Source organism: Schistocerca serialis, chromosome 7 (genome assembly GCF_023864345.2).
Source record: "Schistocerca serialis cubense isolate TAMUIC-IGC-003099 chromosome 7, iqSchSeri2.2, whole genome shotgun sequence".
In the NCBI taxonomy this organism is placed as follows: Eukaryota; Metazoa; Arthropoda; class Insecta; order Orthoptera; family Acrididae; genus Schistocerca; species Schistocerca serialis.
This window is the reverse complement of record NC_064644.1, coordinates 17,640,488-18,762,412: the sequence shown is the minus strand read 5'-3', so window position 1 is coordinate 18,762,412 and position 1,121,925 is coordinate 17,640,488. Positions and strand designations below refer to the sequence as shown.

General features: G+C 43.6%; 1 protein-coding gene and 2 pseudogenes across 3 annotated transcripts; 2 read left to right on the top strand and 1 right to left on the bottom strand.

Moving 5' to 3' along the window:
- Positions 1-340,589: 340,589 nt before the first annotated feature.
- On the top strand, positions 340,590-859,566 carry LOC126412623 (torso-like protein). 3 transcript variants are annotated; one of them, XM_050082296.1, is made up of 7 exons: positions 340,590-340,838; positions 538,281-538,359; positions 749,705-750,084; positions 776,761-777,042; positions 791,746-791,841; positions 854,096-854,419; positions 858,563-859,566. In XM_050082296.1, the coding sequence occupies exons 3-7, from the start codon at positions 749,734-749,736 to the stop codon at positions 858,632-858,634; spliced, it is 1,125 nt and encodes a 374-aa protein (XP_049938253.1). In that variant the 5' UTR covers positions 340,590-340,838; positions 538,281-538,359; positions 749,705-749,733; the 3' UTR covers positions 858,635-859,566. The 3 variants fall into 3 exon arrangements, with proteins under 3 accessions (XP_049938253.1, XP_049938254.1, XP_049938255.1); XM_050082297.1 differs by having other exon boundaries at positions 340,590-340,893; XM_050082298.1 differs by lacking the exon at positions 340,590-340,838 and adding an exon at positions 424,704-424,740.
- LOC126413643 (5S ribosomal RNA) lies at positions 527,490-527,607 on the bottom strand (annotated as a pseudogene).
- On the top strand, positions 822,905-823,022 carry LOC126413603 (5S ribosomal RNA; annotated as a pseudogene).
- Positions 859,567-1,121,925: the final 262,359 nt, after the last annotated feature.

The following is a 1,121,925-nucleotide window of genomic DNA, read 5'->3' as shown; positions in this document are numbered from 1 at the left end:
TACATCTGGTAGTACTTGGCTTTGAACATTAATACAAAGTGCTCCCAACAAATGAATGCAAAGCAGTATGGTACGTTATCCACCAAGAAAATGCCCAAACCCACACACAAATGCAGTGTTGGACCCAGAAGGAGGAAATAATAGAGGGAAACAGTCCTTGTGGAAAAAACATATATAAAAAACAATGATGCTTAAACTTACCAAGCGAGAAAGTGCTGGAATGTTGATAGACACAATAAAATAAAAAACACACAAATACACACACAAATATTCAAGCTTTCGCAACCCAAGGTTGCGTCATCAAGAGAGAGGGAAGGAGAGGGAAAGACGAAAGGATGTGGGTTTTAAGGGTGAGGGTAAGGAGTCATTCCAATCCCGGGAGCGGAACGACATACCTCAGGGGGAAATCTGCCTGTGTCTGTGTATGTGCGGATGGACGTGTGTGTGTGCGCGATTGTATACCTGTCCTTTTTTCCCCCTGAGGTATGTCTTTCCGCTCCCTGGATTGGAATGACCACTTACCTTCTCCCTTAAAACCCACATCCTTTTGTCTTTCCCTCTCCTTCTCTCTTTCCTGAAGAAGCAACCGTGGGTTGCGAAAGCTTGAGATTTGTGTGTGTGTTTGTGTTTGTTATTCACAAAATTCAAGCCTTCGCAACAAACTGTTGCCTCATCAGGAAAGAGGGAAGGAGAGGGAAAGACGAAAGGATGTGGGTTTTAAGGGAGAGGGTAAGGAGTCATTCCAATCCCGGGAGCGGAAAGACTTACCTTGGGGGGGGGAAAAAAGGACGGGTATACACTCGCGCGCGCGCACACACACACACACACACACACACACACACACACACACACACACATATACAGACACAAGCAGACATATTTAAAGACAAAGAGTTTGGGCAGAGATGTCAGTCGAGGCAGAAGTGCAGAGGCAAAGATGTTGTTGAATGACAGATGAAGTATGAGTGGCGGCAACTTGAAATTGGCGGAGATTGAGGCCTGGTGGGTAACGGGAAGAGAGGATATATTGAAGAGCAAGTTCCCATCTCCGGAGTTCGGATAGGTTGGTGTTGGTGGGAAGTACCCAGATAACCCGGACGGTGTAACACTGTGCCAAGATGTGCTGGCCGTGCACCAAGGCATGTTTAGCCACAGGGTGATCCTCATTACCAAGAAACACTGTCTGCCTGTGTCCATTCATGCGAATGGACAGTTTGTTGCTGGTCATTCCCACATAGAATGCATCACAGTGTAGGCAGGTCAGTTGGTAAATCACGTGGGTGCTTTCACACGTGGCTCTGCCTTTGATCGTGTACACCTTCCGGGTTACAGGACTGGAGTAGGTGGTGGTGGGAGGGTGCATGGAACAGATTTTACACTGGGGGCGGTTACAAGGATAGGAGCCAGAGGGTAGGGAAGGTGGTTTGGGGATTTCATAGGGATGAACTTATAGGTTACGAAGGTTAGGTGGACGGCGGAAAGACACCCTTGGTGGAGTGGGGAGGATTTCATGAAGGATGGATCTCATTTCAGGGCAGGATTTGAGGAAGTCGTATCCCTGCTGGAGAGCCACATTCAGAGTCTGATCCAGTCCCGGAAAGTATCCTGTCACAAGTGGGGCACTTTTGGGATTCTTTTGTGGGAGGTTCTGGGTTTGGGGGGATGAGGAAGTGGCTCTGGTTATTTGCTTCTGTACCAGGTCGGGAGGGTAGTTGCGGGATGCGGAAGCTGTTTTCAGGTTGTTGGTGTGATGGTTCAGGGATTCAGGACTGGAGCAGATTCGTTTGCCACGTAGACCTAGGCTGTAGGGAAGGGACCGTTTGAAATGGAATGGGTGACAGCTGTCATAATGGAGGTACTGTTGCTTGTTGGTGGGTTTGATGTGGACGGACGTGTGAAGCTGGCCATTGGACAGGTGGAGGTCAACATCAAGGAAAGAGGCATGGGATTTGGAGTAGGACCAGGTGAATCTGATGGAACCAAAGGAGTTGAGGTTGGAGAGGAAATTCTGGAGTTCTTCTTCACTGTGAATCCAGATCATGAAGATGTCATCAATAAATCTGTACCAAACTTTGGGTTGGCAGGCCTGGGTAACCAAGAAGGCTTCCTCTAAGCGACCCATGAATAGGTTGGCGTACGAAGGGGCCATCCTGGTACCCATGGCTGTTCCCTTTAATTGTTGGTATGTCTGGCCTTCAAAAGTGAAGAAGTTGTGGGTCAGGATGAAGCTGGCTAAGGTAATGAGGAAAGAGGTTTTAGGTAGGGTGGCAGGTGATCGGCGTGAAAGGAAGTGCTCCATCGCAGCGAGGCCCTGGACGTGCGGGATATTTGTGTGTAAGGAAGTGGCATCAATGGTTACAAGGATGGTTTCTGGGGGTAACGGATTGGGTAAGGATTCCAGGCGTTCGAGAAAGTGGTTGGTGTCTTTGATGAAGGATGGGAGACTGCACGTAATGGGTTGAAGGTGTTGATCTACGTAGGCAGAGATACGTTCTGTGGGGGCTTGGTAACCAGCTACAATGGGGCGGCTGGGATGATTGGGTTTGTGAATTTTAGGAAGAAGGTAGGGGTGCGGGGTGTCGGTGGGGTCAGGAGGTTGATGGAGTCAGGTGAAAGGTTTTGTAGGGGGCCTAAGGTTCTGAGGATTCCTTGAAGCTCTGCCTGGACATCAGGAATGGGATTACCTTGGCAAACTTTGTATGTGGTGTTGTCTGAAAGCTGACGCAGTCCCTCAGCCACATACTCCCGACGATCAAGTACCACGGTCGTGGAACCCTTGTCCACCGGAAGAATGACGATGGACCGGTCAGCCTTCAGATCAGGGATAGCCTGGGCTTCAGCAGTGGTGATGTTGGGAGTAGGATTAATGTTTTTTAAGAAGAATTGAGAGGCAAGGCTGGAAGTCAGAAATTCCTGGAAGGTTTGGAGAGGGTGATTTTGAGGAAGAGGAGGTGGGTCCCGCTGTGACGGAGGACGGAACTGTTCCAGGCAGGGTTCAATTTGGATAGTGTCTTGGGGATTTGAATCATTAGGGGTAGGATCAGGATCATTTTTCTTCGTGGCAAAGTGATACTTCCAGCAGAGAGTACGAGTGTAGGACAGTAAATCTTTGACAAGGGCTATTTGGTTGAATCTGGGAGTGGGGCTGAAGGTGAGGCCCTTGGATAGGACAGAGGTTTCGGATTGGGAGAGAGGTTTGGAGGAAAGGTTAACTACTGAATTAGGGTGTTGTGGTGCCAGATTGTGTTGATTGGAATTTTGAGGTTTTGGAGGGAGTGGAGCTGGAAGTGGGAGACTGAGTAGGTGGGAGAGACTGGGTTTGTGTGCAATGAGAGGTGGTTGAGGTTTGCTGGAAGGGTTGTGAAGGGTGAGAGAGTTGCCGTTCCGGAGGTGGGAAACCAGGAGATTGGATAGTTTTTTGAGGTGAAGGGTGGCATGCTGTTCTAATTTGCGGTTGGCCTGTAGGAGGATGCTCTGAATAGCCGGTGTGGATGTGGGAGAGGAAAGATTGAGGACTTTTATTAAGGATAGGAGTTGACGGGTGTGTTCATTGGCTGAGTTGATGTGTAGGTGAAGGATTAGGTGGGTGAGGGCAATGGATTGTTCAGTTTGGAACTGGTATAGGGATTGATGGAAAGAAGGGTTGCAGCCAGAGATGGGAACTTTAAGTGTGAGGCCTTTGGGGGTTATGCCAAATGTCAGACAAGCCTGAGAAAATAAAATATGCGAGCGTAATCTGGCTAGGGTGAAGGCAAACATCTGAAGGCTGACCGGTCCATCGTCATTCTTCCGGCGGACAAGGGTTCCACGACCGTGGTGGTGGTGGCGGTGGTGGTGGTGGTGGTGGTGGTGTGTTGGGGCTTTTGGGCGCTCAACATCGAGGTCATCAGCGCCCTGACACACATTTAAAAGAAACAAATGTGGACAGACCTAAGAAAACTAAAGCACACACTCAAAGCCGGAAAAGAAGGAAAATGCTACCTAAGAAAGTAAAACCTAAGGAAAGGGGAAACATAGCAACAAGAATGCCTCTGAAATTGTCACTGGCGGGCTACTTACATAGAATATGGGCGAGCTTGTCACACAGTGAGCAAATTAAAATCCTCTCCCTAAAATCTTTGTAAAAACATTTGACATGGCACAGAACTTTAAAACTTTAACCACATTCGTCCGAGTGTTGCCTAAAAGAGTTGGCAGGTCCGCTGGCAAGTCAGCCGTGGCCCGCTGGTCAGAAAATAAAACGCAATCCAAGAGAACGTGGCGCACAGTGACCTGGACGCCGCAAGCACTACACATTGGAGGGTCCTCTCGCCGGAGCAGGAAGCCATGCGTCATAGGGCTGTGGCCTATTCGAAGCCGAGTGAGGAGAACCTCGTCCCGTCGACGGGGCTGAAAGGAAGTACACCACACACGCGTTGTGGGCTTGACTATCCGGAGCTTATTGTCAGTCACTTCCAGCCACTCATCCTCCCACCGACGCATGGCCCGTGAGCTCAACAGCGAGGTGAGTGCGTGCAAGGGGATAGCACACTGAGATACGTGTGGATCGAGACACGCCTGCTTGGCTGCGAGATCTGCCCTTTCATTCCCAGCAATGCCGACATGCCCCGGAACCCAGCAGAAAGTTACAACCTTCCCCAGTCGCTGTAGTCGGAGGAGGGCATCCTGGATGGTCTGGACAATTTTGTCTGCCGGATACAAACGTTGCAATGAGTGAAGGGCACTGAGTGAATCGGAACAGACAAGAAATTTAGGAGAGGAAGAATGTCTCATGTGCTCCAGTGCCCGCAAGATCGCAAACAATTCTGCATCAAAGACAGTAAAAGTCTGAGGCAGTCGGACCTTGAGGACACGATATGGAAGAACAACTGAGCAACCAACAGAATCCCCTTGTTTCGACCCATCCGTAAAAACAGCTACATAGTCGTGGTGCTCAGATAAAATGGCAGAAAATGCTGCATTAAAAACGGTGGCAGGAGTGCAATCTCTCTTGTACTGCAATAAATCTAAAATCACTCTGGGCCTCTTCAGTAACCAGGGTGGCAGGCGGTTAAAACCTTGGATTTAGGGTTGTACAGACTCCACACCGAGGGACTCTAGTACACGTTGCACACGGATCCCAAACGGCAACGTAGCCCGGGGACGGCGGGAAAAAAGGCGGTCCAGAGGTGGATGGGCAACAAGATGGTGAGCAGGCGACCTGGGAGCTGCAAGAAACTTACAAGCCTGGCGCACCAGCAGGAGCTGTCGGCGGATGGTAAGTGGCGGTTCGCTAGACTCAGCACAGAGGCTGGGTACGGGACTGGTCCGATAAGCACCCGTGGCCAGTCGGATCCCAGCATGGTGAACAGCGTCAAGGATCCGCAAATAAGATGGCCTCGCTGACCCATATACTGTGCACCCATAGTCCAGCCGTGAACGCACAAAAGCTCCATAAAACTGTAGGAGACGCGCCCTGTCCACACCCCAAGACCTGTGGCTGAGGCACTTGAGGATGTTCAGTGCCTTCAGCGTTCTGGCTTTCAAGTCACGTAGGTGTGGCAGCCATGACAACCTGGAGTCAAAAATTGGGCCCAGAAACCGCACTGTGTCTCTAAAATGTAGTACAGTATCCCCCATATGCAAGGCAGGCAAAGTAGAAAGATGACGAGAACGATTAAAATGAACACAAACACACTCTTCGGCAGAAAACCGAAAACCCGTCTTTGCAGCCCACTCCTCTAACCGCCGCACTGTTAGCTACAACTGACGGCTCACGGTTGCAACACTGGAGGAGGAACAGAAAACAGCAAAGTCGTCCACAAATAAGGAGCACTGTACTGGACTCCTCACTGTAGACGTTATACTGTTGATGGCTATGGCAAAGAGGGTAACGCTTAAAACACTGCCCTGGGGGACACCGTTCTCTTGCTCAAAGCGATCAGACAGTGTGTTACCAACGCGGATCCGAAACAACCGCTGAGACAGGAAAGACTGAATGAAAATGGGGAGGCGGCCACGAAAGCCCCATTGATACATTTGTGCAAGAATACAGTGTCTCCAAGTAGTATCATTTGCCTTACTGATATCAAAGAAGATACCGATACAGTGATGCTGACGGAGAAAAGCCTGCTGAATAGCTGCCTCTAGAAGGGTCAGGTTGTCGACCGTGGACCGAAATTTTCGGAATCCACACTGAAAGCGGCTAAGGAGCTGTCTGGTCTCTAACAGCCAGACAAGACGCCGGTTAACCATCCGTTCCATGGTCTTTCCGACACAGCTTGTCAAGGCGATACTACGATAACTACCGGGACATGTGCGGTCCTTTCCTGGTTTGAGGAGAGGGATGAGAATTGCCTCCCTCCACGAGGTGGGGAACACTCCTGTCTGCCATATGAGATTAAAACATTCGAGGAGGATTTCCTTTGACGCCGCTGGCAGATGTCGAAGCATGGAGTACCGGATGCGGTCGTAACCTGGTGCAGTGTCAGAAGTCTCAGTAAGTGCCGATTTGAGTTCCCACATGGAGAAAGGGGAATTGTAGGCCTCAGAACTGTTCGACCGAAAGTCCAAGGTCGCTCTTTCGACAGTCGCACGGTAGCGACGAAACGCTGGATCCTGATTTGTAGTGGCAGTACTTTGTGCAAAATGCTCTGCCAGCGTCTGAGCAATGGCTCTGGGTGTCGTTTGGAGGCATCCCTGGTTCAGGACAGCAGCTATTGGTAAACGGCTATGTTTACCGGAAATCCTCCGGATGGCTTCCCATACTCTTGAGGAACAAGTGGAACGGTTAATGGAGTCCAGGAACTCCTGCCATGACCTTTTCTTGCTCTCTTTAATGACACGGCGTGCCCTGGCTCTCGCGATTCGAAAGGCGGTAAGATTGACCGCTGTTGGGCGGCATTTAAATCGGCGAAGAGCCGCACGCATGTCCCGGATTGCTGAACGGCACTCTTCTGTCCACCAAGGCACAAGGCGCCGCTTAAGAGGGCCAGAAGACTGTGGTATGGACAGGTCAGCAGCATGATGGACCACATGCGTGATGTGATCCACCCATTCCTGTACATTATTGTGGCGGTCAAAGACAGCCAACCGAGTGAACAGTGGCCAGTTAGCCCTGCCAATCATCCACGATGGTGGCCGCGGCTCCAGCAATACACCATCCAGGAGATGAATGCGGATAGGGAAGTGATCGCTGGAATGAAGGTCGTCAATGACCTCCCAGTGAACAGAGTCGGTGAGGGTTGGAGAGCAGAAAGATAGGTCAATGGCTGAGAATGACCCTGTAGCAGTAGAGAAACGAGTCGGAGTACCTGTGTTGAGGATGCACAACACTTGAGATGTTAGGAGGCTCTCCAAAATTCGACCTCGAGCGCAAAGAGAAGTGGAGCCCCACAGGACATGATGGGCATTGAAGTCTCCCAGGAGAAGAAATGGGCGGGGGAGTTGGTCGATAAGATCTGTGAGAGCGTCTAAGGTCATTGCATCCAGAGGGGGTAAATAAAGGGAGCAAACGGTAAGCCTCCGAGGTGAATAAATTTCAACTGCAACTGCTTGCAGGTCAGTATCCAGGGGGAGGGCAGAGGACTGGTGGTCATTATTGACAAACACAGCGACTCCGCCTTTGGCCCTTTCTCCAGTCAGGTCATCTTTGCGATATGACGTATAGCCCCTTAGTACAGGAGCATCAGAGGGTTTTAAATGCGTTTCCTGTAAACACAAGCACAGGGGGCGTTGCCGTGCTAGGAGGTTCAGTTCCTCCACATGTGCCCTGAATCCATTCATGTTCCACTGTATAATGGGAGCCATCTATCAGGGTGGGAGTACCTTCATTCTCACTTTCTGTTGGGGAGTAGAGCCCACAACAGGTGGAGGCTCAGTTTTGGGGCGAGATGATTGCCCCAGTCTGACATCAACCTCCATCGCCGCAGAAGAGGAGTCGAGAGAGACGTCAGGGAGAATGACATCCACATCAGGAGACTGTATAACTGCAGTCTCCTTTAGTGGGCGAGTCTTCACCTTTGTCTTTGGCTTCGATGTTCTGGCCTGAGGTGGCATTGGAGCCAAAACCTCAGAAGCAGGGGGGGGTGTAGCAGTGCTGGGCAGTGCACTAGACTGGACCCGGGAAGGGGCAGGAAGTTCCATGATGTCAGCTACCACAGCCTGGTCAGATGGTCGGGGGGCAGCAGCAGGCTTCACAGGAATGGCAGCAGCACACGTACATTGACAAGCGCAGGTGCTAGTGCAGACAGTAGCAACCTCCGTTTGTGTAGCGGCATCGGTTTTCAAGACTGGTTGTTTGAGAACGGAAGAAAAGGGAGCAGCGAACGTGGGTGGCTGCATGGACTTGTAGATTTTCTTCGCCTCACCATACGGGATGCGTTTTGTAGTTTTTAGTTCCTGGATCTTCCGTTCCTCAAGGAAAACTCTGCATTCCCTACTCCACACAGGGTGATCCCCAGAGCAGTTGACACACTTGGGAGGAGAGGAGCAACCAACTCCCTCATGGGCGGCTTTACCACAATTCCCGCAAGTGGCTTCCCCTCTACAGCCGAGAGTAGTGTGTCCAAAGTGTTGGCATTTGAAACACCGCATGGGGTTGGGGTAATAAGGCCGTACACTGAGACGTAGGAAACCTGCCTTCACGTGCTCTGGCAATTTGGTGGTGTTAAATGTAAGGATAAATGAGTCAGTCTTTACGAGAGCACCATCCACCCGTTTCATAACGTGTTGCACGTCCACAATTCCTTCCCGGGACCATTCAGCCTTCAGTTCGTCTTGGGGAATGTCAACGAGATCTCTGCAAGTCACAACACCCTTGCTGTAGTTCAAGGTGTTGTGAAATTCAGTCTCTATCGCAAACTCCCCAAGAAATTGTGCCTTCTGAAGGTTCTGGACTTGCTGGAAGCTAGATGTTTCAACCAACAAGGTGCCATTTCGCAAGCGCTTTACAGATTTTAATGTGCCAGCAATACCTTCTAAGCCCTTCTGTATATAAAATGGCGAAACTTTTTCAAAACTCCCATCTTTTCTTTTAATTATGAAAAACACATTCTGCGAAGCAGCATGCGTTCTGTTACTACTACCTGAATCAGGTGGACTGGCTACATGAGCCCTCTTGTTGGATTGGGTGTTAGAACCCACCAGCGATCCACCCTTTCCGCTGGCAGGAGAAGAATAAAAGTTCGAGGGTTCCATCTCGGTCCCACGAGCAGCTAGGGAACTAGAAGTCCACCTAGACAGAGCCCCGCGCGCCTAGGTAAGCCTTATACAACTGGGGCGCGGCAGGTGCCCCAGAGGTTGTCCGCTTGCGACTGTTCCACCCCAACAGCCATGCATCTTATAGGCGCGCAGCACACCGTAAGATTGAGGGGTTTTTATAGAGGTTTACCTTCCTCGCAATCCAGGCAGTCAAGCCAAGATTACCATTCTCCGCAGCATACAACATTCCACCGCTGCGCCATGCGGTGGTCGCTGAAGCATGTTCGGGGTTTACGGTGACAGGAGACTGGCGGCGCTGACCAGTCCCCAGCTCAGGACCCCGGGGTCGCCAAGCCCGTACTCAGCAAATGAATGCTGAGCCCCTGGGGGGACGACCGTGGTACTTGATCGTCGGGAGTATGTGGCTGAGGGACTGCGTCAGCTTTCAGACAACACCACATACAAAGTTTGCCAAGGTAATCCCATTCCTGATGTCCAGGCAGAGCTTCAAGGAATCCTCAGAACCTTAGGCCCCCTACAAAACCTTTCACCTGACTCCATCAACCTCCTGACCCCACCGACACCCCGCACCCCTACCTTCTTCCTAAAATTCACAAACCCAATCATCCCAGCCGCCCCATTGTAGCTGGTTACCAAGCCCCCACAGAACGTATCTCTGCCTACGTAGATCAACACCTTCAACCCATTACGTGCAGTCTCCCATCCTTCATCAAAGACACCAACCACTTTCTCGAACGCCTGGAATCCTTACCCAATCCGTTACCCCCAGAAACCATCCTTGTAACCATTGATGCCACTTCCTTATACACAAATATCCCGCACATCCAGGGCCTCGCTGCGATGGAGCACTTCCTTTCACGCCGATCACCTGCCACCCTACCTAAGACCTCTTTCCTCATTACCTTAGCCAGCTTCATCCTGACACACAACTTCTTCACTTTTGAAGGCCAGACATACCCAGGCCTGCCAACCCAAAGTTTGGTACAGATTTATTGATGACATCTTCATGATCTGGACTCACAGTGAAGAACTCCAGAATTTCCTCTCCAACCTCAACTCCTTTGGTTCCATCAGATTCACCTGGTCCTACTCCAAATGCCATGCCACTTTCCTTGATGTTGACCTCCACCTGTCCAATGGCCAGCTTCACACGTCCGTCCACATCAAACCCACCAACAAGCAACAGTACCTCCATTACGACAGCTGCCACCCATTCCACATCAAACGGTCCCTTCCCTACAGCCTAGGTCTTCGTGGCAAATGAATCTGCTCCAGTCCTGAATCCCTGAAGCATCACACCAACAACCTGAAAACAGCTTCCGCATCCCGCAACTACCCTCCCGACCTGGTACAGAATCAAATAACCAGAACCACTTCCTCATCCTCTCAAACCCAGAACCTCCCACAGAAGACACACAAAAGTGCCCCACTTGTGACAGGATACTTTCCGGGACTGGATCAGATTCTGAATGTGGCTCTCCAGCAGGGATACGACTTCCTCAAATCCTGTCCTGAAATGAGATCCATCCTTCATGAAATCCTCCCCACTCCACCAAGAGTGTCTTTCCGCCGTCCACCTAACCTTCGTAACCTCTTAGTTCATCCGTATGAAATCCCCCAACCACCTTCCCTACCCTCTGGCTCCTACCCTTGTAACCGCCCCCGGTGTAAAACCTGTCCCATGCACCCTCCCACCACCACCTACTCCAGTCCTGTAACCCGGAAGGTGTACACAATCAAAGGCAGAGCCACGTGTGAAAGCACCCACGTGATCTACCAACTGACCTGCCTACACTGTGACGCATTCTATGTGGGAATGACCAGCAACAAACTGTCCATTCGCATGAATGGACACAGGCAGACAGTGTTTGTTGGTAATGAGGATCACCCTGTGGCTAAACATGCCTTGGTGCACAGCCAGCACATCTTGGCACAGTGTTACACTGTCCGGGTTATCTGGATACTTCCCACTAACACCAACCTATCCGAACTCCGGAGATGGGAACTTGCTCTTCAGTATATCCTCTCTTCCCATTATCCACCAGGCCTCAATCTCCGCTAATTTCAAGTTGCCGCCACTCATACCTCACCTGTCATTCAACAACATCTTTGCCTCTGCACTTCTGCCTGGACTGACCTCTCTGCCCAAACTCTTTGTCTTTAAATATGTCTGCTTGTGTCTGTATGTGTGTGGATGGATATGTGTGTGTGTGCGAGTGTATACCCGTCCATTTTTCCCCCTAAGGTAAGTCTTTCCGCTCCCGGGATTGGAATGACTCCTTACCCTCTCCCTTAAAACCCACATCCTTTCGTCTTTCCCTCTCCTTTCCTCTTTCCTATGAGGCAACAGTTTGTTGCGAAAGCTTGAATTTTGTGTGTATGTTTGTGTTTGGTTGTGTGTCTGTCGACCTGCCAGCACTTTCATTTGGTAAGTCACATCATCTTTGTTTTTATATATGCACACTCCTGGAAATGGAAAAAAGAACACATTGACACCGGTGTGTCAGACCCACCATACTTGCTCCGGACACTGCGAGAGGGCTGTACAAGCAATGATCACACGCACGGCACAGCGGACACACCAGGAACCGCGGTGTTGGCCGTTGAATGGCGCTAGCTGTGCAGCATTTGTGCACCGCCGCCGTCAGTCAGCCAGTTTGTCGTGGCATACGGAGCTCCATCGCAGTCTTTAACACTGGTAGCATGCCGCGACAGCGTGGACGTGAACCGTATGTGCAGTTGACGGACTTTGAGCGAGGGCGTATAGTGGGCATGCGGGAGGCCGGGTGGACGTACTGCCGAATTGCTCAACACGTGGGGCGTGAGGTCTCCACAGTACATCGATGTTGCCGCCAGTGGTCGGCGGAAGGTGCACGTGCCCGTCGACCTGGGACCGGACCGCAGCGACGCACGGATGCACGCCAAGACCGTAGGATCCTACGCAGTGCCGTAGGGGACCGCACCGCCACTTCCCAGCAAATTAGGGACGCTGTTGCTCCTGGGGTATCGGCGGGGACCATTCGCAACCGTCTCCATGAAGCTGGGCTACGGTCCCGCACACCGTTAGGCCGTCTTCCGCTCACGCCCCAACATCGTGCAGCCCGCCTCCAGTGGTGTCGCGACAGGCGTGAATGGAGGGACGAATGGAGACGTGTCGTCTTCAGCGATGAGAGTCGCTTCTGCCTTGGTGCCAATGATGGTCGTATGCGTGTTTGGCGCCGTGCAGGTGAGCGCCACAATCAGGACTGCATACGACCGAGGCACACAGGGCCAACACCCAGCATCATGGTGTGGGGAGTGATCTCCTACACTGGCCGTACACCACTGGTGATCGTCGAGGGGACACTGAATAGTGCACGGTACATCCAAACCGTCATCGAACCCATCGTTCTACCATTCCTAGACCGGCAAGGGAACTTGCCGTTCCAACAGGACAATGCACGTCCACGTGTATCCCGTGCCACCCAACGTGCTCTAGAAGGTGTAAGTCAACTACCCTGGCCAGCAAGATCTCCGGATCTGTCCCCCATTGAGCATGTTTGGGACTGGATGAAGCGTCGTCTCACGCGGTCTGCACGTCCAGCACGAACGCTGGTCCAACTGAGGCACCGGGTGGAAATGGCATGGCAAGCCGTTCCACAGGACTACATCCAGCATCTCTACGATCGTCTCCATGGGAGAATAGCAGCCTGCATTGCTGCGAAAGGTGGATATACACTGTACTAGTGCCGACATTGTGCATGCTCTGTTGCCTGTGTCTATGTGCCTGTGGTTCTGTCAGTGTGATCATGTGATGTATCTGACCCCAGGAATGTGTCAATAAAGTTTCCCCTTCCTGGGACAATGAATTCACGGTGTTCTTATTTCAATTTCCAGGAGTGTATATATATAATAGAGGCTAAAAACAAAGATGATGTGACTTACCAAATGAAAGTGTGGCAGGTCGACAGACACACGAACAAACACAAACATACACACAAAATTCAAGCTTTCGCAACAAACTGTTGCCTCGTCAGGAAAGAGGGAAGGAGAGGGAAAGACGAAAGGATGTGGGTTTGGTCTTTAAATATGTCTGCTTGTGTCTGTATATGTGTGGATGGATATGTGTGTGTGTGTGTGCGCGCGAGTGTATACCCGTCCTTTTTTCCCCCTGAGGTAAGTCTTTCCGCTCCCGGGATTGGAATGACTAAAACCCACATCCTTTCATCTTTCCCTCTCCTTCCCTCTTTCCTGATGAGGCAACAGTTTGTTGCGAAAGCTTGAATTTTGTGTGTATGTTTGTGTTTGTTCGTGTGTCTGTCGACCTGCCACACTTTCATTTGGTAAGTCAGATCATCTTTGTTTTTTTTTTATATATATATATATATATATATATATATATATATATATATATATATATATACAGGGCTCAGTCCTTGATCCATTTCTGTTCCTTATTGTGATTAACAATCTACCTAACAATTTAGGAGGTAATTCAGTAAGTTGCATGTATGAAACGACACTTCTCAATACGTGTCATGGCATCATAGAATTGTATTTGGCATCACAAGCAAAGTTAAAATTGGATATGAATTCTTTTTCTTCTAATGACCTCTTTTGTAATCCTGATAAACCAGGAACTAACTCCAGGGTTAACTAAAACTGTAGAAAGTGTGCTGTTGCGTGTGGTAACTGACAGATGCAGTCACTAATGAGTATCTGAATGTGGCATATTTTGGCCTATTTGTATCGCACATTTCCTGCTGTGGGTAACACATTTTTGAATGATGGCTGAACAGTTTGTTTCTGCAGATTATAGAGAAAATGGGTCTTCTGAACTCATAGTGTAGGTTCAGGAGCTATAATTCTACTAAGGACACCATAAACCAACTGGAAGTAGCTTAATGCACCTTTTCTGTATCACCTGATACATCATGTGTATCCATGCATATTGTTGTTGTTGTTGTTGTTGTTGTTGTGGTCTTCAGTCCTGAGACTGGTTTGATGCAGCTCTCCATGCTACTCTATCCTGTGCAAGCTTCTTCATCTCCCAGTACCTACTGCAACCTACATCCTTCTGAATTTGCTTAGTGTATTCATCTCTTGGTCTCCCTCTATGATTTTTACCCTCCACGCTGCCCTCCAATACTAAATTGGTGATCCCTCAATGTCTCTTCACGCTGCCCTCCAATACTAAATTGGTGATCCCTCAATGTCTCTGAACATGTCCTACCAACCGGTCCCTTCTTCTAGTCAAGTTGTGCCACAAACTCCTCTTCTCCCCAATCCTATTCAATACCTCCTCATTAGTTACGTGATCTACCCATCTAATATTCAGCATTCGTCTGTAGCACCACATTTCGAAAGCTTCTATTCTCTTCTTGTCCAAACTATTTATCGTCCGTAATGGTGTGCAGTAGTTTATGTTTTTAAAAAGACATTTAATATCAAAATTACAATTGAAAATACAGTTAAATGAGTACTACTGTTAAGAACTTGAACACAAAACCAACATCATAAAAATGGTATCATGTCACAAATGGTAATTGTATCTACTCCACATTGTTCACATTAATGTCTGAGACTGCATACCGACCTCTCCTTAGATCTTTCACCTTTACCTTACAAATAATGTTCAATAAGGAAACTGTTTGAATGTCAGCAACATGAGGATACACAAAATTGGTCTCTTTTTTTTCCACCTTTTTGCTTAAAAAACTGACCATAGCAGTGTCTTTATCTGCTTCCATAATTTTTCCTACATAACATCTATCTCTTTTTTTTTTCATTATTGAAGGGAACGAGGGTATGATCATCTTTGTCTTAATGCATCTCAGAAAATCCGTTCCCTTCTGCTTCCATGACATCCACCATATCAGCATTATTAACTGCTGTCTCTGCCTCATCTGTAACAATCAAATCTTTGCATTGGACACTTTTTCCTGGCAAAACGTTGAGTCATTTCCCAACTTTACGATAGCTTGCTGGTATTTCATGAGTTTTCTTCAAGTGCTCGATAAGTGAGTCTGTCCAAAGACTTTTCCACATCTGCAATGGATGTTCTAAATATTTAACGCAGTTTGCTCAGAACTTTCTGTGGATCTAGAGTGAGTGTGCCACAGGCTTTAAAACCCAATTTCACACTCTCTGCTGAAGAACAATTTATGGCTTTGAATGCAGATTTGAGCAATCTCTGAAATTCTGTTTCGATATGCTCTCTTTAAAGGGCGAAAATATGTCACATCCAGAAGCTGGCATATGTGAGTTGAGTTAGGTGGAAGTAGGACAAAACGAATGTTGTTTGCTTCACAATCTTGGGTAACTTGTAATGTTAAATGGCTTGAGAGATTGTCACCAATAAGCACTTTTGGACCATCAAGCCTCCTGCAATATGACATAATTATAGTGGAGAACCACTCACAGAAAATGTCTGCATCAACCCATCCACTGGAGTTTTGGTTGTACCGGTATGCAGCACCACTAATTCCACCTTCAGTCCATGCTGATAAATGCGTTTTGCCTTACATACCACATAAGGGGGAAGAACATGTCCATCTGCTGCTACAACCACCATGGCGCTGGTGTTACTTTTGCTCCAGTCTACAATTCTCTCGGGATGTTTTACACCCCTCTTCACAACTACTTTGACTGGTCCTGGGTCATCTGTAAAATTTGTCTCGTTATACTTTATAATGTGAGACAATGGAACTCCTCTTAAAGAGGTCTCTAGGTATCTAAAATAAGATACGATAACTTCCTGTGATATCCCAGATCTTGCTCTCTCTATATTCTCTGAACATTTCACAGTTGCGTGACATAAATGACTGAAACCAGTCCACACCTGGCATATTGTCCGTAAATCGTGACTCTGTTTAGATACTGCTGTCCTACTATCCTAATGTCTGTACTTCCAAGTGGAAACCCCCAATGTGCACATAGAAGAAGACCTTCCACAAGACATTTCTCCTCGTTAACACAGTCACCCTCCATATTTCATTAATTTGTCACATTATTTCACCCATCTTTGAAGTGTAGTATAAGGCACAGCATAAATTTCTGAAGCTTTTCGCAAAGTCATTTCATTGTTCTTTACTTTTTTCACTGCTTCACCCAAATAAGCTTCATTATAATTCCTTTCTCCTTTTGCTTCAAGCTGCTTCATGTATTTTACGGGCATGATCCACTTTATCCCTGAAATTACAAACAAGTCATGTTTGGCACAATAACTAAAAGATAACCTATGCTAAGAAATTGAGTTTCACGTATATTGTAGATGTGGTAGTGCTCTGATAGAACTCAGCCGAAAAATAGATGTAGCTACTAACCTGTGGACACTGCAATAGTTTGTTTTCGTTGAAATCACAAATCTTTAAATGTACACTAAGATGATAATTGCTGATGGTTGTCACAATCTTCATTTCTCACCTTATGACACAGGTAACAAATATACAGGTCACTGCCTTCCATGTATGTCTGAGTTGGTGTTGCTCTCTCCTGTCACCTAGATGGCAGTGATTTAGTACAGTAATGTGTCTTTGATCCACTTTGCCCCATGTGATCCGCTTTACCCCATTTTACGTTATATAAGCTGATTGAAGTGACGAATGAAAATTTGTACCGAGACTGGGAGACAAACCTGGGTCTCCTGCTCTCTAGGCAGATGCGCTAACCACTATGCTGCCATGGCACAGTGGCTTTGCACAACTGCGCTGCCTACCCTAGCACGCCTTCCTCCTCAATTCAAATTCTCATTCGTGTTTCCTCCAAAATTTATGCTGTTCTCTACCCAATTTATTTTACTGCACTTCTTACGTGTTTCAGCCATAATGAATAATTTGCAATAGTTCAGCCTTCACAATCATGACACAACTTGAATAAACATGTAAAGTACAGTTCTAGCACAATTATTAGTTCAAATCTTCACATACACTTTCACACTCAGAAATAACAACTTTTACCCAAACAATTTTCTTGCATCAGTGTTTTGCCAAAAGATGACGTTACTTCTTGTATGACGTACTTTCCGCTGGCTTGCAGTGCTGTGGTTATGTAGCTTGCGTCCCCTTCAGGGTTGAAAATTACTCCATAATGTTCTTGTGATTTCTTCCCTTTGTTTGAAACATAAACACATTCCACTTTTTTCTTGACAGTTTCTTGACTACTTTGTTCTGGTGTGTAGTTGCCAGTTTGACTCCTACTCACCACTCAACAATGTGTACCCTCTCATCATTGTCATTATGTCCTGTTAATCTCTTACAATCACTTTTAATTTCAATAGCCTGGCTTCAATTTTATTCTCCCCGTGTACTTCTTCACCTAAGATTGTCCAGTCACTCTGTCATTTGTGAGGTATCAGTGCGGGGGAGTAGGTGCTGAATCATTATGTATCAAGTGACTCGTTACGATGAATATTGGGAGCCATACACTTTTTGAACACATCCTTTTAAATCAGAATTGTTTATTGCACAAACACCCTTTCCTGAACACACATGAATACGTACCCATCCTTATTCTTCTTATTTGCATAGGCTACTTTCCTAAATTGAATGACATCAGTTCATTCAGCAATCCATACTCTTCTCCACTCTGAACACCAAAATGATTGATTCATGATTATGGTTTTTTCCATTCTCATATTCTTACATACTTATCACTGAGGCTACTATTAGACTTCCTCGAGTCGAAATTTCACTCGGCACCTAGCCACAACTCCACTTGACTCAAAGGCTCGCACGATAGAGAGTACAATCGTAACCTTACAGCTTAATTATTTGGACTTCAGTGGGTGGCTTCCCATTTTATTGCAATCTTAATTTCATAAACAGTAGCGCAGATCATGCTGAGCCATCTGACATCTACTGCTTGATAGAGGCCTCCAACTTTTCCATTCAGTATAATCAACAGCTGTAGGTATCCATGTTGCTTCTGCATCTGGGGCAGCTTCTCAGATAGGAAGAGAAATCTGTGAGAATTGTGCATCAGACATTGTTTTGCCGTGCGCGCTCTCGCGGTACTTTTCTGAAGCTTGGAGCCCACTGCAGACTGGCACTGTCTGCCCTCATAGGCACTGTGTGAAAGGTTCGGCTGTCGGTTTCTACACACTTCTTATGGCAGGGATGGAGCCAAAGCTGGTCTCTCTCAGAGCTTTACTTTCCTTCTGCCAGAGAGAAATGAAGTGCAGAACCTATTGAAGCACCATCTTCCATCTAGCGATCATGTTAGAATACATCGGAACGCGAACTTCTTGTAATCCAGTCTTACAATCTTTCTGCAAGTTAATACTAATGCGTCCGAAACTATCGTCTGGTTCTTCAGCCAGTGTTCCTCTGTTGTTTAAAACAGCGACAAGTTGTGTGCCATTCCTTGTAGACGATTTAGACGCGTGTTCTTCAGACGTTTTTGCTTAAGAGCAGATACTGAATTGCAGGGCAACACCTCGGGCCCCGTAGGAAGGGGAAGGGGGGAGGGGTGGAAGTGTCCAACCAAAGAGAAAGTCAATTTTCACCAAACCATGTTATTCATAGAAGCTTACCACTTGCACATTTTGAATCTACAAATTATTAGGTCGCACACCAAATACTTTTAAGTCAAAAAGAAAATTGGAACTACTTGCATTTTTCTGAAGGCTTACATAGCGACCTAGGCGGGTACTGTGTCCAGTCCCATCGCAACAAGGTCCCTTGTTTGTTTATCTGATTTCTGGGCACGTTTTCAAGATATCCTTACCCCCCCCCCCCCCCGTCCCAGTATCTGAAAGAATACTAATCGGCTGCAGCGGACCATTTTCAGTGCGGCTGCAGCGGACCATTTTCAGTCGGACTTTTTGTATCAGGCCAAATAGAAAAGAGACGGATTTCAATAACACGACCTAATTAATAGTCATATAGGGATAGATTAGCGGATAATAGCCTTCTATACAGAAGTGTTTAGAAGTCTAGTTTTATCAGTTGTATTACGCGTGTTGTTCGGAAGTAACTAACTCTTAATTGGGAAGGAAGCTTTTACTTTTTTTCCCGACGAGTGATGAACCCACTTTTTCCGATCGAGCGCCATGTCGGCATTAGTGATCCACAGAGTAAACTATGAAATAAACAACAATGAACTAAGGAGAGCTTCTGTAAAGTTTTGCCGGCCGAAGTGGCCGTGCGGTTAAAGGCGCTGCAGTCTGGAACCGCAAGACCGCTACGGTCGCAGGTTCGAATCCTGCCTCGGGCATGGATGTTTGTGATGTCCTTAGGTTAGTTAGGTTTAACTAGTTCTAAGTTCTAGGGGACTAATGACCTCAGAAGTTGAGTCCCATAGTGCTCAGAGCCATTTTTTTCTGTAAAGTTTGGAAGGTAGGAGACGGGATACTGGCAGAAGTAAAGCTGTGAGTACCGGGCGTGAGTCGTGCTTCGGTAGCTCAGATGGTAGAGCACTTGCCCGCGAAAGGCAAAGGTCCCGAGTTCGAGTCTCGGTCGGGCACACAGTTTTAATCTGCCAGGAAGTTTCATATCAGCGCACACTCCGCTGCAGAGTGAAAATCTCATTCTGGAAACAATGAACTACATTTTTAGGTCAAAATACGTTGTTTAAATGTTGATATGGTACAAAAATTATCTCTCTCCACTCAAGTAAGGTGATAAGAATAATATAAATGACTTATCTTACATCAGACGACTCAAAAATAAAGGTTTTACTAAAAAATAACGGAACAAGCTTGCTCTGTCAGTGTCACAACAGTGGCAGGAAATATTATTAATAATGTGACCACTTATAGGCAGGCAGCAGCGCTGTTCAGGGCCAAAATACTACTTGCTACAAACCTGTACCACATGTATGACCGTCTGTGTAATGCATATTAAGGAATCCGTGTTACCTTCGTTTGACATTCATACCGTAATAGCTGATCGGTGCTGGTTGCCCACGCTCGTGAATTGTCAGCATTGGAAGACAAATAATAAGTTATCCCCCTCTCACATCTTTTAACCCCTTAGGCCGCAGTACCCGCGCTACTCATCAAGCACTTTTACGTGGCCTTTACCGGAGGATGCTGGGAGCTGACGCTTTCGATTGACTCGTAGCATATTGGTTGCCGAGACAAGCGCCGCCTCCTTCTCACAGGGCAGCCAGCTAGTAGCTTATTAAAGAAACGAACAAGCAGTGGATAAATGCGTCGCAGGAGTAACACACAATCAGATGGCGGTAGTTGGAAGAACTGGCTACACCCTCTTCGCTTATTTCTATAAATAATATCAACAATCCCTTCGCACAACGCAACACACGAATCAACACTAGGTTCACAACGTTTGCTTAGTGTTACGGCACACAAAATTGTTTGGTTGCTTAGGTTGGCAACGAGCGTAAATTTGCCGGAGTAGCACGAAGAACTCTCAACAACCACAGAGGGGCCAAGTAAGAGTGTGCGACCAATCTATACCACTCTGCCTAGAGCTCCGAAGGTTGAATCGTCCGCCATGTTTTCCCCAACTGTGAGGATTCCGCAATGGTTACCTTGTGGGTGGTTAACCTATTCACGCAACGTTTTCCACAATTTCTTGTAAAAGGTTTGATATTGCATGTATGAAGTGTACCGAGCCGTGATTAATGTGTATACAGATATTTAGAATGCTCGTCTCACGTAACAGAAACATTAAAATGTAATACAGGGTACGGCAAATATTAGTGGGCTGGAGAACACAGTTCCAGGGTACAAAGAAACACAGCAGAGGAAAGGACAACAAGTACTAACCTGGCTATAGCAGGTCCTGAATGTGACCACCATTCATCTCTTGGTACTTTTGGGGCCTGGTCACCAAGTTGCTGGAGAAAGATCGAAGCTGGACTGCTGGAATTGCTGCAGTCTCGATCGAAATGTCTTGCTGCAGTTACTGAAGACTGTGATGTTGCGATACACCTTAGACTTGAGGGCTCTCCACACAAAGTAATTACACACTGACAGATATATTTGCAGCCTGGGCTGCTTGAACGTCAGCCTTTGGCGAAAAGACAGGTTATGTGGTTTCTACATGACGGAACACAACTCGACTTCCGCATTACATTTCGCCGACACCTCAACATCGTCTTCCCCGGACGTTCGATAGGACGCGGAGGTCCTGAAGCATGGCTGCTAGATCACCAGACTTGAATCGTCTGGATTTTACCTCTGGGAGCATCTAAAAATAAAAAAAATTAAAACACAACAGATTATGATATGCAAACTATTCAACAGCGTATTCACGACGCCTTTGACGCTACTCGGAGAGAGGCCGGAACGTGCGAAAGAATGCGGCAATCCATGATTCCACGTGTGAACGCGTATGTCGCATCCCGTGGAAGCCACTTTGAACATCTGTTGTGACGAGGGTGCGATGCAACTCTGTACTGCTTCCCAAGACGATTTGTTGTAGTTGCACGCACACCGCCCATTCATAGACAATTTTTCCTCCATTTCCGGTATTTTTGTTTTTCATTTATGTACCCATGTCTGTAGATCAATACACGACTATTTCCCAGTGTTTACTGATATAACGTTATCCTTATTCGTCTACTAATTGCATGTCATATGAATGAACTTAAAAAAAAAGAGAAAATTATTTCAAATTGTTTTCGGTGAAATTCCTATAGTGTATCTTGGTTTATAATCCAATGCAAGCACCAGTTTTCGCCAAAGTGTTCCGTTATGCATGGTTTGTCGCGAAATTATAGCCAACGCGCGAAATCTTCACTAATATCGACGTTTTTTTACCAATTGAGGTTCATACGAAGAAATGACACTGTGGCAAACCTGCCCTCGCACGATGCTCGTGGTGTTCCGAACATCTGTAATTTGAATGTTCCTACGATCGGCGTCATCCAACGTAATGCGCCAAATCTTCCTTACGAATACATATGTAAATAAAATATAAGAATTAATATGGTATGAGAATGAAACATCAGAGCATGAGAATTCGGAAAGTTGTTAACCCCTCAACATGCCATAAAGATATATATTATATAATAAATCAGTGACATTTATTATAAAGTCCAATTGCAATTTTACAATTAATATATCACCCTTGTATCCCCTAATTTGATAAGAAACATTCGTGTAGTAACTTTCTATGGACATGGGTAGATACGAGGGTCACTCCAAAAGAAATGCACACTATTTTTGTAAAAATACAGTTTTCATGCTGCATGTGTAAAGTTTTACAGTGTGTAGATACATTCTTCCTGCTTGTTTTCAAACTTAGTTCAACCTGTTTCCGAGAGTGGCGCCGTCACAGCACGTCTTCAAGATGGCTGCTACCCTTGATGTTCGTCAGAAGCAACGTGCTGCCATAGAATTCCTGTGCTGTGAAAACGAGACAGTGGGAAACATCCAAAGGTGTATGGAGAAACTGCTGTCGACCATAGTACAGTTAGTCGGTGGGCAAGCAGGTTACGTGATGAAAGCGTTCACGACAATATTGAGGATTGTCCTCGCAGCGGCAGGCCTCGTACTGCACGCACTCCAGACAATGTCCAGAGAGTTAACGAATTGGTGGCTGCTGACAGACGTATCACAGTGAATGAATTGTCACGCTACGTTGGGATAGGGGAAGGAAGTGTTTGCACAATACTGAAAGTTTTGGCATTAAAAAAGGTTTGTGCCAGGTAGATTCCCAGGATGTTGACAGTGGCTCACAAAGAAACAAGAAAAACGGTATGCAACGAACTTTTGGAACAGTACGAGAATGGTGGAGATGGATTTCTTGGAAGAATTGTGACAGGTGATGAAACATGGCTCCGTCATTTTCCACCAGAGACGAAGAGACAATCAATGAATGGGGCATCATGCAAATTCACCCAAGAAAAAAATTCAAAACCACACCTTCTGCTGGAAAAATTATGGCTAGAGTGTTTTTCGATTTCGAAGGACTCTTGCTTGTAGACATCCTGCCACGTGGAACCACCATAAATTCTGATGCATATGTGACGACACTGAAGAAACTTCAAGCTCGACTGAGTGGAGTTGGACCACATTGGCGAAAGCGTGATGTTTTGCTGTCGCACAACAATGCACGGCCACATGTAAGTCAAAAAACCATGAAAGCGGACACAAAACTCGGATGGACAACACTGAAACACCTGCCTTACAGTCCTGATCTGACTCCACGTGACTATCATCTATTTGGGAAACTGAAAGACTCTCTTCATGGAACAAGGTTTGAAGATGGTGACTCCCTTGCGCACGCAACCAAACAGTGGCTCCAACAGGTTGGTCCAGAATTTTACTGTCTGGGTGTACAGGCGCTGGTTCCAAGATGGCGTAAGGCAATTGAGAGGGATGGAAATTATACGGAGAAATGAAAATATAGTCCCTAAAGGATGTATCTACACCCTGTAAAACTTTCAATTATGTAGAATAAAAGATGGATTTTAAGAAAAATCGTGTGCATTTCTTTTGGAGTGACCCTCTTAAATGGAAAGAATAAAAATAAATAAAAATAACGATTGGGTTTCGAATGTGGGATGCAAAATTAAGAAGCTGAGACACCATTTCATCTTGGCATATCGCACATAAGTACCTCGAAAACATTGATTGTCATTTTTCACTATCGGTCGAGTATCTGCGAATAAGCCGAGACACGTGACCGCTTATTTTGACGACTCTTCCACATAACGAAATTTGGTGCTGGCACTTGCCGTGTCCTCCTCGTGACAGATGCGGTAAAACTAGGGCCATCGCGATACCAGCGGCAGCTATATAGAGGGGCATTGTGGTTCACCCAAGGCCCCAGTGCCAGCCAACTCCGTCTCGCGAAGTGTTCTTCACTTAGGCTCCAACCGAACTGCACCCTTTCCTCCAAGACTCCGATTGAACCCGATTCTCCCATTTCCTACACCTGCATCTACCTACATACTCCGTCAGCCACCATACGATACATGGCGGAGGGTACATTGTACCACTGTTAGTAATTTCCTGTCTATAAGCCTCCGTACGAGCCCTAATTTCTCTCATCGTATCTTTGTGATCCTTACGCGAAATGTATGCTGGTGGCAATAGAATCGATCTGCAGTCGACCTCAGATCAGATTCTCTAAATTTTCGCAGTTGTGCCTCACGAAAAGAGCATCGCCTTCCCTCCAGGGAATCCCAATTGAGTTCACGAAGCACCTCTGTAATACGTGCCTGCTGGCCGAATCTATCGGTAAAAAATCTGGCAGCACGCCTCTGAGTTGCTTCGATGTCTTCCTTTAATCCGACCTAGTGGGGACCCTAAACACCCGAGCAGTACTCAAGAATGGCTCACACTATCTATACAACTTCTCCACGCCGTCTCCTTTATAGATGAGCTACACTTTCCAAGAATTATCCCAATAAAAATAGGTCGAGCATCTGCCTTCCCTGCTACCCATCTGAGGTCCATTTCATATCGCTTTGCAACGCTACACCTAGATATTTAATCGATGTAACTGTGCGAGGCAGCACACTGCTGATATGCTGTATTCGAACGTTACAGGACTATTTTTCCTACTCATCCGTATTAAGTGCATCACACGAACTAGAAATTCTGTCCAAGCCACCTTCGATCGCCCTACAGTCGCTCAACTTCGATATCTTACCATACACCAGAGCACCATCAGCAAACAACCGCAGATTGCTGCTCAACCAGTCTGTCGGATCATTCGTGTATACAGAGAATAAGAGCAGTCCTATCGCACTACCCTTGGGCACTCCTGGCGATACCGTTGTCTCTGATGAGAAGTCGCCGTCGAGGACAATGTACTGGGTCCTACTGCCTGAAAGGTCGTCGTGGCACTCGCCTATCACGGACCCTAATCCTTACGTTCAGACCTTCATCTACAGTCTGCAATAGGACACCGTATCAAACACTTTCTGGAAATCTAAGAATGTGGAATCTGCCTGTTGCCCATGGTTTCAGAAACGACTTACTGACACTTAAATCTATACTCGATGTTAACAAATTTTTCTTCTTCAGCAACGCTTTCCTTGCCATTGCCAGTCTACATTTAATATCCTCTCTGCTTCGACCATCATCAGTTATTTTGCTCCCCAAATAGTAAAACTCATTTACTACTTTAAGTGTCTCATTTCCTAATCTAATTCCCTCAGCATCGCCCGAGTTAACTCGACTACATTCCATTATTCTCGTTTTGCTTTTGTTGATTTTCGTCTTATATCCTCCTTTCAAGACACTGTCCATTCCGTTCAACTGCTCCTCCAAGTCCTTTGCTGTCTCTGACAGAATTACAATGTCATCGGCGAACCTCAAAGTTTTTATTTCTTCTCCATGGATTTTAATACCTACTCCGAACTGTTCTTTTGTTTCCTTTACTGCATGCTCAATATACAGATTGAACAACATCGGGGAGAGGCTACAACCCTGTCTTACTCCCTTCCCAACCACTGCTTACCTTTCTTGTCCCTCGACTCTTATAACTGCCATCTGTTTTCTGTACAAATTGTAAATAGCCTTTCGCTCCCTGTATTTTACCCCTGCCACCTTTAGAATTTGAAAGAGAGTATTCCAGTCAACATTGTCAAAAGCTTTCTCTAAGTCTACAAATGCTAGAAACGTAGGTTTGCCTTTCCTTAATATTTCTTGTAAGATAAGTCGTAAGGTCAGTATTGCCTCACGCGTTCCAGTGTTTCTACGGAATCCAAACTGATCTTCCCCGAGGTTGGCTTCTACTAGTTTTTCCATTCGTCTGTAAAGAATTCGTGTTAGTATTTTGCAGCTGTGACTTATTAAGCTGATAGTTCGGTAATTTTCACATCTGTCAACACCTGCTTTCTTTGGGATTGGAATTATTATCTTCTTCTTGAAGTCAGAGGGAATTTCGCCTGTTTCATACATCTTGCTCACCAGATGGTAGAGTTTTGTCAGGACTGGCTCTCCCACGGCCGTCAGTAGTTCCAATGGAATATTGTCTACTCCGGGGGCCTTGTTTCGACTCAGGTCTTTCAGTGCTCTGTCAATCTCTTCACGCAGTATCATATCTCCCATTTCATCTTCATCTACATCCTCTTCCATTTCCATAATATTGTCCTCAAGTACATCGCCCTTGTATAGACCCTCTATATACTCCTTCCACCTTTCTGCTTTCCCTTCTTTGCTTAGAACTGGGTTTCCATCTGAGCTCTTGATATTCATACAAGTCGTTCTCTTATCTCCAAAGGTCTCTTTAATTTTCCTGTAGGCGGTATCTATCTTACCCCTAGTGAGATAGGCCTCTACATCCTTACATTTGTCCTCTAGCCATCCCTGCGTAGCCATTTTGCACTTCCTGTCGATCTCATTTTTGAGACGTTTGTATTCCTTTTTGCCTGTTTCACTTACTGCATTTTTATATTTTCTCCTTTCATCAATTAAATTCAATATTTCTTCTGTTACCCAAGGATTTCTACTAGCCCTCGTCTTTTTACCTACTTGATCCTCTGCTGCCTTCACTACTTCATCCCTCAACGCTACCCATTCTTCTTCTACTGTATTTATTTCCCCCATTCCTGTCAATTGCTCCCTTATGCTCTCCCTGAATCTCTGTACAATCTCTGGTTCTTTCAGTTTATCCAGGTCCCATCTCCTTAAATTCCCACCTTTTTGCAGTTTCTTCAGTTTTAATCTACAGGTCATAACCAATAGATTGTGGTCAGAGTCCATATCTGCCCCTGGAAATGTCTTACAATTTAAAACCTGGTTCCTAAATTTCTGTCTTACCATTATATAATCTATCTGATACCTTTTAGTATCTCCAGGGTTCTTCCATGTATACAACCTTCTTTCATGATTCTTAAACCAAGTGTTAGTTATGATTATGTTGTGCTTCCACTGCTTGTCCGCCAATAGAGTAATTGTACAGTAGCGGGAATTTCCGTCGATTCATGAGCAATAAGTTACCTTTGTTGGTGTTGAAATTCAACTGCCAAACCCTATAGCAAACTTCTACACCTACATCTACATGGCTACTCTGCAATTCACACTTAATTTGCTGGCGCAGCGTTCATTGAACCACTTTTATTCTATTTCTCTACCAATCCCCTCTCGATCAGCCCGCGGGAAAAGCGAGCGCTTAAATCTTTTCATATGAGCTCTGATTTCTCTTATTTTATTACATTGTTCGTTTCGCTACCTGTAGGTGGATGTCAACAAAATATTTTCGCTTTCGGAGGAGGACATTGGAGATTGAAATTTCGTGAGAAGATCTCACCGCAGCAAAAAACACATTTGTTTTAATGATCACCTCCACAACTCGCGTATCGTACCCGAGACACTCTCTCCCCTATTTCGCGATAATACAAAACGATTTAACTTTTTTAAACCTTTTCGATCTCCTTCGTCAATCCTGTCTCTTAAGGATCCCACGCCACACAGTAATACTCCGGAAGATGTCGGACAAGCACAGTGTATGCAGTCTCTTTGGTAGACCTTATGCATCTTCTAAGTGTTCTGCCAACAAAACTCAGTCTATGGTTTGCATTCTCCACAACATTACCTATGCAATTTTTCCAGTTTAAGTTGTTCATAATAGTAATTCCAAGGTATTTAGTTGAATTGACAGCCTTTATATTTGTGTGATTTGTTGTGTAACCGAAATTTAACGGATTCCTTTTAGTCCTCATGTGAACGACCGCATGCTTTTAATCATTTTCGGTAAACTGCCACTTTTTGCACAATACGGACATGTTCTCTAAATCATTTTTCAATCGTTTTTGAACTTATGATGAGTTTAATGGACGGTAAATGACAGCATCGTCTGCAAACAATAGAAGAGAGCTGTTCGGATTGTGTCCTACATCGTTTACATATAGTAGAGTCATATGGGTCTGCAATCCATCGGATTACTCCTACTTCCTCTCGTGAGTATTGTTATGAACTGTGCAACTTTCCAGTCTTAGGTATGGTTCTTCCGCCGAGCGAGCGGTTGTGTGATTGTTGAGTACGGAGTTTTTATATGAGCATATTCTGAAAGGTAGCTAGTCAGTATACATTACGGACCGCAGGGCTTGCCTTTTTAAGTGATTTAAGGTGCTTTGCTACATCGAGGATATCTCCTTCCAAGTTACTCATATTGGCAGCAGTTCTTGAATCCATTTATGGAATATTTACCTCGTCTTCTTTTGTGAAGGAATTTCGGAAAGCTCTGTTTTAGTGGCACTGTTATCAATAACATCACCATTGTTATCGCGCAGTGAAGGTATTGATAGTATCTTGCCGGTGCTGTGCTTTACATACGACCAGAATCTCTTCGGATTTTCTGTCAGACTGCCAGTCAGAGTTTCGTCGTGGAAGGTGTTAAAAGCATCTCGAATTGAGTTCTCGCTAAGTTTCGGGCTTCTGTAAAACATCTCCAATCTTGGAGATTTTGCGTTCTTTTCAATTTTGAGCGCGTTTTTCATTGCCTCTGCGACAGTGTTCTGATCTGTTTTGTGCACCTTGGGCGGTCTGTTATTAATTTATTTGGTATAAATCTATGGCTGTCGATGCTATTTTTTGTAATATAAGCCACATCTGGTGTATATCTTCATAGTTAGTTCGGAGGTAGTGGAGACTATCTCTTAGGAGCTGCCAAGTGAATTTTTATCTACTTTTTTAAATAGATGTATCTTGCGCTTATTTTTGGTGGCTTTGGACGTTACGGTATTCAGTCTCGCTCCAACGACTTGTGGGCGTCATGATGTTCCCAATTTGCTCGAGATTACTTGTTGCTAAGAGATCATGTATGTTTTCGCAACCGTTTGCACTTCGAGTAGGCTCCTGAACTAATTGCTCAAAATAATTTTCGGAGACAACAAATACTACGGTTTCAGATAGTGTTTTTTGCCTACCATCCACTTGAAATAAGTATTTTCGCCAACATTTCGATGGTGGATTGAAGTCACAACCAACTATAATTTTATGAGAGGGTACCTATTCGAGCTGAGGCTCAAGTCTTCTTTCAATTGCTCAGCAATTGTGTCATATGACGCGGGATATCTGTAAAAGGAACCAGTTATTAATTTATTCAAGTTGTCAAGTATAACGTCTACCCATAATAAGTCACAGGAACTATCTACCTCAATTTCGCTACAAGACAGACTACTTCTAACAGCAAAAAACACGACACCACCAAACGTATCTAACCTATGCTTTCTGAACACCGTTAGATGCTTCGTAAAAATTTCGGCCGAACTTATCTCCGAGTTTAGCCAGCTTTCATTTCCTATAACGATTTGTGGCTTCAGTACTTTCTATTAGGCATCTATCTTTACGATCGCTCCGGTAATGATGAACAAAGAGAGCGGGTACGGTGTTATATGGAAGAGGTAGCGCAATTATTTGAGGAACGCTGCGACCACGTGGTCCTGAGAGGCGACTTCAACTGCATGTTATCCCCGAAGCATCAGATTCCACACTTCACCAGAACCCCAGAGCCGGCCGCTGTGGCCGAGCGGCTCTAGGCGCTGCAGTCTGGAACCGCGCGACCGCTACGGTCGCAGGTTCGAATTTGCTGAGGATGATGATGATAAGACATATGAAGCTGAGTTAGGGATGGCCCTTATGATGATTAATCTGTAGTAAATACGTTGAAATACAATGAAGCACTATTCTTTATATGTATAGGGGAATTTCCTTTCGTTATGCAATGATGTTTCTTTTCACAGCCTCGCTATTTGTTCTACCATGGTCGATGTGTAATATTCAGTAAATGAATGAGGAATAACATACTTTGGTGTTGTACTTCAGCAATAGCTAATTTTGTTTTCTCTTTGCAAGGAAGCTTTGTAGTAGACACATACAGATTGACGTGTAGGAAAGTAGTATGGTTTGCCTGAGGTGATAACTTTCCTTGGGATTTATCTCTGATCTTACATCCTTTTTCTTCGTGGTAATTATAGCAAAGGAATAGTAATATAAGATAAGATAAATAAAATGAGGTAATACGACATAAGGTAACTTAATCTTTTTCTTACAGGAGGGAAATACCAAAGAAATTTTAACAAATAACATCAGGTAACCTGTAACAAGAAAATTTTGGACGTGTTAGCCCATAAGTAATGATACCTTTTACATATAATTTTCTTCTTGTGTACTTACTGTTAGATGAAGTTTTTAGTCATTCAGGTGCACCAATACTTCACTCTACGTGTAACTTTGAGGCATATTTGTACATCTAAATTTCTTTCTTATATTGGGTAGAAAAAGGACGTTAATGTTACTCTAATATCGTTAGTAGGCAGGTGCAAGGTTAAGAATTAAATTTTGCTACAGCTGTATTACATTATGTAACTCACAACTGACTAACCGTAGTGAGTGCTACATTCTTACACCAGGAACAATACACCTTTTGTGCACAAAGCCTTTCTTTCCTAGAACTGATCCTGTATGATTGAGTAATAACTTGACTCCAACACTCTATAGAAAGTAGTACTTTGAACCGTAGTAGGTTGCTTCATACATCACATTTGCACATATGCAAATACGTCTTGAACACTTTTTATGAATCAACATAATTTTACCCAACAAAGGAAATTTTGTACTGGACTGAAGCCGCGAGATTTTATGGAATTTTCTACATACTTTTCTCTACATATTTGTACATGGGGAATAATTTTGTCATAACTTATTATCAGGCAGAAGTTTTTTATAAGTTCATGAATATGTAGGCAACAATTTCCTTATTTGTATGTTGTATCGCACTGTTGGTCATAATTTGTCCATATATTGTACATTTTCTATTTTTGAGATTTGGCTTGGTTGTGAATAACTTGTCCACACATTGTAAAGCGTTGTGTTGCCTCCTTTTAACAATTTGGGACTTGACATTTGGACACCAGCACTGTGACCTAGCTATGAGGCACACTGTAAGCAAGTAATACACTTTGACGTCTAGCAATTATTACGAGACGCTTGGTGGACTGGATCTACGATTTTCTACTCCACTTGGTAGCAATCCATGCTTCATAAATGACTGTCATTTGGGCTCTGAGTTGTCGGAGGGATGCATACTTGGACTGATTTTTTTTTACATCCTCTGAGCTTTATCTTTGCTTACGCATCTATGGGGCAAGTTTGTACACGCTAGGATTGTTTTGAAAATCGGCCTTATGCAAACACAATTTGTTTATTTTTGTATTTACCCAGACATGTTTCGACACCTCTGTGTCATCTTATGTGGGTCAAATTTTTATTTTTGTAAAGTACAATATGAAATTTATGATAATTTAACTGTTGTAGCCCTAAGAGTTACAATATGTGCAATTCGTTTTGTTTTGTTTAGACGCTCACCTTAAAATTACATCGCTAAGTGAAATGCATTATTGTACGCCGTTTTTGTGCTCTTTTTCGTCGTTTTTTTACAGCATGTCATCTGCCATGAAGAAAATTAATGTGTATTTATCAAGAACTGTTTTGTGGGTAGAGGTTATGTGCGTTTATGTACTTACATTTTTTTTTCGTCCTGTTGCGCGTGTGGTTGGTGTCTCGAGCAACGCTTCTTTGTCGATGTCAGTGGAACACTTTTGGAACAGCGAATTTCACAGACTAAGCCTTGTCACCTAGAAAACTTACTCAGCAGATTTCTAGCCGGAGAGAGCAGACAGCTGTAAAAGGGGTGCTGATATTCGCTCACCATCAGCTTCCCTTGAATATACAGATGGCAGTCGCGCGCGCTAACTTTTGCTACTCAGAGAGCGCGCAATGTCGTCCTCTATACCGCCCGTCTGCAGTAACATGTGTGTGTCGGCCGCTCCTCGCTGTTCGCAGAGATAGTGAGTCGCATCGTGTAATCGTGAAGTGAGCCACGGCCGCGAAAACGGCGTGACAAGAATGATGACAATTTATCTTTACAGAGGAAACTGATTTTATAATATGGTTTTTGATAGCCTTACTGCGAGAAAGATTTTTCGACTGATTTGATGAAGAATTCATGATAAGATAATAATTAATTTTCTTTGCTTTAACTAAGCGCGAGCTGCTGCTTGCACACCATTACAACAGTTTAGTACCCAATACAGAACGTTCCCCCTCTTCTTAATTAGGCAACATTAGCGACAGCTCAGGATACATTGACTCAATTAATGCAACGTTTTGTAATCTACGATGAACACAAGTATTTCGAAATAACTCTTTGAACATGACACTGCTGAACAAAAAATTTTAAAGTATTTTCAGAGTTTGTCATTCCTTTGCAATTCTTGATGGAAATGGAAACGCCGTGTGGCTAGGGTCTCCCGTCGGGTAAACCGTTCGGCTGGTGCAAGTCTTTCGATTTGACGCCACGTCGGCGACTTGCGTGTCGATGGGGATGAAATGATGATGATGAGGACAACACAACACCCAGTCCCTGAGCGGAGAAAATCTCCGACCCCGCCGGGAATCGGTCCCGAGCTGTTAGGTATGACATTCCGTCGCGCAGACTATTCAGCTACCAGGGGCGGAAAATTCCTGATTATGAGGGAGAATAGTTTTGTAAAATGATTTTTCTAAATTTACTAGTACACCTTTTAAACGTGTCAGCATTAAAGTAATTTACCAAGTCATCATCGATTTTCCAATCTTTGTGATTCACTAGATAAGGTGTCACATTTGCAATTTAAAATGTAGACGCATTACGTGGGTTCACTGCTCAAGGGTTTCACTTGTAGTCAGCTTGCTGTCCAGCAAATGAGACACGCCTTTTTAGTAGTTTTCAACAGCAGCAGCAGTAGCAGTTTTCGAGAACAATTGCACAAGCGTTATTCATTGCCACAGGTAAACCAATAGAGAAAGAGGAAAAAATACGTTTCAGATTTCAAGGGACTTCCTTTCAAACGAGCAGAAATAAGTAAAGGTTTTATGATGCTTCATGTGTGAGAAGTAAAGAATATGAAACATAGTGTTACGATCTTTAGGGGGAACTTAAGTAGAATCTGGTTTCCTCATTTAGGTGACTGAGTAACTTTCTTGGAAATCACGCAGTCAGATTAATTTCTGTTTCCATTCCAACTTCTCAAACCACCAATCACACAATACAAGCAAAGCAACTGCCAATGCAAAATCACTAAATAGAAACTATAAGTAAAACTAATACTTTTTTAAAGACACTTCCAAATTGAATCAGTTAGTAAACGAACTGCACCTCGTAGATATCTGGCTGCGCGTATATGGCGATCGGCAAGGATTCACTTATTTCACCAGCCTCTCAGCTAACCGCCTTGACCATATGAAGATGGTATCTGATCGTTCGGACATGTGCGAAAGAACAGATACCATTGATGATCTTGCAGCTCTCAAAGAATGAAACTGATAAATATCAACGCCTGTAAGCGGCTAATGGTCTGGATTTCATTGTAATTTCATGCCTTGGCCATGTCTGCGTCTCCCCAGGAATTTTGGCGGCGGCGCTCGATGTGGAACTATGGCGGATAGCATTCTCCTACCATAACCATGCATATTATCCTTCCCATGGCAGAAGGTGTGTAATAGACAGGGGTTATGTTGCACTCCTCGAGGGACAAACTGCCGGTAGCTGATAACGGAGAAATGGAGGGAATGTAAGAGGAGCCTCCCGTCATATCCGTCCACTCTTAGGTGATGGCTCGGATGCGCCAAGCTCGCCTTCAGATGCACGCTGATCCAATACGACATCAAAACAATGTGTTGTCGTCGCCATTCAATGGAATACTATGTCACGCTGCTAAGGGAGATCTCCGCCGAAGCATCACCTGCTGCACGTCAGGTGGAACTACGGTGGATAAAGGCGAAGATCATCAAGCTCTTCCGCTACGGTCGCAGGTTGGAATCCTGCATCGGGCGTGGATGTGTGTGATGCTCTTAGGTTAGTCAGGTTTAAGTACTTCTAAGTTCTAGGGGACTTATGACCTCAGCAGTAGAGTCCCATAGTGCTCAGAGCCATTTGAATCATCTCGCTCACTCATCGCCGGCACGCTTGTATGTATGAGTTGTCTCGGGACTTGATCATATGTGAACCACCGTCGTTGTACCATATAATTCGCTAAAAACAGAGATGCTGTAGAACAATGATAAATGCCGTCGACATCCCGGATCGTCGACACCTGACGGCGCATAGCAGATGCCACTGTGGAAAGCTATCGGCGGTTCTGTGAAGCAGATGATCATAACGCCTCGTCAACTGACCACGTTCTCCATTCGCTGAAGGGTTTCCCGATGGAGAGGCTGCTACGTATCTGACAGACCCGATCACGACGGATGGCACTGTAGACGCTCTTCTCAAATGGTTCAAATAGCTCCAAGCACTATAGGACTTAACATCTGAGGTCATCAGTCCCATGGACTTAGAACTACTTAAACCTAACTAACCTAAGGACATTACACACATCCATGCCCGTGGCAGGATTCGACCTGCGATCGTAGCACCAGCGCGGTTCCGGACTGAAGCTCCTAGAACCGCTTGGCGACGTCGGCCGGCCCACGCTCTTCTCAAAGGGGCTGCCAAAAAATCAGCAAGTTTCCCACCAGTGTTCTATCGCACATTCAAAGACTTTGTCTCCTTGCTGGGTAACGATGTACCAGGAACTGACGACTTTCTGATTTCGTAGATGAACATCTAATCTCGGTCCCCAAGCCATAAGGTAGCAGGATCATTGGACATTATCGGCCTCTCGCTACTCTTAACAGTGATATCTAAATTTTTACCCAGATCCCAGCTGCTCGTATTCATTGTGTTCTGATCCAAATTGTCTCCTTGGACCAAACGTCTCTAGGTGGTGACAGTAACATAAAGATGGCGCTCGGAGATTATAGGGACGTCTTCATCCTGACAAAGGCTTGACACTTGAGTGGAGCCTTGGTAACTGTGGACACCGACCACGTCTTCGATAGGGTGCATCAAGACTACCTCGACGCGGTGTTGCGGCGGATGGCCTTTCCACCGGCCTTTATTTACATTGCCATGCACATGCTCTGATGTGCTATGTCGCGAATGACGATCAATGAACGTGAAGCAGGCCCGATTACCGTCTCCCGATCGGGACGGCAGGAATGCTCGCTATCAGTTACTCTGTATACTATAGCTCCGTGCCACTGTTACACGGACTGTAGTGCTGGCTGACGGGAATTACATTGAGAATTACGTTGGTGTTTTTGGAGCCAAAGGGAGACGGAGTGCAAGGGATGCTGGAATGGATTGCTACATATGGAACTGGTGCAGGCAGCCGAATGAATTGAATGAAATCTGCACCAATGGTAATAGGCAGGGGTCTCCCGGAAGGGAATGTAGCCCCATTCCGATTACAAGATACGCTTTAACGTTTGGCAACTGTCTTCTCAAGAGACCTCGGGTGGATGGTGGTGATTGATTACACCCGCCTTCTTCAAGGGATACGCACAAGTGTCTGAGGCAAACTAGTCTGGTTATTAAAAATGATTCAAAGGGCTGCTTATATCAGCATTCACCTGTGGTTCAGAATATCCCATTTTGCTACTACTTTACCGACACCGAAGGTGATGACACGCAGGTTGATGGCGACCTTCGGTTACTTTGTGAGCGCCAGTCTGATCCTAAATATATATCATACGATACATTCACCCTTCCCACTGGCGACGGCGACGTAGGTCTCGTCAACGTCCAAGTCATAGCGGTAGCCCTGTATGTCAACGAGATGATAAAACTGTGGAACCCGACGACGACACCATGGTCGAAGAGCTGGCTCCCCCATCCCGACCACCGCCCATTGCAGTAGCGCATATCGCGTTCCCACCTCAAGACGTTTTTCGTTGACTATAGTTACATATACGCCGATGTCCCAGGCATCAGGGCCCGTTCAAAGCGTGATGTTTACCGCCTGACAAAGCGAGGACGTAACCGGAATGTGATGGAACGTGGTCTGGCGTTCACTACACCACCCCCTTCTCGACTCGGACGCCCGGTCGACGTTGTATCTGGTGGTAAACAAAAAACATGTGACGTGGTAACGGCTCCATGCCATTAATATGGCTGACTGTCTACTCTGCCGGCATTGTAGTCTGCCTGACACGGATACACATCACCTGGAATGCGGATCTTCTGTAGAGGTGTACTAGCTGGTCAGGGAAATGCTTGCCTCTCTTCTTCGCACGGCAGCGCACACCGTGGTCCCACAGTTACTTTTTTCCTAGACGTGACGTCTTCCCTGACTCTAAGACCAATACTGTGACATGGATCAAAGGAATGTCGATATCTTATCTGTTCCTCGATGGTGATAAGAGCATAACTGACTTTTGGGCTTTTCCACAGGAATGTTTAGTCATCTTCAGCACCACCCGCGCTGTCGATAATACTGTGCCAATTTTTTGAGCAGTGTTTTGTTTGACCCTTCCAAGACGCTACTCCAGGCGGGTGTAAAATAAATGTGCGCAAAGGAGAATAATAAACGCTAAAATGAAGATTTGGCCCTGTCTGACTACCCCCTGAAGCAGATCTTAGGCTCTCTTAATTCTATAAATTAAAATCTAAACATAAATGAATGATGAAGGCAACTAATTCTACTAAATGATAAATGTTGTTCCTGCTTATATATTTATTGTATATTAAAAAAAACCTTTATATTACACAGTTTACATTTCCTAAGTAAAATAACTAATCAATAGCCCAACTGTGCCCCTTATTATGACTGCGCGGTCTAATATCAATAACACGAAATGACTAACATCACATACCTACCAAACACTAGAAGAGACTACTTTCAAAGATGATTTGCGGTGGTATGGAACCTCAGTGAAAATAAACTAACGTGATCACAGCTGTTTAGCTTTTATAGCCCTAATACGCCGAAGCAATTTGCGATATCATCGTATGTACTGCGTCCGTTGCGTCTAAGTGATGGTTCTCGTACGCGTCTCCGACTATGGAAGAACTCCAGCCACAAATAAACTCTTTCAAACACTAGTATGGCAGAAGGCGGTCCTCTGACTAATATGCTCTACATCTACGTCTACATCCATACTCCGCAAGCCATCTGACGGTGTGTGGCGGAGGGTACCTTGAGTACCTCTATCGGTTCTTCCTTCTATTCCAGTCTCGTATTGTTCGTGGAAAGAAGGATTGTCGGTATGCTTCTGTGTGGGCTCTAATCTCTCTGATTTTATCCGCATGGTCTCTTCGTGAGATATACGTAGGAGGGAGCAACATACTGCTTGACTCTTCGGTGAAGGTATGTTCTCGAAACTTTGACAAAAGCCCGTACCGAGCTACTGAGCGTCTCTCCTGCAGAGTCTTCCACTGGAGTTTATCTATCATCTCCGTAACGCTTTCGCGATTACTAAATGATCCTGTAACGAAGCGCGCTGCTCTCCGTTGGATCTTCTCTATCGCCGGCCGAAGTGGTCGTGCGGTTAAAGGCGCTGCAGTCTGGAACCGCAAGACCGCTACGGTCGCAGGTTCGAATCCTGCCTCGGGCATGGATGTTTGTGATGTCCTTAGGTTAGTTAGGTTTAACTAGTTCTAAGTTCTAGGGGACTAATGACCTCAGCAGTTGAGTCCCATAGTGCTCAGAGCCATTTGAACCATTTTTTTTCTTCTCTATCTCTTCTATCAACCCTATCTGGTACGGATCCCACACTGCTGAGCAGTATTCAGGCAGTGGGCAAACACGCGTACTGTACCCTACTTCCTTTGTTTTCGGATTGCATTTCCTTAGGATTCTTCCAATGAATCTCAGTCTGGCATGTGCTTTACCGACGATCAACATTATATGATCATTCCATTTTAAATCACTCCTAATGCGTACTCCCAGATAATTTATGGAATTAACTGCTTCCAGTTGGTGACCTGCTATTTTGTAGCTAAATGATAAGGGATCTATCTTTCTATGTATTCGCAGCATATTACACTTGTCTACATTGAGATTCAATTGCCGTTCCCTGCACCATGCGTCAATTCGCTGCAGATCCTCCTGCATTTCAGTACAATTTTCCATTGTTACAACCTCTCGAGACACCACAGCATCATCTGCAAAAAGCCTCAGTGAACTTCCGATGTCATCCACCAGGTCATTTATGTATATTGTGAATAGCAACGGTCCTATGACACTCCCCTGCGGCACACCTGAAATCACTCTAACTTCGGAAGACTTCTCTCCATTGAGAATGACATGCTGCGTTCTGTTATCTAGGAACTCCTCAATCGAATCACACAATTGGTCTGATAGTCCATATGCTCTTACTTTGTTCATTAAACGACTGTGGGGAGCTGTATCGAACACCTTGCGGAAGTCAAGAAACACGGCATCTTCCTGTGAACCCGTGTCTATGGCCCTCTGAGTCTCGTGTACGAATAGCGCGAGCTGGGTTTCCCACGACAGTCTTTTTCGAAACCCATGCTGATTCCTACAGAGCAGATTTCTAGTCTCCAGAAAAGTCATTATACTCGAACATAATACGTGTTCCAAAATTCTACAACTGATCGACGTTAGAGATATAGGTCTATAGTTCTGCACATCTGTTCGACGTCCCTTCTTGAAAACGGGGATGACCTGTGCCCTTTTCCAATCCTTTGGAACGCTACGCTCTTCTAGAGACCTACAGTACACCGCTGCAAGAAGGGGGGCAAGTTCCTTCGCGTACTCTGTGTAAAATCGAACTGGTATCCCATCAGGTCCAGAGGCCTTTCCTCTTTTGAGCGATTTTAATTGTTTCTCTATCCCTCTGTCGTCTATTTCGATATCTACCATCTTGTCATCCGTGCGACAATCTAGAGAAGGAACTACAGTGCAGTCTTCCTCTGTGAAACAGCTTTGGAAAAAGACATTTAGTATTTCGGCCTTTAGTCTGTCATCCTCTGTTTCAGTACCATTTTGGTCACAGAGTGTCTGGACATTTTGTTTTGATCCACCTACCGCTTTGACGTAAGACCAAAATTTCTTAGGATTTTCTGCCAAGTCAGTACATAGAACTTTACTTTCGAATTCATTGAACGCCTCTCGCATAGCCCTCCTCACACTACATTTCGCTTCGCGTAATTTTTGTTTGTCTGCAAGGCTTTAGCTATGTTTATGTTTGCTGTGAAGTTCCCTTTGCTTCCCCACAGTTTTCTAACTCGGTTGTTGTACCACGGTGGCTCTTTTCCACCTCTTACGATCTTGCTTGGCACATACTCATCTAACGCATATTGTACGATGGCTTTGAACGTTGTCCACTGATCCTCAACACTATCTGTACTTGAGACAAAACTTTTGTGTTGAGCCGTCAGGTACTCTGTAATCTGCTTTTTGTCACTTTTGCTAAACAGAAAAATCTTACTACCTTTTTTAATATTTCTATTTACGGCTTAAATCATCGATGCAGTAACCGCTTTATGATCGCTGATTCCCTGTTCTGCGTTAACTGTTTCAAATAGTTCGGGTCTGTTTGTCACCAGGATGTCTAATATGTTATCACCACGAGTCGGTTCTCTGTTTAACTGCTCAAGGTAGTTTTCAGATAAAGCACTTAAAAAAATTTCACTGGGTTCTTTGTCCCTGCCACCCGTTATGAACGTTTGAGTCTCCCAGTCTATATCCGGCAAATTAAAATCTCCACCCAGAACTATAACATGGTGGGGAAATCTACTCGAAATATTTTCCAAATTATCCTTCAGGTGCTCAGCCACAACAGCTGCTGAGCCAGGGGGCCTATAGAGACATCCAATTACCATGTCTGAGCCTACTTTAACCGTGACCTTCACCCAAATCATTTCACGTTTCGGATCTCCGTCAATTTCCTTCGATACTATTACACTTCTTATCGCTATAAACACGCCTCCCCCTTCACTGTCCAGCCTGTCCTTGCGGTATACATTCCAATCTGAGTTTAGGATTTCATTACTGTTTACGTCTGGTTTCAGCCAACTTTCTGTCCCTAGTACTATATGGGCGTTGTGACCGTTTATTAGTGAGAGCAGTTCTGGGACCTTTCTGTAGACGCTCTTGCAGTTTACTATTAGCACTTTAATATTGTTATTCCCTGTTGCATTTTGCCTACTCCTACCTTGCCGCGTCTCAGGAGGCGTCTTGTCGGGCCTAGGGAGGGAATTCTCGAACCTAAAAAACCCCCATGTGCAGTCCACACGTACTCCGCTACCCTCGTAGCCGCTTCCGGCGTGTAGTGCACGCCTGACCTATTCAGGGGGACCCTACGTTTCTCCACCCGATAGCGGAGGTCGAGAAATTTGCACCCCAGATCTCCGCAGAATCGTCTGAGCCTCAGGTTTAAGCCTTCCACTCGGCTCCAAACCAGAGGACCGCGATCGGTTCTGGAAACGATACTACAAATAGTTAGCTCTGATTCCACCCCGCGAGCGAGGCTTTCCGCCATCACCAATTCCGCCAACCGCCAGTACAAACTGAGGATGACCTCTGAACCCAGACGGCAGGAGTCATTGGTGCCGACATGAGCAAGAATTTGCAGTCGGGTGCACCCAGTGCTCTCTATCGCCGCCGGTAGAGCCTCCTCCACATCTCGGATGAGACCCCCCGGCAAGCAGACAGAGTGAACACTGGCCTTCTTCCCCGACCTTTCCGCTATTTCCCTAAGGGGCTCCATCACCCGCCTAACGTTGGAGCTCCCAATAACTAATAAACCCCTCCCACCGTGTGCCTGCTCGGACCTTGCTGAAGGAGCAGCCACATGTCCACTCACAGGCAGAGCGGGCGATGCCACACGGCCAGCCTCCACATTGACCCTCCGCCTCGTGCGCCGCGAACGCCGCTGAACCCGCCACTCCCCTTGGGGAGAGGGTGGCCCAACCGCGCTCGGTACCCGCGAAGATGTCTCGTCAGCAGGGACAGTGGGTGAAGCATGTAACACCTGGGGTTTACCTTGCGACGCACTAGACTCCCCACTGACGCTACACTCCGAGGCAGCAGCCTGAAGACGGCTGACCGCGGCAATCAACACGTTCAGATGTTCGTAAACAGTGGCCAGCTCCTCCTACGTCCGTACACAGCAGTCACACATCCTATCCATCCTAAGGAATCAATTTACTGAAGAGAGTTAATCAACTATTAATTAGACTGCTAATTCACTAAAAGCGACTGATTATTGACTAAACTGTGATTGCTAGCCACTTCTTGTAGAAAACAATTAAAATAGCACTATCTGTCTCTGGAATGTATTGAAAACAAACACTAGCACTACTGGCACTATGGCTGACTAAAGGGACTCTCTCTGACTGTATTCAAAACAAACACGAAATCTATGGAACACTATTACTAGCACTCGACAATTAAAGCTTCCTAAAAGCAAAAACACACAGAAGAAGAAGTAACAAGTAAAAAAAATACAGTTAATACTTGAATTAAGGTAGCTCGCTGCACAGCAGACGTGAAGCAGACGGCGGTTAGGACGACACTGTCTTCTCCTCTCTGTGTTTTACAGACGAGAAACGCGGACTCCCAGCTACAAGGACGGAGTTCAGATAACGTCTCAACCTAAGTAAAGGCAGAGGAAGTGCTCTCAATTACTGAACGCTGCGTACTCAACGACGACTTCCAACCCGGAGTCCAAAATCGTATACGTTCGCAACAGTACAGTGCCTAAATGTTCTAACTATAAACCCTCCTGAGGGCAAAGACAGCAAGTCCGTCTGTACCAACAAAACCTGATATCGAGCGACGGTCACACACGGGCGCTCACAACGGAAGACCCCCGTCTCTCCGGCGCTGGCTTCCCAGAAAGGCTTGGCTCCCCACCATCGTAATTCCGAAAACGAATCGTATTCCCGAAACCACGGAATATTCTCCCTCTCTTCAGATTCTTCTGAACCCCGACCAACCATATTTTAGTCTTTTATCGTCCAGCGCGGAAAGTTTGCGAGGAAAAACCTATACTCGTACAATGGTACGCTTGTGAGTAAAAATCCCTGGAAATAACTCAGCCTGCGTGGTTTCCAAGGTGCCGCTTCTTCGTTCCTCTCACCTGCGTCCAATATTTTCAGCGTTCGGAAGTATTATCCGGTTATCCTTCCGGCCCCTGCTACGTTAGCGGCCGGCCGTCACCCTACTGTGCTCCAGAGCTCAGGTGCCACGACGTCCGTCTAGCTACTTCCTTTGTTTAGGCAGGACCAACACCTGCGCGGGTCTTCCACCCAGAGCTTGAGTTCTGCCTGCCGTTTCATCTCCACTGGTGGTCAAACCTCTACTAGTATAGTCAATCATTCATTACGACGTTTTTTATAATAAAGACAGTACGTCACCTTTCATGCAATAAGCGTTAACAGTTTTTTACAAGACGTACGTGACAATGTCAGTCTCCTTTATATATTCGTATATACAATGTACAACCTGTCACATGATACCTAATTGTGTTTGTAGATCACGGCAAAATATGTGGATGAGTTCTTGTAAGGTGCGAAAATATAGACACCTTACACCCTCCCCGCAAGTGGGGTGTTCCAGGCATTGGAAGCTAACTTCATTGGGAGCGTCTAATGCTCAACACCCCCTCCCCCCCATGAACCATAGACCTTGCCGTTGGTGGGGAGGCTTGCGTGCCCCAGCGACACAGATAACCATACCGTAGGTGCAACCACAACGGAGGGGTATCTGTTGAGAGAACAGACAAACATGTGGTTCCTGAAAGGGGCAGCAGCTTTTTCAGTAGTTGCAGGGGCAACAGTCTGGATGATTGACTGATCTGGCCTTGTAACACTAACCAAAAGGGCCTTGCTATGCTGGTACTGTGAACGGCTGAAAGCAAGGGGAAACTACCGCCGTAATTTTTTCCGACGGCAAGCAGCTTTACTGTATGGATAAATGATGATGGCGTCCTCTTGGGTAAAATATTCCGAGAGGTAAAATAGTCCCCCATTCGGATCTCTGGGCGGGGACTACTCAGGAGTACGTCGTTATCAGGAGAAAGAAAACTGGCGTTCTATGGATCGGAGCGTCGAATGTCATATCCCTTAATCGGGTAGAAAATTTAAAAAGGGAAATGGATAGATTGAAGTTAGATATAATGGGAATTAGTGAAGTTCGGTGGCAGTTAAGGGATCACCAATTTAGTATTGGAGGGCAGCGTGGAGGGTAAAAATCGTAGAGGCAGACCAAGCGATGAATACACTAAGCAGATTCAGAAGGATGTAGGTTGCAGTAGGTACTGGGAGATGAAGAAGCTTGCACAGGATAGAGTAGCATGGAGAGCTGCATCAAACCAGTCTGAGGACTGAAGACCACAACAACAACAACGGTGGCAGGAGGAACAAGACTTTTTGTCAGGTGAATACAGGGTTATAAATACAAAATCAAATAGGGGTAATGCAGGAGTAGGTTTAATAATGAATAAAAAAATAGGAGTTCTGGTAAACTACTACAAACAACATAGTGAACGTATTATTGTGGACAAGATAGACACGAAACCCACGCCTACAACAGTAGTACAAGTCTATATGCCAACTAGCTCTGCAGATGACGAAGAAATTGAAGAAATGTATGATGTGATAAAAGAAATTATTCAGATAGTGAAGGGAGATGAAAATTTAATAGTCATGGGTGACTGGAATTCGATAGTAGGAAAAGGAAGAGAAGGAAACGTAGTAGGTGAATACGGATTGGGGGTAAGAAATGAAAGAGGAAGCCGCCTGGTAGAATTTTGCGCAGAGCACAACTTAATCATAGCTAACACTTGGTTCAAGAATCAAAAAGGAGGTTGTACACATGGAAGAAGCCTGGAGATACTGACAGGTCTCAGATAGATTATATAATGGTAAGACCGAGATTTAGGAACCAGGTTTTAAATTGTAAGACATTTCCAGGGGCAGATGTGGACTCTGACCACAATCTGTTGGTTATGAACTGCAGATTAAAACTGAAGAAACTGCAAAAAGGTGGGAATTTGAGGAGATGGTACCTGGATGAACTGAAAGAACCAGAGGTTGTAGAGAGTTTCAGGAAGTGCATAAAGGAACAATTGACAAGAATGGGGGAAAGAAATACAGTAGAAGAAGAATGGGTAGCTTTCAGGGATGAAGTGGTGAAGGCAGCAGAGGATCAAGTAGGTAAAAAGACGAGGGCTAGTAGAAATCCTTGGGTGACAGAAGAAATACTGAATTTAATTGATGAAAGGAGAAAATATAAAAATGCAGTAAATGAAGCAGGCAAAAAGGAATACAAACGTCTCAAAAATGAGATCGACAGGAAGTGCAAAATGGCTAAGCAGGCATGGCTAGAGGGCAAATGTAAGGATGTAGAGGCTTACCTCACTAGGGTTAAGATAGATACTGTCTACAGGAAAATTAAAGAGACGTTTGGAGAAAAGAGAACCACTTGTATGAATATCAAGGGTTCAGATGGAAACCCAGTTCTAAGCAAAGAAGGGAAAGCAGAAAGGTGGAAGGAGTATATAGAGGGACTATACAAGGGCGATGTTCTTGAGAACATTATTATGGAACTGGAAGAGGATGTAGATGAAGATGAAATGGGAGATATGATACTGCGTGAAGAATTTGATAGAGCACTGAAAGACCTGAGTCGAAACAAGGCCCCAGGAGTAGACAACATTCTATTAGAACTACTGACAGCCTTGGAAGAGCCAGTCCTGACAAAACTCTACCACCTGGTGAGCAAAATGTATGAGACAGGAGAAATACCCTCAGACTTCAAGAAGAATACAATAATTCCAATCCCAAAGAAAGCAGGTGTTGACAGATGTGAAAATTACCGAACTGTCAGGTCAATAAGTCAGAGCTGCAAAATACTAACGCGAATTCTGTACAGACGAATGGAAAAACTGGTAGAAGCCGACCTCGGGAAAGATCAGTTTGGATTCCGTAGAAATATGGGAACACGTGAGGCAATACTGACCCCACGACTTATTTTAGAAGCTATATTAAGAAAAGGCAAACTTACGTTTCTAGCATTTGTAGACTTGGAGAAAGCTTTTGACAATGTTGACTGGAATAATCTCTTTCAAATTCTGAAGGTGGCAGGGGTAAAATACAGGGAGCGAAAGGCTATTTACAATTTGTACAGAAACCAGATGGCAGTTATAAGAGTCGAGGGACATGAAAGGGAAGCTGTGGTTGGTAAGGGAGTGAGACAGGGTTGCAGCCTCTCCCCGATGTTATTCAATCTGTATATTGAGCAAGCAGTAAAGGAAACAAAAGAAAAATTCGGAGTAGGTGTTAAAATCCATGGAGAAGAAATAAAAACTTTAAGGTTCGCCGATGACATTGTAATTCTGTCAGAGACAGCAAAGGACTTTGAAGAGCAGTTGAACGGAATGGACAGTGTCTTGAAGGGATGATATAAGATGAACGTCAACAAAAGCAAAACGAGGATAATGGAATATAGTCGAACTAAGTCAGGTGATGCTGAGAGAATTAGATTAGGAATTGAGACACTTAAAGTAGTAAAGGAGTTTTGCTTTTTGGGGAGCAAAATAACTGATGATGGTCGAAGTAGAGAGGATATAAAATGTAGACTGGCAATGGCTAGGAAAGCGTTTCTGAAGAAGAGAAATTTGTTAACATCGAGTATAGATTTAAATGTCAGGAAGTCGTTTCTGTAAGTATTTGTATGGAGTGTAGCCATATATGGAAGTGAAACATGGACGATAAATAGTTTGGACAAGAAGAGAATAGAAGCCTTTGAAATGTGGTGCTACAGAAGACTGCTGATGATTAGATGGGTAGATCACGTAACTAATGAGGAAGTATTGTATAGGATTGGGGAGAAGAGGAGTTTGTGGCACAACTTGACAAGAAGAAGGGATCGGTTGGTAGGACATGTTCTGAGACATCAAGGGATCACCAATTTAGTGTTGGAGGGCAGCGTGGAGGGTAAAAATCGTAGAGGGAGACCAAGAGATGAATACACTAAGCAGATTCAGAAGGATGTAGGCTGCAGTAGGTACTGGGAGATGAAGAAGCTTGCACAGGATAGAGTAGCATGGAGAGCTGCATCAAACCAGTCTGAGGACTGAAGACCACAACAACAACAACGGTGGCAGGAGGAACAAGACTTTTTGTCAGGTGAATACAGGGTTATAAATACAAAATCAAATAGGGGTAATGCAGGAGAAGGTTTACTAATGAATAAAAAATAGGAATGTGGGTAAGCTACTACCAACAGCATAGTGAACGCATTATTATGGCCAAGATAGACACGAAGCCCATGCCTACTACAGTACTACAAGTTTATATGCCAACTAGCTCTGCAGATGATGAAGCAACTGATGAAATGTATGATGAGATAAAAGAAATTATTCAGGGCTCAGATGGAAACCCAGTTCTAAGCAAAGAAGGGAAAGCAGAAAGGTGGATGGAGTATATAGCTGGTCTATACAGGGGCGATGTTCTTGAGGACAATATTATGGAAATGGAAGAGGAGGTAGATGAAGATGAAATGGGAGATATAATACTGTGTGAAGAGTTTGATAGAGCACTGAAAGACCTAAGTCGAAACAAGGCCCCCGGAGTAGACAACATTCCATTGGAACTACTGACAGCCTTGGAAGAGCCAGTCCTGACAAAACTCTACCATCTGGTGAGCAAGATGTATGAGACAGACGAAATTCCCTCATACTTCAAGAAGAATATAATAATTCCAATCCCAAAGAACGCAGGTGTTGACAGATGTGAAAATTACCGAACTATCAGTTTAATAAGTCACAGCTGCAAAATACTAACGCGAATTCTTTACAGACGAATGGAAAAACTGGTAGAAGCCGACCTCGGGGAAGATCAGTTTGGATTCCGTAGAAATGTTGGATCACGTGAGGCAATACTGACCCTACGACTTATCTTAGAAGAAAGATTAAGGAAAGGCAAACCTTCGTTTCTAGCATTTGTAGACTTAGAGAAAGCTTTTGACAGATGAACATCAACAAAAGCAAAACAAGGATAATGGAATGTAGTCGAATTAAGTCGGGTGATGCTGAGGGAATTAGATTAGGAAATGAGACACTTGAAGTAGTAAAGAGGTTTTGCTATTTGGGGAGCAAGAAAAGAGAAAAGATAGATGCAAGAAACGTGAAGAAGAATCAAAGAAAACTTTAGGGTGAGAGAAAACTGGTCGTGACGCTAACGTCCGAAATAAACGAAACAGTAAAGTTAATTAACAATATTTGTTAAAATAAAATCTAAATATAGTGTACACATAATTAAGCATAATGATTTTATTAGTAAAATGTTTTAAGAAAAAACTTCACCAGCTTCAACAGAAGATCATGAGCGTTATAGCAGGCTGGCCACATCAGTGTATAATCATGATAACATGTAACATTTAGTGAAATCTACATCCATTATTACCATTCTAAGAAAAAATAACAGTAAGAGTAGTGGAATACAGTTCACTCCTACGTTAAATTCATATACAGTTCTATCAGACTGAAAAATTACTGCATTAGTTTTTTTGGAATGCCCTGACGCGATATTTATGTATCGAGTATCAAGAATAGCTAAATTATAATCGCCACTATTTGATGGTTTTCGTAATAAACTACTGAGACACTAATCCTATTTAACGAAGGAATAAGCAGCTTTTATCTGGGCAATGCATCCAAACAGGTATATGTGTATATCCATGACAAAAATAGTAGAAACGTGGTACAAACCACACTTTTTTCGGATCTAGTGCAGCAGGGGATACAACCCGTCGGCTTTGAACAATGACGTCACAAGTCGCCAGAGACCATGTATTACCAAGATGAAAGAGCTGAGGAGAATGTTGAGAAACAAAGGAATGCGAGAGAGATAAACATTGATCTTGTTAAAAGCCGAGAAGCGATTCTTCTGAGTGTTGTAGCTCCCTTCAGTAGATAATAAGTGTTTTTTGGCTTTAAAAAAAAAATCTCATGAGATATAATAAACTGATCCTACTTCATTAAGCAATATCTTGTCAAAAGCCGAGAAGCGATTCTTCTTAGTGTTGTAGCTCCCTTCAGTAGCTGACAAGTGTTTTTTGGCTTAAAAAAAAAAAATCTCACGAGATAGAATAAACTGATCCTACTTTATTAAGCAATCAATAAAAAAACTAAACTAAAACATAACAGCTAATGTTTTAGTTTAGTTTTTTTATTGATTGCTTAATAAAGTAGGATCAGTTTATTCTATCTCGTGAGATTTTTTTTTAAAGCCAAAAAACACAACAGCTACTGAAGGGAGCTACAACACTAAGAAGAATCGCTAATGTTTTAGTTTAGTTTTTTTATTGATTGCTTAATAAAGTAGGATCAGTTTATTCTATCTCGTGAGACTTTTTTTAAAAAAAAAGCCAAAAAACACTTATCAGCTACTGTGAGATTTTTTTTTTTTTAAAAGGCCAAAAACCACTTATCAGCTACTGAAGCATCTGTATCTTAGGATCAGGTTATTATTATTTACCGGCCGAATAAAAACCAAACAATTAAGTTAATTAAATCACACGTTTAATGATGTACCGAATATCAAGCGATCGCTTTTAGATTAACATTCAATTATTTTAATGATAGTGCTTATTAGAACACAGAACTGCTTTATTATCTATGCCTCGAAGTGAAGACATTACGATCTATGACTAAGGAATGACGTCATTGTTCAAAGCCGACGGGTTGTATCCCCTGCTGCACTAGACCCCTTTTTTCAGATTCGTCTCATCGCAGCTGTTTTGCTTTCAAAAACTGAATCACTGTGTAAGTAGGAGGAAATTAACATCGAATGAATAAATATGGCTGAAACAAACAACTGTTTTGTAAATTTCGAAAATAGCATTTTTGGGCGTAGTTAAACAACAAACATGCTAGTGTAGAAGGTATCATCTAGAAAAAGACTGAATGTTAATTGAGTTTTTCAAAGAGAAACTTGTTTAGATAAAAATGCACTGATTTGTCAAACCCCCTTTTATTGTAATCGAATCACTTCCCTCAATCTTCTTACTAAAAATCATAGTTCTCCAGAACTGGTGCTCTGCGTTTCCTACCGTGGCAAGAGTATCTATGGAATTGTATCAAGTAAACAAAAGACGTATCCATACAGAATGAGTGCGTAGATTATATCCATGTAACACAAGGTGAAAATTATTTCACAAAATGCGAAATATTTTCAGAAATCGAAGTTTATATTGGGTCCCTACTGCTTAGATACCAACCATGACGATATGCCCTGCTTCCAATGTTTGCAGCCGTCATCTTTGGTCGCGAGATGTGTTTACCTTAGTGTAAAGTGTGCTGTATGTTCGGCCTGGTGTAGTTTTCTAGTGTACCATCAGTTTTTCTTAATGCCGCGATCACTGAACCGGAGCTCTTCTAAACACACAAGCCAAGACTACAGAAACGAGTTTTCGGGTATTCATCGAAACAAATCAGTGGTAAGTCGATCGTCTATTGTCCACATATTTTAGCGACTGTCTGATTTGTGTTGCGATCAGTGATATTCGTCTATGAAAATATTACGTTGTATTAGTGCTATATGACAAATTTTAGGTTGTTATCGTTTCAAATGTAGGTGTGTTGTTGCTCATGTCATGTGCAGGTTATAGTTGTTTACTGCGCGACACAAGCAAACAAATATGCTCGCTTTCACTCAACAATTACCCTGATCTGTGTAGGACATCACCAGCAATTAAGTCTCGCTATAGCATTAATGGGGGCAAAATTCAAATTTCTGTCTAGCAGTAACATTATGACGCTAGATGCTCATATTCTGGTTATTGCCGAAATGATCAACTTACAAGGTTCCAATGTTTTGTTCATTATTAAATTTTGAACGTCGATGAAGAATGCTCATTCTTGTACAGTGTGCGTGGACAGCAATTTATTTCACTGTTCTTGCTTGAAGTGGGCACACACTGAAAATCGGAGTTCCGATCGTCTTGCGCAGAATCACCGCCGTTCGTCATTGAATTAATCAGACTTTACTTTGTATGTAGTGTATAAATTAATATTTTTGTAAAGGATCTAACCATCCTTTACTCATATTGAAGGGAATTCTTATAGCTTTGCGAGCAGATATATTTGTTTTCTGATGAGTGATGAGTGAGAAAAACAGCACGCAATTTATATACCATTTATTTGCACGACCCTGTTGCTCGTCTTGCTGACACACGTTCCACTTCTTATAGAACTGTGATAACGTGCAGACTATTGAAAGTCTTAGCAAAGGAGAAATGACTGAATTTTTAAAGAATAAAAAATTGTAAGAATAACTTGCCGCACCATTACTTGCACGGGTAATCATGCAGATTCGGGTATCATGTCGACATAGGGGATGTAGAGAAAATTGAATCAGGGCTTTAGTAGTATCCGTAGTTTCATACTTCAGACGAAATGAATAGTCGTCAAATATAGACAGACAAATGTTATATGAACATTATTTAGTACATGAAGTAAGTACATTTTTTCTATCTAAGTCGAATCATAATTTATTGTTTATTAAATGATTTTTAGCTACATGTCATGTTATACCATTTTTCTGCTCGCTGCTCCCTTTGTACTTCTAAAATGGTGTTTTCAGCCTTTAAAGTGTACTTATAAGCTCCTATGTAGACAAGTTGTTACCATGTGTCCTGCTGTCAGATAAAAAAATCCTCGTTTACTTCGTGCACTAAATAATGTTCATCATAACATTTTTCCGTCTATATTTTGGATGTTAGGTAGCCTGTTTGTATTTGCGGCTCCCAGACAGCGCTCTTGGTGCACTCGCGATGTTCACTTGCCCGCAATTGCTAACGCGGCCGCCTCAGTCTGATGCTACCGTAGCTCGACGCGGGTGAGCAGCCCACAGTGGCCTGCCCTATATGTACTCTATTTCGAAAATTTTGTGACTCAAGCTTTATCGCTTGATATTCAGTTTCATACATGAGATGTAAGTGCTGTTTCCTTTTAGTACTCCTTGTCAGTACTTACCCTTAAAATTTTTTTTCTTTAATTTCGTAATGACGTTATAGGCCAGTTCGAGTGTTTTACTTCTGATGAAGGCACTCATAGCAGTGCCGAAACCTAGGTCAAAAAGACTTCTTTTTTGGGACCGAGCGCTGCTATTGCTTTAATTTTACCTTGTAAACGGTCACTGATCACGCAGCTATGTTCAAAACTTTTAAGTTTTCCGATTTAGTTCAGTAAATAGGCTCTTCAGAGAAGTTGTTGATTAAATGCTCATGTGTGTGAGTAAATCGATTCTATTTCCCGTCTACGCCGCTAACTGAAGGCAGTTTGTTTACTTCCATACGCGTTTCGCTTCTTTTATTTGTGAAGCATCTTCAGTGCCGGTTTCCAGCACTGTTAACTAGTGTGTGTGGTCCTGGAGATGTATTCGTTAGATTTCATGCCCCAGTAGGCCGCTTTCCGGCGTTCTTTCGCCCACATTTTTTTTTCAACACATCGCATATATCACTCAAACTTTCCATTTTGTAATCAAATACTTAGTGTTTATCATATTTTGCCGATAACGCCTATTTACAATGCATTATAGTGAAACCTGTATTATTATTATATACTGTACAGTCGATTTGTCCACAGCATTTAAGACATATTCTCGGTAATTATCATTCCTAATTCCTTTGCTGAAGAGTGTTTCACACCTTTCGCTCTACTCATTGCTCGCTGTGTTTTATTTTTCAGAGCATTCAGTTTTACTCACAGTCAATTGAATTTTGTAACAATGTCAACCAATAACTCATCTTTCATTAAACCCATTTTCTTTTTATTGACGCATAGGATGATATAAATGATTTTGTCAGGAAAGCAAAGCGTCAAACCAACAATACGCATTAATTTTAATAATACCATAAATAACTAAAGTAGTTACATGATAACTATATTAAAATATTCGTGTCTGTGTAATACATTTTACACTTTTCCTCAGTTTTCGCCAAGACATACTCATAACGAAAATCAACAAGAAGCGTCTTATAAATATCTGAAGTAGTCATTCCTACAGCTACTGGTTAGTCACAAACAATATTAAGTCTGTCTCCGCGCATTCTTCTTAATTTTGCCAAAGACACTGTTGCTCATTAATTTGAAATTCGAAATCGGTTTTTCATTCGTATGTTTCTCAGCGTTAGTATCTATATACTTTTTCATCCAGCGAGCTTGGCGGAATGATAATATTCGGTGAATTTTGCTTAGAGTAAGATTTTGATGTGGAAACTGGTTTAAATTTCTTTAGGATCACATAATTTTTCTCATCGTGTAATGTGTAAATCACCTTCTTCGTAACTTCTGGGTTGGTATCATTTTCTGTTGGCACAGTGGTAGATTGGAGTGAAGATCATAGATATTTTCTAGATACTCAAGGTCTATTTCTAAAATGTAACCTATATATGAATCATCTTGTATCATCATTACATAAGAACTATCCACAGACAGTCATGCAAAATCAGAGAGTAGTAGATACTGAATCGTTGCCCAGCTCTAGAGACTGCTAATACCGATTTATAGTATAGAATTCATCGTTGTTTTCATTGTATAATCAACCATGAACCTATTGTTTGCAACAGCATGTATAAGGCGAACAGTGAACAATACCACCTCCGACGCCGTCACCAATTCAATTATTCCTTGATGTCCCAGGATATGCTCTGTCGACTGATGTCTTCTTTTTAACTTCTCCTATACACTGTGAACCATTGCAAAGTGCGTGGAGAAGATACTTTTTATTGAATCATACATCAAGGTACAGTATTTGTCTTACATTCTCAGATGGAGCGTGGGAGGAACGCTTGATTGTATGTCTCTATGTGACCTATTGTTAGCCTAATTTTACGCACTTCATCTCCACGGGTGACATGCGTAGTTTTCAGAAAAATATTTCTAGATTTTTTCCCTGAAAGACTGCTGCTGAAGTTTTCCAGGCATGTTCTTGTGAGACGTCTTTCTTCGAGTCCAGCAGTTACAATTTTGATAATTTTCGTTACATTCTTTTGCAGTCAAACTATCCCGCAGCCGTTCGCAATGGCCTTTACTAATGACATTGTCAGACGACATAGCCGTTTCTAACTTAACAGTCAGTGTAGAACGTAGGTACATATTTACGAACGCTCAGAATTGCAACAGGCTCGTGTTCTATTAGATATAACAGGACAGTTGTGCTTACGTCACGATAATTCTTAGTATCAGCTCTGCAAAGGCTTGAACACCAGACAGTTTCGAAATTTGTAGTTCCTGTCATAATTAGCTGTGCTGGAAAGAGAAGAGGGATGTTACGAAGCTCTGTCGTAGAAAAACTCATGTACTTCAATTTGAAGATATTCGTTACATATGGTAGATATGAAAAAATGTTGTCCATATGCGTGTACAACTTATTTCATTCTCTAAAAGCAGGCATTTAGGTGCGAATAAATGTTGTTTTTCATTGGGTAAATAATGTCATTTATCCGTCCGAGATTTTCCATTGTTTTGGTAAATAAAGTGTCACTCTAAGTCTCCTTGTTAGCTCTGTCCGCCTGTCATCCTCGGAAAGTTCGTCGAACTGTTTCTTTACTGTTTTTATTTCATTTATTAGTGAATTTACCCTCTGTTCCCCGTCTTTCTCGGGTGTTGAAACTTTGGTCGAGCAGTTTGTCGAATGGTCGTATCTGACAGCACCGTTTCCAAGAGGCCATATGCAGTTGCAAAAGCCAGATTTCGAGGCTTTAGCAACTACATTGAGTCTCTTACTTGATACTGAATAACAAAGCTGTTGGTTTCGATTATGTTTTTAAGGCATATTACTATAATTCCTTCGATACGCTTGTTAAACGTAATAACTGCGTGTGAGAGCGTTAGGATTTTGAACGAAACTCTCTTCAAGCGCATAGCTACAACTTCATTAAGGAATTAACTGATAGTTTGACTTGTTTTTTGCACACTATTTTATTTCCTATTCATGACGGGTGCTCCGTCATAACCTTGGAAGCAACATTTGTTCACATCTAGTCCCTTCAGAATAACATATTTTATTAATAGCAGTTCGAGCCTTAATGCAGATTGATTTTTGACCTGTGTAAATTATTAAATGATACGGGTATCTTTACTTCTCAGAATATCTTCAGAACTATTTTTGATTGTTTGAAGATAGGGGAAGACTTCACTCGATTAATTGATTTTACAAATTTTTCAACTTTCTCCCTTTGCCCGAGCCTAGCTAGGTTCTACTGTTATTGGTGGGTAGTTCGATTATGCGGTGACTATTTTCCAGATGTACTGCTAGACCAAACAACAAAATGGCGACACGGCGCAGTTCTCAACAGTATAGGGTTTCTCTGCAGCGGCCCATGCAGTTGCCTAGCAAAATTCTGAGACGAGACGACTGGTGAGCGACGTAAATGTTTCTTGCCTCAGCCAGTAAAGACTTAAGAAAATAGTGAAATGCGGGAAGAGCCACCAACATACACTTGAGTTCTGCCTATCCGTGCCACACACAACTCAAGCATCAAATTATCTGCACCTTTTGGCGCACGCACAGCAGAAGTCTCAGACGCATATATTGTGTGTGACGGATATGGAGAAAGTCGACACGGCGATAATTTGATTACGCAAGCCTGGCTGAAGCAGTTTGTCAGAAGAGCTTGAATTTTATAAATCTCGTAATTACAGAAAAATCAGAATACTACAGTCTGGACCTATACATTCTCCTACGGAGTTTGCACGCCGACTCGTGTAGTCTCTCGTAAAGATGACCTTCGACGAGCAGTGTGTATCACCATACTGAGATACACGTTTTCCATGCACATGCCACAAGAAAGAATTTCTGACGCATTACACACGGATTTCATGAATTAGCCGCATTTTTATCATAAAATAATTTGTCTTTTAAATTAAAGGCATCTTAAAAAGGTTGACCGTCAAGGAAAAGAAATGCGGTTTGAAATTGTTATTATTTATCTTCTTTACGCCAGTGCAGTTCGTATTGTCAGTGTCACTACAGTACGTCCAGATTTTCTTGGCTTCTCAGGTCCCTAGTACTGAAACGGCAGATGTCGCTGCAATTCGAGCTGCTGATATATTGATTTGTTGCGAACTTTGGCACTCAGTCTATACTGCGCACGGTAAGCCCCACACTGTAATCTTCGTCGTTCATCGCTGTGTTTCATGTTGTTGATAAATAATCTACAGCAGCAAGTATAATTTGTGCGTGACCCCTTACTCCATTTTGTACCTCTGGTCAGACAACGTCGAGCAGCCCCTGAACGATAAATTCAAGTGCACCACATACAAGAAGTATATTGCTGGCAGCAAAATAGCTTAAAATCGCTCGCCACATTCCAGCAGCGATTTATTGAGCAATTACAATCAGAATTCCGAACGCACATGTGTCGTTAAGTTGTGTTACGGAAAATAAACCTCTACAATTAGCAACAGTGGTAATAGACCTAATTGTGTGGACTAGTACTCATAAAAAATCAAAAGTTGAAATTTATTAGTTTTTTTCGAAATTGTTCTTGGGAACTGTAACCTACCCACTAAGGATGTATGTTTGGACGTAAATCATCTACCATTCCGTAAAAAAATAAAAACAAACATATTAGAAGTTCATTATTTGTTTTAAAGATTTTCTTCGTTTATTTTTCCGTATTTCATTTCGCTGCCTCATTGTTTAATGTGTTCCAAATACTTTTTATGTTGTTGCTGGAGAAATTTTTTTTTTCCAAAGTATATGCCGTGCTGATTCTCTGGACTCGTATTCGGGAGAACGGCGGTTCCCAATCCCTTCTTGGCTTTGTGGACTTCAGTCCAAAAAGTCAAAATAAATCCATCCATACTTGTTATAAAAATGTACGAGTATGGATGTGTGTGTGTGTGTGTGTGTGTGTGTGTGTGTGTGTGTGTGTGTGTGTGTGTGTGTGTATGTTCTACAACTCCTCTTATACGAGTGGACCGATTTCGACCAAACATGGTACACATATTCCTTACTGTCAGGCGACAATCACTAGGGCTGCGGGGTGAGAAACACCTGCCTAGCAAGGGGTGAGAAACACTGGCCTAGCAAAGTGGTAGGGTGCAGTGTGCAAACCTTTACGAAATTCTTTCTCGCTGACAACCCATGGAAAATAATGAAAAATATGTTTATCGCTCACTACTTTTTCACTGTTGATGCAAAGTACCGGATGAGACATAGCGTTTTTTATAATTTACTACTTCTTTATTACTAATTGTATGGTATTCGCGACACATTTTAGAGACAGTATACATACATACATACATACCACCGAATGTAAGCGCAAAATTACATCACTGTCCGACGCATAATTCGGGACATACGAAGTCATAAAGCAGGAGATGGATGAAAAACTGCCACACTGTGCATTGCGTTTTAATGCATAAACCCCAGACACCTGGCAGCGCTTTTGATAGCTTTCAACTGTAAAGCTCAAACGGATGTAGGCGGAAACAATAGCCGTCTAAGAGGCGTTGCCATAGAAGCGTTTACAAAATCGTGTTGTAGACACATGAAGCAGCTGCACCAAGCGTACAGAAACTGTCCGTCATTTTACGCTTTAAACACAGTCCATTTTTTTTTAATTTCGCTTTTACTTGAAAACTGACAAAATAAACTCCCTTGCAATAATCAGAATATCCACGGGTATGCTGCCGGTCTATAGTGTCCAACGGGAACAATATTTCGGCGATCATACATGTCGCCATCATCAGGTGAACTGACGGGCTGAGCTCCTGTGAACGTGCCGGCACGGAGATCCGTACCGTATCGCTGCTCAGAGAGAACTGGGTTCTGTCACTCACTCACTCACTTTTACGTGCGAGCAGTCCTTTGCTCGTGAAGGGGCAGGGTGAGCATCGGGTGCTATTCCTGCTAATACTGACTTACAAGATGTGGGAGGGAACTGGCTTACTTCGGGCTGGCCTATCGGATGCGTTGCATCCATTGGTTGTTGCAAGATTTTTATGCTTGCAACAGGTCGGGCCAACGTGTGGTCGGCCTGTGGTGTATTTGGTGGCCCAGTGCCTGGATGAGCCTATTGTGAGACCTGTGGGTCTCTTGATAGAACTGTCGCGCTGATTGTCGGAAGCGATCTCTCAGCAGAGGTATACCAGTTTGTTGGTGTAGCTGGGCAGTTGGGTATGCCAGGGTAGACGGAGGGCGAGCCGAAGTGCTCGGTTCTGCACCCTCTGGAGCTCGACAATGTGGGTTTCGGCCGCATTTCCCCACACCACGGCAGCGTACTCCAGCACCGGGCGAACCAGTGCCAGGTATAGGGTGATGCCGTGGCGAGGGGGAAGCGTCGAAGTCTGGTTGAGTAGAGGGTACAGGACGTGAAGACGCCCTGTAGCCCTACCCTTTACCTCCTGTATGTGGGGGCGCCATGTTAACCGCTGGTCTAGGGTTACCCCGAGGTATTTCGCGGTTTTACACCACGGGATGGGGCCTCCCGTGATCGTCACCGGCTCTAAGTCAGGAGGCAGCATTCTCTTAGTGAATATTACTGCCTGACTTTTGGCAGCATTAAATTTCAGCCGCCATTTCGTCGACCAGCTTCCTAAAGCCTCACACCCTAGCTGGAGACGCCGTCTCATTTCTTGCAGGTTCATGCTCCGGACGAGCAGCGCGGTGTCGTCGGCATATAATGCGAGCGACACCCGCGCCACTCGTGGGGCATCTGCGGTGTAGAGGGAGTACAGCAGGGGGCCGAGTACGGACCCCTGCGGCACTCCAGTCTGGATCGGTCGTTGAGTAGACACACCCTCCTCAAGGCGCACATGAAAGGTCCGGTTTTCGAGGTAGGACTTCAGTAGCACCCCGTGCGACGTCGGGACTCCGTGCACGAATAGTTTGTACACGAGCCCGTCGTGCCACACGGTGTCAAATGCCCTAGAGACGTCCAGGAACACCGCCCCAAGGTATTCCTGGGTCTCCAGGGCTCTCATGGCTTCCTCCACGACACGCATGAGTTGGTGTACTGTGGAGTGGCCCCTGCGAAAACCGAACTGTTCATCTGGAAGCAGATGTTCGGCCTCCACGTGTCTGAGGAGGCGTTTGGCGTAGAGGCGCTCGAATACTTTCGAGAGTGTGGGCAGGAGGCTGATCGGGCGGTAGGAGGCCGCCAGACGGGGGTCCTTGTCTGTCTTAGGGATTGCTACCACTTCCGCGTGTTTCCACTCGGAAGGGTAGATTACCGTGCGTAGGATGGTGTTGAAAATGTCTGCGAGCGTCTGGTATACCTCTGCTGGGAGTTCGCGCAGGAGGATGCCGACGATGCCATCATCCCCTCCCGCCTTTTTCGGGCTGATTGTCCGTAGCTGCAGGGCCACTTCTTCCACTGTTGTCAGTTCAATGTTGTCTCCGTCTTCTCTGGCCGCCAGGAAGGTGGGGAGCTGTGTTTCTACCAGGCGAACGTGATCGGCGTCCACGACGTCCGCCATGGGCGTGAAAGACGCCGCGAAGTGGTCGGCCAACACGTTCGCCTTTTCATCGGGGTGGCTGAAGACCTCCTGGCCTACCTGAATTGGTGGGACGCGCCTACGGCGTCTCAAAAAATGATTTTGCGACGCGCCAGGCGTTGCCGTCAGCAGGGTCAAGGGTTTCCACTAGGGCCGCCCATTCCCTGTTTCGGTGGGCCTCGACTGCAGCCTTGATCTCCCGGCGCATGTGGTTCAGCCGGGCCTTCGTGTGATGTTGGCGTGTAATTTGCCACTCTCGGAAGAGCCGGGTTTTCTCCCGGATCGTCTCCCTGATTTCGGGCGGGAGGCGACGGGAGTTTACCGGTGGATGTTGTGGGGGAGGCGGTGAAGCTGCCTCGGCGGCCTGGAGTAGTCTTTCGGTCAGATACTGCAGGGCAGTGTCCGTGCCAACCTCAGAAGGGTCTGGGGCGTTTGTCAGGAGAGGGAGGACCTCCTCCTGATAGCGCTCTCGATTTAGGTGCCTGAAGTTCGGGCGACGTGGCGGAAGGGCCGCACCGACGATGTCCACGTCATAGATCACTGGGACGTGATCTGATGACAGTGCACAGCGCGTCGATGCAGAGATGTGGTGCCCTATACCTTTGAGAAGTGCTATGTCCAGCACATCAGACAACAGACCCTGGCGAGCTGGGAAGATAGTATGTTCGAATGGCCCCAGCGCTATGGCGCCATTTCTCTGAGCAGCTCTGAGGAGACGGCGGCCACTGGCATTTGTGAGGCGGGAGTTCCACTCCACGTGCTTCGAGTTGAAGTCACCCGCAATGAAAACCCGCCCCCCAGCCGCCAGTAGCGCGTCGATATCCTGGTCGGCAAGAGTAGCGCGTGGGGGCAACAAAGGTTATCTGTCCTATTGCGGTGGACACGCTGACTGCTGTGGCTTCCACCGATACTAGATCAGGGAGGTGGGTCGCATGGTGCATCAGTGCACGTCGAACATACACGGCTGTCCCACCACCGGCAGTCGGCCTATCATAGCGGTAGCAGGCGTAATTGGCTGCCCTGACTTGGACTCTAGGCTTAAGGTGGGTTTCGCAAACGAGACATATATCAACTGCTTCGTCCTGCAGAAAGTTGCGAAACTCACCTTGTTGCCTTACCAGGCCGTATGCGTTGAATCCGCAGACGGTTAGCCAATGTATGTGTGGGTTATCCATGGTGTGGGGCTGGGACGGTGCTGGCCTGGAGGGCCCCCGTGACTGCCTGCAATAGTACCGGGAGTTGCTGGAGCATTGAGGTCAGCGAGTGCAGGAGGGCATTTAGCTGTGTTGTCTCCAAACAGGGTTTATTGTGGGGCTCAGGAATGGCTGTTGCAGTATTCCGAACCGGTGGGATGTGTGCAGCAGGTGCCGTGCAACTGGCCACCTGTGCGTTTGCCTGACATGTTTGGGGTGGGGAGCTGGGGGTGGGACGCAGTGGGCCCTGACTGCAGTCTTTGGTGCTTGTTGCGGGTGGTGTGGGGCCTGGCTGGGCTGCTGGTGACTGGTTTGTGGCAGCCGGCTTGCTCGTGGCGTCTGGGGGTGCTTGCTGTCGCCCCTGGTGGGCTGGGGCCGCGCCTTTTGCGGCTGTGGCATAGCTGGTGCCTTGCTGGACTGGGCGTGACGTTCCACGTCCGCGTCCACGGCGCCTAGTCTTTTTAAACAGGTTGCAGCCCCTGTAGCTGGCCACGTGTTGTTCACTGCAGTTGCAGCATTTCGGCGGTTCATCTTTGGTCTTTTTGCAATCTCTGCTTTGATGGGAGCCCGCGCATTTGACGCAACGGGCTGGCATTGTGCAGAAGTGAGCCACATGATCCAGGCCTTGGCACGAGAAGCACTGGGCTCTTCGCCCCTTGGCCCGGAGTGGCTCAACTTCTACGTCAACTGTGGCTACTGTTTTAAGCTGAAATATCTTTCTTGCCTCGATGCTGTCCACCAGGACAACGAGGAACAGCGGCATGTCCCTCCGTGTCCTGGGTGACTTCATGAGGCCTGCGGATCTATCGCTGTACCCCAGGGCGAGGAGTTCCTCCTTGAGGTGATCAGGTTCCATGCTCATGGGCAAACGGCGGAAGACTACCTTCAGGAGAGGGAGCCGCTCTGCGTCATGAGTGTAGCAGAACAGCCCCTCCTCCCGAATCTTTCTCATGGTTGCGCGGTAGTCGTCCATGTTTGCAGGTGTGATGCGAAATAACTCACGCCCGAGGGACTTTATTTTGGGTGGTGCGGACACACCATCTGAGAATTTTTCAAGGAAGGCTCGAAAGGTGTCCTTCCATAGGACATTGATTGGAGGTGGAGCCACCCTTGGCGCTTCCTCCATAGCCTCGGTGTCGATCGGGGCGGCCTCGAACGAGTTTGCCGTCGGGAGCGGCTGCACCTGCTCGAGCTTCCTTGCCCGAGCCGTGTGCCTCCGCTTGGGGACGACAAACTCATCTTCTTCCTCCTCTGCGGCTTCATTGTCTTCTGTGGCGCCTTCAGGCGCGCTTTGCTTCTTCTTCTGCTGCGGCATTCTGTGGGCAGAAGAAGAGGTTTTTCGGACGACTCATCGTCATCCGCCGGCCTTTTTCGCGATGGGAGTGAGACTTCCATAGCCTCGCCATCGCGGATTAATTTTTCCAGGTTGGCTTCTGGAATATCGTCCTGGTGAGATGCTGCTGGCAGGTCAGCAGCCTCTTGACTGGCCTGTACCGTAGGGGGGGCCAGCAGGGCAGTGGGTGCTTGAGACGCCACGCCTGGTGGCTGTGCTCCCTTCGGGGCCGCCTCCGGCAGTGCAGTGTCCTTTTGCGTGCACACGCCTGGCGGGGCTCCCGGCGGTACCTTGGCCTCTTCATTGGCTGCGCCTGGCAGTGCGGCGGCGAGATCATACTGGAGGAGGAGGATATTAGTGTTTAACGTCCCGTCGACAACGAGGTCATTAGAGACGGAGCGCAAGCTCGGGTGAGGGAAGGATGGGGAAGGAAATCGGCCGTGCCCTTTCAAAGGAACCATCCCGGCATTTGCCTGAAGCGATTTAGGGAAATCACGGAAAACCTAAATCAGGATGGCCGGACACGGGATTGAACCGTCGTCCTCCCGAATGCGAGTCCAGTGTGCTAACCACTGCGCCACCTCGCTCAGATCATACTGTAAGAACCTTATGTAGGCCTTTTCCGCGGCCTCGCGTTCTGAAGCGGTGGATGCTTTGGCCATGCGGTTCGTTACCACGAAAAGCTCGACTGATGTGATTTAAATACCCTCCGCCCGCGGCGCGCTCCCTCCGCCGTCCGCGCCCCGCGCCACGGTCGCGCGGTGGAACAGATTGCGACGGCGTCTGAGATGACGTCGGTGTGATGACTCTGTCCGCCGTGGTCGTCACAACTTCTTGATTAACCCGATCGCTGGTTCCCAAGCCTTGCTAAGATTATAGCCACAGTCACGGTTTATGAGGTCGTCATTGGTGCGAATTTCGATGCCCTCTCTAACAACGCTGTCCCAGTATCTCGACGTCTGTACCAGAATGCTCGTGCGGTCATACTCCATGGCTAAATTTTCCGACAAACAATGTTCAGCGACCGCCGACTTGCTCGGATACATCAGTCGAGTGTGCCTCTGGTGTTCACGGCATCGATCCTCGACGGTACGCATCGTCTGACCAATATACGACTTGCCACATTGACACGGAATCTGGTACACGCCGGCCTTCCTCAAACCGAGGTCGTCTTTGGCGCTCCCCACCAGTGCACGAGTTTTATTTGGAGGACAAAACACAGTTCCGACCCGGTGTTTCTTAAGAATGCGGGCGATTTTCCCCGAGAGTGCGCCTGTGTATGGAATAAATGCAGTGCCTACCTCCTCCCTCGTGACTTCATCCATCTCAACAGGTTGTGCTGCAGTGGTTGGGCGGAGAGCACGCTGAATCTGCCACTCTGAGTACCCATTTTTTCGAAATACAGTTCTCAGATGTTCCAATTCCTGGGGTAGACTCTCTGCGTCCGAGATAGTGCGCGCCCTATTTACTAGAGTTTTAAGTACCCCATTCCTCTGTGAAGGGTGGTGGCAGCTGTCTACGTGCAAATACAGATCAGTGTGCGTAGTCTTCCGATACACCCCATGACCTAGGGTGCCGTCAGCCCTTCTCTTGACCAAGACGTCAAGGAAAGGTAATTTACCCTCCGTTTCAGTCTCCATGGTGAATTTGATGTTGGGGTGTATGGAGTTTAGATGTGTAAGGAAGTCAAGGAGTTTATCCATACCATGTGGCCAGATGACGAACGTGTCGTCCACGTAACGGAAAAAGCAAGTAGGTTTCCATACGGATGACGACAGGGCTTCCTCCTCGAAGTTCTCCATGTACAAATTCGCTACCACCGGTGAGAGTGGGCTACCCATGGCGACTCCCTCCGTTTGTTCGTAGTATTCTCCATTAAAAAGAAAATACGTGGAAGTCAAGACATGCCTAAAAAGTTCAGTGGTCTTCTCGTCAAACTTCTGATTAATCAATTCTAGTGACTCTCGCAGGGGTACCCTCGTAAACAAGGAAACGACGTCAAAACTCACCATGATATCTGACTCATCCAACCTAAAGCCATCAAGGCGTTTAACAAAATCCACGGAATTACGGATGTGATGAGGGCATTTACCCACATAAGGACTTAATATTCCCGTCAGGTATTTGGCCAACAAATATGTAGGTGCCCTGATGTTGCTGACAATGGGGCGTAATGGTACCCCCTCTTTGTGAATCTTCGGGAGTCCATATAGTCTAGGCGGTACCGGACCTTGAGGTAACAATTTCTTAGCGTCACCCTCCGGTAAATCTACGTCCTTGAGAAGCGCCCTCGTCTTGTTCTCCACCTTCTTTGTAGGGTCAACGCTGATCTTCCGGTAGGAATCGTCATTTAGCAGGCTCTGCATCTCATCAGTGTAGTCCTTATGGGAGACAACAACTGTAGCATTGCCTTTGTCAGCCGGTAAGACAACAATTTCAGAGCGCTCCCTCAGATCACGAATGGCCGCCCTCTCTTTACTGCTGATATTTGACTTCATCGGCTTGGATTTCGTCAACGCACGACAGGTTTGACGACGTATCGGCTGATTCTGGCGGAGGTCGAGCTGCAACCTGTTCAACAGCACTAACAATTTCTGCGACCGGAGTGAACTTGGGGGTGGGAGCGAAGTTGAGACCTTTCTGCAAAACCGAGACCGCATCATCACTCAACACCATGCCACTCAAATTGATGACAGTCTTGCACGGAACCTGCAGAGATGGTTTGTCAAGGAGACGTGAGAACTTAGCTGTTTGACGTCCCGTAGCCTTCTTATGGGCGGAATCAGCTACCACCCAGGTGACACCATCAATCCAATCCCAGGAACAAGAAGTGAACTTACTAGCCAGTTGCAAATGTAGTTTGAGTAATTCCTGTGATATAAAGGCTCCGGCGGGTGAATTGCACTCTCACGTACCAATGCGAGGCTGGCTCGTTTCTTGATTCTCTTAGCTGCTGCAGAATCGATGTGATGCATAACCTTAGCAAAATTTGGAACAACATTCTCGGAACGACATCTCTTTAGAAAGGCAAGAGTACTTAGCAAACGACATCTACGGTGGCGCAACTTTTCAAATTTGTTCATGCTGCGATACATCTCCTCCCCGTAAAGGTGTATGATGTGATTCTTGAGTTTCTCCCGGCGTATTTGATAATCAAAATATCCACGGGTATACCGCCGGTCTATAGTGTCCAACGGGCACAATATTTCGGCGATCATACATGTCGCCATCATCAGGTGAACTGACCGACTGAGCTCCTGTGAACGTGCCGGCACGGAGATCCGTACGCTATGGCTGCTCAGAGGGAACTGGGTTCGGTCGCGGCGGCGGCCGATTTAAATACCCTCCGCCCGCGGCGCGCTCCCTCCGCCGTCCGCGCCCCGCGCCACGGTCGCGCGGTGGAATGTTGGGTTTGTGAGTTAGGAAATAAAGAAAATACCCGCCTGTCCATCCGGACTTAGGTTTCTTGCGATTTCCCTATCGTACTAGGCTTCTACGGGGGAGGGTTCCTTTGAGAGGGTACGCGTGCCGATCTCCTCTCCTCTGCTTCCCCAATTGGACCTTGTGCTCTCATCATCGAGGGCACGTTAAACCTCAATCTTCCTTTCATAACCACATACTTTTTGATTCTCTGATGAGTCTGCTAAGAATGTTGTAACGCAGTTCAAAATGTGATTTTACTCTGCAATCACCCATGTCCTTTCACGGTTATCCTACACGATTTTATGATTCTATTTACAGCTCCGGGTTTAGGGCATTGAATCTACTAACACAGGTTAAATTTTTTAAGACAACGGTTTCCAAAGTAGGCAGGCAACGTCTACAGAATACATTGAATCCAACTGTGTTGTGTACATTTTGCAAATGCACGTTGATAGTCGTGTTTCATTTATTAGTCTTGTAATTTGACTGGAAGTGTTAACGCTATATATAGCCCTACAGTCTCGATGTGTCTGTACAGATGCTACCATAACAAAGGAAGTGCTGCTCGTCCAATACTACTGTTGTGAATTCTAGTAGAGATAGATTAAAGGAAATGACAAGGAATTTTCACATTGCTCTAGAACAGGGGTCTCCAAACTATTGGCCCGCGTTAGCTTGGCCAGACATCCCCGGTATCCGCCCCGCCAAATATTTGAGGTGGTACCTACACTGCCAACAACTGAGTTTCGAGGCCTATCGCGACCAATACACCACAACATTGTCGGAGCTCTATCTTTACAAAGCGGAAGGTCATGGTTAAACTTGCGGCTGTCCACAATAGACAGACAGACCATTCTCCGTGCGATAGTGAAAAAAAAAAGAACGGTTAGCAGACTAGTTTGGCGAAAACATTTTAAGCAAATAAATTCTTTGCATTTTATTCTAATCACTAGTCTGGTGCAAGTCTTTCAAATTGACGCCACTTCGGCGACTAGCCTTAGTAATCAATCATTATGGAAGATGTTTCTTGAGCAAGGTTTCACTTTCTTTTGATTACGTTGTAAAATACACATAGCAAGTAAATCGTATAAAATATTTTTATTTAAAGGCAATTCGAAGAAATCTTGAAAACTCAGTGTTAGAGTATTCTCGTAAAGAAATTAAACATCTTAGTGATAATTAGTAACTTTTATGTAGCTGTAACTTTCCTTTCATAATTACCTCCAGTTGTAGATAAAGTTTACTGGCAGAGATAATCATCAGCGACTTCAAATGCTCACCAGTTAATTTTGATCTGTAAATACTTTTTGCACGTTCCATTTTGGAGAAAGTTTTTTCGCACAAATAAGTAGTGCCAAAAGCGGAAAAAAAGCTACGGGCAAATTTATGTAAATTTGGAAACTGTGTGGATGAAGACACTTACAAAATTCCAGTAATGTTGACTTTGAATGTTTTTCTTTAAAAAAGTCGCTACATTGCAAATCAATAATTTCAAACTGAGGTTACGCGGGTAACGCTTCTATATCGACGTCAAAGGGATTTTGAAATATCTTGATATCGTTTGAATTTGCATCGATATCTGAAAAACGTGAATGAAAATTAATTTTTAAAACGCCGAAAGCTTTAATTGCGAAAGTTACAGGAAACGGAATCTCAGTTTGCTGACTGAATGTTTGGCATGTACTAAAATGCGTGAAGCATACTTTATTCAACTGAGATTGAAACAAAGCAATCTTTTGTCGAAAGGACTTTACATGCGTGTATAAATCAGGCAGGAGCTGGTTTCCACCTTGCAATTTTAAATTAAGGTCGTTCATATGTTTAGTTAAGTCTGTATAACTTCTCACCATTCCGTAACTCAGCCAGAGGGCGATTCCTTTTGTTCAAAAAAATTTCAATTACTGTTCGGAGTTAAGCCAGCGCACTGCAGTATAATATGGCAAGTCGCTTTCCTCAATATCTTCAAGTAACTTGGAGAACTGGCGATGACTGAGTGCATGGGATCTAATATAATTAACAACTGAAATAACTGGTTTTAAAACTTGTGACATATCTAAATGTTTTCCACACAAAGACTGTTGGTGAATAATACAATGCACTACTAATGGTTTTGAGCCACCGTCATTTTCTATGGCCTTAGAAAGGAGAGCAACAACACCTTTATTTTTTCCACACATGTTTTGGCCACCATCAGTTGTAATACATTTTAATTTCTTCCGCTGAAGATTGTTTTTCTGAATTGCCCTTTCGACTCCTTTAAAAATATCTTTGCCAGTGCTCGTCCCATGAATACTGCGAACATTAAGGAGCTCTTCATGCACTTCATAATTTTTGTCAATCCCTCGAATAAAAAGTAGTACTTGAGCAGTATCTGATACATCTGTTGACTCATCCATGGCCAAAGAGAACCAGTCTAAGTCTTGATTTTTGTCACGCAGTTGTGCCGATTATATTTTGTGCGATGTCATCTATTCTTCGAGGCACAGTGTTTGGCGACAAACTTATGTTTTTAAATAAATTAACTTTTTCTGGACACATTTATTCTGCTGTTGCAATAATGCAGTTCTTAATTAATTCACCGTCGGTAAATGGCTTACACTGTTTCGCTACTAAATGAGCCACACGAAAACTATCACGATTTACTGCATGTTGTTCAGCATTTACTTTCTTAAACAGCGACTGCTGGATTTTTAGCTGGAGTTTCAGAGACTCATACATTTCTAATCGTTCGCATCCTGTAAACTTGGAGTAATTATGAGAGTGATTAGCCTCATAATGACATTTTATATTGTATTCTTTGAAGACTGCTATTGCTTCATTGCAAATAATACACATTGGTTTGTTGCTTGACTCCACCGCGAAATATTACATCCCCACTGCTCTTTAAAAATTGTACATTCACTGTCAACCTTTCCTCTCTTTTCCACATTTGTACAGAACTTCACAAAAGATTGTAACCTGAAAATAAAATTGTGCCATTTAATACTAATAAAACTAGGGAGTAGTCTGCCTAAACAAAATGCAATGAATTTATTTTTAAGGTACTTTAATTACTAAATTAAATACAATTACACTGCAGTTCCACCTAAACATACAGTGAAAAAATACTCAAGTCGTGCTATACGTATTCCGATTTTCCTTGTCTCTTCGAATTCAAATTTTGAATTGTCCCACACTTCATCATCTCACCTACTAGTACAGCGCATAAAACACTAAAAAACTCGTGAGACACTCGCAACATAGACACAATCACGCAACAGAACTATCAAATATATGCTCTGGCTCTGCTACTCGCTACAAGACTACATAACTAAACTTATTGTTTCGCCGCTTGAAATAACAATGCGTTGACATACCACACCTCTCTTACGTCTTGCAGTAATAGTGTTGCTAACAGTGATTTTGAGATTTCGTTAACTTTGCAGGACGCTTTCGTGAAGAATGTGCAGTGACATATTTTTTTGCCGGTGAAATTCGCCAGAATAAAATACGCCAGAATTTCGGTCAGGTATGACCACCAATCAAAATTATGTAATTAAATAAAAATCGTAGTTCGTTTCAGTGCTAGCTATTCCCACAACCTTACATTTTTGCGATGTCATCTTTCCTTTAGCCTTACATTACGGTGATCATGTAGTGCTAGGGTGCTTTAATCCCACTAGGTAGATCTTGGCCCTTATGACTTTGTGCAGGAGTCAATGTGGCCAGTGGACTAAAAAGTTTGGAAACCCCTGCTCTAGAATAGATATACCACGAAATAGTTGAAATTCAATCTTGACACAGTATTACCCTAGTCCTTATTTTAAAAAGCTTAATCTTATTTAAATTAATAAGTGTAAATCACCTGCTAGAGCACCGTATATTTTGATCGTTACAGTTAAGGTCCCACGAATTTCTACTTCTTTAGCACAAGATTAAAAATGCTGAGTATAGCAAATTCGAAGAGTATCAGTGTTTTTATGTGTTTTATTTATTCGTAAAGTATGTGGCAACTTCTCCGTCGACTTCACTCTTCGGTATCGACCGTGCCCTCAGGGAATTAAAAATTCTAACGTGAAGTTCACGTGGGCGCAGCGAACAAATGTTTTACTCTGTACTCGTCTGTAATGCGCCTCGTTCTTTAAAATCAGGCTTTTATTTGACAATAAAGTCATTATAAATCTAGTTAGTTGCTCTCTCAGTCGCTCGGTCTCATAAAGCTCGTTGGAGTGTTGCTTTGCCTACTATCTGTGTTCCATCTTTCTCGATTTCGAAAGTTTCGAAAAGCAATTTGTCGAATGATCCTTTCTGGCTGCTGGGTTCCTAAATAGCTGTATGCAACTGCAAGGCGCATATTCTAAGATTTCGAGGGCTTAGGTACTATGTTGATTCTTTATAGTACTTCTCACTGAACACAAAAACTGTAGGATTCAATGGAGTTTCTAATACCTACTACCAAGTTTCTTTACATTTCTCACTCATTAGAAGTCGACAAAGAAGGTAGCTGCGAAGAAACCATGGGTAACAGAAATAACACTTCAGTTGATTGATGAAAGGAGGAAATACAAACATGTTGTGGGAAAATCAGGAATACAGAAATACAAGTCGCTGAGGAATGAAATAAATAGGAAGTGCAGGGAAGCTAAGACGAAACGGCTGCAGGAAAAATGTGAAGACATCGAAAACAGATATGATTGTCGGAAGGACAGACTCAGCATACAGGAAAGTCAAAACAACCTTTGGTGACATTAAGGTGGTAACATTAAGAGTGCAACGGGAATTCCACTGTTAAATGCAGAGGAGAGAGCAGATAGGTGGAAAGAATACATTGAAAGCCTCTATGAGGGTGAAGATTTATCTGATGTGATAGAAGAAGAAACAGGAGTCGATTTAGAAGAGATAGGGGATCCAGTATTAGAATCGGAATTTAAAAGAGCTTTGGACGACTTACGGTCAAATAAGGCAGAAGGGATAGATAACATTCCATCAGAATTTCTAAAATCATTGGGGGAAGTGGCAACAAAACGACTATTCACGTTGGTGTGTAGAATATTTGAGTCTGGCGACATACCATCTGACTTTCGGAAAAGCATCATCCACACAATTCCGAAGACGGCAAGAGCTGACAAGTGCGAGAATTATCGCACAATCAGCTTAACAGCTCATGCATCGAAGCTGCTTACAAGAATAATATACAGAAGAATGGAAAAGAAAATTGAGAATGCGCTAGGTGACGATCAGTTTGGCTTTAGGAAAAGTAAAGGGACGAGAGAAGCAATTCTGACGTTACAGCTAATAATGGAAGCAATACTAAAGAAAAATCAGGACACTTTCATAGGATTTGTCGACCTGGAAAAACCGTTCGACAATATAAAATGGTGCAAGCTGTTCGAGATTCTGAAAAAAGTAGGGGTAAGCTATAGGGAGAGACGGGTCATATACAATATGTACAACAACCAAGAGGGAATAATAAGAGTGGACGACCAAGAACGAAGTGCTCGTATTAAGAAGGGTGTAAGACAAGGGTGTAGCCTTTCGCCCCCTACTCTTCAATCTGTACATCGAGGAAGCAATGATGGAAATAAAAGAAAGGTTCAGGAGTGGAATTAAAATACAAGGTGAAAGGATATCAATGATACGATTCGCTGATGACATTGCTATCCTGAGTGAAAGTGAAGAAGAATTAAATGATCTGCTGAACGGAATGAACAGTCTAATGAGTACACAGTATGGTTTGAGAGTAAATCGGAGAAAGACGAAGGTAATGAGAAGTAGTAGAAATGAGAACAGCAAAAAAACTTAACATCAGGATTGATGGTCACGAAGTCAATGAAGTTAAGGAATTCTGCTACCTATGCAGTAAAATAACCAATGACGGACGGAGCAAGGAGGACATCAAAGCAGACTCGCTATGGCAAAAAAGGCATTTCTGGCCAAGAGAAGTCTACTAATATCAAATACCGCCCTTAATTTGAGAAAGAAATTTCTGAGGATGTACGTCTGGAGAACAGCATTATATGGTAGTGAAACATGGACTGTGGGAAAACCGGAACAAAAGAGAATCGAAGCATTTGAGATGTGGTGCTATAGACGAATGTTGAAAATTAGGTGGACTGATAAGGTAAGGAATGAGGAAGGTCTACGCAGAATCGGGGAGGAAAGGAATATGTGGAAAAAACTGATATGGAGAAGGGACAGGATGATAGGACATCTGCTAAGACATGAGGGAATGACTTCCATGGTACTAGAGGGAGCTGTAGAGGGCAAAAACTGTAGAGGAAGACAGAGATTGGAATACGTCAAGCAAATAATTGAGGACGTAGGTTGCAAGTGCTACTCTGAGATGAAGAGGTTAGCACAGGAAAGGAATTCGTGGCGGGCCGCATCAAACCAGTAGTAGACTGATGGCAAAAAAAAAAAAAAAAAAATACATCTTACCCCCATGAGCCATGGATCTTGACGTTGGTGGGGAGGCTTGCGTGCCTCAGCGATACAGATAGCCGACCCATAGGTGCAACCACAACGGAGGGGTATCTGTTGAGAGGCCAGACAAACGTGTGGTTCCTGAAGAGGGGCAGCAGCCTTTTCAGTAGTTGCAGGGGCAACAGTCTGGATGATTGACTGATCTGGCCTTGCAACACTAACAAAAGCGGCCTTGCTGTGCTGGTACTGCGAACGGCTGAAAGCAAGGGGAAACTACAGCCGTAATTTTTCCCGAGGGCATGCAGCTTTACTGTATGGTTAAATGATGATGGCATCCTCTTGGGTAAAATATTCCGGAGGTAAAATAGTCCCCCATTCGGATCTCCGGGCGGGGACTAATCACGAGGATGTCGTTATCAGGCGAAAGAAAACAGGTGTTCTACGGATCAGAGTGTGGAATGTCAGATCCCTTAATCGCGCAGGTAGGTTAGAAAATTTGAAAAAGGAAATGGATAGGTTGAAGTTAGATATAGTGGGAATTAGCGAAGTTCGGTGGCAGGAGGAACAAGACTTTTGGCCAGGTGAATACAGGGTTATAAATAAAAAATCAAATAGGGTAATGCAGGAGTAGGTTTAATAATGAATAAAAAAATAGGAGTGCGGGTAAGCTACTACAAACAGCATAGTGAACGCATTATTGTGGCCAAGATAGACACGAAGCCCATGCCTACTACAGTAGTACAAGTTTATATGCCAACTAGCTCTGCAGATGATGAAGAAATTGATGAAATGTATGATGAGATAAAAGAAATTATTCAGGTAGTGAAGGGAGATGAAAATTTAATAGTCATGGGTGACTGGAATTCGAGAGTAGGAAAAGGGAGAGAAGGAAACATAGTGGGTGAATATGGATTTGGGGACAAAAATGAAAGAGGAAGCCGCCTAGTAGAATTTTGCACAGAACATAACTTAATCACAGCTAACACTTGGTTCAAGGATCATAAAAGAAGGTTGTATACATGGAAGAATCCTGGAGATACTAGAAGGTTTCAGATAGATTATATAATGGTAAGACAGAGATTTAGGAACCAGGTTTTAAATTTTAAGACATTTCCAGGGGCAGATGTGGACTCTGAGCACAATCTATTGGTTATGAACTGTAGATTAAAACTGAAGAAACTGCAAAAACGTGGGAATTTAAGGAGAAGGGACCTGGATAAACTGAAAGAACCAGAGGTTGTAGAGAGCTTCAGGGAGAGCATAAGGGAACAGTTGACAGGAATGGGGAAAAGAAATACAGTAGAAGAAGAATGGGTAGCTCTGAGGGATGAAATAGTGAAGGCAGCAGAGGATCAAGTTGGTAAAATGACGAGGGCTAGTAGAAATCCTTGGGTAACAGAAGAAATATTGAATTTAATTGATGAAAAGAGAAAATATAAAAACGCAGTAAATGAAGCAGGCAAAAAGGAATACAAACGTCTCAAAAATGAGATCGACAGGAAGTGCAAAATGGTTAAGCAGGCATGGCTAGAGGACAAATGTAAGGATATAGAGGCTTATCTCACTAGAGGTAAGATAGATACTGCCTACAGGAAAATTAAAGAGACCTTTGGAGAAAAGAGAGCCAGTTGTATGAATATCAAGAGCTCAGATGGAAACCCAGTTCTAAGCAAAGAAGGGAAAGCAGAAAGGTAGATGGAGTATATAGAGGGTCTATACTAGGGCGATGTACTTGAAGACAATATTATGGAAATGGAAGAGGATTTAGATGCAGATGAAATGGGAGATACGATACTGCGTGAAGAGTTTGACAGAGCACTGAAAGACCTGAGTCGAAACAAGGCCCCCGGAGTAGACAACATTCCATTAGAACTACTGACGGCCTTGGGAGAGCCAGTCCTGACAAAACTCTACCATCTGGTGAGCAAGATGTATGAGACTGGCGAAATACCCTCAGATTTCAAGAAGAAGATAATAATTCCAATCCCAAAGAAAGCAGGTGTTGACAGATGTGAAAATTACCAAACTATCAGCTTAATAAGTGACAGCTGCAAAATACTAACGCGAATTCTTTACAGACGAATAGAAAAACTGGTAGAAGCCGACCTCGGGGAAGTTCAGTTTGGATTCTGCAGAAATGTTGGAACACGTGAGGCAATACTGACCCTGCGACTTACCTTAGAAAACAGATTAAGGAAAGGCAAACGTACATGAGAAAGCTTTTGACAATGTTGACTGGAATACTCTTTCAAATTCTGAAGGAGGCAGGGATAAAATACAGGGAGGGAAAGGCTATTTACAATTTGTACAGAAACCAGATGGCAGTTACAAGAGTCGAGGAGCATGAAAGGGAAGCAGCAGTTGGGAAGGGAGTGAGACAGCGTTGTAGCCTGTCCCCAGTGTTATTCAATCTGTATATTGAGCAAGCAGTAAAGGAAACAAAAGAAAAATTCGGAGTAGGTATTAAAATCCATGGAGAAGAAATAAAAACTTTGAGGTTCACCGATGACATTGTAATTCTGTCAGAGACAGCAAAGGACATGGAAGAGCAGTTGGACGGAATGGACAGTGTCTTGAAACGAGGATATAAGATGAACATCAACAAAAGCAAAACGAGGATTGTGGAATGTAGTCGAATTAAGTCGGGTGATGCCGAGGGAATTAGATTAGGAAATGAGACACTTAAAGTAGTGAAGGAGTTCTGCTATTTGGGGAGCAAAATAACTGATGATGGTCGAAGTAGAGAGGATATAAAATGTAGACTGGCACTGGCAAAGAAAGCGTTTCTCAAGAAGAGAAATTTAACATCGAGTATAGATCTGAGTGTCAAGAAATCGTTTGTGAAAGTATTTGTATGGAGTGTAGCCATGTATGGAAGTGAAACATGGACGAAAAATAATTTGGCCAAGAAGAGAATAGAAGCTTTCGAAATGTGGTGCTACAGAAGAATGCTGAAGATTAGATGGGTAGATCACATAACTAATGAGGAGGTATTGAATAGAATTGGGGAGGAGTTTGTGGCACAACTTGACCAGAAGAAGGGACCAGTTGGTAGGACATGTTCTGAGGCATCAAGGGATCACGAATTTAGCACTGGAGGGCAGCGTGGAGGGTAAAAATCGTAGAGGGAGACCAAGAGATGAATACACTAAGCAGATTCAGAAGGATGTAGGTTGCAGTAAGTACTGGGAGATGAAGAAGCTTGCACAGGATAGAGTAACTTGGAGAGCTGCATCAAACCAGACTGAAGACAACAACAACAACAACAACAACAACAAGAATTAAATTGTCAGAACTTTAATAATTTAAATGTAACGATCTTGAACTGCATGTGTGAAGTCTTATCTGCCAACCCAATCCTTTGGATTTAATGACTTTAGCGTCGTCTCTGAATTACTTATTAAACAGAGTTGCACTTACATCCATACTCTTCAAACTTTCCAGTGTAAAAGTTATGGCTTCTTACCGTTCCATTTACGTATGAAGTGCGGGAAAAGTAATTGTTTAAACACATCTGTGCATCCTCTAATTCATCTAATCTTCTCCTCACGGTCCCTGTGCGAGCGATAGAGGGTCGTAGTGTATTCCTAGATTCGTCATTGAAAGCCCATTTTTGAAACTTTGTATATAGGCTTTCTCGGAATAGTATACGTTTGTCTTCAGGAGTCAGGCAGCGCAGTTTCATCAGCATCACCATAACACTCTCCTATGGGTCAAACAAACCTTCGATCATTCGTGCTGCATCTTCTGTACAGGTTCAGTATATTCTGTCAGTCTTACCTGGTACGCATGCCACACACTTGAGCAATATTCTAGGATGCGTCACAGTAGTCTTTTGTATGCAATGTCCCTTGTAGACTGATGGCATTTCGCTAACATTCTACCAGAGAACCAAAGTCTCCGACCTCTAACTCGCACTTTTCTCACATAACATCATAAAAGCCATGGGTCAAGGCAGTTGGGGGTAGGTGCAGTGGTTTTTGATTTGCAGAAAGAACTTGACTCACTTTCGATAACACGCCTGCGTTTATTATCGATAGTACTATTGCAAGGGGCATCAAGTGTACAGAGAGCGGAGCTTTAATCCCGACAAATGAAACTTTCTTTTAAAAGCAAATTCGTTAAAACAAATTACCAGTGAAAATAAAAATCATTTTACATACAAGTAGTGATATCTTCCAAGAGTAAAATTTCGCTATGTAACCCACTTTAGCCGCAATGACCGCATGCAATCTTTTCTTTAAGCCATCGCACGCACTCGTTAAAAAAGCGCTGTCCATATTCGCGAATGCTGATTCGATAGCGGTGCGTAGAGACGCAACATTAGGGTGCTTTGTCTTATTGGTAACTCTTTTAACTACACCCCAAACATAGTAGCCGAGGGGATTCAAATTCGGGGTATTCGGCGGGCGGAACTCTTTTGACCAAAACATATCTATAGCGGAACAACAAGGATGCCACCCCATTCAGCGTTCTTGCCAAGTTTATTCAAGATGGTGGTGATAGATATGGCAACGTCGCAATGACGTCATGGTGGGAAGCTCAAATTCTGGCAGGAAAATAGGTCAACTGGGCTACCTCCACTAACATAACCATCTTCCCCCACCCAAAGAAAATGGCAGGAATTTCAGATTTTGCCAGAAAAAAGGTCACTTGGGCTACCTCCACTAACCTAAGTCATCCAACTGCCACCTCTTCCCTGGAATTGGTGGAGAAAGGACAGCCTGTGCTGGGCTGCTGGATAGGATGGACGTAAGTCTTCATTTTGCAGGCATTGTCGTAGGCAGTAGCTCCATGCATTGTGATCATCATGAGGTCCTGAGTCCAACTGGTCTAGTACACAGTACTGCCACCAGAGGTCGCTGTCGTCCCATGGCAGTCTGGGGGGAAAATAGCGGGAAAAGGACTCAGTCTGTGTCCAGCTGCTGGAGAGAGGAAGGACTGTACTTTATTTTGGAACAATTTAGCTATGGATTTCACGTAGTACATTTATTACACTGGTACAAAATACTCACTCTGTCGTGCTTGGGGTCACACTACATAGCCTACAGACTGCAAACTACACATAAATCACTGAAACAATGCATTACACTGATGTACAGAGATGCAAACAACTCGTAAATTACCGCCAAACTACTCGTAGATCACCACTTAATGTATTGCACAGTCTACAGACTTCACAAAATAATGCAACAGACACGTTCACTCATATTAAATTGGCGAAATGGTGCATGTACAACGATCTGTAAACAGGCTCACAACGCTTAACCAACCGAAATAATGCATTGCACAAGCACTTATTGCATTTAAAAAACGCTTTGAGACTGTCATCAACCTCACCGTATCAGCGAAATGCCCCCTACAAAGCTCCAAGGCGCGCAGGCTGTACGGCGCACTCATACCAGTCCCATTTGCGAGAGGCGTCTGGGCCGCTCGCACGTGTTTACCGTTGCTTGCGGATGCCTTTCTAGCTGCGGTCCAGCATCGACAGAGATGTTTGCGCAGTGGGTCACCCTCGCAGACGCAGCTAAAAGGTTTCTCACGTTATACTGACCTTACATGTCTGTAAATAAGAGCCAAGTCTACGTCTCGAAAATAATAAAGTGCCACAGAAATAGTTAATGGTCGCTTTTCTGGGAGCTTTCGTGATGTCTCAGCTTGTCTGCATGGAAATTATGGCCCTAACAGAACCTGTTCACTAAAATAGCCAAGAATAACACCGATTGCATTCTTCCTCGCGATCCTAACGACACAACTCGTCCATTACTTATCAGTCCCTTCTCAGAAATGGTAATGTGTTAAAAAAAAAAGTTAACCGTAGCTTTTGTAGTAGTTTTTGTGATATTTTAGATTGTATGCGTGGAAATTCTATTCATCCATCTATGGGGAGCTGCAAGCCAAATTGTAATAGGTCGGGAGCTTTTTTGGACTCTCTGAACTGGTGTTCAAAGGACGGGTAAGAAGCAGATTGGAACAAAGGCGTCCGCTGAGGTGTTGTTTCTGAACCCAATCTGCTTGCTTACTGCTGTGCTTTCTACAGCCATCTCCAGACTCACGAGAATATTGGAAACAAGGCACATATTTATCAGTGTAACTACAATTAAATATTAGGATTTCTGATGCAGTCTGACACCAACCAATGTACTGGAAATGTCTCCTCTTGACGGCCGTGGTTCTGGAACGAATCTCAATATCCGTAGAGCACATAATTTTCCATGTATAAAAATGTTTCAATCCCCTTACGGCTATCAATGTGCTGAATCTATACCTCCCTCACGATAGGACACACAGTAGCGACCACCAGACACTCGTACATATACTGTGAGGACTGTAGTACAAAGGCTGGGTTGGTTTCCCTCAGCAAAAAGGCGTCACTGTTTCTGGCCCCAAACTGTTTGTTTGTTTGCTTGCTTGCTTGGTTTCTACGCCCATCTCCAGACTCTCGGATTACAAGAACGTCGTATTTTCACATGGTTTGCAAGAATACTGTATCATTTATGCGATACTTCTCGATATAAAGCACATGGCATTATCGCTCTCATAGCAGCATCGCTTGTATAGTATAATCTAAAGATATAGAGTGGAAATTATTTCTCTAGAAACCCGAAACTTTAGCGAGGTCGAGTGTGCTGTAAACTACTGAGTAACTAGAAACGTATCCCGTCTGCGAAGATCTGTACGTGAAAACTAGAAAAAAAAACAGAGGAAACTGGTACTTCCACTCGAGAATACAGATGTCGGTGATGTAACAGATTCCAAATCATTTCTATAATTTACAAAGTCAGCTAAGCTGTTTCTCATGTCTAGAGAAACATGTCTTCCACCCGTCTTTGACCTGCTAGATGCACACACCACAATCGATGTTCTCTCAACTAAATAAAGGCGCGAAATGTGCACAAGCAGCCAACTGGACGATTTACATGGGAGGGAATAATCGTCCAGCGCAAATACATCGTCCATTTTGAAGCTCCTCAAATTTCCACATGACCACAAAAGCTATCCAACACATACTAAGTATTAGTCCGCTACACGGCCATCTAGAGCACAAAACGGTTAAGTCAGCTACATTCCTGCATCCCTACAGGTCTCTCCATTCAGACGGCTCCTGCTGTAAGTGGGAAACGTGAATCATTTCCGCCACAGGCCACTGACACCGCGCGCCACGCAACCCTACACAGAATTGTTCTAGGATACTGGCCACACACATATTTAGTTGCTATATTTTCAGTTAAATACACTCCTGGAAATTGAAATAAGAACACCGTGAATTCATTGTCCCAGTAAGGGGAAACTTTATTGACACATTCCTGGGGTCAGATACATCACATGATCACACTGACAGAACCACAGGCACATAGACACAGGCAACAGAGCATGCACAATGTCGGCACTAGTACAGTGTATATCCACCTTTCGCAGCAATGCAGGCTGCTATTCTCCCATGGAGACGATCGTAGAGATGCTGGATGTAGTCCTGTGGAACGGCTTGCCATGCCATTTCCACCTGGCGCCTCAGTTGGACCAGCGTTCGTGCTGGACGTGCAGACCGCGTGAGACGACGCTTCATCCAGTCCCAAACATGCTCAATGAGGGACAGATCCGGAGATCTTGCTGGCCAGGGTAGTTGACTTACACCTTCTAGAGCACGTTGGGTGGCACGGGATACATGCGGACGTGCATTGTCCTGTTGGAACAGTAAGTTCCCTTGCCGGTCTAGGAATGGTAGAACGATGGGTTCGATGACGGTTTGGATGTACTGTGCACTATTCAGTGTCCCCTCGACGATCACCAGTGGTGTACGGCCAGTGTAGGAGATCGCTCCCCACACCATGATGCCAGGTGTTGGCCCTGTGTGCCTCGGTCGTATGCAGTCCTGATTGTGGCGCTCACCTGCACGGCGCCAAACACGCATACGACCATCATTGGCACCAAGGCAGAAGCGACTCTCATCGCTGAAGACGACACGTCTCCATTCGTCCCTCCATTCACGCCTGTCGCGACACCACTGGAGGCGGGCTGCACGATGTTGGGGCGTGAGCGGAAGACGGCCTAACGGTGTGCGGGACCGTAGCCCAGCTTCATGGAGACGGTTGCGAATCGTCCTCGCCGATACCCCAGGAGCAACAGTGTCCCTAATTTGCTGGGAAGTGGCGGTGCAGTCCCCTACGGCACTGCGTAGGATCCTACGGTCTTGGCGTGCATCCGTGCGTCGCTGCGGTCCGGTCCCAGGTCGACGGGCACGTGCACCTTCCGCCGACCACTGGCGACAACATCGATGTGCTGTGGAGACCTCACGCCCCACGTGTTGAGCAATTCGGCGGTACGTTCACCCGGCCTCCCGCATGCCCACTATACGCCCTCGCTCAAAGTCCGTCAACTGCACATACGGTTCACGTCCACGCTGTCGCGGCATGCTACCAGTGTTAAAGACTGCGATGGAGCTCCGTATGCCACGGCAAACTGGCTGACACTGACGGCGGCGGTGCACAAATGCTGCGCAGCTAGCGCCATTCGACGGCCAACACCGCGGTTCCTGGTGTGTCCGCTGTGCCGTGCGTGTGATCATTGCTTGTACAGCCCTCTCGCAGTGTCCGGAGCAAGTATGGTGGGTCTGACACACCGGTGTCAATGTGTTCTTTTTTCCATTTCCAGGAGTGTATTATAATTGCAGTCTCAATTAGACGACATTCAACAATGAGCGAAGTATCGGAAATACACCCTCTGATGGCTGTGGCCCTGGAAATAGAAATATCTGTACCATTCTTATGTCCGCCCCTGGTAACTCAGTGGTCAGCGCGACAGAATGTCAATCATAAGGGCCCAGGTTCGATTCCCAGTTGAGTCAGAGACTTTCTTCGCTCAGGGACTGGGTGTTATGTTGCCCTAATCATCATCATTTCATCCCCATCGATGCGGAAGTAGCCGAAGTGGCGTCAAATCGAAAGACTTGAACCCGGCAAACGGTCTACCCGACGGGAGGCCCTAGTGACACGACATTAAAACATTATTACCATTCTTAAGGATTGACACACTTTTCCCTTTGCTGTCACAGCATTCCACGTCAAGTCCATATCTTCCTTACGTCTGGACATACTCATCTCCTTTGCACATGTCGCAACACTCACACATACTTCATAAGCCTAATGCTCAAGGCAGACCTATCACACATCCCCTACTACTACGTATAATACTTCGCCAATAACAGATTGTTGGCGATACGAAATAATACTGACCGAAAATCAGCGATGGGTGGACATGTCTCACAAGTTTTTCCTGCATGTGGTACCACTGTGCCTTAGGAAGGAAGGCATAATCGTCTCACAAACTACCAGATGTTAAAAAAACACGATCGCAATGTTCATATTACTATCACAATCGGTCTTGGCTCTCTTGGTTCTACAAGTGCACACAAGTATCATGTTCAAGGCTATATTGGCTTTATAAATCGAGATATGGCTTTACCTTCAAATGAAATGGTTTTTCCAGACAAATACCGCAACACTGAATATAGATGGTGATCACAGAGTGTGTATTATCAGACTAACAGAGCAGTTACACGTCGCCAACAATGCTACCTCATGATAAAATAACCGAATTTAGAAAGCGATTCTGCTATGGAATATGGTTGTTGTTGTTGTGGTCATCAGTCCTGAGACTGGTTTGATGCAGCTCTCCATGCTACTCTATCCTGTGCAAGCTTCATCATCTCCCAGTACCTACTGCAACCTACATCTTTCTGAATCTGCTTAGTGTATTCATCTCTTGGTCTCCCTCTACGATTTTTACCCTCCACGCTGCCCTCCAATACTAAATTTGTGATCCCTTGATGCCTCAGAACATGTTCTACCAACCGATCCCTACTTCTAGTGAAGTTGTGCCACAAATTCCTCTTCCTCCCAGTTCTATTCAATACCTCCTCATTAGTTATGTGATCTACCCATCTAATCTTCAGCATTCTTCTGTAGCACCACATATAGAAAGCGTCTGCGACAGAATTACAATGTCATCGGCGACCCTCAAGGTTATTATTTTTTCTCCATAGATTTTAATACCTAAACCAAATTTTCTTTTGTTTCCTTTACTGCTTGCTCAATATGCAGATTGAATAACATCTGGGATAGGCTACAAACCTGTCTCACTCCCTTCCCAAACACTGCTTCCCTTATTTACAAATTGTAAATAACCTTTTGGTTCCTGTGGTTTACTCCAGCCAACTTCAGAATTTGAAAGACAGTATTCCAATCAACATTGTCAAAAGCTTTCTCTAAGTATACAAATGCTAGAAACGTAGGTTTGCCTTTGCTTAATCTATCTTCTAAGATAAATTAAACTGATAGTTTGGTAATTTTCACATCTGCTAACACCTGCTTTCTGTGGGATTGGAATTATTATATTCTTCTTGAAGTCTGAGGGTATTTCGCCTGTCTCATACATCTTGCTCACCAGATGGTAGAGTTTTGTGAGGACTGGCTCTCCCAAGGCCGTCAGTAGTTCTAATGGAATGTTGTCTACTCCCGGGGCCTTGTTCCGACTCAGGTCTTTCAGTGCTCTGTCAAACTCTTCACGCAGTATCGTATCTCCCATTTCGTCTTCATCTACATCCTCTTCCATTTTCCATAATGTTCTCCTCAAGTACATCGCCCCTGTATAGACCCTCTATATACTCCAACTACCTTTCTGCTTTCCCTTCTTTGCTTAGAACTGGGTTTCCATCTGAGCTCTTGATATTGATACAAGTGGTTCTCTTTTCTCCAAAGGTCTCTTTAATTTTCCTGTAGGGAGTATCTATCTTACCCCTAGTGAGATAAGTCTCTACATCCTGACATTTGTCCTCTAGCCACCCCTGCTTAGCCATTTTGCATTTCCTGTCGATCTCATTTTTGAGACTTTTGTATTCTTTTTTGACTGTTTCGTTTATTGCATTCTTATATTTTCTCCGTTCATCAATTAAATTCAATATTTCTTCTGTTACCCAAGGATTTGTACTAGCCCTCGTCAGTTTATCCAGGTCCCATCTCCTTAAATTCCAACCTTTTTGCAGTTTCTTCAGTTTTAATCTACAGTTCATAGCCAATAGATTGTGCTGAGAGTCCACATCTGCCCCTGGAAAGGTCTTACAATTTAATACCTGGTTCCTAAATCTCGGTCTTACCATTATATAACCCATGTGATACCTTATAGTATTTCCAGGATTCTTCCATGTGTACCGCCTTCTTTTATGATTCTTGAACCAAGTGTTATCTATGATTAAGTTATGCTCGGCACAAAATTCTACCAGGTGGCTTCCTCTTTCATTTCTTAGCCCCAATCCATATTCACCTATTATGTTTCCTTCCCTCCCTTTTCCTACTCTCGAATTCCAGTCACCCATGACTATTAAGTTTTCGTCTCCCTTCACTACCTGAATAATTTCTTTTATCTCATCATACATTTAATCAATTTCTTCATCATCTGCAGAGATAGTTGGCATATAAATTTGTACTACTGTAGTAGGCGTGGGCTTCGTGTCTATCTTGGTCACAATAATTCGTTCATTTTGCTGTTTGTAGTAGCTTACCCGTACTCCTATTTTTTTATTCATTATTAAACCTACTCCTGCATTACCCCTATTTGATTTTGTATTTATAACCCGGTATTCACCTGACCAAAAGTCTTGTTCGTCCTGCCACCGAACTTCACTAATTCCCACTATGTCTAATTTTAACCTATCCATTTCCCATTTTAAATTTTGTAACCTGCCTGCCCGATTACGAGATCTGACATTCCACTCTCCGATCCGTAGAACGCCAGTTTTCTTTCTCCTGATAACGGCGTCCTCTTGCGTAGTCCCCGCGCGGAGATCCGAATAGGGGACTATTTTACCTCCGGAATATTTTATCCAAGAGGATGCCATCATCATTTAACCATACAGTAAAGCTGCATGCCCTCGGGAAAAATTAAGGCTGAAGTTTCCCCTTGCTTTCAGCCGTTCGCAGTACCAGCGCAGCAAGGCCGTTTTGGTTAGTGTTACAAGGCCAGATCAGTCAATCATCCAGACTGTTGCCCCTGCAACTACCGAAAAGGCTGCTGCCCCTCTTCAGGAACCACACGTTTGTCTGGCCTCTCAACAGATACCCCTCCGATGTGGTTGCACCTACGGTGCGGCTATCTGTATCGCTGAGGCACGCAAGCCTCCCCACCAACGGCAAGGTCCATGGTTTATGGGGGGAGGAATATATTATGAAACCGATATTTGCAACCCCCTCCTGCCATCGCTAGATAGTTCTCCAGTATTTGTAACGCATTCTGTCTCAATGCCATGTTAGAGGTTCTGCGATATATCCACTGGATTATAGGCTAAGGTTGATTGAGAAGGATCACAGCAGTAGATGGTGTGCTGATTGAGGTGGTAAGAAATGTACACAGGCTTTTCAGATCTCTAGTGTTACGCTCTCTGGTAGTAATCCTGTCTGCGATTCAGAAATAAAGTCTTTTCATCCAAACACATACCTGCGCTGGGTCCTATGGAGAAGTCCTTCAGTGATTACAGCCACTAGTGAATCATATTTCCGGCTCTCTCAAATCTCGAAAGGTGTCACCTTTTTCGAACCTGTCTGTTACAGTAAAATTCCAACGTGGCATTGTAGGCAGTCCCTATGCCTCTTGCAACACCTTATGCAACCCGTGTAGAAACAGTGACCTGAGTTAGTGCAATGGGAACATGTTTCCATAGCTCCCATAACAGTGTACGATGTGTAACAAAGCACGCTCCTGCAATACAGAGTAGTATAAAACACAGTACAGCAGCTGTGAGAAGGACGGTAACTTTGCTACTGTATTGTGGTGTGTCTCCAGACTACATACAGCACTGCAGTCCAAAGCAGAATTGCATCCCTCAAAAATCAAATGGCTCTGAGCACTATGGGACTCAACTGCTGAGGTCATTAGTCCCCTAGAACTTAGAACTAGCTAAACCTAACTAACATAAGGACATCACAAACATCCATACCCGAGGCAGGATTCGAACCTGCGACCGCAGCGGTCTGGCGGTTCCAGACCGCAGCGCCTTTAACCGCACGGCCACTTCGGCCGGCCTGCATCCCTCAGGACCCATTCATGTCTATCACCTCAACATTCTGTACCATCCAAGAGAGAACAACTGCGAACTATAAAAGCACCACTGACTTCATCCGATAGAGAACTCGATGAGATTTTTATCGCTTCTCACTCTTCCCATATATCGAAAACAAATTCTGACTGAGTGCTGGCATCACACATCAAACTTGTGTCAGAAAAAAACAAAATGTATGGCAGTGTACAAAGCGTGTTACAACATAAAAAACTATCTTCCAAACAATGGCACAGGATCACAGGGAGCGTCTCTTGCGACTGATAGTATAGTCTGTGGGATACGGTCATCCTCCTACAGTACAGGCGATGAAACTTTAAACTGGTCTGTTCAATGGATCATTACCTGTATATTTAGTAGGATCACCACATGTGCCTGATCCTGGCATGCAGACAGCATTTTTTTTTTCGATATGTGGGAAGAGAGAGATGCAATATTAATCTTATTGAGTTCTCTGTCGGATGAAGTCTGTGGTGCTTTTACAGTTCGTAATTGTTCTCTTTTGGATGAAACAGAATAACAATGATAGAATGTTGGGGTGATACACGTGAATGGACTTTGAGGGACGCAAACCTGCTTTTTACTACAGTACCTGTATGTAGTTGGAGACGCACCACAATACAGTAGCAAAATCCTCGTCCTTCTCTCAGTTGCTGTACTGTCTTTTATAGTTCCTTGTGTTGCAGGAGCGGGCTTCGTTTGGCACTGACGTAACACATCGTACACTGTTACGGGAGCTACGGCAACATGTTCTTATTTCCACCAAATGGTGAAAACGTGGTCCTGTCGCTCTAACTCAGGTCACTCTCTTTCTACACAGGTAGCAGAAGGTGGCGGACATAGTTCTCTCTGACTTCTGCTCAGTTCCGACTTGAAATGGAAAGATCATATGCGCAAAGCTGCAGGAATGTCAGCAGTTGCAAGAGGCATAGGGACTGCCTAAAATGCCACGTTGGAATATAATTGTAACAGACAGGTTCGAAAAAGGCGACACCTTTCGAGATTTGAGAGAGCCGGAAATATGATTCACTAGTGGCTGTAATCATTGAAGGACTTCTCCATAGGACCCAGCGCAGGTATGTGTTTGAGTGGAAAGACTTTATTTCTGAATCGCAGACAGGATTACTACCAGAGAGCGTAACACTAGAGATCTGAAAAGCCTGTGTACGTTTCTTACCACCTCAATCAGCACACCATCTACTGTTGGGATCCTTCTCAATCAACCTTCGCCTATAATCCAGTGGATATATCGCAGAACCTCTGACATGGCATCGAGACAGAATGCGTTACAGATACTGGAGAACTATATTTATAAAGCCAATATAGCTTTTAACATGGATACTAGTGTGCACCTGTAGAACCAAGAGGACCAAGACCGATTGTGATAGTAATATGAACGTTGCGATCGTGTTTTTTTAACATCTGGCAGTTTGTGAGGCGACTAAACCTATCTTTCTAAGACACAGTTGTACCACCTACAGGAAAAACTTGTGAGACATGTCCACCCATCGCTGATTTTCGGTCAGTATTATTTCGTATCGCCAACAATCTGTTATTGGCGAAGTAATGTACTTAGTAGTAGGGGATGTGTGATAGGTCTGCCTTGAGCATTAGGCTTATGAAGTATGTGTGAGTGTTGCGACATGTGCAAAGGAGATGACTATGTCCAGTCGTAAAGAAGGTATGGATTTAATGTGGAATGCTGTGATAGCAAAGGGAAAAGTATGTCAATTCATAAGAATGGTAATAATGTTTTAATGTCGTGTCACTAGGGCCTCCCGTCGGGTAGACCGTTTGCCAGGTGCAAGTATTTCGATTTGACGCCACTTCGGCGACTTGCGCATCGATGGGGATGAAATGATGATGTTTAGGGCAACACAACACCCAGTCCCTGAGCGGAGAAAATCTCTGACTCAGCTGGGAATCGAACCTGGGCCCTTAGGATTGACATTATGTCGCGCTGACCACTCAGTTACCAGGGGCGGACATAAGAATGGTACAGATATTTCTATTTCCAGGGTCACAGCCATCAGAGCGTGTATTTCCGATACTTCGCTCATTGTTGAATGTCGTCTAATTGAGACTGCAATCGTAATATTTAATCGTAAGTATAGCGGTCAAATACTTATGTGGCTGGTTTCCTAGGACAATTCTGTGCAGGGTTGCGTGGCGCGCGGCCTGTGGTGGGAATAATTCACGTTTCCCACTAACGGCAGGAGCTGTCTGAATGGAAAGGCCTGTTGGGATGCAGGAATGTAGCTGACTCATCCATTCCGTACTCTAAACGGCCGAGTAACGAACTGTCACTTAGCATGTGTTGGATAGCTTTCGTGGTCGTGTGGAATTTGAGAAGATTCAATTTGGACGTGTGTTTGCGCCAGATCATTATTCCCTCCCATGTAAATTGTCCAGTTGACTGCTTGTGCACATTTTGCGCCTTTATTTTGTTGAAAGGACATCGATTGTGGTGTGTGCATCTAGCAGGTGAAAGATGGGTGGAAGACACGTTTGCTAGTTCCCTAGACAAGAGAAACGCCTTAGTTGACTTTGTAAATTATAGGGATGATTTGGATTCTGTTACATCACCGACATCGGTATTCATGAGTGGAAATAACGGTTTCCTCTATTTTTTTTTCGAGCTTTCACGTAAAGATCTTCACAGATGGGATAAGTTTCTAGTTACTCAGTGGTTTACAGCATGCTCCACCTTCCTAAAGTTTGGGGTTTCTAGAGAAAAAAATTTTCAACCTATGTCTTTGGAATTATACTATGCAAGCGATACCGCTATGCGAGATAATTCTATGAGCTTGATATCGAGAAGTATCGCGCGAATGGTATAATATTCAGCAAACCATGTGAAAATACATGTGTTTTTGTAACCCCAGAGTCTGGAGATAGGTGTAGAAAGCAAGCAAGCAGTTCAGGCCAGAAACAATGACGCCGTAAGAGGAATGAAAGTTTTTTTTTTTTAACATGGAAAATTGTGTGCACTATAGATATTGAGATTCATTCCAGAACCATGGCTGTCAAAAGGAGACATTTCCAGTGCATTGGTTGGCGTTAGACTGCAGCAGCAGTCCTAATATTTAGTTGTAGTTACACTGATAAATATGTGCCTGGTTCCCAATATTCTTGTGAGTCTGGAGATGGCCAGAGATATCACAGCAGCAACCAAGTAGGTTGTGGCCGGAAACAGCATCTCAGTGGACGCCTTTGCTCTGAGCTGGGTCTTGCGCAGCCTTTTGTACGTCAGCTCAGAGAGTCCGATAAACCTTCTGACTTACAATGATTTTGCTTGTGGCTCACCCTTAATGCGTAAACAGTGAACTAATACCCAGTTTGTGTTAAGTCGCCTTTGGGACCATGTGTGTCGTGTGTATACTCTGCGGAAATTTGAGAAGATTCAATACGACGAGTGTTTACTCTGAGAGTATTGATAGTATCTAAACTCTTATCACTCAGGTCCTCCTGGGGTGGGGGGTCGTCCACGGCTATCTGGCCTCTCTCTGGCTGACATCCACTTCCGCATCTGCGGTCATGGGCCGTGTTGATGGAGGCAGTAACCTCTGTTGGCACAGCAGTGCGGCATGGTGAGTACGTGGGATGTATTTCATGATCTGTAAACCACTTTTGCAGGTTTAACTGACAGTGCAATATGGCTATCTGTACAAAATATTTTTGCTGCTGAAAGTATCATCTGCAGAAAAAAGTGGCGTACAGTGCTCCCACACTGGCAGCAGCAGCGGTTTGATGGGAAATTCGGTGATGGATGGGCTGTCCCATTAAGACCATCAGGAAGAATGCAATTGGTATTATTCTGGGCTATTTTTGTGAACAGGTCCTGTTAGGACCAGAATTTCCATGCAGACAAGCTGGAACATCACGAAAGCTCCTAGAAAAGAGACCATTAACTATTTCTGTGGCACTTTACGATTTTCGAGAGGTAGACCTGGCTCTTATTTAAATAGACATGTGACAACAGTATAACACTGAGTACTTTTTAGCTGCGTATGTGAGAGTGAGCTGCTATGCAAACATCTCTCTCTCTGCACTGGACTGCAGGTAGAAAGGCATTACGCAAGCAACAGTAAACATGTACGAGTGGTCCAGAGGCCTCTTGTGTATGGGACCAGTGTGAGCGCACTGTCCGGCATGCGCGGCTTGGAGCTCTGTAGGGGGCTATTTCTTATGTTCCAGTTGACGTTAGTCCGAAAGAGTTTTTTACATGCTATGATTGCTTGTGTGGTGCATTATTTTGGCTGTTTAAGCTTTGTGACGTGTGAACAGGTCTGTAGGCTGTGCAATGCATTATTTCAGTGATCTACAAGTAGTTTGCAGGTCTGTAGGATGTGCGTACATTATTTCGGTAATTTACTAGTTATTTCCGTGTCTGTACATCAGTGTACTGCATTATTTCGGTGATTTATGTGTAGTTTGCAGTCTGTAGGCTATGTAATGTGACCCCAAGCATGCCAGAGTGAGTATTTTGTGTCAGTGTAACGAATGTACTACGTGAAATCCATCGCTAAATAAATTGTTCCAAAATAAATAAAGTACAGTCCTTCCTCCGTCCAGCAGCTGGACACAGACTGTGTCCTTTTCCCACCATGGGATGACAGTGCCCTCTGGTGGTGGTACTGTGCACTAGGCCTGTTGGACTCAGGACCTCATGATGAACACACTGGATGGAGCTACTGCCTATCACAACTCAAATTGTTTAAATAAAGACTGCCTGCAAAATAAAGACTTACATCCATCCTATCCAGCAGCCCAGCACAGGCTGAGTCCTTCCCCACCACTTCCAAGGAGATGACAGTTGGATGACTTAGGTTAGTGGAGGTAGCCCAATTGACCTATTTTCCCGCTAGAATTTGAGCATCCTGCCATAACATCATTGCGTCATTGCCATATTGGATCCACCATCTTGAATAAATTTTGCAAGAATGCAGAGTGGCGTGGCGTCCTTGTTGTTCCACTACTAGTATCAACATTATCCGAGAGCCAGTTTTGGATTAAATGGCCCATATTAGGTCCTCCTCTGCCCTCCAACGCACTTTTTGCTTGCTGACATTCAGTACTGACGCCAATTTCTTCAGCGATTGCCCCAGGTCCTCCGAATTCAGCTCCTGAATAGTTTCGATGACTGTTGCAGTTCGTGACACATGCTTCCTCGCCGCCTTCCCCAGACTTCTGCCTAGTATTATACTTGGCCACAATACCGTAAACAGTTGATCTCGGGTACCGGAACAATCTAACTATTTCAGTGGGCGAACGCCCAGCGCAAAGACTTTCGATAACTGCGGTTCTTCGGTTGTACTCCGCACTTGTCCGTAGCATCTCGGCCATTTTGAGGTTCTGATTGTTTTCTGGATGCCTATTGCTTTGAAGAAGGCCAGTCGCGACCTCCAGCGGAACTACGATATGGCGGGAAATTCAAACTGAAATTTGTACTGATTTAAGTGCCGCACCTGTATGTGATCGTTCCAGTCTATATCCCTACAAATTGTTACACTAGGGTATTTATTTGTATGCGTTGATCAACTCTTGTTGCAACGCGTTCATATTGTAGATACATGATACTACGTTTCTCGTTTTGTGAAGTATGCAGTGTCACATTTTTGAGCATTTAATGCAAGCTGGTAGTCTTTGCACCACTTTAAACTTATTAACATCCGAATTAATATTTCTGCAGATTTCTTTAGACTTTACTGCATTATTGATAACTGCATCATCTGGGAAAATTCTGAAGTTACTTTTAACTTTGTCAACATCATTTCTAAGTATTCCTTTACAAAAGAAAACCCACGAGTATTCCTTCAATTTATTTCTCGTGCCACTGCAAAGATGAGAGATGTAGATAATAGTGTCAGCGGTGTTGACAAACAAATGGTTCAAATGGCTCTGAGCACTATGGGACTTAACTTCTGAGGTCATCAGTCCCTTAGAACTTAGAACTACTTAAACCTAACTAACCTAAGGACATCACACACATCCATGCCCGAGGCAGGATTCGAACCTGCAACCGTAGCGGTCGCGCGGTTCCAGACTGTAGCACCTAGAACCACTCGGCCAGTTGACAAACAGCTGAAATTTGTCCAACTGAACAAACCTCCAGGGCCCAAAGGAATCACAATCAGGTTCAGTGCCGAATCTGCTGTTCAGTTAGCTCTTGTGTTAACCATTATCTACTGCAGATCCCTCGAACAAAAATTCGTTCCCAGTAGTTGGAAGAAAGTACAGGTCACACACCTCTACAAGAAAAGTAACACAAGTTCTCTATAAAACCTATCCTTGACACCGATTTGTTATAGAATATTAGAACATATTCTGAGAACGTGTACTTCTGTCGCATGGCATCCTAAAGCAGTCAGTTTTCTTGATTCCCAGAAAGCATTTGACTCACTTGTCAGTGTGACACCTATGCTTATTATCGAAAGTACGACTGCACGGGGTATCAAGCGAGATTTTTGACTGGACTGGGGATTTCTTGGTAGGAATGACGCAGGATACAAGGTCATTAATATGTAACACAACCAGCAAGAGTCCCGGCACACTTTCCTGGGACACACCTAAAGTAACTTCTACAGCTGCCGACCCCTCACCATACAAGATAATATCCTGCGTTACTTTAATTTACCTCAGAAGTTAAGTCCCATAGTGCTCAGAGCCATTTGAACCATTTGTTTGTCTCACCGCTGACACTATTATCTACATCTCTCATCTTCGCAGTGGCACGAGAAATAAATTGAGGGAATACTCGTGGGCTTTCTTCTGTAAAGGAATACTTAAAAATGATGTTGAGCATTTCTGCTTTTGCTTTGCTGTCCTCAATTTCAGTTACTGTCCCGTCCATAAATGTCTGGGCACTAAGTTTGGTACCACTAACAGTGTTTACATTTGACCAGAATTTCTTTGGGTTTTGTAATAGATTTTTCGATAATATTTGGCTACGGTAACCGGTGAAAGCTTCACATATTTCCTCTTGACAGAAAAAGTGTCTCTATCACTAGTTCTATACTTCGTTTTACACTTGCAATGGTTTAGTCTGCTTCTTTAGGAATAATTTTACAGTGGCTGTGTACTATGGGGTTTCCCTCCCATCATGAACAGTTCTACTATGTACATATCTATAAATGCATATCAACTATTTTTTTCCTGAGTCACAGATCTACGTGCTTCTCTCCAGAGTTAAATGTTTCGAGCTCGCTACTGAGATACGACACTGTTACTTGTTTATCAAGTTTGCCGAACGTGCAAATCCTGCTACTTGTTATAGTCCCTTAGTATAATCTTTATTGCTAAAACAGCCTCATGGTCACTGATACGATTTTCAATGTGGGCATTCGCAAAAGAGGTCAGGTCTGTTTGTCGCATGTAAAACCAAATATATATTCATCACGATTAGGCTTCCGATCTACCTGTTCCAGGTATTTCTAAGAGAAGTCATTTGGTGAAGATTCGAAGAACGTCTTGTCACATGTACCACTTAAAAAAACTATAATTTCTCCAATTGATTGTTGTATGATTGAAGTCTCCTCCGATAATGACGGTATGATTGGAGAACTTACGAACTAGTAAACTTAGGTCTTCCCTAAAGTTTTCGGTAACAACTGGAGATGAGTCTGGTGTTCGATAGAAGGATATGTGCACAAGTTTATGCCCACCGTTGATACTAAGTTTTGCCCAAACAACCTCACATGCTGCTTTAATTACTCTCTCTGTGGATTTACGTTTCTTATCTACTGTGTCAAATACACCACCTCCATTCCCCATTAGCCTATCATTTAGATACATACTAAAATTTTTCCTTAAAATGCCACAGCTATTAATTTCGGGTTTTAACCAGTTTTTAAATCCTAGTACTGTAGCACGCTGTAACAGAAAAAAGATGTTCTTATCTGCTACGGTGACTTGGAAGGTGAATTAGTCGTTGGATATCACACAAGTAACGAATCAGTCAGGGACGTTTTAATCCTTCTAAAGCTACCTAAGTCGCTGTTGGTGATGTGATTGTGAAGTGGATTCAACCACAGCTATACCGCGACAGTGGAGACCTCATGTACTGAAGGAAGAGGAGCATCAAACATTTCGGAGGGTGGTTGTAAAAAACCGCACGAAATCAGTGGAAGGAATCACTAATGCCGAGTTTCTCAAACTTTCCATCTTTGGGACAGGCCAAAGTACGTTTCAAATATTCGCGACACCCCTGCACGTGATTTTTTTCTTATGTGCGAAAAACCTCACACATAAAGGGCATATAACACATTTCTTCAATATGGAACAATTATAAGATATGAATTTATTACACAAGACTCTTTAATAGTAATGTAAGAACATAAAAATAAGGCATGCAATAAAAGAAACCACTCACACTTAAGCAGGAGCATGAAAAAAGAGCAGGTACATAAAGTACATAGAATATAGATTTTGTTATTACGGGACGACTATTAGATGCAAATCTCACAAACTAATTACGTGAGATTCTCGAACAGAAACATTAGAACATAAAAGAAACTCTTAAGTAGAAACATGAAACAGTAGCATTAACATCAGAAGTGTAAAAAGACTATATATGACGGTAGTACCTGTTCCCGAAAGAACAGTTACCGTGGATGACCATGCAGCTTTGCTAGAAATGAAATGATAATTAAATGGACATCCTAGCTGCAAACAGGCGTATGATGGGCAAACATCTATTAGGCGCACTACGAATGTAGTGGTGTGGACATGTTGGGAATGTGGATCTCACGGGGAGCGTGCAAGGGATAAGTCCCTGCAGACGCACTATCCTCTGTGCCAGCGGTGGCTCAGATGGATAGAGCGTCTGCCATGTAAGCAGGAGATCCCGGGTTTGAGTCCCGGTCGGGGCACACATTTTCAACATTTCCCCAATGAAGTACATCAACGCCTGTTTGCAGCTAGGGTGTCCATTTAATTATCATTTCAGTGTAAAAAGACATAAAAGTTGTCGCTAGTGAGATATTTGTCCGCGAAAGTAGATGGTGGACGAACTGTTGATATCGCCGTTCACATCAAGGAGGCGAGACCTGTACACACATTTTATATCATTTAGTGTAGAGAATCCAGACTCGCACAAGTAGGATGTTAATAAGGGCAGTAAAAGAGACAGTGCTTTATTTGCGATATCCGGATATTCACCTTTGACTGAGATCCAAAAAACGTCGGGAGCATTTGCTTTAAATTTCGATCTCAATAGTGTATTGGATGATATTTCGATAAGCTGCCCTTTCTCGGAGCTGTTTAATTCTTCTTTGGGTACGATTTCCTCGTCAGATACAATTAACCACTCCCAGCCAGTAGTCGAGATAGAGGGAAAGTATTTGAATATCCCTTCTTGCAACTCTGATAGCCGCCGTTTTATGTGGTCGTTTATCTGATTCTTCCTTCCGTATTCAACTCATTTGATGCGGTAGTCGATAAGACGCTCATTTTATCACATAGCTAATACCATCTTTTCATGCTGTTTCTGTGTACTGGAATTCAAAGTATTAAGTTTGTTGAAAATACCGGGAAGATACGCCAGCTTGGCTCGCCAACCGGAGTTTTTAAGACATTCACGGTAATCAAACTTATTATTATCATTAGTTTCAAAAGCTGCAAGTAGTCAATCTTACTCTGGTAAGTATTTTTCCTATGGAAACCCAACGGATTTTGCTGTGGAGTAACAACCCTTTATGACCTGCACCCATTTCTTTACAGTGTTTCTAAAACACTCGCGATTTTGCACGACGAATTTTTACATAGTTGATTATTGAGGCAGCCGTTTGAATGACGTCACCCGAAAGATTTCCGTCGGTAGTCTTCACCATTAAAGCCTCTCTGGGTAAAAAGGAATGAGTAGTTATTACCGATGGGGTATTTATTCCTGTTATTGCAGCAGCGTCGTCAGTGGATACAGCAATGCGATCCGTTCGCTTGAGCCCGATATCTTGAATGAAACTCCCACCATCGGCAAATATACCACGTGCACAGGTTTGTGTTTCAAGTTCTCGAGAAAACAGTTACTACCCAATAATTTCTGATCCGCAAACAATTCTCACAAGAGATAATAAATTGAGCTTTTCGTGAAATGTCAGTAATCTCATCTAACTCTAGAGCAAATTGCGTGTTTGTTACGTTCCCTGTGACGTGACATTACATTGTTTTGAGCATCATGTAATATGTCTGTAATGCGCCGTTGAAATGTATTATTTGATAGAGTCCCAAACTGAATCCAATGGAACACCTTTGGGCTGAGCTGGAACAGTGCTCGTCAAACTTTTTTGCTTAAGTGCCAATACTAACATTGGAGGGCGACATGTCGGGCGGCGTAGGAAGGGGAAGGGCTGGAGGTGGGGGGTGTTAACACTCAAAGAAAAATTCAGTTTTCACCAAACCATGGTTATTGATAGAAGCTTATCATTTACACCTTTTTAATCGACATATTCTAAGGTATCGCAGGACATTTTTTTTACGTGAGAAAGAAAATATATTGAAGTACATGCCTGTTTCTGAAGGCTTACATAGAGACGAATTTTGCGTACCTAAGCGGGTGCTGTGGTCAGTGCCGTCACAACGGGATGCCATGTTTGTTTTACTGGTTTCCGGATGCGTTTCCTCGGCATCTTCACACCCCGGTATCTGTAAGAATGCCAAGCGGTTGCAACAGACCGTTTTCAGTCGAGCTTTAGTACTAGGCCACGTGTAACAGAACAGACATAGTTTTAAATCATATAATTTGATTAATTAAAAATTGTCACAAAGGGACAGAATGGTGGATGATAGCTTTGTATATATAAAAGAGTTTAGGAGTCAGTTTTATCAGTTGTATTATGCGTGTTCTTTTTTCAGAAATAATTGACTCTTTCGAATGAAAACCTTGGCCACTTCTCCCGATCAGAAGCCGTGTCGGCATTAATGATCTACAGAAGAAACTATCTAACTGACGTAACAACTTAATATAAAGCACTCGTGTCATATCAGACGACGGAGAATCTGAAAAGTTGTTACTAAAAAATAACGGAACAAGCTTCCTCTGTCTCATCTTACTGACAACCGTGCCCATGTACATTAGAACTAGTCTGACCACTTCTTGGCAAGCAGCAGCGTTGTTCGGTTCAAAAATTCTGCAATGACTACTTTTCCCGTCCCGGCCACTTTACAGGACGTTCCCCTACCGATCTTACTATTAATTGGTAACCAACATAAAATAGTACATTACATTAATAAATAAAAGTAATTGCAACATGAGACACGATCACAAACGTCTGCTAAATGTTTTTAATGTCATGTTTCTTTCACTTATTGTATTAGAACAGCCTTAAATTTGATTTCACATGACTTCCTACAAACATGTACCATATTTGATGATGATCATTCTACAACGCGCATTCACGACTCCACGTTACTTCCATTCGACATGTATACCACAGCAGCTGATCGGTACTGTTAGTACACGCTCTTGAGTTACAAGCATGCACTGGAAGCCAAACAATAAAATATTCCCCCTCTCACTTTCCTTAGCCCGCAATGACGGGGCTACATACCAATCTAACCCTGACGTAAGCGGCAAACTTCACCTAGCTCACGGCCGAATTCACCAACGTCAATTAAAATTAAGCAGATCGTACAATATTACAGTCTCTGTAAGTATTTCTGTTTGTTACTGAGCAAGAAAAATACACTCATAAGAAGGTGCTAACGTTAGTTAATGTTTCTAGTTTCCGTTGTTAGTTGTTAGAAGCTTATTATTATGAAGTGCGGCTGAGAACCATGGGGCCACACCAACACTTGAGACGGGCCGAAGTTTGACGACCACTGAGTCAGATCGTCGACTTCGTGCCAGTGCACAGCGTCCAGCGTCACACCTTTTCTGGTTTCGGCTGTTGAGGAAGAATGGGCAGCCATTCTTGCACAGACGTTCAGACACCTCTTAGAAAGTGTCCTCAGCGGAGTTCAGACCGTGATAAAGGCGAGGGGCGGACACATATAAATGTTCAGTAATAGGTGTCCAGACAGTTTCGATCAGATAGTGTAGATGTGAACTTGAACGACAAGAGTATTCGGAGAACTTGGCTGTTCTCCTTGTAGCATGTTTTCGTTGTTTTTCGCTCCATTAAGCAAAACTGGTACTAAGCGCTCACTTCTGATGGGCATTCATACGCAGTAAATCTGTCATCTTCTGAAAAATCGTAGTGTGTTTACTGGACCCATACCAGTAACTTCATTGTTACTTTCAGCTAACAACAATTTGAAGTGAACTTGATGTAATGAGATGCAAGAATTTCGAGCAGCATAGACCATGCAACGAGAATCTACGAGATATATCTGCACCAGAAGCGTAATATGCGTATCACGAAAAAAGTTTGTTCTATGAAACCTCGATAACATGCAAGCTCTAATTTAGAATAATCATACAGGATATATTCCGAATTGCATCGGTTTGGCGTGGTCCCTTTTCTGGCAATGTGACGCGCGCTCAGAAATTACCCAGTCAGAGCCGTTTTTGGGATTCGATGACTCGTAAAACTACATAAACTGCGAAGTGTTTAGGTAAGAACGTTGTCCTACTGATCTTGTCCTCAAAAATATATCCTACCTGGAAATGAGTATTTTTCCTCAACTCTTTCAAAAGTCGACGCAAAGGTAAGCGTCAGATTCACCAGCTACATGCTTCTGGCATAAAACGTGCCCATTAGTGCACTTTTCTTGTAAATAGCACTTTATTACTTTTTATCTGAACCATTACTTTGCCCTAACAAAGATACATACGTCGAGACAATCAGGATTAGGAAAGCAAAATTATCTGACGTTCCGATGTATTGAGTCGAAGCTTTTGCACCTAAACCTCTTTTTCAAATGTTCAGATGTGTGTGAAATCTTATGGGACTTAACTGCTAAGCTCATCAGTCCCTAAGCTTACACACTACTTAACCTAAATTATCCTACGGACAGACACCCACACCCATGCCCGAGGGAGGACTCGAACCTCCGCCCGGACCAGCCGCACAGCCTCTTTATCATGCGCAAGGACAAGATGCAAGTATCTTGCGGGCCCGTTACACGGTCAGATATTTCCACCGCGTTGCCTGTACAGCCATTGTTAGCACAGACAAATCGTTGGGTGTGAATTAATCGCCGAGTGAAAGACTTATTTGTGTTCGGCCTTGCGAAGTCTGGTAGTTCTTGCACTGAAGCAGACTAGTACTTCAGGTATGCAAGGCGTTTCGCCACAATGATGCGGCTCAACGATGAAGCTGTTCTCACAGCCGAAAATTTCAGATAGGCGTAGCTTCTGCCAGTTGCCAAGTAGCTCAATGTTAATATAAGCCTTCCATAAGGATTTATTGATGGTTTTCATTACAGTGTTAATACCCCTCCTATGCGTTGTCTACAAAAACACAGGGTGCCTCTTTGTCCTAAGCAGTTAAACCAGCTCTCTTTTTCATTTTTTATCTGTAACACGTTTTCGAAGCCAGTCTCTTCTGCATCTTCTCCATACAGATCCTTTTCTTTATATAACTTCCGAAGTATAGCACTACACAGAATAATTATCTTACACTAAAGCGCCAAAAAAACTGGTATGGATAGGCATGCGTATTCAAATACAGAGATATGTAAGCGGGCAGAATACGGCGCTGCGGTCTGGCGCGTTTGTTAAATCAGTTACTGCCGCCGCAATGGCAGGTTATCAAGATTTAAGTGAGTTTGAAAATGGTCTCATAGTCGGCGCACGAGCGATGGGACACAGCATCTCCGAGGTAGCGATGAAGTGGGGATTTTCCCGTACGACCATTTCACGAGTGTACCGTGAGTATCAGGAATCAGGTAAAACATCAAATCTCCATCGCTGCAGCTCGAAAAAGAGCTTGCAAGAACAGAGCCGACGACGACTGAAGAGAATCGTTAAACGTGGCAGAAGTACAACCCTTCTGCAAATTGCTGCAAATGTCAATGCTGGGCCATCAACAAGTGTCAGCGTGCGACCCATTCAACGAATCATCATCGATATGGGCTTTCGGAGCAGGAGGCCTCTCGTGTACCCTTGATGACTGCACGACGCAAAGCTTTACGCCTCGTCTTGGCCCGTTGCCTGATCGGACGAGTCTCGTATCAAATTGTATCGAGCCCATGGACGTGTACGGGTTAGTGTTAACTTAGTGAATTTTCCACTGAAACTGGTTGTTTCTACTCTTCTTTTAGTGGCGAACTATTGCTTCTAGTGGCTGGTGGATTTTATAGTGGTTTGGTGTAATTCAGTTTCAATTACTGAAAACGCGATCTCCCAACCACTAAGCTGTTTATACGTTTCGAAATATGTTATTTCTACTTTATTTGATTTCAGGAGTACTTAAATTTTGCTGCGAAGACAACACCGATGCATTACAATGTGACATCAGACGAACCATCACACGCGATAGGCTATATGCGGGGATTTCTTGTAGAATGAACTGTTCTTACCAACACCTAGTTATACTTCACTTCACCAGCGAAGGCGACTTGCACATGTGCAGGGAGTGCAGCAACCGGTTTCAAACAATGGGTGCTCTCTTATTTCATTGTTGCTTCGAATAACCGCTGATCGCTTGTTGGCTCACGCAAGGTGCGTTTTTTATCTAATTATGACTCGCAATGTATGGCATTATTTCACGACTTAATACGTGTATAACTATGCCGAAACCACAATATACGCAAAAGTTTTGGGACTCTTGGCTTCAAGACCAACATTGAAAATGATTGGCTTCAAGTTATTGAAAGTACTACAGGTCAGGTAGCGAAGTGCAAATTTTGTGGTACAGTTTTAAGGAGTCACTATGGAGATTTCAATCTCATGTGATGTTAAAGGAACACCTACAAAATAAAAAGGTAAGCAACCTTTTTGAAATTGATTAGTCATTCATTGATCGGTTTTACATCTTTGACCAGTTGCTGCATTGTTGCAGGTTGTAACAATGCAGCCTAAAATTATAGAAAAAGTTGTGCTGCACCAAACTAAGAGCACCTCAGCCATCAACGATGGACAGAAACCGTTAAAAATAGTTCAAGAGTGCCAGACAAGGTGGTTATCAATAGAATCCTCTGTATCAAGAATATACACGTAATGGTCAGAGCTAAAAACACATTTTTCCGTAGCTGCAGTGCGCGAAAGGTGTTACACGGTAGAGTTAGTGCACGTTATATATGCGAGCGAGATTAATTGCGCATATATTTCATTTTTATATCCAATTTTAATTGAACTAAACAGAGTTAATAAACCAATCGAGTCGAAAGATACAGATCACACCAAGCTGTTTGAGTTGACCAACCTAGCTATGCATGTCAGCAAAGTTACGTAACATAAAGTTAATGTTTTTACTCAGAATATTCGTGATTTCTTCGACTGAAGATGTTGTCTGGGATTCCGCTTTGAAAAGCAGTTGCTTGAAATGAGAGAAAAAGGATTATCACGGGAAGATGATGGAATGTTGCGTAATCGCTGCGTAACATTTATAGTAAAGCTTATTGAAGAAGTACAAAAAACAGGTAACCAGAAAATTTGACGTTGATAAAAAAATTTCCAGAATAAATATTGAACGAGCACACCATTACAACAAAGAAAATCTAATTGATATAATGGCTCAGTTCAATAAAAGTACAGAATTCATAGCAAGTGTGGATGGTCAGCGGCGGCAAATTCATTTGTTGAACTGGGACGAGATCAAAGACACATAAAAATTTTGGAATCAAATATTGCATTTCAAAGATGTTCAAGGAGAATGCAGATTTGAGGAATTAGTGACTTTTGCGATTACTCTCCTAGTGCTGCCTCACTCCAATGCCGATGTTGAGAGACTATTAGCACTATGAATGTAATAAACAACAGGCAGAGGAATACAATGAAGTTAAATGTTTTAACTGCTATACTAAGAATACGCTGTGGTTTGAGGTTAGACGGAAAGTATTGCAACGAATATGAAATTCCAATAAATGTTGCAAAACAAATCGATACCAAAGAGTCGTATCCATCTGAAACCGACGACGATGATGATGCAGACATAAATGATTCATCTGCAGAAGACGAATTCGTTTAAATAATTAGCTGTTGTTATGGAACTTTTCGTATGTACCTGACCTTGACTTGCTGATTTATTTATTGTACGGTCATTTGATAATAGTGAATATTTTGTTACGGTACTTAGTAATAAAGGAAACTAATTAGTAATATACTTATTTTCTTTCATAATAATTTAAAAATTTTTTGATGGAAATTTTAGCGATTATGAGAGTAGGGGCATTTTTTAGTGGTTTTCTGGTGGTTTTTTGATCTTTAAACTGTTGGGGGTGCTCACTTTAACTGTTGGCAACACTATTACGGGTACGGAGACAAACTCATAAATACCTGGACCCTGCATGTCAGCAGGAAACTGTTCAGGCTGGTGGAGGCTCTGTAATGGTGTGGGGCGTGTGCAGTTGGAGTGATGTGGGATTCCTGATACGTCTAGATACGACTCTGACGGGTGACATGTAAGCATCCTGTGTGATCACCTGCATACATTCATGTCCATTGTGCATTGCGACTGACTTGGTCAGTACCAGCAGGACCATGCGACACTCCACAAATCCAGAATCGCTACAGAACGGCTTCAGGTACACTCTTCTGAGTTTAAAATTTCCACTGGCCATCAAACTCCACAGACATGAATGGTATTGACCATATCTGGCGTGCCTTGCACCGTGCTGTTCAGAAGAGATCTGCCACCCTCGTACTCGCACGGATTTGTGGACAGCCCTGCAGGATGCATGATGTCAGTTCTCTCCGGCACTACTTCGGACATTAGACGAGTCCACCTGCCGGAGTGGCCGAGCGGTTCTAGGCGCTACAGTCTGGAACCGCGCGACCGCTACGGTCGCAGGTTCGAATCCTGCCTCGGGCATGGATGTGTGTGATGTCGTTAGGTTAGTTAGGTTTAAGTAGTTCTAAGTTCTAGGGGACTGGTGACCTCAGATGTCAAGTCCCATAGTGCTCAGAGCCATTTGATTTTTAGACGAGTCCATGACACGTTGTGTTGCGGCACTTGGTACGTGCTCGCTGGGGTCGTACACAGTATTAGGCTGCTGCACCAGTTTCTTTGGCTCTTCAGCGTATGAGCAAATTTACTTAATTTGATCCTGGTCAGGAAATACTCTGTGTACTGCGGACCATACTTGCAGACTGTGGCTGCAAACATGGAGTGCTCAGGAAACCTGAGCGTGTAAGGGGCCCTGTAGGTCCAAGGCTGGACTGTAATGCTGTCGTTCAAAAACGTCTCGTTTGAACTGACGCAACAATCCTTACGTTTGCATGGCAGGGTGCAGGTGAGCTGTGTCGTGCAAAAGCGCGACACGGTTGCCCAAGTGATGGCGTCTCTTGCTTTTAGAGACTCTTCTTAGTTTTCTCAGTGAATTACAGAAAACGTGTTCCACATCTAGCAGTGTTTTCCTTCGCAACGCTCGTTTTGGACGGCCTGCCCACACATGGAGAACGAGAATCTTTGTTGCTGCCTCGCTGTCGCAAGCTCTAAGCACAGTGACCTACTGTGTCGGAGCAACGCCAGTTCCGTTCCCCTTCTACTTCCCACTCTAGATGAAAACGGCGGTTACTCTCCTCGTCGGCGTTGTGGTGCAGAACCTACCTATTCTGCTCAACATCATACGGAAAACCGCACATCCCAGCCAGTTCCCCGTGCCCTGGGTGCGCAGGCTGCGAGTAACGCTAGTGCGGTGTCGCACGTAGCGGCTGACCTGCGATGCGGGTCAAGGACCACCAGGCCAGGCCACTTACTTGGCGCACGGTAGGTCACCGGTTCCGCTGCCTGCTTTCGTATGCCGTTTCCCGGCGAGGCCGCCGGCTCCCGACCGTCGCCTGTCCACACACACGGCGCTTCCCCTCTGACGTAACGAGGCGGCGCTTGCAGTTTCTGCGCGCTGGTGTAACTGCGTTGCTAAACTTTCCGGCGTAGTAATGACAATTCAGAGGCGCAGGTGCTCTTGCGTGCATGTTGCGTGTGCACTAATCCTCCCAACCTGTACTCGTCGTTCGCATACCGCCACCGCTGTTCTTGTTTCAGGTGCTGATAATTGATGATTTCGATGGAGCACGTTAAGCTGTGGCGCATACTTCATTTAGGAGACTCGAACGTTTCTATACCTACCTCGTTAAATTTAAGGAACATTTTTCTCTGGCAACACACGCACTATAAACACATTTTTTCTCGAGTGGTATGTGTGTGTATTTATCTTTTTCTCGAAGGGTTTTGAGTACGCAAGTAATTATTCCTGACTCTACAATTTTTATGCCATTGTAAATTAAATAGTTTTCCATTTTCCAAAGGATATTTCCGCTATTCGACAATATATCACGTGCTTATTTCACTGTCTACATTTCGGCCTTCGGCTATTGTCAAGTGTTACAACGACACAAATCACCCGACCTCGTTGAAACGCAAGTCTTCGTCGAAAAATACGTATATAAGTCAGTTGTCTCGTAAGTGTGAGAACATGTCTGCGGTACGTAAAAAGGCTGGAAGCTTGCATGTATGGCGAATATATTGATGGCGATCTCAGGGCGGACGCCAGATCAACACAGGATGCTGCGAAACACTACTCCCATCCTCAGACTATCAACTACACCCGGCCTCCAGGTCGCTGGATTACGGGAGCACGCCACCACTCCCAGCCGCATGTATGGCAAATGCAGTGAAGCTGTGATGTAAATTAGACGTCCAAAACACAAGTGTAAGTTTCATTTTACTGTATCTAAATATCAAATAAGTTTCATTTTGCTGTGTTTAAATATCAACTCAGTCATGATGATTGAGCAACTTCGATTATTCTGTTACTTATGTACCTTCCTCGGAATTCTATGACCGTGTCGCCTCATGTTTGTAGTGAAGTTACAATTCACAAAGCAACAACATAAATATGACCTTGTTTTTGAGACGCGCCATCTGAAATCGGAGCAATTGTCTGCAGTGCCGTGTTAGCCATGTGTGGGAACATGTTATACGCATATTGTCTGTGTAATCACTGAGAAGTTTCGATTGCATATGTTTTCAGAGAACAAGTCGCCACAAAATTACGTCAGTATATTTTTAGAAAATAAATTGAAAATGCTTTCAATTAAGCTAAATATGTACTACATACATCATTTTAACGAGGAAGATTTTTCCTGTTTTAATATTCAGGGTGTCTGACTATTACAGGTGCGATAGAAGGGGGCGAGAGGAGGGCTAAGAAACGAGGAAAGAATTCTAGTAAACACAGGTCCACTACACTGACAACCATCCGCAAAGCGTTCCCCGCACTAAAAAATTCAACAGGTTCATGTCGGAGGACCTGGAAGGCCGTGGTACTGGCGAGCCACTACGGATAAAGGCCTACTTGTTGTCGAATCGCCATTTACCAGTACTTAACTAGGGCAGTTTATCACTTTGTGATATACGCCAAACATGCGGTGTTTCGAAATAAATGTGAACTTCGACATTAACAGTGTTGTGACATTGGCCCAGCTGCACTTGTGCTTACGTCGTATCGGCCATTGTGACCGCGGTTCTAGGCGCTTCAGTCTGGAACCGCGCAACCGCTACGGTCGCAGGTTCGAATCCTGCCTCGGGAATGGATGTGTGTGATGTCCTTAGGTTAGTTAGGTTTAAGTAGTTCTAAGTTCTAGGGGACTGATGACCTCAGGTGTTAAGTTCCATAGTGCTCAGAGCTATTTAAAGCATTTTTAGAAACCATTGGTTTCCGGACCTACGTTTATTAGGATTATTTGTTCCATTTTCCTCTACTCTGCCCTTTCGTTTGTACCGATAATAATGAATTTGTCCTATAACTAATCGAATTTAGGATATATACTGGACTGAAGTTCCCTCGAATAGAGTTATTTCATTCTTCCAAATTAATTCTTCATTGTAATATTCACACCATAAAAATGAACACAGCCTGGATCCCTTAATGTGCTGGGACTCCTGGAAGAGTAATGGCTTAGACAAAGTCTGGGGATTTCTCTGCAATGTCTTTTCTTCCAGGTGTACTAGTTCAGCAGATGATGTAGGAGAAATTCCGCAAAGTTTGGACGCTGTATTGAGTTCTCAGAGTCAGAAATCACGTTCTCTTCTGTACTCTTAATCGTCAGCGTGTTATCATCTGTGTAATCACCAACATAAAGTACATTTCAATTACAAGGATCGTTAGTAACTTTGAAATTAAAACTAAGTTATGGTATGACAATCGATTTGTAGGATGATCAGTTTGAATTCCAGAGAAACGTAGGAACACGCGAGGCAACATTGATCTTGCGACTCGTTTTAGAAAAGGAATAGCTTTTGTAGATTGCAGAAAAGCTCTGGACAGTATTGAACGGAGTTCACTTTTTGAGATTCTGAAGTCATTATGGACAAAACACAAGCAGCGAAAAAATGTAAAACAACGGTAATGGAATGTAGTCGCATTAAATCAAACGATGCCGATAGTATAAGATCAGGAAATGAAATGATTGAAGTAGGAGATGAGTTTTGGTATTTGGGCAGCAGCAGGAGGGCAATCTACTTTTTGGAACAAAACTACACACCAGCCATTGTCGGACTGTATTACGTGGAGGCTCGGACTGTAGTGGGTGGATGCCATGCCTCCTCTTAGGTCACAGACCATGATGGCTGTAAGCAATGTCTCTCTCTTCCGATCACAGCCCAGTATCTCACCTGCCATTAAAACGACACAGCCAATCACTGCCAATGAGACGAAACAGCCAATCTCAGCCATGTCGTTTTACCAGACAGTGATCACTTCCCAGTACTTTACAGGTCATTAAAACGGAGCAACCAGTCACAATGTAGCCACAGAGCTGCCATCAAGACTGTGTTCAAAAGTATCCGAATGATTTTATTTTTTTGCACCATGTTAAGAAGTATTTATATAAAAATTTATGTAAATGGTGTAGCTTGTAGTATTTCACATCTAAAATACATCAGCAAGACACACACACACACACACACACACACACACACACACATGCACCTAACACACGCACAATCTTATTGCAATAAACTTATAGTTAAGGCAGCGCTTGTGAACGTCCAAACTTCGATTACTGCACCACACTTGGTGTAAGACACAATGGACTCACAAATTAAATATTTACACATATAAATTCTTCTATAATGCTTCTTAAGTGTCACAATATTAATTCAATGTCTAAAATATGTGTAAAAATACGTAAACTCGATCAGAAACAAAATTTTTAATGTCCATGTTATTTCCTCATGTGTACAATGTTTGTCATTTATTGCGGTAGTATCCTCACCTCTAATATACGAGGGTTGTTTTTTAAGTAAGGGCCGTTCGCGCGTATAGTCCCGTAGTTCGCGCGGACGCCGCAACAAGCCACCGCGCCACTTGCCGGCATTCTTCCCGTTCACACTGATGCAAGTTGCAGCTCTGTAGCTGACGTGTACTCATCGCTGTCCTACTTTATAATGTTTACGATTTTTGAATCGCCCGCCGCGTGTGAGATACGGTCAGTGATACGTTTTTTGACCGCGAGAAGCCCATCAGCTGCAGAAATTCATTGTCAGTTAACAGAAGTTTATGGCTTGAATGCAGTGAGTGAAGGTAAAGTGCGTCAGTGCGTTAGAGAGTTTAAAAATGGCCGTCAAAACGTCCATGACGAAGAACGCTCAGGCCGGCCCTCTGTGATCACTGATGGTTTGGTGGCTGCAGTCGAAACAAAGACTCGTGAGGACAGAAGATTCACAATTTCCACTCTTTCTTTGGAGTTTCCACAAGTTTCAAGATCGGTTTTGTACAAAATTGTGTGTGAAAACCGAAACTTTAAGAAACTGTGTTCTCGGTGGGTACCCAGACTCCTCACAGAGGATCACAAAGGGAAGAGATTTGCCACTTCATTGGACTTTTTGATTCGTTACGAGGAAGAAGGGGATGACATGTTGAGTCAAACTGTCTCTGGAGATGAAACATGGGTATCCCATATCACTCCCGAAAGCAAGCGACAATCGATGGAATGGCGACACACAACCTCACCCGTCAAGGTCAAAGCCAAACAGACGCTGTCAAAGCGCAAGATTATGGCAACTGTGTTCTGGGACAGGCGCGGTGTTTTGCTAGTGGACTTTATGCCACGAGGAGCGACAATCAACTCAGATGCCTAATGTGCAACTCTAAAGAAGCTCCGCAGAGCAATTCAAAACAAAAGGCGCGGCATGCTGACAAAAGGAGTTTTGCTCCTGCACGATAACGCTAGAACTCACACCTCTCAAAAGACTCGGGATTTGATTGATTCTTTTGGCTGGGAAGTTTTGGACCATGCACCACACAGCCCCGACCTTGCTCCTAGCGATTTTCACCTTTTCCGGTACCTGAAACACCATCTTGGCGGGCAGCGCTTCAATGACGACGATGAAGTGAAAGCGGCCGTGAACTCTTGGCTGTCGGAGCAGGCGGCCGAATTCTTTGAAGAGGGAATTAAAAACTTAGTTGTACGGTATGACAAGTGCTTAAATAAACACGGCAACTATGTAGAAAAATAGGTGAAAGTGTGTAGAATCAGAAAATAAAAGTTTTTTTACAAAAGTATTTGTATCTTTTTTAAAATCAAAACGGCCCTTACTTAAAAAACAACCCTCGTATCTATGAGAATGAGTGTTGGCAATTCGATCTGAGGCTATGTTACTCGTGGTTCAAGGACTGAACCTGACATTTTTACAACTTTTTCAGTAATGCATCAACTCACCAAACATCTTTTAAGGGGGAAAGGAGATAATGCATAATGAATAACGCTAGAAAATTATTATCCATGATATGAGTTGGTTAGTGTTATTGTTAATTAGATTAGGTCTGTACCTTCTGGAGTTTATGCACAAAAACAAACTTTCGAGGAAGGCTGCACCATTTACTGGTTGGAACTACGATGCCAAAGCTCTGTAAAACGTTTTCAGGCTGTATTTCCCTGATCAGCTATTAAATAATACCAAAATTTAATAGCAGTGCTTCAAAATATGTGATATAAAATCACTCAGTGTAGAGAAAGACAAGCAATCTGCCCAAGCACAATTTTAGGAAGGAAGAAGGTGTTTTGACGAGTTCTTTATTGCAAATTTGCCACTTAAACAGAATATTTTTTTGTAGTATATGAAACATGGACCTTGCCGTTGGTGGGGAGGCTTGCGTGCCTCAGCGATACAGATGGCCGTACCGTAGGTGCAACCACAACGGAGGGGTATCTGTTGAGAGGCCAGACAAACGTGTGGTTCCTGAAGAGGGGCAGCAGAGCCTTTTCAGTGGTTGCAGGGGCAACAGTCTGGATGATTGACTGACCTGGCCTTGCTACATTAACCAAAACGGCCTTGCTGTGCTGGTACTGCAAACGGCTGAAACCAACGGGAAACTACGGCCGTAATTTTTCCCGAGGGCATGCAGCTTTACTGTATGGAGAAATGATGGCGTCATCTTGAGTAAAATATTCCAGAGGTAAAATAGTTCCCAATTCGGATCTCCGGGCGGGGACTACTCAAGAGGACGTCGTTATCAGGAAAAATAAAACTGGCGTTCCACGAATCGGAGCGTGGAATGTCAAATCCCTTAACCGGGCAGGTAGGTTAGAAAATTTAAAAAGGGAAATGGGTAGGCTAAAGTTAGATATAGTGGGAATTAGTGAAGTTCGGTAGCAGGAGGAACAGGACTTTTGGTCTGGTGAATACAGGGTTATAAATACAAAGTCAAATAGGGTAATGCAGGAGTAGGTTTAATAATGAATAAAAAAATAGGAGTGCGGGTAAGCTACTACAAACAGCATAGTGAATGCATTATTGTGGCTAAGATAGACACGAAGCCCACGCCTACAACAATAGCACAAGTTTATATGCCAGCTAGCTCTGCAGATGATGAAGAAATTGAAGAAACGTATGATGAGGTAAAATAAATTATTCAGGTAGTGAAGGAAGACGAAAATTTAATAGTCATGGGTGACTGGAATTCGAGAGTAGGAAAAGGGAGAGAAGGAAAGGTAGTAGGTGAATATGGATTGGGGCTAAGAAATGAAAGAGGAAGCCGCCTGGTAGAATTTTGCACAGAGCATAACTTAATCATAGCTAACACTTGGTTCAAGAATCATGAAAGAAGGTTGTATACATGGAAGAATCCTGGAGATACTAGAAGGTATCAGATAGATTATATAATGGTAAGACAGAGATTTAGGAACCAGGTTTTAAATTGTAAGACATTTCCAGGAGAAGATGTGGACTCTGACCACAATCTATTGGATATGAACTGTAGATTAAAACTGAAGAAACTGCAAAAAGGTGGGAATTTAAGGAGATAGGACCTGGATAAACTGAGTAAACCAGGGGTCGTACAGAGTTTCAGGGAGAGCATAAGGGAACAATTGACAGGAATGGGGGAAAGAAATACAGTGGAAGAAGAATGGGTAGCTTTGAGGGATGAAGTAGCGAAGGCAGCAGAGGATCAAGTAGGTAAAAAGACTATGGCTAGTAGAAATCCTTGGGTAACAGAAGAAATATTGAACTTAATTGATGAAAGGAGAAAATATAGAAATGCAGTAAATGAAGCAGCCAAAAAGGACTACAAAAGTCTCAAAAATGAGATCGACAGGAAGTGCAAAATGGCTAAGCAGGCATGGCTAGAGGACAAATGTAAAGATGTAGAGGCTTATCTCACTAGGGGTAAGATAGATACTCCCTACAGGAAAATTAAAGAGATCTTTGGAGAAAGGAGAACCACTTGTATGAATATCAAGAACTCAGATGGAAACCCAGTTCTAAGCAAAGAAGGGAAAGCAGAAAGGTGGAAGGAGTATATAGAGGGTCTATACAGGGGCGATGTACTTGAGGACAATATTATGAAAATGGAAGAGGATGTAGATGAAGATGAAATGGGAGATACGATACTGCGTGAAGAGTTTGACAGAGCACTGAAAGACCTGAGTCGGAACAAGGCCCCGGGAGTAGACAACATTCCATTAGAACTACTGACGACCTTGGGAGAGCCAGTCCTCACAAAACTCTACCATCTGGTGAGCAAGATGGATGAGACAGGCGAAATACCCTCAGACTTCAAGAAGAATATAATAATTCCAATCCCAAAGAAAGCAGGTGTTAGCAGATGTGAAAATTACCAAACTATCAATTTAATAAGTCACAGCTGCAAAATACTAACGCGAATTCTTTACAGACGAATAGAAAAACTGGTAGAAGCCGACCTCAGGGAAGATCAGTTTGGATTCCGTAGAAATATTGGAACACGTGAGGCAATACTGACCTTACGACTTATCTTAGAAGAAAGAATAAGGAAAGGCAAACCTACGTTTCTAGCATTTGTAGACTTAGAGAAAGCTTTTGACAATGTTGACTGGAATACTCTCTTTCAAATTCTGAAGATGGCAAGAGTAAAATACAGGGAGCGAAAGGCTATTTACAATTTGTACAGAAACCAGATGGCAGTTACAAGAGTCGAGGGGCGTGAAAGGGAAGCAGTGGTTGGGAAGGGAGTGAGACAGGGTTGTAGCCTCTCCCCTATGTTATTAAATCTGTATATTGAGCAAGCAGTAAAGGAAACAAAAGAAAAATTCGGAGTAGATATTAAAATCCAGGGAGAAGAAATAAAAACTTTGAGGTTCGCCGATGACATCGAAATTCTGTCAGAGACCGCAAAAGACTTGGAAGAGAAGTTGAACGGAATGGACAGTGTCTTCAAAGCAGAATATAAGATGAACATCAACAAAAGCAAAACGAGGATAATGGAATGTAGTCGAATTAAGTCTGGTGACGCTGAGGGAATTAGATTAGGAAATGAGACACTTAAAGTAGTAAAGGAGTTTTGCTATTCGGGGAGCAAAATAACTGATGATGGTCGAAGTAGAGAGGATATAAAATGTAGACTGGCAATGGCAAGGAAAGCGTTTCTGAAGAAGAGAAATTTGTTAACATCGAGTATAGATTTAAGTGTCAGGAAGTCGTTTCTGAAAGTATTTGTATGGAGTGTAGCCATGTATGGAAGTGAAACATGGACGATAAATAGTTTGGACAAGAAGAGAATAGAAGCTTTCGAAATGTGGTGCTACAGAAGAATGCTGAAGATTAGATGTGTAGATCACTTAGTTAATGAGGAGTTATTGAATAGAATTTGGGAGGAGTATGTTTCACAATGTGACAAAAAGAAGGGACCATTTAGTAGGACATGTTCTGAGGCATCAGGGGATCACAAATTTAGCATTGGAGGGCAGCGTGGAGGGTAAAAATCGCAGAGGGAGACCAAGAGATGAATACACGAAGCAGATTCAGAAGGATGTGGGTTGCAGTACTGGGACGTGAAGAAGCTTGCACAGGATAGAGTAGCATGGAGAGCTGCATCAAACCAGTCTCAGGACTGAAGACCACAACAAAAACAACAATTATAAGTTCGAATACTATATGTAAACATGACCAAAGACAAGGGTAGATCAAGATGTAGGTTAAATATGACAAAGACAATGGTGGACAAAGACAGAGATGAAATGTTGTTTTCTCGAAAATGCTGTCTTCCACCAAAAGATAATTATTTATCAAAGTAAATTAAGGTTTAGAGTACATACATACACACACATCTTTGACATGAACAAAATTTTGAACTTTGCATTGGGATAAAATTATTTCTCAAAATATCTAAGACTTCAAGAACAAAACGCATGTCACACTAACGGCGCAACTTGATCATTGTGTAATACTAAAAAAAGTTCAAATTAAGTAGTTCCACACCTAAATTGTCTGTATTACGTATCAAAATACACGTGGTTCACTTACTGGACTACCGAAATAGACTGTAGTTTAGTCATGAAGCGTAGTTCGACCTTTATACAACATATTTAAAATTATCAAAATACTTAAGAAATTGTTCTATAACATTACAAAACACCCATGGGACTACTGCTGTTCTAACTTAGACCTGAAAGTACGCTTGTTAACGAAAACAGTTTGATCTTTGCACCAAAGGAATCAGTCATGTCCACATCAAAATTTGTCAAAAACTTGTCTGAGTTTGGCTGTAACGGATATCCATGTCAGTCATATACACTCCTGGAAATTGAAATAAGAACACCGTGAATTCATTGTCCCAGGAAGGGGAAACTTTATTGACACATTCCTGGGGTCAGATACATCACATGATCACACTGACAGAACCATAGGCACATAGACACAGGCAACAGAGCATGCACAATGTCGGCACTAGTACAGTGTATATCCACCTTTCGCAGCAATGCAGGCTGCTATTCTCCCATGGAGACGATCGTAGAGATGCTGGATGTAGTCCTGTGGAACGGCTTGCCATGCCATTTCCACCTGGCGTCTCAGTTGGACCAGCGTTCGTGCTGGACGTGCAGACCGCGTGAGACGACGCTTCATCCAGTCCCAAACATGCTCAATGGGGGACAGATCCGGAGATCTTGCTGGCCAGGGTAGTTGACTTACACCTTCTAGAGCACGTTGGGTGGCACGGGATACATGCGGACGTGCATTGTCCTGTTGGAACAGCAAGTTCCCTTGCCGGTCTAGGAATGGTAGAACGATGGGTTCGATGACGGTTTGGATGTACCGTGCACTATTCAGTGTCCCCTCGACGATCACCAGTGGTGTACGGCCAGTGTAGGAGATCGCTCCCCACACCATGATGCCGGGTGTTGGCCCTGTGTGCCTCGGTCGTATGCAGTCCTGATTGTGGCGCTCACCTGCACGGCGCCAAACACGCATACGACCATCATTGGCACCAAGGCAGAAGCGACTCTCATCGCTGAAGACGACACGTCTCCATTCGTCCCTCCATTCACGCCTGTCGCGACACCACTGGAGGCGGGCTGCACGATGTTGGGGGGTGAGCGAAAGACGGCCTAACGGTGTGCGGGACCGTAGCCCAGCTTCATGGAGACGGTTGCGAATGGTCCTCGCCGATACCCCAGGAGCAACAGTGTCCCTAATTTGCTGGGAAGTGGCGGTGCGGTCCCCTACGGCACTGCGTAGGATCCTACGGTCTTGGCGTGCATCCGTGCGTCGCTGCGGTCCGGTCCCAGGTCGACGGGCACGTGCACCTTCCGCCGACCACTGGCGACAACATCGATGTACTGTGGAGACCTCACGCCCCACGTGTTGAGCAATTCGTCGGTACGTCCACCCGGCCTCCCGCATGCCCACTATACGCCCTCGCTCAAAGTCCGTCAACTGCACATACGGTTCACGTCCACGCTGTCGCGGCATGCTACCAGTGTTAAAGACTGCGATGGAGCTCCGTATGCCACGGCAAACTGGCTGACACTGACGGCGGCGGTGCACAAATGCTGCGCAGCTAGCGCCATTCGACGGCCAACACCGCGGTTACTGGTGAGTCCGCTGTGCCGTGCGTGTGATCATTGCTTGTACAGCCCTCTCGCAGTGTCCGGAGCAAGTATGGTGGGTCTGACACACCGGTGTCAATGTGTTCTTTTTTCCATTTCCAGGAGTATATTATAATGGCCCTGATGCTAGGGTATTAACTTCATTATGCAGTACAAAACGTTTGTTATCTTCTGCTGATAATGTTAAATCATACTGTAACACAGTGGAGACTAAGTGACACTTTGATGACCAGTAGTAATACTCATTCGTATAGATAAAACATGAGGGTTGCTACGCTTTTCAACTACTTTTCAAAGAAGCAGGTGGGTGATGTAGATGGGACGCTCAGAAGCAGTCGCAGTTAGCTCTAATCTTCTAGTGTTTTTAATATTCGTGACCCCCATCCAACTGCATTAACTTCACCTTGCAGTACAAATTGCTTGACATACAGGGGAGAGTACATGACACTTCACCCCATACATGTAACAGCAAAGTTGTAACGAACTGCCCCACGCAGAGTTATGTAGCAACGAACTGGGGCAATAATAATAACATTGTTATATTGAAAGCGATAACAGCTGGATAAAACCGATTACAGCAAAGTGTAACAAATTATCACCCCAATACATCACCATGGTTACATGAAATTGTAATAGATTGATGCACTGATGTTCAGTTGATAGGGCGATCACCATTAGCTCAAGGACAGTGATGTCCAGTTTAGTTGATGACTACCATTACCCTTGGGGCAGTGGTGGTCATTTTAGAATGTAACAATCATAATTCGATAGGCAGTGATGATCAGTTTACAAAGTGACTGTCGTTACCCACTGGAGCAAGAATGGTCAGTTTATAGAGTGAGCATCATTACTACACGGATGAATGATAGTCAGCTTACCATCATTACCACCTGGGGGTAGTGATGATCAGTTTAGAAGACGAACACCATTACCCTGTGGAGGGGCAATGATCGTTAATTTATAAGGTCACTACCATTACTCCTTGGGGGCAATGATGGTCTGTTTACTAGGTAATCACCGTTACTGCAGGGGGCAATGGTGAGTAATTCAAGCTAACCACTATTACTCCCTTTGGTGAGGGGGAGGGGGTGGGTAGCAATGACGATCAGTTTATAGGATGACCACCATTCCTCTGGGGGTAGCTGATGGTCAGTAATGAGGTCATCATCCTGGCAGCAATGATGATCAGTTTTCATGTGATCATCATTATTCCCATTGGGCAGTGATAATCAGTTCACTAGGTGACAATAGTCAATTTACAAGGGGACCACCATTATCCCCTATGGGAAATGAGGTCAGTTGACAAGGTGACCGCTATTGCTGCAGGAGGCACTAATGGTCAGTTTATGGAGTGACCAGCATTAGCCCTGGAGGACAGTGACAGTCGATTCGCAAGGCGACCACAATTAAACCTAGTGCAATGATGGTCAGTTTTCATGTGAATACCATTACCCCTAGGGGACAATGATTGTCAATTTCTGAAGTGATCATCACTAACCCAGAAGGGAAATGATGGCCAATTTACAAGTAAACCACCATTACCTCTGGTACAATGATGGTCTGTTTACAGGCTGGCCACCATTAAGTCTGTAGGTAATGATGGTCAATTTAGAGGTAATTACTATTACGTCAGTACACAATGGTGGTCAGTTTACTGAGTGAACACCATTACACCTGCGGCAATGATGATCCATTTACAAGGTGCTCAACTCACTGGCAGCTAGAGTACCGTTAAAAATGACGCTTCTTCAAAAATTCGGTTTGGCACTTAACACACCTGACCCATATCAGCCTTTCCACGATGTTGACAGTACAGTTGATGATAGCGGGAGATGATAGCGGTATATATACAAACTATCTGGCCCACTTTGCACTTAAATAACCTTGAAAACTGCAGAGTGCATCAGCTTGCGCATAGCGAGAGAGTCAGTGACCTTGACCTTGACCTCATGATGTGATCATATCACTCCCCTCCTCTCCCCCTCTCCTCCGCACCCTCTATTTCCAGTCAGTAATAGCGCAATACTAAAAGGAAACATCAATAAAAAAATCCAGCGTGATGGAAATAGCACCACTGGGCTAGTCGGAAATTAACAACCCTCCCTTCCTCCCCTCCACTTTGCTCCCCCTCACAGCCTGTCAACTCCTCTGTAATATATATTATAATGTTGATGCGTCATTAAAGTAAGCACTGCAGAGAGAGAGAGATGGTTTTATTCATCATCATAATATTTTCACATATACAATAAACTTGGCGATCTCTGTAGCCGAATGGTTAGCTTCGTTTCCGTCAGTGCGAAAGGACCTTCTGTTTTGTCTGAGATAGGGAGATATGGAAAGAGCAGACCAAGTGGAAGCCGAAAAGAAGCATCTTGGAAATGTGCAAAATCACCGTTACCACTGTCATGGGTTTATCCAAAACTACACTGTGTCTGCTCAACTCACTGGCAGCTACAGTATCGTTAAAAATGACGCTTCTTCGAAAATTCGGTTTGGCAGTTCACACATCTGACCCATATCAGCCTTTCCACGATGTTGACAATTCAGTTGATGGAAGAGAAAGGACTTAGCAAATTTGAAGCACTGATTTTCATACCCTACAAAATTGTGGAGGGGGATTTCCCTCTCAGAAATTTCTTGTGAGTCAGAGCCTACACATTCTCATTCTAACATGAACCAATCGAAAGCAATAGAAAATAATGTCTGTTGAATAGGATCTTCAATTACTGACTAAAGTTTATGATGGCTCAATTGCAGAAAATTCCGGAAGTCTTGCAAAATGTGTGGAACCACTGCATCGTCTGAGGTGCATACGACAGAAACCACGTGCAACGAACGATTCCTGGAATTGCTGGCTGGATCGTTGCATTAAAATCAGTGTCTACCTCTTCTTATTAGTTAATCCCCATGCCCCGTCCCCCCGCCCGAGCAACAGCTTGGAAGTGAACAAGGCATTAACCCATAGCTAAACAACTGCAGAAGGTCAATAAAAAAGAACTCTCTTATCCCAGCTTACAGCAGTAAGGTAGTTACATGTTATAGTACCGGCAGAGAATGAACAGTTATGATCACATGGTATAGGAGATTAAATTCTTAAACAGTAATGTTTCAGTTCTAGAGCTTCAGCCCTGAGTTAGGAAACAGGCCGGCGAGTGTAGGGAGGACCAATTCGCCACAGAAGACACAGTAATCCCCACTCCTACTATCTGTAAGCCATTCCGACCGTTGAGCTTCAAGGAACAGGTCTATGCAACAGGAAGGCTACCAAGGAAGCGGTAATGGTAAAAATGTAGCCTTCGGGTTAAAGGACGACTGGAGAAAGAACATCGACTACAGGGCTGATTTGATACGTCTGGTACATTTGCATGGAAGGATGGAACATTTCTGTGGTGCCTTCATGGTTGGTAAGCTTGATTATGCCAAGGATCGCATAAAGAATTTCGACAATGTACAGCGTACAGCGTACAGTTCATTGTTGACAGCCGTTTGAATTGGACACTGTCGACTGCGATAGAAAATCGACGGTTGACAAGGTCTGATATGGTAATACAAGACAGCCGAATAAAAATTCTTGAGGTTGCAGAGATTGTAGGTCTCTCAACTGAGCAAATGCGTAATATCCTGCACGGAAGATTGCTTTGAAGAAGCTGTGTCTGAGATGGGAGCCGCGATTGCTCACAATCGACCAAAAGCGCATCCGGCACAACATTTCAACACAATATTTGGCGATGTTTAATTGGAATCTGCAAGACGTTTTGAGCCGATGTGTAATTGTTGCTGAAACCTGGATCCGATATTACAAACCTGATTCAAAACGTCTGTCGAAACAATGGATAAAGTGTGGTGAAAGTGAGCCAAAGAAGGCAAAGATAATTTTGTCAGCTGGTAAGGCGATGGTCAACGGTTTTTTTGGGATTCCCAAGGAATAATCCTCATAGATTACTTGGAAAAAGGCAGAACCATAACTGGACCCTGTTATGCTTCATTGCTGGATCGTTTGAAGCTTGGCCTTGACTGAAAAAGGACCAAGGTTGGCACACGAAAAAGTGCTCTTTCACCAGGGTTTGCACCATTCCACACATCAGCTATAACAATGGCGAAAGTGCATGAACTGCTAGCGAAAGCAGATGCCGGATGAGATCGAGCAAGTGATTAAAAACAATTAGAGCTGTAGAAAAGCGAACTTTAAGAGGAAATCATCACATGCAGGGATTACGAATATCTACCAGATGAAAAGTGAAACATTTACCATCTTACAAGGAAACGAAAAAAAATGTAGGTAATAGGCTACCTGCATGATATGTATATCATGCTCGCATGACATGTTCCGGGATATAATTTCGATTTAAGAGTTTGTATTTTTGGTGTGTTAGGCGTTCTCTGTACCATGTGCCAGAGTTCTTTGTGACAATACAGATATATTAATTTATAGATGCATTTTGAAAAGTAGTCATTCTTGCCTATTGTTAGAATGTTTTGGGTATAAATTAATTTCTCTGGTTACGCGTGGATAATGTACGCTACGACAGATTTTTTGGAAAGTAACTACAGTCGAAGTGATTAGTAAAAAACAGTATCAAATTGGAGTTGCAGTCTTATAAATATACGTTTCAAAATTCAAATGTGGGTGAAATCTTATGGGACTTAACTGTTAAGGTCATCAGTCCCTAAGCTTACACACTACTTAACCTAAATTATCCTGAGGACAAACACACACACCCATGCCCGAGGGAGGACTCGAACCTCCGCCGGGACCAGCAATATACGTTTGCATCATGTTTTTTTTCGCATCCTTATAGTGACGTGACACACTAATAACGCAGGAATAATGTATAATTGGTATGTACTGTACCTTTTGTTTAACTTGGCATACGGGTGTTTTGCTATAATATCATGCTGTGTTAGTTGTTTCACGTGATAATATGATATTGATGTTTTCTGTTAAAATAATGTGCTGTGATAGATATTAAACTTTCGAAATGACAAAATTTCATCTATCTTAGAATGGAAACACGGGTATTTGAAGGAAAATCAGTCGGAAAATGTAAGTAGCGATGGGAGGTGGGGCGTTTATGCCGATGTTATTAACATATTCTAACATCATACGTTAATGACAAAGGGACGTGTTCGTTCGTAGCAGTAGCTTATTTGGTGCACTGTAGTAACTGCCCAGTCTCGTACTTAGAGAGCGTATTCGTAAAAAAAATCATCTAAAACCATAGAGAATTACAGTGGGAGGTGGTGTACTCACAGAAAATGCCGAATACTTTGCTGTTAATTATGTTAATTAAGATACAAAACATGAAGGTGGCAATTTTGGACAATTAATTATGATAATATTGGCTACAATTTTTAAGTAGGATAACACCACGCCACACATAATTCGCCTAGAAGCATGGATGGACTAACGTTTGCCGCCATTTTCTGGAAAATGCTATGACATTGAAAATTATGGTATTTCAGTCACACATTGTAATGCCAAAGTGTCTGACCTCGTAAATTTTGGCAACATTTGCCGCCATTTTCAAAGTAGCATAACTCGGATTCTACAACATGTAGGACAAGCATGACGTCCACGCATTTGCTGTAGTAATAAAAGAGCTTGATTGTTAATGGCCTTGAGAGATAGGGAATGTACCTCCTAAAATTACCTGGTTGCTTGGGAAAGGTGGAGGAATTCCTTGGCAGGGGGGGAGGGGGGGATGACCTAGGAGATGACAAGCACAGTTGCCTCAGACGCAAGATGATACCCGGGATGTCTGTCAATGCAGGTGATCTTGAGATAAGATAGTTATTTTGTTTTGAACTCTCACTGCTCCACTACTAACGTGAATTCACCATCATGCTCCGCAGACCACTGTATCAAGGTTCTGGTCTTGTGTCATGGATAATTATTCTGCTGGAAGCGCCATTACCGTCGAGGAAGAACTCTAGAGGGAAGACGTGCAGGTGGTTCTCAATAGTTTCATGTTGTCCACAGCTGTCACGGTGCCTTCGATTACTACCACAGGTCCCATGGAAACCCAGGTGAATGTGCCTCATAGAATAATACTGCCTCCAACTGGCTTGCATTCACGGCATGGTGCATGTTTCGAGCAGCCATTCACCTGGATGACGCAGTATCCAGACACCGTCATCGACATTGTGTAAGCACAAACGTGATTGCGTTTAACAACAAATGTGATTGCTCGAACAGAAGATACTTCCCATTGATCCAAGCTCCAGTCTCGATCAGCTCCTGCCCACTACAATCGTGACTGACGATGTCGTTGAGTGAACATGGCAATAGGAAGGGGTCGTTAACTACGGTGTCCTACGTTCAGCAGCATGAGCTGATCTATGTGCTCCAACCCCCCAGGGGGTCCACAACTCTTTTGTGGATACGTGCGTGGCGAGCACGGGGCCCCGAGCCATTGCAGCCTTCTTTCTCTCCCGGGCTGCATTTCCTTTCCCTTCCTCTCCTTTCCCCTCCATGCTCCTTTCCCCTCGCCCTCTCCTCTCCCTCTATTGGTGTCCTTGCTTATGTTGGCCCCCGCTATCCTCCTGGTTCTGTTGGTTTTACACTCCGGCTTTCTTGCTTAATCATCTCCTCCTTTTGGCATTCCTTGGTCCCCCTCTGGGGTTTGACCTCCATTACAAAATTTCTCCTCCGTAGTGTGAGCCATTTGGGGAAAAGCACCTTACCTAGTGTCTTCGACGTGCGCCCTCCTAGTACATTCCACCTTTTCTTTCACATCGTTGTCTGATGCTAGGGTGCATAGCCAGCACGGTAGCCAGCCCGTGTGGTGGGGTCGCTATGTACCCTTTTGGTTGAGCCCCCTGAACACACAGGGATCACACTTCTGATACCTGAGCTGTGACCTCCTCACGCATGCCTTGGAGTGGTTGCTCGTCATCCTGGAGCATCGGAACTCCCGGCAATGGCCGCCGTGCCAGACGGCCCTTGCTGTGGCTGGGTGGCGCCCGTGAGGAGAGCCCCTGATTGGAGTGGGTGGTATCAGGGCGGACGCTATGCAGATGAAATGCATACGAGTCCACCCCCCAGGGGGTCCACAACTCTTTCGTGGATACGTGCGTGGCGAGCACGGGGCCCCGAGCCATTGCAGCCTTCTTTCTCTCCCGGGCTGCATTTCCTTTCCCTTCCCCTCCTTTCCCCTCCATACCCCTTTCCCCTCGCCCTCTCCTCTCCCTCTATTGGTGTCCTTGCTTATGTTGGCCCCCGCTATCCTCCTGGTTCTGTTGGTTTTACACTCTGGCTTTGTTGCGTAATCATCTCCTCCTTTTGGCATTCCTTGGTCCCCCTCTGGGGTTTGACCTCCATTCCAAAATTTCTCTTCCGTAGTGTGAGCCATTTGGGGAAGAGCACCTTACCTAGTGTCTCCGACGTGTGCCCTCCTAGTATATTCCTCCTTTTCTTCTACGTCGTTGTCTGATGCTAGGGTGCATAGCCAGCACGGTAGCCAGCCCGTGTGGTGGGGTCGCTATGTACCCTTTTGGTTGAGCCCCCTGAACACACAGGGATCACACTTCTGATACCTGAGCTGTGACCTCCTCATGCATGCCTTGGAGTGGTTGCTCGTCATCCTGGAGCATCGGAACTCCCGGCAATGGCCGCCGTGCCAGACGGCCCTTGCTGTGGCTGGGTGGCGCCCGTGAGGAGAGCCCCTGATCGGAGTGGGTGGTATCAGGGCGGACGCTATGCAGATGAAACGCATAAGGGTCCAAACCTCTGGCCGCTCTTCTGCGGCCGTCTCTCTGCGTGGTACTGATTCCTCAAGTGCTGCTTCTCTTGCCCCTTCGGCCTTCCCTTCCGTGGCTACCCCCTGGGAGGAGGGTCAGGCCCGTCGTCTAGGGGCAAAACCTTTCCCCCGTTATCTAGTTTGCACCAGGACTGATGGAGATACTTTCACCAGTGTCAAACCTTTATTCTTTGTGGAACACATTGAAGACAAGTTCGGCGAAGTGGACTCCCTGAGCAAGATGCGGTCGGGTTCATTACTGATAAAAACTGTTTCGGCTGCCCAATCTGCGGCCCTTCGTGCCTGTACCCATCTTGGCACAATTCCCGTGTCCATTACCCCTCACCAGTCTCTAAATATGGTACAAGGTGTGATTTTTCACAGAGACCTCATCCTTCAAACTGATGAGGAACTTCGGGACAATCTCGGACGGCGGGGTGTTCACTTTGTTCGGCGTGTTCAGAAGGGTCCTAAAGATAATCGTATTGATACTGGTGCCTTTATCCTGGCCTTTGAAGGGGATACCCTTCCTGAGAAAGTTAAGATTATGGTCTATCGCTGTGATGTGAAGCCGTACATCCCACCTCCTATGCGGTGTTTTAAGTGCTTGCGTTTTGGCCACATGTCTTCTCGCTGTACCCAGGACCCTCTCTGTGGTGACTGTGGACGTCCACTCCATGAGGGGAGTCCCTGTGTTCCCCCTCCTGTATGTGTAAATTGTCATGGTAGTCATTCTCCACGTTCAGCAGATTGCCCAGTCTATAAGAAAGAAAAAAAGATACAGGAGTATAAGTCTCTTGATCGTTTAAGCTACACAGAGGCCCGTAAGAAATACGCACGATTGCACCCTGTGTCCATGACATCTAGTTACGCCTTGGTTACATCTTCATCCCTTCCTCCCCCTTCCTTACCCCCGTCCCGGACCCCTCTCCTTCCCCCCTCCCCTGCGGCTCCCACACCTTCTCCTCTGGGCGCCGCTCCCCCTCCCCAGCCGGAGAAGTGTCCCACTCCTTCGGCGTCTGCCGGTCAAGGGCGCCTCTCCCGGGATGCCCCTTCCCGGCACCTTCCAGGTCAAAGGTCTGCTGCAGCGCGGCGACCGCGAGAGCCGCGGTCTATCGGCCCCCAGGTCGCCCGGTCTCTTTCTGTTCCTGATCTTGCTGCAGCTGGCTCCATTATGCCACACAGCCCTCCTCGATCTCAGCCTGAAAAGAAGAAGAAACATAAGTCCCGGGACAAAGAGCCTCTGGTGTCACCGGAGGTCCCTTCCCCGGCTTCACAACCGGATTCTGACCTGTCGTTTATGGATGTCGCCCCCTCCTTGTCGGTGACAGGTGGGGACCCGGCGGTATGACTGGATTTAGCGTGTTCAGCCCTCATTTAAACCTTCGTTCTGTGGTTCTCCAATGGAATTGTAATGGCTACTATCGTCACCTTCCGGAATTGAAATCCCTTCTTTCGTCCTACTCAGCAGCTTGTGTGGTTCTCCAGGAATCTCATTTTACTGATGCTCACTCACCGACCCTCCGTGGGTTCCGTGTTTTCTGTCGAAATCGGGTCGGACCCTTGCGGGCTTCTGGTGGCGTTTGTACGTTGGTCCGTACAGACATTGCTAGCACGTGGATTCCTCTCCAAACTACATTGGAAGCAGTTGCTGTTAGGGTCCACTTAGACTCTGCAGTCACAGTATGCAATCTTTATCTCCCTCCTGACAGGACTCTTACACCTGCTGCCTTAACCACCCTTCTTCAGCAACTTCCTCCTCCCTTCCTCCTCCTTGGGGATTTTAATGCTCATCATCCTTTGTGGGGCAGTGCCTTTCCATCTAGACGAGGTCTTCTTATCGACCAATTTATTGCAGACCACGACCTGTGCCTTCTTAATGATGGCTCCCCTACTCATTTCAGTGCTGGTCATGGTACCTTTTCTGCCATTGATCTTTCTCTTTCTTCTCCCTCTCTCCTCCCTTCATTACACTGGTCGCCACACGACGACCTTTGTGATAGTGACCATTTCCCGTTGATTATCACGCTCCCTTCCCGCTCCCCGTTGGAGAGGTTACCTCGTTGGTCCCTCCACCGCGCCGATTGGCCTCTATATACTGCACAGGTCGAGTTTTCTCCCTCTTTGTCGGGTTGTATTGATGACGTCCTACGTGACGTGTCTGACGCGATTGTTCGCGCTGCTAACCTTGCTGTCCCGCGCTCATCTGGACAATTTCGTCGTCGGCAAGTCCCGTGGTGGAGTACGGCCATTGCCATTGCCATCCGTGATCGCCGTCGAGCTTTGCAACACTTTAAGCGGCACCCATCTGTAGCCAGCCTTTCTACCTTTAAGCGCCTTCGCGCTAAAGCCCGTTATTTAATCAAACAGAGCAAGCGGATATGTTGGGAACGATTCGTTTCTTCCCTTGGTTCCACTGTCCCTCTGTCACGGGTATGGGCTACACTTCGCTCTCTCCAAGGTTGCCATCGGCAGTCCACCCTCCCAGGCCTTCACCTCCCAGATGGCATTTGTACGGACCCATTAGTTCTCGCAGAACATCTTGCGACCCATTTTGCAGTGGCATCAGCGTCGGCCTCCTATCCAGCTGCTTTCCTTCATCAAAAACAGCAGGCTGAAGCTGTCACCTTATGTTTCACTACTTGTGAGTCAGAATCTTACAACGAACCTTTCACTGAATGGGAATTTCTTTCTGCTCTATCTGCTTCTCATGATACAGCTCCTGGCCCAGATTCCATTCATAACCAGCTGCTTCAACATCTCAGTGCTCCACAACGGCACCATCTTCTTCGGGTGTTTAACCGTATCTGGCTCCAGGGTGACTTCCCTTCTCAGTGGAGGGATAGCATTGTGGTTCCTGTCCTTAAGCCTGGTCAGAACCCCCTATCTGTTGACAGCTATCGGCCAATTAGTTTGACCAATGTTGGTTGTAAGTTACTTGAACGGCTGGTAGCCCGTCGGCTCACTTGGGTCCTCGAATCTCGGGATCTATTGTCCCCTTACCAGTGTGGCTTTCGAGAGGGACGATCTCCAATCGATCATTTGCTTCGCTTGGAATCCGCAGTTCGGCAGGCTTTTTCCCAGCGCCGCCATTTGGTTGCAGTGTTTTTTGACCTTCGCAAGGCCTATGACACGGCCTGGCGCCATCACATCTTACTAACCCTTCATCAGTGGGGTCTTCGGGGCCCACTCCCGATTTTTATCCGCCAGTTCCTGATCCATCGGTCATTCAGAGTTCGAGTTGGTACTGCTTTTAGTTCTCGATGGACCCAGGAGACGGGCATCCCACAGGGTTCTGTCTTGAGTGTCCTTCTTTTCCTCATTGCTATCGATGGACTTGTGGCCTCTGTCGGTCCCTTGGTCGCCCCTGCCCTGTATGTGGATGATTTCTGCATTTGGGTTAGTTCCTCCTCGATGCCATCTGCAGAACGGCAGCTTCAGGTGGCTATACGGCGTGCCTCTGCATGGACCCTCTCCCACGGGTTTCAATTCTCTCCTTTAAAATCGCGGGTGGTCCACTTCTGTCGCCGTACTACGGTCCACCCTGATCCAGAGCTCTATCTCGCTGCACAAAGATTGCCTGTGGTTCCACAGTTTCGTTTCCTAGGTCTTCTTTTCGACAACAAGCTCACTTGGCTGCCCCATATCAGACTCCTGAAGGTAGGATGTTTCCGTAAACTCAATGTCCTTCGCTTCCTTGCCCACTCCTCCTGGGGTGCGGACCGTTCCCTCCTCCTCCGTCTTTATCGTGCTCTAGTTCTGTCACGTTTGGACTATGGTTGTCAAGTTTATGGTTCAGCTGCTCCTTCCACGCTGCACGTGCTGGATCCAGTCCACCATCGTGGTGTCCGTTTGGCCACCGGTGCCTTCCCTACTAGCCCTGTTGATAGTCTCCTGGTTGAAGCTGGGATCCCCCCCCTTTCTGTTCGGCGGTCCCAGCTTCTGGTGTCTTATGCCCTTACTATCCGTTCTTCTCCCGCTCATCCTTCCTATTCTATCCTATTCCCAGACCATGGGCGTCGCCCGCCTGACTCCCGCCCTCGGGCGGGTTTACCGGTTGGGCTGCGCCTTGCGTCTCTTACCCGTGATTTTCGGCTTCCTTCTTTGTCCTGTCTTCCTCGCTCCCTCCCCTCCACCCCTCCTTGGTTAGTTCCTCGGCCTCGAATTCGGATGGATCTCCGCCGCGGTCCGAAAGATTCCATCCCCCCGGTGGTGTTCCGTTCCTTTTTCCGCCAAATTTTATGGGAGTTTCGGGATGCTGTTGTTTTTTACACTGATGGTTCTAAATCTGCTGATCATGTTGGGTATGCCTTCACGTCCTTTGTTGGAACGGAAAATCATCTACTGCCACCCTCATGTGGGGTGTTTACTGCGGAATTGATGGCAATTTCCCGGGCCCTTACCTTTATTAAACAATCCCAACACAACCGCGTTTTGTTATGTACGGACTCGATGAGTGGCCTTCTTGCTATTGACCGGTGTTTTTCGCGCCATCCCTTGGTCTCTGCCATCCATGACCATCTCGCTGATCTTCACCGTGCTGCTTGTTCCATTGACTTCCTATGGGTCCCGGGCCATGTGGGTATCCCGGGTAATGAGCTCGCTGATCGTTTGGCTGGGGGAGCAGTTACTTACCCCCCGTTTTCTGTAACCCCTCCTGCAGCGGATTTACGGCTTCACATCAAATCCCACTTTGCACAGTCATGGGCCAATTCTTGGGAGGCTACTCCACTGTCTAATAAACTTCGTGCCATTAAGGTGAATACAGGCCCATGGCGTTCTTCCTTTAGCCTCTCCCGCAAGGACTCGACCACACTGTGTCGTCTCCGCATTGGCCATACCAGGCTGACCCATGGTTTCCTTTTGCGTGATGAGCCACCCCCGCTATGTGGTTGTGGAGCCTTCCAGTCAGTGGCCCACATTTTGGTTGAATGCCCCCTTCTTTTGGCTCTGCGTGCTAAGTACAGACTCCCCCACACTTTACCTTTGATGTTGGCTGACGATTCCCGGATGGTCTCTCTGGTTCTAGGTTTCCTCCGGGAGAGTGGTTTTTATTCTCAGTTTTAAAGTTTTTAATCTCCCTCTGGTGTTGGGGCAGGGCGGTGAGTGTTTGGGTGTCTCCCACTGTAGGCAGTGTTCAGAGATTCCCGATTCACCTCCCTGACCGGAATCCTCTTTTCTTTCCCTTTTACTCTGTTTTCACCCCTTCTTTTTAAGGCTTGGTTAGTTTTTCTATTCCCATACGTACTTTCTGCATTATAGCAGTTGTACCTTTTAAGTCACAGGTGGTCTTGCCTATGCTGTTTCAGCATAGTGTTGGGTTCGTTCTCTTGCCAACTTCCATCATTTGTTTTTACTAATGACAACGTGACTGCCCTTTTACGTTTCCCCTTTATCCGTTTTATTTTTCTGACTATACTGAGATGTTCCGTTAGCAGAATGGAGTCTATTTGAAACAAGGGACTGATGACCTTGCTGTTTGGTCCCTTTAACCTCAAACAACCAACCAACCAACCATACGAGTCCAAAATTCTGGCCGTTCTTCTGCGGCCGTCACTCTGCGTGGAACTGATTCCTCAAGTTCTGCTTGTCTTGTTCCTTTGGCCTTCCCTTCCATGGCTACCCCCTGGGAAGAGGGTCAGGCCCGTCATCTAGGGGCAAAACCTTTCCCCCGTTATCTGGTTTGCACCAGGACTGATGGAGATACTTTCACCAGTGTCAAACCTTTATTCTTTGTGGAACACATTGAAGACAAGTTTGGCGAAGTGGACTCCCTGAGCAAGATGCGGTCGGGTTCGTTGCTGATAAAAACTGCTTCAGCTGCCCAATCTGCGGCCCTTCGTGCCTGTACCCATCTTGGCACAATTCCTGTGTCCATTACCCCTCACCAGTCTCTAAATATGGTACAAGGTGTGATTTTTCACAGGGACCTCATCCGTCAAACTGATGAGGAACTTCGGGACAATCTCGGCCGGCGGGGTGTTCACTTTGTTCGGCGTGTTCAGAAGGGTCCTAAAGATAATCGTATTGATACTGGTGCCTTTATCCTGGCCTTTGAAGGGGATACCCTTCCTGAGAAAGTTGATTATGGTCTATCGCTGTGATGTGAAGCTGTACATCCCACCTCCTATGAGGTGTTTAAGTGCTTGCGTTTTGGCCACATGTCTTCTCGCTGTTCCCAGGCCCCTCTCTGTGGTGACTGTGGACGTCCACTCCATGAGGGGAGTCCCTGTGTTCCCCCTCCTGTATGTGTAAATTGTCATGGTAGTCATTCTCCACGTTCACCAGATTGCCCAGTATATAAGAAGGAAAAAAAGATACAGGAGTATTAGTCCTCGATCGTTTAACCTACACAGAGGCCCGTAAGAAATATGCACGACTGCACCCTGTGTCCATGACATCTAGATACGCCTTGGTTACATCTTCACCCCTTCCTCCCCCTTCCTTACCCCCATCCCTGACCCCTCTCCTCCCCCCCACCCCTGCGGCTCCCACACCTTCTCCTATGGGTGCTGCTCCCCCTCCCCAGCCGGAGAAGTGTCCCACTCCTTCGGCGTCTGCCGGTCAAGGGCGCCTCTCCCGGGATGCCCCTTCCCGGCACCTTCCAGGTCAAAGGTCTGCTGCCACGCGGCGACCGCGAGAGCCGCGGTCTGTCGGCCCCCAGGTCGCCCGGTCTCTTTCTGTTCCTGATCTTGCTGCAGCTGGCTCCTTTCTGCCACACAGCCCTCCTCGATCTCAGCCTGAAAAGAAGAAGAAACATAAGTCCCGGGACAAAGAGCCTCTGGTGTCACCGGAGGTCCCTTCCCCGACTTCACAACCGGATTCTGACCTGTCGTTCATGGATGTCGCCCCCTCCTTGTCGGTGACGGGTGGGGACCCGGCGGTATGACTGGATTTAGCGTGTTCAGCCCTCATTTAAACCATCGTTCTGTGGTTCTCCAATGGAATTGTAATGGATACTATCGTCACCTTCCGGAATTGAAATCCCTTCTTTCGTCCTACTCTGCAGCTTGTGTGGTTCTCCAGGAATCTCATTTTACTGATGCTCACTCACCGACCCTCCGTGGGTTCCGTGTTTTCTGTCGAAATCGGGTCGGACCCTTGCGGGCTTCTGGTGGCGTTTGTACGTTGGTCTGTACAGACATTGCTAGCACGTGGATTCCTCTTCAAACTACATTGGAAGAGGTTGCTGTTAGGGTCCACTTAGACTCTGCAGTCACAGTTTGCAACCTTTATCTCCCTCCTGACAGGACTCTTACACCTGCTGCCTTAACCACCCTTCTTCAGCAACTTCCTCCTCCCTTCCTCCTCCTTGGGGATTTTAATGCTCATCATCCTTTGTGGGGCAGCGCCTTTCCATCTAGACGAGGTCTTCTTATAGACCAATTTATTGCAGACCACGACCTGTGCCTTCTTAATGATGGCTCCCCTACCCATTTCAGTGCCGGTCATGGTACCTTTTCTGCCATTGATCTTTCTCTTTCTTCTCCCTCTCTCCTCCATTCATTACACTGGTCGCCACGCGACGACCTTTGTGATAGTGACCATTTCCCGTTGATTATCACGCTCCCTTCCCGCTCCCCGATGGACAGGTTACCTCGTTGGTCTTTCCACCGCGCCGATTGGCCTCTATACACTGCACAGGTCGAGTTTTCTCCCTCTTCGTCGCGTTGTATTGATGACGTCCTACGTGACGTGTCTGACGCGATGTTCGCGCTGCTAGCCTTGCTGTCCCGCGCTCATCTGGACCATTTCGTCGCCGGCAAGTCCCGTGGTGGAGTGCGGCCATTGCCATTGCCATCCGTGATCGCCGTCGAGTTTTGCAACACTTTAAGAGGCACCCATCCGTAGCCAGTCTTACTACCTTTAAACGCCTCCGTGCTAAAGCCCGTTATTTAATCAAACAGGGTAAGCGGATATGTTGGGAACGATTCGTTTCTTCCCTTGGTTCTACTGTCCCTCTGTCACGGGTATGGGCTACACTTCGTTCTCTCCAAGGTTGCCATCGGCAGTCCACCCTCCCAGGCCTTCACCTCCCGGATGGCATTTGTACGGACCCATTAGTTCTTGCAGAACATCTTGCGACCCATTTTGCAGTGGCGTGAGCGTCAGCCTCCTATCCAGCTGCTTTCCTTCATCAAAAACAGCTGGCTGAAGCTTCCACCTTATGTTTCACCCCTTGTGAGTCAGAATCTTACAACGAACCTTTTACTGAATGGGAATTTCTTTCTGCTCTATCTTCTTCTCATGACACGGCCCCTGGCCCAGATTCCATTCATAATCAACTGCTTCAACATCTCAGTGCTCCACAACGGCAACATATTCTTCGGGTGTTTAACCGTATCTAGCTCCAGGGTGACTTCCCTTCTCAGTGGAGGGATAGCATTGTGGTTCCTGTCCTTAAGCCTGGTAAGAACCCCCTATCTGTTGACAGCTATCGGCCAATTAGTTTGACCAATGTTGTTTGTAAGTTACTTGAACGGATGGTAGCCCGTCGGCTCAATTGGGTCCTCGAATCTCGGGATCTATTGTCGCCTTACCAGTATGGCTTTCGAGAGGGAAGGTCTTCAATCGATCATTTGCTTCGCTTGGAATCCGCAATGCGGCAGGCTTTTTCCCAGCGCCGCCATTTGGTTGCAGTGTTTTTTGACCTTCGCAAGGCCTATGACACGGCCTGGCGCCATCACATCTTACTAACCCTTCATCAGTGGTGTCTTCGGGGCCCACTCCCGATTTTTATCCGCCAGTTCCTGATTTGGTACTGCTTTTAGTTCTCGATGGACCCAGGAGACGGGCATCCCACAGGGTTCTGTCTTGAGTGTCCTTTTCCTCATTGCTATCGATGGACTTGTGGCCTCTGTCGGTCCCTTGGTCGCCCCTGCCCTGTATGTGGATGATTTCTGCATTTGGGTTAGTTCCTCCTCGATGGCATCTGCAGAGCGGCAGCTCCAGGTAGCTATACGGCGTGCCTCTGCATGGACCCTCTCCCACGGGTTTCAATTCTCTCCTTTAAAATCGCGAGTGGTCCACTTCTGTCGCCGTACTACGATCCACCCTGATCCAGAGCTCTATCTCGCTGCACAACGATTGCCTGTGGTCCCACAGTTTCGTTTCCTGGGTCTTCTTTTCGACAACAAGCTCACTTGGCTGCCCCATATCAGACTCCTGAAGGTAGGATGTTTCTGTAAACTCAATGTCCTTCGCTTCCTTGCCCACTCCTCTTGGGGTGCGGACCGTTCCCTCCTCCTCCGTCTTTATCGTGCTCTAGTTCTGTCTCGCTTGGACTATGGTTGTCAAGTTTATGGTTCAGCTGCTCCTTCCACACTGCACGTGCTGGATCCAGTCCACCATCGTGGTATCCGTTTAGCCACCGGTGCCTTCCCTACTAGCCCTGTTGATAGTCTCCTGGTTGAAGCTGGGACCCCCCCCCCCCCCCCTTTCTGTTCGGCGGTCCCAGCTTCTGGTGTCATATGCACTCACTATCCGTTCCTCTCCCACTCATCCTTCCTATTCTATCCTGTTCCCAGACCATGGACGTCGCCCACCCGACTCCCGCCCTCGGGCGGGTTTACCGGTTGGGCTGCGCCTTGCGTCTCTTTGCCGTGATTTTCAGCTTCCTTCTTTGTCCTGTCTTCCTCGCTCCCTCCCCTCCACCCCTCCTTGGTTAGTTCCTCGGCCTCGACTTCGGATGGATCTCTGCTGCGGTCCGAAAGATTCCATCCCCCCAGTGGTGTTCTGTTCCTTTTTCCGCCAAATTTTGTGGGAGTTTCGGGATGCTGTTGTTTTTTTACACTGATGGCTCTAAATGTGCTGATCGTGTTGGGTATGCCTTCACGTCCTCTGTTGGAACGGAAAGTCATCTGCTGCCACCTACATGTGGGGTATTTACTGCGGAATTGATGGCAATTTCCCAGGCCCTTACCTTTATTAAACAGTCCCAACACAACCGCGTTTTGTTATGCACGGACTCGATGAGTGGCCTTCTTGCTATTGACCGGTGTTTTTCGCGCCATCCCTTGGTCTCTGCCATCCATGACCATCTCGCTGATATTCACCGTGCTGCTTGTTCTATTGACTTCCTTTGGGTCCCTGGCCATGTGGGTATCCCGGGTAATGAGCTCGCTGATCGTTTGGCTGGGAGAGCAGTTACTTACCCCCCTTTTCTGTAGCCGCTCCTGCAGCGGATTTACGGCTTCACATCAAATCCCACTTCGCACAGTCATGGGCCAATTCTTGGGAGGCTACTCCCCTGTCTAATAAACTTCGTGCAATTAAGGTGACACCAGGCCCGTGGCGTTCTTCCTTTCGCATCTCCCGAAAGGACTCGACCACACTGTGTCGTCTCCGCATTGGCCATTCTCGGTTGACCCATGGTTTTGCGTGATGAGCCACCCCCACTATGTGGTTGTGGAGCCTTCCAGTCAGTAGCCCACATTTTGGTTGAATGCCCCCTTCTTTTGGCTCTGCGTGCTAAGTACAGACTCCCCCACACTTTACCTTTGATGTTGGGTGACGATTCCCGGATGGTCTCTCTGGTTCTCAGTTTCCTCCGGGAGAGTGGTTTTTATTTTCAGTTTTAAGGTTTTTCATCTCTCTCTGGTGTTGGGGCGGGGCGGTGAGTGTTTGGGTGTCTCCCACTGTAAGCAGTGTTCGGAGATTCATGATTCACCTCCCTGACCGAATTCCTCTTTTCTTCCCCTTTTACTCTGTTTTTACCCTTTTTTTTAAGGCTTGGTTCGTCTTTCTATTCCCATACGTACTTTCTACATTATAGCAGTTGTACCTTTTAAGTCACAGGTGGTCTTGCCTATGCTGCTTCAGCATAGTGTTAGGTTCGTTCTCTTGCCGACTTCCCTCATTTTGTTTTTTACCAATGACAACATGACTGCCTTTTTACGTTTTTTCCCTTTTTCCGTTTTATTGTTCTGACTTTACTGAGTTGCCCCATTAGCGGAATGGCGCATATTTGAAACAAGGGACTGATGACCTTGCTGGTTGGTCCCTTAAACCTCAACCAACCAACCTACCTATGTGCTCCAAAACACTGGTGCTCGCAACAGGATCTACCACACATCGCCGCGTACATTGATCTCCATACCGGGCAAGTCTCTCATCTCCACGTTCTGGAATGAGTCGTGCACGTCTTACATCTTGTCTTCTGCTCTTGGTTTCATCGTCCTTCAACCACTTTCCATAGGTGCTGGTAACAGTACCACATGGACAGCCGCCCAGCTTGACAGTTCAGAGATGCTCGTTTCCGAGCGCCAGGACATAGCAATGTGCTCTTTGTCAAAATCGCCTGTGTCAATGGATTTTCCTACCTGCAGCCCATATACCCGCTAGAATAATCACCCATCCGTCTCTGCCCCTCATATACCCTGAAGTGACAAAAGTAATCGGATACCTCCTAGTGTCGTGTCGGACTTCTATTTGTCCCCTGTAGTGCAGCAACTCGGCTCGGCATGCACCCAACACGTCGTTGGAAGTGTCCTGCAGAAATATTGAGCCATGCAGCCTCGCTGAATTGTCCAGAAAGTTCTTCAAACCACTCGCAAAGGACTGTAACCCAGTGAGATTGCGCATTGTCAATCATAAACATTCAATAGTTATTTGGGAACATGACGTTCCTTAATGGCTGCATGAATGGTCTCCAGGTAGCTGAACACAGCCATTTTCAGTTGCACCAGAGGATCCAGTACATTCCATATAACCACAGCCCACACCCTTATGGAGCCACCACCAGCTAGCACAGTGCTTTCTTCACAACCTGAGTCGATCAATTTGTGGGGTCTGGGCCACACTCGAATCTTACCAACAGCTCTTACCAACTGAAATCGAGCTCACCTGACCAAGCCATAGTTTTTCCGGTCGTCTAAGGTTCAACCGATATGGTCACCAACCCCGAAGAGACGCTCCAGGCGATGTCGTACTGTTAGCAAAGGCACTCGTGTCGGTCTTCCGCTGCCAGAGCCCATTAACTCCAAATTTCGCCTCGCTGTCCTAACGGATACATTCACTGTACGACCCACATTCATTTATGCCGTTGTTTCAGGCAGTGTTTCTTGTCTGTTAGCATTGACAGCTCAACGCCAATCTCACTGCTTTTGTCCGAGGTGAGAAACAATGCCTGAAATTAACTGTTCTCGGCACGCTGTCAACACTGTCAGTCTGGAATATTGAATTCCCTAACAATTTCCGAAATGGAACGAACCACGAGTCCAGCTCCAACTACGATTCCGCGTTCAAAGTCTGTGAATTCCCATCGTGCAGCTATAATCTCGTCGGAAACTTCCTCACATGAATCTCCTGAGTAGAAATGACATTTCCGCCAGTGGACTGCCCTTTTTTACCTTGTGTGCGCGATACCACCGCCACCTGTATACAGGGTGTTACAAAAAGGTACGGCCAAACTTTCAGGAAACATTCCTCACACACAAGTAAAGAAAAGATGTAATGTGGACGCTTACTTTCCATGTTAGAGCTCATTTCAGATTCGTCAGTATGTACTGTACTTCCTCGATTCACCGCCAGTTGGCCCAATTGAAGGAAGGTAATGTTGACTTCGGTGCTTGTGCTGTACTAGCATCAAGCTCTACAGTACTAGCATCAAGCACACCAGTACGTAGCATCAACAGGTTAGTGTTCATCACGAACGTGGTTTTGCAGTCAGTGCAATGTTTACAAATGCGGAGTTGGCAGATGCCCATTTGATGTACGGATTAGCATGGGGCAATAGCCGTGGCGCGGTGCGTTTGTATCGAGACTGGTTTCCAGAACGAAGGTGTCCCAACAGGAAGACGTTCGAAGCAATTGATCGGCGTCTTAGGGAGCACGGAACATTCCAGCCTATGACTCGCGACTGGGGAAGACCTAGAACGACGAGGACACCTGCAATGGACGAGGCAATTCTTCGTGCAGTTGACGATAACCCTAATGTCAGCGTCAGAGAAGTTGCTGCTGTACAAGGTAACGTTGACCACGTCACTGCATGGAGAGTGCTACGGGAGAACCAGTTGTTTTCGTACCGTGTACAGCGTGTGCAGGCACTATCAGTAGCTGATTGGCCTCCAAGGGTACACTTCTGCGAATGGTTCATCCAACAATGTGTCAATCCTCGTTTCAGTGCAAATGTTCTCTTTACGGATGAGACTTTATTCCAACGTGATCAAATTGTAAATTTTCACAATCAACATGTGTGGGCTGACGAGAATCCGCGCGCAGTTGTGCAATCACGTCATCAACACAGATTTTCTGTGAACGTTTGGGCAGGCGTTGTTGGTGATGTCTTGATTGGGCGCCATGTTCTTCCACCTACGCTCAATGGAGCACGTTATCACGATTTCATACGGGATACTCTACCTGTGCTGCTAGAACATGTGCCTTTACAAGTGCGACACGACATGTGGTTCATCCACGATGGAGCTCCTGCACATTTCAGTCGAAGTGTTCGTACGCTTCTCAACAACAGATTCGGTGACCGATGGATTGGCAGAGGCGGACCAATTCCGTGGCCTCCACGCTCCCCTGACCTCAACCCTGTTGACTTTCATTTATGGGGGCATTTGAAAGCTCTTGTCTACGCAACCCCGGTACCAAATGTAGAGACTCTTCGTGCTCGTATTGTGTACGGCTGTGATACAATACGCCATTCTCCAGGGCTGCATCAGCGCATCAGGAATTCCTTGCGACGAAGGACATTTTGAACATTTCCTGTAACAAAGTGTTTGAAGTCACGCTGGTACGTTCTGTTGCTGTGTGTTTCCATTCCATGATTAATGTGATTTGAAGAGAAGTAATAAAATGAGCTCTAACATGCAAAGTAAGCGTTTCCGGACACATGTCCACATAACATCTTTACTTCATTTGTGTGTGAGGAATGTTTCCTGAAAGTTTGGCCGTACCTTTTTGTAACATCCTGTATGTGCATATCGCTATCTCATTGTGTACTTTCCCTGTGAACAGTGATCATAATGTTTTGACTCATTACCGTGTATTTTTTGTATACAAGCAGAGTTTGATCACACTGACGCTCCGTATTCCCCTTGTGATAACCACAGTAAATCAACAGAAGTGCTAGGAGACCAAATGTGTGCTGTGTGTGATCCTCTTAGTTTTGGAGTAACATCGTTCCTGGTACTGACTTTCAAATTTAAGCCTTGGCAGTGAACCTTGAAGGCCAGACTGTGGTCCCATTTCACGGCCAGATACTTGGATTGCGGTGAACTTGTTAGCTGTATTTGTTGAGGCGTGATGACAGAAAACAAAGGGCCTGTGGTTTCAGTCGGTACAGACATCGCCTGGGTGATGTTCATAGCTGTCTTTCGGCAGCCTCTGTGTGTCATGCTGAGCGGGCAGATCTTTCTTACGTGTCTCAAAGCAGGTTTTGGATCGGTGTCCTACGTAACAGTCGGTTTGGCGGATGATTAACTTTCTTTTGTAATCGAAGTCTGAAAATTAGCTTACCTTTTTTTATAAGTCCGCCTTCTACGAATACAACATGTTTCTTTCTTTTTTTTCACGTAGACCCGTTTTTGCACATGTGAACAATTTTCTGTGACTCCCACATTATTTCTACTAAAATATACACAATTTGAAATTGATGCTGCAAACCAGTAGTGAAACTGATTCGTACGTAGCTTTGGTTCTGTTACAGATTAAAGCAGTGATGTACGTACCCGAAAGAGACGAAAACATAGTGGAAAGGCACGATAAAGACTTGGACAATCGGAAGTTAAAGATGTACGAAACATTTGAAGAAAGTCGTATTGAACAACCACCAAGAGCTGTTGATAATATAAACCTTTATTTACCATCAGTTTCATTCAGCCGATTTTCATCAGATAACCTGTTGTTATTTACATCAGCCTGTAAGGTATGTTTCCCGCTGGGACGTCAAAAAATAAAATAAACAACCATCCTGCATCACTGACACTACCTTCAGTAGGAAAATGATTTTAAACGAGTCAAAAATAATTATAGGCCTTATTATAGCCAAATAATGTTAGTAATATCTATGTTCACGTTCAGTCCTGGTGTGTTCAATAGACCGTACATGCTCTTTAATAATGCGTTTTATGACGTCACAGTAAGAACAAAAGCTCACAGGCTGATGTAAATAATTTTATATTAGCTGACGATGATCAGTTGACTGAAACTGGTAACGAATGATGGTTTATTTCATTAGCAAATCTTGGTCGTTATTAGTTACGGTTTTCTCCAAATACAATCACGGAAAAAATTCACAACACCGAGAAGAAGTTGTGCGACATTAAGCAAAGTTGGTAGGCGTTTTTCTACATATGAAGACGATGTCTGTTCAGATTTTGCGCCAGTCGCATAACAGTGGCGCTAGTATTGCCACTACGACGATGCAGATCATTTGCTTGTCAGTACATGCTGTAGCGGTCGTCAGCGTTAGTTACCTTTGAGATTCGGCGTAGTGAGTTGATGTCGGTCAGGAATGTCTTTAAGGCGGCAAAGACGCCGTTATCAACACCTCACTGACTTTGAACGAGTTCATGTAATGGGTGTTCGATAAGCTGGATATTCCTTCTGCGATAGTGTAGGAAGACTTGACAGGAATGTAGCCACTGTACGTGAATGTTGGCAGTGGCGGTCACGAGAATGAACGGTCGCAAGAAGGCCGCGCTCTGAACGGCCGCGTAGCCCAACCAAAAGGGAAGACCATTGTGGGGAAAAAAAGAGCTTCAAATGGCTCCGAGCACTATGGGACTTAACTTGAGGTCATCGGTGCCCTAGAACTTAGAACTACTTAAACCTAACTGACCTAAGGACATCACACACATCCATACTCGAAGCGGGATTCGAACCTGCGACCATGGTGGTCGCGCGGTTGCAGATTGAAGCGCCTAGAACCGCTCGGCCACAACGGCCGGCGAACACCACCGTGCTCGGCGCCTGGCTTCAGCGCAGCGCACTGCATCTGCAGCAGCGCTTTGAGCAGCGTTTGGCACCACAATGACACAACCAACTGTTACAAATCGGTTACCTCAAGGTCAGCTCGGGGCCAGACGCCCTGTAGCGTGCCTTCCACTGGTCCCAAATCGCCCTCTTTTGCGACTTCAGTGTTGTCAAGGAAGAAGTCGTTGGACGGCGAAGTGGAGATCTGTTGTGTTTTCTAATGAAAACTAGGTCTGTGTCGGTGCCAGCGATGGCCGTGTGTTGGTCAGGAGCAGGCCAGTCGAGGACCTGCAACCGAGCTGTCAGCGTGCTGGACACACTGGACCCACACCTGGAGTTGTGGTTTGGGGTGCGATTTCGTATGACAGCAGGCACACCCTTGTGATTATCTCACTTACGCTGACTACAAATTTTTACGTCATTCTGGTGATTTGACCTGCCATTCATGAACAGCGTTCCAGGGGGTGTTTTTCACCAGGACAACGTGTAAGGTGTCAGGCAAATCCAACACCTTCCATGAAAACCCTGACATGATAAGCAAATCCAGCAGTATGTCACATAGCTCCGAATGAATCGTGACATTAAATTAACCAAAGTAATACGATTAACGAGTGAGCAAATGGAATACCACAGACTAACACAAGAATGCCTTACTGCATGTTATACCTTCCCACCGTGAGACAGACGCAGTTCCGAGGGGAGAAATGAGAACAGAAGCCGAGAGCAGAACCGTGTTAAGCTAGAAGGCTCTACGATAAGGGACGGACACACACGTCGCCAGCCAACCGACAGGACCATGCCCCAGCCTATGTTAAAAGATAGAGCCCTCCAGAAGAACAGTATAGATCTTACGATAACACTAAAAGGGACACACCAGCTGCAAGTTTTAGCGCGCGACTTTTTCCCGTCTCTCTTACATTGCAAATGATAAAAACATTGCCCCACCACGAAAAGTATATTTCTCATTGGATGGACAGAATTTTTGTAGGCAGAGCTTAAGGTTAACATTGAGATCCTTTTTAAACCAACTTCGGTAAATTGTAGTAAGGAGAAGTTAGGAAAGAGTTGCTTCCGAGACGGCGAGGTGAGCGGAGCTGCGCCGGCCGCCGCCCCCTGACGAACACCGACAAGGTAATGAACGCACGTGATGCCACATAACAGCCCATAACGCTTCACTCAGAACTGCAGAAGTGTCATCTGTCACATCCCCTTTTTGCGTAATACTAGTGTCGATCGTCAATTAAAGCTCATGGTATTCACATTTGCTACTTGAAGTTAAAATCTGAAACGCGATGATTTTTCTGTTGTATAATTATTGAGAAGCCACATCAGCCACTGTAATTTACGACAAGTTAAATAAGTAATTAAAGATAATTGAGGGTCACTGTAGACCATTTTGATAGTTTTCTCTTTTGTGAAACTTAATTTAAACGTAGATTATAGATGTGGTATGGCATAGGTCATCCTTCGATCTATTGTAGAACTTGGAAACCCATTCAGGGAATATTCGTTCACATTTTTGTTGAACGCAGTTGGTTTTTATCATCCTGTATTAAAATATTTCCTATTATCAATAGTGCAATTTATAAAGAATGTTTTGTGAGTAGAATAAAATTTCCAATGGTAAAGTTAACTGCTTTTTCGACGTTATTTTACCAGCTAACTAAAAATAGGAAAGCCTTGAACCCCTTCCACTAAATTTAGTTAGTACTAAGAATCTTTTACAGGGAGTGCAGTGAAGCTGACGCTGAAATCATTAAGTATTCGGTTATATCATCGCTAGTCTCACTGAAGTCTTCTGAACTCTACATGTCATGCGTGGTCTGGCGTCTCCTTACCAGCAACAGGTCCAGGTTCAAACCAGTCAATTCCCTAAAAAACACGCTCAGAGCGTCGTTGCGCGAAAGTGGTAGGGAGACACGACTTAAAACAGACAGACACCACACAGAATGTTAGAAACGCTCGCCCCCATACCGCTGTTGTAGCTCAACATGCTCTACAGAGTGTCTATACGTGTCCTTGGCCTGCCCGGACAGCAGATCTGTCTCCAGTCAAATGCATGTGGGACGTCTTCGGACGGCAATTCCAGCGCCTGCGACAACCAGCATTCACCGTCCCTGTAATGACCGACCAAGTGAAACAGGCGTGGAACTCCATCCCACAAACTGACATCCGCCACTGTACAACACAGTTCATGCTTGCATTTAATATTCTGGTTGTTACACAGCTTTTTAATGTACCAGCATTTAGCATTTGCAGCCGGCCGGTGTGGCCGTGCGGTTCTAGGCGCTTCAGTCTGGAACCGCGTGACCGCTACGGTCGCAGGTTCGAATCCTGCCTCGGGCATGGATGTGTGTGATGTCCTTAGGTTAGTTAGGTATAAGTAGTTCTAAGTTCTAGTGGACTGATGACCACAGATGTTAATTCCGATAGTGCTCAGAGCCATTTGAACCATTTTTTATTTAGCATTTGCAATGGCTTATCTCGCGCTTACGTGAACCTGTGATCTTGCAGCGTTAGTCATTTAAATACGCTACCTAGACAAATGTATTCCCGAAATTTCTTTACTCTACGTGATTTATTTTTTGGTGTTGCAATTGTTTTCCCGTCACTGTATTCAACTTCCTTCTTGTTCCTTGCTTTATGCGGCGTCATCTCTGGGTCGGCATGTTAATCTGGATTTGCCAGACGGTAGCGGCCGCCCTACCTTTCGCCACCCCTTTCCCTTCCGGGATGGATTTGTGCTCCACATGTGCTTGCATCTAGTGCTATTCTACGTGAAAGTCTGCAAACGTTTCCAGATGTTTGCGAATAGTGTAACTGGGGCGGGACGTGAGTACCAGTCCGGCGTTGACCCTAGTCGAATGTGGAAAAACGCCTAAAAATCATATCCAGGCTGGCAGCTGGTACGCACACTGGTCCTCGCCGTTAATCCACTGGGTAGATGCGAGCTGGGGCCAGCACATCGCCCCGTATCCCGCAGGCGGCGTGCCAACCGTCGCGGCTGTCCCATTTTTTAAAAATTTTGTTTAGTATTGTTCGTTGCATTTGGTTGGGCTAGACGTCACACGTCATTGATTATCGTTGATCATTAATTCCTTTACTCAGTTTTTTTTATTACTGAAGGCAATCAGCCCTCTGAGCGAACACGCTGAGCTACCGTGCCGGCTCCGAGCTGGTTGGCTTAGAGGAAGCACCTTCACAATATACTGTTACTGTTGTTATTATTATTTGCGCATGGACCCTGTTGGATCATGAAGAACTTTAAGATTCGTTTTGCTGATCTTCCGTATGACTCTCGTTCTTTCTCCTCGGGCTAATTTTCATCCTTCGTTTTCTTGTTAACTTCTCTGCCTGGCTCTACAACCCAACAGTTTGCCTTTTGACTGGTCCTTTTTAACTTGTTGGATTCATAGTATTTTCTTTAAGTTTCTTACTCTTGACATAATTTTGTGTGCAAGCCTCATTTTTTTCTTCGTCTTGTAATGTCCACTGCCAGGTTCCATCATTTTTCTGTAGCCTAACAGGATAGCGATCCGAGTTGACATTTTATGAAAGTAGCACATTTACACTATGTAATTTTCCAAAACACTCTAGTCCTGTTCCTGAAAATAAATTTAGCCTCATAGCCTGTATAACGATACGTATCTGCCAATATTATATTATGGTTGATCGTATCTCAGGTGTATAGAAAGCAGAAGTTCTCTTCTAATAGGACAATAACAGCGCAACAATGCTGTACTAGCCTCATCCATTTTTATGCCGCCCACTCCCGCCAAAGATTCGAGTCCTCCCTCGGTCATGGGTGTGTGTGTTGTTCTTAGCATAAGTTAGTTTAAGTTGAGTGTAAGTCTAGGGACCGATGATCTCGGCAGTTTGATCCCTTAGGAGCTCACACACTTTATGCAAGACTCAATTTTAGCAGTTTGCTGATGACAAAAATGTAACATTTCGATTATAGTTGGTTGTAAATACATAACGTCCTTTTTTTAGATTAGGCAGTTAGAAAATTATGTAGAATTACTGTTTTACGGACTGGTGCAATCCTAATAGCTTCATACATAGAAGCAGCTGGTCATTACATGAGCTGTCACTAAAACTGCACTATTTTACGCCAGTTTAGAAACCGGTGCAATATATCCAAATGATTCTGAACAAATTTGTTAATATAAAGCGTATTTCTTAGCCGAGACTTGTCCTGTAAACCCATTATTGTATAGACCAACCTGATCCTAGGGACTCTGTTAAAAGAAAAGACCTCTGGTAAAATAGTTACTTTTTACAATCATATTTTAGTAATGGAGGTTTGCTTTAGACATTTCATAATTTTTTAGAAAACTACAATCTTGTAAATGTTTTCAAGTAGGCTGGCAAATGTGACCTGGTTTTTAGCCTAGTATGTGTTTGTAAACAAAATTAACAAAGTTGTATCTTGTAATTCCAAATCGACTCGTCTGTTTTGTGGACGGCGTATGTATCACCAAGCGATTGCATGCGCGTAAAACTATAGTGCATGTACGCTTCAGTGTGCCAATTGGCACCAGACTAATGCAATAGTCTAATCTACCCTATAGCGCGGATATTGTAAGGCTTGGCGATCAGTGCCTTGTTTACTAGTCGCATTCATTATCCACAACCAAAGACAAAGATAGTGTAAATTGTGCATCTCTGACGAAGATATGATCGATCATCCTAAATTCTAAGCAATATCGCTGCACTCTTCTGAGCACGAAGATCAGCTGACTCTTTCGTTAATTTATGATATGACTATGGTGGAACGGAATGCTGATCATTGCAATGGATTGTCAATTTGTGCACTTAGGGAATAATGGAAAAATATGTAAGAATATATATGCTTGCATAAGTAACACGTACTACTGTTAGATTTGTGTCTATTCTGTTCGTGTATATTGACAACGTGTGTACGTGTGTGTACTTTGTTTTCAGTGTCTTCACACATCTTGTATTTTTAGCATGTACATCCTGCAACTCATAATAATGATGTACACCCTTTAACCTGATGTGTGTACAATAGTTCACGTTAATATTCTAATAAGTACCATTTCTTAGACACAAATTATGCAGAGTCAGTCAGCTGTCGTGCACAACATGATCAAATTTATTTCTCGTACAATTTTGTTAATATGTATGGTCGCTTGACTGAGGCTTTTTCTTCGTAATTATATGCTCATTACAGCTGCCTCTGATGTTTTCCTGATGCCGTTCTTTTTATTAGTAATTACCGATTGCATGAAAATAAAGTGACAGAGAAAAGAGGAATGCCTTATTGTTAAATATAAAAATTATGTATATTATATGTGTATTATTGCGGGTAAGGACCGCGGAGATAAGATACGAGAAATTAGGGCTCACACGGAGGCACATAGATAGTCGTTTTTCCCTCGCTCTAGTAGAACAGGAAGGGAAATGCCTAGTAGTGGTACAGGGTACCCTCCGATACCGTACTGTGGCTTGCGGAGTGCCTATGTAGATGTATATGTAGTATCAATAATACTGTTCAATCCCTAGAAAGAGAAAAGCATTTTGTTTTCTACTTGACGTTTCGCACTTCTACCAAATTTTAAGTTACCAGGGGACCTGTGCGAAAATTTTGCACTTTTATAGTTTTTAAATAATGACAATTTTTGGAATAAGAGTAGTCGTTGTGATATGGTTAGTTGTGAGCATGAAGAGAAAACGTCTTTCAAAATGAACCGAACAACATGATACAATAATCTTGAATTTATGATACATCCTTGCATATACATATTGTGTAAGATTGTAATTTCTAACTTTCGACCGTAATATTTACATTTATTTGTTGCTGAAGATAAGTTTAATCAGAAATAGGAATATAAAATACAAAGAAGTAAATAAAACGCAAAACGTATAGTTTAGAACGTAGTGTTCGCTTCTTACCTGGTATTACCGCCAAGGCCACAATGACATCTACCTGTACTTTGCGATTTTAATTGCACTTCGTACTTTATGTAAGCACTTACGCCGTAGCAGCAATACGTAAAACACAAATCGTTTCGGAAAGCATATTCTTTTAGAGAAGTCAACCTGTACAAGGAGGGGAGATAACGGACTATTCCAGTGTTCACGGCTATTACCTGTGACAATGCTGTATGCAAATTATCCAGTAAAAATACTTTAAACAAATAAAATGGTTTTTGCAGGAATATAATATGGAAACGAAGTCACTTATTCGTGATTTATGTTAAAATTTTCGACAAATAATAAATATTAACGTAAAATCGTATGCAATATCTGAAGCCAGTTAAAAATCATTTCTAACGATATGTCATTCATCCCTGTACGATTAATACGTGTTGAGATAAAGGTATGTTGACTTGGGAAATAATATATATGACTGAGAATATTCGCAGTTTTATGAGATTAGTAATTAAAAGCAGAAAGATATTTTTACTGAATATTATGATTCCATATTTGATAATCAACATTTTCATTTGACAATAAATATGGGGTTCAGATAAAAGGAAAAAATGTCTGCTTGCGAGAACCGAACCAACGACTTGGCGACTGAAAAACACTTAGTTGCCGGCGGCTCCATTAACCGGGCGAAATATTTTCCTCTTAACAGCGCTTGAAAATCTTCAAGTGCCATTTTTTTTAGACGTAGGCCTATGTAGCATTGCTTGAGGGAACTGAAGTCTGGGCATAGACCTCCAAACCCTATAAATATAACCAAAATCGAAGCGGGTCACTGCTTTTTTTAGATTATTGGGGTACTCCATAGGTACGTATGTGGGTATTCTTCACTAAAGCGATGTCCTCTTGTGGCGCTATATCTATTCCAGACGCAGCCCGATTCGTCAATTGAAGTTGCGTTGAAAAGGAGTACGAAATCTGAGTACGGGATGGTATCTTGCTCCTGACTTCCCACCGTAATCGCTTCTTTCGGAAACTTCTCAGCCATTTTTCCCGCTATGTTTCGGATGGCTTTTTACTCGTGCAAAAGAACTTTGTGTTTCTTTTTCTCTCGTGCAAGTACTCCGTATGTTGGACTGTCATGTAAAAGATCAAGTTACTACGCCATTGTTTGCGGTAGTATTCCAGTACTTGTAATGCCAAGAGCGGATCCGGCAGTAGCTACAATGGAAAAAAAAAACCTGCTCCACCTGCCTAATATCGCGTGGGACCCCAGAGAGCACGCAGAAGTGCCCCCAACACGACGTGGCATGGACTCAGCTCTGAAGTAGAGCTGGAGGGAACTGGCGCCATGAAACCCGCACGGCAGTTCATAAATCCCTAAGAGTGTGAGCCGATAGAGATCTCTTCTGAACAGCACGTTACAAGGTGTCCCACATATGCTCAATAATGTTCGTGCCTGGGGAGTCTGGTTGCCAGCGGAAGTGTTTAAACTCAGAAGAGTGTTCCTGGAGACACTCTGTAGCAATTCTGGAAGCGTAGGGTGTTGCATTGTCCTGCCCAATGCACAATGGACATGAATGGATGCATGTGATCAGACAGGATGCTTACGTACGTGTCAGCTGTCAGAGTCGTATCTAGACGTATCAGGGGTCGTATATCACTCCAACTGCCCACGCTCCATACCATTACAGAGCCTCAACCGGCTTGAACAGTCCTCTGCTAACATGTAGGCTCCACAGATTCATGAGGTTGTCTCCGTAACTGTACACGTCCACCCGCTCGATAGAATTTGAAACGAGACTCGTCCGACCAGGGAACACGTTCCCAGTCATCAACAGTCCAATGTCGGTGTTGACGCGCCCAGGCGAGGCGTAAAGCTTTGTGTCGTGCAGTCATCAAGAGTGCACGAGTGGGCCTTCGGCTCCGAAAGCCCATATCGATGATGTTTCGTCGAATAGTTCGCACGCTGCCATTTGCTGATGACCCACTATTGAAATCGGCAGCAATTTGTGGAAGGGTTGCGCTTCTGTCACGATAATCGATTCTCTTTAGTCATCGTTGGTCCAGTTCTTGCAGGATCTTTTTTCGGTCGCAGCGATGGCGGATATTTGATGTTTTACCGGGTTCCTGCTATTCACGGTACACTCGTGAGATGGTCGTACGGGTAAATCCCACTTCATCGCTACCCCGGAGATGCTTTGTCCGGCCGGCCGCTGGTGGCCGAGCGGTTTCGGGCATGGATGTGTGTGATGTCCTTAGGTTAGTTAGGTTTAAGTAGTTCTAAGTCTACGGGACTGATGACCTCAGATGTTAAGTCCCAGAGTGCTCAGAGCCATTTGAACTATTTTTTTGAGGCAGTGGTGACTGAGGTCTGGCCAGCGTCCAATAAGCATTATAGCAGACACAGTCATCTAGAGTGGATGGTAGGTGTGGTGCGCTAGCAGCAGGGACGGAGACCACTTTTCCTCCTGATGTAGTACTGAAGTTATAAAGGGGAAAGATAAAAACTTAGATTTACGAGAAGCAGTATGCAGGAATAAGTAATGAGACATCTCTGAGTGAATAATACGTTGGAGGAAAAACATGTTAAGTAAGCAGTAGACTAGCATCCTCTGTCTAATAGACAGGTCTGGACTTGCAGGTGAACAAACATAGTTTGGCTTGTTGGGGGGGGGGGGGGGGGAAGGGGATACGTTGTCATGGAGCCAGGCTTGAATTGTGACATGATAGAGCTATGCCAGAATTCTAGGTCAGCCATCGTGGCCTCTGACAGTATAGAGTCAGTATTCAAGGTCTTGGATTCTTATGTCATAAGGTAAAATAACAGGTAAAGCATATTAGATGGCCCTCTTGGATTTTGACATCATAGAGCCAAGGCCAGTACACACAGCTCGTCATCTTGAATTCCAGTGTGACAAAGTGTCATCTTGCATTTTTGAATTTTCCTCCAATTTATACAATGGATAACAGCTCTACGTCATAGGAGTGGGAGTAGAGAAAACACACTATTTCAGTGTGGCTATTTTTTATTTCCCACCAAAAGTTTGAATTTTTCACCATCGTATACATAGGGAAATTGGTCTTCATGAGACAGGGAGGGGTGGAGAAATCCGATAACTCATCGATGACATCATCAGTAACATACTTTGGGCCAGAACGTGTTCTGTCTACCTATTCCCGGAGAGGATTCTTGTTGAAATTCCGGTAGTGTACGTTCAAGAAAGTCAGACAACATCGTGAAATGAGAACGACGAAAAAAAAAAAAACAGATTAATTCGAGCTCACAAAGAAGTTTATCGGCAGTCATCCTTACCACACACCATTCACAAATGGAAGAGGAAAGGAGGAACATATAGTCGTACCACAAATAACCAGTGTCACACACTGTAATGAGGCTTACAGAGTATACATGTAGGTGTAGACCACAAGCAGTATCTGGATTTTCTGCTTTTCGTGACTAGTCGCATTCACTATAAGGCTGACACCGCACCCAACTCACGCTTTCACTGAACTGATGTTTTGATCTATAGTTTTGAACGCAACTACCAGGGGTTCTCCCGCGCGGTGTCTCAGAATTTTCATTGGCTGTGCTACAATTCATTTGCTCTGACGTCCACCAGATAGCTCAGCTTAGACCTTACCGCCTTCGAAGGAGTTCCACAGAAGAAAGTCACAGGGATTGATGGCTGGAACGTGAAGAGGACAAATGTCGCTGTTTAATGCAGAAGCCCTGAATGGCGCCACTTCTGTGTGGCCGTAAGCGGTCATGCATAATGGATTGCGTATGCATTGGGAACTTCCTGGCGGGTGAAGTGGTTGGAACCAGTTCAACATCATCAACATGTATCGAAGAAACCTGAGCGTCTTCTCACAGAAGGTCTGATTCTCCCGCAGCTTGGCCCTTGCAGCACGTGCACACGCAGCCCGACAGAGCGCAGTATATTCCTGGAGCCACGGCAGTACATTTGCCAGCCAGATTACGCTACTGGCCAGTAAAATTGCTACACCAAGAAGAAATGCAGATGATAAACGGGTATTCATTGGACAAATGTATTATACTAGAACTAACATGTGATTACATTATCACGCAATTTGATTGCATAGATCTTAAGAAATGAGTACCCAGAACAACCACCTCTGGCAGTAATAACGGCCTTCATACGCCAGGGCATTGAGTCTAACAGAGCTTGGATGGGGTGTACAGGTACAGCTGCCCATGCAGCTTCAACACGACACCACAGTTCATCAACAGTAGTGACTGGCGTATTGTGACGAGCCAGTTGCTCCGCCACCATTGACCAGACGTTTACAATTGGTGAGAGATCTGGATTTGTCCTGACCAGGGCAGCAGTCGAACATTTTCTGTATCCAGAAAGGCCCGTACAGGACCTGCAACATGTGGTCGTGCATTATCCTGCTGAAGTGTAGTGTTTCGCAGGGATCGAATGAAGGGTAGAGCCACGGGTCGTAACACATCTGAAATGTAACGTCCACTGTTCAAAGTGCCGTCAATGCGAACAAGAGGTGACCGAGGCGTGTAACCAATGGCACCCCATACCATCACGTCGGGTGATACGCCAGTATGGCGATGACGAATACACGCTTCTAATGTGCGTTCACCGCGATGTCGCAAAACACGGATGCGGCAATCATGATGCTATAAACAGAACCTGGATTCATCCAAAAAAATGGCGTTTTGCATTCGTGCACCCAGGTTCGTCGTTGAGTACACCATCGCAGGCGCTCCTGTCTGTGATGCAGCGTCAAGGATAACCACAGCCATGGTCTCCGAGCTGATAGTCAATGCTGCTGCAAACGTCGTCGAACTGTTCGTGCAGATGGTTATTGCCTTGCAAACGTCCCCACCTGTTGACTCAGGGATCGAGACGTGGCTACACGATCCGTTACAGCCGTGCGGATAAGATTCCTGTCATCTCGACTGCTAGTGATACGAGGCCGTTTGGATCCAGCACGGCGTTCCATATTACCCTCCTAAACCCACCGATTCCATATTCTGCTATCCGTCATTGGATCTCGACCAACGCGAGCAGCAATGTCGCGTTACGATAAACCTCAATCGCGATTGGCTACAATCCGACCTTTATCAAAGTCGGAAACGTGATGGTACTCATTTCTCCTCCTTACACGAGGCATCACAACAACGTTTCTCCAGGCAAAGCCGGTCAACTGCTGTTTGTGTATGAGAAATCGGTTGGAAACTTTCCTCATGTAGGCACGTTGTAGGTGCCGCCACCGGCGCCAACCTTAAGTGAATGCTCTGAAAAGATAATTATTTGCATATCACAGCATCTTCTTCCTGTCGTAGCACGTCATCTTCGTGGTGCAGCAATTTTAATGGCCAGTGGTATATACGTGGATCGGAGTAACGAAGTCATTGACAGCCGCCTGATTACAGAACAGCTGCCCCAGCACCAGGCAACTCGAAAGCCCCTGATATCCTTACGGGTGGCCCAGGAAAACATTTCAGACAAACCGCCACTCAGAACCGATACGGAAGGACTGCAAGGGGTGGCATAAAGGGAGTCAATGAAACCACCCCTTTCCCAAGGGCTTCCCATACATTTCGCGGTCGGACAACAGTTCAAAATGCGATGAGCAACAGGTCGATGTGCTTCACAACCTTGCCACTGCTGACAGACCTGGAACGAATCCATCTTTTTCTGAGAATGCTGTGGGCCAAGAACCCCACTGAACGTGATCGCATAGCTTTGGTGTGCAATGCGACAGATTTTGCTCTGGTGTACAAGATGGAACTACTAGCGGACGTTCAAAGCCATTCGACGAAATTTGGATGTGATCCGAAGCAGTAAAGGCTGATGATGCTTTTTTAGGCCTCCTGTTCGGCACCCTCCTGTGGCGTGATTACAGGGAGACAGGGGTGGGGGGTGACATTGACACATGCGTGAATAAAATGACGAAGGGTCAATCTAAGGCCACCCAATACGCTAACACACTCGTTGCCACACGCCCAGCTTTGAGCTTTGTTGAGCACTTTGAAAACATGTCTGTACGTAGACAACTTGTGACCGAATCTTAGCGCTTGGAGGGAGGCTACCCCTGACACCCTTGTCATTCTGCCTGTCCACTGGCAGGTTATACAGCCCGCCTGCAGGTGCCTAGCATTTGTTGTCTCCGTACAGACACATTTTTTTAATTTTTAAGTGCTGGGCGTGTGGCACCAAGGGTGTTGCCGAACTGGGTTGTCTTAGAGGGAACCTTTGTCATTTGATACATACACTTGACAATGTACGATGGTTGACTGAAGGGTAATGCCTCCACCTTCGTAACTCTTCAGTAACTGGCAACATTGTTCCGTAGCCTCTGCTCTACAGCTCCAGTTGGCGGGAAGCCCTAGCTTTCAACGGTTGTGTTGTTACAGTGTAAAGTATAGAAACCTGCGCAGATAGTGGGTCAATGCGATTTAAGCAACGTGCAGTCAATGAAGTCTTGACAGGAGAAGTCGTCACCCAAAAGAGATTCATTAGAGAATGAAAGCAGTTTATGGTGATTGTGTTGATGTGAGTACTGTGCGTCGTTGGACGAGTAAGTTTAAAGATGTTGAGGCGGGAACATATGACCTGCGTGAGAAACGAAGAGTTGGACGTCCTGTGACAGCAACCACCGAGTTTCACAAGCAAAATGTTGACAGATTGATTCAGGACGATCGACGTATCACTCAGAGAGAAATTGCAAGCATCATCGGCATTTCACAAGAACAAGTATGACAATGCCAAACCACACATTTGACGTGCCACCACAGCAGAACTTCAGAGACTGAATCTGACCACCGTACGGCATCCTCCATACAGTCCAGATTTAGCAGCGTCTGACTTCCATCTGTTCCCGATAATAAAAGATGATCTGCGGGGACATCATTATGCTTCTGATGAAGACGTTGAGAGAACTGTGAGACTGTGGTTGCGGAAACAGAGTGTCGACTTCTTCCGTGACGGCTTCAAAAAAAAAAAATAGCTCTTCGTTGGCAGAAATGTATCCAATTGTCTGGTGATTATGTGCATAAGTGAATATTGGTAATTAAACATCACATTCTAAGTATTATTTCTGCGTTTGATTTATTAAAATATACCCACTCAAACCCAATTAATGAAGGTGGGGGCATTTCTTTTCATTCAAACCTCGTAGACCCCATTCAATCATTTTTTTATTCATTATGGCCCTCAGACTTAAAGAAGAATATAATAATTCCAATCCCAAAGAAAGCAGGTGTTGACAGATGGGAAAATTACCAAACTATCAGTTTAATAAGCCAGGGCTGCGAAATACTAGCACGAATTCTTTACAGACGAATGGAAAAGCTGATAAAAGCCGACCTCGGGGAAGATCAGTTTGGATTCCGTAGAAATGTTGGAAAAAGCGAGGCAATACTGACCCTACGACTTTCTTAGAAAATAGATTAAGGAAAGGCAAACCTACGTTTCTAGCATTTGTAGATTTAGAGAAAGCTTCTGACAATGTTGACTGGAATACTTTCTTTCAAAATCTAAAGATGGCAGGGGTGAAATACAACGAGCGAAAGGCTATTTACAATTTGTACAGAAACCAGATGGCAGTTATAAGAGTCGAGGGGCATGAAAGGGAAGCAGCGCTTGGGAAGGGAGTGAGACAGGGTTGTAGCCTCTTCCCGATGTTATTCAGTCTGTATATTGAGCAAGCAGTAAAGGAAACAAAAGAAAAATAAGGAGTAGGTATTAAAACCCATGGAGAAGAGATAAAAATATTGAGGTTCGCCGATGACATTGTAATTCTGTCAGAGACAGCAAAAGACTTGGAAGAGCAGTTGAACGGAATGGACAGTGTCTTGAAAGGAGGATATAGGATGAACATCAACAAAAGCAAAACGAGGATAATGGAATGTAGTCGAATTAAATCAGGTGATGCTGAGGGAATTAGATTAGGAAATGAGACACTTAAAATAGTAAAAGAGTTTTGCTATTTGGGGAGCAAAATAACTGATGATGGTCGAAGCAGAGAGGATATAAAATGTAGACTGGCAATGGCAAGGAAAGCGTTTCTGAAGAAGAGAAATTTGTTAACATCGAATATAGATTTAAGTGTCAGGAAGTCGTTTCTGAAAGTATTTATATGGAGTGTAGCCAAGTATGGAAGTGAAACATGGACGATAAATAGTTTAGACAAGAAGAGAATAGAAGCTTTTGAAATGTGGTGCTACAGAAAAATGCTGAAGATTAGATGGGTAGATCACATAACTAATGAGGAGGTATTGAATAGAATTGGAGAGAAGGGGAGTTTGTGGCACAACTTGACTAGAAGAAGGGACCAGTTGGTAGGACATGTTCTCAGGCATCAAGGGGTCACAAATTTAGCATTGGAGGGCAGCGTGGTGGGTAAAAATCGTAGAGGGAGACCAATAGATGAATACACTAAGCAGATTCAGAAGGATGTAGGCTGCAGTAGGTACTGGGAGATGAAGAAGCTTGCACAGGATAGAGTAGCATGGAGAGCTGCATCGAACCAGTCTCAGGACTGAAGACAACAACAACAATGGCCATGTGCAACCACTCTACTGAAATGGCCATCCTGTAGCATTTCTTACCAAAATTTCTTTCAGTGGACATAAACAGATTCGAATAATATGACAAATCGTTCATGCTGCTGCTAATCTGTCATGTCTCCGCCGAGGACTTATTGTCTTGGGATATTGCTTATTATTCCTGAATAATATACACTAATGGCCATTAAGATTGCTACACCAAGAAGAAATGCAGATGATAAATGGGTATTCATTGGCAAATATATTTTACTAGAACTGACATTTGATTACATTTTCACGCAATTTGGGTGCATAGTGTTGTGACTTGGCAAGACAGCCAAGCCACTGTGAGATAGCCGAAAGGCACGCGTTTAAGCTCACGCAGGCTGGCGTCAGGTCTGGAACAGTTAAAGGAGTTGAGTCTAGTAAAAAAGTACGTAGCTTCTGGAACACTTAACTTTAATCCATAATTGGTGAACATCGGTCTGACGGTACATGCATCACAAGATAAATAGCAAATGATAATGGCGCATTGCTAGGTCGTAGCAAATGACGTAGCTGAAGGCTATGCTAACTATCGTCTCGGCAAATGAGAGCGTAATTTGTCAGTGAACCATCGCTAGCAAAGTCGGCTGTACAACTGGGGCGAGCCGGCCGAAGTGGCCGCGCGGTTCTGGCGCTGCAGTCTGGAACCGCGAGACCGCTACGGTCGCAGGTTCGAATCCTGCCTCGGGCATGGATGTGTGTGATGTCCTTGGGTTAGTTAGGTTTAAGTAGTTCTAAGTTCTAGGGGACTAATGACCTCAGCATTTGAGTCCCATAGTGCTCGGAGCCATTTGAGCCAACTGGGGCGAGTGCTAGGACGTCTCTCTAGACCTGCCGTGTGGCGGTGCTCGGTCTGCAATCACTGATAGTAGCGACACGCGGGTCCGACGTATACTACCGGACCGCGGCCGATTTAAAGGCTACCACCTAGCAAGTGTGCTGTCTGGCGGTGACACCACACATAGATCCTGAGAAATCAGTACCCAGAACAAACACCTCTGGCTGTAATAACGGCATTGATACGCCTGGGCATTGAGTCAAACAAAGCTTGGATGGCGTGTACAGGTACAGCTGCCCATGCAGCTTCAACACGACACCACAGTTCATCAATAGTAGTGACTGGCGTATTGAGCCGAGCCAGTTGCTCGGCCACCATTGACCAGAAGTTTTCAATTGGTGAGAGATCTGGAGAATGTGCTGGCCAGGGCAGCAGTCGAACATTTTCTGTATCCAGAAAGGCCCGTACAGGAGCTGCAACATGCGGTCGTGCAGGGTTTCGCAGGGTTCGAATGAAGGGTAGAGGCCGCGCGGGATTAACCGAGCGGTCTATGGCGCTGCAGTCACGGACTGTGAGGCTGGTTCCGGCGGAGGTTAGAGTCCTTCCTCGGGCATGGGTGTGTGTCTTTGTCCTTAGGTTAAGTAGTGTGTAGGCTTAGGGACTGATGACCTTAGCAGTTAAGTCCCATAAGATTTCACACACAATTGTGAAGGGTAGAGCCACGGGTCGTAACACATCTGAAATGTAACGTCCACTGTTCAACGTGCCGTCAATGCGAACAAGAGGTGACCAAGACGTGTAACCAAGGGCACCCCATACCATCATGGCAAGTGATACGCCAGTATGGCGATGACGAATACACGTTTCCAATGTGCGTTCACCGCGATGTCGCCAAACACGGATGCGATCATCATGATGCTGTAAACAGAACCTGGATTCATCCGAAAAAATGGCGTTTTGCCATTCGTGCACCCAGGTTCCTCGTTAAGTACACCATCGTAGGCGCTCCTGTCTGTGATGCAGCGTCAAGGGTAACCGCAACCACTGTCTCTGAGCTGATAGTCCATGCTACCGCAAACGTCGTCGAACTGTTCGTGCAGATGGTGGTCGTCTGGCAAACGTCCCCATCTGTTGACTCAGGGATCGAGACGTGGCTACACGATCCGTTGCAGCCATGCGGATAAGATACCTGTCATCTCGACTGCTAGTGATACGAGGCCGTTGGAATCCAGTACGGCGTTCGGTATTATCCTCCTGAACCCACCGATTCCATATTCTGGTAACAGTCATTGGATCTCGACCAACGTGAGCAGCAATGTCGCGATACGATAAACCGCAATCGCGATAGGCTACAATCCGACTTTTATCAAAGTCGGAAACGTGATGGTACGCATTCCTCCTACTTACCCGAGGCATCACAACAACGTTTCACCAGGCAACGCCGGTCAACTGCTGTTTGTGTATGAGAAATCGGTTGGAAACTTTTCTCATGTCAGCACGTTGTAGGTGCCGCCACCGGCGCCAACCTTGTGTGAATGCTCTGAAAAGTTAATCATTTGCATATCACAGCATCTTCTTCCTGTCGGTTAAGTTTCGCGCCTGTAGCACGTCATCTTCGGGGTGTAGCAATTTTAATGGCCAGTACGGGCGCTAAAGACTACACTGTTGAGCGCCCATAACACCATATCCATTCATCCATTTAAGGGCCAGTGGTGTATTTATAACAACGTATGTATCTTCTAGACAATAACGTGAATAAAGCCGTTTTATGATTAGTAACACACTTTTCCCATCTATGTGATACACACATCTGTAATGGGCCAGTAGCTTTTTTACTGCTGTTACAAACTATTATCTATATAAGTGTTAATAAACTTCATGATGTTTTCCGTATACATGTATTGATAATATCATTACACTCGTGTATTACGATTTCTACGCGATCTTCAGACGACGCTTGTGTGTTTTGATGCTTTAGTTTTGACACAGAATCTCGCTAACCGCTTAGCGTCTACAGCCACGCGGTGACACAGTTTGGCCTTGCCGCTGCGGGATATCCATGCGGCTTCCGGTGGCCAGCTCCCTGGACACTTACCCGGCGATTCCCTTGCTCGGCTCTCTACAGTGACTCGGAGCGCTGGACGGATATTCTTTGATCAATTTCTGTGTACATTAGACAGACTGCTTGTATTGTTTTATGTGTAAGTACGGGTGGTTACCACATCGAGCTCTTCCTGTCGTGTCGACATACAGACGGCTAGCAAAAGACAAAATGGCACATACTCGGGTAGCACAAGGTGTCCCACATAAAACCGGTTCGCCTCACGTCCGAGACTGAAGTAACAATGAACAAACTAAAGAGGAACTGATAATAGTAACGGTGAAAAATGTAAGAGATGCTTGAAGTGGTGGCCATGTGCTTCCAGGCATCAGACTTCACGTGATGACGGTACTGGTAACGGTTTAATTCTGAAGCCGTGATGTTAATTTCCCCACATAAAACCGATTCGCCTCACGTCCGAGACTGAAGTAACAATGAACAAACTAAAGAGGAACTGATAATAGTAACGGTGAAAAATGTAAGAGATGCTTGAAGTGGTGGCCATGTGCTTCCAGGCATCAGACTTCACGTGATGACGGTACTGGTAACGGTTTAATTCTGAAGCCGTGATGTTAATTTCCCCACATAAAACCGATTCGCCTCACGTCCGAGACTGAAGTAACAATGAACAAACTAAAGAGGAACTGATAATAGTAACGGTGAAAAATGTAAGAGATGCTTGAAGTGGTGGCCATGTGCTTCCAGGCATCAGACTTCACGTGATGACGGTACTGGTAACGGTTTAATTCTGAAGCCGTGATGTTAATTTCCCCACATAAAACCGATTCGCCTCACGTCCGAGACTGAAGTAACAATGAACAAACTAAAGAGGAACTGATAATAGTAACGGTGAAAAATGTAAGAGATGCTTGAAGTGGTGGCCATGTGCTTCCAGGCATCACAGACTTCACGAGATGACGGTACTGGTAACGGTTTAATTCTGAAGCCGTGATGTTAATTTCCCCACATAAAACCGATTCGCCTCACGTCCGAGACTGAAGTAACAATGAACAAACTAAAGAGGAACTGATAATAGTAACGGTGAAAAATGTAAGAGATGCTTGAAGTGGTGGCCATGTGCTTCCAGGCATCAGACTTCACGTGATGACGGTACTGGTAACGGTTTAATTCTGAAGCCGTGATGTTAATTTCCCCACATAAAACCGATTCGCCTCACGTCCGAGACTGAAGTAACAATGAACAAACTAAAGAGGAACTGATAATAGTAACGGTGAAAAATGTAAGAGATGCTTGAAGTGGTGGCCATGTGCTTCCAGGCATCAGACTTCACGTGATGACGGTACTGGTAACGGTTTAATTCTGAAGCCGTGATGTTAATTTCCCCACATAAAACCGATTCGCCTCACGTCCGAGACTGAAGTAACAATGAACAAACTAAAGAGGAACTGATAATAGTAACGGTGAAAAATGTAAGAGATGCTTGAAGTGGTGGCCATGTGCTTCCAGGCATCACAGACTTCACGAGATGACGGTACTGGTAACGGTTTAATTCTGAAGCCGTGATGTTAATTTCCCCACATAAAACCGATTCGCCTCACGTCCGAGACTGAAGTAACAATGAACAAACTAAAGAGGAACTGATAATAGTAACGGTGAAAAATGTAAGAGATGCTGGAAGTGGTGGCCATGTGCTTCCAGGCATCACAGACTTCACGTGATGACGGTACTGGTAACGGTTTAATTCTGAAGCCGTGATGTTAATTTCCCCACATAAAACCGATTCGCCTCACGTCCGAGACTGAAGTAACAATGAACAAACTAAAGAGGAACTGATAATAGTAACGGTGAAAAATGTAAGAGATGCTTGAAGTGGTGGCCATGTGCTTCCAGGCATCAGACTTCACGTGATGACGGTACTGGTAACGGTTTAATTCTGAAGCCGTGATGTTAATTTCCCCACATAAAACCGATTCGCCTCACGTCCGAGACTGAAGTAACAATGAACAAACTAAAGAGGAACTGATAATAGTAACGGTGAAAAATGTAAGAGATGCTTGAAGTGGTGGCCATGTGCTTCCAGGCATCACAGACTTCACGAGATGACGGTACTGGTAACGGTTTAATTCTGAAGCCGTGATGTTAATTTCCCCACATAAAACCGATTCGCCTCACGTCCGAGACTGAAGTAACAATGAACAAACTAAAGAGGAACTGATAATAGTAACGGTGAAAAATGTAAGAGATGCTTGAAGTGGTGGCCATGTGCTTCCAGGCATCACAGACTTCACGAGATGACGGTACTGGTAACGGTTTAATTCTGAAGCCGTGATGTTAATTTCCCCACATAAAACCGATTCGCCTCACGTCCGAGACTGAAGTAACAATGAATAAACTAAAGAGGAACTGATAATAGTAACGGTGAAAAATGTAAGAGATGCTGGAAGTGGTGGCCATGTGCTTCCAGGCATCACAGACTTCACGTGATGACGGTACTGGTAACGGTTTAATTCTGAAGCCGTGATGTTAATTTCTCTAGCAATGTTCTGTTTGCCGGCCCAAAGTGGCCGTGCGGTTAAAGGCGCTGCAGTCTGGAACCGCAAGACCGCTACGGTCGCAGGTTCGAATCCTGCCTCGGGCATGGATGTTTGTGATGTCCTTAGGTTAGTTAGGTTTAAGTAGTTCTAAGTTCTAGGGGACTAATGACCTCAGCAGTTGAGTCCCATAGTGCTCAGAGCCATTTGAACCATTTTTTGTTCTGTTTAAGATCGTTTGCTGTGAGACAGTTATCAGCGTGCACTTTGCTTTTTAATGCGCCCCATACATGAAAATCACAGGATGTTATGTCCGGTAACCTTGGGACCCAGAGGCCTCTACTGACAACTCAGTCTTCAGAGAACACGTTGGTGATGTGGGCCATACTTTGGCTCGATGTGTGTTGCTCCAGCTTGTTGGAAGACTGCATACAGCTACTCTGCACCTTTAAAGAGTCAAAGATCTCCAGAGATCTGGCATTCTTTACGTTGCAACTGAAAAATATGAGGCCGATAAAACGGATGCCAAACAACGCACAATGAACACCTATGTTTTCTGAGTGGAGAGGTTCTTCTTGCAGCATATGTGGGTTGTCCTGCGACCAGTATCTGCAATTATGGGAGTCTACATGAGCTGACAAATGAAACTGGGGGTGTCATATGACACAAAATAAAGCAAGTGGTCCAAGTAACTGTTAGCAGTTGATGTTAACAGCCAATTACAATAATGAACTGTTTTTCTCTTGAAACTTCCTGGCAGATTAAAACTGCGTGCCGGACCGAGACTAGAATTCGGGACCTTTGCCTTTCGCGGGCAAGTGCTCTACCAACTGAGCTACCCGAGCACGACTCACGCCCCGTCCTCACTGCTTTACTTCTGCCAGTACCTCGCCTCCTACCTTCCAAACTTCACAGAAGCTCTTCTGCGAACCAGGCAGAACTAGCACTCCTGGAAGAAAGGATAATGCGGAGACATGGCTTAGCCACAGCCTGGGGGTTGTTTCTTGAATGAAATTTTCACTCTACAGCTCCTCTTGAGCCTCGAATTTCAACTCTTGCACCACACTCACACGATAGGCTTTTAACTTCGTGTCTTTTAGTAGGTGATGACATGACGTGCGAGATATACCAACCTGTGGTGATAACTGCCTTGCCAACTTGCGGGCACCTCTCGTAATGTCCGTGCGAATTCTGTCTATAGTGTCAGGGGTCCCAGCTGTCGGTCGCCTATTTGTCTGCACGTTCTGAATGGATCAGACAGCTCTCCATTTCTTGTACAGATCTTGAGTAGTCCTGGTCGTGTGGAGTTTCCTACCAGGGTACTTTGCTCGAAAGATTTCTCTACATTTCTTCATGGAGTCTGTCTTTGTGTAACACTTAGCTGTTATAATGCGAACTGCCTCATTTCTGTAACAGCTCAACAATATGAGCTTCTCTCCACAATTTACGCACGAGCGCACAGCTGCACACAACTTTCCGATAACGCGCAGTGTAGCCAACTTTCGAGACAGTGTTGCCACTTCACAGACAGTTAGACTAGAGGTGATTAACTGGTTGAGGAGGCACACCGGTTTTTGTGGGACACCCTGTGTCTTTCGCGATACATGTTTACAGGATTATATTTTAGTTTTGTCAGTATTATGTCTCATAAGCATACGACACATCTCGTCCAAGAAAGATCTTTTACTGTACAGGATGTTACAAAGTCTTGGTTTCAAACGTCTAGGAATGATAGGTCAGGTTAAAGGGAACGAGTTTTCTGAGAGACGAAGTGTTCGCTGACGCTTCCCAGCAATGTTAGGAGTCTTTTAAGTACTCGTCGGCCTTGGGACAACGTGATTCCACCGAACTAATAGGGCCTAGTAACCAGGTGTGCAGCATAGTACCTACCCCAGTGAGTTAACAATGTGCTTTTCGTCAAGCAAACCATAAGAATGAGTATCTCGAACAAGGAGGGGTTCCCAGCGGTGGGTTCGACTTTTTCAAACCATGTATACGGACGTTTAGGTTCAGATCCCAGGTATCACACACTGCAGCCATTCACCCTGGTGGGCACCCATTTCCGAGTAACTGACGAAAAAATATGTCGGAATTTTGTGTAACGATAAACAGCGTTAAAATGATGCATCTAACAGTTTCGTTCCGTGGCGTAATAAATGGAGTACGAGCTTTCAATGCCAGAGGTTGAGGGCTCGAGTCTCGCCAGATGCACTAAACTTTCTTTTACTTTTAATTCCTTATCGAATAGACTTTGGTCACAATTTTCATTCAGTAAGTTGATTTAAATATCAGTTTTTATTTCCATTACTTTGTGACATGTCATTCTTTTTCAGTTTGAAATCTTTGCTCATGTTTTTAATTAATTTTATGTATTAATTTCGATTTAATTTCTTTTGTTTCATCACCATGTGTTTTTGCCCACATTACTGCCTTCATAATCTATTCCTCATTTCGTTTGTATTTCTTATTCTTATAAGCCCTTCTCTTATTTAAATCTTCATCTGCGTTATTTTGCCCATAATACAATAAGTTTTAGGTTATGTTTTAAATGTTTGTATGACGATTACCATGGAAAAAAATTGTACGTCTGGTAACAAAAAATACATGTTTCACACCACCGTACTGTCATTATAAATAGATTATTTGGTCTTTTCGTTTTTTACTGATAAATCGGAATTTCCAAATAATTGAATATTATAACACATGAATAAAACTTATGGTCAAAGTCGTTTCGATAAAGATTTGAAAATAAAAAAGAATTATTACATCTGACGATATTCGAACCGACAACCTCTCGCTTCTGCAGCTATTGTCTCTCCATTACACCACACAACCAAACTATTTAAGTCATCAATTCTAATGTTAACTGAGCATCACGCATAATTCCGATTTTTTTCGTCAATTACTCGCAAATGAGAACAAATGAATGGTTGCGCAGTTTGATACCTGCGACCTTAACCTGCATCATCGTATATTTCATTTCAACAAGTCGATCCCACCACTGCGGACCTCTCCTTGGGAGCGAAAAAAGATGTTCTTGGAAGCGAATCAGAAACTTCGGTGTCGATTGGATGACCGGCCTACCGTCTTTGACTTAGAGCAGGTGAGCAGGTGACCTGATGATAGGCAGCACATACTGCGTGCGGATGCCGCAAGGTGCCTGGTGCCTGTACTCCCCGCTGCCCCTCAGTGACATAAGCAGTCTTGAACGACACACAGTAGCCTCATTGAACCTTTTATCTGTAACGAAAGTTGTTCTCGCTGACGCGAGGTATCACCTCTAGACGCTTGTCGCAAAGGCTTTGAAACGCTCCGTGTATAAACTGGTGCAAGAATTTTTAAAGAGGCTGTTACGATAAATTCATAACTACAACCACACAGGACAAAAAAATAATCACTCACACGAGTAATCACCCTAATACTGTGTAACATCCCGTCTGGCCTTCATAATTACCTCTATTCGGCGAGCAAAAGAGTCAACAAGTTTCTGTAGGTATGCCATATCCAACTGAAGCAACTGATTCATTGACAGTTAGATCGTGTAGAGCTATCACAATTCTGGGAGACTGACTGCTTCGCTGTGCACTCTGCTCCAAATAGTCCCAGACATTTTCTGTGGGATTCAAGTCGGCTGTTGCCAGTGAAAGTGAGAAGGGCTACCTAGCGTTCATCACATTACGAATGTATGCGTGCTGCTGTCATCCTCGAGTGCGAGAGTATTCCCAGCATACTCATCATGAACATGTGGAAGAAAGGTCGCCACATGGTCATCGAGAATGTGGACACAAACACCCTAGGTCTGATTCATGGTGACCTGAATGAGTCAGCCAAAGTCACTGTACGAAAAACTCTCCCAAAACTTCACAGAAACACCTCTGGCCTGAACTGCACTGTCCACACACTTCAGGTTAAACGGCCCATTGGGTGCACCATTTGAAAGAGAGGAAACATTGCGACGCTTCGGAGCACGATATGCGTCTTCAGTCAGCTATCGTCCAAGTATTGTGTTTGGCCCATTAAAGACGTAAACCTTTAGATGTAGCTGTGAGCAATAGCTTTTTACGAGGTGCCCGTCTCCAAATGCCCAACGCACGCAGTTCCCTTCGCAGTGATCGCTATCAAGGTGGTTGACATGTAACTGTATTTACAGACATTAGCAATTTCTGTCGGGTTTCAAACTGATTGTCTGTTCCAAGGCGAGAGACGCAACTCCAATCCGTGCCACTTAATATCCTTTTTACGACCACTTTCTTTCCGGAGTATTTCATGGCTGCAAGTAGTGAACCATTCTTTGTATAGATGTTGGACAGTCCCCACTGATACACCAACAAATCGGATATAACTTCTTTGAAGATATGGTTATGGCCACGTCGTAACACGATGCCATTGTGTCTGGTCTCCACGTCGACTGGTCTTACTGTGCCGATCCCATCGAACCGGCTGGCACGTAGAGAGAATTTTTCATACAGTGACTGGCTGACTCATTCAGGTCACCATGGATAAGAACCAGGGTGTTCGTGTCTACATTCTGGGTGACAATGTGGTGACCTTTCTTCCACATGTTCATGAGGAGTATGCTGGAAATACTCTCGTACTCGAGGGTGACAGCAGCTGGTACGTAGCACCTCTTCTGAGCTCGTGCCCATATCGGTTGGATCCTAGGCGACTGGAAAACCATGGGCTAGTCAGATGGTTCCCAATTTCACTGATGGTAAGTTTCGAGTGCAGCGCAGACGTCATGAAGCCATGGACCCAGGTTGCCATCAAAGCACTTTGCAAGCTAGTGGTGGCTCCATAATGTTCTAGGCTGTGTTTATATGGAATAGACTGAGTCATTGACTGGAAATGGTAGTGTTCGGCTACTTGGATAACATTTGCAGCCATTCATGGACTTCGTGTTCCCTAACAAGAATGGAATTTTTTTTTTGAAGAGAATGCGCCATGTCACCAGGACACAGTTGTTCGCAATTGGTTTGTACAACATTCTGGACGATCCGTGCGAATGAACTGGCCACCCAGATCGCCCAACGTGAATTCTATCGAACATTTATGGGAGATAATCGAAAGGTCAGCTCCTGAAAAAAATTCTGCACCGGCAGCCCCTTCGCAATTACGCAACTTGTTGAGTATCTGCCACGTCGAGTTGCTGCCTTACGCCGGGCAAAAGGAGGTAAGACACAATATATATATATATGTGGTATTCCACGACTTTTGTCACCTGAGCATATGGAGCACATTACAACTATTTGCTACACTGAGAGTCGAAAGCGGACGTTTGCCTTTCGTGGTCAAGTGTTCTAGCGAATTAGATACCCGAGAACGCCTGACAACACGTCCTCAAAGATGTGAGGACGAGGTTCAGTCCCAGTCTGGCACCCACGGAGTTTTAACCTGCCACGAAGTTTAATAGTTATAGTGTTAATATTTGCAGCTGTTCTCCCTCAGGTACTAGATAAATTCTGTTTGGCTTGTAACAAGAATAACTATTGTTCTTCTTTTGAAGTGATTTACTTTATTTTATTTTACTTTTATTTCTTTTTCTGTTTTTAGCCGATGATTGACCCAATGCAGATATGTATAACACAGGAGACATTAGACTAACTGAAGATGCCTAAAATAGTTAGATGAAACATGTCTGCATAGAAATAATGATAAATATTGTAAAAGTACGAGTAGTTCTCGTCTACAAGATAATCAGAACAACGACAATTAATATATTCGAGCACTGAAAAGGTTAAGGTATCGTTATAATTCCAGCCAGTGGAATGCAGACCTGGACTCGTTCTTCCACATGTCACAAATAGCTCGCCTTCGCTCGGACCAGGAGCCGGTAAGCGCCGTCTACGGATTAGCTGACGTAACGGGGTAGCCTTCTAGCCAGGAGCGGATATCCTCTGGTCGAGGTGAGCCTGCCGTGCCCTGGCTGTTACCCGCTGCCACTTTCTCCTTCCGTTACCCAGCAGCTCACGGCGCCCGTCAACAGCGCACGCGGCGAAGCAGACGACCGTCGGGGATTCGGCGTTATTTGGAGTCAAAGAGCCACACGTCGCTGCCTGTCTGCAGGGTAGTCCCAACATCCACAGTCGCGAACGGTGCGGTATGGGACAGTGAAGATGTATACAGACTCTCTGTTGTGGAGGGCCGTAGGAAGAATCGAAGCAGGAGAGTCGCAAACTCGTGTGGGCCGATGGCTTAATGTGAATCGTTGTGTTGTTTCCCGGATGAGGCGACAGTTTATAGAGACCGAAACCGTATCCCAGAGACCTTGGCAGGGCCGACCACGTGTGACATCAGAAAGGGAGGACCGTCATTTAGCTGTAAGAGCACGACAGTACTGCCTTAGTACTGCTCGGCAATTGGCATGTGAGCTCGCAGCATACACTGGACGTGTTGTATCGAGGCAGATGGTGTGAACGATACTTGGGCAGAGTGGCTGTTATTGTGGGAGACGTGCTGTATGTCTACTTCAAACTCCTCTTTACAGAAGGGAATGTCTAGAGTGGAGTCATCAGCATACCACCTGGACGGTCGAACCGTGGGCCAATGTTGTTTTCACAGATGAGTCCCGATTTGGTCTGGAGAGAGATTCTCGATGGATTCCCATGTGCAGGGTACGTGGAATACGATTTCGGGACCCAAACATTATCGAAAGAGACTGAAATTGGCAAGAGTCCCTAATGGTGGGAGCGGGGATTATGTCGACCACTCGAACACCTCTTCATGAAATTGTACAGGTGATTCCGCAAGACCACCCCATACTGAGCACATTAACCATTAGTCGGAATGCGTATGCAAATATGTTAAGTCGGAAAAAAACAAAGAGCACCGTTTCTACCGTTATGCGTATAGCAGCTACGAGGGTTGGAACTTGAATAGTGGCAACTATTTATTTACAGCTCGTACAAAATAGATATATGTTTCAAAGTTTTACTGACCTTCAAAGTAGTCACCAGCATTGTGTATAACCCGTTGCCAGCGATGTGGAAGTCGTGGGATACTCTTAGTAGTGCCAGTTGAGTTGACAGTTCGAGCGGCGCGGACTATTGCACGACGAATTTGTAGCAGTTCTGAAGCGAATGCCGTGAAGTGTTTCCTTCAGTTTAGAAACACCGTACTGCGTCCTGTTGCTTAAGAACCCTTCGAGCCGATCACATATCTGGGAACTTAATCCGTGTGATCGTACCTTCGTTGGCGGCCTGCAGTGGTGCATTGTATCAAACGCTTATCGGATATGTCGGGATATGGAATCTGTCTGTTGCCTTTCATCCATGGTTCACAGGATATCACATGAGAAAAAGACAAGCTGAATTGAGCACGAGAGATGTTTTTAAATCCGGGCTGATACGTGTACAGAAGCATTTCCGTTTCAAGTAAATTTATTATTTGTTTTCTGGATCATGTTCTTTCTCGTCTTGACTTTCTCAGACGTTTTTGATGTTTTCTTCTGACCATCTTGTGTGGCTGTTAGAATTACGTCCCGGAGGCACTGGATTAGAATCTCCATTTCCGAAGATCAGCTAACAACCACTCTTCCGAAAGTTGCATTAATTTGGATCTTGTAGCGTAAATCAGACATCAGCCATGCAAAGTTTCTACGTGTGGTTTCTGGTTTGTTAGCAGTGTACAAGTTAAATGAAATGGAACCAATAATGAACGTTGTGGTAACCTATTGTTGAGATTCCTTTAGTTGCTGATGTCGCTGCCCAAAACTACTTGAGAGTTACCATTTCTGAAGATACGCAACTGGCCATTAAAATTGCTACACCACGAAGATGACGTGCTACAGACGCGAAATTTAACCGACAGGAAGAAGATGCTGTGATATGCAAATGATTAGCTTTTCAGAGCATTCACACAAGGTTGGCGCCGGTGGCGACACCTACAACGTGCTGACATGAGGAAACTTTCCAACCGATTTCTCATACACAAACAGCAGTTGACCGGCGTTGCTTGGTGAAACGTTGTTGTGATGTTTCGGGTAAGGAGGAGAAATGCGTACCATCACGTTTCCGACTTTGATAAAGGTCGGATTGTAGCCTATCGCGACTGCGGTTTATCGTATCGCGACATTGCTGCTCGCGTTTGTCGAGATCCAATGACTGTTAGCAGAATATGGAATCGGTGGGTTCAGGAGGGTAATATGGACGCCGTGCTGGATCCCAACGGCCTCGTATCACTAGCAGTCGAGATGACAGGCATCTTATCCGCATGGCTGTAACGGATCGTGCAGCCACGTCTCGATCCCTGAGTCAACATATGGGGACGTTTGCAAGACAACAACCATCTGCACGAACAGTTCGACGACGTTTGCAGCAGCATGGACTATCAGCTCGGAGACCATGGCTGTGGTTAACCTTGACGCTGCATCACAGACAGGAGCGCCTGCGATGGTGTACTCAACGACGAACCTGGTGCACGAATGGCAAAACGTCATTTTTTCGGATGAATCCAGGTTCTGTTTACAGCTTCATGATGGTCTCATCCGTGTTTGGCGAAATCGCGATGAACGCACATTGGAAGCGTGTATTCGTCATCGCCATACTGGCGTCTCACCCGGCGTGATGGTGTGGGGTGCCATTGGTCACACGTCTCGGTCACCTCTTGTTCGCATTGACGGCACTTTCAGCAGTGGACGTTACATTTCAGATGTGTTACGACCCGTGGCTCGTTCCTTCATTCGATCCTTGCGAAACCCTACATTTCAGCAGGATAATGCGCGACGGCGTGTTGCAGGGCCTTTACGGGCCTTTCTGGATACAGAAAATGTAAATGTTCGACTGCTGCCCTGGCCAGCTCATTCTCCAGATCTCTCACCAACTGAAAACGTCTGGTCAATGGTGGCCGATCAACTGGCTCGTCACAATACGCCAGTCACTACTCTTGATGAACTGTGGTATCCTGTTGAAGCTGCATGGGCAGCTGTACCTGTACACGCCATCCAAGCTCTGTTTGACTCAATGCCCAGGCGTATCAAGGCCGTTATTGCGGCCAGAGGTGGTTGTTCTGGGTACTGATTTCTCAGGATCTATGCACCCAAATTGCGTGAAAATGTAATCACTTGTCAGTTCTAGTATAATATATTTGTCCAGTGAATACCCGTTTATCATCTGCATTTCTTCTTGGTGTAGCAGTTTTAATGGCCAGTAGTGTATTATTTATTAGCTGGATCGCTGTTTGGCAAGGAATCTTCCGAAGAAGATATACACTTTTAACACAAAAAAACGACGCACGACAAAGGAATTATACCGATGGCACGGAAATCGACTGATGTGATGCACATGGGCTCACAAACAAATGAGTACAATTTCAGAAAAATTGGACGATTTGTTCAAGAGGAAGAGCTTCACAAACTGAGCAAGTCAGTAACGCGTACGTCCAGCTCTGACCATTATGCAAGCAGTTATTCGGCTTAGCATTGATTAATAGGTTGTTGGATGTCCCACTGGGGAATATCGTTGCAAATTCTATCCAACTGGCGCATAGGAAGGTCAAAATCCCGAGCTGGTTGGAAGGTCCCTCGAATATTGCACCAAATGTTCTCAACTGTGGAGACATCAGGCAACATTGCTGAACAAAGTAGGGTTTGGCAAGCTCGGAGACAGACAGTAGAAATTCTCGCCGTGTGTGGGCGGGCATTGTCTTGCTGAAATGTAAGAGCAGGGTGGCTTGCCATGAAGGCGAACAAAAGAGGGGGTAGAATATCTTCGAGGCACTGCTGTGCTGTAATGGTGACGCGGATGACAACCAAAGGGTCAGGCCATGAAAAGAAATGGTACCCCACACTATTATTTACTGGCTGTCGGGCCATATGACGAACGACAATCACGTTGGTTTCCCACCTCTCTAAGGGGCCTCTCCTGACATGTTTTTGGCCTGCGATCTCATTGACTGGAGAAGAATTGTCTTCATTGATGAGTTCCGCATCGAATTGAGCGCCGGTGACCACCTAAGAAGTGTCTTTTGCTTGTCTCCATGTTTGCCATACCTTATCTTGGACAGCTAGGCCGACGAATCTCTCCCCAATCGAGAGCTTTTGGAGCATTGTGGGCAGGGCCCTCCAGCCAGCTCCGGACTTTGACTATCTAACTCGGCAGTTGGACAGAATTTGGCGCGATATTCCTCGGGGCTACACCCAGCAACTCTAGGAGTCAGTGCCAAGCCAAAATAACAGCTTGCATAGGGGCCAGTGATGGACCAACGCTTTATTGAGTTGTTCAGTGTACGAAGCTCTTTCTCTTGAACAAATAATTCAGTTTTTCAGTTATTTTCATCGTTTGTTTGTCTGGACATGTTGTATATAATGCCGTGACTCCAAATTGCCTCGTAGGGTACAGAGTGACACTGGTGATGTTTCAAGCTCCCTCTGAATTGCTGCTCGGTTATAGATATTGAGTGACGGGAACTGCGCTGTCGGCAGGTGTGGCTCCTCGCGTGGACGTTGGCCTCAAAGCCAGGCCGCCAGCGTCTCAACCCAACTCCGCGCTTCCATCTCAGCCTGGCAGCTGCCGCCGTCTGCCGTTGGCAGGTAAGTCCGCTCACTGCACGATCACAATTTCCGGGGCCTTCACTGCCGTCGGTAGGTACAATTCAGGTTCGCTCTTTACTGTACTTCTGTGCGCCATAACAGGTCCGAATTTTCATTTTGGTCGCCACCAAAAGTTACGTCTCACCAGAGATACTGACAATGTGACATTCGCTCCAGTATCTTCTTACAACACTTTTTTGTGGGTTTAGTCTGTTACTTGTCAATACGCTAAATTATGTCTAATTTTAAAAAAGCATGATTTGTACACCGCTGTCTGCGGTTTTTTTGTATGTTAACATGCTTATAGTTTTCAGTCAGATCCGCTAAAGCCGGGTGTAATGTGACAAGCAAAGTAGCTTTATCAGACGATCTTCGCCGTTCCTTGTCTTCCAGTGCTACCGTCCTCAAAGAAGTTGTGTTTATGAGACGACGAGATGCAGACAGTGTTGTCGCTTAAATGTCAGCCGTAGCGTTGTGTCTTGCGTGAACAACTTTCGCAAAAGTATGGTCGTTTTCGAAGCACAACTCGACTCTTTGCGTTCCTCTAGCACTTCACATTCACCGCAATACGCAGAAAGAATCCAGTTTCACAGCCACTATTAGTGAGCTCTCATTTCTAGTTGGTGATTAAGCGTTCAGCAAACCTATCCTGTCAGATAGCCCAGAATAAAAACTAGAGGCTCATACTTGGTACACTTACCACGCTTCCCCGTCTAACCAGTACTGTAACACAAGTGCAAACTATGTACTTCCTCCATTTCTGTGTGATAGCATTCACTATTTACGCACTGCAGTCTTCTTTGAAATTACAAAAACTACTCTGGAAAATTAACACTTTTTTGTGCAATCTTGTCAGTAGTGCATTTAATAGTCTACCTGTTACATTGTTACTCTATTACACACCAGTAATCAGTAAGTGGAATCGAAATAACCAGAAGTATTATCAAAGGCCAATTACAAGTAAAATAAATTTTCAAATAGAAACTATCGAAAACTAATGTAGATTTCCATTTTTAAGACGCATAAAACTGTCTAGACATTAAAGAAACGCAGTTCATTTGCAATTACCACACGTTCCATGGAAAAAGACCTATTTCGTGGTATAAGACGGTGCACAACTACGAAGTGTGGCTTAACTAACAAGTCTCTTGTCGTAGCCGTTTTCGCAGCAGGTCTGTATAAATTTCAGTAATTTAAATGAAAGACGAATTTTGCACGCTGCACTTTAATTTTTTATTTTACTTTGTACCCAAACGCGTTTCGAACTGTTTACAAGGCATCTTCAGGAAGTGTCCTGAAATATTACACGATGTTCTTGTTTGCACTCAGTATGTATAGATTATAGATTTAAAACAGCGCATAGAAGTTTTATAATTAGACGGAAAGGTACTAACAGATCACGGTGGAATTCATTATTTGTAAGCCAGACAGGTTTCTCTCATGTAGAAAACAAACGTGCTGTGCTATTTGCAAACGAAAAACTAGTATAATATTTCAGGACAGCCACTGAAGATGCCTAAGGCGAAAGGTGTATGGGCGCAAAAGTAAAATAGAAAACTGACGTGTAGCATGCAACAGGCGTCTTTGTTATAAACTACTACAACTGATGGCTTAACAGTTCACATGTTGTTGTTGTTGTTGTTGTTGTTGTTGTGGTCTTCAGTCCTGAGACTGGTTTGATGCAGCTCTCCATGCTACTCTATCCTGTGCAAGCTTCTTCATCTCCCAGTACCTACTGCAACCTACATCCTTCTGAATCTGCTTAGTGTATTCATCTCTTGGTCTCCCTCTACGATTTTTACCCTCCACGCTGCCCTCCAATGCTAAATTTGTGATCCCTTGATGCCTCGGAACATGTCCTACCAACCGATCCCTTCTTCTAGTCAAGTTGTGCCACAAACTTCTCTTCTCCCCAATCCTATTCAATACCTCCTCATTAGTTACGTGATCTACCCACCTTATCTTCAGCATTCTTCTGTAGCACCACATTTCGAAAGCTTCTATTCTCTTCCTGTCCAAACTAGTTATCGTCCATGTTTCACTTCCATACATGGCTCACTCCATACAAATACTTTCAGAAACGACATCCTGACACCTAAATCTATACTCGATGTTAACAAATTTCTCTTCTTGAGAAACGCTTTCCTTGCCATTGCCAGTCTACATTTGATATCCTCTCTACTTCGACCATCATCAGTTATTTTGCTCCCCAAATATCAAAACTCCTTTACTACTTTAAGTGTCTCATTTCCTAATCTAATTCCCTCAGCATCACCCGACTTAATTTGACTACATTCCATTAACCTCGTTTTGCTTTTGTTGATGTTCATCGTATATCCTCCTTTCAAGACACTGTCCATTCCGTTCAACTGCTCTTCCAAGTCCTTTGCTGTCTCTGACAGAATTACAATGTCATCGCTGAACCTCAAAGTTTTTACTTCTTCTCCATGAATTTTAATACCTACTCCGACTTTTTCTTTTGTTTCCTTTACTGCTTGCTCAATATACAGATTGAATAACATCGGGGAGAGGCTGCCTCTATTTTACCCCTGCCACCTTCAGAATTTGAAAGAGAGTATTCTAGTCAACATTGTCAAACGCTTTCTCTAAGTCTACAAATGCTAGAAACGTAGGTTTGCCTTTTCTTAATCTTTCTTCCAAGATAAGTCGTAAGGTCAGTATTGCCTCACGTGTTCCAACATTTCTACGGAATCCAAACAGATCTTCCCCGAGGTCGGCTTCTACCAGTTTTTCCATTCGTCTGTAAGGAATTCGCGTTAGTATTTTGCAGCTATGACTTATTAAACTGATAGTTCGGTAATTTTCACATCTGTCAACACCTGCTTTCTTTGGGATTGGAATTATTATATTCTTCTTCAAGTCTGAGGGTATTTCGCCTGTCTCATACATCGTGCTCACCAGATGGTAGAGTTTTGTCATGCCTGGCTCTCCCAAGGCTGTCAGTAGTTCTAATGGAATGTTGTCAACTCCCGGGGCCTTGTTTCGAATCAGGTCTTTCAGTGCTCTGTCAAACTCTTCACGCAGTATCTTATCTCCCATTTCGTCTTCATCTACATCCTCTTCCATTTCCATAATATTGTCCTCAAGTACATCGCCCTTGTATAAACCCTCTATATACTCCTTCCACCTTTCTGCCTTCCCTTCTTTGCTTAGAACTGGGTTGCCATCTGAACTCTTGATATTCATACAAGTGGTTCTCTTCTCTCCAAAGGTATCTTTAATTTTCCTGTAGGCAGTATCTATCTTACCCCTAGTGAGACAAGCCTCTACGTCCTTACATTTGTCCTCTAGCCATCCTTGCTTAGCCATTTTGCACTTCCTGTCGATATCATTTTTGAGACGTTTGTATTCCTTTTTGCCTGCTTCATTTACTGCATTTTTATATTTTCTCCTTTCATCAATTAAATTCAATATTTCTTCTGTTACCCAAGGAGTTCTACTAGTCCTCGTCTTTTTACCTACTTGATCCTCTGCTGCCTTCACTACTTCATCCTTCAGAGCTACCCATTCTTCTTCTACTGTACCTCTTTCCCCCATTGTAGTCAATTGTTCCCTTACGCTCTCCCTGAAACTCTGTACAACCTCTGGTTTAGTCAGTTTATCCAGGTCCCATCTCCTTAAATTCCCACCTTTTTGCAGTTTCTTCAGTTTCAATCTGCAGTTCATAACCAATAGATTGTGGTCAGAATCCACAGCTGCCCCAGGAAATGTCTTACAATTTAAAACCTGGTTCCTGAATCTCTGTCCTACCATTATATAATCTATCTGATACCTTTTAGTATCTCCAGGATTCTTCCAGGTATACAACCTTCTTTTATGATTCTTGAACCAAGTGTTAGCTATGATTAAGTTATGCTCTGTGCAAAATTCTACAAGGCGGCTTCCTCTTTCATTCCTTCCCCCCAATCCATATTCACCTACTATGTGTCCTTCTCTCCCTTTTCCTACTGACGAATTCCAGTCACCCATGACTATTAAATTTTCGTCTCCCTTCATGACCTGAATAATTTTTTTTATCTCGTCATACATTTCATCTATTTCTTCATCATCTGCAGAGCTAGTTGGCATATAAACTTGTACTACTGTAGTAGGCATGGGCTTTGTGTCTATCTTGGCCACAATAATGCGTTCACTATGCTGTTAGTAGTAGCTAACCCGCACTCCTATTTTTTTATTCATTATTAAACCTACTCCTGCATTACCCCTATTTGATTTTGTATTTATAACCCTGTAATAACCTGACCAAAAGTCTTGTTCCTCCCGCCACCGAACTTCACTAATTCCCACTATATCTAACTTTAACCTATCCATTTCCCTTTTTAAATTTTCTAACCTACCTGCCCGATTAAGGGATCTGACATTCCACGCTCCGATCCGTAGAACGCCAGTTTTCTTTCTCCTGAGTAGTCCTCCCCCCCCCCCCCCCCCCCGGAGATCCGAATGGGGGAATATTTTACCTCCGGAATATTTTACCCAAGAGGACGCCATCATCATTTTATCATACAGTAGAGCTGCATGTCCTCTGGAAAAATTACGGCTGTAGTTTCCCTTTGCTTTCAGCCGTTCGCAGTACCAGCACAGCAAGGCCGTTTTGGTTAATGTTACAAGGCCAGATCAGTCAATCATCCAGACTGTTGCCCCTGCAACTACTGAAAAGGCTGCTGCCCCTCCTCAGGAACCACATGTTTGTCTGGCCTCTCAACAGATACCCCTCCGTTGTGGTTGCACCTACGGTACGGCCATCTGTATCGCTGAGGCACGCAAGCCTCCCCACCAACGGCAAGGTCCATGGTTCATGGGGGGGCATGTTGTATAAATAGTTATAAAATATATAGCATTTAACTCACAATAAAATCTTGTTCCTGAAGAATTAACATACATGTTTGACATTGCGTCAATTCAATTAATAATATATTCCAAATAGCTTTGACATGTTGTACAGCGCATAAATATGCAGAACCCAAAAATTTACAAATGCTATGCAAAACGCAACCTCATGTCTAACAACAAAAACTGTAGATGGCGGAATCTGCTTATGGCGGTCGGTAGTGAGCATTTCTTCGCGAGATTCTAAAATCGGTCACCAGACTGAAGTACCGACCAGAAATTCATCGTGTCTGCTGAGGTACAGCCTCCAGGTACAATACCGTCCCCTACTACCGATTTTCTAATGAGACGGCGAAAAAGAGTATACTAAACTGTCGCTAATATGGCCCTCAGTAGTCCGGCCTCTCAGTAATCCGGCACACTTCCAGCTTCTAGTCCTTCAACCTGAAATGACGCCTACGGTAACGAAATTTCGTCTGCAAATATGTTGTTAGTTAATTACAATGTTCAACATTCCTGAACAGTTTGAAATTGTGGCTTTCCTTACGGATCAGTATCATGGCTTCTAAAGGGAAATACGTTATGATAGACCTCAAGCAGAAACTCGAGATTAGATACAAACTGAACTGAGGTTCTTCACAGAAATCCATTGTTGCTGGCAACTGTTTATGACCAGACTTCAGCAGAAAAGAGGTAATCATACGCTCACAGGAAAGTACCGATGAAACTGACGAAGAAGAGGACACAGGAGGAGAGAACAAGAGGATATCTCAGACTGCTGGTGCTGAAGCTGGAGACGTCTGCCTCGAGTACATTATGTAACAATCAGAAACATGGCAGGACCTGTGAAACGCTTGTAAAGCCGTTGTGTGATAAAGCGTACTACCGTCGCCTATCATCATGGAACAACTAAAATTTTTGGACATGTTTCATAGTGAATGTCGAGTGCCGGCCGCTGGTGGCCGAGCGGTTCTAGGCGCTTCAGTCTGGAACCGCGCGACCGCTACGGTCGCAGGTTCGAATCCTGCCTCGGGCATGGATGTGTGTGATGTCCTTAGGTTAGTTAGGTTTAAGTAGTTCTAAGACCTAGGGGACTTATGACCTCAGAAGTTGAGTCCCGTAGTGCTCAGAGCCATTTTTTAATGTCGAGTGATACGAATATGCATGTACACACTCAAGCACTAAGTTTTCTGTAAAAATGAAAGTATCTTTTGATTTGATAAAGTACAGTCCCAATGTGTTTATACTAAATTTTAGACACTCAAGAATCCGGCGCTTCCGCCAGTCCGGCACCCATATGTGCTAGGAATGGCCGGTTTAGCAAGAGTCTAGTGTATCTTTCTTCTGAATACGAACAAAACCAAGAAAACTAACAATGGATTTATACAGAGAACTTCTGTGTTAAACAGAAAGGTCATATATCAGAGGAAGTGTGACTCTCTGCCTAAGGGAAAGGACAAGCTACGTCTGTTGAAACACACAATTCACTCGCAGAGAACTTCCTTGTAACCATGTCAGACGGAATTAGGTCGGTATGACCTAAGTTAAGGGGATGACAGAGCAAAGTATTCCTTCTCTAGTGAGGGGATCTCCATTTGAATAATGCTGCTGTTGTGCTATTTGAGGAAAGTCTTTTGCAGCTCTATGTGTTGTAATAAGACCACATCCACACTACGTATGTGTTTGCTCTCGATTATAACTGAACATACAGGGTGATATATTGAACTATATGAAATAAAATCGTCAAAACTTCTGAACGGTTTGCTTTAGGGCGTTCAAATTGCACGGTTTGCAGCGGGGCATGCATTCTTGGTTTAGCGACGAAGCCCACTTTCATTTGCATGGATTCGTCAATAAGCAAAATTTTTGCATTTAGGGGACTGAGAATCCGCATTTTCCAATCGAGAAGTCTCTTCACCCTCAACTGGTGACTGTGGTGTGCAGTGTCCAGTCACGGAACGAACGATGCGATAGTTCTCCATGGCACAGTGACTACCGAACGCTACGTGAAGGTTCTGGAAGATGATTTCATCCCAGTTATGCAAAGTGTCCCTGATTTCGACAAGCTGAGGCTCATGCAAGATGGCGCCCGATCCAATCGAAGCAGGAAAGTGTTCGATATCCTGGAGGAGCACTTTGGCGACCGGATTCTGGCCCTGGGGTACCCAGAGATCACTGGCATGGGGCTCGATTGGCCGGCATATTCTCCCCACCTGAACACATGCATCTTCTTTTTGTGCGGCTATATTACACACTAGGTGTACAGCAATAACCCAAAACTGTTACTGAGCTGAAAACAGCTCAAACTTCCTCACAGATTAAAACTGTGTGCCGGACCGAGACTCGAACTCGGGACCTTTGCCTTTCGCGGGCAAGTGCTCTACCATCTAAGCTACCCAAGCACTACTCACGACCCGCCTTCACAGCTTCAATTCCGCCAGTACCTCGTCTCCCACCTTTCAAACTTCACAGAAACTCTTCTGCGAACCCTGCAGAACCAGCACTCCTGGAAGAAAGGATATTGCGGAGACATGGCTCAGCCACAGCCTGGGGGATGTTTCCAGAATGAGATTTTCATTCTGCAGCGGAGTGTGCGCTGATATGAAACTTCCTGGCAGATTAAAACTGTGTGCGGGACCGAGACTCGAACTGGGGACCTTTGCCTTTCTCGGTGAAGAGCTGTACCAGGTTCGCAGAAGAGCTTCTGTGAAGTTTGGAAGGTAAGAGACGAGATATTGGCAGAATTGAAGCTGTTAGGGGGGGGAGGGGGTGGGGCGTGACTCGTGCTTGGGTAGCTCAGATGGTAGAGCACTTGCTCGCGAAAGGCAAATGTCCCGAGTTCGAGTCTCGGCCTGGCACACAGTTTAAATCTGCCAGGAAGTTTCATATCAGCGCACACTCCACTGCAGAGTGAAAATCTCATTCTGAAAACATCTATTCAGGAGGTCATCGACAGCGTCGAATTCCGACACTTACAGAGGGTCATGCAGAATTCAGCTATTCGTCTGCGCCACGTCATCGCCAATGATGGCACACATAGCGAACATGTTATAACCAAAAACCGAATGTCTATAGTGACGTTTACTTGTTGAATAAGGAGTATGCACGCCGTAGTTCGTATATAATTGACGTTTTTTCATATAGTTCAATAATTGTCAACCTATGTGATTAGTGTGGGCCTGCATTCGTGTTGAGGTCTTGGGACTGAAGGGTTGTTTAATGCAACTTCCCACGCTGGTCTACCCTGTATGAGTCTCACCACCTATGCGTTACAACTGCAGTATACATCTATCAACGCCTGAAGCAATTCGTCCAGAGGTTCAAATGGCTCTGAGCACTATGGGACTTAAGTTCTGAGGTCATCAGTCCCCTAGAACTTAGAACTACTTAAACCTAACTAACCTAATGACATCACACACATCCATGCGCAAGGCAGGATTCGAACCTGCGTCCGTAGCGGTCGCGCGTTTCCAGACTGTGGCGCCTAGAACCGCTCGGCCGCGCCGGCCGGCTGTCCAGAGGGGCAAGACTATAATTGTTATTTTAATGTTATGGATATCACAAAAAATTCATTGTATCCCAACGGACTGATGTTTATCCATCTGCATCTAGAAGTGTACGAGAATTCTATGAACAATAAAAACTCTGTATTCTACATTCTAGGAGGGAGGGGGGTGCCTCTTCCCCCCCCCCCCTGTCCACCCATACACACACACACACACACACACACACACACACACACACACACACACACACACACACACACCCTTTCCTCTTTTAGCAAAGTAACTATCCTTTGATATCTCGGTGTGTGTCCTATCAATTTATCACTTCCTTTGCTTAAGGTGTCTTCTAAAGTGGCTTTTCTCCCCTGTTCAATTCAGCACTTACCCATTGGTTATTCGATCTATGCCTCAAATCTTCAGCATTCTACTGTAACGTCATTTCAATAGCTTTCTTGTCCGCTCCGTGATCGTCCACATTACACTTCTTTATAAGGCTACCCTCCAGGCAAACATTTTTGAAACGTGAAATTTATATTTGTACTTAACGTATTTTTCCTGTTCGTAAAATCTCTGTGAGCTGTTGGCAGTCTACATTTTATATCCTCCTTCCTTCTGCCGTTGTCAGTTTTCTTCCACCCAAATAGAAAAACGTGTCTACTACTTTCAGGGTCCCGATTCCTAATCTAATTCTCTCAGCATCACTTGATTTAATTCCACTACACTGAAATATCGACCTTTTACTTTTGCTGATGGTCAACTTATAACCTCTTCCATACATTGTCCATTCGATTCAGCTGATATTTCTAGTCCTTTGCGCCTTTGACGGACTTACAGTTTCATTGGAAAACTTTAAATTTCTTATGCTTTAAATTTATTATCCTTTTCCACATTTCTCTTTGGTTTCCTTTAATGCTTGTCCAGTGTCCGCATTGAATGACACTGGGTGCGGAGTTGGAGGGGGGGGGGGGGCGGGGTTGGCAGTCTCTACTCATGTGCTACCTCCCTGTCATGTATTTATGTAAGATGTCGCATGTTTAATTATTTTGCCAAGAAAACATACAGTATGTCCAGCGAAGAGTCCCTGATTCCAAAATTAAATATCTCGAAAACTAAGATCGATAGACGAGTGTAGCAAACAGTATATGTGTTTTGTGAAAGCCGTAAGAATTTTATACAGCAGTTGCATAGAAATTTTGAACTAGTTCAAAAAGCACTAAGTGACGGCGCCGTGATCGCAATACGTAGTGCCTATAAATAGTGTGCCGCAGCTCACAGCGACAACGTGAAGACAGTCCAGAGTAAAGACGCATGACACACCACCACAAGTATGGGAGGCAAAGAAATAATTTGCTGCGAACTCCAACATACTTCAGAGGGACAAGTGTTCTATGATATGGCCTAATCTGCTCGCTACGTAGACTGCTCATTTTCACCGTTGAAACGTAGGAGGAAGTTAAATGACCGAAGGTAGAGGTTGGAATCGGATATTCCGTTGAACAGCGTGTTTTTCTTGTTACTGGAAACCACGCGTTAGAACACAGCCCTACAGCAACAAGGCTCAGTCTCAAACACGATTTAATGTTCCAAAAGAACACTATGCGAAAACTATTCGCAAGCTTTTCGCCAAATTCCAACGAACAGGCAGGATGATGATAGAGCGGAGAATGTTGGCCCTAGACAAAAGGCTGGTTTGAAGCGTTCCAGCACGCAGAGAGTAATGGGACATGGACTACACCTGATACCATTCAAAATCCAAAGCTACCAAGCCATACCTGTAAGAACTGTGCGACAGAGGGCTTAATTTGCCAACCACATTCTCACAGTGATTGATAGCGACGGATTTGGTGTTGACTGCATCTGGTTCACAGACGAAGCGCACTTCCTCTTACATGGAGTCGTGAACAAACAAAACTGACCATTTTTTAGTACCGGGAATTCCCATTGGTGTGGATTTTCCTAAAGTTACTGTTATGGCTGCGGTACGCAGCAGAGGCATTATTACCCCGTTTCTCATGCGAGAAACTATCACTGTTGAACGTCATGTTGCAATTTTGGAACAATTTGTCGCCAGAGTGCTTAGCATTGGAGGATCGGCTTGGTTCATGCAAGATAGGAGCAGACCACATATCACCGAATAGTTATTTCGCTTACATGATGAATACTTTCGGAACAAGGTAACTAAGTTGCATTACTCTAAATTTACTGGCGCAGGGACGAGTTGACCTCCATATTTGTCCGATCTGACTCCTTGTGACTATTTTTTGTCAAGTGCATAGAAAGACAGTATCTACCAGAAGCATCCCACCACGCTGGACGATACCGAATCGGCGATCCGTTTGGCATCTGAATCCGTTTCCGTTGAGACACTACGGGACGTGATGATAAATTTCATCGTTCGTTTGCACCACACCCCTACTGCAAATGGTGCACATTTCGATAAGATTGTGTTGTGGCTACCAAGACTGCTTGCAGAGATCGAGTTTAACTACGCACGCTGATGTGTCTGAGCTGCACACCATACAGCGCCACTTGTTGGCAGCTTTTCGATCTGTTTCTAAACTTCTGTATAACTTCCGTGTAAAATTCTTACCGCTTTCACAATAAACAAACGTGTTGATGTACTCATCTATCAATTTTAGTTCTCGAGCTATTTAATTTTGAAATCAGAGACTCCTTCGCTGGACACCTTATATAACTGTCATATAACAACCATATTGGACTCAAACAATGGAAAATCCAGGATGGAATGTAACAATATAATGAAAAGGATAGTTGCTACTCAATATATAGCGGACATACTGAGTGGCGCGAAAGGACAACAAAAATTGTCGGAACGCTAGCTTTCGTTCAACAAGGCCTTAGTCAAAAATAGACAATGTACGCATACGCACACAGTCACGCAAACGCAGTTCACACACCATGACCAAAGTCTCCGGCAGCTGGAGTTGAGTGCGGCTCCAGCTGCTGGAGTCTGTGGTCATGTGTGGGTGAATTGCGCTTGCCTGAGTGTGCGCGCGTGTGTGTATGTTGTCTATTCTTGACAAAGGCCATGTTGGCCAATAGCTAACTTTTCGATAGTGTTTTTTTTTTTTTTTTTTTTTTTTTTTGTCTTTCTGCGATTCAGCATCTCCGCTATATGGTGAATAGCAACTATCCTAATCATATTGGACTGTTTAACAGCTTATTAACTAATGTTTGTAGAAATTGGAACGGCAATAAGCATACTTATGACAGGAATTAAATGTATACCACTAAATTTGCTATTGTAACGTTCGCCTGCTTAGCTGGGTGGTAACGTGCGCGCGTTCTAGTGAGTGGGCCTGGGTTCGATTCCCAGCAGCGTTGGAAATTTTTCTCCTCTCGGGGACTGGGTGTTGTGTTGTACTCATCATCATTTCATCCTCATCACCGGCACGCAAGTCGCCCAGTGTGGCGTCCAATGAAATAAGACTTGCACTTGGCGGCCGATCTTCCCCGAATAGGGGCCTCCCGGCCAACGATTCCATACACTTATTTCCATTATTTTTTTTCTCATTGTAACACAAAACTGTTCACTATGTCTGACTTTGAGAGCTCACTGGTGCTGCAGCCAGAGTCTTCAAATGTCGTGTCAAAGATTTAAGGAGAGCCTGAACGTATTACCAGAGAATCTCCTTACTCGCGGTTTGTATACGAGTACACAAAGTGTGAGAAGTAGTTGTTGGATGATAGCAATGAACTGTCGGCTGACCAAACGTATCTCTCACAGGCTCGATGGTCGAGGTGTCAGCAAGGATGGCAGTTACCGCTGAAGCAACCGGTTTTCTGTTATACCGTTATTTACGTCTCCAGCTCAACCTGACAGTTGATTCAAAGTAACTAGTTCCTGAAGTAACAAATTTCGGTTTTTTATTGCTATAATTTCCAGTAATAAACGTAAAACGAATAAAGACTGAAAAATTCAGATGAAGGTGAAGGAGTACGAGATCCCGATCGACATGAGGGTGAGATCGTGGCGGAACTCGGTCTCAGTGTCTCCAGAAAAGATGGCGAACGTGGAGGAGACAGGCGAGGTGGCTGCCAGAGCCGAAGTTCACAGGTTGTTGACTCGTGCATCGTCACTTTTGGAAGGCAATAATTTTTCACGCTGAAACAACCACAAAATAAAGAGTTCATACCATCCCAAGTTAATAATATGTCAATAAAATTATAGGTTTGTCAGTCTAATTTACCTTCTTTCCCAAGGAACATTGTGGACACGTTTGTTTGTGTGGCCATCTTCCGCACCAGCTGTTAACATCTGTTATTGTAGGTTATCTGTCTTGAGCTGACTGCAATCTAATTAAAAAGAATTATGCCAGACGCGTTTTGCTTTTGTTTCCAAAGCATCTTCTGTGGTATTCTGTAAATTGGATACACACGTTTGTACATTTTTTGATTGTTTTAAGTTTAAAAACAGCGTTTTCTGTATAAAATTCGTCTGCAAGCTACTTACTACGGTGTTTCTTTACATAACCTGCATCTTCTCTTCTTGCTAGCAATGATTGGTGTATTCGTTTGTTTTCGTTCACATTGTGAGTGTTTCCAACCTATGAAACAATGTATGTGTGTGTGTGTGTGTGTGTGTGTGTGTGTGTGTGTGTGTGTGTGTGTGTGTGTCAGAGGGGGAAGAAAGTTAGTGGAATTGTCTTGTATGTAGGTAGAGACGTGAGAGAAGTATTTTATTTTTTTTGCCTTTTTTTACCTGGTCTGTGATTGTGGGACAGATCTGGGAGGAAATGGTAGTGGTAAATGGAGCCTGTGGTTGTTTGTGTACTTTTAATGTTATATTAAGTGGTCAATCAGTTTAAAGAGTGTGTGGTTTTCCAAGTTGATGTGATCATTTTTGAGTTGTTCCTTTTCTGTTATGGTTTTTTTGGATGTGATAGTTTTCTTGTAAGGTGAGGAAGTGTTTTTTTGTTGTTGTTTATACTTATGATTTCGATGTCTGTGTGTCTGGTTGTAATTTTATGTTGGTGTTGTGCAAAAGTTGAATGATTTGTCCTATACTTCCGTGCTCTTACATGTTCTTTATATCTGGTGTCAAATGTCCGCGTTTGACCTACACTCCTGGAAATGGAAAAAAGAACACATTGACACCGGTGTGTCAGACCCACCATACTTGCTCCGGACACTGCGAGAGGGCTGTACAAGCAATGATCACACGCACGGCACAGCGGACACACCAGGAACCGCGGTGTTGGCCGTCGAATGGCGCTAGCTGCGCAGCATTTGTGCACCGCCGCCGTCAGTGTCAGCCAGTTTGCCGTGGCATACGGAGCTCCATCGCAGTCTTTAACACTGGTAGCATGCCGCGACAGCGTGGACGTGAACCGTATGTGCAGTTGACGGACTTTGAGCGAGGGCGTATAGTGGGCATGCGGGAGGTCGGGTGGACGTACCGCCGAATTGCTCAACACGTGGGGCGTGAGGTCTCCACAGTACATCGATGTTGTCGCCAGTGGTCGGCGGAAGGTGCACGTGCCCGTCGACCTGGGACCGGACCGCAGCGACGCACAGATGCACGCCAAGACCGTAGGATCCTACGCAGTGCCGTAGGGGACCGCACCACCACTTCCCAGCAAATTAGGGACACTGTTGCTCCTGGGGTATCGGCGAGGACCATTCGCAACCGTCTCCATGAAGCTGGGCTACGGTCCCGCACACCGTTAGGCCGTCTTCCGCTCACGCCCCAACATCGTGCAGCCCGCCTCCAGTGGTGTCGCGACAGGCGTGAATGGAGGGACGAATGGAGACGTGTCGTCTTCAGCGATGAGAGTCGCTTCTGCCTTGGTGCCAATGATGGTCGTATGCGTGTTTGGCGCCGTGCAGGTGAGCGCCACAATCAGGACTGCATACGACCGAGGCACACAGGGCCAACACCCGGCATCATGGTGAGGGGAGCGATCTCCTACACTGGCCGTACACCACTGGTGATCGTCGAGGGGACACTGAATAGTGCACGGTACATCCAAACCGTCATCGAACCCATCGTTCTACCATTCCTAGACCGGCAAGGGAACTTGCTGTTCCAACAGGACAATGCACGTCCGCATGTATCCCGTGCCACCCAACGTGCTCTAGAAGGTGTAAGTCAACTACCCTGGCCAGCAAGATCTCCGGATCTGTCCCCCATTGAGCATGTTTGGGACTGGATGAAGCGTCGTCTCACGCGGTCTGCACGTCCAGCACGAACGCTGGTCCAACTGAGGCGCCAGGTGGAAATGGCATGGCAAGCCGTTCCACAGGACTACATCTAGCATCTCTACGATCGTCTCCATGGGAGAATAGCAGCCTGCATTGCTGCAAAAGGTGGATATACACTGTACTAGTGCCGACATTGTGCATGCTCTGTTGCCTGTGTCTATGTGCCTGTGGTTCTGTCAGTGTGATCATGTGATGTATCTGACCCCAGGAATGTGTCGATAAAGTTTCCCCTTCCTGGGACAATGAATTCACGGTGTTCTTATTTCAATTTCCAGGAGTGTTTGTATCTTCCATCACATGTATTGCATTTCAGTTGGTATATTTCTAATTTCTGATGCAGATCAGTTTTTCCTATTCTTTTTGGGAAGCATTTCTGAATTGAGTTGTTGGTTTGGTGTACTATTTTTATGCCTTGTTTTTTGAAAGTATTGGATATTATGTGTTTGTACTTGTGGTTGTATGTCATTGTGTTCCATCTTTTACTTTGTGTTGCTTTCACACTTTGTGTTGTTTCTATTATCGTATTTTGTGTATCTGTTTGTGTGTGATTTTGTCCTTGTGTTGGTGATAGTTGAGTGTTTATTCTTTTCTGTTTCTTGATTTTCTTGTTCAGCTTTGTTACAAAGTTCTCTTTGTATCCATTGTTTGTGCCTATTTGTATTATAGTATTCATTCCTTGTTGTAATTGTCTGTATCTAATTTACTGTGTTTATAGTCTGTGGAGCATGTATGTAAGTGCTGCCTGCTTTTGAGAATTGGGGTGTTGTGATGTGTCTTGTATAATCGTGTCTGTTGTCGGTTTTCGGTATATTAGTCAGTTTTATTGTTTGGTTCATCTATTAGGCACAAGATGTCATCCACATATCTAATCCAGTATAGGATGCCCCATAATCAACGTTCCGACCAAAAAAAAAAAACATTATCTCACGTCTCTACCTACACACAAGACAATTTAAGTAAGTCAGTCTCTCTCTCTCTCTCTCTCTCTCTCTCTCACACACACACACACACACACACACACACACACACACACACACACAAAATCGTTTCATAGGTTGGAAACACTCACCATGTGAACGAAAACAAACGAATACACCAACCACTGCTAGCAAGAGGGGAAGGAGCAGATTATGTAAAGAAACACCGTAAGTAGCTTGCAGACCAACTTTATAGAACACGCTGTTTTCAACCTAAAACAATCAAAAAATGTACAAACGTGTGTATCCAATACCACAGAATATGCTTTGTAAATAAAAGTGAAACACATCCGGTGTAATTCTTTTTAACTAGATTACAGTCATCTTAAGACAGATAACCCATAAAAAAAGCATTGTAGATGTTTTCTCCCTATGTGATGTAGCTATTTTGTTGGGCCTCCTCCCATTTTTAATCTTTTAAAGCTCTCTCTGGCTCTGGCTCTGAGCACTATGGGACTTAACATCTGTGGTCATCAGTCCCCTAGAACTTAGAACTACTTAAACCTAACTAACCTAAGGACAGCACACAACACCCAGTCATCACGAGGCAGAGAAAATCCCTGACCCCGCCGGGAATCGAACCCGGGAACCCGGGCGTGGGAAACGAGAACGCTACCGCACGACCACGAGCTGTGGACTCTTTTAAAGCAAATGCAGCATTGTACTTCATTGCTAGCGCACTTCATAAAATATTTCCATAGTAGGAATCGTGCGTTTCTGCAACAGGTGTCCGAGAACATGGCGAGCAACTAACATATAGTTAAGATGGGGACAAGTCCTGTTCGCAGCATATACTCGCATACCACGTAATAGGCCCCGCCACACGGCTAGGTACATTGTTGTAGGAGCAGAGCTGTGCCGATTCTTACGCCATGTGTTTCTTGCTAGTTTGTAACGGTCGTCGTTGCTAGTAACATAGTACTAACAGCTTTTCTTATTTTTATAACAACCTAATATCTCAAAGCAATGGAAGTATTCTGTGCGAACAGTACTCTTTTAAAAAAATTAGTTAAAAAGTAAATATTTTAGCACTGCGGCTAATGCAAATGATATGCCGGTTTTTAACCCAGCTTGAAGTCAAAAATGAAAAAAAACTGTTACAACCGAGACCAAACAAATAACGAAAAATGCCGGCTATTTAGAACTAAAATATCGTTATCGGTTTTAATCGGTCGGTTATTCCCATCCTCAGAAACAGGCTAACTCTCAGGCCAGGTAAACAACGGTACTCCTAGTTTTAGGAAGAAACACGCGAAGTATTCGTCACATCCTGCAGAAATGTGTCATACAGATCTAGGTACCGCAGGCACAAATGTTTTTGCGTGAGCTGGTTATTGGCCATCTGCTCAAACCCCAACTTGACGAACCTGTCTCTTTCCCGCAGACTTTAATGCAAAACTCTATTCCGCAACGCAGAATTTTTCTGGTCTTCTGCCCACATTTTAGTTGAGATTCAGGTCAATTCTTTCCCGACAACAGGACTGTTGCAGCTGGCAACGAAACGTCAGGGGAAGTATTTCTACTATTGGACCACGGCCTCTTAGCCCGGACGTTTTAATTACTGAAGGCGCCGGCCGTGGAAGCCTACACGCTATGGTAGGACTGTTGACCAATTTTCATGTGTCCAAGAATTTGCAGGAAAAAGACATTGGTTTTTATGCTGACGATCTTTACAATGATTCCTAGGAAAGAAAGTCACCTATAGACAGCCGCTCCTGATTTAAATCAGATGCCTTACGAATGGAACAGATTTTCGGCGCAGAAAAGTAAAACCATAACTACTATACTTAAACACATAACTCGCGTGAAATTAGTGTTGACAATAATATAATGTAACAAATCAAGTATTTCTAGTATCTTGGCTGTGATATAACTTACGAGTGTTACAGTTTAAAAAGAAGATGAATATGTGTTTTCTTGGTAATTCGCTTTTACGTGTAGACGAATAATTATTGCTAATTATAGCACTAACTGTGTAAAGCAATAACAAACTATATTTTTCACGGTTGTGTATACCAGTGTGTGAATAAGCAGCACTCGACCATGTATGTAACTGATCTATGTGTAGTCTGTGTAAAATGCTACTTATTCTGTATTACATAGTAGAAAGCATTTATGAAATGAAACCTAAGTCGTTTTTATTTTCTAATGCATCATAACGTTGAGACTCTTCGGTACTGCCGCGCTATTTTTATTCATGTTTTTCCTTTTAATACGAGATTTCCTTGTGTACAATTGAGCCAACAGTTAACACACACGAAACAGCAACACATACTCCAGTGTGCGAAGAATAGAAGAATTCTGCCATATAGCAACTCATGGGTAACTGAACGCTCTCCGAGCATGCATCAAACACATTCCAATTAAAGTGATCTTTTTACATCTGTTGAAACGTAAACTCAGTTCCTACGCGATTAATAGGCCTAGATTGCGAAACTTCACTTCATATCGCCTGTCACACAGCATTCTTTCCGTTTGGACGTAGAGTGTTGACCGTGAACTTTTGCCCTGTGTACTTACGCAATGTACATTGCTGATATGTCTCTGTTATGCAAGCAGGCGTGCATAGAGATGAGCTACGAAGGTCTTCCCACATTTGTGAAAGGCAGTCTCCACGCCCCTCCCCATATGATATGCTAGAATGCTTGCAATGTTGTTGACGCCCGTTATATAAACGGCAGGTTACACCAGACAACACCATTTTTGTAAGACAGTTGTCTCTGCCTGCGACTGGTTGCTTTTGTCGTGAAATGAAGGTAAATCGATATTGTTTTAGTACGGATTTGTTTTTAGAACATGCCATTCACGCTTTGTGCTTTTGCCGATGCTTTTTAAATGTAATATGAACCAGAGTGCTTTATTTCTGAAGTGTTTACTGAGGGCATATAGGGCGTGAAATATGTGGTGACGTGTACTTCAATGACTAAAGTGTTACTGTCGAGTGTTTACCGTCTAACAAAAATATCTTATCATAGCTTACGAAAATGCCTACACATGGAAAGAGAAAGTGTCACTTCTCGGATGATTAGACACAAGAGTAGTCCTCTGTGAAGAAAGGATGTACAGATCAGGAAGCGTTGTGTGACATTTGTAGCTGTTTCATCTCATTAACTCACAGAGGTAGGGCAGATGTGATGCATCACATTTCTACGAAGAATCGTACAAATAGATTCGCGGTAGAATCTATATCAAAGCCTACTTCTGCATTCATGATTAAAACATATATCCAATAAGAATTGTCCGTTACTGCTGCAGAACGAACAACTTATAAAGTTGTCAAGCATCATCAGTCCTCAGTTCTCTTGACTGTACAGTAAAACCGAATGGCGCAATGTCTCCTGACTCCAAAGCCGCCACAAAACAGTGTAGCCAGGAAGAAAAGCTACAGCGACTGTTAAAAATATTCTCGCACCACACTCCCGTGTCCGAATGCATAAAACAGTTAATTGCTAGAAGTTTCGTTTTACGGCGTAGGCACCGATGCACCGAACAACAGGGCTGATAAGGCGTTTCCTTTAGTTATTTAATACCTTACTGAAACTGAGGGAACCTGTTGAACTTTGATTCCCTGAATAACGAAACCACGAAAACTGCAAAGTTTTGTCTAGACTCTGTGAGTCAACTGCAAATTCCATTACAGTTATTACTCGCTTTTCATGGATGCAATACCAACACCAACCTCGGAGGGCTTCATCGACGTTGCCAGCGGAATCTGTTTCACTAAATTAAAGAAGTAGAAAAAATGTAGAAGGCATTGGATGCCCTGCTCTTATTCCTCACAACACTATATCAAGCGGTGCTGGATTCTTAACTGTCGACATTGAAATAATAGTCACGAAAATAATAATTTTTCAATATACATTGTAAGTACAAAGAAGCTGAAAGAGTTCTGCGTATATGTTGATGTCATCATCAGAATTTTCTATCCCACAAAAAAACAAGATAGCTGTCGTTAATGCCCGCAGTTGAGAGAATTCTTAAGCTTTGGATTCCATCAAAAGAACGCCGAAGACAGGCCACCTAAAATAAATTCAGATTTTTCCAGTAGCCCGATCATTGAAATATACTTCATGTTTCTGGTGTCAAACTTGTCTCAGTTTGAAAAAATTTGGAAAGGTGTAGAAGAATAAAGTCTCGATAACTGAAAAAGAAGTATATTAATCTACACTCAAAGTTGTCTGAATGAAAGGAAGATTGCCAATTTTATTGGCAAGCAAACCAAGTTGAATTTGAACAAATTAAACAATAAGGACCCTAATCAAGAAATAATTTTTTTTATTTCGAAATTTGAGGATGAGACAATGGCTTTCTGTAGCATAGCATTTGATTACTTAGAGAAATGGTCTAATTCTTTTATTAAATATCAAGTATCTGATTGGATGATGCTGTCTGAAATCCCAGTTTGGGTGGTGATTGAAAACACTATTATGTACCTGATTAACAATGGTGTGAGAATTTCTGGAGACACTTGTTTTCAGGAATATATGTATCCGAAGAACTTCTTAGAAACTCAGCGTGACTCGGATGAATGGAAGTCTAAAGGCTCTATGGAAGAAAGGTGGATTTACTTTCTTAAGGAAACTGAAAATCCTGAGCGTTAATTCCACCTGCTAAAATTATTTGAGGTTTTTTTTTTATTGTTTTCGGCGATGGCCCAGTAGATTGTTGAAAGAAATGGACTGCTACCAGGGACTGTGGAAACAATCTTACAGTGATTGTTTAACTACAAGCGGACTAGTTTGAAGTGTCATAAATACGTAAAAGAGAAAAAAAGACTTGCTGAAGAAGCTGAAATCTCTGAAAAATACGGTATACCAACTACTCCTTCCATAACAAGTTCCACGTAATTGTGTTCTAAATAAAAAGTAATTATACACTCCTGGAAATTGAAATAAGAACACCGTGAATTCATTGTCCCAGGAAGGGGAAACTTTATTGACACATTCCTGGGGTCAGATACATCACATGATCACACTGACAGAACCACAGGCACATAGACACAGGCAACAGAGCATGCACAATGTCGGCACTAGTACAGTGTATATCCACCTTTCGCAGCAATGCAGGCTGCTATTCTCCCATGGAGACGATCGTAGAGATGCTGGATGTAGTCCTGTGGAACGGCTTGCCATGCCATTTCCACCTGGCGCCTCAGTTGGACCAGCGTTCGTGCTGGACGTGCAGACCGCGTGAGACGACGCTTCATCCAGTCACAAACATGCTCAATGGGGGACAGATCTGGAGATCTTGCTGGCCTGGGTAGTTGACTTACACCTTCTAGAGCACGTTGGGTGGCACGGGATACATGCGGACGTGCATTGTCCTGTTGGAACAGCAAGTTCCCTTGCCGGTCTAGGAATGGTAGAACGATGGGTTCGATGACGGTTTGGATGTACCGTGCACTATTCAGTGTCCCCTCGACGATCACCAGTGGTGTACGGCCAGTGTAGGAGATTGCTCCCCACACCATGAAGCCGGGTGTTGGCCCTGTGTGCCTCGGTCGTATGCAGCCCTGATTGTGGCGCTCACCTGCACGGCGCCAAACACGCATACGACCATCATTGGCACCAAGGCAGAAGCGACTCCCTCATCGCTGAAGGCGACACGTCTCCATTCGTCCCTCCATTCACGCCTGTCGCGACACCACTGGAGGAGGGCTGCACGATGTTGGGGCGTGAGCGGAAGACGGCCTAACGGTGTGCGGGACCGTAGCCCAGCTTCATGGAGACGGTTGCGAATGGTCCTCGCCGATACCCCAGGAGCAACAGTGTCCCTAATTTGCTGGGAAGTGGCGGTGCGGTCCCCTACGGCACTGCGTAGGATCCTACGGTCTTGGCGTGCATCCGTGCGTCGCTGCGGTCCGGTCCCAGGTCGACGGGCACGTGCACCTTCCGCCGACCACCGGCGACAACATCGATGTACTGTGGAGACCTCACGCCCCACGTGTTGAGCAATTCGGCGGTACGTCCACCCGGCCTCCCGCATGCCCACTATACGCCCTCGCTCAAAGTCCGTCAACTGCACATACGGTTCACGTCCACGCTGTCGCGGCATGCTACCAGTGTTAAAGACTGCGATGGAGCTCCGTATGCCACGGCAAACTGGCTGACACTGACGGCGGCGGTGCACAAATACTGCGCAGCTAGCGCCATTCGACGGCCAACACCGCGGTTCCTGGTGTGTCCGCTGTGCCGTGCGTGTGATCATTGCTTGTACAGCCCTCTCGCAGTGTCCGGAGCAAGTATGGTGGGTCTGACACACCGGTGTCAATGTGTTCTTTTTTCCATTTCCAGGAGTGTATTAAATAAAGACCGTCCGTGCGTGGTGAAGAGCCACATCCTACACGAGATGACCCTGTTAACGCAGAACACGGCGGATCTATAGGAGAAAACCTTGAAAAAAAATCTCACATTCCAAATCCTCAATGCGTCTGTACTCGAGTCGAGCGGCAGCGAGGTCAGCGTCTGTCCATCTAGTAGGTGCGGCTGTATTATATGCTCCAGGAACTGACAATCCCTGGTTCTAAACACCCAGTGGAAACACTGGACCAAAACTTACAAGCTATCATGATTCGTGAGAGTAATGACAGAATTACCCCAGGTGGTAACCAATCCACTCGTCGACAGACGACAACTGGGTTTTCGGATTCTGGGGAACCCGGGCCATCACGATCAGAGTTCTCAAGCAAACTTCGTCCCAAGGTTCCCATGTACATTGGTACCTTTAACATTCAGACCCTAATTCAACCTGGAAAACTACACAACTTAGTAACAGAGCTAGACCAACAAAAAATTAAGATCTTAGCGTTACAAGAAACTAGATTCACGGATGAAAATACAATAGACTATGGAAACTATCGGATCTTCAAGAGCAAGACTGACAAACGAATTGCCAATGGTACGCCACTCCTGGGCATGGCATTTGCGGTGCACAGAAATATATTAGGCTCAATTAGAGAGGTCTCTTCCATAAATAATCGCCTCATGACCATGCGTATCCAGTGCGCCAACAAGAAATACACATTGATAAATGTTCATGCACCCACAAACATAGACAACAAAAAACGCCAACTACAAACTGAAAAATTCTGGACTAAACTTGAAGATGTCATGGCCAAAATTCCCCGGGATGATATCAAAATCTTAATGGGAGATTTCAATGCACAAATTGGCAGAGAGAAAGAACACCAAAAAACTGTAGGAAAATATCCAGCACACAGATTCACCAACAGAAACGGACTGAGATTTATTGAACTATGCCAACAAAATAATCTAAAAATAATGTCTACATCTTTGAGAAAAAAACCTAGAAAACAAAAGACCTGGAGGTCCCCCATACAAGAGATCGGCGAATATCGGATTGACCACATTGCCATCTCCTATTTCGTACAGAAAGAGATCCATGATGTCCAAGTCCGCAGAGGGGCGAACATTGACTCAGACCACTACTTAACACGCATTAAAGTGAAATTCACCCCAAAAAAATTCCATCCGAAGAAAACACACATGATGAAATTTGACACACGAACAATCAAAGAAACCAATCTGAAGGAGGAGTGGGAAAAGGAACCAGCTGACTCTTGGGAAAAATTTCGAACAAAAATTACAAAGAAGGCAAAAGAACTGCTCCCATTGAAAAAGAACACAAAACACCCCTGGTGGGACTCTGGATGTGAAAAAGCGCTGGAAGAAAGAAAGAAAGCCTTTCTGAAGTATAACAGTAAAAAATCCCCAGAAAATCTAGATCACTTCCACAACACCAGAAGACAAGTGGCAAAAACAATCAGACAAGTCAAGAGGAAGTACCTCAAGGAACAGTGTGAGTCTATTGAAGAAAATTTCCGTAACTATAATGTACGAGACTTCTATAAGACCTTTGCTGGGAGAATCAATGGATACGGCTCACGAAATCTATGTTTCAGAAAACCAGATGGAAAACTAGCGCTCACAAATCGGGAAAATTGTGAGGACCTGGCAAGATACTTTTCCGGACTCCTCAATTGCCCTGAACCTTCTTCAAGATTCCCTCAAGAAACTGCTATCTACACAAACCCAGAATCCCCACCACCTACACTAGAGGAGATCCAAAGACATATTCATAGACTGAAAAACAACAAGGCATCCGGAGAAGATAATATCACTGCAGAACTACTTAAAAATCTTGGACCAAATTCCCTCAAAGAACTCACTCAAATCATCACAGACATTTGGCAGACAGAAAAACTACCAGAAGATTGGAAATGCGCCCTAATTCATCCACTGCATAAAAAGGGAGACATGGCAGATATAAACAACTATCGAGGAATCTCCCTTCTCCAAGTCACTTATAAAATCCTCTCAGCTTGTCTTCTTCAACGAACACAAGAACAACTCGAACACAGTATTGGTGAATACCAAGCTGGCTTTCGCCCTCACCGATCCTGTGCAGAACAAATTTTCAGTTTGAAGACAACACTAAAATACAAAGCAGTCAGAAACAGTCCGATCATTTGTTCCTTTGTTGATTTCGCAAAGGCTTATGATTCAATCGATAGGCAATCTCTCTTTATTATCCTTGAGGAGCTAGGACTCGATCCGAAAACCCTAAACCTTATCAAAGAAACGCTCACAAACACAACTTCTAAGATAAAATTCCTGGGTGAAATATCAGAGCCCTTCCTGATCAAAACCGGCGTCAGACAAGGTGACGGCTTGTCTCCACTCCTCTTCAACCTTGTCTTAGACAAAGTCATCCGAGAATGGGACAAAGAACTGAAGAATCAAAATTACTGGAAGCCTATACAACTAGGAAGATCTAAAGATGGTATTAAAATTTCATGCTTGTCATTTGCAGATGACGTGGCCATTCTAGCAGAAAACGAGACCACAGCAATTAAACAGATAGACATTCTCAAAGATGCGCCGAAAAAGTTGGGCTACAAATTTCCTTCCAAAAAACCAAATTCATCTGCTGAAAATTTGAAACTCAGAAACTGACTACAAAATATGGACAAATTGAGAGAGTTCCATTCTTTAAATACTTAGGCGAGGTCCTAGAACCCACAGGGGGAGAGAAAACTGCACAAAAAGTTCGACTGCAAAAACTGAAAAGAGCATACTGGAAAAGCCACAACATCTACAATAAAAAGTGTCTCTCCATTCACTCAAAAATACGACACTACAATACAGTAATCAAGCCCGAAGAACTATATGCCAGCGAAACACTCACACTCCATAGAAAAGGCGACCTGAAAGGCATCCTGAAAGAGGAACGCAAAATTATCAGAAAGATTCTTGGCCCAAAAAGAACGGAAGATGGATACAGGTTACAGTCTCGGAAAACTACAGAAAAATTATCTAACCTCGCCGCAGACATCCGGAAAAGAAGACTAAAATTTTACGGTCATATCCACAGACTCCCAACACCCAGACTCTCCCACAAAATTTTAATATACATTGAAAAATTGAAAACCATACCCTGAATACAAGAAACCAAAACAGATCTAGCAAATGCACAAATAAATTCTTCAGAAGTTATAAACAGAAATGTATACAGGCAAAAAATCAATAGTTGGAAAGTACAACCCGAGAATGAAGTTTGCAAGAGACAGGGGACAAAATGGACAGAGGAAAGAAAGAGAATTCATGGGGAAAGAATGAGAGAAGTTTGGAGAATTAAAAAATTGAATCGGAAAAGCTTTGCGTGATCCGTATGGGTCCAATCGCACATAATAATAATGATAATAATAATAATAATTAAATAAATTTTTTACTTCATTTCTACACCACCATCTCAGAGTCTCCCGACGATGTCCCAGCTAGATATGGCAGACTTACGTACAAGGCCACTACAAATGATTCATTCGTCCAAATATTGCGTTTGTATTATAAGGTCAGAAGGGCTTCTTTTAACTGAGCCACCCTCTATGTTGTGATTGTTACTGTTTTCAATGATGCTCGCCAATCGGCTAATCGAATACTAATGGGTTTTCCCCCTGTTTCTGCGCAATACGTTAAATTTATTTATGTTGAGCTTCAGCTGATCGCCCTTGTAACAAACGTCGATACTCTGGAAGAGTGTTGCTGCCTTTCACTACAGTCTTGTGCCGTTGCATCCGTTCTGTGGAGATCTCCGTCACCCACGAACACTCACTCCCACGGAGCCTTCGACGTTATTCGCCAAACCATCGGCACGTAAATCCAGAACAGTAACTGCTCTGTGATTCTCCCTCGGGGCACACTCGATATTTCTTGTACACATTGCGATCTAGCGCCGTTAACGACGACGTATTGAGTTCTACCCGCTAGGGAGAACTGGATCCAGTCACAAAGCTGGCTCGATGTTTACTGAAATACTAAAGGGGTACTTCCCCCAGCAACCAAGTTAAGGGAACGCTGATGTCGTTAAAATAACACTACGTAGCGCTTGCCATTAACGGCATAGTTTCCAACGAGCGTTGTTGGCGTGGCTGGAAATACACATCTGATACCCGTGTGTTATTCTGAATTGACCGCCACACTGAGGAGAGGCGGATGCGACAGTATAAAAGGAGGCGGGAAGTATCGTGTTGTCAGTGATTGCTTAATTCCTGTCGTTCCCTCTGGAACGTAGGGCAGTGACGAAATTCCTCCACCTGGTACGATTTCTAGCAAGTCTCTTCACTTCACTCCAGGTTTTCCTATCCTCTGCAGCTTCTGTCTCAACCGTCCTTTCCCACGTCTGTTTGGAACGACCACGTTTTCTAACTCCTTGAGGGTTCCAATCCAATGCCATCCTTTCAATAGCTCCATCTGGTTTCCTCAATGTATGCCCAATACATTTCCATTTTCTTTCTTTGATCTGTATATTGTTTGGTTGCTGATTTGTCTCCCACCAAAGATCTTCATTTGTCATTATATCTGGCCATCTGACATTTAATATACGCCGGAGGCAGCGGTTGATAAAAACTTGGATCCGGTTTTTGATGTGGTTAGTCACCTTCCAAGTCCCACAACTATACAACAGAACAGCCTTCACATTGCTACTGAAAAGCCGGAGTTTGGTCTTCTTTGAGATCTTCCTATTTCCCCACACAGGGCACAGTTGTACAAACGCACCATTTGCTATGTCGATGCGACTACGGACATCATCCTCAGCGCCTCCTGTAGTCGTCACTATACTTCCGAGGTAGAGGAAAGGTTGGACCTGTTCTACGTCCTCTCCATTAATGGCCAGCCTATTCGTGATGGTCAAATTTATCCGCCTTTCCTTGGTTTTGTGAACATTTTTATTGAGGTCTGCAACTTATGCCTCTCTCTGTAACCTGGCCAGTTTCTCTTCGATGTCTCGATATCGTTGTACCATTAAGCAGATGTCGTCTGCGAAATCTAGATCTTCGAGCCTATCCCGCATCCCCTATTATACACCTCTCTTCCGTCCCCCCATCACTCTCTTCATCACATTGTCCAACGCCAAAAGGAATAGTGCTGGTGAAAGAATACACCCTTGTCGTACTCCCGAATTAACTTGGAAAGGCTCTGTTAGTTCTCCACTATGTAGTACTTCATACATTTCCTTGATGATGTTAATAATCTTCGTTGAAATGCCATAAAATGGTTCAGATGGCTCTGAGCACTATGAGACTTAACATCTATGGTCATCAGTCCCCTAGAACTTAGAACTACTTAAACCTAACTAACCTAAGGACATCACACAACACCCAATCATCACGAGGCAGAGAAAATCCCTGACCCCGCCGGGAATCGAACCCGGGAACCAGGGCGTGGGAATGCCATATTTTGCAAGAGTATCCCACATGACTTCGATGTCTGTGTTGTCAGTAGAGAAGCCATAACAACACAATGGGTCGTTCAGGAGACGTCAGAGACTTCGAACGTGACCTCGTCATTGTACATCACCTGAGTAAGAAATCCCTCAGAGTCCTTCTTATAGCTGTCCAAGTTGACTGCCTGTGATCTGACTGTGCAGTGAAAACGCGAAGTAACTATCGCAGCTAAACCAAGGCCAGGGAGACGCCATGCACTGAGCGAACAGGGTCCGACCACAGTGCGGAGGGCGGTTGTAAAGAGTCGCATGAAATCAACGGAATGAAGCACTCGTCAGTTCCAGAGTGCTGCCAGCAGTTCGACCAGCTCAGAGACTGTACGTAGGGAATTAAAAAGAATGGTGTGATTGAGCAGCTCATCGTAGACCACACATTTATGTAGTGAATGCTGAGCGACGCTTGAGCTGGTGTGAAGAGCGACACGGCTGGACCGTGGATGATTGGAAACGAGTTATTTGATTCATGAATCATGCTGTACCGTGTGCCACACCGATGCTTCGGTTTGGCCAATGCCTGGCTTCGTGTGAAGTGCCAACAACAGTAAACGTATTAGTAGGCTGTATTTACACGGAATGGAAAAAATGGTTCAAATGGCTCTGAGCACTATGGGACTTTACATCTGAGGTCATCAGACCCCTAGGACTTAGAACTACTTAAACCGTACTAACCTAAGGACATCACACACATCCATGCCCGAGGCTGGATTCGAACCTGCGACCTTGGCGGTCGCGCGGCTCCAGACTAAAGCGCCTAGAACCGCTCGGCCACAGCGGCCGGCACACAGAATCGACTAGACACTGGTTATCTTCAGGTACAGTTTGGGCTGTTGAAAGCATCCTTTTAAAATGTTTTAGTACATTTAAAACTGAGTGTCAGATGGCAAAGCACGGAGGAGGTGGCATTGCAGTTTGCCGGTGAGTTTCGTAGTTGGGGTATGATATCCTCATCGTGTTTAAGAAGATGGTAAATGCGAAAGGATATGAACACATCTGACAGCATTGTAACTGCGTTCAGTAGAGGAACAGTTCGGAGACGATCGTTGTATCAGTGTGACAATGTACCCTATCTGAAAGCAGCATCTGTGAGACAATGTTTTTTGACAGCAACATTCCTAAAATTGACTGGCCTGTCCAGAGTGCTTACCTGAACCCAATGGAACACTCTTGGGATGAATCAGAATGTCAGTTTAGCTCTAGAAGCCAGCGTCAAATTTCACAACCTTCTCTGGTATCGTCTTTTGAGGATGAACGGGCTGCCATCCCTCAACAGAGATTCAGACACCTCACTGAAACTGTCACCAGCAGAGTTCACGCTGTCATAATAGGTGTCCGGATACTTTTGATCGTATAGTGTTCACCGGTAAGCCATTTGCATTAAACTGTAAGAACAGTACGAGTGGAGAGACATACATACATGAAGATGAGTAGAACTGAAATCGTTGGGGTCTTTCTGACGCAAATTACTTTACTGGGACAGCTGGCGTCCGCTTACGCTCGCCAAATTCTCAGTCATAGAGGAAGGCAATGGCTGCGGTTCCTCTTCCTCCAGGGAGCGTAGTCCCTCGCGCGTCATAATTCCCGCAGACCGGAAACGTAGCGCTTGCCATGTTTCTACACCAGTGGGCGCGAATAGTGTGTACTGCAGGGGCATAGTCTCCCTCTATTAAATATATGACTCCTTAAGTCACAACTCTTATCTTAGAAGATAGATTAAGGAAAGGCAAACCTACGTTTGTATCATTTGTAGACTCAGAGGAACCTTTTGACAATGTTCACTGGAATACTCTCTTTCAAATTCTGAAGGTGGCCGGGGTGGAATACAGGAAGCGAAAGGCTATTTACAACTTGTACAGAAACCAGACGGCAGTTATAAGATTCATGAGTCATGAAAGGGAAGCAGCGGTTGAGAAGGGACTGAGACAGGGTTGTAGCCTATCCCCCATGTTATTCAATCTGTATATCGAGCAAGCAATAAAAAACACAAAAGAAAAAAATCGGCGAACGAATTAAAATCCATAAAGAAGAAATAAAAACTTTGAGGTTTGTCGATGACATTGTAATTCTGTCAGAGACATCAAAAGACCTGGAAGAGCAATTGAACGGATTGGAAAGTGTCTAGAAATGTGGATATAAGATGAACAATGTGATGAACATCAACAAAAGCAGAACGAGGATAATGGAATGTAGTCGAATTAAATCAGGTGATGCTGAGGGAATTAGATTAGGAAATGAGACACTTAAAGTAGTAGATGAGTTCTGCTATTTGGGGAGCCAAATAACTGATGATGGTCGAAATAGAGAGGATATAAAACGTAGCTTAGCAATGGCAAGGAAAGCGTTTCTGAAGAAGAGAAATTTGTTAACATCGAGTATAGATTTTAGTGTCAAGAAGCCTGTTCTGAAAGCGTTCGTGTGGACTGTAGCCATGTATGGAAGTGACATATGGACGATAAATAGTTTAGACAAGAAGAGAACAGAAGCTTTCGAAATTTGCTGCTACAGAAGAATGCCGACGATTAGATGGACAGATCACGTAACTAATGAGGAGGTACTAAATAGAATTGGGAAGAAGAGGGATTTGTGGCACAAATTGCCTAGAAGCTATCGGTTGGTGGGACATATTCTGAGGCATCAAGGGATCACCAATTTAGTATTGGAGGGAAGCGTAGAGGGTAAAAATCGTAGAGGGAGACAAAGAGATAAAAACACCAAACAGATTCAGAAGGATATAGGATGCAGTAGTTACTCGGACATGAAGCAGCTTGCACAGGATAGAATAGCATGGAGAACTGCATCAAACCAGTCCCTGGACTGAAGACCACAACAAACATGTCACAAATATTCATTTTAAGCCCATTCGTAATACTTAAATCGTAATATAATACCTGTTGTACAGTCCGTATTTTCTTTTGTTTCTACTGACAGCTCGTTTCTGTGTTGCACAAGAGGTGGTGTGCCCGCATCGGCCCTCCCTTGGAATAGTCCTTGAAACGTAAAAGCAAGGCGCCGCGGACTTTCGAGTCCCATTAGGCCGTTTGTGACGCCACCTAAAGCTCGCGTGAAACGTGGGTAGATGCGTGCAATAGCAGATTGCATTCAGCACGTTTTCTCTTCTGCTACCCTGAATTGTGATGTTATAGTAAGCTTTTTTAATAAATCTTTCCACTGGCGGCCATTCAATGAAAAGATAGAGCTTACTAAAAACGGTGGACCTGCTACTCACTCTCAGCAGTTGAATCCCAGAGCACTAAGGGGAGAGGGTTATGTTCCATCGCTACGAGGCCATCGTGCATTTTACTACTCCAAATTTTATTCAAAGGAAGTCAAGTTCCAGTATCACTGCTTAAAACATTTATTGATTATTACGATAGTTGTTTCGGAAAATTTCCGTTTTCAAGCACCTGAATATACGAAGTTTGAGAATTACAACATTCTATAGTTCTAGAGGAATTTTAGGCGTAATTTTTTTTTTATATAAGGGAAGAATTTCGTAAATTATTGAGGTAGAACTGAAACTCCAGTCATAATTTTCACTATCACGAAGCAAATGTGTGTAATTGATATTAATTAATTAATATTTATATTTCTGAATTACGTAAGTAAGAGGTAGAATTGCGTCTACGTTGTCCTGACGCAAGTCTCCCTCCTACTTACATACTTTAGAAGTACAAAAATTAATTACAACATAGTTGTTTGTGTAATTCGTGATAATGAAAATTGACTGCAATTTCAATTATAGCTCAATAATTCACGAATTTTTTCACTGATAAAAAATTAAGTCTAAAATTCCTGTAGAACTACGGCACATTGTAATTCTCAGACGTTGTTCAAACGGCTCTGGGCACTATGGGACTTAACATCTGAGGTCATCAGTCCTGTAGACGTAGAACTACTTAAACCTAACGAGCCTAAGGACATCACACGCATCCATGCCCGAAGCAGGAATCGAACCAGCGACCGTAGCAGCAACGCGGTTCCGGACTGAAGCGCCTAGAACCGCTCAGGCACAACGGCCGGCTCAGACGTTGTATATGCAGATACTTAAAAATGGAAATCTTCCGAAACAGCTGTCGTAATAATCAATAAATGTTTTAAGCAGTGATACTGGAATCTTACTCTCAATGTCCTTTCAAGACATACATTTCACTGCTGGCCCAGTCGCCAAGAAGACATAATTGATAGGTTATGCACTAGTTAATTAGAGTTGTTATATCTCGAGTGGTATGTTACATACAAAATAAGTACAAAATGTCCTGTTTTACACTCTGTAACGACAAGGTTACTGCTCAAAACGTTATTGGAAAAAACTCGTGATTTATGGTGTTTACTTACTACAAATTATTATAAACATTATAGCTCCATCAGTGTTTCATACACAAAATGGGCAGAGTCTTCATGTTTAGACACTATTACTGCAATCTAAACGAGACCTAGCTCGATGCTCTGCACAAATGGTTCTTGAGCAGTGGTTACAAACTCTTCGTTTGCTCGAGGGACAAAATGAGCGTACTTTCCTCCCTTTAGATTGTTGTTGTCCTCACTAAATTCTCCGTCATTTGCGTCTTTATCAGTTTGTTCGTGCAGATCGTGCAGTACTTAGTGTCAAAATCAAACTCAGCGCCATCCACATTGTGCTGATTTGAGTAACAAAAGACGAGATTAGTGCTGAGGGAGACATGTGATACCAATACTTACCTAAATGTGACTGCTTGATATTTCGCCTACGTTGCAACTCCGAGATAAGTCCAAGCGACAAAACAAGTACGCAGACCATTAGAAAGCACGCGCTCCATTTCTAAAAATTCGTAATATTTACAAGAGCACCAATGTCGACAAACCTGTGTCGTCAGCCAGTAAATGATTCAACCATTGTTAGCAATAATGTTTGCCACGAAGGTACTCAAGAGCACGTGAGCACTTGTCGCTTGTATGTCCAGATTGGCGGAGACCAAGTAGAGATACCAACGGTAATCACAAATTTTACGAGGATTTAGTAATCTAGGGTTAAAGACATAGAACAAATTCAGAAATTTCATACGGCCATTCAATCCTGATATTTGCAACAAAACAGACTGGTTGTGTGGCAGTGTAAACTCTTCTGTTGACCATTTTTATTGCTGGGAAAGGACAGATCTCCTTGGAAGAGTAAAAATTGTGTTTATTCGGACCTTAATAATCTACACACTGCAGTTTCAAGGCATTAAAAATCTAAGTTTCATATCCATGCATGGATAGCTTTCAGTATATTTGCTGGAAGTAGGACTAATTTGCACTTCGGTGAAAAGAAAAGTCGAAGCATTTTGAAGCACAATGAAGCAGTGAAACAGAACCGGAAAATACGTTAGGGACTGACAGCATCCGCGTGCCATTTACAACAAGAATTATCAATTTGAGGACACAGGGAATGCAGCGACTTCAACAATAGAGGCAATTATGTGGAGTTAATTCATTGTTAATTATCAGTTTTTGTTGGCTGTGTCCAAACCTGAATACAAAATCGATCGATTATCTATAGATATTGTAGAGGCCTGTCTATAGGAATAGAGTGTCTAGATATTTTGTCTCGTGTACACGCTTGAATTTATTGTTCCTCGATATTTGCTAAATATGAGTGACATTGTTGGGGTAGCAGCTTGTGTAGTGACAGTAATGGATAGTGAGAGAAATCGAAAGAGCAGACGTTGGTGGAAACGTGAACTGTTTGTCGAGGGGTCTCGTTTCGGCAGTAATTTACTGTCGACTTTGAAAGTAGAAGACAGTAAGTTTTTTTATTTATTCCGGCATCACTCACCTATATTGAATATTTTTTGGCCAGCTCTTTGACAGCCAGCTGCTTCGTGTTGCAATTTTTGTTTTATGAGTTACCAACTTCCCAGAAACATGATGCCACATGAAAATCTTCAATCTGGTGCAACACTTTTTCCGGTGGCCACATCTTGATAAGTAATGTTTAACAATAAGAAAAACAAAAATAATAAAAAGCCAGTATTTCCCGCGGTTCAAAGATAATAGCTAGAGGCTATGTCAACCAACACGTCCACACTACGAAAGGTTGCGCAACATTGTCTAAGAACTGTCTCATGTCTTCCATTTCGAAAAGTCAAAAGTTCTGCGATTTTGTTGCAATAGCGAAACTATAGACAAGAAATGTCTCCCAATTATCTTTATATAAAATCGCTTGAGTGTGTATAGGCACTGTCTAGATACAAAAATCGCTCGACTTTGTATACTAGTGTAAACAAGGCCTTGGACGACACATCAAGAATCCACTTATCTACAACCTCTGTGTTCAATAGATTATCTCCTCTCATTCAAATTATGTGGTTCAAAGCGTACATGATGTTATGCTCTCCGAAATAAAATCACAGATGACAGAAACTATTTTAATAGATGAGACTTCGGATGTCACAAATCTTTCGCAGTTACCAACTGTATTCAGACATACACACAAGGGATAGATTTGTGAAATATCGGTAGGGTTTAGTGACGGGGTATTTAAACGGAGCGCAAAAAAAAGTAGAGAAATAATTCCACGTCCCATATTTTGTGCACTGTCCACCCGCAAGTTCAATTTGGTTGTATCACAGGCAGTAGTATCCTGAATGCGCGCATGTAGAGGTTTTTTTGTAATTTATTGATTTTGTAACATTTTTTGCCCATTCTTCGAAGACAGCAATCTTACTAGGTACAATAGAGAAGAAGAGATTTCCAAATCGTACACCAACAAGTTGCAGTTACTCAACTCGTTTGGCACAACCTGTGCCACATCATAGGGTTGAAATTAGAGATTTGTAAGAATTCATTTTGGAAACTCCACAAAATTGAGACGCAATTACTATTAATGAAGCATGTGGATTTCTCACAATGTTACGAGCTTTTCAATTTAAGTTGCTTTTGTGTCTGTTTGAACAACTGTTTTCGCTCACAGGCGTTACATTTAACATTGTGCAGTCAAAATCCTTAGACATTACATTTTGCAGCAAAGAAGTGGAAGACTTGAAAGAAAAGCTGCGCACACAGATATACAATGGCTTTGAGGAAATATGATGCAAAACTGAAAAGCATATTATGTGGTACTCCAAGGTAGGGAAGAAAGGAAAACTGCACAGAAACATCTGTCAAAAATGACTATAGGAGGATCCACCTTGAGATGTGTCAGATTTTTTTATTTTTTATTTACCCATCAAGTTCCGTAGGACCAAATTGAGGAGCAAATATCCGAGATTATGGAACGTGTCAGTACATAAAATTACAGCATAAAGGTAATAACAGACAAAAAAAGTCTATGAATCCGAAAAAAGTCAGTCCATAAGTTTAAGTAAACGCAATCGACAATACAGAAAGAATCAGCTTAAGTTTTCGAGGAACGCCTCGAGAGAACAGAAGGAGTAACCCATGAGAAACTTTTCAGTTTCGATTTGAAAGCGCGTGGATTACTGCTAAGATTTTTGAATTCGAGTGGTAGTTTATTGAAAATGGATGCAGCAGTATACTGCACAACGTTTTGCACGAGAGTTAAGGAAGTCCGATCCAAATGCAGGTTTGATTTCTACTGAGTATTAAGTGAGTGAAAGCTGATTATTCTTGGGACTAAGCTAATATTGTTATAAGGAACAGGGGTGGCCCCAACACTGTTCCCTGGGGCACCCCCCACTTGACCGTACCCCACTTTGCCCCCCACATCACAGCCATTCTCAACATTGTGAATAATGACCTTTTGCTGCCTGTTGCTAAAGTAAGAGATGAACCAACTGTGAGCTACTCCCCGTATTCCGTAATGGTCGAACTTCTGTAGCAATATTTTGTGATCAACGCGATCAAATGCCTTAGTTAAATCAAAAAATATACCTGTCGTTCGAATCCTTTTATTTAACCCATCCAGTACCTCACAGAGAAAAGAAAATATAGCATTTTCAGTTGTTAAACGACTTCTAAAGTCGAACTGTACATTGGATAGCAAATTGTGTGATATAAAATGATCAATTATCCTTACATACACAGCCTTTTCAATAACTGGGTCTAAAGTTATCTATATTATCCCTTTCTCTCTTTTTATGAAGCGGCTTTACGACTGAGTACTTAAATCGTTCAGGAAACTGACCATTCCTAAAGGAAAACTTACAAATATGGCTAAATACAGGGCTAACATGTGCAGCACAGTACCTTAATATTCTGCTAGGCACTCCATCGTAACCATAAGAGTCCTTAGTCCTCAGTGATTTAATTATTGACTCAATCTCCCCCTTGTCTGTATCACAGAGCAGTATTTCAGTCATGAATCTCGGAAAGGCATTTACAAAGAAAGCTATATGATTCCTTGCAGAAACTAAATTTTATTTGATTCACCAGCAATGCTCAGAAAATGACTGTTAAATACTGTACATATATCTGATTTATCAGTAACAGAAATATTTTTACTACGAACTGACTTTACGTAGTCGACCTTGTGCAGCTGACCAGACACTTCCTTCACAGCTAACCATATGGTTTTAATTTTATCCTGTGAATTAACTATTCTATTTGCATACCACATGCTCTTTGCCTTCCTAATAACATTTTTAAGCACCTTACAGTACTGTTTGTAATGGGCTACTGTAGCTTGATCATGACTACTTCTAACATTTTGATTTAATTCCCACTTTGTTCTACAAGATATCCTTATTTCACTAGTCAGCCACGCGGGCTGCCTATTACTGCTATTACCCCGTTTACAACATTCTAATGTGAAGCAACTCTCAGAGAGCATGAGAAATGTGTTAAGCAAATCATTATATTTGTCATCTCTGTTATCAGCACTATAAACATCCTGCCACTCTTCTTCCTTGACAAGGTTTCAAAACTGTCTATTGCTGTTGGATTAACTTTCCTACATAGTCTGTAACTATGTGTGACATTTGTTTGACTACAAAAGCCTTTTAATGTTAAAATTTGTGCATCATGGTCTGAAAGGCCATTCACCCTTTTACTAACAGAATGCCCATCTAGTAATGAAGAATGAATAAAAATATTGTATATGGCTGTGCTATGTTCCCCTGCATCCTAGTTGAAAAAAAGTCTGCATCAGATCGTATGAATTTAGGAGATCTATCCTTTTTCTTGCACCATCGTATACAAAATTTTTATCGAAGTCACCACATATAACTAATAACAGAGTGAATCTAGAACCCTCTCTATCTTGAGAAGCCGACCGGAGTGGCCAAGCGGTACTAGTCGCTACAGTCTGGAACCGCGCGAACGCTACAGTCGCAGGTTCGAATCCTGCCTCGGGCATGGATGTGTGTGATGTCGTTAGGTTGGTTAGGTTTAAGTAGTTCTAAGTTCTAGGGGACTGATGACCTCAGATGTTAAGTCCGATAGTGCTCAGAGCCATTTGAACCATTTTTTTATCTTGAGAAGAAATGCTCTGAAGTCAGTCACGGAACCTATAAACAACAATAATTATAAGTTTAGTTTCACCATCTTCCACTGCCCCTGCGCAACATTCAAAAATCTGTTCAGTGCTGTTTTGTGATAAGTCTATGGACTCAAATGAAATACTGTCTTTCTTTGAAAGAAATACAAAGTTTCCTGTGTCAAAATGAATTTGACACCGGACTTCCAGAAGTCTGTGAACTGGTTTTAACCATACTGGCTACATCGTCATCAGTAGAACGATCGTTTTCCGCACTGGAAACAATGACGACACTCATGAAGAATACGTAGGTACACAGTCGTCTAGTCGCATGTCCTGATAAAAGGTTCTGTTGATGGAGATGAAAGCTCGAAACTCGTTTTTCGACTACGTTGCTGAGGAGTTTTGTGAGAAGAACCGCAGAGCGGAATTTCACTACAGGTAAAACGATAGTGAGTGAGCGGTGCCACATACACGTGCAGTTGGTAAGTTTCACGTCGCATGGCTAACCAGCTTTTTCAGTCTACGCCACTGCTGTACTGCCAACGACAATAACCTGTCTCTAAAGTCGACAGGAAAGGTGGTTGCAGTAGAAGTCTGGTGATAACTTGATGCTTGTCGCTGGTGTCGATTTCGTCCTATGATGTACATACACGAACGTTTACCATAACTATTCGTCACTCAGAAATACATTGTTATCTTTCCTGTAACTAAAAAGACAATTTAATTTTACCTTGCAGGTTTGTGTATCTCGTCTTCTGTAACGCTGCCACCGACCACCTTAAAACGGCAATCGTCGCTAACGTTACACCTCTGCGAGGAATTTTTGAATGTTGTGAGTGTGTGATAACCTAATGGAAACACAACAATCAAACTGGGATTCGTTTCCGAAACACTCCAGTAGAGTATAAACAACTGTAAACGGTGGGTCTGGATCAGACGTTCTCCCAGCACAAAAGCATACTGTAACATTACGTATTAAAACCGGCCGCCACCCTTATTAGGCGTTCTTGTGTTACGCAAAACGATGAAGCAGAAGGCAGTGCTAAGGCTGGCCTGACCTTCCTTGACACACAAACACTAAACTCTTTCCTTACATCTGTTCACTCTACAACACAGTAACCTAAGCTTGCAGTTGAAAGTGCTACTAACTGTTAAGTCCGATAAACAAATGGCCAATGAGATAGTAAACAGCAACATATGCCTCTCAACAACAAGTACCTTAAATGAACTATGTGCAACAGTTTATAAAACCAATTACCGACACACATGAAACTAGTAGCAATACCGAAGAGGGAAAAGTTTGAAGTGATTCTGAATTTAAATCAGGGGGTCTGCTTATGATCATAAGCTATAACTTCATTGGTTAGTACAGGGTCTCTGTCTATGCATTAACCAAGTTGCATTAAATAGATAACACAGTAAATAGTTCTTTCTTAAACTCGGTTTGAAGCAACTAAACAGAATGCAGATCTAACTACACTGGCTCTGAAGGATCCTTTGCATTGCTCCATTAACTAACTAGCCTGGTACATGAGGACCCTTAAACTTTCATGGTTTGAAGAACCATACTCATTAACAAAGCTACACCAGTATGTATGAGAAATGGCAAGTATTCTTATCATTAATTATTAATTACTTAAAGCACAACAAACTATAACTCTGTAAATAACAAATGTACTTTTGTAAGCAGTCTTTTGATCTACTCAGAAGTATAATTGGCTGTACAAATGACAACACAACATTAACTTCAAGATGAAACACTTTCTCTTAATAAATCAGGACACTCGGAATTAAATTCACTAGGACAGGAGTCCTATCCAGGTTTGTGATCTGGGAGAATCATTGGTGTAAGACAGAGCTTTTCGCAACACCACGATTGTTATTAAAATCAACCAAATTTCACAAATACCTGGTCCATTTACAGAGTGTGAAATATGAGCAACTTAGTGGAGGGCTGATGGTACTGGTGGCGCAATTTGCAGTGGCTGTTAAGCTGGCGGCGATGCAATCATGGCAATACTGTTGGCCCCGCCCTGTTTCATATCTTCTTGGCGTCGGAATTACATTTATAGGGCCAAAAACCATGTCATGATAATAGTGTCACCAAATGCAGGATCCGAGGCCCATAAATACTGCCATTAAGCTCTTCTGGCCTCAAAACCCCAGCAGTATGAGCCACAACGATCCTCGGCTGCCACGAGGTGTCACCCACATCACCGCTCAGCCCAGACTCCTTACCCCGTCACAAAAGGACGAGTTGCCACTTGCGCGCCAACCACACCTTTTCCACTCCGCCGGGTTACTTCCGTAGCTGCGGGGCTTCCCCACGTCTTTTACATTTAACCCTACGTTCCCCAATTATGGACCAAGTCATTTATAGTACGATACATAACAAACATTTCAGTAGTTATTTAAATTCACAAGCATAAGTTAAACAACATCGTTCAAAAATTCATATAACTGAAACATGTATACATAGTCAGAGAATTTCCATGACAGATGCAACATCATGCATAAGCAATACTGCACATTAACACAGAAATATCGATACAGATACAAAATAGGTCAAAAATAGGTGTTACACTACGTCTACAACGGAAACGATACTGATACTTTTTCAATTAGTTGTAGAAGTTCATATTCGCTACTCTATAAACAGAAATAGGTAAAATGTAAGTGGTTTTCAATGTCTTCTTATGTTATTACTGTGACAGGACACTGTAGTACTGCAGAAGAATTCTGAACATTAGACGAATCGATCGAGTAGCTAATGAAGAGGTACTGAATACAGGTGAGGCTGAAACAGCTTCTTGGCTCAGTTAGACCAAAAAAGGGTTAAGCTTCAAGGAGCACTTAAATTCATAATAAAGTCACATGTATGGGATAAAAATTGCAGAGGGAGAGCAAGGCTTCAATACAGAAAGGAAGTTCCAGTGGATGTAGGTTGAAATAGTGATGGAGAGCTAAAGCGAGTTGCGCAGAATAGGCTAGATTGGTGAGATGCATGAAACAAGTCTTCGGTCTGAGGACTTAAACGTCACTTTGTGTCTGATTTGCCCGTTGTTACAACGGGGGAGGCTTGTAAAGATATTGTGCTTCAATCCCCCTCCCTAGATGACAAGGACGAATTGACCTTAAGTGATGGACAATATAGAGGCTGGTAACATAAACACTTGAGTATCGTGGTTTTCATCCCATGATTCAGATGGACTATCTACTTTGTTGCAAAACATTGGCATTGGTACCTTCTGCAGCTGAAGAACGCGAATTGAATGAAGTATTACTTTATTCCACTATTCCAGGTGTTCAGTACAAAATTCATCTTCTTTGCTATTTCTCTGTCGGTTTTAGTGACTTACGAGAACGAGTCATCATTTAATTGTCTGGTCAGATGTTATTCGGAGAGAGATTTTGCATATCTTAGGTTCGAATGATCATTACGTATTATCTATCATCGGGACTGGAGCTGCCCATTGTTGGGGAGATCGCGTTTGTGTCATTCCAGGCGGAGGGACATTTTGTACGTGTTACCGTACCAGGTTGTGGATTTTCCTAAATCGTAGTGTAGCTGGCTTTCGTATATCTTTCCAGCGAACATAGAACGACCCTCGTAGGAGTTTTTGATTGGTATTAGAAGCAATGGGTTTTTCTACGGCGCTACGAAGAATCTGTGTACATTAGGATGCAAATTGCGCGAAAAAGAACTGGACGCGATATGCACTAGGTCGACGCTTGTAGTTGGTATGAATCGGAAAAAGACCAGTGAGGAAGGCCGTTACTGGAGCAAGAAGGAAGTCATTTGATAATCGCAAAGGTGATTCTTAGAGGTTAAATAAAGAATAAAGTCTGAGAGCCGTTGTGGTTGCAGAATTTCAGGAAACGATCACAGAATACTGCGAAAAGAAGTGGCACCAGGAAGACGACAGTCTTTCAGGAATACTGCTTTTTCGGAGGGTAGGGTTGTGGCTGAGAAGAACCAACGGAACTGCGATTCTGATGCTTTCTGACGGCGGGAAACCACAGATCTGATTCTCGTTGCGGTTGGTCCGTGTGGATGGGACTGCTGCAGAGGCTTGGTTGCATTCAGCCCGAGTCTACGGGATATGTCGGCGGCATCCCCGTGTCGGTTTTGTGCATTACTTTGGGCACTGCTACGAAAATAACGTCACAATGACATTTTAGAAATGTAAACTGTAATATTTAAGGCTTAAGAAGATCTGTGATAGATGGCAGCAGTTTTGTCGGCTATTAAGAAAGCGTATAAATGCGGCAACACTGAGGTGTTTCCATAGAAACGTAAACAATATCACGGTGTGTGGTTGATCGCGGAGTCGCGTGAAGGACAGTTCACAGTCGGGAAACCCTAGCCGTTCAGATCGTAGCAACGGGTGAATGCCCTTGTAGGCAGACTTGTAAGTCGAACTGTGTGATACGCCGTTTGGAAATATGGACGAGACGGCAGCAGATTCCTTGAACAATTCATTCAGTCTTGTTGACAGGTGAGGCTAATATGCTTCGTCGTTTTTATGTTCTTGGGTCGATAAATATTTAAGAAATAGCGCTCTTATACGTTTGTAATGCTCGTTCCTGCTGGTGAAAAACAAAAATTATTACAGGGTCTTTCAAAAAGTACCATCCTATTTCGTAAAATTTATTTTATACCTGAATTAAGACGCAAACTTGGAATGGATTAATATATATTAGCCGGCCGGGGTGGACGAGCGGTTCTAGGCGCTACATCTGGAACCGCGCGACCGCTACGATCGCAGGTTCGAATCCTGCCTCGGGCATGGATGTGTGTGATGTCCTTAGGTTAGTTAGGTTTAAGTAGTTCTGAGTTCTGGGGGACTGATGACCCCAGAAGTAAAGTCCCATAGTGCTCAGAGCCATTTGAACCATTTTTTAAAATATATTTTAGCACAACAGACCATACGAAGAACGGTGCATTTTGAAGACATTTTTAATGTGATGTATCAGTGGAACTGCACATTTTCGTAATACCCACGTTAACTTCGGAAATACTACAATCAAGATGGCAGTTGCTGGATTCGCGTCAGTCAGCCACTCAAAGCACGGGACACGTGATCTAATGAGCCAGCCGCAACAAAGATTTTTCGTCGCGCGAACAAACGGATTAATGGTAGGAAGTGAGGCACTAGTGTGGGGTAGCGATGCCGAAAATTGCTTCCTTAGTTTTTATGGACAGCGATTTAGGTTGAGAATTATTTAAGATCCAGTTTTCTTACCTTGCCTATAGTGCTCGTATCAGTTAGTAAAGAACAAAAATTACTACTGCCCTTTCAAAAAAAAAAAAAAAAAAAAAAAATGTCTCATTTCTCAAGATTCTATCTTTACAAGAATGAAGACAGATACTTGGAATTAATTTTAACTTACGAATCGAAACTACAAGCTGACCTGAATTTTCGGTAAGAGTCGCTTCTGTCGCAGCTAGCTCTTTCTTCGTTCATATTCCAGCGTACGTCGAGTCGGGGTAACAATAACGCAGCAACAGAAGTCATTTTACTTTCGCTGTTTCATCAGGTGCAGCTCAGTTCCACGTTTGAAAGACTCCGTCTTTGTACTTCTGCCTTCACCACTCTTTCCAACAACTTGAGTTAGCTGCGGCGCCGTATTGCAAGAACAGTAAATGTACTAATTCCAGACAAGCTCGGAAATGTATGGGACGAGTGTTTGCCTGTCGACTGCATGTTTCTCGAACATGCGATGGGAGCACACTCAACAGTTTTTAAAGCTAAGTTGAAGCTCTAATCCAACCGTTATTGGAAAAAGCGCCGACATTGAGGATTATACGCTACTAGTTGTCAGATGTGTGATATTTTCAGCACAGCATGTTTCGGAATTAAGTTATCCCCTTGTGAAATGCTATAAAACAAGTAAATCAATCAGTAAATCTCAATATTACACGTACTGACAAACATATAAAAATATTTATATCGTCCTGTAGTAAAACACAGCTTAAAGCTTGTATGCCATAAGGACCGTCAAAAATAACGAGCAAGCATCAAACATGCATTGCCATACATAAAACTCTTCTTAGAACATCTCGTGTTGTCGTGTTATGCTTTCAAGACAAAATTGTATGTAACCTAAACGCAACCGCTTTCGCCTATCAAAGATAGGACATCCCTGCAACGCGTATGTCACAGTCCCCCCAACGATGCTACTTTCTATCATTAAATCTGTAAACATTATATGTCATCAAAAAATCAATAGACTAATGTTCAAGTAGTAGTAAATTCTAAAAATCAGTAGTACACTATGTTGTAACGTGTGCATCCATATAAAATGGACAATAGAAAACAGTTTAATGTACTTGATGGCGGGTTGATTACATAAATAATTTCAAGCTGTACTATATATCCTGCTTGCTATTTTTCATACATAGTTTCATTTCTACATACGTGGTTCTTGTGGCTTTTTCGGTCTTCCCTCTTGGCCTCTTTGTTTTTAGTTTTCGTTTTCCTTCTGTGTCCTAATCCCTTCTTGGTATTTTTCTAAAAACATATTCACTCCTTCTTCCATCCTCTTCCACCTTTTTATCTTTACTTATAATTGAGATGCTTAGCATTCATAAACCACGTACGAGTGCACATGCGTATGTAATGCATTTTTTAATGTTGAACGCTGGTGTAAACAGTTTTTGTATCTTTTAAGTTTCGCAATGCAGTAGCAATACTGATTTCTTTATACTTCTTATTCTTCTTACTTACTGCATAAAATGGTACTTATTTTAATCATGTACTACATTACTCTACAGAATCTCTACGCTGTTCTGTTGGCAACACTGGCGGGTCCGCTTCTTGTGGTACGTAACGGTCCGCTCCGCATTAACACAGGGGTGTCAGAACAATTTAGACCAGATAGCGCATCTCGTCGTCGGCTGAGAATACACTGCTTCTTCCTGCACGTTATGAGCATTTCAACTGAAATTCTGGGTGTGTTTCCGGTGGCTGAACAGACCAGTCCTGGCATGAAACAAGCGTCGACATACACCGCACTGATTGGTTGGAGGACAGCGCCGTTGTAACCGACGAAGCTTTCTTGCTTGTCGCTTGGCCTCTACATGCCTGCGGCGTTCTCCTTCGAACGAGATAACAGCAGTGGATGTAGCGTTGGTGCACAGTAAGCAGTCCACAACATGTTCTTCCCACATTTCTATGTTTATGCTAGTCGTCTTGTAACCTCCCCCTCACTTATCGACCTTAATGACAGTGAAAAGTTAAACCGCATGTACCTAATGGAAATTTGGGAAAAGCAATCGTCACCGAAGTTAATCTGTCGGTAAAGAGGGAGGAAAGGGTTACATCTAAATGAAAGGAAAAATGGAAATGAAACTGGTGGAAATTAATTTTGAAAAGGGGTAAAGTTAATAAAGAAAGTAAATGTGCGGCCGTTACGTTAACAATTAACTAGCGGTAATTAGATATTTGAGATTTGGGGAAAATTGCGGTCGCCAGTCCTATGGACAATTACTATAGTAACTGAAAAAGAAAGGTTATTGCACATATAATTAGCACTAGAAGCGTGGCAACTGAAGGTTGACACGTGTAGTGTGAAAATTGAAAGTTTGTCAGAAGTAATAAATTTCGCTACACTCTGACTTAATTTAGCAAAAGAATTAATAAAACCGGAAAATTGAAAGTTAATTTAGTGACTGAAATTAATAATGAGCTTTGTTTCTGAAGCACTACGAAATTCAATAAAATAAGGTTAGTCTTGGGCTACCTCAACAATCATTTCAAAAGCTACTTGAATCTACGCAATTTAGAAATAAGAGATTTAACTTTGAACTTGAATTAAATGATTCTGAACAGTTAACAATAGTAAAATTTAGTACGTACCAAGCTGAGCTGCAGTCACAGGTAAGCTAAAATATGGTAACAAAACTCGCACTCTTAATTTGTGCTTGTGTAATCTAAATATTGTAGCCAGCTTTGAATACCTTAACTGAACTTTGAAATTAAAGCAGTGAAATGGAATAATAGTGCTTTAATGCTGGCGTTTGAATTTCAACGACACTCGGGTTCATTCCGGAATAGGAAGGGACCCTGTTTGGTAATGCAACTGGGAGAATGAGCAACAAAGGTTCATGCGAAGTTGCTGTACTTTTGTGATGCAACAGTTTGAAAAGCTGTCTGCCATACAGTTCTAAAACTTTACGTGCTACCAGTCTTCCTTGTTAGTTGATTGAAGGTTTGAAGTCGTCGATTGAGGAGGTGGCGACAGTCGCTCATTGTCGGCCGTCGCTGTTGCAGAAGCTGGATGTTGGCGCGCCTTCTTCTCGACACGGTCACCAGGCGAAACGAGCTCTTGATGTGTGCCAGCTAACGCTTCCCGTCCGCGACACCGTGTCAGGAGCTATCATAGCAAGTCGAGCGCAATTACATACTGCCCAACCCCGAAAGCGCCGCAACTCGCGGGAGGGTCACACAACACACCTGCTCCACTGCACTACTCCAGCCAGACCCTCTCTCTGCTCTGCCCGCGCTCCACGCGGCAGAGTTAACACTACCAAAGATCCTAAACACTTTAACACTTCGGTTCTCCACACGACCTATCGATGTAATCGTTCGATAGAATAGTTTTCCCTAGGCCAGACCCAGCGTAAAAATACAAATAATATTTACAAAACAAACCAATTATACATCGCCATAAATGCATAGATATATATATATACAAACAGTAAGACAAATACAATATATAAACAGACAGAAATGTCACATCTTCAGGTGACAAAATAAGGAAACAATTTATAGTACAATAGGTGGAAATAGGAGGATATGCATTTCCGGCGTTACAGTCTTCATGATGTGTTTTATCTGGTACTATGAGGGGGGCTCCATGAGGTCTACTGCCAGAGCAGAGTTTGTCGTAAAGGATTTGGTGGGGAAGTCTTCTACCACTCACGCGATGAACAAGACCTCAGCAACTCAACTGATGAGCGAGCATGGTTGCCTCAGTGCTGTTTTGCAGCGCTTTCTCGAGAACCGTAGTGTGGGTCACATGGTACTCCCATTTAATTTTTAAGATGTATCTGACTTTCTGTTGGTGGAAGCGTTGAAGTTTCTTGATATCACGGCGACAAAGTTTCCAAGTCTCACAGCCGTAGAGGAGCGCAGAAATAACAACAGCTCTGTACACCATGAGTTTGGTGTGCAGCTTGGAGTCTTCATTCATGAAGGCTGTGTGTCTCAACCGTCCAGACGCTGCATGGGCAGCCCCAAGATCTTGTAGATAGTGTATCTAGTACATGCAGATATGGTTGGTCAGGGGAGTTCACTCACTTCGAACGCGAACTAGTTGCTGGGTGTTCAAATAACTTAGGGCTTTGGTGCCGGGTGACGTCGTGGACGGTGGCAGACCGGTGTATTGAACGTAAGCGTCACACACGCTTACAACAGCCGAGCAAATCCGCTATCGCAGAACATTGCCTTGACGCAGGTCATCCTATGGAATACAACAACAAGGAGATTCTGGCTTCCACGTCCAGCTATTGGGATAGTGTTATTAAGGAAGCTGTTGAAATCAAACTATCAAGCAACCTTATAAATAGAGATGGTGGATTTTGTAAGGAGATTCTGGCTTCCCAGCTATTGGGATAGTGTTATTAAGGAAGCTGTTGAAATCAAACTATCAAGCAACCTTATAAATAGAGATGGTGGATTTTGTTTAAATGCTGCTTGGAATCGGGCTCTGTCTCTCATCAAAAAACAGAGGGACAGAATTAGTGCTACCTCACCTGCTGATTAATAGTCACTATCGATTTTTCTGATGTTGGTTATCTTTCGTTGTGTGTTCACTCTGCGGTTACTTGTTCTGTGTGTGGTATCTTCCTTGTTTATCCTATGTGAACCGAGGTATTAAATTCCCTCGCACATTGCTTCCTCCTTGTAGTTGTGCGTTGAGAATGTCAGGGTGTGCTCCTGTCGAAATATCGGCGGTGGTCGACGACGTCACCCAGCCGCAAACCCATAAGCTATTTGAACATTCAATTCGCCGGGAAAAGTTAAGGTCTGGTTGCCGGGTGCCACCTCTGTAACACATTCATCAGCGACATTTCAACCATTCTGAAATTACCCAAGTCGACATTTGGCGATGTGATTTTGAAATGGGAACGCGAAGGAACAGCCCGCAGCTACAGCAGGACCAGGTAGACCTCGTGTCCTGGCGTACAGGGTGGCTGTAAAACATCGCGTCAATTCGGCGGAGAGAATCACTCTTGAGTTTTTTTAAGTGTTGCACCTGTACTCCAGCTAGCACAATGACTGTGACTGGCCGGTTAAAAAGAATAGCATAAAATTGTCGAGCTGCTCCTTATAAGCCACACATTTGTGTAGTTAGCGCTTGAGGTGGTGTGAGTAGCGGCGGCACTGGGCGATGGGTGGCTGGGAGCGAGTGATTGTGAGTGATGAATCACACTGTACCTCGGAGCAACGCGGTGGAAGGGGTTTGGTTTGCCGAGTGCCTGGGGAAGGTTAACCACCACCACGTGTAGTGCCAACAGTGACGCGCGGAACAGGTAGTGTTGCTGTAGAGGGGTGATTTCCGTACGTAGGATGCGGTCTCCTCATGGAAAACACTTAATGCGGAAGGGTATGAATACGTCTGAGAGCACTGTGTCCTCCATACAGTAGAGGAACCGCTCGGAGACGTCGGTTGTTTGTATCGCCATGAAAATGCACCCTGTCGCAAAGTATCATCTGTGAGGCAGTGGTTTCTCGACAAAAACAGTCCTGAAATGTACTGAGCTGCCCATAGTCGCGACCTCGGCTCATCGGAACACCAGTGGGATGGGTTACATCAGGGGTGCCCAGCCCACGGGCTGCGTGCGTCCCAAAGCAAGTACCAGTGCGACCCAAGAAGTGATCGGAAAAAAAAGTACACAAAGTTCCGTTTATATAGTGTTGTGAAAGTAATGAAATCTCATATACAAAATGTCAAGTTAATTCCGTCTTGCTTTTTTATAATAGAGACTCATAAAATTAATAAATTCTAATGTACTTAAATGTGTCAACTATGTACCTCCGACCATTCTTTTTTTCTGAACGGCTATTGTTAAGGATATTATGTGCGGCCCAAAAATACTCATCTTCTTGCAACGTGGCTTGTGTAAGCTAAAAGAATGGACACATCTGGGATAGACTGTCGACTTCACTCCGTATCCCTGCATCCAACGTCACCAACTTGTCCGGTTTATGCTCTGGAGGAAGAATGAGGCTACCATTCCTCTACAGACATTCAGATACTTTTCTGAAATACTCCTCAAAAAATGGTTCAAATGGCTCTGAGCACTGTGGGACTTAACATCTGAGGTCATCAGTCCCCTAGAACTTAGAACTACTTAAACCTAAGTAACCTAAAGACATCACACACATCCATGCCCGAGGCAGGATTCGAACCTGCGACCGTAGCGGTCGCGCGGTTCCAGACTGTAGCGCCTAGAACCGCTCGGCCACTCCGGCCGGCGAAATTCTCCTCAGGCCGAGTTTAAGCCATCATAATGGGGTATTGTGGACACATCTCATTATAATGTTTACTAGCAGATGTCCGGATACTTTTGAACAGATAGTGTATATTCTTGGGGAAAGCAGACTATTTTTTTAACCAATCTCTACTTGGATCACTAATCAAGAACCGATATATTCAAATATGCGCATTGTGAAACGTAGTGTCGGAATTGTGAGCGATATAGGTTGATCTTTGAAGCTCTGATTCAGTGCTCCCACTAGTGACAGCTGGAAAGACGACAGACATTGGTTAGTACATTCAGTAATTCTGCATTATAGAACCGAGTGATTCTGTCATAGATATTATACAGTCATTAATTAAATTAGTTTTTCATTCGACGTGGAAATCAGAACAGCAATCGGGCGATCGCCTTAGCCGAGAGTATTGTGTATTTAAACCGGGCACCTAGAAACGACGGAGAGGCTTCGTCCCGCTGTAGCTCTCAGTGATTCACAACCCCACAACAGGTCACAACAGTCCGCCCACCCCACCGCCGCCCCACACCCAACCCAAAGTTATCGTGCGGTTGGGCGCCCAGTGGACTCCACCCCCCTCACCCCTGGAACGCCTCACACCAGACGAGTGGAACCCCAAATGTTTCCGTACTAAAGTAATTATGTTGTACGCGTACGTGGAGACAGTGTTTGCGCAGCAATCGCTGACATCGTGAAAGGTGGCTACACTGAGTCACAGCGCCAGAGATGGCGGCAAAGAGTATTATTGCGCCACCTCCACTGTGGCAGTTGTAGTTCAGAGGTTGCCGTGGGCAGTGCTTGTTGAGGGGATGTCGAGAGCAGTACAAGTTGAGACCATGTCGTGTGCAGTTATTGTTCTGTTGAGCGAGAGAGTAGATGCTGTTCGGTTGGTGTAATGTATATATGGAAGATGTTGCAATGATCACAGTGTATTTTTCGTCAATATATATGGAGATAACAAAAAATTTTCTTATTTCAAATGTCCTTAAGAATAATGCCTCTTGGTCACAGGTTCAGTCAACAAAGCATCTGGCTCGTGTTCATGTATTAGACTTGTAATTCTGGTTTCTATGTGCAGTTATAGTATTTGTGGTTTTTCAGTTCATTGTAAATGGTGTTTAAAATTTCTTGTCGTATTGAGGAAGAACCGTGCCAGATACATGTACGTTGAACCACACTACCACACACAGAACAGTTACACTTGTGCTTTGTTGTTTCGTAGCTTTTATAGTTGCAGAGGACTTAATTAATCAATTGTGTTAACGGAAATTTCCTTTCATTCTTTATTGTTATTTTATGCAGTCAGATTGCGTACTAATACTAGTCAGGGCCAACCGGTTACGAGACTTCGTAACCGGACACACAGCTACTAAAATTACTTTTATTATAATATTTTTTTTAATTAGGCCCCCGTGCAATAGTGTGACACCGAGGGAGGTGGCGCAGTGGTTAGACACTGGACTCGCATTCGGGAGGACGACGGTTCAATCCCGCGTCCGGCCATCCTGATTTAGGTTTTCCGTGATTTTCCTAAATCGCTCCAGGCAAATGCCGGGATGGTTCCTCTGAAAGGGCACGGCCGACTTCCTTCCCCATCCTTCCCTAACCCGATGAGAGCGATGACCACGCTGTCTGGTCTCCTTCCCCAAACAACCAACCAGCCAATAGTGTGACAAGCCGAGTGTGCTACTGAGACCAACTCCTACGGCTGATGCCCGCAGCATGCAGCCCAGGACAGACGTAGCCTCTCGCGAGCTGGGCTCTCTCTCGTGTTTTCCGCGTGCGCATAAACACGTCTCATTGCCTGTAACTGGTAGAAAGGCCGAATTATCCCAGTCGCTCGCGAGCTGTCAGGTCAAGGTGGGCAGTAGTGTTTCCGAAACCGCGCAGCGGACGTGAGCAGTTGGCGTGCTGTCGCGGTGAAAGCGTGGTCTGGGCTGACGCACTTCACCGATACGAGTAACGGACGCGGCTGCACTGGAGCACCGCAGGTTAATCACGGGGGCCGAAACTGCGGACCACGGTGCAGCCGCTCTCCGCCAGAGTCGAGAGGGGGACGGGATGGCGTGCGTCGAGGTGAGTGCTCGGCGAACCGCGTAGACCACGACGCGAGCCGAGGCGCTTCAGCACAGAAGACTTCAGGTTTGCGCGCTTGCCTTGAAATTGGACCTCTGACACTTGACGCAAGTTTTTGACTTTTCCGATCAGCTCTACTTTTGGATTCACCAAATGAGTCAAAGTTGACGTATAAACTCTCCTTTACAAGGAAGCGAGCACAAACGAACGCGCAACAGAGAACGAGAATTCTCTCTGGTGTAAACACAAGGCGCGTTAGCAAGCGACATTCGGTCGTGTTCGGTTCGCATTCGCTTGTGTTCCGCCGGCTGTCGGTATTTTAGCGAATCACCAAGGGGAAGTTCGCCGCTCTCCGTTTCTGCGTTAGCAGAAGCGTTCGTCTTCTGTCTTGTGTAGTTCTGTTGTTGACATGGATTGCGTAAGCGGTGGAGCGGTCCGAAGAGAACGTAATGTTACTGATAGAAGAGCTTAGGTATCATGCGTGCCTTCTGTGATCCAAGAGAATCACAGCACAAATATCGAAAGAAAAGAAATGTGATGGGAAGAATATTCCCGAAGCACTCTGTGGTCCTACTGGGAACGTGAGAAATAGGATAAATTAATTGGATAGTTGCATAAGGCGGGAGCAGGCTGAGTAAACACAAGATTTGTAATTCTGCTTGTTAACAGGGGAAAGTTTACTTTCCTCGCAAGTAAATAAGTGCGATTATGTATCTATTATGCTGGTTAAAATTAAAAATTATACGAAAGATCTGATCATCCTTTTAGCTTACACTTACGGTATCTGTAATTACATGACTTGTGTATGACTTGTATCAGAGATTTCTTATTATAAATAAAAATAGTTTACCTGACATCACATACCTGACCTGTAACATTTTATGCAGTAGATTGTGTGTATGTGACAAGTCATACAGATATTTCGCATTTCATTAATCAAATTTTACTGACATTATCTGTCTTATAATTATCTTCTTTAATACAACCCTTGAAGTGGTTCGCATATGTCACTGCAGACACGACAAGCTATCTGATGTACAGGGTGGTCAGAAAAAGTCTGAAAAGCTTGTAAGGGTGTTGCAGGGTAGTTTGTACGTAGAGATAATTCTCGACAAAAAAAATCGATACCTTGACCCGCCTCCTTATTATTTAACGTTGAAGCCAATCACGCCGTTTCTCGCTCATATTCAAGCGACCCGCAGATGCAGTTAGGGTCAAATATGATAGCTCACGAGATTGCTCAGCCTTTGGCTCGGTTTCGATCCTTATACTGTTGTCCCATATCCAATTTGTGTATCGCTCCGTTGTTCAGTTTTAGGAAATCAAACGAAGAAAACGTTTTGCGACACCGTCTCTGGCGGGACGCTTGAATTTGCACGCGTAACGGCCTCATTAGCTAACTTCAACGTTAATTAACTCGGAAACGGCAACGTATCGAATCTTTTCTTAATTATTATTTCTCAGCACAGCCTACGATGCAACACCCTTACACTCTTTCCAGACTGTTTATGACCACGCTGCATGCGAAACGTAATAGCGTTTGAGCAATTCAGGAGGCATGTGACGAGACTGGGTCAAACTGGCATGTGCATTTCGTTGCAGATAAGACGGAGAGCGCAGTGCATGTGCACCCCAGACCATCGGACCAATTTGGTGGCATGCTGACAGAGCAGTCCTCCACCCCTGCCAGAACTGCCAAATTTACGCCTCTCCCCCTTTCCCACCGCCCAACTACCTTTCTCCAATTTTTTCTGTAGAAATTTAGAAAAATTCATAGTTTTGTTCCACAGTTTTAATGGCGCACAGTTTTAACTCCGCCGCAGAGTGGAAATTTCATTCTGGAGAATCTATGTCCTAACTGCTGATGGTAGCTTCTGTATATAAGTTTTCGTGCATTTTTAATAAAGAATATATATAACTTGTTCCTCATAAACTATTAATAGTAAATATTTCACTAATTAAAAATAACAATAGTAAGGATCATAGTAAAGAGCTGAGAAAACATCCCTTGCCAGATATTTTGTTGTTACTGTAATTTTAGTTCACATGTTCTTGATCTGAGAGAAGCAAACTCGTTGTGTGCCACTGAGGTCCAGTTTAGCGGCTGTGTCGGATTCTACAGACAATGGAGCAAAATTTGAGTCTGCGTACGTCCATAATCGGCTTCACAAGATTCTGTAGTCACTGGCATTAGCCCATACACTGAAGAAAAAGAAACTTCGAAAATATCCAAATGAGAAGCTCTTCATTAGCTCTTTCACCTGGAACTTGCTGTTTCGTTGTCTAGCGCAGTTGATAATATCTCTGCTACATTTGGCACCAAAATCAGCTAGACGTTTTTCAACATAAGATAGAGATGTGTTGCGTAAGACGTATCTTCTCGGGAAATTTAAGTCAAACTTATCATCACAAGTCGTCGCGCTCACTGCCGAGCGTCGTGATCCCAAGAACCAGGCGTCTCCATCCTGGACGGTTACCAGTTTCTCTTAGAACCTGCTACAGAGGTAGATCCAAGATCTTCTTGATTCTGATCGGTCCACCTCTTCGCTGCCCTTCCTCTCGACCTCTTGCCCTCGATCTTCGATTCCACGATCATTTTCTCCAGGTTTTGTCCACTACTTCTCACAGTATGACAAAAGAACTGGAGAGTTTTTTGTTTGACACGAGAAGAAAGGCGCATGGAGATACTGAGTTGGTCAATAATGGACATATTTGTTCTTCTTTCAGTCCATTTTAAGCGCAGCAAGCTGCGCCAGTTCTGAAGTTCAAATGCATCGTTGAGCTATTTTTCTCTACCTTTAAGAGTTCATGTCTCACTTGCCATAAAAGAAGTATGAATACACGAGTGTTTCAACAAGCCGGCCTTTGTGGTATTCATTGTAGAATTTGTTCTTCCAGACCTTGTTGAGCTTCTGCATAGCCCCTCCCCCTAGCGTGATCCATTTTCTTGTCTTGTCTTCACAGCTTCCCGTGTCTCAGATTGTTGACCCGAGATGGATGAAAAGGTGACCTTATAGGTTTGGCAACCACACCTAAAAAGCTGTACGTAATGTGGACGACTATAAAACAATTTAAAATCAGAGATGGTCAAGTAGTGTATATTAAACCGAGTGAAAGTCCAAATCCACAATAGCTGTTAATTGCTGATTTGGACTTTCACTTAGTTTAATATACACTATTTTACCATCTCTGTTTGATTGTCCTTCACATTATCTAGATGAAAGAATGCACGACTTCCAGTTCCTTCAATCGACCTGTGAATTGAACGTGTACTCCTCGACCATTTATCTTGAGTTTGGACTTGCTAAGATTGATGTCCAGTCCCTATGAGAGACTAATACCCTTTACTTTTGTTGACAGCTTAGCAAGTTCGAATTATCCGCTGAGTAAAAGCAGTCATCAGCAAATCGGAGGTTATTAATAGTTCCACCACTATTTGAGATGCCTTCAGTCCAGTCAACAAGAGCATTCCTAATGACATGTTCTGCATAGATGTTGTACAGTTGGGGAGGGGGGTGGAACACAACCCTGTTTAACACATTTTGAAACACTGAAGACCTCAGACGTGCCAGCACTTGGGTGTCCCTGGAGGAATGGCAGATATTCAGGCATATTGACGCGAATCATCATTGAAAGCAAAATAGTCTAGTAAACATCGGCTCTAAAATACGTACCTTAAAAACTACAAACACTTGTTCATCTTCGGTACTGTAAACACATCTCTTCTACTGAAGAAGAGGTTATTGATACTAAGGCATGCATTTTGGAGCCGTGACATTTGTTGTTCCATTTCACTTATTCGCTTATCAGATACTACGAAGCACGCTGCGTCTAAGAGCCTCGCCCTAGTCTTAGGTCGGTAGAAACAGGCAAAAATAGGCCTTCGATCGGACAGCGTATTTGCTTCAGCACCCTCCCTCCGACGTTTGAGACCCTACAGTTGCAGAGGGAACTTTGCAGCAACAACTCCATTGTTCAACACGATGGAATAATGTAGGCGATAGCAGTGTGAATCAGGGATACTGTTGCCATGTACACCACGCAAGCGGTAGGCATATGTTCGATATTGCCAAATGTAGAGGTATGAAACCGGACTTTCCCTATAGATGGTGCTAGCAGTCAGTGAAGGGCCCGTGACACCGCGTCTGCAGCGCCATCTACTTCCTGTAACGGCTGACGACGAATGGCAACACAGAGTAAAATGGTCCAAATGGCTCTAAGCACTATGGGACTTAACATCTGAGGTCATCAGTCCCCTAGAACTTAGAACTACTTAAACCTAACTAACCTAAGGACATCGCACACATCCATGCCTGACGCAGGATTCGAACCTGCGGCCGCAGCAGCAGCGCGGTTCCATAGGGAAACGCCTAGAACCACTCGGTCACAGCGGCCGGCAACACAGAATAACCCAAGTTTCATACATCGGTATCTGTTTCAAACCGGTACACATGTCGAGTTTTGTACCTACGAACTACGATTTGCGGACAGCATTGGTTTTCTGTTATCATTTGAAGAAAATCGCTGCAGAATCGCATCGAATGTATGTCGAAGATTTCGCCGAACATGCTCTTGGAAAAAAAAACAGTGTTTCGAGTGGATCAAAAAATTTAAAAGTGGTGATTTTGACGTGTGACACGACGAGCGCGGGAAACCACCGAAAAAGTTGGAAGACAACGAACTGCAGACCTTATTGAATGAAGATGATACTCAGACTCAACAGGAACTCGCGGAACAGTTGAATGTGACTCATAAAGCCGTTTCTCTTCGGTTGAAAGGTAGGGCAAAAGTGCAGAAAGCATGAGCTGAATGAAAGACAACAACCAAATAGAAAGACCACTTGTGAAACGGTGTTCCCCAGATACAAAAGAAAGTCGTTTCTCCATCGAATAGTGACAAGTGATAAAAATGTATCCTAAGTGTCGTAAATCATGGGTGAATCCAGACAAACCATCGACATCCATTGCAAGACCGGAACGCTTTGGAAAGAAGACAATGCTCTGTGTTTGGTGGGATCAGAAGGGTGTCATCTATTATGGGCTGCTAAAATCTCGTGAAACCGTGCTACCAACAGCAAATGACCGATTTAAAGCCGCGCCGGATTAGCCGAGCGGTCTGAGCGCTGCAGTCACGGACTGTGCGGCTGATCCCGGCGGAGGTTCGGGTTCGCCCTCGGGCATGGGTGTGTGTGTTTGTCCTTAGGATAATTTAGGTTAAGTAGTGTGTAAGCTTAGGGACTGATGACCTTAGCAGTTAAGTCGCATAAGATTTCACACACATTTGAATTTTTTTTGACCGATTGAAATCGAGCATTAGGTGAAAAATGACCGGAATATGGAAAAAGGCAACACAAAGTCGTATTGCTCCATGATAATGTCCGATCACACACAGCAAAAAGGGTCACGCAAACGATCGAGGCGTTCAGTTGGGAAATACCAGGGCATATGGCTCATTCTCCAGACTTGGCTCCGTCCGATTGTCTCTATCTGCGTCACCGTGATACACTCTCGCTGAACAACGCTTCAGTTCGTATGAAAATGCACGAAAATGGTCCGCTGACTGGTTCGCTTCAGAAGAAGATTTTTTTTTTTGCCGCCGGAGACGTGAGGGAAATGCATAAATAGCAATGGAGATTATTTTGAATAAAATATTGTTTATTAGTTTCAGGACAACTGACGTGTAGCTATTGTAACCAAATTCCGTGTTCATACTTGTACACCTGGTACATGTTTCTTTCTGATGTTACTTAGACCAAGTGACCGTGACAACAGCTTGTGTGCACAGCTGCAGGGAAAGGCTTCTCCTCGTACATAGAGGATAGGAACACGATAGGAAGGAGAAGTCACGAATTCTTAAACCGCCTTCCTTACTTGTTCTTTTTCTGGCAGTTTCTGCCCCCCCCCCCCCCCTCTCCCTGCGCCTGAGCTGTAGACGGGGGCCTGTGTCGCCATGCCCGCGATAGTGCACCGCATACCGAACGTGGCGACAGACGCCCAAAGTTGGATGGTTCAAATGGCTCTGAGCACTATGGGACTTACATCTGAGGTCATCAGTCCCCTAGAACTTAGAACAACTAAAACCTAACTAACCTAAGGACATCGCACACATCCATGCCCCAGGCAAGATTCGAACCTGTGACCGTAGCAGCAGTGCGGTTCCGGACTGAAGCGTCTAGAACAGGTGGGGCACAGCGGCTAGCAAAGTTAGAGAAACGACTACTTTGAATATTACACGTGGTTGAACTTTCTGCACGGAAATAACTGCAGCTGTTACTTCGCCTAGTACTGACTCAACCATGGGAGCAGTCTAATCACTGACAACTGCAACCTGTTACACTGCGTTTATTTCCTGTTGGATACTCGTTCAAAGGTATTTTATTTGTCCTGTACAGAGCGACCTATATGCCCATTGTTTTTGCATTTTTGGGTGAAATGGAGTTGGGGGTAGTGGCGTTGGTGGTTGATTTTCCCTGTAAATTTTGAATGTACGTGTACCGTTGTCCATTGTGATATTTAGGTCCGAGCAATTGATGCTTTTGTCTTGTCGATGTTCTACGGTGAATATAATTTTCTGGTGTGGACTACTGAAGCAATTTACAACGGCCAACGTGTCTTCGGCATCCCCTTTGGCCAAAGACATAGTCCATTTAAGACGGACATGAGCTCGGGGCGCCATTGAACCGATGCGATGCGATACTATGCGTGGGCGGCAGAGGCGAGGCAGCGCGCGAGACTGGCTGACGTAACTGTACTGGCCACCGCCTACGCCTGCCTGCTGTGCGGAATGTTATCAGCTGGCGCCAAGTTCATTGGACGCGGGCACGCACGCACGCACTAGCTCACTGCCGAGGCAGCGGCCAGCAGGAACTCTCAGCAGCGGATCTTGTTCTCACTGTCAGGCCGAGCCAGGCCAACGATTAATGGTGTGTCGCGGCACGTAGTCGGCCGGACGTGGTGGTTTGCCTCGCGAAACCGCTCGCCTTTCCCGGCGGCTTATCTGGCACCGAGGCCGAGGCCGCTGCGTTGCGCTCTGCTATCGCGCCGTCTACCAGGGGAAGTACTCCATTGAGAAGTGTCGCCACAGCAGACGTCTGCTGTTTTATGAGCGCCACGCGGAGTGCCCACCAGCACAGCAGTTAAGTCTGACACGGAGTACGACGTTTCTAATCTACTTTTAACTATACAGGGTGAAGAAAAATTCGCGTACTCGGACTTATCAGCGCGGTCCCTCACGTACAAGCAATACAAAAATGTATGTCACTAAATGTCAGTAAATGGACGTTAAAGATTGGCAGTCTGGCAACACTGTTATGACATGTAAGATAAGTACCCCCGCTTTGCAGTTGCTGCAGTAGATAGCGTTTTGGGGTAGCGTGCAGGAGGTCGAGAGTTCGATTTTGGGTCGAGGCTTATCTGCTTTTATTTGCTAAAAGCAGTCTGCGTTGTACAGCATCTATCGTCTCAATCGTCATACAGCAGTTACAGTGGGTCTCCTGCAAAACATTTGCAGTTACATACTACGAACACAGAAATGGAAGTACAATCGTTTTCATTGGTCAGCTTTTAAAGAAGCCTTTTGCAAGTCGTGGACGCGAAATGTTTCGCTCCACTGCATCGACTAGATGACAAAGCTGTTTTCTGTGTACCTTTCCCAATGGTCCCATCGAAATTATTTGCAAAGCACGTTACTAGCCCCACTGGTGACGTAAGGCCCCAACGAAGTGCAATGCGCCTGAACATGGCAAGAATAATAGTTGGTAGTAATCGATCGAACCATTGGGGGAGGGTAAACACAAAACAAGTTGTAATCTAGTAGATGCGGTGATGCAAAACGATTCGTATCCATGACTTACGAAAGGTTTCTTTAAAAGCTGATCAATGAAAACGATTGTACTTCCGTTTCCGTGTTCATAGTACGTAACTGCAAAATGTTTTGTAGAAGACCCACTGTAATCGCTAGATGGCGATTAAGACGCCAGACAGCGTACCACGCACACTTCTTTTAGCAAATAAAGACAGATAAGCCTCGACCCAGAATCGAACTCTCGACCTCCTGCATGCTACCCCAAAACGCTATCTACTGCACCAGCTGCACAGCAGGGGTACTTATCTTACATGTCATAACAGTGTTGCCAGACTGCCAATCTTTAACGTCCATTTACTGCCCGATATATACAGGGTGGTCCATTGATCGTGACCGGGTCAAATATCTCGCGAAATAAGCGTCAAACGAAAAAACTACGAAGAACGAAACTTGTCTAGCTTGAAGGGGGAAACCAGATGGCGCTATGGTTGGTCCGCTAGGTCAAACTGATATAAACTCCGTTCTTTTTTAAATCGGAACCCCCATTTTTATTACATATTCGTGTAGTACGCAAAGAAATATGAATGTTTTAGTTGGACCACTTTTTTCGCTTTGTTATAGATGGCGCTGTAACAGTCATAAACCATTGGCTCACAATTGTAGACGAACAGTTGGTAACAGGCAGGTCTTTTAAATTAAAATACAGAACGAAGATACGTTTGAACATTTTATTTCGGTTGTTCCAATCTGATGCATGTACCTTTGTGAACTTATCATTTCTGACAACCCATGCTGTTACAGCGTGATTACCTGTAAATACCACATTAATGCAATAAATGTCCATAATCATGTCCGTCAACCTCAGTGCATTTGGCAATACGTGTAACGACATTCCTCTCAAAAGCGAGAAGTTCACCTTCCGTAATGTTCGCACATGCAATGACAATGCGCTGACGCACGTTGTCAGGTGTTGTCGGTGGATCGCGACAGCAAATATCCTTCAGTTTTCCCCACAGAAAGAAATCCGGGGACGTCAGATACGGTGAACGTGTGGGCCATGGTATGGTACTTCGACGACCAATCCACCTGTCATGAAATATGCTATTAAATACCGCTTCAACCGCACGCGAGCTATGTGCCGGAATCCATCATGTTGGAAGTACATCGCCATTCTGTCATACAGTGAAACATCTTGTAGTAACATCGGTAGAACATTACATAGGAAATCAGCATACATTCCACCATTTAGATTGCCATCGATAAAATGGGGGCCAATTATCCTTCCTCCCATAATGTCGCACCATACGTTAAATCGCCAACGTCGCTGATCTTCGACTTGTCCCAGCCATCGTGGATTTTCCGTTGCCCAATAGCACATATAATGCCGGTATACGTTACCGCTGTTGGTGAATGACGCTTCGTCGCTAAATAGAACGCGTGCAAAAAATTTGTCATCGTCACGTAATTTCTCTTGTGCCCAGTGGCGGAACTGTACACGACGTTCAAAGTCGTCGCCATGCAATTCCTGGTGCATAGAAATACGGTACGGGTGGCAATCGATGTTGATGTAGAATTCTCAACACCGACGTTTTTGAGATTCCCGATTCTCGCGCAATTTGTCTGCTACTGATGTGCGGATTAGCCGCGACAGCAGGTAAAACACCTACTTGGGCATCACCATTTGTTGCAGGTCGTGGTTGACGTTTCACATTTGGCTGAACACTTCCTGTTTCCTTAAATAACGTAACTATCCGGCGGACGGTCCGGACACTTGGATACCGTCGTCCAGGATGCCGAGCAGCATACATAGCACGCGCCCGTTATGCATTTTGATCACAATAGTCATACATCAACACAATATCGACATTTTCCGCAATTGGTAAACGGTCCATTTTAACACGGGTAATGTATCACGAAGCAAATACCGTCCGCACTGGCGGAATGTTACGTGATACCACGTACTTATACGTTTGTGACTATTACAGCGCCATCTATCACAAAGCTAAAAAAGTGGCCCAACTAAAACATTCATATTTCTTTACGTACTACACGAATATGTAATAAAAAATGGTGGTTCCTATTTTAAAAAACGCAGTTGATATCCGTTTGACCTATGGCAGCGCCATCTAGCGGGCGAACCATAGCGCCATCTGGTTTCCCCTTTCAAGCTAGGCGAGTTTCGTTCTTTGTAGTTTTTTCATTTGATGCTTATTTCGTGAAATATTTGGCCCGATCACCATCAATGGACCACCCTATATATACAGAGGGGTCCAAAAAAATGTATCGACTGTTTAAAAGTCCATAACCGAACTGCAGCACGAACTACTGACTGCAACGTGTTCAGTTGGATATTTGCACGTGAATGTACGATGGATTCTCGAATTTCATTCAATGTGCGTGGCTTTTGTCGATAAACGACGTTATTTAGTGTTCCCCACAGGTAAAAGTCGAGAGGAGTTAGGTCTGGGGAACGTGGTGGATACTCCACAGTACCTCTACGGCCTATCCATCGTCCTAGTAGATTTTCGTCGAGATACGCCCTAACACGAGTTTTGTAGTGGGCTGGGGCACCACCTTGTTGAAAGTAAACTCTTCCGTCTCCATACAAGTCTCGGATGGCAGGTAAAATGGATGTCTGAAGCTTCTGAAGGTACACCTCAGCGATAACTGTACCAGGAAGATGGATAGGCCGTAGAAGTGCTGTGGAGTATCCACCACGTTCCCCAAACCTAACTCCTCTGGACTTTTATGTGTGGGGAACACTAAAGGACGTCGTTTATCGACAAAAGCCACGCACATTGGATGAACTTCGAGAATCCATCGTACATTCATGTGCAAATATCCAACTGGACACGTTGTAGTCAGTAGTTCGTGCTGCAGTTCGGCGGCATCGTTTGTATGTGGATGTTAATGGTGACCATTTCGAACACCTACAGTGATATCTTTAAGTTGGACTTTAAGCAACACTTCAACCAAAAATGAGGCAACTCTTTCAATTAGCTTGCAAATTATGGAATTTTAAACAGTGGATACATTTTTTTGGTCCCCTCATATTCATAATCGCATTATTCATGGGAAACAAAACTGGTCTGGATCGTATTTAACAAACAGAATGCAAGGAGTTGTGTTGAATAATTCAAAAATGCTGGAAGCAGAAAAAATGTTAGTGACAGAGGAGAAACACAGAGGGAGTCCCACAAGGTTCAGTTTTGGTAGCACTATTGTTCCTTATTATGAGCTACAGGGGAATGTGCACGAAATAGTGCCAGCATGTCGTCAACAAAGACCATCTATCAAAGTTTGGACCGGCATTGTTGGTGACAGTTAGGGCCTCATGTTCTTCCACAAAGCTTTATCATGCTTTCTTGGAGAAAACTCTCTACCTGTTCCACTAGGACATGTGCCTTCACGAGCTACCTTTCTTTGCACCTTTTCGATGTCCTCCGTCAATCGTACCTGGTAAGGATCCCATACAGTGCAGCAGTATTCCAGCAGAGGACGGACAAGTGTAATGTAGGCTGTCTCTATAGTGGGTTTGTCGGATCTTCTAAGTGTTCTGCCAACAAAGCGCAGTCTTTGTTTCGCCTTCCCCACAATATCATCTATGTAGTCTTTCCAATTTAAGTTGCTCGTAATTGTACTTCCTAGGTATTTAGTCGAATTAACAGCCCTTAGATGTGTGCGATTTATCGTATACCCAAAATTTATCGGGTTTCTTTTAGTACCCATGTGGATGACCTCGCACTTTTCTTTGTTTAGTGCCAATTGCCACTTTTCGCACCATACAGAAATTATCTCTAGATCATTTTGTAATTGGAATTGATCGTCTGATGGTTTTACTAGACGGTAAATTACAGCGTCATCTGCAAACAATCTAAGGGGGCTGCTCAGATTATCACCTAGACCATTCATATAAATCAGGAACAGCAGAGGGCCTGTGACACTACCTTGCGGAACGCCTGATATCACTTCTGTTCTACTCACAAGGGAACCTCCCCATTGCACCTCCCTCAGATTTAGTTATATGTTGGCACAGTGGATAGGCCTTGAGAAATGAACACTAATCAATCAAGAAAACAGGAAGAAGTTGTGTGGAACTATGAAAAAAATAAGAAAAATATACAAACTGAGTAGTCCATGCACAAGATATGCAACATCAAGGATAATTTGAGCTCAGGAGCGCTGTGGTACCGTGGTTAGCGTGAGCAGCTGCAAAACGGGAGGTCCTTGGTTCAAGTCTTCCCTATGGTGAAAAGTTTATTTTCGCAAAGTTATGATCTGTCTGTTCGTTCATTGATTTCTCTGTTCACTCTAACGAGTTTAGTATCTATGTTTTGCGACAGCACCGCAAAACCGTGCGATTTGTAGACGAAAGGACGTGCCTCTCGAATGAGAACCGAAAACATTTGATCGGCGGGTCATAGGACAACCGATCCCTTCTCAGGAAAACACGTCTGATATATTTTATACGACACTGGTGACGGCATGTGCGTCACATGACAGGAATATGTTGTCAACCCACCTAACATGTACACTTGGCGAATGGGTAAAAAAATTCTTCTACCTTGCCCGATTTAGGTTTTCTTGTGGATGTGATAATCACTCCCAAAAATGTGATGAAAACATAAGAGTTTGTCACATAAACTGCAACAAATGAATGCAACAGTTCACAGTCGCACAGTTTTCCCTATGCTCTGTCAAAACATATGTTTTTAACGTTTTCAAATTTTTACGTGTGTAGACCGTCAAATCCTGCATATGTCCAAGCAAATCTGAACATGTCCTGCAATTTTGGAGAGCGAAGTTAATTTTGTGTGAGTGCCTGAACTTTGATAATTGTCTGAAAATAAAAAATTAAACTTTTCACTCGAGGGAAGACTTGAACAAAGGACCTCTGGTTCCGCAGCTGCTCACGCTAACCACGGGACCACGGCGCTCCTGACATCACATTCTCCTTGATGTTGCCTATCTTGCGCATGGACTACTCAGTTTGTATATTTTGCTTATTTTTTTCATAGTTCCACACAACTTCTTCCTGTTTTCTCGATTGATCTGTGTTCAGTTTTTCAAGGCCTATCCAGTGTGCCAACTTGTAACTAAATCTGAGGGGGGTGCGATGGGAAGGTTCCCTTGTCAGTGATTTGCCGTCTATCACTACGCACTGTGACCTCTCAGAGAGGAAATCACGAATCCAGTCACACAACTGAGACGATACTCCATATGCACGCAATTTAATAGTCGCTTATGAGGAACGGTATCAAAAGCCTTCTGGAAATATAGGAATATGGAATCGATCTGAGATCCCTTGTCGATAGCACTCATTACTTCATGGGAATAAAGAGCTAGCTGTGTGGCATAAGAACGATATTTTCTGAATCCTTTCAAAAATGGTTCAAATGGCTCTGAGCACTATGGGACTCAACTGCTGAGGTCATTAGTCCCCTAGAACTTAGAACTAGTTAAACCTAACGAACCTAAGGACATCACAAACATCCATGCCCGAGGCAGGATTCGAACCCGCGACCGTAGCGGTCTTGCGGTTCCAGACTGCAGCGCCTTTAACCGCACGGCCACTTCGGCCGGCTTCTGAATCCGTGTTGGTTATGTATCAGTAAGTCATTTTCTTTAAGCTACAAAACGCTATTGTTCAACGTAATTTCCATTCAGTGCGACGGTCTTATACCATCTTATTGGAAAGGTCTGTATCCCTTCATGAAACCACTTCTACTGGAGAACGTCGGAGCCATCGTTTTGCAGCATCATTAACCTCCACACCGTCTACGTACAGCTTCCCGCGGAGTGCATCCTTCGTTGGGCCGAACAGATGGAAGTCCGAAGCTGTAAGATCCGGGCATCAGGATGAATGAGAAAGTACAGTGCAATGAAGTTCTGGAAGCTCCTCTCGGGTGCGCAGACTTGTGTGACCCTGAGTTGTCGTGGAGAGGAGACGTTAGTTTACATTTTTGTAGCGACGAACACGCTGAAGTCGTTTCCTCAGTCACCTGAAGGTATCAAAATCCACTACAGAGTTGATCGTTACACTACTCTCGATCTTCCAGTCACGTCATCTTCAAACCTGTCGCATGAATGAGAGCAACTACCACTCGTGCCTGTGTAAGACAAGGCACCAATATTCTTATCTGACTTGGTGACCATGTGTGCTGCTCACACATGTGAAAGCGATGCTCCTGAGATCAAGATGGAGTTAGAGATACCGGCTGAGGGTGCGGCTGTAAACTTTTTCTTCGGAGGCGAATTGGTGTGGCGCCATTCCGAGGACTACCGTTTTTGTTTCCGGTTCAAAGTGAAACCCACTTTTCGTAGCCTGTAACGATGTCCGACAAAAATTGTCAGGATCAGCGTCGTAAAGCGCAAGCAATCCCTCATAGATGGTCCTTCGTTGCTCTTCACGGTCTTCAGTTAGGCATCGAGAAATCCAGCGTGCACACACCTTCGAGTACCCCGTCTGGTGAACGAGTGTGTCAGCACTACCAACAGAGACGTCCAGCTGTCGAGCGAGGTGTTTGATTGTAATCCGTCAGTCACCTCGAATGAGAGTGTCGACACGTTCCAAGATTGCAAAAGTCACAGCTGTGTGTGGCCGGCCGGCAGGCGGGAGACGGACAGGTTTGCATTTGAATTCTTAACAAGAAGTGCAAAATGGGTAAGCAGGGATGGGTAGAGGACAAATGTAAGGATATAGAGGCTTATCTCATTAGGGGTAAGATAGATACTGCCTACAGGAAAATTAAAGAGACCTCTGGAGACAGGAGGACCACCTGTATGAATATCAAGAGCATAGATGGAAACCCAGTTCTAAGCAAAGAAGGGAAAGCAGAAATGTTGGAACACGTGAGGAAATACTGACCTTACGACTTATCTTGGAAGAAAGATTAAGAAAAGGCAAACCTACGTTTCTAGCATTTGTAGACCTAGAGAAAGCTTTTGACAATGTTGACTGGAATACTCTCTTTCAAATTCTAAAGGTGGCAGGGATAAAATACAGGGAGCGAAAGGCTATTTACAATTTGTACAGAAACCAGATGGCAGTTATAGGAGTCGAGGGACATGAAAGGGAAGCAGTGGTTGGGAAGGGAGTAAGACAGGGTTGTAGCCTCTCCCCGAGGAGGAGGAGGAGGAGGAGAATATTAGTGTTTAACGTCCCGTCGACAACGAGGTCATTAGAGACGGAGCGCAAGCTCGGGTTAGGGAAGGATGGAGAAGGAAATCGGCCGTGCCCTTTCAGAGGAACCATCCCGGCATTTGCCTGAAGCGATTTAGGGAAATCACGGAAAACCTAAATCAGGACGGCCGGAGACGGGATTGAACCGTCGTCCTCCCGAATGCGGCCTCTCCCCGATGTTATTCAATCTGTATATTGAGCAAGCAGTGAAGGAAACAAAAGAAAAATTTGGAGTAGGTATTAAAATCCATGGAGAAGAAATAAAAACTTTGAGGTTCGCCGATGACATTATAATTCTGTCAGAGACAGCAAAGGACTTGGAAGAGCAGTTGAACGGAATGGACAGTGTCTTCAAAGGAGGATAAAAGATGAACATCAACAAAAGCAAAAGGAGGATAATGGAATGTAGTCGAATTAATTCGGGTGATGCTGAGGGAATTAGGTTACGAAATGAGACACTTAAAGTAGTAAAGGAGTTTTGCTATTTGGGGAGCAAAATAACTGATGATGGTCGAAGTAGAGAGGATATAAAATGTAGACTGGCAATGGCAAGGAAAGCGTTTCTGAAGAAGAGAAATTTGTTAACATCGAGTATTTCAGTGTCAGGAAGTCATTTCTGGGAGTATTTGTATGGAGTGTAGCCATATATGGAAGTGAAACATGGACGATAAATAGTGTAGACAAGAAGAGAATAGAAGCTTTCGAAATGTGGTGCTATAGAAGAATGCTGAAGATTAGATGGCTAGATAAAAAAAATGGTTCAAATGGGTCAGAGCACTATGGGACTTATAATCTTTAGTCATCAGTCCCCTAGAACTTAGAAGTACTTAAACCTAACTAACCTAAGGACATCACACACATCCATGCCCAAGGCAAGATTCTAACCTGCGACCGTAGCGGTCACGCGGTTCCAGACTGAAGCGCCTAGAACCGCACGGTCACACCGGCCGGCAGGCTAGATCACATAACTAATGAGGTACTGAATAGAATTGGGGAGAAGAGGAGTTTGTGCCACAACTTGACAAGAAGAAGGGACCGGTTGGTAGGACATGTTCTGAGGCATCGAGGGATCACCAGTTTAGCATTGGAGGGCAGCGTGGAGGGTAAAAATCGTAGAGGAAGACCAAGAGATGAATACAATAAGCAGATTCAGAAGGATGTAGGTTGCAGTAAGTACTGGGAGTTGAAGCTTGCACAGGATAGAGTAGCATGGGGAGCTGCATCAAACTAGTTTCTGGACTGAAGACCACAACAACAACAAGAAGTATAGCGCCGCCACCTGTGGCTGAAGTAATTGTGGCTGAAGCGGGAATATTCTACTATGGTCCACAACGAATTGCACGTGTTTTCAACACAAAATTGGCCGAGAAAAAAAGTGCTGCATTGAACGGCTCTGTCATCATACTGCCGCCACGAGCCTGGATCCGTAGCGTTTATGTTTCAAACGGCCGTTCGCCTAAGCCCTAGATGACTGCGTATCTGGACTGCACCATCGATTCGATTTAACAAAAAACGTAATTCATCAGACAGAGTGTCCGTAGATTCACGGTCTCATCTCTATGACCCCCTTGCCGAGAGCAAAAGTAATTTGGCGATATCGTTGGGTCACCATGGGAACAGGTAGGGATCGTCTGCTACGGAGACCCTTTATTCAACAATGCGCTCTGAAACAAGGGTGCCTTCAGCGGCAACGCGTTCCGTCCACAGATCGCCGTCTGTCTTGCTTTACAGAACGCGAAAGTCTGTGACGTCCTTCTACTGTGATGGGGCGTGGGCGTCCAACACGTTATCGTCCAGTGGTGTTTTCACCGCCATTCGATCACTTTCCGTAGTTGATCGCGAAAGCACCAGGCGAAAAGCAGATCAGCTTCGCCGTTTCTGACAGTCTCGTTCCTAAGCGCCGGCCCAGAAAAAAACTGTCCTCTGTCAGAATCGCTTACGTCAATGGACTTCCCCATTTGCAGCCCATTCGGCTCAATTCCGCTTGTGAAGAGTGCATCCGGAAAGTCCCTGTGCATCAGACTACGGACTGTGGATGTGCAGATCACGTTGGAAGTTCGAAACAAAGCTAGCTGGCGAAACACAAGTTGGCACAGCTCTTTTTTCATAGATACTTGCTTGGTTTATAATTCGTTCTACTGTTGCACAACAGGTCACTACGTAATTCAGGGATATATAGGTTTTTAGGTATTCACTTAGTTTCTAAATTACGATCCTTTCAAGTCAGCAACGTATCTTTGTTTTTGAATGCGTTTCGCCAAGGCGATAAATACACAGGTTTAGCACAGGAGGCATTTGCTTAAAAATTCCCGTAAACAGCTGTACTTCATCGCAAAGCAGTTCGTCGACTTATTGATTGATTTCGAAAGTGAGTCTCAGTGTTTGCTACTTTCTTATGTAGCATTTTCCTTCTTTTCCTGCTTTCTTTGAGTGTGTGCTTTAGTTTTCTTAGGTCTGTCTACATTCGTTCCTTTTAATGTGTGTCAGGGCGCTGATGACCTCGATGTTGAGCGCCCATAAGCCCCAACACACCACCACACCACCACCGAACGAACACCAAGACCACCTGAACTACACAAGCAAAAGTTTTTGGATAATTATGACTCTATACACCAGCGCCCAGGAAAACAATTCCACAAGTTGGAACACTAAAAAGGTATTCGCCCTGCAGCAGCGCGTAAAGTGGTTAGCCAAACATTTGCAATTGTTTACGTATAAAGTGACAGCCGAGTAAGAACCTGAAAGATGCGGATCATGAAAAGCGAATCCGTTACTACGTATGGTTTACATCTTTTATTGACACGAATAGCATTTGTATTCTTGAAGTCATCTTCTGTACAGACGACATTTGGTTTCACCTCTGGTCATTTTAATACACAAAACACACGCTGGCGTGACTCAGCGATATAGATGGCCGTACCGTAGGCGCAACCACAACGGAGGGGCATCTGTTGAGAGGCCAGACAAACATGTGGTTCCTGAAGAGGGGCAGCAGCCTTTTCAGTAGTTGCAAGGGCAACAGTCTGGATGATTGACTGATCTGGCCTTATAACATAACCAAAACGGCCTTGCTGTGCTGGTACTGTGAACGGCTGAAAGCAAGGGGAAACTACAGCCGTAATTTCTCCCGAGGACATGCAGCTTTACTGTATGATTAAATGATGATGGCGTCCTCTTGGGTAAAATATTCCGGAGGTAAAATAGTCCCCCATTCGGATCTCCGGGCGGGGACTACTCAAGAGGACGTCGTTATCAGGAGAAAGAAAACTGGCATTCTACGGATCGGAGCGTGGAATGTCAGATCCCTTAATCGGGCAGGTAGGTTAGAAAATTTAAAAAGGGAAATGGATAGGTTAAAGTTAGATATAGTGGGAATTAGTGAAGTTCGGTGGCAGGAGGAACTAGACTTTTGGTCAGGTGAATACAGCGTTATAAATAAAAAATCAAATAGGGGTAATGCAGGAGTAGGGGTAATAATGAATAAAAAATAGGAGTGCGAGTAAGCTACTACAAACAACATAGTGAACCCATTATTGTGGCCAAGATAGACACGAAGCCCACGCCTACCACAGTGGTAAATGTTTATATGGCCACTGACTCTGCAGATGACGAAGAGATTGAAGAAATGTATGGTGAGATAAAAGAAATTATTCACGTAGTGAAGGGAGACGAAAATTTAATAGTCATGGGGGACTGGAATTCGACAGTTGGAAAAGTAAGACAAGGAAAAGTAGTAGGTGAATATGGAGTGGGGGTAAGGAATGAAAAAGGAAGTCGCCTGGTAGAATTTCGCGCAGAGCATATCTTAATCATAGCTAACACTTGGTTTAAGAATCATGAAAGAAGGTTGTATACATGGAAGAACCCTGGAGATACTAAAAGGTATCAGATTATATAATGGTAAGACCGAGATTTAGGAACAAGATTTGAAATTGTAAGACATTTCTAGCGGCAGATGTGGACTCTGACCACAATGAATTGGTTATGAACTGTAGATTAAAATTGAGGAAACTGCAAAAGGTTGACAATTTGAGAAGATGGGACCTGGATAAGCTGAAAGAACCAGAGGTTGTAGAGAGTTTGAGAGCGAGCAGCAGGGAACTATTGACACTAACAAGGGAAAGAAATACAGTAGAAGAAGAATGGGTAGCTTTGAGAGATGAAATGGTGAAGGCAGCAGAGGATCAAGTAGGTAAAAAGACGAGGGCTAGTAGAAATCCTTGGGTAACAGAAGAGATATTGAATTTATTTGATGAAAGGAGAAAAAATAAAAATGCAGTAATTGAAACAGGCGAAAAGGAATACAAACGTCTCAAATATGAGATCGGCAGGAAGCGTAAAAAGGATCTAGAGGCGTATATCACTAGGGGTACGATAGATACTGCCTACAGGTAAATTGGAGAAAGGGGTCCACTTTCATGAATATCAAGAGCTCATATAGAAAACCAATTCTAAGCAAAGAAGGGAAAGCAGAAAGGTGGTAGGAGTATATAGAGGATCTATACAAGGGCGATGCTCTTGAGGGCAATATTATGGAAATGGAAGAGGACGGAGATGAAGATGAAATGGCAGATACGATACTGCGTGAAGAGTCTGACAGAGCACTGAAAGACCTGAGTCGAAACAAGGCCCCCGGAGTAGACAACATTCCATTAGAACTACTGATAGCCTTGGGAGAGCCAGTCCTGACAAAACTCTACCATCTGGTGAGCAAGATGTATGAGACAGGCGAAATACCCTCAGACTTCAAGAAGAACATAATAATTCCAATCCCAAAGAAAGCAGGTGTTGACAGGTGCGAAAATTACCGAATTATCAGTTTGATAAGTCACGGCTGCCAAATACTGACACGAATTCTTTACTGAGGGATGGAAAAACTGATAGAAGCGGACATTGGGGAAGATCAGTTTGGATTCTGTAGAAATGTTGCAACACGAGAGGCAATACTGACCCTAAGACTTATCTTAGAAGAAAGATTAAAGAAAGGCAAAGCTACGTTTCTAGCATTTGTAGACTTAGAGAAAGCTTTTGACAATCTTGATTGGCAAACACTCTTTCAAATTCTGAAGGTGACACGGATAAAATACATGGAGCGAAAGGCTATTTACAGTTAGTACAGAAACCAGATGGCAGTTATAAGATTAGAGGGGCATGAAAGGGAAGCAGTGGTTGGAAAGGGAGTGAGTCAGGGTTGTGGCCTATCCCCGATGTTATTCAATCTGTATATTGAACAAGCAGTGAAGGAAGCAAAAGAAAAATTTGGAGTAGGTATTAAAATCCATGAAGAAGAAATGAAAACTTTGAGGTTTGTCGATGACATTGTAATTCTGTCAGAGACATCAAAAGACCGGGAAGAGCAGTTGAACGGAATGGACAGTGTCTTGAAATGTGGATATAAGATGAACAATGAGATGAACATGAACAAAAGCAAAACGAGGATAATGGAATGTAGTCGAATTAAATCAGGTGATGCTGAGGGAATTAGATTAGCAAATGAGACATTTAAATGTAGTAAAGTAGTTTTGCTATTTGAGGATCAAAATAACTGATGATGGTCGAAGTAAAGAGGACATAAAATGTAGACTGGCAATGGTAAGGAAAGCGTTTCTGAAGAAGAGAAAATTATTAACATCGAGTATGGATTTAAGTGTCAGGAAGTCTTTTCTGAAAGTATTTGTATGGAGTGTAGCAATGTATGGAAGTGAAACATGTACGATAAATAGTTTAGACAAGAATAGAATAGAAGCTTTCGAAATGTGGTGCTACAGAAGAATGCTGAAGATTGGATGGGTAGATCATGTAACTAATGAGGACGTACTGAATCGAATTGGGGAGAAGAGAAATTTGTGGCACAACTAGACTAGAAGAAGGGATCGGTTGGTAGGACATGTTCTGAGGCATCAAGGAATCACCAATTTAGTATTGCAGGGCAGCGTGGAGAGTAAAAATCGTAGAGGAAGACCAAGAGACGAATACACCAAGCAGATTCAGAAAGATGTTGGTTGCAGTAGGTACGTAGAGATGAAGAAGCTAGCACATGATAGTGTAGCATGGAGAGTTGCATCAAACCAGTCTCCGGACTGAAGGCCACAACAACAACAGCCACGCACGCTCATGAAATTGACCACCCTCTCTTGGGATCTGAAAAAGACCACACACCGTAGCACATATAGGTTACGAGCAGGAAACTGGATACCTGAAACTATTTGAGATTGCGGTAGAAATGAAAATAAATTAAATGCACAGATTACGGGAAACCCAAACAATTTTTTAAAAAAACTTTGTAGATCTGTTATAATATCTCTCCTGGCCTAGTTTAAAGAGGTGTGCCACTTTCGGATAAATCTAGTTAGGAGTGTTCAGTTGTGGCCTCGCTGCACATTAATTGTGTATGACAATAAGCTGAAATACATGGTATACACTAAATCCATGAACACTCTCAATTATTTATTGCACAGGAACCAAACATTGTTTAGATATCATACATATGTCATTTTGAAGAGAACGTCTGAAAGTTTTTTTCATTTATGCCGCCACATCGTAGTTTGGTAATTTGCCGATTGCCAGCGCTAGTCGCAAACATGGCGAGATCAGGTGCGGAGCGAGCTGTTTCATGAAATGAAATGGCGTCCCCAGTCACCAGATCTCACTCCGTGTGACTTTTTTCTGTGGCGACACATTAAATACCTGGTGTACGTACGGCCTCTACCACGTGATGTAGCAGAGCTCCTGGAGGGAATACAGGAAGCGACTGCCACAGTCGACAATGCCATGCTGGGACGGGTATTACAAGAATTCGATTACCGTATTGACATCTGCCGGGTCACTCATGTTTCGCATATCTAATGTTTGTAAAAAAAAACTTTCAGAGTATCTCTTCAAAATGAAATATGTGTGACATCTGTACAAAGTTTAGTTCTCGTGCAATTAATAATTAAATGTATTCCAGGACTTTATGTATACCCTGTATATTGATGCATCGTAGACAGTGAGGAAAGAGTATTGTGTTTTCTCAGCCAGTTACAACAGAACGTATTCTGACGTTCACCGAAGCGTTTCAAAGTTATCAAAATGTTTATGATCGTATTGATGTGGAAGGATAGAAAAACAATTAAAATGGCTCAAAAGAGGAAAGGCTGCTGGACCTGATGGGATACCAGTTCGATTTTACACACAGTACGCAAAGGAACTTGCTCCCCTTCTTGCAGCGGTGTACCGTAGGTCTCTAGAAGAGCATAGCGTTCCAAAAGATTGGAAAAGGGCACCGGTCATCCCCGTTGTTAATAAGGGACGTCGAACAGATGTGCAGAACTATAGACCTATATCTCTAACGTCGATCAGTTGTTGAATTTTGGAACACGTATTATGTTAAAGTAGAATGACTTTTCTGGAGACTAGAAATCTACTCTGTAGGAATCAGCATGGGTTTCGAAAAAGACGATCGTGTGAAACCCAGATCGCGCTATTCGTCCATGAGACTCAGAGGGCCATAGACAGGGGTTCCGAGGTAGATGCCGTGTTTCTTGACTTCCGCAAGGCGTTTGACACAGTTCCCCACAGTCGTTTAATGAACAAAGTAAGAGCATATGGACTATCAGACCAATTGTGTGATTGTATTGAAGAGTTCCTAGATAACAGAACGCAGCATGTCATTCTCAATGAAGAGAAGGCTTCCGAAGTAAGAGTGATTTCAGGTGTGCCGCAGGGGAGTGTCGTAGGACAGTTGCTATTTACAATATACATCAATGACCTGGTGGATGACATCGGAAGTTCACTGAGGCTTTTTGCAGATGATGCTGTGGTGTATCGAGAGGTTGTAACAATGGAAAATTGTACTGAAATGCAGGAGGATCTGCAGCGAATTGACGCATGGTGCAGGGAATGGCAATTGAATCTCAATGTAGACAAGTGTAATGTGCTGCGAATACATAGAAAGAAAGATCCCTAATCATTTAGCTACAATATAGCAGGTCAGCAGCTGGAAGCAGTTAATTCCATAAATTACCTGGGAGTAGGCATTAGGAGTGATTTAAAATGGAATGATCGTATAAAGTTGATCGTCGGTAAAGCACATGCCAGACTGAGATTCACTGGAAGAATCCTAAGGAAATTCAGTCCGAAAACAAAGGAAGTAGGTTACAGTACACTTCTTCGCCCACTGCTTGAATACTGCTCAGCAGTATGGGATCCGTACCAGATAGGGCTGATAGAAGAGATAGAGAAGATCCAACGGAGAGCAGCGCGCTTCGTTACAGGAACATTTAGTAATCGCGAAGGCGTTACGGAGATGATAGATAAACTGCAGTGGAAGACTCTGCAGGAGAGACGCTCAGTAGCTCGGCACGGGCTTTTGTTGAAGTTTCGAGAACATACCGTCACCGAGGAGTCAAGCAGTATATTGCTCCCTCCTACGTATATATCGCGAAGAGACCATGAGGATAAAATCAGATTAGAGCCCACACAGAGGCATACCGACAATCTTTCTTTCCACGAACAGTACGAGATTGTAATAGAAGGGAGAACCGATAGAGGTACTCAAGGTACCCTCCGCCACACACCGTCAGGTGGCTTGCGGAGTATGGATGTAGATGTGGATGCAGAATAGGCTTTAAGTAGTGTGCGGGACTCTCATTGCACTATTGCCCTGCAAGCTCGCCTGATCACATGGAATATACACTATCTGATCAAAAGAATCCGGACGCCTGTGGGTAATGTGGGACTGGCCACCATATGTCGAGAGAGCCGTTATCAGTAGAGAAGCAGTAACAGCGGAGTAGGTCGGTCAGGAGAACTCACTGACCCCGACCATGGAGTAACTTACTCTTTGAATGCCCTCCGAGTAAGAAATCCATTAGCGGCATTTCAGACTTTACAAAGTCGCTCAATTCGACTGATTAGATATGACTCTGAAGTCGATACGAGAAGGAATAACCACAGCTAAACTAAGGCTGGGCAGACCTCACGTACTTTCGAACAGGGTCTGTCGAGCATTGCGGTCGGTGGTTGTAAACAATCCTACGAAATCCATGGGAGAAACCACTCGTGTGTTTCAAAGTGCTAGCAACAGTCCAGGTAGCGTAAATGGCTGTGCCGAAGTAGTTATAAAGAAAAGGGTTCAGTATTCGAGCAGCTCGTCATAGGCCACACGCTACTTTAGTCAACGTAAGGTAACACATGACGTGGTGTCAAGAGCACGTCACTGGCCAGTGGATGACTGGAAGCGAGTGACTGGGAGTGGTGAAGGGCACTCTACCTTCTTGCCGTCCGATGGAGGGGTCTGGGTTTGGCGAATACCTGCAGAATGCTACCTGCCATCAACGGCAGCGCCACCAGTGAAATACGGAGGAAGGGCTGTTACGACGTGGGGGGGGGGGGGGGGGGGGTGCTTTTCGTGGTTGGTGTATGGTCCCTTTAGAACGCTCAGGGCCGGCCGGGGTGGCCGAGCGGTTCTAGGCGCTACAGTCTGGAAGCGCGCGACCGCTACGGTCGCAGGTTCGAATCCTGCCTCGGGCATGGATGTGTGTGATGTCCTTAGGTTAGTTAGGTTTAAGTAGTTCTAAGTTCTAGGGGGTCCGCTGCTCGTGGTCTCGCGGTAGCTTTCTCGCTTCCCGAGCACGGGATCCCGGGTTCGATTCCCGGCGGGGTCAGGGATTTTTCCTGCCTCGAGATGACTGGGTGTTGTGTCGTCTTCATCATCATCATTCATCCCCATCACGGTCGGAGGAAGGCAATGGCAAACCACCTCCACTAGGACCTTGCCTAGTAAAGCGGTGCGTGTCTCCCGCATCGTTCCGCTACGCTCTGTAAAGAAGCGTCGGACTTCATTCATTCATTGAAGTTCTAGGGGACTGATGACCTCAGAAGTTAAGTCCCATAGTGCTCCGAGCCATTTGAACTATTTGAACGCTCAGGAAAACTCTGAATGTGGAAGGTTATCACGTTTCACAGCATTGTGTACTGAGCAGAGTAAAGGAACTCATTCCACCAGTTTGGTTTCGAGGCTTCTTTGTCCTGTGTAGTACTTCAGCATGACAATACACTCTGTCATAAAGCAGCATCTGTGAGGCAGTGGTGAAATTGGCTGGTCTGCCCAGATTCCCGACCTGAAGCCAGTGGAACACCTTTAGACTGAGCTAGAACGTCGATTTGGCTCCAGATCCCAACGCCCAGCATCGCTGTCTGGTTTCGGCTCCTGAGGAAGAGTGGGCTGCCACTGTTCCGCAGACGTCCACACACACCTCACTGAAAGCTCCCCCCCTCAAGGCGAAGAGGAGCTCACAGGCCATGATAATGTCTAATGAAAGGTATTTATGTTTGCAGACTGAAGTGGTGAGTGAAAATTTGTACGAAGGCCGGGAATCGAGCCTGGGTCTCGTGCTTACTAGACAGGTGCGTTAGCCGCTAAGCCACCTTGTCACAGCAGTTCGCACAACTGCACGGGTCACCCTGGCACGCCTCCCTTCTCGATCCAAATTCTCACCGTCGCCCCAGTCTATTATAAATTTCGGGGTGAGACTTTGCACTGAGAAGCGAGACGTGTAAGGGTAATCTGTGCAGTTGTGTTAACCCCTTTGTCAAGGTGGCTTAGTGGCTAACGATCCTGCCTAGTAAGCAGGGGACACAGTTTCGATTCCTGGACATGGTAGACATAAAATCACATCTGTATGAGATCAGTGATGGCCCTGAAATTGTGTCATTTTAAATAAAATGTGTCCGCATTTTTGACTGTGTAGCGTGATTATTTTGGAGATTTGTGAGACATACTGTGTATACGAGGTGCGACAATAAAGTAATGAGACCGATTTTCTTTTCTGCAAGATGTGGCAACCCTGCAGGCTTGCGTAGGCACAATATCTTTGACCTTGGTCTGTAAGCTGCTTCTAGTCCAAGCAGCACATCGATGCAACTGCTCAGTCGTGAGTTGTGCTGTACTAAGTTAACACGTGTTTGTGTCTCTCGTCACGGAAATGAAACCGCATAATATTGCACAACGGTATGCCATTTCTTTTTGCGTTAAATTAGGTGAAAACGCGACGACAACTTACGGTAAGCTTCAGAAGGCTTTTGGACAGCAGGTTATGTCAAGAGCTCAAGTTTTTCGTTGGTATAAAATGTTTAGTGAAGGCAGAACGAATGTTGAAGATGAAGACCGCAGTGGACGACCATCAACCTCGCAGACGGATGTCAACTTGGCCAGGGTGCGTGAACTCGTACGATGTGATCGAAGATTATCCGTGAAAATGATTGCAGAAGAACTGAACATCAATCGAGAAACGGTCCGTCTAATAATAACTGAAGATCTTGGTATGAGAAAGAATTGTGCAAAAATGGTCCCCAAAAATCTCACGCCACAACAGCGAGAAACCCGGAAAAATGTGGCAGCCGATCTGTTAGAGCAAACGGAAATCAATTCAGAATTGTTGAACCGTGTAATCGCTGGTGATGAAAGTTGTTTTTTTCAGTACGATCCAGAGACAAAACGCCAAAGTTTGCCATGGTGCTCAAAGCGATCAGTCAGACCAAAAATGCTCGCTTGTCAAAGTCAAAAGTGAAATGCATGCTTTTGTGCTTCTTTGATTCCAAGGGAATTGTTCATTAAGAGTGGGTGCCTGCTGGACAAACAGTTAACCAATATTACTACAAATAAATTTTAGAAGGACTTCGTAAAAGAGTTCTTCGTGTCCGTGTCAACATTGCTAATAATTGGATTCTGCATCACGATAATGTGCCATCCCATACTGCTGTGTCAGTACAGCAATTTTTAACCTCAAAACAAATTTCAGTACTACCACAGCCACCTTATTCACCAGATATCGTTCCGTGTAACTTTTCTCTATTTCCAAGAGTCAAAACGGCGGTCAAGGGACACCATTTTCAAACAACACAAGATGCCCAAAAAGCTGTGACGAGGGTCTTGGAGGATATTACAGAAGATGTGTTCCAGAAATGTTACCATCAATGGCAGAAGCGCTGGGAAAAGTGTGTGCAATCAGAAGGGAAGTACTTTGAAGGAGACAACACTAAACTTGGCTAAAACAATAAGCAACTTTTTTTTCACATCACTCATTACTTTATTGTCGCACCTCGTATGCCTTCCCTTCCAACTATGGGTGAGCTGCGCCGTCATCGAGAACACAACACAGAGTATGTTGATGAGCACTCGCGAAGCAGAGTGGCACGCTTTACCCGCTAACGAGGAAGGAACGGGCTGGCGTCCTCTCTGCTAGCCGCGTGATGTGAGGGAAGCACCGCCATCCCCGCATCTGTCACGTTATATGAAGAAACACTCTCTCCTCATCTCTCCCCACTCATTCCAACACTTTAGTTTCGAGGCCTCTTTGTCCTCTGTAGTATTTGTTTCACTTCTCTCTGCATGATCCTCTCCTTTCCCCCGTGGCCACTACTGACAGTCTGCTTTGCGTGCAAACCGCTGTTGGCCAGTTTCGCAATATGACGCTCCAGCTGCGTAATCCAGAACCTTCTTCAGTGTGTCTGTAATCCATCTGAAGTAAAGAACTCGAGCTCCTCCCAACAGTTTCGGTGTATAATGCCCACGGGAACACAATAATCGACTCGAGAACTAATGTTTTAAAAGTAGTACAGGATGTAACAGAATGACGTTTTAAAATTTTGGGAGATTGTAGAGAATTGCAAATTCATACGGTTTTGATCTAGGGAACCGATAGCTGGAAATGTGACATAAAGTTTTTACAGCCACGGCTGTGCTGTTGAAAATCCACGCACTACTTGCACAAGAAGTTACCAGGTGAGCTTTAAAGTGAAACTTTGGGCTAAAGCTCTTGGAAAGCACTTTATTGAACCACGTATCTTATCAGATCGTTTCATTGTTCGTGGTATTTGGGCAGTGCCTTTCCTGTACTCCTGGAGGATGCTCGCTTGCAGCTGGTCACTACTTCGTGGCTTCCGAACGATGGTGCTCCAGGACACTTCGATCGTTTGTCCAGCACATATCTCGCAGACTTCAGGCGCGTCCGCTCCGCTGACCTCACCTCTCTCGGGGTTTTTCCTCTGGCGTTATGTAAAGTCCTTTGTGTACTCAACGCCAGCAGGAACAGTGCCTGAGCTTACTGAGCTCATCTTACGGAGAATTAGAGAAAAACATGGTTTGTGGTTGCACATTACGTAACGAAGTCGAAGGTCGTCACATGGATCATTTGTGCTACAATAGAGAAGCCACAGATTAGATTCACTATATTCGATTGTACTCTACTGTCAGTAAAAGTTTTCCGAACTGCAGTATTCTGGGCCGGCCCGAATGGCCGAGCGGTTCTAGGCGCTACAGTCGGGAACCGCGCGACCCCTACGGTCGCAGGTTAGAATCCTGCCTCGGGCATGGATGTGTGTGATGTCAGTAGGTTAGTTAGGTTTAAGTAGTTCTAAGTTCTAGGGGACTGATGACCTCAGAAGTTAAGTCCCATAGCGCTCAGAGCTATTTTTTCTGCAGTATTTTGGGCTTTCATTTAGTCTACTGAATGCGTAGAAAGTGCATAGTGATGTAGAATCTTTTGTTCCACATTTCCGGCTACAGGTTCGTTACATCAAAAGATTCAAAATTTCATACTTCACAATCCCCCAAATTCTGGAAACGTCATTGTGTTATACGCTGTATATTATTACATCATGCCACACAAATGCTACTGATTTGCCCTCCGATGGCTGTACAGGAATAATATCCAGCTGTAAGATGAATATGAAGTTTATTGTTACACATATAAACAACCTTCTCTGATTAGAGTTAATTTGGAACACAATAATTGAAAACAAGTCACTTCTTGAATATTGAAAGAACGACAATATTATCTGAGGGCTGGAGGTCTGAAATGTGACAATGACCTGTATGTTTCAAATCTAATGTCCATATACTGTGTATACAACAATTAAAACCTGGAAAGGATGTACAAAACTTAAAGTCCCGAAAGGAGGAGCAAAAGTAAAAGTATCAAAGGGATGCACAAAAGTTTAAGTCTGGCGTATTGCTGATGATAAACAAAGGCAAATATTACAAAGTCTAATTGCTGTTCACTGTGTCTGTAACCACATCTCTTTGGTGTACAGGCCACAGATGGTGTAGGTCTGTAGCTTCTGGAGGCGAAGGTCGACGCGGGCGACGTAGTGCTTTGAGGAACACTTCTTGGTTGTGAGAATGCTTTCGCAGTTGTCACCTGGCATAGGAAACTCACTCGGAGTGAATTGCTCGAATGTACCCCAAGCGCTGGCCTAAATACCACCGCGGCGCCATGATATTGCAGGTACTATTTTTAGCCATGTGTTCCACAGAGGAGGAAAGGTCCATAGGGGCAGTGACCTCTGGCTGCACTCCAACTGGCCCTTGGTGGCTGGGCAGCATGTAGCTGTCCCTTGTCTGTCACCGGATAGCTGTCTGCTGCTAGGTCTGTGTCCACGTAACCTATCTGTGTTGTCGGTTGCTGGCTGAGTAGGTGCAAGGCCTCGACACAGCAGTTACAGTTACATGTTTGACTTATTACTTATTAGCAAGTTATCACCGCATGATTCGAATATGTTACATAGTGACTAGTTAAAAGTGCGAGAGCTATTCGGGAAGTGAGGAACGATCGGTCGCGAAACGGAAACCACTGTGAAAATCCGATGAGGATTTTCATAGACGTTTTGGGCAGAGTCTGTAGTATGCCCGTCGATCGCATCAAGACGCTCTTTTCGGTTGAGAGAACATTGTGAGCGAGTAAAGGTGCCTAGAACAAAGATGCCTCCCGCCAAGTAGGAGGGACCGCTGAGAGGCTTCGCCTTAATGAATGCAGCCCGCCTAACACAACTGCCACGCACTTCCTTCTTCATGGTAATTCTCACCCGCACTCTGCAGGGGCAGTGAAGACGCTCCTGCAGCCTTTTCGACGGGAAGTGTTCGATCACCCGCAACACAGCCCTAATTGGCTCGTCCTGAGTGTCATCTCTGTTCACATGAAACGCTGGATACAAGGACAACACTTGGGCACAGGCCACGCGCTATAGAACAGCGTAGAGAATTATCGGAAAGCACAGACGGCTGCCTTCGATGACGATGGTGTTGGAAATATGGTATAACGCTCCGACAAATGTCTAAGTCGCCGACAAATGTCTAAGTCGGAGCGGCGACTATGTAGAGAAGTACCTGGAAGGTGTAGCTAAAAGTGCAAAGAAAACAGTTTTGATTTTCACTATGGTTTCCATTTAGCGAGCGATAGTCCTTTTCTTTCCCAACAACCATCGTACAATGAATAGTTCCAGTTTGAGTAGTTACTAGGTAAGGATTTCACATCATTTGATCAAAACTTACTAATAAATAATAAAGTCAAGACTGGTAACTACAGCATTGTAAGACCTATGGTAGTAATGTTGTTGTTGTGGTCTTCAGTCCTGAGACTGGTTTGATGCAGCTCTCCATGCTACTCTATCCTGTGCAAGCTGCTTCATCTCCCAGTACCTACTGCAACCTACATCCTTCTGAATCTGTTTAGTGTATTCATCTCTTGGTCTCCCTCTACGATTTTTACCCTCCACTCTGCAATCTTATACTAAACTGGTGATCCCTTCATGCCTCAGAACATGTCCAACCAACCGATCCCTTCTTCCGGTCAAGTTGTGCCACAAACTCCTCTTCTCCCCAATTCTATTCAATACCTCCTCATTAGTTATGTGATCTACCCATCTAATCTTCAGCATTCCTCTGTAGCACCACATTTTGATAGCTTCTATTCTCTTCTTGTCCAAACTACTTATCGTCCATGTTTCACTTCCAAACATGGCTACACTCCATACAAATACTTTCAGAAACGACTTCCTGACACTTAAATCTATACTCCATGTTAACAAATTTATCTTCTTCAGAAACGCTTTCCTTGCCATTACCAGTCTACATTTTATATCCTCTCTACTTCGACCATCATAAGTTATTTTGCTCCCCCAATTGCAAAACCCCTTTACTACTTTAAGTGTCTCATTTCCTAATCTAATTCCCTCAGCATCACCTTACTTAATTCGACTACATTCCATTATCCTCGTCTTGCTTTTGTTGATGTTCATCTTATACCCTCCTTTCAAGACACTGTCAATTCCGTTCAACTGCTCTTCCAAGTCCTTTGCTGTCTCTGACAGAATTGCAATGTCATCGGCGAACCTCAAAGTTTTTATTTCTTCTCCATGGATTTTAATACCTACTCCGAATTTTTCTTTTGTTTCCTTTACTGCTTGCTCAATATACAGATTGAACAACATCGGGGAGAGGCTAAAACCCTGTCTCACCCCCTTCCCAACCACTGCTTCCCTTTCATGCCCCTCGACTCTTATAACTGCCATCTGGTTTCTGTACAAATTGTAAATAGGTTTTCGCTCCCTGTATTTTACCCCTGCCACCTTTACAATTTGAAAGAGAGAGTTTGCCTTTCCTTAATCTTTCATCTAGGATAAGTCGTAAGGTCAGTATTGACTCACGTCTTCCAACATTTCTACGGAATCCGAACTGATCTTCCCCGAGGTCAGCTTCTACCAGTTTTTCCAATCGTCTGTACAGAATTCGCGTTAGTATTTTGCAGCTGTGACTTATTAAACTGATAGTTCGGTAACTATCGCACCTGTCAACACCTGCTTTCTTTAGGTTTGGAATTATTATATTCTTCTTGAAGTATGAGGGTATTTCGCCTGTCTCATTCATCTTGCTCACCAGATGGTAGATTTTTGTCAGAACTGGCTCTCCCAAGGCCGTCAGTAGTTCCAATGGAATGTTGTCTATTCCCAGGGCCTTGTTTCGACTCAGGTCTTTCGGTGCTCTGTGAAACTCTTCACGCAGTATCGTATCTCCCATTTCATATTCATCTACATCCTCTTCCATTTCCATAATATTGTCCTCAAGTACATCGCCCTTGTATAGACCCTCTGTATACTCCTTCCACCTTTCTGCTTTCCCTTCTTTGCTTAGAACTGGGTTTCCATCTGAGCTCTTGATATTCATACAAGTGGCTCTCTTTTCTGCAAAGGTCTCTTTAATTTTCCTGTAGGCAGTATCTATCTTACCCATAGTGAGATAAGCCTCTACATCCTTACGTTTGTCCTCCAGCCATCCCTGCTTAGCCATTTTGTATTTCCTGTCGATCTCATTTTTGAGACGTTTGTATTCCTTTTTGCCTGCTTCATTTACTGCATTTTTTATATTTTCTCCTTTCACCAATTAAATTCAATATTTCTTCTGTTACCCAGGGATTTCTACTAGCCCTCGTCTTTTTACCTACTTCATCCTCTGCTGCTTTCACTACTTCATCCCTCAGAGCTACCCATTCTTCCTCTACTGTATTTCTTTCCCCCATTCCTGTCAATTGTTCCCTTACGCTCTCCCTGAAACTCTGTACAACCTCTGGTTTAGTCCGTTTATCCAGGTCCCATCTCCTGAAATTGCCACCATGGCAGTAATAGTATTTCGTAAAAGAAAAAAGTTGTTTTTCCATAGATCTGGGCCAATTACATTATAATAGTTTGTACCAGTCGTCACATGTAAGATCTGTGGGATTATGGCCTGTCAAGACTGCAGTTTGTAACATTATTGTCACATATCGTTAAGCAATATTGTTTAGTTTTCTGAAACTATTTGGTGGTTACCTTCTTGAGAGTACTGAATGTCTGTACTTGGGAGGAAGGCTTTGCGTTTGTTGTACTGAGAACTGCACTCCTGGTGTTGGTTCCGGGTCCTGTTGTCGGCAGAAGGCAGTCAGTGAATTCCATTAGGACAGGCAGACCACCTCAAGGAGACAGGTAGTTTTTGCAGCAGTGAAGCTGTGGCGTGCTTCGTGCTTTTGTGGGCAGAACTGGCTGCTGGCCAAGCTGAGGGCAGGGGACGCACGCTGTACCACCAATACTGTCCCCAGAGAATGATTAAGTACGACATTTTGCCTCTTTTGCACGAAAATCAAAGATCAAGATATCATGCCGCCACCCAGTCAGTGTGAGAAAGACAGCCGCTTTCGCTCCACAGTTTTGGTCATGCAGTCTATTTGAGTCACCCACCATCGGGCTTGATGCGAAGAGACCAACCAATCAAGGAGCTTATGCTCTGGCCCAGCATCAACCTTGTGTTTCTTAATGTGCATTTTGTGTATCAAGAGAGGGCAGTTCCTGCTGTCTTCCGGTCCTGCTTACCACATCATGAATAGCTTTGATTGATGACTGGGTGTTGTGTGCTGTCCTTAGGTTAGTTAGGTTTAAGTAGTTCTAAGTTCTATGGGACTGATGACCACAGATGTTAAGTCCCATAGTGCTCAGAGCCATTTGAATAGATTTGATTCATCCTCCTCATGTAGAATTTTTTGAAAGTAGAAAGTTGAGGACAGAAAGGTAAGTTTCATGACACTGGTGTTGTGGCCTCCGTGTGATTGATCTCACAGCCACCGTTGATGGCCGCACACGTTGCTGATTTTGAGGAAATATGAGTTCCGTAGCCTGCAACAGCTGATCCGAACTCTGTCCAGTTTGGTGCTTACTTGTTCTTGCAAGCAATTTGAATTGCACACTTGATTGTAATTCGCGATGTTGTATCATTAATGTTAAATTCACAAGCTCCGTGCAGTTTTCCATTCAATTTGGTACCTTTCCACTTTGTTAGCACCATTATGTGTGAATTCTATCCGGATATTTAGAAAACTCGGCTCTCTCTTAACTGCTTGTGTTTTGTGTCTAATAATTAGAACAAGTAAAAATACCGTATACTCCGTCTTGATTTACATTACAAGAGCATTCAAACTATCCTATAACTTTTCCATGGTTAGGCGACTCGTTATAATAATAAATATAGCCTGTTGGACTCCTTAAACTTGTTGTTCTCAATGTGACGGTGTGGTCGCTGAGCACAGTGGCCAAGCTGAGCGGTCATTCTCTTATTATCCAGTGAAGGTTATTGACTAGGGAGAGCTGTATCGATTTCTCCTAGGGTTATAACTTTCCTGTCTTGTTTCATGATTATTTGGCTAACGACCTGAAAGTACTCAAGTATTCAGACGTAATAAGCAACAACATTTTATAGCTACATCATAGCATAACACCACTCTTCATTACTGTCTTCTCAAGTGTATAGTTTTGCGGCTGTCAGACTCAAGTATGGGGGCCCTTCATAGAATCACGGTTCATTACGAAAATAACCCGACCATGTGCCTAATACAAATACTTGTCTCTTACACGTTGCAGATACTGAAGTTATTTCACTGAAGGATGAAAAACTCGTTTTGAAATAACAACAGTACAAGTCGAATTAGTTATGTTTATTGTTCCTTATGCATGTAACACACTTCCCTATCAATGGCTGCTTTCATCCAGTCTCGTTAAAAAGTTACGTTGGATTCAGTTTCACACTGAAGTAATCATTGCTATGTTCCGTTTCCACTTTAAATAAACAGGTAATCACTAATTACGCAAGTCTTTTCGTCGACTTTCTGCTAGCAATATGTTTCTGCAGGACAATTACTGTTTCTCAAACACGGAACTGTATCAACCATAAATTTCTTAATTAATCGCCCACGCTTTTCCTCGAAATAACGGAATTACTGAAATACAGTTCTCCTACAAACCGATGTAACACTTTTAACTGTTAATTCCACTTTCTACGAAATTCTGCACATCACTTATCTGCGGTGAGGCAGCTCGCGACCACTCCATACGTAAGCAAATCACGGACACTACCCCCACCAAAAGGTGCGTGACCATTAGCTCTGGGGCATTGTTGTCATTATACAGACAGACAGTGCTTTCACGGAGACAAGGCGCGGCCGCCTCCGAAAGTTCCAGAAGTGTGCGATTAACTGATCAGTACCGGATACTTTTGACATCAAAGACAGCAGTACTCCTGACAGGGTCTGTGGTTTACCGCCCACGCAAACCGCTTCAACTTTTAATTGTGCAGAGCCTTTGGATGCTCGTGTTGGTTTATATTTCTCGACTGTAATGCGAATATTGAAACGACAATGTCCGGTCACTATGCGAGGTCGAATCCTGCCTCGGGCATGGATGTGTGTGATGTCCTTAGGTTAGTTAGGTTTAAGTAGTTCTAAGTTCTAGGGGACTTATGACCTCAGGTGTTAAGACCCATAGTGCTCAGAGCCATTTGAGCCATTTTAAGACAGACATTTGGCTTAGGTCATTCGTGCTCATAACACTGATAAAGAAATTGTCCACGCATTGAAGTTTGTTATCAGTATCATACAAACGCGTTCTTTTGTACTAGATTTATAGAACAATGTCATGTCTGTGAATGAGAAGCTCAGACTGCAAATTTTGTTCGCCATTTATAAACCTTGTTACACGCTATTTGTCCTATAAAGGGTCTCATCAGGCTATGAATACGCCAGAGAAGCGTTGATATATTTCTAGGATAATCTTTTTTCTTTACCTTTATTGTTGTTTCAATTCTGCATGAGGTGATGTGCTGACAATTGTATGAAATTTGCTCTTCAATTAAAGATGTATGTAATTTTAAAGTGATATAATGAATCAAAAAAGTGTAATTGTGATTTTAAAATTATATATGGAGATGAGAGCTTTATGTAGCCTTCTGGCAGATTAAAATTGTGTACCGGACCGAGATTCGAATCTGGTTTCTTTATTTGCTGGAAAACGCACTAGCGACTGAACTACCCAGGGGGCGTGGCTGTTGAAGTGCCCTCACATGTTTAGTACCGACAGCACCTCTGTCGTACCTTACAAACTTAATGAAGTTCTCCAGCATACCGTACGGACTAGCATCCCTGGAAGAAAAGATATTCCGTAGAAATTGCACAGGCACGCTTCAGGCGATTATTGCGGAAATGAATTTTCGCTGTACAGCGCAGGGTGCGCTGATCTGCAATTTAATGACCGGTACTCGAACTCAGAATCTTTGCCATTCTCGGTCTATGCGTACTAAATGTAGTATTTCGCGGTGCTTCCTTGTTTCGGATTCCATCAGCTGAGCTTGGGCTTCATTTCCAGTGCTCTTCGATTTTCTTCTCAAAGTTTGTGAACACGCTTTTCTGGAAGTGCTGCTACGAGCTGCTGAATGTGTATATTTTAGTGGGATCTTTCCGATAATTCACTCGGGTTACGAACTACCTATTACGAGTGCAGAAACGAGAAACGTTACGAAGAGTGCAACAGCTGCTAACAGAAGGATAGGATATTTTCCCGATCTGTGCTAAAATTACGCAAATGGGTGAATATAATTCACGATTGAAGCAGTACGCGTTAATTACTGAATTTTGATGAAAAAAATTGATGTCTGCTGAAAATACTATCCACTGAAGGCGGTACTGTTGACTGAAAAAAATTGCTTCCATAACTTTAAAAAAATTGTTAAGAACGTCAGACGAGAAAAGGAAAGGCGAGTGGGGGTTGACTGGAAATATGTCGGATTAGGGGCTGTGTAATATCTTTCGTCTGTGACTCTCCAGTTTCTCTCGGCATTAATACGACCCGATCGCAGTGTAGAACGGAAGTGTGACACAGAGTGTATCTGCCACGAATTGGAACACCTGAAGGCGGTTTTCCGTTAAGACTGCTTGCACACAACAACGTATCCGGCTGGCGATAGGCCGTACACCGACAGGAAAACCGCACCAAAGGGAAGAGGAACTTGTGAATGCCGTAGCTGCTGTCTCTCTTCCACGCGAATCTGACAAATACTGAAGATTCGCTGAATTACGGCTGTTTTAAATCCGTCTGTGAAACCGCAGGAACTCCTTGGGAGCATCAAGTCTGGCAAATGTCATCTTAACGCGCCAGTAGGTATGGAGGGTAGATGCTGGTAGGATTGAAAAATATTGTCGCGAATACCGGCGGGCCCACCAGTCGCAGACGCTCAGTGTCCGTGTTAGACGCAATGATTTGAAACGTTGCACTGTTAGATGTCGAAACTGGAGCAGCATGAAGGGCACGTGCAGCAGACATCAAAGACGCATGAAGTGCACTCTGTGCTGTCAGATGCAAATTGTTATCATTGCAGCATAGCCGCGTGGCAGCAGTAACGGTATTTTCATTCTGTATTCAAGCAAAGGATACGTAGCGGGTTTTCAGAAATGGCACTTAAATGTTGTTCGTTTGTAAGAAGATCGTGTTATGCCTCTAGTAAAATAACTAAGGTGCTAACTACCCGAAATATGATTAATTAAAAGACGAAAAGGGATACCCGTATAACGTGCCCTTTCGTCTTAGCTGTTTATTCTGCTATTTTAAGCGAAATATAGTAAGCCTGCTGTTACCTGTCTGATAAATGTTAATGTTTATGCAAAGTAGAATTTTTGTATGTCCCAACTATTCAATCTGACTGCCTTTATGAATGGCATCTGACTGCAAGGAAAGTTACGCACAGCTTCTGCGACTTGCAAACAATACTGACATTCCTGTGTCGTCTTCTTCGTCTGAAGAACTATGTTGCAACTCCTGCGATTCGAATCAGTTCTTTGTTACTTTAATATGAGGTTGAGCTTGGATGGAGTGCGTCGATCCTTTTTCTGTCGTAAATTCGAAGACAAATGAGATACTCAAACAAGAGGGAACTACTATCATACCTAGTACATTAACATTTACTATTTCCACTATTATATCGTGACACCGGCTGTTACCATACACTGCCATTACTCTTGCACAACATGTTTTCACTATGTTGCACTCTTCGAAAACATACCTGTTCAGTTTTCAGTATTCAGGACTATGTTCTGCCTTCAGTATTCTGTCTCAAACTGCACTCGTGTCCAAAATTGAAGCAACAAACGGAAATTTTCCAAGCTTGCATTTATTTTGTCACAGAACAGGTGATGGGAAAGTAGAAACAGTGTGAATAACACAGAACGTAATCAACTGCAACATGCATAACGGTAGACAAAAATGATCTTCATTTTTTTTCCCCTCTTAAAGGATTTCCATACACATTCTGACAATTGATTAATGTGCTCAGTATGAGTTTTGACCACCTCTGACACCAATACAGGCATGACAACGACGGGAAACGATATGAAGTATGTCATCAATCCCATGTTGAGGCAAAAACGCCCATCTTTACTGCAGAGGTGCTAGCAAGTGTTGGAGAGTGGTTGGTGGATGCTGACGTGATGCAAGCCGTCTCCCTAGTGCATCCCAGACACGCTCTGTGGGATTCAAATCGGGAGAGCGAACAGGCCACACCCTGCGTGCAATATCTTTCGTAAAAAAAAAAAAAAAAAAAAAGAAGACACCCGTGCCCTATGAGATCGAGCATTATCTTTCATCAATATCAATACGAAATCTGGGTCCACAGCACCTTGCAACAACAACGCGTCAGATCCCAAGATCTCACGATACCTGAGAGCTGTTAGATATTGCAGATTCACTCGTACAACATCATGAAGAGGTGTTGGAGTGCTCAACATAATCCCGGCCCACACCATTAGGGATCCTTCGCGATATCTGTCTCTTTCGACATTGTTTGAGTCTCGAAATCGTGTTCCACATTCCCTCCAGGTGCGAATCCGTCCAGAATCACACTCCAGACCAAATTGGGACTCATCCGTGAAGAAAAGATTGGCCCACCGTTCGACAGCCCAGGTGGCAAGTCGACGGCTCCAATCTAGACTTTCTCTTCTGTGAAGACACGCCAGAGATGAACAGACAGGACGTCCCCAACAATAAAGGCCACTCTGCTGAAGCCTTCTGTACACCTTTTTCCTCGATGCAACATGTCCAGTGGATGGTGCGGGAACAGATGCCAGTTCAAGTGCAGTAGTAAGACGGTACCGTCGTGCCCTTACAGCCGAGTAACTGTCTACGTGGTCTGACCTGTCCTGGTCTCTGGGATACAGCTTCGGTCTCTACAGACCGCCGCCTCATCCGAGAAATAACAGAGCGATTCACTTTAAGGCACCGGGCCACACCAGTTTGCGACTGTCCTGCTTCCATTCTTCCTATGGCCCTCCACAGCTGAGAGTCTGTCGGCGTCTTCTCTGTGTCATACTGCACCGTCTGTGACTGTGCACACAGCGGCTGTGGATGTGGGAGTACCCGGCACACACTACACCGTTTGATAGGTGCCCTGACGTCACTGCTGGCGTGGCTGTTCGTTGATCGGATGCCATCTTCCGTGCAGAACACGATCGTAATATCTGTTGACAGTTTGTATTTATGATTACATGGTGGATTAGAGACAGGACGGGGAAACAGCGATTTGTTGCTTTAATTTTGGACAGCAGTGTATTAATTTATCGTATTTGTTCACATAATTGGACCTCACTCGCCAATGTTCGCTACCGTCCAGTTCCAGCTTCTTCTCCTCCCCAACTACCTCTGACTGCCCTGCTCGGTGTCACTCTCCAGGGATATTTCTTCTCGGCTGACGCTAGTGGGTAACGTTCCTACGTCGTGCGTGTGGTTCAGTGGCCACGTGCAACTCATTCAGTTGGACGCCTCACAACTACCCCAGTTATCCAACTGGAGAAAGCTGACCTACATTTTAACGTTGAATCCAAACCACTTGTCATTCGATGCGACTCCTCATGTTGTTGAGAAGTGAAGACTTAACTAAAGGCAGACTGAAAATTTCCGTGGCCGTACCGGGATTGGATCCCACGACTTCTCGCTTTCCAGGCACTAGCTTTAACACGATACAACCAGATACGACGGTATGTGTGATGATTTCCACTTATTACAGCACATGGTTTAACACGATTTAGCTATAAATGCGGTACTCTCGCAAGAGTTTCATTTTGCGAGTGATGCTTTCTTCTAACCAAACTGCTACATGCTCTGGAGACTGAATCCCGGGTTAATTAACATGTTATTTGTCGCATATCACGCTTAACTGTTGGTCACTAAATGAGAGGTAAGGTAACATTGGAGCTTCTCGCAGATACCATCACCGTACATCCAGCATCACTAATGACCCGGCGTCTGATGTGTGAAGAGCACCAGCGAATACGTCATGCATTAAACACGTTCACAGGCTCGTCCACCTCATCCACCAGCAGATAAAACACACACACACACACACACACACACACACACACACACACACACACACGACGACAAGCAGCTGATCGAATTTCGGTGTACCCGTAGGCGGTTCTTACTTTTCTTCCCGGAAGAAACTGGTTTTGTTTGCTACGAAGACTTTTACTTCCATTTGTTTCAAGTATCCCCTTACAGTAATTTACGGATTTTACGGAAGAGCAATGAGAAGACTGTAAGTTTTAACTGTCCTGCGGCTGGGTGCGCCGTTCTCCGAGGAGAGGCGTGGCTGCAGTTACACGTGAGGGTAGCCAGGTTGAGGCGGGGCGGGGCCACAGCGGCACGAATGTGTCCGCTGCTAGCAGGACGGGATTTACGAGGACGATTTGCGTCGCTGAGAGGAGCACGGGCTCCGCGAAACCCGTTCCCCAACCCCGGGAGCGTCGTCCGGGCGCCTCACACACTCCTAACGGCGCACGCTTGCTTAGGCGACACAAGAGTCAGGCGTTGCGGTGGGTGGGGGCGTGCTTTTCTATACCTACGTGCCCTCCACAGCAAAAGACACAGCTACGGATCCTAACACGGACTGCGGTTCGCTTTTAACTTCCAGAATTAAATTTCGTTCTACGCAGAGAACGTGCTGATTTCTAGGCAGATTTAAAACTGTGTACCGGACCGGGAGTCGAAACTAGAACGTTTGCCTTTCGCGGGCAGGCACACTTCTGAGTGACACAGAAGATACCAGATTAGGTGCTGAGGACATTAAAGGTCTGGGGAGCGAGGAAGGCGTTGGTCATTGGATAGCTCAGCTGCTAGAACACTTGCTCGCAACAGTCATGGGTCCCAGGTTCGATTCCCAGTCTGGCACACAGTTTTGATCTGTCAAGGAGTTAGCAAAAACTTATCTAATTATGCTTTATCATTAGGATAAGAACATATCCGTCTGTTTCAAATCAGTATTTTATTTGCTTGTACCACACATGTTTCGTCTGTTCATCCTAGGAATCTTCAGCGGTCTATAATAAACAGAAAAAGTATTTAATTGTATACCAGGTGTACAAGTATGGAACCGGAATTTGGTTGCAATAATTACACATCTGTTGTTTGAAACTGATAAACAATATTCTATTGAAAATAATCTCCATTGCTATTTATACATTTCTCCCACCTCTCCAGCAAGCTATGAATGCCACGCCAAAAAGCTGTTCTTCTTTTGAACCGAACCACTCAGCGAACCATTTTCGTACATTCTCATGCGGATTGAAGCGCCGTTCAGCGAGAGCAGAAACAGATGGTAATCGGATGGATCCAAGTCTGGAGAAAAATCCACACGCCCTAGTATTTCCCAACGGAACGCCGCGATCGTTTCCCAGATCCGTTTTGCTGTGTGTGATGGGGAGTTATCACGGAGCAATATGACTTTGTGTTGCCTTTTTCTATATTTCGGTCGTTTTTCACGTAATGCTCGATATGAATCGATCATTTGCTGTTGGTAGCGATCAGTGTTAACGGTTTCACCAGCTCGCAGTAGATGACACCCTTCTGATTCCACCAAACACACAGCATTGTGTTCTTTCCAAAGCGATTTGGTCTTGCAGTGGAAGTCGATGTTTCGCCTGGATTCACCCATGATTTACGACGCTTAGGATTCTCAAAATGTATACATTTTTTCATCGCCTGTCACTATTCGATAGAAACGACGAGCAGCATTTCACAAGCAGTCTTTCGATTTGGTTGCTGTCTTTCATTCAGTTCATGTAGAACGCATTTTCCCACTTTCTGCACTTTTCCCATAGCTTTCAACCGACGAGAAAAGGCTTTCTGTGTGACATCCAATTTTTCCCGCTAGTTCCTATTGAGTTTGAGTATCATCGTCATCCAATAAAGCCTGCAATTCATTGTCTTTGAACTTTTTATGTAGTTTGCCGCACTCGTTGTTTCTCACCTAAAGTTATCACTAATGAATGTTTTGAACCACTTGAAACACTGTGTTTTCACAAGAACATGTTGGACGAGAACTTCGACAAACATTCGATGCAATTCTGCAGCAGTTTTCTTCAAATAATAATAGAAAACCAATGTTGTCCTCAAGTCGTAGTTCGTAGGAACAAAACTCGACATGTTTACGGGTTTGAAACAGATACTGATGTATACAACTTAGTTTACTGTGTGTTGACATTCCTCGTCAGCCATTACAGGAAGCAGATGGCGCTGCAGACGCGGTCTCACGAGCCTTACGCTGACGGCTAGCACCATCTATAGGGAAATTCCGATTTCATACTTCTACACCTGGTATACTTTGATGGAAGACATGTAGTCATTCTCGGCAGCTCATCTAAATGATCTAACTATTTACAATTACATTGCGTAACTGAATTAAAGGATAACTTGTTTTCGAAACCCCCGTAATTATGAACCATTACGAAGCAATAGTTTGAAATTTCGTTCAAAGATGGTTCTGAGCACTATGGGACTCAACTTCTGAGGTCATTAGTCCCCTACAACTTAGAGCTAGTTAAACCCAACTAACCTAAGGACATCACACACATCCATGCCCGAGGCAGGATTCGAACCTGCGACCGTAGCGGTCTCGCGGATCCAGACTGCAGCGCCTAGAACCGCTCGGCCACTTCGGCCGGCCGTTCAAAGATGTCTACAACCTTCCTCTGTAATGGTGGAAAAGCGTGGCGCCCTGCCACGTCATCCTCGGGCTCGACGAGGCTTCATCCAGCATCGTGTCGACACATGCAAAAAATGGATGTGTCACATCATGAGGTATTTACAACCTACATTTCATGCCTTCTTTTGACGCCTCGACGATGGAGCTCAGAACTGCGACGCCCAGCGTTGAAATCAGGCGGTTTTTTGTCGGTGGGCGAGGAAAACATTTCAGGTAGGCAAACCGCACCCACGGGTGTAGAAAGGGTAGCCGAACCCTCAGGCGCTAGAGCAGCCGCCATGCTCAACTGGTGACGAAACTTCTGACAGGAACATAATTATGTAACGTGGCAGTAAAGCTACGTTGGTGGCACCGAGGGTGTTGCCCGAATTCGGGGTCTTGGAGGGACCTACTGCCGTTTTCTTCACGCACGTGCTAATGTTGCGCATCCACGAGATCACGCTCCAGCAGGGCGGAAAATGTGAGGGCTGAAAAAAGCATAAGTACCTTTTACAGCTTCGGATCACGCTCTAATTTCGTGGAAAGGTTTTGGACCGTTCCCAGTGGTTCCAACCTGTACACGAGAGCTAAAATTGCTGTCGCGCTGTACTCCAAAGCGGTACGATCACGTTTGATGGGGATACCGCCCCACATTATCCTTACACAGGGTTGAAAAAGTCCAAGGGCGCCAACAGTGTCAAAGGATGTAAAGAACATCTTCCTGCTGCTCAACGCACAGCGAACTGTCGTTTGCGACCGCAAAATGTATGGGAATCAACGACCCAGGTAAAGGGGTGATTTCATTGCCGACCTTTGTGCCATCCACTGAGGCCTTTTCGTGTCGATTCTGAGCACCGATGTGATAAAAAAAAAACTTCGTGATTTTAACGCTGGGTGTCACGGTACTAAAACCCTCACAGAGACGTCAATAGAAATGGTGAAATGTGGGTAACAGGGACTGTGACTTTTTTTTTTTTTTTTTAAATGTCGATATCTCGCTGTTCGAATCGTCGCTGGGCCTGAGGATGACGTCGCAGGTCACGACGCTTTTACGTCGCTACAGACTAAGGTTGTAGGTACTTTGAGGCAAATTTCAAACCTATGCGTGGCAACAGGAGACAATTATGGGGCATGGAAAAAGTGATCCTTTAATTTTGTTGTGCAGTGTATATGGTTGTGTTTGTTACACTGACATTCTTTTCATGTATCCATGTGTTCTTTTGGATCTACTACCTGCATGAAGTACAGGCTTCTTCCAGCTAGTGGATTGCATTTAAACATAAGCTGCCAAGAACCACGAACGGACGTCATGTCGCCTCTACCAGAGTCGTATGGCGCGATCGATGGTTTGCTGTGAGTTAGATCGCACTTGATTTGAATTTGGGGCTTGGGGAACCCGTTTCTGGCTGAGGCCAGTGCACCACATAGGCTCCACTAGTCGACGGCCGACTTTTTTCCTTGTTACGGTATATTGATAATTTTTATTTATGGACCGTCTGACAGCAACTGAATAAAACACAATTTTAGTGCCATACGCGTTTCGCCTTTATTTTATGCAAGGCATCATCAGTGGCCTGGAATATGTACATATGTTAGCTATTTTATTTACATTTTTGTAACTGTGCCTATAGGTTATAAACAGTTCTGGTGGTTGGTATTTCCAATTAAGTAGTAATGTTTTGAACTGTACTTACAGGTTGCGTAGACAGTTTCTTACATATTACGCTCCTGTTGCATTTTTGGTGTTGTTCTTCTTCCTATGAACGCCAATTTGCTGTTTTTTCCACATTCCACAGCACTATGCACTGAACGCTTGTTTTAATGCAATGTTTTGGTTTCTGTTGCCGACTGTCAAATGTTTTTGCCAAAGATCGAATATTACTGCCAAACTTATGAGTGTAACTATTGAAGTATCTGTGGTCTGTTCGTGTATGTATTTGTGTGTGTGTGTGTGTGTGTGTGTGTGTGTGTGTGTGTGTGAGTATGAGTGTTTTTTGGTGTGGTATTAATTTAATTTAATTTTATTTTATTTATTTATTTATTTTTGTTTTTGTCCTGTGTATGTGTGTGTTTTGGTGTGATATATATATTTTTTGTGCTGTGTGTGTTTTATTTATGGACCGCCTGACAGCAACTGAATAAAACACAATTTTAGTGCCATTTTTTTTGGGGGGGTGGGGGGCTGTGTATGTGTGTGTGTTGTCAGTTCTACACAGAGCTGAGAGGCTGGAACGGGCACGTGAAGATCGTCAGTAAACCATGAACAGTCACGGCGTGTAGAGTGGTCCGATGGAGCTAGGGACCGTGCACGTCAACAGGGTCGTGTCCAGGTAGGAGAAAGCTGAGTAATGCTCTGTAACATGTTCGCCTCGTCACAATTAGGCCCTGTTTTTGGTTGTAGGGACCAATGCAGAGCATCTGCACCGCTCTCCGGCATTAGAGAACCTTGATGGAGTTGCCATCTCTTAACAGGACTGAGGGACATTCAGTCATCTTTGCTTTCACGCAGGTGGCTTCATGAATAGTCCAGTAAATTGACGACTATTGCCTGGCTGCCAACTCATCTGATCTTAACCTAGTCAAGGTTTTAACAGAGTCAGTCGATAGCTGTGTATGCTCAATGAACCCAACGCCTACTAGATAAGAGCATTGAAGGGTACCACTGTAAGATGCGTGAATCAGAATCTTTCAGGACTCTTTTACACCTCTGCGAGTCCGTGCCACTATGGATTACTGCAGATTTCAGGGCTCGCAGAGGGGCATGTTCTTTTGTTGTTGTTGTTGTTGTTGTTGTTCCCAGTCCAGGGACTGATTTGATGCAGCTCTCCAAGACACTCTATCCTATGTGAGCTTCTTCATCTCCAAGTATCTACTGCAACCTACATCCTTCTGAATCTGCTTAGTGTATTCATCTCTTGGTCTCCCTATACGATTTTTACCCTCCACGCTGCCCTCCAATGCTAAATTTGTGATCCCTTGATGCCTAAGAACATGTCCTACGAACCGATCCTTTCTTCTAGTCAAGTCGTGCCACAAATTTCTCATCTCCCCAATTCTAGTGATTACCTCCTCATTAGTTATGTGATCTACCCATCTAATCTTCAGCATTCTTCTGTAGCACCACGTTTCGAAAGCTTCTATTCTCTTCTTGTCTAAACTATTCATCGTCCAACTTCCATATATGGCTACACTCTACTCAAATACTTTCAGAAAAGACTTCCTGACACTTAAATCTATACTCTATGTTAACAAATTTCTCTTCTTCAGAAACGCTTTACTTGCCGTGGCCAGTCTACATTTTATATCCTCTCTACTTCGACCATCATCAGTTATTTTGCTCCCCAAATAGCAAAACTCATCTACTACTTTAAGTGTCTCATTTCCTACTATAATTCCCTCAGCATCACCTGATTCAATTCAACTACATTCCATTATCCTCGTTTTCCTTTTGTTGATGTTCATCTTACTGTTCATCTTATATCCTCCTTTCAAGACACTGTCCATTCCGTTCAACTACTCTTCCAGGTCATTTGCTCTCTCTGACAGAATTACAACGTCATCGGCTAACCTCAAAGCTTTTATTTCTTCTTCATGGATTTTAATTCCTACTCCAAATTTCTATTTTGTTTCCTTTTCTGCTTGCTCTACATACAGATTGAGTAACATCGGGTATAGGCTACAACCCTGTCTCGCTCGCTTCCCAACCACTGCTTCCCTTTCATGCTTCTCGACACTTAAGACTCCCAAATTGTAAATAGCATTTCGCTCGTTGTATTTAACCCCTGCCACCTTCAGAATTTGAAAGAGTGTATTCTAGTCAACATTATCAAAAGCTTTCTCTAAGTCTACAAATGCTAGAAACGTAGGTTTGCCTTTCCTTAATCTATCTTCTAAGATAAGTCAAAGGGTCAGTATTGCCTCACGTGTTCCAACATTCCTACGGAATCCAAACTGATCTTCCCCGAGGTCGGCTCCTATCATTTTTCCATTCGTCTGTAAAGAATTATCATTAGTATTTTGCAGCTGTGACTTATTAAACTGATAGTTAGGTAATTTTCACATCTGTCGACACCTGCTTTCTTTGGGATTGAAATTATTATATTCTTCTTGAAGTCTGAGGTTATTTCGCCTGTCTCATACATCTTGCTCATCAGATGGTAGGCTATCAGTAGTTCTGATGGAATGTTGTCTACTCCCGGGGCCCTGTTTCGACTTAGGTCTTTCAGTGCTCTCTCATACTCTTCAAGCAACGTTATATCTCCAATTTCATCTTCATCTACATCCTCTTCCATTTCTATAATATTGCTCTCAAGCACATCACCCTTGTATAGACCCTCTATATACTTCTTGTATCTTTCTGCTTTCCCTTCTTTGCTTAGAACTAGTTTTCCATCTGAGCTCTTGATATTCATACCAGTGGTTCTCATTTCTCCAAAGGTCTCTTTAATTTTCCTGTAGGCAGTGTCTTATCTTACCCCTAATGATATATGCCTCTACCTCCTTACATATGTGCTCTAGCTATCCCTGCTCAGCCATTTTGAACTTCCTGTCGATCTCATTTTTGAGACATTTGTATTCCTTTTTCCCTGGGTCATTTAATGCATTTTTATGTTTTCTACTTTCATCCAGTATCTCTTCTGTTACCCAAGGATTTCTACTACCTACTTCATCCTCTACTGCCTTCACTATTTCATCTCTCAGAGCCACCCATTCTTCTTCTACTGTATTTCCTTCCCCCATATTTTTCAGTCGTTTTCTTATGCTCTCTCTGAAACTATCCCATCTCATTATATTCCCACCTTTTTGCAGTTTCTTCAGTTTTGATGTACGGCTCATAACCAACAGATTGTGGTCAGAGTCCACATCTGCCCCTGGAAATGTCTTACAATTTAAAACCTGATTCCTAAATTTCTATCTTGCCATTATACAGGGTGAATCACTAACTATTACCACCAAGGATAACTCCAGAATTATGATAGTAGCTGAAAAGTTTATGGGACAAATGTGGATGGGGGAACGGGGGCCGTAATATGACGTTCGTTTTTTGTTGATAGGTGGGGTCGCTTCAGAGATATGAAGGTCAACTTTGTTTTTTTAAATGGGATGCTGTAGTTTGGAGCGTATTTTCTGATAGCGGCTATCGAGACGAATCCAATGATGTGTAACAGTAAGGTCTTTGAGGGTCAACGAAAGTCAGAAGGTGGCATGAACGTCTGTTTACAGAAGGTGTTCGAAGTGATGACCATTGGTATCAGTGCAGTGGTGCGATTTTCTTATCACGAACTGAGTGGTATTCCTTATCACTTCGGCTCTTACCGAAGCACAAAACCGTCGAATGGTGTTCACACGTTAGATGTATACGCCGTATTCGGCGAATATTTACTATTTGCATGATATACAAAACAGAATTGTCAGATCACGTGCTTCGATAAGTGCCGAAGTGATGAAGAATACCACTCAATCCACGATAAGACGATTGCAGCACTGCATTGATACCAATGGTCATCACTTCGAACACCTTCTGTAAACAGACGTTCATGCCACCTTCTGACCTGACCCTCAAAGACCTTACTGTTACGAATCATTGCATTTGTCTCGATAGCCGCTATCGGAAAATAAGTACCAAACTATAGCATCCCATTTAAAAAAACAAAGTTGACCTTCATATCTCTGACGCGACCCCACCTAGCAACAATAAAAAAAGTCATATTACGGCCCCCGTTGTCCCACAAACCAAGTGTTAGCTATGATTAAGTTATGTTCTGTTCAAAATTCTACCAGGCGTCTTCCTCTTTCATTCCTTAGCCCCATTCCATATTCACCTACTACTTTTCCTTCTCTTCCTTTTCCAACTATCGAATTCCAGTCCCCCATGACTATTAAATTTTCGTCTTCCTTCACTATCTGAATAATTTCTTTTATCTCATCATACATTTCTTCAATCTGTTCGTCATCTGGCCATATAAACTTTTACTACTGTGGTAGGCGTGGGCTTCGTGTCTATCTTGGGCACAGTGATACGTTCGCTATACTGTTCGTAGTAGCTTACCGGCGCTCCTAGGTTTTTATTCATTAGTAAACCTACTACTGCCTTACCCCTATTTCATTTTCTGTTTGTAACCCTGTATTCACCCGAGCAGAAGTCTTGTTCCTCCTGCCACCGAACTTAACAAATTCCCGCTATATCTAACTTTAACCTATCCATTTCCATTTTTAAATTTTGTAACCTACCTGTCCGATTAAGGGTTCTGATATTCCACGCTCCTATTCGTAGAACGCCAGTTTTCTTTCTCCTGATAACGACGTCCTCCTGAGTAGTCCCCGCCCGGAGATCGGAATGGGGGACTATTTTACCTCCGGAATATTTTACCCAAGAGGACGCCACCATCATTTAACCATACAGTAAAGCTGCGTGCCCTCGGGAAAAATTACGGCTGTAGTTTCCCCTTGCTTTCAGCCGTTCGCAGTACCAGAACAGGAAGGCCGTTTTGGTTAGTGTTACAAGGCCAGATCAGTCAATCATCCAGAGTGTTGCCCCTGCAACTACTGAAAAGGCTGCTGCCCCTCTTCAGGAACCACACGTTTGTCTGGATTCTCAACAGATACCCCTCTGTTGTGGTTGCACCTACGGTACGGCTATTTGTATCGCTGAGGCACAGTGAGAGTACTGGTTCACTGTGATTATGTCTGCCCAGGAATGCCCCGCCCTCTCTCATTTCAATCCTATAACAATGATAAATACTTCTACTCCCTTCTGTCTCTCCTCCATTTGTTTGTTTTCTGGTCTCTTTTTCTGATATTCAACATGCATCTTGTAAATTTTGTATATTCGTACACCCTGAAAGGTTACCGTCAAACCTCCTTGCCTAGGGACGCCAGATGAAAGTTGATGTCGTCAGGCCCTGAATGAAAATTGCGCAACGGATAAGTGGGGAGGGGAGCTTGAGAGCGCTACCTAGAGAGCGTGCCCTATCCTGTACGATACTAGGCAAGGGGCTGGAGGGCTCACGCTGATGTATGGGTTCCTGCATTCTATATCTTTTATCTTAGATTAATTCCTTTAACTTGACTTCTTTGTGATTTTTAATGTATGTTAAAGATTGATGACAATTGATTACTTATTCATTTTAAACATTCTCACTCGACTTTACAGCGATTGGAGCAATTGTTCCAGTTTACAGATATTACAATTTTACAACTTATAGCTCGGGTATATTATATACTAATGTGCACGCACATTTCTACGGGTAAGACGGAATTGCGTTGGCGAAATGTATACCACCAAAGTCTCCCAATATTTTACATAGGACATTCACTATGTGAGGAGGATAACGCGCAAACTAGGAACCAGATACATTAACACAGGGGGTCAAATTTCCGAAATTAAACGAGCACATTCATTTCGTTACACAATCCGAAGCTGGACATAAAAGAATTAGTACAAATATTCAAATACCTCTCTTCCATGCTTGAACATTGAGACAGACGCACTGGGGAGACGTCTGCTCAATTACCCGTCTTCTGTAGCACTCCCTGAATATGGCGGGCACCCGGAGGTCTTCCTGGGCCCCGGTGGAGGGGGTGGTCGAACCACTTGGCCGTGACCAACCTCTCCACCCCAAATCTTGTGACACTGGAAAGTCTTTCACTTTTACCTGCCTGTGCTGTCTCTCTGATCCCCTACCCAGGAGTAAGGTTGGCACTACTATACTACAGAGCTACTTCCCAACAAAGATTTGGCCACGCTTTACGGAAAGGTGTGCGGAGGATTAGGAAAGTTCATGTGCAGATTCACATTCACGTACAAGAAATGCATAATACACGACACGTATAAATACGTATTATGAAGCCTGACACATGGGTTCTGTTGCACCCGTGGCCGGCCGCGTCGTGTAATAAAATTGACTGCGGAGCCGCCTCTGTTTCTATTTCCCGGTGCAAGCGGGCAGCGAAACCTGCTGCTTATAGAGCGGAAACTACTGTACCGTTTCAACCCCTATCGATATTTTGCCGGCAGCGAGGTTCTTACGCATGTGCGTGCACTTAGCGCCTCATTACCCTGCCGGGCCAGCCTTCCCCGGCCCGCTCGCCACTGTGTGGAGGATGGCCTGGCCGTCGGATCCGCGACTCAGGTCCGTCGCTTCGGCCGGCGGGCGGACCCCTACCGTATGTTTTTCGCGGCCGCTGCCCGCCAGCCCACAAGAGCGGGATTCCGCGGCGTGCCAGAACCGCAGGCCAGTTCCGCGGTGCTCTCTGACGGATATGACTCGAAGATCTGATGCCCGCCCGCCGTTCCCCTCTAGCGTGCTGTACCCGCCTGCCGGATCTAGCTCTCCGATCCGCCCACAGGCCGGCTCCGTTCTTGTGTGGGCGCAAATCGGCTGATTTTCCTCATTTATCCGCAGACTCAGGACAGCCCTGGAGGCCACGGGCGACGTATTTCAGGAGTTGTGGCTGTGTCTCACAACAAATACGTAGTACAGTGTGGCACTTTATTTCGTTTTACGTACTGTAGTACGTTTTTCCACTTTCAAAGTAGTTAATGTCGTCGATGGAAAGAGTGGACCATGCTAGGAAGAAAATGAAGGCAGTCGCCCGCTGTTTGAGCCTTTGTGGAGTACAGTAATTTGTAATACCTGTCCGCCCCCCTGGGTGAGTGGTCAACTTATCTGACTACCGTGCAACGGACCCAGGTTCGATTCCCGGCTGGGTCGGAAATTGTCTCCACTCGGGGAGTGGCTGTTTTGCTGTCCTCATCAACATTTCATCATCATTGACACGCGTGTTGCCCAATGTGGCGGCAACTAAAAAGACTTGCAACTCGGCGACCAGCCATCATCAATGCCATACGATCATTTCACTTTTTTTTTTAATATCTCTATTCTGGTCATGGTCCACTACCTTTACTACCTTTACTAAAACTTGCTGCCATCTGAAAATCACTCATTCATCAGCCTCGAATTTCGAGTATCACCTACATTTATTTGATTGTCATGTTAAAACTTGCTTCTTTTGGCAAAACAGAGCGGAGTTCACACAATGTCACTTCACTAACATTCGAATTCAATTGCAGTTGCTATAGAATACTGAAAGAGTGGTTTATTAACCAAGATACCGAGGATAAATCAGGTCAAAGCTTAAGAAAAAATGGTTCAAATACAGGGTGGCGCACGAAATGTGTTACCATTTTGTTTTTGAATATAAACTTTATTGTCAATACAAACTGAAAGGAACATATACTACAATGAAGAGCCGTCCATGGAGATTTCTTCTAACTCAGCACATGCTCAATATGTCCACCATTTCGTTTCCTAACTTCCTTCAAACGAACACTACGGCCCATGTCTTCCGTAATTTCACTGCAAGCTTGAAGAATAAGTCTTCTGAGCTCCATTAAATCACGTGGACGTTTCCGGAAAAATTTTTCCTTTAGGCACCCCCCAAAGAAAAAAGTCGCATGGATTGAGGTGTGGGCTATTGGGGGGCCAATTTTGTCCGTTATTGAAGCGACCTGGAAGCCCGAGTGAAATGATACGCATCTCGAAATGCTCGTGTAAAAACTCCAACACAGGTGGCCTTGCTCCATCTTGCATGAACCACTGCGTGTTGAAGGGCAAGGCTGTAGCAAGAAGCTGTGGAATGAAGCTATTGCGAAGCGTGCTCAAATAACGCTCGCTGTTCACAGTTTCTTCAAAGGAAAAGGGTCCAATAAGTCCGTGACTGGAAATTGCTGCCCACGCTGTAATCCTCGGAGCATAATGTTGTCGTTCGTGAAGCACTTTTGGGTTTTCAGTGGCCCAAAAGCGTACCTTTTGTTTGTTAACCACACGGTCTAAATGAAAATGCGCCTCGTCTGAAAACCAAACGTTGTTGAGAGTTTCTTCCCTATCCTCCGCCCACTGAGCAGACAGTAGTCTCTGCTGCTTGTGTTATACAGTGAGCTTCTGTGCACAGGTCATCTTGTATGGGTACATATGGAGGTCACTTTTAAGAATGCGTTGAACGGAGCGTCTGGATATTCGCAGTTGCACTGCTGCCTTTCTACACGATTTCCCGGGACTTCTCTGTACAGTAACTCGTACCGCTTCAATATTCTCCGGCGAACAAACAGGCTTAGGACGAAGTCGCTTCGCTTCCAGTACTGTTCTTTCTTGTAGAAATGTATCGTACAACCTGTGCATGGTCTGCTTGTAAGGAACCCATCGTGTGTTAAACTGTTGTCGAAAACGCCTCTGAGTCACAACAAGGCTTTTCGTTTCGTGAAAAAGTAACACAATTGCCGATCGTTCCTGTGTCGTCAGTCTCCCACTGTCAGCCATTGCTGCTTACTAGTTTCCTAGCGGCACTATCGTGAATTACACGTCATTTCGTAACTCATTGGTTTTTCCAAGCCCTGCTGGTACTGTTGTAGAGATCCCAGCGGGATATCTAATGTGCGTCGTAAATTGTGAAAGAAACAATTGGTAACACATCTCGTGCGCCACCCTGTAGCTCCAAGGAGTATGGGACTTAACACCTGAGGTCTTCAGTCCCATAGACTTAGAACTACTTAAACCTAACTAAGCTAAGGACATCACACACATCCATGCCCGAGGCAGGATTCGAACCTGCGACCGTAGCAGCAGTGCGGTTCCGGACTAAAGCGCCTAGAACCGCTCGGTCACAGCGGCCGGCAAAGCTTAAGAGAAATCACATCATCGGGATAAGTATAAAAGTGGATTTTCTTCACTTACCTTGCTGCAAAGCCACACTGGGAAGTCACGTTTCATCAAGAGTCTGCAGTTACTCGTATACTCCGGTTGATAAGAAACTTCTGCTTGTTTGCCATGTGGCAAAATACTCTCCCCTTTGCGTGCTATCATCTGCCAAAATCTCGTTTCGATGTTTCAAACCTTTTGTGAGATATGAAGGGTGTATGAGGTATTTGATTGTAACTTTGTCGCTAACGCCTGCGATCGCAAATGAGTGCGCTACGTAACATATATTTTCTCGGAATCGCTGATAGATAGTGACTCCTCCCAAGTCTAAAAGAAATTCAGTGTGTTAGCTAAATATCTTATGTAGCAATATATAGTGTAACGTGCTCCAGATGGCATTGGAAGGGTGCCTGAATAAATATAGAAAGTGTTTGTATCGATTGATAATGACTGCAACCCAAAAGACATAGTAATTTGAAGTGAAGAACATAATTAGAGTTACATAAACCACGTGGCATCTTCACCGTTGCAAGACAGTCTCCGCTCACAAAACACTAATGAAACCGACAAAAAATAGTAGGAATCATTCGATGAATGGAGATCGGATTTTTATAGCTCGCCTATGACTCAAATGTGTAACACTGTAAAAACAAATTCTGGCCCACATTATTCGAAACTGGATGAACCACAGTATCACTCATAATGGCTCAGTACAGATGTGAATACCTTGCGTCAGCGTGTCACACCGGAATGTCTTACCTAATTATCCATTGCTCGTGACCAGAGAATGCAAATCGCAATTGTCATAAGATTTCACGTAAAAAACAAAGTTGTTGCTACCAACGAGTTCCTTTATCTGTATGCTTGAGAGCACCCACACTTCCCCCTTGCATCAAACACGCCACAGAAAATAAGTTTCACAGAACAGAACATTACTCTTTGTTTTTTTCATTCAAAAACAGACTATGCTGCTACTGCTCTGACCGCGTTGAATTTCTGTTAGCCGAGTCTGCGCCTACCCAAAGAAAGTCGTTAAGACAAAGCATCGCAACTGAGCAAGTTAGCAAACGTGTAAAACATGAGAATTTGATGTTGATAAACATAACAGGGAAGTTTCAACTTCTAGATCGTCTTTTTCGTCTGCCGAAAAGTCCTACAGACGTGCAGAATTATCAGTTTTTTTTTAATTTTATTTTTATTTATTTTTTATCTTGAGATGTGGTTATGCAATGTGTCGCACCGAAACTTTCTTGTGGTTATTGTGGAAATAAATGATATATTGAAATAAGGGAAGCCCGTGCTCGTTTTTTTTTTGTGATATCATTTGTTATTCCGACTGATACTTTGCGACAACTATTCTCTTACACTGAGATTACCTCTGCCAGTATCTGAATTCACTGCATAACACTTGGTCGAGCGCTTTCACATTCAGTAATCAACACTATCTTCCAAGCCTTAGTATTCTGTCTCGGCAAGGTTAATTATATCATTCTTTCCTCATATAATTCGATATTACTCATCCCGCCTCCACGACTGTCGTTTTTCTATGCCGATCCCCGTCTGCTTGTGCCTGGCGACACCTCCAAGGATACATCTTTACGGCTGACGTCATTTACGCCCTTCGCCACGTAATGCACTATGTTTCTGCGCCTGATACAGGGACTGCGTTACTCTTTCAGTGATTTCATTTTGTGAGCGGTGCTTTGTGCTAATCAATCTATCCCATATTCTGATGTTTGAGTTCACAGTTGCTTTATCTGTTATCTTACAGCTACGAAGTTTAGTTGTTTGCCACTGAATCAGACGTAAGATGACATCGGAGGTTAGCGTAGGTATCGGCGACTTAACTCTGTGTTGAACTTCTGCGTGGTACTTGAACATGGCATCGTGTCTAGCATCTGTAGTACCACGGAGGAATAAGCGCCCCGCCATACGCTACCATTCCCTTTGCCTACCTTCTCAGTGCAGAGTCAGAACGCCAAATAAATCACTCCGTTTGATCTTTATGACGACGACTGCAATATTTTCCGCGTCCACCTACACGTTTTAAAACCCTCGCCCCCCACCCCACCCCACTTCTAGAGCTGCCACCTGCCGTCTGTGAGTGGTTATTGCACGGTGACGTCGAATAGATGGTGGTCAGGTTAATGTAACTGGACTGTATATTGGTATTGAATACATAACCCACTGGCCGCTTACAGTCTCGCATAGTTTTCGAATGGTTTTCTCATTAGTAGTCCAATGCGATAAGTCAACATTGTTAATAGTGAGTCATACAAGTTGAAACATCGAAATATCTTGAGAGTTATGGGCCTACATACCACAAGACAACTGTGAAGATCAAATACGCATGAATGGCGCTGTTGTCAGTGACTCGGCAGAAAACGTTTTTCTAGTCGGAAACACTGTTTGTAACTGCATGCAGTATTGTACGACAAAAAGTGAATACGTTCGCGCTAAAACATTTCTTTCAAATGAGACACGAACTGGAAATTATGACAAAGAAACAGACAGACAGATTTTAAGTGGATTATACCACTACTGCCTGGGGCAAAAGGGCTGTTTTTATGCAGATACTTGTACCACATTCGGCTTTATGGTGCGTAACTCTTACTGTGTTTGTATTCATTCAATCGCAGTATGCTTTGTTTCAGGCACTCCTGCTGTATAATTATGTACAAGTAAAGGCCGTTGTTCTGTGTTGTAGAAAACGAACATACTGCACACTGTCGTTAGGCCTGTCTGTTACTTTTTCATGGGTGTCGTTTTTGACAGGTATGGGTAGGTTAAGTAGTGAATGAAATGGAGTGTTTTGTTTAAGAAAAATTTTAATCCGTTTTGATGTATGGTGAACCCAGAGGAAAAATCACAAATGCTGTCAGTCTTTATACAAAAAGGTTTCCTGCGAGGACACCGTGTAATGCTTCATTTTACAGCTCAGAGGAAGAATTTACCACCAACGAATGCGCACAAGTGAAGGGAAACCTGTGTAGTTGAACTAGTGGGGAAAAATAATGAGACCACACTGTCAGCTACAGCTGCTGTATATCCCCGTATAAGCGGTGAGCGTCTTGATCTGATTCTGCAATATCAGCGACCGGTGTTTTCAAAATATTACGGCGTCGCAAATGTCACTTCTACCATCATCAAAGCGTGGCAAACTTTATTGAAATGAATTTTATATTTACCTCGTGCATTGCCAGTGGGCTTGTGATAGGATAAAAATAAATCGAAATATACACTGAAACGCCAAAGAAACTGTTATAGGCAAGCGTATTCAAATACAGAGATATGCAAACAGCCAGAATACGGCGCTGCGGTAGGCAACGCCTCTATATGACAAGTGTCTGGCGCAGTTAGTAGATCGGTTACTGCTGCTACAATGGCAGGTTTTCAAGATTTAAGTGAGTTTGAACGTGGTGTTATAGTCGGCCCACGAGCGATGGGACAAAATGGTTCAAATGGCTCTGAGCACTATGGGACATAACAGCTACGGTCATCAGTCCCCTAGAACTTAGAACTAATTAAACCTAACTAACCTAAGGACAGCACACAACACCTAGCCATCACGAGGCAGAGAAAATCCCTGACCCCGCCGGGAATCGAACCCTGGAACCCGTGCGTGGGAAGCGAGAACGCTACCGCACGACCACGAGATGCGGACGAGCGATGGGACACAGCATCTCTGAGGTGGCGATGAAGTGGGGAGTTTCCCATACGACCATTTCACGATTGTACCGTGAATGTCAGGAATCTGGTAAAACAACAAATCTCTGGCATCGCTGCGGCCGGAGAAAGTCCTGCAAGAACGGGACCAACGACGACTGGAGAGAATCGTTCAACGCGACAGAAGTGAAACCCTTCCGCAGAGTGCTGCAGATTTCAATGCTGGGCCATCAACAAGCGTCAGTGTGCGAACCATTCAACGAAACATAATTGATATGGGATTTCGTTGCCAAAGGCCCACTCGTGTACCCTTGATGACTGCCCGACATAAAGCTTTACGCATTGCCTGAGCCCGTCATCACCGACATTGGACTGTTGATGACTGGAAACATGTTGCCTGGTCGGACGAGTCTCGTTTCAAATTGTATCGAGCGGATGGACGTGTACAGGTATGCAGAGAACCTCATGGATCCACGGACGCTGCATGTCAACACGGAACTGTTCAAGCTGATGGAGGATCTGTAATGGTGTGGGGCGCGTGCAGTTGGAGTGACATGGGACCCCTGATACGTCTAGATGCGACTCTGACAGGTGACACATCCTGTCTGATCACCTGCATCCATTCATGGCGACTGTGCATTCCGACAGACTTGGGCAATTCCAGAAGGACAATGCGACACCCCACAGGTCCAGAATTGCTACAGAGACGCTCCAGGAACACTCTACTGTGTTGAAATACTTCCGCTGGCCACCAAACTCCCCAGACATGAACATTATCGAGCTTATCTGGGATGCGTTGCAACGTGCTGTTCAGAAGAGATCTCCACCCCCTTCTAATCTTACGAATTTATTTACGACCCTGCAGGATTCATGGTGTCAGTTCCCTTCAGCACTACTTCAGACATTAGTCGAGTCCATCCCACGTCGTGTAGTGGGCAGGTGTACCAGTTCCTTTGGCTCTTCAGTGTATTTCGCCGTGTATTGTTCTCCAATCAGCACAATAGCCGCAATGTGCGCCCTTCGTCAGCTAACATATGGTGCGGAATAATGTTAGCCAAACTCGTTGACCGTTGTTGGTTTGCGGGCATTTTTGATGAACAATAGTAAGTAAGCTTTCTGTCATTACTACTTACAGATTTATAGCCTTCAAAGACCGTCAAATTACGTGGGTGCCAATACAAATTAGTCAGTAAAAGCTGTGGAAGTAACAGACCGAAGTTACGATGATCGATGGATGGGAAGAGATGGTTCAAAGGATTGAGCATCTAGATCATCAGAGGATATAATTCAAGATTTCTTTCCCCAGGGTTTTCAAATGAGGAAATCCACCAGTAAATTGTGTAGCATCTAGTGAAAGTAGGAATGAACGCATTTCAGAGGCTTGCACAGATTCTGGCGAGGAAAAACTGTTGTGTTGTCAGAAATTTTTTACATGATGACTCAATGAATGTATCGATTTTGAAGATAATCATGTAGATCATATGAGGGAATGATTTCTTTTTGGACAGTTCTCCCAGGTCTTGTACAGATTAATTTTTAAAAATAAATAGAAAAATTATTATGCTCCGTTTCGTCCACAGTAAAAATTTGTAGTAGAAAGTAGATAGTATCAGTTTTAGGTCACTGTCATTCATGCGAAGTTTGACCTTCCGACAGATGTAATGTGTTTTTTACACCAGCAGTACCAATCATGACACCTACTGGCATATGGAGTGCTTGACTTCTTTCCACCTGTATCAGAGGCCACACTACTTTTGGACGCTAATAGACCCACATTTCCTTGCCCATTCGCCTTCTGGAGTATCTAGGCATCAGCTGCTCCAGTTGTTCGTTGGTTGATTTGGGGGAGGGGACCAAACAGCACTAATCAGTCCCATCGGATTAGGGAAGGTTGGGGAAGGAAGTCGGCGGTGCCCTTTCAAAGGAACATCCCGCTATTTGCCTGAATCGATTTAGGGAAATCACGGAAAATGTAAATCAGGATGGTTGCATGCGGGTTTCAACCGTCGTCCTCCCGAGTGAGAGTCCATTTTCATCTGCTGCTGTTACATTTAGCATGTGCTACAAACTCCTCCAGACAACCTATGATTCCAGTGTCATTTCTGTGCGAAGCAACTGGAGAATCCATCAGGTTAACACAACCCATGTGCTTACTACATATTCCAATTCAGTGTGGTCTCTCGATTTCTGCAAACTCCTTTTCCTTTCCACTAAACCTGATAGCAATTCCTACTGGTTCTGTACACGCTTAACGCTTATCATTATACAGGACTTACAAGTGAACTGTCAGTCCATGTTGCGACAGTAACTGCTTCCACTAATGTTGCTACTGTGAAACTGCCACGTCCCTGCTTCTGTCATTGCTCCCAATACTTACATTTTCTCTCTGCTCCCCGCAGTCCGTAGCTATGAATCGTGCCAACATACCATATGTTGGGCTCTTTGAGTTTTAACATGAACTGAATGCTGCTGTAGAGATTGTCAACGTAAACCTTGTGGTTCTTTCCATGAATTTACCGTACGCAAATAAAATTTATTTTTTGATTTTTGGCTAAAATTCCTAGCTACATTTAGCATATTTCAGAAATGACTGGGTGCTGTGTGCAATAAAATAGTACTTTACAAAACGATAAAGGGAAAGAAAAAATTCCGTGTGAACTGAAGACAGTAATGGACAGTTATATCGACGTATCAGGTCCTCATACCAAAACACAAATGATTAATACAATAATATATATTACTATTCAGATATTCGCAAACTTTATCAAATAATCCATGATAAATATCAAGAAACGAATTACAAGGACTGAAGTATTTTTTCCACAAATTAATGTAAAACTTTCTCAACAAAGCATCACAGCTACATCAAGAATGGATTGCCAAAACTAACATTCCACGTGCCAACAACTTACACTGCCAGCCAGCAGAGATTCTTTGAACTACTATTTCGCCTCATTTAAGGAGTCTGTGATTTTACGGTCGTATCATACTTAAAAGATGAGAGAAATGAGCCACAAATTACGTGTTCTCATTTGACGGCATCTCGCATGTGAGGTTTAAAGCGAAAAACGCGCGCGAGTAGTTTGGGATCGCTCTAGCCAACTGGCACATAAAACTCCTCTTAAACATTTTTTTGTTACGTGAAAGAAACAGACGTCTTCCGTTGACGCTCTATGTCGCATTAAACGCATTATGAGGCATGTTTGTCGGGACTGACTCCATTTACGCTCCGAGACAACGTAATTGCAAATATCTGCCGCATCATCAGACGAAATACGCCTGAAGACTCCGAGGAGAGGCATCCGTTATGTAGGGTAAGTCATTTAATAGTGTCAACTAAACATAGTATAACTCCACTTTAAAAAAAAAGAACCGTAATTCTTAAATAAATAATCGTGAATTACAAGAAAATGTGAATAACACAGTGTTGACATTATTTTTTTATTTATTTTGTAAAAATTCATCTGTACAAGACATGGGAGAACTGTCCAAAAAGGAATCATTCCCGCATATGTTCTACATGACTATCTTCAAAATCGATACATTCACTGAGTCATCCTGTAAAAAATTTCTGACAACATAACAGTTTTTCCTCGCCAGAATCTGTGCATGCCTCTGAAATGCATTCATTCCTACTTTCACTAGATGCTAAAATTTACTGGTGGATTTCCTCATTTGTAAACCCTGGAGAATGGAATCTGGAGTTATATACTCTGATGATCTAGATGCTCAATTCTTTGTACCATCTCTTACGATCCATCGATCATCGTAATTTCGGTCTATTACTTGCACAGCTTTTACTGACTAATTTGTCTTGGCAACCACGTAATTTGACGGTCTTTGAAGGCTAAATTTGTAAGTAGTAATGACAGAAAGCCTGCTTACGTGAATGAATGTCCTGAGTGTATGAAATAATACGATCATTGTTGTAGTCTTTGATATTAGAAATAAACGTTGTGTGTAAGATGTAGTCATTTTCCTTCTCTGTGCCCGCGTCCGGCCGTCCTCATTTAGGTTTTCCGTGATTTCCCTAAATCGCTTCTGGAAAATGCCAGGATGGTTCCTTAGAAAGGGCACGGACGACGTCCCTTCCCTAATCCGATGAGACCGATGACCTCGCTGTCTGGTCTCCTCTCTCATAACAACCGAACCCAACCCAAAACCTACCCTTCTCTCTTATCGTCTTAAGAGGACACCTCCCTGTTAATAATAAATGTAAGATGTAGTCGTTTTGTTTGTCGCTGTGCTAATATGAGTACACCCCCTATTGGTCTACAAAGTATTTATTTGGATTGATGTTAATGACTTTTATGTAAGAAAAGTCTTGCGGCACCAAAAAATATCGGATTTTTTCAGTTTTGCCTTGATCACATGTGCCTGAGAGGATTGACGGTATGATGAATGACAGAGACAGCAAGCAAGACGAACAACCGGCTTTGAACTGCAGCGTCCACAGATAGGGAAGTTCTGCAGACAGACAGCTTGGCGCTGGCCGTCACAGGAGGTTGCGTAAGGCGGACGAGGAAGACCGAAAGTCGGCCTCCGGGTATTCTTCGTCAAACGTTAGTGTCGCATAGACTAATCTGGGAGCGTCTTATCGTATGACTACGTAAAATTCTCCTTTAAAAGGGGTTAGGACGTCAAACGGGCCGACTTGGAGCAGGAGACGCGTCACAGGAGACTTTAATTTCCACTGTCTATACTTCTACAAGTAAACTCATAAAACTTTGTCAGCATGACCAGGAAGGATTCAGAATTCCGCTCATAGCAGTGGAAGCAGTGGAAGTTCAGAAACATAACAAAATAATTTTTTTTTACATTTGAAATTTCATCATTTTTTCACTTACTATTGCCTGCATTTGTTGCTATAGGTGCACTTTTTCTTCATAAGTAAGAGAGATTCTTCGATGAGTTTTGCACTGCTTAATGCAAAACTCTAGAATTTTCCAAACCTATTAAAAATTGTGGTAAAAATTGAGACAATTAACTATAAAATTTGAGTTTTTTCTAAACATGAAGTTTAAAATGTAACAGCTCATACATTTTTTGATAAATTAAATGAATTTTGCGGTTTCATGCACTTGTAAGTATGGTTTGCATGCCGTGCAAAATTCATCGAAGAATCTCTCTTACTTATGAAGAAAAGTGTACGTATAGCAACAAATGCAGCCAATAGTAAGTGAAAAAATGATGAACTTTCACATGTAAGAAAAATTATTTTGTTATGTTTCTCAACTTCCACTGCTATGAGTGTGAATCCTGAATCCTTCCTGGTCATGCTGACAAAGTTTTATGAATTTATTTGTAGAAGTATAGATAGTAGAAATTAAACTGTCCTGTGATGCCTATCCTGCTCCAAGTCGCCCCCCCCCCCCCAAAAAAAAAAGTTTTATTTGTACGAGAAACCAAACTACGTTTGCGTGACCACTTAACCAGCAGTACTTCTACTGGTTTGACTCCATGTACTTACTGTAGAAACAAAACACCAATTACGGAGTGAAAACTCAGAGAAAATACGTCTTGTGAGTTGGTAGCGAGGACGCAGCGTGTTATCTCGGATGAAGAGTAATTGACAAAAATAAGCTCACGGGTACCACAGGAAAATGTGTTGGGACCCTTGCTATTAATGATGTATATCATTCACTTGATCGACAATATTAAAAGTGAACAGATTTTTTACAGATACAGTTGTCGATCATGAAACACTGTCTGACAAAAAGGCTTGCTGCAGAAATAATCAGCCGCATCTTGGCAACATTTAGAAGTGGCCCAAAGATTGGCATCTTGCTTTAAATGTCCAGAAATGTAAAATGTAGGTTGACAAAACGTGAAAACATAATTTGGTATGATAACAATATCAGTAAGTCCACAATTGGGATCAGACAAGTCTGTGGGTGTTTGAATTTCTGTGCACATAAATCAGAATGTAGGTAAAAGAGTGGCAGACCGTAGTTGATTGAGCCGCGCGGGGTAGCCGCGTGGTCTGATGCGGCTTGTCACGGTCCGCGTGGCTCCCCCCGTCGGAGGTTCGAGTCCTCACTCGGGCATGGGTGTGTGTGTCGTCCTTAGCATAATTTAGTTTAAGTAGTGCGTAAGCTTTGAGACCGATGACCTCAGCAGTTTGGTCGCATAAGACCTTATCACAAATTTTTTCATAGTTGATTAGTAGGTATTCAGAAAATGTAGTCAATGTACAAATTATGTTGCTTACAAGACTCTTGAGCGACCAGTTACTGAATATAGCTCAAGTGTGTGGGGCCCATCCAAAGGATTTGCATGAATTGTGACAGGTTTGTTAGACCCATGGGAGAGAGTCATGCAAAGGCCGATAAACCTGAACTGGGATTAACTGCTGTCTTTCAGTGTTCCTACAAACTGCTCACTTGTTGACATGGTACATATTAAACATAGACGCTGTCGCACGAGAAACAAGCCAAGTTACTTTCGTGTTGTGATAAGCATTTGTCGCCGATGACTACCAAAAGCCGCATGCTGAACAAGATGGACAGAACGTGTTCTCATCTTAACGCACGAGAAGCTGAGGACAGAGAAGAAGACCATTTTAAGGGAGAATGCAATGCGTCTGTAAAGGAAATCGCCCATGAGGTGAATTCTAGAGTGTTGTCCCAGTGTCTTTATCAAGTAGATGTGACAACAAACACCAAATGAAATCAGAATCGTGAGAGGTAGCTATAGCTCTTATGGAAATGTAACAGAAATATACGGGGAGATGGAACGGAACCTTTGGAAGAAAGACGATGTCGTTCCCGCTAAACCCTGTTCGGTACATTCGCATACAGGTATTCGAAATTTAGAAAACTTTTATTCGAAGAAGACTGTGCAGCTATCATTCTGCCGTCGTAGTATACCTCGCGTAGGGATCGAGGATAAGATAAGAAAGATTAGGGCGCCTTCACAGGTAAATAAACAGTAATCTTTTTACTCGCTAATTACGCGAATGGAATAGCACAGAAAGTCCCTGAAACTGCTGCGATGTATTCTCTCTCACGCACTGTACGACGACTGGCGAAATATGCAAGGACAACCCGAAGTACATCAATAAAATTTCTGAGTTTTTCAGGAATATTTTCCGAATATTTTGGCTTAAGGGGCACTGGGTCATCGGTGGTCCGCTACAGAAAAGTTGCATTTTGTTTGTTTTATTACCCACATTTATGTTTGGTTCTGTATTGCACTGAAGACACCTGCCCCGCACAAAGTCCCAAGCGACTGGAAAAAGCGCTGGTGACTCCAGTATAAAAGAGGGGTAGAGAAACGGACCCGCAAAATTACAGACCAATACCCGTAACTTCGGTTGGCTGCAGAATCCTTCAAAATATTCTCATTTCGAATATAATAAAGTTTCATGAGACTGAGAAGCTCCACAAATTGTTATGGTTTTACAAAGCATCGCTCGTGCGAAACTGAGCTTGCCCTTTTCTCATATGATATATTGCGAGCTATGGATGAAGGGCAACAGGCGCATATTTTTAGATTTCTGGAAGGCGTATGACACAGTGCCTCATAGCAGGCTGTTAAAGAAGGTACCAGCACATGGAATACGTTCACTGATAAGTGAGTTAGATTAGATTAGTACCTGTTCCGTAGATCATGAATACAACACTTCGTAATGATGTGGAACGTGTCAGGTTAATAAAAGGTGTCTATACAAGATATTACATTCCACAAAATATTACATGACACTTAATATTTTTTGTGTGTGTGTGGGGGGGGGAGGGGGGGGGGGAGAAATTACCCACTCACTATATCCAAAAAATCGTCTAATGAGTATAAGGAGTTGCCATTCAGAAATTCTTTTAATTTCCTTTTAAATGCCATATGGCTATCTGCCATACTTTTGATGTTCTTAGATAAGTGACCAAAGACTTTTGTGGCAGCATAATTTACCTCCTTCTGAGCCAAAGTTAGATTTAACCTTGAGTGGTGAAGATCATTCTTTCTCCTACTGTTGTAGCCATGTACACTGCTATTACTTTTGAATTCGTTCGGATTGTTAATAACAAATTTCATAAGTTATTGTGAGGCTACAGTGAAGATTTCTAGCTCTTTAAATAAGTGTCTGCAGGGTGATCTTGGATGAGCTCCAGCAATTATTCTGATTACAAGCTTCTATGCAATGAACACTCTTTTACTCAGTGATGAGTTACCACAGAATATGATGCTACATGAAAGCAGAGAATGAAAGTAGTCGTGGTAAGCTAATTTACTCAGATGTATATCGCCAAAATTTGCAATGATCCTAATAGCATAAGTAGCTGAACTCAAACGTTTCAGCAGATCCTCAGTGTGTTTTTTCCAGTTCAACCCCTCATCAATGCATACACCTAGAAATTTTGAATATTCTACCTTAGCTACCGATTTCTGATCGAAGTCTATATTTATTAATGGTGTCATTCAGTTTACTGTGTGGAACTGTATGTACTGTGTATACTGTGTGAGTGACTCTAAGACTTGTTCAGCAACGGAACCCCTGCGAGTGTTCATCAGAGACAAGGATATCGCCAGTAGTGTGATAGGACCGCTCTTGTAATCTATATACATAAATGATTTGGCTGACAGGTTGGGCAGTAATCGGCGGTTGTTTGCTGATGATGCCGTGGTGTAGGTAAGGCGTCAAAGTTTAGTGACTGTAGGAGGATACAAGATGACTTAGGCAAAGTTTCTAATTGGTGTGAGGAATGGCAGCTAGCTCTAAATGTGGAAAAATGTAAATTAATGCGGATGAGTAGGAAGAGCAAACCTGTAATGTTCGGATACTGTATTGCTAGTGTCCTGCTTGACAGAGTCAAGTCGTTTAAATATCTGAGCGTAACGTTGCAAAGCGATATGAAATGGGAAGAGCATTTGAGAACTGTGGCATGGAAAGCCAGTGGTCGACTTCGATTTATTGGCATAATGTTAGGAAAGTGTGGTTCATCTGTAAAGGAGACCGCATACAGTACTGCTCGACTCTTTGGAATCCGTATGAGGTCGTATTACAGGAGGACATCGAAGCAGTTCAGAGGTGAGCTGGAACAGGAAGGGAAATGAGCACTAGTGGTACAGGATAGAGAGCGCCAATCACTGTACGGTGGCTTGCAGACTGCCGATGTGGATGTAAATATCGAGGGCAGGGAATAAACTTGTAGCATTCACTTACGGTACTTGCTGTTGAGAACGGTAACGTTCACTTAACTTTACTCCCTCAAGCTTGGTGTCAGAATTCCTCGGTCACGTCCGGGTTTGTTTTTCTGGCAGTGTTAGCTGCATGTTAACAGTAACGCGCTGCAGTATGCATAGCATTGTTGATGTTGTAGGTTTTGAATGAATGGAAGAATGAATCAATGTTAGTGCCTGTCACCATTTCCCCGTTAGCTGATAATAGGAACCTCACCTGCCAGTTTCTGTCGCTGACCGTGGGAACACATCTGTTTACTTAGTGCCAGTGTTGGCAGATGTAATACGTAAAGAGTGAAGGCGACAGGGGGAAAACAGACAAACAGACAGGAATTTTAAATACATTAAAAGTATATTGTTCGTCTACAAGAGAATAAATGCGAGATAGTCCTGTTACACAATTACGAGAACGATAAAAAAACCACAAGAGTGGATTACTTGGCATGCAGCCACCTTGTTGTAGAACAAGAAAAGTACACGGACGAACTGTAAGAAACAAATGATGAACCGCTGAGTACTTAGAGGGTGGTATCCGGTGAATCGAGATGAACTCTTGGCGGTAAATAATGAGGAAAGAAGTGGTTAGCCACGAGGAGTTACGGATACGAACGCAAAGACACTGGCAGCGCTACAAGCTTAGCACGTCAGCTTTAATGAAATCGTGTTACCGGCCGCTCCCGGTGGAAGCGGCGTGGTTGCGTAATAAAAAACGACCGAAGTAGCCACGAGCAATCTATTGCGAAGCACCCTAAGTAGAACTGACACACAAGGTGATGCACACCGACACATGTACAACAAAACGCCGGCAAATCCCTCACTGCTGCCGGTAGCGAAGTGATATCTTCTGAGAGGTGCAGCCGAATGGCTGATCGCCCCGAAGGCCCGCAACGCTATGGCACCCTCTCCGTGGTTTTCGCAAAGTCGGACGCAGCACAGCACTGCGCCTCCTCCGACTGAAGAAGGTGCCTGTAGCCAACTTGGCTGGTGGTGGCAGTGAAGGCGACGGCTGCTACTTCAGGCCCGATATCCTCAGATTTAAGTTGGCTCACCTGTTGTGACACCACGAGACACTGGTGTCCCGTGCACTGTGGTGAGCGCAGCCGAAATCTGAACTTAACTACCCCGAACTTTTACCAAGTTTCACCGTCTTGTCGTTTTTCTAATTTAACTGAGCGGTGAACGCGAAAAATTATCCGCCCCCGCCATTCGATAGTCCTCTACGCAGGCAGCCTGTCGGTGGTTAAGGTTGGCTGGGGAAAATCACTATATTGATTGATTAATTTTACCGACATTATAATTAATCAAGCAATAGGCCAATGACTACTATCGTTGAAATCGTGATTACGTATCCACTATGAATATGCCACTGGAAACACGATTCGTAAGTCCGGAACCGCGCGGCTCGTACGGTCGCAGGTTCGAATCCTGCCTCGGGCATGGTGTGTATGTGATGTCCTTAGATTAGTTAGGTTTAAGTAGTTGTAAGTCTAGGGGACTGATGACCTCAGATGTTAAGTCCTATAGTGATCAGAGCCATTTGAACCATTTTGGAAATACGATTGTTATGTAAATGAACTCTCTTTCCGTCGGACTGGACTGAATTGGTAGCTCCTGAGACTTCTCATCCTGGGTCATACGTTTCAAAAAAAGTCTCAGGATTACAGGTTTAACGAGGAAGAGATACCTGATATGTACCTCGCGTATCGGTTCACTGAATGCAATGGACGAGGCGCACGATGCAACCACATAAGAGTACTTTCGGATCTGAAGGTTGTTGCATTAGTTTCCATATTACAGGCTATTTCTCTGTCGAGGAGACATTTTCACAGAAACGAGGTAACTAGTATAACAAACCGAATAAACCATAAGTGCACTAATGATTTAAATAATAAGACATTGCACCAGTTAACTGCTGTTTCCATCAGTATTGTATATGATCTCTCTCTCTCTCTCTCTCTCTCTCTCTCTCTCTCTCTCTCTCGTGTGTGTGTGTGTGTGTGTGTGTGTGTGTGTGTGTGTGTTCTTCCGATAGTCTTGCTCTGCAGTCGTCTTTTTATGGTTTTAAGGGACTGTGGCCCTTTCATTGCGGAGAAATTCGTATACTAGTATACTAAAATCATCCCTCACACTATTTCTTTACATAAACCAAAAACATGATAAACACAGTGTGTCTTTGCGTACAGGCTCATTTTACTTAAAGAAAAAGTGTGTGTGATTGTCTGCTCATGTTTCAATTTCTGCGCAGTGAAAGAAGCGCAATACCTTAGAACCACAAAAAGACGACTGCAGAGCAAGACAAGCAGGAGAAAACATACGCACACATCACGAACAGTAGTAACGTAAACTATCACAGCACTTGAAAATTCGAGTAAATTCCTGAAACATGTCCTACGGAGGAAGAAACGTAGGTGCTGGAGAGTTGTGTTACTGAAATGATCATTTGCATTATTGCTGTCTCTCTAAAATTACAGATTATTCGTAATTGCCGTTTGCGATACCTGAAACACGTCAGTAAATAGTGGCAAGAATTCAAGCAGGAAGCAGGTCAAGGTTTGCACTCGAAAAGTTGCTTTAGTACCGGCTTCTTACGAGATCCTTGAGGATGAGGATCTGCAGGAGTGTATGACAACCTTTGGTTCTGTGCAGAGCAGAGTCCTCGACTCTGACCCAAGAAAATAGAAAGAAAACTCCTCACATCTGTGAGTACTCTTCTGAGACAGATTTTTGGACCAGTGAAGGACAGAGAGGACTGGAGAAAAAGGAGAAAAACTGCCAATTTCAGGAGTTGTACGAACCGCTGGACAATGTGGCTGTGACTGAAGAGAGAAGACTGAAGTGAGTGATGTGGGCATGTAGTGTGTCGACTAGGGCAGAGGTGGTGAAGAAGACACCAGAGGTAACAGACGAAATGGAAATTCACGCCTGAGATGGACTGACGGAACCAGAGAAGGTATGAGTAGGACGGGACTAGCTGAAGAAGAATACATGGGGTGAAGAAGATGGTGGTGGGTGATCGGCGAGGGCAAAGGTCCATTAGACCAAAATACTCAGAAAATGTCCGTGAACAAATATACGGAATATCAGACGAGCTGTGTGGCAGGATTGAAGGTGTTTTAGGAAACAGAACACAGCATGTTGTTATCAATGGAGAGACGTCTACAGACGTTAAAGTAACCTCTGGCGTGCCACAGGGGAGTGTTATGGGACCATTGCTTTTCACAATATATATAAATGACTTAGTAGATAGTGTCGGAAGTTCCATGCGGCTTTTCGCGGATGATGCTGTAGTATACAGAGAAGTTGCAGCATTAGAAAATTGTAGCGAAATGCAGGAAGATCTGCAGCGGATAGGCACTTGGTGCAGGGAGTGGCAACTGACCCTTAACATAGACAAATGTAATGTATTGCGAATACATAGAAAGAAGGATCCTTTATTGTATGATTATATGATAGCGGAACAAACACTGGTAGCAGTTACTTCCGTAAAATATCTGGGAGTATGCGTGCGGAACGATTTGAAGTGGAATGATCATATAAAATTAATTGTTGGTAAGGCGGGTACCAGATTGAGATTCATTGGGAGAGTCCTTAGAAAATGTAGTCCATCAACAAAGGAGGTGGCTTACAAAGCACTCGTTCGGCCTATACTTAAGTATTGCTCATCAGTGTGGGATCCGTACCAGATCGGGTTGACGGAGGAGATAGAGAAGATCCAAAGAAGAGCGGCGCGTTCCGTCACAGAGTTATTTGGTAACCGTGATAGCGTTACGGAGATGTTTAGCAAACTGAAGTGGCAGACTCTGCAAAAGAGGTGCTCTGCATCGCGGTGTAGCTTGCTGTCCAGGTTTCGAAGGGTGCGTTTCGGGATGAGGTATCGAATATATTGCTTCCCCCTACTTATACCTCCCGTGGAGATCACGAATGTAAAATTAGAGAGATTCGAGCGCGCACGGAGGCTTTCCGGCAGTCGTTCTTCCCGCGAACCACACGCGAGTGGAACAGGAAAGGGAGGTAATGACAGTGGCACGTAAAGTGTCCTCCGCCATGCACCGTTGGGTGGCTTGCGGGCTTGCGGAGTATAAATCTAGATGTAGATTAGAAATTTTGTCCTAGGAGGTGGGGGTTCACGCTGTGTATATGGATCCAGACTGTACTTTCCCCCCGTACTCCTACGCCTCTGAGGCGAGCAGAGTCGCCAAATGTCGTAGCCGTCACCCAGTCGGGCAGTGCTTTCTCCCACACACGTATAGTGACTCACTCGCGCCCCTCCCGGGCTGGTGACGCGGAAAATCCGCACGCAGAGTTCCCCCGCTGCTATTCTGGGTCGCCTTCCGGTGTCTATTTATCGCCCGTCCCGGCGGCGCCGGCGTCCATTTCTGCACGCGGCTGCATCCGGGGACGGCACTCCAGAGGATGCGCGCCGGCGGCTGGGCGGGCGCGGAGCGCGAGGCGGCCTTCTGGTGCGCCGAGCGGCGGTCGCAGGTGTCTGCGGTGATGGGCGCCGCGACGCCGGCGGCGGCGGTGCGCGTGCAGGTGCGGCTGCGCGCCTGGCAGCTGCGCGCCTGCGCGTGCGCGCGCGCCAGCTGCGGGCCGGTGCAGTGCGCAGGCGCGGCCGCGCTGCTGGCGGAGCGCGCCGAGGCGGCCGTCGTGGTGCGCGTGTCGCAGCTGTCACGCGGGCCCGCGCCGCAGCTGCAGCCGCAGCTGCGCACCGCGGAGCTGGTGCTGGTGGTGCGCGCGGCGCGCAGCTGCTACAGCGAGCGCCACAGCCAGGACACGCCGCGCGGCCGAGCCTCCTGCCGCTTCAGCGCCAGCGCGGAGACCTCCTCCGTCTCCTACACGTTCACTGTACGCGTCTTCCGGGAGGACGGTTCCTCGAAACTCGTTCCTGCGGGGGTGAAGGACTGCTCGTTTTCTGACAGACTACAGGAGCTTGTGTCACAATCCTCGTGCCGCAAATCAGTTCGGGGCAGAGCATAATGATAAGGGGCTCGTAACTCCTGAGCTGAGTATGAATAATATGTTACAAAGAAGTCTCATTTTCCGCTTTTGCTGTATCAGTTTTATTTCCTCACAAACAATTACAGCTTTCTAGGCCATTCTCACGTGTTTTTGTTGTTCTGTAATAGAAAACTGTGCATTACTCATTGAAATGTGAGCTTATATAAATCTGTGTTTTCCATTCGTTTCGGTTCACAAATGCTGTCTTTTTTGTTTGATAGCTTGACATTTACATGTGATGACTGTGGCTGTTATACGAATGAGCAACGTGTGTGGAATATACAGTGTCGCAAAATATAGGTAGCATCCGAAATAGTATGTACTTTTTCGGAATTCCGCTTGTAAAATTGAGAGTCTATATTAACAATAGTCTCAGACTGCTTAGTTTCCGACTTGTAAGACCGTCGAACGGAGCTCACTAGTGGCGCCAAACTGTCAGGGAGCAGGATTCAGATTCCCCTGCTGCCATCTAGGATCACGTGCTCCCTAGTTGAACTAAATCTATTTACGCTAATGCGCCGGTGTGTCCCCGTGGACGGACACGGTCGATTTTCTGCTACACCTCTGTCATCCTGAGCACGTGTTTTGTCTCTAGTGACCTCGTCGTCGACACGATGTTGAAACACATAATTATTTTATTAGTTAATCCACATCGATATTGTTTCAAATGCTTGATGAACTGTCGTATCCGAATACGTTGGAAACTTGGTGTGGCGCCGAGAGGGTGGAATGTCGTCTCTTTGGGCAATTTGTGTGAAATGGTGTGAACCATTTGTATAATGGAGTAAATCATTTGTATAATGAAGTAAATGGCAAGTATAATGTACATGTGACAATCTCGTAACTCAGGGCCTAAGACTTTCAGGACTCACCTGTCTATTATTCTTTTTTTTTTTTATCTTGAAGAGTTTGGTGCTTTTGTGTTATCCACTATTTTTGATACATCCAGAATATTTGTGGCATTGACTACCAAAGTCCCTTTGTATTGAGTATGAAAGTACCTGAAAACAAGCGTTGCTGTGATGTTGCCCGAAAAAGACTGTGTTTATTGTTCTTGTGCCATCTGTAACAATAAAAGTATTTGCATATCACTGTCGAACTTTATTTACTGTTTAACCTTCCTATGATGAAATAATAGTGCTGTAGTGTCACATAGGAACTTTGATTTTATTATTTTTTATTTGCTTTTACGTTTCCCCTACGTTTGAATGTTCCTCAATCAGTGAATTGCTTCACACAGACCTGGCCAGCTATACTGGAGGGGGCTACGCTAGCCGTATGCGCATGGTACCTCTCTAAAGTCTTAGTCGTGTGATGGTGGTTCACTCGTTCTGTTATCACTCCACCATATTTTTTCAGTATTGCAATTCCACAAATGTAAGTGTGTCGACGGCCACATAGGAACGACGTTTGAAATCGAAACTAAAACAAATTTTAGTCTGTTTTTTTTTATGCCTTTTTCTTCTATTTAAAACGGTTCCAGTGGCTCATACGAAATGGTTCAAATGGCTCTGAGCACCATGGGACTTAACATCCGAGGTCATCAGTCCCCTAGAACTTAGAACTACTTAAACCTAACTAACCTAAGGACGACACACACACACCCATGCCCGAGGCAGGATTCGAACCTGCGACCGTAGCGGTCGTGCGGTTCCAGACTGAAGCGCCTAGAACCGCTCGGTCACAGCGGCCGGCTTTCTTCTATTTGTTCAAGGAATATTTCAACAGTTATGTTACAAAGTCCGAAAAGTACATCAATTTTGACACCGACACAAGATTCCGGTTGTCCTGATTGAATACAGTCGACCTAAGGAACCCCCCCCCCCCCCCCCCCCCCCGAAAATTCGACTCGAATGAGCTATCACAATAAAATTTTCATACTTAAAACACAGCGTGACCAAGTTACTTCCGACGACTTCCAACTGTAGTGGTTAAAGTGTTCTATGGTGCGTCTTTTTGCAGACGTACTACCCTGAGGTAAACAGTAGTTCATAATTTGGAACAAGGGAAAATAACTATGCAAAATCAGCTTGCTTTTTAAAACCCGTACTATAGTGGTAAACAGGTGACATAAGTACCTGAAATGTGGGATCTTGTTTTTCCTGCATGTCATCATCTTGAACTACTCTCTACTGTCCAGCTGGGTGACAATGTCCAGATCGTACGAAATCTCGACAAACCGACTCGATTTCCAGGACCGCCTGAAGATGGCAACAATTCGGCTTGCCGAAATTGCGCACCATCAGCAAGACGCCAACCTGCTGCATACTCGAGAGACCGTCTGGTTTGTTTTGCAGACTGTTCGCTACTAGAGTATTTCCTGTGAACTCATATTAAGTCTAGTTAAGTCTAAGTACGCGAGAGAAAAAGGCACACCCGGGACACTGCAGTTTTTTGGTTGAGATGTGCTTAGCGCACGTGCAGACAGCAAAGACTTGAAGGGCCGAATGACTGACACTCTCGAAACTAAACTCATACACTAACGAAAAATTTTACGTCCACGTACACAGTATACAAAAGTACACGTCATTTAAGAATATTCCAGGAAAATAAAATTTATTTTACTATCAGTCGTCATCTTAAAAAACTCCTCAGAGCACCAGAAATTCTCAACGTCACTTTCCCTAGGTGAATTTGTTCCTTCCAGAGCGATGAAACTTGTGGAACATGGCTGGCACAGTTACCTGACAACCCGGTCTTGTGATTAGTGACGTTCCGAAGCTCTCATCACATTGCGTAGAACTGAAGCAGAACAGAGGGTCTTCGTCGGAAGTGGAATTCAGTTCTCTCCCACAAGTGCTGCAATCTGAAACAGAACAGACTTTCTGTCATCTGTACTGGTTTCCAGTAATCCTTCCCCCCCCCCCCCTCCTTCCCGTTCTCTTCTTCCACCCCTACAAACGACTGCTAGATGGCGACATGGAGATATGACATTACTTTAGTTTTAAAAATTTCTTTTGTTGTGATTGAAACAGGGGCAGCTCAGATATTGAGTGCAGAGCTTGTTTACAACAAGTGTTTAAAAAACAGGTTTGGGACAAAATGGAAACTTCACGATTTTTGTATTTATTGGTAATCATTTACTTTCAGGAAAAACTTTACAACAATGCATTGCATTTGGCAGCAATATGTCTAGTTTCGGTGTTTCAGTCTCGTGACTGACTGTAGAATGATATGAACCAATGCGCACTAGCGACCCCCATAAGCATTTTCCGCCGTTTTTACAGTTTTTGTTGTTGTTAGACTTGAGGTGGTGTTTTGCGTAGCATTTGTAAGTATTTCGCGTTCTACACATTTAAGTACTGATTATAATACGAAAGCTATCTGGAATGTATTGTTAATTCTTCCGATACAGAATTTTATGGTGGGCGAAATGCTGCACATTTGGAGACATATTTATATACTTCATAGGTTATGCACCGTCTTGTTCCTTGAAACATAAAGTGTTTACCATGGAAGATGTGGTACTTGCAAGTGAACTGGGTTTATTTAATGTCACAAGATTTTTACGTCTCTTGATAATGTAAATTGGTTTCGTTTCTAATAGCTTCTATTTCAAAATACATTTGACATGTAATTCGTTTTTTTGTAATACTTCTGCTTAATTTGATTTCACTTAGCGACTGTCGGTGTGTAGGAGGGTAATAAAGTAACAGACGATTAAATACTACACTGACAAGTTTTTCTCCATTGCAACGCCTTAACTATCAATAGACAATTTGTTTCTAGGTGCACGACCATATTGTACCATGGATAATGTTTTCACACTTGAGAAAACCTTCATTTTCCGCAACAATTTTTGAAATTTCAGAGAAAGACTGCAGCACATAAAAATTAATTTCATTATTTAAAAATGGAATAATAAAATGTGTTAAACTTCTATTACAGGGCTGGGTAGAGGCGAAAACTGGTAAAGGATATTAAGGTACAAAATTCACAACTACTAATGAAATTCTCTCGAGCTTCCTGCCGCTTGAAGTGGTTGAAAATCGATTGGGTCCTGAATTGCTTGACGCAACTCTTTACAATTGCATAATTTCGTCGTGCTCGTACTTATCATTAATAAATTTGGTGAACGTCGGCCTGATGCGACTGTTGTTATAGAAACATCGATGATTACTTTAAAAACAAGAAGTATGTAATCCTATGCGTAAGTTAATGGAAATGCCCTGTATTCTAGATTGGTGAGCAAATAGTAGGTCAGATCTACAAATGAATAGCTCAAAACTGAGACAAATTTAAAGTTTACGTAACTTCGTGGTGCAGTCTCTACGTCTCTCTTCGTTAAATTGACCAGCTGGTCGCTTAGGTGGATGATTGCCAGATTTTCTTCCATGTTTCAGAAAATGGTATATGCTGTTTTATAATACTAGCGATGTAAAATTGCTTTTCGGCAATGAACATCACAGTATTTTAAGTTTATTAGTCGACCACAGTATAATTGCACCTGTGAGGAAGAAGCTTCGGTCGCCTTCTCGTGGGTTTTTATCGTGATATTTCACGTGCACCCGCTGAACCTCTTGACGGTATGTGCGCAGCTGTCTTGAAATCATCTACAATGCGATGCGTTTTCCTAGACACCACTGTACTTGTTTAAAGCAACGTCACCAAGTGTTTCCGGTAATGGGCGCGGAAGCGCAAGTGCAATAATATCGTGGTTGCATATTGCTCCATTACATATTTACGTCAAATGACTGTATTTACACTACATCCCCATGGTGCAAACCTATACAATCCTAGTCCACTGCATTAGTTAACACTCTTGTCAAGTACAATACTTTATGCACGACAAAATGTTAACTTACAAGTAACAATATTGCGTAAGTTCATTGTATTTTTGTGGTAGTACTCACGGGCATTCGTTATTAAAGCTATTAAATGCCGTATTTTGATTAATGTTGTAATTCTTGTCGTACTCACATTTAACTATGAGTTGCCAGCGTTTGAAAAAATCCCTTGCCTAACCAAACTTTATATGCTTTCTAATTATATCACTTGGTACACACAGGTAATCTTAATGCTTTCCAGAAAATACGTATCTATGTAACATTAACAACCAAGTTTTTGCTGAAAAACGCGAATCCCACACTTCAATGTTTTTAGAAAAGTGGCGCCCATAATTTTGAAGATTCCACAAAAGTTTGTCAAAACATCTCTAGCTAAATTTATTATCTCACTGTAAACACCAAGCGAGGTGGCGCAGCTGTTAACACACTAGATTCGCATTTTTTTTTCCGATGTAGTTCGTTGCGTTTGGTCTGGGCGGACGTCACAAGACATCCGTCCAAGTTGATCGTTGTTTCCTTGACTCAGTTTGTTTTTTTTATTACAGAGAGCACGCAGCCCTCTGACCGAACACTCTGAGCTACCGTGCCGGCGTATTCGGGAGCACGACGGTTCAAACCCGCGTCCGACCATCATGTTTTAGCTTTTCCGTGAGTTCTCTAAACCGCTTCGGGTAAATACCGGGATGGTTCCTCTGAACGACCACCGCCGATTTCCTTCCCCATCCTTCCCTAACCCGATGGGACAGATGACCTGGCTGTTTGGTCCCCTCCCCCAAAGGAACCAACCTCATTGTAAATATGATTCTGGAGATACTCTTTGAATGCATTAAATATGATAATCGTTACCCAGTTAACTAGATCTTAAATATGATTTTAATGAGCATAATTATGTAATAGAAAAATAAACGTTCCCCAGAGTGATACATACCATAGCAAACAGTGCCCACAGGTTCTCCAATATTCCAGTCTTTGTTAAACATACATGTAGCATTCTGGGCACAGTCTTGCGTTGATGCAGTTCTGAAAACTCAACGATATTACAATCCACAACAACATTTACATCCGCATAAATACTCCGCAAGCCGCCGTGCGATACTTGGCGGAGGGTACCCTGTACCATTCCTCGTCATTGCCTTGCCTGTTGCACTCACAAACTGAGTGAGGGAGTGTCTATATGCCGCTGTATGAGCCCTGACTTCTCGTATCTTCGTGATCCTCACGCGCAGTGTATGCTGGCGGAAGTAGCAGCGTTCTGCAGTGAGCTTCAAATGCCGGTTCTCTAAATTTTCTCAGTAGTGTTCCTCGAAAAGAACATCGCCTTCCCTCCAGGGAATGCCATTTGCGTTCCAGAAGCATCTCCGTGACACTTTCGTGTTGCTCGAAACTACCAGTACCAATTCTAGCAACCCGCCTATGTATTTTTTTTAATCCGACCTGGTACGCATCCCAAACATTCGAGTAATACTCAAGAATAGGTCGGGCTAGCGTCCTATATGCGGTCTCCTTTATACATGAAGCACACTTTCCAAGGATTCTCCCAATAAATCGTAGTCGATCATTCGCTTTCCCTACCAGAGTCCCCACATGTTCGATCCATTTCATATCGCTTTGTAACATTACGCACAGATGTTTAAACGATTTGACTGTGTCTAGTAAGACACTACTGATGCTGTATCCGAACATTACCGGTTTGTTTTTCCTACTCATCGCATTAACTTACATTTCTCTACATATAGAGCATCCCACCAACTAAAGATTTTGTCCGAGTCCTCTTCTATCTTTCTATAGTCACTCAGCTTCGACACCTTATCGTACACCACGGCATTATTAGCAAACAACCACAGTCTGCTGCCCACCCTGTCCGCCAAATCATTTATGTATGTAGAGAAGAACAACGGTACTGTTCCATCATCTTTCGGGCGTGCACTCGGGACAGTGACAATTCTTCTTGCGATATTTCGGCTGGAAACCTCCCAGCCATCTTCACGGCGAGACGGAGACTGAGTTCATAGCGTTTGCGCGTGCCTATTTACACGGAGAGTCACGTGATACAAAGCTGCTGAGGATTGAAAGCGCATGCGTCAAAGATATCAAAGTCGCCACTACTGCGCTAGTCATAGATAAGGTGTATATAGCAAAGATAAACATATAAGCGCAGAGTGCAAACAAAATAGTGCTGCTGCGAATCCACCGTGCTTGTAAATAAATAATTAATCTTTAAAAGTGGTAACATCTGTCGGAAGTGAAGATGCAGAAATTCTTTCCGAACGAAGGTGTCAAATAAGCGGTTTCCAAGCATTGTCAAGATGAAATCCTTCGTCACGGTTTAGCAGGTTGTCGGCTAGTTGTATTTCTACAGCTTCCTTAACAACTGAGTCCCAGAAAGATGAAGCAGTAGTTAAAATCTTAACATCTTTATAATCCATGGCATGGCCAGTAGAAATGCAATGTTCGGCAACTGCTCATTTCTTGGACTGAAATATCGCAAGAAGAATTGTCGCTGTCCCGAGTGCACGCCCCAAAGATGATGGAACATTATGTCCGCCGGGAAAACTTCAAGAATAACAACGGTACTATCACACTTCCCTGAGTCACCCCTGATTATACGCTTGTCTGTGATGAAGACTCGCCGTCGAAGACAACATACTGGGTTCTCTTACTTAAAGAGTCTTCGGGCCGCCCACATATCTGTGAAACTATTCAGTATGCTGTGCATCGTGTAAAATGCCTTCCGGAAATCTAGAAATATGTCATCTGCCTCTTGCCCTTCATCCATAGTTCGCAGTCTATTATGTGAGAAAAAGACAAGCCGAGTTTCGCACGACCGATGCTTTCTAAAAAAAAATGACGATTCGTAGACGTAAGCTTGTCAGTCTGAAGAAAATGTATTACATTCGAACTGAGAAAATGTTCAAGGATTCTGCGGCAAACCAAAGTTAGGGATATTTGGTCTGTTAATTCGTTCTCTACCTTTTATTTCCCCGTATCAGACATCAGCAATGCTATTCGTGCTCAAGCTTATCTGAAGAAGGCTAAGTTTCTTGAGAATACGTCCCACACGGTTGAGCATAGGTATTTATCGTTTATTACTAGCTGGAAGCGGCCTTATTATAGAGGTGTTACACTATGAGGGACGATCCATTAGTTGCTTCATTGTGTAAGAAAACTATTGTGGTTTCTGTTTATGGTAACGATATTGTGAACAAATATAACAGAGCTAATAACGAACATCAAAACGGATGCAGGGATTAGTGAACACAGGGTTGTCGTAGCGAGATTAAATATTGTAACCCCCAAATCCTCCAAAAATAAACGAAAAATATACATATTCAAAAAACAGAAAAAAAATTCACTTGACGCCTTCCTGACAGACAATCTCCACTCCTTCCAAATTAATAATATGTGTAGACCAGATGTGGCTTCAATTCAAAGAAATAGTATCGGCAGCAATTGAGAGATTTATACCAAATAAATTAACAAACGACGGAGCTGATCCTCCTTGGTACACAAAAAGAGTCACAAAACTGTTGCAGAAACAACGAAACAAACATGCCAAATTTAAACAGACGCAAAATCCCCAAGATTGGCGATCTTTTACAGAAGCTCGAAGTTTAGCGCGTACTTCAATGCGAGATGCTTATAACAGTTTCCACAACGAAACTTTGTCTCGAAACCTGGCTGAAAATCCAAAGGGATTCTGGTGGTATGTGAAGTATGTTAGCGGCAAGAAACAATCAATGCCTCCTCTACGCGACAGCAATGGAGGCACTATCGAAGACAGTGCTGCCAAAGCAGAGTCACCAAACACAGCCTCCCGAAATGCCTTCACAAAAGAAGACGAAGTAAATATTTCAGTATTCGAATCGAGAACAGCAGCCAACATGAGTAACGTAGAAGTAAATAACCTCGAAGTAGTGAAGCAACTTAAATCACTTAATAAAATCAAGTCTTCTCGTCCAGACTGTATACCAATTAGGTTCCTTTCAGAGTATGCTGATGCATTAGCTCCATATTTGACAAATACAACCGTTCGCTCGACGAAAGTCCCGTACCCAAAGACCGGAAAGTTGTACAGGTCACACCAATATTCAAGAAAGGTAGTAGGAGTAATCCACTAGATAACAGGCCCATACCATTAACGTCGATATGCAGCATGATTCTGCAACATATATTGTGTTCGAACATAATGAATTACCTCTAAGAAAACGGTCCACTGACACACAGTCAACATCTATTTAGAAAACATCATTCTTGTGAAACACAACTAGCTCTTTATTCGCATGAAGTGTTGAGTGCTATGGACAAGGGATTTCAGATCGATTCCGTATTTCCGGATTTCTGGAAGACTTTTGTCACTGTACCACACAAGCGGCTTGTAGTGAAATTGCGTGCCTGTGGAATATCGCCTTAGTTATGTGACTGGATTTGTGATTTTCTTTCAGAGAGGTCATAGTTCTTAGTAACTGATGGAAAGCCATCGAGTAAAACAGAAGTGATCTCTGGCGTTCCCCAAGGTAGTGTTATAGGCCCTTTGCTGTTCCTTATCTGTATAAACAATTTGGAAGACAATCTGAGCAGCCCTCTTAGGCTGTTGAGAGATGCCATTGTCATTTATCAACTACTAAAGTCACCAGAAAATCAAAACAAATTGCAAAATGATTTAGAAAAGATCTGTGTGGTGCGAAAATTGGCAATTGTCCCTAAATAACGAAAAGTGTGAGGTCGTCCACATGAGTATTAAAAGGAATCCGTTAAACTTCGGTTACACGATAAATCAGTCTAATCTAAAAGCCGTAAATTCAACTAAATACCTAGGTATTTCAATTGCGAACAACTTAAATTGGAAGGCACACATAGAAAATGTTGTGGGGAAGGCTAGCCAAAGACTGCGATTTATTGGCTTGACACTTACGAAATGTAACAGACCTACTAAGGAATCTACGATTGTTCGTCCTCATTTACGATACCGCTATGCGGTGTGGGATCCTTACCGGATAAAATTGTCAGGGAGTGTCACTGAAATGATACAGGATTTGGGCTGGACATCATTTAAAGAAAAGCTTTTTTCGTTGCAACGGAATCTTCTCACGAAATTCCCATCACCAACGTTCTCCTTCGAATGCGAAAATATTTTGTTGACACCGACCTACATAGGGAGAAACGATCACCACTATAAAATAAGGGAAATCAGAGCTCGTACGGAAATATACAGGTGTTCGTTCTTTCCGTGCGCTATACGAGATTGTAATAATAGAGAATTGTGAAGGTGGTTCGATGAACCCCCTGCCAGGCAGATTTGCAGAGTATGCATGTAGATGTTGATATGCACTACTGGCCATTAAAATTGCTACACCACGAAGATGACGTGCTACAGACGCGAAATTTAACCGACAGGAAGAAGATGCTATGATATGCAAATAATTAGCTTTTCAGAGCATTCACACAAGGTTGGCGCCGGTGATGACACCTATAACGTTCTGACATGAGGAAAGTTTCCAACCGATTCGTCATAAACAGCAGTTGACCGGCGTTGCCTGGTGAAACGTTGTTGTGGTGCCTCGTGTAAGGAGGAGAAATGCGTACCATCACGCTTCCGATTTTGATACAGGTCGGATTGCAGCCTATCGCGATTGCGGTTTATCGTATCGCGACATTGCTGCTCGCGTTGGTCGAGATCCAATGACTGTTAGCAGAATTGGGAATCGGTGGGTTCAGGAGGGTAATACGGAACGCCGTGCTGGATCCCAATGGCCTCGTATCACTAGCAGTCGTGTCATCTTGTCCGCATCGCTGTAACGGATCGTGCAGCCACGTCTCGATCCCCGAGTCGACAGATGGGGACGTTTGCAAGACAACCACCATCTGCACGAACAGTTCGACGACGTTTGCAGCAGGATGGACTACCAACTCGAAGAACATGGCTGCGGTTACCCTTGAAGCTGCATCACAGACAGGAGCGCCTGCGACGGTGTACTCAACGACGAACCTGGGTGCACGAATGGCAAAAGGTCATTTTTTTCGGATGAATCCAGGTTCTGTTTACAGCATCGTGAAGGTCGCATCCGTGTTTGGCGACATCGCTGTGAACGCTCATTGGAAGTGTGTGTTCGTCAACGCCATACTGGCGTATCACCCGGCGCGATGGTATGGCTTGCCATTGCTTACACGTCTAGGTCACCTCTTGTTCGCACTGACGGCACTTTGAACAGTGGTCGTTAAATTTCAGATGTTTTACGACCCGTGGCTCTACTCTTCATTCGATCCCTGCGAAACCCTACATTTCAGCAGGATAATGCACGACCGCATGTTGCAGGTCCTGTACGGGTCTTTCAGGATACCGGAAATGTTCGACTGCTGCCGTGGCCAGCACATTCTCCAGATCTCTCACCAATTGAAAACGTCTGGTCAGTGGTGGCCGAGCAACTGGCTCGTCACTATACGCCAGTCACTACTCTTGATGTACTGTGGTATCGTGTTGAAGCTGCATGGGCAGCTGCACCTATACACGCCATCCGAGCTCCGTTTCACTCAATGCCCACGCGTATCAGGGCCGTTATTACGGCCAGAGGTAGGAGTTCTGGGTACCGATTTCTCAGGATCTATGCACCCAAATGCGTGAAAATGTAATCACACGTCAGTTCTCGTATAATATATTTGTCCAGTGAATACCCGTTTATCATCTGCATTTCTTGGTGTAGCAATCTTAATGGCCAGTAGTGTAGATATTGAAAGTGGCATTGAATGCTTCAGGAGATCCGCAGCCGAAGAGCTATACGAGCTGAGAAGTTTTACCTGTTCGCGTTCCTGCTGAGTTCTTCGGAAGTGCCCTAAAACCGAGAGCGAATCGCCACCCTCCGTTCGGAGTGTTTACTGCGCAGCGGCGGCGGCGGCCGTTCCCTTGGACGACTTAACGCCGGAGCGATGCGCCCGCTCGGTCCCGGGGGTCACGGTCGGCGGTCGGTACTGCTCTCTGACTGTGAGCTCAGGTCAAGGGGAGATGCGTGCGATAGGCGAGCGGCCACGTTAACATTCAGCGAGCGGACCGCCTGCGAACAGCGGGCCCGAGCACGTCTCCGTCAGGGCCGAGCTGCGTCTGCTCACGTGCTCTGCTGTAGAGATTGCAGGACGAAATCCAGCGCGGACACAGCTGCTGCGTGCCTCATCTTCAAACACATTCCGTCCAAAAAATTCCGAGACTGATATTATTCCTGGCGTTTGGGCAACGTCAGCGCAGTAACTACGATGTCAGCTTGCACCAGCTTCAACTAACAACTTTTAACACCGTATATGGATTCGACCAGCCAGTTGTGAGTGGTTAAGTAGTGGACGAGCGGTCATACAGTGTCAACTTCTTGCCTCACAAATCGCAAAGGAACAACATCTCTAAATCATGTGTCTCCAGAATGTTTTGAAGGAGGGGAAAGTGCGTGCAAAAAGTCTGTACAGTACATTTTGAGTTCTGGAGAAAAACAGCGACGTGTGGACGCTTGCCGCGACTTGATTTGAATACAAAATGCGGGCGATTGTTTTCTGGAAAAAAGATATTCGCTTGAAAGATCGGGCAACGGCGTTGTCGCAGTGGATACACCGGTTCCCGTGATATCGCCGAAGTTAACCGCTGTCGGGCGTGGTCGGCACTTGGATGGGTGACCATCCACGCCACCATGCGCTGTTGCCATTTTCCGGGGTGCACTCAGCCTCGTGATGCCAATTGAGGAGTTACTCGACCGAACAGTAGCGGCTTCGGTCAAGAATACCGTCATAACGACCGGGAGAGCGGTGTGCTGACCCCACGCCCCTCCTATCCGCATCCTCCACTGAGGATGACACGGCGGTCGGATTGTCCCGGTAGGCCACTCGTGGCCTGAAGACGGAGTACTTTGAGAGTACTTGAAAGATCAACGTTTTGTTCACATAACCGCCCTTGAAACCAATGTCACAAACGAACTGAACTACAGCTCACAGAAGGGCATCTTTGACAGTTTCACATGACTGGATGAACTTTCTGCGCGTTCTGCTCGAGTAGAGAGAGATCATGTAGAACACCTGCAGCATTAAAATCGACATCTTAACTTTTCTGTAGTTTTTCTTCATCCAGTCTGGAAACTTCTTAGGTTGTTGAGGAATGCACTGAGGTAACTAAAGTAATGGGATTCATCATAATATCGTATCGGACCTGCTGTTGCCCGGCGTAGTGCATCAGCTCGGCATGGTATCGATTCAACAAGTTGTTGGAAGCCCCCTGCAGAAATATTGAGCCATTCTGCCTCTGTAGCCCTTCATAATTGTGAAAGCGTTGCTGGTGCAGGATTTTTGTGTATGAACTAACCTCTCGATTATGCCCCATAAATCTTCGATGGGATTCATGTCGGGCGATATGCGTTCTTAAATTATTCGCTCGAATTGTCCATAATGCTCTTCAGACCAATGGCGAAGCATTGTTGGTCACTGACATGGCCCAGTGACATCCATAAAAATTCTGTCGTTGTTTGGGAACATTAGGTTCATGAATGGGTGCAGATAAAAAAATATATATATATATATATATATATATATATATGGTTCAAATGGCTCCGAGCACTATGGGACATAAATTCTGAGGTCATCAGTCCCCTAGAACTTACAACTACTTAAGCGTAACTAACCTAAGGACATGACACACATCCATGCCCGAGGCAGGATTCGAACCTGCGACCGTAGCGGTCGCGCGGTTCCAGACTGTAGCGTCTAGAACCGCTCGGCCACTCCGACCGGCCAACTCATTTATCGTAACAAAACTGCAGCCATATTCGCTTCCACAAAAGATCATTTTTTTAAATATGCGTCACCCCTAGTGATACTCAAGCAGATGTTGAATTCGTTAAGTTCTCACTTTTCCGCTCTGCAAACATCTCTTGTAATGCCGCTATCCTGAGGCTTTGGCATTCGCCTAAATTACTTGGTATTTCGACGTTGCTGTCGTATTGTGTATACCTTTATCAATTGCTACGAGACCGTGCAGAAAAGCAATGCCTCTTAATTTCTCATGTCAAAACTCTCAAAGCTTTTTAAATAAAACAAACGCTATTTACATTCTAGATCTTTATTATTGATGCCTAGATATTTGTCAACATAGTTACCCTGGCGACGAATACATTTCCCCAAACCAGAGGCCGGTTTGCTGATACCCTCACTGCAGGATGTTTGGCTTTGCTGTCAGAGCTACAACCTCATCTCTGCTTGCACCGCTTCGTTTCTCTCAAAGTGAAGGCATCGAAGGTGTTCTCTAAGTTTTGGAAACAGATGAAAACCGGATGCGGCCAAGACGGTGATGCACGGCGTCGGTTTGTTGCAGATGTGGCAGCACTTGTGTGCTCTGGCATTGTCATCCTGAAGGAAGCGGTGCTCCATGTCTCGAGGAACTCCTCGAATTCTAAACTCGATTACAATGAGCTGTTTCTCACACACTAACATAGTTACACTACATACACCCATGTTACACTCTACAGTTTGGAGCCGTTTAGTGGGAGAGGGCTGCAAATACGTAGACATGAAGACTAAACATGTAGAACGTTAACAATGTTTGTTTTATTTCAAAAGGTTTACCAGTTTTCATATGAATAACTCGGAGACACTACTCTTTAGCGCCCCCTCCTATTCTATGAAGCAACATCAGTACTGTCAGGGTTTACTTCACATAGCCTACTATAATACCCACCATTTTCTACAGGTTATTCCAAACGCACACCCTACAACCCGTCTAGCCATTGTCAAAAATTCATTGAATACATCTTCTTCATAGCGTCATAAAAGTAGAAATCTATAACGCCACCTCTGAACACAGTTTGACGAATGCGCATGCAGGCTGGGAGCGTAAAATAAGTCGCACGCCACAGTTTTTACGAAGTCATGCTAGTACAACCTCACTTCTCGTGTGTGCGTGACCTTTGCCAGTGGCACAGAGGCCAGACATTATGGCCGCCTGGCGCGTACACCAAATAGTGGCGGATAACTACTTTCGTCACTTCACGTATAGAAACATTAACAAAGTGGAAAATTATACTCTGAAAATTTTGGAAAACACATTAAACGGTTTTGTGTGTGTTATAAAATTATACACTGAAGAGCAAAAGAAAGTGGTACACCTGCCTAATATCGTGTAGGCCCCCCGCGAGCACGTAGAAGTGCCGCAACATGACGTGGAATGGACTCGACTAATGTCTGAAGTAGTGCTGGAGGAAATTCACACCATGATTATTGGAGGGCTGTCCATAAACCCGTAAGAGTACGAGGAGGTGGAGATGTCTTCTGGACAGCACGCTGCAACGCACCCCAGTTATGCTCAATAATGTTCATGTCTGGGCAGTTTGGTGGCCAGGGAAAGAGTATAAACTCAGAAGAGTAGTCATGGAGCTACTCCGTAGCAATTCTAGACGTGTGCCTTGTCGAACTATCCTGTGGCAATTGCTCAAGTCCGTCGGAATGCACAAGGGACCTGAATGGATACAGGTGATCAGACAGGATGCTTACGTACGTGTCACCTGTCAGAGTTGTATCTAGACGTATCAGGGCTCCCATATCACTCCAACTGCACACGCACCACACAATTACAGTTCCCTGCTGACACGTAGATTCCATGGATTCATGAGGTTGTCTCCATGCCCGTACACGTCCATCCGCTCGACAGAATTTGATACGAGACTCGTCCGGCCAGGCAACATGTTTCCGGTGATCAGCAGTCCAATGTCGATGTTGACGGGCGCAGGCGAGGTGTAAAGCTTTGTGTCCTGCAGTCATCTAGGGTACACGAGTGGGCCTTCGGCTCCGAAAGCTCATATCGATGATGTTTCGTTGAATGGTTCGCACGCTGACACTTGCTGCTGGCCCGGCATTGCAATCTGCAGCAATTTGCGGAAGGGTTGCACTTCTGTCACGTTGAACGATTCTCTTCAGTCGTCGTTGGTCCCGTTCTTGTAGGATTTTTTTCCGGCCGCAGCGATCTCGGAGATTCCGGATAATCACACTTGTCTCATACACACGTTGCCGACCGCGGCACCATATTCTGCCTGTTTGCATATCTCTGTTTTTTTAAATACGCATGCCTATACCAGTTTCTTTGGAGCTTCAGCGTGTAAATATAAATAAATTATATGAATATAAAATTAATTGGTAATAAATGAGCATTTTAACTACATGATAGATTTTTTGTTAAACTTTTCAATAGTCGTGAACACTTTCAGTTTAGAAGTATCAGTTTGATAGTTGATTGCTTTTAATAATCAATGAAGTTGTTTGGTACGGGTCCCACCCACTTGAACAATATTCTAGGATGGGCCGTACGAGAGATTTGTAAGTAGTCTCCTTATTGCATTTCTCTAATGTTCCACCAGTGAACCAAAGTCTGCCAGCTACTTTACCTACTATTGATTGTATGTGATCCTTGGAGCTCGTTCTCCCAAAAACTGTTACAACGAGGTACTTGTACTACTTGACAAGTGGGACAGCACAAGCTGGTTGTACCATTACGGGTTGTATAACACCGTGACTTAGCGGTGCTAGTGTATTCGCATTCAGACACCTTCGGAATCCAGCAGACCGAGATCTCCATCTCTGTGCCCTGTCGCAGAATGCATACATCCATCACTCTGTATGCAGCAGACACAACAAGTGATTATTCTTCGTTTTGCATAATCAGTCCGGCTTTGTCCCTAGCATTAATAGCATTATCTGCGTCTCTAATGCGTCACACGTAGAACAAGTTTAAGACTGTGGCTATTCAAATAATATGTTCAGAGTAATGAACACTTCCTAGTAGAGCTTGTAGGGCACATTAATCTGATACTCGTCCAGAAAAACTGAAATGCATTTTCTTCACAGTTCGAGTTTCAGGTAGATGCCTTTCAGACAGATTTTTTGGTATTGAGTAATGATAAACCCTTGGTTCAAATAAGAATATATATTTCTAAATCTCCAGAGGGCTTTTGACACTGTATTTCACAAGACGCTTGTAGTCAAATTACATGCTTTTGGAATATCGTCTCAGTTACGCGAGTGGAGTTGTGATTCCCTGTGGGAAAGAGCTTACAGCTCGTAGTAACTGACGGAAAGTCATCCAGTAAAACAAAGGTTTTCCCCAAAGTAGTGTTATAGGGCCTCTGTTGTTCTTTATCTGTGTAAATGTTTTGGGAGACAATCTGAGCGCCATCTTATGTTGTTTGCAGATGATGCAGTCGTTTATCGTCTAGTAAAGTCATCAGAAGACCAAAACAAATTGCAAAACAATTTAGGTAAGACATATGTATGCTGAGAAATTGGCAATCGACCACAACTAATAAAAAGTGTTATGTCATCCACATGAATGCTAAAAGGAACCGTTAGACTTCGGTCACACGATAAATCAATCAAATCTTAAGGCCGTAAATTCACCTAAAAATGTAAGGATTACGAATACGAGCAACTTAAATTGGGAAGAAGACATAGAAAATGTTACAGGAAAGGTGGACCAAAGACTACAATTTATCGGTAGAAACGTTAGAAGATGCAACAGACCTATTAAAGAGACTGCTTACACTACGCTTGTCCGTCGTACTTTGCAGTGCTGCTGCGCGGTGTGGGATCCTTAACAGATAGGATTAACGGAGTACATCGAGAAAGTTCAAGTGTGTCAAGTCAAAGACGAGCAGCATGTTTTACATTATGGAGAAATAGGGGAGAGATATCTCGGACATGATTTATTTATTTATTTATTTATTTATTGTTCCGTGGGACCAAATTAAGGAGAAATCTCCACGGTCATGGAACGAGTCAATACATGAAATTATAACACGATAATAGAAACAGATAAAATGAAATATACAAAACATAGTCAGGCGACAAGTCATAAGTTTAAATAAAGAAAATCAACAACGTTACACTGGAATTTGCTTAATTTTTTAGCTCTTCCAGGAACTCCTCGACAGAATAGAAGGAGAGAGCCATGAGGAAACTCTTCAGTTTAGACTTAAGACTTCGGGCTACTGCTTAGATTTTTGAGTTCTTGTGGTAGCTTATTGAAAATGGATGCAGCAGAATAGTGCACTCCTTTCTGCACAAGAGCCAAGGAAGTGCATTCCACATACAGATTTGATTTCTGCCTAGTATTAACTGAGTGAAAGCTGCTAACTCTTGGGAATAGGCTAATATTGCTAACAACAAACGACATTAAAGAAAGTATACTGCCAGGGCAATGTCAGAATTCCCAGACTCTTGAATAGGGGTCGACAAGAGGTTCTCGAACTTACATCACATATAGCTCGAACAGCCCGTTTTTGAGCCAAAAATACCCTCTTTGAATCAGAAGAATTACCCCAAAATATAATACCATACGACATAAGCGCATGAAAATATGCGAAGTAGACTACTTTTCGTGTTGAACTGTCACTCATTTCAGATACTGTTCTAATGGTAAATAAAGCAGCATTTAGTTTCTGAGCAAGATCCTGGACATGGGCTTCCCACAAAAGCTTACTATCTATCCGAACGCCTAGGAACTTGAACTGTTCCGTCTCGCTTATAATATGCCCATTCTGTCTGATCAATATATCAGTTCTTGTTGAATTGTGAGTTAGAAACTGTAAAAACTGAGTTTTACTGTGATTTAGCATCAAATTGTTTTCCACAAGCCACGAACTTATTTCATGAACTACATTATTTGATACTGTTTCAATGTTACACACAAGATCCTTCACTACCAAGCTGGTATCATCAGCAAACAGAAATATTTTTGAATCACCTGTAATACTAGAAGGCATATCATGTATATAAATAAGAAACAGCAGTGGCCCCAGCACCGATCCTTGGGGAACGCCCCACTTAACAGTTCCCCATTGGGACTGAACATCACTACCACTCTCAATATGGCGGAGAATTACCTTCTGCTTTCTGTTCTTAAAGTAAGAGGTGAACCAATTGTAAGCTACTCCCCTTACTCCATAATGGTCCAACTTCTGCAGTAATATTTTGTGGTCAACACAGTCAAAAGCCTTCGTTAAACCAAAGAAACACCTAGCGTTCGCAACCTTTTATTTAATCCGTCCAAAACCTCACAGAGAAAAGAGAATATAGCATTTTCAGTTGTTAAACACCCCCCCCCCCCCCCCCCATGAACCATGGACCTTGCCGTTGGTGGTGAGGCTTGCGTGCCTCAGCGATACAGATAGCCGTACCGTAGGTGCAACCACAACGGAGGGGTATCTGTTGAGAGGCCAGACAAACGTGTGGTTCCTGAAGAGGGGCAGCAGCCTTTTCAGTAGTTGCAAGGGCAACAGTCTGGATGATTGACTGATATGGCCTTGTAACAATAACCAAAACGGCCTTGCTGTGCTGGTACTGCGAACGGCTGAAAGCAAGGGGAAACTACAGCCGTAATTTTTCCCGAGGGCATGCAGCTTTACTGTATGATTACATGATGATGGCGTCCTCTTGGGTAAAATATTCCGCAGGTAAAATAGTCCCCCATTCGGATCTCCGGGCGGGGACTACTCAAGAGGATGTCGTTATCAGGAGAAAGAAAAACTGGCGTTCTACGGATGGGAGCGTGGAATGTCAGATCCCTTAATCGGGCAGGTAGGTTAGAAAATTTAAAAAGGGAAATGGATAGGTTGAAGTTAGATATAGTGGGAATTAGTGAAGTTCGGTGGCAGGAGGAACAAGACTTCTGGTCAGGTGACTACAGGGTTATAAACACAAAATCAAATAGGGGTAATGCAGGAGTAGGTTTAATAATGAATAGGAAAATAGGAATGCGGGTAAGCTACTACAAACAGCATAGTGAACGCATTATTGTGGCCAAGATAGATACGAAGCCCACGCCTACTACAGTAGTACAAGTTTATATGCCAACTAGCTCTGCAGATGACGAAGAAATTGAAGAAATGTATGATGAAATAAAAGAAATTATTCAGATTGTGAAGGGAGACGAAAATTTAATAGTCATGGGTGACTGGAATTCGAGTGTAGGAAAAGGGAGAGAAGGAAACATAGTTGGTGAATATGGATTGGGGGATAGAAATGAAAGAGGAAGCCGCCTGGTCGAATTTTGCACAGAGCACAACATAATCATAACTAACACTTGGTTTAAGAATCATGAAAGAAGGTTGTATACATGGAAGAACCCTGGAGATACTAAAAGGTATCAGATAGATTATATAATGGTAAGACAGAGATTTAGGAACCAGGTTTTAAATTGTAAGACATTTCCAGGGGCAGATGTGGACTCTGACCACAATCTATTGGTTATGACCTGTAGATTTAAACTGAAGAAACTGCAAAAAGGTGGGAATTTAAGGAGATGGGACCTGGATAAACTAAAAGAACCAGAGGTTGTACAGAGATTCAGGGAGAGCATAAGGGAGCAATTGACAGGAATGGGGGAAATAAATACAGTAGAAGAAGAATGGGTAGCTTTGAGGGATGAAGTAGTGAAGGCAGCAGAGGATCAAGCAGGTAAAAAGACGAGGGCTAGTAGAAATCCTTGGGTAACAGAAGAAATATTGAATTTAATTGATGAAAGGAGAAAATATAAAAATGCAGTAAATAAAGCAGGCAAAAAGGAATACAAACGTCTCAAAAATGAGATTGACAGGAAGTGCAAAATGGCTAAGCAGGGATGGCTAGAGGACAAATGTAAGGATGTAGAGGCTTGTCTCACTAGGGGTAAGATAGATACTGCCTACAGGAAAATTAAAGAGACCTTTGGAGAGAAGAGAACCACTTGTATGAATATCAAGAGGTCAGATGGCAACCCAGTTCTAAGCAAAGAAGGGAAGGCAGAAAGGTGGAAGGAGTATATATAGGGTTTATACAAGGGCGATGTACTTGAGGACAATATTATGGAAATGGAAGAGGATGTATATGAAGATGAAATGGGAGATAAGATACTGCGTGAAGAGTTTGACAGAGCACTGAAAGACCTGAGTCGAAACAAGGCCCCTGGAGTAGACAACATTCCATTGGAACTACTGACGGCCGTGGGAGAGCCAGTCCTGACAAAACTCTACCATCTGGTGAGCAAGATGTATGAAACAGGCGAAATACCCTCAGACTTCAAGAAGAATATAATAATTCCAATCCCAAAGAAAGCAGGTGTTGACAGATGTGAAAATTACCGAACTATCAGCTTAATAAGTCACAGCTGCAAAATACTAACACGAATTCTTTACAGACGAATGGAAAAACTAGTAGAAGCCAACCTCGGGGAAGATCAGTTTGGATTCCGTAGAAACACTGGAACACGTGAGGCAATACTGACCTTACGACTTATCTTAGAAGAAAGATTAAGGAAAAGCAAACCTACGTTTCTAGCATTTGTAGAGTTAGAGAAAGCTTTTGACAATGTTGACTGGAATACTCTCTTTCAAATTCTAAAGGTGGCAGGGGTAAAATACTGGGAGCGAAAGGCTATTTACAATTTGTACAGAAACCAGATGGCAGTTATAAGAGTCGAGCGACATGAAAGGGAAGCAGTGGTTGGGAAGGGAGTAAGACAGGGTTGTAGCCTCTCCCCGATGTTGTTCAATCTGTATATTGAGCAAGCAGTAAAGGAAACAAAAGAAAAATTCGGAGCAGGTATTAAAATTCATGGAGAAGAAATAAAAACTTTGAGGTTCGCCGATGACATTGTAATTCTGTCAGAGACAGCAAAGGACTTGGAAGAGCAGTTGAATGGAATGGACAGTGTCTTGAACGGAGGATATAAGATGAACATCAACAAAAGCAAAACAAGGATAATGGAATGTAGTCTAATTAAGTCGGGTGATGCTGAGGGAATTAGATTAGGAAATGAGGCACTTAAAGTAGTAAAGGAGTTTTGCTATTTGGGGAGCAAAATAACTGATGATGGTCGAAGTAAAGAGGATATAAAATGTAGACTGGCATTGGTAAGGAAAGCGTTTCTGAAGAAGAGAAAATTATTAACATCGAGTATGGATTTAAGTGTCAGGAAGTCATTTCTGAAAGTATTCGTATGGAGTGTAGCCATGTATGGAAGTGAAACATGGACGATAAATAGTTTGGACAAGAAGAGAATAGAAGCTTTCGAAATGTGGTGCTACAGAAGAATGCTGAAGATTAGATGGGTAGATCACATAACTAATGAGGAAGTATTGAATAGGATTGGGGAGAAGAGAAGTTTGTGGCACAACTTGACCAGAAGAAGGGATCGGTTGGTAGGACATGTTCTGAGGCATCAAGGGATCACCAATTTAGTATTGGAGGGCAGCGTGGAGGGTAAAAATCGTAGAGGGAGACCAAGAGATGAATACGCTAAGCAGATTCAGAAGGATGTAGGTTGCAGTAGGTACTGGGAGATGAAAAAGCTTGCACAGGATAGAGTAGCATGGAGAGCTGCATCAAACCAGTCTCAGGACTGAAGACCACAACAACAACAAACCATTTCTAAAACCAAACTGAGCATTTGACAGCAAATTATGTGAATTTAAATGCTCCAGTAACCTTGTATATACAACCTTCTCGATAACTTTAGAAACACCGATGGCATAGAAATAGGTGTAAAGTTGTCAACATTATCCCTGTCTCCCTTTTTATAATCTTGCTTCACTACATAGTACTTTAAACCGTCAGGAAACCAACCACTCCTAAAGGAAAAGTTACAGATATGGCTAAGTACTGGGCTAACATACACAGAATACAGCATTTGAGGTGGACATCATTAAAACAAAGGAGTTTCTCGTTTCTGAGGGACCTTCTCACAGAATGTCAATCATCAACTTCTCCTCCGAATGTGAAAACATTTTGTTGACGCCGATCTATATAGTGAGAAACGACCATCTTAATAAAATTAAGGGAGATCATAGCTCGCACGGAAAGAAGTAGGTGTTCGTTTTTTCCGCGCGCTCTTCGAGAGGGGAATAATATAGAATTATGGTGAAGGAGGTTCAACGAACCGTCTGCCAGGCACTTAAGTGTGTTTTGCAGAGTACCCCTGTAGATGTTCATAGAGATGATAAACAAGATCTTTGAACGTCAGAGCAACTGCACCATGTCTGTTGTTCGGGGTCAGACGCTACTGCATAGCGCGTCGTTGGCGAGAGACTGTACGCAAAGCCAAGGATGCGTCTCTACACACCGGTACCTCTGTTATCGTAGCATCAGCAATAACGCAGACACCATAATAAAAATATTTGCCACAGGGATACCAGACAGTGAACCTGCGTCATGCCCACCGCATGCTCCTTGTTTATGTACTAGTTTGCGTAACCTTTATTGTTTCATATTATTGGCTGTGATGCTCACAGCTACATGTTAAAATTTTTTACTCTGTTAAATAGACGTCTGAGAAATGTGGTTCCCTCTGTTCAGCTGTTGTCGACTGAAAACATCGCAACCGTCGGAAGCAGATGTCAGGTCACCAACACACACTTTTCTGATAGAAAAATTTACTGTCGGAGAAAAGGAATGACTGGAAACAGTACTTACTTGCAAACTTTTCCGACATGTTCGGCGGGAACATTTATGCCAAATCTATTGGAATGTTCCTCACCCATAAGTTTAATCTTTTTCTATACAAAATTTTCCTTTCTTTCTTGCTGTTTCCGTTTTTTGGGGTACCGGGCACTGTCTTCAGAATTCGTTACAGAAAGACAGACACCGAACCTTAACGTAGGCAAGAACTAGAGCAGGCTGAACGACTCCGATAACTACTAGAAAGGGGGCAAAAACATTCGGGGTGCAGTGTTCCCAATTTTCACACATAAATTGCCCTTTTTAATTGACAATGACCATTTTGCAAGAAACATACTTGAGAAGGCTTGTTTCTGTAGAAGCACCTTTTCTGTCAGTTGCAATAATCAACACAGGGGTTGTTTGTGCTAAAATTAATTAAAGCAAATGGTGAGTCCAGGCATGGCTATCAAAATGCGTTGAAATGTCGAAAACAAAATAAAATGACATGGGTTGTTTTTGGTATGAACTCCGCAGTTATGATCCACTAATGTTTTAGCTACAGGACACAAAGTTTTTTTTTCATTTGTGAAGTGCACAGGTGTACTTTTCTGAACACTGAAAGCTAATATTTGTAACACTCTGAAGTTTTACGAAGGTACGAATAAATATATGCGCAGCTTTCTGCAGATAGTATTTCATTACAAATAACTGCACCATCTGCGGAAAGTCTGAGGTTACCATTTGTTCTGTTTGCAAGATCATTAATGTGCAACATGAGCAGCCAGGGGTCCAGCACACTTCCCTGGGACACCACGTCTACATCTGCCCAAGACTCTCCATCCGAAATAAAATGTTGCGTCTTCCCTACCAACAAATCCTGAACCCACTCACAAAATTAGCTTGATACGCCATACTATCGTAGTTCCGACAGTAAGCGTTGGCGCGGTACTGAGTCAAATGCTTTGTCGGAAATAAAGGAATACTGATTGCACCTCACTGCCTTTCTCCATGACTTTTATGAGGTAATGTGAGAAGCGCTCGGGTTGGATTTCAGATGAACGATGTTTTCGGGACCCATGCTGGTTCGACTGCAGCAGTTCGTCTGTTCGACATACTGTAGGACGGCGGGTAATAATCAGATGGTTGATAGTTTGTTATGTCGTAATGAAAAGACACTTAATTTGTCTGTGCGTACTTAACACTCGCCTTCGCCGTTTACAAGAGCCTGAATATGTGTATGCACACAGCCAGAAAGCGATGGAGAACATACTGACCGTAATTTGCAGTCTGGATGTCCACATTACACTTTGTGCTCACTGAAAAAAAAATGTTCCTACTTGCTATTTATTCAGCGGGATCAGGAGCTATGACTATAAATAAAAGTTTCGACTGTTAACTCATTGACAATACTGTAAAAGGTCACATGCATAAAATACAATAATATCCCTGATGATTATAATAATAATAATAATAATAATAATAATAATAATAAATATAATATCCCTATCGGAAAGAGTACTATTAACAGTCCAGAGGCGACGTCTGTGGAAGTTCCGTGTAAAATAGTCTATCGCACTGACTTCTAATCACCATAAGTTAATTGCTCGCCTTAAAAGTGAGAAATAATCTCGCCACTTGCCACGCGGTTTTGTCAACATTACGGGCGGCAGACCAACAGTTAGTTCCGTGAAATCTAAGCGACAGAGTACAGTCCTCGCGCGTTCACTTCCAACTTTTATCGAAAATGCATTCAAATCGGCCCAGCTCTGACGTCATCCGAGGCACAACGCACACAGGCGTTTCACTGACGAGAAGTCGCGCGGTGTAGCCGCGCGGTCTGGGGCGTCTTGCCACGGTTCGGGCGGCTCCCCCCGTCGGAGGTTTGAGTCCTCCCTCGGGCATGTGTGTGTGTGTGTGTGTGTGTGTGTGTGTGTGTGTGTGTGTGTGTGTGTGTGTGTGTGTGTGTATCGTCCTTAGCGTACGTTAGTTTAAGTTGGAACTTACCACCACCACCACCACTGACGCGAACATATCGATATCTTGTTGCAAAATGTGTCGTCCCCACTGCCCCTCTGGCTTTATTTATATAGGGGCGCAGCAGACTGCCAAATGGAACGTCTGCTTTCAACTCCCCTAGGTGAAGGCAGCAGTATGTAAATAGCCCGTTTCTTGGTCACGTATTAATTAATAGCTCTGTCTAACAATTTACAGTCTTCTTAATTTTTGTATAAAGGGAGTGAAGTTTGCTTTAGTTACTGGTACCGAAAAAGTTTTAGCTCGATTGCATTTAAACTTTGCCTGCTAGAAGTTCTAGAACGGAACTGACAGTAGAACATGACGTGTGAACTGTCTCTTAAAAGTTCCTTGTAATAGTTGTTATTTACAATATAACCTTGAAACTTAGTAGAGCTGTATTGCTGTATTAATGTAATCGATTGCTGTAATTAGAACTTTCTACTACAAATACGAATGATACTTAATCTACCATGAATACGGACATTTTCGTTTCAAATGTGGTTTTCAGTAAATAGCTTGAAAACTAATAGAGATAGCTTATTGCTCTCATATAGTTAATGTTTTTACATGAAACTGAGACTACATACGAATTTTCAGCTTTCTAAGTGTAATATTTCGCGCTTCAAGTTTTTGTACAAACGCCGATCTGAGCCAAAATATTGCTCTGATCAGGTTAAGGCTTTTAACTCTTAATTTTGACTTACATTTGCGTATTCTGAACAGTTTTTACCCTTATAGTTTCATTAATCAGCAACACTTATTTTTTTTCTGAATATCGTATATTTTCCCGAATATATGCATTTGATCATTCTGAGACTTAACATTAGTGCACTTAAGCATACGCTGACGAAGTTTGGAAAAGATATTTTAATTTTTAATTTCACTCTTACAATATGGTGCAGTCCCTTGTACGTTAAGCACGTTATGATGCTGACGTGGCGCTGGTAGTAGTGAGCTGGGGTAAAGGATGGCACACTCGCTCGCCTCTGTACCTCTTACAGCTATACAGCGCATGTTTCGTCCCAATATTAGGTTATGTTCCGATTTTGCACTGCTATTTTGATTGCTCAAAACTTTGGTATCGTATACAGAGGTGCACGACCTGATCACACCAACATATTGCTCACTGGCATGGGGAAGGTCACAGACGCAGCCAGCCGATTCTTATATGGACACGTGGTGTCTGCTATTTCGGATCAGACACCACACACTCAAATAATTTGATAGACCTGGCTGTGAAATGAATCCATCGTCTTCAGTGCGGATGCACAGATACGTCCGGCCTCACAGGGAGCGAACGTTTAGGAAACGAACAGGGGCTGCGGGCAGGTGGCTCTCGATGGGGGTGTGGGTCGGCCGTGAGGCGCGCCGAGGCAGTCTGGGCAGCGGCGCCACTGCTGTGTCCCGGTCGGCGCAGTGGGTACAGCAACCGCCTGGTAAGCTGGATATCTTGGGTTAGAATCCTGGTCGGGTAGACATTTTCATTCGTCGCTGCCGATTCTGCGTAATGTCCCAGTCCAGCTGACAGCAGTGATCCCTGCCCATTCCTTTCCTATCTTCCCCTCTCCATCTTCAATTTACATACAACCGATTCTTCTCATATTTGGCAGGTCGCTTGTGTACAGCCTAAAATAAAAGACTCTTAAGTTGTTCTGGCTCAACACCACTGACCTCCCCATATTTGAGAAAACTACCTCTACGATTCAAGACGCGGAATCGACTCAAAATTGATGGGATCGATACAAAATTGGAAGTCGAGCATTTTTCATCGTGATGTATGGGATCCGCAAACTCTTACTTTCCTAAAAAACCGAGGAAAGAAATGTTTTTGACTGCCGCTTGTGCACCCGTAAGGTAAACGCTGGGCAACAAAACCGCCATTGGAGTAGACACCAGGGCAGCTGGCTGGGGAACAGAGAACCTCTGTCCGATTCCCGATTGTACTTTTTTCCATTTCGAATTTGGTAGGTATAGGAGGGCTAATAAGATAAGCAAATCAATAAGGAATAATAACAAAGTAGGCAAATAAACATCTCATACGAAATGGTTCAAATGGCTCTGAGCACCATGGCACTTAATATCTGAGGTCATCAGTCCCCTAGAACTTAGAACTACTTAAACCTAACTAACCTAAGGACATCACACACATCCCTGCCCAAGGCAAGAACCTGCGACCGTAGCCGTCGCGCGGTTCCGGGCTAAAGCGCCTAGAACCGCTCGGCCACCACGACCGGCTCATCTCATACGACTTGGATCAGTAAGGAATTAAGAAAGTAATCCAGGTCACTTTGTGACGGCCCTTTCACTCACCTTGTTACGTGTCCTCTATTTGTTTCGAACAACTAGATGGGTGGTACTTCTCATATAATTACGAAGCAGATATAGTCACGTCACGAAGAAGATCCAACGAATGCAGTCTTCGTGCAATTACATAGTTCCTTAGGAAGGTTCTGAGGAAAACAGACTTGGTTTACATTTAAAAATATTTATATTTAGAGAATTAATTGTGATGCCTACTACACTTACGATAACATTCCCTGAAAAATCGGTGCCAAAAGTTGATAATGAATTATAGGCCTACTGTGTATCGTTACTGCATCCGCGCGACTGTGCAATTCTCGCGTGGTTTCCAGTAGCAGCATGCAATTTTGAAGCCCCGAAATAAAGTTTTTAACTTGGCAATAAAAATGAACACCTCGTGACTGACACACTGGCGTGTAGTGTGGCAGTATTACTTTTATCTTGCATGAGAGTTCACCCTCAGCATCTATAAACATGTTGTCATACAAGACGGTATTAGTTTGTCCACCCCGGGCTTCATATACATACAAAACTTGTTATGGTTTTTAAAATGTTCTCAGGATTTGCTTCGTAAATTTAACATATCAATTAAATGGATTTGGAGCAAGTGTCGTAAACATTCAGCAACAAGTCCGTTAAGCGTTTCACCTGTGCTGTACTAAAAAAAAAAACCACCTCCCGAACAGGCCATGAAGGCCCAAAGGTACCGACCGGCCGCCATGTCATCCTCAGCCCACAGGCGTCACTGCATGCGGATATGGAGGGGCATGTGGTCGGCACACCGCTCTCCCGGCCATATGTCGGTTTACGAGACCGGAGCCGCGACTTCTCAATCAAGCAGCTCCTCAGTTTGCCTCACAAGGGCCGAGTACACCCCGCTTGCTAACAGTGCTCGGCAGAACGGATGGTCACCCATCCAAGTGCTAGCCCAGCCCGACAGCGCCTAACTTCGGTGTACTGAGGGGAACCGGTGTTATCACTGCGACAAGGCCGTTGGCAACCTGTGCTGTACACTGAGGGTCAAATTAATCGTCAGTTTGTTATAAACACAAGAAAACCTCAGGCAGTAATGATCCAGACGTCGTAAAAAGACACGGACAAAAAAGTGCAATTGAGTATGAAACACAGGTTCTCTTCTCCCCAGCCAGATGCCTTGGTCGCTACTCCAGCGGTGCTTTCGTTTCCCAGTACCTTATGGTCACATAAGCGGCAGTCAAAAAAGTTTCATTCCTCGATTTCTAGGAGAGTAATTGTTTGCGACACGTATATATGATCAAGGAAAATGCTCAGTTCTGAATTATCTGTCGATCTCATCAATTCTGAGTCGATTGCAAGTCATAAACTTTAGGTGTGGTTTTATCAATAACGGCAGATTGTTGAGATTTTCTTTTTAGGTTGTACCTAAACGACCTGCCAAATAGGAGCCGAAACGATTTGTCGTGTCTGAGGCCTTCTCTTTGCACTGCCACAGTGCACACTAAGCACAGTACTGTGATTATTTAAATGGTTATACAACACAGTTCACGGTTACTCACAGTTCTCGAGCTGTCAGTATTAATATAGCTAACGCATTGTTTCAAATGCCAGTAACCTGTCGGTGTCTGTGGCACTCACGAAACAGTCTGAACATTCCTTTAAACATCGCAATCCATTCACAGTTTATACAAAGTCACTGCCCTACTGACGCCCGGATTAGTTCAGTTGACGCGGCAATGTCGTCATCCTTGGCGGATCACTCCGTACGTAGAAACCTACGGCATGTATCGCACATGCACACGCTTACTCATTTACACATGAAAGTTGTAAGGTTTACACATGTATTTGCAGTTAATAAGAAACTAGATACTATAAACAAGACATTTTAAACACTATACAAGACTGGTAAGACTAGAATGTTTATATACTATATGTGAGCACTTAACGACGAACTACACAATCATTGTAATTAATCATCAACATAAGGTTACACGGCTGGTACTGACATCACTTAAAACTTCCGCGATACCAGGACGTGGTCGATGTATAAAACTTTCTCCTAACGTGTCATCTCCGACTGCGGGAGACATCTTCAGAGGTAAAGTGGCGAACTGCAGCCAGAACTCGAGGGAGCGCCGAAATTATGGGCTGTGTAGAGGGCACCACAGTCCACCACATGAATTTAACAGATACTTGGCGTAATATGTCTCCACATCTGTTTGAACCCCCCCATGAACCATGGACCTTGCCGTTGGTGGGGAGGCTTGCGTGCCTCAGCGATACAGATAGCCGTACCGTAGGTGCAACCACAACGGAGGGGTATCTGTTGAGAGGCCAGACAAACCTGTGGTTCCTGAAGAGGGGCAGCAGCCTTTTCAGTAGTTGCAAGGGCAACAGTCTGGATGATTGACTGATCTGGCCTTGTAACAATAACCAAAACGGCCTTGCTGTGCTGGTACTGCGAACGGCTGAAAGCAAGGGGAAACTACAGCCGTAATTTTTCCCGAGGGCATGCAGCTTTACTGTATGATTATATGATGATGGCGTCCTCTTGGGTAAAATATTCCGGAGGTAAAATAGTCCCCCATTCGGATCTCCGGGCGGGGACTACTCAAGAGGATGTCGTTATCAGGAGAAAGAAAACTGGCGTTCTACGGATCGGAGCGTGGAATGTCAGATCCCTTAATCGGGCAGGTAGGTTAGAAAATTTAAAAAGGGAAATGGATAGGTTGAAGTTAGATATAGTGGGAATTAGTGAAGTTCGGTGGCAGGAGGAACAAGACTTCTGGTCAGGTGACTACAGGGTTATAAACACAAAATCAAATAGGGGTAATGCAGGAGTAGGTTTAATAATGAATAGGAAAATAGGAATGCGGGTAAGCTACTACAAACAGCATAGTGAACGCATTATTGTGGCCAAGATAGATACGAAGCCCACGCCTACTACAGTAGTACAAGTTTATATGCCAACTAGCTCTGCAGATGACGAAGAAATTGAAGAAATGTATGATGAAATAAAAGAAATTATTCAGATTGTGAAGGGAGACGAAAATTTAATAGTCATGGGTGACTGGAATTCGAGTGTAGGAAAAGGGAGAGAAGGAAACATAGTAGGTGAATATGGATTGGGGGACAGAAATGAAAGAGGAAGCCGCCTGGTCGAATTTTGCACAGAGCACAACATAATCATAACTAACACTTGGTTTAAGAATCATGAAAGAAGGTTGTATACATGGAAGAACCCTGGAGATACTAAAAGGTTTCAGATAGATTATATAATGGTAAGACAGAGATTTAGGAACCAGGTTTTAAATTGTAAGACATTTCCAGGGGCAGATGTGGACTCTGACCACAATCTATTGGTTATGACCTGTAGATTAAAACTGAAGAAACTGCAAAAAGGTGGGAATTTAAGGAGATGGGACCTGGATAAACTAAAAGAACCAGAGGTTGTACAGAGATTCAGGGAGAGCATAAGGGAACAATTGACAGGAATGGGGGAAATAAATACAGTAGAAGAAGAATGGGTAGCTTTGAGGGATGAAGTAGTGAAGGCAGCAGAGGATCAAGTAGGTAAAAAGACGAGGGCTAGTAGAAATCCTTGGGTAACAGAAGAAATATTGAATTTATTTGATGAAAGGAGAAAATATAAAAATGCAGTAAGTGAAACAGGCAAAAAGGAATACAAACGTCTCAAAAATGAGATCGACAGGAAGTGCAAAATGGCTAAGCAGGGATGGTTAGAGGACAAATGTAAGGATGTAGAGGCCTATCTCACTAGGGGTAAGATAGATACCGCCTACAGGAAAATTAAAGAGACCTTTGGAGATAAGAGAACCACTTGCATGAATATCAAGAGCTCAGATGGAAACCCAGTTCTAAGCAAAGAAGGGAAAGCAGAAAGGTGGAAGGAGTATATAGAGGGTCTATACAAGGGCGATGTACTTGAGGACAATATTATGGAAATGGAAGAGGATGTAGATGAAGATGAAATGGGAGATAAGATACTGCGTGAAGAGTTTGACAGAGCACTGAAAGACCTGAGTCGAAACAAGGCCCCCGGAGTAGACAATATTCCATTGGAACTACTGACGGCCGTGGGAGAGCCAGTCCTGACAAGACTCTACCATCTGGTGAGCAAGATGTATGAAACAGGCGAAATACCCTCAGACTTCAAGAAGAATATAATAATTCCAATCCCAAAGAAAGCAGGTGTTGACAGATGTGAAAATTACCGAACTATCAGCTTAATAAGTCACAGCTGCAAAATACTAACACGAATTCTTTACAGACGAATGAAAAAACTAGTAGAAGCCAACCTCGGGGAAGATCAGTTTGGATTCCGTAGAAACACTGGAACACGTGAGGCAATACTGACCTTACGACTTATCTTAGAAGAAAGATTAAGGAAAGGCAAACCTACGTTTCTAGCATTTGTAGACTTAGAGAAAGCTTTTGACAATGTTGACTGGAATACTCTCTTTCAAATTCTAAAGGTGGCAGGGGTAAAATACAGGGAGCGAAAGGCTATTTACAATTTGTACAGAAACCAGATGGCAGTTATAAGAGTCGAGGGACATGAAAGGGAAGCAGTGGTTGGGAAGGGAGTAAGACAGGGTTGTAGCCTCTCCCCGATGTTGTTCAATCTGTATATTGAGCAAGCAGTAAAGGAAACAAAAGAAAAATTCGGAGTAGGTATTAAAATTCATGGAGAAGAAATAAAAACTTTGAGATTCGCTGATGACATTGTAATTCTGTCAGAGACAGCAAAGGACTTGGAAGAGCAGTTGAATGGAATGGACAGTGTCTTGAAAGGAGGATATAAGATGAACATCAACAAAAGCAAAACAAGGATAATGGAATGTAGTCTAATTAAGTCGGGTGATGCTGAAGGAATTAGATTAGGAAATGAGGCACTTAAAGTAGTAAAGGAGTTTTGCTATTTGGGGAGCAAAATAACTGATGATGGTCGAAGTAGAGAGGATATGAAATGTAGGCTGGCAATGGCAAGGAAAGCGTTTCTGAAGAAGAGAGATTTGTTAACATCCAGTATTGATTTAAGCGTCAGGAAGTCATTTCTGAAAGTATTCGTATGGAGTGTAGCCATGTATGGAAGTGAAACATGGACGATAAATAGTTTGGACAAGAAGAGAGTAGAAGCTTTCGAAATGTGGTGCTACAGAAGAATGCTGAAGATTAGATGGGTAGATCACATAACTAATGAGGAAGTATTGAATAGGATTGGGGAGAAGAGAAGTTTGTGGCACAACTTGACCAGAAGAAGGGATCGGTTGGTAGGACATGTTCTGAGGCATCAAGGGATCACCAATTTAGTATTGGAGGGCAGCGTGGAGGGTAAAAATCGTAGAGGGAGACCAAGAGATGAATACACTAAGCAGATTCAGAAGGATGTAGGTTGCAGTAGGTACTGGGAGATGAAAAAGCTTGCACAGGATAGAGTAGCATGGAGAGCTGCATCAAACCAGTCTCAGGACTGAAGACCACAACAACAACATCTGTTTGAATGTAACAAGAAAGCTATAAAACATATTCTGATGCTGCTGTGGCTGTAAAACCTTTTTTTGTCCCTCCTGTTGAATTAGATCTCATGGGATTGGTACCTTTTGGAAATGACCTTCTCGACTGTGAAATGGTACCTCTAGCGCAGTTCCGTGCTGTCGTGGATCCTGATGGTCGTCACGTGGAGCTCCATTTGTAACCGAGAACGTAAACACGATGCGCAGTTAACAAGTATTACCCTCTCAAGTGGAAATCAAAATACCTTTCTTTCAGTTGTTTATTCGTTATTTGTCTTCCGCACGTTCTAACAAATGCTTCCGCGAAGTTTCATTGTCCTACAATCTGTCGTGTTTCATGGGGGCCTCTCAAGTAGATAAAGTAGAGTTATATCCAACCTGTGCAAGCTGGACAGAGCAGAGGTAGTTAAGACATGTTCTTAGGGGGAGAAGAAGGATTTTGAGAAAAGAACGGTGAAGTGTTTTGCGAAATTACTAGTCTAAGCCGGCCGGAGTGGCCGTGTGGTTCTAGGCCCTACAGTCTGGAACCGAACGACCGCTACGGTCGCCGGTCCGAATCCTGCCTCGGGCATGGATGTGTGTGATGTCCTTAGGTTAGTTAGGTTTAATTAGTTCCAAGTTCTAGGCGACTGATGACCTCAGAAGTTAAATCGCAGTGATGTCCTTAGGTTAGTTAGGTTTAAGTAGTTCTAAGTTCTAGGCGACTGATGACCTCAGAAGTTAAATCGCATAGTGCTCAGAGCCATTTGAACCATTTGAACTTGTCTAAAAGGAAGAAATGAAATGGCTTAGAGTAAAATTTGACGTGCCTTTGAAGGGTGTTGAAACCATGTACGACAAATTAGACTGCATGGTCTACATATCCTCGAGACAAATACCCTGTAGTACTCCTTAACACGTTCGGCGCAGCGTCACCCATGTGTGGGTGACGTGCAGGCTTCCGTGGGGGCCGCGTGACCCACATATGTTCAACTTAATAGGATTTAGCAGTTGGAATTTCCAAAGGAATGTAATGGAATAAGCACTGAACTATAACTGTAGGATATACAACATAAACATACAAACACTACACAGAAACGCTCATACGTTTTATTCATTTCTACACACATCCAAAAAATGTTTTGCATCAACTCGGTTCCGAGAGTTCCGGAACCTGTACAGAAAATTGGAATAGAGATCAACATAAACATCATTTTCGCCCTTTTTATTGGTCATGAAAACCACACATTGCATGTTGTACCACCATACAGCGAGATCTTCAGAGGTGGTGGTCCAGATTGCTGTACACACCAGTGCTTCTAATACCCAGTAGCACGTCCGCTTGCATTGATGCATCGTTGGGCAGTTGGATGTGAGATGCCAGTTGGATGTGAGATGCCAGCGGTGGTGATGTGGGGAGAGAGATGCCATGCCTGTATTCGTCGGGGAGATGTGGCCCTCAACTACGTATCCTCAGACTCAGAGTTGAGATATTAAAGGTTTTGGCTGGTTTCGTTGTCTAGGGGTTGGGATAGGTAGTTGCCGCATTACAAGCCAAATACTGCTGAGTCTACAGTATACAATATGAATATACACATAAATCGAATGATCGAAGGTTCCTATGACTCGGCCAGTTGCGAATTTTGAATGTTACATAGAAATTTGTAAATAAAAGATTGCAATTAAATAAAATCTGCAGGTACTATGTTAACGTCTTTAAATGAGGAGTACGATAGCAGAAGTACGTTTAAGAATGCCCTTTATTGCTGTGAAACACTTATTGCTGTCGATGGTCCAGCAATTAAATAAAATATAAGTTGAATAACAGGGAAACAATAGATTCCTACTTCACGTAATTAGTTATGAGCAACAACATAGCTCGCGAGATATTCCCTTCCAAACGCACACTACGTCTTCACTGCAGAAGCCACGGAAATCTCATAAGTGCACAAGTCGGCACTACGAAATATTTCTATCTCCCGCGACCACGCGCAAACTGCTCCACTCCCCAAGTCTTTCCCGCGACTGCCCGTCGCTGTTTCCCGTCCAGCACCTCCCGTGTCCTCTGTCGTCCCCTCCAGAACTGCCCTGTCCTCCCTCGAAACGATGCTCCTCCCCCACTTCCACACTTCCATACAGTCTCTCCACGTGTCCTTTTTGGAACGATCGCTGTGATTGGCTAGAGCGCTCCTGCCCTGTTTCCAAGACAATGCACACTCACAAACGTGATGAAGCACCTTCGAAATACTGGATTTACATTTAAATAATTTGAAATTAAATAAATATTCCTACAGCTGGACCATAAACACGCTCTAGCACACATTATTAAATGCAAAAACAAATAAACATACTGGTATATCAAAGGAATAGAACAAAAGTAAACCAGTAGCCTAATGTCTCTGTGCTTTCTAAAACACACTAAATAATTGACCAATTTCTTCATGAATAGTATATATCCGATATAAGCAAAGACTTAGGTGAATAAATATATTTTTAAGCATGCTGCTACCGTTTTTTCGTGTAACTGTGGAGTACTTACGGCCTGACGCGATCGATAGTAATCGGCCACTTTGACCTCCAATAACTCATGTACTATTCAAGTTACATGCCTGTAATTTATTCCAATTTAGGTTTACACTAATAGCCTTCTAAAGACACGTCGATCGCCAAAATCAGATGAACCATTTAGGTTTACGAAATTCGTTGCTGGGTGTTACTTGCATAATTCATATACTAAAGTTTAAACTAATAAAGATATTGAAAATCTGATTACACCATCAGAATCATCGTGCAAATAGTGGTACTGTAAATGTTTCGTTTTGAGGTATCATGATTCCTCTGGCTACTATTAATTTGTATATGAACTGTGAAATGTCTGCCATTAAAGTTTTACAAAGTCTGCCATCTTTGGCACTCTCGGCATGTCTCCTTCACCGACACAGCGTCACCATGGAATTCCTGACCACGTGGTCCGGCCGTTGTGCGGCATCAAGCGGTTGCTGAGCGGGCGGCCCGAGCGGTGGCCGCCAACTCTGAACTTAGAATATTTTTAGGCCGCCACAACTCGCCCGTTACCTCATAGTCGTGGAATACTATCCACGAGTTCATCAAGGCACTGTTGGTCCACTCCTCAACGGCGATTCGGCTTAGATCCCTCACAGTGGTTCGCGGGTCACGTCGCCCATAAATAGCCCTTTTCAATCTATCCCAGGCATGTTCGATAGGGTTTACGTCTGGAGAACCTGGTGGCCACTCTAGTCGAGCGACGTTATTATCCTGAAGGAAGTCATTCACAATATATGCACGATGGGCTAGCGAATTGTCGTCCATGAAGACGAATGCCTCGCCAATATGCTGCCGATACAGCTGCACTATCGGTCGGAGGATGGCATACGCGTATCGTGAAGCCGTTACAGCGCCTTCCATGACCACCAGCGGCGTACGTCGGCCCCACCTAATGTTGGGAAGCTCCACCTAGCTGCACTCGCTGTACAGCGTGTCTAAGGCGTTCAGCCTGACCACGTTGCTTCCACACACGTCTCTGACGTTTGTATGATTGAAGGTATATGCGACACTCATCAGTGAAGATAACGTGATGCCAATCCTGAGCGGTCCATTTTTGTTGGTGCATGGTGTCGTGGTTGCAAAAATGGACCGCTACGGTCGCAGGTTCGAATCCTGCCTCGGGCATGGATGTGTGTGATGTCCTTAGGTTAGTTAGGTTTAAGTAGTTCTAAGTTCTAGGGGACTAATGACCTCTGAAATCGAGTCGCATAGTGCTCAGAGCCATTTGAACCATTTGAAGCGGGGTGATGCAAAACTTTTTTTGATATTTATATTTAGGATAACATATTACGTTATACTACACTGCATGGTGTTCCTTAAAACACGCTAAACGTTGGCTCTTCTTCTGGTAATATAAGGCGCACGTCGTACCTATAGGCTTGTCCTGCTGATTGTTACGAATCTCTAAATGGTGGAACACGTTCCTTTTTTATTTATATTACTGTCGGGCACACATTTTCCGTGGACAACCATTCGGTAACGAGACGTTCCAGAAATCTTCTTATTTCTGCATTTGTATTTGTGGTCTTCAGGCACACGATGTCAGCATGTGTTCCTAAAAGCAAATGTAGTGCTAATTCCGTATACCACTTGATACCCTTTCGTATCGTTGTGGTATATGACATCATCTGGTCGGTTCTGTCGATGCCAGTTTTTCCGTTGTTATATGCCAGTATCACCAAAGGTGCCTGTTTCGTGATGCGTGGAATCCGAGCTTGACGTCGTAATAGGTACAAGTTTTGCTGATAACGTCCTAACATCACGAACATCTCTCCATTTTAACATCACAAGACCGTTCTCATCTTCACGTGGAATCATTTCACCTGTCTTCAATGGGTACGACGCTACAAAACTTGGCCTTAAGTTTTTGTTGTATCGTACAGTTCCAGAGACATGCGTTTTGAATTTTACACATATGACTGCTAACTCATAGCTCGTGTAAAAGTTGTCGACAAACGAAGTTCGTCCTTCATTTAGCAGTTTAACTGCAAGTTCAATGCAGACATTTTCGGCTATGCCAACTTGCTGTCTTTCGCCAGTATGTCGTCCAGAATATACTTTCACTGACCATGTATACCGTTAGGTGGAGCAGAATTTGAAGAGTTTCATATTATACTTACGCGATTTCGTTGATGTGTATTGCCTCACCGTTTGTCGTCACCTCCAGAGAACCATTGTCTCGCCGACTACCTTATCTTCGCTTGGTGAAAAGACTCTTTGATAGTCTGTTCCATATGTTTAGCAGTGGTAAAACTTTTCCAAATCTGCTGCCCTTGCCTGTCGTTTCGCTATTTGCGAAATGCAAGTTTTCTAACGGTAATGCAGAACGATTACGGGGCACCCTGCTGCGCGAAAATGCAAAGTTGTAAATAGGGTCCACTGACCAACATGTAACGAGCGGTATCTGTACTAGATCTATCCAAATCATCAGCGTCATAATGTTTGTAATTTCCTCAGATGTGGTGGTTCAAAAATGGTTCAAATGGCTCTGAGCACTATGGGACTCAACTGCTGAGGTCATTAGTCCCCTAGAACTTAGAACTAGTTAAACCTAACTAACCTAAGGACATCACAAACATCCATGCCCGAGGCAGGATTCGAACCTGCGACCGCAGCGGTCTTGCGGTTCCAGACTGCAGCGCCTTTAACCGCACGGCCACTTCGGCCGGCCTCAGATGTGGTGGTTTTCCATCTGTTCAGTCGAGCAGGTTCAAACATTTCATATTAATGCAGTGCTTGCTCTGCATGTCTATTAGTCTCTGTGACTAAAAGGCTTATCACTTTGTCGTCTAAGACGTCACCTGCTCTAATATCATACGGCTAATCCATCAAAATCCTACATTTTTCGATGAACAGAAATGACTGTTACCTGTAGCGAATTGGTTCACACTGGAAACTGTGCAATGAATCATCAACAGAGTTCAGTTCCTCTCTTTCGTTTGCAACAATTTTTTCCAACATGTCGGCAAGGTCTTCACTTGCATTGATTCCTCCGTATCGGGGTCTGAACTGGATGGAATTCTATTTATCACTTTTCGTGTGTAAAGCGCACTGCCTTGTCATCACTACTCTCCACACTTTCGATTGTTCTTTCGATCTGTCCAAGGATTATTTTAAGGATACAAAGGTCACTGGCGCGGGTCTCAGACACGGTAAGCCTCTCGACTCAGTAACGGATCTGTGATAACTGCAGGGAGCTCACAGGCACTGCTCTGGCCGAAGAGCATCTCGCTTTCCCCATTTCGGAACTAAACGCTTCATTCTTTGCAATGAATCGAAAGCTCTGTGGCACCGGGTCACCGGCAACGCACGGGCCTCCTCGACTTTCCTTGCTACTATTCCCGCTTATCGCTCTGTTTAGGTTCTGACGCTCCGACCGTCCGACTTAGGCGCCGAGTGAAACTCAGTTGAGCCGCGCCGGGTGGTGGGCGTTTAAAATCGTGAATTTCTAAGATAAGCATTGGACTTCAAAATCTCAGTCGGAACCTCATTCGCTGTAGATGATTTGGAAGACCATTCAAGGGCACTCCAAATGTTTTTCCAATCTTATCGTACTTTCTTACTTTTGGGCGAACCATTTCACAAAATATTTGATCGTTCTATTACAGAATTCTTTTTTGTTTCAGAATTGTTTATTGAGACTTAAATATCACACCAGTGCACAACAGTATGAGAACTGTGGATCCACCGTGATGCAAAGCACTTTCGTTATGTATTTATTTATTTTCAACATATTTCACCATCAGTGGGTTCTTTAATTCTAAAACATGCAGAAATAGCATAGCTATAATACATTGTAAGACTTTATTACATGTGTTACTGTTTGTTATTTTAAATATTGTTTTCTGTGAATAGTTTCATAATACCTTATTTACCATACGTCACATTATGCTTTCAAGATTGTTGTCGCTGTTTGCGGCATATTTTTCTGTGTTTTTCTGTTGCCGTTTTTTGTGTGAGCGGCTGTTAGTAAAGAAATACAACGACGTGAACTTAAGTATGTAAGCGTTATACAGTTGGGACTGCGGTAGTGTTGTGGATAGAGTGTTGGTGTCTACTAGGCTGTTACGTAATTTGTCGTGTACTCACGTTCGTTGGGCGGCTTGCAGATATTTTTACACAGAGAAAAACATAACTTTCGAACTTCGTTCGTAATCCAAAACATTACGCCATGTTGCTGTTCGCGTGTGTCGCGAGAAATGTATCGCATGTTGTAACTGTTTATGCGCAAAATAGCTAGGTTTCGATAAGATAAACTTTTTGACAGTTTTGATTTTCACCGCTAGCGGCAGCTGTACGTGAAATATTTAAATTTTCTCTCAACTCACACATTGTTTTTCTTAATTAACCTCGTTATTTTCAAGCACTTAAACTATTTTCTGCAAAAGTAGTCCTCATCCTGGTTAACTTGATATCCCTTTCGTCCATTTCCCACTTTTCGTTTGGATATGAAAGTTCGGACGAAACTCAGTTGCACAGTTTCTAGGGAGTCTCGTTTCGACCAAAAACAGTACTTATACAATCACACTTAAGATAAATCGAAAAATGGAAGTAAGATGGAGATCTACGAAACTGTAGAGAAAATGTCAGAATTAATGGCAAAGGGAATATAGAATGATTGATAACTGGGTAACGAAACAAATCTCCCTGTCTTTCCGGAAAAATAAGTCGAAATAACGTCGATTACAGAAATAAGTAAGGAAATACAAAGAGAGCAGGCCAGAGAATCGGAAAAAACAGAAAAAAGTCTTTATAATAATGGCTCTGAGCACTATGCGACTTAACTTCTGAGGTCATCAGTCGCCTAGAACTTAGAACTACTTAAACCTAACTAACCTAAGGACATCACATACACCCATGCCCGAGGCAGGATTCGAACCTGCGACCGTAGCGACCGCGTGGTTCCGGACTGAAGCGCCTAGAACCGCTCGACCACAGCGGCCGGCGAAATCTTTATAAGAATAAAATACGACATGTACAAGTATTGCGATACAAATGTATTTTTCACGAAAGAACTGCCACTTGAATGCGTCGTGTATGATATAGGGTATACAAGAAGATTGCTTGATATCTTAGCGTTAAAGCCGAAAAGTCGTTCCATCAGAATACTCGTGGACGTGTCTTCTCAAGCGAACGCGTTGATGATAATGACCTTTAGGACTCAGGAATACCCGTTAGCGTTTATGAGGTTAGCATTTTTACAGCCGCGTGGAGAGCTGTTCTCTGTCGTCGCATTCCGACGCTGTGTTTACGAGTTCAGCTTTTTATATCCCTGCAAGCGGTACACGATGGGTCAGCCGCGTTTTCTCAAGCTTTCCGTTACTTTAACAGGCGTGAAGTTGTTCTAGGAAGCTTCCATACTTCATAGAGGTGTTGCACGTCAGCTGGAATTAAGTGTCTTGGACAAGAAAAGCATGACAGAAATCAACAAATGTGTGGGTCATGCCGCTTTAATAGACGCACTACCACACAGAAAACGTCTCTGGCCAAAGGACTTTCCCCTTAACAGACGGATCCCTGTAGTTACGCACCATCCCGATCACAGTGTACAGGAGCGGCCACACAAAAGTGTAGAGAGCTCCATTTCCGCGGGTGGAGTGGCCGTAATGATGGATTCTCCCGTTAGGTGGCTGTGATACACATGTTTCCAATTAGCTGATCAGCCATCATCCTTGGAGAAGCGTCAGGTGAGTAGGAGTGCCTGGTTTTGTTTTTGCAAACACTACATCGCATATTTTGCAGTTTGAGGAGTTGTGCACTCGGCACACAGAAGTGCTGAAATCAGATTGTTTCTTTTACTGAAATCATGGTGGAAACTGTACGAGGGGGGTGGGTTCCAAAAAACACGGTACTGTGGCAAGACAAGTAACTTTTATTGAACGCTGCATTGCACTTCAAGCTGACAGAGGTGTATGACACTATTTTTCAACATTGTCGTCGTTGTGTCGGCTACTGTGGGATATATTGGTTGGGAGAGAGATAATTTCGTATGTCCAGATACACAGTAATTATCGTTAAGCTAGTACCAAAAACTACCTGCCCAGAAACGCGCGTAGCCATAGACGAATGCGTGTTACGAGCGTTGTGGCAGATCTACAACATGAAGTTCATATTAACGTATTTTAGTTGAGTATGCGGCCTGGTATTTCCCTTTTCTCCCCATTGCTGTACAACAATGCCAGCGTGGCTGCTGCGGCTATTCTCTCTTCGTATTGGCTTCCTCTCCGAAGACCCAAATTTTAAAATGCAAGTCCTCGTCGCATCGGGAGTAGGAAATTAGGACTTAGCTCGGTAGTACAATGTAAATTTGCGACTTCCGCGTATTAGAACTTTTACTTAACACAATACTGCGACAACTCAGTTACATTCGTCTTTCACGCACCAGCTCAGAACACCGACAGACACCGAGATCGGTGAGAAAAACAAATGAGTTACACAAAAAATTGACAAATTAACCTTCAATTTTCTGTCAGCTTAGATATGATCAGACAGCGCTTATATTTATTTATAGGTGTAGGCCATTTAAAGAACCTACACAGGTAGTCAGCACCGACACAAACAATGAAGGAGAGAAGTTACGATGTGGTTGGTTCAAATGGCTCTGAGCACTATGGGACCTAACTTCTGAGGTCATCAGTCCCCTAGAACTTAGAACTACTTAAACCTAACTAACCTAAAGACATCACACACATCCACGCCCGAGGCAGCATTCGAACCTGCGACCGTAGCGGCCGCGCGGAGCTACGATGGCCGATGGCAGGAATTCAAATCATCTGCACAAAACACTTGAAGATACAACTCTTTATTTCTAAAAAGAAATTAATAGGCTAAAGAGCCAAAGAAACATGTACACCTGCCAAATATCGTGTAGCGCCCCCGCGAGCACGCAGAAGTGCTGCAACACACGTGGCATAGGCTCCACTAATGTCTGAAGTAGTGGTGGAGGAAACTGACACCATGAATCCTGCGGGGCTGTCCATAAATCCGTACGAGTACGAGGGGGTGGAGGTCTCTTCTGAACAGCGCGTTGTACGGCATCCCAAATATGCTCAATAATGTTCATGTCTGAGAAGTTTGGTGGCCAGCAGAAGTGTTTAAACTCAGAAGAGTGTTCCTGGAGCCACTCGGTAACAATTCTGGACGCGTGTGCTGTCGCACAGTCCAGCTGGCATTGTCCAAGTCCGTCGGGATGCACAATGGACGTGAATGGATGCAGGTCATCAGACAGGATGCTTACGTACGTGTCACCTGTCACAGTCGCATCTAGACGTATCAAGGGTCACATATCACTCCAACTGCACACGCCCTGCGTCATTACAGAGTCTCCACCAGCTTGAACAGTCTCCTGCTGACATGTAGGGTCCATGGATTCATGGATTCCCGGCCGGAAATCGAACCCAGGACCCCGTGATCGAGACAGCAACGCTAGCCACTTGACCACGTGCTGCGGTCACCACTTTCGACACCCATCCCAAATCTGGTCCAGACAGTGGGAGACTCCGTGAGTAAGCGACACACGCACACACGAAATAACGCAATTGGGCTATCTGTGTGTGTATTAGGATAAACACAGATTTTCGAAAACGATTTCCATCTGTTACATACACATCGTATTTTTAAAGTATATACAAAGCTTTAACACCTTTGTTGGACAGCATTCTGTGTTATCAGCATACGAGAAAGTACAAACGGATGTCATTGTTGTAAGGTGGTTATGGAGATAGATTTCTTTTTGTAAGAATCGCTAAACTTAAAGCTATATTTAAGATAGCTTAAGTCACCACTCCACCACCACTGCAATGCGTATGTAGTTTAGTGTAAATAATGGTTGACTTTGGAATTAATTGGAAGAAGTAATAGCTAGGAGTAACCATCTGGAGCGACCTAAAGTGGACTGAACACTTTAAACAAATAGTAGGAAAAGTGGTCAGATTGAGTTTCACTAGGGGAATCTTACAGAAACGTTATTCATCCAGGAAAGAAGTGGTACGCAGAACACTCGTTCGACCAATTCTTGAGTACTGTTCTTCAGCCGGTATCCTTATGCAGTAGTATTAATAGAAGGGATAGCAAAGATGCAAAAACGAGAGCGCCTTTCTTCACAGGATCTTTTACTCGATGGCAGATGTAAAGAAGATGCTCAACGAACTCCAGTGAGAGACGCTGCAACACAGGCGTTGAACATCACGGAGATTTTTACTGCTGGAATTTCGAGATATTACGTTCGAAGATGCGGTTCTAGGAGCTACAGTCTGGAACCGAGCGACCGCTACGGTCGCAGGTTCGAATCCTGCCTCGGGCATGGATGTGTGTGATGTCGTTAGGTTAGTTAGGTTTAATTAGTTCTGAGTTCTAGGCGACTGATGACCTCAGAAGTTGAGTCCCATAGTGCTGAGAGCCATTTGAACCATTTTGAACCTCGGTGTCTGGTCTCCTTCCCCAAAACAACCCAACCCAATAACCGTCTACTAATACCGACATTGGTATTTTTGTTATGAATGACCGATATTTTTCAGTATTTTTATTGTCTCGGTTATAACAGCGTTTTTTATGTTTTACTGATAACTGAGTGTAAAACAGATATTATCAATTTGCCATAGCAGTGTTGCTAATTTTTTTGTTTTGCTTTTAAATAAAACCTTTTAAAGAAACGAGTTTGAAGGATTTGAATGAAAGGATGAAAGGAGTAGGCCTAACTAACAGATCCACATTTTATAAAACCAGTATTTATGAAGAGATTAGCGAGTAACTATTGACCAGTGATGTAATTCATCGTCGAAATTGTAACTATTGTCTTGTAATTGTTTGTGTTAAATGTTATATTCTGCCATCTAGCTGAAGTGTTCATTTTAATTTCTTCAAAAAGCATTTCTTGTTTTGTCTGCAAAAAATCAGTTGTACTCCAATTCCAAAGGAATTTTTCATTTGAAGTAATAAAAGAAAAAGAACACTATAAATTTTTCACGAATACGTATTATTTGTCATTTCTCTGAAATAATAAAAGAGAAAGGAAGTTGTGGCAACAGCAATAAATTGAAAGCTTAACAATTCATTCAAACTTTTAATAAAAATAGAAAGTAACTGATCTGCTACCTGTGGCTACGTAATGTACGCTAATCTACTTGCGACCCTTGAACACTGACAACTTACCATGAAAATTGGAGCTCTCCAACGTCAGTTTTTGCGCTTTAGCACTACTCTCCCATTCCTATCATTTGCGTACAACAAGCCTTTCCCTCGGCTCGCTGCCGTAAAGGCAAAATGTAGCCACAGTGTCAGTTCGTCCGCGTAGCGTAATAATTGCACGACCATTACCGAACAAACGTAGTTCCATAATATGGTTTGTGTGTCAGCTGCGCTTCGTTCACTAAACTGCCGCCTATACAACTGGCTCACGTCCAACAATGGATTTCTTGCTGCTGCTTCACGGCGGTATTGTTGGATCTCAAGTACGCCGAGCGGGTGCTGAAGCAAGTAATTATCCTACCTGACCTAAGGCTTCCGATTTATGCCGATTTCCGTCGACTGAGAACAGAACTGAGACGCGACGGTGGAAAAGCAACAAAAAGATGCAGCGGACGTGTGATTCATTTGCTACTCCAGTCAGCACTTCTATATCTACATACATATTCCGCATGCCGGAGGGTACATCGTAACTGCTATTGATGGGTTGGGAATTTTCTCTGCCCGAGGGCTGGGTGTTTGTGTTGTAATCATGTCATCATCATTCCTGAAAGTGGCGAGATTGAACTGTGTAAAGATTAGGAATTTGTACGGGAGATGTTAACCTCGCAGTTGAACGCCCCACAAACCAAACATCATCATCATCCCTGGTAGTCACTCCCTTTTTCGTTTTCCACTCGCAGATGGAGCGAGGGAAAAACAACTGCCCTTTTGCTTTCGCACGAGCCCTGATTCTCTTATCTTTCCTCGACGGTCCTTACGCGAGACGTACGTTGGAAGCAGCATAGTTCTCCTATAGGTCGCAGATGCCAATTCCCTTCACTTTCTCAATAATGTTTCGCATAAAGAACGTCTTGTTCTCTCCAGTGATGACCATTTGAGTTCACGGGCCAATTCCGTAACACTCGCGTGTTGGTCGAACGCAACGGTAACAAATTGAGCAATTCGCCTATGAATTACTACGATGTCTTTCTTTACTCAGACCTGGATCCCAGACACTCTAGAGGTAATGGGTCTCACAAGTGTTCACGCAGTCTCCTTTATAGACGAGTTACACTTTCCTTGAATTCTTAAAATAAACTCAAGTCATCCATTCGTCTTCCCTGCAAGTCTACAACCGTCCTCATGTGGTTCTTCCATTTCACATCACTTAGCACCGTTCCGATTTGATATTTGATCGATGTGACTGTCAGGCGGTACAATATTATTACTGTTGATGGTGTTAGGACAGCAACCAGCCACAAATTTACTTTGAGTTCCTTTATTCAAAGGAAACCGTTACCGGCTTCGAATCGTAATCTATAAATACACACCAAATGTCATTAAGAAAGCGGGTAAATCGTCTGATGATGAATCACAACGATTCGAAACCTGTAACGGTTTCCTTTGAATAAAGGAACTCAAAGTAAATTTGTGGCTGGTTGCAGTCCTAACACCATCAACATTTGTCTTCAAACAACAGCCACGGTCTCCAACATGTCATCATATGACAAAATTGCATATTATTACTGTATTCGTACATTGCAGGATTGTTTTTCGTGATGTATCCTCCTACGCTCATTCAATAATGACTCTTTCCCGTACACTACAGTGTCATCAGCAAATACTCGCACATTGCTGTTCACTCCATCCAAATGGTTCAAAAGGCTCTGAGCACTATGGGACTTAACATCTGAGGTCATCAGTCCCCAAGAACTTAAAACTACTGAAACCCAACTAACCTAAGGACATCACACACATCCATGCCCGAGGCAGGATTCGAACCTCCGACCGTAGCGGTCGCGCGGTTCCAGACTACAGCGCCTAGAACCGCTCGTCCAGAGTGGCCGGCTTCACCCCAACCGTCAGACCGTTTATGTGTACAGAGAACATGAGCTGTGCTATCACACTGGGACACTCCTGGCGATGCACTTGTCTCTCTTGAACACTGGCCGTCCAGGACATCGTACTAGTTTCTGTTACTGGGTGTACAATGAAGCGCCAAATAGGCATGCGTACTCAAATACAGAGACGTCTAACCAGGCAGAATAAGGCGCTGAGGTCGGCAACGTTTAAAAAATGGCTCTGAGCACTATGGGACTTAACATCTATGGTCATCAGTCCCCTAGAACTTAGAACTACTGAAACCTAACTAACCTAAGGACATCACACAACACCCAGTCATCACGAGGCAGAGAAAATCCCTGACCCCGCCGGGAATCGAACCCGTGACCCCGGGCGTGGGAAGCGAGAACGCTACCGCACGACCACGAGCTGCGGACCCGGCAACGTTTACAAAAGACAACAACTGTCTGGGGCAGTTGTTAGATCGGTTACTGCAGCTTCAATGGGAGGTTATCAACATTTAAGTGAGTTTGAACATGGTGATATAGTCGGCGCACGAGCGATGGGACACAGCATCTCAGAGGTAGCGCTGAAGTGAGGATCTTCCCGTACGATCACTTCACCAGTGTAGCGTGAATATCAGGAATCCGGTAAAACATCAAATCTCCAACATAGCTGCGGCCGGAGAAAGATCCTGTAAGAAGCGAGCAACTACGACTTAAGAGAATAGTTCAACGTGAGAGAAGTGCAACCCTTCCGCAGATTGCTGCAGATTTTAATGCTGGGCCATCAAAAAGTATCAGTGTGCGTACCATTCAACGAAACATCATCGATATGGGCTTTCTGAGCCTGCACAACACAAAGTTTTACGCGTCGCCTGGGCCCGTCAACACCGACATTGGACTGTTGATGACAGGAAACATGTTGCCTAGAAGGACGAGTCTCGTTTCAAATTGTATTGAGCGTATGGACGTGTACGAGTGAGGAGACAAAGTCATAAATCCATGGACCCTGCATGTCAGCTGGAGACTGCTCAAGCTGGTGGAGGCTCTGTAATGGACCGGGGAGTGTGCAGTTGGAGTGATACGGGAACCCTTGATACGTCTAGATACGACTCTGACGGGTGACACGTACATAAGCATCCTGTCTGATCATCTGCATCCATTCCTGTCCATTGTGCATTCCGACAGACTTGGACAGTTCCAGCAGGACAAAGCAACACCCCACACGTCCAGAATTGCTACAGAGTGGCTAGAGGAGCACTCTTCTGAGTTTAAACACTTCGGCTGCCCACCAGACTCCGCAGACACGAACATTATCGAGCATATCTGGGATGCCTTGCAACTTGCTGTTCAGATGAGATCTCCACATACAGCTCAATATTCCTTGCCGCTTCTAAATGATCAATTACAGCTGCGCACATTCCCAATTCTTCACATGATGCAGTCAACCAGCGACAAACCCACAGACTCTCATAATGACACATACTGCTACATAAAATTAAAAAACAATAGAGTTTACTATTCATTACCCCACCACCTTTACAACTTGTACTACTTTAGTATTGTGTATTTTAACCATGTACTGTGTTTCATATTGCCCATTGCATCAAATCTAATTTACAGTGTAAAACATGTTCGTGGCACAACATGAGATAGTACCTTTCGAATTAGACAGCTCTCAACCTATGTCACGACCTCACAAACTATGGCAGCATAACCATTGAACTTGTAACACTGTAAGATTGTATATTTTAATTATTTTGTATATTGCTGCCCATTGCGTAAAGTTCAGAGTGTTAGAAAATATATTTGTTGCACAACATAAATGAAGAGTGGTCAGTTTGAAAGTTTCTCAGACAATGTCAAGACATCAGAAGCTTTAGCATTTTAACCATTAAACCTGTAATATTGTGTGGTTTAATTATTTATTGTACTTAACATTGCCCACTGTGTAAAGTGTAATTTCAACGTTAAGAAACGAAACTCATGCACAACACTCAACGCAAGTTAGTTGTTGTATCTGCTTATAATGTTTTGTTACCGAAGAACTGATGTCACTTTCAGACGCTAGTCAGTTGTTTCCTGAAGATGACGCAATAAGCCGAAAACAAGTGTGAAGTAAACAAAGATCAGTAGAACAAAAACAGTGTACTTATTATTCGACCTTAAGTATGGATTTTGTTTACCTTCTGTTGTTTATAAAGTTTGTACCATGATGTGCAGAAGTCTGGAAAAAATGGCGGCAGACTGTTAAGATGATCGTATGACGGGTCACCAACTTCCTACTATGAAAGATGGAGTATTGATGATGATATAATTTATTTACTACAGTGATAATTTAAATTGTCTTCTATGAGTATAGTTCATTTAAGTCTGGTGAGCAAGATGTATGAGACAGGCGAAATACCCTCAGACTTCCAGAAGAATATAATAATTCCAATCCCAAAGAAGGCAGGTGTTGACAGATGTGAAAATTACCGAACTATCAGTTTAATAAGTCACGGCTGCAAAATACTAACACGAATTTTTTACAGACGAATGGAAAAACTGGTAGAAGCCGACCTCGGGGAAGATCAGTTTGGATTCCGCAGTAATGTTGGAACACGTGAGGCAATACTGACCCTACGACTTATCTTAGAAAGTAGATTAAGGAAAGGCAAACCTACGTTTATAGCATTTGTAGACCTAGAGAAAGCTTTTGACAACGTTAACTGGAATACTCTCTTTCAAATTCTGAAGGTGGCAGCGGTAAAATACAGGGAGCGAAAGCCTATTTACAATTTGTACAGAAGCCAGATGGCAGTTATAAGAGTCGAGGGGCACGAAAGGGAAGCAGTGGTTGGGAAGGGAGTGAGACAGGGTTGTAGCCTATGCCCGATGTTATTCAATCTGTATATTGAGAAAGTTGTGAAGGAAACAAAAGAAAAATTCGAAGTAGGAATTAAAATCCATGGAGAAGAAATAAAAACTTTGAGGTTCGCCGATGACATTGTAATTATGTCAGAGACAGCAGAGGACTTGGAAGAGCAGTTGAACGGAATGGACGGTGTCTTGAAAGGAGGATGTAAGATGAACATCAACAAAAGCAAAGCGAGGCTAATGGAATGTAGACGAATTAAGTCGGGTGATGCTGAGGGAATTAGATTAGGAAATGAGACACTTAAAGTAGTAAAGGAGTTTTGCTGTTTGGGGAGCAAAATAACTGATGATGGTCGAATTAGAGAAGATATAAAATGTAGACTGGCAATGACAAGGAAATCGTTTCTGAAGAAGAGAAATTTGTTAACATCGAGTATAGATTTAAGTGTCAGGAAGTCGTTTCTGAAAGTATTTGTATGAAGTGTAGCTATGTATGGAAGTGAAACGTGGGCGATAAATAGTTTAGACAAGAAGAGAATAGAAGCTTTCGAAATGTGGTGCTACAGAAGTATGTTGAAGATTAGGTGGGTAGATCACGTAACTAATGAGGAGGTATTGAACAGTATTGGGGAGAAGAGGAGTTTGTGGCACAACTTGACTAGAAGAAGAGATCGGTTGGTAGGACATGTTGTGAGGCATCAAGAGATCACCAATTTAGTAATGAAGGGCAGCGTGGAGGGTATAAATCATAGAGAGAGATCAAGAGATGAATACACTAAGCAGATTCAGAAGGATGCAGGCTGCGGTGGGTACTGGGAATTTTTTAGAGATGGGGCCCCTCCACGCCCACACCGACGTGGTGACCAGACCAAAAGTTCTACTGTCACCTCCGTCGACATGTTAGTTATCTAATAGGAGGATCACAGGATGCTGGGCTTTGGTGTTGTCCGTGCGTCTGGGTAAGACTACAAGACTACGCATTAAGACGGTCCATCAGGCGAGAGATGGAAGAAACGTGAGTGAGGGTAGCAATCTGAAGAGCAGAGGGAAAAAAGTGCCAAGGCTCGTGCCGTGGGAAAAAAACCTCTGCGACAGTGGGATGGGTAGTAAGAGCAGTAGTGGCTTACTAGCTGCGATAGTTCATGCAAGGTTGGGTTTGTTAGTATGGGTATCATACATCATTACCGTGGCAAGCGATGGCGATGTATTCCGGTTTGCTGCAGCCGCTGCATTCTTGGAACAATCAAGATCGTTATATAGTAGTGGGAGATGGGCCATAGATCATCTCACTGTGTGGGGGATGTGTGGAGCTTGTCTGCATGCAGTGTGTGGTACGGCTTCCCTGCGTGGTGCCAGTTATTCGGCAGTGTATTCCAGCTGGGTATCCAGTAATGGCGTCTGATTAACAGGGGCTCACCTGTACCGTTGTGTTTGCGTGTGCTTGGCCATAGATGTTTGGTCCTTACAAGTATGTATTTTGGTCTTTTATGTTTCCATCTATGGTTGTGGTCGTAGTTCCACAGATTCAGAATAAACGGGTTCTGCGAATGTCTGGAGTTTCTGTATAGTCTTGTGGTGAGTTTGTGGATTACCTCCGTTAGAGTCTCAAGTCGGTATTCCCGGTGAAGGTCCGCGATGCGTGTGTATCGTGGAGCATTGTTTATGATTTTGAGTACTTTGTTTTGTATGAGCTGCAGACGGCGCAGGCGTGTGGGCGCAGCGTATCCCCGACAGTAGCTGCGTACGTCATCAGGGGTCGAATGAGGGTCATGTACATGGACTTCGACACCCTTCTGTTCAGTGTGCTACGCCTGTTCAGCATAGGGTAGAGCTGTTTGAGCCTCGCGCTTGCTCGGTTGCTCATGTGTTGTATGCGGTCCGTCCAGAGTAATTTCCACTCCAGCCAGACACCGAGGTATTTGACTTTCCCACGGAAACGTATTGGGCGTGCATGTAGTTACTGGTCTGCAGTATCGGTGTTTGCGCAGTTGCTTCGGTCTTCTAGTGAACAGAACGGCTTCGCACTTGTCGACGTTTACTCTAACAATCCCATTCTCCAACCAAGGCTCAGCCACTCCGAGTGCAGTCTGTAAGCGTGACGTAATGTTTGATGGTTTCCAATCTTGCGCGAGGATGGCTGTGTCATCCGCGTAGATTGCCATCGTCGTGTTGTGTGTGGTTGGGAGATCGTTTGTGTAGAGGTTAAACAGTAGGGGCCCTAGGATGCTTCCCTGGGGTACTCCAGCGTGTATACTGTTTTCCCTGTACGTCAGTGTTGAAACTCCTGTCTGTGAGGTATGAGTGTATTAGACGCACCAGGCCGTCGGGGAATCCCGCGTCGCTGAGTTTGCGAATGAGGCCGTTGTGCCATAGACGGTCGAAAGCCTTTTCGATGTCCAGGAAAACCGCCCCTGTTGCTTTGTTTGTGTTGAAGCCATGTGTTACATGTTCAACGACCCGTAAGAGTTGTGTTGTGGAGTGGTGATTCCTGAAGTCGAATTGCTCCGGTGTCAGGATGTCATTTGTTACGCAGTGCGAAGTGATGCGTTTGAGAATCAGCTTCTCAACAATCTTGCTGAGCGAACTCAGAAAGCTGAGGCTGTGGTCTGGTGTAGAAGGCTGCCCAGGGTAGAGTAGCATGGAGAGCTGCATCAAACCAGTCTCAGGACTGAAGACCACAACAACAACAACGGTTCATTTAAGTAACATTTTTCAGTAATGCTTTGTTTTTATGAAGTCTACTTTCAAAATTACTGTATCTCCGTTAAACAGTTGCAGGAAGATTACGGGGTGGCGTGTGCCTTGTACAAAAGTGAAACGTGGGCAATAAAAAGTTCAGACAAGAAGAGAATAGAAGTGTTTGTCATATAGAATAATGCTGAAGATTAGATGGACTGATCAAGTAATTAATGAGTAGCTGCTGAATCTAATTGGGGAAAACAGAAATTTATGATACTGCTTGGGTGAAAGATGTGATCTTTCGACAGAAGACATTCTGGGGCACAAAGGACTCGTCAATTAGGTAATGGTGGAAAGTGGTGGGGGTAAAAATTGTAGAGGGGGCCAAGACTAGGTTCAAATGAATGTAAATAGCAGAAGTTATGCATAGGTGAAGAGACTTGCACAGGGTAGGACAGTGCGGAAAGCGGCAACAAATGTCTTCGGACTGACAAGGACAAACAACTGTGGTCCAATCCCAGTTTGAGGAGCTGATGGAATTGAGTGGTGGTGGGTGTTAGGTGAGGCACGTGCGCGCCGGCAGTGGGGAGCCCACCAGCACCGGCAGTGGGTGTTGACCCGGGTGGTGGGTGCCGTGCCCCCTCCCAGCTGGCAGCGGCTGGTGGGAGAGAGCCTTCAGCGTTCAGCCTGGGCCGGCAGTCGTCTGCGCGCGGTCGCTGGCGGCGCACACACGTCGGCAGTCGGAGACCGCCCGCCTAGCAGTGTGCGTGCGGTGTGCGTGTGTAAACACTCCGCCCGGCCGGTGCGTGCTCTCGCCCAGCTACCTACCTGAGCGCCCCAGCCTCATCTCGCCAAACAAACGCCGCCGACGGCTGCGCTCACGTGGCATTCCACTTCGCTCCTGCTTCACCGCGCACCTCTGCTCGACGAAGCGTCGCAAGTGAGTACGGGGGAACGCGTCGGATTAAGTTGTAACAGCGTTCCACGGCTAACAGGTATTTTAGCCGTCGTGCCCGTCCCTGATACTATTTAGACTAAGCAGGTGGTGACAACAACCTGTCTCTAACCTACTAGATGTTTATTGCCTCTACAAGCTATAACTTCATTTTACAACTAAATCTCTGGTCTGCAAAGCACGGTGCTTTGCATGACAGAGCTAACTTCCCACTGTAACACTTATTAGTCTTTTGTTTTCTCGTTTCACTTCGCATGTGTAACTCTGGACGAAGAATATCCGTGTTAGTCGGATGTGGTTCTCACACACTTTGACAAAATTATAGGATGAGTCGCACGAGCGTTTTGTAGGCAATCATCGTTGACTAATTGCATTTTTCCTATACGCTACCGGGGAACCCATTCCTAAACCTATGACTCAGCAGACGTGATCATTCCTTTTGACATTCCTATAACTTGATGGTTTTTTGACTATCTGCCTGCTTCAGAATCAATGTGACAGCTGCTGAAGCAACACAGTCATTTTTAGTTCTGTATGGTTCTGAATAACACTGGAAAGAAGTACAGAAGTCTATCTCTAATAATGGACCGCAACAATGAGGAAGGAGCGATTGTTAGGGTTTAACGTGACACCGTTGTCGAAGCTCAGAATATTTGCCGAACTGGGCAAGCATAAGGAAGGGAACGTGCTGAGACCTAGATGAAGCAACTGCATCGGAATCCGCCCAGAATTCTGGACGTAAATCAGACTGGGCGTACGGAAGTGTGAATCGCGCTCCTCCCGAATCTGAATCCCATGTTTCAATTACTGTGCAACGCGCTCGTTGAATTTCACTCATGCGAACACGATTGAACCAGGGGTCCATTAATTACATAACTTCATAACATGGCGGGGGGGGGGGGGGGCTGGTGAAAATCTCACGTCAGCTGTCTAATTCAGAGAATATACATTACTATAATGGATAACACTTCGTTGTATTAAATTAATCCCGAGCACAGAGAGTATGACAGTGCCCACCAATCTAAATTTATGGCCTCTTTGAATGCTCTACACATGTGCATGCCCGGGATTCCCAGATTTGAAACCACTCCCTCACAAGCGTCAGATTTCATCTGGGAGTTCTCTGTCGTGCCGGTCGAAATCACTGCGTGTCCCTGAATCACTCACGGTATTCTGCAACGCATATTAAGCCGATGTTATTGCGTTCAGCATGAATTTGTCCCAAACCTTGTACAACACATGTTTTAAGTGGCATGCCGACAGGCCGAAACACACATGGTAGCAACAAGTTAAACGTTTGTGGAAGGAAACCATCCCGAAGTTCACCGAAGAAAATTTTATTACCAATCATGTTAATCAAGAGGCGGAAAATCTACGTAATCATACGGTTCAAAGGAAGGTACAAGTCATGTCGTCTTGCATATGCAGAGTACTTAAGGGTTTAATGAGATTTAGCGTATATACCAAGAAAAGATCGGTTTTTAGGAATCCGTCAAAACGGTTGATACTATTACTGTGGAGACTTTTTGTCCGTCTGCGGCTTTTCTGTCCCCCCCCCCCCCCCCCCCTCGATTGCTACTCGGGGTTGGCATGTTTAAAATAAAGTATTTTTAATCACATGTTAAGAATATTGTTACATACAATTTGTAAATCAAACATGGTTTTACTGAAATGACTTAATCACTGCTTAATACAATTTTTTTTTAAAATTCGTTTATACGTATTTTTACCCGGATACGAGGTCAAATCACGTGGGGGAGGGGTGTTCGGACCACATCTCATCGAATCTCACCAAACGGATACCGGAGGTCCAAATCAATGGACTTCCCCCAGGTTCCTAACAGCACCGAAAATTCAGCAGCAAAAGAGCTTGTAAATCGTTTGTAGTTTCCATTGATCGTAAATAGTAGTTACGATAGATACTCGACTTCACGATGAACTGAAAGCCGATTTTCCGTAGCAAATTCTCTTATCCTTCAAATTCATGTCGCAGCAAAATGGGTAGGAAAAGTGTGATTCATGAATAGACGGAATGCGTGTCGTTTTAACGAAGCCCATAAGCAGTTGGTAATATTTCTTCGTATTGGTTTCCCATCGCAGGTGAGTTCAGTTGTTGGTGCTTTCAGTAAATGTAGAGCAATAGCAACTGAAATATTTGTAAGAAGCATCGAAATAACACCGCCGATTCCTTTCTCCGTGCGACATTGTACCTTTTTCTTAACGATCTTCTTTTTTGTAACGAGCATCGCGATTAATCGATGCTCATTGCTGTGTTGGAGTAATCAACAGTTGCAGATGTAATTAAATGCCAAGAGACGTACCGATGTGCTGTCAGGTAGAAAAGCACCTTCGTCGCCTTCCACGTGATAATACGAATACAGAATGAAATAGCTAAGATAATGCGGTACAAATTCGCGTGATTACCAGATGGTGTGTTGTGTTAGGCTAGAGCTACTTGCAGAAGGGTAAGAATTGGAAAAAAACAAAATTGGAAATTTGCGATTCACCATGACCCAAGTAGGACGAACGAAGTAAGCAGACAGGTGGAGTTTGAAACATGAAAAATCTCGTAACCTGGTTCATATGTCTGCTGAAGTGCATGGTAAAGCAGCGTTCTTGGCAGGCAGCGGTTGTGGTATTGTGTGTGGTTTGCTCAATTAGTGACCGCTCGAGTCAGCGACCTTCATTCGGACAGTGTACCGCGACCCGCTCTCTCTCCAAGGTCGTCTCCATTCGTGGCTACACTGCTCTGGTGAATACTGAGAACGTTCAGTGACCGTGTTGCCTTTCTTTACACGTAAATGCTGAAGTTTCTAGTTAACTGCCATGTACATATTGCCCTGGGCTTTCTACGAAACTTGTAAAACGAAACAAAAAATTTCACTGCGAACTAAAAGACTCTATATTTGTGCCCTTGAGAACTGTGTCATCTGCTTGTTGCACAACGTTGAAACGATACATGTTGGCAGGTTTGAAGAACACAGTGTTCTACTAGGTGTGGTCCTATTGGAGGTAGTATATGCCGTTGCCTTCCTCCGATCTTAAATCTTAAGACCGACAGGCGAACTTAGGTTCTTTTCATTTGTAGTCTGACACCCCTTTTAGACGGCGAAAAACAATAAGTATTGCATATCTTTCACCAAACCGGCACAGTGCTTTCGGTAGTGGCAAGCAAATAAAAATTGGCAGTACGTGTTTCGTCAGCACACTGAATTCTGCAGGCGTCTGCGTAGAGGCCCCCGTAGACTAGTTACTCCCAACGTTTCTGAGACCAGTAGCCGGGAGCTGTCAGATATTACCTAGTAATCCCCCACCCAGTCCTCCCACCAACGTCACCAGCATTAGCACATGAATAAACTTTAGAAAGAAAAAATATTTTTGAACATTTTTACTTTTAAATGAGAAAGAAGAATGCTATTCAGTTTCTGTATGAGTCAATGACACTTATTATTTCTAACATACTTTTTTTATATTTTTTTCTCAATTAGTGTACGTTATACATTATGATCCAAGTGCGTTCGGCACTTTGCCTTTATTTTCTTTGCTATCATGGTACAAAATCTACATTCCCACCTACAAATCTTGAATGCCACATTTCTTTTCCGTGTGCTTGTTAGAGTTTTGTGTGTGTGTGTGTGTGTGTGTGTGTGTGTGTGTGTGTGTGTGTGTTAGAATGAATGATGTAGAAAAGAAGTCTGTCTATCTACATTGATGGCAGATAGTTGTTACAAAAGACCTTTCCCTTGCCCAATTCCTCTCCCTTGCGACACTTTATTAACCTGTACCCTGCATCCCATTTAGAAATCAACCAAGTTGAAATGTGTGCACTGTACTTACTGTTTAGAAATCACTTCAGAACTGGCAGAAATTGGTGGACTTCAGGCTGCCAGTGATTTGTGTCTGACCACTGCCACTAATAATAATAATAATAATAATAATAATAGTAATAATAATAATGTGTCAACTACTATAGTACCCTTGTGTAGTTACTGTCGTGTCATGCTGTAGGTGATTTACCTGTTTCGAAGTGAGTAATGAATAAATCTGTCGTCCGTTGAAGGAATTATTTCCAACTTCGAGAAGATATTGTCATGCTATATTTAGCATATGTTACGTATATGTGTCATTTTTACTGTCACACATGCATGGTGCAAAATACATTTATGAAGTATGCGTGGAGTGGATGGACAGTGTGAGGAAGATGTTGCTCATACATTTGTTTCATAACCTGTAACCTCGACCGCGGGCATTGTTTCATGGATTAATTCTAGTAATTGAGAAAAAGTTATTATTTATAGCTTTGATAAACAGTACTATATTCTTACAAACTTGTAATAATAGTAATGATACTTTTAGAAAATAGATTCATGACTGAAACAGGAACGCTTTTGGTTTCAATCACTCAGAAATTATCATTTTAGCCCTCAGGGTGGTAATTACCCCCGGGTTGGGAGGTACACAACTAAACAATATTTTTAAAACTTCACTAATGTGTCAGATTATTTGACAGTATGCGGCCCTGTTTGACATGCTTTCAAACCGACCGTGTTCGAAGTGTATGAGATAAAATTTGATTCACGGAAGATTTGGCAAGATGACAGACGTTGTTCGTGTCGATGTTTCGCCGCACCTGTTCAGCTAGAAAGAGTTTGTGTTACAGAGTATCTCACTGTATCGTGACTTGACACAACTGCGAAAACTGTGATTATAGATGAAAAAATATCGAAGCACTGTGGTTCTTCTACGGTCGGGTTCCACCGCGATTCGAGATCCACTTTAAACTGTAGGACTCCTAGTAACTGAATGGGTTAAGTTAGTTCAAAGCTCGGAGGAAGGCAACGGCGAACCCCAATCAACAGGACTATGCAATTTAATGTTCAAGACAGTCTTCGGATTGATTTACATTTGTAACGAACTTTCATTAGAGGACCAAGTAGTAGGGAACTCATATTCTTATAACTTTGCCTTCTTTCCTCGATGTAGTGCGAAGTTATTCCAACAGGTTATTAAAAGTTTGGCTGCCCATTTATAGAAAATTGATAGAATCGTCAGTTTCTTAGTGAAATATTGGCTTTAGCGGATTTTCACGGATACATTTATCTGTGAATTTTAGCCAACCCTGAACCAGCGTTCTTGTATACATACAGAGCTTAAGTCTAGGGCGTCCATATCCGGGGGGAAATACGGAAGGAGGGGGGGGGGGTGGCTGGTCCACGTCCGGCCACTTAGATGAGCGCTCAACGCGTCTGATTGCCAAGCAATGGGCCCGGTTCGATTTCCCGCTGAGTCGGAAATTGTCACCTCTCGTAGACTGGGTGTTATGTTGTTGTCCTCATCTCATTCCATCACCATCGACACGCAAGTCGCCAAGTGTGGCGTCGATTGAGAAGACTTGCAACTCAGCTGCCGAATTTACCCAGGTGGGGACGCCAGGCCATCAATACGATCATTTCAGGTGGGGCTGCGCTCCCACCCTAGCTCTCAGGGAAAGGAAAAAACGTAGTGCAGTCAGGTGGTTTGCTTTCAAGAAAATAATTTTTAAGTCGGTATTACGAAGCTTCTTTATGGCTACGTAAAAGTCACCATTCGTCTTCCAAAATACTAAAAATAGACCCTACCTCTCTCTCCCCCCCCCCTTACAAACTGTCCTAAAACGCAAGAAATGTTTTGTCTGGATCACTAGTTCTTCCCACTAGTGTCAAAATCCTTCGCGAAACGGTGACTGCGTCTTCAAAAATGATGTAAAGTCTGACAAGCTTCGTTGTATACTCTCAGGAAACGGTGAATTTGAGAAAAAAGTTTTATCGTTACCATGGCTCTTAAGAATTTCACAGTGTGCTGTACACGGCAGAAAATATATTCTTTTCCTAATTGAGATATTTTTGCTTGTGTGTTTACCTTAATGTGATACATCACATCAAGCATTGACTGGGCGTATTAATTTAAATACAATGTTATTTAGGAGACATATACATTTGCAAAATACTAACGTGAATTCTATACAGACGAATGGAAAGAAGTCGACCTCGGGGAAGATCAGTTTGGATTCCGAAGAAATATTGGAGCGCGTGAGGCAATACTGACCCTACGACTTATCGTAGAAGCTAGAGTAGCATTTGCATTTGTAGACTTACAGAAAGCTTTTGACAATGTTGACTGGAATACTCTCTTTCAAATTCTGAAGGTGGCAGGGGTAAAATACAGGGAGCGGAAAGCTATTTACAATTAGTACAGAAACCAGATGGCAGTTATAAGAGTCGAGGGGAATGAAAGGGAAGCAGTGATTGGGAAGGGAATGAGACAGGATTGTAGCCTCTCCCCGATGTTATTCAATCTGTATATTGAGCAAGCAGTAAAGGAAACAAAAGAAAAGTTCGGAGTAGGTATTAAAATCCATGGAGAAGAAATAAAACTCTGAGGTTCGCCGATGACATTGTAATTCTGTGAGAGACAGCAAAGGACTTGGAAGAGCAGTTGAACGGAATGGACAGTGTCTTGAAAGGAGGATATAAGATAAACATCAACAAATCAACAAAAGCAAAACGAGGAGAATGGAATCTAGTCGAATTAAGTCGGGTGATGCTGAGGGAATTAGATTAGGAAATGAGACACTTAAAGTAGTAAAGGAGTTTTGCTATTTAGGGAGCAAAATAACTGACGATGGTCGAAGTAGAGAGGATATAAAATGTAGACTGGCAATGGCAAGGAAAGCGTTTCTGAAGAGAAATTTGTTAACATCGAGTATAGATTTGTCAAGAAGTCGTTTCTGAAAGTATTTGTATGGAGTGTAGCCATGTATGGAAGTGAAACATGGGCGATAACTAGTTTGGACAAGAAGAGAATAGAGGCTTTCGAAATGTGGTGCTACAGAAGAATGCTGAAGATTAGATGGGTAGATCACATAACTAATGAGGAGGTATTGAACAGTATTGGAGAGAAGAGGAGTTTGTGGCACAACTTGACTAGAAGAAGGGATCGGTTGGTAGGACATGTTCAGAGGCATCGAGGGATCACCAATTTAGTATTGGAAGGAAGCGTGGAGGGTAAAAATCATAGAGGAAGACCAAGAGATGAATACACTACACAGATTCAGAAGGATGTAGGCCACAGTAGGTACTGGGAGACGAAGCAGCTTGCACAGGATAGAGTAGCATGGAGAGCTGCATGAAACCAGTCTCAGGACTGAAGACCACAACAACAACAACAACAACAACAACATCGTGACGTAATTTAAAGGGCGCACGCGGGAAAAACCAGTAAGATGATCTGTTCCAGTTCCGTGTACACTACATACGTTGACAATCAAAAAATGGCATCGTCCTGACAAACGTGTCGTGCCAGCGTTATTCGTTAATGAAAATGCCAGGTGTAGAAAACGTCGCAACAGGTCAGATTCGTAAGGACGAAGTTAAAATATGGCCCATTAAATGCAGGCGCCGTTTTCGTGCCCCATAAATCAGGTACAAGGTTAACAGCAGCCAGTCACCTTTGAGACAGCTTTACGGCCGCGAGTGGCCTTGTTATGGGACAGGGCGCTTTCGTTCGCTCGGTGGCGGAAAGCCGCGCCTCTGTGGAGGACGTCTGGAGCACGGCGGGTGTACCTGTGTATGACGCGTCGTCTGCTGGCGCGGCCCGGCCTCCCCGTGTTGTGTCGGCCCTGGAGGCTCCGCTGCGACTCCAGCGCACGCCGCGTCCGCTCGCAGAGCGCTTTCCACATTGAGCAAGCCGCGGGCGCGGACACACCGGCCTGCGGTCTCAGACGCAACGAGTGCAGACGCCCGTTTCTCAAAACGCGGCAACCACAGCAAGGGAAAAAGCAAAGGCGGTCTCGGAACAATAGCTCAGGCGGCTCCGCGTGATGGAGCTCACGTACGAAGCCGCACGTGCAGTTTTCTGCACCTGTCCTACGCAAGCTACTTCGCGGTGTGCGGGAGAGGCTACTTCTTATAGCAGGGGTCTCCAAACTTTTTAGTCCGCGGACCACATTGACTCCTCCACGAAGTCATAAGGGCCAAGATCTACCTAGTGGGATTAAAGCACCCTAGCACTCCACGATCACCGTAATGTAAGGCTAAAGGAAAGATGAAATCGCAAAAATCTAAGGTTGTGGGAATAGCTAGCACTGAAACGAACTACGATTTTTATTTAATTACATAATTTTGATTGATGGACGTACCTGACCGAAATTCTGGCGTATTTTACTCCGGCGAATTTCACCGACAGAAAAGTATATCACTGCACATTCTTCACGAAAGCGTCCTGCAAAGTTAACGAAATCTCAAAATCATTGTTAGCAACACTATTACTGCAAGACGTAACAGAGGTAGAGTATGTCAACGCATTGTTATTTCAAGCGGCGCAACAATAAGTTTAGTTACGTAGTCTTGTAACGAGTAGTAGTCGCGGCGTACTGGTCGCGATAGGCCTCGAAACTCGTTTGTTGGCAGCATAGGCACCACCTCAAATATTTGGCGGGCCGGATACCGGGGATGTCCGGCCAGCTAACGCGGGCCCATTTGCCGGCTCTCGCGGGCCGCGGACCGTAGTTTTGGGGACCCCTGTCTTATACCATCATCTTTTCCCCTGTTTCCTGTCGTACTCACGAATAACGCACGGGACAAACAATTGTCGGTAAAGCTCCGTGTGACATCTAATTTTTCTAATACTCTCGTGTTTATTTCGAGTGTCTTTCATGTGAGGAGATAATTTGTTGCCACACTTTCCTTGAAACGCACACTCTTGGTATTGCAACAGGAAATCTCTTCGTAATGCTCTGGGTGGTTATAATGAAAGTGCAGCTACTTACAGAGATCCTGTGCGGGCTGCAACTATTGTACTGCAGCGAAACTTGGCAGATATTCCAACGCATTAATGCTGATGCTGGAAAAGAAGATAGTTCCAGTTTCGGCTACCAGGTGCAAATCTGGCGTTGTGAATGCAAGAAAGACTTTCGGAAATGTTTCTATATGTAATGTATTAGGAGTTGGGTGCGAGCGGAAAAAGTCAAACAGATGAGAAAGGGGTAATGTTGATTTCATTATTAACTGTCGGTTGCACAGTTTTTACAATACGAGCAATGGAGACATGGGCGAGACGCTGTACAGCGCCACATTTGCACCTGGCGGCAAAAATGTATTAATTTTTGCAGCGTAAATGGGCTCTCTTTTAACGCATTATCGTAATTACCAAGTTTCGCTGTATGCGATAATTATAGCCCACTTGACTTTCGTGAGTAGGTAATTATAACCACCTGGTACAACATCGCTCTTGAAACGACCACCAGTGGAGTTTGATTGATCATCCACGCAAAGATCTTCTTTGGATTTTCTGTGCCTCTTCTACTAACCCAATTTGGTAAGGGTTTCACACTAACAACCAGCACCCAGCAACCAGTCGAGCGAGTGTTCAAATGTTTAAATGTGTCTGAAAACTTATGGGACTTAACTGCCAAGGTCATCAGTCCCTAAGCTTACACACTACTTAACCTAAATTATCCCAAGGACAAACACACACACACCCATGCCCGATGGAGGACTCGAACCTGCGCCGGGACCAGCCGCACAGTCCATGACTGCAGCGCCTTAGACCGCTCGGCTAATCCCTCGTGGCGAGCGAGTGTTTTGTAAGACACTTCTTCCGTGAATGACTTCGATTTTCTTAAGATTCTTCTAGTGAATCTGCATTTCGTACTGGTTTTGTGTGGTCATTTCACTTCCGGTCGCTCCAGATGTATATTTCTATGTTTTTCACAGTTGTAACTGCTTCCAGTCATATATCGCCAATAACGGCATCAATCAACAATGGATCTCCTTCCTTGCCATGCGCAATACGCTGCATTTATATACGTTCAGGGTCAACTTTCACATCTTGCATCAATGGTTGAGTCTCTCAGGGTTTTACTATAGCAGTAGTTCGCAACATGGGGGTAAAATGAAATTTTCCGAGAACTAAAAACAAAAGGGTCATGTATTTTGCTCACGAATCTTATTTTTTTAAATTGTTATCACTATGTTCTAAGACTGTAATACTGAGTGCATATGTTAGAAATTATTACTTTTTTTACACACTAGCATTAATGTGTGACCAAATGTGTTGGAGGTTACAGCTTATCCTACGAATATATACTCAGATAGTTCACCCACTACACACACATGTTGTACTTTGTACCATGCTTCTATGTCAGTAAAACTGAGACAAATACGTCACATATGCTTAAGGATACAGGGCACTTATAAATGGTGGAAAAGTCGAAATTTTTTATGACTTTATTAAATTCTATAGTCTTTCCTGATTACATTGATATATACGTTTTCAAATGAAAAATGACCTATATAGACCAAATTTTAATGTTACGGTCATGTATGCCGCCACGCCTCCTTTATTACAGAAACCAGTATTATTTCGAAAAGAACTGTGAACTTTCTGTTTCCAGCAATAATACATAGGGAAGAAACTCCCACATGGCACACCTCCTGGCGACTCAAATTTTTGTGTTAACAATGACGCTGTTTGTAGTGGATTTGTTGTTGCTGATGTGGGCATCTTATCTTCTTTGATAAAGAGAGTGGCGAAATGTAAAGAATGTGATGGTGTAGGCTGTCTGGAAATAACTGAACAACAAAGTAGCAGGAACGGTTTAGCGTCAAAATCAGTTGTTCTGTGTAGATCCTGCAATAAATCTACCTCAAAAATGGCTTTGAACATTGTGCATAATTCATATGATGTGAATTTGAAGTTAGTGTATGCAATGCGTGCAGTAGAAAAACGAAAAAAAAGGCTGCTCAAACGTTTTGTGGTTTGATGGACCTTCCTCCTACTCCCTGTACGTTCAGCATGTACATAAAAATTCTTTTAGGAGCCTTGACGATTGTCTCAAGCATCTATGAAATGTGCAGTAGCGGAAACTGTAAATATTAGTGGAACCAGGGACATTGCTGTTCCACTTGATGGGACATGGCAACGTCGAGGACATCGTTCCTTGAATGGTGTTGGAAGTGCTACTTCTCTGGAGAATGGAAAAGTTGTTGACGTTGAGTGCTTATCTAAGTACTGCCCCACCTGCCATGGTAACACTGAAGGACATATTGAACATCAGAGTTCTAAGAATTATGATTGTTACAGTGGAGGTATGGAGTGTGATGGAGCTCCAAATATATTTCAGAGGTCGGTGCCCGTTTATAACGTTAGATGTACGAGGTACCTAGGTGATGGGGACTCTAAAGCTTTCAATAAAATTTATGAGTTCAATGTTTATGGTGATACCTTCGTAACAAAATTGGAGTATTGTGGACATGTGCAAAAGAGGATGAGTGCTAGATTAAGGGAGCTACGAAGAGAAATGAAAGGAAAGTTGCTATCTGATGGAAGATCTCTGTCTGGCCTAGGCAGTTTGACAGAAACTGAAATAGACATTCTTCAGAGTTGACAGAAACTGAAATAGACATTCTTCAGAGTTATTATGGACTGGACATTGGACGAAATGCACCTCTGAATGATGTTGAAGCAACGAGAAAAGCTGTATGGACCACCTACTTCCGTAAGGCGTCCACAGATGACCACCCTGTTCACGGACTTTGCCCTAAAGGAGCAGACTCTTGGTATGGTTACCAAAAGGCAATACCATGCTTCAGCAATGTTCTGAGGCACATTTTTATTGGACTCATACCTTCATTCGCCATTTCCTGCAAGTTGTACATTTCAGAATTCTGGTACAAATATTTCCTTAAGTTTATAAAGCATTGTTCTAATTTTTTCTGTAACTTGCAATAGTCCATACTTACGTAGTGGGCATAAGCTTTATTGCAGACTCGACTAAATTATAGAAAAAATAAGATTTTTATTAGGAAAAAATTATAAAAATTAAAATGTAAAAAAAAATGGCTGTGAGCACTATGGGACTCAACTGCTGTGGTCATAAGTCCCCTAGAACTTAGAACTACTTAAACCTAACTAACCTAAGGACATCACACACACCCATGCCTGAGGCAGGATTCGAACCTGCGACCGTAGCAACAGCGCGGCTCCGGACTGGAGCGCCTAGAACCGCACGGCCACCGCGGCCGGCTAAAATGTAAGATAAGATATTTTTTATCCTTGTAATATGCATAATGGTTGGAATTAAATAGGTCTAGCACTTCAGCCATCATGTCATGCATATCTGGTAAAAATTTGGTCTCCTCCAAATGTATAACATTGGATTAAATGGTACCTCAATTTGAGGAAGGATATTGGAAAAAAAATTGCATCAATTTCTTCGTAATTTTTTAATAAGCCTAAACAGGTTCAAGAATATTCAAAATACTTCTAATTTGTTTAGAAAATGTGCTGCATTAACTGATATCAACAAAAAATGTGTAAAACACAGACATTACAAACAGTGCCTGAAAGAAATAGGTGTTGATTTTTACGAAATGTTGAGCCGGAAAAGTACCCTGTATCCTTAAATAACCTGTGGAAATGCCTTCTCCAAGATGTACAAAGTCTCCACAGTAGATGAGAAACTGCCGCGTTATTCACTTCGAAACAATAAACGAACTAATTAATAGCACAACACAACACAGTAGACCAACACTTTATTATTATTGTTGTTGTTGTTGTTGTTGTTCCTATTATTAGCGGCAGTGGTGATACACAAAACATTATCAGCCTGAAGTCTTCCAGTTACTTCCAGCTCAGATGTAAGGAGTCCAGCAATCAAGTGATTTACGAAGTATAGTTAAGACTGCCATTAATCCGACACTCGGTAATCCGGCACACATCGCAAATTTTCCGGTATTTTTACCTCGGCGCCGTCTACTTTCCTGATTTTAAATGGGGTATAGGGTAAAAGTCTCTAGGAAGTGGAGTTGTGCAGAGGAAACATGTTTTGTAACAAGCGTCTACTCTAGCTTTCTTTTTGTTGTTGTAGGTAGCACTCGCAAAACACTGAGAACTGTTTCATCATTCTATAAAAGAAGGTTGTTAGAAATAAGTGTTTAATTTCTAAAGCACTTTAGCTAGGCGCCAATGTTGATAATAGTGACGAGAGGGGGGGAGGGGGGGGGGGTACCAGTTAATATCTGCTTACACTCAGGGCTAATTGTCTCAGAAAGGTTGTGAACCACAGCCCTACAGCATTCTGGAGTTGCTGTTTTCTCTGCATGCGACTTATTTAAGCGGGTGAGATCACTGTCTAAGGATTACGCTCCATTAGCACAATTAAGATGGCAGCTATATTGCTCTCTCGCGACTAAAGCAACTTCTCCGTTAGCCAATGAAGGCGCCTTCAACTCAGATCCCTTCCCGAGATAGGATATTAAAATAATACTGTAAGTCCTTTGGCTGCGCCTAGGAATTGAACATTCGAAGGCTGTGATGCCATCTATCGTCTCCGATTGCATGTAATACTGTAAACCTGCTCCTCCTATTTTCCGTGCTACCTGGTCAAGTGTTCTCTATGTTTTGGGATTATGGGATTGTAAATGAGTAAGTTTTATCAGCTCGGAACTACAGTAAGATTCAGATAAATGCAGTAAAAAAAACAGCCCCTTGGAGAGACTGACAATTAGCTCTCCATGTAGAGAAGTGTCGGATTGTGCATTACACCAAATGCAAAAGTGTAGTGGCTTTGAGTACAGGGTTAATGCCTGGGAGCATTAATAGTGTCCGCCCATAATGCCGGTTCGTGGAATTTCCATGAGTGGATTCTGTTAGCGAGGAAACTTAAGCGAAGAGAAAGCCTTGATGCCCAACTCACTGACGAAACGTTTCACTGATCAGCTTTCGGTGTCGATCTTGATACTGCACAAAGGTTCATGATTCATGCATGAGATTGCAGAACCGATATGCCTAGGGCTGGCTCAGCCAAATGTCGCCAGCATGTAAACGTTATTTTCTTTACGTTGAATTCAACATCCGCTAAGAAACTTGAAGGTTCCACCGGCGCTGCAAATCTTTGTCAGAATTAAAAATGTACCAACATCAATTACAGGCCTGTTTCCGCTTTTAAGCCGTCGCCAAGTCGTACTAGCACAAAGCTGCCCGTCAAGAATCTTCCTTGATCACGTTTTCATTAGATAGTCTGTAACACTGTGTGAGGGGGGGGGGGGCGCTGAAAAGTGATGCCTCAGAATTTTTTATTCTGTTCACAATATCGGTTGAGGTATTGCATGTCATGCATGTTACTCGGTCGACTTTCCCGCTTCGCTAACGCAAGTTTCAACCCTCTGCCGCTAGAGGGCTCCGTATTGTATCATGAAACATGGCGGTGTGTTAAATAATTTAGTCTGTGCGTGAGGGACAGCACATGCTGTAATCCAGTTTCGAATTCGAACAGTTCGTCCACACACGGATCGCTCTCTCCTTCGGCATGACAATGCGAGACCATAAACGAGCGCTGTGCAACAATCCGACGTCTTGGGTTCATTGTCAACGATCATCTTCCATACTGTTCCGACTTGACCCCGTCCAAGCTTCATCTATTTCAAAAGATTAAAAAACACCTTCAAGGACTTCACTTGGATAGTGATGAAGCGCTGCAAGCAGCCGTGAGGTTGAGGCTCTGTCAACAGACATAACACTCCACAGTGACGGTATCCGCAGGCTGGTCTGTCGTTGGGAAAAAATAAGTTCGTCGCCAGAATAACTGTATTGAGAGACAAAGGGGTATACATGAAGAACAAAGATGTAGAATGTTAATAAAGTGTGCCTTATTTAAGAAGCAGATAAGCACGCCATCGTATATTATGTTGTATTACGAGCGAGATGACAATCAAATTAAGGCCGGCCACGTTACGTATTGACTACACTGGCAATCTGTAATATTATCAACCGTGCGTGCTATGAAAGAGTTGACAAACAGAACAAGACAAGTCACAATACGTATCAGTATTCGTATCTTCAGTTCACTTGTCAACCCGCCTCCCGTTTATTATACACATGGTTGAGATTGTCACAGTCTGTCAGTGTGGATATTGCTTCTTGAAATACGTATCTTGTAATGTGCTATTGGTTCTGTTGATGTATGCGTACACAACACGGAAAATAAAGTCTTTACAGAAAAGTTTTCGACAGGTATCTACTCGCCTGGCAATACCTTAAAACAAAAAAAAAAACAAAAAAACGCGTATAGTGGATGTTGTAACTTTTTCAGTTTGACAGACGTTTAGAGCCCTGTTGGAACCATAGTTTTAACTTTCAGTATATGTAATTGTTACATGAAAATAATAATGGTAGGGAGAGGGAGAACAACGAAAAAATGACGAGACTCTGGAAGCAGAGTTGGCCATGATGACGTGTTCGGTCCATACCATTTCTTCGGCAGTTGCAGAACCAGGTTAGATTAGATTACATTAGATTAATACTAGTTCCATGGATCATAAATACGATATTTCGTAATGATGTGGAACGAGTCAAATTTTCCAATACATGACATAATTAAGTTAATTTAACAACATACTTAAGTTAATATAACAACTTTTTTCATTTTTTGTGTTTTTTATTTTTTTATTTTTTAAATATTTTTTTGTTTTTTCTTGTTTTTTTTTTAAATTTATATCTAAAAATTCCTCTATGGAGTAGAAGGAGTTGTCATTCAGAAATTCTTTTAATTTCTTCTTAAATACTTGTTGGTTATCTGTCAGACTTTTGATACTATTTGGTAAGTGACCAAAGACTTTAGTGCCAGTATAATTCACCCCTTTCTGTGCCAAAGTTAGATTTAATCTTGAATAGTGAAGATCACCCGTTCTCCTAGTATTGTAGTTATGCACACTGCTATTACTTTTGAATTGGTTAACAACAAATTTCATAAGAGAATATATATACTGAGAAGCTACTGTGAATATCCCTAGATCCTTAAATAAATGTCTGCAGGATGATCTTGGGTGGACTCCAGCTATTATTCTGATTACACGCTTTTGTGCAATAAATACTTTATTCCTCAGTGATGAATTACCCCAAAATATGATGCCATAGGAAAGCAACGAGTGAAAATAGGTGTAGTAAGCTAATTTGCTAAGATGTTTATCACCAAAATTTGCAATGACCCTTATTGCATAAGTAGCTGAACTCAAACGTTTCAGCAGATCATCAATGTGTTTCTTCCAATTTAATCTTTCATCAATGGCCACACCTAAAAATTTGGAATATTCTACCTTAGCTATATGCTTCTGATTAAGGTCTGTATTTATTAATGGCATCATACCATTCACTGTACGGAACTGTATGTACTGTGTCTTACCAAAATTCAGTGAGAGTCCGTTTACAAGGAACCACTTAGTAATTTTCTGAAAGACAGTATTGACAATTTCATCAGTTAATTCTTGTTTGTCAGGTGTGATTACTATACTTGTATCATCAGCAAAGAGAACTAACTTTGCCTCTTCATGAATATAGAATGGCAAGTCATTAATATATAATAAGAACAACAAAGGACCCAAGACTGACCCTTGTGGAACCCCATTCTTGATAGTTCCCCAGTTTGAGGAATGCGCTGATCTTTGCATATTATGAGAACTACTTATTTCAACTTTCTGCACGCTTCCAGTTACGTACGAATTAAACCATTTGTGCACTGTCCCACTCATGCCACAATACTTGAGCTTGTCTAGCAGAATTTCATGATTTACATAATCAAAAGCCTTTGAGAGATCACAAAAAATCCCAATGGGTAGTGTTCGGTTATTCAGATCATTCAAAATTTGAGTACACTGTTCGTGAAATGAAGCTGTCGCTTAAGGGACCTCCAATTTATAGGAAAAATTATAGTGCGTCGTAACAGTAAGACACATACATGCTCAAATCTGGCCAGCTTTGTTTCAAGATCTGTTTTAATGTTATGTCCAGTTTTACAACTGAAGTAGCTGAATGCTGATACTTGATTTCAGACCATATTCTCCTTCGAACTGTGTTGTTGCCACAGAACGTGTACTGTTCGGCCACAATAACTTGACGATTTCGCTAGTGCTGCCAGAAGCGGAGAAAACGGCACTACTCGAAAGATATTCATTTGTCTCCAGGTGCTGCCGACAAGCTGCCTCCTAGATCCGAAGTATTACAAAAGGCTTGCGTCCACTTGCAAATAACTTCTGTAAGCACTTGCTGAACTTTTTACATTAGACCAAAAACTTTCTCATGTTTGCTTCTTCAAGTCACTGGTCCAAGTTTATTTCAGAACACGCCGCAAGTACTTGTTAGAGAAGTGTCTTAAAAACCAGAGCAGTCGCCACTATTATATCATTATTATTATTAAGGAATGAAAATCGTGAAAAAAAAACAAAAATAAAAACACTAGAGGAGTACTATGCTGTTAACACGAAACACTATTCAATTAACCAAAATCAGTGGAGTTCACTTTGATTGAAAACTTTGGGAACATCCTATGATAACTTCGAACATCTCTTTTCTATTGTTCAATCAATTATTCGGTAACAGGAAACAAAAACGCGGCGTAGCATCTCAGCGAGCGACTGCCTTTAAATTACTCTTCGATTTTTGCGAGCACTACTTACTACGTTTATCACAAATGCATTGCATTTATGTTTAGAGTAACATTAAAAAAATCAGCTAAAATTTGAAGACTCTGTACTGCCTTCCTACTTTTCCTTCTGGTGAAACAAATTGATTCGTAAACTCATTTCGCACTTTCTTGACTGGTGGTGCCAATTATATGTGTCAAGAGGTTCCAGCGGTACATTTGTTCTGCCCATCTGTCTTTATGCCATTCTCCTTTTCAACAATGCTTTCTGCTTTCGCACTGGTACTGAACACACACAACTTCTGTAAGTTTGAGAAGAATTTCCATGAGCAGAAAAATTCGGAAAGTACTTGCAGCAAGATGCAAGGAACTAGAACGAATTTTCACCCCCCAGCGGTGTGTGCACTGCTTTCAAACTTCCTAACAAATTAAATGTGTGTGCCGGGCCGAGACTCGAACCAGGGAACCCGATCTAGCATACAGTTTAAATTTTTCGGGAAATTTAATGCAAGAAACTTTTCATTAACATGTGAACTTCTGGAATTTGACTGAACTAGCAGACGTAGGTTTTTTAGGGGAGGGGGCGGTGCTGCAGCTACGGTCATTCGTAATATTCCACCCAATTCTGTGATTGCATGGATAATTAATATCATTTTAGGATTACGATGTTAGAGTGGTAGCGAGTCAGAGGCGAATAAACTGCAACGACTCAATGAGGAAGGCTGAACTGTTATATAAATTAAAGGAAAACAAACAAGCTGTGAAAGTGTACGTGGATAAAATCGCTGAGAGTAGAGGCCACAAAGTAGTGCATTTACCGTCATGCAACTGCGACCTTAATCCAATAGAATTGGCTTAGGCCAAAATAAAACTCAGTTTCAGGGAGAGCAGTGTCGTTGGTGATATGTCGAACGAAAGATTGCAGAACCTTCTTAATGCTCCTTTTCTTTCAGTTGCAAAGGCCTGGAAAGGCTACTCCAGGAATGTGCAGCAGCTGGAGCAAAACTACTGGACACATGAGGGAATAAATGTAAATGAGCATCGATGAAGTGATCATCAGTGCAATGCCCTCAAGGGATGATAATGAAGATGGTCTTGAAACAAACACAATAGACGGTGATCTTTACTGAACATCATTTTGACAGTTCTTTCAGGCACAGATAGTAACACTTTGTGAACATTACTGTTGCGCTGCGTGTAATAAATGCAATGTGCAAACAGAACCCAAAAATTAATTTTTTACTTTCGATTCACAGTGTCGCAAGTCGTATATTTATCAACATTCACTTTTCATTGTTTTCCATAGATAAATGATACACATGTCAATGAATTAGGTGGTTTCCGATCCTACAGAAGTGTCAGTTACGGGGCAGCCGTAATTCGGGGGAGCGTCCGTTCCCGACTGCCACCTCGCCAATCATAAACTTACCGCGGACAAACAGTACAGTAGTTTTAGATTGAGAGTTTCGACTTAATAGTTCTTTCGTAAGATATTTAAATGTTCGTCTCTGTAGCTGAATTGGTTGGCGTAAAGGAACGTCGATTGGGGAAAAAAAAAAGGTTGTCAACGTGGCTAACAGTCATGCGGAGGTCCCGGGTTCGATTCCTGGTACCGTCATGGATTTTTGTTTTTAGTGGTGGTGTGATTTTGGGGGGGGGGGGGGGGATGGAACGGGGCGCACTCAGCCTGCGACGCCAGTGAAGGAAGGGTATAACTGGCCGAGTACCTCCGGCAGGGCGGTTTGCTTACCCGGCGCCCTTCCATGCGGCCTACAGTGACGCCATTGGCGGACGATGACATGGCGGTCGGCACTCTGTCGGTGCGGATGGGCCTCTCTGTGGTGAGAAGGCCGGCGCTTTCCCTCTTTATTTAAATGATTGAGTGCGCATACAGTGAAACTTTCATAAGTGTTTTCTTGTCATAATTCAGCACCTGTGTGATTTAATTACATGCAGTTATGGCTGACATCATTTCATAATTGTTGAAAGAAGTAGGCAATGGAGGACATCCTTGTTGCATAATTTAATTTCTGTTGTTTTTAATTTTTTTATTTTTTTAAGGCGCTGATTCGCCTGGCTTTGCGGCGGACAAACATCCCAAATTCTGTGTTCATCTCTTATGTTCCACCTCCCCCTCTTCGGGAATAACATCACTATCTCTCAAAACTAGAGGGATTGGCCGTTCGGATTCCTGATCTGGTAACAGTCTCTGTTTTGCAAGTCTCACCACCGCCTGAGTTCAATATAGTGACGACATTAAACTATAGAAATGGATGCGTACTTTGATTGGATAACAAACGAATTCTTACATAAAATTCTAATTAAAAACAGAAAAAAGTTACCCATGCCAGCCCTCTTAACGACACATGGATGGTGATGCAGTGGTCGAGATTCATGTTGGGAAGGACCTTGCTCCAAATCCTCTCTGGCTATCCCAATTCAGGTTTTCCCGTAGTTTTTCGAAATCAGTCAGTTCAAAGAGCGGCATGGTTCTTTCGAAGGAGACGTGCCTGATTTCTTTCCCCATCCTTCAACGAATGCGACGTCGTCCACGAAACGTCAAATCCTGATCTTTCTCCCTTCTCTTAAAGGACTTGTGCAGGAAGCGTGCTTCATAAAGTTCCACTAATGAACCGTTTCGACGACCGTTCTGATTTATTAGGCCCCACCATCAATCAGAATCTACAGCGTTATCAGAAACTGTGTGGAAGACTTGTAATGTTGTTTCAGTGTAGGTTGTGCGGAGAAATTATTTTTAACAAAAAAATTCGACATGTGGCGCCGTTTGCGAGTTACGTAGCATTGAAGTTACCCGATCAGGCCGTTGCGCGTGCCAATTCAAGCGGCCCGCCAGAGACGGTGTCGCCAAACGTGTTCAATGCAAAAACGAAGCTGTAAATATCTGGCGGAATACCAGAGGAAATGCGTCTGATGACTCTTAACGGAAACGCCCTGTATGGTCTTTGGTCAGCGTAACTCAAGGCCCGCAAATTATCCGGAATCTGTTCATACAGTGTGTGAGAATGAGAGCACTTAGCGACTTCTGACAAATTTTACTCACAATTACAAACCTTTCCGAAACCCACAAAATGAAGAAAGGAAAGAAGTTTATCGGTTACTACATTTTTCCTGTTCGTGCAGTAAAACTGCCGCATCAGCCATGTTTTAATTACTAACTTTAGTCGCGACGCATTTCACACACGGTATGCACATATACCCCTGAATACAAGTGCAAAATTATATCATTGTACGACACGTAGTTGAGGAGGTATGACATCATAAGCATTGAGGATGATATCATAAACATTGAGATGTGGGCCGGCCTCTGTGGCCGAGCGGTTCTAGGCGCTTCAGTCCGGAACCCCGCTGCTGCTACAGTCGCAGGTTTGAATCCTGCCTCGGGCATGAATGTGTGTGATGTCCTTAGGTTACTTAGCCATAAGTACTTCTAAGTGTAGGGGACTGATGGCCTCAGATGTTAAGTCCCATAGTGCTTAGAGCCATTTGAACCATTTTGAGATGTGTGAAAGACTAGCTTTTGCTTAAAACGGAGCTCAAATTACCCAGACTATACTCATCCGTTGTTCGATAATGAGAACACGTAGCAACTTACAAGAAACTTTAGACATAGTTTCAAACCTTTCCTAAACGTTTCCTCGCCTACGTGGTTAACGTCAAATATTTAAGACATTAACTCATTCGTAAAGTAGTCAGAAATTTAAACACGTTTTATACACGGGAGTGTGGGCCTTTACTGGCCTCATTCAGCTGGCGTGTGGTCCCTGGCTCCGGACGCGGACACGTCGGCACTTAGCGCCAGCACCGTGATTTTAGCGCCGTCGTTTTACGCCGGTCGGTCAGGTTCCGCCCGAGGCGCGGGTGTTGTCCACCTGCAAGGCCATCCTCTGGAGACCGCCTCGCGCACATTACAGAACTGTTCCGTCGAGAAGGCCATGTTACAGAAGGCCGTGATTACGGCTCGTTCCTTTTTCACCGGCACTACGCCCGAAAAGAGAATTTTGTTTCTGTGTTACGCAATATGTAATTATAATTTATGCAATAAGTACTCTCCTCGAGTTAGAAATTTGCTAAAATTATCTCGTAAGTCATTACATTTTCTCGAAGGCTACGTGCCTGCCGAAAGGGCAGACGCCAAAAAATAGCTGTTAAATCATAACTGTCTGCTGCTGCATAAAACAGGTCCAGAGTGCATCTAGTTGACGCTAATCTGCATAACAGGCCACGTTTAGTGTCCGCATTACTGCTTCCGCTGTCTGAAGCTGAAGATGAAATAAAAAGATACAAACCTTGACCTGGCAGAAATACTGTATTTCGTTGTGGAATTATAACAGTGCGTTTACAGTGTTACCTTTGTCTCTTTCAAACACATTTCGGTACAGATGCCGTCTGTGTATGGTACTGTGGTTACCGTTCGTATAGGTGTATGTCGAAGTTCTCCCTATCCAAACTGAAGCGCCTAGAACCGCTCGGCCACTTCGGCCGGCTCTCCCTTTTCCTAAAGGTTCAATATACCCGATGGAATGACTCAGTCGTCCTTATTATACAGCATGAATATGTAACAGGATATAGCCGGCCGAAGTGGCCGTGCGGTTAAAGGCGCTGCAGTCTGGAACCGCAAGACCGCTACGGTCGCAGGTTCGAATTCTGCCTCGGGCGTGGATGTTTGTGATGTCCTTAGGTTAGTTAGGTTTAACTAGTTCTAAGTTCTAGGGGACTAATGAACTCAGCAGTTGGGTCCCATAGTGCTCAGAGCCATTTGAACCATTTTTTTTGTAACAGGATATAATGGTAGTTCGTATTTGTGATAAGAGAGCGAGACAACTAATTGTGACTTGGATAGTAAATGAGGCAGGTAATTCTTGTGAGCTATGTGATAGACGCCTGATAAGGTAGCTGGTGAATACAAACATGAAGATGCAGTGGCTCAAATCAGTGTTCCCGGATGAAAGACACACTATGCAGCGGACTTGGCGGTGAAATGGACTGTATTTACGGATACAAGTCGCGCATCTCGACCTGAAGTAATTGTATGATTCCCGTGTAATTTTTAGAACATGTGTACTGCCGGAATTGCGAATGCCAGTTTATGTGTATAACATGCAGTGACACAAGAAAAATATGTCTTCGTTGAACCTCTTATTCTATGACAAATGAATGTGACAGACTGCTCGATTAGGCTAGCGCACTCTTCTACCTCTTCTACCTCTTATCACCTCGTCGCCCGTCGGTACATCAATTACTAACTTTCCTGTTCAATTTAGCAAACTGTTCTAATGGTTTGCATGCCTGCTGGTGGAGGTCTGTGCGGATAGGAAAATGGTATTGGCACCATATTCGTAAGTCTTTAGTCCACATCCATGGTCGTCAAAATTTTGTAAACACTTTACACCTCCGTTATCTCCGAACTCTGAAGGCAGCCTTGCACCGGCCTGTCATTTTCGGTGCTGAAGTCTTTACGCCAGGCTTTGAAGCTTTTCTGCTGATACATTGCTGTTTCTATCGACGTCAGCCGCATAAAATTTAAACTCATTGTTTTCCACGACTAGCAGTGACAAACGACATTTTTGTTGTTGTTTACTAATGTTGAAGCCATCTTCATGAGAAGAAACACCATAGCGGATTATGAACGTTCCGCGAACTGACCTCGTAATCTAACATACAAAAAAAAATGGCTCTGAGCACTATGGGACTTAACATCTGTGGTCATCAGTCCCCTGGAACTTAGAACTACTTAAACCTAACTAACCTAAGGACGTCACACTACACCCAGTCATCACGAATCTAACGTACATTCCGTACAATAAGTGCGTAGGAGGAAGCCATGAAGGTCAGGGTTTCACATCGCGCCGATGACAGCGTCACTAGAGGCGGTGCAGAATGTCAGATTGGGGAAGAAAATCGACCGTGTCCTTCCAAAGGAACCGTGGCGAAATTCGCCTTAAGTGACTTTGGGAGCTCACGGTAAACCTTCATTTAGATTATTGAACGAGGATTTGGGCCTTCGTCGTCACGAATACGGGAACAGGACGTTCCAAAGTGTTCCATTGCTCGGTATACGAGTGTGGAGACCCATGATGACCACACTGTAATGCAACATAACCTGCCGATATACGGTGTCGCTTCGTTCAACCGTGTAGGGTGATAGCATACAACATAAGGAAAACGAAACTCCCATTAGAACATATGGGAAGTCGTTGTTTAACTTTTAACCACAAGGTAATTAGTTGGTTGGTTGGTTGATTTGAACCAACAGAACCAAACAGCGAGGCCATCGGTCTCATCGGATTAGGGAAGGATGGGGAAGGAAGTCGGCCGTGCCCTTTCAAAGGAACCATCCCGGTATTTACCTGAAGTGATTTAGGGAAATCACGGAAAACCTAAATCAGGACGGCCGGCCGCGGGTTTGAACCGTCGTCCTCCCGAGTGCGAGTCCAGTGTGCTAACCACTGCGCCACTTCGCTCGGTCAGGGTAATTAGTTTTGCAGATATTCGCAGGTATACCCGCCGTTGTCGGCACCTGTTCATGAAGTTACCTTCAAAGTAATTATCACTGCAGGTATCTGCTAATACTGTCAGTCCTAAAACTTTCGAGACTGAATTCGTAGAAAGTAATGAAACGTTAAGATGGTAAAGTTAGTGCTTCAGGTGTTCTACATAACCACCCCTCCCTCCTGTTGATTACAACGCACAGAACGTTGGTTTAACTGTGTGAAATTGTCAGAATATCTTTGGGATATTGTTCAACTCGCGTGCAACATTGGTTTGAATGTCGCATATGGTAATAAAGAGTTGACCGTTCATGTGAATTCATGGATTTCTTCGTTTTGCTGCAGGTCTGTATTGACAACACCAAGTTTCGTCACCTGTGATGATTTTCTCCAGAAAAGAACTATCTGCGCTTTGCGTTTCGTTGAAGTCGCAGCAGGCGTTCACGCGCCTTGTTTTTATTCGGGAGGCACGGTTCGTGAGACACACTTTGCACACACTTTCTTCCTCTTCAAAACATTCTGGAGAATGTCATGGACACTTGATTGAGGTATGTTGTTCAACAGCGTTTGTGATCCAACGGCGTTTACGCAGTAAGTCTCCACGTTCATTACTTAACACTACCTGATCAGCCGGCCAAGCGGTTCTAGGCGCTACAGTCTGGAACCGCGCGACCGCTACGCTCGCAGGTTCGAATCCTGCCTCGGGCATGGATATGTGTGATGTCCTTAGGTTAGTTAGGTTTAAGTAGTTCTAAGTTCTAGGGGACTGATGACGTCAGAAGTTAAGTCCCATAGTGCTCAGAGCCATTTGAACCATTTTTGACCTACCAGATCACAACTGCGTGCTCGAATACAGCTCTGCAATGGACCACATCTGTGATGAGCTAGAACCTCGACTTCACTCCGCACACCTGCTTCCGACATTACTAGCTTCTCTGGTTTCGGCTTGTGAGAAAGAATGGGCTGCCATTCCTCCATAGACATTCTGACGCCTCATTAAAAATATTTCCAGCAGAATTCACGCCGTTGTAAGGGAGAGAGGTTCAAATGGCTCTGAGCACTATGGGACTTAACTGCTATGGTCATCAGTCCCCTTCAACTTAGAACTACTTAAACCTAACTAACCTAAGGACATCACACACATCCATGCCCGAGGCAGGATTCGATTCCGCGACCGTAGCGGTCGCGCGGTTCCCGACTGTATCGCCTAGGACCGCTCGGCCACTCCGGCCGGCCAAGGGAGAGAGGGGACACACCCCATTTAATGTCCACAACTAGCTGTCCAGCTACTTTTGGTAAAGTAGTGTACAGCGAAGGGAAGAGCGCAGGGAGCAGAGGAAGAGAAAAAGAAGATTAAAATGAAAACGTCCCCAGTAGACTAAGGAAGATGAAGACGACGGAGGCAAGTGGAAAACGTTCAGTCTGTCCCCGTATGCACTGTAATATAACGATAGTTAACCGCATGATTTCCCTTTGAGTCGATAATGTAACCCATGAGAACACAGCACACGGGCCGGACCGATCGGGCTGCCTGTGAGTCATAAATGCTGCCGGAAGTGACGTAACCGGAAATTAGGGACAAAGAGAAAAGCAAACAACTGTGTTTCGGGCGGGAACGTTACTTACGTGTTGGCTTTTAAAGCACGCAGCAAAGCAGTCGGACGCACGCTTGCATTGGACGCGTGCTTACATCCAGGCCGGAAGAACAGCGACAGGTCGTTCGCACAGAGTGGGGGTGGGAGCGGGGCGCCGCCTCCGACCGGGGGCCAGGGCGGCCTTGCGGGGGCGGTGCGAGGCACGGAGTCAGCCGGCTCTTCTGCCTCCCCTCCTCTCCAGCCGCACGCAACGGAACGTCACGAGTCCCTCAGACGGTACAGACAATGCGGCTGCCATGTAGTATTACTCTCTGTCACGCACTTTAAAATATGGTGCAGAGAATGATTCAGATGCATGTTGATTTGGACCCGGTATTGCTTTACTAGGAGTTCGCATATTAAAGTTACCGAGCGTTGTCGCACAGCGATTAGCACTGGACATCACACACATCCATGCCCGAGGCAGGATTCGAACCTGCGACCGTAGCGGTCGCGCGGTTCCAGACTGTAGCGCCTAGAACCGCTCGGCCACTCCGGCCGGCGGTCCTGTCTGAGCTTTTCCCCCATCTCTAGTTACCTCGTCGTGGACGGCACGCTAAACTCTTAGGCTTCCGCTCCTATTGAAGCTGATACGCCCTGCCCACATAGTTCCGCTGACTCTGACGAGAACGAGATTCATTAGTATTCAAAGCCCACGGCGTAATTACGCCCCTTTTTCATGTCGGAGGATGAGTACCAAAAGACTGGAAAGCAGCACGGGTGACACCAGTATTCAAGAAAGGAAATAGCAGTAATCCGCTGAATTACAGAACCACGTCACTGATGTCAATTTGCAGTAGGATTTTGGAGCGGCAATGTATTGTGTTCGAATATTATGAATTACTTCGAGTAAAACGACTTATTGACAAATAGTGAGCACGGGTTCAGAAAATATAGTTCTTGTGAAACACAACTAGCTATTTATTCTATCGAACTAATGACTTTTATCGACTGCGTATGTCAAATTGATTCCATATTTTTATATTTCAAGAAGGCTTTTGATACTGTTCTTCACAAACGGCGTCATATTGGATATCTATGGAGTGTCGTCTCAGTTGTGCGACTGGATTCGTGATTTCCTGTCAGAAAGGCCACAGTTTGTATTAGTTGCCGGAAAGTCATCGAGTAAAACAGAAGCAGTATCTGACATTCTCCAAGAAAGTGCTTAGGCCCTCTTTTAGGGGACAATCTTAGCAGTCCTCTTAGATTGTTTGCAGATGATGCTATCTTTACCATCTAGTAAAGACATCTGAAGATTACAATTGCGATCACAAAATGCAAAATGATTTAGACAAGATACCTTGGTGCGAAAAGTGGCAATTCACTCTAAATAATAAAAAGTGTGACGTCATCCACATGACTCCTAAAATGAATAAGCTAAATTTCGGTTACACGATAAATCACACAGATCTAATGGCTTTGAATTCAGCTATATATCTAGGGATCACAATTACGAAAAACTTAAATTGGAGCGATGACATAAATAATGTTGTGGGAAAGGTAAACCAAACACCATGTCTTATTGGCAGATCCGTCTGCCTGCGTAGCTGGATGGTAACGTGCTCGCCTCCCATGCAAGCGGGGCCGGGTTCGATTCCCGGCCGGGTTGGAGGTTTTCTCCGCTCGTGGACTGGGTGTTGTGTTGTACTCATCATCATTTCATCCTCATCATCGGCGCGTAAGTCGCCTAATGTGGAGTCGACTGAAATAAGACTAGCACTTGGCGGTCGAACTTCCCCGAATAGGGGCTCAAAATGGCCGAAATGTGTGTGAAATCTTATGGGACTTAACTGCTAAGGTCGTCAGTCCCTAAGCGTACACACTACTTAATCTAAATTATTCTAAGGACAAACTCACACACACCCATGCCCGAGGGAGGACTCGAACCTGCGCCGGGACCAGCCGCACAGTCCATGACTACAACGCCTTAGACCGCTCGGCTATCCCGCGCGGCTCCGAATAGGGGCCTCCCGGCCAACGATGTCATATGCTCATTTCATTTCCATTGGCAGAGCCCTTAGCAAATGCGACAGGTGTACGAAACAATCTGCCAACACTACGTTTGTGGTTCCTCTTCTGTTGTATTGCTGTGCGGTATGCGATCCTTCCTACCTGACTGGACTCATGGAGAACATCGAGAAAGTTCAATGAAGGGCAGCTCGTTTTGTGTTATCACGCAATATGGGAGGTAGAGTCACGGAAAAGATATGCGAGTTGCGGTGCCAGTCAGTAAAGCAAAGGCGATTTTCGTTGCTGTGAGATCTCTCCAAGAAATTTGGATCGCCAACTTTCACCTTTTGTTGACGCCCACCTACATAACGAGAAATAATCATCGTAATTAAATAAGAGAAATGAGAGCTTGCACGGGAAGATTGAAGTATTCGCTTTCCCCGCGCGCTCTCTGACAGTGGACGGTGGCTCGGTGAACCCCTCTGCCTTGCACTGCAGAGTACCCACGTAGCTGTAGATGTAGGTTTGCGATCGTTAAGGGGTGGTAGTTTATAATTTCTGATGGACAGGGAGACATACATTTACCTTTTAGGATTTAGAAATTGAATTGACGATTGAGTAACATTTGTGGAAATTTTGCCCTGGGATTGGATGGTATAGTTTCTAATGTTTTGTTAGTGCATCAGGGGATGTTGCTTTATGTTGGATGATTTTTTTCGACGGCTATATTTTAGATATGAGTGTTAGGAAGGTGGCTGGGGTGCATCAGTGGCTATGCGGAAGAGTGTGTTCTGCACCGGCTGAACCCTCTACATGTTTGCTCCTCAGCCATTGCGCAGATTTAGGATATGTGAATGATTGGCAGACGAATATACAGAACAGCCTGATCTTCGTCTCGATCGGAAGGCCGTTACCTGTTATGAGGGGGTGCATTTGTTTCATGAGTTCTTGTCCTGTATTGCAGACGTATCCCGCATGTCAAACGACTGTCGAGAATTATACCTAAATATTTGATATAAATTTTCCATGGAATCAGTCCCACTGAGTACGAAAGTGACATATTGGGGTATTCTGTGAATTTGTGGAGATCTTCCAGGGAAGCACCAATGCCATATTTCTTCCAAGTGCACATGGGCGAAGTCAGTCACACTTAAACTGCTCCTGTAAACAGTAGTATCACCCGCGATAAGGGGCCTCCAGAATGGTGCACAATATTGTTTGTGTGTGTTGCATAGAGGCTGGGTCTCGTGATCGAGTACTGAAGGACTCCTGCTGCCATATTTCAGTTTTGAATGGCAACATAAAATTGCATATTGCGTAAGGAGGAGTGAATGATTTTGACTACTTAAAGCGAGCAGTTACGACGGATGAGTCTGTAGAGGAGACCCGCGTGCCAAACCATATATATGAAGCCTCTTCGATGTCCAAGAATATGGCCCCTGTACCTTGCCTAATTGGACGCTGTGCACATATGTGCTTACCCAGCCAAAGTGTTGACTCGGAAACCAGACTGTTGCGGGATGGTGATGTTATTTGCTTTGTGAGCAAGTCTCGTAGGATTCTAGGGATTATACGTTTTGAAACTCTCCCGGGACAACTGAGGAGAAGGGTCGGGCTGTAAGTTTGGGGGGATAAGTGATCTAAGCGTGGTTATGGTAAGGTGATGACCTTCGCTAGCTGTCACGATTTGAGATAACAGAGTTGGTCTGAGCAGGCATTGCCTTTGTTGGCGAAATAGACTACACACTTCGCGAGAAGATATTTGAGGTGAAGAGGTGTGGGATGTTATCAGGTTTGCCCGCTCCTAGAGCGGACGCTTTGTTTAAAGAGACGACCAGTCCCCTAAATTGTCGGTACCTAACCGCAACACTCAGTTTCTATGGCGGTTATTTTCCACAGTTCCTTCAGACTGCACGCTGCGCTGTTAGAAGTGATTAAACATCTCGCATCTTCCACCACACATAAGTTCTTTTCTTGTTTTTTTTTCGTGGGTTTTGTTAACGCACTGCCCACGTAAAGCCAATTGGTGGACGCAAGGCAAACTCTGAGAGTTTACTTTTGTATTCATGCGTCAGTCACATTAGTACATGTAATACTTTGGAAAATATAGAACTTTGGAATCGAATGAATCATTTATAGTAGACCTGTACTATCAGCTTATTGTAAAAATGTGTCATTTTTCTGCCAGCTGACTATGTCCATCACAAGAGTGTGATGTCGTAACCACACTCACTCTGAAATCCGAAAGCAACACCGCAAATGAAACAGCACGTATTACTGAAAGCACGCTTTGGTATTAACTCTTGGATGGAGAGTGCAGCTGTTTACATAAACATACAATACCTAAGAATGCTTTGATCTACGCAGGCATCCAATAGTCCAGCGTATACCAATATTGCAAACGTAAGATATTTGAAAAACTTTCCAGAAATGATTAATACGACGGTCACTCCGAAAGAAATGCACACTATTTTTGTAAAAATACAGGTTTCATTCTGCATGTGTGAAAGTTTTACTGTGTGTAGATACGGCCTTCCCGCTTGTTTTCAAACTTAGTTCAACCTGTTCCCGTGAGTGGCGCCGTCACAGCATGTCTACACTTGACGTTCGTCAGAAGCAACGTGCTGTCATGGAATTCCAGTGCTGTGAAAACGAGACAGTGGGAAACATCCACAAGAGGTTGAAAAATGTGTAAGGAGATGCTGCTGTCGATCGCAGTATAGTTAGTAGGTGGGCAAGCAGGTTACGTGATGAAAGCGGGCACGGCAATATTGAGGATTGTCCTCGCAGCGGCAGGCCTCGTACTGCACGCACTCCAGACAATGTGCAGAGTGTTAACGAATTGGTGACTGCTGACAGACGCATCACAGTGAACAAATTGTCACGCTACGTTGGGATAGGGGAAGGAAGTGTTTACAGAATACTGGAAGTGTTGGCGCTAAAAAGGTTTGTGCCAGGTGGATTCCCAGGATGTTGACAGTAGCTCACAAAGAAACAAGAAAAACGGTATGCAGCGAACTTTTGGAACAGTACGAGAATGGTGGAGATGAATTTCTTGGAAGAATTGTGACAGGTGATGAAACATGGCGCCATCATTTTTCACCAGAGAAGAAGAGGCAATCAATGGAGTGGAATTATAAAATTCACCCAAGGAGAAAAATTCAAAACCACACCTTCTGCTGGAAAAGTTATGGCTACGGTGTTTTTCGATTCCGAAGGACTCTTGCTTGTGGACATCATGCCAAGTGGAACCACCACAAATTCTGATGCATATGTGACGACACTGAAGAATCTTCAAGCTCGACTGAGTCGTGTTCGACCACATCGGCAAAAGCAGGGTGTTTTGCTGTTGCACGACAATGCACGGCCATATGTCAGTCAAAAAACCGTGGAAGCGATCACAAAACTCGGATGGACAACACTGAAACACCAGCCTTACAGTCCTGACCTGGTTCCATGTGACTATCATCTCTTTGGGAAACTGAAAGGCTCTCTTCGTGGAACAAGGTTTGAAGATGATGACTCCCATGTGCACGCTACCAAACAGTGGCTCCAACAGGTTGGTCCAGAGTTTTACCGTGCGGGTGGGTATACTGGAGCTGGTTTCAAGATGGCGTAAGGCAGTTGAGTGGGATGGAAATTATGTGGAGAAATGAAAATATAGTTCCTAAAGGATGTATCTACACACTGTAAAACTTTCAAACATGTAGAATAAAAGATGGATTAAAAAAAATAGTGTGAATTTCTTTTGGAGTGACCCTCGTACTAAGTAACAAATGATCGCCAGTGGTCAGGTTTGAACTGGCGACCCTCAGCAAGCCAGCCAGGGATGCTAAACACTGCCTACAACGCAGATCGTGGCAATATTAAATTGGGAACGAGCTGGGGAATCAAACCCTTTAGGGATGTAAACAGGAAACTGCCTATGAGATAGTAAATAGCAGGCTCCGTTACGGTTACGCAAGACGAGGGCCAAAGTTTGTGAGTTTTATCTGCGGATGCGCGCCGTCGGCGTTCCTCTGGCTCGTCTCGGCCCGCTTTGTTTTCGTGCCGCTCGCCGTTGACAATGAAACTGATTACGTCGCACCGGGGCTAATGTCAGCGCGCGCGGAATCTCGCAAAGGTGAAAACACGTCGCGGCAGAACCGATCATTTGGCTGCCGCGTGACGTCACAGGCGTCGTCAGCTTTCTATTACGTCGGCTTGAGTACTTGACAAGGCGCTGTGCCTTGCGTGGTAGAGGGTACTTCCCACCATTACTGTATTTATCTGACAGTGAGACAGGCCTGAATGAAAAACTTTCACGACACGAATCAACGCTGTGCGGCCGTTGATTACCAATTTAAGAATGTAGTAAATTAATGTTCTTTTTTTAAATTTTTTAGTTTGGCGTTTTTGTATTTTCTTTTCTCTACAGATTCATATAAATACATTTCTCTATCGTCTACGAACTTATACATCTGTAATATGTGTGGTGTCACCGCCACACACCACACTTGCTAGGTGGTAGCCTTTAAATCGGCCGCGGTCCGGTAGTATACGTCGGACCCGCGTGTCGCCACTGTCAGTGATTGCAGACCGAGCGCCGCCACACGGCAGGTCTAGAGAGACGTCCTAGCACTCGCCCCAGTTGTACAGCCGACTTTGCTAGCGATGGTTCACTGACAAATTACGCTCTCATTTGCCGAGACGATAGTTAGCATAGCCTTCAGCTACGTCATTTGCTACGACATAGCAAGGCGCCATTATCATTTGCTATTTATCTTGTGATGCATGTACCGTCCGACAGATGTTCACCAATTATGGATTAAAGTTAAGTATTCCGGCAGCTATGTACTTTTTTTTACTAGACTCAACTCCTTTAACTCTTCCAGACCTCACGCCAGCCTGCGTGAGCTTAAACGCGTGCCTTTCGGCTTCCTCTCATAGTGACTTGGCTGTCTTGCCAAGTCACAACAAGATGTTTAATATAGTTCCTTCATGAAACATTACTATAAACTGAACCCATACATTTAAGATCTCCTTCTCTCAAATGAAAACTATTCAAATGCATACCGCCACACACTTTATAAAATGACCTTTATCTTAACGATTTGAATATTTATATATGTGTTTGGAGAGAGAGAGCGATTGATTTTTGGTTGAGATTTTTACTTTAAGTCGTAACTGGTACCTGAATTTTGGTTGCTGCCTCCTTCAATGATCAGCTTCTGCACCAGTTGGTGACGTATTATAATTTAGAGGAAGCTATTGCTCTTTAAGATTTAAAGTACGACTCTGTTGGTTACTTGGCCGTATTTCGGACAGCTTTGAGCCCGAGTTTTCGTAGCTTTTCATACCTAAGGGACCACTGTTGTAAAATAAGATCAAACAGCAATCTGCTTTCCGAGAGAAAAGGGGACTGCTTGGCACACAAACTTCCTTCAAACTACACGTCCTGCTGCATCAAAATAGGTCAGTATAGTTCAGCACCATACTATTATACAAGAACGTAATCCGATTGCTGCAATTAAGAAATTATGAGAGGTTGTTATGAACTGAATGAAAACTATAGAGAATGAATTTCTTTTCCTGTATTTTAATGAACTTTGTACACTTACAGTTCTGTCGATTGATAGCCGGCGACGACAATGAAGTTCACCTCCTTTTCATAGAAAACAAGATATTTCTGTTCTTCACTTCCAGAAAATTTGTATACATAAATGTTTGGCAACTATTACACATACTTCACTCGTTTTTATCACTCGAATAGCAATTTTCATTAAATGTAACAAAACGTTCGGAGCGACGGCCTAGCAACACGCCCTCTTTCCACTAGATACAGATTAACAGTCCTCTTTTTTTAATAAGTCAATTGTTTTTTTTTTTAAGTCCATACTCAGAGATTCACAACTACTATCGTTGCGGGGATTGTGCTCTAAAGAGTTTCTTGCTGTCCAGCTGCGCTTCACTTCACTTCAAGTACTTTTTGAATCAAATTTACATTTTCGGTATTTATATACATTACTGAGCTTCTCAGAATAAGATGAGGCACAAATTAGTTAAAAAAAGGGGAGTGAGGCTCACATAACATTACAGCTTTTCAACTCTGAAAATAAACTGACACAAAATAGCTGAATTATCTTCACTGTAGTCACTAAATTGTTCAAATGGCTGTGAGCCCTATGGGATTTAACATCTGAGGCCATCAGTCCCCTAGAACTTAGAACTACTTAAACCTAACTAACCTAAGGACACCAGACACATCCATGCCCGAGGCAGTATTGGAACCTGCGACTGTAACAGCAGCGCGGTTCCAGACTGTAGCGCCTAGAACCGCTCGGCCACTCCGGCCGCACTGTAGTCACTCTGTGAGACTCTAGGCTCTGTCGTTTTTGCACTCGCCACAGATTCCATGTTCGCATTCTTAACGGAGAATGCGAGAACAAATCACGCACTTCGTTTCCCCTTTTCTGTCTTTGCTTCGATGGCAGACACACATCTCCGGACTTCCTTGTTGGCACTTGATTTCATCTGAAAAAAAATAAGCCAAAAATACTCTTTTCATTTGAAACATTACCCGCTTCGATTTTGGCTTTTGGGTAGCGATGTACCTAATTTTGATTCCTTGTTCTCATGTGAACGGAGGGTAAAGGGCTTATGAACCACTTATGCCCATTCTTCCTAAAGACAACGTTCCTAGAAACTGATTCTTCACTTTTATCATCGTACCTTCCTTCAAACTCATCCTCGACATCATGGTCTTCAGTTGTGGCTTCATCTTCATCATCATCAACACTTTTTTTTTTTCGAGATGACTAAAGTCACTGTAGTTTATATCGTCGGTTTTGCATCATCTTTCAATGTTTTCGTAATTTATTCTGCAGAAAGACCTGGGCGTGAATACGCCATTTTGGTGACTGAAAATATTGTAAAATTACTAGTAAATGAACGATAATGAATTCCTTGATCAATATGTCATCAACTATCCATAACATGTCTTTTAAAATAAAACAAGGTACCTTCTTACAATACTATTGCATAAACGACACCGTGGTGTCGTATGTGACCCTAACACAAAAATACTACAGTGAAAAATATAAAATACTCGTGACTGATGTTAGCACTTCATTAAATACACCAACACTGAAGGCAGGAAGAGAGCACGGCAACAGCAAGTGGCGCATGCGCGGTTGACTTAATAAAACGTCCGAGTTGTGGGCAACCGCACAGCGCGGTTCTAAAGTTTGTCTTACTGATGCAAAATATAAAATGAGACCACGTTGGCTGTTGCAGGAGACTGATGACCGTAATATCCAGACAGACAGTAGAATTTACGGTCTGGGTTACATGTTACTGTATCTGCGCTGGTAACATATTCCGACTTTACTATCATCATCAGATCTACAAGAGGAAAGTAAAAAGGAAAGTATTTCAGACTTTATGAAACATGCAGTGTTATTATCTTAGAAAGCAGCGAGGCAATGGTTAGCCGAATTAACTGACAACTAACGCGGTACTTAAATAACTAGTGATGATGTTTGGTTTATGGGGCGCTAAACTGCGCGGTTACCAGCCCCAGTACAAAGTCCCAATCTTTACACAGCCCAGTTTCGCCACGTTCATGAACGATGATGAAATGGTGAGAAAAACACAAACACCCATTCCGCGGGCAGAGAAAATTCCAGCCCGGAATCAAAGCCGGGACCCCGTGATCCAAAGGTACCAACGGTAGTGATTCTGTGACCCGAAATTCTCTTCCTGCAGTTCAGCTGTTGCAGTGTGATGAGCAATTAAAGTTAGCGTCGTATCGAGCGTGTGAACTAATTGGGAATTGCGATCTCATAGGTAAATGTGCCTCATCTAATATATGTTTCTGATTTGCACCCTTTGTTTGTCGAGTGCTGCACTTTAATGTTCTTAAAACCGCTTTTAAAGCTACAGCAAACTGAAGGTTCAAAATGGCTCTGAGCACTATGGGACTTAACATCTGAGGTCATTAGTCCCCTAGAACTTAGAACTAGTTAAACCTAACTAACCTAAGGACATCACAAACATCCATGCCCGAGGCAGGATTCGAACCTGCGACCGTAGCGGCCTTGCGGTTCCAGACTGCAGCGCCTTTAACCGCACGGCCACTTCGGCCGGCCTCAAATGACTTACACGTCGCTAGAAATTTATCTTATTGCTAGTCTGTTTCCAACTGCAAGTTCCTCTCTAATCATCATGTTTTTTATTCTGTTCAGTGACATTATAAATAATTTTTCGTAATTCCCGAGAGACACCGGATTTCAGTCAGTAAATTAACACGACGTATGTAGTTGTTCTTCTTTTCCCAGCGATTAAAGTAGGATATCTATTTTTTTGCTTTGTTACAGTTATTTTACACAGGCATAGTTAAGAAATTCGCAATAAGTGCTTAATGGTTCTTCGGCAGCTTTGCTTCTTCAGATCGCGTTTACAAATGAAATACTGTCCTAACTATTGGTTTATTGGTGACTTCAATCTATTGAAGAACTGACAAATTTATACTGAACGTGTGTAGGCCCGTTAGGTACTGGCTGTGTCGGCAAAGATCCAACACGACAACTGGAAAGCGAACATTTTCGGACACTCTCAGCTGGAGGAAGAGCGATGTGCCCAACTGCCTGGCAGCACATGTAGGTGTCCGCGAACGTCCGTCAAACCCTGCAGTCCGAATTTCTCCGGCATGCGTACAAACATTACTCTTTATAATTCACAATCTCTGTAGACTTTTTTATGTGGCCCATTTTGTCAAGATTCGTTAGCTATAAGTATGGAAAATATAAGGAGATTGTCAAATTATTGTCATTATTCAAACTATTTATATTGTGGTTTCTCTGTTTATACGTTTCTATATTTGTACCGAGCTGTTCACAGTACGGTTCAATACTCCGAAGCCAAATTAAAAAATATGATTCCATTACATAAAAGCGTTAACTTCAACTATCATAGTTTCATCTGTGACTAAGATAACCCAGGTTTCTCTAGTGACGAACTTTAGGTAAACAAAAGCTCGTCTTTTAGTGGTAAGCTAAGTACTGTACCAGCCGACAGTGGTTGGAGCGAAACAAAAATGGCAGATTGTCTGCCTCATACGCACCCTGAATCTCTCCTGCCTTGTTCCTGTGCTGCCTACACGGAAAATACGATGCAGCCATAGAGTTATTTTTCTGTTTGCCTGGACGCAGGTACTGTATATTTAGCCAGCGGACCATCTTCCCGTTATGGTATAATGGCCGTCTCTGCAGTACCCTCCGTACCCAGCAGCGTGGCTGTCAATTCATTACGGCGCTTCCTTCAAGGAGACACGACCATGCCAAAGGTTACTGCAGTACTCGGTGTAGCTCACAGGACGATTTTTTTGTGCGTTAGCGCTGTGTGTACTTAAATAACGTGTTCAAGCCACGTCTTAACGGTCCTCAGCGTAATGGCTACATATTTAATCGATAAGACAAAGCCCGGAGTGATAACATTTACGCTGTCGTAGAGAGCTGCGAGATTCTTTACTCCAGTTTGCACACATTAATTTGCATTTACTCAGTGCCTTATGGTAGGCGAGCTGGCGCTTACTGTAAGATGTAAAACAAGTGCGCGCTTTATGGATTTCTTGGGAGATATCTAGCGATGGCACCTCCCATCAGCTAACAGTGTCATATGCGAGCTAATGACAGAATTACTCATTACATCTGCATCCAAATATGTACACTCAGGAAATGACCTCGTTGTCGACAGCACATTAAACCTCATCCTTCCTTCTTTTGTTTGCATATTTTTGTGGTTGTCCAACTTCTCCCGGCGCGTTTTACGACAAAATAGTCCGCGAGTGTAATGTCGACTGTTGGTGTCTACAGAGCACGATATTTCGGCCATCCGCTCTACCGCCAACTGTGCGTCACCTGATAACCACCGATCGCTGAAAAATTGTGCTCTTTGTACACCCTGCAGCCGGCGCTACAATCGTTTATTATTTTAGTACATTTTTTAGTAAACATTAGAGCCCTGTCACACTCCTTTAAAATACAACCAGCGGTGCCGTAATTAATTAAGAATACGCTTCATGATTACGTTCTGGGTCATCAAGAACTCGTAGAGCCAATCAGGTACTTGGAAAGATCGTATCGTGATCAGAAGGAGAATTTTATTTGTGGTATGATAGCTCATGAAGCACTTCTCTGGAAATAGCAGCTCCACACCACTCACTCTCCGCGGCTGCTTACAATGTCGCATCCCCGCTCTCAAGCGTTTTGTAATCAGTCCAGCTGTCAAGCTGGAAACTGGCGTAATTATTGCCCCCCAGGTAGACTAAAATTTCATTGCCGATGATGTCAGTTGCAATTTGACTACTTGGCTGATTAAAAGAACGGGCGCTTGAAAATGAGAATGCGACACTGAAACTAGTCACTAATAAGGAAATAGACGACAAATAAAAAAAATGAAAACAATAAAATCTAGCAGTGAGGTTGCTGTTTTCAGAAAAGTAAATAACCGGATCCTTCTTATGTGTCGGTGCGTCGGCGGGCTGTACTTTGTCGAACCACTTTAGGAAATACCGAATGATACAGGAGGAAAGAACAGATTTCACTCGTGTATTACAGAGAAATTGTAAAAGATCTTGTTCATTACTTTTGGCTTCTCAGGTCAACAGACATCACACCAAAAATGTTCAAATGTGTGTGAGTTCCTAAGGGACCAAACTGCTGAGCTCTTCGGTCCCTAGACTTAACACTCAACTTAAACTAACTTATGCAGAGAACGACACACACACACCCATGCCCGAGAGAGGACTCGAACCTCCGGCGGGAGGGGCCGCGCAGTCCGTTGGCTGGTGGGTTTGTGGGGTTGAAGGGACCAGACTACTGGGGCCATGTTGTGACATGGCGCCTCAAACGGCACGGCCATTCCGCGCGCGGCGACGTCACACCTTGCGATTTTTTTCTGTAAGGGGAACATAAAACACAGAGCCTTTGTCCTACTTATGGCAGCTACTCTTCAAGAACTGAGAAATGGGACGGTTGAAGCAGTTGATTCAGTAAACAGGAACATGTTGGTTCGTGCGAGAAATGAAATGGATTACCGTTTCTCTGTTTCTCGAGCAACGCATGGTGCTCATGCTGAAAGTACGGTACATTATCTGCGTGAGCATAGAACTTTGAACCATTCTGTATCCAGTGACATGCGCAATGTTTTTGTATCTCTTATAGTTTAACAAACGACTGAAACCTGTTCTTTGTTTTTTAATCATTGTGTATAGGAATGCGAAATGTGTTTACGTCTTCGTGGATGAGAGAGCGATAGAGAGAGAGAGAGAGAGAGAGAGAGAGAGAGAGAGAGAGAGACAGACGGAGGAGTGGGCGAGGAGGGGAAGAAAGGAAGTGAGGCTGCAGTTAAAGATCCTATCGCCAGTTTGTTGACTGGACACAGACTGGCAGTGAAGAAGAGATTGAAATGTAATCGCCTTTGGCCCTTTCAAAGGAACCACCCTGGCATCCACCTTAGGTAGCTTAGTGAAGCCATGGGACATGTGGATCATAAATAGGAGTATCTGGACTGGTATCTGAACTCCTATATTTCCGATATTTGAAGTCCTGTGATGTGCAAAGAGTTCTGTGTTACTAATGAACGACCGCTTTTGCACACATTACTCTCAACATTCGCCTCTGACGCTGCACACTTTTGGTCGTGGAGCCGAGCACTTCCCCTGGAACAGTAACCTCCAAGTACTCCGCCTGCGCTGTGCTGCGCTGTACTTAACTGACGCAAAAACTGTGCGAATGCAAGCTCAGTGCTGCGTACTCAGTTCTCCAGAAAGCTGATTCAGTGCTGGTAGCGCTCCAAATATGCAAAGCACGCTGTGTCCATTTTTGGTTCCAAACGCACTTGCTTGGCTGTTCGATGACAACGTCACGCAAAAAAAAAAAAAAAAAAAAAATCGACTCGTGCAGTATTTCATCGCTGGACTACCCTAGGAGGGAGCTCCGAACGACACGGAGCCGTGTAAAGGTTGTCAAACTCCAGTGGAGGGGTACGTTTGTTTTTCAAGAACACGGAATTGTAGTAAAGTACAGGACCATTTGCTGGGGAAACCCAGCTTACAGGAATCTAAATGAATTAGTATTGAGATATAACTTCATAGCACAATGTTGATGTTAGTTGTAAAATAATCTAAAATATTAAGTTTAAGAGTTTCTGTGAAGACAGTTCTCAGTGGAGTAGAAGGAGAGTTCTGTAATTCGTTCTTATGTTCCACCACGTTACTTACAAGAGAGCAGGCTGTTGCCCTCGTGTCTGACTCCTTTCTGTACTTACGAGTGAGTTAACCCCTTGAAGTCTTTCGAGAAGGTCTTAACTTCTGCTAGTACTATACTCCTGCTTTGTACTCTCTTTTTAGAAAAGATAAAATGTTCGCAATGACGAAGGACACATAATATTAAAATATTTGCCGGCCGAAGTGGCCGTGCGGTTAAAGGCGCTGCAGTCTGGAACTGCAAGACCGCTACGGTCGCAGGTTCGAATCCTGCCTCGGGCATGGATGTTTGTGATGTCTTTAGGTTAGTTAGGTTTAACTAGTTCTAATGCAAAAGCATTTACACTTTTACATTTATTAGCGAACACCTTTACCAACGTTTCACGTATAATCGTATGCAGATAATAAATTTCCGCTGTCTTCATTTCCTCTGTTGTCTTTGGGTTATTTTGATACACAGATGATTTAAACGGCCCCGGAAGGAAATGATCGGACGAAGAAGGATCCGGTGAGCGCGGGGGCCCGAGACCTTTCGTGATTACTCTGCCTCCAGAGATTTCATCTAAAAGACGCAGGTGCTGGTATGCCGTATGAGCAGTAACATTCTCTTCTTGGAAAAATGAATAACTGATCTCATTTTCATTCAAAAGGGCAATAAATGGATAAATTTTCTGGGAACATTGGAAGTGACGGCAGTATGGAAAAACATCGGCTCCTTAATTCGCTCTCGCACTTTGGCAACTCACACTCCTATTTCCTCTACGTGCAGTGGCGTTTCTCTTAAGGAGTATGGATTTTCTGATGACAAATTCGTGAATTTTGGCAGTTATTGTAGCCAGATGGTGAACCCAAGTCTCATCCATTAAAAAGCTTCGATCTAAGACGCCTGCTCCATGTCGATTAACAGATCGCTGGAATTGTCGGTCAGCAATAATTTGATGCAGATAGGTCGCCAGTTCTTTGGTTACGGCCTTACGTGCTGTCTTATGAGAGACTTTAGGCTTTTGCCATATTCTCCTCACTGATTTGGTTGGACTTCGCAACATGATGTCCGAAATGTCGTCAAGCTTCCGTTCTGCTTAAATCGTGGATCAGTAGGTGGTTCATCGTGAAGTGAACATGTTGACCGGAATTTGCGAACTGAATCGCGTACAGTGTCACGATGCGGACACTTCGAAGCAGCCGCTTCACATACTCGGTAAAGTTTCCTCCCGCGTGGAAAACCTCTTCCACTACGGCCGCTCTCTCTGCGATAGTAAGCTTCCTCATTACAGACGAACTAGACCATTATACAACTAGCAGCTGGAATGCACACGCAACACCCTACCACTGAAGGTCCAAGGAACACTTGCAGGCGAGACTTGAATGTTGTAATCTACCCCCTCCTTCCTACTTGCAGCTGTTGTCCACATTAGTCTTTTATGAAGGTTTGAGGAGAGCGAAGATTACAATAAACTTTCTAGTTTACTTATCTTCTCACGTAGAGTTGGCTTCAGTTCTTCTCGTCGAGGGGTCTGATTCTTGAAGCTGGAATTCTTACATTTTGCGTCCTCGTGGTTGAATTGATCTAAGTAAATTTGAAGATTGTAGAATTTTTGTTGTTACGTAGTATATTTTGCCACATTTTACTATATCATACAGTCTTTTGATTTTTCACATTAACAAAGCCAAAATTACGTTGTTCGCACAAAATACAAAATTACGCCCGATCACATCAGAGGCATGCTTACTGATGTGTCACTCAGCGGAAATAACAATATTCCAAAAGGTTTACAATTTTTCTTGACAGATGAATTTGTATTAGTTTCGATTACTATTTCATAAATGAATCCAGAAGTAAACATAGTAAACAGTACTCGACGACTTGCGTGTCTCTGTCAAGAAGATGAGATCAAATGTTTAAGACAACACAAACACCCAGCCCCCGAGCGAAGAAAAATCTCCGACTAGGTCAGGAATCGAACCCAGGACCCCCGATCTAGTGGTAGTGACACTAACCACTACAGGTGTGCACTTCATGCTGGATAATGTTGGTTAACGAAGCAAAGGATGGCTAATTAGTTAGTTACATGTTCCATGGATCATTTTGCACGATAGATCGTAATGATGTGGAACGAGTCATTTTTACACTCATATCTTTTTTTTTTTCAAAAATAAGAAATACACCCAGATGAGAGATAGTAATTCCTACCCTGCACATTTTACGTATTACAGTAATAAAAATTTTTCTAGAATAGAAGGTGTTTCAGTGGTAATGTGCCACGCGAGGGATGCAAAGGTCTCGAGTTCGACCCCCGGTAACTCACAGGATTTGGCCGAGCGGTTCTAGGCGCTTCCGTCCGGAACCGCGCTGCTGCTGCGGTCCCAGGTTCGAATCCTGCCTCGGGCATGGATGTGTGTGATGTCCTTAGGTTAGTTAGGTTTAAGTACTTCTAAGTTCTAGGGGACTGATGACCTCAGAAGTTAAGTCCCATAGTGCTCAGAGCCATTTGAACCATTTTTTTGATACCTGCCGGCGAATGCCTGCGACTGTGAGGGACGCGATGTGGTCAGAGCTTGTGGGGGATACCCCAGCCGGAGTAGGGTCAGATAATCCTGTACTGTACTCTACTGTGTGTTCATAGCAAGCAGCCGTCAGCAGCCGGCGCAACCGAGTTAACGTAAAGATTGGGCGATTGCGACTGGCTGGCTGTGCACATTGAGGCGTTCTCTTGTCGCTCGTGGCGCTAGTTTGTTGAATACACACTAGACTTTTCCTCGAATTGCATAACAGCGTACGTCGTTCTACGCTGACGTTCCAATGCTCTACCTGTGGCTATTTTATTTGCTTTTAATTGCAGTGGTTGCCAAGCCGCCATGAGGGTGTGTTTGCGAACTCCTTCATGACAATCATAACAACTACAGTCGCCGTTGGTTGCATCACTTGCGATCCAAAACTACTTACGTCCAACGCAAAAGTTATAGGTTTTGTATACACGTAAACAAATGCATATGTGCTTACTCTAGGCTTTTAGATTTTCGTCTGGGACGTATAGTTCTAGAATTAAATTAAAAACAGTCTCCGCACTCATTTCCGACCAAAGTCTTGTGAACTCAGATCGATCTGTTCGTCCATGACATCGTGAACGCGGTACACAAGGGGGCTCACGTTGACAGTGTGTTTCTTGATATCCTGAAGGCGCTAGATAAATTCCGCACTGTGCTTTAGTGAACAAAATAGGAGCGTATCTGACCAGATTTGTGACAGATGACAGATCTTCCTTGGAAGTAGAACTCAACGCGTAGTTCTTAACGGAACTTAACGGAATAAAATTGAGAAAAGGAACAAAATCGAGAAAAAAATTATAGTTTTGCAAGTATGCGAAACGAAGAGCAGATGGTCACAATTATTTACAGTTTTATGTTGGAAATGGAAATGTCGTGTGGCTAGGGCCTCCCGTCGGGTAGACCGTTCGCGTGGTGCAGGTCTTTCGATTTGACGCCACTTCGGCGACCTGCGCGTCGATGGGGATGAAATGATGATGATTAGGACAACACAACACGCAGTCCCTGAGCGGAGAAAATCTCCGACCCAGCCGGGAATCGAACCCGGGCCCTTAGGATTGACAGTCTGTCACGCTGACCACTCAGCTACCGGGGCGGACAGTTTTATGTTAATAACCTGTGACCTGCCCCGATGTAGGCTGCATACTAACGATTTTGCATTTTTTTCTCTCGCCTACCGATGATTGTATTACTTTTTCCCATTTTTAGCAAATTATCGTAAAACGTAAAATATTTGTTTTGAAAAACCACCATTTCGGTTTTTTGGCCAGTTTTGCTCATTAGTCGTTTTTAATCGATATATGTGTTGGAGTTTATAGAAATCTGGAAGTAAGGCGTAGCTGCAGCGTATATGCAACGTAGCGCGACTCCGATGCGGATATAGAAGCACCGATAAGGCAAGGGACACGTTTATGTCCATCCGATGTGCGTGCGGTAAATGTGGAAACGTGAACTCTGCCGGCGTTATTACCAAATACGTCCATACAGAACCAACGTGCTGTTATTCTTTTCTTGGCAGCCGAAGGACAAACATCGGTAGACATCCGTCGGAGAATGAAGAATGTGTATGGGGCAGCATGTCTGTTGAAAACACGTAAAACTAGGGTAAGGGTTGCTGCTGCTTCATGATGAAGCACGTCCTCATATCGCAAATGTCGTAACACAGAAGTGACGCCAACTCAAGAGGAAGGCGCTCCAGCACCCACCCTGTAGTCCTGGTCTCTGTCCATGCGATAATCACGCCTTCGGTCCCTCAAAAAAGGCCTCTGCTGGTTTGGTGCGCCCTTAGGGCACGTTCTCAAGACTTCCAAGTAACTCTGAGAACCAGCAGGTTACTTGGTAAATCAGTGCAGTGCACCTTCGTAATATTAACTGAGGTTGTTAGTCAGATGCGTTTCATTTCTGTGTTTTTAACTGAATTTATTAATGTGTTCATTTAAAAGATGTTTCTGTTAACAGCTTCAATTAAGCTCATTTTAATATTATGCAGTTTTCCACTTTAGCATCTACACCTAGGGCCATAAATTATTTTCATTAGTTAATCAGTTGCGCACAGCAGTTCAGCACGGGCCTTAATGTTTTGTCCAGCTTTTAATTCATTATCTACCACGGTTTAACCATTTGAAACACACGCGGGCTTTTGCAGCTGGAAACAGTAACTACCGTACAATACCCAGTACTAATCCTCGGAGCGAACTAAATTAGAATGGCCACATAAAAGGAAACAGAAGAAAAAGCATAAGCCAGACTGAGATTCATTGGGAGAATCTTGCGGTAATGTAACTCACACACGAAAGGAATAGCTTACAAATCCCTTTCTTGAATACTGTTCATCAGTGTGGGACCCCTACCAACTACGATTAACACAAGACACAATGAGGATCCAACGAAGAGCGGCGAAGTATTAAAAGTCCTCTGAAATCGTATAACTTTTTTATTCACTCGATGACTAATTTCGGGACGGGACCCATTTTCAAATCATTTTCGAAAATGCAAAAACATGTCATAAATGTGAAAAATGTACAGTTACAGTTATCTGTATGCGCTGTAACTGTTAGTTTGCGCATTTTTGGCATATTTTTCATTTTCGGAAATACCAGTTTTTACTATGGTACGATGATATAAAAATGGACTCCGACCCGAAACTATTCTACGAGTGAATAAAAAAGTGAAATTTGCAAGGCGTGATAATCGCATGGGCAGAGATGAGGGCTACGGGGCGGGTGTTAGAGAGTGCCTCCTACTTGTAAACTACTGGCGATCGAAATATTACTGTGTGTCATTTCAGTTACATCTTTTTTGATCGAAGGTGTCATTTGTAGTTTTAACGTCTATAGCATACGTGGTTAGTGTGGAGGGTCATGATTGGCCGTTGTTATCAGGCGACGAATTCCTATTTTCCAAAGCAGCCATGTGGTGCGAACTCTTGAATTACAAGCTGTACGTACTGTCAGCTACGGTGTAATCTAAAATTTTACATTTTTCTTAAACTCGTTGTAATTAGCGTGAAATAAAAGCTTGTGTTTATTCCCGGTGTTCTGTAATTTGAGGCAGAAACCAATACCACAGACAAAAAAAATCTATAGCTGAAAATTATAAGGTGTTATACTTTTCATCCCCTCCCAAAGAGTTCGTTTTAAATGAATGATTGCATCTAAACTTTTTCGCCAATTTAGGTTCTTAATTTTTTGTTCGTTGTTTCAATGCTTTTTGCACTATCGGAAGCAAGGAGGGGAGAAAAAAGTTTAGCTATTTATCATATAAGTTTAATGGCTATAACATGTAGTAAATTATAGGACTCATTCAAAAGCAAAAAGGGAGCTCTTTTTTGTTCCATAACTCAGTTTACTTATTACGTGTTTCCTTATTTTTCAGGCAGAATTAGTTTTGGTTAAAATGCACGTTAACAGGTGCATAGGGTTATAGTTGAAATAACGTCAGGAGACAGTGCCCTAGATGACTACTTAAACTAAGTTAGTAAGTCAGGGTAAAACAATGTTTTGTTCAATTTTTTACTAAATTTCTGTGAACTGAAAATTTAACAATTTAAAATGAAAAAAATACCCGTATGACTTTTAAAGTGAGTAAAAGTAAGGTGTAGAGCGTAAGGTTTTCCTTTCTTTTTTAACACTAAAATTGTTCTGAAATGACAACTTTTTTAGTACTTACATTGTTTCAATAAAATTTACATCATGATGTAGCCCACACTGTGCTAGTTTTTTGCGTTGTTGTCCTATCATGGGCAGTGCATTAGAGCAGTACATTGGCGCTATGCCAGTACAAACATACAAATGCGAACTCACTAAATTTTCCACCTTTCTCTCCTAATTGTATTCAAAGGAATAAAACATGCAGCGAAATGAGACAAACAAATGTATCTAACAAACGAAGCTATAATAAGAATTTAAGGAATACAAGAAGATATTATACAATTTTTACTTCTCTCTTTAAGCAATAAAAGACTATATTATCCAATTTTGACCATTCTCACTCTCAACTTCACGGTTTGTACTACTTTTTAACTGGCTACGTTTACCCGCATGTTCGTACATGTGGTCAGTGTAACAGGCTTCATTTCGAACTGTCAGCAGTACATTGAACAGGAACGCAGGAATACTCGCAGCTTTCCGAACAGTTTTTTCCCCTCTAGCGTCATTCATTTATGCACGCACACGTACTTGGTATTCGCCGTCCTCTATACGTACGTTCCTAGGCACTCAGCAAGTCTGATATCCGTAGAGAAAACTGAAATTTGCGAGTCAACTGCCTGTCTGTGGAATATGATTCAGATCACACAATGCGTTCTTAGAGGTCAATGTTTGCTCTTGATATCTCACAGATTTCGCCGATATCTCTTTTGTTTTTGTACTGGCGTACTCTAATATGTTGAGAGCGAAAATAATTATAGAAATAACAACAAGGGCGATTATAGCCTAACAGAGATTACTGGAGGCGGGACGATTATATTTGGTGTCTCTGATTGTATTTAGTGTCTCTATATCTTAGTATTAAGGAAGGTTTCGTTATTTAGAGTGGTAAAGGTTAACTTTTAACGCAAAATTATAATTTAATTCTCTAGCAATTATCTTCAATCAATGAAGATGTTACGACTGACGGCACTTATGTTCATTCCATACGATTAAATTTTTTTATAAACAATGGTGAAAAAGTTCGCTCTTGAACGATTTGGAAACTCGGTTAATATCTTATTAGCGCAGAACACGAGGTGTCTTTATGCAGCACCAAAGCACTTGTTCACTATCGTTACGTGTCTGAAGATCGAAGTTCCGAAAGATGATTTAGTACCATGACTGACATGCTGTTATTTGTGAGTTCTCAATGCGAACTCAAATTTCTGTCATTTCGCTAATTTGACAAAAGCATGACTTTTTTTTAAATGCCAGGTAAACTGCCATGCACAGGACTACAGTCCAAGAGCAAAAATAATTTATGTATGTAATTCCCATCCACATCTTTGTTTTCAAGTGCGTTTCTGTAGTGGTTCGCAGTTCTTTAGCAGGTTTTCTTGCAGGCACAGGGAAAACATTTCAAACAGAACATGTTTAAAAAGCAGTACAACGGAAAACCAGTCCAAAGTTGCAAATTTCACACTTGTTTATTCACTCGTAGACTGGTTTCGGCTCGGGGCCCATATTCAGATCGTCGTAAGATAGTCAAAAATGGTATTTCCGAAAATGGAAAAACATGCTGAAAATGTGCAAACGACCTGTTACAGCGCCTACAGATAACTTTAACTGTTCATTTGAACATTTCTGACATGTTTTTGGATTTTCGAAAATACCATTTTGGCTATGTTACCATGATTTGAAAATGTGGTCTCGGTCCGAAATTAGTCATCGAGTGTATAAAAAAAGTGAAATTGTCAGCTTTGGACTGGTTTTTCTTTGTACTGATTAACAGAAGTTGCTAACCCACAGCTATTCCAGCTTTTGCTGGAAGTTCGTAAATGTTTAAAAATGTTTGAAAATAAAGTTAACGAAGGTTACCTTTCGTCGTACTATGTTTGACGCTGTTGTAATTAGACTGTCAAGTTTCATTACTCACGACGTCAGTAGCAACAGTCTACACGACAGATCCTCCCAACTTTGTAGCAGAAACTATTGTGACTGAAGAAGAGATACATCTACGCCCAGTTTTAGCTGTTGCTGCCTATCGACAAAAAAATATGTCGCTTTTTGGAGATCACTGCGACGCTGGAAAAGTGCGCTGTCTGATGGAGAGTGTGCGGACACGCCTGTGTAACGTGGGATTGACCAGTTCGAGAGTCGCATGCGTCAGTGTAAAAGAAGGCGGGGTGTCACGTGTTGTGGGCGGAGAAGCTGTTACAGCAGAATGGATCGTTCGAGAGAGCTCAGTGACTTCGAATGTGGCCTAAAGACAGGAAGGAGGATTAGAGTTTAACAACGAGGTCGTTAGGGACGGAGCACAAGGTTGAATTCCAAACGGATGGAGAAGGAAATCGGGTGTGCTCTTTTCAGAGGAACCAGCCCGGCGTTTGCCTGACGCTATTGACGGAAATCACGGAAAACCTGAATCCGAATGGCCGGAAGCGGATTTGGAACGTCGTCCTCCCAAATGCCAGTCCGGTGTGCTAACCACTGCACCACCTTAACTCTGCCTAACGTGGACTAGTCATTAGGTGTCAGCTGAGTAACAAATGCATCAGGTACGTTGTGACCCTTCTAAAGCTGCACACGTTGACTGCGATTGTGGAGGTGGAACGGGAAGTGCGCAGGGGCGACCACAGCTGAAGCAAGACGAGGTAGACCTCATATACTGACAGACAGGAAATCAGCGGAAGGAATGACTCGTGAGTAACAGAGTGGTACCAATAATACAGCTGGTAGGAAGATCGTGCTTAAGGAGCTGAACGGAATGGGGTGCAGTGGTCGAGTTACTCCTCATGAGCCATATATTTTCGCAGTCAGTGTTAAGAGACGCCTGAGTTGGTGCAAATATCGGCGCAACTGGGCAGTCGATGAATGGTAACTCGTGGTTTGTACTGATCGGTCATGCTGTAACCTGTGGCAGTCCTATGAAACGGTTTGCGCCTGGAGATTGTTATCTTCCATTACGTGTAGTCCAGCAGCGAATTACGGACGAGGTGATGTTTTTCTTGCGTAGGATGTGGTCGCTTTCTTGCTGTTAAGAAAACGTTAAAAATGTGCAACGACGTGAACACAGTAGAGGAACAGTTTGAACACGATGACTGTATCAACATGGCAATGCCCCCTGTTGTAAAACTGCGTCTGTGAGGCAATGGTTGGCGGATAATAACATTCCTGAAGTGCACTAGTCCGCCCAGGCTCCCAACCTAAAACCCGTGGAAAACCTTCGGGCTGTGTTAGAAAGTCCACTTAGATACAGCCCGTAATGTCCAACAGGACTACCTTCTCTAATTTCAGCTCTTGAGGAAGAATGGGCTCCCATTGCCGCACAGACATCCATACAACACTTCATTGAAAGTTTCCCCAGTAGAGCTCAAGCCGTAAAGTCGAAGGGTGGACACTATAACATAACAAAATAATGGAATAAATGATGATAAAATGTTGAAATGCGTGGCTTTTTAAAATGTATTGAATTAATGTGATCAATTTTTCGGCGTGAATGATAGGCACAATAAGCTGAGCTATGCCTGGAAATAAGTTCGTATTAGTTCATATTGTTTTGCAGGGGGGAAGTAGTTTCTTTCTCCACAGTAGAGTTGTGCCTACCTTTCTTTATAATGCTACGTTTGGTCACCCTGTTCACCTTCGTAGTCTTGACCGTGTTCCCATTGAGCTTATCGGATCTTCGTAGTTTTCCAAAGTACACAGGTAGGCTTCAGTTCTTGTAATTATCGTACTATTTGAAATAACAACTCACACGACCTTTCTGTTAATAAAAAATACTGTATTTTTGTAAACGGTGCAAATATGAAATACATACTCCTCACTTATTCATAGCGACCCCAAAATGGCGGTCTACAATTACTCGCTTAAAAATGGCGTGCTTCTCCCTCGTTCATTAGCTGAGCGCGAATCCTTCCTTCCTACTACTCGTACAAGAGAAACTCCTTTGTTTTTTTAACAACTGTGCCGGCCAGAGTGGCCAAGCGGTTCTAGGCGTTACAGTCTGGAACCGCGCGACCGCTACAGTCGCAGGTTCGAATCCTGCCTCGGGCATGGATGTGTGTGATGCCCTTAGGTTAGTTAGGTTTAAGTAGTTCTAAGTTCTAGGCGACTGGTGACCTCAGAAGTTAAGTCCCATAGTGCTCAGAGCCATTTAACAACTGAAAATCAAAAATATATGACGGTAGGCATGTTTTGTCTTTGCCTTTAAAGGAGACGAAAACATAAAAGAAATGCAAAAGGTTTATCACAACACACCCTATATTGGAGTGCTCTAGCAGGCGTCCGAATACTTAGGATCAGCTTAGGATAGCTGAAACTCCGAGATGCGTGTTGGCACAAGTGAAGCTCTACAAATTGTGTCCGGCTGCTGTACTTGCTCAAGAAATTCAGTCAACGGTCGCGAAGTTGGACCACTACTTAGATGTGGATGGCTGGAGAGGGATTTGAAGCCGTCAGTTCTTCTGAAAGCCAAGTCTAGTGTGTTAGCACAGCCTTTGTGACCTCGCCTCAGTACAGGGGAGCCTGGGGTCGTGGCGCCCGCGGAATTCGGAGAGAGGCACGCCCACGCTGCAGGCGTGGAGGACGCGCTCCGCGCGGCCGCTGTTGTGTGGCCGGGACACGCGTGGACGGCGGCGGCGGCAGCGGCCGTGGCTCCTTCCCACGCAGGCACGCGCAGCATATCTGCGCCGATAGCGCGGCCCATCTGCAGATAACGGCGCCGGCGAGGTCTCCCAGGTGGAGGTGCGCCCCGGCAGAGGTCGCCGCAGACCTCGCGTCGGCGTGGCGAGAACGTGCAGGGTACGCCGCGCCTTGCAAATTGTGGGTGCAGTTGTGCTAGTAGGTACCGCCGTCCTAGATTCACGAAACGGATTCGGCATTATACCACGCGGGGGGCAAGAAACCAAGAAGGATCGCCGGACAGAATATTTGTCAGCACCTGAAAACATACTGCTCGCTTCGGAGTGTGGCAAGGTGAACCCCTGCAAAACGCAGGCAGTAAGTCCAGAACGAACGACTCACAGCTTCCGCCTCGATCACATGTACCTCACCATTTAAAGCCACCATGTCCAATTAGCTAACGCCATACAACACCTCGCACTAACACTATCACCAACTAATATGGCAACCCCATCTACTAACATTCAGCAGAAACCCCACAAAAGACTAAAACTACTAACTGGCCGAACTTGGGATTTTCACCCCTCTAATATCCTCCACACCTAAAAATCTTGACCTGACCCATTCCCTCCAAGCCCATGAACGCCATGTCCTCCGCCTCGCTTCCCGTATCCATTTAACATATCACCACATGGATGCTCTACCACCTCATGAAATTTGGTTCCAATACCATCATTCTTTCCCCTTTGGTCATCGATTCCTATTATACTGCCACACCTTTACGAACACATCCACCCGCCCCTGCACTCAATACTATCCATATTCTATCGCTGCCGAACTTCAACGAAGTCCCTCTGCCGGGAAGTGAGACGCACTCCGATGTTTTGCCGCCCTACCAACTATAACTTCTCCCTACCTATCCCACAATACACAAGGGCTCCCCTCTCTCTCTCTCTCTCTCTCTCTCTCTCTCTCTCTCTCTCTCTCTCTCTCTCTCTCTCGCCTCTCCATCTCTCCCTGACCCTCCTCTTGATACCACAGTCACCCCCGCCCCCAACCAGACTCCTCCTCACCTTCTGTCTTGCTACTACCGACCTCAACACTTACCTCCATCTCCATTGTTGCGTACCCGCATCTCGTTCAAGCCCATAGAACACAGTTTGTCCTCCTCTGATATTTTCCTCTCAGTGCAGGTCCTTGAGCTTCTGAGTAACAGTTCAGTGCTGTTTTTAGAAGAACATCACCATGTGAGCGATACAACTCCCCATTTGGCATTACGAGGCTGAGGATCCCGTTCCAATCCTCGCAACAACAAAAACTCCCTAGCAGTATCGGGAACTGAACCAGAGCCCTCCGCAGAGCAGTCAGACGCGCTGGTCACTCAGCTACGGTGGCGGACTCGCTACATTTTCTACTGAAAAAAAAAAAGCAATAGGTCTTCCACACTCTTAGCTCGCCTGATGGCCAGAGTGGGATGTGACTGAAATCTAAAAATGATCAAAAACGATCGATATTTACATCTAAGTTTTGGTGGAACAGAACAAACAAAGCGCTCTAAAATCCTCTAGAACGAAGTAAACGCGGAAAATGAGCCACAATGTTCATCAAATTTTCTTCTACCCATGACAGAGGACTCCCCAGTTACTTACCAGCCTCCGTGGCTGAGCTGGCTAAAGCACGCCCGTGTGGTGGCGTTCGACTCGTAGGTAACCCGGTTCGAATCCTAGTAATGGACGAAATTTTCACCGCCAGTGTTTGGCCGGGAACGGGAGCAGAGGTGGTGCAGTAAAGTTCCTGATCACCAGTCTTTACGTCAATGCCCGGGATTGAATTTCAGACCCCTCAGGAGTCTCGTGAAGTGAAGGTCTGCGACACTGTTGGTGGTGACCCGTCTGTCGGACGGGGACGTTACGTTCGCCGGCAACTCCGAGAAGAGTTGGCTGCGAAGGGTTCCACTCACTCCCTCCCTTCTTTAATCTTTAGCACACAGCATAAGCATAATAATACGCTATATACGCATGCATTATAGCCACCTACACTTTGCAAATACACATACGACACAAATCTCACATATACGCAAACCAAGCAAAGGAGCCAGTGTATGTTGAGGTAGAACACCCCTCCACGACAACCCCCAACCTCGTGGGACACGACGGCCAACAGTGCTACTCGACAGTTACATTTTAGCCAGCGGGTGTAGAAACACAGTTAATTCGAGGCTCCATGGTGTACTTCCTTTCCAACACACCACTGGCAGTTGCACATTCAACGGGCTAATTTAATGACAGAAAGACATCAAGAGCAAATAGATTGAAAGCAACGAGGTAGGTTGGCGTAGAATAAACGTCAAAGAGATGGCTAAGACACTTAGGTGCGCACCACTAGTCCAAAAAGTAATACACGTTAAATGCATTCTGTCTCGGAAACCATTCGGAATATGGCGTACGTCCATACGACGTTTTTTGTTTCAAATAAGTTTCCCTGTCATATTCCTGAATATTGACCATTCCTCTTCGGACACCCTGAATGTTTTCTGTCCTTTTTTTTCTACATCGCTTCTAGGAAAAGCTGAGGCGGTGGCTTTGTAAAGTATGCGACAGATTTCCGACCACAGTTCGAGCTTGTGCTCCGTGTCCAATGACCTATTGTCGCCTGGGTGTGAAACTCTAATCCTCCTTCCAGAATGAGATTTTCACTCTGCAGCGGAGTAGGCGCTGATATGAAACTTCCTGGCAGTTTAAAACTGTGTGCCCGACCGAGACTCGAACTCGGAACCTTTGCCTTTCGCGGGCAAGTGCTGTACCAACTGAACTACCGAAGCACGACTCACGCCCGGTACTCACAGCTTTACTTCTGCCAGTACCTCGTCTCCTACCTTCCAAACTTTACAGAAGCTAAGCCATGTCTCCGCAATATCCTTTCTTTCAGGAGTGCTAGTTCTGCAAGGTTCGCAGGAGAGCTTCTGTAAAGTTTGGAAGGTAGGAGACGAGGTACTGGCAGAAGTAAAGCTGTGAGTACCGGGCGTGAGTCGTGCTTCGGTAGCTCAGATGGTAGAGCACTTGCCCGCGAAAGGCAAAGGTTCCGAGTTCGAGTCTCGGTCGGGCACACAGTTTTAATCTGCCAGGAAGTTTCTAATCCTCTTTCCTTCCAGTTCCTTTATAAATGACTGCACTTACCAGAAAATCGTCTGCTTACTTCATAACAACAAGGCCGTGGTACTTATTGGTACTTTCACCATCACAAGCATCTTGAGCTATTTCTGATCATGTTAAATTTGTATTGTTACTTTCCGTTTGGTTAGCTCGCGTACCCCCTAGCAATGCAATATTCATGAAACCGTTATGTGTGTCTCGTACCTTAAGTTCATCGTTATGTATCACACTTTCATTTCGTGAGCTGCATTACTCCCTTTGCTCGGCGGTGAAGTGAAGAGCATTCTGCACTCTTACGGTCTATTGTTTTCCACCCGTGCTCTACCTTACCGCGCTGTCATCACCTGCAGGAGGATTGAGAGAGGGGGGGGGGGGGGCAATAACTGCCACATAACGGCTACGTACCACAGCTTCCTGTTTACGACGTACAGCAGTTATCCAGACGCTGATTTAGCTGCATTTCGGGTGTGCTGATTATTCGACCGCTGAAAGCGACAGGAATGCTCCATGTGGTTTCAAATTACAGCTGCCCCTAGGACTTTTTATATTACTATAGTCGCTGTGAACAACTAAAAAAATTCTCAAGTAGGGACTTAACGTCGTGGCAATTTACTTATTAAAGAACTGACTCTCCGGATCACAAAGCTTTTCCGATTAAAGGGATGAAGGTACGGAGTACGATCAACATCATACATGAATCACTCACACAAAAAAGAAAAGAAAAACAAGCGTTAGATGACAGCACATTATGACGAAACCGCAGTTTGTCCAAACCTGCTGATACGTACCCAGCATGAACTGGTGGAGCCATGCAGCGTGGTAAGTACAGAATTGGGAACGCAAATATTCAAGCACACAGATATTTCATACATGACTGTATGTATTGCAAAGCAGTACAGAATGGTTTGTGCGTAATATTTTTTCTCAAAAATGTAATTGAAAGCTCTTATTCAGATATTTATCTCACGATAATTCTGGCACAGTTTCTTACCATTTGAGAACAACTTTTAACGTATTACTTCTGCATTATGACATCAGTGTAAGTATTGTACCTAAAACGTTGTACATTAAATACAATAAAAATAGCTGCGTAAAGTGATATCCTTCAGAGTTAGAAGAGATGCTCCAGTATATGGAATTATATTAGACACCACTGCGTATTTTTTTAAACAAGTAATATGTGAAAAAGTATGTTCCTGTTATTGTCCTCAGTATGAACACTGACTTGATTCCATGGTACTCTATCCAGACCGTCTTTATCTCTGTATAACAGCTGGTGTAGTTACGTTTCCTTCTCCCCCTGCAGCCCAGGAGAGACTGAAATATGCCCCTATAAGATAAGTGGTAGGAGAGATGTCAATAACCACCAACCTGTTGCACTACTGACATCATTTTCTAAAATTTTTTGTTGAAAATGGTTCAAATGGCTCTGAGCACAATGGGACTTAACATCTTAGGTCATCTGTCCCCTAGAACTAAGAACGACTTAAGCCAAACTAACCTAAGGACATCACACACATCCATGCCCGAGGCAGGATTCGAACCTGCGACCGTAGCAGTCCCGCTAAAATTTTTGGTACGGCATTAGGGGGCTTATTTGGAGCAAGGAGGTGCCACAGAAATCCAAGGGAATTATGTACCGAACCTACTTTGTCCCCATATTGACATACGGAAGTGAGGCATGGGTAATGCACAAAAGCGACAAAAGTAGAATACAGGCTAGTGAAATGAAGTTCCAGAGGAGCAGGTTGGGTGTAACAAGACGAGACAGATTGCGAAATTTGTATGTGAGGGAAAGACTAAAGGAGGAACCAGTACAGGACAGGATAGAAAAATCAAGACTGCAGTGGTATGGACACATGAAGAGAATGGATGAGGGAAGAATTCCAAAGAGGATGTTTGATCTGCAACTGGAGGGGAAGAGGCCCAGAGGAAGACCAAGAAATAGATGGGTGAAGGGAGTGAAGGAATGTGTGATGAGAAGAGGAGAGAACTGGACGAAGGTGGAAGAGGGGGAATGGTGGAAAGACAGAACACGATGGAGAGGCTTGTGTTCCCGACAGACCCAGCCAGTGGCTGGAAACTGTCCAAGATGATGATGATGATGATGTATTGTAGAATAGTATCCATGTATGAGCAACCGTAATATCCTCATTAAATCACAGTTTGGGTTTCAGAAGAGTTGCTCTACAGAGATTGTCATTTATATGTTCATGCACAATATTTTACAACCATTAAATAACAAAGTAGCGCCGGTTGTTATTTTCTGAGACCTATCTAAAGACATTTCACTGTATGAACTACAATATTCTCCTAGAAAAACTGCTGTTTTAAGGGATTGGCGGTATAGCCAGCAAATAGATCATTGTGACAAGAAGAACGCAGCAGGTTGTACTTAGTAATTCAACGAATGTAGTCGGGGGACCTTGTTCAGACTGGGGAGAAATCACGCATGGGGTTCCCCAAAGTTCAGCCTTAGGTCCGCTGTTGTTCCTCGTATATGTAAACTATCTTATATGTAAACTATCTATACAACAAGCAAAATTAGTTCTTTTTGCGGATGACACTAGTATCGTAATCAATCCAAGCGTACGTAAAACAACATAAGAAATAGTAAAAATTTTCTTCATAGTGTCATTGACTGGTTCATCTTCAGACGGCACTTCACGTTAAGATTCATATTTGTTACTGTTTACATTTGCTTTAAACAATAACAGATATTTTTCTTAACGTGAACAGTCGTCTGATTGTGAACGTGCCACTTTGAAGCCGGCGACGGCGTTATTTATGTGAATGAATACCATTATTAAAAGTGGCTGACTGTTGTTTTCCTCTCTGCAACAATCGACCTGTATTTTGTACAGAGCCGATGTCTCAAAATGTCCGTTTTTCGACAAAATAGCGTCGTTGATTGGTTTTCTGCGAATGGCCTCACTCTCAATTTTAAAAAGACACGGAATATTCAGTTCTGCACACATAGAGCTACCACAGCAATGCTAAGTGTAACACATTGCGAAGAAATAATAAATACGGCGGAAACTTCAAAAATTTAGGTGTCCATGTTGACGAGATGCTGGAGAAAGCACGTTTCGGAACTCCTAAAATAACTTAGTTCAGCCACATTTGTACTTAAAATCATTGCAAGTCTTGGGGAGAGACAAATCAGAAAGTTGACATTTTGCATATTTTCATTCAGTAGTGTCATGTGGGATGACGTTCTGGAGTACGTCATGTTTAAGAAGGAAAGTATGCATTGCTCAAAAACGTGGTATAAGAATAATATGCGATATTCAGCCACGATCATCTTGTAAACGTGTGTTTAAGGAGTTTGGCATTCTGATTGCTGCTTCAAAGCATATTTATTCTCGGAGTATGTTTGTTGTGAATAACCCACTGCAGTTCAAAAGGAACAGTAATGTACATAATTACAATATCAGAAGGAAAAATGATACTACTCGACATTACGGTTGTCTTTAGCACTAAAGGGATGCACAATGCTGCAAGCAAAATTTTGATTACTTACCCAGTGATATAAAATATGTGACAGAGAGCAAAGCAAAATTTGAAAACGAACTGAAAAAGTTTCTCATTGACAACTACTCCTATTCAGTAGAATAATTTCTGTTATTGTAATCTGCAAAAGGCGGCAGTTAGGAAGTGCTAACTCACATTTGTATATTTAAAAAATGTTAATGTTCAGTATGTAGCCATATTTACAAATAATTTGTGATGTGAATGTAAAATGACTCGTTCCACATCATTACGGTTTATCGTGCAAATGATGCATGCAAAATGAAACTAACTAATGAACTCACCTCGCACACGCTCACTTCCCTCCATTACCGTTATCTTTGTTGTAAACTTCACAAATCTAAAATGTCCGATAAGCGATGGCATCACGTGAATTGAAATTATCGAGCCCTTTTACCTTATCGACTTTTGGTCCACGTACAAGAGCAACGGTGACCCAGCCGTTACCATGTTCATTCGTATCCTTGTTAGCGAGAGTGAAGTTCAAAACTCCACCGCAAAACACCGATGGACCATGCAAGATGACTTGGGCACCTACGAAATCCTTGGTAGTAATAGCAATGTTGTCTATTGATTTAAAAAACTGTAAGACGCGAACGCCTACTCCTCCTAAAATAACCTAAAAATAGTGCCTCGGAAAGTCTCCCATCAGCCGGTGCCTCCTTGTAGTCAAGTTGTGCCATAATTATAATTTCTCGCCAGTTTAATGCAGTACCTCCTCGTTAGCTGTCCGATGGACCCATTTAGGGCTACAGTTTTGAACATGGCTGTTGTTCAGCAACCGTATACTATTTCCAATGTAAATTGAACAGCCAACCGGTTACACATAAACGTTAGGTATATCGACCTAAGTTTCGACACCTACTAAGCGTGTCTTCATCGGAATGAACAGCTGCTAAATCGTAAAATTACATTGCTAAAAAGCAATAGTCCGAATTTGGAGGAACTGTGCTCAAGTCAAAAAGTAGCCTTTGGCACGTGTACTCAGTTGGGAACAATATCAGACTATTTAGCAACTGTTCATTCTGATGACACCTAGGCCAATGTATATAATGTTTATGTGCAACAGATTGGCTGTTTAATCTTACATTGATGCCATCCATTTAATGTTCACAAACTCTTGTTGTACCACGTTCCAAAAGCTTGTGAATAATTATATAAACTTAAGGTTACAATATGTTAAAAAAAATCTTCAGTGTGGTGCGAAATGCCAGGAACATGCGTGTAGCTTGGTTAAGAGGCGTAAGTACAGGCCGCAGCTGTTCATTGCAAGCGTGCAGTCAGAGTAACTACAAAATTAGCGTTTCTAAGTTAAAAATCTATGAAGATAGTAACAGTTCTCGAAAGAACAGATACCATTGATGACCGTGCAGCTTCTGTAGAATAAATGATAATTAATTGAAACCTTCAGCTGCGGACAGGTGTTGTTGACATACCTGGATGGGGACCGCTGAAAATATGCGCCCCGACTGGGAGTCGAGCCCGGGATCTCCTGCTTACATGGCAGACGCTCTATGCATCATTTTTTTTGTGTCATTTTGTTCGGTTTCGTTCGTTGCATCTTCTCGGTGCGTCGGTGCGGACGTCGCAAGACACGCGTTTCAGTTCGTCGTTGATCCATTAACTCAGTTATTTATTACAGAGGGCAGCTAACCCTCTGACTGAACACCCTAAGTTACCGTGCCGGCATCCATCTGAGCCACCGAGGACACATATTAATAACGCGACTGCAGGGACTTACCGCTTGCACGCTTCCCGTGTATGTCAGCAAGATCTGTCGGCAGCTGAGGGTTTCAATTAATCACCATTTAAGAATCTATCTTGCTTTCCGTATCATTGTACGCAAAATAAGTAAGAAACCCTAAATTACGTATTTTAGAGTTGAAAATAGTAGCCGGCCGCTGAGGCCGAGCGGTTCTAGGCCCTTCAGTCCGGAACTGTGCTGCTGCTGCGGTCGCGGGTTCGAATCCTGCCTCGGGCATGGATGTGTGTGATGTCCTTAGGTTAGTTAGATTCAAGTAGCTGTCAGTTCTAGGGGACTGATGTCCTAAGATGTTAAGTCGCATAGTGCTTAGAGCCATTTGAACCATTTTTGAAAAGAGTAGTAAGCCTATCAAAATTCTTTTCCAAACGGACTGGGGCTAATAACTCGTATATCGTGATACGTAGTTGTTTGCACGGCATGCGGCGCAGCGCCGTTGGACGTGGCTGGTGTTCAGAGTTCGGTGGGAACACCAGGTGCTGCTACAGCGCTATCGCAGCCTCTCTGTTCCAGGGCGTCGACAGCACCAGACAAACCGCAGAGTGCCCCCTTGTTAGGAAACCGCAGCGATAAAGGCCGGAAACTGAAACTGCGCTAGAGGTGGGTCCCCTCCAGGAGACCTGTTACAAAAAAGGAGCACTGCACTGGGAACATCTTATACTGCCTGACAAAATAGGTGAAGCACGTAGAAGGCAAGGAGGAAACGAATTGGAACGCCATGAGCTGATATCGTATGTGATGTCATTTCTGCTGTTATAAAACTGAATCAAATTTACACAGCAGTATGACGTTGCACTCTCTCTCTGACCTGAGTGCATGACTTGATTCGGTTGAGAAGGATGCCAGAAAGCCGTTCTATGTTCTCCTGAGACAAACAGCCCCACACCTGTTGTAACTGGTACTTGACACCCTGGATATCCTAGCGTGGAGTTGACGTCCGAATTGGCTCAACATCTGTTCTATCGGGGACAGATCTGGCGATATTCCCGGCCAAACAATTGCATAACGCAGACTGTTCGTAAAAACGCATAATCTTGTAATCGGATACTCGCAGGTTCTTCGACCATGGTATTGGCATTACATTACGTTTATTATTCGAAGAGAGCTGTCATTTCGTAGTCCGTATTACATTCTGAAGAAATTCAGCGTTGTTTGAGAGTAGGCAGAAATCAACTGTAACGGGATGTACGTTATGAACTACCGCATAGTCGGCGCCTCGTGGAAAACGTTATTTTAACTTTGATGGAAAATGAATGAGAGAGTGCCAGTCTTATTGTCGAATGCACAGCAGGTGGCCATCGTGTAATGATTGTAGAATCGGAAATATCGAGTGACTATAGAACGAAACCAACAGTGTCCGGGTGTGGCGGTTTTCCTCTTTCTGACTGTTTATCGATTAATATGGGCTGAAGATTAGATGGGTAGATCACATAACTAATGAGGAAGTATTGAATAGGATTGGGGAGAAGAGAAGTTTGTGGCACAACTTGACCAGAAGAAGGGATCGGTTGGTAGGGCATGTTCTGAGGCATCAAGGGATCACCAATTTAGTATTAGAGGGCAGCGTGGAGGGTAAAAATCGTAGAGGGAGACCAAGAGATGAATACACTAAGCAGATTCAGAAGGATGTAGGTTGCAGTAGGTACTGGGAGATGAAGAAGATTGCACAGGATAGAGTAGCATGGAGAGCTGCATCAAACCAGTCTCGGGACTGAAGACCACAACAACAACAACAACAACGGGATATTGTTTACATGCGTATTTCCGTGCGACTACATTCTATCGTGAAACGCGAAGATGTATCTGCAGAAGCTCCCTTACGTAAACAACGTTTATGTGCTGATAAAAACGTAATTTGGGCCGCTTCGAATATTACTTCATTTTCGTCTCTAATGAAAATACGAGTACACTTTGACTAAAGCTGATATGTTGGCGACTTCGTCTCCCAAGCGCCAAAGAAAGCCGTGAAGGCATGCGTATTCAAACACGAAGATATGGAGGCAGAATACGGCGCTGCCGTCTGCAACGCCTGTATGAGACAGCAAGTGTCTGGCGCAGTTGTTAGATCTGTGACTGCTGCTACAGTGGCAAGTTGTCAAGATTTAAGTGAGTTTGAACGTGATGTTATAGTTGGCACACGAGCGGTGGAACACAGCATCTCTGAGGTAGCGATAAAGTGAGGATTTTCCCAAGTGTACCGTGAACATCAGCAGTCAGGTAAAACACCAAATCTCCGACGTCATTGAGGCCGGAAAAAGATTCTGCAAGAACGGGACCAACGACGACTGAAGAGAATCGTTCAACATGACAGAAGTGCAACCCTTCCACAGACTGCTGCAGATTTCAATGCTGGGCCATCAACAAGTGTCAGCGTGCGACCCATTCAACGAATCATCGTCGATATGGGCTTTCGGAGCCGAAGGCCCACTCATGTACTCTTGATGACTGCACGACTCAAAGCTTTACGCCTCGTCTGGGCCCGTCAACACTGACATTAGACTGTTGATGACTGGAAACATGTTGCCTGGTCGGACGAGTCTCCTTTCAAATTGTGTCGAATGGATGGACGTGTACGTTTATGGAGACGACCTCATGAAACCATGGACCCTGCATATCAGCAGGGGAATGTTCAAGCTGGTGTAGGCTCTATAATGGTGTGGGGCGTGTGCACTTGGAGCGATGTGGTACCCCTGATACGTCTAGATACGACTCTGACAGGTGACTAATACGTAAGCATCCTGTCTGATCACGTGCATCTATTCATGTCCATTCGGACTTGGGCAATTCCAGCAGAACAATGCGACTCCCCACACGTCCAGAATTGTTACAGAGCGGCTCCTGGAACTCTCTTCTTAGTTTAAGCACTTCGGCTGTCCACCAAACTCCCCAGACATGAACATTATTGAGCATATCTGGGATGCCTTGCTACATGCTGTTCAGGAGAGATGTGCACCCCCTCGTACTGTTACTGGTTTATGGACAGCCCTGCAGGATTCACGGTGTCAGTCTCCTCCAGTAATGTAAAACAAGATTCTTGTTTTAACCAGACCGCCTGGTGGAAACGGTGTCTTTCTTTGTCGTCTGACACAATCATAAAATGAGGAGATGCGTTAGGTGATATATGGGGTTTTGTTACTGGAACAAATTCATCCCGTAAATAATGTAAGGTTATGCTACAGGTAGAGATATTGCTGATGCGGCCGTAACACTGGAATTACCGTTTCCACCACTTTCACCAGCGAGTCGACCAGCAGTGTTCTGTATTTTTAACAGTACAGCAATCGTTGGCATTACGGCGAGTTCTCCACCGAAAAAAGTGCTCCACTACTAAGAAAATATTCCATGTCAGGTCTTTTACGGATCGAAGGATTGGCCTCTAGAGATCGTTTAGGCATCCGCAAAAGTATGTCGACGTGGCGACACAGAATGACGCGGGCCACGGGATCCCATTATAAACGAGTTTGCCTCATATTTCCGGGTGCGTTACCCTTGCAGCGCGTTAACTGGCCTTTGATAAGGCTGGTTGCTTTCGCAAGACGCCTCGAGGACTCTGATAATGGGTCCACAGCCAGTGACGTCGGATGCTCTTCTTCTCACTCTCCAGTTCTTTCCCCCAAATTTAACAGGAGAATACCGCTAGAAATATGATTTTATTTGGGAAACACTGATATCGCAGTGTCACATTACGTATGACCGATTATCCGAGGCCGGCCGATGTGGCCGAGCGGTTCTAGGCGCTACAGTCCGGAACCGCGTGACCGCTACGGTCGCTGGTTCGAATCGTGCCTCGGGCATGGATGTGTGTGATGTCCTTAGGTTAGTTAGGTTTAAGTAGTTCTAAGTTCTAGGAGGCTGGTGACCTCCGATGTTAAGTCCCATAGTGCTCAGAGCCATTTGAACCATAGGTTCTGTGATACTTGTTGAGGGAGAGGGGGGGGGGTCAAAATATTTGGCTCGGAAGAGAATGATAGGCAAGTACTATTCGACTGCAAGCAGTTTTCTACATTCATCTGCTCTGACGAAGACAGTAATCCGTCATCAGAAACAGAGGAGGACCAACTAGCAATTACGTGTTTTGCCGGTGATGTGAAGTCTATGATGTATTTACGGCTCGAAACTTGTGCTTCGTTTAGTAAAAGGGAACGCCTTACACACAGGATAGTACAGTGTCTTATCCAAGGAGTCTTAACAGGTTGTCATTGCGCATGTGGATTAAGCATTGTTAATTAAATATGCTTTAGTTTGTTCGTATGCAGATGATAGTAGTTCTTGATACTATGATGCCAAATTAAATCGAGTATAGCTGTCGTCAGCTAAATATCACTAACAGAAAAATATGAGTGATACCGCCAAACATGGAAGAGATAAGGCTTAGTTACTGACGTAGGTAGTTGCTTTATTGGTTTCTATATTTTGGAATAAATAAGTAAATAAAAAGTGCGTACGAGTTGTCTTTCTGATTGCTGATGTGTAACATGCAAGTAAAAGCGTGAGATATTCATAAAGTATTATTACATTATAGCATCTGTCAGTAAATGTTTATGTTATGGATGCGAAAGTCCACTTGAGCTTGTGTGAGCACTGTCAAGAAGAAGAAGAATGAGCAACAGATTTAATCCTGTGCTGTTTATTGATATGTTGCTTACAGCCAAGCAACTTCCATGAAATACAGTTTCAATTTGCATCCTATCCTTGATTCAGATTTTTTGCCGAGAAATCGGGTACAGTCATATTATTTAATGGGGGCTAAACAGAAAATTTGTTTGATTACATTATCAGAATGTCCTTGAAGCGTTTTAGTAGTGGTGAAAGACCTTGAAATACCAACTGGCCGATGTTATACGAAACTTATGCCGTAAAGTGTGCCACTCAGATACTGTGTAAGCCCTAAGTAAGAAATACTTTGTTGTTTCATGTCACTCCTGTACACAACACAGAACAGATGAAGCGCAGATATGTTTCGCTAATAGACAGTTCCTCTTTGTCTTCTTGCCATGAACGTGGTTCTTCCTAGGCCGTTTCTGTTTGCTTCATCGTTGAGTAATTTGCGTTGATCTACGAATAGAGCCCTGACCTTTAATTATAATGCACTGGTATTCGAAATTGATGATATATGAGACGAAACTGACGACGTAATTATCTCTGACAGCAGGCCGTGAAGGCGAGATGTCCTTGTCGTTTATGGATCCATAGTAGAGAAAAGAGTGAAGTGGTGGAGGGGGGGAGGGGGAGAGGCGGGGCTTGAAGCAGTAATCAGTGTGTGCTTAGCTTAAGGAAACGTCGAGGCTTAAAAACTAGATTGATTTAAATGTCTGTCACGTTTCATAGTTTGTCTGCTTTTTACTCGCCATTGATTTTGCTCGTTTCTTTGTGCCTCGCTGCGGTGTTTGTTCTTCTCTCATTAGTTCTACATTCTGAGGTATGCTATGTGCAGGGCGAAAATTACGTCGTTCCATTTTCAAATGAGTGAATGGACACGTGATTACTTGACTTAGGTTTCGCCCGTCCAAATTTACAACCTGTTTATTTAAATCCTTTCTTTCTCGATGTTTCGCCCATGCCTCTTTGCTTGGTGCTTCGTAGCTGTCTTATTTTAGAAACACTTCATTCTTTAGTCTTGCATTTTGGGGCATGCTCTGAAAAACGTTTCATATTTTTGTGGAGGGCAGTCCTTGAAAGCAATCCAGTCACAAGTTAATGTTGTTGACCAAAGCTGATAACGCACCACTGAACATATACGGGGCATAATGACTCTCTCTAGCATGAACCTTGCACATTGCGTTTGATGGCTCTTCACCGACTGAGCAATATGTAGCTGTACGGCGCTGCACCCTTATCTCTTACTTTAATCAAATAAAACTAGATGGTTCCAGAGCCCTTTTGCAGACTCAATCGTCTGTAATGTGTATGTGCAGAGTGAAGCGTCGAATGAAAATTTGTACCAAGGCCGGTATTCGAAGCCGGGTCTCGCGCTCACTAGGCAGATGTCCAGACTGGCACTGTGGCTTTGCACAGCTGCACGTTGTTCGTTCGTCGCTTCAGTCTGCATATGTACTTCGTTTATTATGTTTGTGACATGAAAAAGTCTCTGGAACCATATATTTTCATTTGATTATAGTTTCTTTGCTTATGTTTTAATACGTTAGCTATGGCGATGTGAAGTAAAAGGATTTAAAGAACAAAATACGTAGTGAAAGGATTACTGTTTGACAATGCTGTTGTGAGTAGTGTTGATATATTAGTGGAGTCTTTTGCCACTTCTTGGTAGATCGCTGACACATTTGCAGCTCTTGGTCTCGGGGTCGCGTTCTCGCTTCCGGAGCATGGGGTCCCGGGTTCGATTCCCGGTGGCGTCAGGGGTTTTCACCTGCCTCGAGATGACTGGGTGTTTGTTTTGTCCTCATCATTTCATCATCATTCATGAAAGTGGCGAGACTGGACTGAGCAAAGGTTGGGGATTTGTACTGGCACTGAAAATCGCGCAGTTGAACGCCCCTCAAACCAAACCATCATCATCATCATCATCATCATCATCATCATCATTGGTGACACATTTAAGGTTCTACTACAGTGAACCATTTACTGTTATAACCTATGTGATACATGCAAGGGATAGGCAAAATAATGTGAACAGTGGTAGTTATGGGATGGATGTGTTTGACTGTCATCAACGCAGGTAAGGCAGGTGTCGCACTGGACTGTGCGTGTTTAGTACGGACCAGGCATCAGTGCAGGTTGTTTACGATCAGTGCACACGTCGTATTTACATTCAGAGACCGAGGTCGACGTGGATTGAAAGACCTAACAGAGTTCCAAAGAGAGCAGACTGTGGGGGCCCGATTAGCTGGAGTGTCAGTAACCAAGACACGTAATTTATTGAATGTTTCAAGAGCAACTGTTTCAACAGTCACGCAGCATACACAAAACATCATCACGTAAACGTAATAGTGGGCGCAAATCGAACCTAAATGACAGAGATCGTCGTGCTCTAACAGGAACTGTGTCAAAACAAATGGTTCAAATGGCTCTGAGCACTATGGGACTCAACTGCTGTGGTCATAAGTCCCCTAGAACTTAGAACTACTTAAACCTAACTAACCTAAGGACATCACACACATCCATGCCCGAGGCAGGATTCGAACCTGCGACCATAGCGGTCGTGCGGTTCCAGACTGTAGCGCCTTTAACCGCTCGGCCACTCCGGCCGGCAATGTGTCAAAACAACACGAAACTAAAGCGGCTAAAGAAACTGCTGAGCTCAATAGCCATCTTGGAGACCCGAAGCCATTAGTGGCGACAACCAACGCAAAGAAGCGTAAAACTTGGTATCAGGAGTATAAATCCTGGACGGCTGATCATTGGAAACACGTCATACGGTCCTACGAGTCAACGTTTACGGTGTTTCCACCATCGGGCCGGGTTTACGTTTGGAGGACGCTAAAAGAAGCCTACAATCCTAATTGCTTGATTCCAATGGTTAAGCATAGAGATGGAGTGTGATGGTGTCAGCAGCCATATCATGGTGTTCTGCTGGTCCCATCATTCCTCTAAAAGGCCGTGTTACGATTATGTGGACATTTTAGGTGATCAGGTGCACCCCATGATTCAGATGTTGTTCCCCAACAATGATGCCATTTTTCAGTACGATACTGCGCCCATTCACACAGCCAGGACAGTACTATCGTGGTATGAGGAGCATGCAACTGAACTGCAGCATCTTCCCTGGCCAGCACAGTCTCTGGACTTGAACACTGTGGAACCCTTGTGGGCGGTATTGGTGCGCAGTCTCCGGAGCAGATTTCCCCCTCCCTCGTCACTACAGGAGTTGGAAGAGGTTCTGATCGAAAAGTGGCATAACGTTCCACTGGAGACTACACAATCGTTACATGCCTGTATTACATGAAGAATCGCAGCTGTATTACGGCCAAATGGGGGTCCAACCCCTTATTAATAAACCATTCCCAAATAAGTACAGGTGTTCACATTATTTTGCCTATCTCCTGCACCACGAAAGAAGAGCACTGTATTTGTCATTTTATGCCCGATGTCGTGATCAAAGATACCGTACGTTGGTAATAACTTTAGTTTTCTAGGTTTGGTTTCTTGGTCACTGCTATCTCGGGTGGTCGCGGGTCGGTTGCCGTCTGACAAGAGCCTGCTGTGCATACACGTTTACAACAGCCGAGTAAGTCTGCTGCCTTGGCACAAATCATCGAATGGAATATAAAAACACGGAAATTCTGGCATGCACTTCCAGGCATGCACTTCCAGCTGTTCGGATAGTGTTGTTAGAGGATCAGTTTTAAATTAGGAAGTGACCAAGTGACGTTATGAATACCGGTGGAGATTTTTTATTAAATTCTGCTTACAATCTTGCTCTCTGCCTTGTCAAAAAAGAGAGAGCAGAGTCAATGCTACCTCGCCCTTTGATCAGTAATTTTCACTACTGATAACTTCTGACTCCAGGATTTGTGTCGTGGTGCTAATGTTTACAGTGTGTGTGTGTGTGTGTGTGTTAGCTTTCTGGAAATGCTCTGCACACAGTGGTTTTTAATTCTCTTGCTGCATTTGTGCCTTGGAAGTGACAGGGTGTGTAACTGTCGAAATATCGGCGGTTTCCGAGGACGTCACCCTGCTGCTTTCTCGTAAGTTATTGAAAAATGTACTCAGTTTGCTTTCGATAGTAAAATAATGTTATTGATATCACTGCCGTCTGTAAAGAGGAGTTTTGAAGAACTTTATGTCGCGGTCGTGCTTTTCTCTGACGGCCACGTGTGTTGGAAAAGTGACTCGTTGTGTTCATCCATGCGCCGGGGGGGGGGGGGGGGGGGGGGGAGGAGAACTGCACTTCATGCACGGGGAGGTAACATTTCGGAATCAACTTGGTTGTTATCTCTGCTGAGCTCTCGCTCCTTCAAGACAGTCGAACAGCGGTCAGCTCGCGTGAAGCCTAAAGGCGGCTACCGACGACCTCATCTGTCGGTCCGAGAGCGGATCCAAGTAATCAGTTGCGGCATCCACTCGGCCTCACGTAGCGCCCGGTTTTGTACAGTCGGCTCTTTGCTTCTGGCGAGAATAAATGCGCGCGCGCACCATGCACCATGCATCTTGCTCTGTCGCAACGAAAGAAAGTTGACATTGCTGCTGTTGCCGGCCGGGGTGGCCAAGCGGTTCTAGGCGCTACAGTCTGGAACCGCGCGACCGCTACGGTCGCAGGTTCGAATCCTGCCTCGGGCATGGATGTGTGTGATGTCCTTAGGTTAGTTAGGTTTAAGTAGTTCTAAGTTCTAGGGGACTGATGACGTCAGAAGTTAAGTCCCATAGTGCTCAGAGCCGTTTGATTTTTGACATTGCTGTTGTAGCATTCCTAGATGCTCCTCGCGTAAGAAAGAGAACGCTATGGTCCGAGAAATGGTTACTCAACCGAAAAGAGCTCAGTTACGTGACGTTATTGACAGAACTGGATACTCACGATTTTTGCACTTGCCTGAGAATGAATTACCACAGTTTAGTTACACCGCTTCGAAACGGAACAATGCCGTGAGAGGGGCTATTACTGCTGAAGGAAGACTTGTTAAGATTTTTCGGGGAGAGGCTACGCAGATCTTAAATAAAGCACTGCAATCTCTCAACAGTTGCTTTCAGAAATAATTCCCGAAACGTGCGAATCAACATGCAGGTTTCTGAGGAACTTCATACATGTAAAGAAAACACTTTCAGAGAATGCAGATTATTTATTTACAATTTATTTCACGTGAAATGATGTTTTATTATTTACCATTGTTCTTAAATACTCATACAAGGAACGCACCCACAGTGTGAGCACTGTCTTCGGATTCTGGACCTTCTCCTTCCCATTGTGCAGCAGACTAATGTATTTTTGAAATAACTCGTAGAAATGATTAATCGCACTTTCTTCTGGAACGAGAGAATCTGTACTTGCCCGATGATTCAGACGAAGGCGATGGGTGAGGGCACGATAGAGGTGTCATTCAAATTCGTAAATGATTTTATAGCAAGATTTCCTAATTTTCCGTAGGAAAACGTCAGATACTAGTTCTTCTGCGGCACATCGTTGGACATCATTCAGTTCTCATAGCTGTACGCCAACATACCTCCCATATGTCTCAATTTTTTTTAATTAAAAGTAATAACAACCGTTTCGATTAATCTTTTCTGTTTTCTTGTATCAGTAGCACGTCTTTTCCTGCAGTGTAACGTGGCGTGTGTCCTTCATCTGTGTTTCAAGTACTTGCAACTGTTTATAGTGTCTCTACCTGATTCCTGGCATCCTTATTGCAATACTGCTTGTCAGAAGTATTTGAAGCCCTTATAGAGTTCTAAGAACTCCATAATGACTTGTCGCTTAGTAGCAAGAGTGACAATTATCGTCACGTAAGCACGACCTTCAGGCGGTGAAGTCCAAAGCGCTTCTGAGAGCTCTACAGACTGCCCTATGCAGTCAGACTGTCGGATGGAGCTGCCATCTGACAAGGACCCGGAAACGGACCTGTCAGCCAACACGACACACGAGCTGACCACGCATCTGACCACACCAAATGCCCATACCGCTTGACCAAATCAGATGCTCTTGTGGCAGCTTAAGTCTACGTTTGTCGTCCACTCATCCTGCTGTCTCAGACAGCCGAAGAGGTACTATGACTACTCAGCAACAGCTGATTTAGAGGCAGTTACCCAAGCAGGATGTATCACTACCTCTCGCTCTGATAACGACAGCGACGCTTCGTGCCATGGGCAGCGGTGATATCACTGTGAAGGCGCCCTAAACCGTGACCACTCAACCGCAGCCTACAACTCTCGCAGACTGGTCCGAGCTGACAGTGTCATGCTGAGAGTACAGATCGCCGGCAGGATGTCGTAAGCGAGAAAACAGGTGCGCGATATTCGGAAATAGGTTCCTGAATCATCGTCCTCTAAGAGACAACAGCAGACTTTCGCAGAGACCCAATTAATCCCATATTAACAGCTCCCACACGTTAATATGTCCACCATTTGCGGGGCCCGTGACAGGTGACACGCCGAAGCTGGTCCATTCGCTCCGTTTACCCCAGCACTGTCTCTACAGCAAATCGGCTGTCTGTAACTTAAGCCGCCCATCAGTGTATACTAATACACTACTGGCCATTACAATTGCTACACCAAGAAGAAATGCAGGTGATAAACGGGTATTCATTGGACAAATATACTAGAACTGACATGTAATTACATTTTCACGCAATTTGGGTGCATAGATCCTCAGAAATCAGTACCCAGAACAGCCACCTCTGGCCGTAATAACGGCCTTGATACGCCTGGGCATTGAGTCAAACAGAGCTTGGATGGCGTGTACAGGTACAGCTGCCCATGCAGCTTCAACACGATACCACAGTTGATCGACAGTAGTGACTTGCGTATTGTGACGAGCCAGTTGCTCGGCCACCGTTGACCAGACGTTTTCAATTGGTGAGAGATCTGGAGAATGTGCTGGCCAGGGCAGCAGTCGAACATTTTCTGTATCCAGAAAGCCCCGTATAGGACCTGCAACATGCGGTCGTGCATTATCCTGCTGAAATGTAGGGTTTCGCAGGGATCGAATGAAGGGCAGAGCCAGGGGTCGTAACACATCTGAAATGTAACGTCCACTGTTCAAAGTGCCGTCAATGAGAACAAGAGGTGACCGAGACATGTAACCAATGGCACCCCATACCATCACGCCGGGTGATACGCCAGTATGGCGATGACGACTACACGCTTCCAAAGTGCGTTCACCGCGATGTCGCCAAACACGGATGCGACGATCATGATGCTGTAAACAGAACCCGGATACATCCGAAAAAATGACGTTTTGCCATTCGTGTACCCAGGTTCGTCGTTCAGTACACCATCGCAGGCGCTCCTGTCTGTGATGCAGCGTCAAGGGTAACCGCAGCCACGTTCTCCGAGCTGATACTCCATGCTGCTGCAAAGGTCGTCGAACTGTTCGTGCAGATGGTTGTCTTGCAAACGTCTCCATTTGTTGACTCAGGGATCGAGACGTGGCTGCCCGATCCGTTACAGCCATGCGGATAAGATGCCTGTCATCTCGACTGCTAGTGATACGAGGCCGTTGGGATCCAGCACGGCGTTCCGTATTACCCTCCTGAACCCACCGATCCCATATTCTGCTAACAGTCATTTGATCTCGACCAACGCGAGCAGCAATGTCGCGATACGATAAACCGCAATCGCGATAGGCTACAACCCGACCTTTATCAAAGTCGGAAACGTGGTGGTACGTATTTCTCCTCTTTACACGAGGCATCACAACGACGTTTCACCAGACAACGCCGGTCAACTACTGTTTTTTATAAGAAATCGGTTGGAAACTTTTCTCATGTCAGCACGTTGTAGGTGTCGCCACCGGCGCCAACGTTGTGTGAATGCTCTGAAAAGCTAATCATTTTGCATATCAGAGCATCTTCTTCCTGTCGGTTAAATTTCGCGTCTGTAGCACGTCATCTTCATGGTGTAGCAATTTTAATGGCCAGTAGTGTAGATACAAATCATGCAGAAATCCACCCAGCAGTTTACACACTTGCGTGGTGCACGAATAAAAATCGAACACTTAGTTCCACAGCACGCAAGAAAGACAGCCTTGCCATTACATAAACTATGCCAACGTTGGAGCAAGCAGAAACACGAGCGCTTTGGCACGTGCTCATGATATATGGAGTGGAGGTAACATCTTCGACAGAACGAAAAAACTACGTGTTATTTGAGTAATTCGTAATAATCACTCATTAATAATAATACGTACTAAACGAGTGAATAACGATTAGACCTAACCAGTTTGCCGCAACTGACTTTTATTGTTGTGTTAGACGTCATCAGACCGCGGACTGGTTTAACACGACAGTCTAGGTCGGTGTATCCGTTGTAAGCTTTTGATATCACCGTAACTACTGCACGCTACACTCATTCGAATCTCCTTACTGTATTAAAGCTTTGTTACCCCTCTACCTTTCTTTTCTGATGACGACATCCTTCTGAGTAGAGCCTGCCGGAAGATCTGCCTTTCTTTTGCAATGTTACGATGTATTGTTAATCTTGCGAAGATCGGAATCGAGGATTATTTTAGCACCAGAATATTTTACCAATACAATAGAACTTTCTGTCCTCGGGTAATACACATATCAAAAAAAGTTTTCCATCACCCCGGTTCCCAGAACTCTTGAAGATAGACGTTGACTGTGGATATTGCATCACAGACACAGTCCCTTTGACTGTTCAGAGATGCCACTACACCCGCCCAAAGATGTAAACAACGATGCATGAGCAGCGCCTATTAGACGGAGGGGGTCCGACAGTCGATCAGTTCCAGTCTTTCCACCAAGGAGGAGGTACACGGCTCGTGTTATCTGTAGTTCAACCATGCCTAGACGTCAGTACCGTTGTTACTTCATGCCAAGAAGGGCTCTGAACAAGGGAAGTGACGAGGCGTCTCGGAGTGAACGAAAGCGATGTTGTTCAGACATGGAGGAGACACAGAGAGATAGGAACTGTCGATAACATGCCTCGCTCAGGCCGCCCAAGGGCTACTACTGCAGTGGATGACCGCTACCTACGAATTGTGGCTCGGATAATCCTGACAGCAACGCTACCGTTTTGAATAATGTTTTTCGTGCATGCACAGGACGCCGTGTTACAACTAAAACTGTGCGCAATAACCTGCACGGTGCTCAACTTCACTCCCGACGTCCATGGCGAGGTCCATTTTTGCAACCACGACACCATGCAGTGCGGTACAGATGGGCCCAACAACATACGAAATGGACCGCTCAGGACATCACGTTCTGTTCACCGGTGAGTGTCGCATATGGCTGCAATCAGACAATCGTCGGAGGCGTGTTTGGAGGCAACCCGGTCAGGCTGAACGCCTTAGGCGCACTGTTCAGCGAGTGCAGCAAGGTAGAGGTTTCCTGCTGTTTTGGGGTGGCGCCGTAACGGCTGTACGATACGTGTATGCAATCGTCCGAATGATAGTGCAACCATATTGGCAGCATATTGGCGAGGCATTCGTCTTCATGGACGATAATTCGCGGCCCATCGTGCACATCTTGTGAATAACTTCCTTCAGGATAACGACATCGCTCGACTATAGTGGCCAGCATGTTCTCCAGACATGAAACCTATCGAACATGACTGGGATAGATTGAAAAGGGGTGTTTATGGACGACGTGATCCACCAACCACTCTGAGGGATCTAAGCCGAATGGCCGTTGAGGAGTGGGACAATCTGGACCAACAGTGCCTTGATGACTTTGTGGATAGTATGCCACGGCGAATAAGGGCATGTATCAGTGCAAGAGGACGTGCTACTGAGTATTGGAGGTACCAGTGTGTACACCACCTCTGAAGGTCTCGCTATATGGTGGTACAACATGCAGTGTGTGGTTTTCGTGAGGAATAAAAAGGGCGGAAATGATGTATATGTTGATCTCTATTCCAGTTTTTTGCACTGTACAGGTTCCGGAACTCCCGGAACCGAGGTGATGCGAAACTTTTTTTGATGTGTGGATAATGGTTGCATTTACTCCTTGCCTTCAGCCGCGCCACAGTGCGAAGATATTGAGGCCTTATTGGTTAATGTTACATGACCGGACATCATCCAGACTATAGCCCCTGCTGCTAGTCAAAAATCTGATGCCCTCTTTCAGGAACGAGATGGTGGTATGGCTTATACAGAGATTCTTGTTTGCGATGGCTACACCTACAGCACGTCTATCTGTACCGCTGATGAGACAGCGAACGCACCGCGTCAAGGGTGGGGGACAGTCTATTAAAACTCTTGTAATAGTGTAAATATGTTAACATTTGTTCAAAACTGGAATATTCATTCGTGTCATATATATTATTTTTCAGGTCAACATCTCTTTTTCTCAATACATTCTAATCTTACAGGGATGAAAGAGGTACGTTAGAAAGTGTTCTTAACCGGGCTTGTGACATTGCATACCGATTTTGCCCTAAGACTTACTATTGGTAGAAAATTTTAACATAAAGGAGGCGTTAAACTGTTATAGGCAAAGGGCATCATGGATGCCCACCTTCATAGCAATATTTTACGAAGCTAACTTATTTATCATGGATAAGAGTCTCCCTTTTCATATTACCTTATTACAAAGACCATTTTATTTGTTTTAAAGAATTTATTAACTGGATAATTTGCATACATCTTTGACACAAATAATAACCGTGACCACTGTGGTAATCCATTATGTCTGCCCGTCTTACAAGCTGACTTTTCTGAACTGATGTTCTTTCGGAGACGACAATCATATTTGTCATCGTCGCCTTGAACGGCGTGTTACCTATATCTGCTATGGTCTAACGTGCTTACTGTAATTGGAAATGTTTGTCGATCTAAAGTTATAGGTTATGTGGCCCTACGGATTGTCCCTGTTCTTTGCCCGTTGTACAAGCTTGGACAAAACATTTTTGGACACATTGAAATGTATATACAAATATGTATCATAAATCCATCATTCTTATTCCACGTCATTCGGTTCATTTTTAAAGACTTTTTCCCTTCATTGCTACAACAACCCTTACCCCGGCGACTACACTCATTCAAAATACTATCTTTATCAAGAAGTTTCGCACGCCTCCCCTGCTAATTATGTAAAATCCACTGAGACTGACTGATGTGACAAAGCTTAACATGTTTGGGTAATAAAAAAACAAGTAATTTTAATTGTAAAGAAAATGTTAGTTGTCTTAATCTACAAGGGTTGCCCAGAAAGTAATGCACCGCAATTTTTTTTTTCTCATCCGAAAACAATGCTACGAATGCGAAACGTTACGCATGTGTTATTTGAAGTCTTCTGAGTGAGCGCGCCAAGTTTCCGTCACTTCCGACAGATAGCGTAGCTGCAGGACAGTTTCAAAATGGCGTCTGTAGGTGATGTGCGTTTCAAGCAACGTGCTGTCATTGAATTTCTTACTGCAGGGAAAGAAACTGTGGGGAATATTCACAAACGCCTGTACAAAGTCTGTGACGCATCTGCTGTCGGCAGAAGTAGAGTTAGTCGCTGGGTACGAAGGATGAGGTCATCAGAAGGCGGTTAGGCGGAGCTCCACGGTATGCAGCGGTCGGGGAGACCATCCACGGCTGTCACACCTGACATGTTGTAGCGAGCTTCCACTAGTTTGAGCCATTAAAGGATGCCATTCGTGGAAGACATTTTGACGACGATAAGGATGTGATTAACACAGAAAGCACTGGCTCCGCCACCAGGACAGGGATTGGTACCGACAAGGCATACACGCTAGAGGAAAAGCATAGAACGGGATGAAGATTAGGTGGAAAAATAGTGTGTGTAGATAAAACAAGGTTCTTCCCATGTGTATTATTCTCAGTATGTTCAATAAATAATTGTTGAAGGAAAAAACTGCGGTGCTTTACTTTCTGGGCAGCCCTCGACCATCGATGATGTCGTAAGAATGATTCCTTTGCGGTCCTTAGACACCCCACCACATTACGAGCTACAACGCTAATATTCGTACTCATGGCGTAGGCGGCCGACAGCATTAACGGATGACGGACTCCATCGGACGGCCAGAGAGCGCCGTAAGTTGGAGTCGTGGAGCGCGAGCCGCTGATAGCCGCGTATCGGCCCCCTGCGCGCGCGACCTCCATCTCGTCTGCTCAGAGTCCTCTCCTCAGAGGTTGGGCCATCGGCGACCTGACCCCGGAGCCGAAACGGTGTCTGCCGGCGGCTGGTAAACACTGTTGCCGGCGGACAGAGATACGCCTAGTCAGTTTGAGAGCGCTGCTAGCAAACCCACAGGGACACGAGCCAAGTTGCTTGCGGTGGAGGACAGTAAGACATACTAGTGGTCTAAAGTTTCCTGAACAGGTTGTCGAAAGGGTCAGAGGCGGTGTCCCAACTATGGCAGGCTGGGACAGCCGGGCAGCTCGTCATGGCTGCCGATTGCGTGGGGGCCCAGATTTGTAACGGCACAAATCAAAATACGGAAAGGCAAAGGGAAAGTTGAAGAGTAGGAGAGGAAGAAGAAGAACCGGAGGAGCAGGGAATGGGTTAGAGGGCCCTAACATGGGGCAGGGAGCGGAGACGCGTGTTCCTCGTCTCCAGTTGCTGGATGGAGCAGCCATTCTTGTTATGCCAAATGGGCCAACAAAACGAAAGTTAAGGAGTACATTAACCGCTTGTTGCTTGGTTTGTTGCACTGATTAGCAATCAAACAATGGAAAACCAATCGCAGTATTGTTTCGAGATATGCGATTTCGAACAGCGAGTTGTTCTATGGTTTGAATTATATTATAAAAAAAGCGACTATTCAAATATGTATCTTTAAAACCTTATGAAGTAGTGCTGATGACGGCAACAAAGGAATAAACAGACTAAGGAGAGATGAAGATTAAGCAAAGTTTCGCCTAGACGCCTGTTATGCTAGTTAGGTCACTGGCCACGGAACAAAGCAAAGCTCGAATCGCAGAACATTTGGTACACATCCATGTCCGCGACTTTTAGTAGAGGAGACGGTCTGAATGTAGGTTAGCTAACGTCTTTACACATTAACATTATTCTGTTAATGATTAAATTATTGAAGAAATCCTGGGGCGTTACAGTAACATGTGCCCTTCAAAGTTACGAGTGATTAAACAATTAAGACATTCTTCTTGTTTTAAATAATTTATTTAAAAAACCAATACTATAACACCGATTCTTTGGGTTCAAATACGGGCCACCTATAACATGAAGGAAAAAAAAGTCTGAAGTGCAAGTAATAATCATTATCCATTTTCGCATATTCAGTATGCGCCCACATATGGCACTGGATACACGGAATCCAAATTTTTCCGTTGACGTCTGCTGAAAATTGGTTGTCGTAGAATTTTCACGATACATCTGCCCCAGAAGGCGTGCGGTCTTCGGAAAGCTCAAAATCACTTTCCTCATCGTCTAGGATAGGCTCCTCCTCATTAGATAATTAGTCAGCCAAAGAAACGTCTACTTTCTTTCTCTTCCGTAGATTGTTTTGGTTTCACTTGCCTTCTTTATTTGATTTTTGAATCAGCTAACTTTTCCTGATCAAAAATTAAGGCAGTCTTTTCCTCTTTAGTGACCTCCCCAAGGAACGTGTGAGCTGTTCCTTGTACGGTGATCCTGTCATCAAGTAAGCTTTTGCAGATTTCCGACCTCCATTGCTTGTTTTCTTTGCAACTGTGGGTGGTGGGGAAATTTTAAAAGGTCTAGCGGGAGTCGAAGTTTCTGAGCGTGCATATGATGAGCAAGGTATGAGTAGAGGAAATTCCGAAAAACTAACCTGAAATTGTTATAAGGTTTACCGTTGGAGGTTCTGTGTGAACCCTTCGCGACGATCCTGGCTAAGGGTCGTTCGATAGGCGAGATGAATGGCGATTCGGAATAAAATCTGCCCAACTCCTTACCAGTTGCGTTAGTGGTGAAAGATGCGTTAATATCATTCCTTTCTGCTAAAACAAACGCGATTTGTTTCAAATCGGATAAAGCATAACCAAAAAACTTTGTTCCATAGTCAACAAGTAAGAAAGAAGCTCTTCTTCCAGACGTGGTCCTAAAACAGGAGGCGTACATAGTGTAGCACTGGCTGCAGCAGTTGGAGTAAGATCTGTTTTCTTACTTAAAGTCTGCAGGACAGAGCGAGGTACATCACATACTTTGACAGCGTTTAGAGTCCCCATTTTCTTTGCCCTCGTAGCACTGATGGCTTCAGATATCTTCAAAGGGTCCCACGTCTTCCTTTTGCCCTTGGCTTGATATTTTAGCGTTGTTACCTGACACCCTGAAAAGCAAATCTTGCACAGACTCCAGCTAAAATTATACGAATATAAATTGGTCCAAATATGGGCCAGCCCATAATTAGACTCTCCATGTGAGCCCATATTTGGACCACACTGTGGTTCCTGCAAAATGGCCCCAATGGCCATTACGAAATACAGGCAGAACATTGAAAACTGGGAAATAGATACTTCAACATATCAATAATACAATTATTCGAACGAACTGCATACAGAGCTAAGTCAAATTATAAAGAAAATGGCTGAGCACACACCTGCCCACAGAGCGCAGCCCACAGAATCGAGGATTTGACGCACAAAATCTCACTGCAGCCAAACAATATGAGTTCGCACAACCAGTTGTTTCCAATAGTCCTCGGAGGTGGTGGGGGACAAACTTGTACGCGCCACGGCCAGGTGGCAGCACGTTCTGCGCCCCCTGGCGTCCTGCCCCATATTTAGACCACAGCCCCTATTTGGACCTTCTCCTCTAAGAGGAGTCCTGAAACAAATTAAAATTTCTTAAAATAAATATAAATGTCATCATCATCATCATCAATAACAACAACAACACCAAGGATTAGTCTTCAAACCTTCTGCTAGATTAAAACTTCGTGACTCGCTGGGACTGCCACCTCGCACCTTTGCCTTTTGCAGCCAAATGCTCTGCCAGCCTCCCATTCCTCCCCACCTCCCCTTTATTTTCACGAATCACGACACCACCGTCACAGAGCTACATTCCAGACTTAACACAAGTTCTCCTGCGTACCTTGTGGGACTAGAACTCATTCCTCCAGGAGCTCTGGTTCCGCAGGAGAACTTCTGTGAAGTTTGGAAGGCAGGAGACGAGGTAGTTACCGGAATTACAACTGTGACTGCAGACTGTTAAGTCGTGCCCGGATAGCGAGCTCACTTGCCTGCGAAACGTGAAAGTGCCAGGTTTGAGTCCCGATTCTGCCAGCAAGTTTCAAATCAACGCACAGTCCGCGCTACAGAGTAAAAATTTATTCCGGAAGGGATTAGTCTTCGGAAGACTGTTCCAATTTCATGTATCTCACAACTGATCTTTCCACTATTCATGTACTCTATGGATGTTTCTGGTGTGAAAGGATCAGCCATCATTTCTTGACGCCTAGGGTACGCCAGATTGATTTTCTCAGTCGCAATCTTTGAAGAGGCTCCTTTCATGTACCCCACCAAAGACACAAATGTCTGATGTCTGCTTTCCGTATCAGAAATAGGGAAACCAAGTTAAAGATAGAATGGTCACGGGTTAAATTGGAACACTGTGACATTCCAGAATACCTAGGAATAACGCTCGACAGATCTCTGACGTTCAGAAAACACTGCATGAATTTCAAACCAAAAGACTCCGCCAGGAATAGCCTACTGAGAAAAGTGGCCGGATCACAGTGGGGCAGCCAAGCTGAAACCATCCGAACATCTGCAGGGGAGTTATGCTGCTCCGCTGCAGAGTATGCCTGTCTTGTTTGGTATGAGTGAACACACGCCAGACAGGTGAATATTGCCCTAAACGACATATGCAGAATAATCACAGGCTACTTGAAGTCAGCTCCAGTCGAATGGCTCTACCACATTGCAGGAATTGCTCCACATCCAGTTCGAAGAGAAATAGCAGCAAACAGGGAAAGAACGAAACTGGAGCAGGAAAAAAACGCATCCCATGCATCGGCAACAACCCTACCCACAACGACTAAGGTCAAGGAAAAGTTTCGTCAGAACATCGGGGAAACCAACTAGCACTGACCAAAAGCCAGGCTCCAACTGTGGAGGGCTGAGACGTCCCACCCTTCTGGTTGGAAAAGAATTTCAGAATCTTTACGCCCTGGTCATGTTGATAACTGTGCCAGGCTGGAAGTTCTTGAATAGGCTGAGGTCATGAATGGGCAGATCACAAGATTAACCTGGCAAAATGGGGATGCATTGAGGAAAGCAAAACCATATGTGAGAGTGGGGAAGAACAGACTGTTCAACATATACTTCAGTGTCGACTGTGTCCAGCCATCTGCACAGAAGAAGATTACTTTCAGCAGGCAACAGAAAATGGTCCAGTAATGGTCAAACTTTGGTCAAAGATTATGTGAACTGCATTGATCTGTCAGTAACTGTATGAACTGTGTTTTACGTATGTTTCTGACACGAGAATAATAATAATAATAATAATGTATCAAATGGGCTCTGAGCACTATGGGACTTAACTTCTGAGTCATCAGTACCCTAGAACTTAGAACTACTTAAACGTAACTAACCTAAGGACATATCCATGCCCGAGACAGGATTCGAACCTGCGACCATAGCAGTCGCGCGGTTCCAGACTGTAGCTCCTAGAACCGCTCGGCCACCCCGGCCGGGTAATAATGTATCCTCATTTCCCTACGGCTTTGTAATTACACATTGTTTTTCTGTTTGGATTATTCTTTTACTATGATTTGACCATTTTACCTAAAGTGCTCCAATTTCTTCCCCTATATTCTTTACTCCTACTCTGAGTCTTATATCATGAAATAAAATAAATTCTGACCTCCGGCGCAATTGGACATTATTATGAATTGAATGGCGATTAGTGAAAAGTGGTGGCGGACCCAGTCTTAAACCCGGATTTCCCGCTTTATGCAAGCGGCCGCCTTAAGCGCTTCGGCTATCGGAGCACGCTTTCTCTCTCTCCGATCCACATCCCCATGTTATCGCACTCTACGTACGTCCACCATACTCACACCAAACATATTGAGTATTATATCTTAATTTCGGATGCAGTAACTCTCGTGTGTTCTGAAGTGGAAGATGTAAATTCTGCTGGCTGGAGTCTTCGTTTTCGTTTGTCTGTATCAAAAGTAACAAAGGAAAAAGTTAATAACAAAACCATAATATTTCTTCCACGAGAGAAAAGAAGATAGCTGTCAGTACGTATAACAACTACATAACGTACTCTCTGTGGAGTGATCCACAGCACTACTCGCAGCTCTGCCTGGGAGAAAGCTCTGCTGTTACTTTTTAAAGCGGGAATATCTGGAAAACAGGAAGAGACAACAGGAATTTATGCGGTACGCTTCACACGGGGTGGTGAGGCATGTGCGTAAACGCAGTTGTTATAACGTAAACAACGGGCAGGATTCTCAGAAAACGAGATTAAACAGGAGTTAGAGGCGAGCACAGAGAGTCCTGTGTAATAAGAGCTGAGGGTCAGGACGTCACAGCGGTACTCTGTGACGTCACGTTTTCTCGGAAGAAGCGGCCGCCGGGTCGCCTTGAGAGAAGGTAGGTAGGCTGCTCCTGCATCGCATTGCTCGCGCCGCGAACCGCGGCTGGTGACGTAATGGCGGCGCTGTCGTAACCAGGCACCTGACAACGGGCCGAGCTGCTCCAGCTGCACGCTGGCGGCCGCCGAAATCTGGAACGTCCCGGTCGCGTCACAGGGCGGCGACTGAAACTTCGCTAAGCTGAGCGGGTCACTACAGAAACCGATTGGCGATTCTGCTTTTATTTGCTGGAAGGTAGCGAGTCATTGATTTCACCATGGTACATGATGTTTTGATAAATAGGAAATACACAACTGGCGGAGAAGATATAATATGTAGACTGGAAATTGCAAGAAAAGTGTTTTGATGAAGAGAAATTTATCAACACCAAATATAAATCTAAGCACACTACTGCCCATTAAAATTGCTACACCATGAAGATGACGTGCTACAGACGCGACATTTAACCGACAGGAAGAAGATGCTGTGATGTGCAAATGATTAGCTTTTCACAGCATTCACACAAGGTTGGCGCCAGTGGCGACACCTACATCGTGCTGACATGACGAAAGTTTCCAACCGATTTCTCATACACAAACAGCAGTTGACCGGCGTTGCCTGGTGAAACGTCGTTGTGATGCCTCGTGTAAGGAGGAGAAATGCGTACCATCACGCTTCCGATTTTGATAAAGGTCGGATTGCAGCCTATCGCGATTGCGGTTTATCGTATCGCGACATTGCTGCTCGCCTTGGTCGAGATCCAATGACTGTTAGCAGAATTGGGAATCGGTGGGTTCAGGAGGGTAATACGGAACGCCGTGCTGGGTACTAACGGCCTCGTATCACTAGCAGTCGAGATGACAGGCATCTTATCCGCATGGCTTTAACGGATCGTGCAGCCACGTCTCGATCCCTGAGTGAACAGATGGGGACGCTCGCAAGACAACCACTATCTGCACGAACAGTTGGACGACGTTTGCAGCCGCATGAACCATCAGCTCGGAAACCGTGGCTGCGGTTACCCTTGACGCTGCATCACAGACAGGAGCGCCTGCGATGGTGTACTCAACGACGAACCTGGGTGCACGAATGGCAAAACGTCATTTTTTCGGATGAATCCAGGTTCTGTTTACAGCATCATGATGGTCGCATCCGTGTTTGGCGACATCGCGGTGAACGCACATTGGAAGCGTGTATTCGTCATCGCCATACTGACATATCACCCGGAGTGATGGTATGGGGTGCCATTGGTTACACGTCTCGGTCACCTCTTGTTCGCATTGACGGCACATTGAAAAGTGGACGTTACATTTCAAATGTGTTACGACCCGTGGCTCTACCCTTCATACGATCGCCGAGAAACCCTACATTTCAGCAGGATAATGCACGACCGCATGTTGCAGGTCCTGTACGGGCCTTTCTGGATACAGAAAATGTTCGGCTGCTGCCCTGGCCAGCACATTCTCCAGATTTCTCACCAACTGAAAACGTCTGGTCAATGGTGGCCGAGCAACTGGCTCGTCACAATACGCCAGTCACTACTCTTGATGAACTGTGGTATCGTGTTGAAGCTGCATGGGCAGCTGTACCTGTACACGCCATCCAAGCTCTGTTTGTCTCAATGCCCAGGCGTATCAAGGCCGTTATTACGGCCAGAGGTGGTTGTTCTGGGTACTGATTTCTCAGGATCTATGCACCCAAATTGCGTGAAAATGTAATCACATGTCGCTTCTAGTATAATATATTTGTCCAATGAATACCCGTTTATCATCTGCATTTCTTCTTGGTTTAGCAGTTTTAATGGCCAGTAGTGTAAGCATCTCTCCTTGGAGACCATGTCCACCTCTACATGGAATTTGTTATTCCTATTGACGATGGCGTCTACCAGCAGGATAGTGCAACGAGTGCACACAGCTCACAGTGTGCTTGTGTGGTTGGAAGAGGAGCAGGATGAGTCTGTCGTACCTCCCTGGCCACCAGATTCCCCGGATTTATATCGAGTTCGGAATCTGTGGGACGACATCTTTAGGGCTGTTCGCACCTTGTATATTCAATTGAGGCCGGCTAGAGTTGCCGAGCGGTTCTAGGCGCTTCAGTCTGGAACCGCGCGACCGCTACGGTCGCAGGTTTGAATCCTGCCTCGGGAATGGATGTGTGTGATGTCCTTAGGTTAGTTAGGTTTAAGTAGTTCTAGGAGAGTGATGACCTCAGATGATAAGTCCCATAGTGCTCAGAGCCGTTTGAACCATTTGAACCTATACTGTTTTCCACAGTATATTTTTCTTGCTGCTTTATTCTCCGATAGATCGCGCAAATAATTGGAAACTGCTTTACGTTAAAATGTAAAAGATATTATTTTTGAAAACTGGAAGGTCAGGAGCCCCGTGACCCCCTTCTCCTATTGAATACGCAGCTGAGTACAGCATGTGGGGGTTCGAAACAACCTCCAGGCTGGTTTTACCGGTCATCCATGGCGCCTGCAGTGCGCTGCAAACTGTGGGTGTTTGCAGCGTGGCTCGAAGTACAGAGACAGGTGCACGTGAGAGTCTGGCAGGAGGAGCAGTTAGTTACCTGGTGCGGCCGCTATTTTGAACGCACGCGACTGAGTGAGTGACCTCCGCGCTGGCACCGGCCCTGGTGGTGGGACGCGACGCTGCGGCCGTACGTTGCAGTGCAGTGCAGTACAGGGGGCCGCGCTCAGTCTAGTCTAGTCTGCTCTCCTCTGCCGCAGCGGCCCGGGACGCGGCTGGTCGCCTCCTTCCCGCTGCAAGGTGAGCGCGCTCTGCTGCACACGCCACACACAACACTCGTCCCAGCCGGAACACCGTTTCGTCTGCCGACACCACGCTGCTCTCTACCTGTCGCCTGTAGCTCAACGACCTCCAGCGTTGACAAACTGCCGCGTACCTTCACTTCAGTAGGACTCGACAGCGACGTACAGTGCCTGACAAAGAAGGTGAAACTCGAGCAGTTTCAAGTGGTTTAATATTTGGAACTCTTATTTTTTTTAGTACACTGAGATGACAAAAGTCATGGCATATCTCCTAATATGGTATCGGAGCTCCTTTTGTCCGGTGTAGTGCAGCAACGCGACGTGACACGGATGGAACAAGTCGTTGGAAGTCCCCTGCAGAAGTACTGATCCATGCTGCCTCTGTACTCGTCCGTAATTGCGAAAGTGTTGCCGGTTCAACATTTAGCGCAGGAACTGACCTCTCGATTACGTCCCATAAATGTTCGACGGGATTCTTGTCGGGCGAGCTGCGTGGCCTAACCATTCGCTCCAACTGCCTGGAGTGTTCTTCAAACCAAACGCGAACAGTTGTGCCCCAGTTACAGCACCCTCAGTGGCATTGTAGCGAGAAGGAAGTACTTCTCTGGGCAGAATCACTAACCTGGTGTCCTGCTGCTTCGGTAAGTCCCTCCTCGCTCAGTAGTAGCGCTCAGTCGCCTGGTTCCATGTTGGTGGTGATCCTGCTGAAATGGAGTGTGCCAGTTGTAAACTGTCGACCGGCCTGGGTGGCCGAGCGGTTCCAGGCACTGAAGTCTGGAACCGTTCGACCGCTACGGTCGCAGGTTCGAATCCTGCCTCGGCCATGGATATGTGTGATGTCCTTAGGTTAGTTAGGTTTAAGTAGTTGTAACTTCTAGGGGACTGATGACCTCACAAGTTGGGTCCCATAGTGCTCAGAGCCATTTGAACCATTTTTGTAAATTGTCAACAACGTTTGTACTATAATTGTTTTAATACAGAAAGTCCTTTGTCACGCACGTCACCGAACCAACATTTGCAATGTCGCGGCTCTGGACTACACCGTTATATTCGACCCTTTACACACATCAACACAGTTTTCTGACAGTACATAATGAGAGACACTGCCCACGACACGTGGCGTTCTGATAACTAATAACTTCACTTTATATCTTGTTTAACATCTGAAATATGTAATCACGACCTTTCTTTTAGAGCCGCCCCGGTTACTCGACCGTGCGTTTTGAGTGGGTCCTCGCGCCTGACTCTCCCTGTCTTCCCGAAGGACAACAGAGACCACCCCCCACCTTTCTCTCTCAGCCAATAAGGACACTTCTCTCGTTCCTACACACACACACACACACACACATTATATATATATATAATCTCCAAACCTTCAGCTAATGGCCGTTCAGATCGCTGTTGCTAGGCGGATCTGACGTCACGTTTGCAGACATTGTGACGGAAGTTTGTCTCGGAACACTGTCGCAGATTGTAAGATCCTACTCCCGAATAGTCGGATCTTGTCCTTACTAAGGTTGCACAACATTGCCTCCTATGATTTCATCTCTAATGCTCCTTGCTGACGCTTCATTGTTCAATGTACATGTAGCCTGGCTGCTACTGAGCATTCCCGATCGCACAAATATGCGTAATACTTGGCTTAAACACGTGAAGGGAATGCACATATGCATTACACAGTGAAATAGCGCATTGTCATGCATAAAAATTCCATCGTCGTTTTCAGCTGCAAAGGTCTCCACGTAGCCGAATATAACCATTTCCAGTCAAAATGATGGGTTCAGTTGGACCTGAGGATCCTCCAGTCCATTCCAAGTAAACAGGGCCCACACCATTATGGAGGCAGCACCAGCTTGCACAGTGCCTTGTTGACAACGTGGTTCCATGGCTTCGTTGGATCCGCGCCGCAATCGAACCCTACCATCGGCTCTTACCAACAGAAATCGCTGCTCATCTGACCAGGCAACGGTTTTCCAGTCGTCTAGGGTCCAGCACAGGCGCTGCAGACGGTTCCGTGCTGTCGGCAAAGGCACCCGCATCGGTCTTCTGCTGCCATAGCCCATTAACGCAAGACTTCACGGCGCTGTCCTAACAGATAAGTGCGTCGTACGTCCCACTTTGATTTCTGCCGTTGTTTCTCGCAGTGTTGCTTGTCTGTTAGCACTGACAACTCGTCGCAAACGCTGCTGCTCTCGGTCGTTAAGTGAAGGCCGTCGGCCACTGCGTTGTCCGTGGTCAGAGGAAATTAGTGAAATGAGGTATTTCGGCTCACTCTTAATTTTAACTCACTTTCGATTTCGGAAATGGAATGTTCCATGCGTCTAGCTCCAATTACCACTCCGCGTTCAGAGTTTACGAATTCCAGTCGTGCAGCGACACTCACTCCAGAAAGCTTTTCATATGAATCACCTGAGTACCAGTGGCAGCTCCGGCAATGCACTGCCCTTTTACAAATTGTGTGCGGGATACTAGCGCCATCTGTATACGTGCGTATCGACACCCCACGACATGCCATCTCAGTGTAAATAGATGCTCATTCTCCCGTCCTCTGTAGGCGTCGCAGACACGATGCTCTGAAAGAAATACAGATACTGAGAGAGTGTGACACAAAATACCTGACCAAGAAGCAATCTGCGCCGTATAGGATAAAAATGTTCTAAATGTGAGAAATACAGTGTTCTTTTGCAGCGAGGCAAGTCAAATGTTAGGAATACTTGTATATATCCTCCTTTTAAAGTAGACGTGTTTTGCGTAGTTCGTTTAAATATAAATCAGTGTCGCCATAAAATTCCTTACATGGCTAACAAAAGTTCGTCCAAAAATGGTGAGACATAAACAAGGTCCCAAAACGGCAGTTACGTACACAATGTAGTATTGGGTGAAGAGGTTCATTTACTAGATATTCCAACCGACGGCTGAGAATTAGGGTTGCGGGTGTGGACTGTTTCAAGACTACGTTGAGGAAATTTTCGCTGCCCATGTTTAGGTGGCGAGGGGAGGGGAGAGATGTTGGCGTAAAGTTCCTGATCACCAGTCTTTGTGCCAATGCCCTGTGTCAAATTCCAGATCTCCACGCAGTCTCTCACGGAGCGGGGAGGGTTTGTGGGTGTGGGTGTGTGTGTGTCGGGGGAGGGGGGGGCATGGACGCTGATGATGATGATCCGTCCATGGGTCCCCTTGGTTTTATTCGAGAGGAGTGTGTGTGCCGGAACCGTATTTCACTCTCTCCCTTCTGTCATCTTTGTCGTCATACAGCAGAAAGAAAACATAGTACTACACACGCATCAATTAAGCTCACCGACACCCTACAAATACGCTACGACACAACTGGCACTCATCCGCAAAGATAGGCTCCATTTCGCGCGGCGAAAGAATCACGATCCACATAATGACTGCATCAGTGGCCAACATAACTGGTTTACGCGGATTATCTGCAACTGTAGTGTCTGTTCTCCAACCATCAACTTAGTTGACAGCATCAACTACGGCCTGAAGATGGTGCATTGAAGCGCCGAACCTGGAGCTACAGAATAAATAAGATCAGAAGGAGAGCGATGGCGTTTCATTTTCTCACAATTGACAGACTTCTGTTACCCGTTACATGGTGTGGGAAGTGTCTGAATTTCTTACCAGTAATGCTTGGCGTGGCAGGTGTCCTAATTCCGGTCGTGAATATTTCAGAAACTAGTTCAAAGCTAACTACATTTCTTTCACAAAAAGATTTACAGGTAACTGTATTTTTTCTGTTAACATCTTCAATTTTTGAAGTCCTGTCTTCCTCAGTTGCGTGTAATATTACGGTATACTGATAATTTTTACTTTATGGACCGTCTGACTGCATCTGAATGAACAGTACGGTTAAAAATATTAGTACATAATAGCAAAAACCAACCACCAGAGCCGGCCGGGGTGACCGAGCGGTTCTAAGCGCTACAGTCTGGAACCGCGCGACCACCACGGTCGCAGGTTCGAATCCTGCCTCGGGCATGGATGTGTGTGATGTCCTGAGGTTAGTTAGGTATAAGCAGTCGTAAGTTCTAGGGGACTGGTGACCTCAGTAGTTAAGTCCCATAGTGCTCATAGCCATTTGAACCATTTGTGAACAACCACCAGAACTGTTTATAACCTATAGGTACATTGTCCAAAATGTAAACTAAATAGCAAAAATATGTACATATTCCGGGCCACTGAAGATGACTTGCAGAAAATAAAGCCGAAACGCGTATGGCACGAAAATTGTGTTTCATTCAGTTGTAGTCAGTCCATTAAGTAAAAATTATCAGTATATCGTAACATTTTTTGTGTGTTTACAGTTTTGGGAAAACATACTCGCTAGATGTGTTAGCTTATTCTCTTGCGCCTGCTCGCACCTAGGGCCGAGCGGCACCTCCATCAGCTCTGGAATCGTCGGTGAATGAGCAGTCTGACCATCAACAGGTGGTTCCAACGCGGCCATTGATCCCAGAGTCAGCGCTGCCACTACCTGTTGCTTGTGACCTCCGCGGCGGTTCACAGCGCACAGTGTTTTTTACGAATGAGGGTGCCCCACCCACGCGGTGCCTCACCCGCCCCTCAGCTATACCACCTCATCGTCACAGTAGCCATAAGCGATAGGAGCAACGACACCACCACCAACCATACGGCGCCCACTGGTGGATAACGGTTAGGCTCTGCCACACATTAGGGTCGCTAGTGACACGCACCGATACTGCACCTTGATCGTTTTCCAATTATCACCTTTGCACTTTCCATTATCTCGTCATATGGGACTTTTCATTCCTCGTGGGATGGACCAAAGAACTTCCTTGGTCTATGTATCATTCATTTGCCATGGTACATCTGCCGTCCGCCTCATAGTTGAGAGAACTTCGAAGGTTTCCGGTCCCAGTATTTCCAGATAGCATTGGTCGGAACCAGGTAAATCTGGGACGATATATCCGAGACGAAAATTAAATTCTAGTGTAGGTGAAAGAGTATTTGTTTGGATATACGCTAGCTGATCAAAAGTATCTGCACACTACTAGTGGACATTAATGTATGGTGTGTGTCCGCCCATAGTCTTTATGACGACTTGAACTGTACTGGGGACACGTTCAGTGAGGTGTCTGGATGTCTGGAAGAAATGGCAGCCCATTCTTCCTCAACAGCCGAAACTAGAAGAAGTAACGCTGTTGGACGCTGGGGTCTGATGCGAAGTCGATGTTCTAACTCACACCGAAGGTGTTCATTAGGTTCAGGTCGGGACTCTGGGTAGGCCAGCCAAATTTAGGAAAGTTATTGTGCACAAACTAGTGCTTGACAAATGCTGCTTTATGGAAGGCTATGCTGTCATGCAGATACAAACTGCTCCTCTCCTGTACGTAGTACGCATTGCTGTCAGATATGTTCATACCCCTCTTAACGTGGCGTTTTCTTAAACACTATACGGAGATCACACCCTAACCAAAAAATTCGTCCTCATACCGTGGCACCACCTTCTTTGTATTTCACTGTTGGCGCTAGACATGATTGGAGGCATTCACCAAACCCAAACCCTGTCGTCAGTTTGCCACAGGGGACAGCGTGATTCATCAAACAGATCGCTCGTTTCCAGTCATACATTGTCCGGTGGCCTCGATGTTTACACCACCTTAAGAGTCGCTTAGAATTGATTACAGAAATGTGTGACTCACAAGGAGATGCTCTACCATTCTACGCCGTTCTTATGAACTCTTTACGCCCAGTCATTGTGCTGGCTGGACTGCTTGAAGCGTTGATTCCTGCTGCTGATTTCGCGCGATTTTTTTTTTACAATCCGTGATGCTCGGCGGTCCTTGTCCGTCACCACGTGAAGTCGGCCTAGTCTTGGTTGAAGGTGTCAAATGTTTCTGAGGGATTTGTTGCTCATGTGACATCCAATGACAAGTCCACCTCCGCAGCGCAGAGCGGGATTATTCGAGCGGTCTTAGGCGCTGCAGTCATGGACTGTGCGGCTGGTCCCGGCGGAGGTTCGAGTCCTCCCTCGGGCATGGGTGTGTGTGTTTGTCCTCAGGATAATTTAGGTTAAGTAGTGTGTAAATTTAGGTACTGATGACCTTAGCAGTTAAGTCCCGTAAGATTTCACACGCATTTGAACATTTGAACACCTCCGTAGCCTCTGACCTCTGCTGACCGACTCGCTATGCTGTTAACTGCTTCTCTGCTAACATATCCTTTTATTACTGACAGATCCTTTTATACCTCGCGACATCTAGTGATGAATTCCGCATTACATTGGGATGTCCGAGAATGTTTGATCAGATAGTGTATAGAGTGTAGTGTGTAAACTTAGGTACTGATGACCTTAGCAGTTAAGTCCCGTAAGATTTCACACGCATTTGAACATTTGAACACCTCCGTAGCCTCTGACCTCTGCTGACCGACTCGCTATGCTGTCAACTGCTTCTCTGCTAACATATCCTTTTATTACTGACAGATCCTTTTATACCTCGCGACATCTAGTGATGAATTCCGCATTACATTGGGATGTCCGGGAATGTTTGATCAGATAGTGTATAGAGTGTAGAGTTGACTATTTGGTTGCCTTGCCCGGCGAAGCCGCGTCAGCTGACTGTGGTGGAGTAATTAACTTCCCTACCTTCGTCTTTATCAATGATATCGCTCAGCAGTAAGCTGGAGTTGATAGCTTTCGCAGGGTTGACCAGTCAGGATTCTCAAAGCTGTGAGAGGTGACTGCGACAACAAAGCAGGCAGTTCCTTGCAGTTACAGCTACGATGTAGGAGACGGACTGCCCTTGAGTACCTGGCTATCGCTGACTCTCACTCTCTCTCACTGTCAGGTTGGGTCGTGAAAAATCGCGGTAATCGGGCGGTCACGCACCGTGAGGTGTTGTTTGCCGTGCCGTATCCGTGCGGGTGTTCCACAGGGTTCGGTGCTTGGGCCGGTCCTTTACTCCGTCTTCACCTCGGACCTCCCTTCACCACCACGCGTAGAAAAAGCCATTTACGCTGATGACACAATGCTCGAAGTACTCGTCCCACGCCTGCAGAGTGGCTGCTACGCCTTAGAAGACGGGGCGGCGAAGTGGCGTATCCGGTTTAATCGGCAGAAAACGCAAACTATCATCTTCACCAAGAGGCGACCTTATCCTCGCCGGCTTCGTCATCTTCGGAACCTTCGGCTCTATGGAACCGAACTGCAGTGGAAGGACTCCGTTAAATACCTCGGAGTGACTATGGACAAGCAGCTCACATGGAAGCTCCACGTCGACGACATCCGCGCCAAAGTGTCTCAAAGGATAGGGGCACTTTACCCCTTCATCACGCGAAGGAAAGCATCAGGATTTGACATCAAACGCGTGTACTTATTAGTGTACACACTAGACGGAAAAACCAAAAATATTGTGTATCCAAAAGCACTTCAATAAACAGATTATAAAACTATACGCTTCTTTCGTTCCGTCTTATTACAACGCATGTCGGGTACAGATAGTGTACGAGGGTTGGAACTTCAGTAGTGGCAACTATTTATTTACAGCTCGTACAAAATAGATACGTGTTTCAAAGTTTTAATGACCTTCAAAGTATTCTCCAGCATTGAGTATTACCCGTTGCCAGCGATGTGGACGTCGTTTTTTGTAGCAGTTCTGAAGCGAATGCCGTGAAGTGTTTCCTTCAGTTTAGAAATCGAGTTGAACTCGCGAGGGCTTGAGTCAGGGGAGTGCAGTATGTGGTATAGTACTTAGCAGTCCCATCAGTCAAACCAATCAGTAACAACTTGCACTGTACGTGCTTGAGCATTGTCCTGCAAAATGATGGTCAGGGCCTGCAGAAAGTGTCATCACTTTTGTCTTTAAGCTGGTCGTAAGTAGTGTTCCAAAAGTGAATAGCATAATGAAATTAAAAAGTAGAGAATGTAAAAATGTCAAAGATGCAATCATTTCAGAGACTACATTTTGAGAAACAGTGTTGATCACATGTTCTTATATAATGATAAATACGTGATTACATATATATTAAGAGTATTGAAATTAGGGTTTTTGCTTCCACACTCTAACCTGTTTCATTCACAGGAACACATCACAGGTCTGGCATTTTACGACATTATGGCTGGAGCAACAATGCATTCATAGATCTTTTGCATGTTGGTGGGATGGCTTGTATTGGTTTACGCTTCTTTGCTTCATATCCCGTTTCGTCCGAAATATTTGGGTTGATGGGCTCCAGCAGCACTTCCAGAATTTCTGAATCCGTCAAACCTAAGAACCACGTACACTTACGATAGAAATTCTGCAGTATTCGATCTATAGCCTATGAAACTATTCATTTTCTCATTTACAGGATATAAGATGTAGCAGACAAAGTCATTTGTTTTACATCATTTACACATATGTAAATGTAACTGGACTGATAATGTGCAAAATGTAGTCGTACAGTCCGATTGTGTCAAATTTGATACAGTACATTTCCACGTATCCTGAGACTTTTAAACACAAACTCAAGCTTACAATTAGAACCCGACGTAAGTTAAGAATTTACCATGATTATTCATCGTAAGTAATACTATTTATGTTATTTAACTTTTATTTCACGTGATGACTTCGCTCGGCGCAAACACTGTGCTTTTCGTAAGTGCTGCCACCTTCTTGTGGCTGCGAGAAACATGGTAAAAAGAATGACGAGCGTGAAGCGCAAACTGTCTACTACGTGATACACATGGCTGCCAATTGAATTTGATACTTGGAGACGCTAGACGGTAAACTACAGCTCACTGAGGAGGTAATCGGATATTTGTGATAATACGCTCTGTAATCAGCGATGGAAAACCAGCCCCATTTTTGACGAAGTGGGTGAGAGTAACCGCTCAGAGACGAATGGTAATTGTTCTTTCTGCAAGAAAGTGCAGCCCCTCGAGGATTAGCCTACCGTCCTGTCTCACAACCCGGCACTCGACCCGTTGCGCTGTACAGGGTGCATGCGGAAAGGAGAAGAAAGGCTTTCGGCGTCGGCAGGTAGAGAGGAGGGACAGCGGTGTCCTTGGCGCTGTGCAGGTTGGGCCACATTTAACTGGGAGCCGCGGCCGGCCGGTCACTGGCATTTGCCGGCGGCGCGCGACCCCAGCCGGAGCCGGGTTTTGCCGGCACAGAGGTCGCGGGTTCACGCCTCGCTCGTTCCCGTGCTCTTACCCAACCGCCGACCGATGTCGAGCAGTAGCAAGGCGCCGGACCCACATTCGCAAAGATCGCGGTTCCATTCTCCGTCTGGCCATCCGGATTTTCCATTGTTTTCCTAAATCGCTTCTACGTCCACACGTACGCCCGTACTCCGGAAACCACCTTTCGGTGTGTGGTGAGTGGTACTTTCTGAACCAGCGTCGGTTCCCCCTTTTTCCGTTCCCCTCGCTATGCTTGGCGGAAACAGTGGCAGCTGGTAAGCCTCCGTGTGGCCTCGAATCTCCCTAACTTTATCTTCGTTGTCTCTCCGCGTGGCCGAGCGGTTCTAGGCGTTCAGTCTGAAGCCGCGCGACCGCTACGGTCGCAGGTTCGAATCCTGCCTCGGGCATGGATGTGTGTGATGTCCTTCGGTTACTTAGGTTTACGTAGTTCTAAGTCTAGGGGACTGATGACCTTAGAAGTTGAGTCCCATAGTGCTTAGAGCCATTTGAACCATTTGATAAGGACAGTGCAAGCATAATGGGACGTAAAACTGGCAGAAATCAACAGATATGACACTTTGAGAAACTTCGGATCGTAGTTGTCATGAGAAACTTCGGATCGTAGTTGTCATCCACTAGGAAGAACCACAGCTGACGTATATAACAACTAAGGTCAATTAAAATGAGCAGTAAGCAGTTAAATTCTGCTCTTTGGTGCAGCAATACAACAAAAAGTGCGGATCACAGTACGAGAGGGGTACCCAGGAAAACCGGAATAACATTCCCGTGGGCGGAGTTTGTGTAGTACCCACTTCTGCCGCCAGCGTGTACAGGGCAACTCATTGCCAGCCAGTTCAGTGCCGCGTGTGTTCTCGATCTGGCTTGTTCTCTTCATCTGCAGTGATTGTTTTCGCTAGCTCTGTTAAGTTCTTGTTTCGTTTTTGATGATGGCAAGTCTTAAGTGAACAACGTGCAGCTGTGAAATTTTGTTTCCTACTTGGTAAAAATGCTGCTGAAACTGTTTTGATGATGAAAACAGCGTACTAAGATGCCGCTACGGGAGAAACTCAAGTTTAAGACTGGTTTGCTCGATTTAAAAATGGTGACATGTCGACTGATAACAAACCTCGTTCTGGACGTTCATCAACTGCCCGAATCGACGAAAATATTGAAAAAAATTCGAGATTGTGCTCACAGACCGCCGACAGACAACTGATCAGCTGTCAGAGATTAGTGGGTTATCTTGCAGCTCGGTTGAGCGAATTTTAACGGAAGATTTGGGACTGAAATGGGTTGCTGCAACGTTTGTTCCTCGTGTTCTGCCTGACAATCAAAAGAAACATTGAGTTGAAACATGTCGTGCTGTGAAACAACAACTTGAAGCTAATCCAGATTTTCTGTCAATCGTCATCACTGGTGATGAGTCGTGGAGCCCCACGCTTACGACGCAGAAACGAAACAACAGTCAACTCAATGGAAGACACGACATCGTCACCCCGTCCAAAAAAAGTGTCGTCAAGTCAAATGCTTTTTTGATGCTAAGGGCGTTGTTCCCCCAGGTGAGACAGTCAATCAAATCGTTTATTTGGAAGTTTTAAGAAGATTGCACGACAGTATTCGTCTAAAAAGCCCCGATTTGTGGCAGACAGCAAACTAACTGGTTGTTCGACCACGCAACGCACTTGCACACACAGACACCTCCGGTAGACAGTTTTTTGATATAATTGGCATGTTTCCGTTGCCCCATGCACGTTTCTCGCCTGACCTGGCTCCGTGTGACTTTTTCTTATTTCCACGTATGAGAAGGGGCATGAAAGGACACCGATTTGACATCACTGAAGAACTGAAAATTAAAAAAAGTAAAAACCCGAGAGAGAGAGAGAGAGAGAGAGAGAGAGAGAGAGGGGGGGGGGGGACTGTCAGCCATTTCTAAAGGTGACTACAAAAAATGTTTCGAACAGTGGAAGCACCGGCGGGACAAATGTATTAGTTGTAATGGAGAGTATTTTGTAAGGGATAAGGTTGTTTTGTAAGCAATTTAAAAGTATATAGCTTTTAAAACATAATTCGGTTTTGTTTGGGTACCCACTCGTATGTACGAGTCCAGTCTTGATACTGTTTCATGTCATTCTGGCGCTATATGGACCAAACGGAGTGTCGCGTCCAGCCGAAGTGACACGTTGCCAACAGTCTGGCAAAGGCAGTACAGAGGTCGGTGCTGCTGGTGGCCGGGAAGCCCTGGTTTGCGACGTGCGATTTCCATGTTTTTGCAGACTTAAAGAAGATCTGGGGGAGTGATTCTCAAACGATGAAGACGTTCACAAAGCGGCTCTAGGATGGCTCTGGCTTCAAGCAGCGGATTTCTGTCTTCCAGGAATTGAACGATTGGTAGAACGTTCCAACCGCTGTTTCCAGATACCTGGTGGATCTTTTGAAAAACAATGTCCTGTAACCGTGTCACTTTTGAAGTGTAGTGCACCATGCAACAGAAGCAACTTGGCCTGTCATAAAAATGTGTAACTTACTTTCTGAAGACGCCTCGCACAGTAGGAAAAATCACGGCAACTAGCAAGACGATAAATGATACAAGATAAACAAAGCAGTTATTATATTCTCGTTTTCTGGCCTTAGTTCCCACAACGGTGGGTTTACGACAGGTGGTTATTTGGTAAAGTTTACTCTGACCTTACTACGAGATTGGTTTTCTCCCACCTGAGTACCGATACCTGCAGACAACGCGTTGCTGCTCACGACAGCTGACTTTGGCGTGACGGTTTTCCCCTGATCCCACTGACAGTACGCTGTTGACAGGGAGGCTCGTGGTAGGCCCGACGCCCGCTCCACCTCAAACACGGAGCATCCCACGCGTCAGTTTCTGGCCGCTGTTAGGCCGTGTCCTACGTGAGCGACAGAAGCGAGCCACTTCTGGATACGCGACACTCCACTGACAAGCAGCAGCATCGGGCGAAAAGCTTGGGTGTCCTGTGTGCGAGTGGCTATGTCGCGCTACAAGATGGCTGCTTAGAGCCAACCAGCTGTTTCTATAAAACGGCCTCCTTAACCTGTAGAAAACTGTAGCTGGAGAGTAAGGCTACAGAATTAGGTTTACTCAAGAAAATAAAGCGAAAACGAATGCTGTGCATGAAATTTACAAAGGGAGGAATCTCCATGGAGAATTTCACAAGTATCGTCAACTACGAAGATCACCAGACAAGTTCTTCGAATACACGTGAATGAGCAGACGAGTATTCGACTATCTCATCAATAAATTAAATACGAATGTTTCTTTACAGCAAGAACTTTTAACAGCCAATAAATGCGGAGGAATGACTACTACATGACTGACTACGCTAAATACAGTAACACTGCATTGGCTGCCTGGGGAGTAGGGGTAGCGTATGTGGTTTGAGCCTACGTCTGTGAGAAAAGGTCCTGGGTTCGATTCCACGTCGTTCTTATAATTTTACTGACTCAGTTACAATTCTGTATACCAAGTTTTATGTATACTGTTTACACTGCACCGCTGAGTGTATTTTTAAGGTCTTGCCAAAGAACTTGATCTTCACACCCATCCCAGTATACCACACACATTTAATTCCTAATAAATTACAATGATCCATGAAATTTTACAGATATTTGACGTTGCGAACGTAATTGATCAGCACTCAAAGTTAAGGCCAAGCGTTTCAATTACTCTAAATAGTCTGTAAAAGTAAAGCTTACAAAATTGTGGAAAAGAAAGTCAAACATTTTGTGTAATGATTTCTCTAAAAGTATAAAATAAAAAGTTTTAGCGAAACATTTGGTGCACCTCATTTTCCGTTCATGATTTCGAGCATAATTCAAAGTCACGTAGAACGTTTCTCTGGTCTACTTATTTCTTTTACACAAACCATTTCATAAAATATTTGACTGATTTATTTCATTTTTTAATTTCAAGTTTTATTCAGAAATCATGATCTTACTGACTCTTCGTTTGCCTTCCTAACGTACTTGATTCGAAGGAAGCCTTTTTGACAGTTCAATACCGCACCAATGTATCTTTTTATGTGCAAAATAGACATTTTTGACTCTTCATTTACAGCAGCCTTTTGTGAAATATTTCAATTTTTCCTCAGCTTATTAATTACGTTTTCGTTAATTACCCTGATTTTGCAGTTAAATATTTTCGTGCCAAACTAGACCTCATGCTGGTCACGGTCATACCCCGTTTAACTGTTTCTCTCCCTTTGTTTGGCTATGAAAATTTGGACAAAACCTCATGGTGTAAGTTATAGGGAGTCTTGTTTTCGCTCTGCTCACGCGTTTACAAAAACGTATCGAGTGTTAATCATATGATAAAATAGTCCTTTCTGCGTGCTGTCATTTCCAAAATTCGTCGTTTCGATATCTTGAACCTTTTATGAGATACGTCTACTTTTGCGACCACTTGATTCGCGTAGCGCAGGAAAGGTTTGGAGGGGGCGCGAGCGACCCGTCCACGGATAGATCAACCAATATCTCAAGAATGAGAAGCATTATCACTCCAGTCTCAACTTTAAATACAATTTAGATATATTGGTTACGTTTCATACGCAATAATGTATGGCCTTAAATGAAGTATACAGAAAGTCTACACAATGTGATTTTACCGCGCAAAATCTTAAAAATTTCGTGCAGCCATGTACTCAATTTCGTGCTGCACAGTAACTTTGCCGAATGACGAAAATAAATTCAGACCTTTATCGTTCAAAGATATGAAGCTATAGGTTGCGGAAGAATCAAATTTTTTCACCGAATAGTTTTCTTAAAATCGGATGTTAAGTAATTCATAGCTGCCGTCGCGTCCGCTCCACTGCTTTGCCAAGGAGACACGTGGCTGTCGCTCTGTGTCGCGCGTGCTGTAGCGACAAGATTCAAACACGTTCGAATTCAAACGTCGCCAGTTGCAGCGGAAGACAGGAAGCGATACAGATGTCGCTCACGTAGGACACTTCCCTAACGACACCTGCGGTTGTGGTTTGTCGCCTGAAGCTGTCACTCGCTTCTGTCTTTCACGTAGGACACGGCCTATAAGTCGCGTGAGTGTCGCACGCTGAGCCACGCCGGCGGCCGGTCCAAGATCTGGCGACATTCGCCTTGGCTGCCTTTCCCCAGCTGGGCTCTCCCTTTGCTGGTGTTTATCCTGCCGTCTGGGTTCCCCATTTTAGTGAGTTGACAAATTTAAACCGCTGCAAATCAAACTAGAACACCTCGTTGGCAAAAGTCACATAGGCGTGAAGTGTACTACGTAGGCAAATCAGAAAGTCTTTGCTCCTATTTGTGTCAGCCAAATTACGGCACTAAATGCGAAGTCAACGTATCCAGTCCCAGCCTTGGATGTTCCTCGGTTCGTGCCGGCCTTACTTCCCGGTAGCTCCGCCGCACGGCGCTGCTGTCAGTTGTTAAAGATGGCGGTTGTGCTTCACACGTCCACTGCGTTAAAGCAGCGAAGTGTGATTCGTTTTCAGTGGAGCAAGGGACGAACGCCCATCGAGATCTACAGGGAAATGCAGCCCACGCACGGGGAAAACTGTCTCGCATTGAGAATTGCGAGGTGTTGTGGTTTCGACAATGGCCGTGCGGTCTTTCACGACAATGGGCGGTCGGGGAGGCCGCCGTTCGTCGCTGACTGACGACATTTCCCGCGTGGATGCAATGGTGAAAGCAGACCAGAGTTTGCATATCGCGGCCATTTCCCTGGAGCTTGGTATATCGTATGGGGGTGCAGCGGTTCACAAGTAACGATGAGGTCGAGACGGCAGTCTGACGGTGGCTCCATAGTTAGCTGGACGAATCCTACCAGAAGCATTTCATAATTTAGTGCTGCAGTGGGACAAATGTGTGAACTGGCTAGGGGGATATATCGAAAAATAGTGTAACGTACGTAGAATATGATGTGTATTTCTCATCACCTGTTGTACCTCACTTTGGCTAATAAAAAATGAGGGCAAAGACTTTCGGATTTCCCCTCTTACTTGCCTGTGTTTTCAAACGACTAGCACGTTAACGAAACCGCACAGATTAGCTAGAACTACCGCCATCTACATTCTGAACGTAAGAAAAAAATTTTCTGCTAGTTTCTCGTTCGGAAATCTTATTTCAATGTTAATGCTTTGTCAAAAGATCGTGTTACGCCTCAAGCAAGAAGAAGAATCGTCTACAAGGACGTGACGGAAATCGACAGCGGCAGGGTTTCAGTAATGTTTCAGACCACTGAATTTGCGTCTTTCCCAATACAACAGTGACAAGAACGGTTGTGGATGGTACAAGCAATTGACGACCGGCGATCTTCTCACGTTCTGCCCATACAGGTGATTAGACGCGCATAGTGGCCCGAAAAGTGACGTATAGAACATAAAGTCAACGTCCAAAAGGACAGTAGACTGATTGTGATCACAACAGCTAGATTGAAACTCAACAGTAGTTACTCCCGTCTGCTTCTCCGCAGCATTCATACTATGCCGTCGTTCTCACTGCGATTGTTATGAGTCTGAGGATATGAGCCAAATATACTTTGGTCACCATAAATATAGAAGGTAGTCGAACTTCTACTTTAGGAGATAGTTACAGTTAGTCATGAACTCCAGACTGGTCTGTTGATACTCCTGGTAACAGTGAAGATAAAAATTATACCAAATTTCTGTTTGAATTCTCGATGAAAAATTGCCACTAAATTATAGGCAACGAAAGACAGCGTCTGTGTATTTTGATCATTAGTTTTACTGAATTTACATCCTTACAAAATAATGAAGTATTGCATCAATAAGAAACATTTATGCCCCGTGTATCACTGCAATGTTATTACAAAACCTGCGTGCCTGAAGAGTATCGTACCAGTTCCTCCGAAGGATCATCTCAGTTGTGCGGCTGCATTCAAGATTTCGTGTCAGAAAGGTCACAGTTTGCAACAATTATCGGAAAGAGAAAATCTGGCGTTCCCCAGAGAAGTGTTACAGACGCTATATTGTTTCTGATCTGTATAAACGATTTAGAAGAGAATCACAGCAGATACCTGTATAGGGCAAAAAGTGGCATTTGACTCTAAATAATGAAAAGTGTGAAGTCGTCCACTAGAGTACTAAAAGGAATCCGCTAGATTTCGTTTACACGATAAATCACACAAATCTAAAGGCTTTAAATTCAAGAGCCGGCAGCTTTGGAAGAGCGGTTCTAGACGCTTCGGAAGAGCGGTTCTAGACGCTTCAGTCCGGAACCGCGCTGCTGCTACGGTCGTAGGTTCGAATCCTGCCTCGGGCATGGATGTGGGTGATGTCGTTAGGTTAGTTTGATTTAAGTAGTTCTAAGTCTAGGGGACTGATGACCTCAGATGTTAAGTCCCATAGTGCTTAGTGCCATTTGAACCATTTTTTTAAATTAAATACTTAGGGATTAAAATGACGAATATCTTAAATTGGAACGATCACATAGACAATGTTGTTTGTAAAGCAAACCAAAGACTGGCGGAAGACTAAGAAAATGCTACAGGTCTACTAAAGAGACCGCCTACACTGCGCTTGTCCGTGCTCTTCTGGGGTATTGCTGCACAATATGGGATTCGCGCCAGATAGAATTGACGGAGGACATTAAAAAAGTTCAAAGAATGGTAGCCGTTTTGTACTTTCGCGAAATACGGAAGAGTGTCTCACGAATATGATACGCGAATTGGGGTGGCAATCATTAAAACAAAGGAGTTTTTCGTTGCGGCATCACCTTGTTATGAAATTTCACCGGATTTCTCCTCCGAATGCGAAAGTAGTATTTTGGCGCCTACCTACATAGGGATAAGTGATCACTGTAATAAAATGAGAGACATCAGAGCTCGCATGGCAAGATTTACCTGTTCATTTCTGTCGTGCGCTGTTTGAGGATGGAATGAAGGAGAAATAGCTCGTTGTTGTACTTTATACACATTGTATTAATGTACCAAGGGAACTGTCATTCTACAGATATGACTACCTGTTACGCATTTGGCGTTTCCGGATGCAGTGCACCCAGCGCGATTGTGTGCTTGTCCTGCAGTAACGAGCGTCATTTATCACGGAGAGACGTGTCCGGGCAGCACGCCGCGGTTTCTGACGTCCACGGCCGTCTCGTTTCGTAACACGCTTATGGTTCCCCTCAGTATACAACAATTACTGCTGTATAATTGAGAAGTTTGTTTCTCCAGTCAGATTCGAGCCTTGCGAAACCACAGAACAAGGCTGCGGAGACCTCAGCCAGACACGGATATCCGCTCCTGCGGGCGGTTAATACGTGCTGCGCCTTGCGTAACCGCCGACAGTGATAAAATAAAACGCGGAATTCGCGGCCACGAGTCCTTGCCTCGCGCTTTCGAACAGCTGTACGCAGTAGATTTTGCGGGTGGCTGCAGTGGGACTGCGGTTCGTTATAGAGTCACATAAATAGGTAATTCTGCGGCATTTATCTCCTATCGTGTCCTGTCCCCCTGTACTTGGGGCAGCAGACAGTGTAAATTAGGTGCGTGCCCTCAGCTGCGAGGCAGGCATTGTTTCAGCTCTCGCTTCGTGACTGCCTCCAGGCGTGAAGCAATTCCGCGGTCACGAACAAAATGCAGAAACAGGCTGGGTAGACAGAGGGATTCGGCACGCGTATCCAACCGAGTCCGATCGTGCCACCGTGTCGTGGTGGGATGGACTGACCAGTCATTGCTGGGCACTGTTTACAAAGAGGACGCCGAATGGACAGTAGGTGGACAAGTTGCGGAGGTGACGCTCACGCGAGAGCCCTTCAGCCGGTACCATCTTCTGACAGAAGTCTCACTTCATGTTGAGGTAACGGCTCCATGCTGCCATAATACAGTATGTCTCACAAAGAAAGCAACATTTGGGATCATAATAACATGCACATAAAATAATATACGTACAACTACAGAGTGTGTTACTTGCGATTGCGTATGAACTATGCAGCCTTTCAAAAATAACTACACCCTCCGACTCAGAGTTGAAATATTAAAAGTTTTCGCTGGTTTCGTTGTCTACGGGCTGGGATAAGTACTTGCCGCATTACAAGCCAAATACTGATGCGTCTACAGTATACAATATGAACAGACACGTGAATCGAATGGTCAAAGGTTCCTATCACTCAGTAATTGCGAATTTTATAAATAAAAGATTGCAATTAAATAAAATCTGCAGGTGCTATCTTAACGACTTTAAATGATGGGTACAATAGCAGAAGTACTTTTGAGAATGCGGTATCTTTCTGCAAAACACTTACTGGTGTCAATGGTCCAGCAATTAAATAAAATATATGCTGAATAATAGGGAAACAATAGATTCCAACGGCACGTAATTGATTATGAACAACACAGCTCACGAGATATTCACTTCTAAACGCACATTACATCTTCACTGCAGAAGCCACGGAAATCACACAAGAGCACAGGTCGGCACTCCGAAATATTTCTATCCTCCGCGACCACGCGCAAACTCTCCGCTGTCCAGGTCTTTCCGCCGACTGTGCGTCGGTCGCGCTGTACTGTCAGCGTCCAGCACTCACCCCCGTGTCCCGTGCCGTACCGTCCAGAACTGCCACGTGTCCTCTCTCGAAACGATGCTCTTTTCCCCCTTCCATCTAGTCTCGCCATTCACGAGCGCTGTGATTGGCTAGAGCGCTCGCGCCATGTCTTCAAACCAATGCACGCTCACAGCATAATGAAACATATACGAAATTCTGGAATTGCTTGTAAATAGTTGAAATTAAATAAACATTCCTACGGATAGACCATAAACAAGCTCTAACACACATTATTAAATACATAAACAAATTAAATAAACATGGGGAGGTATTGAATAGAATTTGGGAGAAGAGGAGTTTGTGGCACAACTTGACTAGAAGAAGGGATCGGTTGGTAGGGCATGTTCTGATGCATCATGAGATCACCAATTTAGCATTGGAGGGCAGCGTGGAGGGTAAAAATCGTAGAGGGAGAGCAAGAGATGAATACACTAAGCAGATTCAGAAGGATGTAGGCTGCAGTAGGTACTGGGAGATGAAGAAGCTTGCACAGGATAGAGTAGCATGGAGAGCTGCATCAAACCAGTCTCAGGACTGAAGACCACAACAACAACAATATCAAAAGAAAAGAAGCAAAAGGTAGGCCACGAGCCTAATGTCTCTGTGCTTTCTAAAACACAGTAAATAATTGACCAGTTTCTTCTTGAATAGCGTATATCGGATATTAACAAAGACATAGAGGAATTAATATATTTATAAGCATGCTGCTACCGTTTTTTCGTGTAACTGTGGAGTACTTATGGCCTGACGCGATCGATAGTAATCGGCCACTTTGACCTCCAATAACTCACGTACTATTTAAGTTACATGCCTGTAATTTATTCCAATTTAGGTTTACACTGATAGCTTTCTAAAGACACGTCGATCGACAAAATCGGATGAACCATTTAGATTTTGGAAATTCGTTGCTGGGTGTTACTTGTATAATTTACAGTCAGATACTAAACTTTAAAGTAATAAAGATGTTGAAAATCTGATTACACCTTCAGAATCGCCGTGCAAATAATGGTAATGTACATGTTTGTTTTTGAGGTATCATGATTCATTTGGCTATTATTAATTTTTGTACGAACTGTGAAATGTCTGCCATTAAGGTTTCACAGAGTCCGCCGTGTTTGTTGCCGGGGCCCCAATTCCCAACATATAATATTTCCAGGGTTCCACAACTCGGCGGTTACCTCACACGTACGATAGGAGAGAGCTGTCTACATTGTACCAGCACCTAATTTGTACCACTACCATAAAATTCGTACCTCTTGTACATCACATATTTAGTGACGTCAGCGTAAAGTACATGCTTCTTGGAGCCATGTTGTCAGCTATCACTTCTGTGTTGAGGAACAGATCGTCGTAAGACAGCATTCATTTTGTTGTAGTCTTGATGTACATTCTCAGACAAAAAGACGCAACGCGAAGGAATTATCCGAATGGGACGGAAATCGGTAGATGTGATGTACATGCGCAAAAAAACAAACGATTACTGTTTCAAAAAAACTGACTCATTTGTTCGAAAGAAAGAACTTTACAAATTGAGCAAGTCAGTAACTTGTTGATCCACCTACGGTCCTTATGCAAGCAGGTTATTCGGCTTTGCATCGATTGATAGATTTGCTCTACGCCCTCCTGTCCAGTTCTGCCCAATTGGCGCTTTAGATCGTAAAATCCCGAGCTGATTGGAGGGCCCTACCCATAAAGCTCCAAACGTCCTCAATTAGGGAGAGATCTGCCGATCTTGCTGCCCAAGCTAGGGTCTGCCACGCACGAATACAAGCAGTAGTAACTCTCTCTGAGTGTGTGTAGGAGGGCGTTACCTTGCTGGTATGTAAGCCCAGCATAGTTTGCCGTGAAGGGCAACAAAACGTAGAATATCGTCGATATACTGCTGTGCTGTAAGGGCGCCGCGGGTGACAACCAAAGAGGTTCTGCTAAGAAATGAAGTACAATGGCACCCCAGACCATGACTCCAGGATGCCGGGCCGTATGGCGTGCGACAGTCAATGCCTGGGGCTTCTCCAGGCATGTCTTAGACGTAGAGTCTCATTGACTGGAGTAGATTTGTCTCGAGTTCCGCATCGAGTTGGGTCCCGATGACCATCGAAGACGTATCTGGGCGCGCACCAGGCAGTGGTGGGATACCAGTCAGACTGTCGCCTGCCGTATCGCCCACCAGCCGGGAGTGACTGTCTCAGGTCGACGATATTCTACGCCACAATCCCTACCTTGGGCAGCAAGGCCGCCGGATCTCTCCGAAACAGAGAACAGTTGGAGCGCTACGGGCAGGGCCCTCCGATTGTGTCGGGATTCTGACGATCAAACCCGCCAGTTGGACAGAATTTGGGACGATACCCTCAGGAGGACATCCAACAGCTCTGTCAGTCAGTAGCAAACTGATAACTCCAGAATGACATTTTCACTATGCAGCGGAGTGTGCACTGATTTGTTTCATGTCAGCGCACACACCACTGCAGAGTGAAAATGTCATTCTGGAAACACCCCCCAGGCTGTGGCTAAGCCATGTCTCCGCTATATCCTTCCTTTCAGGAGTGCTAGTTCTGCAAGGTTCGCAGGAGAGCTTCTGTAAAGTTTGGAAGGTAGGAGACGAGGTACTAGCAGAAGTAAAGCTGCGAGGACGGGTCGTGAGTCGTGCTTGGGTAGCTCAGATGGTAGAGCACTTCTCCGGGAAAGGCAAAGGTCCCGAGTTCGAGTCTCGGTCCGGCACATAGTTTTAATCTGCCAGGAAGTTTCAAGCTGATAACTGTTTGCATAAGGACCAGACGTGGACCAACACGTTCTTGACTTGCTCAATTTGTGAAGCTCTTTGTCTTGAATAAATCATTCAGTTGTTCTGAAATTGTATTCATTTGATTTTACATTTACATCGCATCTAACGATTTTCCTCCCGTTCGGATAACTCTTTAGAGGTGCGTCGTTTTCTTTGTCTTAGAGTGTAGCTTTTTATGTACATAGCGAAGAGAATTACTGTTGTAAGTGCCAACATAATGTTTTATTTATGGGCGAATATACATGTAGTAACCTCAGTTTTCAGACTGTCAGGAATCTCTATTCATTATGACTCATTTGCAAGAAACTGCCACAGTGGCGGCGTTGCCTATAATCTACCGGTGTAAGTTTCCGATAATGTACCGGTACCATGTAAGAAGGATGGTCGCGTAGTGAGCTTTAAAAAGGGCTCTTAGAATTATTAATACAACGTAATGTAAAAACAAACCTAACTGAAGCAACGCAGAAGAAATCTGGAACCGCGGCTCCCACTGTGAAAAGGAAGTGTTTTTGAGACTCTGCGGGGAAGCCACCACAGAAACTCATGCGTGAAACAGAGGCATGCTACTGCGAGATGTGGGAGGAGAATCGAATGGAATAGATGATCAGACGCGTGAAATGCAAAATGTGGATTCACGCAAAGTGTGCAGGGATGGCGAAAGGAATGAAAACGTTACGTTACAATGCTGCAAATAGTGATGTAAGAATTAAAACATGAATTTCCTTAGACTTATATATCTCTAAACTCATGGACATAGTTTTGTAACGGTGGTACAACTTATGCACCAAATGGTAAAACAAGGTAACTACATTCATAAATGGTACCATTTCTAGATGTTTAGAAAATTAAGTGTAGTGTGTTTATTTTCCTCAGAATTTCCATTCTTTCAGTCAGGTACAAAGGAAAACATCCCACAGTTTGAGGAAGGCGTTATTTAAATAATTTTATAGCTCACTGCTTATGCTGAAATAAATAAAATCTCAAAAGTGGTACAATTTGGGCAACTCTCGCCTACGGCTCAAATGCGCTCCACGACCGTGCAGGCACTGCCTCGTTCTTACGACGAAGTTTTTCGTAAGTTTCCAGCATACTTGCCCCTCTACTTCTGAAATTTCGCGCCGAATCTCTGCCATGAGACCTGGAAGTAATTGCGGTTTGTAGGCGCACACAAGAGATTTCATATACCTCCGCAGAACGAGACCACAAGGTGCCATATCGTTAAGATCAGGGTGGCCAGTTCACGTCACCGTTGTGAGAAATCGCCCGCCCAAGAAACCTCTCTCGTATCAACTTCATTGTTGCAATCGATGTGTGAGAGGTTGCGCCGCGTTGTTGAAACCAGACCTCCTGAGAATTCACACGATCCAGTTCAGGCCACAAAAACTGTCTCAACATATTGCGGTTGCGTTTGCCGTCCACTGTTAATGCGTTGTGGCGCAATCTCCAAAGAAGTACGGTCCAGTTACGCCCCCAGCCCCAATGCCACCCCACACGCTAACTCGTTGTGGATGTAGTGGCTTCTCCATGATTACTCGAGCGTTTCTGTGCCCCAAGCCCTTCAATTTTGCTTGTTCACCAAGACATTCAACAGATTATTTCCTTGATGAAATTGTTGTCTGGTCTTTGCTTTTCACGCTGCCAACGGGCAAATGCTCGGCTCTTTTCGTGATCATTTGGGTTCATTTCCTGTGTCGGTTGGATCTCATAGGCCAAAAGGTGCAGATCTTGTTTCAGAATTCGTTGCATGCTAGTTCGTGGGATATCCAATTTTTGTGAACGTCGGCGAACAAATTACACCGGACTTAGAGCAACATTGTCTCTCAACGATGGCGATGTTTTGCGCACAACGACTGAAACGGACGCCCCGAGGTGTTTCAAAGGCGAAACGGCTTTTTCAAATTTTGCTATCAGTCTCATCACTGTCGGCTTATCGGTGCATTACGCTGACCGTTCCACGGAGCTTGCGAAAATTCTCTGCACAATATTTGCCATATCCGTAACAAATTTTCACTTTGACAACGCCCTGTTCCGTCATAAAGTGCCACAAAAATAAAAATCGCACGAAGTTCAGTCTTGCCAAGCTATTGGGACAGAAATGGGGGCAACTCGTAAGTTGTGTTGTTTATGGGACAGCCTACAACATACTGTCGTAGGAGGCTTTGAAGTGGGGCACTATCTTGGAAGACGCATTCTGCCCAAAGGTAACCCCTAATACATATTCCATAGCTTAGTACAAAAGTTAAAAATACGAAAAATAATAATGAGCGATGAACTTTTAACGTTTCAAAGCGAAAATATCCATAATAATTTCCGTATGTAAATATACGAAACATTAGGTATGTTTTGTGCTGCGGTATGCAAATCATACAAAAACTTGTTCAGTTAGCTTACTTTCTCTTTTATTATCTCCTATGATACCAAATCTTATTAACGAAAGTACGATCATACGATGCACCAAACAAGATTTCTGACTGGGTTGAGCATTTCTTTATAGGTAGGGCGAAGCATGCTATATTGGATCCAGAGTCATGAACAGACTTAGAAGTATTCCAGAGGTGGCCCTGGGTAGTGTATTGGTCCCCGTGCTGTTCATTCTGCATGTAAATGACCAAACATTGTCCAGATGATTCAGCTGTTTAGAGCGAGGTACCCTGTCATTACAGCTGGACAAATACTCTGTCATAGCTTGATAAAGTTTCAAAATAGTGCAAAGACTGTGAGGTTGCCTTTCATATTCAGAAATGTAAATAGGCAAATTGACACAAAAAAGGCTATGTCTCTTATGTCTAAAGCATCAGTTAATTTCAGTTGGATTCAGTCAGATCAGATACATACCAGGAGATATTAAATGAAATTATCACATATATTCAACGATAGGTAAGGCAGGAGACAGACGTCGGTTCATTCGTGTCGGCTTGGAAAATTTGGGCAGTCTACAAAGGAGATTCTTTACAAAACATTCGAACGAGACATCCTCAATATTTCTCAACTAAAGCAAATACGTATGGAACGACTGGCCCTGAGTTCCTCAAGCGGGATGTTCAGGCGCCTGTATACAAGTTCATTCTTATTGGACACCGCTTCGGGGAGTTGCGCGCCAAACCCAACCGCTGGAAGGGGACTTACAGTTTCACGTGGAATTCGAACCACGTATCATTCTCGGCATATATGAGATATGTCCACAAAGTCAGTTCCGTTTGGTTATATAAAACAAACGTCTACAGATACAGGAAAAATATTCATTGTACAAAAATCTAAAATTGTTAACTACGTTTCTACATAGCCTCTCAAATTTTGTAGGCACTTGTCACAGCGTGGCACAAGATTTTGCATGTCTTGTTCATAGATGGTTGCCGCCCTTTTATTCAACCATGTGGTAACATGTTCTTTGAGCTCGTTATCATCGTTGAAGTGTTGACCACCAAGGACAGATTTTAGGTGTAAGAAGAGATGAAAGTCGCTAGGAGCGAGGTCCGAGCTGTACGGAGGAAGATCAAACGCGTCCCAGTGAAATGCCCGTGAGAGTTGTTTGGTCACATTCGCCGTGTGAGGTCGGGCATTATCGTGGGAAAAAAAAACCACACGTTTTGAGCGCAATTTCTTAATGGTCGCACAGTAACCATGTGCATTGATTGTTTGGCCTCGTGGTAAGAAATCAATCAGCAAAATGCCTTTTCCGTCCCAAAAAACGGTGCACATGACTTTTCGAGGTGTCAATATTTGCTTAGGCTTAACCTTCATTGGGGATGAACTGTACCTCCATTCCATTGATTCATCCCCCGTGACTATCCGAAAAGAAAACCATCGCCTTCTTCATTGTAGCGTGTCAAAAACTGAAGTGCACTGCCCATCCGTCGTTTTTGTGTTGTTCATTAAGAATTTTGGGTACCCAACGTGAGCAAAGTTTTCGAAATTTCAGTTTTTCAGTAACAATTTCATGAATTAGTGATCTTGGGATTTGCGTAACTTCCATAGCAAGGGCACTAAGTGTAATCTTACGGTTGTGCTTAATCTTCTCTTCAATTGTGTGAACCAGTTCATCAGTAGCCATAGACGGGCGTCCAATACGCCGGTCGCGGTGGCCGAGCGGTTCTAGGCGGTTCAGACCAGAACCGCGCTGCTCCTACGGTCGCAGGTTCGAATCCTGCCTCGGGCATGGATGTGTGTGATGTCCTTAGGTTAGTTAGGTTTAAGTAGTTCTAAGTTCTAGGGGACTGGTGACCTCAGTTGTTAAGTCCCATAGTGCTCAGAGCCAGCAATTTTGAGCGTCCACTTCGTCCTTCATTGAACAGTCTGACCCATCTTCTAACCATTGAATCACTCATAGCATTTTCTCCGTAAACCTCGGAGATTTGGCGATGAATTTCCTTTGGGTTAACTTTCTTTGCATTTAGAAAACGAATCACGCGGCGGCATTTTCAAGTGCGGCTCCGACATGATAAAGAAGCACTACAAAGCACACATTGGCAGGAGCGATCTGAATATGTCGTACATGTCTTCTCCTTGAGGCAGAGTAACTGCCGCGCATGCTCGGAACTGCGATCGTAGCGCTGCCAGAAATGTTCAAATGTGTGTGAAATCTTATGGCACTTAACTGCTAGGGTCATCAGTCCCTAAGCTTGCACGCCACTTAACCTAAAGGACAAACACAGACACCCATGCCCGAGGGAGGACTCGAACCTCCGCCGGGATCAGCCGCACAGTCCATGACTGCAGCGCCTCGGACCGCTCGGCTAATCCCGCGCGGCGTAGCGCTGCCGCAGATACAAATAGAAACGGAACTTACGTTGTGGCCAACCCTCGTACGCACGTCATTGAGAGGTGAAGAATGGCGAAAGGTAGACTCCAGTGTGTAGGACCGATAGGACTAGCAGGGGATATTGGACATTACGTTACCCTCCTGCAGAGAAAGGTAGGAACAGGCAGTGCACCCACGAGCATTGTCGAACATGATGGTTTTGTTGGCGCTTGTGCTATGACATGGGAGGCATATTGTTGCGTAGGCGCACTGACCTGCAAATATTTGAACACGGCACATTTGCCGATCAGTGTGATTGTGATAATGTGTTACTTTCCCATGTACGTCTTTTCAGAGGTGCGTTCGGTCCTGACGTCATTTGATTGAATGGCAGTGCGCAGCTGCATCGAATTGCGCAGGAGGAGGAGGAGGAGGAGCTGTTTGAACGAAAGGATATCCTGGTGCACACGTGGGGCTCGTTGGGGAGACGTCAACACGCACCAACGAACATGCAGAACTTGTCAACTGTGCTGCAGGAGGAACGGAAGGCACTGCCGCAAGAAATGCGTACCCAACATTGTGGCCAGCATGAGACCACGCTGCAGGGCACACACTTCTTGGTGATCACACACCCTTTTTAGAACCGTGCCCCGCCTTTTCTAATGTCCAGGGACCACCACGGATCACGGTGACTTAAGTACAGGGTCTTGCCCTGATTATAACAATTTATTACAGAATAACCGTCCCTTATTTTATCGTGGTGATCGTTTCTTCCTATGTAGGTCGGTGTCAACAAAATATTTTCGCATTCGGACGAGAAAGTTGGTGATTGGAATTTCGTGAGAAGATTCCGTCGCAACGAAAAACTCCTTTCTTTTAATGATGTCCAGCCCAAATCCTGTATCATTTCTGTGACACCCTCTCCCATATTTCGCGATAATACATAACGTGCTACCTTTCTTTGAAGTTTTTCGATGTACTCCGTCAGTCCTATCTGGTAAGGATCCCGCACCGCGCAGCAGATTCGAAAAGAGGACGGACAAGCGTAGTGTAAGCAGTCTCCTTAGTAGATCTGTTACATTCTCCAAGTGTCCTACCAATAAAACGCAGTCTTTGGTTAGCCTTCCCCACAACATTTTCTGTGTGTTCCTTCCAATTTATGTCGTTCGTAATTGTAATACCTAGGTATTTAGTTGAATTTACGGCTTTTAGATTAGACTGATTTATCGTGTAACCGAAATTTAACGAATTACTTTTAGCACTCATGAGGATGACCGCACACTTTTCGTTATTTGGGGTCAACTGCCACTTTTTGCAACATTCAGAATATTTTCCAAATAGTTTTGCAGTATGTTTTGATCTTCTGATGACGTTATTAGTCCATAAACGAAAGCGTCATGTGAAAACAACCTAAGACGGCTGCTCAGACTGTCTCCCAAATCGTTTATATAGATAAGGAACAGCAAAGGGCCTATGATACTACCTTGGGGAACGCCAGAAATCACTTCTGTTTTACTAGATGACTTTCGTCAATTACTACGAACTGTGACCTCTCTGACAGGAAATCGCAAATCCAGTCACATAACTGAGACGATATAAGCACGCAATTTCACTACAAGCCGCTTGTGTGGTACAGTGTCAAAATCCTTCCGGAAACCCAGAAATGCGAAATCGATCTGAAATCCCTTGTCAATAGGACTTCATGTGGATAAAGAGATAGTTGAGTTTCACAGGAACGATGTTTTCTAAACCCATGTTGACTGTGTGTCAGTAGATTGTTTTCTTCGTGGTAATTCATAATGTTTGAACACAAGATATGTTCCAGAATCCTACTGCATATCGACGTTAACGATATGGGCCTGTAATTTAGTGGATTACTCCTACTGCCTTTCTTGAATATTGGTGTGATCTGTGCAACTTTCCAGTCTTTGGGTACGGATCTTTGTCGAGCGAACAGCTGTATATGATTAAGTATGGAGCTAATGCATCAGCATGCTCCGAAAGGAACCTAATTGGTATACAGTCTGGGCCAGAATTCAGAAAGGAATCTAATTGGTATACAGTCTTGACCAGAAGACTTGCTTTTATGAAGTGATATAAGTTGGTTCACTACTCCGAGGATATTTACTTCTACGTTACTCATGTTGGCAGCTGTTCTCGATTCGAATTCTGGAATATTTACTTCGTCTTCTTTTGTGAAGTGGGCGTGAAGTTGTAAAGCGAGATGAAATGTAACGAGCATGTGGGGATTGGGGCAGGGAAGGCGGATCGTCAACTTCGGTTTATTGGGAGAATTTTAAGAAAGGGTCGTTCGTCTCTAAAGCAGCCCGCATATAGGACGTACATATTTTAGGACGTAAGTGTGACCCATTCTTGATTGCTGCTCGAGTGTTTGGGGTCCGTACCAAGTTGGATTAAAGGAAGACATCAAAACAATTCAGAGGCGGACTGCTATATTTGTGGCCGGTAGGTTCGATCAGAATGCAAGTGTTACGGAGATGACTCGGGGACTCTAACATTAATCCCTGAAGGGAATGCGACGCTATTTTCGATGAACACAATTCAGAAAATTAGAAAACCGGCATTTGAAGCTAACTGCAGAACGATTCTACTGCCGCCAACGTATATCGCTCGTTAAGTACCACGAAGGTGAGATACGACATATTAGGGCTCATATGAGGCTCTGTTTGCCAGTGGAACAGGAAAGGAAATGACTAGTAGTTCGTAGGGTGCCCTCCGCCACGCACCGTACGGTGGCTTGCAGGGCTTGTATGTATAGACGTAGGATGGTAGGTCCGGCAGAGGGAATGGCTGTGGCATTCTACAGAACTTGATCATTGGGTGATGTGACTCTGTCACAGGTCCCACTCCAAGACGTTCCACAGTGTGCTAGTGCGTTACGGTGTAGGACAGTTTTCATACTCTTCCGTCCATAGGACAAGAAAGCTTAGCCCTTTGTGCTTTCCTACAGGATTTAATATTTTTGTGGGATCTGAAATTTAAAAACCTCTCACACCGGCCTGATTTAGCTTCACTGACCAGGATAGTAAAAAACATGCGTATATTAAGGGAATTTTCATTCACAAAGCAGGCTTATCACATTCACACAGTTCAGTACTGTTGTATCCTGATTAAATTGAGCTTAACTTAAATTCCATAAGGCAGTGAAGCAATTTCGAAGTCTCGGTGCAACGAAAATTGTCAGTCGATCTCCTGAAAACATTTGTAATAATTATTAACCTTCGATGATCACACGGGGAAGACCGGAGATCTGCTGGTAAGACCGTGTTAGCCCATTTATTGAAAGCAATAAATTGGATATCTTGAGCGTACAAAACGGCAGGTTCGTCCAGTGTAAATCAGACGTTCCCCACTGATCCCGTGCAACACAGCGTAGTAAGCAGACACTGTCAATAATAATCAGTTAAATAATACGCGAGCACACTTACTTTAGTTTAGTTCATGTATTAAATTCCTTCTCATATAGAATCTCATCAAGATGGCGACTAGCTCAACAATACATACATATACATCTTCGTTCTTTCGCGCCTAATCGGCAAGATCTGAATCATTCTTTTCATAAGAGAAAACATAGATAGCAGCGAAGCTATTACATGTAGTAAATGCACGCTCCAATGAATAATAGGGCTTGAAACTACTTTGCATGGATAATCATCGTATATTAAAGTTTAGGAATCTGTAAGATAAGAAGAGATATTTCGAGATATGTACTGAGTTATATAATTTATAAAATTTCTGAAAATGTCGCGGAGAGACCGCTGCAAGAGACATTGCAGTGAGTAGGTTAGATGCGAGCGCTAGTTTTCACCCTCAGCATGAAAGGCGTCTACAAATCAAGACTGCCCATTGGCTTCGCCCGTAATGTTATCATGCGTTCATCGGTCTGTTACAGATCACTATCAGCATAGGGCACATTGATAAACTGCGCGGTTCCGTTTGCCTAACGTCCATGACAAAGCGTTCAGCACTCCGGGACTCTCAGAAGCAGTGTGAACAATGGCCATTGTCGGGTACGGGTAGCGAAGTGTGCCAGAAATGCAGATATTCTAATGGCGTGTGTAATGTATGCGTAAAAACACTGCGAGCAGTTCCTGTGAAGGACGCGAAAGATTGCGTCAGTGTGTTACTTTCCTCAGGTGATTCTGTTCGCATTGCTTCTGTTGCGGCAAACGGTATCTAGTTCACGGTCGCCGCGAACGCGTATACTCGCAGTTGTTGTTTAACCTGCCGCTGTAACGCTTGCAATGCGATCCTTGCATTATTGCACGTTTGAACGAATGCGGCACCGAATACTCTGAGGTACCGTGATCTATCTTGGTGTAGTAGTTAACATTCGCATCGACGCTCCACAAGTAACAGTAGCCATTGTAAAAGCTGTGGGGTAACTACGACAGCGTGTGGCACCCGGGGCGGGAGTTCTGCGCGTTGTTTCCGCTGGGGCTTAGAGAAATTAGGAAGAGCAAAAGGAAAGCGGACGAGGGAGGGCAAAATGAAAGGGCGAAGAAGGGGGATGATTTGGAGTTTAGCATCCTGTCTACGAGGCGGTCATTAGAGATGGAATACGAGCTCGGATTCGGGAAGGAAATCCCGCCATTCGCCTTTACCGATGTAGGGAAATCACAGAAAATACTAAATCTGTGATGCCCGGACGAAGACTGCAATCGTCGTCCTACCGAACGCGAGTCCACTGTGCCAAACACCCTCCTGCCTCGCCCGGTAAGAAGAAAAAGAAGACGAAGGGATTAGGTTGAAGGACACTAACAACGGAAGGGCGCGGAGCTGTATCAGAGGGAGACTTGAGATTCACATTGGCCCGTGCTTTAGCAACAGTTCCGTAAGACCTTCCCCGCCTTGATACGGAGACGATTGTTCCATATTTTTATCTACTTAACAGAGCCGCTTTTGTTATTGCAAGCGAGCCCACGCATCATAAATGTGAGCAGTACTCTTTCTTACCTCTTTGCATTGATCGCCAATGACACAGCGAAAAGTTCGACATTTTGGAATCATGGGAGCAGATTTCAAATATTAAGCTACAACGTATTATGACAAGCCACGTAGCATTTATTTAATACTTCACTACATTACAGTGACTCAGGAACATATTACCAGTTTGCAGAATGAAACTTTCTCTCTGCAGCGGAGTTGCGCTGATGTGAAACTTCCTGACAGATGAAAACTGTGTGTCGGACCGAAACTCGAACTCGGGACCTTTGCCTTTCGCGGGCAACTGCTGTACCGACTCTTTTTTTGTCATTTTGTTCGTCGTATTTTGCCGTAGCGGACGTCATATGACATACACTGAAGTTCGTCGTCTCGGAACTACCGACTACCGACTGAACTACTCTCGACCCGTCCTCACAGCTTCAGTTCCTCCAGTGCCTCGCCTCCTACCTTCCAAACTTCACAGAACCTCTACTCCGAACCTTGCAAAACTAGCACTCGCGGAAGAAAGGAAGCGCTGGTGCGAATGTTAACTACTACACCACACCAACAACGGTCACAGTGTCTCCGAGCATTCCTTTCTTGCGAGAGTGCTACTTCTGCAAGGTTCGCAGGAGAGCTTCTGTGAAGTTGGGAAGGTAGGAGACCAGGTACTGGCAGAATTGAAGCTTTGAGGAGGGTCGTGAGTCGTACTTGGTTAGCTCAGTCGGTAGAGCGCTTCTCCGCGAAAGGCAAAGATCTCGAGTTCGAGTCTCGGTCAGGCATACAGTTTTACTCTGCCAAGAAGTTTTATGATACCACTTTTCAACATAAGTCTTCTAACAATAAAATTCTTCTCGATACATCACCGCATTGTCAGTGTGTAAAATTCTCCGACGTTTCGGCCACTGTTGCAATCGGCATTTCTAAGGACGTTTAGGACGAACGTTTACAACAGTGGCTGAAACGTCGGAAAATTTTACACACTGACAGTGCGGTCATATATCCGGAAGAATTTTATTGACTGTGGGAACGGCCGCAGAATCCTAAGCTTGTACTGTGTGGAACTGGGGACCTAGAAATGACGGAGAGGCTTCGTCCCCGCCGTAACCCTCAGTGGTTCATAACCCCACAACAGGCTACAGCCGTGCACTCACCCCACCGCTGCCCCACACTGAACCCAGGGGTATTGTGCGGCTCGGCCCCAGTGGACCTACCACGCTATGATGCACATGTTATCACCACAGCAAAACCCTGGAGGAACCCATGAACATTTACTGTCTTCTGACAGTGCGCCAATTTGTTGAGCAATCTTACGGTGGAACGCCGTGTGTAACATACTTCCCCAAGTGCAACGTACCATTTACCTACTTGCAAGTTCGTGGTAGAGCAGAGTCGTAAGTTTACGCCGGGCGTCACTGTTAGCCCAGTTTCAGTACAGTAGAATCAAGCTGCCAACTTCAGGTTACACTAGGTAACGAAATGGGGATGTTATTTGATCGAAATGGATCTACAATACAATATATACATTCGTCGAAGTTCTTAGTCCCATGCGTTAAATCTCTCTCAGTTTATTACGAGATGTTCTGTTGATGGTGACCAGTTTCTGGGAGAGGGACAGTGACTTCGGTGATCCATGTGGTGCTAGTTTAACACTCTCCTCTTCTCCCGTCTACAGAAGCAGAAGGAAGAAAAGCCACACAAGCGCTCAGTACGTTCACAGCCACTCGATAACAGTATCATACCTATGCTGTAAACGACAGGTTCACAGAAGAGCCTCTCCGAATAACATATCTTCATCTGAACTGTACAAGACAGTATCGCTGTACCCGCTGCATGTTGAATTCGAATTCATCGCTAATTGCCTGGTCATCTTAACGTTCAGATGCACTATGGCTGACACACTGCTACCACTACTTTCTCCCGCGTCCACAGTACCTAAAAGGAGGCAGATATTGCTCTAAGCCTTAATTTTCCTGAACGTAACTAGCCGTCCGGAGTGACCGAGCGGTTCTAGGCGCTACAGTCTGGAACCGCGCGACCGTTACGGTCGCAGGTTCGAATCCTGCCTCTGGCATGGATGTTCTTAGTTTAGTTACGTTTAAGTAGTTCTACGTTCTAGGGGGCTGATGACCTGAGAAGTCCCATAGTGCTCAGAGCCATTTGATCCTGAACGTAACTATAAGAAACTATTAGTATTTCACAGACATGAAAGATATGACCAACTTTGACTAGAAAGCAAATTCGTGGCCACATCATGAGGAAGTCCACACTCTATATGTACACTGCGCAAGGTGCCTTACGGTGTGTCGTGGAGGGTACTTTTCGTATCGTTGTAATTTTCCCCCGTCCTTGTACCATTCGCGAATGGTACGGGGAAGTTTCTGCATGAGCTCTAATTTCTTTGATTATCTTTTTGTGGTCATTTCCTGAGGTGTATGTGGGAGATTGAATGGCAGTACGTCACCGAATAAGCGCAAGGTTTTCTAATTTTGCCGTCACGATCTTTACATGAAATGTGGGACGGAGTAGCTCTTACTTTGACTCGTTTTGGAACCTCCGCTGCCGGAAGCGGTCCCATTTACACTCCTGGAAATTGAAATAAGAACACCGTGAATTCATTGTCCCAGGAAGGGGAACTTTATTGACACATTCCTGGGGTCAGATACATCACATGATCACACTGACAGAACCACAGGCACATAGACACAGGCAACAGAGCATGCACAATGTCGGCACTAGTACAGTGTATATCCACCTTTCGCAGCAATGCAGGCTGCTATTCTCCCATGGAGACGATCGTAGAGATGCGGGATGTAGTCCTGTGGAACGGCTTGCCATGCCATTTCCACCTGGCGCCTCAGTTGGACCAGCGTTCGTGCTGGACATGCAGACCGCGTGAGACGACTGGAGGCGGGCTGCACGATGTTGGGGCGTGAGTGGAAGACGGCCTAACGGTGTGCGGGACCGTAGCCCAGCTTCATGGAGACGGTTGCGAATGGTCCTCGCCGATACCCCAGGAGCAACAGTGTCCCTAACTTGCTGGGAAGTGGCGGTGCAGTCCCCTACGGCACTGCGTAGGATCCTACGGTCTTGGCGTGCATCCGTGCGTCGCTGCGGTCCGGTCCCAGGTCGACGGGCACGTGCACCTTCCGCCGACCACTGGCGACAACATCGATGTACTGTGGAGACCTCACGCCCCACGTGTTGAGCAATTCGGCGGTACGTCCACCCGGCCTCCCGCATGCCCACTATACGCCCTCGCTCAAAGTCCGTCAACTGCACATACGGTTCACGTCCACGCTGTCGCGGTATGCTACCAGTGTTAAAGACTGCGATGGAGCTCCGTATGCCACGGCAAACTGGCTGACACTGACGGCGGCGGTGCACAAATGCTGCGCAGCTAGCGCCATTCGACGGCCAACACCGCGGTTCCTGGTGTGTCCGCTGTGCCGTGCATGTGATCATTGCTTGTACAGCCCTCTCGCAGTGTCCGGAGCAAGTATGGTGGGTCTGACACACCGGTGTCAATGTGTTCTTTTTTCTATTTCCAGGAGTGTATGTTGTGCACTTCGCATTTTTCGTCCTTTCGAGGATCTCCGGTTTTCTATCGTTCCGAGCTGAACAAACCACTAACAAATGGGAAATTTTCGTAATTCTATTCCTTGCAGACGACAAAGACAACTAATGAATCTGTCTCACAAGTTTTATTTTCTCTTCTTTGTAACGAGCTTCTTCGTGGATTAATTAGCGCTTAGGATTTTCCCAACAAATTTTCGTACATCTGATTCCTTACAGCTACGTTTATGTGCAGTGATGTTTGACGATTGTGTGTTTTTATTCATTTCCTCAGGCCTCTAAGAATCTCCTGCCGAAAAGCTACTTCTTTAAGGATGAATCATTAAAAAAAAGGAAAAACTAACAAGATTTCTGGGACCTTTGACTATTAATATAGTAAAAATTGTCTATACTGGCGAGGAAATCCTACTTACGTTTATGTCCATTGTTGAAGGTATGTTACACAGGGTCTACCAATGGAAAGGGCCCTCACGAGCAGGGGCGATTCTGGAAGTCGGGGAGGGGGGGCTAATTGGGGGGGGGGGGGTTAGTGGAATGGAATATCCCTTAACAAAACTAGAGTTGGAGTCCACCACCAACAAATTGGTAAAATTTAATGTTGCTTGAAGTAGTTTTTGGTGACTGTTTGGAGTTCAGGGTAAAAAAAAAAAACTTATTTTAACATGGGAGATTTTATATATTACATAAACCATAAAAAAGGTCCACTTACAACAAATAAATTTTCATTAATTTTCTGGATACAGAAGATGATATGAATGTAAAAACTTGAACTTTAGACGAATATAAAAAAATTCTGTAACAATATTCACTGGATATTTCCGTGCTCTGCCCAATTTGCCATGCTCATTCGTCTCTGTTTCTTTTTACTGAATATGTCAATGATATTTGCAATGTCCATATCTCTTTCTTTATGGATATTTGCAAGAGCCAATCTATTTAGTCTCACCTGCCCCATTGTGTTACGCAAATAAGTCTTTATTCGCATCCATGCCCGAGGCAGGATGCGAACCTGCGACCGTAGCCGTCTCGCGGTTCCAAGCTGAAGCGCCTAGAACCGATCGGCCACACCGGCCGGCTATTACACAGAACATGTCAGTCTTTTGTCAATGCAGGAATTGACTGACCAATGCATGTGGCTCTTAATTACACCACAAATGTGTATTCTGAGAGTTTTCATAGCAAGAGAAGTGGAACCACGCCTCATCACTGAACCATGTGTACTGCAATATTCCTGGCCCCTCAGCAATAAATTGCTGAAACGAACGGCAAAATGTAACGAGTTTGTCTTTGTCATTGACGTTCAGTTCGTGAACAACCCTGAATGGATACATGCCGGCTTTCTTCGCAGCTCTGTGACATGTGCTCCGTGATATTCCATATTCCTGAGATAAACGTCGAACAGACTTTGCAGGAGAGGCCAACAATCGTTGTTTCACGTTAGTCACTTTTTCTTCCGATAATGACAGCCTACCGCGGCCATGAAGATCCAGAATCGTTCCACTGCTGTCCATCTTGTTTACTAACTTACGTACGCAGCATTTATAAGGTATAAGGTGTTCACCAAACTATTCGACAAACATTCGCTGACATGTCTTAATGGACCCAGTAATCCAATATTGTTCACAAGGAACACGCACTCTTGGACAGAATAGCGATACATTGTCACTAAACACTGAACACTGAGCTCCTTAGATGATGTCCTTAGGTTAGTTAGGTTTAAGTAGTTCCAAGTTCTAGGGGACTGATGACCATAGATGTCAAGTCCGGTAGTGCTCAGAGCCATTTGAACCATTTTTTCTGTGTAGTATCACAGCGTCACATCACCAGACCAATTTTTTTCGAGTCTACTGTGACAAGGGCAGTGTACTTAGAAATGATCCGGGAATTTGTGAACAAATTGGACGTTGGACGATGAAGAACTTACCCTCGGCTGGTACCAACAGGATGGCGCCACATGCCATACACCTCGAGTGACCACGGCTGGGGTCGAATCATTTTTCCCTGGCAGAGTGATTTAGAAAGGACTATGGGCTCCGAGGTCACCTGATTTAACACCACCTGTTTTTTGTGGTATAAACGGCAAGGTGACAGAAACAAACCACACAACTCACACGGCTTGGAAGGTTTACAAGAGAACTTCGTTTGTGAAATCCAAGCAGTGACACCAGAGATCCTGGCAACAGTGTTTAGTATATGTGTGCGTGTGTGTGTGGAGGGGGGGGGGGGGGGCGGGTAGAGAGCTTGATACAGTAAGCAGATTGCATTACTCAACCAGAGGTGAAGCGGAGTTCACAAGATAGACTAGCATGAAGAGCTGCAGCAAATGTATTTCTTAAAAATTTTTAAATTTCGAATTGGGTAGCGGAACACCGCAATGCCCTAAATATTTTTTCATTGTATTCCATTCCGGCAGGGAAACTGAACTGCTTTTTACTGTCCGAAATTATGGGAAACATTTTGTGGCAGAATTTTATTCACCTTGTATCGCTACATGTGTGTGTGTGTGTGTGTGTGTGTGTGTGTGTGTGTGTGTGTGTGTGTGTGTGTGTATGTGTGTTTGTTTGTTTGTTTGTTTGTGTGTGTGTCGAGTTAAGAGTTCGCATGTGGAAGGGCTTCGACGATTATTGTCTGGAAGGAAAGTGAGAATGCTAGTCTCTAAACATGTGCAGAGGCCGATTTCTTATTTTTTTTTTTTAATTTTTTTTATAATTGTGATCAGTGCAGCCATAAAACTGATGAACAACTGCATGAGTACATAATCCACCAAATCGTCTTCAAATGCTTATCCAATTTATTTTTTTGTGCATGCTACAGTCACTAGGTAGCCCCACTTGTCAGAGTGAATTATAGCGTACTTTGGTCAAAGGAGGTGGCAGTGCAAGGAAGAATCAGTTGTAATGTGTGAGAGACGCGGCGTAAATCCTGTAGGTAGGCGCTTGTGGGCACCGGTCACGCAGATTACAGACTTTTGTGGGAAATACCCCCATGCCAGGACAGAATATCACTGATGACGAGTTGTAATTTAAATAGGTAGTCACCGTAAAAGAAGACAGTGAAATTTGATCATTTGCAGCCTTCGTCCGCATTCAACACGAGTATTCGGTGAACTGCAGGAAGGTGATATTCGCGTAAAAAAAGGAATTTATTTACGGCTCTGCTACTGGTCTATCTCACTGTGTTGGGACTCAGCTGTGGGACGCGGCACGGTGCGGCCACTCGATTGCGCAACGCGAGCCGAGACGAGAGCGAGCGGCCGGCCCGGAGCGGCGAGTCTCAAACGTCTGCGTTGCGACAAAGGGGCGCTTCAGCTACAGGCAGAGGCCGTTTACGAGGTCCACCTCCAGGGAAGGGCTTCCGCACCGGGGAAGGGTTTCCGCAGGCCGGGGGGGTCCACAGGCGGTCCGCCGTATGCGGCCAGCTGGTGCCTTCCCTCCGAGAGACCCGTTCCAGCTGCGTATCTCGTCACGACTTCTCCGGATTTTTTTACGTCTGTCCGAACGGCCACTGCAGCTGATGTGCTGGACAGACGAACGAAGCGCCGGTGTTGGACTCGCGGTCGCCAGGACGGCGATTAAAATACGCGTCCAGCCGCACAAGTGTAAGTTTCCCGTGGTTTGCGTTTAGGCTGGAGGCGAACGCCGGAATGGTAGCTTTGAAGAGGACTTCGCCCATTTCCTTCTCTATCCTTTCCCGATTCGAGCTGGAGCTCCGTATTTTTCACATCGTCTTTGACGGGATGGTCAACCCTAATCCCTCTTCCTTCCTTATTTGGCACAGCGAAATCTTTCCGCATTACCCTCGGTCACAGGCTCGCCGAAGCTGTATATTCTACTGTGGCGCACCTGCACATCAGAATCGCGAAATTCACGTCCTGTTATACTCAGATGAAAGGTGGAATTGGCGCACACGATCACTCAAGTACGTCGGCAAAACGTTCCGTTCGCGACAGCGGATCAAATGCTTCGTCTTGCCGCGGCTGACTTCGTCACGCAGAGCGCTTAAGAAATGGCAATTTGTCAGAGAGCGGACTGCTCGTGTGGAGCTCGGACACAAGGCTTGGAGAGCCGCCAGCGATGCCGGGATATGCTCGCGACACACACACACACACACACACACACACACACACAGCCATGGCGTCCGCGTTGCGGTCACGGCCGTGAGATTTCCGTGGCGCGGGGCTCAGATGTGCGTTTAACGGTGTTAAGCTCCGTCCTTCTTCCGCCAAGTCTGAAGAACTCTACTGTCGTCGTTCGCACAATTCGATCACGATTAGTAATTAGTACACGATCACTAAAGAAAACATGTAAATGGCGAAACAATGTCTCATCTCTTGTAAAAACGTTGTAAGCATTGTCGTCAGCCTCACTTTGTCCTACGACACTCGTACAACGTTAATAGGCCGCAGCTTGAACGCTGCTCTGTACGCGCTCTTGTTGTCTCACCGTGTCTCAGACTACTGAACAGGAAAATTATACACAGTTAATAGTCGCCACTTAACCTCTCAACTAATTCCTCGCAACGGCTCTGGAACTAGAAAAAGTTGTCTTGACGCAAACAGTGTAGAGGACAAAATCGAAACTCGTTAGTCTATAAGGCAACAATACAGTTCAGTTCCACTTCAGCAACCAAACGAGTTGACACAGTTTTAGATTAGATTAGATTAGATTAGATTTACTTTCATTCCAATTGATCCGTAGTGAGGAGGTCCTCCAGGATGTGGAACATGTCAGAAAAACAACAATACATGACAAATATTTAAACTAAAACAAATAAGCTAATGTACCATTCCACAGGTCCCAAGTGGAATGATCGTCATTTTTTAATGAACACTAAGAGTCATTTTACAAATACTATTGCACTGAATTTAAAATAAAAAAGTTTTATATTTATTTATAAGGTAAGAAACATGTAATACAACTACTGTAATACTTATTTACAATGAACACATTACTGCACTGAAATGGTGCAGAAGTTAGATTATACTTACACACACACACACACACACACACACACACACACACACAAATTTTCAGTGAACACATTACTGCACTGAAATTGTGCAGAAGTTATGTTGTACTTATATACAAATCAGTTGGTTTTCCTCAGAAATTCATCAATGGAGTAGAAGGAGTTGGCCACCAATAAATCCTTTAGGCTTCTCTTAAACTGAATTTCATTGGTTGTTAAGCTTTTTATGGCTGCTGGCAAGTTATTGAAAATGTGTGTTCCTGAATAATGCACACCTTTTTGTACAAGACTAAGTGACTTTAAATCCTTGTGAAGATTATTCTTATTTCTAGTATTGATTCCATGAATTGAGCTGTTGGTTTGAAAAAGTGATATATTTTTAATGACAAATTTCATTAAGGAATAAATATATTGGGAAGCTGTAGTTAGTATCCCTAGTTCCCTAAACAGGCTTCTGCAGGATGTTCTTGAGTTCACACCACATATAATTCTTACTGCACGTTTTTGTGCCCGGAAAACTTTAGCTTGGCTTGATGAATTACCCCAGAAAATAATCCCATATGACATTATGGAATGAAAGTAAGCATAGTATGCCAGCTTTTTCATTTTTATATCCCCTATGTCTGACAAAATTCGCATTGCAAACAGAGATTTGTTAAGACGCTTCAGCAGTTCTGTGGTGTGCTCCTCCCAGTTGAATTTATTATCAAGCTGTAATCCCAAGAATTTAACACCGTCCACTTCTTCTATCTTCTTGTCATCATATGTTAGACATATACTCTTGGGACACCCCTTACAATGCCTTACAGTGCCTCAGGAAATCAATTGGCATTTGAAAGGCTATCTCATCTTGATTTCCTCAGTCACCTACGAGTATAAGGTGAATGCCGTGATATTTTCTTTGAAAGCGACATGGCGCTATCCCTTCCTGCGCTTGACCAATCTGACCTCATCCGTCTGTGATGACAATGACGTCGACGGGGCGTTAAATACTAATCACCATTCCCTCTTCCACTTTTGATCAAGGCCTCCTCCAGCTCTTTACTGCCCTACAACCTAACAGGGGTGCTTTCAAAACTCATCACACGTCTTAGCCAATTCACTACACCGCAATTTGAAAATCGTGTCTGGAACATACATACATCTCCCTCGGTTCCTCATTCCACGACGCGACAAACTTACGTCCGTTGTACCAGTTCAGCGAGTCCAGAGCACTTGCCGACGACTGTTTAACGTCCCTCGTTTCAGGCAGTCAGGGCTGATGTTACAGATGATTGGTGTTTGCCGCAGCAGCAGTCATTCTCATTATTCCTACCTCCTATACTAGCTGCTCCCTACTGACACAGTCTCACATTTCTATTACATATATCCTGAAGTTCAGGAAATTTTTCAGAGAAGGTATGGAAATAGGTCCACCCAGAAACTCTTGCGGGAACATTCTGATACTACGAACACCTCCTCAAAGCCATTCCTCGGGGGTATGCCGACAAATGAAAAAAATTTGGAAATTTGTGGGAAGTTCCTATGGGACCAAATTGTTGACGTCATCAGTCCCTAGGCTTACACACTACTTAATCTAAATTACGCTAAGGACAACACACACACCTGAGCCCGAGGCAGGACCCGAACCTCGAACGTGGGGAGGCGCGCGAACCGTGGCAAGGCGCCTCAGACCACGCGGACACATTCGAGCATCCGGAATACACGGTTTTAACAAGGCAACTAACAACAGCTGCCGTGTCGGCGACACGAAATTACGGCAAAGCGGAGGCCATGCCGTGCATCACACTTAATGTTCCTATAGTGACTCCCCTAACTAAAACCGAATCGGAGGAGACACTCTTGTATGCTTGGTGCTATGCAGCTTGTAAGTGTTTGTCAAAAGACATCTTGTTAACACCATGACTTGCGTGTGAAATATTTCATTGCCAGACCGTTATTCGGACACAGAGGTACTTAATATGTAAGTTAACTTACGTTTGTACTGCATGTAGACACTTATTCCCTTACGTCTGGCAACGTTTTCTATCGAATTATCTCCTCTTTTAATGAAGTTCTGGCGTAAAACTCCCTTCTCCTCTGTTCCATTGAGTACCTCCTCAATAGTTAATGATTAAGCTTCTAATCCTTAGCGTTCTTATATACAACCACATTTCGAAAGCTAGTCTCTTCTTCTACTATTTATCTTCAATGTTTCATTTCAATACAAGGATACATACCAATCAAATAGCCTTAGAAAAATTTTCTTACATAAATTTATATTTGATGTAAACGTCTGTCTCTTTTACATGTAAGTTTATCCTGGTACTGGCAGTCTACCATCCGCTTTACTTCTGCCGTCATTAGTTATTATTCTGCCTAAACAACAAAACTCATTTACTACTCTTAATCCCTCATCTCGTAGTCTAATTCATTCTGGAGCCACTGATTTAATTCGACGACGCTTCATTAAGCTTGTTCTGTTTTCACTGCTATTCATGTCATAACCTCTTATCAAGACACTATCCATTCTCTTGAACTGCTGTTACAGGTCCTTCCTCATCTCTGACAAAACACAGTGTAATGGATAAACTCTAGCTCCTATTTCTTCTACTTAAATTTCAGTCCCTTTTCGAAAACCCTATTCCTCTAATAACTTCGTCGTACGTCCCTTTCGAGCTTACAGAACATGCCAGCATACTTGTGACTGGCTTCAGGACTTCTTAGCAGGTAGAACTCAACACGTTGGTCCTGACGGAATGTAGTCGACAAAATTTCAGAGGTGCCTCTAGTGAGGGCGTTATAATTACGTAAGTGGGCAACGTCCAAAGCCCCGTGGGTCTGTATGCGAACGATGATGTTGTCTATAGAAAAGTGACAGCAGCAGAAGACTAGCGAAATGTAACAGGATCTGCCTGGGGATCGACGTTAGGTCCACTGACTGGCAGTTGACGATGAGCTTAAATAAGTGTAACGTATTGCGAATAAATTGGCGGAGAGAACCGTTTCTGTTCGATTACGCTATGGTGATGAATCGTTAGAAATAACATCTGTAAAATACCGAGGAGTAGCCGTCCAGAGCCACCTAAAGTGAGATAAACACTTGAAATAAGTTGTGGGAAAAGCAGATTCCAGGCTGCGATTCAATGGAAGAATGGAAATGAGATTCAGTTATGAAAGAAGTGGCTTGGAAAACTTTCGTTCGATCTGATCCTAAGCATTGCTCATCAGCCTGGTACCCTTAACATTTTGGCTTAATAGAAGAGAGAGACAACATCGAACGAAGAGCGGCGTGTTTCGTCACGGGGTCGTTTAGTAAGAGCGAGAGCGACACGGGAATGATCAGCAAACTCCAGTCAGTGACAATAGAAGACAGGTATCAGACGTCACGGAGAACGAACAGATTTGCTGTTGGAATTCCGAGAACATACGAGCCAGGAAGGGTCGGTCAACATATTTGTATTACGTTCTTCCACAAACATCTCGCGAAATGTTAGCAACAAGAAAATCAGAGAAATTAGAGCTCATACAAAAACTCAGAAGTACATCTACATCTACATGGATACTCTGCAAATCATATTTAAGTACCTGGCAGAGGGTTCATCCAACCACCTTCACAATTTTCTATTATTCAAATCTCGTATAGCGCGTGGAAAGAACGAACACCTATATCTTTCCGTGCGAGCTCTGATTTCCCTTATTATATCGCGGTGATCGTTCCTCCCTATGTAGGTCGGTGTCAACAAAATATTGTCGCATTCGGAGGAGAAAGTTGGTGATTGGAATTTCGTGAGAAGATTCCGTCGCAATGAAAAACGCCTTCCTTTTAATGATTTCCGGCCCAAATCCTGTATCATTTCTGTGACACTCTCTCCCATATTTCGCGATAACACAAAACGTGCTACCTTTCTTTGAACTTTTTACATGTACTCCGTCAGTCCTATCTGGTAAGGATCCCACACCGCGCAGCGGTATTCTAAAAGAGGACGGACAAGCGTAGTGTAGGCAGTCTCCTTAGTAGATCTGTTACATTTTCTAAGTGTCCTGCCAATAAAACGCAACCTTTGGTTAGCCTTCCCCTCAACATTATCTGTGTGTTCCTTCCAATTTAAGTTGTTCGTAATCGTAATACCTAAGTACTTAATTGAATTTATGGCTTTTAGGTTAGACTGATTTATCGCGTAACCAAAGTTTAACGAATTCTTTTTAGCGCTCACTCATGTGGATGACCTCACACTTTTCGATAATCAGGGTCAACTGCCAATATTCGCACCATTCAGATATCTTTTCTAAATCGTTTTACTATTTGTTTTCATCTTCTGATGACTTTTACTAGTCGATAAACGACAGCATCGTCTGCAAACAACCTAAGACGGCTGCTCAGATTGTCTCCCAAATCGTTTGTACAGGGTGTTACAAAAAGGTACGGCTAAACTTTCAGGAAACATTCCTCACACAGAAATAAAGAAAAGATGTTATGTGGACATGTGTCCGGAAACGCTTAATTTCCATGTTGGAGCTCATTTTAGTTTGTTCTTCCACCTACGGTCAATGGAGCACGTTATCATGATTTCATACGGGATACTCTACCTGTGCTGCTGGAACATGTGCCTTTACAAGTACGACACAACATGTGGTTCATGCACGATGGAGCTTCCGCACATTTCAGTCGAAGTGTTCGTACGCTTCTCAACAACAGATTCGGTGACCGATGGATTGGTAGAGGCGGACCAATTCCATGGCGTCCACGCTCTCCTGACCTCAACCCTCTCGACTTTCATTTATGGGGGCATTTGAAACCTCTTGTCTACGCAACCCCGGTACCAAATGCAGAGACTCTTCGTGCTCGTATTGTGGACGGGTGTGATACAATACGTCATTCTCCAGGGCTGCATCAGCGCATTAGGTATTCCATGCGACGGAGGGTGGATGCATGTATCCACGCTAACGGAGGACATTTGGAACATTTCCTGTAACAAGGTGTTTGAAGTCACGCTGGTACGTTCTGTTGCTGTGTGTTTCCATTCCATAATTAATAATTTGAAGAGAAATAATAAAATGGGCTCTAACATGGAAAATAAGTGTTTCCGGACACATGTCCACGTAACATATTTTCTTTCTTTGTGTGTGAGGAATGTTTCCTGAAAGTTTGGCCGCACCTTTTTGTAACACCCTGTATAAGCCGTCCTGCGCAGTGCAGATGTAACTTAGGGATTTCCTCATGAGTCGGCCGCCAGTCTGCTCTTGTAGTCGAAGTTGGCCACGCCTTACACGTCCGTGAAATACTACCAGTTAACTTAACGTCTAGTTCCATGGAGACGAATTAAGGCTTAGAACAAAATTTGCCTTCTAGGTACTGTGGGCTCGGAAGAAAACAGTGGTAACAGTTTGTGAGCCGAAATGCATGTGAACGATAACTTGATCATGCAAGTATCGATGACCCAGTTACCTTGACCTAGTTGACTGTAACGTAAAGGCGGCAAGTAGGTTATAAAAAACGAACGTAATTGTGGAGGGTCTGCCGAAGTTAAGTGGGGCGAAAGTGATTGTGTTGTAAGAGTGGAGAGCGCCGGCACTGATGTAACTGTGCGCTGCTGCCTCTTACTTAGCAGTCTGTGGCGAGAGAAAAGAGAGAGGGAGGGACGGGCTGGTAGCAGGCGACTGGAGGACGCTCTCTGCTTTCGCAGGCAGTGCGGTGGAGTGCGCGGAATAACGGGAGGGTAGAGACGCGAGCCGTGCGCCAACAGTTCGTCGTTTCCCACAAGAAAGCTTTCAAGCCGCCAACAACATTAAGTCGTAATTCACTATGGGAAATTTTTGAGTAGATAAAGATCACTAACCTCACAAGACATACAGGGTGGCGCAGGGGAACCGGGAATTTTGAACGTTACAGTTGGCAGCACTGTAGCGCCGGCAGATGTTCGGAACTGTGCACAATTGATGTGAACGCATTGCCATTTAGTAATCGTGGAGAATTGGACTGGTGCGGAACGTGCAGTAGCTGTGAGAGCGTTTTAGATAAATGGTGATAGTGCGACTGCCGCGCAGAGAACATTTCGACAGCATTACCAGCTTGGACGTCACGGACGTGGCCCATCTGCGCATGCTACTACAACGTGGGTGCGTAATTTTGAGGAAACAGGATCTGCCTTGAAAAAGAAACCTCCAGGTGGCATTCCAACGGTACGCACCCCAGAGAACATTGCAGCTGCTAGAGCTGCAATCGAGGGAAGTCTTCGCCGCTCCGTTCGACAGCATGCATCTTCGCTAGGGATTAAGCGGCGAAGCTTACAAAGAATACTGCACGAATTAGACTTCCATCCCTATAAGTTGCAGATTGTGCAACACTTACATGAACGAGACCCAGCGTCACGTGTGGAGTTTAGTAGCCAGATATTGGCTAAAATCAACGAGGACGCGAATTTCCTTGGTAACTTATGGATATCAGAAGAAGCCCATTTCCACCTGAACGGATTCGTGAACATACAGAATTTTCGTTATTGGGCACAGGACAATCCTTGTGAGTTTCAGCAGCGACCACTACATAGCGCCAAGGTCACAGTATGGTGTGCTGTATCATGTCATGGTGTTATCGGCCCTTATTTTTTTGAACGTGAGGATGGTAGTGCAGTGACAGTAACATCCGCTCGATATGTTGAAATGCTTCAAACATTCTTTACACCGAGACTGTACGAGCTTAATCTTAACGTCGAAAACATGTGGTTTCAGCAGGACGGAGCCACGTCACACACTGCTCGACAATCGATGGCAGCAGTTCGTCAGTTGTTTGGAAGACGCATTATTTCACGTAACGGTGACATTGCATGGCCTGCGAGATCCCCTGATCTTAGTGTGTGCGACTTTTTCCTGTGGGGATATCTTAAAGGCAAGGTGTACCGTACACGTCCTGCAACAATCCATGAACTGAAGCAGAACATTGAAAACGAAATCACTGCCATTCCCCAAGATTTGCTACACCGCGCGCTCCAGAGTTTTCATAACAGGCTGTTAGAGTGTGAACGCCGAATGGGAGCACATCATTCCGATGTCATCTTTAAAAAGTAAAGAGACACTTTTGGACATTTTGATTGTAAAGACATACTGAATAATGGCATACTGAATACATTCACTTTCGTTAATAAATTACTAGTTTTATGAATTTATTCATGGAAATTACGTCATTTAGAAATTTCCTGTTTCCCTGCGCCACCCTGTATTTGGGCATTACGTTACTGTGGTCTTCATTCCGAGGACTGGTTTGATGCAGCTCTCCGTACTGCTCTATCCTGTGTATGCTTCTCCATCTCCCAGTAGCTACTGCAACCTACATCCTTCTGAATCTGCTTAGTGTATTCATCTTTTGCTCTCCGTCTACGATTTTTAACCCCCCTCCGCCCCCCCCCCTCACAAACACACACACACACACACACACACACACACACACACACACACACACACACGTCCCTGCATTACTAAATGGATGATCCCTTGATGTCTCACAATCTGTCCCATCAACCGATTCCTTCTTCTAGTCAGGTTGTTCAACAAATTTCTTTTCTCCCCAATTCCGTTCATTACCTCCTCGTTAGTTACTCGATCCTCCCATCTAATCTTCAGCATTCTTCTGTTGCACCACATTTAAAAAGCTTCTGTTCTCCTCTTGTCTGAACTGCCTATCGTCCATGTTTCATTTCCATACAAGGCTACACTCCTTACAAATACTTTCAGAAGAGACTTTCCAACCGAATTTGTATCAGATGTTAATAAAGTTCTCTTCTTTAGGAACCCTTTCCTTGCCATTGCCAGTCTACATTTTATATCATCTCTTCTTTGGCCTTGATCAGTTATTTTGCTGACCAAACAGCAAAACGCATCTATTGCTTTTGGTACCTCGTTTCCTAATCTAAGTCTCTCAGCATCACATGATTTAATTCGACTGCATTCCATTATCCTCATTGTGCATTTGTTGATGTTTATCTTATACCCTTCTTTAAAGACGCTGTCCATTCCGTTCAGCAGGTGTTCCAAGTCCTTTGCATTCTCTGACAGAATTACCGTGTCATTGCCAAACTTCAAAGTATTTATACCTTCCTCCCTGAATTTAAATTCCTAATCCACATTTTTCTTTTGTTTCTTTTACTGCTTGCTCGCTGTACAGATTGAATAGCATCAGGGATAGGCTACAACCCTGTCTCAGTCGTTTCTGAACCACTGCTTCTCTTTCATGCCCCTCGACTGTTAGAGCTACGGTCCGGTTTCTGTACAAGTTGTAAATAGCCTTTCGCTCCCGGTATTTTAGAGCTGACACCTTCAGAATTTCGAACAGAGTATTCCAGCCAACATTGTTAAAAGCTTTCTCTAAGTTTCTAAATGCTGTAAACGTAATTTTGCCTTCCCTTAACGTGTCCTGTGAAAGTCGTAGGGTCAGTATTGCCTCGTGTGTTCCTACATTTCACATGAATCCAAACTGATCATTCACGAGGTTGGCTTCTACCAGTTTTCCCATACTTCTGTAAAGAATTCGCTTTAGCATTTTGAAATCATGAGCTATTAAATTGTTAGTTCGGTAATATTCCCACCTCACAGTACCTCCTTTCTTTTGTATTGGAGTGCAAAACGGGCGCCCCAGCACTCACAGTGTGTGATGCGTAACACAGAAACCCAAAATAAGCTACCTACACGACTTTCATAGTTTGCTTAGTACTGGAGTACAAAACGGGCGCTCCAGCGTTCATGTATGGTACATAACACACAAACCCAGAATAAACTACCTTCACGAGTTTCATACTTTGCGTGTGCGCGCTCGCCTGTGTGTGTGTGTGTGTGTGTGTGTGTGTGTGTGTGTGTGTGTGTGTGTGTTTCTTTTTGTAATTTCTGAATTCGGTTCAGTAGAACGCACCGTGTCTCCAACAGTCAACGGGACACTGGCTGGGGGGCATTGCTCAGTCTGCAACATGCCTCGAAGGGTACTTTCAGGCTTTGCCCGTGCAAGCACTGCCACTTAGCGGCAAGAAGGATTCTCTGCACGAAAACTTACCAAATTTGCATGCACTGATTGGAAGTATCCGCACAACTGTTGTTGTTGTTGTCTTCAGCCCAAAGAGTGGTTTGATGCAGCTCTCCACGCTACTCTATCCTGTGCAAGCCTCTTCATCTCCGAGTGACTACTGCAAGCTATAACCTTTTGAATCTGCTTAGTGTATTCATCTCTTGGTCTCTCTCTACGATTTTTACCTTCCACGCTGCTGTCCAGTACAAAATTGGTGATTCCTTGATGCCTCAGAACGTGCCCTATCAACCGATCCCTTCTTCTAGTCAAGTTGTACCACAAACTCCACTTCTCCCCAATTCTATTCAGTACCTCCTCATTATTTACGTGATCTACCCTTCTAATCTTCAGCATTCTTCTGTAGCACCACGTTTGAAAAGCTTCTATTCTCTTCTCGTCTAAACTGTTTAACGTCCACGTTTCACTTCCACACATGGCTGCACTCCATACAAATACTTTCAGAACACCTGTTAATGGACTTTAATGTGAGTCATTTCACCCTTTGTGTCCGCAGCTCGTGGTCGTGCGGTAGCGTTCTCGCTTCCCACGCCCGGGTTCCCGGGTTCGATTCCCGGCGGGGTCAGGGATTTTCTCTGCCTCATGATGACTGGTTGTTGTGTGATGTCCTTAGGTTAGTTAGGTTCTAAGTTCTAGGGGACTGATGACCATAGATGTTAAGTCCCATAGTGCTCGGAGCCATTCACCCTTTGCCTTTATGTCGGCTTGAGTTCTATTGTGCACAGTTTCAGTGAGGCGTGTGAATGCCTGTGGAGGAGTGGCGGCCGAGTCGTTCTCAAGAACAAAAAGCAGAAAACATAGTGATACGAAAAACTGTGTGCCGGACCGAGGCTCGAACTCGGGACCTTTGCCTTTCGCGGGCAAGTGCTCCAGCATCTGAGCTACCCAAGCACGACTCACGCCCCGTCGTCAGAGCTATACTTCTGCCAGTACCTCGTCTCCTACCTTCCAAACTTTACAGAACCTCTACCGAGTTCGAGTTTCGGTCCGGCACACCGTTTTAATCTGCTAGGAAGTTTCATAACCGCGCACACTCCGCTGCAGAGTGAAAATCTCATTCTGGAAGATAGTGATGTTTGACGTTGCAGTCTGGAGCGAACTCGACAGGGTAACTCATTGCACATGTGTTCCATTGGGTTCAGATCGGGATTCTGAACAGAGCAGCCCATTCATAAATATTACTGTCGACATATCAGTTCCTCACAGATGCCGCTCTACGACGGGGCTCGAATAACACTGTAAGAGCCTATTGCTGACCTTGTTGGTTACCACATACTGTTGTTGCTGTCGGTCATCAGTTCCGAATGGAGTCTAATTTTTTCCATTTAATATCCTTTATGTTATTAATGTCTCCACAGAGTTTGATGAGTATTGGACTGGGATTTCACGGTTAACATTTTCCATTTCCACCAGTGTAACCCACGGTGCAGGTATACGGGCCGGTCGTATCTTTGGTAAGGACGGCTGAAGTGACCGCAGAGTTGTTGGGGAGGGCGCGACCAGAGCTGGCCGTCGGCCGTTAGTCGGCTCGTCTGCGCCAGAAGGGCAGTGAGAGTGTTTCTGCCGTGCGTTCCAGCCCTGACACTGAACTCCTTTAAAACAAAGCCACGCTCCGCCGGGGTATTTTTAAGCCGCGTGCCCGCCGCGCCTCGGCAGACCCTCAGCTGCCGCTGGCTGCTGCCACGCGGCCGCCCGTATCTTCCACGCCATGCAAGGCTGGCGCCGCTGACTGTGGCTGCGGCGGCCGAGGTGTGGACGGCCGGCGGTAACACCGGGAGGGTCGTCCTGTAGGCCAGCACAGCGAAAGCTGAGTAGGGCATCAGATGGCCAGCTGGTGGAGCTCACTACTGCTTGCAGTTTGTAATCTGCCCGCCCCATCCTACTTGCAGCTACTGTCAGCATTAGTCTTTTATGGAGATTTGAGGAGAGCAACTTTCTAGTTTACTTATCTTTTCACGTAGAGTTGCCTCGAGGTCTTCTTGTTTAGGCGTCTGATTCTTGAAGCTGAAATTCTCAAATTTTAGGTCCTCACGACTGAATTGATCTTAATAAATTTGAAGATTGTTGTTGCAGAATTTTTATTGTTGCGTTAATATCTTTTGCCTCGTTTTAGAATATCGTACAGTCTTTTGATTTTTCACATTAACAAAGCCGAAAATACATTGTTTGCACAAAATACAAAAATACGTCCGATCACATCAGATGTATGATTACGACTCTCTCACTCTGTGGAAATAACCATATTCCAAAGAATTTACCATTTTTCATAACAAATGAATTGCTACGAGTTTCTGTTACATTATTACTTTTGATTATAATTTCATAAATGAATCCAGAGGTGGGTTGTTTTGGGGAAGGAGACCAGACAGCGAGGTCATCGGTCTCATTGGATTAGGGAACGATGGGGAAGGATGTCGGCCGTGCCCTTTGAAAGGAACCACACCGACATTTGCCTAGAGCGATTTAGGGAAATTACGGAAAACCTAAATCTGGATGGCTGGCTGGACGCGGGATTGAACCGTCGTCCTCCCGAATGCGAGTCCAGTGTCTAACCACTACGCCACCTCCCTCGGTAATGAATCCAAAAATAAACGTAATAAATAGTACTATATTGCGTAATTAGTAATAGAAATTTTAACATTGCCAAATAAACTGTATTTTCAAATGTTTGTAAACAAATAATTTTAACTATACATTCAGAACTAGTACTTATCGCTTATAACATAAAAAATAAAGTAATTCCTTTTCATGAATTTTAGCTTGAAATATAACATACTGTGTATAAAATTATACTAAACGTTTCAGAAAAGGAGCTGAGATAATATTGACCTGTCCAAATGGTTCAAATGGCTCTGAACACTATGGGACTTAACATCGGAGGTCATCAGTCCCCTAGAACTTAGCACTACTTAAATCTAACTAACCTAAGGACATCACACACAGCCATGCCCGAGGCAGGATTCGAGCCTGCGACCTTTGCAGCAGCGCGGTTCCGCGCTAAAGCGCCTAGAACCGCTCGGTCATAGCCGCTCGGCCATAACAGCCGGCTGACCTGTCCAAAATTCAAATAATAATAGTGGTATCGACAACTACTCTTGAGGAAAACTTATACCAGAGGAGGATCTCCCGTTACAAGTTACAGTATCTGAACCGCACACGCTGTGTAGTGAGGAAGTGACCACTACGTGTCACGAGAGGTCGACCCGTCAGTATAAAAGGACACGGCGAGTTCTGTGTTGTCAGTGCCAAAGTAGTGACAGATGAATGGGTCAGTCAGGAGGGTCGAGTCACTTGGAACGTGAAGTAGCCTTGTCACCTGAGTAACAGATCCATTAGGGACGTCACAAGCCTTCTACAACTGCTCGAGTCCACTGCCGAAGAGGTGATTGCGAAATGGGAACGCGAAGGAACGAAGACGGGGCAGACCTCACGTACTGACGTACAAGGATTGTCGAGCGTTGCGGAGACTGAGTCTAAAAAACTCATCAAATCTATATCTACATGGATACTCTGAAAATCACATTTAAGTGCCTGGCAGAGGGTTCATCGAACCAACTTCACAAATCGGCGAAAGGAATCACTAATGAGTTGCAGTATGCCACCAACAGTCCAGCTAGCACACTGACTGCGCCTGGGGAGTTAAAAAAAATGGGGTGTAATGACGGAGCAGCCCGTCATAAGCCACACATTACTACTGTAGCCATTCCTAGGCGGCGCTTGAGGTGATGTAAGGACCGACGGCAGTAGACAGTGGATGACTGGAAACGAGTTGTTTCGAGTTATGATTCATGCTGTACCCTCTGGCGATCCAGTGGAAGTACTTGGTTGTGGGGAATGCATGAAGAACGTTACTTGTCATCATGTGTAGTGTCAAAAGTAAAATGCTGTACAGGAGACGTGGTGTTACGGTATGGCATTGTTTTTCTTCGTTTCTCTTCTTAAGAAGATGCTAAATGCAGAAGTTTACCAACACAATTTACAGGATCGTGCACTGCATACAGTACAAGAAGTGTCTGCCTCGATAGATGTGTGGCCAGCGCGGCAGATTGCCATGCAGGGGGCCCTGTTTCGATTCCCGCTCAGGGACTGGGCGTTGTGTTGTCCTCATGATCATGTCATCCCTGCCGACACGCAAGTCGCCGAAGTGACGTCAGCTAAAAAGACTTGCATCAGGCGACCGGCCTACCTGACAGGAGGCCCTAGCCACACGGCGTTCCCTTTCAGTACAAGAACTCGCAGCTCGTATGAAGCAGCGTCTCTAAGGCAATAGTTGTGGACAATGGTATTGCTGAAATAGACTGGCCTGCGCAAAGTACCGATGTGGAACCAGTGGAAGTTCTTTGCGATGCGTTACAGCATCGTCTTCGCTCCAGATCCCACCGTCCAGCATGACTGTACCTTATGCGTTTCGGTCTTGAGGAAGACTGGGCTGCCACTCCTCCACGGACATTCAGACACTTCATTGAAAGTGTCGCCACTAGAGAGCAAACCATCATAAAGGCGAAGGGTGGACACACCCCGTATTAATGTCCACTTGTAGTTGTCCGTATACTTTTGATCAGATAGTATATGTGAGATACACATAATACACACACCATATAAACGAACAGTTACCACAATACATCACACCCAACCTTGATAACGGCTTTCTTTCGGCGAGGAAGAGAGCCAAGCCGTTTCTTGAGGTGCTCATCGATAACTAGGATCCCGTAGAACTAGCAAGTTGAGCGGACGTTGACTGTCACGTCTCACCCGCCGTTACTCATAGTCCCATACATTTTGTGTTGGAACGCAAAAGTAAGATCGGTACCGCTGTAGTTCTCCTCCTGATGCCTGCAGCGTTTGTTCGCTTCAGGACGGGAATTCAGGATCCGTTTACTCTGAGGCTTTCTTCTAGGCAGTACGTCAAAGAGTGGCCATGTAAGCCTCTACAATTTTGTAGACTGAGCAGTGCGTCACGCAAGTGGTGTTTCTTGAAACCATGCTGATTTTTTGCGAAAAAATTGTGTTCCTTTTGAGATTTTAATATGCTCTATGAGCCTGAAACAGATGGACGTCAGCGCTTCTGGTCCGCAATAAGTCTATACTACGATTTTTACCCATTTTATAAATGAGAGTGACATGTGTATTCCGGTCACGAGGAACTTGTAGATAGGTAATAGATTTACAAGAAAAATCAGCTGAAATAGGAGCTACGTTCATAGCGTATTCAGTAGAACGTCTAGCTGGAGTTGCGTCAGCCCTTCGTGCCTTTTTCGCTTTAATCAGTCGTAACTGATTTTTTGCGTCGGTAGTGCCCATCTGTCGGCTTGGACAGCGGGTAAACATTGCTGAGATTGTATCTTCATGCATAAATCCAGGTTTAAATGCGGCATTTACTGTTTCAACTTTTCGTCTGCTGTCTTCAGTTTCTATACTAAACGAGTCCACGTTATACGTGATGTGGAATCGTATTCGATGCTGGGTAGACCTGCAAATCGGGGATTAGATTTAACTTCCCATCGTCGTCAAAGTTGCTACAATCGGAGCACACACATTCGCGCAGGATAAACTTGCGAGAAGAAATCTGGCCGTGTCGTTTTCAAAGGATCCGATCCGGAACGCACCAACCTTAACCGATCTAAAGAGAGCAAGCGAAACCTAAACGTGGACATTCAAACAAGCTCTTCCGGAATGCGGGGAAAAAAAAGGAAAAAAAATTGGGATTTCCGACCCCTCGAAGGCGAAGTCTACATCTACAACTGCATTTACATAAGTACTCTGCAATTCACACGTAAGTGCTTGGCGAAGGGTTCATCGAACCAGTTTCACACTATTTTCCTATACCGTTCCACTCTTAACAGTACGTGCGAAAACGAATTCTTGTATCTCTTCCTGTGAGCCGTGATTTCTCTTATATTATTACAATGGTCACTTCTCCCTGTATAGGTAGACATCGACAAATTATTTTCACACTAGAGAAGAACGTTGGAGATCGAAATTTCGCGTAAAGACCTCTACAGAACGAAAAATACCCTTGTTTTAACGATTGCCAGCCCAATTCGCGTATCATGTCGGTCACATTCTCTCCCCTACAAAACGAGCTGCCCTGCTTCGAACTTTCTCGTGTCCTCCGCTAATCCGATCTCGTAAGGATCACATAAACTGCATAGCACTACTCTAGCAGAGGACCGAGAATTGCCGTGTAGGCAGTGTGTTTAGTAGACCTGTTGCATCTCGTAAGTGTTCTGCCAATAAAACGTAGTTGTTGGTTTGCGTTCCCCAGAACATTATCTGTGTAATGGTTTCAGTTTAAGTTATTCATAACTGCAATTCCTAGGTATTTAGCTGAATCGACAACCTTTAGATGTGCGAGATTTACCACGTAGCCGAAATTTAACGGATTCCTTTTAGTACCCATGTGGATGAGGCCACACTTTGCATCATTTAGGTCAATTGCCGCTTTCCACACCATACAAATATGTTGTCGAAATCATTTTGCAATTCCTTTTCATCGTCTGATGACTTTACGAGACGGTATATGACAGCATCATATGCATACAATCTAAGATGGCTGCTCCGATTGTCTTCTAAATCGTTTATATAGATCATCAACAGCAGAGGGCGTATAACAGTTCCTTGGGGAAGCCCAGATATCACTTCTGTTTTAGTCCATGACTTTCCGTCAGTTACTACGAACTGTGACTTTCTTGACAGGAAATCACGAATCCAGTCACAAAACTGAGAAGACACTCCATAAGCACGCAATTTGATTAGAAGCCGCTTGTGAGGAACAGTACGAAAAGCTTTTCGAAAATCTAAAAATTTGGAATCAATATGACATCCCTTGTCGACAGTACTCATTACTTCGTGCAAATAAAAAGCAAGTTGTGTTTCACAAGAACGATATTTACTGAATACGTGCTGACTGAGTCAACAGATCATTTTTCTCGAGATAATTCATAATGTTCGAACACACTGGAATTCGACGTCAGCGATATGGGTCTGTAATTCATCGTATTACTCTTACTTCCTTTCTTCAGTGTTGATGTGGCCTGAACAACTTTCCAGCCCTTAGATAAGGATCTTTCGTCGAGAGAGCGGTTGTATATGATTGTTAAATACAGAGCTATTATTTCAGCTTACTCTGAAAGGAATTTAATTGGTGAGCAATCTGGACTGGAGGACTTGTCTTTATTAAGTGATGTGTTGCTTTTCTACACCGAGGATATCTGCTTCCATGTTATTTAGGTTGGCAGCTGTTCTTTATTCGAATTCTGGATTATTTGCTTCGTCTTCTTTGGTGACGGAGTTTCTGAAAACTGTATTCACTAACTGAGCTGCGGTCGCACTGTCATCGCTATCATTACCTTCGCTATCGCGCAGTGAAGGTATTGATTGCTTCTTGCTGCTGGTGTGCTTCAGATACGACGGAATCCCTTTCGATTTTCTGCCAGTCATTAGGGATGGAGAACAAGCTAGGACTGATGAAAGATGAGGACGGAAATCGGCCGTGCCCTTTCGAGAGATTCATTGTGGCGTTCGCCTTCAGCAAAACGGAAACCTGGGCAGCCTGGAGGGTATTTATACGAGTCACATTTCTGAACACCGCGCCGCTTCTCTCGGTGACGAATACGAGTCCAGTATCTTTGCCTCGGGGTCTGCGCCTATTCTCGCTGAGGAAGATTGCTGCGTTACACCCGGAACGTTGCTTATTTTTCTATTCTAAGTGTGTTTAGAAAGGGAAAATCAACCGTAGTCCAACTACATGTAATACCGTAAATGCTATGAAAGAGCTGGAATTTCGCAGAGGCATTCACTGTCTTTTTATGGACTGATAATCTGAACAGGCAAAAAAATGGCAGAAACTGGAACGGGGGCAGATTCCCTGAAAAGTAATGGAGCCAACACAAGCGTGTATACAAGAGACAACATGCATGGTGGAAGTGAATGGAAAGGTGTGAGAGAAGTTGCCGTGTTAGAAAAGCGCTACGTAAACAAAAAGCGGTTCATCTCAGATTCAAGACAAGTAAAAACCTAACTGACAAACAAAAGCTGAACAAAGCGGAAATGAGCGTAAGGATCAACCGATCTGAGTAAAAACCCTAAGAGATTTTGGTCGTATGGAAAATCAGTAAGTGGGTCAAAATCATCTATTCATTCTCTCAGCGACCACACCGGCACCGAAACGGAAGATAACAGAGAGAAGGGCGAAATACTGAACTCGGTCTTCCGAAATGTTACACCGCGGAAGATCGTAACACTGTCCCTCTTCACAATTGTCGTGCGAACGTCGAAATGGCAGATATTGAGATAACCGATCGCGGAATTGAAAAGCAGCTACAATCGCTTAGTAGTGGAAAGGCTTCAGGGCCAGATGAGATACGTATAAGATTCTATAAAGATTATGCGAAAGAACTTGCTCCCTTGCTAGCAGTATTTTATCGTAGATCGCTTGAGCAGCGAAAGTTACCTAACGACAGGAAAAAAAGCGCAGGTCATTCCCGTTTTTGAGAAAGGCCGTAAGGCAGATCCACACAATTATAGACCTATATCGTTGACGTCAATCTGTTGTAGAATTATGGAACATGTTTTACGTGATGACAAACAGCTGGAGACAGCGTCTGCCATAAAATATCTAGGCTTAACTATCCAGAGCGCCCTTAAGTGAAATGACCATATAAAACAGATAGTGGGAAAAGCAGACACCAGACTCAGATTCATCGGAAGAATCTTAAGGAAATGTAACTCATCCACGAAAGAAGTGGCTAATAAGGCGCTTGTTCTCCCGATTCTTGAGTATTGTTCATCTATCTGGAATCCCTATGATAGAGGAGATAGAAAAGATCCAACGAAGAGCGGCGCGTTTCGGCACGGGATCGTTTATCTGGCGAGAGAGCGTTACGGAGATGCTAAACAATCTCCACTGGCAAATGTGACAAGAAAGGCGTTTTGCATCACGGAGAGATTTACTACTGAAATTTCGGGACAGCACATTTCAGGAGGAGTCGGACAACACATTATTTCCCCCCACATACATGTCGCGTATTGACCACGTGGAGAAAATTAGAGCCAATACAGAGGCTTACCGACAGTCATTCTTCCCACGCACTATTCGCGAGTGGAACAGGGTTGGAGAGATCTGATAGTGGTATCGAAAAAAGTACCCTTCGCCACACACCATTAGGTGGCTTGCGGACTATAATGTGTAGGTAGATGAAGTTGTAGGTGGGCCCGGAGTGCGACAGGGAGACTGTCTGTCCCACCTTAGGTTTAATTTGATTCTAAAAAGAGCAGCGAGCAAGGTAACACGCCTGGAAAAAGGAATTCCGCTTTGTAGATGGCCTATGCGAATTACGTACACTACTGGTCAAAAGCTTTCGGTAACCCATGGTAAAAATAATATAATTTATATTTTAAGGTACAAACATATCATACAAACTAAATTAGACCAACAAAATAAATACTCCCTCTCTCTGTTATTAGGTACAATACAATATGGTTTACATTTTAGCATGTTCAAAGTATCCAATCTTCCTCCTCAGAGCAGCTGCACGAACTGTTTGCATTCTGGAAACAAGATGTAGCAGTGTTCTTGCAGGTATTACAGTCCAACGCGTCTGCAAATTATTCCGTAGATCGTCAACATTAGATGACCTCCGTTTTCTGACCTGCCTGTCAAGTTCATCCCAATGGAATTCAATGAGATTTAAGTCAGGTGACTGACCTGGCCGAATATGTTCTTCAGTTTCCCCATTTTTCGTTTCTATTGACGTACCCCTGCACAAGTCAGAAGCATGTTTAGATCGTTGTCCTGCTGCAGAACAAACCCACAACCAATAAGTCTCTTGCCAGATGGAGCTGCATTGCTGATCAGTGTCGTGTGATACCCTTCCTCATTTAATGTTCCATTAACTCTCACTAGATCACCGCTTTCATCACCCGCAAAACACCCGCATACCATGACCGGCGCTCCACCATGCTTCACAATTGGCGTCACACATTCCATACGTTCTCCGCGAAGTCGACGAACAAACATTCGACGATGGCTTCCAGATAATTCAAACTTAGACCTTGAAGCACTGCCACACGCTCCAGTTTCTATGTTGCTGTGCCCATTGCAATCTTTTCATTTTATTTTGTTTGCGTAGTAAAGATTTTTTGGTCGCTATGTGCCTCTTTAAACCCCCTTTACGAAGACAGCGTTGCATTGTTGAGACAGAGGTTGCAGCTGCTCGCCAACTATTTACTTCCTCTCGAATTTAAAGTGCAGTGCCAGTTCTCTGGTGTTTACTCTGAACGCATGTGGACTGATCTTCCCTGTACGATTTTACTCGGATAGCGACACACTAACATTGGCACCAGTTTGCTGGAACCGCCTGTAGACTGGGCTATGCCGACATTCGTTGCTATTGTCCTACTAAAGTAGCCTTCCTACTGCAGAACTACAATTACAGGACATTCTTCAGTTCCTGATAAGGTATACAAAGACACTGCTAGATGCACACAGTGTGGTGTGAACTAATGAGAACTGAAAGTTCGTGGCAGATTAAAACTGTGTGCCGGACCGAGACTCGAACTCGGGACCTTTACCTTTCGCGGGCAAGTGCTCTACCAACTGAGCTACCCAAGCACGACTCACGCCCCGTCCTCACAGCTTTACTTCTGCCAGTACCTCGTCTGATTGCTACACAGGCTGCTGAAGGGATGGAGCCTATTAAGAGTGGAACCGTCTTCGGTAAAAGCACCTCAGTGTTGTTGTGGATACTCATCAGCGCTCCTCTGTGGGAACAACCAGTCAGATACACAACAGAGATACTTAGTCTTTACGTGTTTAAACTTGTTTTATTATCAGATCGAGGGTATGATACAATATTCCAAACGAAAACCCTCTTTTAATCACTAATCCATTGTTGTGATATGTGATCGAAAACTTTTGACTGGCAGTGTAGGTTTAATAGCACAGAATGAGCGAGATCCGGTTCAAAAATGGTTCAAATGGCTCTGAGCACTATGGGACTTAACATCTGTGGTCATCAGTCCCCTAGAACTTAGAACTACTTAAACCTGACTAACCTAAGGACATCACACACATCCATGCCCGAGGCAGGATTCGAACCTGCGACCGTAGCAGTCGCGCGGTTCCGGACTGAGCGCCTAGAACCGCGAGACCACCGCGGCCGGCTGATCCGGTTCAGGTGGCAAGAGTGTTAATTGATGAGGCAATGACAGCAAACTTGAAGATGAATGTGGGTAAGACCAAATACCTGTAGTGAGCAGAGAGAACGATGCCAGACCTTTAGATGTGGATGGTAAAATCTGTGAAAGGGTTAAAGGGCTCAGATATCTTGGGCGCAGTATTCTGTGAAAGAGTAAGATACACCAGGAAATAATGGCGAGAATTCGAGCAGGAAACAGATGGAGGTCTGCACTCGGAAAGCTCCTCAAGTCCTGGTTTCTGTCGAGGTCTACGAAGATTAGGATCTACAGGACTATACCACAGCCAATGGTCGTATACGGAGCAGAGACTTGGCCTCTGACCCAAAAGATAGAAGGAGAACTCCTGATATTTCTGAGACAGATTGTTGGACTAGTGAGCGTTCCAAACGACTGGACATAAAGGTAAACCGCGAATTGTAAAGTTGTACAAGTCGCTGGCCGTTGTGGCTGTGGTTAAAGAGAGGACACTGAAAGTGGTGTGGGCACGTAATGCGACAAGAAGGCCAGATGACCAGGCAGCTGGTGAAAGAAGTCTTGAGAGCTAACACACGGAGTGGAAGACCGCGGCTGAGATGAATTGACGGGACCATTGAGGATGTGACAACGATGGGAGTGGCTGGAGAAAACATGGACTGAAGAAGATGGGTGAGGCAGAGTGGCGAAGCCAAAGACCGGCTGCAGTTTGTGTGGCCAACCTAGTAAAAAAGGAAGTAAGGGCGTTAGTACAGCGTCACAATTACTGAAGTATATGAAGAAACGTAAATTAGCTACAAACTACGGCGTGCACACTCTTTATTCAACATCTAAATGTCACTACAGATATTCGGATTTAGGTTATGGCATCTTCGACATCATTGGCGATGACGTGGCGCAGAGGAATAGCGAAATTCTTCATGACCCGCTGAAGTGTCGGAACATGGACGCTGTCGATGACCTCCTGAGTGGCTGTTTTCAGCTTAGCAATAGTTTTGAGGTTATTGCTGTACATCTTGTCTTTAATATAGCCCCACAAAAAGGTGTCGCATGTGTCTAGACCCGGAGAATATGGCTGCCAATCGAGGCCCATATCAGTGACCTTTGGATGCACCAAAGCCAGAATGTGGTCCCCAGAGTGCTCCCCCAGGACATCAACACTCTGCCACTTCGTTGGTGTGGAGCTCCGTCTTGCATGAACCACATCATATCGACTTCGGATACTGGGGATGAAACCATCCTCCAAAACGTTCTCGTACCGTTCGGTAGTCTCCGTGCCCGTGCACCGATTATTCCATGACTGGACATTGCACACTGCGCAGTCAACAGTTGAGTATGAAGACACTTCCTGGTCGCGGAAAGCGGATTCTCACGCCCCCAAATGCGCCAGTTTTGCTTGTTGGCGAAACCATCCAAATTGAAGTGAGCTTCGTCGCTATACCAAACCATACATGCGCATGCTTTCCCATCATGCCCGCGGCCAACTGTGCAGTTTGAACGTCCTAAAGCAAACCGTTCAGAAGTTATGACGATTTTATTTCATGTAGATGTACAGCTGTCACCCTGTATCACGACTCACTAGATCACTCAGAAAGATTTGAATGCAATCTACACTGTCCGCGGAAGGCAAACTTAAACTAACCATGTTATGGTGTCTCGCGTTAAGCCCGAAGTAGTGACCAGCTGAAGACGTGAAGACTTGTCCGATGATGAGGCATGCCGAATGATTGTCAGTACGTTTTTTTGAATATTCAACAGTTGCTCACAAAGGTTCGAAAATAGTTTCTTCTTCATCGAATATAGACAACTGTGGCAAATTGCCAACGTATTCGAGGGCGCCACCGTATTCCCACTTTCCGTGGTCTATTTTTATCCTCATAGTTCTCCTGCGTTACGTCAGTTAAAGACAAGGTAATGTGAGGTAATGATTCCATTCATGCTCGTAGGACTGATATCGAATCGCGAAACGGAACCTCATCGCTCCTTCTGACCTGCGCACGCGATCGTTATTTCCTTTCAGCTGGCCAGTACTGTCTCATTACTCACTTTTGCGGACTGCTGTTGCGCCGTCAGTATTTCCTCTCCCAAAGCTGCCTGGTCGTAATTATGCGTGCACGATTACTCGTGATGTAATTTATAACGCAGCTGTCAGTTTGCTTTTGAGCCGTAACTCTTCATTAATCTCTGAGGTCTGATCGTGGCATTCCAACAACGTTCGTTTCTAAACACAGTTCTGATGACATTCTTGGCGAAGTATTTCCTTCTCGTGTAATAAACATTAAAAGCGAGGTCTCTGTCACAGCCGTGAGGAAGGGAGATTAGAGTTTAGTTCCGTACACAACGGGGTTATTAGAGACAGAAGAGTACAACGAAGAGTTGAGAGTGTCCTTTCTCAAAGGAACCGTCTCGTCATTCACTTTAAATGTTTTAGAGAAACCGCCGGAAATTCGGACAGATATGCTAACGCCAGTCATGCTGTATTCTAACTGTGACGTTCCGAAGTAATAAGTTCGTAATTTTTGCAGTTGAGTTACTGCTGCAATTACGTCGTTTCAAAAAAGTTCACCATTTAGCATAAGTGTTCTAATAAATAATGAAGTCATTGCTTATTGGGTGAACAGTTATTCCTCTTGACGATATCGGACACAGCTGTCGAAATTGCGGAGGTCTTAGCCGAAGTGACGTGGCTTGAAAAACCAAGATGTTATTCACTGTTTATTTAACGTTTCCCTTTTACTGGCATTTGTTCGATAAAAAGCTCATCGGAGGATGATCTCGTAAAAACTAGCACACTGAAACAGTAATATTTCATACATACGTATTTGTTGCCTACTTGCGGTTCTTATGCAGAATTCTGACGGGAGGCATAACAAAGGCTTTTCCTAAGCCATAAGAAATTGCATATTACTGGCAAGTCACATAGCGAGTATTACTTGCTACTCGTAATAGAGTGTAACAACTCTTAGTCCACCTTGTTTTATGGCTCTACGTTGGAGCGTGTTTGTACCAATACATAAAAATTATTTAAAGGGGCGTACTTCATACAGTTTCTGCGAACATAAATTTGGTTGATAACAATATAACAACCACACATTTCCTTCTACGTCCCAGCAGCTGATACCCCAGAAAGAATGGCGCCACCAAGACTGTAATAGCCCACATGCACCAAATGCTTTTTATACAAAGCGAATAACGTAAACTTGCATGAGTGGCCTGCTCAAGAACATCTGTAGCCTTGTGATATGTAAAATCCTACAAGATGACGGTAAAATTGATGGAGGTAGTGATTCCAAGGAATAGCGCATAGCTTGCGATTGCTAGTGATAATCATTGGTCTGAAGTGTGTTGCTCTGCTTAGCATTAAGTACACGAAACTTGAGGCGTCCTGTATCCTCCCTTAAAAGATACTGTCATGTCTGGGATCTATTTCATAGAGCTACTCCCAGGCGTTGACATGATATGATAGGCTCCAGATGTTTTCTACTTAAGTTGTATTCCGGTAGTGTCGAGTTGTATGTCTTGTATATACTGTAGATGTCATCTCGCATTTACACACGACTGAAGAGAAAAGCGTGGGGCTACACTGTGAAATTTCGGTATTCGCAACCCAGCGACGATAACATTGTAGAAGTCAGCCATGAGCAAGGCACATGCCAGAGAGACTAAATCAGAAGAAAGGAAGGAACATTAATCCACTCACATTTGAGGTCGCTTGTGAAATGCTCGGTCGAACAGCTCTTCAGTGTCGTTCGTAATTTAGGAATAGTAGTTATAGCGTTGGATTGACGGAAGAATTGAAGAACCGGCACGTTTCGGTACGACTGTGTTTCGTTCCACTGAGAATCGCTACAAGAAAGGCATTGTGTGCCGGGAAGAGCCTCAATCACAAAAATTCAAAGTCCACGTTTCTAGAAAAGGGAGGAAATACAGCAGTTCTGGCATCTTATATCGCGTGCAATGATCACAAGACTAAAATTCGAAAAATGGGTGTATTTAGGGGGGTTTGAGTGCAGATCAGATGCGATGTTTGGAATCGACACCAGTATATAAAATTATATCGATAGCTCGATAATTTCGGTAGAGAAGCATCGACAGCAACAGTATCGCAAGGTATTGATTGAAACTTCCTGGCAGATTAAAACTGTGTGCCAGACCGAGATTCGAACTCGGGACCTTTCCTTTCGCGGGCAAGTGCTGTACCAGCTGAGCTACCTCTGGGGCGGCGGGTGGAATAATTGTTATATATGTGTTCCTATTATTTATTTAATGCTGTTGTTTGCCGTTCTCAACACTGGCTCTCTAACTACAACACTGGCAACCAGAAAGTAATTAGCAAAACGTGAAGCCTGTAATTAGAATTCCTAGTGCCCACTTCATCTGAGAAATACATTTATAGCTACAGCTTATAGCTCTGAGGAATTAGGAGATTGTCTGGGATTCATAATCAAAAACCATTCTCTCTAAAATGTTCACTATATTCTGAAAGGCACAGACCAAAAAGAATCCACACAATCCAACTACCAGAGCAGTTCAGAGTCTAATGCGCTGATGCAACTATAACTGTTCAAATTAAATGTTTAAGTGAATGCTCGCCATAATTTGATGATAATGTTCATCAAACGCCACGCTAAATAATGGTAGAATGTCTGTCCCGCGGCGGCACGTGAAAATACGACATACGCAAACTGAAGATAGATCATTAAAGTCATCCCAGAATTAACACTTCACTCGAAAACGATTTCATGGTTACGCGTATCCCGAGTAACTTAATACGGCATCCGAGGCTGTTTATAGCAATGATACCGACGCGACGCGACTCCCGGCACAGGTGGTGTGCTATTCAGCGTCTGGAGAGAACTGGGGCCTTGCTTTTTCTCGCGCAGCGTTCTTACATGTAAAGCCGCGGTGCAGAGGGCTAAGGGAACGCCTGATCAAATCTGCTCTCCCGACTAGCCGCTGGGCTAGTAATGCACCACATTAAGTTATTGAATAAATCATTGCTTCCTTTGCTGATGGCCGATGAAGCTTTCATTTTAAATGTGCAATCAGCACACAAGTAAGTAATCATAATAAAAGTCTGACGTGGCTAAGTCAAATATTTTGGGCGAGAGAATTAATTTAATTACACTTACACGCAGTAGATGAGCTCTGAACTTGCTCTTTAGAGATACGCTATAGTTATAGTTTTATAGTTCTACTTAAATTTAAACATCCTAGCTTTATTTATTCTCCTACTTAATCTATCTTTCTTCCTTAATTTCTAAGACAAAAACCAGAAAATCATGAATGTCAACTAACATTTTAATTTGTGAGATCCAGAATACTGTTTTTACTAAATTATTATGCAAAAGGAATCTAAATATAAATTTTTAAGTTTCTAGCTCTTTTGTGTTGCGCCAATGATTTTTACAGAAAAACATCGAAATTTCAAAAATGGTTAAAGTTATTGAACTGATATTCCACACATATTGATTTAGTATTACTCCCGACGTGCTAGAAACGTTTCAGGTTATTTGCTTGATTTTCAAAGTATTGCGCAACATTTATGACGTCAGAGCTAGTTACAGCGGACAATGGAAGCACACAATGGAAAGACTGATGTGAATTTTATAAGGCGTGAGTATGCTGCTTCCCTACATCCCCAAGCACGACTCACGTCCCGTCCTCAACAGCTTTACTTCTGCTAGGAGTGCTAGTTCTGCTAGGTTCGCAGGAGAGCTTCTGTTAAATTTGAAAGGTAGGAGACGAGATACTGGCAGAAGTGAAGCTATGAGGGCGGGGCGTGAGTCGTGCTTGGGTAGCTCAGCTGGTAGAGCACTTGCCCACAAAAGGCAAAGGTCCCCAGTTCGAGTCTCGGTCCGGCACAGAGATTTAATCTGCCAGGAAGTTTCATATCAGCGCACACTCCGCTGCAGAGAGAAAATCTCATTCAAGGTATTGATTGCTTATGCATTTTTAAGCTTCTCCAGAAATATGACAATGACGCAAAATTGTCATGAATCCATTTGAGTACGAAACCAAATACAAACATAGGGAGCAAAGGACAAATATTCCAACTCCGAATAAAATATAGGCCTTGACATAGATTTAAACCTAATAATACCTTCTGTTATTACAGTGCATCATTAAAACCATTCTTAAGAGAAAATCAATCATTTATAGTAAGTTCATTTATAGGTAAAAATACTCATTGCGAATACACTGCGAAAATGGGAATTGTGTTATGCGTGCACGAGCGAAACATAGTTAAAAACAATAGTCCAACTACTTACCCAAGTTACTGAATATATATATAATGTTAAAGTTATGTGTTGCTGAAAGCAGATGTGTTTGTTATAAGCTGCACGTGATATGTGGTTTTTACTACTGAACTTGTGTTTCCTGTGCTGTACGCACACACTACATACACTTTAATGCTCATTAAACGTATGGTGAAAGGTTATTATTTTTCCCAACACCATTCGGTACTTCCATACCTATACTCTTGAGTTTTTTCCAATATTATAAAATTATCGAATACTTGATATCGATACCGACAGCACAGTTACTTAAACGAAAGTATCACATTTACTCATGTATGGTATATCGGAAAGTCATTAGGCGTATGCAAGGTAGTACCGAGAATCCTTCATACAGCGTACCTTCCACCAAAGGAAATGGAAGAGCAAAGCTGATTCTGGTGAAAACTGGAATGTTGTTTGCGGAGCACAGATGTAGAAGTACACTGGCCAACAATCTGAGAGGCTGCTAACTTCACTGTTGGGAGTTCCAATCTTAAGAGATTCATACTCCTTAAGGAACATTGTTCCATTGCAAATCTGTGCAGCAAAGAAGGGAAAGAAACCGTTTCATTGATGCTGATATGCGGAACTTCAGTATATTACAGCAGAAACCCCTCTGTTTTGGCTGAAGCCCACTTTAGTCCATGATAGCTTCGTAATACACTGCCGAAAAAAAGAATAGTACACCTGGGAAGACGACAACGATTTTGATCCGACAGCGTATGCCACGTGGGCAATAGTAGAAGTACTAATAATAGTTTCAACGTCGTCGGCCAACAGGTAGTCTAGTGGTATAGCTACCAGAGCGCCGTCTGTGTCTACCCGTTAATACGGAATGCTCGCAGCCAGAAGGCTCAATACGGTGCAAACGTGTGAAGCAAGCAGGCAACCATGGCTTGGAGACATACTCGTGCTGCGTACAGCCAAATCAGTGAGTTTGAAAGTGGTTACATAGTGGCCTTCCGAGTGATGGGATCGTCCTTTCGAGGAATTGTCACACAAGTAGGACGTGCTGCGTCAGTTGTGGAACGATGGTGGTATCAATGGTCAAGTCAACATTGTCGCACCTGTAGACAAGGTTCTGTACGCCCACGCAACACAGGCGCACACCAGGGTCGTCGTATTGTAAGGGCAGCAGTGACAGGTCGTACTGCAACCACAGACCACATAAGAGGCCTTGTGAGCCCAGACGTGTCAACACGAACTGCTGCGAACCGGTCATTAGCTGGGGACTGTGGACACGCACACCTCTAGCCCGTCTTCCACTCACGCCACAGCATCGACTTGCACGGCTCAACTGGTGCTGTGAGAGGGTCATTTGGAAGATGGGATGGCGCGCCGTGGTCTTCAGCGATGACAGCAGTTTCTGCCCGCATGAAAGTGATGGTCGTTTGCGCATACTACTTAGACCTGGTGAGCGATGTCTTGCAGAGTGCGTTCACACTGGCTCCACCACAGGCCTTGCGGTGTGGGGTTCGATAAGGTACAACTTTCCTTCACCTTTGGTGTTTCTGGAGGAGACGCTAGCCAGCAAGCGGTACGTGCAGAATGTTGTTAAACACGTTATTTTGCCATTCTTGCAGCAGGAAAGCGATGTGTTGTTCCAACAGGATAATGCTCACCCACACACTGCGTGTGAAACTCAATGTGGTGTGGAAGACATTCAGCACGTTCTTCGAACTTGCCTCCAATCGAGCATGTATGGAATGTGATGGGGAAGTGATTCATGCGACTCGTCAGCCAACACCTCTTAGATAGCAACGTGTACAAGTCGAGCAGGCGTGGCATAAAGTATCCCAGGACAGAGTTCGCCATCTGTAGGATCGACTGGATTCCTGAGTCAGCGTCTGCATTACCGCGCGTGGAGGTATACTAATGTAGGGTGTTTCAGCAGGGGTCGTTACCTGGCACCTCAGAACCACTTGCGCTATTAATCTGTAAATGTAACCATTTCATGTAGTTCATGTGCCCTATTCCAACAATAAATCTTGAGTGAATTGGAAATCTCTAAAAGTGTGTACTGATTTTTTTTTCCTTGCAGTGTACAAGACTATGGAAATGCGGCTCTACCGTGTACAAACGCTATGTTTTTCTTATTTAACACATTTTATTGAAGATTCACCACTGTCAGTAGCTTCATTTATTTTCTGTCAAATGACATGTAAGGAAATAGTTTGTGATAATACGTAGTGTTAAGATCATGGTATTTACATTTATAGTGCACCATAAAGACTAAAATACCAATGACCACGACGGAATTATCCGAATGGGACGGAAATCGGTAGATGTAATGTACATGCACAGGCAAACAAGTGATACAGTTTCAGAAAAACTAGATGGTATATTCAAGAGAAAAAGCTTCACAAACTGGGCAAGTCGGTAACGCGTTGATCCATCTCTGGCCCTTATCCAGTCAGTTATTTGGCTTGGCAGTGATTGATACAGTCACAGGATGTCCTCCCGAGGCATATCATTCCAGATTCTGTCCATTTGGCGCGACACGTCGTCAAAAATCCCGAGATGGTTGCAGGGGCGTCCCCATAATGCGCCAGACTTTCTCAGTTGGGGAGAGATTCGACGAATTAACTGGCCAAGGTAGTGTTTGGCAAGCGCGAAGACAAATGGTAGAAACTCTGGCCGTGGGCGGGCGTGCATTATCTTGCTGAAATGTAAGCTCAGGATGGCTTGTCACGAAGGGCAACAAAACGGGGCATAGAGTATCGTCGATGTACCGCTCTGCTGGAAGAGTGCTGCGGGTGACAACCACAAGCGGTCCTGCTAAGGAAAAGAAAAAATGGGACGCAGATCATTACTCCTGTTTGTCGGGTCGTATGATGGCCGACAGTCAGGCTGGTATCCCAACACTGTCTGAGACGTCTTCAGACAACTCTTCGGCTTGGAATCTCATTGACTGCAGTAGAATTGGTTTTAGTGAAGAGTCCCGCTTCGAAGTGAGCGCCGATGACCAGCGAAAACGTGACGATCTAACACGCCAGTTGTACAAAGTGTGGCACGATATATTCCTTTGGAGGACATCCAATAACTGTACCATTCAATGTCAAGTCGAATAATTGCTTGCGTAAGGGCCAGAGGTCGTCCATCGCGTTATTGACTTGCTCAATTTGTGAAGTTCTATGTCTCGAGTGAATCATGCAATTTTTCTGAAATTGTACTAACTTTTTTTTTGCTGTACGTGTAAATCACATCTCCTGTTATGGTGTCAATACTTCTTCTGCTTCCCACTCGGATAATTACTTCATGATGCGTCGGCTTTTTGTGACATAGGGTGTATCATTAACAGAAAAAAATACACTGAAGAGCCAAAGAAACTCGTACACCTGCTTAATATCATGTATGCCGCCCGCGAACATGCAGAAGTGCCGCAACACGACGTGGCATGGACTGGACTGATGTCTGAAGTAGTGCTGGAAGTAACTGACACCATGAATCCTGCAGGACTGTCCATAAATCCGTACGAATGCGAGAGGGAACTCTTCTGAACGGCACGTTGCAACGCACTCCAAATATGCTCAGTAATGTTCATGTATGGGGATTTTGGTGGTGTGTAAGCTTAGAAGAGTGTTCCTGGTGCCACTCTGTAATAATTACGGAAGTATGGGGTATCGCGCTGTCCTGCTGGAATTGCCTAAGTCGGTCGAAATGCACAAAGGACATGAATGGATGCAGGTGATCAGACAGGATACTTACGTACCTGTCACATGTGAGAGTCTTATCTGGACGTATCAGGGCTTCCATATCACTCCAACTGCACACTCCCCGCACCATTACATAGCCTTCACCTGCTGACATGCAGGGTCCATGGATTCATGAGGTTATCTTCATCCGCTCCGTGCAATTTGAAAAGAGATCGTCCCACCAGGCAACGTCTCTCCAGTCATCAACACTCCGATGTCGGTGTTGACGGGCCCAGGTGAGGCATAAAGCCTTGTGTCTTGTAGTCATCAAGAGTATACGAGAGGGCGAAAGCCCATATCGATGATGTTTCGTTGAATGTTTCGTTGAATGTTTCGCACGCTGATGCTTGTTGACGGCCCAGCATTTGAATCTGTAGCAATTTGCGGAACGGTTGCACTTCTGTCGCGTTGAACGATTCTCTTCAGTCGTCGTTGTTGCCGTTCGTGTAGGATCTTTTCTCGGCCGCAGCGATGTCGGGGATTTGATGTTTTACCTGATTCCTGATGTTCACGGTATAATCGTGAAATGGTCGTCCGGAAAAATGCCCGCACCATCGCTGCCTCGGAGATACTGTGTCCCATCGCTCGAGTGCCGACTATAACATCACGTTCAAACTCGCTTAAATCTTGATAACCTGGTGTTGTAGCAGCAGTAACCGATCTAACAACTGCTCCAGGCACTTGTTGCCTTACATACGTGATGCTGACTGCAGCGCCGTATTCTGCCTGTTCACATATCTCTGTATTTGAATACACATGGCTATACCAGTTTCTTTGTCGATTCAGTGAATATAAGTCAGTATCACGTGCTGATTGTTTATATGGCTGTCTGACAGTTGCAGTACAGCAGTTGTTTTGCCCCAGTATCTTATCTGCAATTAATTAGGACGGCTATTGCTGCATTTAAGGATTTTTGGGACGGTGTTTATGCCTGTTGATCTGAAGTTAATGTGCATCGTTAGCCTGCCCAGCGCACGCTGGAGTGCCTAATTCGAGTCTACTTTGGCGCTCCCCGTCACCTGCGCTTCCCTGCTGGACGAGCAGCACAGGAACAGCAGTACGAATGCGTGAGAGCGGCTGCCCGCTGCGCGGCCGTGTCGCAACGCCGCTCCGCGCGGTCACACACACATGCTGAGGCAGGCGGGCGGGCGACAATGGCGCATAATGAGCGAGCCGCGGCGCCGGCCACCCGCCCACTGCACGCAACGCGCCACCGGCCACCTTCCGGTTCCGCGCGGCCGACGCCCCCGACTCGCCGCCTTTGTCCGGCGCCCACCGGCCGCGGCCTTGTGGCCAGCCCAGTCACTCGTGTGAAGGAGCTCCAAACAAGTGCGAACCCGCGTACCTGCCCACCGGAAATCTGTTTACCTCCCACAACACAAGCCGTTCGCTCTCCGTGGCCGGAAGAGGGGCGCTACTCGATTCTCCGCTTGCTCAACGGATCTGACTCATAGAGGCTGTTTATTGCGCTGCAGTGGTTCGCCGCTGACACTGTAATTCTGTCAGAGACAGCAAAGGACTCGTAAGAGCAGCTGAACGGAATGGAGAGTGCCTTGAAAGGAGGGTATAAGGTGAACATCAACAAAAGTAAAACGAGGATAATGGAATGTAGTCGAATTAAGTCGGGTGATGCTGAGGGAATTAGATTAGGAAATGAGGCATTTAAAGCAGTAAAGGAGTTTTGCTATTTGGGGAGCAAAATAACTTACGATCGTTGAAGTAGAGAGGATATAAAATGTAGACTGACAATGGCAAGGAAAGCGTTTCTGAAGAAGATAAATTTGTTAACATCGAGTATTGATTTAAGTGTTAGGAAGTCGTTTCTGAAAGTATTTGTATGCAGTGTAGCCATGTATGGAAGTGAAACATGGACATAAATAGTTTGGACAAGAAGAGAATAGAAGCTTTCGAAATGTGGTGCTACAGAAGAATGCGGGATCGCAAATTTAGCATTGGAGGGCAGCGTGGAGGGTAAAAATCGTAGAGGGAGAGCAAGAGATGAATACGCTAAGCAGATTCAGAAGCATGTACGTTGAAGTAGGTACTGGGAGATGAAGAAGCTTGCACAGGATAGAGTAGAATGGAGAGCTGCATCAAACCAGTCTCAGGACTGAAGACCACAACAACAACAACATTATATGTTATGTTAACTTTGTATTTCGCAAACTTGCCATCAGCCAGACAATTTAACGAAAGGGTCACAAGCGTCTAACTTAGGGCGTATAATGGGACACGTGGGGTTCAACCCCTAGACGAGTTAGAGCCAAGACATTTCAACGAAGGGGGATCACATATGATCGTGAACATGTTTTTTGATGTTAGCTCGCAATACCCACAGGCAAAAATCTAATGGTGTAACGTCCGGGGATCTTGGCGGCTGAAACGCGTGACCATTTCTAACGACTCATCTTCCGGGGATCGTTGAGTTACCTGACGACAAGAGTGTGATGGCGCCCCTGATGCTGGATGAACATAGCGATAATTGTAACCAAAGAGACCTATTCTAACAACGCTGAAAGCTCCTTTTCAAGAAAGCCTAGTTAACGGAGCTCCGTTAGGCGACACTGTAATACAAGCAACCGGATCTACTGATTGTCTATCTTACAACACCAGACATTTACAGAGATTCGTTCTTAAAAATGACTCTTCACAAAGGCACGTGATGTTTCGTCGGGCCGCCGATGTGAGATATGAGTGTAATTCACGAGTGAACGTTGCTTCACCAGTGAACGTTATTAATGCAATTACAAGTCACCTAAACACTTAAGACGTCCGATCGAATAATTCGCAAATGATTGTACGCCAAAGGACCAGTATTTCGTTGGATTGTCAAAATTCGTAAGAATCGTGACAAAAGCGTTTCAGACACGTGGTCATTCTTTTTAACTTACTTTTGTAGGCAATCGTAATCAAGTTGAGTGCAGTGTTTGAAGTGTCTGTCTCCAACAACATTCTGGACACTTTTGATGGTTGGTTGATTTGGGGGAGGTAACGAAACAGTGAGGTCATCGGTCCTGTCAGATTGGGGAAGGATTGGGAAGGAAGTCGGTCGTGTCCTGCCAAAGGAACCATCCCGGCATTTCCCTGAAGAGATTTAGGGAAATCACGGAAAATGTAAATCAGGACGGCCGAACGGGGGTTTGAATCGTCGTCCTCCCGAATGCGGGTCCAGTACGCCAACCACTGCGCCACCTCGCTCGGTGACACTTCAGTGCCGCAGCCTTAACACACTAGTAGTAAGTATTTAGTACACTCCAAACATATTCACACGTTGCTTCCAACCTGTCAGTGAACTCCCAGTATGATCCCACTGTCAGTTTATAAACAAGTGTCTCTAGTTCAGGGGCTCACGACAATTTGTAGGTACAATACTATACAATACTTGAAATACTTGTTCGCATAATTTGGCAGAAACATGAGCATTTCATTTTCATATTTTTATAGAAAATAGGTGTCGTCCAGTTGTTTTAGACGTAGTCCTCTTTCCAGTCAATGCGCTTTTTCCTAAGGAATTTTATTTTTTTAATACATTGAACGAGTTCCTCACTGAACCGAGATTCTGGCAGGTCTGGAAAGCACCCATTAGTGTCTACCATAACTTCTCCTTTGGACTCAAAAATGTTTTCGAACCATCAGTCATAATAGATGTAAAAATCGTTTCAAGTCAAGGCTGCCAACTCTGGTGAACAGGATGTATTTTCCAACAAACTGTATTTGAAATCCCTCAGTTCCCATGTTACTTAATTACGTGATCCAGCGATCTGCACTACTGGCCATTAAAATTGCTACACCACGAAGATGACGTGCTACAGACGCGAAATGTAACCGACAGGAAGAAGATGCCGTGATATGCAAATGATTAGCTTTTCAGAGCATTCACGTGCTGACATGAGGAAAGTTTCAAACCGATTTCTCATACAAAAACAGCAGTTGACCGGCGTTGCCTGGTGAAACGTTGTTGTGATGTCTCGTGTAAGGAGGAGAAATGCGTACCATCACGTTTCCGACTTTAATAAAGGTCGTATTGTAGCCTATCGCGATTGCTGTGTATCGTATCGCGACAGTGCTGCTCGCATTGGTCGAGATCCAATGACTGTTAGCAGAATTAGCAGAATATGGAATCGGTGGGTTCAGGAGGGTAATACGGAACGCCGTGCTGGATCCCAATGGCCTCGTATCACTAGCAGTCGAGATGACAGGCATCTTATCCGCTCCGCTGTAACGGATCGTGCAGCCACGTCTCGATCCCTGAGTCAACAGATGGGAACGTTTTCAAGACAACAACCATCTGCACGAACAGTTCGACGTCGTAAGCAGCAGGATGGACTATCAGCTCGGAGACCGTGGCTGCGGTTACCCTTGACGCTGCATCACAGACAGGAGCGCCTGCGGTGGTGTACTCAACGACGAATCTGGGTGCACGAATGGCAAAACGTCATTTTTTCGGATGAATCCAGGTTCTGTTTACAGCATCATGATGGTCGCATCCGTGTTTGGCGACATCGCGGTGAACGCACATTGGAAGCGTGTATTCGTCATAGCCATACTGGCGTATCACCCGGCGTGATGGCATGGGGTGCCATCGGTTACAAGTCTCGGTCACCTCTTGTTCGCATTGACGGCACTTTGAACAGTGGACGCTACATTTCAGATGTGTTACGACCCGTGGCTCTACCCTTAATTCGATCCCTGCGAAAGCCTACATTTCAGCAGGATAATGCACGACCACATGTTGCAGGTCCTGTACGGGCCTTTCTGGATACAGAAAATGTTCGACAGCTGCCCTGGTGAGCACATTCTCCAGATCTCTCACCAACTGAAAACGTCTGGTCAATGGCGGCCGAGCGTCTGGCTCGTCACAATACGCCAGTCACTACTCTTGGTGAACTGTGGTATCGTGTTGAAGCTACACGGGCAGCTGTACCTGTAGATGACATCCAAGCTCTGTTTGACTCAGTGGCCAGGCGTGTCAAGGCCGTTATTACGGCAAGAGGTGGTTGTTCTGGGTACTGATTTCTCAGGATCTATGCACCCAAATTGCGTGAAAATGTAATCACATGTCTGTTCTAGTATAATATATTTGTCCAATGAATACCCGTTTATCATCTGCATTAATGGCCAGTAGTGTATTATACTGACTGATTCAGCTGCCCGACCTTTGTGTTTTATGCAGCGAGAACATATTCAAAATGCACGCGCAAGATTTTCTTATTCTCTTCCTCGCGTCGAATTCACTTAGCTCTTATGTAATGTACGTACAACTTCACAAAACACTGTCCCGATCATAACTGACTCTAGTTACTTATTGAGGACATTGGTCAGCTGTATATTCGTGGTCAAACACAACGGCGCAACCTACAGACTTGAATAGCATCTGCCTTTATGTTGAAGCACGTATTTTCCGCGGTGTTTCGATATTTTTGTACAACATTTGTACCGCGCCACTTGGCATCAGTGTAAACTGTCTCGGCTCTAGCGCAGCGCGGCAGCGTAACTCGGAGACCTTGGCCGTGAAAGCGAAGCTTTCCGTTCAACGAACACGACAGAGGGCGAAAACCCAACCGCAGGTCTATAGTCTGTTCTCGCAGATTCTAGGACTGGCCCTTAAGCTCGCGGCTTGCCCACCAGTTCAATCCACTTCACGTTGCGATGCGCCTTACGTCACAGGTATTTCCCTACTCGCTGCACCTTCCAGTTACGTCGCCGCCCGCGCCGAGGAACTCGGCAAGGTCATCTGTCACTGACACGGCCGGTTTTGTTCCTTTTTCTGGCATCTTGGCAGAGGCTGCGACCGGCTCGTGGGGGGATTGCGGGCGACAGGCCGTAAAGTGCGGCGGGGTCAGCCGGCGGGCGGGCGCCCGTGATCCCTGGCATTAGACGCGCCGACATCCGGCCTCGGCGCGGCCGCCGCCCGCTGGAAGCGAACCCTGGACGCGGATGTGTGTGGCGCGCCTCCTGCGACGGACGGCCGGCTCCGCGCCGCTCAGTGGCCGCTGTGTGGAAAGTACGCGCAGCCGCGGGTATCACCTGCCCGGTTGCTCAAGCTGGGCTTTCGCGATTGAGAAATCGACCAGGCAGCAAGCCTCTTCTGGCTTCTTCGCCTATCTTTAATCCCGAGAAAAAGATGAAACAGATATTCCGAATGTACACGGTGTAGCATAGAGCAGATTACTTTAACTTTTTAAATTCGGTCAGTAACTCGACGAAATATTGAAAATCAAATTCTTGTTGCCCCTGGAAGCGGTTAGAGAGGCAACTAAAACTTGTGACGAGAATCAGATTCTCCGTTCATGACAAACGTTAATGCTGGACTGCACCAGTGTCCAGCTACGCCATAAAACGATAGCCAAGTAGAGCGACGGGAGCGCAGACCTGTGTGCATTTAACACAAGTTGCCCCCTATAATACTCTTTATGTTAAAGAGCGCAGTTACTGGTTATACAGTAAAATCCCAAGGCAAATGTTTAAGCCGAGCAATCAAAACTAGGCAAACTTTAACTCACATCCAAGACTGGTTTCCTAAGAAGCAGTTTTTGCTGATATTTACTGAGTAAGGCTTGACCATTCAATCAGCTATATCTTACACAGGTAAAAGTACACTGTAGACCCAAAGAAACTGGTGCATTTGCCTTATATTTTGTAGGGCCCTCGCGAGCACGCAGAAGTGCCGCAACATGACGTGGCATGGACTCGACTAATGTCTGAAGTACTGCTGGAGCGAAGTGACACCATGAGTCCTGCAGGGATGTCCGTAAGAGTAGTTGGGGGTGGAGATCTCTTCTGAACAGCAAGTTGCAAGGCATCCCAGGTATGCTCGATAATGTTCATGTCTGGGGAGTTTGGTGGCCAGCGGAAGTGTTTAAACTCATAAGAGTGTTCCTGGAGCCACTCTGTAGAGATTCTGGACGCGTGGGGTGTCGCATTGTCCTGCTGAAATTGCCCAAATCAGTCGCAAAGCACAATGGACAGGAATGGATACAGGTATCAGACAGTACACTTACGTACGTGTTACCTGTCAGAGCGTCAGAGTCGTATCTGTATCAGGGGTCACATATCACTCCAACTGCACACGCCCCGTACCATTACAGAGTCTCCACCAGCTTGAACAGTCTAATGCTGACATGCAGGGTCCGTGGATTCACGAGGTTATTTCCATACCCGTACACGGCCATCCGCTCGATACAATTTGAAACTGGACTCGTTCGAACAGGCAACATGTTTCCAGTCATGAGCAGTCCAGTGTCGGTGTTGATGGGCACACGCGAGGTGCAAAGCTCCGTGTCTTGCAGTCATCAAGGGTACACGAGTGGGCCTACGGCTCCGAAAACCCCTATCGATGATGTTTCGTTGAATGGTTCCCACGCTGACATTTGTTGATGGCCCAGCATTGAAATCCTCAGCAAATTGCGCAAGCATCGCACTTCTGTGACGTTGAACGATTCTCTTCAGACGTCGTTGGTCCCGTTTTTGCAGGATCTTTTTCCGACCGCAGCGATGTCTGAGGATTGACGCTTTACCGGATTCATGATATTCACGGTACACTTGTGAAATGGTCGTACGTGAGAATCCCCACTTCATCGCAACCTCGGAGATGCTATATCTCGTCGTTCGTGCGCCGACTGTAACACCACGTTCAAACTCACTTAAATCTTGATATCTTGCCATTTTAGCTGCAGTAACTGATCTAACAACTGCGCCTCTCACTTGTAGTCTTACATACGCGTTCCCGAACGCAGCACCTTATTTTTCCCGTTAGAGTAGTAATAGAAAGGAAAACTTTCCAGTTAATGCGGGCCGCAAACGCGCCGTTCGTGAGATACGATGGTCGCCAAGAAAGTGAAGCACCACTTATTTTTCCCTCAGCCAACAACAGTGGTAGGGACGCGGGACTTTTAGCTACGCATTATTTGAAGTTTTCGAAGTGCGCGTGGAAATTTTCCGTTTCCACCGATAGTTAACGTAGCTCCAGCAGTGTTTCAAAATGGCGTCTCTAAGTGATGAACGTTACAAGCAGCGTGCCGCCATTGAATTTCTCATTGCGGAGAAAGAAACTGTTGGGAACATTCACAGTAGACTCTGAAGAACGATACTGTAACCGTAACCGAAATGTTGGTTTCTTCCACATTATGACGCGGAGCGATACCGAGAAACGTTTATGTCAAAATTCACAAACGTTTGTGTGTAGTTTATGGAGCACGTGTAGTACGGCCACAGAGTGTGGGGCCATGAGAAGGCGACTCTCGGTGGAGCTCCGTGATTTGCAGCGAGCAGGGAGGCCGTCCGTGGCTGTCACACCTGATAAAGGAAAAGGTTGCTGCTGTGCTCGTTCGCGAGGACCGACCTATAAGGACACGGCAGGTGGCACTGGAGCTGTCACACAGGAAAGGAAGCGTGGATGCAGTCAGAAGTGTATGCATGATGGATTCCGCGTTGTCTTACGATGGAACGCAAATATCTCAGAAAAAAACATTTCTTCTGAGTTGCTGCAACGTTTAGAAAATGAGGGGGAACCCTTCTTGTTCCAGATCGTGACAAGTTATGAAACATCGGTTTTCGATTTTGAGCCCGCGACAAAACAATAAAAATGGAATGGCGTCATTCTCACCCCACACGATGGTAAAATTCGAAGTAATTGCTTCCGCCTGTAAGATCGCGATCACTGTGTTTTGATGAATTGATCGACCATTTTACCCATTTTTAACTCTCTAGGCGCAGCCATTGTGGTAGATAGACCGCTGGTACCACAATGGAACTCGTGAGTCATTCCTTCTGCTTATTTCACGCGATTTTTTTACAGAACCCTCCGCAATGTTTGACGGTTCTTGTCCATCAGCATATTAGGTTTGCCGGACCATCTCCGCTTCACAGTCATATCACGAAAAGTGGACGTGGGCAGCTTTAAGTGGATTAAAATGTTCCTGATGGGTTTGTTACTTTGGTGGCACTCAATGGTTAGCCCACGTTAGAAGACACTGGGGACTCTTGTTCGTCCAGATCTCCTCTTACCGCTTCTCTGCTGACAACACAATATTCCCCGCCTCCTTTTGTGCTGGTGGTTCTGCTTCCCGTGACATCTGGTGCTCAATCCCACATTACTTAGCGGCGTGCGATAATTTTGATCAGATAGTGAACAAGTTCGTAATCAGTGCAAACATGTCATTACAGAAAACAGGTATTGGACTAAGGAGCTTGCGCTACCCATTCAACATTTGTATCAGGTATAGACCGAGTATATGTTCCTGTAATTTTTGGCTGGTTTCTGCAATATGTTTTACTCATACTGACATGAAAAAATGCTCAGCATTATGAAAGGAAACTTTGTCGGTTTGTAGTGCACGGCTAGAAAGATTACTCGATGTGTTCTAGGCCACACCTTATCAGCTCTTTCTGATAGACACTGCAAATAAAAATTTGTACTTTGATAAATTTATCTACCTTGGTTCCATATTGTCCATTGTATTATTGCATACTTCTGTATGTTACAAATGAAAGGATAACAAAAGCAGTTGTAAAATGACTGTACAGAAAAATTGCCGAAGTCAGTTAAAAAATACGATTAATGCTAATGCTGTGAATTGATATTATCAGCCTCACCAACTTACAGTTGGCGTTCAGTTCTTCAACTAGAAGTACTGTCCAACGAAGATAGTTTTCTATAGACAACAACGCCGCCATGGGTCAAATGTACGATTAATTCTAACGTTATGAAACTAATCATTTACATTCTACAGTAGAGAGATATAAAATATAGGCTGGTAGTGGTAAGAAAAGTTTTTTGAGAAAGAAATTTGTTAACATCGAATATAAATTTAAGCATTACGAATTGTTTTTTGAAGGTGTGTCTACGGAGTGTAGCCTCGTATGAAGGTGAAGCGAGGACGATAAGCAGTTCAGATAAGAAGAGAATAGAAGCTCCTTAAATGCAATGCTCCAGAAGAAGGTTGGAGATTAGATGGGTAGATTGCATAACTAATGAGAAGGTTCTGAATTGAGTTGAGGGGAACAAATTGTGCACGAATTGAATAAGAGAAGGGATCGGTTGGTAGGACATATTCTGAGACATCAAGAGATGACCAATTTAGTATGAGAGGGAAATTTTGTGGATGAAAGTGGTAGAGCGAGAGAAAGAGATGAATACAGTAAGCAGGTTGAAAAGGATGAAGGTTGTAGTAGTTATTCGTACGTACAGAGCCTAGCACAGAACAGAGAAGCGTTGCATCGAACCAGTCTTCGGACTAAAGAGAACAACAACATGTAATTATGGCTGCATGCTGACCGTTTACGAACTTATTTCTAATAGTGTTGAGAACATTAGCGACCCACAGTCGTTCACTTAGATACTAGCAGCGTACTAACAGTCGCCTTTAGTGCTGAGACTTACATGGTTGTTATGTTATGACGCTAAGAACTGGACGCTAATTAATACTGCCATTACAACACCTGCGCCAAGCTGACTCCGTATACAGCGCTAAAGAATGCAAGGCCGTGAAGCGCTGATCGCTTCCTTGTACGTTGCAGATGACGCGCACGCCGCAAGTATGAAATTGCGGCGACCACTTAAGATTGTTCAGGTGCTTCAAATATTTGCCCCTCAGCGTGTGTGGTGTCTCTGTTTAGTTCGCGGCCACCTGCGCGACACCTGTGCAAGTATAGGCTTTAGCGCGAACCACTCCATTGTCACTTTTTTTCCTTATACGAAAAAAATTGTTTCGCATTTGAGGTCGCCGTGTTTTATGAGACTTTCTACAGCAGTGTGGCTCCAACCTGTCTTGCTGTCCATTTGCATCTGGCAGGTTACCCTCTAGTGACTGGTTATGGCAAATGCCGCTGCCCGGAACACGGCTGCGTTAGGCGACCCCGCGTGTTTATTCGTGCGTGAAGTTTGAACAGCAACAGTGCGCTGACCACACGTGTTCGTATAACAGAAGTTGAATAGCCTCCTTGTTCTGGGACCACGTCGCTATCCAGAGGTCCAGAGTTCAAAATCCTCTGACGGGTCGTGTAGTGGGTTTATAATGTGCAAGTAGTGTGTATAGTTAAAGAGTGATGTGTAGAGTAGAATAACGAAATGTTATTTGTCTGTGTCAACTTGATAGTGTAAAATGAGGCAACATCTTGATGGTTATGAGAGACAAAGGAGGAGATTGGAAGAAAAAACGTGAACATCATCCACGGATTAGGCGTTTGACCTCTCCCGACAACTGCTGCCAGGAAGTTCGAGGATCGATCTGTGATCGTGGCATATGTTGTAACCCCCCTCTTACCAATCGGTTAATGCTATAATGAATGACATGACTGCCTATGCGGTCTAGCGGTTCTAGGCGCTCAATCCGGAACCGCACGACTGCTACGGCCGCAGGTTCGAATCTTGCATCGGGCATGGATGTTTGTGATGTCCTTAGGTTAGTTAGGTTTAAGTAGTTCTAAGTTCTAGGAGACTGATGACCTCAGATGTTAAGTCCCATAGTACTCAGAGCCATTTGAACCAACTGCCTATGCCTAATGAATTTGATTTTTTCACAAGGCTATCGTCTCCGAAAAAAAGGACAAGTTACTGCAGGGAAGTGTACAGGAAGTTATTCTAATGAACAGCCTATTCTACTCCAGCACTTTCTACTTATATGTATTTTTTTTTAGTATTTAAAACAGTGACATCACTCAAGTGAAGTACGAAACAAAAGGGGGTACCATGTAACTTAGAGGCGCTCACAACAAATCTTTAAATAATACAGAAATTAATTAATATGTTGGCAAGGCCAACTGGGCACTGTCTTAACCCTTAACTCACGAGGTGTGGTCTCTCAGACCGAGCGAAAATGTTCGAACTCGCTCTCCAAGGCCAGTTGTGGTGGAATGCGTCTATACTCCCCCGATCCTCCTTAAATTGCCAAGCCTACGATGTTTTGTTGTCGGTTGTGTTATCACCTTCTGTGTGTATTGTTGACACATGTTATTAGTAGGTGTTGGAGACTCCTAGACCGCGCCTCGTGAACTACGTACCTGTTTTCTTCAGTACTGTACCGTGTTGTTATTGTTGTCTTCAGTCCAGAGACTGGTTTGCTCCAGCTCTCCATGCTACTCTATCCTGTGCAAGCTTCTTCGTCTCCGAGTAACTACTGCAACCTACATCTTTCTGAAACTGCTTAGTGTATTCGTTTCTTGGTCTACCTCTACGATTTGTACCCTCCACGATTCGCTGCAATACTAAATTGGTGACCCCTTGCTGCCTTAGAATGTGTCCTACTAACTGGTCCCTTCTGTTAGGCAGATTGTACCATAATTTTCTCTTCTCCCCAGTTCTGTTCAGTACCTCCTCATAAGTTACATGATTTGGCCATCTGATCTTCAGCATTCTTCTGTAGCACCACATTTCGAAAGCTTCTACTCTCGTGCTGTCTAAACTATTTATCGTCTATGTTTCACCTCCATACATGGCTACGCTCCATACAAATATTTTCAGAAACGGCTTCCTGACACTTAAATCTATAATCGATGTTAACAAATTTCTCTTCTTTAGAAACGCTTTCCTTACCATTGGCAGTCTACATTTTATATCCTGTCTACTTGGACCATCATCAGTTATTTTGCTCCCCAAATAGCAAAACTCATTTACTACATTAAGTGTCTCATTTCCTAAACTAATTCTCGCAGCTTCACCCGATTTAATTCGACTACATTCCATTATCCTCGTTTTGCTTTTTTTGATGTTCATCTTATACCCTACTTTCAAGACACTATCCATTCCGTTCAACTCTCTTCCAGGTCCTTTGCTGTCTCTGACAGAATTACAATGTCATCGGCAAACCTCAAATTTTTTATTTCTACAAGGATTTTAATTCCTACTCCGAATTTTTCTTTTTTTCCCTGTCCTTCTTGCTCAATATACAGATTGAATTTTGAATATGTCTCACTCCCTTCCCAGCCACTGCTTCCTTTGCGTCCCCCTCGACTCTTATAACTGCCATCTGATTTTTGTACAAATTGTAAATAGTCTTTTACTCCCTGTATTTTACCAATGCCACCTTCACCACTGTACCGGATAGCTCAAAATGTGTTGACACAAATGTGTCAGTTTTAACTTTCCCGAGTTTGATGAAATTGTTAGTCGGTCTATGGAGGAAGGTGTTAGTGATATAGACGAAGAAACAAACGAAATAGACGAAGATTTTACATTAGCGAGTGACCACAGTTCTGCTATCGAACAAGAGTATCATTAAGGGGAGGAACTTCAGCAAAGTTGTGGTGCGGCTCTGTCTGCTTCTTCAGTGAACTACTTAAAAGTGTCTGTTAAAATCGAATGATTTCTGAGTGGTGATAAGAAAAATACTCGCGCGGTCTCAGATTGGCATGGCTCTCCACTACACAAGGTGCTGTACGTAGCGACATCTCGTTGTCAGACGAATGTTGAGAAACCGATTTCCGATCAACAACGCACAAATTATGCGAGTCAAGCCGGAGAGCAGTTCATACGGAGGCAACTATCATACCGAGTTGTCACAAGCTGCTGCTTTCGCAATGGAAAATGTCGTGATTGGAAAGCGCCGTAGCGTTAGGGAATGACCCTGACCTGGTGCAGCGGGGAGGCGTTGTGAAGCCCTCCTTACGTTTCCTCCTCGGAGCTCTCGTTCCCGCGACGTCTCGCGAGGTTCCAGTCGCGGTCGCGGCCTGCGTAGTACAAAAGCACTCTTAAGCCGTCCTCACGCGAGACGAGAAAGCGCGTTCGCCGTCGAAGAGTCGGTCGAGTTTTATGACGTCACAACGTAGAATTTCACGCTCCACAGAAGTCCCTAACGTGAAAGCCTTTATAAGGTAAGTCAGATTTTTACTTAGTGAAGAGGAACGTGGCCAATGAGATGCAAGATCGCGTTCTACGTCACAGGCAGAACTTGGGAGACGCCATATTGGATTTCGTCGTTTTTAGTTTAAGCTCATATTTTGTAGGTTTCATGTTATAATTTATGTTCTATGAACATATGGTGTTTCAAACTACCGTCACACTGTCTATATCTCGAGAACGCGTCGGTATTCGTGCGATTTGCTGTAATAAAATGACGAGGTACGTCATATAGGTTCAAATGGTTCAGATGGCTCTGAGCACTATGGGACTTAACATCTGAGGTCATCAGTCGCCTAGAACTTAGAACTAATTAAACCTAACTAACCTAAGGACAGTGGCACACACATCCATGCCCGAGGCAGGATTCGAACCTGCGACCGTAGCGGTCGCGTGGTTCCAGACTGAAACGCCTAGAACCATTCGGCCACAGCGGCCGGCGTCATATTGGTGATAGAATTTTCGTACTTGGTATTATAACTTGCATGTTATGAAAGGATGCCGTTCCAAGGCAACGGCGCATTGAAGAAGATTTATGACAAACGTGTCGCTCTCGGTACGATTTGTTACAGTTAATGCCATTTAACGAAATATCCACAGCTTTCAGAAGATCCTAACGTGAAGTACATGGTCACAAGTTAACGCAAATTCACCTTAAAAAAGAAAAAAAAGAACCGTAGTGGAGTGGATAGTGGCGTGGAGTTGCGAAGCCTAAATCAATTGCTTTTTTATCCTGGTTTATTAAATTTTTTTTTCGCCTTTGAATTTCCAAAATATTCTGGATTTTTTATGATTTTTAAATAGAAGTATGTTTTGTATTAGTCGATGTCAAGTACATAAAATCGTGCACTATCTAACGAGTGAGTTTCTGCGATTTTGTGAATATACCAAGGAATATGTGCCAACGGACTGCAATTGTTTGAGTGTCGGTGCCTGATTCATTTGCAGTTCAGTGTTATTCATCCAAAAAAGTTCTAGATGTTGGGATACAGAACTGTTTTATAAATATTGTTGTGCGCGAGCGCGCGCGCGCTCACACACACACACACACACGCGCGCGCGTGCGTGCGTGCGTGCGTGTGTGTGTGTGTGTGTGTGTGTGTGTGTGTGTGTGTGTGTGTGTGTGTGTGTGTGTGTGTGTGCGCGCGCGCGCGCGCGCAAACACATTACATACAGAAAACGTACGGTTGATATTGCTGTAATTAAACGATTTTTTGGCTTTATCTACCAGATAGGTTACACTTTTTGCAATAGCCCATTTTGGACTTTCTTGTTTCAGGCCTTGCAGTGGGAAAAATGACCTTAAAGTTTTACAAAAAAACTGAGAATGATGAAATAATTTTTTGTATAATGTGGAGGGTTGTTGGATGAAGGGATGCGGCATGCTGAAAAGTAACTTCTTCGAATTTTTTATGTGAAAGCTCTAACAGCTTTTAAAATAAAACAGACATATTTATTCTTCGTGTCTACGTATTTGCAGCCCTCTGCCGCTAGAGGGCTCCGAATGGTAGCGCGTAACATGGCGGAGTGTGACGTAAGTATGTCGGCGCGTCAGAAACAGCCTGCTGTAATAGAGTTCCGAATTTGAAGAGTTTATCCACATATGGAGCAACATCTCTTCCAGTACGGCGGTGCTAGACCACGCACGAACGTTGCGGTATCTGTAACAATTCGTTGCCTTGGGTTCACTGTCATCGATCGTCTTCTATACAGTCCCCACTTGGGCCCGTCCGTGTTTCCAAAACTTAAAGATCACCCTCGAGGACTTCACTTTGATAGTGATGAAGCGGTGCAAGCAGAGGTGAGCTTGTGGCTCCGTCACCAAAGTCAGACATTCAAAATGTCTGTTTCAACAAATTGGTCTCTCATTGGGAAAAATGTGGTCGTCGTTAGGGTGACTGCGTTGAGAAACATTTATGTAGACGTGGAGAATAAAGATGTAGAATGTTAATAAAGTCTGCTTTACTCTAAAAGGCTTTAAGATGTTTCTCATAAAAAATTAGGAGGTAGTCTGTATCGCGCCGTTTGTAACGGAAGTTTTAAAAACTGATGTCCTTACTTACTAGACATGAAACTTTGCTTTTTGCCTTTGGATCCTGAAGTTTTTATCTATACATACGAAAAACAGAACAAGCCGGTTAAGCTACGGACGAGAGAGGAAATGTGCGTCGTAATAAAGCTAGCGTACGAATTTTACGCACGTGCACTTTCGTAAACAAACTGGGTGATTTGCGAGTGAGATGCAGCCGACAACTGCCGCGGCAGAGCACTGTTGTCGCAAATCACGGTGAGTAGCAACCACGATGGGAAGCAGGTCTGGCGTGCGTCAAGATGAGAAAGCGTCCCGTGTCAGACGAACTAAATCCGCATGTTGCTCCGTTTCATTTACTCGGAAACGTTTAATTGTCAGTCCCGGCTCGATTCTCAGCACCGTTATATTAGTAAAGCGGTGTAAATAAGGGTCGCCAGCCTGGCTTCGACGTGTGAGACAAGTTTAAACTTCCGACTAGTGCTATAACATGAATAAATGCCCTGCAGCAATCTGATTAGTTCCAGAAACGTTCCAAGCAATCTTATTAGCTCCAAAAGCATTTCGAGATCCTACTACTAGACTGAAAACTGAACAGCGCAAAGCGCCACTCCGTCGTCACCGTCCGGCTTCTAGAAATCCCGCCGATATTCTCCTCCATAAACAAAATAGGATAATAGTTCAAGGCAAAAAGGGACACAGACAAAACACTACACTTCACAGCTCAGCCGGTGCGCACTTGCCCGAGGAACGCAAAAGTCTCAACTACGATAATCGGTTCGGCTCACAGTTTTTATCTGCCAGGAAGTTTGAAATCAAAGCACACTTCGCTGCAGAGTGAAAATTCATTCTGGACCACGCTCCACGTTTGTAATGGAACAAAAGAAATTTTTTTTCTATTAGGCTTCACCAAGTACTCCTCGCACATTGAACAACACACCTACATCTGTATACTGTCCGGCCAGAAGTATCCGGAGACCAGTATCTGATACGGAACTGACCAGCAGATGTCTGGAGAGGCATACCCGCCAGTGCCAAACGAGACGGGAGATTTAGTATTGTCAGCAGAGAGCAGCAACAGCAGAGGTGGGGCGCTCAGTTGAGCTCGAGACCAAGAAGATGGACTGACCGTTGGACGTCACGCGGGTATCAAATAACAGATCCATCAGCGACATTTCAATCCTCCTAAAGCAGTCCGTGTCGATTGTTGGTGATGTGACCGGCCATTAGTCTGAAGGACAGTGTAATTTGCAGATTCAGACACTGTGTAAACACTGGTGTCGTAACCGTCAGTGATGTATCCGTGCCTCGACGGGCTTAAATGACGATAAAATATTTGTCTCTCCCTGTGCAGCAATGACGAAATGTGCGAGCGTAAAAGGTGTGGACTCCGTGACGTATGGAAGGTTGTGTACGTGTATGTACATCTTTTTAGAGATAGTTACGGGACTCGGCTGTTCGGTACAGGATGTCGAATTAAACACCTTTCAGCCCTCTAGTTTCCAAATTTATTTTATTAGGCTACGAGTTTCATTGTTTTTCTACGCCATGTTCAGGCCTCTGACCGACGTGTAGGAAGATCCTATTGATGGCCCCTGTTTTGATCGGAATCAAGGTAGAATCTTCCTAAACGTCGGTCTGGGGCCTGAAGATGGCGTAGTAAATCGCTGAAACTGGTAGCCAAATAAAACAAGTTTGGAAACTAGACGGCTGAAAGGTGTTTAATTCGACATCCTGTGTGGAAGTTCCTGGACGCGTGCTCGGATATGCGAAGTTGTTAAGGCAACCGGGTTGGAGGCCCGGTCCAGCACATGTTTTCACGTGTCGCAAACAGGTCACAGATTTTGCGAATCCATTTAGTAATTTCTGCGACTTACGAGTAATTCCATGCCATTTTTCACACTCACTCTCCGCAATGCCTGACGGTCCCTGTCCATCAGTTGATGAGGTCTCCCTGGTCTCTGTTTACCTATGATCGTTCGTTTGTGTTTCTTCTCCCACCAACGGTCCTTTGTGTTTCTTCTCCCACCAACGGTCCTTTTTCAGGTGGCATCCAGTGGCTAGACCACCCTCAAAGTGACTGACCTCTCCCGACCAACCCATTCTACTACTGTTGTTTCTTTACTGACAACTCGGCGCTCCCCACCTTATTTTATACTGGCGGATCCGCCTCTCGTCACATGGTAGTCATCAATTTCCCATTACATAAGGAAGTCTGATAGTTTTGATCAGATAGTGTATGTGGCTCAGTTCCTTCGCCATGCTCTAATTAGCTCGCTGTGGACAGGACAGGATTTCCTGAATGAAGGCGATCGCTCGAGTAAGATCAACACGCTATCGTGATGCGATATCCTTAGTCTCCCGTGCAAGCGATCTGCCGAAGTGCGAACCAGTGGTGTGGATAGATTTAGACAGCAAATACTGTCGTCTCGCTGTCTGATGCAAGCCCACTGTAGTCGGTGATTCACTTCAGCCGCCCGGTGCCTACTCTGCAGGCGACGGCTGAGACAATAGGGACGCCGGCGCAGCTCTTCCGCCGGCCTTGATCTTGGCTGGGAAGTGGGCCGGCCGACACGCGACACCTTCGCGGATGCAGCAGGCCACCCGCTGCTCCAAATGTCTCACCTGGCTCCAGCGAACGAGGGAGGCGCGGGAGCTGGCGGCTCTCCCTCCAACCACAGGGGCGATCAGGTTGCCAGTCTCCAGCAGTGCCATCTCACATGCAGCGCCCATCTCAACCACAGTTACCCCAACTGCAAGGCCGGCTTCGTTTGAACTGTTGCGGTATTTTACGTATATTGCCCGTCACTGTTCCCATAAAAGTCATTCCGATATGTTCCTTTGATAAGTTCGATTGCTTGGTGGACTGACTGCGTTGGATCTGACGCATTCCCACGAATCTCACTTTCTTTTTCAACGCGAATGCATTTTTTTCTTGAAAGTCTATTCGGGTTTGCCGGCCGGTGTGGCCGAGCGGTTCCAGGCGCTACAATCTGGAACCGCGCGACCGCCACGGTCGCAGGTTCGAATCCTGCCTCGGGCATGGATGTGTGTGCTGTCCTTAGGTTAGTTAGGTTTAAGTAGTTCTAAGTTCTAGGGGACTGATGACCTCAGACGCTAAGTCCCATAGTGCTCGGAGCCATTTGAACCATTTTTTCTATTCGGGTTTGCTGCCAGATCCTAAAATCAACTTGACTCGATATTTCGGCGATCCAACTGGTCGCCATCTTCAGGGAATGCTGCTTCTGCCGATGAGTCCCGCTGAGAACTGTACGCCAGGCTGCAAATCGACGTCCTATATAGGCCACCGTTCAGTACACGACGCGTGCGCCGCCAGTCACGGTTTCTGCCTCCCAAGACAGGGAGGTGACGCCGCCCTTTGTGGAACGCAGCTGGCAACGATACATCGCACTCAGGGCCGCACCGAAGAACGTTCAGTTTTGATGCGAGATAGTACAGGATTCCACGTCTTGCTAAGAGGAAACCCATTGTCTCTGTCGATTAAATTATCCGCCAACCTAATTTCAATCCCCTTTTTATAGACACTGTTCCAATAACCGGAAATGTTGGCAACTACCACAGTTTCATCAAATTTCACACTGTGTCCCTCATTTAAGCAGTGTTCTGCTACTGCCGATTTTTCCGGCTGTTGTAGCCTCGTATGGCGGCGATGTTCCACACACCTGTCATGCACTGTGCGAATCGAACGGCCAATGTAAGCTTTCCCACACTGACACGGGATTTTGTACACACCGGGTTTCCTAAGCCCCAAATCATCTTTCACAGAGCCGAGCAGTGCCATGATCTTAGAAGGTGGACGGAACACACTCTTGATGTGAAAATTCCTTAAAATTCGTCCGATCTGAAACGATAAGCCTCCAGCATAAGGAAGATAGGCCACCGATCTATGTTCCTCTTCATACACCTCTGGAGATGGTCCAAACTCCATAGACCGACGAATCTGCTTCTCAGAGTAACCATTTTCCTTAAAAACAGCCATCAAATACACAAGTTCTTGGGTTAAGCTGTCCGCGTCGGAAATGGCATATGCTCTCCGTACCAAAGCCCTAAGGACGCCACTGCGTTGGTGTGGTGAACGAGTCGCAAGGCACTGGACGTTGATTCCATATTTATTAGCTTTCTTTGTCTTTACAGTTTAAGCACTTATCGTCCCCGAAATGGTACCAGCGTTTCGTCAACAGCCACGTAGCTTCCAGCAACAAAATACGTAAGCTGCCCTGAGCGAATGCGTCCCAAATTTCACGTGCTACAGCACGTTTACCTGTTCGCCTTCGCTCAGCTCTTGTCTGGGTACAGTCAAGGCGGAAGGCAAGGAGAGTGCACAAGAATCTCTTGGCGCTCGTGGTAGCCCGCAAGATATCGCTATCCGTAAAGGAGGCAGCAAAATCATTTCGTTTTCCGGTTTCATAACACCAGCCAAATACAGTAAGCGTATTACTGCTTTGATTTCGATCATATCGACGTCGCTCGCAAATCATTGCCGAGGTTCTTTATACTAGCTTCTCATTTGTTAGATTTTAATTTTTGCGGCCGCGCGGGATTAGCCGAGCGCTCTAAGGCGCTGCAGTCATGGACTGTGCGGCTGGTCCCGGCGGAGGTTCGAGTCCTCCCTCCGGCATGGGTTTGTGTGTTTGTCCTTAGGATAATGTAGGTTAAGTAGTGTGTAAACTTAGGCACTGATGTCCTTAGCAGTTAAGTCCCATAAGATTTCACACACATTTGAACATTTTAATTTTTGTCTTATCTGATATAATCTGTATACAGCAGATACAGGGGCCCAGGCAGGTGCTGTGTTCCTCTACTTCCGAAAGGCGTTCCATACAGTTTCGCATTGCCGCCTAATGAAAAAAATGAGAAAGTACAGAACACCAGACCAGCAACGTGTTGGGATTGAAAAGTTTATAGCAAAAAGAATACAGCATGTCGTTCTCAAAGGAGAGAGTCTTCAGATGTGAAAGTAACGTCGGCCGTGCCCCAAGGTAGTGTTACAGGACTACCCATTTTTCGCAGTATGCACACTGAAGGGAAAAAATCGCAACGCCAAGGAGTTGCGCGACATAAACGAAAGTTGGTAGGCGTGTTTGTACATCTGAAAGATGAAGTCTATTAAAATTTCGCGCTAGTTGCATACGAATGGCATTAGTAGCGTCACTATGAGGATGCAAATCAGGTTTGCTTTAAACACACGCTGTAGTCGTCTTGAGCGTTAGTTAACCTTTGAGAGTGGACGCGGTCAGATGATGATAGTCGAGAATGCCTTTAAGGCGACAAAGACGACATGATCACCAACTCACTGAGTTTGAACGTGATCATGTAATAGGGCTGCGAGAAGGTGGATGTTTCTTCTGCGGTGTTGTACGAGGGTCACTCCAAAAGAAATGTACACTATTTTTTTAAAAATTCGCCTTTTATTCTACATGTTTAAAAGTTTTACAGTGTGTAGATACATCCTTTAGGAACAATATTTTCATTTCTCCACATAATTTCTATCCCTGTCAACTGCCTTACGCCATCTTAGAACCAGCGCCTGTATACCCGCGCGATAAAGTTCTGGACCAACCTGTTGGAGCCACTGTTTGGCAGCCTGCACAAGGGAGTCACCATCTTCAAATCTTGTTCCACGAAGAGAGTCTTTCAGTTTCCCAAAGAGATGATACTCACATGGAGCCAGGTCAGGACTGTAAGGCGGGTGTTTCAATGTTGTGCATCAGAGTTTTGTGACCGCTTCCATGGTTTTTTGACTTACATGTGGCCGTGCATTGTCGTGCAACAGCAAAACATCCTGCTTTTGCCGCTGTGGTTGAACACGACTCAGTCGAGCTTGAAGTTTCTTCAGTGTCGTCACATATGCATCAGAATTTATGGTGGTACAACTTGGCATGATGTCCACAAGCAAGAGTTCTTCGGAACCGAAAAACACCGTAGCCATAACTTTTCCAGCAGAAGGTGTGGTTTTGAATTTTTTTTTTCTTGGGCGAATTTGTATGATGCCACTCCATTGATTGCGTCCTCGTCTCTGGTGAAAAATCATGGAGCCGTGTTTCATCACCTGTCTTCCAAGAAATTCATCTCCACCATTCTCGTACTGTTCCAAAAGTTCGCTGCATACCGTTTTTCTTGTTTCTTTGTGAGCCACTGTCAGCATCATGGGAACCCACCTGGCAGAAACCTTTTTTAACGCCAACACTTTCAGTATTCTGCAAACACTTCCTTCCCCTATCCCAACGTAGCGTGACAATTCGTTCACTGTGGTGCGTCTGTCAGCAGTCACCAATTCGTTAACACTCTGCACATTGTCTGGAGTGTGTGCAGTACGAGGCCTGCCGCTGCGAGGACAATCCTCAATATTGCCGTGCCCGCTTTCATCACGTAACCTGCTTGCCCACTGACTCACTTTACTGCGATCCACAGCAGCATCTCCATACACCTTTTTCAACCTCTTGTGGATGTTTCTCACTGTCTCGTTTTCACAGCACAGGAATTCTATGACAGCACGTTGCTTCTGACGAACGTAAAGTGTAGCAGCCATCTTGAAGACATGCTGTGACGGCGCCACTCACGGGAACAGGTTGAACTAAGTTTGAAAACAAGCGGGAACGATGTATCTCTACACTGTAAAACTTTCACCCATGCAGAATGAAAACTGTATTTTTTACATAAATGATGTGCATATCTTTTGGAGTGACCCTCGTAGAAAGACTTGGCAGGAATGTAGGCACCGTACTTGACTGCTGACAGCGGCGTCACCAGAATATACGGTGGCAGAAAACCGGTCTCCGGACGGGCACCTGGAACTACTGAGACGGTAGACAGTCGTGTTCGGCGTGTGGCCCTGGCGCATCGTGCTGCAAGTGCAGCAGCTATTTGAGCGGCACTTGGCTCCACAGTGAGTTGTTTCTTCATTTTTTTTTCACTAGCTGCTTATATTTTATGACCCACCGTCTAATTTGTTATGGTGGGTCTTATGTTGCCACTTAGCCGCTGTGACTGGGTCCGGGGTCCGGAGTGACACAGTGACACCACACCGGCTCCCGTCCCCACTCACACCGTTGCCCGTGTCCCGCCACGTGGAGGCGGGCTCTATTTGTTTACATCCATTTGATATCTTTTTTTGTGCAGCATTTTAGAATCCTACAACTAATACAAAATCAAGTGAGATATTAATAATGAAAACGAAATTAAATATTTATAAAGAAGGAAGAAAATAGAGAAGAGATAGGTATAATATTGCCCGTCACCTGGTTGTGGGCGGCTGCCCGGGTCTTGGAATGACCCTCAAGACGCTGGCCGTTGCTCACCATGCCTTTCACATCTACCATCCTAAAAACTAACTTAACTAGAAGAAATTAGGGTGCGTTAAAGCTAGAAACTAAGACTAAGACCTCCATGTCCAGCGTGCTAAACTATTTACGATATACAATAGAGAGGTAACTGATTTTGTGCTTGGCTCAAAGTTGCTAATGAAAGGGTTCTTGTGGGTAAAAGTAGCAAAGGTAATGACGGTAACGGTTTGTGTTCAGCCTACAAGGCTCCTAGTAGAGTACATCAGGCGCAAGCACCTCCCGGCCCCGCCGACAACACGACCTGAACAGTGGTTTTCCCCGATCTACCATAGGTATCCGTCGGGTGGGGCCCAAAAGAGAGGAACGACAATTAAGATCCTTCCATCCAGGCCATGCGCCGCTTCTTACCAGGGGGCGTAGTTCCACAGTGACTCAACGAACTGTTGCATATCGATTATGTCAAGGACAGCTGCAAGCCACACGTCCTGTAGCATGCATTCCACTGACCCCAAACCACAGCCATTTGCGACTTCAGTGGTGTCAAGCGAGAGCTCATTGGGGGGGCAGGGTGGACGTCTGTTGTGTTTTCTCATGAAAACTGGTTCTGCCTCTGTGCCAGTGATGGGCGTGTGTCGGTTAGAAAGAGGCCAGTTAAGGGTCCGCAACCAGCCTGTCTCCGTGCTAGACAGACTGGGCCTGCACCTGGAGTTATGGTCTGGTGTGTGATTTCGTGTGACAGCAGGAGCACTCTGGTGGTCACCTCACGCGCCAGAATAACATCCCAAAGAAAACTCTTCTGCAGGTTTCACATGGTTGAGTGAACGGTGTATGTCTTGCACCCAAATGGGAGGAGAATGTACAAAAACCTGAAGCATTAAAACAGCCGACTTCACTTTTCTCTATTTTTTTGTTAATCTGGTTTCGAAACGTTTGGGACTGATGGCGTACGATGCAGGAGTAGTTGCATCAGTGGCTTGAACTGATTAGATAGTTGCTCGGAAACTTTGCCCAAGAAGACAAGAGGGAACTGAACACTTCGGAGGGTTTGAGACGGTAGCGTGCTCGGAGGCGCTCTTAAGCGCCTACAACAAACCGCAGGTGGCAAACAGCTCTTCCAGAAGGAGCGCTCAGCCGAGATGTTTTTTCCCATTTTTATTCTCGCTGGCGACGGCTCCGCGAAGCATAAGAGAAACATAACTCGGCGTCGGCGTTACGTAAGGCGGGTGGACGCTGATGCAACGGCGGTGCAGCCAGAGTGCGTGCGAGGTTGCATCTGCGACCGCAGCGCCACGACCTGGTGTGGTCGTCTGCAGCAGCCGCCACCAGCCAGCTCTCAGCACGACCTGGTGGTCCACGGCCACTACGTCGCAGAGCCTCGTTTCTTCCTCTGAGCATCCGATGCCGGCCAATCTGCGCTCATTTTGCCCTCGTATACTGTCGGAACTTGACCTACACTACAGGATACACTCCAGTATCCTTGATTGTTGCTACGTGATATGATTAGGTCGAATGACGTAGTAGAAATGCGGACACGGAGATATGCGGTCACCACCCCTACCAGCTAGAGACGACAGTTATGGCTGAAACAACCAGTTTTCGGTCTTCAGCTGTTGTACTTCTTGTATGATATACGGTGTTTGCCATTTAATATTTTGTCTTTTCTATAAGAGCATATGTATGTTCGTCATAATGCTGCGTATAGTGTTGTTTAAAATTCTGCTCCAATGTCATTGTGGTTCAAATGGCTCTGAGTACTATGGGACTTAACTTCTGATGTCATCAGTCCCCAGGATTCGAACCTGCGATCATAGCAGCAGCGCGGTTCCAGACTGTAGTGCCTAGAACGGCTCGGCCACTCCGGCCGGTCCAATGTCATTGTCATCACTGCCTTCGGGTGTCTTATGTTTGTCTAATTGTGCTTTTATTTTACTTTAAGAGTGTGTTTATGTGATAACTTCGTAATTTTGTGCTATTCTGTTTTTTCGCGATTGTCTTTCTTTGGCACTTTGTAACCGTTGTTGGCTCTATGGTCCTTGTAACCCAAAGCGAAAACGAAGAACAAAAGAGAACAGTTTCTGTTGTATCGGTATTTTTCCACACCAGTTTAACCAGACTGTTAAAAGCGGTCTAACTAGCCGCTTTCTGAAATGCTCCACTTCCGGTTTTTCATTCCTATTATTTTCTGTAGCAAACGTATAAATCGAACAAAAGATTGAAAATTTTCTGACTGAGTTTCAAGATAAATAGAATGAAAAATATTAAATTAAAAAGGCAAATAAAAGAAAACTTGGCCCGTCCACCATTCTCTGTTTTTTTCTAAAAGTGGTAAGTGGTTTAGTACTGCAAAAAATCACCACATTTCTCCTAATAATTCCAATTTTTTGAAACTGCTGAAAAATTATGTTATAATCGGGGATCGTACCACTGTGTGCGCATTACCAATAGTCATTGCTGAAGGGTGCAAACTGAGGTTGAAGAACTATGGTTTTCGTGTTGTTTCATACCTTTCCGAGGGCTACAGGCAGATAAACGCGTATTGTGCAGACACAGGAGGCAGATCACCTACTTTCTACTTTTATTGTGCACTGTAAATGAACTGATGATTAAAAATCTTATGGATCTTCTGCGGCGTAACTGAATAAAATACTTTGATTTTTGAAACCAACGTTTCGACCGTATTACAGCGGCCAACCTCAGGGCAAGACTTGCTGTATAATTGGAGCTGGGAATCTAACCATACTGCTAGCGAAAGCACTTGACAAGTGGAGGAACCTGGGTCCCTGACGAACAGTTGAAACGTTGGTTCAACTTCGTAATTAAAGCATTTTGTGCAGTGACGTGGTACAACATTCAGAATAATTTTAATCATCGTGGCATCCCGAGGAAGTCTACGTAGTTATATGAATAAATTGTCAAATTTTTAATTTATTACTGTTACCATAATTTCCTTCCTCATTTATTATTTCACAGAAATGGCAGACAAATGTTGAATCTTTTAAGGCAAATGAATAGTTCTACTTCGTTGCCACATAACGTCGTAAAAATATTTCCAAGCTAGGGTCTGCGCCATTCCGCAATACGACGGATGTCCGGCTGCGACAGCGAGAAGCTATCGTATAGACGTGGCCGGAACATGGTCTGCCCTGCACACCGCGCGCGCACACCCGTACTCTAGGTAAGCCGCGACAGGCTGCAACAGAAACGTTATGGTCTCAGCAGTGGTGAACCATTTCTGCCATGTGTGTGTTGCTTGTTTCTGTCAGCACAGCAAATAAAATAACACTGATCAGTTTTCACACTTTCTGTAACAATTTTCGAAACGATGCAAATTTTACGAATTAAAATAACTACTTTTTTAAAGAAAAGGTTTATTTAAAAATGAAAACTCTTAGCACTGCTACTACGACTAACTGATATTTCGTCTTTTTTTTTACTAACTTATTAGTAAATATAGAAATCACCTGTTATAGTCGAACCAAACAAATACCGAAAAATACCGGCTATTCAGAGCTAAAATACCGGTATCGGTTATAACCGGTCAGTTTTTCCCATCCCTAATGCCAAGTAGGTTGGGCACCGTTCGCTCGGAACGAGTGAAGGCCTTCCTCGAGCTGCAGGTGTTTGCATATCTTCGCTTTCAAGCCTTAGTGTCCCCATCTTTCCCGACACCGCTAGCACATAAGGGGTGCAAGTATTTGTTAACAATACTATATTGCCAGCCCTTCAATATATTGGAGCTACCATTGCACTATCAACAGTTGTGTCAGTATTTTCATTGTCAACTCTATTTCAAGAAGCCAACGTGTCGGAGAACGATTAAACGTTTGTTGCTGTTTTATGAACTATGAAAAAAAATTGATATGTCAATGGCTGAGAAAAAAGAGCGACACAATCCATGTTAATTTGTTTGATATGCCAGTGACCGCGAAAAAAGAGCGACACAATCCATGTTAATTTGTTCACTGCAATCCGACGTCTCTTGTGGCTTATGACAAATTATTAATGATGTCACGGAACAGAGTAGAGAACGGAAGGACAGTAATTTGAGAGGAAATTGCAGTTGGAAAAAGGTTAGGAGTAACTGAAATTTCTGTCGGCAGGAAGGTCATTTGAGTCATGTTTAGTGTTGTAATAACAGCAAATACGAGGAGTGTAACTGTCATGAAAGCTTGCAAAGTTATTAAATCTTTCGTGCACAAATCTTTTTAGTTTTGTAAAGAAAGGCAAAGAAACATTTTTTTGTGTGTTTTGTGATTATGATTTCATGTGACAAGTTACTGTACAGTAATATGCAAATGTAACTAATAGGGATAAAAGTCATTAAACATACAGAAATTTAGATTTGGATCAGCACGTAGGTAAGTTTAGCTACAACTGAATGTCAAAATACGTTAATAAGTTATGATAATTTCTTGACATTGACTTGCAATTTACAAAGTACCAGCTACTGCATGAACTTTCGAAGCGGAGGTCGTTTCCCGGATGTGCAATGTGAAATGCTGCTGCGATTTAATTCGAGGTAAACACGCCACAAACGAATTCACGGAATCCAGGTATTGTTGGCTCCAGTTATGCATGTATCAGTATATCTCCTGTTCATACATGGAGTGCACAGGGGCCTGAAGATGGCATTAATGAGATGATGCCGAAACTGGTCGTCAAAATAAAACAACATGCGGTTGTTCGCCGATTTTTCTTTGGTAAAAATATGAAACTGTATTTTAATATTTAAAATGAAAACAATGTGCCGTAGACTTACGTATAAAACACATTCCGAAGGGACAAATATAATCACTACTGCATTAACATGTGCTGCCTAAGAATTTGTACTGAAATACTATTGAAAAATTAGTTTTTTGTTTTGTTTGAAATGCATAGTACAAAGAAATGTGTGGATGCAAATACCGTCATTTCAGCCATATTCTGAGGCCAAACAACACGTTCTTCTTGTTTGTGGGCTAGGTGACTTGGACTATTATTTGAATAATTTAGCATTTTCGTGTTACGTTACTAACGGCTAGCCTCGTTGGTAACATCGGTTCACGCCTGGTCACTGATATTAAGCAACGTTGGGCCCGGCAAGTACTCGGATGGATGACCGTCTGGGGAAAAAAACCAGATGCCGTTGCTTTCGAAGACATGCAAGTTGCTGAAGTGTTCAGCTGAAGGACCTGCACCAGCCCGTGGTGCCACGCGACGTTTATTTTTCACGTTAAAAGCCACCATGTCCTGCCCTTCCTTGCAATGTCCTGCTCCTCCTTGGGGAGCAACACAAGCACGCCGACTTGTTTCCACCAACACGACATTTTGCCTTGCTATGTAGGGGCGTGCGAGTGGGATTTTTTTTTTTTTTGGGGGGGGGGGAGGGGTAAAATGCCGGCTGTGAGGAACATTCCGTGAACCGATTGTGTCCTCAGATCTCCGTGTCCACTTATCCCTGGATACCAATGGATCAAGGAACACCAAGACTCTAGATCTACAATTGAAAAAGCGGCAAAATGGTGTGGTTACTTCTGATACCACTACAATAACGACTCGGTAAACCTCCTAATGAACTCCTGCGATTTTCTCGTCGTGGTAACTTCGCAGCACGCCTGTGGCAGGAAGTGATGTGTTGCCGACTCTTCTCGGAATATACGCACTCGGAATTTTAATAGTAACCCTTTCTGTGATGCGATTTCAGTTTATCCGTAAAGACCCATAACAAAAATTGTTTGATTTTATCTCGACCCTCTACTAATACAAACTGGTAACGAAAACTGGCTAATGAGTAATCCCAAAAATCGGTCGAACATCTGTTTTCAAAGCCACTTCTTTCGTGCATGAACTACATTTGCTCAACATTCTACCTCTCTAGATCTTTCTGGATTTCGTTACGTCTTGTGGCGTTGCAACGTACCTGTAGACACCGGCACCTCATGCGCATATTAGCGACAGTAACGCTGGCCCTGCATTCGTAGTCCATATTTCTGTCCATCCTCATGAACCATTCATTGCGTAGGTACGCATAACATCTTCATTTACGACTGCAAACATCACGTAATCCTTCTCGGTCCCAAGTTCAAGTGTACCATCGCTGCAAAATACCTTACCTACTACGAATACCCAATCCTACATGCAAAAACCCACCAAGTTACAGTAAAAGCGATATGGCTTTGATACTTGTACTCTTTGGTCGGTTATACGCTATTCGGTGAGCCATACGGCCTAACATTTTCAGTTGTTGCGCGACATTTCAGGCGGCTGGAGGCTTCTGTCACACCGACAATAGCGAGACCGGCGGTAGGCGGCAGTGGTTTCGGAGTAGGAAACCGAGATCGACTGTGGTAACATCTCAGCGTTGAGTCGTACGAAATTGACACGTGAAAATTAAGTGTGAGTAATTTAAATAGTTAGGTCGAGGAGAATATTGTTTGGTATATAAAGGTAGTACTTACAAGATTTAAATTCTAGGATTCTTCGCTTTCTGCAGAAGTCAATTTACGGGAGCATACGCAACTTCGCGATCCGTGTGAGTTGTTAACTGGTACACGGACGCGCAGTATAAATTACAGACGACATTCTACACTGAAGAGCCAAAGAAACTGGTACTCTGCCTAATACTCGTATCGTGTAGGGTTCCCCCGCGAACAAGCATAAGTGCCGCAACGCGACGTGCCACGCAGTAGATGAACGTCTGTGGAGGGAATTGACACCAGCCGCGCGGAGTGGCCGCAAGGTTTGAGGCGTCATGTAACGGACTGCGCGGCCCCTCCCGCCGGAGATTCGAGTCCTCCTTCGGGCATGGGCGTGTTTGTTGTTCTTAGCATAAGTTGGTTTAAGTAGTGCGTCAGTCTAGGGACCGATGACCTAAGCAGTTTGGTCCCTTAGGAATTCACACATTTGAAATTGACACCACGAATCCTGCAGGGCTGTCCATAAATCCGTAAGCGTACGAGGGCTGGAGATCTCTTCTGAACAGCACGTTGCAAGGCGTCCCAGATATGCTCAGTAATGCTCATGTCAGGGGAGTCTGGTGGCCAGCGGAAGTGTTTACACTCAGAAGAGTGTTCCTGAAGACACTCTGTAGAAATTCTGGATGTGTAGCGTGTCGCGTTGTCCTGCTGGAATTGCACAAGTCCGTCGGGATGCACCATGGATATGAATGGATGCAGGTGATCCGACAGGATGCTTACGTACGTGTCACCTGTCAGAGTCGTATCTATACGTATCAGGGGTCCCATATCAATCCAATTGCACGCGCCGCATACCATTACAGAGCCTTCACCAGGTTCAACAGTCCCTGGTGACATGCAGGGTCCATGGATTCATGAGGTTGTTTACATACCCGTTGTTTTAGCGGATTCCTGACAGTCACGGTACACTCGTGAAACGGTCGTACGGTAAAATCTCTACTTCATCGCTCGCTACGTCGGAGATGCTGCGTCCCATCGCTCGAGCACCGGCTATGACACCATGTCCAAACTCACTTAAGTCTTGATAACCTGCTATTGTAGCAGCAGTAACCGATGTACCAACTGCTCCAGACAGTTGTCTTATTTAGACGTTGCCGGCCGCAGCGCCGTATTCTGCCTGTTTACATATCTCGGTATTTGAAAACGCATGCCTATACCAGTTTCTCTGGAGCTTCCGCCTACATTTGTTACCAGACTGGTACTTAATCAAAGGAACAAACTGTGGCTTTTCAGGAATAAGCGGATTTTGATTTGAGAGTTCTAGCAGTGTGAATGACATATATGTGTTCTATTGTTTGAAGATTATTAACTAAGTCAATAGACATAGTCTTATTTAAGATGATCCGTCGCTATAGGTGGATAAAACACGGTTTCCGAAAGCGATAAATTGATAGTGTGTCAAGATCCGAGTTTTTACTGTGACTTTTCTTGTATAATAGTGGGGGACATTGCTAACCGCTATGACAGCCGTGGAACTATACACTGCCCGTGCAAAAAGTTGCGAGACTGATTTTATTCCTTGCATATAAGTGACACCAGCGCAGCAACTGCGATGGCAGCTTGAACTAACAACTGTAAACAGGAGATGTGGATTCGGCCAGTCAGTTGTGAGCACGTAGCGTTAAGTGCGGACGTGCTACTGTAGTGTGTCAGCGTCGTTTGGACCAAATGGTTACAGAGCAACATCTCTGAAACGAATGTTAAAGACAGTCGAAACTTCTCGATATCAATACGAATCTATCATTAAACGACAATGTGCAAAAATTGACGTGAAAGGTCAATGCTTTGGCGACATAACTGACATCGAAGCCACTGTGACGCACGTGTTGAACAGCGTCCCCAAAGAAGGACTTTAGTGAGAGTTTCACATCGTTGTGTGAACGTTCTGCGCGTTGTAATCAGGTGGAAGGAGACTATATGGAACCAGACTTTTTGGGCTGACGTGGTGTCGAAAAATTGACGCTTGACGTGTAACGTGAGATGTGAATACTGTACGCTTCGTCTATCCTTTAGCAAAGTTACCCCAGCACGTAATGTGGTTGGTAAGAAGTACGATGGTAACAAGAGTCACGCCGCAGTGCTTCCACTCTCTCGAACAGCAGCCTCAGCACTACGCGACGCATTGTTTTGTGTGTTTTTTCCTTTCTTATTGCCTACAAAAATCATTAACTGGTCAGCAGTGTTACGGAACCGTTCTCTTCGTTATTACAACACGGAATCGCTAAGCGGTGAACCATGTGACTTGTAGAACCTAATGCGATATACTAGGCGGCGTAAGTTCCACAGAAATTAAAATAGAAGTATTCCCCGAGGAAGCTTAAACGGGCTCTCAACTAGCTACGAGTATTTGCCAGATGCTATTGTTATATGGCCATGCTGTTGTTTACATGAAAGCAACTTCGTACGGTTGTAAGTAATGAATCTCTGATCACTTTAAATGTGGATAAATGCAAGATCACAAAGAGGAAGAACCGGATAGCATTTGATTACAAGATTAGTGGTCAACTTCTGGAGCACGTCACTCTGTGATAGTATTTAGTGACAATATTAAGAAGCGGTATGAAATGGGACGATCACGTAAAGTCACTGTTACGGAAGGCTAATGAAGGACTGAGATTTGTTTAAAAGGTTCTGGGGAAGTGCAGTGCATCCGTAGACGAATCCACACACATGGCGCTAGTGCGACCAATTCCAGAATGCTGTTCCAGTGTTAGGAGTCGTTATCAAGGAGGTATGATGATAAACAAAGAACGAATTCAGATATGGGATGCTAGGTTCGTTTCAAGTCGGTATAGCTGATACAGAAGTGTACCAGAAATACTCGAGAAATCTGAATGGGAACGCCGTTATTTGACATTGTCAAATTGGAAGACAGACGATCACTGTAAAAATGTAAAAAATATCTTATGGTAAGATCACTAAAACTCCTTTGTTGATTACTAGTTTCAACTCATTGAAGAGTCATCTTCAAATCTGAAAAAAAGAAAAATTGCATAATATAAGTGAACAGTAGTATCATAAAAAAAAGCACTCCGTCGTCAGACCACGAGTGGCCTACCGGGACCATCCGACCGCCGTGTAATCCTCAGTGGAGGATGCGGATAGGAAGGGCGTGGGGTCAGCACACCGCTCTCCCGGTCGTTATGATGGTATTCGTGACCGAAGCCGCTGCTATTCGGTCGAGTAGCTCCTCAGTTGGCATCACGAGGTTGAGTGCACCCCGAAAAAATCGCAACAGCGCATGGCGGCCTGAATGGTCACCCATCCAAGTGCCGACCACGCCCGACAGTGCTTAACTTCGGTATTCTCACGGGAACCGGTGTATACACTGCGGCAAGGCCGTTGCCACAGTAGTATCATACATTTTATATTTAAACTTTCGTTTTATGCTACGTACTAATGAAAATTTTTACTTAATCCAGTATGTATAAACTACCAGACATTACACATCGTCATAATCAATTGAGCTGAATCGCTCTTGTCGTCATGTAGACACTGAAAAATTTTATAGATCGTGGCAGAGTATATTTGGTAAGTGGTATAAAGCTGTAAATTTGACGATTAGTGCTTTATACCACTTACCAAATGTACTCCGTATATCTTTTTTTGCCACGATCTATAAAATTTTTCAATGTCTACATTATGCTACGATCAAGGTGTATGGCGGGCAGGAACGACGAGAATAAATTAAGATAAATAACGGCACGAACGGAGTCGGGTATGCAGGATTGCCTCGCTCAACCGTGAATAGTGTAGTACAGAAAATTCTAAATAGTGGTAGAAAAATGCTCAGCCATGCGCTTGCGGAATAATTACTTAGATGGTGATGTAGGATTCGTTCGGATCACTGTGTTTTCGACGGCAGTTTCACATTTCGTAGAGCAAGGCACATTTTCTGCTCTGATCCTGCACGAATGTTCGATGCCCCGTTCTCAGAGACTGCCTGGCGATGTCGTACTCGCAGACGGCCCTGACTTCTTTTTTGGAACGAAGAACGCTCGGGCTCGTTCGCGCTACTTACTACTCCCGTCGCACGTTCCGGCGGGAGCTGTAATTTTATTGACTCACGCGGGTATAAAAACAGCTGAGCGGAGCGGCAGGTGGGCGCTGCTCCAGTTGGGCGCCCGCAGCATGTGTGTCAAGGCGGCGCAGTGGGGGTGGGGGTGGGGGTGGGGGGCGCAGTCGTCAGCCGTGCTGTGACCGAAAAAAGTCGCGCAGCGGCGGGCAGGTCACGCGGAAACGTTGCGGACCCGCGGCGAGGAGGAACATCAGCCGCGGAGCCCGTCGTCCTTGGGGTTATGTCAGAGCCTGAAACTTTACTGGCCGCCTTCCAAGGTCACGGAATGCCGACCTATCTCCGTGTTTCACTCGGCGTTACGACATTATTACACAGTCAGCGCTGTCGTTTTATTACAAGGTCAGAATTTTCCGACCTATCGCCTTGCTTCATCGGTTTCAGTGTCCTTACAACAGCGATCATAAAGTTATTACTGTCATCTCGAACAAATCAATCTGTCACCGTAAAACTTCGTGGTGGTGTCACCTCCGTAACCAATAAAGGTACTTGAAGGTTGCTATCGATGCGCCACCTGAAGAAAATCTCTAATCATATCCTCCGTAATTGTAATAAATATTATATTTCCAGTGTAATATCAACGTTATCTTTTGCATTTCGCTACAGTACACACACTGGGACTTAACATCTGAGGTCATCAGTCCCCTAGAACTTAGAACTACTTAAACCTAACTAACCTAAGGACACCACACACATCCATGCCCGAGGCAGGATTCGAAACTGCGACCGTAGCAGTAACGCGGTCCCGGACTGAAGCGCCTAGAACCGCTCGGCCTCCGCTGCCGGCGTTAATGAAATATCCGAAAATAAAAAAAATTAAAAAAAACATGTGCCGTCGGCTCAATCAATGGGACAGGTCCCTTCATTGGGGCACGCAGTTTCCGCGAATGGGCTATTGTATCATAGCTGTTAAAGTTTACTCACATCTGCACAGGATGTTTGGAAATACCGCTACAAATTTACAGGGCTTGTAGAGGCGGGTGAATAGATAACACATTGAACAGGATCCCCGGTCAGGAAACGTACCGTTTCCGTTATACGACGGTTTCAATTTAGATGTGTAATGCGTCTGCTAAGGGGAAACTCTCAGATGGGACGGAGCGCCTGTACAAGAACGTGCTCTGTAGGTACGATGGCTGTAACAAAGTTGATGGTTGCCACATCGAGTCGTTGTTGTAATGCTCCACTACCGTTTCGTACGTACAGTATGCTGGGTTCTTTTTTGATTTGGAAACAATGTAAACACGCAACATTTTAGTGTTAATACGAACAAATGTGCTTAAATGATAATTGATGTCTCGTTATGTTTCGTTTCGAATTGTTGGCTAATAAATTGGAAGTGAAACACGGACAGTGAAGAGTTTAGACAAGAACAGAACAGAAACTTTCGAAATGTGGTGCTACAGAAGAATGCTCAAGATTAGATGGGTAGATCACGTAACTAATGAACTACTGAATGGACTAGGGGAGAAGAGGAATTTATGGCACAACTTGACTAGAAGGTGGGATCAGTTGATGGGACGCGTTCTGAGGCATGAAGGGATCACCAATTTAGTACTGGAAGGAAGCGTGGAGTGTAAAAATCATAGTGAGAGACAAAGATTCAGCAGATTCAGAAGGGTTCAGAGGGATCTAAGTTGCAGTAGTTACTCAGGAATGAAGAGGCTTATACAGGATAGAGTAGCATGGAGAGCTGCATCAAACCCGTATTTGGCCTGAAGACCACAACAACATCAACAACAAGCTAATAATTGTACTGCGTCACACCTAAATGAGTTCCTCAACCAGAAAGGGATGAGCTAACATCTGTATTGAAACTGTAGTAGAACGGAAATGGTACGTTTCCAGTTATGGGTTCCTGTTCGAAATACTACGTACTCACTCCCCTCTACAAGTCCTATAAGTTTGTAATGGGAATTTCCGAACACCGTGTATAGGTGTCAATATATTTCAAATCTCATATTGTTAGGAGATTTTCGTTGGCACCTGAAACGGATAACGTGTATTCGAAACGAAGGAGGCTAAAAAAAGAAAAAAAAATTAAAAAAGGAAATAAAGAAACGCATCTTACTAATTGCCGAAACACAAATTGTTAGAAAACTTCTAATAAAAATTATTACATAAATTTGGTTCGTAGTGGCCTACTTAGGCCTGACATTAGAAAAAAAAAATTAGAGGTTGCTCATTCAAGGCAACAGCGCGCTTTGCATCGCTTATTAATACCTAGTCTCAGTCCACAGAACGTCGCTTTATGTTGTGAATATGAGAAAATGCTGTGAACTGTTCGTATCATCCAGTGATGGTTGTAGAAATTTAATTACTATTACCGTATCACTACGACAGCTTTTTTCACTGTTCAAAAATGGTTCAAATGGCTCTGAGCACTATGGGACTTAACATCTTAGGTCAAGAGTACTCTATAACGTGGAACTACTTAAACCTAACTAACCTAAGAACGTCACACACATCCATGCCCGAGGCAGGATTCGAACCTGCGACCGTAGCAGTCCCGCGGTTCCGGACTGAAGCGCCTAGAACCGGACGGCCACGGCGGCCGGCTTTTCAATGTTGCTTAGTGTCTTCGTGGGTCAACTCACCGCTAAGGCGGCGAAAGTTTGGCAACACGTGGTACATTAATGAGCGTTAGAATGCGTCTATCGTCAAAATACACAGAGGAATCGAGCCGGTCGATTGATAGAGCCGGTCCAGCGATAGCAACATTCTCCTAACCTCTTCGTTACCTCGGTCCACATATGTAGACATTTGTACAGTATGTTTAGGCGTATTTTTCCGTTTATAGACCAATCGTCTACGAGTATGGACCTTCTAGTTTTTAGTTTTAAAACCAGGGCGCAGCATTTTGCAAGGAACGCTTTGTTTGTTAGTCTACAGCTGGTCATACGCGGGAAATGGTTACATCTACAAATCGAAAAATATGTAAATAATTATTGTGTTTAAATAGTAGACTGAGAACCTGTTTTTTCCTAACTTTCGCTAATTACTGCAAATCTGTATAACTTTTGCTCGTTACTAAGAAATAACCAATTTCCTGGAGGTCCTTGTACGTGGACCTCAGTGCATAACCCTTATTTACTAAATTTCAAATTGGTCTTCGATAATAGAATACTGAAATAACCGTTATTTTTACACCCTACAGTAATACATAAAATATCTTCTGAATGACAGCAATGTGGAACAATATGATTGGGAAGATGAATTCTCGTTTTTGACTGAAGTTTGTCCCGCTGATCTTGATGAAACTGACTGGTAAACAATAACAACGTTAAGATGTCGTGCCAGTGGCTAGGATGACGTCCTTGTACAGTGAATTCCTCTGACAGTGAGGATGTAGAAAAAAATGAGTAAAAAACGAAGAAGAGCTGCGTTGGAACCAATTTCAGAGGTTAGATTTGAAAGTGTTGGCCAACTACAAAAATTTGTGGAGGCAAGGAATGCCTGAAAATACAGGAAACGTGGCTGCAGTTCTGAGATAAGAGACATATTTTTGCGTCAAATATGAAACGCATTTTAGTATTGTGAAAAATAAATATTCTAAAGCTTATCATAAAACGTAGGCCTATATTAAAGATTTATTTACTGGCGTTATGAAATTATTACTCGCCAGAAATTTCCAGAATGATCTGCCACGAAGTTTCGCCAGAAATTATTGTGTTTAGTATTTTCTTGCATTTGTGAAGTTGTTTTACAGCACCAAGAAATACCTGTATTGAAAATATGTAATTAAAACATTTTAACTTTAAGAATCCTATTTTCTGTGTGCATTAGCAAATACAGTTTGGGTTTCAAATGAGATGTGTAAAGTGCTAATAAAATCTTCTAATTGAAGAAAAAGCGAAGAGTCGCATGTTTTCATAATACGTGGGATCTGAGGTCCACATACGCTAATCATCAAAAATATTTCATTACCATTTGTATCAGGTTTGTTTATTACTTTGCTGGAAAATGTGAAAAGAAAGAATTCCTATGATTTTTTTAAATATCTCAGCAGTGAAGAGGCTGAACATTTGTAAAGCATGGGTACACAGTCATGCAGCAGGAACACTCGGTGTAACAGATACGCAGAGATGTAGAAACGCGGACAGGCTAACGAGAAATGCAGGATGATTTCGAATCTGACACAGAGGCCACCAAGATCTGTTGCAGGACGATTTGATTCACGGATACAATTATATGGCTCTTTCCGTGTATAGCGATTTTACGACTATGACGAGTGGGGCCTGAAGATGGCATCAATGTAATGCCGAAACTGGTAGCACATAGAAGTTCATAAAATGAAATAAATTTCTACAATACATACGGCTGTTGGTAAATTATTGTATCAAGAAGGATGTCGAATCTAGTCAGATACTGGAGATTTACGGAAGAAACGTGATAGAAATGCGGTGATCGTGTGTGAATGGGGAATGCTGCCATTGTCATAGCGAGATCCAGTCGAGAAACAGTATAAAATCTCCGCGAAGACGCAGGGTGTGCGTCCCGTTATGCAGGCAGAACAGAGCCCTGCGGGGCGCCCGCTTTGCGAGTTCTTGTTGGGCCCCGCTCGTGCCTGCGTGGCTTGATCGCCGCGCGGCCTATCAGTAAGCAGGACGGGTCGGCCAGGCCTCTGGCTAACCACGCTACTCACGGATGCCCCTCGTGAAACGAAGACAGCCAACCGCTTTCTCTGCAATCGCTTTTGCGTAACTATCCCACTTCATATCACTTCGCTTTCTTGATCTGACCTATTCCGATAGCTGATCAATAGTGCTGCGTCCTAGAACCGGCAGTAGGCTATTTCTCCCCAATGTAATGGCTTGCGTGGACCTAAACTATCGGAGCAAAAGTATCCGGACACCTGTTAGTGGATATTAATACATTACTCGACATTAAAATTCCTAAACCAAGAAGAAATGCACATGATAAACGGGTATTCATTGGACAAATACATTATACTAGAACTGACATGCGATTACATTTTCACGCAATTTGGGTGCATAGATCCTGAGAAATCAGTACCCAGAACAACCACCTCTGGCCGTAATAACGGCCTTGATACGCCTGCGCATTGAGTCAAACACAGCTTGGATGGCGTGTACAGGTACAGTTGCCCATACAGCTTCAACACGATACCATAGTTCATCAAGAATATTGTGACAAGCCAGTTGCTCGGCCACCATTGACCAGACGTTTTCAATTGGTGAGAGATCTGGAGAATGTGCTGGCCAGGGCAGCAGTCGAACATTTTCTGTATCCAGAAAGGCCCATACAGGACCTGCAACATGCGGTCGTGCATTATCCCACTGAAATCAAGGGTTTCGCAGGGATCGAATGAAAGATAGAGCCACGTGTCGTAACACATCTGAAATGTAACGTCCACTGTTCAAAGTGCCGTCATTGCGAACAAGAGGTGACCGAGACGTGTAACCAATGGCACCCCATACCATCACTCCGGGTGATACGCTAGTATGGCGATGACGAATACACGCTTCCAATGCGCGTTCACCGCGATGTCGCCAAACAGGGATGCGACCATCATGCTGCCGTAAACAGAACCTGGATTCGTTCGAAATAATGACGTTTTGCCATTCGTGCACCCAGGTTCGTCGTTGAGTACACCATCGCAGGCGCTCCTGTCCGTGATGCAGCGTCAAGGGTATCTGCAGCCATGGTCTCCGAGCTGATAGTCCATGCTGCTGCAAACGTCGTCGAACTGTTCGAGCAGATGGTTGTTGTCTTGCAAACGTCCCCATCTGTTGACTCAGGGATCGAGACGTGGCTGCACGATCCGTTACAGCTATGCGGATAAGATGCGTGCCATCTCGACGGCTACTGATACGAGGCCGTTGGTATCCAGCACCGCGTTCCGTATTACCCTCCTGAACCCACCGATTCCATATTCTGCTAAGTCATTGGATCTCGACCAACGCGAGCAGCATTGTTGCGATACGATAAACCGTAATCGCGATAGGCTACAATCCGACCTTTATCAAAGTCGGTAACGTGATGGTACGCGTTTCTCCTCCTTACACGAGGCATCACAACAACGTTTCACCAGGCAACGCCGGTCAACTGCTGTTTGTGTATGAGAAATCGGTTGGAAACTTTCCTCATGTCAGCATGTTACAGGTGTCGCCACCGGCGCCAAGCTTGTGTGAATGCTCTGCAAAGCTAATCATTTGCGTATAACAGCATCTTCTTACTGTCGGTTAAATTTCGCGTCTGTAGCACGTCGCCTTTATGTTGGCTTGAACGCTGCTGGAGACACTTCCAGTGGGGTATCTGAAGCTCTGTGGAGGAATGACAGTTCATTCTTCCTCGAGAGCCGAAACCGGAGAAAGTGGTGATGCTGGGCGCTGGGGACAGGAGTGAAATCGACTACTTAATAGGCAGTCAAATGAAAACGATCGTTGACTAGAGAGGGTTACGTTCGATTGCTGGGAGACCATTTGCAGCCGTTCGTGTACTTGATGTTCCCAAACAAAGATGGAGTTGTTGTGGATGACAACGCGCTATGTCACTGAGCCACAGTTGTTAGCGATTGGTTTCACGAACACGCTGGACAATTCGAGCGAATGATTTGGCTACCCACATTGCCCAACACAAATCCCATCGAATATTAATGGGACACAATCGAGAGGTGAGTTCGTGCACAAAATCCAGCACCGACAACATTCTCTCAATTATGGACGGCTGTAGAGGCAGCGTGGTTCGGTATAGCTGCAGCGGACTTGCAGTCACGTCGTACTGCTGCACTACGCCGGACAAAAGGCAGTCCGACACGATATCACGAGGTGTCCTGTGACCATCAACAGGCAAGGAACAACCTCAAATGTGTTTCTGGAAGGAGTCAAAGTAGAATCTGTTTCACATTTCAAGCACCTAGGAAGCATGATCTCGAAAGACACCACCATTAAGCAGGGAATACTCAGCACGATCCAGTTTTTACAGGCAAATCAGACATCTTCTCTGGGATAATAAAATGCCACGTAAAGCAAAAGCGAGCATGTACCACACCTGTTTCGTAACAATCAAATGGCTCTGAGCACTATGGGACTTAACTTCTGCCGGCCGAAGTGGCCGTGCGGTTAAAGGCGCTGCAGTCTGGAACCGCAAGACCGCTACGGTCGCAGGTTCGAATCCTGCCTCGGGCATGGATGTTTGTGATGTCCTTAGGTTAGTTAGGTTTAACTAGTTCTAAGTTCTTGGGGACTAATGACCTCAGCAGTTGAGTCCCATAGTGCTCAGAGCCACTTAACTTCTAACGTCATCAGTCCCCTAGAACTTAGAACTACTTAAACTTAACTGACCTACGGACATCACACACATCCATGTCCCAGGCAGGATTCGAACCTGTGACCGTAGCGGTCGCGCGGTTCCAGACTGTAGCACCTAGAAGGGCTCGGCCACCCCGGCCGGCTGTAGAACTATCACATGCTTTAGAAACATGCACCATACTAAACAAAGATCTGAGCAGAATTCGGGCAATAGAAGTGAGATTCATTGGAACTATGGACCAAACAGCTAGAATGGACAAAATCAGGAATGAGGTGGGCCAGCCGGTGTGGCCGAGCGGTTCTAGGCGCTTCAGTCTGGAACCGTACGACCGCTACGGTCGCAGGTTCGACTCCTGCCTCGGGCACGGATGTGTGTGATGTCCTTAGGTTAGTTAGGTTTAAGTAGTTTTAAGTTCTAGGTGACTGATGAACTCAGATGTTAAGTCCCATAGTGCTCAGAGCCATTTTTTTTAATGAGGTGAATAGAAAAGTAGCTCATATTGAGGTTACTGTAACCAGTGTCATAAAGAAATGCAGGCTTCCGTGGTACGGGCAAATAATGTGCATGAACAGCCAGAGACCTGCCAAAAAGTCTTTGAAACTGAACCTCGTTGGAAGAAGACCCAGGGGAAGACCAAGAAAACGCTGGATGGAGACTGTAAGATCAGATGTGGAGGAGAAACGACACGAGTTGGAAGCTGGCCTGAGTCACAGCGATAGGATTTACGTCGGGGGACGTCCATTCGCCGAATATCCTCCTGTTCCAAGAGGTCCTCCACCTGCGGTGTTCGATTCGGTCGCGCAGTGCCACTCATTAGAATGAAACCAGAGCCGAGTGCACCCCTGAAAAGACGCTAATGGGAAAGGAGTACGGTGTCACAACAACGGTGACCTGTGAGCGTACTGTGTTCAATGATCTGGAGGTCACTACATCTCGCCCATGCAACGTCATCCCTCTGCAGACCGTAACACCTGGACCACCACACGATGATGTTCGAGAATGTTCCTGGATGGATTACATGTTCCCACCTCTCGTCATATGAGGGTACGTCCAACATCGTTGGGCGTAAGGATTTTGTAAGTGGAGGTCTTATATTGTGGGAAAGCATAATGCTGCGTGGGCGTGCGGACCTCCAAATCTTTGGATACGGTAGACTCACCAGTCATCGCTGTTGTGATACCTTTCCCATGTGCGTCTTTTCAGGGGTGCATTCAGACCACGCTAGATTTTTATGCGACCGCATGGAATGAGGTGGAGGAGCTCTTGGAACGAGAGAATATCCAGTGATGTGACTGACCTACACGTTTCCCAGACTTCAGTCCCCGCGAGCACGTGTGGGGTGTGGTGGGGAGACGCCCACATGCGCCATCGACCATCCACCACTTGTCAACAGCGCTGATGGAGGAATCAAACACCGTGCCGCAGGAACTCCTTACCATTTTGCGGCCTGTATGGGAGCACGTTGTAGAGTTTGCATTGCCGTGGTGGTGGTGGTTGTTGGGATGTTTAAGGGGGACTAAACAGGCATTGCCGTGCATCGTGGCCACACAACCTATTAAAAAGCATCTAACGCATTTTGTAACGTCCATCATAAATCGCGGTGACTTTAGTACAATTACTGTCTATTTAAAGTGTCAATTCTGTTTCTTCCAGTCCGTATTCAGGTTTCATCGAACTATGTTACTTTACAGTGACACTCGTGCGAAAGTTACTTTCGTCCTTAAGTTTTGGACATTAGTGTAGGAACTTCAGTCACCAGTCGCTTAGACGAGAAACAAGTAATGTCTACACTGTTATATTTAAGTGTATTACAATTTACCCGAAAATGTCTTTCTACGAAGGTAATCCCAAAAGTAAGGTCTCCTATTTTTTATAAGTACATAGACCTGTTTATTTCTACAATGGTTTACATCAGTTTACAGCGTGAACATTTAGCTGTTTTTCGACATAATCACCATTTCTGTCGATGCATTTTTGTAGACGATGTGGCAGTTTTTTTATGCCCATGTCGTACCAGCTCGCCACCGTGCTGTTCAGAAAGTTATAAGTTCTTTCACCTCGTCATCGGAGCTGAATCGCTTTCCGGCCAAATGTTCTTTTAACCTAGGGAACAGGTGATATTTACTGGGCTGGTGATTATGTTCCACTGAAACTATTGCAGGAGAGCAACGGTTTGCCGAGCGATGTGCGGGCGAGCGTTTGTTGTCATGGAGAACGTGTACGCCCTTGCTCAACATTCCTTTTCTCCGGTTCTGAATTGCCCGTTTGAGTTTTTTCAGAGTCTCACAGTGCCTGTCAGCGTTAATTGTGGTCCCAGCGATTCAGCTCCGACGACGAGGTGAAAGAAGAGGTTCATAACTTTCTAAACAGCATGGCGGCGAGCTGGTATGACATGGCATACAAAAACTGTCACAGCGTTACGAAAGTGCATCGACAGAAATGGTGATTATGTCAAAAAATAGCTAAATGTTCAAGCTGTAAACTGATATAAACCATTGCAGAAATAAACAGGTCTATGTACTTATAAAAAAATAGGAGACCTTACTTTTGGGATATACCCTCGTATATGTGGTGTTAGAGTATTTCAGAAGTTTGCCTGTACGCAATACTGCGACGATCTCAACTGAACCAGCACGTGTTTTGACAACTGGGTTCTCTCTTCTGATGCAGGCCCAGTCGTCCAAAGCTGCACTCCCTGTCTAGTCCAGTTGCTGTGGATTGCCTTTGCTGGCGAACCTTCTGTCGGGTGGTGAGTACCTGCAAACAAGATTCATTACTGTGGCAATGCCTATTTTGACTGTAGTTTAATTTTATTACTTGCTACTGTTACTTGTAACAAATTTGGCAAACTATGGTGCAGTTATGAGAGAACATAGCTCATACACCAAGCACATACTTGTACAAAATAATGTGTGTAAATGCAAGATTAGATATAGTCTGTTTACAATGCCCTTAGAACTTGAGTGCCACCTACGTTCGTGTCCCATATGTGTTTAGTAAATTCAGACTCTATATAGCGTCAAACAGCAAAAATCGTTGGTCTGTTCTCATGTTTTTCATTTTTCAATCTCCAATATGTCGATAATTTCATTTTCCTTCTTTGGGAGAGACGTACTGCCCAATGCTCTAAATGATAAACGAAGCAGCGATGATTTTTTATAAGACAAACACATCAGAAAATTTTATATACGCTATATTGTATAAATGTTATAGAAGGGCAGCGACTGTGACCGTACTCAATCACGAATCGATGCACTCGCTACCTTGGTAATATTGGATGTAGAATCTATGCGCAAATGGAATTCTAGCGTACGAAGGAATTGGAGGATGGCGCGAAAACGTGTTGAACTGCCGCCTGCGACCTAACATCCCAAAGATGTTCGGGCTCACATGCGGTTCGTCTTCATCGAAATGTCTTGGCTCAAACTCGTCTAGGGGTTGAATCGCACGTGTCACATTACACGCTCTAAATTAGACTCTTGTGACCCTTTGGTCAAACTGTGATGGCAAGTTTGCCAAATACAAATTTAATACAACCTATAATAACAGTAATAATAATATCGGGAACTATATTAACTACCCGTGAATGATGTAGGCCACGCAGTTGCGATTTGACTAGAATAATGTTTATTCAGAAAGAACACTAATAGCGAAAGTGGTCGTATTTAGAATTGCTATTACACTAGAGCGCATACCCATTTGACACAGTGCGATCATTCACAATCTCATCGCGAAACACAATACTCCACCTCCATATTTACACGAAAAGTTCCCTTTCCTGAAGCCGTTCATCTGATTGCCTAAAGCTTATTCTACATTATTTTACATTTTAACATATTTTAAAAATCAAAGCTTGACCACTTTCACGTTCTAAGGAAAGTAACAATAATATCCATTACATAATAAACATAAAATTCTTTTACATAAAACCAATACAATTTTGTTCTTAGCTTTGAATGCCACGGCCAGTAGCCTTGCACCAATGTGCTTTCTGATAAATAAATAAAGAACAAAAATAACTATTATGCACTAAACTTTACAACAAATATTCTATTACCTAATGATTCAATAAGGTGTCATGCTGTCATTGTTCATTGTGTTTTGTGTGGAGGAAATGATGATCTGGTGCTTAATTGAAAATAGTGATAATTTAAATTTACTATATCTTTTAAACAAATAAAGTTACAGAGTTGATATTTACAACGTTTGTCATTTTAATGACGCGCTTCTGTATTAAATGTTATCGTTAAGATCGACCAAAGCGTTCAGATTTTAGCATTCAGGTCTTTGTTACAAAACTTGCTAATTTCACTTTAACAGTAAATCCTAAACTATTGTAGATACGATCAATATTCAAGTTTTATTGGGATCGCCATGAAAATTTATGGAGGATGGCAGATTAAAATTACTGTGGCTTCATTCCCTCAACTGCTACAGAATTAAGTGGTTTCCATAAATGTTTCCCTTTATGACCGATCTTAGGTCCACCATATTTAACACTGCTACGTCTCGCTGGCCACAAACAGCTTCTACTGGGTTTCCCTATGACGTAGGTTCTCGTCTGTCTCAGTTGCACACTGCAGCGCTTAGGCCTCAATAGACAATAGACGCCTGTGAGTTTCCCCATCTCGTGGTGAATCTGCGCCCTTTGTGGCACGCGGTCCTGGACGACAGGGTACGTTTCACAATTCCTGTGAGGTGACTCTTTCTGCCATATGCTTAAATGAGAGCGAAGTGCTCGTTAACTCACACGCCTGCCATACAACTTCCTTATACATGAGAATGTATCTGCGTTTCCTGGTTAAAATTAGTCGTACAGCCACAGTAGTTCCTGAGCTTGTAAAAAGCTGTAAAATCCCAGGTATCGACGTCGGTCGGTGAGGCCTGGCACGAAGTCGGCAATGCAAAACGTCCCAAAGGTGTTCTGTAGGATTCAGGTCAGGACTCTGTGCAGGCCAGTCCATTACAGGGATGTTATTGTGGTGTACCCACTCCGCCGCAGGCCGTGCGTTATGAATAGGTGCTCGATCGTTTTGAAAGATGGAATCGCCGTCCCCGAATTGCTCTTCAACAGTGGGAAGCAAGAAGGTGCTTAAAACATCAATGTAGCCCTGTGCTGTGATAGTGCCACGCAAAACAACAAGGGGTGCAAGCCCCCTCCATGAAAAACAGGACCACACCGTAACACCACCGCCTCCGAATTTTACTGTTGGCACTACACACGCTGGCAGATGGCGTTCACCGCGCATTCACTATAGCCACCCTCTGACATCGGATCGCCACATTGTGTATTATTCGATACTCCACACAACGTTATACCACTGTTCAATCGTCCAATGTTTCTGCTCCTTAAACCAAGCGAGGCGTCGTTTGGCATTTACCGGCGTGATATGTAGCTTATGAGCAGCCGCTCGACCATTACATCCAAGTTTTCTCACCTCCCGCCTAACTGTCACAATACTTACAGTGGATACTGATGCAGTTTGGAATTCCTGTGTGATGGCCTGGATAGATGTCTACCTATTACAGATTACGACCCTCTTCAACTGTAGCAGGAAGTGTGAGGGTCCTGTCTGTGTCGCAGCGTCATATAGGGTGACAATTATTGAACAATGTAAAATAAAATCGTCATAACTTACGAACGGTTTGCATTAGGATGTTCAAACTGCACGGTTGGCCTCGGCGCATGATGGGAAGTACTGTGCGCTGTATGTTTTGGTTTAGCGACGAAGCCCACTTTCATTTGGATGGGTTCGTCAATAAGCAAAATTGTCACATTTGGCGGATTGAGAATCAGCATTTCATGATCGAGAAGTCGCGTCACCCTGTGTGCTGTGTAGTGTTCAGTCACGCTGTAATCATTGCGATATACCTTGATGGCACGGTGATTACCGACCGGTACGTGAAGGTTTTTCAAGGTGATTTTATCTCCATTACCCAAAGTGACCTTGATTTCGACAAGACGTGTTTCATGAAAGCGGAGCTCGACCCGATTGAAACAGGAGTGTGTTTGATGTACTGGAAGAGCACTTTGGGGACCGAATTCTGACTCTGTGGTATCCAGAGGGCACTGGCATGGGCCTCGACTGGCCGCCATATTCTCCGGGGGTGAACACTTGGGACTTCATTTTGTTGCGGATATATTAAAGACAAGGTGTACAGAAATAACCCCAAACCATTGCCGAGCTGAAAACAGCCATTCAGGAGGTCACCGACAGCATCGATGTTCCGACACTTCAGCGGGTCATGGAGAATTTCGCTGTTCGTCCGCGCATACCATCGCCAATGATGGCAGGCATATTGAACATCTCATAACCTAAATGCGAATATCTGTAGTGGCGTTTACGTATTGAATGAAGTGTGTACAGCCCGTAGTTCGTTACTAATTTAAGTTTTCATGTAGCTCAATAATTGTCACCGTGTAGCTCAGCATAGGAGATCTGAAAATGTCCATCCACCTGGCGTCTTCAAATGGTGTTCTCGTTCCTGCATACCTGTAGAAGTAGCACTCATATCGCGGATCCGGTCTTCCTGTCGTGAGGCTATAATAGTCACTAGCGAGTTGCCTACACCTCACTATGGCGTTAAATGAAAATCCAAAGATTACTGGGAGGCCAGAGGGGTTTCATTAGTACTAGCCCGCCGGGGTGGCCGAGCGGTTCTAGGCGCTACAGTCTGGAACCGCGCGACCGCTACGGTCACAGGTTCGAATCCTGCCTGGGGCATGGATGTGTGTGGTGTCATTAGGTGAGTTAGGTTTAAATAGTTCTAAGTTCTAGGGGACTGATGACCTCAGATGTTAAGTCCCATAGTGCTCAGGGCCATTTGAACCATTAGTACTTGCCGCAGAGGGAGCCATAAAGTGATGTCATAATTTGTAACAAACGTACGCCCACGAATTCAGAAATGTTACGCTTCTAATACTTGTGTGTTAAAAACGTGCAACAAGGTGTCAATAAAATTTTACTTCCTAAACTCTTCTCATAGTATTGCTTGTATTGCTTGGAGAGTCGTGATTTCTTCAGCCCTTATTTTTGCCTTGTCATCATTACGACTTCGCTGTGCGAGTCCGCATCGAGAACTGAAGCAGGTGGCGCGAATCACTTCGCTGGGCGTGCTTTTAGCGGGAAGCCGAAGACACACAAACGAATTCGTTTGCCTCTCGGTATTCAAATGTTATTGAAATTAAATAGTAAAATGAAAGTCTGGACTGAATGCACAGTAGCTTCTTACTGATTGGTTTTCCCATATATTTATTAGCGAAGTCTGAATTACAATTTACCAAAGATTAATAAATAAAAATATGTGGTCTGGCGCACTGGCGCAAGGGTAATCCTCCATTATTGTGTTGCGGCGGGCGGCAGCCAACCAAATTGTACAACTACTAAGATGACCCAATTTCCCACGGAAGTGGTACTCTGTGTTCCAACTGCTGCTTGCAGCTCACTCTACCCTCGTATGTCATCTAATGGATTTTCTCGCAACCAAGAAGTGAAGCAGGGGATATTAATATTGAGGCTCCGAGAACCAGAAATGTTGCACTACGACAGTAGACCCGTACCTGAAAACAGACAAAAAAATTAATTGCGTAACTAACTTTATTTTTTTCGCGGCGATAGTTAAAAGCTGGTGACTACCTCCCTGTGGCTTACGCAGTCGCATAGGTCATACGTTGCGGCCGCCTTCTGCAGCCGTGGTGCCCGCTCGAAGTCGGCGAGGCGCAGCGGCAGAGTCCAAGGCCGGCGTGTGCCGGCCAGCCAGTCAGCGGGTGTCTTCTTCTTCTTCTGCCTGCCTCGCTTGTGCAACGTGCGCAGCAGCCGCACCCGGCCACTCTGCCAGCGCAGCACCTGTTGAGAGCAGTTCAGCAAGCTGGTGTTTGGACAGCTGTCCACTGGACGCCCCTCACACCCCCTCTTCCTCAGTCTGATACTCAGCTCGTCCAGTTATAATGTCATCCAGCCTTCCAAGCCATCTTATTCACCCTCTTCTGCCACTCCAATATTTGCTTCCACGATTCTTCTTTGCAAGCAGTTTCTTCGCACTACATGTTCCAGCCACGATGTGGGTTCTTGTCATTTCCACTTCTCTTCTTTCCCCTCCCATTTGAAAAAGCATTCCTTCATTCGTCATTCTCCGAATGCTTTTCACTTTTGCCAGAAGTTTACACAAGCTCATTTCAAATCTGCCAGGTAATTGAAAATTGTTGCGATGCCGCCTTGAGCAGTTGGTAAGGTAAGTTTTAGTCGTCTGACCATCGTCAGGTTCCAGCGTACCAAACAGCCGCGCGGGGTAGCCGCACGGTTTAAGGCGCCTTGCCACGGGTCGCGCTGCTCCCCCTGTCGGAGGTTCAAGTCCTCCCTCAGGCATGGATGTGTGTGTTGTCGTCAGCGTAAGTTAGTTTCAGTTAGATTGAGTAGTGTGTAAGCCTAGCGACCCATGACCTCAGCCGTGCAGGGTAGCCGATCGGTCTGAGGCGCCTTGCCACGGTCTGGGCGGCTCCCCCCATCGGATGTTAAGAGTCCTCCCTCGGGCATGGGTGTGTGTGTTGTCCTTAGAGTAAGTTACTTTAAGTTAGATTCAGTAGTGCGTAAGCTTAGGGGCCTATGACCTCAGCAGTTTGGTCTCACAAGACCTTACCACAAATTTCCAAATTGCGATGACCTCAGCAGTTTTGTCCCATAGGAACTTACCACCACCTCTGTACCAAACAAAATAATACACAAGTAGCATTGTAGGCTTAAACTGTCACGAATCTGTTAACTGATCTGAATTTTAATGACAACACACACTTAAATTCTTGTATTGCCACCTTGAGCTGATGGTAAAGTACTTAATTTTATACAGCCAGTTTCAGTCATTAGGTTCCAGTATACCAAACAAATTAATACACAAGTCACATTAAAGGGTTAAACTGTCACGAATCTGTTAACTAATGTGAATTTTAATGACAACACACACGTAGTAAGGTGTCACATATTCACATAAAACTATTCACACTATCATTTAGACGAAATATAAAATCGTAATCTTCATCTGATAAAACCACGAATAATGCATTGGAAATAAAAGTGCAGGGTGAATCAAAAAGGACTTTACAACTTTGGAATGTTATAGAAATTTACTAGGATAATTTCCAGAATCGATAGATGTGTCATTTTCTATCAAACAACTTTAAGTTCGATGCATGTCTTGCATGAGTGCACCATTCCGCCACCAGGAGCGCCAGTGTTGTAGCAGCAGTTAAAATGGCTACTTTCATTGGTGCGGAGCGTGCTCGCTGTGTGTTTTGATTTCATGAAACGAATTCTGCAACATCTGTTCTGCGTAAACCACGCACCGAAAGCTCTAAAGAACCTCCAAGCAGGCAGCGAAAATCTACATGCAACCACCGAACACGTTCGTCTCAGCGTCAGAATTAATATGTTTCGCGTCCTTAATAAACTGAAAGTGTACGACCCTTTCTTCTTCATGGAGAAAACTGTCACTGCTGTTGTGTATCTGTGTATGGTCGAAAACTTTTTGACTCCACAGATCGATGAAGATGGCATAGTCGCACCGAATATGCTAAAGAACCTCCAAGTAGGCAGCGAAAATCTAAATGCAACCCTAGAACACGTTCGTGACAGCCTCAAAGTTAATGTGTTTTGTGCCCTTAGCAAACTGAAAGTGTACGACCCTTTCTTCTTCATGGAGAAAACTATCACTGGAATTGTGTCTCAGGATATGCTTCAAAACTTTTTTAATTCCACAGATCGATGAAGATGGTCGAGATGGGATGCTTTACTACCAGCAAGACGGTGCACCGCGTCATTTCGTCACTGAAGTTCGAGGTTTACTCGATATCGCTCACCAGATTTGACACCACTGGATTTCCTTCTCTGGGGTTTCAGTAAAGAAACGTACCAAACAGTTTCACCAACCTGAAAACTCGAATGTACGCCGCCGCTGCATAAGTTACGCCCAGTCTGCTGCAACAAGTGTGGGAAGAAATTGATTACCAGTGCGATGTTTGTACCCTCACAAATACTAGTCACAGCGAACCAAAAAGACGCTTGACACTTCTATGTGGAACTTGAGGTTGTTTGCTACAAAGTGACAGATCTACCGAATCTGTAAGTTATCTAAAACTTTCGTACCATTCAAAGCTATAAAGCCCTTTGTGACTCACCCTTTGTATTATAACACAGAGATGTGATTCATTACGAAATCCACGTACCATAAAGACGTAAATTATTCACATTTGTACAGAGTTACCTCTTATCATATCGTAATATAAATTACGTAGTAAATCTATAAAAACTGCGCTAGGGAGTGTACACATTCATGTTAAAACTGTAGCGACTGAACAGCTGATCACTGTTTGCTGGTAGAGCCAAAGAGGTCTACATACATCGATAGCGATATACACTAGAATCATACGATTACTAAACTGGACGTTGTCTGCTACGATAAGTACATGTGACAGTCGTAACAGTGACCTATATGTTACATCTCATAAAAATTTGCGCGTGTTACAATCACAGTTGCGGTGACAGAAAAAAAAATATATATAGTAATAGCTAACATGTACTCACAAACACTACTGTGAAACGAGCTGCTTCCTGCGTTTAGTAACTTTTGTGGAGCAGGCCATAGAGATACGTACAATATACAGCTAGCGGAATCGTCTAAATACACTCCTGGAAATTGAAATAAGAACACCGTGAATTCATTGTCCCAGGAAGGGGAAACTTTATTGACACATTCCTGGGGTCAGATACATCACATGATCACACTGACAGAACCACAGGCACATAGACACAGGCAACAGAGCATGCACAATGTCGGCACTAGTACAGTGTATATCCACCTTTCGCAGCAATGCAGGCTGCTATTCTCCCATGGAGACGATCGTAGAGATGCTGGATGTAGTCCTGTGGAACGGCTTGCCATGCCATTTCCACCTGGCGCCTCAGTTGGACCAGCGTTCGTGCTGGACGTGCAGACCGCGTGAGACGACGCTTCATCCAGTCCCAAACATGCTCAATGGGGGACAGATCCGGAGATCTTGCTGGCCAGGGTAGTTAACTTACACCTTCTAGAGCACGTTGGGTGGCACGGGATACATGCGGACGTGCATTGTCCTGTTGGAACAGCAAGTTCCCTTGCCGGTCTAGGAATGGTAGAACGATGGGTTCGATGACGGTTTGGATGTACCGTGCACTATTCCGTGTCCCCTCGACGATCACCAGTGGTGTACGGCCAGTGTAGGAGATCGCTCCCCACACCATGATGCCGGGTGTTGGCCCTGTGTGCCTCGGTCGTATGCAGTCCTGATTGTGGCGCTCACCTGCACGGCGCCAAACACGCATACGACCATCATTGGCACCAAGGCAGAAGCGACTCTCATCGCTGAAGACGACACGTCTCCATTCGTCCCTCCATTCACGCCTGTCGCGACACCACTGGAGGCGGGCTGCACGATGTTGGGGCGTGAGCGGAAGACGGCCTAACGGTGTGCGGGACCGTAGCCCAGCTTCATGGAGACGGTTGCGAATGGTCCTCGCCGATACCCCAGGAGCAACAGTGTCCCTAATTTGCTGGGAAGTGGCGGTGCGGTCCCCTACGGCACTGCGTAGGATCCTACGGTCTTCGCGTGCATCCGTGCGTCGCTGCGGTCCGGTCCCAGGTCGACGGGCACGTGCACCTTCCGCCGACCACTGGCGACAACATCGATGTACTGTGGAGACCTCACGCCCCACGTGTTGAGCAATTCGGCGGTACGTCCACCCGGCCTCCCGCATGCCCACTATACGCCGTCGCTCAAAGTCCGTCAACTTCACATACGGTTCACGTCCACGCTGTCGCGGCATGCTACCAGTGTTAAAGACTGCGATGGAGCTCCGTATGCCACGGCAAACTGGCTGACACTGACGGCGGCGGTGCACAAATGCTGCGCAGCTAGCGCCATTCGACGGCAAACACCGCGGTTCCTGGTGTGTCCGCTGTGCCGTGCGTGTGATCATTGCTTGTACAGCCCTCTCGCAGTGTCCGGAGCAAGTATGGTGGGTCTGACACACCGGTGTCAATGTGTTCTTTTTTCCATTTTCAGGAGTGTATATACACAGTAACAGATGTAACAAGCTCAGTTTCTCGGACAAGTTTTATATGAGCATCTTACTTACCACGTTAAAGCGGCAGTTGCGTGTATTGGACAAACAGCTATATCAGCATCTCTCTTAACACATTAAAACAGCAGCTGCATGTAAGCCTCATTTGAATTGTGGGTAGTTCCCGCAATGGACCAGGAATTGCTCCATTATTTACTTCGCAACAGATGATCAAACTGACAGCAAAACGCAACATAAACTAGGTAATGGCCACTGCATTGTTTGAAGCCTTACACAACAGTATTGTTGGTATTATTATTATTATTATTATTATTATTATTATTGGTGGCTGTGAACAGACACAAAGCATTGGCATCCTAGAGTCTATCAGTTTCTGCCAGTTTAGAAGTAATGAGTCCACCATTCAAGTGATTTACAAACAATAAGCATAGTGCACACATTTTAGCTTGACTGATTTTAAACGGAGCCGTAGGGTGTGGGTGAAGCAAGTGTCGCTAGCGAGAGGAGTAGTGCAGAAATAGTATGTTTTATGGAAAGTGTATACCGACAGTGTGGGTAGTTAGCTTTCTCTTCTGACAGGGAGTTGTAGATAGCGTTCACGATACACTGAGAATTGCTTCGTGATTCCGTGAAACAAGGTCGTCAGGTATAAGCAGTAGCATTCGATTCATTGACTCATTACTTTTTAGTACACTGAAACACCTACAAAAACTAGGTATCATTACCTACGTCATTTTAAAAATAAGTGTGTACAAAGAAAATTTTTTCCGCTTCTAAAGTTGATGGTGGGGTGTGGAGGTGGAGGATGGAGTGGGGATACACCAGCTAATATCAGACTGCACTCAGGGGTGATGGTCTGAAAAAGGTTAGGTTAGGAGCCACAGTCCTATGCAATATATCAACACGGCTATTCGAGCAAGCTGTTCCGGCTACTGGGATAGTTTTATTAAGTAAACAGTTGTGACGAAATTAGCAAGTGACCTCATAAATAGAGATGGAGGTTCCCGCTTAAATTCTGCGTGGAATTCCGCTGTCGCCGTTTTCAAACAACTGAGGAACAGAGCTGATGCTACCTCACCCGTTGGTTATTAATATTTGATAGTATTTACAGAGAAAGAGAGAGAGAGAGAGAGTGTGTGTATATGCTCCGCAAACCGAGGTTTTAAATTTCCTTGTACAGCTGTCTTTCGTTGAGTCTGTGTCGTAAAAATGACAGGGTGTGCACCGGTCGAAATATCGGCAGTTGTCTTACTACGTTACCCGGCTGCATTGTTTGAACCAGGACGCAGATGATGAAGAAATACGGGCTGAGTAAGAGGGATAACTACAATTTATGACGGAGAGGGTCCTAAAAGTGGAGAAAATAATTCAGAACTAGGGTAAATATAATAGATACGAAAGTGCCGACAGTGGCAAACGTGTAGGTGCCGTCAAAATATCACTGGAAGGGAAGACCTCGGAACAAACGGAATATTTTAGGTACTTAGGAAATTTGGTGACAGATTATAGGAGCGGAGTGGAGGAAATAAGACGTGGAATATCGATCGAAGAAAAGGTAAAAGGCTTGTTGACAGTGAAAATAATTCCGATAGAATTAAGAAATAGATTCACCAAGTGTTTTGTCTGGAATGTTGTATTTTATGGCAGAGAATCCTGGACAGTCAGAAAGAAAAAGGAAGAATACTTGGATAATATATTTGCAGGAGGTGTTGCCCCACAGCTCTTATATATTTAAAAAAAAAAAGTCGCATTACCGCCTTGAGCTGATGGTAAAATACTTTATTTACAAAACAAGTTTCAGTCGTCTGACCATCATCAGGTTCCTATATACCAAATAAAATAGTACATAAGTAATATTACTGGCTTAAGCTGCCACGAAATTACCTGATGTAAATGTTAACAACAACAACACAAAGGTAGTGGAATGTCACATACTCCCCCGAGGGTAGTAATGGCCACCAAGTTGGGAATCACTACCGTCGGATGAACGGTTCTGCAATAGCAGATTTGCTCGGCTGTTGAAGCGCAAGTGATGTTTATGCTCGGTACACCGGTCGTGCACTGGCCTGATGATCTGACAATGCATGAGATGCTGCAACTGTAAAGGATGCGATAGACACACGCCTTACGCAACCAAGATCATCCTTTAGGGTCCTAAAAGCGTCCTAACCTCAGATAGCGGTCGAAACCCACATTTCACATCATATATCCGCAAAAGACCGCCAATCTTGTTGGAAATGCTTTCTGCGTAAGGCAGAAAGTTCGTACGCTTTTGTGGCACCTCGGTATTATCACACCTCATCCGATTCATGTCTTTTCGATAGCGCAACGCACGTGTAATCCATCTTTTACTATAACCATTCTAATGAAAGGTGACTTGGGAATGAACTAACTCAGCTGGCAAACTCTCAGACGTGGGCCCTCTGAACCAAGATGTGAGGTACTCCTTCGCTCTGAGCCGGGTGATGAAAACTATCAGCCTGCAGATATAAGTCAGTATGGTTGGGCTTTCTACCAACGCCACGCCCCAATGTACCATCAACCTTCGTCCTGACGAACACACAAAGGAAGGGAAGGCAGACACACTTTTCCATCTCCATCGTGAAGCGAACATTCGGGTGGTTTCAATTCAGATGATCTTTTTATAGCTGTTTAAATCCTCTCTTTCAACGTCCCAAACAAAAAAAAAGTATTGCTTACAAATCTGAAAATAACCAGGCAAGTTTCAAGGCCGCCGGCTCTAAGACGCATTACTCCAAATTGATATTTTATAGGTGAGAACGGATTACCCATCGCAACTCTGTTAATAGTACTGATCACTGAATAAAACGTAAACAGAAACCGACACGTGTGAAATAGATTCCTTAATTTAACACCCAACTTAACCTCAACGAATCGTAGCCAATCAGACAGGAGAACGCGGGTGAAGACAGAGACCAATTATAAACTTAATAAAGTATTGTTCAAGCGTATTATCGACTGACTTCTTCTTTTCTGCTTCAACTACTGCGTGTCTTGCTTTTAGTTTCTCAGGAGGGGGAATATTGAGAACGTTTGGACACAACGTCTTGTCCAGCATTCCTTTGTTAGTATTCTGTCTTTCCAGACTACACCTACACAGTCTGACGTCTTCAATAAGACACTCCCGTTGGCTGTTAGAAGACATTTAAGTGTAAATAACCCTGGTTGATAAGCGTACATCGGATTTTGCATTCATTTCAGTGAGTTCTACCTCGCCACTCCAAGATGGAAAAATCACAGCGTCCTCCACTGAATCACTCTTTTTGCATTTGGATGGGAAAAGTGTCACAATGTAAAATCAAAACTCGGTACTATTGCAGCCACTGATCGTCGAGCAAAAGGACTCGAAGTGTCAAGGGACTGTTGGTCTGTAGAGGGGGGCGGCAATTAATATCTTACTTGACAAATTGGAGATGAAAAACTTGTCGGCGCGTTGGGTGCCACGACCGCTTGCGGTGGACAACAACAGGCCGTAGCAGTTTGAGCGACATAAATTAGATTTAATTTGTAGAGTCGTCTCCGTCGATGCGAGCTGGATTCGTCACCATACCCCGATAACCTAGAAACACGACTGTGCTCGACATTCAGTGAACCTGGTCCATATAAGACGAAGACTTTCGCCTCAAAAGTTAAGGCAATAATTGTTTTTGAGATTTTAAGGGTGTTAACTGATAGCCTTTCATAGTAAAAGAAACAACGGTCAGTGGACGATACTACAGTGAGATATTCGACAAGAAACTGAGGGAGATATTTGGCGAAGAAGGAAGTGCTGTTTCATCACGACGCACCAGCTCATTCATCTGGATTTGTCGCCGCAAAACTGCACGAATACAAATGGTAAAATATTCCGTTTCGATTCTCTAATTAATGATCAACAAAAAAATGGTTCAAATGGCTCTGAGCACTGTGGGACTTAACTTTTGAGGTCATCAGTGCCGCAGAACTTGGAACTACTTAAACCTAACTTACCTAAGTACATCACACACATTCATGCCCGAGGCAGGATTCGAACCTGCGACCGTAGCGGTCGTGCTGTTATCATCAGATGATCTGTTTAAAGGTAAGTAAAAAGTAGGATAGTAAACTACTACGAACCTAGATCGTGTAGTTATTTACAGACGTTGTTTTGATTTAGTAATTTAGGTTCGTATTATGCTTTTAGTTCTCTTTCAAATAGATAATCTGACGATTTCTTGCTAAGAAGGAGAAACCGATTAGGGCACCATTTTTGCCTATGTTCACGTACGAGGTTGCCACTATGTTTATTTGACTGATAATGCCTTACATTTGCTGCCCGCAGCTCTCGTGAGAAGTGCCAAGTTGCAACTGCATATGAATTTTTTTGCTGATTCGAGGCATGGTGTCTCGGGATGGTAGGTCCGCAACAGTTCGAGGAAATTTGGTAATTTTTTTTACTTTGTCCGTCTAATTTGCATGAATACACGATTTTTGCTGCAGTGGTTACCGGTTGCGGGCTGACACACCCATTTTCAAACAACACACCTTGTTATTAATCGTAATAGTTCTGTAAATGTTGATCCAACATATTTGAACCCTTTCACATGCTTATACATGTTGCAGTTTGCTACTAATCTCGTGCGTTATCGAGTTTTCTTCCTATGGTCATTTTTCGGTCTTTTCAGTGCTACTTGTAGCTCGAACCGCGATGTCACTAATTCGACGGTCTGATTAGATCTTTTCAGCTCATCTTGAGTGCATGCAAGATTACTAGTAAAACTAAAGAAAGACCTTTGAAAGGTGAGGAAAGTCGTGACAGACACTAAATGGCCGAAAACAGGATGTGAAGAAGACGAAGAGGAAGCTGAAAAGTTCTTATTCGAGTCCCTATTTGGTTAGTCTGTCAGAAGAAGTCGTTACCTGTGTCGGTGAGACGTTGTGTGCGCGATTTGAAACTCCAGTGGGGAAGGTCAGAGGTGTAATGTTGTAAGCTGGGACGGAGAACGGTGTTGAATGTCGGTAACAACATTATACGGAGCCGTGCGCTACCAGTGACTGCCGACTACGCTTTTAGTGGGAAGGCGTGACGATGCGCGGCCTGTCTCAAAGAGCTCACGGAGTGGCTTAGGTAGGCGCGAACTGTCGGCTTTGCGTGGGTAGCAGCAGAGGAGCAGCAGCAGCAGCAGCAGCAGCAGCAGCCATCCCACCTCGAGAGCCGGCCGGCCGCAAGTTTTATGTGGCGTGGCGAGTAGTTAATACGGTGGGAAGAGAGGCCGGCCGTGAACTTTGGCGGAGAGTCGCCACGGCGTCAGGATCGCTTCTCATCGAGACCAGGCGTCCTCGCAATGAGGGTGACCAGCAGGTGGCAGGTTGCGACTTGAACCCTGGCAGTGCTGACAACTTAGGTAATGCGCAGCCTTTGCCATCCCACCTGGAAAAGAGCCTTTCACATTCCAGCAGAAGCTGGGAAGGAGGAGAGTCTGACCACGACGATCTGATAAAGAGCATGTGTCACATGCAGGGTACTCCAGGAGGGTAAATCAGTATTCTAGGATGTTATAACTGTGTTCATTTGAAAAAGCTAAAAGCTGTACGTTTTATTCTCGTTGCGGAATAGTTTCATTTTCATACATGCGAAAGTAAATCTGCTACGTTTTCACAACTAAACCGCTGAAACGATTTGGATGAAATTTCATATGTGCTGTGGCGGGTTGTCACAAATAAATTGGATTCTGAACAACAGGTGATAAATGACATGATTATTGCACGCGTACTGAGAACTGAAATATATTTACAGTCAAAATGAAGACCTGTCTTTTGTTACACAACTTCCTCTTTGCTACGCGAGAGCGTAGTAAATGTAGACTGGTGTCCAAAATTAAAGCAACAAACCCCTATTTCCTACTCCTGTGGCTAATTCACTATATAATTCTACAAACTGTCACAGATGTCCCTACGATCGTGTTCTGGACAGAAGATGGCATTCCGGTCAACGGACAGCCATAGAAACGATGACGTCATGGCACGTGTCGAAACGGGGTAGTGTTCGCCGCGTAGTCCCACACCCACAGTCGCTGTGTTCATAGTCACAGACGGTGCAGTGTGGCACAGAGAAGACGTCTACAGCTTCTGCACTGTGCGGGGCCATAGGAAGAATGGAAGCAGGACAGTCGCAAACTGATGTGGCCCGGTGCCTTATAGTCAATCGTTCTGTTGTTTCTTGGATGTGGTGACAGTTTATAGGGGCCGAAGCTGTACCCTGAAGACCAGAACTGGGCCAACCTCGTGTGACATCGGAAAGAGTGTACCGTTATTTGGCTGTAAGGGCAAGACGGTACAGCCTTAGAACTGCACGGCAACTGGCATATGACCTCGCAGCATCCACTGGACGTGTTGCATCGAGGCAAACGGTGTAGAAAAGACTTCCACAGAGTAGCCTTTACTGTCAGAGACCTGCTGTGTGTGTACCTCTGACGCGTCTTCACAGAATAGAGCGTCTAGAGTGGTGTCATCAACGTGCCACCTCGACGTTCGAACAGTGGGCCAATGTTCTTTTCATAGATGAGTCCCGATTTGGTCTCGAGAGCGGTCCTCGACGGATTCACATCTGGAGATAACGTGAAACACGATTTCGGGACTCAAACATTGTCGGAACAGACTCATATCGAGGAGGAGGGGTCAGGGATTATGTCGATCGCACGAACGCCTCTTCATGAAATTGTAAAGATGAATCGGCAAGGTTTAACTTTTGTCAGATCTTGGGACCTCATGTGCAGTTGTTGCGAGGGGCTGTGGGTCCAGACGTCGTATTGATGGGCGATAATGCTCGACCTCATGGAGCACGGGTGGTTTGATGTTTTTTTGGAAACGGAAGATATTGCCCGCATCGCGTGGCCTTCTTTCGCCCCCGCTTTGTATCCCATAGAGCTTGTCTGGGAAGCTCTAGGGAGACAGGGTGCATCACTTCAGCATCCACCAACACCTCTCCAAGACTTATGAGCAGCTCTGCAGGAGGAATGGGCGTTATTGGCTCTACATGAGGAACATGACGTCATCCACAGCATGCACCATCGTTGTCAGACCTGTGTTGATGCCAGAGGTGGTCACATCTCATACTGAGCACATTAACCAGTTGTAGGAATGCTTGTGCAAACCCATGAAGTTGGAAAAAAAACGAAGAATATTTTCTTCTGCCGTTGTTTACGTTCTGCATTCTTTCCATTGTTTCTACTTTCTGTTTATAACTGTTTATACTTTTTTGTTGTAAAATAAACGCTACCTTGCAAAATTTCCGTTTAATGCTTTATTTTAGACACCAGTGTATCTACGTCTACATTTACATGGATGCTCTGCAAATCTCATTTAAGTGCCTGGCAGAGGGTTCATCGAACCACCTTCACAATTCTCTGTTATTCCTATCTCGTATAGCCTGCGGTAAGTACGAACACCTATATGTATGCGTACGAGCTCTGATTTCCCTTATTTTATCGTGGTGATCGTTTCTCCCTATGTTGGTAGGTGTCAACAAAATCTTTTCACATTCGGAGGAGAAAGTTGGTGACTGGATTTTGATGAGAAGATTCCGTATCATCAAAAAGCGCCTTTCTTTTAATGACGTCCAGCCCAAATCCTGTATCATTTCAGTGACACTCTCTCCCATATTTCGCGATAATACAAAACGTGCTGCCTTTCTTTGAACTTTTTAGATGTACTCCGTCAATCCCGTCTGGTAAGGATCCCACACCGCGCAGCAGTATTCTAAAAGAGGACGGTCAAGCGCAGTGTAGGCAGCCTCCTTAGTAGATCTGTTACATTATCTGAGCGTCTCGCCAATAAAACGCAGTCCACCACATTCGTACACGAGAATCACCATAACTTTGGACAGCTCCATTCGCACCATCAGCAGAACAGGCTCTGCTAACGGTATACTACGCCTTGCACATGGCTGGCAACGGGTTGTACACAACGCTGGTGACTACTTTGAAGGACAGTAACAGGTGCAAACATGTAACTCTTTGGCATCGGTTGTGGATAAATAGTTGCCACTATTTAAGTTCCAACCCTCGTATGTATTATATATCAAACTATTAAGGAAGATGTGTGCTACAAAATAAGCATATTTTTGAAAAATGGATTTTCTTAAAAAAATTTTACGTTCTACCCCCTTAATAAGTAACTGATAAGAAAGAAAAAATAATTGTCGTTTTTAATATTATTTAATTAAGATTCGACATACAAAAAAAATAGAAACATATTCGTCGTATACGTATAAATCATCGCTAGACGCAATTATCCATACACATCTACACCACTATATACTGGGATATTTGTAGATTACTAGCTTAGTTACTCAGTATCACGCATCATAACGAAGTGCTGGTCACTGGAGCTCGCTTTGTGGGGTAACATGGGCTGTATTGTTTTTAAAATCCCACTAACAAAAAACCAGCACCAGTCACAGAATGAGCAATTAAGCACTACAACTGAATATTTGCTTTCAGTGTTTTACAAAACGCTGCTACTGGCATACAAATCACTTCTGGATGCTGGCTATTTTGCTATGACAAGCAGTGAGTCGTAACACAGTAAAAACAAATGTTTAGTGATTCGTACTGCCTTATTCCGCGACTGGCACTGGATGGAAGCTTAATTTCGGTACCGTCCGTGCTACCTCATGAACAAATTTCTAATGGGATGCATTAAGAAAAGTTACGTAAGTCTTCTATGCTCGTCATCCCAGACTAGTTATGGAAGCAAATATATCATTAAGTAACTGGTTGCAGCAAGTTTTTGCAATTGTTTTATTTCTCTTTCTCAGAAACCTTAGTTGTCCTTTTTGTGCTATGTTTTATCTACTCTTTTTAGGTACTTTTTGTAACGTGAGAAAAAAGAACAGGCACTTTTGTATTTCGTAATAGGCAAATAACATAGTATGACCGAGCGAGGTGGCGCAGTGGTTAGCACACTGGACTCGCATTCGGGAGGACGACGGTTCAAACCCGCGTCCGTCCATCCCGATTTAGGTTTTCCGTGATTTCCGTAAATCGCCTCAGGCAAAGGCCGGGACGGTTCCATTGAAAGGGCACGGCCGATTTCCTTCCCCATCCCTCCGTAATCTGATGAGACTGATCTCCTCGCTATGCTATTTGGTCCCCCCCCCCCCCCCCTCCAATTAACCAACCAAGTTAACTATGAGCCTTTAATGTTTTGCTGATATGTTAGTACGACAAGTGTATTACAAATAACATTAGAAAAAGTTACCTTAGGTGATACACATTGCCACAAACAAGAACATTGAATATACAGGGTGAAAAGTATTTAAACCGACAAACTCTGGGAGGTTGTAGGGGACATGAAAACAAATATTTTTCCCTAATTTCATTTTTTCCTATGAGCTTTATTTAAACCGTTGGAGGCCATATTATGCTCTTCAGTTGTTAGAGGTCGTATTACGCTCTTCAGTTATAGGCAAATGCTGTCCACCAGTGTAGCACTGCATTTTCTCTGTTTACTAATGGAGCGATGCACCTGGAGTGAGTACACTGATATGGTTGGTGCGTACTACGTAGCGCACCACAACGGACGAGCTGCACAGCGGGTTTATCAACAACAATATCCTAGTCGCCGTATCCCGCATCATACGACCTTTGCTGCTGTGTACCAACGTCTGCGTGAGACCGGGCCATTTAGCAGACTACCTGGACAGGGACGCCGTCGCACGGTAAGAACGCTGCAATTTGAGGAATCTGTCTTGCAGCATGTGGAGCGGGATCCTTCAATCAGACCCGTGCAATTGCACGTAACATAGGAACGAATCAGACGAATGTAAGAACAGTCCTTCGAGAGTAATTGTTACGTCCATTTCACTTACTGCGCCAACCTGGAAGTAGTTGATTATCCATCCAGAGCACAGTTTTCGCAGTGGTACCTGGAACAGTGTGAAATGCATCCTACATTTCCATCCTCTGTGTTGTTTACCGATGAAGCAACGTTCGGGTGTGATGGAGTCTTCAACATGCACAATTCGCATGTTTGGAGTGAGGATAATCCACATGCCACAGTTGCTAGCGCTCATCGAGTGCGGTTCTTTGTTAATGTGTGGGTCGGTGTTGTTGGGGACTGTTTAATTGGGCCCTATCTGCTACCTAGGCTATTAAATAGCAGGCACTATTACAATTTTCTCGCCAGAGCATTGCCAGAATTGCTGTAAGACGTCCCGCTCCCTACAAGACAACGCATATGGTTCCAACATGACGAGGCGCCGGCACATTTCAGTCGTCGTGTGCGTCGATTCCTGGTCCGACGGTTCCCAGAAACGTGGATTGGCAGAAGTGGTCCTGTACCATGGCCTGCTCGATCCCCATATATGTCCCGTTTGGACTTTTTTGTGTGGGGAGAGATGCGCAACCTTGTTTACGCGACTCCTGTTGCATCAGAAGAGGATCTGGTTGCCCGGATAGTAGCAGCAGCAGGAACAATTCAGGATACTCCTGGGGTTTTTGCTCGTGTCAGACAGAACATGACCCGACGGTGTGACCTTTGTTCACGTGTCATTGGAGGCATACTTGATAATCTAGTGTAATTGAAATTGCGTTGTGTTAATGTGTTGTCTCTTGGTCATAAAAAAATGGAAAAGTGTTCGTTGGTTTAATTAATTTACCGTCAGAAAAATCTTCCTCTACCGGTTTAAATACTCCTCATAGGAAAAAATGACATCAGGGAAAAATATATGTTTTGATGTCCCCTACAACCTCCCAGAGTTTGTCGGTTTAAATACTTTTCACCCTGTATAGTGGAAATAGGTCAAGGCAGTGTTCAGACCTCCGCGTAGGTTTGTGAAAAAGGTTTTTCGAGTGTTTACGATCCATAGACAGGCGATCAGATTTCACTGTCCGCGAATTCGAGTCCATTGGTAGTAAAGAACAATAATACATATTTAAGAAGGAGAAATCAGAAGCCTTGACTCACTATGACCTACAAGATTCGAATCAGCTTAGCAACATAAATCTGTGACCTGCAAGATTCGAATCAGCTTAGCAACATAAATAAAGGCAAGAATAACATCCCCTTTCTCAATGTGAAAGAATAATATATATATATATATATATATATATATATATATATATATATATATATATATATATATATATAAAAAATCTCTTTAAGTTCGCTCCCAAGACCAGCAAGGTAGTAAACAGCAAGTAGTCAGGGATAAAGATGGAATGATGCGCCGTGCGCGGACCAGTCTTTCCGGTTGTTGTGGGAGAGGAAAGTCTTGGCAGAGCACACAGCGACTACGTAAGAGAGGCGATCATGTCCGTACACTGATCACGGAATTGCCACACTGATACCTAGTTTTCTGAGGGTGTGGAAAGTGCCCTTTCCATAGGTCTCTGCCGCGTTGGGTAACCGTGGGATCTAAGGCCCCATAGAACTTACCACAAATTCCCATAGATCTCTTCGGCATCCTTTAAGTTTCCGAAAAGTGTCGCAAGTAATTTATTATCTGATGGAAGAAGTGGAGCCACGACGGAAATGTGTGAAAAAGACAACCTCTGAACGACTACAGCTTTGATACGTACATCCACTGACCACTGCGAGTTTGAATGCCGCCTAGTAAGGTTACGTTGCCTGTATGTGAAGCGGTAAAGATAGTATACAAACTGGATAGAGGCGAATGGAGAGTCATTCTAGTGGGGATACGCTCTGCAAGTGAGGAAATCGACTGAGATGAGAGATTTTGACCGAGGGTGAGTTGTTAAGGCCGTGCACGCAGGATCGAGCGTATCAGAAACGGCGAAGCTTTACGGCTCTTGGTGTGTTAGTGTCGTGAATATCTGTGGAAAGATAGTTGGACGTCCACGTCTCATCACAGAACATTAACGTCGGAGGCTTGTCCGCCGTGTAAAGCACGGTAGGTGGCGGTCCGTGGCATACCTGACGAAAGGCCGCAGCGCTGACCTAGGTACACCGTTCAACACCATACTGTTGACGATGGGACCCGCAACGGACAACATCTACATGATCCCATGTTGACCGAGCGACGTAGTCAGTGACGATTGCATTGGCCACGGAATGATCTAGATTGGATCGTAGATCAGTGGGAGCGTGTCGCCCGGTCTGATGAATCACGTTTCTTGGTAGGTGTTCATTCAGGCAACGGCTGTTCGAACCATGCACCACACTATGGACACAGGTAGATGGGTACAGTTTTGTGCCAATAGGAACACTGTCGTGGCCTTACATAGGACCTGTAGTAGTAAACGGACGCACAGTGACAGCTTTGGACTGCGTAAACATTATCTCGAACCACACGCATCCCTTTTTGTTTCATGTCATCCCCTACGGTGATGGCATCTGCCATCAGGATAAAGGTTATTGTCAGAAGCGCAGAGTCATGTTACAGTGGTTTGAGAAGCGTGACAGGGCACTCACTCTGATGTCTTGGCCATCACGTTCGCCTGATTTGTACCCGATGGAACACATCTGGGAGGCTATTGGGTACAATAGCCTCCCACAAACCACCAGCCCATAATTTACGGGAACAGCGTGACCTGTGCCTAGACATCTGGTGTACATACCTCCAGAAACGTACCAGGGACTTTCGGAATCCACGCGACGCAGCATTGCTGCTATATTGCTTTCCAAAGGTCATCTGACGTGCTACTGACGGTTGGCCACGATGTTTCGGATTATGAGTGTATATTCAGAAAAGAACGTCCTTCGGGCAACAGTTTGCTGTGTAGTTGTTTCTACATCACCTCGAGAGATGACTGCATAATTCCTGAGAAGTGAGCGTACTCTGTTCAGTTACACGACTGTGACCATTTTTCACAAGCCTTTTTGCAGCGCGGACCGCAACGACACGTGGAGGAGGAGGAGAGATGATGAGGTTGTGGAAGCGATGTGGAACCACGACGACTCCAGCGTCGTGGGTCCTCTGCCCTGGATATCTCTCTTGAGGATACGCGGCGCGAACATCCCGATCAACGTGGCGCACACACTCTCGATTGGGATTCAATCCTGGAAGTTCGTTGGCTAGCGGAGAACGGTAACCTCGTCCTGGTGCTCTTCGAACCGCGTACGTACACTACGAGCTCTATGACACATTGCATTGCTATGGTGGTAGATGCCATCATGCCGAGGAAAAGCAAAGTGGATGTAGGAGTGGACACAGCTACCAAAGATAGGTACATACTTGTGCTGATTCAGTGTGCCTTCCAGAATGACGAGATCACCCTGGGAATGCCACGAAAACGTTCCCCGTACCATAACATGGCCTGGACCTCTCCCAATGCTTGCGATGCACGCCACCGACCATCTGTCCGATGCAGCATAAAGCATGGTTCGACTGGAAAAGACACCTGCCGCCATCCACTGTACGTCCAGTTGTGGTACTGCAGTGCAGGAGGCACTTTTGGTAGACCTTCGGTTCATCTGGGCTGTGTGTTGCTCAACAGTTGCACGTCTGCTCGCCCGCACACATCTCCCCATCCGTCATTCACTCCTATTCTCCAAGGCCCGCGGTGCACCACAGTTAACCTCAGCGCCAGTTTTGGATAGGGTCTTTGGCCATGCACGGTATACTTCAACCATGACCCCACGCGAATAATTTACGAACTTAGCCGTTTCGGAAATACTTTCTACCCTTGGCCCGAAATCCAATGATCATGCCCGTCTGGACGTCAGATAAATCGCCCCATTTCAACAATACGGCAACGAGTGCTTGTTTTCACCCCCTCCCTCCCCCCAACACGCTTTACTTACCCTCCACTGCTAGTGCTGCCGAATGCCGTCTCTCAGTGGTTTCGGCACGTTGATATTTAACGTGGACGGTGCTCACAGTAATATGACAGCACAGTGTAGTTTTTGTTTCATTGAAGGTGTTGTATTGACTACAAGGCAAAATTAACGTTATAAGAAGTTTTTTGGCTTATACACTACTGGCCATTAAAACTGCTACACCACGAAGATGACGTGCTACAGACGAGAAATTTAACCGACAGGAAGAAGATGCTGTGAAATGCATATGACTAGCTTTTCAGAGCATTTACACAAGGTTGGCGCCGGTAGCGACACCTACAACGTGCTGACATGAGGAAAGTTTCCAACCGATTTCTCATACACGAACAGCAGTTGACCGGCGTTCCCTGGTGAAACGTTGTTGTGATGCCTCGTGTAAGGAGGAAAAATGCGTACCGTCGCGTTTCCGACTTTGATAAAGGTCGGATTGTAGCCTATCGCGATTGTGGTTTATCGTATCGCGACATTTCTGCTCGCGTTGGTCGAGATCCAATGACTGTTAGCAGAATATGGTTGTTGGTTGTTTTTGGGGAAGGAGACCAGACAGCGAGGTCATCGGTCGCATCGGATTAGGGAAGGACGGGGAAGGAAGTCGGCCGTGCCCTTTGAAAGGAACCATCCCGGCATTTGCCTGGAGCGATTTAGGGAAATCACGGAAAACTTAAATCACGATGGCCGGACAGGGGATTGAACCGTCGTCCTCCCGAATGCGAGTCCAGTGTCTAACCAGCAGAATATGGAATCGATGGATTCAGGAGGGTAATACGAAACGCTGTGCTGGATCCCAACGGCCTCGTATCACTAGCAGTCGAGATGACAAGCATCTTATCCGCATGGCTGTAACGGATCGTGCAGCCACGTCTCTATCCCTGAGTCAAGAGATGGGGACGTTTGCAAGACAACAACCATGTGCACGAACAGTTCGACGACGTTCGCAGCAGCATGGACTATCAGCCCGGAGACCATGGCTGCGGCTACCCTTGACGCTGCATCACAGACAGGAGCGCTTGCGATGGTATACTCAACGACGAACCAGGATGCACGAACGGCAAAACGTCATTTTTTTCGGATGAATCCAGGTTCTGTTTACAGCATCATGATGGTCGCGTCCGTATTCGGCGATATCGCGGTGAACGCACATTGGGATGTGTATTCGTCATAGCCATACTGGTGTATCACCCGGCGTGATGTTAAGGGGTGCCATTGGTTACACGTCTAGGTCACCTCTTGTTCGCATTGACGGCACTATGAACAGTGGACGTTACATTGCAGATTTGTTACGACCCTTCATTCGATCCCTGCGAAACCGTACATTTCAGGAGGATAATGCACGACCGTATGTTGCAGGTCCTGTACGGGCCTTTCTGGATACAGAAAATGTTCGACTGCTGCCCTGGCCAGCACGTTCTCCAGATCTCTCACCAATTGAAAACGTCTGGTCAACGGTGGCCGAGCAACTGGCTCGTCACAATACGCCAGTCACTACTCTTGATGAACTGTGGTATCGTGTTGAAGCTGCATGGGCAGCTGTACCTGTACACACCATCCAAGGTCTGTCTGACTCAATGCCCAGGCGTATCAAGGCCGTTATTACGGCCAGAGGTGGATGTTCTGGGTACTGATTTCTCAGGATCTGTGCACCCAAATTGCGTGAAAATGTAATCACGTGGCAGTTTCAGTATAATATATTTGTCCAATGAATACCTGCTTATCTGCATTTCTTCTTGGTGTTGCAATTTTAATGGCCAGTAGCGTATTAGGTGGCCAAAGATAGTTAATGTGATGATATGGTGCTTATGAGATACACCAAGAATGCTGAAATGTTATTTTGTGTACGTGCTATGTGGTTGCGTACGTCTCTCTCTCTCTCTCTCTCTCTCTCTCTCTCTGTGTGTGTGTGTGTGTGTGTGTGTGTGTGTGTGTGTGTGTGTGTGTGTGTGTGTAAGAGAATTTACCATACTCTGAAATCCGTTGTGCTGTTTTGAGTAATGAAATATAAACATATCTACCGTCCAACATTTCTAAAAATAATCACAGAAAGAACAAAACTTACGTTGTTCCGATGCAGAAAATGAAGAATGAGATGAGCTGGTTTCATAATAGCTTTTCAGTATTTTCGTTAATGGTTCATATGGTTCTGCTGGCTGTTGTTTGTTTCACAATTAGAAAAATTCAGAGCTAAGTTTCTACAATGTTTACATGAAGCTATTCAGTCTGTGTATCTTGGTTTCTTCTGCCAGTGTCTCTAGGTCTATTCCACGTAATATGTAATCATTCTGTAATTAGTTCCAAGACATTTACGTATAAAGCAACCTGTCACAGTGCTATCTCAGCGTTAGATCCGTGAGGGCTTTGTATGTTGCCTGTGTAGCAAAACACGTTGTAATTGCAGCATTAAGCATTATATTACTTCGTGGCACATTTAAAATATAAACTGTTATGACCTTTACTCGAAGCAACCAAATCAGTTATTAAAACTTTCTGTTCATAACACGAGTAATGTTTTGTGAAACTTCTTGGGCCGTCACTATGAATGCTGTAAAGCGACTCGAAAGCGGACCTTTGCATGCAGCCGTTCTGCAGTGTGGAAAACGAGAGCAGGATTGGAGGTGGATTGAAGCCCTGTGTTGGTTGGTGACTACACTCGGATTGCTCAGTCGGTATGAGTGTTGCTGCGAAGCTGAAGTGCCGACTTCGAGTCTGTGACCGACACGTCGGTTACATCAGTCCGAAAGTTTCATTACAACGTGGACTTCGCTACAGATTGAAATGTCCTGTCAGAATGATAAATTTTCTCATTTACTTTGCTCTTTGTTCTTGAGGTGAGTCGGAAAATCATTTTGGCAATAAGAATGGATGTTGACACGTGTGGTTTGTGGGATATCTAATATAAGGAGTCTGTTAAAATTATATTGGTAGATAACTTGATTAATAGAGATGAAAGTTTTCTTCCTACCTGGACGTGGAGCTGTGCGTTATCGCGCATCAAATCACAAATTTGTTTGGTGCGGCGTGCCCGAGTTATGGAAGCTAGCCTTTCAGTGCGTTACAACGTTGCACGTGTTCTGCTGTGGGCGGGCGACACCACAGACTCAGGCTGCGCGGAGTGGCCGCGCGGTTTGAGGCGAAATGTAACGGATTGCGCGGCCCCTCTCGCCGAAGGTTCGAGTGCTCCCTCGAGGCATGGGTGTGTGTGTGTTGTTCTTAGCATAAGTTAGTTTAAGTAGCGTGAAGTCCAGGGACCGATGACCTCAGCAGTTTGGTCCCTTAGGCATTGACACACACACACACACACACACACACACACACACACACACACAGATTCAGTCTTTGAGGGCATGCGTGGTGTACATCACGGAGACCTTTAAAGGACGACGGTCGACGGTTTCCAGGTTTGGCCTCTGTTGTCATTGGGACTCAGCAGCAGCAACGCCTCACCTGAAGATGTCGTCCGGATAGATCGTCGAAATACCGACTCATATTGACTTCAGGACTCGACAGCAAAACCTGAGAAGATTACCAAGAACCGCTCACTTTGGTCTACCCTACATAAAGATGCACAACATTGTTAGGATATACACTCCTGGAAATTGAAATAAGAACACCGTGAATTCATTGTCCCAGGAAGGAGAAACTTTATTGACACATTCCTGGGGTCAGATTCATCACATGATGACACTGACAGAACCACAGGCACATAGACGCAGGCAACAGAGCATGCACAATGTCGGCACTAGTACAGTGTATATCCACCTTTCGCAGCAATGCAGGCTGCTATTCTCCCATGGAGACGATCGTAGAGATGCTGGATGTAGTCCTGTGGAACGGCTTGCCATGTCATTTCCACCTGGCGCCTCAGTTGGACCAGCGTTCGTGCTGGACGTGCAGACCGCGTGAGACGACGCTTCATCCAGTCCCAAACATGCTCAATGGGGGACAGATCCGGAGATCTTGCTGGCCAGGGTAGTTGACTTACACCTTCTAGAGCACGTTGGGTGGCACGGGATACATGCGGACGTGCATTGTCCTGTTGGAACAGCAAGTTCCCTTGCCGGTCTAGGAATGGTAGAACGATGGGTTCGATGACGGTTTGGATGTACCGTGCACTATTCAGTGTCCCCTCGACGATCACCAGTGGTGTACGGCCAGTGTAGGAGATCGCTCCCCACACCATGATGCCGGGTGTTGGCCCTGTGTGCCTCGGTCGTATGCAGTCCTGATTGTGGCGCTCACCTGCACGGCGCCAAACACGCATACGACCATCATTGGCACCAAGGCAGAAGCGACTCTCATCTCTGAAGACGGCACGTCTCCATTCGTCCCTCCATTCACGCCTGTCGCGACACCACTGGAGGCGGGCTGGACGATGTTGGGGCGTGAGCGGAAGACGGCCTAACGGTGTGCGGGACCGTAGCCCAGCTTCATGGAGACGGTTGCGAATGGTCCTCGCCGATACCCCAGGAGCAACAGTGTCCCTAATTTGCTGGGAAGTGGCGGTGCGGTCCCCTACGGCACTGCGTAGGATCCTACGGTCTTGGCGTGCATCCGTGCGTCTCTGCGGTCCGGTCTCAGGTCGACGGGCACGTGCACCTTCCGCCGACCACTGGCGACAACATCGATGTACTGTGGAGACCTCACGCCCCACGTGTTGAGCAATTCGGCGGTACGTCCACCCGGCCTCCCGCATGCCCACTATACGCCCTCGCTCAAAGTCCGTCAACTGCACATACGGTTCACGTCCACGCTGTCGCGGCATGCTACCAGTGTTAAAGACTGCGACGGAGCTCCGTATGCCACGGCAAACTGGCTGACACTGACGGCGGCGGTGCACAAATGCTGCGCAGCTAGCGCCATTCGACGGCAAACACCGCGGTTCCTGGTGTGTCCGCTGTGCCGTGCGTGTGATCATTGCTTGTACAGCCCTCTCGCAGTGTCCGGAGCAAGTATGGTGGGTCTGACACACCGGTGTCAATGTGTTCTTTTTTCCATTTCCAGGAGTGTACATACAGTATACCAAAAAATGCTTAGTTTGATTTGCAAGTACAAAGAAATTCGTGTGACAACTTTCTTAAGGTCAAGACCGCCTGTATTGGCATGAAGTGCCCATTATACTCTTACGTAGAGAAGCAGGTCATAAAGTTTTAGCGAAAGAACGGCAACTAAAAACAAGATTTGCTGACCTCAGAACCCTTGCGATGTGTTCGCTTCGTCAGTTAAAACTACTTTTACTCTTCAGACCGGATATTACCTGCATATTTTACAAATGTAAATATAGTAACCTTGAATCTGTGGGTCTTGGGAGCGGATAATGATATCGAAAACAGTTTCATGGATCCTCCAGAACATCATCTTACGAACATATGTTACAAATGTGGAGAATATGGCACAAATCTGAATTATGGGAGTGGGCTTCCCCACAGTTGGTGCTTTTGGTACCCATATATCATGGTTTTTTCAGGGTATCTTGATAGTGGTTAAAGATTTCCGTAAACGGGAAAATGGCGTTTCGAAATAAATATCTGTAGTATTTACATTTAAAATTTGTGCCATTTCTATAGTTATTTATTTAGATAGTTACGGCCCATGGTGCAAAAACGGTTAAAAACACGATTTTGCTGCTTCATTGATTCACGGGCGTCGAGTCGGGTAATGTTGCCGGAGCCGCTCAACATTTCAACGAGACAGCTGCCAGTCATCTTCAAATGTTTGTAGTGAGCACCTGAAGAAGACCAGCGGCTTACCCGACGTTATCCGACGCGACGCCCGCGAACCGATGAAGCAGCTGCTGCGCCGGGAAAGTATGGAACAGGTTTCTGCTGTTTTCTGTTTAAGTAGGCAACTCCGAAGCTCTGGATCTCGGTAACAGGTAATGACACTGAAAAAAGTTTCGAAGTTTTCCGAGAACATCATCCTACGAACATGTAAAAATTTCGACGATTTTCCACGAATAGAAATTGTGGTGGCCATACCCATAACTGGAACCCAAAAATCATAGTTTTTCAGGGTATTCTCAGAAGTCGTCCGTGGACAAATGGTGCTTTTGTAAGACTTCTTAGGGTTATCCTAATGCAAAAGAACCAACAGATTTGCTCGATTTGCCTGGGTTGGAGAAAGTGTGTAATGATTAAATGTTGACCCTCTACTTTAGGACAGATACAGTTCGCCCTTATTCCGTTACGCATACGTTTCACTACTAGGCCAAAGGATACACAAAACACTTGGGCCCTTATTTCTGTGATCATTAGAATTCAAGGTATGAGGTCCTGAAAAATTGTTTTCGCTTGCGGCTTTAGGAATATATTGGTACTCTCCACTGTCGTCTGCGAACCGACATTTTTCCGTTTTTAACTGCTCCGCACCTTAAGTGTTTTACCTCAGACACGTTTTGATTTTATTTACAAAGCATCATCAATGGTCATTTTGTAAGTGTAAGTATACATAATACGTTTCTACATTTATTTATTGATTAAAAAGAGGTTTTCTTTGTAAATTTGGGGTACAATTTACGTACAGTACCTTTCCTCTTTTTTACTTATGCTATACGCGACACGTTTCCCATCGTTGTTAGGTTGAAGTCGAAAAAACCTAGACTGCACTTCAGTCTTTCTAGATGTTTCGGATTTTTGGAACCTTCTCTTTCTTTTGCTGCATTTGCGTATTTCGTGCCTTTTTTGGTAAAGCCGAAAAATCGCGAATAGTGAAAGTGCAACGAAGTTTCTTTCGACGTCAATCAGCGCTAACAACGACGGAATAGCGTATCGACATCATAAAATCTAAGAAAGAGGAACACATATCATAAGTAAAATGTACGTGGAATTTAAAAACAGAAACTCTTTTCGATCTACGAGTAAAAAACAGGAACTATCACGTATACAGAACGACCACTGATCGTGCTTTGTAAGTAAAAGCCAAACGCGTCTGTTGTAAAACTTTCTTAAATGTCAACACACATAAGGCGGAAAAATAAATGATAATTGTTAAATAACAGCTGCCGCAAAAGATGGACATGCAATCTTACATTCTTTGCTGAACTCTCTTTAGTGTTTCAGTTCTTGTGATTTAGCTTGCAGGCAAACGCCGATTTACGTGACTATGTAGTGATCTCAGCGAAGAACGTGTCGCGGTTTTCGACAGAGAATAGCTCAGTTAGCGACAGAAATCATTCACTGGAGGCTGAATCGGACGGACAGCCGACGAGTGCGAACCGGATTCCGCGGCACGAGGTCAGAGGTGCAGCCGTTCAAACAGCTCGCTCGCGAGTTGGTGACCGATGCATCCGGTTGCGCGCGCAGTGGCGTCGCCCTGGCAAAGTGGGCGGCTATTAGGGCTGTGACAAATTATCGATATTCTTCACAAGAAACATCGATATAAAGCGTTGACGTCCCTCCACCCGTTGTATCGATTTGTCGACATCGAGATGGCGATATCGAATTCCGGTTTTTTATTTTATATTATTTTTTTCGCAATTTTCGGTAAATATTTGAAACTGCCCTTTTAAAATTGTTGTAGAACACAATTTTACTTTCAGAGTGTAAAGGAGTCTTACCACTTGCTGAGCTTTCATCACGTGCAATCTTTCTCTTTGAATGTGTGATGCCAGGTATAGGTGCCACAAAGTAGTAGTCCGATATTGCTCTGGGAAGTAGGGATGTGAATGGAATAACAATATTTCCGACGTGAAGAAATAGCACATCAGTTGCATTAAATACCGATTTTTAACGCAACTAGTGTGCTATTCGTTCACATCGGCGCTCTTCCAAAATGCTGCTGGTAATGATGAACAAAACTCTAAATGACGAGACTGGTCTTTGCGGTGGGCGGAGACGTGTCAGGGCAAATGCTGACGTCATCGACGCCCGGCGCTACCAGCAGAAACGGCAACGTTTATCTTCAAGCACTCAACTTTGACACCACAAGTGCTAGGTCGCTGGCGTTTTCAGAAATGAAGAAACAGGGAAGTCGACGTGAAATGTTCTGGAGAAGTCTGATATGTGCGGAAACCTAACGACAGACCTGTCGGACACCTTTTATTGTGCCTCTTGCACGCAGTTACCATTGTTAGCAAAGTGTTTATCGCCAAACGTGGACATGCGTCGTTTTCCATTCAGTTCTTGCTATAAGGGTGATAGGTAGATTGCTAGCTCGTTGATGTACGGAATATCTACGTGGACGGTGCTCACAGTAATATGACTGCACTTTGACAAAACACAGTTCATACAGTTCCACACAGTAAATGGAATGACACCATTAATAAATATATACAGTTCACACCAGCACTACTTCAGACATTAGTCGAGTCCATGCCGCTTCGTGTTGCGGCACTTTTGTGTGCTCGTTGAGGGCTCGTGGGGGCCCTACACGATATTAGGCAGGGGTACCAGTTCTTTTGGCTCTTCATTGTATGTCACAGGTCACTGCAAATAGTATACCAAAAGTCGTTGAAATTAATCTTTAGTTAAATAGCTTCAAACTAATTTTCCCCAGCGTGTAGAGATCACCAGAGACCTGCCTGATTAGAGAACTGCCTAATTAGAGGACTGTTGTCTCTTGGAGGCGGGGACATTGTCTGAGCTTTCGTTTAATTATTCATAATAATTCGCAACATGATGATTAGCCAGAAGGGCTGACCAAGTCATCACTTTGAATTCCTTGTACGGCTTCCTCGTGACACAGCGACACTAGTCCTTCCGGCCCGTTCGCCGAACTGCCGCCATTCCAGGAGACCCGACCTCTGAACTGGCCGCAAATCCTAAGTTTCGTCCTGTTTAGGTTGGCCATGAGGAAGCATCTTTGACCCTGCGGACATATACTGGAGTGCAGTGCCCTCGGTTACATAACTGATGGAGAGGGGGCCTCGTGCCCTCAGTCATTTTCAGTTCTTGGCTGGAGTCCGCAGCTCGTGGTCCAGTGGCTAGTGTTGCTGCCTCTGGATCATGGAGTCCCAGGTTCGATTACCAGCCGGGTTGGGGATTTTCTCTGCCTGGGGACTGGATGTTTGTGTCGTCCTCATTATTTCATCATCATCATCATTCGTGACAATGGAAAAATTGGACTGTGAAAAAATTGGGACTTTGTATGGGCGCTGATGACCGCACAATTGAGCGCCCCACAAACCAGACATCATTATCATCATCATCATCATCATCATCATCTTAGTTGTAATTGGTGTGTAATCTTCAGTAGCGCAGGCGTTGTCGCCATTCTTATGCCCTTGTACGTCTCACTGTTCTTGGTACCAGCTGTGGATCTTATAGCTCGGTTTAGTAAAGTGTGAGCAATATTGTATGCCGTGGTCGCTAGATGCGCATCGGCTGGGGAAGCGTCGGGAGAGCAATAGTGGTGGGGGTCGCTCAGAGCACTTACGGGAAGTGCCAAGCGCCCCTTGGGAAGTGCCGTTCTAAACCGAAGCCTACACTCACATTCATTTGTAAATACTAAGTGGGGCTCTTCCACGCCCACACTTTCATGGTGACAATTCAAAAAGATCTACTGTCACCTTTGCTTTTGTTAGTATCTAAAAAGAAATTCATCGAAAACGCAGCGACCTATTTTCGCTTGGTTTTTTAACCATTTGTAACTTTCAGAGAAGAGTCACGAGTGTCAAATTTTGGGTAAAACTACACATTTCTCTCTTTGCCATGTCAAAATTTGTTTCTTTTGCCAAAACACAGTGGAGTTTACAGTCTCACCTCACTAACACTTTATGCAGACACAATTGCAAGATAATTCTGAAACAGTGGTTTACTAAGGAAAAGTAAAGTCAGTAACTTATGAAAAAGCATATCCTCGGTACAAAAAAACTGTAACGTCTTCACATACGTTGTTCCGAAACCTAAAACATTTCTCGTTTCACCAGCTTTCGATGGCCCTTAAAAATTACATTCTTTCACCGAAGAAGTCTGTAGTTATTGGAATAACACGGTAGATAATGAAGTTTTACATAATAACGATATGGTAAAATACTCTGCTATTTTCATGCTATTTGCCAAAATCTCTTTTCAGTATCTTTCTGAGAAATGTTGTGGATATTTCACTCTGGCTTTATCGCTAGTGCGGTGCGATCGCAAATAAGTGTGCTATATCAGATCAATTTTCTCGAGATTGGTGGTGGATAGATACCTCTGTCCCAGTCTAAAGAAAAATTCAGTATGTTCGCTAAATTTCATACGCAACAACATATTATGTAATATGCACCAAACGCAAAATCTTAGCGACCTCTATTTTTCGTTGTACACTTTTCCAAATTTCGCACAGTGTCTTACTTTCACGTAAATATCCCAATAACTATCACCATGATGGACACATCATCATGAACCTAACATGTAAAGCTGTAAGTAAAGCAAAAATGAAATGTTAGTTTCTGTGAAATAGGGTGCGCGGGTGGATTCTGTCATCGCTCTGACCGGCCGAAAGGTGGAAAACACTTATCGGCCTCCCGAACAACCGAATGAACGCGCCCAGCGCATTGGACAAAAACTGGTCACTGCGCATCGTCCACCGTATCCTGCGCGAACTATACTGTTGCACACTCTATGTAATGCAAACTTGAACATTTCGGCGTGAATTCGACCGTTTGAATCCCACTCTGTGGTCGCGATGAAACTGGTCATGGTTTCGTGATAGTACTTTGTACTGCCTCTGCCTGGGCTCCAGTATATGAGGTGCGACAATAAAGTAATAAGACTGATGTGAAAAAAAAGTTGGTTGCCGTTTTAGCCAAGTTTAGTGTTGTCTCCTTCAAAGTAGTTCCCTTCTGATTGCTCACACTTTTTCCACCGCTTCTGCCATTGATAGTAACGTTTCTGGTACTCCTGTAATATCCTCCAAGAGCCTCGTCACAGCTGTTTGGACATCTTGTGCTGTTAGAGAATGGTGTCCCTTGACCGCCGTTTTGACTTTCATCACCAGTGATAACGCGGCTCAACAATTCTGAATTGATTTCCGTTTGCTATAACAGATCGGCTGCCACATTTTTCCGTATTGCTCGCTGTTGTGGTGTGAGATTTTTGGGAACCATTTCTGGACAAATCTTTTTCATACCAAGATCTTCAGTTGTTATTAGACGAACCGTTTCTCGATTGATGTTCAGTTCTTCTGCAATCATTTTCACAGATAATCTTCGATGAGACCGTACGAGCTCACGCACTCTGGCCAAGTTGACATCCGCCCGTGATGTTGACGGTCGTACACTGCGGTCTTCATCTTCAATTTTCGGTCTGCCTTCACTAAACATTTTATACCAACTAAGAACTTGAGCTCTTGACATAACCTCCTGTCCAAAAGCCTTCTGAAGCTTACTGTAAGTTGTCGTCGCGTTTTCACCCAATTTAACGCAGAAAGAAATGGCATACCATTGCGCAACATTATGCGTTTCCATTTCTGTGAGGAGAGATACAAATACGTGTTAACTTATTACAGCGCAACTCAGGACTAAGCAATTGCATTGATGTGCTACTTGGACTAGAAGCAGCTTATAGACAAAGGTCAAAGATATTGTGTCTACGCAAGCCTGCAGGGTTGCACAGCTTGCAAAGAAAATCGGTCTCTGTTGTGTCGGTAGCTGGGCCGACACCGTGAAGTTGAGATGGCTGAAAATGAACTCTAGACTAACGCTGTAGCCGATAGGGCACGCACGGCTAAAGCAGACGGGCGTGAAGTCTGGAACATGAGAACTTATAAATGAATAAGAAGAAAAGTATGTAGATGCTTATTACTTATCTTTTTATTAGTCCTTGGAATACATCTCTCTTGAATACTCGTAAGCTATAGGCACTGATACAAATGGCGCCTTGCTAGTTCGTTGCCATTAACTTAGCTGATGGCTATTCTGTCTCTCGGCTAACGAGAGAAAAAGGCTTCGTACATCTGGTCGGTAGCTAGGTTCTCGTACAACTGGGCGGTAGCTAGGTTCTCGTACAACTGGGCGGTAGCTAGGTTCTCGTACAACTGGGCGGTAGCTAGGTTCTCGTACAACTGGGGCGAGTGCTCTCTCGTATCACGAGACCTGCCTTGGTGGTGGCGCTAGGTCTGCGATCACAGTGGCGACACGCGGGTCCGACATGTACTAATTGGACCGCGGCCGATTGAAGCTACCACCTAGCAAGTGTGGTGTCTGGCGGTGACACCACATTCCTCCCCCGCAAATCGGCGAACGGTCGTGTGATAAGGCTTCCGCCCGCCGTGGGGAGGACCACATGTTGACGTATGCGATGAGGTGGGGAGCCGAACAACAGGCGAGGCTGTGCCACCCGCACCCGGCCATACGGTCCGAGGGGAGCTAGGAAACGCCTGAAAAACTAGTCCAGGGTGCACGTCAACATGCGGTGTATGCGCCCGTAAAGAGACAGGAGTGACCGAAGGATCAACCTCCATTGCGTCGGGGTAGCCGACGCGCGATGACGTCATGTGGTCCGGAGCGGGCGGGAGTTCCATGGCGGAGGACAGCTGGTCACAGGAAGCGATCGGCGGCGCGTGACCCTGGGAGGCGCTTGGCGGCTGCAACGAAGCGTCGAATGCGGGCGGCGCCGGCGGGAGAACAAGCGGCGGCGGCGGCGGCTGCTGCTGCTGCGGCGGCGGCGCGTCGCCATGGGGCAAAATGGAAGGCATCGTCGGTAACACCTGGGGATGAGGCGAGCCAGTAGATGGGTCCCCAGGGCGCTGACCGGACGGCACCGTCGCTGAAAGCAGACGGGGAGCGGCAGAACCCGAGCGACGACAGAGGCGCAGCTGATTGAGATGCCGACGCACCTCACCAGAGGCCCCCAAAACCAAATACATCGCGCGGCCGAGGCAGCGAAGAATGCGCCCTGCGAGCCAACGCCGTGAACCTCGATAGTTGCGATAAAATACAACGTCGCCTGGAGCAAAAGCAGGAGTCTGCCGCTGCACAGGAACCTGATGCGGCGGATGCAGCAAAGACATCAAGGTGCGATGAGGACGACCGTGGAGCAACTCAGCCGGCGAGCGACCATCTCGGGGCTGAGAGCGATACGAAGACAAAAAGAGCAACAATGCGTCCTCCCGAGAATGCGACTCTTTCAATTTCAACATCTGTGACTTGAAAGTCCGGACCAATCGTTCAGCGGCACCGTTGGACTGAGGCGAAAACGGCGCGGATGTCAGATGTTGAATACCATTGGCCTGGCAGAATGACTGAAATTCTGCGGACATGAATTGTGGGCCATTGTCGGAAACAATAGTCTGCGGAAGACCTTCAATGCAAAAGATAGCAGACAACGCTTGTATGGTGGCGGAGGACGTCGTGGAAGACATCCGGACAACAAAAGGAAAATTACTGAAGGCGTCGACCAGAACCAACCACCGAGCATTCCAGAATGGACCAGCAAAATCAATGTGCAAGCGTTGCCAAGGGGAAGTGGCTTTTGGCCACGCAAAGACTTTCCGCGGCGGTGCGGACTGTTGTTCGGCACACGCCGGGCACGAAGAACACATATGCGAAATCGCAGCATCGATTCCGAACCAAGTACAGTGCTGACGAGCAAGTTGTTTCGTTCGCACTATACCCCAATGTCCTTGGTGAAGAAGCCGTAAAACAGAGGACTGTAACGAACGTGGGACCACGACTCTGGACTGATCATTATCAGAACGCAACAACAAAACACCACGTCGAACAAAAAGTCTCTCCTTGTGAGCAAAAAATCGGCGAACCAACGGATCCTCGATCCGAGACTTTGACAAAGGCCATTTCGTAGCAACAAAACGTAAAACAGTAGCAAGGACAGGGTCAGCAGCTGTGGCTGTAGCGACACGACGAAAATCAATCGGAAACGATTCGACCACTTCATCGGTTTCCGAATCAATGAACATGCAAGCAAGTTCGGAAGAATCGAATGCTTTATCCTCAGCAACAGGCAAACGGGACAACGCATCGGCGTTTCCGTGCTTAGCAGTGGACCGATACAAGATATCGTAGCGGTACTGCGAGAGGAAAATAGACCAGCGAATGAATTTCTGCGCTGTACGTGGAGGTACAGGCTTGGTCGGATGAAAAAGCGATGTCAAAGGTTTGTGGTCTGTGATGATGGTAAAGTGACGACCATACAAGAAATCATGGAACTTAGTAACACCAAACACGAGAGCCAAAGCTTCTTTCTCTATCTGTGAATAATTTCTTTGCGCAGACGAGAGCAATTTGGACGCAAAGGCAATAGGGCGATCATGGGAGCCAACTTTGTGCGCAAGCACAGCACTGATCCCGAAATCCGATGCATCTACCATCAACAAAAGGGGTTTCTGGGGATCGAATGGCGTAAGGCAAGTATTAGAAAGCAACGCCGATTTCAACTGGCGAAAGGCGCGTTCACATTCCGTCGTCCAGACGAACGGAACACCTTTACGGCGTAAGCGATGAAGCGGAGCTGAAATGGAAGAGGCATTGCGCAGAAAGCGATGATAATAATTAATTTTACCCAACACACTCTGTAGCTGTTTCACATTTTGAGGGGAAGGCAATTCTTGTATGGCACGGAGGTGCTCTGGACTCGGATGTATGCCTTGGGCATTAATGACATGTCCCAGGTATGGTAAGTCACGAGCAAAAAACACACATTTGTCCTTCCTCAAGCGAAGACCATTTTGCCGCAAGACCTGAAATAATGTTCGTAAGTTCGCAAGATGATCTTCTACTGTCTGTCCGGAGTCACTATATCGTCCAGATAGTTTGCTGCAGTAGGGACCGACGCACAAATAGTTTGTAAATATTGCTGAAACAAGGCAGGGGCGGATGCACACCCGAATGGCAGTCTTTTGAAGCGGTACAATCCAAGATGCGTGTTAACCACCAATACGCGCTGGGATTCGTCGTCCACCGGTATTTGCAAGTACGCATCGGCTAGGTCCAACTTGGAAAAATATTTTCCCGGGCACAGTTTAGCAAAAAGATCTTCCGGGCGGGGCAAAGGAAAAGTAGCAGTCACAAGCTGTGGATTCACTGTGGCCTTGAAGTCCACGCAAAGTCTCAATTTTCCGGAAGGTTTTGGCAAAATTACTAAGGGTGAGGCCCAGAGAGAAGCTTGCACACGTTCAATTACACCCTGTGATTCGAGATCGTGTAACGTTCTTGCGACCTCATCACGCAATGCGTGGGGAACATTGCGCGCCCTGAAAAATTTCGGTTGCGCGTTTACCTTCAGTTCTAAATGTGCTTCATAGTTTTTAGCGCAACCTAAGCCCGGTGCAAAAATGTCTGCAAATTCGTCACACAGCCGAGAAACACTGTCTGTAGGCACAGTCTGATTCACCGATAGGACCTGATTTACAATAGACATGTTAAACAACTGAAACAAGTCTAGCCCAAACAAGTTCACTGCAGAAGAAGAACGAAGAACGTAAAATGACACAAGTTTTGTTTGTCCCTTGTATGTTGCAAGAAGGCTGCACTGTCCTAACACAGGAATTTTCTGTCCGGAATATGTAGTTAGCTTAACATTTGCGGAACGCAACGGAGGTTTGCCCAGTTGTTTGTACATGTCATGATTGAGCAATGAAACTGCAGCTCCGGTATCGAGCTGGAATGGTATCACTTTGCCTTCAAAGTCTAAGTCCACAAAAAGTTTATTGTTCTGCTGACGACAAAAGCGACTGTTTTGCGCAATTTGAATAGACACTGGTACAGAATCACTTGCTAATTGACGTGATTTCCGGCGACGTCGACACACAGTTTTTGTGGGACGATCACAGTCATTGTTAGAGAAAGTGTCACTGGACGAAGCGGAATTAACGACATGAATGTCCATAGGCGAAAGTCCACGAGCCTGAGTGTCCTTGGTTCGATTCCGGCGCGAAGCAAAGGGCCTGGAATGATTGTGATTGTCTGATCTGAGCTTTTTCTGGCAAACACTTTGAACATGTCCTTTCTTATTGCAGAAAAAGCAAATAGCTTGGCGTGACGGGCAATGTTCACGCGAATGTCTAGTAGCACACCTACATTTGTGGGCTGGCGCGGCACACGTGGCTTAGCGCGCGGCGGCAGCTGCGTTTGTTTGTGCGATGGCAGTTGACCGGGCCGCGCAGCGCGTCCAGCTGGCCGGTTAATGTTACACACAGCTGGCGAAGTTTCAAAAGATTCCTGAGCACAGTCAAGTGTGTCCTGTCTATCCAATATGTCTATCACTTGTTGAAGGGAGGGATTAACTAGTTTCAAAATTTGCTCCCGTATGCGAACATCAGAAACGTTCTGTGCAATTGCATCACGCACCATTGTATCTGAATAAGAAAGACCACAGTCACATTCAAAGGCACAGTCCCTAGTAAGTCCTTGCAATGTTGCTACCCACTCCCTATTAGTTTGACCGGCCGTACGTTTTGTACGAAAGAACGTATACCGTTTTGCAACCACATTAACTGTTTCTTTGAAATAGGCATCTAATGCAGACAAAATTTCCTCGTAGGACAGAGTTGCTACGTCGCGTCGGGGAAACAATTTCACTATCACACGGTATGTGGACACACCGACACAAGAAAGCAAAAACGGCTGCCGCTCATTACCTTGAATTCTGTAGGCAGCAAGGTGGAAGTTGAACTGGCGAGACCACTCTTGCCACGTCTCATCGGCTGCCACGTATGGTCGAAAGGGAGGTGCAACAGCGTTTAGTGGCAGCGGTAGCGAAGAAGCGGCGGCGGCCGCATCGGTTTGAATGGTACGTTGACCCTGGACGAGCTGTCCAAGGGCATCCAGCAACGCCTGCGTCTGCTGATTCTGCAAGCGATAAAATTCGGACAGTACATCTGGAGAATGTGGCGAAGCCATGACACAATTAAATGTAAGCAATCAGAACACTTTAAATCGTCGCCAATCAATGTTGTAAACGAATTAATACAAACTCTTTTGCTCGTCGCCAATAAATGTTGTGTCGGTAGCTGGGCCGACACCGTGAAGTTGAGATGGCTGAAAATGAACTCTAGACTAACGCTGTAGCCGATAGGGCACGCACGGCTAAAGCAGACGGGCGTGAAGTCTGGAACATGAGAACTTATAAATGAATAAGAAGAAAAGAATGTAGATGCTTATTACTTATCTTTTTATTAGTCCTTGGAATACATCTCTCTTGAATACTCGTAAGCTATAGGCACTGATACAAATGGCGCCTTGCTAGTTCGTTGCCATTAACTTAGCTGATGGCTATTCTGTCTCTCGGCTAACGAGAGAAAAAGGCTTCGTACATCTGGTCGGTAGCTAGGTTCTCGTACAACTGGGCGGTAGCTAGGTTCTCGTACAACTGGGGCGAGTGCTCTCTCGTATCACGAGACCTGCCTTGGTGGTGGCGCTAGGTCTGCGATCACAGTGGCGACACGCGGGTCCGACATGTACTAATTGGACCGCGGCCGATTTAAGCTACCACCTAGCAAGTGTGGTGTCTGGCGGTGACACCACAGTCTCATTACTTTATTGTCGCACCTCGTACTTCACCTAAGAAAATAACCGGTTAGTAGGAGGAAAATGTCCAACAGACCCTTCTGAAGAAAGAATCTATTCTAAACCTAATCTAAATACTGATGAAGATTTTGAAATGGGTGGAAATTTAGTGCAATCACTCACGAACCACACAAATAATGTTTTAATACAAAAATATAGATAACACAAAAAATAATTATTAGCTAAAAAGGGGATAATTAAATGGTCGCCAGCCCACTAGGGCAATGAATCTCCAGACTCTTAAGAAAGGTATTGGCAAAGAAAAAATGGTTCAAATGGCTCTGAGCACAATGGGACTTAACTGCTGAGGTCATCAGTCCCCTAGAACTTTGAACTACTTAAACCTAACTAACCTAAGGGCATCACACACATCCATGCCCAAGGCAGGATTCGAACCTGCGACCGTAGCAGTCGCGCGGTTCCAGACTGTAGGCCCCTAGAACCGCACGGCCACTCCAGCCGGCTTCTGGTCTGTTGAATGTCCCTGTTGCGTTGTAGAATTATTCATTTAGCTATCAGAAACCCCCTCTGGACGATATGGGGTCCGATGCTGGGTGTGATCGAGACAGTAAATTCTCAAGCAAAGCTAAACGTTCGTGTTACTTGGGAATCAGAGATCATGGAGTTTTTCATCAGTTTTGCCATTAGTATTGCCAAGTTCCTTAAGCAGAACATAGCGAGCAGCATCAACGTCGTCGAAAGCAAAGTATAAGAGAAACAGATCACTGCGCGACGGCCCGTGTTGGATGCGCTGCCGCAAGATATTGGTCAGCGCGTTTTTAGGACCGTTGCGGTGCGCCGTGACGTAAAGAAGTCGCGGTGGCATCCGGAAGCTGGGCCCGATGTGAGAAGTGGAGCGACGTAACTGCGGCAAGAACGGCACGGGAAGCGAGGGGGGGGGGGGGGGGGGGGGGGAGCCGAGCACGCGTTTCCGCGGTCCAGACTGCCGCTAGAAAGCCGCGGTGGTTAGACTTTTCCTCGCCGGTCGATAAAAGAGCAGGCAGTGCTGGCTGGCGAGGCAGGACACGCCAGGCGAGGAAAGTGTTGCGCTGTCCGCGGCTGCGTTGAGAAACGGCCGGCGGTCCGGGCCTCAGCTGCCCGGTGACTGGCGAAGGTCCGGGTAGCGCACGGGCAGACGGCCGGCTTCGCGTGTCGCAAGGCGACACCAGCTGTGCGCCGACACTCGCCAGCCACGAGTGGAGCATGGACTATCATCTCGGAGACCATGGCTGCGGTTACCCTTACCGCTGCATCACAGACCGGAGCGCATGCGATGGTGTACTCAACGACGAATCTGGGTGCACGAATGGCAAAACATCATTTTTTCGGATGAATCCAGGTTCTGTTTACAGCATCATGATGGTCGCATCCGTGTTTGGCGACATAGCGGTGAACGCAAATTGGAAGCGTGTATTCGTCATCACCATACTGGCGCATCACCCGGCGTGATGGTATGGGGTGCCATTGGTTACACGTCTCGGTCACCTCTTATTCGCATTGACGGCACTTTGAACAGTGGACGTTACATTTCAGATGTGTTACGACCCGTGGCTCTACCCTTCATTCGATCCCTGCGAAACCCTACATTTCAGCAGGGTAATGCACGACCGCACGTTGCAGGTCCTGTACGGGCCTTTCTGGATACACGAAATGTTCGACTGCTGCCCTGGCCAGCACATTCACCAGATCTCTCACCAATTGAAAACGTCTGGTCAATGGTGGCCGAGCAACTGGCTCGTCGCAATACGCCAGTCACTACTCTTGATGAACTATGGTATCGTGTTGAAGCTGCATGGGCAGCTGTACCTGTACACTCCATCCGAGCTCTGTTTGACTCAATGCCCAGGCGTATCAATGCCGTTATTACGGCCAGAGGTGGTTGTTCTGGGTACTGATTTCTCAGGATCTGTGCACCCAAATTGCGTGAAAATGTATACACATGTCAGTTCTAGTATAATATATTTGTCCAATGAATACCCGTTTATCATCTGCATTTCTTCTTTGTAGCAATTTTAATGGCCATTAGTGTAGCATGCGCCTGCGCGCGCACCGTGTTGTTGTCGACCACTTGCAAGTAACGGAACAGCGTGCCTGAACTATAGCGCTTGTAAAGACCTGCTGCTCAGAGAAAATTTGTGACCGAGGTCAAGCTCAAGGCAACCGGTCCAAGTATGCTAAAAATCAAGAATTTGATTTGCAACTTTTAGAGAACTTGTAGCGCTCGTGATGACAGTGCTGGCACTGTCGCTCGTCCAAAAAGGACGAAAACGCCTGAAAACATCAAGACAACATGCGGAGTGTTCCAAATCAACCCCAGGAAATCCATGAGACGCGCTGAATGATAGGTAGGAATCATCCGAGAGACACTGTGACAAATTGTTGAAGGCTTCCATCTCCTCCCATACAAAATACAGACCCATCAGCCATTAAGCCCGACGGCCATGGAACAGTGCTTGTGTTTCGCGAACACTACCATCTACAGAATTGGCGAACAGGACTTGGATGTGAATATGGTTTAGAATAGCGACGGTGTCCACTTTCATTTGGATGGGTTCGTCAATAAGCAAAATTAGCGCATTTGGGGACTGAGAACCCGCATTTCGCAATCGAGATGTCTCTTCACCCTCAACGGGCGACTATGTGGTGTGCAGTGTCCAGTCACGGAATAATCGGTACGATATTCCTTGGTGGCACGCAGACTACCGAACGGTAGGTGGTTTTGGAAGGTGATTTCGTCTCCATTATCCAAAGCGACCCTGATTTCGACAGGATGTCGTTCATGCAGAACGGAGCTCGACACCATCGAAGCAAGAGAGTGTTTCATGTACTGGAGGAGCACTATGGGGCCACCATTCTGGCTCTGGGCTACCCAGAGGCCACAGGCACGGGGCCACGATTGGCCGCCATATTCTCAGGACCTGACCTTTTCGTGGGGCTATTGTAAGACAAGGTGTACAGCAGTAAACCCGAAACCATTGCTGAGCTGAGAACAGCCATTCAGAAAGTTATCGACAGCATCGATGTCCTGACACTTCAGCGGGTCATGCAGAATTTCGCTATTCGTCTGCACCACATCATCGCCAATGACGGCAGGCATATCGAACATGCCATAACCTAAATCAGAATATCTCTAGTGTAGCGATGACAGGCGTATCGAAGATGTCATAAGCTAAATCCGAGTATCTGTAGTCACATTTACATGTTGAATAAAGTATGTGGTCGCCGTAGTTTATAGTTAATTTACGTTTTTTTCGTATATTTCAATAATTGTCACCCTGTACGCTCATGTTTTGAGATTGCGTGCCTCGTTCTGTAAAACCGGAACGCTTATATGATCGCTTTGTTGTCCTCCTGTGCGACTGTTAAGAATTCTTTTTCTCAGGAGACTACGGAGGATACGTTCTTCTGCAACCTCTCGGACAGTCGGTCTTCGATTGGCACGCACAATTTCGTTGACGTTCCTGATATAAGCGAAGTCGGCAGACGTCGAAGGGCGTCCTGAACTAGGGTCATACTTAACTCCCGTCCGGCCATTTTTAAACCGTGTGAACCATTCGTAACACCGAGTACGGCTTCAGCAGTCATCACCGTAGACTTCCTGCATCATTTGGTGTGTCACTGTAAGGGCTTTCTTGAGTTTCACGCAAAATTTAATGCAGACGCGTTGGTCTTCTAACTCTGCCATCTCGGAATTCGCAAACTGTGCGACATAACTTCGTACTCAGTACAGCACTGAACAATAATTGACACACATGCAGCAATGAAACATCCTTGCAGTTACACATTTAACACGTCGTGTGCAGGAGTGCCAACCACGTTTCGCTCCAACACACCATTGACGCGAAATTACGAACGTTCTGGAATTTTTTGAACAGACCTTGTACAGAGAAGAGCAGCACGATCGGCCAGAGAGTTTTGTTTGACCCGTGGGAGAGTGTCACACTCTCTCTTCTTACATATTCCCATTTTCCTGTAGTCATTAAGTTGTTTTATTTGTTGCAGTTGTCTTTGTATTCCACATACGCTGTAGTTTCAATAGTTAAGGGTTTGCTTTTAACTTGTACTTGTATTACTGTCCATGTCTAACTCCCCTTGTAGTTGTCCCATCAAATACTGTTCATATTTTACTTTGCTCATTTATTTAATGTAAACTGGTACACAGCCACTGCTTTGATTATAATGTTAATGTTAAAATGCAGTACCACCACACTCTCAAACTGTAGGTTCCCTCGAACACCTCAATTTTTCTGCATTTACTAATTTCTGTTTATCTTATTGATATTGCTAAAGTTCCTCGTGTATTCTGTATTTACATTGACAACTGTCTCTTCTTTTTTAATTGGTTGTGTATCACTCTCCATGTTTCATACCTCTTGATGCAGCCTTGTCTAGTACTAATTTTATTTTATTTTATTAGTTTTGTTTATTAATAGAAACTGTTATGTAGGCATGCTATTCCTATTTTGTGCTAAAGGTTTTCCTGTCAACTCCATTGTTATTTATGTACTGTTCAGTTTTTACTATTCCATTGCAAAGATGTTACTCACTGTATGCTTCTACTTCACTCTAGATGTGTTACTTCTCTTCCAATGTTGTCTGCTAACATTTAACTTCTTTGGTGATAATACTCAGTAAATGTCTGAAGATGGCCTTCTAAGCCGAAAACCGGTTAGCAATAAAAATAATATTGTAGAACAAAAGCCAACTGGTGCTTTTCATTTATTATGATACAGAAGAAGATGAACCGGCAGGGGGTTGAGGATAGTCGCAAACTATCTCGTGAAAGCCTACTTGCAAACTTTCAAGTACGAGTATTAAGTGAGAAATGTGGGAATACAGTACAGCCCGCTACGTATCGCTGCCGTAGGCAACGCGAAGATATGATTTACAACGCGCGCAGACGCTTTTAAACAATCATGCACCCCAAGCTTCGTATTTGAATGGAACGAGAAGAAGCCCAAATAAATGGTACATTAGGCAGAATCCTCTGCCATGCCGTTCAGTGGTTTACAGAGTGTAGATGTAGAGAAACCACTTGTTACGAATAAGTCTTTCCGTCTACCTACTTCGCGTATACACTGAGTGAACAGTCTACTGCTACTCTTGTTTCTAGTAAATATGGTGTGTAAGGTAAGCCTAACGGCTGTTCCACATTTTTACCATCGTTCAGATTTTCGGAAATTAGAACTGACAGAACTTGAGCAGGAATTGTATCTGCAGATCACGTTAAATAGTAAAATGCCTTCTATTATAATTTTATAAATTTCAGACCTTTGAAAAGAACGGAATTTGAGGACACAAAGTATACCACTTGTTGGGAAAACTGTATAACTCACACTTCAAAGCAAGCTTGAAAAATTTACAGAAATGTGTGAAACGTGATACACAACGATACAAGGGCAATTAAAATTAGCGAAAGGAACTTAAAACAGGATGACAAAAACAGTACATGCCGTGCGAAGCGTAGGGAAACCCAGTCGCAGAAGAGTCTGTATGATTGTCGGGAATATTCACTGTGTGTGGTTAGTATCAACCATGAACGCAGTTTCTTTAAGTAAGAATGGCGTGCTTGCGTTCTGTGCTGCGATAGTTGTCCGTAGGTATCGGTAAGGACGGCGTGAGAAAAAAATATTGCATATGTCCGATATTAAGCGAGAGGTCAACAGAGGGAAGGGTTGTGGTTATACACAGCAAAGCCAGACAAAATTCAGGCAAGTTATTCGAATACTGAAGTATATTTGTTGACTCATTGGAAATGCCTTGGAGTAGGGATAGGTAGATCGCGTAATCAGTGAGGAGGTACTGGACAGAAACGGAGAGAAAAGGAACTTGTGTCACAGCTTGACTAAAAGAAGGGGTCGGCTGATACGACACATTATGGGACATCAAGGAATCGTCTATTTAGTGCTGGAGGGAAGTGTGGAGGGTGGAAATTGCGGAGGGAGACGAAGAGTTGGAAAGGATGTGGGTTGCAGTAGTTATTGGGAGATGAAGAGGCTTGCACATGATAGAGTAGAGGGAAGAGCTGCATCAAACCAGTCTTCACGCTGAAGACCACTGCAACAACAATAATAACGGTCAGAGATAGAACGTGTAACAGAAATATAATCTTCAGGGAACGCATGAGTACAGAAGCAAAAGTCTGTGTAATTTATCATGTTTTATTTTCTTCATGTCTGTGTAATTTATCATATTTTATTTTCTTTATGCATTGTCACAGTTAATACTGACAAAGTAACAGTAATTAAAAATAGTTTTCATTTATGTAAATACGTTTGCACTGGTTCAACTCACAATCATAAATTAAAAAGTTGAACTGAAGAGACTTTACTGTATACCACAATGTGTCCGGTAGAATGTCATGCGCGAATTTCGTTTGAGCCAAAGTCTTGTGGTAAAAGCTGTTGATTGTGAAAGAAATACCTCATGGAGAATTAGGTGAAGAAAACATAATTATTGTGTAACTTTAAAAAGGACTTTACTTGGAAAGCAAGCTTATCGTGGAGTTTGTTTGGTAATTAGTGGCAGTAGCGACGTAAAGAACATATCAACCGCATCAGGCACGTGAAAAGTATATTGCAAATGTTTCTGAAAACTTGCACTGTTTCATTTTCCAACGAATCATGTCTTCTCTTCTTTGATCTTACTTCAGGGTATCCCATTTTCCTCCCAGAACGGTACATATTACTGGTAGCAACGATTCTCTTTTTTCCTTCTGTTTTTAATTTTCGTCATCCCGTGTACTGTACGGACTGGGTGTGCCTGCGCTACCATGATGCTGAATTCACTGCCTAGACGTTCCATTTGATACATTCTAAGGTACAACAGCGATAATTCTAAGGTACAACAGCGATACGACGGTGCTAAAAAAGCATTGCGTTTGCAGCACGTGTGGCCAGGTGGCAACTGAAGCGCAACATAGTCGTTAAAGATTCGAACTCCCACGTATAAACCAGCTTCAAATGTCTGATTACAAACGAATCAACCTGTTAGATATCTTACGTTAACCATTCGCGCGAGGAAAAAGGTTTGAAATTGTGTTCAGAATTTGTTGAAAGTCACTAAGTGCTCTCACATTATCAGACACTGGATGTGTACAGTTTTTTTAAGAAAAAGCTAGTTTACCACGCACCACAATGTTAATGACGTCATATCTCCTGAACTGCGTGTCGTACAACGATATAATTTTGCAGGTACATTCAGTGGTATACGTGAATATTGTCTACAGAAGGTGCTGTTAAAAGAGACAGCAGTAAAGAAGTGGTAAATTAAAAATCGTGCCTCCTACTGTGACTGAACGAAGAAACTTCCCCGAGCACGACAGCGTCATCAGCAAAAACTCACAGATTGCTACTCACGCTATCCATAAAATCGTTTAGGTATATAGGGAACAACAGCGACCCTGTCACACTTCTCTGGGTCACTCCTGAGCATATCCTTGTGTCTTGTGATGAACACTCGCCGTCGAGAACAACGCCCTGGGTTCTGTGAAGAGTCTTCTAGCCACTCACATATCTGGGAACCTAAACCATATCCTCAGAGCCTTGTTAACTATCTGCTGTGGGGGACAGTGTCAAGCGCTTTTTGGAAATCTAGGAATATGGAATCTTCCTGTTGCCCTTCATCCATAGTTCGCCGTATGTCTTGTGAGAAAAGGGCAAACTGAGTTTCGAACGAGCGATGATTCTAAATCCGTGCTTATTTGTGAACAGAAGCTTATCAAATGGCTCTGAGCACTATGGGACTCAACTGCTGAGGTCATTAGTCCCCTAGAACTTAGAACTAGTTAAACCTAACTAACCTAAGGACATCACAAACATCCATGCCCGAGGCAGGATTCGAACCTGCGACCGTAGCGGTCCTGCGGTTCCAGACTGCAGCGCCTTTAACCGCACGGCCACTTCGGCCGGCAGAAGCTTATCACTCTCACGGAAATTTATTATTTCCGAACTTAGAATGTGTTCAAGACTCTGCAGAAAACCGAGGTTAAGGACATTAATCTGTAATTTCGCGCGTCTTTTCTTTCACCCCATTTATTTTTAGGAGTCACCTGCGCTTTTTTCTAGTCGCCTGGAGTCCTGCGCTGGGCGAGAGATTTCGCCATAAATGCAAGCTGAGTAAGTGTCCAGACGTTGTGTCTGTAAAACCTGACTGCGAGCTCGCATCTCGTGGTCGTGCGGTAGCGTTCTCGCTTCCCACGCCCGGGTTCCCGGGTTCGATTCCCGGCGGGGTCAGGGATTTTCTCTGCCTCGTGATGGCTGGGTGTTGTGTGACATAGTGCTCAGAGCCATTTGAACAGCCTGACTGCGATTCCATCCGAATCCAGCGACTTTCAGTGGTTTATCAACACACGGATCACTATTTCTGTGTTCTACATACGGCAGCCTATGCAATAGAATGTGTCCGTCTCATGCGTGAATGATTTTTTTAAACGCTGCAGTTAAAACATCAGCTTTCCTTTTGCTGTCTTTTATTGCCACACCAGACTCATTGACAGGTCGACAAGTGTCGAATGAGAAGAACCTAGTATGGGAGCAGCATTTCTTATATCTAAGTACGTCCCACAATGCAAAATTAAAATTTAAATGGTCACCCATTGGATTTATGCTTCCCTTGTAAGACACTTAAATATAATAAATAGAAATGTACCTAGTTTCCTTTATTCTATCATTATCTTACCTAATTCATTTAAGCTTGTAATATTTACAAGAAGTTTCAAACTCTCTTACAAAATATATTTTACTGTTCTTTGTGATGTGAAACGTAGGTTAGCTTTGATTGCAATTATATTAATATTCCGGTTAAGATCATTGTATTTAAGGAAACATTCAACAGCTAAGAGTCAGTAAAACAGCGTGTAATTAAAATTTCGATCCCTCTAATAAGTCCTTTTTCGTGATTGTCGTATCTTATCTTAAAACCGAAGGAAGGAAGATTGGGTTTAAGGCCCCGTCGACTTAGGCGTCATTGGAGACGGACATTTTAAAAGCCTTATTTACTTCTTCTAACGAACATTTTCTATTCTTTCAAAATATTGTAATTATTAAATTTTGCTATTTACAAATATTACCGTAAGAAGCTTAAATTATTGAAATTGTAGTGTTTAAACCTTTCGAAACTCTGTTTTATCATATGGTTGCCCTGATTAATCTATATCTGACAATGTTTACTATCTCTCTTTGTTTCCTAGCGGGCCCACTGGTTTCATGATTTGGAAAAAATTATGTTATTATACATTTGTGGCTGGATATTCTTCGTTAGTCATAGTTGCCAGTTAAACTAGGGGAGAGAAGTCGTGTACACCGTAAGTCTGTCAATAGCGCAAACTTAGTTATGTGTGTTGTCGTATTGTGATTGTTTGGTGTTGTATTTCTGGAGGCGGAGATCACGGACCAACCCAAAACTTCCCCATCCGAGCGTTGAACTAAGGTTAGTAGATATGCTAGGCCATCAACCGGTCGTTGACATTGGGATCGTTTGTGGTGAGGCAGACCGGATGGACGAAAATAGTTACGGAAATCTGCGGGAGCCATTATTTTGGGAAACTACGTAAGCCTGAAACAGGATGGCTAGGTGGGGATTTGAGCCCGTTCTCCCAGGTACTAGTGTAGTACTGTAACCATAACGCTAGCAGACTTGCTTAGTTTTTGCCTGTGCTTACACTCAGAGATTACTTTCATTTCTCTTGTAATATTAACGTTAATTTATATTTTCCAGAGCTCACCTTCAGGATGGTTCAAATGTCTCTAAGCATTATGGGACTTAACATCTGAGGTCCTCTGTCCCCTATACTTAGAATTACTTAAACGTAACTAACCTAAGGACATCACAGACATCCATGCCCGAAGCAGGATTCGAACCTGCGACCGTAGCAGCCACGTGGTTCCGGACTGAAGCGCCTAGAACCGCTCGGGCACAGCGGCCGGCAGAGTTCACCTCTGGCGACTAATTATATGTTGTCTGAGGATGGCATAGAGAGTCGAGGAAATTGGCGATGGACCGTTGGTATGTCGTATTTCATCCAGTGAGAGGGAAGTTTAAGAATACAAACCAATTTAAGTTTATACGGCGGATCATAAATAATACTGGAACATAACGTAGTCCATTTTTAAATATGAAAACTAAATGAATACAGTGTATTTTCTAACGATAGCACTAACGAATATGTGACGAAAGGCCAGTGTTTTGTTCACGATCCGCACGTACGGAAACTACGAAATTTCTGAAATTGAGAATTCAAGCCACATGCAGCCAAACGATTGCAAAGACTGTCGGAATTTGGCAAGGTGGCAAGGCTGTTGCAGATCCCGTTGACAACGTACTCGATTCGAAATACGTGGTCGCCCGATGAAATCAGTAGATGTAACAACCATTGGCTTTCCGCCATCCCCAGACAACTGAAGATTGCAGATTCAAACTGAGGTTTGTGGCGGCCTGTGCAACATGAGCAGTTCTTCGGCCGCGAAATCTTTTAAACATCTACAGTACAGCAAACTTTAGCAGTATTTGCTTACCCTCCTTTTCATGTCGACGTGTAACAAACAACAGATCACCGAGGGAGACGAGAGTAATAATCGTACATGAAGCCACGACCCGGAAAGTGTTCGTTGGTGATGGAAGTCTGCGTTGCCCATTGGACCGCTTTTGATGACGACTCTCGATAATGGTATCAGAGTTGCACATCAACCTTTACGGTAATATAATGTGAACCCGTACCCGGGATCCTGCTTTAATTGGTCGTCGTATTTTTCGTCACCTCTTGTAGAAATTTGTCCATCATATGTACTGGAATGCATTCGTGAGTTCGCACGTTGATTAATGGCGTACTATGGGCATTCACAGACGGAAAGGTGCCCGTGCAATACTGACAGTAGAATTGAGCCTCATATCTAATTTTAGATGAATACTATATTTCTATTTTTTTTTCTATCCGCAACTGATTGGGAAAGTTTTACAGAAGTTTGAAATATGGCGCGTACTTCAATGCGAGATGCTTTTAGTAATTTCCACAACGAAATTCTGTCTCTAAATCTGCCAGAAAACCCAAAGAGATTCTGGTAATGCATAAAGCACACCAGTGGCAAGACGCATTCAATACCTTTACTGCGCGATAACAACGGTGAAGTCACTGATGACAGTGCCACTAAAGCAGAGTTATTAAACACGGTTTTGCGAAACTCATTCACCAAAGAAGACGAACTACAGTCAAGAACAACTGCCAAGATGAGAAACATAGAAGCTTAAATCATTTAATAAAGGCGAGGCTTCCAGTCCAGATTGTTTACCTGTCAGCTTCCTCTCAGAGTATGCTGATTAAATAGCTCCATATTTAGCAATTATATACAATCATTCTCTCACAGAAACATACATACCTAAATACTGGAAAATTGTTCAAGTCACACCAATACCCAAAAAGGGGAGTAGGAGTAATCCGCTGAATTACAGGCCTAAATCACTAACGCCGATTTGCAGTAGGGCTTTGGAACATATACCGTATTCGAACATTGTGAAGTACCTCGAAGAAAACGATTTATTGACACAGCACGGATTCAGAACACATCGTCCTTGTGACACATAACTAGCTCTTTATACTTTTGAAGTAACGAGCGCTATCGACAGAGGATGTGAATTGATTCCGTATTTTTAGATTTCCAGAAGGCTTTCGACACCGTTCGTCACAAGTGTCTTCTAACCAAACTGCGTGCCTATGGAATATCGCATCAGTTGTGCTACTGGATTCGTGATTTCCTGTTAGAAAGGTCACAGTTCGAAGTAATGGATGGAAAGTCATCGTGTAAAACAGAGGTAATATCCGGCGTTCCCCAAGGAAGTGTTATAGGCCTTCTATTCTTCCTGATCTATATTAACGACATAGGAGACAATCTGAGTAGCCGTCTTAGATTGTTTGCAGATGACGCTGTCATTTACAGTCTTGTAAAGTCATCAGATGACCATAACGACTTGCAAAATGCTTTATATATCTGTATGGTGCGAAAAGTGGCAATTGACCCTGAATAAGGAAAAGTGTGAAGTTATTCACCTGAGTACTAAAATAAATAGCTAAATTTCGATTACGCGATAAGTCACACAAATCTGAGGGCTGTAAATTCAACTAAATACTTAAGGATTACAATTACAAATAACCTAAATTGGAATGATCACATAGATAATATTGTGGGTAGAGCAAAGCAAAGACTGCGATTCATTGGCAGAACACTTAGAAGGTGCAACAGGTCTACTAAAGAGACTGCTTACACCACGCTTGTCCGCCCTATTCTGGAGTATTGATGTGCGGTGTGGGATCCGCATCAGGTGAGACTGACGGATTGCATCGAAAAAGTTGAAAGAAGGGACGCTCGTTTTGTATTACTGTGAAATAGGGGACATAGTGTCACAGACATGATACGTCAGTTGGAGTGGCAATCATTAAAACAAAGGAGTTTTAAGCTGCGGCAGGATCTTCTCATGAAATTTCAGTCACCAGTTTCCTCCTCCGATTGCGAAAACACCCTGGTGGCACCCACCTACATAGGGAGAAATGATCATCACGATAAAATACGAGAAATCAGGGCTCGCACAGAAAAATGTAAGTGCTCGTTTTTCCCGCGTGCCGTTCGAGAGTGGAACGGTAGAGAGACAGCTTGAAGGTGGTTCATTGACCCCTCTGCCAGGCACTTTATTGTGAATAGCAGAGTAATCACGTACGTAGATGATTGTAATCAGTGAATAAATTAAATTTAGTACTATCCTCCTTAGCTATACGCGCCGATCAAGAAGTTTCCTTTAGAAGGTCGTGCAGTCCAGAATCGGTATGCCAATCGGGCAAAATCGCCGTGAGCACTGACGTAATCATCCCACAGACGCATCGCGTTCAAGATACCCGTCTGATAAAACACAGTGACCTGTTGTGTGAAGAAATCCGTAACTGCCTGCTGCATATCCTCATCCGACAGGAATCGTCGACCATTCGAGGCCTTTTTTATGGGACCGAAGGCGTGTTAATCGCACAGGGAGTGATCAGCACTACAGAGCGGGTGCTTCAGTGTCTCCCACTTGAGTTGGCATAACTTGTGTGTTACGGCATTTGCCATACGGGGCCGTGCGTTATCGTGAAGCAGCAGCAGCGTCCTTTATCGCCCGCTATTCCGGAGCGGTGCTTTTTGACAGACTTGCTGCCCCACACACATTCTTCATTCTCCGATGGGTGCCTACCGGTGTACCGTTCGACACCCAAGAAGAGAACAGCAGCACGTTGGTTCTCACTGGACGCGTAACGTCGCCATGGTTCACGTTCCCGCATTTATCGCACGCACGTGGGAGAGACACGAGTGCCACGCTCATACCTAACATGCTGGTGGTTATGTAACCGCATACAAGTTGTGCTGTGTTGCATACACGCTGCGGTAACGCCCTCAGACCGATAATTTTTGATCGCCCGTTATACATCGAAAACCTTTCAAATTCTTTTTTCCGGTTTCAAGTTCCTAACATGTTTTCAAGTTCTCGAGCAGAACATCGTACGTGTCTAATATCTATTTTCAGGAATCGTATTTATGGTGTGTTAATAATGTTCAAGCATTTGGATTAGCGACCAAGACTACGGAAGAAATCATACCCAGCACCAGGTCTGGTGTACAAGCCTTCAGAAGTAACCAGCCTCAACGCAATGAGGACAACTCCCTGCAGTTTGATCAAGGCGCCGGTAATTTTCGTGGAAATTGTCGTATTATATTCTTCGGTTTTAACGAGCACATATCTAACAAAGGACTGCCAGGCCCTGCAATTAGTTTCTCTGCTCGTTTGTAACACTGTTTGTCTTTACTCGAAACTTTTTATGTCCAGAATATTTGCGACAGTTCATTCACTTATCCTTTTTGTGGATCACGTCCTAAGTAGAGCAGTCTCTTTCTTTAATTCCCTTTTGTAATTCGAATGCCGCTCATATTGATACGTGAATATATCAGTGGTAACGACTGTGTAACGACTAAATTAAACTTCTCTTTCTAGTCATTCTCACCTCTCACGCTGTTGTTTTCTAGAAGCTCTCTAAATATGGTCAACTCCACTGTGCGAGTTTGCGTTCTAGATGACTTGACGTCAGTTATGCAAGTCAGTTGATTGAAAATGGCAATATTGTTGCCCTTTTCATTACCGTGGGTAATGTACGCGTAACTGCAGTTAGCTGTCGCTAAAAGCTCATTACGATATTATTACGTATTCAGCCCAGGTAACTGAGTGTACAGCATTTACCTTTACCATGGAATCATTAGTTGTCCTTGCGCAGTATGTAAATAAGAAAACTGATCTTGATAAGGGCAGACGTCTGAATGACCTTAGCAACGTTTCATTCTCATTATTTAAGGTAATATACTTTCTATGCAAACCGCTTTTGAGATGTGCACAACTAGTAAGGCAGTTAACAATTTAAAATGTAAATGCTGGACCGACGGCTTATGTAACTGTGTGAGGCTGCAGTTTAACAGCAGTGCTCGAATGGAAACGTTGTCATGGTCTCCGTCTCACAAAATGGTCACGAGCGCTACAAGGTTGTCCGTATCACGGCACAGCCATCTTGTGTTTCGCGTGAGCTCCGCGAAACGTGTCAGTTCTGGACATTATCTCAGGTTTTTTTTTTAAAAAAAGATTTTAATCAAACCTGCTAATTATTTCAGAAGTTATTACAGAATTCAATACAGCTTACACAGCTCGGCTTTGGCAGCTTACAAAGATTATTTGTTTCAGTTAGATTCAGGCTGTCTAACTTTATAAACCACAAGATGAGCCGTCTATATTATAAAATCACTTTCATGTATTTGTAAATCATTCGTTGAACATTGAGTGTAAATGTTAGCGCTATCACTTACTTCTCCACCCTGCATTGCATCGACCCATTCGTAGAGAGAATTTCTTGTCACTCATTACGGTCATCAAATTACATGTCCTGTAGTAGTCTGTACAGCAGGTCATGTAATACATCATTGTGACGTGTATAGTACATTCACAAATTTTTCAACTTAATACAAAAGGGGCATATAAAAGGCAGAAATAAAGTAAAATATAAAATTATGCACATGTACAGAGTGTTAAAAAAAGTATTCCATGTTTCTGGAAGTGATAGTAGGGACCAAAAAAAAGACGAAATGTACAGTAAACACGGGCTCTAAAACGCATACTTTAAGAGCTATGAGCACTTGTTGGCTTCAAGAGATGCGTTTCACAATAGCGGAAATGAGCAAATGCACATAGCTCTTGAGGCATGCGTTTTTAGCCCATGTTTACTGGATCTTTTTTATTCTTTCGGTTCATAGAAGCACCTCTGAAAATATGGAAACAAAAGAGGTTGCAACGGATGAGATGTGTTTCACAGCAGCGAAGATGAGCAAGTGCCCATAACTCTTTTAGGTATGCGTCATAGTGCCTGACGTTATTGTACATTTTTGTCTTGTTTTGGTCCACACTATCACTTCTCACAATATGGAGGTTTTATTTCAATACCCTGTGTATACGAGAGTTACATTATTATTATTATTATTATTATTATTATTATTATTATTATTATTGCAGCAGGCCGCGTAACTTTACAACACTTAAAAGTGACACAGATACATGACACTATTTCTCAACATTGTCTCAAAGTCTGTACCAAAGTTCGGAAAGTTTCACAGTCGAATATTCCTCGACCATAGCAATCGGCTCCTTGGTCACGGAGTCATTCGAAAACCTCTGTTAACGTCATCATCGTAGAAAAATCTCTCTCTCTCTCTCTATCTCTCTCTGTCTCTCTCTCTCGCCCGCCCTATTTTCTTTCCGCTTGTAGAAAAAATGGAAATTTCACTATGCAAGATCTGAACTGGACTTCCCGATCGTATCAACCGTGGCCTGTGAGGCCTTCGCCAAATTGTTGCCACCATTTCACTACGGCCGGGAGGCAATGCATCTGAGTTCATACATCGTCCGAATTTTACTGTGAAACGCGTGTGTCCACAGTTATCGTACTGTTCGGTCTACTTCAACTCTGGGGTACCTTTCCAGTTTCTTCGCCGTTTCACTGCATAGTGTGATGATGATACGTTATCTTTACCGTAGTAGAACTGTGTCTTCAGGCTTACGCAGTGGACTTGGCGGGCAACGAAATGTCTGGCTTACTTTCTGAAGTCCCTAAGTATATGTTATCTGACAAAAAGGAGAAGCACCCAGAAGGCGTTGTCAGATATGTGTGACTCTGTATGGGTACACGCCATCGTCGTGTATATACGAGGTCTGTTCAAAACATTTCCCAACTTTGTCCACGATATTCTTCTACGCTTACCTTTTACTCATGGTGCATGGTCTCCTTCGAAAAAATCTCCTCCACAATTGATACACCGGTCCCTACGACGTTTTCACTTCCGGAAGCAGTCTTGGTACGGCTCTTGGCTGAATCGCGCGAAGCGCCGTCTGCGTATTTTCTTTTCTCTCGTCCATCGTTGCAGAAAATGGTTCAGATGGCTCTGAGCTCTATGGGACTTCACATCTGAGGTCATCAGTTCCCTAGAACTTAGAACTACTTAAACCTAACTAACCTAGGGACATCACACACATCCATGCCCGAGGCAGGATTCGTAGCGGTCGTGCGGTTCCAGACTGAAGCGCCTAGAACCGCTCGGCCACAACGGCCGGCCCACCGTTGCAATTTTTTTTCTCTTAAAAGGGGATTTTGAGCTTTGGAAATAAAAAAAGGCCGCCGGGGCCAAATCTGGAGACTACGGAGGATGAGGCAGCACAGCGATTTCGGTTTTTGTGCAACAGTCACGCACCAATAGGGATGAATGTGCGAGTGCGTTACCGTGATGCAAGAACCATGAATTGTCTCTCCACATTTCATGCCGTATCCTTCTCGCATTTTCTCGCAGGAATCGCAGCACATCCCGATAGCACCATGGGTTAACAGTTTGTACCTGTGACACTAATTCATGATGAAATTCTCCATCAAAGTATTAAAAAAAAAAACTGTCAGCATGGCTTCCACGTTTGATCTGACCTGACTAGCTTCTTTTTCTTTTGTCCCGGAGAACCTTTCCCGATCCACTGTGAAGATCGAACCTTCGTGTCAACATCATATCCGTAGACCCACGTCTCATCTTCAATTATAATTCTCTTAAGGAACATCTCGTTCTCATTTGCGCGATCCAAAAACTCTTCACAGATTGCGAGGCGAAGGACTTTTTGGTCTTCAGTTGTGAGACGTGGGACGAACTTGGCGGCAACAAGATGCATTCCAAGATGCATCCCGTTTAATAGATAGAGTGATTTTGAACAAAAGAAACAGTAAGAATGAGTATCTCTAAGCGGGGAAAGATATTTTAGAAGCTCGACGAACCACGTTTGAAGTAGAGCAGATAGCTGGCTTGTAGCCAACACGCATTGCATACGAACGCCGCAATGTGCCTACACACTGCCGCCTATCAGGGGCGTAATCAATTACGCTGAGGTGACATAAATCATAGTTGGTTAGTTGGTTTTGGGGAAGGGACCAAACAGACAGGTCAACGGTCTCATGGGGTTAGGGAAGGATGGGGAAGGAAATCGGCCATGGCCTTTCAAAGGAGCCATCCCGGCATTTGCCTGAAGCGATTTAGGGAAATCTCGGAAAACCTGAAGCAGGATTGCCGGACATGGGTTTGAACCGTCGTCCTCCCGAATGCGAGTCCAGTTTGCGAACACTGCGCAACCTCGCTCGGTCAAAAGTCATGGGACAGAGATATGCAGATGTACAGATGGCGGTAGCATCGCGTGCACGAGATATAAAAGAGCAGTTCATTGGCGGAGCTGTCACTTCTACTCAAGTGATACATGTGAAAAGGTATCCGACGTGATTATGGCCGGACTACGGGAATTAACAGACTCTGAACGCAGAGGGGTAATTGGAGCAGGACACATGGGACATTCCATTTGAGGAATCGTTAGGGAATTCAACATTTCGAGAGAGACGGCACAGTGTGCCGAGAATATAATATCTCGGGCATTATCTCTCACCCTGGACGTCACAGTGGCCGACGGCCTTCACTTGAAAGGCGAGAGCAGCAGTGTTTCCGTAGTGTTGTCAGTGCTGACAGACAAGCAACACCGCGTGAAATAACCGCAAAAGTCCACGTCCGACATGACGAACGTACCCTTTTGAACATTGCGGCGGAATTTGGCGTTAGTGGGTCATACCAGCAGACGACCGATGCGAGGGCCTTTGCTATAAGCACGACATCGCCTGCAGCGCCTCTCCTGGGCTCGTGGCCATAGCGGTTGTACCCTCGACGACTACAAGACTGTGACCTGGTCAGATGACTCCCGATTACAGTAGGTAAGAGCAGACGGTAGGGTTCGAGTGCGTCGCTCACCCCACGAAGCCTCGGACCCAGGTTGTCAACAAGACACTGTGCAAGCTGGCGGTGGCCTCATAATGGTGTGGACTTTGTGTACATGGAATAGGTTGGATCCTCTGGTCCAACTGAACCGATCGTTGACAGGAAATGGTTGTATTCGACTACTTGGAGACCATTTATGGACTTCATGTTCCCAAAGAAAGATGGATGACAATGCACCACACATTCGGAAGCACGACGGTACAAACACGCGTCCGGCCATCCTGGTTTAGGCTTTGCATGATCTCCCTAACTCGCTTCAGCTAAATGCCGAGATGGTTCCTTTTTTGAAAGGGCGCGGCCTGTTTTATTCCCCATCCTTCCCTAACTGGAGCTTGTTTCCCGCCTCTAACGACCTTGTTGTCGCCAATCTACTCCTCCTCCTCCTCCGACAATGCACCATGTCACTGGGCCACAAGTGTTCGCGATTGGTGTGAAGAACATCCTGAACATTCCGAGCGAATGATTTGGCCACTCAGATCGCCCGATATGAATCCCATGGAACATTCATGGGACTTAATCGAGAGGTCAGTTGGTGCCCAAAATCTTGCACCGGCAACACTTTCGCAATTATCAACGGCTATAGTGGCAGCATGGCTGGAGACTTCCAACTATTTATTGAGTCCATGCCATGCCACGTTGCTGCACTACGGCGGGCAAAAAAAGGACCGACGCGATATTCATCGCATGACTTCTGTCAACTCAATGTATAAAAGACGTGTATCGTCGCCAGGAAGCTTCGTTTTGCATTTTGTCCCGAAGAAAAGTTGTTTCCCAAGACCTGATTTGTCGCTCGTAGACGTTTGTCGGAAAGACCCTGAAACACCCTGTAAATGGGGCCACCGAAATCCCGGACGAGGTAGCCTTGCTGAAATAGCAGAGGTCTGGTTTCAATATGTGAAACAATGATGAGGAAAGGTGACCGGATCTGGTGCTATAACGATGCACAAGAATCAAACAAAAGCTGGTGGGTGGAAGCCATTCGGAATGTAGGTGGGGGGCTTACCTGTCAGACACCGGGTGGAAGAATCTGATGAATGCCCACCTCAGCGTGTCACTTGCAAGGTCACACGTGACGTTGTGACAGAAGCGACTGGACAGCTGAACAGAAGCCCGCCTGGCGTGGCCTGGCGTGGCGTGGTGAGGGGAGACAGAGAGACGGGCAGCTAGCCGCAGTAGGTTGTCGGGCCGCGTCGCACGTTGCGCAAGTCCCAGCTGTGCCACGCGGAGCCACGGCCGCTTTCTCCAGCAGTCGGCCGGTCTCGCTGCTGGGCGCCCACGGCTGCTATCGCGAACAGCCAGCCGGCTGCCGCCTCTGCGCACGGTACAGCGGCTGCCTGCATAGTCTACTACAGGCCTAGTTGCACCAACCCTCCTAGGCGCAGAGAGCAGTCAGATTGGGGGTGCAGAGCTCAGTTAATAGCACAAGCCTTCCGGCTAACACCCCCGCCCTTCTAACCATCTATATCTACATCTATATAGACACTACGCAATCCGCCGTACGGCGCGTAGCGGAGGGTGGCCCATACCACTACTTTCCTGTTCCACTAGCAAACAGAGCGAGGGAAAAACCATTGTACATGCCTCTGCTTGATTCCTGATTTCTGGTATCTTATCTCCGTGGTCTTTAAGCGAAACGTACGCGTATGTTGGCGGTAGTACCCACATCAAAAAAGTTTTGCATCACCCTGGTACCCAGAACTCCTGAAGATAGACGTTGATTGAGGATATTGTATCACAGACACAGTCCCTTTGATTGTTCAGAGATGTCACTAAACCCTCGCATGGATATAAACAAACATGCATGAGCAGCGCCTATTAGACAGAGGGGTCCGAAAGCCGATCAGTTGCAGTCATTCCACCAGGAAGGAGGTACACGGCTCGTGTTGTCTGTAGTTCAACCATGCCTAGACCGTCAGTACCGCGCTTCGATCGCGTCCGCATTGTTACTGTGGCCAGGAAGGGCTCTCAACAAGGGAAGTGTCCAGGCGTCACGGAGCGAACCAAAGCGATGTTGTTCGGACATGGAGCAGATACAGAGAGACAGGAACTGTCGATGACATGCCTCGTTCAGGCCGTCCAAGGGCTACTACTGCAGTGGATGACAGGTACCTATGGATTATGGCTCGGAGGAACCCTGACAGCAACGCCACCATGTTGAATAATGCTTTTCGTGTAGCCGCAGGACGTCGTGTTACGACTCAAACTGTGCGCAATAGGTTGCATGATGACCTCCATGGCGAGGTCCATCTTTGCAACCATGACGTCACGCAGCGCGGTACACATGGGTCCAACAACACGCCGAATGAATCGCTCAGGATTGGCATCACGTTCTATTCACCGAGGAGTGTCGCATATGCCTTCGACCAGACAATCGTCAGAGACGTGTTTGGAGGCAACCCGGTCAGGCTGAACGCCTTACACACACTGTCCAGCGAATGCAGCAAGGTGGAGGTTCCCTGCTGTTGTGGGGCGGCATTATGTGGGGCCGCCGTACGACGCTGGTGATCATGGAAGGCGCCGTAACGGCTGTACGATACGTGAATGCCAACTTCCGACCGATAGTGCAACCATGTCGACAGCATATTGCCGAGATATTCGTCTTCATGGACGACAATGTGCGCCCCCATCCTACACATCTTGGTAATGTCTTCCTTCATGATAACGACATCGCTCGACTAGGGTGGCCAGCATGTTCTCCAGACATGAACCCTGTCGAACAATCCGGAATTGATTGAAAAGGGCTGTTTTTTGAACGACCTGACCCACCAACCACTGAGGGATCTACGCCGTATCGCCGTTGAGGAGTGGGATAATCTGGACCAACAGTGCCTTGATGAACTTGTCGACAGTATGCCACGACGAATACAGGCATCCATCAATGCAAGAGCACGTGCTGCTAGGACTTCAGACGTACCGGTGTGTAGAGCAATCTGGACCACCACCTCTGAAGGTCTCGCTGTGTGGCGGCACAACATACAATGTGTGGTTTTCATGAGCAATAAAAAGGGCGGAAATGATGTTTATGTTGACCTCTGTTGCAGTTTTCTGTACAAGTTCCGGAACTGTCGGAACCGAGGTGATGCAAAACTTTTTTTGATGTTTGTAGAATCGTTCGGCAGTCAGCTTCAAATGCCGGTCCCCTCAACTGTGTTCCTCGGAAAGAATGCCGCTTTGCCTCCAGGGATTCCTATTTGAGTTCCCGAACGATTTCCGTAACACTGTTGTGTTTTTCGAATTTACCGGTAACTAATCAGGCAGCCGACTTCTGAATTGCTTCGATGTCTGCCTTTAATCAGATCTGGTACGGATCCCAAACATTCGAACACTACTCAAGAATAGGTCGCACCTGCGTCCAATACGAGGCCAGTTTTACTGATGAACCACACATTCGTATAATTCTCCGAACAAGCCGAGGTTGACCTTTCGCCTTCCCTACCACAATCCTCATATGCTGACTCCATTTCATATTGTTTTAGAACGTTGCGGCGAGATATTTTTAGTGACGTGATGGTCTGAAGTAAGATACTACTAATGCTGTATCCGAACATTACGGGTTTGTATTTCCTACTCATCCGCATTAACTTCAATTTTTCTACATTTAGAGCTAAGTGCCATTCATGACACCAAGTAGACTTTTGCCTAAGTGACCTCGTATCCTTCTACACTCACTCAACTTCGACACCTTACCGTACACCGCAGCATCAAAAGCGAACAGCTGGAGATTGCTGCCCACCCGGTCCACCAAATCATTTATGTATACAGAGAATAGAAGTTATCCTGTCCCACTTCCCTGGGGCAGTGTTGCTGATACCCTTGTCTGTTATGAAGCCGTCGAGGACTATGTACTAGGTTCTATAACTTGAGATATCTTAGAGCCATTCAAATACCTGTGAACGTATTCCATGTGCTCGTACCTTCATTAACAGCCTGTACCATGCCAAATGCTTTCCGGAGATCTAGAAATATGGAATCTGCCTGTTGCCCTTCATCCATTATTCGCAGTATATGGTGTGAGAAGCTGAATTTAGCAAGAGCGATGCTTCCTGAAACCAAGAAAATTTATTACATTCGAATTGAGAATGTATTCAAGGATTCTGCAGCAACCGATCTTAGGGATATTGGTCTGTAATTTTGCGGGTCCTTTTCTTTGCCCTTCTTATATATAAAAGTCAACTGCGCCTTTTTCCAGTCGCTTGGGACTTTGCTCGCCAGTCCGTTTTTCGTGTAACATGACGTCGTACACGAAAGTTCCCCAAATATGCTTCTTAAATTTATTACGTCTATCTATCGCTTGAGCCTTGTTCCGCAGTTACGCAGGGTCAGCCATCGTTAATCGGATTTGGCATGTTAATGTTGAAAGGGTGGCCAGATGTCATTCCTGCCCCCCCCCCTCCCCCCCACGGCCCCCCCCACCCCCACGGGACCGAAGTAGTGTACCCCAACTGTCTGCGTCGAGTGTAATCCATGGAATAGTGCAAAAGCGTTCAGAAGTCTGCGAGCCGTGTAATTGAGGCGGAACATGGGGACCAGCCCGGTATTCACCTGGCGGGATGTGGAAAACCGCCTATAAACCACATACAGGCTGACCGGCACATCGGCCCTTGTATTTAATCCGCCGGGCGGATTCGATCCGGGGCCGGAGCGCCTACCCGAGTCCAGGAAGCAGCGCGTTAGCGCTCTCGCCTACCCTGGAGGGTCTTCTTAAATTTATTACGTCTAACCTAGTCTTATTCTGCACCATCACCTTAAAAGTTGTACCGCTGGAAGCATGTACAAGTTTACGAGTTGTGAGTAACATTTAGTTTCCTGGTTTTATCCAAGATCTCTTGAAAATTTAAAAGAATGTTTTCGTTATTGTTAACAAAAGCTTCTTCGATCTGCCTTTCTTCAAACTATCTTCTAATCCTAATCAATATTGGCTCACGTGTGCCTACATTTCTCCGTAATCCAAAAGTGATATTGACCGATGTTGGGGGCTAACACTTTTTCCTTTCTTCTGTAAACAATAATTGTCTGTGTTTTGCCACCATGGCTTCTTAAACTGATAGTACGGTAATATTCACGCCTGTCAACATCTGTATTCTTTGCAACTGAAATTGTTACATTCTTAAGTCCGAGACCATTTCGCCGATCTAAGAGCAGTTGAACTGAATGGACAGTGTCTTGAAAAGAGGATATAAGATGAACGTCAACAAAAGCAAAACAAGGGTAATGGAATGTAGTCGCATTAAGTCGTGTGATGCTGAGAGAATTAGATTAGGAAATGAGACACCTAAAATAGTAAAGGAGTTTTGCTATTTGGGGAGCAAAATAACCTGATGATGGTCGGAGTAGAGAGGATATAAAATGTAGACTGGCAATGGCAAGGAAAGCGTTTCTGAAGAAGAGAAATTTGTTAACATCGAGTATAGATTTAAGTGTTAGGAAGTCGTTTCTGAAAGTATTTGTATGGAGGGTAGCCATGTATGGAAGTGAAACATGGACGATACATACTTTGGACAAGAAGAGAATAGAAGCTTTCGAAATGTGGTGCTACAGAAGAATGCTGAAGACTAGATGGGTAGAGCGCATAACTAATGAGGAGGTATTGAATAGAATTGGGGAGAAGAGGAGTTTGTGGCACAGCTTGACTAGAAGAAGGGATCGGTTGGTAGGACATGTTCTGAGGCATCAAGGGATCACCAATTTAGTATTGGAGGGCAGCGTGGAGGTAAAAATCGTAGAGGGAGAGCAAGAGATGAATACACTAAACAGATTCAGAAGGATGTAGGTTGCAGTAGGTACTGGGAGATGAAGAAGCTTGCACAGCATAAAGCTGGAGAGCTGCATCAAACCAGTCTCAGGACTGAAGACAACAACAAAAACAACATATATTTACACACGAGGTGAAATAATTTTGTCATGGCTAGATCTCGCAAAGATTTCAGTAAGTCTGAGAGAATGTCGTCTACTCCAGGAGCCTTGTTTCCACCTTACTCTTTTAATACTGTGTCAGATATTTTCCAAGATCATATCTCTCATCTCAGCGTCATCAACTTCCTCTTTCCCTACTATAAGAAGTTCGTTTCTTTTATGCAGACCATCTATACGTTCCCTCCACGTTTCAGCCTCCACTCCTTTGCGTAGTAACGACTTGCCAGTTGAGCCCTTCATATGCATACAGCTGTTTCTCTATTCTTCTAACGCCTCTTTAATTTTCCTATGGACAACACCGGTCTTTCTCCTATATGCCCACTTCTACAGCTTTGCATTTATCCTCTCACTATTCTCGCTTAGATATTTTGCATTTTCCGACAGTCTCATTTTTGAAACTTTTACGTATCTTTTCGCCTGATTCATCTGCTGCACATTTACATTTTGTCCTTTCGTCACTTCAGTTTAACATGTCCTGTATTACCCAAGGCATGCTACTAGACCTTGTTTTTTTACCTATTTATGCTCATCTGCCTTCACTATTTCATTTCACAAAGCTACCCATTCGTCTTCTACTGTATTCCTTTCTCCTGTTTCACTCAAAAAAGATTGCTTGATGTTCTCTGAAACTCTCAACAGCCTACGCTTCCACCAGTTTACGCAGGTCCCACCTCCTCAATTCGCTACCATTTTTTTGCAGTTTCTTCAGTTTTCATGTACAGTTCATAAATAATAAATTACGGTCAGTTGAATATAAGTTCCGAATAGAAAGAAAGTTTAATCGTCTAATACCCATTACTCTATGTACATTTCCACAAAGTTAGATAAATAATCCGACTGATGCTTGATGGTTTTACACTTCACATTATGTAATATGTAATATTATTTGAAATTTAACTGCAAATTCGGAAGTTTTTCACCGATTCGTACAACGAATATTTCGTAGGCAGACGGAGAAGAGTTGCCGCTACCAAATAGCATTGAACCAAAACAGATGGATAAAATATTGTGAGTGAACATGGAGTATTACTAACTTAGATATTCCTAAGTTATAAGCGAACGTTACGGACAGACCTTGGTGAAATGTTTGTGAATAATCTACAATGTAACTTTTGTGAACGGCCTTCGCTGGAAATGTTTTCAGACCGTACATTTGCGTGCGGTTAGAACATTGGTGGGGTTATTCCCCTTCCGCAAGCTTTTCACGAGCCTGCAGGAAAGGCAAGCAGAAAACGAGTGTTTTTGTCAGATGTCTGGTCGCTCTACGACTTCCGCGTACCGGAGAGAAACACATTAGCGCGGCATTCGCAAGTGGACCGAAAGGGAATCATGCAGTGCTAATGCCAAAACTGCAGTGAAAGGACTGCGTGTGGTTTTGTAACGAAGTGTTGGGAGGCAGCTTTCGTAGTTGTGAAAATAGTACTATTATTGTTTTACATATGAGTGTTATTGTTATTTAAACATTTTTGTTATTTTTATTAATGAAGATTGAGTCCATGTTCCTAGGAAATGCCTCTAAGTTTGATAGACGACCAAATAAGAATTTTATAGGCTCCCGGGGACTGGAGAGAAATTGATCTGCGCCGATAGAGTATGTTAAACAATCCAAAGAAAGCAAACACGCTGTATCTAAAAATATTTAGTAATAAGAGATCTGCTGTGGCATGAAGAGCGCAGATTATACAGTGTTCGTTACTATAGCTGTATGGTGTGTAAACAAAGTTTTTGTAATTAACTTTAATTGTGAAAATTACCGGTCTCCAGTAGCCATCCCTGTAAAAAAGCAAACAAACGCGTTACAGACTATGCACCCTTTGAAAACTGAATCTAACATGATGCTCGCAACAGGCGCATATAGCAAAAACAGTTGCTTACTGTTTTATTCAATTTTAGTGTTGTCTCCTTCAAAGCAGTTCCCTTCTGATTGCACACAGTTTTTCCAGCGCTTCTGCCATTGATGGTAACATTTCTGGAACTCATCTTCTGTAATATCCTCCAAGACCATCGTCACAGCTTTTTGGACATCTTGTGTTGTTTGAAAATGGTGTCCCTTGACCGCCGTGTTGACTCTTGTAAATGTAAAAAAGGTCGTAAAAAAGGCGATATCTGGTGAATAAGGTGGATGTGGTAGTACTGAAATTTGTTTTGAGGTTAAAAATTTCTGTACTGACAGAGCAGTATGGGATGGCGCATTATCGTGATGCAGAATCCAGTCATCAGCTATGTTGGCATGGACACAAAGAACTCTCTTACGAAGTCTTTCTAAAATTTCTGTGTAGTAATATGGTTAACTGTTTGTCCAGGAGGCACCCACTCTTTATGAACAATTCCCTTGGAATCAAAGAAGCACACTTTTTGGTCTGGGTGATCCCTTTGAGCACCATTGCGAACTTGGGCGTTTTGTCTCTGGGTCGTACTGAAAAAATCAACTTCATCACCAGTGATAACACGGCTCAACAATTCTGGATTGATTTCCATTTGCTCTTAACAGATAGGCTGCCACATTTTTCCGTATTGCTCGCTGTTGTGGTGTGAGATTTTTGGGAACCATTTTTGCACAAATCTTTCTCATACCAAGATCTTCAGTTATTATTAGACGAACCGTTTCTCGATTGATGTTCAGTTCTTCAGCAATCATTTTCACATATGATCTTCAATCAGATCGTACGAGTTCACGCACCCTGGCCAAGTTGACATCCGTCCGTGAGGTTGATGGTCGTCCACTGCGGTCTTCAAAGTTCTGCCTTCACTAAACATTTTATGCCAACGAGAAACTTGAGCTCTTGACATAACCTCCTGTCCAAAAGCCTTCTGAAGCTTACTGTAAGTTGTCGTCGCGTTTTCACCCAATTTAATGCAGAAAGAAATGGCATACCATTGCGCAACATTATGCGTTTCCATTTCTCTGAGGAGAGATACAAATACGTGTTAACTTATTACAGCGCAACTCAGGACTAAGCAATTGCATTGATGTGCTACTTGGACTAGAAGCAGCTTATAGACAAAGGTCAAAGATATTGTGCCCACGCAAGCCTGCAGGGTTGTCATATCTTGCAAAGAAAATCAGTCTCATTACTTTATTGTCGCACCTCGTACTTTACCTAAGAAAATAACACCGGTTAGTAGGAGGAAAATGTCCAACAGACCCTTATGAAGAAAGAATCTATTCTAAACCTAATCTAAATACTGATGATAAATTTGAAATGGGTGGAAATTCAGTGCAATCACTCACGAACCACACAAATAATGTTTTTAATACAAAAATATAGATAAAACAAAAAATAATTATTAGCTAAAAAGGGGATAATTATATGGTCGCCAGCCCACTAGGGCAATGAATCTCCAGACTCTTAAGAAAGGTATTGGCAAAGAAAAAATGGTTCAAATGGCTCTGAGCACAATGGGACTTAACTGCTGAGGTCATCAGTCCCCTAGAACTTAGAACTACTTAAACCTAAGGACATCACACACATCCATGCCCGAGGCAGGATTCGAACCTGCGACCGTAGCGGTCGCACGGTTCCGGATTGAAACGCCTTGAACCGGAGGAGGGGATGGGAGTTTATGAATAAACGTTTCCCCTGACAATGCAGCACCACTTCCTGTACGAGCAGTTCTTTGTGGAGAGTGTTGGCCAGCCGGTCGTGACTACACGACGCAGGTTATCGTAAGTTTCTGTCCACAGCAACAGACTTCTTCCAATCACAATGACAATCAGTTGTGAAAGATTTCTCCGCACATTTATTTTTACCTCTGGGGCGTACATCTTGTTTCTTTCACTCAAAACGCTCAGTTTAGGATCGTCTACACTCTGTGTACTGCTGACCTTAAAAGATTTGGGAACACCTTGAGTAGAGATTTCAAAAGTGGCTTTAGGATTTTTTTAATTACTATTATTTTACGAAGAGAACCACATTCCTTCTACACCTGTCTGCAACATCCACCCCGTTATAACTGAGAATAAAAAGTACTGCAGCGGAAGAGAATGTTCCTTGTCCACGTCAATACCAGACATGTTTTATGATGGCCATCTATAGACTGCCGTTATGTGACGGACATCAGAAGCAGAGCATTCTTGGCAGGAGACACAAGACACACTGGATGGAGTGCGACGTGGTATTTCTCAGGAAATAACTCCAGCATACCTCTAAAATAGAGGGCAAGTATTCGAAGCAAGGCGCGATATGCTCTGTTACAGCAAAAAGGTGAAGTGTCTGAATACCGAACCGTGTTAGTTTCTGCGTGATACCGGACTCACTGTGTGACTACTGTAGCCTGAAAGTCTTGGTCGAGCAAGAAACTTAGCTGGCTGAATCTTTACAATTACAGTTAATTACTTCATACTGTCCCAACGCTGACGTTCCCCCTAGACTGGTTATTTCGAAGCGAGCACCTGATTTCCGGAAATTCGAAAATTAGAGGCCCCTATTCCCATTTTCCGACGAATAATTATGTTTCAGAATGATCTTTCTCTTGGTGGAGTTATATCCCCTTAATGATTTCTCCATTCCATTCTAACACTTGCAGTTGGATATTTTGGAATATACTGTAGAGGAGCAGGGTTATTCACTGCGTTTCACCATGAGTACGAATACTCTGGTCTTAGCTTTCAAATTCTGTCCGTGTATTGTTTAATCTACTCGTACGAATTTCTTTTTAGTTTGTAGCTCAGTGCAGAGTTCTAGTCATTGTCAACGTTCTGATTCTTGTGCTTCGTGACTCACTGATAGCCTTTATTTTATTTTTTAGCTCCACCCTAACAATACCAAACAATTATGGAGTGCGTAACAGCATCGAAAGAATAATAATTGAATATGCTGAATAAAACCAGCCTTCAAAGTCGCAAAACCAAAGAAGAGTAATAATATTTGTCGAGTTCAGAAGAGCATATGATTCCGTAGACAGACTGATACTGTTGAAAGTGCTAAATGAATTGATATCTCCACAACCATAATAATAAATCAGATAGCAAAAAGTGGATACAAAGGATCTCTATTTACAAAATTAAATAAGAAAATGCAGAAAGACATCAAAATAATATAAGCCAACCAAAGAAAAGCAAGACACCACACAAACCCAGGAATCCACAACACTCATCACAAACACATGCACACTAACAATACAAGGACACAGCACTAAAACTCAACAGCCAGGCTGACACTCGGAACTGGTAATATCTTTCAGAAACCAGGACTAAAAAAATTTAATACAGGAAGCTTTAAAGAAGGAGTATGAGACTGACATAAATAAAAAATCTGGCTATTTACGTACCAACTTTAGTGTAACACCTGTGGTGCTCTGCAATTAGGACAGACCAGCGGAACATTCGATATGTGACATAAAGTATTTAAAAGGAATGGAAATATGGCACCAGCAATTCAAAATTTGTAGAACATTCCCAACAAGAAAACTGCCACCCAACCACATGTGAAAATAGTCATATTCAGTAACAAAAAACATCTCCTAACACTACAAGAGAACTTCCAAATTCAAAAGGCAATCACAGAGAAGAAACACATGATAAATAACCCCACAAAAACCGTCAACCAAACGTTATTTAAAGTAAAAAACATTTAGCAGATAAATAACAATCCCCCTAACCACAACAAAAACAGTATCACGTAAAACAGCCTAAATAACCACTCATGATCACCTATCACTGTATCACACTAAAATTGTTTTAACGAAGTAATAATTTGTGTACACAGAAATTCCACAGCCGCAGAAAACAGACGACGGTAGCACCTCGCAAAATGAGATCGAAGTATACGAGGTGTAAGTCGTCTACACAATATGAAAACGAATATACGGGGTATAACTTAATTCCTTTAGACACGTCGAGGAATTGTAATGGGGACCAACAGGTTAAGTTTAGCATAGGAATTCATGTCCAGAAATGTACCGTTTTCCCGCTACACACAAAATACCACCACAACACACGTCCAAATCTTCCGCATTTTCGGCCCCCTGACTATGGTATTACATACGTTATACACCCTTAACACCTGATGTCCCATGCTCACTACAGGGGAGGTTTAAAAGCCATTCAGTTGAGTTTATGGCTGGTCGTTGTGGCCAAGCGTTTCTAGGCGCTTCAGTCCGGAACCGCGCTGCTGCTACGGTTGCAGGTTCGAATCCTGCCTCGGTCATGGATGTGTGTGATGTCCTTAGGTTAGTCAGGTTTAAGTAGTTCTAACTCTAGAGGACCGATGACCTCAGATGTTAAGTTCCATAGTGCTCAGAGCCATTTGAACCATTTTTAGTTGACTTCATGGTCTTTGCCCATAGTGCACTACTGTACAGCAGTAATCATTTACTACGAGACAGAATGCAAGCTGTCCGTGTATTTCATTTTTAGTTCACCATGGTGAACTACACGTTTGCGGAATACACCGACATGATGTTATTGTACGGCGCAGCTCGGTGCAATGGGAGGGCTGTTCGCCAGTTGTTTGCAGAGAGTTCTCCCGGCATGGGTGCTCTAGACTACTACCTGTGACGTCACATGAAATGCTTGATTTGCGAGACCACGGCGGCATCCGTGGGAGACCTACCGGCGTGTGTTACGGCTGCGGCGGATGCAGAGGACCAGGGACTGACGAACATGTGTACCGGAACATGGCTGGTTGGTTTTGGGGGAGTAAAGGGAGTAAACAGGCGAGTTATGAGTGTCTCACCGGACCGTGGTACGGAGGTATTGTATCTGTGTTGACATTGGTTGTCGTCCGTCACACCGCGCCCTTCTTGTACGTGGACCGAGACGAAAAACAGCAGGAGTCAGAGAGCAACTTAGGTTGCGGCATTTGCGCGAAGCCCGAAACCCGTACGTTTCCGGGCATGGTTTCCTACGCTAAACTTAACCGTCTTGGTCCCCACTACAAGTCCTTAGAATCTGTACAGGGAAGTTAGTTCCGTCCTGTACAGCCAGTATCAGTGAAGAGTGTTCTGAATATCGAGCAGCTATCTGTGGAAGAATATTGGGAATGAAGTAGGAATCAAATAATCGTGACAAATAATTGTAATCTAAGACTCTTCAAAAGTAATAATGTAAGATATGGAAAACGTTTACGATTTTGAGAAACAAGGTTGTAAGAAAACCAAATTGTTGCAGTGACCACTGTAGATGCTTGAAATAAAACGAAACGCGTATAGTCTCAATAAGACTTTTGTTACAGTCTCAAAAGCGGTACCGTCAGAGAGGGTGAAATTGACCGATTTTGGACTTTAAACATAAATATTTCTGAAACCGATAAATTTAATACTGGTTTGCTTTCGGAGTTTGGACTTTGAGCTGACCTACTTTCTGTAAAGTGATAATTGTGGATTGTTTATGACTCTAGGATGACTTCAGCTGTTCTGAAACTGTATCGATAACTGAAAAATGATTTTGGCATAATTAAATTTTAATACTAATTTCAGAATAACACACACAGAAACTTTAAGGACCAAAAAATTGGTCACAAATTTTCTTTGATTTTCCGCTCTTCTTCTTTAGCACAAAAAGTGATCGACCACCTTGTGTTTTACCATAATGCCCATGAATACTGTTAAGCATGATTTCAGTCAGAATTTTATACACTCGGATAAGTTTTTAATGCTTACTTTTCCACTTAAAATTTCTGTGGGGGCACAGTTCGAAAACGTGCAGGCTATGTTTCCGCAGTTCACCAGATTTACATTTGTACACACGCAACATTTACACTCTTACGATCTCTACTGTACGACGCAGCAAACATAACTGCAACATACTTCAGGAATTCGCATGTTAACATACAGACACTTGCAACAATGACTTCTTCACTGCACCACTAGACCGTTACAGGCAGTTGTTGCTGCATCCACTGTGTTGAATTGTTGCTGCGTTCATTAGGTCGCATTCTCGCCGCATTCACGAATGTTTGGACGTAAACGAACCGCTTGAGAAAGGAACGGCTTTACTCCGATTTCAGCTAGAATTTGCTTGCAAAGTTTTATTTACGTATCTACAAATGGTTAAGTACGAGATTAGATTAACCTCTCGTTACCCATTCGTTATCACTAAGCGGAACGAATTGCCGATCATTTCTTTTCATTCCTTACGTATATTTTTTACATAAGAATCATGTTACGTTGATCAAATATCTTCGAACAATGATATCGGCAGTCTCTTCAATGGCTTGATTAATATCGTGTCTCACGCTATTAAAAGGCGGTGACCTGATAATTTCGTGAATACTACGTCTTTTGGCATTAATTAACTTCATTTGTCTATATTTTTTGCCCACGTTTGTCGTCTCTGAATGTTTCACTCCCTCTTCACGGAACTGCATAGTAATCAGTAATTTTATTAGGCGTGACGTACTGGGAACAGTTTTCATTATACAGTAGTAATATCCCAGGCCTCTCTCTGCTGCTGCTGTAAATTCTAGAGGGAGGTGTTTCATTGTGAAGCAACAATGCACGACATACGTCAGACGTAGGCACATGAATTATTTTCTTCAGGTCACACGAATAACGTCGCAGCTTATTACAATGTTAAAAAGATGAGTCCTTCTGAAAACGATTAGTATTCAGTTAATGGATTTTAATAATTTTGCCATTGTCAGGCATTAAGAAGTTTCGAACAGTAAATACGGGGCTGTTCAAAAAGAAGGAACAGATTTCAAACATTTATTGCTTCCTGACAAAAAAACATAGAAACACAGTTCCAACGTTCCTGGAAAGAGAAAAGTTCAAATTTTTATGCATTCAGTGCGAGCACCATGTGTTACCCGGCAAATATGAAAACGGTGGCTCATTGCCTGCCACATAAGATGCAGCTGGTCTCTCGTTATCGAAGCCACAGCTTCAGCAATGCGATGTCTCAGACTTCAAAGAGTGTCAGGCACAGGAGGGATAGAAACACGGTCTTTTACGGAACGCCACAGAAAAAAGTCACAAGGTGTGAGTTCTGGAACGTTGTATTGGAAGTGAAGATAAACTCAGTCGGAGGTGGTCTCCCAGGTCTCCACACGTCACACGTTGTGGTTTTTATTTGTGGCGTTACGTAGAAGATCGCGTTTTTATCCCCCCTGTGCCTGACCTCTTAAAAGTCTGCGACGTCGCTCTGTTAAAGCTGTGAATTAGACAACGAGAGACGAGCTGCTTCGTCTGTGGCAGGAAATGAACCACCGTTCAACATTTGCCGTGTGACACATGGTGCTAACATTGAATGCATAAAAACTCGAACTTCCCTCTTTCCAGGAACGCTGGAGTTGTGTTTCTACCTTTCGTAGTTTGTAAGCAATAAATGTTTGAAATCTGTTCCTTCTTTTTGAATAGCTCTGTATAACAACCGAGATATAATTATCACCACCAATTATTTAATGTCTTTCGAATTTTATGGGTCAAATTCGCCCCAGCGACGAACTTTACACGCTTTGTGGTATACAACTTGTGTAATTTGTAGGGCTGTTTATAAATGTGACAGTACAGAGCATTAATCCGTGCCCGCTAACAAACATAAGCCGCGCGGGACTAGCCGAGCGGTCTTAGGCGCTGCAGTCACGGACTGTGCGGCTGGTCCCGGCAGAGCATCGAGTCCTCTCTCGGGCATGGGCATGTGTGTTTGTCCTTAGGATAATTTAGGTTAAGTAGTGTGTAAGCTTAGGGACTGATGACCTTAGCAGTTAAGTCCCGTAACATTTCACACACATTTGAACAACAAACATACGAGGCGTGCTTTTTAAGTAAGTACTGTTTTGAAATTAAAAAAAAGACGTACTAAGATATCTCAATAATTTTATTTTTACGTGAAAGCCTGTATCTTAATCTACTTTTCTACATAATTTCCGTCAATATTGAGGCACTTTACATAACGTTGTACCAGTTTTTGAATACCCTCCTCATAGAAGTCTGCCGCGTCACTTGTTAACCACTGCAACACCACTGTTTTGACTTCATCGTCTCGAAGACGCTGACCGCCCAGGTGTTTCTTCAAGTGCAGGAACAGATGGTAGTCACTGGGCGCAACATCGGGGCTGTACGGAGGATGGTGTAGAGTTCCCCATCGAAAAGATGTGATGAGATCTTTGATCCGATTCGCCACATGCGGACGGGGATTGTCTTGCAGCAAAACGGTGCCCTTGCTCAACTTCCATGGACTGTTGCTTTGATTCTGGTGTGACGTAGGCCACCTATGTTTCATCGCCCGTAACAATTTGGCTTAAGAAATCATCACCGTCGTTGTGGTACCGCTCAAGGAAAGTCAATGCACTGTCTAAACGTTTGGTTTTGTGGACATCTGTCAACATTTTCGGTACCCAACGTGCGCACAATTTTCGGTAATTCAAGTGTTCGGTCACAATGCCATACAAAACACTACGAGAAACATTATGAAAGTCATCCCGCAAGGAGAAAATCGTAAAGCGTTGTTTTCTATCATCTTATTGTCCACTTCCTGCACCAAACTTTGATTAACGACCGAAGGACGCCCACTCCGTTGTTCATCATGCACATTTGTGCGGCTGTCTTTAAATGCTCTCACCCACTTTCTTACCATTTGATCACTCATAATCCTTTCTCCGTAAACTGCACAGATCTCACGATGAATATCGATCGTTTTTAGGCCTTTAGCACTAAGAAATCTTACAACAGCCCGTACTTCACAGTCGGCGGGACTCAACGATTGTCGAAGGCATCTTAAACACTCAGTACACAACGTAAACAAGGAAGAATCAGACTGTAATGGCGTCAGTGTTTACATTAAGGTACAGGCTTTCATGTAAAAATAAAATTGTTGAGATATCTTAACACGTCTTTTTTTAATTTCAAAATGGTAATTACTTAAAAAGAAACACGCCTCGTATCTGTGTAAATCTGTGGCTCGGTTCGCCGAATCATGGCCTGCTACGGATTCTGGCTGGGGCCTCGAATGGGCATCGCTCGACGCCACGTGGTCACCGAGTTGTGGACGAGAGGAAGCTTGCGAGTATACTTGGTGTGTACCAGAGCGGTGCTCAGTAAGTAACGGGACGTTTGCCGTGGGACAGGCGTCGGCCTGGCCGCCCACCAGGAAGGCAGCCCGTGGACGCACGCACTCGCGCGCTCGCATGACAATAGCGGCGCCGTCTGCCTGCTTCCCCATGCCGGCCGCGAACGCAGCCGTTGCGCAATCACGTGTCTCCGCTGGCGGGTCGCCACGCCCCCACCGCGCTGCCTTCGGGCCACCCGAGCTCCACTCCGTGCGTGCGCTGGACGCAGCCGTGGAGTGTCTGGCAGCACTGGCGTCGACAGTAGCAAATGGCAAATACCACTCGCTGGAAGTGTCGTAGTACTAGGACTGTCGGTACTTCTAAAACAGTCGGGATTCCCATTTATCGATATTTAAAACACACAAATGTGGTATATCGATGTACATGCCTATGAAAATATCGGCTGCGCATTGTAAATATACTGCCAGTTATACAGCTATATTCTGTATGTAAGTACTGATTTATTATTAGATATTCCGTACATATATATGGAAGAAGCCTGAAGATACTAGAAGGTTTCAGATATAATGATAAGACAGAGATTTAGGAACCAAGTTTTAAACGTAAGACATTTCCAGGGGCAGATGTGGACTCTGACCACTGTAGATTGAAACTGAAGAAACTGCAAAAAGCCGGGAATTTGAGGAGATGGGACCTGGATAAACTGACAGAACCAGAGGTTGTACAGAGTTTCAGGGAGAGCATAAGGGAACAATTGACAAGAATGGGGGAAAGAAATACAGTAGAAGATGAACGGGTAGCTTTAGGGGATGAAGTAGTGAAGGCAGCAGAGGATCAAGTAGGTAAAAAGAAGAGGGCTAGTAGAAATCCTTGGGTAACAGGAGATATATTGAAGTTAATTGATGAAAGGAGAAAATATAAAAGTGCAGTAAATGAAGCAGGCGAAAAGGAATACAAACGTCGCAAAAATGAGATGGACAGGAAGTGCAAAATGGCTAAGCAGGGGTGGCTAGAGGACAAACATAAGGATGTAGAGGCTTATCTCACTAGGGGTAAGATAGATACTGCCTACAGGAAAATTAAAGAGACCTTTGGAGAAAGGAGAAGCACTTGTATGAATATCAAAAGCTCAGATAGAAACTCATTTCTAAGCAAAGAAGGAAAAGCAGAGAGGTGGAAGGAGTATATAGAGAGTCTATACAAGCGCGACGTACTTGAGGACAATATTATGGAAATGGAAGAGGATGTAGATGAAGATGAAATGGGAGATACGATACTGCGTGAAGAATTTGGGAGAGCGCTGAAAGACCTGAGTCGAAACAAGGCCCCGGGAATAGACAGCATTCCATTAGAAATACTGACAGCCTTGGGATAGTCAGGCCTAACAAAACTCTACCATCTAGTGATCAAGATGTATGAGACAGGCGAAATACCCTCAGACTTCAAGAAGAATATAATAATTCCAATCCCAAAGAAAGCAGGTGTTGACAGATGTGAAAATTACCGAACTATCAGTTTAATAAGCCTCGGCTGCAAAATACTAACACGAATTCTTTACAGACGAATGGAAAAACTGTTAGACGCTGACCTCGGGGAAGATCAGTTTGGATTCCGTAGAAATATATTGGAACACGTGAGGCAATACTGACCTTACGACTTATCTTGGACGAAAGATTAAGGAAAGGCAAACCTACGTTTCTAGCATTGTAGACTTAGAGAAAGCTTTTGACAATGTTGAGTGGAATACTCTCTTTCAAATTCTGAAGGTGGCAGGGGTAAAATACAGGGAGCGAAAGGCTATTTACAATTTGTACAGAAACCAGATGGCAGTCATAAGAGTCGAGGGGCATGAAAGGGAAGCAGTGGTTGGGAAAGGAGTGAGACAGGGTTGTAGCCTCTCCCCGATGCTATTCAATCTATATGTTGAGCAAGCAGTAAGGGAAACAAAAGAAAAATTCGGAGTAGGTATTAAAATTCATGGAGAAGAAATAAAAACTTTGAGGTTCGCCGATGACATTGTAATTCTGTCAGAGACAGCAAAGGACTTCGAAGAGCAATTGAACGGAATGGACAGTGTCTTGAAAGGAGGATATAAGATGAACATCAACAAAAGCAAAACGAGGATAATGGAATGTAGTCAAATTAAATCGGGTGATGCTGAGGGGATTAGATTAGGAAATGAGACACTTAAAGTAGTAAAGGAGTTTTGCTATTTAGGGAGTAAAATAACTGATGATGGTCGATGTAGAGAGGATATAAAATGCAGACTGGCAATGGCAAGGAAAGCGTTTCTGAAGAAGAGAAATTTGTTAACATCGAGTATAGATTTAAGTGTCAGGAAGTCGTTTCTGAAAGTATTTGTATGGAGTGTAGCCATGTGTTGAAGTGAAACATGGACGATAACTAGTTTGGATAAGAAGAGAATAGAAGCTTTCGAAATGTGGTGCTACAGAAGAATGCTGAAGATTAGATGGGTAGATCACGTAACTAATGAGGAGGTATTGAATAGGATTGGGGAGAAGAGGAGTTTGTGGCACAACTTGACAAGAAGAAGGGATCGGTTGGTAGGACATGTTTTGAGGCATCAAGGGATCACAAATTTAGCATTGGAGGGCAGCGTGGAGGGTAAAAATCGTAGAGGGAGACCAAGAGATGAATACACTAAGCAGATTCAGAAGGATGTAGGTTGCAGTAGGTACTGGGAGATGAAGAAACTTGCACTGGATAGAGTAGTATGGAGAGCTGCATCAAACCAGTCTCAGGACTGAAGACCACAACAACAACAACCATTGCTAGCAAAGTGGTTATCGCCAAGCGTTGACGTGCATTCTTTTCTTTCAATTCTTGCTCTAAGTGGGATAGCCAAATTGCCAGATTGTTGATGTACGGAACGCTGTTGTTGTGGTCTTCAGTCCAGAGACTAGTTTGATGCAGCTCTCCATGATACTCTACCCTGTGCAAACTTCTCCATCTCCCAACCTACATCCTTCTGAATCAGTTTAGTTTATTCATCTCTTGGTCTCCCTCTACGATTTTTACCCTTCACACTGCCCTTCAACAGTAAATAGGTGATCCCCTGATGCCTCAGAATATCCCCTACCAACCGATCCCTTCTTCTAGTCAAGTTGTGCTCAATATACAGATTGAATAACATCTGGGATAGGCTACAACCCTGTCTCACTCCTTTCCCAACCACTGCTTCCCTTTTATGCCCTTCGACACTTATAACTGCCTTCTGGTTTCAGTAAAAATTGTAAATAGCGTTTTCTCCCTGTGTTTTACCCCTGCCACCTTCAGAATTTGAAAGAGAGTATTCCAATCAACTGTAAGATGGCAAGACTATGCCCCTTACATGAAGTCATTAAAGATCACCTACCTCACGTTGAGCTATCAGTAGGGCTGAACAAAATGACTGACAAGGCACAATGCATCTTGTAGAGGGTATAGTATGGACGTAGTGGAATAATTAATGTCGGGTGATGGTTTTAAAGTAATCCACACGACATGAAACTTTGTGGAAACGCGTCGATTTACTGGAGGCTAGTTTATCCCAACCGTGGCCGGCTGGGAAACGGCGAATGGAAGCGACAATAGCCAGCTTGGGGCGGCTCAAGCTCTGAGAAAGCGGTAACGGGGCGTGGCCTCCAGCTGCCTTAAGATGAGTGACAGTGAGTGGATGGTTGACCCCATGCTGGTGTACTGGGAAGCAGACGGAGAACTTGAACGCCTGTTGATAAATGTCCGTCGTCCCGTTTTCAGTGAAATATGCGACAAAGCCGCGCAAGCTACGGTGGAGCGGTCAACAGAGGTAAAAATATGCGTGTTCGTGACTATAGCAACTTCACGCTGAATTCACGCTCCGCAGAGCCTGAAGTAAATCAGGTGAAGCGCGACGGCATGAAATACCCTGGTCTCCGATGGGAACGTAGGACCAAGGAATTTGAAGTACTCTCCTGGAAGTCAGAATTCCGGAAAACTTGGTGTTTGTGCAGACGCTAACCTTGATGGGTGGCCTGGGGGGAGCTAAATAGAAGAAGTTGAGAGGAAGGGAAATTTTGTGGGAATTTGTTCACTTCCCAGAGCATGCATTGGACGGCGCTGGGAAGCGACGCATAATTAACGCGACTTGCGCTGCAATTGGCGTAAGTGATTTTGCTGGAGGGGAAACCGAGGCGAAAAGCGGACTGGCAGAAGTCTCGGTAGAAGTCTTCCGTTCCCAGCTTGCCTAGAGTACGGACGTGGCGTTCTTGACTCAGCTTGCCTGAGAAAGAGTGAGCATCTCTGCAGTTTAGGACTTAGCAAAGGGAACGATTGAGCTTGGAGATAGAAAGTTTTGTTTTAGCTATGTACTGAGCAAGATAGCTAGGAGTGAATAGGCGAGCGCAGCCTTGCAGCACCACGAGGTCGGCCGACGTCCACACAACGACGCCGGTCCGCCACGCTGTATTCGGTGATATTGCGCCCGCTCCGGCCACTGATTAATTTGTTGGATCACGTCGGCAAAGTTTTCACGAGGGTTTCATGGGTCGTGTATTGTAGAATTCTTCTCGCACTTCGCATTACGCCTGGGCCAGTCAACAGGAATTACTTTTGAGTATCGCGCTTTACTCCACGCAAACGCAATTTATTACCACTGCCTGACAGAAGAGTCTTGTAATGTCATGATTGAAGGTCTTGAGTTAAAATAAATTTGTGCTAATCGACTGCATCTGTTTTCAATCAAGTAGTTGAAATCCAAAGTCACTTTCTTAATTAGTTTAATGTTAGACATTTGCACCTGGTGTTCAATAGCTGGATAAAACATCAATGTGCACCCCTTTTTAATTAAAAGTGATCAGTTCTGAATAAATTAATATCAACACTGCCACCGCAGTTCAATCAGGAGTCACAGGTCCATATTACTTTTTTGCGTTATCCGATATTGCGGCAGTTTGCACTCTCTGTTGATCTGTTAGTCAATTAGCTGGTGTGAACACACGCCTAAACCAGCTAAGTGACGGGAGGGATGTTACACAACATTGTCAAAAGCTTTCTCTAAGTCTACAATGCTAGAAACGTAGGTTTGCCTTTCCTTAATCTTTCGTCCAAGATAAGTCGTAAGGTCAGTATTGCCTCACGTGTTCCAATATATTTCTACGGAATCCAAACTGATCTTCCCCGAGGTCGGCTTCTACCAGTTTTTCCATTCGTCTGTAAAGAATTCGTGTTAGTATTTTTCAGCCGTTGCTTATTAAACTGATAGTTCAGTAATTTTCACATCTGTCAACACCTGCTTTCTTTGGGATTGGAATTATTATATTCTTCTTGAAGTCTGAGGGTATTTCGCCTGTTTCATACATCTTGCTCACCAGATGGTAGAGTTTTGTCAGGACTGGCTCTCCCAAGGCCATCAGTAGTTCTAATGGAATGCTGTCCAATCCCGGGGCCTTGTTTCGACTCAGGTCTTTCAGTGCTCTGTCAAACTCTTCACGCAGTATCGTATCTCCCATTTCGTCTTCATCTACATCCTCTTCCATTTCCATAATATTGTCCTCAAGTACATCGCCCTTGTATAAACCCTGTATATACTCCTTCCACCTTTCTGCCTTCCCTTCTTTGCTTAGATCAGGGTTCCCATCTGAGCTTTTGATATTCATACAAGTCGTTCTCTTCTCTCCAAAGGTCTCTTTAATTTTTCTGTAGGCAGTATCTATCTTACCCCTAGTGAGACAAGCGCCTACATCCTTACATTTGTCCTCTAGTCATCCCTGCTTAGCCATTTTGCACTTCCTGTCAATCTCATTTTTGCGACGTTTGTATTCCTTTTTGCCTGCTAACAATGGTAACTGCGTGTAAATGGCACAATAAAAGGTGTCCGATAGGTCTGTCGTTAGGTTTCGTCACATATCGGATTTGTCCGGAACAGTTCATACCGACTTCTTCATTTTTCCATTTCTGCCAACGCCAGTGACCTAGCAGCTGTAGTGTCAAAATTGCGTACTGACGCTAAACGTAGCACTTTCCGTTGGTAGCGCCGAGCGCCGATTGCGTCAGCGTTTTCCCTCGTACGTCTCCACCCACTGCGAAGACCAATCTTGTTGTCATTTAGATTTTTGTTGATTTTCAGCATCTGTTATTGAAGAATTCCGATGTGAAGAAGTAGCACACTAGTTACGTTAAGAATTGATAAACGCAACAGGTATGCTATTTCTTCACATCGGAAATCTTGTTATTTCTTTCACCCCCACCCCCCTAGTGCAATCGGATTTCTTATTTTGTGCCACATATACTTGCTTCACACAGTCAAAAGAGAAAGATTGGAGGTGTTGAAAGCTCAGAAAGTAGTAAGACTTCTTTACACAGCGAAATTAAAATTATGATCTACTACAACTTCAAAAGAACAACATCAAATATTTACCCAAAACTGTGAAAAAAATAATATGAAACAAAAATATCGGCACTGGATATTGCTAGTTTGATATCTTTATATCGGTGGAAAAAATATCGACATATCGATATTTTCTCAACAGTCCTAGGGAGTACCCCCCTGATGGCCTCTGCCTTAGATCAGTTAAATTAGACCGATTGTGTCCTTATCGCTAGCTGAGGTAATTATGATTAATGTTATCAAAGATACCTCTGGAAGGAGTAATCGCGGTCTTTAGTTCACACAGGAACGCTCTAGACCAAAGAGCATCGGTTAGATCCTGCTTCCGGGGTTGGATACCAATGTTACGACCGTGGACTGATTCCAGACTTGCAAAGTGGTAAGGGGTAGCAAAACACATTCTGCTGCGGTTGGTTGGATAAGCAAAAGAATTTATAAACACAAGAACATTGGTAAATGTTAACTACAGAACACATTGCCACAGGATGTAAAGCGTAAATTTGTGAAATTAGTCGTTCTGTCGAACCTCCACTACTTTGATGTAATGGAACACGGCTCGAGTAGGGAAACTCTAGACGGTTGTTTGTAACTAACGATGAACGCTTGTGTGCGTTACATCCGCAACACTCGTTAACACGGCGATGTCAGTGTTTAATATGCCCAGTTAGGGTCTCCGCGGTGACTATCGCAGCGCAGGGCAGGGCTTAATTTCGGCCGGAACGCACCGGAAGGGCGTTCCGGTTCCTCCCAGGATTTTTTTTTTTTTTGAACTCGCTGGAACAAGTCGCCACCGGATATTGACGTAGCACACGTCTATGAAATCGTAACGTAATACTATAATTTGCCGCCGCGCCAGCACCAATGAACTTGACAATCGGCGACCAACGTCGTGCGATCGGTAGGGGCGTGGAATGAGATATTTTGTGTGTGCACGTGTTTGTGTGTGTGTGTGTGTGTGTGTGTGTGTGTGTGTGTGTGTGTGTGTGTGGGGGGGGGTGTTTGGATATGTGTGTGTGTGTGTGTGTGTGTGTGTGCAGTACACCTAAGGTAAGTCAAGTTTCGATCCGAAGTTGTGATCCGTATATATCGCCTTTTGTTTACGACCGCCAGCAACCGAAGCGGTGTACTAGCATTTACTAAATATCTAGCTTTATATGATGTGATACAGTGTTTTGAGAGTGAAATTTTCACGTGTTTTGGTATGTAACTTTCCTCGCAAATCAAAACTGTTCCCCGCACCGAGATTCTAACTCGGGATCTTTGCCTTTCGCGTCCAAGTGCAAGGGCCCTACCGACAGAGCTAACCAAGCACGACTCACGACCCGTTCTCAAAGCTTTGCTTCCACCTGTGCTTCATCTTCTACCTTCCAAATTCACAGAAGTTCTCTTCCGAAACTTGCAACAGAACTTAGATGGTAGGAGATGAGGTACTGGCAGGAGTAAATCTGTGAAGAGGAGTGGTGAGTCAGGCTTGGATAGCTCAGTCGGCAGAACACTTACCCGCGGAAGGCAAAGGTCCACTGTTTCAGTCTCGTCCCGGCACACAGTCCTAATTTGCCAGGAAGTTTTATAGTCTTTTGTTTTATCATAACTACTCGGGAAATCGGAATTGTACGTGACCCCGATGGATCGGGAATACTTTCATCGTCATTCATCGCTAATTGCTGTATTACTTCGTACAAGACCCAAGTTCACTGACTGGTTGCAGTGTAACTGTTTGAACGTGACGTTGTAGGTGACGAAGAATTCCGACTTGTGCCGATGTGAATCGAGCAGAACCAGGGAGAAACGTGACATTGCTGTGGGGACAGACCTGTTGTTCGTATTAAACATTGCGGTTGTATTGTTTTGACTATAATAAATAACGTCTTAAGGACCTGAATTTCCGAGCAGTTTTTATTGCCAGGGGGAGGAAAAGAAAGGAAAGCGATTGTATCGTTAAAGAGGTGGGTTCCGGCACCTACAATGCTAGAAATTAAGCAATGACGCAATGTTATCTTCTACATGGGTGTACTAAACATACAACCTTCGCATACTTTTTACCATTACCTTTAGGATCAAAATTTCATTTACTTCTCACAACTATTTAATGTGACCCGAATGCTCGTCAGACGATAGACAAAGTCGTAACATAACGTACATTGCCAGGACGGTTGGAGTTAACTGCAGTAGGACGTAATTTTTCTCCCAGAGTTGTTGCACCGGAAGGCACATAATTGGTATCTTACACAACTTGCATCCCCCTCCACCCCCCCCCCCATACCACCCAAGAAATAAAAGCAAAAGAATCACACACTGCGAACTGAGGCGATCTAGGAGGTCAGTGCTGCAATGCAAAATCTGTACTGTGTGTTGTGCAGTGCCGTACTCTCGCCGAAAATCACGCCAAACTGTACCCGTTGAAATGGAGATCGCATAACTCCTTTTGTTGCGCGACTTGACCTACGTTGAACAGTAAACAAGCGAGCGCACAGGCTGCACGAAGTTTGACGTTCACCGGTAACCACATGGACCAGAAACTTGCAGCTGACGCCAAGGCAAACTTTTAATTGCTATGCGTAAGTTAACAAACGTCCCTAGTTTCTGCCTTCATTCAGACCGAAGATATTGTTGTTGTGGTCTTCATTCCGAAGACTGATTTGATGTAGCTGTCCATGGTACTCTAGGCCCCCGCAAACCTCTTCATCTCCAAATAACTGCCTCAAGGTTGAAACACGTATGTAACGCAGCAGCGATGGCGAGGCATTGTAGCATCTGTGACCAGAGAGTATGCGCTTGACCGCGCGAGTGTTGCGAGCGGTTCTCAGTCAGTAGTCGTTGCTCAGTCTGTTAGTAGCTGTAGGCCAGTGCAGTAGTAGTCTGTCTTTGCGAGTTAGTTGTCGCTAAGTAGCAGCCCAGTGCGGTTGTGTGATGTAGGCGGTCGGCAACTATGGTCAAGATGAGGAATAAGGTATACTGTTAATTAATATAATCATTAGATAATAAAAATTTTTATTTATTGTAATTATTCTCCAACAAGTCTCCCAATAATAATTTTTTATTTCAAAAGCATTTTCTCAAAATTTAATTTTTTGAACTAAAGATCTCGTTGCACTTCCCATTTCATTCCACTTCTTTTTGAAGAAAAATTTCACTAGAATCACAAAAAAAAAAAGGGAGAATATTATTATTTGCAATGCAGTTCCTCCGAGCGGTGCGCAACAACAAGAGCAGATATGTGACATCTATTTATTCTGAGGTAAGACTTTAATTTTGATTGTTTTACACAGGGTCAAAAACCGATATTTCGGTTTAATTGTATTTTCTTGTCAGTGAACGGACTTTAAATTTTGTGAAGGATTTATATTTGAGTCAGATTGCGTATTTCACATTTTTGTTGCCATTTTCAGTACATTTCATTGTGGGTAGGTTACGCTTAGAGTCATGTCCATTAGCATTTCTAATTAGTATCGTCCTTTTCTTTTAAAATTTTTGTAGGGAGGTTACACTTGGCTCCCCATTTCTATTAAGTATTGTCATATTTTCTTGGATAATTGCGGTGGGGAGGTTACACTTGGCGACACCCAGTCCAGGATCGTATTTCGTTGAGAGTCTTTTGAGCGACAGTCAGATATCTGCTCTTATTTGCTTAGATAATTAGGATTTGGCGCAACGCTTTTAATAATATTGTGACTTTCTTTCTACAGGTCAACGGCAATTTGCTGCTTTGTTGTGTTTGTGTGTTGCTTTTGCATTGTGCTTATTTGTTTTGTGAAAAATTTTGACTATTGTAAAAATGCCGCGAAAGACTGTGAATAGTGTATCGCGAAGTATTGTGAATGAAATTACCGACTTAGACAGCGTGACCGATAGTAGTTGTGATACGCAACGTAATGGTGACAATCCTGCGTTCACTAACAATCAGTGCATTCCAACCACTAATGATGACTTTCACCTTAATGATGAACAAACGAACTCAATTGTCTCGTCTGTTAACTTGACGACAATTGATGACGCAGAACGCTCTATAGTAATGAGCGCTGCCGAGCTTAACATACCCGATTTAGAAAATCCAAGTAATGTACAGACAAATTTGTCTAATGAAAATGAACAGGATACTGAAAGTACGATGGATTTATTTAATTCCGGAACAGTGTCTGACAATGTACATCCGACTGACAAACCTTTTTCGAAATTACAGAATGACCAAATGGTCACGGAAAGCGAGAGAGTTCTAGATCCACCACTAAACAGCACAGAGAATATAAACGCTAATTTTGACTTGGTACGAATTATGACAAGATTGATACAACAACAGAGTGAAGATATCAAACAAGATAATAAAAAACTCAAACAACACTTAAATGAAAAACTTGACAATAATGACGAAAATTTCAAACAACTTAGGGAAGATATCAAACAAGATAATGAAAAACTCAAACAACACTTAAATGAAAAACTTGACAATAATGACGAAAATTTCAAACAACTTAGGGAACAGAACAGACAGCTTAGTGAGCAAATTAGAGACGTTGCCGCGCAGTGCCATGACACTAAGGAACAGTTGCGCGTGGAAATTGAGGCTTGTTCTCAAAAAAATAGCGAAGAAATTAAGACTGTTGCGCAAGAATTAAGGGAAATGCAGACAGCCGCAACAGAAACACTCAGAGACGAAATTAGCGGAGTCGCTAAACAGTGCTCTGAAAAAGCTGCACAATTACGGGACGAGTTTAGAGCAATGACGGTAGAACTTTCGCGCACTATGGACGCAAAGATAGACGCGAAATTCGAACAGCAGAACACTCAGATTAACGAGCGCTTTAATCAGCACATACAGAACAGTGATACGCGTTTCCGCAGATTTATTCAGGATCAAAACAAAGTAAAACGACAAGTCATGGAAACAATCACTGCACAAAGACAAGAGGACAAACGTAAAATATTCGCGAAAGCGAAGACGTATGTAGACAATAATATTACCACAGTGTCCGACAAAATTAATACCATAGAACAATTGAACGCGGAATTACGGGATGAAATTTCTGACCTTAAATCAAAAACGGATACACACACAGTAAATATTCAAACAGTGACAGATAGATTCGAACAGTTAGATCTAACACAGGATTGTGATGTTATCAAAGCTGATGTTAAAAAACTGAGCGAAACTACGCGCAAGTTGCAAAAACAGATTAATGCGTCTGATTCTAAAACCGATGATCAGGTTAAGATATTGACTGAAAAATGTGATGAATTGGCCAGTCGTATTGATGTGATCGAAAATGCTAATGACAATAAATCAGACGATACTGCACCGGTTTCATTTATCCAAACGCCTGAATTTCAAAATTTACAGCAGACTATTAATGAGATCGATTCATCTAACAACACGTTACGTAGGAAATTATCAAATTTACAACAAGAAGTAACAGAAATGAAAAACACTTCTGTTAATAATACACAACAGACGCCACTTTATGAACATGTGTCAGACTCACGCAGCGTGTATAATGTGAGCAATTTACAGAGACTACGCGACTTAAAATCCGAAAAGCCACGCGACTTAAAATATGAAAAGCTACGCAACTTGAAATCCGTAATTACACAGACGAACAGACTTTCACACAAACCTGAACGTGTTCTCAAATTCAGTGACGAGAACGTAGATTACGAGCAATTTTTATCCGCCAGAAAATGTAAAGAACTTAATAATGACAGCGTACAGGTACACGCTTTGCACTGTAAACGACAATTTATCTTTGTACATTCATCGCTATTATCTGTAATGGAGAAACTAGCTTTGAACCTGAGGCGACAATTTGTTATTGCACTTTCAACAGCATTGCCTGTAATGAAGAAACTAGAATTAGCATGCAGACAGCAATTTATTTCTGAATTTGTACCGCCGTTGCCTATAACACAAAAGCTAAAAATTATTTGCAGTGCGTGATTGACCTCAGGGGATTCATTACGCTTTAATGAATATGTGCCGTAGCGAGCATAGGGCCCCGAGCTGTAGTAGTGCTGTTTCATCTTTAGTTTTCTGCACTGCTGCCTTCTCTTCTACTATCCTTTATATCTATCAAAACTGCTCTTTAACTATTGCTCTACCTAGTATTAAGAAACGAGTAATGAAAACCGGATGTGACAAACTTTTACCGAATGTGACAATTTTCAGTAGGCACTCCCGTAATGACAACTACCGCCGTAATTTTAATTACAGATAAAATCGTAATCATCAGTATGTGTAAAAGTAAAATTAACAGCAAACGCATTTTTTGGTAACAATAGATGTTTTTCACCACAATAGCATGAAAGTCAACCGCTTAGCATACGTAACCAACAATGCAGTCTACAAGGTCAACCAAACTTTAATGTTTCGCCGCGTGCACGTATAGTCCCAGCTCCAACAAATAGTAACGCATGGCAGCAAAGAAATAACTACGTACAAACAACACACTATTTCAACTCGCATAGCAATACGCCGTATAGAAATTACTATCTTGACAGACGTAAAAATAACGAGCACAATTTTCAGCGTACATTTAATAACAGTCGATCTTTTCAGCAGCAAGAACATCAGCAACAACACATTATCATGAATGATCCAGACAATAGGTGTCATCCATAGCGTAACACGTCAGTAAGAAATAACAGAGCAGTTCAAATAGTCGAAATGCCACAGCATCCTTCCGTAAATAATAGCACGTACGACAGAACTTAAAGACAGATTTACGACGTATGTAGACGACATTCTTATCGCAGAAGCTAACTGGTATGAACACAATCTGATTCTTGAACAACTGCTGCAAACTTTTCATGCACAAGGACTTACAGTTAACCTCAGTAAATCGCATTTTGGCAAAGCTTCCATAAAATTTCTTGGACACGTAATTTCAGCAGAAGGCATTGCACCTGATCCGGAAAAACTTCAAGCTCTACGTGACATTACTGTTCCTACAACAAAAAAGCAATTACGCAGTTTTTTTGGGCTTAATTAACTTTTTTCGTAAATTTATTCACCATTCTGCTTTAGACACGCCTAGACTATGCCAATTAACGGGTAAAAACACTATTTGGTCTTGGGATAAGCAAGCACACTCTGAATTCATGAACCTGAAACATGCTCTGTTGAATGCTCCACTGTTATCGCACCCAGATCTTACCAGAAATTTTTCCATTGCTACCGACAGTTCCAACACCGCTTTAGGCGTACACGTTTTCCAGGAAATTGAAGAAGATGGTTCAATAGTAATTAAAAACATCGCATTTGCAAGTCGCATTTTGTCACCTGCTGAGCGAAATTATTCTGTTACAGAACTTGAAACATTATGTGTTGTATGGGCTTTCACGAGATTTAGGCATTTTCTTTATGGCAGACACACCACCGTTTACACTGACCATAGAGCCATACAATTTTTGCTTTCAGCCAAATTCACTCACGATAGATTAAGTAGATAGAAACTTTATTTGCAAGAATTTAATTTTACGATTGTTCACATTCCCGGCACACAAAATGTTATAGCAGACGCACTATCGCGTTCTCTCAGCAACAATCAGCAAGACGTAGCAACCCACTTCTGCAAAGCAAATTTCAGTGTCAAGTACATTCAGCAAGTTGCATTTGAAAATTTTATTTCATCGTCATTACAGGACATAGCACAAGAACAAAATAAGGACAATGTGTGGAAAGAAATTAAACACCTTTGGCAAGATAGGAAAAATGTTACGATTAGGAACCACTACACTGTACGCAATGACATTCTGTTTCGCCGCTCTCATCCTGACAGCAACATTTGGTTATTATGCATTCCTGACGAACTGGTTAACAAACTAATTTGGTACACTCTTTTAAGTTACGCACATTACGGAGCACGAAAATGTTTTCTTATACTGAGACAGAACTGTTATTTTACCAACATGGAAAAACGTATACGACGAGTTTTAGCGTCTTGTAAAATTTGCCAGAAAGCTAAATCAGACACCACTTCACATATTCCTCCTTTATATCCCATTATACCTGTGAAATTAAGACACATGGCCGCAGTAGATATTTTTGGTCCGATTCCGAGAACTAACAGAGGTTTTTGCTACATTTTTGTCGCTGTTGAGCTCACTTCAAAATTTGTTACTTTCACTCCGTTACGCAAAGCTACTGCTAAAACTGTTTCGAAAGCATTTGTAAAACATTTTCTATTTCATGTAGGGCATGTAATGAAAGTAATTTCTGATAATGGATCTCAATTTCGTAGTAGTGTATGGACACGCATGTTACGAGCTAGAAACATTTCTCCGATCTATATATCCAAGTACCACGCTTCTTCGAACCCTTGTGAAAGATTAATGAAGGAAATTGGTAAGCTGTGCAGAATATACTGCCACAAAAGACATATTGATTGGGATACACACATACTCTCATTCCAAGATGTAATTAATTCCATTCCAAATGAATCCACTATGCTATCTCCGACTGTTATACTGAAAAACGTTGAACCACCGAACAAAATTAAAGAATTAATAGACTTCCCCAAAAATCGTCGCCTACGACACCACGAAATAATTGACATTGCGCTGAACAACATCAAACGTGCCGCAGAGCGCCGGAGAAGACAGCAAAAACAGGTTTGTACACGCCGCGACTTTCACGTTGGACAGAAGATATTAGTACGTACACACTATTTATCCAGCAAATTAAAAGGTAAGTGCAGTAAATTTGAACTTCTATACGCAGGTCCGTATCGGATCCGCAGTATCCCTCACCCCAATGTTGTACACGTCGAAACTTTGAGAACCAGAAAATCGAAAGGCAATCACCATATCTCAAACATTAAACCGTTTATTGAGTGAAACCACTGTATGATTCAACACACTATGATGCCATTTACTAATGCAATTAATTCACCTGACTAATTATTGATGATTATCGTATTTTTTTTCTTGGCAAGTGCCCGGCAAGGTAAGGTTAGCAGGTCGCTTTTCTTGTCGTTACACATCAGACCGTGCATATTTTTCCAGATGAATTTACACATTTACGACTATTTCTGCAATTATATTTATGTGACTACTTATTGATGATTATCGTATTTTTTCTTGGCAAGTGCCCGGCAAGGTAAGGTTAGCAGGTCGCTTTTCTTGTCGTTACACATCAGACCGTGCACATTTTCCATTTTTTTGTGTATATGACTGTACTCCAGTTTTGTTTCTATGCACTATGAAATAGTTAAGATATAACACACACCAGTCGACTTTGACATTTTTTTTTTTTGCCTTATGACATCTCAACATCGTGACTGTTTCACATTTTTTTTGCTACTGCATTGTATTATTCTGTGTACATTTTTTGCATCTGAACACTGTCAATGTTTTTGACATATTACGTTTTCTGTCATGTTATGCTGTATGGTTAATTGTGTCACCATAAACCAGTCATTATTTAGTGGGTATAGGATTTAAATGCAAGACATTAATCTTTGTTCATCAATTTCAGAAAGGAATGATGATTCTAAGAAATAAATTTAACATAAATGGGAATTTCACCTACTGAATAAACGAAAGGAGATGCAATAACTTTATGAGGAAGAGTAAAGGGATCAGGATTAACAAGCATTAACAAGACTATACTATACTCATCACAGAATAGCAGTCTTAACTAATTTTTTCTTTCAGATTACAAGGTGATTGATGCAGGCTGTCAGAGAGAACTACACGTCTTAGTTTTAGTGATGAAATATGCTAGAGATAAGGAATAGTTGTATAATGAGTAATGAAGTGATTTTTTGCAGATGATAGTGAATACTGATGAATAATGATGAAGGAAATGGTATTATGAATAATGAAGTTTTTCTTTACAGGTGGTGATAATAATGAAGTTATGATAATATGGATAATGAAGTGATGGATAATGAAGTTTTTTCTTTACAGATGAGGATAATGTTGAAGTAATGTATTTATGCTACGTAGTTATTTAAGTATTTGTTGCAGTTTGCTTTGACAGCAGGTGTTACATTGCATAGTAGGATGACGGAAAGTTTTGGAAAGGACAGCTATGGAACACATTTTATACACATTTCACTACTTGTTAATTCGAAGTTCACTACTTTTCAGCATAGTGTGCGTTTCTTCTTTCAGGTCAATAATCCGTTTTTGTATTTTTTCCAGGAGAAGTTTTTCATGACACTTACTAAACCTGTTACTTATTGTACCTGTTCTAGTACTTGCATTTTTATATTTTTTACCCATTTGTGTTTATCATTTATAAATGTGATCACATGTACTGCCTTGTTACATAATCTTGCTACAGCTGACTCATGACGAATGACGTTACCTATCCTCATTTGCAGCAATAGGTCAAAAGCAAAAAGTATTATGTCTCAGCAATTAATTATCGATCCCAACGCAATGCATTGCTACCAAAAAAATGTATTACCAGTCCCACATAATGTCACTAGTTTATGATAATTCTGAATAATACTGATCAACTCTGAATAGCATGTCACTCGAGTAATGACCTCTTAATGAGACTATATTCAAAATAATGCTTTGTCACTAGCTAATAACTGCCGCTGTTTATTGTAATGCCTGTGATTACTAATGATTTGACTGTAATTAACTGATTTTTAATAATGACTTTATAATGATCTGAACAATACTGAATGATGAACTATGTTTTATTCTATTCAATACTTGATGGCCACTGAGTGCCAATAATTAATGTCAATCAACGAAATTGTTATTAATTATGCCATTAATTAACTCTTGTTTTCAATGTTCATACTTTGTAATTGGAAATAAATGTGACTGTTTCATAATGCTTTGTAATTAGGAAAAGACTAATGATTCTTAATAGATTGGAATGACACATAATTAATTAACTATGGTACTGTTTAATAATGCTTTGTAATTAATTAAGGCTACAAATGATTAATTAATTAACTGTAATTAGACAAATGATTAATTAACGACAAATGATTAATTAACTGTATTTATACAAATGATTAATTAACTATAATTAGACAAATGATTAATTAAAAACAAATGATTAATTAACTGTAATTAGGAGAAGGTTAATGATTCTTGATTATACTCTGTAACTGAAAGGAATGCGATTATTTCATAATGCTTTGTAACCAGGAAAAGAAGGCTACTGATTCTATGTAAAACAATTAATGAACATTTTTCTGTAATACTACATACTTGGTACAGAAATGTTCAATAACTGGGCTATGAATGCCACGAACTATCAATGAAGACTGTAATTGTCAATATTATGTGACTTGATGTCCTTCACCTCATAAGCTGACTACCCTGAATTACTGCAATGTCCATTTGTCCTGTTTATCCCAGTGATCATGGAGCACTATATTTGGTTTTGCACTAATTCTACGTTGGTGTGCCTTGTAAGAGTGTGGTGTTGACACGACATGCTGTCCACCACCATGAGCGATGAAGACATTATTATGGTCCCACTGTTTGGTGTACCTCATGTACTGCCAAAATGAAAACATGGAACATTACTACGACAGTTCAGTGTCTTGGCTACACTGATAAATTCTGATGGGAAAAGAACTTCAAGTTGTGTCACTTGGTGTTGTACTACTGTGGAAAGATATGGACTTTCAGAGCAGCTGTGTGCAATCTAAAGTGCTACAACCATGATGCAATCCTTCCCTTTCCTATCCTGATTCTTGTCATATAAAAAAAAATTTTTTGGTAACATCATTTATGTTCATAGGTTTGCCATTATGTTTATTTGTTGTGAAAATACTAAAGACATTTTTCAGTGCATGTGCACTTTGGACATGAATTTTTTTTTTGCCATTATGTTTATTTGTTGTGAAAATGCTAAAGACATTTTTCAGTGCATGTACACTTGTCAACATAATATTTTTTGCTAGTCTGTTTATTTGTTCTGCATATGCTAAAGAATTTTTTCAGTGCCTGTGCACTTTGTTATCTGTCAAATAATTTGTATATACTTTTCTGATTTGCTACTATGTTTTGTACTCACATTTGGTCTTTGTCTGATATATTTTGTACTTAGTGCGTGTGCACAACATTTAAATATTCTGTAAGTTGTAGGATTTTGTTACTTAGAGAAAAATTTTGCCGCGCTTGGCAAGTCCAAATGACTCACCATCGCTGCCAAATTTTTGCCCCCCGAGTGGAGGGTTATGAAACACGTATGTAACGCAGCAGCGATGGCGAGGCATTGTAGCATCTGTGACCAGAGAGTATGCGCTTGACCGCGCGAGTGTTGCGAGCGGTTCTCAGTCAGTAGTCGTTGCTCAGTCTGTTAGTAGCTGTAGGCCAGTGCAGTAGTAGTCTGTCTTTGCGAGTTAGTTGTCGCTAAGTAGCAGCCCAGTGCGGTTGTGTGATGTAGGCGGTCGGCAACTATGGTCAAGATGAGGAATAAGGTATACTGTTAATTAATATAATCATTAGATAATAAAAATTTTTATTTATTGTAATTATTCTCCAACAAGTCTCCCAATAATAATTTTTTATTTCAAAAGCATTTTCTCAAAATTTAATTTTTTGAACTAAAGATCTCGTTGCACTTCCCATTTCATTCCACTTCTTTTTGAAGAAAAATTTCACTAGAATCACAAAAAAAAAAAAGGGAGAATATTATTATTTGCAATGCAGTTCCTCCGAGCGGTGCGCAACAACAAGAGCAGATATGTGACATCTATTTATTCTGAGGTAAGACTTTAATTTTGATTGTTTTACACAGGGTCAAAAACCGATATTTCGGTTTAATTGTATTTTCTTGTCAGTGAACGGACTTTAAATTTTGTGAAGGATTTATATTTGAGTCAGATTGCGTATTTCACATTTTTGTTGCCATTTTCAGTACATTTCATTGTGGGTAGGTTACGCTTAGAGTCATGTCCATTAGCATTTCTAATTAGTATCGTCCTTTTCTTTTAAAATTTTTGTAGGGAGGTTACACTTGGCTCCCCATTTCTATTAAGTATTGTCATATTTTCTTGGATAATTGCGGTGGGGAGGTTACAAGGTGTATCTACGATTTTTAGCCACTTCCTTCCAGTACTAAGCTGCTGATCCCTTGATGTCTCAGTATGTGTACTATCAATTTATCTCCTTTTCTAATCTGGTTGTGCCACAGATTCCTTTTCTCCCCAGTTCTGTTCAGCACCTCCTCATTTGTTACGTGGTCTACCCATATAATCTTCGGCATTCTTTTGTAGCATTCACATTTCATAATCTTCTATTCTCATCTTGTGTGAACTATTTGTCGTCCACGTTTCACTTTCATATATGGTTACACTCCAGACAAATACCTTCAGAAAAAATTCTTAATACTTAACTCTATATTCGATGTTAACAAATTTCTTTTCTTCATAAACGCTTTTCTTGCCATTGCCAGTCTACATTTTATATCCTCTTTGCTTTCGTCATCATCAGTCAATTTTGCTGCCCAAATAGAAAAACTCACCTAATATTTTAAGTGTCTCATTTCCTAACATAATTCCCTCAGCATCACTTGATTGAATTTGACTACTTTCCTGTATCCTTTCTTTTTGCTTTTGTTGATGTTCATCTTATATTCTCCTTTCAAACCACTGTCTATTCCGGTCAACTGTTGTCCCAACTTCTTTGGTGTTTGTGAAAGAATTACAATGTCTTCGGCAGATCTCAAAAGTTTTTATTACTTCTGCATGAACTTTAATTCCGTCCTCAACTTTCTGTTTGGTTACCTTTACTGCTTGCCTAATGTACAGATTGAATAACGTAGAGGATAGGGTACCACCCTGCTTTACTCCCTTCTCAGTCATTGCTTTCTTTTCATGCCTCTCGACTGTTATAACTGTTTTTGAACCAGTTGTAACTAGCATTTCGCTCCCTGTACCTTATCCCTGCCACTTTCAGGATTTGAAAGGAGTATTCCAGTCAACATTGTTAAAAGCGTCCTCTATGTCTACAAATGCTATAAACGTAGATTTGTCTTTCTGTAACTTATCTTTTAAGATAAGTCGTAGGGTGAATACTGGTTCCCGTCTTACTCCTTTGAAACTGAATGAATCTTTTGGAAGCATTACACGTAAAGTATTGTGCGTTTAGATACGGGTAGGACTATTTTTGTTTGTTTAAGCAGTTGGTGCTCAATCACTGGAAAAGTCTCAGCTGTAAAATACGCATTGTGTAATCAAAATTATTCGGACACCTATTTGTGGTCATTAATATGCTGCGTGGCTACTTTTGCCCTTATGATGACCTTGAACTCTGCTGTGGACGCTTTCAGTGAGATATGTGAACGTCTGTGCGGGAATGGCAGCCCATTCTTCGTCAAGAGTCGAAACCAGAGAAGGTAGCGATGTTGGACGCTGCGGTCTGGAGCCGTTTGGGTGCAGGTCGGTACTCTGGCCATGCCAGCCCATGTCGGGAATGTTGTCCACAAACCGTTGCCTAACAGATTCTGCTTTATGATACAGTGCACTGCCATGCTGACAGGATCATTGTACTCGACTGCCTGTCTTCAGTTAGCAGTACACACTTCTGTAGAATGTGTTCGTGTCCTTCAGCATTTGGTTTTTTCTTAAGCGCAATAAGGGGATGACAGCTTAACAACGAAAAACACCTCAGTCACAACAACGCCTTCTCTGTACTTCCCTGTTACGTTCCCCAGGCATTCACCAAACGCAAACCCCTCCGTTGGATTGCCACAGGATACAGCGTGATTTATCTCTCCAAGTCACTCGTTCCGAATTATGCCCTGTCCAGTGGCGTCTCTCTCCACATCACTTCAAGCGTCGCTTACCACTGACTACAGAAATTTGTCGCTTGTGAGGGGATGCTCTACCATCGTCCCGCATTCCTTCGTAACTCACTGGGCATAGTCGTTGTGGTGGCTGAAATACTGTTCGCATTTTGGAACTCACGAGTGATTCCCTCCGCTGATTTTACGTGATTTTTTTACAGCCACTGTCCGCAATGTTCGGAGAACCCTGTCTGTTAATTTATTAGGTCTGCCTGATCTTTGTTTAGCTCTGGTTGCTTTCTGTCAACATGGGTTGAAAAAATACCGTTGCTGTGAAACACAACTAGCTCTTTATTCACATGAAGTGTTGAGTGTATTGACAAGGGATTTCAGATCGATTCCGTATTCCTGGATTTCCGGAAGGCTTTAGACACTGTACCACACAAGCGGCTCCTAGTGAAATTGCGTGCTTATGGAATATCGTCTCAGTTATGTGACTGGATTTGTGATTTCCTGTCAAAGAGGTCACAATTCGTAGTAACTGACGGAAAGTCATCGAGTAAAACAGAAGTGATTTCTGGCGTTCCCCATGGAAGTGTTATAGGCCCTTTGCTGATCTTTATCGATATAAACGATTTTGGAGACAATGTGAGAAGCCGTCTTCGGTTGTTTGCAGGTGACGCTGTCGTTTATCGACTAGTAAAGTCATTAGAATATAAAAAGAATTGCATAACGATTTCGTAAAGATATCTGAATGGTGCGAAAAGTGGCAGTTGACTCTAAATAATGAAAAGTGAGGTCATCCACATGAGTGTTAAAAGGAATCCGTAAACTTCGGTTACACGATAAATCAAGCAAATCTAAAGGCCTTGAATTCTACTAAATACCTATGAAATACAATTACAAACAACTTAAATTGGAAAGAACACATAGAAAATGTTGTGGGGAAGGCTAACCAATGACTGCGTTTTATTGGCAGGACACTTAGAAAATGTATCACACCTACTAAGGAGACTGCCTACACTACGCTTGTGCGTCCTCTTTCAGAATACTGCTGCGCGGTGTGGGATCCTTACCAAATAGGACTCACAGAGTACATCGAAAAAGTTCAAAGAAAGGAAGCACGTTTTGTATTATCGCGAAATATGGGAGAGATTGTCACAGAAATGATACAGGATTTGGGATGGACATCATTAAAACAAAGGCGTTGTTCGTTGCGACGCAATCTTCTCACGAAATTCCAATCATCAACTTTCTTCTCCGAATGCGAAAATATTTAGTTGACACCGACCTACATAGGGAGGAACGATCACCACGGTAAAATAAGGGAAATCAGAGCTCGTACGGAAAGATATAGATGTTCATTCTTTCCGCGCGCTATAGGAGATTGGAATAATAGAGAATTGTGAAGGTGGTACGACGAACCCTCTGCCAGGCACTTGAATGTGATTTGCAGGGTCTCCATGTAGATGCAGATGTTTCCACGCCACGATCACGTCACGAACAGTGGACTTTGGTATCTTTGGAAGGGTTGGAAAATTCCTGATGGATTTGATACATCTAAGGAGTAGTCCACGATCGAAGTCACTGACCTTTCTTGCTCGTCCCAACCTGCCAATACTGCTTCTGTACTGACAACACGATACTACCGTCTGCTTCTATACGTGACATCTAGTAGTCAATTCCCTATTACATACGGGTGTCCAGATATTTTTGATCAGATATTACCGACCGCGGTGGCCGAGCGGTTCTAGCCGCTGCAGTCCGGAACCACGCGGCTGCTATGGTTGCAGGTTCGAATCCTGCCTCGGGAATGGATGTGTGTGATGTCCTTAGGTTAGTCTAGGGGACTGATGACCTCAGATGTTAAGTCCTATAGTGCTTAGAGCCATTTGAACCATTTGATCAGATATTGTATCTTAATAAAGGTCCCAGACGTATGGAATATACTCCCTAATTGATCGAACGCTTGCTTTGTAAGTGATCTTTCTCGTGCGTGAAGTACATTTCCTCAGGGTTTTTCCTGTAAATCAGTGTCCGGAATCTGTCAGTCTGACGGCTAGATTTATGTCGTCGTTGGACCTTTGTAACATTCTGTAGACAACAGGAAAGGCGAAATGGTTGTGCTCCGCCACACACCATAAGGCGACTTGTGGACTATCAATGTAGCGAAGTGGACGGTAGCGTTATGAGACCGTGGGTTGTCGGGTGCCGGAGGTCTTGGAGTAAGCCGGAGCGGAGCGGGACCGTAAGCTGGCGGCTATTTGGCAGTCCCAGACAGGCCCCACTGTGACCCTCCGGGCAGACCGTTGGCCCGTGGCCCCGCCGTCTTTTATTAGGGAGGTGAGAGGTCCCAGGCGCTGGGGTCTTCGGCCGTGCTTCTTTTGACCAGCGCGCCGTGAAGCGATTCAACGCCGAGGCATCGCCGACCTGGCGCCGACACACTTCACCGCGGCGCGGCGTCGCGTTTCACACAGGATTGGCAGTCAACTTAGTATAGAAAGACCAGTGCTATCCGGAAAATATATAGTCCGTTGCGCTACAAATAAAACACTGGACCGAGAGGGGTGGCACAGTGGTTAGCGCACTGGACTCGCATTCGGGAGTTCAAACCCGCGTCCAGCCATCCTGATTTAGGTTTTCCGTGATTTCCTAAATCGCTTCAGGCAAATGCCAGGATGGTTCCTTTGAAAGGGCACGGTCGACTGCCTTTCCCATCCTTACCTAACGCGATGGAACCGATGACCTCGCTGTCTGATCCCCTCCCCACAAGCAAGCAAAATAGTGGAATACTTAAAAGCAAATATATTAGAAAAACGTTAAATCTGTACCTTTGCTTTACTTCCGTCCCTGATCACCGTTCAGATTTAAGCATTTATCGTGCCTGTTAGCGCGTCGGCAATAGCCTCTGTAGTGTTGGCAGAAGAGCCAACACCGTGTTGCTAGAGGAGGCCGAAATGCACGCGTTTAATTACACGCAGGCTGGCGTGAGGTCTGGAACAGGTCAGAGAAATAAGACTAGCAAAACAGGAGGTACTGGTAGAATACTTAACTTTAATCCACAATCGGTGTACATCTCTCTTGATGATACATAATCACAATCTCAATATAAACTGGTAATGGCGCCTTGCTAGGTCGTAGCAAATGACGTAGCTGAAGGCTATGCTAACTATCGTCTCGGCAAATGAGAGCGTAATTTGTCAGTGAACCATTGCTATGAACGTCGGTTGTACAACTGGGGAGAGTGCTAGGACGTCTCTCTAGACCTGCCGTGTGGCGGCGCTCGGTCTGCAATCACTGATAGTGGCGACACGCGGGTCCGACGTATACTACCGGACCGCGGCCGATTTAAGGGCTACCACCTAGCAAGTGTGGTGTCTGGCGGTAACACCACAGCCTCCGCATGAAATTGTGTTTCCTGTGATAGTAGCCAGCCCATTTGACCAGGTACAATAGTGTGACGTATTGAGGCTGCTCTGTAGGCGAAAGTTTTCACCGTTAAGGCGTAACGCTACACACTGCATCTGCGTCTGTATCAATACTCTACAAGGCACCTGACGGAGGGCACATTGTGTAGCACTACCTCTTCCCTACTTTTCTGGTCGAATAGGCCATGATGCAGGGGAAGGGAAAACATCTTTATTAAGCCATCCAGACATTCTAGCAAGCTTTCGGCATGATTCTCGCCCAGATAGTTCCGGCGGCCAAGTCAAAATAGTTTTTGTGGAGCCTGAAGACGATGGGTTGGACTTCCATTAATCCCACTAAACGGTGGCCGTTGCAGTAATGGCTCGCATCGTTCTGCTAGACGGGCAGCATCATAACAGTAGCGCTATATGCGCCAGTGGCAGTGCCAATATTTTGCTCCTGATTTCTTATTGGATCAAGGGCATATCTGTTAAAGAAGTCCGGGAGCGGTTGGGATCCCTATCAGGTCGGATTGAGGGAGGACATAGAAGCAATTCAGAGGCGGGCTGCTAGATTTGTTACTGGTAGGTTTGATCATCACGCGAGTGTTACGGAAATGCTTCAGGAACTCGGGGTGGGAGTCTCTGGAGGAAAGGAGGCGTTCTTTTCCTTAATCGCTACTGAGGAAATTTAGAGAACCAGCATTTGAGGCTGATTGCAGTACAATTTTACTGCCGCGAACTTATATTTCGCGGAAAGACCACAAAGATAAGATAAGAGAGATTAGGGCTCGTACAGAGGCGTACCTCGTTCTGTTTGGGAGTGGAACAGGGAGAGAAGATGTTAGTTGTGGTACGAGGTACTCTCCGCCACGCATCGTATGGTGGATTGCGGAGTATGTATGTAGATGTAGATGTGAGTTGGCAGACCTCCTGGATTTAAGGTGGCAATCCGTGTACCTGTGGGGAGGAATGGTGTTTAGTGCATCTCAAGAGTCGGGAGTAGGTGACCCTTCATGATCAGCCAAGTGAATGAGTGCAGTGCGGAAGACTGAGTGAATACGAAGTGCGTTCGGTTCCGGAGACGGAGAATTCTGCTGAGCCATTTTCAAGTTGTCCTATGTGTGCGGCGAGGAGCAACAAGTAAGGAGTAAGATAGGGCCTCTGAGAGAACGGAGAATTTTGCTACCTCCAACAGGTTGTGACGGGCTAGGCTAGAGTATTTCGATACTAATAAACTTCATTTGTATCCGTGCAAATCTGAGAATGATAGTTTTCAAGTGCCCTTTTCCCAGTTGACATTGGACTGTGTTCCCGCGTCCGCCTGCTTGGATGAGTGGTTACATGTTTGCCTACCATGCAGCAGGCCCGGGTTCGATTCCCAGTCGGGTTGGAGATTTCTTCCGCTCGTGGACTGGGTGTTGTGTTGTCCGTATCATCATTTCATAATCACCGACGCGCAAGTCGCCCACCGTGGAGTCACCTCAAATAAGAATTGCAATCCTATTATCAACAGCAGTTGGTAATAGTCAGTTGAAGGATGTTTATTATTCTCCTATGGGGGCGAGTCTCTCCAATCCAGTTGGTCGTATGTCGGAATGTTACCTGAAATTATGTAGATGTAGATGATGTAGTTAGATAATAACAGTGTTTTCGCTTATTGACTATGATGTGGTCAGAGTTTAAGGCTCTCACGCAAGGAGAAGTGAAACAGGCGACCCTGATTTAATATGATTGGACAGGTGACACAATACACAGTCAAACAGGATCCGCCGAAAACGTTTCCGATTAAATTTCCGGACCAGTACGTCCCACCATTTTGGTCTCGAGCGCCGCACGTCGCCAGCAGTACGTGACTTCGCGAGACGCCACGAAAGCTTCGAGGTCGGACGAAAGGAACGTTTCATGATCCCCAATTTCTGGATAGAATCGCTCATGATGCACGATTCTTGGTAAGCCACTGTGTGAGCTCGAATCCCAATAACGTTGCCTTCCTCATTCATCGTCTTTCCGCGAGGTGTCCGTTGAAGACATGCTTCGGGACTTTAACGGTAAACCACACCGTCATGCTCGGCGTCTCTCTTGTAGCGTCTGCCTATGTAGTCGGATGAGCATCTCTCTGAAGGTTTCGTGCTTACTGAAGAAATCCGTGACTTCTTAGGACCTTCTGTGTTTCTACCATCAATCCTTTCTGGTGCGGGTCGCAGACTAATGAGCAGTAGTCATGTATCGGTCAAACGAGGATTTTGTAAGCTGCTTACCTCCTTTTTCGGTTGACACCGCGCCTCTGACTCTATGACTGACAGCTACCTTTCCTTAGATTGTGTGCGGTGATCAAATGAAAACGAGATAGACGGAAAAAAGTAAGTAACCTGTTAACAATTTCAAAAGTAATCGCCATAACTGTTGACACATTTGTCCCATTGTGAGACGAGACGGTCAGTGCCTTTATGGAAACATGTTTGCGGTTGCGTGTGAAACCATGATTGCGTCCAGAGGCCAGCACCTCTCCGTCCGAAGCAAATCAACGGCCACGAATTTCATTACTCAGGGGTCCAAAAATATGAAAATCGGATGGGGAGCACATCGGGGCTGTATGGAGGATGGTTCAAATGGCTCTGAGCACTTTGGGACTCAACATCTGAGGTCGTCAGTCCCCTAGAACTTAGAACTACTTAAACCTAACTAACCTAAGGACATCACACACATCCATGCCCGAGGCAGGACTCGAACCTGCGACCGTCGCGGTCGCGCAGTTCCAGATTGAAGCGCCTAGAACCGCTCGGCCGCACCGGCCGGCTATGGAGGATGTGTAAGGGCTCTCCAGCGAAACTTCTGAAGCGTAGTCAAAACAGACTCGCTAGCTCTGGGATACTCGTGATGACCTTTCTCTCTGACTGCAAGGGCCCGCTGCTCATTGACTTTCTGGAACACGGCGTCAGAGTTAACGCTCAGCGGCACGCGGACACTGTGCAAAAACCGAAGCGCGCCATCGAGTCCAAACGCCGAGGAATGCTGACGGACGGCATCATTGTTTTGCACGATAATGCCCGTCCACATGTTAACAAAGGTTGTTTCGAGTACGGTGCCGAAGTATCGCTGGGAAGCCCTTACACGTGCTCCATGTAGTCCCGATCTCTCCCCGTGCGATTTCCATATTTTTGGAGCCCCGAATGAAGACATTCGTGGTCGTCGATTTGCTTCGGACGAAGACGGTACAGTCACGATTCGTAGGCAAGCGCTACCGCTTTTCCGTGAACGCAGTGACCGTCTTGTCTCACAGTGGGATAAATACATTAACAGCTCTGGCGATTTCTTTTGAAATTGTAAACAGTGTACTTACTTCTTGGGGTTCCGTTTCTCACTCGGTAAAAATGGAGCACTTATTGCATTAATTTGTTGTTCGTCTGTCTGTGCGTTCGACTGTTCAAAGCCCTGTTTCTCAGGAACGGGCAGACTTAATAAGTTGACATTTATGCCACCTATTAAAGTCTACGATGTAAAAAAGTGTACCTTCTAACAGACTGCAGTCAAATGATACAGCCATTTATGCCACGTACTTTGATACTCACAAACTCACTCATCATAACCTGCAGAGTACTTCCCTTTCGTGTACAGTCATGAAGTTTGGCAAGAAGCAACGTTTCACTCTAGAACCAAAGGAAAAAAGGTTAAAATTGTTAATTTGTAATTATATCACACGAAATTTCTTTTGTTGTTGATTTGTTATCACACTATCCTTTTGGTAAGACCCTTTGTTCTCAGGAACAGGAAGACGTGTCAAGTTCAAATTAATCTCATACACTGAGATTTATAGTATTTTGGTGGTGTAAAAATGTTAAGCTTCTAAGTCAAGACAGTCAAAAGATACAGCCATTTATGTCACATATTTTGATACTCACAAACTCACTCATTAAAAAATATAGAGCGCTTCCCGTCGACCTAGAATCATGAAATTTGGCAAGAAAAGAGGTTTCACAGTACAAAGAAAGGAAAAAATCAGAAATTTTTTAATTTGTAATTATAACACACGAAAAATATATTTCTTTCGTAATTTTTATACGATTTCATACTTGAAATTAAAACCTTCTCCAAAGTCCTGGAATCCCTGGGACCGATATCTGCCCGTTTCATTGTCGATAACAGGCAAAAATCGTCGTGATCTTCGATTCCCGGAATGTGTGGACTGCCTGTATACGTAATTAAGTTTGTGCGGAACTCTCAGTGCTTGAGGCCTATTCGCACCTGGCCAACTGTCTCGTTTACCTTTGATTGCCCCCCATAGTTTTGCGTGGTCGTTCCACTTTAACCCGCTCCGTGCGATCACTAGCGAATATATTACGGTTGTGACTGTTTCCATTAATTTTCCAGAATCGTGTAATCAGACAATAATAGGCCTTTCCGCATAGTTATGCCCAGTACGTTACACTAGTCTACTGTGGTCACGTGACATTCTATGCACTAAGCATTAATTCTCGGCGGGTGTTCCTGCATTTTTGCTACAGTTTTCGAGCACATCAGTACAACTCGCTCGCGAGCGTTATACTCACGACACAACAGGTCCACTCCGCGAAGGAAAGGTGGTGACAACATAAAATCTTCCCGACTTAGGCGTCTGAAGCCGTAGAGATCATTAGAGCTAACGACGCTGAAGGACGTTTATATTATTAACCGTTCCTGAACCTGCCACAAATATCCTTCGCGCTGTGACAGACGTTTTTCAGGGAGCTTATCAGAGAACCTGCCTTAACATATATCGCGCTGTTTTAAGGCCTTATATGGACTACGGACGCATCTCTTACTGTTCAGAAATCCAAAATAGCCAAGAGGAACTAGGTAGAGGCCTGTGTAAACTGTCAGAGACTTCAGCGAAGCATGTAAATCGACTCCAACTAACGCTTTGCTTGTGGAAGCAAATGAAATGCCATTACAGCTACGCAGAAAATACATTTTTATTTATTTATTTATTTATTTATTGTTCCGTGGAACCAAATTAAGGGGAAGTCTCCATGGTCATGGAACGAGTCAATACATGAAATTATAACACGATAGTAGAAACAGATAAAATGAAATATAAAAAACATATTCAGGCGACAAGTCGTAAGTTTAAATAAAGAAAATCAACAATGTAACACTGGAATTTGCTTAATTTTTCAGCTCTTCCAGGAGCTCCTCGACAGAATAGAAGGAGTGAGCCATGAGGAAACTCTTCAGTTTGGACTAAAAAGAGTTTGGGCTACTGCTAAGATTTTTGAGTTCTTGTGGTAGTGCAACGTCCCCTTTCAACAATTGTACATGACTGTGCTTAAACTGACACACAATATTTTGTTAGCGCAACGCAATCTGACTTTCAAAATTCCCTACAAAAGAATGGCCCTGACTAACATTAAACTATACCTTTCACAAATCACTTACCTCACAAAAATCTTCGCTGCTCAAGCTACTGCAATACAGCGAGCGCCACTACTGCCAGCTAAATAAAAGATTCAAACTACTGAAGGCACTAACTACTGATAGGGATAGTTAGCAAATGAAAGATATTAATAGAGAACAAACAATGTATTTACCTTGATATCATCATGTATAAATATAGCAGTTCATGACAAATTACAAAACTCCGCCATCTCTCTCCCCACATCCACCACTGCTGGCGGCTCACCTCCAACTGCGCAACGCTACGCGCTGTTCACATCCAGCTGCCGCTGCCCAACACTACAATGGCGAGTATTACAACAATGCAAAGCAGACACAGACTGCCCACAGCACAGCCAGTGATTTTCATACTGAGCGCTACGTAACGTTGCCAATAAGAAAACATAAACAGCCTACTTACATAGAGAAAACATAAACAGCCTACTTACAGTAGCTTATTGAAAATGGATGCAGGAGAATACTGCACTCCTTTCTGCACAAGAGTCAAGGAAGTGCATTCCACATGCAGATTTGATTTCTGCCTAGTATTAACTGAGTGAAAGCTGCTAACTCTTGGGAATAGGCTAATATTGCTAACAACAAACGACATTAAAGAAAATATACTGCCAGGGCAATGTCAGAATTCCCAGACTATTGAATAGGGGTCGACAAGAGGTTCTCGAACTTACACCACATATAGCTCGAACAGCCCGTTTTTGAGCCAAAAATACCCTTTCTGAATCAGAAAAATTACCCCAAAAAATAATACCATACGACATAAGCGAATGAAAATACGCGAAGTAGACTACTTTTCGTGTTGAACTGTCACTTACTTCAGATACTGTTCTAATGGTAAATGAAGCAGCATTTAGTTTCTGAACAAGATCCTGGACATGGGCTTTCCACAACAGCTTACTATCTATCCGAACGCCTAGGAACTTGAACTGTTCCGTCTCGCTTATAATATGCCCATTCTGTCTGATCAAAATATCACCGCCAAATTCCTGTTGAAAAGTATTCAATTCTTAAATGACAGTTCATCAACAAAGGTTAGAGAATTCACTATAAAGTGCTATACATAGTGGTGGTAATTAACAAGAAAGTACCGCCCTTAGCAGAGTTTTACGTCGCCAGTTTCCCAAATTTAAGCTGCTTCAGTATGCCCTTCCCCAACACCTTAGTGAAGCTCAACATTCAGACGCACCTTCCATTCACCTAAGGTACACCGGATAAGAAAATTTTAGCTGACAACTTAGCAGCTAGGCCATCCGCAAGATTGATTTACGCTGATGGGTGTAACTAAACGTAAAGACGGAAGAGGAAGTGCAATAGTAGATGCCAAGACTAATCGATGGGACAATGGTTCAAATGGCTCTGAGAACTATGCGACTTAACTTCTGAGGTCATCAGTCGCCTAGAACTTAGAACTAATTAAACCTAACTAACCTAAAGACATCACACACATCCATGCCCGAAGCAGGATTCGAACCTGCGACCGGAGCGGTCGCTCGGCTCCAGACTGTAGCGCCTAGAACCGCACGGCCACTCCGGCCGGTTCAAGTTTACTGAAGTAGCGTCCATGCTCACTGCAGAAAGAAGAGCGATTTTAGAGGGACTTAATCAGGCAGAAGAATTTGAAGAAGAAACCATCATTAGCTTACCATATTTACTCCCAGCATTGATGCTATGATGTCAACAGCACCAAAAAGTATCTGGTATAGCGCGTTATAGAAGCAGTTCAGGAGCGTTCTCGCCTGAATAAGACGACCATCATGTCTTTTTGGGTAAAGACGCAAAGAAGATACTCTGAGGAAGCTGCTTCGGTGAAGTGGCACCTGACGGTCTTCTACGTACTACACCAACTACAAAATGTGTGTGAATTCCTAAGGAAACAAACTGCTGAGTTCATCGGCTCCTAGTCTTACACACTACTTAAACTAACTTTTCCTAAGAACAACACACACACCCATACCCGAGGGAGGACTCGAACCTCCTGCAGGAGGGGCCGCGCAGTCCGTGACATGCCGACTCTGCGCGGCCATACGAACTACACAGAAGAACCAATTAAATTGGTACACCTGCCTAAAATCGTGTAGGGGCCCCCGAGCGTGCTAGAGGGAATCGACACCATGAATCCTGGCGAACTGTCCATAAATCCGTAAGAGTACGAGGGGTGGAGATCTCTTCTGAACAGCACGTTACAAGGCATCCCAGACATGCTCAATGAAATTCATGTCTGGGGAGTTTGGTGGCCAGCGGAAGTGTTTAAACGCAGAAGAGTGTTCCTCGAGCCACTCTTGAGTAATTCTGGACGTGTGGGGTGTCGCGCTGTCCTGCTGGAATTGCCCAAGTCCGTCGGAATGCACAATGGACATGAATAATGCAGGTGATCAGACAGGATGTCTACGTACGTGTCACCTGTCAGAGTCGTATCTAGACGTACCAGGGGTCCCGTATCACTCCAACTACTCACGCCCTACACCATTGCAGAGTCTCCACCAACTTGAACAGTCTCCTGCTGATATGCAGAGTCCATGGGTTCATGAGGTTGTCTCCATACCGGCACACGTCCATCCTCTCGATACAATTTGAAACTAGACTCGTCCGAACAGGCAACATGTTTCCAGTCACCAACAGTCCAATGTCGGTGTGGATGGGCGCAGGCGAGGCGTAAAGCTTTGTGGCGTGCAGTCATCAAGGGTACACGAGTGGGTCTCCGGCTCCGAAAGCCCATATCGATGATGTTTCGTTGAATGGTTCGCAGACTGACACTAGTTGATGGTCCAGCATTGAAATCTGCAGCAATTTGCGGAAGGGTCGCACTTCTGCCACGTTGAACGATTCTCTTCAGTCCTCGCTGGTCCCGTTCTTCCAGGATCTTTTTCCGACAGCAGCGATGACGAAGATTTGATGTTTTACCGGATTCCTTATATTCACGGTGCACTCGTGAAATGGTTGCACGAGAAAATCCCCACTTCATCGCTACCTCGGAGATGGTGTGTCCCATGGCTCGCGCGCCGACTATAACACCAGGTTCAAACTCACTTAAACCTTCATGACCTGTCATTGTAGCAGCAATAACCGATCTGACAACTGCGCCTGACACTTCTCGTCTTATATAGGCGTTGACGACTGCAGCCCTGTATTCTGCCTGTTTACATATGTCTGTATTTGAACACGCAAGCCTATACCAGTTTCTTTGGCGCTTCAGTTTATAGTCAGGTCCCGATGAAACGAAAGGGTGTAACGGTCTTACAAAATTAAAGGGAGCCGCTACGTTACAGTGGTATTTACTCCCCCCACCATGTCCCTGGTACCAAAATTGCCGATACGGCCAAAACTTTATACTGACAACGATGTGATATGACTTCGATTCAATCACGGCAGATACCGGCAGTATCTCTACCACCTCAAGATGACCACGTGAACTTCAAGTGAATGCGGCAGTGAGGAAGATGGTAACCACACAAAAGATATCAAGAAACCTCGAGACTAATGCAGCATCTGATGTGCTGTTTGGCGTACCAAGAAATATTAAAACTCGGTTGCCAATAGAAGTCATAACAGTGTATAAACACTGCACTGTGTCAGGGGGACAAAGAAGAATATAGGAAATCATATTTTTTATTTTTTTTACATAATAGTAAATATGAACTACGTACACAGTGGTAGTTTCAAAAGTTCTCGGAATGGAATAGAAAGAAACGACTTATCTTAGTGAAACTTATTTTATTTGTCAATGTACTCTTCCAGTATACTAATGCACTTGGTCCGGAAATGTTGACCGCAGCTTCAAAATTATAGATTCCTCGAGGCCAGAAAAATACCCGCTAATTTCGGTTGACAGCCCTTCGTCTGAACAGAAACTCCGTGCACCGAGCAAAATTTTTACCTTGGGAAAAGCTGGAAGTCTGATGGAGCCAAATCAGGAGAATGGGGCGGGTGTGGCAACAGTTCCGTATTTTAGTTGATGTGTTATTGTCATGGCAACGATACCTCTGTGTGGGTGCGCATTATCTAGAGGAAGCGTGACCTCCCTCTTTGCCAAAAGTGACCTTTGTTGGCGTATCTCTTGCTGTAATTGGTCCAGGAGGTTAGCGGTATACTGTCCCCTAACTATTCGACCAGTGGGATAATCTGTCATTAGAATGCCGTTCGGATCCCCGAAAACTGATGTCATGGCCTTTCCGTCCGGCCGTATTGCCTTTGCTTTCTTTGGTGGCGATGAATCAACACGTTTCCACTGCTTTGACTGTGGTTTTGTTTCTGTGGCGTAGTAGTGGATGCAAATTTCGATAGCGGTCGCAAACAGGCGCAGAAAATCTTGTTGGTTGTTCTGAAAAAGAGTGAAAGATTGTTAGGGCGTTTCGATTCTGATGCGTTTCTGATCCTGCATTAAGAGTGGCGACAGCCTTATTTCATCATTGCTCAAAAGTTTCCATCTTCAGAAATCGTGGAGAGGTCCGCACCATAGATGTACCACGACCGGCAAGACAGCCCAGAGTGTTCGGTCGGAGGGTCAGCTACCCTCTGTAATAAAAAACTGAGTGGACGGATCAACAATGAACTTCAACAGCTGTCGTGAGACGTCCGCCTCCAACAAATACAACCAACAAAATGTGTCAAAAAATCCATAGCAGAGACGCGTCGCGTATTTTGTTCGTAAAGGATGACCTATTATTCCGCGGGAACCTTGTTTGGCTAGCGTTGACATCTGGTGATGATACCGCGAACTTTTCAAACTACGTACGTGTTAATTTTCGTAGACCGTTGACTTAAGTTGAGATGGAATGGACGTAACGGATATTTTTTTATAGTCATGAGACAGGTTGCGTGGGTGTTGCCCAATAGCCATAAAAACGTCCTTGCTCGTAAGTTTAGCCATTACTGTGCACACGCGTCTGCTTGGTAGCGCGTGTGAGGCGTTCGTTTAAGCCATCGGTACAGCGAACGTGCATTCGAGCGTTGAGGGTACCGAGTTTCTGACGTCATAGCGTGGAAAAAAAAAACGTTGATGAATCTTTCGGAACGTGCAGAGCAATATCTAGCATGACAGATATTCTGGACGTGCGTGTGAACGTTGACCAATGAGGTGGAAGGACGCCACGTACGTCGCATGCACGCTATACTGGCTTTCAGTTGAAGCCCATACGTGTATACATGCCATTTATAAGCATCAGCAAACTGAAGATTCTCGAAAAGGTGTCGTTAATTGTATCATTCGTTGTAATAAAATAAAGGAAACCGTCATACTGGTAGTTCATTAGTTATTGCACATTGCTTATTATGAAAATATGCAGTTTCAAGGCTACGGTACAGTGAGGATGCAATGTTCTTGGTGCAGTTCGTTATAGTTAAATGCCAGTTAATATCATACCCACGATTAAAGCTTTCAGTCAATAACATACGTATGATTAAAGCTTTCGGGACATGTTAAAAGGGGGAGTATGGTCACATACAGCGCAATGAGCAGAGTCGCACCGGCCTGAGTGGCCGAGCGGTTCTAGGCGCTTCAGTCTGGCACCGCGCGACCGCTACGGTCGCAGGTTCGAATCCTGCCTCGGGCATGGATGTGTGTGATGTCCTTAGGTTAGTTAGGTTTAAATAGTTCTAAGTTCTAGGCGACTGATGACCTCTGAAGTTAGGTCCCATAGTGCTCAGAGACATTTGAACCATTTTTTGGTCAAAGTCGCAGAAAGATGAGTGATCTATCACTGTTTCGTGTCTCAGTGGATCCATATATTTTTAATTTTTTAAAACTATCCTTTAGTTTTTCTAATCTAGGTTCTGATACTTCCTTATTAGTTTAATAAAAGTATAGTCTCTAATATTGGATGTTATATAAATATAAGGACGCTCTTTCTAAGGAGTAAGTTTGTTCGATGGGCTTGATCTACGAGACAGCTTGCACTACTTACAGTAATACATTTTGCTCTTTCTTGTTTTAACTTTTGCATTTTACATGTTGTAAAGATTCTGCTCATGAATAGGAAAAGTGAATAGGGTTTTTCTAAAAAATGAGAATGATGAAATAATTTTTACCTTATGTAGACAACGATGGTAAATTTGTATGCCTATGGTACCATTTGTAATGGAACTTTTAATAAGCCGATGTCCTTGTGGGCTGGAAATGTTATTTTCCTTTTCGCCTTATTACATGTGCATTAATATTGACGTTTTTATTTGTGTATACTACTGACAGAACAACACAACTAGCATATGGACAAGGGAGCAAATGTGCGTTTTAACGGAGCTGAGGTAAGAGTGTTACGACCGTCTATTTTCGTAAACAGTGTTATTGGCGAGCCAGATACAGCCGACAACTGCCGCTGGAGCGCTCTGCGATCGCATACACCACGTTGAGACACACCTGCCGTATTTATTTGTTGATTTATTTCTCAAGTAAAGACCTGCTGCCTGTTGTCGTGTAGCAGGTCGTACACAGTGTGATTTTACACGATATATCATACAAATTCGAGTCTGTTACTAGCAAACGGAACACAGCATGTTGTGCTCAATGGAGAGACGTCTACAGACGTTAAAGTAATCTCTGGCGTGCCACAGGGGAGTGTTATGGGACCATTGCTTTTCACAATATATATAAATGACCTAGTAGATCGTGTCGGAAGTTCCATACGGCTTTTCGCGGATGATGCTGTAGTATACAGAGAAGTTGCAGCATTAGAAAATTGTAGCGAAATGCAGGAAGATCTGCAGCGGATGGGCACTTGGTGCAGGGAGTGGCAACTGACCTTTAACATAGACAAATGTAATGTATTGCGAATACATAGAAAGAAGGATCCTTTATTGTATGATTATATGATAGCGGAACAAACACTGGTAGCAGTTACTTCTGTAAAATATCTGGGAGTATGCGTGCGGAACGATTTGAAGTGGAATGATAATATACAATTATTTGTTGGTAATACGGGTACCAGGTTGACATTCACTGGGAGAGTCCTTAGAAAATGTAGTCCATCAACAAAAGACCTATACTTGAATATTACTCATCAGTGTGGGATCCGTACCAGATCCAAAGAAGAGCGGCGTGTTTCGTCACAGGGTTATTTGGGGAGCGTGATAGCGTTACGGAGATGTTTAGCAAACTCGAGTGGCAGACTCTGCAAGAGAGGTGCTCTACATCGCGGTGTAGCTTGCTGTCCAGGCTTCGAGAGGGTGCGTTTCTGGATGAGGTATCGAATATATTGCTTCCCCCTACTTATACCTCCCGAGGAGATCACGAATGTAAAATTAGAGGGATTCGAGCGCGCACGGAGGCTTTCCGGCAGCCGTTCTTCCCGCGAACCATACATTACTGGAACGGAAAAGGGAGGTAATAACAGTGGCATGTAAACTGCCCTCCGCCACACACCGTTGGGTGGCTTGCGGAGTATAAATGTAGATGTAGATGTATTGTTTTTTGGAAATTTTACAAAAGGATAAAATAAAAAAAGAACAAAAATATATAAGTACAAGTGTATATACAATAATTTTTTTAATCTTGTTGATTACTTAGATAATAATAGTAAATAAGGTACTTAGTAGGTTGTGGATTGATTTTAATTTAAAATTAAGAGTGTGTGTGAAATCTTATGTGACTTAACAGCTAAGGTCATCAGTCCCTAAGCTTACACTCTACTTAACCTAAATTATCCTAAGGACAAACACGCACGCCCATGCCCGAGGGAGGACTCGGACCTCCGCCGGGACCAGCCGCACAGTCCGTGACTGCAGCGCCCCAGTCCGCTCGGCTAATCCCGCGCGGCAAAATTAAAAGAGTGTTTAATGGGAGAAGCAAGAGATGGCAATTTGAGTTAGATTCATGTGACAGTTCTTCCCCTTATACCTTCTACGTGTGAAGTTACAAATGTTACATAAGTTGTCTTGACAGTGGTAATACTTAATTTAATGTGTTGATTAGTTTCCGAACTTAAGATAACAGTGGAGATTGGAAGTGGATACAAAACGTCATAGTCAGCTGAATCGGGTACGAGGGCTCGGTAAAACTTCGAGCCACTCGCACCTGACGCAGCGAAAGAAGAAGAAATGTCACGTCCTCAGATAGACATACGGTACGCGCAAGACGCTCTGTTTGTGAGCGTCCGCCAGCGCGTTGAACTCGGCTGACGCTGGACAGCTCGGCCTCTGCCGCGGCACGCAGCGTGTTCACTGCTTGCTGCTGCGGCGCGCATGCTGGCTGAACTCCGCGCTGCACGCGCCGCTGCGCCCGGGGGTCGACCCCGCAGCCCGGCCACCGTGACTCCTGCCGCGGCCGCATTGTGTGCTAATGCCGCCGCCCCCGCACACGCCCCCACCTCCCTGCCGCCGCCGCCGCCGCCGCGGCAGGCGCTGCACTGTCCGTTCCTTCCGTCACTACCACAGTCCGCGGTCTGAAGTAGGTGACGTTTGGCAGCGGGCTAGACTAAAGCTGTGTGTAGGGAAAGGGGAGTCGTTTGTTTCCCCCTTCCGCTTGCCCGTGTGTGCACTTCATGCTTGGTTTTTACATCGCGTCACATCACACTGCCGCCCATGTAGAGCTCTCCCGTTGCGTCTGTGGCACGAAATGCGTAATGTACACTGCCTGACAAGGAAAGTGAAGCACCGCAGTTCTCTGTGACAGATAAGAAAAGCCACCAGAACGCATTAGGGAGGAAAAAAAAAAAAAAAAAAAAAGGTTCAAATGGCTCTGAGCACTATGGGACTTAACTTCTGAGTTCATCAGTCCCCTAGAACTTAGAACTACTTAAACCTAAGTAACCTAAGGACATCACACACATCCATGCCCGAGGCAGGATTCGAAGCTGCGGCCGTAGCGTTCGCGCGGTTCCAGACTGTAGCGCCTAGAACCGTTCGGCCACCTCGGCTGGCTAGGAACTGATTCCTGACTGGGAATGGGACCGAACGAGGTGGCGCAGTGGTTAGCACACTCGACTCACATTCGGGAGGACGAGGTTTAAATCCGCGTCCGGCCGTCTTCATTTACATTTTCCGCGATTTCCCTAAATCGCTTCAGGCAAATGCCGGGATGGTTCCTTTGAAAGAGCACGGCCGATTTCCTTCCACATCCTTCCATAACCCCATGGGACCGTTGACGTGTCTGTTTGGTCCCCTGCCCCAAATTAAACCAACCAACCAACTCGAAATGGAGAAGGAAAGGTCCAAATGAACATGTGTCCGGAAACGCATCGTTGGCACGGTTGATGGTGCTGAAGAATGAAAGTTCCGCTGACCACGTGCAGTGTCGATAGCCCACAGATCACATTTATGCAGGTTGATGATGGCAGTTTCGGTAAAGGTTGCTTCGCCGGTAATGAGGACTGACGACAGAAATCCCATAATTGTGATGGCGTGGTGCAAAACCACCGGAAAGGTCCTTCCCGTAGAGCGAAATCCGCCGCTGACAATCCTTGCACTCGTAGCAGGTGATGGGGATAGTCGCGGTCGTCATGCAGGATACACACAATCGTACTTTGGCTTACACCAATGTTGGCGGGCCAGTTGCCTGGAGCTTGTCCTAGGGTTCGTCTCAATGTCCTGTAGAACACGGTGTACGCACAGTCCGTCGCCTCCCTGCACGTTCATCTGTCTAAAAGGACCCATGATCACACACGCGCCCAAAAAGGGCTTGAAATGCCGCGTAATGTCGTTGTTGTCTGTGAGGGTGATTCTCGACCGCTCCCACCTGCTAGGTCGTACACAAACATCTCGGCTTGTTCGCGACACGATTACCAGACCATTCTACTGCTTACAGTACGTTGCGTCAATTGTACAGCTGCAACACTCAAGGGACACTCGGCAAGTGGTCAGACGAACTTTCATTTGTCAGGCCAATCTACCGTGGCAACGATGCCTTTCCGGACAAATGTCAATAAGACCTTTCTTCCTCCATTTCCAGCCATAAATCTATCCAAGCGGTTGTATTAATGTTCACCCTTTACATATGCGAGTTAGTACACTACTGGCCATTAAAATTGCTACACCAAGAAGGACACGTGCAGATGATAAACGGGTATTCATTGGACAAATAAATTATGCTAGAACTGACATGTGATTACATTTTCACGCAATTTGGGTGCATATATCCTGAGAAATCAGTACCCAGAACAACCACCTCTGGCCGTAATAACGGCCTTGATACGCCTGGGCATTGAGTCAAACAGAGCTTGGATGGCGTGTACAGGTACAGCTGCCCATGCAGCTTCAACACGATACCACAGTTCATCAAGAGTAGTGACTGGCGTATTGTGACGATCCAGTTGCTCGCGCCACCATTGACCAGAAGTTTTCAATTGGTGACAGATCTGGAGAATGTACTGGCCAGGGCAGCCAATCCGACCTTTATCAAAGTCGGAGACGCGATGGTAAGCATTTCTCCTCCTTACACGAGGCATCACAACAACGTTTCACCAGGCAACGCCGGTCAACTGCTGTTTGTGTATGAGAAATCGGTTGGAAACTTTCCTCATGTCAGCACGTTGTAGGTGTCGCCACCGGCGCCAACCTTGTGTGAATGCTCTGAAAAGCTAATCATTTGCATATCACAGCATCTTCTTCCTGTCGGTTAAATTTCGCGTCTGTAGCACGGCATCTTCGTGGTGTACCAATTTTAATGGCCAATAGTGTAATTCCTACCCACCTCCATTTACACATTACAGTAATAGCAATTTCTCTATGATGTAGAAGGAGTTGTCAAGGAGAAACTTTCTCAGTTTCTTTTCAAATTTTGCTTTACTGTCCGTCAGACAATATAAGTGATCAAAAATTGTTGTTGCAGGGAAAGTGCAGTCTTTTTTGTTTCCTTCCGCTCGCCACTGTGTACAGTTCGTGATTGGCTCAAGTCGTTTCACGTCATACTTCCCGGCCGTACTGAATCCTCCTGTTACGTCTGTAGCAGCAGTATCACACAATTTCGGAAGTTATCACTGAAACAGTGCCATAGTGCTGGCTTTCGATTCCACTTTTAGAGGCCGGAAGGGATGGAAATTTTATACGATATGCGCTGAGAGGAGAGATGCAGATAGAGTTTTTAAAACGCTAATCATAGTAAAATTTAAGGTTCCGATACAGATATACAAGCTTAGAAACAGGTGCAATGTTTTAACTTGAACAAATTCGTTGTGAGAGTTGTCGTATGATGACTTAGGTTTAAATTATTGACGTATCGATGCTTTTTATTTATATACGTATATATAACGTAGCCAACATTGTGTATTATTTCAACTACTTTCGCAAATAACGTTACAGTACTGAAGACCATTGCATGCTTACTGCTTGCGTGTGTCATTACAGCAGAAAATCATGCAGCCGGAACAACACAGTCGTTTTTTTAATCCTCAGTATTTTGCAGCTGTTGCTGTGCTAGATTAAGTAATTTCAAAAGCACTTAATACGTACAATATGCGTGTCAAACGATATTTGTCGTGTATTTTTGCAGATAGTCGTCGATATGCAAGTGTGAGCTCTTAAATATCAATCAGGTATATTGTGAACGCTTCATGATTGGCTCACACATCTGTACGATGAATGTTCTTCATTGGGTGCCCATTATCCCGAAGGCATTTACGTTTCTCACAATAATTTGCTTCAGCAGAAATTATGTGAAAAAATATATTCCAACACATCGTATCTAATGTACTGCCCTTCTGTCCTTGTAATAAATTCAGCCCTGGTTGACGGGTTGTATGGCGGGAAACAGTCAATTGATATCCCAAAGCTGTCTTACTTTCCCGGTAAACATTCTGCTGTCTTGTTTCTGGCCACATATTCTCACTGGACAGCACATGTTCTACTGCACGAAATAGGGGCTATTTGAATACGCCTTCATTCAGTAACAGATCTCACTTAATGTGAGACGAACGACAGGTAGGATTTATTGTCTCTAGTCTCATGGTCTCACGGCGCTGCCTCATCCGGCATTTCAGGAACTATTCGAATTCTGCAACAATCTCCACACACAATGTAAACTGTTTTCCTCATGAAGTAGAAGGGTCGACAAGGGTAATACATCCGATTGTGGCGATGAGAAGGCAACATCGGTTTTCCGTTCATCCCTACAGAATCACGTTGTTCGCGCGTAATGTGAAGACCTGGAATCTCACTGGCTGGAGTAGAACTGTCCTCAGTGACGAGTCCCACTTGCAACTGAGCCCCTCTGATCAGCGAAGACGTGTCTGGAGTCCTCCCGGACTGCGGTTTGCACCACACAGATGGAACACGCAATTTCCCTCCTTTTTGTTAACTGATGACTGTGGTGAGCCGAAGGGCATCCAAATAGAATAATTCATGTAAATAAAATTTGTCAAATATGGTAACACCGAGCGCCGCACTACCAGATGAACAACAGGAAAGAGCGACTATAAGTAAAAACGGCATTTGCATCTGACATTAAAGATACTTACGAACAGCTGTTGTCTGTGTTGGATGAATAAACTATTGACATCGGCGTTAATGATGTACAGTGGGTGACAATAGCAAGCAGGATAAAAAAATGGCTCTGAGCACTATGGGACTTAACTTCTGAGGTCATCAGTCCCCTAGAACGTAGAACTACTTAAACCTAACTAACCTAAGGACATCACACACATCCATGCCCGAGGCAAGATTCGAACCTGCGACCGTAGCGGTCGCGCGCTTCCAAACTGTAGCGCCTAGAAGCGCAAGCAGGATACATTTCACATTACGCGCGAACAACATGGTTCTTTAGGGATGAACGGAAATCTGATGTAGCTTCCCATCGTCACAACCGGATGCATTACTCCTGTTGACGCTGTTACTTCGTGAGAAAAACAATTTAAATTATGTAAGGAGATTGTTGCAGAATTCGAATAGTTCCTGAAATTCCGGATGAAGCAGTGCTGTGAGATCATGAGACTAGAGACAATAAATCTCCCCTGCCGTTCGTCTCACATCAAGTGAGATCTGTTACTGAATGAAGCAGAGGTGTATTTAAATAGCCCCCATTTCATGCCGTAGAACCTGTGCTGTCCAGTGAGAGCATCTGGCCAGAAACAAGACAGCAGAATGTTTACCGGGAAAGTAACGGTGGAACGACCTCGGAATGTCGTTTCTCGCCCGACCTTCGGTCCCTGCTGCTCGGAAATACATTTTCAGCTGACTGTTAAGCGACCCGTTCGGTGTAGCCACTCACGTCCGGGCTTCTTCCCGCGAAGTCATTGTTCGGTATTGCCTATTCTCCGCGTTCCTTTTGTTGAAAACTGTGGTGCTCCAGAAACAGCTGTTTGCATTGTACTCCTTGCCCCCACAGGCTGCGCGAATGATAATTTCACTTGGCTTGGGAACAGACCAATTTACGACATTTTCTCCTACAAAACACAGATTTTCACTGAGGACGCGTGACACCAATGGGGGTGGATTCGTAGGAATGGCGCGGACACGACGCCTGCATTCTGGAATTCCTTCCGAGCGCCCTTCACATCCCCGTCCAATAGTTTAGATATTTCCCTGTGGTTAACGTAAATATCGCAAAGAGCATACCGGGCTGCTTTGAGAAAAACGCGGCTAGTTTCATTCCTTCTTACGTTCCAGTCCAAAGTTGCGCTACGCCTCCAACGACCTCGATGTCGACGGGACGTTAAACTCTAACCTTCTTTCAGTCTCCTTGCGGATTTCTGCGCATAGCTAAGAACAGGTCTGCCTCTGTTGGCGTTATGCCATTCTTCTTACTACAAGCTAGCAGCCAAGGTTCTGTGTTGTATAAGGGGCGATCAAAAAATTTCCGTTTGAGGGCGTTGCCGCAGCGTATATGCAACGTACCGTGACTCCGATGCGAGAATGTCAAGCACCGACACGTAGGCCGGGCATGAGTGTGGTCTTCGTGTCTTTCCGACGTGCGTGCGTTAACCCTCTGTTACTCGCGCGAAAATTCGTGACATCGTCAGTCGCGCGGATGACTGGAGTGATCCACAAAGCAAGCGGTATATTTGTATCCTTTGAACGTTTTTTGTTGCATACCGACGTACGATTCTAAATTCAAAGTGAAAGCTATTTTTACATCAACCAAAGCAAACACTTTTAACCCATACTTTGGTGGTTTGTTAGGAATATATTGCCTGAGCGGGCTGTTTCCTCTAAATGCCAAAAGCTGTTCGTCGACAGTTTGATATTCACTAGGTGAAAAATATTTTTGCCAATTGTACTTGAATACTTCAAGTACCTCTGTGATAGCTCTGATAGCAGCCAACTTGTCAATCTCTCTGCGAACACCTCTATCACGGATATTATCAAACCTCAGACATCTCAACAGAAAAAAATGGTTCAAATGGCTCTGAGCACTATGGGACTTTACTTCTGAGGTCATAAGTCCCCTAGAACTTAGAACTACTTAAACCTAACTTACCTAAGGACATCACACACATCCATCCCCGAGGCAGGATTCGAACCTGCGAGCGTCGCGGTCGCACGGTTCCAGACTGTAGCGCCTAGAACCGCTCGGTCATTCCGGCCGCCCTCAACAGAAACCTGAATCGGTTTTCACTTATGCATAAATAACATGATTCAAGTCAGTTTCCGACTGGGTGTTGTGTGATGTCCTTAGGTTAGTTAGGTTTAAGTAGTTCTAAGTTCTAGGGGACTGATGACCATAGATGTTAAGTCCCATAGTGCTCAGAGCCAGCCAAGTCCGTTTCCCTTTGAGTTATTCCATAATTTCGATATACTCTTCCTAGAACATCTCAAAGATCCACATAGATGTAACAAACCAATGAAAGGTCTCTTCTCTATAGCATCTGTTCCTTTAGCGTCCCTTTCCCTAGGGAAGTTACAACGAACTTAATTGATGTATGTATTAGTGCATGTTGCGATAATGCTCATTTTGTTTTCAGCCAAGAACAAATTCAGAATTTCTATTTCCGTCTTTTTTATACGAACTTGATTTTTTAGTCCAGGAAAATGCGTAATAAAATTACAAGATCTGCTTCTAACACTGGTAGGATATTTACTTTTCCTCCGTTTAGTTATTCCATCTTTCCCTAAAAAAAAAAATGCATCCTCTTGAGTTACACCTTCCTGTGATTCATATTCATCATTTTCTGACATTTCTTGTTCTGTTCCTGAATCATGACCGCTTTCGTGAACAGAATCCCCAGTCTCTGAGTCAGTGCTATTACTGGGAGCATCTTCATCACTCAGCTCATTGAACTATTCCAACCATACATTAGGATCTGTACTAAACTCTGTCCGAGGTTTCTTGCCTTTGACATTTCTTCCACAATTAAAAAATAAAGAGAATACTAGGTAACACGGAAGGTAAACTGCAATCAATTTCAATACGTCTAAATTTACGCACATGAAAGATCGATTGAATCTTGGAAAGCAGTAAAGTAATACAGACTTACTTGGTTTCAGATTGTGGCAGTAGAGCTCGCGCGGATGACAAGTGTCCTCCAGACTATAACAATCTTTCATAAACAATGTGTCTTTCGTAACTGAAAGCCAACAATGATTGGAGCTAACAGCCGGACAGTTAACAGAAAGGTACTGAAAATGGCGCGAACTCAGTCCAGCCCTGTCAGACAAAATTGAGCGGGAAAGGCATGTGGATGACGAGTGTCATCCGCGCGAGCAACGGATGGTTGAATGCGCAAACGTGAACTGTGGCGACGATATAGCCAAACGCATCAAAACGGGACCAATCTTCTGTTTCTTGGCTACCGAAGGACAAACACCGGCAGACATGCATCGGAGAGTGAAGAATGTGTGTGGGGCAGAATGTGTGTCGAAAACCACCGCTGTGGAACGGTTCACAAAGTTCCACGTTAGTCGCGACGGGAGAGGCCGTCCTTATCCATTCAGGACGGCAACAAGGGAGCGGTCGATGACGCGGTTAGGACGGATCTCTCCCCATGCCATCGATTCCTTAAAGAAGTCCTTGAAGGATGGACGATTCCTGTTAGACGAGGATGTGCGGCACACTGTTACGGGCTTCTTCACCCAGCAGACACGGTGTTTTACCAAACGGATATTTTCAACCTGGCGAGTTGGTGCGTTGATTGCCTCAATGCTCGCGGCTATTTTACCTGATTGACATAACGATTCTGGACTGTACGATCTTCGAATGGAAACTCTTTGATCGCTCTTTACACTTACACTGTATTTTGTGAAGCCAGGAAGCGGAAGACATAGCAAACGATAACTACACACAACTACCCGCTAACAGTAACGAAGGCACGCTTGATATAAACCCGACAAGGTGTACGGATGCTGTTCACAGCGGTTGCTGCCTCACAAGGGAACCTCCCCATCGCACCCCCCTCAGATTTAGTTATAAGTTGGCACAGTGGATAGGCCTTGCAAAACTGAACACAGATCAATTGAAAAAACAGGAAGAAGTTGTGTGGAACTGTGAAAAAATAAGCAAAATATACAAACTGAGTAGTTCAGGGGAAGATAGGCAACATCAAAGACACTGGGATTGCAGGAGCGCCGTGGTCTTGTGGTAACGTGAGCAGCTGCGGAACGAAAGGTCGTTGGTTCAAATCTTCCATCGAGTAAAAACTTTAATTTTTTATTTTCAGTTTATGTGACAAACTCTTATGTTTTCATCACTTTTTTGGGAGTGATTATCACATCCACAAGAAAACCTAAATCGGGCAAGGTAGAAGAATCTTTTTACCCATTCGCCAAGTGTACAAGATAGGTGGGTCGACAACATATTCCGGTCATGTGACGCACATGCCGTCACCAGTGTCGTATAGAATATATCAGATGTGTTTTCCTGTGGAGGAATCGGTTGACCTATGACCTTTCGATCAAATGTTTTCGGTTCCGATTGGAGAGGCACGTCCTTTCGTCTACTAATCGCACGGTTTTGCGATGCGGTCGCAAAACACAGACACTAAACTTATTACAGTGAACAGAGACGTCAATGAACGAACGGACAGATAATAACTTGTAACCTCGCAGCCAAAAATTTAAAAGGATATTATTTTAATAATGCTAATGGACATTGTGCTAAGTGTAAGCTCCCCAGAGAAATTTTGAAACACAATAGTTGAATGTTAACAAGAATACAACCTAACGTAACCTCCCAGCAAATAAATTCAATGACAATGACAATTAAACAAAAATTAGCAATCTGACCCAAGTATAAGTTCCTTACAAAAAATGAAAGTCAATTCAGTGCTAATGAGACTTCAATGACAATGTAAACTCAATTAAACCGAAATATCGGTCTTTGGCCCTGTGCAAAAAATCATAATTAATTTCTTACCTCATTGAAACTGCATGTCAAATTTCTGCTCTTATTGTTGGCCACGGCTTGGAGGAACTGCATCGCAAGTAATACTTTTTTTTTTTTTTTTGAAATTTAACTGAAACTTTTCTTTAAAGGAAATGGAAGGAAATCGTTCGTTCAATTAAATAGTTCTTTTGTTAAAAATATTGCTTTGAAATCAAAATTATTATTGGGGCGATTATTGCACAAATTAGTTACAATTAATTTACATTATTAGCTGAGCGCATTTAAAAATAATATACCTCATCCTGAATCTTGACCAGAGTGCCATGTCGACGCCCGCCGACTCCTCACACACAACTGTACTCGACTGCTACTACCGACATACTGCTCTGCCCTACTGCTACTGACAGACTACTACTGACAAGAGTCCACTGGCCTACTGCTACTGACAGACTGCTCGCACCACTCGCGCGGTCAAGCGCAGACTACCCACGATCAATGGCTCTCTGGTCAGAGACTCTGCAATGCCTCGCCATCGCCGCCACACAACATACGTGTTTCAAAGTATGCAAAAATAAAGTAAAATTTTCACTTGTGCGAAGACTTGAACCAAGGACCTCTCCTTCTGCAGCTGCTCACGCTAACACGAGACCACGGCGTTCTTGAGCTTACGTGCTCCTTGATGTTGCCTATGTCGCCCATGGACTACTCAGTTTGTATATTTTGCTTATTTTTTCACGGTTTCACACAACTTCTTCCTGTTTTCTCGATTGATCTGTGTTCGGTTTATCAAGGCCTATCCACTGTGCCAACTATAACTAAATCTGAGGGGGGTGCGATGGGGAGGTTCCCTTGTTAGAATCACATTAGCAGTCCTGACACATGCATCCTAGCGACAAGCCAACACATGCTGCACATTGGCTAGATAGTAATTTCATCACAGCACGATACGTTTTGAAACTCTGTTCCAGTAATTACGATGCTGAGAATCGCCAAAGGCGAGATTTTTTTATTTTAGTACAGATTTCACTACTTCAAACAAACAGTAAGCAAGTTAGCATTCTTACACCTATGCTACATTCCTCCGTTAATCCGTTCTTCTTGTACCTTTGACAGGATTTATATAGTGGGAAAAAAGATTTCTCCCATGTATTGTTGTCCTCTTCTAGTACTGACCGGAACGGTATTCCAATCTGGTTGGCTATGAATCGACTGTGAAGGAAGAATGAACCTAAAATTAAGGTACAGGTGGAATTCTAATTTCAGGAGAAATTTGTCTTCAGGTATGACATATGTGCATTGCTGTAGCACACGTCACCGACAGTTATAGGGTTGTATGCCTGACTGGGATTGGATCGCGGACATTGCCTTTCGCGGTTGCACTGTCCGTCTTTGAGTCAGTCCATGGTACATGCTTGAACGGCGCAGCTGCTAAAGAAGTGTCAGCGGAAAGCAAGGTCCGGTTTCGAATTCGAGTCAGGCACACAGTCTTAAAACCAATGTTGAAAGTTGGCTCTAGTTTTGCACAAATGAAGCAACGTCTCATCAGTATTCTAATTGTAACGTTCATTGTTACTCGATCGTCATAAATACAGTAAAGCGTCGATTACCGAAAGCATTCCAGGCGAAAAATTCAGCTTTGCACGCGCCATGCGTCGTGTAGAAGTTCCACTGACCCTGGACTGGCAAGATCTACGGTATTCTTCTCTCTGCCAGCCGTCATTGTTGCTGTTCAGTGTTCACGACTCAAAGACATTTCTGAGTATTCGTCACCGTGCTACCTCCACGACGCAGCCGACGCACTAGGGGTCATCGACATGTTTAAGAAGAACGCCGGTTACTTTTACAGACCATCAAGAGGGTACGGTAACCCATTAAGTCGCCCACTAGGAAGTGCAGACGCTCCCCGAGAGCTGTATAAAGCCACGTTGTCTTACTTAATAGGATGTGAGGCCCCAGAGACGTAGGCACTATGCCAACACTTATCTTGCAACCCTGACGACACACGAAACCTTAATGTTACACAAACACTTATGGCCTTCACAAATGACAGGGGGTAAAACCCGCCAAGGTACACAATGCACACTAGCGCCTATTTAAGATAAGGGGCGACCAACGATTGCAGTAGAAGCTTGTACTGTTGTCAAGGATACTGCACTGGCAAAAGCTTGGAATTAGTTCCCTCCTTCGGCGACTCTTATGACTGCCCCTGAAAAACGACCAAACTGCTAATATATATGATGTTTCATGATAACACCGACATACTTCCAGGGGATATAGAAGGTGTCTTGAGGAACAAAATGAGGATAGGAACCCGTGTCAGAAAACGTCATTCAACGACGCTAGAGAGCGACGAAGTTATAGGCGGGTGTATATGTATGTATTTACAGCGTGATTCCGCGATCATATTATAAACTCCCAGGAGTAATGGAGACGGATAAATACTGTATATTGATTTGAGTGAAGGGAGCCTGGTCCGAAAACTAAGGACTAGGAAGTCACAAGCGAAAATCGTTCTTATGCTTCTGACAGTGGAATACGTGTACCGGTAATGTTGTTGCTAAGATTGCAGGGTAGGCAGCTTTCGCAGAAGGTAGTACGGACCAAAACAAGAAAAAAGTCTGGTAAACGTGGGTTCCAAAATCCATACCTGAGGAGTTATGAGCACTTCATCATCGCTGCTGAGTGCCACATCTCCCCTATTGAACAGGTGCCCATAGCTCTCAAACTATGCATTTTAGGGGTCATCTTTTCTAGGCTCTTTTTCTCGGTTTCTTCCATACTACCACCTCTGAAAGTTGCTTACGCTACAATCTCAGCAACAACAGTACCAGTACATGTATCCCACTGTTAGAGGCATCAGAACGATTTTCGCCTACAGCTTTCGACTCGTTCGTTTCCGGACGAGGGTCCCTTACCTCAAAGTGGTACTTTTACACATCTCCATCATCCCTGAAAGGAGTCACTCATTCTATACATACATATACAGACACTGGCTCCCATAAATTCGACGCTCTGCACCGTCTTTGGATGACGTTTCCGGACTTGGGTTCCTATCTTCAGTTTCTTCCTCAAGACACATTCTACATCCCCTCGAAGTTTGTCGCTGTAATTCTGAAACACGCTGTATATCCGAACTGGCTGGGGTTGTTATATGATCTTCCAGATTTGAATAATGAAACAGGAAAACATTACATATTGGCTCGAATGTGATGCTGATGGCCTTAGCTATCTAGTATTATCGGACGATGAAGTAATTACCAGTGTCAAGCACGACCAAGACTCACGAAAGGAGGAGGAACCCAGCGATGAGGTCTAGGGCTGAAACAACACCATCGATTGAGGAAGTTTTTCGCTGCTTTGAGACGAGTATGAAACAGTTAGAGCAAAAAGAATAACGTGATGCTGGCCAATTAATGCCTTTAAAAAGCCTTCGAGAGTAACAAAAAAAAAAAAAAAAAATTGGAATAGCGCAGCAAACGCTGTGGAAGATTTTTTACGACGGCGGCTTTTGAAGCGTAGCATATGCACTCTGTGCAACGATTAGAACCGAAAGATTATGACCGGCGTTTTCAATTTTGCATCATAGTACACCTGAGGATAATGTTTTCACCGCCAAGCTAATATATTCAGCGATGAAGCAACCTTTCATATATTTGGAAAGGTTAATCGTCGTAGAGTGAGAGTGTGGGGCACTAAAAATCTTCATGAATTTCTGACGTATAAGAGAGATTCATCGAAGGTTAGTGTTTTCTGTGTCCAGACCAAACTGTGTGGTCGTTTTTCTAAAAGCACTGCCACCGGGATCAGAACATTGCTTTCAACATGATCGTTTCCACCCTTTCCTCGCTCGTAACTATTAAAATCTCAGGTAGTGCCGTTCTGATAAAGATCTCGCTAATGGGCACATTTTCTGCACGTCTATCAATTCATAGATCTCGTTCAGTGCATGCGTTACGTTTTCGGTCGCTGGATTAGGTGAGTCAAGAACGAGAAAACGGATTAACTCGCCGTTTCGAAAGTAGCAGCGACGGTTAATCGAGATATAAAGAATCAAGGAATAAGCTCTATCCTGAAACATTACAACGGCTCTTGAGACGACTAGAGACATTCTTGGACTGGACAAAGATGCGAAAGTGAGTTTGCAGTAATCGTGGCTTGGAAACTATTCCAGAATTAATACCAGCTAAACGAGAAAAACACGGAAGGCGAAGTGAGAATCCGGAAAGCCGAAGCGAGAATCTGCAGCATTATCACACTGTTCGCTGTTGCCTATATTACATTGAAAGCGTCGTTGTCGGGCGGTCGCAAGGAGATGGCAGAGCCGCTTGGTATTAGATACTCTGGAATTCCACTGTATATAAATCACACTGTTCTTATAGTTTGGAACGTTTGATGTATTCCAGTGAGAGGCAGCAGCAGCTTGACAGTTCTGCCGCATCTCGTGGTCGTGCGGTAGCGTTCTCGCTTCCCACACCCGGGTTCCCGGTTTCGATTCCCGGCGGGGTCAGGGATTTTCTCTGCCTCGTGATGGCTGGGTGTTGTGTGCTGTCCTTAGGTTAGTTAGGTTTAAGTAGTTATAAGTTCTAGGGGACTGATGACCATAGATGTTAAGTCCCATAGTGCTCAGAGCCACTTGACATTTCTGCTTAACACGATATAAATTGTTTTCTCAATAATACATAAAAAATAAAGCATATCGGACACTTTTTTATACTATTTAAATTGAGCTTTACACTGTTGGTATGCTGCAAACGCTTCTTTTAGTATATTTGGAACATTTCGACGAAAGTATAAAGCCCCTGCACACGATCAAAGAATTTGATAGACTTTATTAGATTTGTCAAATATTTGCCAGTGTGAGGCTTTATTTGAGGGACTTGTCAAACACAGACCGTTTTTGATGTCGTTCAAATTTGGCAATACGGTGGATGTTGTTTGTGTTCCACAACTTCGGAAACATGAATCAGGAGTATATAGATAAAAACAAAAGAACACTGGCTATTACCAATACAGTAGAGGCGTTACGTCTCTCCCAGCCATATATTACGCAAGATGACGTAAGGAGAACATCAACCTTCTAGGAAGTCCAATAAAATAACATGTATACAAAAAAATAAAAAAATAAAATCGAAGCTCTCAGGTTCTTCCACAAACTATGTACTGGATAGTTATAATTAAACTCTCGGTACTTGAGCCATTGTATACGGAAAACTATTTACCGTATTCGTACCCAACTTTATTGGAATGATGTTCGGATTGTGCGCTGCAGTATTTACTTTGTTAGTAGTGTTAGTCATGACTTGCCGTTGGGCGCCGGTACTGGTATGCCGATGTAGGGTTGACACACATGCATGCAGGCAGTCAACATGGGTCTTGAAAATGTGAGCAGGGCTTTACTCGTGAAGCTATTTTATCAAAAAAGAAACAGCAGTGGTACTGATGCCCTTTGCGAGAATCGACGCACCGGGGTTGAAGAAGATGATTGGGAAGTTCTAATTAACTGGCGATTTGGGAAGTGGTCCTCGGAGAGACCTATGGACAGTTGCCCCACGAAGTGTTGAAGAAGGTACTGTTGCGATGGTTGAGAATGCTGGACGCAATGTTCGATCTTAAACAATGCACGAGCTATGCCACGACAGCCGAATATTCCATTGTCTACAATTCGAGAAGTGCTCCGGACAATTGTGAAACGGTGTGGTTCCAGGATGTAGTGAATGCGGACGTTCTTCACACTGAGCAACGTTTGTAACCTGCAACGTAAACATGGTAAGCAGTTAAAGTATGTTACTCTCTCATGTGGAGATTAAAATGTGTTTCGGTGGTTTGACGGCCGGTGTGGCCGAGCGGTTCTAGGCGCTACAGTCTGGAACCGCGTGACCGCTACGGTCGCAGGTTCGAATCCTGCCTCGGGCATGGATGTGTGTGACGTCCTTAGGTTAGTTAGATTTAAGTAGTTCTAAGTTCTAGGGGACTGATGACCTCAGAAGTTAAGTCCCATAGTGCTCAAAGCCATTTTAACCTTTTTTCCAGTGGTTTATTCCTTATTTTTCTTCCGCATGTCCTTGCGAATGTTTCCTGAAGTTTCATGATCCTACGTTCACTAGCTTTTCATGGGGGTCCTTTCAAATAGTGAAAGTTTTATTATAACCACTATGTATTTCTCCAAAAAATGTACGCGGATGATGTATAGAATATGTTCCCACATTGTGGTACTATACTGATCTTCCATTAGATTTTCATGGATGTATATGTCTGTCAATTTCAGACATACACTGGATCAGTGCATTGTTTATTTTTTCTTTTTCTTTGTACGCAGTGCTGAATTCAGTGCAAGAAATGCTTTGTCTGTATTGATATCCGTGCCCACTAGCGTCTGAATTCTCCGCGACAGCATACAGTACAGCTGCTACAGAAGTGACGCTGCAGTGACAGACCCGCGAATAAGAGAGACCGAATTTTACAAACAAGTTTGATGTTACCGGAGGCCTTTATATTCACTGAACCCTACGGTTGCTCGCATCCAACCTACGCTGCGCACGAGCCCATATCTGACAGAGTGTCGTGGGACAAAAAAGGCTTCGCTTGCCGCTGTTCTTGTCGGCGGGGCAATAAAGATGAAGGAGCCTCCAGATAAGCGAGCATCCAAGGCTGCGGGGTGCGGCTTATCAAACATGTCTGCCCTGCTTTGCGAGTTCGCTGCCTTTGGAGGCTGCTTTTTCACGGCCGCGTCCACTTGGCGTCCGGTACGTGTGGAGATCGTTGGTGCGGCGTATCTTTCTTCCCAACGGCGTTGGGACAGACGTTAACCTCCTGCCCTTTGCGATAACTGGCTTTACGTGTTCTCCGACATGCTACTGAAGACACTGATCGAATGTTCCAACTAAAAAGTCGTGGTCTTGCCAAATATAGCAGGTCTGAATTACTCGAGGAATTGCTGCAACCAGAGTTTTTTTTATAGGTTTGCTTACCCGAGAGGCCTAATACCTGTGTATCTTCACCAGTACTAAGTTTTTGTCAACTGCTGTTTGAACGCAACATTTGTCCTTTATTCTGTAACTTTAATTCTGTTTTCCGCGTTTATACACGGTGGTCCATTGATAGTGACCGGGCCAAATATCTCACGAAATAAAGCATCAAACGAAAAAACTACAAGGAACGAAACTCGTCTAGCTTGAAGGGGGAAGCCAGATGGCGCTGTGGTTGGTCCGCTAGATGGCGCTGCCATAGGTCAAACGGATATTAACTGCGAACCCCCATTTTTTTTATTACATATTCGTGTAGTACGTAAAGAAATATGAATGTTTTAGTTGGACCACTTTTTTCGCTTTGTGATAGATGGCACTGTAATAGTCACTAACGTATAAGTACGTGGTACCACATAACATTCCGCCAGTGCGGACGGTATTTGCTTCGTGATACATTACCCGTGTTAGAATGGACCGTTTACCAGTTTCGGAAAAGGTCGATATCGTGTTGATATTGTGATCAAAATGCCCAACAGGCGAGTGCTATGTATGCTGTTCGGTATCCTGGACGACACCGTCCAAGTGTCCGGACCGTTCGCCGGATAGTTAAGTTATTTAAGGAAACAGGAAGTGTTCAGCCACATGTGAAACGTCAACCACGACCTGCAACAAATGATGATGCCCAAGTAGGTGTTTCAGCTGCTGTCGCGGCTAATCCGCACATCAGTAGCAGACAAATTGCGCGAGAATCGGGAATCTCAAAATGTCGCTGTTGAGAATGCTAAATCAACATCGAATGCACCCGTACCATATTTCTATGCACCAGGAATTGCATGGCGACGACTTTGAACGTCGTGTACAGTTCTGTCACTGGGCACAAGAGAAATTACGGGACGATGACAGATTTTTTGCACGCGTTCTATTTAGCGACGAAGCGTCATTCACCAACAGGTGAAACGTAAACCGGCATAATATGCACTATTGGGAAACGGAAAATCCACGGTGGCTGCGACAAGTGGAACATCAGCGACCTTGGCGGGTTAATGTATGGTGCGGCATTATGGGAGGAAGGATAACTGACCCCCATTTTATCGATGGCAATCTAAATGGTGCAATGTATGCTGATTTCCTACGTAATGTTCTAGCGATGTTACTACAAGATGTTTCACGGCATGACAGAATGGCGGTGTACTTCCAACATGACGGATGTTCGGCACATAGCTCGCGTGCGGTTGAAGCGGTACTGAATAGCATATTTCATGACAGGTGGATTGGTCGTCGAAGCACGTTCACCGTATCTGACGTCCCCAGATTTATTTCTGTGGGAAAGTTGAAGGATATTTGCTATCGTGAGCCACCGACAGCGCCTGACAACATGCGTCAGCGCATTGTCAATGCATGTGCGAACATTACGGAAGGCGAACTACTCGCTGTTGAGAGGAATATCGTTACACGTATTGCCAAATGCATTGAGTTTGACGGACATCATTTTGAGCATTTATTGCGTTAATGTGGTATTTACAGGTAATCACGCTGTAATAGCATGGGTTGTCAGAAATGATAAGTTCACAAAGGTACATGTATCACATTGGAACAACCGAAATAAAATGTTCAAACGTACCTACGTTCTGTATTTTAATTTAAAAAACCTACCTGTTACCAACTGTTCGTCTAAAATTGTGAGCCATATGTTTGTGACTATTACAGCGCCATCTATCTCAAAGCGAAAAAAGTGATCCAACTAAAACATTCATATTTCTTTACGTACTACACGAATATGTAATAAAAAATGGGGATTCTTATTTTTAAAAAAACGCAGTTGACATCCGTTTGACCTATGGCAGCGCCATCTAGCAGGCCAACCATAGCGCCATCTGGTTTCCCCGTTCAAGCTAGACGAATTTCGTTCTCTGTAGTTTTTTCGTTTGACGTTTATTTCATGAGATATTTGGCCCGGTCACGATCAATGGACCATCCTGTATACAGATGCAACACTAGTACACTTAGAACTAATACACACACGATCACACTCCGCGTATTTCTTATATCACTAAGCACAACACTGACTGAAGTCCGTGGTAATAGCCAATAATCGCAGTTGTTCATATTTTATCACTTCCAAGTTATCCCGACGGTTGTACCTTTCAAACTGACTACCTGGCAGCGACTCCGCTTCCCTTATTTATATATGTGACTCGGTTGTTTCGAGAACATTCACTGCCGGAATGTTCGCTTCCAGACTTTTATGGAGTGTGAACAAATACCTACTGTGAAGGCGACAAGGCAATATGTACCTTACGACGTATAATATAAGGACGAGTTTCCAATAATGACGTCATCCGGCGATTTATGTGTGTGTAACTTTCATTGTCTATTCCGTTCCTTTCCAGTGCATTCGATAGAGGGTCTATATAGTAACAATACGTTTTTAGAAATCTTCTCCAAAGTCACTATTACCAGAGATATACGCATCAATAGTTTCCCAGACCTAATTCGTATTACGAGTTAGGTATGGGAAACTGTTATTACGTTATTAGCAAAAATATTGTTACAATTCTCGTGATAATATTTTTACGAGTAACTACTATGAATTACTATTATTAATACTTCACAATCAACTGATCACTCTCACTCTTGACTAATATTCACACCTGCACTTGCTACAACTAGGACTTTTCACTTATCCATTCTTCAGTCTTAATATTTCTGCTTCTGATTATAAACTAGGTTACTGTTCGGCGAATAGTCCGTATTTACAACGCTACTTCTCGAAGGTTGCCTGTACAAGAAAACAGTAGAATAATCGCGACTTTTCTCGAACAAATGCCAGACAGAATAACGCTTCGAGATCACCAGAATGGTCGCGACTTTTCTCGTAGGTATGTGTTAGCTATATGTGTGCGACACAGAAACGTATAAAATACAATGACGCGGACGCGCGTGCTACATAGGAAGGTACAACTACTCGATAACTCGATTCAGTCGAGTCGAATGACGAAAGAAACGAACGAATAGCGTACAGACTGACTGGCGGGGGCGGCGCGGATGGCAATGGGGGCGGCCCTGCAATTGGGGGGGGGGGGGGGGGGCGCTCGTTCCCCATATGTATCCGCCACTAGGTTAACGTCCAACAGGAAAGTGCGAAGCAGGAGCTTAGGGTTTGATCCACTTGTTTCGGTTAAGAGAACGGCTAAATGCGGAAGGGTAAGAACGCATTCTGCGGAATCCTGAACTGCGCACAGTAGAGGGAAAGCCCGGAGACGATGACTGTTTGTACCAGCATGACAATGCACCCTCTCATAAAGCAGCATTTGTGAGGCAACGGCTTGTGGACAGCAGCATTCCTGAAATGGACTGGCCTGTTCACAGTATCGACCCGAACCCAGTGGATTACTGTTAGAACGTCGACTTCGATTCAGATCCCACCGTCCAAAATCACTCCCTTCACTGGTTTCGGCTCTTGAGGAAGAAAGGGCTGACATTGCTCCGTAAACATTCAGACAACTCTGTGGAACTGTACCCAGGAGAATGAAGCGGTCATAATGGCGAAGGGTAGACAAACCCCATATAAATGTCCACTAATGGGTGTCCAGAGATTTTTGCTGAGGTAGTGTGAATGCGAAAAATGTAGATAAAAATAACGGAATAAAGAAAAGTGCACCTAACTGTTAATTAAGCGTAAATATACAATTTGAGAAATGTGGTACCTGAAATAAAAACGCGGTAGCTAAACGAATTATTACTTTGCAAAGGGCAGTGGTAGTATTCAAATCACTGTAGACGTTATTACATTATATATACTGATAAAGATACAAATGTGTTACGCCGACTGAGAATGGGTGAAAATTCGAAACGCACCTTGGCATAAATAAAGCTACACGAAAAGTGTCTGTTTGCTGCATTTCTTCAAGTAATTTAATCGACAGCCACGGAGGTAAAAATGTAAATGTCGTGTGACTAGGGCCTCCGGTAGGGTACACCGTTCGCCGGGTGCAAGTCTTTCGATTTGACGCCACTTCGGTGACTTGCACGTCGATGAAAATCTCCGACCGAACCGGGAATCGAATCCGGGCCCTATGGATTGACATTCTATACCGCTGACAACTCAGCTACACCTTTTTTTTTTGATCTCATTTTGTTCTATATTGTTCGTTGAATTTGTTCGGGGCGGACGTCCGATGACACCCATTTAGGTTCTTCGTTGATCCGTTCACTCATTTTTTGTTAAAGAGGGTAGCTAACCCTCTGACCGAACACGGCTGAGCTACCTTGCCCGCCACGTAGGTCGATCACCGGTACTGAACTAATGCTGTAGTACCTACATAAACATATAATATCGTTGATCCACTGTCATCCAAGCTCTCTAGAGAAAAATAGCATACATAAAAACCGACTAAAATCAGACATAGGTCTCCAACGTACATCGAAGGAGAAACTAATAATTCTAAAAAAAACAGGACATGGCAGAAACTGTATTACATGTAAGGAACACCAAACGAATGTATTACAACTTTTCTGATCGTAGTTACAGACCAGTATATTAAGACCATGGCTTACTTATGTATTTACAGAGCACCTGATGGTGGCAGTGTTCCGAAGTGGGTTCATCGTTAATGGTTTATAAAACAAGAGCCTTTTAAAGAGCAGTGTAACTGACTGATATTCATAGTAATCATGTGTTCAGGGGACACATTTTACACTGCGGTCCCCAAAGAACGAAACTAATACTGTGGGTCTGACTTTCTTCTCTTGTCATCTGTCGGTTTGCAGCGTTGTCTGTGGGCCTTTCGCGGCTTCTAATGGGGGATTCAGTATTTAAGGCCATGCAAGACTTGTATTAATCGACCATACGCCGACCGGTGTGGCCGAGCGGTTCTACGCGCCACAGTCTGGCACCGCGCGACCTCTACGGTCGCAGGTTCGAATCCTGTCTCGGGCATGGATGTGTGTGATGTCCTTAGGTTAGTTAGGTTTAATTAGTTCTCAGTTCTAGGTGACTGATGACCTCAGAAGTTAAGTCGCATAGTGCTCAGAGCCATTTGTCTTCTTGAAGTTTGCGCCTTACAGGGAAGTGATATGAGTGAAGACACACGTGTGACACCAAGGGTATACCTAAGTCAGTAAGAGGAACAACATGTTTTGCTTGCCGTTTGCACAAGATGGCCTCTCGCATTTCAGTTAAGTCGAGCGTTCTGTACTCAAATGAAGTAGCTCAGTGTTGTCGCGACAGGTCTAATCATATTTACTCAGTGCCTCTGCGGACACACACACACAAGCCCTTACGAGAACTTACGCTGCGTGTATTAGGTGTTTTGGTGGACGGTATCTTCACACGGTTGTCAGTCGGTTGCTACACTTACGCTATCTCACAACATAAATAATTGTCGAAGCGTTACTAATACTATTTTGTTATTTAATTGTATTTTGAATCACAGGTACGATAGATATCGTTAAATTGCGGCACAATTTAGAATTATTTTTTCCTTCTGTTCTTCTTAGTGACTCATGAAGCAAGTCTCTAGTGCTGCCACGTATATTCATACTGCAATATGTAATGTTTAATTCAATAAAAATTTCCTCACATCACTGCTTGATACATTGCTCTAGCATAGTTTTCAGTAATTTGCATTTCAGAGAAATAGCTCTGGAAACTGTCTGGCAATTTGCAAAGTACGTCTTTCATACAACTGATTTTAGAACTACAATAGCAAAGAAACTTCCACAACAGTGACTACGTCATAATTTGCGAGATACAAATACGAAATGTACATTCACAGTTATCAGTGTTTCAGCTACTACTATGGTTCTTGACACTGCTCTGAAGCCCGACCGCGCGAGGATGTAAAAGCGGCGAACGTTCAGACTCTTTTTCCTGTGTTCGTGAAAATGAGTGGCTTTTTTTTGTCTGTTCCGTTCTGTCATACCGACAGAAAAACCTATCTTTACAGATTCTACCTGTGTGGATAGACGTATGCTCAAAGATGAAAATTGTGTACCTCCATATAATAGTTTAAACACAATACATACGTTACTTCGTTGTGTCGTCATATACAACAGAAGCCAGCAAAATTCAGTCTCCCGTTTCTGGCGTATTGACATCGCAGTGAATTTTCTTCGTTGGGCAAATGAAAAATGGTTCAAATGGCTCTGAGCACTACGGGATTTAACATCCGAGGTCATCAGTCCCCTAGAACGTAGAACTGCTTAAACCTAACTAACCTAAGGACATCACACACATCCATGCCCGAAGCAGGATTCAAAACTGCGACCATAGCGGTCGCGCGGTTTCAGACTGAAGCGCCTAGAACTATTCGGTCACAGCGGCCGGCCGGGTAAATGAAGCGCTGGTGATGAAGATGTGCTTCTGAGTGTACAGGGTGACTATAATTAAAGTGCAACTTTAAAACCGCTTTAACACCACTGGTCAGAATGAGGGCAAATTGCGACGGAATATTATCGGAGAAAGAGGAAAACGTATGGCAGAAGAAAAATAAATAGTTATATAATGTAACAACAGGCGGCGCTGTAAGCATCTCAATTTAATGGTGTTCGACTACAAACGACAAATGATTCATATAACAGGGCCTAAGGTGTACGTTTGACGTTAAACAAACTGTACTTACTCAGTGTACATGGGTGTACGGGTGTGATACTGTTAGGTACGTAAACCCACCAAGATCTGTCACATCGGATGGGAAAAATCGGTTTTTAGTTGTCCTGAGGCCAAAAACCGCATAAGAAGTATTACTAACATCGGCTTTCAATTATCCTGATTCTAAAAACCGCATAAAAAGCAACAATCACGTCGATGTTTAATTGTCCTGAGGCCAAAAACCGCATAAAAATCATCAATCAAAATCAAATCGGATTATTAATTTCCGTGTGACTGGCGCAAAACATGTTCAATATGCTGTCCACCGTTTTCTGCAACAAGTTGTAATCAAGAAACAGCATGTTCCACAACTGATCGAAGTGCTTCCGGGGTCACGTTCAGAATGTGTTGCGCAATGCATGCCTTCAATGCAGCTAACTTTACAGTCGGAACGCTGAACACAACATGTTTCAGATAGCCCCACAGCCGGAAGTCACTCGGATTAAGATCAGGTGATATGGCCGGCCAGGCTATAGGGAAATGGCGGCTGATAATTCTAGCATTTCCGAAATGGCACTTCATTAACTGGATTTGCAATGAGCAGAGGTGCGCCATCGTGCATACGTAGTTGCGCAACAGACACTCATAGCGCTTATCAGCGACAGTACGGGAACAGCACCGGAAGCACCTGTCTCTTCGAAAAAATGTGGCTTCAAGATAAATGATGCCGTAAACCCGCATCACACAATGACCTTTTCAGGATGAAGTGGTACTTGTTGCCAGAATGAGATTTTCACTCTGCAGCGGAGTGTGCGCTGATATGAAACTTCCTAGCAGATTAAAACTGTGTGGCCGACCGAGACTCGAACTCGGGACCTTTGCCTTTCGCGGGCAAGTGCTCTACCAACTGAGCTACCGAAGCACGACTCACGCCCGGTACTCACAGCTTTACTTCTGCCAGTATCTCGTTTCCTACCTTCCAAACTTTACAGAAGCTCTCCTGCGGACCTGGCAGAATTAGCACTCCTGAAAGAAAGGATATAGCGGAGACATGGCTTAGCCACAGCCTGGGGGATGTTTCCAGAATGAGATTTTCACTTTGCAGCGGAGTGTGCGCTGATATGAAACTTCCTAGCAGATTAAAACTGAGCTTCTCTAAAGTTTGGAAGGTAGGAGACGAGATACTGGCAGAAGTAAAGCTGTGTGTACCGGGCGTGAGTCGTGCTTCGGTAGCTCAGTTAGTAGAGCACTTGCCCGCGAAAGGCAAAGGTCCCGAGTTCGAGTCTCGGTCGGCCACACAGTTTTAATCTGCTAGGAAGTTTCTGGTACTTGTTGATTAGCGCGTGAATTTTCCATTGCCCACATTAAAAAAAATGGCTCTGAGCACTATGGGACTTAACATCTATGGTCATCAGTCCTCTAGAACTTAGAACTACTTAAACCTAACTAACCTAAGGACAGCACACAACACCCAGTCATCACGAGGCAGAGAAAATCCCTGACCCCCATTGCCCACATTCGACAGTTCTGTGTATTGACATATCCTATCACATGGAAGTGGGCGACTTCTGTCCACAAAATCTTCCACTGCCAATCATTGTCCACCACCATGCGAGCAAGAAATTCTAAAGCATAAGTCTCTCTTGCTGGCAGGTCAACAGGAAGCAACTCATGCACATGGGTTGTTTTGAATGGATAGAAAAGAAGGATGTTTCGTAGGACTTCACGAAACGTGCTCACGGTAATGTCCAGTGTTCAGGCAATTCTCCGAGCACTACACGTTTGCACACCACCACTCGTCTCCTCCTGCATCGATGTGGCCATTGCTTCCACTGACGTGAATCAATTCGTTTCGTCCCCTTACCAGGTTGCCCGTCTTTCCGAATTTCCGAACAATTTTTTCCAGGCCCACGGCAGTCATCGAACCTACGCCTTTTTCCAAACCCTTCAGTGTCCGGAACTTCTGCAGAGCGACGTGTGCACAGTCAACATTCTTGTGATACAGCTTTACAAGCAGAGCGTGATCCTGCATTGAGACAGTAATTGCAAACGTCGCAGACGCGAAAGGAGTGTACCCCGCGTGTTTATACCAACTTCAGTGGGTCATGCGCATGACTAGTGTTTTCAAATGGTTCAAATGGCTCTGAGCACTATGGGACTTGACATCTGTGGTCATCAGTCCCCTAGAACCCAGAACTACTTAAACCTAACTAACCTAAGGACATCACACACATCCATGCCCGAGGCAGGATTCGAACCTGCGACCGTAGCGGTCGCGCGGTTCCGGACTGAGCGCCTAGAACCGCTAGACCACCGCGGCCGGCTAGTGTTTTCTTTTAGGTATTCTGACACATAGAGCGCCACCTATCGATCAATTTACCCACTATTTTTTTTCTTCTGCCATACGTTTTTCCCCCTTCTCCGATAATATTCCGTTGCAATTTTGCTACGGTCGCAGATTCGAATCCTGCCTCGGTGATGTCCATAGGTTAGTTAGGTGTAATTAGTTCTAAGTGTAGGGGGTTGATGACCTTAGATGTTAAGTCCCATAGTGCTTAGAGCCAGTTGAGCCATTTTTTCGTTGCAGTTTGACGTCATTCTGACCAGTAGTGTTACTGTATATCGGCGAAGTAGAAAAGTCGTTGAAATGCCGGTAGACAGATTCTCCCTCTTTGGTTAAAGACCCACTGAGGACTACGTTTAAGCCACTGAGTTAACTTCACGCTTTTTCTAATACTCCTTTATTTATTTATTATTGTATCTCCTCTCTTCTGCTGTCTAGTTTTTTTGAACTGTCTTGCATTAAAAAAACCTACCTCTTAAATCTGTTTCTATAGTTCCCACTGTGTTCTGTGTATTTCTTCTGGATATTAATGCAGTTTCGTCAGGAAATTGCGTGTGCCTTTGAATTTTTCAAAATGCTGTGCAACTTTTCTTGTTAGTCTTCTAGGACCATTCTTTGGATGTGTCCATACAACATTAAACGTCTTTTCTCAATGTCGTTTGTAACTTTTTGTACATGATTGTATACAACTGTGTTACTTCTTAAATGAAATGTTTCCGCTGTTCTATTTTCTAATAGCTTCCTCATAATCCTTCTTTCCTTTTTCCTGATTTATTCATTTTCTTTCATTGATCCGAAAATAGCTGTCTGTGGTTCATTCTAGCCGAACTGCTTTCTTTTCATGAAGTCTCGAGTTTTCAGAGACCGTTTTTTTATTGTAATCTTTTATTAAGTGAATTATTACGTTTATCTTTTGCTCTGAGAGCTTATTTTTTTCGCTCCATTAAGCTGAAGTATTCCTCCTAAGCGTTTAAATTGGTTTTTTCTTCTGCGGATGTCCATACTTTGCGCTTAGTTTTTATGGTACAGCCCTGTTTCTGTTTTCCAACGAGATTTGTGGTATTGTTTCACCTGCAGTTTGTTTAAGTGTTTCCATCCGTTTTTGTGCTGCTTTTACACGGTCTGTTAGTATCGCTATATCATATTCGGACTTGATTAATAAGCTTCCCAATGGAAAAGTATGTTCACGCAATGTGCTGTTCTTAACAGCCGTAGAGAAGGTTAACATATTTCGAAGAGAACAGCACAAATTTACAGTGAACTATAGAATTAGCTGACGAGCTTTTGTATTTGGGAAAGGTGAAAACGTAAACATAATGTTAAGAGCAAACATAAATATAAGAGTAAAAACAGCCTGGAGGACTTTTGCTTCACTAATTAGTTGTTCGAAAACCAGTTTTCCGATATAACTGAAACAGAAACTTTACAGTTAGTGAGTATGAGTTACGGTAGGTTGTGAGGTATTAGTTGACGCAGGAAAACAGAGAAATACGTGGATCGGGCTAGAAATTAGAGGGCAACACTTAATCATGGTTGAATTGAAAAGAAAATAAGGATGGTCTGGAACTAATATCAGGTGAATGGCTGACCAAGGAAGTTGTTTCCTGCATTGCAACAGGCAAGAAAAGAACGAAACGACTACCTAATGTCGACCGGCGTGGGCGAGCGGTTCTAGGCGCTACAGTGTGGAACCGCGCTACCGCTACGGTCACAGATTCGAATCCTGCCTCGGGCATGGATGTGTGTGATGTCCTTAGGTTAGTTAGGTTTAAGTAGTTCTAAGTTCTAGGGGACTGATGACCTCAAAAGTTGAGTCCCATAGTGCTCAGAGCCATTTGAAACATTTTTTTTTACTACCTAATGGAAGGGGGGCAGATGACAATAGGATACTTCTAGGGGCAGCGGGGTTGTGTATGCCAGAATACGGTGATGCGAGAGGTAGTCTCGCGGAGGCGGGTTTTATACCCCAACTGATGCCCAAATGGTTGGTGAAGATGAAGAGGAAGAATACTGCGTTGACGTATGTTGGCTGTCGATCTACGCTGGCTGTATACATTTTTGCATCTTGTAATAAACTTAAATGTTTATGACGTATAATGGAAGGTAAATTGATACCGATGGTCCCTGCAGCAGACCAAAACTAACAGCCGATTTTTAATTGATGGAGTATGTGTGCTCAGGCTAGTCTGAGGAACTACTGTAGAGATTTTCGATACGGTCTTGGAATTCCCGGGAGCTATATCTTACCAGCACCAATACATCGATAACAGGCAAAAATTGATGGGGTTGCTGATTCCCAGGGTGGATTATATATAAAAAAGATTTTGTGCGGAACCGTCAGTGCGCGAATACGACTCCCATTTGGCCAATTTTAGGTGTATGAAAAGGTGCCAGCACAGCGAACAGCGCAGCTGGAGAAGCTCTCGGAACGAGAGGATATTCGGCGAATGGGCTGATTGGTCTACCCATTCTCCCGACTTACGACCCATCGAACACATGTGGGAAGCGCTGGGGAGACGTCTTGGAGGAGATGGCCATACAGCAACGACCGTCCAGGTGTAGTCACCATCGCTGTTGGAGGTATGGAACTTCTTAGCAACCTTGTGGCCAGAATGGGAGCACATTGGAGAGCATGCATTGCCGTCGTGGTGATCACACACAGTCTTTAGAACCATGTCCCGCCTTTTGTTGTATCCGGGGGACCATAATGAATTGCGGTGACTTCAGTGAGGTAACTACTGTTTTTGGATAGAAGTGTCATTTTTGTTCGTCTCATTCAGTTTGTCTTCCACTTACCTTGTCTGTTGTAATGTAACAGTACCTTTTATGTTGTTGTTGTTGTTGTTGTGGTCTTCAGTCCAAAGCTTGATTTGATGCAGGTCTCGACGCTACTCTATCCTGTGCAAGCCTTTCATCTCAGAGTACCTACTGCAACCTACACCCGTGTGAACGTGCTTACTGTATTCATCTGTTGGTCTCTCTCTATGATTTTTATTCCCCCACGCCTCCCTCCAGTACTGAACTGTTGATCCCTTGATGCTTCAGATTGTGTCCTACCAACCGATGCTTTCTTCTAGTCCAGTTGTGCCACAAATTTCTCCCTTAGTTACGTGATTTACCCATCTAATTTTGAGCATCCTTCTGTAGCACCACATTTCAAAAGCTTCTATTATCCTGTTGTCTAAATTGTGTATCGCCCATGTTTCACTTTCATACATGGCTACACTCCATACAAATACTTCCAGAAAGGACTTCCTGACACTTAAATCTATACTCGATGTTAACAAATTTCTCTTCTTCAGAAACGCTTTCCTTGCCATTGTCAGTCTGCATTTTATATCCTACATGCTTCGACCTTCATCAGTTACTGTGCTCCCCAAATAGCAAAACTCATCTACTACTTTAAGTGTCTTGTTTCCTATTCTAATTCGGTCATGGTCACTCTATTTAATTCTTCTGCATTCCATTACTCTCGTTTTGATTCTGTCTAGGTTCATGTTATATCCTCTTTTCAAGACACTGTCCATTCCGTTAAATTGCATTTCCAAATCCTTTGCTGTCTCTGACAGAATTACAATGTCATTTAACAAATTTTTCTTCTTCAGAAAAGCTTTTCTTGCATTGCCAGCCTACATTTTATATCCTCCCTACTTCGACACTCATCAGTTATTTTGTTCCCCAAATAACAAAACTCATCTACTACTTTAAGTGTCTCGTCACCTGATTTAATTCGAGTGCATTCCATTACTCTTTTTTTGCTTCTGTTCATGTTCATCTTATTTCCTCCTTTCAAGACACTGTCTATTCCGTTCAGTGCTTTTCCAAGCCCTTTGCTGTCTCTGACAAAATTACAATGTCATTGGCAAACCTAAAAGTTTTTACTTCTTCTCCATGGATTTTAATTCCTACTCCGAATTTTTCTTCTGTTTCCTTTACTGTTTGCTCAGTATACAGATTGAATAATATCGGAGATAGGCTACAACCCTGTCTCACTCCCTTCTCAGCCACTGCTTCCCTTTCGCGCCCCTGGACTCTTGCAACTGCCATCTGGTTTCTGTACAAATTGTAAACAGTCTGTCGTTCCATGTATTTTACCTCCGACACCTTTAGGATTAGAAAGAGAGTGTTCCAGTCAACATTCTCAAAAGGTTTCCCTAAGTCTACAAATGGTATGTAGGTTTGCCTATGTAATATGAGAAGTCGAAGGGTCAGTATTACCTAGCGTGTTCTTACAGTTCTCCTGAATCTAATCTGATCTTCCCCAAGGTCGGCTTCTGCCATTTTTTCCATTCTTCTGTAAAGGACTCGTGTTAGTATTTTGCAACCGTGACTTATTAAACTGATAATTCGGTAATTTTCACACCTGCCCACGTTTCATGACGCTGTGTTACTTGGCAGTGACATATCGTGCGAAAGCTACTTTCATCCTTAAGTTTTGCTCACCAGTGTGTTTGTGAGGCCCCACGGTGTTACCGCCTGGAGTGTGTCGCCCTCTGGATACCGAGCTGCCTACAGCATCTGGCGACGAGACAGCGGGGCGCGAAGGGTGGAATGTGGGGAGCCAGCCGTGTGCTGCAACGTGACCCGCTGGCTGTAATGAGGCAACTGTGACGGCGCGGCGGCCTGGTAGCGCCTGGTACCAGTACTGGTGCTGGTGCTGGTAGTGGTACTTTGGTCTACTAGGCGTGAACTTGCGGCCGCCGGCAGGAGGTGAAGCACCGCGGCGCAGAGTGGGCGAGCTGCCAACTGGACCAAGGACCGGCCGGCGACCACTCTCCTCTCGCCTGCACCTGCCCTGTCCCTTCTCTCTCTTCTGCCCGCGCGACCGCCTCACTGCAGTCAGCATTGCGAGCCGTCAGCGTTCTCCGAGGAGGCGCCACAATGTGTGCTGCCGGCTGAATGAATGGGGCGACAGCGGGCGAGCCACGTGCCATTCATGTGCCACAGCAGCACTGGTACTGCAGTAGTGGTAGTACATTTATCCACCTGTATATCACTTTCACGAGGGTAATGGTCATGTTTGGCATAAAAGGACCAGCTGGAAATCGATCGTGAAGCACAGTATTTCTATTAAATTGTCTTTACCGCACAGCTTTTTGAACAGAAATACTGGTTTCGGCTATGCAGTAGCCATCTTTAGATTTTGGAATAGATGCAAACGAAAGTTAATTTCTTGCTGGTATATTAAGAGATTAAAACGAAGTGACAGAAGGTGTAACGAAAAAACAGTATACTTCATTCTCCTGCACTGCAATGAATCATAACATGCACCAGTAATACCAGTCAAAACTGCCATGGATGTATGACCTATCAATATATATATATCAAAAAAAGTTTTGCATCACCTCTGTTCCGAGAGTTACGGAACCTGTACAAAAAAATGTTTCAAATGGCTCTGAGCACTATGGGACTCAACATCTTAGGTCATAAGTCCCCTATAACTTAGAACTACTTAAACCTAACTAACCTAAGTACATCACACACACCCATGCCCGAGGCAGGATTCGAACCTGCGACCGTAGCAGTCCCGCGGTTCCGGACTGCAGCGCCAGAACCGCACGGCCACCGCGGCCGGCGAACCTGTACAGAAAATTGGAATAGAGATCAACATAATTGTCAAAAATGGTTCAAATGGCTCTGAGCACTATGGGACTTAACTGCTGAGGTCATCAGTCCCCTAGAACTTAGAACTACTTAAACCTAACTAACCTAAGGACATCACACACATCCATGCCCGAGGCAGGATTCGAACCTGCGACCGTAGCTGTCGCGCGGTTCCAGACTGTGGCGCCTAGAACTGCTCGGCCACTGCGGCCGGTCATAAACGTCATTTCCGCCCTTTTTATTGCTCATGAAAACCACACATTGCATGTTGTACAACCATATAGGGAGACCTTCAGAGGTGGTGGTCCAGATTTCTGTACACATCGGTACCTCTGATACGCAGTAGCACGTCCTCTCGCATTGATGCATGCCTGTATTCGTCGTGGCATACTAAACACAAGTTCATCAAGGCACTGTTGGTCCAGATTGTCTCACTCCTCAACGGCGATTAGGCGTAGATCTGTCAGAGTGGTTGCCGGGTCACGTCGACCATATACAGCCCTTTTCAGTCTGAGAGAGAGAGAGAAAAAAGGAAAAGAAATCATATCCCGAGAAGGGTGCATGAAATTACATTCCACTGGCAATATTTCATGAAGTGATGCACTACCCGTGGTTTCCTGCCACACTGTGCGACGAGAGCATTTTTTATCCTGTAACTTAAGTTTGTTTTTCTACACCCTGCTTTTACGATGAATATCCCCTCACCATGTGTAAATCATCAACTGCAAGTCCACTCCCGGTAGCTGAGTGGTCAGCGCGACAGAATGTCAATCCTAAGGGCCCGGGTTCGATTGCCGGCTGGGTCGGAGATTTTTCCTCTGATTAGGAATTGGGTGTTGTGTTGTCCTAATAATCATCATGTCATCCCCCTCGACGCGCAAGTCGGCGAAGTGGCGTCAAATCGAAAGACTTGCACCCGGCGAATGGTCTACCCGACGGGAGGCCCTAGCCACATGACATTTACATTTTTATCAACTTTAAGATAATAAATAATCTAATTTTATACACGTAGTTCTCGTGTAAACCTTGCAATCTCTTTTTGGAAATTACTTTGCAATCCCACATTTTCGTCGACCTTTTCATGCCTTATATGACAATAAATACAATACATTAAGCAGTATTTCGATTTATCTGCTGTGGACGTAACCGAAAAGCTGACAATAAAAAGAGGAAGAAAAGATGTCGACATAGGGACTCCACCTCACGAACCTAGGATTACCGTTCCGTAGTCTCTCCGCTACGCAAACCGATGCCTGGAAGCTGTGCTAACACAAAAGGATCATGCTTCACCCGACTCACGCCAAAAATGCTATTGTTTTTAAGCGCCTGGCCATCTGGAGATCCCACTTCAGTTACTTTAATTTCTGGCAAAGCCCTGCGCGAACCATGAATTCGGAGGTCATCTGTGACGTGTAGGCACGCCTCCTTGTTAGAGGAACAATTTGTAGGTAAGTAAGTTTTTTTTTATTCATAATGTATGAGTGAGTGCCGCATTCTGGTCAACAATTGATGTTTAAGTATATTTATAACAAAATAGTTCTCAGATTAGAAGATTGGTAACGGCAACCAAAAATTCAGATGTGAACAGCTGTATCTACCTGAGAATATGAGGAAAAACTGTCGAAAAGTGTCATGGATGTTAAGGAAAGTATGACTGACACAGGTATCTGTTGTAATTACTATATATAGACAGTCACAGATTGCATCAAACTACACGGATAAGAAACGTAACAAGAACAGTCACACCAGATGTTATTTATACGTCAGAACAACGTTGACATAAGTTTAGAGCCAAAGATAGGATACACATAATTGAGATATCCAAATATATAATCACCTCTGACCATAGTCTGTTACTATGTAAATATAAAGCGCCTATGGTGTGAACTGTCAAAACGTACAGGAAGTATTACAATATTATATCAAAAGATTACGCCACAGCGTATAAAACAGCACAAAATCGACATGAAATCGATATTTTAGTATTTCACTTGGAATATTCTCTTTCAAATTCTGAAGGTGGCAGGGGTAAAAGACAGGGAGCGAAAGCCTATTTACAGTTTGTACAGAAACCAGAAGGTAGTTATAAGAGTCGAGGGACATGAAAGGGAAGCAGTGGTTGGGAAGGGAGTGAGACAGGGTTGTAGCCTCTCCCCGATGTTATTCAATCTGTATATTGAACAAGCAGTAAAGGAAAAAAAAAGAAAAATTCAGCGTAGGTGTTAAAATCCATGGAGAAGAAATAAAAACTTTGAGGTTCGTCGATGACGTTGTAATTCCGTAACGGAATGGACAGTGTCTCGAAAGGATGATACAAGATGAACATCAACAAAAGCAAAACGGGGATAATGTAATGTAGTCGAATTAAATCGGGCGATGCTGAGGGAATTAGATTAGGAAACGAGACACTTAAAGTAGTAAAGGAGTTTTGTTATTTGGGGAGCAAAATAACTGATGATGGTCGAAGTAGAGAGGATATAAAATATAGACTGGCAATGGCAAGGAAAGCGTTTCTGAAGAAGAGAAATTTGTTAACATCGAGTACACATTTAAGTGTCAGGAAGCCGTTTCTGAAAGTATTTGTATGGAGTGTAGCCATATATGGAAGTGAAACATGGACGATAAATAGTTTGGACAAGAAGAGATTAGAAGCTTTCGAAATGTGATGCTACAGAAGATTGCTGAAGATTAGATGGGTAGATCATATAACTAATGAGGTATTGAATAGAATTGGGGAGGAGTTTGTGGCACAACTTGACAAGAAGAAGGGATCGGTTGGTAGGACACGTTATGAGGCATGAAGGGGTCACCAATTTAGTATTGGAGGACAGCGTGGATGGTAAAAATCGAAGAGGGAGACCAAGAGATAAATACACGAAGCAGATTCAGAAGGCTGTAGGTTGCAGTAGGTACTGGGAGATGATGAAGCTTGCACAGGATAGAGTAGCATGGAGAGCTGCATCAAACCAGTCTCTGGACTGAAGACAACAACAATAACATAACGAGACAGTCAGCAGATACAGTCGCACCAGATGTTATATTACGTCATGACAACGTAGACGTAGGTATCCGTCTTACTTACATAATTTACAAATATAGAAATTAATTACAACATAGTAGTTAATGTAATTCGCGTTAGTGAAAATTATGAGTGCAGTTGCAGTTACACCTCAATATTTCACAAAATTCTTCACTTATAAGAAATTTATGTCTTGTAATTCTCAAACTTTGTATACGCAGATAGATGAAAATTGAAATCTTCCGAAACAGCTGTCGTGATAATCAATAAAGTTTTAAGCAGTGATACTGGAACTTCACTTACAATGTGGTTGGACCAAAAGAAGTCGCTGCTAGCGCGAAAGACTGAGTAAAAGCGTGAATCTGCTTGATGCTCTGGCCGTGCCGTAATCCGTGCCTCGAGTGAAGGCGGCGTCACCTGCTTGCGCCGCGGCAGCACATGAAAGGTTTCGCATTGTGCTCCTAACGGCGTGTGTCTGTGCTGTCGGTACGTTAGAGTTGTTTTCTTCCGCGACTTCTCTCAAAGGCAGCTGCGTCTGTTGTCTAATATTCCCGACCCGTTCGAGGCCACCACGGTAGGCGTGTCCCCGAACATGAATGTTTCATTCTGATGAAAACTGATGATGAGATAATGGGTGAACATGTATAATGCATTTTGCACCCTCTGCGTTTTTCTGCCTAAGGTTGGCACGTACGTTGTAGTGTCCTCTTTGTAGACGGCTCGGGAGCTGACCTTGAGCGGAACTGTTTTCTGAACTTTTACTTCCTTGCTCCTTGGTGACAATGTTGACACGACGAAAACATCGTTCACGTTAATTATCATGAGAAAGAAAAGTTTTCTGCAAAAAATTTTCTGTTCAGTGGTACCGGAAGAATCAGTGATCTTTAAGCCCTGCTATCCCACTTGCATGACTGAAACTGTAAGATATGTAATCACGAAAAGCAAAATTACGGATTGGCAATCGTGTGCTTCCGAGTCGAGTTTTCATCTGAGTTTTTGTTGCCGTAAATTCAAACATCCGAAGGTAACCATTAATCACTTATTCCGGAGAAACTTTTGAGTTCTCACATTACGAAAGCTGTTGACGTGATGCTATTCGACAATGTGATGAAATCAGAAATTAATAGCATACGTTCTCAGATAAACTAGAAATTTATTTCAAAAATGTGTGTGAAATCTTATGGGACTTTACTGCTAAGACCATCAGTCCCTAAGCTCACACACTACTTAACCTAAATTATCCTCAGGACAAACACACACACACCCATGCCCGAGGGAGGACTTGAAACTCCGCCGGGATCAGCCGCACAGTCCAGAAATTTATTTTGGAGACACAACTGTATGATTAGTATTGTAGTAAAGATATTAAGCTTACTAACTTTCCAAAGATCCACACTATTTTCAGCTCTCTCTCTGTGCCTTCTTTTGTTTGTTTAGTTTTATTGTAGCAGGTGAATTTCCACTGCCGCAGATAAAACACGATATGGTAATCTTTCTTTCAAAAGAAGATATGAGAGATCTCACAACACGATAAGTCGGGATTTTCCACACCGGCGACAGTTTGACGTACCTTTCGGCAACCTTCTCATTAATATATGCATAACCATCTCCGTAATTGTGACGGCACAAACTTGAAGGCGACGTCAGTCATGTAGGTTGCCGCAAACCTTAGCTTATGGTGGAAGTTTTTGATGTCACAAATGCCAGCTTCTGCCCTTTGCGGGTGTGCTAATCATACTGATTATAGTATGTTGTTTGAAGGCATTCGTTAACGGACTCTTATATGCCTGTTTGTATGAATTCTGGTTCCGTTGTTTTCCTTCACATCACGTTCGTCTCTTCTTACATGAAACGCATAACAAAAGTTATATTAACGAACCGAAATGCGTCGTACTAGTGGCTCAAATATGCATTTAAGAACAGAAAAACGTCTGATAATGCCTTCCTGGCGCTATGTTACGAAATTAGTGAAACGTTTTCAATTTAATCTACCCATGTTTTAGGGCATCTAAGATGACGGCGCCGGCTTGGACACGATGTGTGTGGCGCCATCTCCCCTTATTATACCTCCCTGGGCGTAACAGACGTTTTATCTGTCTGCAGATTAATACTAAGAAAGCTTTGCGTCTTGTCTTTGGCGTCTGGTTATGCCACGCAGTGTTGTTGAGACACTGGACTGGCATTTGGAATGGGCGGACGAATACTTGCGGTATCGAACCCTGAGACTCGACTGTTCAAACCCAACGACTATTTTTTTTTTAATTTATTTATTTTTGGCTTTGGACAGCAAAGACCATACAGCCCACAGAAGTTACAAACATGCCATATTAACATAATTGCAATTCCCACAGCAAAAAATCTCAACACTTAGCACATTGTCTTAACTGACCTGCGCTTCCACGCTCTATTCAAAGGAGATCCTCGTAGTATATACGGTTACAGGTCACTCAAAGTGTCATTCCCTGACTCTATTTCTTGTCGAAAATACCTCCGGGACAAAATTTTGTTATTGACTGTTTTTGCATACCTAATGAGCAAAGAATCCGTACAAAGTCTCGTACTACGGATTTACTGAGTAAAAGTTGCTTTCCTTACAAAGGCCGCCATTTGAAACTTGTTGGGGGTCTCCTTTAGCTTCGAACAACTGAAGGGCTTTTTGTGGTACAAGTCCATTACCTCCACTTTTCTGTCTATAATGCTTCTGTAATTAATGATCCAAACAAACAGAAAGAAAGGTTCATCTCTAGCAAGAAACCATATGCTTCAATATTACTGGTATCTCAACGGCAGATTTTTCAGCGCTCCTTCATCTTTAGGGCTCTGTAACTCAAAATGAACAAAAATGGATTTGTACCACTATTGAAATAAGCCCTTCAACTGTTGATTGGCTATGGTCACTGTATACAACGAAAACACCCTCACAGTGAGAATAAGAACGTAAGTATAGGGCAGGTTATATTTCTTACTCGTGTGTTGCCTAACCATGGAAAACTTGCAGGACAGTTTAGGGATTTAGTAATCTTCAATTCCAAGTCAGGTATGAGTAGAACAAACTTTTATTTGCTCTTTGTGGTGGATACAATTGCCGTAAAATTCTCAAACAGCGAAGTTCTCTAGAATATCAACAGATTTTACATAACATTTCGGTAACACTGTGAGGGTACCAAGACTGTACCGACAATACGCAACAAAATTTCCTCATCTGGGCAGGTCGCAAGTTCAAAGAGAATGAGGCGAAAAGGGTCCAGAAATTATAATTAAATAGGGGTAACAAGTTGCGCAGCAGAACAAGTAAGTTGCCAACTGTGCAGAATTGGATAGCGGAACCGCAGTTGCGACACATTTCCCCAAAATCAGCTAGCAAGAGACAGTCCGCACCAACGAGACGGCCAGGAGACGAAGACCCCAGAAACTTCATTCTCTGCTCTCAACTATGAACGTTCAAAAAACTCCCCATTGGGGGGTGGGGGGGTTTACTGAATACTGTGCCTATGTATGTTCACGCAATGTGCTGTTCTTAGCAGCCGTAGAGAAGGTTAACATATTTCGAAGAGAACAGCACAAATTTACAGTGAACTATAGAATTAGCTGACGAGTTTTTGTATTTGGGAAAGGTGAAAACGTAAACATAATGTTAAGAGCAAACATAAATATAAGAGTAAAAACAGCCTGGAGGACTCTTGCTTCACTAATTAGTTGTTCGAAAACCAGTTTTCCGATATAACTGAAACAGAAACTTTACAATTAGTGAGTATGAGTTACGGTAGGTTGGGAGGTATTAGTTGACGCAGGAAAACAGAGAAATACGTGGATCGTGCTAGAAATTAGAGGGCAACTCTTAATCATGGTTCAATTGAAAATAAAATAAGGATGGTCTGGAACTAATATCAGGTGAATGGCTGACCTAGGAAGTTGTTTCCTGCATTGCAACAGGCAAGAAAAGAACGAAACGACTACCTAATGTCGGCCGGCGTGGGCGAGCGGTTCTAGGAGCTACAGTGTGGAACCGCGCTACCGCTACGGTCACAGATTCGAATCCGGCCTCGGGCATGGATGTGTGTGATGTCCTTAGGTTAGTTAGGTTTAAGTAGTTCTAAGTTCTAGGGGACTGATGACCTCAGCTGTTAAGTCCCATAGTGCTCAGAACCATTTTGAACCTAACTAACCTAAGGACATCACTCACATCCATGCCCGAGGCAGAATCGAACCTGCAACCGTAGCAGCAGCGCGGTTCCAGACTGAAGAGCCTAGAACCGCTCGGCCACCTCGGCCGGCTTCGAACAAAAGCAACCGAGTTTTTCACGCTGGTTGTGTGGTATCAAGGCGTCACATCGGCAGTGGCGGCACAGCACACTTTGCCCTCAGCAAGGACAGGCGCTGGCTCTAGCCAACAAGAGCACGGATTGCGCCGTGGCCGCATTTCTGTGGAACGCCTCGACTTCTTCTGGGGTACCAACCCCTCACTGTCTTCTGCCAATAATAGGGAACTAGAGACCACAACAGGTGCGCATCTTCCCAGTGGGAAAAAAACGCAAATCTTCCCTCCCCAGCAAAAGTGAAACGTGCCCAGTACTCTCAATGAAATACAACAAATAGTGGCAGAAAATGAAACAGCACAGTGTTACTTAGCGATATGTGACAGTCTTCTCACTCATCACGGATGAACATTATGTCGCTTGACTTAGTAGTTTAATGGAGTATGAGGCGCTACAAAGATAAATACCTGGAGTGGTAACGAGAAAGCTGTCGCCACAGCTCTGTTAACCTGCGCTGACTCTTGGCTCATAGCTTTTTCCTAATAATTCCTCCTGTCTTCGTAGACGATTTTTCCAACCAAGGCACAGATCATGAGTGGCCTGAGGCAATGTGGCTTGAATACTGCTCATCAGAGTGGGATCCGTACCAGATAGGGTTGGTAGAAGAGATAGAGAAGATCCAACGGAGAGCAGCGCGCTTCGTTACAGGATCATTTAGTAATCGCGAAAGCGTTACGGAGATGATGGATAAACTCCAGTGGAAGACTCTGCAGGAGAGACGCTCAGTAGCTCGGTACGGGCTTTTGTTGAAGTTTCGAGAACATACCTTCACCGAAGAGTCAAGCAGTATATTGCTCCCTCCTACGTATATCTTGCGAAAAGACCATGAGGATAAAATTAGAGAGATTAGAGCCCACACAGAGGCATACCGACAATACGAGACTGAAATAGAAGGGAGAACCGATATAGGTACTCAAGCTACCCTCCGCCACACACCGTCAGGTGGCTTGCGGAGTATGGATGTAGATGTAGATGTAGAATGTGGCCATTGCCTCACAACCGTGGGACATCAAATTATAAGGGATAGTGAATTAAATAGTTCGCCTAGTTAGCGATAACGCATTCCCACCCTTGCAAATCCGCCATCGAATGGACGCCTTGGTTCTCCACTTCCAGTGATACGTGATAATGTCTGCAGGAGAAGGGGACTGAATTCACTGTGTGCCATAGGAGTGGTTCGCAAACGAAAATACCGAAGCATCGTATCCTTCCGCTAAACCGTTGGCACTCTACAATACACATGACATGAAATACATACAACTGAGAAGAATAATCAATTTGTGACGCAATGTCGTTCATTTCGTCGGTGATTTGTCTAAAGTTAACACAGTTTGGATAGAAAAGAGACTAGTTACAAGAGGACGTATTACTCTTCTGAGCAGATAATAGATGGGTGTCGTTTACTGCTACACTACCCGCAATGCTCTTGTTGTCTGTGGACGGGACGTCCATTCTCTTTAATGCTTCATACACGTGCCGGTTCTGAGCAGCAAGAAACCTGTGCCCGCAGGGAAGGCAGCGAGCTGATTTATGGTACATGTTAATGTTGCCCGCTGGTATGTTGTAGATTGCTGTGTCGTTGCCAGATGTTGCATCAGATGTGTGCTACACTGATTTCAAAAGCTGTAAATATATTTCAATCCTAATGAATGGATATGTTACGGAAATACGGTTACCGCACATTTTTCTGCACTTCGTCATCTTGTGGTAGGTTCATACCGATAACACGAAGTCTCGTCACACGTCATGATTTTTTTTCCAGAAAAGAATTGTCCGGGTTCTGCATTTCGATCAAGTCGCGGCAGCCGACCACACGTCTTTGTTTTTGTTCGGGAGTCAAGGTGTGCAGGACAAACTTTCTACACACTTCTCTCTTCTTCAGAACATACTGCAGAATGTCTTGAAATTTGATTGAGAGGTATTGCTCCATTGCGATTTATGACACAATGGCGTAGACACACCACGGTCGCGTCGCACGTCCACGACTTAACACTGCCTGCTCACAACTGACCGGTGTCGAATGCACAGCTGTTGTTTGCAGTTGATAGTTCAAGTTGCCATCGCAGTTTCTGTGCAGACGTCTCTTATCCGTCAGGGATATCATCGGTTTCGGACTGTTTTGGATGGTCAGCGTACACCCTCCCAGGGACAAACCAACACAGTGCCTAGGAAGAATAGATAGAAATGTTTCTCTCTTAAATATAGCAGAAAGTATGCACTCGTTTGACGCTGGAGCTTTCGAATCGTTCCTCCTTCCCAGTTTTATTGCTGTAGCCAATTTATGTACGTGGAAATTGCCCGTCGAAACTGTTACCCTCTCTCATACGTTGAGGATTCATTCTGATTAGATTATCGTACTGTCTTGACTGTTGCTCTTGCATTATCGTTATGTGATGTTCCCCGTGTTTTGGATATTTCTACAATACTTAGTGTATTGTGCTGTATTTTAGGTTTAAACTAGTAGTATACCTTACTTAGCTTGCTTTCCCGGAACAGGATTAGGACTTTGATTCCATCAAGTGTTTCGACGACGAGAAATGAACTATTTTAGACTCAAACAAAGGAGGTGGAGAAACGAAATAATTAAAGCTAATTAATGAGACTGCCATTGAGCCACCAAATCTCGACACTACTTTTCTCTTACATTGCAAGCTTCATGTTGCGTCTCTACGGATACAACCAAGAGAAGAAAGGTTTTGGCTATGCCATTCAATCCGCTGCATCCATTCCATTCCAACCCCCCCTCCCCATGGTTGCTACTTTGCAGTTTCCTGCAGAACCACCGTGGACATTAGCGACAAAGAATAGAGATTCTATAACGGGGCCGAATGTTTTTTTACTGACATTTGTGATGGCTTCCTTCAACAATTAGAAATTTAGTTTTTGTTTCCAAGAATACTCACTTTTCACTTTTCAGTTCTTTACAACATGCACCAAAAACGCGTTCGTTTCCTCCTTCTCAGGAAGTATAACCAAACAGACTGGTTTAGGATACAAAGTCCCTGTCATCCGGAGAAAAATTTTGCCAACGCTCCTTTCCTGTGGCCTTTAGCGGTAAGAAGCCAGAGAACTAGCCAATTTAAAGAATGTAAAGCAGTGTCTGCTGTTTTTGGTCGAAGTTTATAGGGTAGATAGCTCTAAGTTTTGAGTGTGCATGTTGATTAAAATTTAAATTGGAAAACTCACATAACAGGCGTGTAAATAAGTTTAGGTTCAGTTACTTTTGGCATATGAATAATTGCCATCTTTGTGGGGATACAGATCAGTAAGGTAACATATTTTGCATATTTTAATTCACTGATGTACTACCGGATACTACAGGATAACAGTATCGTGACAAATGTACAAAGAACTTGACACTATGAGCCCACACTTATTAGTGTGATGTTGCACTCCCTCTCACCTGCATACCTGCGCTATTTCAGTTGGGAGGGGTGTCATAAAACAAATGTATCCTCTCCTGAGGGAAGCTGGCAAGCAACTGTTTTAAGTGGTCCCTGATAATCTGGAAACTGGCGCTAGATGGGAGCTGGTCCTACACATTTTCTACAGGGGACAGGTTTCGGGATCTTTATGGCCACTATTGTACTTCAACATCTCGCAGACTGTTCATAGACACATGTGCCATGTTTTGGGGGAAGATTTGCCCTGCTGAAACATGGGGCCATGATACTGTCTCCTGTGGAGGCAGAATGTCCGTGACGTAGCATTCTGTCTTCAGAGGTGCCTCCATCACTACTAGCCGTGACCTGAAGGCATAATCGATGGCTCCCCACACCACGACGCGCGGAATAATATCGCTGTTTCTCTCCAAAACATTGGAACTATGGGACCTTCGCCCAGGTTATCGCTGAGCACAGTGCGACACCATTCATCAAAAGTCCACGCTTGCCGGTGACGGCACCAAAAGCAGGACCGAGCGAGGTGGCGCAGTGGTCAGCACTCTGGACTCGCATTCGGCAGGACGACGGTTCAAACCCGCGTCCGGCCATCCTCATTTAGGTTTTCCGTGATTTCCCTAAATCGCTTCAGCCAAAGGCTGGTACGGTTTCTTTGAAAGGACACGGCCAACTTCCTTCCCTAAGCCAATGGAACCGATGACCTCGATATTTTGTCCCCTCCCTATACTGAACCAACCAACCAAACGCAGATGCGGGCGTCGTGGCGTTACTGGTAGCCAGGCATGGGACTGTAATTCTTAGTTCGGCTGCTTCTTGCCTCCGACCAATGGTCCGTGATGACACAGACTGTTGCAGGCAGTCGGTTACTTGTCCTCGGATGGCAGGCGCAGATGTGTTTGGTGCACAATGTGGCGACCCTTCCTTGTGGTGATCAGAAGTGGTCATCCAGAATCTTGACGTCTTCTATGCCTGCCCTCAGGTTACCATGGACTCCAGCATTTGCACTGGATATTGCACTATTGAACCAGACGACCAAATGGAGACGCTGAATGAGACGCCTTTCAAGCTGTGTCGGGTGCTGATAACGCATTCGCACACATGTACGCTGCAGCTCCGTGTCCTTCACAGTGATCACTCAAGATCTGACGTTGTTCATCCGTTTTATATTTCCTACCACGCCTGGTAAGATCATTAAACACAAACAGCGCTAGTGTGCCGTTGGTGGCCTTTTTGCTGTCACAGAGAATTGCAGCTCTATTCATTGACATACCAGGCGATGTTGTCGACATGTGCAAAGTTACACTGACATCACACTGTGTCTAGTGGGGGCTTCGCTTCTTGTTATCAGCCAGTGTACTTCGTCTCACTGCGAGTGTAACCAACCGCCCGACGCCTCTGCCCACCATACTGGACGACAAGTCCTGGACGTCTTCGCAACGATGAAGTGAAGACGGCAGTGCATCTTTGATGAGTTGAAGCGCCGCCGTCTGGAATGCTGGGAACGTAAAATGCCACCAAGGATGTGATACTGTGTAATTATTACGAGTAATCTTTGACCTTGCAGTAAACATACTTGAGGCACAGACGCTGTTTTTAATCAGTGAGAGATTGATTATACGCCAAAGAAAGAATAAGCGTGGTATCTTTCCCCTTTGGAGAAAGCCGCCCACATCCCAGTGTGCACTGAAGCTCGTCGACGCGTCGCGGTTCGGCGACAACTGACGAGATTACTGCTCCAGCGAGACGAGGCGGAACATCTCCCCTCTCCTTCGCTCCGCCCTTGATCCCTCCGTATATGGCGGACGGCAGTCGAGGCTCTGCGTAAAGTCACTGACCCAGCAGAGTCTATCCGAGTCCCGCGACATGAGCTCCTTCAGTGCAGAAAGCGTGCTGTTATCAAATTAGTGCCAAAGGCGGCTCTCTTTGAATAAATATAACTGATAACACGAGACTAGGAAAGGTGTGAATTTAAGGAGATGGGACCTGGATAAACTAAAAGAACCAGAGGTTGTACAGAGATTCAGGGAGAGCATAAGGGAGCAATTGACAGGAATGGGGGAAATAAATACAGTAGAAGAAGAATGGGTAGCTTTGAGGGATGAAGTAGTAAAGGCAGCAGAGGATCATGTAGGTAAAAAGACGAGGGCTAGTAGAAATCCTTGGGTAACTGAAGAAATATTGAATTTAATTGATGAAAGGAGAAAATATAAAAATGCAGTAAGTGAAACAGGCAAAAAGGAATACAAACGTCTCAAAAATGAGATCGACAGGAAGTGCAAAATGGCTAAGCAGGGATGGCTAGAGGACAAATGTAAGGATGTAGAGGCCTATCTCACTAGGGGTAAGATAGATACCGCCTACAGGAAAATTAAAGAGACCTTTGGAGATAAGAGAACGACTTGTATGAATATCAAGAGCTCAGATGGAAACCCAGTTCTAAGCAAAGAAGGGAAAGCAGAAAGGTGGAAGGAGTATATAGAGGGTCTATACAAGGGCGATGTATTTGAGGACAATATTATGGAAATGGAAGAGGATGTAGATGAAGATGAAATGGGAGATACAATACTGCGTGAAGAGTTTGACAGAGCACTGAAAGACCTGAGTCGAAACAAGGCCCCCGGAGTAGACAATATTCCATTGGAACTACTGACGGCCGTGGGAGAGCCAGTCCTGACAAAACTCTACCATCTGGTGAGCAAGATGTATGAAACAGGCGAAATACCCTCAGACTTCAAGAAGAATATAATAATTCCAATCCCAAAGAAAGCAGGTGTTGACAGATGTGAATATTACCGAACTATCAGCTTAATAAGTCACAGCTGCAAAATACTAACACGAATTCTTTACAGACGAATGGAAAAACTAGTAGAAGCCAACCTCGGGGAAGATCAGTTTGGATTCCGTAGAAACACTGGAACACGTGAGGCAATACTGACCTTACGACTTATCTTAGAAGAAAGATTAAGGAAAGGCAAACCTACGTTTCTAGCATTTGTAGACTTAGAGAAAGCTTTTGACAATGTTGACTGGAATACTCTCTTTCAAATTCTAAAGGTGGCAGGGGTAAAATACAGGGAGCGAAAGGCTATTTACAATTTGTACAGAAACCAAATGGCAGTTATAAGAGTCGAGGGACATGAAAGGGAAGCAGTGGTTGGGAAGGGAGTAAGACAGGGTTGTAGCCTCTCCCCGATGTTGTTCAATCTGTATATTGAGCAAGCAGTAAAGGAAACAAAAGAAAAATTCGGAGTAGGTATTAAAATTCATGGAGAAGAAATAAAAACTTTGAGGTTCGCCGATGACATTGTAATTCTGTCAGAGACAGCAAAGGACTTGGAAGAGCAGTTGAATGGAATGGATAGTGTCTTGAAAGGAGGATATAAGATGAACATCAACAAAAGGAAAACAAGGATAATGGAATGTAGTCTAATTAAGTCGGGTGATGCTGAGGGAATTAGATTAGGAAATGAGGCACTTAAAGTAGTAAAGGAGTTTTGCTATTTGGGGAGCAAAATAACTGATGATGGTCGAAGTAGAGAGGATATAAAGTGTAGACTGGCAATGGCAAGGAAAGCGTTTCTGAAGAAGAGAAATTTGTTAACATCCAGTATTGATTTAAGTGTCAGGAAGTCATTTCTGAAAGTATTTGTATGGAGTGTAGCCATGTATGGAAGTGAAACATGGACGATAAATAGTTTGGACAAGAAGAGAATAGAAGCTTTCGAAATGTGGTGCTACAGAAGAATGCTGAAGATTAGATGGGTAGATCACATAACTAATGAGGAAGTATTGAATAGGATTGGGGAGAAGAGAAGTTTGTGGCACAACTTGACCAGAAGAAGGGATCGGTTGGTAGGACATGTTCTGAGGCATCAAGGGATCACCAATTTAGTATTGGAGGGCAGCGTGGAGGGTAAAAATCGTAGAGGGAGACCAAGAGATGAATACACTAAGCAGATTCAGAAGGATGTAGGTTGCAGTAGGTACTGGGAGATGAAAAAACTTGCACAGGATAGAGTAGCATGGAGAGCTGCATCAAACCAGTCTCAGGACTGAAGACCACAACAACAACAACAGGAAAGAATAGTATGGAGGCTAAAGTTTGGACTCCCTCTTTAGGCACTGCGCACAAATTAAATTGAAGAAGAGTATAGGAGTCAGTTCCCTTTTGGCATTTGTAGATTTAGAAAAAAAAAGCAGTGGTCAAAAACAGTGAGCGAAAGGTTACCTAGAAACTTCAACAGAAACCAGACTGCAGTCAAGAATTCTGCAGGTTAGATCGGCAGATCGGGCAAGTGCTGGAGAAGTTCTGAATCGAATCTCGAAGAAGGGAAATTTATAGGCACAACATGACTAGAACGAATCGTGGATAGGAAGCGTTCTGAGGAATCTAGGAATAGTTCATCTCGTGATGGACGAAAGTATGGCGAGACCGAGGCTTGAATACTTTAAATAAGTTCAATGCAATGTACGTTGTAGTAGTTACACAGAAATGAAGAGACTTGCATACGATAAGTTAGTCTCGAGAGCTGCCTCAAAGCAGTCATAGATATGAGGATCACAACAACAACAACAACAACAACAATCAACAGGCTATGGTCTTCCTGTACATAGAGATTAAATGAAGATTTGGACGTTTATCTGCCCTTCGTTCGCGATGTTATAAAGTTACATGTTAGATTGCTGATGGCTTCATGGTGTTGCGAAGCGTCCCTTTGGATACTACAGAATAAATGGTCTGGATGCATACACAGATTCTGTTGGGAAGAATCCCACAAAGTCGTTACTACCCTGTCCTGAAGTAAGCGGTGTCACAACTGGATTAACTGGTCCGTGATGACGTGGATACTGGCAATAGGATGTAGCTGACGTCCCACTCGGTCCCACACATTCTCTATTGCGGACAGACCTGGTGACCTTGCTGGCCACGGGACAACCTCAGAATCACGCATTAGAGACGAATGTTTTCTGTGTATGTTCCGTAAGTTACCTGCACTGCCTCGTATGTGATGCTAGCTTCAAGGCACAACGGTATTACTCCTGGCGCCATACTGTGGGGAGCCAACATATAGGACAGTATACGCCTAATCCATATGTCGCTAGTTTCCGACAAACGGTGTGGAATGATACAGAATGGTAACTGGGCTAATAGTGCCAAGTTCTTAGTAACTTCGGCTCGATTTTGTAATCACTGAAATAAAATCACATTCCCTATCAAACAGTGAAGTTTCATTTCGTTTCCTTCTGTCATTCTGGATGCTTCACTTTTTTTGTCATGGAGTGTAAAATGACTGTGCCAGCCACTTGGCATGTCAGTACTGCAACAAGGTGGATGGAGGCATAAGACTGGCTGTCAACTAGTGACCTGTCACAACCACGAGAGAAATACTCCATAAGATATGGGATGATGCCTTTAAGAAAACTTTTGGAACGTGCTGGTGTTTGTCTACGAGCATTGTCCTGTTGAAAAATGACACCACGATACTGTCTCACGGGACGTAGTATATGAAGACACAGGATATCCGTGACGTCCCGTTGTGCTGGCAGAGTTCCCTCAATCACTACGATTGCTAACCTTAAGACATAGCCGATGGCAGATTACAACTGTGCAAAATACTGTTATTGAAGCTACTATCCTCACAGACCTAGCAGTTGAAGATGTCTCTTTCATATCTCATATCAGTGATTCCAAACGATTCACCCTTTCATTTTAAGCGACTTCAATTCCCAATCAAGGCTTTGTCTGCAGTAACTAAGGCTCAAGGTCAGGGAGAGGGGAGAAGAGAAGGCGGACAGAGATGGAGGGAGGAAAGAAATGGACAAAGAGAGGGGGAAGGAGAAGACGGTCAGAATGTGAGGGGGCTGGAGGAGAGAGAGAGAGAGAGAGAGAGAGAGAGAGAGAGATAGAGAGAGAGATGAAGGATGAGTTGATGGACAGAGAGAGGGGGAGGAGCTGCAGGAAATGGACAAAAAGAGGGGAACAGAAAGTTATGACATGTCCGAAATAATCGGACCAGTAATATCTGTTGCTGTAACCGCTCACCACACTTCTGTTTTCTCATTATGCAAAGACTCTGTCTGTAATAAAAGATGAAGATTTTCGGAACTCCGTCGTCCACATTGTTCTGCGAGTTGCTTGCGCTAATAAACGAAGCTTCATAATAAAAGAAGAGAATTTCATGGTCGACTTCTCCATCATGCGCTGACTGCAACAACTAGTTACAGTGCTGTCGTCTAGTAACAGTATCTGATTTTTTCAGTCGATGCTGCACCAGGACCGGTTCGAAATAATTTTCACACACAAGCAGCTGAATATTGGGCGCACTCCTCACCCCCTCCCCTCCCTACACCCTTTCCCCTCGTACAGTTATGCCCCGTGTCAGTTTCCGCTGCTAACTGTGATGTGAAGTGTGTATAAATCTTGCACAAGGCGTGCCTATCAACTTTGCACCTCAGGCAGCCGATACTATAGTCTGATTGAAATTACTTATTAACTGACACTTCGCGAGTTCTAGCTGGTTTCCTCCGACCACAGCGCTCAAAGTCACGCCAGAACCGTTCGCCGTTGCCAAACAGTCTCAACAATTAGTTACTTCTAGTTCCTTGTCCGACATTCTTTCTTGATGTGTTTGGATCCTGAATCCCGGGTCTGGCGCTTTTATTTCGTATTTCACCACACATGATAAACACACACACACACACACACACACACACACACACACACACACACACACAACCACTCTCTCTCTCTCTCTCTCTCTCTCTCTATCTCACTCACACACTCACACACACACACACACACACACACACACACACACACACGCAACGATGCTAACGAAATTTAGACATTTCACACACAGCACTAACCAAACACTAGTGGATTCTTCCACATAAGACGTGATTCAGAATCATTTATGAAGTTATTATAATTACAGAGATTTTGTTACATTAGATAAACTTCGCACAACATTGCATGAAGTGTGTCAATTACTCGTTGCGAGTGGAGCTATAAGTACAACTGCCTTTCGCACTGTAGTGGCATACTGTAGTGGGTAGCGTATAAACATTGCGTGTCGTTAGCGTATAAACATAGCGTGTCGAAGATTCTAATCTCGTCTAATAGAGTGGAATTTATTTTTCTAAATCATATCAAGAGACTTCATCATTTTTATTCATTTAATTGGTTGAAATATATTTCTTTATTTCTAATACTTCACTGAGGCACTATCAGCATCATATTGACTTTTTTATTTGCTCTAATTTTTCTTCCTATCATCCATTTTTCGTTTGGAATCTGCTTGTGTCGCCTGTAATCTGCAACCGAGTGCCAACCACGACTGCTCACCGCTAAAGCTAAAGTTATGCTGCGGAAAGTAGCTGTGCAAAGATACATACTATGAAATTTTTATAAATTTACTTTGCTCGTAGACGTTAGCCTTGAAACGCTGTGAACAAAGCGATCGTGATCATAGTTCTGCCGCAGATTGTTGATCGCCTTTTTCTCGTATACATTGCAAAATGTTTCAAATGGCTATGAGCACTATGCGATATAACTTCTGAGGTCATCAGTCGCCTATAACTGAGAACTAATTAAACCTAACTAACCTAAGGACACCACACACATCCATGCCCGAGGCAGGATTCGAACCTGCGACCGTAGCAGTAGCGCTGTTCCGGACTGAAGCGCCTAGAACCGCTCGGCCGCCTAGGCCGGCAAAAACAAACAAAAAGGGAGCTCTGCTTATTAAAGCATGCCATACAGCTTATATTTTATGTTTACATGCGCAGTAACGCTCATCTATTATGCTTTTGACAGATGGTGAGTGCAGTGTACAGTCCGGTCGGTCGTGATGTGTGTTTACTTATTTCGAACATCTGGTAGCAGATGTGTTGACATCGTTGATGCTTCACGTTCTAGCTTGTTTAGTGGGCCACAACACCACCATTGTCACGGCACAAACTGATGCGTTGCCAGGTTGCGCGTGAAATTTTTCCCAAGCATAGGCAGCGTGATTTTCTTGAATGCCTTCCTGACAACTTTCTTCAGTTCATCAATCGTCTGGTATCATTGTTTAAATTGCAGATCTTTTTTCGTATATGTCGTAACAGTCTTTTTGGAATTCCAAAATCAGCAGTTGTTTTCCGCAATGATTTTATGGGAGATCTGGTCACAGAATCCGCCACTGATGCAAAGGTTCCTTGTCGTGTTGATGGTCGACTTGTTTTCTTTCTATCCAAAATGGATCCGGTTCTGAAGAGTTTCTGTTTGGCGAAGCTTCTTTATGGAATCGTGCCACAAAATCCCGCTGCACATCTCCTATGGTTTTCCCGGTGTATGCATGTTCATGAGTCCATGCGCTTGCCACTACACGTTCTTCCACTCTGTAGGTATTTGTGTCCACCATCTGAAAAAACGGAAAAGACACATGAAGTATAAATATACATCATGACCAAAAAAGAGGGGAATGACAGGACCTTCTGACCTTACTATAAGTTCAAATGGCAAAAGCGATTTTTTGTGTGATGTAATTGCAGTTTTAATAAGTTTCAGATGTTTGCTTTGCTTGTACTGTGAAAAGTTGCTTCTTGCTCAATTTCACGATTCTAGATCTATGGGAAGTACACGTTCGAAGCCGGCCTTTGTGGGCGAGCGGTTCTAGACGCTTCAGTCTGGAACCGCGCGACCGCTGTGGTCGTAGGTTCCAATCCCGTCTCGGGCATGGATGTGTGTGATGTCCTTAGGTTAGTTAGGTTTAAGTAGTTCTAAGTTCTAGGGGACTCATGGCCTCAGATGTTAAGTCCCATAGTGCTCAGAGCCATTTGAACAGGTTCGAAGTTTTACACCTCCCAAAGACCAGAAACCTTAATTCGTGACACATATTTGGACTTGATACATCTCCCCGTTCCTGAGAAAGTCGGTTTTTAACAGTCGGACAGACAGACAGACGATCCTGTAAGGTTTCCGTTTTTACATATTGAGGCACGGTATCCTTAAAATTACTGTGTGTGGTAATAACTGAATAACTGTAAAAAAGAAGCTGGAATCAACAAAGGTAAAAAAGATGGCTCTACACCTTAACAGAATGCAAGAAGTATCTATGTTACACAACTGTCTATATTACACAACTTGTATGGTACGCGGTCCCTGTAGCAAATTGTCCTATGTAACGGCTTTTGGGGTCAAAGAATTCTCGTTTACAATATTTGTGTAATTATTGACCAAATTTAAAAACGTTAGAAGCTTTCATAATATACTTATTAAGAAGTATAATCTTACGTTAAAGGTTTACGAAAAAGTCAAATAATAAAAGTTTGGAACTGTATATATGTTATAAGGCAGCATAACTCAGGGCGTGAAAATTTCCCAGATTATATGCGTCGACTAAAGCTTTATGAAACTTTTTCTCTCTGACAACTGCCCCCATCCCTCCCCCGCATAAAATAATGAAAGTAAAGAAATTTATCGTTTATATTTTCACTTCAAAATGGTTCAAATGGCTCTGAGCACTATGGGACTTAACATCGATGGGCATCAGTCCTCTAGAACTTAGAACTACTTAAACCTAACTAAGGACAGCACACAACACCCAGCCATCACGAGGCAGAGAAAATCCCTGACCCCGCCGGGAATCGAACCCGGGAACCCGGGCGTGGGAAGCGAGAACGCTACCGCACGACCACGAGATGCGGGCCCTCATATTTTCACTGTTCATGAAGTAAAACAGCAGCATCAGCCACGACGTTTTAATTTATTATTTCTTTACTACTAACTGTATTCGCAACATATTTTTCAGCAGAAAAGTATATAACTGTGTCATACATAGTTCAGGTGCTACGACGTCATAAAAACTGAGGACGGCGAAAAACTAGATTGTCTTGAAACGGAGCGCATATTACCCAAGTACACAAACTGCGCGCCTACGGAGTGTCGCCTCAGTTGTGCGACTGGATTCGTGATTTCCTGTCAGAAAGGTCACAGTTCGTAGTAATAGACGGAAAGTCATCGAGTAAAACAGAAGTAATATCCGGCGTTCCGCAAGGATGTGTTATAGGCGCTTTATTGTTCCTGATCTATATTAACGACATAGGAGACAATCTAAGTAGCCGCCTTAGATTGTTTGCAGATGATGATGTCATTTACCGTCTTGTAAAGTTATCAGATGATCAAAACGACTTGCAAAATGATTTAGGTAAGGTATCTGTATGGTGCGAAAAGTGGCAATTGACCCTGAATAAAGAAAAGTGTTAAGTTATTCACATGAGTACTAAAAGAAATCAGCTAAATTTTGATTACGCGATAACTCACACAAATCTGAGGGCTGTAAATTCAACTAAATACTTCCAATTACAAATAACTTAAATTGGAACGATCACATAGATAATATTGTGGGTAGAGCAAACCAAAGACTGCGATTCATTGGCAGAACACTTAGAAGGTCTACCAAAGAGACTGCTTACACTATGCTTGTCCGCCCTATTCTGAAGTATTTCTGTGCGGTGTGGGAGCCATATCAGGTGGGACTGACGGATGACATCGAAAAAGTACAAAGAAGGGGAACTCGTTTTGTATTATCGCGAAATAGGGGAGATAGTGTCATAGACATAATACGTGAACTGGAGTGGCAATCATTAAAACAAAGGCGATTTTCGTTGCGACGGGATCTTCTCATGAAATTTCAATCACCAGTTTTCTCCTTCGATTGCGAAAAGATTCTGTTGGCACCCACCTACATAGGGAGAAATGCTCATCACGATAAAATAAGAGAAATCAGGGCTCGCACAGAAGAATTTAAGTGCTCGTTTTTCCTGCGTGCTGTTCGAGGGTGGAACGGTAGAGAGACAGCATGAAGGTGGTTCATTGAACCCTCTGCCAGCCACTTTATTGTGAATAACAGAGTAATCACGTAGATGTAGATGTAGTCATCAAGGAATAATCCGAAACTAATAAAAACGAACATAACCTATTCTACGTCTTTAACCATATATTTAACAAATTAACTCATTTGTAAAGTAATCACGTTTGTAGCTGTTTAGACGTGGGAGTTTGATTCTTTAAGGATTAAGAGGTTGGGGAGGCGGCTTACCGGTGATTACTAAACAAAGTGTTGTCATACGGAGCGAATGCTAAAGAGATGCTGTAAGACCAGGGAACACAACAAACGAATGGTTCAAATGGTTCAAATGGCTCTGAGCACTATGGGACTTAACTTCTGAGGTCATCAGTCCTCTAGACTTAGAACTACTTAAACCTGACCAACGTAAGGACATCACACACATCCATGCCCGAGGCAGGATTCGAACCTGCGACCGTAGCGGTCGCGCGGCAAGCGAATGGTCTTCTGCTCGAAAGGAGGAGGAAAACAAGGAAAACGAAAACCATCTTTGGACCCTGTTCAGTCGTGGGATTACGTAACTGCTGTCGAGGACGTACGAAACGGATCCTGTCTTTACTCTGGCGGATATAGCCTCAGGATTAGCTGTGGAGAGCTGATACAGAGGGACACGCCCTATTATCACGAAACCAATGATAAGACTTGACACCAGAACACGCCGAGCTGGAAATACATGAGCGCTTGGCTGCCGTATATTCTAAGGCATTGTTATCCTGCCATCGCGAGCCAGTAGCGTCAACAGCTTGCGTAATTCTCCTCGTCGCTCAGAGCTTCGCTGCAGCGCAGCACACATCAGTCGCCCAAGCTATAGCGTACTGCTGGGTGCGCTGGTGTACTTCCATCAGTGCTAGACAAGTGTAAACATTGCGGTGTTCTTATCAAAAGTTGTGCGATAAAAATGGATGTGACTCTTCGGTGATTCATCTGCTGTGTATCGAGATACGACGAGCTCTGTGCATCCGTGTTATCGTCTCCAGGTGTCGTCGTCGAATTGAAAATTTGTGATCGTCTTAGCGGCAGATTCTAGAAGCGGCCTCTTTGTGCAGTTTTACTGGACTGCATCAAAACCGTATTGAAGCGCAGGTTCATTTACTTTCTTCAGATCTTCCACCGGTAGGTGTAACATCTTCCTGTTGCTGCCTGTCGAAAATACTGTTTCTTTCAATTGTTGTTTGAATTCACGATACTTATTCGGTCCATCTAGGCGCAATACAGTTCAAGTCTAATTTTTGATTTTCACTGTGGTTAATATTGCTCTGCGGAATGCTTTTAAGTTATTTCGACCTTTCACGTTTTTCAGGTATTTGTTTACTTTACTTACGGTTTCCAGGTTTTCTGTTAAGATTTTATTTAGTGTGTGAAACTGCATTATCTCAGATGTAGTGAAGTTTTTTTGTTCTTGGTTGCCTTAAATTTCTATATTAAGACGTTACGTGGTCTGTGAATCGTTTAAATTACATCACAGTTGAATAAAATGCTCAGACATAAGAGTCAGTACTCCTTCGCCTACAGTGAATCTCAGTGACGGTAAAATATGCGTTTAACTCGATCATGGTTTTAATAAATTACCCTTTCGCCTCCACGGCTATTCGGGCTGTTGTAGACTCGGACTGTTACAGCTTTGTCAGCCGAGCTTTATCCATTCGTCAGCGACGATGATGTAAGAACGCTTACAGCATGCCTTTGTGTGCAGCCCTAAATTAGTATGTGATAATATCATCGGACTTTCTCCTCTGTTTATGGAACAGTGTCTAGCTTTAACCTGTCTTCTTCATGCCAACCTTAAGTGTTTTAATGTATTGCTATTGAATTACTATCGCAACTATAATGTACGTGATTGCAGATTTTTTGATTCTCAGAAAGAGAAAATTATTAAAGGATTCTCTTCATACGCCAGAGACGTATGTTGTAGCTGTTGTAGCTACCCGCGTGTTGTTCGATTTAATGAATTGACTATCGCTGACATACCCGACAGAGATATTAGACTATAGCTGGAACGTAAACGACAGAGATATTCAATTTAACGGAACTGTAAAACCAAAATATAGTTTTTAATTATTATAATTTGCTTTCTAGCGTTCCATATGTAGCCATTTAACGAATGTATGAAGGCTTATTAGAATTTGACACTGTAACATCTAATGTAAGTTAAGACATGCTATCTCTGGTTTCTAGTTAATCGTTTTTATTTATTTCTTATGTTTTTCGCTTCGACGTTGCCACATCTTACAGCCATCCCGCAGTACGACATAAATTTCAAATCGCGGAAGACATTTTACAACATGGTCTTGTCCGAACATGTTCACACGACTTAAAAAATTAATTCAGATAGATTACAAAATATTTAAGGCACATGATTCAAATATACAAGGTAAGAATATTAATCAGTTTGTGAGTATTTAAGAAAAAGGTATAGATAAACAAAATAACGTCCAATACACACATCGAAAAATTTTGCATCACTCCAGTTCCCATAACTCCTGAAGACAGACGTTGACTATGGATAAATAATGTATCACAGACACAGTCCCTTTGACAGTTCAGAGATGTCACTAAACCCGCACAAAGATGCAGTGGATGACCGCTACCTACGGATTATGGCTCAGAGGAACCCTGACAACAAAGCCACCATGTTGAATAATGTTTTTTGTGCAGCCACAGGCAGTCGTGTTACGACTCAAACTGTGCGCAATAGGTTGCATGATGCGCAACTTCACTCCCGACGTCCATGGCGAGGTCTGTCTTTGTAACCACGACAGCATGCAGCGCTGTACAGATAGGCCCAACAGCATGCCGAATAGACCGCTCAGGACTGGCATCACGTTCTCTTCACCGATGAGAGTCGCATATGCTTTCAACCAGACAATCGTCGGAGACGTGTTTGGAGGCAACCCGGTCAGGCTGAACGCCTTAGACACACTGTCCAGCGAGTGCAGCAAGGTGGAGGTTCCCTGCTGCTTTGGGGTGGCATTATGTGGGGCTCACTTACGCCGCTAGGGGTCATGGAAGGCGCCATAACGGTTGTACCATACGTGAATGCCATCCTCCGAACGATAGTGTAACCATATTGGCGAGGTATTCGTCTTCATGGACGACAGTTCGCGCCCCATCGCGCACGTCTTGTGAATGACTTCCTTCAGGATAACGATATCAGCATGTTTTCCAGACGTGAACCCTATCGAACATGACTGGGATATAATTGCTTATGCTTCCGCAGCCAGAGTCAGCCGACATAAAAGTTTTCTGGGTATGGTACCGCGTAATAATGTAAAAAACTACTGCAAACTTTTATGTCGAATGACTGGGATAGATTGAAAAGGGCTGTTTGTGGACGACGTGACCCACCAACCACTCTGAGGGATCTACGCCGAATCGCCGTTGAGGATTGGGACAATCTGGACCAACAGTGCCTTGATGAACTTGTGGATAGTGTGCCACGACGAATACAGGCATGCATGAATGCAAGGCAACGTGCTACTGAGTATTAGAGATACCGGTGTGTACAGCAATCTGGACCACCACCTCTCAAGGTCTCGCTGTATGCTGGTACAACATGCAATGTGTGGTTTTCATGAGCTATAAAAAGGGCTGAAATGATGTTTATGGTGATCTGTATTCCAATTTTCTGTACAGGTTCCGGAACTCTCGGAACAGAGGTGATGCAAAACTTGTTTTGATGTGTGTATGTTTTCAGAATTTAGCGATGTAAATCTTGAATTAAAATTTTTTAACCACTTCCTGAATAATTTCAATGTTTTTTGACATCTCAAGATACCGAATATTAACAGAATATTAACAGGAAAAGGAATATATGGTTTTTTTAAAGTTTGTGTTCGGATCTGCCCAGTCTCTCACATAATTTCTGCACGTAAAAAGCAAACCGTTGACACCTCCTGCTTTCTGGTCACCCCAGAAGCAAATGTCCGTTTTACTGCAGGTTAAGTAGTGAAGGTGTTGGACACTGCCATGACATTAAAACTCATACGACTGCTTGATTTGATGTCCGTTGTTCCTGCTGAGCTGAAATGCACTTTGTTTTTATTTTATCTTTCCCGGTTTTCCTTCCAAGTCTTTCTAAAAATTTCTAGCCATACACTGACAGTAGCTGAAATCTCTCTGAAAAGAAATTGTCTCTTTATTAACGTAGTAACAAGACGACATTCCGAAGCCATAGTAACCAACGATTGCAACATGAAAGTAATCACAGCCTTCATAAAAATGCCTGCTTTGAGGCAATTTAGTTTCATTGTCAGTTAACTTGATGTGAAGCAGTCAGTTCTTGAACACACACCAATCTGGCGATGTTCTATAAGCTCCAACGTCAATGAAAATGAGTCTGTGGTGGGAACAACACACCGCCAGCAACAATATCGAGAAAACGTTTTGTTATTGTATTGAAGATACCCACAGTCAGCTGCCTTGATGACAAGTGTATGTTTGATATTTGTAGTCGTCTCATAGTTTGGTAAATTGGCTGCCTTTTTAGCAATCCTTTATCTACTGCTCCTTCGAGAAACAGTGGCACCCAGGATTTACTTTTAAATTACCTCTTTCTTTATTTTCTTGTTCAGTAACAGAAGTAGAAGAGTCATTTTGCTCATCAGTCTCCATGACGGAACTGAGTTGGCTCAAATGGCTCTGAGCACTATGCAACTTAACTTCTGAGGTCACTAGTCGCCTAGAACTTAGAACTATTTAAACCTAACTAACCTAAGGACATCACACACATCCATGCCCGAGGCAGGATTCGAACCTGCGACCGTAGCGGTCGCTCGGCTCCAGACTGCAGCGCCTAGAACCGCACGGCCACTCCGGCCGGCCGGAACCGAGACATGGCTCGTTACGCTGCATAGAAGCGCTTTCGGTGGGCTCTTCTGAAGTGGCCCATATACACTCGGCAGGATTTTGCATCAATTCTAGAATGAGTCATTCAGTATGCAGAGTACTCTGCCAACAAATTTCTTTGCTGCGTTCATTCTGGACCCGTTACACGCATCAGTATTGGACAACCGGATGTCAAACTAGATAATCAGCCTGGCTTTCACGTCACGGAGTCTGTGGTGGGAATCACACATGGCAGGGGAATGGATAGACGTTCTAGCAGCGAATGCTAATCTTCCTCTTAGTTCAGCAGATATTCCAAGTGATTCGTCACGCTACTTCAGTAGATGGCTGTATGCAGCTGCAGAGCGACAACACTAAGGCATGGTTTAAGTATTTCCTTCCAACTAGCTGATGAAAGAGGCCCACGTCTGTAGTTTCTTTACTGAATGGCCGATTCACGTGAAACCGCTTCTCACTAGTGATATGTTCCCATTTCATAATGAAGATATAAGCGTATATAAAAGTCTTTTTGATTCTGTGCGGTAAAGTTATACTCTCAGGAGTCAAAAGTCATGGGATATCTCCTAATATCTCGTCGGACCTCCTTTTGCCCGGCGTAGTGGAGAAATTCAGCATGGCAAGGACTCAACAAGTCGTTGGAAGTCCCCTGCAGAAACATTGAACGATTCCGCCTCCATAGCCGTCCATAATTGCGAAGGTGTCGCCGGTGCAGAACCTTGTGCACGAACTGATCTCTCCATTATGAACCGTAAGTGTTACATGGGATTCATGTCGTGCGATCTGGGTGGGCAAATCATTCGCTCGAATTGTCCAGGATGTTCTTCAAACCAATCTCTAAGAACTGTTGCCCGGTGACGTTGTTTGGGAACATGAAGTCCGTGAAGGAAGGCTGCAAATGTTCTGCAAGTAGCGAACATAACCATTTCCACTCAATGACCGATTCAGATGGACCAGAGGGTGCAGCAGTCCATTCCATGTACACACAGCCCACACCATCATGGAGCTACCAACAGTTTGCACAGTGCCATGTTGACAACTCGGGTTCGTGGTTTCGTAGGGTCTGCACCACACTCGAACCGTACCATCGGCTCTTACCAACTGAATAGGGACTCATCTCACGAGCCCACAGTTTTCCAGTCGTCTAGGGTCCAAGCGAAATGGTCACGAGCGCAGGAGAGGAGCTACAAGCTACGTCTAGCTGTCAGCAAATGCACTCGCGTCGGTCGTCTGCTGCCATAGCTCATTAGCGTCACATTTCGCCACACTGCCCTAACAGATACGTCCGTCGTACCTTCCACATTGATTTCTGCGATTGTTTCACGCAGTATTACTTGTCTTCTGTACCACCGCGATGACCGTGGTGTGAGGTAATGCCTGGAAGCTGGCATTCTCGCCACACTCTTGACGCTGTAGATCTCGAAATATTGAATTCTCATACCTATAATTCATTCTGCGTTCAGAGTCTGTTAGTTTCCGCCGTGCGGCCATAATCATATCGAAAAACTTTTCGCATCAACCACGTGAGCACAAATGACAGATCTGCCAACGCACTGCCCTTTCATACCTTGTGTACGCGGGTACTACATCTGCATCTACATGGATACTCTGAAAATCACATTTAAGTGCCTGGCAGAGTGTTTTTTTCGAAACACCTTCACAATTCTCTATTATTCCCATCTCGTATAGCGCGCGGAAAGAATGAACACCTATATCTTTCCGTACGAGCTCTGATTTCCCTTATTTTATCGTGGTGATCGTTCCTCCCTAGGCAGGTTGGTGCCAACAAAATATTTTCGCATTCGGAGCAGAAAGTTGGTGATTGGAATTTCGTGAGAAGATTCCGTCGCAACGAAAAACGCCTTTCTTTTAATGATTTCCAGCCCAAATCCTGTATCATTTCTGTGACACTCTCTCCCATATTTCGCGATAATACAAAACGTGCTGTCCTCCTTTGAACTTTTTCAATGTACTCCGTCAGTCCTATCTGGTAAGGATCCCACACCGCTCAGCGGCACTCTAAAAGAGGACGGACAAGCGTAGTGTAGGCAAAAAAATGGTTCAAATGGCTCTGAGCACTATGGGACGTAACTGAGGTCATCAGTCCCTTAGAACTTAGAACTACTTAAACCTAACTAACCTAAGGACATCACACACATCCATGCCGAGGCAGGATTCGAACCTGAAGCGCCTAGAACCGCTCGGCCACACCGGCCGGCTAGTGAAGGCATTCTACTTAGTAGGTCTGTTACATTTTCTAACTGTCCTACCCCAAGACTTTTGTTCCTCGATGTGATTTAAAACCAATAAATGATTGAAGATATAAATCTTCCGCGGGCCGCATTTTATGTCTTGCGGGCAGATGATGGCCTTCGGACCTCCGGTTGGGAACCAATGCCCTAAATCGACTAAGGCAAATGCTCGGATGTTTCGTTTGTAAAGAACAGAGTACACGCTCGGTTTCCATTTTCGTCCTTGCTCATTCTCGCCGTGCTCTACGTTGACCTCGCCGTCGACCGGATGTTAACCCACAGTCTTTCCGCTCCTTAATTGTATGTCGTTATAAAAGCCAATAAACTCTCACTGACTGCATTTTACGAAAGCGTGCTGAAAACTAATGCCTCTGATTCTTTTATGCTACAACCCTAACAGCTCTGTAAATAAAAAATGTTTAAATGTGTGTGAAATCTTATGGGACTTAACTGCTAAGGTCATCAGTCCTAAGCTTACACACTACTTAACCTAAATTATCCTAAGGACAAACACACACACCCATGCCCGAGGGAGGACTCGAACCTTCGCCGGGATCAGCCGCACAGTCCATGACTGCAGCGCCTTAGACCGCTCGGCGAATCCCGCGCGGCTGTAAATAAAACAAGCATGATTCACATTCTACATCTTTATTCTTCATGTTTACCTATTTGCAGCCCTTCCGCCGATAGACGTAACGTGTAACATGGCGGTCTTTAACGTGGGAGTAATTATATCGGGGTCTGAGAAACAGCGCGTTGTAATCGAGTTTCGTATTCGAAGAGTTCGTCCACATTTGGGGCATCCTCTCCTTCAGCACGACAATGCCAGACGACACACCAGCGCGGGGACGTCTTCAACAATCCGACCCATTGCGTTCGGTGTCAGCGCTCATCTTACATACAGTCCCGAACTGGCTCTATCCGAGTTTCATCAGTTTCTAAAACTCAAATAACGCCTTCGAGGACTTGACTTTCATAGTGATGAAGCGTTGCAAGCAGAGGTAGGGTTGTAACTCCGACAAGAATGTCAAACGTTCTACAGTGCTGGTATGAACAAATCGGCGTCTCGATGGGAGAAATGTGTTCGTCGCCCAGGTGACTCTGTCGACAAATAAACACTTGGACATGAAGAATAAAGGTGCTGAATGTAAGTAACCACGCTTCAAGAGTTTTCACGTAAAAAAATCTGGAGGCATTACTTTCCTGCAAGCCCTCGTATATACTTTTATAGGTCTTGGAGCCGGCCTCTGTGGCAGAGCGGTTCTAGGCGCTTCAGTTCGGAATCGCGCTGCTGCTACCGTCGCAGGTTCGAAAAAAATGGCTCTGAGCACAATGGGACTCAACAGCTGAGGTCATCAGTCCCCTAGAACGTAGAACTACTGAAACCTAACTAAAGGACATCATACACATCCATGCCCGAGGCAGAATTCGAACCTGCGACCGTAGCGGTCGCGCGGTTCCAGACTGTAGCGCCTAAAACCACTCGGCCACATCGGCCGGCTCAGATATTAAGTCCCATAGTACTTAGAGCCATTTGAACCATAGGTCTTGGACAACGTTTGGAAGAAATTATTAAAGATGTAATAAGTTATGTGAATGTGTTATGATACTGTCGCTGGAAAATAGCAGTATAATCTTACTATGTACTTTTAAAAAAAAATTACTTTGAATTTCGTTAATACGTTGGTGTTGAACTGCTTCATTGCAAAATTTCGAGTCGTTAGATTTGTTATTAAACAAAGCTAATCGTTCTACTTTTGAAACGCCCAAACGTTATTTTTGTAATGGATTTCAGATGTTTGTGAGACTGATAACGACACTTTATGAAACCCACAGCAGTGAATTTATTTATTTATTTATTCGAATGACATTCATACATACAGGATTCTATAAATTTACAATTTACGGTAAGGAAATATAATTAAATTTGTACATATGCAACATGCAAAATTCAAATCAAAGTGTCTTTATCCAGAAACGAGCAACTGATACAGCATTTTCTTGTGCCTTGAACAGCTCTTGGTCGTTTCAAGAATCAGAGCAACATAAACAGCCGGCACGCAGGTGTTGATTGACAGTACTCCTCCACATTCACACAGTGTGATTTGCCAACGCCCCGTTCGTAAACTGTTCAGTGATCTCCATGTGGTCCAGCCCATGTTGTGTCCGGCTGGTAAGCATTCGGCTGGCTACGCCCCTGTTTGGAGATGAATAATTTTTGCTGCCTACAGTTTTTCTCTGGCCTTCGTGGCTCATGTTTTTAGTGCTGACGTTGACAGTAAAACGCTCTTCGTAGACTTCACACTAGGCCTTAGTGGCGGAAGCCCAAACAGTGGGCATTCTCGCTTCCCTAACACGGGGTCCCGGGTTCGATTCCCGGCGGATTCAGGGATTTTTCACCTGCCTCGAGATTACTGGGAGTTTGTGTTGTACTCATTATTTTATCATCATTCATGCAAGTGGCGAGACTCGATGAGCAAAGGTTGGGAATTTGTACGGGCGCTGATAACAGCGCAGTTGAGCGCCGCACAAACCAAACATCATCATCATCATCACCAAGCAGTGGGTGTAACTCATTTCTTCGATTTTCTTCCTTTCATCATTTACGGATACTAACCGAGGTATATCAGGAGAAGCATACCTGCCATGCAGTACCACTTATCAACAGGACTTTGTTTCAGCCTTCCAGTAATTAGCCTTGCATTTCAATTAACGGGGGACGTCCATGAAATTGACTGAAAAGTCAATTGTCGGTTGATTTCTTATTGACAGAGCTCATGGACAATTAAAGTTCAGGCAGAAGAAATTAAAACTTTGGGGTTTGCCGATGACATTGCAATTTTGGCAGAGACAGCAAAGGACTTGGAAGAGCAGCTGAACGGAACGGACAGTATCTTGAAAGGAGAATATAAGATGAACATCAACAACAGCAAAACGAGAATAACGGAATGTAGTCGAATTAAATCAGGCGATGCCGAGAGAATTAGATTAGGAAATGAGACGCTTGAAGTAGTAAATGAGTTTTGCTATTTGGGGAGCAAAATAACTGATGACGGTCGAAGTAGAGAGGATATAAAATGTAGACTGGCAATGGCAAGGCAAGCGTTTCTGGAGAACAGAGATTTCTTAACATCGAGTATAGATTTAAGTGGCAGGAAGTCCTTTCTGAAAGGATTTGTGTCGAGTGTAGCCATGTATGTAAGTGAAACATGGACAATAAACCGTTTAGACAAGAAAAGAACAGAAGATTTTGAAATGCAGTGCTACAGAGGAATACTGCAGATTAGATGGGTAGATCACGCTGCTAATGTGGGGGTACTGAATAGAGTTGGGGAGAAGAGAAATTTGTGCTGCAACCTGGCCAAGAGAAGAGGTCGGTTGGTAGGGCACATTCTGAGGCATCAAGGGATCGCCAATTCAGCACTGGAAGGAAGCTTGGTGGGTAAAAATCGTAGAGGGAGACCAAAGGACGAATACAGTAAGCAGATTCAGAGGGATGTTGGTTACAGTAGCTTCTCGGAGATGAAGCGGTTTGTACAGCGTAGAGTAGCATGGAGTACTGCATCAAACCAACATTTGCACTGAAGACCACAACAATAACTGTGATTCTGTTCCGTATCTTAGAAACAATAACAAACCACCTGCTTTATTTATGAAGAAACAATTATTGTTTTGTCTTGCGCACTCTCAGCTCTTCAAGTGTGTTATGGCAAGTCTACAGACAGAAACTGTCCATTGAAAGTGACGTGAGAAGTGCAGTATGGGCTACATATTTCCACATGGTGACAACAGATGAACATCCCATCTGTGACACATTAGCTACCGTAAATATTTACTGGCTCAGAGGGATAACAATCCCTACATTAACAAGGAGAGGCTTCCAAATTGTAATCTGGATGTTGTCGAGCCCACGTACAGGCTTCTGGCCAATTGTGTTCATGGGCAAATCTCAGAATCCAAATGAGTCTCTAAATTCACTCATATGGAAACGATGCCCTAAAACCACATTTTGATCTGGTACAGTTGTCAGAATTGCAACTTATGATGCAGTTCTTGTATGTAGTTATGCGATCTCAGGGAGGCTAAAAATACTAGAGAGAAGGGGCTGTAAGATAGGAAATTACAGTCGAGACATCTTGAGAAAGATTTACACTGCCTCTCTGCAGCTAAAAAGTCAGTTGAAGACCTGCTAAATGAAAGGAGGCAGAAAACGAGAAACCAGAAGAGAAGTCCTGAAGGGAAAGAGGATCCTGAGTACATATGCGAGGCCTTCTGAAGAGGTGACATAACGGAAAAAAAAAATTAGGTTGGACTTCATGCATTTCGTGGAAATTGTATTTTTTAAAGTTCTTCATGTATCTTTTTCTCAGAATCTACATCCACATGGATACTCAGCAAATCACATTTAAGTGCCTGGCAGAGGGTTCATCGAACCACCTTCACAATTCTCTATTATTCCAATCTCGTATAGAGCGCGGAAAGAACGAACACCTATATCTTTCCGTACGAGCTCTGATTTCGCTTATTCTATCGTGGTGATCGTTCCTCCCTATTAAGGTTGCTGTCAACAAAATATTTTCGCATTCGGAGGGGAAAGTTGGTGATTAGAATTTCGTGAGAAGATTCTGTCGCAACGAAGAACGCCTTTCTTTTAATGATTTCCAGCCCAAATCCTGTACCATTTCTGTGACACTCTCTCCCATATTTCGCGATAATACAAAATCTATGAAGTATAGTATTATGGAATTTTGTACACTTATTTATATGAATCGAATAATGTTATTTCAAGAGTGTGTTTTGAAATTCTGCTTGTAAGCTGAGATATGGGGCAAAGTAACTGAAATTTTGCCTGAATTTTGTATTATACCTACAGAATTATAACTTAAAAATTATTTAAAAAGCCTCATGAGAGAAGCTTACTGTATGCAGAGAGATTAAAGAGAGAAAATTTTGTAGAAATCTCTTGCATTGTTTCTGGGAGAAAGGTACACACATTATTTTTTGAAAACAAAATTTTTAAATTGCTTAAAAAAGTTAAATATATGCAGTACGAGGGACTTAACTGTAAATGTGTTAATATCATGTAAAACATGATACAAAATTTCATTGCCGTACCTTCAAATTGTGGATTCTTTGCGTGCCATCGATAGATTGTGTTCTCCACGAACGCCCACTCCGCCCCTTAATGGCTACGTCTACTTCCTAAGTATGGGCGGATTTATACATCACTAGGCAGGCATATTCACAAGTGGAGGAGCAAGAGTGCGATAGCAGAAATATAGACCACTTGTGTTGGGCACCCCAGTTACTGCCGGCCGCTGTGGCTGAGCGGGTCTAGGCGCTCGAGTCCTGAACCGCGTGCCTGTTATGGTCGCAGGTTCGAATCCTGCCTCGGGCATGGATGTGTGTGATGTCCTTAGATTAGTTAGGTTTACGTAGTTCTAAATCTAGGGGACTGATGACCTCAGATGTGAAGTCCCATAGTGCTGAGAGCCATACGAACCATTTTTGAACCCTGTAAGTGAGTGATCTGTCTAAGGTAACTCAAGGTTTTTGGGTGTAAAACAATGGTCCAGTTCGATCCCTTCCCAGATCACTTAATGAGATTAGGCCTCACTAAAATAAAATAGTCAGTGTAAGAGACAGCGATCATTTTAGACGTTTCTTACTGAATTTAGTCTACATCGCAAATATTTTTATTTTTTATGCTTCACACATGGCTACTTTCGGCGTTTGCCATCAACAGATCATCGCTACGCCAGACATGTGACACATTGTATGTAGCGCCAAACTCGGCTTAGGTTGCAGTACTACGTCCACAGGCGTAACCTATATACAGTACTGTGACTAAGTGATACACATTGTATGTTTGACATCGTAACTGGTTGATGATGGATGGCAATGCCGAAACTAGGCAAGTGTAAAGTATGAAAAATGTTTACGACATAGTCTAAACACATAAATAACAAGACGTTCGATATGTTGTAAGTTCGTGGTCATGTCGTTCTTGTAGCTCAATATGCTATAGAAAACACGCACAGCAGCTGATGCATTTACAGTCTATTGCGGAGTAGATAAATTCCTTTGTTCAGTTCTGTGCCACTTAGGAGAGTGGAAGGAGAGTAATTAGGGCTTTTAAAGCGGTGCTGTCTGCGATTTGTCACCACAATACGACCTAGCGCGCGTGACTTCGCCTTACCTCGTGGGCAGGGAAGTTGGCTTTACGCCGCCACAGTACTACAGAACATGAATGCGGCACCTCCATTTCTCAATGTTTGCAACTGTCATTTGGTAAGTCCTGGCAATAAATCTTCATCGCGGCCAAGCGCTCCATCTGTCATTCTGTCATTGGTACGTTTAGAACAATGCAGTGAGTCATAAACAGGGAAAATGGCGGTCGTAGTTCGTGGCGGCGACGTGGAAGAACCGATTGTCGCCGCTCAACCACACGCTGCCTCGTCATTTGTTTTCTGGTTTTGTACCTTAATTGTCAGAATTTTTGTTTGGAAAATTGTGATTTGTACCGTGGAAATTTCATTCACTCTTAAACTGATTCATTTGCAAAATATAATAATTTGCATTTTACAATTGCTATTTCGATTTTGCTGTGTTGAATTCATGCTCGATAGTGATCTGATATCCACAGCAACATCAAATAGAAAGCGTCGCTGTTTGGTTGTGGGACACAGTGTGAGGTGTAGATGGCATTATTAAATATTTTTATCACATTGTGTGGACTGACTGTGGCTTATTGTAGAGCCATTACAAATATTAAATAAGTAATCACACTTTTTGGCCTATGCTTCACGACTTCACTATCTAGTTTTCAGGTTACAAGTCAATTTTCTAGTCTTACTGTTTCAAAGAAGCAATACAAAATGGATCTTGTAACCCGAAAGCTAGGTAGTGTAAAAGAAAATAGTTTGGAAAGATAAACTACCCTAAACACTAGACAGTGTAAAAGAAAAGAAACCCCCCCCCCCCCCCCCCCCCCCCAAGAACCATGGACCTTCCCGTTCGTGGGGAGGCTTGCGTGCCTCAGCGATACAGATAGCTGTACCGTAGGTGCAACCACAACGGAGGTGTATCTGTGTGTTTCTGTTGAGAGGCCAGAAAAACGTGTGGTTCCTGAAGAGGGGCAGCAGCCTCTTCAGTAGTTGCAGGGGCAACAGTCTGGATGATTGACTGATCTGGCCTTGAAGCACTAACCAAAACGGCCTTGCGGTGCTGGTACTGCGAACGGCTGAAAGCAAAGGGAAACTACAGCCGTAATTTTTCCCGAGGGCATGCAGCTTTACTGTATGGTTAAATGATGATGGCGTCCTCTTGGGTAAAATATTCCGGAGGTAAAATAGTCCCCCATTCGGATCTCCGGGCGGGGACTACTCAAGAGGACGTCATTATCAGGAGAAATGAATCTGGCGTTCCACGGATCGGAGCGTGGAATGTCAGATCCCTTAATCGAGCAGGTAGGTTAGAAAATTTAAAAAGGGAAGTGGATAGGTTAAAGTTAGATATTGTACGAATTAGCGAAGTTCGGTGGCAGGAGGAACAAGACTTTTGGTCTGGTGAATACAGGGTTATAAATACAAAACCAAATAGTGGTAATGCAGGAGTCGGTTTAATAATGAATGAAAAATAGGAGTGCGGGTAAGCTACTACAAACAACATAGTGAACGCATTACTGTGGCCAAGATACACACGAAACCCAAACCTACTACAGTAGTACAAGTTTATATGCCAACTAGCTCTGCAGATGACGAAGAAATTGAAGAAATGTATGATGAAATAAAAGAAATTTTCAAATAGTGAAGGGAGACGAAAATTTAATACTCATGGGTGACTGGAATTCGGTAGTAGGAAAAGGGAGAGAAGGAAACATAGTAGGTGAATATGGATTGGGGCTAAGAAATGAAAGAGGAAGCCGCCTAACAGAATTTTGCACAGAGCACAACTTAATCATAGCTAACACTTGGTTCAAGAATCATGAAAGAAGGCTGTATACATGGAAGGAGCCTGGAGATATTGACAGGTTTCAGATAGATTATGTAATGGTAAGACAGAGATTTAGGAACCAGGTTTTAAATTGTAAGACATTTCCAGGGGCAGATGTGGACTCTGACCACAATCTATTGGTTATGAACTGTAGATTAAAACTGAAGAAACTGCAAAAAGGTGGGAATTTAAGGAGATGGGACCTGGACAAACTGACTAAACCAGAGGTTGTACAGTGTTTCAGGGAGAGCATTAGGGAACAATTGACAGGAATGGGGGAAAGAAATACAGTAGAAGAAGAATGGGTAGCTTTGAGGAATGAAATAGTGAAGGCAGCAGAGGATCTAGTAGGTAAAAAGACGAGGGCTAGTAGACACCCTTGGGTAACAGAAGAGATACTGAATTTAATTGATGAAAGGAGAAAATACAAAAATGCAGTAAGTGAAGCAGGCAAAAAGGAATACAAACGTCTCAAAAATGAGATCGACAGGAAGCGCAAAATGGCTAAGCAGGGATGGCTAGAGGACAAATGTAAGGATTTAGAGGCTTATCTCACGAGGGGTAAGATAGATACTGCCTACAGGAAAATTAAAAAGGCCTTTGGAGAAAAGAGAACCACTTGCATGAATATTAAGAGCTCAGATGGAAACCCAGTTCTAAGCAAGGAGGGGAAGGCAGAAAGGTGGAAGGAGAATATAGAGGGTCTATACAGGGGCGATGTTCTTCAGGACAATATTATGGAAATGGAAGAGGAGGTAGATGAAGATGAAATGGGAGATATGATACCGCGTGAAGAGTTTGACAGAGCACTGAAAGACCTAAGTCGCAACAAGGCCCCGGGAGTAGACAACATTCCATTAGAAGACAGGCGAAATTCCCTCAGACTTCAAGAAGAAGATAATAATTCCAATCCCAAAGAAACCAAGTGTTGACAGATGTGAAAATAACCGAACTATCAGTTTAATAAGTCACAGCTGCAAAATACTAACGCGAATTCTTTACAGGCGAATGGAAAAACTGTTAGAAGCCGACCTCTGGGAAGATCAATTTGGATTCCGTAGAAATGTTGGAACACGTGAGGCAATACTGACCCTAGGAATTATCTTAGAAGAAAGATTAAGGAAAGGCAAACCTACGTTTCTAGCATATGGAGACTTAGAGAAAGCTTTTGACAATGTTGACTGGAATACTCTCTTTCAAATTCTAAGGGTGGCAGGGGTAAAATACAGGGAGCGAAAGGCAATTTACAATTTGTACAGAAACCAGATGGCAGTTATAAGAGTCGAGGGGCATGAAAGGGAAGCAGTGGTTGGGAAGGGCGTGAGACAGGGTTGTACACTTTCCCCGATGTTATTCAATCTGTATATTGAGCAAGCAGTAAAGGAAACAAAAGAAAAATTCGGAGTAGATATTAAAATCCATGGAGAAGAAATAAAAACTTTGAGGTTCGCCGATGAATTTTGTAATTCTGTCAGAGACAACAAAGGACTTGGAAGAGCAGCTGAACGGAAGGGACAGTCTCTTGAAAGGAGGATATAAGATGGACATCAACAAAATCCAAACGAGGATAATGGAATGTAGTCGAATTAAGTCGGGTGATGCTGAGGGAATTAGATTAGGAAATGAGACACTTAAAGTAGTAAAGGAGTTTTGCTATTTGGGGAGCAAGCTAACTAATGATGGTCGAAGTAGAGAGGATATAAAATGTAGACTGGCAATGACAAGGAAAGCGTTTCTGAAGAAGAGAAATTTGTTAACATGGAGTATAGATTTAAGTGTCAGGAAGTCCTTTCTGAAAGGATTTGCATGGAGCGTTGCCATGTATGGAAGTGAAACATGGACGATAACTAGTTTGGACAAGAAAAGAATAGAAGCTTCCGAAATGGGGTGCTACAGAAGAATGCTGAAGATTAGATGGGTAGATCATATAACTAATGAGGAGGTATTGAATTGGATTGGGGAGAAGAGAAGCTTGTGGCACAACTTGACTAGAAGAAGGGATCGGTTGGTAGGACATGCTCTGAGGCACCAAGGGATCACCAATTTAGTATTGGAGGGCAGTGTGGAGGGTAAAAATCGTAGAGGGAGGCGAAGAGATGAATACACTAAACAGATTCAGAAGGATGTAGGTTGCAGTAGGTACTGGGAGATGAAGAAGCTTGCACAGGATAGAGTAGCATGGAGAGCTGCATCAAACCAATCTCAGGACTGAATACCACAACAACATGTCCTTGTACAGTGCACAGCAGAGGAAAGTTTCGTGAGCATAATGCATTATGTGTTGGCTGTAAAAGATGGGACGCCTGTCCCTTGCACTTGCTTACATTGTCAAACAAACGCGACTTTAAAGACAGTCTCGAACGGGAAATGGAGTCTGGTTTCACTGAGCAACGCGTAAGTTCGGAAACTTTTTCTCTTTTTAAGAAATTCACCATGTGAACGTACTAAGTATTTCAGCCCGCCCGGATGAGGATTACACTGAATGCGGCTGTTGCCATTGCAAATGGAGATCGAAGAATAACATTAGACGCATTTGCAGAATTATTGAGTATGGTGCGCGGTAGTAGGATGACCATTTTGTAGAGGATGTGTCTGTGCCTGATGAATGCCGAGAGCGCTAAGGACGAAACTGAAGCAGATAACGCATGGAGGTCTGTCGACACTTTTTTGTGTGCGCAGCAGACCGTAGTGAAGGCTATCTCAGTTTCTTCGCTACTGATGATAAAACATAACTTCGTTATTACGACTCGAAAAGCAGACACGCAGAGTACGCTACAAGCTGCAAAAAACACGGTTCGTCGACGCGTATAAAAGCAAACGTGTGCTAGGGAGGAAGCTAATTTTTCCATTTTCTTGATGTGTTCCGGCTATCGTATAGACTATTTGAATTGTTCTCGTTGTTGTTGTTGTGGTCTTCAGTTCGAACACTTGTTTGATGCATCTCTCTACGATACTCTGTCCTATGAAGCCTCTTTATTTCTGAGTAACTATTGCAACCTTGTAAAGTACTTCTATTTGAGCCTGCCTACTGTAGACAAGCTTTTGTCCCCCTATGTATGTTCTAACCCTCACACTTCCCTTCAGTACATAAATATCGATTCCTTGATCCCTTAGTACGTGTCCTATCAACCGATGCCTTCTTTCAGCCCGGGTTTCGCCTTAGGTGTGTTTTCTCCCCAATTCCATTCAATGCCTCCTCTTTACTTGTTCGATCTACACATCAGATGTTCAGCATTCTTCTCCGGCACCATATTTCAAAAGCTTCTGTTCTGTTCCTGTGTTGCTAATCTTCAGAGTTTCATTACCCCACAAGACTACACTCAGATACCTTCACAAAAGACTTTCTAACACTTAAATTTATAGTCAATGTTCAGAAACCTTTTCCTTCACAGTACCATTTCTAATAAGGTGTACAAAACTCGTTGACATTCAAAACCGCTTCCAATCCTCTCATAAATACATGTCTCGTATCTTTGTCAAGGGAATATTATACCATTCTTCGTACAAAGTAGGGGCAACGGTCAGGTGACCTTCTCTTCAAAGTAGACCACAAAGCCTCATTAATTATTGAGATCTGGCGATTGCGCGGACGAGAGAGACACAAAAGTTGACCTCCTGCTGCTCACAGAACCACACCTGGACGATGCTACAGAGACCCTCTCCTCTTGGAACATAGTATCGCCATTGGGGAATAAATATTGCACCACCGGTTGGTGCTGATCAGCCAAAATGGTGACATAATCCGTGGCAGTAATGCGATCTTGCAGAGTAACTACGGGGCCCATATAATACCACGATATGGCTCATCAGATCATCACCGAAACCCAGCCATGTTTCACTCTCGGTAGCGGGCAGTCTGGATCGTAAGCTTTGGACGGCGTGCGCTAAACGTAAACTCGGCCAGAAGTTGGAAAAACAGAGTGAAACAACACTCATCCGACCAGATGGCTTTCTTCCATGGTCCAGGTTTTATGGCCTCGACGCCACGTTTTCCTATTAGAAGTTTTTGCGTCACCCATCTGTGGTTTTGGGACAGTAGCTCACCGTGCAATTTCCTGCTTGTGGAGTTCCTTCGGTCGTTTTGGCGCTGACAGAGTTCGCGAGTACGACATTCAGTACTGCGTTTACTTTTGCAGCGTCTTATTTTTCGTTAGAATCCTCTTCAGTGACTGCCCCTCACCACTACACTACACAGCCAGCTTCGTCCGAGCTGCGGCGTAGCGGGTGACGTATTTCCGCCTTCCCTGTATGTGGTATTGATCTCCGACACGGTGTCTCTTGAAGCACCAAACACTTCGGCTCCCTTGGTTGTGAAAGCAGCCACCATACCAGCACCAACAACTGGCCCACGCACGAATGCACTGATCTCCCACATCATGCAGTCAGAACTCCACAGAACACTGTTCTGAACACCACTGACACTGCAGACGTATCGTTCGTGGTAAAGTGCAGGAATGCGGCTTGCGTGCTTCGCTGACGTTTAAATTTGTGTTGAAGCACGCACCTTTCGTGGATATCTGCATTTTTGTCCCACCTCTGTTGAATACATTGAAAGAAAGATCCTTTATCATTTAGTTACAATATAGCAGGTCAGCAACTGGGAGCAGTTAATTCCATAAATTGTCTGGGAGTAGGCATTAGGAGTGATTTAAAATGGAATGATCATATAAAGTTGATCGTCGGTAAAGCAGATGCCAGACTGAGATTCAGTGGAAGAATCCTAAGGAAATGCAATCCGAAAACATAGGAAGTAGGTTACAGTACACTTCTTCGCCCATTGCTTGAATACTGCTCACCAGTGTGGGATTCGTACCAGATAGGGTTGATAGAAGAGACACAGAGAAGATCCAACGGAGAGCAGCGCGCTTCGTTACAGGATCATTTAGTAATCACGAAAGCGTTACGGAGATGGTAGATAAACTCCAGTGGAAGACTCTGCAGGAGAGACGCTCAGTAAGTCAGTACGGCCTTTTGTTGAAGCTTCGAGAACATACCTTCACCGGGGAGTTAAGCAGTATATTGCTCCCTCCTACGTATATATCGCGAAGAGACCATGAGGATAAAATCAGAGAGATTAGAGGCCACACAGAGGCATACCGACAATCCTTCTTTCCACCAACAATACGAGACTGGAATAGAAGGGAGAACCGATAGAGGTACTCAAAGTACCCTCCGCCACACACTGTCAGGTGGCTTGCGAAGTATGGGTGTAGATGTAGATGTGGATATACATAGATTGTGGTTGGTATTGCTCCGATCACAGGTCACACAGGGAATTGTCACTCTCGGTAATTCGGACGCGGCATTGAGTGCGCCGTATCTACATCTACATCGATACTCGCCAAGCCACCTGCCAGCTTGTGGCATAGGCTATTTTTGCCACCAGTGCCTTATCCCTCCTCTGCTTTTCCATTCACCAACGGCACGTGGGAAGAACGTCTCTCGATAAACTTTTGCATGAGCACTGTTTTCTACGATTTGCTGGCCGCGGTCATTTGGCCAGATGTATGTGGGGGAAATAACATGTTGCTTGACTTCTCTTGGAAGTTCAGCAGTAAACTTGTCTGTGACGCACAACCCCTCTCTTGTAGCGTATGCCTCTGGAGTTTGTTAAAGGGCTCTGTAAAGTTCTAACACCTACTACAGGAGCCCGTGACGTTTCGCGCCGCTCTGGATAGGATTTTCTGTATCGTTTGTATTAATCCAACTGAGTAGCGGCCCCAGTGATATGTGAAATACTGTAGAATACGTCGAGAAGGTGTTTTGAAAGCATCTTCTTTCGTGGTGGAATTACGTTTGCTTAAGATTTTTCTGAACGAATATCAGCCTGGCTTTTGCTTTTCCTACTATCTTTTATACAGGTCGGTCGGAATTTCCCGTTACATACTTCTAGGACTTGTGGTGGGAATTGAGTATATAATATTTTGAACAGGAGGCCATTTTCAGAAACGTTCCATTTCCGTGCTACAACCATTTGAGAACGTGTTGCTAGTGCGACCACTTTTACAAGTAGTTGACTGGGCGTGATCCAGTAAATCACTTATTTCGCAGTTCCACTCATTAATAGACAGTGAGACTGCTCGTGTGCTTGTTGACGGGTTCTCATCAACGTGATGAACTAACGCCTCTTCCAGTTCGGGCGTGTGGTCCCTGTAGCGCCACAGACACGCCTGCTGCTGGTGAAGATACCCTTTCTCGAAGGTGCTGCGTGATTTTGGCGAAAAGGGTACGCGATGTAGTCTGAATTTGTGGAGAACTATCTTGATAAAAGCGACGAGCAGCACTTCCATTGCCGTGAGGTTCGCCATTCAGGGAGATCGTGTCGGTGTTTTCTGCAAACTTGTACTCAACCATGTTGCTCCAATACTGACAGACGCGTGAATGAGGCTCGGCCAGGTCATTGGGGTATGATATGATGTCAAATGACATCAGCCAGTCTGACGTGAGAACCCGTCACTATGACTATCCAGTTGCAAACCTACATAACAAACATGTCTTCAAACGGCTGTAGCACGAAAACGGATTCCGGACACGTGTTCCTGTTCGAAATATTACGAACTCACTCCCCTCTACAAGTCCTAGAAGTTTGTAACGGGGATTTCCGACCACCCTATATGTTATCACTGCGCTTCACTTTGCTCTGGATAGTTACTCTGCTTCATATTTTACGGCAGTTCTCGTTTACAGTGATATGACACCAGTACTGTTTCGAGCGGTTGTGGACGTCTTCACGTACTGATGTGCTGTACATCACGTTTATTAACGTTGAATGTCAACTGGTAGATTTGGAAATGGGAATGGCCTTATACCACAGGCGCAACAACCGTATACGGTAGATGGTTTCGCCATCGGCGCTTCAGGACGCGTTAGCCGGCCCCAGGGGACGCGCCTGTAAAGGAGACGCCGGGCGACGTCGACGCCAGAGTGTAGTCTGCCGGTCAGCAAGCGAGCGCCGAAAGTGCGAGTGTTTGTAAACTGGCGCACGCAGAGCCTCTCATGGAGTGGAAGCCCGAGACAGTCGCCGACTAAGACTCATGTTTTGTTGTACCGGGTGGTTGTAATTCAGCTGCAGCTTACTCACGGATGTCCCGTGTGGGCTGCAATCGTCGTATGGCGGCGAAACGAAGGTATGCTAATGCGTCAATACGGAACCCTTTCCGCTGGAAAACACATTGGTTCCAATTGTGCCCACCAGGTGCTCTACTGACGCTGTACACTGTCTGTATGGCGGTTTGAAATGTACGCTGTCATTTGATAGGCCACAAGTTGAGTGAACAGTATGGCTATCGAGAAGAGAGACCGTGCGCTATTAATGGAACTGTTTATGTGAACGACAGCAATTACATTGCACTGAGAAAGTATTGCCGAAAGAAAGATCTAAGGAGAGGCCCAATGTGATTAAATGGTTTAAAGAAGGTGATAATGAAATTCGAAAACACTAGTGAGCTTGCTGTGTTACCTGGAAGAGGAAGGCGTTCAAATGGTTCAAATGGCTCTGAGCACTATGCGACTTAACTTGTGAGGTCATCAGTCGCCTAGTACTTAGAATAATTGAACCTAACTAACCTAAGGACATCACACACATCCATGCCCGAGGCAGGATTCGAACCTGCGACCGTAGCGGTCACGCGGTTCCGGACTGAAGTGCCTAGAACCGCACGGCCACACGGCCGGCTTAGGAAGGCGTCCTATCCCGGTGGATGTTACTGGCGAGGTTGCCATGGCTGTAACTGACCATGCAGCACGTATTCCGTGTATTGCTGGTGCCCGTGCAGTGTCATGAGAATTGTCCATACCATGGTCAGCTGTACAGAAAGTTTTGTGGTCTGTTTTAAACTGGTACCCTTACAGAATCCAGACGGTGCAGCAACTGAAACCTCACGATTAGCAACAAATGGTTCAAATGGCTCTGAGCACAATGGGACTCAACATCTGAGGTCATCAGTCTCCTAGAACTTAGAACTACTTAAACCTAACTAACCTAAGGACATCACACACATCCATGCCCGAGGCAGGATTCGAACCTTCGACCGTAGCGGCTGCGCGGTTCCAGATTAAAGCGCCTAGAACCACTCGGCCACACCGGCCGGCGATCAGCAGCAGCAGCGTTCTAAATTTGCTCTTCAGTTTTTGGCACGGATCGAAGTAGATGGCCTGTAGCCGCGCAATATTCTGTGGAGTGACGAGGCACATTTTACACTCCAGGGTGCAGTGAATGCACAAAAATGCCAAATTTGGGATACTATTGAGCAGGAAGGGCCATTGCACTGTGTGGTGTGGGTTCACAAGCACCTTTATTGTCGCTCCGTTCTTCTTTGTAGAGAATACACGCTGAGGGCCTGTCTGGTGTACTGTGGCGTGTGCAAGTTATCGAGACCTCCTTGTGCAGCACGTCATTTCCGCTTTGCAAGAGCGCAATTGTGTGGAAACAACTGTTTTCATACAAGATGGGGCAACACCTCTTGTCGCTTGCTCAGTGAAAGATCAGCTTAATGCAAACTTCGACGAACTTCTTATCTCCAGATTTGCAGATGCATGGCTCCCCACAATCACCTGATCTGAATCCATGTGACTTTTGGCTCTGGGGACATCTGAAAGAACGCGTTTACCAGAGAGACGTTCGGTCTGTACCTCATCTGAAGGCCAGTACACAGGAAAACGTTGCTTAGATTCTACCGAAACTGCTGAGTACAACTGTTGATCACATTGTTTTAGGTATGACGCATCTTGTCGACGTCTCCAGTGCTCATGTTCAACAAACTGCGTAGGCGGTGATTGATAATAAAATCAAAACTACGCCCTTCACACTTGTTTTATTTTCTCTTCCCATGCCCTGTTCCTACTCCATTACGTACGGAAACGTTTATATACGTCATTCCTGCATTCGTAGCGCCAGATTTGCACCTGCTCACTGAAGTTCGAACCTGCTTTTTGCAGCTGAAATCGGTTCCGCACTAATACAAGAGAATATGTACCAAGTTTCACTGGCATACGGTAATTTTAGCCCACATTGGACCCTCTGCAAGTAGCAACACTTAAATTATAACCACCCAGTACATCACCCATGTCCCTAGGAATGGAGAGATTAAAGGAAGGGCTTAAAAATGAATTTAGTCAGTGGTATCCTAAACTATCACACACCGCTACGGTCGCAGGTTCGAACCCTGCCTCGGGCATGGATGTATGTGATGTCCTTAGGTTAGTCAGGTTTAAGTAGTTCTAAGTTCTAGGGGACTAATGACCTCAGCAGTTGAGTCCCATAGTGCTCAGAGCCATTTGAACCATTTTGAAACTATCACACGCCCCCGACACCAAGTTGTACATACTGTAGTTTGTGGCTTAAAAAAAAATATAGTTGGGAGTCCACAAATTTCATTTGCCTTGCCTAGTGAGACAGAGAAGCATCGACACAGGCAAGATGAAACGAAATGAACTCCACGTCTTGAGAGGATATCTGATATTATTTTAGTGGTTACACAATCCAGAGTCAAATTTATAAAGTACTTGGCACTTTGAATCAATTTGTCGGTACGATGTGGAACCCTTTGTGGCCTGCAAGCACGCATAATTTCTGTCGGGAAGGGTCTCATAAAGTCATTGCACCTTCTGAGGCAAGCTGGCCCATTTCTGTTGTAACTGGTCCATGATAACTTGGATACTGGCACTGTGCAGGAACAGAAATCCGAGCTGGTCCCACTCATACTGTATTGAGGACGGAGCTATAGATCTTGCTGGCCACGCGAGCTCCCTCACAAACGCAGACAGCTCATAGCACCACGTGACATGTCTGGAGCTGCATGGAAGGTGACACATGTGAACGCAGTGTGTCTGCGGCGTGCAGTTGTACCATCAGAGTTCCATCACTCACTACCAACTGTGACCTGAAGTCATAACCGATGGCTCCCCACACGTGGATGCCAGAAGTAACACGGCTACGCCTCTCCAAAACATTCCAAAAATGGGACGTTTCCCCAGGTCATCGCCATACTCACTGGCAGTGGTCGTCTGGGAGTAGCGCGGAACCATGATCTGCCGATGCTCACAAAGCGACGCCACTCATCGGAGCCCGTGCTTCCCGGTCGAGGCACCACTCAAAACGCATCCGCTTATGTTGTGATGTTAACGGCAGCTTGCTCATGAAATGATAATTCCCCAGCCGAGGCTGTTACTGGTCTTCCGATGAAAGATGCGGTCTGACACGCAGAGTTGCATGTAATCCACTAACTGTTCTCGCAGATGTGATGGGGTCGATGTGCTCGGTGCACATTGCGGCGATCCTCCCTTTCGGTGATCAGACGTGGTCGACCGAACTTCGACGACGAGTATGACAGCCCCCTCCATTTCATGATGACCAAGATCGGGCCACTTTCACATCCGAATGCCCCACAAGTCCGAATACTGCGTGATACGACCACCCGGCTACTTGCATACCGATAATGACGCCCCCTTTTGAAAATGTGGTAGGTGCCGATAGCGCTGTCTCATACCAGTACGTGCCATCTGCGTGACCTTCACATGACCTTCAAATTGACTGCTTGACGTTTGACACTAAAAACGAACAACATCAGTGGACTATTGGCTGTTTTACCTGCGTCAGAGAATTCCAACTCTAATCATTTTTGTAGCCGCCAATGATGTTTACATGTTCGCAGTTACATTGACATCCGTCCATGTCTTCTGGGTACTTCGCATTTTTTTTTCTCCAGGCAGTTTAGTATGAAACCTGTACAGAGCTGAGATGGCGAACCACGCTTTAACCTGAGGGATATTCAACTAGAATAATGCAGTTTGTGTTATTTAGGGATAAAATCTGTAGAAAAAATAAATGTGGCAGTAAACTGTCGAAAATTTTCCCATTCGGTTAGACAGTTCAAGACGTACCGAGAGGTAGCCGCAGTTCGAAGGGTATCAGTCGAACTCCGCATAATTTAACACTTAAAACTTGTGGGTGTGTAACACTGCGACTGTGATACGTAAAGGTTTCCAGCAATTACGGTAACCAGTCGCTTTTATTTTCCACGTCATCCTCCTTGCCGCTCTTACGCCGTTTAGGGAGCGTCTTCGAACAGCGTATCATGGGCAGGCAGGTCACGTATCATGGTTCTCTCGTGATTGAATGCAGAATAAAGAAATGCTGATAATGCAACATACGCGTAATACTGTCAGGGTGGATGCATTAACATTCAGAAAATTATAATAAATGAAAAACACCAGTTTGCTTTTGTTCTACAATATTACTTTTATTGTTAACCGGTTTTCGGCTTACAAGGCCATCTTCAGACATTTACTGAGTATTATCACCAAAGAAGCTAAAAAATGTTAGCAGACAACATTGGAAGAGAAGTAACACATCTAGACTGAAGTAGAAACATACAGTAAGTAACATCTTTGCAATGAAAAAGTAAAAACTGAACAGTACAAAAATAACAATGGAGTAGACAGGAAACCTTTAGCACAAAATAGGAATAGCATGCCTACATAACAGTTTCTATTGATAAACAAAACTAATAAAATAAAATAAAATTAGCACTAGACAAGGCTGCATCAGGAGGTTTGAAACATGGAGAGTGATACACAGCCAATTAAAAGAAGAGACAGTTATCAATGTAATACAGAATACATAAGGAACTTAATATCAATAAGATACACAAAAATAAATAAATGCAGGAAAATGGAGGTGTTTGAAGGAACCTACAATTTGAGAGTGTGGAGGTACTGCATTTTAACAAAATGGCTCTGAGCACTATGGAACTTAACTGCTATGGTCATCAGTCCCCTAGAACTTAGAACTACTTAAACCTATCTAACCTAAGGACATCACACACATCCATGCCCGAGGCAGGATTCGAACCTGCGACCGTAGCGGTCGCGCTGTACTAGACTGTAGCGCCTAGAACCGCTCGGCCATTCCAGCCGGCTGCATTTTAACATTAACATTATAATCAAAGCAGTGACTGTGTGACAGTTTTCATTAAATAAATGAGCAAAGTAAAATATGAACAGTATTTGATGAGACAACTACAAGGGGTGTTAAACATGGACAGTAATACAAGTACCAGTTAAAAGAAAGCCTTAACTGTTGAAACTACAGTCTATGTGGAATACAAAGACAACTGCTAACATTTAACTTCTTTGGTGATAATACTCAGTAAACGTCTGAAGATGGCCTTGTAAGCCGAAAACCGGTTAGCAATAAAAGTAATATTGTAGAACAAAAGCAAACTGGTGCTTTTCATTTGTTATAATGTTGTTCTACCAAGCACCGACGGAAGATTCTGTTAATATGATTCAGAAAATTATTCGAATGGACTCTAATCGATGAATTTATATTTGATGTATCACATGTTATTTTCGACAGACTTTGGCTTATTGTACCTTTGAAATGTTCCCGTTTTATAAAAGAAATTTAATTATGATACTCACTCAATTAAATCTTATGTAACTAGTGCTACAACTTCGCTTCAATACATTTGTTATCAGTACACATTTTGTAGCGAAACTTTTTGTTTGTGAAAATGGTCTTAAAGTAATCGAAATAGCTTGTATAATTAAGAAAAAGTTGTTTTGTGGTCTTCAGTCCGAAGACTGGTTTGATGCAGCTCTCCATGCTAGCTTCTTCCACTACGAATAACTACTGAAACCCACATCCTTCAGAATCTGCTTACTGTATTCATCTCTTGGTCTCCCTCTACGATTTTTACCCTCCACAATCTCCTAAAATAATAAACTGATGGTCCCTTGATGTTTCAGAATCCTCTCAACCGTTGCCTTCTTCTAGTCGGGTTGTGTCACACATGTCTTATCTCCCCAATTCTATTCAGTGCCTCCTCATTAGTTACGTGATCTACGCATTTAATCTTCTACATTCTCTTGTAGAACCACATGTCGAAAGCTTCTATTCTCTTCTTGTCCAAATTGTTTCTTGTCCATGTTTCACTTCCATACATGGCTGCACTCCACACAAAAACCTCCAGAAAATACTTCCTAACACTTATATCTGTATTCGATGGGTGTTGTGTGATGTCCTTAGGTTAGTTAGGTTTAAGTAGTTCTAAGTTCTAGGGGACTGATGACCATAGACGTTAAGTCCCATAGTGCTCAGAGCCATTTGAACCATTTGTATTCGATGGTAACAAATTTCTCTTCCTCAGAAATGCTATTCTTGCCATTGCCAGTCTACATTTTACTCGTATATCCTCTCTACTTCGGCCATCATCAGTTACTTTCCTGCCCAAATAACTAAACTCATCTGCTACTTTTAAGTGTCTCGTTTCCTAATCTAATTTCCTGAGCAATATATGATTTAATTCCGCTACATTCCATTATAGGTATTTTACTTTTGTTCATGTTCATCTGCTCTTCGAAGTCTAACGCTGTCTCTGACAGAATTACGTCACTGGCAACCTTTAAAGTTTTATTTGTTCTCCTTGGACTTTAATGCCTACTCCAAATTTTTCGCAGTAGGCTAATACACTATCTCACTCCCTTCTGAACCACTGCTTCCCTTCCATGCGTCCGCAGCTCGTGGTCGTGCGGTAGCGTTCTCGCTTCCCGCGCACGGGTTCCCGGGTTCAATTCCCAGCGGGGTCAGGGATTTTCTCTGCCTCGTGATGACTGGGTGTTGTGTGATGTCCTTAGGTTAGTTACGTTTAAGTAGTTCTAAGTTCTAGGGGACTGATGACCATAGATGTTAAGTCCCATAGTGCTCAGAGCCATTTGAACCATTTTTAAACCGAGCGAGGTGGCGCAGTGGTTAGACACTGGACTCGCATTCGGGAGGACGACGGTTCAATCCCGCGTCCGGCCATCCTGATTTAGGTTTTCCGTGATTTCCCTAAATCGCTCCAGGCAAATGCCGGGATGGTTCCTTTCAAAGGGCACGGCCGACTTCCTTCCCCGTCCTTCCCTAATCCGATGAGACCGATGACCTCGCTGTCTGGTCTCCTTCCCCAATAACCAACCAACCAACCATTTTGAACCCTTCCATGCCCCACTACTCTCGCAACTGCCGTATGGTTTCTGTACGAGTTGTAAACGGCCTTTTGCTTCCTCTGTTTTACCCCTTCTAGCTTCAGAATTTCGAAGAGAGTATTACACTTAACATTGTCTAAAACTTTTTCTAACTCTACAAATGTCGTAAATGTAGATTTGTCTTTCCTTAACGTATCTTTTAAGATAACTTTTCGAGTCTGTATTCCCTCACGTCTTGCAACATTTATCCGGAACCCAAATTGATCTCCGCTAGGGGTTTCTATCAGTTTTTCCATTGTGTTGTAAAGAGTCCGTACGTGTGCAATGCAGTTGAGCAAGCATTGAATGAGACTGCTCAAATTTTGAAAGTAATCCGCTGAAAATATAGTTTAGAAAATTGTTACCAAGCCTATCAGAACAGCTTATCGCTTTGTAACTGTGTATTTCAGATAAGATCGGTTCTAAGGAAAAGGTCTGAATTAAGTAATCAAGGCAGACAGACTTGGCGGCCACGGTGAATAATCGAACACGAGGACAGCTTGTTTTGGCCGCAGCCGAAATGCTTACAGCCTGCAGTCTGCAGACTGGGAATGACGTGGGCCTAGAATGCCCCGGCACGTGTCACGTTAACAGTCTATGACGAGCTCAATTAACGTCCAATCTGCGGAACGCGATATTTGATCGCAGAACGAGTCCTGGAGCGGAGGTCTTCCTCTGCATTTGAAACGATCAGAGGAGCGTCGTGCATACAGCCTTGCAGAGAAAGCTTCAGAATGCAAAAGCCGGTGACGATGTACGTTTATTGTTACTTGTAATTGAACAAAAAAATTGAAGAAATTGAGTCCCGTGTACCAGCTCTTAAATACACTGTTCAAAATGATTATGGGAAGACGTGCGTCAATGTCCGCTATGTTAAATCTGTATTGAAGCAGGCGGTACCTGTTGTCTTACTGGATGGCTTACGCTCTTCGCTTCCAATGTATGTAACATTTAAAATCATTCGCCATCTATTGGCTGCAGTGTGCATTACAGTGCCGGGTGACTCCTCAAAAGTGAGTGAGTACAGGTATACCAGTATTTTCTAGCGAGGTATATAGACGGCGGTTGACATTTGTGGCCGTTGTATTCAACCAAGCACATGCAGTTCCAAGGGCGGTCTATTTGATCCAAAAAGATGGACTTTCGATCGTACTGCTGCAAATGCTAATGCCACTCCATGTGTCATCCATAGGTTGCAGACACGCTACAGGGAGACAGGTCGCTGGCCGTTGTATTCAACCAAGCACATGCAGTCCCAAGGGCGGTCTATTTGATCCAAAGAAGATGGACTTTCGATCGTACTGCTGCAAATGCCAATGCCACTCCATGTGTCATCCATAGGTTGTAGACACGCTACAGGGAGACAGGTCACTATGCAAGTCGAGTTGGACAAGATCGCCGACGCATTGCAACCTCGCGTGAAGACCGATATCTGACCGTCTGTGCGTTGCGGCGTCGTACGAGCACCGCCAGAGAACTGGAAGACGATCTGAGAAGGGTCACTGGAGCCGCTGTGTCCGATCAGACTGTAATGAACAGGTTACGAGAGAGGGCCCAACGACCCAGACAACCTGTTCGAGTACCCCGCTTGACACGACATCACCTCAGTTCTGCCCTTCCCATGTCGACTCGCAACTTCGTGACTGGCGAAACGTGTTATGCACAGGCGAGTCCAGATATCCTCCAACGCAACGGGATGTCCGTCTTCGTGTACGGAGACCTGTGGTGAGCAGTGGCTGCGAAATGTTACCCAAGAAATCGACATATTTCCAAGGTTCTGTGATGTCGTGAGGAGGCTTCAGGGTTGACTGCCATATGGATCACGTCGTTGTCCACGGTCGCCTTACCGCCAGGCAGTACATCGAACAGATCCTATTGGACCATGTGGTGGCTGCTGCACACGGTGTTGGCTCTAAAATCCGTCTAATGCCACGTCTCATGTGGTGGGCATTAGCAGGGACGCCTTGCGAAGTGTGGGCGTTGAAGTGATTGTGATCCGACCTAAACCTCATTGCGCGTATGTGACACATGCTTGACAGATGTGTTCGTGCTCGTCCGGTTCCATCCCAGACTCTCCAAGAACTCTCATGGGCTTTCATTGAAGAATGGAACGGATACCGCAGAGTGATCACGTAGGGTGAGCAAGCCACGTAGGTGTGAGGCAGTGATAAACACTCACGACGAGGATAAAAGTTACTGAAGTCCTCAAAGTCCAATGAAAATCATCCAGGATTGTGGAATGAATGATTGTTTCCACTTCGTTTTGGACAACTGTCGCACATTTCAGTTATTTTTATGTAAACGATCGAGGATGTAACGCTGTTCTCTTGTGTACTTAATTTGCGAAAGTTAAAAGTATAATTTGGTAACACACTCAGTCTTCAATTAATACTCAGTGGAGTATAGCAGACACCCAAAATCATGTTCCATTCCACCCTCGTGAGTTTCACACGTGACTATATATATATATATATATATATATATATATATATATATATATATATATAGAGAGAGAGAGAGAGAGAGAGAGAGAGAGAGAGAGAGAGAGAGAGCGCGAGAGAGAGAGAAGGAAATGTCTTGAATGACTCATCATCGTCCAGACCTAACCGCTAAGGATAGAAACATAAACATGAACTTTGGAGAGGCTGTTGAGCTTATACTGCAGGCATCGTGTAATAATGTATTATTTGAAGTTCCACCCCTAATGGCGTGAAGCGGTGGATGAAAAGTTTTTCGAAAATATGTCACTATTCAGTCAATTTTCATGCTAGAACTGCGAAAATTGGTATTTAGTTTCTCGGTCACGAATAAAAAAAATACATGCTTCAACATTTTTGGAACTTTAATGTCTAAGGGATTAAACTACGGGTGATGATGTTTCGACAATAAATTAGTAAAGTACTAGTAAATCATTTTTAAAGATAAATCTATGAAAACTGTTAGTTGAATTCTAAAGAAATATATGCTGGGGGACGAAAGTTTCTATGGCAATATCACCCCAAGACCTCAAAAGGCAAGATTAACAAAGATCTCCGACTCCACGTATCAAAATCGCTTTTTGGTCAGAAGTACAGTCGGAAGAGACATAATTCTATGGCCTTAATTAATATCAAAAGTTTAGACGATGTAGCAATTTGTGAACAACATAAAAAGTAGATAAAGAAGACAATTAATTTGTGCAGACCGTACAGTCTACGAGAACAAAGCAGCAGGCGCTAAGCTAGAATACTACAAGATTCAACTAAGTAACCAGTGAGCTTCCGTTTTACTACGAGCAAGCACACGGCCAGAGTCTTATTCGCGGAGTAATTGCAACCGAGTAGTGCCATTCTAGCCTCGCCACGATAACAAGACTTCGCTACGGCACGTAAATTGAAATGGATTCACCCAAGTTTTCCGTCGCTGTAGAATCTCCATAACGGCATGCCCCTCCAGCAGATAAAGGCAATTTTCTCCCCAAAGTTGGCTCCATCAACAAGAACCGAACGGAACAGGGAATAACACGTAGCAGGCCTGGATAGGGGGGGGGGGGGGGGGAGGGGCAAATCGGGGCATCTCCTCCGGGCGGCAATTTCGGGGAGACGCCAAATTCATATTCTTGAAGAAAGAAACCTTATTTCACAAAGCGCCGTTGGTCTATCAGTTATTCATATGATTTTGAAACGCATCCAATTTGGTTCTTGAACACCTTCTAAGTTGATTTCTGAACGAATCATAGGTTGTCTTATAAATGCGTGCATAGTGTAAATAGTGTAAGTGATGTCTCTGCCTGTCGTGACTAGAAGCCAAAAACTTCCCCGCAGACAAATGGGGACGGCGCTATATGGGCTGAGCCGAATAAACCAATCGTTGTTTGTTTATGTGGTTGACCGAGTGTGCGAATGATCAGCTTTGTTATAATTATTAGCAAAATCCATAGATTCAGACTACCAGAGTGGAAATAAACGACTAACAGGAGGAACAGGTAAGAAAGATTACATGTTATCTTCTTGGTGTATGCAAGAAAATTAAATTTTGACAGAAAATTTTATTTTATGTCTCCACACTACCAGTTGTACACCCCTCGGTTAGCAGTCGCTTAAAGTTCTATTCTCGGAATAGTGCGGAAAACGCATTGTACGAACATGTAATAACGCCTAACCGGAGAATAGAGGCGGGTAACTGAACCTGTGATTCTGGCAGTTAACCGGAGCGTAAGTTTTGACAATGGCAGGAACTGTTACAGAATTAGTGATGACAAGATTGTTGGAACGAGGAAGGGGAAGAAACGGGGACATTACACAAATTATATAGAAAAATACGACGATTCCAAATTCATATCAAAATTTCGTACTACCACTTCTCGATCTCATGCTTGAGAAACTAGAGTGTATGAATGAAATGTGAAATTATTTCCTAACATAAGACTTTTTGCTTGTAGTAAGACTAATAAGCATTTGATATTGGTACTTCATGAATTATGTTCTGTCGTGTTATTTATGTAAACGAAGTACATAAAAATGACATTTTGTGCCAGAACAGTCTCGCTTATTTGGCGTGTGTTACAATTCATGCAATATTAGAAAGGAGGCAGTGACAAAATAGACGCAATCAAATCGAGAAACCAGTCCAGTCTTGGGTTCTATTCGTATTAACAGCTTTTTCAGTATTAGACAACGACATTTTGATTTTTCATGTAACAAATCGTTTGACGAACTTTGATGAAGTAATGGATTCTTTCGCAGAAACGGAAGCCCTCCGTTTAAAGCTGTAGCAAGACTGTTGTCAAACAGGCCGACTGGGAGCAGGAGAGGCACGACAGGAAATTCTAATTTCAAGTGTCCTCAATACAGGTTTGACGGTGCCCATTACGAAATGTACACGTTTGAATTCCACAGAGTGAAATACAGAGACGTGGGATAGAATAATACTGTGTGAAGTAGCGTGGCACTGCAATTTGGCTCACTTAAGACCGAATAACATGTCTTACATTTCGTCGAACATGGGTGTTTTATATATCAAACTCTTCAGAAAGATGTGCGCTACAAAATGAACATAATTTGTGAAAAATAGAGTTTTTTAAAAAAAGTTTGACGCCCTATCTCAAACGCTCGAGGGGGGGGGGGGGGGGGGAGAGTCGCCAATGTCAAGTTTTCTCCTCGGTTCGGAAATATCGTAGATCCTGGCTTGGTACATAGACACAACTCGAATCATAATGTAATGGTGTAATGACAGATCCTCTTGTAACAAACAGGACCTCATGGGCTGCAACACGCGGGCGATTCCCGTTGGACGAAAAAAAAACTGTCTTACCAAGACTTGAACTTGGTTCAGTGACCAAGCAATGAGGTTGCTACAGTGCTTCTATCGATTAATCGAAACTGGCTGTAGCAGACGCGCCTAAAGTAGATTGCAGAGGTAAATATCGCGATGTAGCAGAAATAAAATATAACGGACAGAAATGAAAGTACCGAACGAACAGGCAAGTTCCAAGTTCTACACAGTTCGCACGTGGTAATTACGTTGCGCAAGAGAATTAAAGGATCACTTTTTCGAAACCCCGTAATACCCGCCCATCGGGACGCTTAATTTATCTGTACAGACAGAACCTGTGACGAGAGTACTGGGAACCTGCAGCTGAAAGTCTTTCGCCGCTGTAATCCTCCTCTTGCGCGTGATGGTAGGCCATTTGGAATCTGAGACTGTCAGAAGGGTTGCCGGTCTGTAAGCGCTTAGGACGGCGTCACGGGTTGTTTCTGTAGAGGAACGTTTTTTAAATTCTCAATAAAGGAGAGCGGGTGCCATAGAGTGTTTTGCCGAACTGGGGTCGTTACTCTACGTCGTTTTATTCACTTCACATCCCCCCGTGAATCATGCCACAGGAGGCCACAAAATAGAAACTCTGAAAAAAAGCATAAACGCCCTTAGTTGCTTTGGACCAGTCCTTTGTGATACCTCTTGACGCATTTGCGTTTTCGATTCTGAGCGACGTCGTCTCCGAAATGTTTTCCTCGACCACTCATAAGAAAACTATGTGATTTTAGCGCTGGTCGTCGCCGTTTTAACCTCCATCGCGGAGACATCAAATGAAGGGCTAGAAAGTGGATAAGAGGGGGTGTGTCGACCTTCCGATCGTGTCACACGTCCACGGTAGCATTTGGCAGAACTGTGGTGAAATTTGGCGCCAATGTGCGTCATTAACCTACCTAACACCTCACATGATCTTCTTAGCTGTGGTCCTTTTTTTTCACAAGTGTCGTCACCTTGAATTACGGAGCTTCGAAAAAGTGATTCTTTAATTGTATTTCGCTGTGTAATTACCATGTTTGTTTAAGTACAGACAGCACTCTGTAGAACTTGAAACTTGCCTGTTCGTTCGATGTTTTCATGCCTTCCCGTCATATTTTATTTCTACTTGATCGAGATATTTATTTTTGCGATACTTCAGGCTAGTCTGCTACAGTCAGTTTCGATTAATCGATAGAAGCACTGTAGCAACCTCATTGCTTGGTCAGTGAAGCAAGTCCTTGGGTAGTAATTTTGTTTTCGACCAATGGGAATCGTTCGCGCGTTGTAGCCCATGAGGTCCTCTCTGTCTGAAAGAGAACTTGCAATTATATTACGATTCGAGTGGTGTCTATGTCCTGTTTCCGGTTCGGCTAGGTGCTTTTTGATGGAGCCGTGTTTGGAGAGAAGGCTGCATCTGGAGGTGGTCCATGTTGTTATGGAAATTCTACTGTGAGTAAAGAATTGGGAGAAACCATTTGAGTTGACGTGTCTTACTGAAGCTTACGAGGGAAACTGCCCATCCCAACCCTCTCAGATTTGGTGGTGAGATAGCTCAGTGGATGGACCATAAAAAACTGAACGAAGGTTAAGCATGGAAATAGGAAGAAAGTGCACTTAACTGTGAAAAAAGAAAGCGAAATAGAGACAGTGAGCGGTCTAAGAACAAGAAATGCAACATAGAGCAGACGTGAAGTCAAATGGCGTCGTAGTTAAGACTGCCAAGCGTCCGAGCCGTGTGCGAAACTTCTTCGTGCCAATTCCTTTTTTCCAAAACATTATGAACTGAACTGTCTGTGCTGTCATTGAAATATTTGTTCTCCGTCTGTAGTCTTGGCAGTTGTCATACTGTACATTGGTTATAGAATATGAGTCATGTGGTAAGAATACGTTACCGTTACGAGTAAATGTGATGAGTAGTAAGAGCAGGCGAGATATCACATAGACGTCTCACAGAAATGAAAACAGCAAATAAACGGGCGTGAACTATGTTACAACAAAGGAATTGGTTGGCTCAAATGGCTCTGAGCACTATGGGACTCAACAGCCCCCTAGAACTTAGAACTACTTAAACCTAACTAACCTAAGGACATACAAACATCCATGCCCGAGGCAGGATTCGAACTTGCGACCGTATCAGTCGCGCGGTTCCGGAGTGAGCGCCTAGAACCGCTAGACCACCGCGGCCGGCAACAAAGGAATTCAAGTGTCAAGACCTCCAAAATGGAAGGCAACTTCAGAAACGTTGAAAACGTATGTTCTGATACAGCACAGAGAAACTGTGCGTTTGTGAAACTGTTGCGTTCATTTGTTACAGGTTATGTGACAAACTGTTACGTTTACATCATTTCATTGGGAGTGATCACATTCACTTTCATATGAACACCTATATGGGGCAAGGAGACATATTTCACTCATTTACCAGTCGTAAAAATTAGGTGCGCCGATAGGAGATTCCTATCACATGACTAATACCGTGTATGATGCACCAGGCGTATTTTCCGGTGGAGGATTCGATTGGCTTGTCGCCTCGTCATGAAACGTTTGCGGCTCCCATTCGAAAGCCTCTCGCTTTGCGCAGTGGTTACCTCACTGGACTCGCATTCGGGAGGACGACGGTTCATCCTGATTCAGGTTTTCCGTGATTTCCCTAAATCGCTCCAGGCAAATGCCGGGATGGTTCCTCTGAAAGGGCACGGCCGACTTCCTTCCCCACCCTTCCCTAATCCAATGAGACAGATGACCTAGCTGTTTGGTCTCTTCCACCAAACAACCAACCAACCTCTCCGTTTCGGCTGCTAACAGAGTAGTTGTGCAGGGTCAGCTGTCAATATAGGCCCTACCTTACACCTCGCTGTCTGCAAACGGACGTTACACCGCGACACGGGCACAAATTTCAATAAAGCGAACAGCGGGGGAAAAAAAAAAGAAAATATGGCTTGAGGGAGGTGTGAACACGGATGGCTCGTTTGGCGGTCCAACACCATCAGCAACTTAACTACGACACCATTTGTCTCTGCGTCTGCTGTGTGTTGACTTCTTGTTCTTGGACCTTTCACTGTTGTCATTTTGCGTTTTTTTTCACAGTCCAGTACGCTTTCTACCTGTTTTCATGCTTGAACTGTGTTCACTTTTTAACGGGACTACCGACTGGGCCCTCTTACCACTAAACCTGAGGGGGGCGCGATGGGGAGTTCCCCATGTTAGTTATTGTGGCGAGGTTAGAAAGGCACTGCTCGGTTCCTATCACTCGGCTAGTACGAATCGGGCCGTGTCGGCGCGCGTAATAAAATGTTCTGTAGTGCAGTGTACATAAATACCACTCCTGCCGGCGACAAAAGAATTGTACGGCCTCCGACTCCGAATTCGGTTCCGATAAAACGGCCGCGCGCTGCATCCTGACAAGGGGAAGGGCTCAGACACGGCCAACCGATTCGGCTCAAATTTGGCAGGTCGCTTGTGTACAGCCTAAAACGAAGGACTCTAAGATATTTTGGGTCAACACCCCCGCAATTTTGAGAAAATCGCCCCTAAAGGTTATGACGAGCAATCGACCCAACATTTAAGGGATCGATAGATAATTGTAAATAGAGCATTTTTCATCAGCAGGTATGGGGCCCGCAAACGCAAACTTTTTCAGAAATCGAGGAAAGAAACTTTTACGACTGTCGCTTCTCTACCCACGTGATAAACGTTTTTCGCTGACAGTGCCGATAGCGCAGCGGCCAAGGTAACTCGCTGGGAATCGAAAACCCGGGTTGGAATCTCGAAGAAACCTAGCGGATGTTATTCTTTTCATTTGTATTTTCAATATCTCAATTGATAGGAATAGGAGGCTTAATAACGTAAGTAAATCAATAAGGAATGATAATAATAAGGTAGGCAAACTAATTTCCCAAATGCCGTGAGTTAGTAAAGTATTAAACTTTTAAGCCTCGCCACATGAAAACAACTCCGAGTAAGAGTGCTGCGAATTCCTCACGAGGGATCACAGATAACCAACCGCGCGACGCTTGTGTACAGCGAGCCACGGGACAGAATGCACGCGGGCAGAGTTATGTTGTCCCGGATGCCTCTTAGTCATATCGTAGTCGTGCACCTGGAAGAGTGAAGGTGTCCAGCACGAGCATAATAGAAGTCAATCGGAAAGAATTGTTTTCCGTCATTAGGCTGCCGCGAACCTCCGGATACATGTAGTGATTTTTCCGTCGTTAATGCGCCGAATGAAATAAGTTTTGTGAATGAATACAGTGTTCTTCCGTAAGTAACATATGACGAGTACTGTATGTTCTTTGTAGTAATTAGCTCGTCTGTTTATGCCGTAGTAACTAGTTATTGTTTGTTGTGTCATATGTTTCACGTGCATAATCTGAATAATGGAGGATGTACACCCTTCGACTAGCGCTGTAATATATAGTTGGGAGCCTGTCACAGACGATTGAAAGCGGGAAGTTACCGACGATGAGTTTTGGTTTGTAAAAGTGTTGTAAGACAGATGCATTTTCAATGCACTACCGGACGCAGGCAGTTCTGTTTCTCGGCGTTCGAGAAATTTATTTGCCTACCTTAATATTATAATTCTTTATTGATTTACTTACCTTATTAACCCTCCTATCCCTATCAATTGAGATATGGAAAAATACAAACGAAAAGAACATCCGCTAGGTTTCTTCGAGATTCAAACCCGGGTTCTCCGAATCCCAGACAATTACCTGGGCCGTTGCGGTATTGTTTTTTTTATTGTTCTCGTTTTGTTCGATTCATTTGTTCAGTGCGGATGTCCCATGACACCCATTCAAGTGCAGTGTTGAGCCGTTGACTCAGTTTTTTTATTACAGAGGGCAGCTAACCCTCTGACCGATCGTACTGAGCTACCGTGCCGGCGACTATCGGTGCTGTCGGCGAAAAGCGTTTACCAGGTGGGTACAGAAGCGGCAGTTGTAAAACTTTCTTACCTCGATTTCTGGAAAAGTATGCGTTTTCGGACCCCATACCTGATGATGAAAAATGCTCTATTTGCAAGTATCTATCGATCCCGCCAATTTTGAGTAGATTGCTCGTCATAACCTTCAGAGGCGATTTTCTCAAAAACGCGGGGGTATTGACCCAAAATATCTTAGATTCCTTCGTTTTAGGTTGTACACAAGCGACCTGCCAAATTACATTTGAGCCGAATCGGTTGGCCGTGTCCGAGGCCTCCCCCTTGTGAGATCGGCCACGATGTGAGTGTGTGTACCGCGCACGCCCCGGACACGAGCGGCGACGCCTGGCTGCTGACGTCTCAGGCCGCAGTTCCGGCAGTGCGGCAGCGGCAGCGGCCTCCAGCTCCGCGTCGCCGGCTGGCCGCTCGGGGGTGACCGCCCATTGTCTGCGGGCCTCCACCTTGGCCCACATAGTGTGGGCGGCAAGGGGCGGCGGTCTCGGGTTACCGCACCGCACAGCGGCGCGGGCCCGTTACGAAGCCCGTCTGGCCCACTTTCGGAGCAGGTAGCGCCGTCTGCGTAATCTGCGACACGTGAGCTCGCACCGTTGTAACCAGCATGTATTCACTGTACGACGTACAGGGTAAGCCACGGATACCACAGAACACACGGCAGGGATCCCGAGGTGTACGCGAAGTACCAAGCCGCTGCGCTGACGTCGCAGTGAACCAAACGAGGCCCACGAGAAAGACAGGCCGCGGCGCGTACGTCACGAACGCAGGCCTGTGAACTCGCTCGCTCGCTCAACTGAGCAGACAAGATGCGTTTCTATACCTGTTAACTCGCAGCTGGGCGTGTACGTACTAACGAGAATTGCATCTTCTACTGGAATCTGCTATTATGAAATCTTATTGATTAACAGGCTACAACAAATGGTTCAAATAGCTCTGAGCACTATGGGACTTAACATCTGAGGTCATCAGTCCCCTAGACTTAAAACTACTTAAACCTAACTACCCTAAGGACAACACACACATCCATGCCCGAGGCAGGATTCGAACCTGCGACCGTATCAGCAGCGCGGTTCCGGACTGAAGCGCCTAGAACCGCTCGGCCACGACGGCCGGTAGTGTACAACAAAATTTAATTTAAGATCAGTACTAGATATAAATGGTATAACGGCTTGTTTATGGCATTGAGTTTCTTCTGCTTAACAGTCCTCATTTCATTCAAGAAGTGGTGCCTTTTGCAACTAATAATCATTTTGGCTACCAATCCAGTTTGTGGGACCGCATATCAATAGCACTTTCCACTTCCGCAATATTTGGGGTGCACGTTTTAGGTGATTCGCCCTGTATATCCGAGTCTGAGTCGCACTACTTTGGATACATGCTGCAGCAGTGCACTCAAACTGGATCTTTTTGATTGTCGCTTATAAAATTAAAACATTATCAGAAGTCTTGGACTTACCCGGACCCGGTACATGGCCAGTACCAGTGTCGATAACAGACAAAAATCGTCAAGGTTCTTGACTCTCGGGATGCACGACATGTCTGCACACACAATTAAGTTTGTACGGAAATCTCAGAGCCTCAATCCTACTAGCACCTGGCCAATTTTTCGATTTAATTTACATTTCAAAATTGAGGAAATTCTACTGATGATGATGACGCTTTGTGTTATGGTTTTGTGCATCAGCCGTCTAGCTTGGAGCAGTCCTAGCCACTTGTAGGTGTCATTTCCACCTTTTGTTACGATTATTGTTACTAGTAATGCAAGCATTTGTTATAGATTACTTCACCTAACAAGTTTTGAGGATCTTATAAATAGTAACAAATGCTATCTACGTAGCCAAAAGTAAAAAATTGTGCAAATGGCTCTGAGCACTATGCGACTTAACTTCTGAGGTCATCAGTCCCCTAGAACGTAGAACTACTTAAACCTAACTAACCTACGGACATCACACACATCCATGCCCGAGGCAGGATTCGAACCTGCGACCGGAGCGGTCGCTCGGCTCCAGACCGTAGCGCCTAGAACCTCTCGGCCACAACGGCCGGCGGCCAAAAGTCGTAGGATGCTTTGTCACATTTGAAGGTATCCCCTGTATGAAGCGCCATTGTTACGACTAGAAGCAGCATATGGCGCCACTGTAGACATCATATCTCTGCTACGGACAGGTGTGTAGTTAACAATTGAGAGCACTTCACGATTTAACCGATTTTTAACGTGGGATGTCATGATGGGTCATTTTATGTTCGAAAGCTAAAGAATTCACGTAATTGAACCAATACAGTCGGGGGCATTATTCGAACTGGGAAGAAATTCATTATGGGTTTCACCAAGCCTCAATGTCAGGTCCACTATTGTTCGTTGATTGTTACCCTTTGGCCTAAAATTTCTTGGGCTTCGCCAAGTCCCCCTTACATAATCAGTAGGAGGCTGCAGCACAGCTTACCACAATGTCTGCTGGGTAGAATCTGAGGATCAGCAGTGACGCATCGGTCGGAGCAGTGCCAAAGGTCTCTGTGTAATCTGAGGAACACATCCCTCTGTGCAGGTCGCTCCGCACCCACCAAAGTCTGTGGTGGAAGTCAAAATGGCGTCATGATTGGTTGTCACTGCATGCAGTGATAGCTTCTGGTTTGCCTAACGGCAAGATGCTGGCTATTTGTGGTAGTCTCAGTGTCCTACATTTACATCTACATCTACATTTATAATCCGCAAGCCACCCAACGGTGTGTGGCGGAGGGCACTTTACGTGCCACTGTCATTACCTCCCTTTCCTGTTCCAGTCGCGTATGGTTCGCGGGAAGAACGACTGTCTGAAAGCCTCCGTGCGCGCTCTAATCTCTCTAATTTTACATTCGTGATCTCCTCGGGAGGTATAAGTAGGGGGAAGCAATATATTCGATACCTCATCCAGAAACGCACCCTCTCGAAACCTGGCGAGCAAGCTACACCGCGATGCAGAGCGCCTCTCTTGCAGAGTCTGCCACTTGAGTTTGTTAAACATCTCCGTAACGCTATCACGGTTACCAAATAACCCTGTGACGAAACGCGCCGCTCTTCATTGGATCTTCTCTATCTCCTCTGTCAACCCGACCTGGAACGGATCCCACACTGATGAGCAAAACTCAAGTATAGGTCGAACAAGTGTTTTGTAAGCCACCTCCTTTGTTGATGGACTACACTTTCTAAGCACTCTCCCAATGAATCTCAACCTGGTACCCGCCTTACCAACAATTAATTTTATATGATCATTCCACTTCAAATCGTTCCGCACGCATACTCCCAAATATTTTACAGAAGTAACTGCTACCAGTGTTTGTTCCGCTATCATATAATCATACAATAAAGGATCCTTCTTTCTATGTATTCGCAATACATTACATTTGTCTATGGTAAGGGTCAGTTGCCACTCCCTGCACCAAGTGCCTATCCGCTGCAGATCTTCCTGCATTTCGCTACAATTTTCTAATGCTGCAACTTCTCTGTATACTACAGCATCATCCGCGAAAAGCCGCATGGAACTTCCGACACTATCTACTAGGTCATTTACATATATTGTGAAAAGCAATGGTCCCATAACACTCCCCTGTGGCACGCCAGAGGTTACACTAACGTCTGTAGACGTCTCTCCATTGATAACAACATGCTGTGTTCTGTTTGCTAAAAACTCTTCAATCCAGCCACACAGCTGGTTCGACATTCCGTAGGCTCTTACTTTGTTTAGCAGGCGACAGTGCGGAACTGCATCGAACGCCTTCCGGAAGTCAAGAAAAATAGCATCTACCTGGGAGCCTGTATCTAATATTTTCTGAGTCTCATGAACAAATAAAGCGAGTTGGGTCTCACACGATCGCTGTTTCCGGAATCCATGTTGATTCCTACATAGTAGATTCTGGGTTTCCAAAAACGACATGATACTCGAGCAAAAAACATGTTCTAAAATTCTACAACAGATCGACGTCAGAGATATAGGTCTATAGTTTTGCGCATCTGCTCGACGACCCTTCTTGAAGACTGGGACTATCTGTGCTCTTTTCCAATCATTTGGAACCCTCCGTTCCTCTAGAGACTTGCGGCACACGGCTGTTAGAAGGGGGGCAAGTTCTTTCGCGTACTCTGTGTAGAATCGAATTGGTATCCCGTCAGGTCCAGTGGACTTTCCTCTATTGAGTGATTCCAGTTGCTTTTCTATTCCTTGGACCGTGTGAAGATACACTGTTCCTCCAGCTGGACTCAAGGAATCGCTGATAGAGATGTTTTACGAGGGTCACTCCAAAAGAAATGCACACTATTTTTTTAATCCATCTTTTATTTTACATGTTTGAAAGTTTTACAGTATTTACAGCATTTTAGTTTCTTCACATAACTTCCATCCCTCTCAACTGCCTTACGCCGTCTTAGAACCAGCGCCTGTATACGCGCACGGTAAAATTCTGGACCAACCTGTTGGGGCTACTGTTTGGTAGCGTGCACAAGGGATTCATCATCTTCAAACCTTGTTCCACGAAGAGAGTCTTTCAGTTTCCCAAAGAGAAGATAGTCACATGGAGCCAGGTCAGGACTGTAAGGTGGGTGTTTCAGTGTTGTCCATCCGAGTTTTGTGATCGCTTCCGTGGTTTTTTGACTGGCATGTGGTCGTGCATTGTCGTGCAACAGCAAAACATCCTGCTCTTGCCGCTGTGGTCGAACACGACACAGTCGAGCTTGAAGTTTCTTCAGTGTCGTCACATATGCATCAGAATTTGTGGTTCCACTTGTTATGATGTCCACAAGCAAGAGTCCTTCGGAATCAAAAAACACCGTAACCATAATTTTTCCAGCAGAAGGTGTGGTTTTGAATTATTTTTTTTCCCTTGGGTGAATTTGCATGATGCCACTCTATTTATTGCCTCTTCGTCTCTGGTGAAAAATGATGGAGCCATGTTTCATCACCTGTTACAATTCTTCCAAGAAATTCATCTCCACCATTCTCGTACTGTTCCAAAAGTTCTCTGCATACCGTTTTTTTGTTTCTTTGTGAGCCACTGTCAACATCCTGGGAACCCACCTGTCACAAACCTTTTTTAACGCCAACTCTTTTAGTATTCTGCAAACACTTCCTTCCCCGATCCCAACGTAGCGTGACAATTCGTTCACTGTGATGTGTCTGTCAGCAGTCACCAATTCGTTAACTCTCTGCACATTGTCTGGATTATGGGCAGTACGAGGCCTGCCGCTGCGAAGACAATCCTCAATATTGCCGGGCCCGCTTTCATCAGGTAACCTGCTTGTCGACCGACTAAACTGTACTGCGATCGGCAGCAACATCTCCATACACCTTTTTCAACCTCTTGTGGATGTTTCCCACTGTCTCGTTTTCACAGCACAGGAACTCTATGACAGCACGTTGCTTCTGACGAACATCAAGTCTAGCAACCATCTTGAAGACATGCTGTGACGGCGCCACTCACGGGAACAGGTTGAATTAAGTTTGAAAACAAGCGGGAATGATGTATCTACACACTGTAAAACTTTCACACATGCAGAATGAAAACTGTATTTTTACAAAAATAGTGTGCATTTCTTTTGGAGTGACAATCGTATAATTGAACTGTAGGATTTCTAAGTAAGGAAAGTTGACGTTTAAGGAGTATATGTGTGGGTTTCTGTGGGACTATGGTTAGTTTGTCGTTTACGCTTCATTGCTGCATCCGGAAGAGGTCCCCACTCGCCACCTCCTCCAAGTGATCTCTCGAGTACCCCGACACCACAGCCAAGACTTTATCGGCATACGCCACCATTCCATCGACTTGGTCATCTTCTTACAGTTGGCACAAGAGTGGTTAAATTGTCAAATCCCAAAATACCGGCTCACAAATCGACGCCTGTGGGCACACTTTAGTAGTTCTTTTTTTTTAAGATTCCAGACCAGACAGTTGCGGTTACGAGATGACGTGTTTACAGTTTTCGCTTTGCCGCGTGTACTGAGGTGGTGGTGTGGTGTGTCGCAGGTACCGGCCCCGCCGCCCCCGCTGCCGCCATGCCGCCCCCGCGGCTGCGCCCGCCCGCGCCCTACCTGCTGCTGGCGGCGTCGCTGCTGCTGTCGTCCGCCGCCCCCGCCTCGGCGGCGCGCCAGAAGCCGGTGTCGGCGCCGGCGGCGGCGGCGTCGCTGCAGAACACGCTGCGGCTGGGCGCGGGCATCAACGTGTTCAGCCGGTACGGCTACCTGAGCATCAGCATGCGCGTGGTCCCGCGCAACGACTCTGACGGCGGCTGGCTGTTCCGCGAGCCCACCGTCGACGTCTTCACGCCGGACAGCCTGGTGGCGGCGCCGGCGGCGGCGCTGCAGTCGCCCCTGGCTCCGGGGCGCGGGCCGCAGCCCGTCTTCCAGGTCAGCCCGTCCGCTCTGCTGACGCCGTGCGCGCGCCTCCTCGGCCGCTGGCTCGTCTGCGCCCGGCACCTTAGCGTCGTCGTCCCCCACCCCGCCGTCGTCCTCGCCCGCTCGCCCGCGCAGGAGTCCGCGCTGCTCGTAAGCCGCGCCGTGCCGGGCCTTCGCCGGGGGTCCTCCGCGCTCCTCTGTCTCCACCTGTAGTTTCTTCTTTCTTAGCATCGGTGCCTCCGTGGCTTGTCTGTGGGTGTATTACAAGAAGTTTCCAGAAAGTAAATTTCCTAGATCACAAAATAACCCACACACTCGGGGAGGTGGGGGTGCACGTGAGCTGAGCTCGCGCAAAATAACGTGGCACCTGCGCAGGAACGCATCGTCGTCCTCAGGGCTGCGCGTGTCCATCTACATCTACATGGATACTCTGCAAATCACATTTAAGTGTCTGGCACAAGGTTCATCGAACCACCTTCACAATTCTCTATTATTCCAATCTCGTATAGCGCGCGGAAAGAATGAACACCTATATCTTTCCGCACCAGCTCTGATTTCCCTTATTTTATCGTGGTGATCGTTCCGCCGTATGTAGGTCGGTGTCAACAAAATATTTTCGCATTCGGAGCAGAAAGTTGGTGATTGGAATTTCGTGAGAAGATTCCGCCGCAATGAAAAACGTCTTTCTTGTAACGATTTCCAGCCCAAATCCTGTATCATTTCTGTGACACTTTCTCCCATATTTCGCGATAATACAAAACGTGCTGTCCTCCTTTGAACTTTTTCAATGTACTCCGTCAGTCCTATCTGGTAAGGATCCCACACCGCGCAGTAGTAATCTAAAAGAGGACGGACAAGCGTAGTGTAACTTCCTGGCAGATTAAAACTGTGTGCCCGACCGAGAATCCAACTCGGGACCTTTGCCTTTCTCGGACAAGTGCTCTACCAACTGAGCTACCGAAGCACGACTCACGCCCGGTACTCACGGCTTTACTTCTGCCAGTACCTCGTCTCCTACCTTCCAAACTTTACAGAAGCTCTCCTGCGAACCTTGCAGAACTAGCACTCCTGAAAGAAAGGATATTGTGGAGACATGGCTTAGCCACAGCCTGGGGGATGTTTCCAGAATGAGATTTTCACTCTGCAGCGGAGTGTGCGCTGATATGAAACTTCCTGGCAGATTAAAACTGTGTGCCCGACCGAGACTCGAACTCGGGACCTTTGCGAAGGCAATCTGCCAGGAAGTTTCATATCAGCGCACACTCCGCTGCAGAGTGAAAATCTCATTCAAGCGTAGTGTAGGCAGTCTCCGTAGTAACTCTGTTACATTTTCTAAGTGTCCTGCCAATAAAACGCTACCTTTGGTTAGCCTTCCCCACAACATTTTCTATGTCTTCTTTGCAATTTAAGTTGGTCGTAATTCTAATACCTAGGTATTTAGTTCAATTTACGGCTTTTACAAGTTTAACGAGTTCCTTTTAGTACTCATGTGGATGACCTCACACTTTTCGTTGTTTAGGGTGAACTGCCACTTTTCGCACCATTCAGATATTTTTTTCTAAATCGTTTTGCAGTTTGTTTTGATCTTCTGATGACTTTATTAGTCGACGAACGACAGCGTCATCTGCAAACAACCAAAGACGGCTGCTCAGATTGTCTCCCAAATCGTTTACATAGATAAGGAACAGCAAAGGGCCTATAACACTGCCTTGGGGAACGCCTGAAATCACTTCTGTTTTACTCGATGACTTTCCGTCAGTTACTACGAACTGTGACCTCTCTGATAGGAAATCGCAAATCCAGTCACATAACTGAGACGATATTCCAACCCGCTTTTCCGGAGGCGTGGCTGACTCAGCTGCTCGTCACCTACTGACCTGCACACATTGAGTGCTCTCATTGTTCTCTCTTTGCTACGTAGAATTTCACGCCAGTTTTCGTGCACCATAGGTGCAGGAAGAATGTTCTTCAGAATCGCGCATGTGTAGTTTAATGGAATGACATTAAATTTTTGTCACAGGGGGAAATCGGGAAGCAAAAATCTCATTAAAACTGTGTTGAAACGATTGCAGGAACAGCAGTTCCCATTATAATCTCGCAATAAAGAGGATAAAGGAGCAGGATAAAACTTCCGCCTACACTCTAAGGAAAAAAAACAAACAAAAAGACCAATGCACCCTGAAACAATTACCAGAATGGGACGGAAATCGATAGATGTGACGTACATCTATAGATAAACGATGATTACAGTTTAAAATAATTGGATGATTTATTCAAGAGAAAGAGCGTCACAAATTGAGCAAGTGAAAAATGCATTTGTCCACGTCTGGCCCTTATGCAAGCAGATTTTCAAGTAGGAATTGATTGATAGAGCTGTTGGACGTCTGCCAAATTATGTCCAATTGGCTTGTTAGCTCGTCCAAATCCCGAGTTGGTTGTAGAGTACTGGCCATAATGCCCAAAAGTTCTCAGTTGGAGAGAGATGCTTGCTGGCCAGTGTAGGGCTTGGCAAGCACGAAGACAAGCTGTAGGTCTGGCTGTGGGCGGCGGATATTATCTTTCTGAAATGTAAGCCCATGATGGCGGACCATGAAGGGCAAGAAAATGTGGCGTAGAACGTCGTCGACGTTCTGCTTTCCTGTAAGGGTGCCATGGATTACAACCAAAGCGGTCCTGCTATGAAATGAAATGGCATCCCAGACGCCTCCTGGTTGTGAGATGGTGATGTTTGTTTTGTGGGGCGCTCAACTGCGCGGTTACCAGCGCCCATACAAATTCCCAACCTTTGCTCAGTCCAATCTCGCCACCTTCATGAATGATGATGAAATGATGAGGACAACACAAACACCCAGTCATCTCGAGGCAGGTGAAAATCCCTGACCCCGCCGGGAATCATGGTTCTGAGGCCGTATGGTGGGCGATGTTGGTATTCCACAGCTGTCCAGGGCGTCCTCACCACGTCTTTGCTGGTCAGTGAGGCTCAGTTCGAGGTGCGACTGATCACTGAAGGCAGCTCTACCCCAGTCAATGAGATTGTAGGCCGAATGTGCCCAACACCACTTCAGGCGGGCTTTTTGGTGTACAGAGGTAAATGGCAGTCGGCGGAAGGGACGCTGTGAGCTCAGCCCCCTTTCTGTGAAGCACCTGTTATTGGTGCTTGTCCTCAGTGAAGCACCAGTTGCACGTTCTTTCAATGATGATGAAGAATCCGGGACTCCGAGTGCCTCTCTGACGATTGCTTGCTCCCAGTACGTCGACTGCTTCCTTCTTGATGTTATGTTCAGCAGTGGTTCAACAATTCCTGCAAACATCGCCGAATAGTGGGAACACTCCAGTTCAACTGTCGACTAATTTGCCGATTACTCCAACCGGCTACTTTGAGACAACAGCGCGTCCTATGCTCAAATTCTGACATCCGCCTATACTGTTCATGTGCATAGTTAAAGCCCAACTGAGTGCTTGACGCTTTAGCTTGTGCTTTTTCCCATAGTGAGGCAGGGTCGGCATGGTTAATCGGATTTGGCAATGGTAGTGGAAGGGGTGGCCGGATGCCCTTCCTGCCACCACCCTGTACCCCCTGGGACGGAATTAGTGTACCCCAACTGTCTGCGACTAGTGTAATCCATAGAATAGGACGAAAGTGTTCCAATGTCTACGAGCCGTGTAACTGAGGCGGGAAGTGGGGACCAGCCCGGTATTTACCTAGGGGGATGTGGAAAACCGCCCAAAACCCACATCCAGGCCGGCCGGCACACCGGCTGTCGTCGTTAATCCGACAGGTGGATTCGATCCGGGGCCAACGCGCCTACCCGAGTCCAGGAAGCAGCGCGTTAGCGCTTTCGGCTAACCTGGCGGGTAGATAATGTCCAACTGAGTACACAGAATAAATTTCGCAAGGACTTTATGCCCTTTTTACTGCCCCTGCCAGCCGCACAGTGAAATTGCGCTGTGGCGTTACACATTCATCCACAGACCGCTGTGCCATTTCAAAGGAACGATCCCGGCATTTGCCTGAATCGATTTAGAGTGATCACGAGAAATCCAAATCAGTATTGCCGGACGCGATCTTGAACCGTTGTTCTCGTGAATGCGAGTCCAGTGTGCTAACCACTGTGCCACCTCGCTTGGTAAAGTTTTCCGGGATGAAGTTGGGAGCGATGTGCGGCACGCGATGCTTTCGCTGCCTGCTACGTCATCTTGTTGTCTTGTCAGTCCAGTGGGAACACAACTATTGCACATCTAAGTGTCACATAGTGCGAAATTTAGTGCAGTGTGTCGCATTGTCTTTGTTGTGGCATCATTGGGATCTGCGCCTAACGGTTAGTAATGCAGTGAACAATGCTACCACACACAGCTCAACCCATCACAGTATCTAAATCGTCGTATAGGTTTTACGTCACTACATCAATTCTTTACAATAGTAGCAATGTACAGTTAGTTTATTGTTGCTGTCAAATGGTGAGACTTGTAGCTTTAACAGTTACGGGCTTTAGGTAATTAACGACGGGTATTGGAAGTTAGCCGCCTACATCGTTAGCCCTCTATCGCAGTTCCGTAGTGAAAGTCATTCTCACACCTTCTGTTCTGCCCCACAGTGCTGTGCTCCTGGAGTGTTAACACAGTCGAGCTACTAAAAACGACCTACTTCACTGCCCCTAACGCGTCTTTTGTGATTTCTGGTAAAAAGGATGGCACGAAATGAAGTAAAGAACACACAGCGTGTATTAAAAAGAATCATCCGATTTGCCTCGTGTATATTTCTGAAACTAATAAACATGTACAATGAATTTTGTTTTTCGATGAACGGGAAACTCAGTTTTTTTTTTCATACCTTTTCATAGGTGTTAAGTATGCCCCCCTTGAGATGCACGGCATATGTCTGTGCGGTATTCAGATTGTTCCCACACTGTAGCGAGCATGCCTTGAGTTACAGCTTCCACAGATGCTGTTACCCTATGTCTCAGTTCATTCATTGTTGTTGGTAACGGAGGCACATAAACAGAGTCTTTTATAAACCCCCACAAGAAATAATCACAAACAGTCAGGTCTGGTGACCTTGGAAGCCGGTAGTGTAAGGCTGAATCATTTGGTCCAATGCGACGGATCTATTGTTCAGTAATCCTTTGATTTGAAAACTCCTGCACTTCCAGATGCCAGTGTGGCAGTGCCCCATCCCGTTGGTAAACGAAGCTTCGAATCAGTCTTCCAGCTGTGGGAAAAGAAAGTTTTCAAGCATATCGAGATATATGCTCCCTGCAACAGTCTTCACGGCAAAGAAAATTGGACCATACCCCTTTTCCCATGAAGCTGCTCAAAACACATTAAGTTTTGGAGAGTCCCTCTCACGTTGTACAGCTGTATGTGGTTTTCTGTAACCCGTATTCTCACATTATGACGGTCCACCTTTCCGTTTAAATAGAATGTTGCCTCGTCACTATACACTAAACGTGGAAGAAAACTTGGCGAGAACGAAATCACAGAACCCCAAACGCTGTTATTTGTTACCTTCACGAAGAGCTTGCAGTAGCTGAATTTTGTATGGTTTCGTGTGTAAACGTCGACGCAACGCACCCCAGCCGGGCATCGGTGGCATGTTGAGCTGTCGAGCTGCACGGCGAACGTATTTCTGCGGACTCCTTGCCAAAGTATGGTGCATGCGTTCGACGTCTGTTTCGGACACTCGGGAGCACTCCGGCCAATTGCCTTTACACAAACAACCTGTTTCCCGGAATTGTTCATGCCATCGTCCAACGTTCTGTGCTGTAAGAGGATCCACAGCATACCTAGCACGCCTAGTCACACTCAACAGTTAGTAGTGACCAGCACTGCGCGAAACAAAGAACACAAAACGCTTCTGTTGTCCGGACACCATTTTTACTAGAACTGAAGTGGGCGCAAACTTTTGAAACGTAGCGGGAACCATGTAAAACTCGAGAGTCTGCTCGTTCCAACTGTAAGCTGTTCACTCACATAACTCAAATTATGTAATACACAACTGGCCATTAAAACTGCTACACGAAGAAGAAATGCAGATGATAAACGGGTATTCATTAGACAAATATACTAGAACTGACATGTGATTACATTTTCACGCAATTTGGGTGCATAGATCCTGAGAAATCAGTACTCAGAACCACCACCTCTCGCCGTAATAGCGGCCTTGATACGCCTGCGCAAAGAGTCAAACAGAGCTTGGATGGCGTGTACAGCTGCCCATGCAACTTCAACACGATACCACTGTTCATCAAGAGTAGTGACTGGCCTATTGTGACGAGCCAGTTGCTCGACCACCATTGATCAGGCGTTTTCAATTGGTGACAGATCTGGAGAATGTGCTGGCCAGGCCAGCAGTAGAACATTTTCTTTATACAGAAAAGCCCGTACAGGACCTGCAACATGCGGTCGTACATTATCCTGCTGAAATGTAGGGTTTCGCAGGGATCGAATGAACGGTAGAGCCACGGGTCGTAACACATCTGAAATGTAACGTCCACTGTTCAAAGTGCCGTCAATGCGAACGACAGTTGACCGAGACGTGTAACCAATGGCACCCCATACCATCAAGCTGGGTGATACGCCAGTATGGCGATGACGAATACACGCGTCCAATGTGCGTTCACCGCGATGTCGCCAAACACGGATGCGACCATAATTATGCTGTAAACAGAACCTGGATTCATCCGAAAAAATGACGTTTTGCCATTCGTGCACCCAGGTTCGTCGTCGAGTACACCATCGCAGGTGCTCCTTTCTGTGGTGTAGCTGCCATGGTCTCCGAGCTGATAGTCCATGCTGCTGCAAACGTCGTCGAACTGTTCGTGCAGATGGTTGTTGTCTTGTAAACGTCCCCATCTGTTGAGTCAGGGATCGAGATGTGGCTGCACGATCTGTTACAGCCGTGCGGATAAGATGCCTGTCATCTCTACTGCTAGTGATACGAAGCCGTTGGGATCCAGCACGGCGTTCCGTCCCCCCTGCGGGTCCGGGGGTTAGAATAGGCCCGACGTCTTCCTGCCTGTCGTAAGAGGCGACTAAAAGGAGTCCATCCCCCTCAAGGGGGTAGTTAGCGCCTGCGTCCGGAGACGGACGGTCCCACGACCTATATTTGTGGTCTTTTTGGTTTTTCACTTCTCGTTTCTTCCTTCTTTGGTTGGTTCTTTTCTTTGTTCTTCTCCATCTCACTGTCTTCCTTACTCTTTCCCTTGCCTTCTTCTCCTTGCCTTCTCTGGTCTCCGCCTCGGCGTTTGAGACAGTCTGTCCTCTCTCTCCTCTCTCTCTTCTTTTTCTTCTTCTTCCTTCCTCCCTGTGCGTGCCTGAAGGCCGACCCACGCGTTCGCACGCGTAGCCGGTGACGGGGTAACACGTAATTCCCCGCCCTGGGTAGACAAGTAAGGCACGCGCGTACCCCCTGGTAAAGGCCAGGCCCGGGGAGGGGTGATTGCCTGAGCTGACACCGTCTGACCATGCCGATCGGTCCCTCCGTCTGTTTCTCGAGAGGTGTGACCTGAGGTGTAAACATTCACCTAAGGCGGGAGTGCCCTCTGAGAGGGTCTCCTTAAGGAAGGAGCGCGCCATCGGAGACGCTGGCAATCATGGGGGATTCCTCCGCAATGGATTTCTCTTCTTCTCTCTCGACTTCTGCCCACAAACGGAAACATGACCAGCCCCCAGTGACGAAAGTACTACCGCCTACTCCACAGTTCCTCGTCGTTACTCGATCTGAGGATCGAAAGGATTTTTCCTCTGTCAACCCTTTCGTTATCCAGAAGGGCGTAGATGCCATAGCCGGATCTGTCAAATCTTGTACCAGGTTGCGTAATGGTACCTTGTTACTAGAAACTGAGTGTGCCTTTCAGGCACAAAAACTGCTTCGGGCCACACTCCTGTACACGTTCCCTGTCCCGGTGGAGGCTCACCGAACTTTGAATTCGTCTCGTGGTATGGTCTATACTAGATCCCTCGACGGATTGACTGACGAGGAGATTCAATCTTTTCTCGCTGAGCAGGGCGTGACGGCTGTCCATAGGGTCATGAAAAAGGTCAACAATGACCTTGTACCGACCCGGACACTTTTCTTGACCTTCGATAGTGTTAAGCTGCCATCGCGCATCAAGGCTGGCTACGAGGTTATTTCTGTTCGCCCCTATGTCCCGACACCTACGCGCTGCTACCAGTGTCAGCGTTTCAATCACACTCGACAGTCTTGTTCCAATGCGGCTAAATGTGTCACTTGTGGCAGGGATGCCCATGAGGGTGACTGTCCACCTCCTTCTCCTCGTTGTGTGAACTGTCAGGGTGACCATGCCGCATCCTCCCACGACTGTCCCGTCTATAAGGAAGAACGCTGTATCCAAGAAATTCGGGTCAAAGAGAAAGTGTCCACCTCGGCTGCTCGCAAGCTATTGGCTAGTAGGAAGCCCACGCTGCTCCCAGCGGGGAAATACAGTACTGTCCTCGTCTCTCCTCGGACTACCAGGGAGGTGGCAATCCAGACATGCGCTCTGACCTTCAGCACCACGGTCGTCCGTTCGGCCAGTGCTAAGATCGCGTGGTCGACGTCTCCTCTTCCTCCCATCACCCCACAGACACCAGCCCCTTCATCAGCTTCTGCTAAGACGAAGACCCAAAAGTCAGATGCATGGGCCTTCAAGAAGGAACCGTCCCGTGCAGGCTTCCTACGTACCTCGACCTCCCAGCCATCGACCGGTACTTCCACCAAACGACCTTCCAAGAAGGCTCATAGGAAGCACAGTTCTCCTTCTCCGCCACGGCGCATTTCTTCTCCTGCGCCACCCAGCGGTTGCCGCCCCAGGCCGTCATCCGTTTCGCCTGGCCGCACCGCTGGTAGCCGAACATCTGGCCTTTCACCGGCGGAGGAAGCTCCCCCTCCCGGCCATCTTACCAAGATGGCCGATGAACCTATAGAACCAATGGACGATGACTGTCCGCCTACTGATAGCGGCGGCAGTGCTCGCTCGAAGCCAGGCCCTCAGCGGCCTTCGAGGTGACCCCTTCTTTCATCTTCCTTTCTTCTTACGATGGCACTTATTCACTGGAATATTCGCAGCATTCGCTCCAACCGAGAGGACTTGAAGTTGTTGCTCCGCTTGCACCGTCCGCTCGTCGTAGCCCTCCAGGAAACAAAGCTACGCCCATGCGATCAAATTGCCTTGGCACACTACACCTCTGTGCGTTTTGACCTACCCCCTGTGGTAGGTATCCCGGCTCATGGAGAGGTTATGTCGCTGGTCCGGGATGATATTTACTACGATCCCATCACGTTGCACACCGGCCTGCACGCAGTTGCCATCCGCATTACTCTCCCCACTTTTACATTTTCCATTTGTACCGTTTACACTCCATCGTCATCTGCCGTTACCAGGGCAGACATGATGCAACTTATTGCTCAGCTACCTGCACCATTTTTGTTAACTGGAGACTTCAATGCCCACCATCCCCTTTGGGGCTCTCCAGCATCCTGCCCGAGGGGCTCCCTGTTAGCAGACATTTTCAACCAGCTCAATCTTGTCTGCCTCAATACTGGCGCCCCTACTTTTCTTTCGGACACATCTCACACCTATTCCCATTTAGACCTCTCTATATGTACTCCCCAACTTGCACGCCGGTTTGAGTGGTATGCACTTTCTGATACATATTCGAACGACCACTTCCCGTGTGTTATCCATCTCCTGCAGCATACCCCCTCACCGTGCTCATCTAGTTGGACCATCTCCAAGGCAGACTGGGGGCTCTTCTCTTCCAGGGCGACCTTTCAGGATCAAACCTTCACAAGCTGCGATCGTCAGGTCGCACACCTCACGGAAGTCATTCTCACTGCTGCTGAATATTCCATCCCTCACCCTACTTCTTCTCCACGTCGCGTACCGGTCCCCTGGTGGACCGCAGCATGTAGAGACGCTTTACGTGCTCGTCGACGTGCTTTACGCACCTTTAAACGCCACCCTACAGTGGCGAATTGTATCAATTATAAACGATTACGTGCACAGTGTCGTCGTATTATTAAAGAAAGCAAGAAAGCCAGCTGGGCTGCTTTCACAAGCACCTTAAACAGTTTTACTCCTTCTTCTGTTGTCTGGGGTAGCCTGCGCCGGCTATCTGGCACTAAGGTCCACTCACCAGTTTCTGGCTTGACGGTCGCGAATGACGTCCTTGTGGCCCCTGAGGCTGTCTCCAATGCCTTCGGCCGCTTTTTCGCAGAAGTTTCGAGCTCCGCTCATTACCACCCTGCCTTCCTCCCCCGCAAACAGGCAGAGGAGGCTAGGCCACCTAACTTCGGCTCCTCGAATCGTGAAAGTTATAATGCCCCATTCACCATGCGGGAACTCGAAAACGCACTTGGCCGATCACGGTCCTCCGCTCCAGGGCCTGATTCTGTTCATATTCAGATGCTGAAGAACCTTTCTCCTGCGGGTAAAGGTTTTCTTCTTCGTACTTACAATCGCATCTGGATTGAGGGACATGTTCCCGCATGCTGGCGCGAGTCTATTGTTGTCCCGATCCCTAAGCCGGGGAAGGACAAGCACTTGCCTTCCAGTTATCGACCCATCTCGCCTACCAGCTGCGTCTGTAAAGTGATGGAGCGAATGGTTAACTCCCGTTTGGTTTGGCTGCTCGAGTCTCGACGCCTACTTACCGATGTACAATGTGGATTTCGTAGGCGCCGCTCTGCTGTTGACCATCTGGTTACCTTGTCGACCTTCATTATGAATAACTTCTTGCGGAAGCGCCCGACCGCGGCTGTGTTCTTTGATTTGGAGAAGGCTTACGACACCTGTTGGAGGGCGGGCATTCTCCGCACCATGCATACATGGGGCCTTCGCGGTCGCCTCCCTCTTTTTATTCGTTCCTTTTTAATGGATCGATAGTTCAGGGTACGTGTGGGTTCTGTCCTGTCAGACACCTTTCGCCAGGAGAATGGGGTGCCACAGGGCTCAGTTTTGAGCGTCGCTCTCTTCGACATAGCGATCAATCCAATAATGGATTGCCTCTCAGTTGGTGTATCAGGCTCCCTTTTCGTGGACGATTTTACCATCTATTGCAGCGCGCAGCGTACGTGTTTCCTGGAGTGCTGTCTTCAGCGTTCTCTTGACCGTCTTTACTTCTGGAGTGTCGCCAATGGCTTCCGTTTTTCTGCCGAGAAGACGGTCTGTATTAACTTCTGGCGCTACAAAGAGTTTCTCCCACCGTCCTTACGACTCGGTCCCGTTGCTCTCCCATTCGTGGAGACAAGAAAATTTTTAGGCCTTACATTTGACAGAAAACTTAGCTGGTCTCCACCTTTGTCATATTTGGCTGCCCGTTGTACCCGTTCTCTAAATGTCCTCCGTGTTCTCAGTGGTATGTCGTGGGGAGCGGATCGAACCGTCCTACTTCGTCTATATCGGTCGATCGTCCGCTCCAAGCTGGATTATGGGAGCTTCGTATACTCCTCTGCACGGCCATCCATCTTACGCCGCCTCAACTCCATACAAAATCGGGGTTTACGACTTGCGATCGGAGCGTTTTATACTAGTCCCGTCGAGGGTCTTCATGCTGACGCTGGTGAATTGCCACTCACCTACCGGCGCGATATACTGCTTTGTCGGTATGCCTGTCGGCTACTGGCAGTGCCCGACCACCCGTCTTATCGTTCCTTTTTTGACGACTCTCTCGACCGTCAATACGGGTTGTATGTCTCTGCCCTGCTACCCCCTGGAGTTCGCTTTCGTCGCCTCCTTCAACACCTTAATTTTTCAATCCCTGCAACCTTACGAGTGGGCGAGAGCCACACGCCACCTTGGCTCCAGGCTCAGGTTCGCGTCCACCTTGACCTTTGCTCGCTCCCAAAGGAGGTTACCCCCGGTTCAGTCTACCACTCCCGTTTTGTCGAACTTCATTAATATGACCTTCATTTATACAGAAGGCTCTAAGACCAATGACGGGGTCGGGTGTTCTTTTATTGTCGGGGCACAAAGTTTCAAATACCGGCTCCATGGCCATTGTTCGGTCTTCACAGCTGAGCTCTTTGCCCTCTCCCAGGCTGTTCTTTACATCTGCCGCCACCGACATTCTGCATATGTCATCTGCTCCGATTCCCTGAGCGCCATCCAGAGCCTCAGTGATCCGTACCTGGTTCACCCTTTCGTGCACCGGATCCAACGCTCTCTTCAGCAGCTGGTGGACGTCGGTTCTCCGGTTAGCTTTATGTGGGTTCCTGGCCATGTCGGTATCCCTGGGAACGAAGCTGCAGATGCCGCGGCCAAGGCTGCGGTCCTCCAGCCTCGGACAGCTTCTTGTTGTGTCCCTTCGTCAGATTGTAGCAGGGTCATTTGTCGGCGCATTTTATCGCTATGGCATGCCGATTGGGCTGCACTTACAGACAACAAGCTTCGGGCCTTGAAACCTCTTCCCGCGGCTTGGACGTCCTCCTCACGCCGTTCTCGGAGGGAGGAGGTAGTTTTGGCCCGGTTACGAATTGGACACTGCCGGTTCAGCCATCGCCATCTGCTGACGGCTGCGCCAGCGCCGTTCTGCCCATGTGGGCAATTGCTGACGGTCCGCCACATTTTAACGTCCTGTCCGGATTTTAACACACTGCGTCTTGATCTTGGCCTGCCATGTACTCTAGATGCCATTTTAGCGGATGACCCACGAGCAGCTGCTCGCGTTCTTCATTTTATCAACTTGACAACCCTCTCTAAGGACATTTGATCATGCTGTTTTTTTTTCATCCTATGCCTGTCAGTCTGTCTTTTATCGTGTTTTCCGTTTCGTTGCTGTTTTAACCTTGTGACTCGCGGTGCATTCCTAACGTAGTTTGGGCGCTAATGACCGTTGAAGTTGTGCGCCCTAAAACCACAAAAAAAAACGGCGTTCCGTATTACCTTCCTGAATCCTCCGATGCCATATTCTGCTAACAGTCATTGGATCTCGACCAACGCTAGCAGCAGTGTCGCGATACGATAAACCGCAATCGCGATAGGCTACAATCCGACCTTTATCAAAGTCGGAAACGTGATGATACGCATTTCTCCTCCTTACACGAGGCATCACAACAACGTTTCACCAGGCAACGCCGGTCAACTGTTGTTTTTGTATCAGAAATCGGTTGGAAACTTTCCTCATGTCAGCACGTTGTAGGTGTCGCCACCGGCGCCAACCTTGTGTGAATGCTCTGAAAAGCTAATCATTTGCATATCACAGCATTTTCTTTCTGTCGCTTAAATTTCGCTCGTCATCTTCGTGGTGTAGCAATTTTAATGGCCAGTAGTGTAGTAGTATCGAAAACAGAGAGACATCCGTCACTTGCTGGCTTTAGTCCTAGGTGTCAGTTTTCTGCGCACCTCCAATAATAACGCTAATGAAATTTGTCACTCCGCTTAGGCTGTACCGAGCGCAATGACATCTTTCAGTAACTTTACCTAGGCTGTGGACCCAGTCCTTATCAAAATAAGGCTAATGGTACGCGACGACAAGTGTTTCAGTTTTGGTGATGAGTATACTGAGAAGTAGCTGGTCCAATACAGGTTTCCACGGAACTATATTATCTTTCTTTTAATAGCACGAGGAAATTTACTTTCTGGATAACAGTAGCATTTATTTTATTCCTGCCCCCAGGAGCATTCCCTATCTTTCAGTGTCTTTAGATGCATGTCTGTGGGAATATCTTACGTAGATAAATGCGGGTTTCTCTCTCCGACTCCCTATTCCATTCTCTGCTCGTCCCCACGTCTTCCGACTCCCTCCATCCCTCGGACACACACACACACACACACACACACACACACACACACACACACACACACAGAAACAAACTCGCATTGCGCATATTTATATTCTTCATGCCTCTCTACAGTGCACTGTCCTGCAGCTGAGTGTCGTAGTGTGTAAATTAGCATAGGTTAATTGGTACCGTACAGAAAAACTGAAGTGTTCATTGAATTTTCAAGTAAGAGAGAGATGTAAGTTCGGCGGGAACAGATTAGAAAACAAGCAACAAAACACAAAAATGCTAGCTTCTGGCGAATCTTCCTGATTGTATGGATGTTGTCCATGAAATTTTTTCGTTCCTGACGTTTCGTTTAGAGCTGCGTTGGACGTCTTCAGAGATGCTCCTGGTTCCGTTGAGTGTGGCTGACTATATTACCGTTGACTGACTATATTACCGTTGCAGATTCCTATGGAAAAGGGGTGTGGTAGAAGTTTGCACGTGATCGGCTGAGGTCATCTTTTTTACAGATAAAACTTAACTACAGACTCTCATCTGTCAGAGATAAAATTTATGTGTCAATTCTCTGGAGCTACTGTCCATATATCACTAAATCTCATGGTTTCTTCTTTTCTGATAAAATTCTTCCCTTTTTTTTATCTCTATAAAACTGTACTTTCGAGAAACTTCAGTTCATGATTCTGTGACAGAACAGCATGCTCTGCTACAGCTGATTTTTCAAAAAGCCTTATTGAAGACAGAAGTTACGTGTCGCAGACTTTATGACCTAACCAAAATTCGTAAAAGTGATCTTTCCCTGTGAATCACTGTTAGTGCTATCAACTCCTGCTCGTATTAAATAGCCGGAGATCTAGCAACTCATACACGAAAGACTCGCGTCATTTCATTGAGAAGGTTGAAGAACTAACTTCAGCTCAGAAAGTTATCCTCCACTCAGCAAAGCTGTGATTCATATAACGGATGTTTTCCGAGGGAATATGACTGCTATTTGTAGACCTCGCCTTGCTTCTAGTCAACTCCAATGGGGCGATGAACTTAACGGGCAAATCGATGGATTCGCAATGGGAACGCGGAAGATTCGCCAGCAGCTAAGGCAAATGATCGCGGAGGAATTCATTGTATGACTACACAGTAAAATGCGTGAATTAATTTCTCTTTCTAGTTTCGTCACCCATTTCTGCCAACTATAATTTATTCTTTCCTGTGTTGATTACCCATAATTAACCTCATACCTGCATGGCAAGCATACGTAGTTAAGCTCTGTTCCGGGTGAGTAAATGTAGGACTACAAATCCGTAAGTTTGGGTTTTAGTCTCTGTTTAGGCTTAGACATTATAAAGAGTTTAGTGTGAGCACTAACTTCTCTTGTTAACTCTCTCGCCTGATTTTGGCAAACCTAATTTATTCTTTCCTGTAGCGGCCACTCGAAATTAATTTCGTGTCTGTATGATAAGCATGTGTAATTGATAACCTTGATGGAAAACTAGAGTTGCATGTGTAATTGTTATCTCGGTGACTGAGTATATGGAAGACTACAAATCAGAAAACTTGGGTTTCAATTCCTCGTTTGCAATATGTTTTTCTGTTATTTGTCGCTTCTGCTTATTGCATTAAAACAGGCTGCTAAGGAGACGGCACTGACTACCAATAAGTTCAAGACTAAATGGGTGGTTTGGTAAGAGCCCACATTGACAATATGCCGAAATCAGTAATTGTATCTCGAGAAGATTGAGGATTTTAAAAACCTGGGTCGACGACCGTGACTTATAACAACGATACCTGGGGCGATATTAAACAACGGCTGGTGGTAACTTATAGAGCTCACTTTTCCTTAACAGAAAAAAATTCTGAAAGGCTCTTATCTCTCACGACTGTATTAATGTTGTTGAAATATTTGCAAGAGCAATACTCACTCAGAAAGTGGGACACTAACAGTAAGGATACCAACATGCCGGATGTCCTTGAGAGAAGTTACTCTGCAGAAATAGTGAGGAAGACGATATAACAATGAGCTCTATACTACGTATGAAGATCCATCTATCAGTGAAACAGTAACGTCAGCAAGATTGCGGTGAGCCGGCTGTGTGGCTCTGACGGGTGACACAGAGGCGCCGAAGAAGATTCTGACTGGAACTCCCAGAGGTCGTAGAGGGCGCTGCCGTCTCAAAACCAGGTGGATAGATGGTGACCAAGAAGACCTACGGGTGTTGGGATACAAGAACTGGAAACGTCGGAAGCCAGATGTCTGGCGAAAACCGCCGAAGAGGTAAGATCCACAACGGACTGCGGAGCAACGGCAGAAGAAGAACATTTATAGCTCTTCATCTATGCCTGTGTTTCGATTATGTGAAAAATGCCAAGTTGCACTGTGGTTTCGAGTCAACGTCACACGGCAGGTCACTGCCTTAACGCACTGGGTAAATCCGTTCACAGGTAGGAAGAAGGCAAAGACATACCATTCCAAACAGTCCCACGCCAAATAAAGCAGTGTGTTGTTCAAACCACAGCTCATGTTGAGGACAACTTTACTTAGTTTCAAAGTAAGTTGCTGATTCCGAACTCCTCGAGTCCCTCATAATTGCAATGACGCGCTATTTGAGAAAAGCTCCATACTCTCCCTGCATATCTGACAGCAGCTACAGGTTCCATGAACCAAACTGCGTTCAGACAGCTGGTTGCTACTTGGCAGCTTATCGCAGCCCGCTCCACTGGACGAAGTCAGTTTTTCTTAATCCTCTCAAAGCCGCTGCTGATAAAGAACGAAGGGGCTCTTAAGTTGATGTTACGATCCTCTCTTGTCCTACTGTTACCCAAGTAAGGTCCTTTCTGACTGGTAACGAAAGACTATGAGGGAGGTACGTCAGTCAGGATTACCACTTGCGTGCCGCTTCCACCTGTCCTTTCCAGACAGGTTACGGAACTCGGTGTTACCTCCTATGGAATTTCTCTAACCAGTGTCCCTGCGGGGGCCAATATGAGGTTCCTCGGATTCAGTTGCAATGAACTCGGTTTCTCTAACTTTGTTTGAATGTGATCAATATACTGAATTTAGACGGCAAGTGACCATTAGGTTTGGTAGTGTATATGGCACAGTCCGTAATGAAGAAAAGTGACACCGGCTTGGTACACCCTGAGGGTCCGCAGCTCGTGGTCGTGCGGTAGCGTTTTCGCTTCCCGCGCCCGGGTTCCCGGGTTCGCTTCCCGGCGGGGTCAGGGATTTTCTCTGCCTCGTGATGACTGCTGGGTGTTGTGTGATGTCCTTAGGTTAGTTAGGTTTAGGTAGTTCTAAGTTCTAGGGGACTGATGACCATAGATGTTAAGTCCCATAGTGCTCAGAGCCATTTGAACCATTTTTTGAACACCCTGAGGGGGAGGGGGAGGGGGATGTGGGGTGGGGCGGGGGGTAATACTAATTGGGGAGCGCAACCTTATCGAACAGAAAAAAACATTAATTCAAAATTTGATCATTTCACTGAAAGGAAGGAAAAGCAAAGTACATTCTGACGTAATAAAAAAAATTAAAAGTCGCTTTTACACTGATACAATGCGCTGATAAATAGAACCTCATCAGCACTGCACAACGCGTTTAATTAGCTAACCTTACAATACTAAATTAAAATCAAGTTTTGTAGTTATTAGTGACTCCCTTCGGCGGCCTGACTTGCAGAGAAACGTTTTTCGAAGGGGGATTTAATTTTAGAAGTAGTGACTCTGAGTTCTTTGTCTGTGTTTAGATGAGTTTTGTATTTTGTCTTCAAAGCGGCCAACGATGAAAATCTGGTTTCTGAAAGGTAGGCTCTTGAAAATGGTAATAGTATATCAAGTGCTCTTATCTCCAGTGCAGAAAACTCATCAGTCCACCCTGCCCAAATTTCAAGGAGCGTTTTATTACCAAACCGCTTTTTGATATCGTCACCAGCCATGAAGTCTATGGTATGAAGACTCCTCCTTCGGTTGTCGAGAGACCTTCGCGAGTATTTTCACGCGCCACCTGTAATATAGAGAAATGGTGAAACATCGATTCTGGTTTTGTACGTGTAGCGGATCGGCTTTCCGAAATAGCAATAAATTGACTTACGTTTGATGTGGAGAGACGAGTCTCGCAGTAGTGTGGGAGTTTGGAGGAAGGGTTTGGGTTTGGCGAGGGCGTGAAGAACATCACCTGCCATCTTGTGTAGTGCCAGTAGTGAAGTATGGACGAGGTGGCGTTACGGTATCGGTTGTTTCCGTGGTTAGATAGTGGTTCACTTAGGGCGCGCTGAAAGGAACGCGAAATGCGGAAGGATATGACGACGTTTTATAGCATTGTGTACTGCCTACAGTAGAGGAGCAATTCTTAGGTGATGATTGTATCAGCTGAACAGTCCAGCCTGTCATAATATATTCTCTATAATGATTTTTGCACAATAACATTACTGAAATGGACTGGCCTGCCCAGAGTCCCGATCTAACACCAACAGATCAGCATTGGTATGGAGTTAGAGCGTGGACTTCGCTGCACACCCCAGCGCTAACTATGAACCCACTACAAAAAATGAACTGAACGAGAACATCTAATAATTTTCGGGTGTGCAGCCGGATCCCGACGCCATTCTGCCACTATATTTCGGCCCAGAGACGCCCGGCCCTCTTCGGGAGAGTAGACTACTACTGAAGAGCACAGTTTTTTTTCCTTTATTGTCATTTTGAAACCTTATACAGGTACGCCGGCAGCGGCAAAAGTACGCCACTCTTTGGCCACAGATAATACATTCAGTACAAGAGGAGACGTCTAAAAACGAAACAAACACGGTGGATAGGCAACAATAGACAGACAAAATTAAAATACATGGAGCCGTTCACAGGTTCAGTGTCCAAATAAAAAACGTTCAGCATTCGGACACGGACGGAGATGACAGAAATGACACACGTGGAGCACAAACGACGAAACACTGAATCACTTACACGATGGCACATAAAACACCGATGGTGATGTTCTCCGGCACACGAATGTTCACTGTTCATGTACGAATCCGTGACCTGCCAGAGGGGAAAAGGCGGGGGAGGATGGAGAGGGGGAGGGTGTAGATGCCAGTGGCAGAGGAGAGGGGAGGGGCAGGAAAGAAGGTAGGGGGGTAGGGGAAGCCCGGAGGAAGAGGAGGGAGGGAGAAAAGGGAGAGAGGGTGCCCTTGGCAAAAACACACGGGGAGGATGGGGGTGATCAAAGTTGGTAGGAGGGGTAGATGGAGGGGATGGGAGCATCATCAGGGAGGGGGAGTCGGCGGAAGACACCTTGGGCAAGGGTATGGAGGGTGGAGAGATGGAGAGCAGGTGGGATGTGGAAATACAGGCACAGTAGTAGACGGGGGTGGGAAAGGATGGGAGAGACAAATGGGTGAGGGGGATCAACTTTGTGCGAGGTGTAGAGGATCCGTATCCATTTGAGGAAAAGGAGAAGGTGTGGAATTAGGTCATACAGGATGCGCGTGGGGGAGGGGAGGCGGATGCAGCAGGCGAGACGGAGTGCATGGCATTCCAGGATTTGAAGGGATTTGTAAAAGGTAGGAGGGGATCCAGGTGGGATGAGCATAGCAGAGGATAGGGTGGATGAGGGATTTATAAGTGTGGAGGATGGTGGAGGAGTCCAGACCCCATGTGCGGCCAGAAAGGAGCTTGAGGAGGCGGAGTCAGGAACATGCCTTGGCTTGGATTGTTCAGTGATGGGGGGAGGGGGGGGGTCCAGGAGAGGCGACGGTCAATGGTAAGGCCAAGGTATTTGAGGGTGGGAGCGAGGTTGATAGGATGGCCGTAGATATAGAAATCGAGGAGACGGAAGGAAGGGGTGGTTTTGCGTACAATGATCGCCTGGGTCTTTGAAGGATTGACCTTGAGCAACCACTGGTTACACCAAGTGGTGAAGCGGCCAAGATGAGATTGGAGAAGGTGTTGGGAGCTTTGCAGGGTGGGGGCGAGGGCAAGGAAGGCGGTATCATCGGCGTACTGGAGAAGATGAAGGCGGCGGCATGTCCGCCATATATAGAAGGTAGAGAAGAGGGGAGAGGACTGAACCTTGGGGCACACCGGCGGAGGGGTAGAAGGTGTTGGAATCCGTGTTATGGATGGTGACATAGGAAGGACGTTGGGAAAGAAAGGAGCCGATCAGACGGACGTAGTTAATAGGAAGGGCGAAGGTTTGGAGCTTGAAGAGGAGACTGGAATGCCGGACACGGTCGTAGGCACGTTCAAGGTCGAGGGAGAGGAAGATGGCGGAGCGACGGGAGTTGTTTGGAGAGGAAGTGAGTGAGGTGAAGGAGAATGTCATCGGCAGAGAAGGACGGTCAAAATCCACACTGCATAGTGGGAAGGACGCGGTGCTGGCGGAGATGCTGGTGGATGCGTCGGGTGAGGATGGATTCCAGGACCTTGCTGAAGACCGAGGTAAGGCTGATGGGGCGGTAGGAGTAGACAGCGGATGGCGGTTTATCGGGTTTGAGGAACATCAGGATCTTGGAGGTTTTCCACACGTCAGGGTAGAAGCCGGTGGACAAGACCACATTATAGCGCCAGGCCAGAGTGGAGAGGACGAAGAGCCCAGGTGCATTCACGGTATTTATGCCGAATCTCGCGCATGCCAAATGTGCTGGCGTCTTTTCGGCGCATGCGTCTGGCATGACATGCGCGGTACAGCCGAGTTTTGTGTGCCACCCTCGGTGGTGGAAGTGAGAGATGTTCTAATCACTGAGTATCGTATGACACCGTCAATTCCACTGTGACTGAATAATTTTAATTATAGCATTCGAATTTTTATCCCGCTAAAAGCCGTTGTCACGATTTATAAAATTATCCGAAATACTTGTGTGCACTGATTCTTTGATTACTGAATCCCAAAAACTGGAAACGGTTGCTAAAATTTTCGTTCTATTGTATTCCATTGAGTGTCCCATGGACATACATTGTTCTGCTACTGCTGATTTTAACGGTTGCCGGAGAGGGGTATATCTTTCGTGTTCTGTACAACGCTCCTGGACTGTTCGTGTCGGCTAGCCTATATATGTAGCACCACACCGCAGGCAAGTGGTGCTCCATGTATACGCTACACTCGCCGCGTACGCCGCACCACCCACAGCACTGCACATCTTCAAAAGAGATAACCCTTCCCCGGACTTTGGCCACACAGTTTATGTCCCTCTAGCGGAATGCGGACGAGCGTAATCGCAGGAGATAATGGCATATGAGATCGTGCTTCTGTGTAAGTTACACACACACACACACACACACACACACACACACACACACACACACACACACACACACCTACCTACGAAGTTTTCGAAGAATAGCGGAATGGTCGTGCTATTAATGAATAGGATGCTCTGGAAGGAAATGAATGATCTGTCAGTTCCAATTTCCGAAATGTTGGTGACGCACTGCCAAATTTTACACCACGACTTGTCATCTGCCTACTGGAGCATAACACGAACTCCACTTAACCACCTCGCGCGACAGCATTCATAGCTAATGCAAAATTCCAATGACACCTAGCTGGTTTCAAGTATCGGAACAAGTAATCGACACGTTCATTGTTCATTGTTTCAGTGAATAGTTTTACTGTACAAACCGCACTGTACGGAACACAAAGAAGATATTGTCCACAGCCAAGAAACAGCTGCGCAAGGTCTACTCGCAAAACAGTTTCTTGATATTCCGAATGACATTCGTATAAAATAAACAATTCGTTCGTGGACACTTGAGCAAGAAATAACTACAGCCACAAGAATATTTTAACTTGCACTGCGTTGCTATTATTCTTGTCATGGTTCGGCAATGACGACGACATTGCGAAATTTCTACTTTCCGGCTTGAAACTACCAAGTCTGGCAGCTGTATATATGAATTTTTTTTACTAGGCCAATGCTTTTATGGAACTTGTTGGAACTTCGAGGAAATAATCGTACCAGGAAAAAAACTTGCCTTTCCGCACTGCTTGTTGACACTCTTTTCAGATTTACGTTTCATCGGCTTCTTGCATGTAAATAGCGTTGTAGGCCTTGTATCACATGACAGCAAGATATTCGTTAGACTTACTTCCAAGCTGTCTTGCGTCAGTTAAATACGCTCCTAAGGAAAAAAAAAAAAAAAACATGAGGCGCCACGAAGTAATTATCCGAATGGTTAGATTTGTACATGTACAGACAAACAAATGATTACAATACCAGAAAAATATGATGATTTATTCAAGAGGAGCGTCGCAAGTTGAGCAAATCAGCAACGCGCTGGTCCGCGTCTGGGCCTTATGCAAGCAGTTATTCGGCTTGACCTTGACTGACAGCTGTTGGATGTTATCCTGAGGCATATTGTGCCAGATTCTGTCCAGCTGGCGTGTTACACCTCTCGCCAATTCAGGACGATTTGAGCAATATGGCCTGGGCCCCTCCAACCATTTCGGGATATTGGTGAACTAAAGCACCAGTTGCACAGAATTTGGAACGACATTCCTCAGGAGGACATACAACAACTCTCTCAGTCAATACGAAGCCGCGTAACTGCTTACATAAGGGCCAGAGGTGCACAAACACATTACTGACTTAATCAATTTCTGAAGTTCGTTCTCGTGAATAAATAATCCAGTTTTTCTGAAATTGTAATAATTTGTTTATCTTTACATGTATGTCGCAGCTACCGATTTCCGTCTTGTTTTTGCCTTGGAGTGTATATGGCAATAACTGATCTTGAACTTTTGTCTCTAGTCTAAACACCAGATGTATCGTAGCCCTCCCGTTACCACGTAGCGAACACAAATGTACGTATCTAAAATCCAGTATAAACTTCGTGTAACTGGAAGGAAGCGTGCGCGAAAAAACAAATAATAACTGTGCAAAATATGCTAGCTATAGAGGTACTCATCAGCATTTAACTTCTTCTTCCTTCTCGTAGTAAAAAAAAAAAAAAATGGCATGCTTGGAACAAGAGTACCATAAAGCTGTTTTTCGTGGACTCCATCTGAACTTTACCTGTGATGTACAAGCAGTGTTTGGAGGTAGTACCTGGCTGACACTTGCTGTTGTGTGGGGCAATCAAGCAGATTATGGTGGCCTTGAAGCATTTCCAGATGCTAACATTTTGGCTTGGAAGACGTGGAGTATTGCTGAGACTACAGGACTGTTGGCTAAACAGCCTTACGGTACTCTTGTTCCAAGCATGCCTTTTGTTTTGACTACGAGAAGGAAGAAGAAGTTAAATGCTGATGAGTACCTCTATAGCTAGCATATTTTGCCACAGTTATTATTTGTTTTTTCGCGCACGCTTCCTTCCAGTAACACGATGTTTATGGCTGGATTTTAGATATGTACATTTGTGTTCGCTGCGTGGTAACGAGAGGGCTACGATACATCTGGTGTTTAGACTAGAGACAAAAGTTCAAGATCAGTTATTGTCATATACACTCCAAGGCAAAAACAAGACGGAAATCGGTAGCTGCGACATACATGTAAAGATAAACAAATTATGTACAGGGCGTGTTACGATTTTTCGCGAAAATTGACTCGAATGAAAGTATACGATAATATCAGCAACGACGTTTCACTGAACACGGGTCCAAAGTGAAGGCGTTTGCCTTGTCTTAAAACTCCACATTTCAGATATATTTGTACCGACTACGATAATCTTTCAGGGTGAAGTCAATGCCGGCTCATAACCACAAATGCGCAGTTATCTCGCAAACGGCTGGGTCTCGGTCTACATAATCCACCAGATTAATATCCTATGGCACTCTTTAAAATTTTAAGATTCTAAGTAAAACATTGAACTTTATATTCTCAGTTGACACCTCATATGCCATGCATGATTTCGAGATCATTCGACGGCGTGTCAAATGTTTCTCTAATCTGTTTTATTTATTACTTCTAGACAAGTCATTTCACGAAACATTTGATCGTATTTTTGCCGTTTCTTTATTAAATTTTTTTAATGAGTTAAGTATCACCTTAGTATAACATCGCAAAATAGTTGCTCTTTAAGAGATAAAGTTTTTGATATTTGATTGACGTACATAATAGGAGCTGTTCGTGAAGTATGTAAATTTTCGCTGGAATTACTATTTCAGTTTTACGTATTACTCTGGTTACCTTCAAGCAGTGGAATATCCTTTTGCAACACCAGGCATCAAGCTGGTTAATTTGATACCCTGTTTGTCTATTTATCAGTCATCATCTGGCATTGAAAATTCAGACAAATATCCACAGTTTAATTTCTAGGGAAATCTTGTTTCAGTTTCCCTGACTGACGTCCATTAAATCTTAATTCATATAGTGTGATTTCAATAAATTTGTCTCTTAATCTGATCTGATCGGTCCATTTCTATTTAATCTCATTTATAAATGTAGCACTGCAGTGGTAAATTACTTTTATATCCTGATTGTTAACGCATAGATTTTTTATCACCTATTAAGTACGTCATTATCACAGCATGGTTATCAGAGCTACAAGCGTGTAGATAAAGAGCAATCCTGTACAGACATTCCGTTCTCTACATCTGCTATGCGCCGCTCCTTCGATGTGATGCTGCTGAAAATTATCTTACAGGCGACTTTAACAACTTGTAGGACAAAGACACATATGGCAGGGACGGTACAGTGAACAGTAGAACTCGTATACGATGAAGAAACATTCAGTCTTGGTTGCAGGGATGGCTGTGTTATTTATTTACGAATGACGCCTTTCGCCTGATTCACGCATCTTTAGATTGGCTGAATATTAGTTGGCGTTAGGTAAATGGGATACCGAGCACACAGAACGTCCCAACAAATATCTGCCCTCGTCAAATGCCTGGAAACATTGCACGCTGCCCTTGTGGAGACATGCGATGTAATCTAATGAATGCAGAACAGGATTAGTCTTTGTAGGTCTGCTCCTGTTCTGCATTCATTAGATTACGTCGCATGTCTCCACAAGGGCAGCGTGCAATGTTTCCAGACATTTGACGAGGGCAGATATTTGTTGGGATCGTTCTGTGTGCTCGGTATCCCATTTACCTAACGCCAACTAATATTCAGCCAATCTAAAGATGCGTGAATCAGGCGAAAGGCGTCATTGGTAAATAAATAACATAGCCATCCCTACAACCAAGACTGACTTGTTTCTTCACCGTATACGAGTATTACTGGTTGCTGTACCATCCCTGCCATGTACTGGAAAACGTCGCTGTCCTTCAAGTTGTTAAAGTCGTCTGTAAGATAGCAACGTCACATCGAGGAATACTTTGCACCAGTGGAAGCACAGTTGGAGGCGACAGGTTCCATCTATGTACTGCTGATGGAAGCAGTCCAGTCCTCTAGCTACCTATTCATTGTGCCACGCGGGGTAGCCGCGCGGTGTCGGGCACCTTATCACGGTCCCCGCGGCTCCCCCGTCAGAGGTTCGAGTCCTCCCTCGGGCATGAATATGAATATGCGTGTTGTCTTTAGCGTAAGTTAGTTTAAGTTAGATTAAGTAGTGCGTAAGCTTAGGAACTGATGACGTCAGCAGTTTGACCCCATAAGACCTTAGCACAAATTTCCAAACATTTTTAATCATCATCATCGTCATAATTGTAGAGTTCCAGTTTCCCAGGTACTGTTAATGAGCCTCTTCCACTGCCTTTTGTTCATGTCTGATCTGTCACGAAGAATGTCATTCACTGTCTTTCCTCTAGTGGCGAGGTCATCCTTAATCGTGTGCATCTAATGGGTTTTGGGTCTTCCTTCTACCACTCTTTCAAAATTTATTCGGGCTCTTCCTGCACGCTGCAACCTAGCTGTCTAATGCCAGCTACAAGGTGACAATTATTGATCTGTATGAAATGAAATCGTGTTGTAACTTCTGCGTTAGGACGTTCAACGTGCACTGTTGTGCGCGGAACATGATGGGAATTACTATGAGCATGTATGATTTGTTTCAGCGTCGAAACCTACTTTCATTTGGATGGTTCGTCAGTAAGCAAAATTGGCACATTTGGGGGACTGAGAATCCGCATTTCACGATCTAGAAGTCTCTTAACCCTCAACGGGTGACTGTGTGGTGTGCAGTGTACAGTCACGGATTAATCGGTGGGATATTCCTTGATGGCGTGGTGACTACTGAACGGTGCAGGATGGTTTTGGAGGATGACTGCATCTCCATTATCCAAAGTGACCCTGATTTCGACAAGATGTGGTTCATGCAAGACCGAGCTCGACCCCATTGTAGCAGGAGAGTGTTTGATGTACTGGAGGGGCACTTTGTGGACCGCATTCTGGCTCTGGTATACGCAGAGGCCGCTGGCATGGGCCTCGATTGGCCGCCATATTCCCTGGATCTAAACACATGGCGACTAGTTTTCGTGGGGCTATATCAAAGACAGCGTCTACAGCAATAACCCCAAAGCCACTGCTGATCTGAAAACAGCCATTCAGGAGGTCATCGACAGCATCGATGTTGCGACACTTTAGCAGGTCATGCAGAATTTTGCTATTCACCTGCACCACACTATCGCCAATGAAATGAAATGATCGTATGGCATTGTTGGCCGGGAGGCCTCATGCGGGGAAGTTCGGCTGCCGTATTGCAAGTCTTTTTTAGTTGACGCCACTTTGGCGACTTGTGAGTCAGTGATGATGAAATGATGATGAAGAAGACACAACACCCAGTCATCACGAGGCAGAGAAAATCCCTGGCCCCGCCGGGAATCGAACCCGGGACCCCGTGCGCCGGGAGCGAGAACGCTACCGCAAGACCACGACGTATCAAACATGTCGTAACCTATATTCGAATGTCTGTAGTGACGTTTACATGTTGAATGAAGTGTGTGCTCGCAGCAGTTTGTAACTAATTTACGTTTTTTTTTCATACAGTTCAGTAATTGTCACCCCGTATTTTAAATGAGAGTGTAGTAGGAAGTGAGACGGTAAGCTCAGGGAGAAGCCCTCCTTTTTCTGACGCCGTGGCGCGGCCGGCGGTGTGCGCAGGGCGACTTCCACATGGAGTTCTGCGACAACCTGAAGCAGCTGATGCAGGCGTACTTCCGCGACTTCTCGGTGGAGCGCCTGGAGCGGCCGTGGCGCGCCTTCTCTGGCGGCTGGTCGCGCGCCTCGCTGTCGCGCCACCTGGGCATCGCGTCTACGTTCGCGTCCGGCGCCGCCCAGCACTGCTACGTGCTGGTCAGGGTGGCCAGGCACCGCCGGCGCGCCGCCCTCGCCCAGGGAGCGCCGCTCACACTGCTGGACGCCGTGCGCCACGAGGCCGACAAGGTGAGCTAGCGCATATAGCGAGGGCACCGCCGCGGCAGCGGCAGCGGCACAATCCGCCGCTCCTCAGCCGAGTGACACGACAACTGAAACAAGAATAAAGTGATACGTACGTAAGGCGATAAAAAAAGGGGTACATAAAACAGAGTAAGGGGAGAAAATGGAGGTAAAAATACACTGATATGGAGACGTCCATGGGGGACAGTTAAAACTCACCAGAAAGTTAAAAAACACATTCGGCGATTCTTAAAACACAGAGAAGACACTGAATGCACATGCACAGGTTAAAAATTGGGCACAGTATTAAAAACACTCCGGAACAACACACTTAAAACCCACTCGGAGCACACACGACGAAGAATAAAACTGCCAGGAGGGACCTGCCGAGGGAAAGGTCAGAGAGGATGGAAAAGAAGGGGAGAGCAAGGGGCAGCAGGGGAAGCGGCAGGATGAAGAGACTAGGGGCATCAGCGGGTACACGGAGAGCCAGGAGACACGTGGGGTGGGAGTTGAAGAGGGAAGACAGGACAGGAGGGAGTGCAGAGACACTGAAAGGAGGCACAAAGAGGGAGGGGGAGTGGGAGGCGGAAGCCGCTCAGGAGGAGGGAGGGGGAGGAGAGGGAGCCCTGAGGAGGAGGCAGGAAGATGGGGTTAGAGTTGGTAGGAAGGGTAGATGTCAGGGCGAAGCTCATCATCCGTGAGTGGTAGACGGTGGAAGTTGCGTTGGGAAAGGAGATGGAGGGTGTGGAGATGGAGAGAGGGTGGGACACAACGGTAAAGCGGCGGCAACTGGTTGGGGGTGGAGAGGAGGGAAGACACCATGGGGTGAGGGGGATCGAGGTGGCGGACAATATACAGGGTGAGTCACCTAACATTACCGCTGGATGTATTTCGTAAACCACATCAAATACTGACGAATCGATTCCACAGACCGAATGTGAGGAGAGGGGCTAGTGTAATTGGTTAATACAAATCACAAAAAAATGCACGGAAGTACGTTTTTTAACACAAACCTACGTTTTTTAAATGGAACCCCGTTAGTTTTGTTAGCACATCTGAACATATAAACAAATACGTAATCAGTGCCATTTGTTGCATTGTAAAATGTTAATTACATCCGGAGATATTGTAACCTAAAGTTGACACTTGAGTACCACTCCTCCGCTGTTCGATCGTGTGTATCGGAGAGCACCGAATTACGTAGGGATCCAAAGGGAATGGTGATGGACCTTAGGTACAGAAGAGACTGGAACAGCACATTACGTCCACATGCTAACACCTTTTTATTGGTCTTTTTCACTGACGCACATGTACATTACCATGAGGGGTGAGGTACACGTACACACGTGGTTTCCGTTTTCAGTTATGGAGTGGAATAGAGTGTGTCCCGACATGTCAGGTCAATAGATGTTCAATGTGGTGGCCATCATTTGCTGCACACAATTGCAATCTCTGGCGTAATGAATGTCGTACACGCCACAGTACATCTGGTGTAATGTCGCCGCAGGCTACCACAATACATTGTTTCATATCCTCTAGGGTTGTAGGCACATCACGGTACACATTCTCCTTTAACGTACCCCACAGAAGAAGTCCAGAGGTGTAAGATCAAGAGAACGGGCTGGCCAATTAATGCGTCCTCCACGTCCTATGAAACGCCTGTCGAACATCCTGTCAAGGGTCAGCCTAGTGTTATTTGCGGAATGTGCAGGTGCACCATCATGCTGATACCACATACGTCGACGCGTTTCCAGTGGGACATTTTCGAGCAACGTTGGCAGATCATTCTGTAGAAACGGGATGTATGTTGCAGCTGTTTGGGCCGCTGCAATGAAGTGAGGACCAATGAGGTGGTCGCCAATGATTCCCCACCATACATTTACAGTCCACGGTCGCTGTCGCTCTACCTGTCTGAGTCAGCGAGGATTGTCCACGGACCAGTAATACATGTTCCGTAGATTCACTGCCCCGTGGTTTGTGAAACCCACTTCATCGGTAAACAGGTAGAACTGCAACGCATTCTCTGTTAATGCCCATTGACAGAATTGCACTCGATGATTAAAGTCATCACCATGTAATTGCTGATGTAGCGACACATGAAACGGGTGAAAGCGGTGACGATGCAGTATGCGCATGACACTACTTTGACTCAGTCCACCGGCTCTCGCAATGTCCCGTGTACTCATGTGTGGGTTCATGGCAACAGCAGCTAACACACCAACTGCACCTACTTCTCTTGTGACGGGCCTGTTACGGACCCGTTTGCGTGCTACGACCATACCTGTTGCATACAGTTGGCGGTAGAAGTTTTGCACTGTGCGGCACATTGGATGCTCTCTGTCCGGGTACCGTTCTGCGTACACCCTGCAGGCTTCAGCTGCATTTCATCGACACTCGCCATAGATGAGTATCATCTCCGCCTTTTCAGAGTTCGAATACACCATGGTCACAGTTCCTACAACACTACACTATCACAGACGTCTGGTAACACGGTGTACTGCAGTTGGTCTGCGTGCGGAGACGAATGCAGAATAACAATAGCAGCAAGCGCTATATGCGGACACTGCGACAGCTAGACCAAACCACAACAGTGCACTACAGCCACACTCGTAAACACGGTCGTCATCGTAAACATGCTGCTCGCCGACCGTGGACCGTGTTTGTTACAACACGCAACTGAACGTCGGAGGTTTCAAGCTTCAACTTCAGGTCACAATATCTCCGGATGTAATTAACATTTTACAATGCAACAAACGGCACTGATTACGTATTTGTTTATATGTTCAGATGTGCTAACAAAACAAACGTGGTTCCATTTAAAAAAACGTAGGTTTGTGTTAAAAAACATACATCCGTGCATTTTTGTATGGTTTGTATTAATCAATTACACTAGCCCCTCTCCTCACGTTCGGACAGTGGAATCGGTTCGTCAGTATTTGATGTGGTTTACGAAATATATCCAGCGGTAACGTTGGGTGACTCACCCTGTATAGTGTGCGGATGTTGTGGCGAAATAATAAAAAACATTATAATTTTTTGTTTTTTTTTTTGAATGAGGAAAAATTATGGATATGGAACTGTAACTTTAGAATTTTTGAAAGGCTTTTTTTACGGATTGTATTGACCGGCTTGAATGTGGACAAATACAGTGCCGCGTGAAATATGCCTGTAATATAATTTACCATTCCGATTAATTACATTTTGAATTCTACGTCATTGTTGATTTAATCAGAGTTATCACCTTAGACGTAGAATTAGTCCTTCTGCCACAATATTAATTCATTAGTCGCCATCGATGTTCTTCTCTTTGTTGACCGTGTGTACCATCATGAGTCGGCATCGGTTGACTTCACGAAGACGGTGAAAACCAAGGAATACAATGCTACGTCGCTTTAAATAATTTTGGTAGCACTTCGATACTTTTCACTATTTTTTTATTCACAAGACAATAAGACTTGCTCTGCTCGTCGCACAAACCATAATTACTAACAAGATGGCTGCCTTTCCGCACACACCAAAAATTACGTGCATGCTCCACAAGGCAACAATCGAAAGTGTCTCTTAGCTCCTTCTTGGAGTATGAAACAAAATAGAATCCAATATGAACATTACAAAGATTATAATCTACATGCCTCTCAATTTAATCTTTGGCGCAGCCTTTCAAGTATTGTATGTCTCTGCGTCGGAATGTGTCATTACAATGTGTTCAAGGAAAAGGAGAAGGTGGGGGAAGGAGATGAGGTCGTAGAGGATGCGCGTGGGGGACGGAAGGCGGATGCGGAAGGCGAGGCGGAGCGCATGGCGTTCAAGGATTTGGAGGGCTTTATAGAACCGGGGAGGGGCGGAAATCGAAGCTACGCTGGCATAACAGAGGATGGGGCGGATCAAGGATTTTTAGGTGTGAAGGATGGTGGAAGGATGCAGACCCCACATCCGGCTGGACAGGAGTTTCAGAAGGCGGAGTCGGTTGTGAGCTTTGTTTTGGATGGTAAGGAGATGGGGAGTCCAGGTGAGGTGGCGGTCGAGTGTGAGGCCAAGGTATTTGAGGGTAGGAGTGAGGTGGATAGGATGGCCATAAATGGCGAGGTAGAAATCATGGAGACAGAAGGAGCGGGTGGTGCAGCCTATGATGATCGCCTGGATCTTGGAGGGATGGATACGGAGGAACCACTGGTTGCACCAAGCGGTGAATTGGTCAAGGTGGGTTTGGAGAGTACGTTGCCAACAGAGACGCACTAGAGAGCCTATACAGGGAGAGAGTGGCCAGTCTGCCCGTAGTCGCCATCTTCCTACCAGACCGCGCGCGGGACGCGCAATTAGGTAGCGACGCAAGCACTAAGCTAGCCACTTCACGAGTAAATTAAGGCATGTGTTTGACACACGAGACACAAATGCCATTCGTCTATGTTTATATAGGCCTAATAAATATGTGAGCAAATGGAAGTATCGAGAAGCAGTGTGTATGACTGGCGAATTTCAACAGCTGTATTTTATGATGCTATATAAAACACTTGACAACTGATTAATGAGAAAAAGAAGTTTCATTTAATGTATCCCAGAGTACACGATGCTATTTCAGATTTTTCCGTGCGGATATTCATCGCTGAAATTGGTAAACTCTTGTCTCTTTCCGTCCCCACATAATGCATTTTAAGTGTGTGTCGATCTTATAACATTTTCTTATGCTGGCAAAACGTGTCATTCTGTACACACTTTTAGGAACTCTATACCACAAAAAATCGGAAAAAATATCAGTACTTAGGTACTCCACTGAAACAGCAGAAAGTAATTCAAAATAGGTAACTGAATACCTACACGATAATTCTAGAGAGCCAAGTGCGAGTCGCCAGGAGGAAGTACGTAGACTTGGGGTTCCGTATACATGCTAAAACACATCGTGTAGCATGAATTGTCACTCTAGAACCTTTAGAAGTCTAGAAAATAAAGCCAGATTACAAGGTTAGAACTCTACCGCTGTGCTACAACGTCATGTTGGTAGTGCTGCGGTGTTCATATACCTTTACTGTCGTGGAGGGGATGTATCAGTTAAAAGGTTGTTCTGTAATTTTTTAATTTCGTTTTGTAGGCATTATAATCATATAGAAAGAAATTGGTTGTTCGATACACAAAGAAACCAAACGAGCTTTCTAACAGTTTCACTCATTTCTTGGGAAAACGAGCATCTTCACTTCAGTTTTTACACCCAACAGCGGAGCAACCAGGCATTTCTCTCTTGACTGTCCTTGATCATTTTGTAATTCATATTATGAGTGACGCTCAGTAAATCACTTTAAATAAAAATTTTGCCTCTAAAATTGCTGTGAAGTTCTAAAAGTATCGTCATAGATCCGATCAACAGACTGACTGTAAGGTAATTTACGTAAATAGAACCGACAGAGAACATGCAAAAGTCCTTCAACATTACCGAATTACAACCTGTACATCATTGTACAATGGAATTGGCGCTCGAAGCGTTGAAGAGAACCAATGGTAGAGAATCAGACACGGTATTTACTTATACTCGTACCAAGCCGGTCATTGTGGCCGTGCGGTTCTAGGCGCTACAGTCTGGAACCGCGTGGCCGCTACGGTTCGAATCCTGCCTCGGGCATGGATGTGTGTGATGTCCTTAGGTTAGTTAGGTTTAAGTAGTTCTAAGTTCTAGGGGACTTATGACCACAGATGTTGAGTCCCATAGTGCTCAGAGCCATTTTGCATTCGTACCAAGTCAGCGTCAGTTTGGTAAAAACATGGCGTCCTCGGCTCTTAGCCAGTCAGCGACGCTATCACCATTAGGCACTCTCTCCCTCTATATAGGCTCTCCAAGACACGCGCGGGGTTCTGCTGGAGATCTTTGAACTTATCGATCCTCAGTTTCCTCACAGCCTGTTCCCGATGCTCCATTCCAACGGCAAGAGCTTTACGCCAGAGACAAAGCAGGTTTACTGTTCGGGCTACGTAAGTTTTCCTCGAATCCTACTTCCAGACCGAAATAGCACAGCTCCATCACCTGCTGCAGCAAGTGATGCTAATACGACACATACAGACACGCTAGAATTATTTTAAGAAATTTTATTTAATCGTATGGCTAGCGCCCGCCGTCGGGCAGGCCGTTCGCCGGGTGCTGGCCTTTCAATTTGACGCCACTTCGGCGACCTGCAGTCGATGAGGATGATAGGATGATGATGATGACAGGGCAACACCCAGTCCCTGGGCGGAGAAAATTCCTCGAACCAGCTGGGAATCGAACCCGGGCCCTTAGGATTCACACTCTGTTGCGCTGACCACTCAGCTACCGCGGGCGTACATTTTAAGAAAAAAGATATGTAAACAAAGGAGACAGGTTGCCGATATCTTGTCTGAAACATTTGTAAACTTACTTTCAGGTTGTAATAATACAATTTTCAAATAAACACTGAAAAGCACTTCTATGTACGCTTCACAGTTACAACTAAAACTGTAACTGCCACTGCAGACAACTAACATTTAGCTACCGATTACACAGGTCACTAAAATCTTTTCCTCTAATGAGATTATTTTCCTTAAAACGGCGATCTTTTTCGTCAGTTAATCTCGGTAGATCTCCACTACCTCCTCAAAATGTACACTACTGGCCATTAAAATTGCTACACCAAAAAGATGACGTGGTAAAGACGCGAAATTTAACCGACAGGAAGAAGATGCTGTGATATGCAAATGATTAGCTTTTCAGAACATTAACACAAGGTTGGCGCCGGTGGCGACACCTACAACGTGCTGACATCAGGAAAGTTTCATACACAAACAGCAGTTGACCGGCGTTGCCTGGTGAAACGTTGTTGTGATGCCTCGTGTAAGGAGGAGAAATGCGTAACATCACGTTTCCGACTTTGATAAAGGTCGGATTGTAGCCTATCGCGATTGCGGTTTATCGTATAGCGACATTGCTGCTCGCGTTGGTCGAGATCCAATGAGTGTTGGCAGAATTAGGAATCGGTGGGTTCAGGAGGGTTCAGGAGGGTAATACGGAACGCTGTGCTGGATCCCAACTGTCTCATATCACTAGCAGTCGAGATGACAGGCATCTTATCCGCATGGATGTAACGGATCGTGCAGCCACGTCTCGATCCCTGAGTCAACAGATGGGGACGTTTTGAAAACAACAACCATCTGCACGAACAGTTCGACGTCATTTCAAGTAGCATGGACTTTCAACTCCGAGACCATGGCTGCGGTTACCCTTGGCGCTGCATCACAGACAGGAGCGCCTGCGATGGTGTACTCAACGAAGAAACCTAGGTGCACGAATGGCAAAACGTCATTTTTTCGGATGAATCCATGTTCTGTTTACAGCATCATGACGGTCGCATCCGTGTTTGGCGACTTCGCGGTGAACGCACATTGGAAGCGTGGATTCGTCATCGCCATACTGGCGTATCACCCGGCGTGATGGTACGGGGTGCCATTGGTTACACGTCTCGGCCACCTCTTATTCGCATTGACGGCACTTTGAACAGTGGACGTTACATTTCATATGTGTTATGACCCATGGGTCTACCCTTCATTCGATCCCTGCGAAACCCTACATTTCAGCAGGATAATGCACGACTGCATGTTGCAGGTCCTGTACGGGCCTTTCCGGATACGGAAAATGTTCGACTGCTGCCCTGGCCAGCACATTCTCCAGATTTCTCACCAACTGAAAACGTCTGGTCAATGGTGGCCGAGCAACTGGCTCGTCACAATACGCCAGTCACTACTCTTGATGAATTGTGGTATTGTGTTGAAGCTGCATGGGCAGCTGTACCTGTACACGCCATCCAAGCTGTGTTTGACTCATTGCGCAGGCGTATCAAGGCCGCTATTACGGCGAGAGGTGGGTGTTCTGAGTGCTGATTTCTCAGGATCTATGCACCCAAATTGCGTGAAAATGTAATCACATGTCAGTTCTAGTATATTTGTCCAATGAATACCCGTTTATCATCTGCATTTCTTCTTGGTGTAGCAGTTTTAATGGCCAGTAGTGTAATTTCTTAAATCATTATAACGCGTGTCAATTGAGCAGTTAATGTCACGATCAGCAAGGAAGGGATGTAGCCAGAACATCTTGTTCTGTATTCCCTTTTTATTTCGAAATTGCACGCAAAGTTCGTCGCTCTCGTTCTGAGCGCAGACTGAAGGCACTCACTCCCCTGGTGTCTCTGCTGTCGCCTCGTACTGACAGACGTGAGCGCTGCCAGCAGACCTGACGTGGCGTCTCAGGTTCTGTGCTGGCCAGACGTGTGCAAAGTGGCCCTGTTCATCTCACGTATTTCTTAGTTGCTCTAGAAAGTAATGAATAAGGCATGCGTCACCTACGAAATTAAACAAGATGCTGCTTATTACATGAAATGTGCACTACAAAACGTATGACAAAAATCTAAACTAATGCCGGTTGGTTATAATCAAGGTGAGGTTCTGAACAAAATGAGCAAAAAAAAAATAGGCAAAATTCGGATTTTTTTAATCAAAAACATACAAACGATCTGTTTATCTGTTTGGCGATGATCATTTATCGCACTTTGAACTTCATTTTAGATTTTCAATACAGAGACAACATGATGTCCGTAATTATGGTTTGATCAAGGGCCTACGACTGTGAAGTACGCAGACTGCGTGCAGTGTAGTCGCTCAGGAGTTATCTGAAGTAAAAAATGGGTAACATCAGTCGATACTACATTTAATTTATGGGGGCTTATACTTAAACGCAATGAAATAACCTTAAATTTAACGATACGGTGCTAACTCCAACTATGAGTTACATTTTTGGGGGTTTCGTTCGCTCTTTATGGCTTCACAAAAAGTAGTTGATATTAACAAATTTCGTATATTATAGGTATAAGCTCCCAAGAAAAGTGTGAACATTTCAGGCGTTAAAGGTAGAAGCTATTAGGTTGAGGCGTTTATATTTTACGCTGCACGCAATTTTAAAATATCGTTTCTCGGAAAAAACCTGTTTAAAATTTAGGGAAAACTTTTGTATGTATTATTAGTTCAGTTTTCATATAAAAACTTCGTGTCATTATATATTTTTCATGCCGCTGAACACCAATCTGAAGTTAGATTTTCAAAATTCAGATTGGCTAATCGAATATGGCGGACTAAAAATTATGTTTCGACGAATTTTGACGTTTAGTCTGCAATTATAGGACGGTACATCAGCCCTTCCTCTAACTCGATTTGTTCCCGGAGAGCACTCCGCCCGTTCTTCCCGACGAGAAAAACCCATCTGGCTGAACTGAACTGGATATGCTGCGTTTGGCAACCAGCACAGGTTATTCGTCAGCTTTTTCGGCGAATATGTTGGCATGCTCACTGTAGTATAAATCATTCTGTGAAGGTGCGTCACGACACGACGAATTTTCTACCTGAGCCGGCAGTTTGCGACTGAGAGCGTCCCTCGGCGGCCATGACGCTGCTTCGAACAGTGGACTATAGAAACTTTTGTAACGCATGGATAAAAAATACCTTTTCGTCTCAACATTCTAGACATATATAGCTTTGAAAAAATGCAATAAAAGTCGCATTTTCGACCGTTTTGATTTAGAATCTGGCCTTAAACTGACGGAGTTCCGAGTGCTGCAGTACGGGCTACACACATCGCAGGACGCTGAAACATCGTAGGTGTGAAACTTCCTGACAGATTAAAACTGTGTGCCCTACCGAGACTCGAACTCTGGAACTTTGCCATGTTTGTACCTGATGGCAGAAAATGAAACTATTACTTTTTCCGCGTACTTCACGAGCACTCCAATTAATAAAGATACCTGTGATGTTCCAGTGTCCTGTGACGTATACACCCCGCTGCTTTGCAGCACTCACAGCACTGTCAGTCTTATTATAACCACCTGGTATCTTGCCAAAGCTGATTTAAATATGTAGGGTCAGATTGTACTAAATATATATCTTTTCAGAACAATTATAAAAGCGAACTCGTACCGCCATTGCCAAAATGTTAGTATTATACTAAAAAACAGATAGTGCTAGGGAAGGGTATAGATTTGCGTATGTGGTCCGAGTTGGATGGGTATTGATCGTAAAATCTGCAGCTAAATTTTCGGAATGAGGCCCGAAGTTATCCACAGCCTGTACAAATTATTTGACTGTCCCTACAGCTCGTCTTCCTGTTGTGGCTAGATCTCACCATCTTACCTGCAGGTGTGCGTTGAAGTCCCGGCAAAATTAGTCGTTTCTGCATTTCAGCTCAGGCGGTAAATTTCGTTAAGTCGCCCGCTCATTTGCTTGGAGAGGCACCTGGCTGCTCCTGGCGACGAAGAACCCCAGCGGGGAAGAAGTGGTATTGTGGCGACTGCTTCCTAAAAGGAAACCCCCTAGTTTCGCATATTTGTTCGTCACGCCATACGGTTGGCTAAACTTTGGATATTCCAAGTACCAACCAGTAAAAAGATGCCTTAAAAGAAACTGGTCTCCTCCCCTGACTCCTATTTCAGGCAGGTAACCGGTAATACTCTCCCAAAGACTTGGAACTGAAACAAAATTGTCTCCTGCTCTCTTTCCGGCTTCGTCTGTGGTCATTGAGGTGGGACCTCGGTAGGACAATAGAGTTTCTCTCTCCAAATTTAAATTATTGGTGTTAGCCAGTCCTGGCTGATCACAAATTGTGTTAAACATTTGATTTTTGTTGTTCCTGGGTTCGGCAGCATCCCACGGCATCAAAGATGACCTAAATCAGGGGTCTCGCTCCACTTGCTGATATTATCTGTTGGGCCGGTGTATTTCGGAGTTCTGCTTTTTACATTATGTTCGTAACGGTGTACTTCTGGGCCTCGCCGATAATGACATTTCTGCTCTTTCCGCACTCAGGTTGTTAAAAACAGACTCTGAGGGTGATCCCACACTACAGGAGACAGTATACATATTCTAACTTCTGGTCCTTCAAATCAAGGCCGGCTGACCTTCTTCGTTGCCGTCAAGCCCTTCTGAGAATTATGTAATAAAATGGAACACTTACAGCCGTCCCTTACGATGCTATTTCTTCTTCTTGTTGTTTTTGTTTCGAATGGGCCTACTTTGGACTGAACGGGTCTACTTTGGACCACGCTTGTTCAGCTGTTGGGCTTTGATCTTTGCCCAGTACTGTCGCATCCTCTGGCGATGTAACTCCTTCCTTTTTTCAGTCCAGGGGGTATCTTTCCCTCGGGGCCTTTCCTGAAATTCTCGGACTTCAGGTATATCTTATAGACTGTCTGTTCTGGAGATCAGTTACTCCCAGTTCTTCAGTGTCCTTTTCAGTTTTTGTCAGTCACGTTGTACGAACTTTCGATGTTATTTATTATGTGGCTGCCAGTTTCGGTGCTTCAGTGCTCCATCTTCAGGCCTTAACTGACGCCGAGTGGTTTAACTCCACACGTATACACGATTCATCAGTAGCCAGCATCTATTCGAAGACTATGTCTCCAAGCATCAGCTATCAGCTCAGTTGGTAGATGATGGTTGGAGACATCCATAAAAAATGAACACCTTTATCTTTCTATGCTAGCTCTGAATTAGTTTTTGCAGGCGCCATCCTTTGCTTTGTGGGTGAATGTTAGCAAAATATTTTGGCATCTGGTAGAGGAAGTTGGCGACTTAAGTTTCGTGAAAAATCCTTCAGCAACGAAAAAGGCTTTACTTAAATGTTTGCCACACTAGTTTGCTTATCATATCCGTCACACTGACTAACCTATTTCACGATTGTACGAAACAAGCTGCCCTTCTTTGAACTTTTCCCATGTCTGCTTGATAGGTTCCCGGGACTCCGTCAAGCCTATCTGGTAGGGGTTCCATACTCTGTAACAGTTCTCCAGAAGAGGATGGACATCTGTAGACGAGGCAGTTTCTTTAGAAAATTTGTCGAATCGTGTAAGTATTCTGACAATAAAATGGAGGCTTTGGTTGTCCTTCTCCACAACGTTTTCTATGTGATCATTCCAATCCCATGAGTCATACAAACCTGTGACCACTCGTGCTGCCCTCCTCTGTATACATCCGTTATCCCCGTAAGTTTTTATTTGGAGCGGGCCGTTCTAGCATGGATCACACAAGTGATTTTTAAGTAATCTGCTTTGTAGACTCATTGCATTTGCCAAGTGTTCTACCAACAAACCGAAGTCTGCGGCTTGCTTTACCCACGACAAGAGGCTGTGTGATCATTCCATTTCACGTCCCTACAAAATGTCACATCCAGGTACTTGTACGAGCTGACCGATTCTAGTTGTGTTTCATTGATACTGTAGCCGTAGGGATAATAGGTTTCTTTCGTACTGTCAAGAGCACGATTTCACATTTGCCAACATTTAAAACACGTTTCCAAACTTGGCACCACTTTGAAATCTAATCGAGAACTGAATGAATTTTTGTGCAGCTTTTTTCAGGCAATACGCCATTGTAGGTAACTACACCATCTGCGAAAAATCTGAAGTTAGTATTAATGTTAGTTGCAAGCCCATTATCGTACAACACGAACTGCAAAGGTGCCATTACGCTTTTCGTGAACACTGCTATATCTGTCAATGACTCTGGATGCAAAATAACATGCTGCGTCTCCTCTTTACCAAGAAATCCTCAGTTTAGTCACAAATCTCGTGTTTTACCTCCATACGATCATACTTTTGATAATAAGCCTCGAAGTGGTGCAGAGTCAAATGTTTTTCGGAAATCTAGAAATAATGTATCTACCTGACCGATTTGATCCGTGGCTCTCAAGATGTTGCGTGATAAAAGGACGAGCTGGGTTTTGTACGATCGATGTTTTCGGAATATATGCTGGCTGATGAAATAATTTTGAACAGAGTACAGTTTGTACTGCAGACCTGGCTATATAGTTAATGCTGTGGAATCAACTGGGCCTATAAGCACAAGCCTAATACTGTATACCTACAGAGTTGCCCAATAATCCAACGAGCGACGGGGATGGAATCGCAGGGCTTTGGATTCGTAGGCTGGCAGTTACACACTGAGCCAGTGAGACACACAATGTGCACCATTAGGCGCCTGTAAGATTCAGAAGTTTTCCGTTTTTATATATCTTCTTCTTCTTCTTCTTCTTGTGTTACGGCCTCTGTAGGACCACAGGTAGCCCCTTCGTGGACTGCATTTTCCTCTTCTTCTCCCAGAACCTCTTCATTCTTTCTCTTCTTCTCTCCTCCTCTTCTTCCGAGATCTTCAGTGTCCTTTTCTCCTGTCTGTTCCTGTCTTTTCCTGTATTCTTCTTTGTCATTGATCTCCGGCATATTGGACGGTGTATATTTGTTCCTCCAATTTTCCTTTCCTTCGACCCCGTTCCCCAATTCCAACCAGTCCTTCTGAAGTTCAACAACCCACTTGGTTCCTGTCTTTCCCCTTGTCCTCCCTGTTGTTTCCCACATTCTGTTCGTCACTCTGTCCATACTCATCCTAACTACATGTCCAGCAAACCTTGCCCTTTTGAGTCTGATTTTCCGGGATATTGTTCTCACGTTCGGGTACAGTTCTTCCCTAGGTCTTCACATCCACCTCTCTACACCTCTTTTGGGACCTAGTATTTGTCTCAGTATTTTTCTCTCTTCTTTCAAAAAATGGCTCTGAGCACTATGGGACTCAACTTCTGAGGTCATCAGTCCCCTAGAACTTAGAACTAATTAAACCTAACTAACCTAAGGACATCACAAACATCCATGCCTCTCTCTTCTTTGTCTAGTTGTTCTGCCCCATTTCTTCCTAGTGTCATCATCTCAGCAGCATATAATACTGTATTCCTCACCGTTGCCTTGTAGTGACTTATCTTTGCCTATGTTGATATATTCTTTTTATTGTATATCTCTCGTCATACAGAAGGCTGACTTCATCTTCTTTATCCTCTCTGTTATTCCCTCCTTGCTCCTGTTCCTTCCTGTTATAAATTCTCCCAGGTATTTAAATTTGTCCACCATTTTCACAGTGCCTTCCGGTGTTTCCCAGTCTGCAGTGGTATTTAATGTCTTTGTCTTGTTATAGGCGATCCTCAGTCCCACCTTTCTGGCTACCTTACTTAAGTTGTCGAGTTGTGTCTTTGCGTCTTCTTCTATCTCACTTACCCCTATTGCTATGTCATCTGCAAAGGCTAGGCAGTCCACTTGAGCCCTGTTGTCCTTTTTGTCCCCCACATGGTTCTCTGGTATTCCCATTTCCTCGTTTATTGCTCTCCACTGCTTGATCACTTCGTCCAGTGCTATACTGAACAACAATGGTGACACTCCATCTCCCTGTTTAAGACCAGTCTCGATCTCAGATTCTTCTGACAGTGCTCCTCTGAATCTCAGCCTTGCTTCTGTGTCTGTCAGAATTTCTTTTATGAGTTCTTGTGTAGTTCCATCAGTTCTCTGTTCTTCAGGATCATAACAAGAGTTTGTCTGTCGATGGAGTCATATGCCTTTGTGAAGTCCACGAAGATTATTACTTTCTTTTAGTTTTTTAAGGCCCTATGTTCTATCAGTTGCTTCAGGATAAATATCTGTTCTATACACCGTCTTCCCTTCCTGAATCCCGCTTTTTATGTATCAGAACACTCCTCACAATCGCAAAGTTCAAACTACTTGAAATATGAAAAATAGTTGCTCAGTAGGAAAGGGCATTTAGTTCCAGTTCGAGACGCCTCTGTGTGGTGGAGTTGCGGCTGCCCCCCCCCTCCCGCAGTTTTGTTTACACGGCGTGCTGCACGTCTGTTTGCAGGTGGTTCCGGGCGACACGGCCTCCGTGGTGAACTTCGTGCGGAGCTTCGGCAGCCATTACGTGGCCGCCTACGTCACGGGGAACTCCCTGTACCAGGTGAGCGCTTTGTCGTTGTTGTCATTGTCCTGTGGCGTGGGAACTACGGGCCTTCCCGTGGCTGGTTAGTCACCTGTCGGTAGGCGTGGGACATCGAGAGATAAATATCGATATTCGATATAACCGAATATTATAGTACTTAACATCGATATCGATCATTGACGGAATAAATAATATCGATATTTCAGCATATCGGTGCTAAAAATTTAGTTTTAAGATGTATATTTCAATTTAGTGTAGCTCATGTTATTTAAAATTTCGAGGATGGTCTTTATGAATTACTAAATAATTAACGAAAACCAAATTTAATTTTACTTTATTTTACGTAGAAAAATCTTTGGAAGAAAATATTGAAAAAATTGTTTCAGCATATGAAAAAATGGACAGCTGAAATCACTCAAAATACAGGTAGCATAAATGAAGCACTATCAGTTCCTCAACTTATTTCTAAAGACTTAAGAAATTAATTTCTTGGCATATTCTGCTATTAATTCACTTCTTTGAAGAGAAATCACTTCACTAGCTTTTGAAAATATTCTTTCTGGTGGAACTTAAGTCTCAACAACTGTCATTTTGTTTAAAATGTTTCCACACGTCACTTTTCGGAGATATTTCCTTTTTTGGTCTTCTCACTGTTAAATCACTAATACAAAGACACAAATATCAACGAAAAACATAAATAGGAGTGGTTTCGAGAATTACATTTCAAATATTTCGAACAACCTTACTTTCTAGTGACAGGAGGTTACTAAAGTACACAACTGACAACAGTCGAAATTTATATAAGAAAGTCAATGTAAAAAACTGTAGGTGCTGTTCTTATGTCGCAAATATTTCATATGAAAAAGAAAGTCGGAATGGTCAGGGAGTCAAAGTACTTGTTCTCAGTGGCACATGCAGATGTGAAGGGGTTACGATGTGCTTGGTACACGGCGATCACCCTTTGTGATGGTCGGACGCGGTCGATCAGAACTGTGGCGATGAGCATGCGTAACCTTACGTTCCATTGGACCATCCCCTGCAGACACGTAGGACAGTCCATGTTGGTACAGCAACATATCGGACAACGTCATTCACTGTGTGGTCATGGGCACGTTGAAACCCAGTAGCTCCTGGTCCTGTGTCACTTCCGAATGCCCACAAATCTGGATATTGCACGATTCGACCCGCCGGCCAAATGGAGGCCCACAATGAAGTCTCTGATGAAGCTGTCAGAACCGATTACGCAGCCTACCCGTGTCTTGCACAGGGAACACTGAACGCCTAACGCTCTTCACACATCTTATACACCCTAACACAGGGCTTCCCTGCCTTTTCAGCTGGCGGACCCCTTCTTCAGTCGAAAATCCACGGCGGACCTCTAGTCAATCAAGAGCACAGTAACTTCATAACTTCAAATTTCAGAGCGAAACCCATGGGAACTGAAAGCTTCTTAATGCAGGCGCCATGTTCCCAATGACCCCCCCACCCCCCCACCCCCCGTAGTATCAATAGTCTTTGGTTTAGAGATGAATGAAAACAAGTTGAAATTAACGATCCAATTTGAATTCCCACTGTTTCCAGACACTTACTAGTGGATTTACTCCCTTTGTTCAACACACTATAGCCTGATTAAAATTCCTTGGTAATTGAAATTTCACACGAAGGGGCTTTCTTCCTCCAAGACCAAACTGTTCGCTGTTGACAAGCTGTTGCTAATGGTCTGTTCACTTCCACTATTTGGCTACTGTTGTGTAAGGAGCATGCATATTTCGTAACAGTCGTGTGTGTGTGTGTGTGTGTGTGTGTGTGTGTGTGTGTGTGTGTGTGTGTGTGGTTTTTCGTGAAATCCAAAGAAAAATGTTGAAATGTATGTAAAGTCTTCCTTTGGTCGTCCTCCCTTCTTATTCATTTCAACTGGAAACTTCCCTTGTGAAGGCGATGGAGAAACAGCAGCCTTCTTCAATGATCCTGACTTCAGCCACCGATCCACGTTAGAAGTAATAAACTGGTCAAAAATCGACTTATGAAACAGGTAGTGCACTGACAAGGCAAGTTTAACATTTAATGATGCCTGGGGCTGCATACGTGCCAGCGAGCGCTGTGATTGGTGGACAAAGCTCGCTTCTCGCATGCGTAAAATGTTTCAGCGCATCTAGCGCCGTGAGCCGGCGCACAAACGACCCCCGTATTGTTACTACACAGTCGATCAGAGAAGCCGCATTCTCCGGCACTAAACTGTGTATACGTTCGCACTTAGGAACCGCAAAGGCTGCTTGGGGATACGACCTGAAGTAAAAGTACACATGTTTTTCACACGAAAAAAAATAGTGATGAATTTGATTTTCACATTTTTATTCAATAATTTTACTCATTATTTTACACGATTTGGTGAAAGGTGGCCGCGGACCCCCTAGAAAGAGCCGGCGGACCCATAAGGGGTCCGCGGACCACAGGTTGGGAAGCCCTGCCCTAACAGGTCTGGTAACAACACTGTTGAACTCTGGTGGCCGTTGTACCTGTCGAGCAACTCGAATCGTACAGATATCCGCCGACGGCGTGCTCGTGTACGAAGTTGCGTCGACACCTGACCATGCTTCACTGTTTTGCCTGGCAGTGTGTTTTGCCTGGTGAGCTCACAGTGAGGAACTGGTCGTCTGAGGGCAAGATGGGAAATTATACACCGTGTAAGTAAGAAGATTACTGGGGAGATGTTGGCACAGGTGTGAGGTGCGGTGGCAGGCGTCCTTGCGTCGCAGACGCGAGGTCGACGCATCGAGCGCAGTGCTGGGGCGCGGTGCGTGACGCAGCAGACGCCTGCCGGCACGCGACACGTGGGACAGCTGAGGTAGGGGCGGGGCTCACAAAAAGCGGCCCGCAGTGGCCGAGCGGCCGCCGGCGTGGGGCGCGAGTGCCCGCGCCGTTCACCAGAGTGAGCGCTCACAGCCGGGGGAACCAGAAGGTCGCGCGGAGCCCGTCTGTTCCGCTGGCCGCGATTTGCGAGCTTCGGCCGTTGAGCAACGGCGCAGTGGGCAGTCCCGCAGCAGAGAGCTTCAGACGACGATCCGCGCTGTCATTGGGCCGTTTCCCCGTGCGACAACACGCCGGGACGCCTCTCCTGGGTTCATCTGATAAAGCTCTCACAAGAACGAACGATCCGTATCAAGTGAACTGCTCTGCCTGACAAAAACAGTGAAGCCCCCAGAGGCAACACCGACTCAAAGGAAGGCCTCGGCGCTTGTTGGTGACGTCACGTCAGCTAGGCACGGTGACCGCCAGGTCTGTTGCAGGCAGAAACGCCTCGGCGTGCTTATCACTATAAATCTCTTATTTTTGGACAAAATGTTCGGTATTGTTTTGAATTCTGCGGTTTTATTTAGATGAAAGATTTTCTTGCTGTCGTAAAGCTACAAATGAAGATCATAGTTCTGTATTACTGAATCCTGTCGAAACAAACGTAGATCAATATGAGAAGATGCTTTGCCTTATTGCAAGCTTCGGAAATTTTACATTCAAGTAACTATATTTACTTGACCCATTTTGCTATCGCAATTTACCCCAACCCCCTTACAATTAACTCGTTTCTTTTATTTATTTATTTATTTTGTTTGACATCGTCACTGGAAATGTGAACTAATTTACATGTGTAAATGTCCAACTGTTGCCAGCCATTAGATTACAGTCTTTTTCAACTAAAGGAATTCTAAACAGGAAACAAAATAGCTTCATACATCGAAGATACTGGTGAGCTTAAACTTTTTGAAACATGAACATTAGAAAAGATAAATATTCCCCTCTTGCAACTGAAAGGAGAAACTTTATAAGATAAAAAAAAATTATTTGATAAAACGAATATCTCTCTTTTGCCTCTTCTTCTGTCCCCCACCCCCTCCCCGAACGTGTACAATCGCAAGATATTTCATTAACATTCAGTGCTCCTCACCCCATAGTCAACCAAGATACCTAAACAAGAGCACCAATATGTTCACAGTTTCTTGTAAAAGCAACCCAGTAACTTCCTCAGATTTACAAATAAGGTAAAGAAGCACGAATTCTGTTGCTGCTGGACCATGAAGTTGTTTTTGTATGTCAATCCTTAAAACAGGTGGAAATTTAAGTTCAGGAGTACACTATTTGTTAAGAAGTGTAATGAATTGCACAATTAATTGATTGGAGAAATCTCTCAGAACAATGTGTGTTGGTCAACTACCGCCAATAGTTTCACATTTTCCTATGTCAGAGAGGGAGACACACCATTATGTGTATGCCTGCAACAGACCTGGCGTTCGCCGTGCCTAGCTGACGTGACGTCACGAACAAGCGCCGAGGCGTTCCTTTGAGTCGGTGTTCCCACAGGACATCCTCAGAGTCAGTGTAACTTCGAACACGTACACACCATTGGTGGCTGTGTAATGATTAACGTTGCAATTATCCACGAGAGGTAATAGGGCCACCAGAGTGCATTAATGTTAATGCTTTTTAGTGTTGTTTCCAAGCCTCGTATTGTATACTAATAAGGGGTGAAAGGGTCCTGTAGTCCCCTTTCATTATCATTTTATTTGCTTTCCGGTGATACAAAACTCTCTGGCATGCGGGATGGAATGATTGTGGATGTGTTTCATTTTGCTATACGATGGTTTAGTCTGCTGCAGAGACACAGCGGTAGTCGTACAGAATGGCCAACGTTTGTAGTTAGTTTTCAGGTAGGCAAAGAGGTTTGCTTCCCTTGTGTGATAGGTACCGGTGTTATGTCGGTGGCGGAAGCCTCATCTCTCGGTTTTCTGGCCATGGGGTCGCGTGGGAGACGTTGGAGTGTGTCAGACGGTCAGTCTGGTTCTAGCTCGCCGAGGGTCTGCAGCCGAGGTCTCTTCGAAGAAGTGCGAGTTGATTTAACCGCGTGGCGCGTTGTCTCATAGCAAGAGGGGAGCTTTTAGCTTTTGGTCTTGCGTCTCATCTTAAAGATTGTTGTACTGGGTCGCAGCAAGGAATGCAACGCTTCTGCAGACTTTCAGTCTGATTCCTATTGCAGACTTTGGTCCATAAGAAGAACGCAGCACAAAGGAATTGCATATGCTGAAGCGATATCACGTAGGAAGTGCGCTCTCGGTTCAGTGTGAAGGTTTGTGTGCCTGCGACTGCGTGTGTGTACATTCTATTATTTTCCGAACCTTGGTAATTTTTGCCTCTTCGTGAATCTTCTTTGTTTCATTAGTAGGAGTCCGGTGGAAACCATCAACGTGGGTTAATGTTAGAGTTTGTTGGCCCTCTCCCATTACCTGTTGTCTATTCACATGTGTGCTCTGTAAAATATTAGTTGTTCGCGGCTGCGTGGTTTAATGTTGAAACTTCCTGGCAGATTAAAACTGTGTGCCGGACCGAGACTCGAACTCGGGACCTTTGCCTTTCGCGGGCAAGTGCTCTACCATCAGAGCTACCCAAGCACGACTCACGCCCCCTCCTGACAGCCTTACTTCCGCCAGTACCTCGTCTCCTACTTTCAAAATTTCACAGAAGCTCTCCTGCGAACCTTCCAGAACTAGCACTCCTCGAAGAAAGGTTATTGCGGAGACATGGCTTAGCAGCGGAGAGTGCGCTGATGTGAAACTTTCTGGCAGTACTGTGTGCCGGGCCAAGCTCGAACTCGAGACCTTTGCCTTTCGCGGCCAAGTGTTATGCCATTTGAGCTGCCCAAGTACGACACATGCCCCGTCCTCAGCTTCACTTCCGCCAGTACCCCGTCTGCTGAGTGAAAATCTCATTCTGGAAACATCCCCCAGGTTGTGGCTAAGCCATGTCTCCGCAATATCCTTTCTTCGAGAAGTGCTGGTTCTCCAGGTTCGCAGAAGGGCGTCTGTGAAGTCTGGAACGTGGGAGACGAGGTACTGGCAGAATTGAAGCTGTGGGGACGGGACGTGAGTCGTGCTTGGGTAGCTCAGATGGTAGAGCACTTGCCCGCGGAAGGCAAAGGTCCCGAGTCCGAGTCTCGGTCCGGCACGCAGTTTTAATCTGCCAAGAAGTTTCATATCAGCGCACACTCCGCTGCAGAGTGAAAATCTCATTCTGTTTTAATGTTACTAAAATTTGGCCACGGTACGTAGAAATTGTGTCTTCGTGAACCACGTGCCCACACGAGTCTGTCGTGAATCGTATAGCGTTTCATAAGCAATTATACTTAGTCACCAGGCAACATCAGTTATGTAGATGCCTTAGATCAATGTTTTCAGGAATAAATAATTTTACCTCCAATCTTATCCAGCGTGCCGATGTTGCGCCTTCGTTACCTATGCCATTTACCTTGTAGTTTTCCTTGTTAGCCCATCCAAGGCGTTTCCATGCGCACAGGTCCAATAATTAGTGTTTTCTGTTTATTTTAAACAAGTGCTTTAGAATAGATGTTGTTTTCAGGAATGCTGCTGCAAGCTGCTCTTATGCAAAGTGTCGACGCACTCTTTGCTTTATCTTAATATTTGATTCACGTGAACAATGCCGGGATCAAATTAATAATTACATCCCATTCATTATGAGTGACTTTATAATGAATGTTCTTTTATGAGTTTTACTTATGAATAAATTAAGTAATTTTTCTACTCAGCCCAACCTCTTATTTGTCGTGGGGCTAGAGTTGGTGGCGACCCAATATTTTACATTGACTTCAATGCCAGATAGCATTTTCTTATTCAAAGTGCGCTTCATGCCTCTTACAGGGGCGTGAACAGATTAAGTTGTTGAGTGAAGGACACGAAGATGCCACTGCCTGATAGAGTTTGAATGGGGCCTCATTGCGAGTCCTCATTCGCCCGTCAGGTCGAATTGAGCAATATCCACTTCCGTCGTTTGTTGGTAGATCACACTGACCTGATGTTGGTCTCCGTGGGTGCCTGAGGGCTGCCATACTTGTTGTCGAGGTTCGGCTCGGTGACGTCCGACCAGCGTATAAGAGGATCACCATACTGTGTACCGAGCACATCCCAACTCCTTCACGTGTGTGCCTGCCGCCCGTGATCAAATAATGGGCTTCTTGTAAAATTTGTGTCACTCCTGGTCGGAGACAAGCAGCAACCTGATAGAAAATCGCCACCCCACGTGTAGGCTGTCGTTATCATGACAATGCTGCGTTTGGAGTGGTGTCGTGGCTGATAAGTGGTGCCGCATTCCGTTCAGCGGCGAGTCACGGTTCTGTGCTGCACCCGGAGTGAGTGTGGTGGCTGCTTGGGAAGAGGTCTCGATCTTCCAATGTTTTGGAGAGGCTCAGCAGCGTTACTCCTGGCGGTATGGTGTGGGGGGCCTTGGGGTGTGACTTCAGATCGTGGCTTATAGTGACTGATGGAGCTCTGACGGCACAGTCGTATATCACGCACATCCAGCGTCGTTATGTGTTACCTCTCAAGCGACAGGTATTTGGTGCCATTTTCCGATAAGACAATGCTCTTCCACATATGACAAGTGTGTCTGTGATTTGCCTGCGTGATGGTGAGGTGCTCCCTGGTCTTCAAGATCCCCAGATCGATCCTCGATAGAGTGTGTGTGTGTGTGTGTCAGCTCTGCCCCATTACCATTATTCAAGATATCGAGGACCAGTTGCAAGAGCTGTGGGCCAGCATACCACATGAGAGGATACATTGTCTTTAATATCCTTCCGAGCCGAATCAGTGCATGTGTACAAGCCAGAGAGGCTGCAACGTCATGCTGGTAAGTGGCCTCATGCTGCCATGTCCTTTGTAAATCTCACTGGATATTGTAATCACTGAAAGAACATCATATACCCTCTCAACTGCCCCCCCCCCCCCGCCCTTTATGCGTGCTTCATGTTTTTGTCAGACAGTGTACTTAAAAGCACAGGTGGAAGTGAGGTTAACAAACAATTGTCTGGTTTTTCCGTAGCTATTCGCCATCACAATCATTTCCTTCCTACTTACCAGTCAGCGTCAGCTAGAAGTCTACTTTGTTGTTATTGTTGTGGTCTTCAGTCCTAAGACTGGTTATATGCAACTCTCCAGACGCTTCAATCCTGACCAAGTCTCTTCAGCTCCAAATATCTACTGCAACTACGTCCATATGAACCTGCTTGGTGTGTTCATTCTTTGTTCCCCCCTACAATGTTTACTCCTTCACCCTCCCCTAGCTCTTCATTACCAAACTGACAATTCTCTGCTGCCCCAGGAACTGTTGTGAAGGTCACTTCATTGATCAAGTTGTGCCATAAATTTTATTCCCAGTTTCTATTTAGTGCCCCTTATTAGTTACTCGATGTAATCATTGGCATTCTCCTGTAGCATCATGTTTCAAAAGCTGCTGTTGTCTGAACTGGTTATCGGCCGCATTTCAATTCTGTACAAGGCTACACTCCAACCAGATACCTTAAGAAAAGACTTTGTAACACAATTGTGTTAGATGCTTTTAATACTAATCTATCCGAGTTTTATGTCCTGTCTACTAAAACTTCACCATTTATTTAGCTGCCTAAATGGCAAAACTCGCCTGCTACTTTTAATGTCTCGTTTCCTAATTTAATTCCATCAACGTCGTCTGATTTACTTCAACTACGTTCCATTACGTTTGTTTTACTTTTTTATGTTCGTCTTTTAACTCTTTTCGAGACACTGTCCACTCCATTCAACAACTCTTCAGAGTCCTTTGCCATGTCTGACATAATTTTAATGTTGCCAGCAAACCTCAAAGTTTCATTTCTTCTCCCTCAACTTTCATTCCCTTTCTAAATTTCTCTTTTGTTTCCTTTACAGCTTACTAAATGTAAAAATTGAATAACGTAGGGATAGGCTACATACAGTCTCACTCCCTTATCAGCTTCTGTTTGGTTTCTGTCCGGGTTTTAAATAATGTTATTCCTGCTACCTTCATCGTTTCAAACAGTGCATTTCTGCCGACACTATGATATTTCATTTGATAGGTGTAGAATGGAACATAAAAGTACTCGACTAGATCCACGATGAACCAGCTTGTCGGTGCTATATTGGGAATACTGCCAAGGCTACAGGATGATCGAAAAGTTTAGCACATCAAAAATGTGTATATGTCTATAATCTAAGGATGTAATGGGCGTTCTAGGCTCTACAGTCTGGAACCGCGCGACTGCTACGGTCGCAAATTCGAATCCTGCCTCGGGCATGGATGTCTGTGATGTCCTTAGGTTAGTTAGGTTTAAATAGTTCTAAGGTCTAGGGGAGTGATGACCTCAGCAGTTAAGTCCCATAGTGCTCAGAGCCATTTGAACCATTTTGTAACGGGCGTAAGTACAGGTATTTTTGTATGTAATATCTTAATATGCACACACATAAGTGTGATGTTTTTCTGCATCCAACAGTCTTCCCACAAACGCTCACAAACTTTTATGGCCTCATCTTTTCTGCCTCGTCATACGTCCACACTTCAGCACTTGAGATGCTGCCCAGGAGAAAATGAGCATTAATGGCTTACTCTTGTCACATTTACTTGGAGGTACTGACCAACCTAAAAACATACTACTCCTAACTGCTACAGTTACTAGTCTGCAAATGAAGTCAATATTGAGGTAATATTTTTCAGTACACTGTCCTCATTCACCAATTAAAATATCTGTAGGTACACCCCTTACTCTATATATGTGTATAATGTACAAGGGTCGTTCAGTAAGTAATGCCCCCATTTTTCTTTTCAGAACATATTTATTGTTAAGAGTGAGAATTTGGTGACAAGATACATCAACATGTCCTGCTGGTAAAAGCTCTTGCCCTGTAGGCGTAGCCATGTTTTGACTGCATGACTGACACTATCGTTATCTTCGAAGTGTGTTCCCCTTAGAGAATCTAAAGCGGCCCAAAGAGATGGAAGTCCGAGAGTGCCAGGTCTGGACTGTAGGGTGGATGAGGCAGTGATACCTAAGCAATTTGTCGATGTGTTCTCGGCTTGTCAGACTTGTGTCTGGGCGTGCGTTATCGTGTTGTAGCAAAATTTCTGCTGGATTCTTTCCGATCGAACACGTCGGAAACGGTTCTTTAATTTATTCAAGATCTTCACGTATGCCTCTGAATTGATGGTTGACCCTCTTGGCATCACGTCCACGAGAATGACGCCGTTACAATCCCAGAAGACTGTCACCATGGATTTTCCGGCAGATGGGGTTGTCTTCAATCCTTCCTTTGTTGTGAGTCAGGATGATGCCACTCCATGGGGCAAAGTGGTGCACCCAGCTTTCGTCCCCCGTAAAGATCCGTGGCAGGAAGGCCTCTCCGTCGGTCTGAAAACGCTCCAACAACTCAGATGCCATGACCTTTCTTTGAATATTGTGGTCCGCCGTGAGCATTCGTGGAACTCATCGTGAGCACCTCTTTGAATATTCGAGAGTCTCTATCATTGCAGATACACTTCAAATGGTGACCGACAACTGTAGAGTCAATTGTCGAGTTGTGATGCGCCGGTCGGCACGAATAATGGCATCCGCACGATTGAGCATGTCTGGAGCAGTGGCTGTGACAGGACGTCCCGAGCGTGGCTGATCATGGAGTTCTGTTTCTGCATTTCCTGAGGCTGTGACTTTCTTTACCCATCGCCCAAGTGTACTCCTATCAGCTACAGCATCACCATACAATGCAAACAAACGTTTATGCATGTTTACCACGTTTTCTTTTTTTGCACACAAGATTTCAATAACAGCAACACCAACAAGGACGAAATTTCCTGGCAGATTAAAACTGTGTGCCGGACCGAGACTCGAACTCGGGACCTTTGCCTTTCGCGGGCAAGTGCTCTACCATCAGAGCTACCGAAGCACGACTCACGCCCGGTCCTCACAGCTCTACTTCTGCCAGTACCTCGTTTCCTACTTTCCAAACTTTACAGAAGCTCTCCTGCGAACCTTGCGGAACTAGCTCTCCTGAAAGAAAGGATATTGCGGAGACATGGCTTAGTTACAGCCTGGGGGATGTTTCCAGAATGAGATTTTCACTCTGGTTCGCAGGAGAGCTTCTGTAAAGTTTGGAAGGTAGGAGACGAGGTACTGGCAGAAGTACAGCTGTGAGGACAGGGCATGAGTCGTGTTTCGGTAGCTCAGATGGTAGAGCACTTGCCCGCGAAAGGCAAAGGTCCCGAGTCCGAGTCTCGGTCCGGCACACAGTTTTAATCTGCCAGGAAGTTTCATATCAGCGCACACTCCGCTGCAGAGTGAAAATCTCATTCTTCTAGCAACAAGGACGTTTGTCTATGTACATTAATGGCTTTTTAAAAGAATGTGGGGAATTACTTGTTGAACGACCCTCGTATTTCCTAACCTCACAGACGTTGTTTATAACATATGCTCAAAATAGTTGCCCTGTTCAGTAATACGTGTCTAAACCCGTTTTAGCAAGTTTGAGGGCAGCATGTTGAAACTGACGTTGTTAATCCATTGTTCTGTTAATATTTGCTTCTGGCAATGTGTACGTGCTGTTTTTATAGGCCCTTGCTTTAACATGGCTCCACCGGAAGAAATATGGAGATGTTATATTGGGAAAACTTATGGGCCGTAATCTGTTATAAATGATTCAATGACCAAAAAAATCCCTTCGGAAATGAATTGTTTCATTAGTTATTTGACAAGTGGGACCGCGTGCTGCAACCAAGAATAACGTTCAGTTGGCTCAAGAAGCGAAACAGTCTGGTCAGTGATATCTTGGCACACTCCGCTGTTCGCAGTAGTTTCAAAGAAAACAGGGTCCGCTATTCGATTTGGACGACGCGATAGGGCATACCACACTCCAATTTTCTGTTAGTGCAAGGCATTTTCTTGAAAAGCTTATTTATTCTTGGTTGACCAAATTCTTGTGTTTTCATTCCCATATCAACGAAGGTGAAACGACGCTTAATAGGTGAAGAAAACACGGTCTAGTTCTGCGATTCTGCGACTCCGTGGCTGTACAAAAATGACCGAAATCGTGTACGGTAGGCTAGACGCTTTTTCGGAGGCTGATCAAACGAATGCAGTGCAACTTCTTTTCATAGGCGTTTATTTTCACGAACACGACTTTTCGATCGCACTGTATCAGCGCGCCAGATTTCGTGACGCGGACTCGCTGCAAGACAGATCGCAGGCTGCTGCTCAACTCCGCGTTGTTCCACGCGCCGCAGGCATTGCACGAGAACCGCTTGCGCCACATCGCAACGCAACGCAACGCAGCGCAACGCGTCCGAAGTCCGTTCTACCTGTACTGTTTAAGCGATGCAGGGGGCTTACGAGGTGTACACCGGCGGGCACTGCGAATAGCAAGCAGGTAGTATCGAAACGGTCACCTCGCCATCCAGAGATTTCTCCGCTGGGGACCACGGTAATAACGTTGCGTTAGCTCGTACAACAGCAACTACCACCACTGGACTCGCATTTGTAAGCGCGAGAGCCTTACAGAGGTAACTCAGAAAACTCCGCTGGCAGACGACGCAAGAGAGGCTTTGTGCAGGTGGTGTGGTTCACTGCTGAAATTAGAGGGCACACGCTTCAACAAGAGTAGTGGACCATGTTACGGCGTCCCACATTTCGCGGTATGACCGAGACGAAAACAAAACAGAGTTGTTAGATGAGCTCACACGGAGGATTACCGACGGTCCTCCTCCTCCCCACGTACCATCCGCGAATAGGAGGTGGAAGGGGGAATGATACAAGGCAGTAACGACAGCAAAAATAGCCTTGCTGAGCAGAGATGTAATTTCGTTCAGAAAGCAGATGCCAGCCTTAGCTATACTGCGAAAGCTAATAGTAAATGGAATTCATGCTCTGCAAGACTTACTCTTCCGAGATCCTCGCAGTAATTACAAGACGAAGCACTCTCTGCAGCTTCCGCCCCCACGGCCTCTGCCTCACCGTTTACAACCGTCATATCAAAGTACCTAACACGCTAAAATACCTCAAACCAGTCGTCGACCGTAAGCTAACATAGAAATCGATCTTACCAACCACAGGACAGGAAGCGCACATTAGTCTGAAACTACCAAGTCTGCGAGCACAGAGATTGCATTCATTCACATACTCCACACCTACAACGGATTAATCCAGACAAACCATCTCATACGGCATCTACATATGTACTCCGCTAGCCACCAACCGGTGTGTGGCGGAGGGCACAATTCGCGTCAAAGTCATATTCCCTCCCTCTGTTCTACTGGCGGATCTCGAGAGGGAAAAACGGCTGTCTGAACGCCTCAGTACGAACGCTTATTTTCCTTATCTTTGAATCATGATCATTGGGCGATTTGAAAGTTGGTGGTAATAATATGTGCTCTAAATCCTCGGTGAAGATCGGATTTCGGAATTTAGTGAGCAGCCCCTTCTGTTTAGCTCGCCGTCTATCTGCAAGTGTCTCCCATTTCAAACTCTCTATGAGATTTGTAACGCTCTCGCGATGGCTAAATGTACCAGTCACGAATCTTGCCGCTCTTCTTTGGACCTTCTCAATCTCTTGAATCAGACCCAACTGGTAAGGGCCCCATATAGACGACCAACGACCAATACTCTAAGACTGGACGAACTAACGTATTGTAAGCTATTTCCTTTGTTGAAGGACTGCATCGCCTCAGGATTCTAACAATAAACCGCAATGTAGAGTTCGCCTTACCCGTTACTTGTGTAATCTGATCATTCCATTTGAGATCATTTCGAATAGTCAGACCCAGATACTTGACGGACGTTACCGCTTCCAAAGACTGGCCATTAATTTTGTACTCGTATATTAATGGGGATTTTCGCCTTGTTATACGCAGTACGTTACACTTACTAATATTGAGAGATAACTGCTAGTCAATACACTACGCATTTATTTTCTGCAAATCCTCGTTGATTTGTTCACAACTTTCGTGTGACACTACTTTCCTGTAGACTACTACATCATCGGCAAACAGTCTAATGCCACTGTCAATACCATCAACCAGATCGTTTATGTAATTCGTAAAAAGCAGAGGACCTATTACGCTGCCCTGGGGCACACCTGAAGTTACTCTTGTTTCTGTTGAAGTCACCCCATTCAGGACGACAAACTGCTCCCTGTCTGTTAGAAAACTTTTTATCCAACCGCGTAGGTCACTGGATAGACCGTAAGCGCGCACTTTTTGTAACAAGCGACAGTGCGGAGCTGAGTCGAACGCCTTTCGAAAGTCGAGAAATATGGGAGCCGGTATCTAGAGCCTGTTGTATATCATGCTCAAAGAGGGCCAGCTGTGTCTCGCATGACCGCTGCCTCCAAAAACTGCTGTTTTCTGCAGATGAGCTTCTCAGAGTCTGAACACAAAATATGTTCCATGATTCTACAACAAATCGACTTCAGTGAAATTGGCCGGTAATGATGTGCATCCGATTGTCTACCCTTTTTATAGATTGCTATGACCTGGACCTTCTTCCAGTCCCGTGGAACTTTCCGCCTTTCCAATGATCTCTGATAGATGACGCATAAGAATGGTGCTATATTTGTACCATAGTCAACAAAAAATCTTAGGGAGGTACCATCTGGGCTAGATGCCTTCCTGGCGTCCAAGGATCATAACTGTTTTACTATCCCAGATACAATGAACACTATGTCAGCCATCCTTGCAATTGTTTGATAATTGGAAAGGGGGAATGATGCTGCAGTCCTCCACCGTAAACGAGTTTTTGAAAGCTAGGTTAGATATCTGCCTTCAGTTTTTATCATCATCCGTTACATTACCCATACTGTCAGGAATAGAAGACATTGAATTATTTGTAGCATTCATAGATTTTACGTTGACATTTTGACAGCTGCTTTCATTTTGCATTATTTCTGTTTGTCAACGGGGCAGCGATTACGTATAATTTTTTTTTTTTTTTTCACTGGCATAGAAGTCACAACGACATTATGGTCGCTGCTGGTCCCGTCGGAGATTAGAGTCCTCCCTCGGGCATGGGTGTGCGAGTTTGTCCTTAGGATAATTTAGGTTAAGTAGTGTGTAAGCTTAGGAACTGATAACCTTAGCAGTTAAGTCCCGTAAGATTTCACACATATTTGAACATTATGGTCGCCAATACCTCCTTCTAGATTAACTTGCTCAAAAAGATCAGGTCTGTTTGTCGCCAAGATATCTTAATATGTTCCCATCTCAAGTTAGTTTTCTAATCAATTGTTCAAGGTTGTATGTTGAGAGCGCTCCTAGAATAACTTCACACGAATCTTTGATTCTGCCCCCTCTGATAAACGTGTAATTTTCCCAGTCAATGCATTTCCGTTCCGGCTAATTTCCGCGACTCTGTGAAAACCCGCGAAACCCATGCGCTCAGCGTCGCCTTCCGTACCCGCCTACGCTCTGTCACTCAAATCCTGGATGAACTTATTAATTTTCTCCATGTCCTCTCCCGCAGTAAACCTGATACCGGCCACGTTGTGTGTTTCATCCCTGATTATTGACTCTCGTAGTTCGCTGCGCTTGTGCCAACCCATCGTCCCGACATTCCTCCTACACTCTCCACATTCTGTCCCAGCCATCACTTATTCGACCCCCCCTACCTGCTGCAACACAACATTTCTCCTCTCCTGCATGGCGGGGCTCCTCTTCCCCTTACTTTCCTCTCCATCTACATACGTACTCCACAAGCCACCATACGGTGAATGGCGGAGGGTACCTTCTGCTACTAGTCGCTTCCTTTGCTTCTTCATTACCGAGGGAGGTGGCGCAATGGTTAACACCCTAGACTCACATTCGGGAGGACTACGGTTCAAACTCGTGACCGGCCATCCTGATTCAGGTTTTCCGCAATTTCCCTAAATCTCTTCAGGCAAATTCCGGTATGGTTCCTTTGAAAGGGCACGGCCGACTTCCTTCCCCATCCTTCCCCAATCCGGTGGGACCGATGCCCTCGCTGTTAGGTCCCCTCTCCCGAATCATCCAACCAGCCTCCTTCACTGGAAAATAGAACGAGTGATAGACGACTGTCCATTCGCCTCCGTACGATCCCTAATTTCCCTTACATTGTCGTCGCGGGCCTTTTACGTTACTGCCAGTACAATCGTTCTGCATTCAGCCACAGCTGCAGTTTTCCAAACGTTCCGCATGTGTTTCACGAGAAGAACGTCTCCTTCCTTCCAAGGATTTCCATTCCAGTTCACGAAGCATTTCCGTAATATGCGCTTGCTGATCAAACCTGCCTGTAGCAATAGCAGCAGCACAGCACTGCATTACGTCTAAGTACGACCTGGTCGCCCGCCTGTTGTGGCCGAGCGGTTCTAGGCGCTACAGTCTGGAAGCGCGCTGATGCTACGGTCGCAGGTTCGAATTCTGCCTCGGGCATGGATGTGTGTGATGTCCTTAGGTTAGTTAGGTTTAAGTAGTTCTAAGTTCTAGGGGGCTGATGACCTCAGCAGTTAAGTGCCATAGTGCTCAGAGCCATTTGAACCGACCCGGTCCAGATCTCAAACACTCGAGCAGTACTCAAGAATGGACGGCACTGGTTTCTATGTGCCGTCTCCTTTATAGATGAGCTTCGTTTATCTACGGTAGTCGCAGTAAACCGTAGTCGACCATTCGCCTTCTCTACTACTCTTCTTAACTGTTCGTTCCATTTCATATCGCTTTGCAAGGCTACACCTAGATATTTAATCGACGTGACTGTATCAAGGAGCACACTACTTATACTGTATTCGAAATCTGCACGATTCTTTTTCTACTTCTGAAAGTGGCAGGGGTAAAATACAGGGAGCAAAAGGCTATTTACAATTTGTAGAGAAACCAGATGGCAGTTATAACAGTCGAGGGGCATGAAAGGGAAGCAGTGGTTGGGAAGGGAGTGAGACAGAGTTGTAGCCTATCCCCGATGTTATTCAATCTGTATATTGAGCAAGCAGTGAAGGAAACAAAAGAAAAACTCGGAGTGGGTATTAAAATCCATGGAGAAGAAATAAAAAACTTTGAGGTTCGCCGATGACATTGTAATTCTGTCAGAGACAGCAAAGGACTTGGAAGAGCAGTTGAACGGAATGGACAGTGTCTTGAAAGGAGGGTATAAGATGAACATCAAGAAAAGCAAAACGAGGATAATGGAACGTAGTCGAATTAAGTCGGGTGATGCTGAGGGAATTAGATTAGGAAATGAGACACTTAAAGTAGTAAAGGAGTTTTGCTATTTGGGGAGCAAAATAACTGATGATGGTCGAAGTAGAGAAGATATAAAATGTAGACTGGCAATGGCAAGGAAAGCGTTACTGAAGAAGAGAAATTTGTTAACATCGAGTATAGATTTAAGTGTCAGGAAGTCGTTTCTGAAAGTATTTGTATGGAGTGTAGCCATGTATGGAAGTGAAACATGCACGATAAATAGTTTGCACAAGAAGAAAATAGAAGCTTTCGAAATGTGGTTTAGAGAAGAATGCTGAAGATTAGATGGATAGATCACGTAACTAATGAGGAGGTGTTGAATAGAATTGGGGAGTAGAGAAATCTGTGCAACAACGTAAGTAGGAGAAGGGATCGGTTGATAGGACATGTTCTGAGGCATCAAGGGATCACCAATTTAGTAATGGAGGGTAGCGTGGAGGGTAAAAATCGCAGACGGAGACCAAGAGATGAAGAGACCAAGCAGATTCAGAAGGATGTAGGTTGCAGTAGCTACTGGGAGATGAAGAAGCTTGCACAGGATAAAGTAGCATGGAGAGCTGCATCAGACCAGTCTCTGGACTGAAGACCACAACAGCAACAACTGGATTTACTTACATTTTTTTCACATTTAGAGCAAGCTGTCGTCCATTACACCAAGCAGAAATCCTGTCCAAGTCTTCCTGTATCCTATTACAGTCACTCAACAACGATACTTTTCCGTTTACCTCAGCGTCGTCAACATATTGTCGCAGACTGCTGATCACACTACCCGTCTGTTCGTTTATGTATAGAGAGAATAGGAGCGGTCCTATCATAGAAGCGGCCTTACCACACTTCCTTGGGGCATTCCTGACGATTCCCCTTGTTCCTGACAAACACTCGCCGTCCAGGACAACGTAGTGGGTTCTTTGCTTAAGAAGTCTTTGAGCCACTCACATATCTGGGAAATTATTCTGCAAGCTGGGACTTATGTTAACACTCTGCAAGGAGACTCTGCGTCAAACGCTTATTGGAAATCTGGATAAAGTGTGGGAAGAGGGTAGTGGAGTTTCGCGCACAAATCCGTTCTAATTTGTGGACAGAAGCTTTTCTGTATCAAGGAAATTCGTTATATTAGAACTCAGAGTGTGCTTAACAATTCTGCAGAAAACCAGTGTTATGGATACGGTGTCTAACTTCGCGGGTTCTTTCTTTTACCCTTCTTATATAAAGATTCACCTCCGCTTTTTCCCAGTCTCTTGAGACTTTTCGCTGGACTAGAGAATCACGAGAAATGCAGCCTAAGTCAGAAGCCAGAAACGAAAATTATTCCCTGCAAAAACGAAATGGGCTTCCATCCGGACCCGGCAGCTTGCTTGTTACCAACTCTTTCAGTTGCTTCTCAATGTTAGGGATGCCTTCTGTGTTCTCCATACGGGAGTCTGCGACGCTCAAACAATGATGCCATGTCTGTACAGTCCTCGTGCGTGAATGGTATTTTAAATGCGAGATTTATAACTTCAGCTTTCCAATTTGTCTCTTCGATTGCCACACTATACTGGTCGACGAATGACTGAATACAAGCCTCAGTTTCATATACTGGTTTTACGTAGCACCTGAATTTTCACAGTCTTCGAGGTACAAACGCCTGTTTTAACAATTTTAAAAACATATACATGTTTGAACGCTCCAACTTCTTTTTAGAAAACTGTGCCTGTGTGTTTCATAAATGCTTTCTGCTGAAAAGCCGCACTGTGCCCCTGCCAACGCACTCTCGCCCTGCTTGACGACAGAATGAAGTGACAGTAAAGGAAACACAGAAAAAAAAATCTTGACGGGAGTTTCTGTCCTACGAACGTTAACGCCTCTTTTTTTTCCGGAGAGTATCTTCAGAAGTGACCTCTTTCATTTTGTAGCCTCAATATGGATATAGTAGAAAGTCGGTTACCTGTTCTTACTGCAACTCATAATGCAAGGCGGTGCAAAGCACCGAGCACATGCGTCAGCTGCAAGAAAGCAAATGTGTACTCGGCACACCTACAGTTTGGAGAAAGGATACCTCCGCTTCTCTCACGTAGAACTGCCAACAAGAGAAATTTGTTTAGTACTAGTTTGCGAACGCCTGCTGAGTTGGAGGTAACGTTCATGGGTAACGAATAGTTTGTGCCTCGTGTAATCAAAAATGACGCAGCTTCTCTGTGTGAAGTTGTGATAGTGGCATGTGATGAATCGAGAACTGATTTATTAAGGTAGCACCACAAACGGAAGACAGCGCCATCATGTTTCTGTGCATTGTACTTTTTTTGTAATTGATTATTGATTACAGTCACAATTGCGATGTAAGGATGTTTCGACCGCAGTGGGCCATCTTCAGAAACTTTCAGCTTTATTTCTGTGTAACGCGTCAACATCGTCGCAGTTCGTGCCTCGACGTTAAATACTGAGGACAGCCCGAACTCGGTGACGTTTGTGGGGCGCTCAGCGCCCCTACAAAGTCCCAAATTTTACACAGCCCAATTTTTTGTACACAGTCCAATCTAGCAACTGTCACGAATGATGATGATGATGATGATGATGGAACACGGTGACGAAGTTGACGTCTCGAAGATGGCACACGACAGCCGAGACAGATAATCACATATGTACATCGCAAGTGTGGCTGCAACAAACTATTTGACAGTTGCTGTGTCTCTGTATAGATATTACGTCTGCCCCTTATGTACTACTTCTGGTCGATCTAAGCGTTTGAAGTGGTGCGCTATACCGCTGGTGTCGTACTCGCGACGTAGTGTAGCAGATTTCAAATAGCGTCGCGCCGATCTCCTAGTGATTTTCATTGAAGTGGGATCGCTCCTCGATAAACGCAAGGACTGATTACTTTCTAATTCTTGTTCAACAGAGTCAGTGCGCCGTCTCCAGTAATGTCGTTATCTGTGGCTGAGATTCAAATGGTTCAAATGGCTCTGAGCACTATGGGACTTAACTGCTGTGGTCATGAGTCCCCTAGAACTTAGAACTACTTAAACCTAACTAACCTAAGGACATGACACACATCCATGCCCGAGGCAGGATTCGAACCTGCGACCGTTGCGGCCACGCGGTTCCAGACTGAAGCGCCTAGAACCACTCGGCCACACATGCCGACTGTGGCTGAGATTAAACGCTTACAGGCCTTCAGTTTTGAAATGTGGTGCTACAGTAGACTGCTGGAGATTGGATGGGTAACTGAATAGCTAATGAGGGGTACCGCTTCGTACTGGCGAAACAAGAAATTTGTAACACAACATGAATAAAAGGAGGGATCGCTTTGTAGGATACATGCTGTCTTGTCGAAAACTTGACTTTTGAGAGGGTGGATGTGTACGAATACAGGTTGTGTGCGAAGGTGAACAGCCGTCTGAAGATGAACCCTTCTGCTCGAAACCGCTTACCGTACTATTTCTCTACATAAGTATGTTATTATCAATGGCCGGTTGCTCTTTTCTTCTTTCCAGGAATCAACCTGTTAGCACAGAATCTGAGGCATCAAGGAACCTCCAGTTTGGTAATGGAGAGAAGTATTGGGGGGTAAAAATTGTAGAGGGAGATCAAGGAGCGAACTGAGGAAGCAGGTTGATATGTGGGCTGCAGTGGTTACGGAGAGATGAAGAGGTTTGCACAGGATAGACTAACGCGGAGAGCTGCGGCATATCAGTCTCTAGGCTAAAGACCACAACAACAGCTTTCATGTCTTCAGTTTCAGACCAAAGTATGAAACGCGAGTCGGTCGTCACAGTACCAGGCATGGTTTTCACTAAGCGAAACGGAGTTTCCTAGAATTTGTTAAAGAATGTGACTGGCTCTCCACAAGTTACAATGCCCACGTTGAAACCATACACATTCAGCACAGCCTCCTGGTCCTCAGTAAGCATACACAAGGTTTTTTTTACGTACGACGCAAGCTCTGTGCCCGGCATTGCCCGAGAACCAACACCGTGGAGGCAGGCTCCGGTCGGCGCGTGCACTCGGACCCGTTCCTCGGACCTTGACAAGTGGCCTATCGCTTTTGGCCGAATTAAACTAGCAAGGAGCGGCCTTGAAAGGCTGTACAAGAAAATAGTTGCGCCATTGCTGGGTCAGTGGCGTCTGCTCGCAGGAACGTGCACAAACCCAGAAATGAAACGTTACTGAGTAATCGTGTTGCATCGACTGGCTAGTTCAGACACCGTTGCTCGACATCAGTATGACTACTGGCTGTTGCAGCTTTATCCTCAAATTATCCTTTTCTCTGGTAAACCATGGCTGTGTTTATCGGGTTACCCAAACGCACAGAACAATCGACTTTGTGATACCGAAAATCTTCGGGACTTGCATCAAGAGCGTCTGCATGATTTGAAGACAATAGTGCAACACGGATTGCTGGCCGGAGATTTTCCCCACCATACCATAACGCCTGAAAAAAAAGGAATATAACACTGCTGTGGGCGGAGGTTGTGTAGTACTCATTTCTGCCGCCAGGCGTCTATAGCGCAACTCAGTACCGCCTTTGTTGTCGACTTGGCTTGTTCTGTTCATCTGCAGTGATTATTTCTGCTCGCGCTGTTGTGTTCTTGTTCCTTTTTTTATGATAGTGTAAGCGAACAGCGTGCAGCTGCGAAATTTTGTTTTCTACCCGATAAAAATGCTGCTGAAACTGTTTCACTGTTGAAGTCAGCTCACCGAGATGACGCTATGGGATAAACTCAAGTGTACGAGTGGTTTGCTCAGTTTGAAAATGGCGACTTGTCGTTTGATGACAAACCTCGTTCTGGTCATCCATCAGCTGCCCGAATCGGTGGCAATATTGAAAACATTCGAGAGCTTATGCTCACATACCGTCGACAGACAATTGATCAGCTGTCAGAGATTAGTGAGTTTCCTTGGAGCTTCGTTTGGAGAATTTTAACGGACGATTTGCGAATGAAAAGGGTTTCTGCCAAGTTGGTTCCTCGGGTTTTGACTGACAATCAAAAGGAACGTCGATTTGAAACATGTCGTGCTTTGAAACTGATCTAGATTTTCTGCCAAAGGTCATTATTGGCGAATTTTCTGTGAAAGGTCATTATTGGTGATGAGTCACGGCACTATGGCTACGACCCAGAAACAAAGCAATAGTCAAGCCAATAGAAGACGTCACCTTCATCCCGTCCAAAAAAATGTCGTCAAATCAAGTCAAACATCAAAACGATGCTCATTTGCTTTTTTGATGACAAAGGTGCATTTCATTCAGAGTTTGTTTCCCCAGGTCAGACCGTCAATCAGAAATTTTATCTGGAAGCTGTAAGAAGATTGCGCAAAAAAAAAAAAAAAAAAAAAAAAAAAAAAAAAAAAAAAACCTGATTTGTGGCAGACAGGAGGCTTGTTCTTCCAGCACGACAACGCACCTGCACACACAGTCATCTCTGTTAGACAGTTTTTGGTTAAAATGGCTGGGTTCCGCTGCCCCACACAGCTTACTCTCGTCACATGGCTCCGTGTGAGTTATTCTTATTTCCACACATGGAAAGGGGCTACAAAGGACAACGATTTGAGAATATTGAAGAAGTCAAGAAAAAAATGAGGGAGGAACTGTCAGCCATTTGTAAAGATGACTACAAAAAAGTGTTTCGAACAGTGTAAGCACCGGTGGGACAAATGTATTAGTTGTAATGGAGAGCATTCTGAAGGGAATAAGGTTCTTTTGTAAACAATTTGAAAATACACAGCTTTTAAAAACCAATTCCTTTTTTTTGGTACCCCCTCGTATGTGAACAGTATTCAGAGTTATTCTGAAGACCCCGCGAAAACTGCAAGACGTAAAAAAAAAAGACCGTGTCAGTGGAGTTTCGATTCGTAACACTCGCCGCGACGCTGTTGCTCTAGAGGGACGTGTCAGAGCATGTAGACAAACCATCCGCTCCGTGCTGTCGCATCGCCTTAGTTCGCACCTGCAGATAGGCAAGCTGGTGAACGGATTTCCAAAGCGGGCTGCTGCCCGCCTTCACGGCAGTTCATGTCAGCATCGTTGACGAAGTGCACGCTCATACTTACGTAAAAACTTCAACAAGCTTTACGGGCCGGTTCCTTACACCAAAACAAGAAAAAAAGCCTAGCAAATATGGGCTCTAAAATGCTTACATTGAGAGCTATGAGCACTTGTTCGTCTTCGAGACTATGAAACACGTCTCTTCTACTTCAAGATCTTTGCTTCCCATGTTTTTGGAGGACGTAATGTGGACTAAAACAAGAAAAAAATGACTAATGAACATGGATTCTAAAATACATAACCTGAGTGTTAGGAGAACTTGTTCAGCACAAGAGACGTGCTTCACACCAGCGAAGACGACCAAGTGTTCTTAGCTCTTAAAAGTATGCATTTTAGACCCCACGTTTAGTGAACGCTATTTTCTTGCTTTGGTCCATACTACCTCCTCCCAAAATATGTAAACCAAACTCTTTGCAGTAGAAGAGATCTGCTTCATAGCACCCAAGAGGAACAAGAGCTCAAGTTCTTAAGGTATACATTTTCGAGTCCGTACTTACTGGATTTTTTTTCTTATTTTGGTATAACGAACCTGCCCCTAAGGAAGTTCTTAAGGTATACATTTTCGAGCCCGTACTTACTAGATTTTTTTCTTATTTTGGTATAACGAACCTGCCCCTAAGGCTTGTCGGTGTTTTTTGGGACGCCCTGTACATACACAAACGTAAAAAAAACAAAGATAACTAACACAACTAGCAGCTAACCAAAAGATCTACGTCTTAATTGACAGACTTGACAACTGACAAGGAGATCTAGTACTATTCCTCGCAGGACAATGCAAGAGTACAGTGATAGAATTACGAGAACAGTTCCAGTCATCAAACTGAACTCATTGGTGAATGGAATAGTAAAAGGCGGGAGAGAATTCCATTATACTGTATACCCGCTGCCTGACACACACGCACGGTACGTTGACGTATCAACCGGGAATCTACGAGAGGTGTTCAATAAGTGACACACCATTTTTTCTCAGTCGATTTCGGTTGAAAAAAAAATGCGGAAATTGGTTTGGGACGTCGTGCAATATCCCCACTTCACTCCCTATAGTTTCATGAAGTTTCTGTGTGTGTGGCACCGCTTTGCGTTGCCTTCAAAGTGCCGTGTCGAAACGGAGGTGCGTCCCAAGCAGTGAGTTACCATCGAGAATGAGTTTCTTTTTTCTGAAAGCCCAGAGCATTGCTGATATCCGTAGTCGCTTCACTTGCGGAATGTCTTCGGGGACCTACCAGTGAACAAAAGCACGGTGAGTCGTTGCGCGAGGCTTCTGTCATCATCGCAACAAGGTCGTGCAAACGTGTCCGATCTTCCGCGAGCCTGCCGGCCGCACAAAGCTTTGATTCAAAATGGTTCAGGTGGCTCTGAGCACTGTGGGACTTAACTTCTGAGGTCACCAGTCCCCTAGAACTTACAACTACTTAAACCTAACTAACCTAAGGACATAACACACACCCATGCTCGAGGCAGGATCGGAACCTGCGACCGTAGCACACAGCTTTGGCTCTTGTAATGTTGGAACGTGCCGACACTCTCATTCGAGGTGAGATACGCGGTTTGCAGTCAGACACCTCGCTGCACAACTGGACGTCTTCGTTGCTAGTGCTGACACACTCGTCCACCAATTGGGGTACTGAAAGGTGTGTGTCCGCTGCGTTCTCGCCGTTAGACAGGAGACCATAAAGAGCAGCGAAGGACCGTCTGCGTGGAATTGCTTGCACGTTATGAGGCTTATCGTGACAATTTCTTTTCGAACTCCGTCACAGATGATGAAACATGGGTTCGTCACCTCGAACAAGAAACAAAACGCTTCTCCTCCGAAATAAAGTTCAAAGCCGCACTCTCAACCGGAATCAACGTGGATTCTGGAAACAGCGATCGTGTGAGACCCAACTCGCTTTATTTGTTCATGAGACCCAGAAAATATTAGATACAAGCTCCCAGGTAGATGCCATTTTCCTTGACTTGCGGAAGGCGCTCTATACAGTTCCGCACTGTCGCCTGACAAACAAAGTAAGAGCTACGGAATATCAGACCAGCTGTGTGGCTGGATTGAAGAGGTTTTAGCAAACAGAACACAGCATGTTGTTCTGAATGAAGATACGTCTACAGACGTTAAAGTAACCTCTGGCGTGCCACAGGGGAGTGTTATGGGACCATTGCTTTTCACAATATATATAAATGACCTAGTAGATAGTGTCGGAAGTTCCATGCGGCTTTTCGCGGATGATGCTGTAGTATACAGACAGGTTGCAGCATTAGAAAATTGCAGCGAAATGCAGGAAGATCTGCAGCGGATAGGCACTTGGTGCTGGGAGTGGCAACTGACACTTAACATAGACAAATGTAATGTATTGCGAATACATAGAAAGAAGGATCCTTTATTGTATGATCATATGATAGCGGAACAAACACTGGTAGCAGTTACTTCTGTAAAATATCTGGGAGTATGCGTGCGGAACGATCTGAAGTGGAATGATCATATAAAATTATTTGTTGCTAAGGCGGGTGTCAGGTTCAGATTCATTGGGAGAGTCCTTAGAAAATGTAGTCCATCAACAAAGGAGGTGGCTTACAAAACACTCGATCGGCCTATACTTGAGTATTGCTCATCAGTGTTGGATCCGTATCAGATCGGGTTGACGGAGGAGATGGAGAAGATCCATAGAAGAGCGGCGCGTTTCGTCACAGGGTTATTTGGTAAGCGTGATAGCGTTACGCAGGTGTTTAGCAAACTCGAGTGGCAGACTCTGCAAGAGAGGCGTTCTGCATCGCGGTGTAGCTTGCTCGCCAGGTTTCGAGAGGGTGCGTTTCTGGATGCGGTATCGAATGTATTGCTTCCCCCTACTTATACCTCCCGAGGAGACCACGAGTGTAAAATTAGAGAGATTCGAGCGCGCACGGAGGCTTTCCGGCAGTCGCTCTTCCCGCGAACCATACGCGACTGGAACAGGAAAGGGAGGTAATGACAGTGGCACGTAAAGTGCCCTCCGCCACACACCGTTGGGTGGCTTGCGGAGTATAAATGTAGATGTAGATGTAAAGTCCTTCTTCGGTCTTCTGGGACTCTCAAGGGGTTATTCTGTTTGATGTGTTCTCTCATGGTGCAATGAGCAATTCTGAAGTGTATTGTGCTACCCTCAGGATACGGAAGAAGCGATTTCAGCATATTCGTCCCTCACACAAGTCTGCACACCCGAGAGAAGCTCACTAAACCTCAATGGACTGTTCTTCCTCATCCACCTTCCATCTGTAAGGCCCAGTGAAGGATGCAGGCCACGTGAAGCAGTACGTGGTCGATGAGGAGGTTGTTGATACAGCAAGACGTTGGCTCCAGCCTCGACCAGTAGAGTGTTACCACGCCGGATTACAGGCCCTCCCAGTAAGGAGACGTAAGGCCGCAGCACTGAACGGAGATTATGTTGGAAAATAGTGTTTTGTAGCCAAAAGAGTGGGGAATAATATGACGTACTGGAATTCTGAATAAAGCCAAGCTGCTCTGACGAAAATAATTGTTGGATTACTTATTGGATACCGCTTGTAGTTGTGACAGAGGAGGAACATTTGACTAAATATGCACGAAGTCTGGGCTCTGCTACCTTGTTACCTCCTGGCATTATATTTCTGCGCCGTGGATCTTCGAAACACGGGAAGCGACTGCAATTTTCAGTGATCACAAAAGCGAGTGAATCTGTCGTCCGTATCTCTGGCGTTTATCCGTCTCGCCAGATACGGCGCGTGTGCGGGACTGCCCGTTTCCCGTTCCCTAACGACTCTTTGCCTCGTCTGGCATTCCTCTGATAGGACCGTGGAACAGCTAATGGCCCTCAAGTTATTGGCCCAGCAGCATCTGATAGTGCAGAGCTGCTCATAGAGGCATTAGTAAATGTGCTTAGCCTACTGTGTGGGTACTTACAAATACAGTCAACTCATAGAAGTGTTTTTCTTTTTATACAATTTTTTCTCTGAAATGATAGTATCTCCAACGTCAATGTTTCTTTTTCCTACAGTAAATAAATAAATCAATCAATCATAAAATCACTTTACACCGTTATAAGTACTTAACAGTGTCACATACAAAGTTACGCGACCCTCACGGTACTGGACATATATTAGAGAGGACGTGAGGGTCAAATCCGTGTCTGGCCATCCTAGTTTAGATTTTCCATGTTTGTCATACGATTACATGATGGAGGCCGTGCCTGTTATTTGAAGACAAATGTTGATGGTGTTGCGACAGCAACCAGCCACAAATTTACTTTCAGTTCCTTTATTCAAAGGGCACCGTTACCTGTTTCGAATCGATGTGGTTCATCTTCAGACGGTTTACACGCTTTCCTTGTGACATGTGGTGTGTTTTTTTTTTTACAGATTAATTGTCCTAAAATATAAATAATACATAATTATAAGCACGCCATGCACAGATGGTTGCGTTACAGATTTTCGTTGCATGTGACTTACGTGAAATGTCGCTTTGGAGTGTTTCTTATGAAAAGAAACACTCCAAACCGACATTTGTATGGCGTGCTTATAATTATGTATTATTTATATTTTAGGTCAATTAATCTGTAAAAAACACCACATGTCATAAGGAAAGCGTGTAAACCGTCTGAAGATGAATCACAACGATTCGAAACCGGTAACGATACCCTTTGAATAAAGGAACTGAAAGTAAATTTGTGGCTGGTTGCTGTCCCAACACCATCAACATTTTCCATGTTTTCTCTAAATCAGTTCAAGCGAACACCGCAATACTTCCTTCAAAAAGCGTGCAGCTGATTTTGCCCAACAGCCTTGCCAAAAGTAATGATTTCATCAAGCATCACTAAACCATAACCTCTGCCCCTTATCTCGTATTTTTTATGAAGGACTAATTATCCTCTGGCTGTTATGACAGTTGGAAGTGTTTCGTAATCAATACAGAAGGTGATATCGGGTAAGAGCTTATTCAGTGCTGACTGACTCGGTAATCAGTGACATCGGTTACATTTTACGTGGTCTGGGCAGCGAGAGTGGGATAGTTTTCTATTTGTGTTGGTCTCCAGGTCCCAAGTGGGCATAAAAGTGTTGCGTTTCACTGGTACACAAAAAAGTATGTCATTGCATCGTACCTGACGAGGCAGGCCATCTTTCATGCTGCTAATACTATAACGCACACATAAATATACAGTGTTTGGTCAGAAGTATCCGGACACCCCTCTGTAATGCGGAATGGACCACTAGAGGCCGCAAGGGGCGGACCCGTCAGTATAAAGGGTATTGGGCTGTATTGAATTGTCAGCGGAGAAGCAGTAACAGCAAAATTGGTTGGATAGGAGAGCTCAGTGACTTGGGACATGGACTAGTTAGTCCTAGGATGTTACCTGAGTAACCATTCCATCACGGAGAATTTCAACCCATCTAAAAGTGGTCAGGTCGACTGTTGATGTTGGGATTATGAGATTGAAACGCCAAGGAACAACCGCAGCTCAAACAAGTCGAGGCGCACCTCATATACTGACGGACAGGGACCGAAGAACATTCCGGATGGTGATTGCTGAAAGTCGCATTAAACTCGTGAGTTCCGGGCTGCTGCCAGCATTCCAGCTAGCACAATGACTGTGCGTCTGGAATTAATAATAATGGGGTATAGTGGTCTAAGTCACACATTTCTGCAGTCAGTGTTAAGTGATGCTTCAGATTGTGTAAATGATATGTAAAGGTTTTTTTAAAAATTACCGCTACCAGTCACAAACTTTGTTGACTGTCTTATTATTTATTTAGTGACATGTTTCGACGGAATACCTCATCTTCAGGCTAAATGGCATTACAAAAACAATTTTACAATAAGGTCGTACTGATGTTACATAGTCTTTTCGTAAATGCTGGCATTATCCTCTGGAAGAAGAGAAAATTTGAAAGGTGGCTACACTGAGCCACTGCGCCAGAGATTGCGCCAAAGAGTATTATTAAGCCGCCTACACAGTGCCTGTTAAGAACTCGTAGCAGTCAGTGCCTTTCGAGGACTCGGGGTAGTCTGTGCTGAGATGTCGTAGTGAGGAGTGTTTGTTGAGATGTGCTAGCAGGCAGGCAGTGCTTGCTGAGATGTGATACTAGAGAGTCTTGTTGAGATGTGGTAGTAGAGAGTCGGTGTGGAGATATATTGTAAGGATTAGAGTGATTTTCATCAATATAAATGAGGTAACAAACTCCGTTTCTTTTTTTTTCATTATTTCAATGTCCTGTATAATGAGTCATTACAGGTTCAGTCAACAAAGCATCTGGCTTGTGTTCTTGTATTAGAGTGTAATTCTGCTTTCCTTACGCAATTATAGTATTTCTATTTTTTAATTACTTCAGTATAAATGGTATTTAAAATTTCTTGTCTTGTTGAAGAAGAACCGTGCCAGATGTGTACGTTGAGTCACTCTCCCACACACAGAACAATTACACATGTGCTTTGGTTTAGTAGGTTTTATAGTTGCTGGGGACTTAATTAATTCACTGTGTTAACGAAAATTTTCTTTCATTGTTTGTTGTTATTCTATGCAGTCAGATTGCGTACAAATACTAGTCAGGGCCAACCGTTTACGAGACTTGCGTAATCGGACAGACAGCTACTAAAAATCTAAAAATATTTGCATTTTATTTAATTAAGCCCCCATGCAAACTGAGTAAGAGGCGATGCCACTTTGGAAGCTGGACTGACGTTTGCATGAAAATGTTTTGTAACGGTCACTCAATTTGTTCCTATGGCGTGACAGTCTCGTTATGGTGCGCTGAGGTGTTTGCATTTCCGTGGCTCTCCTGGCTTTCTTGGTCACTGTTCACAAATTTTCACTAACGTAACAGTAACTTGGAAACACTATCACAAAAACAAATCTGTAGTGCAGAAAAAACCTGTAGTGTAGAACCATGTGGGACCCCATTCGTGACGCTTCCCCAGTTTAAGGGATTTGATGGCTTTTGCGCATTATGTGAACTGTTCATTTCAACCTTCTGTACTCTTACAGTTAAATATGAATTAAACCATTTGTGTACTGCCCCACTCATTCCACAGTACTTCAGCTTATCTAGGAGAATTTCTTGATTTATACAATCAAAAGCGTTTAATAGATCACTGAAAATTACAATTGGTGATGTTTGGTTATGCATTGTACATAATGTATGATCAGTGAAAGTGTATAAGGAATTTTCTGCTGAAAAGCCTTTGTGAAAACCAGACTGCCATTTCGTTACTACCTTATCTTTAAAAATATCTGTTGCTATTTTTGAATAGATTACTTTTTCAAGGATTGAGGACAAAGCTGTCAGAAGTGGGACTGGGCAGTAGTTGTTGGCATCAGACCCATCCCCCGTTTATGCAATCGTTTAACAACAGCATATTTCAGTCTATGAGGAAAAGTGCCCTATTTCAGTGATCTATTACATATGTGGCTGAGAGTCCTATTTATCTTGCAGTACAGTGTCGGAGATGTCATAATTTCCATGTGGGCTTTTACTTTTGACTTGGCGACCTTTTTTCACTCATTTCAAGATATTGGACCCTGTGAGGAACGACAGCCAGTATAGGCTCAGACTGCTATATGGTAGGTTGAAAATGGTTCAAATGGCTCTGAGCACTATGGGACTTAACATGTGAGGTTATCAGTCCCCTAGAACTTAGAACTACTTAAACCTAACTAACCTAAGGACATCACACACATCCATGCCCGAGGCAGGATTCGAACCTGCGACCGTAACGGTCACGCGGTTCCAGACTGAAGCGCCTAGAAACGCTCGGCCTATATGGTAGGTGACTACATCTTCTGAGGTGAGTGATAATGCCTCCATTGAGGAAAATGTTTGATGAACATCAGGATGAAATGTCGCCTTTTCCTGGCCTCACAAATTAATGGATTTGAAGGACCTTTACGCTAAGTTGGGGTCATATACGCTTCTCCTGCGTCTCTCAAGAAAGTATATTTGTCAGAGAATTGTATAAATGTTTACTGAACGCCACTCAGAATTTGTATGCCACGATACCCAGAAGGGGGCAACGGCCTTGCCACAGTGGATACACCGGTTCCCGTGAGATCACTGAAGTTAAGCACTGTCAGGCTGGGCTAGCACTTGGATGGGTGACCATCCAGGCCGCCATGCGCTGTTGGCATTTTTCGGGGTGCACTCAGCCTCGTGATTCCAATTGAGGAGCTACTCGACCACACGCCCCTCCTATCCGCATCCTCAACTGAGGATGACACGGCGGTCGGATGGTCCCGATGGGCCACTTGTGGCCTGAATACGGAGTGCTTTTTACCCAGAAGGCCTGGGACTGTTTCAGATGCCAGATGTGAAGCTTGTTTGTTATTTGGTCAAAAATCTGTGGAGGTCTGCTGTGCCTAAGCGGGCTTGTACGGACGGGTCACATTACACGAATTAAGTACGAAGGTCACGGGATGAATGAGTCACACTATTGTAACACCCACCAAGAAGTAGCATCTTCGTCGATCCTGCACATATAAGCACAGTCCAGTGACGTAAATGTAATCACCGCGTCTATTCGACGTCAACGTGCAGTAGCCACTTACAGGCGGCAGGTGGCAGCGCTGACAGTGTAGGGTGTATAAAGCTCGACCCCCGGCTGGGGGAGGAGGAGGAAATGCAGAAAACAGTGCAGTCGTTGTCGTAATGCGCAAGCGCAGCGATTTATCTGCCGTCCAAAACATCATGATCATTGGCTTTCGGATTAAGAGTAAAATATTTCCGAAATGGCTAGTTTACAAACTATTCGTGTGCCGTTGTGGTTAAAGTATACCATGCATGGCGAAACGGCGCTATCCAAAATCTGCGCTGAGGCAACTGTGATACACCACCGGCCATAGATTACAGGGGTGGAAGACGACTGTGGATGTGTGTGCTGGCGAATAGACACGGAACTGTCGAGCAACTGTGCATGGGGGCTTAATTAAATATATAATGCAAATAATTTTAATTTTTTGATTTAGTAGCTGTCTGTTCGGTTACGCTGTCTCGTTTTAGTTTTAGTACGCAATCTGACTGCATAGAATAACAGCAAAGAATGAAATGAAATTTCCGTTAACACAAGTAATTAATTAAGTCCCCAGCAACTATAAAACCTACGAAACAACAAGCACAAATGTAGCTGTTCTGTGTGTGGAAGTGTGATTCAACGTACACATCTGGCACGGTTCTTCTTCAATAAGACAAGAAATTTAAAATACCATTTACACTGAAGTAATTAAAAAAATAGAAATACTATAATTGCGCAAGAAAACCAGAATTACACTCTAATACAATAACACGAGCCAGATGCTTTGTTGACTGAATGACACATTATTTAAGACATTGAAATAATAAAAAAAGGGAATTTTTTTTACCTTCATATATATTGACGAAAATCACTCTGATCATTACAATATCTCCATTCGAACAACATCTGCTGTCTAGCCCATCAAACAACTGCATAAAACATGGAACAAGCACTCCCTACTACAACATCTCAACACCGACTCACTACTACCACATCTCGATAAGCACTCTCCACCACAACTTCTCGACAAGAACTCTTCACTACGACATCTCAGCAAGCACTGCCTGTGGAGGCGGCTGAATAATAGTCTTTGGCGCAATCTCTGGCGCTGTGGCTCAGTGTAGCCACCTTTCAACTGTCGAGCAACTGATGGCTCAGGTGCACCAGGAGGCTACCAACAGTGTGTCCTCAACGACCATCCAGTGAACTTGACTGGTATGGACTTCCGCAGCTGGCACCTTGTCCATGCACCCATGTTGCCCGCTGTTCTTCTGCGACGAAGGCTGGAATCTGCCCGCCAATATCGCAAGTGGACGTGCACTGAGTGGAGACAGGTGACCTTTTCAGATGAATCACGTTTTATTCTTCATCGGACGGATGACCCTAGGAGTGTACTGGGTGAACCGTCAGAAACAAAAAAAAAGAACTGTAACCAAAGTGGGCGGTATGGTCTAAAAAATGTTTCCATGCCATTCCCTGGGTGATCTCGTCATTTTGGAAGCTACGTGCAGTTTGTTTTTCCTCGTCACGATGGCACCTACCAGCAGGACAGTGCAACATGTCACACACCTCACGGGGCAATGGGCGTGGTTCGAAGAGCACCAGAGAGGGTTTACTGTATCCGACTGGCCACCAAACTCCCCATGTTTAAACCGAATCGAGAAGCTGTTTGACCACCTCGATCGGGCTGCTCGTATCAAGCTTCCTCAGCAGAGAAACCTAATGCAGCTCGCCGCGACACTGCAGTCGGCATGGCTCCACATCCCTGTCTGCACCTTCCAGAACCTCATTGACTCTCTTCCTGCACGTCTCGCGGTGATCCGCACTTCAGAAGGTGGCTGTTCAGGCTTTTGACAGGTGATCGCATGAATATGACTGCATTCAAGCTGATAAAACATCTACACTACTGGCCATTGAAATTGCTACACCTAGAAGAAATGCAGATGATAAACGGGTATTCATTGCACAAATATATTATAGTAGTAGTGACACGTCATTACATTTTCACGCAATTTGATTGCATAGATCCTGAGAAATCAGTACCCAGAACAACCACATCTGGCCGTAATAACGGCCTTGATACGCCTGGGCATTGAGTCAAACAGAACTTGTACGGCGCGTACAGGTACAGCTGCACATGCAGCTTCACCACGATACCACAGTTCATGGAGAGTAGTGACTGGCGTATTGGGACGAGCCAGTTGCTCGGCCACCATTGACCAGACGGTTTCTATTGGTGAGAGATCTGGAGAATGTGCTGGCCAGGGCATTAGTCGAACATTTTCTGTTTCCAGAAACGCCCGTACAGGACCTGCAACATGCGGTCGTGCATTATCCTGCTGAAATGTAGGGTTTCGCAGGGATCGAATGAAGGGTAGAGCCACGGGTCGTAACACATCTGAAATGTAACGTCCACTGTTCAAAACGCCGTCAATGCGTAAAACAGATGACCAAGACGTGTAACCGATGGTACCCCATACCATCACGCCAGGTGATACGCCAGTATGGCGATGACGAATACACGCTTCCAATGTGCGTTCACCGCGATGTCGCCAAACACCGATGCTACCATCATGATGATGATGTAAACGGAACCTGGATTCATCCGAAAAAATGACGTCCTGCCATTCGTGCACCCAGATTCGTCGTTGAGTACACCATCGCAGGCGCTCCTGTCTGTGATGCAGCGTCATGGGTAACCGCAGCCATGGTCTCCGAGCTGATAGTCCATGCTGCTGCAAAAAGTCGTCGAACTGTTTTTGCAGATGGTTGTTGTCTTGCAAACGTCCAGATCTGTTGACTCAGGGATCGAGACGTTGCTGCACGATCCGTTACAGCCATGCGGATAAGATGCCTGTAATCTCGACTGCTAGTGATACGAGGCCGTTGGGATCCAGAACGGCATTCCGTATTACCCTCCTGAACCCACCGATTCCATATTGTGCTAACAGTCATTGGATCTCGACAAATGCGAGCAGCAATGTCGCAATACGGTAAACGCAATCGCTATAGGCTACAATCCGACGTTTATCAAACTCGGAAACGTGATGGTACGCATTTCTCCTCGTTACACGAGGCATCATAACAACGTTTCACCAGGCAACGGCCGCCCGGTGTGGCCGTGCGGTTAAAGGCGCTTCAGTCTGGAACCGCGTGACCGCTACGGTCGCAGGTTCGAATCCTGCCTCGGGCATGGATGTGTGTGATGTCCTTAGGTTAGTTAGGTTTAAGTAGTTCTAAGTTCTAGGGGACTGATGACCACAGAAGTTAAGTCCCATAGTGCTCAGAGCCATTTGAACCATTTTTGAACCAGTCAACGCTGGTCAGCTGCTGTTTCTGTATGAGAAATCGGTTGTAAACTTTCCTCATGTGAGCACGTTGTAGGTGTCGCCACCGGCGCCAACATTATGTGAATGCTTTGAGAAGCTAATCATATGCATTTCACAGCATCTTCTTCCTGTCGGGTAAATTTCGCGTCTGTAGCACGTCATCTTCGTGGTGTAACAATTTTAATGGCCAGTAGTGTATGTCACTCAGCAGAAAATTGGGTGGGAGAGGAAATTGCTACCAAATATGTGCGACATCTATACTCGCCAGCCAGAGTGGTCGAGCGATTCTAGGCGCTACAGTCTGGAACCGCGCGACCGCTACAGTCGCAGGTTCGAATCCTGCCTCGGGCATGGATGTGTGTGATGTCCTTAGGTTAGTTAGGTTGAAGTAGTTCTAAGTTCTAAGGGACTGATGACCTCAGACGTTTTAAGTCCCTTAGTGCTCAGAGCCATTTGAATGAACCATCTACACTCGTCAGTCATGCGAAATCAGTCCAAGAGTGTGAAAACGATTTAGTTATGGTGAAGTCCTCAGACAACAAATGCGAGTAGTCTGCACGACACGCCGTGTTCTGGCGGCTACTCAGACTACTGGTTGCCGCTGCAGAGATGTTTACATTAGCGAGGTGTGTAGCAGCACTGTGCGCTGCCCACGGCTGTTTCCGCCGCTCGCACCGTACTGAAGAGCAGAGACGGACAGGTGTGAAGTGGCGAGCCAGAAGCGCAGGCGCTGCTAGCTCAGCACTTGGCAGGCGGTGCAAATCGACGCCTCGAAGAGCCCGGCAGCCTTGAAGCTGGCGGGGGAGGGCGAGCCGCGCCGGCCAGCTGTCAGTGCCGTTCTGGTGGAGCAAGCCCGCCTGTAAACACAGCGCGAGGCCCCCTCTGGAAACCCCCAGGCGGTCGTTAACGGTCGGTTCACGTGAAACCTTGCAGCGGCCCCGTGCTCCATTCATTCACATGTAGTGTTCCATAAATTCCGACACGTAGCAGAACATTCAAGGACGCGGAGTGAGTGAACTTTTATCTCTACAACCTCAGGTGTCGGCTTTTGTAATGTGCAAGGTCTGTTCAAAAAATTCCGGGACAATCGTAATTTCGCGCCAGTGATTTGATGGAGTGAAATGCGGTTGGCATCCCTGCACACGCCTGTGTTTAATGTGTTAACTGCCTCAAGTTTCATTGTTATATGTCTGTTAGTTATTGCTCAGTGCGGTAGTGAGTAGTTGTGTCGTACAGTTTGCGAATTTCGAGATGGCTGATTTAGAGAAGCAGCGCATGTGCGTTAAATTTTGTACGAGTCTCACGAAAACCCATATAGACACACATCAAACGATGCAGGAAGCCTACGGTGATGGGTGCTTAACCCGTACTCGGTGTTGCGAATGGTTATCACGGTTTAAAAATGGCCGGACGGAAGTTAAGGATGACCCTCGTATCAGGAAAGTGAACGAAATGGTGCGTGGCAATTCAAGACTGACTGTCCAAGAGATTGCAGAAGAATGTAACATTTCAGTTGGATCATGTCGTGAAATCCCGACACAGCATCTTCGAACCCATCGTGTTGACGCTTAGTTCGTTCCACGGCTCGTGAGTCAAGACCACAAAGACCCTCGCCTCGCAATCTGTGAAGATCTTATGGATTTCGCAGATGAGAACAAGATGCTCCTTAAGAGAATGGTTCTCACGATGGCAGACGTGGGTGTATGGTTATGAGGTTGAAACCAAGGTTCAGTCTTCACAATGGGTCGAGAAAGGTCCTCCAAGATCAAGAAAAGCTCACCAGGTCAGAACAAATGTCAAAGCCATGCCTGTAGTGTTCTTTGACTTTGAAGGATTTGTTCATTGTGAATTCGTGCTACAGGGACAAACTGTTAATAGATGGTACTATGGGGACGTGCTGTCACGCCTGCGAGGAAATGTGAGAACGAAACGGCCTGAAATGTGGCGAGGCAATTCATGGCTCTTGAATCACGATAACGCACCCGCACATTCGTCGCTTTTACTGCGTGACTGATGCACAAAAAAAAAAAGAAATCACTGTGCTGCTTCATCTTCCGTACTCTCAAGATTGGGCCCCTGCGGATCTTTTTTTTTTATTTCCAGAGTTGAGAACCGCGTTGACAGGACGAAATGGAATAAGCGTATGACATTGTTAGCCGGGAGGCCACATCGGGGGAAGCTCGACCGCCGGGCCAAGTCTTAATTTCAGGCGACGCCACAGTGGGCGACTTGAGTGCCGGTGATGAGGATGAAATGATAATGTGGACAACACAACACCCAGTCCACGGCCGGAGAAAATCTCCAACCCAGCCGTGAATCGAAACCCGGGCCCGCTTGCATAGGAGGCAAGACCGTTACCAGCCAACTAAGCAGGCGGACTGAAAGGACGAAGGTTTGCAACATTGGACGAGATAAAAGGAAATTTTCAGACGGCGCTTCGCGTACCAAGACTGCTTCCCGAAGTGGAAACGCCTTTGGGAGCGGTGTATCAATTGTAGAGGAGAGTATTTCGGAGTCCATGCACAATAAGTAAAAGGTAAGTGTAGAAAAAATTTGTGGACAAAGTTACAAAGTTTTTTGAACAGACCTCGTACACTAGCAACAAATTATGACTGCTGCTGATCCATTCACCGTGACAACTACGTCAATTACTTTACGCGTGGCATGTCACAATTATTAGCGAAACCCGACACCGTAATAGAAGCAAAAACATCTCAAACAATGATCCGCATAAACAAGCCGTTTGAGAGATAACTGCGAATTGCTATGAGGAACCACAGAGTTGACGAAGAACTGTTACCCTAGATAGTATGAGGACGCGCTGAAAAGTAATGTCTCCCAAATGTTTGTTTTTGTTTCAATATCGGTTGAGGTGTTACACGTCATGCATATTAATCGGTCAACTTTGCCGCTTCGCTGACTCAAGTTGCAAAGCTCTGCCGCTAGGGGGCTCCGATTTTAACATTTAACATGGCAGTGTGTAAAGTAACTACGTCGGTTCGTGAGAAACAACTTGCTGCAGTCGAGTTTCGGATTCTGAGAGTTCAACACATAGAGTACCCTGTCCTTCAGCTTTACAATGCCAGTCTGCACACGAGAGCTGCGACATCGACATTAATCTGACGCCTTGGGTTCACTTTCATCGATCATCCCCCATTCTAATGGCTCTTAGCACTATGGGACTTAACATCTGAGATCATCAGTCCCCTAGACCTAGAACTACTTAAACCTAACTAACCCAAGGACATCACACACATCCATGCCCGAGGCAGGATTCGAATCTGCGACTGTAGCGGTCACGCGGCTCCAGACAGTAGCGCCTAGAACCGCTCGGCCACTTCGGCCGGCCGAGTCGGGACTGTAAGGAGTATGATGGATAACAGTGAACTCTCAAGGCGTCGGATTGCTACAGATATCGCAGCACTTATGTGTAGGCTGGCACCGTCATGGTGAAGGAGAGGGTGCGCCATGGGCGGACGTACTCTTAGAATTTGAAACTCGATTGGAGCGCACTGTTTCTCACGATCCGACATAGTTACGGTGTACACCGCCATGTTAATCACCACACTTCGGAGCCCTCTAGCGGCAGAGTGTTGTAAATAGCGGCAGGAAAGCAGGAAAGTTGACCAAGTAATACGCATGACATGTAAACGATATTGAGAACAGCGTAAAAAAATTGGGAGGCATTACTTTTCAGCTCGGCCTCGTAAAATTAATCTTCGAGGAGATATGGAAAACAGAAAAAACATTCATGACACTGGAAGGCAGTCTTGATACATCAACTGTGTAAGAAAGACAATAAACAAGACATTAACAACTACAGAAGAATTTCTTTGCGACAGATGCGCATAAAATATCTTCCAAGAGTTTACTAAACAGGGTGGAACCAACACTGGATGAATTTGAGTGAACAGAAAGTTGGTATTAGGAAGAGCAGATCATGTTCTGAACAAATATTTCATCATAAAGTCAGTCAGTTGCACATATTACTGAATTCTACTACAGATAAAATCATCCAATAATTCTGTGTGAAGCCTAAATTAGTAAATGTAGTTCGTAAAACACTTACACGCAGTATCTAAGCTGAAATTTATGGGAGAAATATATCAGCTCTTCGACATAAACACGGGCAAGGTGATGGCTTATCACCTATTATTTTTAATTGAGTTGTAGAAAAAATAGCGAGAGTGAATATGAGATTTCACAAGTAAGGTTGGGAAGACGAAACAAAAATATTGCAACAAATTGTCTCCAATTTCCCGATGCTTTTGCTGTATTTTCTCAAAATGCGACATCTGTAACACAAATTAATACTTAAAAAAATAGTCAGTAGGACCGGCTGAACAACTTATGCGTGTTTAGATGAAATGCAACATAAAATGGGAAGGTCTTACGTTATAACAAAAGACTTGCACAGCAAAAAATGCCGGTCTAGAAACGAAAAACAAGGCATCACAATACAGTAGTGAAGCCAGAATGTGAATATGCAAACGGTTGTATAGCATTATACTGTAATGTAATTAAATTAGAAATACGAGAAAGGCGAATGATTAGGAAAATATTATGCCCATGAAATACTATGGAAGGTTGTAAATTGCATAGTAATGGCAAAATTTTTCGAAACATAGAAAACAGATTCGAAGTAATGAGAAAAAGAAGAATGGCATATTTTGGGACATTTATATCAAATGCAAGACAGTAGATTATCTCAAAAGATCTTCAAATATTTGTGAGATAATAAGTCAACAAGAAGTTGTATCGTGAAGTAAAAAAGAATTTAGAAAAAAATGACTTGCAAGCAGGAGAATCAACTGACAGAGAAGTGTTTAGGGGAAAAGTACCGGATGTGGAAGGATTCTAAGGTAGAAGAGTGAAGAAACTTTGTATGAAGTGGTCAGAAGACAGGAAGGAAAAACGTGGTGAACAGATAAGAGAATACTGCAAGGAAAAGAGAACAACGACCCATCTGAGAATAAAATAATAATAATAATAATAATAATAATAATAATAATAATAATAATTTAGTGTGGCTCAACAACCTGGTGCAAGCCACGCCACTTTGTCTTGAGAGTCCCTAACCTACGCCAGTGATTCTACCAGGGACAGGGAACCTACAGTTCAACGTGGAATACGAACCATGTGTTCACTCACTGAGAGCTGAAGGCTAAGTGGGATTCGATCCCACGGCCCCTCGGTTTCCAGTCACGCTCTTTACCATTTGTTTTTCATCGTGTCTCCACCCAGCCGTTACAGCCTGTCCTGCCAGTCGCCAACATTCTCCTTTATGGTTCAAATGGTTCTGAGCAGTATGGGACTTAACTTCTAAGGTCATCAGTCCCCTAGAACTTAGAACTTCTTAAACCTAACTAATCTAAGGACATCACACACATCCATGCCCGAGGCAGGATTCGAACCTGCGACCGTAGCGGTCGCGCGGTTCCAGACTGTAGCGCCTAGAACCGCTCGGCCACCTCGGCCGGCTCTCCTTTATGGCACGGGCTTCCTCTGCCATGAGAACTGAATTATGTCCCGGAAATGCGCTGAGATGTAGAACGTTTATAATTCTTCTTTTGAAGCTGGAAGTAAAAATGGAAAAGAAAAACTTTTTTGTCAGCCTTCTTGCAGCGAGTTGACGGAATAAGTCTTCTCTTTGAATGTTGACATTACACACTTATAGTTTTCATTTGAACGTGTATCATTAACAGGTTTTCTGTATGATTCGATAAGAGAAAAATAAACCATCCTCGGTTTAGAACATAAAATTTTGTCCTTGTCTTCTGAAAAGAGTTTAAAAACTATTATGTTTCATTTTCCCTGTAACTCAAACAAATTATCTTCTTCTTTATAAAGAGAAGTTATGATAACGAAGAGTTCAATAAAATTCACAAATTCCGTCATGGGCAAATTCTCGCTGCATCAGACCATTTCTTTTTAAAACTAAAGCAGTAATTACTTATGCTCATTTCCCTTCTGATACGCAGAATTTTCTTGCTTCTCTGCCCTAGACCAACAGGCCAGTCAGTTTGATAAATATCGCGTTGGTGCTTCAGAGTGTAACACTTTCCATTTCTATCAGTGAAACACGATATACGGGACGACCATCGTTATATAAACTTACCGTAAAAATATGGTAGTATCCTAGTAATTTAGTGTTGCAAATGGTCCAGTGCAGTATCGAAACAGATAAGTCTGTTTATTAAATGAACTATCGGCCCTGTACTACGGTGTTTCTCTCCATGAGATTTTCTTGCAAGCAAAAACAGTAGTCGCTACGACTTATCAAGTTATTTGCACGGCCATCCTCCGCAGCAAGGACAGAAATATTTGTTTTGTAAATAAAACCGCCTTTTCTTGCTGCAACTGTAATTTTTCCCAGACGCGTTTCAGAAATGAAGTGGTAGTGCGACCCCCAGGGCCAGATAAGAGGGAACGCAGATGCCAATAAACCAGAAGTTATCACTTATTTACATAAAAAACGCGACGTGAACTGTTTGATAACATAAAAATAACACATATCAAAACGAAATCACATCGGTGTATATCCCACTGAAAATGACTTAAAATAAAAAAAGGCGAAACGTGTCTGGGCGAAATATATTACAGTTGCAGCAAGAAAGTCAATTTTACGAGGGTGGCTTGAAAAGTTCTCAGAATAACCACGAGAGGTCAGCGATAGCGCAACGATTTTTTCGCGTGATATTCATTGGACTGTTGCCTGTAAACACGTGCCACGTCAAGTCCTCTTGGAAGAGAGCTGTCCCGGTAACGTGGCTCTGTTGTTACCGCGTAGTGATTTCCGACGATGGAAAGAATCGAGATTCGAGCAGTGATTAAGTACTTCCCAAAGATACGTATGAACGCAAAGGAAATTCATGCCGATTTCCAGAATACGCTGGGGGAGTCTGCTTCTTCGTATTCAACAGTTGCCAAGTGGACAAATGAATTTAAATTTGATTGGCCAAGGTGTGTCATTACTCCAGAAATCATTGCAAAACTGCAGGATATTGTCATGGGGAATCGCCGACTGAAAGTGCGTGAAATTGCTCACGCCTGGCAGATGTAATCTGAAAGGGTATATCACATTTTAACTCAAGATTTAGAAATGAAAAGAAAAAAATATCTGCAAGATGGGTGCCGCGACTCTTGACGCTGGATCAAAAACGCATGAGAATGGACATATCGAACCATGTTTAACCCGGTTTAGGGGGAACGAACAAGATTATTTGCGTCTGTTTCTGATCACAGATGAAACTTGGGTGCACCGCTATACCCCAGAGTCAAAACAACACTCAAAGCAGCGGAAACACGCTGATTGTCCGCCACCAAAGAAAGCAAAGACAATTGCTTCGGCGGGAAATCTCATGGCATCAGTGTTCTGGGATGCGAAGGGGATTCGGTTTGTAGATTATCTCCCCACTGGGCAAAAAATTACTGGAGAATAGTATGCTAACCTCCTAGACAGATTGCAACTAAAGATACGCGAAAAAAGGCCCGATTTAGCAAGGAAGTCATCTTCCATCGAAACAATGCGCGCCCGCACACATGTGCCCTCGCTAAGGCAAAATTACATGAACTGAAAGGTATGAATTGTTGCCACACCCGCCTTATTCACCTGATATGACTCCGTCGGACTTCCATATCTTCCCAAAACTGAACATTTTTCTTGGTGGACGAAGATTCACTTCAGACAAAGAATTGATAGCCGTAGTTGACAACTATTTTGCAGTCCTGGAAGAAACTCATTTTAGAGATGGGATAAGGCACTGGAACATCGTTGGACCAAGTGCGTTAATCTACAAGGAGACTACATTGAAAAATAAATAAGTTTTAGTGATGTAAGTACTTTTTTTCTGTTGCGTTCTGAGAACTTTTCAAACCACCCTTGTATTTATAAAACAAATATGTCACTACGAGTGGTTTGAATTTTAACCAATAAATACGTTTTGTAAACAACCCGCAGCAATTTTCCTGACACGCTGTGTTCGTGGATCCCGGCAAGTGTTTTTTCCTAACTTCGGGACTCGCAGACTGCGTGCCAGATGTGAAGATATGATATGCACGTACGCAGCTTGGAACGTGTGTTGCTTTTGTTCGCGTGTTCGTTTAGTGTAGACACGGAGGGTGGCGGCGTCCGGCGTTAGTTTCGCCTCTTGCTGACGCCCGCTGCGTATGCAACCGCTCCCGTTACTGCTTAGCGGGAAGCGTGCACCACGCGCAATAGCAGCTCGCGCGTGCGCCCGGGCGCTCGAGAACGCAAGCCAGTGGACATGTGCGGTAAACTGACGACGGCAGCTCAAGTACTCTGTGGTAGAATGTTTCGAGGTGACAGTGGCAACAGTTTGTTGTTTTGCGAAATGTGAGAGGAATCCGAAGGAAGTTTCCATACATGAATGAACTTATTTCTACGAAACTGGCTTCATTTAAAAAAAAAAAAAAAAAAAAAAAAAAAAAAAGGGGTTCAAATGGCTCTGAGCACTATGGGGCTTAACTTCTGAGGTCATCAGTCCCCTAGAATTTAGAATTACTTAAACCTAACTAATCTAAGGACATCACACACATCCATGCCCGAAGCAGGATCCGAACCTGCGACCGTAGCGGTCGCGCGGTTACGGACTGTAGCGCCTAGAACCGCTCGGCCACTCCGGCCGGCGCTTCATTAAAAGATTTCTTCGTGGTATACCAGAATAACGAAATAACTTTAATAATTGAGCTCATGAACGAATAAGTGAGATGCAAAAATCGTTAATTTTTGAGCTGTCCTCGAGACAGCTTCAAAGAGCAGGACATAAAAAAAATTAAAAGAAACCGCGCTCATGAAGCGCGTTATTTTTCGAAGGGCAGCGAAAATCGAAGTGATCTGTCGCTGCTGTGAATACATAGGAACACATAGTGGTAGTACCACCGTATTGATACTTATTTCTTCGTCCATACAGTGAATGCTACTCGAATATGCACATTCGTAAAGGCCTAACTCGACAGACATAGCTCGAATCGCTTCGTTAAAATTTTCGTAATCAGTAACCTACATAAAGGCCTGTTTACAATACGTTTGCAGACTTTTGTCGTGGTTGTGTTTCCGTCACCCATGAACTTCGTGAAGGTCGATCAAACTAGTTTGTTGTTCCTAAAAACACCGATCCAACACGCAGCAAAATTTAGGGGATCGGGCATATGATAACATAAAGTGAGACAGAGGCGTTGTTAGGAATATTCAAGACTGGAGAACATTCAAGACTGGAGAACATTCGATTCTGCATTGACATTTAGCTGCGAAAAAGACCTGTTCCCAGTAGATCCCGCACAGTTTGACTTACGCTTCAGAGTAAGCTCTTGTCTGTTGGTGTAAGACAAGAACAGGAGACGAAACTTGAGTCTGCTCGTACGAGCCGCAAACAGAGCAGCAGTCAATTGTTTGGGCGTTCCAAGACGCAGTGGAAAGAACAAAAGTACAGTAGCTCGTTCGCCGATCATTGAAAAGATAACTGATGCTGAGGATCGAATGATATACGAGGACGTGTTGAAGAGCAATGCCTCCGAATTTTTTTATTCCGTTCTCAATATCAGTTTCGGTATTACAAGTCACACATATTAGTCGGTCGGCTTTTCGGCTTCGCTGACTCAAGCTGCAACCCTCCGCCACTATAGGGCTCAGAGTGTAAAGTGGCGATGTTATGAGGTACGTCGGTGCTTGAGAAATAGCGGGCTGCAATCAAGTTTGTAACCGCAGAAGGCGGTTTATACTTTGTTGTCCCGAGATTGAGATAATATTACCACTTTTTCACGAAGAAATGACTGAGTGGGTCATAGTAGCCCCGAGTGCGGCTAACACTGGCCCACTTTTATATGGTAGCACGGCAACAGATGCAAACTATTTTGTTTTATATCTTTTTTAATAGACGGTACAAGTCTTTGACAATACTAGGAAATGTAGTTGAAATTTTCCTTCTGCCGCTATCCTTTGCTTTCATGCCACACACGAAAAGACTGTCAGAATTTGGGCCGAAGTAACCCCGGTTTACGGTACGTTGAATCAGTCACTTAAAGCTATGTTTCACTGCTAATATTTTCTATATTTATTAAATAACTATAGAAGAGAGAGGCAGCTCCGGTGTTACATCATGACAATGCCAGCTGTGTCACAACACATAAAACAATTGATTCTTTAAAGAGGAATAACGTCGAATTATTGCCTCAGTTTTCACCTCACTTATTGCCAAGCGACTTTTCTTTGTTACCTGATGTGAAATGAAAAACGCGGTGACAGTTTCAGATGCCTCGAAGAAGCTGCCCACTTCTTCGTTAAGGTACCAACATCAGAGGTGGAATTTTTTTTCCAGAATTGGTCCGAAAGTTTGCAGAAGTGTATGCACTTTCAAGGCGAATATTTTGAGAACGTAGGAGTGTATAAGGTTCCCTTTGAGTATGCATTTTCTTATATCGAACGCTCTTAACGCGGAGTTCAAGAACGTTGCGTGGAACACTGACGCTATATCCGCCTGCTGCAGACTGATAAATCTACTTCTATAAAAAGTTATTGCAAATCTTTCCACTCTCCCCTAAGGGGCAGCAGTAATTTAACTCCACTAAAATAACAGGTTATGATTTTAAAACACGGATGATGATTATGAAAAGGAAACACACCTTCTGATCGGAAGCGTCTGGACAGCTGTTAGCGGACATACGGGGTGCGTCTACCCTCCGCTTTTATGGCGGCTTCAGTTCTGTTGAGGACACTTTCAATGAGATGTATGAATGTGTGTGGAGGAGAGTACTGGCAGCTTATCGTTCGCCTGGGGCTAAAATCAGAGAAGGTAGTGGTGTAGGATTCTGGGGTCTGCAGCGAAGCCGACGTTATAACTCATCCCAAAAATATTCCATTGGGTTCAGATCGGGACTCTGGGCAGACCAGACCAGTTCGGGAATGTTACTGTCTACAAACTATTGCCTCACAGATGCTGGTTTGTGACAGCGTGCATTGTCATTCTGACACAAAGAATGATGGTTCCTGACCTGTTCCTCTACTGTACGTACTACACAATGCTGTAAAATGTGTTCGTATACGTCCACATGTAGCGTTTTCCCAGGTGAGGTAGGGGAGCCACACCTTGGTCACAGGAAACACCCCGTACCGCAACGCCACCTCCTCCTTACTTTACTTGGCTGTACACGTGGCGGCAGGCCTTCGCCAAACCCAAACCCGTCGACTGAACTGCCGCATGCGATGGCGTGAACCATCACTCCCAGTCTCTCGCTTCCAGTCGTCCACTGTCCAGTGGCGTCTCTCTCTTCACCGCCTGGAGCGTCGCTTAGCACTGACTGCAGAAATGTGTGACTTACGACGTACTGCTCGATCACTGTGTCCCATTCTCTTTATCTCTCAATGTACGGTCATTATGCCAGCTGGACAGCTGGTGCCACTTTGGAACTCACGAGTGGTTCCTTCCGCTGATTTCTTGCGATTTTTTGTAACCACCTTCAGTACTTATCGACGTTCCATGCCCATTAGTACTGGAGTATTTTATTGATATGAATGTGTTATACAATCTTTTCTGAAGGTGTTTCTCTGGAGTGTAGCCCGATGTGGAAGTGGAATGAGCAGTTCAGACAAGTCTTTGAGATGTGGTGTTACGGAAGAATGTTGAAGACTAGCTCGCGTAATTAATGGCGAGTACTGAGTCGAATTGGGGAGGAAAGAAATTCACGGACCAATTTAATTATAAGAATGAAACAGTTAATACTGTTGATTCTCAGGCATCAAGGAATTGTCAGTTTGGTACTGAAAGGGTGTATGTGGGGTTGGGGGTGTGCTGGGGGCAAAAATTGTAGAGGGAGGCCAAGAGGTGAATACAGTAAGCACGCTCAAATGGATGTGTGTTCCAGTAGTTATTTGGAGATGAAGAGGCTTGCGCAGGAGGGGGTGGTGTGGAGAGCAGCATCAAACCAGCCTGTGGATTCAAGAAGACAGAAACAACTGGTATACAGGATACTTTTAAAAAAAGCGTGTGCAGCCTAATGTGGCACATCGGGCGTACAAGGATCAGTAATCGCAGAGGATCCGGGGATGCTAAGGCCGTCTGGTGCTGCTAAATGGCGTTACAGTTGCTTAGTCACATGCTACGGATGGACGCCCTGTAATGTTATGTGAGCCCCACTGCCCTTCTTTTTAACTAATTTGTGCCTGATTTTATTGTGAGAAGCACAGTAATGTATGTAAATACCGTAAATGTAAATGTGATTCAAAAAGTACTTTAAGTGGAGTGAAGCGCAGCTGGACAGCAACGATAGTAGTTGTGAATCTTCGAGTATGGACTCAAAAAAGATTTATTAAAATAAGAAGACTGTTAATCTGTATCTTGTGGAAAGAGGACGTGTTGCTAGGCCGTCGCTCAACGTATTGTTACATGTAAAGAAAATTGCTATTGTAGTGATAAAAACTGAGTGAAGTATGTGTAAGAGTTGCCAAACATTTATATATACAAATTTTCTGGAAGTGAAGAATAAAAATATCTTCTTTTTGAGAAAGGAGGCGAACTTCATTGTCGTCGCCGGCTATCAATCGACAGAATTGTAAGTGTACAAAGTTCACTAAAATACAGGAAAGGAAATGCATTCTCTATAGTTTTCATTCAATACGTAACAACCTCTCATAATTTCTTAATTACAGTAATTGGATTATGATCTTGTACAATAGTATGGTGCTGAACTCCACTGACCAATTTTGATGTAGCAGGACGTGTAGTTTGAAGGAAGTTCGTGTGCCAAACAATCTCCTTTCCTCACTAAAAGCAGATTGCTGTTTGATCGTATTTACTTACAACAGTGATTCCTTCGGTACGATAAGCTACGAAAACTTGGGCTCAGAGGTATCCGCAATACGGCCAAGTAACCAACAGAACCGTACTTTAAATCTTGAGGAACAATAACTTCCTCCAAATTATAATACGTCACCAACTGGTGCAGAAGCTTATCATTTAAGGAGGCAGCAACCAAAATTCAGGTATCAGTTACGAATTAAAGTAAAGTCTCAATCAAAATCAATCTCTCTCTCTCTCTCTCTCTCTCTCTCTCTCTCTCTCTCTCTCTCTCTCTCTCTCTCTCTCCAAACAGATATATAAATATTCGTAAAAGTCATTTTATCGCCCACTACAGGAGATGGTCAAAGTTTTATACAGATGCATCAAGACACACCTGACATCGACGCTGCGTTAAACGGCACACCCCCTCAAAGATACTTGGTGTATCTCGAAGAGGTCCTGTTGCCACAGCAATCTTGCCCACTAGGTCCTCCGGCGGTGAAACAAGTGTTTCATACTCAAACAGGGCCCTTCAGACAATCCCGACCCCCACCTCAGAAAAAGTCGATGCTGAAGATCGAGTGATTGTGGTGGCCATGATACTGCCCCACCGCCACCAACCCAGGGGCCGAGGGAGGTTGCCCTGCAGATGTCCCCTCGCGGCAGAACCTCTCTCAGGAATACGAAATACGAGCGACCACCGAGTCGGTCCGGGAGAATGTATGGCGCAATCAAACAGTCTCCGACGCTGCCAGACCACAGGTCCAGGGTAAATTTGCGTTGTGAGGCATGCGTACGTGTAGCTTTTTGGGTTCACATCCGCTCACGCATGTGAAGTTCATCACAGTCTCGAGTGAGAACGAAGCTTCATCGATGAAGAGGACATTCGCTGTGAAGCTTCGGTCTGCAGTGGATTTTTGCAGAAACCACCGCGCATGACCCAGGCGCTTGTTCGACGCGCTGCAGTTGTTGGACGTGTAGAGTGCGCCAGACGGAGCTTGGGGGATGTCCGTGGCGCGGCACAATCGACGATGCAGGGTGGCGAATAATGTGTAAGCTAGCCATGCTACTCCCGACGCTTCCACGGCGTGAATGGCGACGATCTCCGTGCTCTCCGCCCGTCTCTGTATACCAACGGCTTCTCGTGGCGCTTGCGACCCCCGGTACGTATGTGATTACTGATCCTTGTTGTATGCGTGGTGTGCCATGTCAGTCTGTAAGCGGTTTTGGAATCACCACGTCTAAGGGGGACGGGAGAGCTTGGCCGTCGGTCTTCACGGCTCGCTCCGAAGTTGGATGAACGGTACACACCCGAAAGATTAGCAGATGACGAATTTGGCTACGGCTGTATTCCTGCAGTTTTATGGATCAAGTAACGCGCCGTGAGAATACGAAGTTCACAACGATAAAACGATTTGTACCGAAAGAAAGTTGTTTTATTGTTTTTTTTTTTTTTTTTGAAAAATACCTTAAATGGTGGTTCCACCTGTCGTGAAACTTGTTGATATGACAGTGCCTCTTGTTGGAGGTACTGAGTGACTGTTCAAGCGACTGTCAGAAGACTTATGTGCACTGAGTTGAGTGAGATAGCTACAGGGCGTAGGCAAAATAATATTAACAGTGGTAGCGATGGGATGGTTGTGTTTGGCGGTCAACAACGCAGGTAAGCCACGTGTCGCACTGCACTGTGCGTGTTCAGTACGGACTAGGCATCAGTGCAGGTTGTTTACGAGTAGTGCACACTTCGTATTTGCATTCAGAGCCCGAAGTCGACGTGCAATTCCAAAGAGGGCAGATTGTGCGGGCCCGATTAGCTGGAACATCGGTAACCAAGACAGCCAACTTCTTGGATGTTTCAAGAGCAAATGTTTCAGCAGTCATGACAGCCTACACGAAACATGGAAAGACATAATCATGTAAAAGTAATAGTGGACGCAAATCAGAACTAAATGACAGAGATAGTCGTACTCTAACAGGAATTGCGTCAAAACAACACGAAGGCGCTAAAGTGACTGTAGAGCTCAATAGCCATCTTCGAGACCTTGTATCTGTGGATACCGTCCGCCGAGAACTCCATAAAGCGAATTTTCATGGACGAGCTGCTATACCGAAGCCATTAGTGACGACTACCAACGCAAAGAAGCGTAAAACATGGTGTCAGGAGCATAAACCCTGGACGGCTGATCATTGGAAACACGTCATATGATCCGTTTTCGTTATTTTCAACATCGGGCCGAGTTTACATCCGCAGGGCACCAAAAGAAGCCTACAATCCTGATTGCTTGATTCCAACAGTTAAGCATGGAGGTGAAAGTGTGACGGTGTGGGTAGCCATGTCATGCTTTTGTGCTGGTCCCATCATTACTCTCAAAGGCCGTGTTGCAGCCAGAGATTATGTGAACATTTTAGGTGATCGGGTGCACCACGTCATTCAGATGTTGTTCCCCAACAATGATGCCATTTTTCAGCACGTTACTGCACCCATTCATACAGCCAGGACAGTACAACCGTGCTATGAGGAGCATGCAACTGAACTGCAGCGTCTTCCCTGGCCAGCACAGTCTCCGGACTTGAACATTACGGAACCTTTGTGGGTGGTATTGGAGCGCAGACCCCGGAGCAGATTTCCGCCTCCCTCGTCACTATAGGAGTTGGAAGAGGTTCTGATCGAAGAGTGGCATAACGTTCCACTGGAGACTACACAATCATTATATGCCAGAATTCCAGGAAGAATCGCAGCTGTATTACGGGCAAATGGGGGTCCAACCCCTAATCAATAAATCTTTCCCAGGTAAGTACAGCTGTTGACATTGTTTTGCCTGTCCCCTGTAGCTACTGGCTTCCCGCCGGCCGGCTATTACTGTGGCGCAACAGCGGCGGCACTTTCACGCCTTGGGCAAGCGCACCTCGCCGCCACTGCGCTGGTGATTCCACTGGAGCAGACGGCAGGCAGGCGCTGTTCGGCTGCGTACGCTCGCATTCTCGCAACTTCCCCTCTTTACGTAACCAGAGTCCTGCTTCCCATGTAGCCGGCGTCGCACCGTATCAGCGTGGAGACGTTCCAGATCTCGGGAGAGGTATTGTCTTCAGTCTCGCATATTCGAGCCCTGTTACTGCGTCGAGAAAGTGAATTAGTGTATGGAAATGGACACTCTCGGACGCGATACACATAGATGGCCTTGCAGCTTTTACTTTTCCACTTCCCTTTGCATTGTTTGACTATTCGTCACACGAACCTCCCGCCCAGCGCGAAGTCCCAAGCGACTGGAAGGAAGCGCAGGTGACTCCAGCATATAAGGAGGGTAAAAGGACGGACCCATAACATTACAGACCAATATCACTAGCTTTGATTTGCTGCACAATCCTCGAACATATTCTCAGTTCGAATGTAATAAATGTTATTAAGAGCTGGAAGTTTATGTCCACGAATCAACGTGGTTTCAGAAAGCATCGCTCGTGCACCCTATTCTCACAAGATATACTACAAACTGTGGATGAACGGCAACAGGCAGATTCCATATTTCCACATTTCCCGAAAGCGAAGGAAAGAGCATATGGAATAGGTTCACAGATATGTGACTTGCCCGAGGACTTCTTAAGTAACAGAACCCAGAATGTTTTCCTCGACGGCGAGTGTTCATCAGAGACAAGGGGATCGTCAGCAGTGCCCCATTGAAATGTGACAGGACTGCTGTTGTTCTGTGTATACATAAATGATTTGGCGGAGATCGTGGGCAGCAATCTGTGATAGTTTGCTGATAATGGAGTGGAGTACAGGAAGGTGTTGTCGTTGATTGAGATTTACTCTAGAAGGATACATGATGACTTACACAAAATGTCTAGTTGGTGTGATGAATGGCAGCTACCTCTCAATGCCGAAAAAGTAAGTTAATGCGAATGTGTAGGAAAAACAAAGCCACAAAGTTCGGATACAGAATTAGTAGTGTCCTGGTTGACACAGTCATGCCGTTTAAATATCTGGGGCTGACGTTGCAAAGCGATATGAAATGGAACGAGCACCTGAGGACTACGATGGGGAAGGCGGAGGGTTGACTTCGGTTTATTGGGTGAATTTTAGGAAAGTGCATTTCATTTGTAAAGGAGGCTGCATACGAGACGCTAGTGCGACCTGTCCTTGAATATTGCTCTAGTGTTTGGGCTCTGTACCAGGTCGGATTGAAGGAAGACGTCGAAGCAATTCAGAGGCGAGCTGCTAGATTTGTTATCGGTGGGTCCGCAGCTCGTGGTCGTGCGGTAGCGTTCTCGCTTCCCGCGCCCGGGTTCCCGGGTTCGATTCCCGGCGGGGTCAGGGATTTTCTCTACCTCGTGATGACTGGGTGTTGTGTAATGTCCTTAGGTTAGTTAGGTTTAAGTAGTTCTGAGTTCTAGGGGACTGATGACCATAGATGTTAAGTCCCATAGTGCTCAGAGCCATCTTGTTATCGGTGGGTTCTAACAACACGGAGATGTTTCAGGAACTGAAATGGGAATACACAGAGGGACGCCGACGTTCTTTTCGAGGAACCATATCGAGAAAATTTAGAGAACCGACATTTGAAGCTGACTGCCGAACGATTCTACTGCCGCAGACATATATTGCGCGTAAGGCACACATAGAGAGTCGTTTTTCCCGCAATCTGCTTCCGAGTGAACAGGAAAGGAAATGACTAGTAGTGGTGCGGGGTACCCTCAGCCACGCGCCATACGGTGGCTTGCGGGGTATCTATGTAGACGGAGATGTAGATGTATCTGCCAGGTAGGCGGCCGACAACTAAACATAATCATTTATTCATTTTCTGATAGTTTCTGTAAATGGATGTATAAATGAAAGGCATTTAATGGACCTCTGAAGAATTTTGTAAAACATAAAGATCTCGGAGAAACTGCGAGTGGCTCTAATACACTACATACGCAAGAATGGGAACAAGGAAGTAGTCATCAAAATATTTTCTGTTGCTTTTGCTCTACAGTTTCGAGAAATTTTAGATACGACGTCCTCGAACACCGTTAGCCTGCTGTTAAATGTATTCTTTAATACCAGGACCATCTTCCAGCACGGCTTGGGTTAACAGAAAAAGTTACATTGGAATAAAATGGCGTCAAGAAAAAAGGGGCATAGTGTAATAAGTCGACTGCAGCTTACGGTGTTACACGATGTCATTCTGAAAGATGGTGACTAGTGAAGAGGTATATCTCTTATATAAACAAATGAATACTACACAGCTACAACACGTAAAGGCAGCGATAACTCTGCCCCTGTTTGAAAAATCGTAGAAAGTGCATTGTCAAACGACCACAAGTCACAGAAACCGGCGTATTCACCTCGCCAAAACATATGAGAAAACACAACAACGGCAGAGCCGTAAGTTACACACACACAAAACGTGATGTATGTACTCATTTCCGTTCCTAAATACATAATAAACAGAAAAAATAGCGCTTTGCTCTTTGCAGATGACAAGTTGTAGATTGTGTAGCAAACTAGTTACCAACATAAATATCAGATAGCTTCATCATGTAAGGTATGTACATTAACGCATACATCCACTCTTTTGCCAACCAAGCTATAAGTATAACTTTACACATAATGTAATAAACAACATACAGTGCATCACGTCGTTAATACATATCCCAACTGTGAACCGTAAACAAATGATGTATAATATTGTACAACAATTATTCATTCATAACTGTAAATAGTTTGTACCAAAGGTTTCTGTAATTGATAATCTGCAACAACAATTTTACAGTAAGAAAATTAAAAAAAAAACAATGAAGATAGCACAAAAAGTGCTGAAGCATGTCTGGATAAAATGAAACTGAAAAGGTGTCTCGCGTAAGGCTCATTTCCTACTCCTATTTTCATAGTAAGCACGGACATAAGAAGAACTGCAACACCAGAAGATGATTATATCTCTTTTACCAGTTGGTTATAAAGATACGCTCAACAGTATTACTCAAAAGATACAATACATACTTGACAGTAAACTCGACCAATATCGTGGTGGGTTTAGCAGAGGAAGCTACTGCTTCCGAAAGATTGCTCAAGCCCACAATTCGTCACAGACTAGTGAACACCAAATACATAGACGTAACGTTAACTGATATGTAAAACGATTTTAACTCTGTTGGTAGAGAAACTGTAGACAGTCATCCGTGAATTTGGAGCCAAATTAAATTTGATAAACCTAATTCGCGAAGCCCTTACAAGTAGCATCTCAAAAATGAAATTTATTGGTTAGCTATTTCGACATCTCGTAGTACCAGTAAACCCCTTGTTGCTTAAAGAACAAAACGACTTCTAACTCCTGATTACGTAGTAACTTAGTTAATGTGTTAAGCATTTGACGTTAAATCATGTAAGCGAGAAAAAGTTCAGAAAGGGTTCGAAATTGTGTTTAAAGTTTGTTGGAAGTTGCTACGCGCTCTCATTATCATCAAACACGGGATGAGTATAGTATGGATAATTTGTGCTCCCTTTCAAGCAGAATGTTGTGTTTCACGCGTCTCAGTGTTTATGACGTTTTATATCCTAAACTGTGTCGTACAGTTATGTAGTTGTGAGGGTACATTCAGTGGTGGTTGTGGATACTGTCTGAAAAATGTGTAGTGAATAGATTTTGTAGTAAAGAAGTAACAAATTAAAACATCATGTCTGATGCGCCAATCTTACTGTGTGAACAGCGATACACATTTTGGAAAATTTTTGGAAATTCGTGGTAAGGTCTTATGGGACCAAACTGCTAAGGTCATCGGTCCCTAGGCTTACACACTACTTACTCTAACTTAAACTAACTTACGCTAACGACACCACACACACCCATGTCCGAGGGAGGACTCGAACATCCGACAGGGGGGGGGGGGGGAGGGGGGGGGGCGCGCGAACCGTGGCAAGGCGCCTTTGACTGCACGGCTTCGCCACGCGGCGATACACATCTTCCTTTCATCATTTTGCAGGGGGAGTGGGGTGGGGTTTGCCAGTAAGAACTAGTTTCGCAAAGGCTTAAAGACTTTAAATTGCGTGTAAAGTTTGCCGCGGATCACAAGTGCTCTCATTCTCAAATACTGGGTTGGGTATTAGCACACGACGAGTTACGCTGCCTCGGGACATACGAGTATACACAGTTCTTAACTGTAATACTTGTTCGTCTGTGTTAAATCTTTAACATAAGATTATATCTCGCAATGAGGAGTTGTGCCAGCATTTTAAATTTTTAAATTTGATAAACAGTTACGCGAAGTATTGAAAATCGAATTTTTGTTGTCCCTGGAAACCTTTAGATAAGCAGCCTCCGACTGGGATCGTGCACCATGAACCATTAACCGGGATAGTCTTTTGTTAATGAAGATGTGTTTTTGAAGATAACTGCCTATGGTCGAATTTTCGTGGTCGGTCGATAGTTGGTAAATTTTGAACTCTCTTCGGAAACCTACGAAGACAGAATCAAACTGTTCACCGTGAACTACTGTTTTCACGTTATCGTGTTACAAAAAGCGAACTTCATTTCGCTGAGTGGTTTTTCTGAATTTGCGCTAGTTATCTGAGAGATTTTTCTCTCATCAGTAAATATCATAATGTTGCAGCTGAAAATGCGCTCTCATATTCTCCAATAAATGAAAAATGCAGTTCCCATCCCCAAATTGCTCTTCAACAGCGGGAAGCAAGAAGGTGCTTAAAACATCAATGTAGGTCTGTGTTCTGATAGTGTCACGCAAAATGGCAGGGGATGCAAGCCCCCTTCGTGAAAAACACGACCTCACCATAACACGACCTCCTCCGAATTTTACTGTTGACGCTACACACGCTGGCAGATGACGTTGACCGGGCATTCGCCGTACCCACACCGTGCCATCGGATCGCCACATTGTGTACCGTGATTCGTCACTCCGCACAACGTTTATCCACTGTTCAATCCTCCAATGTTTACGCTCCTTACACCAAGCAAGGCGTGGTTTGGCATTTACCGGCGTGATGTGTGGCTTACGAGCAGCCGCTCGACCTTGTAATCCAAGTTTTCTCACCTCCCGCCTGTAATAGTACTTGCGGTGGATCCTGATGCAGTTTGGAACTGGTGTGTGGTGGTCTGGATAGGTGTTTGCCTATTACACGTTACAACCCTCTTCAACTGTCGGCGGTCTCTGTCAGTCAACAGACGAGGTCGGTCTGTACTCTTTTGTGCTGTACATGTCCCTTCACGTTTCCACTTCACTGTCACATCGGAAACAGTGGACGTAGACATGTTAAGGAGTGTGGAAATCTCGCGTACAGACCTATGACACAAGTGACACCCAGTCAGGTGACCACGTTCGAAGTCCGTGAGTTCCGCGCAGCTCCACATTCTGCTCTCTCATGATGTCTAATGACTACTGAGGTCGCTGATATGGAGTACCTGGTAGTAGGTGGCAGCACAATGCACCTAATACGAAAAACGTATGTTTTGGGGCTGTCCGGATACTTTTGATCACATAGTGTATATACCGTGGTCAGAAACGGCGTGAAAAGATTGTAACAGTGTTGCAGGGTAGACTGTGCTGAGAAATATTCGTTAAGAAAAACATTCGAAACGTTGTGCTGTTTCCGATTTAATTAGCTTTGAAAGTAGCCAATCAGGTTGTAGCGCGCGCTAATTCAAGCAGTTGCCAGATACAGTTTGTGTTAGTCGTTCTCACAGCGTAGATGGATACCGCACAAGACTGCTCAGCCATTGACTTGGGTTCGGTTCTTACTACCGTCTCAGGTCCAATTTTAGTATCACTCTCTTGTTCGGTGTAGGGAACCAAACGAAGAACACGTTTGGCGACCCGTCTCTGGAAGACTGCTTGAAATTGCGCGCGCAACGGTCTGATTGGCTAACTTCAATGCTATTTAAATCGGAAATGTCGCATCCTATCGAACTTTTTTCTAACAATCATTTTTCAGTACAGCCTACCACGCGCCACGTAACATCTTCAGAAGCCTTTCACACTGTTTCTGTGCACACTTTCTACATAACCAACAGGGCGGCGAGTATTAAATTTAAAATCAAACAGAAATTCTCACACGTCCTGGTGGCTCGTCCGCTTCGACTCGTCTGGATTGTTTTTCGCTACCAGACTGAACCAACATTTGCTAGTCTGTACAGTAGCGTGTTACTGGTTCGAATCACTTGAAGAAATACGACAACCAGCCACAACCGCGAAGAAAATTTGGTTGGTTACTGTATTTCTTCTTCAAGAAATTTAGTAGACAGCCACGGAAGTCAACCACCAGCATCATGTCCCCGAGTGATCATCCTAGTTTAGAGTTATCACGCTTTCCTTATATCATCGGGATTATTCCTCCTGTTTCGGCTTCCTTTCTTGAACTGAGCAAATACTCTGCGTTTAACAACCTCGATGTGAGTTTAAAACAATTGTTTTTGTCAGACGCTTTTGTTTTCAGCCACGACATGTTTGTTACGAGGGCTTACGACAAACCCCTGAGTTGCGCCAGCGGTTTCCACGACTACCTCCTTTACTAGATGTAGCCAGTTGTCCACGGTACTCTTCATTTTGCTACGTATTAGTTGTTGTGTGTCGCTTGTTATCATAGCTAAGGTACATCTTTGTATCACTGGACAGCAAACAGACACAAAACAAAAACAGCCCGAGATCGGACGCATACAGGAACACCATGGAGGAGTAATAGGGGAGGTTGTCATGACGTCATAAACTTGAAGCCCACGTCCGCCATGTCAGTTGCCCCAAACATTAGCTTCTGGTGGAGGTGTTTCGATAATAAAACGACGTCTTGCACCTTTTATCGATGTACTGATCGTTCTGATTATACCGTAAAGTGTAAAGGAATCACATTTCACTGGCAAGTGGACTCCATTCAAGTGATATTTTGTTATACATACATGAAGTTTTGTTGCGCTGTTTACTTTTCATGTAGTGGTTTTATTTCTTCAATTCCTATCGATACAACTTGAAAAACTCTGGGCGAACGCTGTGAGAAGTAAAGATTGCAAAGCGACCAAACAAAGCAAAATATGTTTTCGAGGAGAGGATACAAACAGAAAATTTTTCGTCAGTCCTTATTAAAGAAAAAGCTGGTTTACTAAAGCAACCTTCTCACATCAGATACTTTTCTTCTGGGTTATTCGAACCGTACAACAAAAAGTAAATTACATTACTGACGTCAGATGCGTCGTATTGTTTGATCAAATATGCAATTAAGACCGAAAAAACATCTGGAAAAGTCTTCCTGTCTTTGTATTATTCACGAAAGCACTGTAACATTTACTGTTTCTAATAACTGCTGCGTACACACGATAGAAATTAAGAGCAAGAACCAGTAGTGAATAATAATCTGCTCATGCCTTGCAGCATCTAACATGGAGGAGCCGGTTTCAAACCAACGTACGGCGTAAGTGTGTGGCACCATCTCCCCGTGTTATTCCTCCATGAGAAATACAATGCCTGTAAGTCAAAGAGCATTACCAGCTTAAACTGAGAATCAACGATACAGGTACCTCACGTATGTGTTTTTATATCTTCAAAACTTTTTGGCTTAGACCGACGGTAGAGCTCTAAAATCCTCAGTACGCTGAAGACTGTTCATGTTCAGAAACGGGGTGGTTACGTCGTTCGCTCGAACCAGAAATTAACCTTTTCTCGTTGCATTCTCACATTTTATAGTAACGGATTTTGTGTTATTCTGTCTTGTTAGCCTGCATAATATTCATTTGACTTGCTGCTCTTGCATTTGCAGTGTTTGCAGTTGTAGCTACTGGATATAATGCAATGTCCGCCTGTTATGCAAAACACTGTTTTTTCATATGACCCAAACACGTCTCAGCACACCTGTGCCATCATCTGTGGGTTTTCTTTTCTGAAATCTGCCTTTTGCTGGCTGGCTTTATCTTGCTGAACTGAAAGCCCAGGATGGTGGTGATGATGATGATGATGATGATGATGATGATGATGATGATGATGATGATGTTTCGTCTGTGCGGCGCTCAACTGCGCGGTTATCAGCGCCCGTACAAATTCCCAACCTTTGCTCAGCCCAGTCTCGCCACGTGCGTGAATGATGATGAAATGATGAGCACAACACAAACACCCACCCAGGATGGCTTTCCATGAAGTTCAACAAAACGGGGCGTAGACGCTCGTTGGCGCAGCACTGTGCTCCAAGTGCGCCGCGGATGACAACCATAGGGGTCCTGTTGTGAAGCAAAATGGCACCCCAGAGCATAACTCCTGGTTGTTGGTGATTGTTGGGCCGTATGGCGGGCTACAGTCAGGTTGCTATCCCAACGCTGACCGGGGCATCTCCGGATACATCTTCGCTGATCATCTGGGTGCAATGCCGAGTGGGACTTGTCACTGAAGACATTTTTACTGTAGTCATCGAGAGAGAAAAAGTGTTTGGATACGCCCCAGTCGGCGGATATCAACCTGGTGTCGCCCCGCCGTAAGGCCCGACAACCAGGAATGATGGTCTGTGGTGCCATTTCATTTCATAGCAGGACCCTTTTGACCAACTGCCTATTGGCTTCTGTCTCGGGTTCTTCGGCCGACGTTCATCTAATGGTTTTACTGCTGTTTCGCTAGCACGAGTGGCTGGCATTGTAAAAGCTTCACCCTCCATTCTCGGTGGTGAAATGGAGCCGAGCTTGCGGCCGCAGACTACCTGTACTTGGCACGCCAATGCCCGAGGGCTTATCCGCCGTCATTTCCGGTGCGGTTTTCCTCTTGCTACCTGCGACGGTCGTTCGCTGCAGTACGGGAAGTCAGGATCCGTTTACCTTAAGGGTTTCCTCTTCCTTGTTGAAACTGTTCGCGTGGTTTTGTATTTCTACAGCTTCTCTGCCGGCGGGAGTGGCCGAACGGTTCTAGGCGCCACATACTGGAACCGCGCGACCGCTACGGTCGCAGGTTCCAATCCTGCCTCGGGCATGGATGTGTGTGATGTCCTTTAGTTAGAATAAGTAGTTCTAAGTTCTAGGAGACTGATGACCTCAGAAGTTAAGTCCCATAGTGCTCAGAGCCATTTGAACAGCTTCTCTGAACAAGCGCGTCTGATAGTGCTTCTCTAGAGCCAGAACTTCCGTGTCAGCGAATTTTATTACGTGGTCGGTCTCACTCAGTGCGTGCTCTGCCACGGCCGATTTCTCCACGTGCCCCAAGCTGCAATGTCGCTTATGTTCTTTGATCCTGGTGCTGATTGATAGCCGGCCGTTGTGGCCGAGCGGTTCTAGGCGCTTCAGTCTGGAATCGCGCGACCGCTACGGTCACAGGTGCGAATCCTGCCTCGGGCATGGAAGTGTGTGATGTCCTTTAGTTAGTTTTAATTAGTTCTAAGTTGTAGGGGACCGATGACCTCAGATGTTAAGTCCCATAGTGCTCAGAGCCATTTGAACCATTTTTTTGCTGATTGATAGTCCAATCCAATCTTTCCGACATAAACTTTTCCGCATGTGCATGGTATACGGTATATTCCTGACATTACAAGTGGGTCCGTTTTCTCCTTTGCCGATGTAAGACACTCTTTGATCTTCCTTGTCGGTTTGAAAATCATCTTTACGCCATTTTTGAGCAATATACGGCCGATTCTGTCCGTCACTCTGGGAGTGTATGGCAGAAAGGCATTTGTTTTTCTGATTCCTTACTTCGCCGAGTGTTTAGCTCTAATACACTTCTAATATAATTTGTGGAGTACCCATTGCTCCTCAAAACACTTTCCAGGTGTTGCATTTCGCGTCTGAGGTGCTGCGGCTCACATATTCGTCCTGCTCGCGTTACGAGCGTACTAATCGTGCCTCTTTTCTGGCTCGGGTGGTGGTTTGATAGTTTGTGCTGGTATCGTCCCGCGTGAGTCGGTTTTCGATACACGCTGCTTCGCAGGTTTTCGCCATCCCTTGTGACCAGCACATCTAAAAATGGCAGTTTTTTTTGTCCTTTTCTACTTCCATGGTAAATTTAATGTTGGCATGGAGGCTGTTCGAGTGTCTTAAGGAAGTCACAGAGCTGTTCTGCACCATGGCTCCACACAACGAAAGTATCATCGACGTATCAGTACCACACCTTGGGTTTGCAAGTCGCCAAGTCCAGTGCCTGTGCTTCGAATTGTTCCATGAAGAAGTTGGCCACCACTGGACTAAGAGGACTACCCATGGCGACGCCTTCCAGCTGTTCGTAGAAATCGCCATTCCACGTGAAACAGCTCGTGGTGAGACATGCACGGAAGAGCTTTGTGATGTCTTGCGGGAACATGGAACCGATGTGCTCCAGAGCTTTGGCGATCTAAAGCGCCAGTTGGACAGAATTTGGCACAATATCCCTCAGGAGGGCATCCAACTACTCTGTCAATCAGTGCAAAGCTTGTATAAGGACCAGAGGTGGTGAAGCGTCCCCTTTGAACAATTATACATGACTGTGTTTAAACTGACACACAATATTTTTAGCACAACGCTATCTGACTTTCAATAATCCTTACAAAAGAATGGCCCTGACTAACATTAACCTATACCTTTCACAAATCACTTACCTCACAAAATCTTCGTTACTCGAACTACTACAGTACAGCGAGCGCCACTACTGCCAGCTAAATAAAAGATTCAAACTACTGAAGGCACTAACTACTGATAGGCACAGTTAGCAAAACAAAGATTTTGATAGAGAACAAACAATGTATTTACCTTAATAGTGTTCAAAAGTCATAATATATATAGCAGTTCATGACATCCATTCTTACAAATGTACTGTTTCTGATGGAGACACGTCCAGATCATCCGCTCTCTAAAAAAACCTAAACAGCCTACTTACAGTGGACCAACACGTTATTGACTTGCTCGATATGAAGCTCTCTATCTTTAATAAATTATACAATTTTTAATAGGTTTGTTAATAAATCTTCTGCTACCAGTCACGATTTTTCTTTATTTTACTATTCGCACGACGCGTTTCGAGAAATAATTCCCATTTTCAAGTGCGTTTTTTGGTGTGTGTTAAGCCATTTCTTTTGATGTTGTCAGTGTGTGTGTGTCTGCTTCATTTTGTTGGCTTTTACTGTAATACATAAAAATCGCGTTTCTTATGTATTACAGTAAAAGTCAACAAAATGAAGCAGACACACACACACTGACAACATCAAAAGAAATGGCTTAATACACACCAAAAAACGCACTTGAAAATGGGAATTATTTCTCGAAACGCGTCGTGCGAATAGTAAAATAAAGAAAAATCGTGACTGGTAGCAGAAGATTTATTTATTTATAAAACCTATTGTATCTACAGTCGCAGGCTTTCAAAAACCATTTATAATGGATCAAATCAGATATACAATTTCTATGAAATTGCAATCATTTGTTTGTCTGTACGTGCACATCACATCTATCGATTTCCGTCCCATTCTTAAAATTTCTTGGTTGTGCGTCTTTTTTTGAATGTATAAACACAAAGGGACCACTCGTGACAAGCTAGTCTCACTGCATGAGTAATACGCCAGGGCTGCTGCAGTAGACTCACTTGCCACTCGTAGTGGACCGGGGAGAGGAGGCGATCTGTAACAGGGAGTTAGTGCTGACTCGTCGCGCCGTTGCAGGTGTTCGTGTTCACGCCGCAGATCTACCGGCGCATCAAGCAGCTGCTGAAGACGCAGGGCGTGTCGGACTTCAGCAACGAGGAGCTGTCCAACTACTTCTCGCCGTGGTACGCGGAGCACATCGGCGCCATCCAGTCGGCGAGCGGCAACGCGACGGTGGAGGCGTGGGCGGCCGACAACCTGCGCCAGCACTTCTACTTCCTGGCCTACTCGAGCCTGCTCAAGCTGCACGGCAACGCGCCCCTGCTGCGCCGGCTGGACGGGCTGCTGCGCGAGGAGGCGCTGCTGCAGCTGGACCTGCGCACGCTCGCGCCCGCCTTCCAGGTGGGCACTCCGGCTGCCGCGCGTCCAGTGTGGCAGTCTGCGCTGTAGCAAAGCTTTCAACTGAGGTCATACGATGCTAACAGATGTCTTTCCTTTTCTGCCATTGCAACTCTACATTTTATATCCTCTCTGCCTTGTCCTTCATTAGACGTGTTGCTGCCCAAGTACCAAAATCATCTACTACTTTAAGTGCCTCATTTCCTAATCTAATTCCCTCAGCATCACCTGCATCTACATCTACATGACTACTCTGCAATTCACATTTAAGTGCTTGGCAGAGGGTTCATCGAACCACAATCATACTATCTCTCTACCATTCCACTCCGGAACAGCGCGCGGGAAAAACGAACACCTAAACCTTTCTGTCAGAGCTCTGATTTCTCTTATTTTATTTTCATGATCATTCCTACCTATGTAGGTTGGGCTCAACAAAATATTTTCGCATTCGGAAGAGAAAGTTGGTGACTGAAATTTCGTAAATAGATCTCGCCGCGACGAAAAACGTCTTTGCTTTAATGACTTCATCCCAATTCGCGTATCATATCTGCCACACTCTCTCCCCTATTACGTGATAATACAAAACGAGCTGCCCTTTTTTGCACCCTTTCGATGTCATCCGTCAATCCCACCTGGTAAGGATCCCACACCGCGCAGCAATATTCTAACAGAGGACGAACGAGTGTAGTGTAAGCTGTCTCTTTAGTGGACTTGTTGCATCTTCTAAGTGTCCTGCCAATGAAACGCAACCTTTGGCTCGCCTTCCCCACAATGTTATCTATGTGGTCTTCCCAACTGAATTTGTTCGTAATTTTAACACCCAGGTACTTACTTGAATTGACAGCCTTGAGAATTGTACTATTTATCGAGTAATCGAATTCCAACGGATTTCTTTTGGAACTCAAGTGGATCACCTCACACTTTTCGTTATTTAGCGTCAACTGCCACCTGACACACCATACAGCAATGTTTTCTAAATCGCTTTGCAACTGATACTGGTCTTCGGATGACCTTACTAAATGTTAAATTACAGCATCATCTGCGAACAACCTAAGGGAACTGCTCAGATTGTCACCCAGGTCATTTATATTGATCAGGAACAGCAGAGATCCCAGGAGGCTTCCCTGGGCAACACCTAATATCACTTCAGTTTTAATCGATGATTTGCCATCTGTTACTACGAACTGCGACCTTCCTGACAGGAAATCACGAATCCAGTCGCACAACTGAGACGATACCCCGTAGGCCCACAGCTTGATTAGAAGTCGCTTGTGAGGAACGGTGTCAAAAGCTTTCCGGAAATCTAGAAATACGGAATCAACTTGAGATCCCCTGTCGATAGCGGCCATTACTTCGTGCGAATAAAGAGCTAGCTGCGTTGCACAAGAACGATGTTTTCTGAAACCGTGCTGATTACGTATCAATAGATTGTTCCCTTCGAGGTGATTCGTAATGTTTGAATACAGTATATATTCCAAAACCCTACTGCAAACCGACATCAATGATATAGGTCTGTAGTTTGATGGATTACTCCTACTACCCTTCTTAAACACTGGTGCGACCTGCGCAATTTTCCAATCTGTAGGTACAGATCTATCGGTGAGCGAGCGGTTGTATATGATTGCTAATTGCTGATTCAATTTTACTACATTCCATTGTGTGGTGTGCATACTGTAAGACCTTCAGTACACACACCGTCAGGTTATTTGACTTGTCGCTCTAATGAAGTAGTCGAGTGTCAGCAATATGTCTCGTGGTCTTATCGTGGCGTGTTTATCTTCTGCCGTTAGGTCAGACAATAGAAATGCCACTTGCACGCTTAGAGTAGCAGATTGATGGTGACCAACTTTAAACAGAACTTGATTAATTTTCACACACATTTATTAAAATAATAAAAAGCATAGACATTACGTAACTTGATTCTGGATGCTACTTACAATTGACATTCTGAAGTTCCTTTGGTCTCGGTACGTTAATCTTATTCTCACATATCTCTGATACTTGACAAAGTGTCTATACATTTCTCTTCATGGCTATGTACAGGAATATGGTAATCTTGTTAGGTGCGGACTGAAACTTGACTATAGACTGGTACAGACTGATGCAGACTGACTGATCGGAGGTCTGTACACTCGTTATAGTACCTCGCGCATTCAGGTATCACTGCGCGAATGTGATCCACGAAGGGAAAAGGTTCTATGTTAGCAGAAATCTCATTGTCTGCATTACATATTAATACGCGCATCGGCGGAAGCAGAATTTGGTCTGTCTCTAAGGCAGCGCCATCTCGTAGTGCGGAGATGGACGAACGCTTCGCCTGTGCTGTTGTGCTTAGCGGGGCGCGCTCTAGTGGGAAAGTTGTGTACACGCTGACTACGCAGAACTATGTACACAACACATTGCCCATGTTCTTTAAAAAAAAATTTTATGTTCATATTGTGTCGCCCTTTCAAGATACTGCCCATTCCATTAAACAGCTCTTCCAAGTCCTTTGCTGTTTCTGACAGAATTATGATGTCAGCAGATTTTTTTTTCTCTTCCCACTGATCTTTAATTTGTACATCAAATTCTCCTTTCATTTCTTTTATTGTTTACAAACTGAATAACATTGGTGATAGGCTACAATCCTGCCTCACTCCCTTCTTAATCACTGCTCCCCATTCCTGTCCCTCGACTCTTATAGCTTTCGTCTGGTTTCTGTAAAAGTTTTGAATATCTTTTTGCTCTCTGTGTTTAACCCCGTTACCTTCAGAATTTCAAAGAGAGTATTCCAGTCAACATTTTCATAAGCTTTCTCCAGGTCTATAAACGTTAAAAACATATGTTTGCCTTTCCTTAATCTATATTCTAAGATAATTGTATGTTCAGTATTGCCTCAAGTGTTCCTACATTACTTTGGAATGCAAACTGATCTTGTCTGAGGTCAACTTCTACCACTTTTTCCATTCTTCTGTAATGAATTCATGCCGTATTTTGCAGCCGTTGTGTAGTAACCTGATAGATCAGTAATATTCACACCTGTCAGCAATTGCTTTCTTTGGAATTGGAATTGTTATGTTCTCCTTGAAGTCTAAGTCTTATCTCACCTGCCTCATACATCCTGCACAGCATTTGGAAGAGTTTTGGCATTGCTGACTCTCCAAGGCTGTCAGTAGTTCTGACAGGATGTCATCTGCTCTGTGGGCTTTGTTTCAACTTAGGTATTTCAGTGCTCTGTCAAATTATTTTCACAGTATCATCTCCCATCTCCTCTTCATTTACTTCCTTTTCCATTTCTATACTACTGTTTGAAGTTTATCTCCCTTTTATAGACCTTCTGGTTTCATTTGCTGCATTTTTATATTTTCTCATTTCATCGATTAAATTCACTAGCTCCTGTGGTGTCCAAGGATTTCTAATAGGCCTTGTCTTTTTACCTATTTGATCCTCTACTGCCTTCACTGTTGCATCTCTCAAAGCTACACATTCATCTTCTTTTCATTTTCCTTTCCTCTGTTCTAGTCAGTTTTCATTTGAAAAATTATAACAGTTTTCGATTTAATGGATGATAAAATACTATGAGATATTTTCGTACCAAAATATTATCAAGTGTGAAATACATGCCATTTATGGTCGAGTTGAACAAATGAAATTTATAGGATAATAATTTGTTTTAAAATAAAAGACAAAAATAATGTTCTGAAGTATTACAGAAAAACTTGGAAAAGTGTGAAATTTAAATTTCTATACAGTTCACCAATCCCAAAAGGCATTCCTTTTGTATGTCAGACTTGCAATTTTAGATACAAAATAGCTGAAGAAAGGGTGAAATAACAATTTTTGTCAAACAAGTTAAGGATCGTAATTTGCTGTTGATCAAAGATGCCCATAATTCTGGTTTGTTATAGTACAGAATTTCATCTTTGTAGTAAACCTGTGATAGCTACCTCAAGAGGATGACTAAATTGTAGAATACCAAAATTCAGTATTGATAATTGCAGTTCAACAGGTGACTTTCAACCTCTCATACACCAAATTTCAATAATAACAAACTGCTGTTTCAAACATCACAACTGTCACTTGACAATAAGTTTTTTTGTATCATATTGATATGCAAAAGTTGAAACATTGATACTTAAATAAAATGTTGCCATCCCTTCTTTACAGGATGCTGCACGCCGCCAGTGGTTCCTCGAGGTTGTGGACAACTACCTCAAGCTGTGGGAGGTCAACATGTGACCGGGAGGTGAACACTCTCCCCCACCACCGCCCACGCCAGTGCCAGCACCCCCTGGCCGGAGCCGCGCCCGCTGCGGCCTCACAGTTCCTAGTTACAGAGCAGGCAGAGGTTTTTCTCCTCCCCGTGAGGGGAAGCGGCCCTGCTGGAGCCCATCTCGTGAAGACATACCTGTTGGGACACTGCAGTTCCCTCAGAGACTCGAAGAGAGTTCCAGTTTCCGGATTGTTTACCGGACAAGCTGGTCGAAATCCAAAGTGTAACTGTTGACACCGAGACTCGTCCTTTCACAGCCAGCACCTGTTATTGCAGCAGAACGATGGAAGTGTGTGTCCTGATGAAATGCGACATTTTGTGATATTTATGTAGCACAAAAATGGCTACCAGAAACTTTACGAGAAGTAAACTTTGAAGAAGAGCGACCTGCCTTATTTTTACTTTGACATATTCGTATCCAAGCTGTTTAAGTTTATATTTCAGTGCACTGCACTAGGTGAACAAAGACAAAGCGAATAAAAATTGTTCAACGGAGTGTGCTTTGAAAATATTATAGTGTATATTGTATATAACTGTTTTATAAGAAAAAATCATGCTGGTATGTGTAATATGTTATGCATTCCAGCATGACAGGGAACTTCATCTTATGTACTTTAAGTACATATGTTGTAAAGTCCTTCAATTTTGTAGAGGCACTGTACAACTAAAAGTACAATCGAAAGACGTAAATAAGTTGTATATTTTGATATGTACCTGCACATATTTAGTTTCTTAATTGAGATGCTTGCACTTCAATTGTGTTGCTTTCATAGAAGGATAATTCTGAGTATCTCAATTTTCAAAGGCAGGAATACAATACTGTCAGATTTGTCAAGCCTCACCACAGTCTGTGATGTAAACAATCCAACAAAAATAAAAAGTATGCAAGCAGTCTTATTATGATGTGTTTGGAATATGATGAATGAACTGTGAAAATTGTGTACCCAAAGGTATATCTTTCATTACTTCACACAACACTCATGCCATAATCCGTAATACTTCACTGTACTTTGTAACATAAATGTAATGAGAAAAAGAAAGTATGCTTTGTGCTTTAGGCTCATATGGAAATGAATATCTGAGAAATTGGTGAGACTGCTTTTCATGGATGTTCATATGTACAGCATGGGCCTACAGATATAGATAAAGCTCGTTCACCATAAGGTCAACAGATGTCACAAGAATGCTAAAATCTCAAAATTGATGATGCTTTGGTGTATTGGTTCTCAGCGCCTCAAAGGTTTTTTTTATTTAATAAAAGTAATGGGATGCATTATAAACAGCTGAAAGGCCCTGCCTTATTTGGTGTATTTAATAATTTGAGATTACACTGCAAACAACTGGCCTAAAGTAAAGTGGTTCCTCATGAATCACAATAAAAATTAATCACACAGCTATCTTTCAGAAGACGATATGATGATCTTTATGTAAGGTCATCTTAAAATGGTTAATTTATGACTAGAATGAATGAAGCACCCAACAATAAGCCAGGGTTACTGGCCCATGCAAATGCAATGGAGTACTACAGGGTGTCCCACATAAAACTGTATGCCTCATGCCTGCGATTTGAGTAACAGTGAACTAACTGAAATAGAGCAGATAATAAAAACATTAAAAATATGTAGTTACCTGTTTAAAAGAGGTGCTGGAAGTGGTGGCCAAGTGCATCCAGGCATCTCTGACTTTGTGTGATGTTGCTTTCGTGTGATGTTACACACAGTAATTCTGCAGATGTGATGTTAATTTCTCTAATAACATGTCATTAAAGATCGTCTACTGCACGAGGATTGGCAGCATATGCTTCACTTTTTAGTGTGCCCCATGATAAAAAACACACAATGTTAAGTCCAGGTGTCTTGGGGCCCAGAGGCCTCTACTGACAAGTCTGTCTCCAGGGAACTTGTTGGTGATGTGTGCCATACTTTGGCTGGATGTGTGAGTGGTCGCTCCATCTTGTTGGAATACTGCACACAGCTTCTGTGCACCTGTTAACTGTGCGTAGAAAGAGTCAAAGTATGCCCATGACCAACACTATTCAAAACCTGTAAAAGAAATAAAGACCTTTAGGATCCATTCAGAATGTGCAGAGGAACAAATTACCAACAGTGAGGACCCCTGTAACTGTAGACAGAATTCATGTGTACGTTATGAGAAGTCCCCACAAGTCGTTTAAGGTGTAACTGAAATATATTGGGCCAATAGTGCACATGCAGACAGCAAACACCAAACACCTGTCTTCTCTGAGTGGAGTGGTTCTCCGTGCAGGCCAGTATCTGCAATTATAGGAGTTTACATAACCTGACAAATGAAACCAGGCCTTATCTGAAATGAAGTAAAGCAAGGGATCCAAGTAACAGCAGTTGATGTTAACAGCCAGTTACAGTAATCAACTTGTTTTTCCTGATACTCGAATTTCAACTCTTGCGCCTCACTCACATAACAGGCTTTTAATTTCATATCTTTTAGTGCATGATGACATGACATACAAGATATACCCTCTTACCAACTTGTGGGGACTTCTCATAATGTCCACACAAATTCTGTCTACAGTTACAGAGGTCCTCACTGTTGGTCACTTGTTCCTCAGCACATTCTGAATGGATTATAAAAACTCCTTATTTCTTTTACAGGTTTTGAATAGTGTTGGTCATGGGGACACTTTGGTTGAAATGTTTCTCTACATTCCTCAATAGAGTCTGTCTTTATGTATCACTCCACATATTTGTAGTAAACCTGCTATAGCTAGTTTATGAAAATTACACAACAACCGATGCCTGAACACACAGCTGCAGTTAATTTTCTGATAAAATGCAATATAGCCAACTTTCGAGACAGTGTTGCCACTTCACAAGCAATTTGACTAGAGGTGATTATCTTATATGAGGTGTACCAGTTTTATGTGGGACACCCTGTATAACCTAAATGTAAGATTATATATGTACACTGCTTATTCCATAATAATTATTTGGTACATTTACATACAGAACAACTCCTGGAGGATCTAAAACAAATGTTGGAACAGATTCCTGCTGACAAGTTTACATATCATTGTCTGAATTGATTTCTAAAGAGGGTCAAATCTACATCTACAGCTACACCTACACTCTGCAAAACACAGTGGAAGAGCATGGCAGAGTGTATGTCCCATTGTACCAGTTATGAGGGTTTCTTCCTGTTCCATTCACGTATGGAGCATGGGAAGAATGATTGTTTGAATGCCTCAGTGAGTGCTGTAATTATTCTAATCTTTTCCTCATGATCCCTCTATGAGCAATACATAGGGAGTTGTAGTGTATTCCCAGAGTCATCATTTAAAGCTGGTTAGTAAAATGTCGTTAGTAGACTTTTAGGGAAAGCTTATGTCTATCTACAAGAGTCTGCCAGTTCAGTTTCTTCAGCATGTCTGTGACCGTCTCACATGGGCCAAACAAAACTGTGGCTTTCCCCACTGATTTCAATCAGTGCTGTCTCACAGCTGATGTCTGTAATTCCTTCTTGTCTTAATTCATAATGGCTGCTGGATCAAAATGGTGTCTGTTTTTTCAGACATGTCCACAGGAACAGACACACACACACACACACACACACACACACACACACACACACACACACACACACACACACACAGCCAATGATCTCTTCAGTGCAGAAGCACACCAAACGTTTGAGTTCTTACGGGATTTGGCAAAATTCTATGAATAATGAGGATGATGGATCAGGGGCTCTATGGTAGTAATGTGTGGATAAGTTGAGAATTTGGGTTTGATGGGAGTGTAATAAAACGTAGTGAAAATGTTTTTGTGTTGAAGTTTGGGGTGAGTATTGTAGTTTAACCCAAGAAAAACAGCATTACAAAAATATCCTTCACCAATTTTATACGTATCTTGTGTAATCCGGGGTGCTGCTTCTTGATGCTGCTATAGGTTCATTTTGATATTACTGCATCGTCTCGTAGAAACCATGTAGTGGTTTAAATAAGTTTTAGTGCTTCTTGTGTACAAAGGATTTTATTTCGCATGCTAGATGTTTGGCGGTTAACATACTTCGTAGAACTTACAAAGTCTGACTACATACTGTTGATTAAAATTCGGTCTAAGACTGAAGTATGGCGGCGTACAAATTGCCTCTATTTACAAGGTTGTAAACAATTACTGTCATTGTTACATATTGAATTTTGCATTTATACAATTAGAGTTCCCAGATTAAATAGAAATTTACATGGAATAAAAGCGAATAATTACATAAAAACATAGGAAAGAATCTCTATTAAGACTATAAATTACATGTTTTATCATTGTAATGATATATTTTGTTAATTTACATATAGTATTTAACTGACTTAAAGAAAAATCATGCTATCATTTGAATGTGAACAGAGTGATTAGTTTTATTGAATGAAAGACCTAGATGCAACTAATTAATTTTTGTACGAGTAAAATTTTCTATTTCGATATGGTCTTAATTACAGTTCTATTAACTAACACCAATTAAAACATGAGTATGTTTGATTCTGACTGAAAAATCAATGTGTCATATTTTTATTGGGGATCCAAACAATTTATGGTTTCAGAACATAAAAAATAGCTGTCTCTCCATGACTTGGAAATATCAGAACTTTAATCGTTAATTACTCCTTAGTTACAATAGCAAAATCATTCCTAGCATGTTCCTGAAATTTGTCTTGTGTGTAAATTATGATGGTACGTTAGTTTCTTATCCAACATTTTTCCTTCATTCTATGTACTGGTGATGCCCAATGTAAACAATGTCAAAACAACAGTTTAAACTAGCATAAATTACTAATATCATATATATGCTCTCTTCTGGAGAGTGGAGAAGAGATTGGAATAGGATACAGGTCCTAAGTGGTTGCGGTATTAGAGGAGGCATGCTAGGATAGTCCATGAAGTTGCAATGACAACTGTGTCTAGATAGCTTAGAGGTCAGAGCATCTCCCTAGTATCTTGGAGACCTATGTTCAGTGTCTGGTCTGGTACAAATTTTCAATTTTCTCTATTGATTTCAATCAATACCCGCTCAGAACCAATGTCTGTAAATGCTTCATGCCCTAAATCTGTAACCATTCATTCTGTCCTTCTCTGAATATGTTCAGTATCCCCTGTTAGTCCTATTTGGTATCTCACACACCTGAGCAGTATTCTAATATGGTTCACTTGAGTGATTTGTTAGGAATCTCCTTTGTAGACTGATTGCACTTCCCCAGTAGTCTACCAGTAAGTCAAAGTTTACCACGTGCTTTCTCTAATAGTAATCTTTGTATTACTCATCTTTCTAATCATGTGAGATTTAAATGAGGCAATACCCTGGATTTTCCTTTGTAAAAGAACATTTGAAACTGGAGTTTAGCATTTCTACTTTTCATTATCTACTCTCAATGTCAGTCCCTATCTCACTCATGATTTTCTGTGCGCAAACTTTGGTATCACTAACAACCATCACGAATGACAAAAATTTGTTTGGATTTTATGAGAGAGCGTTCAATAATACTGTGCTAAAGTAGTCATTGGAGGCTTCACTCATTGCCCTCTTCACAGCCAAAAGCATTTAAATCAGCATCTCTCTCTCTGTAGCTCTATATTTTGATTTACAACTATGTGCAGTAGTCATTTGTTTCTTTAGAAGTTTGCCTTATACAGGGTGCTCTATTGATAGTGACCGGGCCAAATATGTCACGAAATAAGCTTTAAACGAAAAAACTACAGAGAACGATACTTGTCTAGCTTGAAGGGGGAAACCAGATGGCGCTATGGTTGGCCCGCTAGATGGCACCGCCGAAGGTCAAATGGATATCAACTGCGTTTTTTAAAATAGGAACCCGCATTTTTTATTCCATATTCATGTAGTACATAAACAAATATGAATGTTTTAATTGGACCACTTTTTTCGCTTTATGATACATGGCGCTGTAATAGTCACAAATGTATAAGTATGTGGTATCACGTAACATTTCGCCAGTGCAGATGGTATTTGCTTCGTGATACATTACCCATGTTAAAATGGACCATTTTCCAATTGTGGAAAAGGTTGATATCATGTTGATGTATGGCTATTGTGATCAAAATGCCCAGCGGGCTTGTGCTATGTATGCTGCTCGGTATCCTTGACAACATCATCCAAGTGTCCGAAACATTTGCCGGATAGTTACGTTATTTAAAGAAACAGGAAGTGTTCAGCCACATGTGAAACGTCAACCATGACCTGCAACAAATGATGATGCTCAAGTAGGTGTTTTAGCTGCTGTCACGGCTTACCCGGACATCAGTAACAGACAAATGGCACGAGAATCGGGAATCTCAAAAACGTCGGTGTTGAGAATGCTACATCAACATTGTTTGCACCCGTACCATATTTCTATGCACCAGGAATTGCATGGCGACGACTTTAAACGTCGTGTACAGTTCTGCCACTGGGCACAAGACAAATTACGGGACGAAGACATATTTTTTGCATGCGTTCTATTTAGCGACGAAGCGTGATTCACTAACAGCGGTTACGTAAACCGGCATAATATGCGCTATTGGGCAATGGACAATCCACAATGGCTGCAACAAGTGGAACATCAGTGAGCTTGGTGGGTTAATGTATGGTGCGGCATTATGGGAGGAAGGATAATTGGCCCCCATTGTATCGATGGCAATCTAAATGGTGCAATGTATGCTGATTTCCTACGTAATGTTCTAGTGATGTTACTACAAGATGTTTCACTGCATGACAGAATGGCGATTTACTTCCAACATGATGGATGTCCGGCACATAGCTCACGTGCATTTGAAGCGGTATTGAATAGCATATTTCATGACAGGTGGATTGGTCGTTGAAGCACCATACCATGGCCCACGTGTTCACTGGCTCTGACGTCCCCGGACTTCTTTCTGTGGGGAAAGTTGAAGGATATTTGCTATCGTGATCCACCAACAACACCTGACAACATGTGTCAGTGCATTGTCAATGCGTGTGCGGACATTACCGAAGGTGAACTACTCGCTGTTGAGAGGAATGTCATTACACATATTGCCAAATGCATTGAAGTTGACAGACATCATTTTGAGCATTTATTGCATTAATGTGGTATTTACAGGTAATCATGCTGTAACAGCATGAATTCTCAGAAATGATAAGTTCACAAAGGTACATGTATCACATTGGAACAAGCGAAATAAAATGTTCAAACGTACCTACATTCTGTATTTTAATTTAAAAAGCCTACTTGTTACCAACTGTTCATCTAAAATTGTGAGTCGTATGTTTGTGACTATTACAGCACCATCGATCACAAAGCGAAAAAAGTGGCCCAACTAAAACATTCATATTTCCTTACGTACTACATGAATATGTAGTAAAAAGTTGGGGTTCCTATTTAAAAAAATGCAGTTGATATCCATTTGACCTATGGTAGTGCCATCTAGCGGGCCAACCATAGTGCCATCTGGTTTCCCCCTTGAAGCTAGACAAGTTTTGTTCTTTGTAGTTTTTCCATTTGATGCTTATTTTGTGAGATATTTGGCCCAGTCACGATCAATGGACCACCCTGTAGTGGCTGTAAACTATATAGGGTCCCTCACATCATGAGCTGTTCTGCTAGCTACCTGTCTAGAAAGCACATGGTCAACTATTCTGCTAAACCTGAGCCACAGTTCTTCTGCATACTCTTCTGGAAAACTAAATGTTTTGAGTTTTTTACTGAGATATAACACTACTGCCCTTCTTTTCTAGTTTGCTGAACATATAAATCCTTGTTTTAGATGCCCTTTGTGTCTTGGTAATCATTGTTGCCACCAAGCCTCCATGGTCACTGGTGCTAGTTTCTATGTGGATATCCTCAAAGAGGTCAGGTCTGTTTGTTGCTATTAGGTCCAAAATATTTTCATCATGAACTGGCTTCCAAGCGAACTGTTCTAGGTAGTTTTCAGAGAAGACTTTTGGTAATGTTTTGCAGGATGTTTTGTCACTCCAACCACTTGCAAAACTGTAGTTTTCCCACATCAGTGTTGGAATATTTAATGATGACAGTACAATTGGGGGAATTCATGAACAAACCAATTTAGCTTTTTTCTTAAGTTTCCGGCTACACCTGGAGGTGAGTCTGCTGCTCACTGGAAGGGTCTGTGATACTAAATCTTGCCCAGACAGTCTTGCATGCAGTTTCAGTTCCCACCTCACTGAATTTGAATTTCTTGTCTGCTGTGACAAACACACCACCTCCATTTACCATTATCCTTTCCTTGAAATATACACTTAAATTTTTCAAAAAATATCACTGCTATCACTTTCAGGTTTTAATCTTCTCTCTGTATCTAATGTTATGTGAGATCCACAGCTGTTTAGGAGCACTTCAAACTCTGGCACTTTGTTTTAATACTCTTGTCTGTAGGGGACATTTCTTCAGATCTTATACTGACACTTACTGACCTAAAGTGGAATGCCCATTTTAAACAAATGGAAATCAGACTGCAGGTTGTTATTCATAGGGAGAATCTTGTTGTCCTCATTGTGGTCTTCAGTCCAAAGACTGGTTTGAGACAGCTCTGTGTGCTACTCTATCCTGTGCTAACCTATTCATCTCCTAAAAACTACTGCAACCCACATCAACTGAACCTGCTTACTGAATTCATCTCTTCATCTCAAATTCAATTTTTACATCCCACACTTACCTCCAATACTAAATAATATCAAATTCATGATCCCTTGATGTCTCAGGATGAGTCCTGTCAATTGATCCCTTCTTTTAGTCAAGTTGTACCAAAAATTTCTTTTCTCTCAAATTCTGTTCAGTACCTGTGCATTAGTTATGCGATGCAGCCATGCAATCTTCAGCATTCTTCTGTAACATTTTAAAAACTTCTATTCTTTTCTTTCTAAACTGCTTATCATACATATTTCACTTCTATACAAAGCTACACTTCTGACAAAAACCTTCAGTAATGGGTTCCTAATACTTAGATTTGTATTTGGTGTTGATTAATTTCTCTTCATCGAAAGTTACGTGAGAAGAAATAAAAACTTTGCCAACGACATTTTAATTCTCTCTTCAACAGCAGATGACTTGAAAGAACAGTTGAACAGCATGTTGAAAGGAAGATACAAGATGAACATCAACAAAAGCAAAATCAGGTGATGATGTGAGAATTAGATCACAAAATGAGATACTAAAATTGCAATTTCCAGTCTACATTTTATATCTTCTCCACTTCAGCTATCGTCAATTATTTTATTGCCCAAATAGCATAAGTCTTCTACTAATTTTAGTATCTCATTCTGTGATCTAATTCTCACATCATCACCTGATTTTGCTTTTGTTGATGCTCATCTTGTATCTTCCTTTCAAGATACTGTTCATTCTGTTCAACTGTTCTTTCAAGTTGTCTGCTGTTGGCGAGAGAATTAAAATGTCATTGGCAAAGTTTTTATTTCTTCTCACTTAACTTTAATACTTTTTTTTACTTTACATGTGGCAAGGGCCTTATCAACCATATGCCTGCTCTATGAGCCTTTTCCACTTCTGTCTGTCCAGTGTGCTGTTTGTCCAGTTGCTGTTGCTGTTCATCCTAGTTATGTCCTCCTGAATTTTATCCCACCATCTGGTTCTGGGTCTTCCTCTTCTTCTTGTTCTGTCTATTGTTCTGTTGAATGCCATTCTAGGTAGTCTATTCTCTGTCATTCTTGCTATATGGCCTGCCCAATTCAACCTTCTCCTCTTGAGCACTTCAACGATGTTACGGCGTTTGTACAGCCCTCTTAATTCTTAATTTCTTCTTATTATTCATTCCTTGTTATATTCCTCATATACAGGTCCAAAAATTTTCCGTATTACTTTTCTGTCGAATATTAACAGTTATTCTTCCTCTATCTTTCTGAATATTAATGTTTCACATCCATATAACACTACAGGTATAATGGTCGATTGATATAAGTGGATTTTCAAGTTACTGCTAAGTGATCTTTTTCTTAGAATTTTGATGAAATTAAAAGTGTCTTGTTTGCTGTTGCTAAAAGGGCATCTATTTCTATATTTGTTCTGTTGTTCTTACTAAAAAGACTTGCTAGGTACTTGAAGTGGTCAACAGTCTTGAAATTGAATCCATCTACAGTAAAGGGTGCATCTTTTCTGGTTTTCTTACTTATGGGCAGGTTCATTAACATGTAATCCTGTTTTCTCAGCAGTTTTGTAGTAATTCTGCATCATTCTGATTAATTCTGTTTTGGAACTACTTGTTAGTGCTACCTCATCTGCATAGGCAAGTCTTGTAATGTTCACATCCTGTAGCTGGATCCCTTGTGGACTGGTTTTAGAAAATTATCTATCAATCTTCTCTAGGACAAGGTTAAATAAAATAAGTGAAATGGCATCCCATTGTCTCAGTCCAGTGTACACCTTAAAATCTTCAGTTTCTCCTACTGATGTTGCTTATGCGACATAAAGTTTCGTCTATACACATTGTAACTGATCTGATTAATTTTGATGGTATTTTAAATTCCTTCATTATATTTAGGAGTGTCTGTCAGTGTATGCTATCATAGGCCTTTTTAAAATCTACGAATAATATGTGGGCATCTGCATTAACTTTAATTCCTACTCCAAATTTTTCTGTGGCTTCCTTCATTGCTTACTCAGCATACAGATAGAATAACACCAGGGATAGGCCACAACCATGTCTCACTCCCTTCTCAACCATGTCTTCCCTTTCATGCCTTTTGACTGTTATAACTGCAGTTTCTATACAAGTTATAAATAGCCTGTCACTCCCTGTATTTTACCCCTGTTGTCTTAAGAATTTCAAAGACTGTATTCCAGTCAGTATTATCAAAGGCCTTCTCTAAGTTTACAAATCCTATAAACTTAGGTTTGCCTTTCTTTATCCTATCTTGTAAGAGAAATTGTAGGGTCAATACTACCTCCCATGTTTCTACATTTCCAAGAACCCAAACTCATCTTCCCCTAGTTTGATTTCTATCAGTTTTTGTTCCTTCTGTAAATAATTTGTGGCAGTATTTTGCAACCGTGAAACCAACTTACAGTTTGGTAATATTCAAACCTGTCAGCATCTGATGTCTTTGGAAATATATTTATTACATTCTTCTTGAAGTTTTAGGGTATTTCACTTGTCTCATACATCTTGTGCATGTGGTGGAATAATTATGTCATGGCTCGCTCTCCCAAGGAACCTTGTTTCAACTTAGGTCTTTCAATGTTCCGTCAGATTCTTTCTGCCATATCATATCTCCCATCTCACCTTCATCTACTTCCTCTTCTCTTTCTATAATATTGCCTTCAAGTTCATTTCACTTTATATAGACCATGTATGTGTTCCTTCTTCCTTTCAACTTTCCCTTCTTTGCTTAGTTCTGGTTCTTCATCCACTCTTCGTATTCATACAGTTGCTTCTATTTCCTTCAAAGTTCTGTTTAATTTTGCTGTAAGCAGTATCTATCTTCCCCCTATGTATACATGCTTTTATAGCCTTGCTTTTGTCCTCTAGTAATTCCTGCTTATCCATTTTGCACTTTCTGTCAATCCCATATTTAGACATCTGTATTTGCTTTTCCTGGTTTCATTTGCTACACTTTTATATTTTCTCCTTTCATCATCCAATATCTTCTTTCATCATCCAATGTCTCCTGTCATATCCAAGGATATCTACGAGGCCTACTTGAGCTTCTGCTGCCTTCACTATTTCATCTATCAAAGCTACCCATTCATCTTCCATGTATCCCTTTACACTGTTTCAATATTATGAGAAGGGAAGTAGCTAGTCACTGTGTAGTGGAGATGCTGAGTCACAGACAGGCATAACAAAGAGACTCTCACAATTAAAGCTTTTGGCCATTGGCCTTAGTCAACAATAGACACACATACGAACACACACACTCTCACACAAATGCAACTCACACACACAACTTCAGTCTCAGGCAACTGAAACCACTGCCTGAGACTGCAGTTGTGTGTGTGAGCTGTGTCTGCATGAGTGTATGTGTGTGCATGTGCGTATGTGTGTCTATTGTTGATGAAGGCCAGTGGTCAAAAGCTTTAATTGTGGGAGTCTTTTTGTTATGCCTATCTGTGACTCAGCATCTCCGCTATATGGCGAGTAGCTACTTCGCTTCTCATAATATTGTTACAGTCCATCCTGGATTTTCTATTGTTTGATTTTTACCCCATTTCAGTCAGTCAATGGCTAGTGCTCCCTCTGGAAGACTCAGCAACCTCTTGACGTGCAACTTATCTGGGTCCCATCGCCAAAATTTTCTATCTTTTTGCAATTTCTTCAGTTTTAATACACTCTCCAGGTCTGTTTCACATATACTGCCTTCTTTCGTGATTCCTAAACCAAGAGTTAGTGATGAGTGAATTATTCTCTGTGCAAAATTCTATCAGGTAACTTCTTCTTTTGACCTTTGCCCAGTCCCTATTCTCTAACTATTTCCCTTCTCTTTCTCTTCCTGCTATTGAATTCCAGTGTCCAACCACAATTAAATTTTCCTCTCCCTTAAGCATCTGAATAACTTCTTTTTGTCATCGTACATTCTTTCATATGTGATGTTAGTTGGCATATAAACATATACTACTGTGGTGGGTGTTACCTTTGTGTCTATCTTTGCTATGATAATGCATTCTCTATGCTGTAATAGATTACCCACATTCGTATTTTATTGTTCATTATTAGACCTATTGCTGCATTATTCCTGTTTGATATTGTATTTTAAACCCTGCACTGACATAACCGGAGGTCTTGTTCCTCCTGCCATTGAGCTACACTAATTTCCTTTACATCTAATGTCAACTTTCCTGTTTCTGTTTTTAAATTTTCTAAGTTATCTGCTGATTAAGGCACCTAACATTCCAAACAATGTCCTGTAGCGTGTCAGTTTTACTTTTCCTGATGACGACATCCTCCTGAGTATCCCTGCTTGGAGAACCAGATGAGTGATTATTTTAACTCCAGAATACTTTACTCAAGAGGATGGCATCATCATTTAACCACACAGCAGAGCCACATCCCCTCAGAAAAAGTTACAGCTGTTTCCCCTTTCTCACAGCTGTTCACAGTTCCAACACAGCAAGCCTATGTTGGCCGATGTTACAAGGCCAAATCAGTCAATCATCCTCACTGTTGCCCTCGCAACTACTAGAAAGGCTATGCCCCTCCTCAGGAACTGCATATTTGTCTGGCATCTCCACATACACCCTGCCGGTGTGGTTGCCCCTGCAGTATGGGTATCTTTATCATTGAATTATGCAAGCCATCCCACCTTGGCAAGGTCCATCGTTCATGGAGAATCTTAAGGAAATGTAATTCAGTCATGAAACACATGGATTAGAAAACAATCATTCAGCTGATTCTTGAGTATTGTTCATCAGTCTGGGACCCTTACCAAATAGGATTAATAAAAGAGATAGAGATGGTCCGATGAAGAGCAGCACATTTTGTAACGCGATTGTTTACTAGATGTGAGAGCGTTATGGGGCTGCTCAACAAAGTCCAGTGGCATATGCCACAAGAGAGGCATTGTGCATCACACAGATGTTTACAGCTGAAGTTTTGAGAGCATGCATTGAAAGAAGTGTCAGGCAAGATATTACTTCCTGCCACATACATTTTGAAAATGACCACAACAAGAAAAGTGAAGAAATTAGAACTCACATGGAGCTTTACCAAAAATTATTCTTCCCCTCTGCCATTTGTGAATGAACCAGGAGACCAGCCTACACAAAACACTTTTTTAAATGGGAAAAGGCATCTTGCACAAAATTTCACAGTGAACATAATGCTTACATTTGCAGTAGAAATTCCACAACAATTAATTTGTTAATATCTGAATAAAGTTCTAGATGAAAGATAAAAAAAAAAAATCGTAGCACTTGAGAGGTATTCAAAACAGTGAGGAGAATACAGCACTTGTCAGAAACATTTGTAGCTTCATGCAGAATCGGCACAGTATTGGTATGAAACAAATTCACAACATTTTGCATTAAGGAGTTAACAAAGTTGTTAAAAGTACTTGCAACTAACATACATATTTACAAACTGCCCAAATGAGAGTCTTAGGACCAACCAGCAGAGACAACCAAAATATGATGTTTGGATACAAGAAATCAATTAAGTTTCACCTGTCACTTGCATGTAGAAATGTCATAACTTGATACCATACCACAGAAAGAAGAACTCTGGAAGTAACAAACTTTGAGTCAGTTTGTGTACTAAAAGTTAATAAAATTTGGACTTTTTCTAAGGTCAGATGTACCTGCTGACTGGACTACATGTTACACTAACTGACTAGAGACTAGGTGTAATTTTCTCCTAATGGCAATACTGATGAGAACACGTCCATTTGCCACAGCATATTGTTAAGAAATACAACAACTGGAAAATAAAGTCTACAACTATTTTCAATGCTTCATTTGATATACAAAATTCTCAGTCATGAAATGGCTGGAAACTGGATCTGATTTATTTCTTGACATACTTGCTATCTTTCTGAGATTTCAAAAAATCTGATGGGTTAGCATGTGTTTAGTATTCATAAATTAAAACCACAAATTAACTAACTTCAGGGTCAGGCCCAGAAGACCATCCTATGCCAACCAGCTTCCATGCCAACCTCTGTCAATGGTGTCATTTGGATGTGGTGTGGAGGGGAATGGAATTAGCACAACTCTCTCCAAGCCAATGTAATCTCTGTGAACCTTGGGGCCACTAGTTTGTACTCCAGTAGCTTCTGAATTGGCCCCATGAGATCAAGCACAATCTGTTTCAAGGAAAACTGCCTGACAGTCCACCTGGGTCATTTTTATGACAATCAGTCATGCTGATTGCTTAACTATGCAGATGAACTATTTGGTATTGCGCATCTCAAAACTTGGCCATGTATCATCATCATGTATCACCAGATGTAATAATGATAGGGTGCATGCATTCTTCTATGTCTCCAAAGGAGCATAAAAACTGGTCTATTGGCACTGACAATTACAGAAAATAATTACTCATACAAATTGTCTACAGCAAAAAGTAATTACCCATACAAACACATATAAAACCGTAGGAGCTTGGCGTACAGGTTGTGTTTGGGGAACAGTGATAAAAATTTCGGAATTTGCAAGCAAAGCAGACTATGAGAAGAGTCTTTCATGTTTGTTCACCATGTAAGATACTTTACAATTTCAACTATGAAGAGACAGAGAGAGTTCAACCCATATGACTATTCACAATTGACTATTCTTTATGGTAAGGTTTTCACTACGTTAAGATTGGCAACCAAACCAAAATATCATACAAGGTTCTCTTTCAGTGTATCACAACATGAACAATTCACCCCTAACTTGACGTACACTGATAATTTACCGACACACATGTGACATTTCTCAGGGTACAGAATATTTCCTATTCCCATTTCTTCTGCTAATGCTATCACTTTCACCATGCAAATACAGAACTACCATTGCATTCCAGTACAGTATTATTGTCCACAGCATGTAATCACTTCAAAATTCATTCCACAACAGGCAGCTTGGTGGGGGGGGGGGGGGGGGGGGTGGAGGGGGCAGGGAGAGGCTGGTGGGAGTGGACAGTATTTACAAAGTAGTGTAGTGTATGAGAAAGGTATTTATGTGCTCAGAAGCAGTCAAAAAGGGCTTGAATAACAGGATAATAGAAACAGAAGGAATTAAAGACACATTATCCAAGATGGAGAGAGTGACATAGTTTTAAGACCAGCCCATTTCCTAAACGCTGGTAATCTGATGACCATACATGATTCTACAACAAGCAAGGAGCTTATAAGGAAATTTCAATTCTGTCAGAATGCCAAAAAGAAACTCTGGCTTTAACAGAAGCAATCATCTAAAGGGAAGAGGGTTATGGAGGTATTTATCACAAAGTGAACCCCCAAGATGAGAGGAAATAGAGAATGAGATATCTAGCCATTGGTGACAGAGAGTCACAGTGTCAGAGGTTCAACATGACAAAGGTAACGAGATCGTGTTATGTATCATACTGTAGCAACCTCATGGAATTAGGCATTATTAGTCAATACAATCATTCCTTTGGAAGTAGATCAGAATGGAAAGGGTGTTGGAAAATGAGGACAAAGTAAACATTGTCTTCTACGATTCATATATGATATTGTCATTACAGCCACAGAAAGTATTGCAGTGTCAGAGAGAACAGAGTTTGTGTATGTGAGCACTTTGTGAATATGCCATGAATCTTCTGACCTGAAACTTATTAATCTTTTCTCTTAATGTTGCTAATACTGATTGTAATATTCTTCAGCAGTAAAGATGTTTTTGGATAGAGGTAATTGCCTTTAAGTCTTGATATAGATTTTTTTAGTGATAGTGTTGATTCTATAAACTGATATGTTGGTAGGAAAAAAGAAATATTTTATTTATAAATATTTTCATGCAGGAAGAAATGTACTGAGGAACTTGCCTAAACAGTCACATTCTGAAAGCCAAAATAAAGAACTAGTAAACACTGAGAAATGTTAGAATATACATTGTTAGAATATACAACTTTTTGAATAGGCTGATATAGGATACTCTGGAATTCCCATCACAGATAATTGATATTACACATTCAAGCAATGAAAAGTCTTGTTTGGAATATCAACAGTTATGAAGAGAAGAGGACAGGCCACTTGTGAAAGCAGCCATCTCATATACCAGCTCTGCTGCAATCATTACACAGCTTTTGATACTGGTATGATTGCCAACCAGCCGTTGACCAGAACGAACAGCCACTGCCAAACTGTGACCAAGAGCAAAGTGGGCCACCCTCTGGCACAACACATAGCTGAACATAACATGCTTGATTTCAGTGGATGCCTCACAACCCAGACCAAATGGATGCTCCCCTCCACCACCACCTTTTCTGAACTGCACAGATGTGAGATATCGTTAAAACACATTCTTTGTTCCTGAAATTATCCCAGCTTCTTCTTATGATAACGTAATATTCCCACCCATCCACCCAGAAGTTTCTGCCCCCTGTAATAAAACATGGCAGAAATGTTTTTGTGGTGAAGTTTGGGATGAGTATCTTAGTTAAAAACAAGAAAAACAATGTACAGTATACCATGTTTTACCACACATTACCAGCATAAGAAAATATCTCCCATAACTTTTATATGTATCTTGTGTAATACAGGATGCCACTTCTTGATGCTGCCATAGGTTCATTTTGATGTTACTGCATCATCCCATAGAAGTTATGGAATGGTGTAAATAAGTTTTTGTGCATCTAGTTTACAAATAATTTTATTTTGCATGCTAGATGTTCGGCAACGAACTTACAAAGTTTGACTACATGCTGTTGATACAAAATTTCGTCTAAGACTGAAGTATGGCCCATATTTATATGGTTTTAAACAATTATTGTCATTGTTACATATCGAATTTTGCATTTATACAATTAAAGTTTCCATGTAATATCTTCCCAAATTACATAGAAATTTACATGGAATAAAAGTGAATAATTTCATACAAAGAAAGGAAAGAATCTGTTTCTATTATGACTATAAATTACATGTTTTATCATACCAATGATATATTTTGTTAATTTTCACATATTATTTAATTGACTTTAAGAAAAGTCTTGCTATCATTTCCAGGTGAACAGAGTGATTAGTATTATTGAATGAAATGCCCAGATGCAACTAATTAATTTTTTATGAGTAAAATTTTACATTTCTATATGGCCATAATTACAGTTCTATTAACTAACACCAATTAAAACATGAGTATGTTTGATTCTGACTGAAAAATTATTCTATCATATTTTTATTAGGAATCCAAACAATTTCTGGTTTCAAATTATAAAAATAGCTGTCTCTCTATGACTTGGAAATATCGGAACTTTAATCGTTAATTACTCCATAATTACAATAACAGAGTCATTCCTACCATGTTCCTGAAATTTGTCTTGTGTGTAAATTATGATGATACATTAGTTTTTAATCCAACATGTTTCTTTCATTCCATATACTGGTGAGACACAATGTAAACAATGTCAAAGCAACAGTTTCAATTAGTGTAAATTACTAATATATATATGACCTTTTTGGGACAGTGGAGATGAGATTGGAATAGGTTACAGGATTCCAAGGGGTCATGGTATTGCACCCCTCTGTCCTATCACCTCCTCGCAATTCACGTCCCCTCACCATCCATGTGTGCCACTCTCTGCCAATGTCCCCACCAGTCTTTCCCCCACTTCTGCTTCTCTCCTTTTTTGCTCCATATCTCCCCTCCCCCACAGCCTCCTGACGCTTTACCTGGAAGCCTTTTACTGCTGCATTTTAGTCCCTGCATGCTACACCAGATAGTACTTTCTCCCCCTCCCTCCCTCACACAGCTCTCATACCAGTATTCTGCTATTCTTCCGCCTTCCTTGTCCCACTCCAGACTGTTGTTTTTTTTCAATGCAACAGTTGCAGTCTAGTCAGAGTGGACAGATATAGTGTTCATGTGTTTGGGAGCTATGCCTGCTTGTGTGAATGTATTAAGTTTTTTCCATTATTTTCTGGAGAAGGCTTTGACTGAAAGCTCAATGTGTAACAGTCTTTTCATTGTTCCTGTCTGCAACTCAATGTGTTATCTTTTCATAATTGTTAATATCACATATGTCTGGGCTTGCAGAACTGCAGCTTAGCTTGAAGAGTTACACAAAATTTTGGTCTGTATGATATCATAGAATGAAAGTTCAACAGTATACCAACTTTTTATTTTTAATTCACCTATGTTTGACAACTGCAAATAAAGTTTTTTGGCCTTTTAGCATTTATATGATATCAGATTGTAATCCAATGTGTGTAACATTCTCAATCTCTTTTATCTGTGCATACACATAGTTTATGCATTTTCTGGTTGTAAATCTCTTACGAGATTTGTATTGCAAATATTGAGCCTTTTCAGGGTTTAAAAATAAGGGATTTACTACAAATTATTTATGTTAATAAATGAAAATTTCTTTAATATTCATTCCTGAAACCATGCTTGACGTGGCATTTGACAGAAATTTTTTGTAACCTGCAAATAAAATAAACTTACAAGGTGTACAACTTTGCTTCTGCCGCTTGCTGATAGGGGGCGTTAACGGTAAGTAGTGGTCAAAAGAAACAGATCGCAGATGTCAGGCAGTTAGCTTGGATCTTGGTCAACATAACCTCATTCAAACATTAGTCAATTTGTGTCTGCGTCATAAAGTTGTTCTTGATCGAAAATGTCAGTTTACGAGCCTAATTCTCATTATTTGTGGGAGGTGTTACTGTTTTGTTTCAATATGATGAAAACAGCAGCTGAGTCTCATCAGATGCTCTCAAGTATGTATGGTAAGGACACTATTAGTGGAAGAACGTGTCATGAGTGGTTTCAATGCTTCAAGAACGGTGATTTTAACGTCGTAGACTGGCATAGTCGTGGAAGAGAGAATGTTTTCGAAGATGCAGAATTGGAGACATTGCTGAATGGAGATTCACGTCAAACTGAAGAAGAATTGTGACAATTAGTGGGAGTGACACAGCAAGCCATTTCAAAATGTCTCAAGGCTATGGGTAAGATTCAGAAAGAAGGAACTTGGATCCCGTGCGAGCTGAAACCAAGAAATGTTGAATGACATTTGTGTGTTTGTGAACAGTTGCTTCAGAGGCAAAAACAGAAGGGATTTCCGTATCGCATTGTGACCAAGGGCGAAAAATGGGTTCATTACGACAACCCTAAATGCAAAAAATCATGGGGGTATCCCGGCCATGCTTCCACGTCGATGGCCAAACCGAATATTCACGGCTCCAAGATCATACTGTGCATTTGGTGGGACCAGCTTGGCCTCATATATTATGAGGTGTTAAAAGCAAGTGAAACAATCACAGGTGCTCGTTATCGAATGCAATTAATGTGTTTGAGCAGAGCATTGAAAGGCAAATGGCCACAATACAGTAAGAGGCACGATAAAGTGATTTTGTAGCACAACGGTGCTTGACCCCACATTGCAAAAGAGGTCAAAACGTACTCGGAAACATTAAAATGTGAAGTCTTACCTCACCTGCCATATTCTCCAGACATTGCTCCCTCCATCACCTGTTTAGATCAATGGCGCATGGCATGGCTGACCAACACTTCCGATCTCATGAAGAAGTTACAAATTCGATCGATTCTTGGATCACTTCAAAAGATCAACAATTTTTTTGATGCAGGATTCGTACACTGCCCAAAAGATGGGAGAAAGTAGTGGCCAGTAATGGAAAATACTTCCACTGTTACATGTGTAACCAATTTGTTTCATTAAAGCCTCAAACATTGGGGAAAAAATCGCGAAAGCAAAGTTTTACACCTTATAGCATCTTGTAATGTTACTGGTGAAAGATCTTTAATATATTGTTGTTATGACCTCCAGTTCAAAAACTCATTTGCTGCAGTCTATCCTGTGCAAGCCTATTCATCTCTGCATAACTATTTCAATCTGTGTTCACTGCAATCTGATTATGAGAACCTCCTTCTACAAGTATTACACACCACAGTTGTCTTCATTATCAAGTTGACTGCTCCTAGAAGCCTCAGGATGTGTTCTATCAACCAATTACTTCTTTTAGGCAAGTTGTGCCATAAACTCCTTTGTTCCCCAATTTGATTCAGTATGCTTTCCTTAGCTAGCTGCCTTATCCATATAATCCTCAGATTTCCTCTGTAGCATCAAATTTCAAAAGGTTCTGTTATATTCTTGTCTGCACTTTTAGATTAGATTAGATTAGATGTGCTTTTTATCCATAGATCCATATACAAGAGATGGCCGAGGGTGTGTCATAAAACAAGGATGCACAATAGATTGCTATTTAAGGGAAAGATGATATACCAAGTTGCAGACAGGCACCATTAAAGGTGCTTACACATAACAGTTCAGCTACAGCTTTCATCAGAAAAAGAGAAACACACAATTTATTCACACAAGCAAGCATACCCCTTGCACGCATGATCACTACATCCCTGTCCCACAACCTCCTGATGCTGTGGCTGTTGGCATTCTAGTCCCTGCACGCTCTGCCAGACAGGATCCTCTCTTCCCCCACCCATACACTGCTAAGTCTTCCCCTTCCCCGCCCTCTCCAGATTGCTACCCCCATCCCACATGATAGTTGTATTCTGGCTCGAACTGCCATAATCAAAGCACACTAATTTTCATTTTGGACTATCACTTACTTCAGGTATTGTTGTAATTATAAATATAACAGCATCTGGTTTCTGAACAAGATCCTAAATATGGGCTTGCAAATATAGCTTACTATCTAGCTGAGTTACTAGAAATTTGAACTGTTCATATTCACTAATTGGATACTGTTTCTGTGTCAGTCATAGTTCAATTATATGTTAGAAACTGTTAAAACCTAGTCTTACTGTGATTTAGCATCAATTTATTTTCTACAAGCCATGAACTTATGTCTTGAACTGCTTTATTTGATACATTTCTTATGTTGCGTACAACATCATTCATTACCAAGGTAGTATCATCGGCAAATGGAAATATTTCAGAATCACTTATCATATTAAAACCCACATCCTTTCGTCTTTCCCTCTCCTTCCCTCTTTCCTGACGAAGCAACCGTTGGTTGCGAAAGCTTGAAATTTTGTGTGTTTTTAATATAAAAGGTATATCATTTATATATGTATAAGAAACAATAGTGGTCTCAGCACTGACCCCTGAGTTGCTTCCCTGCTTACCATGCCCCAACCAGATGCCACTTCGCAGCAGTTCCCTTTACTATGGAGAAGATCCTTTGACATCTTTTCTTAACTTATGAAAGGAACCAATTGCGAGCTAATTCTCTTATTCCACAATGATCCCCCTTCTGCAGTAATATTTTGTGATCAACACAATCAGATACCCTAGTTATATTAATGACATGAGGAACAAAAGTTTAAGCCCCTAAGATGATGCCTTTAGAAACACTGCATTTGACTATCAACCAGACAGCTTATCTCTTGGTTCTAATCTATCAACATCCTCTTTTTCAGCTCAAGCAGATGTAGCTGAACCAGCCAAAATATAATTAATTTGAATCTGTGGTGATATAACAGCATGAATGTTTGTTGGTCACTGATAATTTTGCAATGAAATAGGTTTAATCATTGGTAAGCTAATCATAATGTATGCAGGTACAATCCTGGAAAATTCATAAATATCCTAAAATTCTTAAAATGTAATATCACTATCTGGGACATCAAAAACTATTTTAAATTATAAAACTTATTGTTTTATACAAACAATTGTTTTTCAAAAATATTGATGATTTGAAGAAAAACCCCATACAATTAAGCCATGAGAAATATATGTTCAAAAGAGCCTGAAGTACATAACAAAAGATAGCCACTGGGCACCACATTTTCCAGTTTATACATTAAGTAAATTACCTGTGATATTTTTTCAGAAACAGAGTTCACATATTCCTTTTGGTGGAGCTCTGAATCAATATAGATACCAAAGAGTTTTACAGATGTAGTTTCAACAGTGTTAATATCCTGGACTTTCCATTATTTAACAAATGTTGTTTCTCAGTTCTTTGAAAATCCCAAAAGGAGGTGTTCAGTTTTGTCTGGATTGTAAAGGAGATAATTGGCAACAAACCATTCCAGAGCAGAATCAAGTGATTTTATTGTAATTTTATCTAGAACTGCAATGTCATGTCATTGGCACAGCATGTAACAGACTGAGCTACACAATGGGGCAGATCATTAATGGTAATAACGAAAAAGAAGGTTCAGAGGATAAAATCCTGCTGAATTCCAGTGCTGATTTTTAACAGAGGAGTAGTTCTTTTTTTGGTTGATAGACTCTCTCTCCTGTAATCCAAACAGGAAGCATATATTGCCAGTATGGAATTAAATATGCCACAGAACTCCAGGTTTGATAGTAAGATGTTGGATGGAATGAAATCAAATGCTTTGCTTAAATCACACAAAACAAGTAGTGCCAGGTTCTTGCTCTCAAAAGCTGTTAATGTTTGAGTGACAGTTTCTGAAAATGCTGAAGAGGCATTTTGGCTTTTTTCAAAACAAAGCTCATTCACAAACAGCAGGAAAATAATGGCACAATTGAGCCTGCATGACAGCTCTGTGAGAGTTGTATATCATTCTTCTTGAATAATATAATAGAGGGAAACATTCCAGTGGGAAAAATATATCAAAAACAAAGATGATGTGACTTACCAAACGAAAGCGCTGGCAGGTTGAAAGACAAACAAACAAACGACCTGCCAGCTCTTTCGTTTGGTAAGTCATATATTCTTCTTGAATAATGTGACAGCTTATGAGCTGATCGAGGAAGACTACAATCTCTTAGCCTTTAAAAAAAAAAAAAGCCAATGATCCAAAGTCCATTAAAAAATGATGTAACTGGACAATTCATTCATTCATCCATCCATTATGTTCCATAGACCCCATCCAGGAAGAGAATCTTCAGGGTTGTGGAACAAAAGCCAAAGACTTCATAGAAACTTAATAAGTACATTGTATGAACTATAGAATATCACTGAACCTTTTGGGATCACCAGATGAACAAGTGATGACCAAATTCCCTGTCCTCAGATACGATTCTCAAAATGGTTCTTTCACATTCACCACTCCAAGAATCAAATATTAAGATAGATTTTTCTGTCACACTGGGAAAGGAAACTTCCAAATATTTTTTGACCTGGTCTCACATTAATTGACCATGTATCAATGCTATCACAAAAACATTTAGGACTTCAAAAAGATATTATCAAATTCTCAGTCTAAACTACCCAATAGTTTCTTTTAAATCTATGGAAAGAGGGGTGGTCAATGTAAAAAGACTATTTCAAGGAACTTGTTCATCTGGTGATCCAAAAAAGCTTAACAGCGTATGCACAGTGATTGAACGTATATGGCTTTTACTGTTGCAAGTACTTGGTGAGAAGATTGTCAGATCCAGTTTTGTTGAATGTTTATGATGTCACTATCTACTTGAGAAACAATATAATCAAACTGCAGTCACAAGTACATAATCAATTCCTATTGCCTAGATTTTACAGTCTACTGAAATAAGCCTGGTACAGATCAATTAGAAATCCTGCTTAGGTTTGTTTTATATTGCATTGCCCATAATAATAATAATAATAATTTTATTGTCATTTGGCCTTGCAGCAATAGACAGGGTCACATATGTTATACAATACAGTTGATAATTTAAAATAAAAGCTGAAATATTCATTTATGTCATAGAATGGGTGGGTAACTAGCCAGTCAGACAGTATTTGTTTGAATGCTTGTATGGGTAATAATTGTACAAATTGTGGAATCTTATTAAATAATTTGTGCCCCATGAGTTCATAAATGTTTAGTGGTTTTGGCAGTCTGTGGTATTGGGTATAAATGCATCTGTTCCTTCTGGTACTGTAACAATGTACATTTTCTCTGTGTTTTGCTTCTGTTAACTTCTTTTTTGTGCAAATTATGAAGTCATGCTGAACAGTTATTACTCACCTGCATTGTACAAAATGTAGAGCACAGAACACTTCCTGTTGCCCCGAAACCATTTTTTCTAGAACTGTAGTGGGTGCACTGCTGCCACCTAGTTTTGCTTTTTCCAACAGTATGGTGTTCACACACATACCTAAAATAGCATAGTAGTTATGATTTTTTAAAATTGGATGATTCTTTTTTATACTTCCTGTGTATTAGAAAATATCAACGATAAGAAGAAGAAGAAGACTGTGGTAGTCACTGGTGGTTTACACACTATGTACTCATATTGTAAAGTAATAGACATAACACAGTGGATAACAACTGACACTAAAGAACATTGTAGAACCAACATTTTATTGGTGGTCACCTTTAGTGTTGGTTTACACAACTCCTCCCTGCCTTATATGCTTCTTTCAAGAGGCCTCCTTTTTTCTGAGGTTATTTATGGAATCAGTGAAGATATTTTAAATCTGTCTTGTGACTCAAAGGAAGTGTGTATTTTTTTCACAAAATTTGTTTTGTTTTATTGGAATAAAATAACAACAATGGTATTAATGAAACACATACACCATTTGACTTAATTTCTCCATCTAAAAACAGTTCATTACAAAAGATGTTGATGTTAATATCTAACATTTTTGCTCACATTGGGGAGAAATTCAGAAGTCCATACATTTTTTTGTCAACTTATGTCTTTACTTACCCTTGAGATCTCAAAATTTGTCAGGGAAAAATGCTAAAACTTGTCTGAAAATCAAGGAAATATCAAGGAATTTCATCTGGGGAAACTTGTGGCAGCCCTGTTAGTATGTTTTGGAAGAAAGAAAAATGGGATGTTCTAACATACTTTTCGGGTACACAATCCATAAGTCACCTTAACAGATAAATTACTCTTGACAGTTTATCACTGGTATGTTGTACATGTTGACCCCAAAATTTGTTGTTTAAATATACCCCCAAAAACTTAACATAACTAGGATCATCTGATGGAAGCTTGTCTTTCAGACTAAAAACCATGTACTGTCTTTTGTTGTCATTCAGTAAGGAGCCACTTTCTTTAAACTAGTTGGAAGCTTTGTCCATTGTCTTTGCAATGCACCTTTTAAGGCTGCTGAGATCAATACTACAATGAAGAAAGGTTGTATAATCTTCATATAGAACTGTACTAGACTTTATAAATGATGGCAGATCATGGATCATTATTAGGAACAGAAAAGGGCTCAATATGGATCCTTGAGGAACACTTACCTTAACTTGTTCTATACGCAGCATTTCCTTGCCAATACAGGCAATTTGCCTACGGTTTCTGTAGATATGATTTTAATAGTTTAAGGCTGTTACCTTCAATGCCATAGAATTGAATTTTTTTTTCCAGAAGTGGTGTTTGCTCTACACAGTCAAAGGCTTTACTTAGATGACAATAAGTGACTTGAGAAAAACCTTCTCCCTCAAACACTTGATGTACTGTCAAACAGGTTGATTCTGGACACTGGGGCGAATTCAGGCAGTATGGCTTATTTGCTCTTTGCCACTGCATAGAAACAAAGAATTACTTATTTTAACATCCATGCGCCAGTTATTTTAAGCAGAAGATTGCATTTATCACTTTCCACAACTTTTATTTTGCATCAATTGTTTCCCTAGGTGAACAACTGACGAACAGTCTCAGTGTTAAAAATTCATGCATTATCGTAAAGTGGAAACTTCCTATTGTTGTGCCGAGCGGGAAGTTATTGTAACCGTAATTGCCAACGGGCTCAGTAGCTAACAGCATTGAGACAATTTCTGTACAAGTTTGTCGAGTTTCTCATGCAAGGTTATAAAATAATGACCGTTTTTGTAAAACTGTGTCCTGTGTAGGGTGATTTCGGACAATGCCAAGAACATATAAGAGCAGGAGAGGCGCGACAGTATGGTGTAATTATGACCCGGAACTTTTAGATAGAGCTGTTCGTGATATTCAGAGTGGTAAGTTATTGTACAGGAAAGCGTGTGATTTGTATGGTATACCTAAATCAACCCTACAAAATAAAGTGCAGGAAGCACATCCGAAAAAAATGGGAGGACAGTCAGTGCTAAATAAAGAAGAAGAAGAAGAAATGTTGAAGCAAGGTATCTTGAGGGCTGCACATAGGGGATTTCCCTTCACTAAATTGGATATTAGATATTTAGTTAAAGGCTACCTTGTTAAATCTGGCCAAAAAGAGAGGAAATTTCGTAATAATTTGCCAGGAGAAGAATAGGTGCACTTATTCCTCAAACGACAGTCAGAAGATCTTTCTGTTCGCTTAAGCGAAAATATTAAACGAGCTCGTGCAGAAGTGAACAAAGAGACTGTTAAGATGTTTTTCTCCAATATCAAGGCAAAGCTGGAAAATCTCCCACCTAGAACATGATCAACTATGATGAAACCAACATGTCATATGATCCAGGCAAGCAGCAGATAATTATGAAACGAGGGAGTAACCATGCTGAAAAAGTGATGGACTCATCAAAATCTAGTGTCTCAATAATGATGGCAGCTAGTGCTGATGGTAAACTGCTTCCTCCGTATGTTCTTTACAAATCAGAGCTTTTGTGGGACACGCGGCAAGAAGGTGGACCACAAGGAACCCGTTTCAATAGGAACAAAACTGGATGGTTTGACCTGCCAGTATTTGAAGATTGGTTGTTTACAATCGCTTTGCCATATTTGAAGAGGCAAAATTGGCCAACAGTCATTGATTGGAGACAACTTATTCAGTCATGTGTCTTTACATGGTATTGAAGAGTGAGAGCGGAACAATATTTCATTCATTCTCCTTTCCCCCAATAGCAAGCACCTCCTCCAACCGCTTGATGTGAGCTTCTTCAGGCCAATAAAAGCAGTGTGGCGAGCTGTATTAACTGATTGGAAGAAACACACTCTTGGGACCATTTCCAAGGATGCCTTCCCATCTCTTCTGAAGCAGACACTGGCTAAGATTTTAGCAAACTCCAAGGAAAACATAAAGGGTGGATTTCGCGCCACGGGCCTAATCCCTTTTGATCCAGATTTTTGTCTTACGAAAATTGCCTGATAATGAGGAGAGCCAGCAAAGCAATGCAGACACACTTTTGAAGAAATGCTCAAAGAAATTCGTTGTTGTTGTTGTTGTTGTTGTGGTCTTCAGTCCTGAGACTGGTTTGATGCAGCTCTCCATGCTACTCTATCCTGTGCAAGCTTCTTCATCTCCCAGTACCTACTGCAACCTACATCCTTCTGAATCTGCTTAGTGTATTCATCTCTTGGTCTCCCTCTACGAGTTTTACCCTCCACACTGCCCTCCAATGCTAAATTTGTGATCCCTTGATGCCTCAAAACATGTCCTACCAACCGATCCCTTCTTCTAGTCAAGTTGTGACACAAACTTCTCTTCTCCTCAATCCTATTCAATACCTCCTCATTAGTTACGTGATCTACCCACCTTATCCTCAGCATTCTTCTGTAGCACCACATTTCGAAAGCTTCTATTCTCTTCTTGTCCAAACTAGTTATCGTCCATGTGTCACTTCCATACATGGCTACACTCCATACAAATACTTTCAGAAACGACTTCCTGACACTTGAATCTATACTTGATGTTAACAAATTTCTCTTCTTCAGAAACGATTTCCTTGCCATTGCCAGTCTACATTTTATATCCTCTCTACTTCGACCATCATCAGTTACTTTACTCCCCAAATAGCAAAACTCCTTTACTACTTTAAGTGCCTCATTTCCTAATCTAATTCCCTCAGCATCACCCGATTTAATTTGACTACATTCCATTATCCTTGTTTTGCTTTTGTTGATGTTCACCTTATATCCTCCTTTAAAGACACTGTTCATTCCGTTCAACTGCTCTTCCAAGTCCTTTGCTGTCTCTGACAGAATTACAATGTCATCGGCGAACCTCAAAGTTTTTACTTCTTCTCCATGAATTTTAATACCTACTCCGAATTTTTCTCTTGTTTCCTTTACTGCTTGCTCAATATACAGATTGAATAACATCGGGGACAGGCTACAACCCTGTCTCACTCCTTTCCCAACCACTGCTTCCCTTTCATGCCCCTCGACTCTTGTAACTGCCATCTGGTTTCTGTACAAATTGTAAATAGCCTTTCGCTCCCTGTATTTTACCCCTGCCACCTTCAGAATTTGAAAGAGAGTATTCCAGTTAACATTGTCAAAAGCTTTCTCTAAGTCTACAAATGCTAGAAACGTAGGTTTGCCTTTTCTTAATCTTTCTTCTAAGATAAGTCGTAAGGTTAGTATTGGCTCACGTGTTCCAACATTTCTACGGAATCCTAACTGATCTTCCCCGAGGTCCGCTTCTACCAGTTTTTCCATTCGTCTGTAAAGAATTCGCGTTAGTATTTTGCAGCTGTGACTTATTAAACTGATAGTTCGGTAATTTTCACATCTGTCAACACCTGCTTTCTTTGGGATTGGAATTATTATATTGTTCTTGAAGTCTGAGGGTATTTCGCCTGTCTCATACATCTTGCTCACCAGATGGTAGAGTTTTGTCATGACTGGCTCTCCCAAGGCCATCAGTAGTTCTAATGGAATGTTGTCTATTCCCGGGGCCTTGTTTCAACTCAGGTCTTTCAGTGTTCTGTCAAACTCTTCACACAGTATCTTATCTCCCATTTCGTCTTCATCTACATCCTCTTCCATTTCCAAAATATTGTCCTCAAGTACATCGCCCTTGTATAAACCCTCAATATACTCCTTCCACCTTTCTGCCTTTCCTTCTTGGCTTAGAACTGGGTTGCCATCTGAGCTCTTGATTTTGATACAAGTGGTTCTCTTCTCTCCAAAGGTCTCTTTAATTTTCCTGTAGGCAGTATCTATCTTACCCCTAGTGAGACAAGCCTCTGCATCCTTACATTTGTCCTCTAGCCATCCCTGCTTAGCCATTTTGCACTTCCTCTCAATCTCATTTTTGAGACGTTTGTATTCCTTTTTGCCTGCTTCATTTACTGCAGTTTTATATTTTCTCCTTCATCAATTAAATTCAATATTTCTTCTGTTACCCAAGGATTTCTATTAGCCCTCGTCTTTTTACCTACTTGATCGTCTGCTGTGTTCACTACTTCATCCCTCAGAGCTACCCATTCTTCTTCTACTGTATTTCTTTCCCCCATTCCTGTCAATTGTTCCCTTATGCTCTCCCTGAAACTCTGTACAACCTCTGATTCTTTCAGTTTATCCAGGTCCCATCTCCTTAAGTTCCCGCCTTTTTGCAGTTTCTTCAGTTTCAATCTGCAGTTCATAACCAATAGATTGTGGTCTGAATCCACATCTGCCCCTGGAAATGTCTTACAATTTAAAACCTGGTTCCTAAATCTCTGTCTTACCATTATATAATCTATCTGATACCTTTTAGTATCTCCAGGATTCTTCCAGGTATACAACCTTCTTTTATGACTCTTGAACCAAGTGTTAGCTATGATTAAGTTATGCTCTGTGCAAAATTCTACAAGGCGGCTTCCTCTTTCATTTCTTCCCCCCAATCCATATTCACCTACTATGTTTCCTTCTCTCCCTTTTCCTACTGACGAATTCCAGTCGCCCATGACTATTAAATTTTCGTCTCCCTTCACTACCTGAATAATTTCTTTTATCTCGTCATACATTTCATCAATTTCTTCATCATCTGCAGAGCTAGTTGGCATATAAACTTGTACTACTGTAGTAGGCATGGGCTTTGTGTCTATCTTGGCCACAATAATGCGTTCACTATGCTGTTTGTAGTAGCTTACCCACACTCCTATTTTTTTATTCATTATTAAACCTACTCCTGCATTACCCCTATTTGATTTTGTATTTATAACCCTGTAATCACCAGACCAAAAGTCTTGTTCCTCCTGCCACCGAATTTCACTAATTCCCACTATATCTAACTTTAACCTATCCATTTCCCTTTTTAAATTTTCTAACCTACCTGCCTGATTAAGGGATCTGACATTCCACGCTCCGATCCGTAGAACGCCAGTTTTCTTTCTCCTGATAACGACGTCCTCTTGAGTAGTCCCCGCCCGGAGATCCAAATGGGGGACTATTTTACCTCCGGAATATTTTACCCAAGAGGACGCCATCATCATTTAATCATACAGTAAAGCTGCATGTCCTCGGGAAAAATTATGGCTGTAGTTTCCCTTGCTTTCAGCCGTTCGCAGTACCAGCACAGCAAGGCCGTTTTGGTTAATGTTACAAGGCCAGATCAGTCAATCATCCAGACTGTTGCCCCTGCAACTACTGGAAAGGCTGCTGCCCTTCTTCAGGAACCACACGTTTGTCTGGCCTCTCAACAGATACCCCTCCGTTGTGGTTGCACCTACAGTACGGCCATCTGTATCGCTGAGGCACGCAAGCCTCCCCACCAACGGCAAGGTCCATGGTTCTTGGGGGGGGGGGGGGATAAATTCGTTATCCTCCAAATAAGCTTAGTAGCTCCTGCCGCCACCACAAACTAGATGTTCAACCTGGAAAATCAATCACTGTCCGAGATTTTCAAGGAAACGAAAACAGTGCTGAAACAAATGACAGTGCTTCTAGCAGTAGTGAAAGTGAAAACGGCACATCATCCAGTGCAGTTTTACTGCTGAAAGTAGAGGGTTTTCTTGTTGCAGAGTACAAATATAAACTAGGAAACAAGGAGCAAACAAGGCAGTATGTTAGAGTGGCCACAAATGTTGGTGTTCCAGAAGTAAGTGTGAAATTCTTGCGTCCACACGAGAACAGTAAAAACATATTTGTGTTTCCTAATGTCCCCTATGAAGACACAATACAAAAATTCCAAATTTTGAGAATGCTTCCCACACCAGTTGAGAAGAGAGGAATGTTCATTTTTCAAGAAGATGTGCTTTAGACTCTAAGACAATATTTTATTTAAAGTGTTTGCAACTTAATTTAGAATGATGAGTGAGAAAAATTATTTTGACCTTTTAGTTAAAATTACTTTGTTTGCTTCTGTCTGTTTGTAATATTTCAGTTAAGAACTGTAAAAATTTTTTATTTAAATTCTTGCAAAATAAAAACTTATCTGTAATATATAAAATTCATTATATCATGCCATATCACTAATTCGTAACAAAGGGCTACCTTAAAATGTGCAAAATGTCACCAAAATCAAATAAAAAGCATGCAGAATTTAAAAAAAAGCCAGTAACTGTCCTAATTTGCCCTCTATATACTGTAACTTTGGACAGAGATTTAAGAAACACATGTGTCTGAAATCACCCAATCCATGCGGTGACTTCAGACACTTTATTTAACCGCATCAGATAAATATATGTACATATACACTTTCTGGTTCTGGGATATTTTATTCATTACACATATACCCTACAAATTCCATAACAATCAATTTAGTCTAACAATATATACGAATGTTACAATCAAAATAACGACAAAACCGTTCAAAATTACCCCGTTTGACGGTACAGTAAGTATTTGACTACAGAGTCTATAGCATCAACTGTTGACACATTTTTACTAAAGCCATACTGTGATTCACTAATTACTCCTAGATTTTCAAAGTAAACATATAATTGTTGCTAAATTATACATTCTAGTACTTTAGAAAAAGCCAGGATTGTCGAAACTGGATTGTAACTTGAATGTGAGTTGGTATCTCCTTTCTTATGTATGGGAACTTCCCTAGACATTTATAACTCATCAGGAGAATACCCCTCCAATTGTTTATACAAGTGTTAAGGGATACACAATATAATCTATTACTTTCTGTAGTATGTTACAAGATTTGTCATATACATCTATGCTGTCTGATAGTTTTGCTGTTTTACTATTCTTAGGATGAGACTAGGAGAGACCTCAGAGAAGGCATATGTGCGTGCATTAGCCAGTTGTTTACAAACATTTTTTGAAAGAATCTCTGATGAACTAACATGAGGTTTAGTAATAGACTTTCCTACTTACTCAACTGATTTAATAAGATAATCATTGAGTTATTGGGAACATATATTAATTTTCTTGTTTCTTTCATTTTTAGTAATACTGTTTATTAGTTTCCATGTGGCTTTGCACTTGTTGGTGGAATTCTCGGTACTGCTGAAATTGTGTACTTCCACAATGGTTTTTTTATACACTTTCTTATAATTAATATTGAGTGATCTGGCATGGTTAATCCTCAGACTTTTTATATACATTGTGCAGCAGCATAACTTGGTTTTTCAGATTTTTTAGTTCTTCACTATACCATGGATTTTGTTCATTTGTGGCCATGTTTTTGAAGCCATTGTCAATTATTTTGCATTTCTTTGTGTGAATGCTGTCATTGAAAATGCTTTAAAGAACTTTTCATACATTAGCTTTGCTAACAAATCATTACATAAGCTATAATGTATGCCACCATAACACTGGCCAAATCAGTCTCTCTCTGCAAGGGACTTGCAAAATTTGACAACTTTATCATTTATGATGGGTCTGGTGATTACAACTTTTAGGACAGGCCTTGCAATATTACTCTTATCAGCAGAGAATCTAGTTTTACAATTTAAGGATACATAATCATGGTTAGAGAATGGAAATACTGTCACATCACATGGTTCTTCTGTAGTTTCAAAATTGACAAATATATTGTCAAGGCAGGGTCTATTGTTGATAAAGTGTAAATGGCACTGTCTCAGAAGATTTTTCAGCTCAGTGACACCATGTTTGTGTGTCATTCACCAAAATCTGAATTCAGACCTCCACCCATTACAGTAGTAGTAGCAGTAGTATTTTAGCTCTCTAAATACGTGAAAGACGATGTTCAGTTTTTCTAGAAATACGTTGGTGATACATTTAGGTGACCTGTACAAGAATATTATTACTAACTTAAAACTATCACTGTCTATACCAGTAGCTTCAAAATTCTGTTCGCCACACAAATACTTTAGATCCAACCTATTAATAGACCAACTGAGTGACCGGTTAATATAGATTGCTACACCACCTTTTCCACACAATTTTCTGCAGTAACTATTTGCTAGATTATAGTTATCAAGTTTCACAGCTGTAAGTTCACCCTCAGTAGCTCAATGTTCACTCAAACAAAAGATATCAAATTTATTATCTAGGCCAAAAGTATTCACAAAAAATTCTTTATCTTTTATTCCTTGTATGTTCAGATAGCGAATTTCAATCTCAAAATTGTTGTTCCCTTCAGACTGAACCTTTTGGTGAGAAGCTATAATATATTTTACACTACTTATCTTATGGGCTTCTTCATCTTGCTGCATTCCGCTTAAAAATCATTTAGGCGGAGAGGACACACTGTTTTCCACATACCCACTGCAGTTCTCTTACCTTCTCCTGTTAGTACTGCACTTACTACTGCTGGTGAAACTTTTTTTATGGCTTGTGATGGTTCTGATCCAATTGCTTCATTTTCTAATTCTGCTACTGATAGTGACATTGGTAACAGTGATGCTTTGAATGTTGGTGCTCATGTCATTTCTTCTTCATGAGATGTTGATAATGATGTTTCTCCCTCATATGGTGTTGGTCCATTCTTCTTTCATTTGCCAATGGCAGTGAACATATTGCAGGTAGTGAAATTTTTTGTGTGTATCCAGTTTTTATGATCTGGAGAGTTTCTCTGGCCAACACTTACTTACCTAGCTCGTTTCTGTGCAGTCCATTTCTGGTAAAATGCTCTCTGACACAGCTGGTTGCTGCAATGAAAGTTGTGTGCACAAAACTGCTACAAATCTTCCTGAATTTTCTGTTTGCTGTGATGATTTCTTTATATACCCAAGAGTGTTCAGTTAAGTCATGTCTGTGTGGAATGCTTGCAATAAATATCTTGGCCTGTGAAGTTTTTCCTAGTGATTCTTTCAGTGCTTTTTTGCAAGGCTACTCCACTTTTTGTTCACATCATTTACTTCTCTGGTTATGACACAGTTCACACTGTTATTTTCTTTGGTTTCATAGTTCTTTAACACTTCTCATAAAGGAGCTCCAGGCTTTGAAATTCCGGTGACTTTATATTCTGATTGGATATCAGACATGACTGTAGCTAATCCCCTTCCATGACGCATTGATAATATGCATATTTCTTCATTTTTCATGACTGTTTGCTTTCGTGTTCTGTATTTTCACATGTTGCACTAACACGATTTTTATGTTTAACAGTAAATGAGTTGTCTCTGGCACTTTTTTTGGTCAATAGTTGCTTCTGAGCAATTTCTGCAGCACTGAAATTTTCTTTCCATGCTCTGGATGGTCTTCATTCAGAACATTGTATTTATTCATTAATGGAACTTGTTCAACATGCAAGTCACCGAAGTTGTGTCAAATCGAAAGCCTTGCACCCGGCAGACAGTCTACCTGTCGGGAGGCCCTAGTCACACGACATTTATTTTTATGGAACATGTGAAATGCTCGTATTTAACACAGGATGGGAGAATTTCTTAGGCCTAATATATATACTCTCTTGTTCACAGCTTTGTGTCTCTGTGAGAATGCACACATTCTGAATCAAACTTTTCAGCATTTCGGATTATTGTCTAGCTTTGCTTAAGTTGCTTTGCAGTTCTTTTCTCACAGTTATTTCAAGTCCAGTGATACACATTTATTCACGGTAGTTGTACTACAATCTACTTACATTGGTGACCTTGTGTTAGTCATGAAACATGCAGTGCACAATGTCAAGTGTTCTCAGTGCGTACAAACAATGTCGAAAACTGAGGGTGCCGATGGCTCAAGACTGACATCATCAAACCTTTAGTACATCAACATTCCCTACCACTTACGTATCCATTTTCCTACTGTGAGTACAGCTATGCTGTTAATACTGTTACCGGTGTGCAATGATCCTAGAGTGTTTATAGGAACACTTTCGTATCATCTGCACCCTCCGCATTGCGTATGCAGTGAGAAATTCATGTACCACCCAACAACAACCATTTGTGTGTCACAAACAATCACTGGCCATGTTGCCTCACACTATGGATCTGCTTTTAGATCTGGAGGAGAGTGTCTTCATGGGCAATGCTGCTATTCAAAAGTGAGTGCAATATAGATGTGACATTAACTGTATGTCACCCACGTCTTTTGCATCACGAAATGCAAACGTCCAGTCATTTACCATATTGTCACAACACACTGGGCTTCATACCCCTGCTGCAAGAGACAATGCTGTAAATTCAGCCTTCTCTTCATGTCCAAAGCTTAGTACTCACTCCTATTACCATCTATTGGTTGTACGAATCCCATCTTGCGATTTGCGACAACTGCCAACAGGAGTCCTTGGCAACAATGCTATGTATGTCATTTCACTCTACCATCTAGCAGGCCAAGCAGAAGTCATCAGTGACATCACACCCTCACCGTATCAAACAAACAAGTACAATGCATTGACTTTTGCACTCTTACAGCACCTCTGATTTACCTCTGGACAAAAAGTACAGGAGGCTATGTACTACCAACAGCTGCATGACAACATTCAACCACAGCTATGATGATATCTTCATGCAAGCGTTGACCATGCCCATATGCTGGACGCTATGGATGGTTAAACCACAATGAACTACAACTAGAAATGATTAGTCATGAGTCTGAAACTCTCAACAAATGATTCATGCTAGCTGACCATATGTTGCGTCCTTCACCATCAATTAACAAATAACCAAGGTTATGACACACCGAGTAGCACATGGGCATTATCATCGTCCACTGACCACTACCAACTGAGCCAGCTCAGCGCAACCTCTCTGTCCAGCTCCAACATGCCACAGCAAGAATGCCCTGCCCCTGCCATCGGATGAGAACACACCTGATGATGCAACCTCTTCTGCTGCTGTCATACAACCTTTGGGTAAACAGCTGGATAATGTCAAAAAGCATGTGAGTTCCAAAACACTTTCAGGAGGCTGAAATAGGTGCTTCAGCCCATTCAACACAACATAGTCGTCTATCACCCTTGCACACCGCACAAGCTCATGCCATTTCTATGGTACCCATGGAGAGACACCTCTTCATTCAAGACCTAACTACAAATCGATTATTCTTTGTGGATATGGGGTCTGATATCAGATTCCCACACTGCAGCAGCACGGCCGCTTTTGAACTGTTGTCACCTATTAGTGTATACTTGGCAGATGACTCGGACATCTTCATCCACAGCACCACCTCACATGCTGTTCAGCTTAAACTGGATTTACAATGAACCTGGACATTTTATGTCATGGATGTGTGGAAGCCTATTACCAGCATAGACTTCCTACACCATCACAAACTTTTGTCCAACATAGTGCACACAGTGTTAATGCAGTCCACAGTCAGGTATTAGCAGCCTGAGACTATATTCATGTGTGTGTGAGTTGTGTTTATGGTAGTGTACATATGTATGTGTCTATTTCCAATGAAGGCCTTGTTGGCTGAAAGCTTACTTTCTGATAGTCTTCTGACAATCTTTTTGTTGTACCTATCTGCATCTCAGAGTCCTCACTATATGAAAAGTAGCAACTACCCTTTTCATAATACTGACATTACTCCATACTGGATTTTCCATTGTTTAAAGTTACATTACAGCTATACAACAACTATCCTTTACCACAGCTTGCCCAAAGTAACCCTTCTTACAAATTCCTGTAAATGGCCTCAGTAACAGCAGTTTGTGACAGTTTCTCTCAAGAAAACAGTAATTCTAAAGTAATCATGTGTGTAATCTGTAATTCAAATGTGCAAAATGGTTTCAGACTTTGCTTAGAATCACAATTATGGATACATTCTGTGTGTGTGAGATACATTAATGCAAAAACTGTGTTTTCATGTGAATATGATCAGGGAAGTTGTAATGGATTTAACGCTATGTTAGTTGCTTACGCTACCGGACATGAAATTAATGTGTTACAAAGTGTGTTGTATGAATTGCAAAGAGCGAAAAAAACAATACAATTCCTAAAAGCAAAGCTTCGTGAATGTGAATTGAATGGAGTATCATCACTTAACACAAACTCTGAAATCTACAGCACATCTATTCCTCCTAAGATGAGTGTACATTTTAAAAAAATATGAACTACAAGCAACTAAAAAGATTGCTGTACAAAACAGATACAATGCTCTGGAAATATGTGACGAAATAAAATCTTGTGGCGACAGAGTGGAAGAAGTAAGTGTCATGAGAACTGAAGGTAAAAAAGGCTCCAAAAAGTTCATTACACATAAAATACAAGCAACTGTTAACAAAAACCTCGAGCGAAAACTTAACAACTCAGCCCATAATGTGCTCAAAATGTTAAAATATGTTAGTAATATAATACATTGAGACTGTGAAAAGAAAGAAGATCGTATAATAGACTGCAAAATTTCGGAAGACTTGAGTACAACAAATAATGCTTTTACTGTATATGCAGGGTGTTACAAAAAGGTATGGCCAAACTTTCAGGAAACATTCCTCACTCACAAAGCAAGAAAATATGTTATGTGGACATGCGTCCAGAAACGCTTACTTTCCATGTTAGAGCTCATTTTATTACTTCTCTTCAAATCACATTAATCATGGAATGGAAACACACAGCAACAAAACGTACCAGTGTGACTTCAAACACTTCGTTACAGGAAATGTTCAAAATGTCCTCCGTTAGCGAGGATACATGCATCCACCCTCCGTCGCATGGAATCCCTGATGCGCTGATGCAGCCCTGGAGAATGGCGTATTGTATCACAGCTGTCCACAATACGAGCACGAAGAGTCTCTACATTTGATACCGGGGCTGGGTAGACAAGAGCTTTCAAATGCCCCCATAAATGAAAGTCAAGAGGGTTGAGGTCAGGAGAGCATGGAGGCCATGGAATTGGTCCGCCTCTACCAATCCATCGGTCACCGAATCTGTTGTTGAGAATCGTACGAACACTTCGACTGAAATGTGCAGGAGCTCCATCGTGCATGAACCACATGTTGTGTCGTACTTGTAAAGGCACATGTTCTAGCAGCACAGGTAGAGTATCCCATATGAAATCATGATAACGTGCTCCATTGAGTGTAGGTGGAAGAACATGGAAAATGAGCTCTAACATGGAAATCAAGTGTTTCCGGACACATGTCCACATAACATCTTTTCTTTCTTTGTGTGTGAGGAATGTTTGCTGAAAGTTTAGCCGTACCTTTTTGTAACACCCTGTATAATTGCCGACAGTCTCAGAAGAAGGCTGGCAGAAACACTATATAACTCAGGATGCAGTGTTACTAGCGTAATAAAACCTGATGCTCCACTGAAAGAGATCGTCAATAACTGCGAAAATCTGAGTATCAAGATAAAGAAAAATGATTGTGTTCTAATCCTATGGGGTGGAGTAGACATCCGCTGCAATGATGTATTATCAGCAAGACGAGCGCTAAGAGAGACACTTGAAAAGCTCAGAAATGTACATGTGATGGTAACCAGCATTCCATACGATTTTTTTTAAAGGATTCTCGTGTTAATAAAGACATAAAAAAAAAACCTAACAGACTGCTTCACAAAATAACAAAGTGCTACCCAAATTCAACATTTGTCCAGCTAGATTTCAGAAAACATTTCATAAACAGTGGAGATCTCCTAAATAGAGCAGGACAACTGTATGTCTGTGCTCAAATTATGAAAACAATAAATAATCTCATTGATCAACACAAACTGCCTGGTATCCTCACCATAGCAGTAACTGAGCAAATGGAAATTTGCAAGGAAACGTCTAAGATGAGAGAGATACCTAACATACCGGTACCAGTATCTGAAGGAGTGGTAGAATATGGGGTACCAGCAGAAATGTCAGGAACATCCAGCAGAGTTGAAGAGGAAACAATTTCTTCAGATGAGAAAGCCTACAAACCTAGTGTAAACTCATGTGCACCTGAAACCTGCAAGGATGAAGCTGTCAGCACATTCGACACACTCAATGCCTCATGCTCACTTGTAACTAGGACTGCAACCACACCAACAGCCAAGAACCATTCTACAAGGTCCAGAAACTCATCAGCTGCTCTGCAGACATCTCAAAGGAAGAGCCTCAGGATAAGAAGAGCTGCTGTGCGTAGTGACTATTTTTTATGGGATCTTCGCAATTTGAAGAAGAAGAAAAGGCTGAATCTTTACAGTGTCAGCAACAAGAAAGTACAAAGGTAAATAGTGCAGCAAATCCACTGCATGAAACTTTAACAGTTGTATACCAAAAGGTGCAGGGACTAGAAAGTAAATTAGCTGAAATAGAAGTTCTATTAACTGACTATCTAAAAGACATTAACATACTATGCATAAATGTGCACTGGGTAAAAGAAATGCAAGCATCTAGCATAATTATTCCAAATATTGAAATGATTAGCAAATTTTGCAGAATCAACCATAAGGGGGTGGGACATGTATTTATGTTAGGACAGGGGTAGAATCAAAAGAAATTAAATGTAAACTAAAATGCATAGAAAAAGATTTTGAATACAGTATATGTGAGCTAACCAAATTAAAAATTACTATTGTGTGTCTGTACCGATTGCCATTGGGCAACTTTGCCATTTTTATGGAAAACCTTGAGGGACTACTGAATGAACTTAAACGTAATGTAATTGTTCTTGGTGATTTTAATGTTAACTTTAAGAATGACTGTAGTAAAAAAAAAGCAACTGTGCAATCTGTTTTTGTGTCATAATATGATGGCAACTGTAAATGAAGTTACCAGATGCAGAAATATGTCTGAAACGATAATAGATCAAGTATTTATAAACAAGGACAAGTGTGAATATAACACTGAAGTAATTGACACTGGTTTCTCGGATCACAAGGGTATCAAATTGAGTTTAAATGTCACATCTTACAAGGACCCTGTTATCAATAACAATTACAGAGAAAGGAGATTTATAAATGATGACAGCATAAGAATTTTTAATTACATTCTGGAAAATAACAACTGGGGTAGTGAATCAAGTGGTGATGTCAACATAAAGTTTGACTCATTCCTTGAAAGCTACAAACACTGCTTTGATGTTGCCTTTCCTATAAAAAGAGTCAAAACTAAACATAAAACCAAAACATGGGTTACGCAGGGGATTAGAAAGTCATCAGACACTCCCAGAAAGTTAAATAAATCAGCCAGGAAGAATGTAGCACTGAAAGCACATGTGAAATGTTATAGAAGTCTGTACAAAAAAGTAATAATTGCAGCTAAGAAGCTTGATAATGATTCATATATTGAGACAGGTAACAACAAAATGTAGTCAACTTGGGAGGTAATAAATAAAAATATAGGTAGACACAAAAGAAAAGATAACAGCTTTGTCATTAAAAGTGAGGGTAAAACTCTTAAGGACCCACTTCAGATTGCCAACATATTTAACAAACATTTCACAGATATAGCCATAAATTTAATTAAAACTAAATGCAATTTCAGTAGCAAGGTAAAAATCCCCATGAATGAGATGACAATGTTCCTTTATCCAGTAACTGAATCAGAGGTACTAAATGCTATAAATAAGTAAAAAAATAAAATGTCACATGGGTGTGATGGGATTCCTGACAAAGTCATTAAGCAAAGTGCAAGAAACATAGCCTCACATCTCACTGAAATTATGAATGAATCTTTTAGGACAGGGGTGTTTCCATCAATACTTAAAATGTCAACTATAAAGACTCTTTACAAGAACAGTGGTAAATATGATGTTAGTAACTTTAGGCCTTCATCAATGTTATCAGGTTTCTCAAAAATAATAGAGAGGATAATGTATCATAGACTATACAAATTTCTTATTAAGAATAGAATATTGATTAATGCACAAAATGGTTTCCGTAGAAATAAATCAACTGAAAGAGCTATCTTCAATTTTTTGCAACTTGTTCTAAATTCCATAAATAGAAAGAAATTAAACTGTGGATTGTTTTTAGACTTATCAAAGGTCTTTGATGTCATCGACCATAAGTTACTGCTTAGGAAGTTATATGCCTATGGGATACATGGTGTTGCCCACATCTGTCAGACAGGTATCAGAAGGTGGAGATAAGCCATGTGCAGATAGGACATATTCATCAAGATTCGAGAGAGTTTTGTACGGAGTACCCCAGGGATCTGTATTAGGGCCATTACTGTTTTTAATATTTATCAATGACCTACCAAGTCAACTATCTGAAGCAGAGGCAGTACTGTTTGCTGATGATACAAGTTTGTTTGTTAAAGCAAATAGTGATGCTGACTTACAGGAAAAAGTCACATTAGCAACAGAGGAAGCAGACAGATGGTTTAATGAAAACAGACTCATTGTGAATGCCAAAAAAACAACGTGGATAAACTTCAGAAATATTACAAATAAAATAAAAACTAACCTTACAGTAGAACTGGGTAAGTGTAAGATTGAAGAAGCATCATATACTAAATTCTTGGGAGTATGGTTTGATGAACACTTAAGATGGGAAAAGCATGTAATATCATTGAACAAAAAATTAAGTCAAACATGTTACATACTAAGAATGCTTAAAAGCTCATGTAATATTAAAACAGTATTATGTGTTTATTTCTCATTCATGCACAGTTTATTAGGATATGGTGTACAGTTTTGGGGGAACAACAGTCTAACAAAACATTCATTTAGGCTACAAAAGAAGGCAGTCAGAATAATAAAAGGTATAGGATATAGAGACTCTTGTAGGCATGCTTTCAAAGAATTAAAAATCATGACACTATCATCCTTATACATATATGAAAGCATATGTTTCTTAAAAGAACACGAGGAATTTTCTACATTAAACAGAGAATTTCACAACTACGAAACAAGGAATAGGAATGATTTCCACAGAGAAACTCATAAAACAGCTATGTATCACAAAAGTGTACTATACCAACCTAAAATCCTCTACAGTGCTCTCCCCGAAGAACTAAAAATAATACCAAAACTGCACATATTTAAAAGAGAATTTTAAAAAAATGTTATTGAGCAATAGTTTTTACAGTATTGAACAGTTTATGAATCATTGACAATAAAAGCGCAGTTAATATTTCCCTGACATAATAAATATGTGTAATTGCTCACATTTAAATACTTGCCGTTTCTGTGAAAGTGTGAAACAGTTTCAATGTAAGAATGGAAATAATCTTTGATGTGAGAATCACTAGCTTTTTTTTGTACGTTGTTATCCTACTTGTATATTTTTATGTTAATGTTCTTATAGTTCTATTAAAATTATAATGTCTAAGTGACAAGTAAATTCAATTATAAATTTTCATGTACATGTATTTTAAATTGTAATGTTTATTGACAAGTCCTACATCATTTTGATGATGTACTACAAGGACGCTAATAAGTTGAATTGAATTCAATTGAATGTACTATGTAAATAGCCTTCATTATGTCTGTAATACAAATATTCTTATGACTGAATGTGCTGTGAGTATACATGTCATATCTTAATAGGAGACTTACATTCAAGGACCTCTGTGCTTTCACACAAATTACTGATGTAAGTTTTGCGATTACACACCCCTTGAAATGCAGTAAATTTGTGACCTTTGTGTATATAAATGCATCTCTCAACAAACAAATGAAATCAAGCATCAGTTTATATGTGTGCCATTGAGGCTATGGGCCTTTAGCATAGTAAGGTATGAAATACAAGTGTAGTAAAATAGCATAATACATAAAAAACTCTCCAATCATCCTGGTCCTTCACCAGTGAGCTTACAACACATTAACAATGAATGACTCATAAATATAAGAAAGTAAGAATGTATATATCTGACAAGAGAATAGTCTAAATGGGTTCTCAAATATCACTCACATAATCTTTTTTGCATATTATTCAATATATCTTTGCATAGATTCTGCATGTGAACTATAAAACACAGATAATTCTTGTTTCGTAAGTAAGGCATTACCAGTATCATAACAGGGCGTGTACATTCAGTGCTGTTAAAATCACTTTTAGTGGTACGTGTTGCATAAAAAATGTATAACTCTTTCATGTAAGCATGCATGAAACATTCTATTGACAAGTGCCAATGACTTCTTCCTAATGTTTCCCAGACACTCAGCAGCTTGATGGCAAGAACAATAGTAAAGTAATATTCATCATTTTCATTTCATTTCATTTATTATCATCCTTTGCATCATTTACATGGTATAGGAATTGTCATAATACTGTCCAGAATATGCACAGCAGAATATTAAAAATTTCTATCAAACACATAAAATTAACATTATGTTGAAAATTAAAACATTGAATTAAAACACATAAAATTAACATTATATAATATTTTGAAAATTAAAGCATTGAATTAACGGGTTGTTTTTTTGCATGCTCTTTTAACGTGTACCGTATGTGATGGATTTATATATATTTAGTACATTTTGGAAAACACATATTACACATAATTTAGAGTTAAAAGATTATAAATGAGACATAGAACTGACAATGAGAACAAGATGATATTGACAATACAACTATCAGTTAGTGATTTAAGGATTCAAAATATTCCTCTATGCTATAAAAACATTTATTTATCAGAAACTTTTTAAATTCTGGCTTAAATTTTCCTTCAACTTCTGTTCCCCTGATGCAGAGTGGCAGAGCATTATAAAGCTTTATTCCATAGTGGCTCACTTGTTTTTGAGTTTTTGTTTTTCTTGTTCTTTCTACATGCAGATTCTTACAGATATGTGTATTGTAGTCATGAAGATCTAAATTTACATGTAAACTACTCAGGTGTGTTCTTGTATGCAGTATGCTTTTTAATATGTACAAAGATGGTACTGTAAGTATGTTTAGCTGCATGAACAAGGGCTTGCAGTGTGTTTGTGGAGAGATGTGTGTAATAATTCTAATGGCCCTTTTCTGTAATTTAAAAACCTCCCTCAAGAGACATTTAGTTGCACCCCAGAATGTTATTGCATAGCATATAATAGAATCGAAATAAGCCATATACACTAATCTTGTACACACTGCACTGCAAACTCTAGAAATTATTCTCAGTGCAAAACATGCTGAATTGAGTTTTTTGGATATGTATGTGACATGGTCTTTCCAGCTCAAGTGTTGATAAATGTACATGCTCAAAAATATTCTAGATCAGACTTTCTCTATTTCATGGTCACTCAATGATAAATGGTGATCATCCTTCTCATTTACTTTGCCGTACTGTATATAATTTGTTTTATTTAAACTGAGTGTTAACTTATTAGTGTAAAAACACTCTTCAGAACCTTTTCAGCTATAGTGAATAAGGATTTGCTGTTATCACTTATGATTATGCTTGTATCACCTGAAAATAACATAATTTTTGATGATCTGTTGGGCCTTTCAATGTCATTTATGTAGATTAGGAACAATAGGGGGCCAAGAACACTACCCTGAGGGACACCTACTGCCTCTTTCTTAGCATCGATACCCACTTTATTTTTTGCTTATTATGAGATAAGGTGAGTTCCACAACCTGAGTTCTATCTTGGAGATAGGATTCAAACCATTTCCTCCCAATTTCTCTAATGCCTATTGCCTCCAGTTTGTCAAGGAGAATTTGATGATATACTGTATCGAAGACCTTGGAAAGATCTAGGTTGTTTCCTACCACACATTTGTTACTGTCTAAATTTTTAATAATTTCTTCCATTTAGGCCTGTATTGCTGTTTCTGTGCTGTGACCTGTACGAAAACCGTGTTGATTACAATTTAGAAGATTGAAGGTCTCAAGGTAGCTTATGAGTCTAATTTTCACCAGTTTTTCAAAAATTTTTGACAAAGATGGAAGGAGGGATATAGATCAATAATTTTCTACCTTATGTATATCCCCATTTTTGAATAATGGTTTAACCTTAGAAATTTTCAGCTTTTGGGGGAACAAACCTTCATTGAATGATAAATTGGCAATCTGTACAGTGGTTCCAAGATTTGTGAGGCGACTTTTTTATTATTGTCACTGGCACTTCATCCAGTCCTGCAGACATTTTGGGTTTCATACTGTTAATTACTTTCAGTATTTCATATTTATTAGTGGGACTTATTATCATGCCACTGACCACTATTGGTGCTGTTTTCTCTTCTTTGGTAAAGCTCTTGCTTAATTTATCAGATACAATTAGAAAGTAATTGTTAATGTAATTGGTCAATACTTCCTTCTTTATTTCAATGTTATAACTAGATTTAAGTACAATATCCTGGTATTTAGAGCTTTTTTCCTATTTCTCTTTTAACAATTTCCCATGTGGTCCTTGAGTTATTGTCTGGCTTCCTTATTAGTCTATCGTTACTTAATACTTTTGTTAGATGAAGTACCCTTCTATGTACCTTTTTGTAGTTACTAACATGTTTTTTGAAATTAGGGTCAGTATTAGATTTCATTTCAGACTTTAGTCAGTTCATAGTCTTGGAAGAGTTTTTAATGCCAGATGTGATCCAAGAATTTGTGTGTCAATGTCTAGATGAGTTGATTTTAATTAATCTTTTTGGAAAGCACATTTCTAAATTTGGCATGAAAAGAGAGGAAAAAACATTGTATGCAGCATCTGTATCAGTTTGTGACAATACTTCTGCCCAAGATTGGTTAGTCAGTGTGATACCAAACTGGTTGCAGTTTTTGGGAGAGAAAATTCTCTTATACATATGATGTACTGTTTTTGTATGTATTGGAACTGTGAGCACTTTAATAAGAAGTGCTTTATGATGAGATATTCCTAGGTCAATATTCAAAACTTCTGTATCTGGGCTTTCTATATTTGAAAATATATTATCTATAAGACTTTTTGGAGTGTTTCTTACCCCGGTAGGACTGTTTATATTAGAATATAGGTTGAAACTGTGTAGAATATTGATAAATTTAATTTTAAATAAACTATCTACCAATATATTGACATTAAAGTCCCCACACACAATTATTGATGACTTCTCATCATGTACGATGCTCAGCAGTTCTTCAATCTTCTTTTAAAAATTTCTGGGTCACCACATGGTGATCTGTACACTGACATGACTGTTATTTTCCTATTTTCTACATTCATTTGCACTTTTGTTGCCTCAAAATGTTTTTCTATGCTCAGGAGTTCAGCTTCAGGCCTGTTTTTCACTTTAATATCTGATTTTACATAAATGCAGACACCGCCATTCTTGGCTTCCTTCCTAGAAAAATGACTAACCAAGGTATACGGCGAAATATTAATGTTTTCTAATTCATAATTTTGCACCAATCCTCTTGAATACAAATACAATCAACACAATATTCACTGGCCTCAATCTCGAGATCTAGAATTTTATTTTTGAGACACTGTATATTAAGGCTAAGTAATTTTAAGCTGTTGCAACTTGATTAAGAGGAACTCTGGTGCCAACGGTTTTTTCATGGTAAGGCTGGGTACCAAAAATCCTTTAGGGACACAGGTTTCCTGCATCTTGTCTTTCTTTCTTCTTGATGTGCTGCAACGTTTGATGCTGCAATTCCTGTTGTATCTGATCACTTAGCCCTAATATACAGTGTCTCAAAAATAAAATTCTATATCTCGAGATTGGGGCCAGTGAATATTGTGTTGATTATATTTGTATTCAAGAGGATTGGTGCAAAAATTATGAATTAGCAAACATTAATATTTCCCCGTATACCTTGGTTAGTCATTTTGCTAGGAAGGAAGCCAAGAATGGGGGTGTCTGCATTTATGTAAAATCAGATATTAAAGTGAAAAACAGGCCTGAAGCTGAACTCCTGAGCATAGAAAAACATTTTGAGGCAACAACAGGGCAAATGAATGTAAAAAATAGGAAAATAACAGTCATGTCAGTGTACAGATCACCATGTGGTGACCCAGAAATTTTAAAAATAAGATTGAAGAACTGCTGCTGTCACTGAAGTTGTTAACCAGGTGTTAACTGCATTCAAAAATAAGGATCTAGTATCAGTCATACTTTGTGACCCTAGCAAAGCCTTCGACTGCATACCATCTAACACCCTACTTGCAAAACTGGAATTTTATGGCATACACAAGCCAACTTTGGATGTAATTGAATCATACTTAAGTAACAGGGGACAGTTTGTATCAATTAAAAATAGATGCTCCTCATTGAAGGAAGTTCGGACTGGAGTGCCTCAGGGCTCGGTCCTAGGTCCTTTTCTGTTCATCATTGCAATTAATGGCTTACCTTACCATGTAGGAGCGAATTCAATTGTGTGTTATGCAGATGATACAACATTGCTCAATACACACCAGGACACAACAGAACTGCATCAGGAAACACAGGAAAAACTAGAACTAGTAATGGATTGGTTTTCTTCTAATGAACTCCTGTGTAATCCTGATGAAACACAAGAAAGCAAATCAATAAAATTGTTAGGATTCCACATTGATTCAAAATTAAACTGGGAGAAACACGTTAGCCATATCTGCAAGAGAATAGCAAGAGTGTGTTATCTCATCTGGAGACTGACACATGTAGTCACTGATGAGTATCTAAAGGTGGTATATTTTGGCCTCTTTCAGTCACACATTTCCTACGGCATATTGTTATGGGGACTTTCTTGCTTTGTCAGTGAAATTCTGAAAATTCAAAAAAAAGTAATCAGAATAATGAGCAAAGTTAAGCCCAAGGATCACTGCCGCCCCCTCTTTATCAAGCACATGATATTAACTGTTGTGAATCTATACATCTACACAGCACTGCTTTATGTCAAAAGCAACTTAAATGAGTTTGAGACCAGAGAGAACATACATCCCCACAACACCAGAGCCAAACTGAACTTCGACATACCAAGACACAGTCTCACAAAGACTGCAAACTCACACAAAATAATGAGTTTAAAACTCTTCAATAAACTTCCAGCATCTGCTCAGTCACTCACCAGTAATATTTTGAAACGTAAGGTTTATGACTGGTTACTCAAACATCCATTTTATAAGGTAACAGAATATTTTGAAATAATCATTGACATTAGTATATAATGATATTCCTAAAAGAAAAACTGTAAAAACTTTACTGTAAAGTTATTGTTAATTGTATATTTAATGTTCCAACCTATTCCGCTGTAAGTGGTCAATGGTGAATAAACTAAACTGAAACTGTATAGTATGTATCATTAACTCCATTTTACCTTTACCAGTAACGCAGGAATCATGCAAAATAGTGTATAAAGACAATATGTATCTATAATTGTTTCAAGTGAAGTATGTGAGCAGTGGTTCAAAACAGTACCCATCTCATTCTTGCTTATTACAACTGAACCATAAAATTATCCACAATATGTACCTGAAGTATGTAATATAAATCCAAGCAACATTTTCATTACAATATAGTGTCTTGTATCAAAGTAGTTCTCACATAGTAATTAATTAGATGAAGCAGCTTCCTTATCTCTTAACAACCTAAGGAAACATACACTATGTGATCAAAAGTATCCTGACTGAAAATGACTTACAAGTTTGTGGCACCCTCCATTGATAATACTGGAATTCAATATGGTGTTGGCCCACCCTTAGCCTTGATGACAGCTTCCACACTCACAGACATATGTTCAATCAGGTGCTGAAAGGTTTCTTGGGAAATGGCAGCCCATTCTTCACAGAGTGTTGCACTGAGGAGAGGTATTGATGTCGGTTGGTGAGGCCTGGCATGAGGTCGGCGTTCCAAAACATCCCAAAGGTGTTCTATAGGAGTCAGGCCAGGACTCTGTGCAGACCAGTCCATTACAGGGATGTTATTATCATGTAACCACTCCGCCACAGGCTGTGCATTATGAACAGGTGCTCGATCATGTTGAAAGATACAATCGCCATCCTCAAATTGTTCTTCAACAGTGGGAAGCAAGAAGGTGTTTAAATCATCAATTTATGCCTGTGCTGTGATAGTGTCATGCAAAACAACAAGGGGAGCAAGCCCCCTCCATGAAAAACATGACCACACCATAATACTACTGCCTCCAAATTTTACTGTTGGCACTACACATGCTGGCAGATGTTGTTCACCAGGCATTCACCATATCCACACCATACCATTGGATCGCCACATTGTGTACCATGATTCGTCACTCCATGTAATGTTTTTCCACTGTTCCATCGTCCAGTGTTTACACTCCTTACACCGAGTGAGATGTCGTTTGGCATTTATCAGCATGATGTGTGGCTTAGGAGCAGCTGCTCGACCACGAAATCCAAGTTTTCACACCTCCCTCCTAACTGTCATAGTATTTGCAGTGGATTGTGATGCAGTTTGGAATTCCTGTGTGATGGTCTGGATAGATGTCTTCCTATTACACATTACGACCCTCTTCAACTGTTGTTCCATCATATTTCCACTCCACTCTCACATTGGAAACAGTGGACTTAGGGATGTTTAGGAGTATGGAAATCTCACATGCAGACGTATGACACAAGTGACACCCAATCGTCTGACCACATTCGAATTCCATAATTTCTGCAGAGCACCCCATTCCAGTCTCTCATGAGGTTACTGATATGGAGTTCAAGGCAGTAGGTGGCAGCGCAATGGACCTAATACGAAAAACGTATGTTTTTGGGGGTGTCCAGATACTTTTGATCACATAGCATATCACCGGTAATTCATGTGTGTGGCTTCTTTCTTAAGACTGTTAATATTATGTGCAACATTATCTTGCAGTATATTTATTTATTTATTATATTTTTTTTTTTTTTTTTTCATGGAGACACTAACTGGTGCCTTTTGCAAACGTCATAGCATTTTATTACAAGTTTAGTACAATATATATATATATATATATACAATAATTTATTTTAGTTTAATAATAAGTATAAACACTTGTCAATCAAGAAATGTTTCAGTTTCACTTTGAATAAGTTCCCTTTGTGGCACCTTATAGAGCTCGGTAATCTGTTGTATCATATTTGACCACTAATGTATGGACTATGGTCTGTTGTTTTTAATTTTGTTCTTTGTCTGTAGTATCAGTCTTTATTTCTTGTATTATAGGCATGCATATCAGAGCACTTTGTTTCTTTGTTTTGATGTGTCAAAAAATATAATTAATTTGTAAAGATACAGTGAGTAGACTGTGAGGTATTTATGATGAACAAAGATTTCCCTGCATGAATCTCTATACCCTAATCCATGGATAATTCTGATTGCTCTTTTCTGTAGGGTTAATATTCTGTTCATATGTATGTCGGCAGCACAACCCCATATCTCTATCCCGTAATTAATCTGTGGAAAAATGCTTCCATAATAAATTGTTTTTAATGTCTGATGTGGAACTACTTTTGATAACTGGCTGATTAGATGTAATGAACTGCTGATTTTATTACATAAAAATTTGATATGGTTTACCCATCTTAGATTTTCATCTAGGTGAATACCTAGAAATCTGCAGCCTTCTGTGTCCACTACTTCAATTCCACCTATGTTACTGATAGAGGTTTGGTGTGAGTTTGTAAGTTTAAATGGCAATAACTGAGATTTACTGATACTAACTTTCAAACCTTGATCTTGGAAATAAGTAGTTATTTGCTGTAGTCCCTCAGTGGCTACCAACATTAACTCATCATTTTGTTTACCAAGAAATAACAGTGAGGTATCGTCTGCATAGGTTACCAATTGGGAGTTGAAAGGTTGCTCTATATCATTTATGTACACTAGGAAAAGGAAAGGGCCCAAAATTGAGCCCTGGGGTACACCTTGTGTGACTGTCTCATATTTGGACTGGAAATTAATGATCTGATTATTGATTTTGTAAGTCAGCATTGTACACTGCATGCAGTTAAATAAATATGTAGCCAGCAATTGCATGGATGCAGCATTTACATTGTATGACTCAAGTTTACTTAAAAGTAACTCATGGTTTACCGAGTCAAAGGCTTTAGTAAGGTCTAGAAATATGCCAGCTGTTTGCATTCCTTGATCAGGGGCACCATACGTTTTGTGAAGAAATTCCGTAATTGCTGTGATAGTACTATGATCTTTTCGGAATCCGTGTTGTGTCTCTGTTAGGAACTTATTTTTCAAGAAATAGTCACTAAGTTGTGTCAGCAGCACAACTTCAAATACTTTGCTGAAGACAGGTATTAATGATATGGGCCTGAAATTTGAAACCTCTTCCTTGGATCCTTTTTTATGCACTGGTTTAACTGTGCTCCATTTCAATACATTTGGAAATGTATGTTCTCTGATACTGCAGTTTACCAGGTGGGTGATTATTTTAACTAATTCCTTATTACATTTTTTAATCACGATACTACTCAAACCATCCCATCCAGATGAGAACTTATTCTTTAGGTTATTTATTATCCTGCCTATTTCTTTTTCACTTACTTGTTTGAATTCAAAAGGTGGCTCTTCAAAGGGGCAGAGCTTTACCTCACTACTCACAACTGTGTTATTAATTGGACTAACAGCTGCAGATATAAAGTATTTACTGAAAACATTGCAGACTTTATTAGGATCTTTAATTGTGTTTCCTTCATGTCTTATAATTAAAATTTCAGTTTCTGGCTTCGGTGTGGCTTTGCGAAATCGATTTGCAATTCTCCATGAGGTCTTGGCTATATTGCCTGATTGAGCTATTTCACTGCTGTATATCTGTTTTCTTAGATTTGAAAGCTCTTTCTTAAAGATTTTCTTGGCTTTGTTGTACTTGGCCTTAAAAACCTGCAGGTTTGTTGACTTGTGTAACACATCCAAGTCCTGGATGTTTTGCCTGAGTTTTATCATATTTGCTGGAAGTATCAGTCTGTTGGTTTTTGCACTTTGGTTATGGGTGAACACTCTGTATTTTCTTAACAGGGCAGCAGCTGTCAAAGTGTCTTAGCATAGTATCATAGAATTTGGCCCATTTGTTTTCAGATCCTTCAGTCTGGTAAACCAGATCCCAGTCCTCTATAGCTAATTTATTTTTTAAGGCAAGGATGTTACCCTCTTTTAGGATTCTTTTATTTTCGATAACTTTTGTCATTTTTGGGATGCTTGTGTTTACATAGTCTACAAGCTGGTATTTGTGGTCAGAGTAGTGAAAATCCATATTCCAGCACCTAACACTGTCTTTAATATGTTTACATAGTATAACGTAATCAATTCTGCTAGATATGGACTTTGTTACCCTGGTATCACTATTTACTACATTTATGAGATTATATGAGTTAAGAGTATCTATTAACCTCATATTACACAAACTGGAAGATTTTACCTCAATATTCAGATCACCAAGTATAGTTAGGTCACTGGGACCACAACGTCCCACTACTGTACTAAATATGTCTATGAAGCTAACTACATCAGCCTTTGGTGGATGGTAAATCGCAATAACTTTATGTTTTCTCATAACCTCTCTGCACTCTTTGGTGTGGACTTCAATGCCTGTCACTTCAATCAAGCCTTCTTTGTTGTACTTCTAGATAGTTAATTTTATTGTACTCGAGATTCTCACTAATGTAAACTGCCACACCACCACCCTTATGTTGCTGTCTACAATAACTATTTGCTAAGGAGTAGCCCTCTAGTTTACAGTAAATAATTTCATCAGATTTTAATCCAAGCTCAATTAACACTACTATATGAGGTGACTGTTCACTTACAAAAACCTGTAATATATTAAGCTTATTTCTAAGGTACTGTATGTTTACGTGCATGAGCCTTAGTGGTATTTTTAACTGGTCACTCTGATTATCTTCCTTTAAAACGCACTGAGTTGGTTCACTTAGATAAGTTCTGGATCCAGGCACTAAAAGTGTTCCTGTTCTTTGGCGATCTTGCATTTCTCGATCTACTACCCAACCTGGCTTCTGTCCGTCTAGTTGTCAAGGTAGCTGTTGAGGTGCCTTCTCGCTCCGTACAGTCCGAGGAGGTGCCGAGCTGCCTGGTGTTGCAGTAACTGGAGTTCTATACTCCACCACATTTGATTGAGTAAGTGATGCTGAAGAGTCTGCAGTTGATGCAACAGCTTCTGTTGTTTTAACTAGCTGGCTTGGCCAGTTGTTTTTACCCAGTCCTGGGAATTTGTTAGTTGCTTTACTTTCCCACAAAAACATGTCACTTTGAACTCTGGGTTTTATTGGTCTTGAGGATCTTCTAGGAGCACAATGTGTTTCTGGACTTTTGAATATCCTGTTCCTGCAAACTGATCTTCCTACTCCATTGTTCATTACTGTCCTCTTGACAACATTGTGGTTGATTTCTGGTACTGTAATTTTTTCTTGCTGTGGTATTATTTGCTCAGTTCCATCTGGATCCTTCCACTCAAGTGATACTGCAGGCTTTAGTTGATTTTTTGGTGAGATGGCTGCAAGTAGAGTTCTGGCCATTTCTTCCTTGCCATTAGCATTTAGGTGTAGTCCGTGAGAAGTGTACCAGTCTCTGTTCTCAGGGACTGTTACAAACTGAGTGTTTTGGAAAGATTTCACTATTTTGGCTATTTTCCTATTTGTTCGCCTGGCTTCATTGTTCACACAAGACCAGCTTTCAAGATCATATCTGTGGGGTATCCCTACTATGATTACATTTGTGTGCTGAAGCTTAATTAATGCTGATGTCATAGCCTTTAATGCCTTGTCTGCTTCGCTTTTGGCTACATCATTTGTTCCACCCCAGATTATAACTGTGTCATTCATTGTGAGATCTTGTAAGTTGTTACAGCTTTCAAGTATTGAAGTTAATGGTGCACCTGGTATAACATTTCCTTGGATTACGAAATTATTATGACTTTGATGCATTAAGTTAGCTGCAACTGATCGCCCATGGCTGTCTGCAAACACTGTTATTCTTTTTTTGTGTTTAGGTGAACTTTTTGTGTTAGTGCTGTGTCTGTCGTACGAATGTTTCTTGCTACTTATGCTGTTTTCTTGAACTATGAAGTTTTTATTTACCCCAGTGCTTTGTTGTTCACAATTTTCATCTTTTTGTAGCACATCAAACCTGTTTCTCTCGTTAGAACACACAGATGATCTAGATTCACTTTCACTTGTCTTATTTTTTGAGTTCACATTTCGTCCTGTCGTGTCTTTATTACCCGTTTTTCTTTGCTTTCTATTTACTGACGATGTCACACCACCAGAAAAATTTCGTTTACTACTAGCAGAAGTTTTGTTTGAAACGAAAATTGCCGGTATGTTTTCATTACACTCGTTTTTTAAATCGTCATAATTCCACTGCTTTATCAGTTCCTTTAACTTATTTACGTAACGATTTGCAAGCACAAGGTCTTGCTGAAGTGATGTAGTAACACTTTCTTCTATGCAGTTATCGTATCTTGACAAAGCTACCGTTAGTAGATCGCAGCATTCCATGCCACAGTCACATTTCGCGTCCCATTCTTCCGTTCCCACGAAACACTTTGTATGAATCCATTTTTGCGACACTGCACATAACTTGATACCTTTTGCGATATAGTTATTGCACTTTATACAATTTATACTCGATATGTAGCCATTTACCGTGGAACTATTTATACACACTTCTATATGCGACGCCATCTTATCAGTATATAGTTGCATAGCTGAGAAACTCGTAAAATACAAGTAAGATTCATGTAACAAATAAAGAGAATAAAGTTTCTGTACACAGACTCTTTGTAATATTAACATTTCATCTTTTGTTACTGAGTAACTCTTCTGTGTGACTTATGATTTTTTTCAAATATGAAAATGACCATAATTACACAGTATTAGTTAAATAAAAATTGACATTCACATGTCAGTCATCAGCAGGAAGGTTAGAATAGAAGAACAGTCAGGGAATAACTGTACCAAAAGATGGCTAAATCACAGAAGCAAATGGTGCAGGTGTTGGTCTTTAGAGGTTGTCAAACCCTTAATTTGCTAAGAAAACACATTTCTCTCTAAGAATTATGACATTGTTGTAAAATAAAAATCATGTATTACACTTTATGTATTCAGAAAACAGTATGTAAGATTTCTCAAGAGGATGTCGTTATCAGGAGAAAGAAAACTGGCATTCTACGGGTCGGAGCGTGGAATGTCAGATCCCTTAATCGGGCAGGTAGGTTAGAAAATTTAAAAAGGGAAATGGATAGGTTGAAGTTAGATATAGTGGGAATTAGTGAAGTTCGTTGGCAGGAGGAACAAGACTTCTGGTCAGGTGACTACAGGGTTATAAACACAAAATCAAATAGGGGTAATGCAGGAGTAGGTTTAATAATGAATAGGAAAATAGGAATGCGGGTAAGCTACTACAAACAGCATAGTGAACGCATTATTGTGGCCAAGATAGATATGAAGCCCACACCTACTACAGTAGTACAAGTTTATATGCCAACTAGCTCTGCAGATGATGAAGAAATTGAAGAAATGTATGATGAAATAAAAGAAATTATTCAGATTGTGAAGGGAGACGAAAATTTAATAGTCATGGGTGACTGGAATTCGAGTGTAGGAAAAGGGAGAGTAGGAAACATAGTAGGTGAATATGGATGGGGGGGACAGAAATGAAAGAGGAAGCCGCCTGGTAGAATTTTGCACAGAGCACAACATAATCACAACTAACACTTGGTTTAAGAACCATGAAAGAAGGTTGTATACATGGAAGAACCCTGGAGATACTAAAAGGTATCAGATAGATTATATAATGGTAAGACAGAGATTTAGGAACCAGGTTTTAAATTGTAAGACATTTCCAGGGGCAGATGTGGACTCTGACCACAATCTATTGGTTATGACCTGTAGATTAAAACTGAAGAAACTGCAAAAAGGTGGGAATTTAAGGAGATGGGACCTGGATAAACTAAAAGAACCAGAGGTTGTACAGAGATTCAGGGAGAGCACAAGGGAGCAATTGACAGGAATAGGGGAAATAAATACAGTAGAAGAAGAATGGGTAGCTTTGAGGGATGAAGTAGTGAAGGCAGCAGAGGATCAAGTAGGTAAAAAGACGAGGGCTAGTAGAAATCCTTGGGTAACAGAAGAAATATTGAATTTAATTGATGAAAGGAGAAAATATAAAAATGCAGTAAGTGAAACAGGCAAAAAGGAATACAAACGTCTCAAAAATGAGATCGACAGGAAGTGCAAAATGGCTAAGCAGGGATGGCTAGAGGACAAATGTAAGGATGTAGAGGCCTATCTCACTAGGGGTAAGATAGATACCACCTACAGGAAAATTAAAGAGACCTTTGGAGATAAGAGAGCCACTTCTAAGAATATCAAGAGCTCAGATGGAAACCCAGTTCTAAGCAAAGAAGGGAAAGCAGAAAGGTGGAAGGAGTATATAGAGGGTCTATACAAGGGCGATGTACTTGAGGACAATATTATGGAAATGGAAGAGGATGTAGATGAAGATGAAATGGGAGATATGATACTGCGTGAAGAGTTTGACAGAGCACTGAAAGACCTGAGTCGAAACAAGGCCCCCGGAGTAGACAATATTCCATTGGAACTACTGACGGCCGTGGGAGAGCCAGTCCTGACAAAACTCTACCGTCTGGTGAGCAAGATGTATGAAACAGGCGAAATACCCTCAGACTTCAAGAAGAATATAATAATTCCAATCCCAAAGAAAGCAGGTGTTGACAGATGTGAAAATTACCGAACTATCAGCTTAATAAGTCACAGCTGCAAAATACTAACACGAATTCTTTACAGATGAATGGAAAAACTAGTAGAAGCCAACCTCGGGGAAGATCAGTTTGGATTCCGTAGAAACACCGGAACACGTGAGGCAATACTGACCTTACGACTTATCTTAAAAGGAAGATTAAGGAAAGGCAAACCTACGTTTCTAGCATTTGTAGACTTAGAGAAAGCTTTTGACAATGTTGACTGGAATACTCTCTTTCAAATTCTAAAGGTGGCAGGGGTAAAATACAGGGAGCGAAAGGCTATTTACAAGTTGTACAGAAACCAGATGGCAGTTATAAGAGTTGAGGGACATGAAAGGGAAGCAGTGGTTGGGAAGGGAGTTAGACAGGGTTGTAGCCTCTCCCCGATGTTGTTCAATCTGTATATTGAGCAAGCAGTAAAGGAAACAAAAGAAAAATTTGGAGTAGGTATTAAAATTCATGGAGAAGAAATAAAAACTTTGAGGTTCGCCGATGACATTGTAATTCTGTCAGAGACAGCAAAGGACTTGGAAGAGCAGTTGAATGGAATGGACAGTGTCTTGAAAGGAGGATATAAGATGAACATCAACAAAAGCAAAACAAGGATAATGGAATGTAGTCTAATTAAGTCGGGTGATGCTGAGGGAATTAGATTAGGAAATGAGGCACTTAAAGTAGTAAAGGAGTTTTGCTATTTGGGGAGCAAAATAACTGATGATGGTCGAAGTAGAGAGGATATAAAATGTAGGCTGGCAATGGCAAGGAAAGCGTTTCTGAAGAAGAGAAATTTGTTAACATCCAGTATTGATTTAAGTGTCAGGAAGTCATTTCTGAAAGTATTCATATGGAGTGTAGCCATGTATGGAAGTGAAACATGGACGATAAATAGTTTGGACAAGAAGAGAATAGAAGCTTTCGAAATGTGGTGCTACAGAAGAATGCTGAAGATTAGATAGGTAGATCACATAACTAATGAGGAAGTATTGAATAGAACTGGGGAGAAGAGGAGTTTGTGGCACAACTTGACAAGAGGAAGGGACCAGTTGGTAGGACATGTTCTGAGGCATCAAGGGATCACCAATTTAGTATTGGAGGGCAGCGTGGAGGGTAAAAATCGTAGAGGGAGACCAAGAGATGAATACACTAAGCAGATTCAGAAGGATGTAGGTTGCAGTAGGTACTGGGAGATGAAAAAGCTTGCACAGGATAGAGTAGCATGGAGAGCTGCATCAAACCATTCTCAGGTCTGAAGACCACAACAACAACAACAAGATTTCTTTTCCACTCCACATCACATGACAGTTCGCTTCCTCTTTCCTTGTCTGTAGGCATTTGGAAAAGAATTCAATATCACTTCAAATGGCCCAATATATATGTCAAAAAAGTTTCTGTTTACTTTACTAACTGCTGTAGATATTTCATTGCTCTTCACAAGAACTTGGTCCCTAATTCTGAAATGTGTGATGTTTACTATGCTTTCATGTCTCTGTTTTCTTAAATTGTACTATTGTTCCATGGCCCTCCTAACAATTTATTATGTTTCCTGTGCATTTAAGCTTTTATATTCAGGGTACTCTATTACTTTGTAGCAATCTCTATGCCCACAACAAATCATTGGGAGGAGAGGATCACCAGTAGGCAATTGAATATTTGAACGAAGCAGTTTATTACTATAAATGACACACACCAATACAAATGATCCCACAGAATGGACATTCGTACAAAACTGAGTCAAAGATCATAGACTCAAGAATCAAAGCAGTACTTCTCAATCACGTATTGAATGTCAGTGTCCACCACAGAGTCCCCCCCCCCCCCCCCCCGGTCCCCCCCAACAGTACAGAGAATGGTGGGGGTGAGGAGGTGGGGGGGGGTTGGGGGGGGGGGGGAAGTGAGGTAGCAGAGCTACAGTCAATGAGGCTGAGCCTTGGTAAAAATTGCTGCTTTGAAGAGCGCACCGCAGCTCGTAGTGTGAAGCAGTCGCCCTCCGTTTCTGGCGGTGGCGCTGCTGTGGCAATCGCAGCTTTGGTGTCTCCCTCTGGTGGGAAAGGAGAAAGGTTGCCTGTTCACTTGCATTTAATGGGCGCTATGAGCTTGCCAGTGAGTCAGTCTGGGTCAGTCTCTCATCCCCAGCTTGCTAGTCTGTCTCTCGTCCGCATTTGTTAGGAAGCTAGTGTCTGTCTGCCGTTCGGCGTGCTAGTATGTCTGTTGTTCAGATCAACCTTTAATGCCAGAAAAATGAGAGTCTTTTCACTCTGCCAGTAAGAGAACTCAGTGAGTGGTTGCCCCATTGGGGCTTAGTTCCTGCATCTGTGTCTGCGCGTTAGGCCGCCACTCTGCTCGAGTTTGATCAGGCAATGGTCATTGGCGGTTGGATCAATCGGTTGGTCGGCCACACACTGAGACACAAGATGACTTGTCCGTCTTGAGCGTCGGCACATGTGAGGTCGCCAAATGAGTCCAGTGGGCCGTGGCTTATAGTGAGGGGTAGTGACTATGAGGTCAAGACGAGAGCAACAGGAGTCAACCCATGACATCAGTCTGGCAGGTGCAAGCTGCAACGCCATGAGATGGGAGATCAGCATGCCTTCCTGCGTCCATGGAAGTGGCTGGCAGCAGACGGCTTGGGAGAGCGATTTGGGGGTGCTGCGCCAGCTCTTCTTGAGAAATCGTAGTTTATTAGAAGTTAAGTGATTGGTGATATGTTATTTGATTTACTCTTGTTAAATTCTATCAGTTTTCTTGGTGAGGTCACCAGCCATTTTGCTTTGGGGTCATCCCACCATTCTTCTGTTTGCCCACCAGTGGGAAGGTGGTTGTTTATAAATTGGGTGGTCCGTTTTTCCCTTGTGGAGTAGGGTTGGGTTAGAGCAACCTGCGGTTTGGGTTGTTCGGTAATCTCCCTATCAATCTACCATACATTAGTAGCTGCCTCTGTCATGTTTGTCAGATTTGGTGTGTTAACGAATTTATTGCTTGGGCTGTAATGGCCTAATACCTGAAATATGTTTTGATCTTTGGAAACTTTGATATTATTGCCTTTGATCTTGAGAGGCAGTATCTGTGTACTGTAGAGCATCTTAACTATTGTTTGGCAAACCTTGTAGAATTTTATATAAGATTGCATTTCATGGGCTTTTATTTTAATGATCATTTTAGTATATGAAGTTGCCATCCTTTCACCGTAAGACTTTTCTTGGAAGTTAAAATCAAGTTGCACCTTCAGTGCCAAGGTTAATATTTTAATTGTTAGTATTTTGTACCATTTCCAATTTCCACCCCTCCTACAGAGGGTGAGGGGGGCATAGTTTGTGTGCTTGTGTAAATTGTTAAAACTCTTAGTTTAAAGTTATCTGGTGTGTTGCAGATTTGCACCAGTGTAGTCTTTCAGAGGCTGTTGTGAGTGTTTGTAACTATGGCCATGTCAAAAGGGTGTGGCAAGGTTCTCTGCCCGAAAGCTCATACAGTCAAAACTTGTTTCTTTCTGCCTCTGAATAAATTGTAACTTTGATATTTAGAGGGTGCTTTCTGATTATAATTTTAAATCTGTTTCTTTTAAAAAATGCTTTTAGGCACTATTTAAGGTGAATAAAATTCCCATTTGTTAAAAGGAATTTGGTTATTATTTCATCAGTTACTCCCTGGCAACTACTTCCATGCTTACATAGTGTGATTAAATGTGTTAATGTTCTTGATGAATTGCTAGTAAATAAAATAAATTCTTAAGAATATTCTTTGAAAATAAATCATGGTCCAGAGGCTATGTGGTGGAAAGTCAGCATCTAGCATTATGAGTGACAATCTTGACTGACCAGCCATATCATGGCAGGCCCATGAAGGGATAGAGGCTGGACCGTATCTTGTATTATGGCCAGGCATGAAGCAGCGTAGGGTTAACATGACATAGCCTTCATGCCATGCCATAGGGTGTAAAGGGTGGCCAGCATGAGAGACAGGAATTGACTGATCCCGCATCTTGGCAGCTGCATGCACACAAGAGGCACATGGATGGTAAGGAAGCCAAGGATGTTAATTTCGGCAGTGATGCTGTCTTCTTCGATGATAGGAGAAAGGTTGAAGGTGCGCCAGAGTGTGACATGGTGTGTGGAGCCATTGAGTGTGAAAAGAGGTGAGTGAAGCACAAGAATAGTGAAGTCATATAACTGCAATAAGAGGTCGTTGACTTATAGGGAAGAGATGTTGATGTAGAAGTCTGCAACGCACGAGGAGAGGGCGATGTTGACAGCTCGAGACAAGCACTCATGGAGACAGTGTCAGAGGAACAAATATCACACTAAGTACCCGAAGCACTTGGAACACACAAATCACGTGGACCACATGCATTGTTGGCACTGGTAGAAGCTGATAGTGAGGAGGGGAGCCAACTCGTCAGCCAGAGGAGATGTGGAGCTGTTGGTGGGGGAGAGGTTACCACCAAGCATCCAAGCTGGCTTGTGTCTGTCGATTGTCGATGGAGATGATTTGTAACTTACCATGTAAGAGGGTATTGAAGGTGTGGGCAGAGTGACGGAGCGCTTTGAGGGGGGCTGAGTACGACAGTTGAAGAGCAGAACGGACATTGTCATCTCGGGGCATTACATAATTATGCTGCTCTAATGTTTTATGAATAAAGACATGTGGGACAGTGTGGGCGCGCAGAGGTGGGGTGCAGATCTGAGGAACATGAGTGTGGACATGCTCAAGCAGAACTGAGAGCTTGGAGGCTTCGGCAAATTCAGCAGGCAAGATCAGTGGCTCACCATAAAGAATCTCACAGAGAAGACTGTAAGTCCTCCTTAAATGCTATGTAGATTCTAAGTAGAATCCAGAGGAGGCCTCAGACCAGGAAGTAGAATGAAACATGAGTGCTACCTTAAGGGACTGGTGCCAGTGCTTGACCAACACATTACTCTGGGGGATGGAAGAGGGGGGAGGGTGAGCGGGTAAGCAGTAGTGTGGAATTTATTGGCACCACACATGTCACACAGCCTGCTGAAAAGACTGTTGCCCCTGATCAGCAGTAATAGAAGAGTGACAACCAAAGCGAGCAGTCCAAGAGATGACAAATGCATGAGCAACTGTATCTGCGGTAATGTCTGGGAGAGGAACAGCCTCGACCTACCTGGTGATGTGATCTATAATGGACAAAACATATTTGCAACCCCCTGATGGGAGAAGGGATCAACAAGGTCGAGATGAACATGTGAAAACCATCCTTTGTGGATAATGAACTGACCTGGGGGGGATCTGATTTTATCACATTGGCATGGAAGTCATGCATGTGTCCAGGCATGACAGTCCTACTTTATGCCTGTCCAAATGAAACATTCAGTAAATAGGTGAGTAGTAGCCTTAATACCCAGATGGGTGAAGTTGTGGATCACTGAGAAGGCTGTGTTGTAGGGGGGCAGGGATGAGAGGGCGGAGAGTACCTGTGAAAGTGCCATATAGCGGCAGGCACGAAGATCGAGGTAGGTATCATGGCTTGACAGCCAGTGAGGTAGCGTTGTTTCATAAAAAAGGGACTACAACAGGTTCATCCTGTTGGAGCCATGTCAGTTCATCCAGGTTGAGCTGTAAAGGGATGGTGTACACATGAGATATTTAGTTGACGATGACGTTCTCAGCTCCTTTCATATAACTGACATCACTGGTGTGCTGGCAAATGTGATCCATGTGACAAGAGCACCAAGGCGACAACTCATTATCAAGATTACGGATGGCTTCTGCTAGTGGTTTGTGATCTGTGTAGGTAGTTACACACCACCCTTCTACATCCGCTTCAGAGTGACAGACTGTCACTTATGTCACCAATAGTTCCCTGTCAAAGATGGACTGCTTACATTGGGAGGTGGAGAGTTTCATGGAAAAGAAACAAAGGGGTTGCATCAAGTCGGCTATTGCTATCATAGGATGGGACTTACTGAACACTCACTTGTGTCAATGGTGATAGAAATGTCCATATCAGTTATGGACTGAGCGAGCATGACAGTATTGGCCAGTGCTGTTTTAAGCTCTAAAGCACTCTGCATGTTATCAGACTGTTATCAGACTTTGTGAGTGCTAGATGTGTTCTTGCCTGCCTGTCAGAGGGGCTTGTGGGAACACAGAGCAAGTGATGTGCTGTGGGAAAAACTGATCATCCCTAGGAAATGACTGAGGTAGTGAAACGTCTCGGAAAACAGCAACCTGTGCATGAATGTGACGTGGTTGGACATACGGCGAATACCGTTGGTGGAGATGGTATGGCCCAGGAAAGTGACGCTGGTAGCATGTAACTGATATTTTTATGGTCTATCTCGACGCCTTTGTTGGCATATGCTTTGAGAACTGGAGATAAATGCAGCTGTGCTCATAAGTATAAGGGGAGTAGATGACAAAACCATCGAGGTAAGCATAGCAGAAAGGGATAGGGAACAAGACTGAGCCAATAAAATGTTGCCACATCTGCACTGTGTTTTTAAGACCATAAGGCATGTAGCACTATTCAAATAAACTGAACAGAGTAACAATGGCTGTTTTAGGTATATTGTCACACTGCATAGAGATTTGATGATAAGACTTTTGGCAGTCAATAAGGCTGAAAATCTGAGCACCGTGCAGTTGTTGCCTGAAATCCTGGGTGTGCAGAGTTGGATAATTGTCAAGGATCATCTGAGTGTTGAGTTTGCTGCATTCACTGCACATGTGGAAAGAACCATCTTTTTTAGGCCCAAGCTGTGTAGGCAATGACCAATTATTGTCTGAAGGACATACATAGACTACACATGCATTAACAAGTAAAAATGGTCAGTATTGTGGCCTTAGCATGGTGAAGTTTGGTGGCTTTGAGGGGGAGACCCTTATTCTGGATAGCCGTGCTGACAGTAGTAACAAGCCTGTGGCAGGTGCCATTAGTAATAGTGCCTATAACAGCGGTGGGTGCATGTGTGACAACACTGGATGATGAAAGTAAGATACACAAAACACTGTAAGTTTGATTTTCAATGGGAGATTGCAGCGGAGATGGATGTGGAAGTGTGTCAGGAGCAGGCAAAATTTCAGCAACGTCCAGGGGCTGCAACGCGGAGACTACACGCCAAGTGGCTGAGGTGTTGGTGATCAGCTGATGCAGTTTGTTGTTGGTGCGGAGGTCAATGATCTCTTGGTGCTGAGTCATAAGCTGGGTCAGCAAGTTGATGAGATCTGCTGTAAGACGTGAGCACTTGAGGTAGCAAAGATGAATGCCATGCACTGAGAGGGGGTGGAAGGGGGCATGGAGGTGAAGATATCTGGAATGCGAGAGCCAAATGGCAGATTGGAGGTCTGGGAGAGGCTGAAATGTTCGAGCAAGCTGATACCAACATTGGGGCAGTCGACATCACCTGGAGGGTCCAAGAGAATACCAGGTCCATTGTGAGTTGGAGACTAAGGTATACTGAGCCATGTTTGAGTTGTTAGCTTCTATGACCCCCTATTTTATGATTACCGATTGAAATTAATTATTTAAATTCTGTGTATGCTGATTTTCAGGGCATATGCTTAATACTTCATAACTGCACACAGAACAAACAGGAAGGAAAGTAGAGAAATGTTGATTGATCAAAATCCTTTCATGTTTCTCATGGTTAAAATCTGGGGTCTTCTTTCTTGTGTTTCCTGTAGAATGTTGACAAAATATTTGGATTTTCAGGAGTGCATAGGTTTGATCTTGTTGTATCAGTCCTCACCAAAACAAGGAACATGATTCAGCTTTCACTTTGTTTGGTATATTATTAAAATCATTTCATAAATTTTAAATAACACTTTTTCTTTGTGATTCACAATTATAAAAAGATGATTTTGAGCATTGTTATTTAGACATAATGGGTAAAATTCACCCAACTTTGACCACATGTGGCCATACACAGCTTCCCTCAGCAAACTAGTTCACAGCAACTAACTTATTTTAACCACTGATGGTCCATAGATTGTTAAATAAAAAGATAATACATTGGTCAAGTACTATTAAATTTCTCCATGCTTATATATCTCTCTGACATTTACTTTCATCAAACTAATCAAGACAACTTGTGTTCTAAAAAATATTTACAAAATTCATCACAAATAAAAACTGTATCACAAAATGCGTGAGAAAACAGCTTGCACAGAAATTACACGTGGTATGTAGAACATGATGTAGTCAGTTCACTATCATTACACAATCTCAGTCAGAATGTGAACATGAGAATGATAACAGGCTGACAAAAACATAAAGGGAACTGATCTGGCTACAATTTTACACTTTATACAGTACAAAATAGCATGTTTTATTTTTCTTCACGGAGGGCTCTACTAACCTCTTGTCCATGGTATTGCGAGTTTCTCCTGCTGAAATTCTTTAGCATGATTGGTCATATGGCACATACCCATACTGCTTCACCATCATTGCTTGCTTCTGGAGATTGCTACAACAGATATGACACTTTGTCACTAGCTGGTGAGGACACAAGTCACAATAACAAAAGGGTTTCAGGATGGGATATAAAAGTACATAGCATAAAATGCATAATAAAATAATAGAAGGACAATTAGTACTAAGAGAAAAGATGAACTGTATCATACTGTGTTTAGTGTGGTTCATTAGCTACTGGGTTAAATTTTTTAGTGTAAGCATAGACATATTGCTTTTTAAGTTTTGCTTCATTAATCAGATATACTAGTTTCAGTCTACCTTTTACATTCAGCCGGCATGTGGACTACTTGTAACTGTTCCATGTGGAACCTGTTATTCTATATCTCAACTCATCATTTATTGATTTATTTTAAACTTCATTAACACTTGCATTTTTAAGTCTGACCTCCCTTACTTTGCTATAACAATGCTTTTATGCTATAATGCAAAATCAGTTTTTCATACTTTATTTAAGCTTTATTTTCCTCACTATAAAACTACTCTATATTCATCACAAGTTATCTCCTCTCACAAATACACTATGTGATCAAAGGTATCTGGACACCTGGCTGAAAATGACTTACAAGTTTGTGGGCCCTCCACAGGTAATGCTGGAATTCAGTATGATGTTAGCCCACCCTTAGCCTTGCAGACAGCTTCCAGGTATATGTTCAATCAGGTGCTGGAAGGTTTATTAGGGAATGGCAGCCCACTCTTCACAGAGTGCTGCACTGAGGAGAGGTATCGATGTCGGTCGGTGGGGTTGGCACGAGGTCAGCATTCCAAAACATCCCAAATGTGTTCTATAGGATTCAGGCCAGGACTATGTGCAGGCCAGTTCATTACAGGGATGTTATTGTCGTGTAACCAATCCGCCATAGGCCATGCATTATGAACAGGTGCTCGATCATGTTGAAAGATGCAACTGTCATCCCCAAATTGCTCTTCAACAATGGGAAGCAAGAAGGTGTTTAAAACATCAGTGTATGCCTGTGCTGTGATAGTGCCACACAAAACAAGGGGTGCAAGCCCCCTCTATGAAAAACACGACCACACCACAATACTACTGCCTCCAAATTTTACTGTTGGCACTATACCTGCACCGGCAAAACATTGCACTTGACAGTTCGCTTTTTGTCTAGTTAGGTTGGCTATACTGTAATAGTGATGTTGCAACAGCAGCCTCTATACACACAGCAGATGATACAGTTTTCCATCCCATCTCGTAAATGCAAGTGATTGAGCAATTACAGTGTATACAAAAACTCGTTTTTAGTTGTACTACAATGACAGGAAGTAAACAACATATAATAATGCATAACGGACCAAAGAAATACAAAAAACAAGCATCTGATGACTGGTACTTTAAAATCAATAATGTACGTAGTTTAAAAAATAAATAATAACCGAGATTGCAATAAATAACCAATATTAGTAATTTTTCACTCACCAATTTACAGCGATAATGGCGCAATTCCATCCAGCTCGCCATCATCACTGTTGTCCGATTCATCGCCAAAACCGTCTTCATCATTGTCATCAGCAAGACAAATCATTAATTGCTCATGGCCACTGATAATGCCTTCTATTGTCTGTGCTGCTTGTATAAGCTTCTCTACATGCTCTACTTTTTTCTCCATGAGGCTGCATCCACAGTCACAAGAGCTTCACGCAACAGCTTTTCCACCTCTGTTATTGTAGAGGACTTGTTGTTGTTCCCTACATACATTTTTACATCACTCCATATTAACTCAATAGGGTTGAAATGGCAGTGATATGGTGGCAGCCTTATTACAGTATGACCCTGCAATTTCGTCTACTGCATATGTAGGTGTCGTAGGCTTATTTTCTTTAACAAGAGAATATAATAGAACCTTTGTCACACTCATATCCACTGCAATATTTCGAGCCTGTAACCACTGCACCATAACTTCTTTCTGATCATTTGTAGTTGGGGCTTTGTTCTGTATCACCGAATGATATGGAGCATTGTCCATTACAATTGTTGTAGGGACAGGAAATTGTTTTAAAAGTTTCCTGAACCACTCAACAAATCATGTGTGATCCATATCTTCATGGTAATCACCAGTCGTTTTTTATCTAAAAACTAAAAGTGCGTTAGGGACAAAACCACTGGAGGAGCCTGCATGGACCACAATTAATCTAGCTTCTCTTCCCGTTGGCTGATGGCCGCTACTGCTGGGTGTTTTATCCGTCCAGCATTTACTGACAGCTTCCCCGGCATTAACCCACGTTTCATCTAGCCAAATTATGGAACGAATGTCTCTGCCCACAATTTTGTGCAAGAAAATGCTACGAGTGATAACAATATGTGCCCTCTCTAACAGTACTTTGCGTCCATCTATGGGTTTTTTAACGAAAACCCATATTTTTTAGCACAGTTTTTAGTGATGTTTTACCACCCCTGAAGAGTTCACTTTCTTTTAAAGAGACTAATAACTTGGCTACAGTTGGATACTCTTTTCTGCTGTAGTTAGCATAAACATGCCTACGAATTGCATCAGTCTGGAAAGAATCTAAATCTGTGATAGGACTAGGTTGCTTTTTCTTCTTTCCCGGGGTTGTTAAAAATGTATTATTTGATCCAGACAGCTCGGAATCATTATGGCTTACTTCAGTATCTTCCAAGTTTTGTAGTAATACTCCCTTACTTACTACAGTTCTTGTACTAATTCCAAGAGTTTTCGACATACGTTCCGCCACTTTGTCAGTAGGAATTGATGGCTGTCCATGGATGCTTACGTAGTTTTTCTCCTGCTCGTAAACCTCACGAGTTCTGCATAGTAACTCCAGTGCCTGGCTGTTTATCGGCACCCCTCGACGCAAAGGATTGTCGCTAAGTGAACGAAGTCTTTTTGGTGGCATTCTCCAAGTATGTAAACTCACAATGTAACAAAAGTCACAACAATATAGCACACAGTACAACGAAAACACGCGGTAAACAACAAACAATTCACGTTGTATACATATTCACTAAACAAATCCGGCAACGCGGGAACTTTGACATCACAGCACGTGAGTAACAGCAGAGTTCACTGCGCTGTGATTGGCTGGCGCCCCACGCTGAACGCCTAGCGCCTATCATTCTTCACTTGTTACTCTGTTACGCTGCCAACTTCATACGCAGACGTCAAGTGCAATGTTTCAGTGGCCTGGGTATACACACGCTGGCAGATGTTATTCGCCAGGCATTCACCATATCCACACCATACCATTGGATCGCCACGTTGTTTACCATGAATCGTCACTCCACACAAGATTTTTCCACTGTTCCATCATCTAATGTTTACACTCCTTACACCAAGTGAGATGTCATTTGGCATTTATCGGCATGATGTGTGGCTTATGAGCCAACCATGAAATCCAAGTTTTCACACCTCCTATCTAACTGTCATAGTATTTGCAGTGGCTTATGATGGAGTTTGGAATTTCTGTGTGATGGTCTGGATAGATGTCTGCCTATTACACATTATGACCCTCTTCAAATGTCGGCAGTCCCTGTCAGTCCACAGATGAGGTTCGCCTGCACGTTTTTTGTTGTATGTGTCCCTTCACATTTCCACTTCACTATCACATCAGAAACAGTGGACCTAGGGATGTTGAGGAGTGTAGAAATCTTGTGTACAGACGTATGACACAAGTGGCACCCAATCACCTGACCACGTTTGAAGTCTGTGAGTTTCGCGGAGTGTCCCATTCTGCTCTCTCAAGATGTCTTAATGACTACTGAGTTTGCTGATATGGAGTACCTGGCAGTATGCGTAAGCACAATGCACCTAATATGAAAACGTATGTTTTTGTGGGTGTCCAGATACTTTTGATCACAGAGTGTATGTGTGCAACAAGCACCAAAAACATCATTAACCTTCTCAGTACCTCAATACAACATTTATTCACTATAATAACCCAAAAAATCATCTCTATCTCAAATTCAGCTCAATATCACATTTATTACTTTTTCTGCATACAGTGAACCCATTTATTAACAACAAGTTATTCAAGTCTCCTCAAAAGCTTTGGTTTCACTTTACTCTCCAGAATACACTGGTTTGAAAAATATTACTTTCTTTTTTTCCATTATCTCTGATTTGTTACACACAGGTGTATTTAGTAACATGATTTTTTCCATTCTCTCTGATTCATTACACACTGGTGTATTTAGTAACATGATTATTACTACACAGAATGACCTTGAGGTAGATGTTCGGGTGAGATACACCAAACAACACCTTATAATCAGGAGTTAATTTATTTACCTCTTCACACGAGTAAGGTTTACAGAGAACTGGATGGTGGAACTACAGAAAGATAAAGTTTTGCTAGGTTCAAAGATGATGCTCAGATCAATACTGGTGTTGATCATAGGCGCCACATAGCCTCTCCCCCCCCCCCTCCCCCCCACCCCAGTGTAGAGTACTCCTGAGAGGCCGGGGGGTGGGGGGGTGAATATGGCATCAGCAGGGGTGGTCTGCGGGAGCTGAACCACGGTCTGCTCAACAGCGTTGTCGGGGAGCTGTGTTGGTAGATGACGTGAAGGAAGGTCCGGCCACCGAACCTGGAAGTCGTTGAAGCGCACCAGGCATTGTACTGGGCGTGCTGGTCATGTGGCGACAGGTAGGCCGGCGGTTTGCACGAGGGATGGAGAGATGACGACAATGTCTCCAGTGGGTGTGGCGAACACACGAAGCATGTCCAGGCCGACGTCGGGCGAGAGGGGAACACATTTTACCAGGTGGCAGGGAATGGCGGAGGTTGTGTCATGAGCACCAGATGAAGGGAAACATACGACGAACAGTGTGTCATTGCGTAGTATTATAGAGATGTCATGGATTATGTCCGAGGGGACAGGCACAAACACCTTAAGCGAGGGCACATTCAAGATGGGAGGGCATGAGAAACCTCGACAGGGTGAGGCAGGCGACAGCGGCAAGGGCGTGATCGTAGGTAAGCTCGATGTGAGGAGCAAGTGATCACTCAATGGAGTTCGTGATACCGGAGTAGTGGGCGAGGTCGGAGAAGAGCTTGATGATTGGAGCTGTAAGTCACTCGACTGAGTGAGTAAGTCTGACGTGGAGGTAGTGGTTGGAGCGTCGTGAGCTACGACAGTGAGTGGCGTGGTCATGGCCTGAAGGGGGTAGAAGCGGGCTCGACATGAGCAGTCTTAAATCTGTTGAGAGAGACTGTAACAGCTGAATCTTTTATCTGGATGTCATAGGCGTTGGCTGAGCACCAGAGAACTCAGTATGGGCCGGTACATTGGGGTTGGAGGGGAGCATGGACAGTGTCATCTCAGAGCATGACGTACTCGCAATTGTTCAGAGATTTCGGGACGTGAACCCTAGGGCGGGAATGGCTGGCGGGCAGAGGGATGTGGAGGTTGATGAAGTGGTGTCTGATGCGGTCCATGAAGGAAGGTAAGTCAGACTGAGGGAGAGAAGTGGAAGTGCCCACAAGTTCGCCAGGGAGATCAATGTTCTGGCCGCATACGAACTCGGCTATTGTGCCTTTGAGGTCTTCCTTATAGATTGCTCGAATGCCGAGTAGCACAAGGGGAAGGGCCTCTGTCCAAAGAGAGTTGTGGCATCGAAGAGCCGACTTGAAAGTGCAGTGCCAGCACTCGACTAGCCCGTTACTTTGCAGCTGATATGCTGTGGTACGGATGCGCCGGATGCCGCAAATGTTACAGATCTCGTTGATCAGGGCCGACTCGAATTGTCTGCCCTGGTCAGTCGTGATGATAGCTGGACATCCGAAACACGATACCCATGACTCGACAAAAGCTCGAGCAACAGTTTTTGCCTTGATATTGGGGAGGGGGACAGCCTCGACCCAGTGAGTTGTTCAGTCGATAGACAAGAGAACATAACGAAAGCCATTAGAGGGAGAGAGAGGCCTGACAATGTCAATGTGAATATGCTGGAAACGCCCAGGAGGGATCGGAAAGACGCCAAGGGGGGGGGGGGGGGTGAAGTGTGCTTGTGTACTTTGCAGCATTGGCACGCGATGCAGGACCGTGCCCATTGCTGGCAGTCTGTGTTGACATTTCTCCACACAAAGCACTCTGCTATGAGGCGGGCGGACGCACGAACACCGGGGTGGGTTAAATTATGCAGTGCATTGAAGACAGCTCGACAGAGCGTGGTTGGGATGAGGGGGCATAACATGCCCATACTGTCATCACACCAGATGTCACCAGAAATACCAGGGAAGGTGGTGCAGATGAAGTGTAGTGAAGAGGTAGAGTCTGAAATCAGGTTTTGTGTGTCCTCATCAGTGGGTTGGAGGTTAGGCAGGTCAGAGAGGTCTAACAGCAAATGAACAGTGTCGACTCGTGAAAGGAAATCAGTAATTATATTGTCAGCACCCTTTATGTGTCTGACATAGGTGGTGAACTGATATATGAAGTCCTTGCATCTGAAACGGTGAGGAGGCGGGTCAGCTGGCGGGATTGAAATGGCCGCAGCCAGGGGTTTGTGGTCCATTAAAACATAGAAAGGGTGTCCCCCAATGTCAATCTTAAAATGCTTGATCGCTTCATAGACCGTGAGCAACTCCCTGTCAAATGCGGAATATTTCCGTTGTGCATTGGTGAGTTTGCGCAAGAAGAACTGCAGAGGCAAAGTTTGGCCATCGACTGTCTGGCTAAGGACAGAGCTGATTGCAGTATCACTTGCGTCTGTGGTGATGAAAAGCTGTGCATTGCGATGAGGATGCGCGATGGTGCAGACCTTGGCAAGAAGATTTTTGAGGGCAGTGAAAGAGTCAGTCATAGCAGGGGTCCACGGAATGGGCCGAGATCCAGAAGTGTTGGTGCCTGCCAAGGCGTCCATCAGTGGAGCCTGAATCTCCTCAGCCTGAGGTAGATGATGGCGATAATAATTAACTGTCCACAGAATGAGCCGGAGCTCTTTGAATGACGAAGGTATGGGTAGGTTTAAAGTTGATGCTCAGATCGATACTGGTGTTGATCTCATCGGCACCACAACCTCTCTGCTGACTGACAAAAATTGCTAGTTTTATAGCAGACAGCTGTTCCTCATATTTATTCCTCACAATAATATCTGATTTTTACTGTTGTTTTTCAGTGTAATAAATATCTTACTGAATACATGAAATGAATGCGTGTCACTTGTAACAGTATTGAAGTGAGAGCATGTTATATTGTACTTGTGTCTGTATATGTGTGGATGGATATGTGTGTGTGTGCGAGTGTATACCCGTCCTTTTTTCCCCCTAAGGTAAGTCTTTCCGCTCCCGGGATTGGAATGACTCCTTACCCTCTCCTTTAAAACCCACATCCTTTTGTCTTTCCCTCTCCTTCCCTCTTCCCTGACGAAGCAACCGTTGGTTACGAAAGCTAGAATTTTGTGTGTATATTTGTGTTTGTGAGTTTATCGACGTGCCAGCACTTTCGTTTGGTAAGTCACATCATCTTTGTTTTTAGTTATATTGTACTTAATGAGACAAACAATGTACTTTTCATTTCTTATGGATAAAAGCTATTGTGTTTTGTTGGAACACGTTTTACACTAATAATTTTCCATTAGTTAAATAAGAGTAAACACTGCACCCAAAATATTAAAACACTCTAGTAAGATAAATGTTTGAAAAATGACTTTTCATTATAGCCCATATATACATAGAAAAATCCCTTCAAATGCGTAGATGTATACATAAATACATGGTTTACAGTGTAGCCGTAATTTTTCCCGAGGGCATGCAGCTTTACTGTATGGTTAAATGATGAAGGTGTCATCTTGGGTAAAACGTTCTAGAGGTAAAATAGTCCCCCATTCGGATTTCCAGGCAGGGACTACGCAGGAGGACGTTGTTATCAGGAGAAAGAAAACTGACGTTCTACGGGTTGAAGCGTCGAATGTCAGAGCCCTTAATCGGGCAGGTAGGTTAGAAAATTTAAAAAGGGAAATGGGTAGGTTAAAGTAGGATATAGTGGGAATTAGTGAAGTTTGGTGGCAGGAAGAACAAGACTTTTGGTCAGGAAAATACAGGGTTATAAATACAAAATCAAATAGGGGTAATGCAGGAGTAGGTTTAGTAATGAATAAAAAAATAGGAATGTGCGTAAGCTACTACAAACAGCATAGTGAATGCAATATTGTGGCCAAGATAGATACAAAGCCCACACCTACCACAGTAGTACAAGTTTATATGCCAACTAGCTCCGCAGATGACAAAGAGATTGATGAAATGTATGATGAGTTAAAAGAAATTATTCAGATAGTGAAGGGAGATGAAAATTTAATAGTCATGAGTGACTGGAATTTGACAGTAGGAAAAGCAAGAGAAGGAAACGTAGTAGGTGAATATGGAATGGGGGTAAGGAATGAAAGAGGAAGCCGCCTGGTAGAATTTTGGGCAGAGTATAACTTAATCATAGCTAACACTTGGTTTAAGAATCATGAAAGAAGGCTGTATACATGGAAGAAACCTTGAGATACTGGAAGGTCTCAGATAGATTATGTAATGGTAAGACATAGATTTAGGAACCAGCTTTTAAATTGTAAGACATTTCCAGGGGCAGATGTGGACTCTTGACTACAATCCGTTGGTTATGAACTGTAGATTAAAACTGAAGAAACTGCAAAAAGGTGGGAATTTAAGGAGATGGGACCTGGATAAACTGAAAGAACCAGAGGTCGTAGACAGTTTCAGGGATAGCATTAGGGAACGATTGACAGGAATGGGGGAAAGAAATACAGTAGAAGAAGAATGGGTAGCTTTGAGAGATGAAATAATGAAGGCAGCAGAGGATCAAGTAGGTAAAAAGACGAGGACTAATAGAAATCCTTGAGTAACAGAAGAAATATTGAATTTAATTGATAAAAGGAGAAAATACAAAAATGCAGTAAATGAAGCAGGCAAAAAGGAATACAAACGTCTCAAAAACGAGATCGACAGGAAGTGCAAAATGGCTAAGCAGGGATGGCTAGAGGACGAATGTAATGATGCAGAGGCCTATATAACTAGGGGTAAGATAGATACTGCCTACAGGAAAATTAAAGAGACCTTTGGAGAAAAGAGAACCACTTGCATGAATATCAAGAGCTCAGACGGAAACCCAGTTCTAAGCAAAGAAGGGAAAGCAGAAAGGTGCAAGGAGTATGTAGAGGGTCTATACAAGGGCGATGTTCTTGAGGACATTATTATGGAAATGGAAGAGGATGTAGATGAAGATGAAATGGGAGATATGATACTACATGAAGAATTTGACAGAGCACTGAAAGACCTAAGTCAAAACAAGGCCCCAGGAGTAGACAACATTCCATTAGAACTACTGATAGCCTTGGGAGAGCCAGCCCTGACAAAACTCTACCATCTGCTGAGCAAGATGTATGAGACAGGCTAAATACCCTCAGACTTCAAGAAGAATATAAAAATTCCAATCAAAAAGAAAGCAGGTGTTTACAGATGTGAAAATTACCGAAGTATCAGTTTAATACGTCACAGCTGCAAAATACTAACACGAATTTTTTACAGACGAATGGAAAAACTGGTAGAAGCCGACCTTGGGGAAGATCAGTTTGGATTCCATAGAAATGTTGGAACACATGAGGCAATACTGACCCTACGACTTATCTTAGAAGAAAGATTAAGGAAAAGCAGACCTACGTTTCTAGCATTTGTAGACTTAGAGAAAGTTTTTGACAATGTTGACTGGAATACTCCCTTTCAAATTCTGATGATGGCAGGGGTAAAATACAGGGAGAAGAAGGCTATTTACAATTTGTACATAAACCAAATGGCAGTTATAAGAGTCAAGGGGCATGAAAGGGAAGCAGTGGTTGGTAAGGGAGTGAGACAGGGTTGTAGCCTATCTCCGATGTTATTCAATCTGTATATTGAGCAAGCAGTAAAGGAAACAAAAGAAAAATTTGGAGTAGGTATTAAAATCCATGGAGAAGAAATAAAAACTTTTAGGTTTGCTGATGACATTGTAATTCTGTCAGAGACAGCAAAGGACCTGGAAGAGCAGCTGAATGGAATACTCCTTGCACCTGTTTACTTTCACTTCTTTTCTTAGGACTGGTTTTCTGTCTGAGCTCTTGGTATTCATACAGCTGCCTCTCTTGTCTCCAAAGATCTTTTTAATTTTCCTTTAGGTGGCATCTATCTTTGCCTTAGAGATATATGCTTCTAAATCCTTACATTTGTCCTCTAATCATTCCCGCTTAGCTAGTCTGCACTCCCTGATTCCCTTTCACCTGCTTATTACCGAATTTTTATATTTTCTGATCTCATCGGTTTAATTCAATGTCTCTTGTGTTATCCAAGGATTCCTACTACTCCTTGCCTTTTTAGCTCCTTGATGTTCTGTTACCTTCACAATTTTATCTCTCAAAGCTACCCATTCTTCTTCTATTGAGTTCCTGTCCCCTGTTATTGCCAGTAATTCCTCTATGCTGTGAAATTCTCTACAACCTCTGGTCTCTCAGGTTATCCAGGTGCCATCTCCTTAAATTACTAACTTTTTGCAGTTTTCTCAAGTTTGATCTACAGTTCATATCCAATAAATTGTGATCAGAGTTCACATCTGTCCCTGGAAGTGTCTTACAATTTAAAATCTGGTTCCAAAATCTCTGTCTTACCATATATAATAAGTCTGAAACCTTCCAGGGTCTCCAAGTCTCTTCCATGAATAGAACCTTCTTTCATGATAAAACTTCCTGGCAGATTAAAACTGTGTGCTGGAGACTCGAACTTGGGATATGTGTTTATGCAGCAGAAGTACACAGCAAGAATATTATGTAACCACACATTTTGCACAAGCCTTTCTAAGGGTCTTACTCTTACTTCACAATATATTTACTCCTTCATGGTTTCTGTTTCTTATAATAAAAATCAATTTCAACAGAACTAAGATGCACGCAGTCAGAATAAAAGACACAAAAATAGTTTTCATTAGACTTTACCTCCTTGCCTAGTGTTCAAAATGGAGTTATGTACTCTGTGGCAAGACATTCAGTAAGCTCCTTTATTCATTCAAAGTTTCATGGAAAGTGACATCAGAATTATGTAATTGTGTGTACTTGAATGATTTTTTCACTCTGCAGCAGAGTGTGTGCTGTTATGTAACTTCCTGGCCAATTAAAACTGTCTGCAGACCAGGCCTCAAACATGGAATTTTTGATTTTCATTGGCAAGTGCTCTACTGACCGTTAAATGTGTATTTATCCACAACATTTGTCAACTGCTACAAATGTCTGTTGAGTCTTGTGGTCATATCAATTTTGTGAAAGTAAGGAAAACTGCTACTCACCATATAGCAGAGACGCTGAGTAACAATAGGCACAACAAAAAATTCACACAATTGTAACTTTCGGCCATAAAGGCCTTTGTCAGCCGTAGACACACGTACACACACACGCACACACACTCACGCAAACGCAACTTGCACACATGTAAGGAGTAATGTATACTGCAATATTGATTGCTGCCACATTTCCTGCAGCTGCCACCACAGCACAAGGGCAATGCCATGAACCATTACATTGCTATCAATGAGATGCAAGCATCCACTCTTTGGAGATTCAGCAGTGGGTGTACTTAAGTTCGAACATTCATGCACTGAGCCAGTTGAATAACATTTGTAGACTTACATAGTGGTCAGGGCTCAACATCTTCTGAATATACATTGTATTGAAGCTCAACAAATTTATAAATCTTTTGGATGTGTTTTTCTACATTCAAATCTACTGTTAACGAATGACACTCCAACTATAGCAACAAAGCTATATATTATTTTTCAAACAATGGAATACCCAGGAAGGAATTTAACAATATTAGAGAAGGAAAGTTGCTACTCACCATATAGTGGAGATGCTGAGTCGTAGACGCACACAACACAAAGATTCTCACAATTATAGCTTTTGGCCATTAAGGTCTTTGTCAATAATAGACCCACATACACACACACACACACACACACACACACACACACAAATACAACTAGCAGACACAACTGCAGTCTCAGGCAGCTGAACCAACACCGTGAGCAGCAGCACCAGTGTGTGATGGGAGTGGTGACTGGGTGGGGGTAGAAGGAGGCTGGGCAAGGAGGGGGGGGGGGGGGATAGTACAATGGGGGTGGCAGACGGTGAAGTGCTGCAGTTTAGACACAGGGCAGGGGAGAGGTGTGGAGGGGAGGGGGGTGAAGTAGCAGAAAAGGAGAGAAATAAAAAGACTGAGTGTGATGGTGAAATGACGGCTGTGTAGTGCTGGAATGGGAACAGGGAGGGGGCTGGATGGGTGAGGACAGTGACTAATGAAGTTTGAGGCCAGGAGGGCTACAGGAACGTAGGATGTATTGCAGAGAAAGTTCCCACCTGCAGAATTCAGAAAAGATGGTGTTTGTGGGAAGGATCCATACGGCACAGGCTGTGAAGCAGTCATTGAAATGAAGGATATCATGTTTGGCAGCGCGTTCAGCAACAGGGTGTTCCATTTGTTTCTTGGCCACAGTTTGTTGGTGGCCATTCATACAGACAGACAGCTTGTTGGTTGTCATGCTATATAGAATGCTGCACAGTGGTTTCATGCTTAGCTTGTAAATCACATGACTGGTTTCACTGCCTTTGGTGGGATAAGTGATGTTAGTGACTAACCTGGAGTAGGTGGTGGTATGAGGATGTATGGGACAGATCTTGCATCTATGTCTATTATAGGGGTATGAGCCATGAGGTAAGTGATTGGGAGCAGGTGTTGTGTAACTCCTTTTCCGCTACTCATCCCCCCCCCCCCCTCCTCCCCACCTCTTCCCAGTCCTCTGTCTAAACTGCAGCACTTCACTGTCTACCACCCCCACCATACTATCCCTCCTCCTCCTCACCCCAGCCTCCTCCTACCCATCACCCAGTCACCACTCCCATCATGCACTGGTGCTGCTGCTCGCTGTGTGGTTTCAGTTGCCTGAGACTGCAGTGGTGTGTGCAAGTTGTTTTTGCGTGAGTGTGTGTATATATTATTTTTGGTATTTGATATAATATGCAGAATAAATTAATATCTGAATTCCCTGTTCATGAATGCCCTCTGTTCTTCACTCATGTATCCACTAAAAAGCTGCACAACATGCAAGGAAGTTGTAGCATATGTAAGTAAAAGACAATTAGTTATCAGCATAAAAAATTAGCATGTTCAGTTCCCAAATTGAGAAAAAGTTACGTGAGGAGTGGACAGTCTCAGTACAAAGAGAAAATTTCATCCCAACTAAACAGTCCATAGGAAATATGAATTGAAATGAATTTTCCTTCGGCCTAAAAATTTCTGGTAATGGAACAAGTGTGAAATAATATTTATTGTACAACTGGTGCAGGGAAAATCTGTATTTCCTGTGGATGTATACATGTCTCCATTACTTTGATACTGTATGTTTTTTGCAGGAAGGCTACAACATGTAGTCTTGCTACATTGGTGGTCCATCCATGTCGTGTGACTAGGGCCTCCCGTCGGGTAGACCATTCGCTGGTTGCAAGTCTTTCGATTTGACGCCACTTTGAAGACTTGCACGTCGATGGGGATGAAATGATGATGATTAGGACAACTCAACACCCAGTCCCTGACGGAGAAAATCTCCAACCCAACTGGGAATCAAACCTGGGCCCTTAGGATTGACATCCTGTCACTCTGACTTCTCAGCTACCACGGGTGGACTACATCAGTGGTGCAACAAGAGAATTGAGTGGTTGGAACACAAGTTACTGGAGGGCTGTGTTTCTGAATGATGTGGTACCTCACTTTATTGTGTAACAGTATGCTGCTGTATGGAAATGTAAGTACAAAATGATATGTGTATGCACAACTTCTATACAACTTTATGAATACAGTTTCTCTGAAACAAAGAGAGCCAGACGGGACAGTATAACATCATGAATCTAATCAGGAAAACAGCTGCCTAACTATGTCCATGAGTTGTAAAAAACATTTTGCAGCAGCAGTTGTATAATTATATTTGGTAAACAGAAAATGTTTTTCATAAACCACCAGTGTTTACACTGTTTTGAAACATTAATGGAAGATGAAAATTTTGTGTACCTAGGACAGTACTCTTACCCATGAACTATCTCATTGCCAAACAGGTGGTTCCACTATTTTAACCTCCCATTTCCTTTTCCATATTTTCACAATGCACAGTGAACCTATCACTACACAGAAACATATATCAACTAATTATGAACTTTGTTCTCACATTTTGTGAATAAAAAGCAAGGTGTGAATCAGTGATAATTTCAATTTCAGTTAGTAATTGAGTATAGATTTGAGTCAGTTTTGTTGCATATTTGGTTGCGTCAGCACTCATTAATAAATGTACAAGAGCCACATATTTTCATTTCAGATCTCTTCATTGGCTTACAAACTTCAGTGAAAGAAGGAGTGAATGCAGACTTGAGACAGTTAGATCACAGTGCACTTTTCCTTCAAATACTTCCAAGTATTTTTAAAAGTTCATTGAGTACTGATATTAAATTCTGAGTTCACCTGTCACAATTGGCCCCAACATTACTCTATATTTCAGAGGTAAAATTTTAATTGTTTTCACCACAAAATGTAGGATAGAACTGGGTCAGCAATACACAAAAACACTGCGATTACATCTGCAATTGGAAATTCTGAAAAAGTATGTAAATACTACGTAATAAATATTTCAAGAGTGGAGCAGACCTGTCACAGAAAAGCAAAAGTGTTGAATCATCAACAGGCACACACAAATAGAAAGAAAGCTTGCTAAGGAATCCTTTAGAGTACAAATACACACACACACACACACACACACACACACACACACACACACATATGAATGTGTCCCTACATAGTGCTGGCTAGATGCACAGTGTCAGGATTGCAGTTTGACAGGTGGACTAGTCTGTGGTGGACTTTTCAGGGATTGAGGTGGATGGAGGGAAAGAGAGGTAGGAGTCAGGAAGAGGGTTTCAGAGAGGGTAGCTAGGTGGCAGCCAGTTTGCTAGCTAGGAATACAGATGGGAGGGGTGGCAGGTGGACATATATGTTAAGGTCAAGATGGTCTTCACATGGACTTTGTAATAAATTTAAATCAACTGATCTATTTTATTCAAATTTTACTGGTTTAATTACACCAAAGTAAGTTAAAAAAGCATTTTATATATGTATAACACAAGATAAACTCTGAAAAATACTGCAAGTCAGTCTTCTCTTAAATTTTTGACAGAAGACTGCTCTGGCTTCTTCTGCGATAAATTTGATGTTCCTGTTGATTTGCCTCAGAGCTAAACCACTCAGTCAGTTTTTTGCCATGGTGAAGATAGGTTGTCATGTTTCACAGTGCAGAAAATGATCTTTCTGCTGTGATAGTAGTGATGGGCAGAATCTACAGGAGATGGAGGAGGACTGCAATGTTTGGAACACAAGACAAACTTTTAAGAGCTTCTGCTGGAGAGGTTGGCTTGTGGTCTTATTGTTTCCACAACTGATTTCAGATCATCAGTTCCCCTTCCAGAGCTGTGAAACATGGTGAATCATTTTTGTATATTTGAGACCTCTTCAATACTTTCCCAGTGGACCCATCAAAAATGTGTATTGGTATTAGCCTTTTTAAATGACCAATGGCTTCAAGGTGTACTTTGGGGAATCTATAGGCTAGGTCATTACACAGAAAATCTAGAAAAGGAATCTAGATTGGCATTCTTAGGTATTCCTCCTGTGACTCATCTGGGGCATTATTTTAATTCTTCTGTAGGGCAGTTGATCTAGGAGGTTTTATATCAGTGCCTAATTTCTCAGCAAGTTCTTCTGCTGTCACAAAGACGGGATGGAAGTGTAAAATACTGTCCTGGTGAAGTTCTTTCAAGCTGTGGACATGCTGCTTCCATGAGTTGCATTGCTTGGAATGGATCAATTTCCTTGTCTTGCAGCTATCAAGCAAGTGGCAATGTTATCCCAAGCACTTCAGCAATTACACATGAACTTATAATAAATTCTGATAACTGCACAATGTGAAGTAAGGAAAATACAGTTGTTGCAGTACTGCTTCCACTGTGAATGTTATGTTGCTTCTGGAGTGGGGTAGTTTGGCTAGGAATGATGTTAGGCTAGAAATGATGTCTTGAAAATGCAGAACACCATCATGCCTCTCTACCCAACATGTTTCACTCAGTTTCTTTATTGTGTGAATTTTTTCTGTTTGCAGGGATGACTGTATTTTTTCCTCTAGTAAGTGTCATCACTGAGCAGATTCCCTCATGAAGTTTGCTACGGAGCCAATTATACCCGTAGCATTTTGTATGCTGATTACAGTATAGACTTTGCTTACCGCAAGATTGAGTCTGTAGCTAGCACAGTGACAGTAAATTGCTAATGGCTGCTCTTGTGATATAATTGCTTGAACACCTTTAAATTTACCACTCATATTTGCTCCTCTGTCATAGGACTGTCCTCAGAAATATGCGACATCAATGCCACTTTCTTTATTGTCCTTGAGGGTGGTGTTTGCTAAGTTTTCATCCATCCGGTCAGCAATAGCGACAAATTTTAGAAATTCCTCTCTTACAACACTACTCTCAACATCAAAGAAATGTCAGCCTAGCAATAATTGTTAAGAGATGCTTATATCAGTTGCTTCATCTGCTATTATGGTGAAAAATTTTGATTCCTTTATAGAATCAATCATTTTTCCAACAATAATGTCAGCACAGCAAACTATTAAATAATTTTGTATGGCCTTACTTATATAACTGGCATTGTCTGAGACCAACTGCATGTGTTGTATTAATATTTGATCATCTGCGTCCATTCAAAATTTCAGTGTAGTATGAAAGTTTCCCTCTGAAGTAACTTCCAATGATTCGCTTGTCCACCTCCTAACTGTCTTCATCAAGCGATAGTACATCATCTCTATGCTCCTACAAGGGTATATTGTGTGCTCCACATAACATTATTGTCTTTATAATTGGGATTAGTTTTTTTCTGTTTTCATCCACTCTTCTCTTTCTAACATCATCCATTCTTATTGAAACATCCATTGACTTCCCTTCAATAATATGAAGGAAGTTCTTCCAGGCAACCATATTTCTCTTATGATACTGTTTCTCTTGGTGACAGTACAATTTCAGTTGCTTTCTTACACATTTTCGCTGGTTCATTCACTAATCATCCTAAATTTATATCATTGTTGCTTCCTTCTCCCCTACTGAAGGGAATGCAAGCCTTATAAAATGTGCTACTTAATTTGTTGCTGTAGGACAGCCCAACATTTTCTTCTAGCTTATTTCTCTGGAACAATTGCCTTTTATAACCTCCTGCAACTTGCAGGAAGTAAAATTTGGTAGGAGGCATCCAAATGCACTTCAACCATTGAAATATTTCCTTGGCAGATATCGACTTCTGTTTGCCGAATGACTGATATCATGTTCATCTACAGTAGTCTCATCATCACATAAACCACTAACATTACTTACAAAGGAATTACCACTAGAAGCTGAATCCACAATCACTGGAAGTGATGACCCACCTCCAACATTAATTTCACTTCCACACCTTAAGTTTTTACAACAAACTATTGAAGTGTCTTTTCTCTTTTAGACCCAATCATATTATCTTCTGCTTAATGCACTGTGGGAAGCAAACACAATAATGTAATCCTACAAACAGTTGCTAAAGTGATCATGTTCATCGCATTCATTACACAACTAACAATTTGCCAACCTTGCGTGATGCCACTCACTTGCTTTATCTCTTTGTTTGTTGTCCTCAGTGCTACACTGGCTGAAAAATGGGTTATGGAAGTGCAACTATTGTCTACTGTAAATGATGTAGCCGACAGATACACAGCTGCTTTTCACACTCTTTTACTTTCACTGTTCACAACCACTTAATATTACATGTTATATGGCCAGTGCACTATTGTTCAACTTTCCATAAGTTCGTTAATAGCTAGCAGGTGAACATCCGCATACTGCTACAATAGTTTACTATTGAACATCTACTAGCAGCAAAAACCTAACCACAAAGTTCACAGTTCTTGAATAATAGAAAGGTACATATGGAACAGACACTGTCATTGCTATTGGTGTAACATTTATTTCACTGTTACATTGATACATTGTTGTCATTCTAACCAACACAGGTACCTCATCTGAAACCTGGCCATGGACTGACTGACTCGTGACCAAAAATCGGGCCCTTGTTTATCATCACAATAATAGATACTGAAACTTCACATTGTTTGATGTTTAATTTACAGAAATTACAATTAAAACTTAACTCATTCGATTAACTGAATACATAAAAAAATTGGTTCTTTTTAACAATTTTTTCTACTTGGCTCTTAATGGAAGATTTCTTTCAGCAAGGAAAGACTATGAAAAATAATGTTAGCAAAACCAAACTCCATCTCTTTTCTTCCTGATCAATTTGAACTCGAGTTGCCTGATTGATTGACTTTGAGTTTTTAATTCTGTGCAAAAGCTCTTTCTGCTTGCACATTTCAATAATGTGATAGTGGGACGGTTCATGGTTAGAGAGAGCTTTGCCAATCTCTTAAACCATTTCTCATCATAATGCCAGAACTCGAATTAAGCAACTAGCAACAAAAGCAATAAACAACATCTTTTGTTTGAGAATATACAAGGCATGTTCACTTAATGATGGAGGCAATGAAAAACAGTAAAACACCATCTTGTCTTTCTATCCACAGGAAATGTGACATTCTTGCAGATCTTCCTTAATTGCTCTTATCCTAAAATTGTCATTTATAATATCTTCCTAGGTTCCTGTATCGCTAAGATCATCAACAACTTGTAAACTGTTACCTTCCTTGGATGATATTCTTTCATCTCAGAGATCTTGTCTCTGGTTTCTTCCACAGTAACATTATTCCACTAGTTGAACAGTTTCATCAGCCATTAGTTCTTGCTTACATGAAACATATGATTCTTCAGCAATATCAAGTGATGAAGCTTTAGTAACAGTACATTCTTTCACATTACATTTTACATTCACTGAACTTTTATTTCATGAACCATTTTGCTGCAATGGGACCCATATGGTAAGTCTCCCCTGACCTGCTGTTCTGGATGACTTTCCCAAAATCTACCCCTTTTCCTTCACCCTTCTTTTTTCCCCTTCAACCCTTCTGCATGATGAAGAAGCCACTGGCTCCAAAAGCTTGACAATCAGAGTTTTGATTTGTTGGCAGGATAAGCAGCATTGTGCACAGTGGTGACAGTCATGGTTTACATCAGGCCACACAAAATGGCCCATAATCAGCCATGTCGTATTCCTGGTGCCAGGATGGCTGAGGTTGTGAAGTCTGTCAAATACTTTGCACCACATGTTAAGGGGCACCAGTGGCTGTGGTTTCCTCAGATAGACATCACAGAGTAATATGGTTGTTGTTGAAGACAAAGTGTGTCATTCAATGTGAAGGCCCATGTTTCCATCAGTGAGGATATGAGTGATGGTGGGGTCATTTGTTTGTTCTTGCATCATGTGTTTGCAGTTGTAGTGTAGGGAGATTTGCAGAAATATACGAGAAATTATCAGTGACGATATTACTGGCTCTGTGAATGCGTCAGATGTCAGTCATGTATTGGCTGATAAGATCCAAGTGATGATATGTTGGGGCCTGCTGTCTGTGGATAGACTGCATATGACATAAACCAAGGACTTATGGTCTGCAAATATTGTTATACGCCAACCTTTAATGTTTTCTTTGAAATAATTCACAGTGGAGTAAGTTGTGAGCAGCTCACAGTCAAGTTGTGAGCAGCTCACAGTCAAATGCTGACCACTTTGATTGCATGGCTGAGTGTTTCTAGGAGCAGAATCAAAGTGGTTGTGGCACACCATTAAGAATCTGTTGAAGAACTTCTCCAACGGTGTTGCTAATGTCCATTATAAGTGTCAATTCTGCATAGTGTTGTGGTTGTGCAACAGCTTGAACTGAGCAATTTTTAGGGTGGCAAAAGGCTGCCATTCTTTCTGGGGTCCTTTTTGTGTGTTTGCCTTTCAAGATGTCTGTTAGAGGGATCTGCAGCTCAGTACCTGTGAGAGGTGCCAGCAGTAAAAGTCAAGAATCCTGAGGAATTTTAGGTTGTCATACATTTCTGGGTGAGGAAGGTCTTGCACCAGCAACATATGTTCTGTTGTGTTTGAGCCAGTGACATTAAGAGTGTGCAAAAGGAAGGCAACTTCTGTCTGGAAAAGTTGTGATTTCGCCTCATTAATGACCACTCCATTCTCCTGCAGCACAGATACAAGTTGTTCTAGGTGCTGTGAGCTCTCACCAATGGGACACAAAAAGCTGAGTATATTGTTGACATACATAAAGCAGAAGGGGAAGTGAAATAAGAGACCATCAAGGAATCACTGCCGAGTCTGCACAGCATTTTTGAGCCCGTATGGCATAAAGTGATATGCAACAGTCCAAACGGAGTTACAATGGCAGTGTTGTGAATGTTGTTGGGGTGCATCAGTATTTATAGGTAGGTCCACTTGCAATTAATCACACTGAAAACTGTAGCACTTGTGAGGGTGTGCATGAAGTCCTGTATGTTGGGAATGGGGTAGCTGTCATGCTCTGTTCGAGAACTGATGACCCTGTAATCACCTCACAATCTTGTAGAACCGTCTTTCTTAAGCATGAGCTTGATTCTGGAGGCCTAGATACTATCTGAATGGTGGACAACTCGTTCTTAAAGGAGTTCATTAACAACGAATTTGGCAAGTTGTAGACCTGCCGGGGCTAACCGTCACGGCTTATGTCAAAATGGATGGGGTCTGCGTGGTTATTATGCTTTGCATAGTGCCATTATGAACAGCAGAGATTTTGTATGTATGTGTGTGGTGACAGGGTCAGGAACACTGTAACAGACTTTGTGCTTTGCACTGCAAAGGTGGAGATGACTTTGGGGTGGATGTCAGTGGCCAGCAGTGTCTGTGTTGGAGCGCTGTGTGCTGCAGGGGGAGGGGTGTGCACATGAAAAGAAGGTGGAACCATGTCCAGCTGTTTGTTGTCTGCCATGTACAGCTATTTGCTGCTGCCAGACGCATGGCAGCAGCAAAAGATGTGATGTCAAAGCTCATCATTTTCTGTATGCAGTGACTGTGGAGAATGTCCTCTAAAAGTCTGATGCATCCACAAATAACGTAGCAGATGGTGGGTGACAGCTGGGGAGGCATAGAAGAGGTGGAGATGGCTGACACTCATTTATCCAAGATACAGTGAATGAGTGTGAATTTTAAGACTGGCAGAGAGTTGGTCATGTCACAACAAGTCAATTCTGATGACTGATTCTACCATATCTGTAACCAGAAAGTCCGTGGTCACTGGAGTGTGTATGATAGGTGCATGGTGCATAGAATAGTGCTGTATACACTAATGAAGGAGTCGCTGGAAGCCTGGAGTGTGAGGGTGGTCATAGCCTTGAAAGTCAGGAGCGTGGAAGTGAGCTAATGTCAGAGCCTGTATTGATTAGTAGATATTTGTTTGATGCTTTGTCCAGTGTGAAGAGACATCCATGAGCAACAGCTGAGGCAGGCATGCGTGTTCAGATGTTCTAATGGGTTGGAGCCAACTTGGTGAGGTGTCACAAGGAGTGCCTATTGCGTGTGGAATCTGTGTACCTGCAAGGGTCCTGAGATTTGCTAGCAGCATCACCAAATTGCATATGATACTAGCAGAGAGCAGGACTTGGAGCTGGTGCAGCTTACATGAGCTATTGCCGTGTATAGTTTTTGGTGCTGGTAAGCATTGCTACACAGGTGACAAGGAGTGATGCAGTCTGCCATGATCATGGTCTTTCATGCCAGCCAACTGCATTCATGTGGTCTGGGGGATGGGGCCTGCTGCACAAGCCTCTGAGTCAGATCTTGGGATACTGTTACTTTTTGCCTACGGCAAATGATAGTGAACATTATGTCGGCCATGACCTAGTGCCATCCAATCAGCTCTGCCTCATTCATGATTTTGGTGAGCTTTAGGTCTGTCAGTAGCTTGATCAAACACAGGGACCACAGTGTGGTGTCTGATATAAGAGCTGGATCAGCTGAGATGTGAAGGTGGCACCAGAGATGTAATGCTGTAATGAACTCTTCAAGTTGCTGTTCTGGTGTGTGGGACTGTCTCTATAACAGCATACCCCTGGCTGTCTCATATGTATTCTCTGCCCAAGGTAGCCTGATGATATCAGAAATTAGTTCCGAGTGGCCTGCCAGGTGGCTGATCAGATACATATATAAAGAGTGGTCATCGCAAGTATCGATTGTCTGAAAAATGCACTCAGTGATCGTGAACAACAAGCTCAGATTCTTGGCATCAAAAAGTGATAGTGATAGAGCTGGCAGCTGCCTGAACATGTTGGTTTACCAGTGGTCACACTATGTCCATGTAATGATGAGGCAAGATGGCTGCTAACTGTTCATGCGCAGTTATTGTGTCACGGCAAATTGTGACTGTTGAAATATGTTGCGCAGCACAGAAGACACAGGTTGTATGAGTGTGACATTGCGGAGATGATTAGAATTGAGAAGGAACTTGAAGGAGTCTGTGAAATTCACTGGATTTAAGTCACTTAATGGGTTCATCATTTCTGCCACTGCTGATATGTCATTGTTCCACTGTAGGGGGAGGAGATTAGCGTTTAACATCCCATCAACAACAAGGTCGTTAGAGGCAGAACACAAGTTCAGATTAGGGAAGGATGGGGAAGGAAATCGGCTGTGCCCTTTGAAAGGAATCATCCCAGCATTTGCCTGAAATGAAATCACGGAAAACTTAAATCAGGATGGCCGGAGACGGGTGTGAACCATTCCTCCCTAGTGCAAGTCCAGAGTGCTAACCGCTGCACCACCTCACTCAGTGTTCCACTGTTGGCTAACAGTAACAAAAACGGATTATTTGTGCACTCAGTTTTCAAAGTTGGATTCACACACTGTCCACATTGATGCTGCACTGCATTACTCTGAGTGGCATCCACTAATGTAAGTAGAGTGCCCAATGATGTGGTGTACAATGGTCGCAGTGCCAGTGCCACCAGATAGTAAGCACAATTGAGTTCGGAGAGGAATTTACACACTTTCATGCTTGACACGAGGTGACCAATTTATTATGGTGGTAGTAAGCCACCGATAGAGACAACATGCCTGGATCAGAAGAATACTATTTCTGAATCACAACACATTGTGTACCTCACACGAAAGTTGCATTGTACTGTCCCAAAGAGCTTCCACACAACTCTTGCTTAAGATGTGTGGTTGCTCTGTGACGAATGTGTCCAAAATAATTTTCTGATTTTTCTCTTGAACTACTTGTCCCCGTATTTTCTTCTACCTTTAGGAAATGACTTTTGAACATACCTTCTATCTGTGACTGATCATTTATAGTCCCTCCTTTAAATCAACAGTGACGTTATCCTGTACTGTGGTCTGTGTTCTGTCTCTTGTTTCACCACAGACCCAGTACAGTGAGGTGACAGAGGTCAGGGGATAGCAACGTGCACATATTCAGATGGTGGTATTGTGTACACAAGGTATGAAAGGGCAGTGCATTGGCAGAGCTGTCAATTGTACTCAGGTGATTCATGTGAAAATGTTTCCTACATGATTATGGCCACAAGACATGAATTATCAGACTCTGAAAGTGAAATGATAATTGTAGATAGATGCATGGGACGTTCCATTTCAAATATCATTCGGAAATTCAATATTCTGAAATCCACAGCACTGAGACTGTGCTGAGAATATCAAATTTTGGGTATTCTGTTATAAGTCATAAAATCACTCACAGTGAAAAGGTCTAGTGACTAAACCAGTAGTGACAATAAGAAATGTTGCATTGTGCCGAAAGTGCCTTCATGCATGAAACAACACCAGTAACTGTTTACTACAGCTGTGTCCACCAAAAACAGCTTTGAAGTGATTTCAGATGATAAATGTATCCATATGATAATTCAAATATTGCAAAAACCAAGTGATCCCTTAGATACTGTGAATATTCCCCTGAAAGTTCCAAAAGTATGTAGAAATTATACAAAATTGTATAAGAAGGAAAGTACATTTCCCTGCGGCAACATGAAGTGCCATGACATAAGTTATAAAGACAGTAAAGTGCTAGTTTTAGCTGATAGCCATGGAGGAAATATTTCGAAGACACTTAGTGAAATGGACATTAACATAACATCTTTTGTAAAACCAGGTGCACCTATGTATGAAGTAACAAAGGACTACTGTAAACTATGGAGACTCTCACAAAAATGATGTTGTTATCTTAATAGGAGGTTCTAATTATGTGTACCATAGTAGTGCTAAACAGGCTGTCAGAGAAACAATGAAAGCCCTGAACAGTTTACGAAATGTAAACATGGTCCTCTTGAGCATACCAACAGGATATGACTTAATTCTTTAATTTTTTTTCTTTTGGCTCATTTGTTCTGGATTGAGACACTACAATGAATTATAGTAATGAATATTAAGTATTATACAAACTCTTGGCACTTGAGCATGGATTTTTTTTTTCTTTGTTAAAGGTCCGTTCATGTATTTTTAACCGTGTTTCTTCTCTCTATATTAAATCAGACTTCGTGATAAGACTACAGTGGATCAAGCTGGATGACTTTTTGCTTAAAAGTACAGTACCTTTTGCCATGCCAAGTCACCCAACAATTATACAGTGACTAAAGATACAAAATAAAACATACATCGTTTAGTAATAACAGCATATTCTGAAATAAAAACACAATTTAACGTATGACACTTATGCAATTACGTTTGGTTGCAACTTGCGAATGTATTAACAAAATAATGTAGTATTACTGGCAGTGTGGCAAAATGCGTCCAATCTGGACAAGACCTAGAAAACAAAAGGTGCCTCTTCTTTTGCCAATAATATGATGATCAAAAATCTTCAAATGTTTCCAGCAGATGCACAGCCAAGGACTGTATCTTTTGCTCAAATGATTTCTTTATTTCATTACTTATAATTACGTTTTCTGCTAATAATAGCTCAGTATGCAAATGTGCCTTTAAAATTCCTACATCATGTGCCAACAAAGAAATCGAAAATACTCATAGGAAACTATGGAAAATTGCTAAAGCATTTGCTAATGCATTTGTCCTTGAATGTCATCCCCATGAAGGGGATCATTATACCAGGAATGGCATGCGCTTCAATAACAAGGGAAAGTGATTTATGTGTCACCAAATTAGAGAACATATTAGTAATATAACTAAATGAAACAAGTCACAAACTGTCCTAGAAATGGGAATACAAGGACATCCTAGTGCTGAAAATGTAAAGGAGAAAAATAATATCTCAGTTGGCATACAAATCAAAATGCAAGATCCATTTAAAACACTCTCCTATGCTGACATTGTGATTTCACCTACAAGATTAACATCATTTGCAGAAGAAAAAGATGTGACACCTACAGGAAAAATGAAAATTCCACATGCAACAAATGGGAAGAAATCTTCATCAAGCAATCCAAATAAAAGGTTATTGAGCAGAAGAAATGCTGAGCCTCCTTCACAAATGAACGATCTTTTATGTGTGGGCCTGAAGAAAAAGAAGGGACAACAGTAGGTACTGTCAAGTGTCTGCTCCCTCCTGTCTCGATGCAAACTCCAGAGGATTTTCAGTCAGGTAACAACAGTGCTATTAGAATAAAAAGGCAAGAGGAAGGCATTTCTTCCTTTCATCAAAATATAGAGGCCTCTTAAACAAAACAAATGATATTAGTGAAAAGTATTGTATAAATAATGCTCGGATTTTGTCCTTAACTGAGCACCATGTTACTAATAAATGTGCCTTGCCATTTATAGTAAGTTATAGTTTAGTAACACACTACTGTAGGGAAAGTAAAGACAAAGGTGGAGTAGCAATTTATGCTCAGGATAATGTAGCATACAAAGCTGTAGATATTAAGGAGTATTATGTGGAACAAAATTTGTGGCATGTGTAACTGAAGTAATTTCTACACAATAATAGTGCTGGCTGTCTATAGGGCACCTTCAGGTGACATAAAAACTTTTCTACATGTAATGGAACGCCTACTGTCAGGGTTACATACAAAAGGAAAGGATATAGTAGTTTTAGGTTATTTCAGTATAAACTTTTTGACAGAAAATATGAATAAAATTGGCTTTGAGATTGTGATGACCTTACATAATGTGATATCGATAATAAACTTTCCAACAAGAATTACATCCGAGTCCCAAACTATGACAGATAACATTTTTTTTTAGATGTAAGTAGAATCAGAACTATACTGTCAGGCAGGTTATAAGTCAGCATTCAGATCATGATGGAAAAATTCTCACTCTTTATGATGTTGATCTGTTTAAAAAACAATTTCCTCACTGGCAGTTCATAAGATTAATGAACAAAGAGGCAAAAGAAACGTTCAACCATAGGTTGCAGCAAATGGATTGGTCTTTAGTATGTAGCCTTGATAATATTGATACTAAATTTTACTGTTTTATAAATGAGTTCTGTGCTCTTTTTGAAGAAATATTTCCAAAGAAATGGGGCAGAAACATTGCTTTCAATTATGTAAGTAAGCCTTGTATTACAAAAGATACAAAGTCATATAAAACCAAAAGGGAAACTTACACTACAATAAGATTGTCTAAAGATGTAGGAAAATGGGAACACTATAGATCATACCATAAAATTTTAAAGCAACTAATACAGAAACCAAAAGCCCTTTATTATGAGAAGAAAATAGATAATTCTAATAATAAAATAACAACAACTTGGAGTATTCTAAAAAAAGAAACAGGAAAAGATACAACAAGCAGAGAAGATATAAATAAAATCAGATATGAAGGAGCCCTAGCAGATAACTCAAAATGTGTGGCTGAGATTTTTAATAAACACTTTCTACCAGCCCAATGTTGATGAAGCTACAACTCTTTGTCACACTGTATATTCAAACACAATTCCAGAAACGCACTTAAATTCTGTCACTGTAGAAGAAATTCAAGAAATCATCATGTCTCTAAAAAATAAGAATTCTGCAGGGGTTTATAATATTCCTAATAATTTATTGAAATATTCTTGTCTGTGGATAAGAGACATTCTCTGTCATATTTTCAATGCTTCCCATCAAAAATGTATTGTTGCCAGTAGACTTAAGTATGCCATTGTGAAGTCCCTATACAAAAAGGGTAATAAAACTGAATTAACCATCATACTATCTCTTTGCTGATCATCTCTTGAGGAATGGAGTTCTCAGCAAGAGCCAATATGGCTCTCAAAAGGGCCACTCAACAGAAGATTCAATCTATGCACTTGCAAATGAAGTCCTAGAAACCCTTAGTAAGAAAATGCTAACAATTGGTGTCTTCTGTGATTTGTATAAAGCATTTGACTGTGTTGATCACCAGATTCTCTTGTCAAAAGCAAAATTAGTAGGAATAAGTGGTGTTGAAAGCAATTGGCTACAGTCATATCTTCAAGGCAGAAAACAGAAAGTTGTCTTGAATAGCTCAGGTGGAGTATGTAATGTTTCTGCACATTCTGGATGGAGTTACATTACATGTGGAGTGCCTCAGGGCTTAATTCTTGGGCCACTATTATTCTTGATTTTTATAAATGGTCTACCATCATGTACAAGCTTGCCGTGTAAATTTACTTTATTAGCTGATGATACCACAATATTTATGAGCAGTAGAACAGAGAGTAATCTTGAGGAATCCATTAATCACTTACTTTCTTTAAATTCCAGTAAGGTGAGTTTTATTCAGTTCTATACAAAAACAGATAGAGAGAAATTAAGTGTGACATGTGGTAATCAGCCAATAGAAAGAATGGAAACAACAAAATTTCTTGAAGTACGCAATGACAAGAAAATGAACCGTTCTTCACATATAATAGATACCTGTAAGAGAGCTGTGCCTAAGCCATGTCTCTGCAATATCCTTTCTTCCAGGAGCGCTAGTTCTGCAAGGTTTGCAGAAGAACTTCTGTGAGGTTTGGAAGGTAGGAGACTAGGCACTGGCTAATTGAAGGTGTGAGATCGGGTCGTGAGTCATGCTTGGGTAGCTCAGATGGTAGAGCACTTGCCCGCAAAAGGCAAAGGTCCTGAGTTCGAGTCTCAGTCTGGAACACAGTTTTAATCTGCCAGGAAGTTTCAGATTCCTGATATACACGGTACCCTCATGAAATGGTTGTATGGGAAAATCCTCACTTCATCACTACCTCATCCCATTGCTCATGTGCCAACTATAACATCTTGTTAAAACTCACTTAAATGTTGATAACCTGCCATTGTAGCAACAGTAACTGCTCTAATAACTGCGCCAGACGCTTGTTGTCTTATATAGGAATTGCTGACTGCAGCTCCGTATTCTGCCTATTTACATATCTCTGTATTTGAATACACATGCCTATACCAGTTTCTTTGGCACTTCAGTATATAAGAAAATTAAGAAAAGTGATGTTCACAAGTTTGCCAGACACAGTTGGACTTTGGAACAGAAATCCATAATAGAGTATATTATAATGACTGAAGAAATCAGAAGATGCCTGACAGAAGTGAAAGTGGTGCCAAGGAGACCCCAGACCACTGGTAAGGATACTGAAAAAATCCAGGAAAGGTACATACAGGGGGAAAGGGCAAGCTAAAATCAAGTGCTGGAAACTGAAAGATAGAGAAAACCAGGAGATATACAGGGAGAAGATTAAGACACAGCTTCCTTAAGATGAGAGGAAGAATGGAGGAGGTTCAAGCAGGGTCCTCTTCAAGGCAGCGGAAGAAACATTTGGAAGGACATCAACAAAATTCAGACACAAAGAAACTCCATGGTGGAATGAGAGAATTGCAGAAACTGTAAAGAAGAAGAATAATGTGGGGAGAGAACAGTTCAAAAAATGTTACACCACATGTTAGGTAACAGAAGTAAGCAAAAAAGAAAGTACTTCAAAAAAGTCATTAACAAAGAAGGAAAAACCACAAGGGAGGAAGATGAACTTTGGAAAGTATGGAAAGAATACTTCAAAAACTATATGAAGGACAGGTTGAAACAAATAATCGTGGTGAGACAGAAGGAGACAAAATAAATATCACCATCATAGAGGAAATAAAAAAAAGAGAAGACCTTGCAGATGTTGTATGTGGAGGAAATTGTATTAGAAATGAAAAATGACAAAGCTCCTGGAGTACACATCACAGCGGAAATGATCAAAGCCACAGGACCTATTGAAATACAGTGGCTGAATAGAATAATGAGGGTAGTATGGACATATGACAAGATTCCTGATAATTGGACAAAGGCCTGTCTTTAAGAAGGGTAACAAGGTGTGATGAAGCAAGCTGGGATAATTTTTACTTCCCCTCTTGTTTTGCCATCTGCCTCCTTAAATTCTTTTTTCACTTGTAATTAATTACCAGTAACATACATGAATAGAATCTGCATTTTCATAAAAGAGAAAGATTGGCCCTCAGTTTTATAGAATATAACACCAGATCTAATTTTGTGATTAGTTTTCTGTATGTAATTGATTTTCTAATTTATTTTGACTATTCCTAGTTAGTATCTTTTGGTATATGGTGAAATCAGTAATTGTTTCATAACTTAAATTCTATTGTTGACATATAAACAAATATAAATTCTGTAATAATGGTAAACATTTGGAAGACAAAATGCTAGTAATCTTAAAGTATCTATCTGGCTCTTGTTGGAAACATGTTAGGAAAGCCAGCCCTTAATTAATTCCAAAGTTATTAACAGTTTTGTCAAAAGTATTGTTTGTGTAATGATATTTCTTAATTTCACGATTTAAACCATTAATTTGGTCTAACTCTTGTAGTAAAAGAAACGATTAAAAAGACAGAATTTTTCAAAGTATTCAGTTAATTTAATGAGGTAAGTTTTAATTGCAATTTCTGTAAATTTAACTTCAAGCAATGTGTAGTTTCAGTGTCCATTATTGTGAGGATGTATGAGGGCCAAATTTTTGGTCCCAAGACAGTCAGTCCACAGTCGAGTTTCAGATGAGGAACCTGTGTTGGTTAGACCGACAACAATGCATCAACTTAACAGTGTAATAAGTGTTACACAATTAAGGTGTGTGTTAAAAAAGTGACAGTGTCTGCTTCATACATACCTTTCTATTCTTCAAGAACTGTGAACTTTGCAGTTAGGCTTTTACTGCTTGCAGATGTTCAACAGGAAACTACCCTCTTTGTCTTTAAATATGTCTGCTTGTGTCTGTATATGTGTGGATGGATATGTGTGTGTGTGCGAGTGTATACCCGTCCTTTTTTCCCCCTAAGGTAAGTCTTTCCGCTCCCGGGATTGGAATGACTCCTTACCCTCTCCCTTAAAACCCACATCCTTTCGTCTTTCCCTCTTTGCTGATGAGGCAACAGTTTGTTGCGAAAGCTTGAATTTTGTGTGTATGTTTGTGTTTGTTTGTGTGTCTATCGACCTGCCAGCGCTTTTGTTCGGTAAGTCCCCTCATCTTTGTTTTTATATATAATTTTTCCCACGTGGAATGTTTCCTTCCATTATATATATTAACTGTGTATTATTGGGGGAGTGGGGGGGGGGGTTGTGAAAGTAAAAGACTGTGAAACACAACTGTGCATCTGCTGGCTACATCATTTACAGTAGACAGTACTGCACGTCCATCCCCTATTTTTTCAGCCAGTACATCAATACAATGAAACAAAGTAGGCGAACTTCTACATCTGGTGCCCCGACATGAGGAATATGGTATGTGGGCACAATAATCTAGAACTCATGAAATTTGACAGTGAAATGTGAACTCGAATGGTATACAGCACAGTTTTAAATGGAGGACATGATACAGCCAATCAGCACTGGGGCTTTGTAACAACGAAAGCGCAGCAACCAAGCAGCAAGCAGGTTCTATGGAAGCAGCCACAGAGTACATGAGCAGTCAGTCAGCAAGCAGGTGGACACAGCTGAATGAGATTAACAAGACACCTCACTGAGAGAATTACAACTTGCTGCAGCTGTGCAGACAACGGATCAAGATGACAACCACAACAGCAGCAGCAGCAGCAGGGCAACAGAAGAAGAGTGAATGAGAATAAGGTAATCTCATAGTAAAAGCTATTTTGTATTAAGTCATAATAATAATAATAATAATAATAATAATAATAATAATAATAATAATAATTTTATTGTCGTTCAGCTGATTACAGCAACAGACAAAGTCAAGACCATATATTTCTACATAAACTACTATATCAAAGTGAATTGGTTTACATAAAATAGGTACACGTTAGAATACAGTATTTTCATCGTTCTTTAAAGTCGGCACTTAGTCTATTAAACATCCTTAGTCCAAGAACTAGGTAAGAGTTATGCGATTTTGATAATCTATGATATGGTACGTCTACAGATGTTCTGTTTCTAGTATTATGGCTATGAATATCACTTCTCAACACAAAATTAGACACATTGTTTCTAATGTACATTAAAACATTGTAGATGAATATGTTTACTACTGTAAGACACTGCAATGTAATAAACAGAGGTTTACAATGTTCTGTTTTATCAGAATCCGTTATTATTCTTATTACTTTCTTCTGTAAAAGTAAAATGTCATTTACATGACAGCTACTACCCCACAGCAAAATTCCATAAGAGATGATGCTTTGGAAGAAGGCAAAATATGTTGATCTCACATAGTCATTGGGAACATGTCTTTTTAAATTTCTAATTAGATAAATCACTCTTGAAAGCCTAGCCAATATATTTTTAATGTGTGGTTCCCACGTCAATTTATTGTCAATAGTAACACTTAAAAATTTAACAGTTTCTAATTCCTGGTAGTTAGGAATCTCTCTGAGGCTAAAGTAAAGTGTCTGGGTTTTGTTTTCATTTAGCAAGAAGCCATTAGCTTTGAACCATAATGAGGACTGAGCAAGGGTATTTTCGGTCAGTGTTTTCAGTGTACCTAGATCAGAGCTTTTATGTAGAAAAGTTGTGTCATCAGCATACAATATTGTATGAGATTTTATGAATAAGGGCAGGTCATTAATCATTGGTATAAAAAGTAAAGGTCCAAGCACCGACCCTTGAGGCACTCCGTACCTAACATTAACCAAATTTGATTTCTCCCTACCAATGCACACAACTTGTTGACGGTTCTCTAGAAAATACCTGAACATATTTATACCGTTGTCATCAAAACCATAGTAAACTAGCTTATTCAGCACAGTGTCATGCTCAACACAGTCAAAGGCTCTGCTCAGGTCACAAAATGTAGCGTGGGCATAGTCCCTAGCCTCGAACACATCTAGGACTAATTTTACGAGGGAGTCCATTGCATCTGTTGTGGATTTACCTCTCCTAAATCCAAACTGTTTATCACTAATTATATTTAGTTTACCCAAGTAGGCACTAACTTGCTCATACATAATCGTTTCTAAAATTTTTGAAAAAACTGGGGTCATGGATATAGGTCTGTAGCTAGCGGGACAGTTCTTTTCCCCTTTTTTGTATATGGGCACAACTCTAGATATTTTTAGTATGTCGGGGAACTTACTTTCAACTAGGCATTTGTTGACACAAAAGGTTAAAGGATAAATCACACAATCAATAACATCTTTCAACAAATTACATGACATATCATAGTAATCAACACTAACTGAAGGTTTGAAATTTTTCACTATTTTTAGGATATTATTTGGGCTCACTTCTGTGAAAGTGAAGGTGCTTGGGGGAAGCTTTTCAAAGCAGCTGTCCATAATACTAAGTGCATTTTCAGGTGGTTTGATTATTGAACTACTAATTTCTTCAATGGACTGAATGCAATATTTATTAAATTCTTCTGAGGTAATGGCAATTTCCTCTTTGTGTTTAGTGTGTGCAATGGAGTTTATTACACTCCAGGCCTTCTTGCATTTATTGTTAGATTTTTCAATGTTTACTATGTTATGCAGTTTCTTTGCTTCATTTATTGCCTTCCTGTACTTGCATTTAGCTGTAGCATACAGGTCTTTATACAGTTCTGATTTACTGGTTTTGTACAGACTGTGGAGTATACCAGTCCTTCGTTTTCCTTTTCTTGTAATTACTACTAATGTTCACTGTACATTTTTTCAGAGGGCTGCTATTTTCAAATACATTTAAAAAGATGGAGAAAAACTTTGTGAATACAATATCAGCTGAACAGTGTTAAAGCCTAATAAAACATATGTCCCAACTGAAATAAGTGAGGGCATGTCTAAACCTATCCATCCTCTCTCTGCTCACTGGTCTAGTAATCACAGTTTTAGATTCTGGTTTGGTGCAGTCTGAAGTTACATTCTTAAGACTAAGATATACTGCATCATGGTCTGAGAAAGGGAAACTAATTACATCAGTGGACATACAAGTTCTCTTAATATTTGTAAATATATTGTCTAGACAGTATGAGCCTCTGGTAGGTTTGCAGTTAACATAGTACATGTTAAATTGTCGAAGCACATTTTTGAGCTCTGTCACAGTTTTTCTGTCCTGCAGGACATCAAAACTTGAATTGATATCCCCTCCAATGACAACATTGTATTTTTTCCATTTCGGTATACATATGTACATTAAGAGTTCCTCAAGTTTCTCCAGAAAGATATGGGGGTCACCACTAGGTGGCCTGTACACTACAACTACCATTAGCTTAAGGCTCTCAATTACTAGACCTGACATTTCAAAATGCATTTCATCACAAAGGGTATTGAGATCTATCCTGCCACAGTTTGGTGCAAGAGGTGTTTTTGCATATATTGCTACCCCACCACGTAAGTGCTGTTTTCTGCAATAGCAACTAAGTAGTGTGTAATCATCCAATACTTTGTACCCAAGCTCATCCTCTTTACACCAATGTTCACTTAAACATAGAATATCTATCACGTTTTCATTTGAAAATTCGTTGACAATTAAGTTTTTATCTGCCATGCCCTGAATATTGAGGTAGCATATTTTAAACTCTACTTTAGGCATTTCATTTTTTGCGTATTCTCTTAGTTGACATGACCTACTGTTACTGCATGAAAGTTGACCAGGTTGTGGCCTTATGTTACTAGAACACCCAACCTGGTCTATGCATACAAGTTTTTTGTCATCTCAGTTGAAACATAATCCAAACACATTACTGGGCTTTTTTCCTTCTCTAGCTTATCCAATACTATTCCGATAATTGTATCACTTAAAACACGTTTACCTAGATAACTGAAATGTTGACCATGCTTGGTATGCCATTGTCTGCTACAAATACTGGTGTTAATTAGGGAAACATTCTTAAAGTGCTTACAGATAGCTTTGTACTCCTTTTTTGTCTGCTCCACTTCCTTATTCACACATGACCACTGGGGCAAATCATGTCGATGTGGCACATTAACAACAATCACGTTGGTGTGGGTTAACATTTCGAGAGTCTTCTTCAGTGTCGAAGTAGCAATCTTCCTTTCGTTTCTGCTGACGTCGTTCGCTCCGGCCATTACCACTACAAAGTCTCTGTCCGCGAGGACTGTGCTTTCTTTCTTGATTGATGTTGAAACATCTCGTAAACCAGCTCCTGATTTAACAGTACCTTCTATTTCAAACTCGTTAATCACACGAGGTCCGCTTTCCGTTAACATAGCTGCTAATCCTCTGGCGTAACTGTCTGAATAAATCTTGATTTTACGTTTTTTCTTATACCTTCCTTGGCTGTTCGCTAAATTTTGAGAGTCCTGCACCACCTTATCAGATGAATGTGCTGATACAGTTTCTATGTCATCTGTGTTTTGAAGCGAATTATATTTGTTATTTAATGGTAACACAAAGTCCTGCCTATGATTATTGTTAATATGTTTGTAAGCCCCCCCCCCCCCCTTCGATTTTACAGTTACCCATCTACTGCTAGGCCTGTTGTGAGCCGTTTTAGTCGTAGCTTCACTTTCTGGCAATCCTTCCATAGGTTTGGGGATATTAAGACATACCTGATGACCAATCTCTTCCAATTTAAGGTTGAGTCTTCTGTTGTCATCACTCAGAATTTTTGTGTCCTCTCGTAGCTCAGCAATAATTATCAACAGACCATTTTCGGAGGATGAAGCACCGATTTCCACATCTTTGGTTTTTGTTTTAACACGCCATTGCTCCGACTTGTGTCGATTTAATTCATATTTCTCGTTGAGTTTTTTTAATTCGTCCTGTAAGAGTCCAATAATTGTAATATATGATAGATTTTCCTTTTTGACACTGTCGGCCTTCCTTGCTGCATCACACGTACACGTTTCTTGACCATTAAGGGATGCAGCCCTTTGTTTACAATCCGCACAGTTCCACATAGTCGCACAATTATCGTCGCTTCTCAGTGAAGGATCAACCTTTCCGCAACGAAAATGAAATTTATGGTTACACTGGACACAGACGAAGCCACTTTTAACAGGTTTCGTGCACTTTTTGCAAGATAGATACTGTAAAACACTATTTTCGCGAACTTCTATATTCAATACTTCCGCAACTGACGCCATCTTGGAACAGTACATAATGAGTGACTTTAATGTATAAGACAGTGTGACTGAGAACAAAGCTGTAGAGGTTAAGTTTTTAAGTGAACTGAAAGACCTAAGTGAGAACGGTTCTGTAAAAGATTGTAGTTATAAATCAGACATTAATGTAACTTTGAAGGATGGGGGCAAAAGTCCTATTGTAAAGAGCGAAATGAATGAGAAAAGTGGATGAAATTGTTAAGGTTAAGGGGAAGAAACATAGTAGCTAAAATCAGCAAGGGCAAAAGTTTGTGATAGATGAAAAACTGAAAGTGATGTTAATACAAATTGTGAGAAGTTTGAGTAGTATGAGTATGAAAGAAGACATGAATAGGATGGAAAGTAGTATGAAAGAAGACATGAAAAGGATGGAAAGTAGTGTGAAAAAAGATGTGAATATGATGGAAAGTAGTATGAAAGAAGATATTAGTAGGATGGAAAAGAAAAATGATACAATTTGAACTGACATGGTTAACCTAAAGGATGAACTGAAGAAAGAAATTAAAAAGGAGGTTAACGTAGTCAGTGCAAATCTTTTAGAATTAAATAAGAAGTTTGAAGTGGTAGCTAAAGATTGTGATGAAAAGATAAAGACAGTAGTACATGAAACTAATGAGAAATTAATATTGATGAGTAGTAAATGTAGAAGAGAGAAAGAGGCTTTTTGATGATCATAGTAGGAAGGTGGAGGCTTCTGAAAAACTGTGTAAAGATGAAGTCAAAGCTGCCAGGACATTTTGTGCTGAAAACAGGGTTCAACTTGAGAACCAAATAGATCAGATTAAAAATGATTTTGAAAGGGATGTAGAAACCAAGTGTGCAGTGGTGCTAGAGAAAAAACAGGTAAAAGTAAATAAAACTGTTGATTCAAAATTGGCTGAAATAGAGAAAAAGGTGGAAGAGGTACAAAATCTAAAGCATAGAGTATGTAGTGTCCCAAACAGTCCCTCATTAGTCTGTTGTAAGAAATTTAATAATTTTGAACCATATGGAGAAGTGTATCCACTGGATTTCATTAGAGAATTTAATGATTTGCCTGAGACTTGGAATGACAAAGAGAAAATGTAATTTGTGAGAGGTTTTTTGAAGGTGAATGCTTATGGATGGGCAGCTCAAATAACTGTTAGTTGTACTTAATGGCAAAGCTTTGAGAAAGCATTTTTAGAGGAATAGTGGTCCAAACAGAAGCAGCAGAGAATTTTGAGTGAATATTGGAGAGGAGAGAGATTCGACTCTTGGATGGATACTGTGAAAGCTTTCTGTCGCCTTTGGATAAAGAAACTGAAATATTTGGAGAAAGAGATAGGTAGTGAATCAATAATAATGCGTTTAGAAACTAAGTTGCCTCAGAAAGTTGGAGAATTGCTTGTACCTGCCCCTAGGGGTAATATTATGGATATTTTTAATTACGTCAATAGAGTGGAGAGGGTGAAGCCCTCAGTGGAAGATTGTAGGAGGAATTCTGATGACAGTAATCAAATCTGGGAGAGAGTTACAGGTTGGTTGGTTGGTTGTTTGGGGAAGGAGACCAGACAGCGTGGTCATCGGTCTCATCGGATTAGGGAAGGAAGTCGGCCGTGCCCTTTCAGAGGAACCATCCCGGAATTTGCCTGAAATGATTTAGGAAAATCACGGAAAACCTAAATCAGGATGGCTGGACGCGGGATTGAACCGTCGTCCTCCCGAATGCGAGTCCAGTGTCTAACCACTGCGCCACCTCGCTCGGTCAGAGAGTTACAGGTCAATAGGATGAACAGAATTAATCATAGTAGAAATTCAAGGAATGACTGGGTGTAGGATAGCCAGAATGGGTACGGAAACAGTAGGTGAAATTCAAGTAAGAAAAATGGAGGAGATGATTTTAATTCTGTATCAATCCATTTAACTAGATAACGCTCCAGTTTTGGCTCGCACTAGAGCAGGTAGAGATAAAGAGCCACTTCTTCATAAATGTGTTGTAATCACTGGTAATGGTAATGAAAATGAGCTTGGTAAGACCAGTGTAATTTCTAATTCTAGTGAGATGTTGAATGATGTTGTGGGTAGCAATGTTTATCCCATAAAAGGAGAGGAGAAAATTATTATAATAAAATCAAGTGATGAAACAGTGTGTGTTGCTCATCATGTCCAAAGTGCCAAAATGGATGTTAAATTTTTAAGAGGAATTCAGGTGTTTTGCTTTGCCGGCCGGGGTGGCCAAGCGGTTGAAGGCGCTACAGTCTGGAACCGCGCGACCGCTACGGTCGCAGGCTCCAATCCTGCCTCGGGTATGGATGTGTGTGATGTCCTTAGGTTAGTTAGGTTTAAGTAGTTCTAAGTTCTAGGGGACTGATGACCTTAGAAGTTAAGTCCCATAGTGCTAAGAGCCATTTGAACCATTTTTTTGTTTTGCTTTGTGGTCTAATACTGGAAACAAGGATTAACTAATTAGCAAAGTATTTTAGGACAATGAAAGTGACAGTGGGTCTGATTTGGACAGTAGTGGTAATTATGATAGCAGTGGCGAATCCAGTAGTGACGAGGATGAGGTATTTGAATTTGTTATTGACAATGATGGCAATGTGTTAGGTAAGGAAAGAATAAAGTAAGATAATATTAGGACTCATGAAGAATTAGACTTTGAGAGTGGTAATGAGGAAGAGAACCACACTATCTGCCATTTGATGACGTATGATAATTATTTTGGTAAGCAGGATGATAGTTTTTACAGGGAAAGGATTAATGAGGATTTGTTGTATGAAGAAGGTCACATGGTGAGTAAAATTGAAGTGTGGCTCCCTGTAATAACAGCAAGTTTACAAGGAATACATGTTGAGTGTTTATTGGACAGTGAGTTTGAAAAATAAATTAGTAAACAGTATGATGTTAGGACATCCAAATTTTTCACTGCATTTCTGTATGAGTACTGATGTGTTTTGGGGCTAGAAATTTCCCAGTTAGTATCTACTGAGATAGGGGTTGAACACAAAACTATTGCCTTTGTTAGTAGAACATTACAGCCACATGAAAAGAACTATTACATTTCAAAATTAGAGGCTTTGTCAATTTTTTTGGATTTTAAAAGTTTGAGTACTATTTGCTTGGACATAAGACAATAGTGTATACAGATCATAAGGCTTTGAATTATCATCAGAAGTGCAGGCTGAAACACACCCGGTTAACTAGGTGGGCTTTGTATTTGCAACAGTTTGGTTTGGAGGTAGGGTATGTGAAAGGAAAAGACAATATTGTGGCTGATGCATTATCTAGGATGCCAGTAGGTAAGAAGGATTCTGGCTATAGTGAGAACCATGAAGAACAAGTAAGGTTGTTTTATTTGCAGGGCATGAAGAATGAGAAGCTTATTAGGAAAGTTTGCAAGCAAAGGAGGAGGGAGCAGAATGAGGATCCAAATTTAAGGTTGGTTAAGCAGTACTGCAAGTATTGCAATTCAGACAACAGTACTATACTATACATAAAGGGTTGTCACTTAGGAGGAAAAATTTGAATGATTAGGACTGGAAGTTTTGCTTTCCTGACCAACATATTGATAAATTCATTGATTATATCTAAAAAGAAAGATGATGAAACTTACCAAACAAAAGCGCTGGCAGGTCGATAGACACACAAACAAACACAAACATACACACAAAATTCTAGCTTTCGCAACCAATGGTTGCCTCGTCAGGAAAGAGGGAAGGAGAAGGAAAGACAAAAGGATATGGGTTTTAAGGGAGAGGGTAAGGAGTCATTCCAATCCCGGGAGCGGAAAGACTTACCTTAGGGGGAAAAAAGGACAGGTATACACTCGCACACACACACATATCCATCCACACATACACAGACACAAGCAGACATTTGTAAAGGCAAAGAGTTTGAAACTCTTTGCCTTTACAAATGTCTGCTTGTGTCTGTGTATGTGTGGATGGATATGTGTGTGTGTGCGAGTGTATACCTGTCCTTTTTTCCCCCTAAGGTAAGTCTTTCCGCTCCCGGGATTGGAATGACTCCTTACCCTCTCCCTTAAAACCCATATCCTTTTGTCTTTCCTTCTCCTTCCCTCTTTCCTGACGAGGCAACCATTGGTTGCGAAAGCTAGAATTTTGTGTGTATGTTTGTGTTTGTTTGTGTGTCTATCGACCTGCCAGCGCTTTTGTTTGGTAAGTTTCATCATCTTTCTTTTTAGATATATTTTTCCCACGTGGAATGTTTCCCTCTATTATATTCATATCATTAATTTGAAGCCAACAATCACGTTTGTTATTGTTATCGTTATTGTTATTGTCACTGTTACATTTCGAAGTCTTTTCTGTCGTCTTATTTCCTCCTTCTGTTTTTGCCATCACTTTCTATTCACCTTCTCCTTTTTTACCGTAATCCAGTATACAATTTTATCCCGTCGATATACACTCAATAATACGTAATAATACGTAAATCACTTCCAAACCACAACCAAAAAAATTTTTTTTCCGCTTTGCTGCTATAAAATCCACCGTTTCCAGTCCACAAACAGTTCCTTTCAGCTATTAAACAACCCTTTCGGCAGTTTTAATAACTTTTGCTTTATTTCCATTTCCGTTTTTCTCACATCACCGATCATTTTTAGCCGCTTCCCACAGGTTTTAACGTCATTATTTCTTCATCAAACAATTGTTAGCTTCATTTCCATAATCTGCCACCACCAAACCACTCCTTTTAATACATCCTCACGTAGTTTTTTCGAAATTTTCCCGAATCTCTCCACCCTTTAACGTGTTTTGGCGGCAACACAACCACCTAACCTTTATGCACATCATTATCTACCTACACAAGTTCACCACAGGATCAACATAGCCCAGCCCTAACCAACCCTTTTTCGCCTTTTTTCACACCAGATCTCCATTTGCTTTCTAATTTTACCTTTATCTCTCCCCATATATTTTTTCATATTTATTCTCATTTTCATTTCAGCCTCGTGTTCCACTTTCCACCTTCTAGTACCATGTCACCCTCACAACACCTTCACAACGACCCCATTAAGTTTTATTTACATTCCCTCCGCAAACATGCCTTCGCCCTAGCCAGATTACACTCCCATATTTTATTTTCTCAGGCTTGTCTGACATTTGGCATCACCCCCAAAGGCCTCACACTTAAAGTTCCCATCTCTGGCTGCAACCCTTCTTTCCATCAGTCCCTATACCAGTTCCAAACCAAACAATCCATTGCCCTCACCCACCTAATCCTTCACCTACACATCCACTCAGCCAATCAACACGCCCATCAACTACTATCCTTTATAAAAATCCTCAATCTTTCCTCTCCCACATCCACACCTGTTGTTCAGAGCATCCTCCTACAGACCAACCGCAAATTAGAGCAGCATGCCACCCTCCACCTTAAAAAACTATCCAATCTCCTGGTTTCCCACCTCCGGAAAGGCAACTCACTCACCCTTCACAACCTTTCCAGCAAACCTCAACCTCCTCTCATTGCACACAAACCCAGTCTCTCCCATCTACTCAATCTCCCACTTCCAGCTCCAAAAAGAAACTCTTTGCCTTTACAAATGTCTGCTTGTGTCTGTGTATGTGTGGATGGATATGTGTGTGTGTGCGAGTGTATACCTGTCCTTTTTTCCCCCTAAGGTAAGTCTTTCCGCTCCCGGGATTGGAATGACTCCTTACCCTCTCCCTTAAAACCCATATCCTTTTGTCTTTCCTTCTCCTTCCCTCTTTCCTGACGAGGCAACCATTGGTTGCGAAAGCTAGAATTTTGTGTGTATGTTTGTGTTTGTTTGTGTGTCTATCGACCTGCCAGCGCTTTTGTTTGGTAAGTTTCATCATCTTTCTTTTTAGATATATTTTTCCCACGTGGAATGTTTCCCTCTATTATATTCATATCATAAATTCATTGATTACTTGCATGAGAGCTGTGGTCATTATGGGACCAGGAAAATAGTAACTAAGATACAGGAGACAGTAATATTTAACGACTTGTGGAGAAGGGTTAAGCAGAGACTAGAAAGGTGTGATAAATGTCTGAAAGTAAAGACAACTGGTGTGCCATCAAAGGGCTTAATGCATTCTATTCTTTCTAGTGAACCTAATGAGCTTATAGCAGTTGACCTTCTAGGAGCATTGCCTGTATCTATAGAGGTTGTAAATATATTTTCATTGTTTTTGATACATTCTCAATATATGTAAAACTGTATCCAATGTGTGCATGAATTAAGAAGTCAGATACCAATACTATAATTGAGTAGTTGACATCTGATTACTTTTGCAGTGTAGGAGTACCAAATTCACTTTTATCTGACAATGGTACACAATTTGTTTCAGAGAGGTTTGAACACTGTATGGCAATACACAAGACAAAACACATAAAGATTTCTACCTATTTCACACAAGGTAACATGAGTGAAAGGGTTATGAAGGAGATTAATACACTGTGCAGGCCTTATTGTAGTAAGAAACACACTGCTTTGGTGGGTCATATTTGACATTTTGAAAATATTGTCAACAACTTGTGGAATGAATCAAAGGATTGGCCCTGTGAGCTTGTGTTCAACAAGAGACCCAGCAATATCATCAGAGAAGAAGTGCATTTCCCTCAGGTAAGTGAAGTAGCACAGGACAAAAATATCAGATTGGCTAAAGAGATGATGAAAAAGAAAGCAGCAGGAAGGAAGAGAAGGCATGACAAAGGGGTGAATCCAACTAGTTCCACAATAGGTAATAATAATAATAATAATAATAACAATAATAATAATTTTATTGTCTTTAAGCCAGTACAGCAATAGACAAAGTCATACACGTAATACAATGCAGTACAGTACATGCTATAAAAGAACAGAATTGTTAAGAACTTTACAGTTTAATATCACAGGTCATGAAATCCTTTATATTGTAGAATGGGTTTACAACTAACCAGTCATAAAGTGTTTGTTTGTATTCTTGTTCTGGTAAATTTTGTATAGCTTGTAGAAGTTTGTTAAATAATTTGTGGCCCATAAGTTCATAACTGTTAACTGATTTTGACAGTCTGTGGTAGGGCGTATAGATAGAGCTGTTTGTCCCAGTGCTGTAACAATGTGTATTTGCCCTGTGTTTTACTTTAGGTAAGTTCTTTTTTGTGTAGATTAAAACATAATAAATATATAGGTTTATTACTGTCATGATTTTTTTTGAGTAAACAAAGGTTTACAATGAGCCTTGTATGGTGAGCCTGTAATTATCCTAATAGCTTTCTTTTGCAGCAATAGTATATCAAGTGGAGTTTCCCCATAAAATAATGCCATAGGATATGATGCTTTGGAAAAATGAGTAGTAAGATACTCTAACATAATTTTTAGGTACACCGTGCATTAATCGCCTTAACAAATAGATTACCCTAGACAATTTACCACTAATATACTTAATATGTGGATTCCAAGAAATATACCCTCAAAAATTTAACACAACTAGGATCATCTGATGGAAACTTGTCTTTTAAACAAAATACCATCTGCTGGGTTTTGCTTTCATTAAGGAAGAACCCATTTGCTTTAAACCAGAGTGAAGCTTGCTCAATTGTCTCTGTAACACATGTTTTAGGGCTATTAAGATCATTACTGCTGTTCAGAAACGTTGTATCATCAGCATAGAGCACTGTTCTGGATTTAATAAATGATGGCAGGTCATTTATCAGTATTAGGAAAAGGAAAGGGCCCAGCACAGATCCCTGCGGAACACCTACCTTAACTTGTTCTATACTGGACATTTCTTTCCCAACACAGATGGCTTGCTTACGGTTTTGTCCTTGTCAAAACCAAAGAATAATCTAGCAAAGTAAATGATGAGATAAAGAAATTTTTGCATGTGTATCATGGTCCTTTCAGAGTGGTACATATCACCCATGACAACTCTTACGAATTGGCTTACACAGGACTAACAGGATTTTTGGATTTAAGAGTATTATTGCCCTGAAACCTTATGTATCACCAATTACATGTATGAATATCGATCCACAATACTTTAAAACATTTCTAAGCTTGGGCAGTATTGATTTTGTTAGGAGAATGGAGTGTGCATTGAACCAGAAGTAAGACCTATGAGCAAGTAGGGGGTTCAACATTCTGTGTTGGATTCATTATGTGGCGATAATGCTTATCCCAGCTGTCTGTCTCATTTTGTGTGTTTCCTGGGGCAATCAAACTCTTCTCATACCCTATCTGTAGTTTATAAGTGAATCAGAGACATTCTATATTTGACTTTCATGTGATTTTGTACAGCAGGATGCTTTAGCACAGGAATATTTTAGAAAATGTTTCCCTAGTGTATAATGTTAGTTGTATGTAATGGCATCATAAGATGATGGAAGAAAGTAAATTGGTACCATGGTTAAAGAATTTCTGTCAAACAAAGAGTTTAGGTAAACAGGAAACGAAAGGAATCAGCATATGTGGAGCAGAGGGTGCAGATTATCTGAAAACTGTAATTAACATCTGAAGTAATCAGCTCATGTGTGAAATTAGTATAATTTACTGCAGAAGCAGAGGCAATATGCAGTAAAAACCATCTTGGATACTAGGTCTTAATATTAATTGTGATACAGTAGAAGCGTTTGTGTTCAGTGCCATCAGTATATTGAGATAACTATCTACCTATAGAAGTGAGTCATGGTACAGTCTTTTCCAACATTAAGGAATTACAGTTTTAAACATAGTTGGCTGGACTAATGTGTGTGGAAAGAGTAAGCAAGTTTTGTATGTACAAAGGGCATTCAAAAAGTTTTGCACAGTTGTCTCTAACTTTTTTTTATTTTTTGCAGGAGGAGAATGAAATTGTTTGTGAACATACTTGGAACATTTTGCTATACACTGAGACTACTCAATGTAGCCTCCATCAGCTGTGATGCATCTGGGCCAATGTTCTTTCCAAGATGTAAATGCACTTTGGTAAAATTCTGGGGCTGATTGACTTTAACCCATCGCTTGACACAGGAAATAAGGTCTTTCTCACTAGCAAATGTTTTTCTGTGCATGTGGGCCTTCAGATGACCAAAGAGGTAAAAAAATCAGATAGAGCCAAGTCCAGACTGTAGGGAGGATGAAGAACAATTTTCAAACCCACTTTCCTGATTTTCTACTGAATCATAAGGGCTGTATGGGGTTTGGCATTGTCATGGTGTAGTCTGATGAGCTGACCCTGAAGCTGTGGTCTGTGGGTCTTTATGGCAGTTCGCAGCTTGTCCAATGACAAACAACAATGGTCTCGGTTAATTGTGCAGCCAGGTTCCAAAAAGTCAATGAAAATGGCACCACACTGATCCCAGAAGAAGGAGGCCATCAGATTTCGGCCTGCAGTTCATGAAAGTCTTGGTTTCTGCTTCCGTGGGGAACCCGGATGACGCCACTTCACGGATTGGGTTTTGCTCTCAGGTTTGGATAGAAACAGCCACGTTTCATCCTGGGTAATGATGCCATCAAAACACTGTTTCCACTCTTCAGTAAAGGTCTTCATGAGACCCTCGCACACATTCTTTCTCATCGTTTTCATTTCTTTTGTCAATAATCTAGGCACCCAAAGTTCACAGATTTTTCTGTACTCTAGTGATTGTACCAGTGATACCACACTACCCAATGACAAATAAGCCATTTCAGCAAGTTGTCGTCTTGTCACACATCTGTCATTTTGGATGATTTGATCAATGGTCTCCTTATTCACATCATTCACTGCCATCAATGGTCTATCTCATCGTGGATTGTCCAGTAGAGAGAAATCACTTTCTTTAAACCTCTGCAACCGCTGCTGGATACTGCTGCGATCCACTGCGTCGTCCCCATAAACAGGGAGCACCTTCATGTGAATCAATGTGGCAGAGTCACTGCCGGTCTTGAAGAGGAATTCCATCACCAGCTGTTGTTGCAAGCAGCTATCTTCTTTATGGTCCATTATGGCTTACCTGTAAATAAAAAAATACTTTTGTATACCAACTTATAGCTAAATGTTCCAAGTATGTGTACAAAAAATTTCGTTCCCCTCCTGCAAAAAATAAAAAAAATAGAGATGACTGTGCAAAACATTTTGAGTGCCCTTTGTATATTGCCCTTCAGTCTAGAATTTTAAGCAGTTTGGTGGAATACAGTGAAATAATAGTTTTTCTAAGTGATAATTTTGTCCGATTGGTAATGAGAGTTAAGTTTGCCTTAGCATAAGGATCTGTTATTGTGGAGTGTTTTCAGTAGAATCAATTTTACACTAGATAAGCAGAGCAGTTGTTTATTTAGTAGACAGTGAAGCAATAATGAAATAATAAAGTAATGAATAATGTTAGGGTCTTAATGGTTAGGGAGCCTGACTCTGCAGTAGTTATATTTTTTGTGAATGTACTCCACTAGCTAATGAGATAAGAAATGTAAATAAAATAATGGAGCTGACAGACAAGATTGAAGACTGTAGAAGATAACTGTATACAAACAAATGTGATGTGACTGTGTTGATGATATAATTGTGAGCTACGCAACATTGGGTTCTGTGCATATTGTGCAATTCATGACACTGCAGCAGGGAATGAGAGATTAGCAGAAAGAGCAATATTTACAAGTCATATAAGGCACCATCATTGGAGATATATGTTATCTGAAAATGTCTATTCGTGTTCTGAGGAATTACATACATACATTAATCCTTGTTCCATAGATCAAGAATACGACATTTTGTAATGATTTATTTATTTATCCATCTTTAAGCATTTACATCCAATCGATGTCATCATGAGTAATGTACAATTTATGTATTAAGAAATGTAATTATTGTGGGGTATCACACAAAGCTAAAGTATACATTTTAAAATAACATACATAATAAAGGAATACATTTGATACATAAAGATATCTTACATAACTAAAGTGTGCATTTTAAAGAATGTGCATAATAAAAGAATACATTTCATACATAAGGATTTCTCCAAATGTTTAACAGATAAATGTGGAACTACAGAGACAAAAAAAGCTTAGGGAGAGGCACAAACAGAGTTGAAAGTTGTTTCGTAAGTCAGGTCTATTTTTGAAGAGTTTTCAAATTCTTTAACACTGTAAAAAGCTTTCTCTTTCAGCCATTTTTTAGTCTTACTTTTAAATATATTAAGAGAGACACAATGTGCCTGCACAGGTAATGTGTTGAAAAGCCTTATTCCCATGTATTCATAACTGTCTTGTGTTTTCTTGAGTCGAGTTGTTGGTATGTCTATCTTAAATGTTTGACAAGTGTTATGATTATGAACAGACTGCCTAAGGTTGTAACTGTTAAAGTTTTCTTTTATGTACAAAAGGTAACTGTATATAAAAAGAGAAGGGACTGTCATTAGCTGTAATTCTTTGAAGTATGACCTACATGATATGTTATTTTTGGTAATTCCAGAGATTTATTTATTTATTTATTTGATTAGCCATCCGTAGACATGCTCCTGATGGCTTTCTTCTGCCAAATAAAAATTTTCCTGGACCATGGAGAATTACCCCATAGAAGAATATCATAGCTAATATGGCAATGAAAGAATGCATAATAGGAATTAATCAGCACGCTTTCAGAAACACATGTGGAACTGAAAGACTTTATTTGCAATTTCCTCAGCTGATGCTTGCTTGTTGGGTGTGATTACTATACTTGTATTATCAGCAAAAAGAACTAGCTTTGCCTTTTCATGAATATAGAGTGGCAAGTCGTTAATAAATATTAAGAACAATTAGGGACCCAAGACTGAACCCCGTGGGACACCATTCTTGATATATCCCCAGTTAGAGGACTCTGCTGGTTTTTGCATACTATCTGTACTGTTAATTTCAACCTTCTGCATTCTTCCAGCTAAATATGAATTAAACTATTTGTGCACTGTCCCACTCAAACCACAATACTTAAGCTTATCCAGAAGAATTTCATGATTCACATAATCAGAAGCCTTTAAGAGATCAAAAAATATCCCAATGGGTGAAGTTCAGTTATTCAATGCATTTAATATTTGATCAATGAGAGCATATATAGCATTTTGCGTTGAAAAGCCTTTCTGAAAACCAAATTGACATTTTTGTTATACTTCATTTTTACAAATATGCGATGCAACTCTTGAATACATTACTTTTTCAAGAATTTTGGATAAAACCACTAGAAGAGAGACTGGGTGGTAATTGATAGCATCAGATTCATCCCCGTTTTATGCAGTGATTTAACAATAGCATATTTCAGTCTATCTGGAAAAATGCCCTGTTTCGGTGAGCTATTATGTATGTGGATGAGAATCCTACTTATTTGTTGGGAACAAGCTTTTAGTACTCAGTTGGAAATGCCATCAATTCCATTTAAGCTTTTACTTTTGAGAGAGTTTATTATTTTCCTAATTTCAGTAGTTTTATCAAATTGCATAGGTACTGCCTCTTCCATATACTCCCTTGCATTTTCTAATGAATATCTGGATCCTATTTTCTCTACAACAGTTAAAAAATGATTATTAAAAATGTTTTCTACTTCTGACTTCTTGTTAACAAACTTTTCATCGTGTTTGATAGAAATACAGTCTTCCTGTGCTCTCAGTTGCCCTGTTTCCCTTTTCACAAGATTCCAAATTATTTTAATTTTATTATCAGATGTGCTAATCTCAGACATAATGCACATACTTCTGGACTTTTTAATTACTTTTCTTAATACAGCGCAGTAGTTTTTATGATGTTTCACTGTTTAGGGTTCATTATTCCTCCTAGCTATAAGATACATTTCCCTTTTCTGTTTACAATATATTTTCATCCCTTTAGTAAGCCATGGCTTTTTACATAGTTTCTTACAATTATATTTCACTGTTTTCTTACAGAAACTGTTTTCAAATATACTCTCAAAGGTATAATGAAATAGGTTAAATTTTGAATTAGCATCATGTTCCCTGTACACTTCATCCCAGTCTGACTCTTGTAAGCTTTCCCTAAAATTTTGAACTTTTAAATTGTGAATTGAACGCATTATTTTGGAAGACTGATTTGCATTACTGCATGGAGCTATATCATATGCTGTAACTAGCTGTGCATCATGATTAGATAGTACTTTCTTAACAGAAAAAGTTTTTATTTGATTGAATTTATCTTGGTCTATGAAAACATTGTCTATCAATGTACTGCTTTCCTGCATCACTCGAGTAGGAAAATCAATAACTGATGTCAAATTGAAAGAAGCAAGTATTACTTCAAGGTCAAGCTTTCTATCGGACTCTTTCAGAAAATCTACATTGAAATCCGCACAAACAATAATTTGCTTTCCTCTGTATGACAGATAGCACAACAAAAATTCCAAATTTTTCAAAAACAGCTGAAAATTTCCCTACGGGGACCTATACATGGCTACAATTATGAAAGTGCCATTATTTAGTTTAAGCTCACATGCGCTTCTGTATGTTGCTCTACGCAAAATTCCTTATTTTTCAGCCTATGACTGATTTTAACATATATGGCAACTCCTCCTCTCTCTATAGTGTCTCTACTTACATGCGCTGAAAGCTTATATCCACCTACATTTACCATTTCCATACCTGTGACTATACGGTGTTCAGACAGGCATAGTACATCTATTCCACCCTCAGTTTGTAAATTTTCTAAACAAACAAGAAGCTCATCTACTTTGTTTTTTAATCCCATGATATTCTGATGCAGTATTGTAACATTATTTTTCACAGTGATTTTATGTGAATCTCAAGACATACTAACATTATTTTTCGCTGTACTGTTATGAGAATCTTGTGATATTTTCATATCTCTAGAACCTGCCTGTCTGAACTTCTTATTAAGCTTAATTTCAATCAATGTAGGACGATTTGACACTGATCTTAGCCTAAAAAAGTTCTCCCATGAATTTCAGTGCTGCCACCCCCACTTAAAGATTTTGCTATCATCCCAGCCAGTTTACCCTTCCCTTTCCTATTGAGATGCGGGCCATGTCTGGTGAAGTCCCACCTACCAATACCATCCACAGGAACTAAACCTATGCCTGACAAAGTAGCCGCCAAAAACAGCTGATCTAGCTCCATATTGACCCTCCTGACACTGACAGAGCTGTTCAATTGGGGCCGAACATACCACATGGAAACAGGAACCAAGCCAACATTTGTATGGTTTGTTGCAGATGTTATTCTTAGCAAGTCGCACTCAATATCGTAGCCCTGCTCCCTATCAATACTGTTTCCCACTCCACCCACTACCACAACATGATACTGCTTTGTAAAACCCTTGCACAATGATCCTACATCCTCTGTCACTTGGCTAAGACACACACGGGGCTTGAAAATACTTGTGACATGGTACCTGTCACCTAATTTTTCCTGCAAGATCTGGCCCACACCTCTTCCATGGCTACTACCTAACAACAGACTTTCCTCTCACTTTCTACATTTTTGCAACAGTTGGTTTCCTAGTGAAAGTCTGTTGAGTGCTGACTACACTTACATCTACTTGAGCCTCTTCCTTAGCTGACTGAGGTAGCAAGACACACCTATTGTTTGTGCCAATGCTGAAACTGTCATATACTGTTTTCTTTCTGTGGCCCCTGTTCCTTGCTACCACTTCCCACCTGTCTTCACCCTTCTCCCCACTTAACCTCATCAGGTCCTCCCTAGCACTATCCAGTTCAGCCTGAAGGGCTGTATCTTCCCATCCTGTTCCGCTGCTTTCCTATCCCTCAAACATAATCTGCAATACCATGGAAGAGACCCATTTACTTCCCTGATTCCCATTCCATAACATTCACCCCAATGTAACCATCTGCCACAACAGCTGCACAGAACCCCAGACCTGACTTTGCTACAGCTGCTCAAACACTTCTTGCTCATGGTTGTTTGCAATATTTTAACAAAATTTATATAGGCAATAACAGTAATATTATTAACCACGGATCACGAAAGTCTCTAAAGTTATGTGGAACACTAATAATTATACATGTATACTACTAATATAGTAACATAATGCAGTTAAATTAATGTTAAAAACTGAAATAAATGAGCTTATAGTGGTAATACTGGAAAAAAGAACAATTAGTTTGCTGATTAACTAATAACTGTGGTGCTAGACTGATTGAATATTTCTGACAGGTCAACTATTTGGTAACATTCAGTGATTTTGTGGGGATTTAATTTTCTGGTTGAATGAGAATAGTGCTTAGAGTTCAGTAGAGAAGTGGGGCAGTGATTTGGTACAACTTCCATCCCCTTAATTTTGATTTGAATAGTAATTAAGCTATGTGATGGTGACTATTGTTTTCCATAAAATAATGTTAGTAAATGTATACTACTGCACATCTTGAGCTTTTGCTATTTTTGCCAATCAGAAAGAGAAACAAAAATCTTTCAAGTTTAATCAGTTCACACAGTTATCACCTAGAGTAAGGTTTTGCAGTGTAATGTGCACATGATTTTAAATTTTCACTAGTCCACACGTTTCATACTATATTAAAATTTAGTGCTAATTATTGTAATGTTATAAGAATTACATAATGTATTTATTTGTGATGTAATGACTATAATTTGGCATTAGTGTTAAACATTTTTTAGACTTAAGTTAGAAGTAAATGTAAGTGTAGTAAAGTACAGTGTTTTGTCTGATTTTTTCATTTTTTTTTTTTCATTTACTGTGGCAGAGGAGAACCACCTACAAAGGAACTGAACGCAGTGCATTTCCTTATTTCCTTGCTAACTGCCACTCAGACCTGTTGAAAGTATGATCAGTTTGATGAGAAATTGTGTTAAAGCTCATTAAAAAAGTGAAAGTGCTTGTGAAAAATACTAAACACTGAGCAAGTAAAATTTTCTGTAAAAAAAAAAAAAAAAAAAAAAAAAAAATGAACTGCAGTGTGCAGTGTAATTTAACTTTTGCTTTCCTTGAGGATTAATTTTTTGCTAAGCAAGACAGGACTTGTATAAAACACTATGAATCTTTAAATGTAATCTTCACTTAGCCGAAAAGGACATCACTTATGATGAAGACGCATAATTTTTGGTAAAATTACAACTTGTACAACTTGCAGATCTTTTGTGACGTTGTACAATACACTGTATGTAAATATTTTATATGGAGATTTTCATATGGACAGTTCATATTAGTATAAATTTGAAAAAAAACATATAAGAGTTTGTATGTAATAATTTTGTGTGTGTGTAGATTTTAAACCCAATTTCTGGGATCATTGAATTGCCCAGTTAGCTATTTGCAATATCTATGTGGTCAATCCAGTAAGGGGGTGATGTGATGAAGCAAGCCAAGATAATTTTACTTCCCCTCTTCTTTTACCATCTGCCTCCTTAAAAATCATTTTTAAAAATTTTAACTAAGTAACATTAACGTATGAGAGTATAACCCGCATTTTCATACAAGAGAAAGGTTGGCCCTCAGTTTTAAAGAATATAACACCAGATCTGATTTTGTGCTTGGTTTTAAGTATGTAATTGATTTTCTAATTTATTTCGATTATTCCCAGTTAGTATCTTTTGTTATAGGGTGAAATCAGTAATTGTTTCACAACTATTGTTGACTTATAAACAAATATAAATTCTGGAATAATTGTAAACATTTGGAAGGCAAAATGCTAGTAATTTTAAAGTATCTATTTGGTTCTATTCGAAAACATATTAGCAAAACCAGCCCTTACTTAATTCCGAAGTAATTAACAGTTTTGTCAAAAGTATTGTTTGCATATCTATATATTTTAATTTCATGATTTAAACAAATATTTCAGCTTAACCCTTGTAGTAGAAGAAACTGTTAAAAGAATCAATTTATCAATGTGTTCAGTTAATTTAATGAGTTAAGTTTTAATTGTAATTTCTGTAAATTTAACTTCAAACAATGTGTAAGTTCAGTACCTATGATTGTGAGGATACATAAGGTCCGGTTTTTGATCACAAGACAGTCAGTCTACAGCTGAGTTTCAGATGAGAAACCTGAGTTGGTTGGAACAGCAATAGTGCTTCAACTTAACTGTGAAATAACTGTTACACAATTAGGCCACGTGTTAAAACAATGACAGTGTCTGCTCCAGATGTACCTTTTTATTCTTCAAGAAATGTGAACAATGTGGTTAGACTTTTACTGCTCATAGATGTTCAACAGGAAACTATTATAGCAGCATGTGGATGCTCATGTGCACCTATTAATAAGGCTTATCGAAAGTTAAACAATAGTGCACTGGCGATTATAACTGTGTATTATTTGGGGGGCTGTAAACAGTGAAAGTAAACTACTGTGAAATGCAACGGTGCACCTGTTGGCTACATTATTCAAAGAAAGTCAGTGTTGCACTTACACACTCCAGTTTTCAGCCAGTATCACAACGCAGTACGACGACACTGAGGACAACAAACAAAGAAACAAAACAGGTGAGAATCGCACAATGTCCTGACATCTTGGTGCCAGTCTAGAAATCTGTCTAATTTTATTTAAAAGTTCTGATATTGTAATTTGAAGTACCTGAACAAAGTAAATTACCAGGAGAATATCTTTACATAAGACGGTAACATTTCATATCTCTTATTAGCATAGATATTATGTAACTCCAGCTTGGCTTCAAAGAAATATCTGAAATGACCAAGATTGACAACAGTATTACGCTGAACTAAAAAACTTGTTTGATGAATTATTCTCACATTTCTGGGCAGCATGGAATCCACATATTTGCTAGCATAGCACTTTAAGTGGGGGCTGGATGGTAGTTTACATAATGAAATGAATTAAACAACGTTATTAAAACACTGGTCACTAATGTACCTTGACCAAAAATTGTATTCTTCAAGAATTATAACACATTTCCTTGTCTCTTTTATCCATATAAAGATGTAACTTTTACATTTAAATCAGTTTCTTCAATGGCAACTACAGCAATGCTCATCACTACATAAAAGTACGTGCAACTGCTCTCATCAAAGCTTAGAACTACAGAGCTCATCCATTTCCTCTTGATAAAGTCATGAGCTCATCCATTCCCTCTTGATGAAGTCCAAAGTCCATAATATAATGTCATCACAATTCAGAGAACACCTTTCTCTCTCACTGCCATAGTCCATGCATATAATTAACATCTTTAGTACACAGTTTATGCCTGGTGTAATGTTCATAAACAGTAATAAAAATTCACAGTACACTGAGGGATAGTACAAAAACGGGTAGTGCAGAAGCATGACATGGTAAGAACTCAATATGTTTCAAGTGGAGAAAACTATTTTCAAAAACTAAAACAAAGGAAACTTTGTTGCAAAAAATTCTAGAAGAGATGGGGAAGAGCTTTGTCATCTTCAGAATTGAATAAGGTGATAAAGCTATGGATGAACTTTTATACTTAACATCTTAATGAATTAAACAACAAGGAACTTGAGACAATGAGCTTTACATAGTTTGTGTTGTTCTAATGACTTCTAGACTACTGTTTCACTTATTCACCCATAATCACATATAATTGTTGTTATAAGAAGTACATAAGTTGGATGATCATATTGTGGCATATTTGAAGAAATTTGAAATACCTTTCACAAATAATTTAATATGTGAAAGACCATGTGTAGACATAATCCTAAATAAACATTGAAGGACATCATAGTTTAAAATCCTATTGTAAAGGCAAAAAGCTGAAATTAGCTCAAAACATTGAGGGTATAACTTATTATTGCTCTTAAACATATAGGCACTGACTGATGGAATGAGTAGTACCAAGTGGGAAATTTATTTAAGTGAAGTAATTTCAGTTTGTAGCAGTACAGACTAACTGACCAAAATGAATAAATGTTCTATCGTCAATCCATGATTTATTTTGGATTGGGGACATATGTTACAATTCAAGCAATATTTTATTTAGTATTCTGTTCTTCTTTTACAAGGATGTTGGTCATTTGGTGGGATTACAGTTTAAGAATGAAAAACATAATTCATATATAGAGACATTTGGATACTTGGAGGACTAGTCTGACAAGGATGGGACACTCATTTGGCTGAGGCTGTATAGCACCATCCATCCTGACATTTACTTGAAGTAATTTAGGGAAAGATAAAACTGTCATCAACCTAAGGATTGATTTGAATGGTGCGGAGTTTGACTAGGTGTGGTCCTGTTAGAGGCTGTATGCTTTTGTCTTCCTTGGACCTCTGAACTGCCTTACCCAGCCAGTTATAGGGGGTGTACAGTATAACATGTATCCTGAATCACATTGTTATTTGGCATTTTTCACATTAATAAACGCTGCCACTGATGAAGGAAGTGAAAAGTGATGGACAACAATCGTAGCAATAAATATGGATCAAAGCCAAGACCTTTGGGTCTGTTAATCTGGCACTTTACCACTGATCTATCCTACAGAACGTCCCTTTCAGAAGGACCAGATGGAGCATAGAGCCAGTACCTTCCTGAATACAAGGTCAGTCTACTAAAAATAGCAGTGTCACTTAGTTTATTTCTTGTGTACAATGCAGTTACCTTTAGATGCTTATGCAAAGAATTTATTTCACAATATAAAAGACTAGCACTAAATTGTTCACTCATTTCTCAACAACAATCACTGTAAACACTATGAGCTGAGTACAGGACTTAGCAATTCATTAACTTATTCTTTGTGTTCTTTAGATCCTATCAAGAAGAAGAAATTTAAGAGATATTGAACAAGATAAAGTATATATTAATAAAATATACAAAATAATGGAAGCTTAATCTTCATAAAGTATTCACAATAATCAATCATTATACTGCCTAATACTTTTGGATTAAAGGAGACCGATTACCAAAAACTGAAATGTTGAGTTGTTGAGAGGCGCACGCAAAAGAAAGAAAATTTACTATCTTTCAGTGTTATCCTTTGACGAGCTAGAGCTAGAGTAAAAAAAAAAAAAAACACACACACAGTTATACATGGCTATGTCCCTACATGGTGCTGGATAGATTAACAGTGCTGACACTGTTCTTCAGCAGGTGGGCAGGTTATGGTGAGGGTAGGCTGGGTGGTGGAGGTAGAGGGAGAGGGTGGTGAGAGGGGGAGGGGGGGGGGGGTGAGTAGCTAGCAGCTCAGAGTGAAGCGGCTGGTTTGTTGGCTAGGAATGTGGGGTGAGGGGTGGCAGGTGTATGGGTTGGCAAGAATAGCGGCTGGTGGAAAGTGGCACGGCCTGAAGGCAACATAGGTTCATGAAATGGGAGGGGGTGACATCATGGAGGAAGGGGAAACTGTTGGGTGGAGATTTGGGTACAGAGGGTTATCTGAGATTGAGGCTATGTTGGTTATGGGAGTAGAAGATGTGTTGCAAGGATAACTACCATCTGCATTAGTTCAGGGAAGCTGGTGGTCGAGGAAACGATCCAGATGGTCATCTGAACTATGCAGAATAATTACTACACATTCTTCACTCTCATAACTGCCCTGGTCTCAGTCTGAGGTAACCCACTGTGTATGTGCCCTCCACCTAACAGTTTTCCATTCCTTCATCCTGTCACCCCATCGAAATTCTCATCCCCACATTGCCTTCAGTGTGTGCTAATTCCCAATGGCCACTACAATTGTGCCAGCCCATATACCTGCCACAGCTCTATCTAGCATTCCTAGCCGGCAAACCACCTGCCATCCTCTGAGCAGCTAGCCAGTAACTCCTGCCTCACTCTCCATCTACCTACTCTCACAGACACAACCAGTCAACCTGTCAACCTGGCACCATGTAGAGAAATAAGGTGTATGTGTTTTTTGCTCTAGTTCATCAAAGATAACTTCAGAAGCTACCAAGTTTTCTGTCTTTTGCATGTGTCTACTGACGACCTAATGCTTCTGATTTTAGGTGAGTGACCTCCTTTAACCCAGAAGTATTTAAATTCCACAAGAACTTTCCTTCAACAACTATACTGTTTAATGCCACTGACACTTACACCAAGTAAATTTAATTGTGTAAATTAGAAAGAAATTTGGTACTTTGTAAAATGCTGCTACCACTTCAGTTTTACTACACAGCCACTGTTTATCTGCTGTTAGTAACATATATTTCCTTGACTACAATGGTGGTTCTCAAAGAAAACAGTTTTGACATCTGCACTACTGAGTCTTATCTGCAGTACATTTGCTCCAGGTAATTTGTGAAAAGGGTAGCCTATAAGATATGTTTTTCATTTTCTTTTGAATTGATAGGGATTCCTAACGTCTTGGTTCATGTTCAATTGGAGGTTGTTTGATATCTTCCCACAAGAGTAAATAACTCCACTAATTATGAAATGAATGTAAAAATCTAAAGATGCTCAAAAAAGCTTCTGCAAGACGTACAGTTATCTACTTTACACAATATTCTTATTGCTCACTTCTTTCAAATAACTTCATTATTTTAGGTGAACTGCCCAGAAGATAAATTCATAAGACAACGTGGAAAGAAAACCTTCAGAATAAGGAAAAGCATTTGTCCTCAGGTCAACACAATGAAACATGTTCCCAAAGGCATGACACTCTGGACTCGGTTTCTTAATTATATTATCTTTGCGTTGACTGTTTTAGCTTTTTGTCCCTGATGGACTCCAAGGAATTTTATACAGTGTGCCTCATTTAGTGAATGACACTGTCTACTTCTGATGCTAAAAGATCGTTATTGCTAGTCTGAAATTGCATAATATGAGTCTTTGGGAGATTAATGATTAAACTGTTAACTTAGAGCCACTTGTATCACTGAGCCACGTGATCAATAAACATTACCGTTTTTTAACCACTTTTAAACTCATTGTAAGATCATTTACACATGTCAGAAAAAAAGACTGAACCCAATATCACACTTTGTGGCACTCCAGACATTATGTTCCCCCATTCTCAGGTTCTTTTCATGCCTGATATACAGTATGTAAATGAAATCCTCTGCTCGCTGTAATGGAAATTAGATTTCATCCATGCAACAGGAATGTCATAATGCAATAAGACTGTAGTTTGCTAATTACAGTTTTCTGATCCACACAATCAAAGACTTTGGCAAGTTCACAGACTATACCAACAGTACAATTTTTCTTCTTTGGTTCTGACAGTACTTTATACATGATGTGCTGTATTGTCTCCTCATATTTTATTTTATTGTATTTATATGTTTGTTCTTGGACCATTCAGTACAACAATACTAGACATGTCATGTACAATATAGAAATTATAAATACATCCATAAAACATAAAAAGTAGGATAGAATAAGGCAAGGATAGGCAGGAAGTTGCCATGGCTAATCAGTGGCCTGGCATTCAGTAAAAGAATTTGGGAAAAACCATCGAAAACCAAAAACAGAGTGGCTGGACCAGGCATGAATGCCACTCCTCCTCAGTACATTCACTGGCTGAACTGACTCACTCAGTACATGATTAGGAAAGAGAACCACACATGTGATGTGTGCCCAATAAGTAAGTTTCCCAATTTTATATTAAAAAATTTACACATAATTTATCATATTGAAAAAAGTTTATTGGCAGTGCTTCTGTTACTTTTATACATAGTCACCATTTTTTTTCAAGCATTATTTGGTAGCATGACAGAAGACTTTCCAAACCAGTGTTGTATGAGGTCAGGTCCTTCACTCGTAACCAGCTGTTCTCTGCTCATGTGACTTCATCCTCTGCATTCAAGTGCTCACCTCCAAGAGGACTTTTGAGTTGTGTGGACATGTAAAGTTGCTTGGGGCAAGATCTGGTGAATATGTAGGATGAGGAAACACTTCCCAGCTGCATCTTCTGAGCTATGCCTGGGTCATTTGAGCTGTAAGAAGCTGAGCACTGTTGTAAAGGAAAAGAACTTTGTGAGAGAAAAGTCCCAGGTAACTTCTTTCGATGGTAACTCATAGATTTTTCAAGATGTGCACTGGTTTGGAAAAACTTGTGTCATGCTACCAAAAAATGCTTTGAAAAACATGGCGACTATGTAGAAAAGTAACGATGTCAATAAAATTATTTCAACATAATAACTTGGTTGTTATATTTTTTATAAAATAGGGAACTTACTTATTGTATGCCTCTTGTGCCTGTGAAGTAACCTCTACAAAAATCAGAGACGTAGTTAACAAATTCCACTCAGTAGGGGCCATGCCTACCCATTGTCACCAATTTCATCCAAATATATGGTGTATGCAGGGCATGCACAAAAACAAAAGTGACCAAGTGCTTGGAAAGAAACGGAATTTCTGGGTTGGGTTGTTTGAAATGTGAGCCATTTAAATTAACTTAGTTTACAGACAGCGGTTGGTGTAGCGAAAGAGTACAGAATGGTAATCACAGGGTGGTGGGATCAAGTCTGTGGTGTCACCGCCAGACACCACACTTGCTAGGTGGTAGCCTTTAAATCGGCCGCGGTCCGTTAGTATACGTTGGAGCCGCGTGTCGCCACTATCAGTGATTGCAGACCAAGCGCCGCCACATGGCAAGTCCAGTCTAGAGAGACTCCCTAGCACTCACTCCAGTTGTACAGCCGACTTTGCTAGCGATGGTTCACTGACTACTTACACTCTCATTTGCTGAGACGACAGTTTAGCATAGCCTTCAGCTACATCATTTGCTACGGCCTAGCAAGGTGCCATATTCAGTTACTATTCTGAACAGATCATATTGTGAATCATGTACCGTCAAGAGTGACGTTCATCATTAATGGATTAAAATTAAGTATCAAACTAATTACGTGCACTTTCTGGATTCTAATTCCTTGTCATGTTCCAGACCTCATGTCAGTATAGTCCTTCCCTCCTCACGCCAGCCTTCGTGAGCTAAAATGCGTGCATTTCAGCCTCCACCAGTAACACGGTGTTGGTTCTTCTGCCAATGCAACATTGGTGACGAGTGTGTTCTTAATTATACTGACATATATCGTTGATCCTGCCCTGATTTCGTTGTGTAATGGCTTCGCCACAATCTCCAGATGTACTGTCCGAATTTTATCGCTTTATAGAATCAGCAGACGCAGGCATTACTGGATGCCCTTGGACAGCTCGTCCAGGGTCAAGGTGCAATGCAAAACGATGCGGCAGCCGCCGCTCCACCGCTAACGCAGCCACAACAAGCAGTTGCACCGACCTTCCGACCTTTTGGTGCTGCACTGGAAGGCTGGATGGAGTAGTCACGCCAATTTGAATTTCATCTCGCCGCCTACAAAATTCAAGGTAACGAGCAGCAACCTTTTCTTTTGTCGTCCGTCGGTGTGCAAACCTACCGTGTGATAGTTAAATTATTTCCCTGACATGACGTAACAACTCTGTCCTACGAAGAAATTTTGTTTGCATTAGGTGCATATTTCAAACAATCAGTCAATGTAGTTGCGAAACGGTATACCTTCTTTTGTACAAAATGTATGGCAGGCCAGACTAATCGGGAGTGGGTTGCAGCCTTGCAAGGCCTTACTAGGGATTGCGCTTTTGAGTGTCAGTGTGGACTTCCTTATTCAGATACTATGGTACGTGATGCAATTGCACAGAACGTTTCGGATGTTCGTATAAGGGAACAGAGTTTGAAACTAGTCAGTCCCTCCCTTCAACAAGTGATGGACATATTGGATCGGGAGGACACACTTGACCTTGCTCAGGAATCATTTGAAACTTCGCCAGCCGTGTGCCAGGTTAACCGGCCCGCCGGGCAAGCTGCACGGAGCAGTAAACAGCCCTCGCGCCCTTCCGTGCCGCTGCCGCCAGGCTCTCAGCCACATGTGCCGCGCAGGCAAGCAAATGCAGTGCTAAAATCATGCCCGCGGTGTGCTACTACACATTCGCGTGAGAATTGCCCGTCACGCCAAGCTATTTGCTTTTACTATAATAAAAAAGGACATGTTCGGAGTGTTTGCCAGAAAAAGCTCAGATCGGAAACTACAAACCATTCCAGGCCCTTTGCTTCACGCCGGAATCGGAATCGAACCAAGGATACTCAGGTTCGTGAAACTTCGCCCATGGAAATTAATGTCATTCATTCCACTCCGCCCAGTGCCACTCTCTCTAACAGTGACTGTGTACGTCCCACAAATAGTGTGCGTCGTCATTGCCGGAACTCCCGTCAAGTCGCAAGTGATTCTGTACCCGTGTCAGTTCACGTTGCACGGGACAATCGCTCTTGTCGTCAGCAGGACAATAAACTTTTGGTAGACTTGGACACTAACGGCAAAGTGATACAATTCCAGCTCGATACCAGAGGTGTGGTTTCACTGATAAATCAAGACACTTACAAACTGCTGGGCACCCCTCCGTTGCGTGCTGCAAATGTTAAGTTAACTAGCTTTTCAGGTGAAGAGATCCCTGTGTTAGCACAGTGCAGCCTTCTTGCAAAATATAAAGGACAAACAAAACTTGTCTCATTTTACGTCCTTCGTTCTTCTTCTGCAGTGAAATTGTTTGGTTTCGATTTATTTCAGTTGTTTAACTTGTCTATAGTAAATCAGGTCCTATCAGTGAACCAGACTGTGCTTTCAGACAGTGTTTCTCGTCTATGTGAAGAATTTGCAGACATTTTTGCACCGGGCCTCGGTTGCGCTAAGAACTATAAATCACATTTGGAACTGAAAGTAAAGGCGCAACCGAAATTTTTCAGAGCGCTCAATGTTCCCCACATATTACCTGATGAGGTTGCAAAAACATTACACGATTTGGAATCATAAGGTGTAATTGAACGTGTGCAGGCTTCTCTCTGGGCATCACCCTTGGTAATTTTGCCAAAACCTTCGGGAAAATTGAGACTTTGTGTGGACTTCAAGGCAACAGTGAATCCACAACTAGTGATTGTAACTTTTCCTTTACCCAGCCTGGAAGATCTTTTTGACAAACTGTGCCCTGGCACATATCTTTCGAAGTTGGACCTAGCAGATGTGTACTTGCAAATACTGGTGGACGAAGAATCCCAGCGCGTTTTGGTGATTAACACGCATCTTGGTTTGTATCAATTCAGATGGCTGCCATTCGGGTGTGCATCCGACCCTGCATTGTTTCAGCAATATCTACAAACTGTTTGTGCGTCGGTCCCTACTGCAGCAAACTATCTGGACGATACTGTGATCTCCAGAAAGACGGAAGAAGAACATTTAGCCAATGTCATAACATTATTTCAGGTCTTGCGACAAAATGGTCTTCGCTTACGGAAGGACAAATGTGTGTTTTTTTGCTAGTGACTTGCTATACCTGGGACATGTACTCAACGCCCAAGGCATACATCCCAGTCCCACGCACATCCGTGCCATACAAGACTTGCCTTCGCCACAGAATTTGAAGCAGCTACAGAGTGTGCTGGAAAAAATCAAGTATTATCACAGATATGTGCCGCATGCCTCTTCCATTTCAGCTCCGCTTCATCGCTTACGCCGTAAAGGTGTTTCATTCGGCTGGACGACGGAATGCGAACGCGCCTTTCGCCGGTTGAAATCGGCGTTGCTTTTCAACGCTTGCCTTATGCCATTCGATCCCCAGAAGCCCCTTTTGTTGATGGTGGATGCATCGGATTTCGGGATCGGTGCTGTGCTTGCGCACAAAGATGGCTCGCGTGATCGCCCTCTTGCCTTTGCGTCCAAATTGCTCTCGTCTGCGCAAAGAAATTATTCACAGATCGAGAAAGAAGCATTGACTCTCGTATTTGGTGTTGCAAAGTTTCATGACTTCTTGTGTGGTCGTCACTTTACCATAATCACAGACCACAAACCTTTGACATCGCTTTTTCATCCGAGCAAGCCTGTACCTCCACGTACAGCACAGAAATTCATTCGCTGTTCTATTTTCCTCTCGCAGTACCGCTACGATATCTTGTATCGGTCCAGTGCTAAGCACGGAAACGCCGATGCGTTGTCCCGTTTGCCTGTTGCTGAGGATAGGGCATTCGATTCCTCCGAACTCACTTGCATGTTCATTGATTCGGAAACTGATGACGTGGTCGAATCGTTTCCGATTGATTTTCGTCGTGTAGTTACAGCCACAACTGCCAACCCTGTCCTTGCTACCGTTCTGCGTTTTGTTTCTACGGAATGGCCTCAAAGTCACGGATCGGAGGCCCGTTGGTTCACCGATTTTTTGCTCACAAGGAGAGACTTTTTGTTCGACGTAGTGTTTTGCTGTTGCGTTCTGATAATGATCAGTCCAGGGTCGTGGTCCCACGTTCGTTACAGTCCTCTGTCTTAAAGCTTCTCCACCAAGGACATTGGGGTATAGTGAGAACGAAACAACTTGCTCGTCAGCACTGTACTTGGTTCAGAATCGATGCCGTGATTACGAATATGTGCTCTTCTTGCATGGTGTGTGCCGAACAACAATCAGCACCACTGCGGAAATTCTTTGCACGGCCAAAAGCCACTTTCCCTTGGCAACGCTTACACATCGATTTTGCTGGTCTGTTCTGGAATACTCGATGGTTGGTTGTGATAGATTCATTCAGTAATTTTCCTTTTGTTGTCCGGATGTCTTCCACGACATCATCTGCCACCATCCAAGCATTATCTGCTATCTTTTGCATTGAAGGTCTTCCACAGACAATTGTTTCCGACAATGGCGCACAATTCATGTCCGCAGAATTTCAGTCATTTTGCAAGGCCAATGGTATCCAACATCTGACGTCCACGCCGTTTTCGCCACAGTCAAACGGTGCCGCTGAACGATTGGTCAGGACTTTCAAGTCACAGATGTTGAAGTTGAAAGAATCGCATTCTCAGGAGGACGCGTTATTGCTCTTTTTGTCCTCGTATCGCTCTCAGCCCTCAGATGGTAGCTCGCCGGCTGAGTTGCTCCACGGTTGCCATCATCGAACCTTGATGTCTTTGCTACATCTGCTGCATCATGTTCCTGTGCAGCGGCAGACACCTGCTTTTGCCCCAGGCGACGTTGTCTACTACCGCCACTATCGAGGTTCACGGCGTTGGCTCGAAGGGCGCATTCTTCGCTGCCTCGGACGCGCTATGTGTCTGGTTTTGGGGGCGTCTGGTGAGGTGCGCCGGCATCTCATCCAGCTGCGCTTCTGTCGTCGCACGGGATCTGCCGCTCGCCGTCTGCTTGCAGCGACGGTGCCGTCCGTCAGCACCCTGGGGACCCATCTACTGGCTCGCCTCAGCCCCAGGTGTTACCGACGCTGCCTTCCATTTTGCCCCATGGCCAGTGGGGAGACAATCTACAAGCAGAATCCCCTGCGCATCCCAGAACACTGATGCCATGACCTTTCCCACCAAGCGAAGGTTTTTTTTTTTTTTTTTTTTTTTTTTTTTTTATGGTGGAGAACCAGCATGTTTCCACTGTTTTGACTGTTGTTTTATCTCTGGGGGATAGTAGTGCACCCATGTTCCATCTGTGGTCACAAACCTGCTCAAAAAATCTTGTTCGTTTCTCCTAAAACGGGCCAAACATTGTTCCGATATGTCCATTTTCATGTGTTTCTAATCAGCGTCAAGAGTCGCAGCACCCATATTGCAGATATTTTTTTCATTTGTAATTCTTCAGTTAAAATGTGATACACTCTTTCAGATGACATCTGGCAAGCGTGAGCAATTTCATGGACTTTCAATTGGCGATCCTCTATGACTGTTTTGTGCACTTTTGCAATCATTTCTGGAGTAGTGACACATCTTGGTCGACTATTGCGCGGATCAATGCCTAACCCTCCAAGCCAAATTTAAATTCATTTGTCCAATTGGTAACAGCTGAATATGAAGGAGCAAAGTCCCCCGGTGTATTCTGGAAATCACCATGAATGTCCTTTGATTTCATACCTTCCTTTATGAGCAGTTATTCACTGCTCGAATCTGCGCAAATATCTACACGGGAACAAGAACAGAGCCACGTGACCGCCACAGCTCTCTTCCAAGACCACCGACAAAGCACGTGTTTACAGGCAACAGGCCAATGAATATCACGTGATCAAGTCGTTGCGCTAGTGCTGACCTCTCGTATTGATTCTGAGAACTTTTCAAACACCCCCGTAATTGTGTGCCGCCTGACCTTCAGCTTCAGTAAACTCCAGGATGCTGCACTGGATTCAGGTCTGGAGATTGGGCAGGCCAGTCCAGAAGGTGGATGTTATTTTCCCGAAGACAAGTCACTGTACAGACAGATTTATGACAAGTTGCTCTATCATGCTGGAATTTAACGTCGTCCACATTTGTATCGCCAAAAAGGGTTGTAAAAGAGGGCAGTAAAGCAGATTCTAGGACGTCTATGTACTTTATGTAAGTGGCCTTCGGATATGATCATTTGTCCCATTCCTCCAGCCCTCATGCAGCGCCAGATCCTGAAGATCTCTCCGCCATTTTTTACTATAGGTACCACACAGTCTGTGTTATATGTCTCGCCCATCTGGCTATGAACACAGCTCACACCCGATATACCAAAAATCTGAAACGTGAATAAATACTGTCGAGAATTCTTTCATGAGTTTTTAACATTAATAAATTTTGCTTTCTACCCAAAATGGTACTGTTGTTAGAGCATCTAGTAGACAATCCTACCTAAATGTTTGCTTTGTGAGACAACACGATATCTGATTAATCTCGTCCGGTGAACGTTTGTTATTTTAGAGACGACTCATAACACGCCTCTCTGTTCTTGTAAGAGAGCCATGGCTTCTTCCTGGCTTAACAGCCTTCCAGACCAGCTTCTTGAAGTCGTCTACGAGTGGTGCAAGTAGATATCGTTTTGTTAAACCTTTTAGACAACCCAACAGCGAGATCTAAATAGGTTGCCTTCCTATTTTTTAACAACTCCCTTACTATCATTTGATCCTCACGGGCTGTTGTGTTACTCTCGCGCCTGGTTCTGGGGCTATTAGTATGCAACCCAGTCATGGTGAATCGCTCAATAGCATGTGGTACAGACTGGTGTGAACGTTTCATAGTTTTCGAAATCTCCACATGTCATTTCCCTTCCTCATGCAAAAGCATTATCTGCACTCGTTTTTCTAAACTAAGTTCGTTTCTTTCAGGCATAATGCAGCATTTAGCGATGTCACAGATCTAAACAGCAAAAGAGCACAAGATTAGTGATATGAGTCCACAACGAACGAATGTAGCGGACTGATTAGTACTCAGAAAAACATTCGAATGACAAATTTTATTACATCAGGTGTATTGGTGGCTTTGAGGTGGATCATTGTTTTTGGCCTTTTTTGGTGCTGAGAAACTACTTTTTAAACTAAAGGGTTTATTTACTGTTATGTGTATCGCACACGTGCAAAATTCCTAAGGTGCTCAGCACTTTTGGCCATCATTGTATCACAGCCCACTTTCTCAAACGCTTTTGAAAAGTTTGGAAGTAGTGTTTCCGCGGTACCTTGTGGATAACATCGGAAGTTCGCTTTTTGTGGATGATGCTGTAGTGTATCGAGAGGTTGTAACAATGGAAAATTGTACTGAAAATGCAGGAGGATCTGCAACGAATTGACGCATGGTGCAGGGAATGGCAATTGAATCTCAATGTAGACAGGTGTAATGTGCTGCGAATACATAGAAAGAAAGATCCTTTATCATTTAGCTACAATATAGCAGGTCAGCAACTGGAAGCAGTTAATTCTATAAATTATCTGGGAGTACGCATTAGGAGTGATTTAAAATGGATTGACCATATAAAGTTGATCATCGTGTGGGGCGGCGGGTGGAATAATTAGAATAAATGTTTTGTATTTATGCTGTTTGCCGTTCTCAACACTGGCTCTCTAACTACAATATTGGCAACCAGAAAGTGATTAGCAAAACTTGAATCCTGTAATTAGAATTCCTAGTGCCCACTTCATCTGAGAAATACATTTATAGCTACAGCTTATAGCTCTGAGGAATTAGGAGATTGTCTGGGATTCATAATCAAAAACCATTCTCTCTAAAATGTTCACTATATTCTGAAAGTCACAGACCAAAAAGAATCCACACAATCCAACTACCAGAGCAGTTCAGAGTCTAATGCGCTGATGCAACTATAACTGTTCAACTTAAATGTTTAAGTGAATGCTCGCCATAATTTGATTATAATGTTCATCAAACGCCACGCCTTCCTTCTCTCGCGCACCGTTGTTATATATAAAGCCGCGGTGCGGACGGCTAAGGGAACGCCTGAGCAAATCGGCTCTCCCGCCTAGCCGCTGGGCTAGTAATGCACCACTTTAAGTTATCGAATAAATCATTGTTTCCTTTGCAGATGGCCGATGAAGCTCTCAATTTAAATGTGCAATCAGCACACAGGTAAGTAATCATAATAAAAGTCTGACGTGGCTATGTCAAATATAATTAATTTAATTACACTACATGCAGTAGACGAGCTCTGAACTTGCCCTTTGGAGATACGCTATCGCTATAGTTTTATAGTTATTCAGTTGAAACTTCTCACATCTTTATGATTACAGCGGATCTCCCTTCTACTTAAATTTAAACATCCTAGCCTTATTTATTCGCCTACTGAATCTATCTTGCTTCCTTAATTTCTAAGACAAAAACCAGAAAATCATGAATTTCAACTAAAATTTTAATTTCTGAGATCCAGAATACTGTTTCTACTAAATTATTATGCAAAAGGAATCTAAATATAAATTTTTAAGGTTCTAGCTCTTTTCTGTTGCGCCAATGATTTTTACAGAAAAACGTCCAAATTTCGAAAATGGTTAAAGTTTTTGAACTGATATTCAACACATATTGATTTTGTATTACTCCTGACATGCTAGAAACGTTTCAGGTTATTTACTTGATTTTTAAAGTATTGCGCAACATTAATGACGTCAGAGCTAGTTACAGCGGACTGGCTGGCACACAATGGAAAGACTGATGTGAATTTTATAAGGCGTGAGTAGGCTGCTTCCCTACAGTCGGTAAAGCAGATGCCAGACTGAGATTCATTGGAAGAATCCTAACGAAATGCAATCCGAAAACAAAGGAAGTAGGTTACAGCACACTTGTTCGCCCACTGCTTGAATACTGCTCACCGGTGTGGGATCCGTACCGGATAGGGTTGATCGAAGAGATAGAGCAGATCTAATGGAGAGCAGCGTGCTTCGTTACAAGATCGTTTAGTAATCGTGAAAGCGTTACGGAGATGATAGATAAACTCCAGTGGAAGACTCTGCAAGAGAGACGCTCAGTAGCTCGGTGCGGGCTTTTGTAGAAGTTTCGAGAACATATCTTCCCCGAGGAGTCAAGCAGTATATTAGAGCCCACACAGAGGCATACCGGCAATCTTTCTTTCCACGGTCAATACGAGACTGGAATAGAAGGGAGAACCGATAGAGGTACTCAAAGTACCCTCCGCCAGACACCGTCAGGTGGCTTGCGGAGTATGGATGTAGATGTAGATGTACCGACGGTGTCCTCGTCGACAGCAAATGGCGCGTAGTGCGCCGCTCACATCGCAGAACAGTGATTTGAGCTGGCTGCCTTGAGCCGTTGCTGTAGAAGGTTCGCCATACACCACCATGTGCCGCTCCACAGGCTACCAGAGGACGCCAAAGTTGCATCACCTCACTGCCTGCAATTGTTATTGGTTCTCGCGTCTCTGTAAACTGCAGCCCTAAAGTCTCCGGCTCAGTGTACGACCCTGTCTCGGGTGACAAACTGATCGCCAAATTATCTGAAAGTCACGTCCTTCTTGACTACTGCCTCAAGTCGATCATCAACTTTCTCCGGGACAGAGAGATAACACGTAAGATACAAAGACAACACTCCAGTCTCAAACACATTTCGGAAGGCATTCTACAGGGATCGGCTTTGTCATCAGTTCTCTATGTCATCTATGTTGACGACCTTCCAACACCGCAGCGAGTGGTGCCTGCCCAATTTGCTGATGGTGCGGCTTTGTTGATTAGTAGCCGACAAATCACTGCCATCATCAACCGCCTCCAGTGACAACTGACGCTAACTGAACAACGGAAGGCGCAAAACTATATTAAGTTCAATAAGTTCAATACAGAAAACCCGAAGGCCATGATGTTTTCACAACGATGCTCCGATCTCCGTGATTCTCTGATTCTGTGCAGTCAATCACTCAACTGTATGGACAGATTTAAATACCTTGGTATTATCCTGGACAAGAAGCGACTTCTTAACTCACATGTGTGGGAGAAACGAGTCAAGCTGAATGTTTGAACTGTGGAATTGATACTAAACTCGAGTTATCCTGTAGCGTGTTGTAACTCCAAGTGGTGTGCTTACTCTGTGTTACTGTTAGCAAAAACGTGATACGCATTGATTGGGCAATGCGACTCCCAATACCAATATAGAAATACAGTCACTTCAAAATACATTCAGCCCCTTAGGCTCTGAATACTCTAGTCCTGTTCAAAACTGATGACATTGGTCCCGGTGCAAATAACAATAAATTAAATTGACTTACCTCTATAGCAGCAACGGTAGAACGCGATATATTCTGGTCTCACAAAAAAAAAAAATAGTAATATATGCTAGTTACAGGCTCAGAAGTGTGCAATACTGGCCACAATATTTTAAATGAACATGAAATTCTTTTGGCTAATAAACGAGACATTTAAGAAAATCCAACTCCTTTGGGTGTCACCTGAACAGGGACGCGATACTGATTGTGGTGAATTGCAAACACAGTTTTTTTTTTTTTTTGTGAAATCATATCGCAAGTTAAGTTCTTCTTTTCCAAAACATCTGACAACTGAAGTTACATTGATCAGAGAATACATGATATTTACTAATTGATTCGCGAACAATGAGATTTATACAGCAAGTATTATCTAGCCTCACTGTACCTGCATAAAGGCAAATCATCGAATTACATATAGCTCTGTTAACAAAACTTAGAAACATTACAAAAGTGAAATATCTAACTAGCCTTTTTATCAAATCAGTTTACGTACATTCTGTGGTTAATCATCAAGTACAAATTATCAGCCAACTCATCTACACTAACGCCTTGGCAAAATGAAAATCATAATTATTTAACATCTTTACCTTGCTTGCATGAAGACTTCTGCTTCCATGTTCCCGTAATTCCCACATTAACCTAACACTTGGTGGCTTCACAGAGCACACCACAAAAACTGCCTACTCCATCGTCTTTCGAACACAGATACAACCGTTCACCAAGTGCTCTCTTACTCCAACACTACAATCTCAGACCAGAAGCAGTGCCTCTGGCTCTGCGGTCGTGCACAGTCAGCGATCCGGATTATAGATCCTATGAGAGATATGCCTCGTTCATAAAATCATATACTAGTTTCATTTTAGTTTACATTAATATTGTTATCGTATTTGGGTGCCACATACAAGTGTGCACCAGTAGACTCATAAATCGTTTATAATATACTAGTTTCACTTTAGTTTACGTTAATATTACTATCCTCCTCCCATGAACCCTGGACTTTGCTGTTGGTGGGAAGGCTTGCGTGCCTCAACGATACAGATAGTCGTACCGTAGTTGCAACCACAACGGAAGGGCATCTTTTAAGAGGTCAGACAATCGTGTGGTTTCTGAAGATGGGCAGCAGTCTTTTCAGTATTTGCAAGGGCAACAGTCTGGATGATTGACTGATCTGGCATTGTAACACTAACCAAAACGGACTTGCGGTGCAGGTAGTGCGAACGGCTGAAAGCTAGGGGAAACTACAACCGTAATTTTTCCCGAGGGCATGCAGCTTTACTGTATGATTAAATGATGATGGCGCCCTCTTGGGTAAAATATTCAGGAGATAAAATAGTCCCCCATTCGGATCTCCGGCCGGGGACGACTCAGGATGACGTCGTTATCAGGAGAAAAAAACTGGCGTTGTACGGATCGGAGCGTGGAGTGTCAGATCCCTCAATCGGGCAGATAGGTTAGAAAATTTTAAAAAAGGAAATGGATAGGTTAAAGTTATAGTGGGAATTAGTGAAGTTGGGTGGAGGGAAAAACAAGACTTCTGGTCAGGTGAATAAAGGGTTATAAACACAAAATCAAATGGGGTTAATAATGAATAAAACAATACGAGCGCGGGTAAGCTACTAGGAACAGTATAGTGAACGCATTATCTTAGGAAAGATAGACACGAAGCCCATGCCTATCACAGTAGTACAAGATTATATACCAACTACCTCCGAAATGACGAATAGATTGAAGAAATGTATGATGAGAAAAAAGAAAATATTGAGATAGTGAAGGGAGACGAACATTTAATAGTCATGAGGGACTGATATTCGATAGCAGGAAAAGGAAGAAAAGGAAAATTAATGGGTGAATATGGAATGGGGGTAAAGAATGAAAGAGGAAGCCGCCTGGTAGAATTTTGCACAGAGTATAACTTAATCATAGCTAACACTTGGTTTAAGAATCATGAAAGAAGATTGTATACGTGGAAGAGGCCTGGAGACACTGGAAGGTTTCAGATAGATTATATAAATGTAAGACAGAAATTTAGGAACTAGGTTTTAAATAGTAAGACATTTCCAGGGGGCAGATGTGGACTTTGACCACAATCTATTGATTACGAACTGTTAATTAAAACTGAAGAAACTGCAAAAAGGTGGCAATTTAAGGAGATTGGACCTGGATAAACTGAAAGAACCAGAGGTTGTACAGAGTTTCAGGGAGAGCATTAGGGAACGATTGTCAAGAAGGGGGGAAAGAAATACAGTAGAAGAAGAATGGGTAGCTTTGAGAGATGAAATAGCGAAGGCAGCAGAGGATCAAGTAGGTAAAAAGACGAGTGCTAGTAGAAATCCTTGGCTAACAGAAGAGACGTTGAATTTAACCGATGAAAGGAGAAAATATAAAAATGCAGTAAATGAAGCAGGCAGAAAAGAATACAAACATCTCTACAATGAGATCGACAGGACGTGCAAAATAGCTAAGTGTGGATGGCTAGAGGACAAATGTAAGGATGTAGAGGCATATATCACTAGGTATAAGATAGATACTGGCTACAGGAAAATTAAAGAGACCTTTGGAGAAAAGAGAGCCACTTGTATGAATTTCAAGAGTTCAGATGGAAAACCAGTTCTGAGCAAAGAAGGGAAGCTAGAACGATGAAAGAAGTATATAGAGGGCCTATACAATGGCGATGTACTTGAGGGAAACATTATAGAAATGGAAGAGGACTTAGATGAAGATGAAATGGGATATATGATACTGCGTGAAGAGTATGACACAGCACTGAAAGACCTAAGTCGAAAAAAGGTCCCGGGAGTAGCCAACATTCCATTAAAACTACTGATAGCCTCGGGAGAGCCATCTCTGACAAAACTCTACCATCTGGTGAGCAAGATGGATGAGACAGGCGAAATGTCCTCGGACCTCAATGACAATATAATAATTCCAATCCCAAAGAAAGCAAGTGTTGACAGGTGTGAAAATTATTTAGCAATCACGGCTGCAAAAGACTAACACGAATTCTTTACATACGAACGGAAAAAACTGGTAGAAGCCGACTTCGGGGAAGATCAACGTGAGGCAATACTGACCCTACGACTTATCTTAGAAGATAGATTAAGGAAAGGCAATCCTACGTTTCTAGCATTTGTAGATTTAGAGAAAGCTTTTGACAATGTTGACTGGAATACTCTTTCAAATTCTTAAGGTGGCACGGGTCAAATACAGGGAGCGAAAGGCTATTTACAATTTGTACAGAAACCAGATGGCAGTTATAAGAGTCAAGGGACACGAAAGGGAAGCAGTGGTTAGGAAGGGAGTGAGACAGGGTTGTAGCCTCTCCCCGATGCTATTCAATCTGTATTTTGAGCAAGCAGTAAAGGAAACAAAAGAAAACTTTCGAGTAGGGATTAAAGTCCATGGAGAAGAAATTAAAGCTCTGAGGTTTTGCCGACGAGACTGTAATTCTGTCAGAGACAACAAAGGACCTGAAACAGCAATTGAACGGAATGGACAGTGTCTTGGAAGGCGGAGGTAAGACGAACATCAACAAAAGCAAAACGAGGATAGGGAGGAATGTAGTCAAATTAAATTAGGTGATGCTGAGGGAATTATATTAGGAAATGAGCACTGCATGAATTTTGCTATTTGAGCAGCGAAATAACTGATGGTGGTCGAAGTAGAGAGGATATAAAACGAAGACTGGCAATGGCAAGGAAAGTGTTTCTGAAGGAGAGAAATTTGTTAACATCGAGTATAGATTTAAGTATTAAGAAGTCTTTTCTGAAAGTATTTGTACGTAGTGTAGCCTTGTATGGAAGTGAAACATGGACGATAAATAGTTTAGACAAGAAGAGAATAGACGCTTTATAAAAGTGGTGCTACAGAAGAATGCTGAAGATTAGGTGGGTAGATCACGTAATTAATGAGGAGGTACTGAATAGAATTGGAAAGAAGAGGGATTTGTGGCTCCACTTGACTAGAAGAAAGGATCAGCAGGTAGGACACGTTCTGAGGCATCAAGGGATCATCAATTTAGTATTGGAGGGAAGCGCGGAGTGCAAAAATCGTGGAGGGAGACCAAGGCATGAATGCACTAAACAAGATTCAGAAGGATGTAGGTTGCAGTAGTTACTCGGAGATGAAGAAGCTTGCATAGGATAGAGAAGAATGGAGAGCTGCATCAAACCAGCCTTTTGACTGAAGACCACAACAACAATATTATTCTCGTATTCGGGTGCCACATACAAGTGTGCCCCAGTTATGGTTTTGAGAATTAAGTTTGGATCGAACTGTCAACGTAATTAGTTTTAGTGAAACGTTTACAAAAGTCGTTTTTTGTTCTTTACCCTCATGGGCACATTTAAATTAATATTGTTAACGAAGCAACCGACTGTGCTGGTGATGTAACAGCCCAATAAATAGAAATCAAAAAAGATCGAATATCGGGAAGAGCTCGTGCAGTCGGAGTGGGAGAACGGAGTGCCACGAACAACACACTTGAAATCCTCACTGGTGGCGGATGAATGTGGGGTGGCGGTGCGTTTGAAGGTCACTTTTGTTCGTTTTATTTTCATAACAAAATTTAATTACGTTAAACTTCCTACAAAAAGGTTCTGCTCATTTTTTCTGTAGCGAGCGAGAGAATATGAAAATCTCTCGCGAGGTTTATGAAGGCCCGCAATAACATTGCGGTTTGCATAAAACGACAGCAGCAGAGGTAGCTGAATTCCCCTTTGTAACGTTTTAATTATTCTATACTGTTTGAGGAGTTCTAGAATGTTCATGCATCTCGTCACACCGACGTACCCAACGGACATTCCAGGCGAGGAGCTTGTGAATAGTGAGTACATTGGCCCACGATTGAAGATTCGACATCTCTGCATACCGAAATTATCAATATGTTTTTCATTGTCGGCATAACTAATTTAAATGTTCGATTCATAGAAATGACCAGCAGTAGAAAGTATCTAGATTTATTCATTTTTACATTATCATTACAGTGTTCTAAACAAGTTATATCCATTTTTGAATTGATTTAAACTTTGTATACAATGATGACATCCGCAGAGCAACCACTAGCTACGCTTATTCAGATTCAGAGCTAACGAATCCAAACTTTGCTAACAAGCACCACCAAACTGGCGGAAGGGCAGCAAGCAAAATACCGGCACTTCTGGCGTATCCCGCCCCCTACCACTCTTTTCGCGAAAACCAAGAGGAATGGACGGAATACCACACACAGCTAGAGCACAGCAACACATACACAAAACCTCGTAGCTTAGAAAATCACATAGAACTAACGACGTTCTTCGTTTTTTCCTTGAGTATGAGTGCATATTTTTCGTTTATGTAGGAAATTCTTATCTCAAGTAGAGTCCCGAACCATACGCTATGAGGAAGTCATTCGGAAGTCTGATGAATTTTTTTTTTTTTTGAAGGTCGAGTCATGTAGCTGCTGTTCATTTCAAATTTTTTCGTACCTCTCGTCATAATAATCAATCTTACAAGTAACCGATCCCTGAACTCACGGGCTTGAATAGGAACTGTAACCTTAACTACAATTTATAGTTTCTTTTCAAGACGAAACGCTTCGCCGTGCCATTATTCAGAACCTTGCAGATAACAGAATATGGGCGGAGATTCAAAGGCATCGCAATCCGTGTCTCATTGACGAACCTGAAGTAATCGAAGCTCAGGAAGTACAAGAATTCGCGGAATTTGAATTTAACTCTTTGAGGAGCAGGCAAACGACACAAGAATTTACCCTACACGGGCATGAACAATAATTTACATATTTCATATATTTTAATACACTTGCAACACTTAATCTTTGTTATTGTGTTATGTATTCTACAGTAAAGTTGTAAAAATTCATCTTAACAACAACGAAATATTAGTATTAAATGTGATTACCGCGGCTAACCATCATCCCACTACAGCGTTCAAGTTCGATTGTTGGTGGTTCAACTCTGTTATAACTTTTTTTCATTTTAGTGATTTCTCTTGAAATAGTTCTTACCTGTTCTCAGGCAGGAAAGTACTTTGGACGGTGAACAGACCCACACACTTCGGACTAGGGTTTTTCTTAAACTGCACATCTTTTTGATGACGAGTGAATATGCTGATGATTACTGCTTTCGTGGCGAATACTTTTGTCTACGCACGGGTTGTCTACTTTGATTTCAGGTGATATACGAGGTGTGTTCTAAAAGTAAGGTGACTTTATAACTGTATAAAAAAAGTATTTATTTATTCATCAATATTCATGTTGTCCCCTTTAACGTAATCCCCCTCAGATACAATACACTTCTTGTCAACGTTTCTTCCAATTCTCGAAGCACTTCTCATAAGCACTTTTTGGTAGATCCTTGAGTACTTCCAGCGATGCAGTTTTTATTTCATCAATAGTTGAAAATGTTCGTCCTTTCATGGGTCTCTTTTGGGAACAGGAAAAAGTCACGGGGGGCCATATCCGGTGAATATGGTGGCTGAGTCAAGATTGTCGTGTTGTTTTTGGGCAAAAAATCTCTCACAAGTAACGATGAATGGGCAGGTGCATTGTCGAGGTGCAAAGGCCATGAATTGTTTTTCCACAATTTCGGATGTTTTCTTGCGTATTGCCTCTCGCAAACGGTGCATAACGTCAAGATAATACTCCTTATGGACCGTACGGCCTTGAGGCAAGAATTCACGATGTACTACGCCGCGGCAATTGGGAGAAAAAAAAAACAGTGAGCAAAACTTCGACATTTGATCGAACTTGACGTGCTTCTTTCGGTCTTGGCTCTCCGGGATGCTTTCATTGGGACGATTGGGCTTTGGGTTCGACGTCATAACCGTAAACCCATCTTTCGTCACCTGTTATGACTCTTTTGAGCAAATCAGGGTCATCATTGACGTCATTCAAGAGCTCCTGAGCGACCATCATGCGACGGTTCTTCTGATCAAAATTGAGAAGTTGTGGAACAAACTTCGCTGACACACATCTCATGCCCAAAACATTCGAAAAAATTTCATGACAAGAGTCGACCGATATGCCATCATCTTCAGCAACTTCTCTTAGGGTAATTCGACGATTTTCAAAAACAATTTTCTTCACAGCTTCGACGTTATCATCTGTTGTTGATGTGCTGGGTCGTCCAGAGCGAAGTTCGTCATCGGCATCTTCTCGGCAATTTTGGAAGAGCTTGTACCACTTGCAAACATTTTTTTTTACTTAGAGCAGACTCGCCGTATGCCACAGCCAATATTTCAAGTTTTTTAGAGCACTTGATTCCATTTTTCACACAAAATTTGATGCAAATTCTTTGCTCCATTTTTTATAATAATCGAAAATCGTCGAGCACACTAAAACACGTCTAACCTTTCTATGTGTCAAAAGCAAACGAAGTATGCTGTACACTTGAAACTGCGAACAAATGTTCGACACTTGTGTAACAACATAATAAAAAAAAGATCGATAGTCGAATGTACATTGCCCGCGCAATTTGACAACTCGCCTTACTTTTTTAACAGCCCTAGTATTATGTTTGTATACAGAGGATGAAGCAGCAGCAAATGAAACTGTTTTTGGAGCCAACAAACTTTTTTACACCTCTCGACGAAAGTGAATGTTGGGCCACTGTCAGGACTTTCATTACTGTCAACACTGTTGTCACTAGAAAGAATTTAATCAAATACTATTCGGTAACCTTCTTCCTCCGTTATTCTTTTTTGGCGAGGCGTGCTAGATGGAGAAGAAGGCGGTGGTTAGCGTCACTAACCATACAGAAATCCGTCTGTGAAGTGCAGAAAATTCTTTTCGAATAGAAAGTAATGTTGCATGAAGATTTATGGAACCTTAATACATAAATATAAACAATTATTACAAAAATAGCCGTTTAGAGAAGAGCTACAGCGAGAAATGCACGACATTTCCGCGACCACCACCAACAATGCATGGGACATCAGCTCGTGTCGTAAATATGCGGCAAAAGTACTGCACAGTGATTCTCGTGCCATCAATTGAAACTTTAGTCAATAGTCAGTTGTCAGTTGTGTGAACTACCGCCTCTGAGCGGTAAACTGAGAAAAATACGATGTCAGACACAGTGATCACAGCTCAAAAAATGTTCAAATGTGTGTGAAATCTTATGGGACTTAACTGCTAAGGTCATCAGTCCCTAAACTTACACACCACTTAACCAAAATTATCCTAAGGACAAACACACACACCCACGCCCGAGGGAGGACTCGAACCTCCGCCGGTATCAGCCGCACAGTCCAAGACTGCAGCGCCTCAGACCGCTCGGCTACTCCCGCGTGGCACTGATCACAGCTCTTTCAAAGCGTCTACACGTGTGATAGGTTACAATGATGCCTGCCGTTCAGAGAGTTAATGTGTTGCTGCAACACTCACCGTGCCTAGTTCAAAGCGCGCCACACCCCTCATAGCTAATATTGAGCACATTCGCCAGTCACATCGTTAAGCAGGGTCTGAGGCGCTCAGCTACGTAAACGGAAAATTCAGACGCTCCGAAGTTTTGTGTCAAGTGTTACGTCACGCATGGTCACAAACGCTGCCTCTTCTGCCAAGGGTAGTGCCGAGCCTGCCGCAATTCAGGACATGTAAAGCAAAGTGTGCCTGCAAAGGAACGGCAAAGCAAATTCTGTTCCACTTCAATCTTGATTTGAGCAAATGGAGGTTAATGTGATCTCACACTGTGAATCTTCACCTCTATCGGTTCTCCCTTCTATTCCAGACGCAAGCGCACGAATCACAAAGCAACGTACACAGTGCAAAACTTGGCTAATTCTAACAGCTCTCTTTACATGGACAAACAGCCAAAGACTCTGTCTGTCGCAAAACAAATAAAAGCAGTCTTTCGGAAGTCGGAACTGACAATCATACTCAGAGAACAAAGCGCAAACTATTCATATCTTAACAGATTTGCAAACATTCTGTGCCGTTTCAGTTATATAGTGGTGCTTCAGTTATACTGAACGCGCACACTACTTACGAGCAAATGGGGCGACCTCATCTACAAAAATCACGTCTCCACCTCACAGCCTAAAACGGAGAAGGTATCTCTGTTACTAGGATGTGAACCATGCGGTAAAATATCGAAATACGACTGCATCAATGCCATTCACAGCAGTTCAGTCACGCTCGAGTCCAATTATTTTTGACATGGATGCTTTGTTTTTTTTTTTTTTTCGATCAGATATTCAGGACAATGTGCGTGCTATTGATAGACAAGTTTCCTTTGCCAGCATTCATCGGTCGCGCACAAAATATGTACTTTTTCATCTGGCTCATTGGAGCATGGGAAGAACTCTACAGGGTGACAATTATTGAATTATTTACAAACTACGGCGTGCACACACTTTAATTATTCGGATTTAGGTTATGACACGTTCGATATGCCTGCCGCATTGGCGATGATGTGGCGCAGACGATTAGCGAAATTTTGCATGACCCACTGAAGTGTCGGAACATCGATGATGTCGATGACCTCCTGAACGGCTGTTTTCAGCTCAGCAATGGTTTTGGGGTTAGCGCTGTCCACCTTGTCTTTAATATAGCCCCAAAAAGTAGTCGCATGTGTTCAGATCCGGAGAATGTGACGGCCAATCGATGCCCATGCCAGTGGCCTCTGGTACCTCAGAGCCAGAATGAAATCCCCAAAGACATCAAACACTCTCCTGTTTCGATGGGGTTGAGCTCCGTCTTACATCTACATCTGCACCCATACTCCGCAAGCCACCTGACGGTGTGTGGCGGAGGGTACATGGAGTACCTCTATCGGTTCTCCCTTCTATTCCAGTCTCGTATTATTCGTGGAAAGAAAGGTTGTCGGTATGCCTCTCTGTGGGCTCTAATCTCTCTGATTTTATCCTCGTGGTCTTTTCGCGAAATATACGTAGGAGGGAGCAATATACTGTTTGAATTCTCGGTGAAGGTGTGTTCTCGAAACTCCAATAAATGCCCGTACCGAGGTACTGAGCGTTTCTCTTGTAGAATCTTCCACTGGATTTTATCTGTCACCTCCGTAACGCTTTCGCGATTATTAAATGATCCTGTAACGAAACGCGCTGCTCTCCGTTTGATCTTCTCTATCTCTTCTATCAACCCTATCTGGTACGGATCCCACACCGGCGAGCAGTGTTCAAGCAGTGGGCGAACAGGTGTACTGTAAACTACTTCCTTTGTTTTCGGACTGCATTTCCTTAGGATTCTTCCAATGAATCTCAGTCTGGCATCCGCTTTACCGACGATCAACTTTATATGATCATTCCATTTTAAATCACTCCTAATGCGTACTCCCAGATAATTTGTGGAATTAACTGCTTCCAGTTGCTGACCTGCTATATTGTAGCTATATGATAAAGGATCTTTCTTTCTATGTATTCACAGCACATTACACTTCTCTACATTGAGATTCAATTACCATTCCCTGCACCATGCGTCAATTCGTTGCAGATTCTCCCGCATTTCAGTACAATTTTCCATTGTTACAACCTCTCGATATACTACAGCATCATCAGCAGAAAGCCTCAGTGAATTTCCGATGTTATCCACCAGGTCATTTATATATATTGTGAATAGCAACGGTCCTACGACACTCCCCTGCGGCACACCTGAAATCACTCTTACGTCGGAAGACATCTCTCCACTGAGAATGACATGCTGCCTTCTGTTATCTAGGAACTCTACACTCCAATTACACTATTGCTCTGATAGTCCATATTCTCTTACTTTGTTCATTAAACGACTGTGAGGAACTGTATCAAACGCCTTGCGGAAGTCAAGAAACACGGCATCTAGCTGGGAACCCGTGTCTATGGCCTTCTGAGTCTCGTGGGCGAATGGCGCGAGATGGGTTTCACTCGATCGTCTTTTTCGAAACCCATGCTGATTCCTACAGAGTAGATTTCTAGTCTCCAGAAAAGTCATTATACTCGAACATAATACGCCTTCCAAAATTCTACAACTGATCGACGTTAGAGATATTGTAAGTAGGCTGTTTAGGTTTTCTTATTGGTAACGCCACGTAGCGCTCTGTGTGAAAATCACAGGCCCCCACAACCGCACGAGTGGTCGACTGTGAAGAGCGGACAAATTGAATAGCTGGCCGGCGGCCATTAGAGTGGTAAACTGGCGAGCGGAGTTCGAATGTTTATACATCGCTTTTGGTTATAAAATGCCTTCCCTCGAGTTAGGTCGCAAACATAATGCCTCATTTAAATACGTTACTACAATATACTTTTTAATTTATGAACAAACAGCAACTAGTCACTGTTTATGAATTTATCTTACATACTACATGGAATCTGCCGTAGCTAAAAGTTATGTACTGGACCCCTAGCATTTTTCGTAGTTCATTTACGATAGATGTACGCAAAATTCGTCAAAATACTCGAAGATTTGCCCACTATATTAATAGATATTTTCTGACTCTACCTTGCTTAAGATTTTATGACGAGAAGTGCGTTATATATGGCATAGTGCTTTGGCAACTCACGACCAAATTATCAAGTTTCAACCTAATCTAGACCATAAAAACACTATCGATCAGCGAACTTTCTTCAAAATGATCAGAACATATAAACTGGTATTCTGTCGGTCGGAAATCTTGCCTCCTGACAGCGTGTAACCATTTTTGTAACAGCTGTGGTTTTGAGAAAGGAAACCTGCAAATAGATGGTTCAAATGGCTCTGAGCACTATGGGACTTAGGTTATCAGTCCCCTAGAACTTAGAACTACTTAAACCTACCTAATCTAAGGACATCACACACATCCATGTCCAAGGCAGGATTCGAACCTGCGACCGTAGCAGTCCCGCGGTTCCGGACTGCAGCGCTAGAACCGCACGACCACCGCGGCCGGCTGCAAATAGATGCACAGCCATTATGCTAATACCGTGTTACAAAAACATTTATTGAGCAAGTGCACTGACATACAAAACAACTTAAAATATTCACATACCTGTGAAATGTAATATTCGTTCCTTTCTCGAATGTAATTGTACGATTAATCGCTGCACAACTCTTCACCATTGTACTTCTTTTGATTGGAACGTACAGACAGTAGAATTACGAGTAACAAATATTGTACGTACGCCCCAACAAATATACAACGTTGAATCAGGGTCTTCATAAACAACAATACTAGACAACACATCAGACTACAACCACTATAATGGCGTCCAGCGGAAGGTTCAAATTATCCCGCGACTGCAGCGCCATCAGTGAGTCTAGTTATTTTTTACAAGGTCTTTGGAAAATCACTAGCTGTGCTGTGTGCAGTCTGTGGCTAGTTTGCATTGTTGTCTGCCATTGTAGTGTTGGGCAGCTGGATGTTAACAGCGCGTAGCGTTGCGCAGTTGGAGGTGAGCCGCCAGCAGTGGTGGATGTGGGGAGTGAGATGGCGGAGTTTTGAGAACGGATGATTTGGACAGAGACAGTAAATTTGTAATATTGGATATCATGGACTGATATAGATATTATGATTTTTGAACACTATTAAGGTAAATACATTGTTTGTTCTCTATCAAAATCTTTCATTTGCTAACTATGCCTATCAGTAGTTAGCACCTTCAGTAGTTTGAATATTTTATTGAGCTGGCAGTATTGGCGCTTGCTGTATTGCAGTAGTTCGAGTAACGAAGATTTTTGTGAGGTAAGTGATTTGTGAAAGGTATAGGTTAATGTTAGTCAGGGCCATTCTTTTATAGGGATTATTAAAAGTCAGATTGCGTTGCGCTAAAAAATAGTGTGTGTCAGTTTAGTGTTGATCAGAATAGGTAAAGAGCGAAATGTCTGAGTACGTTCAGTTTTGCTCAGCTGTTTGAAAATCAACTAATGTAAGAGATTTATCAGCACAGTAATTTACTGATTTTCTAAGGGGACGTTTCAATATAGGTCTATAGTTCTGCACATCTGTTTGACGTCCCTTCTTGAAAACGGGGATGACCTATGCCCTTTTCCAATCTTTTGGAACGCTACGCTCTTCTAGAGACCTACGGTACACCGCTGCAAGAAGGGGGGCAAGTTCCTTCGCGTACTCTGTGTAAAATCGAACTGGTATCCAATCAGTTCCAGCGGCCTTTCCTCTTTTGAGCGATTTTAATTGTTTTTCTATCCCTCTGTCATCTATTTCGATATCTACCATTTTGTCATCTGTGCAACAATCTAGAGAAGGAAGTGCAGTGCTGTCTTCCTCTGTGAAACGGCTTTAGAAAGAGACATTTAGTATTTTGGCCTTTAGTCTGTCATTCTCTGTTTCATTACCATTTTGGTCACAGAGTGTCTGGACATTATGTTTTGATCCGTCTACCGCTTTGACATAGGACCAAAATTTCTTAGGATTTTCTGCCAAGTCAGTACATAGAACTTTACTTTCGAATTCATTGAACGCCTCTCGCATAGCCCTCCTCACACTACATTTCGCTTCGTGTAATTTTTGTTTGTCTGCAAGGCTTTGGCTATGTTTGTGTTTGCTGTGAAGTTTCCTTTGCTTCTGTAGCAGTTTTCTAACTCGGTTGTTGTACCACAGTGGCTCTTTTCCATCTCTTACGATCTTGCTTGGCACATACTCATCTAATGCATATTGTACGATAGTTTTGAACTTTGTCCACTGATCCTCAACACTATCTATACTTGAGATAAAACTATTGTGTTGAGCTGTCAAGTACTCTGAAATCTGCTTTTTGTCACTTTTGCTAAACAGGAAAATCTTCCTACCTTTTTTAATATTTATATTTACAGCTGAAATCACCGATGCTGTAACCGCTTTATGATCGTTGATTCCCTGTTCTGCCTTAACTGTTTCAAATAGTTCGGGTCTGTTTGTCACCAGAAGGTCTAATATCTTATCGCCACATGAAAAACATCTTGTCGAAATCAGGGTCGCTTTGGATAATGGGGACGAAATCATCTTCCAAAACCTTCACGTACCGTTCGGTAGTCACCGTGCCATCGAGGAATATCGCACCGATTATTCCGTGACTGGACACTGCACACCACACAGTCAGCTGTTGAGGGTTAAGAGACTTCTCGATCGCGAAATGCTGATTCTGTCCCCCAGATGTGCCAGTTTGTCTTATTGATGACCACATCCAAATGAAAGTGGCCGACAACAACAAGGCACGTGCACATGCGCATACTAATTCCCATCATGCCCCTCGGCAAGCCGTGCCGTCTGAACGTCCCAACGCAAACCGTTCAGAAGATACGTCGATTTTATTTGATATAGTTCAATGATTGTCACCCTGTGTATAATTTACTCACAACGACTGCAGATCGCAGTTCTTTTTTATGTCTGACATTTTGCCCTGGTTTCAGAGCCAATTACAAAAGCCCAAGAGAAAAAGATGGAAGTGGCAGAAATGAGAATGTTAAGGTGGATGAGTGGGGTGACACGACAGGATAGACTAAGGAATGGGTACATCAGGGGAACAGTGTAAGTGGGGCCCATAGGGAAGAAGATCCAAGAAAGTAGTCTAAGATGATATGGAGATGAGCAGAGAAGAAGGGAGTACTACGTGGGGAGAAGAAGACCTAGAAATCGAAGGATCAAGGAGAAGAGGAAGACCGAAACTAAGATGGAAAGACAAGGTGGCAGGGGATCTACGGGAGACAGGATGGCTCAGAGAAGAAGCACAGGATAGGCATTTATGGAAGAGAAGGATCCAGCAAAGCAACGCCGATCCCATATGAGTGGGAAAAGGCTGAGATGATGATGATGATGATGGTGGTGGTGATATTGCTCTGGTTTCGTTCATGATATAGTGAAGGAACTGGTTAACATGATTAATTTGGTGAGAAAAAAATTCTTTACCCAACAACATACCCGTCTTCTAAGTAACTTTTTCTTTAACAGATGTCAGCTGCATTATGCCGATTAAGGATTTAAAGAAATAGCGAATAACTCCCAAGAGCGACAAGCAAACTTCCAAATTTCACGCAGTTTCTTTCTAACGTCTCTAAACTAGAGAATCGTATTTAAAGATGGATAAGCAGGTTTGACAGAGAGTTAACAAAGCGTTTGAAACTCAGTTACGTGAAATGGCATGTGTGCGAAAATTATCTAACCGGATCATATCTGAATAGTATCATACTCATTAACAAAAACCAAACGGGTCTTGATACACGTCACAGAAACGAAGCGGTAGGTTGCTGTCAGGGGGTAACACGGATTCACTAATAACTTTATAACATCGCACGCCTCAGAGGAATCACAAAACTTTTGCTGCCTTGTTTCATCGACTGCGTGTGTTACGGCTAAGCTTTACAGCATGCGTAAATACAAGTGCTTGTGCGTCATGTCCGTCCAGCAGAACATCGAAGAACATGTCGACAGCAGATCGGGCGTTAACAGGAGTACCAGCTGCACGCAAAGGACATGCACAAGGTCGTGCGCCGAGCCACTGCGATTTGTGTCAGACAGATCTACATGCGTCTATCCAGCCCCCACGAATAGTGTAGACGTCATCGAGAGTTTATGTTTTACTGGAGTACTCTTGTCGGACATATTTTCAGATGGTGACTAGCATAACGGGATACACGCAAGTGCCGGTCCTCGCAGATGCAGTGAAATTTGGTGCAAACTTTGCTGGGATTGAGTCATGTCACCGCCCTACGGGTTGCAATAATTATCGGTGTCCAAGCGGATAGAAAGGAGTAGGAACTGAGCCTTAAGTCTCGTTGCCCTCGGTGCTAATACAGCTTGGACTGGATAAGGAGACATATCGGTATTTATCTGAAGGGATTTGGGAAAACTAAAGAAAACATGCACTGAGTTCACAAAAGTCAATGGATACCTCCTAATATGGTGTCGGACCTCCTTTTGCCCGTTGTGGTGCAGCAACGTGGCATGGACTCAGCAAGTTGTTGGAAGTCTTCTGCAGAAATACTGGGCCACGCTGCCTCTATAGCCGTCCATAATTGCGAAAGCTTTGCTGGTGCAGGAGTTTGTGCGCGAACTGACCTCTCGATTACGTTCCATAAACGTTCGATGGATGGCCAAATAATTCGCTCGGATTGTCCAGTCGCGAACAATTGTGGCCTGGTAACATGGCGCATTGTCATCTACAAAAATTCCATCGATGTTTGGGAACATGAAGTCCATGAATGGCTACAGATGGTCTCCAAGTAGTTGAACATAACCATTTCTAGTCGATGATCGGTTCAGTTGGACCAGACGACCCAGTCCATTGCATGTAAACACAGCCCACGCCACTACGGACCCCCCACCAGCTTGAGCGGTTCCTTGTTGACAACTTGGGTCCACAGCTTCGTGGGTTCTGCGCCACACCCGAACCCTACCGTCAGCTCTTACCAATTGAAACTGAGACTCACCTGACAGGCCACAGTCTGCCAGTCGCCTAGTGTCAAACCGATACGTCGCGAGCCCAGGAGAGGCGCTGCAGGCGAACTGCTGTTATGAAAGGCACTCGCGTTGGTCGTCTGCTGCCATAGCCCAATATGCCAAATTTCGCCACACTATCCTAACGGATAAGTTCATCGTACATCCTACATAGATTTCAACGTTTATTGTACGCAGTGTTGCTTGTCTATTAGCACTGACCAATTTGCGAACGTCACTGCTCTCGATCGTTAAGTGATAGCCGTTGGCTACTGCGATGCACCTGAAATCTGGTAGATTCTTGACGCTGTGGATCTCGGAATAATGAATTCGCTAACTATTTCCGAAACTGAATGTCCTATGTGTCTAGCTGCAAGTACCATTCCACGTTGAAAGTCAGTAAGTTCCCGTTGTGCGGCCATAATCAAATAGCAGACCTTTTCACATGAATGATCTGTGAACAAACGACAGCTCCGCCAATGCATTGATGTTTTATACGTTTTGTGCGCGATCTACCGCCATCTATGTATGTGCATATCGCTATCCAATGACAGCTCAGTGCAAATTGAGAGGGTCTCGTGGAAATTTGGAGCCCGCTTTATAGTATAGAAATCTCCTCTATGTTCCACCTCAGTCAGTAGCACGCCTCCAGAAGATTGCAGCAAAATGCAAGAAGGCAGTTAGTGCGGGGAGTGGCAGCCGACATTGGACTTAAATAAGTGAAACGTGTTGCACACAAATAGGAGAAGAAATCCATTAGTGTTCGCTCATCCTGTAGGTGATAAACTACTGGAAACAGCAACAACCAGAAAAATACCTACAGGTAACAATCTGAAGCGTTTGAAATGGAAGTGGTTCAAAATGGTTCTAGTGGTTCTGAGCACTATGGGACTTAACTTCTGAGGTCATCAGTCCCCTAGAACTTAGAACTACTTAAACCTAACTAATCTAAGGACATCCTGCCCGAGGCAGGATTGGAACCTGCGACCGTTGTGGTTGCGCGGTTCTAGACTGTAGCGCCTAGAACCGATCGGTCACTCAGGCCGGCAGATGGAAGTGGAATGATCACATAAAAGTAGTTGTAGAAAAAGCAGATGTCAGGCTGGGATTCATTCGAAGAATCGTGAGGAAACGTCATTCATCCACAGTAGACTACAAAATGTTTATTCGACCTATTCTTGAGTACTGTTCATCAGTTTGGGATCATCACCAAAAAGGATTAATAGAAGCGGGAGAGGAGATCCAACGAAGAGCAGCCCGACTCCTCACAGGATCGTTTGTTCTGCGGGAGAGCGCTGAGGTGTGTGTCCACTAGAAGTAAACTTCCGCAAATCGCTTGCAGAAGCTAATTCTGCAAGCTGTATGACGTGGAAACACTACCAGAAGTTATAATGATTCCCTCCAAAAACGTAAGTAGAAAATGTTTACTTTTGCTGACATTGCAAGTGAACGCGCAGTAAGGTTATTTGTATTGTAAGAGAGACATTATCATATTTAATAAAAAGTAGTTTACTTAACTTGCAAATGGCATCAGTGCCTAGGTATCTGCGTCGTTTAAATTTCACCAATCATGTCCTGACTTGTTTAAAACAATCATGATGCACTAGTCCTTATCTTCATAATATGAGGTTTTATTCTCATTCAGTTTAAGACAATTCACAATCACAGACACAGTTTAGTATCATATGAAAGATCATTGTTTAAAAACGAACATAAATATTTGAGAACAGTTTCATTGTGTTTCTAAAATCCACACTTCCAAAGAGCTACACATGATATTAATCCTTTCAACATTAAAACGAGTCTGATCAAGGTTAATATAAACCATGCTAATTGTATACGAACGATGAGTCAAAACATTGTTTATGTGAATTCCGGGTCGTTTCTAGGAAACGGTGCATATCGAAGTCCAGGCCTCACTGCGAGCGACATGTACATCGAAGGCTCGACTCTCAAAGTGAGAAATATAGATAGGCTTTTGTTTTCTGCTTTGACAACGGAAGTTTGCATGAGAGTAATAGAGCGATAAATGAGAGTAAATATTTCAGTTTTTATATACTTATGACTATCTGGTAAATCTCTCTCTTGAGAGATTCTCCCAATTTTCCTAAAAGATAAGTCATAAGTGTGTCCTGGATATGGGAAAAAGGACTGGCGCCTACACCAGAGATAGTATTGTGCACGACGACGATATGCCTCATGAGTCATGTCATAGAGTAAATATCTCTGGAGTGAGCATTCATATGCGCAGAACAGATTTTGTGTTGTCAACATACATTGCCGGCCTGGTCACGTGTTCTCGGGACGTCGTGTGTTTGTCCGTATAGCGCCCTGTATATTTAGAATGTCACTACATCCCTAGTACAGACGGATTCTTTTCGTACGTGTTGTGGATTATTTATATATGTTGCGCAGACATTTTAACAGTATCCATTTGATACCGGGAATAAACCAGCTACGTAACATTTAAGGGCAAGTGATATTGCATTCTGCTTCTTTGCGATAGGTGTCACAGTTCAGATGCGCTCGATTTTTGGTAGTTTTCGGTATGATACGGCACTTCGTAGTATTACAGAGCCTGACGTACATTTTTGCAGTGATAGTCTTGCACAACGACAGTACGCTAGTACTTTTGGAAGTGTCCGAAAAACACCGAATTTGCTACTCATTAGCGATTATATCCCTGCTAATTCGTCCGTTTTTTCTGCTATTTCTGCGTGTTTATTTTCTCGTTTTTGCGACCTGAAGCACAATTCTTCTTACTGGTGACACTTTGGAGTATTTATTTAACGCATTGTACGTAATACCAGTGGTTACAGGTGTTGGAGCAGCACCTTTTTTAGGATAGGTAAGACAGAAAGATGTCAAGTTCTACGAGAGGTCAGGATTGAAACAAATCTTCAGTTTAGGAAAGAAATTCAACAGCAAAATTCTAGCACATTGGATCACCAATCACAGCTATCAATTATAAATTTTCACCAATCACCAGAAATTTTACCTCCACCAAGTTGTATCTCAGTCCTAGGTAATTGCATTGATGAATTAAAGTCACCCAACCCAACTGACATAATCTGCCTCTCTGAACACCATGTGACCACTGGTATAGGAACTAGGCCTAAGCACAATGAGAAACTCAGACAGGAGAGTACTGCAAATGTTAGAATAAGGAAAGGTTCTCATAAAAGTATAATTAAAAATAATGTAAGTATATTTCATCAAAATATTGGGAGTTTAAAGAATAAAGTAGATGAGCTTCTGGTTTGTTTGGAAGATTTAGAAGCTGAGAATGAAATAGATATACTATGCCTGTCTGAGCATCACATTGTTACTGATATGGATAAGGTAAATGTAAGTGGTTATAAGCTCTCTGCACATGTAATGAGAGAAAATATGGAGAAAGGAGGAGTTGCCATATATGTCAAAAGTTATCATTGTGCAAAAAGTATAGAAACAAAAAAGTTTTGTGTAGAGAAACATATAGAAGCATGTGCCTGTGAGCTTAAATTAAATAAAGGCACATTTATAATTGTAACTGTATATAGGTCCCCATCAGGAAATTTTCATCTATTTCTGAAAAATTTGGACTCCTTGTTGTGCTATCTGTCAGACAGGGCGAAGCAAATTATTATTTGTGGGGACTTCAACGTAGATTCTCTGAAAGAGGGTAATAGGAAAAATGACCTTGAAGTATTACTCGGTTCTTTCAATTTGACACCCGTTATTGATTTTCCTACTCGGGTGGTAAAGGATAGCAGCTCACTGATAGATAACTTCTTTATAGACCAAGATAAGTTTAACCAGATAAATGCTCAGCCTGTTGAGAATGGTCTTTCTGATCATGGTGCACAGCTAGTTACAATATATGACATAGCTCCATTCAGCAATACTAAACAGTCCTCCAAAGTAGTACGTTCAGTCAACAATTTAACAATTGCAAATTTCAGGGAAAGCCTACAGCAGTTAGACTGGGATGAGGTGTACCGTGAACCTGATGCCAATTTAAAATATAATTTATTTCATGACATTTTTGTAAATGCATTTGAAAACTGCTTCCCCAAGAAAATACTTAAATATACTTGTAAGAAACCTTGTAACAAACCATGGCTTACTAAGGGTATAAAAATATCTTGTAACCGGAAAAGGGAAATGTATCTGACAGCAAGAAAGAGTAGTGACCCAGAAACTATCAAAAATTATAAAAACTACTGTGTTATATTAAGAAAAGTTATTAAAAAATCCAGAAGTATGTGTATCATGTCTGAAATCAGCAACTCTGATAATAAAATTAAAACAATTTGGAATATTATTAAAAGAGAAACAGGTCAACCAAGAGCAGAGGAAGACAGTATTACCATCAAATTGAATGAAAACTTTACGAACAAAAAGTCAGAAGTTGAAAATATTTTTAATAATCATTTTCTAAATGTTGTGGATATAGTAGGATCCAGGTGTTCATTAGAAGATGCTAGGCTGTTAATGGAAGAGGCCATACCTATGCAATTTGATACAATTGAAATCTCACCCACTTCTCCCTCTGAAATTAGGAAAATAATAAACTTGCTTAAAAGCAAAAACTCACATGGAATTGATGGCATTTCCAGCAAAATACTAAAAGCTTGTTCTCAACAGATAAGTAAGATTCTCAGCCACCTGTGTAATAGCTCTCTGGAACAGGGCATTTTCCCTGATAGACTGAAATATGCTATTGTTATACCTTTGCATAAAAAGGGGGATAGATCTGATGTCAACAATTACCGTCCAATCTCCCTTCTAACAGCTTTATCCAAAATTTTTGAGAAAGTAATGTATTCAAGAGTAGCTTCACATATCTGTAAAAATGAAGTACTAACAAAATGTCAGTTTGGTTTCCAGAAAGGTTTTTCAACAGAAAATGCCATATATGCTTTCACCAGTCAAATTTTGAATGATCTGAATAACCGAACACCACCCATTGGGATTTTTTGTGATCTCTCAAAGGCTTTTGATTGTGTAAATCATGAAATTCTGCTAGGCAAGCTCAAGTATTGTGGCATGAGTGGGACAGTGCACAAATGGTTTAATTCGTACCTAACTGGAAGAATGCAGAAAGTTGAAATAAGTAGTTCTCGTAACATGCAAAGATCAGCACATTCCTCAAACTGGGGAACTATCAAGAATGGGGTTCCACAAGGGTCAGTCTTGGGTCCTTTGTTGTTCTTATTATATATTAATGACTTGCCATTCTATATTCATGAAGAGGCAAAGTTAGTTCTCTTCGCTGATGATACAAGTATAGTAATCACACCTGAGAAACAAGAATTAACTGATGAAATTGTCAATACTGTCTTTCAGAATATTACTAAGTGGTTCCTTGTAAACGGACTCTCACTGAATTTTGATAAGACACAGTACATACAGTTCCGTACAGTGAATGGTATGACGCCATTAATAAATATAGACCTTAATCAGAAGCATATAGCTAAGGTAGAATATTCCAAATTTTTAGGTATGTCCATTGATGAGAGATTAAATTGGAAGAAACACATTGATGATCTGCTGAAACGTTTGAGTTCAGCTACTTATGCAATAAGGGTCATTGCAAATTTTGGTGATAAACATCTTAGTAAATTAGCTTACTACGCCTATTTTCACTCATTGCTTTCATATGGCATCATATTTTGGGGTAATTCATCACTGAGGAATAAAGTATTTATTGCACAAAAGCGTGTAATCAGAATAATAGCTGGAGTCCACCCAAGATCATCCTGCAGACATTTATTTAAGGATCTAGGGATATTCACAGTAGCTTCTCAGTATATATACTCTCTTATGAAATTTGTTATTAACAACCAAACCCAATTCAAAAGTAATAGCAGTGTGCATAACTACAATACTAGGAGAAAGGACGATCTTCACTATTCAAGATTAAATCTAACTTTGGCACAGAAAGGGGTGAATTATACTGGCACTAAAGTCTTTGGTCACTTACCAAATAGTATCAAAAGTCTGACAGATAACCAACAAGTATTTAAGAAGACATTAAAAGAATTTCTGAATGACAACTCCTTCTACTCCATAGAGGAATTTTTAGATATAAATTAAGAAAAAAAAAGAAAAAAAAACAAAAACATTAAAAAAAATAAAAAAATAAAAACAAAAAATAAAGAAAAACAAAAAAACACAAAAAAAAATAAAGTTGTTATATTAACTTAAGTATGTTGTTAAATTAACCTAATTATGTCATGTATTGGAAAATTCGACTCGTTCCACATCATTACGAAATATCGTATTCATGATCCATGGAACTAGTATTAATCTAATCTAATCTAATCTAATTGCTCCCAGTTCATTAAATAAATAGTAGACTGAGTAAGAAGGGGAAAAATGTGATCGGAGAATAAATGTACTGTAAAGCAAATACAGTCTAACAGTCAATGCATATAACACCATTAAGGGAAGTGGAAAGTGACACAAATGAAAGAGTTTGGACACACATATTATACGAAGACAATTACAGACTCCAACTCTATTGAATTTATTTGTCTCCCGTCTTTCAAATCTATATACATAATCGACAAGTCACTGATAAATGCATGGAGGATAGTATTTGCTGAAACAACTAACCATTCCCTTTCCTGTTCCACTAGCAAATTTACGAGAGGAAGCGATTGTTTGTAAGCTCTTGTACGAGTCATAATATCTATTATATAGTCATAAAATAGTAGAAAAATAGGTCTACAGAATCAAGGCTTAACTATAATGTGTCTCGAAATTTTTAAACATATACAGTGTCCCTTACTAATATGATAACTATAATTAGAGCTACATGGTACGTACCCATGAAAAGTTACTATCCCTCCTTTCACATATTTTTCTGTGGATCCATAGCAACAACAGTAATTCACCATCGCTATTACACTATCAACAAACGGTGCAAACACAACAAAAACTCTTGATATTATACACTTCAAACTCTACGGAAATTACACACGCACAGCGAAGTCCCGAAAACACGTGACAATCCTGGTTTAATGTTGACAACATGCGCAGAACACAATGCTCACTCCAGAAGTGAGTAATGAAAGTGATGTTATTCATTTCTTTAGTAAATCCACGTGAGTGAGAAAAGTGTTGTTACTGAGTCTTTTTTAATGACTTTTTGTTTTCAAAACGTTCATCTTTTGTCGTCTCTCTTGTCAAAATTTCGAGAGTCGAGCGTTCGATGTATATCGCTTGTAGTGCAGCCGCGATTTTGAATCAATTTTAATTTATGAAAGTATTTTTCGTAGGTATTAATTCCTTCGAGAATTTTTGGAAATAACAGTGAATGATAAAAATTTATATGAAACATTGGTTGAGCATCGATAGCATAGCAATAAAAATATAAATACTAACATTTGTTTTGTGTAATATTTTTGTTACATTGTAAAATAATAGTACATGATACAGTTACGTTTCATACTTACACAATGGTGGATAACATAATTTATAAATAAAAATGAGTCCAAATGTGGCCAGAATTTATGTGGTATCGCAGATTTCTGTAACAGAGAAGAGTTTCGTCAGGTCTTGATTTATTACAAAGTCGACATCCGCAAGTTTTGTCAACTTGCAGATGAAGGTTTCGCGAATTAGAGGAAATGGTTTGTTATATCTTGCTGGAAGTATCTGCCGAACTTGCAGGTTGCAGGAAGTTTTTCTCGAACTTGCAGAAGTTTTAGATGTTCAGTAACGGCACGAAAATGTCAGCCTCTAAAATGAGAATGGCGCAATGTCGGATGGGCCAAGACAAAGGTACCATTGGAGCCAATAAACATATATAGCCAAGGAAATGCGAAATTAATGTAGCGAGTACTTTGTTTCACCAGAAGGGGAAGTACAATGGCCGTACAGACGTCTTCAAATTTTATCTGATTTTTTTGACGTTAGTGTAAACACAAATGCTTTATATTTATAATAAAAGTAATAAATACTTTTTGCAAAAATGAGAGAGTAATTAAAAGGCCGTCTGGTGGACGTACAGCTTGTCACATTTTTGTATCCGTTTTCGAATTAACGAGAGATGTTCGAAATTAGCTTACCACATTCACAGAATATTTTTAAGCTTGGTTTCTTATTTTATTTCATTCGATAGTTTTTCTTGATAATTTAAATATGTACTCCTCTGGATCTGTTTCACCACCCAAATACTTCTTTTTTGTTAATTCTGTTTTTCGTAACGATTTTTCTTCAATAATAACAATAATGGAACAATGAAGGCCAGTCCTCTGTTTTTAACCACAACACTGTCAACTTCCACTTGCCTGCCTCACGACGCAACACTAGTGGAAACACTTCTGCAATTACCTGCAGGAAGTTCATTAAATTAGCTTGCCGAAGCGCCTTGAGCAGAAGTAAACTTCCGCACGTTTTTTCCCTTCTGTAAACACCCCAGGAAGCGGTTGCGCAAGTTACTCGCGGAAGTTACTTACTAGTGGACACACGCCTTTACAGCGATGCTCAACAAACCTCAATGGCAGAGGCTCCAAGAGAAGCGTTGTGCGTCAGGCAGAAATTTACTGTTAAAATACCGAGAGCAAACATTTGAAGAAGTGTCCGGGAACATATTATATTCCCTCATACCGCAAAATGAACGCCAGGAGAAAACCAGAGAAATTAAATTTAGAGCTTGCGCGGAGTATTATCAAGAGCCGTTCCTTCACGAAAGTAAAAGGGGAGGGCGAAAGCGATGATGGTACCTGAAGTAGCCTTTGCCACACACCGTAAGGTGGCTTGCGGAGTATAGATGCAGATGGAGTGACCAAGCTGTTACACGCACCATTCTTTCATGTCGTCTCACTGCCAGGCAGGCAGAAACGACTTAAATCTGCAAGCGCCCATCCGTGCTGTTATTCACCAGTAACTCGAGGACGTCCACCAGGGCAGGCGCATTTGAGGGAGTGGACTGTATTCTATCAGTGGCTTTAATGCGAACTCAACTATGTGATCGTTGCGCTTGATGTCATTTCGTAACAGAAAACAAATTTCGGGATGGCAAAGTCTGTAAAATAAGGGGTGTTTCAAAAAGAATGACCTGATTTCAAAACTGTAGTATAAGATTCCCTTGAAAAGCGTACAGGACCCGTATTTACTCCTTTCGAGACGACGGGGAGCTGTTTTGAGGGCCAAAGGGTTTCCTGCACAGGGTCAGGCGCGATAACGTGTTGCGTTTTTGGGGTTTCCGCATCTTTGTCCACTTCCTGTAGATCTCTAACGTTCACGTTATGTCCTTTCTTAAAACCCAATACTCCTGTTGATTCTACAGTCCGTCAGAGAGCAGTTGTCAATTACGGAATATTTCCTGTACTTTACGTTAACAGAGCGTATTCCGCCTTACTAAGTCGAGATGTGGTCCATCACTTCTAACGACCAATGCCCACTCTTTCCTCCTCTATACTCTTGTTTCTCGTGCATTCATTCCTTCGTAAGCGAATTTTGTATGTTTCTATTTAGACTGCACGTTGAATTCATAAAGCGGCAAGGAAAATAATTTTAAAAAGTAGAAACATCGAGAACAACAGGAATGTACGACTGGTTCCATTAATGAGAATTGTGTAATTACAGTGTGTTTAAAAAGAATGATCTGATTTCAAAACTCCATATTTATTAATAAAAACGTACTACAAACATGGGACGGATTGCAAAATACTCACAAAATACTGAAGTTTTAGTTACACTATTACAAATGCTGTTTGTGTCCACCAGCAGCAGCATGGAAAAAATCTTCTTTATAAGCTTTACATAATGTCTCTACTTTTACAGAAGTTATGGCAGCTGTTACTCTATTATTCACTCATTATGCGCCACGAGGTAAAAAGGGAGATGAACACACTTTCCTTCACTCATCTCCACAAGAAAAAATTGCATTACGTCCTGTCTGGCGATCTTGAAGGCCAAGAATGCAGGGCAGCATCTGATGTCCCGTGGCCGTATCCGGCGTTGAGGCAGATTGTCATTGAGAAACTGACGTACGTTGTTATGCCAGCGCAGTGGAACTGCATCCTGTTGGAAAAAGAAATCATCGGAGTCTTCCTGAAGTTGTGGAAGACGACGCTGGATAGGTCGCACGTGACGCCTAGACTCTGCCCTGCGTTCTCGGCCACCAAGATCGCTAGTCATGACCTTATGCGATTTTTCCTCGTGGGGATATGTGAAAGAAATTGGGTTAATTTTCTCTCTACCTCGTGAAATAGAAGATATGAACACAATAACAGCCACCATAACTTCTGTAAAAGCAGATATGTGATGTAAAGTTTATAACGAATTTAGCTATCGTCTGACGTTGTTAGTCCTGCTGCTGGGGGATACACAAGGTATTTGTAGTAGCATAGCTAAAAATTTTGTATTTTGTATTCCCTTACATGTTTGTAGTATGTTTTTATCAATAAATATGGACTTCTGAAATCAGGTCATTCTCTTCGAAACACCCTGTATGTGGTGTCACCGCCAGACACCACACTTGCTAGGTGGTAGCCTTTAAATCGGTCTCGGTCCGTTAGTATACGTCGGACCGCGTGTCGCCACTATCAGTGATTGCAGACCGAGCGCCGCCACACGGCAGGTCTAGAGAGACTTCCTAGCACTCGCCCAGTTGTACAGCCGACTTTGCTAGCGATGGTTCACTGACAAATTACGCTCTCATTTGCCGAGACGATAGCTAGCATAGCCTTCAGCTACGTCATTTGCTACGACCTAGCAAGGCGCCATTACCAGTTACTATTGATGCTGTAAAACATGTACTGTCAAGAGCGGTGTTCACCAATTACGGATTAAAGTTAAGTATTTCAGCACCTACGTACTTTATTTGCTAGTCTCAATTACTTTACCTGTTCCAGACCTCACGCCAGCCTGCGTGAGCTTAAACGCGTGCCTTTCGGCTTCCTCCTAGTGCACTGGCTGTCTTGCCAATCCACAACACTGTAAACAGACCATTCTGATTAATGGATGCATTCGTACATCCCTGTTGTTCTCGATGTTTCTATTTTTTAAAAATTAGTTTCCTTGCAGTTTTACTAATATGATGTGTTGTCTAAATACAAACATGGAACATTCACTTACGAGGGAATGTAGCTGTTAATGAAGGTAAGAGAATAGAAGAGGAGGGTGGACATTGGTCGTTAGAAGTGATGGATCACATCTCGACTTTGTAAGGCGGAATACGCTCTGTTAACGTAAAGCACAAGAAATATTCCGCAATTAACATTTGTTCTATGACGGACTGTAGAATAAACAGGAGTAGTGGCTTTGGAGAAAGGACGTAATGTGGCCTTTAGAGATGTGCAGGAAGTGGACAAGGATATGGGAACACCAGAAACACAACACATTATCATGACTAATCCGGTGCAGGAAAGCCGTTGGCATTCAGAATAGTTCCCAGTTGTCTCGAAAGGGATAAATACAGGTTCTGTACGGCTTTCTAGGGAATGTTGGACCATTCGTCTTGCAAAATAGTGGCCAGTTCAGGCAACGAGGTTGAATGTGGGCAGCGATCAATGTTATTGAGATCTGATAATGAAAGGTGGCTACACTGAGCCACAGCGCCAGAGATTGCGCCAAAGAGTTTTATTCCGCCGCCTCCACTGGCAGTGCTTGTCGAGATGTGGCAGTAGTCAGTGCTTATCGAGATGTGGTAGTAGTGAGTCGGTGTTGAGATGTTGTAGTAGGGAGTGCTTGTTCCACGTTTTATGCAGTTGTTTGATGGGCTAGACAGCAGATGATGTTCGAATGGAGATATTGTAATGATCAGAGTGCTTTTCGTCAATATATGAAGGTAAAAAATTCCCTTTCTTTTTATTATTTCAATGTCTTAAATAATGCGTCATTACAGGTTCAGTCAACAAAGCATCTGGCTTGTGTTCTTGTATTAGAGTGTAATTCTGGTTTCCTTACGCAATTATAGTATTTCTATTTTTTTTAATTGCTTCAGTATAAATGGTGTTCAAAATATCTTGTCTTATTGACGAAGAACCGTGCCAGATGTGTACGTTGAATCACACTTCCACACACAGAACAGCTACACTTGTGTTTTGTTGTTTCCTAGGTTTTATAGTTGCTGGGGACTTAATTAATTAATTGTGTTAACGGAAATTTTCTTTCATTCTTTGTTGTTATTCTATGCAGTCAGATTGCGTATTAAAACTAGTCAGGGCCAACCGTTTACGAGACAGCGTAACCGAACAGACAGCTACTAAATCAAAAGATTAAAATTATTTGCATTCTATATAATTAAGCCCCCACGCACTTGGCGACCGCTGCTTCGGATCGTCCCTTGGAATTCTTCTGATTGTATAAATAGCAGACAGTAGTATTGTTGTAGTAATTTGTAGTTTAGTAATTGTAGTCTATATTGCATGTGTAGATTTGGTAATTGTCATTCTTCTAATGGTATTTTTTTTGCAGAATTTAATTTTTATTGTCTTGTCTATGGGTTTGACAATTTAGTGCAATTATTTCAATTGTTCGTTTATCGTGTTTGAGGGAAGCATTTCGTGTGAATGATATTGTTGGTGATAAAGTGTCATTGTGTGTAATTTTCGTATAGTGACGAGTTTTGTATATTTTATAAATGATTACGCGATCAATGAAAAAGGCAAAAATGATAATAGTGAGAATGACGAAATTGTTAACATGGCGAACTCGCCAACACAGGAGAACAGTATGATGAATAATGAAGTTGAAAACAATTTAATAAGTCGGGAAAATAGTCCGGAACCATTTCAAAATTTTTCACAATCAAAAAATTTTCAGAATACGAGATTAATGACAGAAGATTCTGGAATAGTATCCAACACAGATAGCTTTACAGCTATGACGAAGGACACTGGTTTTGCGGGAAATGTTTGGGGCGAAAAGAATTTTGAACCAGTTAATATGGAGCAGTTGATGGGTGTAATATTAAATTTGGGATCTGAATTAAAAACAGGGTTAGACTCACAGGGATCACAAATAGGAACAATTAAAACTGATATGGGAACAATGGAAACACAGTTAAGATCTGAATTAAAAACACAGATGGGAAATTTGGCAACACGGTTAGAAACTGATATGGGAACAATGGAAACACGGTTAGGATCTGAATTAAAAACAGTGGCAACACGTTTAGAAACAGAGATGGAAACAATGGAAACACAGTTAGATTCACGAATAGGGACATGTTTCAAAAACATGAAAGATGAATTAAAGAAAGAAATTAGAGAGGAAGTACAACCGATTTTGAATGCTCACAATAATAGATTAATTTCAATAGAAATCGGACAAAAGGAACAGGACAGAGAACAGGAAGAAAGAGATCGCGCGATAGTACAAAAATTTTCAGAGTTAAATTTACAACGTGCACATGATAAGGAAGAAATATTTGAGAGAATCGAGGATTCCGTACCAAATGACAGATTAAATAACCTAACACAACAGTATGAACAGTTAACTACTAAATTTGTTAATACTGAAACCCGAGTCGCGACACTTACGGAAGACGTAAATATACAGAAAGAACAATTAGGTGACTTATCGGAAAGAGTTGAGGAGATTTCAGATAAATTGACAAGTCTTAGGCTAAATGGGGACAGAGATTTGGATGATACAGCTCCTTTACCATTTGCAGAAACTGAAGAGTATCAGAACATAAATAAACATGTTGAAAATCAGGGAAAATTTAATGAACGCGTTAAAAGGGAAGTTGAGGCAATACGAAAGCAAGTCAAACAAATTGAAGGCGAAATCGTAGGAAAAGACAGCAGAAGAAATTTAGAATCACAGATAGCAGAGGGTTTTGAAGAAAATAATTTATTTCATTTACGGGTTGCAACAAGAGAGCGCCAGGCGCGCGAACTTGACAATAATCGACATTCGGACTGGGACAGACGAGGTAAGTCTTTGTCGCCACGAGGAGAAAACTTTGACTATAAACACTTCTTAACTGTTCGGAAATTTAAGATCTTTCGCAATTCTAAGAAAGACATACATCCATGTTCATGGTTAGATCAATTTATGTACGCAGTTCGACCAAATTGGCCACTAAGTCACAAACTGGAAATTATGTGCGGCTATTAATGTCCTCAGGGGATTCACTACACTAAGTGAATATGTGCCGTAGCGTGCATAGGGCCCCGAGCTGTAGTGGTGCTATTTCCCTTTTAGTTTTCTGCACCACTGCCTACTCTTTTACTATTCTTTGCATCTGTCAAAACAACTCTTCGACTATCAATCTATCTAGAGAATCGTTAAAGATTAACCGGATATGACGATTTTACCTAAAAGTGATTTCGGAAATTACCGTTTGGACTTACTGTACCTTCAGCAGCATTCATTCGTAGTTTAAACGAAATTTTACCTGTTTATCTTCGTGACAATATTACTTCATATGTTGACGATATTCTTATTGCTAAACGTTCTTGGAGTGAGCACAACAATATTTTGGATTCATTATTACGTATTTTTGCAAGAGTTGGCATTACAGTGAACTTGGAAAAATCTGAATTTGGTCGTTCTCGGGTGAAATTTCTCGGTCACATTATTTCTACAGAAGGTATTCTTCCTGATCCAGAGAAATTAGACGCTATTCGTAATTATGCTGTTCCTACCACAAAACGTGATGTTCGTAGTTTCCTTGGTGTCTGTAATTTTCTTAGACGCTTTGTTAGATTGGACAATTTGACCACCCCGTTTATGTGAACTATCTGGAAAGAATTCTAATTGGTGTTGGGATGAGAAAGCTCAATCAGAATTTGAACGACTTCGTGATGCTTTAGTTGCTGCTTCACTTCTTTCACATCCGGATTTATCTAAAGATTTTTGTTTGGCGACGGACTCATCATACAAAGGCCTAGGTGCACACTTATTTCAAGAGACAGAAGAAAACGGCGTTGTAGTACAGAAGAATATTGCATTTGGAAGTCGTGTTCTCTCTAAATCAGAAAAGAATTATTCGATTACGGAACTTGAAGCCTTGGCTGTTGTATGGGCTTTCACAAAATTTCGGACATTTTTGTATGGCAGACGTACTAAGGTTTACACCGATCATCGAGCTCTGGAATTTCTTATGTCAACGAAATTAACACATGGCAATCTGGAAGGACATTAAGGAGAAGTGGAGGAGAAAGGAAAGCGTAGCGATCAGACAGTATTATTTAGTTCGCAATGATATTCTTTTTAAACGAAAATCGGTCGCCAACTCTGTTTGGTTTGTTTGTATTCCTGATGAGTGGGCATTCTGAAGTTGTGAACCTGGCTCTGCAAAATATTGCGTCTGCGGCTGCTAGAAGAGAGAAATCAGCTAAGCGACCTGGTCGTTTAAAAACCTTGTCAGTTGGTCAAAAGGTGTTAATTAAGTCTCATCGTCTGTCTCACAAAGGAAAGGGATTGTGTCGCAAATTTTTTCTGCTTTACAACGGTCCACGTAGAATTCGCAAAATTATTCATGATAACACTGTTGAAGTAGAAACTCTTAAATCTCGGCGCTCTAAGGGAGTACATCATATATCGAACGTTAAAATTTTTGTGGAATGACATACTTTAGAGAAACTAACAGAAACATGCAGAGAATACAAGGATACCGCGCTGTGTTTTGGCGGCGGCACATACTCAAAGCAACAGTCAAGTCTGCGCGCAGCACAAGGCAGTCATTGACCGCAAACAATTACTTCCTACGTCACGCGTACCTACAGCTGATCGAGCGCTCGGTGCGAATGCACTGACAGCCGAAAACAAATACACAGTCTAATTTCTCCGATTAAATTCAGTATAAAGCTATAGTGACTTGATAAATTATGTTATTAACGTTCAGTATTTTTCAGGATACGATTGTATAAAATATTTAAGAACTTCAGGTAAATTCTGTGTGTGTCCGACGTTAAGAGGACTTGCTATCGAGAAAATTTCAGGAAGAATGTAATTTCGAAGAAGAAACTAATAAACTAAAAAGGTAACTGTTAATTGAGTTTATTTTTCAGGAAACATATTTCCACTTAGGTACGTACTTTAGACGTAATTTGCTGCTCGCGATTACGTGATTCATACTTTGTGCTAAATTTCATGTTCTATGAATTTACTTGTGAAGCGACGTGCTTGCGTACATTAACTGATTTCTACAATGATTGATTAATGAACAGGGTTGTTACTTGTGTATATTATGCATCGCTTGGCTGCTATGCCTTTTCACTGACGTCATATTTTTTTTATGTGCCTGCTGTGCTTATTTATTTAAATTATAATTGTCACATGATTAATTGTGCTGATATGGTTATGTATGTAGGTTATACTTTGTGATGCATCTGCTTGCGCCTTCATGTTTACTTATTGAGATTACATATGAACATTTATTTGCTTATGCTGATATGATGCTAATGACCTGTTTATTATGTAAGATACATATTTGCTGCTTTGCGTATGGATTGCATATTTACACATTTCTGTTTTGTTGTCATAACTACTCTTTAATTTGGTATATAGAAATGCTGATATACGGTGTACGAACATGGAGTTTGGGTCACACCATGGTATTAATTACAGATTGTTTGCTTGGCAAAGCCTCGTTGTAGGAATTGTGCTGCATCCACTTGTTGACATTCTGTTCTCCACTGGTATATTTACTCGCAATTGCATGTTTTGTTTACGCTCAGTGCCTTATTTTTTTTAAGATAAGAAAATGAACTGCTATAATTCGACGAACGACATTAGTACAAGAAACTTCATAGAAGTCACATGAGGAGGTTTTATGGAAGCTGTATAAATTTATGCTAATAGGAAGGAAGCTATCGACATGACATACCAATACTAGGTTTAGACCATTAGCAATTATTACACTGTATTCCTTGTGAGCAATTGAAATAGCAAGTGACACTTGACACAAAAAATACTCCACATGTTTGCTTCCGCCATGATTCTTGAAGTGGTGTACACACTGTGAAATATTATGATCATTCACACTCCGTAATCGTACTTAATTACTGAGAGTTATTCGAACTAAAGTCTGTTAGAAGTCATGTATGCATTTCTTTTGTTTAATGATGGACAAGGTAACCAAAATGTATCTTATAATTCATAATGAGTAGAAGATTTGGGTCAGATGGATTACACAGAGGTTGTGTGTGGACATTATGTCTTCGGATTGTATGGGATGATGAACTGAAGTTTGCACTAGAATTTTATCTGTACTTGTTCGAGGAGACTGACTAGAGGAAAGAGTTGTAATGGAAGTAAAATGATATTGGCGATAAGGTTTATATGTGTCGACGTATTGAAGAGGTATTATTGAGGTATTGAGATTGTGTGAAGCTGATGATTATTGGAGTTTTGGTGGACAAGAGGTAAGGTAAATGATATTGATGATAAGGTTTATATGTATTGACGTAAGAGGTATTATTGAAGTATTGAGATTATGTGATGCTGATGGTTATTGGAGTTTTGATGGATAAGAGGCAAAGTAAGTGAGGAGCATATTTTTTTGTTGATTTATATGGAACAAGGAGGATTAAGATGGCAGACTAGAACACTAAAGTGGAAGGAAGACTGTCTACACATACACTTTGTTAAATCACTAAGCAGTATATACTTTTTTTTGAGAGAGGAAGCATTTGCATATCTTGGCTCACTGACAGTTGTGCAGCAATCGTACATTTGATTTGGCTTGGCAAACATTGGTCTTAACATGATGACTATGACGTTGACTAACTATTATTGACTGTTATACACTGTGCCACTACTACTTGATACACAAGTTGAACATCAAATTTTGAGAGAATTGCATTTACCCAGTTAACACTATTCAATTACACAGTAGTACTTAATGTGGATGAAAGATGAGTGAGTGTGTTTTGTGTGTTTTCCTTTCCGAATCCCCAATAATTGGTACCGACCTATCTCCTAAATATTATTTTACTTGTTTGTCGTGGCTTGCACTGACACCCATAAATATTATAGGTTTACTGATATTTGTGTATTTGTAATATTTAATATGACAATTATCTGATATCATTTGTGTGTTTATTATAATTTGTATGTTTAGTGTAAGAGCATTGATAATAATTTTGTAAAAGCAATTGTGTGTGCATTCAAACTGTTGTTCACACCTGCACCTGTTCAACAGTGATGTGTGACACTTAGAAACGTTTAATTTCTGCTGATGAACTGTGTGATTAGTGATAGTGAATATTATGGACTGTTACTTGCACTTTTTCTACATGATTGGTGCCACTAGGACATGTTTAATTTCTGCTGATAAACTCTGATGAACAGTGTGATTAGTGATAGTGAATATTATGGACTGCTGTCTGCACCTGTTCAACAATGCTGGGTGCCACTGATGGACTGCTTCTACTGAAAAGATGTCACCTGTTGGTGTCTGCACTTGCTCAACATTGCTGGGTGCCACTGATGAACTGCTTCTACTGAGATAATGTCACTTGTTGGTGTCTGCACCTGTTCAACAATGCTGGGTGCCACTGATGAACTGCTTCTACTGAGATAATGTCACTTGTTGGTGTCTGCACCTGTTCAACAATGCTGGGTGCCACTGATGGACTGCTTCTACTGAAAAGATGTCACCTGTTGGTGTCTGCACTTGCTCAACATTGCTGGGTGCCACTGATGGACTGCTTCTACTGAGATAATGTCACTTGTTGGTGTCTGCACCTGTTCAACAATGCTGGGTGCCACTGATGAACTGCTTCTACTGAGATAATGTCACTTGTTGGTGTCTGCACCTGTTCAACAATGCTGGGTGCCACTGATGGACTGCTTCTACTGAAAAGATGTCATCTGTTGGTGTCTGCACTTGCTCAAAATTGCTGGGTGCCACTGATGCACTGCTTCTACTGAGATAATGTCACTTGTTGGTGTCTGCACCTGTTCAACAATGCTGGGTGCCACTGATGGACTGCTTCTACTGAAATAATGTTACTTGATGGTGTCTGCACCTGTTCAACATTGCTGGGTGCCACTGATGGACTGCTTCTACTGAAATGATGTCATTTGTTGGTGTCTGAACCTGTTCAACATTTCTGGGTGCCACTGATGGACTGCTTCTACTGAGATAATGTCACTTGTTGGTGTCTGCACCTGTTCAACAATGCTGGGTGCCACTGATGGACTGCTTCTACTGAAAAGATGTCACCTGTTGGTGTCTGCACTTGCTCAACATTGCTGGGTGCAACTGATGCACTGCTTCTACTGAGATAATGTCACTTGTTGGTGTCTGCACCTGTTCAACAATGCTGGGTGCCACTGATGGACTGCTTCTACTGAAAAGATGTCACCTGTTGGTGTCTGCACTTGCTCAACATTGCTGGGTGCCACTGATGAACTGCTTCTACTGAGATAATGTCACTTGTTGGTGTCTGCACCTGTTCAACAATGCTGGGTGCCACTGATGAACTGCTTCTACTGAGATAATGTCACTTGTTGGTGTCTGCACCTGTTCAACAATGCTGGGTGCCACTGATGGACTGCTTCTACTGAAAAGATGTCACCTGTTGGTGTCTGCACTTGCTCAACATTGCTGGGTGCCACTGATGGACTGCTTCTACTGAGATAATGTCACTTGTTGGTGTCTGCACCTGTTCAACAATGCTGGGTGCCACTGATGAACTGCTTCTACTGAGATAATGTCACTTGTTGGTGTCTGCACCTGTTCAACAATGCTGGGTGCCACTGATGGACTGCTTCTACTGAAAAGATGTCATCTGTTGGTGTCTGCACTTGCTCAACATTGCTGGGTGCCACTGATGCACTGCTTCTACTGAGATAATGTCACTTGTTGGTGTCTGCACCTGTTCAACAATGCTGGGTGCCACTGATGGACTGCTTCTACTGAAATAATGTTACTTGATGGTGTCTGCACCTGTTCAACATTGCTGGGTGCCACTGATGGACTGCTTCTACTGAAATGATGTCATTTGTTGGTGTCTGAACCTGTTCAACATTTCTGGGTGCCACTGATGGAACTGATTCTACTGAAATAATGTCACTTGTTGGTGTCTGCACTTGTTCAACATTGCTGGGTGCCACTAATGGAACTGCTTATACTGAAATAATGTCACTTGTTGGTGTCTGCACCTGTTCAACATTGCTGGGTGCCACTAATGGAACTGCTTCTGCTGAATGATGTCACTTGTTGGTGTCTGCACCTCTTCAACATTGCTGGGTGTCACTAATGGAACTGCTTCTACTGACATAATGTCACTTGTTGGTGTCTGCACCTGTTCAACATTGCTGGGTGCAACTGATGGAACTGCAGCCGGCCGGGGTGGCCGAGCGGTTCTAGGCGTTACAGCCTGGACCCGCGCGACCGCTACGGTCGCAGGTTCGAATCCTGCCTCGGGCATGGATGTTTGTGATGTCCTTAGGTTAGTTAGGTTTAAGTAGTTCTAAGTTCTAGGGGACTGATGACCTCAGAAGTTAAGTCCCATAGTGCTCAGAGCCATTTGAACCATTTGATGGAACTGCTTCTAATGAAATGATATTACTTGTCGGTGTCTGCACGTACTCAACATTGCTGGGTGCCACTGTTGGAACGGTTTCTACTGAAATGATGTTACTTCTTGCTGTTTGCACCTGTTGACCATTGCTGGGTGCTACTGCTGGAACTATCAACTACTTGTTTTTTTGAATCATTGAAAGCATTTTATGTGAACATTGGTATAAACTGATTTTTTGTGTATTGTGTAAACTATTATGTAATGTCACATGTATGAAAGAATTTGTATTGCTTACTGTATTTTATATATTGGGTTACTGAAAGGTCAGTGCAAAGCCAAAATTTTATCTAATTATGTGATATTTACGTATTAATATTATCTTTTATTTTTGTCTGTATTTTTGTGGACGATTTTGGTGGTATTTTCACCACCAATGCTGGCAAAAATACCATCAAATTCTGGCCCATGGAGGAAGGGCATATGAAAGGTGGCTACACTGAGCCACAGCGCCAGAGATTGCGCCAAAGAGTTTTATTCCGCCGCCTCCACTGGCAGTGCTTGTCGAGATGTGACAGTAGTCAGTGCTTGTCGAGATGTGGCAGTAGGCAGTGCTTATCGAGATGTGGTAGTAGTGAGTCGGTGTTGAGATGTTGTAGTAGAGAGTGCTTGTTCCATGTTTTATGCAGTTGTTTGATGGGCTAGACAGCAGATGTTGTTCGAATGGAGATATTGTAATGATCAGAGTGCTTTTCGTCAATATATATGAAGGTAAAAAAATTCCCTTTCTTTTTATTATTTCAATGTCTTAAATAATGCGTCATTACAGGTTCAGTCAACAAAGCATCTGGCTTGTGTTCTTGCATTAGAGTGTAATTCTGGTTTCCTTACGCAATTATAGTATTTCTATTTTTTTAATTGCTTCAGTATAAATGGTGTTCAAAATATCTTGTCTTATTGACGAGGAACCGTGTCAGATGTGTACGTTGAATCACACTTCCACACACAGAACAGCTACACTTGTGTTTTGTTGTTTCCTAGGTTTTATAGTTGCTGGGGACTTAATTAATTAATTGTGTTAACGGAAATTTTCTTTCATTCTTTGTTGTTATTGTATGCAGTCAGATTGCGTACTAAAACTAGTCAGGGCCAACCGTTTACGAGACAGCGTAACCGAACAGACAGCTACTAAATCAAAAAATTAAAATTATTTGCATTCTATATAATTAAGCCCCCATGCAATGACTATGTGTGATGTGCGACAATTCATCCTCGTGCACACGAAACCACTGCTGGACGATGCGAACTGTGTGAATAGGGGTCCTGCGTCATGGAACACAGCATCCCCGTTGGGGAACAAACATTTTACCATGGGATAGACCTGATTAGCCAAAATGGTCACATAATCCTTGACAGTAATGCGACCTTGCAGACTAACAATGGGGCCCATGGAATGCCACAATATGGCTGCCCAAATCATCAGCGAACTACCACCAAGTTTCAATTCTGAGACGTAATGTAGGCCAGAACTTTGAAACAGTGTGAAAGAAGGCTCATTCGGCCAAATACCATTTTTGCATTGGTCCATGATCCAAGTTTTTTTCTGCACCATGTTTATGTGTTACTGGCATTTGCATTAGTAATGTGTGACTTTGATATTGCAGCTCTCCCTGAAATTCCCAGCTTACGGAGCTCCCTCGTGTTGTTTCGGTGCTGACAGAGTTCGCGAGTGCGACTTTCAGTTCTGCGCTGACTTATGCAGCTATAGTCCTCCTATTTTTCGTCACAATCCTCTTCAGTCACCATCCGCCACGATCACTCAACACACACTTTCGCCCGTGTTGTGAATTAGTGGCTTCAGCTACGCTAGTTACGGAAACACCCACTACACGAGCACCGCACACGTTCGAATGCACTGAGCTCCTTGATAACGCACTCTTCTGACCACGACTGACTGTTGCAACGTGCTAAGGACACTGCACAGGTGCCATTCGTGGTCACATACAACGGCTTGGCTAGCATCCGCATTTATACGAGGTGTGTTCAAAAAATTCCGGAACTTTGTCCACAAAATTTTTCTGCGTTTGCCTTTTACTTATTGTGCATGGTCTCCTTCGGAATACTCTTCTCCACAACTCAAAAATGGTTCCCAACGCCGTTTCCACTTCCAGAAGCAGTCATGGTACGCCTCTTGCTGGATCGCGCGAAGCGCTGTGTGCGAATTTTCTCTTATCTCGCCTGTCGTTGCAAATTCTCGTCCTTTCAAAGCTGTTTTCAACTTCGGAAATAAAAAAAAAAAAAAAATTCCACAGGGGCCAGGTCTGGAGAGTACGGAAGACGAGGCAGCACGGTGATTTCGGTTTTTGTGCAATAGTCACGCACCAACAGGGGTGAACGTGCTGTTGCGTTACCCTCATGCAAGAGCCGTAAGTTGTCTCGCCACATTTCAGGCTGTTCCCTTCTCACAGGATTTCGTGACATGATCCAACTGAATTGTTAAATTCTTCTGCAATCTCTCGGACAGTCTTCGATTGGCACGCATGATTTCGTCGTATTTCCTGACATGAGCGTCATCGTTAGACGTCGAAGGGCGTCCTGAGCAAGGGTCATCTTTATCTTCTGTCCGGCCATTTCTAAACAGCCGGCCGGAGTGGCCGAGCGGTTCTAGGCGCTACAGTCTGGAACCGCGCGGCCGCTACGGTCGCAGGTTCGAATCCTGCCTCGGGAATAGATGTGTGTGATGTCCTTAGGTTAGTTAGATTTAAGTATTTCTAAGTTCTAGGGGACTAGCTCGTGGTCTCGCGGTAGCGTTCTCGCTTCCCAACCACGGGGTCCCGGGTTCGATTCCCGGCGGGGTAAAGGATTTTCACGTGCCTCGAGATGACTGGGTGTTGTTGTGTAATCATCATCATTCATCCCCATTACGGTCGAAGGAAGGTAATGGCAAACCACCTCCGCTAGGACCTTGCCTGGTAAAGCGGTGCGGTTCTCCTGCATCGTCTCCTACGCTCTGTCAAGGAGTATGGGACTCCATCATCGTCATCATCAGGGGACTGATGACCTCAGCAGTTACCTCCCATAGTGCTAAGAGCCATTTGAACCATTTTTAAACCCTGTGAACCAATCGTAACACCGAGTACGGCTAAAGCACTCATTACCGTAGGCTTCCTGCATCATTTGGTGTGTCTCTGTGAAGGTTTGTCGGCCGCTGTGGCCGAGCGGTTCTAGGCGCTTCAGTCACGAAGCGCGCTGCTGTTCCGGTCGCAGCATCGAATCCTTCCTCGGGCATGGATGTGTGTGATGTAACTAGGTGTAAGTAGTCTACGGGACGGATGACCTCAGATGTTAAGACCTATAGTGCTTAGAGCCATTTTTTGTAAAGGTTTACTTGAGTTTCACACAAAATTTAATGCAGACGCGTTGTTCGTCTAGCTCTGTCATCTCGAAATTCGGCAACTATGCGACATGACGTTCTACTCAGCACAGCACTGAACAATAACTGACAAACATACTACAATGAAAGTTCCGGCAGTTACACATTAAACACAGGCGTGTGCAGGGATGCCAACCGCACTCCGTTCCAACATACCACTGGCGCGAAATTACGAATGTTCCGGATTTTTTTGAACATACTTCGTATTCAATGTATTCCACATTTCTGTAAATCCCCTGTAACTGCTTGAGCCCCGCACCAGTGATCCCAATCTTGGATGTGAATCCAAACAAAAAGAACAGTTTCGTTAAGAAGTGAACGTTGATGGAGCTTGCATTTTCCTCTTAATAATGAGAAAACTAGATACTTCTGTGCTAACTTAGGCTTTATAGATTTCATACTGCAAGCAATTTGATACGGAAATATAGTAAAAACAATTTACTTTCAATTTAGTTTTTATTTATCTACCCTCATGCGAGTAGGGCTTTCTGCCCTAGTCTTACATCCGACCTTCACATTTTAACTGAATAGTAGTTCATGGTGTGGGTTCCTGTAGTCATGTCCTAGTTCATGAACCACGGGCAACGTATGAGTGGCCAACTAAGTGGTTCCGACAGTCGGGATACCAGTTACTTTGGAATAAGTCTGGGCATCTCGGACATATTCTGAGTCGTGGTCACCTTTGTGCTCATACGGCAAAGACTACCAAATCCACCAGTCAGTCCCTCAGCAGTTAGGGGTAAAACCCAATGGGACTCGGGGCAAGTAAGGCTAGCAACCTGCTTCCCTGGTACTTTAAATATGATGCTGGCAACAATCAGAGCAAAATGCCTCGGGCCTTTGGAGGTGACGGAGTCCCACCTCTAACTGACAAACCAGGGACTCCTAAGATACGACTTGGCAAACAAATGGTAATAGATGGGGAGCTATTAATATCAATGGGGGCTACTCTGGGAAGAAGGTAGAGCTGGCAGAGGCTGCAAGTAAGATGGGGCTGGACGTTTTAGCTGTTAGTGACATTTGGGTAAGGGGTGAGAAAGAAGAGGAAGTGGGAGAATACAAGGTATACCTGTTAAGAGTCAAAGCAGGAATTGCACAACGGGGTGTAGGGCTTTACATCAGGAAAGAAATGGAACCCAGCGTAGTTGCAATAATGTATGTAAACGAACGACTGATGTGGATAGATTTGACAGTGTCTAGCAAGAAAATTAGGATTGTGTCAGTATACTCACATTGTGAAGGGACAGATCAAGGTAAGATGGATAGTTTTTATGAGGCACTCAGTGATGTAGTTGTTAGAGTAAAGGACAAGGACAGTGTTCTGCTCATGGGTGATTTTAACGCCAGAATTGGAAATCGAACAGAAGGGTATGAAAAGGTTATGGGTAAATTCGGAGAGGATATAGAGGCCAACACGAACGGAAAACAACTCTTGGATTTCTGTGCCAGTATGGGCTTAGTAATCACAAACTCCTTTTTTAAGCATAAGAACATTCACCGGTATACTTGGGAAGGCAGGGGAACCAGATCTGTCATTGACTATATAATAACAGATCAGGAATTCAGGAAGGCTGTGAAGGACACACGTGTATTCAGGGGATTCTTTGATGACACTGATCATTATTTAATCTGCAGTGAAATTGGGATTGTGAGGCCGAAAGTGCAGGAGGTCAGGTCCATATGTAGAAGGATAAGAGTGGAGAAACTTCAGGATAAGGAAATCAGGCACAAGTACATAACAGCGATCTCAGAAAGGTACCAGTTAGTTGAATGTAGTCAATTACAGTCATTGGAAAAGGAATGGACAAGGTACAGGGACACAGTACTAGAAGTGGCTAAAGAACGCCTTGGAACAGTGGTGTGTAAAAGTAGGATGAAGCAAACAGCTTGGTGGAATAACACAGTCAAGGCAACCTGTAAAAGGAAAAAGAAGGTGTATCAAAAATGGCTACATACTAGAACTCAGGTAGACAGGGAAAGTTACGTTGAAGAAAGAAACAAAGCCAAACAGATAATTGCAGCATCCAAGAAGAAATCTTGGGAAGACTTTGGAAACAGGTTGGAGACTTTGGGTCAACCTGCTGGAAAGCCATTCTGGAGTGTAATTAGCAGTCTTCGAAAGGGAGGTAAGAAGGAAATGATAAGTATTTTTGACAGGTCAGGAAAACTGCTGGTGAATCCTGTGGATGACTTGGGCAGATGGAGGGAATATTTTGAAGAGTTACTCAATGTAGGTGAAAATGCGATCAGTAACGTTTCAGATTTCGAGATAGAATGGGATAGGAATGATGATGGAAATAGGATCACATTTGAGGAAGTGGAGAAAATGGTCAATAGATTTCACTGCAATAAAGCAGCTGGGGTGGATGAAATTAAGTCAGAACTCATCAAATACAGTGGAATGTCAGGTCTTAAATGGCTACACAGGATAATTGAAATGGCCTGGGAGTCGGGACAGGTTCCATCAGACTGGACAAAAGCAATAATCACACCAATATTTAAACATGAAACCAGAAAAGATTGTAACAACTACAGAGGTATCTCTTCAATCAGCGTTGTGGGTAAAATCTTCTCAGGTATTGTTGAAAGGAAAGTGCGAGTATTAGTTGAGGACCAATTGGATGAAAATCAGTGTGGATTTAGGCCTCTTAGAGGTTGTCAAGACCAGATCTTTAGGTTACGGCAAATAATGGAGAAGTGTTATGAGTGGAACAGGGAATTGTATCTATGCTTTATAGATCTACAAAAGGTATATGACCGTGTTCCTAGGAGGAAGTTATTGTCTGTTCTACAAGATTATGGAATAGGAGGCAAACTTTTGCAAGCAATTAAAGATCTTTACATGGATAGTCGAGCAGCAGTTAGAGTTGATGGTAAATTGAGTTCATGGTTCAGAGTAGTTTCAGGGGTAAGACAAGGCTGCAACCTGTCTCCACTGTTGTTCATATTATTTATGGATCATATGTTGAAAACAATAGACTGGCTGGGTGAGATTAAGATATGTGAACACAAAATAAGCAGTCTTGCATATGCGGATGACTTAGTTGTGATGGCAGATTCGATTGAAAGTTTGTAAAGTAATACACTCCTGGAAATGGAAAAAAGAACACATTGACACCGGTGTGTCAGACCCACCATACTTGCTCCGGACACTGCGAGAGGGCTGTACAAGCAATGATCACACGCACGGCACAGCGGACACACCAGGAACCGCGGTGTTGGCCGTCGAATGGCGCTAGCTGCGCAGCATTTGTGCACCGCCGCCGTCAGTGTCAGCCAGTTTGCCGTGGCATACGGAGCTCCATCGCAGTCTTTAACACTGGTAGCATGCCGCGACAGCGTGGACGTGAACCGTATGTGCAGTTGACGGACTTTGAGCGAAGGCGTGTAGTGGGCATGCGGGAGGCCGGGTGGACGTATCGCCGAATTGCTCAACACGTGGGGCGTGAGGTCTCCACAGTACATCGATGTTGTCGCCAGTGGTCGGCGGAAGGTGCACGTGCCCGTCGACCTGGGACCGGACCGCAGCGACGCACGGATGCACGCCAAGACCGTAGGATCCTACGCAGTGCCGTAGGGGACCGCACCGCCACTTCCCAGCAAATTAGGGACACTGTTGCTCCTGGGGTATCGGCGAGGACCATTCGCAACCGTCTCCATGAAGCTGGGCTACGGTCCCGCACACCGTTAGGCCGTCTTCCGCTCACGCCCCAACATCGTGCAGCCCGCCTCCAGTGGTGTCGCGACAGGCGTGAATGGAGGGACGAATGGAGACGTGTCGTCTTCAGCGATGAGAGTCGCTTCTGCCTTGGTGCCAATGATGGTCGTATGCGTGTTTGGCGCCGTGCAGGTGAGCGCCACAATCAGGACTGCATACGACCGAGGCACACAGGGCCAACACCCGGCATCATGGTGTGGGGAGCGATCTCCTACACTGGCCGTACACCACTGGTGATCGTCGAGGGGACACTGAATAGTGCACGGTACATCCAAACCGTCATCGAACCCATCGTTCTACCATTCCTAGACCGGCAAGGGAACTTGCTGTTCCAACAGGACAATGCACGTCCGCATGTATCCCGTGCCACCCAACGTGCTCTAGAAGGTGTAAGTCAACTACCCTGGCCAGCAAGATCTCCGGATCTGTCCCCCATTGAGCATGTTTGGGACTGGATGAAGCGTCGTCTCACGCGGTCTGCACGTCCAGCACGAACGCTGGTCCAACTGAGGCGCCAGATGGAAATGGCATGGCAAGCCGTTCCACAGGACTACATCCAGCATCTCTACGATCGTCTCCATGGGAGAATAGCAGCCTGCATTGCTGCGAAAGGTGGATATACACTGTACTAGTGCCGACATTGTGCATGCTCTGTTGCCTGTGTCTATGTGCCTGTGGTTCTGTCAGTGTGATCATGTGATGTATCTGACCCCATGAATGTGTCAATAAAGTTTCCCCTTCCTGGGACAATGAATTCACGGTGTTCTTATTTCAATTTCCAGGAGTGTATTTCAGAGCTAGATCAGAAATGTAAGGACTATGGTATGAAGATTAGCATCTCCAAAACGAAAGTAATGTCAGTGGGAAAGAAATATAAATGGATTGAGTGCCAAATAGGAGGAACAAAGTTAGAACAGGTGGACGGTTTCAAGTACTTAGGATGCATATTCTCACAGGATGGCAACATAGTGAAAGAACTGGAAGCGAGGTGTGGCAAAACTAATGCAGTGAGCGCTCAGCTACGATCTACTCTCTTCTGCAAGAAGGAAGTCAGTACCGAGACTAAGTTATCTGTGCACCGTTCAATCTTTCGACCAACTTTGTTGTATGGGAGCGAAAGCTGGGTGGATTCAGGTTACCTTATCAACAAGGTTGAGGTTACGGATATGAAAGTAACTAGGATGATTGCAGGTACTAGTAGATGGGAGCAATGGCCGGAGGGTGTCCACAATGAGGAAATCAAAGAAAAGCTGGGAATGAACTCTATAGATGTAGCAGTCAGGGCGAACAGGCTTAGATGGTGGGGTCATGTTACACGCATGGGAGAAGCAAGGTTACCCAAGAGACTAATGGGTTCAGCAGTAGAGGGTAGGAGGAGTCGGGGCAGACCAATGAGAAGGTACCTGGATTCGGTTAAGAATGATTTTGAAGTAATAGGTTTAACATCAGACGAGGCACCAATGTTAGCACTGAATAGGGGATCATGGAGGAATTTTATAAGGGGGGATATGCTCCAGACTGAACGCTGAAAGGCATAATCAGTCTTAAATGATGATGATGATGAGTGATGATACCTATAATATAAAGGCTGATCAAAAAGTTTCCGTCCGAGGCGTTGCTGCAGCGTATACGCAGCGTAACCCGACTTCGATGCGGGTGTATAAGCAACAACAGGTAGGCAAGGGATTAGGGTGATATTTGTACCTTTCCGACGTCCGTGCGATAAATGCGGAAACGTGAGCAGTGGCGACGTTGTAACCAAACGCGTCCAAACAGTACCAACTTGGTTTTATTCTTTTCTTGGCTGCCGAAGGGTAAACACCAGTAGACATCCATCGTAGAATGGAGAATGTGTGTGAGCCAGCACATCTGTCAAAAACAGCTGTTGTGGAATGGCTGGTGCTTTTTTGATCGACCCTTATATTACGAAGAATATCAGTAACATTAATAATAGAAATAGAACGATGAATCGAAAGCAGATTTGTACACATCTAAGGGCATCGGGAATAACAATGCTGAGCAGCAACTAATAATAACAGAAATTTTGCTACTGCCACTAATATTAATAATAATGATGTTTTACTGACAGTGGGAAATAAAAAATGTATTTGTAAGTATACAAAAGTGAGATGCTATGAACTAGTGAGCTCTAAGAGGGAGAAATACAGGCCAACTGACAAGTTAAGGACTTTGAGAAATGGGAAAGGTTTCGTAGGAAAAGAGGGTACTCAGGTAACAGACGCCTTTTGAAACGACGATAGTGTTAGTCAAAATATCCACGGGTGTGCTGCCGGTCTATAGTGTCCAACGGGCACAATATTTCGGCGATCATACATGTCGCCATCATCAGGTGAACTGACGGACTGAGCTCCTGTGAACGTGCCGGCACGGAGATCCGTACGCTATGGCTGCTCAGAGGGAACTGGGTTCGGTCGCGGCGGCGGCCGATTTAAATACCCTCCGCCCGCGGCGCGCTCCCTCCGCCGTCCGCGCCCCGCGCCACGGTCGCGCGGTGGAAAAGATTGCGACGGCGTCTGAGATGACGTCGGAGTTATGGCTCTGTCCGCCGTGGTCGTCACAACTATACGTTTGCTCGATTTACTCTTGATTAACCCGATCGCTGGTTCCCAAGCCTTGCTAAGATTATAGCCACAGTCACGGTTTATGAGGTCGTCATTGGTGCGAATTTCGATGGCCTCTCTAACAACGCTGTCCCAGTATCTCGACGTCTGTACCAGAATCCTCGTGCGGTCATATTCCATGGCGTGATTTTCCGACAAACAATGTTCAGCGACCGCCGACTTGCTCGGATACATCAGGCGAGTGTGCCTCTGGTGTTCACGACATCGATCCTCGACGGTACGCATCGTCTGACCAATATACGACTTGCCACATTGACACGGAATCTGGTACACGCCGGCCTTCCTCAAACCGAGGTCATCTTTGGCGCTCCCCACCAGTGCACGAGTTTTATTTGGAGGACAAAACACAGTTCCGACCCGGTGTTTCTTCAGAATGCGAGCGATTTTCCCCGAGAGTGCGCCTGTGTTTTTTTGTTTTCGGAGATAGGCCATTTTACTGTGGGCGGTGGTTCGAAACCCGGTGTAGTTAACGGTCTCTGCGTGGGCATTGGAAACTGAAAACAAGAAACTGAATGTTTGATTCCGGTACGGGGATGATACGTTTGTTTTGTGAAGGCATGGCAGAAAGGGACTAGGTAGTTTCCACCAACATCTCATTGGAATTAATCCGAGGATTCAGTTTACCATGGAGGAAGAAGAGGTGGCGGAAGATTAAATTTTCTTGATGTGATGATTTACTAGAAAGAAGAAAGTACGCCAGGGCTGTGCACTGATATATACCATGGTAATCAGACCTAGGATTTCCTACGGCCCTGTAGTGTGGTGGAAGAAGGTAGAACAGCGGATTGCAGCTAAGGAGCTTGCTAAGGTGCAGAGATTGACCTGCTTAGCCATAACAGGCGGAATTAGCGGCACACCAACCGCTGGAATGGAAGCCATGCTGGACATGCCTCCATTACACCTTTGGGTCAAGATGGAGACAGCAACTGGGGCACACAGACTTAAAACTGGCAAAAACTGGTTCTTATTCGGATACGCAGAATCACACACTAACATAGTGAGTGAGGTAAATATAGGAATGACTGGGGAAATGCCTGACGACTGTATAATAACTCCCAACTGCTCCGACAAGCCTTGCAACATAATAATTGGAAGCAGGGAGCAATAGGGAAAAAACAGTTCGACACCGTACGGGGGACAACGTTTGGTTCACTGATGGGTCGAAAATAGACCAAGGCGTTGGGGCAGGGGTGTACGGGGTTCAGCCAAGACTGGAGGGCATCATCTCTATAGGAAAACTGGCCTCTTATTCCAAGCTGAAATTACTGGAATCAGGGCGTGTGTGGAGGAGAATATGCGTAGGTGCTACAAGGATCGTAACATCTACATATATTCAGACAGCCAGACAGCCTTGAAATCATTGGCAGCTCCTGCAACAAGATCTAAGATTGTTGCAGAATGCCACAGGGCTCTGGTGGAGCTAGGGGGAAGCAATAGGGTAAACCTAGTGTGGGTCCCTGGCCACTCAGGAATCTGTGGCAATGAACAAGCCGACAGATTGGCTAGGATGGGGGCAACAACTCCATTTATAGGACAGGAACCTGTCCTGACAATCACCAAGGCTATGATCAAATTAGAACAACGGAACTGGCTTAGGAAATAGCACGTAGGATATTGGACCAAGGTCCATAACCAAAAACATGGTAAGGTTATGATGCCCAATACATGTTTTAAAAGAAGCTCTGTAATCTCGGGACTGAACAGGAAAGACTGGACTGATGACCGGCCATGGGAATTTAAAAAAACACCTACACGCAATGGGTATAACGGAAGAGCACCCTAAATGGAGGATCTGTGATGAGGGTAAAGAAACTGTATCACACCTAATCTTCGAATGCATGGCATTGGAGAGTAAAAGATACAGAATCTCCGGGACAACTAGACCTGAAGAAATCGTGTCTAACAAAAAACTGGCAGAGGGACTCCTTGCACTATTTAAGGGCTTTGGTTGGCTTTACTGGATATACCGGGAGCGCTTCCGCACAATAAACTTAGTTTCGGTGCGGGCAGTGGCGGGTTAGACCTAAGCTGTTTTAGCTTCCCTGTTAAAATCAAATTAAATCAAATCAAAAAGAAGAAAGTAGCTTAGGCCACATGGGTTGATACGCACAGAACGTTACTTACACTGGTTTTCGAACCACCACCCACAAGAAAAGCGTGGCGTCGTAAAAACATTGGGGGATGGAGCAAGAGACATCTGAGAACCAGAGCTGCTTGACGCTGAATTAATACAGTTCACCATTGCATTACTCAAGAATTGTTATTCGTCCGCTAGGGTAAAAAGAGCGTTAAGACTACTGGGCTGAAATCATAAAGACGCATAGGCACCTGTGAAATCGAAGTTTTTTCTGCCTTTCATTATGGACATTATTGATCCCATAGGAAAAACCTTGAATAAACGGAACATCGCGATAATTTACAAACCCATCCGAAAGATACAAGATCAGCTGCAATTGGACGAGAATGCTCGCCAACTGTTGGAAAAAGCAGAAATTTATAGGATTCTGTGAGGTTGTGGAGAGGTGTTCGTATGTACTACAAAAAACGGTCAAAAATGATAGGAAGAGCACGAGGGAAATTGCAAAAGAGGGGAGAGTGACGGATTAGCTGTGACGGAACATGCTTTGCAGCCAGGAACCGCCGCATCCATCTTGATAGGACTCAAGTATTGGCAGCTGAAAGCGGATACCATGAAAGCCTATTACAGAGAGGCCATGGAGACTGTAAACCACCCAGGAAATTGAATGGGAAGAAGGAGGGCGTGAAATTGAACGACACCTGGAGTCCGGTGCTGAAGATGATGTGTACCAGTCTTCCACCATAGCGTGATAGCAGCAGCGGACGGCGGCAGTCGACAACGGCCAGTTGCGCTCGGGTATTCAAAATGTATGACGTCACGCTGCTGCGTGGAAGCACGCGTAAACGGAATTTTGCTGCAGTCAGTAACGAACCAGGGTGTGAACCGTACACTCAAAGAAGCTGCGATGCCCCTAGAAAATTTCCGCCGCAGACGGGGACAAAACGTTGGGTTTAAATGAGAAATCCATTCGAGCACGGCATAACAGCCCGGAACATTTTATTAACTATGACATTTCCGGCCGTGAAAGCATACATTTTACACTATAGCAATTGTCGGGAAAGAAAGAGAATGCGTTGGGTAGTGTCTATTGTGGGCGGTATTACCAAAAGCATGCCTTGACTATTTATGTCGACAACTGGAAGTAGCTACGAAAACTGTGGTCCTAGATGACAACCAACAGAAGTTTGATCGCTTCCTAGGACGACTACATGTTTGGATTATACCTAGCCAGCGTGCGCAGAGTACTGAAATTATCATCTGCGATAATCAGTCCTTAGGGATATGACGCTGTAACAAGGATTCATACAACGTACAGTCGGCATAAAATGCGCAATAAAAAATCACGGAATTTAGTGTTGGTAGAAGGAGCCTTTTTTTTATCGTTTGCCTCTGTAGTCGCTCTCAAGATCTCGTACCTCATCCCAGTTCCTCATCTTGCCCTCTGTGGCGTTCGCTGTGTTATTCAGTAGTTTGGTATTTAACTAATTTGTAAATGAAAATGATAATCTTATTTCATTACAGTGAGTAATTACTAAATAAATTTTTCTCCCGGCTAAAGATTTGGTCAAGTTGCTAAAGAACTCCAAGTTAACGTCGTGTTGATGTATTGTCTGTAAGTTGTGTAAGTGTCACTAAATCACAGTTCATACAACAGATTCTATACAACTATTGATTATGATGGAAACAGTTATCTTCAGCAAAATGATCATTAAAAATCCGAATATCAGCCGCGCACAACACTGACTATGTTACCTGAAACAATATTCTTCGCAACTTGTGCGTAATTAATATCGGCTCCATACACCAGCAAGAAAAGTTTGTTATATGGATCGTGCTATGAGCAATGTTTTTAAAGAACCAATCTGATTCAAATTATTTTCATTAAAATGAGTTCGGGACCACCGGTGCACATTTATTTTTACACATTTTTGTTACCTTCGGCATTTATGTCTGCAGAGTTGCGTAATTTGAATTTGCCGTTGAGGTAATTGTTAAGATGGCGGCAGACAATTGATAGAGACTTTCTATTGTTAGAGCAAATTTCCTTTTAACAGGATAAGTATTTGAAATGCTTATTAAACTTTACTTTCATATTGTGCACTATTTAGACTAATTTTCATCAAGCAAACCTTTGATACTTTCGTAAGAAACACAGATAAAAACGCGATACAAATCGCTGTCATCAGTGGCTGCGCTCCTTGCAGCGGAAAGAAATAATTAACACAGACAACGCTTATTGAGAGAGGAATTAAAGTTACAAATAATTATTCACTCGTATTTATAATAATAATGAACTCTATTCTCAAGCAATAATTAACAAATAATTACAATTTCTTAACAGACCTCAGTTTGATATGCGTCTTGCGTCCGCAACCAACAAAAGCCAACCAACAAAAGGTAAAAACAAAGGAAGACAATCGCAGATCATAAAAGGAATTTACAATTATCATTGTCTTTGTATAATACACATCGATATGTCCAATTACATCATAAAATATTATATAAATAAATAATATTTATCAGCCGGCCGAAGTGACCGTGCGGTTAAAGGCGCTGCAGTCTGGAACCGTAAGACCGCTACGGTCGCAGGTTCGAATCCTGCCTCGGGCATGGATGTTTGTGATGTCCTTAGGTTAGTTAGGTTTAACTAGTTCTAAGTTCTAGGGGCTAATGACCTCAGCAGTTGAGTCCCATAGTGCTCAGAGCCATTTAATATTTATCATCGTTTTATTTCACTGTTTTTTCATATGGCGGATAGATAATGTTTATAACTGTTAGAAACATAATTTTCTCTCGTCGCAGTGTAGCTAAAATTTATGTCGTGGATGTTACACCTCCTCTACCCAAAACGAATATTCTTATACATTGTGTTTCCGCAAGAGAGTGCAAAAATTTAACAGGACACGAGGACGCTTCACTGAGCAATTTTAGGTAAGGAACCTGGGGTCGAGGAAGAGATATGGAAGTAAACTTGTCTACCGCTTTGTTTAGCATTACTATTTCCCAACTTATTTGCAACTAACATGCGTACAAGTTTACACGTAATGTGCTATTTATTTACATGTACATTCTTTGTTTCCTGTAAGGAAACAAGGAGGGCGAGCCATCTCTTCTACCAGGCCGTCTGAATGGCCACCTGCACTCGAGGTTCGTGCAAAGAGCTCTACGTGAGCTGTTGGAGAACGTAGCCTTCGCTGTTCGTGAGAAGCTGTGGATGATGTGATTTCTGGCATTCCCCAAGGTAGTGTTATAGGCCCTTTGCTGTTCCTTATCTATATAAACGATTTGGGAGACAATCTGAGCAGCCGTCTTCGGTTGTTTGCAGATGACACTGTCGTTTATCGACTAATAAAGTCATCAGAAGATCTAAACACACTCCAAAACGATTTAGAAAAAATATCTGAATGGTGTGAAAAGTGGCAGTTGACCCTAAATAACGAAAAGTGTGAGGTCATCCACATGAGTGCTAAAAGGAACTCGTTAAACTTCGGTTACATGATAAATCAGTCTAACCTAAAAGCCGTTAATTCAACTACATACCTAGGTATTACAATTGCGAACAACTTAAATTGGAAAGAACACATAAAAAATGTTGTGGGGAAGGCTAACCAAAGGTTGCGTTTTATTGGCAGGACACTTAGAAAATGTAACAGACCTACTAAGGAGACTGACTACACTACGCTTGTCCGTCCTCTTTTAGAATACTGCTGCGCGGTGTGGGATCCTTACCAGATAGGACTGACGGGGTACATCGAAAAAGTTCAAAGAAAGGCAGCACGTTTTGTACTATCGCGAAATATGGTAGAGAGGGTCACAGAAATGATACAGGATTTGGGCTGGAAATCATTAAAAGAAAGGCGTTTTTCGTTGCGACGGAATCTACTCACGAAATTCCAATCACCAACTTCCTCCTCCGAATGTGAAAATATTTTTTTGACACCGACCTACATATGGACGAACGATCACCACGATAAAATAAGGGAAATCAGAGCTCGTACGGAAAAATATAGGTGTTCATTCTTTCCGCCCGCTATACGATATTGGAATAATAGAGAATTGTGAAGGTATTCGAAGAACCGTCTGCCAGGCACTTAAATGTGATTTGCAGAGTATCCATGTAGATGTGGATATAACATGACGGAACACAGCCTCACTTCAGTGTGGATGTTCGCAACCATCTCAATGCTGTATTTCCTGGTCGCTGAATTGGACGCGGAGATCCTATTCCATGGCCTGCGAGGTCACCGGACCTGGTCCCCTTGATTACTTCCTATGGGGACATCTGAAGTCACTTGTGTATGAGACACAAGTGGATACAGATATGGAATTAGCTGCCAGAATGGTAGCTGTTTGTGGTGTGATTCGAAATACACCAGGGATATTTTGTCAAGGCGCGTTAGAATCTTGTCCGTCGATGTCATTCTTTCACTGAGATTGATGGCCGTCAGTTTCAGCACATTTTGTAAGATACTGTACAAATGCTACGTTCCTTGTGTCAGTGATAGTATTTGCAGTTAACTGTAACTAATGTAAAAAAAACACACAGTAATGTGATTATATTTCTAGCATCTCCTTAAGCTGGCTTCTCCGACCCCTGGTTCTCTACCTCAAAGTCTTCAGTGGAGCATCCACTATGTCCTGTTAAATTTTTGTACACTGTTACGGAAACCTCCTGATCATTTTTGTCATATAACTGCTGTAACGTTCCGCGTGTGTTAGAACCTTATTACGAAAATAATAAAAATACCAGGGACTTCAAATGGTTCAAATGGCTCTGAGCACTATGGGACTTAACTTCTAAGGTTATCAGTCCCCTAGAACTTAGAACTAATTAAACCTAACTATCCTAAGGACATCACACACATCCATGCCCGAGGCAGGAATCAAACCTGCGACCGGAGCGCCTAGAACCGCTCGGCCACCCTGACCGGCTACCAGGGACTAACCGCAGGTCATAAATTGAATTTGGCAGCATACGCCACAACAACGGCAGTAAAATCCGAAAGAGCCACAGATACAATGGTGGAATTATTTATTGCATCACCGTCTATAATTCAACAGTTTTCTTATGATCGTTGTATGTCTTAGATAAATTGGCTTGAATTCCCTCTGTTTCTGTAGGAAACAAATATACACAATTATTTGTATCAACTTGATTTTGTTATGTTGATTTATTTCTATAACATAAGTTGTTCTTTACATTTTAACGCTTTCGTAAGGAACCGCGTAGAAGTGCATATGTCCTCTTATAGTTTTTCCTTTCGTACTATGTTAATCTCGGAAGGAAGACTGATTATTAACTTTACGGTATAACACTCATAGTTTTCAGTGTTTTTACATACACGGTTATCTCATATGAATCCGCTGTTGCCATTTAATGCGTGGTTGGTCCTACGCGTGCCTTCATCGCCCGTTACATTGTGTGGGCATCGAGAGATTTAATTTTCTAATATATTCCTTACTCTCCTCACGAAAATACACACGCATTAGAGTCTCCATCAGTTCACGCCTATTCTGTGGCTTCTTTATTGTGACAGAATTTCCCATAATCTTACAACATTTCTCAGTAGGACTGAGATCGTAGCTATTTCCAGGCCAGTCTAACGTTAGAACTCTATTCTGTCTCAGGAAATTTTTGGCTTGAAATGTAGTAACAATTAAATTGAAACACCGTCTGCTTCCTGCCTTGTACAAACTTGGTCACAGGACTTGACTTCAAAGCTCTGTGACAAGGAACAGGATGTAATTGGAAAACGCAACTGGAAACATCTCCAAACTCGTCTCTTTTTGTGGTCGTTTCAAGGATGCTATTGTATACATTTGTATTGACTGTGCCGTTTATGAAGTCCAGACGACCTACTCCGTGGGTAAAAATGCATCTACAGACCATTTCTCCTGATAAAAGTTTGACTGTGTTGTACACGAAGGCAAAAATTCTTCCCCTACTCTGCGACGCTCGAACACTTTCCTTCGGAGCCAAGTGGATTAAATTTATACTCATCTGGAAACAATTCTCTGTTCCACATATCTGGCGTCCGTATCACGTGTGCTTTTGCCAGTTTTAGCCGCTGTTGTCGCGTTGTTTATGCCTGGAACGGCTTCTCTCTCGATCGCCGGATAGCGAGTCCAGCTTCCAGTAGCCTAACAGTTCTACTGGTTACTGAGGCGTCACAAATTTCATTCCAGTCTCGCTTCAGCACTTTAAAACAACCACATAATTGTAAAAATGCCTCGTTTACAAGAGCGTGCAAGGTGGCGAGTACATTACTGCTTCCCTTGTTTTGTCACCCTCGTCGCAAGTTTTGTAAAGGCCTCGTCACTCGTGCTGTGGAGGCTGGGTTCGTGAGTTCCTGAAACGGCTTCTGGTGCAGTACACCGCTAAGACAATTTCTGCCTACCACTTTTACACAGCTATGCCCCAGCGTCAGGTAACAGGGTATGAGGAGGAAGGTTCTACAACACCCCAACAAATTAGTAACAAAGTCACACAAATAAGTTTACTTATCGTTGTGACTAGTTGAATATTGAAGTCTGCAACATTAAACGTAAAATAACACAAAAAGGTTCTCATTGGCTAAGTGCAAATAATCGAAGACAGACTTCACAGTACATAGCAAATGCAATTTACATCAACTGTCTGTTCACTTCTAAGACATCACTAAACGATGTTCCTTGTTTAAGTCAACCCTAACGATGATCTATAACCAAGTGGGCCAGAGATCCTCTTCTATGTTCCGAGTCGGCTTGTGTCCGTAGTCGTCCGGTCACTGGCGGATTGTACTCGGCCGGCTACTGGCCGAGGTGAAGTCGATATCTTCATTCTGGTGGAACCTGCGCAAGTGGCGAGTCTCTACGGCACAACAGGCACCAGCTCGCGTCTTTGCGCCTGTGCTGCTTTTGCCCTGGCTGTGTCTTGCTCGAACGACACAACAATCAACTGTAAAATAATTGAAGTAATTTTATACATAAAATTCTTGTGAACGCGTTACAATCTCCTTCCTGGAAATATTTTTGTAGCGCCACATTTTCCTACGCCTTTCCTTTTTCTACCATTTATGAAAATAATAATAAACACAATAAAATATATTGAGCATTATTTCACTCTATTTACAGTGTAAGTAACGCAAAGAAAGAAAATAAAAAAATTGTTTCACTAGACAGACTGGAACCCACGACTTTCGGATTACCGTTCTGTACCCTCACGGGTGCTCCGGTTGCTACCTGGCGACTACAATAACATACAGGGTGTTCGGAAATCCCCGTTAGAGACTTATAGGACTTGCAGAGTGGAGTGAGTACATAATGTTTCGAATAGGAATCCATGTCCCAACGACATTTCCAACCGAGTTGTGTAACGCGTCCACGCCTGCTGAGGAAAAGAGGAAAGAGGGAAAGAGAAAAGTCCCAGAGTTTCTTGTCATGGTATTCAACAGGGTTGACAGGGTGACATGTACTTATGGGATCGTATGCAAAGTTTAAGAGCTGAGTCGTGCAGAGACAAATGAAGATGCCTGCTACAGTAGAAATAGAAGAGACACCAGGTGGGATGGAGAGCGTGTACCAGAACTTGCGTCGTAGGTACCACGTCTATAACAGCGTTGGTGGCTGCAACATCGAGCCGCTGTTGTAATGCGTCCTAGATGTTTGTAACGGGAATTTTCGAACATCCTCTGTTATGGTTTACGCGGCGCGGGGTAGCCGTCCGGTCTAGGGCGCCTTGCCATGGTTCGTGCGGCTACCCCCGTCGGAGGTTCGAGTCCTCCCTCGGTCAAGGGTGTAAGTGTTGTCCTTAGCGTAAGTTAGTTTAAGTAGTGTGTAAGCCTAGGGACCGATGACCTTACCTCTTTGGTCCCATAGGAACTTCCACAAATTTCCAAATGACTTATGTCTCACCCAACCAACGCTAATAATGCTACTTTTTTTCTGATCACTCAGCTCACTGGAGCTCCCACTCCTGTTAGCTCCATTTATGGCGGAGCTCTGCATGCGCAACAAAGTTGAACGAAATGGGTGATGATCGGTAGGCGCGATCCACTTGTCAGTAACTTCTGTATCAGCTACAGAACAAGTCGCGCTGCAGACATTGTCACCATACGGCCCATTGATGACTGTCCTGTTGGTACCTTTTTGAACTTAAATGTTACAGATCGTGCTGAAGATTGAGTGGATAAGTCGGGTAACCAATGAGGTGGGGCTGAATCGAATTAGGGAGAAAGACAAAACTATGGTACAACTTGGCATTATGCAACCTTAGGGGTCCATGAATCGTCGGTTTGGTACTGTAGGGAAGTGTGTGGAGGCGTAAATATTGTCGAGGGATTCAAAGACTTGAATACGAGATGTGTGAGAAAAGTAATGAGACTGGCAACAATGCGAGTGATCTGGCAATGCTGTGCTGTTCTGCTGGTGTACACCAGTGTGTTCGTTCCTTCCAGAAGATGAGTCCGAGTTTCAGCTCCGTACAGCTATCACGAAATTTTTGAGAACGCCACCAATGGATTTGTACTTTTGGTGGGTGTTACGAAAATGGAACGTTGTGCCATAAAGTTTTGTGTTAAAGTTGGTGAATTCGCGAGTGTGACATTTGAAAAGTTGGAACAGCCGTTTGGGGAGCATTTCCTGTCAAGAGCACAAGTTTTTCGCTGGGACAAATCACTTCTGGAAGGCCGAGAACACTTTGAAGATGAAACTCGCTCAGGGAGACCTTCAATTTCAAAAACTGACGGAAACGTCGGACGTGTGCGTGCTCTTGTGAGAGCAGACCGACGTTTAAGAATAAGGATCATGGAGGACCTGCCTGTTAAACTTCAACACTTTCATCGCACACGAAATTTTGACCGAAGATTTGCACATGCGAAAGGTCTGTGCCAAAATGGGGCCGAAAAATCTTATAGTCGAGCAGAAGGTTAATCGAAGAAAGATGTGTGTTGATCTTTTTGGAACCGCAAGACCGCTACGGTCGCAGGTTCGAATCCTGCCTCGGGCATGGATGTTTGTGATGTCCTTAGGTTAGTTAGGTTTAACTAGTTCTAAGTTCTAGGGGACTAATGACCTCAGCAGTTGAGTCCCATAGTGCTCAGAGCCATTTGAACCATTTTTTGATCTTTTTGAGAGAACTGCCAATCACGACGAATGATTCAGTCACGTGATCACAGGTGATGAATCCTGTGTTTTTGAATAAGATCCTGAGACAAAGCTGCAAAGTGAGGCGTGGCACACTGAGACGTCTCCTCGACAGAGAAAAGTTCGAGTGAGTAAATCCAAGATCAAAACAATGTGGTTGGCTTTTTTGACGGTAGGGGCATCGTGCATAATGAATTTGTTCCTCCAGGACACTCTGTCAATTAAATGTTTTACAAAAATATTCTTGAAAGGGTCAGGAAAACTGGGAATCAAGTGAGACCATACATGAATGCTGCATTTTAACAACACCCGATGCCATACGGCCGCTTCCATCACTAAATTTTTGACATCAAAAAGCATTCCTGTTCTTCCCCGGGCCCCCTATACACCGGGTCTGAGTCTCGTGACTTTTTTCTTTTTCTGAAATTGAAAAATGTCTTAACAGACTAATTTTGAGACTCTGGAGAAAATTCAAAAGAATGTGACCGACATGTTAGAGGCCCTACCAGTTGAAGCTGCTATCAAGAGTGGGAACACCGACTTCGCCGGTGTATAGCTGCGGAAGGGAACTGCTCTGAAGGAGACCATACTCCGACGTGACGCAAGTCATGGGACACCTCCCAATATGGTGTCGGACCTCCTTTTTTCCGGCGTAGCGCAGCAACTCGACGTGGAATGGACTCAACAAGTCGTTGGAAGTCCCCTGCAGAAATACTGAGCTGCCTCTATGGCCATCGATAATTGCGAATGTGTTGCTGGTGCAGGATTTTCTGCAGGAACTTAACTCTCGATTATGACCCACAAATGTTCGATGAATGGCCAAATCGTTGTCCAGAATTTTCTTCAAGCCAGTCACGAACAATAGTGGCCCAGTGACCTGGAGCATTGTCATTCATAGATGCCTCATCGTTGTTTGGGAACACGAAGTCCGCGTATGGATGCAAGTACTCTCCAAGTAGCCGAATATAGCCACTTCCACTCAATTATTAGACCCAGTCCATTCCATTTGAACACAGCCCATACCATTATGGAGCCACCACCAACTTGCACAGTACCTTGTTGACAACTTGGGTCCATGGCCAAATTCTAACCTTACCAGCAGCTCTTATCATCTGAATTGGACTCATGTGAATAATTCATTGTTTTCGAATCTTCTAGCGTCCAACCGATAAGGTCACTAATCCCGGAGAGGCACTGCAGGCGATGTCGTGCTGTTAGCAAACGCATTCGCGACGCTCGTCTGCTGCCATAGCCCATTAACGGTAAATTTTGCCGCAGTGTCCTAACGGATACGTTGGTCGTGCGTCCCACATTGATTTCTACGGTTATTTCACGCAGTTTTGCTTGCCTGATAGTACCGATAACTCTACGCAGACGCCGCTGCTATCGGTCGTTAAGTGAAGGCCAGTGGCCATTGCCTTGTCCTTGGTGAGAGGTAATGCCTGAAATTTACACTGTGGATCTAGGAATACTGAATTCGCTAACGATTAACGAAGTGGAATGTCCCATGGGTCTAGCTTCAACTATCACTGCACGTTCGACGTCCATTAACTCCTATCGTGCGGCCATAATCACTGCGGAAACCTCTTTACATGAGCACATATCACAGCTCTGCCAATGCGCTGTCCTTATATGTCTTGTGTACGTGATGCTACTGTCATCTCCATATCGCTATCCCATGACTATCGTCACCTCGATGAATTGTTGCTTGAAAAAAAAAATGTAAATTAAGACTTTGATCGATAAAAAAACCGTCTCTTCACTTCTCCTTCACATCTCGTACAGTAAGCTGGTTCAGATGCGTCTGGGCTACAGCGGGTTATGTACAGGTGAAGAGAGCTGCACGGGGTGGGCTAGCACGAAGAGCTCATCAAACCAGTCTAAAGCCGTCGGCACACGGACCGTGCATCCGAACGTTGAGCGTTGAGCGTGCCGAGATTATGACGTCATAGCGTGGAATACCAAGTTCGGGAGACTTTTCGAACGTGCAGAGCAGTATCTGGCATGTCAGATTTTCTGAGCGTGCGTCTGAGCGTTGACCATTGAGTTGGCACAACGCCACGTACGTCACACGCACGCACGCCGTCTCTCTTCAGTACAGAGTTGTGAGGCGCCATACTGGCATTCATTTCAAGCCTATGTGTATATAAGCCGTTTCTGAGCACCAGCAAATTGAGAATAACTGGAAAACCCGTTGTTAACTGTGTGATTCGTTCCAATAAAGTAATGAGAAACATCATATTCGTGGCAAAAGAATTATTGTAACTTGCGTATTATGAGAGTAGGCTATTTGAAGGCAGCGACACACTGAGGATCCACCCAAAACGAATTGTTCTTGGTACAACTTGTTATAATTAAATTTCAATTAGTGACATATTTAGGATTAAGGTTTTCAGCAACAAGTAAAATAAATGTTTAGTAACCATATGAGTGCAGTTGGTTTAACGCCGGGACAGTAGCTCAGCGTGATCGGTCGGAGAGCTGGCTGTCCTCTGTAATAATAATAATAAAAAAAACTGAGTGAAAAGATCAACAACGAACTTCAACGGATGTAATGTGGCGTCTGCTACGACGAAATACAACGAACCATAGCATCACTGTCCCGTATAGAACTCTGTTTGTTCGGACGGTGGTTCGCGTCTTGCCACTTGCAAATTTCTTTTCCTAACATTCGCGTTTTTATTAGGTGCTGATACTTTATTATTAGTTTAATGTAAGTATATACTATAATATTTGATGTTATGTAAATATAAGTTCACCTTTTTTTGAGGGATAACTTTGTTCGATTGGCTTAATCTGCAGGACAGCTTGCGCTACTTGTATAAAGATATTTTACTTCTTTTTCTTTTACGCTTCGTAATTCACATGTTGCAAAGATTCTGCTGCTGGGTAGGAACAGTGATCAAGTAAGACTGACCTTGGGGTTTTACTGAAATGTGGGAATGACGAAATAACGTTTATCTTATGGGGAGAAGTATTGCAAATTTTTACCCCACTGTTTGTAATGGAACTTTTATAAGCCTGTGTCCTTATTGATTGGACGTGGTACTTTCCTTTTCATGGACGATGGAGGAAATGTGCGTTTTAAAAGAGCTAAAGTCGGAAATTTACGCGCGCCCGTTGAGTAAACAGTGTGATTTACGAGCTAGAAACATCCCTCAGCTACCGCAGGAGTGCGTTGCGATCGCGTATACCACGTCGGGGCCCACGTACCGTAGTCGCACCGTTCCTGAGCGTTCAGCAGCACGTTGAACTTGGCACGCTCAACGTTGACGTTCGACAGCACGGTCCGTGTGCCGACGGCTTTATTTAAGGGCTGAGTACGACGACGCAACCGAGATCAAAAAGGTGTTCGTGGGACGCCACAGGCTGGTGTCTCATTCTGGTTAGGCCGGTATTACACTATCAAATTTCTTTGTCCAATATCTTTGTCCAATATCTTTGTCAAAGATATTTGATAGTGTAATAGGGACTTTGTCAAATGTCGTCCAATATTTGATCAAATCTAGGGCCTGGCTGTATATTTGATCAAAGAAACCGCTTGTCTTCTGTTCACCGCAATGTGACATGTTACCACATGGAGCGCTAGCATCGTTGCAGCGTTCTGTCGCCTGTAGTGTTTTTATAACCATTGCAGGTAAATACAATTGGTGTGTCCCGACAACTACAAAATTAATAGAGATGTCTGAAGCTGATGAGGCGCTTTACAACGTGAGGCACACTGAATACAAAAATAGATTAAGAAGATTGGAGACCTAAGCTTACCTAACCTAACCCAACCTAACATAACCCTCTCCTGTAGCAAGGAATCGGAGTGTTATAGTGAGCCTGTCTTCTGAAGATGTAGCAGTTCTTAAGTGAATATTGTGCTTTGTGATATGAGGATACACTTCATTCAGCACATACACAAATGTATGCTCATCCATTCTTAAGTAATTGATGTACGACTTGACGTCTTCCACTGTAAGCTCACGTAACAAGTTTTGTTGAATGCTTTTATCGTGTCGTCGTAAAACCCACGGCTTCACCCAAATTAGATTAGTTTTTCGTTCCATAGATCCGTGCTGAGGAGATCCTTATGGATGTGGAACATGTCGATTTTTTAAAGCTGAAATAAGAATACTAATAGTATGAATAAATACATCATTTGTTTCTATAAAAATTTCGCCAATGGAGTAGAAGGAGTTGGCCAGTAGTAAGTCTTTCAGGCTCCTTTTAAACTGATCTTTATTTCTAACTAAATTTTTTATGTTTGCTGGCAACTTATTGAAGATGAGTGTTCCTGAGTAGTGGATCCCTTTTTGAACTAAAGTAAGTGCTTTTAAGTCCTTGTGCAGATCATTTTTGTTCCTGGTATTGTATGTATGAACTGAGTTGTTTGTTGGAAAAAGAGATATATTATTTACGACAAATTTCATTAAGAAGTAAATATACTGAGAGGCAGTAGTTAGTATATCCAGTTCTTTGAAGAGGTTTCTGCAGGAGGTCCGTGAATTTACTCCACAAATAATACGTATTACACGCTTTTGGACCTTGAAAACTTTTGTTTGACTACAAGATTTACCCCCAAAATATTATCCCATATGACGATGATGATGATGATGAGCGTTTGGCGTCATTGGCCGGGAGGCCCCTCGCGGGGCAGGTCCGGCCGCCATATCGCAGGTCTTATGACATTCGGCGCCACATTGGGCGACCTGCACGCCGGATGGGGATGAAATGATGATGAACACAACACAACACCCAGTCCTGAGCGGAGAAAATCTCCGACCCAGCCGGGAATCGAACCCGGGCCCAGAGGACGGCAATCCGTCACGCTGACCACTCAGCTACTGGGGCGGACATCCCATATGACATTATGGAATGAAAGTATGCAAGCTTTTTCATTTTTATGTTGCCTATGTCTGCTAACTCTCGAATTGCAAATACAGATTTGTTAAGGCCTTTCTGCAGTTCTGTGGTGTGCTCCTCCCAACTGAATTTATTATCAAGTTGTAATCCCAGGACTTTTAAGACTGTCAACCTCGTATGTATGGTTCCATTTTTTCCCCCCACTTCTTTTCCGCATGTGCACACAATGCAATTGGAGTACGTAGAACTGCTGCGGTTAAATAACAAGTTGTTGTCAGCCATCTTGAACTTTGACGAAAAATTTGATGACAGTGTAATACCCCTTCGGGCTACGTCAAAGATCTTTGTCAAATATATTGGACGGAATATTGGATCACATCTTTGATCAAATCTTTGACAAAGAAATTTGATAGTGTAATACCGGCCTTAGCGGCGGCTCTGGCGTTCCTGGCGGGACAGTAGCGCTGACGAGTTCGCTCTGCATCTGCTGCGTGGTAATGTACGCGCCAGCCGCCAGCAGCTGTTTACAGGGACGGGAATAGCGGAGCGCCTCAGACTCACCTGGCCCTGCGGTCAGTGGGGCAGCCGCCATTACTCTCCTCCTGTAACAGAAGCCGGCACGTGGCAAGCGGTCTGTATTTACAAGTCAGATTAGTCCCAAACACATCTCGTGCTCTCCGACCTTCGCATGCAGCTCGAAACGGCGCCAATAAAACGTATCAGAAAAGTTCGCGCCGCGTGCGACAACAAGTACTCAACGGATACGGACGCCAAGTGTTGGTTCCCACAAAACACGCGCAGATAAACGCCGAGGGCTGATAGATGTAAATAAGGAGACTGAACAAAAATGTTATGGAAATATTTCCAGAAAGAGTTTTCTACGCCGGAGTGTGCGCTGGTTTGAACGTTCGTGGTGGATTAAAACTGTGTGCGAGACCCTTTTTTCGCGAGTAATGCTGTTACCCACCGAGATGTCCAGCCACGACATACGACCCGCCTCTCACTTGACTTCCATTGTTGACAAAAGCTTTCCTGCTCGCTTTGAGGGACTGTAGTCTGATTAAAACTACTTCATAGTTGACACTTTATGTGTTACAGCCGATTTCCTCCAACCAGATCGCTGAACGTCGCTCCCGAACCGTTCACTGTTGCCAAACTGCCACAACAATTGGTCAGTTCACTTCCAATTCCTTGTCCGGCGTTCTTTCTTCCTATGTTTGTATTCCGAATCATGGGTCTGGCACTTTTATTTCGTATTTCATTACACACACACACACACACACACACACACACACACACACGATGCTAATGAAATAGACACGTTTCATACACAGCTAAACACTACTGGATACTTCCGCGCAAGAAGCAATTCAGCGTCACATATTCGATTATCATAATCTTAGAGATATGCATCGCACGAGACTGTGTGAAACCGGTTTTTTGAAGCGTGCAATTTATGATTGCCACTGGTCGATCACAGTCAAAAATATACAGGGTGTTACAAAAAGGTACGGCCAAACTTTCAGGAAACATTCCTCACACACAAAGAAAGAAAATATGTTATGTGGACATGTGTCCGGAAACTCTTACTTTCCATGTTAGAGCTCATTTTATTACCTCTATTCAAATCACATTAATCATGGAATGGAAACACACAGCAACAGAACGTACCAACGTGACTTCAAACACTTTGTTACAGGAAATGTTCAACATGTCCTCCGTTAGCGAGGATACATGCATCCACCCTCCGTCGCACGGAATCCCTGATGCGCTGATGCAGCCCTGGAGAATGGCGTATTGTATCACAGCCGTCGACAATACGAGCACGAAGAGTCTCTACATTTGGTACCGGGGTTGCGTAGACAAGAGCTTTCAAATGCCCCCATAAATGAAAGTCAAGAGGGTTGAGGTCAGGAGAGCGTGGAGGCCATGGAACTGGTCCGCCTCTACCAATCCATCGGTCACCGAATCTGTTGTTGAGAACCGTACGAACACTTCGACTGAAATATGCAGGAGCTCAATCGTGCATGAACCACATGTTGTGTCGTACTTGTAAAGGCACATGTTGTAGCAGCACAGGTAGAGTATCCCGTATGAAATCATGGTGGTGAATCGAGGAAGTACAGTACATACTGACGAAACTAAAATGAGCCCTAATATGGAAATTAAGCGTTTCCGGACACATGTCCACATAACATCTTTTCTTTGTTTGTGTGTGAGGAATGTTACCTGAAAGTTTGGCAGTACCTTTTTGTAACACCCTGTAGTATTTCTTTCAGTGTTTTACTTCAGCGCAATGGTTGGCTTCTGAATTTGGCATGGTGAACGTTGCGGTTTCGAATCTGCCGGCACGATAGGTCAGCGTGTTCGGTCAGAGAGCTGGTTGGCGTCTGTTATAAAGCAGCGCGGGATTAGCCGAGCGCCGGCCGTTGGTGGCCGAGCGGTTCTGGCGCTACAGTCTGGAACCGTGCGACCGCTACGGTCGCAGTTTCGAATCCTGCCTTGGGCATGGATGTGTGTGTTGTCCTTAGGTTAGTTAGGTTTAAGTAGTTCTAAGTTCTAGGGGACTTATGACCTCAGCAGTTGAGTCCCATAGTGCTCAGAGCCATTTGAACCATTTTTTGATTAGCCGAGCGGTCTCAGGCGCTGCAGTCATGGACTGTGCGGCTGGTCCCGGCAGAGGTTCGAGTCCTCCCTCGGGCATGGTTGTGTGTGTTTGTCCTTAGGATAATTTAGGTTAAGTAGTGTGTAAGCTTAGGGACTGATGACCTTAGCGGTTAAGTCCCATAAGATTTCACACACATTTGAACATCATCTGTAATAAAAAAAACTGAGTGGAAAGATCAACAAACGAACTTGAACAGATGTCATGTGACGTCCGCAACGACCAAACACAACGATCAACAACGAACAAGGAAAAAAATATCAACAACGAACAAAATGCAAGAAAAAAAGTCGTCAAGTGTCGTGAAATTTTTTTATTTCTAAATCTAATCGAAAGAATTTGATTATCATTTTTATTCAATTAATTGGTTTAAATGCAATTCTTTTATTTCTTATTCCTTGCCACGTCATTTTTATCACCGAATTGAGTTTTTTATTTGCCTTTGTTTTTCTACCATCATTCTTTTTTCATATGCAAACCTTCTGCGTCGACTACAATCTGCAACCAAGTGCCAACGAGGGCTGCTCATCGAATGGTAGCGCGGCAGCTCGCATTGTGGTGAGTGAGAGGGTAGTTTCAAGTAACCAATGACAACAAAATTTTGCTTTTAGCGCTGAAACAGAACTTTTTCTGTCCTGAGTTTGCTCGTAGAGGTTAGTTTTCGTCGCCATGAACAAAGCGATCGTGATTTTAGTTCTGCCGTAGACCACCACTTTCTCGGATACATTACCCATCAGGAGGTTGTGTTTAGCTACGAAACGCGTCTCCCGCCGCCGGAGGCGCGTTGGTCAGCTGTCGACAGACCATCTCGCACTTCCGACGTACTCTGCGGCGGTCACTTGCAACACTGCTCCGCGTTACACGTTAACAGCATTTGTGGAGGTGGAGTGACTCGCCAAGTTCTTGTGTTACGTGTAACCGAGCGGTGGCTGATATGGCAACACCGTAGCGGCAAGTGACAGAAGTCGACCATCAAGTAATTTTCAATGGACTATGGTACTTCTTCTTTCCAGATTTCAGGTTCGAGTAATGCCGGGCATATAGTTTTAATCTGCGAGGAAGTTTTACGGAACTACATGAACATGTTTCTGTCGTCGTAAGACGGTGAGGCACGGTCTCCCATATTTCAACTCGCAGTCTGAACTGCTGCAAGCGAGAAGCAGAAAATGTGATCAGTTCTTTTGCGTGTGAGAGACTTGCAGGGCTAAAAATGCTTTCGCCCATGGCAGCGGTTTTGTTTAATTTTAGAGTTGCCGCTTTCTAAATAACAGCCGCAGCGTTAGGCCTTACACCTATTCCTTAGTGTCCATGTAGATTCATTTCAATGCTGTTTTCGTCAAACGTTTTCGCATTGCTAACAAAGCCTTGTGATGATGTGGGTGACTTGCCCTGCTCACGTACTATCACGTCGCACTTCTCACGAGTAGTATGTCGACTGTTACGGTCTATAGTACCATATCCTCATGGACACCTCGGAAGGCAGCACAGAGGTCCAGTATAAGAATGTGGCACTGTTGCGTTATTTATTTTTTTATCTAGGTTTCTTTAACTAGATTTTTTGTTGAACTGAAATGAGGATTACAAGATTTTACTAGTATTTATGCATGCTCTTACACTTTAACTAATAATAATAATAATACGTTGAAGAAGATATACAGAATTACACCAAACAATGATTTGTTCCATTCTCACGTGTAGTCTCAAAACAGTCTGCTCGTTAGTCTTTTTCTTTGAACCTTAAGTGTTTTCCTCGAGCTGCTTATTCCGTCAGATGCTTGTGTCACTCCCTAATGTGTATCGTTTATCATCTTTTTCTTTCTTAATCTGTCTTGAGAATCACACAGTTATGCTTATGCGCCCATGGTCCATGTGTAGTTTCTAGATGTTCCAATGTTGCAGTGACAAGTAGTCGATAAATTATTGTAAATCAGGCCCCTTAAATTGGGGGAAAAAATGTCAAACTTTTAGCAAGCAAGACAATTGCATTGTGTTTAGCGTCATAGGATAATTTCCGATCTGGCTGCACAACTTAATCGACGTATATGCTGACGATGCAGTTGTGTACAGGAAAGTATCTTCGTTAGACGATTTGGACAAAATTCCCGCTTACCGCCATAATGGCAGATCTTTTTACTTATGAATAAATTCAGGATATCGCTTAGAGAAATCGCCCTAGAGGGTCCAATTACAAGTTTAGTGGTGAACATCTTGAGAACTTCAAGTAGATGGAGTAGAGCGTGATTCGAAATGATTGGGACAAAAAGAAAGTATTCCAGCGATTACATTAATGACTTTATTTCAGAGATACATATATAGCCGAAAGGTTAACCCTCACAGTTGCTACGAACATTCACAGATGTTCGATGTGGGCGCCATTTGTGACACGGGTGATGTCTGTCCGGTACTGCATTTCCTGCCAACGTAGCTCGACCAATGGAGGTAACTGCGCCGATTATCTGGCGCCTTACCTGCTGTAAGCCAACGGGGGTATGTAAAACATGTCCTTCACATATCCCCAAAAGTAAACATCCAGTGGTGTAAGTCAGGTGATCTGCGGGCCATAACATGAGTGGCACACCATCCGACCCAACACGACCAATCCAGCGCTGAGGAAAACGTTCGTTGAGGTGACTATACACATCAAAAAAAAGTTTTGCATCACCTCGGTTCAGAGAGTTCCGGGACCTGTACAGCAAATTGGAATAGGGATCAACATAAACATCATTTCGGCCCTTTTTATTGCTCATGAAAACCACACATTGCATGTTGTAACACCATACAGCGAGATCTTGAGACGTGGTTGTCCAGATTGCTGTACACACAGGTACCTCTGATACTCAGTAGCACGTCCTCTTGCATTGATGCATGTCTGTATTCGTCGTGGCATACTATCCACAAGTTCATGAAGGCACTGTTGGTCCAAATTGTCCCACTCTTCAACGGCGGTTCGGCGTAGATCCCTCAGAGTGGTTGGTGGGTCACGTCGTCCATAAACAGCCCTTCTCAATCTATCCCAGTCATGTTCGATACGGTTCATGTCTGGGGAACATGTTGGCCATTCTAATCGAGCGATGTCGGTATTCTGAAGGAAGTCATTCACAAGACGTGCACGGTGGGGGTGCGAATTGTTGTCTTTGAAGACGAATGCCTTGCCAATATGCTACCAATATGGTTGCACTATCGGTCGGAGGATGGCATTCACGTATCGTACATGGTATCCGTCATGGCTGCTGCACGCTGTGAAACGAACGGCTACATCTGAGGGAACGTCCTCCTCATGTAGAGTAGAAATATCTCTGGAGTGTACATTCAGATGAGCGGAATTGATTTTCTGTTGTCAACATACATTGGTACCGTCGTCACGTAATCTCGGGACGGCGTAGGTTTGTCCGTAAAGCATCCTAAAACTTTGAATGTCGTCATATCGCTAGTACGGACAGACTCCCTTCGTAGGTGCTGTGGTCTCAGTACAGGCGCTCTGCGGACACCATGACAGTTTGCATTCGATACTTGGAATAATCTGGGAGCTTAGCTTTGTTAACCAAAGTGAACGGATATCACGTGGCGGCATGTATTAACACTGTCCGTCACGTCAATTCGCTTTGCCCATGTCAGAATACAGTATCGGAATTGAGAAACTAAAAACGACAATAGTTATTAATGACCAAAGCTAACTTCATAACGTATTTTACTGATTAATTTCTGCTGTTAAACTGCTATGATATGGAACAACATTTTAAAATCTCGACATTCATTTACTATCTGAAATATATACATACAAACATGTCAAACAATAGCTTAATGAAATAAAATAGAGCTTGTTCACATTATCCACTTTTTTCTTACATAATAATGTCGTAGACAGCTGCATTTTTCACTCTTGTTAAAGTTTATGTTCTTATTTCTCTACGTTATGGGCGTCAGCTCTGTTCTGTTAATGTAAAACATAAATAATTTTTTCGCTTTCATATGTCTGACCTCACTTGTGTGAGAACACTCAATGGAAAAAACATCCAGGTTGTCTTGGTACATTTGCAATACGTCAACAAAATCAAGCATAATGATCAAGATTACGAAGACACAGAAGCATAAAATCCACTACTATTAGTGAGCGCGGCGAAAATGGTTAACCTACGATTTTAGCAGACAACAATACCGTCTAAACTTTCTTCCCAAGAAACATACACGTGCTGTGACGTGACGCTTAATGACGATCCATTGGAGATCTGTGTGAATGTTTTGACGTGACGTGACGACCAATGTGAATTGGTTTTAAACAAACAGCGTCGTTCCGAGGTCACGTGACTATTCCAACATAATGTAGACTACATGATCAGAACACAATACCCACTCCTGAGATATTTCTACACTGTGGGTTCTCATCGCTATTTGCGACCTCAGCGCTCTCTAGCGATAGTTTCCGCCTGCATCTAGCGCTTAAATCATGCGGTTTTCTTACGACAATGACGCGCGTAAAATAGCTGCTTCAACTCTGTTAGCGACTGCCGAAGAAGAGCCGAGAAAATCGCGGAGAGAATGCTGGACTCCTGGACGATTTGAAGAGAATGTTGCTAGACGAACACGAGATAATGCTGTACAACGATCTGTAGTATGTACTAGTAGAAGCTATTCGTTGTCTGAGTTGAATCTTAATCCCATTTTCTGTTTTAAATGGAATATAATTAAACTGTAGTGTCTAATGTTAGTTCATGCGTGCATAATATCTATATTCTCGATGTTGCATAGAATGCCATCATTGTGACGCAGCGCACTTCGTCACACAGATTTCAAAATCGAGGTTCGCTTCGTAATACCATTTGAACAGAAGAGAAAATTTTTTCGAAGCTGGTCACCGTCACTCATAAAGATATTTACGGGTAGGACAATAACATCAACCAGTTAATAAAACCTGCATCTACATCTACATGGTTACTTTGCAATTCACACTTAAGTGCCTGGCAGAGGGTTCATCGAACCATTTTCACACTACTTCTCTACCATTCCATTCTCGAATGGCGCGTGGGAAAAAGGAACACCTAAATCTTTCCGTTCGAGCTCTGATTTCTCTTATTTTATTATGATGATCATTTCTCCCTACGTAGGTGGATATCAACAAAATATTTACGCATTCGGAAGAGAAAGTTGGTGACCGAAATTTCGTAAATAGATCCCGCCGCAAAGAAAACCGCCTTTGTTTCAGTGACTGCCACCCCAACTCGCGTATCATATCAGTGACACTCTCACCCATATTGCGAGATAACACGAAGCGAGCTGCCCTTCTTTGTACTTTTTCGATGTCCTCCGTCAATGCTACCTGGTAAGGATCCCATACGGCGCAGCAATATTCCAGCAGAGGACGGACAAGTGTAATGCAGGCTGTCTCTTTAGTGGGTTTGTCGCATTTTGTAAGTGTTCTTCCAAAAAAGCGCAGTCTTTGTTCTGCCTTCCCCACAATATTATCTATGTGGTCTTTCCAATTTAAGTGGCTCGTAATTATAATTCCTAGGTATTTAGTCGAATTGACACCCTTTAGATTCGTGCGATTTATCGTATATCCAAAACTTATCGGATTTATTTTAGTACCCATGTGGATGACCTCACACTTCTTTGTTTAGTGCTAATTGCCACTTTTCGCACCATACAGAAATTCTTCCTAGATCATTTTTTAATTGGAATTGATCGTGTGATGATTTTACTATACGGTAAATTACAGCGTCATCTGCAAACAATCTAAGGGGGCTGCTCAGATAATCACCTAGATTATTTACATCAATTAGGAACAGCAGAGAGTCTATGACACTACCCTGCGGAACGCCAGATATCACTTAAGTTCTACTCGATGATTTACCGTCTATCACTACGAATTGTGACCTCTCTGAGAGGAAATCGCGAATCCAGTCACACAACTGAGACGATACTCCATATGCACGCAATTTGATTAATAGTCGCTTGTGAGGAACGGTATCAAAAGCCTTCTGGAAATCTAGCAATATGGAATCGATCTGAGTTCCCTTGTCGACAGCACTCATTACTTCATGGGAATAAAGAGCTAGCTGTGTTGCACAAGAATGATAGTTTCTGAATCCGTGTTGGTTAAGTATCAATAAGTCATTTTCTTCAAGGTGATTCATAATGTTCGAATATAGTATATTCTCCAAAATCCTGGCTGGGTTTATACACTACTGGCCATTAAAATTGCTAAACCACGAAGATGACGTGCTACAGACGAGAAATTTAACCGACAGGAAGAAGATGCTGTGATATGCAAATGATTAGCTTTTCAGAGCATTCACACAAGGTTGGCGCAGGTGTCGACACCTGCAACATGCTGACAGGAGGAAAGTTTCCAACCGATTTCTCACACACAAACGGCAGTTGACCGGCGTTGCCTGGTGAAACGTTGTTGTGATGCCTCGTGTACGGAGAAGAAATGCGTACCATCACGTTTCCGACTTTGATAAAGATCGGATTGTAGCCTATCGCGATTGCGGTTTATCGTATCGCGACATTGCTGCTCGCGTTGATCGAGATCCAATGACTGTTAGAAGAATATGGAATCGGTGGGTTCATCAGGGTAATACGGAACGCCGTGCTGGATCCAAACGACCTCGTGTCACTAGCAGTCGAGATGACAGGCATCTTATCCGCATGGCCGTAACGGACCGTGCAGGCACGTCTCGATCCCTGAGTCAACAGGTGGGGACGTTTGCAAGACAACAACCATCTGCACGAACAGCTCGACGATGTTTGCAGAAGCATGGACTATCAGCTCGGAGACCATGGCTGCGGTCACCCTTGACGCTGCATCACAGACAGGAGCGCCTGCGATGGTGTACTCAACGACGAATCTGGGTGCACGAATGGCAAAACGTCATTTTTTCGGATGTCCAGGTTCTGTTTACAGCATCATGATGGTCACATCCGTGTTTGGCGACATCGCGGTGAACACACATTGGAAGCGGGTATTCGTCATCGCCATACTGGCGTATCACCCGGCGTGATGGTATGCGGTGCCATAGGTTACACGTCTCGGTCAGCTCTTGTTCGCATTGACGGCACTTTGAACAGTGCACGTTACATTTCAGATGTGTTATGACCCTTGGCTCTGCCCTTCATTCGATCCCTGCGAAATCCTACATTTGAGCAAGATAATACACGATCGCATGTTGCAGGTCCTGTACGGGCCTTTCTGGATACAGAAAATGTTCGACTGCTGCCTTGGCCAGCACATTCTCCAGATCTCTCACCAATTGAAAACTTCTGGTCAATGGTGACCGAGCAACTGGCTCGTCACAATACGCCAGTCACTACTCTTGATGAACTGTGGTATCGTGTTGAAGCTGCATGGGCAGGCGTATCTGTACACGCCATCCAAGGTCTGTGTGACTCAATACCCAGGCGTATAAGGCCGTTATTACGGCCAGAGGTGGTTGTTCTGGGTACTGATTTCTTACGTTCTATGCACCCAAACTGCGTGAATATGTAATCACATGTCAGTTCTAGCATAATATATTTGTCCAATGAATACCCGTTGATCATCTGCATTTCTTCTTGGTGTAGCAATTTTAATGGCCAGTAGTGTATATTTCATACAAAGTTACATTATAACAAAAACCTTCGCTATGGTACTTGCGTTTACTTTCTGACATAGACTGACAATCATGTTAACATTCCTGTCCATGTACATCTATATGTTCATAGATGCTCTTCAAGCCATCGTACGTCGCGGTGCTCTGTACCACTAAATTTTCTTTGCTGTTTCACTAGCAGATACAGCGAGGAGAAAACGACTGTCCATATGCCTCCATATGAGCCCTAATTTATCGTATCTTCCTGGTCCTCACTGTTGGAGGAAGTACATTTGTTCCGTAGTCAGCTTCAAATGTCAGTTCTCTAAATTTTCTCAATAGTGTTCCTCGAAAAGGTCGTCGCCTTCAGCCCAGGGATTCCCATTTGAGCCCTCGAAGCATCTCCGTAATACCTACTTGTTCTTACTTACCGCTAACAAATCTAGCAGCCCGCCTCTTGTATTGCTTCGATGTCTTCCTTTAATCCGACATGGTATGGATCCCTAACACTCGATCAGTATTCAAGAGAAAGTCGCACCAGCGTCCTATATGCTGTCCCATTTACAGATGAACCACACTTTCCCAAAATTCTCCCAATAAACCCAAGTCGACTGTTCGCCTTCCCTACCACAATCCTGACGTGCTCGTTCCATCTAATGTCGCTTTGCAAAGTTACTCCCAGATATTTAAACGACTAGACTGTGTCAAGCAGGACACTAGTAATACTATATGCGAAAATTATGGGTTTATTTGTCCTACTTATCCGCATTAACTTATATTTTTCTACATTTAAAGTTAGCTGTCATTCATCAGACCATATAGAAATTTTGTTTAAGTCGTCTCGTATCCTCCTACAGTCACTCAACTTTGACACCTTGTAACACCAGGATCGATTATAAGCAACTTATACTATGTAATTTTATATGTGTAACTATGAAATGTTTCGTCTTTACTGATCAATGTCTTTGAATTGCCAGAGAGAAGTATATATTAACAGAATGTTTCAACACTGACACTTTATAAAAGATGTCTGTTTATGAAAAAGAAATTGTATGTAGAAAACTGGTTCATACTTAGGGAAGTTGTATTATAAGGAAGGAAAAGGTGTAGGGAACCTCCTCCGTTACGGAAGTGGGTTAGCGCGCGGGAAAAGGTGGAATTGGCGGTCAATCTGGGCAGCAAGGGAGAGAGCATGTTAGGCAGTCAGTGGCCAGCAGTCGTACAGTTAACACCGCAGGTGCCAAGTTAGGCATTCAGGAACCGATTTATGATGGAATGGCCTCGGATGTTGTTTCGGCAGTAAAATGGTGCTCTCGCGTTTTGGAATGGCTCTGATTAACACGTCGCCAAGAAGAACTGAATAGAGCATTAAACCGCCAGAGGTGAGACCAGATAGCCGCCACGTGCTTACCACCACTATTGCTCCACTGCTTCACCAACTTTGTAAATCAGATATGTATACCAGTATGAACCAGTACAATTGTGTGTGAGTGTTTTTCAATAATAATTTCAATGATGAAAATTCGTGTTTGAACTTTGAAACTGCCCTGTTCATGAAACCAAGCAGGGTCGGGGATCCTAAACGTGCTAAAGACCGAGTATCCTGTTTATGAAGAACCACTGACTTGCTTCTATTTGAATGTGCCTAAGTTTCAGTGTTAAAGCAAATAAATGTTACTAGTTAAATTACTTGTTTCTCAGGTAAAGAGAGAGGCACTTAAGTTTGAACTTATAAAAAACTTTATTTTGCTTTAAATTGTTTCTATTTTGAATGTGCCAAAGTATTTGTGTTAAAAGCACATAAATGTTGTTAGTTTAAATCACTTGCTTCACAAGTTATGAAAGAGGCAAATAATTTTGAACCGACTTGAAACTTAACTTTACCTTAACTATTACCTTGAAATTATTTCTGAAGTTTATTAAGAATATTGCTAGTGTAAACTGCTATAAATCATTGAAAGATAATCTCAAGTGGGGTTGGAACTCAGTATTAGTGTGACGCAAATCTTTTTTGAAATGTGTGCATAGACTGCTTATAGCGAAAGTGACAGTTTGTGGGTCCCCACTTTAATGTTTTCTAGTATGAGAAAGTTAATTTAAATATGCTTCTTGCTAATGAAATCTGAAACATTTTCACAGTAGAGCGAACATGTAATGTGTTAGAACAGTGTTATTTAACTGCATTTGGGTTATTTGGGTATTAGTTAAATTAGGACTATGTTCATGCTCAATTTTAGTCTTGTGATGTATTTGATAACATCTTGATACTGAATTGGTTAATAAGTTGAGGTAGTAATTATTTTTAACAGGAGTAAAGTTTTATTTATATTTCTGTCGTTGCTAATCTATGCAAATGATGGCTACTGCTATCCACTGCGCAGTTCGTCAGGTGTGTATTCATTGCACTTTAATAAAAGAGAAATAACGAAAGTTCCTTACCTAAAATTATAGTTAAATTCTATGAACTTAACGTTTCCACATTATTATGCCTAATTAGGCTGGTGACCGTTTATTATTTCATTCTCGAGAACCTAGTTACTTTTTTAGTATCCAAAATTAAAGTGATTCACTTTTTCTACTGATCGCCATAGTCACGAAATCTATGTTTGATCCCCTCTGTCTGTTAGGTTAACCCACTGTCAAACTATTCAAAATTCCTCCCAAAGGGTAACACTTCTTGCACGTTCATTTCATATTTGGCGCAATTGCAACAATATTATTATGACCTCACTGTGGCCGGACGGGGTGGCCGAGCGGTTCTAGGCGCTACAGTCTGGAACCGCGCGACTGCTACGGTCGCAGGTTCGAATCCTGCCTCGGGCATGGGTGTGTGTGATGTCCTTAGGTTAGTTAGGTTTAAGTAGTTCTAAGTCTAGAGGACTGATGACCTCAGATGTTAAGTTCCATGGTGCTCAGAGCCATTTGAACCATTTTTTTTATAACCTCACTGTACACCGCGGAGTCATAACCAAACAACCGCAGATTGCTGCCCATCCTATCAGCCAATTCATTTATGTACTCTTCTCTGGGGCACTCCTACGATACCCTTGTCTCTGATGAACACTCGCCGTCGTGGACAACATACTAGGTTTTATAATTAAAATACTCTTCGAGCCACTCACATAACTGCAAACCTATTCCATATGGTTGTACCTTCGTTAATAGCCTGCAATGGGGCACAGTGTCAACTGAGGAAAGATTGCAGAAAAATGGTTCAAATGGCTCTGAGCACTATGGGACTTAACATCTGAGGTCATCAGTCCTCTAGAACTTAGAACTACTTAAACCTAACTAACGTGAGGACAGAACACACATCCATGCCCGAGGCAGAATTCGAACCTGCGACCATAGCAGCAGCGCGGTTCCGGACTGAAGCGTCTAGAGCCGCTCGGCCACAACGGCCGGAGGAAAGATTGCAATCGTTGGCATTTGCAACAAGAACTGCGGCAAATACTTTATTTGCAATAAATAACATCGACTATTGCAGGTAAAGATTCCATTGAATTGATAAGAAATACGCAGGATTCTTTAGAAAACAAAAGGTGAAGAAAGAAATTTGGATGGAGATGTACCCAAACTTGCTCCTTTTCATTTTTCACAACACTATCAACTACACATCGGCTTCGACTATACACTGTCTACAAAAGTCATTAGTTGATATTTAACAAAGAAAAATTGCACCAGAACGACGCGCTTTGATACATCCTCATTGTGCAGTGGAGCGTCACACTTTCGTAATACACAAGTTATAGCACTTAAAAACTTCAATTACAGGAAGCTTTTAACTACCGGCATGTAGTTTACTATCATTTTATTATAACAAATCGTCGCTTAAACGACTCGTTTTCGAGAGATCCTCTATTTTCTGATATTTTGAAACAGGTTATATTCATAGCAAGTACTCGACGATAAAGAAAAGCACGAAACATACAGTTTGACGCCATACAATATGGCAGCTTCTACGTTCTCTTTGTGACGTAAAACTGTGTCACATCACACTGACCACTTTCCTCTCCACGAGGCAAAAATCTGCCAGCCCACTTCGATATTTCACGCTCCAGAAGTGTTGTGAAACGTGGAATTCACGGTTTAACGTCACCAGCTACTCAAGCACATGCGTTTTCTCGTCTCTCGATGTGATGGCTTCAGATTCGTTTGAAGGCTACTGGAAAAGGTCAGTGCTTTTTGGAAGGAAAACGCAAGCAGCACGCTAGTGCGGCCAATTCTACGGCATTCTTCCAGAGTTTGAACTCCTTATCAAGGGGGCATGACAGTGGTCATCGAAAAAATTCAGAGACGCGGTGCTGCTATACGGAGGGGTCGGTATGGCCCCTACCAAAGTATAACAGAAATTCTCGGGGAACTTAAATGGGAATTCTTGGAAAAAGGATGACGCAGGTATTGCGAAATCCTCTTGGGTAAATCTGGGGAAGCTATATTGGAGAACCATGCATGAAGGGTATCAGACGGATGCCATATTATTTGACTTCCGGAAAGCGTTTGAGTCATCGGTGCCCCATTACAGACTCCTAACTAAGGTACGAGCATTTGGGATTGGTTCCCAAGTATGTGAGTGGCTTGAAGACTTCTTAAGTAATAGAACCCAGTACGTTGTCCTCGATGGTGAGTGTTCATCGGAGGTGAGGGTATCATCTGGAGTGCCCCAGGGAAGTGTGGTAGGTCCGCCGTTGTTTTCTATCCAAATAAATGATCTTTTGGATAGGGTGGATAGCAATGTGCGGCTGTTTGCTCATGATGATGTGGTGAGTGACTGTAGGAGGATACAAGATGACTTGGACAGGATTTGTGATTGGTGTAAAGAATGGCAGCTAACTCTAAATATAGATTAATGTAAATTAATGCAGATGAATAGGAAAAAGAACCCTGTAATGTTTGAATACTCCATTAGTAGTGTAGCGCTTGACACAGTCACGTCGATTAAATATTTTGGCGTAACATTGCAGAGCGATATGAAGTGGGACAAGCATGTAATGGAAGTTGTGGGGAAGGCGGATTTTCGTCTTCGGTTCATTGGTAGAATTTTGGGAAGATGTGGTTTATCTGTAAAGGAGACCGCTTATAAAACACTAATACGACCTATTCTTGAGTACTGCTCGAGCGTTTGGGATCCCCATCAGGTCGGATTGAGGGAGGACATAGAAGCAATTCAGAGGCGGGCTGCTAGATTTGTTACTGTTAGGTTTGAACATCACGCGAGTGTTACGGAAATGCTTCTGGAACTAGGGTGGGGGTCTCTAGAGGAAACGAGGCGTTCTTTTCGTGAATCGCTACTGAGGAAATTTAGAGAACCAGCATTTGAGGCTGACTGCAAAACAGTTTTACTGCCGCCGACTTACATTTAGCGGAAAGACCACAAAGATTAGATAATAGATATTAGGGCTCGTACAGAGGCACATAGGCAGTCATTTTTCCCTCGTTCTGTTTGGGAGTGTAACAGGGAGAGAAGATGCTAGTTGTCGTACGAGGTACCCTCCGCCATACACTGTATGGTGGATTGCAGAGTATGTATGTAGGTGTAGATGTAGATTGTGCGATCATTGTGCTTCCACCATCGAATATTTCGCAAAGGGGTGGGTATTGTGATGAATGCCCCAGGGAAGTGTGACAGGACCGCTATTATCGTCTATATACACGTATGATTTCGTGAACAGGATGGGCAGCAATCTGTGGTTGTTTGCTGATGATGCTGTGGTGTACGGTAAGGTGTCGAAGTTGGGTGACTGTAGGAGGATACAAGATGACTGAGAAAAAATTCCTAGCTAGTGTGATGAATGGCAGCTAGCTCTAAATGTAGAAAGGTATACGTCAATGAGGATGAGCAGGAAAAACAAACCCATAATGCTCGTGAACAGCAATAGCAGTGTCCGGCTTGCCACACTAAAGTCGTTTAAATATCTGGGCGTAACGTTGCAGAGCGATACGAAGTGGGACAAGCATGTGAGGATTGTGGCAGGAAAGGCGAATAGTCGATTTTAGTTTGTTGGGAGAATTCTAGGAAAGTGTGGCTCATATGTAAGGGAGACCACATATACACTCATGCTCATAAATTAAGGATAATTGCACAATGTGGTGACACACAACGTGGCACTACACAAAACTGGCGCTAACAGCATAGGCACATAGGGAACACACACGACACAGATCTGTAGGTCTACGGTATTGGTATTAAGTTGACAAAACCGTCCCGAAACACCTGTGCTACAAAAAGCCACTGTTGCCTGCACATGTACCACGACATCAGTATGGGATATGATCACCATGCACACGTACACAGGCCGCACAACGGATTGGCATACTCTGGATCAGGTGGTCGAGCAGCTGCTGGGGTATAGCCTCCCTGTCTTGCACCAGTGCCTGTCGGAGCTACTAAAGTGTCCTAGGGGTTTGAAGGCGTGCAGCGATACGTCGACCTAGAGCATTCCAGACGTGCTCAATGGGGTTTAGGTCTGGAGAACAGGTACGCCACTCCATTCGCCTGATATCTTCTGTTTCAAGGTACTCCTCCACGATGGCAGCTCGGTGGGACGTGCGTTATCATCCATCAGGAGGAAGGTGGGACCAACTGCACCCCTGAAACAGCGGATATACTGGTGCAAAAAACGTCCCGATACACCAGACCTGTTACAGTTCCTCTGTCAAAGACATGCAGGGGTGTACGTGCACCAATCGTAATCCCACCCCACACCATCAAACCACGACCTCTATACAGGTCCCTTTCAAGGACATTAAGGGGTTTGTATCTGGTTCCTGGTTCACGCCAGATAAAAAGCCGGCAAGAATCACAGTTCATACTATACCTGGACTCTTCCGTGAACATAACCTGGGACCACTGTTCCAATCACCATGTACTGTGTTCTTGACACCAGGTTTTACAGACTCTCCTGTGATCAGGGTTCAGTGGAATGCACGTTGCAGGTCTCTGGGCGAATAAACCATTTCTGTTCAGTCGTGTGTAGACTCTGTCTGGAGACAACTGTTCCAGTGGTTGCGGTAAGGTCCCGAGCAAGGCTACCTGCAGTACTCCGTGGCCGTCTGGGGGCGCTGATGGTGAGATATCGGTCTTCTTGTGGTGTTGTACACTGCGGACGTCCCTACTGTACGCCTGGACACATTTCCTGTCTGCTGGAATCGTTGCCATAATCTTGAGATCACACTTTGTGGCACACGGAGCGCCGGTGATACGACCTGCTGTGTTTGATCAGCCTCCAATCGCCCTAGTATTCTACCTCTCATAACGTCATCAGTATGTGCTCCTTGAGCCATTTTCAACTCACAGTCTGAAAACGACTGCACAATTACTCGCTTTCCCGTACTCTGACATGCACCAACACACCTCTGCGTTTGTGGACTGCTGCCAGCGCCACCGTGCGACGACCGCAGGTCAGTTGCACCGCATGGTCATACCCCGAGGTGATTTACACCCGCAAACCGCCCACCAGAGCGTTGTTTCACCATGTCTCAGCATTATCCTTAATTTATGAGCGTGAATGTAGAACGCTAATGGGACCTTTTCTTGAGTACTGGTCCAGTGTTTGGGGTCCGAGCTAAGTCGGGTTAAAGGGAGACATTGAAGCAACCATGAGGCGGGCTGCTAGATTTGTTACTAGTAGGTTCGAACAACAAGTACGTGTCAAGGAGATGTTTCGGAAACTCAAATGGGAATCCCTAGAGGGAAGGCGACGATCTTTTCCCAGAAACATTGTTGAGAAAGGTCGAAGCTGACTGCTGAATGATTCTGTTGCCTGCAACATACATTGCGTGCAAGGACCATGAAGATAAGATACGAGAAATTAGGGCTCTTACGGAGGCACATAGACAGTCGTTTTTGTCTCGTTCTGTTAGTGAGTGGAACAGCAAAGGAAATGACTAGTGGCGGTACGGGGTTCCCTCCGCCACGTACCGGAAAGTGGATTGCGGAGTATCGATGTAGATGTCGATGTAAATTAGGACGTATACAAAGGGATGTAGGCTAGCTCAGTAGGTGACTGGAATGGGAAAAAAATCAGTAGTACTGTTACGATTTGGCCTCCGCCAAGAAATTCATTGTACGTACATTGGCATGCGGAGATATGACTGTATAAGCAGATGTTGGTGATATATGGGCTGCATCAAAAAATACCAACTCTCGGAATCTTGTCTGGGAGAGCAAACTGACGATTTTTCAAGGTATAACGCTTGTTGTGGAATATACACGCAATTCCGGTTAGAGGCTTCTAGGGGCTATATCAATGCGTAGTGTCTGTTCTTTGGATCATGCCCGGAAGAGCAGTTACTACGCGGAATATGCAGCAGTGATACATATGATGCTCCGAAGGCAATCTAAAATTAACGAGCACGGAAGACACAGACGAGGACTGTGGATAGGTGCCGCTAGGGAGCGGATTTGCGATAAACACTGGGTCCGGATGGTACAATGGTTAACGCAACTGCATAGCATGCAGGAGGTCCCGGGTTCGAGTCCTGATCCGGCACACATTCTCACTCATCACCGCTGATACCGCATGAAGTACCGATGCAACTGCTATGATCAGTTCCTTTTCTTTCCTCCCCCCCCCCCCCTTCCACCATCAGCTTATATAATTTGCAAAGAAATCCATGTTCGGTAAAGTGCCGTCTACCTATACACGTTACAAACTAAAGCTTCCGTCGCGTTTTTCTTTCTGCATTAGAAGTCTAATCTCAGGAGCCACCGAAAGCAATTCGAAACGTTGTTCACCAATAGATAGGCTGATTTACGAGGAAGTTTTGTGTATGAAATTTATGACCAGTTCGTCAGACAAGTCGCTATCCGTGCGAAACCGGGCTGGATCCCTAAATTTGTTTTAAAGTAAGTCTGAAGATCGGATCGCTCTCGAATCTCCCTCTTCACGCTACGCGCGCAAACTGAGAAGAGGTCGCTGCCACCTGTCCCTGTTGTCGTTATGACATCGTGTAACGTTCTCTTCTGACTACAACAGTGGCTGCGAGAATCTGGTTACTCTCGCAACCACACATGCTCGCAAATTAAGGATAATGCTGATACATGGTGAAACAACGCTCTGGTGAGCGGTTTGCGGGTTTAAATCACCTCGGTGTATGGCCATACAGTGCATCTGACCTGCGGTCGTTGCACGGTGGCGCTGGCAGCAGTCCACATACGCAGAGGTGTGTTGGTGCATGTCAGAGTACGGTGCAGCGAGTAAGTGTGCATACGTTTTCAGACGTGCTAGTGGTGACTTTATGTTGAAAATGGCTCAAAGAACACATATTGATGACGTTATGAGGGGTAGAATACTAGGGCGACTGGAGGCTGGTCAAACACAGCAGGTCGTAGCATGGGCCCTCCGTGTGTCACAAAGTGTGATCTCAAGATTATGGCAACGATTCCTGCAGACAGGAAACGTGTCCAGGCGCTACAGTACGGGACGTGCACAGTGTACAACAACACAAGAAAACCATGATATCTCACCATCAGTTCCCTCAGACGGCCACGGAGTACTGCAGGTAGCCCTGCTCGGGGCCTTACCGCAGCCACTGGAACAGTTGTCTCCAGACGCAGTCTAAAGACGACTGAACAGACATGGTTTATTCGCCCAGAAACCTGCGAGATGTATTCCACTGACCGCTGGTCACAGGAGAACCCGTAAAGCCTGGTGTCAAGAACAGCGTACAAGGTCATTGGAACAGTGGTCCCAGGTTATGTTCACGGACGAGTCCACGACTAGTCTGAACAGTGATTCTCGCCGGGTTTAAATCTGGCGTGAACCGGGAACCAGGTACCAACCCGCTAGTGTCAATACATGAAATTATAACACGATATTAGAAACAGATAAAACGAAGTAAAAAAAAAAAACATATTCAGGTGACAAGTCGTAATTTTAAATAAAGAAAATCAACAATGTAACAGTGGAATTTGCTTAATTTTTTAGCTCCTCGACAGAATAGAAGGAGTGAGCCATGAGGAAACTCTTCAGTTTAGACTTAAAAGAGTTTGGGCTACTGCTAAGATTTTTGAGTTCTTGTGGTAGCTTATTGAAAATGGATGCAGCAGAATACTGCACTCCTTTCTGCACAAGAGTCAAGGAAGTGCATTCCACATGCAGATTTGATTTCTGCCTAGTATTAACTGAGTGAAAGCTGCTAACTCTTGGGAATAGGCTAATATTGCTAACAACAAAAGACATTAAAGATAATATATACTGTGAGGGCACTCGTGACTCGTTCCATGACCATGGAGACTTCTCCTTAATTTGGTCCCACGGAACAATAAATAAATAAATAAAACCCTTAATGTCCTTGACACGGACCTGTATAGAGGTCGTGGTTTGATGGTGTGGGGTGGGATTATGATTGGTGCACGTACACCCCTGCATGTCTTTGACAGAGGGACTGTAACAGGTCAGGTGTATCGGGACTTCATTTTTCACCACTATATCCGCCGTTTCATGGGTGCAGTTGGTCCCACCTTCCTCCTGATGGATGATAACGCACGGCCCCACCAAGCTGTCATCGTGCAGGAGTACCTTGAAACAGAAGATATCAGGCGAACGGAGTGGCCTGCCTGTACTCCAGTCCTAAACCCCATTGATCACGTCTGGGATGCTCTCGGTCGACGTATCGCTGCATGTCTTCAAACCCCTACGACACTTCTGGAGCTCCGACAGGCACTGGTGCAAGAATGGGAGGCTTCACCCCAGCAGCTGCTCGACCACCTGATCCAGAGTATGCCAACCCGTTGTGCGGCCTGTGTACGTGTGCATGGTGATCATATCCCATACTGATGGCGGGCTACATTCGCAGGAAGCAGTGGCGTTTTGTACCACATGTGTTCTGGGACCGTTTACTCAACTTATCTCCAATACCGTGGACTTACAGATCTGTGTCATGTGTGTTTCCTATGTGCCTATGCTATTAGCGCCAGTTTTGTGTAGTGCCACGTGGTGTGGCACCACATTCTGTAGTCATCCTTAATTTATTAGCATGAGTGTAGGAGGGTTGAATGCAGAGCTCCAGGGACGCGCCGCATTCTCTACTTTGAAGAGGATGACGTCTACCTCATAGGAGAGAACCCGACGACGGATATTCGAAACACTGCACATGCCTCGGGCTGATGTAGAGAACACAGGTCGGAGATCGTTTTTTCCGCTGTATGTGTATCGTGAAAGGGGAGATTTGGAAGTGATTCGATCTTCAAACTTATTTTACATCCAACTAGTACATTTCTGGACATGCTTTCTGTGCCAAAGGTTTACCCACGAAGTCCCCCTTACAACGCTGAAAAGCCTTTAAGAGGAACTGTGTAACGACCTGCACAGGGAGTTCGGGAATTCCCAATACAAATTTCTAGGACCTGTGGAGGGAAGTGAGTACATAATACACTGAAGAGCGAAAGAAACTGGCACACTTGTCTGATATCGTGTAAGGCCCCCGCAAGCACGCAGAAGTGCCGCAACACGACGTGGCATGGACTCGACTGATGTCTGAAGTAGTGGTGGAGGATATTGACACCATGAATCTTGCAGGGCTGTCCACAAATCCGTAACAGTGCGAGCGGGTGGAGATCTCTACTGAACAGCCCGTTCCTGGAGCCTGTGTAGCAATTCTGGACGTGTGAGGTGTCGCGTAACCCTGCTGGAATTACCCATGTCCGTCGGAATGCACAATGGACATGAATGGATGCAAGACGCTTACGTATGTATCACCTGTCAGACTCGTATCTAGACGTATCAGGGATCCCATATCACACCAAATGCATACGCCCCACAGTATTAGAGAACATCCACCTGCTTGAACAGTCCCCTGACGACGTGCAGGGCCCATGGATTCATTAGGTTGTCTCCATACCCATACACGACCATCCGCTCGATGCAATTCGAAACGAGACTCGTCCGAGCAAGCAACATGTTTCTAGTCATCAACAGTCCGATGTAGGCGTTGACGGGCCTAGGCGAGGCGTAAAGCCCATATCGATATTTCGTTGAATGGTCCGCACGCCGACACTTGTTGATGGCCCAACAATAAAAACTGCAGATTTTCTCGGAAGGGTTGCACTTCTGTCACGTTGAACGTTTCTCTTCAGTCGTTGATGGTCCCGTTCTTGAGGGATCTTTTTTTTACCCGCAGCGATGTCGGATATTTAATGTTTTACCAGATTCCTGATATTCAGGGTACCCTCGTGAAATGGTCGTACGTGAAAATACCCACTTCATGGCTACCTCGGAGATACTGTGTCCCATTGCTCGTACGCCGACTATAACACCACGCTGAAAGTCAATTAAGTCTTGACAACTTGCCATTGTAGCAGCAGTAACCAATCTAACAACTGCGCCGGACACTTGCTGTCTTATACAGGTGCTGTCGACCGCAGCGCCGTATTCTGCCCGTTTACATGCCTATATATTTGAATACGCATGCCTACACCAGTTTCTTTGGCGCTTCAGTGTATATCTTCGCTAGTGTGCAACACATCTCCTCTACTGAACAAGTGCTCCATAGCTCTGAAGGCGTGCATTTCAGAGTCCACGTTTTCTAGACTTTTTTTTTTTTGTTGTTTTGGTCCATACTACCACCTCTGAAAGTTGCTTACCCTACAATCTTAACAACAACAGTAGTGTACGTATATTCTACTGTCGGAGGTATCGGAACGATTTTCGCATATAATATTCAACTCATTCGTTTGCGGTACATGGACCCTTGCCTCAAATTGATACGTTTATCATTCTCCATCATCCCTTAAAGTTTGCAACATCATCGCGGAATCACGTTGTACATACAGGATGATTCAAAAGAATGGGAAATTTTGGATGAGCGCAATTACTTTACACGTACACTACTGGCCATTAAAATTGCTACACCGCGGAGATGACGTGCTACAGACGCGAAATTTAACAGACAGGAAGAAGATGCTGTGATATGCAAATGATTAGATTTTCAGAGCATTCACACAAGGTTGGCACCGGTGGCGACATCTAGAAAGTGCTGACATGAGGAAAGTTGCCAACCGATTTCTCAAACACAGACAGCAGTTGACCGGCGTTGCCTGGTGAAACGTTGTTGTGATGCCTCGTGTACGGAGGAGAAATGCGTACCATCACGTTTCCGACTTTGATAAAGGTCGGATTGTAGCCTATCGCGATTGCGGTTTATCGTATCGCGACATTGCTGCTCGCGTTGGTCGAGATCCAATGACAGTTAGCAGAATATGGAGTCGGTGAGTTCATGAGGGTAATACGGAACGCCGATTGGATCCCAATGGCCTCGTATCACTAGCAGTCGAGATGACAGGCATCTTATCCGCATGGCTGTAACGGATCGTGCAGCCCCGTCTCGATCCCTGAGTCAACAGATGGGGACGTTTGCGAGACGCAGCCATCTGCACGAACAGTTCGACGACGTTTGCAGCAGCATGGACTATCAGCTCGGAGACCATGGCTGCGGTTACCCTTGACGCTGCATCACAGACAGAAGCGTCTGCGATGGTGTACTCAACGACGAATCTGGGTGCACGAATGGCAAAACGTCATTTTTTCGGATGAATCCAGGTTCTGTTTACAGCATCATGATGGTCGCATCCGTGTTTGGCGACATCGCGGTGAACACACATTGGAAGCGCGTATTCATCATCGCCATACTGGCATATCACCCGGAGTGATTGTATGCGGTGCCATTGGTTACACGTCTCGGTCACCTCTTGTTCGCATTGACGGCACTTTGAACGGTGGACGTTACAGTTCGGATGTGTTACAACCAGTGGCTCTACCCTTCATTCGATCCCTGCGAAACCCTACATTTCAGCAGGATAATACACGACCGCATGTTGCAGGTCCTGTACGGGTATTTCTGGATACAGGAAATGTTCGAGTGCTGCCCTGGCCAGCACAATCTTCAGATCTCTCACCAATGTGAAAACGTCTGGTCAATGGTGGCCGAGCAACTGGCTCGTCACAATACGCCAGTCACTACTCTTGATAAACTGTGGTATCGTGTTGAAGCTGCATAGGCAGCTGTACGTGTACACGCCATCCAAGCTCTGTTTGACTCAATGCCCAGGCGTATCAAGGCCGTTATTGCGGCCCGAGGTGGTTGTTCTGGGTACTGATATCTCAGGATCTATGCACCCAAATTGCGTGAAAATGTAATCACTGGCAGTTCTAGTATATTGTCCAATGAATTCCCCTTTATTACCTGCATTTCTTCTTGGTGTAGCATTTTTAATGGCTAGTAGTGTATTTATTTATATCAGTGTATGGTACAGAGTATGGCATTATTGACTGTCACAAGCATTTTTATTTCTTGGATATCACGTCCGATAGGTGAGCTCTGCATCGGCGCACATTCCTGCAGCCTGATAGGACCGTCAAGAGTGGCTCGGCCAAATATTTCAATAGGAATCCTAGAGATTTCCTCTCGTATTCTCGCTCTAAGTTCCTTGGCGGTAGCAGATCGAGTACGGTAAATCGCGCTCTCAAGGTGGCCCACGCTGTCAGGTCAGGCGATCTTGAGGGCGGTTACCGAACAGTCGTCGTACAACTCCAATCGATATCCATTCCCAATTGCCGTTGCTCCATCATGTTGAAACCAACTATTGGCAAGAAAATGGGACAGTTACTCCGAAACAAGGCTCCTCATCATGGCAACATAGTGAAGAGAGGTTACAATAGTTAGGCACCCACGATTATCTTCGAAATAAGTAGTGACCTGTAACGCCACTCGATGGCATGGTACACCAAAGAGTAACCTTGCTGCTGTGTAGTGGATCCTCGTGTAGCTGACGTGAGCTTTGCTGGGACCAGTGACGAAAATTCTGTGTATTGACAAAGCCACTGAGGTGGAAGCGAGCTTCGTCCGATATCGACATGTTGATAATGAAACTGTCGTGCACTTTTGCTAACGTATATTCAGCGCATTGTCTACGCATTAGCAGACCGTTAGGTTGAAGTTGGTGAACGATCTACTTCTTGTACGGATTGAACTTTAAATCCACTTTCAGTATTCGTCAGACGCTGGAACAATGCTGCTGTAGAGAATCTGCGAGACGAAAACAGTTCGCACAGTTCGTCGATAATATCTCCCGTCAAGCGATACGGTGGCTCCCTACAGAGTCCTTGTGCAATGCGGAACACGTTGCTTCAAAATTGCTGTCCCAGGTGTTCATTGCATGCACTGAGGGAACACGACCACGACGTCCGATGTTGAAATAACGCAGAAATTCTCGTATCGCGGCCTCCAGACTTCCATTCTTCTAACGGGCTTTTACCCCAAAGGCACGCTGCTCATTCTTTTAATGTTCCATGTTTAGTGTTTACTAAACGGAGCAGCATTCTGTATGTCATTGGGCGCCACCTACCTCGCAGCGTTGCCACAGCCCGTTCCAAAATTACCCATTTTTTTGAGTCAGCCTGTACATACATTTACAGTCGCCGGCGCCTAAAATTTTCACACTCTATAGCATCGTTCGATAACGTTTCCGGAAACGGGTTTCCATTGAAGATATCATGTACTCACTGCCATCTACAGGTTCTAGAAATCTGTAACGGGAATTTCCGAACAGCCTGTATACAGGGTTGTCCATTGATCGTGACCGCGCCAAATATCTCACGAGATAAGCGTCAAACGAAAAAAACTACAAAGAAAGAAACTTGTCTAGCTTGAAGGGGGAAACCGGATGGCGCTATGGTTGGCCCGCTAGATGGCGCTGCCATAGGTCAAACGGATATCAACTGGGTTTTTTTAAAATAGGAACCCCCATTTTTATTACATATTCGTGTAGTACGTAAAGAAATATGAATGTTTTAGTTAGACCACTTTTTTCGCTTTCTGATAGATGGCCCTGTAATAGTCACAAACATATGGCTCACAATTTTAGACGAACAGTTGGTAACAGGTAGGTTTTTTTAAATTAAAATACAGAACGTAGGTACGTTTCAACATTTTATTTCGGTTGTTCCAATGTGATACGTGAACCTATGTGAACTTATCATTTCTGAGAACGCATCCTGCTACAGTGTGATTACGTGTAAATACCACATTAATTCAATAAATGCTCAGAATGATGTCAGTCAACCTCAATGCATTTGGCAATACGTGTAACGACATTCCTCTCAACACCTAGTAGTTCGCCTCCGTAATGTTCGCACATGCATTGACAATGCGCTGACGCATGTTGTCAGGCGTTGTCGGTGGATCACGATAGCAAATATCCTTCAACTTTCCTCACAGAAAGAAATCCGGCGTCAGATCCGGTGCACGTGCAGGCCATGGTATGGTGCTTCGACGACCAATCCACCTGTCATGAAATATGCTATTCAATACCGCTTCAACCACACACGAGCTATGTGCCGGACATCCATCATGTTGGAAGTTGAAACGTGTACCAGCGATGGCGAGGCATGTCAGAATCTCTGACCAGAGAGTTATTTATCGTTGCTAGTCTGCGCTTGACCGCGCGAGAGTTAAGTTGCGTGTAGCGAGTCGGCATGAACAGTAGTTGTGTGTGAGGAGTCGGCAGTAGCTGTAGCGAGTGGACGGTTGTACTGAGCGGGCGTCGACATGGGTCTCTGGTCACGGTTCTGGACGAGGTATATTGTTATTGAAGGTAATGAAGCAGCTTTGCGCTCAGCTAATAACATATGTTAATTGTAATTAATTTGTTCAAGAATTGCCCCAATAATAATTTTCTTTTAAAGTAACTGTTTTAAACAAAAAGATTCATTTCAAGTTAAATAATATTTCCTATGCATTCCCTCCAAGAATCAAAATTAAACATGGGCCAGCATTGCACGAAGCTGTGCCGAAAAATAAGAGCAGATATAGATGCAGTTTACTGAGGTAAGAGTTTTGGTTTTTGTGTTCAGGTTTAATTATTGCACAGGGCCGAAGGTCAGCGCAGCTGCCCTTATAAAATTTATCAGGTTCATCTTAACGTTAATTTTGTGGGGACTTAACATTTTTGCACATTTTTATTATAATTGAGTTTTATTACTGTGGGAAGCTAACATTTGGCACTATATGCATTTTCATTCAATTCTTTTCATTTAAAAATTCTTGCGGAGAGGTTACACTTGGCAACATCCGGACCAGGATCGTATTTCTTTGAGAATCTTCTGAAAAGTAGTCACATATCTGCTCTTATTTACTTAATATAATTAGCATTTTGGCGCAACGCTTTTACTAATTTTGTGACTTTCTTTCCTCAGATCATCGGCAATTCGTTGCTCTTTGTTGTATTTGTATTTGTTGGATTTTGCATTGTCTTTGTCTCATTTGTGAATAATTGTGACTAGTGTAAAAATGCCGCGAAAGTCTATTAATAGTGCATCGCGAGGTATCATGAGTGAAATAACCGAATTAAACAACTTGACCTATAGTAATTGTGACACACAATGTAATGATGACAATCCTCAATTTAGTGACAATCAGTGTGTACCGACCACCAATGTTGATTTTGATCTTATTGATGAACAGATAAATTCAGTTGCGTCGTCTGTTAATTTAACGACAATTGATGACGCGGGGAGTTCTGTTGCAATGAGCGCTGCCCAGCTCGACACAACCGGTTTGCAAAATTCACGTGACGAACAGACAAATGTTTGTAATGAAAATGAACAATGTACTGAAAGTACGATAGATTCATTTGATCCCGGTGTAGCGACTAATAGTGTACATCCGACTGGCAAACCTTTTTGTAAATTACAGAATGACCAAATGGTCACACAAAACGCGACAATTGCAGATACAACATCAAACAGTACAGAGGATAGAGTAGGTAATGTTACTTTGGATCAAATTATGGCAGTATTGCTACAACATAGTGAATATTTCAAACAACTTAATCAAATTAATGAAAAACAAGACAACCTTATTGAAGATAACAAACGATTTAGGGAAAATTTCAAACAACTTAATGAAAGTTTCAAACTGACGAACGAAAAACACGACAACCTTAACGAACAGAACAAACAAGTTAGTGAACAGATTACAGATGTTACCGTGCAACGTCACGATACAAAAGAACAATTACGTGGGGATACTAAGGCTTGTGCTAGTAACAGTAATGAAGAAGTTGGAACTGTTGCACAAAATTAAGTAGTACACGTGTAGGCACAACAGAATCAGTCAAAGGTGAAATTAATGCAGTCAGTCAAAGGTGAAATTAATGCAGTCACTGAACAATGTCCTAAAAACGCAACACAGATACGCGACGAGTTTAATTTAAAGTCACCAGAAATTTCACACACTCTGAATACGGAAGTCGATAATAAATGTGAACAACAGAACAACCAAATTGACGAAAGTATTAAAGTAACAGAAATGAAAAATGTTTCACTCAATAACACGTCACAGCATACGACACATTCCGAATATTTGTCATACTCACACAGCCAGTGTAACTTAAGCAATTTACAGAGCTACGCAACTTAAAATCTGAAATGACACAGACAAACAGATTCTCACACAATCGTGAACATGCTCACACATTCAGTGATAAGAACGTTGATTATAAGCAATTTGTAACTGTAAAAAAACTTAAGGTATTTGAAAATGACAGAGCACAAGTACACGCTTTGAACTGAATACGTCGATTTATTTTTGTACTTTCACCGCCATTGCGTGTGATGCAGAAATTAGCTTTGGACTTGATACAACAATTTGCTCTTGAATTTTTACCCCCATTGCCTGTAACGCAAAAGCTAAAATTTATTTGTAGCGCATAATGACCTCAGGGGATTCATTACGCTTTAATGAATATGTGCCGTAGCCTCGAGCTGTAGTAGTGCTGTTTCATCTTTAGTTTTCTGCACTGCTGCCTTCTCTTCTACTATCCTTTATATCTATCAAAACAGCTCTTTAGCTATTGCTCTACCTAGTATTGAGAAAAGTGTAAAGAAAACCCGATATGACAAATTTTACCGAAAGTGACACTTTTTCATTAGACGCTCCAGAAATGACAAACACGAGAACTTTAATATATAAAAAAAAATTATAATCATCGGTATGTGTAAAATTAACTGCAAATGCATTTTTTGTAACAACAGAGGTTTTTCTCCGCAACAGCATGAAAGCCAGCAGGTTAGCATACCTAACCAACAATGTAATGTATAAGGTCAACCAAGCTTTAATGTTTCGCAGCGTGCACGTATAGTCTCAGCTCCAACAAATAGTAACGCACGGCAGCAAGGAAATAACTACGTACAGAAAACACAGTATTTCAATTCCTATCGCAAATGCGCCGTATAGAAGTGACTATCATGACAAACGTAAAAATAATGAGCACAATTTTTCAGCGTACATTTAATAACAGTCGATCTTTTCAGCAGCAAGAACGTCAGCAACAACATATTATCATGAATGAACCAGACAATAGGTGTCATCCATAGCGTAATACGTCAGGAAGAAATAACAGAACAGTTCAAATAGTCGAAATGCCACAGCATCCTCCCGAAAATAATAACACGTCAGATAGAATTTGACTAGATACAGTACAGGTTGCATATTCCAGTAACGCAAGCAATACTTTTGACACGCAGAATCTTGTTCACGAGAATGTTATTTGAAACATGCGTTGTTGAATGCACCACTTTTATCGCACCCAGATCTTACCAGAAATTTTTCCATTGCCACCGACAGTTCTAACACCGCTTTAGGAGTACATATTTTTCAGGAAATTGAAGAAGATGGCTCAACAGTAATTAAAAACATCGCCTTTGCGAGTCGCATTCTGTCACCTGCTGAACGCAATTATTCTGTTACAGAACTTGAAACATTATGTGTTGTATGGGCTTTTACGAGATTTAGGCACTTTCTTTATGGCAGACATACCACAGAGCGATTGGGGAGAAGAGAAGTTTGTGGCACAACTTGACCAGAAGACGGGATCGGTTGGTAGGACATGTTCTGAGGCATCAAGGGATTACCAATTTAGTATTGGAGGGCAGCGTGGAGGGTAAAAATCGAAGAGGGAGACCAAGAGATGAATACACTAAGCAGATTCAGAAGGATGTAGATTGCAGTAGGTACTGGGAGATGAAGAAGCTTGCACAGGATAGAGTAGCATGGAGAGCTGCATCAAACCAGTCTCAGGACTGAAGACCACAACAACAACCACAGAGCGATACAATTATTACTTTAAGCTAAATTTTCACACGACAGATTAAGCAGATGGAAGCTTTATTTACAGGAATTTAATTTTACAATTGTTCACATTCCCGGCACACAAAATATTGTAGCGGACGCACTATCTCGTTCTCTCAGCAACAATCAGCAAGACATCGCAACCAACTTCTGCAAAGCAAATTTCAGCGTCATGTACATTCAGCAAGTTGCATTTGAAAATTTCATTTCGTCGTCATTACAAGACATAGCACAAGGGCAGAGTAAAGACAACGTATGGAAAGAGATTAGACACCTCTGGCAAGATAGGAATAATGTTACGATTAGAAACCATTACACTGTACGCAATGACATTCTATTTCGCCGCTCTCATCCTGACGGCAACAATTGGTTATTATGCATTCCTGACGAGCTGGTTAACAAATTAATCTGGTACACTCATTTAAGTTACGCACATTTTGGAGCTAGAAAATGTTTTCTTATACTGAGACAGAACTGTTATTTTGCCAACGTGGAGAAACGTATACGACGAGTTTTAGCGTCATGCAAAATCTGCCAAAAAGTAAGTCATACACAACTTCACATATTCCTCCGTTATATCCCATTGTACCTGTTAAATTGAGACATATGGCCGCTGTAGACTTTTTTGGTCCGATTCCCAGAACTAATAGAGGTTTTTGCTACATCTTTGTCGCTGTTGAACTCACTTTAAAATTTGTTACCTTCACTCCGTTACGCAAAGCTACTGCTAAAACTGTTTCGAAAGCATTTGTAAAACATTTTCTATTTCATGTAAGGCATGTGATGAAAGTAATTTCCGACAATGGATCACAATTTCGTTCTGTTATATGGGCATGTATGTTACGAGCTAGAAACATTTCTCCGATCTATATATCCAGGTACCATGGTTCTTCGAACCCTTGTGAACGATTAATGAAAGAAATTGGTAAACTGTGTAGAATATACTGCCATAAAAGACATATTGATTGGGACACACACATACTCTCATTCCAGGATGTAATTAATTCCATACCAAATGAATCTACTATGCTATCTCCGTCTGTTATACTGAAAAATGTTGAACCACCTAACAAAATTAAAGAATTAGTAACATTTCCTACATCTCTTCGACTACGACACCATGAAATAATTGACATTGCGCTGAACAACATCAAACGTGCCGCAGAGCGCCGGAGAAGACAGCAAAAACGGGTTTGTATACGCCGTGACTTTCACATTGGACAGAAGATATTAGTATGTACACACCATTTATCTAATAAGGGAAAAGGTAGGTGCAGGACCATATCGGATTCGCAGCATTCCTCACTCCAATGTTGTACACGTCGAAACTTTGAGAACCAGAACATCGAAAGGAAACCACCATTGGTCGAACGTCAAACCTTTTATTGAATGAAGATACTTTATGATTTAACATGCTATAATGCCATTTGCTAATTTTATGATCACTTATGCAATTATATTCACATGACTACTTACTGATGATTATCGTATTTTTTCTTGGCAAGTGCCCGGCAAGGTAAGGTTAGCAGGTCGCTTTTCTTGTCGTTCACATCAGACCGTGCATATTTTTCCAGATAAAATTACGTATGCTATGAATAATTACGCAATTTTATCTAGTGACATATTAATTTTATTAAATTCTCACTCCATTAAAGTGTTTAATTCTCGCCTCTATTAACTACACAACATACAAGCTGAACTCAAAGAAGGTCACATTTCTTAAATCATTTTTTTTATGAACGTACGATTGTTTTCATGTTTTGTTTGTATGCACTATGAAATAGTTAAGAAATAGGAAACATCAGTTGACTTTGACATTTTGCCTTATGATATCTCAACATCGTGACTGTTTTACATTTTTTGCTGCTGCATTGTGATATTCTGTGTACATTTTTGCATTTGAACACTGCCTATTTTTTTTGACATATTACGTTTTCTGCCATGTTATGCTGTATGCTTAATTATGTTACCATAAACCAATCATTATTTAGTGAGTATATGATGTAAATGCAAGACATTAATCTTTGTACATCAATTTCAGAAAGAAATGATGCGTGAAAGACATAAATTAAACAAAAATGGGAATTTCACCTTCGGAATGGTCGAAAGAAGATGCAAATCTTGTGAGGAAGAGTAAATGGATCAGAATTAACAAGCATTAACAAGAATATACTATACACATCGTAGAATAGCAGTCTTAACTAATTTTTTCTTTCAGAATACGAGGCGATTGATGTAGGCTGTCTGACAGAACTACACATCTTAGTTTTAGTGATGAAATATGGTAGAAATAAGGAATAGTTGTATAATGAATAATGAAGTGATTTTTTGCAGATGATAATGAATGCTGATGAATAATGATGAAGAATATGCTACTGTGGATAATGAAGTTTTTCTTTACAGGTGATGATAATAATGGAGTTATGATAATAAGGATAATGAAGTGATGGATAATGAAGTTTTTTCTTTACAGATGAGGATAATGTTGAAGTTATGTATTTATGCTATGTAGTTATTTAAATATTTCTTGCAGTTCGTTTTGACAGTATGTGTTATATTGCATAGTAGGATGAATGAAGGGTTTGGAAGGGACAGCTATGGAACACATTTTTATACACATTTCACTGCCTGTTAATTCGAGGTCAGTACTTTTCAGCATAAAATGCGTTTCTTCCTTCAGATGAATAATCCATATTTTGTATATCTTTTGCAGGAGAAATTATTTATGAAATTAATGTGCTATAAGCAGTTGTTCATTAAGCCTATGTCATTTATGAATGTGATCACATATACTCTACTTGTTTCATAACCTTGCTACAGCTGACTCATGACGAATGACGTTACACATCTTCATTTGCAGCAATAAGTCAAATGCAAATATTATTATCCCTCAGCAATTAGTTATCGATCTCAACGCAATGCATTGCTAGCAAATAATAAAAAAATATAATAATACTTTGTAATTAGGAAATAAGTGCCTATATTCTCTGTAAATCATTATATAAATATTATTATGTAAAGACTTCTGATGATCTGTAATTAGGAAATGAGTGCCAATGTTCTCTGTAAAGCACCACATGAATGTAATGACTTCTGATGACTTATAATTAGGAAATGAGTGCCAGTGTTCTCTAAAGCACCACATGAATATAATGGCTTCTGATGGTTTGTAATTAGGAAATGAGTACCAATGTTCTCTGTAAAACACCACATGAATATTATGACTTCTGATGACTTGTAATTAGGAAATGAGTGCCTATGTTCTCTGTAAATCATTATATGAATATAATGACTTTCGATGATTTGTAATTAGGAAATGAGTACCAATGTTCTTTGTAAAACACCACATGAATATTATGACTTCTGATGATTTGTAATTAGGCAATGAGTGCCAATGTTCTGTGTAAAACGCCAATTTATGAACATTATTCTGTAATACTACATACATGGTACAGAAATGTTCAATAACTGGGCAATGAATGTCGCAAACTACTAATGTAATTCTCAGTGAAGATTAGTATGTGACTTAATGTCCTTCACCTTCTGGCCTAACTACCCTGAATTACTGCAATATCCGTTTATCCTGTATATCCTCTTGATCATGGAGCACTATATTTGGTTTTTGCACTAATTCTACGTTGGTGTACCTTACAAGAAGTGGTGTTGACACGACATGCTGTCCACCACCTTGAGCGATGGAGATGTTATTATGGTCCCACTGTTTGGTGTACCTAATGTACCGCTAAAATGATAACATGGAATATTACTACGACATTTCAGTGTCTTGGCTACGCTGATAAATACTTCTGGGAAAAGAACTTCAGATTGTTTCACTTGGTGTTGTGCTACAGTAGAAAGATATGGACTTTCAGTGCAGCTGCGTGCAACCTAAAGTGCTACAACCATGATGCAATCCTTCCCTTTCCTATCCTAATTCTTATAACATAGTGAAAATCATTTTGCTAATATAATTTGTAGTCATGACTAATACGTTTTTTTTTCATTTGCTGATATGTTCTGAACTACAGTACATGTCCACTTACGTCATTTGTCAATGAGATTTGTACTCATTATGTCTATTTGATGTGACGACTGAAGAATTTTTCAGTGCATGTGCAATTATGTCATTTGTTAATATGTTTTGTGCTGAACGTCAGTAAGTGCGCACTTTTGTCATTTATCAGTATGATTTGTATATACATTTTTCTGATTTGCTGATATGTTTTGTACTCATTGTATATATATTTTTGTCATTGTCTGAAATGTTGTGTACTCGGTGCATGTGAACTATATTTACTTCATGTTCTACACCTGTATACTTATATTTTATGATTGTAAAGTCAATTAGTTAAGAAAAAATTTGTTGCTCATGGCAAGTCCAAATGACTCACCATCGCTGCCAAATTTTTGCTCCCCCAGTGGAGGATTATGAAACGTGTACCAGCGATGGCGAGGCATGACAGAATCTCTGACCAGAGAGTTATTTATCGTTGCTAGTCTGCGCTTGACCGCGCGAGAGTTAAGTTGCGTGTAGCGAGTCGGCATGAACAGTAGTTGTGTGTGAGGAGTCGGCAGTAGCTGTAGCGAGTGGACGGTTGTACTGAGCGGGCGTCGACATGGGTCTCTGGTCACGGTTCTGGACGAGGTATATTGTTATTGAAGGTAATGAAGCAGCTTTGCGCTCAGCTAATAACATATGTTAATTGTAATTAATTTGTTCAAGAATTGCCCCAATAATAATTTTCTTTTAAAGTAACTGTTTTAAATAAAAAGATTCATTTCAAGTTAAATAATATTTCCTATGCATTCCCTCCAACAATCAAAATTAAACATGGGCCAGCATTGCACGAAGCTGTGCCGAAAAATAAGAGCAGATATAGATGCAGTTTACTGAGGTAAGAATTTTGGTTTTTGTGTTCAGGTCTAATTATTGCACAGGGCCGAAGGTCAGCGCAGCTGCCCTTATAAAATTTATCAGGTTCATTTTAACGTTAATTTTGTGGGGACTTAACATTTTTGCACATTTTATTATAATTGAGTTTTATTACTGTGGGAAGCTAACATTTGGCACTATTGCATTTCTATTCAATTCTTTTCATTTAAAAATTCTTGCGGAGAGGTTACGAAGTACATCGCCATTCTGTCACGCAGTGAAACATCTTGTAGTAACATCGGTAGAACATTACGTAGGAAATCAGTACATTTAGATTGGCAACGATAAAATGGGGGCCAATTATCCTTCCTCCCATAATGCCGCACCATGCATTAACCCGCCAAGGTCGCTGATGTTCCACTTGTCGTATCCATCGTGGAATTTCCGTTGCCCAATAGTGCATATTATGCCAGTTTACGTTACCGCTGTTGGTGAATGACGCTTCGCCGCCAAATAGAACGCGTGCAAAAAATCTGTCATCGTCCCGTAATTTCTCTCGTCCCCAGTGGCAGAGCTGTACACGACGTTCAAAGTCGTCGCCATGCAATTCCTGGTGCATAGAAATAAGGCAAGGGTGCAATCGATGTTGATGTAGCATTCTCAACACCGACGTTTTTGAGATTCCCGATTCTCGCGCAATTTGTCTGCTACTGATGTGCGGATTAGCCGCGACAGCAGCTAAAACATCTACTTGGGCATCATCATTTGTTGCAGGTCGTGACTGACGTTTCACATGTGGTTGAACACTTCCTGTTTCCTTAAATAGCGTAACTAACCGGCGAACGGTCCGGTCACTTGGATGATGTCCAGGATACCGAGCAGCATACGTAGCACACACGCGTTGGGCATTTTGATCACAATAGGCATACATCAACACGATATCGACCCTTTCCGCAATTGGTAAACGGTCCATTTTAACACGGGTAATGTATCACTAAGCAAATACCGTCCGCACTGGCGGAATGTTACGTGATACCACGTACTTATACGTTTGTGACTACTACAGCACCATCTATCACAAAGCGAAAAAAGTGGTCCAACTAAAACAATCATATTTCTTTACGTGCTACACGAATATGTAATAAAAAATTGGGGTTCTCATTTAAAAAAACGCAGTTGATATCCGTTAGTCGTATGGCAGCGCCATCTAGCGGGTCAACGATAGCGCCATCTGGTTTCCCCCTTCAAGCTAGACGAGTTTCGTTCTTTGTAGTTTTTCCGTTTGACGCTTATTTCGTGAGATATTTGGCCTGGTCTCTATCAATGGACCACCCTGTATACCTCTACAAGATGCAGCGGAGCATCTGACTTTGGGAACGGTGGCGCCAATATATTTGGTAGCCTAGCTGGTTATGCAACCTAGCCTTCGTCGTAAAGTGGACTGACAGACTCCGCTCTAAAGAGCATTCACTTGCATACGCTTTGGTCTCGTCGTAGCTGGGTAATTATACGGAATTAAACTGCGCGACAGTGCAGCAACATTGTTGGCAGGATTACAGCAAATACAAAACTAACGAAACAATCGATGTGCTGCTGGCATCTGACAAAACTGAAGCAAACGGCTAAGCTGCTAAACGATTGCACGGGGGAAGGTCTCCCATCGCAGATGCTCCGCCTCATTCGAATTTTGCAGCAACTAAGACTAACGGATATCGAAGAGTTGCACGCAGGTACCGCATATTCCACCTAGAGTTTCTCCAAAATCTTTCAGTGCCTGCAGAACTTCGATTTTTATTCCATAAAAAACCTGCAGCTTTATTCTTCTAGAACGTCGGAATGAGACGTAGCTACTTCTTCTTCAAAGGCATTATCGCAGAGCAAATTCAGCTCTTCTCTAAGCTGTTTCTGCCGTCCTTTCTGATTCCCACAGTTGTCTTCCGGAAGCGGCAACACTTTTAAAAGTTCTTCTGAATCCTCCCAAAGTTCTCGTTGTGGTACTTTGTCCTTTGCTCGTAATGGACAAAACCTTAGGTGACCTTATCTTTCACTATAGTCGACATAATCGTCTTGAGAAAATTCAGCAACTGTGCACGAGTAAATATTTAAGATAATTCTCAGTTACATTTTCTTCCCAATTGGACACTTTTTTTAATTCGATTACATGTTTGATCACTCTATTTTTAGATCTAAAACAAAGTAAAACTCCATAAGTACCATCAATATTTTACACGAGTAGAAAAGAAAAGAGCTGTGCATACAGTCATTTCCACAAGAAAGCGTACGCTATAATTTTAAATGTAATGTCCGCACGCGACATCTCCGGTAGTGGTCTCGAATCTGTAACAATGCACTTTTGCACACTGTGTAGATAGTGTGAAAGTTGAATGTTTTGTTTTGTCGGTAGCGTTTAAAATGAATGCAAAATATCTGAAGCTTCACGAGGCCAAAGGAAGCAAAATTTTTATGTGGAGCTGCTGTTAAAATTCTTAGAAACTCAAAGACATTTGTTGCGAAGTGGATCAAATGATATTTAGAGGCTGGAAGCGAGGATGATTCACCGGAGAAATGGCTAAGGTGCTAAGCTGTAATCGACAATGGCGACAGTTGGATTAATTATTAGGTAATTGTGCAATTAGTAATAACATGTATTTTCATGTAAGTATATACACTCCTGGAAATGGAAAAAAGAACACATTGACACCGGTGTGTCAGACCCACCATACTTGCTCCGGACACTGAGAGAGGGCAGTACAAGCAATGATCACACGCACGGCACAGCGGACACACCAGGAACCGCGGTGTTGGCCGTCGAATGGCGCTAGCTGCGCAGCATTTGTGCACCGCCGCCGTCAGTGTCAGCCAGTTTGCCGTGGCATACGGAGCTCCATCGCAGTCTTTAACACTGGTAGCATGCCGCGACAGCGTGGACGTGAACCGTATGTGCAGTTGACGGACTTTGAGCGAGGGCGTATAGTGGGCATGCGGGAGGCCGGGTGGACGTACCGCCGAATTGCTCAACACGTGGGGCGTGAGGTCTCCACAGTACATCGATGTTGTCGCCAGTGGTCGGCGGAAGGTGCACGTGCCCGTCGACCTGGGACCGGACCGCAGCGACGCACGGATGCACGTCTAAACCGTAGGATCCTACGCAGTGCCGTAGGGGACCGCACCGCCACTTCCCAGCAAATTAGGGTCACTGTTGCTCCTGGGGTATCGGCGAGGACCTTTCGCAACCGTCTCCATGAAGCTGGGCTACGGTCCCCCACACCGTTAGGCCGTCTTCCGCTCACGCCCCAACATCGTGCAGCCCGCCTCCAGTGGTGTCGCGACAGGCGTGAATGGAGGGACGAATGGAGACGTGTCGTCTTCAGCGATGAGAGTCGCTTCTGCCTTGGTGCCAATGATGGTCGTATGCGTGTTTGGCGCCGTGCAGGCGAGCGCCACAATCAGGACTGCATACGACCGAGGCACACAGGGCCAACACCCGGCATCATGGTGTGGGGAGCGATCTCCTACACTGGCCGTACACCACTGGTGATCGTCGAGGGGACACTGAATAGTGCATGGTACATCCAAACCGTCATCGAACCCATCGTTCTACCATTCCTAGACCGGCAAGGGAACTTGCTGTTCCAACAGGACAATGCACGTCCGCATGTATCCCGTGCCACCCAACGTGCTCTAGAAGGTGTAAGCCAACTACCCTGGCCAGCAAGATCTCCGGATCTGTCCCCCATTGAGCATGTTTGGGACTGGATGAAGCGTCGTCTCACGCGGTCTGCACGTCCAGCACGAACGCTGGTCCAACTGAGGCGCCAGGTGGAAATGGCATGGCAAGCCGTTCCACAGGACTACATCCAGCATCTCTACGATCGTCTCCATGGGAGAATAGCAGCCTGCATTGCTGCGAAAGGTGGATATACACTGTACTAGTGCCCACATTGTGCATGCTCTGTTGCCTGTGTCTATGTGCCTGTGGTTCTGTCAGTGTGATCATGTGATGTATCTGACCCCAGGAATGTGTCAATAAAGTTTCCCCTTCCTGGGACAATGAATTCACGGTGTTCTTATTTCAATTTCCAGGAGTGTATTAATAATAGTGTCTTTTATTTCGTGCAGATAATAACGTACACTTTCAAAATGGCTCAAATGGCTCTGACCACTATGGAACTTCTGACGTCATCAGTTCCCCAGAACTTAGAACTACTTAAACCTAACTAACCTAAGGACACCGCACATATCCATGCCCGAGGCAGGATTCGAACCTGCGACCGTAGCGGTCGCGCGGTTCCAGACTGTAGCGCCTAGAACCGCTCGACCACTCCAGCCGGCACGTACACTTTCTTGTGGAACTTACTGCATATGTAGTATTCAGCTAAGGAATTGCATCAGCAACCCCTCTTGTCCATTCAGAGCAGCATATTAGAGTACTGTATTTTGCAACTGCAGTCAGTGTTTTATATAGATGTTGAAGGTAGGGGGTAGGAGGGGGGGGGGGGGGGGCGAGAGGAAATTGACTTCACCTGATTACAGCAGGGGAAAGGAATCAGGGAAGGAGTGGTCGGAATATCATTAGTCTAACAAGAGAGGTACTGCTAAAATTATAGAACTTATAATTATGTAAAAGTTCTCGTCGAAACACTAATAGTGTAGAACAATGCGTATGTAAAATGTAAGCGGTAAAAAATAGCGAAACTATAAACCAGGGGGGATCGAGAGCGAGCAAAGAAAGCAACGGAGAGGGGGGGGGGGGGAGATGGATAGTGGCAGGGATGATGTGGGGACGATAAGAGAGAGTCTTTCACTGAAGTTGCAAGAAGTCAATAATGTAAACGCCTTCTGTTAAGATGCCGGAATATATGCGTAAAACTGTAAAAGGGGAAAAAACACTAGATTTTGAAACTGGAACTAAAGCTGCGAAAAGTGAATAAGCATCTCAAGATATTCAAATTGTGAAACTTATGAGGTATAAAGTCATAAGTTCTTACTCTGAAAGTAAAAAAATAAAATTCTATAAAAATATTTCGTTATGATATTAGAAGTTCTTTATAGCTAGTGGGCGTGTACAGGACTTTCTTGTCTTTCTGTTCACCTCTTAGGGTGCTGCCATTGATTTTACGTTGTTGTTTTCTTTTAATTTTCTGTAGTAACTTAGTTTACACAGGATACCGTTGCTCACTGCAAATTGCTTTATAGCAGCGATTTCTTCATTCCTGTCACGCTCGCTTCTTGGCAGTTTTACAGAAAAATTAAAAGACAACAACAGCGTAAAATGAACGGCAGTACGCTAACAGGTGAATAGAAAGACAATGAAGTCATGTACATGCCGCTGAATTATTAAGAACGTGTGCCGGAAGTTATTGATAGACTATTTCATAATACAAAGGGTACTAGGAAAGTTTTGCAATACGACGAACAATAAATCGCAGAAGGCTGATTTTTGCTGCGTTCTGAGTATACTTCACACTTGCATTGTAGCCGCTGTGCCAAGTCTGTGGCAACAATCGTTCACTGTCAAGGTTAGTCTGAAGTGCTTGCTGTGGCAGCGTCGTCACGAAAAGAGATTCAGGCAGTCTTGCGGTACCACTTTGTGCCTGGTTTAAACGTAGACTAGCCGCGCGGTCCCAGGCGCCTCGCCACGGTCACGTGGCTCCCCCCCCCCCCCCCCGTCGGGGGTTCGAGTTCTCCCACGGGCATGGGTGTGTGTGTTGTCCTTAGGGGAAGTTAGTTTAAGTTAGATTGAGTAGTGTGTAAGCCTAGGGACTGATGACCCTAGCAATTTGGTCCCATAAGATCTTACCACAAACTTCCAACATTTTTTTTTTTTTTTTTTTTGCACCGTCATATTCAAAAGGACGCGAAGGCCACCGTCATCGGCTACGGAGGAAAACATTGATGCTGTGACGAAAATGCTAGACGAAGGCATATATCAGATAGAGGATACCTTAGATAGGGCAATTCGTTCGATTCTGCATGATCATGTGCAAGTAAAGACACTTTTTTGTCTCTGGGTGCCGCATAGACTGACGGAAGAGCAGATGACACGAGGCGTGGCTTAGTGCCGGGAGATGTTAAACAAGCTTTCTAAGGGTCGATCTCAGTATGTGAATAACATCGTGACAGGTGGCGAGACTTGGCTGTACTACACTCCTGGAAATGGAAAAAAGAACACATTGACACCGGTGTGTCAGACCCACCATACTTGCTCCGGACACTGCGAGAGGGCTGTACAAGCAATGATCACACGCACGGCACAGCGGACACACCAGGAACCGCGGTGTTGGCCGTCGAATGGCGCTAGCTGCGCAGCATTTGTGCACCGCCGCCGTCAGTGTCAGCCAGTTTGCCGTGGCATACGGAGCTCCATCGCAGTCTTTAACACTGGTAGCATGCCGCGACAGCGTGGACGTGAACCGTATGTGCAGTTGACGGACTTTGAGCGAGGGCGTATAGTGGGCATGCGGGAGGCCGGGTGGACGTACCGCCGAATTGCTCAACACGTGGGGCGTGAGGTCTCCACAGTACATCGATGTTGTCGCCAGTGGTCGGCGGAAGGTGCACGTGCCCGTCGACCTGGGACCGGACCGCAGCGACGCACGGATGCACGCCAAGACCGTAGGATCCTACGCAGTGCCGTAGGGGACCGCACCGCCACTTCCCAGCAAATTAGGGACACTGTTGCTCCTGGGGTATCGGCGAGGACCATTCGCAACCGTCTCCATGAAGCTGGGCTACGGTCCCGCACACCGTTAGGCCGTCTTCCGCTCACGCCCCAACATCGTGCAGCCCGCCTCCAGTGGTGTCGCGACAGGCGTGAATGGAGGGACGAATGGAGACGTGTCGTCTTCAGCGATGAGAGTCGCTTCTGCCTTGGTGCCAATGATGGTCGTATGCGTGTTTGGCGCCGTGCAGGTGAGCGCCACAATCAGGACTGCATACGACCGAGGCACACAGGGCCAACACCCGGCATCATGGTGTGGGGAGCGATCTCCTACACTGGCCGTACACCACTGGTGATCGTCGAGGGGACACTGAATAGTGCACGGTACATCCAAACCGTCATCGAACCCAGCGTTCTACCATTCCTAGACCGACAAGGGAACTTGCTGTTCCAACAGGACAATGCACGTCCGCATGTATCCCGTGCCACCCAACGTGGTCTAGAAGGTGTACGTCAACTACCCTGGCCAGCAATATCTCCGGATCTGTCCCCCATTGAGCATGTTTGGGACTGGATGAAGCGTCGTCTCACGCGGCCTGCACGTCCAGCACGAACGCTGGTCCAACTGAGGCGCCAGGTGGAAATGGCATGGCAAGCCGTTCCACAGGACTACATCCAGCATCTCTACGATCGTCTCCATGGGAGAATAGCAGCCTGCATTGCTGTGAATGGTGGATATACACTGTACTAGTGCCGACATTGTGCATGCTCTGTTGCCTGTGTCTATGTGCCTGTGGTTCTGTCAGTGTGATCATGTGATGTATCTGACCCCAGGAATGTGTCAATAAAGTTTCCCCTTCCTGGGACAATGAATTCACGGTGTTCTTATTTCAGTTTCCAGGAGTGTATTATTACGTGCCGACTAAGACTCAAAAGAAAGTTTGGGTTTTTGAAGATGACGACACGCCCGTAACTGTCAGAAAATCCCGATCAGTAAAGAAGAAAATGATAGCTGGTCTTCAGATAGAGTGGAATTGTGGAGCGCGTTGTTTTGAATACACTGTAGACAGCCCCGCTAAGTGGTACACTGAGCAGTGCGTGCCCACAGTCATCCAATGTTTGAAGAACCTGCGACCGAAGTCAGTGTAATGGAACACCCTTCTCTAAAGCAACCTTTTTTTTTATAGAAGTAGACGATACCACGATTAATCCCGAATCTGGGTAGGTGAACATTGTCGGCTGTTTCACTCAAAGAATTTCATTTGATTTTTTATACTATGTACATATACTATTTGTTACACCCTGTATGTGCGGTTAAAATTCTTCTTCTTGTAGAAATATAAGAAATTACTACATTTCTAGCATACTTAAAATTCATGTTATTAATTCTACAATCTGACGATAGTTATTAAATTTATTTCTGGATTCATTTACAGGAAAATGATATAACTTATTAAAGATTCTTCTTTTGTCAAGAAAGTATGTAAACTCTTTTGCTTTGTCCCCTTAGCAAATTTATGAAAGACTGTACTAGTAAACTTCTACGTTATTTGATACAAAGATAGCTGAGTAAAACTGAACGTACTCAGACAGTTCTCTTACTACTTATTCAACTGACACACAATAATTTTTATCGCAACGCAATCTGACTTTCAAAAATCCCTACAAAAGAATGGCCCTGAGTAACAATAACCTATACCTTTCATGAATCACTTACCTCACAAAAGTCTTCGTTACTCGAACTACTGCAATACAGCGAGCGACAATACCGCCAGATAAATAAAAGATTCTAATGAAGGCACTAACTACTGATAGGCATAGTTAGCAAATAAAAGATTTTGATAGAGAACAAACAATGTATTTACCTTAATAATGTTTAAAAGTCATCATATATATAATTCATGACCTCCATCTTTACAAATTTCCTTTTTCTGGGGGACACACGTCCAGATCGTCCGCTTACAGTAACCTCTCAAAACTCTGGCATCTCTCTCTCTCCCCACACCCTCCACTGCTGGCGGCTCACCTCCAACTGCACAACGCTACGCGCTGTTAACATACAACTGCCCAACACTACACAAGCGAATATTCCAACAATGAGTCCAGCCACAGACTGCACACAGCACAGTCAGTGATTTTCATACAGAGCGCAACGTGGTGTCACCGACGTAAAAACCTAAACAGCTCACTTACAAACTCTTTGGAATATTGTGAGCACCGCAGAATTTGGGTAGTAGTTGGCATGCCCATGATGGAAGCGCACGTGTTTTTTTTAAAATTTTGTCTACAACAATGTAATTGACGGTTTTATGAAAATGGAGATCGTGAAGTCAGTGTAATATAGAAGAATGGGATGAAATAAAAGAAAATCATAGCAACAGATAGTACTTCATCAGTTATTTGGTCATCAGGAACCCACGACGTTAAACCAAAATTTCAACCTGAAGAATGTAACCCTTGACGCAAGAACCGGAGCCAACAACAAGAGAGAATGAGCGTAAGTAAAATGTTTTTCTTTTATATATCCTAAGCCTCATGAAGCTTTCAAAACTTGGCAGAGACAGAGAATTTTAATAGTGATGTGATCGAAAATGAACACTTGTTTCCTCCATCACGACAACGCTCCAGCTCACTGCGCCAAATCATGCACCGAATGTCTGCGGGGTACACGACTGAAGCTTCTTGAGCGCCAACCTTACCGTGCAGACCTTGCTCTTTGTGACTTCGCACTGGTCCTGCGTGTAAACATAAAGCTGAGAGGAGTCCAGTTTTCAAGTGGTGAGGACCTCCTGAGGGCTTGGCACATCGATTGTGCCTTACTCCCTACAGAAACTTGGGAGAACTGGTTTAGGGATTGGTTTCGGAGAATGAAGAGGTGCTTTCAACGTGGCGAGAAACTAAATAAGTAAATCTGTATTGCAAAACTTTCCCAGTACCCTTTGTACCAATTTGCGTATAGAGTTCAAAACTAATGACATTACTCGGTTCAAACTGAGGCATCGTGTGAATAGAAAAGCCTCGAAATTCACGGCAGCAGGTGTGGAAACTGTCCAAAAGATTGCGTTGGTCAAACAGGCAGGACGTTTCAAATACGCTTCAAAGATCATGCTTAAATTCCTAGTAATAAAACAACGTTTGGTGAGCCGAAGCATGCTGTTGGCACTATTGATACGCATTCTCAAGTGCTGTACAATGCACCTCCTGACAATGTTGGAAGAAATTGAGATTTTTACGCACCGTCTGCAAGAGCCTGGCAACACATCAAATCAGCCGAACGATTTCATTAACAGTGCGTTTTTAGGAGCTTTGAAAGCCTATTCTAATCGTCCACCTCACGGCAGCGCATGTGTGATCAGGGAGAAGAGACGGCGGCAGAGCATAGGGTCAGACCACACACTGTCCCATCAACACCCCGGCGTGCACACTAGCTGGTCCCCGTAAACACCGTACTGCAAACGTGCGTGCCGTACAACGCAGCCAAGCAGAAGCAGCAGCAGACGTAATTAATCATAACTGTCACCCCCTGTTCCCGCGACCGCTACGGAGGGACTGATGACCCATAGTGCTCAGAGCCATTTGAACAATTTGAACCCCTGTTCCCTGTAAATGTAGTCACTGCACGTAGTTTAACTTTTATAATTTATTGTTTTATATTTTTTACGGTTTTGTTCTTTCAGTGTTTCGATCCTCTAAGTCATAATGAAGGGACAGGATGATAGGACATCTGTTAAGACATCAGGGAATGACTTCCATGGTACATGAGGGAGCCGTAGAGGGCAAAAACTGTAGAGCAAGACAGAGATTGGAAAACATCCAGCAAATAATTGAGGACGTAGGCTGCAAGTGCTACTCTAAGATGAAGAGGCTGGCACAAGATAGAATTTCTTTGTGGGCCGCATCAAACCAGTCAGAAGACTGATGACTCAAAAAAAAAAAAAAAAAAAAAAAAAAAAAAAAAAAAAAAAAAAAAAACACTCATGATATTTGATCACACTTTATGCACTTCTAGATCCTCCCTTCATAATTCCACTTCTGTAATTTTACTATCTTTATGTCTTTCGCTATTTATACATTCATTGTTCTAGGCCTATACTTTTTATATTTTAACGAAAAAATCCTTATACAATTTTATCTTTATACGAGGACAATTCCAAAAGTAAGGTCTCCTATTTTTTATAAGTACATAGACCTGTTTGTTTCGACAATGGTTTACATCAGTTTACAGCTGGAACATTTGGCTATTTTTCGACATAATCACCATTTCTGTCGATGCTTTTTTGTAGACGCTGTGGCAGTTTTTGTATGCGCATGTCATACCAGCTAGCCGCCATGCTGTTCATAAAGTTATGAACTGGCGTGATTGTTGCTTGGTCTCAGGCGTAAAGTGGTATGCCCAGGTTTCGTCACTCGTGACAATTGAGTCCAGAAAGTTGTCCTGTTCGGCTGCAAGGCGGTGAAGAAATGCGCGGGAAGTATGCTGACTGAGGACCACATACGAGTTGTCGTTGCCAAATGTGGTCACCAGTGAGCTTGCGCGGCACCCATCTTGCGCCCACGTTCCGGTAGTTCAATGTTTCCGTTAAAATTCTTAGAGCGGTGCTTCGGGAAACCTCAGGAACTAACGTGCAGAGATCATCCTGGGTGATCCGTCGATCTTCACGCATGCTTTGCTCAACCTTCAACACTGTCTCCTCGGAAATTGCCTGTCTCCCGCTCCTTCGTTCTTCGTGAATGTCGGTACGACCAGCTGCAATCTCTCTACACCACTTACGAACATTTTTGACATCCATGCACGACTCACCATTTGTACTTCCAAAGTTCCACAATTTGAATAGCTTCAGATGTTTATGCTGATTTATTACCAGTTTTAAAATCTACCATTTTATCCCCCTTTTTCCAGTTTTACGCATATATTCTTGTATCTTATCAGAAGCTTTTTACATTAATTACTTCTTGGAACTTTAGTGTAAGACCCTCTCTTTTTAATCCCACAGCTTCCCTGCCACAGTCAGCCCCACCCCCATAACCCCCTCCGTTGCCTTATTTGCCACTCTCAATCCCCCCTGGTTCCTTTACAATTTCACTATTTTTGTCGTTTACATGTTACATACGGATTGTTCTACACTGTTAGCATTTCAACGAGAATTTTGACATAATTATACTTTCTATAATTTTAGCAGGATCTCTTCTGTTAAACTCATGATATCCCTATCACTCCCTCCCTGCTTCCTTTCCCCTCCTCCAATCAGCTTCACTCCATTACCCCTCCCCTCTCCTCCCCCCTACCTCTAACATCTACCTATTTAAAATATCGACCGCAGCTGCAAAATACAGTACTTTGGTACGTTGCTCTGAATGAGCAAGAAGGGTTGCTGATGCAATTACTTAGCTAATTTCTACATTTATGTACAATTATTTTCTTTTCTACTATTGCAAATATTAGATGCTACACGTTCAGTTTTACTTTGTTTTAGATCTGAAGATGATCCAGAGTGATCGAAGCATGTAATCGAATTAAAAAAGTGTGCAGCTGAGACGGAAAAGTAAATGAGAATTATCTTAAATATCGGCCCTATCTTTTCTGGGACCAGCTTATGCGATGTTCGCAAGACAGTATTGCTAAAGTGTTACTTTATAAAGTATTCCCTTCATTGTTCCTTCGTATGCTCCAAAGGTCCTTCGTGTTTCTGTTTGGTGTACCTGTAGATTCCTACTCGTCTCACATGCTCTTACGCACATGTGAACCTAGTTTCTGCATCAAATCTGTCAGATCTGCCATCTGTTTCTTAGCTGAACCAAAGCGGAAATCTTACGTTCTAATCTCTTGTAATAAAATGACTACCACAATTGTCTATGAATGCTGCAGCCTTTACTTTTTACGAATATATTTTTGTGTTATGGGACAACTGGAAATATGCAATACGCAATACAATTGAAGGATCACTTTTTCCAATCCCCGTTATCATTTATTGCGACATCTAAGTTGGACGTTTGGGTCAAAGTTGCTTACAACCTTCTCCTGTAGTTATGCAAAAACACCGCATCTTGCGACATCTGCGGGCTCACCGATACTTCAATTGTCAGGGTGTCGACACTTGTGGCAGAAAGACCGCGTGATATCAACACTGGGCGTCGTGGTACTAACCTCCTCCTTGGAGGTAAATATTCCAGAATTCGAATCAAGAATAGCTGCCAACGTGATTAACGTAGAAGTAAGTATCCTCGGAGTGGTGAAGCAACTTAAATCACTTAATAAAAGCAAGTCTTCTGGTCCAGACTGTATACCAGTTAGGTTCCGTGCTGAGTATGCTGAGGTAACAATCATATACAACAGTTCGCTCGACGAAAGTTCCGTACCCAATGACTGGAAGGTTGCACAGGTCACACCAATATTCAAGAAAAGTAGTAGGAGTAATCCACTAGATTACAGGCCCATATCATTAACGCCGATATGCAGCAGGATTTTGGAACGTATATTGTGCTCGAACATTATGAATTACCTCGAAGAAAACGATTGACACACGGCCAACATAGGTTTAGAAAACATCGTTCTTGTGAAACACAACTAGCTCTTTACTCGCATGAAGTGTTGAGTCCTATTGATAAGGAATTTCAAATGGATTCCGTATTTCTGGATTTCCGGAGGGCTTTTGACACTATACCACACAAGCGGCGTGTAGCGAAATTGCGTGCTTATGTGACTGAATTCGTGATTTCCTGTCAGAGACGTTACAGTTCGTAGTAACTGACGGAAAGTCATAGATTAAAACAAATGTAATTTCTGGCGTTCCCCAAGGTAGTTTTATTGGCCCTTTGCTGTTTCTTATCTATATAAACGATTTGGTAGACAATATGAGCAGCCGTCTTGGGTTGTTTGCAGATGACGCTGTTCTTTATCGACTAGTAAAGTCATCAGAAGATCAAAACAAATTGAAAAACGATTTACGAAGGATATGTGTATGGTGCGGAAATTGGCAATTGACCCTAAATAACGAAAAGTGTGCGGTCATCCACATGAGTGCTATAAGAAATCCGTTAAACTTCGGTTACACGATAAATCAGTCATATCTAAAGGCCGTAAATTCAACTAAATACCTAGGAATTACAATTACGAACAACTTAAATTGGAAGAAACACATAGAAAATGTTGTGGGGAAGGCTGACCAAAGACTGCGTTTTATTGGCATGACACTTAGAAAATGTAACAGATCTGCTAAGGAGACTGCCTACACTACGCTTTTCCGTCCTGTTTTAGAAAACCGTTGCGCGGCGTGGAATCCTTACCAGATAGGACTGATGGAGAACATCGAAGAAGTTCAAAGAAGGGCAGCACGTTTTGTATTATCGCGAAATATGGAAGAGAGTGTCTCTGAAATGTTACAGGATTTGGGATGGACATCATTAAAACAAAGGCGTCTTTCGTTGCGGAGGAATCTTCTCACGAAAAGAAGCGGTGAAATGTGGGTGAGAGTGGGTGTGACGACCTTTAGATTGTGTGAGACGTCCACGGTGGCGTTGGACAGAATAGTGGTAAAATCTGGTGCCAGTGTGACATCATTAACCCACCTTACACCTCACGTGAACTTCTGACCTCTGATCTTTTTTTCGCATGTGCCGACACCTTGATGGTTGAAGCATTGCAGGGCGTCACGCTTTTTCACCACTACAAAAGAAGGTCCTACCCACTTTTCGGCCAAATTTGCAACTTATACTTAGCAATAGGAAATAATTACAGGGTTTCGAAGAAGCGTTCTCTCAATTCTGTTGCGCGGTGTATATTGGGGGTAAGTTAATGGTCCAACCTGGTCTCTTAGTTGTGTAGTTACAGCGAGACTGTCACAGAGCTGAAATGAGTTTAATTATTTTTATTTCTGTCCTAAAATTATGACTGCGGCCGTAGGGTATGGCTCTCATGTTAGTGCCGTATTTCTGCAGTTGATGGCGTGAGCGACATTTTCCCTTCCCTTACGTATGGCTCCTGTGTACAGATACTGAAATAGTGAACGCGCAGCTTGCCTTTTTTATCCACATTTCTCGGGCGCTGTAAAGAACACTCTCCAGTGACATATGAGGTGAAAGTTTTGAACTCCCTTTGTAACGTAGTCCACGATGTGATGCTCCTGTTCGTTTTCGTAACGAAATGTGAAACACCGACGAATCGCAATGTCAGTTTACACCCACGTCGCTGTCCATATGGACGCCATACGCTCTCGGGCAGCCCGTGTGTAACTGTTGAAATGAGCAGATGCTGTTATAAAGTAGCGAGTGCCGGGACGCATTAACGACCGGACGTGTTAACGGTTCATGTGCTACGTACAATAAAACCGCTTCCAAACGGTCGCAGTACTGCTAAACGTTGAAACGTCAGTTGTGGAGTAAGTGTTTGAACTCTTACATAAATATCATTGACTGTGTCGTACGTGTGTCGTCTCGTGAATTTTAAGTCACCTGAGGGAGACTGGCCGATCGCATTTCTATCATTCGATCTTCCTTGAGAGCTAGTTTATCTACATATTCTTAAGAAAAATTTAAAATACGTGGAGCATGGGCAGGAAGTTTGTCTGACCATGTAGAATCATTTCGCTCACTTTTTTTCCTGCAGGAACTTTGATTTTTAGCAACTGAAATGGTTTTATTGCCCGACTCCAGTTCACTGACTCTCTTGGAATACTGTTAAGAGTCTTTCTTTAGGTAAGGAATTTTTATTTGACTCGCAACTGACAACCAAATCCCAAATGTTTTCAACAAATTATGACTACAGTTGCGCTTGTAATTTATTAAATTTCATAGTTTCAGTTACTCCGGCGATATGAAATTGTACTTCAGACCGGCAGTACCAAATAACGGGGTTTTCATTCTGAATCAACTGATATTGTAACCTAAACCTTTCCTGGATCTGAACCGCTTTCGTTGCTTAAGGTTTTAGCGTTTTTATCTTTCTATGTTGTCTTCTTGATCACGTTGGTGTCACCATTTGAGCGAACTTATTCGTTATATTTAGTTGCAATGTAATCAAGCAAAACATCACTTTTGTTTGTGTGGTGTCACCGCCAGACACCACACTTGCTGGATGGTAGCCTTTAAATCGGCCGCGGTCCGTTAGTATGCGTCGGACCCGCGTGTCGCCACTATCAGTGATTGCAGACCGAGCGCCGCCACACGGCAGGTCTAGTCTAGAGAGACTCCCTAGCACTCGCCCCAGTTGTACAGTCGACTTTGCTAGCGATGGTTCACTGACCAATTACGCTCTCATTTGCAGAGACGACAGTTTAGCATAGCCTTCAGCTACGTCATTTGCTACGACCTAGCAAGGCGCCATATTCAGTTACTAACAGATAATATTGTGAATCATGTACCGTCAACAGCGACGTTCATCATTAATGGATTAAATTTAAGTATCAAACTAATTACTTGCGCTTTCTGAATTCTAATTCCTTCTCATATTCCAGACCTCACGTCAGAATAGTACTTCCCTCTTCACGTCAGCCTGCGTGAGCTAAAACGCGTGCATTTCGGCCTCCTCTAGTAACACGGTGTTGGCTCTTCTGCCAACACAAGAGTCTGCTACATTTTTTATTTCCCAACTCACTTCTCATCTTTTTTGCAATCTTCGCTTTAGAGACAGACCCCAAGAGTGAAAAAACTTACAAGAAAATAAAAATCCCCAAGAAAAAAGACGGTTTAAAAATTAACCGGGAGATGTAGGTACGTTTTTGCCTGCCTGCGAGAAGCCTTTCGCTCAATCCGTGACTGTAAACACACATTGTTGTCCCAGTACCATTTCGTCCAAACAGCTTCACACAGATACAACTACTGCCGAACACATGGCTTATCGCTAACAAGATTTTTATGGCGACAGTGAGCTTGGTTCGCACAACCCTCTCCTACACGGCCCATTCATGTTCAACAGTGGATTTATAGCTACTATTCAGCTGAGTTGTTGTAGTATCTGAAACGTCGGCGAGCGGATATTGAAGCAGATGAGGTATTTCTTTGAAATATGTGGTTTAAATTATGTTTATACGAACATCGAAATAACTTTAAGGATATTTATGACAATCCGAAACACGTCAACCTCGCGCTTCATTCTACACTGAAGTGAAAAGAGTCATGGGATAGCTCCTAATATCGGGTCGGGCCTCCTTTTTCCAAGCGTTGTGCAGCATCTCGGCGTGGCATGGACTCAGCAGGTCGTTGGAAATCCCCTGCAGAAATCCTGAGTCATGCTTTCTCCATAGCCGTTCATATCTTAAGAGTGTTTCCGGTGCAGGATTTTGTGCACGAACTGACCTCTCGATTAAGTCCCATAAATATTCTATGTGATTCATATCGGGCGTTCTGTGTGGCCAAATCATTCGCTCGAATTGTCCAGAATGTTCTCGAAGCCACTTATGAACAGTTGTGGCCTGGGGCCGTAGCGCACCGTTGTACGGGAGCATGAAGTCCATGAATGACTGCAAATGGACTCCAAGTAGCTGAGCATAGCCATTTCCAGTCACTGATCGGTTCAGTTGGAACAAAGGAGCCAGTCCATTGCACCTAAACACAGCCCAAATCATTATGGGGCCAACACCGGCTTGTACATTGCCTTGTAGGCAACAGACGAGGCGTCTACATCACGCTCGAACCCTACCATCAACTCTTACGAACTGAAACCGGGGCTCATGTGACCAGGCCACAGTTTTCCAGTTGTCTAGGGTCCAACTGACACGGTCACGATCCCAGGAGAGGTGCTGCAGGTGATGTCGTGCTGTCAGCAAAGCAACTCCTGTCGGTTAACTGCTGCCATAGCTGATTAACGACAAATTTCGCCGCACTGTCCTACTGGATACGTTCGTCGCACGCCCTGTTTCACTCAGAGCTGCTTGTCTGCTATCACTGACAACACTACACAAACACTGCTGCTCTCGGTCGTTAAGTGAAGGTCACGGGTCACTGCCTTGTCCGTGGCTAGAGGTAATGCTTGAAGTTCGGTATTTTTAGCACTCTCTTGACCTTCTCGATCTCGGAATATTGAATTCCTTAACGATTTCCGAAATGATGTGTCCCAAGCCCCTACCACCAACTACTATTCCACGTTCAAAGTCTGTTTTTTCTCATAGTGTGGCCATAATGACGTCGGAAACAGTTTCACATGAATCACTTGAGTACAAACGACATCTCCGCCAGTGTACAGCCCTTTCATACATTTTATACGCATTGCTGTCGCCATCTGTATATGTGGATATCGCTATACAATGACTTTTGTCATCTCAGTGTAATTATGCACGTTTATTGACCCAGTAACATGATATGGAGAAGAAATAAAAACTTTGAGGTTCGCCGATGACATTGTAATTCTGTCAGAGACAGCAAAGGAGTTGGAAGAGCAGTTGAACGGAATGGACAGTGTCGTGAAAGGAGGATATAAGATGAACATCAACAAAAGTGAAACGAGGATAATGGAATGTAGTCGAACTAATTCGGGTGATGCTGAGGGAATTAGATTAGGAAGTGAGACACTTAAAAAAATGGTTCAAATGGCTCTGAGCACTATGGGACTTAACAGCTAAGGTCATCAGTCCCAGAGAACGTAGAACTACTTAAACATAACTAAACTAAGGATATCACACAACACCCAGTCATCGCGAGTCAGAGAAAATCCCTACCCCGCCGGGAATCGAACCGGGGAACCCGGGCGCGGGAAGCGAGAACGCTACCGCACGACCACGCGCTGCGGACAGACACTTAAAGTAGTAAAGAAGTTTTGCTATTTGGGGAGCAAAATAACAGATGATGGTCGAAGTAGAGAGGATATAAAATGTAGACTGGCAATGACAAGGAAAGCGTTTCTGAAGAAGAGAAATTTGTTAACATCGAGTATAGATTTAAGTGTCAGGAAGTCGTTTATCGAAGTACTTGTATGGAGTGTAGCCATGTATGGAAGTGAATCATGGGCGATAAATAGTTTGGATAAGAAAGAATAGAAGCTTTCGAAATGTGGTGCTACAGAAGAATGCTGAAGATTAGATGGGTAGATCACATAACTAATGAGGAGGTACTGAATAGAATTGGGGAGAACAGGAGTTTGTGGCACAACTTGACAAGAAGAAGGGACCGGTTGGTAGGACATGTTCTGAGGCATCAGGGGATCACAAATTTAGCATTGGAGGGCAGCGTGGAGGGTAAAAATCGTAGAGGGAGTCCAAGAGATGAATACAGTAAGCAGATTCAGAAGGATGTAGGTTGCAGTAAGTACTGGGAGATGAAGAAGCTTGCACACGATAGAGTAGCATGGAGAGCTGCATCAAACCAGTCTCAGGACTGAAGACCACAACGCCGGCCGGAGTGACCGAGCGGTTCTAGGCGCTACAGTCTGGAACCGCGCAACCACAACGGTCGCAGGTTCGAATCCTGCCTCGGGCATGGATGTGTGTGATGTCCTTAGATTAGTTAGGTTTAAGTAGTTCTAAGTTCTAGGGGACTGATGACCTCCGAAGTTAAGTCCCATAGTGCTCAGAGCCATTTGAACCATTTGAAGACCACAACAACAACAACAACAACATGATATGTCATCAGTCCTCTGACTCTTTTGTTGCGGCCCGCCACGAATTCCTCTCCTGCGCCGACCTCCTAATCTCGGAGTAACACTTGCAACGTACGTCCACAATTATTTGCTGGATACATTCCAGTCTGTCTTCCTGTACAGTTTATTCCCTCGACAGCTCTCTCTAATACCATGGAAGTCCAGAGTGAAATTTTCACTCTGCAGCGGAGTGTGCGCTGTTATGAAACTTCGTGGCAGATTAAAACTGTGTACCGGACAGAGTCTCGAACTCGGGAACTTTGCCTTTCGTGGGTACGTGCTCTATCATCTGAGCTACCCAGGCACCCACTTCCGCCAGTACCTGGTCTCCTATCTTCCAAACTTAACAGAAGCTCTCCTGCTAACCTTGCAGAACTAGCACTCCTGGAAGAAAGGATATTGCGGAGACATGGCTTAGTCAAAGCCTGGGAGATGTTTCCAGAGTGCCAGGGAAGTCATTCCCTGATGTCTTAACAGATGTTCTATCGTCCTGTTCCTTCTCCTTGTCAGTGTTTTCCATATATTCCTTTCCTCTCCGATTCTGCGCAGAAGCTCCTCATTCCTTACCTTATCAGGCCACCTAGTTTTCAACATTAGCCTGTAGCATCAAATCCCAAACGCTTGGATTCTCTTCTGTTCCGCTTTTCCCACAGTCCATGTTTCGCTACCATACAATGCTGTGCTCCAAACGTACGTTATCAGAAATTTGTTCCTCAAATTATGGCCTATGTTTGATACTCGTAGACAACTCTTGGCCAGGAATGCCTTTTTTGCCAGTGCTAGTTTGCTTTTGATGTCCGCCTTGCTTCGTCCGTCGCCGAGGTAGCAGAATTCCTTAACTTCATCTATTTCGCGACCATCAATCCTTATGTTAAGTTTCTCACTGTTTTCATCTGTCTTCGACTTTAAGTCCATATTATTCCATTCACCAGGTCATGTAATTCTTCTTCACTTTCACTCAGGGTAGCAAAGTCATCAGCAGATCGCACCATTGATGTCCTTTCATCTTGAGTTTCAATTCCACTCCTGAACCTTTCTTTTTTTTCCATCATTGCTTCTTCGATGTAGAGACTGCACAGTAGGGGGCGAAAGATTACATCCCTGTCTTACACCCTTTTTAACCCGAGAACTTCATTCTTGGTCGTCCAGTCTTATCATTCCCTATTGGCTCTAGTACATATTGTACATTACTCGTCTCTCCCTATAGCTTACTCATATTTTTCTCACAATTTCTAACATCTTGCACTATTTTACAATTTGGAACGCTTTTTCCAGGTCGACAAATCCTATGAACGTGTCTTGATTTTTCTTTAGTCTTGCATCCACTATCAACCGCGATGTCAGAATTGGCTCTCCGCTGCCTTTACCTTTCCTAGAGCCAAACTGACCGTCATCTAACACATCCTCACTTTTCATGTCCGTTTTGAGGTTACCCATACCTAACTTTAATACATCTTACTGTATTGAATCTCTGTGTAGTTAAGAGGGTAGAACAGCAGAGCAATGGCCAGGGGGTGCCATTAGGGACAAGATAGGAGGTCAGGCCAGCGTCCGAGTACCGGTCGCTCGCAAGTAGTTCTACAGGCGAGGGCCATTTCGCCACTCTCATTGGTGTGGTCCGGGAGTTTCTCTATTTGAGGGGATTAGTGTTTCCTCGAACTAACGGCACTGAGCTTTTGTAGTCCGGCAGCCCCCCCACCCATCCCCCCCCCCCTTTTACGCGAGGCTGAAATGTTTTCTACGGCGTCTGCAAACTACTACTGGGTGGGGGTGTCCGATCGGCAGGCGGTAAAACAGTGCGACTCGGGGCACCTCAGCGACATAAGATAGCTTCGTAACGTGGGAAGAGCAAAACTTCAGCGGTAGGACTAGCTTTGTAGCTCGTGGTCGCCTCGCTGGAGCCGCTATTAATAACACTGTCCACCTGGAGTACAGGTGGTAATGTAAGGCTGAGTTACGATTTGTCGGGATTCGTGAACTATGAGAACGATGGCTTATCACAAGTCGGAGTTTGGAACTTGTAACACCATAGATTAGACATTACATACCTTTTGTTGATTCATTTAGCTTTCTATTTTGTTCAACATCCCATCTTTGAACTTCTGTAATTAGTGTACGATTAACTCAATGCTGTAATGAAGTATAATCTCTGTAATGATATGTTTTGCCTTTCTTACATAATCTCTTTGGTTATCTTTGAGGATGAATAATTTTGTTCAAATAAATTTTTTTATAGAAATGTCAGTATGTGCAAAGGTTCTGTTTTATTTAAAATGTTTGTTTGTTGTTATGTAAACTGCTGATCCTCACTTAGGGTTCTTAATTATTTCGCATGCAAAAGGTACGGAACTGTGTAGCGCTCGCAAATTGTGGTTGGCCTAGGTAGAAAAGGTGGAACAAGAGTCAGTCGGAGACGAGCTACCGAACTGTGAACTGCCCATGTAAAAGTTGCATATTGTGCTGGTTCCGAGAAAGGCTTTTCCTGACGCTTTCCAATGCCTCGGATGGATGGATGAAGAGCTGGAATTTTTCTGAAACTGGTATCTATCGTCGCCACCAAGAAATGACAGAGTCCAGCAATTCTACCTGCAAATCCACCTACTAACATGCAATCGCCACCACATTGCGCAATCACTGTAGCGGATCACTATTATACTGTACAGTGAAGGATCAGCTTATTGGATGTGTTAATGTTCTCAAATACAAGGTAATTTATAAATGAATTTATGTACCTATTTTAATTTTTTCCTTATCATAACACCTCTTAGGTTCCTCTTCGTTTGAACTAAAGTGATTACCGAGTGTCCTTACTGAAAGAATATTAAAGCCCAGTGTTTTGCTAATTAATGCCTTTTGAGCATAGCAAAAAGAAAGTTAAAGTTAATGTGGCAAGAGAGAGAGTTAAAGTAAATGATGCTTGCTGAAAATAATTTTCCTATTAAAACTGCTTATTAATATGTTATTGCCAACTTCAAAATTAAAAGTTCTTAAGACTGAGACTTATAAAGTTTTGCTTGGTAAATGATCACATTGCTGCCCGTTGTAAATCGTAGAAGGTGAGTCAGTATCTTACAAATGTGTTAATTTTGTGTCTCACTGTAGTAAAAGTGGAAAACTGCAGTTGTGGAAAGTTACATACTCAGGCTTGCTAAGCACTTGTTTCTTTTGGGTACTGAAAGTGTATTGATAGTGTAATAGGATCCACAGGTTATCCTTTATGCTCATGATAAATAACAATTAATAGAAAGACCACTATTTATGAAAACAATAATTTCTTCATTAAAAAAAACAGTGAGAAGCAACCTGTTAGCGAATTCCATTTAACTTTCATTCTAAATAGAAAAGTATTTAGCTGGGAGAGGCTTAACCTGTGGCCATTTCATAATTTTGCAATGAACTACATTTACAATTTTATATCAGCTAGGAAAATGTTTGAAACGTAATACTGAACCTATGTCCAATTTGTGATTCTACAGTGTATATTAATGGTAATGTTATAAAGACCATTCAGTTTGAATAAGCCCTGAAAGTAATGGTGTGTATTGTTATCTGTTATATTCACGCAGCCCGCATCTCGTGGTCGTGCGGTAGCGTTCTCGCTTCCCACGCCCGGGTTCCCGGGTTCGATTCCCGGCGGGGTCAGGGATTTTCTCTGCCTCGTGATGGCTGGGTGTTGTGTGCTGTCCTTAGGTTAGTTAGGTTTAAGTAGTTCTAAGTTCTAGGGGACTTATGACCACAGCAGTTGAGTCCCATAGTGCTCAGAGCCATTTTATATTCACGCAAATAATTTGTTCTGCTCTGTCAACTCCAGACTTAACGGTAACATACGCAGGTGTCAGAGTTCATTGCACTCGCGTGTGGCAAAATATAGGTTGTGTTTGTCCGTTGAAGTTACTCATACCTATTTTCTTAAACAAGAATGTTAATAATTCTCTTGCCTAATTAGGCTGGCGACCGTTTTCTTTATTCTTTAAACAGTGTAGCTAGGTGAAATATTATTTGTTACTGTTTGAATATTTACGTAATTCTGACTTTCACTTCCGATAAGCCACCTCCGTTATGTACAACACGGTCAACACAACTAAATTCCTCTCAGAGGGTAACACTGCTCTACTACTTCATACTATAATTACTTGAATAAGAATAATTTCACTATAAGAACTGCCTTCAGCTTTGAGGTTATGGTATAGTAGTAGCAGACGGTAGTGTTATAAACTTACCGAGAAAGATAGACTATTTTGCATAATGAGAGAATCATTACTGAGGCCCAGGACAGAGAACACGTCGCAACTGTCCGCCAACAAGTAGCTGCGTTTCTCGAGGCGGCAGACGAAGATGACCACACGCCACCATTCAGCCCTGAAGATATGACGCGCTGCATCAAGTCTCTGTCGACCAGAAAGGCTCCAGGTCACGACCAGCTAAGAAGCCAGTTACTGAAACACCTCCCACAACTGGCTATTTGCCATTTGACGGACATATTCAAGGAACTTATGCGATAACAAGAATTCCCGTCTCATCGAAAACACGCAGAAGTTATAGCGAACGCGAAACTAGGAAAAGACCCAGAGTTCCCGCAACATTACAGAGCAATCAGGCTACGGCCCACTCTTAGTAACCTATACGAGTGGCTCCAACTGACTCCTGTACCAGATCCTATTACACGAGTGCAGATTCTACCGAAATCCCAGTTCGACTTTCGCAAAAACATTCTGTCCCCCCCCCCCCCTCTCCCCCCCCCCCCTCAATAGGTTATGAGCTGCCAGAAAGCTTCAACCGAAAGGACTATTCCGGGACTGCCTTACTGGATGTAGCAAAAGCCTTTGACTCTGGCTGGCACAATGGGCTGCTACAAACCTTCTACGCCTTAGGTTTCACCAGAGAGATCGTCAGAATAGTGAAAAACTATCTCTCCGGTAGGACTTTTGCAGTTAAAATCGATGAATCCCTGTCCACCAAAAGAACAATCAGTACAGGCATACCTAAGGTTCTGTCCTGGGGCCCGTCCTCTACAGCGTGTACACTGGTGACATGTCAACGCTGCAGCGTGTACATACTGCGCAATACGCGGATAACATTGCCTTCTTCTCCTGTTCGACAAACGGGAACCTGGTTACAAGATGCCAGCAAATCGCTCAAAACAGGAAAGAAATCTGGCTGAAACAATCGTGCATCTCCTTCAACACCGAGAAGAGTCAAGCCATCCTCTCACAGGACGATACGGCAAACGCAGACCTCCAGGAAGACCCTACCAACTGCTGCAACTGTAGGGCGGGATCTCCCCTGGAGAAATTCTGCGAGGTACCTCGGGGTCACGCTCGATAAGCGCCTGACTCGGAAGTACCACTTAGAGTTTCGTAGAAAAGCTCCCGGTACCATGCAGACCCTCACCCAGTCCCGAACTCCAACAGTTCCAACGACCCTAGCGCAGGTGCGTATGGCTCTACGCAGCAAGATCGACGTAGAGATCATACAGCCTTATGGATAAGGCCCTCCAACCATCTCGAGATTTTGAGGGTCTAGCGCACCGACTGGACAGAATTTGGCACGATATCGCTCAGGAGGACATTCAACAACTCTGTCAATCCGTGCCAAGCCGAATAACTGCTTACGTAAGGACCAGCGGTGGGCCAAAGCGTTATTACCTTGCTCAATTTGTGAAGCTCATTCTCTTGAATAAATCATACAATTTTTCTGAAACTGTGATAATTTTTTTTGTCTATACATATACATCTCCCGATTCCTATCCCATTCGTGTAATTCCAAAACAGATTACTAAGGCGAGCTCTGCATGTCCCAAAGCTCCTCCGCACAGCAGAAAAAATTGGAAATTTGTGGTAAGGTCCTATGGGACCAACCTGCTGAAGTCATCGGTCCATAAGCTTACACACTACTTAATCTAACTTAAACTAACTTACGCTAAGAGCAACTCACACACCCATGCCCGAGGGAGTATTCGAACCTCCGACGGGGGGAGCACCGTGAACCATGACTAGGCTCTCGAGACCACGCGGCTAAGCCGCGCGGCCCCACAGCAAACTTACACGAAACTGCAGGCACAGAACTACACTGAAGCGCCAAACAAACTGGTATAGGCATGCGTGATCAAATACAGAGATATGTAAACAGGCAGAATACGGCGCTGCGGTCGGCAACGCCTGTGTAAATGTTACAAGCGTCTGGCGCTGTTGTTGGATCGGTTACTGCTGATACAATGGCGCCGGCCGATGTCGTGGAGCGGTTCGAGGCGCTTCAGTCCGGAACCGCGCTGCTGCTACGGTCGCAGGTTCGAATCCTGCCTCGGGCGTTGGTGTGTGATGTCCTTAGGTTAGTTAGGTTTAAGTAAGTTCTAAGTCTAGGGGACTGATGACCTCAGATGTTAAGTCCCATACTGCTTAGAGCCATTTTTTTTTTTTTTTTTTGCTACAATGGCAGATTTAAGGTAGTTTGACCGTGGTTTTATAGTCGTAGCACGAGCGATAGGACACAGCATCTGCGAAGTAGCGATAAAGTGGGTATTTTCCCGTACTACCATTTCACGAGTGTACCGTGAATATCAGGAATCCGGTAAAACATCAAATCTCCGACATCTTTGCGGTCGAAAAAAGATCCTGCAAGAACGGGACCAACGACGATTGAAGAGAATCCTTTAACGTGGCAGAACTGCAACGCTTCTGCAAATTGCTGCACATTTCAGTTCTGAGCCATCAACAAGTGTCAGCGTGTGAACCATTCAACGAAACATCATCGATATGGGCTTTCGGAGACGGAGGCCCACTCGTGTACCCTTGACGACTGCACGACACAAGGGATTATGCCTATCGTATGGAGCCGATGGACGTGTACGGGTATGGAGACCACCTCACGAATCCATGTACCCGGCATGGCAACAGGGGACTGTTCAAACTGATGGAAGCTCTGTAATGGTGTGGGGCGTGTGCAGTTGGAGTTATATGGAACCCATGATACGTCTAGATACAAACTCTTACAGGTGACACGTACTAAGGATCCTGTCTGATCACCTGCATCCATTCGTGTCCATTGTGCATTCCGACGGACTTGGGCAATTCCAGCAGGACAATGCGACACCCCACACACCCAGAATTGCTACAGAGTGGCTCGAGGAACACTTTTCTAAGCTAAACACTTCCGCTGACCATCAAACGTCCGAGACATGAACATTATTGCGCATATCTGGGATTATTTGCAACGTGCTGTTCAGAAGAGATGACCCATCCTGTCGTACTTTTATGGATTTATAGACAGCCCTGCAGGAGTCCTTTCCCTCCAGCACTACTTCCGACATTAGTCGAGTCCATGCGAGATCGTGTTGCGGCACTTCTGCGTACCCGCGGGGGCCCTACATGATTTTAGTCAGGTGTACCAGTTTCTCTGGCTCATGAGTGTACTTCCGCTCCTTGGCGGAAACCTGTTGCAAGGCGCAAGCGTCTCGAAATGAACTAGCAAGCAGTCTTTAGTAATGTGACCAGATACACGACGCACACAAACGATATAAATCGCTACTGAGTGAGTAGCACACTAGGAGATCTCGGGGAAAAAGCTCTCACCAGAACAAGTTATAACGCAATAACAGTTCTCAACAAAACAAGTCCCTGAGAAGAAAATGTCCTCATGAGACGACAATCTATCAAAAAGAACAACCTCTTGAGGAAGAGGACCAAAAGGGGGCGAATGCATACCACTTGTAGGTACTCACAAGTTCTCGAGAAAGATCGGACTATTTTACATCGTAAACGCGATATTTCTGAGACGAGATATCCCATTGGCAGAGCCTGAGATGTTCACTTAGACTGTCTTACCAGGAGTTTTTGGCGGCATCGCGAGGGCAGAGACGGAGCGCGCAAGTTGTTGATCATTCGGGCCGTAGTCTTCTTGAGAGTAACACAGGTTACACCAATATTCAAGAAAAGGAGTAGCAATAATCCACTAATTACAGGCCCATATGATTAACACCCGCCCCAGGTTCTTGAGTGGTCAGCGCGACAGAATGTCAATCCTAAGGGCCCGGGTTCGATTCCCGGCTGGGTCGGAGATTTTCTCCGCTCAGGGACTGGGTGTCGTGTTGTCCTAATCATCATCATTTCATCCTCATCGACGCGCAAGTCGCTGAGGTGGCGTCAAATCGAAAGACTTGCGCCTGGCGAACGGCCTACCCGGCGGGCGGCCCTGGTCACACGACGTTTACATTTTTTATAAGATTAACGTCGATATGCAGCAGCATTCTGGAACATATATTGTGTTCGAACATTAAGAATTACCTAGAAGAAAAAAATGGTTCAAAATGGCTCTGAGCGCTATGCGACTTAACTTCTTAGGTCATCAGTCGCCTAGAACTTAGAACTAATTAAACCTAACTAACCTAAGGACATCACACCCATCCATTCCCGAGGCAGGATTCGAACCTGCGACCGCAGCGATCGCTCGGCTCCAGACTGTAGCGCCTAGAACCGCACGGCCACTCCGGCCGCCAATTACGTAGAAGAGACCGGCCTACTGACACATAATCAATACGGATTTACGGAACATCGCTCTTGTGAAACACAAAAAGCTCTTTACTCACACGAAGTGCTGAGTGCTATCGACAAGGGATTTCAAATTGATTCCGTATTTCTAGATTTACAGAAGGCTTTTGAATGGCTCTGAGCGCTATGCGACTCAACTTCTGAGGTCATCAGTCGCCTAGAACTTAGAACTAATTAAACCTAACTAACCTAAGGACATCACACACATCCATGCCTGAGGCAGGATTCGAACCTGCGACCGTAGCGGCCACGCGGTTCCAGACTGAAGCGCCTTTAACCGCACGGCCACACCGGCCGGCACAGAAGGCTTTTGTCACTCTATCCCACAAGCCGCTTGTAATCAGATTTCATGCTTATGGAATATCGTCCTGTGACTGGGTTCGTGATTTCCTGACAGAGAGGTCACAGTTCGTAGTAATTGACGGAAAGTCATAGAGTGACTTCCGGCGTGATTTCCGGCGTTGGTCAAGGTAGCGTAATAGGTCCTCTGCTGTTCCTCATCTCGTATATAAACTATTTGGGAGACATTCGGAGCAGCCGCCCTAGTCTGTTTTGCAGATGATGCTGTCGTTTATCGACTACTAAAGTCATCAGAAGGTCAAACGAATGAGAAAACGATTTGGAAAATATATCTGAGTGGTGTGAAAATTGGCAACTGACTCTACGTAATGAAAAGCGTGAAGTCATCCATATGAGTGCTAAAAGGAATCCGTTAAACTTCGATTACACGATAAATCAATCAACTCTGAAGGCCATAAATTCACTTAAATACCTAGGAATTACAATTACGATCAATTTAAATTATAAAGAACACAGAGAAAATGTTATGAGAAAGGCTCACTAAACAATGTGTTTTGTTGGGAAAAACTTATAAGATGTAACAGATCTACTAAAGAAACTACCCGCATTACGCTGGTCCGTCCTCTTTTGGAGTACTGCGGTGTGGGATATTTACCAAATAGAATTAATGGAGTTCATCGAGAAAGTTCAAAGAAGAGTAGCACGCTTTGTATTAGCTTGGAATAGGGCAGAGAGTGTCACGGATATGGTACAGGACTTGGAGTGGAAATCATTAAAACAAAGGCGTTTCTTGTTGCGGCGGGATTTCACGAAATTTCAACGACCAACTTTCTCCTCGGAATACGAAAATATTTGGTTGACACAGACATACATATGGAGAAACGATTATCATAATAAAATAGGGAAATCAGAGCTCGCACGGAAAGATCTAGGTTTTCGTTTCCCTCGCGCCCTGTTCGAGAGTGGAATAACAGAGAATTGTTGTGGAGATGGTTTCTATGAACCCTATGCCTTTCTTCGCACCTCGGCTCAGTTTAAATTGAGTAAGTTTACGGGGCAATGTGGCAAGCAAGTAACTCTTGCGAGGGAGTAGCAGCATTTTCACCTCATGATATTAATCGATCATGCTCTGTTCTTGACCTGTTGACCATGACATTACTGTCGGGTTTTCTCGCATGCATGAGATGGTTACATGTCACTTATCAAATCGATGAAGCCATCACAATCAGAACGACCCTGTGTATAAGTTCAATCAGATCCTACGCGAAGCTTTGTTACCGCACTAATTTTAATTTCTTTGTGAGCCATACCGCTCACCCCAACAGTTATCTCGATTATTTCACGATCTCAGCTTCGGCACTCATTTCTTCCTAGAGAGAGAATCTCGTTACTGATTTTTGTCCAGAGATAATTGACATCCGACTACATTCTCAATGAATCATAGCGTTTCTGAATTCCTGTGTCGTTGCAGTAGACATCTGTCCCGAATGCTACTCTCATATTTCTTAATTTCATTCAAGACCCACAGCTACTGTTCGTATATCAGGACCATCCTTCCATTCCTTGACTGATATCGAGGATAGTATTGTTGTGAACACCCGTGGATTCACTTGTCTTGGGTATGTTGATCCGTCCAAGGTTGCAGGTCCACGATTCTGTATAACGTTGAGGTGAATTTAAAATTATGAGCAACAAATTCAAACTTAGCGTCATGTCTGATTATTATTCTTCAGCACAGAATGAAATACTTATTGCTCCACTTTAGTGTGGCACGACAGCGTTGCCAGCATACTATTTATTAGAATCGAATCATCTGAAACTGTTGCTCTCGTCATGCTGCTAATATCTCAATAAAACTTTCCAGAAGTGTCCACAAACCTCCGCTTTCTGCTGACGTGGCTTGTTTCGTCAAACTTATGAAGTGTCTTACGAATCAAATTATCATTTGTATAATTTCAAATCTCACTGAGGGTCAATGTTCACCATAAATTGTAGATCAAAATAAAATTCGAAAACCCTCACACTCTATAAGTTCTGTTAGTATGAAAACCATGCTTAAAATTTATTGGTTGAACTGGGGTGACATGGCGATAGAAGTGCTACAAATATATGTAGTCGAAAATCACAAATATATATGGTCGAAAATCACAAATATACGTAGTCAAAAATCACTACAAAAAGGTCTAGACGAAAACAAAATAGAATGTAGTGTATACAGGACGGGGAAAAACCCACGCAAACGAAATTCTGAAGTGTTTAAGGAGATAAACACTATTGGTAAGTTACAAAAGTGTCACAGGTGCACAGCTAATTGCTTTGACGAAAATGAAGATAAACATGCGGTGTTCAGATTGCAGTACGATGAATACAAAAGAAAAATTCTCCTATCGGAGCACAAAACAAGCGAATGTGCTGCTGTTTAAAAGACCCTGACGGAAAAGCCCGGTACCAGGAACTTTATTCTATCTTCCTCAGTGCCTTAAATTTTTTCCCAAAAATTTTGGCTTGCGAACATATTCGCGCTCTTTTTAACGTGCAGCTCACCTGTCACTCCCACAAGCTCTCCTAACTCTACCCCGCTGACACCCACTAGTCCATCGCTCATACCCATCCACGCCCAATCGCCCACTCTCACGCATTCAATCAGCCAAACTCTTTGTCATTAACCGTTTGTGTCTCTCTAACTGACAGTGCCTCCTGTGTCACAGCCACTGTCTCCTTCGGTCTGTCCCACTACTCCTGTCTCCTATCACTGTCTCGCTATTGCTCTATGTTACTGTCTCATTCATTCCTTCCCACTCCTACTTTCTCTTCTCACTGTCACTACCTCTCTCTTCGTTATTGTCATTGTCACAGACTCTGTCTCTCATTATCGCCGGCTCTCATCCACTTGCACTTTCTCCGTTTCTTTATTTCTCTCCTCTTACGACTGTCTCCTTCACTCTTTGACTAGCAGTATTCTGTCACTTTCATGTATGTTCCATTTTCACTGTGTCCCTCTCTTTTCCTCACACTGCCATTGTCTGCTTCGCTCTTTCTATACCGCAGCACTGTCTACTACGGTCCAGTATTTATTACTTTTCCGTCTCTTTCCCACTGTCGCTGTTTCCTTCTCACTCAGCATAAAAAAGCGCAAAAAGTCCTCAAGCCAAAATATTTGGGAACATTTTTGAAAGCGCCGAGCAAGATAGAATGAGTCAGCTAGTACCCCACAGTTCAGTTAGTCTTTTAATAAATAGGAGCATATTCGCCATTT

Coding starts and splice junctions, on each gene's coding strand:
- LOC126412623 (XM_050082296.1), top strand. CDS start 749,734: ATGCCGCCCCCGCGGCTGCGCCCGCCCGCGCCCTACCTGCTGCTGGCG. Junction 777,043..791,745: donor TGCGCCACGAGGCCGACAAG/GTGAGCTAGCGC, acceptor GTCTGTTTGCAG/GTGGTTCCGGGCGACACGGC. Junction 854,420..858,562: donor CGCTCGCGCCCGCCTTCCAG/GTGGGCACTCCG, acceptor CCTTCTTTACAG/GATGCTGCACGCCGCCAGTG.